Source organism: Podospora pseudopauciseta (genome assembly GCF_035222475.1).
Source record: "Podospora pseudopauciseta strain CBS 411.78 chromosome 7 map unlocalized CBS411.78m_7, whole genome shotgun sequence".
Lineage (NCBI taxonomy): Eukaryota > Fungi > Ascomycota > Sordariomycetes > Sordariales > Podosporaceae > Podospora > Podospora pseudopauciseta.
Window position 1 is genome coordinate 764,036 of NW_026946667.1, and position 1,036,341 is coordinate 1,800,376.

A 1,036,341-nucleotide genomic window follows, 5' to 3' on the forward strand; every position below is an offset into this window, starting at 1 on the left:
ATCCCGTGACCGGAGCTACACCGCGGCCCCAGCCCATGGTCGCATCTACCCATCATCCCAAACCGTTTGGACCGCAGAGGCTTGTTCCCGGCTCGGGGGTACGGGCCCTTTTCCTGCGGCAGCATATCGTCATTCCTAGTTTCCGCTTCATTTGGCAGGTTGTATGGGACACCTTCTTCCGGACCTTTTCATCCTTTCCAATCTCTCTTCTATTTTTCTCCTTCACACATCCGGGCCGGTCCCGACATATTCTTCCACTTACAAACTGAAGAGGTAGCCGAGAAAGAAGAGCCCCACCCTGACAGCAACACAAGAAACACCCGAACAACAGTTCATCATCATCAACAAACAACAGCTCAGCAAAAACCAAAAAATTTGCCAACCCAAGCACTTTCTGATACCTAGTCCAGCTGGGCTTCTCTGCCCCCCATCCGGGATGGACGCCTAATGATGGAGTACCCCCATTTAATGTCGCGTCATCGAAAGAAAAACCCACCATCACCATCTGTACAGTACCTAAACTAAACCACCCCCTGTTGGCATTTAGCCCAGCCAGTCCTCTTGGAAAAGAAGCTTTCCAAAGAAGCAACGAATTCCTACTCGCCAGCTCCCAGCCCAGTCAGCCCCAGATATGGAAGTAATGCTGCCCTGCGATGCCACGACACAACAATCTCTCGCGACCAAATTTTTTCCCCCTCTGAGGCTTCACCGACTTCCTCACCCAGACATGAATGGTAATGCATGATAATGCAGGAGGCTAACACAGTCGGTCAAGATGTGGAGTAATCCACACTTCCTACCTGGTCGGTTTAGTTTTTTCTCCTTTTTTCCTTTGGTGACTAGCATGGAAGCTTCACTTTCTTCCACCTCGCCGATCATTCATTCGGGCAATGCTCCCGGCTGTTGGAAAGACTGAAAAAGAAAAAAAAAAAAGCTGAAGCACGCGATATCCGAGGACGGGCATGGGTGCACTAGGGGAGGGTAGGACAGGGGAAGGGGGTGTAAGGGGGTATCGGTAAGGGTAGGGTAATGTAATAAAGAGGACGAAGAGGACAAGGCGGCGATGCCCTTCATTGTGTCATGCCATGATCCGTCATCTCATCCTTTCGATCGAATTTTCGGCACCTCTCTCTTTGGACCGTGATGACTGATGATGGGGCTGTTGGTCTCTGGGCTGGTCGGGTCGATGCGTTGTTACGTGCATATAATCCCAACCGATAATCCATACAGCAAATAAAAGGAAGGATAAAAACGTGTCATACCTACATATAAATAACACAGTATGGGGTTAGTTGGTACATACGCCATCCAGCACAGCAGCAACCAGGGCTGGCTATATTCCGAGTATTGTCTGTCCTCGTGGCTGGACGGCCTCATGGGAATTTTTTCATGGATTCGTTGGTTGATTCCTGTTGTTACTGTTGTTGTTGATGACATGGGTGACCTGTGAACTGTGTGCTTCCGCATTACACAGCGCAGTGCCCCCACTCACCACGAGGAAATTGACACACATGGCTTGTTGCTCCTGTTGCTACCACTATGTGTACCCGGCCCTGTGGTGCGGTTTTCCGCCTTTACCCGAAAAGAATACAAGCCAGCATGTTCTTTGTTCAGCCCAAGAGAAACGGCTCCATATCTTTGATGTTGTACCTCACAAGTCGATCTTTCTGAGATAATGCAAATGGTAAGGTAGGGCTCGAGATCGTCCACCCGAGTTGTTTCGGGGGCCATCTTTTCTCGGGCCTTGCCGCGCTTCCCTTTTGGCTTCCAGCTTATTCCCTTGTTCCCTTGCCTCCACCTCCGCTTTTTTTTGTATCAGATGCAGTTGGCTGTATGGCATGTATGTCGGGGAGTTGGGTAGAGATACAGCACCCTTGTTTCTTCTCGGTCTGGGCTGGTATGGTTGTGTGTGTGCCTATGTAAGTTCGGCTGGCTTTGACCGGTTCGCTTGAAGGTAAGGTGTGCCCGCACCCGAATACTCCGTTGAATGTATACACATAGCCCCCCGCTCTTGACCTTGTGTTACCCTCGGCATATGGCATACCCAACCCGCGAGCGATAAAGCTTGGCGGTTGTTGTTAATTAGTTAGTATCACTGCGTCGAGATATGCGGATTATCATGCAGACTGCCCGGCCGTCAGCGGGATGCGTCCTGCAGCTAGGAGCAAGAGACCCTTGCTCGTGAAAAGTCTGTCTGACCTCCTTCGCTTTGAGAGCTCGGGTTGAGATAATTGAGACGCGATCACGACGAGTGGGTGGATGGGTGAAATCGAGGAAAGATTGGGGCGGTTATGTCCGATGAGCGGCAATGTGAGAGGAAGAAGGGGGCGGACGATGGTCCGTGGTTGGTGGCGTAAATGTAATTGTATGTGCAGATGCCGGTGGATGGTTAACTTGGGGCGGTGTGGCTCGATGAGACCTGATGGGATGGACACAAACTGCTGTGTAAGTATGTTGTCCAATGCTGAATTGTAGATCTGGGGTAACAGGGCTGCTATGCTTCTGGAATCTGGGCAACTGGGAGAGATCCCCGCATCTTGGGGGTTGTTCCAGACCGGTGAAGCTCTGGGTGACATTGGTCGCGGCTGGTGAATAATGTTTGTTTCGGCTGGGCTTTGGGAAAAGGGTAGGATGTTGGACATTCTCTATCTGGAGGAATTGTCAGTGTTGGGATTGGGTTCAGTATTTCGTCTGTAGTGGCTGACAAGTTCAGGTCCAATGTGCCAAGATTGCGAGAGCATGAGGTGAGGTATTTCTCATGTGGTACAAGAATGTAGCCATCCATGCCTTGTTACAACGGACGAGGGGTTCGGGGTGAGCGGTCTGATATAATGCCAGTATACACTTGTGTACGCTCTGCCTCGGGTGTATCAAGTGGTTGCACGGCTGGTGTCGGTACTAAGTTGATCTTATGTGATAAAACTGCAAAGGAGGATATGGGAGTTCCGCAGCTGGCTGTAAGAGTAGTCAGCATTTGACAGCCGAGTGGTAACGGTCACACTCCAAACAGAAATGAGAAGAAAGGGCTGCAGCTAGACTTTGGGCAAGAAAATAGACCTAAGCATTGCTTCCTCGAGACCACACTGTCAGATCAAGTCGAATTCTTGTTGTCCAGATCAACCCCAGCGCCTCGGTGTAGCTGATAGTTTTTGGGAAGTCTCGCTCTTCGCTGGGAGCTTTCTTCGGTCGGTATGCAGTTCGATGGCAATTCTGCGCCCGGGCGCGTGAATGTTGCGGCCGATGAGGTGGGTCCGGAAGAGGCTAACAGAGACCGGAGGCGGACCAGTGCACTGACCACCAATGCTGGCATAGTCAACTCATGACTTTGAGGTTGGCTCCCTGTACGGTTGAGTACATCTCGAAGGTCTGCTGGACGTGTTTGAGCTCGGTTGAGGGTCGATTGATGGTGTTTTCCGAGGTGTGTCGGTGTCTTCAACCTCGTACCTTCCATGGTCGTTAAACACTCAACTGACAATGACGCAAGATACCTGCTACATTGGCCATGAGGCAGGTGCGTTCCATTATGTGAAGAAGGAAGCATCGAGGATTGGGTAACCTGGCAAGAGCAATGTGGCATTTCAGGCCCGAGATTTCTAAGATGAAATCCTGTTTGGACATTCTCGAGTCACCAAACCTCCCAAACCTCTTATTCACGAACAAAGCGCCGGGGACAGCCAACATTTAATACGCATCGTCTCATCCTTTCCCATTCCTTTCCAGCCAATAACCGACACAGAGGTGTAATTGGCGCCTATCACGCCGATCTACATGTCTTCTGTGGCTCAAGTACGTGTTCGTGCTAGTCACTTGGTTCTCAGCGATGCCAAACGAGTGGCATGAATGACACGGTGCGTGATGCAGCATCACCACCGTTACCACCACCGCGCACGATATCCGGCCAACCGACGATGATGCCGACATCAGGAGGCCGAGGAAAGGAGCAAGACATTAACGGGCATACACACCCTTCACCAACTCGCGGTGTTGATCCATGCCAGAGGTCAGCTAGCAGTGGCAATCTCTATGCACCCAACGTACAAAGTAGACTAGGCTGGCTTTCTTCTACCGTCATAAAATCAGCACTCTGTCTCGAACAGAGCCCCTCGAATAATGCCTGTGGCCCACGATCCATCGGAAGAGAAAGCGTCAAGCACGATCGGAACCAGTATACAACACCAAGCCCCGGGGAGCATCACTTACCATTCCGAACAACTAATGACGACTTCAACGTCATTCATCTTTCCTGTCTGCTGCTTTCCACGTCCACACCTCCCAACATGAATTCCACCAATCTCTCGGTTGTTAACACCCTCAACTTCCAAATCGGGCCGCCCGCATACAACACTCTCATGCAGCCCAGGCTTCCCTCCCTCTCGACTCCTCGCCGTTCTATTCCCCTACTGGACGAAGAACCATTCGAGAATTAGATTGCCGGCAGCAGCACACACTCATACTTCACCAAGACGGGCTGGCTGCCAGTGGATGGTTAGAGGTGCTTGCCTGCCCGCTGCCGCTAATAGGGTGTGGCATGCAGCACGCCAGTTCGCAGCAGCAGCGGCTACAACACATGTGCATATGATGCGTGGAGTCGAGGTGGTAGTGGTGGTTCGTATGAAAGGGTAGGTAGGTTTGCTCAGCCCAGGACTTGTCTTGGCTTGGGCTATACGATCGAGATGGTATAATCGAACCACCATCCAGTGCCGGCAGCCTGGTGGGTGGGTATATTGGCAGATTGATTGCGTGGGTGTGTCGGATGGATGGGATGGCAGGTGGGTACGCGTTGTGAAACCTATATTGCGTGGATGGCCGTTGATAGCTGCTGTTGCTAACCGACGGGGACGAGCCCAAAAGCTGGGGATGGATCGTTCTTCACCCACCTTCTAGGCCGTTCTCCCCATACTTGCTTCTCGGCCTCACTGGCCACACTCAACCACATCTACCACGCAGCCACCCTTTCTACAAGACTTGTATTGAACGCCACCAACTAGACAAGTTACGGGTACCAAGATACGGGTACAGGATGCGGGTAGCGTAGGGCCTTGCCCACGCACTTCCCACCTCTCTCAACCACACCTCCATCTTCCTCACACCACTGGGCTCACGCCCCCCTCCTCTTCTTCCACCCAAACCCCTCCCTTCTCCGCCGACACTGCAACTGCTCCCGTACCCGGGTCCCATCTCTCATCACATACCACCTCCAGGATCCGATCCGATCCAATACACCCTTTCTCGGCCTCCTCTCGCTCGGCCAGGGCTGGTTACCGACAGGTACACTAACCCCGACACGATAGATCTTGCATGCAAGTTTGCTGCAGGATGCGGGAGGAATTATGCAAAGTGGATTACACTACCATTGGGGGGCCAGCTAGACAGTGTGTGAGATTTGTGTGTGAGCTGACGTTCACGGTGACGTGCATGAGTTGGAACCCACTCATCCTGACGGACCTAGACCGAACTATATCAGGTTTTGATTGTAAGACAGTTCTCTGTGGGCGGGTACCATCGGACCGGGGATTTGAGATGGGGAGATCTAGATCTAGTGTAGATGATGTCTTACGAGTTTGATGATTGAGTTTTCTCGGCGATGAGGGGACGGGGGTTGACATGTGGAGAAAGGAACTACCGTATTCTGGGGGAGAGAGGGGGTTTGTGAGGTGAGGGGAAAGAAGGGGTAGGGGATTCTAGATTGGTGGAGGAGTGGATACCAACAGTTCGATCATCCGCAGGTGAGTGTATGTATGTTGTTTCTAAACTGAGTAGTATTGCGCGGTTAGAGGTGGGGGGTTGGGGTGGGTGGTTGGTTGTTGGCTTTCTACTATTGTATGTATGGATTCGATCCATCCACTGTGTGGAGTTCATATGTCTGTGATAGAGTGTTGTTTTTTGCTTCAGTTCATCGCTTATTACTGGCACTTGCGAGGTTTTTTTGTGGTGGACTGATTAGTCGGGAGCGAGAAGGGGGGGGATGGCGGGGGGGAGGGAGTATACTGTCAGTCAGCACTTTAATCTGACTTGTCATTTGTGTCTTTTTCGTATTGTCCCCAGTGTTAACTAGTGATGGCGTACAGATATATAGAAAGAAACCCTCCCCAAAAAAAACCCCGGTGAGATTTTAGAGGGCGGTTGGCATCGGGAATGAGACAGACAGACAGACAGACAAGAAGTTTGTGATGGGAGTACCTTACCTTGGAGCAGCTATTCGGGAAGAAAAAAAGGATCTTGTGTGGTCGGAATCCTTGTTTGACAACGAGACAGGATTCCCGAGAATGGAAAAATCGTCCGAACATTCAGCCTAAGCCAAGGAAGGGAGGGGTCGGGGGGGTGTTACACGGCAGACGGATAGCTAAAAACATCAAAAAACACACAACATCGAGGATTCCCCAGCGGTCACCCAACCTGAGTCCTGGTTCGACTCTCAGCCATTTTGAAAATGAGGGCAGAGCGGACGAGATACCATAATTTTTTTTTCCTAGCTAGATATCGTCGTATGTGCTATCCAACTCTGGAATTGGGCCCTTTTGCATCCTCCCGTTGATATCGTCAGACAACAGACATGATGAAATCCCGAACAAATCCAACAAGTTTGCTGTCCCATCTCTTTCGCTTATTTGAGGGATGGATGTACGAAGAAGATATTCTCGGGTTATAATTCAACACATCAGTCCTCAAAAGCCACACGGAGGTGAGGAACAAAACAAAAAAGCAAAACACAGAAAAAGATCTAGAAGTAAATAAGTCAGTAGCACCGCAGCAAAATCTTGACCCCATCACATCATCATGATTCTCTCAGTCAAGTAGCTAAGGAAAGACAAAAGGTCAACATCAATTATTCCAAAACACAGATACTGAAAAGGCATCCCCCATGTATCTAACTCGGCTTTCTCTCATCCCAAATACAGCATGTCTCTCTCTGCCTGCCACGATCTATCTCGTATACATCCAAAAGCTGCGAAAGACTAAACAACAAACAAAGATGCTATTTCAATTAACTCCACGCTTTTTTGGTTATCATGAGCTTTTCAAGCGGACCAAAATGCAGCCTTCACACAAGATTTTCCCCTCTTCCCTTGATCACCTCTTCTCCCCTCCACACCCCTTTTGCCGCTCTTTTGCCTTTTCTTTTGTTTGTGTGTCCAGCCGCCCCAGCCAAGTCATAAACCGTCATCAGCTTTGGATCTTGTATGTACATCTGGGTCGTCAGAGAACCGGCTGTCAATCTATGCCGACGCGGTGGTGGTGGACTCGAGGGTGGCCTCGACAACAGCCGAGGGCTGGATCTCGACCACGGCGACGAGGTCCTCGGGCTTGACCTCGGCGATGTAGTTGCCCTTGCCGTTGTAGCCATTGTAGCCATTGTAGCCATTGTAGCCATTGTAGCCACCGTGGCCACTATAGCCAGGGCCGCCATAGCCGTTGTGGGCAGACTTGTGCCCTTCATTGCCATAACCAGGGCCGCCATATCCAGCCTGGTGGCCACCATAGTTTTGCCCATCGTGTCCATACTTGTTCCCATCATGACCGTACTTGTTCCCATCATGACCATACTTGTGCCCTTCGTTACCATAGCCAGGGCCACCGTAGCCAGACTCATGAGCGCCATATCCAGAGCCGTGCCCACCGTAGTTGTTGCCGTCAGGGCCACCATAGCCAGAACCGTGAGAGACACCACCGTAGCCGCCCTGGCCGAACCTGTGACCGTCGTGACCATAGCCAGAGTTATGACCGTCGTACTTGTTGCCATAGCCGTCATTGCCGCCATAGACAGAGCCATGGCCACCGTAGTTGCTGCCGAAACCATTGCCGTAGCCGTCGTAGTTGCCATGGCTGTTGTGGGCGCCACCATAGCCGCCGTAACCACTGCCGCCATAGTTGCCACCGGGACCGCCATAACCGGAGCCGTGACCGCCGTAACCGGAACCGTGGCCACCATAGTTGTTACCGTTCCCATAGTTGTCACCGTGTCCGCCGTAGTTACCGAGCCCACCATAGTTGTTACCGCGGCCACCATAGTTACCACCAGATCCATAGTTATTACCGTGGCCACCGCCATAGCCGCCGTAACCGCCACCGTACCCGCCCTGACCACCATAGCCCCTCTGGCGGCCATCGCAGTTGTCATAGTTGGGGCTATTCTGGTCACAGTAACCCTCCGAACCATAGCCAGAAGGTGAGTAGCCAGCGCCGTAGCCCCGACCACCACCATAGTTGTTGCCGCCATAGCCGCCATAGCCGCCACCACCGTAGCCCTTGCCACCGTGCTTCTCGATCCATCCGGGGGGAACGGGGCGGAGGCAGCGGATGCGGCCGTTGTACTTCTTCTCAAGGTCGTAGCAGCCCTTGAAGAGGATGCCAAAGTACTGGCCACCGCACTCGAACTTGCCGTGCTTGTCCTGAAAGCCACCGAAGGCGGCAGCCAGACCGTCAACGTAGACGGACTTGCGGTAGTCGGCTACTTTGGTCTTGAAGAAACGTGTCAGTAAACCAACAAGCAAGCCTTGATGGGGCAGGGAGGCTTACATCGCAGTTGAGCTTATTGCGGTATTCGTTACCGTTGTTCTTGTTGCAGTCGCAATTGTCATAGACGGTGAAGTCGCTGTAGCTGGCCAGATCCGTGACGGCAGTCAGGTTTACCGCAGGAGGAGGGATAGTGTTGATATCGAGCTCGGAGGGAGTTGGGGCCGCTCTGATGCCGTGGGCAAGCACCAAGGCCGCGAGGCCGGTGCGGAGGGTACTCAAAGACATGACGCTGGTACTCAGAATACTGCTCAAAGAAATGAGGAGAATGCGAGGCTGGTTGACTGGATGAAAGAGGGTGATGGAGGAATGAGCTGATGGAGGCCTGGGAGAGATACTGGGAGCCGGAGTTCTTATGTTTTGGCTTTGCCCCTATCTTCGCGCCTCATGTGCGGATGGAATGCCCCTTGACCTCATCTCAGCATCATGAACATGACTCTTGGGTTGCTATGGACGAGAGTCCGACTGTTGATGTCCACGATGTGGAGGGGGCTAGGGGATGGGACCATGGTTTTGCTGTCAAGTTTGATCATGGAACACGAGGCCAAGATTGAGTCCGCAGACAACCGATCTGTCGAGTGGTGTTTTCCCTGAATTGGTCCCTGACCGAAGTTAAGTCGTCCCCGTGGCGTCGGAGGTGCGAAAGTCAGAAGAATGGGGACTGAGATATGGCGAACAAACTGGATTGGCCGCTAAAGTGCGGAGGGCGTGGTGCCTTAGTGTTGGTTTCCTCGCGGCGGTTGCCGCCAAAGCTTCAGTTGACTTCATGATCGTGGTGATAGCATTGGTTGCCGTATGCACTTATTTGAGTCAGCATCTTCTGGAGTCTGCCATGACAGAGGGGATGTCCGAAGAGAAGAAAGCGGTCTCTGTGATAAGAGTCCTTCTTGACGGCAGTCTCTTTGGTAGCTCTTTCCTTCTCTCCACGATGGCTCCTTCCCTGTCTGCGGGCTTTCCCTCTGTGCTCTTTCATTGTCATTCCACCGTTCCTTCTTGACCCTCACGGCTCCTTCCTCCTCTTGAGTCTTCATTTCCCTTGGCTCCTTCCATTTCACATACGGTACCGGGAGTGTGTATAAAGTGTGCCAACATTACCTATCGCACATGTAAGTAGGGTACACGCTCCACACATCAATGCTGCTCTGTTCTGCAATCCATCAATCCTTCCCCCTATCTTCGTATCCATCATGTCTCAATAAACCCCTAAACCCCATAAATGTCAAGTAAATCAAGAAAGCAAGCAAGAACCCAACCCATTACCAATCCCAAGCAAAACAAACCCACCGCTAGACTCCAAACCCAAAACTCCAGACCATGCCCTCTTCTTCACTCGACCCATCCCACTGTCGATTCACGTAACCTTACAAAGCAGCTCCGCCTCCAGAATGAACTTTCCCTCCTTGTACTTCTCCGAGCTTTCATACGCCCTGTCATACTTCCACCCCACCACATCCTTGCACTGCCGGCACTGTATATCCCTCACGACATGCCTCCCCGTCGTCATGTTGCGTTCCGAGGGGTCGCCCGTCTCGACGTTGACGACCGTGTTGAAGAGGTAGGCTTTGCCATGTTGGCCGCGGAAGTTCTGGTGGTGGGAAATAGGCGAGCGGTTAGCGAGTCCCCTGTTGTACAAGGAGGGGGGTGGGAGAAGGGACAATGGAAGGGGAAGGACATACCCGCGAAATGATGTCATGGGCGTTAGCCAAGTGTGCCTTACAGTTCTTGCAGCCGTAGATGACGTCCGAGTTGAGGTAGGTGTTGTATGTTAGGCCCATGGTTGCGGTTTTGGGGGGGCGGCTCCCTTGGACCACTCTCCCTGCCTAGCTAGCTGGCGATGGGTAGCTTGATTTCTTGTGTCTTGTTTTACTTTGGCTATGGCTGTTGCTGGCTTGGGCCGATATGGATGTGGTAGTTGTTAGCGACGGCGGTATTCTGTGAGGTGCGAGCAGGACAGATAAACACGAATAGACAGGCGGTAAGGCAGCACGAGTCGACAGCAGGCAGGAAAGCACGGGATCTGGTTCGGATATCGGATACTGGCTCTCTCGAGTCAACACCTCGGGATCGGGGATCGCTATCGGGGGCGTCGGGAGTGTCGGGGATTGGGCTACTTCGGCAGCGGTAATGAGCAAGTGGTGAAACAGACGACAGTACAGGTGCAGTAGATATCCCAAGACAAGGCAAACAAACACAAGAGAATAATTGGGAAGTTATCACGGGACGAACCCCGAACCTTGATGGATAGGATGGAGAAACAAGCAAATGGCAAGCAAGTGTAAAATGACCAGCGATAAGACAAGGGCGCGTGGGCACACCTGGCAGCGTTGATAAAGAACGAGGTTCCCAGTGAAGGCCAAGAGTGACCGCCGCATTTGGGGGAACGCCGGAACGACGTCACGAGCGTCAGCCCTCAGGCGGAGCTGTTGGGTGTTGTCAAATGCGGGGTCGACTCCTCTCCCTGTCACTGGGCAGCATGCTGAGTGCCGTGTGACCCCCTGAATGGTAACAACAACACACCGAAGAGAAGCTGAAATGCAACCGTGGAATGGAAATACTCAGTATAGATAATCAAATATTTACAATATGAATGTTGTTGTGTGAGATCCAAACTATTCTTGGTATCTATCTTCTCATCATCATCAGGCTTGTCTAAGCCTTTTACTTCCTCTCCTGAATCGCTGCGCGATACCTCGGGTGAGCACTAAAATCGAATCATCCCAACTCCAGAAAAACAAAGAAAAAATATGTACAAGGGAATGAAAATAAATATGCAATGTCTCCTACCTCCTCTCACTCCCCTTTCATCTCCTATCGTGTAACTACCACGAAAAGGCCTCCTCCACAAAGTCCACGGCTCCGTTATACTGCTTATTTCTCACTGCCCGCCTGACCTCATCGCTCAGAGCGCCTGGCCCGCACACAGTCACAGCCATGGTGCCGATCTGGTTCTCCATCTCCATACCCAGCAGTGTGTCGATGTTGGGCCGGCCGGGGAACATCTGTACTGTCGAGCTGGGGCTGTGAATTTCCTTGGTCGAGCGAGGCCTGCTGACGAACAACATGATCTTGAGAACCTCGCGGCGCTTCTCCATGGCCAGAATCTCGGTCATCCAGGGGCGAATCCATTCGAGGTGCTCGGGAGTCTGGATCACCCAGACCATGATGACCTTGCGAGCAGCAACAGTCCCGTTGTTATAACCAGCGACGAGATCACGGACGTGGGGAACGGCCTGGGTCACACCAACACCACCGGCAAAGAGCATGACTGTTCCGTACGAGTGAAGTTGATGAGAGCCGCGATAGGGACCCTCGACAAGACAACGGGTAACAAGCTTTCCGTCGGGGTTGGCGGCCGCGCGGCTGTAGAGCGCACCAGTGAAGCCGGTGCGGCCACGGATGATGAAAGAAACAGACGTCTTCTTCTGATACAAGACATCGTGGCGGTCCATCGGGAGACCCTTTTCACCGTCGAGCTGCTCAGCTTCGTCGCTCCAGGCTACGGTGAAAGGGTGAGATTGCCAGAAACCGATAGATGGCATGTAAAGGTAGGCGTGCTGTCCGGGCCGGAAATCCCAAGGGCGGGCCATGCTGACAGTCACGCGGCAGGCACCGCCAGGGAGAGCCTCAACGAGAGTCTTGGTCCCACCGGCTCCAATGTTGCGATATCCGACACGAAGGAAACGGGCAGCACGGTCAAAGATCCACAGGGCACAAACTGCGCAGAGATACTTGAGCTGTGGGAGCTTCTTGAGGTCGAGGTGGTACCAGAGACCAAGAACCGCCAAGATTGCGAGGGCGATATGGGCAATCTTGAAGGTCTCATAGTAGGCGTGTCTGAAAATGCTGGATGCCTGAATGCAAAGGGCAATCATGGCACAGGTCGACTACAGAACTTTGTTAGCCATGTTCCTCGATACATTAGATCCAAGGTAACTTACAATGAATCCCCACATCAGAAACTTGACGGTGATGGCAGTGTTGAAAGCAGCGCTCCAGCCGTTCTTGGAAGCATTGCCAACCAACCAGGCCACTGTGTGGGCAACAGACTCCAGCATGACAATACGCCCAAACCAGCGGTGAAGAAGATTGAAGGTGTCGAAAGAGATGCCGAGAAGATTGATGAGAGGGTTGTTACGGCCAGCCATGAGGAACAGAGGGATCATGTTGACAACAGCGAGGTATCCGGTCCTGTTTCTAATGAGTGCCGCAACCTGACCAAGAGGGCCGGAGAAGTCGATGGTCATGACGCAAAAGGCAACGTTGGTGCCAAGGTAGGCCAAGAGGAAAAAAAGCTGAAGACGGGACGGAAGAGTGCCGACATTGAGGGCCGAGCTGATCTGGAACTCGCGGTTGTGCCTCTTGCTGAAGATGGGTGCGTAGAGGATGTTCCTCTGGAACCATGAGTAGTTGTGGGATGGCTTGGCGAAGTATCGCTGTTGGTCGTTGTGAAGGCAGGTTACCGTCCTGACGTATCGGACCAAGACTGTGGTAACTCGCCAGATGAGCAGGGCTCCCGAGACTGCACCCAGAACAATCAACAAGTAGTGAGAAAGCATCTTGTTCACGACAGCATGATCCACGCTGCTGGTAGCTCCCCCCGCTGCTGCTCCATGGCCCCCTCCACCTGCCTGCGCGCCAGCTGTGGCATTTCCCGGAACCGATACCGACATGTTGAATCCTCCCAAATTCTGTCGAGTTATTTGGATGTTCCTGTCTCCAACAAGAACTGAATCGTGCTCCACTCTATCCTAGTAGGTGTTGTTTGGTAAGTTGAATCGCAACCTATGTCAAAGGTTCATCTGATGTCGCTGAATGCTGTCGAAGCTGTACGGGCCACCAATTGTTTTGCCGAGTAGAAAAGAACGAATGCTGTGGTATCCAGATTCCCTGTCCAAGTCCTGCTGGAAGGTTTGAATACCTATTGTTGAGTGGATTGAGGTGGTGCTCAATGGGATGATGATCAAGGAACGTTGAGCTGCGTGACTGTGATTGCTGATTGTCTGTCTGTCGTCTTTTTCCCAGTACCCCGATATCTCGCTTTCTATGTGGAATGCCAACCAGATGTGGGCAAAAAAAGAATGAAATTGTATGTTTAAACCACACAATGCGTGCCTCAAGGTCGCAAGGACAGAAGAGAAAGCTCTCGGCCAGTCAAGGGAGAGTGTTGATAGCAATCAAAGGGGGTGGAAAGAATGAAATGCAAAATCAATGCAGGCTGGGTGGTGCAAGGGGAAAGAGAAGGAAGTCGTCCAAGGACGAAAGATGATGGCAGATCTAGCCAAGAATCCAAGAAACCGGGGGGACTGGGAGACAGATGAAGGGAGAGACGATGAAAATTGAACGGCTTGTCGACATGGGGGGGTGCGGGAAGCCCGCCAGGGGGCAGCGACCCCTCCTATTTCCTAATTGGGCATCTTGCACCGGTCCGTACTGACGCGTCCCGGGGCTGGTACAAGATGGTATTTTCACAATTCCACGGCTAAACTTGCACGTTACAGCGAAAGATGGCGCTGCTGATTTGAATTTCAATACCATATCTTACCATCCGATCCTGTCTCACCACCCAGCCCCAATGTTCACCTTATGATCCTCGACAAGAATCGAGACCCGACATCTGTCTTGCTCCCAGACCAGACATGGCCGCTTGCTGCAACAAGCTCGCCCTGCTTCTTCTGCCAAAGCTCGGCTGGAAGCTGATCCCAGCAGAACCACTTGACTGGATTCCTGGAGACATATGCTTCGTAATGGTGGTCCGTCCGCTCATGCATTGGCCACCAGGCCTCCTCATCCTCCACAGCGCAGCGCGGCGGTGCGAGTGCAAACAGGTACGGGATGCCAAGACAACCCACGAACGGAGCTTCGATTGGGCAAAGGTGAAACGCCACAGGGCAGACCATCGCCTGGGGTTGTCCCTGTGCTGATCCAAGTTCCTCAGCACATCACCTCCTCCCACCACCACAAGAAAAGTCCCTCGGCCAGACTCCCAGAAAATCCAAAAGCCAAGCCCGGCTAGGCATCACGACATAATCTCCTGTTGTTACGGGTCTAGCTACATCAGGTAAAAGATCTCACAAACATCAAAAAACAGTCAAAACACACCAAAATCAACTGCATTTTTGTGTAAAGCTAGTTAACAAATATTTTAAATACTTCTCACTATAAAAATTAACGCTATTTATATTTGTAAGCCTAGTTATGCAAAGATATTAAGTAAAAGCTTTGAAGCTTGTATTATTAAGTTTTATTTTTCAAGCTAATAGCTACTGAATTAGTTATTACCTTAGTTATTAAATTAGTGATGAAATTAGTTATTAAATCAATTAATACACTAGTTACTCAATTATGTAATTATAACTTTACTTATGTAACTTATATTCTAATATTTTTTAGCTGTAATGTATACTAAAATATTATTTACATTAAATTTGCAGGCTTTTAAATTTTATTTATATTTATTTCACTTTAATTTAACTGACTTTTAGCCTTATAAATATATGCAGTTGTGTCTGTAAAGTACTCCTTGTGTTTTGTTATGTTTTTCGACAAAAATACTAAAATAAGTTAGGCTTGTAACGAACAACAACTTCGCGGTGATCCCTAGTCAGGCTCCAAGCTCCGTTCCGCCACTTATGATCCGGCCCTCCTGGAGAGAACACGATTGAAAAACGGGGAGCCCAGAAGGAGAATACCGGTGGCTTTTTTTGCGCTTATAGCTGTCCACAGCCATGCCGCCTCACTGCCTATTGCCGAGTCTAGACTCTCGCTGTCCCAACCAGAGTATGACAGTAACATCTTTGCATCAATCCAGGGACGGTGACACCACAGGACAAAAAAAGAGACAATAATAGGGATCCCAAGTGAGACCAACCCTACCGGGCCGCATGTTTTTGTTTATTGTCAGTTGTTTCCAAACCGATGACTCCTGTTGAGAACTTGCACACAATCAATGCATTATCTTTCCAAATCGCAAAGCCTCATCCTCATCATGCACACTCTCCGCGCCTTTTCAAAAGATGCTGGAAACTCCAGCCGTAAGGCGGCCGTTGAAAGGGACCTGCTTGCCTGTCTGCCCAGCAAGCAATGCGAGGCGGCGGTGCAGCGATGCAACCTGGCCTCTCATGATGGCCCGGGGAATGGGTCGGGGTTGCCCCACGCAAGCAGCCGTTTGAGCGTAGAGACGATAGTCGGGATAGCAAGTCAAGCTTTTGGGACAAAAAAATTGAGACAAAACACCACCATCTCTCTCCCTGACGTACCTATCCAGATCATTGGGGAACTCTCTCCTAAACTTTCACCAACTCTAACATCGGCGGTTTTGTAAATCATCATATCTTGTTGTAGTGTATTCGGGTAAAGTTGTCTCTCAGCTCACATCATTCAGTTTTCGTGAACGAACGGCTACCCACACCATCGGAACGGTCATGAAACATTGGGCTACACTACATCCGCGGGGGGTTTCGATAGTCGTGGATGTGTTCTTCATTATCCAACATCACAGCCTTGAGAAGCGGGGTATTGCGTCAGCGTTCAGTCAGTCCGCGATGAACCATCACCAACCTATCCACCTGCCCTTACATTGCTGTGTGTGTGAGGAAATGGCCCGAATAGCCTCATGCAGTTGTCCACCATGTCTTTGTTTTCTGTTGTTTTCGTCATATCCCACCACCTCCACTACACCATTCCTCACCGTAAGAAAGTATCCGGTTGGTGGAAACCTCTCCTGCTACTCCTTCTCCGTACCTTGGCTGCGGTAGAGACACCGCACCCACCCACCGTACACCCAACTGATCAGCCGTACAAAGCGAGATGATATCTGTAAACCCCAATTTTGTAATATCCCATGGTTCACACCCTTTCCTCAAAATCTCACTCAGCAAAAGGCGGGCCGGCAACCCGCATAATCATCATCACCAAGGATGTCGAAGATCTCAAACAACCCCACCACTACCCATTGGTATCACGGAGATCATATCAGATGAGCGAGATGATGATATGAGCAACGGCATGGATCTAAAGCCGGGCTTTCATGCCTAATTGATACCAATAAACGGAATGTGGGTTGGGTTGACGGGCAGCTCCAAGCGAGATGGCTTCAGTGTTTCAGGTTTCTACCATGTCCCGCAGTTAGAATTGATACCTAACCAACCGTTACCATGTGACGATGAGATGGAGAGTCTGATGGGACATTCTCTACGACGATACGTATCCAATATCTTCTCACACCACATTTCTTGAAAACTTCATTACAATTATTCCCTCTGTACAGATATGTTCAACGGTCCATGATGACCCTCTATCCTGTACCAGTCCTTGGCAACCTGCATCACACCTAGTCTATTAAAAAACGACTCCAGGAGCCCAAACTCCAAAAGACTGCTCAAATCAATAGGCATTCCTTAGTTTCTAACAATATACGTCTCACCAACCGCATCATAATGTACGCATGTGAGGGTCTGAGCTCACTCTTCCCATCCAAACAAAATCACACACCCATAGTTATAATCCCAAACATAGTTCCAACCCCATCATGCAATGCCATACCTGCCCTCCCCGTCTTATTCCCATCCAAACCAAGCTCGTAGCGTGCTCAAAATCGGCCAAATTCAAACATGGCCCCATCTCAAGGTAGTAGTAGTGATAGGTCAGAGAATAGACAACTCATCATCACTATCTTCAGTCGCGCTATCCCCAACCCCCAACGACACTCTCGACGGCCTCGCCGGCCGAAACCTCGCAGGCTTGTTCCTGTTGAGCCAACTGTTCGTGCTACCTCTCGTCACCAACACTTTCTTTCCTGAACTGCTGCTTCCGTCCAAGTCCATCCCTAGCTCATCACCACCTCTGGTGATCGGTCTTGATAGCCGTCTTGGTCTGGCCGAGAGGAGGCATTTCGGAACAACATGGCTTAGTTTGGTAGGCGATGAGGGCGGTTGGTCAAACCCGTCGTCGTCGTCGTTTTCCGGGAAAAGGTTCTCTTTGTTGTTGTCCTCAACTTCTGATTGGTCGTTTTGCTGGGCTTTGGAGGGGAAGGGTTCCGTGATGGGAGAGGTTGGGTCCACATCGTCGTCGTCCTCTGACGCTGAGGAAGAGTTGGGTGCTGTGCCCTGCTCAATGCTGTCTTCTTCCGTGGCAGATGGAGGTTCTTCATGCTCGGAATCATGCTCGCCAAAATCCACCAGATCTTCCGCGTCGACATCATTCTCATCACTGACTTCATCCCCATGGTGGTCCTCTTGACTCTCCTCCTCAGAGTCCAACACCTCCCCAATCCCTGCTGATCGTGCCGCCATCGAACCACGACCAACCCCCTTCTTCCCCCCCACCGTCCCAGGCGTAGCAGCAACCCACTCACTAATAACATCATCCCATTTGATACCCGAAAAATTCCCCCTCCTCCTCCCCCCCTCCGGAACCGGCGTAGCAGCCGCATTCATCTTCGCTCTCAACCCCTCCGCAAAAGCATGATCCCTCATGTTCCCCGTACTTTCCGCCACGCGAAACGCCGCATCAACCTGGATATTACTCAATGCCCCCCTGGGCAAATCCAACTTCTGAAGCTTGTCGCACAGCTGCAAAAGATACATGTGCGTGTCCAACCTCGTCCCACGAACGCAGTACTGCACTATCGATGCCAACAATGCGATGGTGGCATCATACTGAAGCATCAGACTGGCGTTTCCCTTGCAATTGAGCACACCCCTCCATGATGACTCTATCACCGCAGAAGAGGTAGTCATGTCGACGCAGAGAAAGGAACAAAGAGCAAAGAGGTAGGTTCCGAGCTTGCGACCTTCCTTTTTGCGATGTCTGAGTTGTTTGGTGCACGTGTCTACCACGTATTGCACCCTTCGTCGGATGGTGGATGTTCGGTCTGTTGATGACGAAGCAGCTGCCCCTTGGTCCTTTCCTTCCTGGCTGAGAAGAACAACAGCTCCGAGTGCTCCGATGGCGTCGACGAGTTGACTTTGTGGTTTGCCGCGAATGCGGGTTTGAGCAACGCCTCTTGGTCGGGTTGGTGAGGCATGGTCGCAGAGAAGTGTCAAAGTGGTGATGGCCAGCTCAACCACATCATCGCATGGCTTCATTTGTGCTATCCGGGCGATGGTTGAATGCCATAGTTTTCTGAAGCCTCCCGTCAGAATCCACTCTGATGGTAGGAACCCACCTGAAAGTAGTGAGGCTACTTTATTGGGTGTAAGATCAGTGCTGTGACCCAGCGTGTGGATCACTCGTATGGGATGTAATGCTTGACAATGATCAAAATCATTGTCCCTCAAAGCTGGTCTTGGGTACTGGCGGAATATGAATGTATCGATAAGCGGCATGAATTCATTGCTCGGTAGGTATTCGTGGCATAATCTGATCAGCAAGCTCACTATGTTGTCGTCAAACAGTCCCTCTTCAGCAGCTTCATGAACAATCTGTATGCTGTGAGCTCGTACAGCCAGACAAAGATTCTTCCAACCTTCAGCAGGCCCTAGGGCTTCCAACTCGTCGTATATTTCGAACGAGACGCCGCAGTCTTGTGGTTCTGGTTGTGAATCCTGATCCTTTTCGATCTCTTTCTTCTCCCAGCGTATGTAGGCTGGTATCTTCCGGAGACACATTGCCATCAGAGACCTGGGAGCCGCAATATTCTCAACGCGATCCGGCCTGGTCTTTTTCAACAATGAATCCAGGGCTTTGACGACATGATAAAATAGCGCAAGCCTTTCGGGATCAATAGATGAACGAAGACGGGCTAGTTCCTCGTCAAACCTGCATCTCTTGACGCAATTCGAGTGGCCGCAGACTGTTACCTCAATTCTATTTTCTTGGATAACAGGAGAAGACTGCTCATGGTTTCTGATGCGGCGTAGATGTGGTGTTGGGAAAACGGTATCTTGGGAAGGCCTGGCTCCTGGTAGATTCCGTTGTCTTACTGTACCATCTCTCGGGGGTGTGGTTGTCGCTGGTGATGAATCCTCGGCCGGTGACCTTTGCGATCCTTTCCGAGAGTATTTCCGAGTCATTCTCTTTTTGGTCGAGTACTCTTCATCAGACTCGGGATATCCTCTGTCCCTCTTGCCGAGCACGACACTTTTCCGTGGCCGGCCTCTTGTTATTTGGCTCTGCTGGGGCTGTGTTGAATCCGAGTTGCGCCTAACTGCAGCCTTCCGTTCCTTGATCTTTTTGAGAGCGGTGATATGGGCCAAGAGAGGACGGAGCAAACGGTGGCATTGTTTGGCAGTCCATAGCCCCTGCATCACGGGCGCGGACGCCCTCATTTGTTACCGTTATAGAGTCTTGATTTTCCAAAAGATATAAAGCGTAAAGTATTGTATTTATGTACGAATAGGCATGGATAGCGATCGCAGCGGCGTGCGTAATAAGTCGTGTAAGTCAAGTCGATGAGATGCCGCGATGAATGAATGAAGTGGATGTTTTCATTCGTTGTCTGGGGTCAATATGTTTACATCATCCCCGGATGCGGCCTAGCGTGCCACCCAGGATTCTGGAAAGTCGCCAACCCGCCAAGTCTCCCGCACCGCATCGCTGATGCTCAAATCCCGACTCGCCCGACTCGTGCCGAGAGGCGACGAGAGGCCCGTGTGTGGGGTACTTGGATACTTGACTCAGTGGGTTGATCACTGAGCCGGCATTGTTTCCGCCCCGCCCCGTTAGGCCGGCCTGAAAGCTGCATCATAGGTTGCCGGCAAAGAAAAAAAAAAGTTAGAAGAATATTCAGCGCAAAAAAGATAAAAAAGAACCCCTCATCAGTTGGCTCAGATCAAGCGAAAGAAAAACACAGTCCTTCTGTCCGCTATAGACTGTCTCTTCCTTCCCTGGACGTCTGTATATTCTTCTGATTGGGCCTTTCTTTCCTTTCCTTCCAATTCCTTGGCTCGACGCTCGACACTTCCAATTTTTTCACCCACTTTTTGCTTCGACAGCAAATCTCGAAATACCAACCGCTGGAGGTCGCACCCACATCTTTATAGAACACATTCTACAGCCGCCTTGTCTTTGCTCAGCATTGCATCCTTGCGATATCGGCAACTTAGAAAAAGAAATCAAGTCAACATGGCTGACGCAACATCCACCACTGCTGCTGCTGCCCCTCCGAGTATGCAACTCCTCACTTATATGATGATGGTGGTGGTTCTGCTTGTCTAACACACGAAAAACTTACAGAGGAGCCAGTAGCCGACGAGCAAAACGTCGAGAAGCCTGCCGAGACCCAGACCGAAGAGGTGGTGGAGGAGGAGGAGGAGGAGGAGCAGCTTGAAGGTGTGTGACCACCTACCCACCTCATCTACACTATGCCATCCTCTCTAACCTTCCTGTAGACGCTCCCTTCATCGTCAAGATCGTTCTTCCCCATGACGATAAGACCTTTGAACTCCCGGTATGTTGTGTGGTGCCATGTATGGCGCTGGAGGCAGTATGCTAAACAGAAGCGCAGGTGTCACCATTGGAACAAATCCACGAAATCAGACAATCGATCATTGAACACCCGATTGCTGTACAATACTCGTGTTTCCACCTCGAGCACAATGGGCAGCGCATCAACGACTTCATCAACGTTTCCGATGTTGAGGGCCTCGCCAACAATTCAGAGTTGCATGTGGTGGAGGACCCATACAGCGAAAAGGAGGCCAGAATTCACTTCATCAGGGTCAGGGAGTTGATTGGGGCCGCTGGGGACCGTACCGACACGGTACAGGGCATCCTGTCGGGTGCTTCGGTCTTTGACGATGTGGTAGCCGAGGCTGACAAGCAGGCCGGGGCCGAGGTCGCTGTCCAGGAGTACAACTTCGAGGCGGGCGTGAGCCCCTCCATTTTGCTTCCCAAGGAGCACGAGGCTGCGCCAAAGACTGTCAAGCTGATCACCTTGTCCTCATGGAACCCTCCTCCTGCGCCTCTCAGGCAAAAGGGCCACTTGCTTTACCTGACCATCACAACAAACGAGGGCGAGCAGTTCCAGGTTACCTCCCACGCCGGTGGTTTCTATGTCAACAACTCTTCCAACAGCAAGTTCGACCCATCACCGAAGCAGGACAAGAAGGCTGGTGTTATTTCGGCCCACTCCTTGTACACTCTTCTCGAGAAGCTCTCACCATCGTTTGCTGAAAGTTACGAGGCCTTCCAGAAGTTTGCTAATCGCAAGGATCCCCTCGCCACTTTCCAGATCGGCAACACTGTGCCATCCGCCCCATGGCTCGTGCCATCCACCTCCTCACCTTTGGTTGCTCACATTGCCGACCCTACGAGATCACAGGAGACCTTCCTCCTCGGTGGTGCCGAGAACACCGACTCGCTCCGTGATTGGAACGAGGAGTTTCAATCTGCCAGAGAATTGCCCAAGGATACCATCCAGGACCGTGTCTTCAGAGAGCGACTTATCGCAAAACTCCACGCTGATTACAACGACGCTGCTGCTCGCGGCGCCGTTCTCGTTGCTCGTGGCGAGGTTGCTCCTCTCAACCCTACCGAGGGCCGGGATGCGCAGATTTTTGTCTACAACAACGTCTTCTTCTCGTTCGGAGCTGACGGCGTCGGCACCTTCACCAGCGAGGGCGGCGACGAGGCTGCCAAGGTTGCTACTGGCAAGGACGTTTTCGGTGTGAAGCTCGTGAACCAGCTCGACATTGACGGTCTTTACACTCCTGGCACCGTTGTCGTTGACTACCTTGGCAAGCGGATTGTCGGTCAGAGCATAGTACCTGGCATCTTTAAGCAGCCCGAGCCTGGTGAGAACCAGATTCACTACGGTGCTGTTGATGGCAAGGATGTCGTTGCTGCCGATGAGGCCTTTGCCCCCGGCTTTGCGACGCTTGCTAGCTATCTGCGGGTCAAGAAGCACGCCGTTTGGGACAAAGAGAACAAGCGCCATGATCTCGAAGCCAGTGTTGAGATGAAGGGCCTTCTTGGAACCGACGGTCGCAAGTACGTCCTTGACTTGTACCGCATCACCCCCTTGGATATCCAGTGGATGGAGGAGGCCAGCCCCGAGGGTGCTGAGTACCCCCACCGCATGACTGTCCTCCGTCCTGAGCTCGTTGAGTCTTTGAGCAAGCAGAAGGCCCGCGAGTATCTCAGTGCTGAGGTCAGCAAGCGTGACTCTAAGAAGACCAAGGAGGTTAAGGAGGAGACCAAGGAGGAAGCCAAGGATGAGACCAAGGAGGAGGCCAAGGAGGAGGCCAAGGAGGAGGCCAAGGAGGAGGCCAAGGAGGAGGCCAAAGAGGAGACCAAGGTGGAGATCAAGGAGGAGGAGGAGAAGAAGGAGAGAGAAGCCAAGGAGGAGGGTGCCGAGGAGGCCGAGGAGAAGAAGGAGGAGGAGAAGACTGATAGGATAGACATGTCTGGCTTCAAGTTTGCCCTGAACCCCGATGTCTTCAGCGGCCAGGTCCCCCAGACCGACGAGGAGAAGGAGGAGATGGCCAAGGATGAGCAAGACGTCCGTGATGCTTGCAAGTATCTCACTGAAACTGTCATCCCCACTCTCTTGCGCGACCTCAAGGAGTCAGATATCAGCTTCCCCATGGATGGTCGCTCTTTGAGCGCTCTCCTCCACCGCCGCGGTATCAACATGCGCTACCTTGGTAAATTGGCCCAGAAGAGCGTTCCGGAGACGACCGACAAGGAGGAGAAGGTTGATGGCGATCGTCTCAAGTGCTTCCGCGAGGTCTGTGTGCGCGAGATGATCGCCAGAGCGTTCAAGCACATCGCTGCCAAGTACCTCAAGAGCCTGCCCTTGTCGCTGACCTCGGCCTGCTTCGCCCACCTTTACAACTGCCTTCTCGGCTTTGGTCTCAACCCCAAGCCCGAGGCTGAGATCGACGAGGCCTACCGCGCCCTTTTCAGCGATGCTGATCTTGCCTTTGAGAAGGTTACTCCTGAGAGTCTCAGGGAGGAGGTCCAGCACGAAGTGGCTCGCCGCTTCAGATACACTCTGGCCGAGAACTGGTACACCGAGGCCAGGCCCGTGCAGCTGCTCCGTGAGACTGCCCTGAAGCTCGGTCTTCAACTTCAGGCCTCCAAGTTTCACTTCACCCAGGCTGAGGCTGATGCCGCCGCCGCTGCTGCTACGCCGGCGCCTGCGCCAGTCCAGACTAACGGCCAAGCTGCCGCTGAGTCTACCGGCAGCAAGAAGAAGAAGGGCAAGAAGGCTCGTGATACTTCCCCATCCAGCATTGTCTCGACCACAGTCCCGCACACCTTCAGCCCGGATGACTTTGTCAACGTGGTGCCCCTCATCAAGGACTCTTGTCCCAGGAGCGCCTTGGCCGAAGAGGCTCTCGAGGCTGGCCGTCTCTCTATTTACCAAGGTCAAAAGAAGATCGGCGAGGACCTCCTTCTTGAGTCCCTCTCTCTCCACGAGCAAATCTATGGCCTCGTCCATCCCGAGGTTGCTCAGATGTACCACACCCTTTCTCAGATGTATTTCAACCTAGACCAGAAGGATGCGGCCGTCGAGCTTGCCAGAAAGGCTGTCATTGTGAGCGAGCGGACGCTTGGCATCGACTCGGCCGAGACGGTGTTGAACTACCTCAACTTGAGTCTCTTCCTCCACCAGCGTGGCGACAGCAAGATTGCTCTCGTGTACGCCAGACACGCGCTTGACGTGTGGAAGTTGATTTATGGACCGGATCACCCAGACACCATCACGACGATCAACAACTACGCGGTGATGCTGCAGAGCATCAGGGCCTACACTGAGTCTCGCCGGTGGTTTGAGGAGTCTCTCCGGGTCTGCGATCAGGTCTTTGGCAGAAACTCGATCAACTCTGCCACTCTTCTTTTCCAGCTCGCCCAGGCTCTTGCCCTCGACCAGGACGCGAAGGCTGCTGTTGACCGCATGAAGGAAAGCTACAGTATCTTCAAGGCCCTCTTGGGTGCCGACGACAAGAACACCAAGGAGGCCGAGCACTGGCTTACGCAGCTGACACACAATGCTGTGTCTATTGCCAGGCAGACAAAGGAACTTGCGGCCAAGAGGGCGCGTGCCGGCTACAAGTTCACCTCGAGCGGCGTCGGCGTGGGTTCGGTCACTGGTGCGCCCGCGCAGCTTCCTGGCGCCAGGGGAGCTGCTCCTAGTACCAAGGATAGTCGTAACATCGATGAGCTTATGAAGTACATTGAGGGCGGTGACAAGAAGACCAAGGGCGGGAGCGGTGGTGGCAAGAAGCGCCCTGGTAAGGCCAACCCCAAGAGACGGGGTGGCGCTTCCGGCACTGCTTGAATCTAGTTCTTGACGTTGTCTCGCTGTTCTTTTTCCTTGTTTCGGGTCTAGCTTTTCCAGCAAGTTTGGTGCGGGAAAGGGTGAGGGGGGAAACTTTCTCGGGAACAAAAAAGTTTTTTCCATCTCTTATCATCTTCTGTCACTGTATAAACTCATAGGGCAATTTTTTTTGCTTCCTTTCTCCATCACTCACACGGGGCGTTGGATGAAGACACATAAACATGGCTCTTATGCACAAAGCTCTTGCACTTATTGTCTTTTTTCTCTTTTCGTCGTCATGGCACTTGTACATATTTTACTGCTGGAAAGGCTCAAAACAGGCAAGGGGAAAAAGGGTATTTTATTGATGAATAAAATGGGATGGGGGTTGAGGGAAGGAGGGAGACAAAACATCATTGACGCAAAGCGAAAAAGGTGGAAATGCAGCGATGGATGATGGGAAAATTGGGAGGGGGGAGTTTATTTTTTGGGGGGAGATATACAAGCGGGAAAATAAATGAGAAATCTTCACTCTTACAGACTGATGTGGCTTTATTGTTTGGGATTTTGTGGTTGTGAGGTTGGGCGTGTTTTTTTGGTGGGTGGTGGCTGGGGGAGAAGAGTGGTAGGTTTGTTGACAGCCCCCTTTTTTTTTTAAGGATACTCCTGACTGGGAGGCTGGCAGGTTTTATTTGGGGGGCTGCTTTCACATGGGAGCTTGAGGAGAGGGATTGTCTTTGTTTGCACTTTGATAGAAGGTCTTGGTTTAATTACTGCAGAGTTGATTCCAGTACCTGCAGAATTTGTTGCCGACTTTGACAGGAGATGGCTCGAGACTTGATGCTCTGACAAAGTGTGGGCAGCTACCAGTGAATTAAGTTTGAGGCGCAACCCCTTTCCTTGGTTGACTTTTTTTAATTTTTTTTTATCTCTCACAAGATAAGGTGTCAGTCAAGTGGATATCTTGGAGATTGCACATGGGACACAAAAAAGTTATTGATTTTATTTTTTTGAACTTTTGGGGACGAGGCTGGGCAGAGAATAAAAACAGGGAAAGCAAACAGCCACTTTGCCTGCCTGCCACCTCTTTTTTTATCTCCGGATTGGTGAGGGACGACTCCTTTGATGACGAACAAAGTCGACGAGGATTGCACGTGCGTTTCCACAGTTGCCCCCACTGTAAGGGCAAATTCATGACTGTGATTGGTTGAGTCGAGGGGTCGCGCGCCTTTGAATCGCCCGACGCGAAAAACCAGCGTTCGTGTGGTCAATTAAACAATCGCCCACCTTCACCAAACCAACACCAACAAAAGTGCGCCGACTCGACCAGTCCGAGGACTCCTTCGTCATTGTCTCCCAACGAAGCAATCGCGGGATCGCCCCTCCGACCACTCACACTCCACACGCTCCTTTTTATACATTTTTACTTTTTTAACTTGTTACTGTCGATCAAGTTGAAGTTTATCACGGAGTACTCCCACCAGTTCCTAACCCCAGTGCGCGTGTCGCATTCAAGCAAGCTCCGAGCGACAGCTAGAAACCAGGAAGCAGCATCACCCACTCCCACTCCCAACCGCAAAAAGCTCTCTCCTTGAGCTCTCCTCAGCTGCCCTGCGGCTCAACCTCTCTGCTGTCCATTCATTCGTCCACATCCGACAACAACCCCTCACTCGGAACGCCGTCGACACTCATGGTCACAGCCGGCGCATCTTGTTTGCGACAATCCAAATAAAAAAAAAGATAAAAAAAAAACACAACATCCAACAATGCCTTCACCCCGCGCACAACGCGCCCGCAGAGAGACTCGCAGCGAGGCTGTCGTCGAGCACTCTTCCCCGTCGCGCCCGTCGAAGCGTCGTAAAAAGGTACCCCATCTCCATCTCCAACCCCGCGCTGGCGCTGGCGCATTTGCAACTGAAGCCGCATCGTCAATGTTTTCTTTGAACCCCTCCCCCTCCTTTTCTTGGACCTGCATCCCACTAGCTCCATCATCATGTATGGGTCGCTGACATGTAATGTGTCAAACGATAGAATGACGACGTCACCGAAGCTCCCGATGCGGCTGTCGAGCCTGCCGACGAGGGTGATTCCTCGCATGTCGCCGACCAATCGACCACGCCCTTGACGGACGAGGAACTTATAACAAAGGTGTCCCGTAGTCTTCACGCGTCCGCGCAGCCGAACCAGCTCGTCCAGGCCAGCAGGGATCATTCAAACCTGCTTCACGAGAACAATAATGAGGGTGTTCAGGCCTATGCAAAGCTTGCCGCCTCGGACTGGACTTATTTCATCAGGCAGCTCAAGGTCAATATTGGACGCTGTCCCGACCCTCCGGCCGCACCTGCTCCTGCGCCAGCGCCGGCCGACTCTCAGGGGAGCTCGGCTCCGCCTGTCGCTGACGACAATGCCGTTCACGTCGATCTCGGACCTAGTAAGATGATTTCGAGGCTGCACGCCGTCATCTACTTTGATGGGGACCAGGAGGCGTGGCGCCTGACGGTCAAAGGTCGCAATGCGCTCAAGGTCGATGGCATCCCTTGGAGGAATGGGCAATCTGGCGTTTTGAAGAGCGGTGAGGTTATCGAGATTGGCGGGGTCGAGATGATGTTTGTCCTCCCTGTTGAGCTTAGCCCGCTCGCCATACACAAACAGTACCTGGAGCGCGCGGGCATCGGGAAGCCGGAACCAGCTGGCGCTCCCGTCCGGCCGGTCCGCCATCCGCTTCCCTCGGGTGATGGCCTTCACTCGAGCTCACCCAACAAGTCATCTCGAGGTCATGGTGCCCAAAAGACGCTGGCGCCTGCGCCTCCCGACTACAAGCGACCAGGTACGCCCCCCTCGATTCGTCGTGTAGGGTTGGGCGTCAAGGGGCCGAATGTTGATTCCACTCCCGGGCCTATCTTGATGACCAACTCGGATGTCGATCTGAGCCTCGATGAAAATGCGCACATCAAGCCCCAATACAGCTACGCTCAGCTAATCACACAGGCCATCATTTCCACGCCCGATCACAAATGCACACTGGCGGGGATTTACCACTTTATCACTACCAAGTATGCCTACTACCGCCATCAACCAGCTGGTGGCTGGCAGAACTCCATCCGTCACAATCTCTCCCTACACAAAGCGTTTGAAAAGGTGGCAAGGCACTCTGATGAGCCGGGCAAGGGCATGAAGTGGCAGCTGGTGGCCGAGAACCGTGAAGAAATGATCAAGCAAACCTGGCGTGTTGGTCGAGGCGGCCACCGCGGGGCGTCTAGTAATCCGTCCTCACCTTCGTCGGCCCAGCTGAACTACATCACCTCGGGACCGCGCGACATGGCCGCAGCCAGGGATCCCGTTTCTTCTGCCCGAAAGAGAAAGGTTTCCCCTTCTGGTTCCCCGCAACCCCGGACGGTTCTACGCACCACCGAAGCAGCGGCTCACTCCACACCCGTCCGAGCGACCAGGAAACCCCTCCCTGACGAGCCGGGAAAAGATCTTGACGGCAGCCCGTTGCCCCGGGCGGCGAGGAAGCCGGCGGCTTCGAGCGCTCTGGGCATGGTGGAGAATGCTCCCGGTTCGCCGACGCTGACGTCAAGCTACGACGCGAACGAGGATCACTTGTCGCAGTTTGTCACGCCTGCCCCGCCGAGGGTGCACCCGAGGCTGGCGCCGCCGAGCACGGCGCAGAGGCCGAGTCAGCACATGCCTACTAGTTCGCCGGCGCCGTTTTGGAGGTATGCTGATTTTGGGAGCACACCGCTGAAGGCACCGGCGGGGTTTGAGGTGGGCAGTCCGACAAAGGGGGGTCCGGTGGGTGGTTTGGGGGGGGATGTGAAGGGGGAGCAGCAGGTGGCTAGCAGTCCACCGCCGGTTGTGCAGTCGAGGAGGGAGAGGAGCAAGAGCCCGGTGGGGGGTGTGCCGCCGCAGAGTCCGACGAGACGAGGGGGCAGTGTGGGTGCTGTCGTCGCGCCTGGGGGGTTGGAGGATGAGGAAGGGGAGGTGGGGGGTGGGATGCCGGAGGAGGAGGGGTTTGATTTGACGAAGTGAGTAATTTTTTTTTTGTCTTGCCAATCTTGATGACGAGAAGCTAACAAAAAATAGGGGGTTCCAAAGCATTAGCAGTTTCCACGCCACGGTCGTCAAGCCTGGTTCCAATGGGGAGTCGCAGTCGCAGTCTCAGGGGACGAATGCCAATGGAGATCCTGAGACGCAGGAGAGTGTTTGAGCTTTTTTCGTACATTATTTGTTTCTGTGTGGTGGTGATTGATGTCAACATGGACACGGGCAAACGATTCATTGTTATCGCCACTCTTGTTTGGTCAAAGCTGAGGACGCATCATCCTCAGATAACATGGGCATTTTTTTCTCTTTTTTTTTCGTTTCACATTGCCTGTTTTATTACCCTTTTTTTCCTATTCTTTCTGCTGAAGGGCTATATGGTGGGTTTAGGGAAAGGAAAGGGAGTGTGGGTGGTGCATGGGACACTGGTGTTGATTTGTTTTTAATTGACTGAGTATAATTATTGCTCGTATGGGAATATGGGATTATTGATTGGGGAGGCGGGGGAGGTGGACTTTTTTTTTCTCTTGTTTTTTTTTACTCGTTACTGATATCTTTTTTCTTTTTCTTTTTCGGTTGCTGGATTTATCACTAGGGGTATATGGAGTTTGAGGGCCCTCGGTTTTTTCAAGTGGTGCAGAGAGGGTAAACACACACTGTGTTGTTGTTGTTGTTGTTTCTCTAGGAAGAGAGAGTCAGGGGGTGTATACCTACTACTGGCCCGAGCTGGGGCAGGATGAGATGTGATTGGAGGGAAAGGGAGGGCGATCAAGGAGATGTGTGGGGGATGTTTGATGAGCGATGTGGGAGGGGGATGGCAGGGAGATAATATTATCGATTGGCTCTTGTTTTGTCAAATGGTAGTGTTATTCTTTTGCTGTGTTTTTGGTCGAGGGAGGAAGGAGGGAAGGTTTGATTGTCAAGCTTTGCTGATAGTGGTGGGGGTTCTATCAATTGCTTGTTGGGAGTTTGTGTTGTAAAGCGTTCAACAGCTGGGAATGAATAGTGTTAGGGGGAAGGGGTTAGCTAGCAATGGAACGTGGGATGCCAAATAGTTTGAGTTGTGCTTCCAATGTGGTGTGTGAATAGGTAATGATGGTATGGTCTGCGAATAACGATGATAAAGATGTCTTGTGAGAGAGGAGGCAATTTCTGGACCTTGGATTCCATACAAGTGATGAAGGGTGGCAAATAGGGGTGCATGGCGGCAAGGGGGGTTCGGCTTCTGGAATGGGGAATGTCTCGGGTAGAAATGGTTGGGGGTTGGGGTTGATAATATGGGGGGAAGGAAGTGGTCAAAGAAGGCTGAAGCTAGGGCCCTTATGACGACAGCGTGAGCTACCTTGGCTTGTGGTAGGAGCTACCCCTTTAGCTAGGTGCCTACCTTACTTGCACATCACCACCACCCATGCATGCGGCTCAACTCGAGCAGATCACCATTGCCAATACCAGACCCCCAACCAGGACACACCCTCCATTCCCCTGCCTATTAATCAGACTTAACGATATCCGCTATAATACCACCACAGAATGTGGCCCTCCTCTCCACCAGGCCCTCCCCCACAGGCACACCCACACGCTATAGTCAACCCCCTTCGCGACGAGGAACAGCAAGCACTGCCCCCGCCGTCGTATTACTCTTCTGTTCTCCAGCCTGCCGGGGGTAACAACAACCAACAGGAGCAGCCACCACCAGTGGACAACAAAGAACTAGAAACACAACCCCCAAGGATAGGAGACCGAGCCCCGAGCCTAGGGCCAAGTATCACCTTCCCAACAGACAAACCCCTCCTGGTAGTCTTCCTTCGATACTGCGGATGTCCATGTAAGTCCATCTCCCCCCCCTTACCCCCCAACCTCCATATTCGTGTTTAAGCTAACCCCCTCACAGTCGCAGAACAAGCTTTCACCACCCTCGCCACCTTTTCCACCACCCACCCCTCCATCACCTGCATAGCAATCACCCAATCCCCCCCCTCCGAATCCGACACCTGGATCATCTCCCTCGGCGGCCTCTGGTCCATCTCCACCGTCATCCCCGACCCGTCTTTGTCACTCTACCATTCCTGGGGATTACACCAAAACAGGTCATGGTACGACTGGTTTGTGGAGAACCTCAAAGTTCCCATCACTAAGCCGGTGAATGTCACCAATCTGGAGCATAAGCCTCATGGGAGGTACGAAGGAGAGAATAAGTGGCAGCAGGGGGGCGCGTTTGGGATTGACCAGGATGGGTTTGTGAGGTGGGCTTGGGTAGGGAGGAAGGTGGATGAGGTTGTGGATTTTGAAAGGGGCGGGGTGGTGGAGGCGCTTTTGGGGAGGGAGAAACAGAAGAAGAAGAAGGGGGGAGAGGGGGGGGACAATAAAGATGAGGGGGGTGGGAATGGACAGCTGATGTAGTATGAGGTTGTGCTTGATGATTGGGAGAGTGAGTGATCAAGGGGGGAGATGGCAATACAGAGATGAGGAGAAAGAGATGTGCAGTAGAGTTAATAATCAGTATTCATTCAATCAGTGTGCTGTTGGTTGTGTAGGTGTGTATATGTGTGTGTGTGTGTGGAAAATAAAGAGATAAAAAAGGAAACGCTGGGAACGCTGCCCTGAAAATCAAACGCTGTGTGACGGGCCAGGAGTCGAACCCGGTTTTTTTTCGCTCAAACTTGGGAGTGTAATAACCTCTATACTACCGCGCCACGGAATTGTGATTAGAATTCGAAAACTATATAACCCCGTTGGTTGGGTTGGGTTCTGGTCTGTGGTTGTGGTGGAGACAATGATGAAAGTGGCATTGTTTAGGGCGGAAGGCTGAAGATGTTACGTCTTGACGGCATGTGAAAGAGTAACTATACAGAACAGTGACCGGCATTGCAGATGGACAACATATCAAACGAGGTATCAGGACATGACAGCCATTGTAAATGGGGAGATGAAATTGTATTGAAGCAGTCAAAACAACATGTAAATGAACAAGAACAAACAGCTATGGAGCAGAACCCAAACAAAATATCATAAAAAGTCATCAGTGAGAGACAGAGACAGAGAGAGAGAGAGAGAGATAGAACTATGATGCTAAACGATAGAGAAACACACATGTTTTACTCCTTCCAGTCCCATTCCTGTCAAAAAGAAAATCTCCGATTATTGTATACCATCATCATAACAAGGCTTCACAGCTCCACCTCTTCTCACACACTCATACACACACGATTCTCAGTCCATGTCTCGTACATTCTAACCGGTATCGCTTGCATCTAATACTCCATCCCACCAAAACTCTTATTCCTCACCAGCGTCGCTCTCTCCAAGCTCGCCCTGGGAAGCTGCTCATGGCTCCGCGTCCTACTGCGCGCTGTGCCCGGCCGCGAAGGGGCGTCGCCGTCTTCGACAGCGCTCATGATATCCGCGGGGACATCCGGATCATCCCTGATGCGGTGGATGAAGAAGGCCGAGATCAGCACCGTGATGCCACCCAATGCCAGCACAATCGCGATGCTGTGGTCTCCCGGCTCGCCGCGGGGCTTTTGGAAAATTTGGAAGATCACACTGCTGAGCAAGGTGGCGATGATCTGAGGGGCAGCAATGGCCATGTTGTGGATCCCCAATATGACACCGGCCTGGTCGGCGGCTTCGGCGTCTTCCCCTGATTCGAGCTCGCGGGCCTCGTCGGAGTTGTAGCCGTCCATTCCGCGGGTGGGTGAGAGCATCCTCTGCGCTCGTTGTTGGCGACGCTCTTCGTCGCGGCGGGAAATCTCGGCGCTGATGATAGCCCATGGTGCCCAGAGAGTAAGAGCCCAGGTGATACCAACGAGGCCAATGAGTACTGTGGCTGCTGTGACGGTCCGCACGAAAACAGTGCAAAGCATGCTGCAGGTGAAGAGAATCTGGGCAAGCATCCAGGCGCGGCGAAGCGTGAATCCAGGGATGACGAGGTAGTCCAACCAGGACTTTTCCTCGTCATAATCCTTGAGCGAGCTGGGGCCGCCCTCGTCAGGGGAGACAACAGCACTGCCAGGTTGAGTTGTGTATGTTGGCGCAATGAAGAAGGGGAGGAACACATTCGTTGCCAGACTAGTGATCGCAAAGATGAGCAACGCAAAGGTTCCCTCCCGAGTGGCGTCTTCATAGAGCCTGTCGAGTTCCTCAGGGGTCATGTTCGGGTTGGCCTCGAGATATGGTTCGGCATAAATCTCGCCAATGTACGACGAAGTGTAGAAGAGCATAGGGAAGAAGCCAATCCATGCGCAGAATTGGACTTCGCAGACTTTTCTGGTCTGGGGCGGTAGCCGTTGAATGGAGGTGAAGATCTTGTTGAAGAAGGCGAGGACGCCAGGCTTGTCCTTGATGGGTGGCCCCTCGAGTCGGGGATCTCGTTCGCGGATGAAAATGCAGGTAGCGACAACCGTCACTCCCAGCGCAATACTCGCGATGGCGCAAAGGTCCTTGAATTGGGTATCACCCAAAAACCAGAGCACACTGGGCAGATCGGTATAGCCAGCGAGGTAGCCTGCAATGTTTCCAATACCGACAAACCTGCTTGCCATGGCATTCGCAACCTCTGTAACAGGCGTTAGACTTGAACTAAATCAAGGGGCATAGAACAACTGACCTTGCTGATGAGAGGGTGCGCAGTCGACAATAAACGCTCGAATCGCGGCTTGCACTACAATGGCTGGTCAGCACACAAGTCCTCCTATCCGGTCCTGTGCAATTGCCTACCTGTATTGATTGCAAAGTCCAAAATATACACCCACAAAACTGCAATAACGATAATGGAGTTCTTCACAAATGCCGACTCTGGGTCTGCTCCGAATACGCCGAAGAAGCCCCCAACGATGTCTTTGGTCCAGGCAAGGAACATCAACGATATGATGGTGGCAGCAGCCCCTCCGAGCATGAATGGCTTGCGCTTGCCCCAGCTCAGACGACAATTGTCGCTCAGCATGCCAACATATGGTTGCACCAATGTTCCCGACAACGGCCCGGCAATCCAGACCAGTGCCATCAACGACTTGCTCAGACCGAGCGAGAGCAGGTAAGGAGAGCCATTGGACATCTCAACCGACCATGCGATCTGCAGGCCACCGATACTAATAGTCAAGAGGATGAGATACCAGACACTCTTAGTCGCCTGGTGCTCATCCTCGCCGTTATCGAGCGCTTGGGCGCGGATGAAGCCATCGTCTTCACCCGAGCCGGAGGAGGGAGAGAGCAGCGGCGACTGCTCGTTCAGACTGTCCGTGTCGAATACTGGCTGACGGTCATTTCCACCTGATGATGGGTTGCCTGTCCTTGATGATTTCGCCTGTTCTTTGCCCTTGGCCGATTGATTCGTGGGTGTTGATGTCTGTTGGCGTTGGCTGTCGCCTGCGGGGTGGCCCCGATCTGGAATTGCTGCTAACGACGACGTCATGCGGAGCAAGAGCTTAGAAGCTGCCACAGCAACAACGGCGGTTCGCGCGCTTCCGTGTCGCTCGACCTGGCACGGAAAAAAACAATCGACGGCGTCTTTTATGCGAGTTTGTTATTTTCTCGATGTGTTGGATTCGAGCGAATGAGCTATCGGTGGTATCGTAAGTGGTGATCGGGTTGGGCAAAAAGCAGGACGGAAGAGGGCGTGGGAGGTGCCTGTGAAAGAAGAGCTGAGGTGCCTGCGTTTCGGCCGTGCCGGGATCGTCCCTGAGAGCACAGGTCGCGGCGAATACAAGAGGCTGTCGCACTGGACGGAGCTGGGAGGGCACCGAGGGATGCTCGCAACTGATATAAACTTGTAGAGGAGTGAAAATATCACGCGGCCAAGTCAACGTCTGCCACGAGACCCGTCGTGGTTCGAGTGGTGCGATTGCGGAAGCAAGTCGAGAAAACCCCGGCTATCTAGAGGAGGCAGGGCTGGTCTGTGACAAAAGATACTGCAATGCAGAGCAACTTGAGCTTCGATCTTGGTTGGTCCACGAATGACAACCATCAGAGAGACGCCAGGCGGCACGGGTCTGGATCTCTTGAAGCTGCAGGGGCCATCATGGAAGGCCCAGCGCCGAGCGACAGGCTTCTCCGGATTTTGCGGGCACTAATTATGTCAGGCAATTGGAACCACAGCGGGTCGTTATTCTTTGTTCCATGGATCGCAGCACTGTTGCTTCAACGTCCAATCTTTTAACTAGGCCTGAGATCTCTGACTCGGATCCCTTGGCAGAAACAACCACCAAACATTCCTTCCAACGTGTTCCAAGTATTGGGGATTGTTTTTGAACTCCAGCAACAGATCAGAACCACATGTTTTGGAGCAGTGGCTGCCATGGTGCACAGTGTAAAAATCCGAAGCAATACGGGGGCTTCACATGGCCTCGATTTAATCCCAACCCAAGCAAGCACTAGTAGCCCAGGTGACAGCTTCATGAGCCCGTAGTTGATATTTTGCTGAACCGGCTGATGATGCGAAGTAGCACAGAGTTGTATTTTTGACCATCTTGTATTTATTGTTGGATATGGACGCGGATATCGAGAGTGATGCTGGAGCTTGATATGTGACCGAGAAGACTGACACAGCATCTGCTGTGCAGTTCTTATCATGACCTCCCCAGAACATAGCAGAACAATAGGTGCTAAGAGTGAGGTTCAAGATGTCTGAACAGCTCAACTTAGACACATACTTCCCCTCCAAGTGCCAAGCCTATTGACCCACCGATTGGGAAGCTCCCCTGTTGGCGGTTGGTGGTGGCTTGCGCGGATTGGCCGCCTCATGGTCATCGGCGGGTCTCGGCAGCGATCCTTGTGGACACTTTCTTGAACCTGGCGACGTCTCAAACTTGGGATGTTGAGCTTACCAAATGCCAACCAAATCAGCCTGTCCATACGTGCCATCGCCGTCCGTCTCTTACGTACCTTTTACCAATTCATGCTCCTTCGCTCCCCGTGAGCCTGAGAGTCCTGAGCCCTGCCGTGACCTCTGAGCTGAACTGAGCTTCCCCAACCCTCGTCCGCGCCGGGGCCAAGCCCGCTGTCGCTGTCCAACAGACGCCGCCATGCTGTCAGAAGTTGTCGCGAGCTCCCTCGTGGAACTTGCCAGTACGCGCATTCCCCCTTTCTCCCTCCCCAACCCCAAACTATCCCACAGACAGGCTCTAACAGAATGCTTCAGAACGAGAGGAAGAAGACCCCGCCGGTATGCCCGATCCCCTACATCCATCATCCGAACACCCCCCTCCCGCCGAACGAACATTTCGAGACACTCGACAGCATGCTAACTGCGCGATACAGGCTCCGACCCGCCCCACCAGGAGAAATACTCATCATGGGCCATATTTATTCTGCTGTCGCTACTCATTGTGTCGTTCTGCACGAGCTACACTCTACAACAGAGAAAGATCACAGCTATTCATGAAACTGTCGTATCCATCTTCGGCGGTACGAGCGATTCTCCTCCATCATCCCCCGACGAACCTCACCCTAACCAACATATTTCTAGGCATGACCATCGGTCTCATCCTCCGCGTATCTGGCTTCGATTCCGTCCGAGACTTGGTCAACTTTAACTACCAATACTTCTTCAACCTTCTCCTTCCCCCGATTATTCTCTCGTCCGGCTACGAACTCCACCAAGCCAACTTTTTTCGAAATATAGGAACAATCTTGAGTTTTGCTTTTGCGGGAACGCTCATCTCGGCCGTTGTGATTGGCGTCTTGCTCTTCTTTTACACTGCAATCTCTCCCGAGGGGCTGGATGTGTCGTGGACCGATGCCATCGCCGTCGGCGCAACGCTTTCTGCCACAGATCCGGTCACTATCTTGGCAATCTTCAACTCGTACAAGGTTGACCCGAAGCTGTACACCATCATCTTCGGCGAGTCTATTCTGAACGATGCAGTGGCCATTGTTATTTTCGAGGCTTCCCAGGCCAAGCATTCTTCCGGGTCAGGGGGTATTGGCATCTTCAGCATCCTGCATGGAATCTGGTACTTCTTGAAAGAGTTCTTTGGCAGTTTGGCGATTGGCTGCATTGTGGGCGTAATGACTGCTCTCGCCTTGAAGTACACCTATGTCAGACGGTATCCAGCCATCGAGAGTTGCTTGGTTGTGCTCATTGCTTATGCCAGCTACTTTTTCTCTCAAGCTATTGAGATGTCTGGTAGGTCTTCCCGTAAGCGCCCGTAACTTGAGAATCATGGATTAACCTGGTGCTCAGGAATTGTATCGCTTCTCTTCTGCGGCATCACGCTCAAGCACTACGCTTACTTCAACATGTCCCGCCGAACGCAGCTGACGACCAAGTACCTGTTCCAAGTTCTCGCTCACCTGTCTGAAAACTTCATCTTTATCTACCTAGGTCTGGCCCTCTTCACGGAGAAGAACCTCGTCTTTCAGCCCCTGTTGATCATTGTCACGGTTGTTTCCGTCTGTGCGGCAAGATGGCTCGCTGTCTTCCCGCTTTCTCGAGCGATCAACTGGTTCCGCCGATATAGAGCCGCCCGACGTGGTGGCGAAGCCGATGAGTTGCCCTACAGCTACCAAGCCATGCTCTTCTGGGCCGGTCTTCGTGGAGCCGTCGGCGTCGCTCTCTCAGCCCGCTTTACCGCGAAGGAAACCCAAGCTCTGCAAGCGACCGTCCTTGTTGTAGTGGTGCTGACCGTCATCATCTTTGGCGGCACTACAGCCCGCATGCTCGAGATATTAGGAATCCGCACTGGGGTAACAGAGGATGCGGATTCCGATGACGAGTTTGATATCGAGGCTATTGGAGGCGGACTTTACAAACGACCGGACAATAGTGGGAGAGGATACAATCCCAGAAGTCGGAGCCGCGGGTCGGCCGTTGCATTGGATAATGTTGGCGGTAATAACAGCAACGGTGCGAGCTGGACATCAGGAAACAGGAGGAAACCCAGCCATGGGAGAAAGGGACACAACTCCAAGGACAGCAACGACTTTGAGAGGTCAGAGTTGTTGGGTGTCAACAATGGCGGGAGCAGTAACACTGACTCTGAGTTTGGGAGCGACATTGACATCTCAGACTTGCCACCACCGGCGCCGAGGAGGAGGTCGAGCCCTATGCCAGGAGGGGATATCCCACCAGCTTCGACTGCGGCCACAACCCTTGGCTCTGGCCAGAACAGCGAGAGTGGGAATCATTCCACGCCACTAACAGCGTCTGCTGCGATTAGACAACTGTTTAGAACAGACGACCCATCTGCCCTGTTTAGACAGTTGGACGAAGACTACATCAAGCCAACGCTGTTGCTAGATGGGAGTCATGGTAGAGGAGGTAGTGGTGGTGGAGGCTCGCATTAGATGTTGTTTTTCTTTCTGGTCAGGTCAAGCCCTGAATTTTGGCTCGGTGCATATAGGAGGGATATCTTTTGGCAAAAGGATGCCAGGCGGGGAGGCATACACCGGCGGCGTTTGTTCTTTTTTCTTTCTGCTGTTACTATGATTAGATGTCTTTGTTCTGCTTAGCTGGGAAACGCTGGCGTGTTTGGCTGGCTGGCTGTTGACTTTCTCGGTGCGAACTTGAGGAAGGGAATAAAATGTTTGGATCATTGTTAGTCCCATCTCAGTACCTGCCTGCTCTATCGGAATAATGTCTTTGGGAATGGAGCAATTTTCCATGCAAAGCCGATCCATTCGGACATTTTGAGATTCTATCTATCATAAACAAAAGAGTAGGGTATCCAAACAATCTAGCTGTAGCTTACTGACCACTGCTAAACAACAAAACGGCAGTGTCCGTAATCCGTGATATATCTCAAAAAGATATGCCAAAACAAAATCAAGCAACCAAACCAAAACGCCATGCAGTAAGGACTCCCCCTTCATTATCTTCCCCATTCTCTCCCCGTTACATCTTCACCCCTTTTTCCTCCTCCCCGGCCGTCTCTTCCCCTCTCACCGTCTCATCCTCACTCAACACACCCCCTCCCATCTTCCCCTCCTCGCCGCTGCTCTCCTTCCTCTCATGACTCATCTTCATCCGTCCCAAAATCTCCTCGGCCTCCCTCGCGTACTTGCACCTCTTCCTGATCCTCGCCCCATACTTCCAAAACAACAAGGGGAAAGGCACGCACGCCAACGCGAGAAACGCCGGGACGGTGCTCGCCCAGTGAATCCCCAGGTCCTGGTACATGTACGTCGTAAACAGCGGAAACGCCGCACCAAACAGACTTCTCAACACCGAGTTCGCGGCCAGGACCGAGGCGGCAAAGACGGTGTAGCTGTCGATCATGTACGTCAACAAACTCAAGAACACGGCCACCAGCCCCGCGGCGAAAAAAGCGGATGCAGTGATGGAGACCATCCAGTGGATTTCAGGGCCGTTTGTCCACGCGAACCAGAACAATCCGACAGGGAGGAAAATAGACCCGACGATCGCGGGAGGGAGTCGAGACTCGGGGGTCGCGAGGCCGGAGGAGAGGAGGGGCATGAAACGGGTTTTGTTGTCGATCATGGCGTATGTGACGGCAAAAACCATACCGACGGCCACGCCGACAAAGGCTAGGCCGCCGATGCCGGGGGACCAGCCACGGTTGAGCTGGTAGACTATGGGGAAGGCGGCGAAGAGGAGGTAGAGGGTTCCGTAGACGATGGCGAGGTAGATTGATGTGAAGAGGACGATTGGTTCTTTGAAGAGCAAGACCCAGGGGCGGGTGAGGGTTGTTTTTATTTTTTGGGACTTGGTCGAGGGGTCGAGGAGGTCCATTTTGGAGATGTAGATTTTCCCTGTGTGGGAGGTGAGGGCTGCCGCGCGTTTTTGGAGGAGGACGGGGGCGTAGGTTTCGGGTACGTAGAGGAGGCAGAGGAGCCAGAGGGTGCCGGTGAAGATTGCTGTTAGGCCTTGGATCCAGCGCCACCCTAAAGATTCGCCGACGAAGCCGCCTACGATGGGGCCGATGGAGGGCCCGAGGAAGGGGGCCATTGCGAAGACGCCGGCTGCGGCTCCTCTTTCTTTTTGGGAGTTAGTATAGGGGAAAGATGGATGGAGAGGGAGGGGGAAAAGGGGGGGAGGGAGGGGGAAAAGGGGGAGGGAGGGGGAAAAAGGGGGGCTTACCGTTGACGTCAAACATGTCTGCTACTACGCCGCCCGAGTTGGTGAGTGGTGATGAGCCAAAGGCTCCGGCGAAGAAGCGGAGGATGACGAGAGTTTCGATTGTGTCTGCCCCGGCGGCTCCGGCGCAGAATACCATGAGGGCCATGTAGGTCAGGGCGAAGATCGGCTGGCGTCCGTAGAATTCACTTAGGGGCGCCCAAAGTAACGGGCCGATGGCGAAGCCAAAGACGAAGAGAGAGATGCCCAGGGTGGCCATGGTTGGCGTGACTTGGAAGTATCTGATGATTTCAAAAACGCCTCCTGAATAGGCGGTGGAAGCAAAGGCCACTGCCAGGGTTGCGACGGCCTGCAGTAACGTGATGATCCATTTCTTGTAGTTGGGGTAGGTCATGGGGTTGAAGGGGTCGGATTTCCCTGGGAGGAAGTCGACGATGTAGGGAGAGGATTCTGTGCCATCTCCCGGGTAGGGGTGGGACAATATGGCGGGCGTGAGGTGAGAAGGGGACAGTACGAGACGCCAGTGAGGGACATGATTGCTGTTGCTGGTGGTGTTGTAATCAGTCTGGGACTCCATATCTGGCTTTGGTGTTGGGGAGGGTGGTGTAGTCGGCAAAGCCGTCACCGACGACGAAGAGGATGCCATGTTGAAGTTTGTGACCAGTCTGCTATGATAACGAGTAACGATATCGGAATCTTATATCATGATATGGTGATACAAAAGAAACCACGATAAGATATTGTAACCGCGAGAACAGAAACCCAAATGCCATCCGGACACCCAAATGGGGGAACCACTCGCCGTTTTATATGGCCAAGCCCGCCCTCTCCAGCAAAGCTTCCTCAACTCCGTTCCCCGATCCTGATCAAACGAAACCAACAATAGCAAGATTAACAAACCACTACCCGCCCACGCCGCCCATCATGGGCTTTGGATTTCTGAATCCCGTTCCTGGTCCCACAACGGACGAACTGCCAAGAGCATGAGGCTCCTCCATCTCTGACAACACTGGACCCCTGACGTGATCTCCTGTCAGAATGAGCGTGCTCCGTCAGATCTGTAAACGGCCATTATGGATCACGAGATTGGCGACTGCGGCAAGTGGACTGGTTGTAACCACCGCTGGACGGTTCCAAAAAGTCGGGACTCGGGCAGGAAGAAGCACCGTGAGAAACAACAGGAGAATGAGTGATGACAAAACGGCATTGAAGGCACTCCACTTGAAGGACACGCCCAGAACGATAGCCTCGCAACTTCTCGAGGATTCTCATTTGTGGGCTCTTGGTCTTGCGAGGCCGCGTCGTTGTCCTTGATTCAATTTCGCAGCTGGTTTTCCAACGGCCGAGGCATGCGGAGTATTTCTCGCAGGCTTACAAACCAGGCTTTCCAGAAGAACGACAAGGACGATTTGCCCCTGAGAGAGAGACGAAAAAATCGGCGAACGAGACCACAGAAAAGGGAGACTGTTGTCGGGATCGTGGAGCCGCAAGATCAAAGCAGCGGTGGGTGCCAATGCCGACGCACCGAGGTTAGCGCTCCTTGGAACTTTGAATTGTAGATCATCGGCGGGATTCACATGCTCCTAACCTCCAACTCCGGTCGTGCTGACATCATGCACAGACTTGCTCTGAATTTCCAGTCATCTTTCTTTTGACATCTTGGCATTGGAACCAAACATTGTTGAAGCCCAATATCGGACTGTTGTCGTCCAAGCTTGAAAATGCAATAGCAAAGCCATGTTTCGGCACCGGAAAGCTCGGTTCCAAAACCACGGGATATCAGCCCATCCCACGCAATCCATGAACTGACCATCGTATAAAACCATCATGGGGTGATGCTGGATGTATTCGTTGGCAGATCCGCCCCGGCTCAGCCTTGTGGATGGGTATCTTTTCGATCTTTGAGCAGGATCTAATCGTCAAACCCACTCCAATCATCCTCACTCTCATCCTCGCTCTCTTCATCTGCCCCCTTCTTCAGAGTCGGCATCCCATCCGGCCCTCTCACGATCCTCCCGTCCCCATCTCTCACAAACGGCCCCTCTCCCTCACTCCCACTCCCAAACCTAACATCCCCTTCCGTATCATCCACCTCAACCGCCTTCCTCCCGGTAGCCTTCAACGTCGGAATCCCATTCTCATCCCTCACAACCCTCCCCTGTTGATCCCTCACATACGGCCCCTCCTCATCTTCTTCCACTTGCTTCTTCTCCCCATCCACCGTCCCGTCCCTCACAAACATCACCACAAAAAACCCCATCGTCCCCCGTCCATCATCCCTAAAAGCCCTGACACATCCCTCGGCGACCTCCTTATCCCCCTCACAACCCTCCACCTCCCCCCTAACATCCCACTCCCACATCCCCCTAACCTGCTCCTCCCGCCTCAAAACCCTCCACCCCCTCCTCCTCGCCACCTCGGACCCCAACGCCCTGATCGTAACCCCCTCATTCTCCCCCTTATGAACCGAACACGTAGAATACGTCACCTTCCTCGCATTAGGAAACTCAAACGCATGCAAAACAATCTGCAGCTGAAACGCCGCCAAAGCCTCAATCCTTTGCTGTAGGTCCTTTTCAGAGGAAACCACCGTTTCTTGTCCATCATCATCCACCATCATCGCCGGTGCCGGTTTCATCTCCTCTTCCCCCTCGGCCCGTTTCCTTTTCTTGTTTCCACTCTTCCCATTACCCGGTTTGTTCTTGCTGGCTAACGCCTCAGGGAGGCAAAGCTCAGGAACATCATCACGGCCGACAATCCCACTCCCCGAACAACTCGGGTCGAGCAGCAGCGCCCCGACATGGGCGTATTCCTCCGCCTGGGGATCAGCCCGGAGGAAGTCCTCTGCTGGGTGAACCACCGTCTTTGCGTCACTTCCCGCGATTTTGATCATTTTCTGCAGGGTCTTGGCTCTGTTTCTGTCTTTTTCAAATGCGTGGATGGTTTGTCCTCGGGCGAAACCCCGTTCGGAGAGTATCCCGGCGAGGTGGGTGGTTTTGTTCCCTGGGGCGGAGCAAGCGTCAATGATATCCCCATCTTCCGGTCTTGGGTCAAGTAGATAGGCAGGGAAGCAAGAGGCTTTGTCCTGGAGGATGATCTCGCCCTTTTTGTAGGCTTCCGTCTTGGTGAAGTCGAGGACAGAGGGGGGGACGGCGATGAGGTTGGGGATGTGACCGTCAAGACACAAGACTTTTTTCTTGCGGGGGGCGGTCATGACTTGGGTTATCGAGGGGACGACTTCAAACCCTTTGAAGGTAGTCTCCAACTGTGCGTCAAGGGTTGATTTGATAGCATTGACGCGGATCCATCGGGGATGCTGAACTGGGCCGGCATATTCCGCTTCTATCAAGTCGCGAAAGGTTTCGATGGTGGGACATCTCCTGCGGATGCGGGCTTTGGTGAATTCCGAGGTGAGGCGGGCTTTGTGGCGGTCGATGGATTGGCGGAGGCCGTGGGAGGCTGGGAGGGCGATACCACCTTTTGCGAGGAGGTGGTCGTGGACTAGGAGGATGGAGAGGATGGGGGTGAGCTGAGAATGATTATTAGTAGTTGATACTGCAATGGGTGAATGAAGGAAAACACACCTTGCGCTCGTGCTTGAGTAATTCGGCACTCTCAACCACTTCTTTGAGCACAGAACTCCATTTGCATGTCTCTAGAGCCAGGGCGTAGACCTGCGCTGGGGGGGACTTGAGGTCCTTATTGCTAAAGACTCGTGATTTCAAGCTGCCGCCGTGTGTCGATGGCCCTGTGAGCAGCGCTGCTGCTTCGTGGTAGAGAGACATTCTCAGTTACAACAGATGTCCGAGGCGTATTATTGATCCATTCAATTGAAACTTTTGAGTCGGGCCAAATGAGTTTGGGCTACTTGAGCTGAGTGATGAAGGTGAGCTGCTGGAATGAGTTGTGAGTTGTGAGTTCTGGTTGGTTGCCTTGACATACTGCAAAATTTTGGAGGCCCAGGGTTAGGGATCATGGCCGTTGATATCGCTGAGAACTCAACCAAGAAGTCACGCGTTCACCTGCACAGATCATCAGTCACCAAAGTCATGGAAGAGCATATGTTTGCGTAAAAAACACGCTTTCTCCAGCCTCTGGAGTATCTCATATTCCCTTCTATATATATGTCCCATCCCTCCCCGTCTTAAAAATCACCAAAAAAACCCAATGTTCCAAAAATGTTGTTCAGAAGAATCGAAGAATAAGTGATACATACACGAAATGTAAGAAGTGAAGTACAGCAGCAGCCATCAACGACAAAAACATATGGCGCTCTTTTGGGGGGATCTCTTTCGTCATAAATCATCGTTTGATAGATAGGGAAAAGGAAAAAACATCGGAACATCCAAACACCCCTTCCCATATGTCCAGCCCTCCCCTTTTCCTACCGCTGAAAATTGTCCGCCCAAAACCAAAATTGGTATCCATCCCTAAATGTGAAGAGAAGGGCTTGACGCCCGCCCCGAAAGAAGTAAAAAGGTATCAAAGAAGAAGAAAAACCTCGTGTGACTAAGTCATCGTCTACCTCCGGTGGAGATGACGAGAGGGAATGCGGGCGTGGTGCGCAAGGTGGTTGTGGTTGCGCACATGGCGCTTCTCAGCCTTGGCAGGGGCAGCGCCGCCCTTGGTGAAGACGGTCAAGGCCCAGTCACCACCGCACTTCTGGCTGGCATCACCCTTGCAGGTCATGTTGCACTTGGAGTCGTCAAGCTTCTCGACAGTGTTGAGGCTGTTGCCGCAGTAGCACTCGCCGCCGTACTCGGTGCCGGCAACAGAGAAGCCCTTGGAAGAGCAGTACTCGACGCAGGCTGTGTTGCTCACCTGGCCAATGTTAGGTAGAATCTTGCCAGAGATGACACGGTCAGACTGGTCCTTGTAGCAGCCGGCGGCCTTGAAGCCCGAGATCTCAGCACCAGACTTGGCAGACTGGGTGGGGCCGGCAGGGGCCTCGTAGACGGTCCTGGTCTGCCAGACGGTGACGGTGTCGTAGACAATCCTGACCTTGGGAGAAGCCGCAGGAGGAAGGACAGCCTCGCTGGTAGGCTCGGGCTTCTCAACGACAGGGGGTTCCTCAACCTTGGTGGGGGCGGGAGCGGGAACGGTGACAAGGGTGGTGGAAGGCGGGGGCGGCGCAGCAGCAGAGCTCGACGACGGGACCGGAGCGGGGGCAGCAGAACTTGATGGCTCTACCTTGATAGCAGGGGCGCTGCTGGACTTGGGAGTCTCCAGCTCGGGCTTCTCGACGACAGGCTCGGGCTCGGGAACAGCAGGAGCGGGGGCGGGCGAGACGTTGCCGCCGCCATATTTCCAACCAGCGATGGGGTTGTTGCCGGGAAGCTTGTCAAGGGTGCCGGCAATCTTCTCCTGGATGGGGCACTCAATGTTGCAGCTCTCGCTGTCAGGGTTGACACCATGCTTGAGGCCGGGGCAGTTGTGAAGACCGGCATGGCCAGCGTCGCAGGTGTCGATGATGTGCTGAAGCTCCTCCTCGTCCCAGCCGGAGATGAAATCACCGTGAGCCGAGAAACCAGTGGCATCACCGTTGGAGAAGACGAAAGGGCTCTCCTTGCCAAGCAAGTGCTGGTAGCGAGGCAAGAACTTGGGGGTGTTCCAGTAGGTCTCAAAGAACATGTGAGGGACGTGGATCCAGCCCTTGGGACAGTTGAGCATGTCGCCGACAGGGGTAGGGAAAGCCATGTTGTTCTTGTAGTTGGTGAGGCCGGCGGCGGGGTTGTAGCAAGAGGGGAAGTGAACATCCACGCGCATGGGAGAGGCATAGGCGTCGCAGTTCTGGAAGGGGAAGCCATAACCAGCACCCTTGTTGCCCGGGTCACCAAGACCAGCCCTGGAGCCGTCCGAGTTGTCAGGCCAGCTAGGGGGGTTGTAGTTAGGGCGAGGGCAAGTGATCTGAGCGGCCTGGATGGGCTTGGAGGGATCCAGCTGAAGGGCGCCATCAGAGACATGGCTGGGCTTTGACCTCAGAGTGGGGTTTCCGCTGACAATCTGGAGACCGAGAGGGAAAGCCTTGATATCGTCGTCGGTGGCGTCGAAGAAGTAATAGTTGACCATGTAAAAGAACTCGACGGGCTCCAAGAGTCCGGTCTCGGGGTCCTTGAAGTAGAGTGAAGGGACCCAGTATGAGCTCATGTCAGCCTTTGGCTTGGCTGTGGTGCACTTGGACTGGCGCAAAGACTCTCCGGTAACGTTGAAGCCAAAGTTGCTGGCACCCATGACGGCGTGGACGTGGGCAGAAGGGCCTCCTGGTGAGACGATGGGATCGGCTCTGCATGTCGTCAATGGTCCCCGACCCTTGTGCTGAAGAGTCGCAAAGGTACGTCTGTCCTTGGCGGCAGCCACTGTGACGGCCATAGTGGCCAAGATGGTGGTGAAATGCATGGTGAAGAAGTTGTTGTTGTTGTTTGGTATCGCTTGGAAATGTCTAAAGTCTATCCTTTGGTTGTTGGGTATCTCAAAAGTCGCTCCTCAACGGCTCAAGAAAAGTGTGGGAAGAAGTTGTCGAAGGGTTGATAAGACAAGTCTCTGGGACTGCTTGATAAAAGTTTCGAGTTGCTCAATACCGGTTGGCTGGAATGAATGGGGGGTTGTGATTGTGGAACAGTCGCTAACTATTCACGTTGGCCGTTTCTATTGTTGGTATTGCTTGACAGGTAGAAGCTGGATATCAACGGCTAGCGTGGTGGAAAGGACAGTGATGTAAGTGAGTATGTATTGCGCTGAGCAGGCTCCGCAGCTGGTGATGGTTGGAAAAAAGGGAGTGTAAAGTGATGTGCAACAGCACAACTTGGATTCGAAGGAGAGAGATGAGGCACGAGTGCCAGGAAAAAAAGAGAATGATAGGACAACAAAAACCCACAGGAGGTTGAGGAGGAGAAGGGTGAGGGTGAGGGAAAGAAAAGAGGGAGACGGGACGAACTCCCGGCATGGGTGTGACCCAGTTTATACGCAACACGAGCCGACGACGTTGTGCTCTGTGTCCACACTTGCCCACCCCACCCCACCCCTCAGCCCGGCACCGTGGGTCCAGAAGACCAGAAGCTGAGAAGCGAGAGAAGTCCCGTCTCCGTTCACTCCTCTGGCTAGCCCGATTGAGACATATTCGGACGCCCATTCCAAGGAGAGAGAGCGATCGATGAGCAATTGACTGCCAGGATGTTGCCAGGGCAAACATCAGACATCGGAAGGTCCGGCGGAGGAGCTGAAGGCAGTGGATTCCTCACCTCACCATCTGGGCAGGGCAGAGGTTTGTGGATGTCTAACTGTCTAACAGCTGGCGTACACTGGCGTTTGTCTACCCTATCTGGGCTGGCCCCTTCATCAAACACGCCGTCTGATCCAGTGGTTCCTGGCTCTCGAGATGTCAAGAGATTTCAGATGAGAGGGGGTCGGCGAACCGCCATGGTGGACGAGAGCACCAGGGAGAGGAAAAAAACTGTGCGCTCAGGGGTAACGCTCGCTCAGGTCACTCTGTACCTGCATCTTGCTCATCGCCACTGCGGATCCCATTGGCCGGATGTTCTGCAAGCTGCAGGTCGTTAGGTGTGTGCCTGAGTTGGCACAGGGCGGGACGGCAGAGGATAAAAAGGACAAAGAATTTATGTTGTTACGCGGCGCGAATGGCGTCCAATAGGATCGATCGACTGGCAAACTCGAAAAAGGGGAAACTTCCAAATATGGTGCCCTCCTCCTTCCAGACCCTCCAAGTATTCAAGTATCACCGTCAGAAACAGAGTGGAAGGCGGACGCCGACAGACGGGTAGCCAACATGTGGGAATTGGGCACAAAAATGCGGTCCCTGGGTTTTCATCTCGTCTGTGTCGCGGGATACCAACGGTTCCCTGGACCGGCCCGACACCAAACTCTCGACGACCTGACGTTGCGGTTGGGAACTTTGGGTCCCCGCACACCTGGGTTTTGGGGCTTCTTTTTTTTTTTTTTTTTTTTTTTTTTTTACGACGGGTACACAAACGGCGCCTGAAAATAAATCGCCCATTATAGCGTCATATCTACCAGTCTTTGAGAAACCAGCTACACTAAATAAATAAACCATCCCTTTCTTGTTTCTTGTTCTTCCAGAATAGCTGCTGACAGTCGCAGTCCAAGGCACAGAATGTCCGATATCATCATCACCATCACTTGCGAATCCTCTCTCCTCTCCCTGCCCCGCACTTTTCCATCTTATCAATGCTCCGTGCCAACAGCAAGGGGTTGACCCTCACTTGGAACAACCGTCCAATCACAGCCTCACAAACACACCAAGCCAGGGGATTTGGGGGGCCCCAGCGTGTTCTCGTGCGTTTGAAACACAACCAACTCCCGAACGGAGCCTACCCAGCAAGCCACTCCCTGTCGTCGCTTCCGCCGTCAAAAGAAGAAGCATCTCAGAGAAGTCCAGAGAAGACGGGTCAGATCTGACTGCTCTCCCGAGACAGTTTCTTCCGAGATCTGATTTTCGACGATGCTAGCGTAGCTCTGAAATGAGGAGCCCACCGTGTCTTCAGAAAGATTGACGACATCACTTCTGCTACGGTATCATCATTCCCCGCAGCTTTTTGTTATCACCATTCTCGCAGTGGTGTCTGATCGCAGCAGTCTTGCACCAGCTTTTAGGCCCTGCATTTACATATCCAGCCTATGCCAAAACGGTGCAATCTTTCCCTATGGTCTCTCCCTAGCACACCACGCGCGCGGTTCAACTTTCCTGGCCTAGATAGCCGCCAAGTCTAGTATCTTCCGTTTTGTCGGCGGCGAGTGATGGAAACACTCTGTAAAGTCGCCGATATTCACCATGTTCTGTGGCGGCGGGTGTTTGCGCGCACAGTCTTTTGGACTCTGCACATTCCTCCCTCTGGCTGAACAAGGCCATTTACGCCCCCCCGTTTCAAGTGTCAATACTCTTGGTCCGTTGACGAGCTGCCGACGGCTGACGACTGAGACTTGGCACCCCCGCCTCACGGATGCTATCCGGACGCTCATCTTGACCTGAAAATCACTACGGGAGGCACCGCTTCAACCTGGCTGGATTACGGGCCTGAATCACCGCAGTGCGACCCGGTCAGCTCTGGGGATTGGGCGTCTCCCCGAGTCTTTTGACCGCCACCGACCTTGACGGAGAATTTTGAGAAACCTACAGGGCCCGGGACCGAGAAAATACTAGGCATGAGCTGCTGCTGAACCTCCTCCCCCCTTTCTTCGGCGCCGTTGGTAAGGGCGCCGAGGGCGTCATGGCTCTGTGCCACCCACGAAATCCCTCCGGCGGCGCAGGCAGAAAACCTACAAACAGTTTCTTGCTTGGCGAAACACAAGTCCCAAAGTCTATCACGACTCTCTATGTCAGCAAGCAGAAAGCTGGGAAATCCTAAATCCGACTGCATCTGCCCAGAAAAAGGGATCACCAACAGACAAACGGTCCTCCGGAATCACTGACCGTCTTGTCTATCCTTGATACAAACCCAAGCAAGGCGCCACCTCCCTTTATTTCACCATCAAAGAAGGCAAACCACTCCCTTCCGTGGCGTCAAGGGACATACATAGTGAACACCTTTGCTGCGCACAATATGCGACAGAAGAAAAAGAAAAAAGACACAGCAGTCTGCGGTGACCAGTCGAAGTGAATGGCCTGATGGCAGACAACACACCAGACATGATTTCTTAGATGACGTGGCACGGCCTACTCTGTGGCCTGTGGTCTGAGGCCTGACGGGCAGCCACCGGGGGCCACCTGCCTTGTCCTCACTGTAGAGATGTAAAGTGTTTTTGTGTGTGTTGGGTTTGCCATACAAACCTCTCATCACATACCTCCCAGATACAGACACAAGGCACCGCATTATGGTCGTCATTTTCTTTCTGGCCTTTTGGCTACACTTGCACTGAACAACAACTAACTACCAATCACCACAGGCAAGGCTGCCAACCCTGAGAGAAGATCATTTTTTCCAAGGAGCGAAAACAAGAAATAGGAAGGAGGTTGAGAGATTCCCAATGTAATCTGCACGATTCTACTAGTGTTCCTGCAAGTTGCCGTGTCCAAAGAAAACCTGCCCGCCAGCCTGGGGATGCACGACACCTAACACCACACACTACCACATGGAGATACTAAAGCAAGGTACGAGCAGCAGCATACACGTAAGCTAAGGTGAGGTGGGTAGCCCAACTTTGATGCAGATGCCCGGTAGTCGCTGCGGGTTATTGACCACTCATGGCTCCAAGACGAGATGGAGTGGGATGTGACGGCCCAATCTCGCACTTTATTGCTGCCGTCGTTTTCCTCGGATTTTGGAGATGGGTTTGATGGGTGAGATAGGATAGGATTCTAGATGTAGGTGCACAAGTGTAGTATGTTAGTCAGGTCGGGATAGGGTTGCGGGTCGGGTTAGGTGAGACCGATGCTCACTTCTCTTCAGCTCTTTTGTTCAACCATCCCAGAATGGCCACGAACGAGATGCAGAGTACTCCATGTAGTATCTACCGACCTTAGTTTGCTTTCAACTGGCAGTTGTGGTCTGTCCTGTCACTGGTGCTGCAACGAGACCAATATCCCACCCTGAAAAGCCCTCCAGCTAACCATATCCTACGTGCCCACCAGATATTCTAACAACTAGAATCTAGACAACCTACAAATCATCACTAGTGCCGGCACTTCACTCGCTTGAAATAAACCTTGCCACAAGCCATGCTCTTTTCTCACTCAACTACCGAACCCCTCAGGCCTACCCCCACACTATCAAATCCCCGACGGGGTTTCTAGACCATGTTTTCCTCACCCCAGCTACCAGGAATGGCCGACATAGGAACTTAGGGGCAGTGTTTCTGGATTCAATATTACGGGACAACTACCGAGAGATTACCAGACTACAGACCTCCATCAAAGATAGGTAGGTATCCAACATCATCCGATGGATGAAGATCCTCACCCACCTCGGACTTTGCCCCGTTTGCGGAAGACAGCCGCCTCATGTAGGTAAGCACAACTGTGTTTTGAAGTTCAATATTACGGGAAAGATATCCGAGGGTTTTTACCAATCCAAACCTCTTCTACAGCTGGGTAAGGTGGGTATCCAGCCTCAACTGCCCCAGAAAAGCCGCCCTCGAGAAGAAACAGTCGACACCAGGCGAGGGGACGACGTCTCTAGATCCAATATTGCGGCACAGGATCTCCTCCTCAACGGCACATGATCCCGTCCTCGCAATATAAGCATGGCCAGCGGAAAGCAACATTTGCCACGCGTCTTCAATACCTCTTTCTTCAGCCGGAGCTCAAAGTCGCAGCCAACCCAGTCAGACATCTTGGGCCACAAGCTGACAAACTCACTGCTACATGCTGAAGATCACCGGGACCCATTTTCGACTCCAAGACCGAGGCTAGCCCGGCTGTGCTCTCCTGTCTCGGTCCTAGAAAGCTGGTGTTGAAGCCGTAGCTTGAGAATGTGTGTCGACTCGGGCCCTCGATACTTTGAGCAGGTAGTGAATTACCACAATACCCAGAATAAACACTCCTTATATGTCAAACAGATGGATAAACAATGCAATAGGAAGTCCATAGGAACCCCTAGATCAAATGAAAACCACCGTAGAACAACTCAAAGCATACAACAAAGCTAGCCTAAAAGTGTGTTGATGACAAAGAGTGCTTGCACACCGCCTAAAAGGTCCAACAAGGGTCCTGCCAGAAAGACACCAGGATGTGTATCTAGACTTTACACATAGGTATTACAATACAATAGCTGCAGTAAGAAAGTCACAAGCAAAACATAAATACATAAAAAAAAAAAAAAAAAAAAAAAAAAAAAAGAAAGGCCGTAGAGGTAAAAACTCACCGGCCAGCTCCATAGAGGTGGTCGGTTACGAAAACCTCGGTGGTTTTACTTCGGATCGAAGTGGGGGGCTATCGGTTGCAAGCCCCCGGCGGGGGGATTAACAGCAGCTCTTCCACCTTGACCATTTGTCCTGACCACAAGGGCGGTGCCCTGATCAAGATGTTCGAGCTGCTGTTGGAAGGTAGGTTGTGGACCTAATGTATAAACCACTGGGTGCTCCTTCATTCGGGAATGTTGTCGTGAGCTTCTCAGTCAAGGGCATGGGCTTGTCGAGATGAAAGTCAGGTTGGTAGATAAAAAGCCAAATATAACAGAGCTAAATAGACGAAGTTGCTTGTTATGACAGCCAGTACAACACCCAACATAACAAAACATAACAACAACCTTTCCCATGTTGCAAACAGAGGACTCAATCCTCATCAACACACTCCCACCCTCCCTCCAACACCACCCCCCCATCACTCCAAACCTCAACCTCAACCCCCCCTTTCCCTCCCCCCCTCGACACCCCCCCAATCTGCTCCAACACAACCCACAACCCCCCCATCCTCCTCACCACCTCAGGATCAACATCCACCTCCCCTCATCCAACCCCAAAACCCCCACTCCTGAGTAACCCCCCCTTTACTCTGTCCAACCACCCTCCTCCCCACCCCGGTCCCCAACTCCAGCTTCATCCTCAGTCCTCCCGCTCCATTCCCCGCCTCCCCCCCCGCAACCGCCGCCCTCGCAACAACACTCAACCTGGTCAACCTCCCAATCCCCACCCGTCCCCTCAACCTCTCCTCCCCATTCTTAAAAACCGCCATTTCCGGGAACACCGACCTCAGCTTCCCCGCCTGCGACGACATCACCTGCCCCACCACCACCCCTTCCACCTCCGTCGCCACCCTCAGCACAAATTTCCCTAGCTGGCCCGGTTCAAAAGTAGACAAGATGACCGTGTAGGTCCCCGCCGCCAGAGGCTGCGACCCGTGAGTCTGGCAAAACGTCGCGCCTCGCTGGTATTCCGGTGATGACACCAGGATATCTCTGCCAGAGATGCTGGTTATATTTTTTGACGAGTAGATCAGCGCGATGTGAATTGGCAAGTCTTTCACATCTGTCGAGAGTAAAAGGGATAGAGGGGTGGTTTGGGGAAGCGTGATAGAATACTGCGGGTTGATGAAATAGGACGGGTGAGCCGCCGAGCCGCCTGAATTCCGCCGGTTCCAGGCGCCGGTGATGGTTTCGCTGTGGCTGAGCGGTTCAGGGGCTTGACGGATAGTCAAGGGCGAGTTGGAGAAGAAGGATAGGGTGAAGTTGTATGTTGGCAGCGGAAGCTCACCCTGGGCCACGACGAGGGTTTGGGGGTTGTTGGGAGTGGGATCATAACGCAGCAATGTGTTGGGGCTGTCAACGTAGGGTCCCTGGTGGAGGCACCGGTGGTTTTCTGGCAGTGGGAGCCGGGTACCGGGCGGGGAGGCGGCAAAGATCGAGAGGGACATGAACCCGAGCTGCTTGGAGACATGAGCCAGGGAAGCGTTGTGGCGGTCTCGCTCGGCTTTTCGTTCTCGCAGGATTTCAAGCTCGCCATCTTGCCAGTGACGGCTCAGGAGGACCCATATGGGGCTGTTGGAAGAGGATACCACGCTGTATTGCGGGTTCTTGGTGAAGACCAGCTCTTCTGTTGCGTCCGGCATGTCCCATTTGAAGTGGTGGTCTTGGCGGAACTGGAAGAGGTTTGGGTTCCAGTTGACGTAGAGAGAGTCAAAGTGCTGCAGAGCATCCTCAAAGGCCATCCAGAACTGGTTTGTTGCGTGCTCAGGTCTTGATCCCACGGTGTGCGTCTTGAGGGTTGCTGAAGACCCTACGCCTGTCCACACCAGGCTGTCGACCCAAGGGTTCTTGATCAGCAATGAACGACTGTTACCATCGCTTCGTACGTCAAGAACTGCATAGTCATGTTCCCTGACCAAACCCAGGGCCTCTTCTTCTTCTGGTGGGATATTCCCCGTCCCCAACGTCAAGATGGCGTTTCCATCATCGTATCCTTTCTTAATTCTGTCCCAGGTTTGGTCGAGCTCGATGTCATCACTTTGAACAGTTAGCATGACCACGCACTAATTAGCTGAGATGTCATCTCACCTCTTCAGGAAGATCTGTTCTGGTATCCAACCAGTCAAGACATGCAAGTCTGTGCCGGAGTTGCTTCCGGGAAAGTCGTAGCCCCCACGTATTTTCAGGTATGCCTTCTCAACCAAGGCAGGCCATAATAGTTTAGGATTGCGCCGATCCACCACGTACAACGTCCGGTCCGTTGACGTAGCCGGGAGGCGGTCATCAACAGCAACAGAACGCCAGCATCCATTAAAGTTGAGACGAAAGAGATATGGGCCATTCTTAACAACCTTGGGACGCTTATGCTCATAGTCGAACGGATACATGAGCGAGGAAAGCAACTACCAACAAGCATCAGCACGCATGAATGATAATTACAAGAACGGTCGGATCCTCTTACAGAACCCTTCTCCGAGGTAAAGTGGGGAGAGGCAGCACACAAGCTGGCTACGACGGAACAATCCGTCGCCAAATCCTGGGCCAGGTCGATTGGGTTCTCAGCAGTCATCATCCATTCCAGATTGCCGTCGTCGACCCCGGGCACCAGTTCCAAAGGCCGTTTCCAACCAGAGAAGATGGCCCGCTGCTCGGGAGAGAGAGAAAAAGGCGTGGAATCACTTTCGATTGGACAAGGACGAGTTAGCAACACCTTCCATGGTCAGGTGTCAAGAGCAGCACGGCGCATGGTGCACCCACATATAGGGGTCGGGACTCTGGTTGAGGGATGTCCCTGAGAACACCTTGGATTCGGTGTCTGCCGTCCAAGGCGGAAAGATGAGGCCATGGAGCTTCGAAGACCTTAATAGAATAGTCCTTTCAGACGTGGAAAGGACGCGGGTGGATATGAGCTCAGGAGGTCTCGAGCTGAGGCCCGCTTGCTTCTCATTTGCCTTGATGGTCTCGCCAAGCTCAAGCAGATATGAGATCTTGTTACGAAGTTTAGCAGCGTCTACCCCTGGAGCCCCATTCTGGATGGCCTTCATGTAGAAGTCGGCAGCAGAGATGGCATGCTTCAAAGCATCCTTCCGCTTCCCATCCATTAGAAGCGCTTCATATTGCTATTTAGGGAATCAGCCACGTTTCTTGGTGAGCATGATGACAGGCAGTGTGTAGGAAGAGGGTCCGTCTCACCAGCCCTTTCGCCTCATTCTGTCTATTTAGTGGACTGCTTCTGGAGTTCCAGTTCGCTGACATTGCTATTTGGTTGTCAGAGTGAAGTCGTGTAACCAGTCAGTCGGGCAAGGAGTTTGACGACAAAGGGTGCGTATATGAGTGAATGTCGAGTCCTAGTTGAGTAGCGATCGCCAAGGCTCAATCGTATGTTCTATGGCCGCCCAATCACCACTGACAGATGCCGTCTGCGAGATCTGCGAGCAATTCGACGCGCTGCTCCTCACTGCCGATAATCGAGCACCAGTGGGGTATGATACCGAATGTCTGTTCTGGGGTAAGTACCTCTACGACCAGTTACTAGCCACGCGGGGGTGGCTGGGTTATCCATCGTGGACGTCTGAGGCTGAGCATTGAGACTCCAAATACAGCACTCTCTCAAGCCATTACCCTCATATAAACCGCGACTGCCCAACCCGTCTTCCGTGAAACATCTCATCAGCAGTCCCCCATCTCGAATCGCGAAACAAGCATCTCGTTCTTTTTGATCCGTCGCCAAGCTGTACTGGACGAACTAGGGTCTCCCAGTCGGCTGGTTCCGAGGCCGGTGCGGGGCGCCACACGATCTTATCAAAGCGATTCATCTACAACGTGATCCATGAGTCGGGGCCCGGGGGGTGGTGGAATGCATGTGTTTTGAGAAGCCAAGTCCCAATCAACAATGGCATTCATCAGCCTGCCAGCGACAAGTCGATGGGATAAAGAACAGAAGGAATGCGGGGCTGAGGAGCGTCTTCCAGGCACTCGTATCGTTTGCCGCATTCAATTGGCGTTGCCCCGAGCACACAATCGCCAACCGAGGTTATCCGGTTCGGTAATCGACATCACGGGCTAAAAAGACACTGGGTCCCCCGCGGCCGGTGGACCGCACTTGCCGGATGCACCTCGGCGGCCTACAGCGTAAATACCATGGCCAGGCCCCCTATAACCTATTAGAGGTGTCCCTGTCGTCACTTTTTTGTCGTCGTCGTCATCTTCACCATTGCCATTGCATTGCGTGCGTGTTGTATATCTGGTTTTGCTATTTATTCAATCTTGCAGGCGGACGTCCCCAACATTCGAATTACTTGCCGAGCCCATCTGCCGTCATCGCGATTCGCAGATAGCCAACCACCTGGAAATCATCCACCGGCCGATATCGATATACACCTTTTTGTGACGTATCCACCTATCGCGAACGACAGCGCAACCACCGGAGGAGTTGCATTCAGGTTGTAAGGAGAGCCCTCTTTTGAGGCGCAAGGAGTAAACGAGAAATCACACAATGGGTGCTCAGTCAAAGCCCGCCCCAATTGGGCCCTGGGGTCTTGCGACAGCAGGCGCTGCCGGTGCTGTGTTTGCCAACACGCTGGTGTATCCTCTCGATCTGTATGTTTGATATGCAGCCTGATCGGCCAAGAGGTTCTGGGAAATCCATTTGCTAATCTACCATCCATGTTGTAGCGTCAAGACCAAACTCCAGGTGCAAGTAAAGGCCAACTCCGAGAAGGGCGAGGGCGCCTCCGATGAGCCGCACTACAAGTCATCATGGGACGCTATCTCCAGGATTGCTTCCGCTGAAGGAATTCAGGGGCTCTATGCCGGTATGGCCGGATCGCTGCTTGGTGTCGCTTCTACCAACTTTGCCTACTTCTACTGGCATTCGACTGTTCGCACTCTGTACCTCAAGCACAGCAAGCACACGGGGCCCACCTCGACCATCACCGAACTCTCCATCGGTGCTGTTGCAGGCGCGCTTGCTCAACTCTTCACCATCCCAGTCGCAGTCATCACCACTCGGCAACAGACGCAAAACAAGGAGGACAGAAAGGGTTTCTTCGACACTGCGAAGGAGGTTATTGAGGGCGAGGATGGCGTTTGTGGGTTGTGGAGAGGTTTAAAGGCGAGTTTGGTGCTGGTCGTCAACCCGTCCATCACATATGGTGCCTATGAAAGGTTAAAGGAGACTCTGTTTGCCGGCAAGAAGAACCTTTCTCCGATGGAGGCATTCGGTAAGTTCGAGAATATGACCCCTTTTGATGTTGGATATTTCTAATCTCACTACCCCAGCCCTCGGTGCCATGTCCAAGGCTCTCGCCACTATTGTTACTCAGCCCCTTATCGTTGCCAAGGTCGGCTTGCAGTCTAAGCCGCCAGCGATTCGTCAGGGCAAGCCATTCAAGAGCTTCGTCGAGGTGATGCAGTTCATCATCCAGAACGAAGGAGCTCTGGGTCTCTTCAAGGGCATCGGACCCCAGATTCTCAAGGGCCTGCTGGTTCAGGGCATCTTGATGATGACCAAGGAACGGTGCGTTCGCCCTCCATTACCAGACATGCTGCATGCTTTGAGACTGACCTTATTCTCAGTGTCGAGCTTCTTTTCATTCTTTTCCTCCGTTACATTCAGCTTGTGCGTTCCAAGCAGCTCAGAAGGTCTTCTGACCTGGCTGCGGCAGCCAAGCTTGTTTCACCTGTGACTGTGAAATAAACAAAGTTCAAGCCGATCGCGGCACAAATTACAGAAGAATACCCATATCGCCAACATGGCGAGGCCTGAGATGTTATGAGCGGGGGCGCTTGAGTAGAGGACGAAGGAGAGGGACATTTTGTATATAAGAACGCCATATAGATAGGTCATATCTGAGAATAATGATTGCAATGTGTTATGTTAAGCTCAAGCCTCATACATGAAAGTGAAGTATCAGTTGAACTGGGCAGTTGCAATGAGATGAGCTTATGCCTTTGGCGGTTGGCGGGAGCTGTCCAGGCCCGCCAAGAAAGCTGCGTACGGGGCAGCCACACACTCCAGCCCCGCATGAGCCACACCCACCAGATTAGGGCAATCCAAATTTCTCCCACTTTTTGTGTGCAGAGCTACGCACCTACCTTGCACCCCGACTTCCCAGACCTTAGCAACCGTCCACCATCTGAGTCGACATCCTTCACAATGGCCAGTACGTAACTTCTCGAAATGCTGCCGGTCCTCAGAGACAGAAATACTGACTGAATCGATTCCAGAGTCCAAGAACTCGTCTCAGCACAACCAGTCGCGCAAGGCGCACCGGAACGGGTACGACGAATCGAACGCCGACCGAGCAGAGCAGAACGAACGGAGGGCTAACTCGAGATAATACTGCAGTATCAAGAAGCCCAAGACTTCCAGATACCCCTCCCTCAAGGGTACCGACCCCAAGTTCCGGAGAAACCACAGACATGCTCTCCACGGCACCGCCAAGGCTCTTGTACGCACTCCGAGCACACACCGATGACCCCCTCATCGAGAAACACGACCGCTAACGATTTTTACAGAAGGAGTTCAAGGAGGGCAAGCGGGAGACTGCTTAATTTCCCTATTTCAGCGCGCACGGTTAGGGACGACCATCTTCGGGCATGATCATTACGAAGGAATTCTGCGGTTACTTGATTCGCACCGCTATTGGGCCGGCTTTTCGAGGTGTTATCTAGGGCGTCATTTTATCTACCAACGGAATGCATTGGCCTCTGGAAGAGGCGGACCTGCCGGGGCGCATCCCTCCATCAATGCTGCTCTCCTCTTGGCTATTAGTGGTGACGGGAGATCATCATGAACGAGCATGTGTTCTCGGGCACGACATCCCAATGACGAAACGACCGAACCGGCCACCATCACCCATTCATCCCCCTTCCCTTTCCCGATATCTTGGGCTTCACAACCTCGAGATATCAAAATGGCATTAGTGTGTACAGCTCTGAGTCTACTACCCGTACTCTTTTAGCTGAAGGATACTTCTTCGTGCCAAGATCAAATCCCATGCCTGGCTATTACCAAACACCTCTGTCTGCCACATAGACTCAAGGTGCATGAAAGCCAGTCAACATTTCTTCCCGACATGATCCCTCTGCTTATGTCCAGATGACGATCTCACTTCCACGATTTGGAAGCTTTGCACTACTCCTGTGGTGAGGGGCAACTACTTTCTTGGTCTGCGGAACAATGTGCCACTAGCTATTTCAACGCTTATATGCTCTTCTCCAGAGTGCTCTCAGTGGCAGATACAAGATGCTGATCGCAAACTGAGCCGCTTTACTGCATAGTCCGTTTGTTTGACATTCTGACTTGGAGTGGCCGAGTATGACGATGTCAGACTGATCCTTTTGCCACCAGGATCCTAACACCAGATACACTAGCAACAATAAATAAACAGCATGTTTTCTAAGACTGGCTCAGGATGACCTTGACATGTCTTGTGACCTCTCAACACATCTGATCAGTAGAACATTGGAACAAGAGTGGCCTGTCGTCCCATGTGGAATGTGTCACCCCTGGCGGTTGCGGAAGCCGACAGCCGTGGGTGAGGTGCAGAGAGGCGAACGGCACGGTGCTGTTAGGGGGCGGGGTTTAGGTAGCGGGTTCCACTGCAACCCCTTTTTGTGTCCCAAGGCTGAAGCTCAACGAGGAGTCCATGCGCTGAGGGGCTTGGGTTGCTCTGGTGGATGGATGCACAGCGCAATGTCAGTTGATTTCTAGGTAATGTAGTGGATGGTGGAGATGATGCGGAAGACTCCTAGATATCCACCCCCAGCAGATTGTCAACAGTACGAATGGGGTGTCCCCAAACAACCCAAGAATCCCCCAAGAAAAAGACATGTTTTACCAGTGACAGGGCGCTCCATTGTTGGTGGGTTAGTGGATTTGGAAGAACTGGAGAAGCAGTCGGTAACGCCGGGGCTGGGTGGAGGTCAGGGACGTTTCAAGAATCAACGGCCAGCTTTTATTAGTTAGCGAGGCTCAGCGCGCTAACGGCTGACTTTCTCACAGTTTATAGCCAGCTCTTGGCTCTCCCTTCCCTTTCCACCACCTCTTCTGAGTCCTGATCAGGTTCTCTTCCTGCCTGTCGTGTCGTCGTCCCTTCACCTTGCGGAACCACCTTTCTCGCTGCTGGGCCAGGTTCCTCTTTTTTGGTCGGGTTGTTATTTTATTAATGGGTACGTAAGACTTCTCCAGCTCTTTGCGACATTGGATGGCATTGTTCTCGGGGTGCTCTGGCTGCTATTGTTCCTGTTGCACAGGGGGCCACCAGCCTCAACGGAGAATGGACTGGACGAGATGGCAACAAACCACCCCCCTTCCGCTTTGTCGTCGGGTCTATTTTCTCCTGACAGCTGGAGTCTGGTGTTCATCCCGCGCTCCTGCCTTTGAAGCTGCACACCGCTTGCCATGTAATACGGCCGTTGGTTGCTTCTTGCCTTGGCCTCTCCGCTCTTTCTTCGAGGGCTGTGTTCGAGTATTTATCGAGGGTCTGAAGAGGCTCGGTGACACTGGTTTCCTTTCAACAACCAAACAAACGGCATCTAGTATCATTATCGATTACTGACATGGTCTCTACAGCTCGCGCAGTCTAACACCGCTTCTTTCGCGATATTTCGATCCTCCTTTGAGGCCAGCGGGTTACTGCAGGAGAGCTTTCGAAAGTCTTTTCGCGCCTTTTCCAAAATCGCCCTCTTTCGCTCCCGACTTCGAAAGTCGCTCGAACGCCGAGTCTAATAACCACACAACCTAATCACGCCGAACGCATCTTTATCTGCCCTTGGTACGTCTGACGTGGTCAAAAAAAACCTACAACATAAAGCAAACTCCTTCGAGAAAATCACGAAACAATTCGTGGCTGCCCGTGCCCCCCCCCACGGGCCAATGATCTACAAGGACCCTGCTAATACATCAGCAGCCGCGAGCTCTGTTTCATCCTGACAACTGGCACCGAGCAGTCTTTGGAGAAGTTACTCTGATTCTTCCACTCTCTTGACTTGGGACCATAGTCTTCTCCAACATATTTAAGCCGCCGACACTTGCATACCGGTAGCTTCCGCGAGCATGCTCAATATGTCTAACATTATGAGCAACCGCAACAGCACGCCCGAGGCGTCCAACGTCTCATCGCTGCGCCCCCCTTCTTCGAGGGCCGTTGGCGCGAACCCCCACCCTCTTCGTGCCTCTGCCGATATCTCTACTCTGAGCAACCAGGCCGCCGCCGCCCGCATCCGCCCCTCGTCGGACTTTTATGGTCAGGTTCAGGGCGGACAGGGCCAAGGTGCTGCTGAGTTGGATCCCCAGGATAAGCTCACCCAGCAATGGATTGCCGATATCGACCAATATGAGAACACTCTCGAGGAGATGGCTGCTGCCACCTTGGACCAGGACTTCAAGGATGAGCTCAGCGCCATTGAACAGTGGTTCCAGGTCCTGAGCGAGGCTGAGCGTACTGCGGCTCTCTACGCCCTCCTTCAGCAAACCACCCAGGTTCAAATTCGCTTCTTTATCCAGGTCTTGCAGCAGATGGGAAAGAACCACCCCATGTCGGGCGTTCTTTCCCCCGCCAACTTTGACAAAGGTGAGTTTAATTGCGGAATAGGGGAATGTGTGGCCTGAACTGTGCCTGATAAATACTCTGATTCCAGATCCCATGTCCAACCGCTTGAGCGATGCTATGAGCAAGCTCAATGTAGACTCGGCTCGCAACTCGATGTCCCGCGCGAGCCCCGCCGCGAAGCGTCAGTCTGGTCTCGACCCCAGCACGATCAATGCCATGTTTCCCGATGCCGCCGCCGCCATTGCGACTGAGAAGGCCAAGTTCACTCAGCAGACGGGCCAGCCCCCCTCCACCCGCAACAGCCTAGTGGACAACCGCAATTCGCTTGCGGCCCCCACCATCTCGGCCCCCGCCGAGGACCCCAACGGACAGAATCCTGCTTCTCCTTGGGGTCCCAACGATGTGAACCGGCCCAAATCGTCTTCTGCTGGGCAGCCGCCGATGGGCCAGTTCGTTCAGCCCCCTCCCTCGAGCGGTGCTCTTCGTTCACCTCGCCCCAATATCACTGGAAACACCAACATTCAGTCTACGACCTTGACGACCGGTGACAAGGGTGTTGGTGATTTGCCCCTGCTTTCACCTTATACCGCCAGCGGCAACTGGGCGTCCATGGTCAACACTCCGATGGTGCCCACCTTCAATCAGGGCGGTAACAACGCCGATATGGTGGCCAACGCCACGGCCATGAAGCTGGCTGCGCTTTCTACCGTGAACAACCGGTTCGCGCTGGATGATGTGCGCAAGTATCGTCGTGCCCGATCCAATGAGCCGGATCCGGGCCAGAACCCGCTTTCTCCTGGTCTTCCCAACATCCCCGGTGCCATCATGGTCAGCCAACATGGCGGTGGCATGGCTTTGGGCCGGGATGGTATGTTGAACCTTCAGCAGCCGCAACAGGGCATGGGCTTTGTCAACCACCGGTCTCGTCCCAACTCGCCTGGTGTTCCCCTGCAGAACTCGTATGTTCCGGCCATGGCATTTGCCTCGCCGCAGAACAATGGATTCTTGAGCGCCTATGATGGGTCGGCTGGGCTTATGAACAATGGACTGGCTCCAAACTTCCCACCCCACATTCAGGTTGGATTCGAGGGCGGCGGTTACCACTCTGATCACTCTGATATGGTCCGCGGCCGCTCTCCGCGTGGTCGGAGAGGCACCTCGAAGCCCCCTGAGGATCCCACCGACCCCACTCTTTTGCAGGACATCCCGAGCTGGCTACGGAGCCTTCGTCTGCACAAGTACACGGATAACCTCAAGGACATGAAATGGACAGACCTTATTGAATTGGATGACAAGCAACTGGAGGAGCGCGGTGTCAATGCACTGGGTGCTAGACGCAAGATGCTCAAGGTCTTTGAGCAGGTCAAGGGTAAGTGTTTTTTATACTGACTACAAGATCAATGCTAACTGGTTATGCAGAGGCCAAAAACGAGGGCAAGTTGTCGAGCTAGATGCGAGGCGACCATGAATGAACAGATGAAGCAGACGAAAGACAGCGAAGACACCACGCAGAGCGAAAGCATCACAGAATACATCATGGTGCAGAGGGGACGGCTAATAACTAGTGATTCTTTTCGTGCCTTGGGTTTTTTCACACGAGGATTGGGAAAAGCACATGGATATATGGCGGCACTATCTCAAGCGTTACATGCCTGTGCTGTTCCTTGGCCGAATCTGTTCCTTTCTTTTTTTCATTTTCTCGAGGCACGATTGGACATGTTGATATGTTTCTGTATGAGCGGGATGAGATACATGGTCTGGGGGGTAGTTTGGGCGGGTAGCGTGTTGCGAGGCTACCTGGATATATCTATAGGCGTTGGTGCGGTGAATTGATCAGTTTTTCTGAGTCGAGACTTGAGAATGTCTTGTTTGCTGTGTTGTGACTAGTTAACGGGGCATGTCTGCTGATTGGGATATCTCGGGTGTATATTTAGACTATTCTATTCTACTAACGACCATACCATCTTCAGCAGCATTATCAGCCCTGGGCCCGTATTTTTCTATGACAAAGTCGCAACCAAACTCGAGGAAGAAGCTAAGGCCATCCCCATTTTCAACCACCACAATGGGCCACCCATTCAACCTCCCATTGTTCAAGATCATGCCCAAAATCTTGTTCCTTCAATCACGTGCTACATCACGTGAATACATCGCAATGCACGGTCCAACCCTTATATGCTCACAACTTTTGGATGGCGCCGCACTGTGCGGTTAGCTGCAGCCTCGAATTTCGAGTTGCTCTTATTCATGAGAGTGTGAACTTGATCCTCAAAGTTTGCGACTTTCTCAGCCAAAGTTTACGACAGTCAAGATAATAGACTCTTCAAACTCAATATCTGTTTCTGAGATTTCTCAACATTGCCGGGCTTCCTTACTGGATATCTCGCCACACGACCAAAAGAGGAAAATTTCAGCCTTGCAAGTCGCTGAGAGAAGGGGGTCGTCGTTCCTGCTTCAAGTGGGTGAGAAGGAGGGGGATATTGAAGATTTGGTGGGATGGAGGGGGACGAGGGACGCGTTTAATCTGGTTACCCCGCGATTGAGCAGAGAGAGAGAAAGTTTTCATCGACTTTGACAGCGGTTTCGAGTTTTGTTGCAAGTCGTTGATCTCACTAATCTTCATTCACCTCCACCACGCTTTACTCACGATAAGGAGGCACGACTACACACAACACAACTATCCAAGATGAACACCTTCTCCTCCGGGCTGGGGGGCATCCCCATGGACATGCTCGACCCATCTCTCTTCCCCGAGGGCCACCGACCTCTCCCCCCAGCTCAGCAGCAAGATCAGGATGCTGAAATGGGAGACTGCCCCGCTCCTGGTGACGACCACCTCGAAGATGGTGGCGAGGAGTCAGACGTCAGCGACATGTCTGTCGACTCTGACGCCATGGAGCTCGCTGCCGAAGTCGCGAGGTTCGACAAGCAGCAGGAGGAATTCGTCGCTCGCCAGAGGGCTGATGCTGCGGGTGTTCCTTATCAACCCCCTGCCAAGTCGGCGGCGGCGGCTGGAGAGAAGAAGACAAAGGGGGGTGTGATTATCGCCAAGGGACGCAAGCGTAAGTCAAAGACTGTCAAGGGTCCGAGACAGGCGGTCAAGCCCTCGCCGGATATCCTGTTTCGATTGAACTTGGCTCAGCAGGCGTTTCAGAGGGGGGATTACGAGGCGACCATGACGATGATTTCGGAGATTATCCGGATCAATTCCGAGGTTATTCATGCTTGGGTGTTGCTGTCGTCGGTGCACGAGGCGCTGGAGAACCGGTCCCAGGCGGTGATGTGCCGGATTACGGCTGCGCATTTGACGCCGAGGGATGTGCCGCAGTGGATCGCGACGGCGGAGTATTGTCTTGAGGGGGTGGACGAGATGGACGATGATGAGGAGGGGAATCAGACTGCGGAAAAGATTGAGACGTTGAAGAGAGCGTATGCTTGTTATAGTCAGGCGTTGGAGGTGGACAGGACGCATATCCAGGCGAGGATTGCTAGGGCGGATGTGATTATGATGATGGGGAATCAGCAGAGCAGGGCTTTAGGGGAGTATCAGAAGGCGCTTGGGTACAGGCCGTATAATATTCGGACGGTGAGGAATATTGCGGATGTGGCGCTAGATGTGAAGGATTTAAAGAAGGGGGCGGGGATTGCGAGGGCAGCGTATAGGAAGGTGATTAATTATTTGATGGAGAGGGGGACGTTTGAGGCGGAGGAGGGGAGGTTTGAGTGGAGTGATTTGAGAATTTATCTCGAGTTCTTTGGGACGTTGGAGTTGTGGAGGGAGGGGTTGAAAGAGCTGAAGGAGATTGCCAGGTGGTTGTCGGGGAGAAGAGAAGAAACGTATTGGGAGCAGTTTGATGATGGGCCGATGGGGGATGATGATCGGGAGTGGGATATTGGGGAGGAGAGGAGATTCGGAGTGCAGGGCTTTGTGCCGGGCAAGTTTCCGAGAGAGAGTTATGGCTTGGGGATGCCCATGGATTTGAGGGCGAAGATGTTTGTTTACCGGTGCAAACTGGGGTTCCAGGATACTGAGGCCAGGCGACATTTGGAGCTGCTTGATCCGACAAGGCAAGAGGAATTCATGGACTTCCCGGACTGCTTGAAGGATATCGCGGTTGCGCTGCTGGATCAGAACAAGGCTGCGGAGGCGAAGCAGTATCTGGACCTGTTCAAGCACATTGCTGAGACAGAGGGCACGGGCAGCATCGATGCGGACTTCTTGGTCTGTCAAGGTCGATATCACATCTCTTTGGGGGAGAAGCAGACCGCTGAAGAATGTTTCATTGCTGCGATTGAGGACGATGAGGACCACATCGAGGCTCGCGTGCAGCTTGCCAATATGTACGAAGGAGAACAGGAGCAGGAGGGCAGGGAGGAAGCTTTCTTGCTGGTTCATGAGGCCCTGAACCTGCAGAAGCTGGGACCAAGAAAGAGACGTGGTCCGTATGGTCCCCGGAAGAACACTGGGCCACGCAAACCCAGAAAACCAAGGGATCCAAATGCGCCAAAGTCGAAGTATGTGCCGCGCCGGTTGCTCAATGCTGAGAAGAGGAGACAACAGGAGATTGAGCAGACAAAGGAAGCGACCAAGAACTACCAGATAATGCAAGAGATGGAGGGCAACGCTTTGCTAGGGGATGAGGAGGCCAAGAGCAAGTGGATGGCGGCTGCGAAGGCGTTGGTTGACGACTTCCGGGCTTACAAGCAGTTTTATCCTTGGGACAAATACATCAAGTTCCTGGGATACGTCAACCCTTCCGAGGGTGGCCAGCAGGCTGTTCCTGCCAGGAACTTGAAGCTCGCCGCCATGGAGGAACGTTTGCGTCAGAACCTCGCTCCGGCGGATGGTGCCGACCCGGCTACTGCGGCTTCCGTCAACAAGCCTCATTTCAAGATTCCCCAAGAACATCGCGGCATTCCGTTCACGGAGTGGTTGAATATTTTCCTCAACTACGCCTTCGCCCTCGTCCGCGCCGGTCAGCATAGAGAGGCTTATGCCGTCTGCCACGCCGCCCGGGACTCTGTTGTCTGGACATCCATCGACAACACCTTTCTTATCCACGTTGCCTGGGCATCCTGTGCCGTCTACGCTGGCGACGAAGAGACCTGCGTTGCTATTGCCCGCTATTTCATGAGGGATTACCGCCCAGGCACGGATTCTTACCGCATGTTCTCGGCTATGTGCCGAGTCTGCCAGACGCCCGTGTCGTGGTACACGTCGGGCCCGGCCCAAAAGTTCATTTTGAGGCAGATCAAGACAATGGACAACATTGTCATGAGACAGCAGCAATCGCCGTCTGGGGAAAAGGACGATTCGATTGGGTTGGACGTCTCCCTGCTCACTATTTACGGGCACATTCTCTTCACGACCACCTCGTACACCTACGCCCTGTCCTACTTTGCCCGCGCTGCCTCGATCGATCCCACAAACTGCCTCATCAACCTGTCCACGGGCCTGGCGTACATCCACTACGCCTTGAAGAGGCAGGCTACCAACAGGCAGTATCTCCTCAACCAAGGCTTCGGTTTTTTGTTTAGGTACTATGAAGACAGGCTGGCGGAGGCGGAGAGGAATGGGAGTGCGGGACAGAGGCAGGAGGCGCATTTCAATATGGCAAGGGCGTATTCGCTGATTGGGCTGGGGAATGTGGCGGTGGAGTTTTACAAGAAGGTGTTGGAGGAGCCGCCGGTGCAAAAGGTGGATAGGAGTGATGAGGAGAGGTGGAAGGGGGGGTTGGCGGAGGAGGATTTGAGGGTGGAGGCGGCGTATAATTTGAGGAGTATGGGGTATTTGTTGGGGGATTTGGAGGGGGCGGCGGGGGTGGTGAGGAAGTGGATGGTTTTGGAGTGATTATGAGGAAGGGGGCGGGGGTATAGGGGGATATGAGGAAAGGGAAAAGCATGGGATGGGGTTTAGGGGGTTAAGATAGGGGGTTTGTTTGTTTTTGTTTTGTTTTTTTTTGTTTTTATATACCATGGCATTGTGGGAGGGGATTCTTTGGGTTGGGGGATGATGGGTGTTTTTATAGGCTGTAGGGCTGGTTATATATTGTTTGCTGGCTAGATAGTTGAGAAGGAATAATTACTGTAACATATGTGTCATATGTGTGTGTTTGGTTCTCAAATAACCCGGTCGGTGTCTGTTTGGAAGGGACCTTTTTGTCTTTTATGCAGTTCTAGATTTGGGTTATGTTGATCCAAACTTTTTCAGAGTTCATCCGAGCTTATAATTGAGATATCCATTGTGAACGCTGCTCTCTTTTTCTTTTTTTTTTCGCCAGCGAGCGCTGCTGGCTATTTTTTTTTTTATTTTATTTTTTATTTTTTTGTACGCAAGCGCTGCAATATTTTCCATTTTTGTCTACATTCCTCGTGAGTAAGCGCTGATGTCTTTTCCAGTCCCATGTTTCCAGTCCCATGTTTCCAGTCCCATGTTAGGTTTTTCCCAGGCATCGCAGGCGAGCTAGTTCGTTCCCATGCACCGTAGCCGAGCGGGATTGTGGTCAGCAAACGAAGGTCTACATTTGAAGTCGAGGAAACAAGGGTCAAACATGGCGGATTGTGTGCCGCTTGATGCAGCAGAGGCTCGCATTTCTCGCGCAGTCCATCTAGCATCGTCTCCCCTCTCCTTGCCACGGCTGCTGCTGCCGCGCTTGCTGCCTTCAGCAGCGAGCGGGTGGGCTGGTCTTGTTGGAAGGACTAGCCGGCCTAGGTAGGTTGTCCAGCGCCGCCAGGTGAGTAAGCTGTCTCTCCGTGGCTGTTGTGGGAAAACACCTCCGGGCAGGGCCGGGTACGTGCTTGGCTATCCTCCTCCGAACCGACAAGAGAATGGGCCTTGCGCTGAACTTTGGTGGACGCTTCGTGCCCTCCTCCCGACCCAACAACACGATCACGCTATGACGTTTTCGTTCTTTAGCTGGAGCAGCTGTTGGAGAGCTGAGCGGCCTTCAGCAGTACCGGGGATCAATGAGCTTTGCAGTGAGGATAGGTAGGTAGGTAGGTAGGTCGCTGGGTGAATGGGCAGACAGACTTCAATGGTTAGCCGAGAGAGTCGCCAGTAAATGGGAGTTGATCTCTTCCGAGCTTTGGTGAAAAAATCTTAAGAAGGGACGACTTAAAGTGTAGGTTTGTAGATTAAATGTATACAGTGGTGCTAATTGTTGGTTTTACTCCCTTTAGGTCGGCAAAAGAAGTAGTAAATATCTAAATGGATGGTGTTACACGAACCCGCTTTCTTTCTTTTAGGGGCAGCGGCGACTTCGTTTGGTTCTTGTTTATGAAGAGCTCCTAGCTATTGATATCCCTCGTATGTTGATAAATCCCCCAGGTCTTCCGGGGTTGACGGTCAAATACTCGAGGGAGGCTTTTGCATCATGCCAGAAATAGTAAACATTTAGACATTCACCGAACCCCACCCAGTCCACGTCTATGCCCACCCCCTTCGTAAGCGGAGCTGTCACTGTTGACACTGGGTGATACACCAGATATCTATCTGGTTTTGTTGGATAAATATTCTTCCAGCCCCACACTGTCTTTTAGAGAGAAAGGTTTGCGAGCAAAACAGGGGTTCTTGATGTCTGCCGTCTGATCTTGGGAGAGAGCTGGAATCGTCTTTAAGTAGCGAAATGATATATTTAACAGTATTTTCTAAATCATATCTGATCGCTTAATTTTGGGATTTGCGTTTTCTTTTATCAAGCCTGTGAGGTACTAGTAGTCTGATGTTACGCTGCAGTAGTGGTTCTCAGCCAAGTTTGAACATCCGTTTCGTAAGAGCCAGTTTCAATGGGAAAAGAAAAAGGGCACGAGGGAGACAATGCAATGCTTTCATGACGAGAATCTCCTCAAGTAAGCAGGCAATCCAGTTCGACATTTGAGTCACGAGCAGGGTGTTCGCCGTTGCCCCAAACTACTCGTTCTTACCCGGTGTCCTCTTTTTCCCCTTGGTTTGTTATCTCAACAAGAACGAAGAATTAGCAGGGCCCAATATCTGGAACGTCATGAAGTGATGGGCTAAGAAAAACGATTTGTTTCTTCCTCTGGAAAGTTCCTGTAAATTCTCGCCTTCCTGGTCAAAGCTGTCCCTGTCTCTGTCCTGAACTGGATCCTACATATCAAAGACAGTCGACAAGCCGGTAGCTATGGTAGCATCTACAAACAAACGCATGCGCAAAATCCCAACGCTTAGGTGAATGCAACGCAGTGTTTGTTGTGTGCCATGAGCAATGCAGGCCCCAATGCTGCGCCCATTTCCCATCCGTTCCATGCCCCAAATCCCTCCCCGCCCCTCAACCTTCATCATGTTGCATCTTGGCCAGTTCCTGTTTGCGCCCTGTTTCCGAGGTATCCCAGCACTCGCCAGTACTGGTAAAAATGCTATGTCTCGTCCTGACCTATCCACCCCAAATCTTTCCCTCCCACAACATCCCGAAGCCCAGCAGGAAGCTCAAATCCACAATGAAGTTCCGGGGAAAGAAAAAAACACAAATGAAAAATGTAGAACGAGAGAGAACGAGAGACGGGGTATCCTTCCTTTCCTTGCCTTTCCTAACCTTTCCTTTTTTGCAGCAGTTGTATGTTGCGAATTCCGACCGATCCGTTCAATTTCCTTGACCTTTGCCTTCCTCCTTTCCATCTCCCAACTTGACAGTAAAAAAAGAACAACATGGTATATCGACTAATAACGAAACAACATCAACCCGCCCCCCCAAAAATTCCAAAACACAACGCCATGCCGTATCATAACCTCCTCAGTAAGACGGTAACCCCTGCACCACGTGCCAAAACACCTTTTCACCCCCCTCAAATGCCTCACACCTCTTGTTTGCCCACACGCGCCATCAACCCCAACTCCTAGAAGAAAAGCGCAACTCCGGGCTCGCTCGGTTTCACTAAAAAAGTTATGCGTATATACTACAAATAGACCGTCGTGTTGAAGGTGTTGCAAATGCGTGAAAAAAGGTATGTGCAGAGAAGATAATCGTAGTGTTTCTTGGGATGGTGTTCGAAAGGTGTATTTCAAAGTAGAGCGCCCAAATAGGTCTCACCCAGGGCCACCTCGTCGTCGTCTTCCCCTGCTTGGTCCGTCGGGCCGTTGTGAAAGTACATCGCGGAGTAGTGGGTCGTCTTTATCCTTGTCGACGTGGTGTACACGAACGTGTCTATAACCCCGGTTAGCAGCAGGTTCCATCCAAGATGGAGTGAGAAAGCGAACTCACCTCTGAAGATTGTCTGGTCTTGGATACTTGTGCTCTCTGTCAGGGCAAAATGGACACACATATCCCGGTGAATCATGGACCAGACCGTGCCGTATCATTTCGTTTTTGCGTTTGAATCCTTTGCCTCCCTCACTACGGGGGCACCCCGCAACAGGGCAATAATGTGGCCGGGCAGAAGAGTGTACATTGGCGTGGGAGTTCAACAGGTACTGAGTAGCAAACGGCTGGGCGTTGCACCCGCTGAATTTGCAGACATAGGTCCCAATGTGTGTGACGCCCTCCAGCGGTATCGAACCTATTCGGTCGATGCTATTATGATTAGAATTATTTGCCCCGGGGGTGGAGGCCGATTGCTCAGAACCGGGAGTGGCCGTTGAACTGCTCGCATAATCGGATTGCCGAGGATGGCTGCCCATCTGTGCATAATACCCGCCATAGGTCCCTGGAGGGCTTGCTGCTGGGTGGACAAGAGAGTGGCTCGGGGAAAGGGGTCCCCGAAAACTGTCAACTGGTGACAAAGGTGGCGGCGAGCCATGGCCGCCTAATGAAGGCAATCGCGGCGTGGTGGCAGGAGGAGACCGTGGGAAGGTAGCAGGCCGCATTCTCTCATGCTCAGCAGCAACGTTGTTGCGAAGCTGATTGATGTCCCCAAAAGTAGATCGGATGGACGGAAGCGTCGGTCCGTTGTTCTCAAACCTCAGCGAGTTAAGCTTGAGGGGGGCCAAACCTTCGCTGAGGGTTGCCGATGTGATACTGTTGCTGGGAGAATGGTGGCCTTGCTCGCGAGGAGAGATAGGGCCGTATGGAGGCACCGGAGGCGGTGCTGATATGGCCGCAGGGCGTTCATCCCGGAAGGAGTTTGATCGCACCGGTATTACCGGCGCCTTGAGTACTGGTGGTGGTGGTGCCGGTGGTGCCGGCGGTGGTTGTGGTCTTTGTAACCCAGAACCAGCCTCAGTATCAGGTAGCTTCGTTTCCGTGGCGGTAGGGGCTTCAGGTTGCGCGTCCGTGATAACTGCAGCCAAGGCACCTGCCGCCAGACTTTTCAAATCGAACCCTCCCAAACTCTCCAGCCCAGGCGGATCAACAGACATTCTCGAGCTCGTGTATGTCCCCCCGCCTTTGTCGTTGTCCCTGCCAGACCGTCGGCCCCCCGGTGAAACGGCGCTGTTTAAAGAACCGGTGTCGTCGATGAGATCGGTATCCGCGGGAGATTCGGGCTCGCATGGCAAACCGTTCACGCTGGCTTGGAGGGCGATGTCGTGCTGCCGATGGTTGTCCAGGTAGCTAATCAGGATCCCATCGCCCAAGGTTGGTCTCGGCATCCGAACACGCGGTTTCTTGTCACCAAAGCTAGAAGCGGAACTGATGGACTGGGGCGAGGTGATCGGCGGCGGGCTCGGAGTCGGCGGTCGGAGCGTAGGACGAAGCGGCTGCAAGAGCGGGCTGTTCCTAGGCAGGACTTCATCGGGGTCATACAGGTCGCTATCTGTATTCATAGCTTCGTGTATGCTCGAAGGTCCTACTCACGGGTGGATAGGTGGTTAATGTTGCATCAGCTCGCCATCGATGTCGGGTCGATGGCGAGGGCGGCAGGTCGAGGTGATGGCTAGTGGGCAGCCCTATATTCCTCCCCCTCACTTCTCTCCCTTTAGAGCTGGGATCACAGAGGGCAGCTCGAGGATTGGAATGTTGGTGTCCCGCCTGCAACAAAGACTCACACCGCGTCAAGTCCTCCCGCTGGGCCGATGGCAGGGTAGGGGGACAGAGCATGTAAGAGCCGCAAGATGCAGCCAAGAAAAAGAACGACAACAACAACAACAACAACAACAACAACAACAACAACAACAACAACAACAAGGCAAGGCACTCGAAGCTGGGCTGGTAAAGAAGCCGGGTGTGTTACGCGACGGCAACGGAGAGCGGTGGATGAAAGCACGGAAAACGACCTCGCGACGGCTGGATGGAGCGGGGGTCGTAAATTGCGATCAAGAAGTGAGGAGTGAGGTGTGAGGAGGGGGGAGGGGGAGGGGGCTAGGCCTGCGTGTCCTCTCAAGAATGCGGCTCAAGGCTGTGATGAGCGGTTGAAAGTGTATGGGTGCTGGGTTGGTTTGGGCCAGGGTGCAGTATATTAAACCTGGGGGTTGGGCGTATAAGTGTCCCGCATATATGGCCTTGGGTCCAGAATGACAATGCCAGCAGCGGAAGAGGTCGACTGAAAAAGGCACGGAGGGAAGAGGAGAGGTTCCCTTCTTTAAGCCGCAATGGCAGCCAGCAAGGGCCTAGCAGCGGAGGATGCACCACAAGCTCCCACAGCTGGGGTCGGGGAAGGAAAGGCCAGAGCCAATGCGTACAGGATTGACGGCTGATGGCCCACGGTTAAGAGTGGAGGAGGCGGGGGGATGGAGCCGCTAACAGGGGGCAGCTGAGGAGGTTCTTTGGGGAGGCTCCACTGGTTAGCAAGAGCTAGCCCGACTTCCCGACCACACACGCACTGGACTCAACCTCACCTCGCTCGTCGGGTCCTGGTCCTCAAAGATGGATGGGATATCCGTAGTGTATGGAGATATTGGTGGATTGGGATATGCCCCGGTGTTTTGTGAGCCGGGCAGACAGGCAATTTACTAGACAAAGAGACTGTCCGGTGATAGAGATGGCCAGACAGCAACCCGTGGTTGTCATGCTCTCTTGTACCTTGCTGGACCCCGAGTGAGTGGTTGAGGCTCTTTTACGGCAGTGAGTACAAAGGCGCCGCCCGTGGGTCTTGATGTACTGATGGAGCTAGGGCTCGCGGCGGCTCGGTAATTAGGGAATGGATCGCGCAAACGACCGAGCTGGCCAACACAGATGCAAAACGCCGATCCTGTGAACCCTGATTGTTTCCCGGGGAGATCATTCAAGAAGAATCAAGACTTTTGACAATAGTTGACAAACCTCAAAGGAAACGAACGAGAGGGCTCTGGAAAGGCGGCGGGGAAATGCTTACTGTTGGGTTACCTGACCAGGATAGGGAGCCACGGGCAGATGCTTCGCTGCAAATCAGCAGGTGAGTGCTACTTTACCTTGTGATACTGCCTCCTCTTGTTCCATCTGATGAACCTCTGCTGCTTCCACGCGTGCAACGCGAACCAGACGGACACTGACGGACTTGGCTGCGCGGTCGTGATCACTTGGACAGATCCGAGTCGGAGTTTAACTTTAGCTGCTGGCCTTAACCATCTCGCCCAAAGTGAGCGCGTCATCACAAGCTGGAGCTGGTAGAGTTTTCATCAAGTGGAGGCACAACCACGAAATACGAGCGGAAGGAATGTGGGGGGAGGCTCGCTCTTGCAGCTTCTTAGCAGCTTCCCTCATTCATCATGCTTCGACCATGGCTACACGCGCGTCCTTGCCGCCTTTTGGACATGCACCCATTCAGTCGTTAACACCTACCTCCTTGGGCCATCGGCAGAGGGGAAGGTGGGGGAGGGGGGGGGGGGTGTGGGCAATCGACCAAAGAATGAAGGAGGTTTTCTGCCATTCCCACCTGCCTTGGCTACAAAAGAGGATCGAGCCCAATATCTCGTCACTGACGGGCAGCCCACTCCTTCCTTCCGCCATTCCATCCTCACCAACGGCAAGTGCAGTTTCTCAAATGGCTCGAGAGTGGTGAGATTTCCCCCACAGCGGGGGAGCACAGAACTCCAAGATTCTCTCTCTCACCTTCAACAAGCCGCTGGTTGGGAAACTCAGCCTCAACGCCGTGCGTGGTCAACAGAGCAGCATCATGTTACGGATCCGCCCGCACTTCCACTCTTGATTCACCAGCCTCATCCTTCATCAACTCCGATTCCTATCTACATATAAGCCGACCGCAGTCCGGATCCTTCAACATCGGCACCTTCACTGTCCCATCACGATCGTTGGCAGCATCTCCTATGCGGGTCACGCCGTTGGGGATAGCAAGGCTCGCTGTCCAATCATGACTGGCAACACTCACGCTCCCGCTGCAACAGGGACGGCACGTACCTCCACCATAGCGTTTCCTTCCGACATCTTTTTCGACTTAGTAGCGACTGTCCTGACCCAGCTGCGGGCTTGCCTTGGGTATCCGTAATGAGTGGCCTCGCTACCCTGAAGCAAGAGGCCTCTCGCAGACAGACGACAGAGAGGCCATCTCGCTTCTCTGTACCACGTCGGGCCTGGTGGTGTGGTCGGTCCTGCGTTCGGCATGGTGTGTGCTGCCGGTGATATGTCATCGGCATTCCGACAGCACTTGTAAAGCCCGCAACTCGTGGGCAGCAATAATCCCAGTGCTTCATCAAGCCCAGTTCGTTCCACAGTTGCAGCGGTGAGGCTCATCTACCATGCTGCTTCCAGATTTTCAAACCCCGCCGTTTAGATGTGTGTGTGTGTGTATGTGTGTGTGTGTGTGTCACCTGCTAGCCCCAGACCAGAAGAGCAACCGTGGTTGGGCAACGAGCCCAGCACGCACGCATACGTGTTACACCCAGACAGAGACGCCGTGCAGATATATCGAAACTTGAGTTTAGCCGGACCCGGACGCTAGCTTACATGGCTGCTGCTCGTGGACGAAAGCCGCCAGATGGAAACAGGGCAAAAGTGCCACAAAGCCCAAGGGGGAAGGGGGGTACGATTGACGTTGTAAGTGGGAGCCTCATTTGCTTTTTGTGACGACGAGTACCCAACGGAGCGCCCGACATGTGTACTCGTACGTGTCCCTCGTTGCCTCTGTTCACAAAGCAGACCCTTCTCTTAACGATCGGAAGAGGGTCGTTTTGTTACCTCCAGTTCATTTGTGCGAATGAGCGATATTATTCCCTAGACTAGATGCTTTGCCGTCTGGTGTGCGGCATTTCTACCCCGCGACTTATAGAGTCGAGCAAGGGAGCAAGAAGTGTGGTGCCGCAGCATGTTCTGCTTGGGCATTTCCCCGCAATTTCGAGATTCTGGGGTATTATATTGCTACATGACAAGCCTTGACAAGCCTCGAGCAATTTGCCATTCCGCTTGCTTCGAGCAACTCTGGTGATCGGTCGTCAGCGGAAGAGGCAAGCCCGCTGAAATGTCCAGATACGTCACTTTCAAGCAGAGCACCATCCCAGGTCCATTTCCATGGCCCAAGGGGTGGCACGGCAGGTGTGTAAACCATGCGGTGGAGACCAAAAAACAGTTTGATGCTGTGCAATGGAATGTTTCTTTAGTTTTTGGCTCAAAATTGGCGGTGTTGTGCATGGCCGGGCAACCCCTGGTTGATGTTTTTGGCGTGTAAGTGAGAAAGAGGCTGCTGAAGTCGTCTTTTGATTTTCCAGATCTCTATGTAGATGTGTCTGGACTGTGAACTTGATCGAGTAGCATGTACATGCGGACGAGAGATTTGTCACTCATGGTAACAACTTCCATCACGGAAACAGATCCTCTGGCTTAGGACGTCAACCCTGGGGAGGGTTATGCCGGCCAAGTTGTCGTCAGTCCAATTTGATGACAAGAAAAAAGCAACTGACATCATCACCTCGGCTCTCGCAAGAGCTACCCTTTTGTTTTCATAACAAACCTAACCCATGACAATTTTTTAGCCTCCTTCTTGGCTGAGCTGAGCCTTATCGAAACCCGAACAAAAACCAACCAACCCATCGGCAATCCACTTACACACTGCTGCTGCTGCTACTGCTGCTACTGCTGCTGTGGAAAAAGTGGACTCCACCTTCCGCATACGTTAAGCTCTCTCTCTGTCTCTCTCTCTTTAGTTGTTCTCAAGTGAGGGGAAGCGGAGTTCTGGAAACTTGGACAGCTTTTGGGAGCTGCTCTGAAGCCGCAAATTCCCAGAAAGATGGGATTTGGCGGTTATTTATTATGGGATTTGTAGATTATAGAAGGGAAATGATGGAATTTGAGATGGGGACGGGAGTGTAGGTGCTCGGCAACCCCTCGGCCCGGTGACCGGACTTGGCGGTAGGTCAATAGGACGTCGGAGACCACCGCTCGGTGTTGCTCGGCCGCGGGGAAGGGATGCGGGAGCGGGGGAGATGCAAAAGATACCTAGGCTCCGGGAGACGGGAATGCACGCTCGGGACGATGTCGGGTCACGCCACTTGGATTTAAAAGTCTTCTAGAAAGAAAAATAATACTCCGGGTTCTTCTCTTGATAATACCATTGACTGTTGATTATTGCAACGAAAGATAAATTCAGGGGTAGGTTTGTGGTGACGTTGTCATGGCTAAGATGACCACCTCGACTGAAGAAGCGGCGACTAACTATTGCAACAGACAGAGATCATCATCATGGCGGAAGCAATCCCAGAGACTATGAAAGCGGTGGTGTTTCACGGGCCGAAGAAGGTCGCCGTGGAGGAGAGGCCTGTTCCTAAGAGTATGTCTTTCACTCACTCACTCTGGCTCACTCACACCGTCACCACATTTCGGTTGTCATTTGAGAACGCTCTCGTTTTCATTGGCATATATACCCATAATGCCACCCACCACACTCTTGAACGTGGAAAATGCTGACATAACACCACAGTTAACCACCCCCTCGACGTCCTCGTCAAAGTAACCGCCACCGCCCTCTGCGGCTCGTAAGCCCCCCCTCCCCTCCGCCTTATCCCTCCCCCCCTTATCTCACTAACCCCCCTCCCCGCAGCGAACTTCACGTCTACCGCGGCCACCAACCCTCCCCAACAGGCTTCATCATGGGCCACGAATTCGTAGGCCACATCGTCGCCCTCGGCTCAGCCGTTACGTCCCTCAAAATCGGCGACAAGGTCGTCTCCCCCTTCACAACCTCCTGCATGAACTGCTTCTACTGCAACCTAGGCTACTCCTCCCGCTGCGCCCACTCCCTGTTATTCGGCTCCGAAAAGTTAGACGGCGCCCAGGCCGCGTACGTCCTCGTCCCGTTCGGCCCAGGAACCCTAACCGTCGCTCCCCCGTCTGATATCATCCCCGACCGGGCCCTCATCCTCATGGCGGATATTTTTCCGACGGGGTACTTTGGCGCAAAGAACGCGTTTAGTCAGCTGCAGAAGCAGGAGGCGACAGAGGCGACGGTGGTGGTTATTGGGTGTGGGCCTGTGGGGTTGTGTGCGATCATCAGTGCGATGGAGTATAAACCCAAGAAGCTTTTTGCTGTTGATGGGGTCAAGTCGAGGTTGGAATTGGCGAGGGAGCTCGGGGCGGAGCCGTTGGATTTGAATGAGCTTGGTAGGGAGGGGATTGTAAAGAGGGTGAGGGAGGTGACGGAGGGGAGGGGGGCGGACGCGGTGGTGGAGGTTGTGGGGTTGAGTCCTGCGTTGAGGACCGCGTTTGAGGTGTTGAGGCCGTTTGGGGTCGTGAGTAGTATTGGGGTGCACAATGGGGAGATTCCGTGGGGTGGGGATGAGGCTTATGGGTGAGTTCTGTGAGATTACGACTGAAAGAGGGAACAAAAGGCTGACGATGGGGGATAATAGTAAAAACTTGAGGGTTCAAATGGGACGGTGCCCTGTCAGGTCGATCTTCGAGGAGGCGCTGCCTGTTCTGGCCAAGAACCAGGATCGGGTGAGGTATGTTACTTTGCTGCTGCTCCTGGGAGATGGTGGGTGATATGCTGACGATGAGAATAGCTTCATGTTCGACAAGATCATGCCCCTTTCCGACGCAGTGGAGGGTTACGACCTCTTTGACAACATGAAGGTGCAAAAGGTGATTTTCGAGCCTTAAGTCCTCTCCCTCTCCCCTTTCCACTACTGTCATAACAATGAAAAAATATATAAAAAAAAAATTCAATTCTGCCTCGGCTTCACCAACCCATCATGCATCCAGTAATAAGTAACAGTCGAATCATCCTGCACCGTAGCCAACAACACCCTCTTCCCCCTCCTCGACCCTTTATACGCCAACCAGGGTGACCTCTCCTCCTCCTCCTTTGTAATCTCCCTCGATCTAGGCGGTCTGGCGTCCAAAGCATCAAAGACGGCGGCGAACTGAGCTGGGGACCATTTCTCCGAGAGGTGGAGAGGTAGAACCCATTCTAGCTCTGCTTCCTGCGGGATACGTTCCCCCCCGTTGCCCATTTCTTTTTCTGCTCTGATGATCTCCACCTGCTCGTCCGGGTGGACGTAGAGGCGTTTGGGGGGCAGGCCGTAGAGGAGGGTCCGGGGGAGGTTGGGCTGGGTGTGGGGGTGAAGGGCGGTCCAGTCGTGTTGGTGTTGGAGGTTGTTGAGGACTATGGTTGTGAGGGCCGAGGTGCGTTGGTTGAGGGTGGTCATTTTGGAGTATCTGGGGTGGTTAGTTTTGAGTTTGGTAGTGTTGAGGGGTGAAGGGTGAACTCACATGGATGAGAGGGCTTGTGAATTTGTGAGATGAAATTCTAACTCTCACTCACAAATAATGAATTTTAGTGGACTTTTTGGTGGTGGTGGTGGTGATGGGGCCCTTGACGTTGGAAGAACGCCCAGGCGGGAAGCCACTGTGAATTGTGGGGCCTGATCCCCTAAGCAAAAGTGGGGACACGGTCTAGGGACTTACTTACAACACCTTAACCATGGGATTCTTTTCCTGGAAGACTTGTCGTCAAACACCTGGCTTCCCGGCCATAGTAAATACACTTGAGCATCTGCTATAAGCTTATTGTTTATCCAGATGATCCAAGAAGACAGTGTTATATGCTCGGCTCTGTTAGACCACCTCAACAGACATTCATTGTCCCGAGAACCATGATTTCTCAACCATCATCAATTACACCCTCATGACTAAACCAATCTGATCTCCTTCAGTAAACTTTCCAAAAACATGTACACAAATTCAAAACCCTCTTCCCTTGTCAAAGGCAAGTCATCACTAGAACACCTTCAAACTCCATCCCCCCCCCGCCCACAACTCCTAGTGTATCTAAACCACACAAATCGCAGAACCTCAGCTGGGATTCATAACCTTCAACACCTCCTCAATCTCCCTCGGCACATCCGTCAAATTCTCGTACCCAGTCTTGGTAACCAGGATATCGTCCTCGATCCTCACCCCTCCCAAATCCCAGTACTGCTCCAACGCCTTCTTGTTGATAAAGTGAGCGTGGTACGGAACGTCAAGGAAGTAAGCCCTGAGGTACTCCTTGCAAAAGTAACTGTTTCCTCTGTCAGCATCTCATTCTCATCACATCATCACAGGAAAAACAAAAAAAAAAAAAAAAAAAACTCACATCCCCGGCTCAACAGTAACCACCATCCCCTCCTCCAACCTCTGCCTCCCACCCCCAGCCGACCTCTTGGCCTTCTGCATCTGCACCACCCCTTTCCCCTGCCCATCCCCACCACCCCCCTCCTTCATCTCATCCCTAAACATAACCGCCAACGTCTCCGGCAGCACCAGCTCCCTCTTGCTCGGACTCAACCTACACCTCGCACTCTTCACCCCACCCGCCGGACCCAAACTGCCCTTGCTATCCAGCAGCAACCTCTCCCTCCCACTAACATCATGCACCTCCAACCCGACATGGTGTCCCAACCCATGAGGAAAAAACCCCGCTATCGTCCCCCTGGCCAGAATCTCCTCCTTGGTCCCGTTGTGCAAAATCCCCAGCCTCAACAGCTCCTCAATCGCCACCTTGCAAGCGTGGAGATGCAACGAAGAGTAGACAACCCCAGGCTTGATCCTCTCAACACACTCCCTCTGCATCCTTAGCACAGCATTATAAATCGCCTTCGCCTCTGCCGAAAAGCTCCCTAGAATAGGGTACGTCCTCGTAATGTCAGACGCATAACAATTCCACTCACACCCCGCGTCCAAAACCACAAACTGATGCGGCTTAAGCGGCGCGTTGTTGCTGTCGTAGTGAAGCGTCGACGCCGCCGGCCCGGCACCGGCAATGATGGGGTACGCCTGCGTATGCGCCCCCTGAGCAATACAATACCCTGCGAAAATAGCCTCCAGCTCCCGCTCGTTGCCGAGACGACTCAGCCGTGACAAGGCAGCCCTGTGCGCGGCCGAGGAAACCGCATTCGCCCGCCGAATCTGCGCAATCTCATAGTCCGTCTTGACAACCCTCGCGTTCTCGATCGCGGGGCGAAGGGAGTGGGTGTCAATCTGCACGACGCCCTTGGGGGATTCCAGCTGGGGGGCTTGATCGGGGTGGAGGACGTAGATGGACGCGCCCGGGGTCAAGCTGGCGCAGATGTACCTGTTCACACCGGCCACGTACCGGACCTCGTCGACGTCGGTGGACGCCCTGACTTCTTCCAGGGTCGGGGTGCGGCCGTACCAGAGGATGGTGCGGGGGTCGGTGTAGGGGATCCAGAGGATGAGGTGGTCCTTGTGAAGATCATAAGTGACGGCGCAGCCTGGAAAGTTGGCGCCGGTGAGGTAGTAAAAGTGGCGGCGCTGGCGGAAGGCGGGGCCTTGGTCCGAGTCCTCGTAGTACTTGTCTTCGGCCCCGGGGAGGTAGATGATGCCGTTGGCGGTGGGGGGCAGCTTGGAAGCCACTTTTGTGACGTGGGTTTTGGCGGGAAACTTGATCTTCTCGTGAAGCCAGGCTGCGTTGGGAGGGGTGCCGTAGTCGGTCCAGGAGGCGGACCGCTTGTTGTTCCCGCGGGTTGCCGGCGACGTCGGGGATGAAGAACCCGACGACGAATTCTTCTTGTGTGCTTTCGGGAGCTTGACTTCGATGGCGCTGTGTTTTGCAATATCAGCCAACATGTCCTGTTATCATGCAGCTCACTCGCACCAAGCGGTGTACTAACAGAGCATCAAACTCATCCACCATGACCAAGTCGTGATCGACCTCCATTTTGACTGCTGTTTATGTCCTTGTCTCACGGCTGCTCCCAAAGATGCCTCACTGGTTCGCAGCTCTCGATATGTGAGTGGCAGGCCCGGGCTATCCGATTGAGATGAGATATGAGAGGATGACGAGAGAGGGAGAGCGGGGTTGACTCGAGCTGGTCTATGATTATTCAAAGCGGCGGTGTCTCGTTTTCGTCCCAAGAACCGGACCGGCAGCGGGCAATCTTTCAGCGACAAACAAAAATAAATCCCGATGGTGCCGATGGAGCTAGAACCTTTTCTGTTGAATTAAATAAAAAATCCCCCAACAGAAAATCTGGAGGAGGCTGAAAGTTGGCAGCGGTTTATGAGGGTGTACTGTGGTGGTAGTGTCGCGAGTGACAGGCAGCCAGCCTTCTTATCGCGATAACGGTGGACTGAGTGACGATAGGTAACCACCTTGCTTGCAGGGGTCGGGCAAGATGATGTTATCACCGTTCAACACTGTCGTCAGTGGACTGCACTGGAACAGTATATGTATGGCGATCCGTATACACAAACGAAGAGGGTGGAGGAGAAAAGAAAAGAAGTCAACCCCAGGAGGTCTCGTGGCAGATCCCAAAACGGTTATAGAGGCTGACCCTCCCACATTATTAGTCTGCTCTACTCCCCTCCAGCACGCATGTGAAAAAAGAAGGTTGCGCGTTGCGTCCCGTCCGTCGGGTGCACCGGACTCGGGTCTAGCCAGTCCAGAAGAGCAAAAACGAGACCGTTTAATTGGATCGGCCGGCTTGTGCGTTGCCGAACAGAAAGAGAGGCAGAGAGCGCTGCTTTGTCACGAACCAACCCAACAAGATGGTTGTCTTTGTTGGTGGATCTAGTAAAACGTCGGGCCAGTTTTTGGTGACGGTTGAATCGTTTCAGGTACCACAGAAACGAAAAGTCGGCAGAAACCGTTCGTGGCTGGGTAAGTAGACAACCACGGCAAGTCTTAGACGTGGGTAAATTCTCACGCCCTTCCAGTCTAAAAAGTCGACATGAGCACTCGGGCGCGCCCTATCGAGCCAGTCCAGGTCTGTCCCTGACTCGTCAAATCCCAAATAGCTGGTTTTCGTACACCAAGAATAGCAGTAAAGACCCATGAATTCTTTCTTCTTAGCCTCGAACTCTATCTTGCTGACCGTGGTGTCTTTCCGCTCTCTCTTCCGCCATATCTATCATTTTCTTTTGCGTCCTATTACATGTACACCCCCAATGATGAATCGCTTCATCTCATTAAAACAAGAAAACCTACATCTCGGACTCCTCGTGTATTCCATGCTGTCCTAACAGACCTCGGCCCATCCACACACTCACCAAGGCCCACAATCCTCCCTCTCAAACTTCGTCCTGTTTTCCATGCACCATTCCGCTCTTTTGGGTATCAGGCCGCGACTAAAATGCAAAAGAAACGCTCTGTTGGGTCCAGCAACAATCCTTATTTCCTCTAGCCCGTGCCTCTTTAACCCACCAATGAATTTCCCAACCCAGTTTCCCTGACCCCGAACCCCAGACTTCGCCCAGCGATGCCGTATAAAGTTTATAAGTGTCGTGCATAAGTGTTGTGCTGGCGCTAGGCCGAGCATCTTTGTGCCTGGAACGAAAACCTCGTGGTCCCTCCCCCTGACCCCAACTTAAAAGCTCTGCATCTAGCGTGCTGTTTTGTTGTCTTCCACCTCCTCATCCATGTGTCTATCGGTACCCGGAATTTTGTTGAAGCATGTCATCCCACTCCCCTGTCGTGAAGTCCGGTTCGCCCATAATGTCTTCCATCATATCCCTCTGTTGAGGCTGCCCCTGGTGATGTGGGCCTGTGTGTGAGGCCAGGCCCTGCGGAGGAGCATGGGGCTGACCATGCCTGGGGGAAGGCTGCATCGCAATCATGTTGGCCGTATTGTACATCTGCGTCGCCGGGCTCATCGTATGCGGAGGTCCTTGCCCCTGAGACATCAGATACGGTGGGATCGGACCCATCAGTTGGCCCTCGATGTCATCGTAGATACTAGGCATGTAAAACTGCATGGAGGGTGCCGGAGGTTGCCCTGGAAGCCCGTGCGGATGTCCCGGTCGAGCATGGTGCCCAGCAGGGTCCATTAGCGGCGCATTGGGATACGCAAAAGGGTCGCCGGTGGGAAACATCATGGCGTCAACTTTGTAGACCGGGTTTGCGCCTTGCGGGTGTCCCTGCGGGAAGGTTTGGGCATGTCTCGGGGCAGGAGCCATATGCGCGGCTCTGGCTTCGGGAGTTCCCCGGCCCAACGTCAAATCCATTGGCAGTAGGTCCTGCAGATTGGAAAAGTTTTGACTCGCCAAGCTGCCCTGCGGAAGACCCAATGCGTCAAACGAGGATGTCCTCTGAGGAGGCAGCCGTGCTTCCCGCCGAAGGGCGCCAGTGGGTGGGCGAATCACCTCCTCGGACCTGCGCTGTGGAACGTCATCTTGCACTCCCGGCCGGGCTGGGAGGACCAAGCTCGATTTCGATCCCGCAGGCGCTGCGCGTTTCTTGGAGGGCATTGGTCGTGTTGATGCTTTCTTGAGCCGTTCTGGCAGTTGTTCAAACAAGGGCTATGGTATGTTAGAACCATCGTCATGACGAACTTGAAAACGACACAATTTCTCGACTTACATTCAGGGCATTTGTGATCCGATCCGCTGCTAGACTGCGTTGAGCCAGACTCGCGATAACCTCCCGCCCGGCTTTGGCATCGGCTAGTATCTCGGCAGCTCCAGCCTTGTCGGGATTCTCCAGAACGTAGTATATCAAAGAGAGAATGGCGAAGAATTGCGAATAGAGAATAAACCAGTAAGGCCCGATCAGCACCGCCTGTTTGCGAATTTCGATTCCGATATGCACAATGTTTCGAGAAACGCTGACACCCGCGGCAGCACAGTTGTAGTATCGATCGTCAATCTTCTTGCCGGCCGTCTGACGTGGGGAGATGTAGTGAAGAAACGGACGGTACAGCATCATCTGGACATGGGCGTAGCCAAATCTCAGCAGAGTTCGAACTCTACGGACCTGGCGTTAGTGCTCGTCCAAGTTGTCAGCAAGAAAGGGTTGGCGTACCTGATAACCTCGATTGGACCATCCGGGCTGGGGCGCCAATGTGTAGGGAGCTGTTCGTGCCACTCCTGGAGCTCGGCCTCAATCTCCTTGATGCGGGCATAGCTGATCATGTATCTCGAGTTCACCCGTCCCTGATTCACACAATCCTCGACAGCCTTGACAGGATAAATGTACTTGACAACCTTTGTCAAAATGGCCATGAGCCTCGTGTGGGCATTGAAAGCTTCGAAAAAGGAAGGCGTGCCTGGCGGAGGTGTAAGTATAGCCTCGCTCGTAATGTATTCATCATCCACCTCGGTCGGCATGGGCTGGTCGACATCGTCGTCGTGGAGCAAGAGAGGGAATCCCAAGATTGCTGAAATGTAGATGTCCATTTGCCGGACAACATGGAACACGCGCCGTCTCGTTTCATCCTCAATCGGTGTGATCTTTTCGTGTGCTAAATGGCGATGGAGCCCCATTCGCAGGCTAGAACGTAGAGCAATGCCGAGAAAGGCATAGCAGCCGCTGATATTGCTTGTTGCTTGTAAGAAAAGAATCATGTAGACCAAGCCTTGTAAAGAAACCATATCCCGGCACTCGGCCACATCTTGTAGAATCATCCGAGCGGATGTGTAATACTTGATTCTGAAACCAGTGTTAGAAAGCACGAATAGGAAGTCTTCAAGGACGAGACACCTACCCTTGTTCAACAGCCGCCTTGTACGAGGACGGTCCGTCTCCAGCCTCAACATCCGAGACATCGTAAACACAACCTAGGGCCAGCACCGAATAGAGAAGCCCGAGGAATCTGTGCTCATCATTTCCCCAGGCCTCCTGAGGTGTCGAATACAGCTTGTCAAACTTTTCGTAAAACGAAGGTTGGTGGACAACCCGCAAGAGACATGTTGCACAGTTGAAGGAGTAGTAACAAAGTGTGCGGGCCCTGTCCTGGGCCGGAAGATCATAGATATTGGGAGGAGCTGGCGTGTTGGATGCCGTTGAAGGTTCCCAGGGCGAGCCGGCGTTGGAACGAGGGGAGTCGAGGCTGAACATGCCGGCCGGGCGAGATGGTCGCGGCAGAAAGGGGATGCGGTAGTCGTTGCCCAACAGCCCCTCGAAATGCTCCTTCATCCTCCTCAGAAAAACCGCTCCCGAGGAGTTGCCATGGAAGTCCCATTCTCCGCCTTCGTTGATGTCAAGCTGCCCAATGGACTCGATCATGGACATGATCTGGGCATCCTGGCTTTCTGTTTTCTCCTGGGCTGGCGGCGTGTCTGATTTGGCTTTGGCCGCCTGCGCTCTTGCATTTTGTCTGTTGCGGAACTCCTGTTGGACTGACGGGTCAAGATTCGGGTCGCTGAGGTCGACATCTGGCATAAACTTGCGAAGGAGCGTCTCTGCACGCTGGAGCCTCGCCTCCAAGGCCTCGATATACTGCGGAGCTGGGTTCCTGCGGCGGTTAGAGGGTTTGTCATAGGTGCACTCTGAGAACTCGGTCAGCAAAACAACAGCAGGAGGCCGAAGAAAACTCCGTTTGGTGCTCACCATAGCTGTAGACAGAGCAATGAGTGCAAGGCTGCTTGCCATCACACTTGATCTTCTTTCTGCGACACTCATCGCATGCTCGTGTGACCCGGCGACGCTTCTGCAGGGGCATGCTCGGGGCATCGCCAGTGCCATCTTGGGATTCAGGGGCCTCGGAATCTACCTTGCTGGTGTCCTGGGCTGCAGACTTTAGGCTCTCGGTGGGGGAGCCATGTTCTTCCTGCGACAAGTCTGCCGACTCATCATCAGACATGCCGGGGGGGCTGTTGGCGCTCCTCCGGTTGGGCTGCGGTGCCTGCGAGGAGGGACGAGTTCGGCGACGTGTTTTGTTTTCCACAGAGGGTTCTGTCATGCTGGTGCCCGGCAATACAGGAACGGATGGCTTCCTCCTGCCTGCCCACCGTGATGAAATGCTGTTACCCCTATTCAATGATGGTCCTTCAGCTTGCTCGCATGTCGTGGTAAGCCACAGAACGGGTCTGAGCTTGTCGAGGTAGCCTCGAGCACACACACTTGCTGACAGAACACGCCCGCGGCAACGGCAACGGCAAGGCCAGAAAGCTGTAGCTGGTGGACGTGGCCCGAACTGAGGGAAGTTTGGACGGGCTTGAGCACAAGCGGAGTGATCCGGTGGTGAAGTGTTTGAATTCCGCCGTGGGTAACCTTCACATAGGTATACTTTCTAGCACCAACAAGGGGGAGGGGAGGAAGGGGGACAGCCCAGAGTGGGGAGGGGGGTGGCTCTAGGGTAATCTATCGGTATGTGTACGTACGGTAAGTACGGCACCTGTCCACAGCCAAGAAATCCCAGAAGCCTTCCCCGATCAAGTCCACAACTCGCGCGGAGTCTCTCGGGGCCGGCTCCGCTGATGCCCGCTTGGATGGGGGATGCTGGAGTCCCAAGCACGAGCACGCCAGATACCCAGCCAGAGGTGGGACAGGCAGAAAAATTGGACGCCGACACGAAATGTTTGGATGAGTTATCAGGATCCCGCAGCAAAAATGGCCCTGTCAGTGGGCCCCGCCGTAGGGATACGTTTGGCAACAAGAGAGCAGTTCGAAGAGGATCTGAAAACCGTCGAGGGACGCGACGTCAGGGAGGGGCCGCTGCTGGTTCGGTCTAGTGTGACACGGACGCGAGACGAAGCAAGCCTTCTTGCTGGTAGTGGTGTGGTAGTCTACCTACTCTTGCGGAGGAACTGTCGCAGATACCATGAGGGATTGAAGAATAGCCAACCGCGGCGGGGATAAGAAATGCCGTCAAAAAATATCCAACCGTAACCGCAAAGCCAATTGAGAAATATTGTACGTAGTAGTCCGGACTCGCCGTTGACCAGCATCCCATCCCGAGAGATTGACAACACCGATGATCTAACGCCAACAGGCAAGTGATGGGGTTCGATGACTGAACCGCAGAGTGTGCCTTGCCTGTCTGTCTGGCATGTCGGATGTGTAAGAGGGCCAAGACTGTCCCCAAGGTAGAACAAATCCTGGGCTCGCGCGATGGTCAAGAATTGGGGTCGTCTGGTTGGCCAACGAAGGGGTCTCCAAGCGGTGGGGGACCCCTGATGACGGGGCTGTCAAGGATCATATCAACGTCGATGAGATCAAAGCTTGGGCTTTGAGGAACACCCATCAAACAACTCCCGACGGGAGTCATCCTCCGCGTATAGCGTACCTACCTATGTTAGTGTAGACCCCAGAAGTCAGTTTGTATATGTGTGCTGGATCTGCCATCGGTGCCATCTCAACTACGAGCACCACTCTACCTGCAGGTATGTAGGTAATCCTGTACATGGCTGTGTGACATGAGTGTGAGTAAGCAGAGCTGTGAGGCGACCAAGAGATAATAGACAGAGACGGCAGGACACGAGGATAGGAGCGCGTGCGATGCCTCGTTGAGCCTGTCCAGAATCAGCAGCTGCTATTTTTTTTTTTTTTTTTCATTATTTGTTTCGCGGGGAAGCTGGCTGCACGAGGCCTCTGTATAAAGCAGGGCGACGTAAGACGATGATGCGGGCTGTAGAGAAAAGACGGGTAGCGGGTTGGCGGGAGAATTGGGTTGTGCAGTTTGCGGGTATTTTCGAGCATCTCTATGTCTCGGTCCCACCATCCATGCCACATTGACAGTGGCCCGTCTGGTTGTTGACAAGACCCCTCTGCTGGTCTCCTCCGACTTCAGGAACCGAACCGTCCAGACCTCAGGCACTTGCTGGGCATCCAGTGGAGAGTCATCGCCAACCAGTTGCTTGCTGGTCACGGCCCAAGAACCCCAAGAGCGAACGCCAGGACGCGCCAGAGCGCCAAGTGTCTGCTGTGTGCGCTCGGCGGCTGCATGTTGGCGAAGAGGGACGAAAGGGATGGCGGCCAGTATCATCTAGTGGGAATTCCGAGGAGTCGAAGGCTTATTCCCGAGTTGAGCTCGCGAGCGATCGAGGAGAGGGGGCTGGGGAGTCCATCCTCGAGCTCTTGAGTTAATGCAGTGACAATGTTGAGCGTCTGTGGTGCTCTCCCACACCCCGCCCCAGATATACAATAGTGTACACCATAATGTCGCAGAACCACCACATTCCGCGTTAGTCTAGCCGCCTGCTGGTAACTGTTGATCAGTGGGGGAACAAGCACTATCGACCCAATGCGTGTGCCTGTCCCAGGCGCCATGGGGAAGCTTCATCTTTCGGGGAGACGGCACGCCTGTGCCTGACATCTGGGAACGGGCAGCGATTGGCTCCCCCTTCAGGATGGGGGGAAAACGTCGCAGTTAAAACGGCAGGGCGTCAAGCAGCAGTTGAGCATCTCGTGAAAACTCTTCCAGTTCCAAGGGGGCCGACAACCGCGGCCATGGGCAGGTGTGTTCGCAAGCTGTGCTTCCAATGTCGTTGTGGGAAAAACGGAGCGTCGCCAAAAGATTGCATCCTTGTGGAGATGCCAAGACACTGAGGGGCCTCGCTAACATTTCAGCAAGGGCTCGGCACACGTCAGAGCCTGGCTTGCAACGGAAATCAGGTCATTTGTACATCAGTACATGCGGGCACTATTCCGCTTTGGACCGCCCGTAGACCTGTCGGCGAATCACAGTGCCGCCCTGCAACGCAGACTTTTCGCAAGAGGTTAGGCATATACCTCTGCCACGGTTATTAATGTTAGTGCGACAGGGGTATTTTGGTAGAAGTTGCGCTGGCCGCACTAACATTTACTTCGCCTGCGGAATTGTAGAGTAGAGATAAACGACAGCAGTCGACGCCCAAAACCACCTGCTGTATAAAACTTTTCGTGGTTCTCTTGCAAACAACACCCCGACTCGCTTACCTTTTCCGTCTTGCGGTTAGACACTTTGATGGTTGTAGTAGTACCAAACTGATAGCGATGGAGTCCCTCAACAATTCCACTTATTGCACCATATCCCCGTATCCCCGTATCCCAAGCATCTAGCGCCCACATCCCGAGGCAGTCCGAAGAGAGAGAAGGGCAACGCATGGACGTTCTGGTGGGTTGTGGTCATGTGTCTCTCTGCAGTGCTGCTTGCCCTTGCAAGCCCAGCAAGGCGGCCTGTCAGCCTTGCGGGAATCGTGCCGTCTTTTGGGGCGGAACCATCAAAAATGTTCCGAGATATCCGTGATCCTGGCTGCCTAGACTGTTATCCCCTGTCAGAGCGAGCTTAACTGGCAAAATCAAGATGGAAAAGTTGCGAATCTCATCTGCATACCAAGGCCACCTGTTTGTCGTATCCATTTGCTTGTGCTTCCACCATGGGCTGAGTGGTGTCTCGTCGACAAAATGAGCCTCTAACAGATCTTAACGTGACGGTAATCCACAGCAGTTGCGAGATTCCAGGTTGTTTAAAGTCGCCAAGGTCCACTCGGCTATCGCCGAACCAATTGCACGACAACCAACCGATGACTCGGTGAGCTACATACCGTTCTGAGAACTTTTGAAAGCTTGCGGTGAAGTTTGTAGCGAACGATGAATCCCAACAGGGAGGAGGTGCGTATAGTCGGCTAATCGATGAGTCTGAGGACGGCCCCAAACCGGAGTATGTCTATGCATTATTTGCCTTGGCAAAAGTCGACCGTTTTTACAACCTGAATCGAGAAGCTTATCATTCAACACGGAATAAAATGGAGAACCGAAAAGGGGTGTAACTAATCGCGGGATTCGGAGATGCTGTGTTGACATGAGCTTCAAAATAAGCCGTAACAACGATATCCTTGAGAGAGGCATTCACATGACAAAAATGACTTTTTGTAGATACGGCGGCTCTGGGTGGACATCAAGCGACTGAAGGTTCAAGGTGCGCAAAGGACGCAGGGCCAGGGACGGTGTCTCCGGTGAGTTCCGTAATCCGTACCTATGCCCCGCACCGGTTCCCCACCATACCGTGCCTACCCCACCATCCGCCAACGAGAGCTCCATCTTATCGCCAGGCTGCAGCTAGCTGGCCATCCATCAACTTATCTCTCGTCCAGCCTTGCCTAAACCATCGACGTCAACCAGGCCCAGGTATCGCAGCATCTCCTCAGCCTTGCGTTCTCGACTCCATTCACAAAACCAGCCGCAAAGATGGCCGACCCTTTGCTGGAGTTCTTCACCCAGATGGACATCCAGGGCGGTGTTGTCGTTCAGGGTGAGTGTGCCCCTCTTCAACGACCGAACCCCGCGATCCATCTCCCATTGCAATATCACCCTTACGATCAACAACGGTAACTAATTAGTATGTGCTAGATTCCCCCAAATTTGATCTCGATCTCTATATCCAAAACTACCGCGGCCGTACCAGATTCGACCGTCTCCTCCTCATCGGCCGTAGCTCAGTAAAGCTCTGCGTCGAAGCTCTCAAGGCCGCCCTCGCCGAAGCCAAGCGTGGCCGCGACACCCAGCGATACAGAGACGTTTTTGAATACCTTCGCGTAGCTGCTCCCAATGACCCCGATGCCGTCTTTGATAAGAAATGGGTAGACAGGCAGGACGTCGCCAACCATGAAGAGACCCAACGGCTGCTCACCGAGCTAAAGGGATATAAGAACAACCTTGTCAAGGAGAGCATCCGGGTAAGCATCACCAACCCTTCTTTCACGCAAACCATTCTAACCGCATGCCAAACAAAAGATGGGCAACGAAGACCTAGCCAAACATTACGAAGCAATCGGCGACCTCAACGCGGCCTCTGAGCACTACTCCAAAATGCGCCCCGACGTCTCCACGGCGAAGCACGTCATCGACGTCGGCAAGCACCTCGTCCGCGTGGCCATCCAAAGAAGAGAGTGGAGCATGGTCGCGCCCCATCTCGTGAAGATGACCCTCGGGGGGCAGTACCCCGAAGAAGAGCGCAACGCCCAACCGTTCATCCGCACAGCTTCTGGCATCGCCCTCCTCGGCCAAGAAAAATACTGGGAAGCGGCCCTCTCCTTTCTCGACGCCGACCCAAACGTCCCGCCCAAAGCCTACAATGAACTCGCCAGCCGTAACGACATTGCCGTCTATGGCGGTTTGCTTGCGCTGGCGACAATGGACCGCAAGCAGCTCCAGAGTATGGTGTTGGAGAACCAGAATTTCAGAGTGTTTCTGGAACCGGAGCCGCACATCAGACGGGCGGTGACGATGTTTGTTAATGGGAGGTATTCGGCTTGCATTGAGATTTTGGAGGGGTACAGGACCGATTATCTGCTGGACATCTACCTCCAGAAGCACGTCAGCAAGATCTATGCCAAGATCAGGAGCAAGTGTGTGGTGCAGTATCTGATTCCGTTTTCGTGCGTGAGTTTGGACACGTTGGAGAAGGCGTTTGGGAGTCCGGAGAGGCCGATTGAGGAGGAGCTGGCGGTGATGATTGAGGAGGGGGTCTTGGAGGCGAGAATTGATGGGATTGAGAGGGTAAGCTTTACTGCCTTTTTTTTTTTTGGATTGTCATACGGTGTGCTAATGATGAAAAACAGCTCGTCAACACAGTCAAGATTGACCCGAGAGCTCAAATGCAGGCTTCGGCATTGGTTTCTGCCGAGAATTACGAGAAGCAGGCTATTGAGCGGTTGAGAAGGATGGCGATTGCGGCTGCGGATTTGGAGCTGCTGCCGACCAAGAAGCAGGGGTTGCATCTCCCGCTTGGTGGTGATATTTCTTTTGGGGATCAGGAGATTGTGATGGGTTGAGACAGACAAGTCAGGGTTAGGAATTATTATGATATGAAACGAAACGGGATAGCATTGATTTTTGAGTTTTGGTTTTTGGCATTGCCCGTTTGCGTATACCGGGTAAAGGGAAAAGGAGTATGGGGATAAGCATAGTAGTAATGAGACATTGAGAATCCACGAGTACAGCACGAAGGCTGAATCCCGGAATCGAACTGAGATCATCTCTTAATTTGTCCTTGCTGATTAGTTTCTCCAAAACCTGAAGTTTTCTAATTGTTCCATGTTTATGTTGGGGTATCATTTGTTCTACAGCATTTCCCACTTCCCACATTTTCCCGTTTTCTTTCTGTCTACCCCATCAACTGCCTAATATCCTCGGGCGGCCACCTCACCTGCGCAAACGTCAAGCACCGCTTGATGCTCTGCAGATACTTTCTCGTCACCTCGCTCCCCATGATATGCCCCCTCTCTCCGTTATGGAGCTTTTCTCTTGCGCTACGTTCGTGGATACCAACCATGGTGACACCAATCGGCCAGGCGGCCTTTCCGATGCTCAGCCGTAGATACCCATCATTGGCATCGACGTATCTCTTTTCCTGGGCGGCCTTGACAATCTCCACGATGGCTTCCAGGATACTCTCGTCCAGGCCCCCCTTTTCGAAAAGCCGGAATAACGGCGCCATATTTTCCTTGGATGACACCATGGCGTTGATTGCTTGCTGGCCGGCGGTAGTGTCGGCGTTGTCTTCTCTTGCGAGCGCGGCTTCCCACTCGCGGAGGATCATGTTGAAGTAAGAGGCCAACTGGCGGTAGAGGTACTTCCTTGCCTTCCTGTCGGTAGCTGGAGGGATCTTGTCCGGTACTTTCATGTCCTTTTCCTCGACAGGGAGGAGTTTGGTAGCGATTGGACCTGCAGAAAGAGACTTTGGTCTGGTAACCTTTCTGTAGCGACGTAACCTTGAAACGTGGGACTCTCCGAACAATATCGCCGGCTGGCCTAGCTCTCGGAGTTTGGACTTGAGTTCATCATCGGGGATGTTGGTGTGGTCTTGTTCGTCGTCAGAAGAGGCGTCAGAGTCGGGTTTGGGGGTGGCGGAGGAGTCGTCGTCGGTCTTGGGGGGGAGTTCTGGTAGGCCTAGACGTTTTCTTCGGGCTCGTTCCTCTTCGGCTTCTTTGGCTTCTCTGCGGAGCCGAGATTCCTCGGCGAGTTTCTGGCGTTTCTCCTCACGGGCTTTGGCTTCCTCGGCGGCTTCCTCCTCGCGCTTGCGTTTGGCGGCTGCTCTGGCGGCTCGTTGTGCTTCGAGGGCCTTTTGCTCGGCTAGGTAGGCTGCTTGGCGTTGGGCTTCGGCTTCGCGGCGGGATATGTACTTTTGGGGTTTTTCCTTTTCTGGTTCTTTCTTGGCTATCTCCTTAGCCATGAGAGAGGCAAAGTCCATGGTGGGTGGTGGGTGGTGGGTGGTGTGTTGATATATGGTGTTGGTGATGGGTGGAAGCCTTGTGGTGTGTCCTGGGGGTCGGATATCAGGGTCTAGCGAACCGTTGGAAGCCGGGGAAAAGGCTGGAAAGGGGGTGTCACACAGCCAAAACAAGAGGTGAGGTTGGAAATGGAGAGATGAGGTTCTGGGAGCTGCAAGTGTTCGGGGAGTGCTCCGCTAAATAAGGTCGGCCCCAATGTCGTTGCACTAGCGTGATGCGGGAAGAGTGCTGCGCCACGATCTGGACCCACTTTGTTGACGGATCGGCACCGGCAGGCAAGGCAGGTACTGAGGTACTCAACACGGACACACCCTGCTTGTGACAAGAACTTCACGCCCCCTGGGCTGGTTGTGGATGATATCCTCAGTCTCTGTTTCCCAAGGTGGCCCGCGAACCGGGGCAGCCGGGTCGAACCTTCAGGCCGGAGTGGAGGAGAGTGAAAGCTTATCTTAGAAGGCGCCTTCCACCGCTAGGGAAGCCATTGCCCTGGGGCGTGCAACTTAAAATACGCTTTCCGAAGTCCTCAACATCATGACAAGTCTTGTTTTCTCTCCCATAAAATTTCTAAACTTGCCCAAATCATCTTACTACTCGTGCCCCGCGAACAAGGAGCTCTGTAAGCCATCATTGGCAGCCATCTTATCATCATGTCTTCATCAAATGGAGCCCAGAAACCAATCCACTCCAGAGTGAAACTTTTCTACCGCATCAATGTTCCCCATGAGTATGTCATCTCAAGACTGTGTTGTGCTTGATACCGGTCAGCAAAGCTAACTGTACCTGTGTGATAGGCCAGAAGAATTTATCCAGGACCCCTTGCCTGCCCATGTTGAGCTTGATATCCCAATGACATGGTATGACGTCGTCCAACTCTGGCCTTATTAGGCTTGCCAGTCAGCTCAGCTAACATTGTACTCTTGACAGTACAGTCAAAGACCTGGCTGATATCATGGAGAAGAACTCAAGAAAAATCTTCCCTTCTCTTTCCGTCGGCACCCGGCTCTGCTTCCGCACTATGGACCGGTCAATTTACAGCACAAAGCCAAAATACCTTCCGTCACCTTACGGCAGTTACGTTATCGGTCGAGGTTACCCAGGCATCGATTTACCCGCACGAGACGAGAATGACCCAGCGAGCCCCAAGCCAAAGCTCCGATGGCTGGATGGCGCTTACATTGTCTGTACCATCTTTCCGCCATTACCCAGCGACGAAGACGAACCCATTATACCACCTGCGCTGCCGTATAAGATCAGCAGGCTAGGGCCTGATCAGCCTGGAAAGGGTATCGTAGTAGGGGGTGACCGGACGGCTAATGGAAAGGGAAAAGGACGTGAAGACGAGGATGACGATCCCCGTCCGCCGCGCCGCGGCAACACCCGTGTCTCCAAGGGTACGTCAAGGGGACCTACTTCAAGAACGCGGGACAATGATCGCCGAGCTAATTAGGAGTTTGAATCCCGAGAAGGTGCCTCGGGGGATGGAGTCCACGGTCAGAAGAATGGTGTAGGGGGTTCTGTTGATGAGTTGATAAATTCGGAAGTTGATCGGGAGTGGGAGGCCTTGAAACGTCAATTGCAAGACAATCCGGAGCGAGCCCTGGATGGCGTATTGGAGATCACAAGGCGTCTAGCTGCATGTTTTCCTTCGAATGGATCTGGTACCAAAGCCAGCAGGGCTGGTCCCAAGAAAGGCGAAGGATCTTCCAACAATACAGCCAGAGCGAGAGATAAAGGCAAGGAAAAAGAAAAGGAGAATCCCAAGACACCGGAGAGTTGGAAGCCCTATGAATATGACCGTTTCCAGAAGAAGAAATAGCTTGATTGATAAAGGGCCTCTGTTGCGGTATCAAATTCTGTGTTAGAAACCACCGCATCACTACACAGCAGCGTAAATCAATCATAGAGCGACGAAGATCACCATACAGCACCGGCAGAGATTATGTTGTATTTTTAAGATTACGATAGACTACATACTGGGGGAGAATGAGGAGTGTGTTTTTCTAGCGCACTGTGTGTAGCCCAGGGCCCTATAAATTGTCTCTGAATGTCTATGAACTATCTTCAGAGGCCTATTGATTATTCTGAAGGCCTGGCGCAAGGCTGACGTCGACCAGGTGTGAGACTCCCGCAACGTCACACCTACCTACTTTCATGCAGCAAGTATTGGCCATTTCTAAACCACTGGTTCACACCTTGGACGAAATAACTGGCACTGCAAGGCAGCAAAACATGGTCAACTGCATACTTTTATGTTCTTAAACAAAAAACATGTCTCTTGGTTGCCTTTTAGGGCCTGTTGGCTATCTTTGGACGAGGTTTGATTATATCTTGAGGCGTGGTTAAACACCCATGTTATCTGCATCCAGTTACTTTGCGGTGACAGTTATTTTTGTCCAGTGCGTATTTTTTTGGCGCCACCAGTCCTTGCTATCTCTATTAGCTGCCTTGAATAACGAGGGCATGTGTGGGTCTGTGATGCAGCGAGAGACACGCTTCACTGTGGAAGTGGTAAACTTTTATATATACGGGATTTGTCTGCCTCAGGCAATGATAACATATCCACAGTCACCAAAGCAAAGCACATCATTCTGATCTTGCACCCTAGAAATGGTTCTGTTGCGTAACCCCCCCTGACAGCTTGCTTTGTGTCTGTCTTTGACGCCCTCTTCTCATCAAGATGTACACTTCCCCTCCGCTGGCCTCCCACGTTTAGCGCTCGGCGAGGAGATCTCCCCTGCGCTTTGCTCGGAGGTCCCAGGCGCCCTGATGGAAGAAATGATGTTAGGTTCGTATGGAAGTAAGTGAAAGAGGGGGAAACTAACATCCCACTTCCAGCCGATGTAACCCACGATTCCGGGGATGACAAAGACGTAGAGGGTGGTGAGGAAGCCGGTTCGGGGGGTCCAGCGGAAGTACTTGTAGCGATTGATTTGCATGTCTGTGTGGGAGGTGTTAGAACATGTTTTGATGCTGTTTTTCCCACATCCCATGATCCCGAACATGACCGCTTGCTCGCTGAATCCGTTGCTTCCTTCGTTTTGGGGGGTTGTAGGCCGTAGTTCCCCTTCTTGTGTGTCTAAATATCGAACAATATCTCTCTAGTTGTAGACGTTGTTGTTCGTTTCGCATGACCGCCTCGCCTCACTCTGATCGACACTGTCTTCCGCTCAATTTTTCGGCATTGTCCCTCAGATCCGGGAGCTTCGGGTTGTCTTTTCGCATCTCCAGTCTTTTATCCACCAATCGTTCGTTCCTGCTGTCGGTCTCTCGTTTCACGGTCTCGGTCTCGAATCTGGGGTTGGCGAAGCAGGTGGTCCACGGCCGTCTATCACATCCAGATCTTCCAACAAGCATAATCAACAGAAACAAGACCACGTACTGTTCAACCGGACAAACGCCGGGTCCATGGCGACCTCTGTTCAGAGCTCCAGTTAGCCTTTCATTCGCACTCCTCGGGAGGGTCACACTGGGGAGAACGAACTGTGATGCTGGAGGCCGGCCATTCTGAAATGTGTTTAGTGGCTTGCGCCGGCTGCTACAACTGGGGAAAAATGGGGTGGTGGTGCGAGGTTTGGAGGTTGTCGTCGGCGACAAGACACGCTCAATCGTCAATTGACGTTCTGGATGCTGGCTGCTGGGCGGCTGGCTTGGCACCCGCCAAGCTGGGGGGAGGCTGCGGGAGAAGAAAAGTGGGGAGCTAGGCTGGGTCACGTGAATGAGTGCTATCTCATTTTGTCTCGCAGTTTCATGCTGGATGCAATTGGCAGGCAAACGACGTCTCTGAAGGGTCACAGGTACGAGCTTCAAAATTGAAGCTCGTTGAGCTTTCTTTGAACCCTTTCCTTTTCCCACGTATTCCGTGTTTGGTTGTTCACGGTACAGAGCTTTGGCCAGACCATCACATGCTTTGCTCAGCTCCCCCACCCAAGCTTCCAATCTCTTCGAAACCTGGGCACTTGACCGTTGAAATGTTCCATTTGCAACGCAACGGCATTGAGGCTACACGACGAATTGCTTAATCTTCTGAAAAATGAGGCTTGGTATTGATCCCTTTGTCTCACGATGTACCACTGGTGCCAAGGCAAGGCTCCGCGTATTCTCGCATGACTTTCCAACCCCCACCACCAATTCCTTCCTGGTTGATCACATCTGCAGGCTTACGACACGACAGGGCCGTCGTGGAACTTTGACTGGAGGTATCATCGGCGATTGCTGGCTCAGCCTCGACGCTGTTGGCATCGGAATCTGCCTGTTATCACCACCTAAGGAAATGCGGTCAATAACAATATGCCTGGGCTTTTTGATTGATACTACACTACTTGAGACCAACAAAACACTCCGGGGTTAGTGCCGTGCGGCCTTACACCGGGCTCGGAGGAGGCGCGGGTCCGGCAGAGTCCCAGCGCGGGCGGGGGGGTTAGCGCCATGACGTCAAATTGCAAAGAAGCAACAGCACAACTCGGACGAGGGGGGAAAGAAGCATTCATCAATCAAAAGATTCTGAAAATAGCACTGACGAAATGATGGGCAAAAAGGAAAGAAGTTGTCAAGTGTTAGGCATCAAAAATACGGGTAGTATCAGACAACGGGGTCCTGCCTGATTGGGTTTTTTGCACCGCCGCGATTATGGGGACTAGGGAGGAAACACATTTGAATGTTCGCTTCCGCTCATGGAACCCATGGTTGCTGCTGCTGCAATGTTTTAGAAATCGAGACAAAGACCCAATGGCCCGGCCAAAACCACGGGGATCGATCTGATCCTTTCAATCCGAGCCATTTACCTAGCCGCATTCAGCCTCTCAGCTTACCATATCACTCAACCCTAAATAACACTGTCTTCGAAACTGGATACTGTAGGGGACGGCTTTTTCCTTTTCTCTCTTTTCTTCCATCATAAACCTCGACACTTTTTTTTTTGCTCACCTCTTTTCCTCTCCTGGATTGATTTGTCTCTGACATTGGCAGTTCATCCCCATCTCTCATCGATAGGCACCAGCTTCTATCCAATAGTTCCCATTGTTTATTTTTATCCCAACCTGGACTAACAGCCCCCTGCCAAGCAAAAGGCGCACGCAGCCTTGTTGATGTCGAGCCTGAAGTCCCCTCTTATGCTGAGGCATCTCTCACCACACTTTCCACTCGCACAATGACTGCCATGGCAGCAGCACCACCGGTTTCGGCATCTTTGGAGACAGATATGGCTCGGATGACTCTTCCGCCAGTCGTGACGGAATTCCCGCCACCACCGGCGCATGAACAGAATGGAGGACCCGCTTCTTCTTCTTCGGATGGCGCGGAGGACGATGACGACTTTGAAGATGATCAGACCGACGCCCAATCACTCATGCAGCCGGCTATCAGCCCACTGGCCACGCTTTTTACGTCGCCAAAAACCCCCGCTGCGGAGAGGATGGCGGCTTTTGACCGGATGTCGGGGGGTGGCATTTTTGAGAGGATCGAGGACGACCAGAGGCCGGGAATGGCTTCGCTGGATGGGACTTCGAGCCATGACAAACTACCACCACCACCTCCAAGTCATTCGTCCGAGCCAATGGCTCGGATGGCAGGAGCTACGGAACCAGCAAGTTCTCAGGCTCCTCCTCAACAACAACCCCCTATTGAGCGTATGCCAACGCCATGGCAGGCAGGCCCCAAGCAATTTCACATCACCGAGCCGGGGAGGTGGTCCTCCATGTCTATGGCCATTAGGAGCCAGTCATCAAGACACAAACGCGCATCTTCAGTTAGCGAGAATGCTATGCTGAAGAGACTCTCCAAGGCTCTCCCTTCGATATCGATTCCGTCCGGGTTCATGCCTAGCATCCCCACACCGCCCTTCTTTTCGTCTCACAGTTCCAGCAATAATGCCTCACCTCAGAAGGACGAGCGGACGCCGAAAGCACCGCAGACTGGTGGGATTTCTGACAGTAGCTCCCAAAGATCTGGCACCCCCAGGACCTCGTCTCTAAGACGAACAACCTCGGACGACTCACTGCTTTATCACACTCTGTCTCGAGTCTCCTCCCTAGGCGACGACACCCGCTTCGCCCACGTCCGCGAGCAAGTCAACGTTCGGATGAAGGCCATCCTCGACAGCTTTGAAGGGCCTTCGTTCAAAATGCCTCAGATGCCCAATTTGTTGAACACGCCGCTTGTTAAGAAGTCAGCCACGGAGCCAATCTCCTCTTCCACCCCTCACCGCACCGGCTCTTTGTCAACCACCACCACCGCCCCGCAGGATCCCTTGGACAAAGTTCTGGAAACCCTAACAGGCGACATCGTCATCATGGGCGGGTACAGGGGTTCGATCCTCCGCTCTGCCAAAGCGCCCCACCGCCGGCTATGGGTACCAGTCAAAGTCCAGCTCAACATCCGAAAAGTCAAGCTCGAAGTCGGCCTCGACCCCCAGGATGAGCTGGACATGGAGAAGTCGATTTATGCAGATGGGATGCTGAAGAATATCGGCCCAGTGGACATCTCTAAACGACTCTTTAAGCGCTTGAGAGAATGCGAAAACGCGCGAAGCGGAAAGTTGAGAGTTCATGATTATGGCTACGACTGGCGGTTGAGTCCACATTTGCTCTCTAAACGACTGGTCAAGTTCCTGGAGGGCCTCCCCTCCAACCGGGCCGGGACTCCACCGTCGGAGAGGGGGGCGTGGGTGATATCGCACAGTCTGGGCGGGATCATCACCCGTCACGCGGTCAACTCCTCCCCTTCTCTCTTCCGTGGCGTCGTCTATGTCGGCGTCCCGCAACGGTGTATAAACATCCTCGGGCCCCTCCGCAACGGGGACGCGGTGCTGCTCAACGAAAAGATCCTCACGGCGCACGTAAACTTTTCCCTGAGGACAACGTTTGTTTTTTTGCCCGAGGACGGGTTTTGTTTTGTGGATAAGGAGACTGGGGAGGAGCACAGGGTTGACTTCTACGACGTGAACGACTGGGTTCAATACCGGCTTTGCCCGTCAGTTTCCGAAGCTGCGCTGCCGGCGGTGGGGAAGGGGAGCAATGGGACTTTTAGCTCGTTGTTGAACTTGTCGGATTCGTTGGGGAGTTTTCAGCCCTTGAGGAGCAGGAGTAATACGCAGACGAAGCGGGACAGTGGTGTTGCGCTGGCGGGGAAGGATAGGAGTTTGGCGCCGCAGATGGGGTCGTCTGGGGGCGATAACAGTCCAGTTGACAGCAACAGTCAGAGCGACAAGGCGAAGAACCTGGCGTATTTGGCGAGGACGCTGGCGGAGATCAAGCAGTTTCGTGCGGAGCTCGCACACAACAAGGCTCACCAACAGAGTAATGCTTACCCTCCTTTGGCGGTCATCTACGCAAAGGACATACCCACCACGTACGGCTGTCGGGTTTCTGGCCGGGAGGGCATCGCGCACGCTGATGCATACGATGATCTCATGTTCAGGTCTGGGGATGGGGTGGTGCTGGCAAAGGAGGCGATGTTGCCGGAGGGGTATGAGGTTGTCAAGGGGGGAAGGGTCTGCACGGATAGGGGGCATATCACCATGCTGGGGGATTTGGCTGGGGTGGGGAGGGCGTTGGAGGCGGTGGTGAGGGGACGACAGAAGGGGATTGGGATGGGGGTGCTGGAGGGGAAAGGGGTTAAATAAAAGAAAGGGAGAAACAGGACAGAAAAATGATACCCATTGATTAGACCTATAGCGAACCGAGACAATTCAAACAAGAATAAACAGGATGAGGAACCACTCGTGCTCACAGAAGGTGGGACCAAGTGCATTCACAGATGCTGTATGTTCCCCAGACCAAGGCAGTACCTGCTTGATCATAGCCTCGACATTCCCCCCATGTTTGGGTCAGTGGTAAGCTATGTGCTACCAGGGTTGATCAAGACAGTACCAGCACATCACTATTCATACATCACTATTCTCACATATCATAATATAAAAGAAGGGCATGTATAACTAGTTACTCCAAGTGCCAATCTGAAAGCCATACTAGCAAGTCCTTTTCTGTAGACCTTCCTCCTCGAAAAAAGCGTCCCCGGCAAAAACCAACACCATAAAGACCCGCGCTCAACCTATTCTCCCATAACAGCACACTCAAAGAGAGCTAAAATGCTGCACAACAGCCCCTTACTCCTCGTCAGAGTCCTCCTCCGACTCGGCCTCCTCAAGCCACGTCATAAAAGGCTCGGCAGCCTTGCGGATCTTCTTGGAGGTAGAGCCATCGACATACCTCTTGGAAGACTTGGCACCCCACTTCTTCAAAAAGTCCTCAGAGGCGAGATCAAAGTGGTAGTAGAGTTGAAGGATCTTGACAATCTTATCATAGTGCTCCTTGCCGAGCTCGGCCAAAAGCTTCTCGGTGCCACCGAGGAGAGCCTTCTCATGGCGCTCAGAAGTGATCATCTATATCAGGTTAGCATTCTTCCAATGAATACCATGTAAACAATACACATACAGTCTTGAGCATGCCTTGGCGCTTGGGAATCTGAGAGAAGATGTTCTCGTTGAAAAGTGTCATGACCAACACAATGAGGGTGCGATGCTTGGCCTCGATGCCGAGCTCCTTGGCCTTGAGGTAGATCTCGACATCATCCACGTTGTCGACACCGCCCTTGGCGTTGGCCTCAGTCTGGATCCAGTCGGCCAGCTGGTCGTAGACGGTGTTGCCACCCTCTCCGTCCTCGTCCTCGTCTTCACCGTTCAGCACGAGCTTCGCCTTGAACTCGTCAGGGAGGACCTGCTGGCGAGCCTTGACAGCTTCCTCGCTCATGTCAACGGCCCACTCAACCTCCTTGTCGGCAACAGGCTTGCTGTCAAGGTTCTGAGCCTCCTTCTTGATCTTGCGAGTCAAAGCATCATCGTCACTAGCAATGTCGATGTCCCCGTTAGGGGAGGGCTGGTCAGAGCCGTTCTCCTCTCCGGAACCGTTGTCCTTGCCACCGTTCTGCTTGGCCTTGCGGGCAGCCTTGCGCTCGGCCTTGTCCTTCTTGGTCTTCTTGGGCACATTCTTGAGAATGAAACCGCTCAACTTGAGGCGCAAATCGACATCGGTGCGCTGACCGCAAGCCTTGCAGTCGAGCGTGATGTGGCCATCCTTGATATGGACATCCGTTTCAGGATTCTTGCACTTCTTGCAGAGGACAAACTTGGAGATGAAGCCATCAAGAAGCTCTTGGAGCTTGTTAGCCTCGTGAGCACCGTTGATGATCCAGCGGTCGTCGGCGGGATCAATGTTGGTCTGGGCACCCAGCTCGAAACCGAAGTACTTGATGAGGTAAGAGCCGGGGCGGGCCAGAGACTGAGCAACGCTGCTCAGGTTGACAACAACGGTCTTGATGCCGTTACCCTTGCCTTCGATCTTGGTCTGGATACGCTCCATCTTGTAGCGATAGAAATTGTCGGAGACATCGCGACGGACGTTGACGAGAGCAGCCATGATTGCGGTGTTGATGATTTTTTTTTCGGTGAAAAAGACTGAGCTGATGGGCTAGTGACGAGAGGTCGTACTGGCGAAGGACAGACAAGCAGATATCGAGTGCTGGCGCGGGTTTGTTGGGGGTTAACGGTGTCAGTAAGACGTAGGGTGAGGACTGGACATGTGGTGATGCTGGTGATGATGCTCAAACATGGGCAGAGAGTCAACCGTCGGAACTGGTGTTGGGACTACAAGGTTTCGGCGCTATGCGAAACGGATGCAGCTTTGGGGGGAAGTGTCGAGAGACGGAGTCCTTGTCGTGCTGATACATAAACAACGCTGTGCTGCGTGTCTTGGTTATGTGTGTGGTCGTTGGTGTCGCGGGGACGAGAGCGGCCTTCGTGGTGGTGGTAGTGGAAGAGGTGAAGTGAAGTGGGTTTGGTTGATGGCTGATCAGCAAAAGAGCAGATGCGAAATTTTTGACCTGGCGCTGGGTCCTGGGATGATGGATGCTGGCTGAGCGGGGAGTGGATCTGCCCTGCGACAGTGAATACTTTTGTTATAAGAGTAAGTCCCTGCTCCGGCAGCTTGGCTGGTAACAGATGAAGAGAAGAGAGTTGCCCGTACCTCTTGCAGTTGTTTATTCGTGGATGGGGGAGAAAGAAAGAAAGAGATTTTTGCGACAAGCGGGCAGAGGTCAAATTATAGAACCCCATACAAAAAATTAAGGTTCCAGGCACCTGCCCACTGGCCACCAGGCAAACCAAGGCCACGCAGGAAAGGTCTGTGGTGGAGTGGATCGCCCCCCGCTAAGCGCATCTTTGGCTACCTAAACTTCATCACCCGCGAATCTCATGAACTCAAACCCCGCCTTCCTCTGCTGACTTGCCCCGCTCCTTCTACTGGCCTTCTGTTTCTGGACCGAGTTGCAGGCGGCAAAGCAACCGAACACGTTCTTTTGATTTTTCTTCGTATTGTGCGTGTTTGTGTGCCATGTGCGTGGATTTTTCCAAGCTTTCTTCAAAGAAGCCCTTTGCCCCCCCTCCAAGCAGCCCGCCCTTTCCCCCACTTCCTGCCGGACTCAGGCTTGACAAACACAACCCGAAACACGGGAGGCGGCCTGTATTTCGATGCCCAACACTCTGCCTGCTTACGGTGCAATCTGGATTTGTACGGCAATTGTTCACTCTGCTTGGTATATCAGGTATCAAACAGCTCTTCCACGTGACAGGTAAAAAAAAGCCTTGGTAGCTTTTCACATGGCACAGCTTTGGCGTGCCACTGTCTCCAATATAAATTTGGCCACCGGTAATATGGTACGATGCATTTGGCCGGCTGTCCGGACGTACCGCGGGCCCTTGAATTTTACCTGATCGGTCTATCAAGGTTTACCCAGCCCCCGGTATGTTGATATGGCAGTGTTGTCTTACATGACAACATTGTCGACTGCCAGGCGATTGGCCATTCAAGCAGAGCCGCACGCTGAAAAGTCTGACAGAAAGGCAAGATCAGAGCCAGACCGGTCCAAGATATCATTTTATTAAAGAATTACAAACAGACATTTGGGTTTCAGCTTTGTATCCCCTCCATCATACACTGCCCGTGTATCATTCTGACCAACCCCCCTTTCTGATCTCTCACTCCATACAAAGCCAACCCACAAATACATATACTAGAACAAAGTTTAATGACAAAAAAGACAACAAAATTAGCGAGGGTATTTTGTATCTCACTCCCCAAAATCAACTACCTCCAGAACATCATTCCAATACCAATCACCGTCCCCATCACCAAACCCAAGTTGCTCCTCTCCTTCAAAGACTCCCCAGCATTAACAGCCAAAACAGTATCAAACGGGCTTCCTCCTCCCCCTCCCGGAACCACCACAACATTCTCTTCATCACCACCCCCCGTCGCAGCCGGCGCCTCCTCACTACTAGTAGCACTAGGCCCAGCACTCTGCACAAAAGTCGGGATAATCGTCGGCAACGACGTAGTGGTCTCATCCCCTCTAACAGCCTCGCTCGTCGTCGTTGTCGTCGTCGTCGTCGTCGTCGTCTCCACCACCGCACTCGAGCTCGTAGGACGAACTGTAGTAAACGTCAATATCTCATCCCCTTGCCCCTCGCTCCTCGTCACCGTCGTCTCCCTCACCATCGTGCTGCTCGTGCTAGCCGTCGGCCGAATGGTGGAAGTAACAACAGTACCTTGCCCCGGCGCCCGACACAGCGCCTGACCCAACCCGCCCTGCAGCGCCAGCCACAACCACGACCCCCTGGTGACAGCCACATCGGAGCATCTCTCCCTCAGCGAGTCCTCCTTATCTCGAATACCCCGCCGGCAGGCAATCGTGCATTGCCCTTGTGCAATGTCGAATTTTCGGCAGTTGAGTATGGGCGCGTTGTAGGACAGGATGCACGAGATTGGGATGGCGAGCGAGGGTATTAGTTGGAGGTCCGAGAGGGAAAGAAAGCTGGCCGACGTGACCGAGGAGGTGTCGTCTTGGGCGGTGGATAATGAGGATAGTGATAAGATGGTGAGGAGGAGATGCGGTATTCTGTTGTGGTTGAACATTGTGTTTGGTGTGGTGAGCTGCTGATATGATTCAAGAAGGACGAGAAGATCCAAAGTAAAAAGTCGAGCAAAGGTGAGTGAGTGGGTTTGATCGTGTGTGTCCCCCCAGGAAAAAGCCGAAACTGGATCTGCTTCAATGGCGGTAGATCCGATCAGTTCGACTGTCAATGCGGCTGAACAACCGTCCGTCCTGCCGGACACAGCACTCGATTCGAGGTTTTCCCTTATCGTCGGTCGTCTCGTGATGGTGGGGTGGTTTTCTTCTCGTTGCTTTATGCCGCCTGTGTCTGGTATGCTTTCGAGGTGGTGATGAGGATCCAGCAGATAAACCCCAGCTGTCGCCTACTCGAAGATGAACAACAATTAAACCCAAGGCCACCTCTCAACAAAAGGCCTCCAGTCCTGGCAGTGCCTCGCAAGTGGCAAAAGAAAGAAGAGACGAAATGTAAGTCGGTGAAGGTCAAATGGCTGGGTCAATGAGGTCAGACCAAAGAGGCCCGAGTCGATCTTTATGGTGTTGATATGGTCGCTCCTGCTCTTATTGTTGTACCACACTCCTGCCCGTTCAAGCCAAGAAAATTACCAACAAACGGCAAGAACAGATCAAACAGAAGAGAAAAGAAAGAAAGATCGAAGCACAGCTTCCTCAAGTCGAAAAGAATTGGAAAAAACCAGTTTGCGCCCCCTTCACCAACGGGTGTGGAATGGGGAATGACAAACAGACAAGAAAGAACAGAAGGTTGGGTTGGGTGTTGGAAAAGACTTCCCCGGGCCGATCGACGAGCCTTTACCTTACCACCATAGGGCAAACACAGCATTCCAGGCGGAAGGTAGGTAGACAGGCGTCCATGTCGCCCATATATTCCACCACCACCACCACCACCACCTTGACCTAACCATCGCCCCTCCCCCCCCAAGTCCAGTCCTATCAACCTCAACCATCCCACCATCCCATTCCATTGGCTCCCACCCTCCTCTCTCGAAGAAAAAAAAGGGCTGGATCAAAATGACGAACAGATTCTGAGACAAGGGTTCATCCTCGACCGTTCGCACCATCCACTCGCTTCCCTCTCTCCCTCTCCCACGCTTTTGGGTTACACCACCCTCGCAGCCAATCACCTCCCCAAGAAGTGTGTGCTCAGGCGCCAAAAAGCGTTGAAACGAAACAGAGCTCGCGTTTGAGAGGCTGCCCCTTTGCTACCCCTGATGTGGCTCTGATTGGTTGCTTCAGAATTGGGCTTGGCGATGGTAGGTTGTGCGATGGTACACAATGATTGGAGTGGTGCTCGGACCATCAAGGGGTTGGATATCTGTGCCACCGCTCATGATAGTACCCCTGAGCCAAGGACGATGTTGAGTGAAAGGCAGGTGAGCTTCTTTTGTAGGTGTGACTTGTGTTGTTGTTGTATTATCGTATTTGCTCTCTAAACACCAGCGTTGTAGCCCAGCCTGGCCTTGTAAATCTGTATTGTGTATCTCAACATTCATCGTTGAGATGCCATCGCTCTTGTGATGCCATATGTTATACACCCGAATCCATATCAGATCCAAACCCTGTGAACTCCCTATACCCATGCTCCATACCCCATATCCCAAACATGAACGCTCAACAATATCATAGTATACAATCCCGCTCCCATAGATGAAATCACGACCTCTTCTGCCCCATCTCCTCCCCCGCAAAATCATCCCACTCCTCCCCCAACTCCCCCAGCCCACCACCACCACTCACCCGTCTCCCAACCCAAATCCCCCCAGCCGTCAACCCGCTCGCAACCAAAAACCACCCCTCAAACCACCGATCCACAAACGCCGGCTCCAGCGCGCTCTCCAACGCATCCCCCACCGACCTGCCCACCTCCTTCGGCAAACTACTCCTCAGCAACAACGCCGCCGAAATCACATACGTCGCCGCGATCTGCCCTATCAGCAACGCCAAGTTCGCTTGGGCTTGATACAGCACCCCCGGCATCCACTTCGTAAACAACCTAAACGTCTGCAGGACTGAATTCGCGCTCGCCGCCAGTATGACACCCGACAACAAAAAAGAGATCTGACGCGCCCAGGCGAGTTGATCCAGTTTCGGGTCCCAATGTTTTGCCAGCAGGCCCAGAAACCGGGAAATCGGGTCCGACGACGAGAAAGAAGGCGAGTAAAGCGACGACGGGTAAGAACTCAGGTTCCGTTTGAGCGTGGTAAGAACCGTAGCAAGAATGCGATACACACAATACCCCGCAAAAACATACTGCGGCACCGCCAACACCCTCCCCACCACCGTTCCATCCCTCGCGTGAGCCTTCTGCCGTGCCTTCAGCTGCGCCAAACTCCCCGCCAGATTCGCCTCCATAGTCTCCAGACCCGAGATTTCCATTTGTAGGGCTTTAATCTCTGCTTGTTCAACACTCGTCCCCATTCCCCCAGTCACAGCCTTGATCCCGCCCAAGACCTTCCCCATGATGCCATTTGATCCCTGGTGATGTTGTTGCTGCCCCCCTCCCACCCCCTCCGCCATCTGCGCCTTCCGCTGCAGACTCCTCAACCGATGTTTCTTCGTAACCAGCAACTCACTCGTCGCATCCAAACCAGCTTGCTTCCTTGCAATATCCGTATCCGTAATCGGCCGCCGTTTATACGCCCGGTTATCACTAAAGATATGCCACGGGCTGCTCACGCTCGCAAACCCCGACAACAGCGCCATGCTCAATATACCAATAACCCCTATCCTTTCCAAACACGCCCTCGATAGTCCACCACCACTCTCCCCCCCTCCTGGCATCCCACCATCAACCCTGGTCCTCTGAACCACACCCGTAATCCGCCCCATCCACCCCCGAGCATCCCCAGCATCCCCATGCCCCCCCCCCACAACCCTTCCCAACCACCAAAAACAAACCAACCACCCCCCAAAAACCCCCATCTGCAACCCCCAAGCAACCCTACTCCTTTTCCCCCTCCCATCCCTCCCCAACCGCAACCCCAAACCCCCCCCAACAACAGATTGCACCTCCAGAAATGGTATAACCCCCACCAGCAAAACCAACAAAGTCGGAACAGTAACCCTCAACCCCACCGTCCTCGCCGTTGGTATCGCCTCTGCCACCTCAGCTAGTATCAGTTCCGCCAGCACCGCGCTCAACCCTAGTGTCCCAGCAAAAGTGTAGGCGGCGATTTTCCGCCGGGGCGACTTGCTCGCGTGCTCCTCGTGCGCTTGACGTAGCGACAAGGGCGCAGACGCAGGAAGGAAGTGGTCTTCCCCGTCGGAGATGCCTGATGAGGCTGAGGAGGAGACGCGAGACTGGAGGGAGGCGAGGTGGGGGAAGATTTTGGTTAGGGAGATGGAGAAGACGAGGAGGAAGGTGAGGAGGAAGGGGGTTAGGGCGAGGAGGGTGGGGATGCTGAAGGTGGAGGGGAGGCAGGAGGTGGAGGTGGAGGTGCAGGTGGTGTCGGAGTCGGAGTCGGGGGGCATTCTTACTCTGGTGGTGACGGTCGCGAGGATGAAATAGAAGGTCGGTTTGCGTTGAAAAGTTTTGGTTGTTGTTTAAGGGTATGTTTAATCGCCTGCTGTGGCACTCTCGGATTTGGCTTTCGGATTCGGTGGACCAGGCAGGCAGGCCTTGTCTGTTCGATCGTCGTGGCCGTGGTGATAATCAATCAACCAATCCGTCTATCCCAATTATCCGCTCGTGATCGTGTGTCGTGTTTGCACTTGCGACTACCTCTGCGCTGCTACTACTCCTGGTGCTCGGGCTGGCGGCGCTGGTGGTAGTGGTGGTTTGCGACAAGACACAAATGACCAGAGCATTATACCATATCCCTTTCTACTTCCGAAATTTATGTGTCAACTCAAACCCTTACTGGTGTGTCGTTGGGCAAAAAAAAAAACAAAAAAAAAAAAAAATGATCGGAATTCTGGTACACACTCCTTGTACATAAAAGCTGAAGCTCGTTTGTGTCGTCGTCGGCGGAACGTTTGCACAGAAACGAAAAGTGATGGGCATGACGAACGAGAATGGGCGCGTCTAGTTCAATGGCTGGCTGGGGACCCCGGATTTTCTGTAAGGGAGCTTGGACCATTCCCCGCCATCCACCCATCCATCAGCCTCACTGCTCTTGGCTGCCTTTCAAAACGTGAGACTTGCCCGATGCGTAAAGACACGTGGACGTTCTCAAACAGAACCAACAACCAAGAGAGAGAAAAGATGAATAGCTATTATATATACACCAGGACCTAGAGGATCGCTGGAGTTCTGCCAGCCCATTGATAGTAATATACAAGTTACGGATACAGTTAAAGCGCTTCTCTCTTCCTGCTTTGGACATCCCATCCGTCAAGCACCCACCCCTTCTCGCCAATATCTCACTGTGTACTTTCTATAACGCATCTCAACTCCCCAACTTCCCTCCACTCATCTCGTGTAAAAGTGCCAAAGCCTTAGGTAGAACAAATTTCCGCTACTGTCATGTTTTGTTGGAGCCCAATCCAGACCTGATGTTTTGATTCGAAAGAGAAGAAAAACAGCCTCTCCCGTTTCCTTATTCAGTTTCAATTGCGCCCCAACACCTTGCCGTGTGATAAAAGCCAAAATCCACCCAAAAAGAGAGAAATAAAAACGAGCGAAATCAATATCATCCACTGGCCCTATCCTGGGACTCATCGTCGTCGTCTTCTTCATCCACCTTTGTAGACTTCAATAAAGCCGCAGCCTCGCCTACTTCCATATCGTGTAGTCGTTTCTTCTGCTCCTGTTCCTTGATGATTTCTGTCTGCTTTCGCGCCCCATTCAAGTGCGGCGGTGACGAGACAGCCTCCACCTCGAAGTCGTCGTCATCGTCCCCGCTATCATCATTGTTATCGTCGTCCTCATTGTCGTCGTTGTCACTTTCGTTGGCCGGTGCTGCTGGGCTTGGTGAAACCGACGCAGTTCCGGCAGACGAAGGGGTGGCTAGCGCCGACGGGGATGATCGGCGAGAGTTGGACCCCTTGGGGTTGTACGGCTTTATCGTGGGGTCGAACCTGGCCGGCAGGCCAATGGCTGCTGCCACCCGGTGGGCTTCCTCGTCGGCCGAGATGGCCTTCTCCAGCTCGTAGATACTGCTAGTCTCGCTATCCGCCTCGTGTTTTCCAGAGTTATAAGCCAGCATCTGCGCATAGCTCTGTCGACCCGGGTCGTGGGACCGTTTCTCCTTCTTCTTGGCTCGTTTTTCGTCGGGCCTAACCACCACAACCGGAATAGGGATGTACTGAAGGCAGTATTTGGAGAAAGAGTTGCGCGTATTGACCAGACCCTGAATACCACCCATCGAGCGGCCCTTGGTGCCAACCACCAACATGGAGGGGTTGTACATGCTAAGCTGGGGGGGTTTAGGTTAGCATTCGTGCCCGCACCGTGGGAAGAAAAACATGTATACGTACTAGCTGCTGGAAAGTGTCGTGGAGCTTGCCTACAGCATATTCGAGGACCAGTTTGATGGCCCTGTTGTGTTCGTTCTTTTCCTGAATCGATTGGAGTAGCTTTTCCGCGTCCTCCTTGTAGTTCTTATCGACCCGAAAGGGGGTTTCCACCACCCTCACACAGATCACCTCATCGCCGTCGTCCACCATGTTGGTGAGCAACCAGACCAGCGCATAGTCGGAATAGGAGTGCTCATCAAGGCCAACCATAAAGGTGCGGGACCGGCGTGATGCTTGGTAGCCGTCATGTTTGGCGTGAAGTGTCAATGATGCTGGATTGTTCTTTGTCGCTTCGCCGACCGGAAGGTTGTCAAAACCGACATGCGATCGAAACCTGTGGGGCGCAGGCCTTTCTGTTAGCATCGCCATGAGACGTTGGGTGTCTTGCTCAGCCAGACAATTGGTAAGAAAACTGGCCAGGAAACCAGTTCGGAGTAAGAAGGATAATGGTGCAACGGGGGGCAACTAAAAGGGCAGATAGGTGCAGGGATGACGGAGGCAACATATATCGTCGAATAAGGCCACTGGGCTTCTAGGAGGCTCGACAGGAACAAGCTTAGTACCGTTAAGTATCTGGAGGGCCGGGGAAGGGAGAATGACGCAGGGAAAACGTGACGCATGTACATCACAGCCACAGCCCAGAAAAACACATGCGCAAAAAGTGAGAAGAGAGAGAATGGCAGACCCCTCACTTGACACGCTGCTCGGCTAACGGGATCTGGGCTGGAGGCATGACATCTGTCGAGCGAGCCCGCCGTCTAGCGAGTGATTTGGTGGGGGGGCGGGGTTCTAGTGGTTGACTTTGGGGTGGGCTTCATCCATCGGCGCCTTTTTTTTCCATGATAGTCTGCTGAGCGATGATGCGAGCCAAGTATCCCCAAGAAAATTGCGCCCGCGGCTTGCTGCTGGTATAACCTCCCGTTTGTCCTGCCACCACGCACCGAACCAGCTCGCCAGCATCATATCATGATCATCGTATTCTTCTCTCCTTGTGCCACGCGATATCCTCCAGACGACGTTTGGTAATGGGATCAGAGGTTCACACACAGCTCCAAGGCCGGGGGATATGCAATCATCCGGAAACAAGAGCTATCCCCGTCCAAAAAAAGGACCACTTGGACCCGTGTGCACAAGCACAGGTTGCGCGTGTACCTCGACTCAGCCGAACGGGATCGATCTGCACCACACCGAAATGGGGGTCGGAAGGGGTCAGGTACACATGCAGGTAGGGTCAGACTTACTTCACAGGTTCGGGCGACGCCTCCCGGAGTCTCGTTTTTATATCCGTTTTCCGGTGCGCGCCTTGCGGGAGGCTTGGATTTCGAGGAGGGCGGAATGTGACAGAGGCCGTCGAGGATTTTCTAGATGCGACGCCCGGCCGGTTGCTGCTAGCATTCGAGGCTTGTCGCAAATCATCCACACCGTCCACTGCCGAGTTGGACGACGACGTAAAGGTGTTGGTACTAGCGCCCGATGACGCCGTCGCCAGTGGTGGGAACGGTATGGTTGCGCCGGGCGATTGCTGAGGAGACTGCGGGGGGCTGATGTTGGCGGCGAAATAGTCGGTGGGAGCTTTGGAGTTGGTGGTAGTGGTTGTGGTTGTGCGCGGCGAGACATCGGAGTCGGGGCTCTTCGCCGCCTTGGAGGAGGAGATCAATCCGGCAACATTTTTTTTGAATGTTTTACCGGCCATCGTAGGTCGGATATGTGCGTGTGGGAGAGTCTGGGTAGACGGGTGCTATGCCAGTGCTTGAGCGGCCTCACGGAGAGGCCAGCAGAGGCTATCCAACAACAACAACTTGCATAGAGCTGTTGGAAAACTCGGTTGGTGAGATGTTCCCACTTGGACTGGTGCTGCTGACGGCACCAGGCAAGCAACGGGAACTTGCTTCCAGGAGGTGGTGAAGAAGGTGCTTGCTCGGTGAGCTTCGTCGCAAATGGCGTTGAGTTGATTTGATGTGAGTTTAAGCTGTGGCTACTGGGTCTCGTCCCGGCAAAGGTTTTGACAATGGATGTGTGTTATGCTGAACTTGTTGATGGATGAGAATATGAATAATTTGAATGTATGTCGGTGTTGCCTGTTGGAGGGGGGAAAGCTCTCTCTCAGATGGTTCGCAAACGGAAACTGCACTGGTTCAAGCAGAGCTGGGTGGTCGAGCAGGTGGGGCACTGGAGGGTACTTTGAGGAGTCTCGGTCGTTCTGCTTCTCTTGTCACGCAGCCAAACGATACTCTCTCGGTACCGTGATGCAATGTATGCAACGGTTTTATATGGAGCAATAAAAGGAGATGGCACGAGGCGGGCGAGGTTTGGGAAGGAAGAAAGGGAAAGTCAGAAGAGGCCAAGCTGTGGATGGCACCCTAGTGGTTAGATATCTGATCCCGTCTTAAGAGCGTGAGAGCCAGACAGAGCCGGACCCAAGTCACCACCGCTTCCATTTTTTTCTTTTGTCTTGGCGGGTGGGCTGTTTCCTGGCTGTCCAATCTGGCAAGGGTATGAAGGGTCCAGGAAGTGCCAGGGAAGGGAAGTCGGTACGGCATGGAGAGGCAAGACCGTTAATCTTGCTAGCGGCCTTGCGTTGTCCACCACGGTGCAGCTTTGGTGCAGCTTGATGAATCTGGATCACCAGACGGCTATTCGGCTACCCTGTCCCTAGCCAAGCTGGTCTAGCACTGTCCCAGTAGCGTCGAGACTGCCACGGCCTGGACCTGGACCTTGACGCGGGGCACTGCGAGTGACGCACATCCGCCAGTCTGAATAGCAGCGGCCAGTCCCGAGAGCCGATCACTGACCTCCAATTCTGTCATCCAACTCTCTCCCAAGAAGCTTCGGACAACGGGCAACCTGGAACACCTCGAGTCCTGTAACACATCCGCACCTGTTGTGCGGCGAAACACAACAGGACCAAGCTTTCTCGACCGGCCAGGCGATAGAGCCTTGGCAGCCCGTAGCTCAGGTCTGGCACAGCATGTCGTCGTCTTTGCCTCTTGTCTCTTGTTGCTCGTCTCACTGGTCTCGTCTCGGGTGGGTGAACAACGAAGGATCCCATTCGGTGACCATTCCTGGGAGCTCCCGGTCTCAATAAAACGCACCTTTACAGGTCACATGAGCCCTTGACATCCCGGGGTAGATGTGGTATGTAGAGATGGATCTAGCACCATCTGCCCAATACCACCTGGTACTGCTCCCGTTGAACTCCCATCTCCCGCTACTCTGCCGCCGACACTATTACTACCGCCACGCTGGACTACCGACCGCTGCCGCACCCACCACCACCACCAACGGCCACTGCCATCAACATCATCACCATCGTCGGCAAGCTGCCTTGCTCGGATGTGGTCTTACACCATCCACCACCCGCCCTACTCCCGCTACAGATTGGCCTTGCAGAAACAAAGACGGCAGCAACGGCAGATGACCCCACCACTGATGGCAGCGGGCGGTCCTTGGGTTGTCTTGGGAAGTCTTGGAACGAAGGTCCAGCTTCTGCCGCCAAGGTGCTAATCAGTGGGGCTGCCGTCAGCGAGGTCTTGTGAGGGCAAGCCACCGTCCCCCAGAACCGTCCCCGTAGGTTTACCGGTAGGTCACTTCCCTTCTCTACAGATACAGGAGAGGGGGGCATTGGAAAGCGGTCAGTGAACTAACTGATGATGGAGCAACAGCTACCTATCCACTTGCTACCGCCACAAGCAGAAGGTGAGACTGCCCGTGCCTGTACATACGGAGGGCGGGAGGTTTCCGTAATCTCTTCAGGGTCTCTTTTGCCAAGTGTCTTGTCTCGGACACAGTGCTGGCTGGGAGGAGAGAGAGAGAGAGGCAAGACACTTGTTACTTGTTCGGTATGCAAAAAGCCCGATATCAAACAACCACCCGGCACCTTTTACATACACCGTCCGTGTACCTCTCGCTCTCTCTCCGTCAATTCCATTCCGGGATATGAGCTCATCTATTATCGCGTTGTTGTCGGAATATCCGGAGGGGGGTCCGCCCGCCCTTCTTCGTATGTGTATTGGAAATCAAAACATTGTCCACCCATCCATCCAGCATGTGCTACCGACGAAGAACAAGGTCGGTCCAACAAGGAAACGCACAAGAGATCCATGACGATGCTTGGGGCTTCGGCACGGTGGTGGGCTGGGCTTTTGCGGGACAAGACTCGACAACCGACTTGGCAAAATGAGACGTACACTACGCTACACTATCAAGCAACAAAGTTGAGGTTTAGATAGAGTGATCTCCAAGTCTTGCGTGAACCTATAAAGATGGGAGAGCCCCTTGGGCGTGCGGCTTGCATATGCATGCCTCATTCACACACACACATTCACGTTTACAATTCAACCTCGTCACAGACATACAACTTGGGGGGAAATGGGAAGGAGATAGCCCGAACGGCCGACAACATCCGAAGATGGAAAAAAACGTGTTGTTGTACAAAGCTAGAGCTTATTACAGGACTCCTCTATCCACCGCGTCGTCGGCGGCGGAGGCGGCGGGGTAGCATGGAGGGGAGGGGAGGGGTGTGAAGTGAATTGTGTGGTTCCAGATCTCTCTCTGTGGGTTGGTGGTGGTGGTTGGGGCGTGGGTGGATTTGGGCTTTGCTAGCAAGTGTCCATCCGGAGGCCTCCCTCTCAAAACTCCTCTTCGTGAGAGAGGGACTCCATCACCACACCGCATCATTCTTTGACGAGAAGGGAAAAACGTGGACAATTGTTGCGTTCCACTGCTTGACACCTTTTTTTTCTTAAAGGTTTCAGTTTGTCATCTCCGGCTTGGCTCTTTTTGATGGAGGGAGGGAGAGGGGGAAAAGTCTTTGGGGGAGGGTCTTTGATGGATGAACATGCATGCATGCAAGACTTTGATAGTGGTTTTAGATCTGGGAAAAGACTTTTCTTGAAAGTAATAAGAATTGTGTCGAGCATGAGTCACTTACGGCGACATAATTTCTAGACCAGGTCGGTCTTCAGTACCTTATTGGTAGAATGCCTCTTGGGCACCCAATTCATATCTCCCAGCCCTACCTGACTTGAGCCTGTGTAAAACACACCTAGGCAGGTATACAAAGTAACACCAAGCAACCCGAGAAAATGTCGGTACTTGAATAGACGCCGGCCCAGGTTGATAGGGTTCGACTACTTGTCAAACGCAATGTACAAGTGCACATGGTCAAGAGAGTAAGTAATGCAAGTTGCTCCACCAAGCCTAGAAAAAAGGAATCACTTAGATGACTGGCACCTCGGACCACCTCACCACTAGCTGTACAGACCCACCCTGCCTACACCCAGCGATCAATTCAATCAATTAGCCAGCCAATCAAACTACCGCAAATATCCAACCAACACAAAATTGTCCGTGCGGGCCACTTCTACCTACAGGAGTTTTGGCTTCACCTCGGTTTACCTCCAAACCGATTTCCAGGCCCGATCAAATCTACTATGATTTCTTTTCTTTCCTCATACAAAGCTCTGCCTTTGCAATTTCCAGCCTGATTTTCCGCTACTTGGCAAGCCGGAGGCTACACCTATATTAGTATGGTAGCCCGCACGGACAATTGCGTGTTGGTTGAATATTTGCAATAGACGAATTAGTTAGGCGCACACACTACGGCACTCATTCAATTGCGACTTAGCTGCACTACACTCAATTAAAGTACATGCAAGTGCAATAGGATTTTCCAGTAGTAAAAAAGCATAGATACATACCACTTATTATATACTTATGTGGTGGTGTCGTGCCTTTAATTCCAGAGTGTAGCCTCGGTGGTGAACTTCATGCTTGAGGTCCTAAATTCCGGAAGAGATTTGGAAGTGCTGTCAAATTAGGCCTAGTGGCAAAGTAAGTCTTAGCCCATTTTGGGAGGGCGGTCAGGTGACCTCGCTTATACAATATGTGGGGAGGTGGTCCGAGTTGCCAGTCAGTTAAAAAAGTCCGAAAAAAAGAAGTTCAGATCTCACTTTCAGAGATGTGTACGTACCTTCTAAATACTCCGTTACACAACCTCAATCGGCATGGAGTTCGGGCATAGGGGGAACCGCCCTTCCGGCTTACCTTGCGTCAGAGACAAGTTAGGCGCCGCCGGCCTTGTGCATAACTTGCTCTTCTTCTCGACTGGTAGGTATTTGGCTTCTGTTCCTGTATGCAGGACCTCGGAGGTGAAAAGTCTTGGATCATCAAAAAGTCCACAGGGATAAGTTGGTACCCAGACATCCTTAGCTCCCCCAAGACTTTGGGCATCCCTCTTATTAGGCGAGAGCGAGAGAGAGAAAAGAAAAAGAGACTCGTGAATTAAACCTGATCATCTTGTCGGACTATGAGATATGCAGGCGAGCTTGGAATCTGCGCTACCTATACTACCATCCAAAAACAGGTGGGTATAAAAACCTTGCTATGTCTATCCCAAGCAGCTCCCTAAACATATACATGAGCTGGGTAAACAAACAGTGTACCATCCTACACCAGACCCAAAAGCAGCATATAGCTCGTCCCCCTATCCCGAGTACAATAGGTCGAGATCGACATCAAACCGGCCACCCCTGGAGCTACATCAAACACATGTGTGGTCGTCATTGTGCATATCAGTCCCCTACCTGGGAGAGGGGAAAGGTGAGGGGGAGCTTCCCTTGGACGGGGCAACACGACAGCATTTCACATGTCACCTCACCCACCTCATCAGGCCATCTCACCAATTGCACGACCACCACAGCATTACGTACCGTACCATACCAGCATCAGCATATCAAACTCCACACCGCCAGTGAGAATCACCTTCACCATATGTTCTGTGCATATGGCTCGTACAAAACAACCCAGTCATAATCTTCCTGTCACCAGCTACGTGTGTTACAATCATGATAACAACCATCTTGCTTTCAAATCCACATCGTATTAAAGATCGCTGTCCGAAGCTGGTACCATATAATAGTAGCACCCTGCTTACTTCCCCAGAAACATACCACACAAGCCGAAAAGCCGCTTATCACCGCTCTCCATTCCTGCCGTGGCTCTTATCTCCAGGGAAACCGGCGATCCTTCAAACTACCTCGGGGTATACTCGGCCGCCGGCCAGTCTTGTCTTCCCTCGACCGGACTTTTCGGAGGCCCCCTTTTTCTTAAATGTTTCCCTCCGTTCCATACCGTCTACCCGCCGCGCGCGTTGTCATGGTATGTGCTGCATATCGTGCCTCCCTTTCAGGCGAAGAAAAAAAGAAAAAAAAAGCTTTCCATTTTGACGCCTGATATGCAATGCTGCAAACCACAGAAAAGGTACCTTGCGTGCGTTAATCCACCCCGCCCATCCAGCTCCCTGCTTTTGTCTTTCCGTTACCGTGCCCTACATAAATCCCTGGTGAGATGTACACAGCAGACTGGGTATCAGTATGACCCAATGGAGAAATATCCATTTTGTGTCATTCCCATCTCAGCCGAAACCCCTGGTCCCTGCGGTGTGATATTGCTCCTTCATGCATAAGTGCGCGAGAGGTTGCGGAGATACCAATCAACGAGCTTGCGGCCCATCTTGGCCTCCGAGATATGGATAAGGTCCTGCATGATGAAGTCAGCATATGCCTTGTCTTGAGATGAACAACCAACAAAAGATCAAAACTTACACCTTGGAGAGCATAGTCGAGGTCGCTGGTGTTAACCCACTCGCCCTCCAAAAGAGCACCCTCGTTCCACCGGATCTGCTTGTTGCGCTGCTTGTTAACAAGCAGGATAGAACGGAGCTCCTCGGGCTTGACGTCCAGAAAACCAGCCAGCTTCTTGAGGTCCATGGTGGTGTAAAGACGGAGGTAAGATTTGATGGTGGGGTTGAACATGTTGGTCTTAACCTCCTCCATGAAGATGGAAAGGTGGTGCTCAATGGGATCGATGTTGCTCTCGGGGGCATCAAAGTTGGGAGGTACGGGAGAGATGAACTTGGGGCACGCAGTGCGGAAGAGCTCCTCGAAGACGGGGAGGGACTCGGGGCCGCCACGCTGGAGCTTCAGGAGCTGCTCGCCGTACTTCTCACGGAGGGCGGTGTGGATGCTGTCATCCAGACGAGTGGGCTGGAAGGCAACGCAGATGGCGATGAGAGCGAGCATCTGGTCGCTCTTCTTGTTGATGTTATCGTACTGCGCGTTCTTCTGGAAGTTCTTGGTCCTGGAGACGTAGATCAAGATGTGGCTGAACATGCGGAGAGCGTCGGCGTAGCGGCGCATCATCATGTAAGAGAAACCCACATAGTAGTATGTGGTGAAGTGGGCAGCCATGACACGGGCGAACATGGCCTTCTTGTTGAGCTCAATGTCGTCGAGAGTCTTAAGCGCGAGGCTGAAGTCACCGAGAAGGCAGTGGACCCGGAGGAGGCCAATGATCGAGAAGTAGCCCAACATCTTGTAAAGGGCCTTGGATCCGTAGGGACCGGCGACAAGGGCGGCATCCTCACCGCGCTTGGTAGCCTGGAGCTGTTCCTGGATCTGAGACTTCTGGATCAAGGAGTAGAGAACGTTGAGCACGCTGTAGCAACCCCAGGTGTTTGGGTTCTCCTTGAGAAGCTGAGCCTCCTCCTCGTTGTTTCCCTGCCGCGCGATCCTCGCCCGGTATGTGGAGAATGTGTTGAACTGGTAAATGAATTCATCAATCACATCCCAGGCCCAGTAGTACTACCCTCAGTATCAACGTCAGCTTGTTGGCCCTCAACATGTAATCCACAACCCATTTCGGCTGAGGTATAGTGCAAACTGACCGATGGAGGCTCGAGATCGACGGGGCCTTCCGAATTAAGGATGTAGTGGAACAAGCTGCAGTAGTTGTCGTAGCTTGAGAACTTGGCCTCGAGCGTCGCCTGATAATCCAAGGGCTGAGCGGCCTGGAGTAACCGGGCCTGGAGATCGTCGGCAGCCTGGGCAAGGGCAGCCTGGTCGAGGCCGTCCAAATCGTCGTCCTGTCCGTATTGGACCTGCTCCTGGTAGTCGGCGACGAGGGCCTCCTCCTCAACATCGCTATCGTCCTCCATGGCCCGGATAGGGGCCATACCCTGCTGGAAGGCGCTCATGATTTCGAACTCGTGACAGGCAAACTCGGAACTGTAAATCGACGGGTCGGTTTGCGGGGGGTTCGTCGGGGCGGTGGTAGGGTCGCGGGTGGATGGACTGGTTTGTGGTGGTGGCCGTCAGTCGCAAAAGACCCAGAAATGGTTTGCTGCCGGGGGTGGGGCTCAATTTTTTGTGCTTGAGGGGCTGCCACTGGACAAAGCGGTGAATTTTGATATGGCAGCTGCAGCGCCGGTTTAGGGTTTGGTGTGCAAGTAAGCAATTAAACAGTATTGGCAGAATTGTTGGTGGTTTAGCTGCATAAGCTCCTATTGGTGCATTTTTGTCGATCGCTTTGATGCAACTTTGATGAATCACTTTGAATCAAGCTGCACAGCATGAGCTTCGCCGCAGCGAAGAGTCATCGGTGTAATCTCAGGCCATTTTGACAATTATATAGCTTCCTTACGTCAACAACTTTAGAATGAAGATATCTCGAGCTCACATGTGCTTACAAACAGCTTGCCATTCAGTTATTGGCCCCACCTGTGACAGACCGATTCTCCCAGTTTTCTGAAGGAGGGGCTTGGTTTTGCCCCGCCAAATATTTTGGACCACTTATCTTATCGTCAATCCCACTTCCATCCCAGTTCGACCATCGAGGTGTTGGATTACGACGCATATATCAACTTTCTGTTGTCACCCTTGATAGAAAAGTCTAGAGGTGCTCGTTGTTTATATTCAGAAAATACCAACCCTACCAACTGTACATTTCACACCCACCATCACACACATTCACCATGCCGGTCGTTAGTCCCGATAAGCTGGCAAAGCTCCAGCAAAACGCCGACGATGTTCGAAATGTATGTCATAGATCACATCTCTCTCAAACATGGATGAATCTCACTGACGCCTCATAACAGATCTGCATTCTCGCGCATGTAGTAAGTTGATAAGTGAATTTTACACATATCAGCATCACCTGGACTGACAAGAGCTAGGATCACGGTAAAACCTCACTTACAGACGCTCTTCTTGCCACAAATGGCATCATTTCACCGAGATTGGCCGGCAAGATCCGCTACCTCGATTCCCGTCCAGACGAACAACTGCGTGGTATCACCATGGAATCATCAGCTATTTCTCTCTATTTCTCCATGCTGAGAAGGTCAAGCCCAGAGGCTACCCCTGAGCCAAAAGAATATCTCATCAATCTCATAGACTCACCCGGGCACATCGATTTCAGCAGTGAGGTCTCGACGGCATCACGACTATGTGATGGGGCTGTTGTTCTGGTGGACGCAGTAGAGGGTGTATGTAGTCAGACGGTCACAGTACTCAGACAAACGTGGATCGAGAAGTTGAAGCCATTACTTGTCATCAACAAAATCGATCGCCTTATCACCGAGCTCAAGATGACGCCGAACGAAGCATATATTCACATCAGCAAACTACTAGAACAAGTCAACGCTGTTCTGGGTAGTTTCTTCCAAGGCGAGAGAATGGAGGAGGATCTGAACTGGAGAGAGAGAATGGAGGAGCGCCGAGCCCAGGCTGTGGCAAACAAGGAGGCCCAATTGGTGGACCAGCAAAGCGATGCCGGTGATTTACAGTTCCAAGAAAAGGACGACGAGGAGATCTATTTTGCCCCCGAAAAGAACAATGTCATCTTTGGCAGTGCCATCGATGGCTGGGCGTTCACAGTACGGCAATTCGCTGGCTTGTATGAGAAAAAGCTCGGCATCAAGCGCAGCCTTCTTGAAAAGGTCCTTTGGGGCAATTTTTACCTCGACCCGAAGACCAGGAAGGTTCTCGGGCCAAAACATCTGAAAGGCAGAAACTTGAAGCCTATCTTTGTTCAATTGGTGCTCGAGACTATATGGGCTGTCTATGGGGCCACCGTAGGTGGTGACCACGGAAAGGGGGATCCAGCTATGCTGGAAAAGATCACAAAGTCTTTGAACATCACCATTCCACCTCATATTCTGCGCTCCCGCGACCCGAAGTTACTTCTTACCGCCGTCTTCGCGTCCTGGCTTCCACTCTCGGTGGCACTCCTGGTTTCAGTTGTTGAGTCGCTACCTTCGCCCAGAACCGCCCAAGCCGAACGTCTTCCAGAATTGCTGCAAGAAGTGCCTGGTGCGGACCAAATCGATCCTGCCATCAAGGAAGCCATGGTCTCATTCAAAAAGGAGAAGTCAGACCCCATGGTGGCGTACGTGAGCAAGATGGTGTCAGTCAAGGAGAGCGAATTGCCAGAAAACAGAAGAAAAGGGCCAATGAATGGCGAGGAAGCCCGAGATCTTGCGAGAAAGAAACGCGCCGAGGCACTCCGTGCACAGAAAGAGGCCAGAGGCGACAGAGAGGATGATGACGTTCAATTCATCACGGATGGACTTGCAAGCGCCTCTCTTGAGACCCAGACACCAGAAGAGGAGGAAAAGCCTGCCGAGACCGAGCATTTGATTGGTTTCTCTCGTATCTACTCCGGAACCCTCTCTGTTGGTGACGAAGTTTACGTCTTACCACCAAAGTTTTCGCCAGCCAATCCGCTTGCTGAGCCAGTTCCCAAGAAAGTCAAGGTTGAGGCACTCTACATGATGATGGGCCGCAATCTTGAGCTCCTGGACACAGTCCCGGCTGGTGTGGTCTTTGGCATCCGTGGGCTCGAGGGTAGCGGCCTGCTCAAGTCTGGCACAATATGCAGCCAACTCGAGGGATCTGTCAACCTTGCTGGTATAGCAAACCTGCACGGCAAACCCATCGTCCGTGTTGCTCTTGAGCCGGAGAATCCATCCGACTTGGACAAGATGATCAAGGGTCTCCAACTGCTTGTGCAGAGTGACCCTTGCGCCGAGTATGAACAATTTTCTACCGGTGAGCACGTCTTGTTGACTGCCGGTGAACTGCACCTGGAACGCTGCTTGACCGATCTCAGGGAACGCTTTGCCCGCTGCGAGATCCAGGCCAGTGCCCCTATCGTGCCCTACCGTGAGACAATCGTCCGCGCAGAGGAGATGCGTCCTCCAGTCAACAAGGATCTCGGTCGTGGTGTGGTCGTTGGTGTTACCAGCTCCAAGCAAGTCACCATCACTCTTCGCGTGAGGCCACTTCCAGCGGAGTTCACCGACTTCCTAGGCAAGAATGCCGCCAGTATCAAGACTCTTTACTCAGGCCAGAAGAATGGTGACGATGAAGGCTCCGTAGCCCAAGATGATTCGTCCGAAGCAGATGCCGTAGAGGACAACGACCTCACTATCACCAAGGCTCTTACCGCAGAGGAGCTGTCCAAGGAACTTCAATCCACCCTTGACAAGAGCGAAAAGGCCCGCGACGCCTCCATCTGGAAGGACGCCGTGGACCGCATCATCTCTTTCGGCCCCAGGCGCACAGGCCCGAACATTCTCATCGACGCAACCAAAGACCAGTTCTTCCCCAAGGCCTTTGCCGCCGACAAGGAGGCTGTTGCCAGGGCCGTCAAGATTTCTGGTGATGAATCCCTCGACGCCCGCCACTTCAGCGACAAGATCGCCTACGCCTTTCAGCTCGCCACCCATCACGGACCCCTCTGCCACGAGCCAGTCCAGGGCATTGCTGTGTTCATTGAGGATGTCTCTGTCAACATTGAGGGCAACGTGACCGCTCGTGACCACATCAACCGTCTCACTGGCGAAGTGATCAAGACTGTACAACAATCCATTCACAAGGGCTTCCTGGATTGGTCACCCCGTCTAATGCTGGCCATGTATTCTGTTGAGATCCAAGCAGGCAGTATGTTTTCCCTCCTCTCCCTCTCCCCCCTTTAACTTGGTATACTAACCTCCCTTTCCTTCAGCCGAAGTCCTAGGCCGCGTCTACGACGTCCTCACCCGCCGTCGCGGCAAGGTCCAGTCCGAAGCCATGAACGAAGGCACGCCCTTCTTCACCATCGTCGCCACCTTGCCCGTTGCGGAATCTTTCGGTTTCGCGGATGACATGCGCAAGCGCACATCTGGTGCTGCCCAGCCTCAGCTTATTTTCACTGGCTTTGAGATTCTGGACGAGGACCCGTTCTGGGTGCCGTTTACAGAGGATGATCTGGAGGATCTGGGCGAGTTTGGTGACAAGGAGATCGTGGCGAAGAGGTATATGGATGGGGTGAGGAGGAGGAAGGGGTTGTTGGTGGAGGGGCGGAATGTGGCTACTGATGCTTCGAAGCAGAGGACTCTGAAGAGGTAAAGGTGATAGAATAGTGGTAGAAGACACAAGATTGGTGAGCAAAAAGAGACAATATTGTGCCCCAAATGCCGTGGCCATCTCTTCTCAAGCCGGAAACAAGGCCAAAGTATCATAGGTTCATTTCATCTATTACCATATTATTAATAATGCTAAATATTCCGCTCTGTCACGCACTGCCCTTCCTCCTCCCATTGCCCCTTGCTTTCCTCCCATGCAAACATGAAAAAGCGAATGTACAAGTCCAACCTTTTGACCAGACCAGACCCAAGCAGCCAGCCAGCAGCAGCAGCAGCAGCACAGCGCCCCAACCCCATTGCTTGCTAAAAACCCCAAAATGGTACAAAAGAACGAACGACATATATATACCTGGCATAATTTGTTTACGCATCCGCCTACCAACCACCCACCCCCCAACCCCAACCCCGACCACTCTATACCATAAACCCTGCTTGGTTTTCCATGATCCATCCCTTCCAGTCGTCATGCCCATTTCATCCATCATTTGCTGGCTTGATTCTTCTCAAAAGAAAAAAAAGAGACAAGACAAAGATCATTAAAAGATGTAAAAACCCACTCCCTTTACTTTCCCATCCCCTCTCGAATCGAACAAAAACCACCCTTCTCACTCCCCCTCACTTCTTCTTCCCGTTCTGCTGCTCCCCCTCATCTCCACTCCCCTCATCCTCACTCCTATCATCACTCGCCTCCCGATCCCTCACAAACCTATACGCAATCCTCACAATGAAAAACAACCAAAACAGATTCAGCGCCTGCAAGCTCCCCAGCAAACCTCCCGTGATCCAAAATGCCAAGTCACACTTGTAGCTGCCCCCCTCCCAGTCCATGACATACGGCCCGACAGTCTTGAACTCATTAAACAAGCTAACCAAGATCTTCAAGTTCAAAAAATGCCTCAGGTAGATCCAAGAGCACATAAACAGGAAATAGTACGGTCCCGTGATCGGATGGTCGACATAATTCAGCGATTTGGAAGTGGCGAGGAAAAAGTCCGAAATGTCGTGCGTGATGTACACCGCAAGCCCCATATACGTAAAGTGAAACCTGTAGCTCAGACCGATGAGCGCAAGCGAGACGATATGGTGGCCGACTAGCTCCTTAAAGTCCTTTCGTGGCTTCTCCATCCCAAGCAACAATACAATCGCCTGCTGGGCCCAGTATGCCGCCTGGAAGAGATAATAAAATTTAAACGCCCCGTCGTGGGTCTTGTGCGGGTAACCTTCGTACATCCCCACGACATCAAAGTACCAGATTGGCGTCCTCGACATGACCCACATGCCACACGGGCCCATGATGCCAAAGTAGAGCGCCGTGTACATCTGCTCCATGTATCTCGCCTGCTTCCCCCTCGACTTGAGCCCGACCCAGCGGGAGAGCGGCCGGAGGACCTCCTGCATGATGAACTCGCGCGTGAAGGAGAGGACGACGGTGTAAAAGGTCACAAAGGCGATGTCCCAGAGCCCCTTGCCGTACTGGACGTGGGTCGCCCCCGGGGTTTCCGACAGGGGGAGTCTGTACGACAGGAACAAAAAGTGGGAGAGGGGGTTGGAGGAGGTAGGGTTGATTGCGTAGCCGAGGAGAAAGCAAGACAACAGGAACAAGGGGAGGACCCAAGTGTGTTTTACGCATGTGTGCTTGACTCGGCGGAGGAGGGTGCGGGCTTTGCGGCGTTTGGAGGTGCGTTTTGTTGATGGGGGGGAGGGGGGTTCCTGAATGGGAACAGACACACTGTGAGTTAGTTTTGGTGTGGTGGTGTTTACTTTCGAAGCGGTCAGGAGAGAGCGAGCGAAAAGAAAACACATACCTTGGAGTGGGCTCCCTGGATGTGCGCAATGCTCGTAGCAAGCGACGGCGAGCCGGTGTCGCCCACTTTCAAGTCATCTCCCAAGATGCTCGCCTTTCTCGTCCTCCTTCGCGTCGCCGTCGCGCTCTCGGTGGTGGTGGTGGTGCCGGGCAGAGGCGGGAAGGGCTCTGATCCCGTCGCCATCTTTGGTGATTTTAGGTAAGGAAAGCTGTTCAGTTCTGTGTCATAGGGCGCCACAACGCGGCCGTTTTAAATGTTCGTTCGTTCGCCGGTTTGTGTCTCGGGTTGGGCAAGGAAGAAGAAAAAAAAGGTTTGGAATTGTCGGAGTCGGAGGCAAACAGTTCTCGAGCCAGCTAGCACAGCGCGCGGACTTGATTTCCGAGGGACTGGATGAGACGGGGGTTCAAAAACTGCAGGGTTCCCGCAGAAAAAAAAGGCTTCGATTAGGTAATGGATCCCTGCTTGTGCCTGCTGACACTTCCAGACGCCGCCTCTAAGAAAAGTGGTTGCAGGTAGGTATGCGTGTAGGGACTGGCACTGACTGTAGAGACCCAAATCCCCTTTGTTGATTGTTGACCTCAAGGATAAACAAAGTGGTCAAATCAGTTCAAAACGCCGTGTCGCACAGCACGAACGAACTGATGGTGTTAAAAGTACACTGTGCAGTCGACGGGTCCGCGTTTTGAGAAACGGCCAATCGACGACGGACAACAACTGAACCCCTGATTTTAGGGGAACGAGACCCACAGGTCAAGTGCGAGCCCCTTTTTCTGGAAGCCAGCTGCCGTTTTCAACCGAGTCTTTGGATACAGTGCTGACTGCTGTGTCAACAACCAAAAGTGTTATGAGAATCTAGAGCGTAGTAAGATCGTGCAACACAAGCTGACAGACCAGACACATGGAAGCGGCATGGATGGCAGAAATAACCGTACTTGATTTTCCTTCACCAAAACCTCCCGTACAAGCTAAACGATAGATCTGACACCTTGCTGTAGCAGATCACATAACCACTGCTTTTCCCCCCGAAATAAACCACGTCCCAACTAAATAGACGAGAACGTGATTCAAGATCCAAAACACTGTCGATATATCGACATCCCATGAGACCATCACTTTTTGTGGTATCCAAAAGCCCAATGAAACAAAACCCTCCAAAAAACCCCCTTGAAAATGCTCCGTGAAATAATATGCGCGCCTGCTATGCCCATAAAAATACACAACCACAGCCAAAACAATCGCCCGGTATCTTTTTCAGGTCACGTGTATAAACCTTCATGAAGGAGCGCGGCCACCAGAATCAGGACCAGTATCTGGACCTGGTGTGGAATCAGAGTCCTGTGATGGGCCCCCTCCTTCAGGCCCTCCCAAATGTCGACCAGAGGAAGGCTCTGTAGGTCTCACCGTGTCCGCAAATGATATCTGAGTGCCACTCGGGGTAACTTGAGGCCTCGAACTTGTCAAGATCGAAGCCGAACGACCAACCAGCGTAGTAGGTGACGAATCATTGGTTCGCGATCTCAGATCTGAGACTGCACGAACTGGGGTTGTCGCTCGCTGGTATTGAAGCTCCTCATCTTCCAACAGTTGGGCGAGAGCAGCCCCTCGGCGAGGTGGTGCTGGAATGACCGTCACAGGCAGACTATCCGTGTCTGGAGCTGGCCGGAACTTCTCCCGCAACCGCTCGGCCTGATTTGCTGTGAACTCTTCAAATCGGCCGCGGATGTCCCACTTCCCTTCCTCTCTTGGTGACTTCTTCTCCTCAGACGAGACAGCATTCTCCTCATCACTCCGCCGACTTCGCTTAAAAGAGAAGCTCGGTGTGAGGGTCTGCCATCTGCTGGACCCACCTCCCTGTGGACCTTGGCCTTCATCTGCTGGTCTCCGGGGTGGTTCAGCCCGATGGGTGCTTCTACCATCGCTACTTCGGCTTGACGACGTGCTGGCTGTGCGTGATAGGGCACTTGTGTTGTGTGGCGGCGGCGGTGTGGCTTGCGATGCCGAGTCTGTGTTTTGGTGGTAGCGAACTGCGTACACCGTGCTCGCAGCGCTCGCAGTGTCTGTCCGACTGATGGGTGTTGCTGTCGGCGCTGGTCTTGCTGGCCAAAGCGGTGGTTGCAAAGATCGTACTCGGTCATGATCCGATGGCTGTGGTGTCGTTTGCGTTGTTGTTTGGTCAGCTGGATCTTGATCCTTCTTTGGTCTCAGCCGAGACCTGTACTTGGCCTTCATGGCGATTACCGAGGGCCATGTATTTCCTCGCTCTCCTTGGGTGGCTGCTTTTTTCTTTGGTGGATTCTCGACGTACATCTCCTTATCCCCGCCATCACTGCCACTCCCTTTTCTTCTGCGACGAGCACGACCGTCAGAAGTCGTGACATCGAGCATCTCGTCTCCGTCAAACACCTCTCTTCCGAGAATACCGTCTCGTTTCTCTTCCCGTTCCAAAGCTTCGATTCTTTCCACCCACTCCCAGACAACCACACTAGCGGCAGCCGCTCCCACCCATCTGACGTACTCCCCCCAGCCGGTGAAGTCTGGCTTTGCTATATCCAAAATAAAAAAGACCACGGGAATAAGTACCGACATCAATGACAGGGCTGCCATGAGACACATGTTCTTCATCTGCGGATGATAGAAGGCATATCGCTTCTTCATCAGTGAGTAGTAAACCACCCAGGCGGCGTACAGCACCCCGAGAGCAAGCGTGAAGAGGTAGCTGAGTGCTGGGATGGCATCGGAAAAGGAGCCGGGCCGGTTCGAGCCCGTCTGGTCTGTATATCGAAAGCTGTTGAGAGATTGGAAGATGACGTCGAGCGTGATTAGCGCAAAGGCGGTCCACTTGATGATCACCTTTTCTCGCTGGCGGGGAAAGAGGCGAATGAGAGTTTGGGCTTGTGCAAGCCACAGAAACGTGTTGGAGACAATTCGGATTGCTTTTAGCTCGTTGCCACCCAAAACCTCCTCCTGCAACGCCTTCGCATTCTGAATCTGATAAATATATTGCTCCTCAGCAGCCTGAAAGGTCGCAGCAGACGCAATGGTGAGTGAGATAACGACAGACAGAGCCGCCACTTTTTGGAACCACGGTCTGCCTCCAATCGTCGGCCCCGAGCCGCTGTGAGTGAATCCTCGTCGACCAAGAACAACAACTCCACCATCCAGGAAAGATCGTGGCGTGACGAATAACATGATAACAAGCATATACGCAACTACTGTCGTCGCCGCAAGCGCATAGCACTGAGGAAAGGTTGACGCATAAAAGGGATCGCGAAAGTCGGAATATGTCCATCCATCGTCGTCCGGCATTGCCCCTACATTCGGATCGAGCTCGACTGAACCACCGCCAGCGTTGGCAATGATGGCTGGTGGAGTGACTGGTGTGCATAGTGGCCGGAAAGCAGCCGAGGCTGTGAGGGTAACAACATCGCCATTTGGCATGGACAGAATACCGCCGACCGGGAGATTGAGAGCACCGCAATTGCGACCTTTGGATACTAACGGCGCGTCGGTGGGCACGGGGCCCGCGTTACCGGGAAATAGCTGCCGGGCTTCCATGACGCTGATTGAGGGCGGCCTTCCGCCTAGTTTCTGTTATTGCCCAATCTCCATGGAATTAATTCCTCGAATGAAGCAGTCGTCCTCTCGTCGCAGGAAGGCTGGGGGCGCGCAGCGACGAGTTGTCAGCAGCTCCGGGGGCGGAGAAGCCACACAACCGCGCGGGTGGCAGGTCGGGTCGTCGTCGGGTTTGGTTGTGTCGCGATGGTACTACAGGTGTCTAGGGATTGATGAGCTGACAATCAGGATGCCGTCGCGATGTTTGGCGTGGGGGAGGCGATCGCAGAGAGGGCTGGGCGCCGAGAGATGCTCGCAGTCGGGAATCGACGGGTAGGCTTGGAGAGCGGGTGAAGGCAAAAAAACGCAACGGCAGCGTTGTTGTTTGTGGAGGTTGAAACGGCGGCTGGTCGTGTCTGGCGTCAAGTCTGTCGATTTTGTCGTCGCTCTGTCGTCCTGTCTCAACGGCCGGTCTCGAAGACGTTTGAACTTTGAAAGTTTGATGGTGGAATGATTAATAGCCGGGAGTGTAGAAGGGATGGCCCTTCTCAACACTGCAAAATTGGCCTGGAGTAAAGAAGCGGAGATACCGTGCCTGGACTGGTGAGAGCGCACTGTCCTGAGGGAGGCGACACAGGGTCAGGTTGCGCTGGCAAATGAAAACTGGGGTGGTCGTGATGGTGGTACTGTTGCCGCTAGCATTTCAGTGTTCAGCTGCCTGTCCAAGCGAAGTGCAAGCGCCTGCCCACCTCGGCCAGTCTCACCGCTCGAGGCCTATGAAAAGAGAGGATTCGAGCTGCTGAGAAACGAAGGGACAAATCTCAGTGTGACAAATTGCTTGCTTGCTTGCTTCCTTTGTGTTCTCCTCACGTTGCTACCATCAACAGCAATACCGGACGTTGTAAAGTGGTCTTGATTACTTCTCGACGCTTCTCCGTCTTCCGTAGACAAAATAGGGGTGCTGTTTAATTAGCGCTTATCACTGGATGGCTATAACCAAGCGGGAAAAAAACAAGCGGCCGGGCAGCACTCGCAGCACAACACCACTCCTCCAGCGATCTGCCAGCTTTTTTCTGATCCCAGGCTCGCACTGTACGTCTTGGGTGCATCTCAACGCGCAGCGGGGATTGATTGAAAATGTGGTCTGCCCAAGCACACCAAGCACGACAAGATTGGGGCGCAGCGTGATTCTTCGTCACCCCAAATGAGCCATCCTGTTTTCCACCACAGGAATGTTACTTAGGTGGTCTTATTCTGACGACGTGTTCCCTGGAGATACTGGGAGATACTGTGCTGCACAAGTTACACAAGTTGGTGTGGTCGGAAACTGTGGGAGCCCTACACATCGGTTAGCTGGCTAGGACTTGGGACTGTAGTGAGTTTTCCCCGCTTCTCGCTCACGATGGCACCATCTTGAGGTCACCCTTCGCGTTCACACAACCCTTCTATTGCCTTCTTGTCCAGAACCATCTTGTGTGAATGTGAAATGCACGAGAAAAGCTGCGGGGAAGCAACCCCTCTTGATTCCATTGATCAATCTGACTGTCCGCCAAGGGTTCCCGTCATTCTTGCCATGCTGTCATTGGTGACCTTGGCGAAGGCTTGTCTGTCGTGGAGAAGAAGCTTGGCGACCTGAAGCCGATGACCCCCAGCTTCGGCATTCTTCGCCCGTCTAGAACTCCTGGGAGGCGTGAACTCAAACCGCAACGCCGGGAATAAGGTCATCATGGTCGTGGACCCTTTCCATCTGATATGGGCATTGCTTTGACCAGTGACACACCACTGTGCGCTTTCATTTCCTTTCTCTGGACCCCCTCTTCCGGATCGGCATCGTCCCACACCGCCACCAGAATCCAGCCAGAATCCAAAGAGGAATGCCACATGTGAGCATCGGAATGCCCAAACCAGGTGTTCCCAAGAAGTTCAGGAATCCTCTTTTGGATACCTTCGGCCGGCTGCTTACAGTCCATCTTCAACCAGCAGAGATCCAGCAGTGGTCACGTCGGCTGTGGTTCCGCATGTGCCGAAGCTGCAATGGTCCCATATTCCAAAGCGCTCACTGTGACGGTTCCCTACTGGCTGAGGTGAGATGTCTGATTACACTCATGTGCCACCACCAAATATAGCGCACTCGTCTTTGTACTGACCAACTGCATACTCTCAAAGCCAATTACCTGCCTTGAGCAAGAGACACGAGGCTGACCAACAAAGGCCGGGACGGGGAAACGGACTTTTCAGCCGGAATGTCCCTCACCTCGACGGCGGTCGTCTGGTTCACCAGTTTGTCCGGCTGGTGGTCATCATGCCATCACCGTAGAGTGATTCATTCCACGTGTCTGCCCTTCCGATTGCTGGCGTGCTGGCTTCCGAACATTGTGTCCCAACGTTGACCGAGATCGGGGTCTGTGGCCTTTCTGAGGCCATTGGGATGCCGTGCTGCCCTTCGTGATGGCATTGGTATCGAAGGCCTCTGTGACAAGGAAAGCCTTGCCGGACATTGGTCGAAGACATCATCACCTACTTTCTGTTAGCTGGAAGCTCAAGGGGTAGTCCATAGCTCCACCTTGATATTCTTGAAGGAAAGTCCTGTTCCAGACGGATTGTTCGACGGCAGGTAAGGAGTCGCAAAATATGGATGTCAAGTATCGTTATCGTTAATCTACAAGTCAATGCATTGATATAGGAATTGCTAGGAATTTTAACAGTTCATGGCGGGGCAGTTGAGGTGATGATGAAAGTGGGCATAGTCCACCCCGCAATTTCACAGTGGGGAAATCACCAGCAGCCGTCAGTGGTTCTGGGAACCAGCTGGCCAGGGGCCTCCCTGCACGCCCAGCGTTTCATGTGCCCCAGGGCCAAAAGACTTCCACTTTTTTTTTTCTTACTGCTTTTCTGGAATATCACGACAGAAGAAGGCATTGATATCGACGGTAACCACTAGCTAGTAGCTGCTATATGTGGCAGCAAATGAGAGTATAGTGCCGAAATAGAAGAATATTAGAGGGTATAATTGAACCAACAATCTCTTTATGTGGTATAGAAACACTGTTTCTAAGGCAAGATCCTCGCGTGCCAGCTGGCGGAGCTCACGTCAAGCAATCGAGAATCATTGCCCATCCCCGTTCCTCTCCCATCTTCCCTCACGACATCATATCGTCCACCTCGTCCTGCATTTGTCAATCAATCCTCGACTTCTTGACTTTGGACGACACAAACCACCAGACAATTTCACCATCGCCAAAGTTTGGTAGCATCGGGCCTGTCGCGACACGGGCCATGATCGCCGTTTCACCCATGTCATTGCCTCCGTCCAGTGCTACGCAGCAGCTAACAGCCTCGGGCATTTGATTCATCTGATCTCGCGATCAAGCCACAGCCGCAGGTCGAGGGTACTCAGGACACTGGCAGACGTCGGTTTAAGGCGCTCGATATCCCGCCATCCGGATACCATCTGGATACTGATATCCATCTGATAGCGACTGATTAGCCATATCGAGAATTTGAGATTTAGGAATCCCAAACTCCCCATCTTGGCCCAGCGCCAAGCATTAAAATCACCTACACTACCCATAGCCAAGGGCAAGGGGGCGCCTCGTCAGCCAGCCTTCCACCTTGGGGGGCCAGCCGCAGCCTGGGATTCTTCAGGGGTTTTCCGCCATCTCTTGAACTTGATCGGCCGACGGGAAGGGGAGCCTGCGACGGACGGCTGCATTTTTGCGGTTCTGCGATTTTGTCACTTTTCGCGGCGACACTTTGCGATCTTCCTGTATTCTCCAGGCGCGATCCCTGCTCTCCCGACAGGCTCAGGAACAGCAAAAGTTGGCATCGTCGCGCGGGCCACGGGCCAATTCGCCAACATGACAAGGCCAGAGATTATTCGCGCTGGTATGTGCTGAGAGTTCCCTCATTTCGTCTGCCCCCATGATGCGCGCCGCTGTGGCCCGGTTCCCTGTGGCGCCCTGTCCAGGAGGCTAGGTAGGGGACCGGCTTGCTTTCTGCGCTGCCCTTCGTGCTCCCCCTCGTGCCTGTCTGTGCCTGTGCTTGTGCAGAGCAGGAGTGGCAGCAACAGCAGCAGCAACAGCAGCAGCAACAGCAGCAGCAGTAGTCGCACAGGAACAACTGTACGTCTCGGACCGTTTCTCTGACACACCTTGTCAACTTTCTAGACACCATCGACCTCCAAGCGCACGACAACCCTTCCGCTCCGCGACACGCCAGGCCGACCCCTGACGGCTCCCTCGCACCACACCAGGCCGAGACCTTGAGAGAAGTTGCGGCAGAAGCAGCAGAGGAGAACCACCGTAGCCCGCCCGGTCTGTGGAACAACGACGCCGACACCGACACCCTCCATTCCGTCTCCGACTCCCAGCAGAGCGGCGGTTACGGCACGAGGCACGACGACGCAGGCAGCATGCAGACGGGCACCCGGCAGGATGCGCTGGCGATTGCCCAGAATGGAGGCCATTCTGGCCACGAGGTCGATGAGGCGGTCATAGACGGCGAAACCGAGGTGGACGTGGACGACGACATGATGGACAGGATCTCGAGCTCCCCTTCAATTGAAGATGGTGGGTTGCCCTCTACCCTTCCAGCTTTTCCTTCTTCTTGTTCGAGCGGTTCTGGACGTTTCTTGGTGCGCTGCTCATCGGATTTGTCTGTAATTGGTGATGCGAGGTCTTCTTCTCCGTACCTCGAAAGTCCTAATTACCTACCTCCGATGAGCACGGATGGGGAAACGGAACGCCACCAGGCGGTTCAACGCTCTTATTTTCTTTCGCCTGCACGTCGCCATCATCATCTGGACGGTGAGTTTGAACTACACGGCAGACCGGACACGCCGCAGCCAGCCACAGCCTTTAGCCCCACAAACCCCCTCAACTTTGATCCCCCCGAACATGAACTCCAGTCCGGTGCCGAAGAGGAAGTAGAATTACCGCAAGATATGAGGAGGTACAGGGCAACCCTCACCAGCGGGAAAAGCACCTGGCCGCCCACTCGCCATATCTCACACCGTTATGATGCCACTCCTGGATATCTTCCCTCTAGGGAGCCCGCCGACCAGGACGCCTCTGACGACAGCTACTCGGATTTTCCTAACCTGACAGTTCCCTACCACAGCTCGGACGAAGATGATGATGATGGCGACTTTTCTGACTCGGAAGATCCTAGATTTGTCGACTCTGGTTGGGGCGGAGAGTGCTTACAAGAAGCAGAGGACATCGATTTCGAATTCGTATACGCCCTCCACACCTTTGTTGCCACTGTCGAAGGGCAAGCGAACGCAACCAAGGGTGATACCATGGTTCTTCTCGACGACAGCAACAGCTACTGGTGGCTGGTGCGTGTCGTGAAAGACAGCAGCATCGGTAAGTTGTCAGCGCTCGGCTTTCTGGTTGGCGAAGTGCTCATGGGAAATCACAGGCTACCTCCCCGCCGAACATATCGAAACTCCCACCGAACGGTTGGCTCGTTTGAACAAGCACCGGAACATAGATGTAAGTTGGAGAGGGAGCCGGTGGAAGGAGAGGGGTACTGACAAGAATTAGCTCTCCGCCACAATGCTTGGTGATCAAACCGATAAAGTCCGGAATCCCATTAGATCTGCCATCAAGAGAAAGAAGGCCAAGACGGTCCAATTCGCACCGCCTACATTTGTGGACTATTCTGATATCGACTACTCGAGCGAGGAAGAGGATGTGGCGGCCGAATACTTTGCCCAGGCCGCTCAACAAGGTCAAAAAAACCAGCAGGCTTCCGCTGGCGCGGACACGGAGGACGATTCGGCCAAGGTCGAACCATTGAAGCCCAGGACAACACAGAAGGATTTGAAGCCAGACGAGACCGACAACTCGGCGAAACCACGGAGCTCTGAAGAAGGAGGAGAACTCAAGGTCGACGGGCCCAAGAAGACGAGCGACGGGACTGTCCGAGACTCGTTTTTCAAAGATGATACAGTCGAGACGAAGAAGATTACGCTTACGCCTAACTTGTTGCGGGATGATGATGGAACAAGGCTGTCGAGCGAATCCAAGGAGATGAGACAACGACCAAGCTTGGATAGGTTGCTGGATAAGGACGGCTTGCTCGGCAAAGACGGCAAGAAAGGAAAGGATAAGAAGGAGAAGGATAAGAAGCCTAGTGCCATTCGAAGCTTTTTCTCTAGGAAGGACAAGGATAAGAAAGCCTCCCATGAGGACGAGGATCTCAGCAGAGACAGTCACGAAAGAGAGCCGGAGGAGGAGGAGGTATCGCAAGGGTCGCCAGAGAAAACAGGCCCCCAGAGGCAGCCGAGCAAGTTGCAAAAGCAGCAACCCCGGACGGAGCCATCGCCAACTAGGAAGCCTGGCTCTACTAGAGAAACGGGCAATGGTGTTGACATCAAGGCCTTCTTGTCGGAAAGCAAGGTCAACAATGTCGCCAACGTACCACCCGCCACGATGCGTTTGGTAGAAGCCAGCCCGAAGGGTTCTCCACAAGGCAGCCCGCAGACGAGTGGGAGACCTCAGAAGGCGACCAAGGCCAGGACTCGCATGGGACTTGACGACTTTGACTCTGATGATGATGATCTGGATCTTGAGCCTGTCCAATCCCCACCTTCCCAAGACCCACGACGTCAACAACCACAACAGCAGAAACGTGCTGCTCCAAACAATACCAATCCCTTCATCACTCAGCAACAAGCACAGCCAGCGTCGTTGGGCGGGCAGGCAGTTAGAGGTGCTCCCACACTTAATTCGCCACCTCAACAGCACGAGGAGAGACTATCCGAGTCGCCTGTCCAGGTCTCGCCAGTCACGTCTAGCAACCCCCCGCCGTTGATGGTCGATACATCGAGCCAAGAGGAAGACCGGTCATCGCCAAGATCGACACCCTCACCAGAACTGATTGAGCACGAAGATGCGGATACGTCGGTCAACAAGGAGACCATCACGCCGTCCACTTCTTCGAGGTCATCGTGGAATGATACCAACCTCAGGGCCTTTTTCGATTCCGGTTCAGATATTCGGGACTTGCTGGTGGTGGTGTATGACAAGTCGAATGTCGATCCGGTATCTTCGGACCACCCGGTGGCAAACGGTTTGTTCAGAGAACAGAATGCTAAGCTTGCTGAGATAACAACTGTATGTATCTTCATCATTACTAAACTTTTGCAGGAACATTGTATTAATCGTGTCACAGCAACTCGACAATATGCTCGGTGACTGGCTAGCCCGTAAGCAAAGGCTACGGGGAACAGTCTAATTATACCCACGATTCCTTTATTTTTCGATTAATCCCCCCTGTACGGCCCGACTACCTATTTTCTCCGTTTGGCTAGTTTGTTTGTCCTTTTTTTCTTGTCGAATGCCCCCTTAGGTACTACACCAACTTGACTTGGTTTTTCTTGGTTTGGTTTTTCTCTTCTTTATCATCAGTATTATTATCAATTGTTTTTCTTTTTATCCTTCGTGATGCATTTACGATACGACACACGCGGCACAACTGTTGTACCTGCTGCCCAACCTATGTTCAAATTTTCCTGTTTTGTGTCTGTTTCTACCATTGTTGTTGAAAGCACGGCTATACGCAAATGTTTTTTTCTGGATTCTGCTGAATGGAAAGTGACGAGTCTTGGTTTAGCTTTGTTGGGTTTGTGTTGTTGTGGAAGTGTTTTATTTTCTTTTACTTTGAGGGGGGTTGGAAAGGAGGGGGAAGAGCATTGGCAAATAATTATTGTTTTGTAAGGGAGTGTTGTAGAATGAGGAGGAAAGCCTTGGGTAATATTGGGGTAGCGGTGGGGATAAGAGCATGTATAGAGATTGAGAGGAACAAGTGAGGAATAGAAGTTGAGGTTTTGAAAGAGACTGTCACAATGATACCCATCGTCAACGTTGAGCCTTGCGTGTGTGCAGGTTGTCATCTGATGACGACTAACAAGGCTGGCTGAGTCGGGAGTTCCCGCCTTGGTGCATTGCATGGTGCATAAAGGCACTACAACTTGGTTGAACACGGACAGGGCGGATGTTGACACACACACACATGGCAGATGGACCTATCATTGCTTCTCCACTTAGCACAGACTACTTATCCCCTCCTAAAATGTGATTCATATACGGGCTTGACCCGCGGAATAGAATGCAATTCGTAGATAGACAAGTAGACGCGGCAGAGGGAGTGTCACTTGGACAGGGACCAAGGGCTTGGCGATTCTGGATAGACATCTTCCGCGCAATGAGAGCTGAGAAGAAACAATTGTGATTCACAGTCGTAGGTGAAAAAAAAGAAGCTAAACAAATTTCTCCGCTGCCCGACTCTAACCAATCGACACCGAACTCAAACAACAGCCCAAACGGGGTAGCGAAACATCGCGCTTGGGCGGGAGGTGGAGTCGATCCGACCTCCGGCTTGGTAAACACTCGGACATGTGTGATGTAGTGGAACCGAGGCCGTATCCGACGTACTACGGGGACATCGACGTTCTCTGTTCTGTTTAACTACAACTGTTTACCCCTCCCTTCCCTTCATTTTCGTTCTCATTATCAGTTCTTCTCATACTCACCCTCATGCAAACTCGACTTTCATAACTCAAAACCAACACACTTAGCAAACAAAGTAAACAAAACAGCCGCCAAAATGTCCTTCCTCGGCCTCGACCTCGCCTCAACAAACTACTCTTACTACTCCATCCCCGCCGCCTTTCTCATCACCATGGCTCCCAATGTGTACGCTATGGTGTTGGCGGGGAAGAATTATGATTTGAACCAGTATGTCACACACACACACACACCACCATCTCACCCTTCATAACCCTTGCACTTCAACACCGGATTCCTGGGCTTCTTTCTCGCCCCCATCTCAACAAATATTTTCAATCAAGACATGAAAAAAAAAAAAAAAAAAGCTAACAGAAATTGTAGACCCCGCCGCACAGAAGAGATTTGTGCCAAAGATACCTCAATGCCCAAGCCCGTATGCACCCTACTACCCTCACATATCTCCCCCCCTCTCTCACTCAACAAGAAAAACCCCAGTGTAAAAAAAGCACAACACTAACAAACCCCCCAGACCCTTCAAAAAATCTCCCGCGCCAAAGCCGCAACAGCAAACGGCTTCGAAACCCTCTCTCTCTACGCTGCCTCCGTCGTGGCAGCCAACGCCTCGGGCATCGTCCCCGTCTCCAAGCTCAACACCCTCACCCTCGGCTATGTCGTCTCCCGCGCCGCCTACAACTTTGTCTACGTCGTTGCCCAGGACAACAAGAAGCTAGCCGGCATCCGGCCCCTTGTCTGGGCTGCTGGCGTGATCATCATTATGAATCTGTTTGTGAGTGCTGGTGGAAAGGTCTAAGTATTTTCACTCTGTAAAAGTGAGAGAGTCATTCCGAAGGGAGAAAATGCAAGGGGGGGATTTGATAAGGCGAAAGGGGGTTTGTGTATATGTATTTCTTTGTGCGGCAAGCACACCTTGTATATATACAAGCTCATCTCATTTTTCCCCCACCATCCCCATCTCCTCCTTCGAAGTTCGTTTAAGCTATATAACATTGTCAGCAATCACTTCTCAACATCTACACCCAGAAAAACTCACCCGGCCCCCCAATCTTGGTCGTAATCGCCCCATCCTCAATAAACACCCCCGAAAAGTAATAATCCTCATTAGTGTTCGGATACCCACTCCTTGGCAGCTCCAACACCCCCAAATGCCAATCCTGCCCATTACTACTCGTCGACACACCCCCCACCGGCGCAACCACCTGCTTCAAATCCGCACCCCCCTCACTATACCACAACCCAACCCTGTTCCCGGAGAAATCAATCTCGTACGCAAAATTATGCCACACATTCGCCTTCCACTCGCTCAACTTCCACTGCGTCCTCTGGTTCGTCATCCACTGCAACGCCGGGTTCGCCGCCCCCTGCTCTCCCGAAATCCACCCATACTTTAATTCTGTAAAGTGTGACTCAAAAAAGCAAATCTGATGCTCCTTGTTCACCGACGGCGCGTTGGTGTCCCGCCGCGAAATCGAAAAGTGGTAAAACACCTTCCCGCGGTTGATCGCCGCTTTCGTCTGGGGTATCAGCTCGATCCGGCGCATCGTCTGGCCGTTCCAGTAGGCTGTGCTGTCGAGCGTGAACCGGGCGCCTTGTTTGGAGACAGTGTCGTTTGGGTTCTTGTAGTCGGGCGAGAGGTTGATGTAGCGGTTTACCGTCCCGGAACCGTGGATGTAGTATTCTTTGTTTGTAAAAGCTCATATCAGCCACCATGTAGTTGGTAAGAAGGGGAAGAGGGGGGGGGGCATACGATAAGGACCAACTTGATTAGCCCAAGACCACTTGTTCAGATCCGCCGAGGAAGTAAAGTCGTTGAATCTTCCATCCCAGAGAACAGCACCCTCAACGGCAGCAACACCACAAAAGGCGGCGGCCAACAATGTCGACGTCTTCATTTTGTCGTTGAAAAACAAGCGCAAACAGCCAAGGGGCTTGGGAAAAAACAAATCGATCGACAAACTCGGCATTCACTCGAAGCTTATATATACCGCCAACCCTTTCTCCCCCGCATATTCGCAATCCATTTTCATATGTGCATGCGGGTATGTATTCACGGCACCATAAAATTCCGGCTGGTACCTATATCAAAAGGCACGACGGTCCGCGCCCGACGAGGAATATACAACCTAGTCGCTATATTCCCGAGCCTGCGGATGTCAGCCTCCGGAAACTTTCCAGGGTCAGAACAAAAGTGGGCGGTTGGGTGATCTGTTGATCGATAACTAAGTGAGGAGAGAGAGCGGAGTGGTGGTGAAAGAGGCGGGTGTTAGAGTACAAATAAAAAGGGACAGGCACAGGCTAAAGTCGGATAGGTCGCGTTTGTGATGTACTTCGGCATCTCTGCAATCAATGAGATCTGCCCCGTGTAATGATGTGGGGAGGGGCTTTTATGGGATATTAGATAAATGTGTTAAAGGGCGGGAATGAATTATTGGTTGTATTGTCTGGGGATGACGGGCTGCCCCATAGGGGTATAGATGAGGTGGACATTGCACACTTGTTGCGGTAATAAATGAGATGGATAGTTTGCGATGGATTCCATAGGTGTTTGGCTCATGTTTGGGGATAACTGTCAGCGGCGATGGTGTAATCTCTCAGGATAAGTGCTGCTCATGTTTGCTTATCAGCAGGAGGTTTAAATATTATGGAAAATCGAGATCAGTTGGAACAAAGGTCAATTGACGAGTGATAGCGTTAGGCAATGCTGAACGGGAAATCTATGGAGAGATGATGGATGTGGAAGCAAAGGTCTGTCATCACCTTGCTCTTGCCTTACTTCCATGGTAACGTAACAGCAATATGTGCCAGACAGGAGCGACTTGGGAAGAGATTGACGACCACTCATCAGTAACCCTAACTATCCACCTTGTTGGGCAGGTTGAGAGCAAACTTGAGTGAGTCAACAAGATTGGTGTTATGAGGTGAACTACCAGTGTTTGAGAACCTGAAAAACTAATTGTCTGATGCTCATCAGTGAGACAGAGCATGGTGGTTGTGTCTGTAATCAACGACTTGACATCAAATTCAAACCGATTCAGTTCGATTGACGCAGTTGACAGCATCAGAAACATTGCAAACTCGCAACAAAATGGGTCAATCGCAGAAATGCTATGCCATATTCCAAACTCGGAGCAACACAATAGGCCACAACCGTAGCTTCAGACGTAGAATTTTTACAAGCTTGTCAAACAGCAGCAAACAACTCTAGACTTGTCTTGACAGCAGGGACAGGTAAATCATTCGCAAACACAAAAATACACATGTTGTGGGTGATGAAATGTCGAGACCACCCCACAGCTCGGACCTAGAATGGTCGTAGTCCAAAGCCATAATGAAAGGGATAAGGTGATCACTTCGATTTAGGAGGCCGGGAACGGAGGAAGATCCATAGAGAATAAGAATAACCCTCAGCAAGCCACATTGTGGAGCCGCCATTCGCACCAATACAACCCGTCGTCAATTCCACTTGGCGGTGTAATATTGGACAGACTGCATTGATGTGTAGATAGAGAAGAAAAAAAGAAGAGGAGGAAGTTGGCCAGCCTGACCAAGAATATATACTCAAATTTTTGGCGACGCAGAAAGTGGGGCTGCTGAGTTAGGGCTAGTGCGGGTCTGTGGGTGGGCGACGATACGAGATAAGGATAAGGATAAGGATAAGCTTTTTTGGTGGGGTGGAGGGGCATCATCCGCTTCGAGCTTCCTTCAACACCACAACTCAACAGTTCTTATCATGCCCCATCTACGAGAGCCTCATGGTTCACTCGATTTGGAAGCCGCCGTCCGGCATCTGCTCGGCCTTTCTTGACTCGATACGGACAGCCACGACAACATCTGGCGGGCGGGTGGCTGCTGCAGACGGAACACATGCTGTGGCTGCTTCTGAGATGGGCAATTCTCCCCCAAGTCAAACGTTGAGCAAGATCCACGATCTGGTCTGTTTCTTTGCCTGGAAACTGATATGAACATGCGACGAGACATCTACTGCCGGTGCCACAACATCCCAGCCCGCTTGTTCGGAAGGGAAGCCGATGGGAAGCACAGAACAAAAACCCGATTGTCCGCTGTCGGAGCAAGGCCCGACATGATCCGCTTGATCTGCTCGGTCCGCTGGGATATGAAAGCGCTTGCCGGCCGGCTTCTCGGGTGGACACATGAATTGTCCGTTGCCGTTTCATGTCTTCCGAATCGCATGTGATGAAGCCATATGGAGCGAGCTACATTACTGCACCTGTCACCCCTTTCCCAGAGTCATCGACTTGCTGCGGTCGATCATCACGGCCTTCCCGCCACGAGCGTTTTCGTACTCCCCCAGACGTTGAGCTATCACCGGGTGACTGCTGCTGCCTTCCATGGAATGCCGGTGGTGTCGACGGAATATTCCGGTGTCGTATGAATGGGGATCACAAACTCCATCACCAACTCCCAAAACGAACCAGCTTTCTGCGTCTCCTGCTTCTTTGGGAATGTGTGTCATGGAAGCCAGCCGCAGAGCACTGCCTAACGATGAAACTGGCGTCGTCCAACCATTTTCGTGGCAGAGATGCTGATCCCAGCAGCCGTGGTTCCTAGCTTCAGGAGAGCCCAAGGTTGATCACCTCTCACGCTTCACATAGCTCGGACTCTTGGAGGGTTTTATAAATCGCTTTTCTTAGCCAACTCGTAGCTGCTTAAAAGTTCCCAGTTCTCCTTTCCATCAACCAGGCGCAGCGGTTACGTGGCAAACCTCCGGCTTGGAATTGCTGGTGATACAAGCACAAACGTTGCCCGCACACACCGGATACGATACTCCTTTCGGCGGGCAGTAGCACAGAAGAAACGAGCCTGCCCGTGGCCGTTGATCCGCTCAGTTGACGGAAGCGGTGTGTTCTGCTCTTGTGATGAATGATTAGCATGGTCCTGGTTGTGACAGTTCTTGTACCATCCTCCGCTCCCACATGCGCGCGAGACGGCGACGGCACGGGATGGGTTTCTGACAAAGGGGTAATATATATATAGGGGGATTGCTTCCTGAAGGGATGCTCGAGTGTCTGATAGCTATCTTATCATATTCTGTGCGCGGTTGACATTCATTCCATTCTTCCGAAGCTTTGACAAATTCTCTCGACCGGGCTCAAATCCATTAGAGAGCCAGACTTTTCAACCACGTCCTCAGTAATAGCAACAATATCAACATATACTCTCATTCACCGCAGCAGAATTGGAACCTCTCTCTCTCCTTTACAAACCCTGCTCTCCAAGCTCCAGACGCTCAATAAACACAATGTCTTCGTACGCATCCCACCAACCACAAGCTCCCACTCCTCAAGGAGGCGAGGACTCGTCGACCAGCTCGGGGGGAGGTGTCACTCCTATTGATCCCCGTATGTTACCTATCTCAAGCAACCATCGTGGGGGGGAAGCGGGGGCCGGGGGGTAAATGGTGACTAATCCGTTTTTGATGCCAGAGTTTGGGAAGAAGAAGCCCTAAAAATCATCGTGCTCAACCTGTTAACATGGCAACCTATACCTTTTTCTTTTTTTCTTTCATTATGGGACCACACTGGGGGGCATAAGGGAGGATTTGGGAAACAGAGAGATACCCCTATACACTATCCTACACTCGCTTTGTTTTGTTTGTTTGTTTTTAATCTCTAATTATTAATGCACTCGCTCTCTCTCAGGGGTTGTTGTTGGAGTTGGGGGATGAGGGAAGTTGATGGTGGGCGTTTCATGGCCAAATGCTTGGTTAGATTTAATTCGACTAGTGTTGGAGGGAGAGAGGTTGGAGATGGTACAAAAAAAGTTGCAAGGTGCAAGGACTGCTGATGATAGGAATAATTGTAGAGCAGGCGCGTTCGAGGGTTTAGGAATAAGAGATACTACCTGCCTAACTCAAAATTCTCATGCCAAAAACGGTTTCTTGACAGTTCGTATGCCCAAAGAATGGCGATGACGCTATTTTGTGATGTTTCTCACAGTAATATTGGTGATGATTTCTTGGTGTTTTTCACCTGCAACGACCCGGTGGCTGAGCCAAAATCCCAACAATCCGGACATGTAAACAAATGTACTGCCTATTCCCCAAGTCCTACAGCAACGCAACGCAACACGCACCGTGTTTCTGGGATGGTGCATGACATGACATGACAGCAAGCCACACCGACCGAAAAGAAAACCACAGTCCACAGAACCAAAACCCGCCCCCCCCCACGCATGCAGAGTTCCCCCCTGTTGTGTCATCACACAATACAGAAATATGTGGATTCTTTAATAACTACAAGGCTTCGTCGGGACCAAGTTACACCCAACCCAAGACAATATCCATACCCGCCCGGCGGAAAATCTCGTCAAGACGGGGGAGATGAGGACAAAGAGATGGGAAATTTCCTCCCGTGCTCCAAAATAAGCAAAAGTCGTCAGATTGAGTAGAAAAGACGGACCACTGGTTAGACTTTGGGCGCGGGTGTCGTATTCATATACCGCCAGGATGGATTGGTTGAACGTCGTGTCTTGTAACGCCTTGAGCCAAATCAGCTTCCGCCGTAGGAATAAGCGCCCGAACTCGCCACCATGCGTTGTGAGATACCTGGCGGATGTTCAAGCGTACCGCATTCGTAGGTGGGCTCGGTAATGGTTTGTTTAGGTTAGGGAGAAATTGGTTCTTGTCATTGGTAGGTAAGTACCCCGACTGCTGGCTCTTGTTCGCTTGATGAGAAGGTCGATTAGGTTTGCTGTCAGAATCAGCAGCAGGCGGTTTCTCCAATATCCGGAGTCGTGGAAAGTAGCGTGCGAAGAATGGTTTGGTGGCTGTGGCCGAGGCGCAAATCTATCAACAAAGGATTAGATATTGGCTCACATGAGGAAAAAAGTTTTTTCGTATCACCTACGATACCAAGAAAAGGCTCGACTGCGCCTGGAAACCTGGTGTCGTACAGTCGCCAAGTAATATCACCATCCGGACTGGTGACCATAACCCAGGTGAGATAGGTCCTGACTGAGCCAGCGATGCAGACGAGCAATCCACCTGCAAAGAGTGAAAGAATCGTGAGACGTTGGGGGAGAGGCAACTGAATACCCAACACCATCTTGACGGGGACGAAGACGATGAGGAAGTCCAGGATGGTGTTGATAATACTGGCAACAATAACGTGAAGCCCTTGTTTGATGCAGCGCTGTGGCCCAAGAGCGACTGTCCAGATGTCGGATATGGGTCTCTGCTGGTCAGTATTCATTGTCAGACCACCATCCGGGAGCAGAAACCTACGAGCATTGGAATATCGTCACGAGCACAAACACAATTGTATCGAGTGTTACCACCCCGGATAGGACAAACACAACGTGCTTGGTCCGGCCCCTCGAGCAAGCAGCTACTCTGTAGAGGAGAGCGAGAATGGAAAGCTTGGTGAACCCTGTTGCCAGGGCAAAGAGAATCTGCTCTGCAAGGCTGCGGCCGAGTCAGAAAGTTGGTACCATGGAAGACGGCAATGGGCGTAACCTACCCAACCTGCAAACTCAGCATCACCAGTTCAGGGCGTACATCCCACGTGTGACGATCTGTGTCGAGTCTGAAGTGACCTATGGCCTGGAGCACCACAAAGGCCACCGCGGGTACCTGGTAAAGCGTTAGTGTTGAGTGCTAATGCATCCAGACATGGTTTGAATAACGTATGCAAGGCAGATCAGCACGTCGTCGTGACCAAAGCCGTTGGATATCTTCACGCGTGTATAAATTCGTATGGCGAGAACAACCCCTGCTAAACTCAACAGAAGTAACCCGACAATGATGTTGTTCGGCCCGCGAGTTTCTGGATCAACGTTATTCGATGGAGGCCAGGAAGCAGTTATCTCTGCTGTGATCCGCATGCTGTGTCTGAAGGTGTAGCAGGAAGGGCCAGAGTGCGGGTTCCACGCAAGCCGAGATGCTGGTCGGCCTAGGCCAGGGCTTCGCCGAGGACGTCTAATGGGCAGCGGTACAAATATACCATGTTTCTTGACCAAGACCTCGAAGAGCTAGTTTACTTCGTTAGGCAGTGTCAAGAGACCTCTTGATAACACCACGAATTCAGTTGAAACAAGACCTCCATGCACTAAAATTGATACAGCGAACTTCACGTGCAGTACTGGAGCTCTTGTAAACATGCATGATGCTCGGCGTGATTCTCGAGTCCATCGGCAAATGGTGCCGGTAGATGGTGTATGAAAATGTTTACAGGAACTGAACTAGAGAGGTGAGCCAAGAGGTCGGAGACGCCGGTGACTGCGATACATGGCCATCACTGTGACCAACCCGAGCACTGACAGCTCAACCCTTGTGCGGATCAAGGTTCAAACATGTGCTTCCTGCCAAAGAAGGATATGAATGTACGATGCTAGCCTTGGGAGATCTCGACCCGTCACTTGAAGGCGCATGGAGATGTGGGGTGGTAGGGTCGTGGGGGTACAGCCACTTGCTTGACAACCCATGACTTGTGCTTGAAAGCACAGCAGCTCTCAGACGGGATGTGAGTAGCGAGGAGGAGCTCTGGGGAAACGCTGGTCACCAACACCAACCAACCGGTAGTCTTCCTGTTGACTCTCGAGAACATGCAAGTCTAATCGGGTTCATTTGACCCGGACAGGTGATGTTTCAGGGTGGCTGAGGCGCACCGAGCACCGGTGGTATTTTTTTCAGAATGCAACTGTGATGAGCTCTCGAAGAAGAAACAACATATGCTTGCAAGTGTTGAATATATCTTGTGATCTAATACTGAAAGACGTGAGTCGATAGGTAGGCGAAAGTAACGGTGAGGTAACAAGTGAATGGATGATGCAAGTGCAACAGCGGACTCCCAGGACTTGTCGTTGAATCCAGCTGGTGACCAGGTGCCAGCCGAGATCCGGCCCGCCACTACGCCTTACCTAATGGGAGCTAGTGCCACCCCGCCAAATCCACCCACAAAAATTCCTGGGATTCGCAAAATCACTTTTGATCTTGAATTCTCGGCTTTCTCCTCGTAAACGACCGACGCAAAACCACACCTATAGAAGAAATATCTACAGGAAGACGGCAAAATGTCCAAGATCTCCGTCGGTACGCACCACCAACGCCCACCCAGTCAACATCTACGATGAAATGGCAATTGAACTGACTCTGTTGCAGCCGGTGTGCGTCAGCACGTCGCTGAACTCCTCGAGTACAGCAATGAGACCAAGAAGCGTAACTTCTTGGAGACTGTCGAGTAAGCCAGCAACCTCCTCCTCGAAGTGAGGCCGCCATCATCGAAAACATGTTGCTAACAGCCACCAAAGGCTCCAGATCGGTCTCAAGAACTACGACCCCCAGCGTGACAAGCGTTTCTCCGGCACTGTCAAGCTCCCCACCGTCCCCCGCCCCAACATGAGCATCTGCATCTTGGGTGACCAGTACGATATCGATCGTGCGAAGCACGGCGGTGTTGACGCCATGAGCGCCGACGATCTCAAGAAGCTCAACAAGAACAAGAAGCTCATTAAGAAGCTTGCCCGCAAGTACGATGCCTTCGTTGCTTCTGACACCCTCATCAAGCAGATTCCCCGTCTGTTGGGTCCCGGTCTCTCCAAGGGTATGTTGTGCTGTCTTCCCAGTCGAGGTAACGTGCGAATACTAACTTGTTTTGTGTGTAGCTGGCAAGTTCCCTACCCCCGTCTCCCACAGCGATGATCTCTCCGCCAGAATCACCGAGGTCAAGTCCACCGTCAAGTTCCAGCTCAAGAAGGTTCTTTGCATGGGTGTTGCCGTTGGCAACGTTGGCATGACCCAGGAGCAGCTGATTGCCAACATCATGTTGGCCATCAACTACCTCGTCTCCCTCCTCAAGAAGGGCTGGCAGAACGTTGGTAGCCTTACCATCAAGGCTACCATGTCTCCTCCCCGCCGCCTTTACTAAACTGGGTGGTCAAGTGGTGTTGACCGGGTCTGGAGGGTTACGCTGTTCAGGTCCTTTTTTTTATTCGGGCGTAGATATGATGGCATGAAGTCACAGTAATGAAATCAGATTTAGCCTGCCTTTTTCTCACTGCCATTGTGATTGTGAAGTTCAGCCGTGTTTGGTGATTTGTAGGTACTGGCTTACTCCGCGTGGGGCGAATGATCTTCGGCCGACTGCAGTTTTGATGCCGAGACTCCATTGTAAATCCGGGACTAACCTGTTTCCCCAAGCGGTGATGTATTGATAAGCAAGATGGACCGCTCCAGCTCCAGCCGGCTCTGCCAACGGGATTGGGAGAAAGCTCAGCCAAAGAGCCCCGCCCCGCCCCCGCGCAACCTCATAGAGTCGGGTTGGAATTCTGTGATTGAGCCTCGATATCATATCTCTTTTTTTTCTAATCTTCATGCTCTTGTTTCTTTCGCCAAGAACCAGGACGAGATTTCTCAGGCTCTCACAATCTACCACTACCACGCTCACATTTCGCTACGCACACACAGCACGACGCTCCCCATCACCAGCATCACTATTAGCATCATCGATCAGCAAATACAAACCCGCCAAAATGGCCGCCACCACCGCCACGCCCGACCTGCCCATCCTGCCTCCCGAGGACAGCCACCTCACGGCCAAGTTTGGCAGGGAGACGGCCAACTACTTTTCCGGGTCACCGCTCAACAGGCTTTCCTTTCTTCGGACCGACCACGCCTTTCTCGCGCCGGCGTTCAAGCACCCGTCTGCTAGCTTTTTGCTGTTGGACAGTCTGGCTCCGCTGGTGAAGAAGGATGACACGACTCAGCTGGCATTTGTTTCGCTGGGGGAGATTAGGGACGGGTTAAGGGGGGAGGATATTTTTGAGAAGACGGAGGAGGAGCTGGTGAGGGAGTTCAACAGTGAGGATGAAGAGCGGATTGTTGTTTTTCTTGGGATGGATGAGAGGGGTGTTTTGGGTGGTCATGGGGGACAACAGGGTGGGGAGAGGTTTAGGTATAAGGATTTTGAGGGGGCGCCATATTTTGCGGTTGATGTATCCAGGTGGGAGGGGAAGGAGGGATTGAGTGAGAAACTGGAAAATGAGAGGGGGGCGATGTTTTACGGGGGAGGGCCGAGGCATATGGGGCTTGTGGCTGGTCAGGCGGCTATGTATGGGTATGCGAGGGCGTTGGTTGATTGGAATGCGAGGACGCCGTTTTGTGCGCAGTGTGGGCAGAGGACGTTGAGTGTGAATGCGGGGACGAAGAGGGTTTGTCCGCCTACTGATAGGGGGGTGGAGAGGAAGGCTTGTGCGACGAGGGGGACGGTGAGTAATCACTCTTTTCCCAGGACGGATCCGACGGTTATTATGGCGATTGTTAGTGCGGATGGGTCGAAGGTGCTTTTGGGGAGGCAGAGGCGGTGGCCGAAGTATTGGTATTCTACACTGGCGGGGTTTCAGGAGCCGGGGGAGAGTATTGAGGAGGCGGTTAGGAGGGAGGTTTGGGAGGAGAGTGGGGTCCAGGTTGGGAGGGTGGTGCTGCATAGTAGTCAGCCGTGGCCTTTTCCGGCGAGTTTGATGATTGGGGCTGTTGGGCAGGCGCTTCCTGGGGAGGGAGAGAAGATTTATCTGGGGCATGATGCTGAGTTGGAGAGCGCGAAGTGGTTTCCTATGGATGAGGTTAAGGAGGCATTGGCGAAGGGGACGCATAATATGGGGGATGAGGTGCCGAAGGAGTATGTTGAGGGGGCGTTGAGGTTGCCGCCGCAGACGGCGATTGCGAATAGGTTGATTAATTCGGTGGTGGAGGGGTGGTGGGTTGCGTCGAAGATGTAGATAGATGTGGTGTTTGGTCATGTTTTAGCATAGCGAGCACTGAATAGAGGTCATTTTTGCTTGACTACGTGTATGGCCATCAAGGGTGATGTTCAGCAGTAGGACGTAGAGCCCCCTAAGACACCGGTAAAGTTGGCGTGTGGGCACTTAGAATTCTCTCTATCGAGTCTTCCTATCCTCTCTTGAGCTTTCAAGCTTGATGGCCCGGAGATCTTGCACAAGCTGTCAGTAACCACAATGGCTTTGCAAAGAAATGTTGGAAGCCTCCATCACCAGTCAACGAAAACCATGCGAACGCGGTCTGGCTCCAAAAGGAAACAATGACAGAGGTAAATCCATTCTCCTCTAGCACTCAATATGACCAACATGGCGTAGAAAAGCCATCCATATCGGTTGATTTTATGGTGCGATTTTAAGTGTAAGGAGAAAAAAGAAAATCTTAAAAGTGAGCCGTCACATTCTGACCCAAGTACATAATTGAGGTGAGCGGTGAGCGGTGGCAGAATTGAGGGCAGTGGGGTTCTTTTCAGAGGCTCAACACTCAGCATACGCACTGACCACATCCACGATGAAGGCAGGAACGAAGTAGGTCTTACTCAGCGCTTTCCTCATCGTGAACAATTACGTGGATGGGCCAAGATGAGATGTCATGCTCTTGAAAATTCGCCTGCATTTCTCCTCTTGCAATCCTATCCCTCATTTGACAACAGTGACTCTACATCCATCAATCTAGTCGGTACCACCTGCAGTTGGGCCTGCATTGCGGCTGTGCCACCCTGCTGCAGTGCGATTAGTAGGACGATATCCTTCTGCATGGTACTTTTTCGGCCAACGAAGGTTTAGCTGGAACCCCTGCCCACCATGCTTGAAGCAACAAGACAGGATACCTTACTGCATATGGGGATGGGCGAGCGGCCCAACAGGCAGACCAACTGCTTATCCCACCCTTCTGAGCTCTTATACCTAGCACCTATGGAACCCCGCTCCCAGTCCTATGATTCTTCGTCCTTAGTATCTTTCCTTCAGTCTACTAGTTCCTCATATCCTCCGTCAACATGGAGAAACCTGTGCCAGTCGTCAAGGTGGAGGGCATCCAAACCCAGAGCAAGATTGACCAAATGTGGCAGGAGGCGCTGGTCACTTTCAAGAGTCTGACAGGGAAGAACCTCCAGGATGTAGCGCCAGCGTCGCCAGAAGAACTCAGGAAAATCATCGAAGCCCGTGCCAAAGAGCAAGACACCGAAGAGTTCAAGAACAGATCAAAGGCCCGGGAGAGAGGGTTGAGGATCTTGGCATGCATCAACAAGTTCGGCGAAGCTGCTGTGCAAGGCGTTTCCACGGTAGGTCATCGTTTCTCAAAGCATTCTTCTGGAGTGCTAACTGTTGGTTTCTAGGTGTTTGGCGGAGCCGATATATGCTTCAAGGGCCTTTCTCTGTTGCTGGAACTGCCCAAGAAGATGAAGGAGTTTCATGAGGTTGTCGACAAGATCTTCATCCGTATTGCCCCGGTTCTCCAGGGCTTCAAAGTCTATGCGAGGGGAGAGCAGATCCAAGCTATGGATGAAGACTTGATCATCTCGATCCACAAGGTGATGATTGCCCTTGTCACGATATGCGCTACGGCTCTCAACATTGAGCATGCTCGAAAATGGGAGAGGTTCAAGAACTTTACCAAGCGTGCTTTGTGTGACGACACAGAACTGGACGAGGAGCTGGAAAAATTTCAGATGCTTGTGGAAGGGCAGCAGCATGTGCAGGGGGCTGTAACGTTGGTGGAACTCCTCGACGTCAAGGCTACGGTTGTCGCGAATCTGAAAGTGACGAACGAAATCAACTCTGACATCAAAGGCATCAAAGACAGAGTGCAGAAAAAGGAGGCGGAAAGCTCCAAGCAGACCCTGCTCACCAAAATCAAGTCTGCACTTGGTATTGACCCCAAGGACCCTGATACCTCGAAAGCTACGTTTGAAGACTATCTTAAGAAAAGGGCCCCGGGGACAGGAAGCTGGTTCAAGCCTATGACTGATTATCAGGGCTGGGTAGACACGAACGCTTCTGCTCAAGAGATCAGCTCCTTCTTGCTCCTGACAGGAGGTCAAGGGTTCGGCAAATCCTTCTCCGTGGCTTCCATTATCGATGACCTAAAACAGCGAACCTCCACTCCTGCCGCCATCACACAGACTCACCGTTCCCTGATCGGCTTTTACTTTTTCCCCGCCCGAAGCGGGAAAGCAGGAGACGAACAATACCCGGTTGAGATGGCACTCAAGTCTATCGCCATTCAGCTCGCTGAGCAAGACGAGGTCTTCGCAAAAAGCATTGGTGAACTCGACCAGCTCAAGGATGCAAAACCCTCGAAGCTATGGGATGCTTTGAGACTGGGTTCGCCGATGCCGAGAACCACACATTTCATACTACTCGACGCTCTAGACAACCTTCTCCCCCCAGAACAGGACGAGTTGCTGAAGGTTTTCCAAGCTGTCCCAAGGACTGGCACGAACGGAAGCTCCATCAGGGTCCTCGCTACTGGAGCGAGCTCTATATTTGAAGTTTTCCAGGCGACGGAAAACCTGTCAGTGCGAGAAGTCAAAGCTGACCGTACAACAATGGAATCCGAATTTCGCCACTACATTCGACACAGACTTCAGGCTCCCATCATGTTGCCCGGCCCTGACTTGTCGGAGAAGAGAGAAGGCATTGAGAACAAGATCATGCATAGCGAATGCAGTTTCCAGACGATCCAGGCCACACTTGGTGCGGCTGAAAGTTACATTGCATCCAGTAAAAGTGACGAGGAGCTTAACAAACTCTTGGATGACTCAACCCGAGATACCAGTGTATTATTGGTTGATACTGTAGAGAAACTTCAAGCTGGATTGGATGTTGGGCAGATTGGCTGGGTCAATGAACTGTTGATGTGGGTGCTTTTTGGAGAACAGTCGCTAACTATCCCCCAACTGGAGGCCGCCTTTGTAAGACCCAACCAAGAGACTGGAGTTTCTCACTTGCTGACCCATCTCTTGTTTTAGTTCCTTCGTGGCAAGTCCCTCCCAATCCAAGGCCTCGAAAACTTCATCAACAGCAGGCTGAAGAAGCTCATCACCAGTGGGCCCCAGGGTATATCTCCAGTAGATGACAATCTTGACAAGGTCATCACCAAACCGAGGGAGCTTTCACAGGGTGGCCCTGACAACAAAACAATCAGCCTGGAGATAAAAATCAACAACGCCAGCATCTCTACCGTCCAACGCTTTCTGTGGGACCTTACCAAGTTCTCAACTTTGGATGGCTTCAGTTTTAAAGCTGATGATGCGGCCGCCCAGATCGCTCAGTCGCGAGGCATCATCAGAGTCAACAAGACCGACGCTTCTCTTGCAATTGTTGAATCCTTCTTTAAGTTCCTTAAAGATGACCCAAGCGAGAAATCAGAGAGCATCAGGCAGTATCTGATTGACTATCTGGCAGATCACCTTCGAACTCTTCGTACAGCTGAGGGTGACGACAAGCTAACTCCTAGCGAAGCAGGCAGTATCGGAAAGCGTATATTTGAGCTTTTCGACTACCCGGATGCCTCCTTGAAGAAACACTGGGACTTCTTCAATTCTAATTGGGAGTTCATTGAAGAGCGCAATATGAGCGAATTTTGGGAATGGATTCAAATGGATACGACACTCGCCGAACTTTCTGGCAAGGAAAGAGACCACATCGTTGAACTCAAGAAAGATGTGAGGTGGGAACGTAAGCTGCTCAAACCGACCATGAAGATGGTGGCGAAGATGTGGCTTCGCGAGCGCGGAAACGACGTGTACTACCTTTTGGCGTGGATCAAGCGGGCCCTCATTCGAATAGTACGTGGCCCCTGATCAGAGGTGTTCATGAGAATTTATCACTGACGCTATAAACAGAAACAGGAGGACAACCGTGCAGCAACCAAAGCCTCAAAATCCCCGGAGACAACCTCGTTGTCCAGTACTGCCAAGCCTCCCGCGACTGCTGGCCCTCTTACACCTTCCGAAACCGCCACGTCCAACACGGATACACCGGCTTCTACTGCCGATTCTGACGTGCCTGATAGGCCTGCGAGCCCTTCTCCTTCTAGCACTTCCACTGAGGAGGAGTTCGACCCACCTGTAAAGGTTGATATCACAGAGGCAGCGAGGTGGTGTCAAGAGATACTTGAACTCAAAGACGAAGAGCTAGACTCGCTGTGGTACGAGCGTCTTGGTCAAACGTACAAGGATTCATATCCGGTGAGCTTCAAAGACGCGATCGAGCAATATCGAAAGGCCGAGAAGATCTCCAGTCCATATCCGTCATGGGAGGTTCTGATTGGGTTGTCATACTCCTTACTCGCCGTTAGCTCGGCGAACTTCGACGAGGCACGTGCAATTCACGACCGGGCGATGAACCTTTACAAAGATTCTCCTTTTGTCAGTATCGAGCAGAAGGTCTCTCAGCTTAAAGACTTGGCGTGGTGGTACGACAACTACAAAGAACCAGAGAAAGCCCTTGAGGTCTTGGAGGAAGTACTTGTCTTGGTGCCTGAACACGGGGAGGCCCAGTACGACATCATGAGCCTACTAATTAAGTTGGAAAGAGAGGGGGAATTGTACGAATTGGTGTCGAAAACAGCGGCGTCCAAGGAAGCGGCGGGTAAAGAGGCCGACAAGGGGCTGACACCACTTGGGTCCCTCGTTAAGGCAGTTGCTATGAGTAACGCATGGAGCCGCGCGGATCCTCTCTTCTGGAGAATAATCTCCATACTTGAAGCCACTGGCAGCGTGGAAGATCTGATGGGGGCGCTCGATGCGAGTATTTCTTTGTCCAAAGGCGACAAGGAGAATGAGTATCTTCAATCTGTCCTCATTACTTACAAGGGCATGGTCCATATGCATCGCTCGGGATCTGAGGATATCCACCATGTGATGGAATGTTGTGAACTTGCCCGGAAACTTGCGCACGAAAGATTGAGCCGGACTATGCCATGGTGGACCGATCGGATATACGGCAAAACCACGGTGTTGGCTGACAGGTTTCACTTTAACCAAGCCAGTGGGAGAGGAAGACTTCCTAGAAGCACGGCATTGACGACCGAGGATCACGTCGAAGCCCTTAGGAAATCGATGACTGAGTTTGAGAAGAGTCTCCGTGACCGCTTCGACGTCCAGCTCTCCATAGCTAAGAGCTACTTGGCTGCGTATTATGCGCTCAAGTCACCGCAAAACCTCGAGGAGTCGAGGAGGGTCTTCGCTTCAGATATGGTACGGGTGACGAACATGCTCTCTGACGGGAACAAGCACAACGACGCGGACAGCTTGAGGCAGCTGAGCGCCATCCTGCTGCATACCGGGAATGTTCAGAATTCGTTGGCTTGCATGCGGCTGGTGCCGCCTGATATCACCAACGGGAGTGCTGCATCTACCGCCAAAGTGCTGACTCGACTGCTCTGCCCGGAAGGCGGCCCTCCAAAGGAAGGAAGTGTCGCTCACAGGGTTCTGTCCTCATTTGACAGCAACTCGAAAAACATGTTCTATATACGAAGTGACATGATTACGACGGTGAACGACCTGATGGACAAGCTTATTGACGGGCGGTCTGCTTCTCTTGCCGAGGCAGAAAAAGAGAAAGAGGAAGAGGACGTCGACGCGACACTGGCGCGGCTCCGCACGGTGAGGGATGCGTTGCATATATACGGGTATCGGGATTGCGAAGGATGCATAGGGTCGAACGGGCGGACGTGGGACTTTGAGAATGATTTTTATGCGTGCCGGTATTGTTATGACTTGTTTCTTTGCGGGCCCTGTCTTGGTGCGCTCAAGAAGGCGGATCCGAACAAGCCACAGCCGTTTTGTAGTCCGGGGCATGACTGGGTTTGGTTGCCGAAGTGGACGGTGGAGAGCTGGATAGAGGGTTTTGAGGGGAAGGTGAGGGTGCCAAAGTGGGAAGAAGGGGAGAAGACGGGGGGTTGTTGGGTGGAGGGGGACGAGGTGGTTGCTTTTGGGAAGTGGTTGGAGGGGGTGTTGAAGCCGTGGGGGATTGGGAAGGAGTGGGAGGCTGAGGTGAAGTGGGATGTGGAGAGGGGGGAGGAGAGTTTTGTTGATGAGATGTTGTATGATGGGTTGCTTAAGGCTGGGCTTGAGGCGCAGGCCGAGGAGGAGAAGGAAAAGGGGGAGAAGGAGGGCGGGGTGAGTGGGGAGAAGGTTGATGGGGTAGCGAACGGGGGGAAGATGACGGTGGGGACGGTGATGATGGAAAAAATGGCGGTTGAGAAGGTTGCTGTCCAGGAGGTTACTGAGAAGAGTTGACGATGGCAGGGGATTGCTGCGTAGTTGGGGTTGTAGCTTTCCCAACTTTTGGATTATACCCTTCATATTTCGATCACCAGCTATCATGCGCCATCTTCACATTGATGAATATGAACAGCAATTCTTTTGCTATATCACCATCAAACCAACTACGTTCTTGAACCTGGCTGATCCCTTCATCTTTTCCGCACCTTGAAACCATGCAAAAAACTTATTACGCATCCATAGCTTCAAGGAACCGAGTTTGAAGTCCAGCCTTGTCATCCCTCACTCTGGACAGTTATTGGATGACAGGGTGTCAGAGGGCATGAAGAAGTGCGAAAACTCCGGAAATCGCCGGCCCGCTGTCAATGAGCGAGTCTGTCAGCAAGGAAGAAAGCTTGGGTACCTTCCTGTTTAGGGGACAAGATTCGAGATTGGGAGGGGATTGGGCTTTGGGGTTCATGATGGCCAATAGCTAGAATCTTTGTTGACCATGGGTTTTCTGGCTGACACTTATTTTGAACATGGAGGAGTTCATGGTTGAACCGCGTCATCATATCTGGGAGCAGCTTTTCGAGCGATGCGGGCGATTCACATATAGCATGTTGGGTGATTACGGGGTGATGTTGGGTCAAGAGTGATAGTTGGCGCGTAGGTTGCATATAACCGTGTTTTCTTTGGCACCTGGTGGTCAATAGATATCACGACGGTGCACTGTGTCGACTGCTAGGTAGATAGACGGCCGGTTGGGGAAGATTCGCGGGCCGTTGGATGATGGATGGTGGCGGGCGCCGTTGGGTAGGTACCTCTCTGTTGAACGATGGGGCGGACGGATGCTACCCCTTTTTTTCTCTCACGCCTATGGGATGGAGAAACGACAGATTGTTCCGCGTCTGCATATGCAGGTACAGCTTGAGTGCTTGTAGATTTTCTATGACGTCTAACTTGGAACTATGGCATGTGCCTCGGAGGCTGTGATTCCCATGTTATTGAGCATGCGTGATGTGGTGTGGAATCGAGGCGCTTGGACGGCGCTACCTTACGTACATGTGGCTGGGAGACTAACCCTGAAACAAACACCAGTTGTATGTAGCCTGGTGCTAGGTCGAGAGGTTGGGTATTCGGAACTGGACCGGAGGGGAGGGTGGTTGGGAAGATTTGAAGATGGTAGGGGAAACCAGAAGTTGGGTTGGTTACCAAGGGAAGATTGGGTAGTTGAGGGAGAAGAGCCGCACTGTATAACCTGCTGGGTCAGAAGAGGTGATGTTGGCGATAGAGGATGGGAGGTCGGAAGCTAGGTGGTCTTCTGCGCGCCGTGCCGCACCGTGAGATCTAGATTTCTTTGGGGATGTCGGTTTGACGAAGAGGCACCACGAAGATATGAGTTATCAGAAGAAGAGAGACCTAGAAGAAGCCTTACCTGTGCTTCCAGGTTGAGGTGGTGTAGGGCTGTTTCCCGGGGATCCCCGGTCCTGAATGACAGCGGGGGTGGCCCCCTGAAAGCTTGGGTACCTAGCGGCGGGTAGCGGGTGGGTCAGTGCTTGGCAGTATCGTAGGTTTCCAACTCTGAGATGTTGGTTTCTCTTCTGTTGATCTCCAAACTCAGAGGCCGTTTCTCGACGCTAGTTCTGGCTAGCATGGTGCTTCCCGACGGCCTTTTTGGCTTCACTATGGCAGCGAAAAGCCAAGATGAAGTGGCGACTGGTAGGATTGCATCGTTCGTACAGGCTGACGGCGCTAACTGATTACATGTGCACTTCTGTGGGGCTCTGCTCGTCAGCTCCTCTTCCTGTGTGTCGATTCCTTCCTCCATCACATTGTCAACACACACAGAGAACCGCGGTGGCCTGGGGGCTGAAAATCTGGGGAGAGGCAAAGCTCCTTTGGCCTTTTTTTTCTTGAAGAAGAGGAGACGAGGTGATTGGGGGCTTTCTCTGGTGTACTGAACTTGGTATCGCAAGCATGGTCGTACTTGACATACTACGTACGGACGTTAACTGGAACCAAATCCAACGTTGCGCGAGATGCCCTGGTCTTGATTGATGGGCATCCTGAAGAACCTGGAAGACAAGGGGGTTTGATAAAATGGACGAGGAGCGGCGCGGTTTGTGGTTTGTGGTTGTCGTGGTTGCTGACACACTTTCCTTTTTCGATCTTAATCTCAAGAGGACCCCCTTCCAAGGCCCTGCTTACGATTTACGCCTTTTTTTCACTCCTGGTTTGTTTCTTTTCCTTTTTTGAATTGCTATCGCCAATTACACTCGTTCAATTCTCTCGTTATTTTCTTGTCTTTATGTTTTGACGTGACTGCAATCGCCGGGCAGGAAATACCGCAGTGATCATGAAAGCCTCATCTTCGCCAAGACATCGAGTATAGGCGACCAAATACGGGCGACATCATTCAAAAGAGGGAAGAAGAGAAAAGGACACATCATGGATTCACGACGGCCGCCACTGGATCCTCGAGACGAACTGGTTCAAGGCCACGGCATCGAGCTCGCCGAACGTCTACAGTTCACTGAACATGACACCCAGCCCGGCCTTGAGGTTGCCACCCACTCCACGCTTGAAGTGGCTCCAGGCACTGGGCCAGTTCCAATCGGTTCGCCTGTCACAGGCTTTGAGGATCTCAAGACATGGGAGAAGGTAGGAAACCTATCATTGGGATACGGCAAGGTGTTCGACAGTACCAACAGCCCGCCGCCACCGCCAATACCAAACTATGGTTTTGGGGGACCACCGCCGATACCCGGGACGGAAATGGTGACACCGGGGATGCATAGGCCGAGTAGGCCCGGAACAGCATACAGCAGTACGACTTCAAGAGGAGGGCCGAATGGGAGGGGCCAAGGCAGTGTTGATTCGGGTAACCCGTTTGTCGCCGGGCCATCGCTGCCACCTTTGCCAGGCGAGGGACTCGACGGAAGAAGGAAAAGAGAGATCATATGCGGAGTCAAACGACAGTCATTCTGGATTATCCTTGCGACTGGGATATTTCTCGCCGTGATAGCGATAGCAGCCGGTGTTGGTGTAGGAGTCTCGTTGGGAAACAAGAACTCCAAGGAAGCGTAAGTTTTCTCCTCCATCCTCGTTTTGTGCTGCATCAAATTAATCTTTCCTAGACAACCACCAACACCATCACAATCTACCTCACCATCAACACCCGTTCGAACCCTCCCAGTACCCCTTTTCAACGCCTCCACCGTCACGAACCCCGAGTCTACCAACAAGAGCGAGCTAATCCCCGCCGACATATCGTGCCCTGTTCAGAACCTCACTCTCTATTCTTCGCCTATGACCCCGTTAAATGATCGGAAATTTCTACTGTTTTGTGGGAGGGATTACAATGTTGTTAATGGGGCGACGGATATGTATGATGTGAGAGTTGATACCATGGCGGAGTGTATAGATTCGTGTGCCAAACAGGAAGGGTGCGTCGGTTCCGGATGGGGGGAGCAGGGGGGGAAACATGTCTGCTATCTGAAGAGTCGGTTGGGGGAGCCGAATTTGGCGGGACATTGGATGTTTGCGGTGGAGGATACGGAGTTTAATGGGGGAGGGGACTTGCCTTTGCCTGGTGGGACATGAGAAGATGCGATCTTTTCTATTTTGTTATTTTTCTGGATACCTCGGGAGATGGTGCGTTTGAGTGGTTTCAGGGATGAAGGAAAACAAGGCTCGAGGAAGGTCGTGGTGCCTAGTGTTTACTCTCTTGCGGGTTGCCTGTGGTCAAATGGATTGAATCGATGGGTGATGGGGTATGCTCAGGATACTATGACATATGAATTGATACCTTTCAAACTTCTTGTTGTATACTGTTAGGGGTGGTGACAGATAGCAAACCGAGGTGGTCAGGATTGTGGAGTTCTAGGCCCGTCACCAACACCGACGTCATAGGGCATTTTGATAGGACATCAAAAGTCTAGACTCAGCAACGCCATCCCAACTGTCACACCGCCCAGAATCCATTGGCAAGCTCATGCAACGATACGACCCCGTATTTGGTTCCTTGGAAGCATTCATTGGACAAGCTCCATCCAAGATCAAACACGCTGTCTCGTCGCGCAAGTGGAGGGGCAGCTCCTGAAGCAAAGCAGCAAGAGTGGAGTGCGGGGTTCCCATGGTTGGCTTGCTCAACTTGCTCCAGGCAGGCGACACACTCCACTGCGATCCATCACTGCCGTCCTCGACTTGACACTCATCCAGAGCTTCCGGTTGACTTTGGATCTTTTCCATTTCCCTCTCCTCTCCGACTTGATTGTCCTACACACTCTCTCTCCATTAACCGCACATATCACCCCGCGAACAACCAACATGGCAACCGCCGAACTCGACCGCGACCCCTCCAAAGCCATCACCGCCATCCGCGACGCCCGCCCTCCCGCCACCGACCGCTTCACCTATCTCACCATCGTCGAGTCGAACCTCTCCCCAGAGGTCCTCCCAACCCTCAACGAAGTCCTTCAAGATGCTGGTCTCACGCAAGAAATCGGCTGGGACCTGGTATACAACCTCGTCTCCCTCCCCGGCTCGTCATCATGCCTCGAGACGATCGCGCGCCTTGGCAACCCCCGAGAGGTCATCCTCAAGGTTCTCGAAACACTCGAACTCCTAGGCGAAGAGGAGGGCTACGAAGCAGATGATGAAGCTGAAACCACAAAGGAGAAGAAGGAGGGCGGTGTGACAAAAACAGAGAAATTCATCACCCTAATGGGGATGCTGGCGATCCTACACGGAAGAATCAAGACGAAGTATCCCTCTCGCTTCCTGGCGCAGACGCTGCAGACGGTGCTGGGGGCTTATGAGGCGGGGAGTGAAGAGATGACGGCTGCGGTGATCAATTTGGTGCATAGTCTGAGTGGGAAGAGGGCGAGGCCGCCGTTGCCGAGCAGGAAGTCGAGCGTGAATGTGGCCAACTTGGACGCTCGGGGGGATAGGGGGAAGAATGCGCCTGATCCGGAGGCGGATGATGGGAAGGAGGGCGAGGCAAAGACGGAGGATCCGGATGAGACGGAGCTGCAGCAGAAGCTGTTGTTGAGTTTTGCCACGTGCGTGTTGGAGAGGTACGCGAATGAGAATGATTTGGCGTGGGCGGGGAGGCTGGTTGAGTTTTATGAGCCGGAGAGGACTGTGCCGGGGAGGAGGACGTTGATGGGGGCTTTTAGGGAGGAGGAGGGGTTGTTGGCTAAGGATGGGATTGTGGGGAATTTGGTGGTATGTTTCTGTTCCTTGAAGATGTTAACTGACCCGAGAGCTGACATGATATCTAGGCACTGATTGGGGATCTTGGACTGAGGTCATGCTCTAGAACGTTCTTGAAGCATGTGTGTGAAGGACCTTTACATGAGAATCCGCTGGCTGGCTCAGAGGACTTTGAGTCAGCAAGCCAGGTCAAGCTTTCTACAGGAGGAGCTGTTTGTCTCGTGGCCTACTGGGTCTTCTCGTCGACAGTCTTTGACGCCGACCACCCACAGCCAGAGATGAACATCTTCCCAGACCACTATGCCGTCCTGGACAAATTCCTTCAAGATGATGCGCATGCCCAGATTCAACAGTCGCCAGGCACAGTAGAGGCCCTTGTTACAATCGGCCTCTGGCTGCATGCGAACAAGTTTGTCTCGGCGAACCCCAACACCCCGCTCACAAATCCTACAACATCTCCAGAAGATCCTACCTCGGATTTTATGCGGTATATTCACCTCGTCACGCTCATCGCGCTATTTCATCCCAAGCTTCACGTTCGCAACGCAGCCAGCACACTGGCTGGGCAGGTACTCCATTCTGATCCATCAGATGATGACCGCTTGAAGGTCTTGTACGATTTGTTGGAGAATTGCACATTTGCCTCGCTCAAAGCGAGAGCGATCACCTGGCTGAGAGAGGAGTTGATCGCAGCGTTCACGGCAAAGCTTCACCAAACAACCGCTTTTTCAACACCGCAGGCTCTGGAAACGGTGCAATACGTAGTCTTTCCAAACCTAGACTTTTTGGTGGAGGATACCAATCTGGAGGAAGTGGTCGAGTATCTGGTGACCAACGCACCATTCCTCATGCAGGCAGTGAACTTGGGATTATTCCTCTGGTCCAGTCCAGAGAAATGGAAGGCCGTGCTGCCGGCGAACATGGATGCGACGGTCAGGCAGCGCTGGTTTGAGCCGCTGCTGGAGAGCATCGAGAGGGTTCAAAAGGAGAGCAAGAGCTCTGATGTAGAGTTGGGGCCGTTGGAGGGTGAACTGGCCGTGTTGAAGGGGAGGTTGGAGGATCTTGCTGCGAAGGAGGGATTCACTGGTGGGAAGGGTGTATAAGCATACTGTCGTTGACTGAGTATCTATCATCGGGTTGGGCACATATTGACGATTGTGAGATGAACTAGGTGGCGCAAACGGGAGCGACGGCGATAATGTGGGGGACGAGGGATAAGAGACATATGATGAACTGGTTCTGTAGGAGATATTGCTACTTGTGAATACTAAACGGATTGTTCCGGGTGATGGTGTCGATGAAGAAGACTTGTTAGGACAGGGAGATCGAAGCACTTGGGCCGACATCTTGACCCTGAGCTTGGCCAAAATCAAGATCAAGAAGGAGCATTCATCTTGGCAACGTTCATTGCGGCCCCTGAGCAAGTTCAGGAGCATTTCCTCCAGGGGGCTGGGTTGAGAGTGGGGCAGGGGTGGCACAGACACCCGGGCCGTGGCTCCAATCACTAGCGCCGAGCCACAGCGAACCAAAAAGCCTTTTCCCTGCAGGTAAACCGTTATGATGTCATTGTTGTAAGTGCTCCCGTTCTCGTACAGACCGCGATTATACATACACAATGGAGCAATTCCTGTTGGTTGCTCGATTGCGAGGGAAAATATCTTGCAGCGAAGGACCTAATACCTAGAATAAAAAGCCGAGTTCGTCCGAGCGGCTTTTTTTTTTTTTTAAAAAAAAAGCGTTGACACCAGTGACACCACACCCAGCACCATCGAGGGGCAACGACACGCGCCAAACACTTACAGCTACACAACGGCGACTTTGTCTGTGTCAGGAACACGCGTTGCCGGGCGAGCATTTGTGACCTTGCCGTTTCCCTCCTTGGCTGATGCTTTTAATTTCTTTCAGTTTGCAATAACAAAACACCAAAACCACCTCTGCGGATTTGATCGGCTTTTTGATCTGAGCGGTCGGTGCTCTCTCTCTTGCACATCAACTAGCAAATCCAGTTGCACGTACCTCGACAACACGGACGTCGACGACACGACTCTCCACCATGACGGGAGACTTTGAGTCCCCGAGCCCAGGAGGCCATCTGCCCAACGAGGCCGAGACCAAAGATGGAAACCTCAGGCTAGTTACCGAGACCCAAAACGGCCAGCAGGTTACTGTTGTCCGTGATGCCGATAACCACATTGTGTATCCCACCTACGTCCCACCTGCAACTCGCTCTCCCGTGTCAGGAGACTCGCCTTCTACATCGCCCTCACCAAAGACTACCACCATGTCCGAACCGAATCAAGATAGGGAAAAGGGGGGGCAGCGGGAGGCAAAAGGGAAGCAGCAAGAGGAGGAACCAAAAGTCGAACAACCACGCAAGGTCCAGACAGAACCAACAGGCAGAACAGCCTCCCCTCGCCCCCAAGCTCGAAACTGGGCCACCGAATTCCCCCAACCCGACAAAACCTTCACCATGCCTGCTCCCCCTCGTCGAGCCGGCACGAATCTTTCGGCGATTCCCCCTGGAGTAGACTATTCTAGCAGCAGCGACTCCTCTTCTTCTTCTTCCGACGACGAAGAAGACTACCATACCCAGCCTTCCAGCAAAAAGAAGCACAAGAAGAAATCCAAGAAACCAACCCCCGAGGAAGAAGAAGACCGATACCGCCGCTTCAAGATCGGAAACCCTCACTACAAAACCCGCGGCAAGGTCTCCAAGCGCGACGGCCGGCTGAGCATTTCTCTCAAGGACACCTCCCAGACGGGGTACCTAGCCAAAGCTCTCGGGACAGCAGCAAAGCACATGGTGCCACTGAAGCCGCCCCCGGGCGGTTCAGACTCTGAATCCTCCAAGTCGGTCGCCGCCCACTTCAAGGGGGTTCCCACCCGGAAACGGACTGCTTCCACGATCGATATCAAGTCGCTCAAACCACCCAAACTCAACATCGTGATTATGGTCATTGGCTCCCGGGGTGACGCACAGCCGTTTCTCAAGATTGGGAAGATCCTCAAGGAGAAGTACGGACACCGCGTCCGTATTGCCACCCACCCCGCCTTTAGAGATTTTGTCGAGCAGGACTCTGGACTGGAGTTTTTTTCTGTCGGGGGGGACCCGTCTGAGCTGATGAGCTTCATGGTGAAGAACCCAGGCATGATTCCGACCTTGTCGTCGGTCAAGGCAGGGGACATACAGAAGCGGCGGGCGGCCATGGCGGAGATGTTTCAGGGGTTTTGGAGGGCGTGCATCAACGCCACCGACGACGAGCACGACGTGAGGAACATCAAGATGATGGGAAAGCGCGACCCGTTCGTGGCGGATGCGATCATTGCGAATCCGCCGAGCTTTGCGCACATTCACTGCGCCGAGGCGCTGGGGATTCCGTTGCACTTGATGTTTACTTTTCCTTATACCCCAACGCAGGCGTTCCCGCATCCGCTGGCGAGCATTAAGAGGAGCAATGTGGAGGAGGGGTATACGAACTTTATCAGTTACCCGTTGGTGGAGATGATGGTGTGGCAGGGTTTGGGGGACTTGGTGAATGAGTTTAGGGTTGGGACGCTGGGGCTGGATCCGGTGAGCACGCTCTGGGCTCCCGGGGCGACGTATCGGTTGCATGTGCCGTTTACGTATCTTTGGAGTCCGGGGTTGGTGCCGAAGCCGGGGGATTGGGGGGAGGAGGTGGAGGTGGCGGGGTTTGTGTTTTTGGAGCTGGCGGATAGTTTTAAGCCGCCGGGGGAGCTCGAGAGGTTTTTGGGGAGGAGCGATCAGGGTGGTGGGGAGGGGGAGGAGAGGGAGGATGAGAAGCCGGTGGTGTATATTGGGTTTGGGAGCATTGTTGTGGATGACCCGGAGAGGTTCACCGAGATGATCTTTGAGGCGGTGGAGTTGGCGGGTGTGAGGGCATTGGTTAGTAAGGGGTGGGGAGGGCTGGGGGGGGACAAGTTGGATGTTCCCGAGGATGTGTATATGCTTGATAATACGCCTCATGACTGGCTGTTCCCTAGGGTGAAGGCGTGTGTCATCCATGGAGGGGCGGGGACGACGGCGATCGCGTTGAAGTGTGGGAAGCCGACGATGATTGTGCCGTTTTTTGGGGATCAGCATTTTTGGGGGAGCATGGTTGGCAATGCGGGGGCTGGGCCAGAGGCGGTGCCGTATAAGGAGCTGACGGCGGAGAAGTTGGCGGAGGGGATCAAGTTTTGTTTGAGGGATGAGGCAAAGGAGGCGGCGGAGAAGATTGCAAGGGATATTGAACGGGAGGGGGACGGGGCGGAGAATGCTTGTGAGGCCTTTCATAAGGGGTTGTTGATTCAGAGAGAGGTGAAGGGAGGGGGGAGGAGCTCGATGAGGTGTTCGATTCTGCCGGATCAGGTGGCGGTTTGGCGGATGAAGGAGACGGGGTTGAGGTTGAGCCCTATTGCGGCGGAGATGTTGGTGGAGAGGGGGCTGGTGAGCTGGAAGAAGCTGAGGTTGTTGAGACATAACGAGTGGAATGATTTTGAGGGGCCGGGGGAGCCGGTGACGGGTGTGGCGGGGTCGATCATGGGGACGGTTGGGAATGTTTTTGGGGGGGTTGGGGGGGTGCCGTATCGGGTTGCGAAGAGTGCTAAGAAGCGGAAGGATAAGGAGAAGGGGAAGAGGAAGAAGAGGAAGGATGACAAGAGGCAGCAGCAGCAGCAGCAGCAGAACGGGAATGACGAGGGGGATGGGGAGGAGCCACCTCAAGTTGAGACTGCTACTACTCATGCCCTTGACGACCGGAGATCGGACTCTTCTTCTGTACGCTCCAACCCGGCAGAGGAAGTAGCTCATCATGTCGGTCGTGGCGCCCTCAAATCGGCCTCCGCCATCGCCAAAGCCCCTGTCGACCTCAGCTTGGCCCTCGCTCAAGGCTTCCACAACGCCCCTAGACTTTATGGAGACGACACCGTCCGGCGACCCATCCGCGTTACTGGGATGAAATCAGGTCTCAAAGCAGCCAGAAATGAATTCGCGTACGGCATCTACGACGGCGTCACGGGCGTCGTTCGCCTCCCCTACCGCGGAGCAAAAGAAGGTGGCCTTGGTGGGTTTGCAAGGGGCGTGGGTATGGGACTTACGGGGTTTGTGCTCAAGGACCTGGCTGCTGTCATTGGGCCGGTTGGGTACACGCTCAAGGGAGTGGTCAAGCAAGCTGAACGGGGGAAGCAGCCGATCAAGTACATCAGGCGGGCGAGGATTGTTCAGGGTGAACGAGACACGGAGGCGTTGAGCGAGGAAGAAAAGACGAGGTTGAGCAAGGAGGCGGTGAAGGGGTGGTCAGTGATGTGGAAGTTGTGGGACGAGATGGTCAAGCAGGAGAAGAAGAAGCGGGGGAGGAGCATCAAGGCTAAGCTTGGAGGGAAGGCGAGGAGGCGCCGAAAGAGAAAGGAATGGGACGTGGTGTTTGAGAGTGTGGAGGTTGCGGAGAAGGCGTTGGAGGCGCTGAGGAAGGGGGAGGATATGGATGTTGTTTTGGAGCGGGTGGAGAAGGAGAGGGGGGCGGGTCATAGTCCTGTTGCGGTTGAGAATGGGCAGTCGAACATGTTGGAGAGTACGGAGAATAAGGACTTTGCGGGGGTTGGGAAAAGGGAGGCGGATGCTGAGACTGCTAGCACGAAGGTTCCTAATCCGTTGGAGATGAATGGGGTGGGTAGCGGGAGCAAGGTTGATGGGGAGGTGGTGATGGGTGAGGAAAAGAAGGAGGAGAAGGAGGAGGATATGAAGGAGAATCCGTTTTCGGTGGCCACGCCGGCGATTGCGAAGAATAAGGAGGAGAATAGGATGACGATGGAGGCTATTGAGGTTAGGGCTTAGGGGCCGCTTTGAGGCTGCTGGAGTTCTTTGCGGTGCGCTGCTTTTGTTTTGCCTGCGGTGCGTTGGGAGTTTTGGAAAGGCAGAGGTTGAAATAAGCAATATGAGGATACCCCGTTTTTTTTTTGTAGTGATAAGTGGAGAGATATAGCTGGTGGACAAAGTAATACCTAATTCTACATTCGAGTCCTATGAGAATGATTGCAATATTGTGATGGAGTAGTTAGTTCCTGGTGTTGGGTTTGATGGCCAAAGATCATGGATCTCTCTTGGTGCTCGATAAATCAACATAGGAAACATCATTACAACCAGCACATTGAACCAGCCCGAAGTAACCTCAGTGCTATGGATGCCCTCCCACCACTACTCCTTCTCGCTCTCCAACACAGCCTTAATCATGGCCTGCCCCACCTCCACGGCCCCCTTGAATCTCGGCTCAAAGAACTTTTGCGTCACGGCGAACCTCTCCCTCCAAGTGTCAAACTGCCTCAGACTGACACACTCTGCCCAACCGGCCGCGGCAATCGCAAACTGCAAATCGTCCCTCCTGAAGCTCTTGTCTTCAATCCCCACCCGCAAACACTCATCCAGCAACCCTGGGGTCCTGAACAGATGTTCCGCCACGCCCAACCAAAGCCGAAAGAGAGGGGTCGAGCAAATCATGTGGTCGTAGGGCACGATCCCCAGCGCAGACCAGCAGTCGACCATGGCCAGCAGACTAAGGTGATTATTCGGCAGCCCCCTCCCCCCTCCCCTTTCCCCAGAGGGTTTATTAAGTGAAAACCGATCAAGAAGCTCCTCCTTTAGCAGCGGCCTCTCCGCCCACTTGGGGCTCCCCTCGGCGCCAAAGACTTTTTCTTTGGCTTTGTACACCCTCTCACGCAACTCATCGGATCTGCCCTCAAGCATGAGGTAAAACAACTCAGTACTCGACCGGGCAAACTGCCCAATCTGCTTGTGCGCCTCTGGGTTGAGGATCGCCAAGCCGGCGTAGACGTGCCACTTTTGGGCGTAGATCCTCAGCATGAGGTTGATTTTCACGTTTTCGATCCCGCCGATGTAGCGAGATCCTTCCTCCCAGGGGAACTGGCGGTTGGCGTGCCAGGCTTTGCCCATGGAGAGGAAGGCGGCGTGGGTGACGGCTTGGGTGTCGGCCGTGATGCGGTCGTGCTCTTTGGCTGTGAGGTAGACGTGTGTAGAGTTGAGGCATGACAAGACAGATTCGACTTTCTGGAAAGATTCGTCAGAGGCGCGGTGTTTGATCAGGACTAAAGGTTGCCCCCGGGGGTCGACGTTGGGGCCGTGGAGGGAATGGCAAGAAACGATGTCGACGTCGGATGGGAGGTAGGACTCAAAGGCTTTGATCTCAGGGTCTTTGCAGGAGGTTTGGCCTCCGACTATGGCGCCTAGACGGGTTGCTATAGACCACAAAACATGTAAGGAACTGGATGGGACAGTACGATCATGATGATGATGGATGGGACACACATGGGCCGAACTGTTCGACTACACGACCAATGGCGGCCGCCTCGACGCTGTAGATGATATAATTGCTCGCTCGCGAAACAAGGTGGCCGTTGCGGAGAATTTGAATATTGGTCTATAGACACAAACATCTCAGCAACTGGCTAACAGCAGCCAAGGAGGTTAGAAAGATTGGAAAATCACATCGTACATTGTCTGCAAATTCCTTGGCAAGCTCTTCAAATTTTTCTTCTCTATCGCAGGCCATGACTCTAAAAAGAAACAAAAGAAAAAGAACCCAACGATTAGCCAACCATATCCGACCAAAATTCTGAATTGGAACGTGGAAACTGGAAGAAATCTAAGAGTCAATGTTAGCGGGAATCCCACAAAAATCGACAGTGATAAAAAGGTTGAATGAAGGTAATACGGTCAGACGAAAAAAATTAGGTAGCTGAGATTTTTCATCATGGAAAGTCCGCAGTAACCACCGGGCCCAGAATGGGTGACCGACAGCACCACGAACGATACTCTAGCCAAATGCACTCAAGTCATCATTGTATTGGGGGAGGGGATTGTGCTGGTGTCGAAAAGAAGGAAGGAAACGTACCATTTGGGGAAGAGCTAAAGTCGCTCAATGATGATTAGTCGAAGAAAGTCGAGAGAACAAGCATTACCTCCATCCAGCGTTGGCCAGTCGGCGGGCATACATCCTGCCCATGTCGCCCATGCCAATGAGGCCGATGGTGAAGTCTTTCGACCACGCGAACTCGGATGCCGTCGCCATTGTTGTTTCTCTTCCGAGCGAAAACGGTATTGCAAAGCAAGGGATACTCCTCGATGGCAAAGATCACATCCTCAGCAGGGCAACTGTGCAGAACTCCCAGCTTGTCTCTCAAAGCGGGGAAGAAAGCGTGCAAAGAATGCGAAGCTGGCTCGGCTGCTGTTGCTATTGTTGTTGCGAGTTGAAGAGAAGTGAAAGAAAATTTCTGACTGGAACTGAAATTTAAGCTTGCTCAAGGTGGGGCTCCCACCGTGCCCGCGACGCCCCACTTGGATCTGGCAGACAGTGCACACTGTGGAGCGCACATGACAAGACCTTGGTTATCAGGGTTAAGCTTCCCGAGACATCACCACTTACACTCACCCTGTCAACCAACAACCTCACTCAAAATGACCACCCTCCTATCATTCGGCTCCAACGGCTCAGGCCAACTGGGCCTCTCCCATCAAGAAGACGTCTCCTCCCCCTCCCTCGTCTTCACCCCTTACCCCTCCTCAACCCTCCCCAGCTCAGTCGCCCAAATAGCCGCAGGAGGGAACCACACCCTCCTCCTCCTCACCAACAACCAAGTCCTCTACTCAGGCGACTCTCACAACAACAACAAAATCACCCCAACCTTCACCCCTCCACCCCTTCCAACACCTCCCCCAACCCCAATAAGATCCATCTCAGCAACCTGGTCCGCCTCCCACATAGCCACCCCCTCCCAGATATGGGCCCACGGCCACGGAACAAAAGGTGAACTTGCCCTCGGCTCCGGCATCACCTCGGCCACCTCCTTCCAACCCATCCCCAACTTTCCACCCTCAAACACAACAATCGTCTCTATATCGGCCAGCATGTCCCACGCCGTTGCTGTCCTGAACAACGGCCAAGTCTACGGTTGGGGCGCAGGTCGTAAAGGCCAGCTAGGTCCTGAACCATCACCCACGGTGTCTTCACCAAGGTTAGTATCCTGTCCTTTCCCTGTGGTGAAAGCCCTTTGCGGGAAGGAATTCACCCTCCTCCTTGGCCCTCCCCAAACAGGAGAGTTTCTGGTATTAGGGTCAGATAAATTCGGGATTAAATCCAACGCCCCCTCAGATCTAAAAGGTTGGAAGGACGCTGGTGCTAGCTGGGGGAGCGTCATCCTGCTAAAAGAGGACGGATCCCTCATCAGCTGGGGAAGGGATGACCACCAGCAACTTGCCCCATCGGACATTGGGCCAGTGGAAAAGATTGCTGTTGGGAGTGAGCATGCCCTGGCATTGACAAGAGACGGCAAAGTCCTGGCTTGGGGCTGGGGAGAACATGGCAACTGTGGATCACTTGAGGAGAACAACAGGGAGAGGGCGAATGTCATTCAAATCCCGGATGAATACAACTTGGAGGATCAGGAGGTTACAGCTCTAGGGGCAGGGTGCGCCACGAGTTGGATTGCCTTTGAGAAAAGGAGGTAAATAGCAAAGATGCGAGATATGGTATCAGTGATGAGAACAACCGCCAAACACCGCCGAACGCTGAGATGCAAATGCTGTCATTAATCGGTGAACAAGCCGAACCTACGGACCTAAGGTTATCGTCAGTTGAGTCCGCATGAGGAGGAAGGGAATTGAGCATACCTGTGAAAGGCGCTGGGTTGGATCGAGTCCTGACACCAAACGATCAGATGGAGTGTCTTCTGTGCTGGTGGAGGATTTCTGCAGGTAACTACTAATACGCAGAGTGGATATATTCTGTGACAAGAGAGTCAGTAGGTCCCCTCGAATGGTAAAATGTCATTGTGTGTAGCAACGAACCGGATCACTGGTAGAGTTCCACTCCAACCTGGCATTCTCCTCCTCTTCCTCGTCCTCGTCAGGATTGATAGGCTCCCACTGCCGGTCATCGTCCAGCTCATGGGGCGCCGGTCCCATGAACAGGGAGTCCTCCGACTGTGCCGTCCCCGGGGGTGGCTGCTGTGGCGGGCGGAGGTGAAATGCCGGTGGAGGGCGAGGCCTCGACGATGTTGGATTTTGTGGCTGTTGTGGCGGTTGGGCCACGGTTTGCGGGGTTGGATCTGGCAGAGCTTGCTGGCAGGCACTATTGGACATTGAACTAGCTCTGTGTGATGCCGCGTCAAGCTCTGGCCTGGGAGTCTTTGCAGAGGCATTTGGCCGGGCGGTCTTTTGCCTTGGTTCTCTGGCATCTTTCTCGCCAACAGTCATCAAGATAAACTCGCACAGGATGCCATCAGCTGCGTAGTATAACTTCATGGGACGGCCTGGGTTGCTGTAGCTTGTGGCTAGCTCTCCGCTGGTAATCTGAGCATGCTGGAGGATGGCGCGAAAGTCCTTGACGCTGATAATGATGTGGAGTTTGTCCTCGACCTGGACATTGTCGAACTCGTCCATCTCGACCGCGATGTTGGTGTGAAGGGGCTTTTTGAGGACGGTCTCGCTGTTAGCGCCGCCCCGTTTCTGGACCTTTTCGGTGAAGCATGTAAAGTTGACGAGGTTGCTGTCCTCATCTGTGTTGATGTCGAGGAGCTCAATACCTGGTCCGAAATGGTCCATGAGCTGGCGAAGTGTTTTGGAAGAGATGGCCCATTGGTTTCGTGCCTCTTGCTTGTTGAACTTTGCGTGGGTGGGTGCTTTGACTTCGTATGGGAGAATATGCGAGGCAGTGATCCCGTTCCTAAAAGAAACCCTAGCAACAAGACGGCTTTTCTTGCCAACGCCATCGTCAATGGCTACGTCGCAGCGTTCAATGGAGGCGTCTCTCCCGTAGGCAGTCTCGCCGCCACCCTGCCGCGTTCTAAAGATGGCGAGTAGGGACTTGATGTAGAGCTGGCATGAGAACTTCTCGCGGTACTGGGGGCTTCCCTCGAATTTGTACCCGGAGAAGAAGCGGGTTGCGGCGAAGGAATAGCAAACATAAGCCGATTTGGAGATGTTCAGTGTTGTTAACATAAGCTGCAGGCAAACCTGTTAATGCAACCCCTCGTCTTCCAAGCAGGCAGAACACCAAACCTTTTCCTTCCTGGCCTCGAGACAGACCTCGTCACTGAACTTGAACATACATGCCAATGCATCGTGGAGCACGGCCACGCCATCTTCACTCAGAGTGAAGTTGAGCACCACCATCTTGCCTTTGAGGTGTTGAGGATGATGAAGACTGAATAAAGTTGGTGGACAAGCTCCAAGACAGGCATTGATGTGCGATTGGTGGGGTTACCTAAACAATTCTCACTAAAGGAAGGCGCCAGTTAGCGCAAAAGTCCCTGAAAGTTAGTGCCCGAGGCACGTGTCCCGCGACGCGTTCTCGACATGGTGCCTTCAGCCTCATCAGTTCCAACTACTTTCAAAACTCATTGTTCAACCCCAGACTCAATGGTGACCACGATACCACCTAGGCCAGTCTTCCCTCGGGACATCTGGTTGATGGTGGTCGAGGAACTGGCGGCAGACTGTGATTTTGGGACGCTTAATACTTGTGCTCGTATTGATCGAGGTCTGGCACGGTTGGCTCTGCCTCTGTTGTACAGTATACACGACCAATCACCCGTCTTCCACCAAGTTGCAGGCAGCGAAGCCTCCGTTTGTCTATGGAGGTCCCTCATCGCATCAAGTCCCGACGAATCTCGCTAACCCTATTGTTGCTGGATCATGTCTTTCGAGCTCGGCCATCTCCACTACGTCCTTGATGATTTTTCACGAAACAACGCGGCCCTCAAAGCTCGATTCTTTCCAAGGTCCCCTAAAAATATTGGTGTCCAATCGTAAGGGGAAGAAACGGAATCTTGACAAAGTCGTGATTGTGGCTGCCAACTCGATCATACGCTACATCCGGGCGCTGCCAAGCAGGCTGATAAGCTGGTGCAACTCACAACTCTTGATGGTTACTGTTCCCCCGCAGCCAGCATAATGAAATGGGTATCATCGCTGTCAAGCCTCACCCCCCTCTTCGTCGAGGATGGCTCTATACTTACAGCCGATGTGGCAAAGACTCTTCGCCAGAAGTGCCCGTTTTTCAACTACCTGTAAGCTAATCGCTGTCTTGAAGCTTTCATCAGCGGTGCTGAGTTACCTTCTGTTACAAAAAGACAATATCACTACTGCGAAGGTCCCGAGGCCGATCAACAGCTCGCCGAATTTTTGCGAGATCTCAAGCCACAGTCACTGCAAACCTTCGTCATTCGTAGCCGGAACGAAGTAGGAAACGAAACGTTCATGGCTTTGTAACAACGCTCAAGTTCACTCCAAAAACTTTGCCTCATGCGCCTCAACCCCACCGCGTTGAGGTCTCTTCACCACCTTCGGCATTCCCTCGCAATCACGACGTTGGCCATCGAAGGGAACGACATGGTGGAAGGGTTTGGCTGGCTAGACCATGATAACCCGGCCGACTTTGAGGAAGTGGCGGAGTGGCTTTCAAAGTGTGCTTCACCCCGCGAGCTTTTGCTGGCTCGCGGGTCAAACGCAACTGGCCTTCTCCTCAAGATCGAGAATAATCTCGGCATGATCGAGGACGACTCTCCTGTTATGGAATTGACAAGCTTGAACCTCGACCTCATTGAGCTCAATAGATCGGGCTTTTGGTATTTCATCGGAAACCAACCATCCCTTGAGAACCTAACCATGAGGATCGAGGATAACCTATTTGCGTCACCTGATGAACTTTACACGGAACTTGCCCCTCTGCTCGGAAAGCTCGAGAAGCTCAAAACGCTAAACACCAACGCGACATTCACGATGCGGGATGTTGCCATAAGCATCGTGTCCCTGGAGCATCTCAAGGGCTGTATTTGAATGGCGACCTGATCACCGACGAATATCTTGCTCACCTCATCCGGCTTAAGAAGCTCCGGTCGTTGACGATCCTCGGCCCTTCCCGCTTGACAATGGATGGCTTCTTTCAGTTTCTGGACGTCTTGATCAGTCATCGGAGCGATTATGGCAACCCCCGCAAGGGCCTCCGAATAGCAATACAATCTCAAAAGATAGATGCGCATCTTGACAAAGGCGAGGTGGAGTGCATATCAAAGTCTATGAAACGGGACTTCGGAGGGACTTTTGATATCACGTACGACACTAGCGGGGATGAGATGGACGAGGATGACTATTCTTACTACTGAGTTTTGGGGGTTCTGGGACAGAGGTCAGGGGCAGGTTTGGATAAGGCGGTTGGAAAGAGATTCACGTAGAATGAAGGGGCATAATTGACTTTTGAGGTGGTTATGGGTCTAATACGGCGGGTAATTTCCAGGAACAGACAGCAATTTAGTTATTACTGCAGCATACAAAATGATGTATTTTGACGCGCCTCAAAAGACGAACTTAGAAAAGACCATCACAGAGACAGGAACAGGGAAGGTGCCACATCAAGATCTTATCTTATCAGCAATACCTTTTCGAAGGCCCACTCCTAAAGCTCAGACCACCCGCAGCCCACGCCCCACTCTCCCACTCCTACAAAAACTCTGCCAGCCAATTCTTCCCTCTCCGAAACTTTTCCTGAACAACAGAAACCAACAATCACCAATTTCAGCAAGCAATCCCGCCAGCCCACTCGCCATTCGCGACTCGATTTTTCCTCTCGGGCTTTCGTTCATATCACGAAGGACGGGCTCGGCTCCAATTGCTCTCTTCTTGTTTTCCCCCTCAAACAAGAGAGGGAACGCAGTTGCCTTGCGTTCTTGCACACCACCTTGAGGCTTTCTTTTTGGTTGCTTGATTTCCCCAGCAAGCTTTTTCACATCCCCATAACCCCCCTACACATATACACATGAGAGAAGATGGAAAGACGAACACCACGATTTGCCTACCTGTGTGCCCTTTAATCAATGCACACCAGGTTAACTAGTTTTTATCGTTCGCAGTGGAAGAGAAAACCAACGGCCTAGACAGCCAGTCCTATCCACCCTGCTGCCGAGGTTACTTGAAGTGCGTCAGCGGGACTAAAACGGACAAACATTTTGATGTGATATGAAAATTGGTTTTGATGATTTGTTTTGTGTGTGTCATTTTGCCAATCAAACATGGAGAAAAGAGAAATATCTATGATTTGCCTGCCCAAAATGCCATCCATGCTCCCATGCTGTCATGAGGAGGATGGGTACTTGTGCCATATGTTCATGTATCCTTCATAATGGCGTAAAGCCATAAACTCAAACCTCCTTGCGCCTGAAAATACCATCACTTGCTGGAAGATTGCAACAGCAGTCCTGCTGGCTATTGGTGTTCTTCTGGCAGCAGTATCACCACATGCTTGCCGTCTCCATCATCACTTCATGGACCATCTCACGGGCTCTCCCCGATGATATACTTTTCCTGCTGGAAGCTCAACAAGAACTTGGCCACCAGCCTCCCCGTGTAGTTGAACCCGACGTCCCTTGGATAGGGGTGTTCCTCCACATTTGGCAGGATCGGATCAGCCGTCAAAAAATCAAGTTCGCTCCCTATTTCCCCACCGTTAGCATCATCCCATCATCATCATTTTTTAAGGAAAACGAAAAAAGAAAAAGAAAAAGAAAAAAACTCACAAGCATCATAATCCTCCAAGCTCATCAACCTCCTCAACCCCCTCACCATCTCCTCCTCCTCCCTCCCCAGCAATTTATCCTCCACCTTGTTCGCCTCGTCCACCCACCCCTCCTCGAGCGGGTTAAAGCTCCTTTGGCTGACCTCCCTCGAGTAAGTCTGGTACACCATGTGAAACATGATGCCAAACTGCCTGAAAGGTAACTGCTCAATCTCCCTGTTCACCCCCAGCGCGAAACCCCTCTTCAGCGTTGGCCTCTCCCCGTTTCGTAGAGAGATCTCATTGTCAGAAATGACAAAATTATCTGCTGCCGTCTCGACACTTTCCATGAAGAGGCAGAGGACTAAGAAGGCGGCTAGGCAAGGGGCCCATTCCTTGCGGAGTTTAGGCTTGAGGGATTTGGAGAATGATTCGAACAGGAGCTGCATTTCTCTGGTCAGGATATCATCGATGAGGGCTTTGAGCTGGCGGTTCAGCAACCGGGGTGTGACCCACGGATTGGACGGGTCGAGGGGGGGAAGGAGGGGGGATAAAGAAGTGATGGAGTTGGGTGTGAGGCAGAGGTGCCGGGTCAGGACAAAATGCATGGCGTAGATCGCCAGCGCTCGCTTGACGATGGCGGAGTCGGTTTTGTGGGCGTAGGTGTGGATGATGGAGAGGATTTTCCGGGGTATGTTGGTGTGTCGAAGGTTGGAGGTGACCAGGGAGGCGTATTCTGGCTCGGCGACGATGGAGGCGATGTACTCTTTGATCTTGCGTTTGAGTTCTTCTCTCTGGGCGCCGGTGGTGGCTTTGATGTCGAGGCCGATGGGGGCTGAGCCGCGGGCTTGGAGGTCGACGGTGTTGTGGCCTGTTTGGAGGTGGTAGTGCCGGAGGACGTCCGCTGACAGAGATCGTGGAGTAAAAAACTTGGCTTTGATCTGGAGGCGGGCGGAGAGGCCGAGGCCGGAGAAGAGCTCGACTGTGCAGGGGCGTTCGACGCCGTCGAGGGTGAAGGAAGAGACGTTTGTTTCGATGAATTGGGTGATTTCTTCTTTGCGGAAGTGGCGGCGGATGAAATCTGGAAACAGAACAGGCATGAAGTCGGGGAACTGCCAGCAGACAGCTTGGGGGACCTGATGGGTGAGCTTGACGCAGTTGCGGCATGGTCGTTCCATATCGCATTTGACCTTTCGGGCATGGCAACAGAAACAAGCGCCCTTTCGTCGGACTTGAAGGGCAGATTGTTTGGTGTCCGTCGCCAACGGTCCCTTCCTCCCACGCTGTGAAGGTCTCAACGCCTCGAAACACTCGAAGGGATTGCTCTGCTGGTTTGGATTTGTCGACTGACTTTGAGCATGCGCATTAATTGTCGACGGCGTCACAATCAAAAACTTGGCCTGTCCTGAAGTGCTCCCCGAACTCGAAGGCGTCGGGCTTGGTGATTTACTCTTCCCCTTTGCAGTCTGCAGCTGCCCCTGAGAAGCAGCCAGCCGTGCACTCAACGTCGAGGAACTCATCGAATCCGTCGGGCTGGCCTTCCGCTTCGTTACTCGATAACTATTCCCTGCACTCCCCGATGGCCCTTTGTTACTCTTCCTCACTGGTATCGGCGCCGTCTTTGGCTGCTGCTGCTCTGGCACCACAACCCCCTGCTCCCACCGGATCACCATCCCGGGGCTCTTCGGCGGTGTGCTCGCCAGCGGGCTCAAACTAGGCGTATACTCGATATAACTCGGCGGGCTAGGTGAAACCGTCTCAAAGTCAAAACTCGGATCTTCAATCACGAAAATCCCTGGGCTGGAGTTTGCGCTGGTGACCAGGTTGTTGTTGTTGTTAGGTGGCCCGGTAGTAATCGTCGGCCTGTTGATCAACTCTGGTGTTGTCGTTATCACCGTCTGCGTAGTATGTCCGGCTCTCAAGTTAAACGGCTCCCAAGGTCCCGACTGTGCCGAGGTGTCAAAGTTGATCTCTCCCAGCCCTTCCATCCCAAGAAAGCTCTGTTGTTGGTGTTGGTGTTGCTGCTGCTGCGGTTGCTGCGGCATCTGCTCCAACCCAGGAATAACTCCCGAAAAGGCGCTGTTATACAACCCGAAATCTGCCATCACATCAACATCCCTCCTCTCCCATCTCATCCCATCAGCGTTACTCACCTGTATCAAACATAAAACCCCCTCCCATATTCCCCACCGTCCCCATCCCCCCCATTTGTCCCAACCCATCCCCGACCTGCGCGCCCAAAAACTCGCCACCCAAGTCGACATAACTCCCCGAGTAACTACTCCCCTGCCCCTGACTGAGCTGTTCATGGCTGTTGATCGGGCTCACCGGACCACCAATACTCGTCTGCCCCAGCATAGCCCACGAACTGCCCAAACTGTTGCTCAGACTTGCCGGGCTGGTCATGAAATTCCCCCCTCCAGCGCCGGCGCCCACCGGCGATGGTGATGTGCCATCGCCGATGGTGGTGTGGACGGCGGCCCAGAAGGCTTGTTCGTCTTCAGGATCGAGGTTGTAGTCGGACGAGAGGGGGGAGGTTCCCGGGGCGGAGGCAACTGAGGCCATGGCTGCTGTATAGAATGTACCGTTGTCTTTTTAAAGCCTTCTTCTTGTTGGTGCCACATATACGTGATGGTTTTTGCGCGCGCGCTTGGATAGACGTTCAAGATATGTACCGGGGTGGTATCTCGTCGTCGCACTTCGTACAGGCACCTCAGTCGCAGTCGCAAAAAGTGTTCGTCCGCTCAATATCTCACACAATAAAATCAAATACACCCAACAAAACAGTTCAACAAGACCGCGAATACGATGTCCAAGTTCGAAAAGATGATAAACTGTATATTCTCTCCAAAACGTGGGGGAAGAAGGAAAGGTAAGTCATATCCCATCCCACGAAATCGCATGAACCACCCCTCAGCCTCCCCGCTATCCCCAACTCAGCGACCGAACCGTTGCACCTCTCCCGCCCACCGCCAAGCCCCAGGACTCGACCCCACCCCCCCCAAAGCGCGCTAAACCCAATTCGATTACCGATGGGCCTCGGTGTGGCACAACAGGCGACCGACCGTTATACCGAGCGTCTTTATTTCAGACAAAACATTTCTCTTTTCGCATCATATGCCCACCTGTCGTGTACGCACTTTATCAATCATGACGAAAAACACTCAAGGTTCATATTGATTGATACCTTGACTCTTTTGCCTTGCCTTGCCTTGTCTTGCCCCGAGCCAAACCGTCGGTAACCACTTCAAGTAACGGTAGGTAACCTTTCACAAAGTCACCATCATCACCCACTGCACAACATCAACAAGAGACAGAGAGTATCAAGACAAAAACGTATCAGATTTTGAAACAAAGCGTAAGTTAGCAACGCGGCTCCATAAAACGCTTTCTTTCATCAAAGCCTCCATACAACAAGTAGATATATAATATATATATGGCATGCAAACGCAGAAACGACTGTAACCTCCCATCTCTCAATGGTGATGATGTACGCGCAAAAAAAAGCAGATACCCTCCCTCCTTTCTCCAAAGCAAAAAAAACAGATAGCCACTCCCTTGTCTTCAACATGAATAGCAAAACAAAACAAAAAAGCAGATAACCTCTCTTTCTGTCTTCGAGTGTCAAAGCAAGAGCAAAAAGTCAGATAGCCTCTCTCAGCAGTTAGAAAGTAAAAATGAAGCAGCAAATCAGAATAACCTCCCTCCAGTCTTCAAGATGCGCAGCGCAGAAGAAAAAAGGCAGATAGCCATCCCAACCTCTGTCCAACCCACCCCACCAGCACACCCCCTTACAAAAGACTCCTCGCCAACGCACACACAATACAACAAAAACAGACAAAACAATGCTCTCAAAAGCCAGATAGACTCCCGCCCCGAAAAACATCATACATCATGCCAGCCCCTTAACATCCCTCGTCCTCACATACATACAACAACAAAAACAACAACCCCAAGTATCAATAGCCCTAGTAGACAAAAAACAACAACAACAACAATACAATAACAACCTTAGAAAAAAAGAAGTAGAAGAAAAAGACATTTCAATCAGATAGCCACCCCAACCCAAACCATAAATAAATAAAAAGCAACCATACAACCATCATCCACTCATCCAACGGTATAAAAAACGCAAAAAAATCCACCCACACCACTTCTCTGTTTTTCGTCAAATATCAAACAACATACCCCCGCCATAATCTCTACATCTTCATCATGTTCTTCATCAACAACAGCATCGCCAATTCACCACACACACAAAAGGAAAAGGAAGAAGAAAAAAAGAGTCCATGGAATACCAGAAATAAGTTGAGCAACGTCCCATAAAGATTGCGATGAAAATGAAAAACAAGTTCCCTCGAATAACATGAAATAAAGATCCTAGGTATATATATTCCCTCCGCCGCCGTCGCCGCCCGCCCGAGCCTCTTCCCTTTCTGTGTGTCTTGTTTGTGTCCAGTCCAGTCCCGATACAGTCCAGTCGAATTCAGTTTTCAGTTTCCAGCAGGCAGACCCCTTCAGGGTGAGCAGCCCGCAATTTCTTTTCGCCTGTCTGTCTGTCATCCAAAAAGCCCTCCTGGGCAGGGAGCAAGTATCCAAAAATATTTTTGTCGTTGTTTTTCGGCTTTTTTTTTTGTGTCGTTTTCTTTTTGGTGGTCAAAGATCCAGGTCCATGGTTTCCTTTGGCAATTCTTTTGGTAAAAAAATCCTTTCTCCAAATCCCAGGAAAAAATGGAAGAGAAAAAAAGGAATGAAGTAGTTCCTGGCGGAACTAAATCCAAAAATAAAGGGCCATATGCCTCAACGGAACCTCCCCGCGGCCGCGGCAGCAGCTCGCTCTTGAATCTGCTGTTCCGTTGATACATACAGCCTGTCCAAATAGTCCATGGCCTGGGCATCCTTGAGGATCTTGGCCACCTGGATGCCCGCCGAGATGAGCTGCAAAATATTCCGGTCGTCTTTCAGCGGTCGAGACTGGTGCTTTGCCGCATGTCGCATCTCCAACGAGTTCTCCAAAATCGTCACAAACTGCTTGATCTGGCCGTTGTACAGCACCCGGGCGGGGATCCGCCTTTTCGTTGCCAGCCTTTTCAGCAGGTACACCCACTCAGTCCATTCACGATCCTGCGGGCGCTCGACGGGTCGCATGTCCTGTGTAAGTGGGATCGGAAACTGGTACTTGGCAACAAAGTCATAAGCGCACTGCGAGAGCCGGTCGTTGACCTGAGTCAGGACACTATCCTGCTCTTGGACAAGGAGATGGGTCGGGAGAGTTGGGAGGTCTCGTTCGGACATCGCAATGTACTCTGGCGGAGGTCTCTTCAGAAACTGGTGCGGCCCATCAAACTCATCCCGGTTCGACGGACGTCGCTGCGATCGTGGCTTTCCGTTCAACTTGTTCTTGTTCCCTGGCTGGGACATTCCGATGGCCGAGTTCTCCAGGGAGTAGTCGGACATGTTGGGAGACGTCATGAGATCATCCATGGAGCCCGAGGGCGAGTACCTCCCTTGATATGGTCCCTGTGGTGGGGGCTGATGCTGAGGAGGGGCGCCCTGATACTGCCTCTGGTGATCCCAAGGCTGGGAGTTCATACCGTTCATGCCGTTCATGCCGCTCATGCCGTTCATACCATTCATGCCCTTGTATGAGACCTGAGATGGTGGCGCCGGGCTCGAGTACTGGCTTGGCGGTTGGGTCATACGCGGATTGAAGGCTGTCGCTGGCGCAAAGGGCGACTCAGCCGCGGCTCGCCCTACCTGGCTGACATTCCCGAGCGAAAGGTTGGCTGGGAGGTGGTATGAAGAAGAGTTTCCATGTGTGTAAGTCACGCTGGAAAGAGGTTGCCGGTTACTCTCGCTGTCCTGAAGCTGAAGGAAGTGGGTGCTGAGTGGCTGAACATCTTACCTCTGTGGGAGGTACGGGTTGCTCCCCGTCTCAAACCTGCCATTGTGATATTGATCACTGTATATCGGGCTTTGGGGTCGTCTGTCAGCTGTTCGTGTCCTTTCATTCCCTCCCGCAAAACGGGGTTCTTCGAGATCTTGTTCCCACCTGCGCGATTGTAGCCATCGGTCATTGGATACCGCGGCCGAGGAACGGTACGCAAAGTCCGGCTGGGCCATGGTGGTTCCTCTTTTTTTTTTTCAAGTTGTCCTGCTCCTGGCTGGGATCTCCAAAAAGCGGCTTCCCGGGTCGTCTGTTTTTTCGCTCACCCGCAAGTGGCAGTGTTGCTTTCTTTGCTGAAAACAATTCAAGAAAAACGCACAAAATACAAAACAGAAAATCGAAACGGTTCCACGGAGCGATAGGGCGCGGCCAGAGGGTAAACAGCAATCAGTCCAGAAGGGCAACGGAGAAAAAAACCTGCGGCCGGGATTTCCTTGGATGGCCGAGTACCAAAAGTCTTCATAAAAAATCAGGGTCTCCACGCGGGCGGCGAGAACCTCACTGGGATGTGTCTTTGACCGAATGGCAATCGGGCTGTGGTCCGGCAGAGCGGTTGACCATGGACTAGCAGCGGAGTCTAGCTTGGGCGCTGCTGGGGAATATCGCTCCGGCTCCTCTTTTTCAACGTCGCCGGTGCGGTTTTGCTGAGACTTGTGTCCTCGCGGGACTGGCGGATGAGAGGCCCAAACGACAAGACGAAGCCGATTCAGATCCACGATGGAGACATATATCCCCCCTCGCTGGCCGCGCTGGTGTCAAGGAGGAGGGGGCCGGGTGGCGAGAGCAGCACTTCCACGACCGAGACTGACAACAAAGTGGCCGACACAGCAGGACCGGTGGAATGGAAAATGACAATCTTGACACGAAGCTCAGTTCAACTCAGTTCCGCGTCGCTCGGTGCGCCCAACATGGACCGGGAAGCCGGATGGGAAGGGTGGGAGCAAGCCGGTGCTCACTGCCCGCAACACCACTCACTCGCATACAAGGCCGACTTCGTGACTTTGGTTGCTTGGCGCTCCCCGGATGATGGAATTTCGAGAAAATGGAGGTGAGCGAGTCGGGCAACGACCAAGCGGGTGCAAGTGACGATTTCTCTGGCCAGACATGAGTTGATGGGAAGATCCATGCGGTCGCCATCCAATGGTGTCTACGCCCACACAACGCCCATGGCCGTGATCCAAGCTATTCGCACTCTGCCATGCTGCACTTTGCTGGCACCGGTGCTCGACAAGCACAATGCGATGAACGGGGAAGCGGTAGGGCATCGTTGGGCACCAGATGGAAATCTTCGAAGCGGGTTACAACTCTGCGGTGTCGCCCAATGCCCAGACCCTCGGCAGTCGTGATTGGTGCCAGGAAGCTCCCTGTTCTCCGAGGCGGCACATCTGATTAGGGAACCGATCGAAGCGACTGACGTTGGGCACGAACACGTCTCGCTGCACCAGCCCAACCATGCTGCCGCCCTATCATGCCATCTCGTCGTCTGGTCTGCCGTGATGCCACGCAGCAGTGCTTCTTGACCGCTCCCGACTGCGTCCGGTCCGTCGACGACGCCGTCCGGTCTGACCCTTGGAGTGTTGACACGGCATCAGTTAGCCCCCATTTCCCCCCACAACCCCTTCCCACGCTTCCCATCCTCCCCCACGGCCTACTTTTTTCTTAAGAGGAGGTCCATGGCCGAGGCCACCCGCGTCATTGTTCCTGTCCTGGATGCAAATTTGGCATGAGGCATCGCGCCTTGCCCAAGACGGACAACTGACACAGTACTTTTTCTGCCGAGATGGGGGCATCACCTTCAATCAAGGTATCATTTTTCTTCCACCCCACGTGCTTTGCACCCACACTGTAGCCCGACAACACCCACCGATGGGCGATGATAAGACTTCAGCCCCGAACGGCCCGGAGTTCGGGGGCTGAAGCTCGCCGGCACCACTTACAAGCTCAGGCCGGACCCTCTCACTCACTTCTAACCTTACCCAGAGATTCTCTGTTTTGGACTTCCTGAGCCTCTGGACCCCAACCCCGGATGGAGACCTCTTGGAGCCCTTGGATATGGATTGGTGTGGTTTCCACCACCTGCGCATTGCTGTCATCATGATGCGCGCTCCTCGTGAGAGGAGTTGCTGTTTCTCCTGGCGAGAGATGAGAAAAAGTCTGTTTGACGAGGTAAGGTAAATTATCGCCGATGCTCTCCAGAGACTTGCCTGTGATGGACTTTGTTTCCGCGGAATGAGGCAACCCCTTTTCCCCCTTAAACTTTCTCTAGGTCCCAATTAGCAACACTGTGGCTGCCCTCCATCCCGCATGTGGAAGGAGACCTGCACATTGCAATCCGATTTCTTGCGCGCAGGATGCCGTTCACCTGGTTGAAGACATCAACTGTCACATTTTAGCCTTCATCCGCCGTATCTGCCGTCCCCCTTTCTTTCAGAAAGCCTCGGAATCGATAAACCCAACTCCAACCCCAACCCGAACAGCTCGCCATCACACGACAACAACAGCCTCGGGAGGATGTAGCGGAATCCCATGTTTCACGGGGCTTGCTTGGTGCGTGATGTGTCGCCCAAGCTTTGCAGCCTCGCCTTACTTTTGGTCTTTGAATACTACTAGTCAGATGTGATGAATGAGGCTCTCGCCGAGTCCGGGCAGCTCTTCGTCATGTGGCACAAATCTCCGAGTTGTGATCACGCCTGGGTCATGCAAGAGCACTTCTAAGAGCTATGAGCAGGCGTGTGTGCTGATGAAGCACGTTGAAGATACGAGATAGGGCTAGGGCCAGCAGATACCTGGCGCTTTAGTGAGTAGCAACCTCCATCAATGGTCATTCGAAAGCGGTATCTAACAACGGGCCAGGCTTTGTAGAAAGATTGAAGCCAATACACTGCCTGGACAAGCCTTGTTGGCCAGCCTGATCAATTGTTGCTCCAAGCTATGGACTCGGTCTTCGAGTACAAGGCATCAAGGGGAAGGCTAGCCTGATTGCAAGAGTCCTATCCGGGGTTGGTTGTGGAGGTTGATGGTGTCCCAGGATTTACACATGCTGAGGGATGGGGTCCGAGCCACGCCTACTTACCTGGTTTCCGGGGCTGCCACACCTGTTGTTGACCTTGGGTTAAGGATCCTACACTGCAGCTCAGAAGAAGATGAAGCCGACCAACAATGTGCCAACTTGCAGCCCTCGACAACGTCTGTTCTTATGAAGAATGGCAGAAAGGGGAGCCGGGCGACATCTCGGGGAGTGGACACTTGAAGAGGGCCCCGTCGTTGACAGGACCAGACACCAGCCATCGACAAACTTGGTCAACATTACTCGAGCCATCGACGCCGATTCGTTCGCCCATCGACAACCGTATGATGAACGCCGCTTGGTCAACGTCTTTGGCCGGCAGACATCCACATCAGACCCTAGCTGCATACTGAGCAATGAGTTGGAGGGGCTGTTGCTGATGTGGCGAGCAAGTGGGCGAGTTTGGTGCCTTTGGCCATTGTGTATCTGACTGATGCCAACCCAGCTGAGTCTCGAGATGTCTTGCACGACATCAAGCCAGGCAATGAGGAGGTCTGGTCTTCAGGACACCTGTCGCAGACACCCAATCAAGGTACGCTCTCCCATCGACAATATCGCGGCTACTGCGGATCGATCAAAAAATCAGTCGATGCATATCTTTGAGGGTCTCATGCACAGTCGACCAGATGTAGCAGTTGCGCATTCTCGCGGCATCTCTTGTCCCGTGTAAGTGAGATCCAGACCCTTCCATCTACCGTTGCAGTAGTAGCAACTGATCTGAGATTGACAACAAGCAGTGCATATCAGGAACGAGCTCTCCAATGATGTCGACAAAAAAATGCACTTTTGCTCTTCGATGTGACTGAGTCATGGAGCCTCGGACGAAACATCAATCTCGCAGTCTCGGCATGCGTCGAAAGTGAGGCGGCTGCATGTCCAAAGCACGACCAAGTACGGGGACATCGCGTGTTTGGGCATTGCTGAGTTGGCAGAGAGAGGGGAGAGTGAAGGGCCGAAACGATTACCCATCACAGAGCCTTCAGAACCGATTGAGAGCACCACCATCATCGCCGCCGACGTCCAAGCAAAACTCGTCCAGCTGCCGTGGTGGCTTTCCCATCATGACCGGTCAACGACAGGATTTCCATTTTTGGATATCCAGGTTCTGAACCAAAACCGGGCGAGACTGAACAGACAGGAGGCGCCTTTGCTCTTGTCCATTCACACAAGAGAGCGAGGCACCAAGCAGGCGAGCTTGGTTGGTATTGGCTATCGAGGCCCACTTGTAGACGACTGGCTGGTGGACAGCAATGGTAAGACAACCCCTCTTCTTCTGTTGAACAGCAGCATGCCGCCGAGAGTGTTTCCTGAGACATGACGACGCCGAGCACTGCGGGGTCGTAGCATGGTTTCCATGAGGTCGGCAATCTGGGGACGATTTGCTGCGTGAGTGGTCTTTTCGATCTTGGTGACCCTTCAACAAGAGCGCGCGAGCAGCAGCACTGGCGGCAACGGCGTCTGTCCTATCGGTGCTTCTCTCGCTATCTGTGTCATCAGGCTGTCAGTGATTTGATCTGGATTATCCGAATATCCCGCAACAAACAGGTGAGGAGTATGTCAAGGGAGTGTAAGTGAATGTGACAGGTCGAAGCTGAGCTGGCACAGGACTTGTCTGCATCTTCCATAGGCCATAGTTGCATGACGGCGTCGCACACCGCTGACGACTGGTTGGATATCCTGTTTCTGGTCTGCTCGGCGGGGCTCTTGAAGCGAATCCGGCCTATCAGCAGAGGTGATGATAGCTAGCCTGCAACATGAGCAGGGGACAGGCTGCATCAGACGGAATGCCAACGCATCACTGCAGAGGCACTAGGCCGTCGAGCCGGCCGACTCTGATGAGGTTCTCGTGTGAGATTGGCGAAGAGATTGCAGCGCGGTGCAGCGACGCGCAGGTATACGCAGGGAGTCGCAGCAAAAGTGCAGAAAGGAAGCGGCAGGAAACATTGCGATGGACGGTGCCGAGACGAGAAGCGAACAGCCAGAGCGGGGTCTCATCAGACAAGACGAGCCTGTCTTCGAATGACAGCGTAGATTTAAAAACCCACGCGCCCCTTCCTTGCCCAACAGTTGTCCTTTCCCCCCAGAGAACTCTTTCCACACCAGAGCCCAACGAGACCCGCCATCGTTCATCGTTACTGCCCAACCTGACGCCATCCTTCCTCACTGGTTCTCATTTTTATATACCTGAACACCTCACCGCTCCTCTCTGCCTCCACACAGAAACCACGCCAGTCTCACCAAGGCTCCATCACCACTTCCATCCCCACAGGACACTCTTCCTTCTGCCACTGGATCCTTCCCCAAGACGGACAAGACACGTTGGAAGCCTCCATTGCTGTCGTTGTCTAGAGAGCAGTCACAAGCTCACATCTTGCATTGCCGCATACTCTGCCTGCGTCTGGAATGTCTGCCACGGTTATGCCCCGGACCACTGATACCATGCCTGGCTACAACACCCACAATCTTGAACTGGACGAGGTTCACACCCCCTCGAGGTATATTACGCTTGTTTTCATTTGTTTCCTGGGAGGCCCATAGTGCTTTTTTTGCTTTTCACATCATGTTGCGATACAAGTCATGTTTTTCCTTTCTATTTCTGCCTGTTCTTGAACATCTTGCCTTGGACCAGGTCTTGAGTGAGACGCCCCATGAGCATGGATCGATCAATCAATCTGGACATACGAGAGACTTTTGCAACCCAGGGACAGCGTTTCACAGACCGATTTCTTCCCAAGGACACAAACGTCCCATGGATCGCCAACTGGATGCCCCGGATTTCATCTGCCATGGACTACTGCCACGGAGCTCTCGTCACAAACCTCTGGATGGATGGTGTCTCAGCCGAGTCACTCAGATCAGTCAGACCTGGCACTCGTGCTGGGTTGACTGCATCGCAATGTTACTTTTACACAAGCTTTTCGAAGCTCAATCAGTAAGTCTCGGACACAGTTCGCCAACATTTCGACAAGTCGCTTGAGGATCTTGCCATGCGGACTTCGACACTCTTTTGGGACAGCAACAGGACGACAACATCATGGAGATGGCTTTCTCTTTCTTCTTTCTCTCAGGACCACAGGACTTGAAAAAGAACAGGTTTCGCAGACAGGACTTGCGCACTGGAATTTCCCGGACACTGGATTCATCTTATGGACAACTTTCTTTTGCTAGCGAGGACCTTCAACTTCATGCAATCACAAGTCGTTGACTTGTGCATGGCTTCTCTTCGAACATACCTTGGACACCTTTCTGGACTTGCTTTTTCCCTCTCTGGATCATCGACGAGGATTTTTCCCTGGACTTCCCCTGGACCTCCCCTCACCACACTGCTATCGACACCCGGACATGTCTTGCTCAGCTCAGAGTGGAGGAAAACAAGATTGATGAGAAATACTGTCTCTTGATCCTCTTCTTCTGTAGCTTGACTAGCTCTCTTCGCCAACAACAGCCAAGGATTTTCTCTGGTTTTCTTTTCGCACCGGTTTCGCTTTGCTTTGTCTTCAACCTGGATTCACTTTGCTCTTCGTGACGCGACCGGATTCTCAACCTGGCTCCAGGCCAGCGGCCTTGATGTGAAACTTCTTTCGCCATGGATTCCCGGATAGTGTTGCTCTTTGAGAACGCTCAATTGGTCTGTAGCTACCTCTGTGACAAATGTAGATAGCTCTCACTAACATGGCTCGTTTGCAGGATACAAAGTTGTGCCATTGATGCCTCAGTTTCTTTTTGGTCACATTTCCTTTCTACATTTTCTTTGCTCTCTACAAGACGACAACGAGATGGTGGAATGAACAGCACACTAACCATTTGCTCCAGCGACTATAGCTACAGTGCTCAGCCCAACATGCTTTCCTCATCTGCCTCTGGAATCTTTTCTTTTTGTCAAACAGGACCAGCTGACCTTTCTGGCTCGGCTTGGGACACGACAGTTGAAGGACCACAGAACTTTCCTGAGTTTACGGATGCCACGGATTACTATGCTGGAGAAGCCGAGGACTCTTTCTTGCCATTTGGCCAAATCACCCCAAAACCGGACCAAGATGACTTCCACGCCCGCTGGGCTCCTTCCGACAACAAGGCCCTGAAGGCTGAGCCCATGCGCAGAGGCACCTCGCGCAGCTCCACTGGAAGCCTCAAGAACAGAAACACAAAGCCTTCTGCCACTTCGGTCAAGAAGACTAGGTCAAGAGTACAGTCCATCCTCACACAGACATCATCACAGATGTCCAAGCTTGACATGGCTGGTGCCCCCTACTCGGATGGCCCTGCTGTTGCCGCTGGCCGGATCATGGATGTGCAGCAATACCTTGCTCAGGATCTCGACACTCTTTCCGTCAGCGGTGCTGGCTACTACCCCATGATGGGTTTCCCGGATGGCTTGACCTACAGCAACGACTTGGCCCCCATGGCCCAGCACGTGAACCCCCAAATCTTTGATGCCGGTCTCATCAGTCACTCTCCTCACTCTTGGGGCTCGCTGAGCCCTGTTGACTCCCGCCTGTCTTCCCCTGGTCTCGGCGATGGTGCCGAAGACTTGTGGTCTGCTGTCCCTTCTGCCTCGTCTCCTGGCGAGAGCCAGAGCTCCAACTCGCCTGTTCTGCCTGGCCAGTCACCAAGGTATGTTGCGACTACAAAAGCGGTTGAGCTCGGTGCATTGTCTCACACTAGTGATTTCAGGATGAGCCGGAAAATGGATGGCCAGTATGTGACATCTGACGATCTTCACCTTGTTCCCGCCATGGGTGAGGATGCTTTTGCCCTCCCTCCTGCCTTTGGCGCCCGCCGCATGAGCGGCGAAGGTGAGTCTGCTCGGGACCATTACCTCTACAAGAATGCGTACCCCCACGCGGACGGACTTTTCCACTGCCCCTGGGAGGGCCAGCCGAGCTGCAACCACAAGCCCGAGAAGCTCAAGTGCAACTACGAGTAAGCACCATTTGTTTGACTCTTGTGATCTATTCCATCAGCTAACCACCCTCCCACCAACAGCAAGTTTGTTGACTCCCACCTCAAGCCCTACCGCTGCAAGGTTGAGGGTTGCCAGAACGCCCGCTTTTCTTCCACTGCTTGCCTCCTCCGACATGAGCGTGAGGCCCACGCGATGCATGGCCATGGTGAGAAACCCTACCTGTGCACCTATGAGGGCTGCGAGCGCTCCGTTGCTGGCCACGGATTCCCCAGACAATGGAACCTCAGGGACCACATGAGGCGCGTCCACAATGACAACGGCACCACCGCTCAGGCTGCTTCCCCTCCCGCCTCTGGCGCCACCACCTCTACCCGTGGCCGCAAGAGAAAGAGCGATGTTCAGGAGAAGCCCGCCCAGGAGAAGACCAGCTCCCGCAAGTCCAAGTCTGAGGCTTCCAAGCCCGTCGAGCCCCCCATCAACCTCGAGATCACCCAATGGTGGGAGCACCAGAGAGCTCTCCAGGACCTCGTTTCCGCTGGCTACCAGCCCGACGACATCCAGACCTTCCATTACATCAAGGAGGCTCAGGACCACTTGACCGCCATGGACAGGATCACCCACAACCTCACCGCTAAGCCCGAGGTCCGCCGCGGTTGGAGGAATTGAGCGATTGTGAGTCTCACTGCGAGATCTTCGAGCTAGCCGTGTGACTCTCCCCACGCCGCGCCGAGTGCGCCGGTTTGATGTGGAAACAAGGTCAGACACATCGCCCTGGACTTCAACCCCCACGGATCAGGATCTCCGAGCATGCCTGCCAATCGGTGTACCTCTTTCACCCCCTATGCTTTCTTTCCTTTTTCCTTGTTTGGGTACGGGCGGACTTGGTTGAATTTGACAAAAAATGGAAAAAGACCAAAAATATGGGACAGTCTCTTTTGAGGCAATTGGGAGGATAGACCTTTTATGGATTATGATTTATGATTTACGAAGATATGACGGGGGATTTGGATATCGGATTGGGAAACCTCAGATAGAACATTTTTCGTGTTGGCTACATGGGCCACACAGACTCAGACACCACGACGAACAGCATTTCTTTTGTCATATTTTTCTTTTGTTTATGAGGTACGGGAGATACGGGATATGAACACGCGGGTTTTTTTCTTTTTGGTTATGGAGTTTAAAAGAAAGGATTTGAGATTGTTTTTCTGGAATACATAGCGCAAAGCGAGAACTTGTTTATCAAGGATTTTTTGGATACCGGTTATGGGTGTTGTTTGACATGAAAAAAAAACTGGGAGATTTGATGAAAAGGATATGATGATGACCTGGCGTTTTGTTTTCTGAAGGGATTTGTAGAAAAGTTATTGTAGACTTGGGATAGATTTGTGTGCTTGTTTGTTTTTAGTTTAGTTTTGCCTTTGTTGTATATATTTTGGCAATGTTGGATACCCCCTGTTGTATATTGTATATTGTTTAGCAGCACATAGCGTTGGATGGCATGGGATGGCATGGGATGGAATAGGAAAAGGCAAAAGCTCATGGCTGTTTGTGTCTGTCTGTTTGTCTTGACTACATTGGTGTGTGTGTGTGTGTGTGTGTGTGTGTGTGTGTGTGTGTTTGTGTTGCCTATCAATGAACTGTTGCTTTCCTGTTTCTTTTCCGGTCGTGTGTTTCTCTATCTACCTCCCTCCTGCTCATTTTCCTCCTCTGTCCGTCAATCTCAACTTTTGCATCTCTCATCCTCGCTGGGATGGGGTTGAGTTTGCGCGATCTCAAAGAGGCAAGTCAGCCTCCCCGGGGATCAAAGTCCCGTTCTCGACGGCGGCACGATGGCCGCGGGCGAGCATCCCGTAGACGGGCATGTACGTGTCCAGCCAGGGGAGGATCTCCTTTGCGCCGGGGGATGAGCGCCAGTCCCTCATCAGGTCGCAGACGATGCTAAAAAGGGAGACGACGTTGACGCCGGCGCGCATCATCTGATCATTGGCGAGGTCGCGGATCTCTTTTGTGACGGTGCCCGAGGCTTCCTGGTTGGCCCAGACGGAGTACCCCTCTGCGCGGAGAGAGCGAGCCAAGAAGGCGGTGCAAACGTCTGTGACGATGCCGGCGAGGATGATCTGCTTCTTGCCTGTGGCCTTGACCGCGGCGCGGAATTCGGGGGAGTCCCAGGCGTTTACTTCTCCTTGGCGGGCGATGACGGGGGCGGTGGGGTACATGTCGAGGATTTCTTGGGGGAGGGGGCCGTTAGGGCCGGTGGAGGCCGAGGTGGTGAGGATTACGGGGAGGGTGGGGAAGGCAAGGCCTAGGGCGGAGTGGGCGAGCATGTTTTGTTTGAAGAGGGTTGGGTCTGGGGGGGTTAGTAAGGGGTATGAGAAGGGGAAGGGGGGAAGGGGGGGACATACCGTAGTCACGGGCGAGATTGTAAAGGCCTTCTTGGAGGTCGACAATGATGAGGAGGGAGTCGTTTTTGTTGAGGCGTTCCCAGGGGAAGGACGAGTCGGCCAGGATGGGGAGGGCCGTGAGGGCGGTTGTGAGAAGGGTGGTGAACTTCATTGTGAGATGGTCAAGGTGAAATCACTGGTGAGAAGGTTGCTGAGGAGATGGTGATGGTGATGGTGATGGAAGTGAGTGATTGATATTCTGGCTGTACCAACTCCTTTTATACATGAACTTCATCCCCAAGATCCCCGCAGGACTCTCGATATCCTGAATTTCTTTCCTCATTATCGTCCCGCACCTTGCCTCCCGGATTATCGTTGTTGACCGCCACAAGCATCTTGACAAGCACCGTCTAATCACTTGATCAGCATCCCGTCAGTGCCCAGGTCATCATGGGTCACATCGACTAGACAGCATCGAGTCCGTGATGACGAGAACCGCGGCCTTGAACACCGGAATCAGCACTCCACCGAGAGTCCAGCCCGCGGAAGGATGATGTCGATGGCTTCAATATCCACCACGTTGTTCGTGTTGTTGCTATGTCCTGACTAAGGCACTGCCTGCCCGATGCAACGTACAACTAGTTGACTGCATTGTCAGCCGGGACTAAGGATTGGATAATTGTGTGTAACGCGGATTGCTGATTCAGCGCCTGCAAGTCGAAGTGATGGTTCGCTTCGCGAGGATAGCTTGGCTGGTAGAGGTTTAGTAAGCTAGAATATCACACACAATATATATACCTTAGGTATGAGGGGGAAGTTGGGGAATAGCCAAGATGGAGGTAGATTGGAGATCTCCGTGCCGCCTCAGATCCAGATCGCATCACATCATCTCTGAGAGATTGATGATGGGATTCTTGAAATCCACGTCAGCTCAACTTAATCATGTTTAACCGCACCCAATGGCCTGGAGCACGCTAAAATGGGCCGTCAAACGGCCAGCGGCGGGATGGCAGGTGTAGCGTGACAGCCGGTGAATCACCTCAGCGCCAGTCCGTCCACCTTGAACATAGCGTGCCCCCACTTTGACTTGTGTTTCCGTCTGGGGAAGGAAGGTCAGAGCTCCTTGTTTCCACCGTCGATAAGGCAGAGGAGGGATCATCCCAATTGACTTATTCACCTTTATTTAGAAGACAGGATTGCGGCGAATGTTCAACTTCAACTTCTGCGACATGTGTAACCTGTAACAAATCCTCAGACGGAGCTGAAGGGCTCTAACAACATGATATCTGAGACCTGTTGGTGGAGGGGTTTGCTTTGGCCCCCCCCACCCCGCCCAGCCCTTGCAGTAGCGAACGGTCTGGAACCAAGACAGGGAAAACAGCAACTGCCCTTGTCAATGACTTGCACTAACAGATGCGCCCCTCACTTCTGTATCAAGATGCTATCGAGGCTGCAAGGCGGCGGGGAGAGAACCCCTGCCGCCACACTCGTTTTGGATGCCGGCATGGGCGAGGCGACGCGCCGAGAAAAGAATAGATCTTCCGTTCGAGGGGCAGGAGATGCTGGTAAAGCTGGCCTCAACCTCCGTTCAGAGGGATGGAATGTTTCTTTCCCTTTTTCCTCCAACTTGAGTCTTGCCCTGTTTTTTGTCTGAGAAGGGTTGTTGCTGATTGATATTTGGCGAACACTGCTGGACAAGTGGCCAGAAGTTTTATCTCCTTCGCTGACTTGAGGTTTTTGAAACTGCTGGTTTGTTGCAATTGAGTTGTTTACTTCGCGATACATCACCATGAGGTTATTACACCGACTCTCGGAGCTGTCAGTTCTGGCCAGCTTGGTTCTGGCCCATGAAGGTCATAATTATGACCACCATCACCACCCTGATCACAGTCATGATCACGAAGATTTGGGGGCAGTCAAGATCTGCGGGGACGGTGGCTCTCTCACCGGTGGATGTCAAGATGGCCTAGGAAGCATGGGTGCGGCCGACGAGAAGGAGTTCCTCTGGAAGGAAAACGACACCGCCCAAAAGCCTGTTACCTCATCAGACGATGACAGCAAGCCAAAAGGATATCCCTGGACCCATACCACACCATGCTTCACCAGCCCCCAACCCGACACCTCCATCTGCGTCTTTACAGACAACAACTTTGCCAACGGCAGGGGAGCCTCCTTCATCACCACCCCCCGCCGCGCTGAGTATCTAGCCACTACCCCAGCCTTTGTCGACCAGGACCTCGTGAAGAATATCAACCAAGACCTCCACCGCACCGCTCCTTCCAAATACGAGAAGCACCAGATCCCCGGCAAGGGCATGGGCCTCATCGCCAAAGTGCACATCCACCGCGGAGACCTCATCATGGCCAACACACCCTCCCTGATGATCGACTACCGCGCCTTTGAGGACCTCCCCAAGGAAGAATACCGCCAACTTCAAGCCGCAGCCGTGGACCAGCTCCCCGACCTCCACCGCGAGCACATCATGGCCCTCTCCACCCACGACGGCATCGAGCGCACCCACATCGAACGGATAGACAAAATCTGCTCCACCAACGCCTTCGACATCGACCCCGACAGCGACGACGAGACCCAGGACCACGGGTTCTATGTCGTCTTCCCCGAGATCGCAAGGATGAACCACGACTGCCGCCCCAACGCGGATTACTACTTTGATCACGAGACGCTAACCCAGTACATCCACGCCATCCGTGACATTAGCCCCGGGGAGGAGCTCACCCTCTCGTACATCAACCCCATTATGAAGAAGCGCGCGCGCAACAAGAAGCTGAACCGGATTTGGGGGTTCCAGTGTGCTTGCCCGTTGTGCACAAAGGAACAGGCGCAGGTCGAGGCGTCGGATGTTAGGATCCACCAGATCAAGGAGCTGGTTGGGGAGTTTAGCGATTGGAGCTCGGATAGCAGGGCGACGCCGCAGTTGGCGGAGCTGGTGTTGAGTCTGTATGAGCAGGAGAAGCTTTGGGGGAGCATGTATGAGGCGTATACTTGGTTGGCGCTCGAGTATAACGCTGTTGGGGAGCCGTGGACGGCGGTGAAGTGGGCGAATAGGGCGGTCGAGTGGGGGATTCCGGTCGTAGGACCCAAAGATGGGGATATGGAGCAGATGAGGAGGCTGATCAAGGACCCGTGGGCGCATTGGAGTTGGTTGAAGAGGGTCAAGGTTAGAGGGGGGTGGGGGAAGGGGAGTGAGAGGGAGGGGGATGGGGATGATGATGAGGAGTAGGAGGGTGAGGATGATTTGGTATGGTATAGGCGTTTGGGATTGTTTTCTTTTATTGGCTTGGAGTTCGAATAGGGAAAAGAATACGAGTTTGTGGTAGTGATGAATGCAATTGTCTTTTGGACCGTCAGGACAGGCAGGAGCACAGTATATATATTAGGTCCCGCACGCCACTCTCAACAGCAGCTTGAGCATCTTGACCAGGGCGCCCTTGTGGTCAGGACAAATGGTTAAGTTGTAAGAGCTGCTGTTGCCGCCCACCGCCCCCCGAGTTCGATCCGGAGTAAAACCACCGAGGTTTTCGTAACCGGCCACCCTTTCCAATAACGGTTGGGAGGTTGGCCAGCAAGCTTTTGCTATCTCTTTCGACTTTTCTTTTTGTTTTCTGCCTTCTTGATCTTGGTCTGGACGAGTGAACCATCAAGCTTGCTGCTCTGGTCCTTGTTGGACCCCTTTATTCCTACTTTATGTCGAACTGAAGAGCTGTGAGAGCCAGCGCAAGCAATATGGAAGGCATCTCACAGTCAACATTCTGAGCTCCACCTTCGGGGAGGGAAGGAGCGGTGGTCAACCTCAGCTGTACCTTCCAAATCAGTGGTGGTCAGATGCTGGTTTTCGGGGAGCAAATGGCAGGTACTCGAGTAGCACTTTCCCTAAATATGACCCAGCACTTTCCCTAAATATGACCCAGCATTCAATCGATATCTTCATATTCCCCTCACTCTGGCCTGCCTCATTGCTTGGTTCATAGCTCACCCATCACCCATCTGAAGCCTCCCCTGAATCTTTTCTCACATATCGATCACATTTATGATCCAAAAACCCCATACCAACCACCCTCCCTCATAAACCAGCACCTCACCAACCGAATCTCCCCATCTTATACCCATCCTATTATGCAATCCGTAGCCGCGACCGGCCTACAACCAACAGCGACCTCCCAAGTGGCACGAACAACAACAGTAGATATTTACCCGTTCGTCTCTGCCACCTCCCGAACACCCACCCTCCTCGGGTATATATGCACAGTATCTTGCATATGCTATGACCCTTGTGCATCGTCTGTATGTGTGTACGTATGCAAGCGCAAGATATGCACTGTGACACACACACGCCGACACTCGCATCTCACACCGCATCAGATGTTCATCACACACTCTCTCTTCATGAGAAATTATTCAACATGGCACAGAATAACGACAGAGCAAACATTGCCATTCTGACCTTTCCGATATCGCTGGGCTTGTTTGGGTATGGACTGGGAGTCGAGTGTAGGGTAATTTGGGGAGACGGGATCTTATCAGTGACTCAGGAAACATGCTCACTATCACCGAGGTTGGCATTTTGGCAACATTGTTCTCATTGCTGATGTCCTCATCCAAAGTGTATGTATGTTGTCCTCGACTTCCGACAACCTATCTGTCTCATAAAACAAAAATCCAAGTCCATCATCATACGCCATGTCTATCCCTCTCTTCTATGATCCAGCTTCAAAACGATTCGATTCAGGGACAAAGCCTCGAAACACAAATAACCAAAGAAAAAACTGCAAAAAATAATGTCTCGACCTGTAAATATTCCATGCCTAGCGTCTTTTTTCTCTATGACTGGCTCTCTTCTGCTCTTGTGAACGAGCGCCTTCTGTTCTTTTGCTTTTGAAGATTATTTTACGCCCCAATTCGCCATGAAAAAAAACCCCCCATTAAACAGACCCCTCCCCCACCCCCCCCAAATCAAGAAACGCTCAAAAGTAAACCATCAAGTAAAGCAGTGCTCGCTCCCAAATCCTAAAATGCCCAAACCCTAAGCCTTCTGCTGCTGCTGGACCTTGGCCATCCTCTTCGACATGCTATTCCCATCATGTTAGCCTCATGTTTATAATCAAGGGTTGAGGGAAGAAGAAAAAAAACACTCACAAATCATAGAACGCAAACTGCCCCGCCCCACTCCCAAACTCATACACGAACCGACTCGCCACATAACTCCCAAAGATGGCCCTCAGGTAGCTATCCGGCACCCGCTTGATGATCGTCTCCAACCCAATCTTCTCAATCAACAAGTTCGGCAGCGCGTCCGCCAAGACACTGTTCCTGAGCGCCTCATTCTCCCACAGATCGCTGTGCTGGAGCTGCTCATCCAGACTGGTAATCGCCTGCGACAGCTTATCAGACAGAATGGAACGAGGCACCTTGGTCTTCTGGTGCTCAGCCCAGATGGCCTCAAACTCCAACCTGGCGTTCTCCTGAATCTTTTCCTGCACAGCCTTGACGTACGCCTTGTAGAACTCAGGCGCGTTGCCCTTCTTGTCGACGCACATGTCCTTGACGAAGGACTCGTCGTCAAAGGAGAGGGAGGCCAGCACCTCGAGAGAGGATGAGGTGACACCGCCCTTGTTTGCCGAGGCGTCCTTATAGACGATGCAACCAGCCTCTTCGAGGCGAAGTTTCGCGTCTTGAGTGATGAAGAGGTTGGCACCTTCGACGATGTAAGGGACCGTGCACTTGCCGTCCTTGATGAGCTTGTTGGCGGAGACGAGGTCGATGGACTCGGGTCGGCCACCGCAGGGGACAAACATGTCAGTGAGGCCAGTGTCGCGGAGGTGGTAGGTGTTGCGGAAGGCAGTGCCATTGTTGACGACCTCGCCGGTGGGGAGAGTGATGTTGGCATCCTCGCAAAGGACACGGTAACCATCCTTGGAGAGCTTGGACAGGTCAAAGTGGACAATCATCTGTCGGTTCTTGGCCAGGCGGCGGAGCTCGTCCTTGTCGATTCCGTTGGGGTCGACAAGGACACCGGAGCCATCGACAACGGCCGTGTACTTTTCGTTGCTGAGGAGGATCTCGTTGGAGCCGAGATCACCGTCTGGGCCTCCAGTCTGCATCTTGCGGACGGTGGAGGGGTCGAGGTTGAGCTTGCGGTAGATGCCCTTGACGTACTCGCGCACCGAGAGAGTGGTCATGCCGTAGGTGTCGTGGGGGATACCGCCCAGTTTGGGGGACTTGCCGGTGAAGAAGGACTTCCACCAGGGAGCGCCGCGATGGCGGGCGTGCTCGGTGGCCCAATCGACGAGGTCGGCCGTGTTCTCGTCGGGACCCATGAAGAGGATCTCCTCCTTGCCGTAGAGGTCCACAATGGGGTTCTTGATGCCAGGGGTCTCTGGCTTGAGGAGCAAATCGAGAATGCTGTCAATATACTTCTCGAAAGCCTCACGAGCCTTGTCTTGCTGCTTGGGGTCGAGCAAGATGACACCCTTGGAGCCACCTTCGGGAATATCCTTGTTCTTGCGCTGCTGGGTGCTGGCGAGATTGTAGTTCTCATCGAACAAGTTGCGGGCGTTGATGGAGTAGGCCTCCTTGCTGCGGGACTTGACAATGCGGATACCGCCACGGGCAATGTCCTTGAAGCGAAGGTGGAAACCGCGAGACTCGGAAGAGATGACGAGGAACATGCCGTAGAGACGGTTGGGGTACTCAAACTCGGGCAGGAAGCTTGGGTCGAGGCGGAAGCTGAGGGCGACCTTGGTAGGGGTGAAGTAGTTGGTCTTGAGGACGGCATTGTTGAAGACGCGGAAGGCAGTCATCACCATCTCTTCGTGCTCGTTATTCACGTCCTTGGTGATCTTGTCCTTGAGCTTGGCGTCTGAGAGGACCTCAAAGGCTGGCGTGGGGGCAATGAAGTGGCGGTCGAAACCAGGGCCGACCTTGAGGTGCACGTTGGCGAAGGAGGCATACAAAGCCCTGACGAGTCCGGGATGAGATTTGATAATCTCCAGGATGTAGTCGGGCGTAAAAGTCTCAGTGCGGAGACGCTTCTTCATCTTGGACAGAATCTCGGCGTGCGAGTTGTTCTTGGGATTGAGGGCCGCCACCAGCGAAGCATACTCAGATCCAAGACGGTTGAGGAAGTGCTGCACAAAGACCCACACAGAGTGAGCGTAGATGGTCTCCTGCAAACTGAGCTCGCCCGAGGCAAACATGTCCTGCAGCTTGGTCTGGGGAATGCAGTATAGGAGGGAGATCTCCTTGGTGATCTGGTGGATGGACTCCTCGATGGAGGGGAACTTGCCCTCGAGGTTGGAGGCGGGTCGCAGGTAGATGCTGATGATGGTGATGCCGTTGGAGAACTGCTCGACGTACTTGCGGGAGCTGGTGACGCCATAGTAGTGATAGAGATCGCTCAGGGCGCTGAAGATGCCCCTGGCAGTTCTTGAGCGGAAAGCAACGACCAATCTCTTCTCCGGGGTCCCCTCAATGTCGTAGACCTCGATAACGGGACCAGCACGGCGGACAGCGCTCTCGATGATCTCCTGATAGATCACCTTGGTGTTTTTGGTGGCCTTGGCGAGGAACATGCGGTCGCTGATAACCTCCAATCTGGTTTCCATTGGGTCGGCATTTGCATCAACAAACTGGCACTGATACACGAAGTAGCAGCGGAGAGTGGCCTTGGAGTTGGCGTCTTGTCCCAAAACACCGGGAGACCGGAAAGTCTCGACGCGGAAGCGCTTCGAGGTGTCACCACCATCCAAGTACTTGGACTCGAGGCGGTGCTCGTATCTTGGGCCGTTGATGGAGGTCTTGCCAGGCTCGCTTGTGTCGATGTAGATGGCATGGTCAGAGGCTTCCATGTCCAGCCGGATCTCCTCACGCTTGTCCTCACGAGAGAAGGCTGCTACCTTGGCAGCATAGAGCGATGTGATGTGGTTGCTGATGGCTTCAGGAGACTCGAGCTGGAAGTAGACATCGTCGATGGCCAGCTCATTGTAGAACCAAATGATCTGAGCGTCGACGAGAGCCTCGGGAATCCAACCGCCCTTAAGGATGATTTCCCGTACTGCAGAGTTGTCAGTTCCTATACTAATCACAAGATTTGACAGAGTGCTCACCTTGCTTCATCTGCTCGGCCTTGCCCTTGAATTCAGGGGCAACATAGCCAACCGTGGCCGACCGCAAGACTCTGTGGCCATTGCCGTTCATCTTGGGATAGCTGACGTGTGTTGGCTGGGGTGATGGGTGTCGGGAAACCTCTGTGCCTCTGGTCTTCTCAACGAGCCTGTTGGCTGGGTTGAAGGTGCTAGGAGACTCAGTCATGGTGTCGTCTGAGGACGAAAAGGGGTCCTGATACTCTGGAAAGCTGTCCATTGGAAGGTTAGTCTTGATGGTCAGGATAGACACCCGGCGCATATGGTCGACAGGACTGGCGAGCACAGGCTCAACCATGATGCCTTCCATGGTGCAAATCTCGAAGAGAGTGGCTTGGGAGCAGGAGCAAGTTGGTGGTAGGGCTGAGGAATGACAAAGGATCTAAGGAGCAAGAGAAAAGCGAAAAGGGAAGAGGCTGGGGGGCTCGAGGGGAGCGAGCACAAGTTTTGTAAAGGAGTAGAGGGACATGTTGGCAGGTGTGTAAGAGTGCATCGGAGCGCGTATGATACCATGGGCACGGTGTGTGCTTTTGGTGGTTGTCGAAGCGGCGAGGGAGCCGCAGTTGGCCCTTGCCATGACCCTCCTCGCCCTGTTTGAACCTGCTCACCCCGATAGTTGATCGCGGCAATCAGGTTTGACGTTGGGAAGAGATGCCGGCATCGGATGAACTAGGAGAGGCAGAAGCCACAGACGGCGTGGCACAAGAGACCAGGAATGAGAGCGGGTGACATGGCAACTTAGATAGCATCGACGGCAGCTCGGCCAGAGCGAGCAGCTGTGCTTCTTCGTTTCCGGGAGTATAGCCTCCGAGAGTGGTTCTGCTGCGTTCAAACAAGCTGCGAAAGCATGCTTCACCGCTACTGAAACCTACGCTCGTACTCCGTACTGCCACCTGCTCATCCCTTGGGTGCTTCTGTGCTGTGCTGTTGCTGTGCAGCTAGTGTGGGTCCGTCTGAGATAAGAACCTCGAGGGTTCCTTTTACCCTGCCTCTTGCCCTGGAGCTACCAGGAGGAGATATTTGTGCAGACTGGAGAGGTGGTGACATGGGGGACATGCTGGTGGTGGATGCATAACGTTGGAACGTACCTGGCGGCTCTCGCTTGGAGGTCTGAATCAAGCCCGAGGTGTTATTTGGCGGCGCAAGACTCGGTTTGTATCGTATCTCTTCGATATGCGCCCCGGCAGATGCTGCATCGAGCAATGTTAGTTTTCTGGGTCCCTGAACCTGGACGGAATGAGACGGGCACGGCGGGGCGATGCAACTGCGATAAGGTGCATACGATGGGGAAAAAAAGATGTCTCGTTTACCTTTTTTATCGTCGTGTCTTAGATGAAGACGGGCGATGTGTCAGTCACTTCGGACCGTGAGGAGACAAAGACAGCTTAAAGTCTAGTCTCGCCCGGTGAAAATAGAGTTTGATGCCGCGAAAGCAGGAAAAGTGCCGATCTATCCCAGACAGCAAATCCCGAGGGTCCTGTTTCGATTGTTTTCGTCTGCACAAGATTGTATTAGTGCAAATGCTCTCACAAGGCCCAGATCGCCATCTCAAGTGTCACGGCTCTTCGCTGTTCGGTGCTTGCTCCTCGTTGCTGCCGCTTCTGGAAGGCAAGACATGTGTTCCAGAATCCAGGGCACGCTGCCGGGGCCCGAGATAAGGAAACCTCATCTTTCCAGCCTGGCTCAGCTCTGGAAGGCCCAATCCTGCTCATCTCGTTCATGTCCCGAGCAGACACAGCCTTCCGCTGAACGCTTCCTCAGCCTGCGCCTCGCCGCAGGAAGGCTAACGGGAGGAAATAAAAAAAGGAGTCTTTGGCTGGTGGAGGGGTGGAAGGGCTGTAAAACGGAAACCACAGGCGGGGACACAGCAGCAGCAACAGTAGCAGCAGCAGTAGTAGGGTTCAGGGGCAGAGAATTGATGTTGATGGGGCACAGATGAACCGAAAGGGGTGTAAGATACCTGTTACGGCGCCGGAATGTTGCACAGAGATAAGGTCTGGCAAGCTGTTTGGCTGCAAGCTTCAAGCGTGGCCGATAAGGCGTGTCTGTGTCTGAAAATAGCCACAGGAAGATCCGCCGATTTGGTCGTTGTTCTTCGGACCTTTTTGGAGCAAGTCGATAAAAATGGCTTGCTTGGTAAGAGACGACGGGGCTCGTTGTGGTGTTGAGCCGTAAGTGTAAGTGAAAATAAAGTGTTGGTAGAGATAAAATAACACAATGTCAACAACAACCTGATATGGCCAGCCAAAGAAGCGACGGAAGTTCTGGCTCTTTATATGTTTCCAATTGGACACACCTCTTTTCAGACATTTTTCTTGTTGAACTCGCCCGCACTGTACGTACTCTTTCTCAGTCCATGTCTCCGCCGTCAGAACGGGGTGTCGTGATGACATTGGGGCGCTCTGACAAACGGAATCGGGTGTGCTAAGCCCGATGGGGCAATTTGGGACTCTGCTGATTGGGTCACAGGGCCGGTACCTGAAAGGTCACTGAAAAAGTGTTTCTGGGATCCCTAGCTGCCATTAGTGGCGCCCCTGGAGCGGCTATTCGAGGTTCTGGGGTAAGAGTGGAGTTCTCAGCTCCAGGGTAGTTTTTGCAAGCCAGGGTACACTTCAGGTACCTCGATGGCCAAGTACACGAAGGACAACTCCAACCTGTTCGTATACCGAGGAATTTATTTTTATTTTCTTGATTTACACGAGAGGAACGCTTTTTGGACGGTTTTTCGAGTCCGGGAATATCGTAGACCACACTTGCTTTCACTGGTCCGATGCTTCTCGTAGGGCAGCCAGCCTCGAACCATCACCTCGAATCTCTTACTCACCACCACAACCCTCCCCAGCTACCCAGCTCACTGGGCACAGGCGGGACGGCGTTGCACGTTCTGGAAGAGCCCCAAGCAATTGGAAATCCAAGCTATCTCCCCTGCCCAATCCCAATCTCGTCAAACGCTTGCACTAGATCCCGCCGGGACGGTGAAGCCCCGACCGCCACTGCCATGGCTCTCTATCCCTTCACGGATAGCTTGGAAGTGTCAGAAGATGGATCTAGGATCTACCGCTATCCCCAGCTCTATCGCCCGTAAGGTTTGCCAATGGACTTTGAACGGAGGTAAGACTCACAAAAGAGTGGGTTTCAGCATCTCCCATCTCCGTGGAACCTGCTGTGCTATCACCAACTGGGTTCAATCTGTTATTCAGAGTTTTGAGATGCCGAGCCCTGTGACAACTCCCAGACTTCAGACTTCGGAATTCAATATCAAAGGAGCCAGCCAGTCGTGCAACACATCTTCTCCCTTACCGCCTCTTCGTCTTACAGTCCTGACCTGGCATAATGGCGGTAGATCAATACGGATTCGCAATTGGCGGTGGCATCATGAAAGCCCAGACTGTGCTCATCGGTAAAATGTTCCTTTCACGTTTGCTCCAAAGACTCTCATTCTCAACGAAAAGTCAAGGCAAAGTGGTCCCGTGATGGCCCAAATACGTAAGAGCGACGGCCGCCCCGGGTTGGGCCCCTTTGCCCCGCATTTCGATCCGCTGTGGCTTGCCCAGCGTGCCCCGCCATCCACCACCCCCGGATTTTCCAGACCAAGCCCAGTGAAGCGCATCGCCATCAAGTAAAATGGGGGTAATGAAAACCTCCGGTTTGCTGCCCTGCTGCCCTACTGCATACATATTTTGTTCCTGAGGGTGCACGGGACCGGATTGTGGCTCTCTTTTCAGTATCCCGTTTCAAAAGCTTTTCTGGTTCCAAGCTGTTGATGTTGCGGATGGCGACCTGAGATTCCTGCTATCCACTTAGCACTCTTTGACCGCTGCTATGCCGGCCGTATCTTGCATTTATTCTCTTCGACGATGCGACTCTGCCAAAACGTGTACTGGATTCTAACCTCATAGGTTCAAACTCCAAAAGGTACGTACCCCGATACCTGCCAGGTTTGTTAAGCGCGAAAAAAGCTCTGCTGTCCTCGTGCTGGCACCCAGGCGCGCTGGCTTGTTTGACGACACGGGCCGGGCTGGGGCATGGTCACGGGGCTCACCTTGAGATTTGCAGCTCGGCGCCGTTGCGAAACTTCCTCCCTGCCAAGTCCTTCCAGGCCTCCAGACTGGTACTTTTTCTGTTGGCTAGGGGCTGGGTATGGAGATGACAACAGCGCCGGTGTGCGAATCGGCATCTCCACGAACCTGGCATCTAGGAGAGCTGGAGCGGCCGGAAGGTCTCATGCACTGTACGGCAACACTGCCCCGTGAGAGCCCCGGTGAGACTACCACCGCTCCAACAGACCGAGCTCACCACCAACAAAACAAAACAAACAATTTCCAGCTCATTCTTTCGCCCCTTTTCCACATTCGTTACAGAGCACAGAGATGACTCCCATTTCTCTCTCTGGTCTGCTGATACTCTCGCCATGGCCAGTTTGTCTCTGCCTGGTCCGAAAGGGGTCCCACTGAAGGACACATTTGAGGTTTCTCCCTCGACAACTCTGTTGCAGTCACATATCGGAAACTCCCCAGCAACCATCCGATCTTTTGCTCCCAAGGTCTGACCTCCCTCTCGGAGCTGCATCTCGACATTCGAGATCATGCTGAGGTCATTAGAGCAATCCTCCAAATACCTGCAGAGTATTACTTATGCCAAGGGCATGGCAGAAATCCATGCGGAATCGTCATCCGTGATCATGGGTTCCATCTTCATCCCTTCGGTGCCGTGGACGATATCAGGAGAGAGCTTCATTCGATTCCCGATCTTTGAATCGGAAGCGAGGGGTCTCCGTTCCAAGTCTTGTTGCTGAAGAACAGATGGTTCCCAGTCCATATATGCAAGCGGGGGAGGGCTGGGCTTGCATACTGGCGTATGCGCCTTTCAAGGGCCAAAGTGACAGCGCAACATGTACATGCAAGGTACCTTGCCTTGCTTGGGATAGGCACATACAACACAAGGGCTATCAACCTCTTCTCTTTTGCTTGAACTTCTCCAGCAAACCAAGTCTTGAAGCTTGTCATCTTTATCCCTTTCTGTCATCATGCAGGGCTACGGAAAGAATCTGTTCTTTTCCCAGAGATTATTCGTCCGATTCACTAACAGGGTTTTTACACAGGACTTTTCTCTAATTTTGGAGGTTCTTGCTTTCTCTGAGGTTGCTATCCTTTGTGTCCCCCCAAGTGCCTCCCAAGAAAAGAGGCAAAGCTGTTTCTGTTTCTGTGTCGTTTTAAGTTTTTTGGTGTCTTTCTCTCCCACACTCTCCTGACACACACATTTTTTTTTTTTTTTTTTTTTTTGGTTTCTATTACTCATAGCGGTAGTTGGGTCTCTTTTCTGGTCTGAGATTCTCTTCGTTAAGTGCCGAGAATAGGGTTCTCAGGCGATGAATCGTACGTATGGTCTGCCCAGCTTTTATAGCGGAGTAGACTTTGGAAAAAAAGGCTCGTCCCGTCTGATTTTCCCGCCGGTGTCGGAGCTTAAAAACTGAGGAGAATTGAGGTCATCATCAGAGAGGGCTGAGTTTACATGACACACTAGTCAGAAAAGATGCATCGTGAAGGCTGCGGTTCGCAAAGGTCCAAGGAAGGAGGTTTAGGATCCAAGGGACGTCACTCATCGGGTTTTTTTCTTGGCAGGGCAGGAATGGAAGGTTCCATGTGGGTTCTCCCGTTGATTGCCGCAGGTCTCCGCTTTTAGTTTTTTTTGCTGATGGCGGGGCCGCCGGCGGCCGGGCGGGGCACAGTTCGGTGGTGCCCCTCTCGGATCTGTCGCCGTTTCATCAACGGAAGAGATGGAGGGGTAGTTGATGGTGGGGCAATTGATTGAATCCTTCCTCATTACCACACCCGACGACTACATCCATCACCTGCGAAGTTGTGTATGAGTGAGTTTTACAGGGGTTGAAGTTTATCCAGTGTTGGACAAGAGACACATCGAAACTCTTTTTACTTTTCGGCAGTTTGAACAATTGGCTCAAGGGTTTCTGCTGTCACACATACATCACACCGTATCTCACACTTTTGCTTGCTCAGAGCTTGTTACTCCACATCAAGAAAGAGACAATGACTTCAGCTCCCGTTCTTCCCGCCGGCGCCGCCGGGAGTGGAAATGCGAGGGAGCGAGCACGTCAGCTGGACCGGGATGATGAACTCGGGTTCTTGAGGGACGAGTTCAACATCCCGACAAAGGGACAAATCGCGAGCACCTCGTTACCCAAGGGTTCCTCAGGTACAAGTCCCAACTGATCCAATATCAAGCCTCGATAACTGACAGGTTGGCATAGCCAATAACAATGACAGCGACACAACAACCAAGTGCATCTACCTCTGCGGCAACTCTTTGGGTCTCCAACCCAGACGCACTCAAACCCGTCTCTCCCAGTACCTCTCCACCTGGGCCACCCAAGGCGTCCAAGGGCACTTTAAACCGCTGACCAACTCCCCCTTGCCGACATGGCTCGACGTCGACGAGCGAGCAGCCGAGATGATCGCCCCCATCGTGGGAGCTCACGTCTCCGAGGTGGCAATCATGCAGACTCTGACTGCGAATCTCCATCTTCTCATGTCTGCATTCTACAAGCCTGATGCGAACAAGCGGCACAAGATCATCCTGGAGAGCAAGGCTTTCCCTAGCGATCACTTTGCCGTGGAGACACAGCTTCGTCATCATGGGTTGGATGCGAGCAAATCAATGGTTTTGCTCAAGTCGGAGAGGTCGAGGGATAATATCTTGACTACGGAGGAGATCTGTGGGGTTATTGACCTGCATAAAGAGGACGCGTTTTTGTTGTTGTTGCCGGGGATTCAGTACTACACTGGGCAGCTGTTTGATATTGAGACTATCACTGCGTATGCGAAGGAGAGGGGGATTTTTGTCATTTGGGATCTGGCACATGCGGTTGGGAATGTGGAGTTGAGGCTTCATGAGTGGGGGGTTGATGCTGCGGCTTGGTGCTCGTACAAGTATTTGAATGGGGGGCCGGGGTGTATTGGGGGGATGTTTGTTCATGAGAATAATAGTGCTGTGACGAAGCTTATTACTGATGAGAGGCCGGAGGAGGGGTATAATCACCGGTTGGCTGGGTGGTGGGGGAATGATAAGAAGAGTCGGTTTGGGATGGAGAATAGATTTCATCCTGTCAAGGGGGCCGCGGGGTTCCAGTTGAGTAATCCTAGTGTGCTGGATATTACTAGTTTGTGTGCGAGCTTGGAGGTTTTTGAGCAGGCGGGTGGGATGGGGAAGTTGAGGGAGAAGAGTTTGAGGCTGACGAAGTTTTTGGAGGAACAGTTAGAGGGGATGGGGAAGGAGGAGAAGGGGTTGTTCAGGGTTATTACGCCTTTGGATCCGAAGCAGAGGGGGGCGCAGCTTAGCTTGGGGTTGGGGAGTGGGTTGCTTGAGGGGGTGATGAAGGAGCTGGAGAGGCAAGGGGTGATTGTTGATGAAAGGAGACCGGATGTCATTAGGGTTGCGCCAGCGCCGTTGTATAATGGGTTTGAGGATGTGGTTGGATTTGTGGAGGCTTTTGGGGAGGCCTTGAGAGTGGCCAGGAGAGAGAGGGATGCGTTTTGAGATGTACCCGCAGTGTTGCTATTGGGGGTCTGTCATTACGTCTTGCGATGCAGGTTGTGTATTCGCTTAAACAATCTCAATCACCACAGCCTCCAAGTCATATATCCACCGCGCTTGGTAAGCATCTACCATGCCAACCCTCCTGAAACGTCCGTTAGACAGCTCTTCAAGCACTAGACCCTCCCCATTCCAGTCCTCGTCCCACTGAAGGAAAACAAAAACAATCCCACTCGTTCTCGGCCCAATATCATCAAAATGAACGTTCCCAATCTGGCTGTGCTTCCCGTCTTCATTCAATACCATAAGCTCCCATCTGCCGGCCTTTTCACGCACAAAAGGCTCTCTTAAAACTGCCGCCTTCATGCGTAACGAACCATCCGTCACCTCCCCGAACGGCGCCTCCACAGCTGCAAGGCTGACCCAACAGTCCACCACCTCCATCTGCCTATACTTTGAAGCATCCACCATGAACGTAGCATTGTCATAGTATACCCCCCAATTCACGCTCGCCCACGACCACGACGGAGCACGGTATCTCGCCGGCCTCGAAGACTTGGGGTCGAGTTCCTTCTCCCTGACCGCCCTCCAAAGAAGGTCAGGCACCAAAGACTTTTTCCACAGTCCTGCAAGGTAGGAATCCCCAGTCACGCGGGAGAACTGCTCTGCGACGCCTGCCAGAGCGGGCAGCTTGTCCCCCTCGTGAGAGTGCCATCGCAGTGTGAAAGAAGCGACGATTTCAAGCCACGCAACACGCGCCTCCCATTTCTCTTGGGGCGACAACTCTTTGGATCGTTGGCCTGATATTGAACAAGCGAGGATCCGGGGAAGGCGCACTCTGCTTGGTCCGCAGAGCGCCTGGCCTATGCTGACGGCTTCGGTCTGGCAGTTGTATTTGAGGGTCTCGCTGTCGTAGATCAGAGTGCGCGAGGGGAGGACCTGCTCTTGCAGCGTCCAGGCGCGGGAGTCGATTGGTTCGACGGGGAGGCCTGATTTCCCATGAGGGGAGTATGCTTCGTGTGTGTCGAGAAGGGAGACGATGCCTACTCTGCTTCCTGTTGGGTCTCGGGGGTTGTTGTTGTGGAAGGGTACACGTGCTGATGGGTTTCTCTGCCGCCGGGTTTGCCTCAGGAAGCCTTCCCTTGAGGTAGCTGCGCTGGCTGCTATGATGGTGAGGTAGCTCTCGCGGTAGATGCGGCTCATTTGACAAATTTGTTTCAACTTGTCGGCGTCGGAATCTTGGATGATGCAGAGAGCATCAACCCAGAGGTATCGGTGCTTGAGAGAGTGGGTAACGAATATGGCATCGCGGATGGTTCGTGGGAGGCTTGAGATGGGTATCCCATGGCCGACAATCTCTTCGATGTTGGAAGTGGTGAGTTTGAGAGGCTGGTCAATGCCCCAGACGTAGCTCAGCGTTATATACAGGCCTGGCTGAGTTCCATGTGTGAGAATGAGTCTAGGGTTTGACGGATCTGAGCAATCGATGACGCGGTCTGGAAGCAGCGTGAATAGATCGGGGCTTTGGCAGTCTGCGTGAAACTTGACGCAGTTGTCGATGCATTCCCGAGCTAAGGCGAAGCTCTCCGGGGTACAGAGGTCTGTAATTTGTTCACGGGCCGCAAAGTGAACGGCTGCTGGATCGCCTGCGACAGTGTAGATGTGATACAAGTTGGTGATTCCTTTACCATTGATTACGACCCGAACTTCCAGTTGACTCTGCCGTGGGGTCCATGAATGGTTGTCCACATTATCGAGGCCCACGAAGACGGTGACAGTGGTTCCCCCAGGAGGGTATCCCAGCATCTTTATAAGTCTGTTGAGTTCGCCACACCAAGTGCATCCTCGCCTGACGGCCCCTTGCACGGCTTCATAGGAAGTGTCATATGTATACATGTCTTCCGGGGTCGTGTTCAAAAGGGACCTCCAACCATCAGGCGAAAAGATGGTCTTGAGATCTGTTTCGCAGACAAGCGAGAGCGGATCCAGTAACTGTTCCATGGATGCAAGTGAGAGTCTTTTCCACTTCTGTAAAAAAAAATCAAGTTGTTGAAAATAGGTAATAATCCCAGGACTAGCCCTGACTTGTAGAATGCAAACTTGAGCCAACATAAGCCACGCCCGCCCCACATGCTTAGGCGCCTAGGTGGGAAATATTCCTTTGCTATCATGGGAAGCCTAAACAGTGCCCCAATGCGCTCTGATTTAATTGGCAGCCATGAGGGAGGTGGCGCAAGGGCAGTATTAGCTTTTTTGTTCACATCCACCCAACAGGTTCAGACCATTTGTTCTCTTACTTAAAGGCTTTCATAGTAACAGGTAAAAACTACATAGCGCTACGCTGTGAGTTGTGGAAAGTGTCACCTAAGTACCTGCCGTTTTGCTCCCAGAAAGCCAGCATGTGGCCACCAGTGAACTTAGCATGTGTATTTGTAAGTCGAAACGGTGTGTTCAGTGGCCCTTCAGTTACATAGACGGACAGGTGAAATGTCACCTGCACCGCCAATATCTTCAGACGTTGGTCAACGTCTTCGAAAAGACTCGACCGCAACTTGTTGGACACGTCGGTGACCACAAAAGTGGCAGCAGGCTTTGCGTCTTGCTCGGGAGCGGGATGTCCAGCACCGACACGCAATGGGCTTTTCCAGTGCTTCGTAGGTTGATAACCATCGCCAAGGGATCGTGGTAAGTATTCCGAGACCTGGCAGCATTCCCGGTCAGCTATGAGTACCGTACTTATCTCACGGGGAGGACTTCAGCAAGCAAGGTGTACGTATCTCACCATGTATTCTCCCATAAACTGCGGGTCGTTGTGCCTCATTCCACCAAAGGTAACAGACAAAGGTCTCAGCGAAACAATACCATCCTTGATGTCGTGAAAAGTGTGGTTGGCGGCGGGTTCCCGAGACTCAAGATACTCCTTGTAAAGCCCTGCCACCGGCCTTATAGCACCATTGTCCTTGGAGTTCCCAGCGCTGGCGTGGTTTCTGCTAGCAGGACCCTGCTCTCCGTGTGATTTCTGAAATTCGCGATCGCCGGTTGACAGGTCTCCCGCGGTAGGAGCGGGTGAAAGCGTAATGCTGGCGCACCGCTTGCACGATGAGATGGCTGATTGGGTTAGGTATGTATGTTAGATGACGGGCTCGGCGGGTCCTATCATGGCGCCAGAGAACTCACCTTGCTCCATAGAATTTGCTACGTCGTCCCATTCTGGGACGTCTTCCGGCACGCCTCTCCTGCGAAGGCTCGCGTCAACTCTTTCGGCGTTCCTTTCGGTGAGAACGTGGTGTAGCAGCAATGTGCATTCGCCGTCCAAGATGTTCAGCCATACCCGAAGCTCCTACAGTAATTCAAGAGATGAGAACCCTAAAACCGCTTCCTCCGAGGATATGTATACGTCGAGTATATTTGGATGCAGATGCAGGGCCACGGCACCAGTTTGGGTCCGGCCCCGTTGCCCAGTACCTTTATCTCCCAATCGAACTCAATTTTTCCCAGTAGGGATACATGAATGTGATTGAGCTGCGATACGATAGCTCGCCTCTCCGCGATACTGGTGTTGCTAGAAAGGAGACTGCAGAGGCGAGCTGTCAGTGACTGCTATACTCTCAAGTCTACCTATGATATAGACATGGACGAAGGTCAAGCGGGAGAACGGTTGGGAGTCGGAGGAAGAAAAGCGGTTCAATAGCATACCAGGCAATGTGGTGTGCTTTGGCACGAAGGCTCATAGTGTGGACAGGGCTATGTCCAGCGTCGTTTTGGACATGCGACACCTTGGCTGCCAGTTTTAATAACATGCGATCCTCCAGTTGAAGGAGCTGGAACAGGTTCGAACAAGCTCGCATATTTGATAAGCTCATGGTCTGGAGGGCCACTCTCCCTTCAGAACTTGCAAGCAGATGTGGACGGTCCGCAATATACCAGTCACCCCCGCGAAGGCTGGGTATGGCAGATCTGAGCTGGTAGAGCTGTTCCCCGGATTCTCCCAGCCATACTGGGAATATATTTAATGCCTTCAGCTGCAACACCTCAGCATCCCGATTCTCCTTCCACGCTTTTGGTTGGATTAGTGCGCTGGTGGCCTTGAGAACGTGCTGGATATGCTCTAGCGAATATGACGGAACTATACGACAAGCCTCGTTGACGAGGTCTTTCAGTGCAGCATTCAGAATTTTTAGCGAGTCACGGAAGAATGATTCAAGCTCTGGATAGTGCTGGATGATGCGTGGCGTCCGTTTCAAGCAACCCGGGCCATCCCACACGCAATCGTCGGTGCTGAGCCAAACACCCACAGAAGCAGACCTCCCCTTTCAGGAGAAACAACAGCTTAAGCTTTGCAAATGCTTTCCTGTTGCCTATCATTAACTTCAAATATCACAAAATGAGATAACGTCGCCATACCTCGTATAGCCTTGATTTTCATCTGTCATGTGATATAAGCGTCTGCGTTTACTGAGGTCTGCGCCCCCAGGTACTTCAGAACATTCCATGCGACATCTTCTGGGTCTGGAATGGCAAGGACGTAGGACCCAGGCTTTTCGGATGATGACAATAATGCATCAAGGCTAGACAGGACGGCTTGCCGTGGCAGAAAAGTCCTATCAAGAGAGCGGCGGACGTTGTCATTGATGCAACAGGCACTTAGGGTTGCCAGCTCTGATCTCAAACGCTGCCTCGAGGTTTTCAAGGTCGCTTTTTCTGATTCGGCGAGGGATATGGGATTCTGACTCGGATTCTCGGTCGTCCACTACATAATAGCGGTAGTGTTCCCACCTTCGACAAAGAAGTTTTAGCCATTTGTTACACTCTGACTGCTCAGCCAGGGATCGAAAGTCGGCAGATAGGACAAAGCCCAGATTGCCAGGGCCGTTCAGGTCGACGAGACGAGGAAAAACGGTAACGTGTAGATTTAACTGTAACCAATCGATCCAGTTCGGACAGTGGGTAAGTGGTGGCGACGCCTCTTTATGGAGAAACGCGAATGAGTGTTCGTGTGAGGCCAAGAGTTGGCTAGCAGAAAATGGGTCGTTAGAGCGCACATAAATTCGGGAAGCTCGACAAGGGCGAAGGTTTTCCGCAACAAGCCAGAGGTCGGCCTTCGTCCGTCCTGCTGCCCACCTAGCCCGGTAGAGAAACTGAGCGTGGCTTATTAAGGCGCGATGTGAAGTATCTTGCACATCGGCACTGGGCCGTACCCGATGTGCTGCTAATATCCTTTCGCAGATATCTGCCTGTTGAACCCTCCTTGCACCTAAGCTCTCTGCTAGCCGCCTTCTGTGAAAGTTTTGCGCAGCCTGAGGGGAAATCTCTGCCAGTCTAAGTCCTTTGGGTACGACCAAGTCGTTGTCATCAAGCGGTATGCCTAATAAATCTTCGGACTTTGCGGAGACCCATCGATCGTTACGTAACGGGACGATCTCGAGCTTCAATATGTCGCCCATGTGGTCTCCAAGAAGGTCACATAGCACTTTACTAATCTTCGCATGCCACGAATCTGGCATTGACCGAAAGTTGTGTGTTTCGTTCGTAATAAACAAACTTATTTCCTTGATAAATTGCGTTTTAGACAGAATATTAACACCAAGCTTGCATTATCCGCTCTTGCAGATCTGCATGGTACTTGTTAAATAAATGGAGAAACGTAGAGTAGTCTTGTAAAATCAATGGCCTGTTATGGTCGTCAGTGTAAGGGTCGGAAACGCAGGTGAGCTTTTCTGGGGCCATGAGGTGCCCGGTATCTGACTCTAATACTGGTGTTCGAGACAATAGGGTAATAATATTTCCTGGAAGAGGCTCAAAAAGCTGTCTGTTGTTGGGAAGGGCAGATAATACGGCCAGGTATAGCGAAGATGTCTACTATTCAGGGCGTGAACCGCCCTGAGGAAAGCTTTAGGAAGCTTATACAAAAAGACTTGATTGCGGGCCGAAGATATATCGATATCTTCACGGTTGGCAATGAGATCAAAGTCGGCATGGCAAACGAACTGCACCCTTGTCAGTTGACCGGAGTGTCTGAGAAGAACAAAATCACTGCTTGACGGACCCTGTACCTATAGTCTCGGATAGGAAGAAAAGCGAATGTAAAGTACGTGATATTTAAGCTCAGGGATCGGGGCTACGGAAAGACCAAGACTATGTCTGACTATTCGTTGATCCCGTGTGAATCGGTCGATAGCAATCCAGATACACTATTCCTGTAAAGCACAAGAGGAGACTGCTCACTGTCTGGGAGTTTAAGGATCTGTAATTCGCCAGGTTTGCACGTGTTGTTCGGCCGTGTAAGATCGAAAGTAACTTCTTTGCCATGGAGGCCATCGTAGACAATACGGATATGCACTCTTCTTGTCTCCGAAGAAAGAGTATGCTGCTCAAATCCAATCTCTCGAGTTCTTGAAGAATCTCACTGGCATCGCACTCGGGAGAAAGGTGGAGGAGGAGCGATATCCACCCAGCGATGCGCTCTTCCGGGAACGTTGACCACACCAGTATCATCATGCCGATACTTTCCCTAGAATCGAACTTGAAGGAGTAACAGCCAGATGCGATGTACACTGATTCGGCAACCTTGAAAACAGACTTGAAGCCAATTCCTTTCCGGCCGATGCGAGTGCTCAAGTTTCGTGTTTTTGAACTGCTGCCCATACTGCAGATGGCTTCTACGTCTTCCGTTGTGAACCCAGTTTCATTGGAATCAAACCGAAGCACTCGATTTTTTACGTGATAGTTAGTGTGGGGTCATGGGCGACGTAATTGTTGTCATCAACATTCTGTATCAGCTCCCACAAGAAATGGGAGGGCCTTCGGTACATGTTTTTTGCAAGCCTGCGACAAGTTAGAACGTAGTTGTGACGTGGCGGAGAGGATGCCTTGCAAGTTCGCGATTCCCTGTTGGTCTTTGGGATATCCGGTAGGATGGCCTACGCCTTTTAAGTCTTTTATTCTCATTATGTGACGCTCAGCGCCGGACGTCGAGACTGGCGTCTGGCCGGACACCTCTGCAACCGCAGAGTCATGCTGGGCAAGGCCGTCGCGACCCGTTGCCGGGCGAGCCAGTCGTTTCGCCAACCACATTCAGGCAGGTCGTTAGGTTTGGTGTAGTCCAGTTGAAAGAGCAATGAGTTGGTAGCGGTATCTGGCCACGAGTTTACGAGAAGTTCAGTGCTTTTTGGGTATCTTAGATAAAGTAAGTAGTATATATACAAGTTAAAAATGCTGAGGTTAGGCAACTGGTAATAGGTTGGGTACCGATATGACCTTGACTTTCCTTCTTGTCCAATCGCATTTGAGCTGTCCGAAAACATTGCTTATGGCGGGATAAATTTGTCACTGGAATTAAGGTACGAAGTGGAAGTAACAGAGATTTTACCACTTCTATTTCCCGATGGCAAGACTGTCGTGGGGCCCTTGGGAAAGGCGTCAAAAAGATAATACCGATATTGTTTTTGGTGCTCACAGGCCTACAGGCCATGGTTGGAAGACAGTTTGAACATCTGAACGAAGAATTGGACTGACTGCCAAGGCGCGGCCAAAGCATGGCAGGCAGGTGAGGTGATTTTGATGTGTAAGCCGTTGGCGCCGTTGAAATTGAAGCTGATGGTGAGAGTAGGCACGGACCGTAGAGAGAATGGGTATCGTGTTGAGGATGTGGGAGAGCAGTCGGGAGCGCAGGTGGGTTGGTTGATGGAAGTCGTGGGCAGTGATGGGACGGGAAGGCCTTGTGCAGGGAGGTTGATGGGTGTAGGTGCCAGTGCTAGGTCGATTCCAGGGCTAATGAGGGTGCCAATGAGGACCTGGGTGGTGGATGTGATGATGGATGTCATGATGGATATGGGTGGTGTTGAGAAAGGGTTAGGTTTAGTAGAGAGCGGTGAGGGTTGGCAGTATTGGATGTGGGTACCTTGATGGGCAGGCGCGAGGTGCCCCACAATATCGGAGGTGGTGGTCATCGGTTGCTGGTCATCCATCTCAGTCAACACCGCAGACATAACTGAGATACGTGCCATGTTGGCCTTCCTGAGAGAGAACAATTCTGGGGTTAGAAGAAATGAGAAGCACCGATAAAAGGACGCTCCGAGTCGGGGCCGCTAACCGCCAAAACAGAAAGAACTCGGGTTTGTAAATAGGACAATGTTCCGAACTCAACTCATTTTGATCATGATTCATAAACGGTGATCCAACATCAAATCGCAATAGTCTCAAGCTTGACTGCAAGCAGAGTTAACCTATTGTTCAAAGACATCATTTTTTTCCAAATTGCACCATGCATTGTTCTGTTGTACAAGTCTATTATTCACAGTTCATCATCCTAAAAATATTCGTCTATTTAAGTACGAGAACTTCTTCCCTCATCATCATCCAAGTTTTTCTCATCATCATCCTTCTCATGCCCACTATTTGAGCTTTCTGACTATTCATCCCAGTATCCCGCAAAGCCTCAAATCATCACGAACACCAACACTTACAAACCAATCACCCCAAACAACAGGCACCATGTGTGTTTTCTATGAGTGGTTCTACTCCTGCAGTTGCAAGGTGCCGGGGTTGCTGCAATGCATCCACTGGTGTCCCGACGAGGAGCCCTGCCAATACCCTAGACCGCCAATCAAGAAGCATATGGACCATTCTTGCCCGCAGCTTCAGCGGGAGGGTAGACGCCTTCATCATGCAGGTGAGAAAGTGCGTAGGTAGGGAATAGCAGGTGACCTTTGTCCCTGGTGGAGGAGGCGGTAGGATTAAGATGGTGGTCGATTTCTTGCCCTGGTGGGGAGACGAGGATGGCAAGTGTCATTCTAGATCATATTGTTATAAACATGTCCTTTTTTACCATCAAGAACTAATACTATACCATACTTGTGCTAATTGTGATGTGATATCTATCATCTGACTTCTTCTTTACCAGGCACCTTTTTCGTTAGGAACTTGGAGAGAGATATACCAACTGTAAAGACCTTGGCAGTACGTCTACAGATATTGTTTAAGGACGCCCCATCGTCTCAACAACTTTATTGTTCATGGAACAAATTGAGTAGTACACAGGCTAATCACACAGTACAACCACCAAAGCATTGTATCAACTGCATCCTATTATCAATAACCCCATTGCCAACCCTCACTACCCCCTCCCAACACCATTATTTAAGCGCCACCCTTTCCTCACCATTCATCTCAGCTTCTTCTCATCATCATCAGTACATTTATACACTCGAGACGTTTTGACAAAGTCTCCCCCCTAACCCAAACCAAACTCTCAACAAACCATTCCACTTCACTTACACAACCATGTGTGAATACGAACAATAGTTCCTCGCCTGTGGGTGTCCTGCTGGCTCTGTCCAGGTGTCCTACCTCTGCGCTGAGGTCAGAATTGCTGGCTGAGCTTGTTAGAGCCCTCAACCGATTATTAGGCGATATCATCAGCACATGTGTGCTGTTCATACTCCTCCTCCTCCTAAGAAGAGACGGAGTTACAAGCAGGTGAGTTGTTGAGAAAACATGACAGTACTTCCACAAGGATAAGACATGTTTTGGTAGAATGCCTACAGGTAAGTAAGTGAATGATGGTGATCAACCAACCCCTTTTTTTTCTTTGGGAATTTTGATTCCAAAAACGAATGAATTTCTTTTTTCTTGGACTTCTATTATCTTTTATCCTTGCTGTAATTGTGCTTTGTGATTACGATACTATATATTTGACCTCATATATGTCTTTCTCTCTGTCTGACTGTTGACGGAAGACTTCAAGGACTTGCAAAGACTCCTCTTACCTAACTCAAGACCACTGAGTAAATGTCCTTTCACCAAATGTTACGAGATTTACACAAAATTTAAGTGTGTATGTAAAGCTGGTGCAGTATGGTAGGTACTAAACAATAGGCTTACAAAGTCACAGATCATAAAAGTGACACAGATCAATCAACAATATACACAACAAACGCATGAACTGGCACACAATATTTCTTTCGAAAGATCTTTTTTTATTTTGATCATCACCCCCACCACAGCTCCCACCAGGGGAGGGAGCTAGGTCTTATTAGTATATTATGAACTTACCCGTCATGTCTCAAAGATGACTGACTGCCTTCTGCAAACTTAACAGAACCTGTCATCCTCACATTTCTCGCAACAAGACAAAATATACTCGCGCATGAAAATCCACTCCACACAGACCCAAAGCCACATGGGCGCTTTTCTCGGCGCGGACCACATGGCCGGGGATGATGCAGCCGCAGCCGTAGCAGTATTGGGTGTGAATGCACATGTTGTTGTTGTTGTTGTTGTTGTTGGGTGGTGTGGATGGATGCGAGCAAAGTGTTGTTGTGAGAGGTGGAGAGATGATGTGGTGGTTGGTTACTTACCGGAAGTAGTAAATGGTGATGATGATGATGATGATGATGGGATGAGAGGATTTGAGGCGGGGAAGAGCGGGTTTATATATCTATCTGATGGGACAATTGACTGTGGTCGAATGAATAGTAAAGGCTTTGTCTTCCTTCGTGTTCGCTGGGTTCAATTTCTTAAAATAGTAAGTGGCACTATTAAGAACAATGCTTTATCTCTTCATCTTGCCTTCTGAGAAGGTACACAAAATAGGCTGATAGGACAGGGTAGGTAGGTAAGCAAGCTTTGTTTTACAGGCATCTCAGCCATAAAAGCTCTCGTAGCAGTTCGCTCACATACTCGCTGCAAACAGATGCGTCGCAATAACACACCTAGGTACGTCAGTAGGCCTTCTTCTAGGATTCAGTCTTTGTTTGAAGTTTGAAGACATCGTAAGAGCGCGGGTTGCGACACAGAACAGCATCTCTTCTTCCAGGTAGTAGGAAGTTGATAATCAAGCAAAGAAACAACGGCCATTTCGTACATAGGTAGGTAATCACATTCAAATTTCAATGGTCAAGAAGAGAAAATGAATACTCCAGAGGAAAAAAGTTTTTTTATTATATTAAATATGTCCAAAAATGATCAACTCATCAATCAACCCAACGAAGTCTCCTACCTCATCCCCTCACTCCTCCCGCCATGGGAGAAGTTTTGTGTCGTGATGATCACGGCGGTGCTGAAATAATAGTATTGTCTGAAGGGCAAAAGTGTTTGTTTTGTTGTAACAGGTGTTGTACTGGAGTGCTGAAACCATGTGATTGTCCCCAAAGTAGTGCTACTAACACCTGCCCATCCGGTATCTTTGTCCACTTAGCAATGAACACGTTAAGCAGGTTAACAGCTCTGTTTCCAGTTGCCAAAGCAATGTTCCATGTGGGCTCTGGCTCATGAACAATCTCATTATCCTCTCCAGTTGAGCCTCAAGGCTTTCATCTATTTAGGAGCAGCTATCAAGTGCATTGCCGTCATGGATTCTTGTTTCCCACCAAATTATTCTAGGAAGTTCAACCGCAACACAGAATAGCCAAGCACCATGGATATCATGGACCTAGTTCACTTGGGGTTCAAGTTTTTGGAGATGGGGCTTTTCATCGTATATGCGGTTTTCGCCTTCTGTATTTTGTATATTGTGTGGTTCACTGCCGTGGCAGTGGTGTTTTGGGTGCTACCGGAGACAATCGTAGTGCGCCGTAGACATATCCCGTTGAGATTTAGTCTCGACTTTTAGTTGGAGTCTGAAGTCAAGTATTGTCAAGGATCTGGTTCTATAGACATGACCCAAGCTGAGTGAGAGCCAACAAAATAGAAAACCGAATTTATCAAAAATATCATCTACCTACGTTCCCAATGTTACCTTGTGTATATCTCATATCTATTAACGACTGTATTATCTCCCAGAACACGTACCCAGTGAATGTAATTTTAGAGATTACCTATCAGAGTACTGATAAAGGCATAACACCAAAGACTGCCGGCCATATAATGAGTATACCTCTGCTCTGGAGTTAAAAAGAGGTATCGGCAAGGAACCTCCGTATAAGTACCAACCAGCTTTCCAGCATTTCTTCCACGAACAGAAGCATATGCGGCTCCATGACGCCAATTATTGCAAGAGAAAGACCAACGGACTTGAAACAGAGTGAGTGATGTAGATACTTCAGTATTCTTCTCTATAAACGGTCATCATCCGTATTATAATATCGTTATTCGTACCACAACATCATGCAGATGTCGGTCTACTTAGCATCCTTACCTTTCTGTCATGCCTCATCTCTTCTCTCATGACCATTATCAAACTCTCGAGCCATTTTGATAGATAGGTATCTACCAACGTAAAGACTCGGACATCAACACGTCACCAACCCAACCAACCAAACCACCACCAACACCAACCACATATCTCATTCAAGATGTTTGAATACTACGCCAACTACGTCTACTGCCGCTGTGAGACTATTCCCGGCAGAGAGAAAATCTGGACATGCCACCCTGTTATTACCCATCAGGTTCTTGAATGCTCCAACCCTGTTGTCGCGCCGAAAGCACGAGATTGGCCCTGCTCTATTCACCAGCCCGGTGTTCCCGATCCTCTGGAAAAGGACAATGATGGGAAACTGGAGATCAAGCGGGAGAACAGGATCAGAGAGAAATTCGATTTTATCACTTAAGATACTCCCAACTTGAATGACTCGGACGAAGAGCCAAGTGTGGAGGAAGGCAAAGAGGCAAGCGTAGAGCAAGGTAAGTAAGGTAAGTAAGGTAAGTAAGGTATGTCAAGGCAAAGTAGGTGAGGCAAGTATTAATCACTGTGTGATGACAACCAAAACATAAATGCAATAAAAACACTCTTTTTTATTTTTAACAACACTGTTCTTAACTCTGGATGACATATTCCTGACCGTAATCATGTGTATTCTTCTCAAGACCGAGGGATTAAAGATAAGGTAACTCGATGCCTCCATGATGACCTCAGAATTGTAAATGTTTGCTTGAACCTCACCCTTACCTAAGTTACCTGAACTTACTAGAGACCTACCGTTAGCCATATTGAACCATCCCGGGAAGTCCAGCCACAGCCTCTTCTCTGCAAAGTTAATTCTGCGCCTCAAGAGCCTACCTACCAAGCACCGTTTGTGAATGAAGCTATTCAGGACTCAAGACAAAGCCCAATATACGGGGAAGATAGGAAGAATAGAACAGACAAAGACATCAATCCCTAATGTAAAATCCCATCAGACAATCCCATTGTATATTCTCCGCTACACAAATCCCCACAGACTATACAATCAACTCTTCCACCCCATCCATCTCACCACAACTTCTCATCATCGTCATTGTCACTCACTCACTCACACCCATCACCAATCTACCAACGTCCACCACCTCAAGCAGGTAAGTATTTACCCCCCTTTCCCCTCTCCCCCCACTCAACCCACAAACACCAGCACAAAATGTGCATCTACACCTCCAACATCTGGGCCTGCGGCTGCGTGGTCAAGAACAAACCAGCCGTCCACACCCATCCCTGCAGCCACGTTCTTCAGGGGGCCGCTTGCCCTACCCCGGCGGCAATCACTGTTCGGGCAGTTTACATTGATGGGAAGTGCTAACGTCATTATATGGAGCATAGGGGTCGTGAGCATCGTGGGGATGGGAGATATAACTAAACTAACTAACTAGGTGGGTTGAGTAAAAAAGTGTTTGAGGAAAAGCTCTTCCTTTTTTCCTTCCCCTGGTGGGAAAAGGGAGAGTTGGAGGTGAGTAGGTAGCGACGAGGGTAATGAGAATTAATATATAATTTTAATTAAATGTGAAAACTTTTTTCTCTTGATGAAGTACTGGGACGGTTTGATGTTATTGTGATTTAGGTATATCGCTGTGAAGTTTGTAGTTGCCTAAGCTGCTTGATATGATAACTCGAGTGTCGAGACCTCGAAGGGCCTGCCCGGCTTCTCGGAGCAGTTGTGATTTTATTCCTAGATGTACCGGTAATTCTGCCGCCTGGTGTGAGTAGGTGCCTGTAGAGAGTCCCTAAGTTCTGTGACAGGAAGGAGACGCTTTACTATTGGCCCTGGTGAATAATCGGTGGCACGGGATACCACGCCCTGTGAATGACATGATCAGATAGACCAGATAAAGAATGAGCTTATGTACTCTCACTTCAACCACAGCTCTCAACCGCAGATTAAACCTCCCAACCCAACCTCCAATACCCTCCCACAATGCGCCTCGGCTTCCTAGGTCTAGGCACAATGGGCACCCCCATGGCCCTCAACCTATCCCACCACTTCCCCCTCACAGTCTGGAACCGCTCCCCCTCAAAATACCCCCCCCTCCTCCAACCCGGCAGCACTGCCAAACCAGCCGCAACCCCCCTCCAACTAATCCACCAATCCGACCTCATCTTCCTAATGCTCTTCAACGAACAAGCCATCCTCTCCATCCTCACCCCCGACCTAATCCCCCACTTCCGCAACAAAACCCTAGTCAACACCTCCTCCGTCTCCGTCCCCTTCAGTCAGCACCTCAACACCTCAATCACAACCGCAGGCGGCACCTTCATCGAGATGCCCGTCAGCGGCAGCAAAATCCCAGCCCAGCAAGGCCGTCTAGTCGGCATGCTAGCTGCAAACAACCCCTCCCTCGCAGACAGCATCAGACCTTACATCCAGCCCATGACCAGCGCAGCCATCTACTGCGGCCCCGTCGGCTCCGGCCTCAAGATGAAATACGCCGTCAACACCTTCCTCATCACCGTGACCGTCGGCTTGGCCGAGGCCGCGAACCTGGCTTCGGCACAGGGGCTGGACCTTGACGCCTTTGGGCAGGTGCTCGAGGCTGGGCCGATGGCCTCTGCTTACTCAAAGCTTAAAGTTGACAAGATTCTCAGAGAGGATTGGTCAGCTCAGGCTACCATAAAGGACTGCTACAACAGCACTCAGCTTATCACGGCCGCTGCGGAAGGTGCAGGCGCCGAGACGCTCTTGACCCAGTTGTGTGGCTCATTATACAAGCGGGCGATTGAGTCTGGGCTTGCTGACGAAGACATGATATCTGTGGTCAAGTGTCTTCCAAAAAGAGGCGATGAAGAGTGTTGTGATAAAAAAGGGGGCTTTCAAGGTTGAGAATGAGGGAAAGTAAGAGAGAATACCGGGATGTCTATGAATGGGGTTGGCAAGTTGGGATGGTTATAAAGGTTAAAAGTCTTCAATAATAAGAGGAGCTGCCTATTCGTCTCGCCAGGGACTTGCGCAGAGCTAATTCTCCTTCCAGCCCTTCATTCCTCGTCATCCCCCTCATCACCCCTCTTGGCTAGCTCCTCCTCAGTAATTACCTCGAGTGTAAAGTTAGCCTGGCACGACACGAGATCCTTGCCACCGCGCGTCACTGTGCACGTCACTGTGTACGTGGTTGGCGACATGAGCGGTGGCTCGACACCGTCCTTTTGCTTCACGATACCGCCGTCCTGGCCCGCGGCCGTGATGAGCTCAAAGCTGTTGGCGTCGAGCGGGGGCGAGATGGACCAGCGCATGGCATCACTCGGCTCATAGTCGAATTTCGGGTAGTTGCGTTCATTCTGGTTGGGTCAGCATGTGTCAGCATTTTCCTAATTGTGTATATGATGTTGGCAAGTAGGGTGGAATTTACCTTGAGTTTGTTGGTCAACACCCACTTGGGCGAGCTGTACTCCAAGTTTCCAGGGCCCATTGCCTCCATTTCAACCTCCCAGACATAAAATGGCACCGCAGGCCCTGGTAGCTCCGGCCGGGGTCCGTGACCCTGGCGGTACATTATGTCCCTGAGGCGATACTTCTTGACAGCCTCTTCATACTTTCCAACATCCACCAGTACCAGTCCGCCGGGCTGCTTGTTACCTCTGTCAAAGGTGCGCCCCAGATCGAGGTTGCCTCGGCGAATACGCGCCTTGCTTGCCAGCACGTTTTTCTTGCCGTCAACCTTTGGCGGCTCTAGGACCTCGACCTCCCACTGCAAGGAAGGAAGCAACGCCTTCCACTCGGGGTCGGCGCCGGGGCGTTGCTTAACGATGGCGTTGTTGCTGCCGTCCGTCGACAAATACCACAGCACTGCTCGCTTGCGGTCCTTCTCCTGGATGATGCGCTTGGTGTAGATCAAGCTCTTGCCATAGGCGTCTGTCTCAAAGCTCCAGATGGTGTCGGATGTATAGTCTAGAGCGTCGCCGAGATCGACGGCGCCCTCGGTCTTACCGAGATGCAGATACTTGGCGTCAATGGAGCTGGTGTCTTCCTGGCCAATATCGCCGGCCCGCCGCATTGGCCCCTTGAAAGTCAGGCCAGGAAGGGATGGGTTTTGGTCGACAGCAGGCACGGTACGAATGTAGTCGGATGCTTGCATCGGGTTGTCTACCCAAAGTCCTGCGGGCCGGGCCTTGTCTTCTACAAACTTCTGGATTGGATCGCGGTGGTCTGGACGTGAGGTAATCAGCAAGGAAGAAGCGTACACGTGGAGGTTCAGAAGTGACGGGTACATACCGGTGGTAAAATACCAGACAAGAAACAAGATTATTCCGATGACAGCAAAGACGATAGCGATAGGCCCTGACCATGCGGCAACGAGAGCGAGACCTGAATAGGCAGCCCCGAGACCTAGACCGAGAGAAATTAGGAGTCAGTCTCACCACTCTGGGCCATCAAGACGACTGGGAGGGTGAACTTACCTGCGGCAACCCATCCGAGGATAATTCCGGCCACTTGAATGACAGATGAAGTGAACATGATCCAGTCCATCGCCTGGAGCAAACCGTCCTTGTTCGAGTCGAGTTCGATGAGGATCAAGACGATACTGACAATGCCCAGGACCACGCTAGTGAGAAAGAGTCAGCCATGTTGCCACACACAAACAAAGCCCCTTCATTTGGGCTGAATGGAAGAAACTCACCCAAGAACAGCCCCCATGAACTCCCCAACATTCCTGCCAAATATCTTCTCAAATCTGCTGAACTCGAGCAACCCCTCCTCCTTGGCAGCAATTCGAGCAGCCAAGTCCTTGGTCTGCTCGGCAGTACGAGTGAACCAGCTGCCGAATCCCTTTTGAACCCGCAAAGCGCCATTCTCAATCTTGTTGACGGCACCTTCCCAGCCAAAGGCGGTACCAAGCTTCTCATACCACCGCTTAGCGGCCATGTCGCCCCAGAATTGGTACAAACGCAAGGTGCCTTGGGCAACTTCGATGATGAGCATACCAGCCAGACCGCCGAGGGCACTGCATGCTCTGTCAGTTTCTCAAGTCAAAAGTACTGGAAAACAAACAGAAAGAAACTTACAATCCCCACTTCACCTTCTGCTCTGGCGACATGCTCCTCCATTCGCCAGTCAAAAGAGGCTGGACGAGTACAACAACACTGGTGAGGACGGTAAGCACCCGGACTGAATTGGCAATTTTGGCAACATTCTGAAACCATGGCCTGTTGTACAGTTCACGATGCCATAACTCAATCGTGGCACCCCATGAGCCCAAGGTGCTACTGGTGCGGGAAAGCGCAAACAACATCTTGAAAACCTTGCGGCGCAGTTCGTCCTGTTGATAGAGCAGCAGCGCGGCCTCGATGGCCTCCTTGTGCGCCTCCATGTCAATATTCTGGTACTGCTTGATGTACTGATCCAGACACTCCTTTACCAAGTCGTCAATGTCCTGCTTTGTGTTGCCGGTCAGGTCGACCATCTGCGGGATGATTGCCGTCATCTGGTACAGCCTAACTTCTTCATTGAAGGCCTGCATAAAGCTCTTGCCTCCAGGCTTCGTGTTGTTGGCGTTGTCCTCAAGAATGCCAAACAGCGTGTTCAACTGCTTCAACCGCATGGCCACGGAGCTCGACACACTGCCAGACATGTACTGGCCGTACCACATCTTGACGGCCGAGTTTTGGACCCAGTACAGAAGCTGCATAGCCCAATACAAGTTCTTGTCGCGCGCCCATTTGGCCAAGTTGTCGATCTCAGCAAGGGCGCTTGTGAGGTTCTTTTCAAAGTCAGGATTGCCGACACCGAGTCCCGATGTCTTGGCTTTGAACTGCTCCTTCATTCTGTCGGCAAACTTCTTCAAGTCTTCCTTGTGGCCCCCATTGCGTTGATCAGACAGGAACTCCTTCATGGCGGGAAACTTCTCGAAATAGCGGTACCGATAGAGCTTGGCCGAGTGCCGCTTGTAGACCTCACTCTCGGCAGGGATCGACTTGAGCCGTGCAGCTGCGCGAGCTCCGTTGCAGTGTTTGCCCCATTCGGTAGTGCCTTGTGCAAGCACAGACGTGATAAGGGGAACCTGGAGCGTTTTGTACCACGCTGCATTGCCCGGATCGTCATTGGCGACTGCCAGCACCTCAGGCTCAAGGTGTACTTGAGAAGCGCTGATGAAGGTAGTCCTCAGATCCTCGTCCATGTGATAGATGATGATGTTCTGAAAGTCCTTCATAGCCACCGTTGCCACAGAGTCGCGGTAGCCGGAAGGATCCTCCTTGTCCTGTACCATGGGGTCAAAGGTCATAAGTTGATGGACGGCCAGCTTGGCTTTGGGGGGTGCATCAGCAGCAGCAGCCATAATAAAAGATTGTGCCTCTGCGACGGACATGGCAGAAAACGACTTCTCGGTGCCTTCGACGACGCTGAGGTCCTCAGTCATGCTAGCAGCAACGACAGATTCATCGGCGCTCTCTTCCAGACGAAGCGACCCCTTGACGGCGTAAATCACGCCTTCAGAGTCTTCGTAGGCTCCCACGAAGCTATCGGCGAAGGGGGTCATCTGAATTTTCCACTTGACTGGAAAGACAGACTTGATAGCCGATTGACTACGTTGGGCTGGGGCAGGGGGCACAAGACGTCGATTCGTGATGGTGGTGTTGATGAAGGCACCATCATCGGTGCTCTCTCCGATGATGCATGTGTAGTCCGGGCCGTACAGGTCCATGGTGAGGTTAAACTCAGTTGGGGGATCGGAGTCTGTGCAGGTAGTTCAGTACTCGTCCCTGCTCCAACCTGAAGATAGTAGGGGAGGAGAAACATACAGTTGTCAAGAAACATATTCTCAGCGACCCAATCCTCCTGCAAGTCATTCCCTCTATTGGCGATGTCGTAACCCCAGGTAAATTTGCCCTCTTCCCAGCTGGCGTTAGTCCACTTGTCAGACTTGACATCCCAAGCCAGCGTCGACTTGTGCGTGTCGAGGTAGGCGCCAGCATTGGCTGCCACCTCGACATCGTACCAGCTCGCCTTCTTGTCAAGCTCGACATTGATAACGTCCGATCCGATGGCAATTGAGGCTGCAGGTGCGTTGCCCTCGAGACTCACATATCCAGAGACTCGCGATGCTTTCAGTTGAGGAAAAAGCTGGGCTGACGGTTGCTCAAGCACCGTGTCAAAGACATAGCTATTGGTCGAAGAGAACCAGTTCACATCAGAGGGCTTGACGCCAACACTGCCCAGCTGCAGGCCGCTGCTGTCAGAACCATGTTGACCGATCACAATGGTCTTGCCTTCAATAGCTTGGGCAGCGGCTGGAGCGGCCTGGGCATTGTCGTCCTGGACGACACGCACCGAGTAACTCCGCGGGAGTCCGAAGCACTGCGGATTGTTCTTGTGAAAAGCCTTGGCATCTGGTCCCAAATGAGAAAAGAACTCTTGAGGTTTGAGAAGATTGAACTTACACGAAGGAAGAGCGTTGATTTGCTTGGCGTAACGGTGCAAAGCTCTCCGATAGGCCCTGCTCTGCGGGCCCCGGCAGGCACCACCAGAAGAGCTGTGTGCACTGGCCAGGTATGACATAGCGTCTGCCATGGTGTCACTTTGGCAAGTACAATGGCGGGAGCAGAATGCTGTTGACAAAAAGCTGTTGAAGCGAAGGAAGATGGAAGTGCATTCAAAATTCTTCTACTGATCTATCTATACTATATGGTCTTATTAGGTCCCTCAACTGCAAGTCTACCTATTCCCAGCTTTGAGGAGACAATACATGAGCCAGCGTTTCCTGTGAGCCTATTGTTTGCTTTGGAGAAGATGGAACAAGCCGAAATGCAACCCTGGAGTCGAGAGGCTAGAGAGCTTTGGATCTTCAGCTCAACACTAAAGATTTAGCTAACCCATTTCAGACAGTTCTAGACCTCTCATACAGTCTCCTCCCCACATCAGATCCCCATACTCTGGATATCAGAGCTCTGCCACCACCCGAGATTTGCATTAGTCCTATCAATAATTGTTTTGTGCTGATATATTTCTGCAATGTTCAGCTTGAATTCAGCTCAGCTATTGATTGTAAGGTGGCTGTGAAGCGGAGCGTTTGCAGCGAGTCTGGGATAATCCCAAGCTCCAGGCTCTTATACGTGATGAAGCGTCTCTCACCTCCAGTCCATGGCTTCGTTTCCACCGTTTGCCAGGACTCTGAGGCAAAGACACCATCATGGCGGCTTTCGGCTCCTTCAGCGGCTATGAAGACATCATTGACAACGTGCCAGACGTCGGCCAGTTTGATCCTGCTCCATCTCATGGCTCAACACCAACTCCCGGGAACTTACCCACCGTGACCAGGGCGGGCATCGATTTCCTCGGCCTTGGGAAGCTTTTCGAGAAGCTTTTTGGAGGCACGACGCCAGTGAATCCAGATGATCCAACACCGCCGGCACGTCATCCCGTGCAAGTCAGGGACATCTTCAAAATGTCCCAGGTCAACACTGGCTTCGACTTCTCAACACATCCGTGCGTCAAAATGACGGTGGCGTACCTTCAAAAGACGCTCGACTTCCGCTGGAAAAACGGGAACATGCGGACCCTCGTCTTCCCAGACTACAAACCCGGCCTCGCTCCATCAGAGCTCATAACAGACGGGTTGGACAAGGACAAGTTCGCCGCCGGCGCCACGGCCTTGTTCATTAAGGCCTTTTACAACAATGTCCGGGATAGGCAGGGAACCATCGACATTGACAAGGCCAACACGGCCGTTTCGGAATTCAACAACCATATCAACAACCAGGCAACAGCCCTCATGATCCAGTTCTACCGCACCTTCTTCGGCATCACTGAGCCCTCGGAAGATCTCGCGTCCAGGTACCGAAAGCTGCTCGTCTCAGCCGCCTACCGCAACCTGAAGCAAGGACAGGCGGGACAAGGCACATGGCGCGATGCCGACCTCGAGATATTCTGCCACTTTGCCAAGTTGGCTGCGTGTGGCGCCTCGGATAATACCATCCGGGATGTATACAACGAACTGACCACGACAGCCCCTCAGCTTAGCGGCAGCACGTTTGGTAGCATCCACCCCGATACCTGGCGGCAGTACCGCGGCTGGCTCAGCTCAGGCTTTCTTGATTGGGGTGACCTAGGCGCCACGCATCTTGATGATTATGACCTCCTGGTTATTCCCGGTATGGGACGTTTCCCGATTTCACAGACGATCAGGTACTATCTTGTGGACGAGTTCGCAAAAAACAAGGGGTATTACAAGCCGCCGCAGTCATCCTCTTGCTTCTCTAGTAATGTGAAGGTCGTCATGGCCGGGCCTGCCGGGGAGAAGCTGAAGAAGATATGCAATGTCGAGCCTGGCGATGTAGTCCTATCTCCAGATGCTACAGACAGCGGAGGCCCTCCAGGAACCAGACGTGTGGCGTTTGTCAGCGCCCCCCGACGCGGTACGAGACCGCTCTACTCACTCCACGACTACCCGGGCTTACAGTTCACGGCCACGCACCCCATCCTTTTGCCCTCGGCCTCAACAGGCGAGATGTCTCTCCAGTTTGTGGACAAAGACCGCGCTAGCTCGCTGAATCCCACTTGGCAATCACTCTCCAAGGAGAACATCATTCCAGACTTGCTCCAGGCCCATCAGGCAGACAGTGAAGATGAGGTCGTTTACGATCTGGTTTTTGAGCCAACCGCCACAAGCGAGGGCCAGACCAACAGCAACAACCTACCACTAGCCACCTACGTGGTAGAAGCTGAGAACGGGCGCCGACTGACCGTGGCATCGGAAGCACCCGCGCTGGAGTGGTTCGGGCCCGAGCTCATGTTCATCAGTTCTGCGGTGCGGCAAATCTTGGAGGGTAGCGGTGATATCGACGCTGTCGTCGAACTGCTGGGTACCAACCGAGTTTACACACGGCTTGTGCTCGGTGAGGCCGCTGAGAAGATCACGTTCTCTGACAATATCGGTGGCGGTCACTGCGACGAGTCCACGGCGGGAGCATGGCTCTTGGAAGCCTGCGCCAAGTCGCAGGCTGTGCAGGATCTGGTGGAAAGGATGATACAATACCTCGGCCGTACTCTCAGCCACGAGGTCAGGACTGGGTGGGCTCGCTGTCTTCCCGTTGGCAAGGAATTTACCGTTAGCAGCAACAATGGCGAGGAAAGTCAAGAGGCCTTGTTCATCAATGTTTTCCGCTTGCTAGACAGCGATAAAGCATGCCTCAGCCGCCCGCCTGCCATTGGGCCTCGTCACCAGCTCAAAATCTGGAGAGATGACGTGTTGATGTTTGATGACCTCGTCAGTGGTGAAGTCCAAGGTCAGAGCACTTTACAGCTGTACTGCCCTGTCAATATAGGAGAAGAAGGGGATCTGAGTGGTGACTGTCAAACCATCACCATTCAGCTCGAGGACGGAACGTCAGGCAGCGTTTGGCGGGGCGGTGGTCCGGTCCGGAAGGGGCTTCACACTATCATCGGACTTGGCAGTCTTTCTAGTGGCATATGTGGGAGTGCCCAGCATGCTGTGGCAGAGGTGGAGTTGCGCAGCGGTGTCAATAATATCGCTGCTCCAGCTCGGGGTGAGGGCCAAGCTGGAGGTGGCGGTCCAAAGTTGATGAACTTGGCTTCTTTGTCGCACAAGACTGCCTGGGAGGAGAGCACCATGGGCGCGTACGCTGGCTGTTTGGGTGCTAGGTTTGGAGATGCCATTGCTGAGCTTACGAGGTTCCACTGTGGTGAAAATGGGAAAACAGGTTAGGCGAATCTGAAATGCGGTGGATTGTCGGGATGATCTGAGGTGTGCTGTTTGCGGCAGGGCGGCTCCAGATAGATGTGGGGCCTGTGTAAGGGGTTCAGGGGCTAAGTAAATAAACAACGAAGCCTCCCTTAAGGTTAAGGTATTTGTAACATGCCGTTGTAAAACAAGCACATCATACTATTTGGGTTGTTTTTTTCTCCAGTTAACAGTCTAGAGCGTCATTCAAAGGAACAAATTTGAGACGGCGATGGGCCGAATTTCTTACGCTGTTTTTCCTGGATATCCCAGATGAGCAGAAACTTCCGGTGTTGCTTTTCCGATTTGGCCTTCTTCCAGATGTGATGAGATTTGATGGGCCTCACAGATGGGGTGAATCTGCAACATTCTCTGTGGTGAAGTCATCGACTCACGCTTTATCGAACCTAAATGGTCAGATGCTGTGTTTTAGTGTTTGATGGGTAAACCGGGGCTGAAGTGGGCGTTTTTAAGTTGGCTGGTGGCTGCCTCGCACCACAAAAAACACAGGAAAAGCTCAACAATTGTAAAGTTCTCGTATCGAACTCGGGATGGGCGCTTTTATCACTATCTCACCTGTGTCACTCAGATGGCGTGTGTCATTCCAATCATGCCCTTATTTAACGACACCGGCTGCGTTTACTCCCGTCGCTAAACTTCGTGACTGCTCACCTATCCCTGCAACACACACACAGACCGACCATCAGAAATGGCTGCTGTGGGGCTGGAAGGTGGAGACGGTAGTTGATCATAATTGCTGGGCTTTGCTGGGTTTTGGAGTTTAACTACTACATCAATCAAAATTGGGGCTTCTTTCCTCCTTACTTTTCGTCCCTTTTCGCCTGGTGATATGTGACCGAGACACTGCCTTTCCTGATGAGATATTCCAGTGTTTCGTACACTTCTCAGATTGCAGCACCCAGAAGAGCTTGCTCACTGTATCCCCCAGCTTCCATGATTTCGTCGAGGAGGCCACATGGCCCCGCGATATCTTCATCTCCTCCCACCAAGACGTTGACCAAATCTCTCGCGTCACAGGCCGTCGCAACAACTGGCCCGGAGTTTGAATGCCACCCTTTACTGTGCCTAGAAACAGCAGCCGACCTACATGCTAACGACGTCTTATTTACTGATTGTATTAGCCAAGTCTGTAGAGCATTGAGGAGGATAGAAGAAACAGCCCATGACCCGGAATCCATCAGAAATACCTCATTGTCCATTGCGACCCCGAAACAACCGGTCAGCCGAAAACTTGGCTGGATCCATCATTACTTTCATTCCTGGCGTATCCATCTACTGGAACCTTTGAAACTTCCAGTCCTCCGCTGTGTACGACATCTCGTCGTCACTTCTGTACGCCCCTTCGACCGACGGTGCTACCCGGGGCTTAAACAATACCCCATCGACCTTTCGGTCATCATCTCAATGTGGACCAAGCTTCCCGGTTGCATTATACTCGAGTTTGACGACGTTGAGGAATGCCTGCCTGGCAGCCGGTATCTAGCCGTAGAGGTTTTTTTTTTTTTTTTTTTTTTTTTTTTTTTTTTTTTTTTTTTTTTTTTTTCATCCATGAGCAGGACCACGGCGAGACTCCCGGCACAATTTTGGCAAAGCAGTTTTTCTCAATCTTGAGTCTCTCCCAGCTCTAAAGCGAATCAATGTGCCCAGGTCCTATCCGACTACGCCTTTTCCGTACTTATTGATCAGAGCAAGCCCATTCCCAACTTGGTCTCCCCCCAGTTTTCGCACGACCCCGTCAGCTCAGCATTGCGGGTTTGGTCCCAGGGCGTCGAGGAATTTAGTGTCCAGCTGTTTGGAGACTCTACGATTTTCTGGCCACCGACGACGGAGATGTTGGTACCGGGCTACGACCTGACTGCTGATCTACCAAGACCACCCTTTTGGCCGCGGTTGAAGAAGCTGAAGGTTGAGCTAAGGGCAGCTACGCCAAGGGGGGGCTGGTATTTTCGTGGTCTAGGAGATGAAAATCGCGTGGATGTGGGATACCGCATCGCCGACGACTTGCACTGCCGGTTGTAGAACCGGCGAGGTGGCTAGATGAGTACCCTAATGTCTTTAGGGCAGTGCCAGTTTGAGGATGCTGTGGAGGAAGTGTTGGATGCATTTGCGAGAGCACTGGGGAACATGCCAGTGATAGAGGAGGCCGAAGTGAGCTTTCTGCTGTTCTTGAGCTGCGAGGAGAAAGATCACCCGGATGATTTTCACGAAATTTTGGCATATGTACCTCCTTCTACGAGAGGAACAGTAAAGGGGAGGAAATATTATTTGGAGCACGCATCTGTGGGAATGGGATGTCAAGTACATGGCTCGGGCTTCACTGGGGGTGCAGTCGTCTGGAATGGCGAGTGGGAAGCCGGCGACCCAGTGACAAGGTTTCAAAGCTCTTTTGTCAAAATGTCGGCGACTTCGAAGAGCAGTGGCTCGAAATGGAGGCTTTTACGTCCGATTCTTGATGTCATCCCCGTTGTCTGTAGTCTGTACGTGTCACTAGGAGACATTGACAAACAGAAAGCCCTATTTAGAGCGTTGCTCGTTTTAGCAAGAGGGTACAAAGCACTACGGTGATAGCCCAGGGAAATACATGCAAACTTTCTCACTCCTGCGGCTTCAGTTCGGTTGAAGTAATCTTCTTCAAACAAAACTCGGTGAAAAAACATACGTACTTGTGCCTTTGGTGTATTTGTGATACAGACATGTTCTTGAAGTTGTATAGTTGCTTACCTACCTAATCAAGCCCCTGGTCGATATCTCACCAAAGAATTTAACCGGTAGAAGAGAGCGACGCATTCCCAACAAAGACCACCAACACCGCTGCATATGCCGCTGTGGCTCCCAACAAAGACTCCAACGACGTCGGTGTAATTCCACTAGACAGCACAGCAAGGGTGAGGGCTGTCAGGAGGACGAACACCACCGTCAAGATAAGAGTCAACACGTTTGAGTGCCTTACAATAAATAGTATGACCATGGGGACAACAATAGACACCCCCTCCAAACAGACATGCAACAGGGCGGACGAAGAAGTCCACTTTGGGCGAAATATGAAGCGGGCCCATACGAGCCTGAGCATCATGGAGGATTCTACGGGTTCCGGCTACAAAATTACTGTGATTAGTGATGGTTACATGCAAGAGATAGTTAGGAAGGCCGTGACACACCATTGCCGATTCCTCCTTCAAGGCCTTTCTTTCTAAGGAGCAAGCGCTGCTTTTTCCCCTCTTGGTCCAGCATAAATACTGGAGCCCGCATCTGGAACCAGAGGCGCATGCCGCCAACCGAGGATGTGACTTGATCCAACACTGTCACATCATTTGGCGGCAGAAGCTCAGCTTGATTTCCCATAGCAGACTTCTCCTTTTCCTGCTGGGCAGATGCCTCATGAGCCCCGGCAATGTCAAACAAGTTGAGAGCGTCTGGTCCATCCCAGTAATGGGGCTCGTGAAGCTTATGGGCGAGATTTGCCGCCATGGGCTTGACAGACGAAGGCTCTGGCGCTTTTTTGCTATCGAGAACTTGGAAGCTCTCGATGGCTCGCACTGCCTCAATGTTGGTACTAAAGGTCGAAACGTATCTGAGTAGGAATGTGCGGATTATGACAACACGTACCATATTCCTGCAACGCTTCTCCAAGACCGTCAAAGGACGGGTCATCAAATCCATCGCATGCCTATCGTAGTGCAGTTTCTCGGACAAAAGCACAAGCTTATGCTGGGCCCTCAAGATATTGAAGACGCTGAGTCTCTCAAGGCGGCAGAATACCAACTCTCAGCGGGATACCGACTCCTGGCGCTTGATCATCTTGCCAGCGAAGCTGTACATTCGACGATCCTGTTTCTGAGCCGTAAGTGGCAATGTATCTCGTGTCTCGTCAAAACCACGCCGCCAGGCGTCGGCTCTGCCGACGTGACACAATGTGTCATGGCGGGAGACTGTGCGGTCCGGATTGGCATAGTTGGGGTTTATTTGCTGCAAAGACACAGTTGTCATGACTGATATGTTCGATCGGAAGGTAGAGAGTGTTGGCCTTCGCTTTCCCTGAAGCGTCCCTCCTGTTACCTGTGTGAATTCATGATGGTCCGGAATTGCATGTGGTGTTGTTGATCCTATGTCGCCAGGCGCACGGAAAACACTGTCAGGAGTCGCCATGAGTAACTGGAACTCTGTTATTGTCGTCTGCGTTGTCGATTGACTGTCTCATCTCTCCCACTGGTAATATAGAGTCTTACATTGGGTGTAAAATGATGCAACTGTGACATATGTAAGCGTAACTTTCGGTGGACTGTGCCTACTTTCTCTCTTCTCTGTCACGGAGAAAACCTAAGAGCTGAGAGAAATAAGCTTGGCGACTCGCATCTCGAGGGCCGAAGGCTGAAAAACAGGAGCGGGGTTTACTCAGGCAGTACATGATCATACTTTGTTCAGCTGAACGCTCATATCTTACCAATCGCATCTTCAGCTGCTGTTGCCCGTATCAGCCAATCCACACGCCATCTTTGACCACAGAAGCTGATACGTCGTAGACAAAACGATAGAGACTACCAACTAGACTACTCTCCCATGAGAACGAATAGGTGGATAGATAGACATCCACATTCCTAGCTTACAGGTTTCAACGAGGTCCAATAAGCTTTCAAGGTCATCGAATCTAGAGGTCTTCAAAACTGATCGAGAGACAGATTGACAACACCGCATTGTTATGTCTGTACCTTGACTTCGTAAAACTCATATTTTGTGTTTCAGACTCTCTTTACATGCCCAGAGGATGTCTGGGATCAGCTCAACAACATAGCTTAAATTTCATCTGTCAGCTTGACGATATCAGGGCGTTTACGACGAAAAAGATCCCGGAAGGTTGTATCGGGTTACTGTTTTGTTGGAGGCTAGTTGCAGAAAAGCGGTCAGAAGTTTAGGAAAGAATGAAATAGCGAACCACGGGAAGACCCATACTGAACTACTCTTCCGGATTAGTCGGCCGAAGGAGAAAGGATTGTGACTAGAATCGGAACTACATACCTTTGGTATGTCCGTTGGTTAGCTGACGGCCATGTTTCAGCCGCTGGTGATGCTCGAGATAGTTTGCATACGTAGAGACATGAAGTCCCACTGGGTAATATCTCCCTCGGCTTTTCGCCATATCTGTTTTGTATTCCCTGGGCGTTCAGCAAGGACAGTAGAACAGACCGGGATTCCGAAAAGGCACTCACACACCTCCCCCGCCAGTATTGATCTAAATCTATCAGTGTCATGTTGAAGGGCTGTCGTCATCTCCCTTGCTACCCCCAAACATACCAGGTATCTTGCCCCTTCTAACTCAAACACTTTTATAGCCAGCTGGTTCAAAGACACCAACCAAGCATACCCAGAGCAATAGCACAGCACAAATTTATCTACTCATGCAGCTTCTCATCACCCATCCAGTGGCAATAGCCCCGACCTCGTATTTAGTCTCCCTTCACGGCTCCAGCATGTGTTCCAAGTCGAAGGTAATCTGCGCCTAAGACACATGCTGTAAAGACAACCCGCCTTCAGCCACCACCCCGCCCCATCTTGTTACTCTTTACCCCTCCGGGAGAACCAAGCTCAGCATGAAGGTATGGTAACTCACCGGCTAAGCTCCCTAGTTGAGCAGTTCCATGCCCGGGGTGAAGATATTTATGTTGCTCTCACCCAGAAGAAGCCAGATACGGAAGCCGAGCATGAACGGAGACGCCCAGGCCGGCCCCAAGGCTTTACCACCAGCGAGAATCACTGCATAAAGCACCACAATTCTGTTTCCAGTCACCGGAAGGATGAAGCAAGCAAGAAACAGTTAGCTCCAAAGAGCGCAGTACCACTCCCACTCGGCGATACCCTCTGCACAACACCCATCGTGTACATCTCTGTCAGCCCCAGAACTGACACAAACCATGCCACTGAGTAGTCAAACCAGCCGATAAACCCAAACAACAAAAAACACCCAGCCGGCCGGCCGCGCCGGCATTAAAACCATCTCCGGCCGACCTCAAACACATACTATTTTTCCCGGCCCGCAGTCCGCAGGTCCACCGGGACAGCAGTGCCAAACTCAAGCGGGAAAAGCATGAGACGAAAGCTCGACACAGTAGTAAAACTCTGGCGAATCTGTCTCCCGGATTTTGTTCCCTGATGACGGGAGGGTGTGTACACAACAAGTTGCTCTTCGCCCCGAGATCAGGCCTTTACCGTGAAATCACTCGCTCATACTGACAGCATCTCCGGCGCTTTCGGCAGACAATCTTGGATCTTGCTCGCACCGGTCTAGTAGCCTTGTATGTGTAAAGTGGCTGTTGAGTGCCCCTGACCATAAAGACAACAGAACTCTGACTTGCCACTCGGCATTCATCAAAGCCATTCATCATGAGAAGAAAACAACCAATGGAACCATAGATTAACTTCCTCGATATCCGGCATCCTCCCCCAACCGGTTCACCCAATAGCATCAACCTCACAACCATACCGTAACACCATACCATTCAGCCTACTTTCACCCCCATGACAGCGCTAAGTCGTCCTGGTCACAACCAACCAGTCAGGCACCAAATCTCAGCGAGAAACCCCCGGTAAGTTGGGAATGAAAGATGGGATTTGCCGTATATTGACTGTATGACGGCATTTGCGCCAGGCTTCTAGCAATCTGTCGTCGACAGGGTAGGTCAAATTTGCTTTCCTGGTCTTCGGTCTCTCGATTGGTGTTTGGTAGAAAAGAGTAGCTAGGGACCATAAAAAGTTGAACAATAGCCGTTGTTGATTCCGGTAACAGGTAACGTTGCAGATCTTCGGCCTCGAGTCGTCCCTCCAGACGAGATATACCATCCGGAAAAGCCCCCCCTTCATTACAGCATTCCTGCCGTGTAGAGACGAGCGAACTTCGGAGGCACAATCGAAAGTGTATGATGTTTGTGCTCCCGGTCGTGTAAACTCGTCCCGGCATGTTGATCAGATTGTAGGCAACAATTCGTCGTCTCGGAGAATTCCCGCAATATAGTCTCACACCCCCCCTTCCGTTTTCCTTTTCGGGTCAACATAAGCTTCCTTCCTCCCCCAATATAAAGTCTTTCCAGGAACCTGGAGTACCCCATATTGCACAACGCACACTCATATATTAAATGATGTACCCTCCTCTTCCTTCCCCGGCCAGACCTACCCCAGCCATACGCCGATATGAAGAGCCGAAAAGAGCGGAGACAACACTAGAGTGCCAGCCAAGAAAGGTAACCGTTGGACGGTATATCAAGTATAGCAGGCCAAAATCTGGAGAACCGCAGATTTACCCGGATTCTCTCTCCTCGTCTATCGTCCAAGACAACCCCTGCTTGCCCGATCCATCAATTTGGCTAGTCTTGGAGAGCTTGTAAGGGAAAAAGCCAGGTATATAGACAGCCATTCGACTGGTTAAAGTCTCCGGTTCCAAAAAGCTACAATGTGACTTTATGTCATCTTGGAGCTCTCCCCATATTTCCGTCGATGCTACTTGGAAGTGCATCTCGTCTGAATCTGAAGAAGTGATCGACAGTTCATCCGCAATGCGCTTGCTCATCTGATCATCAGGAAGATATATGAGACGAAGGGAACAAAAAGAGACGAAGAAAAGGTCCTTTTGTCAAGCGCATGACGTGCGCTCGAGCCGGATGGTTTTTCAACGGATCGGAGTCAACAGACCTAGAGACAACGCACTACACACAGACACTGTCTGGTTCCGTGATCTTCACTCGAAGATTTCGAGAAGTCCCGTCAAATTAATTAGGTCCACCAACACATTGGTGGACGAGGGCGGGGAAGATGGTGACCTGGGGTTTGGGGTAGAATTAGCCGCAGTTTCAAAGTTTCAACTCTGCATGCGGGTATGTTGCAGTCTGCAGCACAACATCTCGGCTCTTGTTTGCCCAGCCCGGAATCCGAGTCGTCGTCGCTGTCACCAGCGCCCTTGGCGGCTGGTACGGAATACAAAACGGCCGGTCGTGCAAAGACCAGGCGGTTCTAGAGGAAAGCCGGATGCTGCGCTTGCAGCACCTTGGTCATGGAAGCATACAGCATAACTCGCGGATGCCGAAAACTGTGACGAAAGATCGATGCTCTCCAATATGCCGCGCGGGAATGCGAGGTCATCGAGCGGCAGTGTCTCTTGGGGATCTGCCAACGTTCTAGAAAATGGTGGTGATCGTGCCAGACAGATAACCGCAGCCGACAGAACACTAGATGGATGGGCAAGCCCTTTCGGGGAGTGAGATCACGCCTGGACGGGACCATGATAATCCCCCAAGCTCGTAGTCAGCTTCATGTACTGAATGACGGCTTCATCCGAGAAAACTCACATCGGATTGCAACCATGAACTTTCAACAACTACCGATAGGCCGCTCAGCACGGCAGATAAGATTGTGCGGCGGAAGTCCGGCTCGTCCACAAGACGTCAAGTCAAAAAGAGCTCTGATACTTGCTAGGTCCAAGGCAGAAAGAAGAGGCGACCAGTAGGAAAGAAAGTCTGCCCTTAAAAAGAGAGCTGGTTGGGTAGTATTGCATCTTGACGCGTGGAGGATTTGCCCCCAGGCGTCCATGTCCAGATATACGGTTAGGCAATCAGGGCGTCAATGCGGGTCCGAGGGAACTGGTTGTCAGAAGCCTTATGGTTGGCTCATTGGTTTGGTGAACCATATTCTCATGAGAGGCGGTTTGGTGTCTTCAGGGCCAAAAGAACAAGTGCCAACAGAGTGTCTCGACCGGTATGGCATGGCAAGAGCATGGGTGCCAGTCTGCTCGACTCTCCCCCCGTTATTCAGTTAGTTCGCTGCAACTTCCGTGGTAGAAAAGAACATTGCAGTCTCGGGACCGACGCAGGAGGACCGATAAAACGCCCGGCCTAATGTTCGGCGCATATTGAAATTTTGCGTCGATATTCATTTAGTCGCAGAACAGACGGTCTTGTACTGTGGCTGCTTATGAGATGATTATGAGCGAGCCGCGACGTCCTATTTCCGTGCCGTTCCAGTCAGGACACCGAGAAGAGGTCTGGAAATGCCCGACATCCGTTCAACTTTGGCGATGCTTGATCTCAAATGTAGATGGCAATGTAACTTGGCCCCATATCGTGGGGTATGCGTAAGCAAAGGCGCGCTTGACTTTGACGGGAGGTGGTAGTTGGTGGGTGGGTGCCATGGCATCTGTCAGGATGCGGCAAGTGTCTGGTTGAGCGTCGACCTGGCGGGTTTGGAAATAGAAACCTGGAAACAGCCATCAATCTCAGCAGCCCGTCCATGTCGTCCGTCATGTCGTCGTCAGCAAGCCATGCCAAATCCGGGGCTTGGACGGGCCGATGGAGTGTGGGTGTTGGCGACTTGTGTTCGATGAAACGAAAGTGCATCTGTGGCTGAAGTAGCCAAGCACAGGACGACTCCCAAGTTTGGTACGACATCAGCAATGGCTGGGACCCTTCGTTAAGGCGTTTCAAAACAATAACCTGAACGGTACAGTTCAGTGGCCGATGGAGCATGCCGCATTGACGGAGCGGATGTATACAACTAGAACGGTGAGACGACGGGATCGAAAGCAACCTGAGGAGCAAGGTTGTTAGCCCCGTCCTCTATCTGACTTTGTTCCGCCTAATGCTCTGTTGAGGTAAGGATCGTCCCATGACAGGATTCATCACATGACATCTACACCTAACTGGTTCAACCGTCAGGTAAAGTCAAGCGTCGTTGTATGGTCTCGGACGCCAAGAGTCCATGGTGGAAGCGATGATAGACGGTGGGAAGCCAATCTTTCGCGCCGCTTGCCGGGCCCAGGAACGGGACGATCAGTGCCCCACACAAGTAACCCTCCTTTTCCCCAGAGAGGAATGGCCGAATCGTGTTACTGGCACTCCGGTAGCCGAGGGCCTCTTTTGTTGGAGCAGTTCCCGTCCGGCCCCATCTTGTCTGCTTCTCTACGGCACGGGGGTGTATTCTGCCTTTATGTTTCGGCACCGAGAAGTGAAGCCCGGAGGAACACCACTGAAAAGACGAGGAGAGACGAAGCAGAGAGCTAGCTAGTAAGCTAGTCTTCGAGCCATGAATGACGGGGATGACGGGGGCTGAAGAGCATGCGTAGGTGCTGGACTTGTGTGTGACGACGCATGGAACTGGGGGCTGGCTGTGAGCGATAAGCGTCTGCTTGGATGCTGAAGAGCCACTAGAGCCCAAACGATTGCCGTGGTTAGCCAAGTCGCTGATTAGCCACAAGCATTTTAAGCGGCATTATTCCCCCCAGCGCCCCCATCGTGGGGCACAAGACAGAAACCGGGAATCAGGGTCACATCTTTCCATACCACGGGTGCTGGCGAACCCTGTCAGGATCCGTGAACCGCGTTCATGACGGTGACCCCTGTGAACCCCTCTTGGCCCTTGTCTGACACAGCGGCAAGCTTGCAGGTTCTGAAAAAGGCTTCGCAGACCGATGACATGGCGAGGTTATTCTGGTTGTAGACTCCGAGTGAGGCAACTATTGTCGAGCCGTACGCTTTGATATGTTCAGGCCGCGGTTGTCCAATTGTTCGCGCAGATGGTTCGCCCGCCCGCTGCGAAGCGCTGCAACCGTCCGGTCCGCGGCAAGGCTCTCCCTGCTATTTCTGATCCGCCCTGATGCATTGTTATGATGGGCAAGTGATTGACAGTAGGCACGGGGGTTTGCTGACAGTGCAGACGTGGAAAAGGCCCTCGAGCCCCCCTCCGGCCAACAAGAAATGTAACCGAAAGACATCGGCATCCTAGCTGCTTAGACGGTGCCTATAGTTACCGAAATGCGGATGGCTGGCCCATCTTCAGCAAAGAGGAAAGGGGCGGCGTTGCAGCCAATGGAAGACAGAATGCCTTTCGTCACATTCACATCCACGACCCACGATGATCAGAAACAAACACGGCGGAAGATGTTTGCGTGGTCCATTCAGAGTCGAAATCAGAAATCTGCTGCAAGATGAGGGATCGAAGGAGGGCCACATCATAAAATTGACCATAGGGGTTGCAGTGTTTGACTGCATATGGCGTCGTGTGGCTTGCCGAGCATAAGTAGGCGATTGCGAGTAAGAGAGCCACACCGCTGGCTGGACCGGTCTCTGGACTTGTACTGTAGAGAAGAGAAGACTCTGCCGGGTCACTGGAACCGGCGGCGGGAAGGCGTCAACAGCTTCATCTGCAAAATAAAGCCGGCAGATGTTTCGAGTGACACGTGTGGTGGGCAATCTATTCTGTGACGGGGGACAGACGGTTCTGTTAATACAACTCTAAAAAGTTAATATTGACGGAACCGAGAAAAAGACCCCAACGTCTGGATCATCCTGGGGGACGGCACGGCTATTTTGTCCGGGGGTATCTCTCTGCCTTGGCGCCACCTCACAGTGAGATTGTGAGGGCGTCGTGAGTCTTTGGTTCTCGAGGGCGTGTGCTGTGTGACGAGAACGAGGTGCCCGGCAGCCTGCAGCCTGCAGCTCGCGCGGTCAAGTTAAAAGAAGGCGAAAAGGTAGACATTTCGAGTCATGGGCAAGGGTTCACCACCGCTCAACGGCACTGGAACGTGTTCCGGTCTTTTTGTCGATGGGAGAAGTGTTGAAAGAAGTAGGAGAGCGGCGGGGTAAATTCCAGGTTGCGGTGGACTGTGGACCCTGTGACTGCCGTAGCCGGGGGTTGGATGGCCCGCGCGCTATGGTCTTGTTAGCGGTCCTAACCCTGGCTAGCGCCATTACTGATATGCATCTCTATCCACATGCGCTGGCTTTCCACTCGCAAATGATGAAGCTCCCACGATGCTCTACCCCCGGGCAATCAACACGATGGTTTGGAGGGGCAGCAAAGGGAACCTGTCTTCCGTGCAGTCACGGACTTGTCTTGGCGAACTTGGCCCAGACCTCCGGTCACCTTCTTGCCTTTTCGTCTCTTGACTGCTGTGTAACAAAATCGGCTCGCTATTGACAACGTCAAACCCGTGGGAGAATTCCGGGACTGTTTGAGAGAGCCGGGCCATGATGAGACGACTCGAAGGACGGGTTCAGCAATGGAACTGGGTTTCACTCCATCTCGTTGACATCAGCCGGTGTTCGGCTTGCCAGCGGGATGGCTTGTTTCCCGTCGTCTCCTAGGCCCCCTTACACAGGCTCTGGCGATGACTCGCACTGTTCACCCTGTGGTGGTCAAAGGTCTCATATCTCAAGTCCCCAAGGTCCCCGCCGTGGAAGCATCGCCGTCCACGGAGCGGGCCCCATCTCCCCCGCACCCAGCAAAGAAAGGAAGTACACTGTGCAACAGCGGGCCATATCGGTGCTGAACTAACTGCTGATCAGGCTGACAGACGGTGTTTGTCCCGTCTCTGCGGATTTTAGCCCGCTCCTGGTGCCTTAGTTGTCTTTCAAAGCTTCCAAGCCAGATCCCAAACACATCCCACACCTCATTGCTGGCCTTGATAGGCCTACCCCCCGATCCAAGGGTTCGACTGCAGGTAGGTAGGTGCTTGGTCCATTCCTACACTAGGACTGGATGGTCCCGTTAACCCGCTTGCTGGATTGTCGCGATCAGCCCCTGCGATCCCTGTCGGGCAATCTGCAGAACGCATCTCTTCCATCCACTCACGGACCGTCAGGTCGCCGGCGCCTCTTCTCTTACTTTAAGTGCTCCTCCACCGCGGCGGGCAACAGCTGGAGGCCAATATATCCTCTCACACCATGGCCCACCAGCCCGGCTTTACCATATTGCTCTGAAATATCCCGACTGCCTGCTACCCCTCCTGATACCCTGCTACACTACTACCCTAACTGCTACCCTCTGACCCCAGATCGAGCCGGGACGTGGTACCAGACCCGCCTGTCAAGAGCCGAGTCCTGAGCTTGTACGGCAGGGCTGTTGCTGCACCTGAACACAGATGATAAAAGCAGGCGGCCCTGCAGCTTTCACCACCTGGGCAAACAAGACTCGAACTTCTCTTCCGGCTCCCCTCCGTTCGATTCCGACTCGGAACACTGCGCATTTGTCTTGTGCTGCTGCTCCCGACCTTTGGCCAGCACATCCCTACCACCTGCTTCCACGGTGTGAACTTGATGGTATCCAGACCGGTGGCGCTGTGATACAAGACAACGTCAACCTTCGACACCCACGCGTGCCCTCGGCTGGCCACAGAGCTGGTCCAACGATCCAACCACAGCTGGCCCTGTCTTCATTTGTGGCTTCTGCAGCTGCACGAGACCCCTGCTCCTCGGCGAGCATCACCGCCAAACACCAGAGACAGCATCAAGATCGCAAGATCCCAGATCCCGGGCTCTCACCCTTGCCACCTCCCTGCAAGAGCTCGGCACACACTGTTGGCTCGAGGCTCGACTAGTGGCCTACCATTGTTTCTCCCCCGCTGAGACAAGGCCTCACTTCCGACCCTTCAACCCGGCTACCCGGATTCGTATATGTGGCTGCTCTCGCCCGGCAGCAAGTGGCTCTCTCTAGTGTACGGCTGCCCACCTTTTGCAGATCAGCTTTTTGACCAGTTCCAAGACAAGAGACTGACCGAGTAATGAAAAGGCTCGGATCCCCTCTTCTATTCATCCATTTGTGATCCCGCCTCCCCCAATGTCTACAGTGGTCGACTTTGCTCCTCACGACTTTGGCCGTCATCCCATGCTGGACGTCGACAGCATGTCTCGACCACATCACAGCTACCACGAGGGATATGCCCCCGGACATGGGCACTACGCTCCAGAGCACCCACCGTACCCACCACCACAGCCCCCTCACCTCACCCAGCCTACACGGCTGCCCTCCATGGCCACCATGATATCGACTGCAGGAGCAAGCCACCCTCCTGCAATGCCAAATGGACGAGAAGTCTCCTACCCAGGAGGGAAACCGGGCTACTATTCAGACTACGCAACCCCCTCGCCAGTCGGGCAGACACCTCCGCAGTTCCCTGGTCCGAGCAACGACCCCCATGCCTTTTCCAGGCGGGCAGTCGACATCCGGCGCTCGCCCACCCTATCATCAACAGCCAGTGACCGGTCATCTGACGAGGTAGCCCATGAGATGCGTCTGAGGCAAATGAACAGCTTCCGAGACCACCACAGCCAAGGGCTCCCACGACAGTATCCCCATCAATCCCCCCGTTCAAGAGGGAGTTCCCTCCACCACGACAGCGCTCTCCCACCAGTATTGATGGGCGGCCCCTCTGCCAGCCCTTACGTCCCAGCATCAGCATACATGAACGGCCGCCCGCCACCGCACCTCCCCCAAAGCCCATCAAACAGCACCCAAGCCAGCGCCTCCCCAAGACAAGAGGGGAAATCCATGAGCATATCCAACCTCCTCAGCTCAGACAGCGCCACCACCACCACTACCTCCTCCTCCACCTCCCACCCAAACACCACCACAACCATGAACACCACTACCTCCCACCCCTCCTACCCACCCCCGGCCCCCTCCCCCATCCCCTCAACCTCGGAATACCGCATCTCGGTCCGCCAACAACCTTACGCCGCCCGCTCCTGCGGCTTCGGCGAGCGCGACCGCCGAGTAATTGACCCACCCCCCATAGTCCAACTAACAATCCACGACCCCTCCCTCTCCCCAGAGGAACTCTCCCGCCGGCTCCGGCACCAATTCTCCGTGGTCCACTGCTCCATCTACGACGACCGCGGCGAGCGCGACATGTCAGCCATGCCCGAAGACTTCCGTCAACAACGCCGTCTCATGGGCACCCTCGTCGCCTCCCCTTTTGTCGGCCAAGACGAAAACGGGGAGGAGGGCTGCTTCTTTTGCTTTCCTGACCTGAGCTGCAGGACACCTGGGAGTTTCAGGTTGAAGTTTGCGCTTGTGGTGCTGGATCCGATGAGTATGCGAATGGGGGATAGGAGTAAGATTGTGGCTACGGCGATGAGCGAGGTTTTTTGCGTGTATAATGCAAAGGATTTTCCTGGTATGAAGGCTAGTACGGGGTTGACGAAACGGTTGAAGGAGCAGGGGTGTCTGATTAGTATCAAGAAGGGGAACGAGAAGAGGGAGACGCCTGGGGGTGGGGGTGGGGGTGGTGGGAGGAGGGGGGCCGAGGAGGTTGAGGAGGAGGAGGAGGAAGGGGAGGGGGATAGTGAGGGGGAGGGGGAGAAGAGGGGGAGGAAGAGGGTGAAGAGGAGCGCGTGACTAGCTGGGGTGTTTTGTTGTTTGTTCCTCCTCCCTTTTTGGAGGGGGGCAGGGGATGGTGATGATGATTATGATGATGAGAGGACACCGCGCAGAAAGGGCGGAGAGAAGAGTGGCGGGTGGCATTTGAAATGCTAACGCCACGGTGGCAACAATAACCACAAGCAACAGAGCTGAACTGGTCAACCACACAGACAAGTTCAGATGCTTTTTTTTCCAGCAAAGAGCGAACAGATACCCCATCATCTTGTTTTTTTGATCTCCTATTTCACTTTTCTTTCCGAGAAAACACCCACATGACGGAACAACAGCAACAATTACGAAGGGACGAACTGGACAAAAGCAAACGGGAAAAGTTCGGGGCCACGGAACACAGGGGGACCAAAACGGACTGCGAGTATGGAAAAACTAGAGTCTCCTCCGGGTTGGATGTTTTTTTTTTTCCTTGCTCTTTTTGGGTGTAACTGGTGTCGCTTGAACTAGATCTCTTTTATGAGACTTTTGGTATCACGGTTCAGTTGGCGAGGGCGACGACAGAGTTAAGAGTGAGCATGTCAAGCTTGTGCATTTCGTTCTGCTTTTTGCTTTTATGGTCTTACCGATACGGAGAGAAAGACTGGGAAACAAGTTCTGTATGCATTTTGCATCTTAGCGAGCTTTCTAAGAGAGGAGAGAGAGAGATACCAAATAAATATCGATCAAAAGTGTTCTAATCATTCATGAGGCCTGTTCCGGTTTGACCAGTGGTTAAATTGTCAATGATAGAGATTGGGGGTGTAGTATGAGTTTGGCATGAGAAAATGACCTGAGGTGCTTGAGCGAGCGAGTGAGTGAGTGAGCGTGCTGTCCAGCTAATTCAGCATGAGTATGTTAAGTGAGAGCGTGAGCAAGAAAGCTCACCTCGCCATAAAAAGATAAAACGTCACTACGCGGGACACCTCTCTCAACCCCATCACCAGATCCAGTATCCCGGCCTATCCTTCACAACCTCTCAACTTCGGCAATCTCAACCGCAAAACCGCATGTCTAAAACAACCCTCACAACCTTCCCATGTCTCAAAGTGAGGTGGCGTGCTACATACCCCCAGAAAAATAAACAATACCTCTAACTCAACCCACAATCGGGAAACCTCCCATTGGTGATTCATACCTTTCCCTCCTCATGCATACTGTGCAGCAAGCCACCACCCCCAAAAAAGCAACAACAACACACCTATCTACATATACATACATACACACTAGAAATTTCCATACCGTGCCGATCACCCCAAAAGAACAAAACCAACCCCCATCCTCTTTCGGACCCCTTCCACCCTTCCTAACTGGCCACAATCCCCCCCTTTCACCGGTTTCACCACAGTGCGCGCGCCGCAATGTTTCCTTTCTTCTTTTCTCGGTGTGATAGAGAGCACATATGTAAGACTACACTAGTATACATGTAGGTTGCCGATCTCCCTCTTCTAGTCGCTTCCCATATGCAAATGCACCTCCAATCAACAACAACAAACCCGGTTTTGTACACGACAAACCCAAAACAAGCATCATCCTTGTTCACTTTGGGAATCACACATCCGACTGAGGAAGGGAACAAGAAAATCTAGGAATGTTTGCTCCTGGTTTTGTCTTTCATTCTCTTGGCTGCTTGGAAGAGGTTGGAGGTTGAGCAGGAGGTGGGGTGGGGGTTATACACATCACTCTAGAAAAGGCAAGGCTGTAAATCACAAGTGCGGCTGACGAGCACTGTCAATGAAAGCAAACCCAAAACACCTGCTTTTCATTTTTATAAACCTTCCTAGATATCAAGACCAGAAACCAACAGTGAGTAACTACTGTAGAGACAATTACATTTTAACAAAAGGAAAGAAAAAACCACGATTTGGCCATGCCGGTATCAACTCCGCCTCCCCCCTCCTCCCGTGAATAATGCTTCCTTCCCCTTCCCCCTCCTTATCAATATCTCAAATATACACACCCCTACTCTCTACTCATCATCCTCGCTCTCCTCCTCCTCCTCCTCCTCAACAACCTTCCCCTTCTTCTCAGCCGCCTTCTTAGCCCACTCCTGCGCCTTGGCGCTAACCCTCTCCCTGCTCTTCTTATCCCCATTCTTATCCTCCCACTGCGCCCACCTCTTGAACCAAGTCTTGGCCTGCTTGGGCTTGAGACCCTTGACCTTGCTGCCGCGATCAAACAAATCACGGACAGTGGCGGGATCAGTAGTGCCGACCGAGGTCTCAAGGTCGACAAACTGGTTCCACAAGTCGAATCTCTTGGGGAAGGCGGCGAGAATGGTCTCAAACAGTGAGCGACCCTGTTCGCGGTCGCCGTTGGAAGAGCGGAACTCGAGCGCGGCAAACCTGGGCATCAACTCCAGAATGACGGGCTTCCCGCCTCCCAGCGACTTTTCGGCGCGGGGAAGAAGGGCACGGGCCTTGTCGGGACGGTCATATTTGGTGTGGAGGAAATGGGCATAGTTGATCCAGACGCTGGGGGACTTGGAGCCGAACTTTTTGATGATCTTCTCAAAGAGATCGTCTGCTTCCTATTGCTGGGAGTTAGTGACTGGTCTATCATGAAAATAGATTAGAGCGTGGCTTACCTTGAGCTTGCCAGACTGAATGTAACTGCTGGCCAGACGCTCATAGACTTCTTGCTCATCGTTGTAGGTGCAGGCACGCTTGAAAAGCTCCTCAACAGTCTCCTCTGTGCCATAGGCAACCTCGAGATTGAGGTAAGCAATCCAGACGTTTAGCTTCTCAAGCTCCTCCTTGATGTTGATCGTCTTGATCGCACGCTCAGCCACCTGTCTCGCGCTGGCAAGATCGCTGACTTGCATCTGGAAAGCCATGTAGGCAATCCACAGCTCTGACGAATCAGGCTGACCCAGAAGGAGACGCTCGTAATCACTCGTCGTCTGAGGCCCGTTGACATCAAGCTCGGCTGTCCGGTCTACCTGGGCCCGAGACTCACGCTGCTGCTGCTGCTTCTTCTTCTTGATCGGCTCATCAGTGCTGCCAGCGGCCTTGTCATCTTCATCCAAAGCATCGGCATTCCAGCTGAAACCGCCGGTCTCGAGACCCTTGACGCCTTCTGTTTGGGCATCATCCATCTCGACGTCGCTGTCAGCGTCATCATCATCATCCTCATCGTCAGAGTCAGCATTGATAACGAGGGCGCCGCCAGCACCAGCATCGCTCATGTCTTCATCCTCGCTGTCCAAGGCGGCACCAGCATCTTCATCGCTATCCACGTCCATCTCATCGTCGTCCTTAAAGTACGACGGCTTCAGGCCGAGGTTGATGCGCTTTGTCTTCTCCTCCACCTTGAGAACACGAGCCTTGACCTTGTCACCCTCACTGTAGAGCGCCTTGGCGTCCTTGATCGCTCTGTCGGCCATTTCAGAGCGGTGGCACAAACCGGAGAGACGATCAGAACCATCAATGTCGATAAAAGCACCAAAGTCCTCCACCTTGCGGACCTTGCCCGTTACGATTTGACCTTCCTTCAGGTCCGAGAATGTGATTGGGGGCACGTAGTCTTTGCTTAGGATGGAAGGCCTCAAGCTCATCTCTAGGCGACCGTTGCTGACAGAAATGATACGGCCTTTGACAAGCTGGTCAATCTGGAAGTGCTCCTTCCAGTCCTTCAGGTAAGAGTCTGACAAGTTCTTGATCTGGACCATAGCCACGATGTCACCGCCAAGCGTAACAAAGAGACCCTTGTCAGACACATTCTTGACGAACCCACGAAGGACATCGCCCACAGCGATCTTGGTGTCCTTAGTGATCTCCTTGTCTGTGACCTCGAGTCTTGAGCTGAGCACGCGAGAGGGGCGCATCGACAATCTCAGTCTCTTGTTGCTCTTGTCGATATCGAGCACGGCGACACGGACAATTTCGTGCTTGGAATGCTTCAGAGGGTTGGCTTCCTCGTAATCATCCGCAAGATCGCACAAGAAAACAGGTCCAGCCACAGACTCGCTGAGCTTAACAAACACTACGTTGTCGGTAGTCTTGGTGACCTTTCCAGGAAGCACCATGCCCTTCTGGATCTTGTCCCAGGTCAACGGGTTCTCTGCATTGGGATCGCGAGCCGAGAGGTCGAGACGGTTCCTCTCTGCGTCCACGTGGATGACACGGACTTGGAGGACAGAGCCGATAGGGAAACTCTTCGCCACATCCTGCAATTTTGACAAGTCATCGGAAAGCTCAACGGCACTGATTCTGCCGCGAACATTAGGTGACAGGTTGACCCAGATGTGATTCTGAGCGACATTGTTGACAAACGCCAGATGAGTTTGCCCCACCTCAAGCTTCGCGTAGCTCAGAGGCTCTGGGGTAGAGCCTTCTTGAAGATCACTTGGCTTGGCCGAGAGCTCCAGGACCGTGTGGCTTGAGCGGTGAGAAATGGGCAAGAAACGGTGGTTGCGAGCGTCATGAATACCAAGAACACGCACGTCGATGATTTCGCCAGTCTTGAACTTGCCCAAAGGCTTCTTCACGCTGCGAATATCCTCGAACTTGTCAAAGACCTGCGAAACATCGATACGGCCTTGGATGTTGTCGGCAAGGTCAACATTGATCTGTGTATCCTTGGCAGACTTTACCCTCGCCTTAGTGATCTTGCCAATCGGGAGATCTTCCATAGTCAAGACCGACAGATCCAGGGCATTCATAGCCTTGTCGGCCGACTTGCTAGAGGCCTTTGCCTGAACGTCTTCACCACCCTCCAATGGAATAGCAACAACGATACGGTTAAGATCCTTGTCGACCGATGTGATCTTGACAGTGACAGACTGCAGCTTTTGGAAGCCAAAGCTTGGCTTATCCTGGATATCGCGTGGCAGCTTGGTCTTGGGGAGCAGCGCTGTCAGCCTGCCAGCAAACTGGACGAAGGCGGCCGTGGCAGTGATGTTGCGAATGAAGCCAGGTACAACGTCACCCACACGTGCGCGGTCAATTGTGTGAAGAAGCTTGCCCTTCTTCGCCGCTTCGACAAGGCTTGGCTTGTGAGAGAGGATGATGGACCGACGAGCTTCGTTCTTTTCAAGAACAACCAGTTCCGTAAGAGTCTGATTGACGTGGATCTTCTTGAGCGCAGACTGTGTTTTGCTGACCGACTTGTCGGTAAGGTGTCTGACAGGGAGGATGGCCTTCAACGAGCCCTCGACGAGCTCGACAAAGATATCGTCTTCTGTCTTTTGTGTGACCTTGGCGGTAACCAAGTTGCCAATTTGGAGCTTCTTCAGTGCAACCTGTTTCTCCAAACCAAAGGCTGATGGGTCCTTGCAGGACACAATCATTCTCTTTTCCTCAGGGTCAAAGCTGAGGACGTAAACACTAATAGTCTGGCCCTCACGGAAATGCTCCTTGGGATCCTGGATGTAGGCCTCGCTCATCTCAGACACCGGAAGGAAACCACGAAGCTGTCCGTAAAACTGAACAATAGCACCCCGATCCAGAAGCTTAACAATGGTACCGAACGTCTGAAGCCCGACAGCAAGCTCGTCATATGACTTGACCGGAGGAGCATCGGAGTTCACCAGTGTCTTCTTCAAGGTAAGCCGCAGCTGATGTCTTGCTGGGTTGGTTGACAGGACACGGGTCTTGACCTTCATTCCTTCCCTGAATTTCTTCTCGGGGTGCTGCAGATGGACATCGGAAAGATGCATTTCAGGAACCAGACCGGAAATACCCTCGGCAACCTTCACGATCAAACCGCCAAGCCCGTGCTCGTTGACGACCAACTTTTCAACCACACCCGGCACCACCACTCCCACGGGGATGTCTTGTATTCTCAAGAATGGCTGCTCCAAGACACTCTTCTCCATCGACAGGTTGTACATCCCATCGAAAGGATTGTAGCCAACTACACGAGCAGCGTGGACGGACCCAACCTTGTAAGGGCCGCTGGTCTCGAACAGCGAGTCCACCTTGCCATCCTTCACTCTGGAGATGTGCACGAAGCCTGGTACACCCTCGACACCAACATCGACATAGAGACCAATTTCGGGCTCAACCCTTTGAACAGTGCACTTTTCAATGATGGTAGAATGGGCGAGAATGTCCACTGGCAATGATTCGATGCCGTTCTTGGTTTTGGCGATTTTCGGTTTAAGTGACAGCACGTGTGGCAGCAGGGAAATGCCGAGTTTGGGCTTTCTTGCGGTGGGGAAATTGCAAATGATCCTAGCCTTGATCCGCGAGCCAACCTTGTACTCGTCCACAATGTCAACCGCACCAGGGCCAGCGTTTGAGTGAACCAGATCAGCAGTCACATCCAAATGACCCATCACCTTGCCCACAAGGCCGTGCTCGGTGACTTCGGAAACCAGGATATCGGCCGCGGTGCCTGGTAGGAACGAGCCGATAGTCGTGGCCTCGGATGGGAAGCTTTTGATGCTGCCGATGCGGTCCTCCAAGATGGAAAGCTGTACAACCTTGCCGCTGGCAGCTTTGCTGGTCGCAATACAAAGCAGAACTGAGCCAGGCTGAACACTTTCTTCCGGTATGCCCTTGTCGAGTTGTTTCCGAGGCAAAAAGCCCTTCAATTTTGAGTCTGAGATGTTGACATCCATAACAAAACCATGATCCTCCACACTAACAACCGAAGCCATAAGAGTAGTGTTCTCGACGATATCCTGCTCTGACATGCCAGAGTTGGCGAGCGCCGGCTGGAGTGATAGCTCAATGTGGCGCTTGGGCTTTCCGTCGACCGAATCATCGTGTGTTGATACAACGTAGGCGCGAACATACTGGCCCATTCGGAAGATAGTTTGGAGGTCGATGTTCTCGTCGTCCTCGTCTGCTTGATCCTCCTCCTCGTCCTTCTCGGCGATTGCCTGTAACCTTTGTGTAAAGATATCTGAAATAGCCGTAATTGGAACGTGGCCGACGAGGTTGTTGGGAAGCGCAACGGCAACATCGGTGAGGTTGATGCCGCAGACTGTACCGAGCACCAGGGAGCCCTTGACCAAGCGCTGGAAGTTGTTAGCAACGCCATCAATGGCAACCCCATGACGAAGTTCCTCTTCTTACCTTGAAGTTCAAGCTTTCTACCTTGATGGCATCCTCGTCTTTTACAGGTTCTACCTCTCCACCCTTGGACTTGCGTGCCTTCTTCTTCTTGGATTTCTCTCCTCCAGATTTCTTGCTGGCAGCCTCTTCGAAGAGGACATCGTTCTTGGCCTGGATCTGAATTTGCTTTTGTTCGAGGGGGGTCAAGACACTGGCGCCACCTCTGGGAAACAATGGCTCTTCCTCCTTGATCAGAGATGTTGCTGGGGTAGACGGCTTTGATGGTTTTGCGTCGCCCTTCTTGTTGGAGTCCTTGGTTGAATCGCTTCCTTTCGCCCTTTTGGAGGGTCGCGTATCATTTGTAGGCTTTGCCGACTTGGAGACAGAGCCGTCGGGGCCCTCTTTGCGCTTTAACGAACCCATGGCGGATAGTTGATGTTTGGGTCGTTTTAAGTGACGGGAGGCTCGTTCGCAACCACAAGAAGCTGGCACCCACCACAAAAATTTCTGGTGGGTCCTGCCCATTGGCGATAACGATAACAAAAGCGGTGAACGGCACCGGTGGGGCTTTGGAAGAGACCCTGGATCATCCCAGAGTTGACATGGAACACTTCTGCTTCTGCCGAAGATGTTCAACCTGATAATGGGATGAACTACAGATGGCAGTATGACCTACCAAATGGCTAATTTTCTAGCCAAACACTCCATCTTCTGTCCAAATTCGCATTGTTCTCTTTTCTTACATTGGCATCTCTCATGCAAGAGGTCATGCTCAAACCAGGGTTAGGGTAGAGTACAGCAACACCCCATCACTCACCTCTTCGTTACTTGCCCACCACATGCTCCTCCCCACGTTCACTTGACGCCTGAAACCTTGAAGCCCAAAGATATGGAAAAACTGAACTTCATGGCTGTTGTTGGAGAATTGGACGAGCTGGTTGTTGGTTGCTAACTTCAAGTAGAGTAGCGTATATGTAAAGATACGTGGCCCAAGCTTTCGACGTTGCAGTTCCAGGGACCAGCCGCTGATGCAGTCTTGTCAACGGTGTTTGATTTGGAGTCTTTGGGGGGGATCATCCTGTCAGGCAATATGGGTGTTAGTGACAGCTTTCACGACGTTGAGCTATGACTGTCTACGGACAATTATTTAGACCGATAGCTGGAGTTGACCGACTGTTTATCCGAGCGAAGAGTGTCTCACATGGAATTTAAACTTTCGGTGTCCAAAAGCCAAGTCTCGCAAATGCATGGCCTGTAAAATGATCCCGTGCGCCCAGAAGCGGCTTTCGGTAGTGCCCCCAACCACTGGGATGACGTATCCGGGGGTCGTTCCTCGGCCACCCACTCAACAAGTCGCGCCGTACCCAAACGCAACCTGAACACATGGCCCAAGGCAACGACAACTAAGAACAAAAAGACGACGAGACAGCCCCCCATCGCCTCAAACCCATACTCCATACGACACTCGAACTCAAGCGACTACACCCTGGACTGGTAGGACACTCGCGAGAACCCCATCAAAGCCGCCATGGCTCCCAGGAAACGAGCAAAGCCGAACCCGGTCCAGCAGAATGCGCCAACAACACAATCATCAGACACTGCGGATCAAATCACATCGCCGGCCGCTTCTACACCCCCACAGAGCATCCCGCCATCTCTGAAAACCAATGGAAGTGGCGATCGCGCATCCAACTTTGGCCCAGGCTCGAAGCAGGTAAGCACCATTATCCCATGCGCACCATCCTCAGGCAGCCCCTCTAGGCAACTCTTATTGATTGACACGTAGCAGGTGAACAAGACTCGTAGTTGGTATGGGTCTTTATCGAAGAAGTCTGTAGCATCCACCCAAGTTGCGCGCGAGACCATCTTGGGTGGAACCTCGAAACCTATGGCTACCGCCGACTTTACTCGGTTTGATACAAAGAAGCCTTCTGATATGAGTGGCGACGAAGCACCGACCCCTGCTCCTTCTTCACTATCGAAATCACACGATTCTGGCGTTGGATTCGCGAGCGATGGAACCCGAGCCCTGAAAACACCGAGCTCCAAGACCGTTGTGAAGCCTGCAAACGGACAGGCAGAGGCCAAGACTACGGCTAAGTCGGAGGACGTGGTCATGGAAACCGAAGACAATGGAAAAGAACAAGAAGAGACACCACCTGCCAAATCAGCTACGGATCAGAGTACAGGTCCTACGGTACCCACTGCGTCTGCAGCTACAACTACGCGACCTACATCAACATGGCTAGGAGGGTGGTGGGGAAGCTCACAGCCTCCAGCTCCAGCATCAGCACCGGCCTCGCAAATGGACGTCGCGGAGGAACCAGCCACACAAGCAACACTTGCTGGTAGCCAGGTCCCAGAGAATGCGACACAAGAGCCCGCCCCTCGAGACCCGCCAGAACAACAGTCGCCGGACATAGCCGAGCAAACCGAGGCACAGAACCAAGCACATGCCGCTACTGGTGGAGGTTATGGATCTTGGATCTGGGGTTGGGGAGCAGGAAAGAGCGTACCAACTTCACAGCCAGCAAAAACTGCTTCAGATTCTACAACAGACCAATCTTCAGCGGAAGTGCCCAGAACAGACAGCACCAGCGACTCAGCGAAGGAGCCCGAAGACACCATCATGCAGGGTGCCCCACCAATCGAGGAGACTCCGGTGCCCTCAGGTTCTACAACATCAGACCCAGCCCCAAAAACAGGCTCAACATGGGCATTCTGGTCTCGACAATCAGGGCCAACATCGGGAAAGAAGTCAGCCGAAGATTCCGACGAAGGTCAGCTTGCGGTGATGGGTGAAAGCTCGGAACACCGCCCAAAGAGAGCCAAGTCCATGGAGTTCAAAGGCTCTCCAACCAAGGAAACCCCTATCAAGTCTGGTAAAAAGGAGGAACCAGCCAAGGATCTGTCGATCAAGTCTGGCAAGACTGGGAAGAAGGAAGAGTTGGCCAAAGCTTCAGCCAGTCCGCCAGGCAAGGCAGCTTCCATCAGGAGATCCAAGAGGGACCGTCCAGAATCGATGGAAATCGATGACACGACCCCCATTCGTCCTGGTACCCCCAAGGCAGTGGAAGCTCCGGCCAAGGGGGCTGCGCAGAAAACACCAGCCTCATCAACAAAAACTACCGCACCCAACCTTGTGCTTCCGTCTTTTAATGGAACCTACAAACTCAAAGAAAACCCCTCGATCGTCAAGCAAATCACCCGTATTCTTCTTCGAGGAAGCCAAGCTCCTTCAAACAAGCACGTCTACATCTCCAAAGACCTCCCCAAAATAAAGAAAGCGATTGCCATCGGCGTTCATGGGCTCTTCCCCGCGAACTATCTCAGGACAGTCATCGGCCAGCCAACAGGCACATCGATCAAGTTTGCCAACCACACCGCCGACGCCATTAGACGCTGGGCAGATAAACATGGCTGTGGAGACTGCGAAATCGAAAAAGTAGCCTTGGAAGGTGAAGGCAAGATTGGGGAAAGAGTAGAAAACCTCTGGAACTTGCTCCTCAACTGGATCGACCAGATCAGATCGGCTGAATTGATCCTCATCGGGTGTCACTCTCAGGGTGTGCCAGTGAGTATCATGCTCCTGGCCAAGCTAATCGAAATGGGCGTGGTCAACAAGGCCAGGGTCGGTGTCTGTGCCATGGCGGGGGTTTCTTTGGGACCGTTCCCCGATTACAGGACTAGTATGGGGTATTTGATGGGCTCGGCGGGGGAGCTGTGGGCGTTTGGGGACCCAAAAAGCGAGGTCAGCCAGCGGTTGGAGGCAGCAATGAAGGTTTGCTTGGGGTACGGGGTGAGGATCACCTTGGTGGGGAGTATTGACGACCAGCTTGTGCCGATGGAGTCGGCTGTTTACGCACCGGTGCACCACCCTTACATTTTCCGAGCGGCGTTTATCGACGGGAGGATCCACGCACCGGATTTTATTGCTCATTTGGTTGGCTTTGCACTGAAGCTGAGAAACTTGGGGGTTTCGGACCATGGGCTGATTAGGGAGCTGAGCACGCCGCTGGCGGGGAGTTTGTACTCTGGGGAGGGCCACTCGAGGCTGTATGATGACGAGCAGGTTTATGATCTTGCCGTGAGCCATGCGCTGGAGACGACGGATGTGCCGGGAGCGAATCCGGCTGCTGAGATGAGTAGAATGGGGGGCGCGCTGGTGAATCCGAATCCGTATCATTTGCCTTGGATCATGAGGGGGTTGCTGGAGGAGGATTTTGTGAAGAGTGAGTTGGGGGAGGAGACGAGGGAGTTGGTGAGGCAGTTTGATGATTGGAAGCCGGTGACCAAGGCGCTGAAGGATGTGAAGTATCGGTTGGAGGCGGTGAGGTCCAAGTTGTAGGAGGATGGCGTTTTCGGGTTGGGTTATTTGCATGGGCGGTAGGTGTTTTTGGTTTGGGGAAGGTGGTAGGCGTTGCTTTTGGGTTGGGTTTGGTGGTTTTTTGGGTGTGACAGTAAGGAGTGGTTGGGGAGTTTTGCTTCGTGGCGAGGGGTTGGTCGAGGTGTTCAACAAGAGACGACTTTGGGAACAGATGAGACGGAGAGGGGAGCGTTGGGTTTGGGGCATTTAGAGGCGTGTTTGGTAGACAGGACAGACATGGCTAGCATATTTGGGGGCATATACACAGAGGAGAGGTGATACTATGAATAAATATATAATCTAACATTACAGTCGACTTGGCCATTGTTGACCTAGGTCGCTGGGGTTAAACTGAGAGGAGTTCGAGACCACTTCCATGGCCACCACACAGGAGAATCTTCGAATCTTGTTGGCAATTTGCTTGTGGATTGGTGATGCTTTGTAGGCATGTGCCATAACTCCTCGTGCGTTCCTTAACTTACTCTTCACTCCTTCCCTTGCAGAATCCGCTCCTTCCATCGTTCCTCCTTCAATCCCCGCTTGTCCTTTCCGCCATTTCCCCCCATCCCTTTCCCTGCCTTTTCAACTCGAGCTCTCTCTGATGTTAACCTCCACGGCATCACTCCTCAATCTAGTTCGTAGAAGAGATGGGAGTTGCTAGAGGAGGATATGTACCTACCCGTCATTAAACAGACTACGACTTTGTAATAAATAGTGAGCAGCGAAAATACTCCCAAAAAAAAGAATGAAAAAAAGGAAGGAAAAAGGCCAAAACGTGACCAAAAAATGACGACCTATTATGGACTCGAACCTTGGGCATCCGGAAAACGTTGCAGGTTGATTCTCTCGTAACGTGGGAACCACAGGTCAACTGCGAGAGACACTCAAGGCCACTAGGTTATCTGGTTGGAGCCCCTTTATGACTGCTGCTCCCAGACTGACCCTTATGGTGAGTGGCATACGCAACACTGTGTGACTAGAGAAGCGGCTTTGGGACACAACCGTCTGAACGCAAATCAGGGTTACTAGAAATTCTCACCCAGTTAAGCAACCATGAGCAACAGTATGTATATCTCACCAGCCCAGGAAAGCACATTAACTCCCTCTCGTATTTCATAACAGGGCAGCAGAGAAAAACATTTGCTACATCTCCTACTAACCTCTTAGATTTCAACATACGGGCATGGGGTGATTGATATCAATGATGATGTGTAGAGGCCAGCCCATTCATTTCATTCTTTCTCTCTGCTTCTCCTCCTCAATCCCCAGCTATATACCCAGCCCCTCCTCCCCTCCACCACCTCCCCCAATCATCAACAACTAATCCATACATCCCAGCCCCCCATCCGCTATATCACAAAAGAACTTTTTTCCACCTCTCTTCCCTCTTCCCTCTTCCATCCCATGCCCCCTCCTCTCAGTCCCCCCCTCAACAACAGAGAGAAATACAAATGTGTTTTCAACAAAACTAAAAACAAAACGGGTGTGGCAGAATTTCCCCTCCTCACAGCAAGAATGGGTGGTATCATGAATGAAGGCTATGAGAAAACATCAAACAAGTAGAGTAGTACACAAAAGGGTTTCCCAAAAAAACATTGATTGGGAAATAATGGGGGGTAGGTGAAAAAACGTGACGGGGATCTAAACATCGTAATGGTTGTGCTGTGGCGAAAAAAAAAGAAAAAGGAAAATAAAAGGTGTATCCGTAGGGGCGAGTTATATAATAGCAGGTTATAGTGTGTGAAATCGGGAGTCCAAAGGCCCCAGGGGTGAAGTGTACGCAAGGACCAGGTGTGCGGACAGGATGATGTGTGGCGATGGTAGATGGTGACCCTAGCGCGAGTGGCTCTGGTAGGCTTCGGTGAGAACTTATCGCAGTGTTAGTAAATATCAGAAATGCCGTGTTAATCATGGAACTCACTATGCAGGATATTCATCTGGCCAGCCCGATCCTCGCAGGCAACTTGGAGACCACTGCCCTCGACAAAGTCAAGCACAACGCTGTTGGGAAGCTCCTGCAACTCAACATCGGGGGTATAAGGAGGCTTGAAGTCGGTGATGTGATACCGCTTGAGAAGACCCGCCGCCTTGTTCTTGGTGGGCAGCATGGCAGTGCCAGAAACAGCACTGAGAATCAAGAAGCCTTGGCTGTCAAGGCAAATGCTCCGGCGCTTCCACAAAAGATTGTCGGGAAACTGGACATTGACATCTCCCATGAAGGCAACAATGCTTGGCTGAGCTGGCGAGGCGGAAGGAGTAGCCGTGGTGGCCCTGGAGGCAGCAGCAACCTCGGCGGCATTCTCCTCCGTGACAGTTGGGGAGATGGACGGGGGACCGGTCTTTCTGCTGTTGGGAACAAGAGTGTTGGAAAGGCGACGCATGAAACGGGACGTCCGGCTGCTCTTGCCCAGGTTGGGGCTAGCAGGGCTCTTCTTGATGCTCTCGGCATCAGAGTCAATCGAGGCTTCAGTCGTACGGACAGGGGAGAGCACGCCGTTCTGATCAATTGAAGAACGACGGCTGCCAATGCTCAGCCGACGCGCAAAGCCACCAGAAGGCGCAGTGTTCTGATGGCTTGAAGGAGGACGGGATGAGGATCTCGAGCCAGGGCTCATGGCTTGCCCAGGAGAGGGGGCAAGGTTGTCGGTAGAGGGGGACTTAGCACCCTTGATGAAGTCTTTGACCACGTTCAGCGAGGACCGTCTCCCAGCACGGGGCACGCCTTGGCCGTCATCTGCAACTGACTCACGATCGTTAGCCGCCGACTGGCTGCCCTTTGAGAGACGACGCTGCAGCAGGGATTGTTTCCTTTCAATCTGGGGTCCATGGTCCAGAGACATCCGGCTTGACAGAGCGCTGAGAGGCCTCGACTGAACCTCCAACGAAACCCGCTTTTGAAGGTCAACCATCAGCGGTGAATGCTGAAGATCGTGTGTGTTGTACTCTGCTGGGTCAAGCTTCTGCTCTGACAGTCTGGTCGGATCTCGCACGATGCGGGCAGTGACCTGAACCGATTCCGGCTTGCCCCGTGGGGGGTTCCCACCTTCAAACATGGAGAGACGATTGACCACCGACCCGGACCTATCGCGCCTGATGATCGAAGCACCATCGGGTGATGACTCCACAGATCCGGGGGGGGAAGGTGTCGGTCTTCCACTCAACGAAGCCGTCCTATCGACCAAGGAAGGTGTCCGTGACGGAATTTTCCCATCTTTTCGAACAGCGAAGAAAGTGGACGATGGACGCTCCTTGGCCACCACCGTTTCCACAGGGGCCCCTGCTTTCCCTGAAAGCTGCTGTAGTGCTTTGATGCGCTCAGAGATACTCGAACCAATTTTGCCTGTCTTGGGCAGCACATCTGCCGCGGGCCGCGGAGCCTTTTGCAGATAGGCACTGGACGAGACAGATCGGGCAGAGCCTGGAACGGCCTCGTTGGGAGACAGCATGGAGCTTCGAACGGGGTTCGAGACTGTCCTCGAAAACCTCGACACGGCATCCAAACCTCCGACGGTGTTTCTCTTAGAATTCGCATCGTTGAAGAATGGCGTGATGGGTGACTTGGAGACGGTAATGGGTGTGGCTTGTTGGACCGTGGCAGACTGCAGCTCATCGATAAAACCATCGTTGTCGAACATGCTGATCACCGATTGCCGCTTGTCCGCTCCAGGCGCATCCAACCCCGTCTTGATGGGCTCAGGGACAGGTTTTGGTCTGGTGGCTTCTTCCGTTTCTGCGATTTGAGTTTCCGCAACAGCCGGAACCGGTTGCGTTTCTCCCGCTCTTACGTTGGTGATATCTGACCCTATGTTGGATGGCTGTCCAACAGTAGCTGTGTCAATCTGGCTCTCCACGTTGGCGATAGGTTTGGCGTCTTGAGTGGAGAACTTGGAGAGCAGAAGTCGCGCTGGAGATGTTTCTTCCTGGTTTTCGACCGCTCGTGCAGTCTCGGGACCAGTTGCTGAGGGCTCTTCCTTGACGGTTTCTGCAGAACCGGGACTACCTGCGTCTTCGTTGGAGACTCCGGCTGGGAAAGCCGCAACCGAGAACCGGGATACCGGTAAAGTCTGAACTGGAGGCTCCTGTGTCACCGTAGTGTTGGCGGATGCGGGCGCTCCGGCAGCGCTGTCATCTTTCAGAACGGCCGATGCGTCTTCCATGGGTGCAATGATGCTTGTTGCCTGACCATCCAGAGATAGAGCGTCCGGTTTTTGACCGTTGGTCTCGGTTTGCTGGATCTCCTTTTCAATGGGAGTTTCCTTGCCCTGGTCCTTACCGAGAATGGTTTCGTCTGTAGAATCTGAGAGAGACGAAGCCTGGGTTGAATCACCGATATCAGAAGAGGCCAGGGGCGATGGAGGGTGCGAGTCTGTCTGAGCATCGACAGAGCCCAAATCAGTCACGATTTCAATCTCAATGCCTGAATCGGCTTTGTCGATAACGGCAGCTTCCTCTCCCGCAGCTTCAGGTGAAGCGCTTTCCATTGTCACCTCCTGTGGAGTTTCGAGGTGGTTGTCGTCTGCCAGACCTGGAGTGGTGGGTGCCGGAGAAACATCGCCTGCAGACAGGCCCTCCGCGGATTGCGAGTTCATCATCTTTTTCTTTTCTCGCAGCTTCATAGCCTTCAAAAGCCGTGCTTTTTCGGGTGAGATCGTGTTCGGCTTGCTTGATGGCGGAGCAAGTGTGGCCGTAGGCACTGGTGCTGGGGCGGAGGCCGGGATGTCGCTACTGGTCAATGGTCGAGCAGGATCGTCTTCGACAGGCTTGGTTGGCGCCAGATCTGGAAACGGATTCTCCGGCTCCTCCTTAATCGGCGATTCCAGGACGTCTTCGTCGTCGGCAGAACGACCTTTCTTGGAGACCTTGGACAGTGCCTTGACACTAGAAGGCATTGATGCCACAAGTTTGGCAGTCCCGCCTCCAGGAGTCTTGGGGCGCCCTGACGCCTCAGCTGAGGGCCTTGGACCGAGCCTTACTTTTGGTTTGGGGTAAGGATACGAGCTGCTAGGATAGAGGTCAAGCGAGGACATGCGCCTCCCCGCGTCATCGAACGACTGAGCCGGCGAAGAGGGCCTGTCAACACCCGTAAACTGAGGAGGATCTTGTCCGTCGGTGAATCTGGAAGCGTCGGGTATCGTGGCAAGATCTGCGTTGAGCTTCACCGGAGGCTGTACAACATATTGGCCCGGAGACCCAGGGCGATCGTGTTCCTGCACAGTCGATTGTCTTTTGCGATCTCGTTCCTCTTCCTCTTCTTCCTCGGCAATTTCCACCAATCGTCTTCGGCGCAACGAACTGGTAGAAGATGAAGTCGAACCCGAAGCAGCGTGGAGTGAGCAAGCAGCCGAGAGCTTGGTGTCCTTCAGTTCCTTCGCCTCGGTGATCTCAAACACTGTATCGTGGGGCGAGAAGCGGTCGCAAACAGAATCAAAGTGAACGGTCACCCGCGCTGTCGGTTGTCAATCTTCAGCTGCTTCAACAAAGACAAGGGAGTGCCCTAGGAAGGGCGGGGTGAAACAAACCTTGGACCAATCTGGAACAATCCTCAGGCAGGTATTTGATGATGACATTCCGACGCCTGTATCTCAGATATCCGTACAGCGGCGACTTGTCTGTATACTCTGCTATGTTGTTTCGAAGTTCGACAATCCCGCCGGTGCCCTGACCCAGAAGCTCAACTTCATCGCGGCTAGCATACTTGAGCAAGAACCTGGTAGTTTCAGCATAATGTTAGCAAGCAGTTCCCGGGTAGCTAAGGTAAGTTGGAGGTGTAGCTGGGGGCCAAGGGGCAAAAGTCATGACTGGGCGCAATAAGGATTCAGGGATGCGGGTTGCTTTCAGGGAACATACCATCCCCCCGCCTCTGCAACGGCTGCTTCATATGCCTCCTTGACTCGCGGGTCGTCCAATCCATTCAACGACATCTCGGTATACCGCGCCTGTCGAAGGTGGCGCGCCTAGTCACCTCTACCTGCGACCAGAGGATGAAGCGGATGATTGTGGTTAAACTGGCTTCTCGCTGCCTCGACCGCGATGCCGGCGTGGTGCGGAAGATATAATCAAGAACAAATTCAGGGGTTGTAGGCAAGGCTGAACCGTTTTTATCGCACGTAGGTGAGCCGCGTCGTCTCCATGGGGTTGATTGGATATATCCGTCTCGAGGCGTTGTGGCAGCCCGGATGTAAGGCGCGCAAGATCATGGAACGGGATCTTGGATCGGCGCCAGCGTTGCAGCAGCAGATCAATCCAACAGTCGGCGGTTGCTTGGAAAGCAGCTTGTTTTTCTCTTAAAGAATGAATCAGACCACAAAATCCGAGCAAACAGCAAATCTCTTCAACAGTCAAGTTGTCTCAATCTCGAATGGTGGAGCTCCGGGCTTGACCGTTGGCAACGACGTTAATTGGGTAATTGAGATCAGATGCACTTCCGTAACGTGGCTCCGTTGGGCATTCGTTCCAGTGGTCGCGTGTAGAATTTAGTTGGGTTGGGTAAAGTAGGTGGGAAAGAAAGAGAAGAGGCAATAACAGGACAAAAGAGAGCAAGCAATAATTCAATCAAGAAAAAGAAGACGACGAAGTAACCGTAAGTAGAGAGAGAGAGAGAGAGTGTGTGTGTGTGTGTGTTCGACGAGGGGTGGCAGCAGCAGGACAGAGAACTGAAGCTGTGCCGTTGCTCTCTGCTTGGGATGCGCCTGCTTCGCAAACGAACTGGGAAAAGGGGGCTCGTCGCGAGAGAGAAAAAAAAAATGATCAAGTTAATTATGAGGGGATGCGATCAAAAGGAGGTTGAGAGGCGTCTGGCGTCTGGCTGCTTGCCGTCGCTCCGTCACGGCGCTCCTCCTGGTGAGATAATTTATCTGCCATTGGCCACTGAATGGGCGAGCAGCAAGGGTGGGGAGCGGGAGACGAGAATGGTCCCAGCACAGGGCATCGTGAGAGTGGGGATCTTGCAGAGGGGTCCAGGAACCGGGCCATGGTGTGAATTTCAGGGGTACCTTTCGGTCTTGGTCTCCTCTCCTCACGCATAACATTTGTTAAAGAACATGGCGTGCTCAGGTAGCATTCTGGGGACAGTCAGGATAGTTAGCCTTCATGAGAGAGGTAAGGTACACTGAGGAATAGTATGGGAATGGCGTCTTTGTAGCTTCAGAATACCATGTTCATCTCCCAAGACCAGGTGGGCTGTTGAAATTGGTGAATCTCTTCAACTTTCCCAAACTTCAGCTTCAGTCATTTTCTCCTGGAGCCCGAAGGAGGACCCCTGCAGGCCATGCCCAGCACACTTGACCCCTTTGGGAAACCCCCATCTTCCGTTTCAACGGCGCTAAGTTTCGCCTTGGATTCCACTCCAGTTTGATGTCGAAGGCGACCCGAATTCTAGAAACAGAGGGGCGATGCTGTACAGAGGAGTAGTTGTCGCTAATTCATCACTGAGAACAAGCACATCACCAACCAAGTCTGACTGCATCGGAACCACATACCATGGGCATCTCGTCCTTCCTAACAGAGGACGTTGTGGAGTCGGGGATGAAACGTGGTGACAGCTGTGCCATGTGCAGGCGTTTTTAACACCCGGGGAATTTTGTCCCACCACAACCACCACCCAACAGCGCGGTATGCACCCACGTTGCATCGTTCGAGAACCTTGGTGTAAACCACAGACACGCTTTGACCTTTTGTGACCGAGATACAGCCCCAGTTCTTTCTTCCATTCGCCAGCATTATCGTCTTAACTCCTCGCATCTTTAATGTTGCAGCCACGAGGGTCCGTGCGTCTCGATATCAAGACCAATCATCATGAAGTCGTGGAAGAAGGACGGCAGGACACTTGAACGTCGTCTGATGGCCAAGATAAACAATTGGGATTGTTTCGACGGGAGATCTTCCCATGGGATTATTGTCACACTTGATTCTGCGGTCGAAGACACAGCCGATCTCTGTGCAGCCTACTATCAGAACGTCAGTTTCACGACTTTATACTTTAACTCTACCAACCCTATTCACGGCATGCTATATACGCATAGAGTAAAGAACTAACCGTTGTTCAGAGATCATATCTATCCATTCCTCCCGTGGTCTGGGTCTGTCATATTTCAAGATCCAAGCTATTTGGTTGGCATGGTGTGAATTTAAGCATGTAAGGTACGGTACTTAAGTAAAACCTCACTGCTGTAGCTGCTTGCGGCAACAAAGAAAGCGGAGCAAAAGGGGGAGGTTTATCAACACCAAAACTGCTCCCATGACCAAGTATCACAAGAACAAAGAACTCATCACGGAGCCGAGCGTGCCATGGAAACTACTAGGTTATGGTCATTATGTCCTGAACAAATATACTCATGCATGAACAACCTTAGGTCAACAAGCCACTATGACAGCTCACCTCTTCATCCCACTCCTCACCATGTCCTCCCCCACCCCCTATTGCAACACCTGTAAAAGATCACCCCCAGAAGTAATCCTCCTCCCCTGCATCAACAGCTCCCAAACAACCTACTGCTCCCGCCTCTGCGAAGACGCAGACCTAGCCACCCACCAAACCGAATGTGACCAACCACCCTCCCCTCTATCACCCCTACACCATCACCACCACCAAGATCTACCCTCCATCCCAGAAGAAGGAAACCCCTTCATCCCCTCCCACCACCTCCCCCTCCGCATAGGAACCCCTCACACCCGCCTCCTAACTAACAAATACCTCCACAACCTCCCCCAATAAGACGTCTTCACCATCCTAATAGACGCCTACCGCCTCCACCTCCACGAACAGTTCAAATACGGCGGCCCCGACAATAATACACCAAAAAAACCTCGCCACCACAACACATCTCAACCACCCGGCTCAGATAACACCACGCTCATCACCCACTTCATCACCCTCGCCTCCTGCCGTCTAAAGCCCAACCCCCTCCTCCCACCCTGGTGGTCACCAACCAGCCTCAGCACCCTCCTCGACCTGGCCTCCGGTAACCTAACCACCTCCACCACCGCCCTCCTCCCCGACCTCCCTCCAGAAACAAAGGATTGGCTCAACCTCACCATCCGCCCAGCAATGTCGAAAGAGGTGCTTCGTTCTCACTACTATTATTCTCATAGTCAAAACTATCATCAACATGAAGCCGAAAATGACAACATCCAGTACGTCAGCAAACCGCCGGGCAGAAACAAACCGAATAGTATCAAAAGGGGCGACTTCATCCTCCAGCTCCGCTACCTCGCCCAGGTCATCTACGGCTGCCCAACCACAGCCGGCATCTCCTTCAAACCCACTATTGCCCTGCTGGCAGAAATCGAAAAGAGAAAAGGCTGGGTGGAAGAGACGCGGTTTTGGGAGTACTTACGGTCTTGAGGTCTTTGACCATATCATGACCTAGGACATGACATTACAAATGCCCCTGCCGTGTAAATCTGTCCGAATTCAAAAAAACTGAACACAGCTCAACAGCTCTATCACACCCAAGAGTAAAAAACAGCTTTAGCAATCACACCTTCACAAGGGTCACCCAAACGGCACACACATAATATGTTCATACCTAACAAAACGAAGCACATCCCCCCCTTCATCATCTACATGCCTTCCGTTTTCGCTAAGATTATCAAAAAACATAAAAACATTCGCGTCCTCCCTCCCCCATCCCAAAAACCCATTTTCTTTGCTTCAATAACAACCCTTCATGTGTCTTCTACCCTCTCAAATCCCCATCACGGCTCTCGTGTGGCCCCATTACACTTTCAGCCATGCAACTTCCTTCACCTTTCAGCTCCATCCGATCACTTCTTCACCTCTCAAAAACACCCCTCCTCTGTGGATGCCACCACCGCCGTCGGGTATTCTCCTAAGACTTGACCAGCGGCGGGTTAGAACCCACCGCCGGTTCGGCCAACGGCGGTGCCGGCTCCGTCAAATCCGGGACCTCAACATCTGATCGAGTCCCATCAACAACCACCGCATCCTTCGTGCCGTTACCCTCCACCGAGTTCACCACAGCCTGACTCGGCTCCTCCTCAACAGAACCCTCAACTGCCGTCGGTGTAAAGTCCGCTTCCGCTTCTAGTTTAGCAGGGTCACGGCCGTGTCCAAAATTACTGGCCGAGATACCAACCGCGGGCGTGTTTCCTTCAGCAATCTTGGCTTTCGTCTCATTGATAATCTTTTCTGCCTCGCTGAGCTTGCCCGAGGCAGACGCACTGTCCCCCTCGACGCCAATCTCCTTGCTGGACTGCTGGTCGAGAGTACCCTGCTTGTCAAAGCGAACGATCATACAAGAGAGGTTGTCAGTACTGAAGCGAGCAAGAGCGTGGTCAACAAGTTGTTTCGCTGCCGCGCCGGGGTCCATCGTGTTGCGGACAAGGTCGACAGCCTCTTGATCTGAGGCAACGTCCCACAACTGCAGGATATACGTTAGCATACATGGTACTTGTAGGGCAGGATTAGACCTATAAACATACCCCATCACAAGCAATAATGATAAACTCATCTTCATTTGGCTGCAAAACAGTCTCCGTAGTGTACGGGTGCCCTGTCACCAACTCCTTCATGTATGTGTCGCCCAACGCCCGAGTGACAGCAAGGACACCGTTCACGCGGTTGTTCAATATGAGGCCACCTGCTGCCGAGATGCGCTTGCCCTCATGCTCATCACTGCCCTTGTGGTCATAGGATAGCCGCATAGCCTTGCCCGCCCGACAGAGAACGATACGGGCGTCGCCGACGTTGGCGGTATAGAGAACACGCTGCCTCTTGGAAGCATCTTTTAGCCTTGCATGCGCAGCTTCAGGGGCCGCTAATGACGGGGCGCTCTCCCCAGTCTTCGCCTCCTCCGCGGCCTTTGCCAACGCAGGTGCAATGGCCTGAGAACCAGTCACCGAGGCGTTGCTCGGGACCCGGTCTTCCCAACGAAGCACAGCGATGGCGGCGGTACAACCGCTGTTCTTGACTGGCAAGTTTGCCAGCTGCTGATCAACAGCAGTGAATGTTTGGTCGAGCAGCTCGGGTATCGGCGAGTTTGGATTCTTTTTGATGATGTCTTCGAGGATAAGATGAAGCTTCTTTCCGCACCAGTCGGCAGCAAACGTGCCGGCATGCCCGTCGAAAATCGCAAAGTACCCATTGTCCGTCTCTACCATGTCGCTGCCACCAGCCTCATCGGCATCGCCTGAAGACTTTGGCCACTTGGAATCTGTACCGAGAGCCGGGGCTGGCGTACAGAGAAAGTTGTACAGGAATGCATGGGTGTCCTCCATCGTCCGCCTGCATCTCTTGTTGCGATCCTCCCAAACACCGACTTTGAAGGTAGATCGAGGGCCGGGGAGCGACGAGCCGGCGGCGTTGTTGTGCTGGCCCTGGGGCACGGCGAGTGCTTGATCTTTCTTGCCTAACTCTTCTAGAAGAGCCTGGTCCGTATTCTTAGAGTTAGCACCCGCATCGCTGTTGCTGCCCTTCCCAGACTGAGTGAAGAGAGTATTCTTCGCCTGGGCTATGAGGTTGCTGGCTTTGGCGCTCACCCCGCTGCTCCGGCGCTTCTTCTGCTCAGCCGAGCTGCCCGCGCTGGGAGGACTGCCATTGCCACTCCGCCTCTCGCCGCTCGCAGCCTGTTCGGTGGATTTGGTAGGCGATGGTGTAGCGCGGCCGGCGTCGTCCTTGTCCGGGGAAGGAGACTTGCTGCCAGCCTTACTGCTCGAGTCCGCGATGCCGCTGTCTGACTTGGAACTGCCAAACATCCTCAGCAGGCCTCCCTGGGAGAGACTGCGTAATTTGCTGCCTGCCAGATTGGATGTTTTAACGAAATAGGGGGCTTGAAAGGAGATGGCCCCAGACGTAATCGAGGGATTCAACCGGGAGCAGCGGAACTCGGTGCGCTTCGGTGTATGGACTTGGAAATAGGCGCTTGCGTGGCGGTGGTGGTGAAGATGTGCGAGTTGATCCAATGGGCCACGAGGTGAGACAGGATGGCAGTGATGGGCAAGAAGACAGGAGGGACAGGAAGATCGTTGGTGGGTTGGTGCCTGGGTTGTCTGAGGGGTCTTGTGATGGGAGGTGTCCTGGGATGATGTAATGGCCGCCCAAAGCTGCGGCGGCTGTTCTGGGTAGGTGCAGATGGCAAGGACTGCGGGAGTTGTGGGAAAGTGTGGAATCAGTTGGAGACGATGAGAGAATACGGTACGGTATGGTACGGTATGATGCTGTGTCTGACAGCGGGTCAACTCTCAGGAGGCCAGGCCGGTGTCGATCTGCCCGGCTGTGAGGCTTTGTCACGCCTGTCTGTGTGGCCCGTGGTTGTGTCGGTGGGTGTTGCTTGCAGGCGTAGCTGGGCGTCAGCGGCACGAAGTGGGGTGATGAGAATCGATAGGCTGGGCACTAACGACCCTTGTCTCACAAGGTTGCCAAGATGTCAGGGTTGTTGGACAAGGCAGCCCGTGAGGTTCTTGGGCTACTTTGATGTTTTGACGATGTTCAGGTATAGGTAGGCAATAGGTGATGGTAGCAGAAGCTGTCAAATGTGTCTTCAAGGCTGTTTTCAATCATTGCAATTAGGAAGCAGTGGTGGGGTGTACGCTGATGTAATGTTACATGCACCCCAGATGAGCGTGAACAAAGAACCGAGCTCTTGGGGACACCGATAGTAAACCCATAGATCATTTAAACTACCACTTCATAGTCCTGCTCCCAAAAATGTACATGCCTACACTTATCATAAATCATCCGCCGCTTGGAAAGAATACCAGTGCGCCTTCCAGGTTGTTTAACAGAAAAGCAGAAACAGACGAGCCGGAGGAGGGTTTATATCATCCCCAGCCCCCATTAACGGCCTTGTAAACTTGGTGACTGCCCATAGAAAGCCGAACAGTTTCAAGTAGCACTCCAACTCCGTAAGAACCTAAACCCACAAGCCATAACCGGATACAACACCACGCCTCCGCAATCATCGTCTGAGACTGTCCAGCCGGGCTTGTAGGTCGTCGTCCCCGGGATCTGCTCCGCCGCCTTCTCCTCCAACCGCCTGCGCAATCTTGGTCTCCGGCACGGATTGGGACTGGAGACCTGAAGGTGTTTCGCCGAGCTATAATTTGAATTCAATCAGCACGCCAGAAGAAAAGTCTTGGCAGCCACTGGTACTTACTGCCTGGCTCAAGTCTACACCAATCTCCTCCAAGACCTGTTCCACAATCTCATCACCCTCCTCTTCAGCACCAACGTCCATGGCGTCATCAATAGCATCGTCCATCATCTCTTGCCTTTGCTCCATGATGTCGTTCTCCCGCTCAAACTCCATGGCGATTCGCTGTAGAGAGGGAAGGTTCATAGTACGGTTCATGCTCCCAAGTGCCATCGTAGCACCCTTCATCGCCTGCATCATCTGCTCGTTCGTGCGGTAGGTCTGGAGGCGGAGGGAGATCTTTTGCAGCTGGCTCTTCATGCCGTAGAACTTGTCAATGTATCGTCTGGTGCGAACCAAATCCTTTGCTTGAATCTTGCAAGCACCCATCTGGCCCTTCTGGGCGCTCTGGCGAATCTGGGCGACGAGAGCCTTCTCCTGCTTCTCCAGCTTGACGCGCTGCTGGTCCAATTCCCTGATCGCCTTGTCGAGGAGTCGCTGGTTCTTGCGCAGACGCTCGGCCGGCGTCATGCGCTTGCCGAAAGCCCATTCTAGGATCTTGAGATGGTCAGTCCTGACTATGCTGAGGTGTAGTGGGGCGGTGCGGGAGACTCACATTCATCTTGCCGGCTGTGATTCTCGAATGTGTGCAGAATTAGGTGTTGAGGGACGAAATGCCGGCAGACCTGCTGGGCCGAGGACGTGTGTAGTTGAGTCAATGAAGAAACCAAGAGCAGGCTGCGCCGAAGTTGGTGGTGGTCTTGGTTGTCTTGGAGATGCGCTATCAGTCAAGGCAACGGCCTGTAATCCAGCCGCGGACGCGCAAGCCACTCTGAGGTTTTGAGCCACACCACGCTAAACACGGACGCTGACAGCTTACAGGGAAGCAAACCCACAGTGACCTCATCCAAACCCAGCTTTTGCCCCGCAAATTGCATGCGTTGATGACCCCAGGACAAGGTCATGGGAGTCTGTATCTCAAGAGGGAATGCAAGGGGGGCTCATTTTGGTCAGAATATAGGATAGTGAATACTGTTAGAGTATATATAGCTTATTTCTGCTCTTCAGACCCTTTGTTCACCTGTTAGCCCGCGCGGGGCAGTATCATGATCTCAAAGTATAGAGCTCCGTATGGAAGTAACGCCCTATCGGTGCTATCAGAAAATGGAATGTTCGGAAGGGCAACAGCCAATCAGAATGTGCCTTTCCTTGCGACGAACGGGAGATTTGCCGCTCCGCTAAAAATCATGCGGACGATGGGGAGCCATGATGAAAAACGTCAACCGAACAATTGCCCGACCTGCCATAGCCTACGGAAGTACCCAAACCTTCGTTATGAATTTTGACTAGACTGTCCTGCACTCCCTCTCCCCTCCACCCTCCCGATACGTGGCACGCTGTCACCATGAGCCAAGAGTACTTTTCGCCAAAGGGCAAGGGTGTCCGGCGGCCCAACGACAATGCCACTTCCGATGCCGATGCCCATCATGAGCCGAGTGACGCCGACTCAAATTACGACCGCCCCCCGCGCGCTTCGACCGCGCCCTCGTACATGACTGTAGGAAACGGTTCTTCGGCAAACGCTGCACGACTTCAAGCCATGCTGGAACAAGACTCTGGATACGGCGGCAGCATCGCCGGTGACGACGTCAACTCGTCGCTTTTCAACCCGGCGTCTTCGGGCTGGGACAATGTGATTCACGAAGACCGACCAATGCGTGGCAGCCATAGCAACGAAGCCGACCGCTCCGCTCAGGCCAGCGCCGTCCATCAGCTTTGGTACAATCAGCACCGAAACACCCTCGGCCGGGCCATCAGCACCGTCATCGAGCTCTTGAGCGACCTGCAACGCTTCAACGAAACATGGCCTGCCCACTACCCCTCAGTCCAGCGGGCTGCCCTCGATTCCCCCTCCCACCCGTCATTGAGACCCGGTTTTCACCAGGCATACTCGACCGCGGGTGATCTGGCAAATGGACCGCAGTTCAACGCCGCTCAGCCGCCCCTCCGGCGAGCTATGACCTCCGTCGAGGACGCCGCCGCCGCCGCCGAGTCCAGCCGAGCCGCCGAGACCAGAACCGTCGCCGAGCCCCGTCTTGTGTCGCCTCAGATAGCCCAGGAATTTTCCGTCTTGAAGTTGGATTTGAAGCTTGGTTCCCTCCACCAGACGGAACTGGTACACTCGCTGGAGAAGAGCTCGGTTGCTGCGTTGCTGGACGGGAAGATTCAGTCCAGTATCAGACATCTACAGGCTCTTCGGGAGCGTATCGAGGACACCTCCAGCAAGGTCTTGGTCACGGGTGATTTGAACGCTGGCAAATCGACATTCTGCAACGCCCTTTTGCGACGAAAGGTTCTCCCCGAAGATCAGCAGCCATGCACGAGCATTTTCTGCGAGGTATTGGATGCGAGGGAAAACTGCGGCATTGAGGAGGTTCACGCTGTACACAGGGATGCTGTTTACAACCGTCACGACGAGGCTACCTACGATGTGTATCCTCTGAAGGACCTCGAGAGAATTGTGATCGACAACACCGTGTACATGCAGTGCAAGGTCTATGTCAAGGACGCCAGGTCGATCGATGAATCTTTGCTGAATAACGGTGTGGTTGACATCGCCCTTATCGACGCCCCCGGTCTCAATATGGATACCACCAAGACTACAGCTATTTTTGCACGACAGGAGGAGATTGATGTTGTGGTGTTTGTGGTCTCGGCCATGAACCACTTCACCCAAACGGGTACCGAGTTCATTCGAGCGGCCGCCGCTGAGAAGGCCTATTTGTTCGTCGTGGTCAACCATTTCGACAATATCAGGGACAAGGACCGGTGCCAGAAGCAAATTCTCACCCAAATCCGCGGTCTCAGCCCCGCGACATACAAGGAAGCCGGTGAGCTCGTGCACTTCGTCTCCAGTTCCGCCATCCCAGTAGCACCAAACCCCCCTGGAGGCCCCGGCGGCGGTGGTGGTTCAGGAAGCTCCAGCGGCGGCGGGTTCGGCGATGACCCGGGTGATAATGACCCCAAGGGCAAGGGCAAAGACAAGGAGATGGCCAGAGACTTTTCTGCCCTCGAGCAGTCTTTGCGTAGATTTGTGCTGGAGAAGCGCGCTCGCTCCAAGTTGGCTCCTGCCAAGACATATCTCACCAACATTTTGAACGACGTCAACGTTCTCGCTACTGTCAACACCGAAGTTGCCCAGGCGGAATACGACCGTGTGAACTCGGAGCTGCAGGCCCTGGAGCCCCAGCTTGAGGCTGGCAAGAGGGCCAGGGCAGAGATCAGCGAGCAGGTTGAGCGGACCATCGAGGACACTTGCCAGGAGGTCTACGACTACTCTCGCACGACCATCAACTCGGCCATCAACCACGCCGGCGATGATAACCTGGGAATTGAGTACCCCGGTCTCTTCAGCGCCTTCCAGTATGCCGATGATCTCAAGGCTGCCATGCTTTCCCACATTGCCGCCTCGGTCGTCCACTGCGAGGAGAACGCCAGAAAGAAGACGGTTGCTGGTGTCGAGTCGATCAAGAAACTGGGTATCAAGCATCTGGGGGATGAGTACCAGAACCTCAACTTCAAGTCGGAGGTCATGTTCCAGGGCCGGAAGGATGCTTTGGCTCGTCAGGTGGACATTTCTACCGAGTTTGCGGACTTTGTCGACTTTTCGACGCTGATGCAGAGGGAGGAGAAGGCCGGCATGGCGCTCACGGTGGCGGGTGTGGTTGGTACAACTGTTATCAGTGGGTACAGCCAGGTGAACCTCGCTTTTAGAGCGGCTCAGATTTTGGGAAGTGAGAACTTGAGGAAGTTGATTATTCCGGGTGTTATTGCTGGTGGTGAGTTTTTTCTTTTCTCTTGTGTGACCATTATCAATAAGCTGACATTTTCCACAGCTGCTGCTCTGGCGTTTTATGTCCTCTCTCAGATCCCTCACTCCCTTCCTGCCCGCCTCAGCCAAAAGATTGCCACGCAGCTTGAGGCGATGGATTATGTTCATCAGAACAGCAGCCGGATTTCGGGGAAGGTGAGGAAGGTGTTGCTCATTCCGGCGAATAACCTCAGGGTTGGGCTGCAAAAGTCGGTGGAGCAATTGGGCGCGAGGAGGGATGAGACGGTCAAGGTGAGGAAGGAGAGCAGTGATGCGTTAAGGTATTTTGGGAATCTGGTGCAGAGGAGTGCGCATCAGAGGCAGGTGGTGGAGGGGGTGGATTTGGATGGGCATCCGCCGGGTATGGCGGGGCATCCGGGGTATTGAGGGGGAGTTGTATAGTATGATTGATTGTTGCACATGATGAAGATGGGGCGTTATTTGGCTTGGGGGGCTGGAGGAAAAGGGGAGGGTTGGAAAATTGGAGAGGTCCTGAGATGCATACGTGAAAACAGCGAACTGATGGGAGGAGAGAAGGGGGGTGAGGGGGGTATGAGTTATATCACAAGAACCTGAGTTATTTTTCTACGCTCTCTTTTTTTTTTTTTTTTTTTTTTTTTTTTTTGTGGATGAGGATCTCCTAGATGATGGCTTTCTTTTGTTGAGTGCGTGTGATGATTTGTGGATCGGGGGAGAGAAAAATGTCGAGGTTGTGTAGGCAGGCAGGCAGGCAGGCAAATAGGTAGAACAAAACAATCAAATAAGGCCCTCTCCAATTCGATATTCTCCAGTTTAACAACTGAGGCTTCCCTTTGGTAAACAAACACACAGCTCTTGTGAGTAATACAATGCTTTTCTTTCCTATTAAGCAAACATCGGAACTCTGGAGTCGGCAAAAACAAAAAGCTCGCTCACATCCACACTTTATTGGATTGTGGTGCCCGGCGCTGAAAACTCCCAGAAGCTTACCACTTGGCCATTTGGCACAGAGTGTGCTGCTGTCCTTGTTGGTTGGTAGTTGCTGGAGGAAATACAAATACCGTGGCTGTGTTGCTCCTTTCTGTTGTCGTCGACAATAAGGAAGCAAAGTGAGACTTTGGATATGAACTGGGTGGGTGGTGTCTTCCCCTGTTGTCAAACACAAAACCCGTCAATACAAGGTACCTACTATAAATGTTTGTACATTTCTCTCATTCAACAGATACATCTATGTACCCTACCCTATCTTACACACTCCCTCCTTACTTGCCCACCCATCTAATTCCTCCCCAACTTCCAACTAGCAATAATATCCTGTATCTGCTCCCACCCAATCACCTCCTGCCTCCCATTCCCATGTTGACTCGCCTCCTGCAACACCACCGTCGGCGCCCCTGACCCCCCGCCCGGGTTGTTCACCAACCCACCAAGCACCTGCTTCGCCACCCTCCTCAGGTCCTTCGGCGTCAACCGGTTGATCTGGCGCGTCATCTCCCTCACTGGGATCTTCCTCCCGTGAACCTGCACCTGTCTTCCCAAATCTTCCAGCTCAACCATCCTGCTCTCCAGGTTCATCAGCAAGCTCGACCGGAGCTGGTTCTTGGCCCGGTTGACCTCTACCTCTCCAAGGCCCGTGTACCCCGAGTCGTGGGTGAGAGCCTGGAGCTCGCGACACATGACGTGGAGCATGGGGATGGTGCGACCTGGATAACATGAAGCAGCGATGCCGAAGAGACCAGAGTCCTTGTAGGAGTGGTTGAAGGCTATGCAGGATTCTACCCAGCCGTGTTGGTTGAGGACGTTGGTGTACAGACGAGAGTACATGCCCTTTCCTGGGCCGCCGGCGGAGAAGGAGCCGCCGCCGCCAAGAAGGGTTTGAAGAGTGGCCAAGGCAAAGATATCTGGAGAGGAGATGGGAAGGCCTTCGAAGCAGAGGTGGATATGGGAAAATGTGGGGAGATTGGGGTTGATTGGTGGAGGCTGAGTTGGGAGGGTGAGGAAGCCGCCGGTATAGGTAGCTGGACGGTTGAGGTCAGCTTCGGTAATGGGGGTGACTACTGGGCGAAGCATTGAGGATGGGGAAGATGACTGTTGTGGGGCGAGGTTCTTGAGAATCTTGCCAAACAGGCCGGAGGGTTGTTCGGGTTCTGGGGATGTTGGTGGTGTTGAGGCAGCTGAGGAGGCCTCGCTTGATGAGTCGGTGGGAGTGGTTGGTTCTGATACAATCGGTTTTGAACGCTCCATATCACCAAAGTATTTCTGTGCAAGCTCGACGGCCTCGGCGTGAGGAACACCGGCAAAGGCCACAACCATGCGGTCTGGTTGGTAGAAGGCGTCCCTGTAGGCCTGGATAACGTCCTTGTTGATAACGCTCAGCCTCTCCTGAGGGCAGAGCAAGGGGTTCCCTAATGTGTTGTCCTTGAAAGCAGCTGTATGAACCAACTCGGGCAAGATCAGCTCCGGTTTGGACCAAATCTCTCCCACTTCGTACTCGGCCGTCTCGAGTTGTTGAGCAATTTCCTCGTCGGTCAACTGGGGGTTTCGGATCGTGTCGGCCAACAGTTCCACGGTGGTAGGAATGGCAGAGTTGAAGGTTGCTGCTTGGTACATCATGGATTCTCTGGAAGAAGCGCATTGGATATTGCCGCCCAGTTGCTCTACTGTCTCCAACATCTCGTCCGCTGATCGTGATCTTGTCGACTTGAAGGCTAGCCTGTCCATGATGTGACTGGCTCCCCGGAGGGAGTCGTTCTCGTATCTTGACCCGGCATCGATGTAGACTCCCACTCCCGAGAAGGCATCGGGCAAATCCTCAGAGGCGACTCGAATTCCATTTGGTAGCGTGGTGATCTTGTCGGTTTCTGTTGGGTCCTGCAACCGAGGGATATGTTAGCCATGTATTGCTGGCCTGACTCTGTCATTGCTCTTCGTCTCATCTCACTCTTGTTGCACGTTTATTAGCCTTTGCCTCCCGATGTGCCCTTTCGTATTTCAAGACATGCTCAGTGGCATAGCGCCTTGGGCCGACAGGCGAGTAACTCGGCCTCGCGGGGTGCCATGGCAGATGTGTCTGGTTCAACAGCCTTGTGGGCCGGCAGGATCTAAACATGACTGCGGCGAGTGGTCCGGAAGCAGCAGACCAGGTGACAATCCGGCTTGCGCGAGGCTGAAATATCGAATGCGATCTTCCTGAGGGGGTTGCGCAACTCAACAAGCACCCACCAAGGCAGATCCATCCATGATGTTCTTGAGCTTATCGATAAGAAATTCGCAGCAGCACTACGGGAGGGCCTTACGTAAGGCTGCGACTACCCTTGCACCATCACCAGCATGCAGCTGGCCAAGCACACACACACAGTCAGCAACACAGTGCGCATGGCCCAGCCAAGTGATGTAAAAAGCAGGGTTGATCAAATCATGCGCCGCGCAGAGCAGACAAAGCTGCAACGGCTGACCTCGACACCGACTCCTACGACAGACAGAATCTTGGCTGTTCGACTTCGTGAGGGGACACGACAGGAAGGACGGAAAAATAAACACTGGGATATCAGAAAACCTGGAAGTAAGGGAATTATCCCAGATATTTCTGGAACACTGAGCTACTACTAGACTGTAAGAGTTTCCCATCGGTCCTGCGAGTGTGGCGGCCTGGCCGACCGAAGCGGTTGAACCATACATGGCTGCTGCTGACCTTTCTGCCCTATCAGTCGCGCCTAGGGGAAGCCTAGGCTCTGAACGCCCCCCTCAGCAAAACCCCAAATCTCCCAACCACTAAACCGCGACGTGCTTGTTACGATACCCACCGCAAATTTCACCCCCTTTGACAACGTTTTCCATCCCGCCTCGTTTTTCTGCCTCCATGTAAACCTCGGTGCGCTCTTTGACTTTGCTCAATGTTTACACAACCTGTAGCCTCGCCCACATCCCCGGGGGCTCCGGTATCACCTGGTCCAGTCTCGCCCACAAGGACCAGTCGCCTGAGAGGCCTGAGTTACTTTCGTAATTACACCCAGAACCACCTCCTGTCCCGCGAGCACAGCGCCCACGCCCACGCCCACGCCCACACCAACCAGAGCCACCAACAACACCACCAGGCAAACTCCCCGACTCACAATCCATCCTTGAACTCTCCAGCGCTCCCCTCTCCCGGCCTGCCTATCCCCCCTCCCACGGCAGAAGCCAGCAGCCATTATAATCATAATAACATCACCAACGCTACTACCAACAACACCCACGGCCACCCCTCGCACACAAGTCGGTCCAATCCCTTCTTGCAGCCCGCCCCGACACTAGCCCAACCCCTCGTCCTCCCGCCCTCCACCACATCGCAGACCTCCTCCGGCCTTTTCCCCGGCGATCCTTTGAATTCTGCCCTCACCGAAAGATCTGGAGGAGTTGGAGGACTTGCCCCTCCCGCCAACACCACCATCATGACCCGGGCTCGTTCCGCCACCGTAGGGGATGCCGTCTTGTCGCCCGACCCAGGAAGCTCGAGCGCCGACATCCTCCCCTCGATCCGATTCAGCGCCTTTCACGACACCCGTGCTACTCGCCCGTCCCTCAAGTTCCCCACCATCTCGCGTACGCTCCCAACTGGCAATGAAGTGATCCGCGTAGGCAGATACTCGGAAAGAGACAACCAGCCCAATATCCCCAGCAACATGCCTTCTGCGGCGCCCGTAGGGTTCAAGAGCAAGGTTGTGAGTCGACGGCACTGCGAGTTCTGGTACGAGGATGGCAAATGGTACATCAAGGACGTTAAGAGTAGTTCTGGAACCTTTCTCAACCACATCCGTCTCAGTCCCCCCGGCACCGAGTCGAAGCCATTTGCGGTGAACGATGGTGATATTGTGCAGCTGGGTATTGACTTCAAGGGCGGGGAGGAAATGATCTTTCGCTGCGTCAAAATGAGGCTTGAACTAAACCGCGGGTGGCAGAATAAACTTAACGCCTTCAAGTAAGTCTCCTCGTACATGTACACCCAGAAATCTGGGCGCCACCCGCTCGAATACTGGCTTCATGTACTGACACTCTGATGCTAGCCTAACCTCACACAAACGCCTTCGAAACATGACGGCTGGCTCGGCCCAAGACTCTTCAGCTCAGTCTTACACCCAGGACTGCTCAATATGTCTGAATAGCATCGCGGTAAGTCTTGGTACCCCTGGCGAACTCCACTTGGTTAGCCAACAAGGTTCTAACTCTGTTGCAGCCATGCCAATCCTTATTCGTCGCTCCATGTTCCCACACATGGCATTTCAAATGCATCCGAGCCCTGCTCAACTCCCCGTCCTACCCCATTTTTATCTGTCCCAACTGCCGCGCAGCCGCCGACCTTGAGGCCGAAGTAGAAGACCCCGAAGAATGGGAGCAGCTGGATTCCGACGAAGGGGCCAAGTCCAACCCTGAAGGGACCTTACTAGCCCCCGCTACCAGCGAAGCCCAACCACGAAAGTCTAGGGAGTCTGTCCGGGCCACCCGACAAGCTACCCTGATTGCGCCGCAGCAACCACCTCTACCAATCCCTGTTCCAGTAATACAAAGCGAAAGTGAATCAGATGTGGTGATGGTGGATGTTCCAGCACAGCAGCAACAGCAACAGGCACCTCCCGTTGCAGAAATCACACTCATCGACACACGAGAGCCAACAATGAGCACAAATGCAAGCCGCCCACCATTTCAACATGCCCAGTCAAGCCCCGTGCCCATTCATCATGCGTCTGGGCACAGGACACCATCTCCTACGGGTCCGTTAATCGCCGGTAACAACGAGGGGCCGATCACGCCGAGGAATGATGCCGGGCCATGGGTCTTTGACGGAAGTGGGCTGAGGCAGAGGGCGGACGGGGGAGGAGCAACGGCTCAGGGTGCGCTACCTGCCACTGACACTGCGAGCTTCGAGCGTGTGATGCAGAGTACTAATGAATTTTCTAGGTTGAATGAGCACATCGCCAGCCAGCAGCAGCAACCAAGTTCACCACGGGTTTTGCCGTCATTAAGAGATTAATTGGTGTTGCGTTTTGGGGGAGTTCGTTGGAATTTGGTGTCTACCTCTCACCGCTACTACATATATTTGCTGACGGAAACGAAGGCACGACAGCAGGAATGGGGTGTTGATTCGGTATGAAGCATGTATCTCTCTTTTTTCTTCTTGTCTGTGAAGAGGACAAGAGAGGGAGAAGGAGGGACAGAGAGGGAAACATTGCGAGTGTTTTTTTTTTTTTTTTTTTTTTTTTTTTTTTTTTTTTTTGCAATTTGGGCATTAAGAACGGAGTTTTCATATCAATATCTTTTTTTCTGATTGGAGTGGGAAGGGGGAAGGGGGGAAACATTGCAACATTGCAACACAACACAAACAGCAGAAGGAATGGGAGGGGGAGGAAGGTGGAAATCTTTGTTTGCTTTTTTCTTGGATGGGAATGGAAACGGATAATTGACCTTTGGTTTTGGTTTTTTCTCTCTCACACTCACACACACTCGCAGTCATCAAGTCCCTCCTCTTGTTTTGCTGCTTTTTTGTTTTCATTGCGGTTGTGTTGTTGATGTTTTTTGCTCTAGGATATATTATTCATCGCTGAAGAACTGTTGAATACTTGTTGTGATATCCCTCCTTCCCCCCCCGCTCCTTCTACTGCTTCATTGCTGTGTGTTCTATGCAAGGCAGCTAAAGGGAGTTGATTGACTAGGTAGGCACGAAACGCAAAAGCAGAGCGGTTTGCATCGAGAAGTACCTAGCATTGATATTCTTTCTGCGTCTGTTTTCTTGAAAGGAAACAGGGGTTTGGAGAGTACGGGTTGTGGTTTGCGGGATGGAAAAACATGGCGAGGAAACCTAACAGAAAACCCGAAAACTAACACAAGTATCTCGAGAGGAGGACTACTGAAGGGTGACCAGGCGGGTTCTTGCAAAGAGGGGCCTATTTTCACAGAGCAGCAGCTTCGTGGAATTTCTACAAAAAGCCTTCACTTTCTAAGTCTTGACACAACGAAAACAACATCTCCTCCTACGGGGTATTCAAATACTCAAATCTAACCCCTTATCCTTTACCTCCCCCTCCCACCAAAAACCTGCCCCCCAACCCGCTCAATCTCCCTCCCCTCGTTCGTCCCCCGTCCCGCCGCCTCCAGCAACCTCAACCACGCGTCCCCATCCTTCAACTTGACCGCCTCCTCCGCCGCCCTGACCCTCATCCCGCACTTCTCATACATGGTAATCGTAGCCCCCTGCTCCAACCCCGTGCACTTTGGCACAAAAACCGCCGCCAGCCTGGGGTTGCCCGCCTGGAGGCACTGGTTGAAGAACGGCTCCCACCCAATCGGGCTCTTCCGCTGTTTAGAAATCTCCTCAATCTCGTTCCAGTCTCTTTTTGCTACCAGGGCCTGAAGCCTATTGTTACCCTGGTGTTAGTATCTGCAGATGAACAGCGGGAAAAAGAGGGGAGAAACACATACCTAACCCACCACGCTACCCTCTCCGGCACTTTGAACTCCCCCTGTATCTTCTTCGCCCTGCCACTGTACCCCAACCGGTAGAGCTTAAACATTGTCTGGTTTACGCTCAAGCCGGTAAAGTTATCACCGAGGTCACGGTCGAACCCCTCTTGCATTCTCAGCAGCAAATTCGCTTCCCTCACCGCACCGATCTCGAATACGTTCTCCTTGGGGTTATCAGCCAGCAACTTCGCCGCCAAGGCCAACTTATCACCCGCGGTCCTGCTCTCCGGTTGACGTAGCGCCTCCCTCACAAACACCGCCGCGCCGTCGACACGACGATCGTCTTGATAGTAGAGGTCTTTCAGCATGGCTGTGTCCTCGTGGCCGTCACCGTCTCCCTCGTGAGCAGCTGCTTCAACCAGGGCGGTGGCGGTAGGGCGGGAGTTGATCACGCGGAAAAACGACGCGAGGGGGAGTTTGCGGCGGAGTTGGTGGAGGACAAAGTAGATGAGGTCTGTGTCGCCTGATTCGATTGCTTTGTCTAGGGCGAGCTCGTCTTCTTCCATGGAGAGAAGTAGTGGGACTTGTCTACCTGCTCGGGGCTCGTGGTTAAGCAGTTCGGTAGCTAGACGACCCCTTCCCTCTTCGTAGGCGGCTCTGGCGATGGCTTCGAACGAGATGCCCGGTTTGCCGGAGAGCTTTTCGACTATTTTGCGGCAGGCGGTGTCGTCGTCTTCGGAGCCGAGGCGGACTTTGGCTGACGCCCAGTGGACGTAGATTTTGTCGGTGGGGAGGCGGAGGTAGGATGCTATGCGGAGAGCGAGAAGGTATTCATGGCGGTTGAGGAGACGGGTGATGAGTCCCGAGGGCGAGAGGCGTTGGTATTGTTCGTAGGACAAGGGGAGGCCGATTTTGTAGTTGCGTACAGCATTGAGAACGCGGAGGGTCTCGCACATGTCGACAAAGTCATCGCTGTTGTAGATATCAAGAACGGATTTGCCAAAGGAAGCGGCTTTGAGGAGTTGCTTTTGCCAATGTTCACTGAATTCTTGACCGGCAGCGTTGACGCATTTGTCCACTGCTTCGACAAGGTGAGGACGTATGAGCTGGACGTTGTCATCGGCCTTTGGGGACTGCATTTCGAGCTGCTCGACGGCATCTAGGAGGATGGATGCCGGCGAGTCTGAGCCCAGTTTGAACACCTCTTCCGTGTCCTCTGGCACTTTTTGAAGGAAATCACATCTATCATTGGCAATGATCCTTACACCATCATAGTCTGTCATTCATTAGCATACGATGAGGGCTGATCTTTAAGGCTACTCACCAGGTAACAGATGGACACGGCCACTGTCGTAATAGAACTTGGCCGATGACCCATATGGACCAACGAGATGGACCTCGTCTTCCCAAGCGATGACAACAGCGTCTTTACCACACCACTCGACGTATTTTGGTGGGATCTTGGATTTGGAGTCATGCTCGCTCAGGTTCTCCTCAAAAGTGCTGTTGATAACGTATACTCTGCCGGCCTTGGTGTATAAGGCGACAAACTTTCCGTTTGGCGATACAGTGATATGAGTGAAGGGTCCTTGATCCAGGCCTCGATCGTCACAAGCTGCGGCATCGGAAACATAGATAGTTTGGCCAATGCTCAACAGCACTTCGACAGACCGAGAGTTGGTATATGACGGCGGTATAAGACTCCACGAGTGAACCTCTCCCTCGGGAGGTGGTGCAAGAAGCTTCGGCCGAGGCTCGCTATATGATGAGACTGAGACGAGAGAGTTGTTGTTCAACAGCACAACCAGCCCATGGGCATAGAATCGGCATGACTTAACACCCGAATCCTCAGCACCATTTCCCAGAGAGAACTGTGTAAACTCTCCCTGTAAATCAAAGTAACATCTCACAGTACCGTCGGCGGTGACGACCAGCAACTTCTCATCCTCAGACCAGCCAAGGCCCTTGATAGAGCCGCTGTCCCATGGGATAGAGAGTATGGGCTCACCCCCAGCGCAGCTGTAAATGTCGATGCTTGGTTTGGATGTTCTTGTGGGCTGGTAAGCTACCAGTTTGCCTTCATCACGATATAAAGCTGTCGGGTGTCAACATCAATGAACGGAAACCGGGGAAACGCGGGTTGCATCCACACTCACCTATAGCACCGCTATAAGGTGCACCAGCGACGATGTAGTTGTCAAGGTCCAGATCCTGATCAAAAACCTGCGTATACAGCTGAACCTTGCGGTAAAAAGACGGGCCAAGCTGTTCCCAGCCTGCAGTTGGATGAGCGACGTCCATCTTTTGTCATCTCCCCATATTTGGTCTCTGTGGATGTTGTTTGGTGATGGATAAGTGCGGATATCCCAGCAGCTCACTGAAGCTCGGGGAGCTCACCGGCCGTGACGCCGCAGCCCGCCCGCCCAGGCTCCAACTGTGAGCTGGCCCGGCTGACCCCAAAATCCACACTGTGCGCCTCCTGCCGTTTGGCAAATGAGGCAACCCCAACCCCCAAGCCAGACAAAACCCCTGTCACAATGGCGGGATTTCAGCTGTAAGCTCACCAGCTCACGTCGTTTAACTCTCACTGCATTGTTGCCCGACTTTAAACTCTCGGGCATCTTGCTTTCCGTTGCTTTAAACTTGTTTCTCTTCATTCTTGTCTTTGTCGGGTAATACTTCCTTCCATCTATCATCCCATCCCCCAACCATGCAAAACTGGCGAACAGAATACATCACCGGAATCAAGGATGCCGAGAAGCAACATCCCGTCAACCGGGAGCTAATCGCAGCATGTCAGTTTTATCCACCCACAAGACCGACAACACCACCAACCCCGCTATCACCACCTCCCCTCCCCTCCCCTCCCCTCCCCTCCCAACTAACCTCCCTCCTTCTCTCTCAGACTCCCAACTCTGCGACCGCCTCTCCACCCTCGAAGCCGAAAAAGCCCTCCTCCAATCTCAACTCCAACAACAACAACAACAACAACAACAACCCCCTCCTTCCTCCTCCCGGAAAACCACCACCACCACCCCGCCTCCAACCTCCCCCCCCTCTTCTGACGATACCAACGCAACTATTACCCGCCTCCGCCTTGACCTAACCGAAGCCCTCCGCTCCAAATCCCAATTCCAATCCCGCCTCGCAAAATCCGACGATGAGCTCGCCCGCCTCCGCACAAAAACCACCTCCGATTCCAAAGCCCTCGCAGACCTGACCGCCCAAGCCCGGACACTATCCCGCAAACTCCGTGACCGAGAAGAAGAACTCCGCGCGAAAAACAAGCTCGTCGCCGACGTCCAAGATGAGCTCGCCGTGCTAAACATGCAGCTCGACCAGGTGGAAAAGCAGCGCGCAAAGAGAGAGGCCGAGTACAACCACCTCCTGAGCCGGTATATGGTGCGCGTGGAGCAGGAGACCGAGGCGATGAATCTGGAGCATGACAAATCTTCTTCTTCATCAACAAAACAGAAGAGGTGATTTTGCGCGGTGGCAAAGCAATGTTGGCATCAGCCATATTCACAGGTATACTTGTGAATTGTATGGGGATATCTGAACAGAAAAGGTACGTATGCTATACATGCGGTTTCAGTCGCTCGCGCTATTCCTTCTCTTCTTTTCCGCTTCTTCTCTTTCTCCTCCTCCCTTTTTATACATGAAAACAATCCTGACAAGCCATACTCGTGCAAAGTATGTAACGCTTTCAACCTAAACCCAACAATCAGACCATATAACCGTCCTCCATTTCCATCCTAGCACCGCGCTTTTTTGAAACGCTCAACGTTTTCAAAAAGCAAAAACGCTCCTTGTCCTAACAGAAACAAAAGAAAAAAGAGACAGGAAAATTACTTCCTCGTCGAAATACAATACGTCCCCGCCGCCCCCGTCCAGCTGACGTACTCCTCCGGGTACGTCAAATGCTCCACATCCAAGATCGACGAAGCGACATCGTTCTCAGCCAGCTTGTTGTCGTGCACAAACGTCTTGAGCGACACAATCTTGCATCCAATCTTGAGGTCGAGAAACATGTTGACGAGGTTGTCGTTGAGCTGCGAGGTGAAGGCCTGATTGTTCACCAGCACCACGTCGGCCCGCTTAAGGGACTCGAGGATCGGTTCGTTCTTACGGAAATCGCCCCTCTCGAGGTAGACCTTTCCGGGCGCTACCCCCCACAGCCGGCAGCGGGCGGCGAATTCCTTTTTCTGCGCGTCGGCGAGGTTGCAGGCGTTTTCCATCATTTCGCATCCCCAACTTTCGCAGCCTATTTCGAGGGCTGCTTGGAGCACGACGTTGCCAACGCCGGATCCCAAATCGACAAAAACCATGTCCGAGGTCAGTTGGGTGCGCTCGAAAATGTCCGAGATGAAGGGGTGGAGGAGCTCGCCGTAGACGTTGTCGGTGCCGTTTTCGTACTTGGCGAGGAGCTCGACTTTGGGGGCTACGGTGCGGTCGTATACCTGGTCTAGGATGAAGGCGACGAGTTCCTGCGGGACTCCTCGCATGGTTTCTAGGTTCTTGGCGATCACACCTTTGCGCTGGAGGGCGAACAGACTTTCGCTATATTCTTTGAGCGCTTCTTTGAAACCCTTGCCATCGTTTAGATTTTTGCAGCGTTCTAACCGGCGGTAGATGCCGGAGTTTTGGTCTAGAAACGGGCGGGCTTCCTCTTCGGAGAGGTAGATGGATGCGACGTGGCGGACAACGGTCAGGATGTCTTGAGCGCCTTCGATCTTGTCTTTACCTTTTACCAGTTCGTATCTGTGGAAGAGGTGGACTGTTAGCTTTTTTCAATGCGCGCATATAGACTTGCACTTTTGTCGAGAACAAAAGATGGCAGTTGTAGAAGGTAGATATTAATATAGAACAAGCGTACTTCTCCTTGTGGTTCGAGCCCGGGTAGCGCAACCGGACGCCTACCTCATCTCTTGACAGTCCCATAACCGGTTGGCACTTTTCGCTGAGGCTGGCGACTTCGACGGCGTGAATTATTGGCAGCAACTCGCCTTCGGACTCCCTGTCGCCCTTCCACATCTTTGGGTGGCGGACCCGGCGGTTGGGGTCATGTCGCCGCAGCTGTTCGAGACGCTTGAGGCGCTTTCGTGGGTCGAGCTGGTCTTGCCAGTCGTCGTCGGAGGCGGAGTCAGAATCGGAGTCTGAGTCGAAGGACGGGGAGGCGGGGGAGTGGCTGGCTCGAGGTCGCTTTCGGCTGTTGCTGGATGTAGAGGAGGAAGGGACTTTCAGGGCGGAGGATGGATCGAGGTAGCGGGAGGAGCCATTTTGGGACTTGCGGGCGGAGGGCGGGAGGGGGGAAGCGCGAGGTGTTGAGGTTGTGGAGGGGGATGCGCGCACCGAGGAGGTGATTCGGGAGGTGGAGGGTGGGGCGGAGGTAGATTTTGGCTTGGGTTTTTCGGGGAGGGTCTTCTTTACGGCGCGGACTTCGGTTTTTACTTTGAATTTTGATTTTTGGTTGAAGATACTCATCTTCGGGGTGGGACACGCTGGTGAGGCTTCGGGGGCGGGGGGGGTTTTGTTGGTAAAGTGGAGAAGCAGGGGGTATATGAGGGCGGTTTTGACCAAGAGTAGGGGGAGGGGGGTTGGGCGAGAGTGGTGGTTGGAGGGGATCGCAGGTGAAGCTGTATGGAATGGGATCTGGGAACGGAACGGGAGCGACGACGCGTGGCGCTGGCGCGACGGGAATATCGCTGTCGCAAGTATGAAAGACCGCTGTGAAGACGTCTTAGGTAGTTGGGCTATATGAAGAGTATCCGCCAAGGGTATAGTCGCCTTGTGGTACCGTATAGTCAGGAGAGGGGTCGTTGCTGGACGTGGGTTGCGGTGGTGGTGAGACACAGGTGTGGGAGGATTTCAGCTCGGTGAGGCGGCAGCGCTCATTTTCTCCCCGCTGAGCGTCAAGGCAAGGCGGCTTTGGCAGCTGCCAGCTCGCAGAAAGGCCGCGCTAGCGACCCTGCACTGTGGTGCCATTTCTCGAAGTCATGTGACTCGACTTGGCGGGACAGGTGCGAGTGGGGCAGGCGATAACGAGATAAGACGATATCGTCCGATAAGGAGCACCGATACGGATACAACCTCAGATTCCTGTGTAAGTGGACGGTTGGCCTCCTTGTATTATCTCAGAGTACAGCACTGCAGTTTTGAAGCATGCTGATTGTACAAAGTCTCACACGAGAGCCACACGAGCCTGCTATGGTCTCAGTGTGAGGACCCTGTGTATCACCACGGAGCTTACGACGGACTCTCATGGAGATGACCATCTGTCTGCTTCTCAGACCACACTGGAGGCCCCTTGGTACTCTGAAGAGTGAGATAGAGCATCTCAACGGCCCTCGAAGCAATTGAAGCTGAATAGACGTGACACAAATCACATGCTCACGTGTAAAAAAGATTGTTCTGGTCCGTTCTACTGTATCCAGCTGGTTGGGATCACTGATCTACCGGTCTGTGAAGATTTATCCGATCGAAATTGAGGGAATCCAACAAAGGACATTCGCTCGTAATTGGGAAGCTTGAAGTGCATGCTCGGGGCAGGGGTGAGGGGAGAAATCGTCTCGTCAGGCGACGAGAACAAGCGGCTGCCCACGCCTCTAGCTCTTGAAGCTCAGGCAAATTAGCTTGAAGGTGGAAATTCGTGGCCAGCAGAAACTGGGATCTTGTACAACAGCAAAAGGTGATGGTAGTGGCTGTCAACGCTGTTAAGAGATTGGTGCAATGCCAAGGCCCATATCTATGACGTCATGGATCGCAACGTCCTTCGTTTGCAGCCACAACGTCGCGAGACTGTTGCTTTGTGCTTCAAAGCCCAACCGTTACGTCAATCTCCCCATTTCCGGGGTGTTTGTCCGCAGTGGATTCTGGAGCTGGTTTTACACACGTGTGTGTGGAGGAGGAAAGCTGTCATCAAAATCCCTGAATGCTCGCCATCTCCACCGAGGAATATTCACAAGCTTAGCAGTCACATTGCAGATCTGAAGCAGTCACAATGGATAGATGGCAGACATGTTCCACACCTCACACGGCGGTCGGCACGCGGGGAAGCCGATTCGTTTTATGGGAACCGGCCGCCAAGATGGGTTCAGAATCGGCCAGGTGGTTCAGGGCCATCGAATCAGGGCGGTGGGATCTAGAGAGCTTTGTTTGGGATGACAACAGCCATGGCCCGAAGCTGGAGCTGTGACGCATGCATTGAATCGCGGGAAGAGCTCGAATCCATGCTGGGCCAGAACCCCTGCCGGTGATCTGCCAGCTTCATGGCAGTGTCTCTCACTCTCTCCTCTGTGAGCTGCATGCTCGTGGTGCCGTGTCGTGTAAGGGTTGCAGCTGCTGGCTATTTGCTCTATGCCCCATTGAGGGAAAGGACCAGTCAAATTGGGTGACTAGCTGTGGCTCGACGATTCAAGCAGGATCAAGGAAGCCGTCTGTAATCTCTCTTCCTTCCTTTTGGTATGACGCATTCAATCATTTCACAAGTGCTCCCCATGCTGCAACGTCACTTCTTGGTCCCTCCTGGTCTTGTCCTCTCTTTTCTTGCTTACTGATATTAAACGGCCTCCCACCGTCACCCGGGATCATACACCGGTCATCCTCTAAAACCTCGTTACTTCCCAGACCTTGTCTGCATATTCCACTTTACCTCGAGACACACGACTCGCAGCATTCGATACCCGATACCCCGCCCACAGTTTAGTCGTTTTTTTTTTTTTTAGATACCCCCGGGACTCTACTAGTGATACCCTGTTTCCTATCAGCCAGCCCCCAGATCCAACCGTCATGGCTACCAACGGCGCAGCGAAGGTCAACAGACCAACCAACACTAAGGAGAAGGAGGCCGATGTCAACCGCAAGCTTCAGTTCTACGGTATTGCCAGTGCCTTCCAGAATGGCAAGGTGCCATCGGTATGTTTGCTTCTCAGCAACAATCTCTCGTTTGCCTCTGTTCTAACAATGCCTCCAGAACGACCAAATCGATGTCGCCCTGAGCAGCTTCCTCGAGTCTAAGGCGCTCTCGAACCCCTCATCCAAGTTGTCTGGCGAAGGAAAGGCGCTCGTTGCTGATTTCAGAGAAGTGGTGAAGCAAGCAAAGAACCTCCTTCTGTCCAAGAACGAGGGCAACCTGCTTCAAGATTTCATCTGGCAAACACAGCAATTCGACCCCAAAACCGTCAATGTTCCTGGTGCTCCCGTTGACAAGGACACGGCGCAGCAACATGGTAACCAGGCTCTTGAGGGTTTCCGCACTCTCGGAACCCTGATCATCACCAATGGCCAGTTCCGCAAGCTTCGTAAGTTGTCTTTCTTCTGGAAGGGACCAGTCACCATGCTAACTCATGCCCAGTCAAGGACGCTACTATCCTTCTCCGCGATATGGCTGGTGACGCCGCCACCAATGCGGCTGCCCGCGTTAAGCCTTCACATGAGGATCTTAACCAGATCGACACTCCGGCTGCGGACAACACCTGGCACGAGGCCCCCGATTTCAAGCAAGGCAAGGAGGGGATGAAGAACAAGTTGGGCAGCTACTACAAGGGTAATCCCAAGGAGGATGCGAAGGCTGTTGCTGCCGAGGGCACCTCCACTGCCCATCCCACTGGATCCTCTGACCCCAGAGATTTGGCTGGCACTGCGGCTCGCGAGCAGGCTCATGGCGGATCAACAGGCATCAATGTTGTCGGTGGTGCCCAGGCCGCCGCTAATGCCGCAAAGCACCAGCTCGATGCCAACCTTGACCAGGAGGCAAAGGACAAGGCCAAGGCGAAGAAGGACGAGTATCGTGCCCGTACTAAGGATTACTTCTCCAAGAAGATGCCCCAGGAGCGCCGCGAGCAGACCATCTGGCGTCTCAAGGTAAGTCCTGTTGAACACCATTTTTGTTTCTTCCGTTCTAACATTGTCTGCAGAAAATGGTTCTGGAGTGCCAGCAGCATCCCGATTATCACGCCGCCATCACCACCTTGTTGAACCTTGCTGAAATGTACGGTGATCATGCCAACCGGTTGGCCAAGGGCGGCACTGGTACTGTCAAGGAGACCCGCACTGGTTTGGCCCAGGCTGAGGGCGATCTCAAGACTTTGATCGAGCGCTTTGCCAACGGCACTTCCACTGACGACCTTTGGGCCTCGATCAATGCCATCTATGAGGACGCCGACCGGGATCCTGAGCTCAAGGGCTGGTTCAGGTCCTTGAACGTCTACATCCGCCGCTGCCTCCAGGAGCAAGGCTACATCCTCGACGACGATTCCAACGTTCAGTGGAACGCCCTCTACGACCAGGGCAACTACCTTCTCCGCACCAAGTACCGCGTCCACACCGATCGCATTGTCGATGAGATCAAGTTCTTGGGTGACCAGTTTGATCAGGACCCCCAGAACAAGGCTTTCGCCAACTCGCTGACCAAGCTCTTCACCGAGCTCGGCAATGATGAGAATGGCAAGCCCACCTTCAAGCCCCATCTGGTCAAGGATCTTACCGATGTCATCCTCCCAGCCATGTTTGAGAAGATCGCATATATCCCTGTGCCACGCATAGAGTACTCTGACCATCAGATTGATGCGGTCATTGAGAACCTTGTTCTTGAGAGCGATAACTTCATGCCCAACATTCTCGAGATTGCTAGTGAAAACTACATGCGGTTTGGGCGCAAGAATTTGAGCAACAAGAGCAAGCACTCGATCGATATCAAGGTTGCTGGAGTCCAGATGGATTTGCGCGATGTCAGCTACTACATCAAGCGCAAGCAGGGCTTCCCCTCCCTCACCGACACGGGTGTGGCTAACATCCTGCTCGCCGGCGATGGGTTCAGCTTTCGTATGAAGATGGCTACCCCCGACGAGCGGGATTCGCAGAACTTTTTCAAGATTGACAAGGTGGATGTTGATGTCAAGAACCTGCACATCAAGTTGTCCAAGTCTAACCACAAGCTTCTGTTCGGCCTCTTCAAGCCCATCATGCTCAAGGTCCTCCGCCCTGGTCTGCAGAAGGCTTTGGAGAAGGCCATCAAGGACCAGGCGGTCAAGCTGGATAGAATTCTCTTCCAGATCAAGCAGGAGGCCGACCGTGCCATGGATCAGGCCCGTGAGAATCCCGAGAATGTTCCCAACATTTACAACCGCTACGTCACTGCGGCCCAGAAGCAGATTCTGCAGGGCAAGCACAAGGCCGAAGCCATTGCGGCTGACAAGAAGGTCAACTACGCCATCACCAAGGAGGACAGCATGTTCCCCAACATCCACCTTCCTGGCGGCATCAGCTCCAAGGCCACCGAGTACAAGGAGCTTGCCCGCAAGGGTGACAAGTGGGAGAGCCCTGTCTTTTCGATTGGCAGCGCCTCCAAGAGCCGTGACATCCCTCCCGCCCCTACCGTCACTCGCAAGCCGCACACCACCTCGGCTGACACTGCTGCTGCCCATGGCGGTGCTTATGCCGGTAATGACGGTGCTTATGCTGGCAACGGCGGTGCCTATACTGGTAACGGCGGTGCCTATGGTGGTAACGGCAGTGCTCATGCTGGCAATGGTGGCGCCTACTCCAACGGCGGTGCCTACTCCAACGGCGGTGCCTACTCCAACGGCGGCGCCTATGCCCATGGTGGTGCTCTTAATGGCAGCGCTCTCAATGGTGGCGCCCTCAAGGACAAGACCCAGCTTCCCCCAGCCGCTACCACGACTGCTCCCGCTGGTTATGCCGTTTAAGGAGGTGATGTGATTGTTTTTGTTGTGGAAAGAAAAAGTGAGTGGGCTTTTGGGATTATGATACCAGAGTGCAACAGGCTTTTCGGAAAAGGGAGTCGAGTTTTTTTATACCCAGTTACAGTAATAATGAGCAGTTGCGATGGGGAGGATTGGTTTGGTTTGTGGAGGAGACAGACTGCGTTAATAACGAAGGGCTGGCCCAAGGAAATGAGGAGGGCTGGAAAGGTTAGGTTGTATGTGTCTTAAGTAGTGTATCCCCTATGTGGTAGCTCTTTTTCTTTTGACGCGTGATGAATACCACGATGAGTTCTTTTTTACTTGATGTCGTTTGAGATGATGTGTATTGTGAAGTTGTGATCTGTTGGAAATGATGACGTCTGAGAGCTATGCCGTCGATGATACTTGGGGTTAGGGTTATAGGTGCGCTGCTGCCTGTTGCTAGCTCGGGGAGGACCCAGGCAACGACCGGGTCTCCTAACAAAGGTGTATACATGATCAGGGAGGGGCCGGTGAGGTTGAATTCGCGATTCTTTCATCAAGCATCAGTGGATGATGAGAGCTTTGAAATTCCGATCTGGAGTTGTTTTTGACGTCTTTCAACATCCAAAGAAGTTCGCACTTGACTTTCAATTCCGAACTTGGAGTGGCTCAAGGGAGGGAGGTGAAGCTCGCGCCAGCCAACTAACACCGACCGCGCTTTTTCCCTTTCTGGTCAATCTTGCCCATCGACACTTTATTTTATCTTCATCGACAAGAGAAACACCGGAAGAAAAGTTTGCAAGAGATGGCGTCGCAGAGAAGACGAGATCACCAGCAGGGTCCCGACGCGGAGGCTGTCGAGGAGGACGACGCGCAGTATGGGAGGGGTGGGATGAGCTTGGAGGAAGTCGATCAGCAGTACGTTCGTTCCCCTTTCTAACACATCAACTATGTTTTTTTTTTTTTTTTTTTTTTTTTTTTTTTTTTTGCTAATGTGTTAAGAGAAGTTTCCCCCACCGCCCGAAAAACGCGCACAAGACGCTGCCGTTTGCGGAGCTGTACAAGTCGTTGTTTAACCCGCTTATGGACTGCAAGCCCGGGTCGTCTGCTACTGCTGGTGCAGCAGCTGCTGCTGTCCTGGGGAAAACAAGATTTGGAAAGGCGAAGAAGACGGGCGGGGTGAACTACCACGAGCAGAGAAGGCACATCATCGAGCGGTTCATGAGCCGGTGGAGGAAGGAGGTGGGTGATGACTTCTACCCTGCCATGAGGCTGATCCTGCCTGACAAGGATCGGGACAGGGGGGTGTACGGGTTGAAGGAGAGCGGGATTGGGAAGATGCTGGTGAGGGTGATGAAGATTGGGAGGGATAGCGAGGATGGGTATTCTTTGCTTCATTGGAAGCTTCCGGGGGGTGGTGGGGGGGGGAATCAGAGGTTTGGGGGGAAGGGGCAGACAGGAACGGCGGGGGATTTTGCGGGACGGGTGCTGGAGGTTGTTGGGAAGAGGGCTATGAGGGGGACGCCGGGGGGGTGGACGATTGGGGAGGTTAATGTTTTGTTGGATCGGTTGGCTGGGGCTAGTGGGGAGAGGGAGCAGCTGCCGATTTTTGAGGAGATTTACAGGAATTGCTGTGCGGAGGAGGTGATGTGGCTGGTGAGGATTATACTGAAGGATATGAGGGTGGGCGCGACGGAGAGGACGTTTTTGGGGCTGTGGCATCCGGATGCGGAGGCGTTGTTTAGCGTTTCGAGTAGTTTGAGGAGGGTTTGCTGGGAGTTGTGGGATCCGGAGACGAGGCTGGAGCAGAAGGAAACCGGGGTGAGCTTGATGCAGTGTTTTCAGCCGCAACTGGCGCAGTTTCAGATGACGACAGGGTTTGGGAAGCTGGTGCAGAATCTGGGGGTTACCGAGGAGGAGAAGGAGTTTTGGATTGAGGAAAAGCTGGATGGGGAGAGGATGCAGATGCATATGAAGGAGGATGAGACGGTGCCCGGGGGGTTTAGGTTTGCGTTTTGGTCCAGGAAAGCGAAGGATTACACGTATTTGTATGGGGAGGGGTTGGAGGATGATAACTCGGCTTTGACGAGGCATTTGAAGAATGCGTTTCATGACGGGGTGAGGGAGTTGATTTTGGATGGAGAGATGATTACGTGGGATCCGGAAATCGACAAGATTGTGCCGTTTGGCACGCTCAAGACGGCGGCGCTGGATCAGCAGAAGAATCCGTTTCAGAACGGGCCTCGACCTCTGTATCGGGTCTTTGATATTCTTCTTCTGAACAAGAAGCCTCTGGCGGACTACACCCTCCGGGACCGCCACGCTGCCCTAGAGGTAGCCGTCAGGGGTGAGCATCGCCGTCTCGAGATTCACCCCTACGAATCAGCCACAACACCAGACGCCATCGAGCCCTTCCTCCGCAGAGTCGTCGCCGAAGCCTCGGAAGGTCTCATCCTAAAGAACCCGCGCTCTCGCTACCAGCTCAACAGCCGCAACAACGACTGGATCAAGGTCAAACCCGAGTACATGTCCGAGTATGGCGAGTCCCTCGACTGCGTCATCATCGGCGGCTACTTCGGCTCCGGCCGTCGCGGAGGCATCCTCTCCAGCTTCCTCTGCGGCGTTCGCGTCAGCGAGAACCACGTCAGGTCCGGCGCTGCACTCACCAGAGAAAAGTGTTTGAGCTTTTGCAAAGTAGGCGGCGGCCTCAAAGCAGAAGACTACGCCGAGATCAGACACCACACCGAGGGCAAATGGCAAGACTGGCAAGCGAGCAACCCGCCCACGGACTACATCGAGCTCGCGGGAGGGAAAATGCAATACGAAAAACCAGATGTATGGATCCGACCTAGTGAGTCGGTTGTCATCTCCATCAAGGCAGCCTCCATCGGTCCCTCCGACCAGTTCGCCATGGGCTGGACTCTACGCTTCCCTCGGTTCCGTAAGCTGAGACTGGACAAATCGTGGGACGAGGGCATGGACGCGAGCGATTTTGTTCTTCTCAAAGACAAAGTCAAGGAAGAAGAGAAGGAGCGAAAGGCGATGGAGATTGAGAGCAGAAAGCGCAAGCCAGCAAAGAGGTTGAAGAAGGAGTTGGTCATCGCGGGGACGGATCCGAATGCTGCGCCGGTTGAGTTCGTCGAGGGGGGGGATAATATCAAGGCCGAGCCGATGAGCCAGGTTGCGTTTCCCCCCCCTCAGGCTAGAAGGAAGTCTGACAACCAACTGTTCCAGGGACTGGACTTTTGTGTATTGTCCGAGGCAGTCAAACCCCGCAAGATGTCCAAGCCTGATCTGGAAAAGTTGATCAAGGAGCATGGAGGGAGGATTCATCAGCAAGTCGACAAGGGCGGGAACATGATCCTCCTCGCGGAGAAGAACGTCGTCCGGGTGGCGTCGCTGAAACGGGCCGGTGACGCGGATATTGTCAAGCCCAAATGGGTCTTTGACTGCCTTGCGCAGAATAATGGAGAGGGCTATCTCCTCCCGTTTGAGGAGGGGCACTTGTTTCATGCCACGGAGGAGATGGTGAAGTTGGCGGCGGAGAATACGGATCAGTATGGGGATTCGTATGTCAGGGATGTTACCCCTGATGAGCTGAGGGATATCATTGACGACATGCGCACCAAAGGGGATGTTAAAGAGGAGGAGGATGCGTTTCATGATGAGAGGACGGGGGAATTTGATGCTGAGCACTTTTTGGATCAGCTGGAGGAGCGAGGGAGGGGTTTGGAGGGGTTGAAGAGTTTCTTGTTTAGACGGTGTAGGGTTTACTTCCCTGTTGCGGCAAAGGAGGAGGAGGAGGAGGAGAAGAGGGGGCCCTCGAGTACGGAGTTGAAGGCGGTGAAGCTGCAAAATGAGGTCAAGTTTGGGAACGGGACTGTGGTGGGGGGTCTGGATGATAAGGAGATCACGCATGTGGTGGTGGTCGGGGATGGGGAGAAAGAGAGGAAGGAGTTGGCAGCGAGCGTGAGGTATAAGGTTAGTTCGAGGAGGCATGTGCCGAGGATTGTGACGGGGAGGTGGGTAGAGGATTGTGTGACGGAGGGGACGTTGGTTGATGAAGAGGGATATGCCCCTTGAGATGGGAGCTGATCCTCTAGGAGCCTCGGTGGGGGCTTGTGTTTGTCATGGTGTTCTTGCAAAACTAGTATTAGATCTTTTAATCTAATGCTATTTCACAGCTTGATTTTTTCGTATAAGCTGAACAATGAGAAACCCAGACATAAGCCACATCATCCGCATCATATAGTATTAGCTCAGCCAGCAACACCCCCTTCCTTCATCCTTCATGCTATATCCAAATGCCCAATTTGATCATCAAACATCGCTCTGCCATAATCACTCGACCCGTCTCATTCTCAAGCTCGGAACAAGAAAAGCCTCTATCAAAACACGCGGCAGTAAATTACAGATACAGATAGGTGTGTGTGTGTGGTGGGGTTTTTGAAGTTTGAATAATGTACATGTAATCGGGTGAAGCATAAGGGGGGCTGGCCAGGGCGGTGGGAGTAATCATCTCGGCGGGAGTGTGTTGTTGAGAAAATTGTCATCAAACCACGACAGCCTGTCCTTCTGTACTGCCGGATGACAGTCACAGACGGGCATCTTGCGATGCCTGGCCAAATGTAGCCACCCCATATACCTCCCCCCTCACCCCCGACCTCCCCTCTTGCCCCGTCCCCCCTCTCCCATTTTTGATCGTCGTCATCTCTCATCCATCTCCCTCCCACCAAACCCCTCAAAGAGCAGCCTTAACCTGCTGCACCCCCCCAGCACCACCCCCAACCGCAGCCGCAACATCCCCCAGCATAGGATCCTTATTCCCACCCTCCTGCCCAGGAGCAGTCATAATCTCCCCGCCCAGCTCCCTCATCCTCTGCTCCGCCTCCATAGCCGCAAACTGCTGGTCCTCGCCGTACGCCAGAGCCCAGGGGACACCGACCAGTATCGCGCTCACGCTCAGCGCCCAGGCAGACCTCCCCGCAAAGGTCACGACAGATTTGATGGTCGAGGTGGTAGCCTCGTATTTGGCGTGCACCCAGGAGCGGGTGGTCGGGGGGATGATGTCTTTCAGGGCGGCGAGACGCTCGGCGAGGGTCTCGGCTGTGGGGTCGTAGTGGGAGTCGGTTGAGATTTCGGAGTCTGGACGACGACGAAGCGTCAGCGAGGGCACGTGGGAGGGCGGAAGCGGAGTGGGAAAGGGGAAGAACAAACCAGTATCAGTGAAATCCTCCTCGTCCTCATCAGGCCCGACCTGGGCGTGCTGGAAGTGCTCGTCCTCTACTTCTGTGAGTTGGACCATTTTGGCTTTATGTGGTCTATATGCCTTCCTTGTAGGAAAGAGAGAGAAGTGTTTCGATTTATAGGTTTGCGCAAAGAAAGGTTGCGCAAAAGAGCCGTCGATTGGTTGCTTGTTGCTGTGGTGGTGGTTGATGATGGAATACAACAAATAAATTCAAGGCGGGCGGCAGAAGCGGGACCAAAAGCTTTCTCTGCCGACCTTCTTTTTCGCACGAAAAAAGCACCAAGGATATGACGGACTTGCTCTGCTTGAAAAGTTGATGGGCTAAGCCTATTTCGGACTGGGCAAAGAAAATGTGGGGTAGCGGCCAATTGGGTGTTGTGTTTTCTTTGGTGAAGCTCAGCAACGGTTTTGTTCTTCGAGGGAAAATCTGGATTCTCTTTAAAGGCTTGATATTGATTGCCTTCCTGTCATCATTTGTTCGTTCACAACGTCCTAAACTCCTAAGGTATCAATTACACTATTATTAACCATTATGTACCACCCCTACTTATCACCTCCGCTGTCTGATTATCCCCTTGCCCTCCCCTCCCAATCTCCCATAAATACTTCGTCAAAAAAAGTATAGGTATTGCCAAAAACAAAACAAAAAAGCCAAAACGCTACTGAAGCCTATCCATTCACTCTACCGGTTCACAGTCCCTTCTGCGAACCGGATGCGAGGCTTCGGTGGAGGCACTCTAGGGGTATCATCATCCTCGCTGTCGCTTTCCTCCGGTTCACGAGACATTCCCAGAGCCGCCTCTCGTCTCCTCCGCTCCGCTGCCGTCTCAGCCACCTCCTCACCCGCCCGACTGCCGCTAGGAACACCACGCAAAGCTTCCAATCTCCTCTTCTTTTCCACCTCCGTCTCGGAAGCTTCCTTGCTCGATGGTCTTGATCCACCGCTAGATCCGCTCGACCGCTCTGGCCCAGGGGAAGTCGCCTGCGGCTTTGAGCTGGCCCCGGCCGCAGGAGACGCCGAGTTCTTCCTGCTCGCCCCTGGCTGACCCGGAGCCGAGACCTTGATCTGTGGCTGGGTATCGCGCTTAGCAACTGTCTTGAGTTCCTGCGACGCCGACGACTTGTCAACAACATCGCGGCGTGTGTTCTTGTCCAGCTTCTGCATCTCCACGAGGAAATCCTCCTTCGTCATGCGGCGACCGACTCCACCAACAGTGAACCGGATATGCTTGTCGTCCTTTTCATCTTCCTCTTCTTCCGGAGTCTTCTTCTTCGCAGATGCCTCGCCAGCCTGCGATCGTCCAAACGCAGCACTAGCCCACCTGCTGAGATTGGGCCTCTGTGAGTGACCCTGTATTCCTTCTCCCGAAGGGCCTGCCTTGCCTTGATCGCCTTGAGACTTTGGCGTGGATAGGTCGTACTTCTTGACGACCTCGCCGTCTTCGTTTTCAACAATAATCTGCCAGTGGTGTTAACTCTTGGTCTTGATGTCAGATCACGCAGGTAAACTTACAGTTGTACCATATTGGAAAGCACGGGCCGGCTCGCCCTTCCGAGCTGTTTTTTCCTTCTCCTTTCTCTTGGCGAGTTCTTCCTCTCGCCAGTTGGCCACCCGGTGCTTCAGGGCATTGTAGCTCCATCCCGAAGGTCCGGCCTCGGATTCCAACTTTGACTTCAGGTCCTTCGCATGTTCCGCAACGTTGTTACCGCTCTGCGATGGATGCACCGCCAGGACGTCGCCGTCGGCGTTCTCAATGATGATATTGTCACCTTCGTTGTACACTTCGATAGGATTGCGGTGCTCGTCTCCGGGAGTGCCCATGTTAGGCGAGCCAGCACGGGTAGAGTCGCCAGAAGCCTGATGATGTCGTTCATGCGGGGTGGGGGATCTCGCCGCACGCTCGTCCACGGGCGTGATCTGCATAGAGTCCTGTTGTGCGTCATGAGGTTGGGCAGGGCTTTGGGCTACGGGCGGGAGGGGTGTTTGTCCTTCACTCGGGGTGCGGCGTTGAGGGAAGATGGCTGATTGACTGATAGGTCCTCCTGGGCCAATTCCATCATCCCACATCTTTTTCCTCCGTTTCGCAGACCTGGACGACGGTCTACTGTTCTGACGACTGCCGCTCTGCTTCTCGTTGTTTTCGTCTTCCCGTACACGACGCAAGAAGTTATTTGGATAGCCGATAGGTGGCAACGTTCCTGGAGGATAATCCGGCATCTTGAGCTCTTCGCCATCTGTATCAGACATAGTTCTGGCTTGAGAGCGTGACGTTGATGTGATGCGAGGTAACCGCGACATCCAGGTAGGCCCATCCTCGTTGGCCTGTGTGTAAGACATGGTGATGCTCAGCGTGTTGATATGCTTGCCCAGAGTAAACACGGCAATCGAAGAGCCGTGCACAATGATGGAGGCAACAACAAGGAATGCAACAATGGGCCAGACAACTCTGATCAAATCGTAATGAGGCGATCCAGGATCGGGAAGCTTGGTTAACGGGACTGGACTTTCCGATTCAAGCTCTGCCCGAGCCAGCATGGCCACAAAAACAGCACCCACACCAATGGGGCCAAAGTGGCCTGCAAAAAGCGCTTCACGCCACGTTTTGAGGTCGGGAATGATAGGTTTGAGAGCCATCATGATAGGGATTCGTCGGAACAGAATGACGAATACGGCGAGCACTACCAGCCTCCAGGCGTAGAGTCCAATGGCGTGATCATTGAAATCTTCCCAGGGAATGATGGTTCCGAAGTAGATGAAGTAGGTCAAGTTGATCAGCAAATCGATAACGTTGGAGACGTGAGAGTCTTCGGTCTTTTGCGTAAACCAACCATCGTTTGAGAAGCCCACACCTGCTGCAAAGCCAACCAGCAAATCGTCGAGACCCAGGATACTGCCAGAGCCAGCAGCGAACAGCGCCAAAACGAAGTAAAATACCAAGAAGCTCTCCCTGTCGATCAGATCGTGCTTTTCTGCGTACTTGATGCCGTGACGGGCCATATATCCGATGATGAAACCGTAAATCGCACCAAAGATGCACTCATACAAGACGGTGTACAAGAACCAGTGCTTGAGAGCCACCTTGGCGTTCAGCTTGTCGTGAATCAGGTATAATGCCAGGTAGACAAATGGGAAAGCCATGCCGTCGTTGCAGCCAGACTCTGCCGAGAGGAGATCTCTCAAATGCTTCGGCACCCTCTTGGCGAACTTGCCCTTGCCGACAACAGACGAGGCTAGAACTGGATCAGTAGCCGTGACACAGGCGGCCACCACCAGGCTTTCGATCCAATTCAATGGTGGAACCAACCACATGATAAACACACTCGTGATGAGCCAGCCGAAGAGCATGACTGGGATAAGCAGTAGGGTGACGGATTTCCAGTGTTTTTCCATGTAGAACTTGGGCAACTCGACGCCCACAGCGAAACATTGCACTACCAGAACGATTCGAGAAAACTCGATGGTGATGATATCGACGCTATCCCAGTCTTTCGTAGGATTTATGACATTGGCGACGTGAGGCCCAAAGATGATGCCGCATAGCGTAGCAACTGTGGCCTCGCCAATGTACATGCGCTCCTTGATGACGGAGGAGCATAGCATGAAAATGGTGGTGAAGCCTCCCAGAATGAGGTAAATCAGGTGTGGACCTGTGACCGAGAGGTGATCCCAGACCATCTTGAATGGCGGGTAGCCGACGACCGGCTAAAAGTCGACCGGGAATTCGTGATGTCGGAGGTGATGAAGATGTAAACCTCCACTGTATAGCAGTGTTGTTGATGAATTTGTTGTAGAGAGCGAGGTGAACTCAATGACCTCAGCGGTTCATAAGTCACGAGCTGCCGAACAGACGCGGTTGTTGCTCGTCGTTTCTAGGACTGAGGCGGTTGGACTTGACTCGTCCAAGCACAGGCCAAAATATGAGCTAGGTCAAAAGAGCGAGTAACCTTGCGAGTCGATGGCTTGTCCGGCGCGTCTGGGGCGTCCTGTAGTAGGATGACAGAAGAAGGTGTAAAAAAGAAAACAAAAAAAACTTTTCCTCTTTCCTCGTTGCCTTGGCGGCACGGTCAAAGTCAATAGCCACGCTCGGAAGCTGGGAAAGAGGGTCCAGGTCCGGCCGACGAGGGATCGAAGGTTTGGAAGGAGCGTAATCAAGTCGAAAACGGTGACCAAACGTTGAGAGAGCGATCCAATACGCCTTGGGGTATCGGTAAAAGTATTTATGAACTGAAGAGATCGAACAGCACCCATGGCTTAGCTTTATAGTCTATCCAACCCAGAAGACACTTGCTCAAATCTTGGGGATAGCCTACCAGGATCCTTGCCACGCAGCTTACTAGTGCCGGGTTGTGGTTATGGATGTGGCGGTTTGTTATTTTTTGGTGGGCCCCCAAGGTTCCAACAAATCAACCACACTTCGGGAAATCGGCTACAAAAAGCTACCCTGTGTATGATGCCGTCCATCCCAGCTATCACAAGCTGCGGCATCTGCGTCATAGAAGCATTGAACAGTCACCAAAAGAGCCTAAGTTTTGGACATAAATAAAGAGAGAGCGGAATCCCCGATGCCATTCAGCGAGTTTGATCTGGTGTAAGCCCGGAGTGTGACAACGGACCAGATGTCGATTGCTTCTCATCCGAGATTTCGCTCGGGCGCATTCAAACTCACAAGTGGCTTACTCACAGCCCTACCCATACCAACCAAGTGTCTCAATCCCCCTCGATAACCCGCCGTTGACTGCTGTGTGACCTCCGTCCGCGGCGCCGCAGGCGGAAGACGATTTCGAAAGTTGCCAATTACAGAAACACCTGCATCCCAAGCGTCGGGCTCCAATTCCAGCAGGTTGGTGAGATGTCTCAGGATTTGGGCAAAGTCATTCGCATCCAGCAGCAGCCGAAGCTGCAGAATTCCGGTGACGGCTGGGCATTTCTGTCGTCGTCGTCGTGGAACCCTTTCCGCCAAGTTGTGCCCAGGGATGCCCAGCCCTCGCTCAACGAACCATCTTTCAGAAGAAAAGGCTTGAGTGGTCTTAGCTTTTGCTTGTCCACGGGCAAGCTCTTTTGCCAATGCTGAGCATGCTTGGCTCTTCCCTGCCTGCCAAGAACGAAGAACTGATCAACAACCACAGAGCAAAAGATCACGAGAAGAACGCCTTTCGAGACGGTTTGCATGTAAATGCGGAAATGGCGGTGTCGGCACTAGTTGTAGTTGAATTCTGGAAGCAGGTCACAAGGTCATGGCTGGTGCGGAGAAAATCCAATTGTCCAACCACAACCCATGATGTGGATGAAGGTGCATGCACAGACCACATCTTATTATCCCGACGTTCTCAGACTTCAAACCCCTCACTCACTGTTTCCAAAAATTTGTCTGTACGGTTCTTGAGCCATTGCTTCCATTGGTGAATGTCTTGCCGTGATGGGTGTAAGAGAAATCCAGGGGTGAGAAGAAACATGTGGCTTCTAGTCTAGTAGAGCATGTTTGACTCAATTTGCTATCACCATTGTTGGGGTCTGAATGTCGTATTACCGATGGGGAATGGTGATTTGGGGCTGATGGAGCTGAATGATAAGGGTGGAGCATTGAGGCTGGTATCTTTGGACTTGAAGAATACGAACACTGGGCTTTGTGTACTCGGACTCCAATTTGAGAAGACGAGGGTTACCGTTGATATAAAGGGTTAGGGTTATAGTGCACAAGTTGGTTGTTGTTGCACAAACACAAGATTGTTCCCCTGGGTAAGTGGGGTGGGCCCTGATCTCGTGCGCACGAGCAGCCCCCCGCGTTTGCAAGTTGGCGCTTTTCCAAGACGCGAAGCGCCAAAGTGAGACGCGCTCCAGAAAGAAAGGCTGATCCGCGTGCCTTCCATCCAATACCAAGCCCAAATGGAGCAGCCCCAGACATTTTGAACCTGGATTTTCAGACACGACTTTGCCCTGAGTGGCTTCGCTCTGTATATGCCTGGTCTTACCAGTCATCTCCTCCATCGAGCACTCCCAACCCTCGAGAGGAATCCCGTATTGTCCACACGTTGTGTCCCGAAGTTTAGGGCCTATGTGCACTCGGCTCGGCTGACCCCTCAACAACCTCGCCCTCCGCAAGCCACGCCTGTATCAACAGCAACAAAGTCGACGCCGACGACAACCGCCACAATGGGAATGTTTGAGAGGGCCACCGCCGCCGCTGCGAACCAGCAGTCGCAGAACTCGTCTCGTAATGCTAGTCTCAAGAAGCAGCTATTCCCCTCGAGTAGTCCGAATCCAGTCTCGACGTCGATTGCTAAGGTCGATGAGATGTTCCTCAGAGCCAGCCAGCAACCACCACCAGCACACCGTCCATCCCAGTTCTCGAGTACCACGGACCCTTTGAACAGCCAATCGTCCAACATCTCCCGCCCTCCTGTCACCAACCCCAAATCCAATACTCTCTCATCCATCTGTTCAACAAACGGGTCTTTTGCGGACAAGGTAGAAGTGATCCACATTGCGGATGACACCCCGCCACCACAGAACTTCACAAATGAGTGGGACTTGGACGAGGACGACTTTAGCGATGAGATCGACTTGGATTGGGAAGCCCCCTCTGCTCTGCCAGAGATCCCCCGTGCTCCACCGAAGAGTAACCCCCAGAAATCCGACCTGCCCATCCCGACGAGCGAGGCCACATTGACGTCCTGGCCCGACTCTTCTCCTTCACATTTTGCTCCCCCTCGAGCTCGAGCCCAGCCAGCCCCGCAAGCCCCGGCACCGAAACGAGAGTACCCATACCACGCCCAGCAGGCCCCCGAGGTTGTCAAAAAGCCCAAGAGAGAGCTTCCGCCGGCGTGGAAGAAGGAGCAGGCCATCACCATTGAAGATAGGGAAGCCCATGATCACCGCGGCATCAGCGAGGCGACCCCTGACGCAAAGCCCAAGGCCACTTCCTTTTGGGATGCAACCGCCAGTGCTGTAAAGGCTCAGAAGAAACAGCTCAAGACGCAGCAGAAGGGATCTGGCGGTGGCAAGCCGGTCACTGACGACGTATCCTGGAGTGATGTGCACGATGCTGTGGATCAACATGTGAAAGCAAGCAAGTCTTCCAACGCAAAGGCTGCCGCTATCCAGCTGAGCCAAGAGCAGCGTCATGTTAAGAATCTTGTTGTGGAAAAAGGTCAGAGTGTGTTCTTCACTGGTCCGGCCGGTACAGGAAAGTCGGTCTTGATGCGATCCATCATCACCGACCTCAGAAAGAAGTACGCCCGCGACCCAGAAAAGCTTGCTGTGACGGCGTCTACCGGCCTGGCTGCTTGCAATATTGGCGGTATCACGCTCCACAGTTTCTCGGGTATCGGTTTGGGCAAAGAGGACGTCAACACCTTGGTCAAGAAGATCAGGCGGAATCCCAAGGCCAAGAATCGATGGATCAAGACAAAGACGCTTATCATTGACGAGATTTCGATGGTGGACAGTGACCTTTTCGACAAGCTTTCTCAGATTGGTAGGATTCTACGCAACAATGGGCGTCCATGGGGTGGTATCCAACTGGTCATTACGGGCGATTTCTTCCAATTGCCTCCGGTGCCTGAAGGTGGCCGGGAGCACAGGTTTGCTTTTGATGCTGCTACTTGGAGTCTGTCAATCGACCATACCATTGGTTTGACCGAAGTGTTCCGACAAAGGGATCCTGGTAAGAGGCTCTGTCCTGGAGTGATTTGAATAAAACGCTTACCGGAGTCACAGGATTTGCCGAAATGCTCAACGAAATGCGGTTGGGGAAAATCAGCGACAAGACAGTGAAAAACTTCCAGGCCCTGAAGCGACCTCTTACCTTCAGTGATGGCATCCAGGTTACCGAACTGTTTGTCACCCCTCTTGTAGAAAGTCTGGCCAGTTTGTTAACGACTCGGTTTAGGTTCCCCACCAGAAGCGAGGTAGAGCGGTCCAATAAAGCCCGCCTGGACTCTCTAAAAGGGTCGCCTCACACTTTCCAAGCTGCCGACCAGAGTACACTTCCCGAAAACGTTCGGGAAAAGCTCTTTTCCAACATGATGGCACCTCCTACGCTCGATCTGAAGAAGGGGGCTCAAGTCATGTTAATCAAGAACATGGACGAGACTCTAGTCAACGGATCTCTTGGGACCGTGGAAGGATTTGCCACCGAAGATCAGTTTGGTATCGACAATGGTCTTGAAGATGAGTCTGACACCAAGAAGCGAGTGCGCGCTTTTACCAATGCGCTTGAGAACAACAAGAACGCTGTCAAGTACCCTGTGGTCAGGTTCCACGCTGTGGACGGGTCACAGCGCGTTCTTCTCTGCGTCCCTGAAGAATGGAAGGTGGAGCTTCCCAATGGAGAGGTGCAGGCATCCCGGAAGCAGCTTCCCCTGATTTTGGCATGGGCCCTTTCGATTCACAAAGCTCAGGGTCAGACCATGGAGCGTGTCAAGGTTGACCTGAACAAGATTTTCGAGAAGGGGCAGGCGTATGTCGCGCTCAGTCGTGCCACCACGCAGGAGGGCCTGCAGGTGCTCAACTTTAACAAGACCAAGGTGATGGCACATCCGCGTGTTATCAATTTTTATAATAGTTTGTATGGAGCGGACGTGGCGGTGAAGAAAAAGACGGGGACGTTGGACGACTTTGCCTATCAGAAGCCGGCGGTTGCTGCTCCAGCAAAACCTGCGGCTGCTCCGGCGGCTACTACACAGCGGCGGGCACCTGTGTATGATGATTTTGATGCGGATGAGGAAGAGGCCATGGCCTCTTTTGGGTGATTTATGCAAGATGGTTGGCCTGTCAGGGTAGGGTTGGAGTACGAAGATTGGCATGGCATGGCGTTTTCTTTTTGGTAGAGGTTTGGAAGCATTGTGATAAATAGGTTGTCTGGGCATGTATTCATTTTGAGTAGTATTTTTCCATTGGGGGGGTTAGGACATCACAGCTCGACGGCTTTTGAGGGGGGTAACATTAGGAAGGAGGGATGGATGATGATGGAACGGAGACAACTTGGGAGATGCCTGGGGGAATAAGAAGCTCCTATGGGTATGAAAGGGAGATTTGTATGTCTGAAGTATCAATGATGAGAAGGGCACTGAAGACAAATTAGTAGCTATTGTGTGTGTGTGTTTATCTGTTTGGCATCTATAAGATGTGGTGTTTAATGGAATAAAGACCAGGCCTGCTTTGTTTGTTCCTTGTTTGTGCCTTTCTAGAACATTTTGACCCGGAAGAATGGGAAGGCAAACTTGCATGAGACCGAGTTTTGCAGTTTGGTCTCACAAAACGATTCAGGGACCGTATGACGGTTGCACGACAGAGGGTGTGTCGTCCCCGTCTCGCGGGGTTTTAAAAGGTTGGGGGGGGGAGGAAGGTGCCCCGCGTTCTTTTGCAGGTGGTGTGTGCATTTTTTTAGGTCTTGGCAGAACAGCGGAAGGGGGCCTGGGCTCGGCCGATTATTTGTAACTGGATCTGAATTTATCGATAAGAAAGCAAAACGAACTGTCAACGGGGGAAAGTTGCGACGACCACCACCACCACCATCACCTACCGACTTGGGGAAGAAATTAAGGTCCCGTGCAAGCAGGACAGCGGGACAGTGGGCACAAACTTTCACCTACTGCACACACACAAAACAAATTCGGTGGGAGAGAGAGAGGGATATCAGACCAACTAAACGATTCTCCTTCAACAACCGACCGACCAGCCCAATTATCGAGTTCCCCCTCCCGAAAAAAAAAAAGAAAAAAAAAAAGAAAAAAAAGAGGACTTTAAAATCCAGTTCACGAAAACAATACCCCACCCCCGAGGGTCACGAACCAAACATCCACCACCCCAAAGCCTCGCCCATCCATCATGGCCGAGTTTATTGGCCTCCAGATGCTGGTCACCCTCAGGGGAAACCCGCAGCCGGTCAGGATCCGGGGGACGGTCAGCGGTGTGGAGGCTGGGAATAGTTTGACGTTGAGTAATGGTACGTCTCCCCCCTCTTTTACTCCCCCTTGTGATGGTTGCTGATATTATTCGCAACAGTGTGGTTCCTCCAGACAAACGAGTGGAAACCCCAGCTCAGCATCTCGGCGAGCGAAATCCTCGATTTGAGTCACGATCCGAGTCAATACGCCCCTCGTCAGCCGGTGGTGCCCGTGCCTGTTTCCAAGCAAGAACCGCCGGTTAAAATCAAACAGGGACATGAACCTGCCGTGTTTATCGACCCTGCGATTGTTGCTGTGGGGAAGAGGCCTTCGGTTTCAAGTACTGGGCCGGGGAAGGTGGTTGTTCCTGTTGTTGTGGACAGAGATGCGACGCCTACACGGACGGTGAAGCAGTTTCATGCTCAAGCTCAGGGACTGGAGTCGGATGAGGATGGGGCTGTGGGGGGGGATGCGGTTTTGGAGTATGGGCAGGTTGCTGGTGGTGGGAGGGGGAAGAAGACGCGACCGCCGAGGAAGCAGAGGGTGAACAAGTTGAGTCAGGAGGCTACTGGGGAGGTTGAGTCGTCGCCTCAGCCGGCGGTGAAGACGGCGGGGAAGGGGAAGGGGTGGAGGCAGACGCCTATGCTGCAGAGCACGCCGAGCTTTCAGCCTTTTAACTCGTTGAAGAAGGTTACCAAGGGTGGGAGGGCGACGGCGGATAATAATGGGTGGGCTTCGGAGGATGTGACGGATGTGCAGGAGATGGGGGATTTCGACTTTGAGACCGGGTTGGCCAAGTTTGATAAGCGGAACCTGTTTGAGCAGATGAGGAAGGAGGATGTGGTGGATGAGGCGGATAGGTTGGTGTCGCATAACCGGATTCCGAAACCGAAGCCGGGCACGGCGGGGGGCAAGAATTTGCATTATTCGGAGAATGTGCTGGATCACCACCAGAAGGCGTTTACGCCGACGATACTCAAGCCGAGTAGGGAGAAACTCATACCCAAGGAGCCGAGCAATGATTTCTGGAACAGCGAGGCGGATGATGGGGCTATGAATGGGAGTGAGAAGTTGAGCGATAGGGCTACGGTTATGGGCAGCAGGCAAGGGTCACGGAGGGGAGAGGGGAAGATGGCGTCGAGCAGGAGGAGTCAGTCGCGGAAGGCGAGCGCTGTGCCGGGACAGCCTGGAGGCGGCCCTAGCAGGGTCAATTCTGGTGTAAGCCATTATCATCACCGCACGTCGTCTCTTAAGGGGAGCAGGCCGAGCAGCCGTCTTTCGTCACGGACTGCGGTCGGGGGAGGCAGTGGGATGTCTGTCATTGCTGACAAGAGAAAGCAACAGCTCTCGGCTACGGCTGCTACTAATGCACATCACGCCCCGCATCAGGGGTTGTATGTCCTGCCGTCTAACCGACGAATCGAGACGATCTCGGCGCTGCAGATGTTGAATCTGGAGAACATTGCTCATAATGAGATTGGGCTGACGGAGGAGATGATGACGGAGAATGCCGGGAGGGGGTTAGCGGAGGTGGTTGTTGGGACGGTGCTGGCTGATCCGGCGATCAAGGTTAGGCAGGGGAGCATCGTTGATGCTGCCACTGGGGTCTTGCCCCCTCCTACTGTGGTGGTGTTGGCTGGAAACAACAAGAGCGGCAGCCGAGCTGTTGCCGCGGCGAGACACCTCAGAAACAAGGGAATCAATGTTTTGGTCTGCGTGGTTGGGTTGGAGAGAGGGGAGAGGGACCTGCTGGAGGAGGTGAGGCAGCAGGTCAGGCTGTACAAGAACTTGGGGGGGAGGGTGTTTGCCAAGGGAGAGTTCTTTGAGCACATCAGGAAGATTAGCATACCCATGCTGACAATTGACACGCCGAGGACGAGCCTGGGTAGTCTGGCCAACCCAGCGCCGGTGATGCTGATTGTGGATGCGCTGTTGGGGCTGGCGATTAGCTTTGAGGAGCTGAGGAATGGGGACCAGGCGACGGTGTATGAGTTGGTGGAATGGGCGAACAGGAACGAGGCTTTTGTGCTGGCGGTGGATGTGCCTACTGGTGTTGATCCGAGCTCTGGGATGGTGAGCGTGGTCGATGGGAACAGGCTCTACGTCAAGCCGAGATATGTGGTGTCGATGGGGGCGCCGAAGAAGGGGTTGTTGGAGGCGATGGTGGCGGCTGATATCAATGAGGGGGAGGATGATATTGCTGCGGCTTCTGCGGTGCCGGACTCGGGGGAGGCGAGTTTGGCGTTGGACGATGCTGTCAGTGAGTGGAGGTTGTTTTTGGTGGATATGGGGCTGGGGCCGGCGGTTTGGAAGAAGGCGGGGACGAAGATGAGAAAGGGGGTGGACTTTGGGGAGAGGTGGGTGTTGGAGATGAAGTATAGGGGGTTGAATGGGACGAATAGTGGTCCCGAGGGGGATCCTGAGGAGGGGGAGATTTGAAATGTGGGGGGCGGTGGTATATCCAACATCAGGGGCGGCGTGGCTGGCTTATCACGAGAGCGTTTCAAGCGACTTTGGAAGTCTTTTTATTCAGCATTTTGGGAGGCGTTAATGTGTCTTTTCATGCTCTCGAGCCATGGAAGCAGGGCGTTAGAGGTTCTGGCATTTTCAGGGTTCAACAAAGCGGGAAGCGAATCGAACATTTCCTTTGCATGGGGACTTGGGGGCTTTTTCACATTCAATGTATGTAGAGCATCAACACAGACATTTGCATGGGAGAGAGAGGGTGGGGAAATAAACAACATTTGATCACTATCCATTTCATTCATTTGTGTTTAGTTTTGCAGCATGCCTTCCTTCTATCCACCTCTTTTCTCTCTTTGATATTTCTCTCTCCAGTAATTATCCAACCACGATGTTCAAGGTTGTCCCAAAGCATAAGGCTCATACTACTACTTCCCGATGGTCAAGAACAACCTATCCCCCACGTCTCCCATGCCTGGTTTGAGCATGCCACGTTCGGTGAGCTCGGCATCCAACCCGGCAAGCCAGATCTCTGTCCCCTCTGGCCATTCGTTCGCCGCTAGTTCGACGCCTGGCTTGGCTCCTAGGATGGATAGGACGAGAATACGCTTTGTACCCCATTCCTTTAGGGTCTGGATCGCGGCTGCGGAAGTCCCGCCGGTGGCGATGACGGGGTCGAGGACGATGGTGAGGTCGGGGGTTTTTTCGGAGGAGGAGGAGGAGGAGAGGTGGTTGGGGAGGTTGTTGTAGTATTCTACCGGTAGGAGGGTGGAAGGTTCGCGGAAGAGGCCGAGGTGGTGGATTGGTGGGGGATGGGGTAAGAGGGAAGAGAGGGGGTCGACCATGGAGAGGCCGGAGCGGAGGATTGGGACGAGGGAGATGGTTGAGGGGGAGAGGTGGGTTGTTGGGTAGGTGAAGCCTAGGGGGGTTGTGTCCTGGTGGTCGGGTGATGGTTAGTTAGGGTATGGGGAAAGGGGAAAGGGGAAAGGGGAAAGGGGAGGGGAGGGCGTACTGTTGGGCCTGGGGAGCTGGTGAGGGCGCTGGCGAGGGCTTCGGTGCCGAGGATTAGGGTTATTTCGTTGATGAGGGTTTTGGCGTCGCGGGCGGTGGTGGAGGCGGAGCGGAGTTGGGAGAGTTTGGCTTGGAGGCAGGGGTGGGTGGAAATGTGGACGTTGGGGGGGAGGGAGGACATCGTGATGATGGTGATGGTGGTGGTGGTGGTGTGGTTGGGTTGGACAAGCAGAGTACACGACAACACAGAAGACGGACTCGAGATTATGGGATTAGAAAACAGAAGATCTTTTTGTTTGGAAGAATGAGGAGAAGATAGCTGACCGCGGATCCGGGACTGGAACGGGCAGGTGTCTGGTTTAACTACCTGGTATATCTTAGGTCTGATGCAAACGGCCGTCCGTCTTCCCACACACGCCGGGCCGGGAATTGGATACCAAGGGTTCCTTTTTCATGCTACGTAAAGCGAGAGGGTCGTGCCCGAGCTTGATTCGCTGTTTTCTGTATGCCTGGTGAGGTATGCCAACATGGCTTACTGCCCCGTCCGCGCCTCCGAGACAAGAGATGGCAAGCTGTTGGACAACATTGAAAGGCCCAGCGAATCAGGTACTGGCCTGTGACGACTTTGGCTCCGAGCTGCGATAGCGGTGTCTCTGTCACGGACAGTTGTCGGCTTGGAAGCTAGACCTTGAACGGGCTCTGTACCTGCCTCGTGACAGATGATCGGTGTGAGAACCGGGCGCCGGCGGGAGTCCAGGGAAGGAATGGCGGGGCAGCTCAGGCAGCTTCCGCATCCATAGATGCCGATATGATAACAGCTGCCGATAGCACTAGCAGGGGTACTTCTTAGAAGGCGGCCGTTTCCGAATCCGGAGTTTTCCTGGCATCTGATTGCACCTTCTCATCTTGAAATTCATTGCAAAAAAAGAAAAAAAAAATTCGACTGAACCACGTTCCGCACCAAAGGTGACACGCCATGGTTCGAAACACTTGACTCAGAGAGAGACTTGTGGTCGCGGGGAGTTAGGTCCCGGTGGACCAGTACAAGGTCACGTCACACAATGACATCGCAACCAGCAGATAGGGTCGCCTACAATCATGACTTAACTCCGGCCGAAGACGCAGGCATTGAGGGCCGCTTTCAACAACGCCCTGGGCCTTCACTCTCACGACAGACACCTCACACCAAGTCCTCTTATTCACAAGAAGCTAGGGCTGCTCGACGCGCCTCAGCAGCATCTCGCGCCGCGTATGACGTCCCGGATACATATGAAAATTTGGGAGAGACAGCCAACATCCCACCTGTTCAGAACCCGGACGAGGAATCAGTTCATCGATACGAGACACTCGAGCAAGAAAGAGCCAGAGAACAAAGCTATGCTCGCGACCGCCGATGCCAGGATGAGGATCCTGAAACAAGGGCAGCAGTACAAGCAGAAGAAAAAGCCGAAGCAGCAAGCTACCCTGTGTCCAAAAAAGAAACTCAAATCTACACCCTTTCCTACCTGATCTTTTTCTCCATCTTTGGGACACTGGCCAGGCTTGGGCTCCAGGCGATTACCATCTATCCCGGAACACCCATCATCTTCACCTCTGTCTGGCCCAACTTTGCTGGCAGCATGGTTATGGGTTTCCTGGCCGAAGATAGGATGCTATTCCGGCAAGAATTGGGCAGTTCCTCATCAAACGGAGCCGATACCGAACGTGGCAGTGTGTCAGTTGACTCGGAGGGCGCGAGAAAAGCGCACCTTGCCATCAAGAAGACTATTCCGCTGTACATTGGTCTCGCCACGGGTTTCTGTGGATCCTTTACGTCTTTCTCTGCCTTTATGAGAGACGTATTTCTTGCGCTCTCAAACGATTTACCTGTGACCGATGCCCCCAGCAGGAGCGGAGGCCATACTTTTCTCGCATTAATCGCCATTCCTCTGATCACCATTTCCATGTCTCTGGCGGGCCTCTTCTTTGGGGCACACATGGCTATTTTTCTCGAGCCATATACGCCATCGCTGCCTTTTCTCTTTACTAGTAAAATTCTGGACCGTTTAATTGTTCTGCTCGGCTGGGGTTGCTGGCTAGGAGCGATCATAATGTCTATTTTCCCGCCGCATGACAGTTGGCGAGGCACAGCCACCTTTGCGCTGGTATTCGCGCCATTGGGTTGCCTTCTCCGGTTCTATATCTCGCTGCGGCTCAATAGTCGTGCGCCTAGTTTCCCCTTGGGGACGTTTTCTGTTAACATATTCGGGACGGCTGTACTGGGAATGTCATGGGACCTGGCTCGTCTGCCGGTAGGGGGAGTCATCGGGTGTCAGGTGCTGCAAGGAATACAGGACGGATTCTGTGGGTGCTTGACGACTGTTTCGACATGGGTTGCGGAGCTGGCAGTACTAGGGAGGAGACATGCGTATATATATGGCGCGGGAAGTGTAGGTACGGGACTGGTGATGCTGGTGGCCATAATGGGAGGTTTGAGATGGGGTGATGGTTGGAATCCGCTGGTCTGTACACATTAGAATATGTGTGGTGCTGTATCATATAGAAACAGTCTGCCAAGGTGTCTGTTTGTAGACGTAGTGGTGACAACCCCTGAATGGCCCCTGAGCAAGGATCATGGCATACGGAACCCTAACCCCAGATATCTGTTGCCCCTCCTTCACTTGTGTCTCAGCTCGTCGCCTCTCGACCCCGCAGCGCCACTGTGAGAGCAAGAGTCATCCAGACCACGGGAGCAACCAGCTCCGAAGCTGAAGCCTCATAAGTAAGAAGAGCAAACCCGGAGTAGAGGGTCTAAGTCAGCACAATCGCAACAGCGCCTTTCGTCCTACAACACCGTCCGAAGTTTTCCCGGTTCTGGACATAGGGACCGTGACTCACCCCACTCTCTTCACGCCAGAGACTGAGAGAGACCTGCAGGTCCCAGACGGCAGCCCAAAATCAACCCCTCTATCAATTCAAGTCGATTCACACGACCCCTCGATAATACTCCGAGACCACACAGACAAAATGGCTGCCCCACGAAAACCAACGCTCCCCGTTCCCGGCAAGGAGAACATTCTCATCACGAGTGCCCTGCCCTATGTGAACAACGTTCCGCATCTCGGCAACATCATTGGCAGTGTTTTGGTAATGAATTTTCTCTCCCATCGAGTGTTTCCAAACCTGGCTCTCACGGCCGTTCTCGCCCTGCGAGTCAGGCTCATATATTGTTGATGAAGACTTTCGACCCCCAGCCACTAACACCATCACCCATCTAGTCGGCCGACGTCTTTGCTCGCTTCTGCAGGGCTAGAGGTCTGCCAACCATCTACATTTGCGGTTCCGACGAGTACGGCACCGCAACAGAGACAAAGGCGCTTTCGGAGGGTGTGGATCCCGCGACTCTTTGCGCCAAGTATCACGCGATTCACAAGGAGATCTACGACTGGTTCCGGATCGACTTTGACACTTTTGGTCGCACGCCCACAGATGAGCACACTGAAATCGTGCAGTCTGTCTTCAAGCACCTGTGGAACAATGGCTACATTGAGCAGCGCGAGACCACTCAGGCATACTGCCCCGAGCACGAGTCCTTCCTGGCTGATCGTTATGTAGAGGGAGAGTGCTCTCTGTGCCATGACAAGGGTGCTCGTGGTGACCAGTGCGATGCCTGCGGTAACTTGCTCGATCCTATGGAGCCCGATCTTGATGCTTCTGGCAACCAGGAGACCAAGGCTACCGGGTGGCTTATCAACCCCAAGTGCAAGCTTGACGGCACGACTCCTATCAAGCGTCAGACCAAGCATCTTTACCTTCGGTTAGATGCCCTTCAGGGAGAGATTGAGACGTGGATTGCTTCGGCCAAGAAGGACTGGAGTGCCAACTGTACCTCGATTACCTATTCATGGCTCGACCAAGGTCTCAAGCCTCGCGGCATCACTCGTGATCTCAAGTGGGGTGTACCAAGTATGTCGAAAGCTAAGATATCATGAAAACAAGATGCTAACAGTTTCTTCTAGTTCCCACTGGTCTCGACGGTCTTTCTGAGGAGGACTTTGCCAAGAAGGTGTTTTATGTGTGGTTTGACGCCTGCAGTATGTTCTTCTGTTGAAAACAACATGTTTGAAGTACTGACCCGACTAGTCGGTTATCCATCAATTACCAAGACATTTACCGATGCTGGGAACCCGAGCGGCACCAACTGGGAGAAGTGGTGGAAGAACCCTGAGGAGGTGTCTCTCTACCAATTCATGGGCAAGGACAACGTGCCGTGAGTTCTGTTGCTTTGCAAAACTGTAAGCACCTGTGAGCTAACATTTGAACTCTAGCTTCCACACCATCATCTGGCCTGCGTCGCAGATCGGCTCCAAGGAAAACTGGACCAAGGTCAAGACCTTGTCCACCACCGAATACTTGAACTATGAGGGTGGCAAGTTCAGCAAGTCCAAGGGTGTTGGTGTCTTTGGTAACAATGCTCGGGATACTGGTATTGATCCTGATATCTGGAGATTCTACCTTCTCTCTAGACGCCCGGAGACCAGTGATTCAGAGTTCAAGTGGGAGTAAGTTCTATGAAGTCCCAAGTTTTGATTGTTTGGCCTGAAGCTGACGTTTTCAAAGGGAATTTGTTGACGTCAACAACAACGACCTTCTCAAGAACCTCGGCAACCTTTGCCAGCGTGTCATCAAGTTCACTCAGGCCAAGATGGGCAGCGTGGTTCCCGACTTTGACCTTTCCAAGTTCCCTGCTCTCCAGCAGCACAAGGATGAAGTTGACAAGCTTCTCCATGAGTACAACACTACTCTCAGGGGCCTCAAGCTTAGACACGGTCTCTCGGTCATCATGGCGTATGTTCTCCTCTGTAGAACATGATGTGTGGATTTCATTCTAACATTCGGTGACTAGTATCTCTGGTCTTGGTAACAAGCTTCTTCAAGACAACAAGCTCGGCAACCAGCTCATTGCTGAGGAGCCTGAGCGCTGCAATGCAGTCATCGGTATCGCTCTGAACCACATTCACCTCCTTGCCAACGTATTGGCTCCTTATATGCCCGGCAAATCCCAGGCTATCCTCAAGCAGCTTGGTTTCGACGGCGAGGGCCAGACCGCCAGCATCCCCGATGTCTGGGAGGCTGATGCTATCAAGCCCGGCCACAAGCTTGGCGAGCCCGAGCTGTTGTTTGCTACCATCCCAGCGGCCAAGATTGAGGAGTGGCGCGATGCTTTCGGTGGTGAGGAGCTTCGGAAGATCAAGGAGGCCGAGGCTAAGAAGGCTGCCGAGAAGAAGCTCGCGAGGGAGAAGGAGAAGGAGAAGAAGAAACTCAAGAAGGAGAAGGAGAGAGCCGAGAAGGAGGCTGCTGCTGCCGCTTCTGGTCAGGCTGCTGCTCCCATTGCTGCTGGGGAAACCACAACGCTGCCACTTCGTCCTGCGCCTGCAAAGGCCACAGTGGAGGAGCCTGCACCAAAGAACTGAGTGACTGACAATGGGTATGGATAATGACCGGGACGATAAAAAGGCGTGTTAGATAGATTTCTTGGTAGCGATCCAGCCGGTTATGATGTACGGTTTTCTGTACCAACCTTGACATGTCCAATGTGACGATGTACGACTCTAACCCTAACCCAAACTCTTTATCTGAGTGAATTCACTTGACAGAAACATACATCATCACCTTCCATGGCCACCAAAATTACACCAAAATATCATCAGATCCCACCAACAAACAAACAAGAAAATGCCACCACCATCAGAAAAAGACAACACACCGGTCTCGAAGCCAAACCCACCACCAGACTACTTCCCCACCCCGCTGCCTCAATCCATCCGTTCCGACATCCTCACCTGGCGCTTCCCCAGGCCGTTCCACCAGCTCACCTTGACCGGCCGCTCCCGCGCAGCATGGCACACCTCGTTTGTGATTCCCGAACTGAATCTTCTTCTTGATGCTGGGCTGGTGGTGGGGGCTCACCGACCTAAGCATGTCTTTCTCACTCATGGACATTCCGACCACTGCCTGCTCACCCCTGCCTTCTTGAGGGCCGACCCCCCTCACACCCCGCCGTTGCTGTACTGCCCGGAGGAGATGGCCAGGCCGCTGGAGCAGTTCTTGCAGGGGAGCCAGCTGCTGAACAAGGGGTTTACTGGGTTTGGGGAGGGCGAGGGGGAGTGCAGGTTGGGGAGGTTGGGGAGGTACACCATCACGACGATGAAGCCGGGGGAGGAAACGGAGTTGAGGTATGTGAAGGGGCAGAGGTGGAAGGCCACGGCTGTGAGGTGTGACCATACTGTGGCCAGTATTGGTTACGTCTTTTCCACCACGACGAGCAAGCTGAAACCTGAGTACCAGGGCTTGAAGGGGGAGGAGATCAAGAGGTTGAGGACGGAAGGGGTGGAGATCACGGGGGAGGTAGAGCAGCCTGTTTTTGCTTTCATGGGGGACACCACTGCTGCGGTGTATGAGGAGGGGGGGGAGATGGATGGGTTTTTGAAACGGGGGGTCAGGGTTGTGATTACGGAGTGCAGTTTTTTGAGGGAGAGCCGGGAGCATAGGGAGCAGGCGGATAAGACGAAGCACACCATGTGGAGTGATTTGGAAAGGGTGGTGAGGAGGTGGCCTGGGGTGGTTTGGGTGGTGATGCATTTTAGTTTGAGGTATGAGGAGGGGGATGTGGTGAAGTTTTTTGGGGAGATGGAGGAGAGGCCGGGGAACTTGGTGGTTTGGGCTGACGGGGGGGTTGGGATGGGGGAGGGGAGGTAGAAGGGTGCACATAGACATAGATTGGGGGAGGGGGGCTGCTAGGTTTGGAATGGAGTAGTTGATGGGTGCAGTGTCACCTACTCGGTCCACATTATCTTTCGAAGCCTCTCCTTTTCTTCCTCGCCGCCAAAGATGACGTCGATGCCTTTTCGGGCGAGGTTGCATATCTCCCGACGGCCCAGGCCAAAGTGTTTGGCCACCAGGGCGTATTCGTTGGACAGTGGGCTGCCAAAGACGCCCACGTCGTCGGTCTATCCATGTTGTCTGTCAGCGGTTCAATCTCCAGCTCTTTTTGTTCCAAGACTTACACTTAAAACAACAACCACCTCCTCCACCTTCCACCACTCCCCAAAGTGACTATTCTCCCCGTCAGCATCTCGTCTCCTCTCTCTTTCTCTCTCAAAGAAAACTCACTGCCCCTCAAACCCCCCACGAACCATACCAGCATGAACATTACAACTCAGACACAACTCCAACCCCACACCCCTCCTCTCCCTCACTTTCTGCTTAACCCCCTCGCCCAAATGAATCACATGCCCCAACCTCTCCGGCCCCCAGCTCAGCAGCAAGTCCAACTCCTCCTCCGTCCCAGAAACCTCGGCCTCGGCAAAATGAAGCGTGACCTTCAACCCTTCCCTTTCCGCCTGTCGGAATACGGGCGTGAAAGATCTGAGGTTGTCAACCACAGCAGGATCCCCACACAGATCGATCCCCACCACGCCCCTCCCCTTGAACTGCCTGCAGAGCTCTAGCACCTCCTCCGCTTGGGCAAGGGTGTTCCTCCGGTCGACTGAGAGGATCAGCTTTGTCCGGAGGGTGCACCCTTCCCCGGCCTCGAATTCGGCGATGCAGCCGAGGATGGTCTGGACGTAGAGGTGCTTGGTGATGTTGGCGGAAGGGATGGCGCGGGGTGTGGTGCGGAGTTCGAGGTAGACGACGCCGTCGGACTGGAAGTCGCGGAGGACGGAGAGGGTGGAGTGGCGGAGGGAGGGGAGGTCGGAGATGAGGGTGTAGATGTAGGAGGTGAAGAGGGGGAAGAAGGTTTGGAGGTCGTAGTCGTGTTTGCCTGGGGGCATTTCGACCAGGGGGTCGGGGAGGGAGGAGGAGGAGGAGGAGGAGGAGGATGGCTTTTGGGACCAGATTTCGTGGAGGGTTTGGCGGGAGATGGAGCCGGAGAGGTGGGCGTGGAGCTGGGGGTCGTTTGTTAGTGGATGGTTGGGAATGATGGGGTTGATTGGGGGGGGCTACCTCTATTTTGGGGAGGGAGATGAAGTCCATCTTGTGAGAGTTTGGCGGGGAGGGGTTGTTGTGGAAGTCACTGAGGCTGCTCAAAGTTGGATATGGGGCAGGCTGTGCTGTCGAAGAGGGTGAGGTGCTTTTGAACGTCAGGCATTGATTGGGTTGGTTGATGATTCTGTTGAGCAGTGCCACTATATTATGCGTGCACTATTACTTAGGTTGCTGTCCAAGGCGTGGTAGGTGAAGTTATCATGAGTTCAACATCGAGGTCGTTGCCAAGCCAGGTACACAATGATCAGCAGCAGCGCCTCCGCTCTCAGCGGCCCCGTACGGATCCCGGGTGGTGCCGAGCGGGTGGTGATACCGTGACAGGTGCCACATTTGGAGGAATGCCGATCTATCTAGAACATTATGCAGCTTTATGTGCCAACTGGCAGCCGGCACTTTCTTGACATTTTACAAAAGTTCCCTTGTACACTGCAGCATGTCGAAAGAGTTCAAAAGGACCGAGGGAAGAAATCGAAGAGCACCCGGTAATGACTCGCCAAGAGATGCCAACAAGACCAGACAGCGCCGGTAGGCCGAGTGAGGTGAGGCATCATGGGCATATCGAGAAGTGGCAGTGGCAGAAAAGTTATTTGACCGAGAAAGGCAGGCTGGGAGAAGCCCGGATGTTGCAATCCCCATTCCCCACGGCCAATGTTAAACCGCGTGCGCCACGACTTTGCATTGGGGATGGCCAGGGTAGATTATCAAGCAACCAGAAAAAGCCCCTTTTCCATCGTCCATGCGCGGGTTGGGTGACTCGGGCGCTCGGAGGAGAGGGACAGTTATCCTGTCGATTGACTTGATTGGCGTGGAGTTGGGGGCACAGCATTATCTGGGTGGGTTAGGAACAAAACTCACTGTGTTCCAGATGATCGTATCTCTATCTGTAGAAAATTGAAATTCGAGATAGAGAGAAAAGAGGACCTTACAAGCAGATTGGAAATGGCCCGTGCACAGCTAATGTCCGGGCTGCAGGAGAAAGCCCAAGTCGGTGCATGGGCCCCACCAGGACAGAGCTCCCCTTCTCCTTGTCGCTCGTTCGATCCCGCAGCTTAGGTTCCTCCACCCAGTCCACCTTTAATTCAAAGCCTGCAGTTCGCGCCGGGTGATCGAGAGAGAGAGAGAGAGAGAGAGCTACCGACCGGCACTGGCATTGCTACGAATACAGAGATATTGTTCTTTGTAAATACCGTCCCGGCCGGATGCCTGGTATTTGTTACTGCTGCTGCTGCTGCTACTGCTCTGCCGTGCATGTCGCTTCCAAAAGCTCCCGCAGATTACATTGCAAGATACTACTGGCAGCTGCTGCTGCTGCACTGGGCGGACACTGGACCCGAATGCACCTCGCTTGGCTCCGTGATCAAAAGACTCCAAAATACCTACGGAGTAGTATACCAAAATCTACCTGCAATACCTAGACTCCTGGCCAATGATAGAAGCAGTGTCTGATTACAACTGATATCCATTTCTATCATCAGTCTTCAACAACGTCTGTGGCCAGTGCGGTCTGCAGTGCAGTCAGTTCCAGCACCACGGCGCTGTGCAAGGGTGTCGATTCACCCACCACTGCCCCCCTTCCCAATCCAGACACGACTAGGTTGCGCTGGGTAATAATCGCAAAACTGGCCGGTCACCCTCCCGTCCGCCAGCCAGCCGAGAGCTGCCCTTCTTTTTTTTCTTCCTCTCCCTCCTTTTCCTGCCCCCGACCTCCATTGTTGACCAAACTTGACAATTTCCTATTCTCTGGAAGGGAATCTCGCGAATTGCAACCCCAGTGTTGCGATCGGTAGTCTTGTCTTGTCTTCCCTTGTCTTGTCTTGTCTTGTCTGCTCTGCTCTGCTCTGCTCTGCTTGGGCCTCCCTTCTTGCTCGCCTCTCCCCCCCATCTCTCTCCACTTGCTTTCCGATAGTCATTTCATTCAGCACCGTCGGGCCCTTGCCTAGCTGTTTTACTGGCCCGGCACACCCACCCCTGGAGCTCGCATTCTTCCCCAAGAGAACTCCTGCATCCATTCAACCACACCCTAACCTCCAAACTAGCACCTGCTGTCTCAATCCTGCCGACATCGACAATCGTCGTCGACTGCCACCACCCGCGCGCGCCCATTCGTCAATCGGCCCCCCGCCCCATTGCAGAGACGATTGACCACCACCGCAAAGCACCGCAGAGATGGATCCAGGCCGACCGAACGATGTATCGCCCGAGGCGATGCAGGCACGCATCCAGCAGGCGCGTCGCGAGGCTGAGACTCTCAAGGACAGAATCAAGAGAAAGAAGGAGGAGCTGGCCGACACGACGCGTGAGTAAATGAATGACATTTTGTTCATCCGTCGCCCATTGATTGCCGACTGTGTCCCCCGACACCGTCGCCGCCATCGCCGCGCCCCCCTTTGTGCGATTGAATGAACTGCTGCTTACGCCATCATGTTTGCCATCTCTAGTCCGCGCCGTCGCCGCCCAGGCCCACGAGCAGATCCCAAAGAACCAGCTGATGAGGACGAAGAGGACACTGAAGGGTCATCTCGCAAAGATCTATGCGATGCACTGGTCGACCGACCGAAGACACCTCGTTTCTGCTTCACAAGACGGCAAGCTCATCATCTGGGACGCCTACACAACAAACAAGGTGCACGCCATCCCCCTCCGATCATCATGGGTCATGACCTGCGCCTACGCCCCGAGCGGCAACTACGTCGCCTGCGGTGGTCTCGACAACATCTGCTCCATCTACAACCTCAACCAGAGCCGTGACGGGCCCACGCGCGTCGCCAGGGAACTGTCGGGCCACGCCGGCTATCTTTCCTGCTGCCGTTTCATCAACGACCGGAGCATCCTCACCTCGTCGGGCGACATGACTTGCATGAAGTGGGACATCGAGACGGGCACAAAGGTGGTCGAATTCGCCGACCACTTGGGAGATGTCATGAGCATCAGCTTGAACCCAACAAACCAAAACACTTTCATCTCGGGTGCCTGCGACGCCTTCGCTAAGCTTTGGGATATCCGCGCCGGCAAGGCCGTGCAGACGTTTGCCGGTCACGAGTCCGACATCAACGCCATCCAGTTTTTCCCCGACGGCCACTCTTTTGTAACAGGTTCCGATGATGCCACCTGCCGATTATTCGACATCCGTGCCGACAGGGAATTGAACTTTTATGGGGTGAGCAGCGAACCCTGTCTTGTCTGAATTTGCAACTTATCAATACTAATGCGGCTTGATAGTCCGAGTCGATCCTGTGCGGTATCACCTCGGTGGCCACCTCTGTATCTGGCAGGCTGCTGTTTGCTGGTTATGATGATTTCGAGTGCAAGGTAGGACAGACCGAAAAAGAAAAAAAAATTCCCCTGCGTGCGCAAAGTTTGTGAGGCTAACCGTCGGTAATAAGGTTTGGGATGTTACCCGGGGTGAAAAGGTTGGCTCTCTCGTAGGCCACGAAAACCGTGTCAGCTGCTTGGGAGTTTCCAACGACGGTATAAGTTTGTGCACCGGTTCATGGGACGCTTTCGTAAGACCTCACCTCTTCCGATCTTCCGGATCTGTGACACCATGTCTTTTCAACAAAATACTAACAACCGCAACAGCTCAAGGTTTGGGCCTACTAGAAGCCCAACCGTGTGATGCCGATAAACGAACTGTCCTCCCATATGGATACCCGACCCCCACCAATGAGCCGCCTAAAAGAAGAGAGGATTAATCGAGTGCCCCTATTATGTTGTTCCTAATTCAATCTGTCGACACACGCCCTTTTTTTAATCACACCGATCCGGCGTGGACTGCACAGGACGAAGTCACGATATTACCCCCCCTGCGCTTTTCATTTTTCTTTTGGCCACACAACGACACAATAACAACAACAACAACAACAACAACAACAACTCGCCCTCGCTCACTCACACACATATACATACACAACACGAAAGTCTCGGTTGTCCACCTATTCTCGTGTGTGTTTGGGTGGTATAAACTGGGGTTCTTCTCACTCAACTGGCTCCTGGCTTTTATGTTTTATTGCGGTGCGGGGGTTAAATGTTTGTTTTATTGCAAAAAAAGATCTTTTTTTTTGCTATTGACGAAACTAACTTGAGGGCCCAAGGGACAGGATTGTATAGGTAGGGAGGGAGGGGAGATAGCAAGGGAAACGGGGTTGGGGGAGTGGTGGTGTTAGAGAACGAAGGAAGGAAGGGGGAGAAGTTGAGAGTGGTGGTGTTTGGGATGGGTTATGGTGTGGGGGAAAAAGAAGAACTTTTTGTCGTTGCTGGGAGAGGGGGATCCCCAAGGGTGTTTTTTTGCTGATTATCTTTTATTTTTCTTATTTTTGTTGGTCTTTTTTTAACTTACAACTTACTGTGTCCCCTTTCTTCTACAACTTTGCTAACTAACCACACTTAACACACATTACCACCACTTGATATTTTCTCTTGCACCATAGTTCTTGGCGGGGTTTGTTCTTTTTTTTTTTTTTTTTTTTTTAAACTTTTTTGTTTTGTTTGAGTTTTGTATGGGGAGGATTTGGGGCGGGAGAAGGGAGGAGGGCGTGGAGAGGAAACGTGGTGGGCGCGGAATGGGTGGGATTGTAGTAGATCAATGGATGTTTTAAACTGATGATGGGTTGATGCGTATGAAGCTGTGTGTGCTGATGCTTACATTCGGAAAGCACTGTGGTTGTCTTTTTTGCTCTGGCGTAAACGTTCTGGAAACCTGGTGGGTAAGTACTACGAACATTTTCGCCATAAAAGTGCAGTCTGATGGGGAGGAGCAGAGATACTAGTTCAACAACACTCCCAGGACGTCGTTCTAGATGAGAGAGACGAAAAGGAGAGAGTTGATGTTGGCGAGATCCTGTGAGCATGGACAACAAACCACAAAACAAACGAAGGAAGAAAAAGCAAACGAGGGACGAGTGTTTGATCGGCAACAACCTGCCCTGTGTTTTATAGCACCATCCCACTGATTTGTCGAGTATGCCTAGGTATGAAAGGTGGTGAATGCTGGACTGATACGGTCCCCTCCACCAGGATAATAATGAGGAGATAGCAATGAGACAATAACTGAATCTCTTGGAGGATTATGGCTTCCGACGGGGGGTATCGTTGGATATCTACCTACCTTGCTTATCAAGCTCGTTTTCCCCTGCTGGGTCCAATACCTAGCTAGATGCATAAAGCCCTGAGATTTCAGTCATTTCTGGTAGAGGATTTATCTACTTGTTATTTTCAGTATTTCTTTTCTGGCAACAGGAGACTGTGTGTTGGGGTCTATGTCTTGGCGTTGTGCTTAACGGATCTCTAGCTTATGCTCAATCCACAGCCCTTTCGAGATATTGAGCGCCTTTCCAGGTCGTTCAACGTCTTCTGGGGACGTATTAGCTCTCTTGTCATAAATACTCGAACAATGCGTACCGTAGTCACCTAGGTACCTAGGTACTCTGGTATGGTTATCAATTATCTACTTGCTTTGCGGTACCACCATCCTTGACCAAATTTTAGTTGAGTACTCGACTCGGAAGATCCCAGCCTCGCTCTGCGTAAACACTGGGCTTGTCAATGCAGAAGGTAAACGGAGCCCACGAGATATACCTATGGCTCGTTGTATGGTAGTAATAAGCTGGCCATCGATTTTGTCGTGGTGTTTTAATGTCGTGCTTTCACCAGCTTGAGGCACTTGAATATAGAACTAGCTTGTAACCATCTTTGGAAGTTAGACCGAGGTGCCTGCATAGATCTGACCAAGCTTGTACGAATGTTTGCTGGGAATATTGAAATGATGGTACGGGGCCTTGAGGTGCTGGGGCAAGATGGGCATTAGGACAAGACCGTGACCTCATATTATTTGGCAATGTGGAAGTCTTTTATGAGATATAATGACTTTGTGATGGGAAGATTGCCAACTACTTGAGATTGTTTACTCTCAGTGCTTACACATGAGAGTGGAAACTAAGGCATGGAAGAATACTTGGTCTTAATGCGGTCTTATTAGAGGCGATGTACTTTTGCGAACTAACTGCCACTGGCTTGGATGCTTCAGCATAGGGTGTGCAGTTCCTGGTCAGCCGTTATCAGGGTGTCCCAGCCTAGGAATAAATCCCTTCCAAGACACGGCGTTCACCGATGGCAAACTTGATTCAAACGGCTCAAGAACCTGATCGTTCTTGCAAGCTGGCTGATGTCATGTGGGGTCATGTCTATCCTTCATGCCTTGATGTTCTTCCGCGACGAAGATCCTGCCCGAGGTCCATGGAGATAGGTATCTGACGCCCGCCCAACTGTTTGAGATAGACTCAAGGAAACGATACTGTAGATCGGCGCTTTACAGTCCCTATTGTCATGATGCGGGTGGTTTGGGTATGACTAACACGAACTCCGAGAACGAACCGTGTTAAGTTGTCCCGTTCTTGAGATTTTCAGGATCATGCATTACATATACCACAAGAAGCCTGAGCGTCGGAACTCGACAGACATCTACCGACCTTTCTCGCCGTGTCTGGCCTGTGCGCTGAGCACATTCATCCGTAGGACCGCAGATTCCAATAACTCCTTTTAGATACAGGGAAGGTGACATGATCCTTATGCAGGTACTATCGAGACGTGCTTAGGCCCGGTGCGGAACCATACGGGCGGTGACGCTCAGGGCCACGGCATCGGTGGTCTCGGAGGCTTCACGTCTCGAAATGGAAGGCTTCTGGAAGGAAGGAAAAAATCAGACAGGGTGGAAACACGCTAAACCTGATTTCTGGATAAACCCCACTCTCCTGCATCGTGCGGACTGGGGTCTGGGGAAACAAGGGCAAGCAAAAAAAGTGAAACACAGCATGAAACGTGTGCGATGGAGATCTGGCCAGGAACAGGACGTTGATCTGATTTTTGCCGGCTACCGATGGCGAAGAGTTCGTACTCGGCACCGAGATCTTGCCTCGTATGAGATCATTCATTCGGCTGATGAGGAAGCAAACTGTTGGGCAGTGAGTAGTGTTATAGTGAACATGACGTTTGATTTGGTTGTTCGGAGGAACCATAGAGCCTTGAACAGTGTTCTTCCGTGTTTGATGTATTGTATGGAGCACAGGAGGAGGATTCAGGATCCTCGCCCTCGGGTTCTCCTTGAGGGAGTGTGGAAATAATATGCATGAAGCTCAGCCTCAGCAATGCAGAAATTCCCATAGATCGGAAATCTTTGAATGCCGTCGAAATCCCTGGAGATCCTCGGCCTGGGGTCGCACGTTCTGGCCCTACACACTAACCTCCACGAGGGTGGTTTGTTCTGCCGAAAGATGCTGCGCTTTGCTCCGCAATCCCCTCAATTCAAGTCACTAGCAATGTGCTTCTCACCGACTCGTTACTTGTAGGCGAGGCCGGAACGTTCTCCATATCGCCAATGTTCGATTGGCCGCTTGAAACAGGAACCAGGAGGGCTGAAGATGCTTGAACTCTTACCATATAATAGCGATTATCTAAGATTATCCAACAGCTCCATCTCGCTCTGAATCAGAACTCACAAACCATTGTTGTTCGCCCTTGGCCATTCAACATTCAACGTCGTGCCCCTCCAAGCCTCTCTCACGCCACGTTTGTAAAGTTCCGCGCCGTCAAGCAAATCTCCCGTAGGAAGAGATTGAGAGGCTGGAATGAGGTGTAGCTGAATCCTCGAAATCCTTTTTCGTCCTTTCTCGTTGGGCTGTCAATCCCTGTCGACCACGCGACGAGTGCAGGGCGCGAAGCCCGTGCAGCCCCTGCCTCAACCCCTTGCCGATCCCACTTGTGAGGTGGTTCCCACTTCCAGCAACCGCTGATGTTTGCCCAGCCTTTGAGCATCTTTCCCTTCTCCCGTCGCCTTCTGGAACTCTCGCTGCCTGCTTTTTCTGACACGGCGCACCCTCTCACCCTCCACTCCAGCGACCGATCCCACGCTCGGCATCCATTGCCTCCCATCCTGACGTTGCATTCGGCCGCCGCGTGGTTTGATACCCAGAAACTATCGTCTGCAACCGGCTATTCTCCCCCAGCGAACTGGCCTTCCCATCACACGACCCTGTTTTTCGCCCATAGCATTCAAGAACACAGTCACACAAACTTCCCGTGCCGTGATAGGATATTCGATTAGCGACACCGCGGCCCCTGTCGAATACCGGACTCGCCGTACACAGCAGCCGCCTGCCCTACCTGTCAACACGCAGTCCTTCCCGCTCCCCTGAAACCTGGCCGTCATTGCTCAGGCTGTCCCGAATATTAATTCACCACACCCCGCGCTCACACGTCCTTCGCTCCCCCCCCTTCTAGCCCACCATGTCGAACCCTACACCGGCCCAAGAAGAATTCGCTGCTTTTCTCGACAAGAATAGCCGTGATTCACTGGACGGAATACACCCCGAAGACAGAGCGAGTGCTGCTAGAGAGGCAGCTGACCACAGCGAAGACGAGGAGGAACAGTATCGCGCTCAGAAAATCGACGAAGCCATGAGGATGCCTACTATGGACTCTCGCACAGCGTTGCGCCTCCCACCAACGTCGTTCGACGACGGCCATTCTACTGGTGTGAAGGGTGTGATTGCCGACGCAAGATCATACGAGAATGCGCGGCAACGGACCTGGAAGGATAAGGCGCGCGCTGTTCGCCGAAGTGTCTTTGGTCTCGAAGGAGGCAGGCACAGCGGGACCGACAGCGACGCAAGCGGAGCTGAGGACGCCGATGAGGAAGAGTTCTTGAACCGCTGGCGGGAAAGCAGAAAGAGAGAGCTGGAGGAGGAGAGCAGGAATCCTGTGCGGAACAGGAGGACAAGCCCAAGCGTCAGGATGTATGGCCGTTTCGAGGAGGTTGATGCTCTTGGCTATCTGGACTCGATAGAAAAGGTTGGGAGGGAAACGGTTGTTGTGGTGTTTGTCTATGACCATCAGGTTTGTTTGAACCGTCCTCGTGCTAGATAAAAGCTTGTGCTAACTCAATAACCAGAGCGAAGTATCAGCGGCAATCGAATCAGCCCTCGTCCCCCTCGTCTCAACACATCCCACTGTTCGGTTTGTCAAAGTACACTACGAGGAAATCGAATTCGACAACGCCGGTGTACCGGCGGTGCTGGCCTACCGCAACCAAGGCGACCTTTTTGCGAACCTGACTGGCATACTGGAGTTGATCCCAGATGAGGATGACTTCGACACGGATGCCCTCAAGAGGATCTTTACCAAGCACAACATTTTGTGATTGCGTCTGGGCAGGTTTTCTTTTGTATGGTTTCCAGTTCGGTGTTGACACTGGGTCACGGTTTGCAGGTTCATGTCTGGGTCACTTGGAAAATCCAAGTCAGGGAAAGGGTTGAGAGGCTTTTATTTTCACTTGGTGGCTGGGGCCACCTCAGAGGCGCGCCCGTCTTTTACTCTTACTGGTTTACACATGACGGTCATGTTGGGAAGATGCGAGATATTATGAGATGACTACCAAAGATACCACGACCTCGAGGCTCCCCTTCAGGGTCGATCTTTTGCAAAATGATGGAATGGCATTTTTCAGTTTGGGTTAAACTTCTTGCATTAGTCTCTTGGTCTCTCTGTATTTGAGCTGCTGTATTACTAGGAAGCGGGAGCGCCAGCAGGTCTCGCTGTGTGCAGGCGGATAGGTGCAGTCAGGTGTATCACATATTGAAACTGAGGAACATCATCACCTTCACCATTCGCTTCCACCACCACCACCCCGCATCGGTACTGTACTGTGATTCCCCTCATTGCCATCTAACGTGATGTCAAGGTGTAATGTGGGGATGGGAGATTGATGTTGATAACGATGACGGTGGAGCGCTCGGTTTGAACTGATATGACGGCAGGGAGCAATCAACCGCGTTCATGAAAGTCGTGGCCGAGCATTGAAGTCGACGGAAAGGAGTGATGATTCATCTCCACTGAGTGATTTGTTGCCTGTGGCGTCAAATTCGATATCTGGCGAGCCTGTGATCCGGACACGACGGTGGCTTGGGGTTGACCTCGAATTTAGCTTTGGTTGGGTGAGGATTCGGCCCCACTGTCTGCGGTCATAGTGGGGACAACCATCGTGGAGCTTCTATCCCGGAGGGGGTCGTGTAAGTCGGTAGTTCCAAGAGCGAGAATGCATCTCTTGGTAGGGATTTTGATTGCAGACTCGTTGTAAACAGAGGACCTTGGAGGGACAAACAGAGCTCTCAACAAAATTTGCCGCCTCATGGTGAGAATTTGGAGCCTTGGACATGTCCAGCACCCGACGTGCTCCCCGTACCTTATTCCCTGAGCTTGGTCAAACCCCGCAATGAGCTAACAGCTCGATGAGGGGCAGGCCGCGTCTTGTGATAGCCAGCGGCACCTCAACTTATAGGTAGGCTCCAACCCAGAGCAGTCTCGGGACAAAGACGAATTATGCAGCCTGAGGTGTAGGCACAGCTTATCTTCTCATCTACCCATCCATTCTGGGCTATCCCACTCTGTCCCACGTTGTCGAGAGACCTGCGTTTGCTCTCCTCCACTCTCCCACTTCATCACCTGCCTCCTTCCATACCACTCTCTCTCTCTCTCTCTCTCTCTCTCTCTGCTTCCCCCATCCAACAGCAGCCGAATGCGACTTGTTGCTTTCCACTGGCGACCCGGACCAACACGCCCTGACTAGTCGTGTCGTGCTGTCCGTTTTCATTCGACTTCATTGTCGTCCTGACAGCTGCCACCAGGTCCCCGGAGCTCATTCACAGGCTGACACGACTTGCCTCCTTCCCCACCTCGCAGCCCAGTGTAAGGCAGCTCTGGCCCGGGGCGCAGGCAGAAACCCAAACTGCGAACCGCAACAAAGTCTGGCTTTTTAGTGCCCCCAAGGAACCTGGAAAGAGCAAGGTGAAAGGAAACCGCAGTGTTGAATAAAAGTTAGTTTAATTCACGCGTCTGAGTTTTGGGACGTCAAGTGGTCTTTTTCTTTCACGCCCGGCCCAGTTTCAGTCACCCACTCTCCGCCGTCTTCCGAGTGCTTCCTTGCCTACCCTATTACTCTGCTTCACTTTCCTTCCTTCCGCATTGGACGCTCCCCCACCTTGAGCCTCGCCTCCCATACCCTGCCTGCCTGCCCCTCCCTCACTACACATTACCAACACTTACTTCAACTTCAACTTTTGGTCGGCTCTCAGTTTGCCTTCCTCGCTTGTTTTGTTTGCCTCGACTGTCCCCGCCAGCAGTCTCGGGTTCGGACGTCGGGTTATGACATTACCTGTGCAGGCTGACACACATCGTTCATGATGGAACAGCAGACCATCGAATTCCCCCCATTTAACCCCGCCGTTGGCACCGAGACCAGAGACAACACTCGACCTATCTTCAACACTTGCAGTTCTACGCCAGACGACGACCTCACACCATCGTCGCCGGCTCTTCGGTTCCCCAAACCTCAAGGCAGTCAAGATCTTGCCAACTGGATTTCCAGGAGCTCGCCCGACATCATGAAGGCGACCGCTTTAGAGCCGACCAATCTGGCCGACTCGGCCTATGAGATAATCAACCCCGCCGACACCACCGATTCCGAGAGCCAAGATGGCCGCTTGACCGAATCCACAAGCTCTCTCTGCGCTGGTCGGTCTGACGACGTCCATAGCTTGGGTGGTTCGGACCACCATTATACGAGCGAGTCCGATGGTGAAGTGGAGGAGGAAGAAGATGTTGACGATGAAGAAGACGACGAGGAGGTCGGTAATTCTTCACATGCTTCCTCGATCAGGTATACGGATGAGGCGCTGGGGAACCCTTCTACACAGCTCCCCGCATCCGCACTGAAGTGTGGCTCGTCCTCTGAGGGGTCTGGTGTTGTCGTGCGGGCAATCGAGTTTCAGGAAGACGATGGTGACGAGCCTCTGATGCTCGAGAAGATCTCGGCGAAGCATGCCGTGCGGGAGTATAATGAGCACGACTCGGCTTCTCTGGCAGCTCAACTAGATTTGTCGCAACAGCCCAAGCGCCTTGTGGCCACTATTCGTCAGACTATGTCCCAAGCTCACCTTTCGACCAAGAAACCCCTTCGTGTCCTCTACGTGGGCCGACCTGAGGCTCAACGGGCTGTCGTGCTCAAAACTTGCAATGCTATTTGGGCCTCCCCCAATACCAGCGACGAGGATCAGGATCACAGCAACCAAGACAGGGAAGGAGTCTACAATATTGTCCCCATTTCATCTTTCGGTTCCTCACCCGAGCTTGATCTCATGCACGCCTCGCCGTGTCAAATCAAAGTCGAGCACTGCACATCAGCTGAAGAGGTCATCTACGAGGGATCCTCGTTCCCCTCAGACACAGTGTACACCATTACCGTGGAGCACGACAAGGTATACACGTCCATATCCTCGCCTGGCGGCAATTCCATCCAGCCTAGATACATTCTGCCACACATCGCCTTCTTTTATTGCAGCCAGAAAGACGACGCCGAGGCGGAGCGGACAAGAGACGCTGCGTGGAACTTCTTGAGTCGGCACCGCGTCCCGTCCATTTTTATCTCGGAAGCGCAGGACTTTGCCAAGTGCAACACGGGCAGTTGGAATGATTATGTGAACGAGCATGCTATCCATCTTTGCTTGGAATCTCGAGACCCCGACAGGCAACTGGCCCCCCTGCGCTTCCCCATTGACCTTGCATCCTTCAACGATATCGACGCTCGCCAAATGAACCGCAACCTGGCCTATCTCACCGGACTGTCGGAGCCAGAGGAGGAATCGTTCATTGAAGTCGAGACACCCAAGAAGAACATGCCCCGGCTACAGATTGTGGAGGCTCTTGATGCAGCCAGGGATAGCTGGGCAAAGTTCGTGGAGCGCGGTGGTCCTCAACGTCTTCTTCCTTTCCTCGTGCCCCTCTTTCTGGCTCTCTTTTCCCCCTACCTCATATCACTTTTTGCTCGGTACCCATCGTCATCTGTCGCCCCATCCACGCAAGTGCCACTTGCTGCCAACCTTGGCTCTACCCCAGTTTGCGCGGCTAGCCCCTTGTCGACAAAGAGCACTTCAGCTGGCGTGTTAACAACCACCAAGACAGTTGTCGTTAGCCTCACGGAGACCAGGACTGTCGAAATCAGTCAAACAGCACCACTAACTAGCTCTTTCGCGTCTGCTCTCTCTTATGCTGGCCTCTTGTCTGACCGGTCACTGGCTCCCGCTCAACCGGAGCCGCAAAAGCAGGAGATAAAGAAGCCAGCTCCTGCCAAGAATATTGCGCTTTCCGCCAGCATTGCCGGTGCCAGCGAGATTTTGGTGTGTGTTCCTTCGAATCACAAGGCTCGCCGCCTACTGCCAAATGGCATCAACCTCAATGTGTGCCGCGGCGGTGTCTGTCTTGAGAAAGACATCAGCTCCGTGGACCAAGGCCTCCTCATCAAGCTTCAACCAAAGGATGCCTGGGGCGCGGTCAATGTGACCATCGTCTCCACTCGGAAGCCTAAGATCAATGAAACCTTTGAGGTTGATCTGGGGAAGACTGGTATGGCGGACGCATTTGGGGCGGGCTTGCACATGTTGCAGGACGTGATGAAGAAAGTGTCATCCGGTGTGGATGGTGCGACATCCCAGGTGGGCGAGGGAGCCGTCGCCAATGCTTTTAAGCATGCTTTGGAGGCTGGCAAATCTGCTGGGAGCTGGGCAAAGGAGCAGCTTACTTGGTCAGCAGGACAGCTTCAGGAACATGCCGAGTTGTCTGTCCTCCAAGCTCAAATCCGGTCGAAGCTTCTCTGGCTCAAGGCGCAGGGGAAGATGGAGGAACACGATGCCTACCAGCGAAACGCAACTCGCTTTCTCAAGATGAGGCAGGACGAGCTGGCTAGGGCCCAGGCCTTTGAGAAGGGCGCGTCTGGTACGGAAGTCTGTGGCAAGTCATGGTTGCCTTTCAAGAGCCGTTGTCAGACGGCAGGTCACATGGCTAAGGACATCAGCCGGGGCAACGGGTGGATGAAGAAGATTATGCGTTGAATAATAATATGGGAGGTTATTTTGCTTTTGTGTTTTTATTTTTTTGGCTCGCGATGGGACCGGCTGGGGCTACAGGACGGTAAACGGAAAGGGAGGAACATTCGCCTACCACCGGGCATATCGATATGGCATGGGAAACCAGACAGCTGGCGGTGAAGGGTTATTTTGGACGGGCGTTTTGAGGCTGCGTTGGTTTTTGATTTGTAGTTGGTTTGGCTATGCTTATGGACTTCACACTGTGTTTTACTTTTGTCTTTTTTTTACTATTTCTACGTGGCCAGAGAGATAATGGAAAGCCATGATGATGATATCAGACAGCTTGCTTGCTTTGGCAGCTCATAGACCAATGCGTTGTTGTTGTTGCCTTGTACCACACGTGAAAATGCAGTGTACTTGTAAGCTTTTGATTGCAAGATGGGTAGTGAAGTGAGTTGGGCATGGTGTCAGGCTGTTGATTGTGAACATTTGACTGTGCAACTTTGATATGCTCTTCGATAGATGGATCAAATGCCGGATTCAGGGGCTGCCTCAGGGGCTGTCGTCGTTGGGCTGGAACTCGGAACTTGTGCCAAGAGGTATATCATGACCCCACCCTTCACTGACGCACGGGCCTTCACCACGATGGAGCCTAACCTGCATTTCGAACCAAGCAATTGCTACCCAATCAGTAGGTGAAAGCCCCACCGTTGTGAGAGGGGGAGGGGCAACAATCATCATTTTTCGGTCGGGTTCCATCTTTCCCAACCCCACGCTTGCCTGCTGCCTCGCACTGCTGCTGTGACTGTGACTGACTGAACTGACTGAGCCTGAAGAGAGAGCTGCTCCAGCGGTTGCTCTGCCTGTGCCTCCCCAAGCTAAATTTACTAAAAAACTTATCCACTTGTTTCCTTTCTAGACGGGCAACAGCCACCCACTTCTACCATTAACATCCTAAAAAGTCCACTCCAGCACCACCCCATCACATCACACCTCTCTCTCTCTCTCTCCCTCTCTCTCTCGCGCGCGCGTCTTGTGCAAAGAAGCTCGCGGATACCCAACATCTGGTACGTACACACATTTTCCATTGCTCCTCCTTTATTTTTGGTGTCGAAGGTCTTTGCCAGCATGAGAATGGGCCTTATCGACACGGCGGCATCAAGCGATCCAATGAGTCTGGTGTTGCTTAGGGAAATCGACCCCGCCTTGTTGCAAGATCGCGCGCGCCTTCGATGGATGGCGGGGGAGGGGAAAGCAACAACATGGGGAAGCATTTTTGTGCTCTGCCCTCGGCAACCCTTGCGGTTACGATATCGAGTTGTCGACGTCGACGTCGGGTTACATTTTGGAATGGCTCTCCCAATATACTGCACTTCCGCTCATATGTGCCCGGCAAAGAACTTGCGCTCCGTGGCGGGGTCGTTCATCACGATTGTATCGATAAGCGCTGACGAGTATGCTGTGCTATATCCAGATTATTAGCAGCTCTTTTTTTTCTTCTTCCCCTCCACTTTTTGTACCACGGTCAACTTCTACAAACCACCACAAACCGCAAAGATGTCTGCCCCCGAGAACGAGACCAAGCCCGTCGAGGAGGTTGCCGCCCCTGCCGCTGAGGAGCAGAAGCCCGTCACTTCTTCGTCTGTTTTCTCCATGTTTGGCGGCGGTGCTAAGAAGGAAAAGAAGGAGGAGGAGGACCGCGGTGACAACTCTGGCAGTGCCAAGGCTCAGCGCGAGGCTGCGGCTGCTGCTGCCGCCGATGAGGACCAGGCCCCCGAGTCGGAGGATGTCCATTTCGAGCCAGTCATCCGCCTGACCGAGAAGGTCGAGGTCAAGACCAACGAGGAGTCGGAGGAGCAGGTGTTCAAGATGCGCGCCAAGCTGTTCAAGTATGTTGCTGAGACCCGCGAGTGGAAGGAGCGCGGGACTGGCGATGTCCGTCTGCTCAAGCACAAGGAGAATGGCAAGACCCGGTTGATCATGCGTCGTGATCAGACCCTCAAGGTTTGCGCCAACCACTACAGTATGTTTTTCCCCTGAAGGCTATGTCCGTTAACTTTGGAGACTCACATGTGATGTAGTTGTGCCCGAGATGAAGCTTTCCCCCAACGTTGGCTCTGACCGCAGCTGGGTGTGGAACGCCTCCGCCGATGTCAGCGAGGGTGAGCCCGAGGCTGTCACTCTTGCCATCCGCTTCGCCAACTCGGACAATGCCAACCAGTTCAAGGATGCCTTCATCAAGGCCCAGAAGGAGAACGAGGCCCTGAGACTGGCTGCTGAGGCCGCTGCCGAGAAGACTGAGGAGACCAAGGAGGAGACCAAGGAGGAGACTAAGGAGGACGCCAAGGAGGAGGCCAAGGAGAAGGAGAAGAAGGAGACTGCCTAAGCAAAAAAGGAAAAAACTTCTTTTGACTGTTTATGGAAAATGGATGAGCTCAGGACTAAGTAAACAACCACATCAAGATCCCAAAACCACTACCCCTCAAGACTATAACCCCCGAGCGATGGAGTATGTGGAATATGGAGAAGAAGGAGGGCTGGATTACAATTGCGAATGTCATGGTATGGATTCTCCTCCGCCCCCCCTCCCCCCTTTGGGCCTGGTGGAATACATCAGCCGTCCCTCAGCGAAGACGATGAGCAGCAAGATAGCTGTAGATAGAGGAATTACGTAGCATCAAGTTTTCTGTTCGACTCTTGTTTAGTTCCGTCTGATCTTTCGAATCTCCCAGTTTGGTCAGGCAGCAGAGCGGTCCTATGTGGCCGCTGATAGGCCTAGAGTCTCTACCTGGAGAAAGTGGAAGGAACGACTCTGCCTGAGGAGTTCCCGGCGACCGATCTCGGTGGTTTGACTGATAGGTAAACAGCAACGTGAGCACACAATAACGGCAGCCACAGACGACGGGGCAGGCGTTCACTTTATTTCAGCAACTTGCTGGCGAATTTCTTCTCTAGAGGAACTGATATTGTCTCGGTGTGTGTGAATTTATTCACTTTTTGACTTTTGACTTTTTCTTTTACTCGAGGTGGTGGTTTGCTTCTTTCGAGTAGAGTTTGTCCGACTGCGCCACAGCATAGTCAGGAAAATGGTATTATCCGGTTAAACTTCGGATAACTTACTTTTGAGGAAATAGCTCCCGCCCGTCGAATCAGCCACAATGGTGGTGGCTCGGGCGCGGGAACTGCTGCTGGTAAGTGATTCACGCTTGGCGGAAGGTTGGGTGGGTTTCGTGTCGTTGGTTGCTTGCGCATCGAGAAGCGCGTTCCTGTTCCTTTCTTTTCTTTTTGACACAACGGTTGGGAATTGCTTCACTTTTGCGAGTTTTAATTACGCCTAACTGCACACACACGCGCGCGCGATTTTGAAACGACAGATATACGCGGGAGAGGGAAGTTAGATTTACTGGTGAGGTATAGGAGCTTTGTTTCCTTTTGTTTGGATGGAGAGAGAGGGTATTGGAGCTCGCGCTTGCTGCCTAGTTTTGGGGAGCTCTACGCAACTTTGACTGATTGCGAGGGAAAGGAAGAAGCAAGGCAGCCTTTTTTTTGGGGGGGGGGGTGTTTACAGCTGCAATATTGTAAAGACTTGATGGCGCGCGCGCGGCTGGGGCTCTGTGGCTGGGCGCAAAACATTACACTCAAGATTGATGGGATGATGTCGCTGACTTTGGGCAAAATATTTTTTTTTTTTTTAGGTGCGAACAACAACTCGAGCCGCAGCAACCAGTCTTCCACCACCACCACCACCACCACCACCACCACCACCACCACCACCACACCTCGTATTAGGGTCGTTTCGGGCAGAGGCGGCAACAACAACAAGAAGGAGGCGGCAGCAAGAAGAAGAAGAATAACAACAAGGACAAGGACGACAACAAGGAAGACCACGACAACAACAACAACAACAACAACAACAACAACAACAACAACAACAACAACAACAACAACAACAACAACAACAACAACAACAACAACAACAATAACAACAACAATAACAACAACAACAACAACGAGAAAGCCAACGTCAAGATGATTGTCGAACGCAAGGTCAAGATTGTGACGGAGCAGCACAACATCGACAAGCCCCCCGTCAACGAGGGGTTTCCGATGAAGGAGTGGACGATTGAGGTTTATGTTTTGGACCAGGAGGGGAGGGAGAGGCCGGCGAGGTGCTTTACCAAGGTTGTTTACAACTTGCATCCGAGTTTTGACAACCCTGTTCAGAGTAGGTTTATTTATTTGCGCAAAGGTTGGATATATGGGGATGCTAATGTGGGAAATAGCCTTCACCGAGCCACCCTTCCGCTGCACCAACGAGGGCTGGGGCGAGTTTGAAATGTCGATTGAGCTCTACACGACGGAGAAGGGGGGCAAGCAGACGATCCTGCACGACCTGAACTTTGCGGCGCCGCAGTATGAGAATGTGCATTCCGTCACGTTCAAGAACCCGAGCCAGGCGCTACAGGCGCTGCTGAGGGAGACGGGCCCGCTGCCGTCGGATGAGGAGAGGAAGCAGCTCAAGAAGGGCGGGGAGGGGAGCAAGAAGAAAAAGACGTTTGATGTGGAGAAGATGGCGGATGGGCTGGTGAAGCTGAGCGAGGATGATTTGCTGCAGGTGATTCAGCTGATTCATGACGGGAAGGACGAGGGGACGTTCATCCAGAACAATGTTGACCAGGGGGAATTTTCGGTGGATTTGTACACGTTGCCGGATCCGTTGATGAAGGTGCTTTGGGATTACTTGGTGAGTTTTTGCCCTAGGTGGTGTTTGAGAGTATTGGTTTGGTTTGCTGACAGTTTGATGGATAGACCCGCGCCAATGTCCTCGGGAGGGACTAAGTCGGCTCCTGCTGGGTTTCCTCTTGGTCTTTTTTCACTCAACAAACTGCGGTGCATTTGCAATGGCGTTCTGGGCGTCTTGGAAGACGGAAAAGGGAGAGAGGATGAAGCTTGTGGGCTTTGATTGACATCGCAGGGGTAGGAGATGAGACTTCTTCTTTTCTTTTTCGCTGGCTGGCGTCATCGGGCTTCTATGTCTTTTTACAGGCAGGCTGGGGATGATCTCTTTTTCGTCTTTTTACGCGGAGAGGGGCTTTCAATATCTGGGCGAGCTCTAAAGATTCTGCTTCTCGATTTTAACGAAATGTGCGTGCCCTTTTTAATGGAATCGGGCCAGGATTTTGCTTTTTAAATTGAGTTCTTTTGCTATCTGCCTTTGTTTCTGGGAATGGGGTCGAGGCATCGCGATGGTGGCAAGTGTGATTGTTGGTCTTGTAACTGTACATGTATCTCTCTGAATAGAGAAGCTGGTGATGCACTCTGCCATGACATAATTTGGCATTCCTCTAGCAATCTCGTGATCACGTTCAGAGGCAATGAATGGCAATGGGGTAAGGAGGCGGTTTGGGATTGGTCAAGCAGGAAGTCTTCGTCACAGTTGTGATGGACGGGTGCGAGACCCGAATTACGAATTGTCTAGACTTTCTTCATCGCACTGGCGCGTAACTCATGGTGCTGGTTAGGCATGTGATGGGGTATTTTGGGGCTTGTAGTCAGTGATCGGAGATTTTTACATCTGGTGACGGTGTGTGAGATGGTGATATCTGGATGCAAGGTACGCGCGTTGCCGGCTATAGGGCTCATGACATCGGGAGAATTTTGTAGCCAAGGTCAAGCATGGGAGGTGTGGAAAAGACACCTGCTCAATTACACCGAGCTGGATCAAGGTAAAAAAGCTGCTTGGTGAGTGGTCAATGGAGGCTGAGTTGGAAGAACCACATGACCTCCAACAAAATTGGAATTGATGGAAAACGTGACCCAAGTTTTACACGGCGCGGACATCCTGTAGACGAGCCAGTGACTCGTTTCTGATGACTACATTTGAATATGATTTGTCGATTTGCGGAGCTTTGATGTTTGATACCGGATGTAACAATTGATTGTTGAGTCGAGTCTGTTCAAAGGCAGACAAAGATAATGGCTTCGATCGAGGAGAAAGAGACCCTTTATGCAGACATGCAAGACTGACTTGGAGGCTGAAGCGTTATCAATGCAATGTTACACCTTGGGGTAACCAACGCCCGGCCGACACCGAATTGAACACACACCGGGGCGGATAAGGGCAAGCCGAGTTGTTGTTTCTCATCCAATTGATAGCTCCCGATCTGGAATTTGGGAATTGGACTTTTCGTGACTTGACTCCTACTTTTCGTACACACCTTCACAAGCTCACACGCTCACACACACCGCCACAAGAGGAGGAGAAGCGGGAAACAAGGATCGCGCTTCTTTGGCACATTGCCGAGGTCATCCGCCCTTGACCTACAGAGGAAAGTGTTGACGGCACGAAACGTTCAAAGAGCCACCTTGATGGGCTCGAGATCGAGGGGATCGAGTTGGTTTTATTCTCTCTAAACAGAGCTAGGCAGGTGTAAGAGCTGCCTTGTCCTGCCTTGTCCCTGATCGTGACTCTGATAGGCTCCCTCAAGGTTCCTCAGTGGACATCCGTTGCGTTCGTTTGCCGCGCACCCCCTCCTTCGCTCACCCCGCAGCCAGGGGACGCCCAGGCCACGGTGGCTAGCTCGCCCGGGCGTTTTTTCCATCAGCCTTTGAGGTGCAACCAAAAAAGCAGACGACCCGGGAATTTATTTTGAATGGGGCCCTTCTAGCCCCAAAAGCAGGTTCCATCCCGACTTTCCCTTGAACCCCGACTCCTCCTTCACCCACCGCAAACCGCTTCAAGCCGCCGCGACGCGCGCAAACGCCCTCTCTGCTCGGGGCATTCTGGGGCCGACCAGCAACGAATACCTGGCGATTGAAACAATTCTATAGGGCGAACCCAAGTCACCAACACATCGCATACCCAGCAAACGACAGAGACCCGAACCGACAGCCCGAAAAGCAAGTGACGTGTGTTGCGTCGTGCCTGCCGATTCCCGCAGCCGGGGCCGACCGACTGCACCACACAGAAGGAAACCCGCCTTTGCTTGCTTGCCCCGTCATGGCGCAATTTGCCGCCTCGGCCGCACAGCTGTCAATGTCGCCAATTTCACCCGCCGCCGCCCTGTCATCTTCGGGTGCCGCAGGAGGCTCCGCTTCTGGACCTCCGCCACTGAGTGGCTCCGCCGGGGCCGGGTCCGGTGTTGGTGGGGCCGTTTCTCCCCCATTACGTCCGGGCCACCATAGGGAACAGTCGCAGTCTTCTGTCGCCCAGGTACAGGGTGGTAGTGGACAACCTCAACAACACAAACGGGTGTACCAAGCCTGCATACCTTGCCGCCGTCGAAAAGTCCGTTGCGATTTGGGATCGGTCGATGATCCACACGAACCGCCTTGCGTGCGGTGCCGCCGTGAGAGCAAAGAATGCTACTTTAGCGCGACGAGACGGAAGAGAAAGATTGATGATGGGTCTGTGGAGGAGGACCCGGAGCAGGATGAATATATCTTGAGGAATGGCAGGAAATCGCTCAGGACCACGGTCGAATCACCTGCGAGCAGCACGGCTGCGTATGATCGACGACTCTACAGCGAGGTCCCACTTACACCCGGAGGTAGCCGGGGGAGATCGATACCTCTCAAAAGGCCCAATGACTTGGCGTCGACGAGAGGGAGAGGGGGGAGTGTAGGCGGTGGTGGGGAGTTTGGGAACGGCGAGCCGAATACACCACTGGAGAACTTCGAGGCGAAGACCATGATGAGGAGGGAGGTGTATGGACCTCACGATGCGCTGGACTTGCTTTACAAGGCTGCTACGGATAAGTTAGTGTTTCAGTTGCTGTCGTCAGCATTGAGGTTTAGTAAACTGACATGCGAACAGCTCGTCGCACAAGATCGACGAGAACCCCGCTCCAAGCCGCCGAGCTACACAGTCACAGGCGCATTCGCATTCACACTCCCACTCCATCCATGCCCACAATCATGTCGATTCACGCAAGTCGTCGAACACGATTACACCGGGCACATACCATCATACCCGTCACCCCTCGCGAGCAGATGGCCCCACCGTCGACCAGCAGATCGACCCGGAGCTTAGCAAGACCGAGCAGCTGCCGGATCTTGGCAAGGAAGAGGCCCTCAAGGCCTGGGCGAGATTCCGCTTCGTACGGGCAGGATGGTTTACCGCCCAGGAAGCAATTGATTACATTGAATAGTATGGACTACCCTGGTGTCTGTTTTTGGAGCGATCAATGCTGACAATGGCCCAGCTATTACAAGTACCTCTCACCACTTACACCCATATCACCGCCGACATTCCAGACGCCGTCTTCTCACTTGACGTTACTGACTGAGGAACCGATACTCACCGTGACCCTCTTGACCATCGCCTCCAGATACCGCAAGATGCCCGGCACCGGCGGCCACTGTCGTTCACACGCCATCCACGAACAGTTGTGGACCTACCTCCGCGGCATGATCGAAAGAGTCGTCTGGGGTCAGGAGGCGTTTGGTGGTGGCTTCTGTGGCTCAGGGGCAGATGATATGCAGAACTCGAGCACGGCTCCATGGAGGGGGTTGCGGAGAGGCAGTCTACGAACTCTGGGCACGATTGAGTCACTGATGATATTGACAGAATGGCACCCTCGCGCCCTCCACTTCCCGCCAAACGAAGCCACTGACGAGCTACTCCTTCCTGACTTTAGCTCCCAGAGCCCGGTGGATAGTGACAGCCACCGGCCTGGGGGGAGGATTGGGGGCCCCAGAATTGAAAGCTGGCTTGAGCCGGCGTGGCGGAGTGATAGGATGTGCTGGATGCTGCTGAGCACAGGGATGGGCTTGGCGTATGAGTTGGGCGTGTTTGATGACATCGACGAGCTGCTCGCCACAGGGGCTATTGCTAGGCCAGAGTATGAAGAAGAAGCGTACCGGCTCCGAGCGAGCAGGATCAAGAGGCTGCTTCTAATTTACCTCAGCCAACTGGCCGGTAGGTTGGGCTGGACGAACATGGTACCTGACGAGCTGCGGAGGTCGGACGAGAAGTACACCTTCAAGAGGAGGCCCAATACTGTGGAGGGCAACACGCCCGGGACTAACCAGTCGTCACTGTCCAACGTTTTCAACTACATACCTGATTTGGAGCTCGACGATCAAATCATCCACTGCTGGGCGGGCATCAGCAACGCGATGCACCTCGGCAACGAGAAATTGTTCAGGTCGAGGAAGCACACGACTGATATCATCCAGAGCGGGAGCTACATTTCTCTTCTCAAAGAGTTCCAGCCGCTGCTGAGGGACTGGTGGAATCATTTTGAACGATTCCGAATGCCCCCATACATCAGACACATACTCACGATTGAGTATGAGTACGTCCGCATCTATATCAACTCGCTCTCCCTTCAGGCTGTCGTCGAACGGTGCACTAACAACGCCGGCGGGGGGCCTAACGGGGGCAATGGTACCGCGACCGGAGGGGAGGGAGGCGGCAGTGTATCGGGGCAATCTGGACCGCAGCTGTCACCCCAGACACAGCACTACTACGGCAAGCTGCCTTTGGGCCAGCTAGGCGGTTTTGGTGTTGAGGACCAGGAGTATGTGAGGGAGGTTGTTAATGGCAGCCGAAACCTGCTCCGGACCGTGGTCGAGGGGTTGCTGCCGGATGATTACCTGAAGCACGCGCCGGTGAGGACGTATTTCAGAATTATCTCTGGGGCTATGTTCTTGCTCAAGACCTTTGCGCTGGGGGCACCCAAATCGGATGTGGAGATTAGCATTGGGCTGATGGATCAGACTGTCAGCGCGTTGAGGAACTGTGTGGTGGATGATGTGCACTTGGGCATTAGGTTTGCGGATATGCTGGAGACGTTGACGGGGAGGTTGAGGAACAGGTTTATCCATGCGCCGCCTCCACCAGCACCGCCAGCGGGGTCGGCTACGGGACAGCAACAGCAGGATGGAATGGGGGGGATGGTGGGGCTTCATGGGGATGCTAATGGGCATCAACATGGGGGCGTGAATGGGCACGGGCTGCATCATCAGCACTCCCATCACAACAATAATGGGGTGGCGGATCCGTGGTTGAAGTTGAGGGAGGGGGCTGGTGCTGCTGGTATGTTTTCTTCTTGTTTTCCGCACCACAGCCAAATCTTGCTAACCTCTTGTGTCAAGAACGATCTGCAACCCCAGCCAACATATCGGCCACACCATGGGATCTCACCACGGGCAATTTCCCTTACCCGACTGGCTCGGCATCCATGTTTGGACCCTCCACCCCAGCCGCAACCACAGGTCTGGACAATACCAATGGCAACGGCAACTCTGCTCACAGCCACAACAACGGGCTAGACACCAACGCCTTTTTGGACGACTGGACCAACCCCGGAAACGAAATGTGGTACCTGCCCACCGGACCGGCCTTCTTCCAAAACATCGACAATAGCACCTCGGTGTCGATGACGGCTGAGGGTGTGAATGTGGGTGGGTTGGACCTGCTGGAGTACATGGCGATGGACAACCCCATGGACGGGTTTGGCATGGATGGGAGTGGTTTCTAGTTTTATGTTTTTTTTTTCATGTTTGTTAAAGGAAGCGTGGGTTTATGGGAAAAGCGAACCGCAAAAATGGGTTTGAGCGAAGGGGAACAGGGAGGCAAAAATTTGATATTATTTACAAAGCGGTTAGGGTGGTGGGTGGGTGGATGTTGTGTTGATGAATAGTTTGTCTTTTTCTGTTGTTCGTTTTTTTTCTTGGGCGGAACCTACGCCACGTATCTCATCTTAAAAGCTAGGTACAGGATTTTTATTTATTTGTTATTTGCTGCCCAGTAGCTATCTAGTTAGCCTTTGCTGTTTTGGGGGGATATGGACGGATATGGAAGAGAACAACATCTCGTGACGGGAGGAGGGAAAATTGAAAGATATTTTGAAAAAGATATGTTTTGTGAGAGTGGAATTAGGGGTGGTCGGTGTTATTGTTTTTTTCAAAGCCGTGGCAACCGTCTTTGTTTTCTTGGTTATTGTTAACACTTTGCTGTTGTCAAGATATATACCTATCAAGTGCGGTATGAATGATTTCGGTTTAGAGAATGAGAACATGACAGATACCCCCTTGCCTCTCTCTCTCCAGATCTCCAAGGCTAGTCTGGAGATTTAGATGTTCTTTGCAGTAGTTGAGTTAGATTCTTCCTTTCAGTCCCCATACAATACATGAGAGATTTCAGCCGTGCATTACCTTTTTTTTTTGTCTAGACGTGCATTACCCCCTGTCGCTCTTATTAACTATACCATCAACTACACCATCAACTACACCATCAACTACACTTTCAACCACAACTAGCATTGGTTTGGGGTGCGGCTCACAGGCCTGAGGGTTTGAGTAAGGAAGTGGGGCTCTCGGAGGATTCGGGGGTTCAGGGGTCATGTATATAAACGGTCTGCTTCTGACATTCTATTTTAGACAGGACATCGACTTTTATTTCTTCATATTTTGTGCTTTGCACGCGTGCAGGCAATTCTGGCCCTCTGATCAGGCCGATCAGGTGCTTATTATGTGGTCTGCGAGCCCATAGGGTCTTTTCTTTGTCCTACGTGGAGTGCGGCCTGCGAGCGAGCCACTGTCACGCAGGGGTGTTCATTCAGAGACCCTGTTGAGGGTATATTTGTGGTGTTGTGGTTGGTTTGTGTCTTTTCTCATCATTTCAGCATAGCTTTATAATTTTTTTTCCCCTGTATAATTTACAGTGTAAATCAGTACTTAAGCGTGTTAAAATCCTTCTATTCCATAGTATCAACATTATTACTTATGTATAAATACAAGCCCAAATGCCTATTATAATTAATCATAACGGCTTTCATTAATGGCTCAGCTTCGATCAACAGCTTCAATTTATAGCTTCGATTTATAACTTTGATTAACAGCTTCGATTACAAATGAAGTTACAATTGTTTTAAATTAACGGTTTTAATTACAAATAAAAGCTTTAAGTTAACAGCTTCAAATTGACGGCTTTGAATTGACGGCTTTGAATTGACGGCTTTGAATTGACGGCTTTGAGTTGACGGCTTTGAATTGACGGCTTTGAATTGACGGCTTTAACTGTGAGGGCTTTAATTCCGAGACTGTAATAGTTATGTAGTTAATGAGAAGCTATATATAACCCTAACTCCTGTAGGGGGTAATGCACGGCCAGAATTGCTCCAATATATCGTTGACTGATACTGTGACGCCTGGATAAATGTTGCTACCAATTTAAATATGGTGAGGTTTATGATCCAATTCTGCTGCTGAATTATATCTTTTTTCTCCCATCATTGTCAGAGAACCAAAAAGCAGGAGTCATGTCATAACACACTAGAGCTCACATTCAGTACCGGATCATGTCCATAACACCACACTATTCTCTCACCACCTCGCACAAACAAAAAGACTTAATTAATGCAATACATTACATCCCCTTCATACCTACCCTACGCTAGAGCACTGCTGCTCTAACACAGAAAAAAAGACCAACCCCCCCTTCCATCCCCTTCCCATGATACCTCCCATCTTCTCATCTAAAACGCCCCTTTTATTCTCTCTTTCGCTGCAAATGTAAATGCTAGTCTCCTAAGCAAAGAATCCTCCATCCACCACACAAAACAAAACAAAAGCTTCCCCCCTCCCCACCCATCCCACCACCCTCTTAGCCAATTTACCCCCGCCAAGTCCCCTCCTCCAAAGCAGCAAATGTATGTTATGTATGTGACGCCGCATCTCACTCCCATATTCATGTCTGTGCATAATAGGTACAATTTTACTCCATCACCAAACCCCACTCTATCACTACCCATCATCCCCATTCCCATTTATCCTCTGCCCCAACCAAGCCCAAGCCCCTAGAAGTGAACAATTCCCCACTTACTCTCCCTTCCCATTCCTTCGCCCTTGTCTTTATTCTTTTCCTTCTCGTCGCCATCCTCCTCTCTTTTTCTTTTTCTTTTCCTTTCGGGGATGAACTCTGGTTCGACTGCGAGAATCCGACGTCATTCCTCAACAGAGACGGGTTCCTCCCTATAACATGACCAGAAAGACGCGCAAACTTGGGTATCATAACCTCCAAAGGGTCAATCTCCCGCCTAGGCCGAGGCGGCTTGGTACCTGCAGATGAAGTGTAAGGAAGTTCCGGAAGCCCCGGTAATGTGATTTTCAAAAGTCCAAGTTCTGTAAGCGAAGGCAGTTTGACACCCCTAAGAGATGCGCCAGGAGTGGGAAGTTGTGAAAGTCTGGGGAATGTATTTCTTGAATGGCCAGGCTGCCGATCAAGCGGAGGCAGCTTGATACGCCCAAGTGTACTTATATGAGCAGAACAACCCTGTGGCCGTTTAAGCAATGTAGAGGAGGCTGAGAGATTCTTGACTGTTACACGACGTAAGGCTCCATAGTTTGACTTCGCCGACTGGGGCTTTATACCTGCAAATGAAAAGGTCGGGATGGGAAGTCGTGTAGGGTTGGGCGATGCGATAACCGGAGGCGTCTTGATTTGTACAGGTTGTTTAACACTGGTGGTGGTGACCGACTCTTCATGGTCAAAATTCACCCGGTCCGACATTTCCTAAGTGCTTTGCGTGTTTCCGTCTACCCAGTCCAAAAGATTATCCAGACCCTCCTTGACATCGGTACCCGGATGCGCTTCGGGTGGGTTACCAGAAGGCTTGTACGGCCGAGGGGTATACTAGGCCAGCTCTGGCTCTACACCTCCTGACGACCGAGCTGAATCCTAAGCACTCGGTTTTTGCACCTGAGCCTGTTGGTCCTCGCCTCCGTCACCAACCCGTATCTCAGCAACCTTGTCGCTGGCATGATCATCGGCAATATCGGCAGGTACGGTGTGAATCTGCTGCTGTGCCCATTTGTCCTCGGCTATCTGATCAAACAGGTTCTGTGCTTCGGCGGGAGGCGCTGGGATCTCTTCTTCGGGAAATGTCGGCTCATGCTCAATAAATTCCAGTGATGGACCACTCATGAAGACTTCATCCATCTCGTCCCCGGCCGCAAAGCCGTCGTCGTTGGACGAGTTGTCGTTCTGCGCAATATCGCTAGCAATGTCCCCGTCAGACGCCACCGAGCCAGGCTTGATGTTCTGGAAATTCCAGTTCGAACCAATAACCGAAGTCATGCCGGCCATACCGCCATTGTCGTAGTCGGGAAGGCCGATGCCCTCATCCTCATCACCCTCAATGCTGTTGTGCAACGTGGATTGATCCCACAGCGCAGCGCCCATCTCGGTATCCTCATCACCATTCCCCACGCTTGCCTGATAGGATGGCAGTTCAGGGTCAGCAGGGACAAGGGCCTGTCCCGCGCGGTCAGAGTCGTCGCTAACCAAACCACGTTTTCCTCGAGGGAGAGTTAGACCTGCTCCGGTCGAAGCGCTCGGCGATCCACGAAGGGAGGAGCTTAGGCCGAGACGCTGCCCTTCCCCCGAGTCGGACATGTCTTGATCGGCGGAGGCAATCTGGCTGTCATACTTGTCGAAGATCTCCTGAAACCTGGGTCCGCCCAGCGGTGTTTCAGAGCGTCTTCTGTAGAAGAGAAGGTACGCAGCAGCACTGACAACCTTTTGAGAATCGCTGCACTTACTCACACCCGTGTCTACTAAATATTAGCGCCATGTTCGATGCCGCGAGCCTGTGACAGGAAAACATACCGTTATACTCATACCAGGAGCCATCGTTGAAGTTCTTGGCTTTGGCAGTATAATGACCACCACCCAAACCACCCCAGTGGTCATCAACGGCAATGAGGTTGTAAATCTCTTGTTTCCCGTCCTCCTTGTCGATGACCCGAGAAGTCAGATCGAGTCCTTCCACTGGAAAGTCAACCAGAATGTCGAGCTTTTCCCTGCGGTATCCAACAGAACTGAAACGCTTGAGGTGGACGACTAGAATGTCTGGTGTCTTCCAAAGATCGAACTTCTTGCTAGCCCGTCGATGCTCTTTGCAGCGTGGGCAGTACCACGTATCCTGCTCTGACAGGATTTCCTCCTTCTCAAACTCGTTCAGGCAATCCTCAAGTGTAATGCCATGCTTCGCACGCAGAGCTCTTTGCTTCTTCTTGGCTTCAAGGGCAGGGTCCACCAGAGTGTCTACATTCTCAAAGGTCTTGCAGCCGCGCACTGACTCTCCTGGCTGGCCGTCAAAGAGAGCCTCCCAGGCCTCCTCGTTCCAGTCCACGATGATACCTTCACCTAGACGGACCAGGGGACCTTCAATGGGACCGGTATCACGCCGGCTTGCGTGTTGCTTCTGCATGCGGCCCTTCTGTTGCTTTTCGAACCGCTTCTTGGCCTTCTTGCCATACATCTGCTGTTGGCGAGCCTTCATCTTCTTCTTACCACCGCGAGCGTTCACTTGGTGGGATGGCGGTTCAATCGCTCGTGACTGGAGGTCCTGAGTGATGCAGGTCAGCACAACATTTCCATAGATCAGTCTGAACAAAACGAACCTGGACTTGATGAGGGAAATCCGAGTCATCATCGCTGGATTCCTCTGCCATGCGAGTGACCTCGTTCACTTCGTCGCTGCCGCTAGCATCAGAGTTGGCCCAAGCTCCGGGGCTCTGCATCTCGACATCCGACATTATCGGCTTTGGCTGCCTGGTGCTGAGTCTCGGGTACGCATTCCCCTCGGTCACAGACTGCCACCCAGTAGGTATGGTGATAGTGCCTTCCGAGAAGAAGCTGAGATCAAACAGGTTCTGGAACTGCGGCGCGAGGAACTCTTCGGGGTCTATCCACTTGGGCCGCTGTGACTTGAATGCCTTCAGCGCCTGTGAGGATCTGTCATACTTGGTTAGTCGCCGCATTCACTCGTCATGAATCACAAAAGCTTACTGTTCAGCCCCGCTGGACGCTGCTGGCTTGGGCGCATCGTTTGCATCAGCCATGGTGACGTCGACAATGTCTTCTTCACCTTCAACCGACTTCGCTACTATCTTGGAGTCGCCTGAAGAATCAACATCCGAGGCCACATTGGCCATCTCCGGATCAATATTATCACCTGCGTCGGTTTCCTCCACCGCAGCAAGTTCAGGATGTGTGGTAAACGTCGCCACCTTCTCCAAGATTTTCCGCCGGATGATGTCTTCGCTGCATGCCTCCTCTGGGTTCAGCACAATAAAGTGCGGCGGCACCAGAACGCTCTTCTTGCGCTTGGCTTTGCCCTGTGAACACATGTGCAAGACAGGAACAACCATGCTTTGTACCATAGGATCCTCCAAGTCTTCCTCATCATTGTCAGCCAAAAGAGACTTGATCTTTTGCTTCTTTGGGTCTTTGGTCAAGGCCAGGTTTGAGGGGGGAGCCTCGAGCTCATGAACAACGACGATATCGTTGCTAGAGATGTCGTCAGAGACAGTCGCCATGTCATCATAGTGCTTGAAAAATTTGCCCGAGAATTCCTCGGAAGCCATGAGACGGTCGACAGGTACCCCGACACGCTGCGAAATGAACTGCTTCAATCCCCTGATGCTGCTGTTCTTGTCGATATCAACGACAATGTTGACGGGTGCATCATTCAGCGGATAGAACCTGATCTCTCTGGACCACGAGTTTGCCATGGGGAGGGGAAGGGTCAGGTTGGTGAAAGGGTCGAACGTGATGCTGATCTTGTTGCATTCGGGACACACAAGAGTAGACTTGTACAAACCGGTGAACAGATCAGAGATGACCGAGTCATCTCTCCGCTTCGTAATGTCCCAAACCTGGAGGGCCATCTCCCGAATCGCTGCAGGGTTGTTGATCATCTCGTCGGTAGAGTCGGGCTTCTCAATGTACGGCTTCCTGAGGATGCGATTGAGATCCTCTTGGAGACCGTCGAGAAGCCAGCCAAGGAACTCTTGCGAATCCTGCTGGCCATATCCCGAGAAGGCAGGAGCATACCGACCGATAACGCTCTTGAATTGGCGTGGTGCAACCGAGTTTGGTGTGGGATCCTTGTAGATTTCTTCAAGCAGCCGTCCGTAGGAGAGGGCAACATCTCCACCATGGGCGAGAGGATTGTCGGTGTTGATCTCCTTTTTCGCTTCATGAGTGAGGAAATACTTTGTGAGTTCCTCGACGGCACGCAGACACTGAAGAGCAGAGTTCATGTAGCACGTGTTGCCCAAGTTCTGGAGTCCTACACAGCCGTGGGTCCGCCCCGACTTTTGCTGGGCGCGGCCTCTGGTGAGAGGTGCCGAAAGCGCGGGGCTGCTACGTCCGCTGACGTTGGCCCGGGCCTGAACGACAGCGGTTGAGCTATTCCTAGTTGTCAAATTCTTGCCGTTGGAACCGCTATATGTAGACACCCAGTCCTGACGCTCCACTTCTTCGTCCAGAACAAGGGTTTGATCGACATTGAGGCCTACCAGCGACAGGCTCCTCTTGCCGTTGTAGTTGGCATGGACAGTTGTGTCCTGTGCCTCAACAAGGGCGCGTTGGACACCCTTCTCCAACTGCCCAAAAGTTACCACATCAACAAGCATCTCAGGCCAAGCCCCGGGGACGGCAGGAAATCCATCGGGAACGCCAACCTCTTGAACTGGAGAGTCCGGAGGAGTCTTCATCATCCCAAAGGATTTTGAGGGCTCAGAGGCTGGGGTTTCCGTGGCGGGGATGGTCTGCAGAACTCGCCATACGCGCACCTTGCGGTCCGGTGCCACACTAGCAAGCTCCTTGACTCGTCTAAGGAACTTGTGATAGCTGAAGGACGTACTCTGAACCACAATGGGAGGGGGTGGCTTCTTGAGCTTGATTTCCTGCTCTATAGGAATCGGGCTCGTGGCCGACCACAATCTGTGTATAGTAAACACAGGAGGGTGGAACTCGAACTGAATAACGGGATCCGAAACCGCATCGGGGGCCGTGTTGTGTGCAAGCCGGATAATCGGAGCTTGTCCAGGAGCCAGCCCGTACCAGAAGAGCAAGAGATCCCAGGCATCTTTGGGGAACAGCTCGAAACTCTCCGTTCCCAAGCCTGGCTTCAGTTTGACACACTCTACTCCATTGGAGTCTGTGAACTTGGTCTCAATGATGTCCGAATTGTCCACTGGACCAAGGGACCCTTCTGGCACCTCTTTGCTGACATGTTTGCTATCCAGCCCAAAGGCCTGGGCCCGTTGAAGCCATTTCCTTGACACTAGGTACGCCTCGTCACCCTCCTGGATGGGAGTCTCAGCAAACGCCTTGACGAGAGTCTCGATGGTTTTGATTTGCTGATCGAGCGGAGGAATATCTGCTCAAGTATGTTAGCTCCAAGGCCACATGTGGGCAGCTCAAGAGGCAACTGACCGTTCCGTAGAGGAAGCCCATTTGACTCTGTGGTGGACTGCTTTGGGCTTGATGGAGCCCCATCCATCACTTCATCCTTGCCCTCTTTGGCCTTTGCAGCAGATTCATTCTCGGTTCCCATAACCACATCCTCTTTCAGGTTTGTACTGTCCGTTTCGGGCTCCATGCTGGAGGCAGGTCGCTTGAGCGGGGACGAGGACCGCTGGGGAAGATCGGGAGCACCCCCCATGAGAGCACGGTGAGCTGTATTGTAGAATGAAGTCGACTGGCTACCTGGAAGGGTCCAGTCTGTTGGCCGTAGACTTGAGGCAGAGTCGGCAAACTCTGCGCCCCGGTCAAAGTCCACTGAAAGGTCGGCTGAAGCGCACGGGGAGCTCGCAGCAGAGGGCGAGTCAGGTACCGAACTGCACTGGGTTTGCAAACGTGGTGGGACACCCGATGGTGGCAGCGAGTCGCCGTGGCGAACGTAGGTGGGAGTGTCTATAGTCGGGATGCCTGCGGCTTCTGAAAATGAGAAGGTCGGATCGATTTCTTCAGTGGAGAGCAGCACTACGTCGTTGGGCTCGTGCTCCCTGCTCGACTGGCGAGTCACTCTTCTTTTCTTTGAAGAAGACGTGGTGACTGTGAGCTGCTTATGGCAGCTCTGGACGTCGTTAGGATTGCAAAAGTAGAAAGTTGCAGAAGGCGGTGGACGGAGTGGGCAGTGAGGGCCTTCCTAACACAGTGAGGCGTTAAAGTGGAGTTCAAGTAGGCTGTACTGTGTGTAAAAGGTCGTATCGACGTCCCATAAACAGCCGGTAAAGGTTGTACAGAGAGTGTATTGATTTCTCCAGAAGATTTGTACCGTTGTGAAAGAAATGTGCTGGGGGGGGGTTCTTTTCAGTACACACCTAGAGCCAAGCCAGTGAATGACGATGATGAATATACAGCGTCAATAGAGAAGCAGCTCAGTCAGGCTGTGGCTGTTGCTGCGTCGGTAACCAGATGGGAATCTGGTAAGGGGCAAACGGTGGTGCGGACAGCAGCGAGGAGAATGCTGTGCATTTCCTAGCAGTGGGGGTGAAAAGTTGGCTGCTGTTGAAGATGGTCTTCACGCTCTGTTGGATGAAAGGGATACCCCATGTGCAATGCGGGCGGCTACCAAGCACTTCACTTTGACTTTTGGAGGGGCACGGGCTTCACAAAAATCGCTTTTCTGCCATTGCGAGTGGGCCGCTGCCCTGTGGCCGTGCCATGGAAGTTCACACACAGTGCCTAGCTGGTCCGTGCCTGGTCCGTGCCAGGAACCGTTTGGCAGTTGGTTCTCTGACAGATATTAGGGGCTAGTAGTATATGGGAAAGCCCAAGTGAGATCTTCATCTATCTTGAGCTGTGGCACAGGAACGTTCCGGAGATTCAGGAGAACATCAGGCAATGAAATAAAACAGCAAGAAAGTTTTGATTAGTTCATCTATGCGCTGCATGACCAACAATGGTGACAATATAATGCTTTTGGGTATAAGTCTGTTTTCCGCTCAGTAGTCTGGAGTCCCCTCTACCCCGATCTGCATGGTTCCAAGTGAAATGTCTAAAGCTTTGCATCCAGGTCATAATACTCCGCAAGATCCTTCTCTGGATAGGGAGCCCTGCTGGTGGCATGGAGTGCCTTGAAGTCTCGTACATCCTTGATGAGGGTGGGTGTCGTCCCATTGGATGATGGTGGCTCTGCGTCCTTGACAACTCCGCTGCCGGGTCCATGCTCAGAGTGTAATCTTCTCCACACGTCAGACGCAGCCTTTACCTTGCCGTCTGGTGCCCCGAGGCCTTGGAGGTAGTCGACAAGGCCTTCGACCTCCTTTTCCTCGTCATGGCCAGCCGCACTCAGGCGAGACTGCAGGTCAGTGGCAGCCTGGGCAGCGGTACTTCCATCGAGATCGAGCGTCTTGATGAGATCCGTAATTTGCTTCGTTGTCACATCGCTCTTGGCCTGGGCCTCCAGATAAGCTGCAACCTTCGCCCGCGAAGGGGACGAAGGGTTGATGTAGTGGTTGAAAAACTCAATCATATCAGCCTTTGTCAGTGGCTTCAGATTCTCCACCATCAACTGTCCTATAACACGAAATACGGGTCAGTTTTGCCTTGGGCCCAAGGGGAATAATCAGGTTAGACTTACGGTTGTTGAACATGTAGTATTCAGACTCAATGGCCTGCCAGTGCCGGTTGCTCTCTCCCTCCAGCGACTTGGCCTTCTCAAGCGTCCTTTCAATCAAACTTCGCTTGTTCTTCTCGAAATCCTCCTCACTCATATCCTCGAGTCTCTTCCCCATGTCCTCCAGGAACTTTTCGATCCGGGTCTCAAGATAGGGGGCCGTCTTCTCACTTTGAATGATGAAGTAGACACCAAACGTTGTCACATTGCTCCAAGAGCCACAGTAAACGATGTATCCGAGCTGTTCCTTGGTGCGAAGCTGGTCGAAACAAGGCTCATGCATGATCTGGTCCAAAAGAGCTGTCCTTGCCCTCTGAGGACGATCAATCTTGGCACCTGTGTAGAGCATGTAGTGGATCGAGTGGTTCACGTTCGCGGGGTCCTTGAGCGTTTTCTTCCAGACGTAGTTTGACCCTGGAGAAAACACCAGCCCGCGAGGCGAACGCCACTGAGATGGAGGGAATGGCCGTGGCTTGAGCGTCTTTTCGATCATGTCGGTCAGCTTCAGTGCGTCCTCCTTATAAAAGTTGCCGTGAACCAAGACTTCCATGTGCATCTGGGCCAAGAATTCCCTCTTGAAAGATCGCACCGCATCAGCTGTCACGGCAGGAAGCTCCTCTGCGATATCCAGGATGGTATTGTAGTGGTCTGTCGTCAGCCAGCTCATGTATCCACCAATCTGTGTCCATGGTGCTGAAAGCTCCCAGTTTCGGTATGACCGGATCGTGCGTTCCTTGATGATGGCGAATCGATCATCGCGGATATCGAGGTCGCGCATGGTGACCAGAACCTGTTCTAGGAGCACCGAAAGCTTATCGTTGTAGCCAGAGACCTCAATATACATTCCCCGCTCCTCGCAGATCACAGAATATTCAACACCAGCAAGTTCGGCATCATATGAGTATTCCTCGAGCGCGTCCTTGATCGAATCTGTGAAAAGACGGCCTGCTGCCCGCATAGACGCCAGTGAGGTGATTGGTGTCCGGCAGCTAACCATTATACTTGCTTTCGGGACCCAGAACGTATCGTCCTTCTTGTACCAGGTCCGGACCATAGAGTCGTTGCGGATAATCCGCGGGGCGATGGCAGGTTCTTTGACTTCCTTCTTCTCCACGTCTAGCTTTGTTGGGATGAACTGGTTCTTGTGGGGGAGATGAAGCTTCGCTTTTCGGTTGTCAGGTGTGCTAGTAGCTGCCGCCTGGACCTCTTTCATCAGAGTCTCCGGAATTGGTTGGACGGTGTACTCCGTCCCATACCATTTCTCCTTTTTGTCCAACGTAACAGGGGGATTCCGTGAGGTGACAACGAGAAAGAAGTTGTCGGGTCGTAGCCAGCCCAAAGCCTGCTTGATCAACTTCGGGTCGAATCTGCGAAGTTTGGAATACCCAGACACCAGATGTTCGCGGGGGATTGGCTTTTGCATCCTTTGGCTGACGGAACTTGCAAACCGATAAGCTCGAGACTTCTCCATGAACCTGAAATTGACATCTGCCATGCCTTTTTGCTCATCAAAGATCCACTGCTGCGGCTCCGTCTCTCGCAGAAGGGCGATGTACTCAAACACGACCTTCACGATCTCCTTGTAGTTTTTCAGTCCCTCCTCTGTCAAGGTGATCCCGATGTCGAACAGGTCCGGAGACCCGGGGCAAATGTTACTTGGCCCGGCGCCCAGACCGTTGGCCCATCCCTTGGACTTGACATAGGACATAATGCTGCCAGGGCCCTCGTGGCCGATGAGATGGCTAATGTATCCACCAGGCTGCGTCTCGTAAAGATTCTCTTGCTCCATGAAGGGGAAGCTCAGAGTAATTTCTCTAGTATCCATCACAGGCTTGGCGAAGATTTGGACTCCCAAGTGATCCTTTGTGAACGGAACCTCATCTTCCCATCTGTTGCGTGGCAGGTTCTTGTTCTTGATGGGAGAGAAATACTCGGCCACCCAAGCCTGCAAAACATCCAGGGGCTCCCTTCCCAAGACGCAAAGCTTCATGCGGTTGGCAGAATAATGTTTCTCATAGAACTCAATAAACTTGTCTCGCACGTTGATACCCTTTGCCTCGGGGATGGTCTTGAGCGTCTCAAGGTTGCCGGTAGAGAAGTGGTGGTGGGGGTGTTTCGGGTTGGAGAGAGTCTTTTTGAGTTGATGCAGACGCCAGTTGTCACTCTGGAGATTCTTCTTGTTTTCTGAATCAACGGCCCTCAGTTCACGATCCAGAGTGTTCTCCAAGAACAGTGGCTCGATGAAGAACTGGGCAAAGCGATCCAGCGCTCCCAGCAGTGGTGAGGGATTGTTGGCAGATGGCTCTTCATCGTTGCTGGGCTTGGCAGAGACCTCAAAGTGGTAGTTGGTTGAGGTTGTCGCCGTGAAGGCATTGGTGAGCCCAGAATGGTTTGACATGTACTGATGATAGGCATTCTCGACAGGGAATTTCTTGGTCCCCATGAATAGAAGCTGCAATCAAAGTTAGCGGCTGCAGCCTGAGTGTGCGGGGTGGTAATAGCAAGCTTACATGTTCAACGGCATGGGCCATTCCTGGCATATCATCCTCGTCACTGTGGCTCCCAACGTTGACATCAACCGCGGCCGCGGCCTTGTCAGTGGTGGGGTCGTGAACCAGAAGAGCCTCCAAGCCGTTGGGCAGACGGATGACACGGTATGAACGATCATCCAGCTCGGGGGTCTCGAGGTTCTCGGTCACCACCTCAACCTCGATTTTGGAAGGCGGCGGCGTTTCCTCGGAGTTGGCCATGCTGTGATGTGCTGAATTATAAGACTTGTGTTACCTTTGGGCGTAGCCAGACAGAAACGATGACAGCAGGTCTTGTTGGTGGCTTGTGAGCAGGAGGCTAACAAGCATTCGACTGGTCAAAGAATATGGGGTCGTGACACTTAGTGCTCAGGCAGTTCCAGGCTGCTTCGAGAGAGAGTGTGTGGGATGTCTTGATGAAGAAGAGACAGACAGAGAGTAGGTAGGCTGTTGCGGGGCGGTAGGTGGACCGGAGGAATTGGTGGGGGCGGCGACCAAGATGACCTGCGCGTGCTTTTACCTGCCTGGCTCCGTCTGCAAGGTGGGAACTTCCAGGTTAGACCAAGTGACCGACTTCCAGTGACGGCGAAGGGAGGCAATAGCGGAAGAAGGCGGCGGCGGCGGGGACTCTTGAATGCCCGCTGAGTGATGCGGTGGGTAGCCCTGCGCGTTTGTGCAGCTGTGGAGCCGGTAGCGCGCTAATGGAAGCTGTCCCAGCGAGTTGGAAGGCAGCAAAATCGGGTGGTATTTTGCGCTTGTTGTCTGGAGCGCTACCGGTGGAGATGGGGAGATCTACTGGCAACCAGTGACCGGCATCCAGGAATCACTGCCGGCAACCTGCACGGTATGATTAAAACTCCAAAACAGGACGGGAAACAGATTGGATTTGGGTACCTGAAGTACCTGACAACAAGAATAAGGGAAGTTGAGACGATGTGTCGCAAGGTGGTGGGCGAAGCGGCAAAGTCGTGAGTAATGTCTCCGTATTAGAAAGACAAGACACAGACAGGTTGGGTCGTTTCGTGTGCTCAGGTCTTATTAGGTAGACATCTCACGTCCAACATGGAGAGAACCCAGAGCGGCCAGGAAGTCCCATGTCTTGGGCTTTATATAGCTAAGTGGGCAGCTAGATAGGTAGGCTGCTCCAACAGCTTCAATTCTACGCTGTCAATCTTAATCTTGATGTCTTTCGTCAGGGGTTCAACATGAAAGCGGCCCCTCGGGAAATGAGCGGCTACTTGGAATGGGACCGAACCGCTTGTTGCTTTGGTATTCTGTCTAAAACGATGGGTATAACTTGTTCCTCAACAGTTCTTTGATCGAAGTCCACTTCGCAGGTGTAGGATAGGATAACGTTCGTGATATGGACAAGGGAGGTGTGGATTAAAGGCGGGGTGGAGTGGGGAATCATGGGTTGGAGGGGTGGAGGGGCTCATGACAGGGGTAGGTGTAGGGAGGAGTGCCCATGGAGGTTCTCAACGACGCCAGCATCACTACATCTCGACGGTTACGGAATCCTTCTCTGGTGGTTACTGTACATGTGCTGCTATGACCACACCTGCCTGTCATGGAAGTTGTGAGCTACGCTTGTTCCCTAATATCGGACGACCCATCCCGGCTAGCGCCCATGGGCCGAGAAGCTTCAGACAGGGCGAGGGGTGTCGATGCAGACTGGAGGCACCTAGTCAGAATCCCATGGCGGTCGCACCAACTCCGAACATCAAAGAATGGCATGTTGAAACCTGCCCGCAATGGTACGCAGACCGAGGAGCACCCAACCCAACAATCAGATTGGGCATGTGGATGAACAGCTGTTGGGACTTGTGACATGTTGGATTGTCTGGTCTGAACACAGCTGATATGTTACTACTGTTCGGTGCCGAAGGTGTTGGAAGACTTCATGACGCAGAGGTATAAGTTGGGTTGCCAGAAAATGTAACCGCCTTTGGCTGTGGAGAGACGATCTCTGGCACGGCGCCGGGAGATTACTCTGCCGGCCGTGGCCCAGGTCGGGCGTCTGCCCGGCGCGAGTGCAAACCACGCATGTCGGAAGGGAGATGAAGGGATGCGGGCCGTACCTCGCTCTCACCATGTAGCTTGACTCCAAGTAAAGCTCACCTAGGTATCGATGCCAGTAGCCCAACGGCACCTAAACTGCAAACCATAGGATGTGGTCAACGGCTGAGAAGGACGGAGGGCGGGTAGTTTTTGTTCCCGTTCACCTGCAGCCAGACCCCTGATTATCTAAGCTCATGGAACATAGCTGTTGATTGGATGGCTTGGTCGGTGGGGTGCAACCCATGTTCGTGGTTTAGGGGACTTTTCAAATAATTCAACCTCCAACCATCCAAGATCCAATTTGTTCTTTATAAATCCCACTATCCTTCCAATCACTCGCTACCGATCATGTCTCTGCCGGGGACATACGGGATACCCTCACTCAGATGGTGCCTGCTATCAGCGACAACCTAAGCTGACTTCCTTTCTCGGCCTTCTCCATCATGGCCAACGTGATTCCCAGTCATCATAACCCCTACACGGCAAGGTGTGTCTTGCTATTCCTTGAGGCTGTCCAGAGTGTACCATGCACGTGGGTCACTGGGGTTGGCAGGCTCGCATGAATTCGGAGCTCGCCCTTTTTAAGGGAAAAAAAGCACCACACCTTCTAGAAGCGACCGGGGTGGAGTGGTGGGTGGTATCTTCTGCCACGCACCCGAACAGCTTGATCAAATGTGGACAGAAAACACCTCAACCATTTCGGCCAGCGATTCCATATTGAGAGGCATTAGCGAGCCTGACCGCTCCCTTCAACATGCGTTTAGATCTCAACCATGGAAGGCTGGTGGTGTCCATTGCCGTTCGTCAACCGAGGTGAAGCCTCTCACAGTTCTTTAGGTAAGCAACAAGCGGCATCAAGGCGCTCAGAGATCATTTCGATGAGCCACAAAACTCCCACACGGCAATCTCAGATATGGTCTCGATGCACATGATGGTTGAGAGCTGCGACCATGGAAGCAACCACCACGGCCTTGCGGGAAGCACTCACTGGTTACATCTAGGAGCAACCCGCCGGTTTGCCGCGATGCGACTGCGATGGCCGAGCCGAACCACACTTCTTCCAAAGCTGGTCCTCACCGGCTGATGTCCCTCTGTCCCGTGCTATCGTCGGCTACGTCCTACACACCTGTGATGGTTGCTCGGCCATGCAGCAGAATGCAATCGGAAGTAGACGGCAAAGCTACAGCAGCTTTCGGGTACACAACGCACATGCAGTTACTCATCTAGCCTCCATTGCGCATACGCAGTCCGACATGTCGACGACATTGCTTGGTTCATGCTGCTGAACACTTTTCAATGACGAGTTTCAAGCGTGAGGTTTGACTCGACACCAAAAATCACACGCATGACGATCTCTTCTGTAGCCATCAGCAGTTCGATAAGCCGAGGAGGTACAACTAACAGACTGCTTCAGAAATTGATGACGACGGAATTTTATGCCAGAAAGGAGACACATAACGGCCTTGCATAGTTGTAAGTGGATGATCGCCCGGTGCCAAGAGTTGGTCGGTCATGGCCGCATTTTGTGGTCAAGGGTCGATCCGGCCCGGTGTGTGTTGCACTTCTTTTTTTTTCCTACATTTATCCCCGTTGGTGTCATGAGGAGTATACTGACTTCCTTTAGAAGACAAAACCACCATCACCCAGCCCTGCTTGCTACAGACACGGCCTGGGGCCAGCGTTCCGATACATGGTTGCTATCCTCGCGCCCCCCCTTGCAACGTACCGGACAACAATTCCCACCACGCCGGATGGACTCCAGTTCCCAACCTACCTCTCGGGTCTATCCAGGTTTTCCAGACTTTACCCGGTTTAGGAGGGGAGTCGACACAACGGCATGACATGGCATAGATCACACAAGAAAGTCGAACGGGAACAACTCCCCCCCACCCTTCCTGGCAGCCTCCTTTTCGAAATAGCGGCAAAAAAGAAGGGGCATGCTACCTGCATGCAACCGTTTCTGCCTGACCGGCCCTGGTATAAAACTCAAATCATCGTCATTCTTCCTTTACTTACCGACAAGAGAGCTTAACCTTTAACCAAAGAGGGCATAGGCAAGAAAGACGAACTTTGGGTGGTGGCTTCAGATATAGACGAGACACCCACACACACACACACACACAAGCAGAGGATCACAAGAAGAAGGAGACTAGCCATCATCCGGCTACTCTCCCCGACAACCGATGATGCAAGCCTCGTCACAATCCCTCCGGAGTGAAGCCGACGCAAAAATACAAGAACCGTCCAGCCTATCCACATTGCTCGCTCGCAAAAGCTGTAAACGAGGCACGCCGGTGTTGAAACTAAGAGGAGAGAAGCAGCCGAGTGAAGCACTCCGCGGTGTGTATGCTCCGGTTCAAGTCTAGGAAGAGGACAGTCAGCCTACGCTACCCCAGGAAGAGGCAGGCCCAAAGCACATGAACCAGAAAAAAGTAGACCCTAACATTGAAAGAAAAAAACCTGGATCTGAAACTGTTGAGATCCATCAGTTATGGCAGGTAAGAAGATAGATAGCACCACCATGGCTTACTACGTCAGGCGCTCGGTGCGGAAAAGAAAAACCAAGACCACCGGATTTTCCCAGGATTCTGACTTCGGAACAAGAAAACAAAAATCGAAGACGCGTCAGAAAAATAACTTTCACTACTTAGGAAGGTAGGTACATGTTCGACGAAACAAGCTACAAGAGATGATAATTGCTATTTCATATATTTGCTCTGCTAAGAGAGCCAGCTAGTCGTTCGGGATATCGAATCCAGAACTATCTATTCCCCTGCAACTTTTCTCGTATTCTCCAAAACTGCCTTTTTGCCTCTTTGTAGGGATCATCTACTTTTGAGCCGTTTCCCATTTGCTTCTGGGAAAGAAAGAGCTAGCTTCCCGAAGCTTAACCGAGCGAGAGAGAAAAAAAGAAACAGGGGCTGTCTTTGCTCCCTGGGAAAAAGGGGGGATATCGTTATTATTTGCAAATTAGCAAAAAGGCAAAGTAGCGTGAAACTTTTTTGGCCATTACCCCCCAGGCGGACGAACGGACGGATGGACGGACGGGGGACCTTTTAGAGTAAACAATATTACTCAAAAATACGTTTGGGGCATGGAAGATGACATCTTCAAACCAAATACTTGCCCCCAGTTGGAACGATATCCATCATCGTCATCAGGAACTTCCTGAGCGAACTTCAAAAAGAGAGAGTCACGCCCCCTAGTGATCTAGCGTCTCCTCTTGTTAGGGCAATCCGCATTCTTATGCCCCAGCTTACCGCACCCATGACAAGTCATGTTTGCCAATGACGTTTTGGGGGAGGAGAGCCCACCACCGCCAGATATTGAGCTTAACCCCCCCGCGCCAGATATCGAGCTTAGCCTGTTGAGCTTGACCTCCTTTTTCCTTCTCTGGCTGGCGAGTTCTTGGGCGCGTTTTTGCTCTTCCGCTTTTTTGGTCGAAAGGGTTGATGATCGGCCGCGTTTTCGGGAGGCGGAGTCGTTGGTGTTCTGTTGCCTGCCACGGGGTTGTTGTCGGTTCTTCGTGGTCTTTTTCTCGTCTGAGGAGGAATCGGAGTCGGAATCATCGGAGACTGAGCCGCTGTCAGAGTCAGAGTTGTCGGAACTGGAGCTCTCGTCGGATTTGATCTTGGGGGCCTGCTTCATGCATTGTCAGTTGTAGTATGGCAGGATGCGTCTTGAAAAAAAAACATGCCTCGGCCTTCTTCATGTTGAATCTCATCAACGGTGGGGCAGCACCCGCGCTTCCCTCCTCGAATGGGTTGTCGTCCTCGACACCAGAGTAAGCTATCCTTGATGAGCCATAGTCAATCTGCGCAAAGCCCACTTGCACAACATTCAACGGCTTCTTTGCCCCCTTTTTCACTCCTGTGTTCACACCCTCCAGAACCCAGTGGCTGTCACCCAACTCTGCGGCTCTCCTCTCCACAGCAGCGATTCGCTTCTTCTCTTCTTCTTCGATGGCGGCTTGGATGGCGGCTTGGTCGTAGAGGGGGGGTTGAGGGGCCGCGGTAGAGGCGAAGGAAGGGGCGTGGGAGTATTTACGGCGTTTGGAGGAGGAGGTGATGTCGTTGTCGTTGTCGTTGTCGTTGCCGGCCGCTTTGGGGGTTGCGGGGGTCGGTGTGGTTGCGGAAACGGGAGTGGTTGGGGAGTTGTTATTGGCGGCGGCGGAGAGGGCAGCGCCGCGCTGCATGAACTTCATGGTCATGAGGCGTGAGGACATGGTTTTGGCGGCGGGGGCTTCTTTCATGGGGAGGAGGTATTCATTTTGGGTGGATTTGGGGGGTGGCATAGTTGCGGTGTTGTGGGGTGTCAATACGCGACACACAGTCGTAGGGTTGGAGGTTGGGATGTATATGGTCCGGAGGGAGTTGAGAATGAAAGTCTGGTTTAATGTTAAGAAGAGAGGTGGTGGTGGAATGTAGCTGTGTTAAAGTAGACAAATGTCCATTGCGTGTGAAGCTTGGGGGCGGCGGTCGCAATGCGATGTTCAAAAAAAAAGTTGAGGTAATGCATCTTAAGTCAGCTAGCCAAGCCTAGAAGTGGAACCCAAATACTTCGCAAGGCTAATCCTGCTTCTGATTCCAGGGTTAGGGGAATAGGAGCAGAAATCCGATGTTTAGCCGGAGCTGTTCCCGCACCACAGCGAGCTACACCTGGAGCTCCATCAACGTCAATTGACGCTTCCCTACTGGGCACAGGTTCCCAGAGCTGCTTCTCGCGACGGACCTTGCGAACCAAACACCACAAACCACAACCTCCACAAAATGTTCGCCTTACGGATGCGGGCGGTGGCCCAGGGCATGCCTCGCCAACTTTCGAAGCGGTCGTTTACTGCTACTGCCCGGCAATTGGAATCCACGACGGTGCCCACCAAGGGCGACGAGAAAGTACCCCAGGTCACCGGTGGCCCTGCGCCCACTACTGTCCAGCAGGCGCCCAACCGCACCGAGGTTTGGTCGCGCACCCAGAGACCCCGTGCTGATGCCATGACTGGCCCTCGTTTCGAGCAGACGGATCTTGAGAACCAGGTTGGTTGATACCCGAGCGTTGGACTTGGAAGGGGGAGAGGCATGATGTCAGGGAAATAAAGGAATGGGGGGAATGGATTGATACGGCAAAAGGAGGGGTGAACTATGTTGTTTTTGGGAGGATGCATGCTGAAACTATGTCTTTTTTTTAGCCCCGCCCCTGGGCTGCTATCGAGCTCATCCACAAGGAGCCCGTCAGATGGACGCACGACCGGGTCGTTGCCTGCGACGGTGGCGGTGGTCCTGCTGGACACCCCAAGGTTTACATCAACTTGGACAAGGCTGAGATTACGCCTTGCGGTTATTGCGGCCTTCCTTTTGTAAGTCTGACATGGGCGCCACAGGGCAAGGAGCTATGAAAGCTACGGGCAATCAGACTGATATCATAATCACAGGCCAACGAGCATCACAGAAAGCACCTTGAGTCTCTCCCACAGACATCTTATCCCCTGGCTTAAATGTAGACCAGAAAAGGGGACATGGCGGGGTGATGAGTTTGCGGGGTTGGTTGAGGCTCTGTACATATGTAACTTTGCCAATAGATGGCTTTCAGTTGCGCTTCAGAATGTTGGACTGGGTGATTTTCTTTTTCCATTTTCACAAAGCAGGCAGAAGTCCCCGTGTGTTTGAGACAGTGCCAGGCTTACACTTCCTATTGATAAGGCAGTCAAGGGGTACGTCATCCAGACTGGTGGTTTTGACCAAGTTACGTCCAACCGTGAGTTCCACAGTTGCGTTGGCTTGTAATGTCTTGCTCACCGCCGGCGAGTTCTAGGCAGCCTATGACCACCCGGGCAGTATTTGAGGTTGGTCAAGAAGGGCATGGTTGAGCAAAGTGCTTACCTGACCTGCCTGTCACACTCCATCGATTTAGCTTTGTGACATCCGCAATGTCTCCGATGGTTGCTGTGCCACTTTGCTTTCTGGCAGGCATCGTACCATAGTTACATCAGGTATGCCGACTTGGGTGCTACCTTTAGCATTTTGTCTCTGTTGATTTCTGATTTTGTGTTGGCGGGGAAACATTATTCTCAGTGTCTTTTGACTCCGTTTAGTGCCCGCTGTATTGACTTGTGAATTACTGAGAGCAAGTTGTGGGCCGGTCGGCCGAGATATCAAAACAGGCCAACGTCTAGACCCTCGAGGAAAGAAAGGGCACTTCGCAGTATAACGCTATTTTGGGGGCCCAGCGGTCATGTATGGGATGACACGAGGATCATATCCGCCTTTCTTCAACATTGCGCCTTTTGCATTTTCCAAAGGTGCAGAACGTAACGTCGATGGCCACAACAACGGTTTCTTTCTTGACCTGTCCACAAATAAAACTCGGCTGTCCTTCTAGTGGTATCCGTCTTGACCGCTCCTCGTGTGGAGGATATAAGTACAAGTATTGGTGTCACAGCAAACATCTTTTAGACTTGGCATATCTATCACACCGGAAAGATGTGCGTGGTAAATGATGGCAGAGCAAGATAAAAAGAGCGGATAACCCAGCTGCTCTGGGCCATACCATCAAAGAGAAACACCATCTCTTAACTGTCGACTTGCCCCGGAGTAACTCTTATCACCGTACGGTTTCTCAAGCACCTCACAGGCTCCATCTGAATATCAACAAAGCACGTGTGTTGAGCCGTCAACTGCGTTTGATACCCAGAGCTTCACCGGTGACAGTTTGCCAGGTATATATTCGTCCTCGTGTCTTCCCCTTCCATAGACTGACCTGACATCGCCAGAGACAAACCATTTCCATCAGAAGAACATTCAGAACGCACGATGTACTTCACCAACCTTCTTTCCCTAGTGGCTCTGGCCTCAGCCGGCCCCTCATCCATCAACTACCTCCACCAGCTCTCCGCCGCCCTCGTCAAACCAGCCAAACTCGTCCCCACAGCCCAGTTCAACTTTGCCCCGTATCAAGTCACCAGCATCGCCCTCGACTGCAAGCGCCCCAACAACAAGACGAACTACTCTTGTGAACTTTACTGTAAGCCCCCCTCCCCCCCCTTTTCCCCCTTTACCCCTTCCCTATCTCGATCATCCCCCATCCCCCCTGAAGTGGTGGTGCTGACGGTGTGCTGTGGAAGTCGCCCTCCACGACCCCAACTCGGTCCGCGAAAACAACGTCACCTCCTGCAGCTGCCACCACACCTGGTCCTGGGACGGGGTGAACGGGTCCCTCAGCACGACCGACTGGCGGACCCCGGTGGCGGGGTACCAGCTTTGCTGGCGCGACGACTGGACTTTCTTCAAGTCGTCGGTCCCGAGCTTTGAGCACCCGGGGAATTTCAGCTTGGAGGTTGCGCATACGTATCATGATGATGAGTAAGTTCTCTTCTCCGGGGGGGCGATGAGGGGGTGGGTAAGAGGAAAGGGGGGTGGGGAGAAAGGGGCTGATTCGATGGGGGGAAAATTAGGAACTTTACCGTGCCTTGGGACTATCCGACTACGATTGCGACGGGGGAGGTGATTATATATGAGTATTATGAGGGGGTGAAGAAGCATGGGGATAAGATTTGCTTGAGGGAGATGGGGCCGGTGAATGCGACTGTTGTGGGGATTTTGGACTAGAGTGAGGGATGGGGAAGATGTTGAGAGGGTGTTCTTGGGGTAGGGGTAATGGAGAGGTTATTGGTGATGGGTATTTGGGTGGGAGGGGTAGATTGCCAATGGTCTGTATGACTTGGTGAAGGAACGGGAGTACGAAGAGTGTCTTCAGTCCTATCTTATCCGTCCCCGAGATGTGGTGATGATGCGGTTGTATACTATGAAAGTCATGCTGAGATTTAGAGAAAGGTTAACTGTCACATGCCAGAGCCAGAGTGGGATATGTTTCCCGAGTCAGAATTTGACGATGAACACCACTGCCATTCTGTTTTTTAACAGGTCTGGGAGTTCTGTGGCAGTGTTTGATATCGTGATAATTAAGGATATCTCACATATTCATGAGTTGAAGATGCGAGTCTATCGAAACAACCATCCTGATTCTATTTCAAGAGCCTGTACCTACCCTCACCGCCTATCTCCAAGCTGAACCCTTTTTGATATCAAGTTTTCAAAGATCATCACTTCTCGTATTGAAAAAATGCTGGCGGTGGACTTTTCAGCAAGCCATGTTTGTTGCCGTCGTTGCCGTCGTTGTTGATGCTCACCCCCACTGAACCCTGAGGCTAGTGTAGTAGCGTTACGGAGCTTAGTGGCCTATATTTAGAACTTGGCTTCTGGGCTGAGTGAGTGGGCCCACATCTTTCCTAGCAAGCACAGAAGAGGGCTTTGACCTGGAGTAGAATGGAAGCTTGTCCAAGTTGTTGGCACATGAAAAAGATGCAGGATATCAAAAAGGGGGGAGAGCAAGCGTCTGAAAGGAGTGGTGATCTGCGTGGTGAGGGTTTCTTTTTAGGCGACCGTTTTGTTCTTGGCTTTTTGGATGGAGGGGCAGTGAGATATGGCGGAATGCTACTGATAACCAACGAGATTTGATGCTGTGGGAGATATGTACGGTAGATTGGAAGGAAATGATGGGGAGCTGTGATATGTTGCTCAATCTCTCTTGTATGCAGTGTTATAGTGGGTTGAGATCCTATCCCCGAGTTGAGGATACTTGGTACGGAGTAAGGGTTCTGTACACAGGCGTTTAGGTATGGCGGGGGCGGCACAGCTTGCTGTAGTGCCGATGGGGTGGGTGGTGGAAGAGAGGCACAGATGGAGAGCAGAGGGTATCAATGCTGTGGAACAAACGGACTTCAGGTTGGCAGGTGTTGGGTATGATTGGTCTTTTTTCGAATCAAGATAGGTAAAGTCCAAGATGGTTCGGTGGTGAGGAGAGGTTGTAGTGAGGCATCGTCACTTGAAGCCCAAGGTTGGTGAAAGAAACCACTTTTTGGCGCATATCTGATATGCTGCTCGTCAACCTGAGGCAGAATACTGCAGACGGAATTAATTCCTTGATTGCCAACCTGCATCGTTTATTGAAGAGAACACAGACCAACTGCATGATAACATGGAAAGCGTCAAGAGGTTCGAATCGTTCTGAAAAGACAGAACACAGCCCCGCTAGGCGTGAGAGGAGCTCCCCTTGAGCCCCTGTTCCCTGTCCTCTTGGAAGGCTGACGCCGCCAAATCATTGGACCTCCGTGCGGCTGCACCCTGCACGTCCGGCGCACCTGTTTGAGGGGCACGTCCACCGGGCAGTCTCGACAAGTGCATCAGCATCTTTGGGATGCCATTTCGTCTCATCTCATTCCCCTCCTCCACTTGCTTCGGCCTGTCATCGCTACGGATACACTACGCAGATAACGCTGCGTAATTGTTTGCTTTTGTTGACCCTGGATTGCCCTTCAGGTTGCTACCTTGCTTCCTTGTTCCTTGCTACCCCAAGCCCCAGCTCTGTCTGGCGTTGCGCTTGCTCTTTGCTTGGCCATCGTCACGCATCAGAAGGGTCACTCTGAGGTCGAGTCTGCGGCTTTTAGACATTGCGCACTCACCTTTCATCCCGTCTTTTGGCTGTTAGACCCCGCTGCCAGCGCCACACCGTCCGGCTCCCGGCGTGTGCTTTGTCGCAAACCAAATCACCGGCACAAACACTTTGGACGGCCACACTCGCTTCTCCTCGCCAGCAGCGCAATAATGCCGTCCAGGAGTTATCCATGGTCTGGCAAGAACAATCGCTCTCAGCATAACCTCGTCGGCACCACAGCCGCCGAGGACGCTGGACAATCAGGGCAGCAGCCATCAGTCCCCGGATCAGCTGTGACGAACCCCCCGAGTGCGGGTGGGAGCGCTGCTGCAAACCCCCCCTCAGCCTCGCCCAACCCGACCTTCAGCTCTAGCGAATCCTTTCAGCACGACACCAGCAACAACCGGTCAAGCCATCAACAACCTCCACCGCCTCCCCCCCATCTGGTCAGTATTTACGGGCAGTCCTGCCGGCCCTCTTGTCTCTTTCTGACCTCCTTCTGTTACAGCTGCAGCACTCCAACAGTGTCTCGGGGGCAGCATTTGACTCGCGCCCGCCACGGGAGCACGATTACGCTGACCAGGTCTCGCGCTCCCAATCCCAACGCTATCCCCAGATCTCCCCCGTGACGACCCAACTTCACCATCACCACCCCCAGCAACAGCAGCACCAACAACAACAACATCAGCAGCAGCAGCAGCAGCAGCAGGGTCAGCAGCAATCCCAACACTCGCCGCGCCACTCGCACCCGTTCGGATCCGGGTCTGCTGAGGATCTCTCGGCCGCGGGCGGACAAAGCATCTCGTCCCCCATAACTGGACCCCCGCAACCCCTCTTTAGCCAGCAACAGCAGCAACCCCCGCCAGCACCACAAAAGCAAAAGTCGTCCACTCGCAAGCTGGTCAAGAACATCTTCAGTCGCGACCACGCACCTCAGGTTCCGCAAAACAATTACAACAGTCCTCCCGGCGTTAACCGTAGAAATTCGAAGCGCGTGAGCCTTCCCCCGCCAGCACCACCAAGCCTCCGGACTGGTCTCACCCAGGTGTCCCAAGTCTCGCTCGACCAGCAACAGCTCGATTGGCAGAACCAGGCGCCTCCATCTCAACCATCCCCATTGCAAGGCGTAGGAGACTTCCGCGAGTCGTACGTGATTGACGGATCTGACCAAGAGTTACACCTGCAGAACCCCCACGATATCCAACAGCATCCCACCATACGGCCTGTTCCCCCTTCGGACTCGGACAACTCGCCTTACTCGGCTGACGAAAGTGCATACCGTCAGCATCAGGGCCACTTTCAGCACAACGACCACACACCGCCCGAGCAGCAATACGGGCAGGCCATCTTCGAACCGCAACCCAACCAGCAATTGTCCCCTCATTCGCAACAACAACAACAGCACCCTCACCTCCAACAGCAGCAGCAACAGCAGCAGCAGTACCACTATTCAAGCCCGCAGCAGTCGCAATACCAGAGCGGATTTAGTGGACATCTAGCCAATCCCCAACAGCAGAATCCCGAGACGATTTCGCAACTGTCGCATGAGTCTCCTGTTACCGACTCAGACCAGCGTTCGGCGTCGAACATCCAAGCTCAGAGTTCGCAGACGTCCTCGGCGGTAAGCTACCCACATCAGGCGCAGGATATCCCCGGCCGGCCGAATCCACAATCGGCGGCGCAAGGTCAAGCCCCGCAGCAACAACCACAGTCCATGGCTCCACCCACGGGCGGACAACCCCCGGCACGACGATCCCAAGAGGCAGACAAAGGACTACGGGACCTTGCCCAAGCCCCGCCTGGGCCACCGCCCAGCTATCGCCAGAGCCAGCAACCCAACATGAACAACCCCTTACCACAGCCTCCTAATGCCCCTGGGGCGAATCCGGCTTTCCGGACGAGCAATGTACCAGATAGACAGTTTGACGGGCCAGGGGATATTGCAGGTCGCAACAGCCCTCAACCTCCACCAAGTGACCGTGGAGAAGACCCAGATAAGGCGTTTAAAGACCTTTGTACGACCAGTTGTACTCTCCTATTCCGGCCTGTGCAAACTCAGCTAACCATGCAATAGTGACCAAGTACAAGAATGTAAAGCGTCTCTATTTTGACGGGAAGAAGGAGATTGAGCAATTGAGTGGCCAAGTTGAGCAACTTCAAAACGCCATTGCCAACCAGCGAATGTCTCAGAGCCGAACCTCTCTCGACGATAGCGAGTACTCGACCCGCTTTAACCGCCTCAATGGCGCCATCAATAACCTCTCGTTCAACATTCGAAAGGACTGGCAATCACTTCCGCAGTGGCTAGTCCCCTATGTTAGCCCAGAAGCGCTCAAGACGGGCAAACAAGAGATGACAGCTGTTGGGCGGGCAGTAATAACCCGGTGGCTCGTAGAAGAGATCTTCAACCGGTGTTTTCACCCAGGTCTCGAGCCTGAGCTGAGTCGGCAGCTGAAGATGATTGAGCGGAACATTAGAAACTTTAGCTACACGTTGAGCAGTCAAGAGGAGTATGATGCGCTGACGAGCAAGGTGGTGAGCTGGCGCATGGCTACGCTGGAAGGGTTGCAAGACGCTCTGCGCAGTGGGGAGGCGGTGAACTACAAGGCCGACTTCACTCGGCGAGCGACGACGGACCTGACGGCATCTCTGTTTCACCATTTGTCGAACCCACCGCCGCCTGGCGTAGATGGCAGTGCCAGTATGATTGTGGAGCTAGCCGTGGGCATTGCGGCCAACCTGCCGCTGGAGAGCCGCGATGTTGCCATCACCTATCCACTGCCGGAGTCACCTATTCAGCCGGACATCATGGAGGTTGAGAAGCAAGGGCTTCCGGCTCTGGAGGCCCGGCCGGCAGAGGGAGATGACGAGGGTGCAGGTGATGAGAAAGAGGGCGGAGGAAAAGACAAAGATGCCCGGCGCAATGACAAGTCCAGAGCGGGCATGTTGAGCGTGCTAGGCGGAGGTGGGAGCACGCCGGGGAGCAGAAAGGGGAGTGTCGTGGATGCGAACCAGATTGCACCACCGTCCAAGGACGGTGGCAAGGTTCGCTTTGCCGGGTTCGTTGCTGTTGAGGTCAGGGGTCGCCAGGTGCTGATTAAGGCTCCGGTCTGGACGCTGGCCTGAAGTTGATGAAAAGGTTGCGAGAAATGCATGTCTTTTTTTGGAATTTTGGAGAGAAGTGCGCGGGTGATACCACTGGACTGAAAAGGGGGCGAGAGGTATAAGACCGAGATATAGCTCGGCAGACGGATGGGGTGGAAGTTTCAAGGAAGAAGCCTCAAGAGATAATTTTTCCTTTTACGGTTTTTTTCTGTATCTGACTGACGATGAATATGGAAAGAAATTTGGAATGATATCCCTTCTCTTTCTCCGAGATCAAGGGGAGACAGAGCTTTTTTTATATAAATTTTACAGTTGCACTTACACCCACCAGAAGCCAAAGCTAAGCTTTTCTACGCTTGGCTTGATGTCGTTTTTTACGTAAAATATGTCTTGTGTTGTGAGAGCTTTATGGAAGAAATTGGTCATCGCCGGCACTGGATTTGAAATAAGCTTCCACCACAGCTTCGGGGTGGTTTGTGTGCGTGTAACCACAGGACTGAAAAGGGGGGGGGGGAGGGACGGGCTTGAAGCAAGTTGGGACAGGAAAAAAGGAGGGGTTGGTTGTCAGCTTTGGGGTTCACCGCTTTCCACTTTGGGGGATAATTAGGCCCCACCACTGAGGATTTCGCGCGCGCGCGCAATTTACTGCCGGGGGTTTGAGAATTATGGGATTTGATGACCCCGCGATGCGCCTGTGGGAATAGCTTCAGATTTGCGACAACTGAGAATTTCTTTTTGTTTCCGGTTGGAAAAAAGACAGCAGAGGAGAAGAAAAAAATGGCCGAGTCCAAGCCTGCACATCTTGAGCCTTCCAAGTTGGGGACAAAAGCTTAGTATGCTGATTGAGCCCCTTCATTTTGTTCAGCCCTCCGTCCTCAACCCCCTGCTAACGACTTGAACATAGCTGGGACGCCCTCTACACAACCGAGCTGACAACCCACACCTCTGACCCCTCGCTAGAGGGCACAGTCTGGTTCGACGACTCGGACGCCGAGGCCAAGATCCTGTCCTACCTCTCCCCCAACCGCGACGACTCGGACTCTGACAATGAAGACGACGACCAGCCCCCCAACCCGCACCCGCACGACCTCACCCCCAGCACAGCTTCCATCCTAGACCTAGGCTGCGGCAACGGGTCCCTCCTCTTTTCCCTCCGCGACGACGGCTGGTCCGGCCACCTGTTGGGAGTCGACTACTCCCCCCACTCCATCTCCCTCGCCAAATCCATCGCCCAGTCCCGCGAGAACGAAGATCTCAAGAGTGTAGAGTTCAAAGTCTGGGACGTCCTAAACGGCGACATCCCCTCCATCTCCCCCCCAACCGGCTGGGACCTCGTCCTCGACAAAGGCACCTTCGACGCCGTCTCCCTCTCCTCCGAAACCGACTCCCTCGGCCGCAGGATCAACGAGGGCTACGGCGAGCGCGTCCTCCAGCTCCTCAAGACGGGTGGCGTCTTCCTCGTCACGTCCTGCAACTGGACCGAGACCGAACTCCGCACCTGGTTCGAGACCTCGACCGCCCCCAACGACGGAAAGACCAAACTGAAAATGGCAGGCAGGGTAGACTACCCTAGTTTCAGCTTTGGGGGTGTCAAAGGGCAGACCATCTCGACGCTGTGTTTTGAAAAGGTCGTTGTTGAGTAGAGACCAACATTAAAACGACAAAAACAAAACCAAAATAGAAATAAATGATACCCAGGGGTCTGTTTCCATAGAGTGAGAAAAAAAAACGGTCTATTGGTATAACTCGGTTACTTTATGCCCCCCTTCACCTTCATCCCCCCCCTATTCGCGATCCATACAACTGCAAAAAAGACCATTTTTTGGCAGTAAACCTGTACACTCACCACTAACCCACCCAGCTCACAGTAACCTCAACATGTCATAACCGCTGCTTCGCTTTCGTTTTGCTTTCTACTTCCAGTACACAACCTCCCCTAATGCAGAACTGTACGCTGGGAAGACTCATCGAGCGACCCAAACAAGCCCAAGGGCGCATATGCGCGCGTAAATCGGATGCTGACCTAGGACAGATGGGATACAAATATAGATGGGGACGGGCGGGGGGAAAAGTTGTTGAATTGGATATGGGAATTGCTTCATTAAAGTTCTTGCTCTATGGTGATGTGTTCATCGGGTCCCCGCCAGCCGCAGGAGGAGCCCCACTGGCGGCCGCGATAGCTTGGGCGGCGAAGAACCTGACGTCGATATCCTCATCGTCCTTGAGTTTCTCGAGGCATGGCAGGACACGCTCGTCAATCAGCCCCTGGCCCCGTGGGGATGCGGTGAAAGGAGCACCAGCCTTCTCAAGAGTAAAAATGGTACCTTCGGCGGGCAACCTGCGAAGGACACCGATGATTATGGTGTATGTCTTCGCGACATTAAACCGGATGTTGGGGATAGCATCACCGGTCAGCTTCTCAAGCATGGGAAGAATGCTGTCGGCGACTACATCCAAGGTGACAACGCTGGCCAAGGTCTGTCGATGCTGTCAGCACTTACTCATAATGACACCCAGAGAGGAAGCTCAACTCACCGAGATAGCAAAACATGTGGTCATCCTGTACAGGTAATTTGGGTGTCTACCCATCTCCATAACCTTTGGAATGATGTTTTGGCTGGCCCACTCGACACCAAAGACCTCTGTCAACCTCTTAAGGTTGTGAGTAGCAGCCTCACGGATGGAGAAGACGGTATCGCCAAGCCAGCCCATGCAAAGGCTGCTGAGCTTCTCGTTAAAGAACCCAACACCCAGCTGGCCGGCAAGCAAGGGCATGTGCCCAATTATGGCCAAACGAACACGCCACTGCTTGTCCTCGGCAAGGTGAACAATGGCTGGAAGAAGGGACTCGGAGAGCCGGTCGATGCCGATAACCTTATTTACCAGCTCGAGCTTAGAAATGATGTGAAGACGGACTTCCGGAAACTCATCCTTGAGCATCTGAATGAACATGGGCAACAGATGATCAATGGTTCTGTAGGCTGATTAGCGAGTGCGTCCTGAGACCAGTCACGACTGACGTACTCTTGCTTCCCGAGGATGGGCGCGAGGCCACTGATTTGTGTACCAAGAGCGGCACGGACATGTTGAGAGGTATCGTTGACAAGTGTCTCGATTGTTTCCAAGACCTCACTCAGCACAAGCTCTCTGGGTATCAGGGTGCAGAAGCCCGGAATCTGGCCTGCTATGGCCGTCCGCACCTCAGCCTCGTGGTCCTTGAGCAGCTTCACAAAAGCAGGGACCATGTCTCTGGTCAGAACTTCCTCATCCACAGCTTTGGCAATCTGTGGTCTAGTTAGCCATGCTCCCGTGAACGTCGAGCAAGGTCATACATACCTTTTCGAACCTGTCTGCAACCATGTACCGAACTCTCCAGCTCTTGTCCTCAATCAAGCTACGAAGCGAGCTCAAAAGAACGCCATGGCTGGCTTGCTGCTCCTTGGGAACACTCTCGGCGATGGCACCCAGGATCTCAACCGTAAGGAGTCTGACGCTGTCTTGATCGTCCGTCACAAGGTGCTGAAACTGAGGGATCATTTCTGAGATGACGAGCGGGGGAGCAATCTCCTTTACAAACTTGGCCATATTAGTAGCAGCCTGGCGGCGCACCATGGGTGTTTCGTCGTGGACAAGCTGTGAGAAGGCTTGACGGAGCTGTAACTTTGTTTCTTCGCTGACCTTGGCGTAAGGAGACGCGTACAGACCGCACGCTGAGACTTTGGAAGTGAACCAATCCGCCTTAGAGAGTCTGAACACCAGCGGAATGAAATACTCCTCGATTTGGTGCGCATCGAGATCAACGCAGATCTTGTTCAGCGACTCGACAGCCTAGAGACAGCAGAGGTCAGTCCATGTCCCCTGCGATCCTGGAAAGCGGCATCGGAATCGCCTACCTTGTCCCTCACAACGGGCTCTTCTATGGCAGCAAGGTTCTCAAGGGGAGACAGCAGAACGTGACCCCACTCCGGACCGCCGACATAGTCGATAAACTTTCCCAGCTCGCCGCTGAGGGCCACAAGAACCTCATCTTCGTCCTCGACACTTTCTGCAGCAAGAAGCAGGTTAGTGTTTCGTCCATCTACCAAGAAGAGTGCACCAACGGGAAGGGGCTGGCTGACCGTCGAGAAAGGGGATGAGCTCGTCGCGAGTGCGCTCAGGGCCCAACGCAAGAGCAATGGTCGAGAGTCGGTGAATCGCGTTGAGGCGAAGCAGGACATCGTCGTGCTGGGAGAAAAAGTTAACCAACAAAAGGCCACAAGACTGGGAGCTTTGTCACCACCATACCTTCAATTCATCGATCAAGACAGCGATGGGATAGAGCTCATCGCTGGGGTTGGTTGCATCAGCCATGGTGGGCGGCTGTTGTGGGGGTATCGAGTGGTTGAAAGAAGCGCGGAATATGCCAAGAGTCGGGGGTGATTATGTCTATCTTGGTAGTATGTTTGTTTGTGCTGGTGAGGAATCCGGGCCGTGGTTTGGGCAGGGCGCTGGGTAAGGCGGCCGGGATCGCGTGTGGTGTGGAAAGTGATGCAATGGGTAATCTGAAGAGTAGGAGGGAGTTGCCGACCGGGGCGCTACAAGTAATGCAGCCCACCTGAGAGAGAGCTGTCTGCGGTGTGGTCTGGTCTCTGTTTCCCCGGGGTTGGGTGTCAATGTCGATGCTGGAATTAGGCAAGCGCGCCGGCGACTGTACAGCAGCACACTGGAGTGGAATGCAACAAGAGATGGGAGGACGCCGGGCAGTTTGTTGAATGTTTATTCCCAAAGTGATGTTGGATGGGATGGTTGTCAGAGGGTGGGCGGCGAGGGGACTGTCATGGCGAGAGCTCTCCAGCGACCAGGAGCCAGGAGCGCGGCCTAACAAATCCAGGTTGGTCACGGCCCAGGTGGTCAGTGCGTCGGCCCCAGGCTGACAGCCTCCCCCGTGCTCCCCTCCTTTTTTGACAGCCAGTGCGGGACAGCTGAAGAAGCGACGACAGGGGTGGCCAGCATCAACGACATGTGTTGCGACTTCACTTTGTACCCTCTTGTCTGCTTCAAGTAACAAGTCTCTCTCATCTTTCCGTCTATGGAGATGTCGAAGCAGACCGTGATACATCATATTATATCCCCACCGATCCGGAGGACCAGCAAACAGCCCATGACCTCACTGCAGACCACACAGTTATGCAGCTACTTCATTTATACTTCTTCAGCACTAGCTTCCAGGGACTAATCTTCAACGACAATTGTCTTTTGAATTCGGCTTAACGTGTCATTCTTCCGCTGAATAAACAACCAGGTAGGAATGCACCTGCTCATGTTGTAACCAAAGTCTGCTCGTAAGAGGAGTGTAGGTATGTATGCCTGGCTTAAAATAAACGCTCATCCTCAAAGATACAGGCCTCCCAAAAACATGCTTCCCTAAAAAACCGCCTTCAGCAAGAGCTCCACAAGAATTCCTAGCTCATGCTCTTCAACTCTTGTTCTACTGCAGCCGCACTTGCAACCGTCTCCACGTCGTCTGCATCCTGTCTCCCTGCGCTGGAACTGTTTGCGTGCCCCCCAAACACACCCTTAGCGATAGCCAAACCAGAAATCTTATCTTGTAAAGCCCCGAGTGCAGCCGGCATTCCTCCAGTGCTAGCGCTTTTATTTAGCGATGGCGGCGATACTCTTGCTTCAGGTGTGAGAGCAGCATGTGCTGTTTCGACGCCCGTTAGCACCGACTGGCTAGAGGTAAGGGCTGGAGGTTGCGGTGACGGGCTCGTCGAGACCATCGACGCCGACTCGGAAGGAATACCCGAGCTCTCAGAGAACCCCGAAGAGGCTTGGTAAGCTGCCACTCTTTCTGCTGTGGCAGCAGAGGCGTTGAACTCCCCGTTCATTTCATCATCGGTTCTGTTAAAAACTTGATGCCACCACCTCACCTCGCCCAGTTTGGGGAAAATGAGCCGCTCTCGTCCCTTTGTGTGGTCGTCAATAGTTGGTTCATATCGGTCATTCGTGAACTCCGGTCGCCTGCTCATAAAGTAGCCCCAGACACTCCGAGTACGTTCCCGCAGATTGGCCTCGTGGCGTTGTCGCTCATTGTTGTATAAGAAAGTACCATATTGACACGAGTAAACATGGTATAGCAGTCGTCGAAGGAACCGTTCGTTGAACTCAAATCTGTTAGGATGCTGGCGGAGAAGTTGATAGGTGGCATCAAGGAACTGGTGGAAGACAGGCGAGACATCTCTCAACCTCGTCGTCTGCTCCTCGGCAGCATTTGGGGCTGTGGCTTGTTTGACCTCATCGACTGCGGCACCCTCCTCCTGGTCTGATCCCGCCTCCTTGTCATTGGTGACATTCTTGGACCAGAATCTCTTCGCGCTGGCCATGACATTCTCGACAACATCTCCACGGCCATCATTCTCACCTGGGCGCACTGCAGAGCCCGCAAGCGCATCACTGTCGACTGTAAACCAACTCTCATGGCTCATGTGTCCAGACCGCAACTGAAACATGTGGCCAAACGAAAGCCAATCTTTCTCAACCAGCACAATGAAGCCCTCCAAAGTGCGGTAATAGGGATCAAGCATTAGCTGAGACAGGGCGCAAAGCTGGCTTGTCCGATCCCAGCCATCCGAGCAGTGAATAAGGGCATGCGAATGCTGAATCCCGACTTGCCGCGCTATTATCGACGATCCATCCAAGATTCCAGCGATATGCTTCAACCACTTGCTCTTCATCAGAAGATCTCTGTTTGGAGGAAAAGGAGAAATATCGGCATCCTTGATTGCGCTGATGACCTTGTCGAGCGAGTCCCTCATGACATGAATATTGTCTATATTTAAAAAGACCTTCTTCGCATATTTGTAGTAGTCCATGTTCTCCGACCCCATGCCTATAGCCTGCATGGCATATGAGTTGATGGCAGGCCGCGCATCCACAATAAGGTTATGCTGCTGGGCACCATATATTAGACGCTTCCCGGTCTTCTCGTCGTACATCACGTTGGGCGCGGCAATGAGCTCGTCCTCCATTCTCTCTGTGTCGGAAAGAGACATATCAGTGGGAGCATCGGGACTATCCGCACTGAGATCCACATGGCTTGACGATGGGCTATGGTCTGCCTGTATGCTCGCATTTGCAGGAGATGGCGAGTTGCCATCCAGAAAGTCTGTCGAAGCTGAAAAGCATGCGCCAACGAGTTTCTCGTCCTGGATGCTCCGCTTCATCCTGAGCCCCACAAAGGGCTGTGAGCTGCGGGTGATAGTGCAGTTGTTGACGGGATGAATATATGTCAAAGTAGGGATCCGGGCCCGAGACCGAAAGTTGGCGGCATATTTCAGCGTATTATCCGAAATCTTTGAAGGCACGGCGAGAACGGCCGGATACGTCGGGGAGAAGGCATAGTCCTTATTGATGTTCGTAATCCTCCAGCCCAAGTCTGCTGACTTTTCACTGATCCCTTGTCGCCTGAACTCGGCCCTCGCGTCGTACAGGTCCCATCCGTTGATCTTGGATTCGAGAGAGTTGGAGGGCGGGGAGTAGTTGAATGCTAAGAGCTTATCAACGCTCCCCAGCCTGCAGGTCTTTGCGCGGATGAACTCGAAGGCATCCCGAGCCTGCTTGTCGTCTGTGAAGTTGAAACTGACAAAGGTAAAATCCCTGAAACGAAGCCGTAGCGATGAAGGGATACCGCTCGATGGGGGCGTTGGTCGCAAAGCGCAGTGGGATATGATGTGAAATGCGAACCATACTTGTTTCGTGTGTTTCTTCGCTTTTGGATCCGGAGCTGCCGCTGATTCTGGAGGGAAACGAAAGACGAGATGGTAGTCAGTCAGAGCCAGGTCGCCCTGTTCTGGCTTTCCGCCTCGAAGTGCTTGCACATTGCTATAGTACTAAGGTGTCATTGGAGTTTAGCAGCAGCTCGGGAGAAAATGCAGCTTCGAAACCACATACGTGCTTGTGCTGCGGCGCCGCCATGGTGAATATGGGGACAAGGCCGCCCCAATGTCACGACGAGAGAAAGCAGGAGTCGTCGCCCGTCACGCAGGCAATCGCGAAGTCGAGCTCAACAATCAGGGGTGGTCAATCGATGGAGGAAGACAAGAGCCGAGATGCCTTGACACTTGACAGGGTGACGACGTGTGGGGTATCACTTTGTAAGTGGAAATCGAGCTTCATCCGCAGAGGGTGTAGCCAGAAGACTCTATAAATCAGTTTACCAGCCGAACAGAACCATGGCAGGTTTAGACTTTGGCTTTTTCAAAGTGTTGCGCAAGCCGCCGTTATGAGTGTAGGCTTGGAGGAATCACAAGACCAAGTACCACCAGCCTGCACCTGCTGTCGGCCACTGGGCATCACTGCACCACTGGCGCTTGACGTCGACGGTTCCCCCACTAAGAAGCACAGACCTCGCAGCTGACAGTTTGTTCGAGGTTGAATTTGATAGGTGCACGCCTCACCCAAGTGGCCGTACGCCCAAAATCAAGGCCCGTCCTCATTGGCGCAGGCAAACCCTACTCCACTTTTGTACACCCGGAGCCCACCAAGATTCAAAAAAGCAGTGTGCAAGTCGAATTTCCCCTCTGAGAAAAGTTTGGTGAACACCGCGATCAGGCCTACCCTCAACCTCCAGCAACCACCGAAATCCCGTAGGTCGCTCAGTACCAAACCGACATCATGGCTGTTCCCGGCACTCAGATGTAAGTCGAGAGAATTCCCGTCGTTTGAACCATCTTCAATTCGGCCATATTCGACGGCAGAGAGAGAGAGTGAGAGAGTCTGGAGGAGGGGAATCTGGAGATGGACGGCTTTCTGAAACTCTCGAGGAGGCTTCATGGGCAAAGCTCAAAAATTGGGAACAATGGCTGACTTGTCTGTGTCTGCAGCTCCAAGCGGAGAAAGTTCGTCGCTGACGGTGTCTTCTACGCCGAGTTGAACGAGTTCTTCCAGCGCGAGTTGGCCGAGGAGGGCTACTCCGGCGTCGAGGTCCGCGTCACTCCCACCGTTACCGACATCATCATCCGCGCCACCCACACCCAGGAGGTTCTCGGTGAGCAGGGTCGCCGCATCCGCGAGCTCACCTCCCTCATCCAGAAGCGCTTCAAGTTCCCCGAAAACTCGGTCTCCCTCTACGCCGCCAAGGTCCAGAACCGTGGTCTCTCCGCCGTCGCTCAGTGCGAGTCCCTTCGCTACAAGCTCCTCAACGGTCTTGCCGTTCGCCGTGCTTGCTATGGTGTCCTCCGCTTCATCATGGAGTCCGGCGCCAAGGGCTGCGAGGTCGTCGTTTCCGGCAAGCTCCGCGCTGCTCGCGCCAAGTCCATGAAGTTCACGGACGGCTTCATGATCCACTCCGGTCAGCCCGCTAAGGACTTCATCGACAGCGCCACCCGCCACGTTCTCCTCCGCCAGGGTGTCCTTGGTATCAAGGTCAAGATCATGCGCGGCTCTGACCCCGAGGGCAAGGCCGGCCCCCAGAAGTCTCTCCCCGACGCCGTCACCATCATCGACCCCAAGGAGGAGACCCCCGTCGTTCAGCCTATGAGCCAGGACTACGGTGCTAAGGCCGCCGCTGCCCAGGCTGCTGCTGAGGCTGCCCGCCAGGAGGAGCAGGCTGGTGCTGAGGAGGAGGCTGCCCCTGCCGCTGAGCAATAGGATGCTCGCGGTAGAGGTGCTGGACAATCTCCCAAGATACCCCAGTCCTACGTCGATCTGGGTGCTGAGCCTGCGCCCAACAACAGCGATGACTGGTAAATCGGAAAGGGGAGCGTTGTGGCAGGGATGAGGAGGTCTTTCTTTTGGGCGCGCCACACGCTCATCGGTATGGTTGCAGGAATGGGTTTACGGCGTCAACTTTGAGCATATTGCATTGAGTCTGCAAAAGGGAAAACGGACGGGTTGTTGCTTTATGGAGGGGTGGCTTTGTAACTATCTACAGAACCCATGGACAAGGGCAGCAACGTCAAGATGATCCTGATAACACACCGGGAATAGACCTCCTGAACAAAGTGAACGGGCTCTCTTGTGTGACATGCCGGTGGTGAAGGGCGCCAGATGTATTTTGTTTTAACAATGTGATACCACTTGTTTTCTTTGCCTCGATGATATCTGGGTGGATGGCTCCGGACGTTGGTACAACTAAACCAACCACACGACTATTTTCCATTCCCACCAACCCTTTTTTGCCAGCCAGCTTTGGCTGGCGATTTTCTAGAGAATAATGTATGCAATGGTATCGTAGCATACAGGAAGCTTCAATCTGGTGCGACAAAGACAATATTCTCGACACATCACATACCAGAACACCACACTGTAGGCCACCACCCTTTTATCCCCGCCCTCTGTACCGATAGCATGGCATGGTATATATTGCACCTGAAGATATCCATCAACAATTAACAGTCAACTTTTACACAACCAGAAAAAACCCAAGGGAGCCTAAAAAAAAAAATTAGATCAAAAAGCTTTGTTGTTAAAACATTGAATAACCCACCCAACCTCCCGGTAATCCACCCATTGAACAAAGATATCCATTAACACAATATTTCCCATTGATTTATGCACCCTCAAACGCCATTTTGTGACGTCCCCCTTTCCCCTCTCCCGCCCCCGAGAAGAAAAAGCCGCCATATATATATCTCTCTCTTCAAAGATCCAATGAATGCCACAAGAGACAACTGTGTGATAATAGTAGCAGCAAACCATGTAGTAAAAATACATCCCAAAGAAAAAGCAAATATGCCCCCCCCCCTCCAACCCCCATCATCATCATCTATCCCCCGACTTCCTACTCTGCAGCTCTATTGACTCGTTATACGCATTCCCCGCCGTCAAATGCGTCCCGTGACTCCCACTCCCGCCGTTTGGTCTCCCATTCGTTTGCTGTTGGGAAAAACTCGAAATCATGGGAGAGCGCGGGTCCACGTCGTCGTCTGTGTCGTCTGCCAAGTCGTGAAGACCAAGCCCGGCCTCTTCGTCGTAGGCCCGGATGAGACCGTCACGATCACCGCCCGTGCGGCTGCCGACGCTCATCCGGTGGGATTGGGAGCGGCGGGCTTCCATGCTCATTCTTGTCTGGATGCTAGAAATCATGTCGGTTCCCGTCGAGTCGCCGCCGCTTCTGCGGGCCAACGTCTTGGTGCCTGAGGGGTCGGTTCGGCTGAGGTTGAGGAGGTAGACGCCCGTGAATGTGACGAGGAAGCCGCAGAGGAGGGAGAGGGTGTTGACTGTGTCGGTTGTGTTGAAACCTTGAAAGAGGATGAAGGAGGCAATAAGAGTTGCCGTCGTGAAAGTGACATAGTAGAGGGGGTTAACGCTAGTCAATGTTAGCGATAGTCCCAAGGCTGCCGCATGACTGGCGAGGCTTACATGTTGGTAGGGAACTGGCTCAGAGCCTTGTTAAAGTAGTTCATTTGGGTAAGGATACAAACCACAGTAATGATCATAAAGACATAAGTCGACGGGTGGCTGAACTGGTTGTGCCCCGCAAAGGTCAACTTGAGGGCAATGCCAAACGCCTTGACGGCCATGACCGAGATGGATCCAACAGTCGAACAAATGCTCAGGTAGACAAGAGGATTCTTCTTGCCGTGGATCGGCCCAACCTTGTAGATCATAATCGTCGCGAAAATGCAGACGAACAGCGAGTAGAACAAGAAGCCTATACCTGGTCAGCCACATCTTCCTGGAGCATGTCCCAGCAGCCAATGTTGGTTCATACCTGGCTGAATCGCATATTCGAGAATCTGGTCAATAGTCTGAATATCCTCGTCAGGGGACGCATGCAGCACAATAATGACAGCTCCGATCAGACAGAGGGCGCTCCCCAGCTTGCCCAACGTCCCCAACTCCTCATTGAGCACGTATGACCCCACCACAGCTCCCACTAACACCGACAGCGCTCCAAGAGGGGTGACGAGGATGGCCGGCGCAAAAGCGTAAGCTGCAAAGTTGAAGATTTCGCCCAAAACCACTGTATGCTTCGTCAGCGCGCGCAGTTCCCTCGAGATCCAGGGAGGAAAATGTCCATACAGCAAACAATGCCTGCCCACCACATTGGGTTCTTCAAGTAAACGAACCCATCCCCTTCAAACCCATGCCTTTCTTCTGCTTGCATCAATCCCTATAACAGCCGGTCACCAGGTCAGCATTCTTCCTTTCGTCCCGTATGGCGTGGCCTGTGGGCATGTGCTTGGTGTGTAACATGAGTGGGCTGGCTGTTCGAGCTGGGAGGCCGTACCTTTTTGGTGATGACGAAGCTGATACCTGTCCACGACCAGAGTTAGCCCCAATCGCTCTCCCGGGTCCTCGAGATCAGTGAATATGCGCATACCTATTGCTAAACTCGAGCTCATGGCCAAGGCCAGGCCAATATATCTAAAAGACAGAAAACCACAGCGTCAGTTGCGATGCGCCACCAGGGCTGAGCCCCCAAGACCTGCAAAACAGGCTGCAAAGAAAAGGGCAGCAGCATACTTCTCCTCCAACATCATCTTGAAAGCAATACAAAGAAAACGAGCGCGACGGCAGCAACGAGAACGCGCTGCCTGTGTTCTTGTTGTTGTTTTTGTTGTTGTTGTGGCGGTGGTGGTTACTGCGAACCGGAGCCGGAGCTACACTGTCGAGGTTTCTAGGAGGGGCAAGCAAGCAGCCGCTCTCTCTCGCGCCGGGCGAGGGTCTGCAGAAAAAAAAAGCGAAGAAAGAAAAACAAGAAGAATATCAAGCTTTTGGCCGTCTGATATGCATTCGGTAGATCTTTTCCAATACTAATTGAGAGCTTGGAGCGCAATCCGTTTTCCGTGTAATGTTTTTTTTCCTGCTCGGTCGAAAGTACGCAGCGGTTTTCGTCTCGTCTGATGAGGACACAGGTGGCTCGTGGGTGCGCTCGTGGCTCGGCGGCGGCGGCGGGCGGAGGAGGGCCGTAATAGTTAAGCAAGTGTTACCTAGGGTTGGATATGCGCTGGGGCTGCTTGGGTTCGTGTTGTTGCCGTCTGTGGTGTTTCCCCAGTGATATCGCTGACCCAAGGGAATTTGTCCAGACACCAGATCAGAGTTCCGTTTGTGTGGTGTGTGTTTACTTGGTAGCGCAAACGAATGTGTTCTGATAGAGCATGGAGAGAAGTGTTGCTGGTAAGTTTCATTCGAGGCCCCCTGCTGCGGTGGTGTCGAGCTGCAAAGTCTGGGGACGGGCTGGTTTCAAGAAACCTCAACCAACCCCTGCTCAAGAAATTCTGAACCCCTGGGGCCTGCACGCCTGACAGGGTCACGACACACAGTGCGCCGTCGCTGTTTCTGGTTGTGGTTGGCCTGCTGAAGTTTGGGTCGAGGGCGGCTCACCAAGGACGGGACAAGAGAGAGGACACGAGGCGGCCGCGCCGCACACGAGCAGTTCTCCCATCCTTTCAACGCTCTTTTCCTATCAACTCTAATTTGAGGCTTGAAGATTGAAGAAAATCCTAGATTAGAACGTAGCTTCCTATCTCGATATGTTCCCCTACCAAACTATCAATCACCTGCCACCAGTACCAAGACCCAAGTACGCCCCTTCATCTCAGGGTTCTCTTCAACAAAAAAACTATAAATTGTCCCCCTTCCCCCCATCCCCCGCAGAGCTTGCAAGTTATTACAGCGTCGTCAGCAGCTGGAAATGAACCCACCAGTGTCCCTCGGCTCATGGAATCCCAGCAATATCACGCCGTTGAAATCCACATGCCTGCAGACGTCTAAAAACATAACTGCCCTCAAAGTCCGTTCTACACATACAACCCCATCTACAATGTAGATCTCTCTCTCCCGCCAGATCTCAGGGATTCGCGATGCTCACATGGGATGACATCGAACCAGACAAAGAAACAGACAGACCTGAGAACCTCGGGACGCACAGGCGAAGGTACCAAACACCCAAACTCCCCCGACCTCCCCTCACATCAACCCCCTCCCCTGAAGTATGCAGATCCCCGTACTCTGTACCTACATAACGTAAGCTTTCCATTGTAGAGTGCAACAACAAGGTCAGCTTTCTGGAAGAGTTTATCCATCTTACTCTGTCCATTACTGTAGGACATGCCCATGCAATTTACATAGGATGTTATTAGCGAAGCAATCACACCTCAAATAATATAGGTTTCACAACAAATCCGTAGCATCTTCAAATACCACATCTGCTCATCATAGCTCACGTCTGTGCGATCAAACCAGGTAGCTCCTGTAACTCTCCCAAGAGTCACAGCCAAGCTCCCTCTACTCATGTACCTAACATGTTCCAGTACATCCGAACCCTGAAAATCGTGGCAGTGCAAACAAAAAAACTGGGTACCTCAAATCAGCTTATTCGTCTTGGGTTTTCCCTTCGAAGTACCTCAACGTCCGCCCTTACCGGTGCCAGACTGCTGGTGCCTTTTTCTCTTCACCTCTCTTTACAATAATTCGGGCAACTCTTCTCAATCCGTACATTGCTACACAACACCCCATCAACACTCTCCTCACCCCCTATCTCTCAGGATCAAGTCAACATTCTGGACTCAGGGCAAAAGCTTCCTATAATCGTCGAAAGAAGATCGAAAATCAGAAGTGACAAAAAGCCAAAAGGGTGACAATGAGAACTGAGAAAAAAAAAGGAAGAGATCCCCAGTGCCCACCCTTCTTTCCCTTCCACCACTCTGAAATCCATCTTACTTTTGTCAAAAACCAGAAACCCCCCCACCCATCCTCCAAATCGTCATCCCCAAAGTAACTCTCAACTAGCTACGTCGACTACCGAACTCAGCTAGATAGCCCCTTGCCGTGAGAAGCTGGGTCTATCTCTGAAACTAACAGACCCCCAGTTGAGATGGACGAGAAAGAAGAAAAAACCCGAAGCCTGCCTCCAATGATTGATTCCAAAAGCCAACGCCATGACAAGCCTGCTGAAAAGCCAGCTCCAGCCGTTGATAAGCCCCCCTGGCCCATCCCCAGCCAATGCAGAAATTTTGCCCATCCATGGTAGTGTTACATATAAATGCTGGGTATAAAATTGCAATGCTGTGGCCTGCATGCGGTAACGTCGATTCAGCCCAAGGCTGAAAGTTGTTTGATTAATGATATTGCGTTGCTGCGCAAGTAATGAGTGACCGTGCTGGCCCACGCAGATGCAAAAATATCGCAAAAATGATGAAATTTCGGCAGAACTTCGCAATCGTGATACCGTCATCCTCTTCGATGTGTTGCCGAAAACTTACCTGGGCATTTCACAATACGAGCTGTCGATGATTGGCCGAAATGAGTACCTTCGAAAACAAAAACGGGACGGGGTCAGAACCTTTTCCTTCGAAGAAAGATGTCGCGGCTGAACTACAACCGTGTCTCAGAGATATGGGCAAGAAAAACCTGTACAGAGCCCGCCGATTATGTCCGACGACGCTTGTGATCTATCCGTATGTAAGTATGAGCACGTCGTATTGGGGAAAGGTGGGAACGCATACCGGATTCCTCAGCGAGGCTCTCTGCATCGTCAGTTCTGTATCGTTTTCCAGTGGGGCTCGACGGAGCAAGGTCAAGGTCAGGCTGCGGTTCAAATGTGATGTCTCCTTCCGCCTCGTCATGCACCTCTTCGTACTCATCCCCATCATTGCCCCAGTCAATTTCATCACCATCTTCCACTGGAGCCGCTACGGAGTGCGGCGCGCTGTTATCTGGCGTGAAAGAATCATCTGCCCCATCGTTCTCGTCGTAGTCAATTTCGTCGCCGTTCATGGTCGTGCTCGTATGATCGGACGCTGTGTCTCCTGTTGCTGATGCAGACGGCCCCTGTTGCGGATCTTTACTCACAGTGGGGGACATGCCCCGAGAGACTTGTGAAATCTCAGCCTGCCAGTCCGTTTCCAGAGCGTCTTCATTGTTATCGGCTGCGGTGTTGGTAACCTCGGGCACGCCGTTCAATATTTCTCCGCCTTGACCGCCGTCGCCTTCTTGCTCGTCGATTGTTGAGAGGCCGCCGTCCTGGTCAAAAGCGAGGAGAAGATCGTTATCTTGAAAGCGAGGAATGTTAGCGTCGCTGTAGTGACCAAAACTGATGCTTATCTGCGAACTGGCGCGAGAGTGAGACGTAAAGAAATTGTTGGTCAATGGCGATGCCGCGTCCAACATATTCAAGCCCTCTTCCTCCACGTTGTCCTCGTTATCAGAATAATCGATGATGTACTCCTCATCGACGGTAAAGCTTGACGAACCCATCTCAGATGTCGCTCTGGACCCAAGTTGAGTTCCGCTTGCACCCTCCAGCTCGCAAGGTTCGTCATCGTCATCATAATCGATGTCAAATTCAACTTCGGGGGTGGCGAGCTGCGACGCCCTGGTCGAACTCGTACTGGACAAAAGCAGATTGTTGGTGGGGTGTAAAGAAAAAGGGGGTTTACCATTTGAACCTGTTGTCAGTTCAAACACACCATTGCTGGTGAGTTGAGCCTCCTCAGTTGTTTCCAGCTCTGTGATGACATCGAAGGCCTCATCGGCGTCCTTCATCTCCTGCTCATCCACATCGACATCGACAGACTCGTAGGAAACCTGTTCTTGAGGAAAGTCCGAGGTATTGGAATCCTCAGCGTGCACAGTCTCGAGGGTTGTTTGATATACAACCTGATCATCATGGTCTGGCTGCCCTTCAGCTGCTAGCTCTGGCGATTGGGAGTGTGTGCTGGAGATGGCAGCATCTTCGTTTTGAGTGGTAGCGTCGTTCTCAACAGCAGGCGATACGCTAGGATTGTGGCTTTGATCATGGTTAGAAGCGATGCCATTGACTGGGGTCTCGTTTTCATAGCTATCATGGGCCGTGTCATCATCCTCGTCAACAAGGAGTTCTTCGTTGACCCATCTTTTCTGATGGTTAGATTCGGTATGCTCAGAATGCTCATGTTCAGAGAGCACGCTTCCAGAGCGGCATGGCGATTCGCCGCCATACTTGGCCTCATCAAGAAGTTGTAGGAAGCGCTCTTCGCAATCATGCTGGACAATCAACTGCAAAACAGGAACTGAGGCGATGGCGGTGTCTTTTGCCGCCAATGCAGCGTGGCAATCCAGTAGTTCACGGAGTGTCCGGTTGAGAAACCTTTCACTAGACCTTTCGCCAAACTCGAGGTCCAGAGAGTCAAAACTGACCAAGAGGGTATCGGTAGGGGCAATTTCGTTCGCAATGACTTGGCGAAGAGAAGAGAGAAACTGTGCAAGGGGCTCATCCATCTTCTTGACGTCCGACAGAAAGAAAGCGTCTGGGTCGTCATTTGCAGTCCCAAACAGCGAGTAGTTGACGTCATTGTAAAAGACCTCAATGTCGGGAACACCATGAAGAGAACTGGCAAGATCTTCGATCGCCTTGTCAACTTCACTAAGGCCGCCTCTGGGTTCCTCGTCATCATCCATGAGGTAATCCTCGTTGCCATCAGCATGATTTGAGCCGGCCTCATAGTCCATATTGCTGTGGCTGCCCAGTTCAGGAACCTTCTCCTTCTCGTCGTCATCATCATCATTATCATCATCATCATGATCAAGCTGGTCGTCAAGATCTTCTTCGACCATAGGTTTCTCTGATTCAATGTTGTTCAGTAAAACCGCCTGGTCTTCCTGTGCATGGATCTGGGGTTGGCCGATGGAATTATCATGCTGAGGGCTGGGCTGTTCATCTGCTTCATACTCTGGTTGGTCCTCATGTTGAGGCTCAATCTGGTCCTCGGCTTCATACTCTGGCTCGTCCTCATGCTGAGGCTCAGACTGGTCTTCAGCCTCAAACTCTGGCTCGTCTCCAAGCTGAGGCTCGGCCTGGTTTTCAGCTTCATACTCCGGTTGGTCCTCATGCAGAGGGTCCAACTCGTCTTCCGCTTGATATTCCGGCTGCTCAGCATCTGCGACGGCCAGATCTTGGGCATTCTCGTCAGCCTTGACGGCCTCCGTGGTCAAGCTGTAGTCCTCTTCGTAGCCGATCTCTTCTTGATACTCCAGGCCTGTCGCCGCGATCTCATCACCCGCTACTTCGTTCGGGGGGCCTTCATCTTCAGCTGAATTGGTCGCGGCATGCTCCGAGTGAGCTTCTTCTTCGTCGTCTTCATAGCCAATCTCGTCAACTTGATCGACTACATTCTTGGTGATTACTGTAGGGGCGTCTTGTTGGTTCTCATCTGCCTGATCATAAACGCCATCCAGCTGGAAATCAAATCCATCGGCATCAAAATCCGGGACAGCCTCCTGATCTAACTGGCCCAAGGGGCCAGGGTCCACGGCCAGCTCAACCTGGTCCATGGTGAGCTGGGTTGGAGATGGGTGATATGTCGAACGCAGCCCGACGCGTAGGCTACGTTTTTTGGTTGGTTATGAGCGGCTATTGCCGTGTTGGTTGGTAGAAAGTATATGGTGGAAAGCGGTGGGCTTGATACTGAAAATCCGCAGGATTATCGACGACGCCAGTGGCTGGACGTGGGGCTGAGGTCGAGTTTACGTTTTTTCTTACGGCAAACGCTGAAATCGAGCGAATGGTTGTACACGCTCAGTCCAGTCGATACGGTAGGACCGGAGGGCAGGAGTGGAAAAGTCGAGGGGCGCGCGGAATTCAGGTTACGGTTGATGGTCAACTACTGAGTTTAGGTTGTGGTTTGGGCGAATCCAGCACATGGGCAAGAGCTCCAAGTGGAAATGGAGAAAGTTCTTGTTCTTGTACAGGGAGCTCCTGAAGAACGGTGGGATGCCGACTTCTAATTTTTCAGAAGCAGAAGTCGAGAGCGGGTCGAGTGAATTTGCTGTTGAAGTCAAGAGCGCAATCTTGTGAAATGGATGAAGGCAGGTAGGTCGGGACTTCTTATACTCTGCTGACGCGCGCAGAGGAGAGTAATTGAAAGCGTGTTTGTCGGAAAAGTGAAAGAGCACTGGAGAAGCGGCGATTCGTTTGAATAATCGAGTGGAGGACGGCCCGCATTCAGTTTAGTGGACTGACACCCGTCTGGCAGCCTGGACCTGGTCCGTGCCCATCCATATGTCCTCAGACAGGGGAAAGAGCTTCACTTCACAGTGGTGGCACGGTCAGGGTGGATGCCAGCTGGCAGCCCCTCGTCAGGCACACCTCAGCTGCCACTGGGTGCTGGAAAGACCACCTATCGACCACAGTTGTATCATTTCTGGGAGGTGAAGCTACAATTGCCAGTAATTAACGGCTCGACCGACACCGACACCGACACCAACCCGACCTCTCCCAACTGAGCCCCAGCAAACCGTCCAGCTGTTGAATTCAAGATGGTAGACCTCCCGAGATGATGCAATCCAGAGCGCAACAAACAGCTAACCATTGCGCCCTAGGTTGTCCTCGCTGCGTCCATCTGCACTCGGGGCGGCAAGGCTGTTCTGGCCAGGGCCTTCCACGACATCAAGCGCACTCGTGTCGAAGCCCTCCTCGCATCTTTCCCCAAGGCTGCCAACTCGGGCACCCAACACACCACCGTCGAACAGGACAATGTTCGATTCGTATACCAGCCATTGGATGAGCTCTACATGGTGCTCATCACCAACAAGCAGTCCAACATCCTCCAGGACATCGACTCCCTCCACCTCTTCGCCCAGGTCGTTACCAGCACTTGCAAGAGCCTCGACGAGCGAGAAATCCTCCGAAATGCCTTCGAACTTATCAGTGCCTTCGACGAGATCGTCACCCTGGGTTACCGTGAGAACCTGACTGTCAGCCAAATTAGGACATTCTTGGAAATGGAGTCTCACGAGGAGCGCATTCAGGAGATTATTGCTCGGGTAGGTGGAATAATACTTTTATGGGCTGCTTGAGGTTCTGACACCGGTGTAGAACAAGGAACTCGAGGCTACCGAAGAGCGCAAGAGGAAGGCGAAGCAGCTGGAGATGCAGCGCAAGGAGTCTGGGAGAGCTGGCCGCTCCGGTGGCATGGCTTCACGACCAGCCGTATACCCAACATACACACCCCCTGTCCGACCGGCTGTTACTGAGACATACGATACCTACGAGGCGGAGAAGAACAAATCCAAGTACGTTGCCTTCACAGTCTGGACGTTTGGTGGGCGGGAACTGACAGAATCAGGTTTGGAGCGCCTAAGGGCAAGGGTATGCAGCTGGGCAAGAAGTCCAAGACTACAGATATGTTCGAGCGTGTGAAGACCGAGCTGGGGCCAGTGGACGACGCACCCCTTGTACCGGTTGCCACTCCTTCTGCCCCAGAACCGGCCGCCGCCTCCCGTGTATCAACGTCCCTGGACCGGGATGCGATCCACGTTACCGTCAACGAAGCCATCACAGCCAAACTGTCCAGGGATGGGGCCCTCAACTCGTTCTCCATCAGCGGTGACTTGACATTGCGCGTGTCAGATCCATCACTCACCAAGCTCAAGCTTAATCTCAATGCTACTCCTTCGCACGGTGCCCAGTTCCGGACACATCCAAATGTCGACAAGAATCTGTTCAACAGCACGAAAGCGATCCAGATGGCTAACACGGCGAGGGGCTTCCCTGTCAACAACGCGGTTGGTGTGCTGCGCTGGAGAGTTGCGCCCAAGGCCGACGATACGAGTATCTTGCCGATTGCGTTTACTGTCTGGGTCAACAAGGGTTCCGACGGCAACTGCTCGTTGACTGTCGAGTATGAGCTGTCGGGCGGTGATGAGCTCAAGGATGTTAGTATTGTGATCCCTTACCAGAGCGCCGAGCCATCCGTTGCCAGCTTCGATGCCACCTACGAGGTGTCTGGTGACAGCCTTGAGTGGTCCATTGGCACTGTCAACGAGGAGAATCCCAGCGGTGCTTTCGAGTTTGAGGCGCAGACGGATGACGAGAACGAGTTCTTCCCCATGCAAGTTCGCTTCTCCAAGACCTCGCCATTTGTGGATGTTGATGTAAGTTTTCCATCCTCTGACTGCGAACACAGAAAACAAACAGTATGCTAACTTTTTCTTCCAGGTCACCTCGGTGGAGCTTGTCGAAATGAACGAGGAGGTAACCTTCTCCAAGGAGGTGAAATCGGTGGCGGACTCGTACTTGATTGAATAAATGGAGGTGATTAACGTGGTATAGGGATGAATCTGTTGTCTGTTTGGCGCACCGAGCAAGCATGTGTCTTTTTGGTGTCTGGTTAGAGAAGACTTGGGGAGGCGGATAGCTCCCCTAATAAAATTGATTTGGCGTGTTTCTGCAAGAAATCGAATGCCTGGTGTATGTATTCGTGCTGTTGCTATGGTGTATGTGGACAAGCATTTCAGGGGCTGCCCGTATTTTGACCGCTTGGGGGGCAGCACAGTGCGAACGCTAGGGCCAATTATTTCATGAATTCCTTCCACACTTCTCACTGAACTCTGAACAGCAAGAGCGCTTCACTCCAACGAAAAACAACGGCAAAACACGACGAATTCAAATCGAGAGAATTGCCTGAATGATTCTGACCCAGACTCTTGGTTAAAACTGGTAAATCAGACATCGGTGACAAACTAGGAACAGTGACCCGCCGCGTTTTGAAGCCCAACCGCTCACACTCACTTCTCTCACCTCTCAACTCACTCACTTGCATCGGTCAAGTTTCAACATTCTCAACCCCGCCAAAACTGCTTCATAAACAAAACCAAAAATGCCACCACCACCACTCCCTGATCTACCACCCCTCCTCCCCCTCCTCTCCCAATCCCGCCTCTCCACCGCCGGCGCGCCGATTTCAGAGAGCAACCCCGTCGTGGCCCTCAACCCAGCCATTGACCTCGCCGCGACGGTTTCGGATGGTGATAATAAAGAGAGCAGTACGGTCTACGTCTGGCGGGCGAACGAGCAGGTGGTGTTCAAGCACGCCGAGAGGAGCGGGGCTGGGGTAGAGACGGTTCGGTGGAAGGAGGACGGCAAGTTTCTTGCTGTTGGGTGGGGGGACGGGGTGGTGAGGTTGATGGGGGAGGGGGGGGGGAGGGGAGGAGTGTTTATTGCATACGGGTGGGAGATGAGGGAAGGGGGAAAAGGATCAAGTTTTTGGGGTGGGGGAGGAATGTTACTGGGAATAGTAGGAGGAGGAAGAGGAGGAGGGTGGAAGTTGAGACTGGAGGGGGGAAGGTGGGGGTGAGTGATTTGCCGCACGAGTTGACTTTTTTGGAGGTGGAGGGGGCGTTGCCGAAGTTGGGGCCTTTGCCGGTTGCTGGGGGGGGTGGTAGTGCTGGGGGGGGGGATGATATGTTTTTGTTTTCGTCGACGACGTCGCTGGAGTGGGTGTTTAGGGGGTGTAAGGCGGAGGAGGCGGATGATGTGCATGTTATGGTTGTTGGGATGGAGGATGGGGGGGTGCATTTGAGTATTTGTGACTCGTTTGTTGTTGGGTTGTTCAGGCATGAGCCGGTGGAGGGGGAGAGGGTGATGCTTTGTGGGCATGCTTCGCATGAGGAGACGTCGACACATGTGCTGTTGATGAGGCCGAGGGAGGGGGAGGTGAGGAGGTTGCATTTGGTGCCGATGGATTTGACGTTTGTGCATTACTCGCCGGTGAACTTGTCGCTGTTGGCGAGCAAGATGACCATGTTGCAGAATTTGCTGAGGTATGTTAAGCAGACGCAGACGCACATGACGAATGAGTGGAAGTCGACGAGGGAACTGCCGCAGAGGTTTTTGAATGGGGTGGAGGATGATTTGAAGAGGATGGAGGGTGGGGGGTTGAGTATTGTCCAGGCTTTGTGTCACACGGTAGCTACGGGGCATGTTTTCAGGCCGGTGAAGGAGTGGTTGGTGGATGTTGTGGCTGAGAGGGTAAGTCTCTGGATCTGGTTTACATGGCTGATAACTGACGAGGATACAGGGCCACAAACGCTGGGACAAGGCAGTACTCTCGGGATTGCTCAACCTCCGAGGTCTGGTTCATGAGAACCTAATACCAGCACTTGAACGCTGCGGTATCATTCTCAGTCGAATGCTGGGTATTGCCCGCTTCCACGACTCAGAGGAGGGTATTGGCTTCAATGCTACTCAGATCACCAGACTGATAGACATTGTTTCCTGCCTGACTGTCGTTGCCCACAAGATACTTCTCAACGTCATGGATGAGTTGGAATATTTCTCTGTTTTCTCAACATGGCTACGGCTACAGATAGACCAACAAGCCTCCTCGTCATCTGCCACCGAAGAGCTCACCGAAAAGGAAGCGACTATGGACCATGCCAAGGTCCTGACTTACATTCAAAGATACCTAACCAGCAGTCCATTGGCCATGTATTTTGACCAAATCACCAAAGAAGACTATGTCAAAGACCAGGAGTATGCCGAGGACAACCCGTCCCTTCTACAGATGCTTGTTAAGCAGCTGAAGAGGCAGGAGTTGGGGCAGCCTTATATGAGAGCGTTGCCCCATGTGGACTTTCTTGTCAACTACTTGACCAGCAGAGCCAACAAGGTGTTTCAAAATATTGCCGAGGCTGAGAAACGAGGTGTCTTGTTTGGAAAAGATGCTGTATTGGACATTGGGGAGGGGATTTGGAAGCATGATGTTCGGTTGTGTATCAAGCCAGAAGATGTAAGTCTTGGTTGGTATGGCTGTGTAGCGTATGGGGTCACAAAACTGACAAAATATTTATAGGAGGCGACAGGACAGACAGCTTATACGGCGTTGGTATCAGAGCAAGACAGAACCACACGTAAGCTGGAAGATTCTGCTACATCCATGCAGTGCTAACGGCTTTCATCAGTCTTTTTATTCAAGACCGTCATACAGGGTACGAAAGGTGTCAGTGAGCTGGGTCCAACGAGAGCCTGTGGGCTTTCTGTGCCAGAGGGAAAGAGTATTGTTGATTTTGGTTTTCTCGATGAGAACTCATTGTTACTATTATACTGCACTGCAGGTAAGTCAAAGCATTACAAGTCAGCAAAGTGCCTAAAGTTAACCATTGCTATAGGTGACAACCCTGGGTTTTCCCTCATCAAAATTAGCTATCAGTCTGCCACATTGTTGTATCGACACTACGAGGCTGGTCAGCGCCCATCATTGAGGCCTCTTGACATGGATGACCAGACACTGTTTTGTACAAGAGGTTTCTCTCATCTGTCCCACTTCACGCCTGTGCAGATGATGGTTCAAAAGTCATGCAGCCTACGCGGCGAAATACCAGGGCGGGTTTGCCTTGTGGGCAAGGACAGGGCCATGTACAAGACCTATGCGTTACCAAGGAGCTGGGAAGATGTGGACACGAATGGCCAGTGAGAGGATGACGGGAATGTCTTGGTTCTTGATACTGCATTCCGGATCCGAACAATCGGCTCCGAATCTGCAGATAGAGTGTTGGCCCTTTTACACGTAAAGCTTAAGATTTGGTGTATCTATACGCGGAAGTATCCTGATTAGATAGACGTATGCCCATAATGTAGCAACATCATCATCCTTTACATGTTTTACCCCTGAAAAAGCAATGATGGTGTTGTTGGACCTCGCCGCACTGTGCTCCCAGAAAGGGGTCCAATAATAGCACCCAACACGCTAACGGCTAGCGATGTCTCCCGAATGCCGTTAGCGTCATGCAACCCCCAGAATGACCCGTCGGCCAGGCGCTGTGTGCAACTGAAACAAACGTCATTGGGCAGCTTTCCAAAAGAGAGAGATGTTCCAGGTTGCACCCTCTCACCGATTAATTGTCTACCTCCTTTGAGCCCGGCTTTCTCGCAACTTTTTACATTCTTCCTAAAAAAACGACCGGGTGCTTCAAGTAGACTGCACGACAAATTACACGCGGCCAAGGTCGTGATAATATCCAATCTCCACATCTAAACGGCATACTCACCTCCGAGCATCCCGGAATAATACAAACAGCTTTCATCAAAGAACAACGCAGCAACTTCTACAGTACATAGGGATACTTCTGAGCACAACACTATTCAGAAACTCCCTCGGAGAGGGTAGAGGTTGGCTCAAGATGAACGAACCAACGATACCGCCCCAGGCGGCGTTCAGCTACAAGCACGCCTCAGCACCACCGCCAGTCACCGTGACAGCTCCCTCCACGACAACAGGAGGGTCCTCCTCCTCCCAAGCACCACCGTCAGAAAAGCAGCAACAGCCCAAGCCAACGACGGCATCTGTCCCCCGAGCCTCAGGCCCAGCCATCCCCGTGATCCTCAACGAAGCCGCCCTCGACTCTCCCACCTTCCGTTCGACAGCCATCCACTTTGGCGACCAGCTCGACGGCATCGAACGCTGGCTCGACAGCTACACCCGCAGCACGACCAAAGTCGTCCACGACTTTTTGGCTCTCGAGGACACGATCAACGTCTACCTCTCCAAAATGACACCCCCCACCATGGCGACGGGGCCTGACTCCCCCGTCCTCGACGCGGATTACACACTCCCCGCCCTGCGGAGGGCGGGCGACGGGGCGAGGGAGTGGTGGGGCGGGATACTCTCCGCGGTGAGAAGGCTCGAGCCGGCGAGCGTGGACCCGATCAGGAACTTTATCAACAATGACATGAGGGTGCTGCGGGAGCAGAGGAGGAACCTGGAGGCGGCGCAAAAGATGTTTGACACGACGCTGGCGAGGTATGTGGGGCAGAGCAAGACGAAGGAGCCGAGCGCGCTGAGGGAGGACGCGTTTGCTGTTTTTGAGACGAGGAAGGGGTATTTGAAGGCGAGCATGGACTTTTGCCAGATGGCGCCGCAGGTGAGGGCGGGGTTGGACAAGCTGCTTGTAAGGGTTTGTGCGGACTTGTGGAGGGAGATGAGGAAGGGGAATAACGGTTCTGCTTCTGCGCTTCAGGCTGGGTGGGGGGAGGAGCTGGAGCGGATCAGGGGGTGGGCGAGGGAGATGGAGGCGAGCGAGGGGGTTTTTAAACGGGAGTTGGGGATGGCGAGGAGGGATGTTGGGGAGAGCACGTTGGCGATGGCGAAGCCGAGTAGGGAGTTGGAGGATTATAGTGTTAGTACGGTGCCGTATTTGGGGAGCAAGGGGCCGTTGAGCATTCAGAGGAAGGATCAGGTGGCAGTTGTTTCGGAGAAGCAGGGGTGGTTATTTTTGAGGACGTTGACGGGGAAGCCGGTGAGGCCGAATTGGATACGGAGGTGGTATTATTGTCGGGATGGGATCTTTGGGTGGTTGATCCAGGCACCTCAGGGGGTGCTGCAGGGTGATGAGATTGGCGTGTTGCTTTGCAGTGCGAGACCCGCTGTCCAGGAGGAGCGGAGGTTTTGCTTTGAGATCAAGACCAAGACGCAGACCATTCTGCTGCAGGCGGAGACGCAGACGCAGCTGGTGGAGTGGCTTGAGGTGTTTGAGGTGGCCAAGAAGAAGGCGATCGAGGCCAGCATGGGACGGGATCCTAATACGCTTGTTGGGGGCATCGATCCTGCTTTCGTCATCACGCCGCCCTCGATTCCAGAGTTCTCTGCCCGAGCGGTTGAGAATCTTGATGAGGCTGACAGCTCTGAGAAGCAACGCAACCTGCCTGTGCCTGGTCCTGATCCGAATGCCGCGGCACGTTCCAGCTTCGACGTGGGGATCGCTCCACCGCGCCGGTCCATCACGACTCACCTAGGAAGGGAGGAGGGAGAGACTGGAAGGGAGCATGCGGCGCGTATCATGCAGAAGCTTGATCTTCACCGCAAGGCAACATTTGCTAGCTCGATGGATACAATGTCTGCTTCTGGGACCACCGGCGCGAGCTTGATGACCAGCACGGCTTCTACACCTCAGGGAGGGCAGACACCGACTCTTCGTCTGCCAACTCTGTTGCTCGATCACCAGCCAGGCAGCTTGGCACCCGCGACTCTGGCCAAGCCTCCTATATCGACGAGCCTAAGCAAGTCAGCCATTCTGGCAAGCGCCAACAATGCTGCTATCCGGCCCATGTCGAGCGGCGTTTTGGCCAACTACTGGGGAAGCAGTCCTTATACAGCCATCTACTGCCCTGCCGTTGGTTCACCCCCTACTCCTAAGCCCTACGCTAACGACCCCTTTGTTGCATCCATGGTGCCGCGAACACCCACCTTTGAGAAACCTCAGCCTCCTCCTGGTGGACATAGGAAAACACAGAGCGTGGGCACGACCCTCACGGAGCCCAAGGTGACCGAAAAGGCACGGAGCGATGCCCTTCCTGCCAACTACCCGCCCGAACTCAGAGCGCAGTATGCGCAGTTCCGCCTTGTCTTTCCCACAGCGCCGCCTGAGGAGAAACCGGTGCTCGTCTTCAATGCTGCGTGGTCGAGCTCGCCGGTCGAAGGAAAAGAGGATCAAGGGCTGGCTGGCAATGGCCGTATTTTTGTTACATCTGACAGGATGTATTTTTATGGTCACCAGCTGGGCTTGGTGGTGGCTTACACCATCAGCCTGGATAGCATCACCGAGGTCACCTCGGCTCCGGGAAGGGACTGCGACTTTATCTTTTTGCATCTGAACCAGGACATGCAGGACACGACGTACGCTCGGATCACGATCAAGGTGTTCCTTGAGGACTTTTTGCTGCTGCAGTCTAGGCTTAACCTCTTGATTGATGATTTGCAGGCGGCGGAACCGATGGATTTGAGTGAGATTATTACCACGCTGCTCAACATGGAGAGGAACCAGGACGATAATATCCGGAGCCCGAGCGTGGAGAGCTGGGAGGAGATTAGTTCTAATACTCCGGTTGACGACGGGACGCCGTTTGGGAGGCCGGTGTCGAGACGGGTGGGGGATCTGAGTGGGAGGTTCATTCGGTATTCGCGCCAGGGGGGGTCGAAGAAGCAAGTGCAGAAGTTTCAGCTGCCGGCTCACGCGGTGATGTACGAGCCGGAGGACATGGGGGCCGCGGTGGCGGAGAGGCACTTTGAGATGAGCGCCAAGGCGTGCTTCCATGTGCTCTTTGGGGACAAGTCGTTTATCTTTCCGAAGCTGTATTTTGAGCGGAGGGCAAAGGAGATTGCGCAGGGGCCGTGGGAGCTGAGCGATCACGGGGGCAAGATGAAGAGGGTGTTTAGGTTCAAGGTTGACTATGTGGACATGCTGGGGAGGAGGAAGCCGGGGGAGGTGACGGACGTGCAGACGATTGACATATTCAACGATCACATCACGTATGTGGTGTCGCATGTGAGGACGCCGTGGCACTTGCCGCACTCGGGGGCTTTCAGGCTTGTGACGAAGGTGGTGATTACGCATGTGGCCAAGAGCAAGTGCAAGCTGGCCGTTTATACACGGACGAGCTGGGAGAAGGGGCAGCAGGCGTTTGCGAGGAGTATGGTGGAACGGCAGGCGCTGGATGATGCGAGGAGGGATGGGGAGGAGTTGGCCGAGGTGGCGACGGATCAAGTTAGGAAGTTGGGGATTCACAGCAGGACGAAGAGGGCGATTCAGGTGTATGGGGATGTGGGCAGGAGGGGGGACGTGGTTGTTTTCAGTCCGGATGAGGACCTGAAGGGGGATGGGGTGGGGGTGAGGCCGAGGACGTTGGGGGCCATGATGTGGGAGACGGGGAGGAGTTTCATGGAGAGCGCAATTACCAGTGTGATGATGTGGGCTTTTGCGGCGGTGAAGAAGGTGTTTGGGGTTTTGAAGGCGAACCGGGTGATATTGGTGATGTTGGTGGTTAGCTTGGGGTATAACTTGGTTAGCTGGGGGCAGGGGACGAGCCGGTGGTGGACCGAGAGGAGGTCGGAGAGGTTTATGCAAAGGTTGGGGGTGGGGCCGAATTTGGTGATGGGGAAGGCGATTTATTTGGCGGATTTGGAGGAGGCGAGTAGAGGGTCGGCGGTGGGGATGGAGTTAGGAAGGCCGGTGGGGAGCCAGTGGTATGCTTCGCTTCTTTTCTCTGGCGGTTGGATAGAGGATGCTAATCTGAGTGCAACAGTTACGACACCTTCCAGGCCATCGTCAACTCGACCAACCTCGACGCTCCTTACCAAGACGCCGGGGCAGGCTTCACCTCAGCCACCACCCGAGCAGCGGCCCGTCGTCTCCGTCGCACTCGCCAGCGTCTGGCCGGGTACAGACACGATCTCCTGGTGGCCATGCGTGTGGTCAACGGCATCGAGCTGGAGATGGTGCAGTCGGAGTGGGAGAACTGGCTCGAAGACGAGAACCAACGCTGTGAGCGGGTCGCGAGGCTCTTGACGCACAATGCTCCCAAACAACTCTCTCAGGAAGAAAAGGAGGAGGCTCAAAAGGTGCTTGGAGGCGGCGATGCCAGGAGGAAGGAGGCCCTCGCAAAGTGGCATGCTGAGTACTGTGGGAGTTGTGAGGCTGATCACAGGGCTCTGATGGCGAGTAGTCAGAGGGCTTCGTTGGTCAGGTGAGGGGGTGGGATATATACATATTGATGGCAGCTAGTCTGTGGTGCAAGTAGGGGCTTTTTTCATTGGGGGAGCAAAGGCTGGGACGGTTCATTCATTCATTCTGGGGGCCGCATTATGGGGTTTAGCAAGCATTGCTCTGGGGAAAGCACAGTAGCAGGTAGCATATTTAGTAGAGCATTCATCTTGTTTAATGACAGAAATTCCATCTACAGCTGGTTTCAGTTCTTTGCACGAGGCAAATGGGCAGACATGTCTGCGTACTTCAGGTTTGGTATAGGTAGGTATATGAGAGCTTTATTATTGGTGTCGCCCCCTGAGGATCGCCTGGCAGTGCTTACGGGTTGTGTGGAGAACAAGAGGCAACGTCATCGCCAAGATGCATGAAGTTCTGGAGTTTGACGGTCAAGGGACGCGTAAGAGAGTGACTCGGTGGTTGAAGTGTTATTTTGGGCGTTGGCTTAGGCACCTAGGTATTCAATGCATTCGGTTCTTCAGCATCTTGGAGAAATAACTTGACAGCAGAGTGAAGAATGCCTGTGTCAAGCGATTCTCCGGCCCGCTGCTGGTCAACCTGCTGGCCTGGGCCGGCTCAACCCGCAGAATCAGGAGGGCAGGTTGGATGGCCTACTGCAGCAACGGCTCCTTTGAACAAGAAAGTTTGAGCTGGTTGATTGACGCAGTGACTTGTCTCCTTCCTAAAAATACAGGCTGCCATCAACTACCAAAAACAAGCCAGTGGCTGTGTGGGAAAATAAGTGTGGGTTTTTGTCTCGTTCAATAATGCCGAGGATGATAAGTGGTGGTTTGTTTGAGTCTCGCAATTGATCCTCACCCCAAGAAGTTGATCATTTGTTGCCGAGCAGAGGCGAACGTGGGAAGAAGGGGACTGGAATTTATGACGTTCTTCATCCCTTCTTTTTCATCTTCTTAAGCCGATGTCTTCTTTTTACCCTTTTATTTTGACATCTTCTCTCAAACCAAAAAGTAAAAAATCATGGTCCGATTATCACCACTACCTCTCGCAGCCCTCCTGCTGCCATCCCTCATCGCCGCCCAATCAACCATCCTCTCCTCATCACCACCACCTTCAGAAACAGCCTGCAACAACTCCCCCGACCTCTGCTCCCGCTCCTACTCCAACATAACCCACATCGGCGCCCACAACTCGGCCTTCCTCCGCGACGCCTCCACCGGCAACTCCATCGCCGGCAACCAATACTACAACGCCACCCTCGCCCTCTCCTCCGGCCTCCGCCTCTTACAGGCTCAAGTCCACCTCCACGACAACACCCTCAAGCTCTGCCACACCCTCTGCGACCTCCTCGACGCCGGCCCCCTCGAGACCTTCCTCTCCTCCATGGCCAGCTGGCTCTCCCTCAACCCAAACGAAGTCATCACCCTCCTCCTCGTAAACTCCGACTCCCAACCCATCACCTCCTTCGCATCCCTCTTCGAATCCTCCTCCCTCTCCCAATACGGCTTCATCCCCACCAACACCACCACCATTTGGCCCACCCTATCAGAAATGATATCCCTCAACCACCGCCTAGTAACCTTCATAACCAACATCACCCCCTCCCCTTCGTCTCCTTACCTCCTCCCCGAATTCTCATACATCTTCGAAACCCCCTTCAACAATACCTCCCCCTCTTCCTTCACTTGCACCCTCGACCGCCCCCTTTCCACCGGCGCCGCCTCCGCCGCTCTATCCTCCGGCCTGCTACCCCTGCTGAACCACTTCCTCTACGTCGACCTCTCCTCCGGGATCCAGATCCCAAACGTCGACTCCATCGACTCGACCAACTCCCCTGATCTTGTCACCACCGGTTCCTTAGGCAGACACGCAGAGCTTTGCTCCGGACAGGACCAGTGGGGCACAAAACCGGTATTTGTCCTTGTAGACTTTTTCAACCGTGGACCCGCGATAGAGACGGGCGACAGGCTCAACGGGATACAAGGGAAGACAGTTGGGAGGACAACCTTACCCGTGGAGGGGAGCGGTGGTGCAGCTGCTGGTGCTGCGACGGGGGATGCAGCCGGGGCGAGGGGGAATCTCAAGGCTTTTGGGGCGCTGGTGGGGTTTTTGGGGGTGGCCTTGGTTGTTCTCTGATCCGGTGTGGTTTTTTTTGGGTCAAATGATTGGAAACGAACACAGCATAACATAGCATAGCGAGGGCGTTTGGTTCAAACTCTGAACTTGATATTGGCTATTGGATACCTAGTAAAGATAAGACAAGAAAAAAAGAATGTTGCAACAGCTAAATTGCGAAAGTCCCCCATGGTAAATAATAACAAGGTTCCGCACTCAAAAAACATTGCATGAGATTCAGTCTAGTCTAATACGCTCTGGGAGAACCAGGCGCATCCTGTGACTCAAGGACAGCAAAGGGGGAGGTTGAGCTGAACGAATCAGGAAGAAGACAACTGTGTTTGTGATTATGGGACGTATCGGGGAAAGGAGAAGGGAGCAAAAAAGAAGGAAAAGGAGGTAGGAGAGAAGTTGAGGGCAGCAACACTGGCCCGGGAAGGGCGAGGGCGACGACGACGACGACAACACCCCCCTCAACTGAATACGAACTCCGGACAACGCTACTCCGTAACAAGCTCGATGAGAGAGAAAAAAGAAAAAAAAAAGTCCAGATAACAGCTTTAGAGTTTTGCAAGAGAGGGCAGTGCTGCCGTCATATCTGTCGTCGTCGGCGTTGCCGTGGGGAAGTTTGCTCGTGATGGAATGGTTCAAAGGGATGATGTTCAAAGTGGAAATGGGAAAAAATTGACCAGGCAGAGGTTGAGAAAACTTTCTGTACTGTGGAGTCGCATGCACAGACCATACCATAGCTTGGTAGTGGGGCACCAATCTCTACAACGGATTGCCCTGCTGGAAGCTCACTGTAGCTTCGCTGTAGCTTCGCTGCAAGTGTGAAGCTGCTTGTACTTGCTGATAGTCCAAGCTGTTGTGTTGTGGGGAAGTGAGGGTTGGGGTCATACCCTCCTCCTTATGATGAGGTGCTGCTTGTCAAGAGGTTTGGATTTCCTGGGTTATTTAAAAAAGGGGTGTTACAACTTCTGGTATGTTTCATGGGTGTGCAGTTGTTGCAAACTGACCACAAAACTGTTGAGAAAGCGATGGCACGCAATGACTCTCGGACCAACGAGTCAATGTTCCTTCTTCTTTTGTTGAGAAACAGTTGACAGATAGAGACTCATGGTGTTGCGAGCATTGTGAGGTGGAAAGAGCATACGTACATAGGCACTATCGTACTTTCCAACTGTGGGGTGCCAGGAAGGAGCTGTCTCTGGGTATGAACCTTCTTTTGCTGGGAAGGGGAGCTTCTATTTAGAAAGGGCATCCAGGGAGGGAGCTCATCCGTCAATGGTCCACGTTTTGGCAAGGAGCTCTTCCTCTGAGTAGCTCCCGTCGGCTGCACCTACCTACTTCGGGAATATTCCGCAGGAAAGCAACCATCTTTGGAAGCGCCTTTTGGAAGCCGCAAAGTGAGAAAGCTGTTGTTGATGTGGCCGTGTTCTTTTGGGAGAAACCTCTCGTATGTGATTGCTACGGTGGAAGCCCAACTTCTGGAAGCTGAGAGCACGAGGTCCAATTACGTAGCTCCAGGGTAATTTCTATGACGGTGGTTGGAGGAGTACTGCGATTGCTGGGTGTGGACAGCGTGAAGATGGTGAAATTGAGTGATCCGGGGAAGGGTCCTGTAAGACCATAGTGTTGCCCGTTCTTCACCTTGGTGTCGACGAGAGATTGACAAGAGCGGTGCTGATACACGGAGAGAGCTCCGGGGTGGCCTGCTCGCTCATGTTGCCACACCTGGCGTTCCGGAAGCCACATGATGGCGGTGCCGAAATCATACTCAAGCGCAACGGCACTCCCGCAAAGTTCGGGATCACGTGGAAACCTAAGAGTTGAACTGTCATGTAGTCTATCAATACCTGGTGAGAACCAAATACGAGTCAGCGCGACAGAAGCTTGGTTTGGTAGGCGTCCGCCGGTCGGTTGATACAATGGATCATGGGGCTTTTCATCGAGATCTGAGTGTGGAGTGGTGACCACCGGAAGATCGGCCATCGATAATGTCTGGGGAAGGGAAGCCGTTGGCAGATACATTCTTTATTTCAATTATGCTTAATTCACAGCTTTGTGGAGCAGTATCGTGACGTGTTTGGAATTCTTTAGCTTGCGAAATCGGTGAAACATGAGCTTTGCGAGGACCTTTCGAAAGATCTCCTTTCTAAAGCTGAATTTGATGTTCGAATAGGATGTCGTCCCCTTGGTTTGGGTTGATGGTTTTCAAATTGATAACTACAAGAAAAGTTCTCAGTTGCTATTAGACACAAGGGCCTTGTTCTACCCTTTTCTTTGTAGACAACTTCGTGTAGTTGGATGTTTACTTACAGCTCTAGCGATATGCACCAATGCTTCTTAAGAACGTCCTTGCTCAGCTAGAGGTTCAACATCATCAATCTTGCTTCAACCGCTCAGGTTGTACAAAAATACCCTGACATGCCCCAGGTGTCACACTCGCAACCAATGGCAAGCACCGCCCGCTGAACTGCGTTGGTGCATGTATTGTTGCTGAGCCGCAAGATTACTTTGGAAGCGAAAGCGAATGGAGCATGACGGCAGCTCAGGATGAGGGGGCCGATTGAAGTTCTGGCAATAGCAGAGGGTTCTATAAACTCTTTCCCAGCCACCGGCATCTGGCCGACTCAGAGCAAACCCGAGAGCTTGGATCTGGGTGCATACGGCATGCGAGTAAGGCCTGTTGCCTTTTCCTAGATCTCCGGTGTGCCATGTCAGTCAGCACATACGGCAGACAGGGACGTGGATTCGATCGATCGGCAGGGCTGAAACCGTCTGGCAGCTACTCGTACAGAAACCAGGGGGGCTCTGGGGGTGATTTCTTCCATGTGTTCTCTGTCGACCGAAAATGTCATGCTGGTTTGCTGTGTTGGTCAGATATTTGTGTCGTTGACTCGGGCACCCTCTCGAAACGGCAATGCATCGCGATGGGATACGCTTTCGAAGGTCGTCGGCGTGGCCGTGAATCAAGGTTTGTATGCTGGACGCTAGCCTCGCATCCGGACTCGGTGACGGCGACTCGTAGGTCCCATGCAAGGGCTTGGGCTTTAAGCTCTCGGTCCTTCACCGAAAGGTCTGGCGAGTGCATCCGTCGAACTCGAGCCGGTCACGTCAAGGCAGATAGATGGCAGACGGTGTAATACCGACCCCTTCTTACAGATAGTGGCATCCCACCCTTCTTTGGCGCGGCCCTGTCGAAGCTCAAGTACTGCAGACCCCCTGCATCCCCTGCATGCCGTCCCCTTTGGACTAGACGTGTGATAGGTCAGAGATAGATTGAGCCCTTTGGGGAGGTGTTGAAGCTGGAGCATGTATGGTCTTCCAGAACACAGCGGCAGGCAGCATTCATTGGCGAAAGGGCGTGAGGGCTGCGGCGCAGCTAAAAACAAGCAGGATGAACATGATTATGGAGGCACCAAGTATTCCACTCGAGATCGCGATGCAGGGGGGTGCTTCAAGTGAGCATTGAAGAAAGAAACAAGTCATCAGGAAGACCTAGAGCAAAGGCTGAGAAGAGAAAATATCCCCTCCCCCCTCTCCAAAAAAAATTACTCATCGACTCGCACAAGTATAAAACCAGCCAGGGCATCGAAAAGCTTGGCCTATTCGAGAAGGTAAAGAGGTTAGTGCGCCTCAGACTTGCATTCAAGAACCCACGCTTTGGACACCCCGCGGCTACTCGTCTCAATGCCACCAAGGACAGCCCGTCCCTTTTGGAACGAGACCGACGCCAGGCACGGCTTGTGGTCGAGTTGGGAAGGTAGAGCATTCTGCATTGAAATTGTATCGATATTGAACAATGGGGAGAATGGGCATCAGTTATGATGTACAGCCGCTATCATGGCTGTTTGGTGATGCTGACGTGCTCTCCGAGTCCTTCTTCTCCATAATCCGGGGAGTATATGATGCGATACCATGACGATCACTCCGTGTGGGTTTGATCGTTCTTGCACCTAGCTTCAAGGCGCGGGGTGGCAGTGGTGTGCATCGGTGGCCCAGAATGCTCATATGACCCAAGAGGACGGGTCTTCCCGAGTAATAATGGGTAGTGATGACGGGATGGATGTCTTTGTTGAGACACAAGAAGCACAAGAAACACGAGAAGACACCAAAAAGAGACACAAAGACAAAGAAGGGCCCGTGATGATGATTAATACAGTAATGACAGGCTTATCGGCCTTAGCGTGTTCTACAGCCCTTCTCGAAGGCAGCCAGAAGCTTGGATGGTTTGTCGAGAGCCAACCCGCCCCCCGGCTATCCCTGAGATTGCACCTTTCCCGCCTTTGCAGCTGCGCTTCCGTGCGCTTCATCTGGGCGGGCGCTGTGAATGGCTGGACCGGGGTGCCGACCGCGAGGAGGGGGCGCTTCTCCACACCTTCTAGTAACCCTGCTCGCAAACCCCCCCCTTCCATTTCCAGGTTACTCATTCCACCATCTTTCCTCCACTGCCCGCTAAAACACCTGGTCTCGCGCCAGTTGCCAGACGCCAGACGCCGGCGTTTCCCAACTCAATCAAGTCACCTTCTGGAATAAAACCACGGTCTGTGAAATCCGGTACCTACTGATCGTGGCTCCCATCGTAGTGTCCGGTCCGCCTTCTCCATGGTTCCCTTCTGATCTTGCCCCAGTCGTGGTGCTCCCCGGGGGTGGACGAACGAGAGGGACTGCCATACCTTATCCGTATATTATTTCACGGGCACCTACCCCTGTTCCATTCGTCTTTTGTTCCCTCACCTACAGCGTCCCCGAAATCCTTCAGAGACACACACAGCTTGCAATCGCGCCCCATAGGCACCGCGCACCATCTGTGGTTTGTGAACAGGTGCCGTGCGTTGCGTTGCCTCGAGCCGAAAGACTCGAGCCTTCTTGCTTCGTTTCTGTCTCCCTCTCTTCTCCCGTCTACTACCTACCACCGCCCTCGCTCAACACACACACACACACACACACATACACACGCACGAACCCGCCCAACACAGCACACAGCGCACGCCCATCCCACCTGCAACGGGCGCACACAGTGGACGACAGAGACACACAAGACACCCGTCCAGGTATGACCGAGTATTGTTCGCTCCATCCCTTCCATTGTTTCCTTTGCTCTTCCTGGTCGACTCTTCCCAATCCCGTTGCTTCCCCCCCTCCTGTCCCCACCCGCCTGCTCCTAGCTCGAACCCACACAAGCTCGCACACACACACACACATCGTCTTGATCCACGCGCGACCCCAGGCCGTTCTCCGGCCCTCAGTCGCTCGCTCGAATTGATGACCCCAACCTGGCAGTTCTTTTCTTCTGTTGGTCCGCGCCCGCAATCCCTCCACCACCATCCTAACGCACAGCTCTCTGTACCGAGCCTCGTCTTATCTGATTGAACTTGTCGCGCGGCATGTCTAACTTGCAGCAGTCCGTTGAACACCCCCATCACCCTACGGCGGATTCATTCTGAGCTGGATTGGAAACCGAATTGGATTTCACGACGCCTGTCGACATCGAACCTCCGGTCACTAGACCCTGGCGATCACCCTCTTGGTAGCAGCAGCATCCAGGACCCGACACTATTCCACGACGTATGCGTGACTGGTCCTCGTCAGTTCTTGGATCGCATCTCTGCGCCCTTTCGCCGTCCTAGTCGCGGCCAGGCCTGGTGAATCCGATCAAGTCTGCGGGTACAGAAATCGTGAACAAGACCTCTGTTTTGTTGTCGCCAACCCAATCTCCCGTGGTGGAAAGGTTCAGCCACGTCTGGCTGGAAAGGGCTTCAAGGGAGCATGGAAAACCCAATGGAGAGTGCGAAATGCAATGTGATATACGTTCACCGCGCTGTTTCTGAGGACCGATATGTCCAATCAAGTCATGGTTTATCGGGCAGCGGAGTGTCTGGCTCGCTCGAGGACAATGTCCGTCTCATTTCGAGCGCTTTCGAGAGCGGTAGGCAAACAACTCCAATGATCGTGAGCAGCTGTGAGCTTTGCTAATACTCGAGCTTAGTTTTTCTGTGTGGCACAGGGGAAGCTTGCCTTGGCCACTTGCGGATGCTTGACTCGGAGCCGTCGACCAAAACCAAACCAACCATCATTTTCCTAGACACCCCCGCTCAGGAGCCAATACCAGGCAATAAGTGGTGGGAATTTCCCACCGAACCGGATCTCTATGGGTTTGACTTGCTGCAATGGATAGACGGAGACTCACGCGCCAAGAGGATGTCTAACCTTGTCACAGTGATTCCTGTGGTCACTCGGCAAGACAGCTCGCTGGCTATCGACCCCGAAGTTCTCAGGTCGTTGCGAATTCAACTTGTCTCCCGTGGGGCTACCGATGCTGTGTTGAGCCCACTCAGCTCCAGTTGTCTTGACGACATCAGGGTACATGTTGAACGGGTGTGCCGAAATCGAAATGCATTCAGCCCACATGGAAGAAACAACAACAACAACTTAGTCGGCGAGACCATGATATCAACCCTCCTGCCCGACCTCTGTACTTCATTTCAAGGAATCGACGTCCCCCTCAACTGGGAGGAAACTCGCATTGATGCCGAAAAAAAGGCCCTGCTTTCGCACGCTATCGGCCAATTTCAATTTGACGCTCCGCAATTCGAACGCGAAGAACTGAAGGTGGCGGCGTCACTCATATTCGAGCATGCCTTTTCAGCGCCTGAGCTGGCCCCGTGGCGGTTAGAGAGAGGTAGGCACTGCTGCTCGTCGTCGGTCCTTCTGTTTTGTTTATGCTCTGTTATGCTGACCTCTCTTTCGCAGGACAACTGCAAGCCTTTATTGATGCTTGCTGTGCCGCGTATAAGAGCGATGTGGAATATCACAACTTTTGCCACGTGGTCGACGTCTTGCAACACATTTTCCACACTCTTGTTCGCATAGGAGCATTGCCTCCCTATCCACCTTCCTCTAGCACCACTCCCAGGCCTACCTCAGACTCTGAGTTCGCGCAGTGCATCGAGCCTCACATAGCGCTCACACTCCTCGTCACCGCCATTGGTCATGATGTTGGGCATCCAGGAGTCAACAACGGCTTCCTGGTGAAGACCAACGACCCGCTCGCCCGATTGTACAGTGATCGGTCCGTTTTGGAATCCTATCATTGTGCCGCCTTCACGGATATCCTCCGCAAGTACTGGCCCAAATTCTACAAATGCGCCACCATGAAGAAGCTTGTGATCGACTCCATCTTGGCCACCGATATGGGTGTGCACGACAACTATATGGTGCAACTGAGGGGTGTTTTGGACAGGATCCGCAAGGCTCGCGAAGGACAAGAGGACATGGCTCGAAATCACTCGCCTTTCCACATGGATATGGAGCCGAAGCAGACGCTGATCTGTGCACTTTTGATCAAGTGCGCCGACATCAGCAACGTTGTAAGTGGTCGCCACTCATGTGAACAAAAACACTAGTCTTACCAGCTGATATAGGCTCGAGGGTACGACACAGCCGTGACATGGATGCATACCCTGTCCAGGGAAACGGCCCAGCAACGACAAAAAGAGAGAGAGAGAAACGTGCCGACGTCCGTTCACTCGCTGCCTGGCAATGACCAGCTGACTCTTGCTTCGAACCAACTGTTGTTTATGAATAAGTTCGCAGCTCCCCTTTTCGTGGGCGTGGCGGAACTCATTCCGGAGTTGAGTTTCTGCGTCGAGGCAATCAAGGAGAACAAACTGAAGTTCGAGGCCATCTTGAAAGACGGGGATGAGCATGAGAGCTCACCCTCTCAGACGGATTTCCCCGATGCTCAAAGGCCAAAATCATCACAAAATTCCATGCAGCCTGCAGCCAGCCGGCCCAATCCCCCCGAAATCAACGGCATCAACACAAGCTTTGACGCGGTGGACGACGATTCGCACTCTCACTGTGCCCACAGGCAGCGATGCAGCGAGACGACCGAGCTGAGCTCAGCACCAGACAGTGCCGGTACAGGGAAGATGCCCCTATCACCCAGCACGCAGGGAACGAGCATTGTGAGCATCAATTCGTCGGTTGACCCTCCCGTCAGTTGTGCAGTGACAAGCAGCACTCCGGATTCCTTCAGGAACCAGGGGAAAGGGGCTTTCCAGCACCAAGCCTCGCCAAACAGTGGATACCTGAATGGAAACACTAATCTTGGTGGATCTGACACACAATTGGGCTTGGCTCCGGGCGGACAGTTAAAGAAGAAAACCAGCTTTATCCAGAGGTTCGGGGATATGTGGAAGAGGTCTCCTAAAAGTTCGAGCCCATAGCTCCGCCACGCACTTGGTCGGACGAGTTGAGGAGCAGTCCCCACTGCGACTTCACCTACCCGACAGAACTCGAACCTCCTTCGCACGCAGGCAAGTGCAGGGGCATACATTCGCATACCGCATCACGCATTTCCAATGCTTGCCGAGACCTGCTCAGTCTTCGGGTCCGCGGCATTGTGTAGTCGCCCTTTCCATCAGCCGCGCCGACGACGACGACGAAGAAGAAGAAGAATGTGTACGAGTTAGTTAACACTGTAGGGGAGCTCAAGGAGTCTTGTTCTACATGTTACTTTGGGGAAATGCATTTGTATTGTATAATAAGGGTTCAGGGACAAGGCTCGGGGACGCAAACCTTTCTTCATTCTATTTTAGCCCTTATTTTTTTCTTTTCTCGATTTGGTCTTTTTTCAACCTTCTTTTTGGGCATGACTGATGGACCCTCCCCTTTTCTTGTCCGGTCATCGGATAAGATACCTTTTTGTTTTCTTTGAAAGATTAGGATGCTGGAAAGGCATCCGGGATTACGGATTCTTGAAGTGGGTGTTTTGATAAAAAGGGGGCGGGTCAGGGAAGGGGGGTTTGTAGATGGATGGGGTGGGTTGGAAGGGCTTAAAGGCATGGAAATCCCGGGGGGGGGGCCTATAAGACATGAATTAATCATTCATAGCACTGATTGGTTGCCACATTCTTGTTGTTGTTCTGCTCTCTTGTTTTCGTGATGGCTTTTTTTGTTGTCTTTCCGCGTACGACAGTTTGTGTGTTATGGTGTCTGCTCGTTTGGACTTGACATTGTTTTGCTTCCCCTATTTTGTTTGTTACATTCGTCCTCATACACACTCCCTAGACCACATGTATTACTGCCGTTCGATAGTAGAAGTTATTTTCTTATTATTTTGTTTCCTTGGCTCAATCCCCATTTCGACATACTCATGGTTACAAAGCCGGAGAGTATCAGAGGAGGAAGCAGCACACAGAGAAGACCGCCACGACGACTCGATAGAGAGACGACACACGACGACACACGGTCAATACGACACAGACACACAAACATACACTCACACACTCACGGAAGAAACGCAGCAAACGACGATGGTTCCACTCTCAGGGCGAGGACACCACACGATAGCGAGCATACGGAGAGTGATAACCTGACTCACGACTGTCAAGACCACAATATGTGGTCAAGACATTCCCACGAGCGAAGAAGGATATAGCCGAAAGGCTGTGCCATGGTCGAGGGAGGATTCCACGAAGACGACCCAGAAGGCAGAAGAACAACACGACGGATCTCGGCAACACACTTGACCCAAAGGACGCGACCTCGGGACTACAAACTGCAACAACAGCAATTTCGATATCTTACAACCACATTTGAGGGCAACCACCCACCAAGACAACCACACAAACACAACCACACACGACGACAATAATATAAAACCACACATAACAACAGAAACCTCGACTACAAAGGGGAGACGGTACCAGCCTCGAAAAAGGTGCCTCCCAAACGGCTTCTTCCTGGTCTCTCTGTTTCATGGCGAGGTTTAAAACTGAGCAGTCGACATCTCGGTCAACAGGACCAGGATTTAACACCAATAACATGGATGAGTTTCGACACCGATATACAAAGGGCTGTGGCGCATTCATCATCATCATCATCATCATTACATCTCACTTCAAGAGTCCCTTTTTTTTTTTTTTTTTTTTTTTTTTTTTTGCGCACTGGAATCACGGTTAACATTGGAGTTGTGCTCTTACATTACTCCCAAGTCTTTCTCTTTAACATGATGCTTCAAGATCTTCCTGTTGGTGTTCTTCTTTATGGGATCTCCTTGTTTAATAACACTCATATGTGTTTGAGTGGATTTCTTCATCTTCCAGACATTAGTTATTACCTCCCATCATGGCCGAGGAATCATCAGAGCCCCAAAAGAAAACAAGAAAACTGCCGAAAAAGGAAAAAGAAAAGAAGAAAAAAGGGGGGAAAAGAAAGAGAAAGAGAGGAAAAAAAAAAAAAAAAACCCCCGGAAAACCACACCCGCTGCATTATTCTTTTTCCTACACAGTCATGTTCGGTTCATAGGGATAGAATTCGCGAGTTAATAATAGAACACGTCCACTTCAACCATCTTCCTCCCCTCATCGTGATCCTCCATTCCAAACCAAGACATCCTATACTTTCCACCACCCTTCCAAAAAAAAAAAAAAATTCCCAAACGGCCGGAACCGTCAAGCCTTCCCCCAAACCCGAGACATGTGGAAATCGCCATGCTCCCATCAAAAATGCCACCAGCGTCACACAGAGTTCTCCAATTGTCTCAGGTACACAAAAACGGCTTTTTCGGGCTGGAAGCGTGTGACAACATCACGGAGCTATCAAAATAGACACAACACCATACGAGGCAATAGAGATTCAGCTGGTAGTCAATATACGACCTATCATTTATCATTTACTACTATTGCTTGGTCCAAAAGAACAAGGAAAAGAGAAAAAACACAGTGTGTACAACACAAACCCAATGAATTACTCCCTGATATGCGCCGTGTGTTACTGTCCAAGATAAAAAGCTCGACAAAAAGCTCCCAACCCCCAAACAATCAATCTAGCCTGCTAACAATGCTAGGAATGCGCTATTGTTTGTGCTGCCTTGTGTACGTGTACCTCCTACTTATTTCGCGTACCACTCACCGCCCAACCACCGGTTCAGGAAGTCAAGAGAGTTCTCGGGCTGGTCCATGGGAACCATGTGGCCGGCCTGGTACACCTGCATGAAGGTGAAGTTGCCAGAGGCCTTGACCTTGCCGTACTCCTTCTCGGCGCCAGCAAGCTTCAAGTCCTTGATAGAGGCCTTGTTGAAGTTCTTCTTGCCGGGCCACTCAAGAGCCTCAGTCCAGGCCTGGTTACCGAGCCAGTTGCAGATGTAGTCGGCATCACCGGCATAGATGAGAACGGGGATCTCCTTGAGGATGTTGGGGACGAGGCGATGGAATGGCTGCATCCAGTCGCCTTGGAACAAGAAGTTGCGGTTGATGTCAAAGTTGCAGCTTTCGTAGCCAGAGACCTCAACTCCAAGAGCATCCATGACATCTTGCTGGTTGAGATACTCGCTGATCCAGCCAAGAGCGCTGTAGCAGAGGTTGCTGCTATCCTCGCACTTGCCACGGATGTCATAAACGTTCTGGCCGGTCCGCTGGTAGGGGCCAATGAGCGCATTGTTGCAGTAAATAGAAGCAGGAACGCAACTCCAGACACTACCAGAGTCGTAGCAGTTCTGGATGAGGGACTGGCAGCGGGGAAGAGCATTGTCCATGCTGCGGCACTCAGACTCGTCAAGAACGGCGGGGTAACCACCCTTGCCGCAAGCCATAGGGCGGTAGTGCTCGTACTGAGTAAGACCGTCAGTTAAACCATTCCCGATAAGGATCGACTTGAGGTTGATGTTGCGGTTCTTGTGGGACAGGATCTCAGAGGCAAAGACGGGAATGTAGTGACCAGCATAGGACTCGCCAGCAATGTGGAAGTCTTGCTTGGCGTACTCGGGGAACTGGTGAAAGAAGAGGGACAGGAGAGCGTAGACATCCTTGCCAGCAGCAATGGTGTTGCTCACGGAGTTGCCAGAGTACGAGTAACCGACGTTGACGGGCTGGTCAAGGAAGATGACGCTGGCATTGTTGTTCCAGCTGAACTCGTTGTTCACAACCTTGAGCTTCTTGTCGATCGATGAAGGACCGAGCTCGAGGAACAAGCCAGTGAGGGAAGAGCAGCCTGGACCGCCGTTGAGCCAAAGGACCACGGGGTCGTTCTTGGGATCGTTGCGAGACTCGAAGAACCCTAATCATAGACATTAGCTTAATGCGATTAAGCAGAATTAGGGGAGACAGAACATACAGTAAAACAAGTGCTTGTCATTGGCCTCATCATCCAAATAACCGCTGTACTGCTTTACCTTGTCGACGCCAAGCTTGGATGGGTCAACAGCCTTGACACGGAGGTTGAAATCGGCAAGCTTGCCATCCACCTGGCGGTGGTCTTCACCGCTCTCGCCCTGAACCCAGAGCTTCTGGACATCGGCGCCCTTGACGACGTGGTCCCAGTCGTGACGGCGACGGGCGGGCTTGGGCTTGGTGAACCAGTTGGAGTGGTTGAAGGCACTTTCTGGCACGAGGAGCTTGATCTCGTCCCAGAGGGCCTTGACCTCGGCGGTCATGCCATGGAAGGCCTCCTCAATGTTGGCGATGGGCTTGCCAGCAGCGTCAACGAACTGTTCGGCGAGCGGCTTCATGCCAGCCTGGGCCCGTTCATAGCCGCTCGAGAGAACATGCTGTGTTTGCTGCTGGAACGAAGCCGCCGAGGCGACTCCGAGGAGCACTGTCGAAGCAGCGATCCTCATTGTAGATATGTATGGTGATGAAGAGTCAATTTAGAGATGGTGATGGATGGAGGAAGGAGGAGAGGAAGAGGAATAAAGCTTGGGGGAGGATAGCTAATAACTGAAACAGCAATGAGCTGTTCCCGGAGGTCGGGGAAACAGGCAGATCTGGGTTGCGCCAGGTACCTTGCAGGTTGGGGTCACGAGAACGTTTGGCGGTCTACAGAAAATGCGGTAAACTATGCCCAAGTGAGCGCGCGAGGCTGCATTTTCTGTGCGAACCCTGCAGACAAGGGCGCAGCTCCAATCAACTTGGCAGTTATCGTCCCCCGAGCCGATAAGCTTCGTCATTGCCAGGAGCCCCATGGCAACCAGTTGCTTTGCCGTGCCTCAGCTGGCCACCCAGCCCCGCGAGATTCAGCAGGCGATTTCTGCTGTCAATGAATTGAGCCCATCGAAATGAGATTAAAGCTCCTATCTCAAGTTCATCTCAACTTCCTGTCTATCCCTCCTCACCGTACGAAAGGCGCGACGGATGCTGTAGGGGTCGAGAGTAAGGCAAGTGGGGATGGCATTACGTCGGTCCAAGCCCAGCAAAGCGGTGCCAGCGCGCGCTGCAGTGACCCACCGTCTTGACTCACTATCAGTGATTGTTAGTGCGCAACCCGGCGTGACTATCGCAGTTCCGGCGCATCCCAAGATGCTGGCTTTTGCTGAGCTGTCGTCGAAGCTTGGTATTCGTCACAAAGAAATTCTCGCTCAGACATTGAGAACCATTCCAAGAAGGGACAGCGCGCCTTCAAGCTTCAAGGGGTATCATCAACGACGTGACCGATCTCATGTGTCGCGCTAGCAATCGACAAGGCCTAGAGTCAGCCAAGAATGCTCCGCCAGTGACCAAGATGGCGGGGTAGGATTTTGATAGAAACCAAATTTGTAGCAAAATCTCCCTGTCCCACCTTGATCGCAAAGTTGATGATTATCAAGCAAACCTCTTCCAGCCTCACAAAAGACACAGTCACACTGTACAAATGAAACCCTTGTTCTAACCGCATCAACATCCACATCCCCTTCTCACCAACCAAACCACCACATCTACTACACAAGTCCTCGACCGAGGCCAAACCACCACAATGGTCATCCAACAACCTTCCAACCAAATCAAGCTAACAAACGTCTCCCTCGTCCGCCTCAAAAAAGGCAAAAAGCGCTTCGAAATTGCCTGCTACAAAAACAAAGTCCTCGAGTGGCGCTCCGGCATCGAAACAGACCTCGACAACGTCCTCCAAATCCCAAACGTCTTCCTCAACGTCTCCAAAGGCCAAACCGCCCCCTCGGCCGAGCTCGCCAAAGCCTTTGGCAAGGACGTCTCCGTCGACGACATCATCCTCGAGATTCTCAAGAAGGGCGAGATGCAAGTCGGAGAAAAAGAACGCTCCGCCCAGTTGGAGCGCGTGCACAATGAGGTGATGGGCATGGTGGCCAGCAAGCTGGTTGACCCGAGGACGAAGAGGGTATACACCACGAGTATCATCGAAAAGGCGCTCGATCAGCTCAGTTCGCAGGCGCACCAGCAGAGTAATAGCGACAAGGATAAGAAGGAGGACGGGAACAGTGCCAGTGGGACGCCCGCAACGGGGGAGGCAGGGGAGTCGAAACCGCAGGCGCCGAAGCCGATTTGGAAGGGCGTGAGCGCTACCAAGAGCGCAAAGTCGCAGGCGTTGGAGGCGATGAAGGCTCTTGTTGCGCACCAGCCGATACCTATCGCGAGAGCGCGCATGCGGGTGCGTGTTACTTGCCCGACGAATGTCCTGAAGCAGTCAGTCAAGGCTCCCAAAGCGGCTGCTGGAAAGGAGGACGAGGATGGGGAGAAGAAGGCACCAGGCACGGTCAAGGATAAGATTCTCGGTTTATTCGAGCAGGTCGAGAGTCAGGACGTCATGGGTTCCGAGTGGGAAGCTGTTGGTTTCGTTGAACCAGGCATCTTCAAGGATCTTTCAGATTTCATCGAGAACGAGACCAAGGGGAGAGGCAACGTCGAGGTGCTGGATAGGGCGGTCACACACGAGGACTAAAAGAGAAAAAAACTTGAAGATGCCCAAACAAATATCTTGATACCCCTTCTAGCATGCCTTGGTCTAGTTACTGTTGATAGGAAATAAAAAGTTCTTTTGATTTTGTACCACACAAATCGCCATACGCAAATATAAGTCACTAGAAATGGTCATGTACTTTTTTCATATCTGCGCCTGTATTGTCATGCTGTGTATCATGGTGGTTCCCTTTAGCAATCCGGCGACCTCCACAGAGAGTAGAGACGTCGCAAAGGAAAAAAAAATCAACCCGAGCCCCATGACCATCCTTTGCCTGAGATAACACCACCGAAAAGCCAAGCACAGCAGTGCCAAACAAAACCGCACGCTTCCCGCAAATGCTTAACCACCCTTCTTCTTGGAGACACCAACGGTCCGGCCGCGGCGACCAGTCGTCTTGGTGTGCTGGCCACGGACACGGAGGCCCCAGTAGTGACGGAGACCACGGTGGGCACGGATCTTCTTCAAGCGCTCGAGATCATCACGGAGCTTGGAGTCGACACCGTTGGCGAGGATCTGGGAGTCCTTGCCATCGACAATGTCGCGCTGTCTGTTGAGGAACCACTATTCATGTTGTTAGCTTGCTATTCGGTGGCGGGAGGGCACCGAGGGATGACATACGGCGGGGATCTTGTAGGCGGTGGGGTTCTGGATGATGGTGACCAGACGCTCGAGCTCTTCGGAGGTGAGCTCACCGGCGCGCTTCTTCAGGTCGACATCGGCCTTCTTGCACACCAAGTTGGAGTAGCGGCGACCGACACCCTTGATCTTGCTGGACTGGGGGTTAGCCAATGTCAAAGCGGTTTGCGACTGGTGCGGTTCGAACTCACGTCAAGGAGTAAACGACCTTCTGCTTGCCGTCAACGTTGGTGTTGAGCAGACGCAGAATGTGGTTGAAATTGCTCTGTGAGACTAGTTAGCCCGGCCCTCAACACTCAATATGATGCCCGCCGTCTGCTCAGTTTGCCATGCTGCCATCTCTCATTTTGTGATATTGCCAAACTCTCGATGCTGACCAAACACGTCCAATAACTCAAACAGTCACATCGTGGGCATCTGGGGCCTAGATAGAGTCCCAAAGCTCTGGGCTTATCCGGCAGATCCGCTGAGTCGGTGCAATGTGTCGACTGTGTTTCTGGCCGCCATCAAGGTCCGAATTGGTGGGTTTTGAGGCACGATATTGATTTGATCGATTTCGAGGTGGGAAGATTGCGATCGTCGATGATATCGTCAAGGACGAGTTCTGCTTCGAAGTTTTCGATCGGGGAGGCGGCGGCGACCACAACACGGGCATTTCGCAGGCAGGCAAACTCAACAACTGATGGCGATAGAGATAGACAGACGTACCTTCTCACCCGAGACCAAACTCATGATGGGCAACTGTTGTCGAGGCTTCGCTCGTGTTGTCCAGAATTTGGTTGCTGTCGAGGTTTCGTAAAAAGGGTCGTTAGCGAATTTGTGAGCCGATGGGTTTTCGGATTTGTGTGTGGTCACGTGTGGGGGGCAGAAATTCACTTGCCCAGGCACGGACCAGCTAAGGTGAACAATGTGGGGCTGCATTTTGCCTGTTAGACGGTCAGGGTTAGGGTTACCTCACTTGGCATCAGCCCTGAGAGAGCGAACTTCTGGGCTCCCTCCGCGCCACTTTCTCCAGACATTGCTCAGGAAGCATGACCAGTCTCGTTGTCAGTTGGCAAGCTCCTTCATTGTCATGCCTCTGCCTCGGTGGTGGTTTCAACCAACAGCTGAGCCAATCGAGAAACCACTCTTCAAGAAGTGTCCCGCAGTCAGCAAGATGATTAGAGAGCCGGCATCTCAGATCGAACCCTTTCATACCTGCAAACTAAAATAGCTAGAAACTGGAGTTTGCCCCTGAGAACTCGACATGACGCAGTCCTTGCAACCAATGGCAATCGAAACTGCACGCGCGGTGGTTGCTCGGTTGGTGGCTGAGCCGAAGACCGACGGTGACGTTTGCCTGGGCGGGCCAGTCCAACATCGCGGGGTCAACTTGGGTCGGCATCTTTGTTGCTTGCTTCAGCTGCCAATAACTTAGCCCCGTGTCAGTTTCCATTCTGCTGCGCCTGACTCACGGGACGTCAGCAGCAGTAGCCAAGCATTCCTCTTTCTGTACATCATCTGCAAAGAAAAGTAAACTCTTGCTCATTTCCTTCCAACTCCAAGCTTGTTTCCAAAGTTGTTCAACGTTGCCCCTCGCGCACCCAGAACATCAAGATGCTCGACGAAAACCTTCCAACCTTTCGGTTCAAGCCATCGTCAGACGACCCACTCTCAACCATACTTTACTTCACTCAGAACGGCTCCGAGCCATCTCCCGAGTATCTATTGCGAAAACCAGACCCCGCGCTGCCAGCTTCTCGCAACAAGTATGGCGTTGGGCTTTGCGATCCTTATAACCACAATGTTGTATACGGCGAGGTGACGGTCGAACCGGAATGGACACTGCCTACCCTCTCCGCGGCCGAGATCCGTGCCCAAGCACAGTCTGGCGCTCCTCCTGCGCCAGCGACAGCGATTATTCCAGACAGCTTCTCTATCCAACTCTATGATCCAGATCAGACTATCGCAATGAAGCTGATGGCAGGCAGCTGGAACAAGAGTGATACCTGGGAGTTTGAGATTCCAGTTCAGACATTTAAGACTCCCACGACGAGTGAGCTCGACCGTGAGCAGCAGAACACCTCTCCAGCAGCCGCTGATCTGATCCCGCGGATCATGTTCCGTTGGAAAAAGGAGGGCAAACTCAGCAAGGATATGACATGTTACATGTCAGGCAAGAACACGGCAGGCAAGAAGAGCAAGGAGCCCGATATCACAGTCGCCATGTACAAGGGATCAAGAGAAAGCGCCATGACCCTCTACCAGCCAAACCTTCACCGAGTAGAGGTTGAAGACCGCAAGGGACTAGAGCTGGTCCTCCTCCTCGGCGCAGAAGTCATCAAGGATCTCTACCTCAACCCCAAGCCAGGGCTGTTCAACGTCTCGGCCACCAGCCCCGGGCCCCTCCCCAACCCGCAGAAGAGGAAGAACTCCCGTCCCAATGTGGTGGCAGCAGCAGCAGTTGTTCCACCCCCGGCAGCAACCCCCCCAGCCGCCATGTCAGGAGCCTTGAACAACACTCCTCCCCCGGTCAAGAACAACACAATGCCTACTACCTCCTCCAAACCTGGCGCAGCTCCCCCAACAACAACAGCAAACAACATCCCACCCCCGCCCCCCGGCGGCCCACCAAACAAACAAGCCGTAACCTTCACCTCCACCCCTACAGCCTCCATCGAAGCAGAAACCCGCCGCCTGCAAGAACTCGTCGAGCGCGAACAACGCGAGCGGGAGAAGGCCGAACGCGCAGAGCAGAAGCGCATCAAAAAGATGCTCGAAGAGGAGGAAAAGGCCCAGCGCAAGCGAGAAGCGGAAATCGCTAAAGAAACGGAACGTCTGCGCAAGAAGTACGGGGTTGAGGGCCAGGACCTCCCATCGGATCGGCCTTCTTTGCCTCCTAGGCCGGCGTCATCGGTGAATAACTCGCCTTCTATCCCGCAGCAGCAACAGTTTTTCCCTGCCCCCCCGCCGCCACAGCAGCAGCAGCCGCAGTGGTTAGGTGCTCCGGCGCCGGCGCTGCCGCCACGACCGGTGAGTGCGGGGCCGGGGTCGGGCCCGAATCAACAGCAAGGGGGCCAGGGGCCGTTTCATTGCAATAAGCTGAATGTGCTTTGGAAGGGGGCGGGGCAGCAGTTGGAGCATGTGAGGAGTCAGGTTGAGAGTAGGATGAGTCCGGAGTTGCAGGCGAAGTTGAGCCAGACGCTGCCGCATAGGCCGAAGAAGGAGGAGGAGGGGGGTGGGGGACGGAGGAGGGTGCAGAGGAAGAGGAGTTCTGGGTTTTAGGGGGGTTAGGAGGGATTATGAGGGTGGTGTAGGACATGGATGGGGCATACTAGAAGTGATCAAGCATGATGGGAATTTGGGGATGGGTTTTGGGAGGAATTCTGATATGGGTTTGGTATAATGAGTTTGGGAGGATAGCTGTTTTGTTTTTTTTTTTTTTTTTTTTTTGCAACGAGATATCGTGAACATGTTAGCGAAGATTTTGAATGGAATTATTTTTGAAACACGACAGAAATCTTTCTATATATCGAGTAACTGTTCGGGTGGATCTTACCCCTATTTAGGCTCCCTGGCCCAGGGGGGAAACTTATCGGTTGAAGAAACCCGAACAACAAGCAAGCATGTGTTCTTTGTTTGAGTGGACTAAAATATGACGATAACCGCCCATGACGAACGTAGCATTTGTGCCAACCGCTTGGCGGTTTGTTTGAGACGGCTGTTCAAGATGCTTGATGATGATATGATCCCTATCACTGAGATAGGGGAGTTCATCTCTACCATGAGTGTTTCCTTTTCTTGTTTGTGAACTATCATCTGAACTTTTTTTTGTGTCAAGTTTATGTGTGAGGTGATGTCCACATATAGATTTGACAGATCAATGCATAATCAAGTAATTGAGTTTTTAAGGTATATATTTCTAGAAGAACGAGAAGGATTCATTTTGTTGATCCGAGGATTTTGGTGACCAGGCATGGTGGACGGGAGGAAGAGATACCGGGCCGTTTGGCTGGGTCGAGTTAGGGGGGAAAAAAAAGGTGAAACGCGGGGTTTGGGATATGGGTGGTTATATATGGACAGGGGATTGATGGGGATGTGTTGGACGTTCTGGACGATGGGGGCAGGCTTTGGTGAAACTTGGTGGGCGGGTACTGAAGCTTTCTTTTTTGTGGAAAGGGGAGGTAGGGAAGGGGGGAAACGGGGGTGTTGAAGATGGGTGATAATTATGTGGTGGCCTGGTGACTTGCGCAGCCTATGAAAGAGTGTAATAAGTGTACCAGGCGTACTTGTGATGAGCTGAGATAAATCTTAGATGGCAACGTTTGACGAGGAGGAAGAATGTGAGCTGACTGCGGACTTGTGCTGCTGTTCAATATATTTTTGGTGGGGGAGAAGCAATTATGGCAAGGCTGTGAGAGCCCTATGAATGTGCTGCTGCCACAAACTTTCATGCTGATACGCCATCTGGACTCTGGTGGCCAGGCACAAGGTATTCAAGTGCCGCTGCTGAGATGAGATTCAGAGTGCTCAGAATATTCAGACGAAAACAAAAAAAAAAAAAAAAAAAAACAACTGGAATTGGTGTTTGTGATCAGCAGTCGTCGAGGTGAAGGTTGAGGTCAAAGGTCGAGGATCAGTTCAAAACAGATGCAACGGTGGACTAGGAAACCCCGTCTCCCCCGTTAAGAAGAAGCGGGTCGAGGGGCCGGGGCCACGCAACCGACTTGCAAATTTGGCGCTAAGACCATTTCGGGTGCCACCACCACTTCCAAGCGGCCAAAGCGAGCGGCTACGACAACAGCAACCTGAATCCGCAATCAACCTCCGCCCGCATCACGACCGCCTGTTTTTCCTCCAGGTCGCCCGTCAACAGCGACAAGACACTTCCGAAGTCGTCGCTGCCACCATCGCGACCCCCCGATCCGCCGACCGAAGAGCAAAGAGCCCGTCTCCCGAGGCCGACCGCACCGCCCGTTGAGGTTTAAGGAGGGGCTGCCGTTGTACCTGAATTGTTGGAACGGCTTTCCAGCTAGTTGGATTTTCCCAATTTTGGCGCCGTTGGACACCATCGCCGCCGAAATCGGTTGCTTTGCTGAAAGTGATTATTCTGTATATCTCCGTTCCTCTACACAAATCAGCTTTTTGGGACCCGCGAGAAGATCCTGAACCGTCGCACCCCTTATCGTCGCCCCCCACGCCGAGGACCCTCTGCCCTCGACGCTGGCCACCACCTCGTCTTCTGGTAGCTCTACCAGTTCTCTCTTTAAGGGCCCCAGAAAACCGACAATCCGGCCCTCGTTTCAGCTTTGGGCTGTGAGGGCCTCACAGAACTACTTCAGTCATGAATTTCGATTCAGGTACCGCCTACGCCGAGTCGGACGCCGACGACGAGTACGAGAGAGATATCCATGGAAGCTCGCCCATGGCCACTGATGTCGAGACCTCTCCTATCGATTCTGACCCACCTTCAACCGAACACACACCGACAACCTATGGCTATCGCTCAAGCGCCGACAGGCTCCCAGAGACCATCATTTCGGAATGGACTGCCGAAGAGTGTGCCGATTTTATTGCGTCAATAGGCGTTCAACAATATGCAGATATATTTCTAGGTACGCTTGCGCCGGCTGGGTTTCACGAAGGAATGTCACCGCTAACATTCTTTGACAAGAAAACGAGATTGTGGGCGAGGCTCTGGTGGCTCTTCAGCATGACGATCTCAAATCCATGGGAATCAACAGCGTGGGCCACCGCCTAACAATATTGAAATCCGTGTATGATGTCAAAAAAGCCCAGGATGTACCTATCGAGAGCGATCATTACATGCCGCCCAGTATGTGGTAACCACCTGTTCCAGGAGGATGTGCTTGGTGACTAACACGAGGAAAACGCAGCTGCGGAAACCGAAGCCCAGGCAGCAAACGCAACGTTGAAGGACATTCAACATCTTGTCCAGCAACTGCGTGTTCGAGACGAGCGGATCTCCATGTTTGAACAGGACTTGCGTCGACTCACGGACGATTTTAGGAGGCTGCGCGAGGATATGCTCCCCGCGTTGAGGTTGGCCAAGGATTACCAACAGCCTTTACCAAACGATCCGTCGTATGGAGATACCCTATCGCCGCCTGCACCAACGCCGTCATCAGCCAACCAATACAATAGTAGCCTGTCGAGGAAATACTCAACTAAAGTGATTAAGCTCGGGACGACACCAAAAGCAACATCACCAACTCATCTTCAAACCACACACAACCCTTCCCTAGTCGAGCAGACCCTCGACCCCTCGGGAGCGGCAGACAGAGCAGTCATGTCGTCGTCCCACCTCGCAGCCATGAACGGCGTAGGCAGCTCCGTCTCCCCGGGATATCCATCACCCAACATGCCCTCCCCCACCTCGCCACCAAGCACCGGTCTAGTAGGCAATACCTTGTCCTCACGAGCCTACCGCTCTGATCAACCACCCCAGCAGCAACAGCAACAACCACAGCAACCGCCCTCGTCAACCAGAACAACCTTTTCCGAAAACGACCACTACGGCAACCAAACCAAAACAACGGCCGTCCCCGCGCCGAGAAGGATGCAAACCCCGGCGCCAGAAACACCAGGGTCGAGTAACTCGGTCGAAATATTCAAGTCTTTTAGGGTGAGTATGGATGACCCGTGTTACAAGGTGCTGCCGGCGGCGTTGAAGAAGTACCAGATCAACGCGCCCTGGGACCAGTATGCGCTGTACATTGTGTATGGGGACCAGGAGAGGTGTCTGGGGCTGGATGAGAAGCCGTTGATTCTGTTCAAGCAGCTGGACAAGGAGGGGAAGAAGCCGATGTTTATGCTCAGGAAGACAAACAATGCGCAGGCTGGGGGGGCGGTTGGGGGGGATGGTGGGGGGATGGGAGGGGGGGATGGGGGCAGCAGCAGCAGCAGCCGGGGAGTGCGGGGTTGGGGTCTGGGGGGAGGGGAGGGGGGATGGGGATGATGGGGTATGATCCGCCGGGGGGGATTATTTGAGGGAGTCTTTGGGGAGACGTTTCTGAGGTTTGTTTGGATAATGTGGAGCAAGCGAGGGCGTAGGGAGCGGGGTGGGATGATGAGATGTTGGATTTTGGATATGAGGTGATATTTATGTGTGTTTCGGATTGTTGGATTTGAGTAGGAAAAGGGGAGGGACACAAGACCTGTGTGATATTTAGTTTTTTTTTTTTTTTTTTTTTTTTTTTTTTATATATATACAGCAAAATAGTTGGAAAGATGGGTGGAAATGTGGTTGGGAGGGAGTGTTGACATAAAATTTGGAAGCATCTTGATTGTTTTCTTGTTTCTATACCTTGGGAGGTTTTTGTCTGGAAAGTATCACTTTTGGGAAGTGAGCGATGTGATGTGGGTTTGGTAAGTAGGATACTGGATGGATTGTTTCCAAAAAGGAACATGTATGGGGATTTGAGTGGTCGCCTAGGAAGAAGGACGGAGTGGGGGGGAGGCTTTCTATCCATATATATAAAAATATTGAAAACAAAGGAATTTCACACTTATGTCAAAGGGTTGTTAACTACCTTGATACTGCTCACTCTCGTGGTATATATATATAGTGGCTGCCGTACACGTCACAGCGTTCCGGATAAATTGATGACGAGATACTGTGATGTGGAATCAAGCATGGCCTTCATGGATAACAGGATACATCTGGGTTAGGTATAGTGATGCGCCTCTTGATTATGCTGATACGCCTGACCAATATCTTTCGACACGTCTCAACTATCTTCAAAGGTCTACGCTCCTGTCAAACACACAGAGTAGCAAAAAAACACCGTTTCATATTGCCCCATGAATCATCTCTCCCATAACTGTCCCCATATCACTGCTACCAACCCATCCACCACCCCCAAAACCCCCCAAACCCATCAAGCCCGCCCCAAAAACACCCCCCTTACCCCCTCCTATACCCCCTCCCCGTGGTCTGCTGACTCCTGGCTCGCTCCAACTGGTTCTTAAACTCCCCAAACAACCCCCTCACCTTCCCCCCCTCCACCCACCCCTCCACAATCTCATCCACCAGCTTATACTTCCTCTTCAGCTTCATCTTCTCCCTCTCCGCCAACCTCGCAGGCTGCATCCACCCCTCCGCCATCAGCTGGCTCTCCACCCAATCCTGCAGCGCATGCTTCCAGTGTATCAACGTGTGCGCAATCTCCGCGTTGCCGTTGCACACCACCCCGACGTAAAACGTCTTCTCTTCGGGGGGGATGGTGTTCCCGTCTTCGTCCACGTCGTAAGATTCGGATTGGGACTGGGAGGAGGAATCGCTGTCACTCGGCGGCTCAATCGGGTCGAGAAAGTCCATCCCAAAACGTTTAACATAGGGGGTGCCAGAAAAGGAAATCGTCCACGTTGCTGGGTGACCTGACCGGCCGCACGCTTCGCAGTTGGATCCAAAGACTGTCTCGTGAGCTGAAGCGCCGACTTCGATGGAAGTGTACTGCGGCCTGGCACGCAAGGCTTTGTAAAAGTCAGGCTTCCACGCTGACGAGGTGAATTTTGAGCTGGCGAGCGCTCTGACCTCGTCGTCGAGTTTCTGCCAGCCGATGCGGTAGAGCTCGGCGGTCTTTTCGGCGAATCCGGGGTTGATCTTGTTTTGGACTAGCCACTCGACGACGTCCCGGAAGTGCTCGATGAGCTTCTTGCGGGCGTGGTGGGTGAATTGGAGGGGCATTTGCATCAGGTCGTCCGGGGCACCCATGGGTTCGTCGCTATCGTCTTCCACCACAAAGTCATCGAGGTCTTCGGCTTCGGCTTCGGTGCCCTCGTCGTCGGAGTCGCCCTTGAGAGCTTTGAGCTTCTTCTTTTTCTTTTTCTTGTCTTTTTTCCTCTTCTTTTTGCCGTCAGGCTCTGACGGTTCGGGGGCCTCGACTTCGTTTTCTTGTTCGTCTTCTTCATCCTCGAATTCTGAAAGCGCGAGGTGGTCGGAATCTGTATCGTAGAGCGCCTTGCGTGGCTCTACATCTTCCTCTTCGTGCTCTTCCTCCTCCCCGTCCTCCTCAACGATCGTCTCACCGGCACGTCGCCGACGAAGCATCTCTCGCGCCTTTTCCTTCGCCGAAAGAGGCTTTCGTGGGGTTTGTGAAGACCGCAGTCTCGGGGTAGGTGCGACGACCTCTTCTTCATCTGAGTCGCTCTGTTGCTGTTTTACCGGTGAAGAGCCTCTACGGATCAATTTCCGCTTCTTCACGGGCGAGGAGACCAAAGGCATGTCGTCTGAATCATCGCTATCAACCGCAAGCCGCCTCTTCCTGTTGACACGTGATGAAACGGGCGTCACGATAGGCAAATCGTCTGACTCCTCGTCCGAATCCGCTGGAGCTTGCTGCTTTTGTTTCGGGGTAGATTCCTTCACCGGGCTTGGAGATGCTGACGACGAAGAGATGGAAGCTGGCTTGCCACGAGATTTTCCCCGCTTGGTGGGCCGTTCATCCTCGTCATCGTCATCGTCCTCACAGATGACGATGGCCTTCTCCTTCCCTTTGGACGTTTGCCTGGTTGAGCTGACAGGCGGCTCATCCTCGGTCGCAGACGAAGACTGGTCGAGCTCCTTGGGGTAGGCGAGCGACGGTCTTGACCTTGTCTTCTTTGCGCTGCTGAGTATGACCTGGGAGGAAGTCATAAAGTTGCCACCTGGAGAAGAGCTGCTTGCGGCAGCGGAAGGAGGTGGTGGCATGGCGATCACGCTATTCTTGGATGGCGAGCCCTTGGTTGGATTCGCTTTTCTGGGGGTTATCACGGCAGGCTTGACTCTTGGACGACCTGCGGGAAAAATATTAGCGATTTTATCTTTGGTGAGGAAGAGAGAAACGTACCTAAGGTGGCCTCCAGGGTCTGTTGTTTCTTTTTAGAAGGCTTTGCCATTCGTAGAGCTGTGTTGCGTAGTTAATTAGAGTTGTTGGTTGGCGGAAAAAGCAAGCGAGCTCGAGGTTCAAGAAAGGCTTTTGTAGTGGGTGAGCAAACAGAAGAATAGGCGTGACCCAGCGGCTTCTTCTTCAACCCAAAATTGTCCCCATCAAGAAATTGACTTACCAATATGCCTGCCGTGGTCTTGATTATTTCTGAGACAGGCGATTTTTGACAGTGATGCCGACTGTGGTCAACGAGTCTGAATGGCACCGGGTTCTTACCTCGTCGCAACAAAAGCACAAGTGATGCCAGGGCCAGAGAAAAAGTGATGGCGATGTTGGCTAGGTAGCTCCGAAAATGGTTATAGTGGTGCAAGCAGATTCCCTGATGGACGCGTATAGCCGTGGCGTTGAGAGAACGCGGTACCACGTGACCGGAAATTGAAAGGCTAAACTTGTAACCTTGTCCCCTTTTATACACGTACAAAAAAGCTCGAATTCAAACCATGTGCATGCGAAAACAACATTAAATATACGGTTCGGATCTATTCCTCAAGATTTCTTTTCTCTACACCGATACCATGGAGCTGGTAAAACGGCTGAGGTTCTATTCATTTTCATAGCGTTTGCGCCTCCGAAAAAAAAGACGCACAACCAACTCCTGCTTCCCATGCTTTATAGAAATATACAAGCCCAAGGTTGTCCGGGTACACACCACACACGCTTCCACCCCTCCCCCACCCGCGTCCCTCCATCTTTGACCTGTCATCCATTCATTCGTCCCATCCCATCCATACATCCATCCCAGGCCCTTTGTGTTTCCCAGCCGTGCCAAACATTCCACATTAATTAAACCCGGACACCAAAGCCAGCCAACCTTGCACCTTGTACCACCCCCCCAAGCCCCTCCCCACCCATTTCTCATAGATGCTTATTATACCGAATGAACACCTGGCTCCAATGGAAAACTGGACAGGATATCTCTAAAAACCCCAAAAGTAGAATGTCAAAGGGGAATGCTCAAGATCGCGCCAGCACGCCCGCTTTCCCCGTGATTATGTACAGTAACTCGCACATGTATACTTTTTGTCGTTGCAAGCAAGGAATCCCAGAGAGGGGAATTATCTCAAGGGTACCTTGGCATCTTGTACACCGCGCGCCAGCACGTCCTCGAGCTTCCACCTTGGGGGCTTGATGACACCTTCCAGACCGTTGGCCTTGCGCCACTCCTTCTCCATCTCTGGGGTGACACCTTCCGGCAGAGGCTCAGCACCGCCAGCCAAACCGGTGGAGTACTTGATCTGGATAATGTCACCAACCTCGTCGCAAGCAGCAAGAACACGGTCCAGATCCTCCTTGTTGTGAGCCGAAGATACGCAGAAACGGGCGCGGGAGCTGATGAGAGGAGTGGCGGGGTAGCCAACAACGACGACCGAGATCTTGCGCTTGAGCATCTCGTGACTGAAAGCGGCGATCTTGGCGGGGTGGTAAAGCATGATGGGAATGATGGGCGAGTCGTCGTGGCCGTAGACGATGTAGCCGAGACGCTTCAACCCAAGACGAAGGTAGCGAGAGTTGAAGGCAATGCGCTGGAGACGCTCCTCACCCTGACCAGGTGCAAGTTCGCCGGTGATGATACGGAGGGAAGCCAGGATTTGCATGAGAACAGAGGGAGCAGGGGATTCGCCGAGGAGAGTGGCGGCGTTTGTGCTTCTGAGCTTGTCGATGATGTGCTTCTCGGCAGCAACATAACCACCGTTGGCGCCGAAGGACTTGGTCAAAGTACCCATGAGGATATCAATCTCGGCCGGATCCACACCGAAGTAGTCGCAAACACCGCGGCCGCGGGGGCCGAGGGCACCGATACTGTGAGCCTCGTCGACATACAGGAAGAACTTGTACTTCTTCTTGAGAGCCAAAACACCGGGGAGATCCACCATGGTACCCTCCATCGAGTACAGACCCTCAACAGCAACGAGAATCTTCTTCCAGGGGCGGTGAGTGCGGGGTTGGCCCTGAGAAATAGCCTCACGAAGCTTGGCCTCGAGATCGCCGATGTCGTTGTGCTTGAACGAGCGAATAACAGCGCCAGAGAGACGGGCACCAATGCGAATCGAGGCGTGGTTGAGCTCGTCAGAGAGGATCAGGCAGCCCTTGGACACCAGAGCAGGGAAAGAGCCGGCGTTGGTGACGAAACCCATGGAGAAGACCATGGCGGCAGGCTTGCCAACAAACTGGGCCACCTCGCGCTCCACCTCGACGGCAAGATCGTTGGTACCAGAATCAGCACGGGGGCTGGCAGAGCTAAGGCCATACTTGCGCACACATTCCTCCACCGCGTCGGCGCAGGGACCGTCGGACTGGGCGAAACCGAGGTAGTTGTAGGAGCTCATGTTGAGGGTCTGAGTGTAGGTGCCAGTGAACTTGTAGGTGCGGTTGAAGTCGTCCGACTTGCGATCCATGAGGGTGATGAAGCGGCCAGGAACACCGGTAGTAGGTCTGGCGAAGCAGTCGTCCAGGCGGAGCTTCAGTCTCCGGACGTAGAAGTTGTCAAAGTCATCATTAAGAGGCGCATATCCGTTCTGGGCCTTGAGGGTCTGGTAGTGCTTCTTGTTGCCGAAGCGCTTGCCGAAGAAGTCGCGAATATGGCCGCAGAAGATTAGGATTAGGTAGCTGAGATAGGTGGTAAGGACAAAGTAATAGGGAGGCTCATCCTCGATCGGGGTCTCGAGCGGTTGGCCGAAGCTCTGGCTGACGTGCCGGTGAGTCGGATGAAGCAGGGGGCCAAACTGGGACGCGGCGCGCTCTTCCTTGCGGGCCTCGTCGGCCGAAGGAGGCTCGAACAGAGTGGTCGGGGGCTCGTCGAGGTGCTGCTCTCCGGCAGCGGCGGCCGAGAGGGAGATGGTGGGCAGCGACATGGCCGAGGGCGACGAGACAGACGACTGCTGTTGAGAATGCGATTGCTCCTTAGCCTTGGACGAGAAGAAACCAACGAGGCGGTTGCCCTTGGAGTGTGAGGCCCGTCGCTCCCCAGCCCTTTCTGACTGTGGCATACTGCTGGTCGAGAAAGGGTTTGTGAGCTTTCGCGGCATCGAAACGGCGGGAAACAATAGAACCGAGTTATTCGTACTGGAGAATAAAACACCCTCGCCCTGCTGTTCTGCACGTACGCGCGGGTCTTGAGAGCTTGTTCGTGGTGTTGTTGTTTTCCGAGGTCAAACTCTCATCCGCGAGGACTGGCAGAACAAGAGACGTGAGGTTTGAGAAAAGGAAGGGCTGGTCTGACAGGGCGAGGAATCTAATCAAGTGAGAAAGAAAAAAAACAGACTCGAAGAAGGCGAAGAGAGATGGAGGCCAGGGGAACGCCTCGCCAGGAAATTACCGGTCGCTGGCGGATGCCCTGGAACCAGGTGTGGATTGGGGTGGTCTGCGCGCGCTGCTGCTAGCATCCCATCAGGGTTAAGTGGAGGGGCCTGCCGTGTACCTTGGCCACCTGGTAATTTGACCACGCCCTGCGGCCCCCTGTCGCTCACCAACAGCACCACACCTGCAGCACCCAACACCCATGGGTGATGATGGATCACCATCACCAACCCCGACCCACCATCGACCATCGACCATCGGCCATCGACCCTCACCCTCCACCCTCCACCAGCCCAGTGCCCTTCCCGTTGCCGAGACGTCCGGTGCGCTTCCGGGGCTGACTGAGGGGGTCATGATTCCATCATTATTCAGCTTTATCAGCTTCATCAGCGTCACTTGAGCACAGCGGTCTATCTCTACACCGGCCTCCTTCACCCTGCATTAGCAGCATATCCCAATTTGGAGATGGTGATAATACACGCTGTAAAAAATCTGATGCCGGTCTGGTCTTGTATCCCGCCGTCCGTGGATCTCTTGAGGGCGTCCCGCCAATCGGGCTCCTTGTTTGCCCGCTCCCAGTGGCACTCTCTCGTGCTGTCACTCCCAGAGCAGCATAGCGCCATCGTGAAGAGGCACAGAGAATGTCAGAAATCTTTCAGGGTCAGGGTCAGGGCGTGCTCCCAAGACAAAAACACCAACAAAACTGCAGTGGTTGGAGAAGATGGAGAACCCAAAAGGAAGTGGCATGACCGAACGAGCGGTGTACAGTTTTACAAAACAGTTTCCACTGGAAAGGTAACAAACCACCCGGCGGCGTCTGCCACCGTCGAACCGTTGATTGTACCACGGCAATTGCGTCAAAATCAGATGTCTTTCTTAACGGCTTTTCCATTGCCCGAAACCCGGTGCGGGCTGCTTCGAACGTCTTTTATCACATTGCCCATGTGGCAGCCCCCCAGTGTTACGCGTGTTTCTGAGACTAACTGAGGTGACAGCTGGGAGCGTCGCATGCGTTAATATAATTATACGCGGATGAGGTGAGCGGGCAGTGATCGGTGAGCACCGCCGAATACCTCGGGGCTATAAAAGCTTGGGGAGGGGCTTGGTCTTCCCCAGGTGTACGCACTCTGTACTTCTCGCTCTACTCTCGGAATCATTCTCCGGCCAAGAAATGCTTGTTTTGCTCCCGAAAGACAAGATCAAGGAAAAGGCACAAGCTTAAACTTTTGGAGATGTCGTTCGAACATATGGAAAGTCAAAGCAGCCGCTGCGGGTTAAACAGACCGGTACCTGCATGGAAACCTGCCGAGTGTGGAAGGGATGCCGCCGCTTGCATCATCCGTTCAGTGGCCCGACCCCGACCTCCGGTTTGCGCTGCTTGTTGTCTCGCCTTGCTGGAGCTTTCTTCTCTGGTTATCCCTCGGGTGTCGTGTGGCAAGCGTCGGCTTTCGCCGGACTCGGTCCAGTCGTTTTAGGTCGGGATCGAAGTTTAGAGAGAGAAAGAGAGCAACGCCAGGAAGAATCCGCGGGGCACTTTTCCATTCCCCGTTGCTGGATTCCCCCCGTTGAGTAGTACATCAGGGTCATCAACAACTGTTTTGTTTCGTCGTTCTCTTTGTCGGTTTCAAACTGGGGATTTGTCCAACACCGCCACTCCATTCGTTACTACACATTCTGTTGTTCCATCATATCGCCTTTCCCAAGTTTGCCGGATATCCCCCAACTTTTTCAAGGAAAAAGAAGTGGTGGTGGACACAATGACGGCATCGGAGCTCTGGAGGCACTCTGACCCTGAGGGGACCCAGATGTGGAAGTTTCTGCAGCACGTAAACTCCAAGTATGGGCTGTCGTTGGCTGATTATCCCGATCTCTACAAGTGGTCAGTCGACAATGTGGCCGACTTTTGGGGGGACGTGTGGCATTTTGCCGGCATCAAGGCTTCCAAGCCATTTGATCAGGTGCGTTTTCTGTGTAAAGTGTAACCCCTGAATTGAGCCCCTGAATTGGTCGCCCATACCACCCTATCACAAAACCTCCGTTTCCTGTGTTTGCTAACAATGCCCTCAGGTCCTGGCTCCTGATGCCCCCATGTTCCCGAGGCCCGACTTCTTTGCCGGTGCCCGTCTGAACTTTGCCGAGAACCTCTTGTTCCCAGCCAACGCCGATGTCGACGAGGATGCCGTCGCCGTCATCACCGCTACGGAGGATGACAATGCGTTGACGGAGACAACATGGGCCGAGCTCCGCGATCAAGTACGCAGGTGCTCCAATGCTCTCCGTGCTGCTGGAGTGAAAGAAAACAGCGTCGTTGCTGGCTTCGTGGCCAACCACGTCCAGGCTCTCGTCGCCTTGCTCAGTGCTGCCACCCTCGGTGCGATTTGGACTGGCATCAGCCCTGACAGCGGCGTCAGCGCTGTCCTCGACCGTCTCGTTCAGATCCGCCCCCAGGTTCTCTTCTCCGACAACGCCACCCTCTACAACGGCAAAGAATGGTCCGGCAAGGCCAAGACGCTCGAAATCGTCGAGGCTCTCAAGCAGCACGGTCTTGAAACCGTCGTCATCATCAAAGGCCTCCCCAACTTTGAGACCGGCCTCGATGAGCTCCGCAACCTGGGCGTCAGAGCAGAGGAGCATGACTCCTTCCTGTCTTCCTCTGCCTGCCAACCTCTGGTCTTCACCCAACTACCCCCATCCCACCCCCTCTACGTCCTTTATTCGTCCGGCACCACCGGCCTCCCCAAGGCGATAGTCCACACCGCAGCCGGCACCCTCCTCCAGCACAAGAAGGAACTCTACCTCCACTGCTCCTTGTCCCCAGCCTCGAGGATGCTGTACTTCACCACCACCTCCTGGATGATGCACCACTGGTCCGTCTCTGCCCTCTCCTGCGGCGCCTCGTTGGTTCTCTACTCGGGCAGCCCCTTCAAACCGAACGGCTACCTCTCCCTCCCCATCCTCCTCTCCAAGCTGAAGGTAACCCACTTTGGCACCTCAGCCGCGTACCTCACCACCCTTGAAGCGAACAGCGTCATCCCTATTGCGTCAGAGCACAACCTTGACCTTTCTCGACTGGAGGCAATCTACTCCACCGCCTCCCCCTTACCCCCTTCAACCTTTTCGTTTGTGTATCAAGCTTTTCCCTCTCGTGTCAACCTGGCGAGTATCACAGGCGGAACAGACATCATCTCCCTGTTCGGGGCCCCCTGTCCTTTACTCCCCGTCAAGGTTGGGGAGATTCAGTGCGCGGGACTTGGGATGGCGATTGCGGTCATGGACTCGGCGTCTTCATCCGCCGAACCGGAGCTGGTCACGACTGAAGGGGAGGAAGGCGATCTGGTCTGTCTCAAGCCGTTTCCTTGCCAGCCTTTAACCTTTTTCGGCCCTGCTGGACAGGACAAGTACCGCTCTGCATATTTTGAGAGGTTTGGGGAGAATATCTGGCATCACGGGGATTTTGTCAAGATTCCTGACTCGAAAACGGGGGGGTTGGTCATGTTGGGGCGGAGTGATGGGGTGCTAAAGCCGGCGGGGGTTAGGTTTGGGAGTGCGGAGATTTATAATGTGCTGACGAGACATTTTGCGGGGGAGGTGGAGGACGCGGTTTGTGTGGGGAGGCGGAGGGAGAGGGATAGGGATGAGACGGTTTGTTTGTTTGTTGTTATGAAAGAAGGGAAAGGGTTTGATGAGGGGGTTAGGAGGCGGATTGGGGAGGTGGTGAGACGGGAGCTGAGCGCGAGGCATGTGCCGGGGGTGATTGAGGAGGCGGGAGGGGGGGTGCCGAAGACGGGGAATGGGAAGAAGATTGAGGTGGCGGTGAAGCAAATTTTGAGCGGGATGCAGGTGAGGACGAATGCTAGTGTTGCTAATCCGGAGGCGTTGGAGTGGTTTAAGGGGTGGGCCAGGAAGGAGGAGGAGAGGGAGAGGTTGCCCAATTGATGGGGATGATGACCTGATGTAGGAATGGGCTGTTTTGATATTGTGTCTTGGTATGAATAGATTGACATTGAAGCAAATGGCTGGCGGGCTGTAGAAGGACAACCTCGACGGGGGGTTCAGAGAGCAATCAACTTGGGCTGGTTTTAAACTACACGTATGAAAATGGCATAGTATAAAAAGGCATGATTTGTTTTGGCAGGGGGGAGAGTTGTTCTGCTTGCTCGTCGAAACTCATCAAAGTTAAAATCTAGCCATGCCACTCCCAAGCTGGACTTTGAAGCATTAACAATCCACATTATTGCTAGCAAAGCTTGTACCTTGCATGTCGTATCCATAACCAGCATTCAATCGTAGACCTCATGACCCAAAGGAAAGATTATGAAAAGATTGACCCCTGAAAAAAAAAAAAAAAAAGAAGAAGGTTTTGACCACTAACCCCCCTTATGCTCATCAAACACCAAAAACACCTCGTATACATTTTCTTTCAACATCATCATCAAGTCACTTTTACCCTTCCCCAAACCCCCCATTTTTGTCTTTTCACGCCCTCCCCCCCCTCTCCCTCCTACTCCCATTAACAATAACCGGCCGCCCCCTACTCCCATCCACCACCACCGGCGCCCCCTCCTCCTTCCTCTCCCCCCCACCATCACCCCCACCCCCCCGCCTCTCCCTCCTCCGCTCCCTCTTCTGCTCCTCCATCACCCCCCTGTTCTTCTTCCCGTCCCTCCCAGCAGGAATTCCCTCCGCCAACCTAGCCGTCAGCCCCCTCCCCCCAAAAGCAACCCCGTTCAGACAATCCACCGCCCCCATGGCAACCTCTGCCGACGAGAAGGTAATAAACGCCGTTCCCTTGGGTTTGTTTTCTCGGGACCTGGAACTGATAGGAATCTCGATTTGTTCTATGGCGGTGGAGTACGCTGGTGGGCAAAAAGTGGATAGCAAAGAAGAGATGTACGACTGGTCGAGGCGGCGTTTATCGAGATTTAGCAAGATGATCTTGCGGTTTTCGAGGAGGATGAGGTCCGATGAGCGGGGGTAGGATAGGGAGAGGGAGGAGAACTCGTTGGTGAGGGAGGAGGAAGGGTCGAAGAATTCTTGGGGTGGAGGGGCGGGGTAGTATCCTTCGGTGGTGTTGCTGCCTGAGGGGCCGGGGTAGTAGGTTTCCCCTGGGTTGGGGTAAAGGGTGGTGCCAGAGAAGGGCTGAGCAACGGGGAGGTCTTGGTAGGGGAGGGTGGTGGGGGGGTATTCTTGGGGGGTGGTGGTGTAGGCTGGGTAGGAGGGCCAGGTTTGGTCGGTGGTGTACTGGATCGGGGAGGTGCACTCTGAGTTGCGTCCCATGGTGTCGACCGGGTCAGGGTTGGTTGGGTAGGCGTAGTATGTGTCTGGGGCTGGCTGGGGGTCGGAGGGGTCTTCGACTACGCGGCCTCGTTGGGGGCCATTGAGCATGATGGCGTGGTAGTCGTTGGGCGGGAGCTTGACAACGGTGGACTGGTCTCTGTTTCTGGCGTCGGCTTGGAGGCAGCGGTAGTGAAGGGTGTTGCCGTCTAGGAACTCTGTGTGAGGGTGAGTTTCGTTAGCTAGGAATGATATCAACAAAAAGAAAACACAGAGTGCTTACTGTACGCCTTCTCAAAGTTCTCCAGCCCCTTGACCCGGACGAAGCCCGCGGTCGGGTCATAGATCAGGCAAAAGTCTACCTCGCAGACTTGAGAAACAAAAGACTTGAGATCTTTCCATGTTGTGCTGTGTGAGAACTGCAGGGAGACATCGGGGTTAGCCTCAGAGACAAGCCAGTTCCAAAAGGACTGCGGCTACATTTGCAATAGTGATGTAATATAATCCAGTGATATTCCCCGGCGGGACTGTGACAAGAACCAGATTTTGGTGATACGCTTGGCTGCGAGACATTGTCGACAAGGCCGTGTCTTGATGTTCAGGGTCCAGCTAACTTGATTCGGTTTTTCTGCGGAAGAGGCTGCTGGTTTCAGGCGATCGACTCTTCTAAACTGACGGCTTACGAGGCAATTTAAAAGGACCGGCGAAACTGAAGGTGAAGATAGAGCACAATATTGGCGGAATATTTCTCGTGGTCGTGATCGACTCAGCTAAAACTCCAAGTCAAGTGGACAGAGCAAAATGAAAACACGCCAGGAACTATTCAGACAAAAGGTTGAACAATAGGAAGGCCAGGGATGGGTTCCAAGGTACAAAGGGAGAACGAATATCTGGTATATATACTACATGCCGCTGGGGGCGTCATGGTTTGGGGGGCAATCATCTTCCACGAGGCAGCCCCAGGCACCTCTCAACCAAAACAGATCATGAAGAACTCGACCACCTTCCAAGGAGGCCCAAGGGCTTGCAGACGGCATCTTTTGTCAGATGTGATATCCAACCTTTTTCCGTCCTGAACTGCAGATGGGCTGCATGCGCGATACGGCAACCTGGTAGAGATCTTGGTCCGTCACGCCCGGCCCTTGTTGCTGTTTACTGTACCCAGTACCAACTGACGATTCGATCCACACCCCTTCAAAGTGTAGATTGTTATCGACAGTTCACGAGCGTCTCGACCGTGCCGAGGTGAGTTGCCGTATGCCTGACAACATGACAAGAAGCGGGCCGAGAGACAATGTAGCTCCCGAGGACTAGCTGAAACGAGCTGCATGATGGGTAGCCACAGCGCCCCTACACGGGGGGAGTGTCTCAAGGCAGAAGGTGTGAAACTTCTCGTCCAGGAGACGAGGTGAATCGAGCCAACCACCCCCGTCAACCAACTACCAGGTAGGTGGTAACACTAAAGATAGTTGACAGTAGTTGACAGGCCTGGATGACAGGCGCTCAAAAGCCATGGCGGTGTCACATACAAGCTACCTATAACGTTACATGGTGTAGGTGCCGTTTTGTCCTTCGTGTGCTAAACCCTGGGGAACACAGCCAGGGTTCGAGGACCTGCCCCGGCGTTCTTTGTGCGGAGAAGCTGTGGCTGAATGTGGGAGGCGTCACCATACAGAGAGTCAACCCAGGCTTGAAGTCAAACGCCACCCTCAACAGCAGCCCGCAGACAGCCGTAGCATGCCCCGCTCACACCGCTATGTGAGTTCCCGATGCTGGCTAAGATACGGATACATCTCGGTACATTCTTCTGAAGTTTGTGGCGAAGACAACCGCGTGCTTGAACCAAGGGTAAAACCTTGCATGGGGTGCTGTTGAAGATTCCCCATGGACAAAACCTGTGATAACGCTGCAGGAATCCTGTAAGAACACCATGACGGCGCCTAGTTACTTCCGGGTCAAATAAGGGCAGCCCCAACAGAATAGGGACTGAGACATTGAGCCTCCCCCCACCTTAGGATCCCAATCGCTGCTAGTTGCTGCGGGTATTAACAGTAGTCTGAAGAGCAAACATTTCTAAAAGACAAACTGAAGCGGAGCTGCTGCGAGGACACTGAGCTAGCGCCTGCGGAGAGCAATAGCTTTCGCCCGTGAAAGGTGAAGAGTAGGCGTCCCACCCCCTCGAGAATAGATCGGTAGGAGAAAAGCAATATGGTGACGTTGGCAGTAGTGTAACACCGCGTGTAAGCCGTAGGACTTCGCCCTGCCTTGTCACCCGTCGATGTTACAAGGTTTCCTCTAAACGTAGTGGTCGCCCCGGTGCCGTTGACTCGAAGGTTGGCTTGGACTTGAGCTGTCCAAATCCGCTGAGGCTTGCATGAAGCTTCGTCGAGTTCCGACATGTCAGACGGCTACTGACTCACGGCAGGCTTCCCCGGACCGCATCGCCCAATGGCAGCTATCCAGGTTCCTGGGTCGTAGGGATCATTCGCCAAGCCCTGTATGCTCTCGGCTGGCGAGGGGGGGATCGAACTCAAGTTTGCACAACTGACTGTCTTGCCCCCCAAGGCATAAAGTTTCAGGCAAATACCGAAGTGCAAGTGATGCGATGACGTTCTACCTTTTGTGCACAAAGGTGTCCTCTAGTTCGCTGTAATCATCGTCGTTGTCTTCAACGGCTCTGGCCCTGTCTGGGCCGTCCTGTTCTGCCGGAACCAGTTCGAGCGGCGACTCTTCCCGTGTCTCTGCTGCGTAGCTCGGCTCCGGACTGTGGTGGCTGGCCCACGGAGGTGCAACTTCGTCCAGTTCAATCAGACAACCCAGTACGTAATGCTGGGCGTCTGAGAAGAAGAGCGACGGACCATTTGCCATACCAGACCCTAACCACGAGGCCCGGGGCTTGCCACTTGTTTTGAGTCCAGGGAGGTGTTGGGAAAAGTCAACTGATCGAGGCCCTTCTGAGAGAGGGTCCCACACAAAGACGATGCCATTATATTGCTCGCCCTCGCATCGAATGAGAAGTGTCTCGGCAACATGAGGATGCCACGACAGGATGCTGATGTTCCCGTGGAAGAGCAGCACTGCACGCAACTCTGCGGCCTCCAGATCCCAGATCCAGACCGTGCCGGGTGAGTCTTCCAGCCGTGTGGCTACGAGTGCCGACGTGGGATCGAATGAGATGGCCGCACAGCCCGACACAGGCTCTGAGTTGTCCTGCAGCCGGGGCGCCGGGGAGATGACCTGCGTAGTCCGCAAGAAGGTGTGCATGATAGGGCCAGTTTGCGACACGCCGATCTGCTCTTGCCAGACCTATAGAATGCGAGTCAGTTGAAGGCCCCTTCACGTGGAGGTGCGGTGTAGTGATTGCTGTACCCACCTGGAGTGTCTCTGTGGAAGCAACAGACTTTGGATGACGAAGGCGCATAGTCTCTGTTACGGAAGCCATGTTGAAAATGCACACTGACCGACTACAATCGCCAACAGCTAGGAAACGGGCATCGGCTGACAGCTGAAGCGCCTTGACGCCGGCTCCAATGGCGTAGTCTCTGTCCTCCAATGAAGGATTCGCAGGGCCTGACCAGGTCTTGAACAAGTGTCCATCTGACGTATAAAAGATTACTTTGTGTCCCTGCGCAGCTGATTCCCAGACGACAAGCCATCGTCCGTCGGGGCTCCATGTAATTCCCTGGGCATCAATGGTATCAGGAGCCCATGACCTTTGCAACTCTCTGGTCGGATATGAGTGAATGCTTATTAGGTCTTTGCCAGAGATTCTGGAGAGCAAGGCAAGATGACGTGTTTGGGGCCGAAAAGAAAAGCATCTAGAAGCGGACGAAGGAGAAAAAACTTTGGGGGTGTTGATCTCGGCAGACCTAGACGAGGTGAGATCGAACAGAGAGAACTTCAGGCCGTATGACGAGATCACGCAGACCTCGGCATCTGAGGCACCAAAGCCAACATAAGCTGGCTTCGTGCCGGGCACAGAGGCGGTTCGGATGGCAGCATGGAAGCTGCTGTCAAGCGCAGAAACAACGCGAACTTGTTCAGGTCCAGCTATGAGCAACAGGCGTGATGACGGTGACCACTGGAAACCGAGAATGGGGCCGGCAAAGTCCTGGGGCAGTTTGATCACATTGACAACCTCCGGGCTGCGGACGGCTCTGATATGGACAAGGGATGAGAGAAGAGTCGCAATATGTTGGCCGTCTGGACTGGGGACAGAGTGCGATGATGCTATTGGCGGCGTCAGCGAAGCCCTGCGTCCAGATGGTTGACATAGGTATAGCATCATATCACACACACACACACACACACTCACTCACACTTTAGGCTCCTGGAGAACTTCATGTTGATATTCTTCTTAAGATAGAGAGGGAGAATCGAGAGAGAGATGGCCTCACACCTTCCGTCCGTGCAGTATAGCTAGGTAGTAAGTAGTAGATATTATCATGCAACGCGTAGGCAGGTAGCCGGGAGGACCTGATCGCTGAATGTTGCTGTTGCTGATGGAAACACTGCGTAAGCAAGTCGCAGGATGCGTGGCTGCTGCTCGAGCACCAAAGTGGGAAGCAAACACTGCACGGCCGTGAGGGCTGAGCGAGGGAGTATGTACGATTGCTCGTATGGAGATAGCCTATTAACAATCCTGTCCGGAGGTGGTGATAGTGGTGTTGCTTTCGGGACGAGGTACTGGGTACTTGGTCGCGTCGTTGGCTGGGCCGGTACTTTGGACCAAAAAATTCATGAACGCGGCGTGCCTGACGTTCCGTGCCAGGCGACCGGTGGACAGAGGCTGCCAAAAATGGCGGGGACCTTTTCTACGAGAAGCTTGGACCTCTGGTTCTCGCCGACATCCGAGCATCTGGGGCCGGTCCGCAGTGACCCGCTTTTTGCCGAATGCACCTGCTGTCTCTTCACTCTTGTGCCATTTTGGCGGGGGAAGGAGGCGATGAAGGGAACTCTTTCCCCTCGACGGAGTTGCTGAGTCACACAAGGAAATGTCAGTCATCAGCAGCAGCCAAGCATCGTCAAGGGTAGATGCCAGATGCCAGGTCCTGAATCGGCATGCTGGCCTCTCGTTAATCTTGGATACATGTCCCGTATCGATATCTGTAAGATATCTATTGGATCAAACTTGATGTCACTCCGTCACCACTCTCACCCACCAGTCTCCGCGGAGTCGGCGCGGACCGAGTCCACCTCCAGACGGGAACAAACATAACTTGGCCATGGTGCCCCGCCACCCTTCTCATTGTTGCAGAAACACCCTGACAGAATACCGGTAGTAGCAGTCAGTCAGCCTTCAACTCACACTTTTAGTTATTACCTACCTACTATGGGTGCGGTTGCGCGCTGTCTGTCCCAGCGCATCCGGCTCGGGACGCTGCATACGCCAACGACGAATAGAAGGCCCCGAACGACTCCGTCACAATTTCGAGGTGTTGCGTCGGCGACTCTCGCCCATCCCTTTCAAGGGGTCCAGACGTTTTCTGCTTCGCCTGCGCCGTCACCAGCTGTCGACGAACCTCTTCCTCAACCTCCATCATCACACCGACTGCCCCCCAGCCCTGCTGACCGCGGCTCCCGGGTTATTGGACCGACGCCCCCGCCCTCATCGAGCTCTCGCAAGGATCGCATCCGCGAGGCCAGGCCCTTCTCCGATTTCCTCACGGATAACTTCGATCGCCAGCACGACTACTTGCGCATCTCCGTAACTGAGCGATGCAACCTACGATGTCTATACTGCATGCCTGAAGAGGGTGTGCCCCTCTCGCCTCAGAAGGAGCTCCTCACCACCCCCGAAATTGTGATGCTCTCGTCTCTGTTTGTGTCCCAGGGCGTTACCAAAATTCGTCTGACGGGAGGCGAGCCCACTGTGCGGCGGGATATTGTGCCTTTGATGCAGCAGATCGGAGCCCTGCGAGCCCAGGGCCTTCGCGAGCTCTGCCTCACTACCAATGGCCTATCGCTCCACCGCAAACTGGACGCCATGGTAGAGGCTGGCTTGACGGGAGTAAACCTGTCTCTCGACACCCTGGACCAATGGCAGTATCAGTTGATGACGCGGCGGGCGGGATTCAGCGCCGTACAGAAGACTATCGACCGCATTTTCGAGCTGAACCGCGCGGGCGCGGGCATCAAGTTTAAGATCAACTGTGTGATCATGCGCGGGGTGAACGACCGGGAGATTCTGCCATTTGTGGAAATGACGCGGGAGAAGGATGTCGAGGTGCGCTTCATTGAGTACATGCCGTTTGACGGCAACAAGTGGAGCAAGGGCAAGATGTTCAGCTACCAAGAGATGCTGGATCTGATCCGCTCCCGGTATCCGGACCTTCAAAGGGAGGCGGGCCACAAGAACGACACAAGCAAGACCTTCCAGGTGCCAGGCTTTGTTGGCAAGCTTGGGTTCGTCACGAGCATGACCCACAACTTTTGCGGCACATGCAACAGGCTCCGGATCACCAGTGACGGCAACCTGAAGGTGTGCCTCTTTGGGAATGCCGAGGTTTCCGTAAGAGACATCTTGCGAAAGGTGAACGGGGGCGAGCCAATCGACGAGGAAGCCTTGGAGTTGCTGAAGCAAACTGCCCTGGACGGCTTGAAACAATCATCACAGCTGTTGGTACCCAACTCTGAGGAGCTCCTCAACGTGATTGGTATGGCTGTAAAGCGGAAGAAGGAAAAGCACGCTGGCCTTGGCGAGCTGGAGCATATGAAAAATAGGCCTATGATACTGATCGGTGGGTGATGGTTCTCTCCCCTTTCTTTCCGGCATCTGTGCACTGGTTGGAGTTTGGAGTGGGAAAATGGTACATAAAAGTCGTATATGAGGCATGACATACATCTTGAACCACCTACCTACCTCCCCACAACGCTCAGGGCTTTGCTTGTGCTTGGTTCAAACAGGGACAAGTTTGGCTAAGGAGCAAGCGTAGATCCGCCAGCCACGTTTCAGCGGCACCATTCTCGGTGGCATCATCACATCGGTTTCGCGCCAAGTACCAGCCTTACCAACAAGGGACCAGCACCTCTCAGCGGCTTTCCGGTCCCGGGCTCTGGCAGCACTTCTGGTTTCCAGCAGCTACGCCTCTTCACGAGCACATCTCGACAGTTCCGTCAGGATGGCAAGGACAACGATTCCAAAGGTCCGAAACTGACGCATGTCACCTCTTCTGGAGAGGCCCATATGGTCTCGATTTCAGACAAGACGCCCACAAAACGCGTGGCCACAGCCAAATGTACTGTGTACTTCTCGGACCCGGCGGTTCTCAGACTTATCAAAGAGAATCAAATGAAAAAGGGAGATGTGCTCGGAGTGGCGAGGATAGCGGGCATCATGGCGGCGAAACGGACGCCGGACCTCATTCCGCTGTGCCATCCTATTGCTCTGACGCATGCCGAGGTCGAGCTGGCGCCTGTGGAAGCAAACATTGAAGACGAAACCAATGGCCAGAACAAGGGAGGCGCGATTGAGATTACGGCAACAGTTTCTTGTGATGGCAAAACGGGCGTGGAGATGGAAGCGCTCACAGCTGCGTCAACCGCTGCCCTGACAGTCTACGACATGTGTAAAGCGGTCGACAAGGCAATGGTCATCGAGGGCTTGAAAGTGGTTCTCAAGGAGGGTGGCAAGAGCGGAAGATGGGAGATGCCATGACGATACTGGGAAGCTCATGAGATTAACCAACATTCCTCGAAAAAGATCAACCGGCAGTTGGGAAGTGGTGGGAGCTGTAGCCGAGAACGTGGGTTGCGGTTGAGGCTGACGGGAACATGATGGGATGATCCCTCCAACAAAGCACCACCGATGGAAGCAAGCAGATCCGGTTCAACGACGCCATGGTGTGCCCGAATTCAGTAAGGCTGACTGATCGACCAAGTTCTTCTGGCCAAGACATGACAGAAAAGTGACAGCTCTGATCATGATCCAGCTAAAGCCATCGTAGCGGCGGTGATATTGATGATGTATGCGGGGCTATTTTCTGTATCTAGAGACCAACTGCAGCATCTGCCTGTTTGCGTATGCAGGGCATCGACATCGTCTCTGCAAGAGAGAGGCCAAGTTTCTCGCTTTCTCTGGAGTGGTCCTGTTTTGCTTCTTTTGTTGACAGCTCAAAGCGCACCAATGGAGATACATCGAGAGTGAAAATGTTGGCTTCTTTGCTCTTCTGTGTCGTAGCAGACAAGAGCTGCTGAACAGGTCTCCCTACTCCTGTCCCTCCCTTGGCAAAAGAGTCTATCGCTCTCTTGCTCGCGACCAAACTTGCCTGATTCTCATGAAGATACGGGCGTGCCAAGCCTAAGGGCTGACATGTTTATGACGGCGACGATTAACTCCGATATGTCACCCCCACATCCGCAGCCTCCTTCCTACCAAAGCCCCGCTCCACTGTGCTAGACCCGAACCCGCTCCCCCTTCACCGTGGCTTCGAAGCGCGGGAAAGGGAGGGGGATGGGGGCTGAAGGTTGTGTAACATGACCCCGCGCTCACCGGCCACCCCGCCATCAACCGAAGCCGGACCGAAACAATGACAAGCAGTGAGCGAACAGCGAGAGAAAAGCGTGGGCGGCGGGTTGCATCGGAGCTCGCCGACATTCACCCTTTACCGTTGAGAACGCTTCTCACCCACAGAACGAACTTTCGCCCCCCCCAAACTACCTACCTCCAGCAAGACAGCAAACAAGACTACTGCGCGTCAACAATCAACCGGTAGGTTGCTTGGTGGTTTCTGTGTAAGACCGAACATCTGAGTGGCCACGACCCCCCCTGTGGAGAGATGTGGTTGGTCGGGCATGACGTAACAACAAACCTATTGTGGTTAGAAGGCCTATATGAGCAGAGAGAGAGGAGACAAGATGTTGAGAAGACTCAAAATTCCTTTCTAGGTACAGTAGCCGGAATCCACGCCGATGAACAAGCGCCGTGTTTGTTTGGGTGGTGGAATTGAATTACAAATGTGACAGAGAAAAAGACCCAGTGCGAGTCAAACTCCCCGAGGAAACGGCGAAATAGGTAGCCAAGAACATCTCAGTAAAGTAAAAGACAACGTCAATGAGGCAAGACGTCACAAGCAACAGTGGAATGAAATTGCAACTTTCAAAAATCTAGACAATTTAGAGATAGCCTTTTGAATATATACCATCAGCACCTCTATTTTCCAATAACCTGACCGGAACCGTTCCCGCCTCACATCCGACCCTTCTTACCGACCTCGGACTCATCCCTCCAACCAATCACCATTCTGCGATAACCTTTTTTACCTCTCAGCCAATCATTTCCAGGTTATATGCCGTTTCCCGAATTTGATGACCGCGCCGGCTGGCCCGCCCGCTTTCCTATCCACTTCTTGGCACTCTGCTACACAGTGCCCAAACCTTCCAGGTTTTCTCCATTCTCCAAAGGCAGAGCACACGAGCAATCAGCAAGAGATCTCCCTCCCACTGATAGATCGTCCGCCTATTCTCTATCACTCGCATAACCAACCCTCAACTAAAAGCAGATCCTCCATCATCATCAACGTCACACAAACAAATCTTAGCATCATCATCCCCCAGATTCAAACATCTAGATTAGGGAAAAGGATTATTCGCGGCTCTCGCGCGTCATTTCCCCACGGATAACCGTTTCTGGTGCTTTACAAGGGGGGTCCCCAAATGAAAAAGACATACAACATACTATGCACTGCAACGCTGGCCTGCTTAAACGAAAATATGCCTTTAGGTAACAGTTTCGAAAACTTGCGCGGGTAAATCCTTACGCAGTGGATATCATCTTTAAATGCATACATACCTACATACATGCATACATTCTCGTATCGGGAGGCATCTTTATCTCCATCAGGCGAGGCTCAGCTCAGCTCGAGACAACACATGATGGCCGCTGCGAGGCTGACCTGCGCTGAGACTCATAGCATGACATGATACAAGGTGCGCATAGTATCGGTGTGAGCTTATGAGTCATAATGGCGTACGTGATGTGACAGCATTTAGCTCTGATTAGGTTGTAGTTATTCAGCATGTAGACGCATGGTATGTCTCGGGATTTGCCACTTACCCAAGGATCCAGTTACACTATCTGTCAATACATACAAAGCCCCTGTGTCATCTCTTGGCACATTATCAAATAGACTTTAGACCCAAAACAACGAACGCCTGAACGAGGTGCAAACAAAGCAGCAATCCTAATTATTACTTGAATATAACAAACTCCCCCCGTTCAACGGTTAATAAACCAGTCCCAAACTCCCTAGATAAAGTTGACAAAGTAGTCTTGCCCCCCAACCTTTCTTCAAACCCGCTTGCTTGACTCTTCAATAAAGATCTGTCCCATATGTCTTGTTCCCTTTGTTCAGCAATCCACCCCCCTTTCACACCTCGGTATCAAATAAACCGCCTTAACCGCGCCACCCATACCACCCCATTACATAACCAAACAGCACGAATTCTGCTTCTTAGCCGACTTGTAAAACATCTTGCTCTGCGCGCTCAAATCAGAGCTCTTGGCCACCAAGTCATCCAACTTCTCGCCACGTTGCAGGACCTAAAAAAACATAGAAGCACATGTCAGCAGAACATTCTTTTCTTCACCGACTTGATGACCCCCAACCCCCACGTTAGAAAGGGACAACACATACGCTATCAATAGCCTTATGCAACACAATCTTCGTCTCGTCCAGTTCCTGCTGGATCTTGGCGATGCTGCTCGCATTGTTTGCGTCTTGGTAATTGTTCAGATAGTCCTTCAACGCCGGGAAGGAAACATCGCCGTTGTTCTTGGCGGCCTGGACGGTGGATAGTGGGACTTCGGAGAGGAACTGGTCCATGAGCTTGGAGAGGACGCTGTGGGCGGCGATGTGGGGGTAGTCCTTGGTGATGACGACGCCGGCGACGCCTTCGGAGCGGGCGTAGCAGTGGACGACATAGTCTGCAACGCATTTCAACCGCCGTTAGCATACATACATGCACATCTTGTCGGTTTTGGTATCGAAAAGGTAAAACAAAAAAAAAAAGACATACCCTGCTCCTCCACACTCTGCCTCTGCCCAGGCTTTGTCCGCTCCGCCACCGTCTTGCTGATCATGGTCATGAACTTGCCATACTCATCCCGCGTGAAGCGAGAGAACTCGCTGAGCTCGTGCTCGGCGCATAGCTGGATGGCGGGGGACTTGGTGTTGTCCAGCACGCCGACGTAGTAGAGCTTCATCTTGTCTGTTTGTCTGCTGTTGTGTGAAGCCGGTGGTGTAAAGTGGAGCAAAGCGCTGTCTATCGCCCGCCAGCACCGGGATACGTAATGCTGGGAATGTGTGTCGTCGGGGTTAGGGGACCGATATGGGAGGGTTGAGTGTTCGGCCTTTCTCTGTGTGGGCAAGGAACCTGGAAGCGGTGCAAAGGTGGCAGAACGCGGGGGCAGGTGGAGACTCGGGGATGTGTCGTCGGAGCACGGATGAGGCCGCCGGCTGTTGGTTCACTCGGGGGCTCGGTGGGATGTGTTATTGTTTATTGTTTGGTGTCGTCGTAGTCGTGGCAGAATTTCCGTTGTTTCTTTGGTAACGGATGGGATTGAAGGGGTTGCGGCTGATGATGTCGTTGCAGGACTGAACCAACCGCCAGCGCCTACCCTGCCACAGCCAGTCGACCGCTGACCGCCCGTGTGGCCTTGTCCTGAGGCTGGCCTCGGCGAAAAGCTTTCCCGTGCCGGCCGAGGCTAGAGGGCCGCGCTCTCTGAACCTATCAAGATGGTTTAGATGCATATTTGTATTATCACTTGGCATGCAACTGTCCGTTTCAGCAATATGAACTGATGTCCCATGGCTTATCTAGATCTTTGAATTGCTGACACCCAGCCACACACAGTCATATCTTCCCATCCCATAATCACATGTGTTCCTGACCTGCAATCCCAAAAGCTTTGTATCGGCTTTGTTCAAAATGTCCACCATCCGACTTCGAAACCATTGACAGTTCCAAAGTAAAATATGGAAGGTAGGCAACCTGGCTCAGGTCGTATCGTGCCGAGTCAGCGAAACTCGAAGTACAGGCTATCCTTCTAAACGAAGGAGGCAAGAAGCATAGCCGGGCCTCGACCTCATGGAAACACAAGGGTCAAGGTTCATGCGACTGGTGAATGAGCCGGAATTACGTGGGTACGTATCACAGTGCGACTTTGACCTGCCGGGCACGAAAGCTTGGACATCCCACAAGGGCCCCGAACGGTTGCCGCCACTCGTCCGCGCTCTGTTAGTGGTGGCTGTCAAGTTGTCAAAGTTACTGCTCGTGCGAGTCCGTTGCTCTGAGCTGTCGGCGAGGGATAGGGAGTCGTCATCGTATCGTCGTGTTCAACACTACTCATGATAAGGGGAGGCAGTCTATCGCGGTTACACGAAATCTACCTTTGCAGCCAGCGTCGAACAATGCGCTGCCGCCGTTGGGCTTTTAAAAGGCCAAGAAGCACGGCAGCGGAGAAGCAGAAGAGCACTTGCCGTTCATGGGTGTCCTAGACAGGGTTCCAGGGTTGTCTCGAGCGGATGTGCCTTCCTTGCAACTCAACTTTGGGTCCACCGCTCTTTGCCCAGGCCGAGAGATCTGAATGCTCCGTTGCTCCTTACTCCTTGCTCCTTGCTCCTTGCTCCTGGACGGTCCACAGTTGCTGCTTCTGCTTCGGATCCAGAATTAATGGACCCTTCTCACCCATTTTCCCCTCTGTCCGATTCACCAAGCGCTGCCAGATCTCCAAGCGACATGTGGTGTTCGTAATCCATAATAAGAAAGAAGGACAGCCTCTCTCTCTCCCCAGCCTGCCTTTGTTACTCCCACCTTCAGCCTCCCGTTCTGAACAATCCCATACATACGACGGATAGCGACCAACAAGGAAACTTCTCCTGGCTTCTTCCCGCTAGTTGCCAACTGCATTATTCGACCGACCCCCCCCAATATCGATCTTTGTCACCAGCTGCCTCTATCTCCCGAGTGCATATCGACGAAGCTTCGATAAGCACCATTCAACCTTATTTTTCCGGGGTCGAATTACACGTTGATTGCGAAGGCGGCGTACGAAGGGCGAATCCCTTACGACCAGCTTTCCCCAACTCTTCCACGGTCCTCTTGACCCCCACAGTCTGCTGCACCGCATCTCTGCATCAACAGCAATCATGGCGACCGACTTCATAATGCCCCAGATGCCCATTCAGCAACAACAGCCCCAAGCCCACCACTTTTACTCGCAACCGCAGCAGCAGCAGCAGCAACCTTATCGTGCTCAGCAGCACTCTGGCTTTCAGCTGGCTCCGATCGCAACTCCTTATCAGCCTTCCACGCAGCAAAATACCCAGGTGTCGCCGCTCAGCACATCCGGCAACTCGCCGACTTCGCCCAAGAACTACATGACGCGCCAAATCCGGCCGCTCTACGTACCGGCTGTGCTGCGCCCGACCGAGTTTCCATCCAAGGTTCCGGCGCGACCAAAGTCGGAACCTGAGCCTGAGTCTCCTGAGGAGGAACTATTGCGTCACAGCAACAGCTTCATGAGCCTTGGTGGGTTGAGCGGAGGGTTGAGCGCGTCATTGGGTTTGACCAGACGGTCTACTGGCGATAGCGCCAAATACGTCGATGGAACTTGGAATCTGGACCTCTTTCCCAATCCGACTGGCACCCCCACCCGGAAACATTGGAAGGTATGCGACACCCATTCATCGGACCTTTTGCGCACCTGAGATGATTCTAACATTGTTCCTGCAGTTGGACCAGGACGCACTTATCTGTGATCACGCGACCTGCAAAAAGTCCTTCAACACGTTCACCAGAAGACATCACTGCCGGCGCTGCGGCAACATCTTCTGCGGCGCTCACAGCGACTATCAAATCCCCCTTGATCAGGACGCCAACTACAACCCTCGCGGTGTTCCCAGCCGCGCCTGCGCTCACTGCTTCAACCAGTTCAGGGCATGGCGCAGTCGTGCAAACAGCCAGTCCTCCAGCAGGGGTTCATCTGATGGAGGCAACGCTCCCGAGACACCCGTCACCCCTACCGCCGCTGCCCCAGTCGCCGCTATCGCTCCTGGCCTGATGAGGCCCCTTCAAGCTCGCGTGGCCGAGGTGGCACACAGTGTTCCCAGAGACTGGAATTGGAGCACCTTTTAAACGAACGGTCTTTTAATCAGTTTGTTACCTTGTTGCGCCACCCTGAGGAAGAGTAATCAGGCAAATCGCCGACATGAGAGACGACCACAGATTTCACACGTCCACTAGAACAACAAGAGAGAACAGTGCACAGCACGAATCATAGAGAACTTTAGACTTTGTGGGATTCGACAAGTAGGAAATGGAGACACGGCATTTGTCTCAGCTACGGAATGGGGGGAGAACCCTAAAGAGATTTTTTCTTTTCCTTCTGTTTTTTCTATGATATACAGGAGGAAAGATACCCGGTGGTCGGCGATGCATCGACACACATATTTTCTTTGTGAGTGAGGGTTTGAGAGATTTGTTTTTTCCTTTGAGGTGGTCAGACAGTTTTGAGCATGGCCATTTTTCTGTTTGCATTTTGTTGCTGTCGTTGTTTTGTCTCGAGCTTTTGGCTTTTTGGCTCATTCTCATGGGAGTTGGCTTTACATTTTTTTAGCAAGGCGCTCTAGGAGTTGGCTTGTATTTTTTTCATTGAAGCATTTTTGTTTGACTGCATTGATTGGGGATTAATGGGGGATTGCCGGCGTTGTGTTTATTTTACTTTGGGGTTTTGATGAGCTGAAGAAGAATATGGTGGGTGTATGTGAGTAGTAGTTGTTGGAGTGGTGTGGTCCTGAGAGCTTCAGATGTTTTTACCGGTTCTCTTTAGAATGGAGGCTGGTTGTTAATACAATGTTTTTTGAAGGCGCAAAAACTACATTTGGTTGTGGTGTGTGTGTTGTCGTGAGATGCGAATGTGCTCTATGAAATTGTTGTTTGCGTTGTGGGTGGTGGTGCTGAACCCCTCCCAGCGACGACGGCAACACCGGAGATCTCGATCAAAGTGCGGGGAATTTGGGTTGATGCAGTCAGTGACTAACCCCTCCTCGGATCTTATCGATTTAGTTATCGTAAAGTAGTACCACCAAAACATGCCGAGACCTGGGGTTTTTTTTTCAGCTTCATATTTTTTTGTCGTGTGTTGTATTCCGACTCATAAATCAAATTTCCATCCAATCTTTGTTGTTTTGGTCTGTTGTTGGGGTGGTTTTCGACGTCATACACACATCTTGATTACAGTAAGAAAAGTGAGTGAGCCCCAACATATTACACTGATGAGCTGTATGTATGTACGGAGTAAGATGCAAGTATATACCGTACTCAGATCCTCCTCCTCCGAACATTCCGGTCCCGAGTCTCCCGAGTATTCTATATGTCCCTCAGAGAGTACATAATCCACTTGCCAGAAGCTGTCAGAAGATATTGTGCCTACTTCCCCTACCCTCTCGTGGTCAACCATCAATTTCTCTTCGTCACGAACGCCACATGTTTCCCACAAGTCAATGGAACCAGGTATGTTTTTATATAATTCTTTATTTCTTCCAAATATTGCCTCCCTTGATGCCTTCCTTCCCTTAAAAATTCCCAGTGTTCCCTTTGCTCTTTTGAAACCCAGTGTCAGAAGCATTCTTCTATCTTTCTCTCTTAAAAGAACTCAAAAAAAGAAAGCATGAATGATCCCAAAACCCCAATGAATGAGAGACCGAAAAGAGGGCTAATATATACAAAGTTGAGAAATGAGCCGAAGCTCATCTCCAATACCCAAAAAGAAAAGTCGCTAAAAATTCCCGACCCAACACCGGTTTAAATGCTTTCGTTTTGTCGTTGTCTCTTTTCTTTTTCCCTTTTCCCTTTTTTGTTCTCGTCTTGTCTATGTTCTTATGGCAGAGTGAAGCACGATTCTAGCTGCCCAAGACATACACCGCTTCGCTATGCTGGATGAAAACACTCTTCTTTCAAGTGAAGATCAAAAGATGTGTTTGCTCCAAATGTGGCATGCCTACAAGGCACTTGTGAACCATGCCGATAAGCTCTATTCATCTCGTCGTACTCCATCAAAAACAATCTAGTTTCTGTTGCGGAGGACACGACCGTTCTTGCCCTTCTTGGCAGCACCCTCGTTGCTCTCGCCATAGACCTCACGCTCAACGTTCTTGGCAGCCTCCCAGCCGGCCTTCTCGGCAATGGCGACGCTGTTGCTAAGGCGTCTGTTCTTGACGTTCTTGGCGGGGGCGTTGCTGCGGCGGAGGTAGCTCTCGATGAAGAAAGAGACGAAAAGGTAGGTCAAGGGGGTGAGGTAGAACACGTTGAGCCAGATGGCAAAGGTGGTGCCACTGGAGGTGATGCAAGGGGTGACCTGGCGGCCGAAAGAGTTCTTGATGCTGCCAACGAGACCGGCGGAGGCGTTGGCCGCGGCAGAAGCGCTGGCAGCGGCGGAGGAAGCAGAGACAGACTCGCCAGCCATGACGGGGATAGTGTAGTAGATGAAAGAGTGGATCATTGCACCGGAACCACCGACGAGGAACTGGGTGATCTGCATCGAGGTGAGAGAGCGCTTGATGAACATTGGGACGCGGATGTTGAAAGCGGTCACAGTGTAGTAGGTGTACTAGAATACGGTCAGTTTTCCTGTTCGTTTTCTGTCATGTTTTGGAGTGAAGCTTACCATCATGGCGTGGATGAAGGAGTTGAAGAACACGAAGATCCAAATAGGAACCGACATGTAACGCATACCAGCCCACATGCACATCATGGCACCAGCGTGGTGATAGGTCTGGAGGGTCGAGCTGAGCTTGCCCTTGGCGAGGATGATGAGGGTGTCAAAGACCTCGTAGAACTTGCTGAGGTAGAACAACCAGCCGTAGAAAGCAAGACCCTCGTTCCACATGCGGCCGGCAGCATAACGGCTGGGTTCAGCGCTGGCGACCATGACGCCGTCAGCGGTGAAGGTCTGCCAGGAGCCAGCGGCCTCGTCCCAGAAGATAGCGTTACCAGCACCACTTTCGCCGTTGATCTGGCACATGGAGTCGAGAAAGCCAGAGACGCCAGTAGGGCCCAGAGGGCTGACAACAGTGCGGCGGAGAGCGTTGAACATGCCCCACCAGGTCCAGGCGGAGTAGACGGCGAGGAAGATGTTGTGGGCGATCACGAACCACTTGAAGGGAAGGGTCTTGCTGATGCCCCAGGGCTTCTTGCCCGTGGACTTGTTGTAGGCATTGAGGAGCTTGGCCGAGACGGCATAGACGGCGGCGATGGTGAGAGGGACCTTGGGGTCGAGGACGGCCTGGTAGATGTGGTCGGGGATCTCGAAGGGAGGAGCAAAAGAGGTGGTGCCGGGCGGTGGTGGGGGAATGAAGCCGGCGTCTGCTGGGGGAGGGAATTTGAAGAGGGACCAGTCGGGCAGGCCCAGGGCAGCGGAGTCGAAGGAGATCATTGTGGGCGTCAGTTGATGTGTCTGGTGAACTGACAAAAAAGAGGAATCGAGTGATGGTGAGCAGTTGGAGTGAGGGAGAACACGCGGCGGGCGGGCGGTTCGTTTTGTTACCCACGACTGCTTGCTGTTGCTCTGCTTTTCCCAACGTTTTTTTGCGATCCCGCCAATCTGCACGTCACACTGACAGGGGTCCTTACACACAGCGGGGACCACTTTATGAAAGTGGAAGAAAAAAAGACAGGAGCAGCACGAGTCGAGAACCCCCAGCTGGTGCGATAGCAAGAGAGGAGATAGGAGTGCCGGGAAAGAGCTCGGGATTTCTCTTGTTTATTATTATGTTTTTTTTTTGTTTTTTTTTGTTTTTTTTGGCTTTTTACTTTCTTACCTAGGCCGCCCTGGGTTGGCATCCAGCTCCAGCTGGGAAAGGGAGAGCCAGCCAACAACAGATCGGCCATCAAGGGTCTCACATCTTGACGGAAGAATGTCGCCCTGCCGCAAGCCAAAGGGGGACCCAGCGAGCCAGCGGCACGCAAACTGGCACTGCAGAATGTCACCTTGAGAACCTAAGGCACTAGCGCTTCAGGGTCCCAAGGGTCTGGAGATGCCTGAGAAACTCAAAAAATGGAGAGGCCGGTGGCGGCGGAGGCTACGAACGACAGGCGCTCATCCCGCCAAACCCAGCGATGCGATGGCAATTTGCAATGACAAGTGAAGGTTCGGATGATGCGGATCTGGACAGTGGAGGCAAGATCGAGCAGGCACCGAGGGACAAGTGGAGTGAATCTCGAGCCCGGGCTCGATCCAGCCTCCTGGCACGCTTTCCCTTCAAGGCTCTAGCCGACTGCGAGCCGAAAAAGCGGGTGCTTCCAGACGAACGAGATGCCGCCGACCAGACATCCCAGACATTGATGTCCACAAAAGATGTGTTGCGATAAGATACTGACCGATCACATGTGATTTTGGACCCTTGCTAATGGGATGAAGCTGGAAAAGTCGCGATGCGAGTCTGGAAGACTTTCTCATCAGGGTTCTCTTGTGTTGCCATCCCACCAATTTGTGCCAGATGTATCTGCCGAGGTGCCTATTGCGCACGTTCTATTCGTCAATTCAATTCAACAAAAACTACAAAGACAGGCCGCCATTTGACCGCCCTCCTCCCCACTCATCCCCAACACTTGCTGCAGGAGCGCACAACAGTCTTTCCCGCCCGCTTTTCCGGGGCTCTGCATGGACGCCCACTGCATACGCAAGTGTCAAGGGCGGCGGCGAATCCCTTGGCGCGTTTTTCGTTTGAGATGGAATCCCGTCCGTCCGCGAAAAGCTTCATCAGATGTCAAACTTTGGGACGACCCACGCCACGAACCAGTTCATGAGTCGCGCCTTCCACCAAATCCGTAGTCCGTACACGAACCTCGAGGTCGAGGTGTTACGGTCAGAAGAAAACACCGGCAGGTGTGCTGGTGGCGCCAATATGGAAGACACTGATGAGAATAGCACAGAAAACACTGGGTTGCAGATCTCTATGGGTTGATTCAGCGCCGCCACTTACACAATCAATGACCATGCGATCGGCAAGCAGGGGATCTTCTATCAGACGTCTGCCAACGGTCAAAGGCAAACTATGAGATAATAGCGGCTCCGTGACAGCACCGGCCGGTGGCCCGGACATTGAAACCGATCTCCGGGTCTCCATATCCGGCGCCGTCTTTGACCGACTTCCGTTGTTGAAGTCCTCGTTATCTTGTCCTGCTCCACATTCGGGCCGGCCCCACGCTGTTCTGACCGATGTTTTTATTAGTCTATCGACGAACAATGAGGCCTTCCATTCCAGCTGTGCCGAAAACCGATGTTATGTCACAGATGACAATATCATCTTGATGCGGAATGGCACTTATCAGCAGCCCATTGAGGCTCATCAGCCATTGTTCTGTGTTGGATACCTATTCGTTTGCATCATATCCCTCCGTCCAATAATGTACATGAGAAGGCAAGAAGACGCACCAACGGACGCACGAACGTAGAGCAACGGCGCTTCCACTTCTGGGTCTCTAATTTGCAATGTCAAGGCACCCCTCAGACTTGCTGTCAAAATGTTGCGTGCGTGGTGTCTCGAGCTGTGTTTGAGAGTCTGATCATGGACCCTATCTGCGTGTAATTCCTGCGTTCTGATTGGTCCAACCTCAGGGTCTGAATCGTAAAACGGCAGATGCTGGTCTGTGCAGCCATCAGGGTCTCTTCCTTTGAACTTTTAGCTGATGGCGAAAGAACACAAGAGGTTCTAGGTTGGTACAGTGCTGCTCAAATGATGAAAAGGCTCCGTCTGGGCTATGGGAAACGAGGCGAGTATTCGACTTATCAAGTTTACATATACGACTTTGAGCTGGAAGTCTATGATATTCAAGTTGAAATCTTATGGCAAACGCGCGCCTTCAGACAACTGAATCATCGACCTGCGGATACAAGACACTGAATCGTCTCACCACTACCGTGCTCTGATCGATTTAATACTGACTGGCATCTTATCAGTTTCGCCAAGACTCGTTTCAAGCTCAACTACAGCACGCCGCCACCCCAGCCAAGCCTATTCTCATACTAAACACCATGTGTTTCTCTCACCACCACACTGAGCTTGTCGCCTGGTGGTCTGACTTCTGAGAGAAGGAGATATTTGCAGTGTCCACTCGCGCTCTTCAACCTCGTCCTCCATTTGGCATCTGAGAGTCATGAAGTTGGGCACCACAATGACGCAGTTCTCAAAGCTGAGATAGTTGATATGCTTATAAGTATATATTCCCAATACGAATACGATTTTCCTTGTTCAACCCCAAGCTTGTCGAGATACTCACACATTTCCTCCATATTGCCAGACGGTTGGCTGTTCACCTTACCCCAGCTTGCTTGGGTACAGACGCCCATGTGGCTGCTATTCTATTCTCTCATACGCCTTTTTGACAGGACGTTCGCTGAATTGCCAAAAGGCATTGCTTCATTTCATATTACTTTGTAATTAATTCTCAACATGCATTTTCGACAAACACTTACAGCCCTGACAGGCTTGGTTTCGTCAGTGGTAGGAGGTAAGTCTTCCAAGCCCTGTACTTGTTCAAGCCCACTTGCTGATAGATAACAACAGCGCCGGCCCCTATTGACCACAGCACAACGTCAAGGGGGAAGCTCAAGAACGCTACCAACGATGAGAAGCGATCTCTTTTTGACACCATTCTTCCTCCCCTCGGGAATCACAACATCATCCTTCCTGGGGCAGGTCTCAATGTTCTCATTGGCAGCGCCATCAGCCAACTTGCTCGGATTGCTGAGCTAGAGCTGGCGGCGCTGATCGGATCACAATTCGCCTTGGCTATTCAGCTTGAGACAATCAAAACCAACATTCGTATCAATCATTTCAGGGCCCAGTTCCCACACGTGGTATGTTCTCTTCGGTACTACTCAAGTGTGCTACTAACTTCTTCCCCCCAGAACTGCGTCATTATTTGTGTAACAAACGTTCTAGATCAACGAGATCCAAACAAAATCAACAACCGCTACCTTCTCAACCAGCTCCGTATCGACAACGGCTTCCCAGACAAGGAGCTACTGATCATGGTCACCGACTCCCAGCAAATGACCATTGTTCCTACCCCCACACCAGTGACGGACTTTTCCCAGAACCCAGTCAACTCTGTCATTCCAGACCTAAACCTCAGTCCAATCATCATCAACAACAACAACTTGACACAAGCAGACACCCCTCCCTCCTCTCTAACTGACACCACCGCTTCCCTCGAATCGGAATCAACCCTCTTCCCCACGACCACCACCCTCCCAGACAACACAAACAACGCGGCCCAACCGACCTCTTCCCCCATCTCCCCCAGTCCAACTCAACAGCCAGCCTCCTCCCTCGATCTCGGCTCTTTGATCCAGCCTACCCCCTCACCCCAACCCCGTGGCAACTCCCCTCGCCAGATCAACCTCGTCAACCTCCCAGCAGACCTCTCCTCCCTCCCCAACAACGACAACCTCGATTTCACCCACCTCCTGAACCAATCCCTCCTCCTCCCCTTCGGCATCACTGCCCCGACGTTCGGGTCATCGCTGGGTTTGGTGCTGGCAGACCCAGCAGCTATTATTTTGCCAGGGCAAAAAGAAATATTTGTCGACACGCTGGCTAGTCTGCAGGGTAATTGCCTTGCTTTGCAGTTGGGCCTGGGGAATACGGGGCTAGGTCTGGGGGGGGTAGGGTTTGATGGGCAGCTGTTTGGGAGTTTGGAGGAGTTGGTTCAGGCGGGAATGGGGGTGTTGGTCGGTGGTGGCGGTGGGTTGAATCTGGGACAGCCGGTGATTCCGCCGGGGGTTATTGCTGCGAATCCGGATTTGGCGGATGAGGGGGGTGTTGATTTGGTTACGACTGTTACAGAGGAGCTGGGCTCGACTGAGAGTGACACGGCTACGTTGACGGATGTTTTGATGGGTACAACAACCACGGCGGAGGATGTGGCGACAGGGACGGATACTGCTACTGTTACGGATGGGCCGACGGCCACTGAGGCGGGTGTTGCTACGTCGACGGAGGGTGAGGTTGAGGAGACTGCTTCTGCTCAGGCTAGGGTCAGCAGGAGGAGGAGGGCATAGATTATGTCGGGCTTTTTCTGTTCAAGGTGTGTTTATGAGTCCATGATATGACGAGATCTCGGTGTTGGGGTGGGCTTGTGGGCTGTCTGGCTTCAGTTGACCAGATTGTACATATCGTCATTCTTTTGAATATAATTATGGAATTTACTCATCCGCTTTACCTTTGCATTACTCTTGGATGTCTCTTTCACGTTGTATGTAAGGCACATGATGCGCGTATGTAAGATCCTGTTGGATAGAAATGCCCCAAGATGAATGGTACAGTCTTCTTGAGGCATGTGCTTTCTAACCATGATATAGTATCGTGAGATGCAGAAAGATTTCGACGAGATGTGTTTGAGGATATCCGCAGAGGTTGAACTGCGAGGCCCTCGTCAAGTTCCAGGGACACCAAGTACCAAGGTCACAGCTTCCGTGGGTATGATCTAAGGTAGCTCAGTTTCCCTTCAACAGGACGTTGTGTTGTTCACGTTGGTCTTCATATCGAATGAATTAACTGGGAGAAAATCGGCCGGGCTAATAACAATGATGATGATAGAATGAATCCATAATTGGCCAGTTCTTTCAGGATGTCATGTTTGCCAAGACTATGGGACTCGGAGAGAAGTATCTCCTGTGTAAGAGGTTACGTAGTTTGAACCAGTTGGGTTTGTTTGTGCGACATGATGGCAGGTAAATATCGGTTGAGGAACAACATGTGACGCTTTTTGAAGAGAACCAGCTTACATCATGATACCATCTGAAATCCTCTCTCAGCCATGAACATGTACCCGGTTTCGGAGGGCATGGTGAGACGAAATGCCACCGCAGAGGGATTTAATGGACTCGCCTGCCGCTCGGATTGCCCCTCAATCGCAACCCTTTTTCTGCCTCGCGGCCCGTTTGAATCGCAACGGATTGCCCCGCCGTTGCAATTGCGCTGCTTGCCCCCAACCGCCATGGCATGTAAATATTCAACACAGACAGGGGGTCCGAGAACATATTTATCAAGGTGTCACAGTAAACCTCAAAACACCCACGCTATTCGATAGCAAAAGAATTACGTCTCCATTTACCCCGGAATCTACTTACAGCTGCCAAGTTTTCTTGTTACCGTACGGTAAGCATTTCCCACATTCAGTGACTCAGGCAGACCCCACCACAAAACCCCGCGCTCAATTCGCCTCGCCTCAATTCAAGCTGCCATTGAAGAATCGCAAAAACAACGACACCTGAAGTGTTTCCCCTCTGAATCTCCCCAACGACTGAAGCAAGCAGTGTTGCCTACGGAACGAATCACCATGCCGACTACCATTATTCTTGGTTCCCAATGGGGTATGTCAATAATGTCAATTTCGTCTGGACCACCGTTACGGCCAGACGAAAATTTGCGGTCGGAACTGTCGCTAACCCTAACCCTTGAACTGTAGGTGACGAGGGCAAGGGCAAGCTCAGCGATATCCTTTGCCAGAAGGCCCAGATCTGCGCCCGCGCTGCTGGAGGTCACAATGCTGGTCATTCAGTTGTGTAAGTCACTCAATGGTGAACCAATTGCTGTTGTGGAATGAGTTCCGAGTTGCTAACGGAAACGGTGCTGTTTGTGTAGTGCCAATGGCGTTTCGTACGAGTACGGAGATACCTCTATGCCCCTGACTACTACTATTACTGCTATCCGACGACGCGCGAATTGACACTTGTGTTTTCTGCCAACAGCTTCCACCTGCTCCCATCAGGCTTGATCAACCCCAACTGCGAGAACCTCATCGGCTCCGGCGTCGTCGTCAACGTCGAGGCTTTCTTCAAGGAGCTCAATGCGCTCGAGGAGAAGGGTCTGAAGCACGTCCGCGAGAAGATCCTCATCAGCGACCGCGCCCATGTCAACCTCACACTCCACGCCGCCGTCGACAGGGCGGAGGAGGCTCAATTAGAAGGAAACAAGAAGATTGGCACCACCGGCCGCGGCATCGGCCCATCATACGCCACCAAGGCCAGCCGGAAGGGTATCAGGGTTCACGAGATCTTCAAGGAGGCTGTCTTTGAGAAGAAGCTGCGCACTCTGGCCGAGGGGTATAAGAAGCAGTTTGGCGAGCTTTTCGAGTACGACGTTGAGGAGGAGATTGCCCGCTTCCGTGAGTACAGGAAACTGCTTCCCAACTTCGTCTGCGACGGCCCCAACTTCATCGATCAGGCCCAGAAGAGCGGACGGGACCTCTTGATTGAGGGTGCCAATGCCCTGATGTTGGATATTGACTATGGCACCTACCCCTACGTCACCAGCAGCAATACTGGTTTCGGTGGTGCCGTTACTGGTCTTGCGCTCGACTACAAGCAGATCAAGGAGGTTATTGGTGTCGTAAAAGCTTACACCGTATGTCTCTCTCACCATCATTCAGATCTGAGCCATGTCGTGCTGACCCCCTTGTTAGACCAGAGTTGGTGGTGGTCCCTTCAAGACCGAAGACCTCGGTGAAGCCGGCACCAAGCTCCAGGAGATTGGCCGTGAATGGGGTGTTTCTACTGGCAGGAGACGTAGGTGCGGCTGGCTCGACCTTGTCGTGCTGAAATACTCTCAGCTCATCAACAACTACACATCGTGGAACTTGACCAGTATGTTGTTTTCATAACACAAGGGTATTTAGTTGGCTAACAATTCCTCTCCAGAGCTCGACATCTTGGACACATTCCCTACCATCAAGGTTGCTGTCGCCTACAAGGACAAGGAGACTGGCGAGGTCATCGAGCACTTCCCCGCCGACCTCGACTACCTTGACACTCTCGAGGTTGTCTACAAGGAGTTTGAGGGCTGGCAAACACCCATCACCTCGGTCAAGACCTTTGACGCCCTTCCCGTGCAAGCACAGGCGTACGTCAAGTTCATTGAGGAGTTCACTGGTATCCCCGTGAAGTGGATCGGTACTGGCCGTAAGTTTCCTGTTTGAACCCCTTATCTGTCTACCTAGAAGATGCTGACATGAGACACCAGCTGCGCGCGACGACATGATTTATCTTTAAGCAAGCAAAGCAAGATGTCTGCTTCGGCGAGAGTTTGCGGAATGTTTGGAGAGAGTGTTAGACTCATAGATTCCCCTTTTCTTTCTGGCTTTTCTTTTTTTGGTAAAGAGAGAGGAAGGGAAGGGAGGGTTTTGCAAAAAGAAAAATGATGGGAGGCAACGGCGTTACCTCCCCCCCACCCTTTTTTTTTAATCCTGTTTGTTTACTGTTACATACCTAGGGTACATAACCTTACCTTACCTTACAAAGTCATGGCGTCCCTGCGGAAACTGTTTGGGGTGGCGAGAGGCTTTTAGATATCCTTTAAAAAATACCCTGGTTTAGATTGATGATGGTCTTGGTTGGCTTTTTGGTGGTTGTGTTGTATGGTTGTGATATACGATTTAAGCTCAAGAACAGATGACCACGGAACATTTTTTTTGGTAACTCACACACGGTAGATATTCTCGTATTTCGTCTTTTTAACACACGTAGTTGGTATGCCACAAGGTCTTCAATTTTGCACATTGCGACAGCTTCACCACAAACCTGATGAAAGCTATGTAGGTTGACGACTGGTTCAACGACTCTGTAGACGAGCCGTAGCCTCCGGTAGATACCTACTGACCTAGCTATATCTTCGTTTGACCTTACCGTCTCCACATTGGCCAGAATTATGGCCTCATGCGAAGCAAATTCTTTTCTTTTCCACATCTTCTGGCCACGGATTCACCTCAACCTAGGTTACCTAGTTAGCGACGGAAAGAGAGGCTTGGGGAAGCTAAGATTAGGGTATTTGGTGGCGGAAATCTTACAACGCCCAGCCAATCTTAAAATTCATCCATCATTGATAAGTTTTTGCTCTGGTAGAAAATTCCCCGAGTATGGTTCAAATATTTGATTCATTCGTAGTGAAATCGATCAGAAGAAATGGCCGCCATTTCAGAGCATCCCTTTGTCTCGACGGCAGACATTGTGGCCGAATCGAGTTCATTGAGTTCTTTGGGTCACCCTACTTTGTTCTCAAAAGACTCCGAGTTGACCCCCGTTTCGGAGGTTATAAGAAGAGAGAGGGCGTTGGCGTTGAAGGTCAATTCTCTCGATGTTGTGAGAAGTTATATCCCCAGAGGGAAAATGGACGATACCAGGCAGGTTCTAGAGGCCTTCGTTCAGGATTTACCTCTTGAAGGAGGTAGAATTCTTATGCAGGAGATTGTGGACTCATCAGCCACTCCCAAAAAGCTGCTGCAGTTGAGGAATTTTTTGGTGGATGCCATATTGAAGCCAGGCAAGCCAGTTTCATTGGTGTTCATCAAGCAAATTACTAACGTTTATACCCTATTTAAAGTTCGGCATTGCGGCAACCTAGTCATAACAGACGGATTGGATCCTGACTTCGGAAACGAAGTGAACCGCCATATGGCAGAGATCGAGAGCTCTTCCAGAAATGAGCAGGCAGCTCTTCGAACTTCTTGTTTGAAGAGAGATGGGCACCGCTGTGTACTAAGCGGGTTCTATGAAGAGCAATTCTACAAAAAAAAACTGTCCGCCCATGAGCAGGTGGGGAAGGAATGGGAACCCCTCGCCGCGTCACATATAATCAATCCCGTTCGCCCTTGGGGAATTTGACGAGAGCAATGCCGAAGAGGTGAGTGTAGTGACCCCGTTATCAATATGAGTATTTCAACCCACGTGAACTCGCCTATAGACACGCAAAACGGCGATCATCTGGTGGGCAATTTGGAGATATTTTGGAACTATCAACCTACAACACATGCGGCCAGAAACCATCAAAAAGCCAGAGAACGCCATAATGCCCACTCAGTTCTTCCATGACGCGTTTGACAAGTTTCAGTTTGCGTTTGAACCGAAGCCTGAGGTAAGCTAAGATACCTATGAGAGAGAATACCAGTAATCACGTCTCGGTTGCTAAGAAGCGGGTGATAGCCTCATTGTTACCACGTACATATCTTCGGCGACGGTTATGGCCGCGGGACGCTGTCGAGAGCCCCTCAAACAGTTACTTTCAAACAACATGACATCTCAGCGCGTGCTCCTCCGCTCCCAGACCCCAATTCGTTGAGAGCCCATTATGTCCTCTGCAAGATATTCAACGTAAGTCAAGAGCCTACTTGTGTATAGTCTCTACAGCAGAGGCCAGTAAACAACAGGAACAGATACCAGTTACCTGAACTACCCTGACGAAACAGACCGAGCAATGCCTGAAATGGGGCTTAACAAACAAGATTGAAGAGGCCTCAGATTGAATGAGAGCTACACTAGACTGATCTGTGTTTATGATTAGACAGAATCAGGAGTTGAACTGCATGTTTCTGCCGCGATAAACAGAAGAATCATTCATGTATTGGTGGCTAAAGAAAAGAAATTCTAGCTGTGCACCCCTTCCCCCCCCCCCCCCTTTTTTTTTTTTTTTTTTTTTTTTTTGCTAACCTGGCATCCCTCCCCCCCTTTTAGCTAACCTGGCATCCCCCCCTTTTAGCTAACCTGGCATCCCCCCCCTCCCCCCTTTTGCTAACCGGGCATCCCCCCCCCTGGGGTTAGGGTGCAGGGAGTTTTCATCTCCTGATAGGGTTTTCTGGGAGTGAGGAGCTTTGCAGATCAGAGGTGTTTTGTTTGTTGTTGATACAGATATTGCTAACAAAAACATGAACTAGGTAGTCACTTTTGTCTACCAGGTAGGTTGCTTTACTCACACTCTCCGTACGTACCATAATCTCAATCAGCAAACAAGCATACCTAAGGTTGTTCACACCAGTCTGCTTTTCAGAACCAGCTGAAAGATCATATGAACAGGTTTTTTTTTCGATGTCACTTTTCACATATGTATCTCTTTACACAAATAATACAGGTTAGGACCTCTCTTTCTTCTAATGTGCTTCGGGAAACACACACCATTGGTAAATGAGGTTACGTTGCATGACATGTATACAGTAGGTAAGGTAGGTACTTGACCACACTCACAGTAGTAGTCAAAACTTGATCCCACAGTCATTGATTGGCCTGTGCTTTTACATGTTTTCATCAATGGACCAAAATGTTACTTCCGTAATGTCAAGTAGGGTATGTATATATATAGGCAGCATATCACCCCGGCTGGCAGGAACCAGATCATGATCAGTTGCAAGAAGGTTAGGGCTATATCTGTATACATCTATGCCGACTGTACTACCTAGGTATATTACTCAAGTCCGTGATCGTGATCATCACCGGACATGTGATCAAGTACATGTATTAATAATATTCTTGGTTTATTTGCTAGATGCTCTCAATCCTTTCGTCATTGGGGGGCTGCTGGCTCCAGGAGAGGGCGAAAAGAAAGGCTTGATGAACCACCTTACTCTGCTGGTGGTTCATAAGTGCCGTCTTGTTCTCTCTCAATCTCATGGTCAAGAGAGCATAGTGAGGGAAGAAAGTGAGAAGCAATGGGATGAAAGCAATGATTAAAGTAGTAGTCGATGAGAAAAGCTACCTACAAATGAACGAGTCGGTGGCCCCAGGGAGATGTATGTGATTTAACTGCCGTAGACTCACCAAAATGAGAACCTATCTAGATAGGCTCACAGTCAACGATTCGGGAAGATCAAGGGAGTGTATCCTAATAGGGAAGGAGGTTTGCCGGAAGTCTTTTTACACTTGGCAAATCTCTACTTCGGATGATGATGATGGGTAGGAGAACCTCTCGTTTCACTTTCTTGGTTTCACCTTTCTGCTCGAGGTGGGTTTTGCAGCGTCTGTCATCTGTATGTATATATATATGTTCTTGGGACGATAAAGTCATGACAGCACACTCTCGAGAGTATATGGAGTCCAGGGGGTGTTTTGATGTCATTGCCCATGTGTCTAGGGGGTGGCATCTTGATAGTTGCCTGACCAAGTACCTAGTGTGATCAAGAACGACAGAGTTCTTGATTTTGGCTTGTCCTACAGCCTTTGCCATGTTTCAGGTTCGTTGGGCTCTCAGCTACAAGCCAGGTTTGGGCATCTATTCCCATCGTCTGGTGTAGGTAAGGTATCTCTTGCCGGTCACTGCCCCGACATATGCTCGTTTCACACCACCATCATTGAGGAATCTTTCACTAGTGAAACGGAGACTGAGCTGTCTGGCCTTGCCCCTTCTGTTCCGGACTCATGACCTCGACGTCAAGCCACCTGCTGTCATTAGTTGAACATCACTTCCTTTCTTGCCGTGTCAAAGAGTCTGCATGACAGAAATAGTCATATCACAGGTCATAGCGATAGAGCAAAGCCAGTAGAACTCGCCGAGGCTGTAGAGAAGGCCATCTTTTGGAATAGTCCGGCTTGGTGCTGCAAGCGCACGGGCTCGGGGACTACTATATGGGACACAGTTCCTCCTCAAACGGAATTCCATGACGGTTGTCGTCTAGTGCCCGTGAAGAAGAGGGTTATCAAGGTGGAAATTTTCTTCTTCTCCGCGTGGCTGCCCTGCCGGGCCAAGAAAGAAATGAGAAAGGCACTGCATACTTGCCCGAGGGTGGTAGTCGAAATCGAGGTGGTTGAGCGAGGTGATTAAGCGACCACGATTGTGTTTCGACACTATTATCACGTGAAGTGAGGTATATAGCTCAACAGACATCAACAAAACTACTGCCCCTCTGCTACAATGCTACCACAGGTAGTAGAAAAGGACCCAACGCGACTATCACTTGGGAAGCGGTGAAGATGCAAGATGTTTAACGACGGTACATCCCCCGCAATGGCGAGAATAGTGGCGGGGAAGACAGACACAACAACGCTGGATGCCGGTAGTCAGATGCCGTTCCTGGTTTGCCTCTATCGTGGTTCCCCAGTGCCCATCGAAGGGCATTGGCTGTCAACAAAGAGAACAGACGCATGTCGTGACACACAGACACACACATTTGAGGTGTAAGTGAGGGTATTCTAAGCCCGTTGCGGTCTAGAGGTTCGCGAGACCCCTCTTGTGCTCGAGATCGAACAAATCTTGGTGCGGCATTCGCAGAGACGGGAAGGGAATGGCAGACCGTGCTTGCAGCATGCATAACAGAGCATGCAGAGCACGGTGTTTTTCTTGTGGTTTTTTTTTTCTTTCCTTCGCTTTCGCAAGCCTGGTTTGCATTCGCTCCCCTTGGCCGGGACGGGCAGTGTTTATCAACAGGCCAAATGCCCGAGCGACATGGCCAGCATGAGAAACAAAAACGTGACGAAAACTCATCCTCTGGGTGGGGAGTTCTGGTTGACTACCGCACGGTCGTGGTAGATCGTGGGCCTGGTGAGCTAGTAACCTGGTAATTTGAGCAGACAAGACGCCAGTCGGTAGTGAGTATACATCGTTGATATTGCCACTCCATCAACTGGTGCTCTTTGTGCCGATGACAGTCTTACTTGCGGGGAGGGAAGCAACGTGGATGGATTCAGAGGGCAACTGGCCGTCGAGGTCTGCAATGCTCTCCTGTCCTCCTAGCCGAGAGGTCTGCTGGGGTCGTGCTACACCGGCGAATGTAACCATCTTGAATCGCGAGCGAGTTAAGAGGTAGCGCTATTGATGGGGTTGTGGGCTCGCTCAAGACGCCGTCACCGAGAGATACCGGTAGATGATTGAAGGGTGTTCAAACAGGAAGTCGTGCAACTGGTGTCTGAGGACCCTGTGATGGTATGTATCACCTCCAAGAGGCCGTGAAACCTTGGGATCCGGGGAGGGGTTTCTGTACCAGACGCGGGGTTCGCTGGATGGTTGGTGCACACAACTCCGACGCACAGATCATGACTGATTTATGTTGCAATGATGCATTGCAACCAAAAGTCCACAGCATTTCTCGTTCCATCAGGTTTGCTCTTCCCAGCAGCCTCCAATCGTTCACTGCGGTTGGTGGCATTTCATTCAAGATTTTGATGGTACTGCAGACGCGCGCTCCCAGCACAACAGGGGTCCATTAACCGAGCTCGATGTCAGGTACGCGCCGTAACGGTCGGCTCCCAAGCGGCTGTCCTGTCCTGTCCACCGTTATCTTTCAACCAAGAGGCCAAACGGAGAATAAACAACTACTACTATGACTATCACTTTATCACGGCTATTTGCTCGTGAGCACCTGGTCGGCGATCTGGGACGATCTGAGATGAGCCGCAAGGGTCCCCGACAATGCCGATCTCAAACCGTTGAACTCAGGAGCTGGCCGTGTTGGCCCGACCCCATCAATTGTGTGATCGTCGACCTGGGCTCTGTGGGAATTTTGATTCCCTGCTCCGTTTTGGTTCCAATCCTCTGGGGGAACAGGGAGACGAGTAATAACTGGAGTTTGAGAACGCAACCAGTTTTGTCATTTGACGAGGGAGACTTCTTGTCAACTACCATCTCACCTACACGTTGTAGTACGAGCAAGCCACAGGCAATATCAAGTTTGCCCGGGTCGTCTGACTACACCAAACTCCCTCGCATGTGCAATATGCACTACGCTTACATATCGTTCAAGCCACCAACCCTCACTCAAGTGGACGCTGAGAGGCTTGCTGCCATGAGTCTCTAGCTGTCATCATACCACTTTCCTACAGCTCAAGCTTAGCAGTCAACAACAGGCTTGGATGCAAGAAAACGTGGGAAACGGAGGCAGACCTGCCTCTTTGGGTCCCATTGCATCACCGATAGACGAAACACACAGCGCCACCAACTCCTGCCTCAAGCCCCTTCAGACATCAGGGCGGCCGCCTCTGCTGAGGGAAGGATTCAAGAAACTTATCTCACGCCCCCACAGAAGCCACCGACATAAATAATTGCCTCTGGGAAATTTACCCCGCCTGTCTGTGCCTGGAAGAGATGCGCCTCAGCGGCAAAGGGCAACAAGACCTGCTATTTTGACGAAATGGAATCAGCGGGTAATCTGAAGAATCTTCAACAAAAAGATAACATTGCAGCATAAGTGGGGGGTTAAAAGGGGCAAGAAACGGACAAAAGAAAAAAAGTTGCTCACGTTGGAAGATGGACACGACGTTGAATACGTAGGTTTCTTTTTCTCTTCCACTAACTTTGGAAATAGTACCGATGCTGCCTAGTGGGGTTCTTTTTCTTTGTGTCAAGTTTTACAAGGTCGGCATTAGGTGGCACAAACCACACCAAGGACGGGATCCGATTCGACTTCCAAAGACGTGGGTGAGACGGGATGATGCTGCAAGTGATTGACGAAGATTGGATTGGTTGGCTTCTGGCCAGGCCAGTTCAGCTCAAGTCCGGGAAGGATCCACGCACACGGGACGTCCTCGGCCTCCGCCTGGGAGCCTTGAAAACTTGAGGGCCTCTTCGAATACGATGGAGCGCCGAGGCTTCTATTCCCAACTGCCGGCGCACAACACAGCCAAAGACGTTGCAAAAAGACGAGATCACGGCCACCCTTCGGTAGGCCTCGGCGAATCCGCCAGAAGCGAGCCGGCACAGGAAACGGCCGGGCAGGCAGCTGGGCCGCATTCCAGCTGCTCTTCTCTTCTGTTCCACCGATGCTTCTATGCATGTTCGTAACTGATGGGAGCCAGAGGAGGTGATATCCAAGGAAACAAGACTGACCCAAGTTTGTTGGCGGCGTAATGCTCTCAACCTTCCCACAGAGCAACGATACGATACAAGTCTCCTGCAGAACCCCACCTCCTAGGAAAAATCATGACTTCACTGTACCACCACCGTGCGCACCGCTGCGGCGGAGTTGGGCGTCATTTGCTGTTGATCCGGCCTGGAACTGTTGTGCGTTCGTCGGATTTTCGGATTTGTGCTGCTGTCAGAGTTCAGTGAGCTGGAGTGCTTGGTTGGAAAACGGTCAACAGCACCTCCCATGATTCCCATGGGTTGGGGATTGTTGGATGCATGCCGTCGGGCTGGGTGTAAGACACCATCATAGTGGGGCCTATTGTGGTTGAAGCACTGCAGTGGCTTGCTGCTGGTGCACACACCCAGCTGCCACGCGGGTTTCCGTCTTCATCACTTCCAGCCTGGTGAGCTACACTCATTCACACATTCTAGCTTCTCGGAAATTCCAACTTCGACAGCTCAAAGCGCAACCAAGACCATCTTCTCTTCTACAGACAGCCTCTTCTGTGATCTTGCTATCTGTCCCACCTCAGCTAACCTGGCAACCCACGCTATCTTTGGTGACAGCATGTCCGTGACGAAAGGGTGGGCGCTGCCGTCTCCACAGCGGGAGCTCTGCCACGTGCTAGCGATGATCACCCCTCGTTCATCGCCGTTCTTCTGTCGCTGACTTGCATTGACGTGAATCAATAGACGAAAATCATCATCTCGCAAAGTTGAAAAGAGACATTAAAGAACAACTATGCGGAGCTTACCGTTCAGGCGCAAATGTACGAGCTCATGGGCCTGTGATGGAGACATTCTTCAGCATGTTCACAAGTCCATCAGCTGTGTTGCTGTCCTAGTATAAGTAAGAAGCCCGGACCCTTTATTCTACAGGTCGAGACTCCATCTCATTACACACCATGACATAGCTACTGTGTACGATGCAAATCAAAGATGCCTTGGCTTGCCCGGGCACAGCAATAGAGATGCAAGGACGGGGACATCCGGAACGCCGTCATAGTCAAAGACTCAGAATCCGCCCTGCTTCCATCTCCTTGTGCCGTGTCTGGGAAGAATGGCTTTGTCTTTTCCCCGGAGACACAGAACCATCAGCATGAGCGACGCTATCGTCAGAGTGGACGGGTTAGTACCATCTACGCAGTATGATTCCTTGAATCCTATATCCTGTGCTTCAGTTGTAGTGGTGGGTGGGTGGTGGAGGGGGGCAAAACGGTCAGATAACCGTTACCCATCCGTCGTCATGATAATAATGATAATAATAATAAACGGTGCCCCCTGGGCGCTGGAAAGGGAGGAGGTTCGAAAACAGTTGCCCAAAGCGACCCCTGCCAATCCCATTTCTGGACCTCTGTCGTCGTGCCATCGGCGCCATCACTTCAGCAGTGAACCCCACCGCAGAAGCAACAGGACCAGGGACATGGACAGGGCTGATACTTTTTATCCCCTATCCGTAATTGGCGTTGGGAGCCCGCCCACTGCTTTTCCAAGTTCCCGTTTCCCAAAAGACTGTCTCTTCCCCCCTCAGCGAAAGGTCAGGAACGGTGGTTCTTTTGCCTGAGCGTTGGGAGGCTGTCTTAATAGACGCTGTTAAGACCCCATTTTTATGTTTCGCTGCCTCACCCTTTTCCCCCCCCAGAAAAGAGCGGTCCAAAATTCTGGATTCTTGTTCCTGAATCTCACTCGAGGAAACGAAACGCCGCAGTGACTGACTTGTTCCTCCTGCTTCCTTTCCGTGGAGACCGGACCACCCCGAGACCTACAGGCTGCTGAACAACACCGGCACTGCCATCATCACCTCCAGTCACACACACGACGTCCCAGTCCCAGTCCGCGCGCAACCCGGACAGCCCGCGTACTTCCTATCCCGTTGTCCCTTCCGACACATCCTACAACTTGGACGACACACACACACACACCCAATTGGCCTCCTCCCACTATCTCGTGCATCCAACCTGCCGTCTCGACCGAACCGTGACGTTGCGTCGGAACAATTTACAATTCCGCCTCGCGGAGCTGCAGAGGTACTGAAGAAGAAACCCACAGGCAGGTCGCTGAAGACGCGCCAACGAAAAGGGACCACTCGAGCCACTCGAGTACCGCCAAGGCGCTCTTATTTCGGTCCACGGGACCTTTTGAGCAGCTTCTCAGCCAGGAACCGGCCACTTTAAGGGCCCTTCTCTACCAAGCAAAACAACCTCGACCAAAAACCCGCCGATTTGATACCTACCTACTTTTGGCGCAGCCATGCCCCGCCTGATTCTTTGGGATCTTCTACCGCATTGTTGATACAACTGTCTGAAACAACAGGGCTCCCCTTGACCAAAGATTGAACGAACGGGACGGGAGTAGCAACTTTAATAGTCTGTTACAACCACAGGCCGACAGGCAGCAGATCTCCCGGGAGAGCCAAAACGATTTAGACTTGGGCGCCGTCGACGATTTAGTCCCACAGATCCTCTCACCCGCAGGAGCCACTCGAACCATACACTGCAGCCTGCAGCTTGGACGATAGAGAGAAGAGAGCAACACACAAAACGAAAGGACGAAGAAGTTTTGGTTGAAGGAGAAGAGAAGAGAAGAGAAGAGAAGAGAAGAGAAGAGAGCAGGATATCAGCAGTTATATCTGCAACACACACATGTTCAGCAGATCATCTAGATCGCACGCCAAGAAGACTCAGGGTTTTGCGACGGAGCATCAGCGAAGGAATCACGACAATTTCGAACGGGCAGGGCTCTCAGACCTAGGCTCCGACTCGGCGACGGTGCGGTCTGGTGGTGGCGGCGCTTGGAGAACAGACTTTGGCCCGTCGAACCACAACTACTACACCGGCAGCAGTAGCGCTGCGAGGTCTTACGGGGCGCCGTTGTACCCGGAGAAGAGTAGGTTCCCGTTCCCTTGTGTTTCCCTGTCTGTCGTCTTTTGGAAAATGCCCCTCGCTGGGTCTCTCGGTGGTGACCCCGTCCTGATTTGACTGCGCCGTATCATCACGGCCGCACTCTGCCAGCCAGTCAGGCCAGTAGACTCGGCACCGAGGTTGTCTGCGCCGTGTGGCTTGCCACCAAGTAGATAGATCTCCACAGCCGGTGTGAACAAGGGCTAATCCCGCCACTCTCCAGGTTTCTCCATCGCATCAGGGACGCTTCACGCGCCATCGCACCGCTCGACGGCCTCGGTCAGCTCCAACAAGTCGCGCGAGAGCAACTCGAGATCCATCTCGACGACACAAGGCGCCATGAATTCAGACAGGACCCGGTCGCGCAGGGAGCGCACCTTTGTGGGGAGCGAGTGCGCCGTGTGCGAGGAGCCGTTGGAACACACGCTCCGGGGCGAGAGGATATTGCAGTTCTCGTGCACCCACGTAGCCCACGAGGCGTGCTTCTACGAGTTCATCCGCGAGTTTGATTCCCAGTACTGCCCGACATGCAATGCGCCATTGCACCTGGACACCAGCCGCGGCGGAAACGTGCTGGATATAGGTAAGGACGTCGAGGAACGAATGCGATTATGGAAGCAGGTTGGTACTGACCCAACGTTTGTTTGGTGCTTTTAGAAAAAATCAGCAATATGGTGCGCGCAGTGTCAGTAAATGACACCAGATCACAGGGAACTCCGACCCCGACAACGCAGCATTGGGATGATCCGGGAAGGCCGCAGAGCCGGGGGTCGAGCGCGCGACCTGGTGGTGGTGGATCGAATGGTCACCGGGATGCTCCTCGAGGAAGCCAGCGGGACAGCCGCGAGAGTCGGGAAGCGCCGCCTTCAGATCACCGCTACAACGGGCCGAGACACGCACGGAGTGATAGCGAGGCGACGGGTGTTGCCTCTTCGGGAGGATACCCAGAAACGACGCAGAGCGGACCACCGCGGCGACACGATTATGATGTTCAGGCCATGGAGACCTCGCTCGCCAGCCCCCGGACGGTCACTCGGAATCCCATCCCCGCGCCCACGGTTACGGTGCGGTCAGAGTTTCCCACCATCACGAGGTCACGACAGCAGCAGACGCTCACCTGTCTGGTAACGGTGGAGGTGCCGGATATCAAGTGGCGGCCCGACCCAGAAGACCTGCAGGCCGCCCCTCCGCCGTTGGCGCCACCGAGAGCCGAGGAGCAGTTCCACAGGGCGCCTTCACCAGCGCAAAGTGCGCCGCGGTTCTATCCGTACGAGTCGGCAGAGGTGCTGGCCGAGATGACGGAGAGCCTGCGCAACCGGGTAGACAACTGGCATGGTTTGGACTTCAGCCGGTAAGTGGTGTGAAGGGCATACACAGTCTCGAGGAAAAGTTGGCTAATGACAGACGGGTAGATTTGGAAAGCTTCGATTGTACGGCACACTCCGTGTGGGCAAGGACAAAGTGTCATGGCAGGAGCTCGAGTGTTTCCTGTTTGCAGAGATGCTCATCTGCGTCAAGGAGAAGAAATCTACGCAACAACCATCACAGTGGGAGGACCAGGATGCGCCACGGAAAAGCACACGCTGCACGCTCAAGGGATCGATTCTCATCAAGAAGCATCTCAACGAGGTGTCGTACAGTGGCAGCATGGACGAGAATATTCTCACCCTCAGCTTATCAGTAGCCGAGCTGCCCCAATTCCATCTTCGGTTTGAGAATCGAAACCAGCTCAAGCTGTGGCAGCAGGCCCTGTTGGACCTCAACGCTGTTGAGACGTCGCCCGTACGCAGTCCCGAATATGACCGTGGCGAGTTTTCAGAAACAGATGAGGATGACTGGCAAAGAACACCTGGCTCTGGCCGACCACAACGAGTGTCGTCCCTGGCTTCCTCATGGGGTGGCGCCAAGTCGGCCACAACTGCGCCTACCGAGTACACCAACTTTGCGAGGAGCCCTCTTCTGCCCTCGATTCATGTGCCTGTGGATGTTGTGGTGGTGGTGCCAATTTCGGCTTCGATGCAGGGTGTCAAGATCAACCTGGTTCGCGATGCTCTTCGGTTTATGGTACACACGCTCGGCGACCGTGACCGCATGGGCTTGGTGACCTTTGGATCATCTGGCGGCGGCGTACCTATCGTCGGTATGACGACCAAGGCGTGGCCTGGCTGGAGTAATGTTCTGAACTCGATCAAGCCCGTTGGACAGAAGAGCCACCGTGCTGATGTTGTCGAGGGCGCCAATGTGGCCATGGATCTGCTCATGGGCCGCAAGTACAACAACCCCATCGCGACCATCATGCTGATCAGCGATGCCTCCACCTCGGACGCCGACAGCGTCGACTTTGTGGTATCGCGCGCCGAAGCAGCCAAGATCACCATCCACTCGTTTGGTCTCGGTATGACCCACAAGCCGGACACCATGATCGAGCTGTCCACCCGGACAAAGGCCTCGTACACCTATGTAAAAGACTGGATGATGCTCCGAGAGTGTCTCGCCGGCTGCCTCGGCGCCATGCAAACTCTTTCTCATCAAAACGTCAAGCTCAAGCTCAAGCTTCCCGAAGGCTCCCCGGCCAAGTTCCACAAGATCAGCGGCGCCCTCCAAATCACCAAGCGCGCCACGGGCCGCGATGCTGAGGCGTCTATCGGAGACCTCCGCTTCGGTGACAAACGCGATATCCTCGTCCAGCTAGTCATCATCCCCGACAACGCCTCCCAAGAGCAGCTTCCGCAAGACCCATGGGATAACATCGTCTCCGGTCTGGAAGCCCTCGGCGGCCCGATGGATCAGGACGAGCAACGAACCGTCTCGGTAGAGGAAGTCCCCCTCATCCAAGCCGAGCTCATCTGGGGTGACATCCTCCGTGACGGCACATCCCAACACACTCGCCCTTCGCTCCTGGCAATTACCATGCTGCCCGCCTCGAACTCGAAGAAGTCGTGGAATAACTCCCAGCCCATCCCTCCCCACCCACACATCGTCCAGCGGAGGATGGAGCTCTTGACGTCAGACATGTTAACACGGGCACTAACCCTTGTCTCCCGCGGCCAGCACGACCGCGCCCACACTTTGCTCAACGAAACCCGCTCCATCCTCAAAGGCCTCGGGAAAGGCGGGTTGCCACCCGTCCCACCGCTCCCGCCATCGGGAGGCAACAAATCTCAACCTTCCACCCCCCACCCGGACAACGCCAACCCCTCCCCCACGGCCGGCACCCCAGACAGGAAGAACACACCGTCTCCCACGTCGGGGAACCACTCCTCTGCCGGCAGCTTCCCACCGGTGCCAGGGCAGATCTCCCGTTCCAGATCGACAGACGGACTGGGGGTGATGGGAACAGCAGCGGGGATAGACACGAACACGGTTGCGGCGCTGGATGCCGAGCTGGAGAGCAGTCTCGAGTGGATCAACCACCCGGCCGTGTTTGGGCGGGACAGCAGGAAGGCGGTGCTGCAGGCGATCGGGGTGATCAGCAGCCAGAGGGCGTTTACGTTCCGGACGCCGATTGAGAGCCTGTGGGCGGGGAGGGTGTCGGGTGTGAAGAAGCTGACGGAAAAGTCAAGGGAGTGGAGGGAGGAGGGGGGAGGGGAGGGGGGGATCATGGAGGAGGCTTAGGAGGGGGTGGTGGTGTTGTGGTCTTCCCCTCCCCTGGGTTTGCTTGGGGTTTTTGAGTATGGGAGGGAGCGAGCATCTTGGCGTCGTTTTACGATTTTGGTGGAAGTTTTATTTTTTTTTTTTAGTGCGATCTGTTCTTGTTTTACACTTGGGTTTTTTTTTCGAGAGTTGTTACACTTCGATTTTGCCTCTCACACTTTCGAATACCCCCTATTCATATACTTGCAACCTCTTTTTTTTTTTTTTTTTTTTTTTGGGTTTACATTACTGCTTCTGTTGGAAAACTCAGATTTGCTTTGAAAGAGCGGAGGAAGGGGTTGGGGGTGGGAGGATATATATATATATATATTTGCTTGGATGAGATACCATTCTGCTTTTTTTTTTTTTTTTTTTTTTTTTTTTTTTAATTTTCTCTTCGATTATTTTTTGTCTGGTGGTGCGCGGACGAGGGGAAGAGCGGAGCATAATTCTTTTTTTTTGCTGTTTTTTTTTTTGGACAAGACAATTTCACAGTACATGGTTCTTTCAACCTTTCTTGTTTCCTTATGTATACGGTGGTGGGAGGTGGTATGAACCTGATATGTAGTCCATGTGCGCAGTTTCGATGGTGTGGGGTGTATTGGGTTTGGTTTTCAGCGCGGGGGAACGGGGTGGTATGTGAGATGAAAATATATCTTTTTATGTTCGTGCTCCTGTTCATACAAGAATTGTTTGTGGATTGTGAACCGCCGGAAGAGTGAAGCTGTCCCCGGCATGCGGAGCTTTCCGGGAAAACGTTTTCTGCACGGAACGGCCCGCTGTGAGACTAAAAGTTGCAAGAGTGGAAGCGAGAGCCACTTTGGATTCCAACGGCTTTCGGTTTGGGTAGACCGTTGTTGACAGAAAGCGGTGGTGGATATGAAATGAAGAAAGAGGGATTGTATGTCATATTGACCCAGACAATTTGGTCATCCATGAACTGTAGACAGCTGCCGGGTACACTACCTTGTAGTCACGACGCTCAGGTGTTGCCAATGTTTGTTCTGGCTCATGACCACCTAGAATAGGCCAAGGTTGGCGGGAGCCCACATTGGGCAGCAGCATGATGACATGACAGATCGGGGGATCGCATCCTTTTCTTTGGTAGTTGTTCAACTCGAGCAGCAGTTATCAGGCAAGGCCAGTGTTGGTTATACAGCGGCTCCTGCCATCGGCAAAAACGGAAACACACCCAATTCCGTTTCGTTCAGCTGGTTCAGGATGCCCTTGCAAATTGCCACGTCTATTTTTTTTATCAGATGGAAATGATAATCTCTGACCAATCAGGGTGGGCAAGAGAGCGGTTCGAGCGAAGTCGCTTGTTCCCCTCTTCCCGTTGGGCTGGCCGGTGGGGTCTAGCGTTCCCCCTGTTTGTTGGTCCCCGAAGTTCCCAGGCAGGGTCAGTGAATCCCGTTGAAAATGTAGGCATTCGTTCCGGTGCATGAGCTGCTGCGAGAAATGAGGATGGGGATTTGGAGGGGCAAGGTTGCTTTGCTGTCTGGGTGGGTGAACCGAGGATTTTCTTTTATCACTCAAACGTCTGAACCATTTTATTCTTGAAGGCTGAATGAAGGAGGGGGATCTCAGTTCAGACAGCATACACCCATCCACCCACCCACCCACACACACACCGAAACACGAACCGACACGGCGAAGGCAAACCACTTACGCTAGCCAGCCTGCTCACTGCCCCTGCTGATCGCTGAGGTAAGGTGAGGAGCTCTCACTCGTTCGACAGTGGGGAGGGGCTTCGGGTAGCTTGGGACTCACAAACTCAGACCCTTCTGAATGCGCCAAATCAGAACCTGGAATAGTTGTCTTGTCTCACCTTACCTGATCAGGCCTTTTTGCTCATCTCATTTGGGAGGCACCCACACACCTACCTCACTTTTCATCTCACATTTGAAATCCTTCATTCATTTGGACCCTCATCAGACTTTCATCGGCACATACACACGGAAGATGAACTTTTTTGCGGTTGGGGCGAAAGGATTATTATTTTTTGTTTCATATTCTTTTCATCCCTTCCAGGCGGCTCTGTTGATGGTTGGAGGGGCATAATAACAGCTGCGGCATAAAATCGATCCAGGCACCTTGCATACTATTTCAACAGAGGCAACCATGGCAGACAGCCAACCGCTCCTGGGCAACAGGGCTGATGACTACGGCTCAACCACGGCTGGTGAAGATGGGATTATTGAGAGGATACCGACACCGTTAGGTGCAGAGGAGGGGGAGGAGGGGGGGGAGGATATACAAGATGGTGTACTGCGCATCGAGGCGGTTTCTCGTTTATGGACGAAAAGGGGGTTGATGATCGCTTACTTGGGGTGAGTTGCCCCCTTTACCTTGAGCTGTCGGACACAGTCAACAAACAGTACTGACAGAACGTAATAGCATATTCTTCATGGCCTTTACCACGTCGCTTGAAGGTCAAGTGACATACTCCCTTTCCGCATTCGCCGTCAGTTCGTTCAACAAGCACTCGTTGCTGTCGACGGTTTATGTGGTCCAAGGGGTGGTTAATGGTATGTTTTGTCAATCTGGTAATCGTAACGGGAGTCGAGTGTTAACAAGGTGTTTATAGCTGTCATCAAACCCCCTATGGCCAAGATAGCCGACGTCTTTGGCCGACTAGAGGCCTTCTCCATATGCATCGTCCTGTGTGTTTTGGGATACATCCTCATGGCCGCCTCGCGAAACGTCGAAACGTATGCCTCGGCGCAGATATTTTACGCGGCCGGCTTCACCGGATTGCAGATCCTGCAGCAGGTCTTCATCGCCGACACAAGCGATTTCCTTAACCGCGCCCTGTTTTCGAGTCTGCCGGACAGCCCGTTTCTGGTAACCGTCTGGATAGGACCAGCCATCGCCGCGCTGTTCCTCGCAAAGAGCACATGGCGCTGGGGATACGCCGTCTGGACCATCATTCTCCCGCTGGCCTTTTTGCCCCTCGGGCTGAGCCTGCTCATCAACGGCCGCAAGGCAGAGAAGCTGGGCTTGGTACCAAAACGACGCGCCATGAGCACCTCCTCCTCGGCCGACAACAAAAAGCCCTCACTTTCAACAGCAGCCAGAAACCTCTTCCAAGAACTCGACGGCATCGGCATCCTCCTCTTCTCCCTCGGCCTCTCCCTCATCCTCATCCCCCTAACCCTCGTCTCCCGCTCCAAAACTGGCTGGCACGACCCCCACATCATCCTAATGATCCTCAGCGGCATCCTTCTCCTAGTCCTCTTCCCCCTCTGGGAATCCCACGCTCCTCACCCCCTCTTGCCGCTAGAACTTCTCAAGTCCCGCACCTTCGTCGCCGGGTGTCTACTTGGCTTTTTTTATTTTGCCGTCTTTTACATCGCCGTCCAACCTTACTTTTACTCTTACCTCCTCGTGGCCCTCAACCTCCCTGTCACCAGCGCAGGGCCCATAACCCAAACCTTTTCCTTCGCCTCCACCATCGCCGCCATCGCCGCGAGTCTAGTCATCAAGCGCCTAGGCGGTGAACCCCGCCCAAAACCCTGGATCGTCTTCGGCGCAACAATCTACACCCTCGCCATCCTGCTGCTGCTCCACACCCGCAAGCGCGGCGTTTCCGAACCGGTCCTCTACACAGCGCAGATGTTCCTCGGCGCCGGAGCGGGGTTGATGCACGTGGCTACTCAGCTCGTCGTCCAGGCGGCTGCGTCTTCGAGCTCCAACCTCAAGGGGAGGAACCGGCATCAGCACGTCGGGGTGGCGACCGCGGCGTTTTTGACGCTGGTGCAAGTCGGGAGCGCGGTGGGGAGCGCGGTGAGCGGGGCGATTTGGGGGAGGTTGATACCGGGGAAGCTGAAGGAGTATCTCCCTGAGGATGCGAAGGGGGAGGCGGGCAAGATTTATGGGAGCGTGAGGGAGGCGGTGTCGTATCCGTGGGGGAGTCCGGAACGAGAGGCGATTGCGAGGAGCTATCAGGAGACTGTGGAGGTGCTGCTTTGGGTGGCGCTGGGGGTTTGTGTGCCGGTGCTGGTTATGGCTTGGGCGGTGGGGGATTTTAGGTTGAGGGGGGGGGATCCGAGGCCGGCGGGGGAGGAGGAGGGGAGAAGGGGAAGGGGGTGGTGGGGGTTGTTGCTGTGGGGTGGGAAGAGGAGGGATTAAAAGGGAAGAAGGTATGGTTTGGTTGTTTTTGAGAGAGGGAGGAAGCAAGCGATGATTTTCTGGTTGGATGGCTTGGTCACCAAGCGTTGAAAGTTTTGTTGACACCACGGATTGTTTGAATAGTTTGGGTGTTGGATGTACTGTATTTGTTTGATTTGTTGTATACATTAGAAATACACATGTCGCAAGACAATATCACCACCACCCTTATCCCCACCATTCGCCTATCTTTTCCTTGCTTGTTTGTGGAAAACAGTCTCAATCATAATCTCAATATTGGCGCACAAGAACCAATCAGAACAACAAGGGCGTGTGGCTCAGTTGGTAGAGCGTTCGCTTAGCATACCCCCCACCTGTATGCGAAAGGTCCTGGGTTCGATTCCCAGCTCGTCCACAACCTTTTACCCATGAGGGTATTATTTTCTTTTTTCTTAGGTCCCTGCCAATATTTTTTTGCAGCTTCAAGTTATGAGAGAGTGATTTTAGGTTCACAAGCAATAGTAGAGCATTAAACCTGCACACCTTCCAGAGGCGCATTATACCAACTGATTTTAAAATATCAAAAAGACATCGCGATGTGGATACATACATCTATCACACTCCCCCCCCCCCTTCCCTTCTTCACCATTATATACAACCCAGCCCAACGCCCACACTCTCCCGTATCACACAACCCCTTCTCCTTACTACTTCCCCCCATCATAAATATCCCCCACCTCAACCCCCATCTTCCCCAGTCTCGCAACAAGCATGGTATTCTCTCTCTGCAAATCTCCCACCTGCCCCCTCAAAATCTCAATCTCCTTCCTCCCCACATCCCTCTCCGCCCTCGTCCGCTCCAGCTCCATGGCCAGATCCGCCCTCTCCTCCCTCTCCTGCATCTTCCTCCTCTTTTCCTCCTTCTTCTTCTCCTCCTGCTGCTTCTTCTCCGCCAGCCTCCTCACCTCCCTCTCATACTTCTCCTTCTGCTTGGCAATCTCCCTCTCATGCTTCTCCTTCAGCCTCTGAAGCGCCGCTTCCTCCTTCGCCTCGTCCGATTCCTTGTGGTGGTTGTGATGTCTCCTCTGGTGCGACCTCTCCAGCTTAGCCTGCGCCTTCTTCATGCGTTCCTGCAGCTTCTTCAGCTCCTTCTCGTGCTGACTCGACAGCGAGGCCGAATGCGAAGTGTGAGCTACCGAGTTGTTGTCGTCGTTGGAGTGCAGGGACGAGGGCGAGACAGAAGACAAGGTGGAGGCGACGTCGTTGTGAGAGTCGGCTTTGGATAATAGTCCCGCTGCCGTGACATCATCATCGCCACCACCACCCTCTGCGTTGTGACCTTCTGACGCAGAGGCAAAGCTGAGTTCGGATGATGTATCGCTTTCGTCGTCGTCGTCGTTGGAAAGGCTCTCTTCGTCTTCGGTAGCAATCGTCGAGCCGGCGAGGGTGGCTACCCTAGACGCAACCGCTGAGCCGGCTGCCCCGAGGGCTGATGCTATCATACCGTAAAAGCCGCTCGGGGGCGTGACCTCGCCTCGTTTTTCATGGCGGTGCACCTCCCCATTATGGTCCGTGTCACGGAGTTGATTCAACACCGAGGAATCAACCGCGCCGCCGTTTTCGATTTTCTCGGGCTTCTTTCCTTCGGCTTTGCTCACCTCCTCCCCCTCCCCTTCATGGTCTCCATCAACAGCCGTCTCATAGTCATCAATCCGTTGCTGCTGAGCTTCAAACCACTTCAGAAACTGCCCCGCATCATTCACAATCCCCCCCGGAGTCCCCTTCTCAACCATAAACCTTGGCACGCTCCCCCCTGGGTCACTCCTCGTGACCATCAACCACTCGATTGCCATTTCCACATCCTCCTCTTCACTATCCTGCCTCTCTTCAATCGCCTTCTTGGCCGACCTAAGAGCAGCGTCCTTGCCGTCTTTCCCATCATGCTCGCCCCAGTCACCACTCGACCTCGTCCTCCTAAGCGGCTTCACAACCGGCACCTCCCTAATCACCTCCACACTCTCATACACCCCTCTAATAAACCCCGACCGAGGCGGACAATCAGGGTGCTCCACCGGCCGACTCACAAGCATAAACTGCCTCGGCCCCATCCCCTTCTTCTTTTTATCCCCATCAGTCTCCTTCCTCACCGGAGGCGTCATATGCAGCGCAATAAAATCCCTCGCTGTCGTCGGTCCTCCAAACCTCGCCGAAACCTGAAACACTGTTACTTTGTCAGCCTTTATCCAACCTCCCCCCCTTCTCTTAATTCTCCATCACTTACCCTCCATGAGCCCCTCCTCCCCCTCAACCCTCTCCACCACCCTCTCCGCCCCGATCCCCCTGATATTCCCACATCCAGGCTCCTTCCCCTCCCTCTCACACCTCTTGAGCGTCTCTTTGAACTCCCGTCTCAACGCCTCCTCCCACCTCCCAAAATCCATCCCGTGATGCAAGCTGTACCGCCCGAACCAAGCCCCCTTGCCATCTTTGGCCGATAATTTGTACACAGTAATCCCGTGGGGGTTATCCCTCGGATTAGTCTTCACCTCTTTCCACTCTTTCCTCAGTTTCTCCACCGTGGCTTTTGTCTCTGGTGATGATGACAGGACAGAGTTCAGATCGAGGGCCGCAGTCGCGGATTCGGTTTGCGATCTTGGGCGGGTTGTGGGTTGAGAGTGGGAGGGGGAAGGAGGGAGGGAGTCGACGAGGATTTGGGCGTTGGAAAAGGTGTCGGTTATGACTTTGGAGATGACCTCGGGGGAGGTGCCCGAGGAGAGGTCGGCGGTCCAGGAAAGGGGGGAGAGGGATTGGAAGGGGTGGTGGTGGGTTGAGCCGCCCATCTTGTCTGTCCTGCTAAGCCAGCCCTGCAACAAGGAGAGAGAGAAAAGATGGTGATGGATGATAAAGAGAAGAGAAGAGGAAAAAAAGTAAACAAAAGGCAACAGGCAGAAAGGCAAGGTGTGATCGTCAGGGGGTCCAATCGCAATCTGCCTGCCCTCTCCTATTCGAGTGTGTATGTGTGTGGGTGTCTGTTGGTAGCGGTCGTTGTGTCACCTCTAAAAAGGGCTTTTCGTCGTCTCCAGTTTCCGTTTGTTTGGGCTGTGCCGTCTGATAATACGAGACGCGGAGACGGAGTGGTAAAAAAGGGTCAAAAAGTCGGGTACTTTTGTCAGCGCACTCGCGAGAAGATCATAAAAAGGTACGATCTCGCAGAAAAACAAAATTAATATTGATTTTCAGATTCCAACTTGTCATTGAATTTTCCGCGTATTTGATAGCTAGCTTATAATAATTGATAGGTTGTCTATGCCTGTCACGAGCTCACACTCCCAAGCTTGCTTTGGGGAGCTTGTCGGACATTCGACGTAGGTGTTGACGTCACCACAAGGGTCGCCCCTGCTTCCAACAAACGTCACTCACTCCGGGCGGGTAGCTGCAAGGCTTCGGAAAATCATCTGGGGAAAACAGCTGCAACTAAATTTGGCTCGGATTCAGGGGAGAAGCAAAGCAGCAAGGGACTTTTGTGAATAGCATCGTGTCTCTGTATTCTTTATATGCAATGCAATAGAGACAACAATCAAGCAACGTCCCTAGTAATCGTCTAAACGCACCGCTTGCTCCATAGAAAACCCAACAATGCTATACATAATACAATACACACGTGGCGCTTCTTCTGCAAAACCAATATTCCCCCTTTTCCCAGCCCGCTTGCCATATCAGAACTCACTTTGCTAACTCGCCCGCACCGTTTCCCAAAGCAAACACCCAGCAATATCCTACCAACCACAAGAACTTTAACAAGCAATACAAGAAGGCGCCTTTCAACCTTCTCCCCCCGGTTACTGCATCGTCTTCAGGAACCCATCTAAATCGAAACTCTCCTCGTACTGGCTGTTGTCCCACAGCTCGCCCAGCCCATCCAACCATGCTGCCCTCTTGCCCGGCTGCCGTACCTCGCCAGTCTCCACATCCACCATGTCTTCCTCCCTGCCTTCCAGCGTTTCTTTAGGTTTGTCTGATATCAGACTGGGGCCAGAGTCGCCCAGATTGAACAGGTCCAAAATCTGATCCGTGTCCATGGTTGCGAGCCCTGCGTTTTGTTGATTAACCACGGTGCTGGCCACGTCGATCTTGAAGCGCTGCAGGCTGAGGATCTTCTCTTCCAGAGTGCCGCGAGTGATGAGCCGGTACACGTTGACCACCTTCTTCTGACCGATACGATGGGCGCGATCCATGGCCTGGAGATCCTTTTGAGGATTCCAGTCGTGCTCGACGAAAATGACCGTGTCGGCACCCGTCAGGTTCAACCCCAGACCACCGACGCTGGTGGTGAGAAGTAGTACGTCATAGGAGGGGTCGCTATTGAACTTGTTGACAATGTCTTGGCGACGGTTCGCTTCGACTGAACCGTCCAGTCGGAGATATTGTGTCGAGGGAAGCATGCCCTTGAGCACCGTGTTCTGCACCATGTCCAGCATTTCTTTCATCTGACAGAAAATCAGAGCACGGTGAGGCTTGATCGGCGTGTACAGCGGGTCGCTCGACTCCTGCCCTTCGACACCAATCCCACACTCCACCAAAAGATCTCGGAGCGCTGTCAGTTTTGGTGCGTGCGCCGGATCCTCCAGGCTTGTGCCCTGCCTGGCCAGGAACTTCTGCGTGTCGTCATAGGCCCTGTGGCCTGGTTTCATGACAAGGGCCGGCGAGTTGCAGAGCTTGCGCATGTATTGCAACGCCTGGAAGATGTGCTGTTTGGCCTCCTTGTCATCCCGCCCAGCCTCCTCCGTAATCGTCTTGGCTTCCTTCTTGGTAAAATCCTCAAACAGTTTGAGCTGGAGGTCGCTGAGGTCGCAGTAGTAGTTTTGCAGAATCTTGGGTGGCAGGTCGTTGAGCACCTCCTCCTTGAGACGACGCAGCAGGAAGGGAAGGACTTGCTTGTGAAGAGCTTCGATGGCCAATGCACCGGCTTCTTGCTCCTTGGACGAGGCCTTGCTGTTGCGACTGTTTGCAATAGGCTTTGCAAACCGGTCCTGGAACACCTTTTCGGCACCGAGGAAGCCGGGCATGAGGAAGTCAAACAAGGACCACAGCTCCAGCACGTTGTTCTGAATGGGTGTGCCGGTCAAGATGAGCCGGTGGTTGCTGGCGAGCCGCTTGACAGCCATCGAAAGCTTGGACTTGGGGTTCTTGATGAGATGACCTTCATCAAGCACCACATAGTTCCAGTTATACTTTTCAATGATTTCGATATCATTGCGGCAAACATCGTATGAGGTGATGACAATGTCCGTCTCGTCCAGAGTGTCTTTCATGGCCTTACGTTCCGCGGGGGGTCCAACATAGGCCGTGACGCTGAGGAACGGGGCGTAAGCCTTGATCTCTTGCTGCCAATGCCCCGATAGCGTAGGCGGGCAGACGATCAAAGACGGAAGCCTCCGGACATCAGGGGAACCCGTCTTGGCATACTCCTCAGCACGGTTGTGGTGATCGCTGGCTACGATGCAGATAGTTTGCAGCGTTTTACCAAGACCCATGTCATCGCAGAGAATGCCGTGAAGGTGATACTTGTTGAGGAAGTGCAGCCAGTTGACCCCCTCCTGCTGGTACGACCGCAGCTCCGCCTTGATGGCAACGGGAATCCGAAAAGGTTCCACCTTCTTCGGGTCAAGTAGCTGACCGATGAAAGTCCGCTCTCTGTCACGGCCCTTGAGCAGCTCCTCTGAGAGTCCGGGAGGGTCGGGGATACCCGCCTCAAGCGGCACCAACTTGACCAGCGTGGCAAAGGATGTGGTGGCGATCAGTCTGATCTCGTTGTCTGAATCGCTCATGCGGCCCAGCACAGGCACGATGAGGAAAATGACATAGGGAAGGATCCTGTCGCCCATGACAGCGATCAAGTGATAGATGACTTCGATAGCACCCTGTCGGAAGTTGAGGTCTAGTGGGTTGTTGATAGATGGCAAAACCTTCTCTACCAGAGTCGTCATGCCTTCGATAGTGATGACACTGCAGATGGTCGCCATGCATTTGGCGGCCATGTACCTGAATACGGATAAGTCTGAGTGCAGCGCCTTGATGACCAGAGGCACCTGCTGCATAACAAAAGGATGAAGGCCCGGGTGTAGTGTTGGCACCATGGTCCGGATGACAGACATGGCATCGACGATCTCTTGGCCAAAGGTGCTCTCTGGATCTCTTGCCTCTGCCGGGAGGGAGCCGGTGAAGGCTCTCACCAAGGGCTCTTCCATAAACGTCTGCAGGCTCGGAACGCGGGCTAGGAGATCAGGACCAAAGGAATGGGAAAGCAACTCCAGCGCTTCCTTAGCGCCGCGACGAGTGATGCGAGCTGCCTTGGCCTCCCGTGCAAACTTTGCGGCATCGACGTGGTCGACGCGGTCTTCTTCCTTCTGCATCGACAGAATGACATTTGTCTTGTGCGCATGGATGGGAAACTCGGGCGTCTCGGCGACTTCGACACAGGAGAACTTGACCAGATTTGCAACCACCTTGTCTGCCGGTCCTCTCCTTCCAGATTCGGTGAAAAGCTGCACCAGTTGCGCAATGGTGGCTGCTGACCTCCCTTGAAGTTCTTGGTTTTCCTCCGTCTTGATGCTGTCCATAATTGCCTTGATCAGCGGACTCGGCTTCTTCGGAAGAACACGGATGGCGACAAGAGCACAAGCGGCAGCGGCCTTGATGCGTGCATCGCGGGCCTCCTTGGCAGATTTCGCTTCCTGGATCGCAGCAACTGTGACATCGCGAGACTCGAGAAGCTGAGGGAGGGCGATGAGCCTCTGGCCAGGCGCCATTGCTTTCTTGAGTCTTTCGAAATCATCAGTGACAACCTTGTCAGCATTGGCAATAGAGAAAGCGCCAGGCCCGGCCTCGGGGTCACCCTGCACAACGACGGCGAGGCTGGGCAGCTTGTTGCTGTGCACTTTTCCGTGGTCGCGGAAGAGATTGAGGAGTTGTTGTGTTTGCGATCGCACGCGATGCACATAGCTGACTAGATCGCGGTAATGTGCCGGGCGCTCCTGGTCGATGATCTTCTGTAACGGCTCGACGAAGCGAGCAGCCATCTCTTTGTTGGCACAATTCGACGCGTACTCATGAACGACCATGGCAGCAGCAAGCTGGGTTGAAGCAAATGGAGATAACAGGCTCTGCGTGATGGCAGCATCATACGAGCCCAGACTAGAGGGAGGCAGCATTGACATGAGCAGTCCCATCGCCTTGGCCGCAGAGACGCGGGATCGGACCAGCACGTCCATGCCGACTAGATCAACATCGCCTTGCATCATGTGGCCGTCAACATCGTGAGTCTGTGTGGTGGGAGGAGCATCGTCCACCTTGGTCGACTTCCTACGACGCTTCGGGGCCCTTTCTGCACCCTCGGGGGGCGACGACCTTCTGGTACTGGGAGCGGGGATGCCGCTCATGGAATACGTCCCGCCAGATGGCTTGAGGAAAAGTGTCGCGTTCATGGGAAGGGGGTGTCGTGGAACACCAATGGGGTGCATCGTGAGGAGCATGAGTGCGTCCACATGAGCTGCAAACTCGTCGGCGAGGACGGTAGGATTCTGTCCGAGGTTGCGGACGAGTGCATTCCACAACTCAAGCGACATGCGAAGAGCCTCTGCATCCCTTTCAACAAGAATATTCTGGAAAATGAGACGTAGGATCCTGCCGGTGAGCCAGCCTTGAGAAGTCTCCTTGCCCAAGTCCACAAAGGTCATCAGCGCCTTGAGCACAGCGAGGCGCACAGAGGTGATGGTGTGGCGGAGGAAGGGGTAGAGTCTAGGAACAAGAGTGGTGAAAGATCTCTCTTCATCCTGCGATGCCGAGAGCTTCATCGCTTCCAGGACTTCTGGGAAGCTGCAAAGAGTAGCAAGCAGATCCATAATCTTGCCGGTAGACGCGCTGAGATCATCGCCCAGGTTGGAGAGACTCTCCCAGACTATGTCGATGAGGCTGTCCAGTGCCTGTGGGCGCATGGCCACGAACTCCTTGGCCATGGGAATCAATGTCGCCGCGCTGGCCGAACGAACATCGTCATCCATGTCGCCGAGGCCCTTCATGACAGAGCGGATGACACCGTCAATCATGTCCCCATCTTGAAGCAAGAGGTCCTTGCGAACAGCAACAACATATCTCAGGCCGACCATGCCACCATGGCAGATGGCCCAGAGGAGATTCTGCTCCGACTGCTGCAGCCCCTCCTGCATCACCATTCGGTAGAGTAGTCGGTATATGGCGTACACAGACTGCGAGCTGACATGGCGAAGGACGGAACCGAGAGTTTGACCCACAGTTTCTCGAATCGGAGCCACGGACGTGTCGGAACTGTAGTCAGTAAATTTGTCGAGCATGAGTACGCAGCAGAGCCTGCATGCGAGGTCGTCCAGCCACTGTCCATTCAGCCTGGTGTTCTCTTTGATCGACAGACCTCTGCGCCTCCCAGCGCCAGCACCATGTACTCTCACCAACTCCCTTAACCCCATCGCAGCTCCATGACGAGTCTCCCACTGCGGGTCAAACAAGTCAACTTTGAGAAAGTCGCAAAGTCGCTCAAAGGGCCACTCGCTCCCTTCCATGGCATCATCGACCTCGAGCTCCGACTTGATGGGCAACAAAGGACCTTTGAACTCCGAAACGACCTTGCTGTCCTCGTCCACGTCGGCCGGTCGATCGAGGCTGAAATACTGGGACATTTTACCGTTCTTTTTGGAGTCGGCGTCAGTCATAGACACATCGTCGCCGAAACCATCGGAACCTGCGGTTGTCGTGCGGCGGATAGAAAGGTCTCCAAAGCCGGCCTTGCCTTGCGCAGCCTTCTGGGCCTCTCTTTTTCGCTTCCTCTTGAGAACGTTGAGTTGGCGTGAGCTGAGTTTACCCTCTTCGGGGTTCTGGCTCTGGCTATCAGTCGCCATAGCGTCCTGCTGCCCGGAGCCGTTGGTGCTGCCAGCTCCCTGAGGTGTCGCAGGGCTGCCGACATGGTCGCTGGCAACGGCCATCTCTTCGTCTTCGACGACTCGGCCAAGAAGACCAAGTCTGCCAGTAAGTGTCTTCTTGAGATGGGCCAGCCGTTTTTGTGGATCCAATGCCGCAAGGGCATAGTCGACGGGGCCGCCTCTCAGCAAAGGCCGGCCATACTTTACAATCTTGGACATGTCAAGTGCCTCGAGGGTGTAAAACTCCTCCTGATCAAGGACAGAGTCCTTGACTTCCTCCTTCTTGACAAAGCCATTTTCGGCAGCGGATTCTGTTGAAATACCTTCATCGGCGGCATTCGGTTCATATAGTGGTGCATGTTCAAGGATTCTGCCAAGGGCTTTGGCAGCAGTACTCCGGGTCTCCCAGTCCTTGTGGCGCAGGTAAGGGACGACTCTGGAGAGAAGGTTGAATAATTCGTCAGGGTGGTGTTTTTGCCAGTCGGCAAGCTGGTTGACAGCAGTATCCCTGATCAATCGGGTGCTGCCCGTTTCGAGGATCCTGTGGCAATGGTGTCAGTGAACAAACCGATCACAAAGAAACAACAGACACGGCATGGCAGGCAACACAGGGACGTTGCCCCGTAGCGCAGCAGCGCATGTTGTGTAAGTGCCATGTGCTGAAGCAGGCAAATGATGTGCAGGGTTACTCACGTAACGAGCCGGTCAAGCCTGTCATGAGTGTTAGTAAGACTGAGCAGGTTTGAGATGAGATGAGAGAAGAGCAGTGGATAATACTCACCGAGACGCCATTCTTGTTTCATATCAACGAGGACAGTATATTGGGTTATTCGATGCAAATCATGGCACTGCGTCCTTCTCGTCAGCATGGTGTTCTGGCGCCTGTTTTTTCGAGATCGACGGTGACAGTGAAGGTGCGATGCAAGTAACCAGGCTGCTGCAGGCTGCATCCCCAAGACCCGTGCAAAACACGGACTGTGATTCGCTGGCCAACATCAGGGCGGATGCTTGATTGCAGCTGGTGGGGTGGTGGTGCAAGGGGCCCAAGGCGAGGCGCGCTGCCCGACGAGATCACAGATCTCTCCGATGGGACCGGGACAAACCAACCCGATTTGCATCATGAACGAACGGTTTTGCCAGATCGCTCGACGACGACAACACAGCACATCACAAAAATGTGACAGTCATCCAATGATATGCATCGAGTGCTTGGGTCAAGGGTAGAGAAGAGACAAATAAATGAACAAAAAAAGAAAAAGAAGAAAAGGAAAAGTGACATGGAGGGTCGGGATCTGACATACCTGAGACTGCACTTGAGAATAGCCTCAAAAAAAAAAAAGTCGAATGTCGAAATGGTCGGGGTCCGCAGAGTCCGCAGAGTTAAAGTCAAACTTTCTCTTGTGGCAGAAAATGGGAATGGGGCACAATGTGCTTAATATGCTGGCATCACAAAAAAAGCCAAGGTGAGCCTCTCGGTGACAGGTGAGGGCCGGCGTCGGGCCAATCAGAAGCGGAGATGTGTCAGGCTTGGGCTCAGTGTGACCTGGGGAGCGACGAGTGCAGTGGAAAGGTCGGGTGGAGGGCAGCTGGCTGGTCTATAAAGAATATTGGTTTAAATTTATAGACAGCGGGCTCTACCAACGCTCCTTCCCGGACGGCTTGCAAAATTAGCGTGGTTCTGGACACCCTTGTCCATGCGCGCCCCCCCCAAATCCCGTGCCCACCTGGACCACACCCCCTGCCCTGCCTTCATCATTTTCGCGACTTGCTTCTTTCCACCGAACCTCAGCATTTCAGCTGGCAGCAGCAGCAGCAGCCCTCTTCCCTTTTGCTTCTTTCTTTTTGGTCTCCCGTCGTCCATCGCCTGCATCATTGATGAAGAAGAAGACATGAACTTCCGGTGCACCTCACCTACCTTTGCTTTCCTTTGCCTTTTTGATAGGCGCAGCAACCATCCTTCCTACTCTGTACCTTATTTATTAGCAGGCATTCTCAGCCACTGACGACGTACGAAGACGGCATTCTCGTCAGAAATGATTTCCCTGCCAAAAAATAAAGAACGCCAGAAATCAAAACGTGGGAACTGGAAACCTGTCCTGTCCAACCCAACCCACGGAACCTTTTTTTTGAATCAACAGCCGGAGACTGGAGATGGTGTCCTCAGACCATGACGACAACGTTCCATATGTGTGTGGGCAATAGGTACAGGTAGGCGCCCTGGGGGACATGGAAAGGCTGGATGCAGCAGGCACATCGCATTCGTGCCGTCCCGTTTGTGCTGTGTAGTCGTTGGCGTTCCATACCGTACACAGCAGGTTTCGGTCATGATTGAAGTTTCCAAAAACGACAACGATGAAGATGGAAGTTTTGTCCCCAGATCCCCTTCCTGTACGCTGTCTGCCATAACAAAGTCCAATGCATCTGTAACGGCCAACGGACTCGCTCGGGACGGTCTTAGCTTGCACTTCAGTCGAGCGTTTCCATCAGGCTGGCGGTTCAATATGGGCATTAAGGTTCAGCCTGTGGCCTCCTCGCATCAATGTCCGAGGGAAAATCCAGTGCCACTTGTACCCATTCCAACGAGCCACGCTGGGTTGCCCATGAGACAAGCGATAGACGATGCATGGGTGATCAATAACGGGTGTCTCTAGAGAGGGCCCCTTCTTTCTTCCGTTGCACCCAGCCAACACCCCGCCAAATATGTCAACCGTATTCTGTTATGTCATTGCTGTCTATGCCTCGGAAGCAAACAAGCACGAGAACAAGGTTCGTTTGATGTCTTCGGGGTTCCAACGCACGTAGACGCTGCAGGCAGCAAATCAGGACACCAAACGACAACAAAGAAAAATTGAGAGCCACCAACAGAGCCGAAAACTTCAAAGCTTCCAGACCAGATCACACAATGCTGGCTGCCGCCTTGTGCCATATGGAAGCCTGTTGGAAGGTCACGTGCTGTTCCGCCAAGGGTTGGTTCAAGCTTCTTTTGGAAGAAGCACGCACCACCCGCCCACTGTGGGCGCGCGACACACCGAGCAGGACGCGTTGGGAAAGGTCCCCTCATTCGACAGCTGTTTCGTCCCTCATCGCGAAACCCAAATGACGCCGACAGCAACACGGCGCTATCTCAAGACAGTATCTTTTGTTTGTTGCACTCGATTGATTTCAGAAGAATAGTGGCCATATCTTCTCTTTTTTTTTTCTGACTCGGCTGTCGAGTCGACAGCACCAGAGACAAGATGCATATCAAACAGATTATTATCCAGGGCTTCAAGAGGTGCGACAACTCTTCTCAACGCGTCGCCGTTGCAATAAAACTAACTTGGACGTGTCTCACAGCTACAAGGAACAAACCGTCATCGAACCTTTCTCTCCAAAGACCAATGTCATTGTTGGGCGCAATGGCTCTGGCAAGAGTAACTTCTTCGCTGCGATCCGATTCGTTCTCAGCGATGCCTACACCAACATGAGCCGCGAAGAGCGGCAGGCTCTGCTGCACGAAGGATCAGGCTCTGCGGTCATGTCGGCCTATGTCGAGATCATCTTCGACAACACCGACAAGCGTTTCAGCGAACCGGGCGACGAGGTGGTGATCCGGCGGACGATTGCCCTCAAGAAGGACGAATATTCCGTCGATCGAAAGGTCCAGACCCGCGCAGATGTGTTGAAGATTCTCGAGACGGCCGGTTTCGCCAAGGAAAACCCATTCTACATTGTACCCCAGGGTCGCATCGCGGCCATCACCAACATGAAGGAGTCCGAGAGGCTCAACCTTCTAAAGGAAATAGCGGGTACCAACACCTATGACGACCGGAGGATACAGTCGCTCAAGATCATGGCCGAAACCAACAGCAAGCGTGACAAGATTGACGAGACCCTGGTGTACATAAAGGAACGACTTAGGGAGTTGGAGGAAGAAAAGGACGAGCTTCGTGACTTTCAGGACAAGGACAGGGAACGCAGGTGTCTCGAGTATGCCCACTGGCATCGTCTGCAAAAGACCAATGCTGAGACTCTTGAGCAAGTGGAGGAAGCCAGGCAAGGGGGGGCAGGGGCCTCTACGAAAGATCGCGCCCAACTCCGAAAGACGGAGAAGGAGATTGCTGTTCTGGACCAGAAGGCCCACGAACTTAGACAAGCTCTGGAGTACCTCACTATCGAACGGCGCCAACTGGATGACGACCGCAAGGACGCGGCTAGGGCGCGTGCCAAGGCCGAGCTGAAGACCAAGCATTTGGACGAGAGCAGGCATGTCCGCGAACAAACACGACAAAGGCAGGAAGCCGAGCTTCAGGAGGTCAGGCAAAAGATTCAACAAGCCGAAGCAGAGCTCGTCAGAGTGCAGCCCGAATACGAGAAGCTGAAGGCTGAAGAGGCTGAGATCAAGACTCAAAGAGACTCTGTTGCTGCTGGGCGAAAACGACTCCTTGTCAAACAGACCAGAAGCAGTCAGTTCAAGAACAAGGCGGAACGCGATGCATATCTTCGCAATGAAATCCAGGAGGCGACATCATCTCTCGGTCTCCAAAAAGCGAACGCCATGGACGCGAGGGAGCAAGTTCAGCAAGTGGAAAGTTCAATTGCGCAGCTTGAACAGTCCATTCAGCATATCAGGGCCAGAATGGAAAGCTATGGAGGCAACCGCACTGCTCTTTTTGAGAAATTGACCAAGGCGCAGGAGGCCAGGGAACAGCTTGAAGAGGAACGAAAGCGGCTTCGTCGTGAGGATGACCGACTCAGCTCGCAGATCAGCAGCACCAGGATGGACAGAGACCAAGCAGAATCGCATCTCTCACATGCTATGGATTCGGCGACGTCCAAGGGTCTTGCCACTATTCGAAGGCTTAAGCAGGAGAAGAATATTCCCGGCGCGTACGGGACGCTGGCAGAGTTGATGAATGTGCCGATGGATGCCTACAAGCTGCCAGTGGAACAGGTCGCAGGAAACAGCCTGTTTCACTACATCGTGGATAACCAGGCCACAGCGACGATGCTGTCTGATCACCTGTACAAGAATTACGGTGGTAGACTTACCTTTGTGCCCCTCGAACAGATTCGCCCAAGGCAGGTTAAGATGCCGAGGGCGTCCGACGCCCAGCCCCTCATCAGCAAGATTGAGTTCGACCCATTATATGAGAAAGCATTCCAGCAAGTATTTGGCCGGACCATCATCTGCCCAAGTCTGGCTATCGCTTCTCAGTACTCACGCTCACACGGCCTTGACGCCATCACTCCCGAAGGCGACACAACCAACAAGAGGGGTGCAATGACGGGTGGTTATGTCGATGCCAGGAGATCACGTCTGGACGCGGTTCAAAAGGTCAGCAAACTGCGTGAGATCTACGAGGCACAGTTGGCAGATGCTGCCAAAATTAGAAAGGAGATCGAGGTGATAGATCAGAAGGTCACGGCAGCAAGGGGCGAGGAAACCAAGATTCAGCAACAAATGCGCCGCTTCGACCAGGACTATGACCCTCTCAAGGGCGAGCTTCAGAGCAAAAATTCGCAGCTTGAACGCCAGCGGGCTCATCACGAGTCTGCATTGTCACACTTGGCCGAAGTGGAGAAGAACATGAAGGAGTTGGACGATTCCATTCTGGCATCGCAAAACGAATTGGCCCAGGACTTTAAGAAGACCCTGTCAGCGAGTGAGGAGCAAGAGCTCGAGCGCCTAGGCAATGAGTTGAGCGCTCTGCAGAAGGAGTTCAAGGCGATCAGCACAAAGCGGATTGATCTTGAAGGTCGCAAAAAGTCTCTTGAGCAGGAGCTGAACACCCATCTCCGACCTCAGGAAGATCAACTTCGAAGTCAGGCTTTCGAGGCCACGACGGCAGGTGGTACTGAAAGCTTCAAAGACGCTCAGAAGGAACTCAAGAAGGCTCAAAAGCTGGCGGCGGAGGCGGAGGCGTCTTTGAAGGAGAACGAGCAGCAGACGGAGCAGACAATCAGTGAGCTGACCCAGGTAGAAACTCAAAAGGCGCAAAAGGAACAGGAGCTTCAGGAACTGCAAAGGTGTATTGAGCAATACCAGAAGAAGATGGAGAAGGCTATTCAGACGAGGGCTCGCCTCATCAGCCAGGCTGCTGAGTATGCCAAGAATATTAGAGATTTGGGTATTCTGCCTGAGGAAGCTTTTGGCAAGTATGAGAAGATGAAATCCGAGCAGGTAAGCAACCGAGTATGTTGGGGTGAGTTGATTGGAACGCTAGCTGACATGTCTCCAAACAGATCGAAACCAGACTTGCCAAGGTCAACCAAGCCCTCAAGAAGTACAAGCACATCAACAAGAAGGCCTTTGATCAGTACAACAGCTTTACCACACAGCGAGACAACTTGCTGAAGCGCCGGAAAGAACTTGATACCTCGCAGGCCTCTATTGAGACGCTCATTGAGCATCTTGATCAGGAGAAGGACGAGGCCATTGAGCGTACCTTCAAGCAGGTGTCGAAGGAATTCTCCACCATCTTTGAGAAACTTGTTCCAGCTGGTCACGGACGTCTTGTCATTCAACGCAAGGCGGACCGTGCCAAGAACAGAGCTGCGAATAATGACTCGGATGAGGAGGGTGTCAGTGGGGTTGAGAGCTATACTGGCGTTGGCATCAGTGTGTCTTTTAACTCGAAGGTCATGGACGAGCAGCAGAAGATTCAGCAGCTCAGTGGTGGTCAGAAGAGTGAGATTTCTCTCGGCATTTCAATCTGACATGTGTATGTATGACTAACCAAGGAATTTATAGGTTTGTGCGCTCTATGCTTGATTTTCGCCCTCCAAGCGGCAGAGTCCAGCCCGTTTGTCATCTTTGACGAGGTCGACGCCAACCTCGACGCACAGTACCGTACGGCAGTGGCCAGTCTCTTGCAGTCGATTTCGGAGGAGCAAAAGACGCAGTTTATCTGCACAACTTTCAGGCCGGAGATTGTGCATGTTGCTGACAAGTGCTACGGTGTGACGTTTCACAACAAGACGAGCACGATTGACTGTGTGAGGACGGAGGATGCGCTCAACTTTGTTGATGGGCAGAAGAAGTAGGTAGGTAGGTAGATAGTGTGTGGGAAGGAAATATGTGACATGGTTGTATGTTTGTTTATGTGTTTAGGAGGGAATAAAAGGGTTGGCGTTGGTTTTGTGTTTGATGGTATAAGGTGGGTGTGTGGTCCATATCCAAGGGTATGGTATGGCTATGTGTTTTGCTGGCTTTGAAGCGAGGCGAGTGAGGATGTCTAGCTATTCGGGACATGGTTTACAATACAATGGTTATTTGCTGATACTCAAGGCCAGTGTTGATGATGGTCACTCATTCAATTAGCATTTTGGTTCTCTGTTCGGTCGATAGGTACCTAGTTCAAGGGAAACGGAAGGTGATCTTGGATGCTCAGAGAAAAGACATTCTCAGGGGCAAAGGAGCAGACTGACACCTCCCCCCTTCTTTTCGGCAGGCAGCTGTGCTTGGGAGCTTTGACGCAGAGGCTTCTAGAAGCTACCCCACCATGATGTTGGTTAACGAGCGACGACTGCGGGGCTGTGAAACCTGTCCCAAGTTCCCAAGCAGTTGGATCAACATCCCATTCCCTTATCAACTGTTTGTTTTCAAGAGGCAACTCTTTTTACTTTCTTCCACTTATCTCCCAAACCATAGTCGAACAAAATCACAGCAACCATGCCTGTAGACTACAGCAAGTGGGTAAGTTACTTTCATCGTATCTATCCCCCAACCACCTCTCCCCAACCAGAGCCAGCTATTGACCAACTATGACTGATTAGGACGCCCTCGAGCTCTCGGACGACTCCGACATCGAAGTGCACCCCAACGTCGACAAGCGCTCCTTCATCCGCGCAAAGCAGAACCAGATCCACCAGCAGCGCCAAGAGCGCAAGCTCCATATCGAGCAGTACAAGTACGAGCGCATCGTCAACAATGGGCTCATCTCGCGCATCTCGGGCTTGCTTTCGGCCCTCCAGTCCCATGCTGACGAGGCCAAGACCAAAAACCCGGCCGAGGTTGCCTTCAGGGCGGTGATGGAGTCGGCTGCGGGGTTGGATCCGAAGGATGACATGCCGCCTCCACGGCCGGAGGCGCTGCAGGCGGCTGTTGGGGGGGAGCCGCTGCCGAGTTATACCAAGATGATGGCTACGTTGCTTGATCAGGTGAATAAGGCTTTGGATGAGAGGGGGGTGGGACAGGAGGGGAGGTATGAGGGGATGGTGGGGGAGATTGGGGAGCATTTGAAAAAGGTGGAGGATTTGCAGGGGGAGTTGGAGAAGAAACTGGCGGAGTTGGAACGAGAGGAGGCGAGGAAGATTACTAGTGAGGGGATTCATACTGGTTTTGACTCGACGCATATCAATAAATCGAGTGGGGGGTCGAAGGCGGAGGGCGGGGGGGGTAAAGAGAGTGGGAAGGTGGAGTTGTTGAATCCGAATTATACGCCTCCTGAGGCGTTGCCTGCGCCGAGTGAGAAGGAGGAAGGGGGGGACGATGACGACGAGGAGGTTACGGCTTCGCCGGCGGCGGTCAAGTTTGCGAATATCAAGTCGAGTGATTATAGGGAGTCACATGCTTGGTTGAGCAGTCATCCGGAGATTTTGACGGAGAAGGAGACGGATGGGATTTTGGTCATGGCGTTTGATGCGCAGCTGGAGAACAGGTCTGATTACGCGCGGAACTGTGTTCATCAGGCGTTGCTTATTCAGTACTGTCGGGCGTTGGGCAGGGATGGGGTTGCGTTGTTCTTCAAGCGGATTACTACTCCCGGACACAAGGCTCAGGAGGTCTTTTACAAGGATGTGCAGGATACGTATATGAAGATCAAGAACAGGTCGAGGGAGATTAACCTGCAGAGGGCGAAGGATGAGGCGGAGGGGAAGGGGGAGGGGGTGGAGCAGATTCAGCTTCATGCGGTTGATCCGGGGACTGTGATTAACATCAGGATCCCGCCGAAGGATAGCGAGGATTTGGATGTACAAGTTGGACGGGCGATTTTTGAGAGCTTCACGCTCGAGATGCAGAAGGCGCTGGAGACGGGGAGTTTGGAGGAGGTTAATAAGGTGTTGGGGAAGATGAGTGTTGAGGATGCGGAGGAGGTTGTTGGGAAGCTGAGTGAGGTGAGTTATTCCAGAGTATTTGATGTGGGTTGGGAATGGTTGCTAACGTGTGAATAGTCTGGTTGTTTGAGTGTTGAGGAGGAGGTCATTGATGCTACGACTGAGGAGGGCAAGCAGAAGATTAAGAAGCTGGAGCAGGAGGCTAAGGAGCAGGAGAAGGAGGGGCAGGAGAAGGAGGGGCAGGAGAAGGAGGGGCAGGAGAAGGAGGGGCAGGAGAAGGAGGGGCAGGAGGCCAAGTATGCTGATGATCCGGAGTGAAGGGGGGCTTGTAAGATTGGGTATTGGTTAGGTCTGTGTAATACATGCAAATGATAAGTATGAATGAATTTTCTTGAAAATGGCTTGTACGCTTGGTTATGATGTCGTCGGCACCCTGATGATTGCTGCGTATGTCATGTGCCCGGCTACTACCGTAATGGCTGAGAAACTCTCGGACGTGACCATACTATGGACGAGGAAATAGAGAATGCTATTTTGAACAGGCCTCTTGATATGTTAGGTTGGCGTTTAAATCTCGTCTAGGTGGTCTACAGAAGGCTTGTTAGATATGTTGGTGTGATTGGAATGCCTCTCTATTCCGATAATAGGTCTCTTCACGGTTTTCCAACCCCTTATCATCGCCTTCAGGGGTTTTTATTTATTCTAGCAGTCTGCCTCTTCTTGTCTAGGACACGCTGCCTTATAGCTCAATCTTGGACGAAAAATGTCTGTCCCTACAAAGTGTCGACAACCTTCACGTACCTACTCAACTTAGCTGGGCTTTCCTTAAACGTACGTACCTTCCAGTTGAGAAATCATATCCTTGTGGTATAAATACGACCAACAGCTTCGCTCTCGAAATTCCGACCCTTCCTTTTACAACAACACCTACACCCAGTGTCAAGGGCGCTCCTATTCCCAGGAGCCCAGTGGCCTTCCGGTCAATCTCTTCTACGTGGACCTTCTCATATCATCCTCCTAAACAGATTCCGTATTCCTCACATTCTTCCAACAAGATCACGAATCCCTTGTTTCCTGGCCAGGTCAATGCTGAGTGTCCTCTAGGATTTCCTTTTCTTTCAGAAACGCATACTCAATCGATCGATCATCCTCTTTTCATACCACTTAACTTGCACCTTGCGACTAACATGTTGGCGCAGGTCAAATTCCCGACCTATTCTTTCTCCATTTTTTGAAGATATTTCGGGCACAACGATCGCCACCATGCTTCCTCTGAGCTTTCCCTTCGCTCAAAGTTGGGGATTCCTTTCCCTCAACGCAAACGTCTCACCACCCGAAGCTGGGGGGACGGACACATCCCCCTTGACTCTTGCCAACAGCTCCCCCACAAATAACGCTGGTCAAGATTCTGCGCAAGTATCCGGTTCGAGTAAGCCTTTTCGTCTTATAAGTCACCTTTTTATCCCAACAAGCCGCTAACCCTTTAAAGACATGGCAGAGCCTTCACCTAGCACCAATGCTGGTCCAAACACTGCGGTCATTCATGATGATCCAGATTCCGATGACGATGAGGTGCTCGATATTGGCAAAGTTTTGAGACAAAAGGCCAACAGTTCGAAGCCTTCTACGACCAGAGCAACATTGGACCCCCCGCCCCCTGGTAGTTTGGCTGCAGAAGCACAAGCAAGACCTGTCCCGGAGACGTCAGCCAAAAAGCGAGGGTTGGGATGGCTGGATGAGAGCCCCATCACTCCAGCTGTGGGCATAAACACTACCACAGACACGCCGGTCACAGTCACACCCCAAACGCAGAGCGCTCATCGGCAGGCCATTCCGTCTCGGGCTTCAGTGACCTCGCCAGAGGCCCAGCGTGAGCATAACAGGTCCAATAGAAGCAAGGAAGAGAGAGAGCGTGAAAGACTTGAGACACTTGAAAAGCTCAACGCCGGACGCCAGGCTACCGAGACTCGGGCGTCTGATGATGGGAGATCTCAGGGTGGCCACCCTAGCTCCTCAAGGCTGGCGGTTGTTGATCTGAGGACGCCGTCTGCCAGTAAGGTGCCTTCTGTGGCAGATACGAGCTCATCACGCCGTTCACGGGCTAAACTGGAGGAAAGAAGGCGGAGAAAGGAGATGGAAAAGGCTACTCGCGAAGCCAAGCGATCTCGTCAGAAATCAACGCCATCTCAACCTCCTCCATCTCAACCTCCTCCATCTCAACCTCCTCCATCTCAACCTCCTCCATCTCAACCTCCTCCATCTCAACCTCCTCCATCTCAACCTCCTCCATCTCAACCTCCTCCATCTCAACCTCCTCCATCTCAACCTCCTCCATCTCAACCTCCTCCATCTCAACCTCCTCCATCTCAACCTCCTCCATCTCAACCTCCTCCATCTCAACCTCCTCCACCTCCGCCCCCTACCTTTCAGACCGCGGAGCCCCGAGCCGTTGATAGAGAGATATCAAGGGCCATCCGACACACTCCAATCACTGCGGGTGACGCTACCGAGAGGAGACCGAATGAAATCAAAGCCCACGGAGCAGAGGCCTACCGGAGCGGTACGAATAGGGGGACGTTGACAGTTGATCCCCTGGAAGAGACAGCAACCAAGAGCGCTGATGAGGCTGTCTTCGTCCTGGCAAAGAGGCTTGCCGAAGCTGAAGCTCGGAAGCCAAAGACCCGTGTTATTACCGGGATGGAAAGTGGCAATGTTCAACGGGATGCTCGGCCTTATGGCGTTTCTCGGGATCAACCTGCTTCTGCCGGGCCCAGTCGGCTTCAGCAGCCACGTAATCAAGGTTCTGGAGCTATCACCACACCAACCCGTGGCCGGAAGTGTGATCGCTGCACCAGGATGAAGAGGCCATGCACCTTTGGACAGCCCTGTTCGTGGTGTCAGATCGCTGAGGTACAGTGCGTCTACTTTTCGAACGTTGGCAGACTGGATCTACAGCCAGCTGAGCGTCCTGAGAGACCAGAGACGGAGAGTTTTGTTGATCAACAGTATCGACTATCTTTGCCTCAACCTGGGTTTCAGGAATCTCAACCTATTAGCATGGTGCCACCGCCTCCACGGCCTGTCAGCCAATGCCGACCACCACCACCTCCTCGTCCTCCTCCGCCACGTCCCAAGAGTCCGAGTTGTTCCCCTCCTCCTGAGCCTGAACCTCCTGCCACTGACGCCGTTTCTGCCATTGACGTCTTTAGCGAAGACAGAATAGTTTATCAATACGTCATCTACAGGACTCAGAAACTCCCTGTTGTTGAGGGGGAGGAAGATCCGGAGAAGAAGAGGGAAGACTATGCTATCCGGTGTAGTGAGCACAGCAAGTTGGCCGATGCTAATAGGCAGGTTGAGGTGCGGATGCAGAGGCCGAAGAAGGGGGTTGTGGCAAAAGGTTGGAAGTACAGGCCTGGGTTAGATGAGGCGCAGAGACCTGGGTTGATGGATGTGAGGGTTGATTATGAGAAGGAAGGGGGGGTGGAGTTTTTCTGGGTGGAGGTCGAGACGAGGGATTTGGCGGGGGTGGTGGAGGTTAGGGGTGGTAGGGGGAGGGGGGAGTTGATGGTTGAGAGGGTGGCTGGGGAGGTCTATAGGAGGTGGAGGTTTGATATTTGGGGGGTTGTGGTTGTTAAGAGGGAGGATTTGGCGGTGAGGAAGAGGGAGCAGAGGTTGGTTTTTGATTGTGGTGGGGTGGAGGATAGGGGGGTGCAGACTGGTGAGGAGATGGAAGTGGACGATGAGGTGGAGGTGGAGGACGAAGTTAGGGTTGAAGAGAACGTCGCGGTGGAAGAGGATGTCGAGATGACCAACTTTGGTGACGGGATGGAAGAAGAGACACCAATCGAAGCAGCCGGAGAATCTCAATTGACAGGCACAACACAAGCCGATACCCAAAACACTACCGATGCAGCACCAAAGAAAGACCTCCCCAACTGGCACCCCGACTACTACGCCGATTCCGACGAGTCAGACGACGACGACGACGATGATGACGATGACGAAGACCACGTCTCCCCGTTCGAGCGTAACCCACCTTACAACCCACCCACTCCCGTCATCCTCCCGCCCCAAACCAACGTCCTCGACCTCTTGACCGTCACGCCCACCCTCCACGGTAGCTACACCAGCCCCCACCGTGCCAACATCGCCGCACTGCGAGTCCTCCTGTCTGAAGCCAGGCCGAGAAACAACTACATGAACGACAACATCCACTACAGCTCCGTCTTCAAGCCCACCCAGATGCTCCAGTTCGAGGAAGACGGTCTGGATCAAGAGATGACGAGGGCTCTGTTCAACGTCACGTGGCGCCCGCCGGGTGACACACCCACTGAGAAGTACAAGTGGGAGTTTGAGGAGTTGAGGGTGTGGGTTACGGAGACGGAGTTGAAGGGGGCTATTGATTTGAGTGATTTTGTGGTCAGGGATGGGGAGGGGGATGGGTGGGCAGTTAGGAAGGGGAAGAAGAAGGCTGTGGCTGAGGAGGTTGAAAATGGGGTTGAGAATAGGGTGGAGCAGGTGGTTGAGGAGGCCGAGGGGGAGGCGTCAGAGGAGGAGTAAAAGCGGGGGGGAAAAGGCCTTGAAAGATAGTTAATAGGTGTGGTTGAGGGGGGTTAGGGGGGTGGAATGGGGTGGAATAGGTGTATTGACGGGGGTTTGAGGCGTGAAAAGATAGTGGATAGGCGTTGAATGATAATGGGAAGGCGTTAAATGATAGTTGATAGGCATTGCTTTTGGGGAAGTAGGCGTTGATTTGGGGGGATTGGACGTTATAAGATAGTGAGGAGGCAGTGTTGGGGAGAATGGATGGGTCCGATTTGAAATGGGAGGCTTTGGTTTTGAAAAAGGGGGCGGTGGATTGTTTTAGGGGGCGTTGACCTCCTTCATGTGGGGCGGTGAGTTATTAAGAGGCCGGAAAGAGGTCCTGGAGATGTAGCATGAGTTCGCTACCAAATAACTATGTTGAATTTACGAGGAATTCCAGAAACCAAAATCAAATCTCAAACCTATTCTGGCCTTTTACGATACTTTACCCACAAATGCTGAAGGACAACTTGTATCCAATATTAAGACCTTGCTGTTATTTGTCGACTCATAACCAGAAACCCAATAGAAAGTAAGGAGAATCTTCGGTACCTTATCATCGATTTATATCCGTGAAAAGCACGTCGCAAAGCACTGGGCCTACTGCGGAGTCATCTCACACGTATCATAGCCCGAAAAGCCAGATTATGTCAGTTGGAGGCACAGCGATATCACGGAGGTCAGATACTAGGAACAAGTACTTCTTACGGCTCCAGTAATCAGACACAACGAGGGTGAGGGCAGATTATTTGTCGAATATGCTGCGCATATGCCCTATATAGTCAACAATCTCCATATCATCTCCCCTTCATCTCCCCTCAGTCACCAGTCTCTGGGTGGACTTGAGAACAACTTGTTCGAATATTAAGGAGGAGCAGAGCGGTGTCGTTCATGGGGGCTTTTATATGGTCTGAATTTGAAAGCAATTGATGAGTGGTTGGCGTTTGGTAATGTCTTACCGAATAAACACCCCCGGCTGGGCTTGAGGCGGACTCTCCTCGGCCGGGGCTGTAGTGAATGTTGTCGTTCGTGCAGTTGTTTTCGGTCTTGAGAGAGACTGCTTGATTGCCTGATGAAGACGCCCATCCATAACAACTCTACCATTGAGCTCTCACAGAATCTCAAACCCGATCATGGCGTCCTTGATATGGCTGTTTCTCGGATGAGGGAGAATATCAATGGGCTTGATCAAGGAGATATGGATGGGGTCGTTTATGTGGTTATTTTTCGTCTTGGGGTTCATAGCCTGCGAAAGTTTGAGGATGAACTTGTGGTGACTCGATGCCGTCATTCATGTAGATATTTTTTCGGGTTGAACTTTAGACTTACACAACATAGCAGTTGCCGTTTAGTATTCGTTGCTGAATATGCATTACAATTGTGATTCTGCTCACATATAAGAATCTTCAAAAAGTAATTGCGTCTTCATCAGAAAGTTATATCGTGATATCCGGGATCATGCAAAATGACCCCATCTTCGCTTCCAGGTGAACACACGAAGTGACATATGCAAGGAACTGCTTCACATGCAGTCCGATACACCCTTAAAGGACGGCCTAGACGCCGTGATAAGGTACCCGAGACTCGATGTAGTCAGCCACGGGTCCTCATGTACACATGGCCTGACATGGACTCGGCAGCTGCACCAGAAGATGGATGGGTAGGGCTGACCGGTCAGGGGCTTGCTCGTCCCGAGACACCCACACCGGTTCGAGGATTCCCGATTAGCCGCGCGAACAGAGATTCGAGCATGTCGTTGGCTGCCAAAGTGCACTTTTCCGTGTGGTATCGGACCCGAGCGACTGACAGTTGACTAAGGAAGAGGTTACGAATCACACCCGCGAGGCAGCTGGGATACGCAGCATTATCCAACAGGAGCGGGCCGATATCGTATTCGGTACATGGTGAGAGACATTTGGTACTGACATTCCGAAGACTCTCACCCGAATCCTTCAATCCGAAATTGACATGGTTGAGCTGGGTGGTGATGGTGTCGCGGAATACCCGTGGATGGCACCCTGGGGTGATATCAGTCTGAGTCTGAGTCTTCAAAGGAGAGGGATGAATCTGTGACTGTACAACTTATCACCATGTTGTGCCAATTACGTATCGGCTCGGGAACGACACTCATATCAACGAACCCATCTGTAATTGATTGCGTGCAGTCAACACGTGCATTCCTCTGCTCGGGGAGCGTTATCGGATACTGATTGTTGGATACTCAGTCCGCTCCACACACGCCCCTCCATTCCGCGAATAAGCGTGCGGGTTTTCCATAAACGCCCAGCCACCACCCCCTCTCACCGCTGAGAAGTGCTGTAGGCCAAGGCCAGATCGCTGAAGCAGGCCCAGGTCTAGCCGGTACTTGGTGGTTCCAGAACCTGCAAGGTCGCTGCTCCAGTTACCTCATCACCTTTCCTCCAGGGCAAAAGTAAATCTAAAACACAACCTGGAATCGCACACAAACTTGGCTTTTTTCTCTACCTAGCAGGAATACCAGGAAGGCCATGATCGGCAGCCTGCTTGGTGGTACGGATACATACTTTGTCCCCGTCACGCGCGTCATTCCGTCTTCAGCCAGAGAATGGCTGCAACTGCAACAATGCCCGCTGCAACAATGGACGACGCTGCGAGGCTCGTGTCGGAGCTGCACGACAAGCTCGCTGAGCTAGATGGCAAAGTGGCCGCCTACCAGCGCGACATGCTGGCCGAGTTTCACAAGCACATGGAGGACTGTCTCAAGGACTACCCAGACGACGTCTCCAGTCAGGTGTCGCGAGTCATCGCCGAGTCAATGTCCAGGTACCCGGCTCTCAGTCCGACAAACCACGACATGGCCGACTCGCCCGCTACCACCACCCATCATAAGACCCCAGGTTGGAAGGGCCGCAAGTCGCCTCCCCCGGTTCTCCCCCACACATCTGGCGTGCCGACAAAAGAGGGTCCCCGGAGTCCGCACGAGCGGGAGAAGGAGTTTCAGGGTGTCTTCACGCCGACATACCTGCCGCTGCTCGAGAGCAATGAGCGTTCCTCCCATCGACCGCCACCGACATCGCCGGTACCGGTTCCTCCCGTCGTTCAGCAGCAACAGCAACAGCAGCAACAACCACCACCACAGCAGCCCCCCCAGCAACAATTACAGTCACCAACCCCTCTGTCTGTCGACAACGTCAAAAAGGTGGAGGAAATCAAGAAGCCCGAGGCCCCTGTCGAGGGTAGGCCGGATCCGATCAGGCGACTGACAGACCGATCCACATCGTCGGTTGAGTCCTCAAGCAGCGAATCCAAGGTGCGCAGAAGTGCACTGCGCCGGAGCTCAAGCTCCGTCAAGGGTGCTGCGAGCCCAAGACGGGTGCGCTTCGACTTTTCAGGAGAGGAGGTGTTCCCGTCGTCTTCCCCGCAGCAGGCAGCCAGCCTCGTGGCTATGGCTGGGGAGGATGACGAGGCGGACAAGCCCAAGGCTGAGCTTCTGCCTGTTGTCGAAACGTCAGCCACCTCGGCTGCTGCTGTCGTAGAGGATGAGTCACCTGAGCCGGAAGAAGAGTATATCGGAACGTCGCTCCTCGACGTGGAAGGGGAGGAGGATTGGCTCCCAAGACCCAAAAAGGTTTCTTCAACCCAAGCTTTGCAAGCACTTACCCGCAGCCCGCTGGAAGAAGGTTCATTTTGGACTGTTGTTAACGCGAATAACAATGAGGAGTCTGGAAAGGTGAATGGTCAAAAAGAGACAGAGACCAGCACTTCAGCCCCAGCTCCTGTCAAGGTTGACTCTCAGGCTACCCTTCGGCCAGTTGACGGTCCGGGAGAAGATATCCCAGTCCGCGGTCTGCTTGGCTCACCAATTGAAGAATTAGAGCAGTATGTCGACGACGGCGACGAATCCGAAGAAGAGTTTTTGTCCATGCGGCCCAAGAACGGCAAGAAGTCGCCCTCGCCAGGCGCCCAGACACCCTTCAAGTCGCCAGCCGCTTCTCAATTTGCGCCATCTAACCAGACCTCCAAGGCATCCGGGCCATCAAAGATTAACGGAAAACAAGACATCCTCGAAGAAGAACCCCTGTTCGACTTTGAAGATGGTGAGAACGGAACTGGGAAAGCAGAGAAATATCTCCCCGAAGAGGAAGACGATGATGATGAGGATGATGATGACGGAGTGGAGGTCCGCATCCCACACAGACCAATGAGGACGACACCCACGCCCCTCCAGACCGTACTCGAGGACGAAAACAAGAAACACTCTCGCACAACCAGCTTGCCACCAGTGTCTCCATCAGCAGTCCTGTTTGGTCACAGTATTGGGTCGTTTAGAGGCAACTCTATCTCGCTAAACCCCATCAAGAACACAAAACTCTATGATGAAATCGCCGGGCTTAAGGATGTTCACTTCTTCGTCGGTAGTGTCGACGGACGTAGTGGTGCCGAGGCAGCCGATATGGGGAGCTACAGAGCGATGTCGAAGGGGGTGCCAGCTGTGCCGAGAAGTTTCACCGAGAGGTTAGCCATCGAGGAGGCGATGGAGCGGAGGAGACACGAGAATGATGATGAGTAGTTGAGCCAAGAGGTGGTTGTATATGTTTGCTTGACTTGGCTGGGTTTCTCGGGGTGTGGTGTCAGTTTTGCTTAGTTATGGTTGCATGGATTGGAGTGATTGCATTATTTTCGACATTACCGGGATTTCTACATGGTGTTTGTCTTTTTCTTTGGGGGTGGTTAAAGAAAGGGAAAGAATTCGGGGAACTTGAACATCATGAAGATAGGGGACGGTGTTATATTGTGGTTTTGTATTATACTATGGCTGCATTATAAACTCAGATAACGGTAATGGGAGAAGGGGGGGGGGGAGGGTTAATGGATCGGGGATTGGGGGGAGGATGAGGGAATGGGTTGGGTTGGGAGTGATAGGTTAGCGGTGCTTTGCTGCTAGGTTGGCTGGGTGGGATGGGATAAATGAATAGGAGGCATACAGTACAGATTCATAGGCACGGCAATTAAGATCTGATGTTGCTTCTTGATATCGAGTTATTCACTGTCTCAGTGTTGAATGCCTCGTGACAAGTGTGATGGGCAAAAAACATCAAAAAGCACGCACCATCCACAATCAAACAGATTGTGGTGGCCAGCCACGAAAACCCATGGGTTTTACGAGGATTTGATCAAGGAAGCTGTGGGGCTGAACAGCCGAGGGGGGTACTTGCCCTCGACCAGCAGAGGGGGGTACTTGCCCTCGACCAGCAGGCTGACCACTTGGCAGCTTTGGGTGTTGGCCGCATGTGCTGCTGTCCTTGTTGGATGATGTGTGCGGATACCAGTATATAAACTGCAGTTTAGGAAGGAGCAAGATGATGATGAGGAAGGAGCGAAATGGTGGTAAAAAGGAAGGAACAAAGGGTGGTAATGAGGAAGGAGTGTTTGGATGTAAACCGGAGCGGGGCCGGTCGGCATCGGGTGGCTTGCACCGTTTGGCACGGTCCAAACGGCCCGGCACTGGGGCTTGGACCCCATCTGAATGTGAGTCTGACCAATCAGATCATGTTGCGACCGTGTCAAAGACATCTTGTCCGTGCTCACTACTACTGCTGTAAGACGGTGGTGTTGTAGTGTGGCCTTCTGAGGCACGACTACCGACCTAGGTAGTTTTGTCCAACAAAGCAAATGCCACCAATTGTTACTGTTGCTGCCATGCTGTCAGGTGTTGTTTGACCAATTCTTTCTTTTGTGTGCCCCCGGCTGGCTTAATCAGATACGTACAGAGCGTAGTGGCTTTTTCTTTTTTTTTACCCTTCCAGGTTGATTGCTACATACGGTTGCGACGAGAATACCCGGTGTCGATCGAATTGATTGATTGATTGATTGATTGATTGCACCTTGACGACCGAACGGCGGCGCTTCTTTACGACGGGATTAGATTCGAGGGAACAGACAGAAGAGCATGAGACGATAGACATCCCCTTTTCCGTTTCAACCCGCGGCGGCCAACAGCACAACCAAGCGAGCGAGCGAACGCATCGCAATTCCCACCTACCTACCTCACATACCACCGCGTCCACTTGAACAACTCCCACGATGCGCCTCCTCTCAACAACAACCCCCGTTGTCGTTCTCCTCCCCCTCCTCTCCCTCACCACAGCCTACACCCCCCTCCCCGACTCCCTCCTCTCTTCCATCACGCCCCCGCTTCCAACAGACTTCGACATCCTCCCCTCGCAACCCCTCTCCCTCCTCTCCCCACTCCTCATCCCCCGCGTCCCCGGAACGCCAGGCCAAATCCGCGCCCAAGAACATTTCATCAAATTCTTTACCAAAAACCTCCCCGAATGGGAGATCAGTTGGCAAAACTCCACCGGGACGACGCCCGTGACGGGGGATAAGCAGGTTCCCTTTCAGAATATAATACTCCGACGGGAACCACCCTGGACGAAGAAACGTGGGCCGGGGCAGGCGAGCTTGTTGACGCTTGTGGCGCATTATGACAGCAAGATTGAGCCAAAGGGCTTTATCGGGGCGACGGATAGTGCGGGGCCTTGTGCGGTGTTGATGTACACCGCGAGGGAGATTGAGAAGGAGTTGGTCAAGATGTGGGGGGCACAAGATGGGGGGAAGGTTGAGGAGGGGGGGGAAGGGAAGGGGAAGAGGGGGGAGGATGTGGGTGTCCAGATCTTGTTGCTGGATGGGGAGGAAGCTTTTGATAGGTGGACGGATACGGATAGTTTGTATGGGGCTAGGTGAGTACTCTGGGGAGAAGGGGGGACAGGAAAGGAGAATGCTAATAAGATGGGATAGGTCACTGGCGCAACACTGGGAGGCTAACCCCTACCCGGCCATGTCCAAGTTCAAGAACCCGATGAGGCAGATCAGCTTGTTTGTCTTGTTGGATTTGTTGGGGAGTGCTAGTCCGAGGGTGCCGAGTTATTTCCAGTCGACGCACTGGGCGTATCAGAGGATGGCGAGCATTGAGGGGAGGATGAGGCAGATGGGGATATTGAAAACGAGTCCCAAGGAGCCGTTCTTGCCGGATGGGGGGAAGAATTCTACGCAGTTTGAGAGTCAGGGGTTTGTGGGGGATGATCATGTACCGTTCATGGCGAGGGGGGCTCCGGTGCTGCATTTGATTCCTACGCCGTTTCCGAGGGTGTGGCATACGATGGAGGATGATGGGGAGCACTTGGATATTGAGACGTTGAGGGATTGGGCGATGTTGGTGACGGGGTTTGTTATGGAGTGGATGGATGTTGGGAAGGGGAAGTCATAGGGGAGAAGGAATGAGGTATAACAGGACTCGTGCGGGAGAGGGGTGGTTATTGTATATACGTATGTATGGCTTTGGGAGGGAGGTTGCAATCAAGATATTCAAGATCTATGCATCTTGGATCCCTATGTTCAGTCTTACGACATGCTCCTCGACATGCTCCTTGGTGTACGGGAGCCGTTCGCCACTTCCCTCGTGTTGCGCAGCTCTTGCCCACAAGCAAGAAAGTGAAGACTCTCAAGATTTCCATGCCAGAGAGAAACTGGATATACATACAATTTATGTTTATACAAAAATAACAGCTGGTTTTCTAGAACGCCCTGGGCCTGGCAGATCCGAGTGGGGCAGGCGCATCGTGGGGTGGCGCGGACGGCGGGGCGCTGTTGGCCCACGCAGTCAGTCACCCGTCAACCCTACCAATTATTGCATGTGCTGGAGCCGCCGCTGTGCCTGAAGTTCCCAAGAGACATGACCTGCCGACAGTGTTTCGTCCGACTTTGAAACAAACAATCAGACTTTTGCTCCATCTCAATCTCTGAGGGGTCTGTTCAAAACTCGACCGTTGCACCTCATTCTAGGCAAGAAAGGCCACCCACCACTTCACGACCTTTAGCTCGCTTTAGGTAGCCAACCATCCCTTTGAAGCACTCAGGGGATCAGCCATCACCAACTCCCCGGAATCTAGAAAGCGCGCGTAAGGTTGGGCTTTTCTTCCTCCTTCAAGTTTTCTGCAGAGACGCACAAGGCATCTCTGCAATACCCAAAAACGGCTTCTCACGAGTCTACCCAGTCTCTCACGCCCTCCGAGGCCCAACGCGATCTCCTTCGCAAAACAACCACCGCGGGAAGCATCCTCTTCAACCGCGCTTACACTTCCAACACCCAACCCCCGCCGACTCCGCGCTTCGTCGTTTCGCACCCCGAACGAGCACCGCAGTCGAGCTCGCAGAATCAACAAACGGCAAACATGGACGGCAAGAGACAGCACCACAGCTCCTTCCAGCAGCTGGAGAAGCTCGGCGAGGGTACCTATGCGACAGTGAGTCATGCGGCCTTGATATCTGTTTACTTTGTGTGTGGATTGTTCTAACTTTTTCGTTAGGTTTTCAAAGGCCGCAATCGCCAGACGGGCGAATTCGTCGCTCTCAAGGAAATCCATCTCGACTCGGAAGAGGGCACCCCTAGCACGGCTATTAGAGAGATCTCCCTGATGAAGGAGCTGAAGCACGAGAATATTGTCGCACTGCACGATGTGATCCACACGGAAAACAAGCTGATGCTTGTCTTTGAGTACATGGACGGCGATCTCAAAAAATACATGGACAACAACGGCGAGCGTGGGATGCTCAAGCCACATATTGTCAAGTCTTTCATGTGGCAATTGCTGCAGGGCATTCACTTCTGTCACGAGAACCGAGTCCTGCACCGCGATCTCAAGCCACAGAATCTTTTAATCAACAACAAGCTGCAGCTCAAGCTTGGTGATTTCGGCCTGGCTCGTGCCTTTGGCATTCCGGTTAACACCTTCAGTAACGAGGTTGTCACGCTCTGGTACCGCGCCCCGGATGTTTTGTTGGGAAGCAGGACATACAACACCAGCATTGACATCTGGTCAGCTGGCTGCATCATGGCCGAGATGTTTTCTGGACGACCGTTGTTCCCTGGCACCACTAACGAGGATCAGACGATCAGGATCTTCAGGATCATGGGCACGCCAACGGAGAGGACGTGGCCGGGGCTGTCACAGTTCCCCGAGTATAAGGCGAATTGGCAGATGTATGCGACGCAACCGTTGCGGAACATCTTGCCTCAGATTGACGAGAAGGGCATCGATCTTCTTCAGCGGATGCTGCAGTTGCGCCCAGAACTGCGCATCTCGGCGGCCGAGGCGTTGAATCATGAGTGGTTCGCCGAGTTTCACCAGCCTGCGCACCCGCAACACCACCCTCAACAGCCGATGATGCATCCTCATCGGGGCTACCAGCAGCACACTGTGCCGAGCCAGAATGTCTATGGAAATTACCAAGGTTAGGGGCCGAGGCCGCATTTATACTCGGGTGGTCATGCTATTAGGAAGGCAGGTAGGAGGAAGTAGTTTGGGTAGGAAGGGAAGGTGTTGTATGTCGGCAACGAGCAAGAAGGAGGATTTTTGGGTTCAGTTCTTTCTTCTCAGTTATATGTGCCATGATGATAATGAGTGGGAGGGGGGGAGGAAATGATATTGGTTTTTTTGTTTCTTCCTCATTCGTATCTTTTATATAGCGTCAAGCGGAGGTAGCAGCAGCAGCATAGATAATCTCACGAGATACCCATATTGTTTTTTGTTCCAGCATCGGTGAGTGACTATGATTGATGGTCGAGTGATATGAATCAGTTCAAGGATCAGGTGCTCCATGGATTTGGTCAGGGCACCCCGCTAAGAAGGCACATCACACCCCGCTAGCGGCTTATCGATAACCTTAATTTGAGTGCAAGTCTCCACTTTTATACGTCGCGCTGCCTTGTGGTGGTGCGCAAGTGGTAGTCACTGCACTTCTAAGGCGCAACTTGGCTTGCTCTTTGAACCTTGACTTTTCGACTTTTGCAACAACAACAACAACAACAACAAAGAGCAACCCAACTCAGCGAAGGATTTTTTTACTCGGTTGTGTGATGCGCTACCATCTTGCTCCACTCGATTTTTTTTCTATTACGGGGCTTGTTGGGGCTGCTTGATTGATTGATTGATTTGATAAGCGACGACACGACGATGGAGTCGCGCAAAGGTATGCATGCGATAACCCAACCCGACGCGCTAGGGGGGGGGTGGGGGGGAGGGTATCAAGCTGATGATGATGGGAAATAATAGACGAAGAAGCGACAATAAAAGTGGCTTCGATGAACAAGAAGTCCATGACGCCGTTGCGGGGGGGGAAAGGCGGAGGGGGGGTGGATGGGAAGATTAAGCTGAAGAAGCCCGGGCCGAGGTTCATCAAGCCGGGGAGTTGGAAGGAGGGGGGGGTTGTGGAGGGTTAGTATCCCCTTTTCGCTCCTTTCGTGCGTTTGGGTGGTGTTACTAATGGTGTTGGGAGCGACAACAGATGATAAGAAGAAGACAAAAGAAACCACCACCGCCGCCGCCGCCGCGTCGTCCCCCAGCCCCGTGGTCAACCAGCTTGACGAGTCCTCTCGCGAGACGTTTTCTACCGGCCGACCGCTTGATGATGTACCCGAGCTTCAGTCTTGCAAGCACTGCAAGCAGGGGGTTACGAGGATTGCGGCCAAGGAACATATTGCGCGGTGTTTGAAGATTAAGAAGGAGAAGGCGCAGAGGAAGAAGGAGGCTAGGGAGGCGAGGGAGAGGGCGAAGCAACAGGAGGAGGCGAGGAAGATTGAGGGGGAGAATGGGGTTGGTGGGGATGATAGTGATGATGATGATGGGGAGGGGGGGAAAGTTGGGGGTGGTGATGGTGGTGGTGGGACGGCAGGGAAGACGGCGAAGAGGGTCGCCGGGAAGAAGACGGAGGTTGGGGGGAAGAAGAGGAAGGCTGATGGGGAGATGGGGGGGAAGACGAAGAAAAAGAAGGAGGAGCCCAAAGGGAAGGCGGCTAAGCCGAAGGGGCCGGTGGATGTGGAGAGGCAGTGTGGTGTTACGCTTGCTAATGGGCTGCCTTGCGCGAGGAGTTTGACTTGTAAGAGTCATAGTATGAGCGCGAAGAGGGCGGTGCCGGGGAGGAGCTTGCCGTATGACATGTTGTTGTTGGCGTATCAGAAGAAGAATCAGGCAAAGCAGCAGAAGGCGGCGATTGATGCGAATGCGCCTTTGGAGGATGAGGATGATGTGAATGCCGCGGCGGTGGACAGTGATGAGGAGACGGCCGCGGTAATGGCTGCGCTGGCTCATTGGAATCCGCAGCCGGTGGTGCCGCAGCCGGTGTTTACGCCGATTAAGAGGCAGTATCAGCTTTCGAGACTGCATGAGCAGTTGCAGACGGCCACGAATGGTGGGCGGGTCAATATCTTCAAAGTCACCGGCTTCGGCGCCCAGAGGCTTCCGGATGGGCATCCGGGCCTGTTCGATGCCGAGGACGCCCCGGGGGAGCCTGACATCATCATGGGCGGTACCGACTTCCAACAACGCTCGTCGAGTTTCAGTCTTGCTGGACCACCGCAACGGCGGCCGTCGGTGACAGGTCGGGCTTAGAAAGCTCCGCCTGGTATTGCATCGTCGCCTCCATCCCAGTTACCAAGAAACCAGTCAGCGTCTCTCCCTCCCCAGCGACGAGCTAGCCACCCGCTTACAGAAACAGGGTCGAATACTGGCACGATCCCAGGGAGACAGCAGCAGCAGCAACCGGAACCGGAACCGCAACCGCGATCACAACAGGCGTACCCAACACCGGTTCTAAAGTCGGAATCTATACCGAACCTCAACCCACCTCGAGCGAGACCATCGCTGTCCCTGAAAGTGCCGAAGTCTCGGCCAAATACACCCAACTTACCTTCTGTCCCATCCCCCCCCGAACAAGAGATGGGGGTCTTGGTGTCGCGGCCAGGGGAGGCTAGACCTAGGCAGCAGGGATTGTCAACACTGGTTATGCCTTCTCGGCCGTCTCCCCTTGAGCAACCTGAGCAGTCTGAGCAACCTGAGCTACCTGAGCTCCCTGAGCAACCCGAGCAACCCGAGCAAGAGGACCCGCTCGTTGCTCAAGAACGGGCCATTATACTAGGAAGGCCCGCACAACCGGCTACGTCGTCACCCGCGATGCAATGGGTGCAGGTCCCGGTGGCAAGTAGTCCACAGACGCCTAACCCTCCTCCTACTCCGCGTCTTGGATCGGAGGCGGATTCACGCCGGGGGTCGATAGCAACACAAGGTTCTTCTCCAGTGTTGCCCATGGCTGAACCCCCGGCCAGACCTCAAAAGATTGTCACCTTACAAGTGCCTCCGCAACGAAATCTTTTCCAACAGCAGCAGAAACAGCGGCGAAGCTCTCTTTCATCCCACTTACCTTCGAGTCCAGTAGTGCCGTCTCAGGCAGTTCCAATGGCGCCTCCTGAGCTGAGCCCGGAGACAGTTCCGGCATCACCCATCGCACGGCCTGCTTCACGGGCACGACCCACACATATCCAATTACCGCCACAGCAAGTACCCGCAAACTGGGCAGGAGTGCCCCCTCATCTTCGGCTTCCAAGCCAGGTCTTGCCATCGCAACTGAACACACAGTTTGCACCACGCCGCTTCTCTCAATCACACATCGACCCATCCACTAGCCACGCAGCCCATTATCGACTTGCCCAGTTTCGGGCGATGCAGCAACAAGCCGGGTTTGCTCATCAACTAGAGGCTCAGGCAGCTAGTTTTGCAATGGCAGGGCCAGCCCACCCTATGCCTATGATAAGGCGGGCATCAGATGCTCAGCCGCCGGTGTCGCCGGTGTCGAGGACGATGTCGATGCCGTTAGCGATGCCGGGCTTGTCTCCGTCACAGGTGGAGGCGAGGTCGAGGCAGCTGGTGCATGGCGACTTTGTGGGAGGAAACACGGGGGTCGAGTTTATGATGCAGCAGACGCAGGGGTTTGCCGGGTACCTAGGTCACCAGCAGCATTATCAGCAAGAACAACTATTTTTACCACATCAACAGAATCCATTTCAGGGCCAGCAGTAGGAGGAGCTGGACTATGTGATGGGTGCTGGGGCGGTTGAGTCTATGATGCACGGGTTTGTTGTGTACCCTGATCAAGAAGATTCTCGATACCCGTCTTATCGGCGAAACTAATATCATGGCCAGGAATAGGAATACCTGGCTTAGCGGACATATCCTTTTCGGTGCTTTGCCACGAGGAGGAGTGGCTTTTCGATGTTATATACCCCTTTGCTTTCCTTTTCTTCTTTTCTCGGGGTGATTGCCGTTATCTCGACATTGCTACTATTATATCCATGGTTTTCGGTCGGCGTTTTTTTATACATTTTTCCCACGAAGGGTTCCAGGACAGCAATCAATGGGGATGGATATTTTTTGCGGGGTCAAAGAGGGGGGAAGCGAAACGGCGTTTTGGCTTTGATTGTTTACCGTCCTTTCTTTTGCTGGATTTCTGATTTTTTTTTTTTTTTTTTTTTTTTTTACTTCAATTTGTTAGTTTTGGGCAAAAAGGCTGGGCCAGCTCTGGATTTGACGCAAGGAATCGATGGTTGCTTGGCTTTGAGTCGTGCTGGATTACCCTATAGAAGGGGGTTTGTTTCTTGGGGGAAGTGTTTAATCAGTTGTTTTATTAGAGGAAATGGGGGGGTGTACACTATAGGGTTTGTCATTGCAGGGTAAGAAAGCAGGAATTGATATTTTTGACTGTTTGTGCTTGTGGTGTTGAAAGTGAAGATGTGTGTGTGTGTTGGTTTGACGAGATGTGAGGGGTGATGAAGGGGGTGGAGGGAGGTTAAGGGTGAGTGGAGGTGGTGGGTGGTGGGTGTTAAATGGTGGGAGACTGGGGACGGGGGATATGAAGATTGGAAAGGGGCGTGTGGCTCAGTTGGTAGAGCGTTCGCTTAGCATATTTGAGAAAAATGAAGGCTCTCTGATGTGAGAGGTGGAGTTCAAACGGGTATGCGAAAGGTCCTGGGTTCGATTCCCAGCTCGTCCATGATCCACTATGATGGTGATTCTTTTGCTGGGTCGGGCTGGTTTATCTTTTTTGGGGAAAAGATGGTGGAATTGGCTGTGATATGGGGAATGGTGGCGGCGTTGGTGGTCGGATGTTTTGAACATTCTTTTGATGTGGGAAGAGATCTAAGTGTTGGTTTTTGTGCTAGTGTTTCTCTGACCATTTATCTAGCCAAAAAAAAAAAAAAAAAAAAAAAAAAAAAAAAAAAAAAAGACTCTTGAATGGGCAAGGGGTGAGTTGATAATTGGCCTTAGTTTCTTGTCATCTAGCATCGTCGAGATTATGTATTTTACCCGTTAAGGGGAGATAGTCCCACGATAGACCAGGACAGTGATACTTTGTCGTTGTGGACTTTTATAGTTATATTGAGTCGACTTAGAATCAGACTGCCAGACGCTTCAAAGATGAGAAATCGAACGAAAGAAGGACTGGGGCTATCTATCCAATTCCTTGACGCCTACCTTAGATATGTAGATGATACCAAGATAGCTCCAACCGATCACTTCTACCGCCTGCCCTCCACCCACGCCGCCTCTCCCCTACTACGTAGGCACATCCGTCATCCCCTCACATCAAAAGTGGCTACCTTACCTTCGGAGCATACTACCGTGTTAATACAGACCACCACGGAACAAGGAGCACCAGGACGTTTTCCGTTAGGCCAGTCACTTCCCCACGGTAGATGGTTCCACAGGATACACAGCTAGAGACGATTCTGCACCCTGCTGCTTGTACGAGGACCAGTGGAATCTCCTAGAGAGGGTGTTTCGATCTCTCGGTCCTTCGACTCAACGATGGAGGAAGGCGACCAAGCTCGCGAGCGAGCGCAGCGAAAGCGTCCCAGTCCGAGGGTATGTAGAGGACCGGGGCGGGGCCGAATTAGTTGACTAGTGATTGCAGGTTTCCGGGCGTTGAAAGATTGGGGGACTGGGGTAGGAGGTTGGGTATGTTCTGTTCACTGCTAATCGTGAAATAAAGATCGTGTGGAAGCGGTGGATGGGATTGCTGTTGGGTTGGCTGTTGAAAACTTGTGTGATGGAGATGTGGTCTAGGAGCGAAGTACGCTCGTGACCTCGAGGTCCTTTGTTGTGATGGGGGAGTGTTGTTTTTGTAAGAGGGGAGGTATTGTAAGGGTCAGTATGTAGCTAAGAGGTAGTTGGGGGTGGGGTTGAACTTGGGTGGGAGATAGATAGTGGGCGACTCGGGCTACCATCATAGGGCTCAAGACGGATTGTGATGTAACAATATCAATAGGAAGATAATAGTGTCTGAGAATGGGCTTGATATTGAATGTGAAAGTCTTTGGAGTTTTGTTGTTGCTAAAGGTCTGAACTATATTTCGAGTGCTAGACCTTCCCTTGAACTATAGTTATTATACGTGTCATTTTAGTTGATAAGAATTTGAATGACGGTAAAAGATCTCTCAGCTTTCGTTTCTTTAGTCCTCTGCATCTCTTATAGATATACTAGCTTATGCCCTTTAATTTGGACCCCTCTTCAACCAGTCTACAGCTAGTCCACTGGAACGGTAAAAGAGAACATATGTGGTCACGATTCGGATAATCCAGCCCATCAAGATAATCTCCTCCGACTTTTCCATCAATAATACGAACGGACAATCCATTACCACTTTCCGTGGCGTCTTAATCAAAATAGAGCCAGCCACAATAGATAAGATTTAAATTATATATAACTTACTCTTATTTCTATCCTAATAAAGAAGATGTTTACTACCTTTTGGCGATTAAGGATAGAGACGCTAGTTTAATCTATCCCAAATCCAATCACTATCGTTATCCCGTTCTTAGGACTTCTATACAAGATCGGGTTTGCTATCTGTTCCCCGTTATTTAGCCTCACAGGGATCTCTTTTTCTTCTTGACTACCTGGAAGAAGGTTACATCTCGTGACGCACCTTGGAGGCCAATGAGATTACCTGGAACCCTCTGACGCTTTCCCTCATGAGCACTGAACTCAAGGTCCGAAAATGGATTAAAGCAGAAGTCAAACAAGAACTCCTTATAGCCCCAAACTGATTAAAGTGAGAATCTATCACCCTCTCTTTGAGGTCCTGGTCCTATGCGAACCAATATCTCATGACGCGAGGCATCATGGGCTGAACAGGAGACTCATATGCATGAAGATTCTCTTGGAACCTGGCCCGGCCAGGCGCAGAGGCTCTAGACTGCTAGATGTTGTTCGCCGGAAAGAGAAAAGATAGCATCCACCAAGAAATTTTTGAGCCGTCACAATGGCATAAAATAAGCGGCGATTAACTAAAGGGGTTTTGTATAAAGAACCGCCATCGGTAAGGATATAATGTTTTAAATGTTACTTCTTGGGAGTTGGTGATATCTGTGTGTGTAGTGGAAGCTGAATAGGAGATATTGGTGTTGCTGGCGACTGCCGCATCAACTTTTGAGCAATCCCCGTCTATAACAGCTCCTTTGTCAAACGGTTGGTCGCTCTCAAAGACAGGCCTGAGGACGATGTTTCTCTGGAGGTCGTAAGTGACAGTAGGGAGACTGTCGCATTTTTGTAGGGATGACGGTGGAATTGGTGAATATCTCAATAAAGTCTTCTCAACTTCCATATCAAAAAGCTTCCAGAAGATCGATTCGTTAGTTGTCCAAATACTTTCAGAAACCCCAATATAAGCATGTGAGGAGATGCAACGGATTTCGGGCAACAGACCTATTTCAAAATCCATCTTATCTCACAAAAGGATCCTTTAAGTTTTGAAACTTACCGTACCTGCATCCTCTCATACATATAACACGTGAAATCCACGATTGGGTGTCGCAAAAATCGTTGATCACCAACCCTCATGCACCCCACAATCAAACAAACCAAGGGGGTTCCAGCACGCTAAGAAGCGGGATGACGTCGTTGGTTCAAACACTTTGAGCTCCCCCACAAACATGCATGGCCGATGCGTTCATGTCTATTGCAACGGGAAAAGAGCATGCATGTTACCGAGGTTCACGATAGTTTTGTCCTGTACCTATATGAATTGACAAGGACCACCCAATCTTTCCGTTTCCTCCCCCAATTTACTTGCTCCCTTCTGATCTTTCTATCACCTCCCACTTGTCGCCTTATCTGTCCCATCATTTTACACTCACAGAATGCCACGAGCATCCAAGCTCCTCCCCTCCCTAGGCCACGCCTCCTCCGGCGCGGCCGGCACAGTAATCTCCACCCTCCTCACCTACCCCCTCGACCTAGTCAACACCCGCCTCAAAGTCCAGCGCCAGCTCCGCCTCGACGACTCCCTCTCCGAAGACGAGTGTTACCGCTCCGTCTTTGACGCCTTTGTCAAGATCTACGACACCGAAGGCGGGATCCCGGCATTCTTTGCCGGTTTGAGCGCCGATGTTCTCAAATCAGCGGCGGATTCATTTCTGTTCTTTTTGTTTTATACCGTAAGTCCCCCCTCCTCCAACCATTGATAATAGTAGGGAAATGCTGACAGAGGTTGGGATAGTGGTTCCGCGCGCGACGCCTCGTTGGCCGACATCCGGATCTGCCATATCTAAGAGTTGTCGAGGAGCTGGCGGTGGGAGCTGCAGCGGGGGCTTGCGCAAAGTTGTTCACCACCCCGGTGAGCAACGTTGTCACACGGAGGCAGACGGCGTCGTTGCTGGATAGGTCGCCGCCTTCCTCACCTACACGGAAACAACAAACGCAAGAAGGGTTTTGGGAGGTGCTGAGGGAGATTCAGGCTGAGAAGGGGGGTGTTTTTGGACTGTGGGCTGGGTATTCAGCATCTTTGGTCTTGACGCTCAACCCGAGCTTGACATTCTTCTTGCAGGCGATACTGAAGAGGGTGTTGGTCGACAGAAAGAAGTGGGACGATCCGGGGAGCGGGATCACCTTTTTGCTGGCGGCGATGAGCAAAGTTGGCGCTACTGCTGTTACCTACCCGTTTCAGATTGGAAAGGCGAGGCTGCAGATGGGGCATAAGAGTAGTAAGGGTGAGGGTGAAAAGGAGAAGAGGGGTGGGATCTTCAATACTGTGGCGAGTATACGAAGGGAGGAGGGGGTCAGGGCGTTGTATGATGGGATTGGAGGCGAGTTGTTGAAGGGTTTCTTTAACCACGGGACGACAATGCTGACGAAAGATGTGGTGCATGGGGTTATTATTAAGCTGTATTACATCGTGGCTGGGTTCTTGGTGCAATGGCCTGCTTTGAAGAGGATATTAGTGGGGAGGATGAGGAAGAGAAATGAGAAAGGGGGCTGGCAACTGGTTGGGAGGGGAGTGCTGGCGGATCTGGTAAAAGGCGGGAGAATTGGGGCATCGATGATGAGGTGACGCCGATTATGAAATGCATTGATTGTTATATAGAAGAATATTGGGTATTTGCGGGCGTTCCGGAAAAAACATCTACACGGTAAAAGTTACAGTGTCCTTTTTGACCGTGTTGGCTCCTCCCGCAGAAAAGCCAGTACCTTCTCTGCGTAGCTCGACGAGGCCGGGACGTACTTTTTCTTTCTCTTTGCCCTCCTTCTCTTTCTTGCTGGGTTTGGACTCTGTCAGGTTAGCTTCACAGACATAACACAAGACCGGTTCTGATGACTTGGAGGAGGAAGGCTTCATGAACTGGTCGACGCAGCTCTTGCAAAGGACGTGGCCGCATGGCTTTGCGAGAGTGGCTCTGGATGAGTTGGTCAGGCCCTTTTTACAGGCGGGACATATTCTTGTTGTCTTTTTGGTGGAGGAGTCGGTTTCTTCAGTGAAGTGGACTGATACGAGAGTGTGGAGGGAGTAATAGTGGGGGTGGTCTTGTGAGCTCGAGGGACAAGTTGGTTGGGTTTTGGTCTTTCTCTTGACTTCGTGGAGGGTGTTGTTTTTGTTGGAGGAGGGCGTTACGAAAGGGGACCAGAAGGAGGGCAGTGTTGGTTTTGCGGCCTGATTTGATGTTAGCTATTTATCCAGTTGAAACATATGCCTTGAAGGTGGCCGTACCTTTTCACTGTCAATCGCCTTTCTTGCCTTGGCTCTTTCCTCGGATGCAATACGTGCTAATTCGTCCTCGTCAAGGGCAAAATTGCGTTTCTCGCCCGTTTTCGCAGTAGGATCAGGTGTCCCGTTTGATTTCGATGGTGTTGCCTCAGGTGGCGGTTTCTCCATTGGTGTTGATGTTGACATCAACGACTTCCTCCCATCGGCTCGAGTAGCAGGCTTGAGACTCAGCCCGGCCTGTGTCAACTCAAACTCCCGAATTGCTCTCGCCTCAGCTTCGGCATCGGCACGCGCCTGCTCCTCTAGAGCCTCCTTGTCTTCCTGTTCTCGGGCCTTTTCATTGCGTTTGATTTCTTTCTTTTGGGCGAGGATGTTGCTCAGGGCGCATTCGCGGCAGAATAAGTCGCCATTGGTGCATGCGACTGGATCGATGGCGGGCTCTAGACATAGCCAGCAAGAGGCAAACGGGAGGAAGGAGTCGCGGCCGAGACGGGCGGTGGAATCACCCCAGGCCGCGCGAGCCATGGCCCGCTCGTGGGAGGTGAAGATTGGGCGGGTGGTGTTTCTTTTGCCTGGAGGGTTAGCTTGCATGGCTGTATCTCAAATAAAATGTATGACTTACTGTGTGCCATATTTGCGCGTGTCGATATCAACTGCTGAGATCTCAATGTTGGGAAGAAGTCTCAACCAGCAACAGAGCTGCTGTCAAAATAAATGTGGGTCGATTTCAATCCTGGGGAAGCTTGGCATCAAACCCCCTTGTCCTTTTACCAGGGGAGGCGACAGGGCACATGCTAAAATCGGCGCGGGTCGCGTTCTTTTCTGTTGCGGGCCGCGATTTTGAACTTTGTCTCCATCTTTCCGATCGCTCTGAAGAGAGAAGGGGGGGTGTGTGTGTGGGCCCTCCTCGTGGTGGGCGACTGAGAAACCTGCTGAAGAGAAACTCGAAGCTTTTTGTTGGTCCTGCGCCGTTTCTGCTTTTTTGCCCATCACATCACTCACACCTCGTCCTCTTTTACGGTCGGGTCTCTTCACGATTCCCATATCTTATATCTTTGCTCTCTCTTTTTTCCACTTCCTTCCCCCTCGGCAATGCAATAGACCACCAGTTTCGCTGCTCTTTTTCTCGGGGCCTCAACAAAAATCTTTAACTCCTTCCTGTTTTTAACCGTCACAGTGTTACATCGGGCAACAAACCATCCGGCCGTTTTGTCTCCCTCTTAACTTATAAACTCACCTCACCCACAGATATATCTCACTTACACATCGCCATTGGTAATACAACATTGAGTTTTAATATCCCCCCCGAGTATCGCAAAACTCAAATGTCAGAACAACAATCCCAAGAACTCCGCGAAATGTCGCCGTCGCGGCCGCCGGCACCGATGCCGAGCCTGTCGATGCGCGTAAAGTCGTCGATGATTATGGGGATCACGGGTCTGATCTCGCGCTGCTTCCTGCACGGGTTCAACACGGTAGAGACGCACGGGCTGGCTCAGTTCAGGGAGCTGTTGGACAGCCGGGCTGATCCGGAGAAGAGGGAGAGGGGATTGTTAACTGGTATTTTCTCACCCAGTTTTATCCTCTGCTGTATTAATATATTTTTATACTGTAATACCAAAGTCCGCTGACTTGTATGTGGTTCTTAGTTTCCAACCATGTCAGCGTGTGAGTGATGATCTTCAAATGCTGTGATACAAGATGAGGTTGAAACTCATGATTAATCCAGTCTTGACGACCCCATGGTATGGGGTTTGCTACCTCTTTCATACGCCTTCAACCCAAACAACCTCCGTTGGACATTAGGGGCGCATGACATCTGCTTCAAGAACCAGTTTGTTCCCCCCTCCCCAATATCCCCCCTTGTATCTCACTAACCCTTTGTCCTAGGCTCTTCTCCTCCTTCTTCACCCACGGCCAAGTCCTCCCCTGCCACCGATCAAAACACTCCCCCCACGGCGGCCTCTTCCAACCCTGCATGACGCAAGCCATCCGCCTCCTCTCCCACCCGTCCCCCTCCCCTCCCGCATCACCCTACTACACCACCACCGGCACCGACTCGATCCTCTCCCCGCTAACGCACCCCCAACACCGCCGGTACAGCTGGGTGCACGTCTTCCCCGAGGGGCTGGTCCATCAACACCCCGATGTTGATTTGCGGTACTTCAAGTGGGGCGTCGCGAGGCTCATCTTGGAGTCTGAGCCAAGCCCGGATATTGTCCCCATGTTTATCGACGGAACGCAAAAGTGCATGGCGGAGGACAGGGGGTTTCCAAAGTTTTTGCCGAGGGTGGGCAAGACGGTGAGGGTTACTTTTGGGGGGGTGCTGGACTATGAGGCGACGTTTGGGGACTTGAAGGCGAGGTGGGATGAGCTTGTCAGGAGGGAGACTAAGAAGGGGAATACGACGAAAACGGTGGGGTGGTTGTGGAAGACAGCTGTGATTGAACAGACAGATGATGGGAATGGGCAACGACAGGTGGGCGAGTTGACGAGTGAGGAGTTACGCAACGGCAGAGAGGCGAGGGAGATCAGGATTGAGGTTGCGAGGAGGATGAGGGAGGAGATTTTGCGGTTGAGGAGCGAGAGGGGGGTTTACAAGGAGAGCGAGGAGAGTTTTGGGAGGGCGGAGACGTGGAGGGTGGATAAGGGGGAGGAGGGGAAGAAGTATAGGAGCCGGGTTGATGGGAGTCAGATTAATCAGGATTAGGAGACTTAAGGAAAAGAATTTGGGATTGGAATTTGGGGGTGGGTGGTGTTTATCGGCTTGTTGTGTATATATTTTTGTCTTACTTCGCGTGGTGTTTGGGAAAGATAAAAAAGCGTGAGAGAGGATGGCTAGAGATAGATTTGGGAGGGGAGCGGTAACAGCAGCTCTTACAACTTGACCATTTGTCCTGACCACAGAGTCAGTGGCACCCTAACCAAGATGCTCGAGCTGCTGTTGGAAGGTGGGTGGTTGACCTGATAGAAACCGTCGTTCTGTTCTGGGAAGGTGCAGACATCAGCATAGGGAAGGAGCGAGCAGGGATGGGTGGTCCATGCTTGAGTGCTAGAGGTGGGCAGGAGATGATGAGCCTGTGGTTTGCTTTTACTCATCACACATCACGGTCACGGCCAAGGTCTTTGGATTTCAGGTAATGAAGGGAATATTTTTGATTTCATTTTCAGATATCCTGAAAAATTCAACTCCGAGGCAGTGGTACTCTTTTAAGCAGAGTATAAACACACTTTGGTGACCTCATATACAACCCAGTTCTCATGGATATCCCTCCTCCTTGATCCAAACAGGTGACCCCCTTTCTGGTGACCCCTCCGGCTCAATAGTCATGGCCAGCATACCCGACAACACCTTCGACTGGTACATCCCCATCTTGGCCCATATCGTCTCCAGTATCCCCATCGCCCACGTTCGGTAATGCCTCGGTATCCCCGGCGCCACTCCCGCGACTTTGATCTCGAATAATAACGTCGGTATTCCTGCAATACCAATCACTGCGCCGCCTTGCGTTTTGTCAAAGTGTTCGAGGTGTTCAGGTTGGAGGTTTGGATGCCGGTAGTGTGTTGGGATGGAGATGAGTGTGTCCCTCACAAGACGGACAAGGCAGTCTTGTATTTGCTGTATTTTCTTGTCGGATATAAGAGACGAGCTGCTGCTCGGGAAGCGCTGGACGCTTTCGATGAGGAGCTGGCTGAGCATAATTCTCGCCCAGCGGTAGTGATTCCATATCCGGGCAAAGTACATGTCGGTGTAGATGTGATAACGGCCCTCAAAGACCGCATCTGGTGGGAAGAAGTTGTCGCTGACTTGCTCTTCGATGACGGTCCATGGTCCGTCCTGGCGATCCTCCCAGGCGCCAAACTGCGCGTCTAGAGCAAGAGCTGTGCCGATCATGTCGGTGGTGGCTTGCTGTCCGTCGATAAAGTGTTGGCTTCGTACATAGCCTGATAGCTTGACGAACTCTACCACAGGGAGGATAAGTTCGGTCGATGGTATCTCCTTTGGCGTGGCCATGTTGGCGCCCATAGAAAGCCATTGTTGGAATGGTGGGGGTAGGCCTCCTTCGCCGGTTTGTGGCTCTGGTCGGGAGGGGATCATGTTGTTTGGTTCTGGTGACGTGTACTGGAAGGCGCCCTGGGTCGACGCTATCATGGAAAAGCACAGCTGGAGGAGCCCGCGGAGACCTTCAGATTGCGATTGATGAAAGGGCAAAAAGCTTGTTAGAATGGCAGCACCGCCCATGATATGAGTTCGCGCTCCAGGGGCTGGCTTCTCGTCTCTTCCGCGAACAACCTTGATTCGGCGTTAGCAGAAACCAGCATTCAAAACTGAGGTACGGTACTCACCTCGTACATGGCCATCATGACTACAGCTCGGAGGATGACATCGAGGTCAAGCTCCGGAACATGCCTGGCCATGATGGAGGACGAAATATTGTGCAACGCACGTCCATAGTGTTGTTTCGATAACGTACTCAGTTTCTTGTCGCCGTTGATGTTGGACAAGCTGGCCAGCCCAACGGCTGCCATGATTTCTCGCGTTACTGCTGAGTGGACCCATGGCCTTCCTTGAAGCTCCTGCCCGACCTTTGGCTCATCTGGAAGTCCAATCACATAATGCTCAATGTAAAACTGAATAGCCCTGTCGACGGCATTGATGGATATCTCCGTGGGCACTCTGTACCCCAGTTCGGGGGCTTCTCGTTTGAAGGTGATCGCCGATGATGCCGATTGTGGTGATTGGGAGGCTGCCAGCCGACGTCGTATACTAATTGGAGATGCTGTTGATGTCGACGTTGGCGAGGTGGCCGAGGAAGATGAAGATGTTGATGGCGTTGGCGAAGATCCTGATCCTTCTCCCTGTTCGGATGTATCCGGCACACCCCACTGCTGGTGTGCTCTTTTTATGACTTTGCTGCTCTCATCCCGGAACATCAACGAGAGCTGGTCTCGGTACCCGGGACACGGCTTACCCACCCGGATGCATTGCGCACACTGAGGGCGGACTTTGTCGCACTGCGAGGCACCACATGTCCGTCAGCACAAGATCCAGAACCCTTCCACCGGTACACTGATCTTCGATCCTTTGACACGACACAGATCTGACAGATGACAGACCACCAGGGGAGCCCGCAGGCAGGTATCTATAGCGGGAACACGACCCGAAGCTCTGGGCCACATGGGCGGCTGCGGATTGGGCCGGGCCCTGCCTGGTAGTGTCTGGCACATGTAGTCTGATGTCAGGGCATGGGGCTTAATACGTAAAAACTCACCTTGATGCGTCTCGTTCGACAGTTCTGGCAGCCCTGTGATGCCTTTCCACAGTAAACCATGGTTGATTTCGGTGTTCTCGTAAAAAAAAGGCCAGAATGGGTATTCAACTCGCCGCCCGCATCCCCGCCCTCGCGCTCAGTTTTGCTGCGTTACTCCAGATATTGGCGGGGACTCGCCGGTAGTTAACCGAGCAGGGAAACCACTTCGTCGATAGGGGGGAGATGGCGGACAAATGGCGGTCACTCTTCGGGAGCTTCCATCAGGCAGGTCGCATTCGCTTCGCAACGGCGTGCGCATGCTATGCTATGCAGCAGCGTGATACGGCATCACTGCTGGTGGCAAGAAGACGGCAGAGTACGGTATGATATAGGGTGATTAGTAATAAATAATGGGGAGTTAGTTGCTCAAGGGCCAGAAGTGAGCTGAGGGCTTGGGACTTGTTCCTGAGAAACGGGAGCCTCGGTCTCTTGTACCCTGAGAGACGTGAACACAAGGACAGCTTGGCATAAAAAAAGGCCAACGAGAGATGATCCGCGATCGGCACCCGCTTGTGATGTGATATGATATCAAAAAAATAAGAGAGAACGTAGGGGGCTCGGTGGTGAAATTGAAGCAGATGGCAGATGGCTGATGGGCCCCGGAAATAACGGCCAATTACCCACAGCTCTAAAAGCTCCGGCGATTCGAAGCTGAAGCAAGTGAGGTGGGAAGCTGCCAGCATTTCAGTGGGCATCGTGGAAACTATAGCGCCGTTGGGATCTCGCGTGCTTCCGCCAGGTTCCCCGCCATTCCTATCCGAGTAGCTGTGACTTGTCGCTAGCCACGACTGCAACTCTGGCGCAGGTATCCGGAACACCCGCTGCTCTGCCGGGGGTCAATTAAACCGGCCGATGCGCCGATTGTCAATGCGCTGCGCCGTGCACAGGCCCGGCAGCTGCCATCCGGCGGCACTAACGCCAGCAAGATGCGGGGTGACACCTGTGACGCAGCCTTGGTATCTTGGAGTATTGGGGTTTCTGACAGCATGTGCTTGTTTACCTGCTGTAACTTGCTGACTTGACACGGCACAGGTGTCCACAGAAAAATTTGGCCAGATTTTGCGCCTTGCTGTCGCCAGAACGATCATTACGATGCAACGGTGATGTTTGGCTGGAGGCTATCGTGTCTCACGGTGGGCTTGGGTTCAATAGATCCGGATGATGTAGTAGCAGTGCCCCGCCGCGAGATTCGAACTCACCTAGTCGTTTGATCGAGGATCGGTTTCTTCAAACGACGGCGATGGCTTGCTGCTGGACATCAGTTTCCGACCCTGGCTCCCTGGTTCACCAACAAGCCACGCATTGAATATGATCTGCGGCGGATCTCTATCAGCATCAGGGTAAGGATCGAAATCAGACAAAGTCAGTTGTGGCATGACTAAACCATTAGATCTATAAACCGACGATTCCTCGCGTATCTGGTCTTTATGCTAGGTTGCCATGCTCCTTTTCCAGTAGATTTTGTCTTTTTTTTTTTTTTTTAAATAAGTTGGTGTGAGATTGCAACTCTGAGCATCCATCCATGACCGACATTATGGCCCACTGGGGGTCGGCTAGTGCCGGTATCTGCCCCTCCCCGAAAACAAAACCCCGGACTCCGGGCCGGCCATCTGCCAAGCATCGGGCGGGGTACAGGAGCCAGAGCTCCGGCCCGAGTCAAGGGCCCCGTCTTCCGGACCCGCCATTCCGTCTTGATCAGCATTGAACTTGCATACTGACAAAGTTCTCAGCTCTCTTGACTGCAGCTGCTTCTTGCGGGGAACTCTGCGTTGCCTCATGCAGACAGAGTGTTGAGAGCTTTGATCGCCAGCAGGTACGCACAGTTTCAAGGCAATCTTCAGCATGCCCTATAGCTATCTTGCCGAAGGTAATCACATGTGTATGTCAGTGGCGTAGTACCTTGCCCTTGCGAGATGGAGAGAAGCACCTTGCTGTAAGATTAAATTATACTGCTAATCTTTAGCAAAGGGCTACCTGGTGGTAGGTAGTCAAACTCTCATCACTGTTCTTCTCAAGCAAAGCTTCCCTTCCGAGCTCAAATCAGATCAGATGACGCTGCAGAATCCTCTATAGATAAGCATCAAATCTCAATATCACCAGTACTGAGGACAGAAATTAAAAACACAATTGGTGGCGAGTTGGCTACCGATGGCTGAAGTTTATTATGGAAGTGTGGTGGTGAAGCAACCTGAAAGGCAAGTTCCGCGGCCACACAATGTGGGGGCAGGCGGCCCGACCTTGCGCAAATCAATTTTCTGCGTGTGTTCAAGAATCCATCGACCTGATTCCCAAAGTTTCGCGACTGCCGCAGCCGCTCTCAGCAACACCAGATCATCCTTTCCACTCTGGAGAAGCTCCACCTCGAGAATTCAAACCATCTTCCACTAAATCATCGACCATCCCGTCGACTCTAGCCATCGACCCAATCCGTCTTTGCCATCTCCCCCTCCATCTCTGCGAGCTTCTTCTCTTCTTTCTCTACAAGCCCTTCCCCTCTCCGATCCCGATCCCGCGCCCTGGTGCACTTTCTGCAAACGCAACCGAAGCCCAGCTCCGTTGCCAACCCAGCTCTGATCTCGAGGCCGACTTCAAAAAAAGAGTGCGTGTGCTCCATCCTCCGATCTTGCTCTCTTCCATCCAAGATGCCCCTCTCTGCCCCTCGATGCGTCTTTTTTTTCTCCACTTTCCGCTGACCTCACCATTTCCAGAGATATCCTCACTTCTCTCCGGCGCCACACAAAGCCTAGTCTCGTCCGACTCTACCCCACGCCCGCGCCGTGATTTTCCATCTCCCTCGTCGTCATCACTTCTGTTTTCTTTAATCATCACACACAAAAATACAACAGCAATCATGTCGACAAACGGTAATGCTAATCACCACGAGCAATACGCTGCTACCGGTCCAACCACCACAGAGTCGACTCCCCAGATCGAGAACTCGCAGAGCGACCTCCCCAAGGATGAGATCGGCTGGTACTTTGTTGAGCAATACTACACAACCCTGAGCAAGAACCCCAACAAGCTTCACGTGAGTCTGCGGATATTTCTGGCGGTGCAGTGGCTTGGTGGGCTAACGGTCAATTGTAGCTTTTCTACGGCAAGAAGTCTCAGTTCGTCGCCGGTGCCGAGGCTGAGGTCACCACTGTCTGCGTCAACAGACCTGTAAGACTTTCCAATTGGGTTTGTGTTTAGGTGTTGAGCCTCTCGAAGCTAACTGTCTGCCAAGAACATCCAAGAGCGCATCAAGCAGTTGGATTTTGAGGATTCCAAGGTCCGCATCTCCAATGTCGACTCCCAAGGGTCTGCCGAGAACATCCTCATCCAGGTCATTGGTGAGATCTCCAGCAAGGGTGCCGAGCCCCGCAAGTTCGTCCAGTCCTTCGTCCTTGCCAAGCAGCCCTCGGGTTACTTTGTCCTCAACGACATCCTGAGATATATCGTCGATGAGCCAGTTGAGGAGACTGAGGCCGCCGCTGAGGCTCCAGTAGAGGCCCCTGCTGCCACCGAGGCTGCCCCAGCCGTCGAGGCCGAGGCCGAGCCCGCCGCCGAGCCTGAGGTTCCTGTCGAGGAGCCTGTCGCTGAGGAGAAGGAGCCAGCTGAGTTGGACACCGCCGCTATCTCTCAGAAGCTTGAGGAGGCTGCTGAGGAAGCCCCCGCTCCCGCTCCCGCCGAGGCTCCTGCTCCCGAGCCTGTTGTCGAGACCCAAGAACCAGTTGTTGAGGAGAAGACTGAGACCCAGCCCACCCCCGAGAAGGTCGTCGAGGAAGTTGCCGAGGAGGCGGCTGCGAAGCCCGAGGAGCCTAAGGATCCCGCGCCGACCCCCGCGGCTCCTGCCACCGCTGCTCCTGTTGCCGCTCCCGCGCCTGCGGAGCCCCCCAAGCCCCAGCAGCCCCCCAAGCCCATGACCTGGGCTAGTCGCCTGGCTGCTTCTGCTGCTGCCGCGGCTCCCAAGCCTGTCATTCCCAAGGTTGCGACTCCTCCTGCTGCTGCTCAGGCGCGTGCTCCTGTTCCTGCTCAGGCCCCTACTACCGCTCCTCAGTCCACAGAGGCCGCCCCTGCCGCCCCCAAGGATCAGGGTAGCGAGTGGCAGACCGCTGAGACCAAGCGTCAGAGCCGCGCTCAGCCTGCCGCTGCCGCTACTCAGACCGAGAAGGAGGGAACCCTTGCCTATATCAAATTTGTTACTGATAAGGTGAAGGAGGCCGATCTCAAGGCCACCCTGGAGGCTTTCGGTGAGGTCGTGTACTTCGACATCAACCGTACCAAGGTAAGCGATATCTTTTAGATGAACGTCAATGAACCAGACTAACCCAGCTGTACAGAACTGTGCCTTCGTCGAGTTCAAGACCCCGGCCGGTTACAATGCTGCCGCCGCTGCCAACCCCCACACCGTGAACGGCGAGAACATCGTCGTTGAGCCCCGTCGTCCCAAGTCGAACGCTTATGGCGGTGCCGGCTACCCCGCTCGTGGTGGTGCCACCGGTGGCCGTGGTAGCCGCGGCGGGTACGAGTCTCAGCGCAGCGGCAGCCAAGGCGGCGGCCGTGGTGGCTTCACTGGACAGGGCCGTGGTGGTCGCGGCGGTGCCCCTCGCGGACGCGGCGCTTCCCAGGCCAACGCCTAGACGGCGATCGCTGCTTAGCGTGAGTTCACAAGTTGATCAAAGACACATTTATTGTCCATGATCTTGAAAAGGTTCCAAGGTGAGCTGCTAGTGTCAACAAGCCTAGCATCCATCTTCACACGCCATACGACGGAGTTGAGGGGAGGGCGGGCATTCTTCTTGGTGCGTCATGGAGTCACGGGGTTTGATTAGTTAGGAAAGGGCAAAATGGTCAAGATTCATGGTTTTTTTTTCTCTTGATGGCAATCTGGTGGTGCAGTGTTGTGGAGTTGTGTGTGTTTTTCTGCTGCTGTTATTCTTGTTCTCGTTGCTAGTTGGGCCGCGCATTTGACTTGCACAGGTCACTCTTTTCCCCAAACACGCCCCTTGCACACACATCACACACATATCAAAAGGTTGTCATGGTTTTGCGACATCGTTACAGCGTTGGGGGAAACGGAAAACGGTAGCATTGTACACCTCACTGGCGGGGCGGACTGGCTGGATGAATGCGGGTGGGAAAGGTTGGTGTGGAAAAAGGAAAAAGGCACGGCATGAAATGTTGACCTGGTGTACGGTATGGTACGACATGGTACGGAAAATGAAGGCAATGGGGCCCAGAAGGAGTATGCCTGAAAAGGAGATGGAGACAACCTCTACACATCACCATTACAACATTCTTCCCAATCGAGGGCGGGGTGGGCCTTGTACGAGTAATTACGTTTGGGGGAGAGAAAGGCAAAAGGAAGAGGAAGGGGGACGAAGCGTGTTGAGACAGTATCGTTTTAGCTTGCTTGTGGATTGAAGGGGACCGTACGGTATGGGATAGGGAATAGTTAGTACCTTAGATTAAGGGAGGTTTAAAGAGATGTGTATTGTTAAAAGCGAGATATTATTTGCAAAGATTCTGTCTCAACTTGATATGACTGTCTTGTGATTTGTCTGGGGAAGGAGAGATATGGTGTTGGGCAAGATGTTGGATGTAAGGAAGCTTTATTTGAGTGTGCATGAAGAGAGGTGGGGCACCACCACTACAAGAGCCAAGGACTTACATCTTGGATTCTGCTTTTGGTGATTTAAAGTCGGGGTACTTTAGTTGGTGTTTAGGTTGTAATATAAACCATGCCTCAAAAGCAAATCAATACGCCTTTTAAGTATCTTTAATAAGGTAGCTTAGTGATTATCCTTCGAGGCATGGTCCACAATATGATATTGGTTAACTTACCTTTGCTCTTCTGTAGGGAGGGTGTGAATAGCCAGACGGCTAGATAAATGGACGTAGAGATATAAGCTGTGTCATCTTGACTATCTAGACATCTAATAGAGCTAGCCACTCGTCTGGCTTTTCGATCTCGTTTTTCAGGTCTGTTGATTGTTATGTTGAGCTTTCTCAGCCGGTGCAACTATGGTAAAACAGCTCATCCTGACTTCTTCAACTGCTTCTTTCCTTCTTTTTTTTCTTTTTTTTTTTCTTTTTTGGGGGAGGGGGTTTGGGTTTTCGAGAACATCCAGGCAGGTAGGCAGGTGGGAGTTGTCAAGGGATGTTGTCAAAACACCGAGATGGTCGTTCCTTGGTGTTGGGATTTAGCGTGTGTTGTATTCGTCGTCTTTTTGTGAAGTTCACTGTTGAAGCCTATATATTCCGTCGGGTCTTCTTGTCTTGGACGTGTTCTGCTTCACGATAGAGGAGGAGGCAATCAATGCTGTTGGAGACATAGACTGGTGATGATGATGATAATGTTGGGGCAAAAAAAGAAAAAAAGCAAACGCTGGAAAGAAACAAACGCTGTTTATGGACGGGCCAGGAGTCGAACCTGGGCCTTCGTTCAAACTCGGAAATTCACTAACCGCTGTACTACCGCGCCCACGGAATGCTAATCTTGGGACACGGGATTGTATACTGGGTTGGGGTTGGGTTGGAGCTGAAGGCTTTGGATTGTGGATGTGGCTTTGTTTGACAGCTGGTGGACGTCGAACTAGTGTTGAAAAAGGGTGTGTTCGGAAAGGTTAAAACGCCTCCCTGTTTGTGTGATGAGAGGACGGTTTTTTGGGCGGATGGCGGGGGTTGATAAGTGCTTCGAATCAGAAGAGGGCGTTTGATATTGAGGAGGATGTATGAAATGGATTTTATGGGCGAGCGCGTGGCGAGATGGCTAAGCGTGGTGAAAGAGCATTTTTCGAGGGTTCCGGCGTGATAAGCCAAGTGGAAATAGGGGCTTCCGAAATGTATTGCTCGGCAAACTTCATCTGTTTTCTGTTGGGGTGATAAAGAGACATGATCAGTTCCCAGCTGACTGGAGGCTGATGATCATTGGAGCATCGCTCTCATTCAGAAACGGCCTTGAGGGCACGACATGTCAAAGTTCCAAGAGGTAATAGCGATGTGAAGCACGTCAGATCCTAAAGAGGCATGTATGACACTGATAACCAGCTGTGTCATGTATCAGAACCATATCTCTGCTGTGTTTGGTTGAGAGATATGTGCTAGGTACTTCTCTGTTCACAGATTCAGGCCTGGTTCAGTTCATGTAGGAAGGCTTGTTTGAGTAGTCTAGGTCTTGATATGCTAATGGTTATATTTCCACAAAAGATTCTGCGGGTATGGTTGATAGCTTCTCATATGACAGCTGCCATGTCGGTCTGTGTGTCTGTATTTCGAATCGGTGTAGCTGAGTCACTTCACGTCGATAAACCTCTCACCTTTCCTACGGCTACCTCGGCAGAGGCTAAGGGAGAGTACATCTGCCAGAGAAAGCAAGCCACTGATGCCCTGCTTGAACCCCAATAGTCCTATATCCCGCAGCACATGACGGTGATAGGGTGGTTGTGGTGGGTCAGGATCCGATAACGCCCCCGGAAACAAGCCAAACCCATACCCATCCCACATGGAAGACCGGCACTTTGGAGAGCAAACCGACGATGGCGTAAGTAGCACTGACCAGTTGCTAGTCTCGCCCGTGATGTTTCCGAGGCTGTGGGGTAGGGGCTGGTTGGGCTAGTTCCTGCGAGAGGGCGGGATGTGGGCGTGCGGCCAAAACGTTTGGGCACACATGGTCGGGCCTGTTGTCGGAAGAGCTTGTCGGGAAAGGCTTAGTTTGTCGAGACTCGGATGGGAGAGGGAGGTGTAAGATATCTGGGTGCGCGGTGTTATCTTTGCTCCGTCTTGTTGTTTGTCTGTTGGACATACATAGATAGGTCAACCTCGTGGTTCTAGATGTCTGGAGCTTAGATGAACCTTGACGGCCAACCTTGAAGGACTCTCCTGATCTGGTGCTGATCGCCTCGACATGCTGGTATTTCGGCCTGTGACATTCAGCCCCAGACAGCCGCGCGGCCAAACCATGGTTCGTACAACTCGACGCAAAACTACAGCTGTATCCGGTAGGTGAGTGCCCATCAAGGTGTGACTCGAAACAGAATAAGGGATGTGTGTTTTTCCTGTCGAGGCTCGAAACAGCAAGCATCTCCGCTGACTAACTACGTGTCGCTGCTATGTAACCCCTGACCTGACACTGAGCCGGAGTGTTACACCACGCGGTGAGAGTTGGTGCTATTTTATACAAGCATGTTTTATGCCGTGCTCTCTGCTCCGTTGTCGTTTGTAACCTAACGGATAGGGTCAACAAACATACGTAATACGATCCACAAGAGGAGCCTTCTCCAGCCTCGTATATGGAAGTAAGCCGCCAATATCCTTCTGAAGAAAATGAGGATTGAGAGTCCAGATTTGCAAATCATGCAAAAGTGAGATCCGCCTTCCTGTCTGGTGCAAAGGTCTCCAGGCTGGACCCAGACTGGCGGAGCGATACTATCGCCAATGCTTCGGGACTTGCAAGCAGCTAATGAATTCCCAAAAAAAGAAAAAGAAACGAGGGAGCCAGCAGGGAGCGAGGCACCGAGGGGGAGAGAAAGAAAGAGGAGTCTCAAGGACCGGTCCAATCCCCCGACGAGCCGAATCATGGTTGTGTTTTTCTACTCCCACCTTCCCAAAAGGAACACCGCACACACTTGGATGAAGAAAATTGAATGCAATGAATGGGGCCCAGAGAAGGCCCACTCGGGCGGGTCCCCGCAACTGCTTGACTGCTTGACTGCTTGACTGCTTGACTGCTTGTCATTCTCTTTTAAAAACAACTGCAGACTGCCGGTGCCGAGAGGGGAGTCGGTATCGCACACACACGGAAGGCCAGCCCCGGAGTGCTCTATCGAGATGGTGATAGATTGATCGGCAGAGGGTGATGAGATGGCTTAGAGGGCCTGTCGGTGCCGGAAGTTGCCTTCAGCTTGCGACCTGCCAAGTTCAGCTCGCTCACTCATCAAGGCCATTTCGTCCCGCACCCTGTCGATTGACCTGCCTTCTAGAAGGCAAAACTCTAGCTGGGAGAGCATGAGTGCGGCACGGGGGTGTTGTGTGCTTGGTTTGGGTCGGGGAGAGCGATGGGCAAAAAGGACGCATTGGGCGATTGGGTATCATGAAGCGTGCGGCGTAGTTTATGTAGTTATTATGTTATTATTCAACGACTGTACTCCGTACTCAAGCCAATTCTCGACGATCCCCGGCATCTGGCGCCCCCGGGGTGGCATGGCGTTTCCCCTCAACCACCTACCCGGAACAGCCTAGCCTAGCTGCGCGGAATGGCTGCGAACATCCCTGTCTCGCGTGGTGATTGGCAACGAAACCCCCGGTGCGCCCATCGGTCGACAGGGCATCTTCAGAAGAAGAAGAAGGCACCTTGCGGTAGGTTGGGGGTGGGGTAATAATCGGACCATGCTCAACGGGAAAGATCCAAATGAAGTCCAGAGACAACTTGCAGCCATCGCCATCTCAGCGACCCAGTCGGGTAAAAAAGAGACGGGCTCGGCGCTGCATCTCCCATCTGTTAAAAAACTGCCATCAGCAAAAGAGAGAGAGACCCAGCATCTGGTTCGTGGTGGGGAGGGAGGGAGGTTCCATCGATATTGTGGATGGAGGATGCCCAAGCGAGCGAGCCGGGTGGGTTTTCTCAGCCCCTCCAGCGGTTGTGCCAAGGAGTCATATTGGGCACATCTTCCGCTTCCCGTCATCATTTTGCCCGTTGCCCTTTACTTCTTTTGCCCTCCTGCCTGCCAGTACCTTGCATTCCCTATTGCCTATTGCCTATTCATAGCGCCGCCTGTCTTTTTTTACCATTCTTTCGCTCACTCTTTTTACTCTACTACATACATTCGAGTACTCACTCAAGCATCATCATCACTCATGTACAGTGTCCGATCTTCTGCAGCAGACTAACACTACGCCCACCCATTATATCATCACACACAGAACAGGTTCCCTTGCACCTCGGCTTGGGTGCTTCCCATATGCTAAGCTTTCCTGCCTTGGCGGTCTCTCCACCAATCCGATCCCTCTCAAAGTCAGACTCGGTGCATGGTAAACCCGCCAGCAAGTGTGCGTCGCTGGATTTCAAGTTCATCACCGGCCTCAAACTCTCGCCCGGGGGCTCAGCGTAGCAACCGGGCGCGCCGACTAAAGCAGCCCGACTCGTAGCAGGGAGACCACGCAAACGTCGCCATCGTGCTGGGCCGCTTTTAAGGGAGTTTTACTCACCTCAGGGGAGGTGTACAGGGGTTCGGGGTGCACACGATGCCAGTGGGGGACGACTCGAGCTATCTCACAAAAAGGAGGGCGTCACCACTTGCGTGATCAGTATCACAGAAAGTGTCACGTGTCCCATGGAGCAAAGGCCTGGCGATGCCTTCTCCCAGCACAGCGGCGACGCGAGCGACGCGCCCCCATCAGGGGGGATGGGGCGCCCGCGCCGCATGTCCATGGAGGAGGATATGTTCTACCGGGAAGTCATGACGTCGCGGCCAAAGAACCCGCCGAGCTATGAGACAGCCATGCAGGCTGCTGTGGCGGCCGAGAGGAGGGCGATGGCGATGGCTGCTGTCGAGGACCAGGAAGAGAGGCTGCCCCAGTACTCATCCGAGTTGGATATCGAGGGCGTGTTTATGCGCAAGATGGAGATGGAGGACACGATCAAGCGGGCCGAGTATCGAGACTGGAGGATGGTTTATGTCGAGCTTCGGGGAACGGCACTCAACGTCTACTCGGTCAAGAAGGAGCGTGGATGGTGGTCGTCAAAGCCGGACGCACCTAACATTGCGCCTGATAATCCGCCATGGGTGAAGAAGCATGCGTTGGAGCGGAGCTACAGTTTGCTCTATGCGGATGCGGGGATCGCGGCGGATTATAAGAAGTGGGTTCAACCCTGTTGCTTCGCCATGAGATGGGATGACAGCTGACATGAGGAACAGGAAGCGCTACGTCATTCGGCTACGAGTGGAAACGGACCAGTTTTTATTGTCGTGTTTCGAGTTGAGCACATTTGTCACATGGCTCGACAGGTTTTATGCTGCCTTCAACGTGGCTGCACCCATCGATGAGCGCGATTTCCCCAGGGACTACAGCATACCACGGATTCAGAGGATACGGTTCTTGCGCGGACAACGACCGCCACCCCAGGACCATCTTGGCAGGCAACCCGATCATAGAAGACCAGACGAGAGCGACGAAGACGACAGCGAAGGGGAGGGAGAGGGCGGTGAACCACCAGATCACAGAGGTGGCGGCGGACGTGGGCCACGGCCGGCTGAATACCCAATAATGGCGAGGTTATCAATATCATCATACGCGAACGAGAACGTCGACCCGGAAACTGGAAAATGGCTGCCAGAACACGGCTGGACCATCGCCCACGACCAGCTCTACGCCCGTCTGTGCTACGCAGTACTATTGTTCAAGTCACCACGGAAGAGCAATTACATTGTCTCACGAGGCAAGCGGTGGTGGGTTGACTGGGACAGCGGCAAGATGGTTCGGGTGCTGCCCCCGGCCTACGGCGAAATCGACGTCATGGGCCCATGGCAGGTCATCATGGCCGAGAACAGGAGGATATAAGCCTGTTGTCACAACGCAACTATTTCCTTCTATGTTTGTTTTGCATTATACTCACACTTGACTGTTATTTTCTTTTTATTATCTATCTATATATCTGGGCGCGGAGTTGCGGGTTTCGAATTATCGGGAGCATACTTGGGACACAATCTTTGCGTTTGCAGCAAATGGGGCATCTGGAACGGGAAGGAGGGAGGGATGTGTCTCGAGTCGGGCGAGCATTATACCATGCGTGTGATTTTATTGCTGGGGGGAAGAGAGGAGGAAAATGCGTTTTGCTTTTTTTGGTTGGATGTATATATACCCACGCGCAACAGATACCACATATTTAAGAGCATAATTGACCGGTTCCGGTAGCGAGACTTTTGTGTTGGCATGTGTTGTTTAATACCGCCTGGCCCAACCACATGAACTTTTACGGTGGCATGTTGCTCAGTTTTGGTTGTGCCCTCCACCATACTTTCAGTGTGCTTGATTTCATTGCTAGAGAAAACCGAACACAGCCCCTGTCTGACTAATTCAATTACGCCCAAACGCCCCCTCTGTCGTTCTTGTCCTGTCATGGCAGCGGAGGTATATATATCCATACATGGCAAACAAAGCCCCTTCTTCCCAACCTATACATCATCATCCCCCTATTTCAACCGCCCCCAACCCTTGCCAACTCCCCATCCACCCTCCTCGTCTCCTCCTCCAACTCACCAGCCAGCACCCCCCCCAAAACCTCACTCGCCCCCCTCACATCCCCCACCATATTTTCCACCCCCTTGACCAACCGCTCCATCTCCCTCCTCTGAGCCAATACCTCCTCAAATAGTCTTCCATTCTCCCCCCTCACCTCCTGTAACCTCTCCCCCAACCTTGTTTCCTGCTCCCTCAGATAACCCCTTAGGTGAGCCTTAAGCACAACCTCAGCACCAAGCGTATGAGGCGGCACCGGCCTTCCCCCCCCACCACCATCCCGCCTCCTCCCCGCCTGAGCCTCAGCTATCAACCCCTCTAGCTCATTCAGTTTCTGAATCACCTGTCTCGACTCGAGGATCCGCTCAAACTCCCTGTTCCAGAGGGTGGACAGCCGGTCGATCATCTGCCTGTGGACATTATCTAGGGTCCCTGGCGCTTTTTCTGCAATGGTTGGGAAACATTCCCGGAAGTTGGACGGGGAAAGTTTGTCGAGGGTGTGGGTTGTTGTTTGTTGGAATAGTTGTTTTAACCGCTGCGCGCGGGGGCCGGGGATCACGGGCTCGGATGAGGGGGGTAGCTGGTCCGAGGGGATTGGGTCCGAGGTTGGGTCCGAATGGGGGGGTTGTTGATCAGTTTGGGATTGGGGTTGTTCTGGTTGGGATTGGGAGGGTGGTTGTGGTTGTGCTTCTGGAGTGGGGAGCATCTCGACGTCTTCTTGTTGTTGGTCGGGTTGCTGGTTGGGTTGGGGTGGTGGTGGTTCAGACATTTTATAGTGACTAGTATCTCAATGGGAAATAGTGAACATGCTGATAAATGGGGTCGGAAATCGTGGTCGTGGTGGATGTTGATATCGTTAGAATTCAAGTGTAAGCCGAACAAGAAAATCGCGTCGTGTCGCGCAGTCGCAAACCGCAAGACAAGCATTTACCTTGGCCCCGCCCAAAAACGCGGGGCACCCACTAAAAAGCTTCCCCTACGCAGCCGCGCTTGGCTTCAAGACCCTGCAGCACTTGGTCAAGCCCGCCCCTTTTTTAGCCCCTTTCTCCGTCCTTCGTCCAACATGACAACTCAAAGGTGACCAGTTCCAAGAGCAGTGACATTATGTTCTACTAAGAAGGTATCGACCCCTCTCTCAAATTCTCATTATAAACAAAAAAACCCAATCCCTCCCTAACATTCATCATATACTTTGACAAAATAAACCCATCATCTCTACCAGTCCATCAAACCGAAATGTTATTTACAGTCCAAACCAAACATTTCTCTGACATGTCCCCCAAATCATCCCTCATATCCCCCCCCCAAAACACAAAACACTTTCTCCCAAACCCAAACGCCATGCCCCCAAAATATCAATAATCATCCACCGACGTCCCCCCCCTCGTACTCGTATCCCCCTGCGCCCGCCTTTCCATCCTCCTCCTCCTCCTCCGGTCGATAGCGGCGATATCCCCACTAGTAAACGTCGCCTGACTACCCCCCGGACTAGCAAGGGAACTCATCGTCACAGTAGCTGTATTCGTCGGCGGCCCGCCCGACGGCCCAGGCTGTCCCTGAAGCGGTGCAACACCCGCCGGCGGAGGAGGTCCAGAATAATAAGCCGAATCCTTTCCTCCCGGAGGCCCTCCCGGTCTCCTTCCCGCACCATATGGCGTCGACAACGGTGGCACAGAGTCATCCCTCTCTCTGCTCTCTACCCTCTGCTCAGCCGCCGATTCAGCCCTTCTTGTGCTGCTGGGTTCACGTCGATACCGCCTGTTAGTCGGTGTCTCCGTCCCAGAAGAACTGCTGACCGAGTCCTGGCGCCGGCGTCGCTGCTGCTCCCGCCGAGCTTCTTCCTCGGTCAACATGCGGAGGGTGATGTTTCTGTCGGGGTCGTCGCGGACGCCTATCCTGACGCTGGCAACTGGGTCCCCCCGTCGTCGGCGATCCTCGTCCTCCTGCGCAGCCAAGGCACTAGCTGTGGCCGCGGCGGCAGCTGCTGCTGCTTGGGGGTCTCGGATTCGACTGCGGCGACGGCCACCTCTGTTGGGAGAGCTAAAAGCGTCGCTGTCTGATTCCTGGCGGAGGAATCCCTGAGGGTCAGAGGGCATCGGTGGCATGGCGATGGGGTCGCCGAGGTTGTTTCTCGAATTTGGATGGGAAGGCCCGGAAGAATCACTTGTTGGGAAAGGCGGACCAGCCGCTGGGGGTCCACCGGCCGTCGCTACCGGATAAGCAGGCGGCGGTCCTGGATACCCTTGAGGTGGTGGACCAGTTGCCACAGGGGGAGCTGGAGACGGTGCGACACTCGTGCCAACACTAGACGGCGGCGGGAGTCGAGAGCCAGGTGGTGCTGGATCGTATGGCGTGGTGCCCCGAGGTTCAATCGAAGACTCATCGGAAAGCATCGAGGTGGCGGTCTCGGTATACGTGACAGCTGATGGGGGTGGGCGGTTTCTGTGTAGACGTCTCCTCGACTGCTCCCTCCTTGGCGTAGCTGGACTAGAGTAGCCGTCACCCGTATACCTTGACCCTCGACGACCTGAGCGCCTATCATCTTCCTCTTCCCGGCGTCTTTCATCCTCGGCCCTTAACCGTTCCTTCTCTCTGTCATCTTGCTTGCTCTTGTTGCCGCTCATCCTATTCGCTAGCCATCCCAAACCAATGCCAGCCAAGAAACCCTTGCCTGCGCCGCCCCCGCCAGTGCTCGGTCGTCTTTCCGAAGCTCTTCTCGAGGGGCTGACATACGAAGAATAATCCGAAGTAACCACGGTGCTGTCCCTTTTCGATGTGCCAGTGCGCGAGCGTCTCGGGGGCGTGATAGGGCCTCCTCGTCGTTCATCGGCAGCACTCAAGGCAGCCGCAGCCGCAACTGGGTTGGGAGCAGGAAGGATAGGCGATCGGCGTCCATCACGTTGGCTAGGTCTCCGCGGGGGCACAGTCGACTCGGTGTAACCGGTGTAGCCTGTATAATCAGTGTATTCGCTCTGGGTGAACTCGCTCAGGGGAGGAGGTCTGCGGCCGCTTCGGGTCCGGCTTGGGGTTTCGGTGGACACAGCAGAATAGTCGTCGCGCCGATTGTCTTTGCCTTTACCAAACATCTTGGACATGAGCATACCAGCACCGACACCCGCGCCTGCGCCCAGAATCTTATTCATGAAGCCACCTCCACTTGCGCGACGTCGGTCAACCGGTTTCTCATTGTAATAGCTGTCGGATCGGCGAGAAGAGAGAACTGTGGTAACAGGTCGTGTGGTTCCAGTCCGCGTGCTCGGGCTCGGGCTGCGACTCAAAGCTCTTTCCGCGTCCCGATCCTTCTTGTCCTTGCGGCCTCGCAAAAGTGCAATGGCACCAGCTCCAGCAGCCAACGGACCCAGCCAACCCATACCTCCGCTAGATTTGCGATCCGAAGTCACCCTGCTGCTCGCCACCCCAGACAAAGTGGTGCCACCACCGCCTCCACCCATGACCCATTCCCGTCTTCCATAGTCCTTAAAGTCCAAAAAGAAGAACAAGAACAGCAAGAATGCCATCCAGATAGCGAACAGAATAAAGGTGTACTTCGGGGAGCCGTAGAGCGTGAGACCGAGGGGCACCTGGACAATGCCGAGAAGAACGATAGACCGTCCGAACCAGCGATGGAGATGTACCCTGAACGACCTCCTCCCAGAGAGCTTCTTGACCAAGCGGCCACCGAGAGCCTGGACGAGAATGAGTACGTAAATGGCGACGCCAATGCCATGGTGAGGGTTCGTAAGGTTTCGTGGCGGTCCAACCGCGAAGAATCCTAGCGCGAACACAACGGTGCTCAAGGCGACAGCCAGTATCTGTAGGTAGGCATGGAAGCGGATAGCACTGCCTGGTCGTGCCGTGTAATATCTCGCCAGCAACACTGCGATAGGAATAATGAAGAGGAAGGTAATGGCGGCCAAGACGCCATGCCCCAGTATGAGACTGTGGTATTCGGTAACACTTGAGAAGCGGTTGCCCATGCCTAGACGTTATCAAACCGTCCGTTAGTATCCAGCACGGTGGGTTCCCAACTGTATGGTCACATACCATTGTACCGCATTGTCTCAAAGTTCAGCCCTTGGAGATTGGGCAATAGGAATGTATTCTTTGTAAAGTCCCATGTCCCATCGCCCACGCTCAGGGTGTCGGACGAGTAGGAACTCGACCCCGGCGGGGAGAGGGAGTCTGCCGGCGCCATGGCGGCGGTGCGCGGCGACCTTTTCGCTCAAACAAACCACGAAGTGCCCGCTATGGGTAATTCAGAGGAATGAATGGAACAATCGAGATTTGAGATGGAAAAAATGCGCGAAAACACAAAAGAGAGTGGGTATGCCGCTGGAATGTGTCGCGGTAACCGGACCATGGACGTGGTGACGAGTTCCAGCTTCCGATACCCAAAATCTGGCGGTGGACTTGGAGGAGGCTGGGATGGCGGGGCAACTGGTTGGCTTCCGATTTGTATTTCCAAGCTGCCCTTGTGCCAGCTGTGTGACTTGGTTTCGGGCGTGGAGCTGCTCGTCGGCTCAGCTGGAAAACCGGGTGGCTGGACGTCAAAAGAGCGCAGGACGACAGGGAATAGCTTCAGTTTCCAAGGTGGACATCGTCATGGCCGGGAGGACTCCATCTCGAGGGAAACATTGAAGACCCTGAAGCTGTCCAGCCTGCTTCGCCCACGTTCAACAGAGCGTTGCTACGGAAGCGAGCTTGGACCACCTTCCCAGCCCCTTCCCGCCCCTTGTTTAGTGGGTCTGCCGTCGATTTTCTGGGGTTCTTGGCGCGTCTGTCAATTGACCTTGATGGGGTGGCACGGTGGATGAGATAAGATAAGATGAACACCTGAATTCAGATGAATTGACTTCAGATGTTCATCTCTCACCATTCTCCTGTCCGAGTGGACATGGCACTGACCTGATGGTGGTTAACTCAGCAAAATCTTGGCACCAATTGATACGAAATACGATTCCGACATGCGTCTCCAAGTTGTGGCTGCCGACGGCCAATCTTTGGTCTGCCCGCCCCGTCAATAACAATCGCAGCGTTGCCGCAGAGCTGCCATGGAATGGTCACCGAGGTGAGGAGGCTTTGCTTTGGATTTCCGAGGGGCATCTTGTTGGCTGAGATATATGGGCATCGTGGGCTCTTCGACGGGAGTTGTAGTCTTCACCTCTCCAAAGACCTGCTGGACACAACATCTCAGAAATGGCAGATAATACCCTTGAAAACAACATGCCTGGCTCTTCCAAGTACGCCACCCTTTCTTTCCACAAAACGGACACCATCCGCTTGTTGGGTTTCCCAGACGAGATCAAGTCAAATATGGAATCCGTGATTGTCTCGGTCTGGCAACCTGGCATTCAATCTAATGGGCCATGTGGTGAGGCATTCGAATTCAAGTTGAAAGGGAAGCCGTGGGGATACTTTGGTAGTCAAGATGCGGTTGGAGGGATACGGCTGCTACGGGATCTTCTCGCCCTACTTTACAACGACTCCTGGGAACTTGTCACCTCGGCGATATGCAGCCGACGATATACCGCAAAGGACACTTTGATATTCCGACGAACCTCACTACCCTCAGCTGTTGTACCCGCACAGCCAGTTGAGTGGCTTGGGTTGGCGACGGCTTTCTATGACAAGATTCGGATCGTATATGACGCAAAGAACGACGGATGTCCAGGGACCGAGGCTGATCATGATCACCTGGGTGTCGTCATCATGAGTCTCAAGAAGATGCTGGAGAGCCTGGACTACTTTGAGAAGGGTGACTGGAGCCATGATTCGTTCGAGTTCAAGTTGAAAGGCCGGCCATGGCGGTCTAGAGGTGAAGCCTCTGTCAAGATGCGGCTGATGGTCTTGCGGCTGTTGGAGACGATGGAGTCGATGGGCTGGAGAGTGTATGCCACCATCTTGCAGCGCACTGGGACTGATGAGGACCGGATGATGGATACCTGGTATTTTGTGAGAACAAGACCAAGCGGCGAAAATGTCACTTAATAATAAGTGAGTGTGACGAAATCAGACCAGAAAGTCCATCATTCCTTCCTCTCTTGAATTATGGACAGACATATCGGCCCACGCGGCTGCCCGTCCAAGCCGTACCTGCCTGCTCATTACACGCAAGCGGATAAGCCGGAAAGAGCGCTGTTCCAGTTGCACTTTCCTTTTTTATTCTCCGCTCCTTGGCCACGAGCTGGATCTTGACCCTCCAGTTGCGCGTGCGGGTGAAAGATAATCACGTATTCGAATCATCAATCACTATATCCCATATCACTCGCCAAAGGCCTCACCACCGCCTACTTTGATTGGACGCAGCACAGCAGCTTCACCATCGCCGAAGCCGGAAACCCAAAATCCCTCGTGTTTTTTATGCCTCAATCTGGCACCGGACTCGAGGTAACTGGCATATTGTAAAGAGAACAGTCATTAACGTATATATTTTCAGTTCAGCTTTCGCTATACAATCATTCTGAGGTCTTTTGCCTTGTTTTGTCGTCAAGGGGATTCGAACGCCCAACCAACACCAAACGCCATAAGCTCAAATTCAATATGTTTCCAGATTTAATGGTCCCGGGAATACCTTGCAGGGTATGTCGCGGTCCTCTTCGCCAACCCGGGCCTCAGGCCCTCATATCGAAAACCACCTACATCTACCCCAGAGTCTCTCCTGTCATGTCTCTTGACAAAATCGGCCCGGTCTCCCTCGCGATCTCTCGCGTACACTGGATCATCCTCCCGTCTAGGCAGCCGGTCAGCTCCTAATCTCACCCGCACAGTCTCATATTGTCTATCTCTGTCATCGTGAACAGACGGACGTCTGAGCCTGTCCTCGGCCTTGGGAGCATAAGAGACCGGGGATGCACGGCGGTATACTCCGGAGCCACGCTGACGCTCCTCATACATCTCCCCCTCGTCAAGGACGTCTGAATCATAGGCCCCAGTGCCGTACTCGACGACATATTCAGTACCATCATCCCGGCGCCGGTCAGTGTCTCGATCGACGAAGCTGCTCCGTCTTCGGTCCGCTGTCCTGCCCGACTCATATCGGTCAAGAGGCGAGGTTGGAACAAAGCTTTCACGTCTTGCTTCCATTCCCTGGACCCGCCTTACTCCAGAATGGGGTGTTTGAAGGGGCAAGGTGATTCGGCGAACAGGCTGTGTTAAAGCCGGGGACTGATGTCGCAGAACTTGTGGCGGAGATTGAGGGCGACTCCTCTCTGGGAGGATGATTTGGGGCTTGGCTGCCGCAGTCAGACGCTCGGCTAGCTTGAATGCTTCTTCCTGAGCATCGGCTCTTCCTGCTTCATAGGCATTCTTCTCAATCTCTTGGACATCGACCCGCGGACGCTCTTTCATGGGAAAGAGCGGAGGCGGCGTTGGGGCATACATGCGCTCTGTCGCCATGTGGTGGCTGACCGAATGTCGTCGCCCTTTAACGACGTGATGTTGCTGTGGTTGCTGCTGTGGTTGCATCTGATGCTGCTGTTGCTGCTGCATCATTGGCTGCACCGGCATTTGTCGCGGGAACTTGGGTGGCATACCATGCGCTGCGTTCTCCGTGAAGCGGGGCTGGGGGGAAGGGTTGTTCACAACCACATTGTTCGGCTTTCTTGGTCCAGCGAACTGAAGGTTTTCGGGAAAAGATTGCTCGGACACAGCAGTGTCTGAATCGTAATCTTCCTCGTCCTCGCTGAAGACTTCAGCTACCAGAGACTCGTCTGTACTCGGACTGTCGGGAGGATATGCAAAATGGGGTGTTAAGGATGCACGGCGTTGTGGAAGGCCCTGTTCAGTGGGGTGTTGCTTCAGGATACCAGGCTTGTGGGGGGTGTGTGTTACAGTAACGATAGGGCCACCATTCCCTCGGTATTCCGTCTGCCGCTGGCCCTGGGCCGTTTGAATTTGGGGATGGCCTTGCTGTAAGGAGATAGGCCTTGGTTGGACTTGGCCTTGAACTGGAGGTCGGTAGTGGGCTTGCTGATCTCCTTGTGGCTTTCCTTGTTGATACCCTTGAGTATGTCCATGAGAATGCCCCTGAGGGTGGCCTTGCGGAAGACCTTGCGGATACCCCTGCGGTGGCATTGGTGGTCGGCCTTGAACACCCGGGCTCTCGCCTCGATTTATGATGTTTGCGCTCGCCTGGTGTGGCGCATTCCGTGGAGCTTGAAGCGGAGGCTGGGGTGTTTGGCCGAACTGCCGGTCACCAGGCGGGACATGCTGATGTTGGTGCTGTGGTGGGCCGTGGTCCTGGCGATGCTGAGGGTGCGGAAGGGATGAAGAGTGTTGACTATGTTGCGGTTGTTGCTGGTGATGCTGGGGGAGGCCTTGAGCAGGCACCTGGAATCGCACATGACCCTCCTCTCGCACCTCATTCTGGTAGGCATATCTTGGCCTTGTCGAAGGCTCTTCAGCTCTGCCATACATGAGCATATGCAGATCCACCCCGGGTTTCGGTGCGGTCTTGTAATAGGCCGTGACGCTGGTCCGTTCCTCCTTTCTCTCTCTCGAGCGAGAGACGGGCGCTCCTCTCGACTTTGACCTCTTGTCCGAGTGTCGGCCACGGTGATGGTGCTTTGAGCCCTTGGGATCTCGCTCATACCCCCTGCCGCGCTCTCTAGAGGTCTTCTCCTTCACCACAACCCAAACCCTATCTTCAATCTGGGCCACTTCGGTCTGGAAATAGTAACCGAATAACTGCTGAACCTCCTTTTGCACCGCGTTTATCTGGTCGAGGACATCCGCGTCCAGGTCGTTCAGCTTGTGAAGGACCGGAACGGTGGTTCTGTTGAGCTCCCGCACCTTCGAGAGGACCTGATCACTGGATGTCTCAGGCACATCTATCCGCTTAACAATCTCCCATCCGAGTCTCTTGCCAACTGGAACCTTTTCAAAGCGAACAACATACCAACGAGTGAGTTCGTCATACATCTCCTCGGCGGTGAATGGTGTCTCTTCTCGAAGATCTGAGCTAACAGCTGCAGGGGTGATGGATGGCATAGTGTGTCTAGCGATGATTGGATTCCCAATCTGTTGGGTCAGGACCGGTCCATCGTGATACCGGGTGGTCCTCGTCTGTGGGTGGATGGCATCGGTATTCTGAACAGGACGCTGTGGGGGGAGAGGCCGTCCAACAGGAGGTATCCCCGCAGGCCTTCGAGGCTCTTCGTGGAGGGTAAAGAAGTCGCCCATATTGAAAGATCTTCAGGGCGTGAGGGGCTGGAAAGGGAAGCGAAGCTCTTGGCTTTTCAGGATGTAGGTCTTGGACCAGCCAAGCACACCCAGGGGCGAACTCAAAAGGTTCAGAGGGAGAAGTAGTGTTTCAAAATTTTGAAAGGGCAAAGGAAATTCTGGTCTGCCTCTTTGGTTTGGGATGGTTGCTAGGAGCGGGCTGTGAGGACTTATACCCAGGTGTCTGGGATATGGCGATGGGGCTTGTAAGCTGACAGAAGATGCAGGGCAAATGCAATGGTATGTGCGATTCTCTCCTAACAACACAAGTAAGGGGCGAAGTACTCAGAGTCTGGGGAAGTTGGCACATGAAGCGGCTCAACATCAAGAACAAGCTGGGCACAGCTGCCGTGTCTTATACCTTTGCCCGGCATCTATGTACTGCAACCCAGACACTACCACACCGTTACGCAACAAAAGATCCCTACACGGAAACAGGTGTCGGTCATCCAGGCTGTATACCGGGGACGATAATGTCGTCGATCACTCTCCTACACAGACACTCTATCAAGCACGGCAAACTGCAGCAGCAAGGCGACCGTTTTGGCGCATGTCGGATGATGAACATGTTAGTTACTTCAATCTCAGGTTGGATGGCAAATGAACGAGAGAGCTACGGAGGAACAGGACAGGCAGATCATCTTCGGTACATAGAGCTTGGTGTAAGTGACAGCTTTATTAAAAGTACCTACCTAACTTCAACCGCATGTATGGCAAGGTCTCCAGCCCTCGAGCCGCAGACACCATACTAACAGAAGTGCCCAGGAGAGAGAAAACAGAAGTGGTCAGGAGGAGATAAACGCTACGTCAATCTCTCGGCTCTACCTGCATCAAATCGACAACATCACCTTCAGACAGCTTTTGCCGGGCGAACAATTGCGAACCACCCTACGACCGATTTATTGGAACGGATGCCTTATTCAGAGGCACTGCAAATTCGGGCACGAAGCAGCAAGGCCAAGTCTTCTAGCCTGGCATGTTAAACAAGTCGTAGCCACAATATCGACGCTGCAGCCTTCTCACCTTCTATTCGCTCTCTCGGGGAATAGGCTGGCCACGGGCACAGCGCCTCTTGCCTTCCCCGCATCTTTCAGAACTCTCTCTCTCTTCTTGCCCGAGCTTACGTCTTGCCGGTGTTGGATATGCCATCTCTGCTTTTTGAGAGGCCAGGATGAATACTTGTATTGAGCTGACTTTTAAGAAATATTTGCAGGTGTATTTGCGGGTCAATATTTCACTTGACAAAAGCACCATATCTTCACATACCTCATGAGCCCTGTGCGGGACCGAAAAAGACAGCATTCTGTACTCTATGCTACCCCTCACCTGCACACCTTTCCTAGCTTCTGGATCCTACACCGCGACCAACGCTACCACCAGGTTATAAACCACCAACTTCCCTGCATAACGCCTGCAGCCTCCCGATTGCAGCTGACTGATTATCGAGCGTCTTGGGCGTGCTTGAGCGTGCCTATCGGCAGATCACTCCGACGGCACGCATAACACGCCCCCATATCCTATTGCCCAGCTCTCGAGGGAGCTTTGAACTACGACGCCCGAGAAGCCTTGGGAATGGCACACATCATGCGGGCTTGCATGGAAATAGGTGGGGGTTAGATGGCCCGCCCCCTCACCTGCGTCGCCACCAGAAGGCGAGTAGCCCAACCTACGGTAGGTGGGGAAGGACAACGGCGGCACTGTCTCAAGTTGATAAGCCTACTCGGAAGTAGGGGAATATCACTTGGTGGTGATCTGACTTGTTGGCCGTTGAGCAAGTATTGGACATGATACAGCATGAGTTGGGCAATATGGGGGGAATGCAGGCGACGACCAACACATCCGGGCTGTATATCGACATCTTTCAACTGTACATGCCGGTAGGTTTGATCCCGGACTGCATACCTTGTTTGGGAATTTCCTTTTCTCGAACGATAAGCGAGGCTCGGCCAAAGTGCGAGTTCTTACGAGATTCGGGATGCGGCTCTCTTTTGAAACAGTGTTGTAGCCTGGATTTCAGGATCATGTATGTCAGATTGGGCAGCAGTCTCAACACCATTTATACCATCGTTATCGTCATCATGACTATGAAAACCAACTATTGTCCTGATAGGTACCTCAGCACTTATCAACAAGCGGTCAAATATATGCCAGAATCTTGATTGATACACATTCGTGATAGCCTGAAAATAGATTGACTTAATCTACATAGGGACTTTTTGTGCACCCTTTACCCCCTCTCCGTTCCCCCATGTTTTTCGGATCGGATCGTTGCCCGACGTGACCTGTCTGTTTGTCGCTCTCGGAAAGAAAAAGTTAGAGAAGGCTGGGTGTACAAGACAATGGTTCTTTCCCTTCCCTTCCTTCCTCTCTTCCGTTCGGGGGTTTACAAGGTCAAGGTTAGTAGTAGGTATCCAGGGAAAAGGGTCATTCGCGACGGGGGGGAGGAAGATGATCCAGAGGTAAGCGAAAAGTGGCACTTTTGTCAGACGTTTAACAGAGACAACGATGCTGGCTAACATGGGGGGGAGGTAATATAGAATTCTGGAGGGATTTCTGGTCCCAGTGGGCACGACATATTTTGGTGGGGGGGGCGAGGGGGGTGGGAGGTGTTTGTAGTCGGCGCGGGTTTTGATCATCATGGTGAATATCTCCCCGGTAGAGATGTCCTGTTCATTGTTCGGATACCTAGGTAATCACTTACCTATCAGACGTGGCCATCCCATTCCACCTGTAATATACCTCCCCAACCACTGCCAACGTTGGATAATTATCTGGCACCAACCTACCCACCTAACTTGCTAACTACAGTAGTTGATCGTCAGTGAATCACACAATAACCACACCTCCACCTCAACTCCCTCTTAAGAACTTGAGAAACAGTTCCCCAAATAGCATTCCCCATCCCGCTTCTCACAACATATCATCTTCTCGTTGCTTTGAGCCAACTTTTGATCGTCTGCAAGTCTCAAAACACAATGATGATCAATATAGGAAAAAATCAATAGGTCAACACAATAGCACGCAATCCTCCTCCTCCTCCAGCGCCGTCCTTATCCCGCCCTCGTACAACAACACATCGAATTCTCGTTGACAGCATTGATCGCCTGCCAATCCCCAGCATATTTAACATCCGTACCTCTCTGTACCACAATGTCAGCCCCAAACAGCCGATCACCTCCCCATCCTTGCCAAACCCAGCCTCGGCGAAAAAGCCATAAACAAACCACCACATATCTCTGCATCAAACCTCTCTACATGAGGTCGCGATCGCTTGTTGATTGTCAAAGGTCAAGAAGCGACGTCCAAATAAGAGCCTCTAGCGGCGCGGTACAACCCTGTCACAGCTCAGACTTACACAAGTCAACAAGGCACAGACACAGCGTTGATCTATCACAGCAGCAGACGTGAGACAAAGGGTAGTAGCATAGCTCCAAGACCTTTTCAGCAACAGCAGAACTTTGGAACCACAGTCTGCACAACTGATATGACAAACCTCAATGTTTACACAAGCCGGATCCGGGTTTGTCCTGGCACGACTCCGTGGCACAAGCACCGGGCCGGCCACCGCGAAGCCAGATGCTGGTATTCCCACGTGTTTGAGCACTCAAGCGCTTCGCACAACATTAGCACTGGTTCAGCTTCCCATAGTAACCCAACTTCAGTAAAGAAGCAAAACTAATGTAAACTCCTTTGATTTTCACGATGCTAACTCTCAACAACCAATCCGCCACCAGTAAACATTATGATCTACATGTACATTTCCTGAATGCATGTTTTCCACAATCAACCACCATGATTCGTTGCTTACTGCTCGCCCTCATGTCCCTCCTCTGCATGCTCCTCCTCAGCGTGTTCTTCCACATGAGCCTCCTCTGATGGCTGCTCACCCTCCTGGGTCTGCTCACCCTGAGACGCTTCCTGAGGCTGCTGCACCTGATATTCGCCAGTACCCTCTTGAACAGCTCCGTTGAAGCCATGCTCCTCACCAAAACTGTTGCTGGCACTCCCTTCGGCGCTAGCACCCAGAGTCTCCTCTGGGTTTGCCTGCTGACCCTCTTGATGACCCTCAGCAGAAGCATCCTCGTCCCCGGCATCATCATCTTCATCGTCATCAGCTTCATCGTCATCAGCCTCGTCGTCTTTTTCGTCCTGATCCTCTTCTGGGGCAACTGGAGACCACTCGTCAGACAACTCGTCCCAGGGACTGGAGATGATCAAGGATGCTGGATCGACTCTGACAATGGTGACAGGCTCGCAGGTAGGGTTGCGTGGCTCGCCGCCAGAGACCCAGCCGACAGAATTGAAGTAGTAGGCGCTGTACAACACCCAGCAAGAATGCCAATTGCGGAGCTGTCGCATGATGCTGCCGTCTGTGGTCGTCGCGTTGGGATAGACATTGGGTCTGAACTTGGAATCGTCGTAGGGCGCCGCGATGAAAAGAGTGTTATTGTCCCATCCGACAGGCGTACCAGCTTGACTAGGCTGTAGAATATGGTTAGCGAATGGCAGAATGACGACAACAAAGAAGTAGACCTGCTGTAAACATGGGTACAGCCACATTACTTCCGGGCTCAAACATGAGGCTCATGGGCTCAGAAAGGCTCAGGGGGCCCTCGGCGCCAGGAACCGGCAGCGACCATGTGAGGAAGCCGGTCTTGGATGGTTGGCCGTTGACGATGGTGTAGTTGTAGTAAAAGCTCAGGGTGAAGTTGCTGACGTCGTTGGAGCCGATGCAAAGGCCCGTAATGGTAGCGCCGGCATGGCAGGTGGTGAGATATTTGCCCACAAGTGCATCATCATCAGCCGTGACGACCTGAAGGAGAAAAGGGCCCGTCTGATTGTAGGTTGTGCCTTGGAACTGAGCGAGCACAGAGCTGGAGGAGGCGAGAAGCGCAAGGCTGTTGAAGGCGAGTTTGGAAACCATTGTGGTGTAGATGTGAACAAACGAGAAAATTGATGATGCTGTGCTATCTCCTGAAACAAAGTCCAAAAATGGGGGAAGCTGGGCTGTAAAAGTTGACTGCGTTGGCGATGCTTGATGATGCTTGAGAGAATAGAGGAATAAGAGAAGAATACAAGACTGCAAACTCTGAGGAGACATTTTATAGACACTCCGTCGTTGCCGACCCAAACCGGGATTGACGCAGTTTGGCGATGACAGTGTCGTTGAGGGAAGGAGTGATGTTCATGTCGTGGAAACAATAACATGAGGGAGTGTTGACGAAGGAAGGAGGTCACATTGGAATGCTCCGATGGCAAGACAAGTCCGAGATATTCAAGCAACATATGGAAGGAAGGCATCTACGCGCCTGCCCAGCAGCATCTGATATCGGCTGCTCGCTCACAATTCGGTCCCGCCATTGCTTCGACTCAAATCGAGTCATCCCAGCGGCTCTCTTGCCTTCCAAGCCACATCTGGAAGGCATGATGCGTCTCAGCTGCGGTCGTCTGCGTGTTGGGTCTCTACTTTTTGGAAGAAACGAGGGAGAGATCGACTGAGAAACAACACAGCACCACAAATTCTGATGTTTCAAGCAGGAGTGTCAAAAACGCAATATGAAGCTATTCCGAGCATGTGGGTCAGGGGTAAATCAACAAATGCTGGCGGTAACCAGGCAACAACTGGCTGTTAGATCACACATTTGCTCTCGGCAACCTCAATTGTTGTCTTCCACCCGCAATCTGGAACGACTGGTAAGCTGGGTGAGCATGGCAGCACTTGCATCCAAAATGAGAAGGCCTCGCAGCTGCCGGCGCCGTTGTGGTGTTGCTGTGGCTGTTGTGACTGCTGTGTCACAAGCAAAGCCAAAGAAAACCCAGCACAAGACAGAAGCTCGAAGCACATGATTTGTGGGCCACAGCATGCGCGGTCTTAGCGCCATCCCCACAATCTTTTGTTCAGCCAACCACAGCGAAAAACGGCTGCAATTGAGAAACTGGGTCTTCTGCAAACACTGTCCAGACGTCATCACCAATCCCGTCCGCAACAGTAGAGAGTTGGAGACACCACACCATTCAGATCATTTTTTACCACGACGATCAGCGATAAGCTCTCCCCCAGTCCGCTAAGGAACCAGCTTCGATTGGCACGACAAAAGGAAAGTCAGAGGGAGGAATAAGCAACAAACGATACCCTCTCCCGTCAATCACCACAATCCATAGCTGTTTTCGGATTGGACGCTTGATTGGAAAACACAGCCGAGACCTCGTGTCTCATCACAGCGCCCACCACTCAGGTGAAAAGACAACAAAATGGCGGACACGACGGCGCCCATCGAGACAACGCCTCTCTTATCAAACAGTTCATCCACCTCCTCTGTCGAGCCCCCATCATCCCCCGAGTCTGCCACCCGCCCTCCAAAACCACAGCGCAATGTCACCTTCAATCCAAACCCTGTCTCCAAGACGATCGAGCCGGAGCAGCAATACCGCACCCGGATAAGAACAGCAGGCCATCACCAACACCACCAACATCAACCGCCCTTATCGCCCTCCAGCCCCTCGGCCATCAGCACCGGCGGGCTCGGCGGTGGCCCGCCTATGTTGTCCGCCCTAAACAATAAACTCCGCCGGCGCAATAGTCATGGGGGCGGAGGACCCAGCGGTGTACTTCCCGTGGCGGGCGCACCAGGACATCACCTACCCAAGATTGGCCCTCAACGTACCACGAAGAACGCTCAGAAGCTCAAGTTGCTGCCGACCCCGGAGTTGGAAGAAGATGGAGCGGATGAGGAAAGTGGCAGGGAGGTGTACTCGCAGTACACTCGCATCAAAGACCCAACTGCCCGCAGAGATGCCGCCCGTCTCGGCAAGGCCGACCGCCAGACACTGCCCAGGGTCACAGCCTACTGCACGGCGAACAGATACCAGATGGATGGGCTTATGAGGTTCCTCAAGGGGAAGGGCAAGGGGCGCGGCGCAAACCCGAAGCTGATCGACGAGTGCATCTACTCGCCATACAGCTATAGCTCCAAACAAGTCGAGCTCTCCCGGCAGGAACAAATAATCCAAGTCCACTCCACCCCTGAACGACGACACTCCACTGGCGAAGTTCCCGGAGCAGACGGCGAGGGCTTCCATCAGCAAAATCTGATAGATCTCAGAAACGAGGCCGCAGAAGTGTATGCTTCCGAACAATACGGTAACGGTCCCCACCAAAGCGTCGACGACCTACAGCAACTGGGTGAAAGCGTGGTGGCAACAGAAGGTGGTGACCGTCTCCAACCAGTCGACTTTGACATCACCGTCCACACCCCAGAGGTCTTCTTCTTCAACTATGGTGTGGTGGTAATATGGGGCATGTCAGCAAGTCAGGAGCAGAGGTTCCTGAAGGAGATCACCAAATTCGAGCTAGAGAAGCTTGGCCCGGACGACGTGGAAACAGAAAAGTTTAACTTTTACTACACGCACGAGTATCAGCCGCGGATATACAACGATTTTATCACGCTGAGAGACAAGAGCAATTACATGACTAAGCTGGCCATCTCGCATGCCCTAGCCCAAAGTGTCAAGGTATTTACCTCCTCCCCTTTCCCCCTTCCACCCACTAACCGAAAGAAATAGACCTCCCTCTTTGAAGAACTCATCGCCTCCACAATCGAAGACTGCAAAGACATACCCTCCCAGCTCGCCCTTACTGGCAAGATTGATCTTTCTCGTAGACAGATCAACATGCAGATTGGCGAGTTGTTTATTTTGCGGATTGGTGTGCACCTGAATGGGTCGGTGCTGGACACCCCGGAGCTGTTCTGGGTCGAGCCGCAGCTGGAGCCGGTGTATCAGGCGGTGAGGAGTTATCTAGAGATGGACCAGAGGGTGGGGTTGCTGACGGAGAGGTTGGATGTGATTGCGGATTTGCTGGCGGTGCTGAAGGATCAGTTGAGTCATGGGCACGGGGAGAAGCTGGAGTGGATTGGTGAGTTTTCATTCCCTGATATGAAGAACGAGGCTGGATATTTTTGCTGACTGACTGGAAAATAGTTATTGTGTTGATCGCGGCAGAGATTGTGGTGGCGTTGGTGAATATCATTGTGGATTTGTATGTGGGTATTGATTAATAGAATTCCACAGAGGGGCAATATATATAGGTAGAGAAGCGTGGGTGTGAAAGAGGAATAGGGCGGGGGAGGGAGGATAATGAGCGGAAGGGGGGGGGGTTCGCATGGCTGCATTTTCTACATATATACACTCTTGTATGCAGTTGTAGGAGTTTTTGGTGTGTGTTTGTGTTCGTGGGACATGCATACTAAGGCATAGGCTTGGAGTTTTTCTTTTTCTATGTCTCTCTTCCCAATTCAAGACGAGTCTTTTACGCTGCAGGTGTAACTTTTTTCACTACCTTCACAACAAACACAGCACCACCAGAGAAGTAAAGGCTGTTGAGCAAGGTGGTTAAAATGAACGTTCCCATAGAGTCTATCAAGCTTGTTCAATGGCTGTTCTCAAACAAGACTTACAAACGGTTGGACCTTGTTCAAGGAATATCTAGTAGCTACAGTAACACAAAGAAGAAGCAAAACCATAATCGAAGAAAAAACCTAGTCGCCAAATAATGTACGCCTCAACACCACCCTTTTTTTTCCGTGGTCAGTCAACACGAACCTGCTCCCCGACCATTCCTGTTTATTTCCCTTGTCGCTCCCAGACCCATAGAAAGCGAGAAAAAAAAACACAAGGTTAGAACGACGAAGGCACCAAGCAACTGCCTCACCCATTGGGCGGGCAAAACACACGTCTGTACTTAAAGTGGAAGGGTGAACCATCCTTCCTCCACCTACTCGTCCTCCTCTTCCTCCTCTTCCTCCTCTTCCTCCTCTTCCTCCTCTTCCTCCTCTTCCTCCTCTTCCTCCTCTTCCTCCTCTTCCTCCTCTTCCTCCTCTTCCTCCTCTTCCTCCTCTTCCACCACCACCGGGTTAGCCTGCGTCTCTTGTTCCATATGTTGCTCCTCCCCCCCGCTGCGCAAAACGAGTATACTGCTTTTTCTCAGTGGTTCTTCCTCAGCCTTCGCAGCAGGGACACTCTAATCATCCTCCGGATTAGGCTGCGTCTCCTGATCAGTATCGTACTCCCCCATCTCCACATCCCCTTGGTCATCCTTTTGCTCCTCCTCCGTAGCATTTTCCGTACCATTCTCCTTCCCCTTCTCCTCCGCCTCCTCGCTCTCCTTCTGCCTCTTCGCCTCAGCAGCAGCAGCAGCAGCATCATACTCCCCCCTCTCCTTCTCATACTGAGCCATATTCTCCCCCGCCCTCGTCTCAAACTCTCCGCGTTGCGTCTCGCTCAGATCTTTCCACCCCCGAGCAAGCTCATCATCGTCCACCTCCCGCCTTGACTCCTCCTGCTCGGCCTTATCGTCAGTAGCAACATCAGCAGAAGCAGCCGTGTTCCTCTCATTGCAATAAAGCTCAAACGCATTCCCCGGCTTCTTAGGCGGCTCCTGATGATGCACCCCGTTCGCCCCCCCTTTATTCGCCAACGAAAAAGCATCACTCCCACTCGGCGAGTGACTCGCACCCCCAGGATTCTGGCTAATAAACTGGCTCGCCGTCAAAGACGACGACCCAACCCCATTCCCACCAGCCTGACTACCCCCTGCCTGGCTCCCACTCCCATCAACAGGCAAAATGCTCGCCTTTCTATGGCCTCGCTTCAGTCTCAGCGGCTTCTCCTTGGGCTGTTTATCCAAACGCGAAGGGGTCAGTCGATCATCTCTCTCATTTTGTGACGGATTGTTGGAAAGAGCGGCGGCGTTCAACAGTAGTCTTCTTGGCGACAAAGATGATGGTGATGAACTTACAGTCGGTGGTGGGCTCGGGCTGCCGTCAGAGTCCTCCACGTTTGTGCTCGTCCGCTTGGCGAGTTGCTCGAACAGAAAGACGCGCTCGAGGCGGAGCTTCTCGATCTGGCGCTTCAGGCGGTTGATGCGGACTCTAGAGGCGTCGTTGGCCTTTTCGACTTCGTTGGTGCGCTGGCGGAGCTTGTTGCATTTTCTGCGGTAGGCCTCCTCTACCGTTGGGGGGAGGGCTGGGGGGATTGCGCTTGCTGGGGAGAGGGCGAAGGTTTGGTCAGTGAAGTCGTCCATTTTTTGAGCGGGGGAATCAATGGATCGTGATGGTGATGATGATGGGGAGAAGATGGTGTTTTTGGGGGAAAAAAGGTTACGGGGTGGTTAGATTGGGAGTTTGACGTAACGTACCTGGCGCCATGGTGGACGGTTGTGAACTAACTCGACCGGCGGATTACAGCGGCGTTGAGAATTGGGAAAGTTGAGAGCTTTGGAAGAAATAAAAACAAGAGTCGCAAAGAATAAAGATGGTGGGGCGATAAATGTCGCGTCAGCAATTGAAAAGACTAGATTTCCGATAGCGTTTGGAGCTCGGGGCACCTTTTGAAGAGAGCAAGAAACGACGCAGGCCGGAATGAAGCACTCTGGGATGGATGGATCAAGAGACGTGAGAGTTGTAGTGCTTCGCGGCAGGCGCGACAAGGCTGAAAGGTCCAGACGGGGTCCACTGTTTTCTTGGGAGTTAGTGGATGGTGGGGTGCTGACTTAGCATGGCAGGGGAGCTGCACGCACCCCAAGGCTGCCTACCGTTTTTGTTGACTTCAACTTTTTTTGCGGGCCTCCACAGCGGGAAACAGCAGGCAGCTCTTGGATCGTTTGGTTTAACTCGCTAACCTTGGGAACGGTCGATACCTCCTATCCATTCTAAGCCTCGCGACCCGCGAGAAACCTCACCACAGCCATGTCTCTCAACATCCCAAATGCGCCCAACGCCGGCCTTTTCAAGGGCGGCTATAACAAGTAAGTTTTCATTATCCCGAAGCTTGTGAACGCTGCCTGCGTCGCCCCCTTCCCCGCCTCATCTCGCCTCTGCCCCACCATGCACTTGTTGCTGCCCCTGAATGGCATCGCAACAACACATAGCAGACCCAGCGCTGACCTATCTGTTGCTTTCTTTGTCTATAGCTACGATTCTGAAGATGGAGCTGTCCTGCGCAACATCGATGCCTGCCGCGCCATCTCGTCGACGGTCCAGACATCGTTGGGTCCCTATGGCCGCAACAAGATCGTCATCAATCATCTCCAGAAGATGATCCTCACCTCCGACGCAGCCACCATCCTCCGCGAGCTCGATGTTGTCCACCCCGCCGCTAAGCTTCTCGTCATGGCCAGTCAGCAACAAGAGTCCGAGATGGGCGATGCCACCAACCTCGTCATCGTCCTCGCTGGCGAGCTTCTCAAGAAGGCGGAGGAGCTTCTGCGCATGGGTCTCAAGACATCTGACATTGTCACTGGGTACGAAAGGGCACAGAAGATTGCTCTCGACTTTCTTGATGAGCTCGAGATTGACAAGGTGGAGGATATCCGGACCCAGGACGAACTGAGCAAGGCCATTCGCACCGTCATCGCCAGCAAGCAGAACGGCAACGAGGAGTTTCTCTCCAAGCTCGTCGCCGAGGCTGTCCTCGCCGTCCTTCCCAAGAACCCAGCCAACTTCAACGTCGACAACGTCCGCGTCGTCAAGATCATGGGTGGCAGCTTGGAGCAGAGCCGTGTCGTCAAGGGTATGGTCTTCCCCAAGGAGCCCAACGGATCGGTGAAGAAGGCCAAGAAGGCCAAGGTCGGTGTCTTCACTTGCGCCATTGACACCAGCCAGACCGAGACCAAGGGCACAGTATTACTACACAACGCCAAGGAGATGCTTGACTTCACAAAGGGCGAGGAGTCACAACTCGAGGCTGCTATCAAGGAGCTATACGATGCCGGCATCCGTGTCGTCGTTGCGGGCTCTACAGTTGGCGAGCTGGCCTTGCACTACCTCAACCGCTACGGCATCCTGGTCATCAAGATTCTCAGCAAGTTTGAGCTCAGAAGAATTTGCAGAGTGGTTGGTGCCACACCACTTGCTCGTCTTGGCGCTCCCATGCCTGACGAGATGGGTACCATTGACGTGGTGGAGACACAGGAGATTGGCGGTGACCGGGTGACGGTTTTCAGACAGGAGGATGAGGCCACGAGGACAGCCACCATTGTGCTCCGTGGAGCTACTCAGAACCATCTCGATGACATTGAGCGTGCCGTTGATGACGGTGTCAATGTTGTTAAGGCCATCACAAGGGACGCCAGACTGGTGCCTGGTGCTGGTGCTACAGAGATTGAGCTTGTTGAGAGGATACAGGCTGTTGGTGACAAGACTCAGGGTCTTGCGCAGTACTCCATCAAAAAGTATGCCGAGGCCTTTGAGGTCGTGCCAAGGACCCTTGCCGAGAGTGCTGGTTTGGATGCCACTGAGGTTCTGAGCAGATTGTATGCTGCCCATCAGAAGCAGGATGGTTGGTCTGCGGGTGTTGACATTGAGGTATGCTCTCCTTGCCCTTTTTGCTACAGCTACAACTAACGTTTGATCCAGAACAACGACGGTACCTTCCTCCTGGATGCCGAGGAGGAGGGCATTCTCGACTTGCTGGTGACCAAGCAATGGGCCATCAAGCTCGCCACAGAAGCTGCCCGGACGGTGCTCTCTGTGGATCAGATCATTGTTGCCAGGCAGGCTGGTGGACCCAAGCCTCCTGGACCCAACAAGGTGAGTTCTTGTTAGATGATCGATGTGTCATTGATGACAGATGCTGACTTAGTATGACAGAACTGGGATGAGGACTGAGGGATGTGCGCATAGCAAAATTACAAATGCTTGTGTGTGCTGGGTGGGAGTAGAAAAAGGATCAAATAACTGGGCGGATTAGACTAGAGTGAATTGAATGTACAATGTCCATGTCCAGACTTATGCCGGCGTTTATGTTTGACGTTATCTGTAAGGGCCATAGGAATGTTGTTTTCAAGCCGGGTCACTATCATTTATCTCTTTTCTTATGATCAGCCCCCCCGTTTTGTTACCATCTCGCAACAGAGACAAAAGCCCCTTTATACATGTTCTACAAGTCTCTTTCACAGATTATTGTACATTCCCACCCAGATAGACCAGTCACAAAACATTCCCCCTATTTCCCCGAATGTTTTGCTTTAGTTTTTTGATGCCTTCCGCTTTCGTCCAACCAAACTAAATCATACACATACATACAATACCCTCCATCTCATGAGATGGGCAACTTTCTACCTCAACTCCACCATCCCCTTGACACTCTCCCACACACTCCTTGGCAGCACCTTCTCCATCTCCCTCTGCGTCAACCACCTAAACTCGGTCAGCCCCTGGGTATTCCCCGTCAGATCCGCCTGTCCAGCCATGATCCTCCCCTTGAGATAAAAAATCTTATCCCCCCTCTTGACGAGCTTCTTGGTCTCGGGTTCGATCTCGGGCTCAATCACCTGGTGAGCCACGGGCACACGGCCGACGACCCAAGTGTTCATGTTCACCCCGGCCGCCTCCGCAAGCGCTCTCTTGGCAGTCTATTTCCTTGGTCAGCAACACACATCCTCACCAGTTTTGATGTAAGGAGGGGAAAAAACAAACATGATGCAATGCCTCATCAGTCTCAACCTGCCCCATCGGAAACCCCCACTTCCCCTCCCTCCCCTTCTTCACAACAAGATAAAGCGTCTCGTCCAGCTTCCTATCCAACCTAGTCTTATCCCCCTTCTCATCCGCCTCCGTCCTCCTCGGCATAGGTTTCTCCACCGGCACGATTTCTTCCGGGGCGATCAGTTCACCATCTTCACTGACTCTGACCTCTGCGTCTTTGAGCAGGACTTCTGTCAGCGTCTCCGGGGAAGAGGCGGTGCTACCGACGAGAACCTCGTCGTTCCAGGCCATGCGGCCGCGGGGGTTGTACCGCCCGATGTCCTTGGCCGGCACGCCGTGACGCTCCTTGAGCTTGATGCGCCATTCGAGGTCGTGGGCGGTGTCTTGCTTGAAGTAGTAGTCTTTGCGGAAGGGGGCGACGAGGCGCTCGTTGAGGCGTTTTTGGTAGAGGTAGAAGGAGGATTCGAAGGGGGTGGGGAGGCGGGTTAGGAGGGGGGGGCGGGTGAGGATGAGGGCGGATTTGATGCGGTAGGGGGAGGGGCCTGGGCCAGGGGTGGGTGGTGGTTGGGTGGTTGTGGTGGTGGGTTGTTCTGGTATTGGGGAGGAGGGGGCGGTTGCTTCGGCTGCGAAGGTACGTCTAGGGAGGAGGGTGGTGGTGGCGGTTGTTGATCTGAGGAGGGGAGCGGCAGTGGGGGAGGATCGTGCGCATTTGAGGCAGACTCTTTGTGAACCTTGTGAGAAATATCGTCAGTTCTGGATGTATAGCAAGAGAGTATACCAAGAACAAAACCTACCCCTCAGAAGAGCAGCCGCTCCTCTACCTGGCGCCGCCGACATCATGTTTTTATTTGTTCAATTGCTCCTCAGCAAGTCGGGTGCTGCCTTTGCTGTCCCCTTGTGTCGGATTTAAAGTGTGGGGGGATCAAACTGCTTATCCTGCTCTCACCTCACTCACTCTTCAATTCCTCTCCTTTCACCAGCCAGGTTCGTCCCAAAGCCGCGAACCACACTTTCCCATCAACTTTTTGCAGGGGAAGGGTCCAAGCTTCCCGCTCACCGCCTGCCAGTTACCACCTAGCGTTGTCTACCCCACCAGGGGGTACTTAAAACTACTTTCCCGGCTGCCAAATTTTTTGAAACTTCTTTTCCCCTTCTTCTTCTTCCTCACGGCACTTAATCCTTATCATCAGGACATTTTATCTCTCCCAAAATCGTCATGATCATTAATCTGTGCCCAGAGAAGGGTTCGTAGCCCAGCAGCCTTTTTTCGCTAGCGGAGCCTGTTAATATGTTCTACTGGGCCTCGTTAGATAGTCGCTGCTGACATTTCTTTGTGTGATATTTGTGATTTGCTTTTGTGTGATTTTTGTCGTTGAGTCTGCCCAGTGTCATGAGTCGCACGTAAATGCCATTGCTGTGACTGTAGGTATTCGGAAACAAGTGCCATCGTCCGGATTGACTACATACGCCAGTCTCGGTTATCGGTTGATTTTGGTTTGATGTTGAAGGATGAGGTGACCTTTTCCAGAGCTCGACCTGAGAACGCGCCTACCCACACACACACACTCATATTGCCAGTTTCATTGCAACTCTTGGATGGCACATCGAAACTTGCAACATAACAAGCCCAGTGGTGCCTTGTCATAAGCACCCTGAACTGTGAGCGCCATGGAGCTATCAGATCTCTGCTGAGATCTGGACGTCCCACTGTGTCAAGGTTCACAATTGTCTTTGACTCTTCACAACACAAGATTGCCCGCCTGTAGAGGAACTTGAAGCGACTATCATAACACTGAGTTTGTACCGTTACTTCGTCAATAGCTGGCTCGTCGCCGGCTTGTCATGTTCATTGTGCCGCTAGCTGCAACTTACTTGAAATCGTATATGCGTTGCAAATCTAAAGTCGTCGATGAAGACAATCAATCTCATGATTTCACGTCGACGGTCTAAAGCAAAGTGAAGCTGTCATCTACTCACATATACATTCACAATTAGATAGTATCACAACATTATCACAATAATTACAGATTTACACTAACCCACATATCATTGCACACCATCCCCAACCAACAACACTCTCAGCCTCAACCCCTCAACACATTCAATTCTCATTCACCCGCCTCACATATGATCCCCATCGGTCTATGTAATATTCATACATATAACAGCAAGCCTTGATCCCTAGTGTAACAGATATATACATTTCCAGACCCTATCAAAAGTCGTCAACTCCCATCCGCCAGGCTATGCTAAGCACGAAAAAGCCAGTTACAATACCCCATGCAACCTTGCGATTCCAGCTCCCTCAACAAACGCCATTCAACTCCCTGATAGAAAACAGCAACAGACCAAGCGAAGGAAACGGAAAAACAAAAAGAAATGAGCTAGAATGATAAAGGATACCGATATTCCTTCCTCTTCTGATAAACACCTATTTATCTCCCTCTCGCCCCAACCAGATAAATGCTCAGCCGTTGGGTATCCTAGTCTGCCCATACGTTTATGCCCAAATCGCTCCTTCCGATATGCTCCATGCCCATGGATGAAACGCCGTTTGTCATGAGAATCACTGCAAACCAGCAGTCGTTATCGTCGTGGTCGAATCTGTGATAATAATTTTAGTCGTCATGCGCCGTACCGTGCCGTGGCCCATATATGAAAAGGTGAAACGAGTGATGATGCCTGCCCACTGATCAAAATCTCAAGCCTTGAGCGAGGCGACTGCTCGCGCCACCTCTTGGGAAGCTGTCTTCTCCCAGCTCTGTTTTGTATCTTCAGTGACGGCCGAAGGATCCTTAACTTCTTCGTAAATCAAACGCGATATGTCACGGTTGATCTTCTCGTATTGCTCCGCCGTGAGCTGTCGATCACGCCAGTGAGGGCGGAGGGCTGCCTTGACGATGCTGTTGATATTTTGTTTGAGCTCAAGAGGCAAGGTGGGGCGTGTCGGCGACACGTTTTCGGACCTTGGCAGCACAGCCGGACGATTGCGCCGAGGCTGGGGCTGCCTAAGCTCCAACGGCCGTGGATGCTGGCGCCCGCGAGGTTCCGAGTCGCTATTCTCGGGCGATGATCGGTTGTCGCGATGTGCGTGCTTGTGTGGCGATGTGGCTCGGGAAGGTTTGATGGAACTGGAGTTCGATGATGACGCCCGCGTTGGTGAGAAGTTCGCTGGTGGGTAGATAGGGGTGATGTGTGAGCTGAGCGTCATGTGCGGGGAACTAGAGCGCACAGGGGGAGGGGTAATGCATCCTTGGCTGAGAGGAGAAGGCGAGCGAGCAGGTGACGAGACATCATTCGCACCCGGTATGGGTCCATAGATATGTCGGAGGGTTTCTTCGTCGGAAGGGGTACTCATCTCGACCTCCTTCAGGAGCGAGGATAGAAACGAAGGGGGAATATCGGTCGTTGTTCGCGAGGCGGCCCCGGGGTTGGCTGATGAAGTGCCATTTGACTGCTCGGGCCGGTTTGAAGGCTCTGCTTCAGCTCTTGCGGCAGTAGACGATTCACCATTTTGGGTTGTCGGCATTCGCCTTGTTCTTGGTCGCTTCAGCTTCCTTTCGGGCTCTGGGTGCTGTTCCTCATGGGGCTCGGCCGTGCCTGAGCGCGACTTTCTCTTCCTGCTCTCGGTGGTCTCCCTGGCCTTTTCCAACGCACCCCAGGCCAATGTCTCCTCGCGCGACTCTTGTGGGGGTGGTGGCGGCGGAGCTGGGCGAGCGAGAATCGGCATATTATTAACGAAAACATCTCTTGCCCCCAAGCGACTCGCAATGTTTAGGCGTTGCTGCCAGCGTTCGTGTTCCTGCCTTTCTCTTTCTCGTAGTTGCTGTGACCGGCGCAGGCCCTCAAAGACGACCTGATCGTCATCGTCCTGGTAGTCCAAGTCCAGCTCAAGGGCGTCCCAGATCCGGCCAGTGATGCGGCCCCAAGCACCCTGCCATTCATCGGAGCGAGCCCGCTGCCTAGCGCGCCGCATGCTGGCCTGGGTGCGAGGGAAGTAATACAGAGGGCGTGCGCTGTTCTCTTGGAGGCCATTCCCGGCGGCAGCAGGCTGGATGAGCTCGGGACCAAGTGAGTGAACACATTCCATACAAAACCAGGGGCCAGCTGGGATTCGGTCAAGGCCGATGCAGTGCGTGTGATAGCATGCATCGCATCCGTCGCAAAGTAAAAGGACCTCTTCGTGGTCTGCCGAGTTGCACACAGGGCAGGGGTTGCTGACCACCACTTCTTCTTCTGGATTCTCGTCTGCCCACGCCTGTGGATCGAACTCGGGTACCTGCTTCTTGTCCTCGACTCGACGGGTGGACAAGTACTGGCCTAGTGAAGGGGATGCATCAGTAAACAATGCACTTCTTTCATGCTCAGGAAAGGTGTGGCAAACTTACCTCCGATTCTGTCATAGACCGTGACGACATGGAAGGTCTGGCGGCAGATGGGGCAGCTGTTTGCCTTTTCGCTCCATTCTCTCAGACAGACATCGTGTAGCATGTGCCCACAGATGGGAATCTGTGCAACATGGTGCTCCCGGCCCTCGAGCGGGAGATCTTGCTTGCTGTTAAGTTCAGCAAGAGCATCTGGATCGGTGACAGCAAGACGTGCATGCTCGGCCTCGAGCTCCTTGGAGAGGCGTTGTTGGGCGGGCGTTGTTGCATCTGGGTTGCTTTCGACCTCTAGGTTCTCAAGACAGACGATGCACTGGTCAGCCATGGCGTTGGTGGATGGCGTAGTGAGCCGAAATCAAATTCCCCAAAGCTCAAGTGGCGCTGGGGAGTCATGTAAATGATCTCCTCAGCAACGGGTAAAAATCGTCAAAAAAAAGGAGGATTGAGGAAGATGAAGAAGTGGAGAGTGACGTGAGACTATCAACTGGGTGAAATTCCACAGTCGTCGTGTCGGGTTGAGTACAGCTTGATTGCCTCGTGTAAGTGGTGCTGGTTGTGGTGGCGACGGGTGCAGTGAATGTGGTGGTAGGTGGTGGTAGTGTGGGTGCTGGAAGGTTGGAGGCGGTGCTCTGAGTGGACTGCTGGGATTCAAAGAGGGGTGCTCTGAAGAGTGGAAAGTGAGGAAAGGGAAGAAAGAAAGGCTGCGGGCCAGCGAGGTGCCTTTTTGGCGGCGCCCGTGTTAGCGCAGCGAAGCCGAGAGGCACGGGCCAATCAAGTGAGGATGCCGTCCACAGCTCAGGGTGACACTGGTACACTTTCGGTACACTTTCCAGTCACGTTGTTGAGCTGTCGAGCGAGCTGACTGTGCTCCTTTCTGAAAAGGAAGCAAGTACCTTGATGAATAAGACCTAAATCGTCTTGGGGCTGCGATAGGGCTTAACCTTTCCCTACCAGCCACTGGATATCTGGCGATTTCGAAGCTTTGGTCACTCCGGGACCCCACGAAGCACCATATGCCCGGGCCTGTGGGCTGATAGCGATGATGAAAGCAAGTGGGCACTGGGCAGCCTATTGTTGCAAACGAAGGCCTTATTCGAAACTCTCATAGAATAGAGATTAGAATCATCAAATTGCAGCAATTGATTTGAACGGGGTCCCAACTTAGCGGATGTGGTATCCCCCTTTTCAATTGTTGCCTTTTGCACCAGAATACTCCCTCACTTCTCCCAGAAGAGAAGTGACGGAACGTTTGAGACAGCTGCCGCGTGCCAAGCCGACGCTGAAGATGTCTGCTCCGCCCTCCTCTTCCGAACCAGGTTCGCACGCTTCGCTGAAACCTGTGTGAACGCTGCTGCCTCCGAATTATTTGCTTCCTACGGAGTAGCCTGAGAGGCACCCCAGCGTGCCCATCATGCCACGTTAGTGTAACCTCATCTTGTACCAACAGCTTCACAAACGTGGGGCGCTCAAGTTAGTCATCCTGCTGTAACTGTAAGCTCACATCCCAAGAGCCATGTATTCACACTTCACTTATCGAGGGTCAACCCTCGATGAGTCTTCCGTCATATGACGTGGACCGGCGCAGCTGACAATCACCCCTAGCCCCCAAATCCCCAAACCATCGTCCCAAAGGCGGGGAACTGCGGTTTCATTGTCAAAGACTTGGCCTGAGCTCGGCGACGGGAATGCAGAAGCGGTAACTCGGGATACAAAGTAGCGAGACTGCGAAGCATCGAACGTCGAACATCGAAAGGAACAAAAACAAGGTGCCATGGCGAATCGTGACATTTGACATCTGCGCGCTATAGAAGCTTGCGATCGAGAAGTTTGCTCCCGACTATGGTCGTGTTGAGTGAGGGAGCGACGTGATGATGCGCTTCCCTTCCATACATCATTTAAGTGACAATCGTGAACGAGACCGTGGACTCGCCGTTGCTCAAAGAATTCTCATTGATCGACCCGCCGTACCCAACGGCTGAAATTGTGTACTGCAGAGCCTCCGTTGTCCTTTTCCATGACACCAAACCCAGAAGCCAAACCATGCCCATCAACGCACTTAAACTTCAGTGATCTCGCGAAGTCTGCGGAGAGTCGACCGCATAGCGGCAGCAGCGGGAGTACTATCTTCGGTCAGCCGGTTTCCTGTTTGTGAGTTTTCCGAGGACGACATACGCAACGACGTAAGCACCACCAGCCATGACCTTCTTGCAGGACTTGCAGTTCCAGATACCGACGGAGGAGCGGCGAACGCTGTCCTTACCGCAGAAAGCTACACAATAGGTCAGCGATCCATGCAACCTTGTTCAAGGAAGCCATGGGATCAATGGCCCTTCACTATCAAAGAGGGGACATACTGCAGGTGTATCTGGCGTGCTGGGACACTTCCTGCTTCTTGACGAGCTTACGGAGCGAAGCACCGTATCTGGGAGACAGTCAGCATCAAATTCACCTTCTTGCTGATAACCAAGTTCCAAAAGTCGAGTGGAAGCTTCGTCGAGGGGTCGGGTCGTATAGGGTGCTGGCCGCCGGTCGCGTTGCGAGTCTCAAAGAATTCAAGTTGTTGTTCATCGAATTGAGTTCTGGCTTCCAAAGCAGATAAACCCCTCAAGCCAGGCAATAGATTCCCAGGCAAAACTCCAACCTCAGGACCATCATCTGCCGTTGAAAGTTGCCATCGCCAGTTCCATCATTCCGTTGGCGAGTCTTTGGCGGGGTTTCTGAACTAGGATGCTGGGAAATGTTGGGAAATTCGCTTTCCTAGAACTCGGTGTCGTCGTCGTCGAAAAGGGCAAAGAGAAGGGTTCAAAGCGGAAGAGTATGGGCGACTAACCTTGTACCGTACTATTTTTGCCCCATTAGCGACTTTGTTCTCGCGACCGCAGCAGCAACCACAGAATCAGAGGGACAGCGATATTACTTACCTTGCCGGAAATGCCGACCTTCTTCGTGCGCTTGGACATTTTGACTGATTATTGGGTTGGGATCTGGGTCGTGATCTCCAAGTACGAGTCGCTGGGCGTTCGGCGGGCAAGACGATTTTGATAAATGTGCAGGTCAATTTTTGGTGTGTGCCAGGGGGCCGCGCAGAGGAAAACTCGGAATCTAGGCGAAACCATTTTGCCGTTTTTTTCTACCACCAGCTGGGAGACCATGCCATGTGCGGGGCGGGGCACGCCAACCCCAATTATTATGGAGCCTTTTGCAGACTCCCGCTGCCAAGATTTCGGCCGTTGGCCAATGCGTCATTTGCCTGCTGGGGGTTTGTTCACCTGGAGCTGCCGTTTCGATCTTTGATCTTTGGCAACACAAGGAGCAATCAGGGAGAAAACCGGAAGCCGGTCCTTTGCCCAAAAGCATTGTCATACAGCGTTCAGTTCCAAGTACCAGAGAGATATCGACGGCGTTGATTGCCTATTCTGGCTCACCATATGTCTCCGATAACATCAGGATGGCACTTTCAGCTGTAAGACAGGGATCATAGCAATGATGTCCTTGATGAATGGTTGACGCAAAGCGGGTCTATGCTCAAGCTCCCCTCCTACCCAGTAGCCCAAGTACTTGGGCATATCCTTTGATAGAGATAGTCAACCCTCAATTCCACCCCTCATCCTATCTTTCAAGGAACTTGCTCGTGTCGTTATTTAAAAAAGAACTTGAAGGAGGTGCCAACTCAACAAGATGACGTTCAAAAACCACAGCCGCCAATACGACCTCGTCGTCTTTGGAGCCACAGGTAAGCTATCACCAGCAATATCTCACTCATGATCACAAACTAACACTCACCCAGGCTACACCGGCAAACTCACCGCAAAGTACATCACCACTCACCTCCCCAGCACCCTTAAATGGGCCATCGCCGGCCGCTCCCAAGCCAAACTTGAGCTCCTCACCGAAGAGCTCAAAAAGCTCAACCCAGACCGCGCACCCCCTTCCATCGAAACCTGTTCCCTCAATGACACCGACCTCTCCTCCCTCGCCAAGAAGACCTTCATTCTCATCACCACCGTCGGTCCCTACTCCGCCCACGGCGAGCACGCCTTCAAAGCCTGCGCCCAAAATGGCACCCACTACCTCGACGTCACCGGCGAAGTCCCCTACGTCGCCGCCATGATCAAGAAATACGAAGACACGGCCAAATCCACCGGGGCCATCATGATCCCTCAAATCGGCATCGAGTCCGCCCCTCCTGATCTCCTCACCTTCGCCCTGGCAAACACCCTGAAAGAGGAGCTCAACGCCAAAACCGCCGATGTGACTGTGTCCATCCACAGCCTCAAATCTGCCCCTTCAGGCGGGACTTTAGCCACGGCTCTCACAATCTCAGATCACTTTCCCCTCCCTACATTAATAGCTTCTTACAAACCATACGCCCTGTCTCCAGTCCCCAACCCAACCCGCACCCCTCAACCAGGCCTCCTGACCCGCGTCACCGGCCTCATCACCATTCCCCATTTAGGCCTCCTCACCTCCAGCATAGCCAACGGAACCGACACCGCCCTTATCCACCGCACCTGGGGCCTGCTGTCCACCCTCCCCTCTCGCCAATCTCAATCATACGGCCCTAAGTTCAGCTTCCGCGAATACATGAAACCACGGAATTGGCTCACCGGCATAGCTATCCACTTTGGCCTCATGCTCTTTGGTCTTATCATTGTCACCGGACCCCTGAGGAGGTTCCTTGCGGGTAGGGTGACCCAGCCAGGGGAGGGTCCGGAAGAGGATGTGGCGAGCAAGGACGAGATTGAGTATAGGGGTGTTGCCACGCCGGATGGGGATTTCGGGAAGAAGAAGGCGGTGGGGAAGGCGTGGTTTAGGGGGAGTACGTATTATTTAACAGGGATGTTCTTGGCGGAGGCGGCGAGGACGATTTTGGAGGAGGGAGGGGAGGGGTTGGGGTTGGAGGGCGGGGTTTACACGCCTGCGTTGTTGGGGGGGGGTTTTGTCGAGAATTTGCAGAAGGAAGGGTTTAGAGTTGAGACAAGGGTTTTGGAGGATTAAAGGGGGTCGTGGTTGTAATGGGGTGTAATAGATAGGAGAGGAGTTGGAGTTTATTTCGTAGGGACGGAAATGTTCCACGTACATATCTGGGCTCGATTTGGGCATAATTCTCAAGGTGTTAAACTCCAGCCCATGTCCATGAACTGCGTACCTACCTATACAAGCACCTCACTGCTGTCGTCTGGGCTGGTGGTGGTTGCAAGACTTGGGAAACCTGTGATGTGATGGGTCTGCGTCTTGTTTGGTATTTCATCGAGGTTTATACTGAGGTGGACTATGTTTGTGATTTGCTCGTCTTAGGTATTATGTAGGTGGCATGTCACCTCGTCGATGCCGGTACATGTCCTGTAATCATTTGGCAGGCAGATGAAGACATCCCGAGGTCTTGGAATATAGACAAATGCCATTAGGATAGAGATGTTAGGTATTGATTGTGCTTGACTGCCGGCTGCCATCTTTCTGTGGTCTGTTTTTTCACTATCATTATTTGACACCTTGAAACTGTCTAGGCCATGCTTTTCCTTGAAATGTTTGGTGGATGTGTCCCTGTAATATCTGGTAGCTATGTGACTTTGGATCTCCCATGCTAATGCTGCGAGACTTTTGGCAGGTCTAATGGATGGGTTAGAAGTTAAGTTCTCTTGGAGACACTTGATTATATAGTTTGTGATGATGAGATGTACCGAGCAAAGAAACGAAAACTAATCTGTTGTTGAACAAGAAACGTATCAAGGTAAAGATGTCACGCGGGCAGAAAATAGGAGGGGATTTAGAAACCCTTATAAATTGATTCGTTTACGCTAGCTATGCTTGCCGAATGAATGGCATACTCGGCCTGCGTGTGTTATAGAGATGTAAGATCTCGTAATGATAAATGAGAAGCAAAAGTATCTAGATACAATATCTGGCATTAAAAATCACCGCTCGAAATCCACCCCCAGATCATCTCTCTTGCTGCAGTTTTATATGCATTTCGAGGCTGCATCACTCCTCATCATGCTCCTCGTTCTTCACTGGAAGATCGTGCATCTCTTGATCCTCGACCTTTGCATCATCATGTTCGTCAGAAGAATCAGCATCTCCATCGGCAGGTGGAGCTCTCAGGTGCTCGTCCTGAGCTGGATCAAACCCATCGTCATTCTCAGCCGAGCGGTCCATCTCCCGAACCTCAGTGCCTGGTGTCAATGGTGAGCCATGCAGGATCTCATTGAATCTTCGATCGGCAGTGGCCAGAAGGTTTTCGAGGGCTCGCTTCGAAGTCTCCGAGACTTTGATTCTGTGCTCCACATAGAGCACTCGCTTGAATTCTCTGCCAGTCTTCGTAACGACCCCTCCGCCCTTTCCGATAACCCTCTCCCTGCAGTCGCGCAAGCCCTCGAGCAAAGTCTTCTCGACTTTCTTAGTTGCGGCTCTGAACATCGGGTCCCGTCTCGTCTCAATATGTGTGGTCATCAGCTCTTTCATCCGTCCAAAGCACCCCGTTCCTACTTAAAGATTAATGCTAGCTCCAAGCCAAAGCACCCGAGCAGGGAGGCATACCTTTCTTCTCTTTGCAAGCTTGGTATGCTGGTATCATATTCTCCGTGATGGTCGAGACGATCATGCGACTGGCAGACTTTTGTGTATCGTTGAGGCGCTTGCTCAGTTTCGGCACGTCCTGGAGGATTCCCTCTAGGAGAGTCATCTGGTGCCTCACCGCAAAAAACACCGGCAGCTCGTTGAGGACCTCACGCTCGGCTGTGAGATTGCTGAAGGCACGTAGCTCCATGATCATGCCGTCGGCAAGGGGCACGAGATGCTTGGTCACGAGATGTTTGGTCACGAGGTCGGGGAATACCTTCTCCCACTCGGGAGAGATAAAACTCATCAGAGGGTCGACAAGCTCTGCTGCTCGTTAGTTATTTTTTCATGTATCATGTCTTGTATTATGTTGAGAGTAATCTTATTCTGATTTAAGTCAATGGGACCTCGTCTGCTCTTCCATACGCCTCTAGTTTGGTTGTTAGATACATCATCATAAACGTTGGATTTTTGTGTGTTTGACTTACTCCCTGACACACACCGCGCGGAATGTGCCATACAGCAAGCCACCATTTCTCGGGCGCGAAAACCATCTCTCGATGGCGGTGGTCGCACTCTTTGATGCCGTATCACGAGCGTTAGGCAACTTGCAAAAGATGTTGGAGTGCACCGCCTGGTCGAGATTGTTGAAAGCTTCCTCAATCATCGAGTCAAATCTTTGCTGGAGTTCATTGAGACGATCTTGGAGAATGGCTTTCTCAACCTCTCGTATGTCTTCAACTAGCGTGTAAGGCTTTGCAGCAACGAGAACTCGCAAATGCAAACCAGTTAGAAAACGAGCAAAATCACGCAAGACTTGGCGGTAATTTTCACACTCTATTTGGGTGACAATGTTGAGAGCGTGTTCCTTGAGCATAGGAACCTGGGTGTCGTCAGTCGTGGTAAATCCATGGATTGATTCGTCTTCTTGAAGTCTTCCCATCAGTTTATGGTAGGAATTGCTTGACACACAAAAGACGGGGAGCTTTTTGCCGATCTTGTAGTACTTGTCTTGCTGGACCTTGCTGGGATCATAATCATCGTCGTATGCGGCATCTTCTTCATCCAGCCTGTGGGAGTTTTGTTAGCTTATGCAGCAGGGAATGTAATCAGTGCCATGACGACTTACTCTAGAACACCTTCCCCAAACTGTCTCTGAAGTTCAGGCTTCGAGAAATCATTGCGGAAGCGAATGGACGCGCTTCTCCTCTGCTTCTTTAGTAGATCGATGACCTCGTTCATGCTCTTTACCTTATTCTCCAAATCGTTCTCGGCGTTCGTAATAGACAACTCTTTCATTCCCGAATTAGCCATCTGCTCACTAAGGCTTTGCAGTCTTTGAGACGCCTCATCTCGAGAAATCTTCTCCTGTCTAGGCTCACCCTCCACAAATGATGGCTCAGCGTCGTCACTGAGATCACTCGCCTCGGGGCTTTCATCCTGCTGCTGCTTTCGAAAGTGCTTGCGTGCCTCATCCGCAGCTGGTCTCGCAGGTCGCTTTGGCGAAGCTTGTGGTAGCTCGAGAACGATCATGTCATTGGAGGGATTTTCAAGTAGAGTAAGCTTCAAGCGCAGACTCTGATTGTTGAGGAGCTTAATATCTTCCCTGACCTGCGCTAGCTGTTGCTGCTTAGACATGAGATCCCCACTGCATTCCAAGACTTCGGCGTGCATCATTTTGAGTTTTTTATCGTAGCGATGCGTTTCAGCATGGTCTGGAAGTGATTTTAGGAGTTCAGTCTCGGAGATGTCATCCGTTTTGGAACAGATGACGGTGACTGCAGAGTAAGCCCCGTCAAACCGGAGCTGTCTTTTGAACGCCTTGCCGAGAAGCTGTCTCGCCGCTAGATCATCAACCGCTCGAGTGATCGGGGTAACCACCCAGAGGCCTGAACAGCGTTGGATATACCTGTTTGCAATTCTGTATACCTGGCTGTTTGACTGTCAGAGCATCACCATCGGGATCGAGCGTAAGAAAAAGCTTACCAAGTCCACGAGAACCAGTCCACCTTTCAGAGTCTCAGACCTGATAAAGACGCGAACAACCTTGATCAAAGGCCAAAACTCGACTGATGTCGCTTCCTTGGGCCGTCCTCGACCTTTCTCCTTGGAGTAGACAAAGGTTCGAAGAAGCTTGACAAACCCGTTGGAGGACGGGCCGGCGACAGTCTTCACGGATCCGAACAAGTGTTTGATCGAGTCGTCTTTGACCAAGGTATCCACGTTGAATTTTCCCTTCTTGATATCATCTCCCTTGAGCGCTGGATAAACCGCTCTGAGTTTGTGATAGGCAATGCCAGCTTCGCTCTCGGTACCAAAGAACTCAGGCCCAAACGTCGCTTGGCCGTTATGAATGTCATCAAGAAGAATATCGAGCTCTTTCGCCCACTCGTTGGCGGTGATGAACTCCACCTCTGCTCGATACTTCTCATTGGGATCATCTGAAGTGTTGTACGAAACCTCCGTAATCGCTGCGGTACAAGCCCTCATGCAGTTTGTCGGGAGAAGATCCTCCTCATCTAGCACGGCATTGATCACGCTGCTTTTGCCGGCTCCGGTGCTTCCGACCACTCCAATCACCACACGCTGTGGGCTAGCTTTTTGTTTGAGGCGGTCAATATCTTTGAGCCAGTTGCCGACCTCGGACAGGTCCTTGAGCCTTTGAACAACTGCTTCGGCATTCTCAAGCAATTGGATGGTACATTGGAACCCCTCATCGAACTTCGAAAAGTCTTCTTCTTTGCCGAGAGTGTGAAGGGATTTGAAATAGGTGTCTTCTGATGTGTATGTTGTGGGAGGCTTGCCCTCCTTGCTAGGGGGCGATTTCATGAAGACAGACTCAGCTAGTTGTTTGGTGATGTGTTGAGATCTAGAGGCGGTGTTAGCAAACAGCATTCGCGAAAATGAGCCAGCAAGCCGATTTTTATGTTAAAGAATCTCGGTACCGACCCCGATGTCACCATCTAGAGTCGTTCGACTCCGGAAGATGTTCCGACTCGACCACAAAGCAAAATTCGAGAAACTGAGAAATGATATGAAGCTGTTGAGGTGATCCTCGTGAAGAGTGAGCCCAGAAGTCAGCGGTTGTAAGAGGGGAGAGAAGAGAGCCGCCCGACGGGAGAAAATTTGGTTGAGAGAAGAGATTTGAGGCAGATCTCTGAGCGGAAGAAATAAAAAGATAAGCAAAGTGGGTGGTTTGGCTGGGAGAGTTCGAAGCTGGGAAAAAGATCGCACGAAAATTCCGAGATAAGCATCGTGAGATAAGAGATATCAAGGGAAGGAGCAACTGGTAGCTCGGATGACGAATAGAAAGAGACATCTTGGATATTTCGATCAGGCATAAACTCTGAGCTGAGGCCTTGGGGTTTCATGCAGGTCAGTTTCCACGACTAAAGGCATCTCAGACGACTAGGTGAGATTGGAGAAATATATCAAGGCCAGATGGCATTGGCTGTTCAGGATCTCAGGGAACAAAAAGAGTAATTTCAAACAAAAAAACCGTCTTAGCGCAGTATTAGTATCAACAAACCCAATTAGGACGGCGAGTACTGTCAATAATACCTAAGTAAGGTAGGATGCACCAAGTCTCATTCAGGAAACACAACTAGTCAACCACTACCGCAACATGGCTGACATAGCACGTTGAAGTAATAGAGACAATCTCAGTTTGGAAGCTGTACCTAGAGTACTCGGTAATAGTAGGTAGTTTATACGCTAGTGCACTTGTCCAAAGAGAGAGAGTCCTTACACAAAGGGGGCCACATAGCAGACACAAGCAAGTATCATGTGTCAAAGCAGAATGAGATGATGACACTGCTCAGCCATGACTGCTTATAGACAATTCTAGGGCATAATGGCAACGCCTGTCTACGCAGTCTGGTTAGCTGGAATTGAGTGAAGACCAGGAAAGTACTCGGAGCGATATCTGTAGGTGTTCAACGTTCCTTGCATTGTCAATCCGAGTTAATGATATAAGAGCAGATGTTATTTATGGCATGGCACCCTTTAATAGCGATGAACAGTTTTGTGAGGCTATTCCCAACCACCCAAACTGCGTTTACATGAAACGTTGGAAATTGGGTGCGGCCCAGCTGGTTTTGCCAAGACCGAATCCCTGGTCTTGAGAGCGCTGACCGCCTTTAAAGTGTAGTGATTCTGCCGACATGGCCAAGGCGGAAGCTCCAGTTTCCCAGCGAACTGTCACGAAGGTCCACCACTAGCAACAAACATAGATGACTAAGCAGACCCGCCCTCAGACACCACCGACGACATCATCTCGGAGAAGTACAATAGCACTGTCCAGTTATTCTATCAGAACACTCTTGTAGAATATTTAGCTTCAGAATTCTTCTCTCAGCACCATTTCTCCTCCTGCGTAGCACATCTTGCTTCAGCTACCCGCTAGGTTTCCAGCGACCCCGAGCAAACACCAAGTCAAGATGTCTACAATCACGCCCAATGCACTCCAAAGCGAGCGACCCCCCACTATCCCCAATTCTTTCAATGCCAATCAGCCACCCACTATCCGTCTCTACCCTCTTTCAAACTACACGTTCGGTGTCAAGGAGACCCAGCCTGAGGAGGACCCCAGTGTGATCGCCCGACTCGAGCGCCTGAACGACCACTACGAGAAACATGGAATGCGCCGGACTTGCGAAGGCATCCTGGTGTGCCACGAGCACAACCACCCACACATTCTAATGCTCCAGATTGCCAATGCCTTCTTCAAGCTGCCTGGCGACTACCTCCATCCCGAAGATGACGAGATTGAGGGATTCAAGCGCCGTCTCGATGAGCGCCTTGCACCAGTCGGCAGCCTGGGCGAAGGAAACAAGGCCGCCGACTGGGAAATTGGCGATTGCCTTGCGCAGTGGTGGCGCCCCAACACCGAGACCTTCATGTACCCTTTCGTCCCTGCCCATATCACACGGCCCAAGGAGTGCAAGAAGCTCTACTTGATCCAGCTTCCTGAGACCAGTAAGTCCCCTCTTCCAGTTTTTATCTTTCAACTATGCTAATGTTTTCCCATCAGAAGTCCTCTCCGTTCCCAAGAACATGAAACTCCTCGCCGTGCCCCTATTCGAGCTCTACGACAACACCCAGCGCTACGGACCCCAACTTTCTGCCATCCCCCACTTGCTCAGCAGATACAACTTTGAGTTTGTTAACGAGGACGGGGAGGTTGTCGCTCAGACTCCTACTGCCGGCCAAGAGAACCACGCCTCCAAGACTCGGGTTCTGGCTGGTGGCAACGAGGATGTTGACATGAAGACTGATGAGGACCAGAAGTGGGATGAGAAGAAACAGGAGAATGGCGCCAATTAGCTCTCTAGTGTCTTCTCATCTCTTTCTCCTTGACCTGTCTTCTTCAGTCAAAAGCAGCGAGATAAGCCTGCGACTACTTTTCTTGAGTTTCTGCCACTCATGCGCACTACACATAAAACGGGATGGAAGGGAATGGGTTAGCGGATCTGGGGTTTGCTTTGTGCCTTTCTTCTTTTCGAGAGAGCAGGCGTCAGGTGGAGTTTGGACGGCGTTTAACAGGTCAGGCAGATACCAGTGGATCATGGTTAAGACATTTTACATTGTTCTTGTTTGCTCTTTTGGGTTGTTGCCGGTGTCCATGTGAAATGTCTGGGAGATACGGTTACCACAGATTTAGTGTGGCTTGCTGATGAGAGCTGGCCTTTTACGACATTGACGCCCCTCTATCGGCAACCCGAGCCTGCTTTGTGGCTACATACATGTAAAAGCTTCTTCCCTACCAGGCTCAGTTATCATAGAAGGTGGGAGAGGGCAGCTTCGATGTGGAAACACAAGCACGCCACACGCATTATCAGAGATTTGCGCAGTGAGCAAGGTGATGACAGGGAGCGCTATCTTGATAGGTTGGCCCGACTACCTATCTCTTTTTGTTTCGAGGAATGCATGCTAAGTTGGCTATTGCAGGGCAGACAAATGGCAAAAGCAATGGTGGTATCATTTTCGTGAAGTTGCGAGCTGGATGGCCAGTCAAGGAACGCTTCAACAGCGAGAGGCGATGGGCGTAGAAGTTGACTTGTGGTGGTCGAGGTATTTCAAGTCATTATCCAAGGCCAAAAAGACCAAACACGTCGTCACCATCTACACCGCACAGGAAAACAGAGCCTGCGACGAAATATCGGCTCTCTAAAAGATAGCCACCACGCCTCGCAATCATCTTCCAGGATCTCTCGACCATCTGTGAAGGCCTATCAATATATATTTAAAATCTATCCACTGTCTCCAAAGGTGTGCCAACCATCTTCAAGGTTGGGATCTTCAAAACGTACTGCCTAGGTATCCTCCAAAACTTATTAATTACCTTGTAAGTCCTTGACTCTTGTCGCAGTCTCTATTTTCCTGTCCATATCATGCTATCTAGGGCAGCCCATTTTAGGTTGCAAACGATATCAAAACGAATCTCGTGAGGTCCTCGTGCCGAAATATGTGGCGTAGAGATAGGCAGTGATCAAAAAGTTTGACCTTCTTTCCCCACAAACACAAACCCGGACAACCATTAGGTCCGTTGCAGCACGATGTCTACCGCCAGACATTCAACGCAATCTGTGGCGCCGTGGTCGAATACGATAGAGAGCTAGCCGTTGCAAGCCCCAAAGATTACCGGCCCAATCTAGAACCCACGGCGAAGTGGACAAGCACAGTTTCGCTTTCATGTTCTGTATTTGATCAGAAATCCACGGGAACAACGTCCCTCGGCCAAATGTTTCGATTCGGCGCCATTATTTCACATAGAAAAAAGCGGCTATCACTCAGGGAAGACACCAACCTTCGAACGTTGGTTGGTACCACCGATCAGATCACCTACGCCAAAGTCTGATCGACACACAGCAAAGCCTTCAGCCACAGCAGAAGCTCACAATGCCCACCATCTGTCAAGCCAACGCCTTCTGCGATGCCATGATCGAGTACCACGCTGCTCGGGTAGCCCCGGCCCGTCAAAAATGGATAAAGGACGGTGGAAGCGCCCTCCCCCTATACTACGGAATGTTTTTCATTTCGTCACTTGCAATGAGAGAGTTAATACCACTATAGGTACCAAAGAGTGTTGGGAAGAGTACGTTTATCACGGACATGAAGCTTGGAAATGGATGAAGGTGAGGAGGATGAACAAGAGGTAGATGGTTGGCTGGGGGCAGTTATGTGATTATGTCAAGTGCATATAACTCACGAAAGACTGAACAGTGGGGTAAGTTGACTATTCTGAAGGAACCCCTACCTTTCACACCTTTCACAAAGGGGCTTTGTTACCTTTGGCAGACCTCCTACATCCCCCACGATTGCCTGCAATTGTCAAACATAACAGAAGATGAGATCAAACCATCCATTCCAACAGCATAAGACACACAAACATCATGATTCCCACCGCCACCCACTTCATTTCACTCTGCGATGCCATGATCGAGAACCACACTGACCAACAAGCCGAGTCAGAGCGCAAGGCTGAAGAGAATCGAGAGGATCCGGTGAGATTGAACGGCTTATCAGAAGACAACTCAATCTCGAGCCGATACCCAGAAGGTTGTTAAATCCATCCTTCGCTTTCAGGAACTCACACTAACTAGAGTACTGCAGGGACAGAGAATATGAGAGCAATGCCCTCTACCACTGGGGTGAACGCATAAAGTGGAGTGTCATATGGGGTGATCTCGATCCAGGGTATTGGAGCTCATCTCAGCTATTTCTGGGGGAAGCCAAATAATTAAAAGAAATTAAAAAAATTATTTATCCGTATGCCGTTGTGGTGTCAAGGTGGGATATATTGGAGATGTGGTGTGGGTGGTAGTAACCCGAAGACGGCTACTTGCATGAAGCCATCCCCAACTTCACCGGAATGTACCTACACAAAAGAAAACCTCTCTCTATTTAGTATCAGACCTATTGAAAACATGGCCAATCTAACAACCACTGTCAACAAAACACATAGCATCACGTCAAAATGCTCACCCCCAGCCAATTCAACGCCCTCTGCGACGCCATGATCGAATACCACACCGACCAAGAAGCCATATCCGAGCGCAAAGCCGACGAGTTACGGCAAACATTGTGGAACTGGGCCCCTATTGGAACAATGAGGTCGCAAGACCTACCCGAGTATGTATCTAGCTATCCCTTGCTCATCTGGAAACCCGCGCTAGAGCAACAGCATCTTCGTAGAGACTCAGAATATGACAACGACGCTCTTGACCACTGGGCCGAGCTCACAAAGTGGAGAATCTTGCAGCAAGAACTCCCACCGAACCACTGGGAACACACTTCGAGATGTGGATGAAACAATGGTCTGCTATTCTTAATAAACCCGCTACTTGTGAGGCAATGTTGGGTGGCCACGAGTGAACGGTGAATAGCGATGGAATCTTTGTCGAAACTCAATCCCTTCCTCCGGTTGGTGTGCTGTTTAATAAGAAGGACGCATCTCTCAACAAGGTACTGAAGAAACTCATCGTTATTATGCAATCCACTGTAGTCTGATACCATTTACCTCAGCCTGAGATGATCTTGCAACTGAGTGATGAAAAAATTGTGGGACTTGAGGAGCATTTGGATGTACCTGCCTAAAGAGTGTTAAAAACGACCATTTCTCCCATTTATACGGGGCAAAGCCATCCTTTATTTGTATAGAGTCTATACTCTTTTCATAGAGATTTTATGTTTAATTTATGGAGACCTTGTTTTTAAATTCTGAAGACTTTGGGTTTTATTGGTGAAGATTTAATATTCGCTTTTTCAAGACTTAAGCTCTCGTGTATGTAGCGAGTTGGGATATTGCTCATAATCTTAATAACAAAATGCACAATATATACTTTTTCACATTCCAGCTGCGTTCACTAACGTCCAAGTATCGTTTACGAACGTCAAAACACAAGATTCAGCAGCGTTTACAAACGCCATCTCCGATCAAAGCTCAGATCGAGTTGGGATGATATGTTTCTGGATATGTTTGACCATACAAAATCCCAAAATTTAGCAATGAGACTTGTTAAACAACCAGCCATTTCCCCCCAGGGCACACACTGCATAACACATAAAAACTTCACAGATCGAGCACAAAGACTTCACAAATATTCAAGGATATAAAATCTTCACAAATGGGAGAACAAAGTCTTTACAAACAGAGCATAAACTCGCTCATAATTAGGTACCAGACTACCACTTTCTAGTTGTTTGTACAATATATCCTCAATCCCTATGCCCATCCCACATATTTTCCGCTTGCCTCCCTCCTTCCCAGTGGTATCATTATGTATATTCTGTATGCAACATTTTGTGTGCCTTATCAACGTTCCAAGTGCACACCTCTTTCCCCCCTTAAAACCCCCCTCAAACCAGACCATCCTGTCCATCCAGACCGGCTTTTGATGCTGAAAAATGTATTCAATCCATGATATAACCATGAATGTACGCCATGACCATGCAATGCTATGCTTTTTGCCATGCTTGTGATGACCCAACTCCCCAAATATTCCCTCCTTTTTGGTACCCTCCTCTCCAAAATCCTTCTTCTCACTTCTCCAAATCAAATTCCGCGCTGAAAAATCATCAAACCGCTTCCTCCGGATGCTGTTGCCACTGTGATGATGTAGCAAACATATCCATAAATCCTATCCTCCTCTCTCTATGTGAGATAACGGCCATATGTGGGAAAATGCCAACTGAACGTCAAAACACTGGGAGATCTCTCCATTTCGCCATGATTTGGTGGGGTGATCTATGCCTCTCAGGACTGTATGACCCGAGGGCGACGGCTCCTCAAGCCATATGAGTGAGCCAGTTCCATCGACGTAGGAGCAACAGGCGAGGCCTGTCCTGGGGGAGTAGACGGCTCCCTACGAGACCGCGGAAGCAGAGAAGGTCTCAGGTGCTCAAGCATCGACCCATCCTCCGAGGAGGGAGTCTTCTCGGCCGGCACCTTAAGCTTAATCATCGTCTTCTTCTTTATTGGCTCGGCCTCTGGCTCTTCTGCTGGCTTCACCTCCGCAGAGGGAGTCTTCTTGACCGGCGACTTGAGCTTGATGATCGTTTTCTTCTTGACGGGCCCGACCTTTACCTCTTCCTCGGAAGGAGTCTTGCTTAGCTGCCGAAGTATAATCTTTGACGACGGCTTCTTATCTTCCTCCGGAGAAGGTGTCTTGCTAGACCGCCGAATTGTAGTCTTCGGTGAACGCCGTGGTTCCTCAGGAATGGTCTCCAAAGTCTGCTTGATGCGCGGCAGGGTGGAACGGAGGCTGGATTCCATGACCGACACATCTTTGCCGGCATCCTCTACCCCTGTGTTGACCTTTGATGGGCCCCTTTCGCCACGTTGTATCCCTTGGTCGATGGAGAAAACGCCTGTCATACCGGCAGGAACACCTCTCTTCGACGACTGTGAGGCGTGAACATCAGCCAGATGGGCTTCCGCGGCGGGTGTTCTCCGAGTTCTCTTGAAGGGTCTCTCTTCGTTGACAATCTCGCTGACGCGCTTGTTCGTCTTCGTCTCACCTTCAAATCGCGCCTTCTAGGCGGATTCGTCAGCGTTTGGCGGGTTAGCGTTGGTATCGCCGCGGGAGGAGCTCGGCTTGGGGCCCTTGCGGATGTTTTGGTGAGTCCATCCACGAATCTGTGTTGGACCACTTCTAGGGGGAGCTTCTACAGCAGAATAGTCCTTGATAGCCTCACGATAGTCGAACTGTACAGTACGCAGCTCTTGCCCGTTGGCCGAGTAGGTCATACGATGAGGTGGCGTCGGCGCAGGTTCTAGCTTACGGTATTTAGACGACGCTGCTGAACCGGCAGCGGAAGCAAGGGGAGGGGCCGAGGCAGAGGAGCTTCCAGGTCGAGAGTGAGATGACTGCATGGGAGGTTGAGTAGCCGCGGGAAGAATAGGGGCATGAACACCCGGCGCCGGAGCTGGTGCAATCGGTGTATGATAGGGTGGCGAAACTGGATATGCAGTCGAGGGGCTAGGAGGGCGAGGTGCGAGCTGCTGCGTGCCAGGCGGGCCAGCCATGGGTGGTGCCTGGAGAGGTCCAGGACCAGGAGCGGGCATCAGAGGCTGTAGATGGTGCTGAGGCTCCGGTACGGAATAGCCGTTATGAAAAGGACGACTAGGCCCGACTGAGTAAAAGGCGCCGCTGTTCGTCATCACTATGCTGCCGTGTTGAGGAACTGGACTATGCTGCTCAGGAGGGGGCGGACTGTCGTTCAATAGGCTGCGCATAGGACGTAAGGCTGGTAAGCCTACACCTTGCCCTTGGGGTGCAAACGGTGTCCTACCGCCAGAAAGTTGGCTAGCCGGGTAGTCTTGTGGCGGGGCAGGTGGTGGAGGGTATACCGGCGACTGGGGATTCAGTGCCGTACGGAGAAAATCTCCTCTGGCCGGCTCACTGGCATAGTGACCGGGCATACTCAGCCCATGATAGCCCTCAGACATCGGTGGACCATGGTACTCCTCGGGCGGCGGAGGATACTCACTGGGCTGGTAGTCAACGTGCGAACCATACTGGCGATGGTCGCGTGCCAGACCATCGACCTGCATCGGATTGTAAATCCGAGGGTCGATGTGGGCCGTTGCCTCATGTTCTCGGATCGCAATGTGTGCGAGAACATCCAGGCCAGTGGTATCCTCCGGGACCGAGGAGTTGTCGAACCCGAGCGCGTCCCGCACCGCGTCGTACGGTTTGGAAGCGGCGCTCTTCACCGTCCGAGCAGCTTCTTCCTCACGCTCGCGCGCGAGGTCTCGCGCCTCGTCGTCCTCCAGAACCGCCGCAGCACGGAGCATGTCATCGGCGAACTGGCCAAAGCCAGCCGCCTGCTCCAGCGTGGGCTCAGGCTCGGGCTCGGGCGCGGGAGTGGGTGGCGCCGGCGAGGGCTGGTACACCATGTTGGGGTCCATGCCCCTCGCCGCCAGCTCCTCTCGCCGCAACCCTTCAATCTCCTCCGCTGACGGAGTGATCTCCTCCCCCTCAACTCCTTCTTGCTCACAAATATGGCTGAGCAAGGCTGAGAACTTTTTCTTCCCTTCCAGCTTTGCCTCGAGCTTGCTGAAGGCTCGGTCGGCTTTCGCAGCTGGGATGGTCCGAGATGCGTGGATAAGCTCCCCATTTGGGGGAACCAGCACGACCGGTTTCCATGGGTCGACGACAGGTTTGGGCGACTCTTGGAGATTGGTGGAGGAGGGCAAAAAGATGCCGTACTTTGGGTGAAGATTGTGTTTTTTCACCTCGGCTTCAGGAAGCTCGCCAGCAGCCTCAGTGGAATCCCAAATTCCCACACGACGGTCGATGAACATGTAGTTGGAGTTGGGCTTCTGCCAATATTTGCCGCGACGAGCTTTGGTGGCGCCCTTCTCAGCAGAGTTGGTCGAATCGCGGAAACCAATATCGAGATCGTCCCACTCAAAAAGGTTTGGTACCATGATGCGGTTATTGGGGTTCTCAGCCTTGTTATTGCGGCGTACAATGAGGCGAACGCCGTACTCATCCGGGTCGAGAGCTCCGCGCGGAAGGGGCAGTTCGGGTCCGTCGGCGGGGTTGGGCTCAGCGGAAGTTCGGCGCTGCCCGCGCACCTCAGCAATGTCTCCGGCAGGCTCGGGCAGCGGCGTGGCAGCATTGGAGGCGGAATCTGGCGGGGTGGCGACAGTATCTTCGAGCGCTTCAGCTGCACCCAAAAGGCCAGCCGTGTGGCGTGGCAACTGACGCATGGCATCCTCGTCCTTGGCGGCTTGAAGGAGCTTCGAAGCTGGCTGACCGTCTGGTTGGCCATCGGCTTTTCTTTTCAAAGACTCCAGGGGCATGGTGGGCGGCTTGACCATAAGATCTCTAAGCTTAGTACCAGGGAAGGGGACTTCAACACCATCGCGTTCCTCATGAAAGACTCCTTGGGCATCTCTCTCGGCCATTGTGATGGACTTGTAGGTGTAGCTCTCGTCACGTGGCGGAGGATACTAGTCATGGTTAGAAAAATATGAACAGAGGTGAGCGCAAGAAAGGAAACATACATCGACGGGAAGTTTGAGGCTGTATTGGTGTTCGAGACGGTCGAGCTGTTGAAGAAGCTCACCGAGACGCTCCTCCTGCATCTCTTCCACCTGGCGCTAAACATATCTGTCAGTGAATGCTGTGTGTATGGAAGTAAAGATGAAAACTTACGGCATATGAAGCTCTGGCTGCTTCGACCTCGCCTTCATAAACACGCTGGGCCATCTGACGGCTCATCTCGAGAATTCGATCATTCTGGCTGAGCGTGTCTTCGTATCGCTGCTTCAGGAACTTTTGAGCGACGTCGAATTCGGGTACTCTCTCAACGACACCAGGGTCTTCAAGAAGCTGATTGATCGACCTGTCGGCGATCTCTTGGGCTGCTGGCTTGACTAACTTGGAGAGCACGCCCCAGGCCTGCTTCAGCTCCTGCGCTCTCTCGTGGGCAGCTTGTACTTTGCTGTCCTCATAAAGTTTCTGACGACGACCGCGACCGGCGGGAGCTTTCGGTTGTGATGACTTGCCACCACGACCTCTGCCTCCGCGGGAGCCGCCACGACCGCGACCTCCACGAGCTCGGGTACTGGTTGGGGCGGCGCGGGTGGAAGTCGAAGGTTGCTGTGGGATGATATCAGACATGGTGTCTTCAGCCTCTAGGGCATCGGCAACAGAGGAGAAGCTATGCTGCACGTTCATGTTGTTGACGGATTTGGATGGCATCTCATGAATGACGACTTTCCGTTGTATGGGAGTCGAGGTAAAAGAAGTAGGTGTGGGAAAAGAGAGAGTTGGGTGAGAATTTGTAATGGGCGATGCCAGGTGTGAGCGGTGCTGCTCAATGTCCATTGCTCTCCATTCGGCAACTGTAAACAATAGCAGGTGAATACCTGAGCTCTAACCACCGGTGCTGGGTGAATATGGGAGGATGAGTCGTATATAAATGAACAATAGCAAAGGTCGTCAATCGGCGGTGCAAGTCGGTCGATGACAGACCAAAGCTTGCTCCGTGTAGATGTAAAAACCGGGAGGCCGGGGAAAAGCCAAGCAGCCGTGATGCAAAAGACGAAAAAAAACCTGTCGATGTCGAAAGATCAAAGACTTCTCCAGATGATGATTCCCTCGATCCAAGTATAAGAGGGCAGGACGAAGGTTATCCAGTGTGTCACCAGATGTAGGCAGTTTGGTTGGTTTGTGGCTTTTGGTCAAGCAGCTGTGGCGGGTGTGAGTGAAGAAAGGGTTGGCAGGGTCGCTCTCTTGGTGCAAACTGCTTGCAGCAGCGGCTCAGGGTAGGGTACCAGCGAGGGTCAAGTAATGACAGCGGCGCAGTGGTGACACACCAGGTAAGAGAAGGGGAAAATATAATCAGAAGAAAGCTGAGAGACAAGAGATTCTGATGCAATTGGTGCTGGTCGTCTGGAACCAGGAACGCGGCCGTGAAGTCGTGGCTGGTGTTGTCCTTCACCTGTAAAGGATGGGAATAATAGACAGTGGACCACGAAGCAGGCCTGTGCTGCATTTCCAGAGCACACTGAGCCCGCACTGTGTCCGCTGGAGGCCAAGCCAAATGGGAGTCCAGCCTTGGGTTGCTCCACCGAGGCTTAACCGACGAAACAGCCAATCACAGTGCCGCATTGACTTCCCAATCAGGAACTAGTCGCAACCGTTCACAACAGCTTACAAAAATTGGTCGTATGTCTTTGCAAACTCTCTCGATGTTAGGGGCTACAAGTGTGTAGTGAATATTCAGAGGGGTTTCTGATAGCTGCTAGCTCCGATAAGATCTGGGGACTGTCTCGTCATCAGCCCCCGGCATCGTGGCGCGGACGGGAGGAGGACTTCGACTGCAAAAATCAAATTCTGCAACGGGCCACGTTGGTGTCAGTGCTCTGACAGCTGCAACACCCTCGCCCGAAGATGTTTATGCGTTTCTACAGAGTATGAATGTGGCATATGCTATAATACCATTGGTTCAGGCACCTAGGCGGTGAAATATTGCCCAGAAACACAGTTGTACCACCTTGAACTGGCGGCCGCCCTGATCCCGAGATTGAATGAGCTGTCAATGACATTGCGGCCCAGCAGCCTGTCTGGCATCTGCACATCAACTGGTCTGCGTCGGCTCCTCTGACGCACATATCAGTCTCGGACCTCGCTTTCCTGTGAGTTCCCCGACGTCCGGGTGCCCCGTGAGTATTGGCTGCTTGCTGAATTTGAAATGGCCAAATCCCCATTGCCGGGTTCGCCGTTGAAGAGCGCGGGCCAGTGGATCCGGCTGCTTCAAGGGCGCTCCCGTCACTCGCGAGAAAGACGACCACTTACAGATACATATGGATCTTCAAATAGATTCCAATCTGATTTATTAAGCATATCTTTCGGCCATCGATTAAACTCACGATCTACTTCGTACCTATGTCTTCCATATCTCAAGTCCTGTTGCCAGCATTTCCTCAAACCAGGGCCGGCAAAATGGACAAAGGGGTTCTGCGGAGCCCCAAAACGGGCAAACCCACTTTTCAAGCAGCTTCCGGGGCCGGCTTGGCGCTGAGCGCCCAGTGCAACCCCACTGCCGCGCGCCTGCGCGGCTGGAACCATGCCGCTTGCCTGCCGGGACCCAGCCTTTTTTTTCTGCCGTCCATCATCTCCTCCGTCTCCCGGCAGATCGCCGAGTCGCCCCGTTACGTCCGTCCACCTCCGGCCCGATATCGACTACGACAGCTTCTGCATCCCATCCAACGACTTTTTATATCCCAAAGAAACTGAATCTCAGTTCACAATGGCTAAGAAACGCGGCCGCCTCCAAGAGGCCCTCAAATCAGCCATCTCCCAGCAAAAACAAAGACCATCTCAACCTCAAGGTCCCCCCTCCAAGAAACAGAAAACCTCCCAAAATCGCCCCCAACAACAACAACAATCCAATAAACCCAAGAAAAAACACCATCAACCCTCCCAATCCGCCCCCATCATCCCCTTTACCCCAACCGACACCATCCTCCTCCTAGGCGAAGCCGACCTCTCCTTCTCCGCCTCCCTATCCTCCCACCACAAATGCACCGCCCTAACCTCCACCGTCTTCGAACCTTCCCTCCCCGCCCTCCAAGAAAAATACCCCCACGTCGACAAAAACATCTCCCTCCTCCTATCCCCCCCAAACGCTCACCCAAACTCCCCACCAAACAACAACAAACTCCTCTACAACATCGACGCCACCAAACTCTCCCTCAAATCCCAATCCTTCTCCCGCATAATCTTCAACTTTCCCCACATCGGCGGCAAGTCAAAAGATGTCAACCGACAAGTGAGAGCGAATCAGGAGATGCTGGTTGGTTTTTTCCGCCGGGCTCTACTTCATTTGGCGCCAAGGGGAAAGATTATCATCACGTTGTTTGAGGGGGAGCCGTATACCTTGTGGAATATCCGTGACCTGGCGCGACATGCCGGGTTGGAGGTGGAGAGGAGTTTCAGGTTTCAGGCGGGGGCGTACCCGGGTTATGCGCATGCTAGGACGTTGGGGGTGGTGAGGAACAAGAAGACGGGGGAGGTGAGCGAGAGAGCTTGGAAGGGAGAGAGGAGGGAGAGCAGGAGTTTTGTTTTTGTGAGGAAGGGGGAGGGGGAGAAAGCTGGACCAGGGCAGGGGAAGAATAGGAAGCAGGAGGGGGAGATGCCTGGACAAGGGCAGGGGAGGAAAAGGAAGCAGGAGGAGGAGGAGAGTGAGGAAGAGGAGGAGGAGGAGTTTGAGGGGTGGGGGGAAAGTGGTGAGGAGGAGGAGGAGGAGGAGGAGGAGGAGGATGCTGATGAGGAGGATGAAGGGTCGTCCGGTGATGAAGTCGATGGTGATGAAAAAGAAGATGGAGATGAAGCCAGTGATGATGAGACAGCACCAAAAGAAACCCAGGGTTAAGGTCGACACGGTGGTTGTTTCACTGATCTTGAAAATCTCAAGATGGAAGGGAGAACATCTTTATTGACACTACAGAAACCATGTCGTCACTACAATCCTCCTCGCTCACCACTGCCCCGTTGCGAAGTCTCCCACCCCACCATCCCAAAACCGCCCTCGAGTTGAGACCTAGCAGTAATCACTGTGATCAGCACCACCATTGATGCACCCGCTAGTCTGGCAAAAGGCCTGGAAAATGATGTTTCCATCACTCTTGCAAAAAAACAAGGAGTTATTGACATGGGCAGAATCAGTCGGCTGGCCAGAGCCCTGGAGAGCCTCGATGATTTGGTCATAGTAGTTGCCTACACGAAGGCGATATGTTAGCTGTCTCATCAGGTAATGAAGAAGCTAGGTTATGGTCACTGACCCTTGTTGAGCAGTCCGCGTCCGCAGTACATCAGGCTACCCTTGCAGTTTTTGCCAAGAGCGGCCGGGGCCATGGTGAGGGCGATAAGGGAGACGGCCGTGGCGAATTTGACCATTTTGATAGTGGTTGAAGCGGTATAAAGCGGTAGTGTTTGGTATATAGCCTAAGATGTGATGGTTGAGGTTGGATTGATAATGAGAATACTGGAAGTTCGCGGGGCGTTTTCACACGCTATTTATTCTCACCTCGAAGGATTTCGTCGCTGCGGCATTCAAGATCTGAGTTTACACTCTTGATCATATGTCGACTCAAATTCAAGTCATGTTGATTGGTGTTGGTGAGCTCCGCGGACCCGAGTTGAAAGTGTCAGCATTTGCAAGGGAATGAGGCTATTCCCGAGGTCGGTACTACCATCGCCTCACAGAGCTGGCGGGTAATTGAGAATCTGAGCATCAGAACATGAAATGAAGCGCAGCATATCAAATCACCCGGAGCCCAGGGTCAATATAACAAGAGGCTGAGCAATGTACTCGGCTTCAATCTGGCTTCGAACACACATGAGGCAACAAACTTTCGAGGACCGAATACATGAGTAAATCTCATTTCCCAACTTTCTCAGAGTCCTTATTCGCTTTAATCTGAAAATTATGCGCCCTGCTGTGACGGCGAGGGAGATGAAGGAAATCCATGGACCATCAGAAATGAGCTTTCACTTCGACCTCTCAAGTCCGTCAGGCCACTACTCTTCTTCCGTTTGTCTATTGTTACCAGGGAAAACCTCGAGTTTGCCACTCTTTTGATCGAGTCTTTCGGGTCGATATCTTTTTTGTACAATACCCAGAGGACGGACAACTCATAAATCAAGAGCAGACTTTCATCTCATTGCACATTGAGCTCTATTGTCCTCGGTTCGCTCTTTCCAAGACAAGTCAACTCGGCCTCCTGTCACATGCTTTATGCCGTGCACAGTTCTTCAAAAAGACGTCATCTCATTTAGAATTAGAGTATGTGAAACGACAGCATACCACGTTACATAACCTTTGCCATCCAGAGGCTAGCTAACATCGGCCAGCGCGATGTTTACATTTGCACAAACCATCCACACACACGCCCCCATTCATCACAGCCTGCCTCAAAAGTGCACTTTTCAAGCGAGCCGAAACAGCTCAGCCATGATCTAGGTATCAAGTACAAGTTGATACCTCCGCCTCAAAAGCCTTCAAGTCCAAGTTTGTACCTGGTCATGCAGCCCCCAGACTAGCTCACATGCAAGCACCCGTTTGCTCCCTGCACCTCCTTCCACGTCCGGCTCACCGGCTTCAAAAATTCCCCCGTTCTTGCGACAGGATTTGCTCAACTTCCTGTGTGTCCCCGGCTCCCATCCCCGCCTTGGCTTTGTCAAGTTTTTCTCCCTAGAGGCAAGCCACATCAAAATTCCAGCAACCAGGAAACTCTCACCCGCACTTTTCACACCATCACGTACATGAAATACGCCTCGCGATATATTTTGTCCAACCTTACTACTTCGCCAAACCAACTGGGTTTCTTCAAGAGTGGGGGTCAGGTTTGTCTGTCTCTTCAAGCTCGGTGCACAACCTTAGGTAGTTTCTCCTTTCTTCTTCTTTCCCCATAACCAAAGAACCAGAGTCTGCATGCCTTCGGAATAACCTCCCTACTTACACTCAAACTTTCTGCAGCAACCGATCTCGCCCCAGGCAAAAAAAGAAAAAGAAGAGAAAAACTATCAGATCGTACGATGAGCCTCCCGCCTCTGCATCCCATGAAAACACACCCTTCCAACGCCGCCCGCCCCCCGTCGTATCTGTTGCTTGCCTCTTGCCTCTTGTCTCTTGCCTAGTCAGAAGATAGATCACATCTCTGAACTCATAGATAACAACTCTCACCCCACCCCCCTGTGTCATAGCATGTTTCCTTCCGTCAGGCCTCGGCCGAGCCCCCGAAAAATCGGACATGCCTTACCTATCATTCAGCTTGGATGTTGAACCGGAGAAGCTCAAACCGAGGTTCCCTAGGTAAGCCCCCATCTAAACCCCCCACACAGAGAACGGTTAGGAGCAGGATGCATATGCGATCCCAGAAGATAGAGTACGCGCAATATGCAAAGGCTTTTCATCCTTATCCAGTGCTTTCATCAACTTCTCCTCGACCCTTCCAGGCACACACACACACACCACACTGGAAGTGTTTTTCGGACCGAGAGAGGGGCCGAGATGCTATACTACCCTCCTATAAATATGGGTGATTCTACTTTGTTTTTTTGAGAATGTTATTCTAGGCATGTGAGTTGGTAGGTTGGTAGGCAGGGAGGGTTACGACCGATCGACATACATCTTGACGATCCACGAGCCTTCAAAACCGGGGGAAGGTGATAGCCGGGGAGAGACATGAATGTCATCTGGGAAAGTTGAGAAAAGAAGCTACCATGATGATCACCCCCAACTGGGTAATCCGAAGGGAAAAGAAAGGATGATTCTACATACAGGCAAATCCCCCAGCCCACCTTCAAACGTTGAATCACACCCCTCCTTTTCAGACCAATCCCCGTCCCTTACCCACGTCTTTGTCAAGCCTCAAGTCAATTACACCAGTGGTGAAACACCACCACAAAGGAATCCCACACATCATCAACACCACCACCATCTGTAACCCCCTTCCACCACCACCCTCACCCCTTACCTCGTATAACCTCTCTCTCTCAAAGAAACCGTAAACAAGAACGACAGGCTGTCAATAACACCGAAACCCTCCCCTACCAAGCAACTACCCAAGCAGTCAGCCCTTTCAAGGCTACCCAAAGATTATCCCAGCTGAAAGCCCACCCAAAAGTAAACAAAGAAACCCCCTCCCCTTTCCCCTCCCCCAAAATATCACACGTCACATTACGCCCCCCCTCCTCCCCCCATTTTGCCCGCACTCCACACATCTTCCCAGCTTTGTACAACCAGTCTCAATACCTGTTGAAATTTCCCAAAGACCATCCATGCATGACCAAGCCAAAACCGCAGTGGGCAAAATAACTACTAGCTCCGTAAATAAAACCAAGACAAGATAGCAACATCCTGAACCACGCATGAAAAGATACCTAGGCAATCGAAACTCCTCTAAAGATAGCTTGTAGGTTTTCAGGATAGTTTGTAATTCTTTAAAAGATAATCTGTATGCCTTTAAGAGAGATATTTAACTCTCCATCATTACGCCTTTTCTGCCTGACAGAACCAGTTATTTTTGTCCATGGCATGCCAGCAGGTCAATGAGTTCTGCCTGGCCTTCTGCACCAAGCATACCACAAGATGTCAACAGTAGATAGCCACCAACACTCTTTAGACTCCTACTCTCAACAGAATTCTCTTTATTCAACTAATTCACACTACCCTTATTAACCCCCTCCCCCCTCTCCCCTCCCCTAAACTATCCCATTGCACAAAGCCAAAAACAAACAAACACACAAACCGACACAGGTGTGAGAAAATGTCCCTTATCCACCCCATAGCAAGAAGAAGAAGAAGAAGAAGAAGAAGAAGAAGAAGAAGAAGAAAATAAGATTTCATAACAGCCATAAACAATTCCCCCCCAATGCAAAAGGTCCCAACACTAACCCCCCCATCCCCCATGTCAAGAGCCCCTCTGAACAGACAGGAATTTATTACCGAGAAAGAAAAAAGTGCAACAGACCAGCATCAGAATACCCAAGTAAAGAAACAAACTCATGCAAAAAGATCGATCCCCTCTATCCAATCCACCCGACTGCTCACCCGGAGCAAGCGATGTTACTTTGCGCCTTAACCGCAAAAAACTGATAGAAGCAAAGGACAAACTTCGCTGTTGCTGAACCCCCCAAGAAAGCTGCAAACCCAAACTGTGCTCCTGAATGTAAAAAAGAAAATGGCAGTCATCAATCTGAAGCGCCACGCTCAAGAAAAGAAAACCCAAATCAATCCAACCAACCCACTTCACCCATCTCCTGTGCTGTTGTCCACATCAGTCTCCGTTTTGCCTGTCAAGATACCCAAAAGCAGTCAACCACCCATTTGTGCAAAGTTGTTGTTATTGTTGCTGTGCATCCCCTAACCCCCACCTATCGTCCCATGGCTACTGTGACCCGTCTCTGGGAAACCTCCCCGTCGGCGATAGGTAACTGTTATTACGATATAGAGTGTGAGAACCCGGCAGCGTCTCATATCCCGACGTCAAATAGGATTGGGGCTGCAAAGACGGGGCTTGCTCATGAGTCGGATAAACGTGCGATGTATGTGCCGGTTGCGCTTGCGTGTATGTATACATCCCGGACGCCGTCGTCTGAGCCGCCGGATTGTGTTGCCACTGAGTCGGATACAGCGTCGCCGGTCCGGTCGATCCTCCAAAATCGGCAGCAGATCCGTACATGGCTCGGCGGCTGTTGTCAACCTCTTGCATTGGACTGGCCAGATGAGGTGGCCCGCCAACCGTTAGGGAAACTCCTTCCACATAGTTTTGCTGTGTTGGTGCCAAATCGGTATGCACGATTGCGGGACCAGGATGAGCATCGCGCATCGCCATGTCGCTTCCGTAGCTCTGGACAGACATGGTTCGGGCGATGGGGTCCGGGGCATCACCGGTATCCTCCTCACGCTTGACCCGCTCGTATTCGGCCTCATGCCCATCGTCGTCGTCGTCCTCGGGCTCGTGGTTATCCGCCGTCACGAAGATTTGGGTGGTGGGGTCTGCAGGACACGTTAATCATCAGAAACTCAGTGCCTCAGTTTGCTCAGCACTCACCTATCTCACCCCTCTTGAGCTTCTCCTCCGCCTTTGCTACCTTAAACGCCTCCTTGAGCCACAGTTTCTTCTTCATGTTCTCCCCCGAGGCATTGAAGAAAGAGGCGGCAGCATCCATAGCAGCCTCCTCCAGCTTGGCCACAGTCAGATGTTGCGACCGAATGTCCTCGTGTTGCTTATGATTCGGCTCAGTAAGCATGCGGAGGATATGGGTCAGCAGGTGCACACGCTCTAATCAAAATATTAGCAACCTGGCGTTCTTTCAGATTCAGATACCCAAGAGTATGATGGTACACAGACCTTCTTTCTTGATGTGATCCGGTTCCTTGTGCCTCAGAAGCACTCTGTTAGGACCATAGTCATTTGGCCACCACCTTGGTGCCGCCTCTTGACCCTTTGTATAAGGATGGTTCGTCTGCTTTTTGGGCTCCATAAGCTTCACAAAGGCCTTGGCAATGCACCGGCAGAGGATCTGGTGACAGAGCCGAAAACGACGTTCATAAAAGGCCCGCACAACATCCGAATCTCCAATCATGATGGTGGTCTTCCTCGACCCGGCAGTGACAGTAGCCACCTCCTCCTCCTCCAACGACCGTGATGCTCTGGCCCGTCGTGGGCGTTTCCTGCGTTGGGAGGCAGCGCCATGATCAAACTCGTCATGATCATATCCTCTGTCGTGACGACCGTATGGGCCTACAGCATGCGCATAATAGAGATCATTACCAGAATAATCTCCCTGAAGAGGGCCAGTCTCTCCTGCAATCGTGTTAGCATACATCGGAATGAAAGATGACATGGATGAGGTTCCGTACTTGATACGTGTGGGGGTATTCCTTGCTGATACTGCAGGAAGATGTTCATGTGGAACATCCTGCTAGCATCTACCGCATCGACATTCTCTGGACCAGAAAAGAAAGCGTGCTCGCCATTCTCGAGGGTAACTGCAAGAAAGAAGTTCTTGTGGTTGATGTGGCAGACTTCTCGCAACGCTCTGCCAACTGTCTGCAACACTGTTAGTTCCTGTTTTTAGGAAGAGAGGAGATGAGATTCAGTTCTAGACACGTACTGCAGGAGGCACTGTCCTAACAGAATCTGGTGCCAGGTAACGGCCATCCCCTGGAGCCGGCATCAGACCGGCTCTTTCTGGTTGCCACGCTTGCCTTGGATGAGCAGGTCGGGGATAGACATGGCTGTGAGTATTAACCATGATTGCGGTGAGTCGACTTGAGCTCAAAGTTGTGATGGTGCTAGGTGAGGTTGGAGGTGTTACAGTGCTGGAATCAGATGGGTCTGGGGGGCTTCACGCTGATATATCCGTTGGCACCCAATCACTTGTGCCCAGGAAGGGGGAGGGGGGGGGTGGTCAGACAGCCTTTGTTGGATGGTTGTGATAGCGACAGAGCCTGAAGGTGAAGGAACCCTTGCTAGCGTTTAGCAGGGAGAGGAAGCTTGTCAAGACGCCGTCAACTTATTGCAGGCGGGCAGACGTTGGTTAACGGTGCCAAAGGTTAGGGAAGCCACGGGTATTCCTGATGATCGGATGGAACGGAAGGCAACGTGCTGGTGGCCGAGATGGAGACGGGAGGGGGACCAAACAGCCAGAGTCCCTGGTAGTCCAATGACAGCTCTGATGGAGACAGTAATGGCTGGGCCACAAAGAAGGTCGATGGCTGCTTGTCAGGGAGCAATTTCAGTGCTGTTTGCAATATTGATGCTGGAGGTGGAGACACTGGGGTGCTGGTCTCAAACACAAGTGTGAGATGGGGGCTGCGAACTCCTGGGTGGGAGATGGACCACGGTCAGTCTTTGTTGTCTGCAAGTTGCATGAGACACTCTGGTGGTCAGGACTCACCAGTCAACGGCGGTTCTCTTCCGTCTAATATCCACCAGGGGCTGGACCCTCAACGTAGCTGATGTGGGTGCAGGATGCTGATGTCAATGTGGAGGTGAGAAGGTGCGTGCATGTGGGTGTGTGGGTAAAAACAAAAGTGTATATAGTGTGTAGAAATACGTATGTATGCGGGTAAGGAGGGCGCCCCCTGCCTTTCAAGAAGCTGGTCCTGAATCCAGCCTGGATCCTTGGGCGCAAGGAACCTCGAAAAAGCAGCGGCTAATGACAAGCAGAACACGAAAAGGTGGCGGGAGCAGGCCGGCCTAGACGGAACAGACAGTGGTTTGAAAAATCCCCAACACGGTGGTTCCTGAAGACGATAGTCCTGACGATCGTGGGGGAGAGCGCAAGAAATAGCAGATCGAGTACATGCAGAAATGTATGCAATAAGCAGCTGTCACTCTGCTGCCGAGCTGGTGATCACCACGAGCAGGGCCGAGCCTAGAGGCTTGGTGTTGGAGGTGACTGGCTCCGCTCTTGTTGAAGAGCGTGTGGGTGGTGAGGGCTAGTGTGTGAATGGTGAGAGTTCTGGTGGTGTCAGAGAAACAGTCAGTATGTCGAGTTGGGCTTGTCGTGGGTTCATGCAGGTGTCGAAACAATGCTAGACCAGAGAGAGAGTGCTTCCGAAAAAGGAGGCAGGAGACGGGGGAGGAAAATATAGAAGGGATCGACCGCTTGTCACACAGAAAAAAACAGTTAACAGCTACAAATTTCTGGGCATTTGATTGAGGCTTCAAATCGGTAGGCTGTCGGGGTTGGGACCACAGAGGTCAGCACAGAGGGCGAGAGTACGACAGCGGACAAACGAGTGGGTGATTGTTCTACTCGATAGCCAGTTTGAACTTGGCAGCCCAACTGCAGAGTGACCAGGCACTGCAGGACGGACTGCAGCGGCAGCGGGTTTTGCTCTCAAGGCGACTCGATTGGGACCTTGGGAGTGTCGGGTCGCACTGTAGTTGCATGTATATCGGGAGCGTGCAGCGGGGTATGGGAGAGACGACGACGGTGGTGGTGGTGGTGGTGAGGGGGTGTGCCAAACGCTGACGATTCAGCCATGGCCTCAGCCGGCATGGGTCCATGTTGCAAGACAGCCCCCCAGCCCGTGTTCGACTTTACTCTTGCTGTCCACCAGGCGGCAACACCGTTGTTACGATGCGATAAGTGCCACGGGAGCTTGACCTTTCTGTGATCTGTGGCACCTAAGTAAACATGTACTGATTAAGGGCCTGATACATTCCATATACCTCATGTTCTACCTTCTTAACACGATGGCAGAGGCCGTGGTGATATCGCAATGTATGCTGCCCCTGGCAGTCCTAAATCTCGCAGAGCAACCAACACGAGGGGACGGCCGACTGTCGGCACAGTTGTACGAGTACTGTATTCGTACTGTTAGGTGTTGGCCTGGTGAGGAGAGAGGTGAGACAAAATGATAAGGCGTCAGCCGTCGTGCTGCTCCTGGATACCTGGTAAAGGTCCAAGCTCCTCAAGCTCCTCAAGCTCCTCAAGCTTCCGCCAGGTTAGGTAGATCTCGTCCCTGTGGGGCCGGGGCGGGGGTTAGTTACGGGGGTCCACCGACTGCGCGAGTTCGCGATTTCCTGGATCCCGGAAACAGCTTCCCAAAGAAGGCGCGACAGCTTCGGCGAGGTGGAGTCGTCGAGAGCACGAGCCAATTGTCTGATGAAAGTGTCAAAAGTTTATCATGACAGATGATGCCCTCTTCTATGCTGTGCTCTGCTCCTCAGGCAGATACCGAGATGCCCAAACGATTTGACGCGCATTGCCAAGGACACAATCATCCTGCCAGTGGATATAGGGCGATGATCAATGCCTCGGTATGCTCCTTGTTGTGCACAATCTAACATCTCCATCTCCGCCAACAAATGCCCAACTCTGCTCTCCCTCACGAAGCAGGCTAGAGCATTAATCATCGCTTAGGTGACCTGCCCAACTGCTGCCATGCTGCGGCCAGAGATGCACGCAGTAAGCAGCAAGATGGATGGGGAAATCAAGGGATGCACTTGTCGCCGAATTCTGCTCTTTCTGCATTGTTGCGCTTCCAGCTTGTCAGGCTTTTGATGTGACGCTGCTGATTCGACTCGACCGGTCTCCGCCAACCGCTGTGTACCGTACCCGAGCGTAGCCTAATGGTGCATTTTCAGGCCAAACACCTTCTATCGTCAGAAATCAATTGCCCAGTGACAACTGGGCAAAAAATAACATATAACCGCATCGCTGCCAGAGCTGCAATTGCGTGCTGACCACACCACACTCAACCGTTGGGCAGCACCTACCTCTAACGCAATCGAGCAACTTTGGAAGGAACACCCGAGAGGGAAACAACCAGGGCACCTCACCAAAGACAGGAACAACAGGAGAAAGGCAGGAGCACCTCACTTCATGTGGAGAGAGAGAGGAAGCTACCCCCACTGCCTCGACTTCTATAACTGCCATCTATCTGCTGCCTTATCTTTTCCCTTCGTTACATTTCCTTATCAAAGGGAAATATTCCTGCTGGGTCAGACTTGCAACCAGTGCAACTGCCGGTTTTCTGATTACCTAATCATGGCCTCGACGAGTCTCCAGCTCTGGCCAACTTCACCACTTCTTCGTCTCCTCATATCTCACTTCTAACCTGTTGTCAGATGCGCGGTACCAGATTGCCGGAACGGCCCTTGCCCACCCGTCCGCCGTCTCTGGTCAACTTGACGAAAACCGCATTTGACAGCATTGGCCGACAATCTCTGCTGTTTCTTGCCAATTCTTGCGGGGTCGGCTTACCTCTTTGGAGGACATGGTGCTACAGTTGGTTCTCACCACGCCCAGCCGCCAGGATTCCTCGGTGGAAATGAAACCACTCTCTCGGGACCGGCATTCGGACGTCCATCGTTGACCTCATCGTTTTCTGACCGCCAGACGCCATCATTTCTTTTGGGCATGGAATCTCGCTGGCTCGTCGTGGATTTCCACAGCTCTCAGAAAGGAGAAATGTCCTCCGATCCTGGCTGGCATTGATTGCCTGCCAACCGCCTGCGATAATCCCCCCCCCTCCCCGCTTCCATCGATGACCATACAGGCTCCTTTGCAGCGCATCTCGGGCAGTCTGCCCTATCAGACGCCACCAGATTAGCCAGGCCACAGTTTGTGGCTTCCCCTCCTCTTGAAACAGCAACCGCCGTCAACCAACATGTCTTGCTGTCGTCGCATGCATTGGGCACAGATACTGACTGTACATGCTGGTCATCACCAAAGCCAAGCCTCCCGGTCCAGATCTCGACAGGTCCCTATGTTTCTTCGTCCAACCACATCTTGCCCAAGTCAACCAATCAACGGCATGAAAAGCAGCCCTTTTCCCCCAGGTTTTGACAGCCACAGACTAGGGGTGGCCCAAGCGGCCCGAGGATAAGTTACACAAACAAACTTGTCGTGGGCCGACGTGTTTCTATGGCTATTCCCCTTTCAGTTTCTCTTGCATGGTGAGAAATGCCACGGCGATCCAACTGGCTATGAATCAGCCTGACGGCGGAAATGGCGCGCACAAACAAGGCGGTGGCTGGCAAGCCTTTTTCGACCATCATCAATCACCAGTGGTTAGTGCAACTGGGCTGTTACCGAGCTGGTGGTAACCTCCGTAACCTCTCGGAGGAAAACACCACGGAAAATCATTGCTTCCGACAGCGAAGGATCCAGCCTTCCAGCCAACACTAGAAGGATCATTTTTGGCAGGCGAGGTGTCAGAAGCAGCCAGAGCGGGAGCGGCTGGAAATGTGTGTCTGGCTGACATCAGGGCTTCAGACAGCTGGCGTCTTACTCGCGAGATGGTGTGCTATCGACCTCCCAACCTGGGGAAGAGGTTGGCCCAACATGGTAGTCCCGTAGCCGTCTTGTCCCAGCTGGTTTCGAGGTTTCAGCATTGGAGCACCTGTTGGTTGCGTCCATACCACGACCGCAACGCTCACCACGATGGTTCACAGTGCTGACGCTGCGCTCATGCATCTCCTGGCTGGTTCCACAACGCAGGGCACATCGATAGCCACGGCAAGCGTACCCTTCGCAACTTGCAACACCAACACCAGGCATTGCTACAAGAGTCCGAACCTCTCGGTCTTTGATGCGCACCAACGACCTTTGCATAGCTTCTTCACTAGTTGACGCCGAACAAGCTAGAACAACATCGCCAACAACGCAGCACGCAGCAAAAAGGTCTTGTCAACGATTTATTTTCCTGATAAGCTCATCGGTTCGACTTGGATGAGACACGAGAGGGTCTAACTGAGAGCAGCTTACGACTTCCGACGCCAGTCGTCTTGATCATCGCCCGCCTCTTTGCTCGGTTGCAACGCGCACTGTCGAGTATGTACATCCAGGCATATCACGACAGCTATGCCTAGGATCACCTTGTCCTCGATGGCCAACCCCTTTTTGTGCTCCCACAGCACGCTTTCAACTCGACAGTAGCCTGGGCACCTGTGTAACCCACCCCAAAGGGCAGTTCAATGTACCGCCTAATCTTCGAGTCTGGGTCCCTCCATTATGAATATCTCAACCACTCATCCGTCCCTCCTATTTTCCCGGTGTCTGCTGTGCTACAAACCCATTCGGCGTGTCCTGTCCATCTGGTATCGATTGCCGAAGGAAACTGTATGAGGCCTTATCCCCGCACCTGTGACTGTCTGCGTGATCAGCAGCTCATGGCCGTTTAAATGGCAATGATGTTGGGGCTATCCATGCCCACGTAACACAACCGCTGCGTGTGCGTCGTGTCAAGCCATTTTTTCTAAACATGCATCGATGAGGCATCTGTCAGGGCGCGAAACGAGGGGAACGGTCACTATCGATTTACAAGACGACAAAATGAAGGCATATCCACACCTTGTCAGATCATACCGGCTCGCGTCCCATGCGAGGATAGTCCACACGCCGACCACGATTGAATCCCTTATCAAGAAGGACATGTCTTTTATTAGCTTGGTTTGACTGAAAACCAATCATCTCATCACTACCCTCCATCCCATCATGGCCTCCGCCGCAGCCGCACGCATGTACACACCACGACCCTTACACAAAGAACTCCAGATTTCCGTGTTGATACTACACTGGAAGGGCCTATCCTTTCCACTTTTGTGTGTCGTAGTCGACGCAACCTAACGCTTACTTTTCTCCCCAAGAGCATGGTGTACACTTTTGCCAGGAAACCAAGGAGAGAGGCTCGCCTTGTCGATGAGACGGCCATCTTGTTGATATTCATGATATTCAACGGCCATGTCAATCAGGAACAGCTTTTTTCTTTGGTGTAGCATCCAGCTCGCTTAACTGTCCTCCCAAGGTTAATCCAAACAAGATCCTTGCAGGCCGTTGTTGTGTGGTTTTTTGGGGTTCGTTACAACATGGCACCAACAGAAGCTCATCACCCCCTGCCTATCCCGCTTTGTCAACCACACCCACAGCCTTTTTGATTAATGGGTTTTTTCGGAGTATCGGGATACACGGCAGGAAGGATAGGTCACGAGATTGCTCACGGGGGTCTGGGGTGTGACTGGACAGTGTGTGGATTTGCTCTGACCGCACACCATCTTTTTTGGGAGGGAGTGTGTGGTGGTGTACAACACCTTCTGATGTCTGCGTACGCAAAAAATCTGTGAGATTTGAGGTACGAATGGGTAAAGGCGGGTTACTGGTTTGGGGGATTCCGGTTTTTATTGCTGACGTTTATTTGGTTATCAGCAATGTCTGTTTTCATCTCCATCGATAAGCTTGATGTCTTTTGGGAAACAGACGGTGCTGACCGCTTCCTCGTTTGAGTCTTTTTGTTTCTTGGAAGGCGTCGCCAACAAGGAAGCAAAATATAGGCGAGACGAAACGAGCAAAAGGGCCGCGATTAGAAGGTATGTTGCTGTGGACAGAATAGATGGCGCTATCCTTTTGGGCATAATGAGTATCCTTCTAGACGTATTTTTTTTTTCTAATAATCACTCGGCAGTACCAGTTATCCTGTCCACGACGACATGGGAAGGTAAAGCAGAGCAAGGCAAGGGATGGAAATCCTTCGCGGGGTACCACCACCACAGATTGAAACGAACCAACAAGGGTGCCCAAAAAGAAAGGAGGCTTGCATCGAACCGGTCTGTCGGTCTCGATGTTCTCCACATTTTATTTCTGTTTTGAGGATGAAAAGTGACATGATCTGACGATGACGGTGGGCTTCAGCCCATGCAGATAGATAGATGCTGGCAGCACCGCCAACCTGGTGACTGGTTGGGGATACGATCTGGGGGGATATGCACCGTCGGCAAGTTTCTACATGAGAAGGAAGGGCGCTAAATTAGACGGCACCATTGAAACAGGAAAGAGCAAAAGGAAAAAGAATCACCATCTGCACAGAGGGGTCAGAAGGGCTGGGGAGGTGGAAAGGAAAGAGAATCATGAAAAGCACAAGAACTTGAAACAGGTGTGTGAGAATTTTAAAAAGAAGAACCGCTAAAGGTAGACGCCAAAGGGCCAACGATCATGCGACAGGGCGAAGCCGATCAACGTGAGGAAAAAGGTGAGGGATATAGGTACATGGCATGTAGATGATTGACTATGAACAGGGCCTAGGTGATGGATGAAAAGAAACGAAAGGACTCTCTTCTCATAGAAAATCAAGCTTCAACCCTCAGAAGAAGGAAAAAAAGAAAAAGGAAGAAAAAACCCGAGGAAACCCCCCCTACCCCCCCTCCCCTCAAGATCGATCAAAGATCAGAGCTGCAGGAGTGGTGACAGATCGGGGGAGTTGGTTGTCAAAAGTTCTGTTATTTTCCTCGGCAACCTACCCTCCCTCAAACCTGCCGGATCTCACAGCTCGCTCCATCAGAATCGAAATCTCATCATAACTGATCATTTCTGTTCCCTCATTCTTTTAGACATGAATGATGATGATGATGTGTTGTGTTGTTTACATGTTTTGATCCCACCCCCGCTTATGATATCTACTCCTGCAGCCCCTTTTATCAATCTTGAACTCCCCACAACCCATTGTATACATAGCACCACTCTTTTCCCCATCCCCCCCTTCAGACAGCTCGTGTCTCCCCTTCCCCAAGTGTCCTCCCCCTTCAACCAGCCCTTTGGCCTTACTCCTCCGCCAACCCCGCCTCCCTAACCAACCCATAAAACACCCCCCTCTTCTCCATCAACTTCTCGGGCGTATCAAACTCCACCACCTCCCCCCTCTCCAACACCACGACTCTATCACTATCCAAAATAGTATTAATCCTGTGCGCCACAGTGATAATCGTCCTGTTCGCAAACAACGGTCCCCTCAGCGTGTTCTGCAGCAGCGCATCAGTCTGGACGTCCACCGCGGCAGTGGCTTCGTCCAAAACCAAAATGTTAGACGGGGTGAGCATGGCTCTTGCAAGGGAGACTAGTTGGCGTTGGCCTTGGGATAGGTTGGATCCTGAAATGAAGAAAAAGGGTTAGTAAACGGTGGGTAAAGGGGTGTGGGACAAAGAGAGAAAGAAGAGGCGGCCAATGAATGCTGTTCCCAAGTTTGTGTGTGTGTGAGAGAGAGAGGCTTGTTAAGCTTGATCCTGCGGCCAAACTCGCGCCGGTGTGATAGACCCCACACGGTGAATGAAAAGGCTCAAACTTGGCGTTTGACCGTTGGCGATTCTGAAAGTTTGGGATGCTCATTACTCCCAGTTGTTGCTGCTCTGCCTTATCGCCCTGCCGGCAGATTGTGGGTGTGATAACCCCTCCACCCACCCCCCCACCATGATCCTTACATTTCGGGGGGGCTGGGGTACAGAGGGGGGGGGGTATAAGGCAAGGTGATTAAGGTAGGGAGTGAAGGAGGGGGTGCAAAAAGGTAAAGGTGTAGTCGGTGAGCAATTCATGATTCCTAAGCAGCAGCACACAGGCAGGTTTCTTGATGTTGTCGTCGCAATGCCCTTCGGAGTCCGGCCAGCTTGTGTGTCCAACACACCCTCCTACGCACTCTCGGCGATCATGCAGGGGGAAGGATTGGATCGTGTATACGACGGAGAGACGGAATAGACAGAGAAAGAACAAGAGCAGACGGCGAGCGAAGCACCGAACTCCTCTTCCCGTCCTTCTACGTCTCATCGCTCTTCATGTCTCCTTCCGTCTCATCGCTCTTCATGTCTCCTTCCGTCTCATCCCATCCCATCCCATCCCATCCCATCCATCCCAATCCATCCGCTGTTACACGTGCAGATGACGGCATGCTTCATCTGTCCGTCATGCAGAACGCGCAACGCAAGGAAAGCAGCAACAGAGATATCGCTTTCGTATCAAGAAAATGTGTTCCCAAAGAATATGGTGTGGCAGCAGCACATGCAGCTAGCCGCGAACGCGCCGCCACCATGCCGAAGAGCGGGCAGCAGAACACCAACACTGAGGGTTGCACAATAACACACAAGTGCGGGAAAGCGAAAAGCCGATAGAAAGCGCAGAGACAATAGGGAAAACCACGTGGGAAAATATGTGGTGCTTACCTCCTTCGTGAATCTTAGCCTCCAAACCACCCTCCATGGAAGCGACGTGGTCCTTTAGCCGGGCATGTTCTGTGCAGCAAACAGATTGTTAGTTTTGTGTTCCCGTCATCAAGGCAAATCAGAGGTCAACAGAAAAACCCATGTGAGCTCCGAGATGGTGGGGGGAAAGACCGAAGAGGGGGGATAGAAACTAGATAGGGGGGCAATGTCACTCTGTGGTAAGTGTAACATGTCAAAATGAACGTACCGAGAACACTCCAGAGTTCGGTGTCATCGTGGACGTGGCCGGGGTCGAGGTTGTCCCGAACGGTGCCCTCGAATAGAGCGGCGTCCTGAGGGATGATGGCCAGGCGACGTCTGAGATCCAAGAGGCCAATGCTTGAGGTGTTGAGGCCATCGATGGTGATGTTGCCCGTGTCGGGCTCGATGATCCTGAAGAGGGCTAGGGTCAGCGAGGATTTACCGGCTCCGGTACGTCCCACGACACCAATCTTCTCGTGCGACTTGATGTCCAGGTTAATGTTCTTGAGAACCAAATCAAGACCCTCGCGGTAACGAGTGCTGTAGTTGTTGAACTCGACTTCGCCGCGGGCCGGCCAACTGACAGGCGGCCGATTGCGATGAACGATTTCAGGGGCCTCGCTTGGCAGCTGGGCATATTCAAGCACGCGCTCTACAGACACAATGTTGGTCTCGACCTCGACCGTCTGACGGACGATCCAGTTGAGGGACGTGGTAATCTGCAGGGCATAAGACATGGCAAAACCAACCCATCCTGCCGACAGCCCGCTGCCATTGACGACCGACATGACGGCGAAGCCAGCGGCGGCCAGAATCACTACGGCGCCAATAAACTCGAGTCTCACCGCCAACCATCTGTTGGCGCTGATGGAGGGGAAGTAAGCTCGCAAATTGGCATCTACCCTCCACTCGTTATCGACCTCGAACCTGTCCTGCTGACGGTACGCTCGGATGGTCGAGACACCGCCGAGTGACTCTTGAAAGTGCGCATAGATAGGACTTCGGCTCACGCTGTCAAGTCTCTTGAGCTCACGAGATGTGCGCAGGTAGTACCGCTGGATGAAGATGTACATGGCGCTGAGGGGAACGATCAGGGCAATGAAGGGAGGTACAGTGACCGAGATCATGACTAGCGTGAAGGCGGACTTTGCCAGGTTGTTGAACAACATGTTGAAGGTCCGGGCAATCACCTCGTCGACACGATAGATGTCACTATGTAAGGGTCGAGTTAGCACAATCTGAGCAACCCTCGCTAAAGGCAGACCGCCCCTTCTGCTCCGCTGTTGGACCGCCTGCAAGATACGTAACAGTAACGGAACACAACATGCCCACTAGTGTTGCCCAACCCACCGGAGCCACTCGATTCTCCCGTCTCATACAACAGTAGCTTGTGCCACGCTTCTGTCGGCGAACAGGAGCAAAACGGGGAGAGCCGAGGGACATAACCGGACAAACAAGGCCCTAAGAAGAAGCAACAGGATACGTACCTTGAGAACCTATTGAGAATGCGGCCGGCCGGTGTGACGTCGAAAAAGGACATGGGCGACCTGAAGATCGCCGTTGCCATCCTCTCGTGCAACTTTCTCGATGCCTATGCGAACCACCTATGAGCATGATACTTGGTCGCCTGCATCGCCATCGTCAATCTCACTCACCTCAATAGAGCAGAAGATCCAAAGAACAAGCGTTTGCACCACGGTAAGGGCGGCAGCGCCGACGCCGAACACGAGATAGAAGCCAAGATACCTGCCAGCATTGAGATTGGAGCCGTTCTTGGTGTTCTCGTCTGACCAGCTCTTGAGCCACAGATTCCCGCCTGCGTCATCAGAGTTAGCAGGAGGCACATCTAGGGGTGTAAACAACGAAGCAGCTATATATCGTCGGTATCCAAAGTGGAAGGAGACACATTGACTCACCAATTCCCGCAGTTTGAGCAGCGATGAGTGTGATCAGGTAGACACCAACGGCTGCGAGATTAGCAGTTTTGGCATACTCGGTGTAAACTGGAACAATTAGCACCGCGATCGACGATACCAAGATTAGAGACGTTAACAATGACGTACCTGACCACTTGACTTTGCCCTGTTCGGAGTGCTCCTTTGCCTGCTTGGTCCTGCTAGGGTTCTCTTCGTCGGTGAGCTTGCCCCTTGGGCCCCTGAAGCTGGCGGCACTGGCACGTCTGAGGGTGGTGTTGCTGCCCGTCCTAGCCTTGGGTTTCGAGGGGGACGATTGACTGGGACCTGGTTTGATAGACTGGAGGGTACTCAACCCTTCCTGGGCTTCCTCGATAGTATCTTTTTCTTGGCTGCTGCCCTCGGCATCAATGATGGTAGATGTTTCGCTGCCGCTGTCTGTGGGAGATACAGATTGGGAGCTCGGCCCAGAGCTGTCTTGGCCAGCGGTTTTGATAAGATCAAAGACCAAGCCCTTCATAGCAACAAGCTGCCTGTAGGTTCCCTTCTCGGCGATCTCGCCATCCTTGAGCATGCAAATGTAGTCAGATTGGATCAAGACTGGAATCGAGTTCGTGGCGAGGATTCTCGTTTTGGAGCTTAGAAGACCCTTGGGGCCAAGGACGTTATCGATAATGTGACGTCCGACGTGAGAGTCCACAGCGGATAGGCAGTCGTCCATCAAGTAAATATCAGCTCTCGCGTAAACAGCTCTGGCTAAGGCGACACGGGCCTTTTGGCCACCGCTGAGAGAAATGCCGCGCTCTCCCACTACGGTTTCGTCGCCGTCAGGAAGCTGAGCAAAGTCATCGAGCAAAGCGCAGGCCTTGACGGTCCTTTCGTAGAAATTGGAGTCATAACGATAGCCGAAGATGATGTTTTCCTTGACAGTAGCATTCATGATCCAAGAGGTCTGGCTGACGTAGGCGATTGAGCCTCTGATCTCAACATCGCCCTTGACCTTCCAGAGGTCGCCAAGGACACTCTGCAGGAAAGAGCTCTTGCCTGCTCCGACACGGCCTACGATGCAGGACAGCTCTCCCTTGTGAGCAGAGAAATTGACATCGTGCAAAACGTCCTTGGTTTCGTGGCGGTTCCAAGAAAAGGAAGCATCGCGAATGGTGACAGTCTCCTCGCCGAGCTCTTCAGCTGCTGGCTTGACAATAACAGCATCAGGCTGGATCTCTTCGGCGGTGAGGAACGAGGTAAGGCGACCGACAGCAACACTAGCTTCGATAATGGAGGTAATTACCATGGGTAGAACCGCCAGAGGGAAAGTCAGAAGGTTAAAGAGGGCTATGAAAGGTTAGCTCAAGTACTGTGAGAAGTTGAAGAATGATACACACCTAAGCAGGGGAAGACGATGTCGGTGGTCAGGGGCTTGTCGCCAGAGAAGACAAACACCGCAAATGTCGAGCAGGACACCAAGAAGGGTGTCGAGGACCATGTAAAGTTGGCAAAGGCCTGGCCAGCACCAATTCTGCGCAGGTTCTTGAGCTCCTGATCGTTTCTGATGTAGTTGAGCCTGTTCATAAAGGCCGCACCCCAGGCATACAACTTGATGCTCTTCATGTTGTTCACAATCTCGGCAATAAGTCGACTCCTGGCGTCCTTGTTCTTCATTTGCTTCTTTTGCAAATTCTTCATGAACTTTGCAATCATGCCATTGATCGGAATCATGACGATCATGACACCAACACCCGCAAGCATAGACCATCCGACGAGCTGGTATAGCGAGGCCAAGCAGATGATAATCTGGAAAGGGGCAGACCACAGCTGCTGGGCGAACTGCGTCAGATCCTGCAGCCGCTGGGCGTCCACCGCCATATAGTTGACAATGTCTCCGGTGGTCTTGCTCTTGCGGCCCTCGTTCGAAAGTCTCAATGACTTCTTGTAGATTGCCGAGGTCAAGCCACCCTTGATCCTCATACCGGTAACGAAAGCAAGCTGGAAATACTGGTGGATCATGGTGGTCTGGAAGACAGCGATAGCAAACATACCCAGAGCGATCGATGCGCCCTTGATCACGGGCTGGCGCTCCACGCCAGGAAGGTTCCAGGAGTCGACAAAAGAGAGCAGATACTTTAACAGCTGGGGCTGGGTAAACTGCGAGATATCGTTGCCAATTTTGAACAGAGCAGCGAGCATATAAGGACCACCATAAGCACGAATAAGCGCCAACCAAATCGACGGGTTCTTGCGAGTCTTGAGTTGGTGCTCCCAGGCAGTGGCAAACGCCTCACCCGTGGCCTTTGTGGTATCTGTCTTGGAAAGACCCCAAAGATCCTCCTCTGTCAGGAAAGTCGAGTAACCGTACTTCATAAGTGGCGTCATCCACGAGAAGGTAAGAAGGGAAAAGACAGTGGCGTATTCCACGGGACACTCCTCTTCGTCTACCAGAGCCTCGTATGTAGAGTTCTTCTTGGGCCACAACCACTCAAAGAAAAACTCGGCAATCGAAAGGCCAAACCCGACGCAATAGGTGACAAAGTAGGGCAGGTTGCTGGCAAAGATCTGCTGCGAGATCAGAGATCGAAGTTTGACGGAGAGGGCGATGATAAGAAATAGCCAGTAGAAGAGGACGACACCGTTGGCGTTTCGCAGTCTTTCGTGCTCGAGCCATTGGATGGTGAAAATCACACCGAGAGACACGATAGTTGCGACGGTTGTGTACACTCTAAAGTCGCCGTACCAGATACCGGGATAACTGATGATTTGGAACGCAAGTTGAACCGCAACGTTGGCGATGATGAGACCGAGCAATACCTATGCGCAATGTCAGCGCAACATCCTTCACCTTACATTCATGTCCATCCAGGCTTTCGCAACCTACCTGTTTGGTCCAAAAGTGCCAATCCTTGGAAACTGGATTTGGTTTTCTCCATTTGATCAACCACCCGATGGCCAATGACCCAGCAATGATTCCAAATGCAGCAACAGAAGCCACCCAGACATCGATAAAGCAAGGCGTAAAGTCCCATCGAAAGGGGCTCAAGGGACCCCAACCTTCTTCATTTCCACATAACGGCTGTCTCAAAGTCCTTTCCGCGCTCAGATACCCATGGCCAAACCCAGAAGAGAGGGAATGGTATCCTGTAAACGATCCGGTCTCAAAGAGAATCTTTTGCGACGACTGTTGCGGTTGCGGTGACAAGACCTGCTGCAGGCCGTCACCAAAGCGAGCCACGGCCTCGTCCATTGGCACAGATATTATTGCCGTCTCAAGAACTTAGGCGCAGACGTCATATCAGGCCTTCCTCTCCTTCACGACTTCCCCCAAAATGCGCCGAAAACTGGACTTCAATGGCGGGCGGTGAAGTCTCGAAACTAGCCCTGGTATCGGCGGCGGCTTCGCGGGGCGGATATGGATGACGTTCACGGAGTTTGGCGATCTCGGCACCGGCAAGACACGGGCGCAAAACCGAGAAAAGCGATGCGATCAAGTCGACAGCTACTGGGCTGGCTCGGCCAACAGGAGACAATTGAGGTTCGAGGGGCAAGGAATCAATGAAGGATCCTTCGTCGGCAAGAAGAAAAACCGAGAAAAGAGGACAAGCTTCGCCCGGCAGCCAACAAACGCGCCCTTGAATATGTCAGCAAGTTCTGGGGCCCTGGGGGTCTTTCTGGCAGTTATCGACAGGGGGAGCCTGGAGATGCAGCCGAGCTAAGCTGCATGCAGCTATCAAAGTGTTCACGGCCCCAGGTCATGCGGCTAGCGGGGGACTTTTGGCATCCGACAATTGGCTGCAACTGCTCTCTTTTCCCTCTTATCCGGATGCCAAGCCATGTACCTGCCTAACAGCTCACAGGGTGCCCCACCCGACGTCGGAGCTTTCACCCCACCAGCAACCGCTGTCCCATTTTCCATCCATCTTCAAGCTTTGCCTCACCACGGCGCCGGTGGCCAGTGTCCGGTGTGACGACAGCAGCTCTCTGCCCCGTGGTACGCAGTACACGATTGGTAATATGGAATGCTTCTTTCCACCTCACAATCTGTCTTTTCCGTGACATGTTGCGGGGAAGAACCGGCGCTCTGGGACGTGGTCGGGGCGTCTTATGCCGACACATCCACTGATGTGCTCTTCAGAGCAAAGTTGACGCAACCACTTGCAAATGCCATAGCAATGCTAATTACAATCGAAGCTAAGCCAATCCAACCAGTTCCATATTTGCTACGTACCTCTTCAGTCGAGAACTTTCCAAGCTTGTCATACCCATCTTGACAAAACTTCCACCGTTTATTCTTTCACACACCATATCGATAACGGCTTCCGGTCCCGCCGTCACACCTACCCCACCATTAGGGCAACCCCCTGCAATGACGTTGGAGAAAGCCCCTCCTCCCTCACCATCCATTCTAGAAAGCATGCCTCGCTCGACACCACCACAACGCTCACCATCACCACCACCAACATACAACGAAAGCGATTCTATCCCCCTGGAATCCCTCTCCCCAACCGGCCAATCCACAACCCCCAAACCACCTATTTCCCCATCTCTACCCCCCCTGAAAATCCCCTCCCAATCCCAACTCCCCACCCTCCTCTTCATCTCCATCCTCTTCCTAGCGTTCTTCCCCTCCCTCTTCCACACCCTCTGGACCCTCCCCTTCTCCTTCCTCTTCCCCTCCCACCACAACACCCCCACAAGCTACCACTCCCCCCCCTCAGCAGTAGCAATGTGGACCCAAAAACAGTTCACCCTCCCCTCCCGCTCTCGCGGCTCATACCTCATCACCGACACCATCATCAAGGAACTCCCCGAGATCAAAAACTACAAAGTGGGCTTGTTGAACCTGTTTATCCAGCACACCTCCTGCGCGTTGAGTCTGAACGAGAATTGGGACGAGGATGTCAGGGCGGATATGAGTGATGCGTTGGATAAGATTGTGCCGGAGCAAGGGCCGAAGGGGGAGGCGCTTTATAGGCATGATGCTGAGGGTGAGTTTGTTTCTAAGATGGGGACCAAAAAGGGATAGTAGGAGAGCTGACATGTATGGGGGTACCTAACCTAGGACTGGATGACATGCCTGCTCATGTCAAGAGTGCTTTGATTGGGGCTAGTGTTACTATTCCGATCAAGGATGGGAAACTGGTGAGTCTTGACTGGTTGTGGTGAGTGGAGGGAAAGGGGCGAAATGATGCTAATGAGTTGAAATAGTGCACCGGAACGTGGCAGGGGATCTGGTATCTCGAGTTTAGAGCCGCCAAGCATAGTCGCCGGGTTGTTGCTACGATACAGGGCGAGAAGGCTTGACTGGGGGAGAGGTTGTAGATTGGGAGAGGTTGGGGTTGATCGGGGCTTTTATGAGAGGATGAAGAGTTGTTGATGTTTATAGTAGCAGTATCTACATCAATGACAAGCATAACACCTCTGGTGCCCACCTGTTGTCTGCAAAGTCGTTCACTGAAGAATATGGATGTACGGATACTAGATAGGTGTCTTTAGTTTTTCACTTTGACTTTGCCGCTAGCATCCTGTTTCACAGAAACACACTGTGTATATCACACACCCAGATGCCGGCTGTAAATATCACGTCATGTGTGTTTTGTTCTTAGGTAGCCATGGGACTTGTCTCTTCCTCGTGGCCACGCCAAACAGCCATTTAAGGCGTAATAAGGTAGTCAATAGGTATCGATATTATTGTGCAAGAAGTACCTTGGTCTCTTCGGGCCTGTTGACTAGCACGTCGTCGGTATACCATATAATTATTGTTAACCTACCCCTTTCTAGAAGAAGAACAGGCCTTAAAGGATAGTTAGTACGCCTCAAAAGATAGCTAAGAGGTCTATTAACTATCTTTTAAGGCCTGCTTCAGTATTTTGCAGTACCAGTTATCTTGTCCACAACGTGACTAGGCATCTTTTGAGACCTACTCTTGGATTCTCAAGTTCCAATTCAGACATGGCTCGGTCTGTTTAGTAATTCAGTTGTGGAGGCTATACACAGGTATTCTCTTGACTTAGGTTGAACATCTTTCCCAGAGCATAATTAACTCTCAACAGGTTGGGATCTGGAAGCGGCACAGGGTTGCGAGCATCATTCTGTCTAAAGGTGACGCTTCGAGGTTCCATGCTCAGCTGATAGTGACCAATACCGCTCTCGAAGACATGCACGCGATAGGTGTGAGGCTGTTGTCCACTTCTTTAGCAACCAGAAGCTGGAGATCTTTTATAGCTGGACTTACCTCGCGTGTTGGTTCAAACCCAAACCGGAAGTCGTTGAACGGCAGGTATTTGGCTAGTATGATGGCGTCTTCCGCCTTGTTGATACTTGCTGTATTCGTGTATTAGGGATTGATGATGCCAAATAATGCCAAAAAGCCCATCATGTTACAGCCATCCTGCGAGTCTATATTCGAATACATTAGCTAGGTGTCGTTTGACTTGGGACTATCACGTCCACCTCTTCAACGTTTTTCTCGTCAAATTCCCCCCAAGTACGTGTGGCAATATGTGTGCCACAGTGTGCTCCTCCCAATACTGTCTCGTCTTCTCATGTGCGGACAGTTGGGTCATGAAGTACTGTTCCTGATAAGCCCCTCTCAGTACACAGCGGTACCCGTCCCGCTTTAAACAAGACGCTTCAAGATCTTCCTGCTTCTTTCTTGAGGCGGAATCTCTCTCGGCCCTGTAGTTACCGATGCCATGGTCAACTTTGGATTGGTCGGCAGGTTGAATTTGAGCATAATGTCAATGACCTTTCAAATAAGCCCATAAACGTCAAGATCCTAAACATACCTGGCTTGAGAATCGTGCCCGCAAGAAAATTTCTTAGCTGTCGCAGCTTTTCGGGAGTCACGGAGAACTTGATGATTTCCTTCATGAGATTCTTACCTCCCTCGAGAGGTAAATGGTGGACAAAGGTCTCCAAGAAGTATCTTGTATCATACATCTGCGTGGTTGGTACATATTCCTTCAGAGAGTCTAGGCATTCAGTCTTCATTGCAAGAATCATCTCGTCATTTTCAATCTGCTGGACCGATGTCGATTGAGGTTTGCACGCGGTCAGCTCGGGCTCGCACAAGGGGGCCAACAGGGCTTCCACGAGGGAGAAAGCCAACTCATTTCGGCAAAAATGGCCTCCGTCGAGAAGTCGGGATGTTGCGGAATGGGCTCGGGCACAGTGGTTGCCTGCGAATGTGCTGGATATTCCGGAGTGGAGGCTGTTTCGGATTCGAGCTCGCCTTGCTCTTTCTCCGGTTTCTGACGAATAACCGCCGTTGACTGGAACACAAATGTGTCTGTGGATACGAAGGAATGTTGCGAGATGGGCGCCATCTTGCTGCGTATTCCTTTTCAGATAGGTAGGATGTTACTGGAACGTTGATCGGGGAGAAGTTTCTCTGGACAGAGTAGCAATAATAATAAATCAAACTTGGAATTTTAAAGTTTGGTGCCACTAGTTATCCTTTGGACCCGCTGTAGTCATCAGAGGCGCTTTCCCACAAATTACTCTTTATACTTTCCCTCTGGCTTCTGTCTGTCTTGGAGTTTCCATGAAGTTGAAAAGGGGAAGGGTTAGGGTTATGCTTTCTCGCTCTCAATAACTCAAACTTCGTCATTCCCACTCACCAACCCCATGCCACTCACTGAAGCCCAAAACTCCACTTCACTTTGCATCAACAACAAAGTCGACATTTCCTGACTTTCTTGTCCCTAATTACTGGGCCATAAGAGAAACTTGGGCTCTAGATAGAGATATACCTCAAAAATGCACGAAATCATCACCCTGCAACTGGGGCAGCAGAGCAACTATCTCGCCACTCACTTCTGGAATACCCAAGTACACTTCATCCCTGTGCCTGTCAACAACATCATGAGAAGCTTACAAACTATACAGGAATCATACTTCACCTACTCAGAGAACGACGAGCCCCTCATCGACCACGATGTGCACTTCCGCCCCGGGCTCTCTCCAGATGGCAAAACGGAGACGTTTATGCCGCGGACGGTGATCTATGATTTGAAGGGGGCGTTTGGTTCGATGAAGAAGATTAATGCGCTTTATGAAATCGAGGGCGAGGAGCCTGATCCCACCCAGTTGGACTTGAACCCGACGGCGTCTGGAGTATGGTGAGTTCCCTCACTGACATATCTCACTCCACGACAAACAGATTCTGATCGTCCAGTAGGCCCGGAAAGACAGTCCTCCAAAAGGCCGACCCCATTCAGCCTTCACCCTACACAGAAGCTCTGAACTCTGGCCTCCCACCTCCCAGACCTACCCCCGACACAGTGAGATACTTTTCTGATTTCTCGCGGTTGTACTACCACCCACGGTCAGTCGTGCAGCTGAATGAGTTTGAGGTAGCGTCGACGATTCAGCCTTTCGAGCAGTTCAGCACTGGAGAGGAGTTGTTTAGGGAGCTTGACAAAGAGCACGACCTCCTGGACCGCGATCTGAGGTATTTCGCCGAAGAGGCAGACTTTATGCAGGGATTTCAAGTGTTTATGGGGGTAGACGATGCTTGGGGAGGTTTTGGATCCAGATACCTGGAGAGGATCAGGGATGAGTACGGCGCAAAGATAGCTATCTGGACTTGGGGGCTAGAATCACCACTCAAAACCATGCCACGGGTACGTTTCTATCTTCCTCATATTTCTTACCCATTTACTAACCTCGACAGGATAAACGTCTCCTCCGCCTAGCCAATGAATCCCGCTCCTTCGCCGAACTCTACACCCACTCCTCCATCCTCGTCCCCCTCTCCCTCCCCTCCCGCTTACCCCCCTCCCTCACCAACTTCGACCCCACCTCCCCCTGGCACACAACAGCTTTGTTCTCCTCAGCAGTAGAATCCGCACTCCTCCCCTCCCGTCTCCGAGGCCAAAAGAAGGAAACCCTCAACACCATCATCGAAACTCTGGATCTAACCGGCAAGCAAAAGGTTGCCGGGCTACAATTCTCAATTAACTCCTCCCCCATCAATGACTTTTCCGAGGGGATCCAACTCGACATTAGACTTTCCTCCTCAACAGCAGACCAAATAGACGTCTACTCCATTCGAAACCAAAACCAAAGAACACCAAGAGTCTTCAGCCAGCTGCTCACCTCCCGCGGGTTCTCCCCCTCGGAAACATCCGGCAAAGAAGGCGAGGAACTCGATGAAAAAGGCCGACGTATCCGCAAGAGCTCTTACGAACCGATAACCAAGACTTATGCCACTGAGCTGGCGTTCCCGATTTTGGATTCGTTTCCCGAGATTTTCACTGTTGAAAAGGATGAAGAGGAGGAGAAGGAGGGAGCGGAGGTCAAGGTCAAGATCACAACCAGCTTGTCGACCGACTCGAGCGTCTGTACTAGGTTGAGAAAGCTGAAGGACACGGTGATCAAGAGCATAGGGCTGGAGGACAGAGAGATGCTGGGGAATGATTTGGCGGAAATGGCGGAGGAGTACCATGAGGGCTGGAGTGGTGGGAGTGATAGCGGGGAGGATGATTGATCTCTCGATGTAAACAAACACCAAAGAAGAAAAACACTTTGAAAAGTCGTGGTGGTTGATTCTTTTCGTGTCAGGATAGCTTCTGAGAAAAAAAAGGTTGTAAGAAAGAACAACAACCAAAAAGTAGAGAAAAAAAAGCAAAAAGCTCACCGGCCAACCTTTAAAGGTGGCCGGCTACGAAAACCCTCCGGGAAGGTTTTACTTCGGAATCGAACTCGGGAGTTAAAGGTCCCCCGGCTGGGGGGGGGGGTAAACAGGAGCTTTTACACCTTGACCATTTGACCTGACCACAAAGTGGCGCCCTGGTCAAGATGTTCGAGCTGCTGTTGGAAGGAGTAAAAGGGACCTAGTATATATACCGTGGTTGGGTCTTTCCTTCTCAACATTTGGCCCCTTCCTTGTGGACGTTGGCTCCTTCCTTCTGACGCTGGCTCCCTCCTTCTGACGGTGGCTCCTTCCTTCTCAACATGAGCTCCCAGAGTCGTCGAGTTAATGAATAACCCGAGCTACCAACGGTCTGCTGACTCTTTGTAAACACTGAGGGAACAGAGCAGGGCGAGCTCCCTCGAAAGGGGGGGTGGGTACTTCGTGAATGGTGTATCTTCATGCTTCTATCAGGGCAGAAAAGATCAATGGTGTTATCGACAAGAGTATTGCGAGGATAAACCACACAGAGTGAAACAATCAAAAGTATGTATGTAGCAAACCGGTAACCGTGTTATGCTATTCTCAATGCTACACAGAAAAGAGCCATGATTACCTCCACCCAAACCAAAAAGAAAACAAAAACGCTACGCCTGGCTATATCTATCTGTAATACTCCTACAACAACAACAACAACACACCAATGCAAACCGCTCATCAACCCAGACGCCTCTCATGTCCCATATTTCATATCCCATATCAGCCATTACCAACCTGACTTCTCAAATCATCAACCCATCAAGCCGTAGTATAACCCACCAGCCCATCCACCTCCACAAACCACTCCTCAGGGTGCCCATCCCTCCCGGTCATCTCCGCCTCCTTCACATCAACCACCATCTTCTCCCTCAGCTCCCTAGTAATCTCATCCACATCCACATCCAAATACCTTCTCAAAAACCCTCCGACCTCAATATTCTCCACATTTCCCCTGATATCCTCCGTCCCCGGCCCCCCGCTGCTATAAATATTCACATCCACGGCCGAGTGCCCATGGGTAGACCATCCAATCCTCGCCCGGATGCTCACCATTTTCGAAAAGATATTCATCGCCAGTAAAGGATTCGACGCCAGAGCATTGATCTCAATCTCCAACGCATCCTTGATCCCCAATCTCTTCTCCACCAAATCCTCCCTGATCCAGTCCTGAAGCTGCTGCTGCTCCTCGACCGGGTTCGCGATCATGTGTTGCTGCAACAGTAGCGTGAGATACTCGGCCGAGGCATTCGCCTGCAGCAGAACCTCGGGATGCCAGTTGTATACAGGCAGCTCATTCGGCGCCTGCCAGGCAGTCGACAACCCACCCGTCTCGTGATCGCTCGTCGCAACCAAAACTCCCTCCGTATCCGACTCCTCGATAAACTCCAACACGGCGTTAAAAGTCTTGTCATACTCCAACACCTCCCTCACCTGCGCCGCCGGATCATTGATATGTCCCGCGTGATCAATCCTGCTCCCCTCAATCATCAAGAAAAAGCCCTTTTCACTATCCTTAGTCGCCTCCTCCAACGCCTTCAAAGCCGTGACCGCCATCTCGCTTAAGCTCGGGTAGACATCATTCATATGCCTGCGGTCAATCTCAAACGGCACATCCCTCTCGGCAAACAACCCCAACAACGGCAAGCTCACATTCTTCCCCAACTTGAGCGAGTCAAACCCAGCCCTGTCATCCACATACCCCCACCCATGCTTCTTCTGCCCAATCTCCACAACATCAACATCATCCTGTCTGCAACTCCCCGCGGTAGAGTTCTTCAAGAAATGACATCTACCACCCCCCAAAATCAAATCGACTGACCGTCCCAACACCCCCTCCCCAATCTCCTGCATCGCAATCTCATCCATCTGCCATCGATACCCAACATGACTAGCAAAACACGCCGGCGTCGCATCCGTCACATCCGTCGTGACAACCAAACCAGTCTTGTACCCCGCCCGTTTGGCAGCCTCGAGGACCGTACCGCAGGGCTTAAACCCGGGTTCCATCCCGATAGCGCCGTTGTAACTCTTCCTCGCACAGCTAAACGCCGTAGCCCCAGCCGCAGAGTCCGTCACCCATGAATTTGACGATCTTGTTCTCGACGTGCCCCAAAAGTGCTGATCCAAGACGAGGGTGTCATCCATGGGGAGCTTATTGACGTGCTGTCTGAATGTTCGAGTGAGAGACAGGGAGGCAGGACCCATGCCGTCAGATACCATAAAGATGAGGTTGCGCTTGCGGTCTTTCTTCGGGGTGAGGGAGGAGATGGCTGGGTAGGGGGTTCCCGTGCCTGGATCGCCGGGGATGATGGGGATGGGGTCGGTGGGGGTGGGTGGGGTGGTGGTGCTGTTGCGGTGTTGGAGGACTACTGCCAGGACGATTACTCCGGCTGTTGCGAGGAGGGCCCAGGAGAAGAGGAGGAGCTCACGGACGGTGCGGGTGCGGGCGGTGGGCGTTGGTGAGAGTGGGGTGCCGTGGATGGCGGCATCTTCTTGTTCGGCGCGGCGGAGGGAGTCGCTTGAGTTGCGCGAGGGTACTCCATCTGCCAGTAGCGGCGTGCGCTCCCCGGACGCCGGTTTGGACGTCGGGGACTGGGAGAGGTGTTGGTCAGATGATGTTATGTTGATGAGGATGGCATGGGATGTTTGGGGTAGTGAACTCACCATCGTCGCTCTCCTATTCGGGTGTTTGGTAAACTGTCAAACGCAAATATTGACTCAAGTCTGTCTATCGTCTGAAAGTTGTCAATACTGTGTTTCTGTCAAATCCAAAATTGAGTTTGACGGCGCGGGTAGATAACTACTGGGGAGTTGGAAAACCGTTGACCGTGACTCGAGGACGTTTGGGGGAGGTTGGGGGAACCTGGGGAGCCTGGAACATCGGCTAGCCTGCAGTGCCTAGACCTGCAGGGGCTGAGCGTGACAGGTATTACTCCCAACTACCAAGTCTCAACGTCAAGCCCGATTGCAGACAAATAGCATTTTCTCCTAAAGACCGGAACGCTAGCTATATCTAGCATTTAGCTCCATTTTTATTAGTTAAACTATGGCTTAAGTTTTCCAATATTAAAAGATCTACGAAATATAAGTAAATAAGTTTTTACTATATATATCATCTTTTTATATACTCTAATAGTAATTTTTAAAAAAAAATTAACATCGTTAAAATCATTAGGCTTATTTAAAACTATTAAAGCTATTAAAAGCCGTTAGAGTCATTTAACACTATTAAAGCCATTTAAAGCTGTTGAAATCTTTTAAAACCTCTAAAGCTGTTAAACTTTCCAATTATAACAGTAAAGTTAGCGACAGTTTTGGCTTATATAAGTAATGATAGTAGTAGTTAAATATGTAAAAATTAGTATTTAAATTTATCATAGGTAAGCTTGTATACAAAAACCTTTATTTTTGAAGTGTTTTTTGTCTTTTATAATATTAAGAAACTCTTGTGGATCAAAATGCTAGATATAACTAGCGTTCCGGTCTTCAGGAAAATTCGCTACTTATCCCTAGCTGGGCTCCTCGACGTCATTCCCTCACCCCCACATGAAAGCCTCGCCAATTAACAAACACAACCCATGTAATGACAGCATCCCCCTTGTGACCACCCAACACATCAAACATCAACACCGCTCTTTCAAACTCAAGTTCACCCACCTCAAACACAGCAAATCATGTCCCCAAGCAAAGCCTCCCTCCTTTCCGCCACAACCTCCTTCTGCCACTCCCTCTCCGCTCAGTCACCCCCCTCCACCATCCTCTCCCACTTCTCCTCCTCCGACATTCTAATCTACGAACATGGCCTCCCCCAGTTAGCTCCCTTTCTTGGCCGAGAATTCAAAGGTCCCTCCGGCCTCAAAGAGTATTTCCATCTTCTCTCCAAGCATCTCGCCTACAAAGACATGCACTTCAGCAATTACTTTGCCGACCCCGAAGCCCTCAAGGTATCAGTCCGAGGCGAAGCAACATTCACCTGGCTCTCGACCAACCAGTCCTGGGGCGAGGTCTTTACATATGTCTTGGAGTTTGACAATGACAATAAACTGACCAAGTATGAAATCTGGGCTGATTCAGGGGCTGCCTACCTGGCCAGTCAGGGGCTGTTATAGACAGATAGAATTACAATCAATTGAAACCCCCAATTTCGAATCCTACAAGGAACCATTTCGCTACAACCCCCCCAAAAAAAAAAAAAAAAAAAAAAAAAAAGCAAGAGACGCTGGGTATACACACCATCACCATCTCACTCCTAACCATCTCACCCCTAACCACTTAACCAAAGTCCACCACGTCCGCGTCCTCCACTCCTTCACCCAACCGAGATATTTATCCTAATCAACATACCTCTTTGGACTCTTTGGATACATGAGATGCAACCGATCCCGAAAATGCGCATGCTTGATCCCGTTGGGCCTCGCCTGGGCAAAGTGCTCGATCGCATCCTCAACCTTCCACCCCAACCTCTCCACCAAATAACACACAATCAAAAACCCCGTCCGGTTAAACCCATAATGACAATGCACCCCAATCTCAAACTTGGTTTGCTTCGCTCTGATCTCGTCCACCTTCTCGATAAACCGATCAATATCCGCCCTCGACGGCGGAATCTTCGACACCGTTGCCACCTTGTGATAGCTGACCTGCCAAACCCTCAAATTGTTCGGTTCGTACACAGGCGTGTCGTGCGAGATGTCGATCACGTCCCTAATGGTTTTCCCCCCGTACTTTGCCCCAAACTTCTGAGGAGAGTGCTCACCATCCGTCTCCCTCAACGTCTTCATCGCCCTAAACACTCCCGCAATCGGGTCCGACACGGGCACCACACCCCGCCACTTCTCATAATTCTTCACATCCCACTTCCCACCCTCGTTCAAATACTGCAGCTGCCAACTCAGGTCCAACCTCTTAGTGATTTGGTCGGTCAAAAACTCCGATATCAACCCAGCCACCATCTTCTCGGAAAAAAGCAGCCCATGACCCCCAACCTTAATATCAAAATTCTTAATATACTTCGGTGGGTGCGACGGCAGAGGCGGAATCCAACTGTCCAAACTCGGCGTCTCCGAAGCACAAGACTCCTCAGGGGTTGAGCTCGACAAGCTAGCCACCTCAGAGTCCCTAACCATAGAAGTCGGAGGAGCAGGAGCAGCACCGCCACCCCCCAAGCTAGTATCCGAACCCGGTGATCCCTGAGACCGCGCGCCCGCGCTCCCCAAGCTCAGAGTCGAAATAGGTGAATTCCTCCAATCCAAAATCCGGCCCGCCCTCCACGGCGGCGTCGTGTGCGAGTGCTTAACTAAATCATAAACCTTCTCCGCCACCCACATCGGCGTAATCTCATCCAACCACCCACTGATTATCAAGACCGGAACTTGAAGGCCCGTCCAGACACTATTCTCCGGGAACCCCCCCTTCGGATTCCCCTTTTCATCAAACTCTGGCAACATCCCCCAAGCCATACGTCTAAACACGGGCGTTCTGCTCTGGTAGTTAAACATGAGCTGCAGCTTCCTCGCCTTGGCATCCGCCATGGGGCCAACAATCCGACTGACACTCGCACTGTTGATCCCCCCCCTCCTATCCCAAGCCCTCCAGAGGTCGAAAATGAAGCCCGGGATCCAAAGCAGTCGCCGATACTTTTTCACCTGCTCCTCCGTCGGCATCAGAGCCGGGCACATAGCCACAAGTCCAAGAACACTGTCACAAAGATCCGACTGTATCTCGTGCCGAGGGTTGATAAGCAGTGTCGCCAGTCCACATCCCATACTGTGCGCTATCAACACCACCCGCTGCTTCTCTTCACGATAGTCATTGATGATCATCTCCAAGAGTTCCACAAGCGCATCGGTGGTGTAAGCGACCCAGCTGGTGTTGGTGTACTCTGAACGTCCGCATCCTGGCAGATCCACGGCAAGACAAGACGCAAGGTGGGTGAGGCTGGTCAGGATCCGGTGGAACTGGGCTACTGACCCCCCGAGGCCGTGGATGAAGACGAGGAGGGGGAGTGGTGGGTCTTTGGGGAGGTTGTCTGTTTGTGGGTGTTTTCGGTAAAAGATACGGAGTTTGTTGTAGAAGGCTTTGGAGGTAGTGTAGGACTTGAATTCAGAGTATTTTTCGAGGAGGGGAGGATCTGTTGATTTGGCGTCGAGCTTCTCTTCTGTGAAAACCATGGCCACCATCCAGAGCGCCAGGCCGCTTGTGGCTGTGAAGGCAAAGGCTTTGAAGAATTTGGATTTGAGGGATAGTCCTTTGACGGATGTTAGTGCGGATTCCGTGATGATTTTGGGTGGGGGTTCGGTGGTTAGTGAGTGTTCATGCCAACATTTGGCAGATTCAGTGATGATTTTGGGTAATAGCATGGTGAATTTGGGTGGGGGTTGGGGGGTCAGTGAGTGACCGTGCCGACATGCGGCGGCTTTCGTGATGACTTGGGGTAGTAGCATGGTGAAGTTGGGGTGGTGGTGGGTGTATCATAAAGAGAAGATAGGTGTGTTTGAGGAAATACTGTCATTGGACATACAAGATCAGAAAATGAAGAAAAGCCCGGCCTTCCAGAAGAGTGAGAGAATCGGAAATCTCAGGGCTGATGGTAGTTTCCAATTGAAGTGATTGTATCAGGCGGCGAGAGTAGTTGGGTTGAGTGTCGTAAGAGTCATCCGAACTGGATGAAACAAGGAGATGGCGATTTGGCTTGGTTTTTCGCTGGGGTTCTTATAAGAGAGCAGGAAAGAATGAAGAAAGGGCAGGAGAAAAGACCAAAGACTATATTCTTTGGAAGGCGGCGCAGGAAAGAGCAGTGGTGTTTAATGACAAACGATCAGGTCGAGATGGAAATTGGAAAGAGCTGGCGCCGACTGCCCAGTCAGTCAGAGCTTCACCTTCACCGAAGACCTGCCGCCATGGAATTAGCCGAGCCACGCAGACGGGATACACTGAGATATGTTTCCGGGCAAACAGGTGTTTGTGTACCATGGTACTAAGCACAACCTGTCAATTGTATATTCTTTGAGACTACCATCGCATTCACTGTCTTGCTATGTGTGTCTATGTGTCTTGGATATCTCATGAGGGTTATCCGATATTTTTGATCATTAAACCCGCTTAGCTGCATATCTGCGCATAACGGTGGGCCGAACTGCAGACCCACCCGGTCCCGCAGCGTCATCACAAGGAAGGATCAGGGAACAGCTTCCGAGTCACAGCGACGCCGGACCGGACCCGCCCTGGATGCCCTACCCCTTTCCGGCCACCCGAAATAGCGCGACTAGCTCCGGCAACCTCCAACCTAACCAGAACATCACCAACTCAGACACTACCTAACCTCATAACCGCCACTGTCATGGCCACCCACCGCCTGACCTTCCTCTACCCCCACCTATTCAAATCAACAGCCCGCTGGGGTGAGCCCGCAATCGCTGTCCGAGGAGCTCGTCGCAAGTCGCAACACCCACCTGCCTTCCTCTGCCAACACCAACACCATGGCTTCACATCGCCCTCGGCCGGGAGACAAGCCGCCTTTGCCAAACGAGCCGGCAAGGGCGTAGAGCCACTGCCACACCACGAGACCTCTGACCTGCCCCCTAAACCCGCGCAAGACAGCAAGCAAGATGGAGCTGGGAAGCGTAGTCAAGATTCGAAGCCAGGGGACGAAGGGAAACAGCAAGAAACAAAACAAGACGCCCCCGAAAGTCAGCAAGAGACTCACCACAAAACAATCAAACCCACCACCCCCGCCGAAACCCAAACCAGCGGTCCAATCCACGACCCTCCTCCTCCGCCACCACCACCCCAACCCGCCCACGACCCCTCCACAATCGAACTCCCTCCCCCATCCGACATCGACCCGATCACCCAAACGAAAAAGGGGTCACCAATGGATGAAATTCTCCACATGGGCCCTCCCCCCTCTTCCTCCCCGGACGCGCCATCATCACCTATAACCCCCTCCTCCCCCTCAGAACCACCCCCCTCAACCACAGAAACCACCACCACCACCACCACCACCACCACCATCTCTTCCCAAGAGAACGCAACCACCCAACAAAAACCCAAACAAACCTACATTCACCACTTCGACTCCTACTCCCTAGTCAAACACCTCTCGTCCCCCGACCAACCCCCCAAATACACCCTCCCCCAATCCATCGCCCTCATGAAAGCCATCCGCGCCCTCCTCGCCCACAACCTTGACAACGCCCAATCTGGCTTAGTGTCTCGCTCTGACGTTGACAACGAAACCTACCTCTTCCGCGCCGCCTGCTCCGAGCTCTCGACCGAAGTCCGCAAAAACCGCCGGGTAGCCGACGAGCAGCTCCGGCAGCAGAGAACACACCTCCAGCACGAAGTCGATATCCTCACCCAGCGGCTCAATCAAGACCTGTTGACACTTACAGACAGCGTAAGGGGCATGTTCAACGACCGTAAGATGGCTGTTAGAGAGGAGCAAAAGGCTGTTGAATCTAGGGTTTGTCTCCCGTTTCTACACAATGAGATGGTGTGTTGACATTGAAAATAGATTCAACAAATTAATTACAAAATATCGGTCATGTTGAACTCGGATTCGAAATCCGAGATTGAAGAGGTGAGGTGGGTCTTGATTAGGAGGTCCGTCCTCGGGATTTTGTTCATGGCCGTCTTGACGCTCGGCACGTTGAGGTACGCCACATTTGTGAATAGCAAACGGAAAAGGGAGATGGAACAGAGGCAAAAAGAGCAAGAGGAGATGAGGAGGAGTAACGGGATGAAGGATCACAGTCCTGCGCCCGAGGCGGCGCAGATTTTGGCTGCTAGCTAGTGACGGGCGAGCAGAGAAGGGGAAATGTAATAATATCACGAGAAAATATCGAGTAGTGAGTGATCACCAAACAGAGATGAAAACTGTAAATAGTCACCAAAATGATGGGAACCGAAAATATTCCAACCTGCTTCATGTTTACTGTCACATCTATATATACACACTCCCCTTCCTCAACCCCCAAAATTCATCTTCAGCGCAATCGTCGGCCTTTCCTCCTCCTCCCCTTGCTCCCCCTTATCCCGCCCCTGCCCCAACGCCCTCCCACTCCTAATAACCCCCTCCATAAACCCCCTCTGCTCCTCCCCCATCCCCCCAACCACAGCCCTAAACGCGCTCTGGTCCGCGCTCGCCAGCTCCAGCAACCTCGCCGACGTCTCCTTCGCAATCACCCCACCATCCTGCACATCATCCTCGCTCGCCGCCCTAGACAGCAACATGGGAATGACCAACGCCATGGCAATCGGGCTGTGATCCTTCGACAAAGTCCCTACATACTGACACAACGCCTGCGCGACCAGCATCCGGGCGTTTTCCGGGTCTTCCCTGTTGGTGTCCGTCACAAAGGCGATCAGACGGGGGAACAAGAACCGTGTGATTGTCAGGTCAGCGACAGTCTTCTTGTTGCCCGCGTGGAGAAGCAAAGAGCGGAGGCAGTTGGCTGCCATTTTTGCCGTCTGTTTGTTATAACGCTGTTAGTTGTGGGCGGCGGGAAAGGGGGGGGAAAAAAAAAAGGGGGGGGAGGGGGGGCAGGACATACCATCCGATCAGTCAAACAATCCACCACCTCCTCCAAAAACCTCGCCACAAGCGGCTCACTCCCCGGCAAATGGTTCTTCCCCGCCGTAAACAAGATCGTCATAGCCAGCAAGCAATTCTTGACACACGCCAGACTGGCCGGTGTTTCCCTCTGCTGACCCTTGAGGTAAATCGACAGGAACCTTCTCAGGCATCCCAAAAGTTGGATATCCGTCGCCGAGTGCTCCTCATCATCGTTTACCCTTCTAGATTGCGACATGCTACTGATGAACCGCTTCAGAGTGGGGAGTGACTGCGGTACAATCACCTCCTGGCAGGCAGGGTTGGCGAGGGTGGTAGCAAAGATATGGATAATGCAGGCATGGAGGTCTGTCTTGATGACGGCGGGGAACACCTCGGCGGCATCAACCAGTGCGTTCAACGCTGTCTTGATTAGCAACACCGCCTCTTCCGTCATTTGGTGACGCATTGGTTGAGGGGTCTCGCTCAGACCAGGCAGCAGACCGGACAACACCAAGACAATGATCCGAGTGAGCTCAAACAGCTGCTCAATGTCCTCGGATAGCTCCCCACTGTCGGCCTCGTCCTTCTTCCTTGCTGCAGGGTGGGCAACGCAGAGAGCCCTCGCAATTTCGACGATAACTCCCTGAACGTCAAGTTCCTCGGTGAGAACAAGTCTATCCAAGAGATCCATTGTCTCGGAGAAGATAGCATCTCTATAAATCGCATGACCAGAAACGCTCGGGTGCAGAATCTTCTTCAGCGCCTTGAGAATGGCCAAAGTCTGTTCCTGCGTCGCCAGCGATTCACTCTGCCCCGGCTTGGTCGCCAATGCCTCAAAAGCAACACCAAAAAGCACAAAGAAAAAGGCCAGGGGCTCATCCCGATAGTTGATATCAGCACCCATGGACCCTCCCCCATTCGTGCTGTTCGGACCAGTCACCTCCTTGCCGTCCAACGCATCAAAGACAAACTCGCTGTCCTGCTCAATAAGACTGGCGATGGCATCCACCAGCTTGAGCCAAGAATCTTGATAAAACTTAAGCTGCGTCTCACGGTTCAGGGCAGCATAGACTGTATCCAAGCTACCAGAAAGTGAGGGGGGTCCGAGAGTCATGGAAATATCCGGCTCGAAGCGCAGCCTGGCAAACTCGCGCAGAGACTCCAGCCAAAGAGGTGTCAACGTGCCAATATGTGGCTTGAGCACGTCCAGTAGATACTTCTGCTCAGAGCTAGCAACCTGAAGCTCAGCCCAAGCACCAAACACGGACATCTTGACCATGACCCTGGCGTTTGAACTGAGGCCCTTGAGATCGCCGATACCAGCATTCTCATCTTCTGTGGCAAAGTTCTCCAGCGAGCTGACCAAGGTCTTGAGGATTCTCCCCATCCTGTCCACGTCTGTGACGATGCCGGTCGAAATGAAGCCGGCACAAACATCAACTGCCTCGGCTGCCAGTTCAGGAGATGAATCTGCTGCAAAGGCAGGTGTCAGGGCAGAGCTGATCTGGGCCTGGTACTGCTCTAGCAGCATGGCTTCATCAAAGTCAGGATCTGGTGTCTTTCCAAACATCTTAAGCACAGCACCGATGATCTTGAGACCCCAAATCCGTTGCTCAACGACGCCAGACGTAGACGCCGAGAAGGCCATACGGACCACATCGGCAACCTTGCTCTGCAGTGCCGTATAAGCCTCAGACTCGCCATGAGAAGCAACCTCCTTGGTGACGATGGTAAAGATGTCATGCAAACACTCCATCGCAAAGGTAGTAACCTGCCACCTCAACGGCTCAACATCTGACCCGCTCGGCGCAGAAGCATCATCTTTCGCGGCCCCAGCAGCAAACCCAGCAACCTCCTCATCCTGCAACTCAAGCCCCCCGTTGCTCTTCTTCGTCACCGCCGTCGCCCTAACCGCCTCCTTCGGCCTCGTCATCTTCAACACATGTTGAAACCTCGTCAACCAAGCCGTCGTATTCGGCACACAAGTCTGCCTCATCCAATTCCTAATCGTATTCCTCATCCCCTCATGCCCCGGATCCTCATCCAGCACCAACCACAACTGATCCTCAAACCCCCTTTCCGCCGCCTCAATAACATCATACGGATTCCTCTTCATCAGATTATGCAACCCATCCACCGCCACATCCCTCAACCCCTTCTCATCCCCGCCGCCCCCCCTAACCAAATACCTCTGCAACGTCCTCACATACTCTTTAAAATCCACATACCCCGGTGCATACAGCGTCAAATGCTCCAAACAAACCAAACTCCCCCTCTGCGTCTCCAAATCGCCCTCCTCCTTCCCAAAAAACCCCACCAGCGTCAAGATCAACTCCCTCGACTTTGTCGAGTCCTGCAAGTCCGGCCCAAGTACATTAATCAAACTATCCACCCCCCTCGCAATCGCCGCCGTAGTCCCGTACTCAACCTCCAAATTCATACTCGCCGGCAGCGCCGTCTCCGCATTGTGCGTCTCGGCAAAATACAAACTCCCCAACACCCCCAACGTCGCACTGACATAACTCCCAAACCCCAACCCGCTCGCCTCGCTCACCCTCCCCATTGCCTCCAACGCCCAGTAGTGCACCGTCGGGTGCGGATCATTGCACAGACTCATCAGAATATTCAATATAGTCTTCAAATGATACCCCGCCGCCATGCTCCCAATCTTGGCCTGTATGCACCCCAACGCCATCGCACACCCCGCCCTCGCGCTCGGCTCCCTGTTTACAACAATCGTATCAACCAAAAACTTGATCTCCTGATTGGTAAACGCGTTTCCACACGTCGAACACAGCCGCGCCACCGCCTCATAGGCAATAGCCCTGACGTACTGATCCCGATCAATGACAAAATCCCTCAGCAGCTCCTGCATCAGCTTCTCCACCGCGGGGTTGGTGACGTTCCCACCAGGGGACTTCGTCTCCCTCACCGCAACTCGTAACACCTCCAGCAAGCTCATAACTACATTCACCGTGATCGCCGCCTTCCTCCCCGGATCCCGCTGTAAACTCCCTGCCGCAACAAAAGTAGTCACCTGCTCTAGCACACTCTCCTGCACCTTTGGCGGTGTCAAAGGAAAGACAAACGCAAAGAGCTGAATTGCCATGTTCACCACCTCTGTGGCAGCAGGATCGGGCAGAGAAGGGCCCTCTCGGCTGCCGATATACAGAAGCGAGGCATCATGCTCAAGCGTCCCGCAAATAGGCGAGAGCAGCAGCTTTTGAATTTCCTCCTCTGGACTTTGTTGTCCAGAAGAAGTCCTTTCTTCGGGGTTTTCGTGCTGGCCTGGAAGGGGCCGGATGTCAAACCCTCGGACGGCTCCCGTGATGCCGAACCCAGAGTTGTCGCCAATGTCCCAGATGCTCTCAAAGTTGCCGGCAGAGTTGGCGATAGAGGCGCTGAGGGAGGAAGGGGTGTAGTTGTCCGGGTCTGCAAACAGCGAAATGGCCAAGGTGAGGAGGTTGGATTGAAGTAAAGCCTCGGTGCCGCCTGCTGGGCTGATGTTGACTAGTTTGGTGTAGCACTGCAGAACTCTCCTCTGCACCATAATTTCCAAATCTTGAAGCTGAAGGGAAGGGAAGAGTCGTTCGCTGATGTCCTCGGCTGTCTTCTTCGATGGGAGTGTTCTCAAAAAAGCAGTAGTGCTCTGAAGCATAGTGGCAATCCGCTTCGAGACATCAACAGTCAAAAGACGGCTGTTGGACTCGAGGAAAGCGAGAATAGATCCGAGGGCGCATTCTCGGACGTGGGTGAGAAACGAAGCGTTGAGGTAGTTCCTATGAATCGAGCTGTCTTTGGAGAGAACCTTGGGCAAAGCATTCTTCCATAGTAGAAGCAACTGGGAGAGATGAATCTTGACAAAGTTGGGTCCGAGAGACATCAGACCTCCGATGAGAGTCCAGGCGACCTGAATTTGAGTGCTGGCTACCCTCAACTCAGAAGTGCCACTCGACTTGAGGAGGTTTGTGGCCATGGTAAGCACCCGACTGTTGACATCGACCGACCCGTACAGGGGGCGCTGTGGGCTGGCGCTGAGACCAGCCGAGAGGCCATGGGCAAAACCGATGCAGCGACGAGGTGAGTTTCTTCCAGTGCCGAGCAGTCCCAACTCCCTACCGAGACTGTTCATGCACACCGAGAGACAGTGTAATAGTTGCTGCGGGCATGCCAGCCCGAACGTCTTCAAGCATGCCGAGGCATGAACCTGCACGGTATAGCTTGGGTGTTGCAAGACTTGGAGCAAACCATCACGGCAGGACTCGGCAAAAGCATTCGAAGCCGAACCCAAGGTGTTGATCAGGGATGACAGGGCGCTCAGCGAAACAATCAGCGTCTGCTTTGTCGGCTCTGGTCTTTCCTTGACCACTTCCGGGTAGTTCTTGAGGATGTTGTTGATGATGGACTTGGCAGCACTGATTTGCCCAGACTCGCCCAGAATCCTCTTTCCGACTATATTCTGAAGAATAACCTCAATCATGCGCCGTGAAATAAGCAATCGATATCGATAGTTGAAGATATTACTGTGGCCCAACACGTCGGTGGTCAAGTTCTCCAACATTTTGATATAGTTGGTTTCCACAGTCTTCTCACCCAGCTTCTGAAGCATGTTGCCATAACATATCGCAATCGCCGCCCTGGCTTTGTTGCTCGTTGACATGCGAACATATTCGGTAGTCAACACCTTGAACATGTCAATCAGTGACAACGCCAGCACCTGGGACTTTTTGCCTGTTGGTGCCGGACTCGAGGGTCTGGAAGGAATGATGTCATCCTCGTCTTGCAAAGCTCCAGGCTGCATGGACTGCCTCTTGACAGCCTTTGATTTGGATCTTTTCAGCAGCACGAGGGGCGCCTCCCCAACGGCCGCGGGCGAGTAGCCACAGACAAGGGCCTCAGCGAAGCAATCGGCGGCGGCAGATCGCACATGAGACGACGGCGAGTCCCAGACCTTGAAAACACAGGACCGGAGCTTGTCGAAATCGGTCGAGTTCTGAAAGTAGGGCGTGTGCTGCACCAACGAGCGCATGCATCGGCAGGCTGAGATGATCACCAGCGACCCTTTGTCACTCGTTGCATAACTCCTGCACTGCTTCCAGATATCCCTAGCAATGCTCTCGTCCAGACTCCCTCCCAGCATCTTGCCCACCTTGCCAAGCGCCGTAAATATCGCCGCACGCAGTCCAGCATTGCTCGAAGAAGCCTTCAACAGCTTCAGCAAAGCCGAGCACACCAACTGATGCAACCCAATCGCGCTGTCTCCGGCCGCACCATAGATATCCCCCAGACACACCACCGCAGCGTGTCTCGTCCTGTTCTCACTTTCAATCTTGGACTTGCCTCCCGAGATAATCCCCACCAGCTCGTTGACCGTCTCAAACAGCAGCTTCCTATCCCCCAAGCCAAATATGTGCGCCAGACATTTGCCCAACGTGTTACGTATGACGCGGCTCGGTGACGGGGCGGCGAGGTTTATGATTTTGAAAATCTCCTTTTTCAGGTAGACCTGCTGGGCGGTACAGTCGTCTGGTGGCAGCGCAAGCACATGTTTGCTGAGGGCGGCGACAAAGTTCAGAACCAAAAGTTCCTGCTGCTCAGACGATAAGCCCTGGAGCTTGGAAGCGTCGAATTCAGGGTTGGAGCTCGCGGCAGCTGCTGAGGAAGCGCGGGGGGTGCTGCCATTCGCGTGGGTTGGCTCGTCCGTGACGGCCGCTGTCGAGGCCATCTGATATTATTGTATTGTCTGTTTGTGTCGTGTGTGTTTCTCTGAGGAGAAAGATGTGTTCTCAACATCTGGAAAGGAGAGAGCTGGAGAGGTCTCAGGTTGTCAGGGGCGCACCCACACCCGCACCAGTGATGACCACACAAAACACCCTTGTAGTGGATCTCTCGGGCGGTGGGGGAGAGAGAGGGCGAAGCCAATTGAAACCCAAGAAATCGATGAGGGGCCAAGCAAGAGCAGCTGCCCCACCACTCCCGTCCCGGCAGGCAGCGCGCTAATATTTTGAGAACGGCCTCCCCAGGTTGGACCTTTTTGGTCGCGGAAGCACCTTGAAGACCGGCCAGGCCAGATACAAAACCTGAGAGGGATTGGGGGCTGAGAGCTGGTAATCTTTCGGGTAATTTATTTGTAGATACCCTCATTTTTTTCTTCTTTCTTTTCTACCATTACAGTCTTCCCACCCCCTCATCAACCACAATGGCCTCCCTCTTCCGAGCTCTCACGCCCCTAACCCGGTCCTCTCCCACGATATGCGCCTCCTGTCGAACCACCCGCCCCTTCACCACCACCACCCTCCTCACCAGCGGCCACAACAAGTGGTCCAAAATCCGCCATGACAAAGCCATCAACGACCGCAAAAGAATGCAAACCATCCTCTTCTACACCCAGCAGATAACTGTCTCTTGCAAATGTGCGTCGTCCCACTGCCCACCACTACCCACCTGAACCATACCTCGCCCTTACACTCCAAAAAGTATACGGCCCCGACCCAACCTACAACCCCAACCTCGCAAACATCATCACCGCCTCCAAAAAAGCCGCCGTCCCCAAAGAAAAAATCGAAGCCGCCCTCGCCCGCGGCCAAGGAAAATCTACCTCGGGCGCCACCCTCGAGTCCCTCACCTTCGAAGCCGTAGTCCCCCCCTCCATCGCCCTCATCATCGAAGCCGAAACTGAGTCCAAACTCCGCTGCCTTCAAGACCTCAACCTCCGCGTCAAAAAGATCTCTGGTGCCCCGTCTTCTTCCAAATTCTTCTTTAGTCGTCTCGGCAGGGTGGTCTTTGAGAAAGACTCGGAAAACAATGTCGATATCGACCAGATCATGGACGAGGCGATAGAAGCCGGTGCCGAAGATCTCGAAAATGACGCCGAGGGTAACATTGTTGTTTGGACACAGCCATCCGACACGGCCCACGTAGCCAAGACGTTAGGGACGAGGTTCGACCTCAAGGCGTTGAGCGCCGGGATTGTCTGGACGCCAAACGAGGACACCAAAGCGAGGCTGGACAGCGGTATCCAGCATGAAAAGTTCGCCGAGATGCTCGAGCAGATGAGGGAGGACGGGGATGTGCAGGCGATTTACAGCAATGTGACGAGGGGGGAGATGAGCGATGAGGAGTGGGGGAAGATTGAGGAGTGTTTGAGCCGATAGTGCCCTTCCTCCTCCATCTTGTGTATATAGACTTGTATTTTAACATGGAAAATGTACAACACAATCAATTCCCCCCACCCCAACCAGTCCCGAACCAAAGAAAGCAGAGAGTGTTTTGATATAACCCAAACGCCCAAAAATGCGCACCATGCCCTCGATCATACACATATCATACCTTCCCCCTCCAACCTCTTACTCCTGCTGATCCCGTGGTTGCTGCTGCCCCCCCTGCTCCCCCAACCTCTTCTCCCTAAGATACAACCTCCGAGCCCTCAACCGCTGCAGCTCAGCCTCGATCTCGTCCCTCTCGAGCGGGATCCTGTTTGCGTTCTCGGGCTTGGGCCAGAACTCGGGGACGGAGAATCTCGAGTCGAGGTTGGTGCCAAAGTAGTACATGATTCCGATGGGGAACATGATGTACATTCCGAACTGGTCCCCCCCAAGCTCATCAGCGCATATCCTCCCCCACCCTCCGCCTCAAATGGAATGGTTGACTGACCTTGAAGACCTCCAAGTTAAGACCACCCATCTTGCCTGTATTCCTCCCTGTTTGACCGGTGTGCGGTGTTGGATCAGAGAGTGTGTATGTGTGGTGACGGTGACGAAGCTGTCGAAAACTGCACGGACGGTTCGACAAGCTGATCTGATCTGAGCTCCCCCCAAAATTCTGGAACCTCTCGGCAAGCAAAGAAGTCGTCAAGATTGATGTGGGGCACGCATACAATTCGATGCGGCAATGGGTGGCCCAAGCTTCCTAGCTGCAAAGCATTGTGCCAAACTGCCAAGCTCAAACAGCGAAACCCCTGGCTCACAACCAAGAAAGAAACCATCAGGGTGCCTGACCATCATCACTTCACTCCCATAGCCATCCCCAGGGATTTGATATTGGCCAGAAGATAGCCATTCACACATGTCATTAGATCTGATATCTTGAGACACAAAAAAAAAAAACGCTCAAAAATCAAATAGCCCCCCTGTGATATAAACCATTACCCAAATATCCCTCCCAAGTGGTATCTACCCATCCCATCCCACCCCATCCCATCCCATATTAACGCCAACTCCCCCTCCGTTCCGGACAAGTCCTCGTAACCCTCCAAATCCCCAACCCCCTCCTCCCCACCACACGTTCCAGCGTATTCCAAACCCCATCCTCCCCAAAATCCAAATCGTCCATATTCAAATGCCTCTTATACCTCCACACCTCCCTAAACCTCAACCCATCATGCCCCTTATTCTCCAAATACCCATCCAGCCAAGTCGCGCTCAGCGGCGCGACCAGGTACGTCCCCTTCTTCTCTTTTAAGTACTCGTTACTCCTCCTGTCCGCCGGCAGATCGCACGTAGCCAACTCTGTTAGTTGCGCCAACAACTTATCCCCTGCCAGCCCCATCACATCTTTTGTCGTTAGAACTTCGTTTTTTCCATTCAAGAGCCAGATGGGGGGGGAATAGGTTTTCCACCATACAGCCTGGGTGGCGTCGGGTTGTTTTGATAAAAATACCTGGGCGGGGATTACTCCGCCTTGGTGGTAGGTTCCCATTAGGGCGCCAAGGATGAAGTTGAAGATGATCCATGATACGGTCCAGATGCGGGTGAGTTTCTCGCTTTTGGGGAGGCGGACCGAGGAGAGGATTAGGGGGACCGTGGGGAGGAGGAAGCGGGCTTCTTGGTGTTGGGAGATGGACAACACCACGATTCCAGAAATGGCGGAATATAGGCGAAGGGAGAGCTGGGGCCGGGTGAAGAGGAGGAGGGCTCCTGGGCCGAGGAGCTGGGGGAGGTTGACCAGGATGTGCTGGTACCAGGGGTGAAGGCCATGTTTGGCTAGATTCTCGGGGTCGAGGTTGTAGATGAGGTTGTTGAGAGGGGTGAGCACCGGGTTGTGGATGAGATCGGACCAGGTGATCGAGTGTGGGGTGTAGAATGCGGTATCGAGAGCGATGGCTAGGCCGGTGGTGAAGAGTCCGGCGGTGACGATCGCGAGGAAAGAAAGAGGGCTGTTTCATGTTAGTTATGGTCTTGAAGCTGAGAGAAAGAACAGGGGGCCTGTACTTCTTGAAGTAGTAGGGCAACAGCCGAAGCCCGGGTATCAATAAAAACGCTGGAAAGGTAATACGATTAAACACGCCAAAAACGGCAACAACTCCAAGGACCGTCGAGGCTAGAACGGTGCTCTCCTGCTATTGACTCCAGTCAGCATCTCTTATATTCTCGGCATTCGCGGGGGTGTTGCTTACTGGGCTCCCAACAATGCGCTCGATGAGCACTAAGCACCATGCGACAACCAACGACTCGATGGAATTCGAAAAGGTATGGGTCTGGTATGTCCATGTCACGTACGATGACGCAACCAAGAGAACAGCAAGTCGTCTATGCCGGGGCGACCGGATCAACTCGTAGATTGCCCAATCCTCCAAAACGAACCCCACCACAAACATCAAGACCCGCAGGGTCCAAAAGACAGCGATGGGTGGTATCTCGCCGTCGTTACCGTTTCCGATCCATAACCACCTCAAAAGAAGCATTGGTAACCCGTAGACCGGCCATAATGGGAAGACGCTTCGGATCGGGTTCTCGCTCGTAAACTCCCAGGTGTGTCGGACTGGGTATTTGAAGATTTGCCCTGTTGGGTAGCCATGTTAGAACCCTATTCCCACACTAGTCCAACGCTTGTGTTTTTGAAAGCCAAAATCCGTTGCGCAGACCAAATCCCAGCGCGATGTGATCCCGCGCTCGATATGCGCTGTAAAAGGCTGGCTGACCCAGCCGTCCCGTCCTCCCCTAAAAAGAAAGTATCTGTGACGTACCAGCGATAACCTCGGGGCCTTGGAAGTTCTCGTCCGGATGGAGATAGCTTGGTGATAGGGCAAACCAGAGCCGGACGAGAACCAGAAAGAGATACGTTCTCCGCCACATATTAATTTCGCGATCTCGTTATTCTTGCGCCAGCGAGGATGGGGTGGTGGTGTTGTCGCAAGGCCGAAGCATCCGATCTCTAGGGTTGGGCGCAAAGGTTGGAGTAATAGTTTCGCTGTTATCTATTGTCGAGCATCACCGGGCACGAGGGGGATTTGGAGGTTAAATGGAAGAGGGAGCAAGGTCATGATCATTAAACATACACCAAAATAAAAATAATAAGGACGGGAAGGATGGGTACGATATGGAGCCAGACTTACTGCTCGGAGGGGAGACCATCATGCGAAAGACAGGGTGTTTATTCAGATCCCTGCCCATCGAGCTGGGCTACGCGCTTGGCATCTGGAGTGACAGAGCTGTTTTTGGGTCTGCCCAATCCCGTCAGGGGCGCAGATGACAGGGGGTCACGGCTGCCAGTGAGCTTCTGGATGCTTTTTATTCCAGCCTTGGAATTTGCTAGGGCGGGACAATAACAACACCCCGCCGAGGATTTATTACAAGGTCGTCATCCATCATGCCCTCTTCATGACACTGAGTATTTTCAGAACACTTTTGGATGTCATGATACAACTAAAAGGACTTTTAATGGGACCAGTTCACAGCTGCTCTGAAAGTGGAGTGAGATGCTTAGTGAGATGTTCGTTTTATGATGTGCCGCGCTAACTACACCCAAATGGCCGGATTTCACCACATCGCACCATTCCATTTCCGTCTGCCGTCTGCACTGAAGCTTATTGCATCTCCCCGACGAAACCGGTTCTTACTGCACTTTCCCAGCCTACTATGTACTGGGAACGGCTACAAACACGGAGAATGAACGAGGCTACAGCTTACACGCCGCGAGATGACCTGCATGGATGTTTAAGCAGCCACAAGATGATGTGAGAGGCTATCTAAAGAAGGCTGGCTACGCCTACATCATCTCTCCGTTCCTAGTATTCACCGTTCACCGCAGTGTAAACATCTGAGTCCGATTAGAGATCCCCAGATTTTGAAAACGGAGCGGGGTGAATCGTGTTTGCTCAAGGACCCCACCAAATTTTAAGATTTGCTGTATGGCTAACTCTTGGTTGCATGTGAGAAGTGAAGATATCTTAGCAGAGTTCATTACCAGACTCCAGAGAGAGAGAGCAACACGAGAGAAGTTTAAGCCTCTTACTTTTACCTGGCATTGGTAGGCAGAGAGTCACCCGCCCCGCCACAGCAGGCACCAACGATGGTTCTTTCAAGAAGGCCGATCAAAGAAGCCACTTGGTGGACCGTGCGCACTACTTTCTCCACAAGAGGCACCCAGCGTCCCTTAACCTTCCTGCCTGTCAACCTTACCTTCTCCTTCACTCCCCAGATCCGTTTGCTCTCCCATTCACTTCCCACAAACCCATTGAAGTTTGCGATACGAACTCTCCACAAACCAAACCATACAGATAAGGTATTTATTCCACGCTCTCTTGCCTCTTCTTCCTGCTGCCTCCCCCTCCCAATCTTTCTGCCATCAAGACCCCGCCAACAAACCAATCATCACCAACGCTTCTGCAGCATCACTGCCTTCTATTATAGACAGCTCCTTTCCCCAAGTTTCTTCTTACTCAGTACGCTTTCAGCATCGTGTCGTCCACAGTTCTGCAACCAACCGTTTCTAACTCTGCTTCTCCAGCACCAAAATGGCCGATTCTTCCAGCACCACCAAGATCGTGCTCGAGTCCAACGAGGGCGCCAGGATCGATGTTGGTAAGTGATCCGACATGCAGTACTCTTTTCTTTCTGTTCTTCTTCCGCTGACCGCATCAATTTAGAGCGTATCGTCGCCGAACGGTCGGTTCTCATCAAGAACTTGATTGACGATCTCGGAGAGGAGGCTGTTTTGGCTGAGCCGATCCCCATCCCAAATGTCAATACTGCCGTGCTCAAAAAGGTCATTGACTGGTGCAAGTACCACAAGAATGACGCTGCTCAATCCGCCGACGATGACAACGATAATCGCAAGAAGACCACCGACATCGACGAGTGGGACCAGAAGTTCATGCAGGTGGACCAAGAGATGTTGTTCGAGATCATTTTGGTATGAAACACTGGTCTTGGGTGGTTTTCCAGTAACCAAAAAGCTAACACGGAAACAGGCTGCCAACTATCTCGACATTAAGCAACTCCTGGACGTTGGTTGCAAGACTGTCGCCAACATGATCAAGGGCAAGTCGCCAGACGAGATCCGCAAGACATTCAACATTACAAATGACTTCACCCCCGAGGAAGAGGAACAAATCCGCCGCGAGAACGAGTGGGCTGAGGATCGTTAATCGGAAACGAGCGACGCTTTGGCCATCAAGCCATGACAGCGAAGATGGAGGCCACAACCATCATGGTCACGAGTACGCCTCTGACTGGGTTTCTATAGTGGGTGAATGGCATTTTGGGTCTGCTTTAAATCGTTGGGCCTAGGTTCATTCATCAATTAGCATTGATTCTGGCGTTACGGACTTTTTTTCCTTTCACAAAACAACTTTAAAACCAACTATCTATATCTGGGTGGGAGGATGGGGCAATGGGGAGAGAATAGTGGCTGATGAATACATGATGCTCTCGGATATCATACCCAACACTTGTGGTAGGTGCTCTTTTTTTGGTGACCAAATGCAGTGAACAGACTTTGTGAGCCGTGGCGTTTGACTTTTTTCCTTAAGGGACAAAGCCCTCGCTGTTCTCCATGTGGCATTCATTGTGTGTGGCTCCATTGTCTGTCCGGACACGGAACCTTTGGCGCCTTCTGGGCCCCTAAGTTGAGACAATGGCTGGAGGCTCAAAGCCAGAGCGCAGTTGCGCCATCTAATAAACCCCTTGTGACGAGCATTTGCCATAAACTGTGGTCGCCTGGCTTGACGGTGGCGCCAGATTTGGCAACGAGGGCGATGAAAAAGTTTGAGAGTAGGTGCTTGTTGAGGGTGACGCGATCGGTGACTGTGTCATCTGCCAGCTTCCGCTATCAAACTCACTCACTTTCGCTCCACCTAGATACCTATTACGTTTGCCTGTTGCAGCCAGGTGTTGCTTTATTGAAGGCAAAACAGGGCGATATTAAGAAATCCCAATGTCCAAATTCAATAGGTTGATCATGTCCAAATCCAACAGGTGATCAATTCGCTTGTAGTCGTGAGGATAGGTGAGATTAGCCTTGCCCTGCGTGTGGTTGGATATCTTGAAGGGTAAATGAGGACTTCAATGTTAATGATATCTTTCTAGGTACCTAGGTGCTCGCTTATACATTCAGTTCACTGCAAAATACATCTACGGGGACTGGGGGAGGTATCGTGAAGGAAGCAAAAGCCCATGAATGGAAGGAAAAACTCCCTGCAAGATATCTCCCTAGCTCACGCCCAATCACTCCAGTTAATGAACAGAAGATGAAAGGCCTACTCTGGATCTCGGAACTCTCTGGATTACGTAGCTTCAATGCCAGAAGTTATCTTGTCCAAGGCGTCCGTAAGAGCTTACATCGATGAGACGGTTAGTAGTAGGTATGGAGGCCGTTGAAGATTGAAAGCTTGCAGCGTGGACAATGATTTCACTCCTCAAAGAATGCTGGAATGTCATGAACAAACGGAGCCCTGTTGGGCACTACGTCGACAACCATCACATACACGATACCACGGCCAAGCCTCATCATCAAGCAATCATGCCGCCGTTTTCTCTCTTGCACGCATCAGTCCAGTTCTCCCCAATGGTGACCCTAGAAAGAATACCAATGGCAGACAAATACTCCGTTTGAGAATCTCAAAGTTCGGCAGGAGAGAAAAAACCCGAGACCCTTTCATTTAGATACCAAAGCCGCAAATTAATACGCCCAATGAGAACCTGCCTGCCGTTTTTGCTTGCCCGCATGCCAGAACTAAATGCACGATAACCCTTTTTCCTTTCCCCATCGCCTGTGATGTCTCAGTCCGTTCCCACTTCGATTCGTTCATTGATATGTTTGAAATTCCTGGTCCACACCAAGACAAAAAATCAAGCATGGCGCATTTGGTCGGAATTGTTGACAGTAGTGCCGTTACTCATGCAACGGACGCCCAAATGGCATAGGCATTGCAGCCGAAAGAGTTAGAGAAAACATCGGGTCCTCGTTTCGTCTGGTCTTGGTCGAACTGTTCGCGGGAGGGGAGAAGCGAGCAAGCAAAAAAAGGGCTGGTGAGCCGAGTCTTGCTTGTGGATGTATCTTGAGGGTCGAATGAGGAGCAGAGGCGAGGTTGAGAAAAAGTGCATTTAGAGGCCGAGGCGGGTCTTGCGCCAATGTCTCCGCTTGGCGTTGTATCTGTGGTTGACGGGTCAGCAAAAAGAGGTTCGGTCGGTTCGTGATCAAGCCGATCCTTCTCCTCTGGTCGTTCAAGAGAAGGATGGCCATGTTCGTCGGTCGGGGATCGTACCTGATAGTGTTACCAGTGCGGAGGCGAATCCATTGGGGAATGGGACGGTTCTGCTTCTGGGCCTTAGCAAGCTTCTGCTTGGTCCGGAAAGTCTTGTGGCTCTGTTGAAAACATCGAGGTCAGCATCTGGCTGCATCACGATACTCGCTGCCGTCGAGTGCCCCTCTCCAATTTCGACCTCTGAGATTTCTGCATGACTGACGCGAGGGAGGCCGAAATTGGGGTCGGGAAAATCGGAATCGACGAGAAATTCGGCTTGGACAGTCGTTACATACCGGCATTTTGACGGTGGTTGTCGTGATAACCGAGTGGTGTCAATTTCGCGATGCTTCGTCAAGGTGGGTTGGAATCCGAATATTTGGTGTGGGCTTTAGAAAATGCGCACAAGCTAGGGCCGGTTGTTGTGGCTGGTGACTCCATCACGTGCCGGCAGAACAGTGGCTCATGGGAGCGGTCAAGTGTGGCTTGAAAACCTTACCGGGGTTTCAAGCTTTTTGACCCCTGTCGGCTTTGTCTGCCAATCAAGCAGGGCAGTGACCGTGCACCCGCGATTCACTTGACAGGGGGAGCCATACAGATAGCCCGACCAGAAGCGGCCTCTTTCATGAACGGGACCAAAGTTGCATGAACCTGCGAGACCGAAATTTCTTGACACCTTTACTCTAAGATAGGGGGCAACTGGGAATTCCATACTCAAGCGATCCGGTCATTTCACCTCCCGATATCCTCTCCCACACACCAGGCGCCGTCATCCCCTCTCGGGCCAGATTTCGCATCGTCATCCGCTCCGGATCTCCCTTGTCGGTGGATTCGGTCCGCGATACATTCTCCTGTCAAACTTCGACGAACCCCATATCCAACCACAAACCACGCGCCGGAACTTCCGGGCGACAGCAGGGCGAAGATGGGGCAAACCATGTCATGGCTCGGTTCCTTGTCCAGCTTCTTTTCGTCAAAGAAGGAAATCCGGATTCTGATTCTCGGACTGGTTCGCCTTCCCGACCCCTGATCCGTTTCTATGCGCACGCGATACTGACGGCCGCGCTTCCAGGACAACGCCGGCAAAACCACACTTCTCTACAGACTCAAGGTGCGCTTTTCTCCATCCTTGACACAGGAGGAGTTTTAGTCTAACAAAGACTTGCAGATCGGCGAGGTAGTAACAACGATACCAACGATCGGGTTCAACGTCGAGTCCGTCACATACAACAACCTCAACTTTAACGTGTGGGATCTTGGTGGACAGACTAGCATCAGGCCATACTGGAGATGCTACTATGCCAACACTGCGGCGGTCATCTTCGTGGTGGACTCGACCGATATCGAGCGGTTGCAGACAGCGGCGGATGAGTTGGCGGCCATGCTGAACGAGGATGAGCTGAAGGATGCCGCGCTGTTGGTGTTTGCCAACAAGCAGGATCAACCGGGTGCGAAGGGTGCGGCGGACATCTCTCAGGCGCTCAGGCTTGGCGAGCTGAGGGACAGAAACTGGAGCATCGTCCCTTGCAGTGCCGTTGATGGCTCTGGTGTGGAAGAGGGAATGAACTGGCTGTCGGTAAGTTTTGAGACATGGTGATCCCTGTTTGACATCACATACACCGGCATGCTGACAAGAACCACAGCAAACTGTAGCACAGGATTAGAGTGCTGGTTGTTTGGCGCACAGCAGATATGAGAAAGGGGGGGGCTTTTGTACAACAAACACATGAGCATGCCCGCGATTTACGAATTTGTCGAAAGCAGACTTGGGTATTTACAACCACGCGCGCACACACACACGTACGGCGGAGAGCGGCGACTCGGGAGTTTTCTTGGGGGGGGACGATGGCACGTTTTGCCCACGAGGGCCCGTGTGGATGGATGACATACTATGCGATAGGCGCAGGGCTGCATAAGACAGGGGCGGCGTGAGCGGTGGGAGGGATTTTGGCACGTATACAGGAACTTACACCATTTAATAACATACAACCCTGTGGTGGGGTTTAATATTCTCGGGTTGACATCACAGTCATGTGTTGGTTCGCGAAGTGAAAGTCTTGATCAACCGCAAATTTCTCGAGTTGGCTGTCCATGGTTGGCGTGGGACTTGGATCCAGGGGTCCTTAAGGTCTGTGGATTGCTTCTTCAACATACATGCACATTGGCTAAACCCGGTGGTATTGCATCTATAGCATTCGGACCGTTTCCTCTCGAGACACTCACGGTTGGCCAAATCATTGTTGTCTATATCCAAGTAAGAAGGGCGTGTCCTAACTTTCTCCTGGACGGCCCATGTTTCCACATCCCCCTCCCCCCTGGTAAATATGCCTCCCGATTTCTGATAGATGGCCATAAACACACCTTAATTGGCCTCTTTTCGTGGGCTGGTTGGTGTGTAAGTCTGCAGCTTTTGTGGGTCGAATTTGTGTCTAGGACCGGCTGTTGTTGGGGTAGGCGTTGAGTATATCAGCTCTGGACAGTGGTATGGACTGCCAGATGACGGAAAACCTCCTTCCACATGATTCCACCCTCGGGAGGTTGATGCCATCGGTATGGAGAATGATATGATGATCGATGAGCTAATGCCTAGGTATCAACCTTGGATCCTTTGGCAGCGGGGGCCCTAAGACACAGCAGAAGTCGAAGATGTCACTGTTTTGTTTTGTCAGCCGTTTTGTTTACAGATATGTCTATTCTCTCAGTAAAGCGGGACCATACTAGTAAGTTTCGCAGCATTTATCGCAGCAGCTCTGCTCTCTTCGGGGCTCAATGTAACCCGGAACGGTGAGGACCATTGGTTCGATGGGGCGCTGAGGTTGGGGTGTTAGTTTGGGGTTGGACAGAGGAAGGGGAGACCTACAGGCTGCCGGGAAGTGACATTATGAACACCAGAGGTTGAGGTAACATTCTGCACGCTGAAGGGGGTCCGACTAGGGCTTATGTTGAACCCGGTAGCGGTATTAGGGGCATAGGACACGCTGGGGTTGATGATTGGGTTGGCTAGACGGACGGGAGGGGGGGAGGTGGAGGGTTCTGGAGGGACTGTGAGGTGGCGGGAGTTGCTGGGCTTTCTCTGACTGGCAAGGCCAGGAGTGGTGGGATTAGTGGAAGACATGATTTTCTGTCGATGGTTGTGGGGGCCGGTTTGGTATGAGATGGGTGTAGAATGATTTGAGAGGGGGCAAGTATGAAAGAGGCAACGTATCCATGCCAGAATGATATCTGTCGAGATGAGGCTCACCGGCGTGTCCCGTGAAAGGGGCGCCGGCAAGGGGGCAGCCCAGATTCGCTGCTCACGGTGCTGCTGGAGCGGCTGCAGAGAGTGTGTGAATTCTCTGCTATAAGCGGCACAGGATAGAAACTGACAGTGTTAGTATACTCACGCTGCAAAGATATGGTGAGTGTTGTCTTCTTTGGAGCAAACTGAACAGAGAGTATGGTGCCATCTTGTGTGTTCATCACAGAAAGCCAAAGCGAAAAACACAGGAACAGTTCAATGCATGCATTTATGTAGCTAGGAGTTACGGGAGAGGTCTAAATGGTCTGTTTCATTTCGGGATCGACTAGGTATGCAAGCCTACTGTCTTGTCATGTAAGGGCTCATTGTGTCCAGAGAGAACATGTGTCGTTCCTAGCTCCTCCTTGTTTTAAACACTCTATGGCTTGGGACCTATAGTTGTTTTGAGTGCGCGGCGAATGAATAGAGATGAGGCTGATGGTGCGGTATATTCCCGTTGTTGGAGTGAGAACAAAATGAATGGGAGTAGGTGACACTTCTCCTTTGACTTATTCATGAAACCATTGACCGGAAGAAGCTATTCTGAAATATTATATAGAGGAATAAGAACAGGTTACTCCCTTTGCTGAGAAAGTCGCAAAATGTACAATGTGTCCAGCCAAATCTGAAGCCCAAATAGGAAAGAAGTGCTGGTGTTGTTGAAATATCCCCGATAAGCTGATAAGCTCACCTCCGAGAGCGGATATCGGTCTATCCAGCTGAAATCAGCCCCGCGCTCTCCTCTGCTACATGCATGTGGGTCTTGGGTCTGAACGATCGCTGCCCCGCCATGACTGACTGGGGTTGTGAGTCAAATCAACTTTCTTGGTGTGGGTGGCCATTGCTGTAGTTGAAGATATTCCCGTCGTCCACCACCTACGCCAAAAAAACTCCCAATTGCACACCAGAACAGCAATATGGCTCAAACAAGCAGCGCCTCAACTGGGGATCTCACCACAGAGATCCTCCAGGCTCTTTCCCAGAAGGACCCCATCAACTCGACCGAGGCTTTCCCCCAGATCCCCTTCGAGTTCATCAAAGCCGCCCTCGACCGTCTCGCTTCCCGGTCTATGGTCAAATACGAACAAATCGAGCGCGAAGAGGCCTTCTTGGAACCAGAGGCTGAGATTATCGTCAGCCACGGCAGTCACGAGGCCCGTGTCTTCGATGCGGTGCACAAGGCGTTGGAAGGCTTGTCGATTCAGGATTTGGAAAAGGAGATCGGCGACAAGACAGTGACCAAGCTTGGTCAGGGCAAGGCTTTCAAGGAGAAGTGGATCAAGAAGGATGGTAGCAAGTTGGTTGCGTTGGTATGTGGTTTGCGCCGAGTCTGGTCGTTGACAACGACAAGCATACAGATGCTGACTGCAGTTGGTATAGGTCGACTCGATCAACGATGTTACGAGGGATCAACTCAGGGTGATCAAGGAGACAAAGACACACGATGCCAAGATTATTGCCGACCTGAAGAAGCGCAAGCTTCTTAAGCTCCAGAAGGTCATTTCCTTCACGATACACAAGGCCGAGAAGTTCGCCCTCGAAATGGTCAAGGAGGAGACAGATCTTACCGCCGAGATGCTGGCATCTGGCGCGTGGAAGGAGGCTACTTTCAGTGAGTGCTGGCAGAGCTGTGCGCATGGCTTGGGCGGGAGCCAATACTGCTTGCTGTCCAAGGCCGGCACGAGAAGGACAATAAGGACAACAAGGCTGACACTCTGGCAGAGCCATACAACTTCAAGGCACTGGGTGCTGATCAACATGCTGGTGCCCTTCACCCCCTGAACAAGGTCCGCTCTGAGTTCCGGTTAGTTGAATCTCTGCCAAGCCCCCATTTCGACCCCTAACCCTGGGCTGGTTATACTGACCTCTTGCACAGTCAAATCTTCTTCGAGATGGGCTTCACAGAAATGCCTACCAACCAGTTCGTCGAGTCTGGCTTCTGGGTATGTTGGGTCATGACGTGGTCAAACTCTGCGTGGCTAACATGATCACAGAACTTCGACACACTCTTCGTCCCTCAGCAGCATCCTGCTCGTGATCTCCAAGATACTTTCTACGTCTCAGACCCACCAAAGGCCGGCAGACCTACTGCCACTGGTCCAGATGACAAGGCGGACTATGAGGAGTATTTCAAGAACGTACAACAAGTCCACCAGGACGGCAAGTATGACTCGATCGGTTACAGATATCCCTGGGCTGAGGATGAGTCGCTAAGGTATGTTGTTCCTGCCACAATTTGCAGAAATATGAATTAATTCAGTGCAGACTTGTTCTGCGGACACACACCACTTCCGTTTCTGCTGCCATGCTGCACAAGCTCGCGCAACAGAAGGACGAGAATGGGCGTGTGCCACCAGCGCGGTACTTCTCTATCGACAGAGTCTTCAGGAACGAGACAGTCGATGCCACACATCTTTGCGAGTTCCACCAAGTAGAGGGCGTCATTGCTGATTATGGCCTGACCCTCGGTGGCCTGATGGAGTTCATGGATATGTTCTTCGGCGCCATGGGTGTCACAGATTTGCGTTACAAGCCTGCGTAAGTTGTTCTGCTCTACCCTGGTTCAAGAGCAGTTGCTGATGTTTCACAGTTACAACCCGTACACTGAGCCATCGATGGAAATCTTCTCCCACCACAAGGGCCTCAACAAACTCATCGAAATCGGTAACTCTGGTATTTTCAGGCCTGAGATGTTGGAGGCGATGGGTCTGCCCAGGGACTTGAGGGTGTTCGGTTTCGGTCTGAGTCTGGAGAGACCAACTATGATCAAGTATGGTATCTCCAACATTCGCGAGCTCCTCGGCCACCAAGTCGACCTGAGTTTCGTGCAAAAGAACCCGGCCGTTCGTTTCGACAAATAGGTGAATCTACGATAGACGGGGGAAAATCAAAAGATCAAAACATGTAAACAGTCATGTCCAAAAACTGTCCACAGATGAATGTGGTGCCGAAAGAAATGTTGTGTAACGATGCCACCGCAGTCCAGGCAGCGGCATTATCTATGCCGACTTGGCCAGAAGTGGCATTGCGGTGAATCTGCGTAGAGTTAGCCAAGACGGTTGCCTTGCCGTGCTTGCTCATGTTGCGAACCGCCGAACCTCTGAATAATATGGTCCGCAATTCTTGTATGCATGGCGCTTGGGAGAGTGACGAATAGAATCAAAAGAGTCGTATACCAACTAATCATGAGACCAGCCCTACGGGGGGAGATTACCCCACATTGAATGAAACAGATACCGGTTATGTTAGGGATTAACAGCATGTAAGGTTCTTTTGACTAACAACTCGGGCCGTCCTCAGCTCGCGGCGGCGTTGGACGGCTAAGACGGAAGTGTAACCATTGTAGAGTTACGTTTTTTAGGACACGCCGAGGAAGCCTGAGGACCGAGGCGAGGACCATCCATGCCTGATAAGGCGACCAAATTGGGGGAGTGGTCACAAGTGTGGGAGGATGACATGATTGTTAAGTTGCTTGGGGGTTCGTATCGAGCGAATGGAATGCTGGGTGAGTGAGTAATAAAAGAGTTGTCGGAGCCTTGCCTGGAAGGACTTTTGTTCTACTTTCCTCAAGTCCTTTTTCATTTTCCCTTCCTTCTTCCTCAGGTCCTACATCAGGCTTACACATACACACCATCTCTGAGGGAAAGTGGTTATATATTCCCGTTACCCTACCTACCCGACACACTGGAACTGGGCGGTGGCAGTGCAAACTGTAACCACCGATCAGATAATCTTTTTGTCCAATTGTTTGCGACATGACGTCTTCGTCTTCTTCTTCGGGACAAGGCTCCCGCCCGGGTCCGCTTGATATTGGGGGTTCTTCATCGTCCAGAACAACGGTATGTTTGCCTTTTAGTGGTTGGAGAGGCCGAATGAACAAGGCTGACGACAGGAAAAAGGACTATTTTAACTGCAATGGTGAAGCGACATCGCCTACGTCTCCTGCGTCGACTACTGCCCCGCTGTTTCCACGGAGTAGGACGGCGTATGGGAGCTCGCCGCCTGATTCGGTCAAGGGTGCCAAGAGCCCGAGGAAGGTGAATGCGAATAGTTATTGTGGGAGGCACTCGGATGAGTTTCTGTTTGGGGGACGGTCGTTGGGGGATTTGTGGAGGGCTGTGAAGAAGTGACAATTTTGAAGGGAGGGTGGTGACGACAAGGCATGATGGATATGGGCATTGGGATATGGCGTTTAGATTTGGACCGGGGAGGATTTTGGATTTTGGATTGATGATACCTACTCTGCTTTTTATGTTTGATTAACTGTTGTACGAGAATGAATGAGGGTATTTACAGTTGTGCTGGCGCATTTACACTGAACAATTGCGGGGTTGTTGGTTGCCACTTCTGTCTGTTAGCCCCCCAAATCTTTGGACATTTCACTGCCCCGGCGTTGCCGTAGTTTATGCCCCTACTCCCTATTGAGCATGACTTTCAAACCCCCATATTTTTTCAAAAAGCCCATCATCATCATCATCATCATCATCACCCGTCCGTCCCTTTCAGTTATTCCGGCAATCTGGTCCCCTAACCCGACTCCGTCCTAGCCGTCCTCAATCCCAATTCGCCAAGCACCACCCCAACCAACCCACCACCGGAGCGACCCGCACTTTCTCCACAGTGACAAACTTCCCTTGAGACCCCTGTCACCTCACACACTGAATCGCACAGGGCGCGGTCCAGCTCACCAGCTCCGTTTTGTTGAATCCCGCCCCAAAACAATTTTTTGCTCTGTTCTGTTTTCTCCTCACAACACCACGCATTCCCAACTAGGTATCACGACTGTGTATTCCAACCGACAATATGAGTACAACAACAAGACCCACGCAAAAACCGCCCACTTCGGCCCTCACGCCAAAAAAGCTATACCTTGTATTATACAACTCCGCCTCGGCGGTGGCCTGGCTGACGGTGCTCGGGAGGGTGGTCGTGACGTTGAACTACAAGGGGGATCCGTTTTTCGTTCCGTTGGTGGTGGACAATTTCGCGAGGGTGACGCAGACGTTTGCTGTGATGGAGATTTTGCATGCTTTGACTGGTGAGTCCCTCCCCCCCTTTCGCAACTCTCTAGGGAGCCTCGCTGACGAATCACCCCCCAGGCGTCGTCCCCGCCCCCGTCTTCACAACCCTCATGCAAGTCGCCTCCCGCCTCTTCCTCATGTACGCCATCACGCTCCCCTTCCCCCAGCTCAACTCTTCCTTCTGGTACTCCTCCATGCTCTGCGCCTGGGCCACCACCGAGGTTATTCGATACACCTACTTCGTCTTCAAGCAATTCGACCGCATCCCGGCTTCTCTTCACTGGCTGAGGTATTCTGCCTTTTTGATCCTCTACCCTATTGGGATCAGCTCCGAGGTTGCCATGACGCTCAGGGCTCTTTGGGGTCCTGCGAGCAGTGAGGCGTTTGCTTGGAGCAGCTGGTACCCTCATGCGCTGGGGGCAGTGTTGTTAAGTTATATCCCGGGGAGTGTGGTGCTTTATGGGCATATGTTGAAGCAGAGGAGGAAGTATCTTGGTGCTGGGGCGAAGGGGGAGGAGGTTAAGAACCAGAAGAAGAGACAGTAAATGAGAGGTTGAGGAATCTAGGGGATTAACAGAGTTAAGATGAGGTCCAAGACGGGAGGATCTGGCATTGCGTTATGGCATTACGACATTGGTTTTTTGGACGACCATGGTTACGATTGCATCAGTTTGCACTTTGAAGGAAAACAGCGGTCATTTCCAATGCGTTGAAAAGGACGGGGCGGAAAAGATCAACGTGTGTGGTATCTTACTTGTGTACTAGTACGACGTTATAGACAAGAGGAGGAGCATCATAGAAAGCGAAGCCGCGAGCACCTGGTTATCTAGAAAGGCAAGGAGGAAAAGGGGGCGGAAGGAGAACCCCATAACAAAGAAGAACGCCGATTTCCAAAACAAAGCAACCGTCCCAACCTCAACGCCGAGCCATTGGCCCCTTATTATGTTGTCCTTATGCGTGTATCGTCTCTGTCGAGCTCTCATACCATTCCTGGTTTACCCAGCTTGCGATCATATCTCTCGCATCAGCGGAGAGTTTGTCATATCCTGGATTCTCTTTTGGTTCGAACATTGCTGTCGTCTTTGTTAGCCACCCTCGTTTGGATCTCACAACTGGAAGAATACTCACACATGTGCGCCCAAGTCTCATCCCTCGCCTTGTCGTTAACTGCTGGTCGCCAATCCCCGGCCTGATCCCTCTGCGGCACCACGCAAAACGTCCTCTCGTCTCCCAGCACTGTGCCGACCATGCTGACCTTTTCGAGAGCCCCCGCACTTTTCCCCAGCCGGGTGTAGAGGTTCCCGAAACCGACGTTCAGCTCCTTGTTGAGGCGCATCATGTACGCCACCCGCTTTCGAAGTTCTTCTTTTCGGGCGAGGCAGCCGACGAATTCGAGATGGGAGGTGGCCCAGGTGAGGCCTTGGGTTATCTGCTCGCGCTTGAGGTAGGCCGCCGCTCCTGTTGCGGTTATTGCGCCTACTGCTCCGGCTGCCAGGGCGAGGGTCCCCCATTTTCCCCACCCGCCTCCTCCGGTTTGTGGTTTTTGGTCTGGTTGTTGTTGTTGTTGTTGTTTCTGGGTGGATGGTGGGGCTTCGATGGCTTTTTGGGGAGCTTGTCGTTGTTGGTGGTGGTTTTCTTTGGCTGCGTTGGAAGAAGCACCGCCCCATATCGATGCCAGGCCGCTTAGTTGACCCATCACTTCTGCTGCCTTGGAGTAGTGCGTTTCTGCCCCGTGGGCGACGACGCCGGGGGAGATGCCGAGATAAGGGGTGTCGAAGGCGAGGACAGCCTGGATGTAGGGGAACATGAGGGAGTTGAGGGGGGCTTTCATGTTGCCTTGGTCGGGGGAGTTGCCGTTGTTGGGGATGGAGCCGTTGATTGCTTGTTCGGAGGCGATAGAGATGGCTGTTTCGGCGGCGACGATGCCGCCCATGGAGTGGCCGATCAGGATGACGCGGACGCCGGGCTCGACGGTGGGGGAGGGGGTGCCGAGGGAGACTTCGAGGTCGATTACCTTGTTGAGGAGCCAGTCGCGGAAGCGGTTGACGCAATCGGTTAGGTCGCCGCGGGTTTCGTAGGTGGGGTAGATGAGGAATTCGAGGTTGAGTTTGGGGAGGAGGGGGCGGAGGAGGGAGAGGAGGTGGGTTGGGAAGGCTTGGTTGGGGCCGAAAGTGTGGTCGTTACCCTTGAAGCCGTGGATGAAACAGAGGAGGAGTGTCTTCTTCATTTTGGGGATGGGTAGGCGGTGGCATTGGTGGTCGGTTGGGCGGGTGCGACTGCAATACAGGGAACTGCTTGAGCTGTGATATAGAAATAGAATCGGGAATCTAGAACTGCATCACAAGGCTGGCGTTGCGGGCGCTCAGTGTGGGGGCGGGGCCTGTGACGCATGGCAGATTGGCACTTCAGGTTGATGCAACTCCACATGCCGTTGGAGATCTCCCAGAGGCTTGTGAATGCCCAGAACGCTGGGGCTTGCATTGCTCTTGGTAGGCCATATCATGGAAAACTGATACGTAGACTGGTACCCATCATAGAGCTACTGAAAGACAGTCAATAGCTGCCGGAGCATAGGCAATGTCCCTAGCAGGTAGTTGATAGGACTTCAGGAATAATCGGGATGTCTTGCAAGAGAGTTAATTGACGGCATCTATCGTCTTTCAAGGTCTTAATATTCCATGTCGTGGCCTGCATGTTTGTCCCTAGTGTGAGCACATGCCGAGACTTGAGCGATTCTAAGCCTGGTTCTGGTTCTTCGTGATACGAATCTTGTAGGAAATGGCGAGGGACACTTCATAACGACATACCCAGTGTTTGATGGAAATCGTATTGGAGATGGGTACTTGGAAGTAGGGTGGCGTCCAAGGCTAGGCAGTTCTGGAGGTGACAGCTTACAGTGCCACAGCTGTTCGTGTCCTAGTTGACAGTTCATAAATGAGAGATTTCCAGGACGTGGCAGCAGACACTGCAAGATTATCTTCAGATTATCTTCATAATTCTATTCTATCTCTTCCATCGTCAAAGAGATCAGTCAATCGCTGAAGCAGCGGCATAAGAAACTCTTGATTAGGTAAGCTTACACCCGTTGCCTGTGGGCCGCGTCCGTGCGCAGAAACGCGCCAAGAGAGACGGGCCCTGGCCCTGAGCGAGTTGCTTCTTGTCGCAGTGATCAAAAGCGCGGAAACGTCTCTGAGCATCATCCAACTTCAGTTCCTTTCAGCGCAGTCGAGGTGACCAGCCTGGCATCGACCACGACGTACTTCGTACCATGCCTTGAACTCGGTTCGGTCGCTGCATCTTCTTTCACTTTTTCTTCTCCTGCTCGGTCTTATTAACTGCTTCATTAAGGTTCGGTTTCTTCTACTTTTGATTTACTACCATATGTGCCGCCGTTCGGTTTGCTTTTCAACTACCACTTGCCAGAAATACCTAATTGCCATCTTTCAATAGTCACCATGACTGAACGCGTCTACGGCGTCACGCCGCCCATCTCGACGGCTCTCCCCACCGAGGCAGAGAAGCGAATGCACCAGGCGCTCCATGAGGAGCTGCGTGCCCAGGGCACTTTCGAGAGTCGCGCCGAGACAGAAGCGAGGAAGAAGGTTATTGCTCAGCTTGAGAAAATCACAACTGCGTTTGTCAAGAAGGCTACGGCCGAGACCCAAAACTCGTTCATGGTGCGCGAAGCGATTGGGAGGGTGTTTACTTATGGCAGTTATCGTCTTGGTGTCTATGGTCCGGGTTCCGATATCGATACCCTGGTGGTGGCCCCCAAGCATGTCACGACCGAGCAGTACTTCCGTCTCTTTCCTCCCCTCCTCGTCGAGATGGCTCCCTCCGGCGCCATCACTGATCTCACTCCAGTCCCCGACGCCTTTGTGCCCATCATCAAGTTTGAGTTTTCCGGTATCAGCATCGATCTGATCTTTTGCTCCATCAAAGGTCTCACCCAGATCCCCGAGGACAAGAGTTGGAACCTGACCGACAACACTCTGCTGCGCGGACTGAGTGAAAATGAGGTGCGTTCGCTCAACGGAACAAGAGTCACAGATGAGATCCTCAACCTCGTCCCCGAACCTGCTACCTTTAAACTAGCTCTCCGGGCCATCAAGCTGTGGGCGCAACGCAAAGCCATCTATGCGAACATTATGGGTTTCCCCGGAGGTGTTGCCTGGGCCATGCTGGTTGCCAGAGTGTGCCAGCTATATCCCAAAGCAACAAGTGCGGTTGTGGTGAACAAGTTCTTTCATATCATGTTGAAGTGGCCCTGGCCGCTGCCTGTCTTGCTCAAGGATATCGAGTACAACATTTCCGTTACACGGGCCCCTGTTTGGAATCCCAAGGTACGTCAAACACCTCATAAGCTTGGACAGCAATTGACTCACCATCTGTACAGCTATACTCCAGCGACAGAAACCACAGGATGCCCATCATCACCCCAGCATACCCAGCCATGTGCGCAACCCACAACATCAACAGGTCCTCCAAGGTGGTGATCATGCAAGAGTTGGAGAAAGGAGTCCAGGTAACTGAGGAAATCATGACAGGCAGAGCACCGTGGAAGGCGCTATTCACCAAACACACCTTCTTCACGTCTGACTTTCGGTATTACCTTACAGTCATTTCGTCTAGCAGGACCAAGGATGCCCAGAACGTGTGGTCAGGTTTTATTGAGTCGAGGGTGCGTGTTCTTGTGAACAAGATTGAGAATCATGCCGCCATAGTACTAGCGCGCCCATTCAACAAGGGGTACGACCGTCAGCACCGTTGCCAAAATTATGAGCAGCTTGGAGATGTGGTCAACAGCGGAAGCTTGGCATACCTGTACAAGCCCACGCCCGAGGAGGAGGAGAAGGTTAAGGGTGAAGCCAAGACAGAAGTCAAGGCAGAGTTGATCAATGCGAATCTGAAGCCAGAGAGTGTGTTGCAAGATGGCCCAGTCGTTAAGCCCGAGCCTGATACCGAGACTGCAACACCCCCGCCCGTTACAGCAGCAGATGGAGCTGCCATCAAGCCAGAACCGGGCGCAGAGTCAGCCATGCCACCCCCGGCGCCACCACCAGTCGCCGATGGGGTCAAGAAGGAAGAAGTCACAAAGAATGGAGATGGAGGCGAACAGAAAGACGGCAACGACGACGAAGTCAAGCTTGCCGATATCCCGGAGAAGAAACAGGAACTGGAAGTGTTTACCACTAACTACTACATTGGGCTACAGCTGGGCAAGACGCCCGCGTCACTCGATCTTTCTCGCGAGGTCCAGGAGTGGATGAGCATGTGTCGCAGCAGCGACCTCTACAAGGAAGGCGTCAACTTTCTCGCCGTCACTCACATTAAGAACACGATGCTTCCCGACGACGTATTCGAACCTGGCGAGGTGAGGCCGCGTCCCCCGAAGAAGAAGCTCAAGAGACAAGCGCCGGATGATTCTTCGGCGCAGCAACCGACAAAGAAATCCAAGCCAGTCGGGCCAGCTCTGACCCCGGCCGTGAGCTAGCGGTCTCGTGCGAGCGTACCATGACACAGAAAGTTTTGGAGTGTAAAAAAAGCAACACATTGTTGAGTTATGGGATTTGGCACCTTTGAGAAGATAATCGCGAGAAAAATTTACAACAGCGGCTGGGTTTTGGGGCGGCGGCGGCGGCGACGGCGTTGGTCATTGGGTATGGGGTAGTGTAAAGTATTTAGATCTTTCTAGACTAATAGAGTTAGGGTTTTGGGGCACAAGTGCCTCCCAAATTTCTTCGGGTTGCTCTGGGTCAATGGGGTGATGGAATGTAATTTATGCTATGTCGATGTATATAATCAAATGCTAATCGAAGTTTGCAACTTTCAATGTGAGGTGGTATTCTCAGACGCCATGATGACTAGCAGGATAGTGATGCTTTTCTGATTCTGGTAACGAGTGATATCAAGCAAACAATCAGCAATACCCAAAAATCTCTTCGGCACTGTAGGGGACTTTGGGGGGGGGTCATGGTCACCGGCGGAGAGGGGAGGTGGGATAGGGACTTTTGGACGGGGAGGGCGAGACTCGAGTTCGGCGGCGTGGGGGGTTGAGTTTGGTAAGGTGCATGCCGTGATTGTTGAGAAGATCAGTAGAATACTAACGGCGGTGTGGAGGAGGTTGACCACCTATCTTTGCTTCTCGCACTGCTCGAGATTTAGCAGGGCTGGTTAGAGATACACATGAGCTGATCAAGAACGAGGTAAGACTGGCTCGCATGAGCAAGAACCATCGCTGGCATTGTTGTCAGTGTCAACGGGTTCACCACAGCCAAAATTGACCTACAGACATCGTTGCTCCTTCCTTGGTGCAATCAATGGTTTGTGTAGTAGGTCAAACACGCCCCTTCCAACAGCTCCAGTTAGCCTATCCATATTGGCCCCTCGTGGTCCAGTGGTAAGGCTGCTGGAGCTGCTCCCAATTGAAGGATTGGGTCCAGCAGCCTTCTCGATTCGATTCCTATCCGGAGTAAAAGCCCTACGGGGTTCTTCGTAGCCGGTCACCCCTCTCAACCTGGCAATGGGAGGGTTGGCTGGTGAGCTCCTTTGCCCTTTTCGACTGTCCTTTTCTTCTGTTTTTACTTGGCTGTGTAAGTGAGTAAGTCCACGAAGGTGGGAGCCTTGGGAATAGTTTCAATGAACCTGGTTGGTCGGTGAAGTCGCATTTAAAATGGTCTCTATTCTCGCGACTGCTATTTGACCAAGTCGTCAACACGACCACCATGTCATAACCTAAACTCATCTCTCATAACAAAAGCCACCCAAACCGCCGTTGTATCCTCACCTACACCACCACCGCTCACAAATAATACCCCAGCCCCAACCCCAACCTCTCACAATACTCCACCTCCCTAAACAGCCCATCCCTCGACACAGGCCAATCCAACCCCCTCAGCACCCCCCTTCTCCTCCCCTTACTCACAGCCTCCCACACCCCCGCCCTCTCCCTCTGCCCCAAACTACCCTTCCACCCTTCCCCCCTAGCCCTCAACCACCCCCTCTCCAAATTCGGATTTCCTTCCTTCACAAACTGCGCAAAACTGTCCAAGACAAATTGCTCAAACGCCCTATCCCCTCCATCACCATCTCTCTCTCTCATCCCCTGCCTCCTCAACGTCCCAAACACGTAGTACAACTCCCCCGAGTGACACCTCAGATAAGGTTTCCTTGTATCACCCAATGGTTTCCCTTCTGTCCGCGGCGGCTCGCACACGTCTAGCTTGGGCCAGCCGGGCATTTGATATGTCCGGTCGAATTCGTAATAATATAAAGAGGAGAAGAGGTTGTTTTGGACGGCGGCAAAGGCGGTGGCTTGGTCTACGCAGCGGAATATTGCGTTTGTGGCCAGGCGGGTGGTCAGGTTGAACAGGTCGAGTGTTGCGTTGCCTGTGTTTGGGTGGGCTACGGGGGGCAGCTGGGAGGGGGAGAAGCCTTGGGAGAGGAGGTACTCAGTAGCATCGGTGGTGGTAGACGAGGGGAAACTGATAAACGGAGCGCCGTCGTCGTGGGTGATGCCCATTAATATATTTAACGGGCGGCGGCGTTTGGGAGAAGGAAGAGAAAGCGACAGTTCTGATGTGGTGAGGTATGTCCCGTCTACCACTAAATATCTCGCTGACGTGAGGGAGGTCAGTGTCGATGCTGGGACGGCGCGGAGGCAGTCGACCTGAGAGGGGGCGTTGGTGCAGTTTGTTGCGTTGAGGATGGTGTTGGCTACCACCGAGACTTGCTCGGGGATGGTGTAGTATTTCGAGTAGGTTGTTCCGTAGTTTAGACCGCCGAGGTTGCTGAGGAGGATGGCGCCCGAGAATTTGTCGAGGGCTTTGGGGGAGGCGATCAGGGCTCTGACCGAGGCGGCGCCAGCGGATTGGCCAAAGATGGTGATGCGGTCTGGATCGCCGCCGAGGGATTGGATGTTTTTCCGGACCCAGTCCAGGGCTGTGATTTGGTCGGCGAGGCCGTAGTTGCCGTTGGTTTTGCCGTCGTTCAGGGCTAGGAAGCCGAGGGTGTGAAGGCGGTAATTGATAGCTACGACGATGATGTCACCTCTGGAGGCCATGTTACCCCCGTCAAAGGTCGGGTCGTTGGCTGTACCGCCTGTGAAGGCACCACCGTGGATCCAAAAGGCGACAGGGCGGAGCTGCTTCTTGGAAGGAGCGGAGTTGGGATTGGGGAGGTGGGGTGTCCAGATGTTGAGGAATAAACAGTCTTCGGTACCGGTGTTGCCTCCCTGGGCACATTGGGAGCCATACTCCAAAGCAGAGGCAGCCTCTCCTGAGCCCTGGAACAGAGTCGGGTATGTGAATCTTTGCGGCTGCGGCGCATAGCGGACTCCGAGGAAGCGGAAAGAAAGACGGTCTCGAAAGCTATCTCGAGGTCAGCACATGTTGCCTCTCAGGAAACGGAAAACATACCCTGTCAAAGTCTGGTTGTTGACATCTACCGAGACCTGCCATTTCGAGCTCGTATCCTGGAATGTCTCATTCGAGAAGGGTGCTTTGTTGGTACAAAGACCAGCGAGTTCATCACGGCTCTTAGCCGAGCTGATATCACTGTCAACGTCGATGGTTTTGCGGCCTGAGATCCAGAACCTAGACGATGAGCTCGCCCGCTTCTCATAGCGAAGATAGTCAAACAATGGTTGAAGCAAGCCTTTCTCGCCCTTCTTCCTGCCTTCCGACCATGGTTGCTCTCCTAGTCCAGAGCAGATCTTTTCAAATTCATTGTTAGCCACACGAGACTCGGTCACGATCACAGTCGAGTCCGCAAAGCGGCTTTCAGGTCCTGCTTGGGTGTTAGTCAAAGATGAACACAAACGCTCGGAGATAGGAAACCTACCCTGGAGATCATTGTTCGTCAAGATAGTCAACCCAGTATTCAACTTCTTGAGAGATTCACCCGCAGCCAACCCAGCCAGGGCAACAACTGCCCCCAGGAAACGCACCATACTGAAAGGGTCCCACCTGTGTAAAGAACGAAAATTTCGGCACAGGAAACGCATATCTGGGGAATCTCTGTGTTTAATATCGCCACTAGGCAAACACCTACTACGGTTCGGTGCATCAGTTAGACAAGGGACCTTTTGTCACAGTCACGGTCCCCCGCAGCCGGATCTTGCTACCCGAGAGTGTACGGTGTAGTAAAGTCTCCGCGATTTGGTGTTTCCCTCCATCGGATCACAGGCTCACCGGGCCCAGTTTCCTTTATCCCCGCGGTGTAAAAAGTTCGCCTTAGTACACCACGAGAAATCTACTCCAGCCTCCCGGCTAGGTGGCGGGTATAGCGTAACGCTGAACGGGTGTAATTTAATAGGCTAAATAGAAGAGAAGGTACCCGCCCGTCAACCAAAATGCAGGAACCGTCCAGTGGAGTTATGCAAATGCTTATTTTAAGGTTCGGTTGTGTATTTTGGAGAGTGTCCGGCCGGCTAGACCTGGATCTCACCTAGCTTCTTGACTACCTTTTCGTGGAGGACCATTGACAGGCGAGCCGCCACCGCGTCATTTGTTTCGTCGTCCTTTTCTGATAGACCGAGTTGTTCACCCCCGGCGATACATTTCTGGGTAGCTCTTTCGTAAAGCTCCCCCATGCAAGCGCCCAACTCCGCGATTTGGTCGGTGGCGAGCAGACTATCGCGGACCTTGAGGGCAAATGATGGCCTGCCGCGGGCGACGTTGAGGTTGATGCCGAGGACTTTGTCGACGGTTGCCCAGTGGGCAATCTCAACCAAGAGGACGCCGAGACTGTAGATATCAAAACTCTTTTTGAAACGCTCACGTTCGTCCGGGTTTGTTGATTGTGCGTTGGGGTGCCTGTAGAGGTTGTACTCAATGTCGTCACCTGGCCCGGGAATATCTGTCATTTCGTCCGCCCGGGCTGGCCTGGAGAAATCGAATCCTGACAGGTAAGGTTTGCCAAAGTCGACGTCTCCGCTGGTGGTTTTGAAGAAAATGATATTGTGGCTTCGAAGCCCCTTGTGCAGCCAGTTGACAGCATGGAGATAAAGCAGGCATTTACTGATGGCATGAGCCAGCTTGACCCGCTTTGTGACAGGCGGCTTTCGTGTTGTCTCGAGGAGCTCATGGAGCGACACCGGAGGTGAAGATTGGTTAAGGCCATTGTCTATTGGTCTTTCAAAGACCAACCCCAGGCGCATATTCAAGATGTCCTCATCTTCGTCCTCTTGCCCGTTCGAGCTTCCTCTGTCAAAATAACCGAGGCAATGAGGTGTTCTAAAGTCCTCTGGTTTTGGTGTATGGTTCAACAGGGCCGCTAGCTTGGCTACCCTTTCGAGAATCACGGCTTTCGGGGGTGATGAATCCCCCGGTCTTTGCGGGTCATATTCTTTCCATTCAACCCAGACCTTTTTCTTGACACCGTCTTTGACAAGGACAGCCTCACATCTCGGCTGATCAGACTCATCGGCTGCTGGGTCAAGCTCGATCATGGAACGATCGAGAAGGAGGCGTTTCTCGCCTGGTTTTCCGAGCTCTAGTTGGTTGGCCGTTGCCTCGTCCAATGGCCTTTTGTGGGCAGACTCGATCGACTCGTTAAAGGCTTTGAACTTGGCAAGCTGCGATATTAGTTCGAGCCCGTCGGCGTTTGCTTGTTTCTTCGCCACGGTGAGCTGTGCTGTAGGGAGGGCTGAGCTGGCTTCAAGCCTGATGTTGAGGGCCATGACAAGCCGAGACAAATCACTAATCTTGTGGTGCAGCTGCAGGACACCACGGTTGGTGTCTTGTACTGTATGGTGAATCTCGACTTGCATGCGTTGGTCGAGGATTCCAGTCATGTTATCATTCAATGTTGAGAACCTGGAGAGGAGAAGCTCAAAAGCGGCCTTGTCAAAGGCAACCCATTGCAACCTCTGGGAAGCTTCATGTGACGATTCCTTCAGACTTCGCATGGCTTTCTTGATGAAGTCCCGCCGTCTCTTGGGCAGTGGAAAGTTGGCCTCGGCCGCATCTTTTTCAGGGTTCTCGAGGACCTGATCTTGGTCAGGAACAGCCCTCAGACCTTTTCGTTTCTCTTGGTGTTCTCTGAACTCTTTGAACAAACACTCGACTTGGACCAGTAAGTCAAGCACTGTCTGGCGATGCAGAACGAAGGTGTTGGATTCGAGGACTTTATCCCTTCGTTTGGCGTCCAGGTCGAGCAAGCCAGATGCTTCACTCCAGGCAAATAGACGTTGCTGTTCCATGCGAAGCCTCAGATTGAGATACCTGGCATCGTCCGGGAAGTTCAAGGCGGTTATGACCAGTTGGATCCCCTGAATACATCCGCTGTAGACCTGGAGGCCAATAGAAGCCACGCCAATGGCGAGCCCTGCTAATGATACGGGATCCATGGTACCATGCCAGGTGCTAGGGAAAGGTATCAGCCACGCATATGTATAATGGGAGTGGTGTGCCATACTTAGCAGAAAGGTGCCGCTGTGGCTGGTGAGCCGAGAAGAGTTGGGCTTGCGAGATGCGACCGAGGTTCTCACCAACAGCTACTCTTGTCCGTCTATCCGTAAAATGTGTGCGATGTTCTAAATTCCATAGCTCCTTCCCCGCTACAAGGCGGTGTCCCCACAACGTAATCAGGCTCGATTGATGCAAGCACATTTGCCGGCGAGCCTGACTTTCCTCATCGGTCACTCGCCGATGCAGTGGAAAGTGGGAGACGTGTAACGGTGAATCCCACAGTGCTCCATCCTTGTGCATAATCTTTTTTTGGGGGCCATTTTCCAGAGGGCAAGTTTCTCTTCTTGAGAACTCACAGACCCTAATCCTTTAACCCTTCTACATGCCCTGCCAGTCAAGGGTTCTCGCAACAGTTTGAACTTCAAGATGCATTTCAACTGTCGAGACAACTCACCGGGGTATCGCTTACCCATCTGCGGAGTAACCGTGACCAGATTCCCGACAAATCCATCACTAGAACCCGGAAAGCAACGTGGCCAGCGTTGCAACGACATGCGGGTGATATCTGGGCTGGCAAGGGGGGGTTGTTTGTCCCTCTCGAGAGGTTTGCTCCAGCGCTCTCTCGCACTCGGGAGTGCTCCGAGAGGGCCCCGACGCTCCTCCGGACCCCACCCGGGCCGTGAGGATTTGCCAATTCGGCCGTCTCATCTCGCTGACCGGATCGTGAGGCATGTCGTCGAGGGTGGGCTGGCCTGGGCGCTGTGACGACACTGAAAAGGCTGGCCCTAGCACATCCGAGATTGGATTGCTGTGTGGGGGAATTTAAACTCTTACAACGGTCGCCCGCTCTGGCCCCAGCAAATCCTCCAGGATGACCACCTTGAGAGGTCCCATCCCGCTCATCCCGGGCCGCCAGCGTAGCATTTCTCCTGTTTCGAGCACCAAGAGCTGAGCGCGCCACCAATCAGCATCAACAGCTACTCGGGTTTCAGCTGGGCCAGCGGTCCAGGGTCACTCAGTCCTCCTCATTATCGCAATCTGCATGTAGAGAGAGCCCAACAAAAGGCTCAGGACATCCATCTTCATAAGCCATGGCGGCTGGCTGGCTGTCCATGTCGATATCGGCCGGTACCTTTACCTTGAATCGAGATCCCCCGTGGAGCGGCCCGCCAGGTCCCGGTTGCTGTCTTTGTTATCCACAGACTGAGTGTCTGTGATTCTCGGATAGCATCCCGCCTCACTTTGTTCAGAGACACTTATTAAACAGCTGCCCAACCCGAGCACGCCATCACATCAAAAACGGCAACCAGCCCCGTCCCCATCCCATCATCTGCAGCTAGTTGAGGCCCCGCGTGGAGAGAGAGGGTCGAAAACCGGTCTGGCGAGGGGAAGCTTGGCTTCCTGATTAGTTCGACGCGGAGAGACGCCCAAAGGTCCGGTTTGCCCTAACAGAACCTGGAACCCTTCACGAATCTGCACAAGCAGCCCGTCGAGTCCCCGTCGTCACAGGCCGAGTCCACTCACTCAACAAAAAAAAAATTCTCAATTGGGCCATTGACCGCCTGTCCTCTCTCGTTATCTTTCCCCCGCCACCAAGCAGCTCTCGGACTCGCTTGATTTGTTGCAGGAGGAAAAAAAAGGGCGAGAGGAGAGGAAAGGCTGCCACGCTTCAATTATATTTTTACCACCAACTACTCCCCCCGTCCGGCATTGCTAGCTACCAGGCCCGCTGCTAAGAGACATTCACTGCACCGTTAACCCGCTATACCCCTTCCGAGGTTCCGCTCCCCGACTCCCCGAAGCCTAGTCCCTGCTTTCCCAGACGCGGGCGGCATACAGCAAGCAGCGTTGCCCCCAGGCCCGCCTCCTTATTCCCATTACCGATTACCCTTAAGCTGCTGTGAATGCCCGCCCACTCCTCCATTCGTCTCAACCCAACCCGACAAGTTGTGAGATTCTGCCCTGCCTCGGATTCTGACCCCTCTGGCTGTCTGTTTCTGCTCGCATCGCCCTGATCGCGCAGCAGCCTGTCTGACCTCACCCCCCTTCCCCCCCCCGCCGAATCGTCTGATCTGATTGCCGACCATGGAGACCTTCTCGCCGGAAGCCCCACACTCGTCAGCCGCTTCCACTAACGGCTCGCCTGCGGTGTCTAGCGACAGCCCGGGGACGGCGACCTCCTCCTCGTCGAATGCCTTTTCGGCGACCATTGATGGCCGCCCGTCGCAGCAGCACCCGGCGCCGCCTCCTTCGGTCCCCGCAGCATGTCTCGCCTGTGTAAGTGAATGTTACTTTTTGTCTTTTTTGTCGTGAAAGCCAAGGTACCCCCCGGACCAGTCCAGCACCACTCTGATGGTGGCCAGGTCACCGGTTAGCTTGGATCGTGGTGTCAACATCGCCGAGTTGTAACGTGAGCCCTTCAGAAAAGATGGTGTGCTAATACCCGTGATGCAATAGCGTGGCAAGCACCTCAAGTGCGATGGGAACACCCCTTGCTCCCGTTGCACAAGCTCCGCTACAGAGTGCATCTATGTTGCTTCTCGTCGTGGATACAAGGGCCCTCGGAGGAATGCTGCCCAGAATCCTAACAAACGCCATGCCTCGTCGTCGCCTCCGTACTCGGGGCCTACTGTCGAGAGCTGCCCGATGATGCTAGGGCACACCCCCGTGTCTATTCCTGCTCCCTCCCTCTCAGCCTTCAACCCGGCCATCGTCTTGCCGGAGCAGTCGCCGGTCTCGTACGCACCTACTCCTGCTCTTAACCACGCCGGTCTCTATCGAAACTCGTTTGCCTCACCCTTGGACCCCAACACCATGGCCCCTCCCAACACCATGGCCCTGACGACCTCGTCAGCGATCCCCCATGTTCAGCCACCAGTGACCACCCTGGCCGAGAGATGCTTCGATGCCTTCTATCACTACTTCCATGCCGCCCACCCCTTTGTGCTGCCCAAGGAGTACTTACTTCGGCTGCTCAAGGAGGGCAACACCCCTGGCCTCAACGTGGTCATGGCTGCCATCAGATATATTGGCTCGCTCTTCTTGGATGCCGGTCCAGCCAAGGCCACCTATCTGGAAGAAGCCATCAGGCAGTGCTATCTGCCTACCACTACCAAGGATGGCTTCCTGATCCAAGCCTTGTTGCTAATCATCATTGGGCTGGATGGGAGCTGTCAACAAGAAAAGGCACGGGAGTTGTTGGCGGACTGTGAAAGATTTGCTATTGAGATTGATCTGAACAAGCGCCAGTTTGCATCACTGCACGGCCACGGTAATCCCGTCGTGGAGGAGAGCTGGCGGCGAACATGGTGGGATCTCTTTGTGTGTGACGGCATGATTGCTGGTGTCCATCGCATCACCAACTTTTTGCTCTTTGATATTCAAAACGATGTTGGGCTGCCGTGCGAGGAGCAGCAGTATCTCACAGGGGTAAGAACTTCTCGAGCGTATGTGGATGTGATGTGAGACTGATTTACCTTTATAGCGCATCCCTCCACCAGCATACATGGAAGACTTTGATGACCAGCTCTTCTCCGGTGAAGACCGAGAGTTTTCGTCTTTCACCTACCGTATTGCTGCCATCAGAAATCTCGGCAGGATGATGCGGATGCCTCAGATTATGTACCCGGGAGACGACACCATCTCCCGGATAGAAGCCCTGCTCACCAACTGGAGGCTCCACCTGCCCGAGGCCAAGAGGGATGATCTGAGCAAGAACTGCAAGCTGGATGAGATGATGTTTCAGGCGCATTTTATCACTCATGCGTATGCCAAACCCATGCCTTGAGAGCCATGTGAGAGATACTGACGTTTTCCACAGTTGCACCATCATGCTTCACCAGCCCCTATCCCAGCTCGACTCCTCCCCCGTCCAAGCTGTCAACTCGTGCGCCCCTCACCGACCAGTCCCCTCGGGCGACAACTTCAACGCCCACACCCGGCACACCATCACGGCCGCCTGCGAGATCAGCAAGATGGTCACCCAAGCCGTGCCCATCATCCAGCACACGCACTTCTTCACCTGCGTCGTCACCCTCAGCTCCATTGTCCACTTGTCAAAGTGGGCGTTGTACTTTATCGAAGACGAGGAAGACCTCCGGCAGCAGATCAGACTGAACATTGGCGCCCTCAACAAGCTCAGCAAAGTGTGGAAAGCGGCAAACACGGCTTGGGGTCAGGTGAAGGGTGTGGCACAGGAGATTTACAGGGAGAAGAAGGCGCACCAGATCAGCCCGGCGTTCTGGGTTGGTTTCACGCAGGAGCAGATGATTAGCAGTATCCAGGCTGATGAGGGGATCATGAGCGAGTTTAATAGTATGTTGACGCAGGTGACGCAAGCGCCGTGATATTTTTTTGGTTTCTGTTTCTTTGCATTTTGGAAAATTCGGGGGCAGGATTTAACTTTTGGAAAATCTTTTTTGGATTTTTGTTTCTAGGTACGACGATGACTACTACTACTACTACTGCAGCGGGATTTCATAGGGGGTTGATGAGATGATATCCTTTGTTCTGTTTCACAACTTTTTGGAGAAGAGGAATTATGGAGAGAAGTGGTTTATGACACCAAAAAGGGACAGGGAGGGTGGGGGGCGAGGGGAAAATGGAGTTTTTTTTTGGGGAAGTTGATTTCTTCTCTGGATAAGGGACATATTATTTGGGGGTGGATGGCTTGGGGGGATATTTTTTGACAGGACGACAAAGTCTATTTTTTTTTTTTTTTTTTTTTTTTTGGTGTGTGTGTGTGTGTGTGTGTGTATCCGTCACGTTTTGTTCTTTTGGCTGGGCAAAATTGGGCACATATGAGCGAACAGGGCAGGCATGGAGGTTACTGGTGATTTAGTTAAGATTTCTTTTGTATTTGGATATGTACAAACTATGCTCATCTTTGGCTTATGTTGTGAGCAGTGGAACTCTCTCTGGGGAGGGGGGTGAGTTTAAAGTCCATGAGTATGACCCCTTCGCTAAAGATTTCCGGTTCGGTATACTCTGTGATGCATCACAAGATCGATCACTTTGACTTGATACCCACGAGGAAGAAGTACCAGATTCCCGAGGTCTGCGTCGCAGTGCTTGTCGTTCTTTATAGTGGACGGCGATCAAAGTGGGCCACCTAGATTGATAGTAGTACCTGGGACTAAGGCACGCACTTTATATGCCGGCCTAATGTATGGAACATTGGAAAACGACCAACGACTTTTATTTTGCGTATATTGCCCACTTATTACATGATTATGACCATGACGGAGAGATCCCCGAAGGTTCCAGCCTGGTATGTCCAATCATGGGGAAGGGAGTGGTTGGTACCTGCAGTTGGCGGAGAGTTAACTGCATAGGTACACAGGTAGGTTGTCAGCGAGGCGAGGCAAGTTCCGGGGATCTGGATGTCTTGGATTGAGGTAGTGAGGATTCCTGAGAGATCGAATCGGAGGGGAGGGGGAGGGGGAGGGGGAGGGATCGTGCCGGTGACCTCCTTTAGGGTCGTGAAGATATATATATATATATACTTTGAACATCGAGAGCGTGTTCATGGGATCTTGGGATGTCATGCAGATCACCCCCTCGGGTATCTCGAGGCTATTAACGGTGATAAGCAGCGATCAGCTCACGCTAAAACTCTACTGTACACCACCACCCCAAATTCTCCCGCTGAAGACTCGTCGTGTCTCAGTTTACCACACCAAAAAGGACGCCGACCGGGCTCGGGTTGGATGAGTTCGTGGTTCAGCTTCCCGCATTCCGACCCGAGTGAAGTCGGCGACCACGTGGTGTCTTCCGTCCTGTCGAAAGGACAATGGTTGGCTGGCAATCACCCCTCACAACGGCGAACATATACACTCCCTACATATCAACGCCAACCACCCAACACCCAGCAACTACATAGCATGTAAGCCCCTTGCATCACCACGAGAACCTGTCATCGGCGATGTTGTCCCACCCAAAAACCCACACACAACATCACTGACTGGCACTTGTGTATGACTATAGTCCCGGTAAGCCCTGCGCATGTATGTGGGGTGTGGTCAGCGGGTTTGATGCAAGGGTGAGGCTCAAGATGTTGATTCCAACCATCGCCGTTTATTGTGCTTTGGTGATGGTGGTGCCCGCTCGTGCCAAGGCGCCTGTCAGTTGCTTATTCTTTGTGCACTCTCATCACTCATCCACGAGCTTACATACTCGGAGTTTGGTGTGCCTTGTCTACTCGGGGATTGACAATGGCGCGGTAGATCCGCGAACTACTTGCACCACTACACCGATAGCTCCCCGGCACTTGACGTGTTGGGAATAGTGAAGCTGTAGGAATGCTAGCCACTTTCCAAGACTGATTGCTGTTGGTTCAGCTAGACTGGGTTGGTTGGCGATTGAGCTACTGACGATAACTCCGGAGTTAGTAGTTGAAGATGCCCGAGTTTTGGGGAGGAGGATCGTGAACTGGAGGGGAGGACTGGACGGCGTTTGTCTTGGATGACGGTGATCGGGGTTCATTCGGAGGGGATGAGCGTTGAGAAACCTGGGCTGGGTATGAGTATATAATGGCTGGGTGCAGGTAAAGGGAGAAGGCTGTGCAAGACTGCTGCTGACTGAGGAAACGAGAGTGCTCATAATCCCATCTGTCCGCCTCCCAACCCGCAGACATCATCCCGTGTTCACCTGCCTCATCTTTCATTCTCGCCATCCTCCCAACCATCATCACAGCATGAACGCCCCATCAAGCTCCTCCTCCTCCTCCCCAACAATGGACCCCGAATCCGGCCCCTCCCCCTCCCACCTGAAAAACACCACCCTCACCTCCCTCACCTGGTCCTCCCTATCCCACGCAATCTCCACGACCCCCATCCTCACCTCCTCAACGGGCCTCCTCCGCCCAGGCGAACTCCTAGCAGTAATGGGCCCCTCGGGCTCAGGCAAAACAACCCTCCTCAACCTCCTCTCCCGCCGCCTTTCCCCATCATCCCCCTCACCCATTCTCCTAAACGGAAACCCCCTCCCCCTCCCCCAATTCCAATCCCTGACCCGCTTCGTCGAACAGACTGACTCCCTCATCGGGGCCCTAACCCCACGCGAGACCCTCCACTTTGCCTCACGGCTCTCAAGCGCGGGGATTAGCAAAAAAGAGAGGCGGGAAAGGGTAGAGGGTCTACTCGGGAGTTTCGGCCTGGTCGAACAAGGCGATGTAGTGGTCGGGACTGTGACAAAAAAAGGGTTGAGCGGAGGGCAAAAGAGGCGGTTGGGGGTTGCAAAGGAGGTTATCACCGGGCCGAGGGTGGTCATACTTGATGAGCCGACCAGCGGGCTTGATGGGAGGGGGGGGTGGGAGGTTGTCAAGTTTTTGAGGGGGTTGGCGAGGGAGAATAATGTGGGTACCTAGGTACTCTTCTGGGAGTGGTATGGGAATGATGCTAATTGGGGTGCAGTTGATTATTGTTGCGAGTATACACCAGCCTTCGACCGCGACGTTTGACCTGTTCGACAAGCTGTTGCTCTTGTCAGAGGGCAAGACGCATTATTTTGGTTCGGTGGAGGGGGTGGGGGGGTATTATGAGAGTCAGCTTGGGATGGTCATGCCACGGCATGTTAATCCTGCTGAGTGGTTGCTTGAGCAGACTAATATTGATTATGCCGATGATAAAGAGGCTGCGAGGGCGAGGCTGGAGGAGATGCAGTCTGGCTGGGAGAGGTCGGATTTGAAGAAAAAATTGGATGAGGATGTTGCTGCTGTTGCTGCTGGGGCGGAGAAGGGGGGGGATGAGCTTGTGTTGGGGAATGATGAGGCGAGAGACAAAAGGCCGGGGATGGCGAGTGTGGTTGTGACGCTGGTGCACAGGAGCTTTATCAAGAGTTATCGGGATGTCGTTGCCTATGGGATTAGGTTGGCGATGTATACTGGTATGTGTCCTTCCTTTGGTTGATACAGGAGAAAACTAACAGAGAAAAGGTCTCGCCATAATGATGGGCACAGTCTGGCTCCGTCTGCCAGCCACACAAGACTCCATCATCCCCTTCACCAACTCCATCTTCTACGGCAGCGCCTTCCTCAGCTTCATGGCTGTGGCGTACTGTCCCGCCTACCTCGAAGATTACAACCAGTATGCTAAAGAGAAACGGAACGGGCTCTACGGCGCCACCGCCATGACGCTGTCAAACCTCCTCGTCGGGACACCATATCTCTTCCTCATCTCAGTCGTCTTCTCAGTAATCAGCTACTGGCTCTCCAACTTCCAGCCTACCGCCAAAGCCTTCTTCACCTGGGTCTTCTGGCTCTTCCTGGACTTGCTTGCCGCCGAAGGACTGGTAGTCTTTATGGCCTCTCTCTTCCCGTCCTTCGTCATCTCGTTGGCGCTGGTTGCGTTTGCCAATGGCTTGTGGATGAGCGTGGACGGGTTCATGGTGCCGCCGGGGACGTTGAATGTCTTTTGGAAATATGTTTTCCATTACTGGGACTATCAAAAGTATGTGTTTGAGAATATGATGATCAATGAGTTCAGCGAGAGAGTGTATACCTGCGCCGAGACGGCGGATGGGTGTCAATGTGAGTATCCAGTATTCTGCATCCTGACATGAGAGAGAATAGAAAGCTGACAGGAAATGCAGGCATGTGGCAGACTGATCTGGCTGATCAATGCCTGATCCGTGGAAAGGGAGTGTTGGATCAGTACGGATACAAGCCTGGGTATATGGGCAAGGATGTGGGCATCATGCTGGCCATCATTTTTGGATATCGGCTCGCGGGGTGGTTGGTGTTGAAGCTGAAGAAGTAGTAGAAACGGCGGTTGTGATGTCAGCGCGGCCGTGTAAGTGGAACGGGTCCTGCATCAGACTGCAGACGCTGGGTGGTTGACAGATGCAATCTATCTATGCTTAAGGCCAAGTACAGGCACTCATAGAATACAGAGTAGATACCCGCCAGACCATCGTCGAGCTTGAATCGAGTTGTGAAACAAAACGTACTCGGAGAAACGTAACTGCGTAACCGCCAGTACGTATCCGTAACGTGGGGAAAAACCCGACGGCCTGGTAACAGCGGGAGCTCTGACAGGGAATTGCGCACTGTGCCGCTAAATCGACAGGGCTGTAAATACGGCCCACCCGTCGCGTGCGAACGCGCTATGCCTCGACCTATTAACCCTGTACCTTCCCCATTCTTTTTTTTCTTTCTCTTTGTCTCTTTTTCCACATTCTCGCCATTTTTATTCCTCGGGAACTGCTTCCGATGCGTTTCTAGATGATCCAAGGGTAGTTCAGAAAGTAATCCGCCAAAAAATTCCCCCACCGCCAGCTTTTGAGGCCGTCTAGAAAAGTGATAACGGCCGCCTCTTCCGATGGCGTCGTTGTCTAGCACATCGCCCCTCATAACCCTGGGCACGACTATCTCGACTCCCAGTTCGCACCACACGGCTCGAACAGATGGGGACAACGTCGGCGACACGTCTGCTCTTACGAGTGTGGATGACTTAGACGACGATGATGACCAGCTGTTACCTCCGCCCTATCGAGATGCAGCCCAGCTACCGTTTATGATTAAGAACCAGTTACAGATCCACCTGGAGGAGAAGATGTGTATGTTTTTTGCTCCTTTGTTTTGTTGACTTGGTTCCCTTCTCCTAACTTTCCCCCCCTTGACAGACCCTGAGACCCTGAACATGCTCCACGCCCTCCTCTCCAACTGCGCCAGCTTCTCCCCACCCTCGAAAGAGCAAGGCTCCCAACCACCACAGACAGTCTACGTTCCCCCACCACACCAACTCGCCTTCATCAGCAGTCTCGCAATCCACCCGCGGTTCACCTCGGCCCCACCAGACGTCGAAACGACCACCCCGCCGGTGCGCGACGGCGCCGCTGCCCTCTCCTACCTCCGAGGTCTGCTGTCTATCGTCGGCCCAATAAACGCCAACTTTCGACAAGCATTCGAGTTCAAACCACCTCCATCATCCTCCCATGACAGGAGGTCAAGAAGGGGAGATGTGTTTGGTAACTGGTCAACCAGTGGCATGAGCGGAGCAGATAGTGACGCTTCCTCTTCTGATGTCATGACTGGTACCTTTGCCAGAGAAGGAGTCATTTGGCACCGCGCGAGTGATTTCTGGTCGGTGCTAGGGTGGTCATTTTGGTGCGCTGCGTTTGTGCCAGGGAGGTGGAAGTATTGGAAGCCCTGGTTGGAGTTTGTGGTTACGGTACTGGAGCAGGATTGGGATGATCGGTTGGCGATGGATGAGAAGACGACGACGGCGGGTGATGAGCCGTATCCCAATTTGAAGGGGAGTTTGTTGGTGGCTTATCTGGAGGATATCACCAAGGCGAGGAAAACCGTACAAAAGGAGGTGATGAAGGCTTTGACTTTTGCCTTGGAGGCGGGGGATAGGAAGGTGTATGGGGAGGTTTTCACGAATGAAGAGTTGGTTGGGCCGAGGACTATTAAGAGGAAGAGGGCGAATACAACGCTGGATCTGGAGAATGGCTGCTTCGGGGACTATGATGATGATGACTCGGACTTGGAGAATGAGGGGGACAGTCAGGAGCTGCCTTGCAGTTCTGCCAGGTCTGCGCGGGGGGTACAGAAAAGGACGAAGAAGGCGATGGAAAGCGATGCGGGCCCGAGGCCGGCTGCGTTTCGTTTGCCCGATGGAGTCGCCGAGACCATCCCATTCCGACTACGAATATTCCGTCTTTTATCGGCAGCGGCCCATTATCTCCGCGACGTATCCTTTCCTACTTCTGAGCTTTACCAGAGCTTCTCGTACAAGATCAGGACTTCACCGCTGCCTGTTTTTGAGCTCTTTCTCAAAGCACACAACGACCTGTCCGATGTTGCCAAAGTATTGCTCTACAGGAATGTTCTGGACGGTTTACTGCCGCCGAACGGCCTGCCGGATCCCGATCGTGTGGACCGCGACACGAATAGCCGGGATGACATCTCTGCTCTCGAGGTTATGTTGCAGAAGTGCCTCTTGCCGTTCCCGGCTGGGAGGATCACGGCCGAGGATAATGCCAAGTTGTCGATTGTGTTGGAGAATATGCTGTGGGTCTTGTATCTGGCGAGCGACATCACGGACGCGGCCGGTCTCAGGAAGGCGATTGAGACGGGGATCAAGGCGAGGGAGGCCAAGATTAAGGGGAGGGGGAGGGCGGGTGGAGTTGATAGGTTGGGGAGGGAGATGCTCGCGAGGTCGAGTAATAATCTGAGGGTGTTTGCGAGGATTCTCGGTTGAGGGGTGATTTGTCTGCTTATTACACGCGTTGACTTCCAAGCGCATTTTTATTGTTGGTTTTTGGCTTTTTGATACCCCCTCTGTATGGGAAAAGCATGGGCTATTATTTGACGGGATTCTTGCGGTTTTCTACTTGATGGTTTATCATTTGATGGGTGGTATGGTATGACTGGAAATCACAGGCGTGATGATCAGGGCGCATCATTGCTTTTACAATTAATCATGTTAAATGAAGGACTGTGTGTACATTTTTATTTCTACAGTTTTCGGGTAGATAGATGTCTTGACCGGATACCTCGTGGGACTCGTTCGGCCTGCAAAACTGGTTTCAACCACGCTTTAGAATGGAAGCAGGGATTGGTGCTGCTTTTGGCGGTCTATCGAGTACGGTGGTTATATACATAGTGTTGTACAGTTGAGAGGGGATGTAGAGACCAAGGCTATGCGTGCTTTTCCTCCGCCAAACTCCTTTCCACCCCCAAACACATCTCTTATTTCCTTCTCATGACATGTCCCTCTCCGTTCCAATATCATGGCTTCTTCGCCGCCCCCGGCGTCCACCCCTGAGGCTGCCACTCCTCCCCGGGTCCGGCCCTCTTCTGCCTCCACGGATCAACCTTTTTCTTCCCCCCAACCAAAATCTCGCCTTCCTCCCCTTGTTCAGCCTGTTTCTTCATCCCCTCCCAAACCTCCTCCCTCTTGACCTCCTTGGGCACTTTTTGTTGTACTTCCTTCTTCTCAACCCACATTCTGCTCCCCTCCAACGCTGGCTTCCTCTGTTCCCCCCCAACCCCATCCTCAATATATTTAGCCTTGGCCTCCCACCTCCTGTCTGCCTCTGCCGCCAAAATCTTGAGTCTTTCTTGTCTGATAACGTCTGCTTGCTGTTCTTCAATGGTGGGCGGGTCAGGCCGGGTGTGACGCAGCCACTGGTGCCACGCGGGCGGGATCTTGACCTCGGAGTGGTGGAGTTTGAGGGCAGGGTTGGGGCGGAGGATGCGGCGCCAGCGGTCCGGGTTGGGGTTGCCGCGGTCGTGGAACTCCCAGTAGGTGTTGCCTGAGAGGTCTTTGCCTACTAGGAAGTGGCGGCGCCAGGGGAGGCGGAGGGATTGGAATTTTTGGAGGAGGGAGAGGGGTTGGGACATTTTGACCTCTATATACAGGGTGGGCGAGGCAGTAAAGAAAAGAGCGGTTTTGTGAACGTGTAATACAGGGAGGTGGGGGTGGTGATGTTCGCGACGCTGTTCGCGATAATTTCTTTGGTGGTGAACAGCTACGGTGGAATAATTTGATCGAGTGACGTCGTTGCCAAGGGGTGGGATTTGGATGGGTTTAAAACTAGTGGGCACGGCATGGGAAAAAGCGGGCATGATTACTTTGGACGGGGTCCTCTTGGATTCTAGTGTGGACAGATACTACAAAAAGGGGCAGATAAAGTGGATTAGATCGTGAATGATCATCAACAGACTCCTCAATTGCCATGAGAAGGCATTGAAAGATGGTCAACATGCAACTCAAACTCAATGAGCTACGCAGGAGATCGACATCGAATATCCAGTCCAGAAAGCTTAATCCCAGCCACATATTATTAGCCTCCCCCACACTCCCCTCCCAGCGCACAGACAAACCTGTGTGGCTGGAGTTAAACCTTCCCGCCAAGCCATAAATGAGGGGCAGCACCCAGGCACACCAAGGCACGGCAAGGGATGTCCCCTGAAGAGGACGCCCTGAAGAATGCCCGCAATCTCACAAGAGACATGGCCCGCGACGACAAGCCTCACCACACCACATCTCGGTTGCCGACCTTCTTCCAATTTGCTGAAATAGACACGAACAAACGAGGCCCCGCAGCTTCATTTCACGGCCCGTCGCCAGACTAATTAACCTACCCTGAAAAGCTAGGGGACATCCGCTGCCAAAATTATCCATCTTTTAAGGGATAGGAGAGAGAGAGAGAGATCCGCTGACGCAACTGGCCCCGAACGGACTGCTTACCTGTTCTCACGACCCGAGACTCCCGGACTCTTTGTTGAACAGCTTGGAAAAGGAAAACCTACTTTGTACACGAGCAACACTTGCTTAAGAGAGAAACAATCCAGAAATCAACATTTGCCAAAAACATGGCGTCCGTGACATCGCTAGACGGCGACTTGCGCCGGTTGCGCCTGGAAAAGTACACGCCCGCCGCTGCGAACGAGGCAAAGCAATGGATAGAGAGTGTCATCGGCGAGACCTTGCCTGGAAAAGACCTGCTCGAGGGACTCAAAGATGGTGTTGCTTTGTGCAAGTAAGTCTGCCGCCGCACTGGTAACCTGTTGTACAACAGTTCGAAGGTTGACTAACACGTGCCCGGCCCCCCAGACTCGTCAACCTCGCCATCGGTCCTCCAGGAGTCAAGTTCAAGAAATCCGCCATGCCTTTTGTTCAGATGGAAAATATCTCCCACTTTCTCCGCGCCTGCCAAACACCGCCTCTCAACCTCCAACAGCACGACATGTTTCTGACTGTCGACCTCTACGAGCGAAAAGACCCCGCCCAGGTCCTCCAGTGCCTTGGTGCTTTCAGCCGGGCGGCCAACGCTGCCAACCCAGACACCTTTCCCAATCCGATCGGCCCCAAAGCCAAGAACCCGGCGCTGTTAAGTCCACAACCGACGGGTTACAATACTCCTCCACTTATACGTGGCCGAGGGAATTCCAATGCTAGCAATACCTCGTCTTCGGTGTATGGCAGGGGAACGCCGTCATTATCGGCATCGAGAACAGGGGGTGACGACGGACCATGGGGCCGGGCCAAGTCCCCAACGAACGGTGCAACTTCTCCTGGTGTTAGTAGCTGGAGTAAGAAGGAGCACGAAGGCGCCACATCTCCGGCCTGGAACATCGCCCAGTATGGCTACATGGGCGGTGCCAACCAGAATAACCTAGGGATCGCCTTTGGTGGCAGGAGGCAGATCACTAGTGCTGGTCCTGCAGTCCCAAGCTTGTACGAGAAGGAGAAGAAGAGAAAGGAGGAGGCCGAGAAGCTGAGGCTACAACAAGAAGAAGAGGAGCGCAAGAAGAAGGCGGAACTCGAAGCGGAAGAAGCACGGGTCAAGAAGGAAGAGGAGCGAAGGTGGGAAGAGGAGGCCAAGCGGATCAGGGAAGAAGAGCGGAGGAAAATTGAAGAGGAGAAAAGGCGGTGGGAGGAGGAGGAACGGCAGTGGAAGATGACAGAGGAAAAGAGGCGCAAAGAGGAGGCCGAAGCTGAAAGGCGGTTGCAGGAGGAACGTGCGAAGGCTCGACAGCAAAAGAGCGGGTCCGAGCTTCGTGGTCAGTACTTGAGCCAATATCAAGCGGGTCAGGAGTCATCAGATAAGGAACGCATCAGACAGCTCGAAGAAGAGCTTGCAAAGGCACGAGAGAGGGAGGCCCAGTATGAGCGGGAACGTCAGGGGCGGTCTCGCGGACATGGGAACAGGGATGCCAAGAAGGCGAGATCTCGATCTCGCAGCCGGCCTGCTGCTGCGGACAAGGTGAGCAGACAGGACTCGTGGAGTGTGAGGGATGAGCAGAACTTTGCTTCGAAATCGTGGCACCATCACCAAAACGAGGTCGACATTGAAGAGGAACCTCCGTTGAGCCCACCGCTTCCATCACAGTCACCGAGACCACTCCCCGACCCGGCAAAGGTTAAGACCCATCGCACGGGAGAGAAGTCGTCTTTGCCACCACCGACTTTGCCCATCAGGAAGCAGCCCACTGGTGGTCAACCGCTTCCCATCGCGAAGCAGCATACTGGTTCTCGCCCTCTTCCTGATCCGACTACTTACTCCGCGACAACATCCCCAGAATCAACCCGACAACTCCCCACCCCTGGGTCGGCTGGTAGTAACAACCGCAGCCCGTTTGCAAAGCCAACCAGCCCTCGCTCCTCCAAACAAACCACCAGCCCCTTTTCCACTAAACCAACTACCACACCCTTCTCAACCAAACCGCCCACCAACTCCCCCTTTACATCCAAACCAACAACCAACTCCCCCTTTGTATCCAAACCCCCCTTTGCCAAACCCGCCCCCCAACCCACCTCTCGCACCGACAGGTACCTCTCCTCCAACCCCGCCCCCCTCCACTCCCCCCCTACTTCAACCTTTGTCAAAGAACTTGCCGGGACGGTAGACGAACACGCAGAGGAGGATCGCCGCCGTCAACAAGCCCAGAAACAGACAAAGGCTGCCGGGTGGGCTAGCAAGTCCCTCTTGGAAAGGGAGATGGAGCTGGAGAGACAGCGCCAAAAGGAGTGGGAAGAAAGCCAGAAGGAAACGGCCAAGGCGGTCAGGACGGCGGATGGGGTGGAGGGGATTGGAGGTGGGATAGGGGGTAGGTGGGATGTGGGACAGTGGAGTGGGTATACGGGGGGTGATGGGCAGAATAAGGGCGGGCAGGGGATTGGGGCCAATAGGAGGCAGATTGTGGGGCCTAGGCCGCTGCCGGGGAATGGGGGGAGGTGAGTGTAGAGGTTTTGGTAATTGGGGGGGAGGGCTGATGATTTTTATTTGTAAAGGGAGGATAGAGAATACCCGGTTTGGGATGGTCAGAATGATACCAGATTTTCTGTCAAAGATACGTTTGTCAGGTTAGGCGTGGTGTGTGTGTGGGTGGGTGATAATAGATGACAATCCAGCAGAGAGTGTTTAGGCTTTGTAGATGATTTTTGATATTTTTCACTTTCGCTCCTATGTTAACACCCCTACTCCGACAGGCATGAAGAATATGACGTGACAACAAGGCAAACAATGCTTTTCCAACCATGCCGAACCAAACCACAAGACGCCGTCGCTCCCATAATTCCCAACCATGCATGGCTTATAAACAACCCCTTCCCTCCCATATCATACAACCCACCGCCCCATATCTTACATCCCCCCACTAACCAACTACCTAGTAAAATCCCACTGCACCCTCTCCCTTCCCTTTTCCCTCCCCCCATCCCATTTTTTACTCCCTCCACTCCCACTCCCCCCAGGCCAACTCTTGTACCTGACCCCCTCCAACGCCTCCCTCACCATGACCGGCTCCCGCTGCCCGTATTTCGCCGCCCCCGGCAGCAGCTTAGCACTGGCACTATACGGCTTTTTGAGAATCTTGACCGGCACCTTGGGGATGTATTTCTCTCTCTGAGCTTCTCCCCTCGTCTCCCTTAATATCTCCCTAAACTCTGCCTCGTCGTTTGCGATCTGCGCCCTGATGAACCTGAGCTTGGACTTCTCGTCTTCGTGGGCGTGTTCCTCCTCCTGGAGCTGTTCCATCACCGGTTTGCGGGGGACATACTTGATGTGATTAACTCGCGGAGCATATGTTGGGTCGGGGGTTATAGTTGGGTCCAACCGGGCGAGGGAGCCTTTGGAGAGGAGTTGATTGATGTCGACTGTTTCCCCTGGTGGGATGGGGATTGGGTTGGAGGGGGTGATGCATGGCATGTCGACTTCTTTTCTTAGGACGGTGTCAATGTCTACCGCGGAGAAGAAGGCGCACGATTGGGGGAGGTCGTGGATGCCGACTTGCTGGGCAAACATTGCCCTCGTCCAGAGGTTGGATATTTGAAGCGCCATCGCAGCGCGGTACTTGTCGTGTTCTTGGACCAGATATCGAATCTCGTCGTGGACCGTGATGGCGAGTCGGCAGGCAATGTTGAATCTCCGGGTGAGGTAATCCATTGAGACGATGAGGAGGTGGAGGTAGTCGACTCCAGAAGACTGAATAGCCCAGTTGATTCTCGAGGTCAGATACCCCCCCTTTGACAAAAACCTCGCAGTCAACGCCTCGGTGATGCCCGCCCCCAACACGGGGGTGCGAGGGTGGGATTGCTCGGCGAATTCCTCCAGCTGGTTGAACACAAACGACTCTGTCCCTCCGCGCCAAAAGGGGCGTTTATACAGGGACTTGCGATTGGTTTTTGTGCCCTTTGTCGTGGCGTATAGCTTGCCGGCGATGTCGAGTGTTTCCTGCTCGGAAAGGGAGGGGTTGAATTGCCTGAGGAGCTGGCCGGCGAATTTTAGGCCCGCACCATAAATACGCCCATAGTTGAACACCTTGGCGTCGTTGCGGGTGATGCCCAAAATGGCGGCGGTGCGGGAGTGGAGGTCGGTGCCTTGGGCCTTGGTGCCCTCCAATGTCATGAACCCGATGGCATTCCCGCCGTGGAGTTTAAACGTTGCGTCTCCCACCACAGAGGCGATCCAGAGCTCTTCTGAATCAACGTCGGCGCCGACAAAGACGTACCCCGGTGGAGCGCGGACCATGGCTTTGAGCTCGGAACCGACGCGGTTCTTTTTTGCGTTAGAGGCCGTGAGCCAGGTGTTTTCTACCGCGCGGCGGGTCACGGTGCCCATGGGGATGACCTGAGGAAGAATGAACCCTGGTGTTGGGGCATCCTCGGGGAGGTCTTTGGGGCGGACAGGCTCGGGGAGGTTGGACTCGTACACCACCAGCTGAGACATGATCCTGTCGCGGGAGCTGATCCAGTAGGAGCAAGAAGCGTTCATCTCCAGGGCCTCTTTGGCGTAGTCGTACTCCGACGACAGCGTCCCCTTTTCGAAATAGCTGAGATAGCTCTTTGCCATGGGGTTGGTGCAGCGAGCCGTGGGACCGTCCTTGTGTGGCAGCTTGAAGTAGGCGTGTTTTGTGTCCTCCTTGACGGCCAAGACTGTCTCCCCCTCGAAATCACAGGGCTTCATCTGCTTGTCGAGGTACTTCTTCATATCGGCCAAGGGCACTCTAAAGGTCCAGCCATGCTTATCCGACCAAAACAACGGGTGTCCATCCCAGGACAGCCGGAGAAGAAGTGGTGCAATTCTTGTTCGCACAGTGAGGTTGATAGGGCCTTTAGCCTTGGGAAACAGATTTCTATACCAATTTGGCTCCCCTGGCATCTTTTGGTTCTTGTATTCTCTCGGGGGGCTGGTCGAAGTCCCCTTGGTCATCTTGACCTCCTGTCCAGACCAGTCCAGCTGCGACAACCAGGGATCGGTACTCCACTTCTCGGGCTGCTTTTTGATTTCGCGAGCCTTGTCTGTAAGGGCAACTAACCGCTCCCGGACACCATCAGATAGCTTCCTGTACGTGGCTTCCGCATTGGCGATGTAAGAGTCCCATGTTTTATTGACGGGCAAAATCACATTCGATAGATGCCTCAACGCAGCGAAGCTAACAGGATGTGGGCAGACGCGAAGAAAGTTGGGAAACACCACTTGGTAGACACGATGGGTGATGGCCACATCAGCAGCGCAGTAAGTCAAAAGCTCATCCAGCTGCTGGTTGATGCCATCCCGGTCAAACTCGCCAAAAGCGTTGCGGGCTTCTTTGTCGATTGTGACGCCGAGGTGGAACTGTGCAACATCCCGCAGTGAATTGATCGAACTCCTTTCCACCCAAAGTTCTTCCTCCTGGGCCGAAAACGCACCATTGTTCAACAATTCGACGAGCTCGGCATTGCTCGACTCCTTGGCGATCTTGTCCCGAAACTCGCGGTCCTTCCTGTGCTTCATCCACGTTGGTCGTTGTTGTGAGCACATGCCATTGACAGCAACGTGCAATGACATGGTGTCCAGGAACGAATTCCTCGTCTGTGTCAGGTTATATTCCTCCAATATCCTCGCCCGATCGTATCCGATATTGTGCCCTATTATCACCCGCTCTTTTGTTGGATCGCCCACCGGGATGAGCTGATGTTCGTTTTCTGTCTCGCCCAACAGCCACGGCGACAACCAGGCATACCAAGCATCGGCCGTCGCAGCGCAGGCCATGACGGCGTACGGGCTTTCCTTCCACATAACCTCGGTGTCAAATGTCATGGCTTCTCCCTCAGGCGCATCCACTGGCTCGGTCCGGCCATCGGCGTAGTACTTTGTCCACCCGCTCCGGCGCACCCATTTTCTCGGTTTCGGTGGCGGATTTGCCAGGGCAAACCGCTTCGCGTGGGTGAGGAAGGGCTCGGCGGCATCGACGCCTAGTTTGTGGAAATGCTCGTCGAGGGTGCTTCCGACCAGCGGCGGGAGATCGAATGCGACGGGCGCCGAGGTGTCGGTGTTTTTCCCCAGCAGTTCGTGACGTCGGAGGTGGTCCCGTGCAAGAGCGACCAGCTCTTTGGAGGGGGGTGAGGTGTTGCCCTTGGGGAACAGCTGGTGGTAAATGTGCGAGCTCAGTTGCTGTACGCCAATCTCGTTGTACCGCGCAGTACATGGCACTGATAGGTTTTCGGTGGTTTCGTCTTGAGTAGCAGCGGTTTGCGAAATCCACCGCCGGGATGAGATGGGACGTCTGCCGGCGCAGTGTCTCGCAAGACGGATGATGCTGGCGACCGGCGCGTCTCGTCCTGCCGCGACCCTACGGTAAGGGAGCAGCATTCTATTTTGTCTGGGGGAATGGTGCGCGCCCCTTCAAGTCATGGTGCCAAGTGGACTGCTTCTATTGGAACGTTCCTTTTTTCGAAAAAAAAAAAAAAAAGAAAAAACGACGAAATTTTGGGTCCTGGCGGGGATGCTACGACAGTGAGGCCCCGCTCACGGCGGCAGCCAGCAGTCGCTAATCCCAGTCCTGCATGGTGTGTGGGGTCTGGGCTTCTCATGGGCGTCCGCAGCGGGACCATTTGATTCCCAAAATCCCATGCTGTGGCACCTGTCTTGTTGATAAGATCCGTCCGGATATTTCACAAAGAGTACGGAGGAGCTCTCATCTGAGGGTTCCTTGAAGATTGATTATATGATGGTATACTGTTGAGAAATGTGATCACAGGTATGCTCTCACGTGCAAACAAGCCTCTTCACAGGATGGTGGTGCTTGGAGTCACACATCGGAATATGTATGTCATAATTCAGGTAGGCACAGTAGAAAAGGCAGCTTGTGGATGGGTGAGGTGCTAGCGGATCTCCGAGCCCAGCCAAGCATGGAAGGCAACCGCAAACTTTTGAAAAGTCGTCACCAGGCAAGCAAAGTGCCTCAAAAGTGCCAGGTCAGCACATGCTGTCAGTCTCATGCTGTGATTGCCGAAACAGGCCCTGGATTGGCTGCTAGTTAGCAAGTCATGAGATAGACAGAGGAATCTTTCGTAGAGGTAATAAGTGGGGTGAGTGAGTGATATTGGCGAGGAGCGGCAAACGCAGCGGAAAGACAGGCGGGCGGCTTGCTGGGCTTGAGCTTGGGTTGGGGCAGTTCGGACCAAGAGAAGGTATAATTTGGAAGCCGCCTCGCTCGCTCGTCGACCGCTTGTTGAGAGAGAGGCGCCTGTCTTGCGTCTGTCTGTCTGGCGATACGACGACCCCTTATTAATGCCATTGCCCCCCTTTTTGTGTGTCTTTGTGGCCTTCCACTACGTGCTTTCCAGTCCAGGTGCTCACATCATAAGCTCTCGGGGTGGAGTTTGTGGTAATATCCTAGCCGTCTGTCATTGCCGCCTTTTCCTACTACCATCTTCATGTTGCTTCAGGCAGCTTCATTATCTCTATATACTTTCCCCCCCGTCGTGGCTCGTCTCTCGCTTTTCCTTTGCTGCTGCAGCAATCATGGCCAACAACTTTTTTGACTCGGGCTTTGACGAGTTCCTTGGAGGTATGGGCAGATGTGGAACTCCCTCGAGAAGTGCAGGTGCAAATTGGCTCCAGCCGAGACTAACACAGTTTTTGCCATGAATGACCAGAGCTTGCGAATTTTACACTTCCCTTCCCAGGTCTGCCTTTACCAGCACCCTCTGCTGCGAGCAACCGCCAGCAGCACGCATCTCAGCCAGCCCTAGGACGCCCGGCATCCGTCTCCTTCGAGCTCCCCAGACTCCCTGCCTTCGGAGCCGTGTGGCCGGTGCCATCAGCACCCCCGCCGGTCCTTCCTCCCCTTCCCGCCCTCCCCGGGGCCTCGTCGTGGTCTGCAGCGCAGCAGTGGCAACCACCACGACAGCCTGCACAAGCCGGAGCTCGTCCTGGCGCCGCTGCATCATTTATTTCCAGACCCACTTTTTCACTTTTACACGGCGCCCCCCACCCTCCGACGCCGATGCCGTCAACGGCTCCGGTTACCACTTCTCTCCCTGGGCCCTTCTTTCATCAACCATCAACAACAATCGGCTCAACCTCACCCTCAGCCTCAGCCCAATCCGGTCCTGCGAATCTGCCACAGCCACGGCGCACCACTGTCAACAACCCCTCCCAATTCCTCCCTTCTTCATCTCGTCCCGCTAATTCACTCCACAATACCGTGAATACCCCGAGAACAATCACCACAACCCCACCTTTGCACCAGCGCGAACCAAACAGCGACGACTTCTATCTGAACCAACTCACCGCTGACTTTTCCACCCCTTCTCTCGATTCAGACAGCGACCGCTTTTACCTCGACCAACTCTCTCGTGATTTTTCCAGCCCATCTCTCCCTTCTACCTCTGCTACTCCACAAAGGTCGGCCACGAGGAGCAATAATCCCGGCACCAACAACGCATTCAGCCAGACACTCCACAGGATTCTTCCCCCTCCAGCGCCACCCGCTGGCCTGAGAGCCCCCCCGCCACCTTCGACAAGATCCACGCCAACCTCGAACACCAACGAAGAATCCAGCGACTCCGACTCGGCCTACACCATGCCAGCGTCATCGCGACCAGTGCGTCGTCGCTCTGGTCAAGCTGACTGCCTCACGCTCCCTCATGTCCCTCGCGTCTCGGGTGCCTCCTCATCCTCTTCCGGCGCCGCTGCCGCCAATCAGTCACAAGCAAACTCCTCAAAGTCACAGCTGAGCCAGGCTCGAACAGCACCGCAAGCAACGCCGAGCAGACCGAGCAATGGCTCGATATCTGCGGCAGGGTCCGGCACAAAGCGCAAACGCGAGGCGTTTGAGATCGATGACGATGATCTGTTTGGAGACAACGACCTAGAGGTTGTTGACTTGGTGGACAAGGACATGGCCGACCTGACGTCGGACGAGAAGGAGAAGGAGGAGGACAGGAAGAAGAATTGGGTCAAGCTGTCGCAGTTTCAGTGTGTCATTTGCATGGATGATGTCACGGATTTGACGGTCACCTATTGCGGTAAGTCTTTTTTTCCAACTCGGGTGAATTTTTAATGGGAGGCAATGCTAATGGATTATTTTGTTCAGGTCATCTCTTTTGCAGCGAGTGCCTACATTCAGCCCTGCAAATAACACCCCACAAGCGGATCTGCCCGATTTGCAGGCAGAAAATCGAGAACAAGAATGCGAGCGGGAAGTTTGGCCCTAAGAGCAAGGGGTATTATCCTCTGGAGATTAAGCTGATGACGAAGAAGAGTTTGGGGAAGAAGGTGGCGGTGGCTGCTGCTGCTGGTAGAAATACCGGCGAGCACTGAGTTTTTGCCCTTGGAACAAAGGGCGATTTCGGCTGAAAGCCTTGTTTTTTTTTACAGGGGGGCAGCGGCAATGAGATGAGCGTGTCTGAATCTGTGCAGATATGAATGGATTCACTTGGGGGAAATGGATGGGCTGTATATAGCAAGAGCCCCCACCTCCCCCTCCTCAAGTTTTGAAGGCAGGAAAGCGCAACTTTATCAGGCATTTACATATGGGTCAGGGTCATGGGACATGGGGAAACGAACTAGGCGCTAAAGGGTTTTGTGTTGTCAGGCACATGAAATGGGAGCAGGCGTGGGAGTTTTTTTATGAAATATACCCTTTTCTTTCTTTTCTTTTCTTTTCTTTTCTTTTCTTATGGTGAAATATGGGGGTGGTCTTTGGGTGTTTTTGTGATTTGGGGGTTGATGGTGGGATATATAAAGGATATGGGAAGGAGAGAGAGATTGGTGTTTATAGAGGGTGGTGGTGTTTGGTCAATGGTACATGGGAATGGAAAAAAATAATATTTGATACCGTGAATCCCATCAAACGCCATTCTTTTACCTCCCCTACCCGACGACAGTCCTACCCAAATTAGACACTTCTTTCTACTCCATTCGAGATACATTCGGCTCACAGCTGTCTATGGAAACACCTACTTCTATATTACCACCTCCCTTTTCTCCTCCATGGCCGCCGCCAGTCTCCCCATCTTACTCAATATCTTTTCTTGCTCGTTGACAACCCCTCACGGTCCCATTCAGTGGAACAGTGTCGTATTCACAACACTAGCCCTCTCAGCCGGCAGCTGATCCAGCTCGTACTATTATCATCTTCATTAGTATCCCGTTGTTGTTGTCACATAGTTTGGGTGAGGGGAAAACTCACCTCCAAAAATCCCACCCCCCCAATCAAAACCATCAAGCTCTCCCCCAACTCCCCAATCCTCTCCTCCAACCTCCTCTGCGCCTCCTTGTTGTTGTTGTTGTTGTTGTTGTTGTTGTTGTTATTGTTATTATTCCCCCCCTTCTTCCCACCCCCCAGTATGGAATCAACCCCCCTCACGGTCCCCCCAAAAGAGAACCCATCACTAATTGACCTCTCCTGCTGTTGTTCCTCCCCCCCTCCCCACATCCCATTCCCCACAATCCCAATCCCCGCCGCCCTCTTGAGCGTGTGCACAACCAGCATCCTGTGCCTCTGCAAAAACCCCCTCGCCTGGACAATATTCCCCTGCCCCCTCGACAGCACACTAGCAGTAATAATCCTAGCCAGCGACACAAGCAAAAAGTAGTGTTTTTCCAACGCGACAGTGTTGGACGGGTTGATCTCCAGCTCTGGGTCGGCGGCAAACACACCCGAGATTTCCAACGCGCGGAAGAGGTTGGCTTGGAGGATGTACATCGCCCCTGTTTTGGTCTGGGCGAGCTGGAGGAGGAAGCAGAGTTTGGCGGTGAGGTACTGCTCCGTCGCTTCTGCTGTTGAGACGGGGAGAGGAGAAGGGGGGTTGATAATCGCGAGCCATTCTCGCAGGATTGTTTTCAGCGAGTCGACCAAGACGCCGATGAAATTGAGCCTGTTGAGGGACTCAATGACGGAAATGGATGTTGGGTTGGTGTGCGATGAGGAGCGGGAAATGTGGACTAGAGCTGATAAAAGGACCATGGCAGCGGTCTGGCAGAGCGTGTCAGACCCATAAGCATCATCGCAGATGACGTGAAGGAGCTTCTCCCCGTGGTTCTGGATGGCCTTGTGGGTTCTGATCCTCGCCGTGAGGAGGCTCGAGCTGCGCGTGTCGCCGCCGTCGTTGTCCACCACCCCAGTAAGGTAGCGGTAACAGATACTGTAGTATAACCCGCGCAGCTCGGCAAACTGGTTCCATTTGACAATAGACGCCAGACATACCTGGAAAAGCTGAAACAGCTTCTCGCTGACCAGATTCCCCATGGCAATCTTATCCGTCTCCGACCCAGGCGCACCGCCGGTATTATCCGAAAAGTCAAGCTTGTAAAGAAGGATCTTGGCCACCTTTGCCAGCTCAAACGCCTCGGGAGGACTGTCCGTGTTCAACGACTCCAACGTCGGCAGAATAGCCTGCAGCGCCTGCAGCAAGAACGTCGTCTTGACCGTGCCCCTGAACTCATTGGCCTCGAACATGACCAGCAACAGATCCGACCACTTCTTCAGCAGCTCGAGCCTGACAGCCCGAACCAAAACCCGGCGGTTGTTGAACAGGAGATATTCCAGCAACACCTGCTCCTCCGCTTGGATCTCATCCATGCCCTCCTGAGGCACCATGGCCAGCGTGTCCCGGTACTCGCTACGCTTGAGCTGAATGCACTCCTTCACTCTGGAGAGATTGTACTGGATCCCCGTCCCCCCAGCGTCGATCACACACGGGCTCAGGTCGAGCTCATGGTAGAAATGAAACTGCGGCGGCGCAACCTCCCACGAGATATCAACATTCATGAAATCAAAAAAGTCAAAAATATTGTGCGCCGCCAACGTCTCCTGGTTCTCCAGCGTGATCTGCCCATTGAGAGCATCAAAAATCTGACGCTTGATCGACGGTATCCTGTTCTGCGAAACGCTGCACAGCTCCTTGGCAATATACTCAAAGACAATGGCCCTCGAACCGAGGTAGTCGATATACGCAACCGACGCCGTCGACAGGAGGAACGAATTGTCATCCAGCGTCATATCGTTCCACGGCAGCCCCGGCACGATTTGTGACTCTCTCAGAAGCATGTGGAACAGAAAGTTGGTTGACCTCAACTCTTCCATCACCAAAGTCGACGAAAGCGGCGACTTCCACAGCAGCTGGAAGATGCGGAGAATCTTGTACTTGAGCGTAATCAAGTATCCGCGCATTCCTCGATCACCCTCATTCACCACCAGTTCGATGACCACACCCAACAGGCTATGGAAGAGAGATCTCTGGTTGTCAAACACCCCGTTGGGCGCAACGCTCAACCCCCGCAGCTCGCAGTTGAAACCGAGAAGCAAATGCGCAATCGTGGGCTGGTCGGGCGATGCCCTGAGGGTCTCGTATAAAAAGTCGAGAATGAAGAGTTTGATCAGGTATTCTTCCGACTCTGTCTCGAGCGCCGGATCGATTACCGCGTTGATGCTAGCAGCAAGTGATGTTCCGATGACCTCGCCCTCGCCATCCTTCTCAAGCTGGACAATGGCCTTGTTCCGGTGTCCTGGGCGATGGGTGTCGGGATTCCATGCCGAAATAAGCTTGCTGGAAGTTGAAACCTTCTCTAGCAGCTTGAGACAGGAAAGAGTGAGTTCGCTGACCCCGAGGTTGCAATACTTGCCCAGATCAACCAGCAGTGTCAGATGGTTGAGAATTCCATCCTCAATGGACGTGTACGTGCTCTTGGCCAGAGTAAGCGGCCTCCGCTTCCCGGCCTCGGATTGAATCACAGGCCGCACCAAGTGAATAAAGGTCGCCTGAAGGTCGAGAACCTTGATCAGCACCTGGATCCCACGCAAGATACTCTGGATCAAGGGCGAGTGAGGTGAAGCCCGGCTGAGGGCATACTGGTCCTGATGAATGGTATCCATCAGGGCAGTGATGGCCTTTTCGCTATACATCCACTCCATAACGCGAGCAAAAGGATGAAGGCGAACATAAACCGCGAGACTGGTCGTTTTCACAGCCTTGTCAATCTCGATGTTTGTCTCGTTGCCCAGGACGATCAGGTCTTCGTTGAAGGTTTGCAAGCATGCCAGAATGAATTCTAGGCAGGAGAGACGCAGCATTCTCAGTTGGCCTTGGTCTACTATTTCCCTCGGCTTCATGGTGAACATCAAGAACACAAAGTCAACATAGATCTCTATCCCGGGTCTTCGCTTGTTCACACCGAGAAACTCGGGGAACGGCAAGGTGTCGTTGAGCCCGTCGGAGACTGTATAGGGCGTGACCAACGACGTAAGAAGCTGGATGAATGCGTTTGGCTCCTCAAAGCCAGTGGATAAATCGTTGAAAGCGCGTTCCTGCAGTTCTTCGTACGTCGACTGATATGAAGGACTTCGCTGTTGTTGAACAGTCGCCGGGTTGTTGGGGTCCAGAGCTCCCATGGTGAAGTTGTCCACAAGAGTCCATATTATGTTACTTTCGGAAACCGACTTCATGACCAACAGTGATCTTAAGCTGTAAAAGACAGCGGCGCGAAGCCGGGGAGTGACGTTCGCATTTGCCAACCTGAACAGAATCTCGGGAAACATGAGTTCCTGTGTCGTTGCCAACCTGGTTCTGCAGGTGCTGCTCTCCGCTGTGAGCTTGCCAATCAACCGAACATAGCACTCCAGCATCATGGCCGATTCAGGCTCGGCCTCTCCCTGATCGGTGCCCGGTTTGCCTGGACGCTGGATCTGCATTTGCGCTGGGTTGGGCCTCTCGCTCAGTTTCTTGGCAAAGAACTCTAATTCCCTAAAGATTTGGTTCCAGGTCAGCGATTGGGATCGCCTCATTTTGCCAGAAGACTGGTGCCCCTCGTCGAGCAAAAATGTATGGGCAGCCGTTGCAGTCTCCTCGTTGCAGGCCAGAGCCTGTAGCATCTCGCAAAACGCACTAACCAGGGGCGTTGATGCTTTTGTGGACGCCCATTGTAGGAAACCATACAGAGCACTATCTGGGTCCTCGAAGAAGGTCATGGCGGCATCTGGCCTGTCCTCGTACGCATACGAGATGATGACCACGAACCGCTCGAGGTCGAGGTCTTGCTCGTGGGTTTGGCTCAACTGGCGCTGCTCATCCTCCTCTGTTTTTAGTGTCCTGACAAGCTCGGGTAGGTTTGTGATGACAGAGTCGATAAACACCTCCAGGTGGGCCATCAGGCTGAGCTGGAGGAAATGGTTGAAGTAGTAGAAATCACCTTGGAGAGGAGGTGACTTCCGTTGCAACCACTGCCGCATTCCCATGCGTGATGGGTCTTGCCACTCCTCCGTCTTGCAATCGGCCGCCACAGAAAGGATAAAGTCGAATGCCCCCTCCTTGAGGGCCTCTGTAAATGCCTTTGTTCTCTTGTCGAACTCGACGTCCAGATCCAACCCACCAAGATCGAATTCGTTATCGACTTGGAAGTATCCAGTGTACTCGGCAATCCACCAGACCCGCGTGGCCGCTCCCAGATACGAAATAGCCCAGCTGTCACCATCTCCAGTTTTCAAGATCTCTTGGTCCAACTGGCGAGACTGCTGAAAGTCACACATGCCATCTGGTGAGCCAAACACGTTGATGTAGGCGGCCAAAACAGGGAACAGATGAACTGGCGCCCTCAGATTAGTATTTGTCATGGAAAAAATCCGGACAGGGGGTAAGGCTCACCGAGAAATTGATCGTACTTATCGATCTTCTTTAGCGTCCCCAAAAACTGCTTGAAGTCGTTGATATCGGCGTACTGCTTTTCCACGGCAGCGTGCAGTATCATGGCAAGACACTCATGCTGCTCCACGAGGCTCATGCGGGAGAACTCAATCGTGTCGGCAGCCTCTGGGGGCCGGGCGAGACTGGCTTGTTCTAGCATGTACCGGGACGCCACCCTCTCGTTGATGCTCTGCAACATGGCCTTGATGGTTTGCATAGCCTCCATACATCTCGCGACAATCTTTTTGCTTGAGCCCTTGACGAAGATCTTTTCCTCCAGAATTTTCCCAAAGGCATCCTTCAAATTGTCGTCCATTTCCTCGTCGTTTGCTAATTCGATGCAGAGCCGCATGCAGTCGAGTAGGTATTTTCGTTCTTGGTGGAAGCGGATGAGACCGCATTCCCATAGCGGGCGTGACTGTATTTCCGAGTCGTCCTCGTCCTGGCAATCCAGAATAATCCTTCCAGCCTCGTACTCATCCAGATCCAACTCGTCGGCGGCCTTGAGAGTCTCGAAGATGAAGTCATCGTTGACCTTGAATTCGCCGTCGTTGGTCTTGATTACCTTTTTGTTGGTGATGTCGTTTCTATGGGTAGAGTTTCGTGGTGTCTTGTCAACCAGCGCCTTCAAGTTGTCGGAATGCAGCTCGATCAGGTTCTCTAGGACTGAGATGTTGTCAAAACGGTGTTGGCGAACAGCAACCAGCTCCGAGTGGAGGGCCTGTAGCCCCTCGAGAACGCGAAACTCAGCCATGCCTGGCTCAAATGAGGCGCGTTGTGAAGAGAAAAGTGGTGGATGGTAAGGAAGGTTGCTGACTGGCTTGGGAATTGAGTAAAATCGTATCAGTATCCGTACATCGCAGGCAAGCCTTTGTCGATGGACTCGCTCGTTCGTAGTTACGGTCGCAGTGTGGAATGGTTGGTATTAGTTAAAAGAGGCCCCCTACGATGCTGTTATCAGTGAGGTTGGTATCGACACAATTCCTCCTAATTCGTCGAGATGGGGGTTTGTTAATGTTTCTGTTTTTGGAAGCGCTTTTGGAAAAAGAGTCGCGACCAAACTAAACCGTGAGCTTTGCAGCTTGTCCTTGTCCCGCGCGCTCTTGCCTGCCGCGGATTTGGGCAGGCGCCAAGATGCGCTGGTCAACAAAACAATTAGGCGGTGAGCCATTCTGCCAGTGCCCTGTGGGTCTCATCGGCACCCAGTGGATCCTCAGGGGTCATCAACTTGGGGAAGGAAGTGGTCATAGCTTCCTACATCACTCCTCCAGCAGCAGGTGCGATAGAGAGAGCCTTCCAATGTTTTGGGATGCGACTGCCGTTGCCCGTCTATTTTCTATCCACAAACAGGCAAGAGCTGCCCTCAAGTGTTAAACTCTATCTTTCCCTTCATAAATGAAAGAGTTGCCCATAAAACACATTTCCTTTCCCACCACAAAATACCAACGGACAAACAACGTGGAAGCCTTTTAAAACTGAAGACTTTGGCGTTTCTCCCATTCGCTGCAGCACAAATGGGCTGTACTTTCTTCTCCCACCATCTCAATTTTTAATTCACACTTCTCATAAACCCAAGTTATCAACACCTACCGTTATCTCTCCTCCTTCCATTTGAACATCAGATCTCACAGATAACACACACTCGGCCACCACAACAGAATTTGTGTGTTGTATTTCAGATTCTGAACTCGCTGGGAACTGGACTCTCGGGTCTAATCCTGACCACAATCCACTTTCGTCCTGTCCTGGGTCAGATCTGAGCCAATCCTGGTCTTGATTCGATGTGGTACGGTCAGCTGGGACAAAAGACGCAATGGCACGTGTAAAGGGTTACAGCAATGAGCCTCTCAACTTCAAGGAGCTCGCCGGTAAGTGTTACATGGTGGCAGGGACAAGGCTGATGAAAGTAAACAATACACATGCTGACCATTGAAATGCAGCCCAGCTAGTCCATTCAACGGCCACGCAGCGCAAAGAAGCTCTTGACAGTATGCCTCTCTCGCTCTGTCCTGCATTTATGTTTATGTATACTGATTACCCTGACATAGGTTTGTTGGAGTTTTTCAAGACGGCAGATAAAGGGGGGCCTCAGAGTCAGAAAGTGTAGGTCCCATACCTCAATCCACAGCATACCACAACTAATACAAAATTAGTAGTCCCTTTGATGACAAGTCGTACCACTCCATCTACGAAGCCCTCTTCCGATGCACAGTCTTGGAAAAGGCAAGCTACTTCACTTCCAAGAAATCAGCCAGAGCCAGTGCTACTGCCAATGCCAGACTCGAAAAGTGCGCCGAGGTCCTCAGGCTGGCTGTCCGCCATGGAGCTTCACGGATCAAGCGCAAAACAGCCAGAGCCATCATCGACCACATCACACAGGTGCTCCAGGGACCCGATGATACCTACATCGCACCTCTGCTCAAAGATTATGCCAAGGCTTTGTGCACATTCCTTCAGAACTCAGCCAATGTCGAAAATCTCTCTGCCTTTTCAGGTGAGAGCTGGGATACTTGTGTCGACTTTTGTGTCGAAGCTCTCTCTCGCTATCTCGAGGTAGGTGGAAATGATAGCGGCTCTCGCGCCTCCCCGGCGCCAACTCTGAGAGCATCATCCGTCGGGCTTTCATCCCAGGGCGGAAACCAGATTGGTAGTCAGGTCGCTCTAGACTTTTTGTCATGCTTGAATTATCTGGTGGCTGCACCAAATGCACCGGTACTACGACGGGCAGGGGAAATATCCCGAATCATTCTTCAGATTCTGCAACTTCGCCAGATGAAAATAGGGGAGCTGCACAAAGTGGCCTTTTCTGCCCTCAACAGAATCTTTACTCGCACCCAGACCGACGACATTGCTCTTTCAAAGAGGCTTGTCATGACTCTGACCCCTTTGCTCTCTCATTGGTGGCAGCCGCGAGCCTTATCCCGGGATGCAATGCTGAATAGTATTCGCGATGAGATGCTCAAGACCATCTATGCTTCTCATCTTTATCTGGAGAGCATACTTCGGGAGTCGACAGACGAGTCTTTTCTTCAAGATGTGGAAGAACTTATGGATGCTCTTTGGTCGGACTACTCGAGGAGAGAAGAACGCGCAAGGCTCCAGCTTGATGATATCACTTTTACTGGAATGCTCCTCCCATCCGATCATCCAACCACTGGCGTCTTCAGCCTTCGTCCGTACAATACAGGAGGCGAGCAAAATTGGGCGCTTTTGGAGAATCTCGCCACCCTAGAGGCCATCTACGCCCGCAGCTCAAACAAGCCATTTTCGCAGCAAGAGCCCGAGATTGACCAGCCTCGCAAGAGGCGTCAAATGGTTAACACGTCAAACAGGCTCCATCAGAAACTCAATTCTCGGGATCCTGCAGTGCAGCTGACAGCATTACAACTCGTGCCTTTTCTGAGCCGCCAGAAGCTGCTTACTATCGAAGAAGCCACAGAGGCCATCACAGACTTGTCGAAATGTGTCACGGCGAAGCAAGGTGTCGTGGCATCGTGGGCGATGATCGCATGCTCCAGCCTCACCTCCCATGAAGTTTGTCGAGATGCCTCCCTGTCTCACGCCTGGAAGCAGTTGTGGCAGCTTGGTGTGCGGTCTGTCAGCCTGGCACCAACCACACGTGCTGCCTCGGTCTTCTTGGACTCCGTGATCAAAGCGTCCCTGATCCCAAGACATGAGTTGGCCGGTGATGTGAACCACATGATCATAACCGCCGATATCAGCGGCCCTGCGATCCTGGTTGACTCTTCTCTCAAGTTGATGCTGAGCCTCCTGCGTCTACGCAATACCATGTCACCCAATGCCAGCCAAGCTACGACCAGCCATGTCATCCGATGGGTTTTTGTCAAGTGGAATCCAGCTGAACTGACCTATGCCTCACTTCATTCGGTACACACGGCTCCGTTTGATCTGGCCAACCTCCTGAGAGGCTGCTTTGGGATGCCGGCTTTGAAGATGGGGGCTCCTCTCCGGCTCTTTGGGGGAGCGATTGTACAGTTCTGGAAGAAGCAAAGTCAAGCCTATCCGCTGATGCGGTATCTGCTGCTTCTTGAGGACGAAACAACATTAGCAACGACACTCATGGCTGAACCCGAGGATGTTATCCTGCCAGAGGAACAGCAAGAACAGACGGTCGACCCAACTGGGTCGCACACCGCGAAGCGCCTTATCCTCGAGCTACTGTATCCTAAACTGGAAGAACTTCACCAGATCACCGAGTCGTGGCAGAAGCGCGGGTCGGATGGTGTTGCGCCAGTTGCGATATCTGCGGATCGGTTGCAGAGCATGATTCTTGCTTGTCTTGTTGGCGCCACCCTCCTTCCAGAACTAGTCAATCTCAACTCTTCCATGTCCAAAGATTTGGAGTCAACACTTTTTGAGGTCATTGACGGCGCCTTCCGAGTCATTCTCGCGGCTCCTCAAATCGATGAGTTCTTTGAGCTGGTGTTGACGACGGTGGTCCCGTTTATCCCGCCCTTTGTGGAAAGCCAGGTGGCAGCGCTCAGGAAGGAACAGTCTCACTTGTTGAAGCTGTACTCGAAGCTGTCGATTGCTCTTCAGGAAAAGGCTCAAAAGGAGGCTTTTGGACGGAGCATGGATGCTATGGACATTGACGACGAGTTTGAGTCCCAGACGAGCCAGAGTTCGGCTGTGGCAAAGGGGAAGACGTTGGCGAGGAGGGATAGTCTTTTGTGTTGGACCCCTGAGGCGTTTTATCTCGAGACGACGCTGAGGGTGCATTACCTGGAGATTATCAGGCAGGATGAGGGGGAACTGGGCCATGTACCTGAAGCGATGATGGAGCAACTGCTGAGTTTGGAAAAGGAGCAGTTATTGACTTGTCGGGTGTTTATGAAGGAGTTGTTCTCTTGTGGGTGGATGGCGAGGTTGAAGACTGTGGTGAGGGTGTTTGAGACGGTTGGGGGAATTATTTCGGAGGATGAGTTTTCGTGCTGTGAGGTGGCGCTTTGCACGTGCATTGATGTGATGGATGGGTTTATTTACTTTTGGACGGATCAGAAGTTGGAGGAGGCGATTGGGCGGATGGTGGGGGATCTGTATCATTACCTTGTCAAGAGCTCGCTGCCGAACAACTCGATGAGTCCGGTTGTGCAGAGGGTGTTTAGTGGGCTGCTTTTTCATATACTGGAGGTGAGGTCAGGGTATGCGGGGGATCTGGGGTTGCCGAGCGCGAGGAGCACGTTGTTGGGGGTGTGTCAGGAGGGGGGGATGGAGGTGAAGTATGAGATTGGGAAGGGGTTGCCGGGGGTGTTTGGGTTGTATGTGCTTAAGACGCACGATGACATTTTCCTGGATGTGCTGGACAGCTTGCCTACCGATCCGTCGATGGAGGAGGGGATCGCGTATAGGTTGTTTGTGTTGGCGGAATTGGCGTGTAGGTGGCCGACGCTGTTGAGGAGGTGTATTTATCACATCTTTGAGACGCCGGGGAAGATTGTGAGGAGTGTGAGGTATGCGGGGTGGTGTTTGAGGAAGATATCGAAGGAGTTGAAGTTGAGCGGGCCGGAGGAGCTGTTTCGGCTGTTTGCGCCGCAGCTGCTTTATACGTGGTTGGATGAGAACTCGATTGAGGATATCCCGTTTGAGATCTTTGGGTTCAAGAGCCTGCAGGATTTGCTGGCGGAGGGGCAGACGGAGGCGGCGGCGATTATGATTATGAGGGGGCAGGAGACTGAGGCGTTGGAGTTGGCCAAGATGCTGGGGTTGACGCTGCAGGAGCTGGTCAAAAGGAACTTTACAAAGATCATTGCGTATTGCATCGCGCACGATGTCAGTGTGCAGAGGGAGGAAGGGCAGATCACGGGGGAGAAGAGGCTAATCAAGATTCTTATTAAGGAAGGGTTTCTGGAGCAGATTCACCTCAATTTTGCCGACATTATTGCAACGTTTTTTGAGACCTTCGACCAGGAGGATCCGGTCGAGAAGGCGTTTAGACGGAATGAAGGGCTTGGGTATGCGGCGGATATTATTGAGATGATCAAGGAGTATGGCCATTTGCCTACGAAGCTTCCGCCGAATCAGCAACCGTGCTTTAGGGCGAAGTATCTCCCCATTGAGATGCTTCACCTTTTGAGCAGAACGCCGTATGAGTTGGATCAGATTTGGACGCCGGCGTTGGTGGTGTTTATTGCTCGGAAGCTCCTCAACACCATTCACCCGGCCCTTGGCCCTCTTCACGCCTGCTCGGTTCTGCGCAAAATCAGAGTGTTGATCTGCCTTGCTGGTCCTACAGCACTTACCGCCTACCCGTTGGAGATGCTCCTGCACTCCATCCGGGCCTTCGTCGTCGACCCCGAGTGCGCAGACGATGCGCTGGGCATCACGCAGTACCTCATCATCAAAGGCTCTGACCACCTCAGCAAAACCCCATCTTTCTTCGCGGGCTATGCGCTCTCGTCCCTGGCCGACCTGAGGGTATTTTTGGAATCCTCCCAGTCGAGCACAACTCAGGAGTCCCAGTTCCGAGCCACAAAGTCGAAAGCCCAGGTGTTTCATGATTGGTTTGGGAAGTATCTCAAGGGGTATGAGAGCAAGATTCTAAAGGAGAACCCTGAGCATCTCAAAGCTTTCAGGGCGATCACTCAGTCGGCAGCGGAGATCAGAGTCATGGGCAACGCAGAGAGGGGAACGAATGAGAGTAACTTGCTCATGGAGATCCTCAAAGATTGGGACAGGGCTGAGAGCGAGGGTGATGAGCTGCTAAATGAACCTGCTCGTGGTGTTGCCTTGAGGATGCTGTGTGGGCAGTTTGGGCCTGCGCCGAAGGAGAGGGGGTTGGATGTTATTGGGGAGGATGAGGAGGCTGTCAAGTATAAGGGGGTGGTTTGGAAGAGTTGTATGGAGGAGGAAGGGATGGGGTTGAGTGGCGAGTACTTGGCCTGGGCGGGGAGGGTGATTGGGCGTGGGTTTGCCGCTAGTGGGGAAGTTCCTGGGGGGCTGTTGAAGGAGAGCAGACTGGAGGAGTACAAGACGTTGAGTTGTAAAGCGGGTGGGAAAGAACTAGGGAGTTCAGAGGAGGGGTTGCTGAATCTGATGGAGCAGTTGACTGTCAGCGGGAATTGTTTGACTGCTGGGCTGGCGGAGGCAGCGCTGAGGACTGTGTTCAGTGACGCGGCTGCTGATAACTTCCAGGAGCTTGTGGCAGCTTGCCAGCGGAGTTTGAGTGAAGCTCTGGCGGATAGTTTGGATTGGGAGCCGTTCCGGACGCCGCAGTCGGATCTGGTCAAGGTGGAGAAGGTAAGGGAGCAGGAGGTGTTTAGTGGGGCGAAGTTGGGAGAGGCGGACTGGGCGAGAAAGTTGACGACGTTGTTGGCGCAGGCGGTGCCGGATGATGTTACGCTGAGAGTGTTGCCCCCGATATTGACCAAAGTCAAGGGGTTTGCGGAGCAGGCTTTTCCGTTTGTGGTGCACTTGGTGCTGAGCTATCAGCTGGATAAACAGCAGGGGGTGAAGAGGCAGCTTTCGGAGGTGATGAAGGAATGGTTGAAGAACGAGGAAGGGGGGGCGAGGGAGAATGTGAAGTTGTTGCTCAACACGATTCTGTACCTGAGGACGCAGCCACTTGCCGGGGAGGCTTCCATTGCAGATCGGGGGCATTGGTTGGAGGTTAATCTGACGAGTGCGGCTGCTGCTGCGACGAGGTGTGGAATGTTCAAGGTTGCGTTGCTGTTTGCGGAACTGGCTTCGAGCGAGGAGTCGAGGGCGTCGAGGAGGTCATCGGCGATTAGGGAGGTGGAGGATTCAAGCGAAATTTTGTTGGATATCTTTGAGAATATTGATGATCCGGATGCGTACTACGGGCTGGCACAGGATGCTTCGCTGAGTACGGTGTTGGCCAGGTTGGAGTATGAGAATGATGGTGGGAAGAGTCTTGCTTTCAGGGGGGCGCAGTATGACAGTCATTTGAGGAGTCGAGATGCTGCCTCGAAACAGGATGGGCAGGCGCTTATCAAGGCGTTGAGTAGTTTGGGTCTGGCCGGGTTGTCGAACTCGTTGTTGCAGACGCAGCAGAGTCTGGATGAGTCTTCTAACTCGCTGGATAGCACTTTTACGACGGCGAGGAGGCTGGAAATCTGGAATTTGCCAGCGCCGGCGACAAATGATAATTGGGCGGTGACGGTGTATAGAGCGTATCAGAGTATGCACCAGGCTTCGGATATTGAGGCTGTCAGGGGTGTTGTTCATGATGGGCTTCGGGGGACCATCAAGCACTTGACCAGCAAGAGTCTCAATACAACGAGCATGAGGCACCAGCTGGGTGTGCTGGCTGCTTTGGCGGAACTAGATGATGTTCTCAGTATCACTGACCCGGCTGAGATGAAGAGGGGACTTCAGATGTTTGAGACGAGGTCGAAATGGATGATGAGCGGACGGTATGAGGACGTCAGTCAGATCCTGTCTTGTCGGGAGACGACATTGAGTATGTGGAGCCAGCATCACAAACTGAGAGCGGCAACTATCCCACCAGCAGATGCCCGGTTTGCTCAGATTAAAGGACTGCTGCTGTCGTCTGATATCTTCCGTTTCCACCGACAGCACCAAGAGACGTTGAATTTGTCAACCACACTCACCGATCTGATCCAGCCAAGCGAGACTATGGGGCTCAATGTGGATGCAGCTATTCGGATGGAGGCGGCGAATTCACTGTGGGATCAGGGAGAGATGATTTCTTCCATTAGGATGCTGCAAGCTATTGACAAGGACTCGTCGTTGAAGAAGCAGACGATTCCTGTCAGTCGATCGGATTTGTTGGCCAAGATTGGGTTTCAGGTCTCGGTTGCTAGGCTGGAGAGCCCGGATAGCACACAGAAGAAGTATCTTGAGCCGGCGCTGAAGGAGCTCAGGGGCAAGAATGAAGGCAAGGAGGCTGGACAGGTGTTTCACCAGTTTGCCATGTTTTGTGATGAGCAGCTCCAGAACCCGGATAGTTTGGAGGATTTGGCACGGCTGCAGAACCTCAAAAAGGGCAAGAGTGATGAGGTTGAGCAGCTGAAGCAGTTGATTTCAAGCTCGAGGGACTCGCAGACGAAGAGCAGGTACTCGAGTCACTTGGCGAAGGCTCGGCAGTGGCTCGATTTGGATCAGCAGGAGTTGAGAAGGGTTGAGCAGTCGAGGACTGAGTTTGTGAAGCTCAGTTTGGAGAACTATCTGCTATCTTTGGCCGCTTCGGATGAGCATAACAACGATGCGCTGCGGTTCACGGCTCTTTGGCTGGAGAGGTCGGAGGAGGATGCTACCAATGAGGCGGTCAAGAGGTACATTGGCAAGGTCCCGACTCGAAAGTTTGCGCCGTTGATGAACCAGCTTTCGTCTCGGGTACAGGATCAGAAGACTCTCTTCCAGAATGTGCTTATTGATCTCATTTATCGGATCTGTGTTGATCATCCCTATCACGGGATGTATCAAATCTGGTCTGGGGCGAGGACAAAGGTCAATAAGGACGACGATGTTGCGGTTTCCCGGCAAAAGGCGACGGATAGAGTTGCTAAGGCACTTACCAGGGCCGAGGCGGTGTCTGCCATCTGGCCGGCGATTGACCAGACAAGCAGGGTGTACCATATGCTCGCCATGGATCGGGACACGAACAGGTTCAAGCAAGGTTCCAAAATTGCCATCAAGGACTCTCAGCATGGGCCCAGCTTCCTCACGACGTTGTCAAAGTATAAGATTCCGCCGCCGACCATGCAGATGGAGCTGTCGCCTACGTGTGATTACGGCCATATCCCAATGATTGTCAAGTTTGATCCTTATATGGCTATTGCTTCTGGTGTGAGCGCGCCAAAGATTCTGACGGCGATTGGGTCGGATGGGAGACGGTACAAACAATTGGTCAAGGGGGGTAATGATGACTTGCGTCAGGATGCTATCATGGAGCAGGTTTTTGCTGCCGTGTCGGAGTTGCTTAAACTTCATCGTACCACCCGCCAACGAAACCTCGGCATTAGGACATACAAGGTTTTGCCGCTGACGTCCAGTTCGGGGTTGATTGAGTTTGTCTCGAATACTATACCTCTGCATGAGTATCTCATGCCCGCTCACGAGAAGTACCACCCCAAGGACCTCAAGGGGTCGCAATGCAGGAAGGAGATCTCGACGGCGCAGACAAAGACTACTGAGCACAGGATTGCGGTTTACCGCAGGGTCACGGAGAAGTTCCACCCGGTGATGAGGTACTTTTTTATTGAGTATTTCCCCGACCCTGACGAGTGGTTCCACAAGCGCACCGCCTATACGAGAACCACGGCGGCGATTTCCATGCTGGGCCATGTGTTGGGGTTGGGTGACAGACATGGGCACAACATCCTCCTCGACACCAAGACTGGCGAGGTAGTCCACATTGATCTGGGCGTGGCGTTTGAAATGGGAAGAGTCCTGCCAGTCCCGGAACTGGTGCCGTTTAGGTTGACGAGGGACATTGTCGACGGGATGGGAATCACCAAGACCGAGGGTGTGTTTAGGAGGTGCTGCGAGTTTACGCTTGATGCGCTGAGGGAGGAGGCGGGGAGTATACAGACTGTTTTGGATTCGCTGAGGTTCGACACGTTGTATCAGTGGAGCATTAGCCCCGTGAGGATGGCCAAGCTGCAGCAGAATGCGAGGGAGGAGGATGATGGGGAGAATGAGGAGAACGAGGAGGCGGGGGGGGAGAAGAAGGGGGTCAAGGGGAACGTGAACGAGCCCAGCGAGGCGGATAGGGCGATTGAGGTTGTCAAGAAGAAGCTGAGCAAGACGTTGAGCGTGATGGCGACGGTGAATGATTTGATTGAGAAGGCGGGGAGTGTGGGGAATTTGGCGGTTTTGTATTCGGGGTGGGCTGCTTATGCTTGAGGAACATATGAAAATGAAAATAAGGGGGCATCTTGGTGGATTTTCTGGATTGATATTTTGGGCTTGGTATGAGGCGCAAATGATTAGGTTGATGTACCTATGTAATGAGAATGCAGACACGGCCAAAGATGAATAAAGCTGTGGTAATTATCTTGATATTTCTGCTGTTTGCTTTCGAAGGCATGGTGACTCTCAAATGATAGAGGTCAACCGCCTACACTAGACTGTATGAAAGTTATCCGAAGAACGAATTTGCACCCGAAGTATGTAAAACATCCCTATCCACTCGTGTCTCACTTCCAAATCACCGCGATGATCCACCTATTATCACTTCTGCAGCTATATCTCAAGCCAACCGAGAAAAAGATCCACAACATCTCAGCCATTGTCACTTTCGCAACTATCACCAAGAATGTCCTTCCCACCAGATCATCTTCAACAACACACCGCACTTCCCCCCTCCTCTCAATTCAAATCAATAACCTCCTCACTCCCCATCTGCTGCTGCTGCTGTTGCTGTTGCTGTTGCTGCCCCCCACTAATAGGCAACAACCCCCTCCCCAACTCCCCCTCGGTCGGATGTAACGCATACACCCCCGCCTCCGACCTCTCCCCATCAAACACCACAAAGTTCTGAATCGGCTGCTGCGTCCTCCCAAGCACATTAATCACATCCTGCGCCAGCTGCCCCCCCAACACCGCCGCCACAGGCGAGACCTCCCCCCCAATATTCTGCAAAAATGCCCTCAACGTCTCGCTCCTCAGCGTCTCAGCCGGCAGCCCAAGCGCCTTGTGCTGCTCCCCGCACAAAATCGTAAACTGCGCCAGTTGCGCCTTATCATTCGGGTTGGGCCGAATGCCAAACTGCGATTCAAACTCCCAGAGCCCTCGCAGACAAGACAAAATAGGGGTGACCACTTTTTTGCGGCGGGGGGATTTGAGAATTTCCGCTGGGAGGGGGGAGGAACTAGCCAGTAGCCATGTTGAAAAGAGTTCTCGTTTTGTGACGTTTTCGACTTTGGGGTCGTTGGGGTCGGGGCTGGAGGAGATGATTGATCTTGTGGGGGATTCCGGTCCTACCACGGTGGGGACGTTGGAGATGGATCTTGAGATGATGAAGTCGTGCTCGATGAGGTCCGAGAACAAGAACCCGTACATCCCGTGAGAGCCGGCCGCGTAGAATTTGCGGTTGTTGAGGCGGGTGGCTGTGTTGATTAGGTTTAGGGTGGGAGCGTCGAGGTCAGTGGCGATGATGATGTCAAAGGCGGAGAAGTAGGAAGGGGGTTTGAGGCGGATGTCGAGGGTGTCGATGTTAATACTAACGCGGGGGTTAAGGCGTTGGATGTTGGTTGAGGCGGCGATGGCGCGGTTGGTGCCGACTGGGGAGCGGTCAGAGGGGAGGAAGAATTGGGAGGTGAGGTCGGAGGGTAGGACAGGGGAGTGGTCGCAGAGGGTCAGGGAGTTGATGCCGGCTAGGACGAGGTTTTTGGCGATTTCGTTGGCGAGGGCTTTCATTGTTATGAGGAGGATGTTGGCGTTGCGGATGGATTCTTGGGCTTTGAGACCCCAGAGGCGGATTTGTCGGTCGTAGAGGGCGATTTCATCTGGGATGGGGGTTAGTAATTGTAAGATGTGATGGGAGAGAGGTGAGAACTTACCTGCGCTGATGCCATTTGATATGGTCGAGGTGGGTGCTGGAACAGATCCATTGGTGTTCTCTTGCATCACAGGAACCGTGAGATTTTGGGTGTTCCCAGTGCCATTGGGGTTGCCGGCTGGTTCGGAGGTTGGAGCCTCCATCGTGGCCAGTCCTCAAGTGAGTTTCTCGAGCTCGTCGAGTCGATAATTGAGGTTGGAGATGATGGTGCAAGAAAAGAATCGAAATGAGAAGCCGCAGAGAGTCAAGGAAAGTCTGGAGTAAAAACCCCCAACGCCAGCTCCAAGTCAAAGGAATGACGATCGACCACTCCTGAGAGAGTGAGAGAGGTGTTGGTGTGTGTGTCTGTGTGTGAGGTTGAACGTGACAGTTCGCGTGGCTGCAGGTTGTGTTGATCACTCCAGGCAAACGGTGCAGCCTTGTGGACCAACCAGAGACGGAAGGAGGGAAGGGGTTCCTGATAAGCTCGGGCTCCCGTTTCTTGTGATTATCTTGCTCTTGTTTCTTGTTTCTTGTTTCTTGTTTCCCTGTGTCGCCAATTTGCAAAGTGTTTCTCGTCTGTACTGCCGTCTTCCGTAATCCCTAGTCAAGAGATGGTTTTAACGATGTTCCCGGGATTCATGGGGACGATGCACGGCTGCGATGCCAGTGTGGCTTGGCGTGACGCGGGTTTAATAAGTACTTTTGTGCCCATACAAAGAAGTGTGAAGTTGCAGGTACATGCTACCAATTAGCCATTCATTCTCTCAAACCCCGCCATTTTGGACTGGACAAGCTAAAGAAGTGAACGGGCCCTTTGCTGTCGCCTCCCACCAAAAAGGCCCCAAGATGCCCGTTTCCTGACGTCCACACAGCATCCACTGCACTTCTTCTGTGCTTCATGTGTCCACTTGACCCTGCGGATTGAACCTCTTACTCTTTTGCTCCTTTTCTCTCTGCAACAACCCAGCTCGACTCTCTTCTGCTGTTTTCATACCAAGGCCGACCCTCGACTCTCTACTGCTGCTGTTTTCATAGCGTGCTTTGCGACAGTCATATCACGCTTCTCGCTGCGGTCATCAGTGCCTGTGCCTTTGTCGCTTTTCATGGTGAGTGTTGCCTCCAACATACCCCCCCCAGTCACCCTCGCCCCTCCTGGCCCTCTGTTTGGGCGCCTGGCCGCCTGCTTGATTGCCTGGGAGCCTGCATATCCAAAACTGCCCAACAGCCTTGTTCGAGTCTTTCAGGGCAGATGCATTTTCATTCTGACCAAAACCCACAGTCTGGCAACTCCTCGCAGCGCAACGACCCATTGGATGATTCCAGGCCGTGGTGGTTTCCACGAGTGCCCAGCAGACGAGAGCGGATCCCTGGTGAACGACGCCGTACAGCTCCAACCACAACCACAACCACGTCTGGAGAATTTCATAGAGCTATAGCGAGGTATAACCGAAACATTGAACGGGTCCGCCGAAATCTCGACGCTGTAGAAAACCGACGTTATCATCCGGAAGCCAGCATGTCCTCTGCTGATAGGGATCTGCGACGAAGATTCAATCGTGATCCGCCCACCACCAACGACCCGCCCGCAGTCCCCGGCGCTCCCTCACTCCCCCCTCTCCGGTCTCTTGGCTCGAGAGCTCGACCTGGCATGGCGTCGGGGTCAGGCTCACGATCAAGCCGCTACCGCCCCGAGCGGTTGCTCCGCGCCACCAACTTTGATTCCCGCATCAACAATACTTCTTCGCATGTCGTCTCCGATGAGCATCCCGACGCCAACTCTCACCTTCGCGCCCTCTTGGACTTGCCCAATATCGGCACCCTCATCTCACCACTGGCTCCCACGAGCACGACGCCCACATTGTACAACCAGGACACCGAGGACACCCGTCGCACCAAGCGGCGAAAGCTGGACAATGACAAGGTCGGTCCAAAGTTCAAGGGGTTCCATTATGGACATTATGGACAGTTGGAGCCCGGCAGATTGACCATGGAGATTGTGAGCTGTGACGGGGGGCTCTATCAAGAATCACTACAATACCCGCCGGAAAATATCCTGAAGAATGACGATTCAGTGTACTGCACCAAAGGCAATCGGTGCAACATCATCCTGAGGCATACAGGCGGGACCGTTTTCAGCCTTACCGAGCTTGTCATCAAGGCCCCTGGATCAAGCTACTCATGCCCGTATGTCTCTATCGATCCTCTCCACATATCGCATACTTACACCAGGAACAGGGTTAGAGAAGGGATGGTGTTCGTGGCCATGAAGTCAGACGAGCTCCTCACCCGCACAGCGCAGTATCAGATCCAGTATCTTCCCCCGCAACAAAGGACAAATAACACCCTAGTATATTCGGTCCGTCATGAGGAGGACGGTAGTTCCATCACACGCCTTCAACCACCAGTGCGGGAATTCAGCTTTGGTTTGGACGACGATGAGGACTATAGAACAGCCCAAATCCCACCAGAGTTTGCTGTACCGCCACCCCCGTTCAACATTACGACAGAATGTACCGACGATGGTAGCGACGACGATGATGATGGACGTGTACTTCCCCCCCATCTCCGGTCACGTAACAGAAGGACGCCGAACCGTATAGGGTCACTGCCATTTGAGAGCGAGAGCAGCGAAGAGGACCGAGACCCATGGGGTAATCCCTCCTCGGACTGGAGAGCTTTCGATAACTTGACTCGGCGTCGATATTCCGCTCGCGGTGGCGGACGGCAGCATGAAAGTACCAGCAGTACGACGTTGGAAGAAGCCCAAGAAGCTTCGCAAATCGCAACGCAAGAGGCGGTACGGGCAGTTGGTGGCGAGCTCATGGCACCGTTGGCACACTTCTTTATCGAAAAGGATAAGAATAAGTGCACCATTCGGTTTGATCCGCCAGTGAGTGGGCGTTTTATACTCCTCAAGATGTGGAGTCCTCCACAGGACCTGTCTGATCGGTCGAGCAATATCGATATCGAGGCAGTGGTTGCCCAAGGATTTGCCGGGCCAAGGTACTTTCCTTCAGTGGAGCTTGCCTAAAGACCGGGAGAGGGATCTCGGTGTTTGGCTCATGGAGCTGTGGGATATACTTGTAGATGCATTTTGGCGGCGAATTGGCGTACAACCGGAACCTCTGGTGGACTGGAGGAAAAGCATTGGAAGGGGTGTTGACCTGCATGATCACAGCATCATGAAGTTACTTTGTTCTGCATTTGAAGTTTTCCATGTGGCATGGCGAGCAGGAGCCTGTATAAGACATGAGGGTATGCAGTGAGATGAATTAACAATCATTTGGCCTTTGGGAGTGTCTAGCAACATCAAACATACACAACCCTGTACCATTCTACATACATTTACTAAGATTAACATCCTTGAGACTTTTGGGACCAATCAAGGCTATTTACCAGTGATTCATGATGAATTGCGGCATTGAGTCACTCGCCCTTGGGACTGGGTGGCGTATGCATTACAATCTGCCTTAGCCTTGCCAGCCCCCAGCCCTTTGAGTCACCATAAGTGCAGGCGAAGCCGACAATGGTTTGGCAGAAGGCGATGAAAAGGCAAAGTCTGAAATGATTTGTGATGATGAGAGTGACCAGAGAAGATTAAAAAGACTATGCTGCTCTGCGTTTTCGCCCCTGCGATTAGATAAGCCTTGGCTGGAGAGCACAGTCTGTTTAGCTATTAGTCACCAGGCGGGACCACTATTTGGGTTGGGCCCCACTTCCTTCTAGGTCTCTTGGCTGACCGACCAGGACCCCAGAATGATATATTTTCTTCTCAGCCGCCCTGTTTGCTTCCACCATCCAACAGAGCAATCCAAGCAAACTCACCACCAGCCTTCCACCGCAACGCCTCTTTTGGTCGTATCAAGTCCGGGACTTTTTCGATACCCCGAGGTTTTTTTTTTTTTTAAAAAAAAAAGAAGGAATCAGAGAAAACGGAAGCAAACATGGCTGTCAGAGCGCAATTTGAGAACTCCAACGAGTAAGTGCTGCATGGAAATGCGATGCGCATTGCGATGCAATTTTTGCCCCACCCCACCACACCTCTATCGCTATCTTCATCATGGAGGAAAACCTGCCCCGCGGCGACGACAGAGCGAGCTATAGGGGTTTTGTCTGGTCGCATTCACATGGGACAGCTCTAGAGCATTCTTGCCTTTGGACTCGAATATCTCGAGGGGAGTGGGATGTCGCCTATACTCAGACATCGGGGTCTAAAGAGGGGAAGCGCGGGGTACCGAAACAGCACAACAGCATGCAGACTTCACAAGCCACACGGGCTACTTGTTCAGAAAGAGGGACGACAGACGGCTAACGTTTTATTTTACAGAGTTGGTGTCTTTTCCACCCTCACAAACTCTTACGCCCTCGTGGCGGTCGGTGCCAGCGAAAACTTCTACAGCGTGTTCGAGGCCGAGCTCCAGGATGTCATTCCCATCTGCAGAACGACGATTGCCGGCACGCGGATCATTGGGCGGTTAACAGCTGGGTATGTTGTCGACTCTCTCAACATATTCTTGTCCTGCGACTGAGCTAACAATGAAAAAAAAGTAACCGAAAAGGTCTTCTCGTCCCCACCACAACCACCGACCAAGAACTCCAACACCTCCGCAACTCCCTCCCCGACGAAATCCGCATACAGCGCATCGAGGAGCGTCTCTCGGCCCTCGGCAACGTCATTGTCTGCAACGACCACACAGCCCTCGTCCACCCCGATCTAGAGCCTGAGACGGAAGAGATCATCGCTGATGTCCTCGGTGTGGAAGTTTTCAGGCAAACCATTGCTGATCACGTGTTGGTGGGCACATACATGGCGCTGAGCAACCAAGGCGGTCTAGTGCACCCCAAGACGAGCATTCAGGACCAGGACGAGCTGAGCAGCTTGCTGCAGGTACCTCTTGTGGCGGGCAGTGTCAACAGAGGTAGCAATGTTATTGGCGGCGGCATGGTGGTGAACGACTGGATGGCGGTGACGGGGCTGGATACCACAGCGCCGGAACTCAGCGTGATTGAGAGTGTGTTCAGGCTGGGTGAGGGTGCGGCGCCGGGGGCGATTAATACGACCATGAAAGAGACGATGGTGGAGTCGTTCTACTGAGGGGTTCAGTTCACTGCAAAAAGGACATGGCTATGGTTTTTGTGGTAGCGGGTGGTTTTCCCTCGTGGTAGGATGGTCCACTGAATAGATGGCCGACGGGGGAGGCCCCGAGTGGCGTCAAAAGATACCCAGTCATCACCAACTACCTGCATTTCATCATGTGTGATGTGTAATGTATGTGTATGTCTCAATAGTCGGTGTTCGTGGCGGTCAGCCTCGAGAAATGAGACATTCCTGCCCAATCATCAGAAGCATGTGAGCTAGACATGCCCTTTTGAGTTCTACCAGTATGTGAGAACTGCTAAATTCTGCACTTCTACGACCTCCTCTTTCTATGGCAACAGAGAGTTGGATCACAGCTTGCTCAAAGCTCGGGTTCACTGGGCTTTAAAGTTTAGGCTAGCCTCAGGGCAAGTCAGGGCCCGACGAGCCGTTGCAAGACCAGCGGGGACGTTGTCAGGAAAGATCGGACAGACTGCGGTTCCATGTAGGAGCGTTGGATTGGTTTAAGCAGTGATGAGAGACAAACGATTCGTGGAGGGGGAATGTGTAGATATAAAGTGGCTGGATATGAGAGTAAATTCTTCGACTGAACCGGTGATAACCGAGTCAGATAATTGCAGGATAGATTCCGAGTGATGATATTCAGCTGAACTGTACAGAGGTGATCGTGGGGTTGATGGCTGGGAGTTGAAGGCCTTGGGAGAGGTGTTGGTCTTGGCAAAGGCGGTCAGCCAGAACCCTGGAAACGAGATCCCCGAGAAAGCGAGAGGCACTGACGGTCGACCACCCGCAAGGAACGGGAAAACTTGTTTTTGTAAACAAGACAGGTTTGGGTGGTTTTTTTTTGGTCGCACAACCGCTTCTTGGACTTTTTCTGATCTTTTTGTTTTACTTTTTGTGTTGCCGCGGAGAAGAACCAGAAGCTCGAGGACGACAGGTTATCCTGGTTTTACTTTTCAGATCCCCAGCCATACACAACCATATCTACTGCGTACACAAACCACCAACACACCCAACCTCCTACGACCGCGTTTTTTGCATGCAAGTTGAGGCTCCGCTTGCTCAGAAAGGTTTTGCTGCCGCCGGCGCCGGGCTGGGAAAGATCTTGGGAATCTCCCACGTGTTGTTGAGAGATGAGATGAGCAGAGAGTGAGGGCCGAGGTTGTTGGACTTGTGTTTTGTGTGTGGAAATAAGCGAAAGTGTGGAGGAGCGTCGCAAACGTTTCCTCATTTTCATTTCAATATCGCTTCCCTCTCACGAGACATTGTTTCGCCTTGTGGAATGCTTTGACAGCAAAAGGGCAAGCAAACAAGACGGCACCGACTGAGAATTATCAACACATACACACACTATTGGGAGGAAAATTCCAGGGATTCTATTTTGACCAAGGGAAACAAAAAAGCCCAGGCCACCTTTCATCCACCCCCCCCGAAGCCGCGAAACATTAACTCATCATGCTAAGCGACGACAACCCTGTTTCGTCCTCCCCACAACCTCCCAGGTCTGGCCAGACTGTTCATCCTATCCTTCCTGCTCAACAAGCAGCAGCCGTGCCAGAAGCCCGCGCCTTACGAGGATCATCAGCTGGCAGTAGCCAGGATAATGGATACGGCTCTCCACGCCAGGAGCTTGAGCGGCGCGCGACGGTAACACCAAATCCACCACCACCACCACCACCAGCATCGGCGCACCAGCAGTCCTCGCCCTTTAGCTTTATCGCGCCGAAGCCATCTCTTCCGCCCTTCTCGGAATATCACAGCGGGTATTCTGATGCCGACCTCGAAGAATCCTCCTCCACCTGTCCATCACCGTCACCCTTTGGGCCACCACATAATAAACATCTACACCGCCGGCAGCAGTCATTCCCCAACTTGTTCCCCCTGGCACTGCGGAACCAAAGCCGGACCCCTTCCCCGACGAGGAAGAAGACGCACCATCAACGATTTCCGTCTGAACAAATGCCATACACAGGAGAAGGGAGGATACGCCAAAGGGCGGAAAGCCCACGATCAGGCCTGGCAGGGTGGTTAAGTGGAACAGCAGCAGGGTCAGCGCTGGGGATGACCCCGAACAGCAGCATTGATGACCGGACCAACAACAACAACTCCAGCACCACCCCGACAACGGGTGGCAATGATAAAAATCAAATTTCTGAAGCCCCTGACATGATGACACCCACCCGTCCCCCCCCTCAACGATCATCTCTCCCACCACCTCCCACCCCAAAAACAGCCACCACCACTCCCGCAGGAGGAGGAGGAGGGACTATGACATCGCGGTTCATGTCGGCCTTTACATCCCGCTTCACAGCCCCAACCACACCGACAACCTCGACAATGGAAGCCGCTGACGAGCTGTTGACGCTCAACATTGAAACCGCCTTGTTTCCCCCTTCCTCCACCCCAGGAAACGAAACATTCTCCCCCGCCGCCTTTAAAAACTTTCAAGCCAACGCTGTCGGGTTGCTGACTAAATACCAAACCGCCTACAAATCCCAGTCAGGCACAATCCACAACCTACGTCAGGAACACTCCGCCCAGAAAGACGAGCTGGAAGAGGCGGAAACAAGGGCGAAGCACCTGAAATTTCAACTGGAAAACATGGCCAAGGAGCTGGCGGAGCAGCAGCACAAGGTTCGGGCATTAACTGAAGAACTCCAGCACGAAAGGGAGAGGAGTAAAGCCCCCTCTGTGGTGTTATCTGAAGATCTCGGTGTTGACAAAATCCGGCATCATAAGCGCCGCAGCGGGGAGAGCTGGTCAGCGGATGATGACGAGGAGGTGGAGAGCGCGGAGAGTGAAAGTGTGTTTAGCAGTAGGTGTAGGAGCCCGGTGCCGGAGACGCCTGTACAGGGGGGGTTTCCCGGGGGGAATAGTAAGTTGGGCACGCCAATAACTAGCAGCACGACGCCGAGACAGCAGACGCAGCAGCCGAAGCCGGTGACGATGAATGCCTTTCAAAAGATTTTTAGGGGGGTGGTGGCGGCCGGGGAGGAAGGGGGGTGTAGGAACTGCAAAGGGCAGGATGCGAGTGTGGCTTGGGATACGGTTGGCTTGCTGAGGGATGAGAATAGACAGCTCAAGACACGGGTGGGGGAGCTGGAGGGGGCGGTGGAAGGGGCATTGGATTTGGTTAATGGGATTGGCATGTGAGGGTGTCTCATCTCATCTCGTCGTTGTCTGTGGATTTTAGAGGGCGTTTTTTCGGGGGGAGGACATATCGTGCATTTTAGATTGGGGATAAGGGTAGCGGAATATTTTGGGATGGAGTTGGGGGGGGATATATAGGTGTTGGGGGTTTTGATCTTTCTTCTTTTTGTGAGGAAAGGTTGTGTGGACCTGCTCATTCAGGGTGAGACAAGTAAACTTCCTCATCAAGCCAACCAACCTCTAAATTACAACCATGGGTTACCGTGACACGTTCGTTGATATAGTGATATCAGGCTGTGTGTATCTCCCCTCCAGGAAACCTCCTCTTTTTCTCTTCACACCGTCACCAACCTCTCTCTTCTCGAGACGTAGGCAGTTACATGGAATTCACATCTCGCACTGACAATCGCACAAATGAACAGACTTCGCCAACTCTCTCATAATGCATTTGGTAGCCGCTCAAAACTCAAATAGCTACTCTACAGACTAAAAAATACATTTGCTACCTTACTCGCTGTCCCGATATTGCTTCTTCGAATCAAAGACAAACCTCCCGACGTTTCAACCCCCACAAAACCCCCTTTTTGTTTCCCGGCCCTCAACCGAACCCCAAAACAATCCACAACTCCGAAAATCATCCCCAAAGAGAAGGAGTTCGAGGCGAAAAGCCCCTCGAAATCATTTACGTAACTCCGTGCGCATAAAACAGCACATTAATCAAGAGCAGCAGACCCACTACCTGTCATCGTTGATTCCGCAGTAGAACCAGCAGCAGTTGTCCCCTCCGTAGCAGTCCCACCACCCCCCACCTGAGAAGCAGAACCTTGATCATCATTATCTCCTCCCTAAAGCCGCTTCCTCCTGCTCTCCCCGCTGCTTATTTTTCAAAACACCTTGTCCCCCCCCCGCCCCCCCCAACCTCCAGGAGCAGGAGCATCAGCCTGCCTACTCCGGTCACCGATTACGCCCCAGGCCGGAGCTAGACGTGAAGGAGGACAACCAGTCATTCTAGGAGGAATATATTCTGGTTCAACAGGTGTACTCTGCACAGGAGGGGTGAATCCGGGGGTGTAAGGCTGTTGTCCAAAAATTGCAGCATTGTTCGCGGCGGTAGTAGCCGATGGAATATTTTGCTGAGGTGTTGGGGGGTTGTATGCGGGAGTAGCAGGATTAAATGCGGGGTTAGAAGGATATGAGGCGGTAGAAGGATATGAGGTGGTAGAAGGATATGAGGGGTAAGAGGGATATAAGGTGGTAAAGGGATATGAGGTGGTAGAAGGATATGGGGTGGTAGAAGGATATGAGGTGGCAGAGGGAGAAGCTACAGGAACAGTAGCCCCCGGAAAGCGCGGTTGTCCAGGGGTTGCAGTACCTCGCGCGGGAACAGCAGCCCATTGAGGATCGATCTGAGATGGATTAAGCTGACATCCTATTCCAGCGTATGCTCTCGTCAGATTTGGCCGACCAGCGACACCACCACCACGACCATGAGATACAGTGATAGAACCCCCTGGAAAGTGCCCTTGTCCAGGGTTTGGGCGAGCTTGCACGGTGCGAGCCTCAAAATGAGCAACGAGCTCATCGACCTCACCAAATTAGTAGGCAAAAGATTTGTCCTCCTCTAATTCTTCAGCGCCATAGTGCCGGTATGTATTCATTTGATTTGGCCGACCAGGACCACCACCACCTCGACCATCTCCCTGAACAGGAGCAGGGGTAGGAGCAGGAGTAGGAGGAGGAGCAGGAAAAGGGTTATCCTTTCATAGGCCAAGGTTGACCTGGAGGCAGTCCACCACCTCGAGGACGGAGTTCAGCGCTATCGCTCTAGACAGCAGAGCCTCCCGTGTCAGCAGACATATCATCACGATCCGTCGTAATCGGTACAGTGATACAAGTAGAAAAGGCATCGCGTGAAAGAGAAGAAAAAACGCCATCCGTATGAACATTAATAGACTTGACATTGTCGCTCGAATCGATATCCACCTCGTCCTCGACTGCTTTTTCGTTGTCGTCGACTAGATCCACGCTCGAGCTCTATCTAGCGCTGTTGGTATTTCCGCCGCCAAAAGCAAACGCCCCAAATACTCCTCCTCCCCCTCCAGGTGTCATTGGACCCATGCCTCCACCCACGCTCTGGGCGGCATTTCCGCCAGAAGACCCGGCAGCAGCATTGTTATTGTTTGACTGGTTGTTCACACCATTGGTTTGATGGGATGCTGGGGCCGGCGTGGTGTTGTTGGCTAGTCCAACATTGTTTGTGTTGGGCGTGCTTGGGGTAGCACCATTCGCAGCGGAGCCATCGGCATTGTTGTTCTTGTTGGCCGTGGACTGCTGTTGCCCGCTGTTGAACTGCTGCGCACCGATGGAATAGTCTGGCACACCCAATCCCCACACTTTGCCCAGGTGTTCTTCCGGAATGTGGCCGTTGAAGATGCGCTTTCGCAACTCAAAGAATACTCGCCCAGTGAGCAAGCTGTCCGACCCAGCCTGGTGGGCGCTGCCTACCCGCTTGATCTTGAGTGTCTCGGCAATGTGTTCGAGGCCGGCCTTCTGCTCGAACTTCGTCAGAATATCGACCACACCAGGGTCCCGGACTTCAAGCTGGCCGCTGTTTTGAAGCTTGATGGCATGCTTCATCAGGTGCTTCACATCATACGTGGCAGGAAACCACCTCTTCATCTCCTCGTCAAAGTCGCCCTCGTCGCCGGGAAGGTTCTTGGGCATCAAGAGCTTGGTCAGGTAACCGAAGTCATATCCGCCGTGAAAGCTTATCCAATATACATCATCCTCAAGAACCAGGCCAGATGGTATCAAGAGCGCAGCGAACTTGAAAGGATCGATGCCGTCCTGCTCCATTCGCTTAAAATCGATACCGGCATGCTGGAGTGATTCAATCGAGGTCTCGTTGTACATGTCGTCCTCAAGAGAGAATTTGAAGTTGAATTGCCAGGCGAAAGGCAGTGGCGCTTGAGTGCCTGTCCTCCTAGGGTTTGACCATTGGGACGGTGCGTCTACAGAAGTCGGTTGTTCACCATCCTCGTTGAAAAGCGCGATTCCGATCTGAATAACGCTGAGCATATCGACGTTTGTCCGCAGGCATTGGTAATGGTAATCGCTTTTCCCCCTAAATCCGCCCATTGGCCTCGATACAACACCCGGAAATTCCGTGTCCTATCATGGCAGCGCCTTCAGTTAGCACAAGCTCAGAAGCACATTCGGAGGGCCTTGGCCACCTACCATAGCCACATATTTATGTGTCTGTATCAGATCTCGCAGAATCTCAAACTCCTCCTCCAGATTGTGCTTCCACACCTCCCGTATCCTTCCCTTGTTCTGGGCCGCCCGCGTTGTGTGTTCCAAGGCATGGCTTTGCTGTGGAGTGTGTTGGGCAGGATGGAGAGCGGGGTGTTGGCCATGTTGCTGTGCCTGCAGGTGTTGCTGCTGCTGCTGCAGAACCTGTTGCTGTTGAGCTTGCGCCTGCTGCATTGCCCCGCTATGGAAGCCCATTCGCGCGGCATGGCTTGCGAGGCCGGTTTCGGCATTGAAGCCGCCAGCAGCGGCACCCATTCCACCGGCAAGGCCCATCAGGTTGCTGGTCGCTCCAAAAGGATTGCCAGCGGCAGACAGTTGGTTGAGATAAGCAGGGTTTCCACCCAGTGGTGGTGGGTGGCCCGAGGTTTGAGGTGCGTGTGTCTGATATTGCTGTTGATGGTACATGGTGTTCGGCCCGCCTTGAAAGCGGTTCATGTTGTTTGGCGGGGGCATCTTCACACTGGATCCAGGAGGCAGATCAGAGATGGAGAGATTTGGCAGCGGTCGATCGTCGTTCTCCTTCTTCTTCGCCGACGATACTTGCCTCTCCTAACTCCTTGTAGAGAACGAGGCAGCTGTCGGGAGTCGTAGCGCCGTGAGACCTGGGCAAGATTGTTGGTGATTAAGAAACTATTGGGATGTCAAGTCGCGATAACCGAGGGGCCCGTGATTCGGTTTTGTAGAGAGTGGTTGTTTGTTGAACATGAGAAGAAGAGTTCGACGTGGTTTGGCGGGGGTTTTCTGGGAAATAATCGAGCAAGTGGTTCGGAGGGCGACGTCGTGAGAGGTTGCTGTTTCTGCGCGCTTGGTCAAGACTGCTCCTTCCATCAGAGGGATCGCACACAGCACAACTGCTGCAAGTGCTGGGTGCACAGACCAACCAGCCTCCCCGTGCTCTCCTGTTCGCGCCTCCCGCATATGAATGACTAAGCATTCTTGGCAGTTGCGACTTCAACTCAGTGACATGGACCGAACAGTGGTGATGCTTGGAAGCTCAGTGAGCGAGCTCCCCTTCTGACGAAGACGACGACGAGGAAATTGTCAACCAACCGCCACCATGTATCCCACAAGGTACTGACCCCTCCAATTGTCCGACATCTTCTCGTTCTTGCATGGTTAACCTCTGTTTTACCGCACACAGAATACTCCGCTCCGCCCTCCCCCAGCTTGGGGACGAGAAGCCAAACATCACCGGCTTCTCCATGAAGAAGTTCCTCGCCAATACAAAGAAGCCCCGTTACGACCCCTGGGAGAGAAAGTGTGTTGCACCCGATGTCCATACCCCTCTGTTCCCAATCCATCGCTGACAACGTCACCGAAACAGTGAGGCTTGGCGATACACCGGCCGCTTCAGCCGATTCAACAGATACAGGAACACCCTCCCCGGGTTCGGTACTGCCGTCGTCGCTTTCACAGCCTACTGCGTCTACGAGCAGCTCTTCTTGAAGAAGGATGAGCACCACCACGGCGAGGAGCACCACTGAGCGGCACACACGAGGGTTCAGGGGAAGCACGAGAGAAAGTGATGTACATAAGCTACGGGCGGAGATCAACTGGGGAAATGACAGAGAGAGATAGACAGACTCACTCAACTCAGTTGGAAGGAAGGGACGGGAAGGAGGGATCAATAGAGTTGATTAAATGGTCGTCAATCAGCTGCCGTCGGGTGCCGAGCATACATTACAATGACCTTCATTTGAGGATATTCTATTCACATGGCCAGAAATACCGATACCAGAATAATGACGACACCGGCACAACGCTTCTCGAAGTCCACACAAACCCACCTGGCCCATAAATTACTCGCGTTGTCTTGTCATAAACACCAATTACACTCATCACATTCTCCGCTATGTAAACAAGCACCATGCTCTTCCAAGAACAACTACTAACCCAGAAATCCTAAGCCAAAACCGTGCCTCCAATCTTTGGCTTCTACTGTACTTCCAAATACACCGCTGCTGTTGTCCCAAAAAGGCCTCCCTCGTCCTCACAGTTCCGTGGTACCTGAAACATTACACTCTTTCACCCTTAAAAACAAGTCCTGCTCCAAAACGCCATGATGATGCTAATAACTCGGAAACGACACGACAAATTATCCGCAACTTGGCAGCCCCTCAGATATCAAGTGATGAAAACCTTCTTCAACTCGTCCTCCCTAAATTTCTCTCCCGTTACCAGGTCCTTGACTTCTCCCGCGGCTAGCCGTGACTTTTCCGCATATTCGTCGAGCTGCGCCTTGCCGTACACCCTCCCGTTTGGCAGCAACATCAAGTCATGTTCCAGCAAATGACTCTTGCTGTGATGGGCATATGGTACGTTACGAGCCAGGGCGTTGAGCTCAGTCGAGCAGATTGGGCAGACGCTCGTTTGTAGACTTGCCGTGCCATGACTTCGTGATTCTTGCTCCTCACCTTGCCCCGGGCCCGGCGTAGCTGACTTGTGTGATTTTTGCCCTTGGTGGCTCTGGTTCTGTTGGCTGCTGTGGCAAGCTGGCGTTTTGAGGGCTGAAAGGCCAGACGACAAAGCAATGTGCAAAAGCGGAAACTGAGGAAGGCCGAGCAGCTTAAGGTGGGCGTCGGTGAACAAATCGGCAAGCTTTTTCCATCGAGCTGAGCTGTAGAGAGAGGCATAGGGTTCGTGAGGCGTGTCAGCGCGGTAAGCTAATAAGCCAGCGATGTGGCTGACCTCTGTTGGGTAGGTCTTGCTAAAGGGCATAATGTGCTTCTTGGCATGGTTAATAGCCTCCAGCTTGGGGGAAGAGCTGCGGTTGAGTTCGATGTATTGTTGGCAACGTAGTTCAAACTCGAGCTTCGATTGCATCTTGCGAAGCTCTTTCTTGTTTTCGTTGCACCAAACGAGTGCCTCCTGCACACTGCCGTTCTCGAGAGATTGCCGGATCTTGCTCATGGCAACAAATGTATCAATGTCGACTAGCCCGAGCATGTTTCTCTCCTCGGCAAGGGCGTTGGCGGACTTATTGTAGCCGTGTCGAAGCATGTAGTCGACTACCAAGCGGTCAAGACGCTGACGTGACCAGGCTTCGTATTTGACATCTTCGACGGTGTGCACGTCGGATAGCTCTCGAAGGTGTGCGACCCTGGCGGTCGACTGGCGGTACAAGCGATTTTCCTCTTCGGCATAGGTGCTTAACTTCCTCTTGAGACCGCGCATTCTAGCCAGCATCTGGTCAAGGTTGTTGACGACATCTTGTTTGGATGCTTTCTGGTTGATGGAGTTGGTGGCGGTCTCTTTGAGCAGGTCCTTGACAGCATTCGTATCCCACTCGATATGATAGTGCGCCGATCGGATATTCTTGCGTAGTAGCTCGTATGGAAGTCGGAGGAGGGGTTGGTCCTAGACATACAACCTTTGTCAGCTGGGCCATCAAGGTTTGATGGGCCGTTTGGCAGGAAGATGGACCAGAGGGAAAAGAGCCGGCGATGACGTCGTCTTACCAGGAGGAGGTGGTTGTCGTGGTTAATCTTGGAGGCGCCGTGATCGGCCATGGTTTTGTTTGCTTCCCACGTGCCTCTCCGGGTATGTGGATATGATGAAGTTGCTGGAAGAGTTGGCAATGGAAATGTGGTTGTGCTTGTCACGAGCAGGTCGGGAGTTGGTGTTCGTTGACGGGCTGGGACCGATAAAGACCGATAGGGACATGCCCCACTCATGCGGAGGTATCGCGACGGGCAAATCGGATTGCTGCCCGTGCGGCAATCAACCCCCGCACAGCAAGCATCTTGATGGATTCACCCGCCTGCATATCTGTATGTGGATATTGATATATCGATGCACGGCGCTGGCTCCCAGTCGAAGGCGGGATGGGACTGTAGATGCCTGGGCCGGTTTCTGGCATTCAACCACGGCCAACCATTTGGTATGACATGCTCGGCGTTACTACTCCTCACTTTTCAGCGGGAGAATGCATTCAGGTTGACGGCCAGGCGGAACTCCCGGCCTGGCTAGCCAACTGTTTGGATTCTTACGACCGAAGTTTGTCAGAACGGTGCCCTTGGCGCCTCGTGACGCAAACATCACCCCTCCAAGCCATCAAATCATGTGTCGACCTGTCTCACTTCGCTACCTCCCTCCCGAGCAGTCAGGAGGGCGTTGCGTAGGATCTGTTGGTTGGAGGGGGTGGAGGGCGTTTCTGCTACACTGACTGTTCTTCCAGCCTTGTCGAGACACAGACAATCTATGTATGCTGCACATCTGCATGAATATCTGCCGAGCCTTTGTGACCAAAGGAGGCTGGCGGTCCAAGTATCCTCGAGGCCGAAGGAAGCTGTCAGATGCAGTACCTAGTGGTGTGGTGTAGTATTCACTGTGTAAGTGGTAGGTCAACAGGGGTCGGGCAACACGTGCTTGGATGTGGCAGTGTTGCGATCATGGTTTGATTCCGAACAAGAAGGTTGTCAGTCCTGGTGAACTCGGGGGGCAGCCCACCATTCATCCAAACTGGGAGGGAATTATACAACACGAAACAACAAACGGCTGCTTGTCGACAATAGGTAGGCAACCCCGCACCTCACTGGTTGCCTTGGTAGCCTTGTCCGTTCTGTTCTGCAGCTCCATCAGTGTGTGTGCGTGTCTGGTGTACACGTGCAAATTAGAAACATCAAGGTGGGGGGTCGAAGGACTCTAAAAGAAGGTGGTGGGTGGGAAGTCACAAAGCTACGGCCAGGTGCTGATCGAGTGGTTGAATCTCGGTCGGGAGTAGGAAATGGGTGTGGGTGGTGGTCCGTGCGCGCGTCGCGCCCGCCGGCTCTCGAAAACCCTCCACCCCCCGGAGCTGAATGTTCACGTGGTTTCGTCTTCTGTCCCCCATCTCCCATCAAGTCCTCGACGAGGAAATATCAACGCCCTCGCACTCCAAGTCGACAGAAATAACTATTCTCCTTACTGGTACGATCTTGTTGATTTCCATCTCCTTCGTTGTATATCGTCTTTCTGCGTCGACTGTGGATCCGAGACTGACTATTCACAGTCTCTCGTCACGGTCACGTTTTCGGGCACGTTCTCCCAACCTTCATCAGGTGACCTCGACTTAGAACCTGGCAAACCCGACCGGTAAGGAGGCATTTCCTCTCTTCAAGGGACAATCCAACATCAAGAATACCAAAACAACTCGCCTTTGCTCGAGACCCTCCTGCCACTGCCGCAGCACCTGACCGCAACCCCTTACAATTTGCAGCATGCGCAAACGCTGTGCGCAATGTCCATCTCTCCTTGTTCCTATCCAACAGTCAAGTGGCCGGACAAGGCAGGCTCCAGTATCTACCTGCGCTGGGCAGCCCCTAGTTTCTGTAGACACCAATAGCATCCTCCAACGATGAAGGGAGAGCCTTGCATCAAGCTGCCTTTGGCAGCAAGGCCTCAAACCAGCTCTCGAGGTTGCGCACTTGCGCCATCCGAGGAGGCTGGGTTCTTTCACTCATAAGGCGACCCTCCAAGCAAGTGCTTGTTGCTTCGCTGATACCCCCAACCAAGAACCACACCGACCAACTATCTTGGGACTTCACCTAGCTCCCCTCATCAGCCTAGCTTCTCTTCATTGCCTCTTGCACAATCATATTTGCCGATGTGACTCCTCAACCTGAACCTGGTTTGGCCACTAATATGATACCAGGACTAAGCCATCCTGCAAGTTCCCGTTATGGCCGCGACAGTAGGAATCGAGCAACAACACACTGATCTCAGCGAGATCACTACTTCTCCTGGTCACAAGCGGAAGCGGAATACCGAGTCGATATCTCCAGACTCGCGCCGTAGCAAACGACCAGCACCGCCTGCCACTATGAATGTCACCGACTCGGAGGCCCAGGCCTTCCTCGAGAACACGGCGGTGAGCATCGCCCAAGCCGCACACGACCAGGTCAATGTGGATGACTTCAGTGTGCTCGCTCAAGCGACTGCAGATCATGCCGAAGAGCCCGGCGATGCCAACAATGCTACTAGCACTGCTGCTGCCGCTCTGAACATGTACCCTTCTCTGCATGTTCCGCAACCCACGGAAGAAACCTTTGTCAACCAGCAGACTTCGGAACCTCAGCATGATGAGAATGCCTTCAACATGTCCGGCCCCCACCCGGATGGCCTTCCCGCCATGCCACGCGCGGTAAACATGCACCCACAGTTGCAGAACGGTGTCCAGCAGGTGCAGCAAGTACAACAGGTTCAACAGGTTCCGCAGGAGCAGCGCTACACTCCTGCGTCCAACCCCAAGCCGGCCGTCGGATCAGAAGAATGGCACAAGATGCGTAAGGACAATCATAAAGAAGGTTGGTTATTCTTATTTTTTTTGTCATGGTGGATGTGTGGAAGTTGCGGGTGTTGACGCTTGTTTAGTGGAACGTCGCCGTCGTGAGACGATCAACGAGGGCATCAACGAGCTGGCCAAGATTGTGCCCGGATGCGAAAAGAATAAGGGCTCTATCCTTCAACGGGCAGTCTCATTCATCACCCAGCTCAAAGAGAACGAAACTCAAAACATTGAGAAATGGACTCTGGAGAAGCTGCTCACAGAACAGGCCATCGCCGAGCTCAGCCAGTCGAACGATAAGCTCAAGTTTGAACTCGACCGCGCCCTTCGGGAACTGGAATTATGGAAGAGTGTAGCACAAAATGCCGGTCTCAAAATCCCACAGAATGACGAACGCAACGCCAGCAGTTAGGAGCAGACTGGCGACAATCCCACTCTGGACGGAGACTATCAGCTCTCCACGAGGGCGGATCCGGGCTTTCTTCATGACTGAATAAAATCTCGGTCAAACTTTGTTATATGATTTTTGAGGGTATACCCTGGTGTCCCAACACCCTTTTTTTCTCTTTGTTGGAATTGTATGCATAAGGCTTTATTTCTTCACTTTCTTGTTTTATGCGCTTCATCATTGCGTTAGGGGACATGTTTACCGCGCGTTGGAGCTGGAGTGGTTCTAGTCAACCCGCTGGCAGGCAGTGGACATATCAGGGGGTTGGTGATTACATGGCGTTGAGGGCCGGTCGTTGTTGTTGGTGCTGTGAGCAGCGGAATGTATTGCTTTGGGGGGGGCAAAGACCCCATACACTGCATTTGAGGTTGTTGGTAATATCGGAACGAGTCTTGATTTTTCAGAAGCCGGTGTGGGTGTACAGGTTGCATTCCAAGCTGTGAATGAATGGTGGTTTGCGTCGGAAAGTCTCAGTCTGGCAAACCGAGCACCAGGAGAAGAGGGACGGCATTCGTCGGCGTTGATTTGGTTGTTGAATTTTGGGTGTGTGTGGCAAAGCTGCAGTGTGTTTTCGTTAGTATCAGATCATTTGTATCCATGTGTCTTGTAGCAACTGGTCTCGAAAGACGTGAGATGGCCGTGAGTGTGCAGGTGACCCGAGCTCTGGACCGCGACCCCTGAAGGTGTGGGGTGAGGAGGGGTGAGGGGCGGGCTGCACCCCGCTGCGGTGTAAGTGGTCTAAGGCGTGCTGGGCATGATGCTTATCACCATCCAGCTTGGTAGAATTGGGAAGCTGCGTCATCTTTCGGCGGGTACAGAACCGGCCATGCTGTCCACAGCTCTCCACGGAGTGGTTGGATACGACGGCATGGAGATGTCGGATCCACGGGGAGGTCCCGATGTCGCAGTCCGGACGGCTGTTTGAGCTCGCAACAGCTAGAGCTCGCAACAGCTAGATATCGTAACTGCATGGTTATCTGGAGGGGCACCGCAGATAGGTGATGGCCGGAATCTGTGTACAGAGTAGGGAAATATATGAGCACTACAATTATAAAGAGGAACGCCCAATGACTAACAAAACAACCGAACGTTTTCCTTCTTTGATACTTTATTAGGTATTATACTGACGTAAGGGCCCGTTGCTGAGACGGATCGACCTAAGAGCTTCCCCGCTCCTTCCCCAAGCTCTCTCTCCTCTCTCCTCAAGACTAACACTCCAAATCTCCAACTTTTGTTAGTTCCCTTTCAGATTCTGGACCCGATTCGACCAGATATAAGCCGGTGATATCCTTTTATATTTTCGGAAGGGACCTTGTTTGTGGCGTTCCTTCCTTTCTCCCGTCTGCACCTCTCGACATCAGGAGGGTGGGAGTCACAGCTTTCTTGCATACTCAACAATATCGCACTTACATCCAGGGAGGGTGACGTTGAGTTTCTCATCGTCATTGAGAGAAAGCATATAAAAGGTCACCATCATGATGGCATCCAGAGCCCTGAGGGGGCGCAGCTCTCTTCTGCGGTCTGTTCCGTCTTCCGCTACCAGAGCTGCTGTTCCTCTCGAGGCCCGTCGCCGGTTCTCTTGCTCTACCCGCAAGATGTCCTCTTTCTACTCATCATGGGAGCCTGAGGGTCCCTCGGTCAAGACTGAGATCCCCGGCCCCAAGGCTAAAGCCGAGATTGCTGAGCTCAACGAGGTGTTTGACACCCGCAGCTTGAACATGCTGACGGACTACTACAAGAGCGCGGGTAACTACATTGCCGACCCGGATGGAAACATCTTGCTGGATGTGTAAGTCACCTCTCCCCCTATCTCCCAATCCAACTCTAACCTGGGCATTCAGCTACGCTCAAATCGCCTCCATCCCCGTAGGCTACAACAACCCCTCCCTCATCAAAGCAGCCCAATCCCCCCAAATGATCCAAGGCCTCATCAACCGCCCCGCTCTAGGCAACTTCCCCCCTCACGACTGGGCCGACGTGCTCAAAGCAGGCATCTTGAAAGTAGCCCCCAAAGGCCTCAACCAAGTCTTCACCGCCATGGCAGGCTCCGACGCAAACGAGACCGCCTACAAGGCAGCGTTCATGTACCGCCGCCAGCAAGAGCGCGGCGGCGCCCATGTCGAGTTCACAGAGGAGGAGATCTCTTCCGCCATGCTGAACCAATCCCCCGGCGCCTCGCAGAACCTCTCCATCTTGTCCTTCAAGACCGGTTTCCACGGCAGATTGTTTGGGTCCCTCTCCACAACGAGATCAAAGCCAATCCACAAGCTCGACATCCCCGCCTTTGACTGGCCGCAGGCGACGTTTCCCAAGTTGAAGTACCCGCTTGATCAGCACGTCAAGGAGAATGAGGCCGCGGAGAAGGCCGCGCTGGATGAGGTGGAACACCTGATCAAGAACTACCACGTCCCCCCTTGCGCGGTGGTGGTTGAGCCGATCCAGTCTGAAGGAGGGGATAACCACGCCTCGCCTGCGTTTTTCCGCGGTTTGAGGGAGATTACCAAGAGAAACAATATTTTGCTGATTGTGGACGAAGTCCAGACTGGCGTGGGAGCAACCGGCAAGTTTTGGGCGCACGAACACTGGGATTTGCCGACGCCTCCGGATATGGTTACCTTTAGCAAGAAGGCGCAGACGGCGGGGTATTACTTTGGGAATCCGGAGCTGAGGCCGAACAAGCCGTATAGGCAGTTTAATACTTGGATGGGGGACCCGGCGAGGGCGTTGCTTTTCAAGGGGATCATTGAGGAGATTGAAAAGTTTGGGCTGGTGGAGCGGACGGCAAAGGTGGGGGAGTATCTTTATGGGAAGCTGGAGCGGTTGGGGGAGAAGTATCCGGGGCAGGTGGAGAATCTGAGGGGGAAGGGGATGGGGACGTTTATTGCGTTTGATAGCCCGAAGAGGGATGAGTTTTTGAAGAGGGCGAAGGGGGAGGGGGTGAATATTGGGGGGAGCGGGGAGCGGGCGGTGAGGTTGAGGCCGATGTTGGTGTTTGAGGAGAAGCATGCTGATCAGTTGGTTGAGGCGTTGGAGAGGGTGATTAAGAGTCTGCAGTAGACGGGAAGGAAGGGGGTTGAGGGTATATCAGAACTCAGCAGGCGAGATGAATCAACCATACCATGGTTTTTTGAGGATTCCGTTTGACGTGAAGATAATTCTTGATATCGAAGTAAATAACTCGATGATGCGGAATGTACAATGAAAACCCCAATACCTGGCTATGCATTCGGGCCAAGTAACCCATGAACATTTTATTCCCAAATGCAACCTTTCAATTTGTGCTGTGTTGTGTGTAGAAACATTTTGAAAAAAAATGAGATAACGTCCCCTTCTCTCTTGTGAATAAAACAAAACAAAACAAAACAGCTGCACCAACCCAACCAACTACCAACCCGGACCCCGACCCAGCACACAAAAACGCCCCTGGAATGTGTGTGTGAATTTCAATTGAGTATCATGCAGTAGTACATCAAAACAAGAAGCAGAGAAAGAAAAAAGAGGTATCATCCGTGAAGAAAAAAAAGTAATAAAAAACACAAACGCAGAAAAGAAAAGGTCTAATACCAGAAAAAAACAAAAAGCAATCGCAAATTTTGCCCTTCCCATGTCCCAGTGTAGCAGAAAAACCACCACCACCCAGTCCATCCTACCCCATTTTCGGTTTCTTGTTTCCTGTAAAATCGACTCCACCCGAGAGAGCTGATGCAAATGGCGAGAATGGAAAAACAAAACCAAAAAAACAAGGTGATTATGTAATGTTGTTGTTGTATGCCTGGTTCCTTCCTTCCTCCTTGGTTGCCCTGATGTGAAAATAAAATATTATGTACCCATAACCCCAGCACTTTGTGATCTGAGCCACCCGCCCCCTTCCCCTTCTCACAATATTTGTGAGATTGGGCGACCCTCCACTTCCTGTTTGTGGCTTCCATGCGACTTCCCCTAGCCTAAGGTATCCGATAGCCCCTCTACTAATCCGCTTTTTCCTGTGCGGAAAAGGCCTATGGAAACTCGCCTAGTGGCTCATGACCTCCTGTGCTCCCCTCTGTTCCCTATGCTCAAGCGGCTTATCATCATCACCATCAGCCTCTTCCATATCAACATCCATATGCTGTCCGTTCTTGTGGTTATTATTCTGAATATTCTCCTCCTCCATCCTCTGCGCCTCCTCATTCTCCCTCCTCAGCTCCTCCTCCTGCTCCCGCATGGCCCGTTGCTCTTCACTAAGGGGCGTATCCACCGGCGGCGGCGGCGGCGGTGGAGGGCTAGGTATCATGTCCCCATCCCCATCCTCCTCCTTGAGCCGCTTCACCGAAGGCGTCTCCGACATGTTATCATCCTGCGGTGACTGAGAAGCCTCCTCGCCTTCAACAACATCATCATCATCATCATCGTCGCGCTTCCTTTTGCGACCACCAACGGGGGAGCTAGGGGAGCTAGGTTGAGAAAGGGGTGTAATGTCGTCTTGGACCGGTGATGGGGCAGAGCTGTCTCCCAGGTCATTTAACGAAGCCGAGGGCTTGTCCGAGTCGGTAGATTTGTTGTTGCCCTTGGCCTTTTGCTGTTCCTTATATTTGACAACGGCGCGGTCAAAAAAGTCACGGACGTACTTCTTGACCTTTTTCTCTTGTTTGGAGGAGATATGAGTGGGGTCCTCAACGCGGTTGTTCTTGTAATCGGAAGAGACTAGCTTCTTGTTGACTTCGCGGGCAAACTTCTTGAGGTCCTCCTTGGGGAGCTTGCCGTGGAATTTCTCGACCACGTACTTGACGTGAGGGAAAAGCTGGGGAAGATGTCAGACTGGGCAATCATTATAAACACTGGCGAAAGAAACTTACGGTGTTCTCGTAGATCTTCATCTGTTTCTCGATTGGGAGAGAACGCCACTTCTCCTTCTTGGGTTCGGTGGTCGGGGTGCTAGACCGCTGGGGGGTATGTGTGGCCGAATGTCTTGGCGTGATCTCCTTAGTCAAGCTGTCAATGATATCCTGCACGGCCTTCTGGCCCTGCTGGGCTTTGGTCGAAGTTTTGGGAGCGGAAACCGCCGGCGCGGTGGGCCGCTGCCACTGGACTTTGCCATTGACATCGTAAAAGTAATACCGGCCTGTGTTGTCCGTGGTGACGTGCCAGCCCTCGGGCAGATTGCTGGGCAGCTTCCGTGGTGGACGTTGGCCATTGAAGAAACCGACGTTCCTTTGCGGTACCTTATTGCGCGGGCCCGTCGGAATGTTCAGGTTGGCCAGGGAGTTGTTGGCGTGCTTGTGAGGCTCGTCGCGATCCATGTTGCGACGCTCCTCAAATGGGTTAGAAGTCGCATGAGCTGCGGCATCCTTTTCCTTGCGAGGAATACGGTACGCTGTCGAGAGCTTACTCCATTCCTCGAGCAGCCTGTTGGCCTGGAAGGCAACCTCTTCATGAGTCGAAGTGGTCAGGGGCTGGATGGCTGCCTCGATGTTGGAGTCGGCGATCTTGTTCTTGGTGATGCGCGGCAAGTCGTAGAGGATATCGAGAACCTGCAGGACGACATTGGTGTCGTCTTTGTACGAGTTGAGTGTCGTTTTGAGAATCTGGTAGCCGTGCATCCTCACCACTCTATGGCGAAGCTGCTCGTCTTCTGTGGCCTGAAGGCGGGTAAGCAGCTTGACAGCAATCCACTTCTCCTTGCACTGCATCAGAGTGGCCATGACCTTGTTGACGCCATCTTCATCAAGGGATTTCGGCTGGAAGCTGTTGACATAGTCCTCGTCGTCTTCGGTGACCTTCTTCCTGCGAGGCTTCTTGGCAACGGTGGTGTCCCAGCTGTCGCCACTGTCCTCGATACCGAGGGCCTCAATCGTGGCAAGAGACAGTTTGGTCGCACGCTCTGTCTGCGTCTTGCCGCCGATGAAGCCGACGCAGTTTTGCTCACCGCAGTAACATGGCTGGGGGTCGGCGCCGTAGCGGTCGACATTGTAGTTGAACACGAGCTCCTCACCGGCGCGAATGGGGCGGCCGGCAAAAATGCCCATGCGCAGCTTCTCGCCCACCACCCACTTGTCGACATAACAGTTGGGATTGCACGAATGGTTGCAGAACCGGCCCAAGTTGCCCTTCTTAGTGGCATCGACAAACTCGCTCTTGGTGAGCGACATGAAGTAAAAGTGCTTGATGCCCTCGCGGTCGTACTTGATCATCCGGTTCCGGAACGTCGGCTCATTGATGACCTCGCCAATGTACTCGAAAATGAAGTCGTTTGGCTGCAGGTTCCGGTTCGCCCGCAGGCCGAACCCCTTCTTGTCAGTCTTGATGACCGAAACATCGGCATACTGCTTGCGCTGAAACCGCTGGTTTTGACAGCCCGGCCCGCAGTTGCAGTCTCCATCTACGCACTCAATTTTGGTCGCGCGGTTGATGCAGTCGGAATCCTCGCCACAAGCGTGGTTTTCATCATTTCCTGTGAGCAGAAAAAAAAAATTAGTGTGTCAGGGCGGTCGCTTTACGGACATGTGGACGGCCACCATCTCGGGGAGAGAGCGAGAGACTGGCCAGATGGTGGAAAAACTTACGCCATTCTTCGGTACAGTCGCAATCCAGCGCGTCGTGATCCGACGAGCCCATATTCCTCGAGCCATAAAGACAGTCGTTGATGACCTGAAACGTGCTGCATGCTTGGGCTGTGACATCTGGCAGGTGGTCGAACAAGGTAGGTGGACTTCGAACGGGCTTCTGAGACGACTTGCGAGACAGCTTCGGGGCAGAGGCGTGATCTGGAGTCGCTGCAGTCTCTCCTGCAGACTTTGTGTCGTCGGGCGACATACTGGTGCCTCGCGAATCCATCTTGGAGTTGTTCGGGGAAGCCGAGTCGGTCGAATCCTCCTTTCGTAACCTAACGCCATTGACCCTCGGCCTTTCCTCAATCCTGCCTTCCAGCACCGGTCCTAAAGCGCGAGCGTCTTCCCCCATGGTGAATGAGTTGGTGCGCAAGAGGCGCCAGAGTTGCCGAGCGTAGGGAAGCCGCTAGAGTGGTTTGTGCTTGTTGTGATTCAGGGCAAAGAAAGGCACGCGCAGCGAGATGGGATGCAGAACGCGCTGAACAGCGGGTCAAAGTTGTGAAAGAGAAGAAGAAAAAGCGTGCTGGAAAATGGTGGCGGAAAGTCGACAGCGAGGAGAGGAAAGCGTTTGGGAGAGTGGGCGAAGACAGACGGAGTGGGAGACGCAGCGAGAGTGGAAGAGAGAGAGAGGGAGAGAGGGAGGGAGAGAGAGAGAGAGAGAGAGAGAGCGCCAGGAGGGTCAAGGTCGAGACGTGAACTGACTGGAGGAAGCTATTTCTGCGCCCTGACTTTGCGAACATGGCAGCTCAAACCGTCGGGCGGGCTCACGGAAAAGATGACAATGGCTCTCAATCCAAGCAAGGGCCAATCCAACGGCTATCGCGCTCACTCACATCCACAACAAATGCATCACGTCGAGGAGGTAGTCAATTGACATGGCCGCGTTCAGCAAGACTTCAGTAAAAGATGCCCTCCTGCCCCCAGAGTGCCAAGCCGGCGACCTTGAAGTGCCCCAGCCCATCTCAATCGGGGCGTCGACTTGTCGGCCCGTCATTGATCCGCTCCGTGTCCACGCCCGTCGGGGTCCCATCCCGCGCTTACAAGGTTCTGTTAACTGCGCTGAGAACTTTGAGGGTGATGGCGGGCTTTCTACGGAACTTTCAGTTCATCTCCAGCGGAGTGCGCAATTGATCTTGGAGACACATTTTCAGGCCACTGGGTCACTGGGTCAATGGGAATATGGCAATTTCAAAGTTTGTGTCCACTATGCGAGTTGGCATAAGTTGAACCGAGTTAAAACTCGTGAGCGGGCACCAAGAGCAATATATATATCAGTCCGGTCAAACAGAAACGCCACGCATGATCATCGCCTTCCGTATGTCCGCCTGGGACAAACGCGGCACCAACCGAAATCCATAGAGATATCACAGAGGGCTTGTCTGGTGTGGTGGTGGCAGTAAACCAGAGCACCATATTGTCACGCAACGTGTGAAACAGCCCCCCGCAGCCATCACAACATGCATATATTGTCAGTCGCATAGTTTGGCACCACGTTTCTGTATATTCGCCGGGTCGCCGGGAGGCATCTCAGCACTTTGTGAAGGCCCTTGCAGACGAACTCGGAGGTGGCATGCATGACTATGCACTCGAAAGCGTTTGGTATTAGGAACGACCACCGCGGCATGAAGCCACCCATCCCCTCCCCTCCCCTCCCCCCCTCCCAGCCCCAAGACAGCCCTTTATTATACCTACAGCTCGTCACCCGTAGAAGTTTTTTCGAAAAAAGCTGCCCCCCGTTCGTTGCCGGTAGCATGCCAGCACATCGTGCAGCTTGGGTGAGGTGGAGAAAAGCCCGGCGGCCTGGTGGGATTTAAAACCTCGAGGGACACCTCTGAACATTGTGAACACAAGTTCAACGGAACCTTGTCGACATAACTTTTTTATATCGCCATGTTCAACAACATAGATCGACCCACCTCTTGCCCCGAGACGATGCGGCTCTTCGACAACCACACAAACCTAAGAGACCACCGCGGCCAAATCCTTGTGTCATGCTCGACTGCCCCCCGCCATCCAATGCCATTGGTACAATTCGCTCACTGACGCAGCCAATGCCGACGCCAGAACTGGGTCCTGTCGATGGGGCCACAACAAGTCCAACCGGACCGCTTCCGACGTCCAACTCTAGTTCGACGACTTAGACCGACGACAATGCAACTGTTTTTGTTTACTTGATGATGCGACTCGACACATGCGGACTTCAAAGGTCGGGGGATCACGAGTCGAGAAGCGGCAGCTCCATTTTTGGGCAGAAAAAAACGAGGACGTTGGGTTGAAATCTGATCTGTCTGCGAGTGCAGCAAGCCCCCAGCCTATGGGATCCTGCCGCTCACTTCCCCAGATGGCTGCATCCTATCATGGACATGTGCGAGACAGCCAAAAGGAGGGTCAGGTGCAGCTGCTGCATGTCGCTTGGACTGGCGCGCATTTGCATCCACGCATCCCACCGGCTAGCTAAGCTGAACCGTCGCCTCCCGACGGCGCCTGTCACGGTTGGCGATCGATTTAGAGGGGGGCAGATGGATGGAGACATGTTGCGCACGCGGCGGCAGCTCGTTGCTTCTGATGAGAGCTGAAGAACACCACCCTTCTGCTTAGAGGGAGAGATCGTGGGATATCAGATCGCCGTTTGGCCGGCAGCCATCAGAAATGACAGCATGCTGGCGGCCCACCAAAACAGGGAAGCAAGGTGAGATGAGAAGGTGGGAGTGCGTTCGCGCAACCACACATCTTGCGCCAATCTTGCGGGCTCCAAGTCGGAGCAACTGAGGCGTCTTTTTTATCGTTTATCTCCATATCATTACTGCATACAGGCGAGAGGGATGCGCTCGGCTGGCTCGTTTTTGTCTTTCAGCCGAAGACATATCCACAACACTTATGCTCGATATGCCTTTCCGATATGGTATAGGTGTTTTGAATAGGCATGCTGCCAACGCGGGTGGGATCTAGGTCGAGGTCCACACACCCATCATCCGCCATCGGGGGGGTGGTGAGGAGGTAGTCATTTGATCGCGCTGCTGCATCTGCAAGTTGCAATTGTTGTGGCACATCCTGGCGTGTTATTGCTGGGGAGCTGCGCACCTGCGCGACACAAGAAGTTCGAGCTCGGCTCCGACCTGGGCGCGGCGAGAGGAGAAGAGGAGAAAGAGGAGAATGTTGAAGTCATCAGCAAGCATTCAGGAATAAAGGATGGTGGCATGGCAGCATGGCAAGCATGTGTGCTCGGACCCTGCCCGCTCTGCAAAAAGGCCGCCATGAAGAAAGACCGGGGCTAACAGAGGGGCGCCGTGAAACCCAAGCAAAGAGACGCGGGAGCAATTCGAAGCGCGCGTCTCTCTTCCCATTGCCGCCCCCCCCCCAAACCCGCAAGCTACCCTCTGCACCATTCGACTTTCTAGCTTGTGAGCGTGTTGAAGTTGCCCCGATGTCTTCTTGGTGCTCGGCGGCACCTCTGCGCTGACTGTCCTGACTGTCCTGTCTCCATATTCCACTGCGGATACGGATTCAAACACTCGTTTAAATCATTTCTTCTTGTTCTTTCGTTTATGATTCCTCTTATTGACACCTCATCACTCATCACTCATCGCTCACCATTCATCATCCGTCACTGGGGGCGCGCTGTGTTTCTTCCAAACAAGACGTTTTGCCGCTTCTGCTTGCTACTGCTGCTTGCGACTGTCTGCTGCTGCGACCCGTACCAGGCCACTCTCAACTGATCACGAGCAGCTCCAGTTTCCCCGGGGGTGAGCTGTCATATTGCGCCTGTCAAATGACTGGCCACCCAGCCTATGGCATATTTCTTCCCTTCTTCGCCTTCTTTTCTTTGACGGAATCGGATAGCTGGGTTAGGGCCTAATCATGGACTCCTCCTTTACTGACGACGAAAAGGTAAGGTTATGCGCCAACTCTCCCCAACCTTCCCATCCCCCTTGAACCTTGAAGCTTGAGTCCCCCTACCCCTCGCCCTCCCTCTGGCGTTTCCCCCCGCACATCATGACGCCGTTGCTTATTTGTCTCGGCTATAGCGCTTCGTTCTTGCCGAAATCATCAAGGCCAGCCGTATGGATGTTGGTGTTCTCGTCAACCTAATCAGGTCGCACGATATTCAGCCCGACTGGTTGTCGATGCAGCTCCCTCGTGGTAGGTGTCTTTCGGTTGAAGTCATCTCTCCATCCTCTGACATGCTTTTCGCAGGTCGAAATGTGAACCAGTGTATTCATGCGGCGGAGGCCATGTTCAACGCCCCGATGCCTCCGCCTTTGATATCACCCTTGAAGCGAAAGTCGTTTGGCGATGTCAGTGATCAGCTTCCAAAGAGACAGGCGCTTGCGTCCCCTAGCGAACCTCCACCTCACGGATCGCCCTACCATGCGACGCCAGCCTTTGCGCAGCATCACGTCAACATCCATCATCCTAACGGGCAACCGACTGTTGCCCTTGCTCCTAATCCGAACACCGTCCCTGCCTCGGCGCCGACCCCATATCCAGGGCCTCCTCGCAGACGTGGGCGGCCTCCAAAGTCAGAAAACCGATCGGGTCACTGGCAGATCACGACTTCTTATCCAAACATCACCCCAGCGCCTATCGCACCTGCTCCGGCTCCAGCCCCAGCTTCAGCGCCCCAGCCAAGCAGTCCAAGCTTCCGAGCCCAAGCACCGATAGCTCCAGCTCCGGCTCCAACTTCAGCTCCAGCACAAGCCGCGACCTCGGCACCACAGCCAAACAGCCCGAGCTTCCGCGTACAGCCGTATAATAATCGATACTCGATGCCTGCCGGGCCTCTGGATTCAAAATCTGGAAAGAAGCTCTTGCCCGAGATAGCCCCTCGTCCAACGCATGGCACTTCGGGGTTGGAACAACCTGCCAGATCGCCCACAAGGCCGGTATCAGAATATCAAGATCGGAGGGAAGACATACACCGACTGCCACCACCGCAAGCTCAAGGGCCCCCAAGACACCCGATGCGGGATCCTCCACTGCTGCCACCACCACAGAGCCCACGCTCGCATCCTCATCCGCCACCACACCACATAATGGACGCTTCACGACCACGAGAGACACCACCACCGACGCCCATGGAGCCGGTAAAGCACGAGAGCCATTTACCGCCACCGCCCACGAAGACATGACGGCAGTCAGTACCAGCTGTTCGACCAAACACATAGAGAGAAGACAAGCTACGAAAAAGCAGCAGTTTTGACAGCAAAGTTCTTTTCAATATGAGGAGGCGACGACAGCAGAGACACGCAAAAGTTATTTTCTTTTTTTTGCAAAATCCCGAAGAGGGGGCTGGGGGGCGGTCTTATATGAATTATCTAGCCGCAGCATACGATGATGGCACGACAGGACACTTACAACCACGCTACTACAAACACACCACCGGAGCACGACATGCTTTCGAGCAGTTCCTTTTCTTTGGACGCCTTTCCTTTACACTTGACTACGAGCCTTTAACCAACCTAATGCTGTACGACGAAAACACAGACGGCAAAGACGTTCCTTTTTTCGACGCCAACTTTTGACGAACCATGACACTGACAACAGAAACATAATCCATCCATAGAGGGATTTACGGATACAAAAAGGAGTATGTACAGGGCTATGGTGGGCGGTACAACTGACGACACGTCTTTTTTTTTTTTTCTGGTTTCCTTTTCTATCTTGGGCGAGGTTTTTACTCTTGATGTTTGATGTTTCAACACGCGATTGAACGGCCTTTTTTTTGTTGACTGACTATGCCATATTTTTCTTTTCTCTTGTTGTGTTTGTGAGGAGGGAGTGGGAGGGACCTAATTGTAATGAGGGGGAAGATGAAGGTGAATGTGGACTGCGAGGGAGAAGTGGGGATATATAACGTGTATGATTATGAGCGGATACACAAACGGCCTGAACTTGACTTTGTTGTCCGGGGGGTAAGCTTGGGGAGATATGGAGATGGGATGGGTGTATGATATAGGTGTAGTTTTATCATGTGGTGGTTTTTTGGGGGTTGGGGGGTGAAGGTGTAATGATGATCTTGTATATGTGATGATCTCCACCTACAACATGATGGTTATCCTGGCAGCGTTGCGAACCACGCTCACGGCATTTTTGACAGCGAACATTACAAACACAAACACTCCCCATATTCTACAAGATAGACTCGCATATTGTAGACCTGATCTCTTAGTACCAGGCCGTGAACCAATCACCTCGGTCTTGCGATGTGATACGTCGAGGTGACAGCCAACCAGATGTTGATGGAGCGTTTTTCTTCAATGCCCAGTGGATGACCGGCGAATTATCAAGTTTGTGCTGGCCAACCAGGGGGGAGTGTAGACGTGCTGCCAATGGGAATTCAAAGGAAGGGTCGCTCGCTTTTTGGTGTGGCTTACATCTACACTTATCGTCAACTGTCTGTGTCGTTTACTAGCTGCTACTCCACCGTTGAGAAAAACACCATGATCTCTGTCTCTCTACATACCTAATTTATTGGAAGCTTTCAAACGATAAAAGGTTAGCATGCACGGCAAGCTTGTACAACAGAAATTCCTGCACCTTGCTTCGAAAGAGATACACATTAGACAGCTCATGGACACCACCCACCAGCTCTACTTACCCGCTTGCCACAGCATTCCAGCGTGCTTGTTCCGAACTGAGTAGACAGGCCATTGCAGTGAACATCCTAGACTAACAATTGTTATTTGATGATTGTTTTCCTTGAGATGCACAGATGCAGATGGATACGTATGCAAGGTATGTAATTCTGCAAAACCCAGAATGAATCTCCATACGGTCCAACAAACCTGAAGTTTTGCAACATGCCTACCTTTAAGCCGACAATTTAGAAGCGGTTCTCACCTTTTGTAGATGCAGAGAAGCAAACGTTTGTGAGTCTTGGTCTCTCTTGACGGGTCTCGGCCAATATGTGTCATTCGCCTGATCATGCCTCACCCTTGGGGGTGGAAGAGCTTTTGATCTTGTTCATGAGGTATGCAAAGATGCATTCCCCGTCCTTTACATCTGCAAAAAGTCCCTGGCCTTCTCTGCAGCAACCTTCAAATAGTCTTCACCTTCATCACTTCCAAAAAGGTGACGGAGGTAAAACAGGCCTCTCCCCTCCGAGGTCTCGGCACTTCCTGCCCCACCCGCCACCGAGATCTCGGCCCCACCCAACCGGCCCGTCGCTCCCCGTTTCGTATCTGTAACCCTCCACTACCGAGCGAACATCCACACCCCCCTCCGCAAAAAAAAAAAAAAAAAAAAGGAAGACTGATCTGCGAACTCTTTAAAGAAACTTGGAAGTATTCAAACCTGGTATTTAGCACTGCTCTCTTCCCTGTTTCCATCATTTTCAGAAATCCAGGCCTTTTGATCTATGACCGCAGCCCCGGCCAGACCAGTTCGTATTCCCGACAAGGTGGAAAGAGTAGGTGTGATAAGAGGTGTGGCCATGGTTACAATTGATCAGTGATCAGCGTTGCAGTCGATGATCGCCGGTTTGGCTGCTACAGATCAGATGGAAAATGAATGGGACTTGACACATTTTGTACCTGAAGTCTTTTGCGAGGCACAATTTGAACCTTTGAAATAGTTGAGGGATTGCGGGCAATGCCGCCGTAGATGCATAAACCCCCATCTCACACACCGGCGATGCGGAGAGATCGGGACGGGAGGTTCGCGCATAAACCGCACAGTCCCCTCCTCTTGCCGTCGCTGTCATAGCATTTTACCTATGTGGAGGTGACTGTTTCGCATGCCATAACCCCATGACTATTTTCTGTTTTGTTTACTTCATGATAATACCTACGGAGTATCCCCCTTTCATTTCCTCCCTTCCTTCACCGCATCTCCATCTGCAAGGGAGTCATGTTTTCAAGTAAACGCACGCTCTGACTCTATTGTCATTGTCGTAGTCGCAACGAACCATTGACGCGGTCTTTCTTTCTCCCTACCTACCGCGTCTGCGAAGTACCTGAATTGTTTTTATTCTTCCTTTTTCAGCCAGCTCACTCCCACCCATCACCCAATAAAATCCCTTCAGCTAGCGGTGCGTTCACTGCTGCGCCCATTTTCTTGCTGACATGCACCGCATCCATCACAACGCCATTGCATGCGCATGACAGCATCTTGATGCAGGTACGGAGTGCAGCCCCTCACAAGTTGTGCTGCTCCCTGCTTCTGCCGTGTTCAAGGGTCAAAGCTTCTGCATAAACAGAAATTGAATCGAGGGGTTGCGGTAACTGAGCGAGCCTTGCCCGGATTTTCTTCCGCTACTCTACTGTTGAAAGAAAGCTGGAAAAAACGAGGTGTACTAGCAGGGTAGAGATTTTCCCTCGCTTGTGTTAACCCCCCTCATTACGAAAACTAAACAAGTGAAAAATCTCTCAATCATATAAACCCGCCGGGGAGTTGTTGTCATGATGTAAAAGACAACCTCGGGATATCGGAGAAGAGATTCCCAAGTTGGGTATTTGCTCCTCCTGGCTGGCATTGGCAAATCATGTTTTCGGGATCGCTTGCATACAATGAGAGGATTTTTCGTGCTACGAAAGGGTTACACAAGCAAAGAAGGAATGGAATGAGGAAGTCGGATGCTGTGCCTCTTGTTTTATATGATGGTGGTGATTTCCGGTGGTAAGGTAGCCTGCTACGCCAGAGTTTGTGTTGTTCAGCTGATCATTCTCCTCGAGCTTGGTTGATGATGGGCAAAATTCCATGCCGAAGAAGCTGAAACAACAGATGCTTGCTGGTGATGGACTCAATTAGAATGGCAAACATGCCAAAAGGCCTTCGGCTCGTCGACTCCGAAAGAAGAAAGCCGCTGTGAATGCCGCGGCCTGGAAAGGCATGGCATCGGCTATTTCTGGGAGGAGATGTTGGCTGTTGGCGGTGAGGTGGCATGGCACTTGTGCGGTTCTGGTGTAGGGCCGATCCAAGCGCGATGGGTTGGATTTTCTTTTTCGTGTCAGCGAAACAGCCCCCTGATGATGACGGATAACGACCGTTGGTACCTGCGTCTGGCAGTGGAGTCAGGTTTGTCATCCTTAACCAACCTGCGCTTGCGCTTATGGCTTGGCAAGACCTGCGAGCTGGTGAAACAGAGGCAACATGCACTCATCTCAGGATGAGATGATGTCTCGGCAAGTCAGATGCTGTAGTGAGGATTTGAGACAGCAACAAAAAGTTGTGCCGTCGGACCGGGTCGGTAGGTTCTGACTGAGCATCTTGTCTTGAACTGAAGAAGATGCTAAGCAGCGTTGTTCTTGGCGCCGCAATGGCAAGGCTGCGCTACAAAGTTAGAATCACTTGGCATCTCGGCTGACGGGTTTGACGTGGCCGGCTTTCACCTTCTGGAAGGAAAATAGCGTCCACACCAGCGTTTGGCGTTTTATTGCGTTGTCTTGCATTTTTGACAGTGTTTTGTCGGTGAAGTTGACCGTTGCATGTTTGTACATATCGTGACGCCAGCCTCCGGCATGTTTTGCCTCAAGGCGAAGCTTGACAAGCAGGCTCCCAAAAAAAGAACCCATCACATAGCGGTACCTGATTTCATCCGGTGACGGCATTGCTCACTCGCTTCTGTAAGATGTAGAATGCATGGTAGCCAGTACCGGAAACCAGAAACGCGAGATTGCAACGTCGAGGGTCTGTGTTGCGTTTCCTTGTGCTTGCGCTGCGATACCTACCATGGTGTCTCTTGATGAGGGTCTGGTTTCGAGTTCTGGGCTAGGTGGCTAGTAAAAGGAGACATAACACTAGACCCGGAGGAGCCGCAACTCCTTCTCGCCGAATGTGGTGAAAGTTTGCGCAAACACAGGAGGCGCCGTTCTTTCCCCGAGTGTGCTACTGGACGATATTCTGTATGATACTGCCAATGTCAACAAATGACCGGCATGAGAAGAAAATACCATTCACTCTCTGTCTTCCACACCCACTCCTCGGGCCTCGGGGGTCAGCTAATAGTAGCTGGCTGACCAATAGGAAGAGCCAGCTGAGCTGATTGGGCTGCCCAGAGACGGGACAGAGCCTTTCCATCGACCAGCAGTCCGTCGACTCGACGCAATCTTCGAAGCTCGAGTACCGCATCTCTGTGTAGCGTCTATCAGCGCGTGTGCTGTGAAACAGTGTCATCTGAAGACAACAGACTCGCCGAGATGCCAACGTCTCGCTCCCGAGAAGCCATGCGGTGGATCGACGCCTCGTCAGATCTTCTTCGTCGCTTTTTCTTTTCTTTTCTTGGGGGAGACCCCGGCAGAACCGCCCCCTGTCGCGGTTCGGGGCCCAGGTGGACACGATCACGCAAGTCAACAAGGGTCGATCCTTGCAACCCTGGCACCTCCCATCCAACCTGAGCCTCCCCACCATGGCCCAGCAAGGCACGGGCACGGCAGACATCCTGCTTCTGCATGGCCTAACAACAAAGACCCGGGGACCCTCCACGCGAGCAAAACGCGTCCTCTGTGTACAGTTGCTACATTTAGCCGGTAAGCCCACCCATCTGAGCTGTGCCTGGCGAATCCCCAGCTTGCTCTTTTCGAGTCTTCGTCTTGTTTACAATCTATCTTGTCTTCTCCTTTTCCCACCAGCCAGCAAATAGCTGGGTTCTCCTTCGTTTGCAATTGCTGCCGGTCTGTCTCAAAGCAGCTACCCCCACTCCTACAAGCCGTTACATACCCAAACCACATCCGACTACCCGGGATCAGCTTGAAGAGACCACCAGATAACGAGACCCGCTTCGTGATTATTTTTTTTTCCGTTCGCACCATTCAATCAACCGAGCTTTTCAACTACAAACCGGTCTTGTCCAGTCTTGACCCGACTTCAAGATACTACTTACTCACTTATACGCCGGCTGAGTTGGAATGCAGCTGTCTTGGTGCCACGCCTACTGATCGCATGAACACACGGCTGGTAAACCACGTCTCACTTATACCCGCCGCTTCCCGAAGAACTTGGTTGACTCAAGAACCTTCCATAACCTCCACTCCATAGGGAACCTGGATCCAGACCGGAGTGACGGTGCCGTGGTCAAAAGACTGAAGGAGGTCAAAGAGGGCGCCGGTATCTTGCATAACCGCAGACCAGCAGCAAGCCACTTCAGCATCTGTTTGCAAAGGGGGGTTCGTTGGGGACTGTAGGGGGGTAGTTGAATGGGACGACGACATAACTGCAACACTTCGTCGTGTCTTAGACTGGACCTTGGGTCCGAATATCAAAACCATTGCCGTCATGGTAATCCCTCGCTCCCTTCCGGCTGTGCTGGGCGTCATTTCGATTCTGCCGACCGCGGCTATCCTGGCGATACACAGCATCCTTGCTCGATCACGGGAAGACCGGGCTCCTGCGGTCAGAACCACGGCCATCATTGCCGCCATCCTCGAAGCCACTGTTCTTGCCGCCGTCACCGGTCTTACCTGCGCGCATATCGGCCCTTGGTCAGCACGATGGGCGAAATTCAACGGGCTGTTGTTCGGGGCAGGCTTGTTCTTATGCACAGTCACTGCCGCTGTGTCAGTGGCCAACATGATCTGCCTGAGCAAGGTTGATGAGGATTCTGAGAGCACAATTCTGGGCTCTGGCGCGACAGGCTTCCTGGTTGGTTCATCGGTCGTCCTCGGCCTTGCGTTCGCAACACAGCTTGTTTTCTTGGTCTTCCACTTTGTTGCTGGGAGAGTTCGAGGGCCACAGATAAAGGTGACTGTACACAAGGACCAGGACCGAAGCAGATCGCCTCCCCGGGTGAAATCCATTGCCTACCACGAGACCAGCCCAAGTCTTGTTTCTGGGAAAGCCCGCGGCAGCGCATCATTCGAGAAGACACCGCCTGGATCCAGTGCCGGACGCTCGACAGCAGAGACGATAAGCTCCTTTCGAAGCTCGCTATCAAACGTGGTCCGGCCCATCTCCTCCAAGACTCGTTTGCTGTCTCAACGAGGGGGCCGTCCAGCCTCGTTAGACCTCCCATCATTCCACGAACAGACAAGAACGACGGAGGAAGGGTTCGATTCATGGGATACATCGGCGGTTGATCCACAAAACCGACAAACCGTCTTGGAATCGTCTTCACCACCGCTGGGCCGTTTCCTCGAGACAATACCGGCTAGCCCCACCACCAGTCGAAGTCCGAGCCCTGGCACACCGTTAGACCTCTTGGAGCCCCCTTCTCGCACCAGAAGACGAAGCCGAACATTGAGTCCAGCCCCAAGCAGAGTGTCCCAGGCACAGCGGACAGCTTTTACACAACATTCTACCCAGAGCGAGTCTCACATCCACCCGCTCTTCAGATCCGATTCGCCTATTCCTCCACCACCCATCGTAACACCAGGGACTGTTGTGGTTGCTGCACCAAACGGGGGACAGATCCTCAGCGATAGGCAAAGCATCCGAAGTATCAAGAGTCTCCGTCGAATGCGAAGCGGGAGTCTTCCAGGCGTTCCAAGCCCATTGAGTCGGCAAGGGTCCGTTGAATCTTTCCACCGCAAACCTGATACCCACTCACCAGAGATTCGTGAGGAGGATGAATACCTGACCCCCGAGGGGACGACACCGGTGCTGGAGACGGAGCGGAAGATGACACCGCCAATTCCTGATTGGATTCTGTCTGCCGGGTCTCGGACGAGCCTGACCACCTACCACAGCCGGAAGATCCATCTTCCATGCTCAAGTGAAGAAGCTTCTGGTGGCGCTGCACCCAGCCCGCAGTAGGGTTATGCTTCAATTGTTCTGTGGCACTTGTGACGACAAAACTTTGTCACCACGCCACATACCTTCATCTTTCTTTCTGTGTATCAAACTTTTTGCTTTCTTTGGGTAGGGCGGCTTGGTGTTGCTGAGGAGTGGGGAGATACCGATCATGATTGAAACTTTTGCTTTAGCGTGGCGTTGACACCGGTACTTGGCCTGAGGGAACAGGCTGGAAGGAACAGGACAATGGCGTTTGGTGGAATAGATGATGACTATGAGACATGACAGGAGACATAGATTTCATTTGGTTCATCATCGGATTGGGAAGGGTAGTCGTCTGGAGATAGGGACTCTTGAAAATAAACAAAAGAAATTATTGATGGACATGATGTCTCAAATCAAAGCAAGTGAGTGATAGGTAAGGAAGGCACCTGTAGTAGGTGACAATTGACAGCAAGTGAAGGTTAGGTTAGGTTGATTGTGAGGGGAAGGTAAAGCTACGGTAGGTCCGCTGACCAGAGTGGGGCTAGGCATCAGGACGCGCGCACCCACTGCCACTTCACTGCCGCCTTCTTTTGGCCTGGAATTCCATCCAGCATATTTTAAGCTGCTAGCAACAGGCAACTCCAGCTTTTGCCACAAAACACCACCACGACCCCTCGACCGCTGAATATCGATACATATTCGATTCGGCATCAATACAGCGCCGTACTGCGCTTAGTCTATCACTTCCATCCACAGGCAGTCATACGGAATCTTTCCTGGATCGCCCATCATGAAGGTCAATTTCAAGGTACGTTCTGTCACCGGTGGTAGCCAGCTGCTTTTCGATAGCTGCGATAGCACCTTTGGAATCCTCAATCAATCACATCGCCGTGGTCAATGCTAACATATTGTGCTTATCCATAGGACCTCAAGCAGCAGAAGTTCACCATCGAGTTTGAGCCCACCGATCTCGTGAGTTACCCCTCATCATCCCTCAACCCTTGCTGCCGCCAATAGCTGCCCCCCGCCACCGAACCTCCAATGTCGAGACAGCCTGTTACAGGTTACAGTCCTGTCCAAGAACCACGGATGCCTACTATCGCTTTCAAGATCACCGCTGACAATAGCTCTATCAGATCTCGACGGTGAAGCAGAAGCTCTCTGAGGACCATGGCTGGGATCCTGCGCTCCAAAAGCTCATCTATTCAGGTAAAAAGCTACGACGCATCCGTCCGTTACCGGTTCCCGCAACTAACCCATCTGCCCACTGCAGGCAAGATTCTGAAGGATGAGGATACCATCGAATCTTGCAAGATCGAGGAGAAGGGCTTTGTTGTTTGTATGGTGAGCAAGGTAAGTAAATTCTGACATTTTGGCTGTCCACTGGTCACGGCTAACCGCAGACAAAATGACAGCCCAAGGCGCCCAAGCCAGCTTCTGCCGCCGAGTCTTCTTCCGTCGTCCCGGCCACACCTGCTCAAGCCGCCCCGGCATCTACCCCAGCGCCCCCAGCTGCCCCAGCTCAAGTATCAAATGCCGCCTCAGCTGCTCCTGCCACCCCCAGCCCAAATCGGACTAGTGGTGCCCCCAACGACTCGAGTGCTCTCGCTATGGGAGAGCAGCGTGCGCAGGCTATTGCCAACATGGAGGCCATGGGTTTCGAGCGATCCCAGATCGACGCTGCTATGCGTGCCGCCTTCTTCAACCCCGAGCGTGCGGTTGAGTACTTGTTGACGGTATGTTTGAGTGCACCAAGAGATCGGCGATTGGGGCATGTGCAGATGTGACTAACTTGTATAACCCAGGGCATTCCCGAGAACGTTCAACAACAAACAGCTGCCCAGCGCGTGGGTCATGCCATCCCCCCGCCCCTGCTGCTGCGAGCCCCGCCCCTGCGCCTGCTGGTGAGGCTGCTGGTGACCTTGAAGGAGAAAATTTGTTTGACCTTGCTGCTCGTGCTGGTGGTGCCCGCAGCGGAAGTGGTGGAGCTGCTGCCGCCGGAGCGAGCGCGCAAGATCTTGGCAACCTAAGCTGGCTTAGACAGAACGCACAGTTCCAACAGCTTCGCCAAGTCGTCCAACAACAGCCCGGCATGCTTGAGCAGATTCTTCAGCAGCTCAGTGCTGGTAACCCACAACTCGCCCAGACGATCGCCCAGAACCCCGAGCAGTTCCTCCAGTTGCTTAGCGAGCACGGTGATGACGATGCGCCGCTCCCTCCTGGAGCCCACCAGATTTCGGTCACAGAGGAGGAGCGTGACGCCATTGAGCGGTTGACTCGGCTAGGATTCAGCCAGGACCAGGCCATCCAGGCGTATTTTGCCTGCGAGAAAAACGAGGAGTTGGCTGCGAACTTCTTGTTCGACCAGCCCGATGACGATGATGATGACATGGGCGGCACCGGTACTCACTAATTTTCTTCTAATTCGCCTTTGCTTTGGGATTGCGGGGTTATTCGGGATATCCAGGCAGGAATGGTTATGCGGGGTGGAGATGGGCGGAGGCCCTTTAGCTTTTTGTTTTCACTGGTGATGTGAGGCAGGCAGAAAGTTAAAAGCGAAGGTCTATTATTGATAGCAAGATACCAAACAGCTAGGTTTTTCTCCGACTGGAAGTCTGAGTGCCAGTGATCTGTGATGCTAGACTCTGGGGATGGAAGACGGGAAAAATTTGAGGTGGAGGGAGAGAGAGAGAAAGTGCTCAACATCTCTTTTATGCCTGCCAGTGATATGAAGGGGTTGGGAACCATCATTAGCTGTGTAGACTCTAGTACCCAGCTCGGGCATACTATTAGCAGGTCACTGGCGGCTCATTTCAGACAGGGTAATAAAAACATCGCTTTGATTCCTTCCGATAAATAAAGCTATGGGTATCAATGAATCGAAATAAATGCGAGAAACCCTTACAAATACCAGCACATCTATCTACCTGGGTTCCTATTTTGCCTGTGGGTCTCGTAACCACGACCGAATCCTTTCTACCCCCCGTAAACACCACAATGTGCCTCACCAAACCCCCTGCTCAACCTTTTTCTTCCCCCTCCGCCCACTCTTCTTCTTTGCCTCCTCCAGCTCCTTGAGCATCTTCTCCTCCTTCCTCTTTTCTTCCTCCCTCTTCTCCCTTTCCACCGCCTCCTCCCTCTCCTCAAACTCTTTCCTCTGCTCCTCCAGCTCCTTCTCGATGTCGTCCGTCGTCTCAAACTCCTGCTTCGTCTTCTCCTTCACCTCCTCAATCCTCATCGGCTGCTTCACCTCCCCGACCAACGCGCTCTTCACCCTCGCCGGATTTTGCCTCTCCTCCCGATTGAATTTCAGCTTGATGTGCTTCCTCGTCTTGCCAGGAAACATTTTCGAAATCAGCTCAAAGTCCGTCCCGAATCTCGAAAGCGCCCAGTAAAACTGGTCAGTGTCGGCGTCGGACCATTGACCTGGTTTCAGGGCGCGGCGGAGATAAGTCTGTTGGGTGGTGTGGTTGGTGAAATCATTGACTTCCACCTCTTCCAGATTCCCCTCCGCTTCTCTCGCTCTGGCATGCCGATCAATTTGGAGAGATGACTGGTTGAGCACGATTTCTCCGTCAATGATCTGGTATTGTTCTCCTACCGGGGCTGTCACTGCCACCGGGCGGGCAAACCCCCCTTCATCATCATCATTACCCCCCAGCAAGGGGGTGTCGGCGTTCAAAGGTTGAGGTTGCCCATCATTGTCGTTGTTTTCCCCACCCTCCTCGGCACCATTAACCCTCCCCTTCTTCCTCTTCTCATTCGCCTTCAGTTTTTTCACCCGTTCCCTCTCCAAAAGGGTATCATGAAGAGAAAACTTCTTGCCGATCCGGAGGTCCTTGGCTAGATCGGCCATTTTGAACTCGTCTTCGTCTACAACTTGCTCTTCGGCGTTTTCGGGTGTTACCTCACGCTGAGCACGTGGGGCGCGGGAGTTGGCTCGGGATTGGGTTTCTTCTCCTTCGGGGGTCTCCCCGTCTTCGGCGGCGACTGCGGCCTTGGTGCGCTTTTGACGGTGTTTTCTGCCTGCTTTGGCGGCTTGGTATGCTTCGTAGCCTTCCTCGCCTGGGAGGGGGGCAGCTCGTCTGCGGGCTCGCTTTCTTGGGGCGGGGGTGCTTGTGTTTGCTTCGCCGGCCTCCTCATTCTCAGCTGTTCCTGCAGCGGGTTCTTCGATGGCTGTGTCGGCTTTGCGTTTCCGGGGGACCCGGGGCTTGGGTTTGGGCTTCGGCTTTGGGGCTTGGGATGGTCCAGAGGTGCTCGGTTCGGGTGGTTGAGAGGGACCAGAGGTGGGTTCGGCGGGCTGCTCGGCTACAGGCTCAACGGAGGCGACAACATCTTCTGTGTTGGGTGTAGCTTCCTCGGGGGGTGGAGCTTCAGAGATAGTCGATGCTCCTGAGGAGGAGGTAGCTGATGAAGCTTGCTCGGGCACGGAAGGCGTAGGCGCAGGGGTGAGCGCCGGGGCAGGAGCTGCTGGAGGAGGAACTGACACAGCGGCCGATTTCGACGCTCTCACGGGTTTGGGTGCGGTTGGACGGGTATGCCTGGGCGATACCGCTGTGGGCAATGGAGCAGTTGACGCCGGGGTCTCGGCCTGAGAGGGTATAGCATCATCCTGGCTCTGGATACTTGATACTCCCGCAGCAGAAGTCATGGTGCTAATTGGTGACGGCTCTCTCACTTCAGAGTGCTGTGTCTGGCCCTGAGCTGAAGGTGTCTCGACATCTTGAGGAGGGGCATTGTCGATGGCCGGAGGAGCGGCCTCAGTAGGGGCGCTGGGTGGGGGCGGGGTCGGGTTTGCGTCCTCTTGCTGAGAGGCAGCTGGAGTAGAAGCTGGTGTATTCGAGGAGGAAGGCCTCGAGGCAGGAGGAGGGCGTTTCCCTTTCGGCTTGGGTCCCGGCTTGAACTTGCTCTTGTTGTTCACCAACATCGTGCCAACTCACTGCCCCGCACTGGGCACCTTTGTGGCCTTTGAGTTACCGAAATCCACGGCAGTCTTGGGGCATTTGCCGCCGGTCGGGTCGCTGATTGCCGCCGCAATAAATGATGTCAAAAAGCCAAATAGATGTCTTCGCGAGAAGAAACAAATTGGCGTGCTTCTGAGCAGTGGGATCTAGTTGATGGTTTCGGTAGTGATGGCTGGCCGAGTGGAAAAGTGTTGGATTAGGTGAAAAGCACGTCGGAACAGAGCTGGGACGCGCATAAGAAATGCAGTCCCCACCAAGCTGCCCCGCTAAAGCCGAAACAGGACTAGCGGCCTCAAAAAGGAGCCATCTCTGGGAATTCCTTGGCGAACTTGCAGTCGAAGTCAGCGGGCTCTCTTTCTCTCTTGTCTCTGCTTCTTCCAATTCCAAACTCGCTCACGCTCCCACGCTCATTCATTCTTCCCATCATTGGGGCACCGCCGGGCCACACAGACGCCGAAACCCACTGACCCAGATTTCCACTCGTACTTTACTTTAATCATCTTAATCTTTTCCCCCCGCCCTGATCGACCCTTTCCTTTGGCTTTTGCAAGTCAAAAATCCAAATCTCGCGCGGCCATTCTGATGCCGGTTGCCACCTCCCCGTCCGCGTTGCCTCGTCCGTCCAGCTTTGCCAAGATGGAGGACAGGAAGAGACCCGCGTCCGGCGCGGTCGACGAAGTAGCTCCCCCGAGCAAGCGCCATCAGGTCAACGGCAGCGGAAAGTCCAAGGATGACTCTGGCGACATGAAAGAAGAGGCCTGGATTGAGGTGAGTCGTCACACGACAGCCCTCTCCCCCCCGCGTCATCACCACCTGCCCCGGCCATCCAGCATCCTCTCTCCTATCCCATCCCTCCTCATTCCTATTCCGGCACTCATCGAGCAGGCCACTCGGACCCTGCTCTGCCATCGCGCGCCAACCAGTTTGCGGCCCTGCCGAGTGATGGGTGACAGTCTCCATCCAGCGCGATGTTTCTGCACGAGTTGCTCGCCCTGACCGCGGCTAATGCGTGGCCTGCTGCCAAATACACAGCGCGCCCGAGTTCTACCAGGTTTCTTCTAGTGTCTCATCACTGCTCATCACTCTTACTTCGCTGCCTCTCCGCTACGATGTGTATACACGTTCCTCTCGGCCGAGTACTAGGGTGATGGTTTTGGCTGACAAGTTTGCGGTACATGTAGGAATATACCAAGGGCGCCATATATCGCCAGATGCAAGAGTACAAACGAGAAAAAGCAAGCCTTGAGAGTCGCGTACAGGAGCTCGAAAAGAACCACACCGACCACGACGACCATATCCGAGTTGTCGACGCCTGGCTACATCAGGTGAGTTTGCTGCCACATTTTTCCGTCCGGAACACCGCAGCTAATGCGCCACAACTAGTTACTGCAAGAAATAGAGTTACTCGTCGATGGCACAGTATCATCTCGCTCTCCGTCAGGTACGAAATCCTTGTCAAGTCTTATCCAGTATCCACTTCTGACTTTGTTAGACTCGCCATTCCCATCGTCAACCGCACTCGGCTTTAAGGACAGCAAGGAGTTCCAGAGACATTTGGGTGACAAGGGCAAAGCTTTCAAATCCAAGGCCGAATCCATTTTTCAGCGTCTAGCAAGCTCACGTGGCGAGGTAAAGCCAGACGTTGCCAAGCTTGAATCTCAGCTCAAGACGGCACTCGCGCAACAAAAGGAGTTACATCTGAAGCTGGACAGGCTCGAGTCGGATAAGGCGCTTCTCTCGGAACAATATGACCAAGCAACGCTGAAAGCAATCAAGGCGGAGAGAAAACTAGACCGTGTGAGAAGCGTCCAGGTTCAAAAGCTGGAACAAAAGGCCCTGGCCAGTGCGACGACACGGCCAGTCAAGACGGAGGAAAATGGTGATTCTTCCGACGACACCGAGGGCAACACCAGCGAGTTGAGGGCACTTTACAAGGAGGCGCAAGCTGTTGTCAACAGGCAAAAGTTGCAGATCGAGGCCATTATCTCCGAAAACAAAGCCCTCATGGAAGAGAACTCGACCTTCAAAACAAAGAGGGAAAGTGTCTCTGATGAAGATTATGTTCGAACAGACGTTTTCAAGCATTTCAAGCTCCAGAATGAGGATCTTATCAAGCGCATCAACCATCTGGAAGCCACTAACAAGCAGCTACGCGAGGAGGCCGAGAAGCTACGAGCAGAAAGGTCTGACTGGCAAGTTAAGGTGGAGGCCGAGGCTCAGCTCGTAGTGTCCGAGGCGGAGGACCAAATACAGGCAAAGGATCAGGACCTTACGCGGATTCGAGCTGCCAGAGACGACTTGGTAGCTGAGTTGGCCATGCGCAAGGCCGCTCAGGATCAAGAAAGGGCTGCTTTGGATCAAATGAAGGAACTCGTGAACGCCAAGATGGATCGCATCACCCAACTTGAATCTGAGCTGGAACGACTGCGACCAAGTGAGGACGTGGTCATGACCGACGCACAACCGAATCTCGAATCTTTGTCGATTGAGGAGCTCCGGGCAAAGTGCGCCAAACTTGAGAAAGACTATGCCTCGATCAATGCGGAACTTCCGCTTCTGGAGAAGTCGTACAAAAAGGCCATGGTGCTCGCGCATTCCAAAACCATGGACAACAACGCTGTCGAAGAGCGCATCAACACACTCATGGCCGAGAAAGCCAAAGCGGACCAGAAGTACTTTGCGGCACGGAAAGACATGGATATTCGGCTTCAGGAGATCCGTACCTTGCGTTCGCAAAACTCAAGGAGCTCCGAAATCATCGCACAGCTCAAGGACGTGGAGCATTCCACGAGAAGTGTCATCAGCAACCTGGAGAAGCAAATTGCAACTCTCAAGACCGAGGCCGCAAGCATGGCAGCGGAGAAGAAGAGGCTTGAGTTGTTGACAGCGGAAGCGACCAGAAGAGCCGACTCGGTCAAGGGCCAGATTGCCAACTTGACCGAACTGCTCAAGGCCAAGGACGCCACAGTGGCTAGCATGAAGGAGCAAACTATGAGCCGGGAGCAAGAGCTGGACAAGATCAAGGCACGGTTAGAGGAGAAGAACTCGGAAATTAGCAAACTGAGGGCCAAGTGTCGCGGCAACTCAACCGATGAAGAGGAGGCTTTGCGGGTAGGTTTTTTTCCGTCTCTGTCATGCGCATCAGAGTGGAAGCTAACATTTTGACAGAACTTGGTTATTTGCTCTGTTTGCCGCAGCAATTTCAAAAACACGATACTGAAGGGATGTGGTCATGTTTTCTGCAACAGCTGCGTGGACGACCGGCTGGCCAACCGAATGCGCAAGTGCCCGAGCTGCAACAAGGCGTTTGACCGATCCGATGCCATGGCGGCCCACCTTTAGGCTCGTTCTGGGGCTGACCTGGATGAAATCGGGCGCAGATTTGGGCCAGGGAGGAAGATGAGAGAGAGGGGGAAGACGAGTAGGCTCTGTTGTTTCTAGCTCTTGTCGTCGCCGGGTCCGTCGCCGCCTTGATCACCGCCTTGAACACCGCCATATCTTCACCATTGCCAAACTCGTCAGCCTGATTGCCCTTGGTTCAGGCTCACAAGAATCGACCTGAACGATGGATCGACGCGGGCTGCGCAGTTTTGGTCCATTGGTCCCTGGACGCCGTTATCGAAACGATTTATCACTATGACACTGTAGAAACAGCGGAGGGAGAAGCTTGAAAGGGGTGATAATTTTCGTTTCTGTTGATGCTTGGATCTCTTCGCCACACAAAGCGTTTTGTAATTCTACCGTGTGAGAGTAGTACGAATAAGTTTTTTCTAGTTTTACTCTTTGCGGCTCGGCATCCTTGGGTCTGGCTACCCTGCCTTGGCTTCTGGCTCTTGATATTTTCGCATTACATTTTTCTCCTTGGTGAGATGGGGGACAAGGAAAAGAAATGAGAAGGAGAAGGCAGGATATAGATGGCAGGGAGTTATTAGGCATATCATCATTTTTTTCCTGTTATGTTGGGTGGGGTTGGCTGGGATGGGGAGTTGAGTATAAGGGTGGTGATGAGTGCTTTTATATAGGGATTGATACTCTGCCAGCCTTTGCTAAAGTTTTGGGAGGTATATCAGAAAGAAAGAAGGAAGGAAGGGGAAGTAGTGTACAAAGAAGTAAAACAACATTCAACACCTCTTGTTACTTGTTAGATGATTGTTTATCTAAGCATCTATACCATCGTGCCGTGTCTTCTATCTTCTCGAAGTAGACCCATACCCAGTGCTTTCATGACTTGGTCCAGAACTCCCCGAGCCAGACGACCTCGACGGTCCAGCAGCACCACTGCCCCAACCGCTCCCCCCACCTCCAAACCTGCTCGACCCGCCGCGGTAGTTGTCCTCATAATTGCTGTTGTTATACCCCCCGAAAGTACTGGAATTATTCCCCCTCCTCTGCCCAGCCATATACCCCCCCGCCGCCCCCGACGCCAGCCCCGTCCAAAACCCCGGCCGCCAGCCCTGTTCCTGCTGTTGTGACTGTCTGGAACTCGAACTCGTTGTTTTCGGGCGTCTAGTCCCCCTTCCTGAACCAGAACCAGGGTAAGGAGGAGGCGGATCGTCATCGTCATCGTTGTTACCCCCCCACCCCGAACCGTAACCCCCTCCTGTCCGTGGTTGTCTCCTCTGCCCATTGGCAGTACTATCCCTCGCCCCCCTCCAGCCCCCCCAGATAATCCACACCAGCACTCCAACAAAAATGATTCCGAAGAGTACACCCCCCCAATCTGTTTCATTCTTGTCGTTCATCAACAGACCCGGTTTGAAGTACAAACCAGGGTGTTCCTGCCTGCCTTGATCGGTGAGCTGTAAAGTGTACTCCACCCCGCAACTCCCTTTTAGGACATAAGGGTCATCCGGGGAATCGTACCCCTCGCAAATAACCTCTGTCCTGTCGAGGCGGAGGGTGGGGGGCAGGGAGGCGGTGCAGGACCATTCTATGTCTTCGGATGTGTAAGAGGAGCCGGTGTTGAGGCAGCGCATGGTTGTGATGGAGGAGGCTTCGGGGAGGGAGCAGAGTTTGGGCGGGGATGTACATTTTAGTTGGGGGATGGGGGAGACGCGGCGGGAGGTGGTTTTGGAGTGGGAGTTTAAGGTGAGACTTTTAACCTGTGGAAGTGTCAGTAAAGAGGGGGGCCATCAAGCTGGGACTGGTGGATAGATAGAAAGGGGTGGGAATTGGCGCAGAAAAGGGGGCGTACTTGGGAGAGGAGAATGGCGTTCTTAGGTTTGGTTGCTGCTGTTGCTTGGCCTGAGAAGGAAAGGAGGGCCGTGGCAGCGAGGAGGGCCGCGGGGTTGGAGATGAGGTGGTGCATGCTGGTGGTTGAGGGTTGGTGATAGCCTCAATATAAGCTTGGAGTTATAGCAAAACTTGAGGTGTAGGCCAAGTGAGTAAGAACGGGAGCGATTGGCAGCCTCGGCTCGGTTTCTTTGTCCAAACTGTCAGCGTCTAAGACGCGTAGGCAACTTCTCCTCACACACGCACTTTTTAGCCTCGTCAGTCACAACACACTCCAAAAGGCCAGATATCTGATGATTGCCACCTATTCTTCAGTTAGTGCGTGTCTAGAACTTATAAACACGCCCGGACTTACAAACCGTTCTGGTAGAAAACCTGATAAAAATTGCGCGTAGCAGATGTAGTTAAGTGAGTGAATGTGGTGTAGTAGGGAAATAAGTTGGGTAGTGATAAGTGGGGCCACTCAAGTGGCCGTAAGCTCACTCAACTCACTTCGCTGGCAGTTAAAATGCAGTGGCGAATGGCCGTCTTTTGAACACGTCAACCGCTTCTACGGCATCAAACAGAATAGGTCATGAGCGTGAGGCAACTAGGCGACTGTAGCAAAATTCCCGTCTCATTTTGATATCATCTCGCAGTCCTTCCTCTGCAAGGCTAGACTGCCACCTTATCTCATCTCATTTGAACCGCCGACAGCATACCACAGTATGGGCGTGCCAAGCTTGTAACGTTATCAACGAACGGGTTGCCTCACTTTATTTCACTAAAGAAATCAAGCGTCTGATGAAGCTGTCATAATATTTTTTACAATTACAGCACTGAGTAGCGCATACAACACACACTCTTGCCTTCCCATCCAACTATATAATAACCTAGTAAATGTGTAAAATGTGTACTCGAACCAGACGCGGAAATATACCAACCCAAACGCCTCGCCTTTTTGGTTTGACTTGCTTGCTTGCTATGTGGGATATCTCGAAAAACGGCAGCCAAAAACAAACTCTACTTCTTCTTGAAACAAAATCACCGGTTCTTCTCCAAACTCTGCAAGTTGACCAACTCGGCATATCTGCCGTTGGCCTTCATCAACTCAGAGTGACTTCCCTTCTCCACTATTCTCCCCTGATCAAACACATAAATGATATCCGCCTTTTGAATCGTGCTCAGTCTGTGCGCCACCGCAATTGTCGTTCTCCCCTTGGCAGCCTTGTCCAAAGCAGCCTGCACAACGTGTTCAGACTCGGAGTCAAGCGCCGAAGTAGCCTCGTCAAGAAGCAAAATCTTGGGATCGCGGACCAAGGCACGAGCAATAGCGATACGCTGCTTCTGGCCACCGCTGAGCAGAGCACCCTTGGAACCAACAACAGTATTGAATCCATCAGGAAGCGAGAGAATAAAGTCATAAATGTTGGCTTCCTGGCAGGCAAACTTGATCTGCTCATCAGACACCTCATAGGGTGCACCGAGCAAGATGTTTTCCTTGATGGTGCCCTGGTACAGTGTAGGCTCCTGAGACACGAGCGCAATGAAGCTGCGGTACTCGTTAATGTTGAGAGTGCTAATCTCCTTGCCGTCGACAAAGATACCACCAGCGAGAGGGTCGTAGAAGCGTTCCAGAAGAGCGATGGTGGTCGATTTGCCGCATCCAGAGGCACCGACAAGAGCAACATACTGACCAGGCGAGATGGTGAGGTTGAGCCCACGCAGGACAGGCTGCTCGGGTCTAGTAGGGTACCTAAAGTGAACATCGCGGAACTCCAAGCTCCCCTCGATGGCCTCAACCTTGTCGCCGTCCTCGGACCAAGTATCGATAGTCGGCTTCATGTCGAACAGAGTCTTGAGGTTGCGAGAGGCCTCGGCCGCCTTGCCCATGTCGGGAGCAAAAGAGAACACCGAGCCGGCAGACTGAGCACCGAAGATGACAGAGGTAAAGACCAAGAAGAACTGGAACATGTCGTACTCGTACTTGGCGATCAAAGTACCGCCGTACCAGAAACCGAGCGCAAAGGCCAAGAACATGAGTGACTGAGAGCCGGCGTACAGCAAACTCGACTTCAAGACCGAGATAAGACTGGCGCGTTGCTGAATAGCCAATGACTCGCGATAGTTGCGAAGCACATCCTGCTCCCGAGTGAGCGAAGCAACGGTGCGAATGGCAGTGATGGCCTCGGAAGCAAAGCTGGCGGAGCCCTGGTAGGCACGCTTCGCGCGGCGTTGATAGTGAGCAAGCATCCAGAACCGGAAGAAACCGCATCCAATAAGGAGAGGCATGGTAGCAATGCAGACCAAAGCCAACTTCCAGCCTATGGCAAGCGCAACGGTGCAAGCAGCAATGAGTGTCGAGGTGACCATGATCAAAGTGCCCAAAGTAGAACCGCTCAAGCCAGCAACATGTGTCGTTTCAGTGCTCAAGAACGAGGTGAGAGCACCAGCCGAATGCTCATCGGTATCAAAGTACTCGACATCCTGGCGGAGCATGGTGCGGAAAGACCTGTCGCGAACACGGTGGATGAGGCGCTCACTGCACTTCGCAAAGACGATGCCTTGGGCCGTGAAAGCGATGAACATGACGAGGGCTAACATCAAGTACATGAGGCACCAGAAAGAGGCTTCAGATTTCATAAAGTCTCTGGCCTCTTGGGTTGTGGGGGGAATAGACCTGAAAAATATCAGCTATGGTCGAATGCACAACAAACAGGAAAACTTACAGGGCAGTGATAAGCTTGGCGAAGAAGACAGCCTGGGTCGGGTTACCCAGACCGCAGATAGCAGAAAAGAATAGACCAATCAACATGAGCTTCCACTCCTTCTTGTTGAAGCTGGCAATCACCTTGATCAGAGTCCACAAGCTATACTTATTGGGAGTGGCCTTGGCACGTCCGGCCAATGCCATGGAGCTGACACTCTGGGTCGACTTGCTCCTGTTGAGCTTGGCATTGATATCGTCCTCTGGGTCCCCGGGGACACCCTCCTGTTTCTGGGCGGCGGATGCCTTGCGGATAAGAGCAGCTTCCTCTTCCTCGTTGATGGCCTCCTCTTCCTCAGCAGTCATCTCATTGACAGCGGCGATAGCCTGAGCAGTAACCAAGTTGTAGTATGAGCCACGCTTTTCCAAGAGCTCGTCGTGTGTACCCTGTTCGACGATCTTGCCCTTGGTCATGACCACAATGTTGTGAGCATCCTTGATGGTTGACAACCGATGAGCAATGGTGATGGTGGTACGGCCTTCAGAAGCAACCTCCAGAGCAGCCTGTACAACGCCCTCAGACTTGGTATCCAATGCGCTGGTGGCCTCATCAAGGAGCAAAATCTTGGGATCCGACACCACAGCACGAGCGATAGCAATGCGTTGCTTCTGGCCACCACTGAGGAGAAAACCACGTTCACCGACGTTTGTTTCGTAGCCTTCAGGAAGAGATGTGATGAAGTCGTGAGCGTTGGCCTTCCTGGCCGCGTCCTCGATGAGCTCTCTCTGCTTTTCAGGGCCCTCATTTTCCCACTTGGTACCAATCAACCCGTGGCGGATGTTTTCGTAGATGGTAGTGCCGAAGAGTGTTGGTTCCTGAGAGACAAGGGCAATCTGCTGGCGCAACCAGCGGAGGTTCAGAGTGGAAATGTCGACACCATCCAAATACACAGTTCCTTCGATAGGCGCGTAGAATCGCTCGACCAGACCAATGATAGTCGACTTGCCACTGCCGGAAGCTCCAACGAGCGCGGTGACCTTGCCAGCAGGAATCTCGAGGGTAACGTCGTCCATGACCACAACCTCAGGACGGGAAGGGTAGATATGCTTGATGTTTTCGAGACGAATGGTTCCCTCCACCTTCTCGAGCTTGATGCCGTCGTCAGTCGATGGATCGATCGGGGAGATACGGTCGATGGTGCTGTAGATCTTGGCGGCGGCACCGAGAGCGGTGGTAAAAGCCTGCATGTTAGGCGCGACATTGCCCAAGTTGAAGGCGCCCATCATGACAGCCATCATGACGATCAGGATCTTGCTGAGCGTCGTGGAGCCGTCAAGCAAGAAGACCGAGCCCATCCAAAAAGCAAGGCCGTAGTTTAGATACAGAATAAGCATCATACCAGCAACCATGACGCCCAGAACGCTCTTGAGCTTGAAGCCGAAGAACTCGGCCTTGATGAGGTGAACATCATACTGCTTAGCGAGGCGATCCTGGGTGCCAAAGGCAACGGCGTTGCGGACACTGCTAATGACCTCCTCGGCCACCGAACCACCCTGAGCGTAGGCACTGATGTTTTGCCTAGAATACTTAACAATGAACGTTGAGCCAGTGCCCATAACCAGCAAGAGAGCCACGACAGTGCTCATAAGAATAAGAGTCAACTTCCAGTAGCTCACAAAGCCGATGACGAAGGCAGCAACGAAAGTGGCGACGGCTTGGAGCGTCAACCCAACCTTCTCCGAGATTCCTTCCTGGATGAGATTGGTGTCGGCCGTGATGCGTGTGGTGACCTCACCAGCGCCGAGCTTGTCGAAGAAACCGATGTTCTGCTTCATGCAGCTTTCCAAATAGTGCTCGCGAATCTTGGCGCTGATATGCTCGCCGCAGTAGATGAATCCAACTGTAGCAACATAAGATGTAACGAACTCTCCAATGGCCAGATACACGAAGTAAAGGCACAATGATCCAAGCTCGCTGGTGAATTCATCGTAAGACAGGTTGCTGCCGGGTGTAAAATAATCCTGGAAAGTGCCCTGAAGATTGCCAAAAACGACCGTCATCAATGGCAAAGCGGCTCCAGAGGCAATGGCGCATATTGCCGAAACAACCAAGATGATGATGTCGTTGCGCGACGAATAACGGTACAGTGTCGCAACTCCAACTTTGATATCGGGGGTGTAGACCTGATCCCTCAGGATCTTGGCCTCCCTCTCTGGGAGGTGCTTGAAGGGATCGGCCTCATTGTCATCGTCTGCTTCTGGCGGGGGTGCGACGACCTTGCTGTCGAGCTTCTTAAGATCTGCTGAAGGACTGACGTCTCTGGATTCTTGAATTTCGGGGCTCTCAGGTGAGACGGCGCGGGTCGGTTCCGACTTCTCTGAGTACTGATCGGCTGCCATGGCGGCAGATGGCCTGTGAGGCGGCGCAAATGAATAACAGCGGCGCGTTATTCACTGGCAATAGGGGGGTGAGACGCGGTAAGCGACGAGCGATTGGCCCGTAATTTACTGGATGACGTGCATAGGCTGGTCGATTCGTAGCTTAGGTCCGTGTCTTCGATCAGCTTACTACTCGGAGGCTTGTCTGGCAGAGTAGTGAAGGTATTCAGAACCAAAAAAAAAAAGCCGAGGTCGAAGAAAAAGGACAAGAAGGGGAGCAGGTCAAAGCCAAGAAATGCTAGGGACTGCGCACCTAGGTAGACAGGTCAGGATCAGGGAAGGAAGCAATAAAAGGGGACAAGGTGTCGGACACTCGGGATTTCCATGGCCGTGGTACCCACCCACCCTCAATCAAGAGGTGTCAACCGAGCCGTACATATTGACAAAAGCAGAAGGCAACCGACGCATGCGAAATGGGCGGCCCAGCATGCTTCCGGGCCGTCTACAGTACATGCTTTCTTCCCCAACAGGCGGAATACCCCGCAGGCTTGCCACCGGCCTAGCGGCCGAAAGATTCATCGGGTCTGATCGAACATCAAAATAACAAAGAAGGGGACTTTCTTCGATATCGATTTGTCGAATACGCCAACCCAGCGATCACAGCCTTCCACGTTTCCCCCATCCCAGCACCCTTCGCTATCGATCCAGTTGATTCTTGAATGGGGTTAGGCAACTCTCCGAGACTATTCCCCATGTAACGATGTACATATATCACGGCTACCTAACGCCCCGTCTGACAAGGCGCGCAGCCTTTATTTAGTCAAGTTACTTTCTCTGAACAGAAGAATGCGGTGTAACGGCGAAACATACATTTTCCTCCATTGACTCTACACGTGGAAGCTGGAAAGAGTCCGGTCAGTTGAGCGGATGAGTCAAATACACCTCATAGCCTTCCAATCGCACCTCTCTTGCAAGCTCTCCCTTCCCGCATATGACGTGAGACAAAGTCGGACTGCGGCCTCTACAATACCCCGACCCTCACTTATATCCGTCCAACCAACCATCCAACCAAACACCCGAGGGTACATGAACCTGTTGAACTCGGTGTGGCTTGAAAGGCTGAACCTGAACATTGAACATAGAAAATGGCGTACAGTAAACGCCAATCTCCCACCAACTGGTGACTCCGATGGCTGCTGTGAATCATCACCGGCCTGGCCAGCAGGGCAGAAAACATCGCTCCCTGAGGCACGTACATAATCATATCAAACAGGCGATATTATCAGCTCAGCAATCACACTTCGCCGCCCCTATTCACTGATAACAAAACTTTTGCTCACAAATCCTCCCGATTCTGCCGATTGCAACCATCCAGCAAACCACAACCTCGGTACCTCCCTCCGTGGTTGGCCGGCGAATGCAGTGTAAAAGGTCACAAAAAACCAGGAATGTGGCGGCTATAGCGGCATGCCCAGACATTCGGCGCACGGCACATCGTGATGGCCAAGAAAATGGAAAATCTGGAGAACCCTTGGCCCATGTCTCTTGGCGCAGTTGCTTGTGTCAGTGACCTGCAGATCGGATGATGAAAAGAGCACCCAGCAAGCAGAAAGCAGTTCAACCACACCTAAACACCTGTCAGAGGCCAAGACACTTCGTCATACCTTGCGGCTCTATTGGGAAGTTCCTTTTGTTCTTATTATTCATAGCTGGTCTCGACTAACTACCCATCATTTTTACGCTATGCACCAACTGCATTGAATGACAAGATATCCTTCGACATCTGCTGACATCCCCCTCTCCCAAACAGGATGTCATGGCGATTTGAATCTCCCCGGGTGACTACTTTCGGTGGTTGGATTATGGGGGGTGGTACAAAGGTCCCTGAATTCGAGGATACAGTTTCTGTGCGACCATCACACACGGCACCTAGACGACAACACACAAACGCAGAGTCGCACCAGGAGATAAGGTATGTGGTATCTCCAGCCAGTCTTGGTACCCAATTGCATGACACGGCTTTGTGTCTATGGAAATATGGGTACTTTTTCAAGTACCTAGTGATACATATGACCAAGAGGTAGAGAGCTGGTTGGTGGTGCTCAGACGGAGAGCTACCACGGTACAGCAGCACTCTCAACATACCTTAGGGTAAGTATTACGAGAAGCATCAATGCCTGAACAGCACCTGTCGACTACCTACAACATCAAAAAACGTAGTCGGTAGTGTTAGTACCAAAGAGAGGCCAACTTCAACTACGCGGTCAGTATGACCGAGCTGTTTCTCAAGCTACCTTGGCGTCCGCTCTACAGAAAGCCGGCATTGAAGACAGGATGAACATAGCGCTGCCAGGTGCAAGCTAAAGCAAAGCTACACCAGCTACCCCAAAGGGGTCTGGCTAGCCAGCAGGGCATGGCGTGTCTTATCCGGTATGGTCTAGCCGTCCTGGGCAAATCGGTCAGGAATTAATCTTTGGGTGTATGAAGATCGCAAAGGCCACATTTTGTATGGGAAAACTGGTTTTTCCAATGTCAGTACTCCCGTCTTGCATTTGCCAGAGGTTCGTACCAGACAGCTAAACAATTAAAGCCTAAGATCCTGGCTATAATGTCAAACTCGGTGGTTCGGCGATAGCTTCGGTGGCCGCAGTTCAATGGGCAGTAACCCTCACAGTTCAATGGGCCCTCGCAGTTCAGTAAGCAGTAGGCCTCACAGGGCAAGGCAATTTACAAGGCCTTTGGAAGTCACTGGGAATACGGGCATCATTCAAACCATCAATCGAACGTGGGTTGGTTAAGATATTGCTACATTACTTGGCACGAAACAGACCCAGTTTTGGCTGTGATTTTGATATATTTTAATGTTTTCGACTGTTTTGCCCAGGACGGTTAGACCACACCGGATAAGAGAGACTAAACCCTGCTGGCTAGCCAGACTCCTCCAAAGTCAGCAATGACAAGTTGACAGACGTGAAACCCCAGAGACCTAGTTCAGAAGCCTGAATGACGTCTCTCTGCAGGCTTTAAGTAGAGCTGTCATCTACAGACTACCCCAATCTCATACCGAAGCGCAACTGCCGCGCGGCACTTCACTAGATTATGTTTCTTGTGTCTTAACGCAGGAGCATCGAGATTGGTCCAGATTTCATAGGTTTGACCCAGTCGAGATCTTGGAAGCCAGACGAAACCAAACACCAACACCGGACACTCACAGCAGACCAACAACATGCTGAAAATTAATTCCCATTTTTCCATTTTTCTTCCCAAACGCCAAAACTTAAAAAAAAACAAAACAAAAAAAAAAAAAAAACAAGGAGGTCCTAAAAAAAACCGATCGCCCCTCGTTGTGGAAAAACGTAAAAAGCTCTGGTATCATCACGAAACCTTTCCCTTATATGAGAAAAACAGAAACCAAACATTCCCAACCCCAACCGATCCAGTTTACTCGCTATCCTCCTCCTCCTCCTCATCATCCTCACCCCCCATCACAACATCCCCAGCACCCGAAGAACCCTTCTTCTTCTTCCCCGCACTCTTCGCCTCCTCCCTCTTCCTCTCAATATACTCCCTCGCCCCCTCCATAACCTCCACCTCCCCCCCAGCCGCCTTCCAAACCGCCAACAGCTCAACCTTGAACTCCGCCAAACAAACACTAAACAGCTTCAACAACCTCGTCTGCCGACTATCCAGCACCTCCCCCTCTTTACAGACAGTATACCCCTCCTCCTGAAACCCATTCCCCTCTTCATCAACGCCCAAGCAAACCTTCCCCTTCACCATCCGGCACGGCACCCCCAACCGCCTCAGCTCCGGCTCGAGCGTGTGCGCGACAGGGACGTCATGCTCCTTGGGCACCTCCCCCCCAGTGGAATACACCAACCCCTTCGGAATCACAAAATCCCTCGTCGCCACGCTCCCCGCCCGCGCGAAATCGACTTGGGTCAAGCTCTCAAAATAAGACTTGATCTCTTCAGGGGTACGATTGGTAAAAATCAAACCGACTGACCCAGTAAGATACGGTGCGAGAAGATGAATCCCGTCAGCTTGGGCTTCTTCGGGCGTGGAGCCGAGCGCGCGGAGGGTGAGCTTAGTCTTGCCAAAGAAGAGTCTAATCCACCAAAAGAGTTAGCATCTACCACAATGGGGAAGTTAAAAGGGAGGGTGGAAGGGGGGGGGGGGTGTGGGGGGGGATTGGTGCATACCGAGAATCACTCAACTCCCTCCTCACATCCTTCAAGTAATTATTCCTCATGTTGTCCACGCTAAACACCCAGCAGTACTGAAACTCGGGGATCGCGTCCCGAATGTTGGCAAACAGCTTGTCCTTGTTCTCGCGCGTCTTCTTGGACACCTGGGTCAGGTGGTAGACCTTTGCTCTCTTTGACTTGGGCATCTTGTCGTAATATCCTTCCCCGTACCGAAAAATCGAGAGATTGCCTGTTGACAAAAAGAGACAATGTGACCAGATCGGAAAAAGTAATTCGGGGTGGTGGAATTGGGGTTGCGAAAAAGTCGAGAGGTGGGTTGGCTGCTCGCTGCTGTGGCGGGCGTTATCGACCGAAAACTGCTGGGGGACCCCCCAACTTTTGGTTTTTTCTGCCATGGGAATTTTTGGGCGGTGAATCGTGGTGCCCCACACCGATTGAGAGCTGCAGGCGGGATGCCCCGCCCTGATAGGAGGGGAGGTTTTTCCTTCCGAACTTTATGTCGAGGGACTTACAAGACTCACTCAATTCACCAGGGAAGCAATTGAATGAAGCTAGAACAGAGATGAGCATGCGTTCACAATTCACATGGTTCATCGAGCAAAACATACATCACTGGCAGTTCTGGCACTAGTCTCTTTAACAAACGGCTACCTACCAGCTTCTGGTTTGGCTACTTACACATATCCTATCATGACATCCTGCCATGCATAATCAGGCCGTAAAAGCAGAGGAAAAACAGTGATTTCCTTACCTCCCGACTTTACCTATCTAATCCCAACCATCTATTCCAAATGCTTTGCCGGCATTGGGTATGGAGTGACATGGCTAATTCGTGGAGGATCAAGCCTGGCGATTACTGGGAACCATATCTCCCCTCCCGTTATTATTTTCCCCGGTCCGTTCCCAATCCTCGCTTGTTCTCTTCTTTCCCATGATAAGAGCATATGATATGCTCCGAGAGGTGAACAAAAAAATAACACAAATAAATACAACAGAAAGAAAAGGTCAGAATTCGCTGTACCTTGGTGTGGTTCGTGGGTTGAGTTGGATGCTTTCTGCAAAGAAACATGGTGATAGCTTGATGACTGTCCACTGAGGCTGACAAATGCAAGACTGTGGACAAAGCTTGCTGTTGGTAAGACGATGCCCAGAAAGATCAGTCAAAACATAGACAATAACTTCCGATAGAAAGCGAACCCTGACTTTGACCGAGAGTGTGGGTGACAATATTACAATGGTCGATACACAAACCCCTACCCGTCTTGGTGGCCTTGCAGGCAGATCCATGGGGGCTGAGCTTGTTTCCTGTGAGATATACTGGCGGCTTACCCCGTTGTCGAGGGAAGGGGGATGCGAGAGAGGGAAGATGTGAAAGTATCGTAATACCCACCACAAGACATCAAGTCTTGTCAAGAGCTAAGAGTAGCGGCGCAGCTTTCTGGGAGTCTCAGGCTCACGCTTGATGTAGGGTTCATGGGGGCGAGCTTGCGGGCGATAGGCAAGATTGGGCTGATCCCGATGAGCAGATGAATTGCTCTCACGCGGCGGCTTTCGGTCCTCATCGTCGTCTTCCTTCTAGTACCGGCGAAGTTTTCTGGGATCCTCGTAGCCACCGCCTTCGTACGCACGCTTCCGGGACTCGTCGTGATCTCTCGGTCTGTCGTAATCGCGGCCACCGCTGCCACCATTGTACCCACCATGGTCTCCGCGAGGTCGAACAGGCTCCATGTTGCTTCCGGATTGGCGAGGGTTGCGATCGCGGAAACCGCCGCCAGATCTGTCATCATATGAGCGTGAGCCGCCATCGCGACCTCCATACCCACCACTACCACCACCACCACCACCAGGCACATCACGACGACCATCGCGATTGTCACGACCACCAAATCCTCCACCGGGTCCGCTAGGCGCGTTGGGGGGACCGCCAAAACCGCGATCACCACCACCAAAGCCGCGGTCACCACCTCCAGCACGACCACCGCCAAAACCACCTCCGCGGAAACCACGATCACCACCGCCGAACCCAACAGGACCGCCTCTGAATCCACGGTCACGCCCTCCCCTAAAACCACCGCCGAAGCCGCCGCGAAAACCACCACCACCAAACCCGCTGGGACCCATCGGTCTAGGCATCGCAGCCTTAGTATAGCCTCTGCCACCCAGCCCACCACCGAGACGGCGAGGCTTCCAACCCTTGACTGTGCGACCTCTCTCCACATCAACCTTGACACGGCGGTCTCTAATTCGGAGGCCATCACACTGATCTAAAGCAGCTATCTCAAGCATGCGCCAAAGGCGCATTTGTTAGTCACGCCTTACCACGGGAAAAGAGTTACCTTGAAGGCAGTATAAACGATGCGGAGGGGAAGGAAGAAAAGGGGATGCTGTTGCGAGGCAGGCATTCTTGAGCGCCGTGACTCCTGAACACAAGCACCCGTCGAACATGATGATGAAGGATGGTTTGAATGTGGGCAATATTACCTCTCATGTCTTTCTCTCGCTCGTACACAACAAACGCGTAGCCGCGGTGCGGCTTTGGCTTCTTGTTGGGCTTCTCATGGGCATGGGTGTCGCGGACGATGCGGATCTGTTTGCTCTAGGTCAGCATACGTTTTGTTTCCTCGTGGGAGTGTAGTAGATAGCGACATACACGCTCAATGGGGCCAAAGCGGCCAAACTCGCGCTCAAGGTCCTTTTCATCGGCATTGTAGTCAAGACGCGCCACAATCAGCGTCTTGAAGGCATCGCCACGGATGTTGGGGTCCTCGTTTGGCTTGTCTAAACATCAGTTAGCATGCTGTAACAATAAAACCCATGGGCGAGGTGGCCGACAGTTGAGGGGACCCTCGGTCAGGAGCTTCTCGAGAGCTTCCTTCTTCTCGCGTTGCTTGCGGTCGCGCGCCTCGAGCCAGCTTTCGGTCGGGGTGTATGGGATCTCCTTGTATTCCTCCATGGCTGGGAGAAAGTCGGCAACACCAGAGATTGTCGCTGTCTTTCGCTGCTCGGGGGCCTTATCGCAGGGCGGCACCCATCGCAGAGGTGGGCGCGGCGTGAAGAGCGCCAGCAAATTGGGCGGGAGTCGGTCGGTCATCGCTGCGACGACTGAGGTGGTTGTTGTTTTGTTGTTGTGATTCTTTCTCGGCGAAAATCACAAAAGCGGGTCTTTGGGAGAATATCAACCCAGAGTCCCAGCTTGGTCAATGGAATCGGCAAGCGCAGTGTTTCCCGTTGCGCTGAAAGAGATGATAAATATTATGACAAGTCGCGTGAGAGTTGAAATGGGGATTTGAGAAACGCAACAAGCTGCCTTCTTGTCAACGTCCTCAAAAAATGTGAACCGTGCACCACCCACGTCCACCCAATCACAACCCATTTCTCACCCAAAACCCCCCCACTTATTTTTCCCAGGGTCACTTTTCTGCCGACCTGCCCCGAGTCGCAACCAATTCCCACCCGCAGGTGATGCTCTTCTCGCTGCGAAGACGACGTCGGCGACCATGGCGGTAAAAGCACTTCATGCGATCTCCCAAGGCCGGGTATGTCCCCTTTCCCTCTATTTCCCCCCCTCCTACCCACAACTAACCTTCCCAACAGAACGGGGTAGGAGCCTTCATCCTCCAGTGCAAAAGGGTAGACCTCCACTACTGCGACTGGGCTGGTAGCTCTCGAGGCATGAAGTACGTCCCTTCCCCCCCCCCTCCCCCTTGCCTTCCCACCCATATACTAACCCCCCCTCCCAGCGGCTTCATCAAATCCCTCCTCCCCAAATTCGCCGCCGCCCACCCCGAAATCGAATTCACCGTCTCCCCCCGCCCCGCCAAACACCCCGTCGCCATCGGCCACTACATCAACGGCCGCTCCAAGCCCATCTGCGTCCGCAACATGGAGCCCTACGAGATCCTGAAGAAGCTCGAGCTCCTCCGCGACGCCAGCGGTGAGAAGCTCAAAAAGGTCACCAAGCCCGTCCGGTCCATCAACGAGTCCGTCAGGGGGATCTGGTCCCCGTACCACGGCAACGGTATGCCTTTGTAAATTACTTTGTGTGTGGTTGCTGTGGCGGGTTGGGAATGGGAAATGGGTGCCTGTATGAAAGATATATCACAATGGCAACGGCGTATATGGGCTGGTTGGTTTGGACTCCTTCTAGAAAAAGTCTAAATATGTACAAAAACGATATCATTATCCAAACTGGGAGATGCATACTGGGTTCAAATTTACGATTTTATGCGTTTACTCTTCACTCCGTGTGCAACTGTCGACCCATGTTCCCTAGTCGTTCAATGCTCTGTACTTTTACATGACTGAATAACACACATTGAACGCATAGAACATGATGGAATAGGGTCTGAAACAAACACAATACATTAATGCCTTGGCAGTACGACGTCATGTGTCTTTGTGCCTTCAATACATGTAAATTTCATCCTGGATATATACGTTGAGGTATCAATAGTGTTATAGAAACAATGGATAGGCATAGTTCTACCTTGGAAAGACCTTTTATGGCGAGGCCAAACACCGATGGAGTCTTCAAGCACCATTATCAGGTTAGGCAGGCCTCTCACGTGCCTTGGCAAGTTAAAATTGGTATTTGTCATAGAGTAGGTAGAGTAGCGGTCTTTCATCACACTCATCTATATCCTCGCCAGCTCCTTTTTAATCCTAAAAATCCCGTATAAGCCCACGCTAATTCCCAATAAAACGGACAGTGCCGCGCGCTCACTGGTTGGAGTTGATGATGTCGACGACTGTTGATAATTGTCAGCCTAAAACTTCTCCGCGATGAGCAGGAGTAACTTACACTCGGGCTTCAAGCTGGCACCGCCAACAAGGAAACCATCAATATCCGGCTGCTTAGCCAAGTCCTTGCTGTTCTTAGCAGTGACCGAGCCACCATACAAAATACGGGTCTTGTCAGCAACAGCGTCGGAAACCTTGGCCTTGAGCCACTTGCGGATAGCAGCATGCACCTCCTGGGCCTGCTCAGTGGTGGCAACCTTGCCAGTACCAATAGCCCAGATGGGCTCATAGGCAATGACAATCTTCTTCCAGTCATTCCCAGAGAGCTTGGCGGCAAGAGCAGCGAGCTGCTTTTCGACAACAGCAACAGTGTTGCCAGCCTCGCGCTCCTCAAGGGACTCGCCGCAGCACCAAATCACGCTGAGACCACCGTCAATGGCAGCCTTGGTCTTGTCGGCGACATTCTCGTCAGACTCGCCGCCGGCTCTGCGCTCCGAGTGGCCGGTGATGGTCCAGTTCAGGCCGAGATCCTTAAGCTGGGAGACCGAGACCTCGCCGGTGTGGGCGCCGTTGGGCTTGGCGTAGACGTTCTGGGCCGAGACGGAGACGGTGCTGGCGGTGACGGCATCAACGGCGATGGGAAGGTAGAGGTGGGATGGGGCGATGACGACCTCTACGGCAGGGATTAGCTAACTTCGCAAACGGAGAGCGCGTGTCAGCAAAGACAAAAGCAGTGACATACCAACGTTGGGGTCCAATTGAGCCTCGTTGAGGTTCTTGATGATGGCCTTGATGGACTCCTTGGTGCCATTCCTATGTGTGGTCCGATCAGTCTCCAAGCTCTCTCTCTCGCACCGCGGGGTTTTGGGGGATATGGCGGGATAGTTAAACCTACATCTTGAAGTTGCCGCCGACGAAGAACTTGCGAGCCATGTTGGGCGATTGTTGTGTATTGACTACTGGCGTTGGGGTATAAAGTGTAGCTTGATGCAAAGAAATATGCGTCTTTTAGGGTATCTCGAGAGTGCTGTGGTTGTTGAGGGAGGGTTGTTGAGAGCTGACGGGAGGTGAGGGTATTTGAAGCTAAGCTTGACAGGTGGGGTCCAGGATCGTCTGAAGGTGGGATGGAACCCGGGCGGGATGCTTGGAAGCTGCGGGGGCCCTTGGTGCAAGAACCAGCTCCAAACAGCCCACCACGCCGTGGACGAGCATTTCAGGAGCGTTGTACATCATTTCATCGGCAGGAACCAGCAGATACGGATGCTAAAGATTCTGATCTGAGGACCATTGGATTCCATGGAGGCATCACCATCCCATATCTCATACCCATTAACCATATGTGAGCGGTCTCTACATGGCTTTGATGGCTTGAGGTACTTCAATACCTGGTATTTTGTCCCCTGTGTGCTCAGTCCCGTTACGTCCGCGTTCCCCCCATTACCGGCAGGGTCTCACAAAAAGTTGATGTCACACGGGATGAGCCTTTTGAAGTCCATAGTGTTGGGAACATGCAGCCAAATATATTTTTGGTGTCATCTCTATTATGTACGCACGGCACTCGCTGCCGCATATGTTATCTGACCGAGCCCTTGCCTCTCAACCTCTCACCACCAGCTGGTCTGCTTTCTACTTTTCCGTGCGATTGCCATGAGTCCTCCGGCTTTAGCAAAACCAGGAGCGTCATGGTATTCCGTCATCACCGGTGCCAAGAACTCATTCTAGTCTCCGTTACTGGACACCGGCTATTGGGTCTCCACAACGGCCGGACAAGACCGGACTACCGGTTCGTTGCCCTGCCGGGTCCTCCATCCATATGTCAAGCATGTCAACCTGCCTCAACTTTTGCCCCCTTCGCCGCCGTGCTTTGATTTAGCGCCTGAAACCTGGTCTCCGCTGAGGTGTCCGGTTTCTTTTGAGAAGAGCCTCCTTCGCGTTGAGAGACTGCTTCTTGGCCTTGGGCGCAAGTTTCTCGCTGCCTCGTTTTACCTCGACGCGGTACACGGTAGATCCCACCCGTTGATCACGAAGAAGCTTGGGTCCACGGAGAAGTGCAGCCACCTGGTCTACCTTTCTCCTCTTGTTGTTTGCGCCAGAGTTATCTTCATGAGACTCATCGTCCTCGTCATCGGACTCCAAAAGGTCCAGAGGTAAAAGTTTAGGCACCTCCCGCTTCCTCTTTTCAACCGGAGCTGGCGTTGGCTCTTCCAGCTCATCCTCCGAGTCAGCTTCTACAACCGGCTTCTTGGCCTGCTTTCTCTCCTTAGCCTGCTGCTTGAGGAACGCATCACGCTCTTGTCTCTTCCGCTTTGCGGCAGCTTCTTGTCTGTGTATAAAGTTAGCAAGTCGAACATTCTGTAAAATTGAGGTGTGACATACTCTTCAACAGCTTTCGCAGCAGCTTCAGCAGCCTTGGTGGTCTGAGCTTCAGCAACGCGCGTCGAAACAGCCTCTGGGGCCTCGTCATCCGACTCGTCCTCTGATTCCTCCTCATCTTCTTCCATGGCAGCTTCTTCCTTCGCAGTCTCGGCCTTGATCTGGAGCTCCAAGGGGTTTCTCCTTGGTGCCTCGCTGGGGGTGACAAAATCCTCCTGGTCACTGTCGTTGAATGTGATGTGTCTGCGCTCCATTGGTGTCTTAAAAACCTCGTGGCCGCTCTCCTCTCCGCTCTCATCATCACCGCTAGCCTTTTTCCGCAACAAGGATGATGATGGCAGTGGAATCTCAATGCTGACATGCTTGTGCTTAACTGAGCCAGTCCCCTTGGACCGGAGAGTCATTTTTGAGCTTAACGGTGTGGAGTTCATGTCTTGTTGTGGCTGATTCTCAGTCTTGTCTGTCTTGTACTTGATGCCGACGACCTTTAGGAGCGGTTGCTCATAATCACCTGTGTGAGCTGGCTTCTCCTGTGGCGCGTTTTCGACAGATGGGATTTGCTGAGGCTTAGTCTCGACCGTCTCTGGCTCAGAGTCTGATGATAACTCAATAACATCAGCCACAGGTTTGGCGGCCTGCTTGGTGTTGGTCGTTTCCCGTGCCATTTTCTTTTCAATGCCAAGATTGTGATTTTGAGTGGTGACTGAAGTGAGTTTGACGTTGGCTGGTTTATCTCAGAAGGTAAGTTTTCTGGCCGTCCAGGGTGGTTTGATCTGGAAGTCAATCTCGCCAAAGATGGGTGTATAAAAAGGCGAAACGTCGAGGGCGAGGTTGTTGCTGTTTATTGAAGGAATTAGTTCTTAGAAAAGAAGCAGACAGTCGTTCACACTCTAAACTTTTTTTCCTTTGCACGCTGGCACCTGATTGGCCAGCTTTCTCCTGTCTGGTGGACCCACATTTCCGGACCCCTGCTTCATAACTAATGATGAACTTCTCAACACCACGACATAACCACTGTTACTATTTGCAGCACCTGTTGGGCTTGTCTCTCATTTTAAGAGATTTAGGTTGTTTTCCAATTCTTCTTGCTACAATAGAATACAAGTTCTTCATTACCACTACCTAAACTCACCAGCCCCATTGAAGCTCACTCACTCACCATGGCTCTGCCCGTTACATCCATCATGATGCCACGAGCCTGTCTAGCAGCGGCAAGACCATTACAGCGGATACTAGTTGGGGCTTCTAGCCGGACACATATACCACCGCTTCCCAGACACCATACACAACAAGTTCGCCTGATTCGATACCGCCTAGCTAAGCGGGAGGATGCCAATCCAAAACTTCTTTTCACAGGCGAGGACATCCCTTCACTGGATGTATGGGATCGTTTAAGTGAAAGGGCGATCGCTCGACGGATTCCCCCAGAAATTACCTCCGAGCAGATGTATGAAGCGGTACGCTCATACTGTTCCATTGCAATTCACAATAACAACTCCTGGCAGCCAAGATTACAAAGTGGTATGCATCTCAAGAGAAGAAGAAGCCACAAGCAAATACTAACACCCCACCACAGAATTCGGAATCGAGCCCATCGTGCTTCATTACGCAGCCATCAGCCTCTCGCCCCTAAGCGATCACAAACTATGCATCCACATGCTATCCACCGCCTCCTCCCTAGGCTACCACCCCTCCACCATCTCCGTGATGTTCTTCCTCTCCCAAATAAGCGACTTCTTCGACGCCCGTCTCAAGCCACCCTTCCGCGACATCAGCGCCCGCTTCAGGCTCCTCTCCCGAACCAGCAGAGACCCCGACATCCTCACCGTCCAAGGCCTCCTCGCCCTGCGAGAAGACGACCAAGACGCCGCGCTTCGTTTCTTCGAGCAGGCCATCATCGCCGCTGAAAAGGGCACCGGTATCCTGCCCCCCCTCGTACCAGGCGACTTCGTCTCCGATGGGGACACCAAGGAAGTCCCCGGCCGCCCCCTCCGGTTCTCCTACGAAAAGTCCTGCTACTACAACCTGGGTCGGCTCTACAAGAGAAAGGGTCAGACTGCAAAGGCACGCGATGCGTTCGTTATCGCCGCCGCAGACCTCCGACATATCCCCGCGCTGGTTGATCATGCGAGAATGGTAGAGTTGGGGCAAACAGCCGAGGAGAACAAGTACAGGGAGGTTTTGCTGGTATCAGGCGCCAAGATGGGCAACGTTAAGGCATTCAGGCAGATGGTGGTGGATTTGTTGATCAAGTACGAGAATCCGGAGAAATACAGCCCCAAGGAGTTCAAGGAGGATCCTGTTGATGTGAGGGTGATCTGGGAGTGGTGCATTCTTACGCTGGGTCTGGGTCGGACAAACGGCCCGTTCGCGTTTGCCGATAAGGACGAGTTTGAGCGGGTTCACAACGCTATCAGAGGCAACCGGGCCAGGATGAGTCTGGTCGAGCAGGATGCAGAGACTGAGGAGGTGACATTGGCCATTTGGGTCTACCCTTCTAAAATAGCAAACTTGGGGAACCTTACCGGGGAGCCTGAGAGATTTGATATCACAATATAAGTCTTGCTACCTTCCACATCTGATGATGCCTTGTCTTTGTGCTTTCAATCTCTTTCATATTCAACTCCAAACGCCATGCTTTGAAGACCAAATCGCACCGGACAAAACATCGCCTCCGATCATAATCTGCCAGCAATTTTCATTTTCTCGACCGCTCAACGCCTATCCCCACGGTCCTCATCATCATAATCGTCCCGATCGCTTCCGCGTCTCCTCTCTGGGTACCTGTCCCGGCTAATGCTCCGCTCCCTGTACCTATCCCGGCCACCATCCCGCCCTTTCGGTATCTCCTGACTGACACTCCGCTCCCTATACCTGTCCCGGCTAACACTCCTCTCCCTATACCTCTCCCGACTGCCACTCCGCTCCCTATACCTCTCCCGACTACCACTCCGCTCCCTATACCGCTCTCCACTCGGGCTTCTCTCCCGGTACCTCTCCTGACTATCCTCCCTTTCCCTCTCACCACCCCTCTCCTTCCTCCTCTCCCTCTCCCTCGGCGGAGCCCTATCTCTCACAGCCTCCTCCTCCTGTCTCACCACCCCCTCACCCATACCCCCTTTCTTCCTCTCCTCCTGCCTCCTCCAATGCCCCCCCTCTTCATAATCCTTACTAATTCTCAACGCCTGCCTCAACCGTTCACTCTCCTTCATCTTGGCATCTGCCAATTCATGAACCTGAAAACTCTTGATATTCCTCCTCGGCCCTACCCCAGTCCCTCCTCCCTTTTCCGCCTCTTTCTTCAGTTTTTCTCTTAGCTCGTCACATTTCTCGTCGATTTGCTCCTCTGTCAATTCCCCTGCTTCTTCAAGTTCGTCGCGGAGAGCAAAGACCTTGACTTCAATCTGTCGTTTGCGGTCGTGGTCGAGGAGACCTTGGTCGGGTTTGCGTTGGGTTTGGAGGGAGGAAGTTGGAGGAGGGGGGCGGGAGTAGGGGTTGAGGCGGGAGGATTGGTGGTGGTGGGGGTGGGCGAGATTGCGCTGGACGTAGCCTGATGTGCCTGAGCCGCGGGGAGTGGAGAGGCCTACGTTGTCGGACATTGTGGGGGTTGTGTTGGGTTGAGGTTGTTGGTTGAGAGAAGGGGGAAAGAGATGCGGCTCGAGACGCGACTTGGTGGTTGTGAAGGCGGTGAAGGCTTTCGAGGAAGATACTTTTGGGAATTATGAAAGGTTAAAGTCCCCGGTGAGTCGTGGGTAATTCCAAATTGAGTCTGAGCTCCTCAGTATCGTATCTCAATTAAAAATGGTCGAGAGCATCGTTTGGTTGACGAAAAGGAGCTTTTCAGTCTCAAGCTGACGTTGAAAGCACCCTGAGCTTTGCGATCTTGGCAGCCGGCAGAAAACCGGCAGCGTTTAGCGCGATACGGGGCGCGTTGAGCACACCCCTGTCAATTGGCGATGTCATGTCAGTGACTCAACCCCACCATGTCCCATCGAAAAGTAAATGCGACTGAGGGGCAACCCATCTTTTGAGGACGCATTTGCAGATTTGGAGAATCTCATGTATCTATGACTCTAACGAGTGACTCGATTTGACACTCGAAAGCTATAACATTGAACCCACAACCTTTCAACCATCAAACATTTTCAGGCCATTTTCTTCTGTCCACCCACAGCTGGTCTACTAAACAACCAACGTCATGCCCGCCATCGAAGGAAAGCCGGCGCAACCGGTCGCAAACCAGGATGACGAAATCATCTTCCCTCCTGTCACCAGGGAACACATCCTTCACTGTTCTTACGATTACTGGTTCCCAAAGTTCGCATACCACACCATTAAATCTGTCCAGGTTCCAGAAATTAACAACGGCGCCTAGATATCGCACATCCTGTATCCGTTCCGAAATCATCCCCCTCACCCCCGACTTCGTCTCCTACATCCACGAAGACGGCATAGTCCTCGCCGACGACCCCTCATCCGATCCCAACCAGGAGCAAGACGAAGACGGCGACTGGGAACCAACCAACCCCTCCTCCGACTTCCCACCACCCCCCCGCGACCCCCGCGATGAATCCGGCTCCGAAGACGACGACGATGACGAACCCACCACCGCCCGCCTCCCCCCAAACCAACGCTTCCCCGAACTCCACGAGAAAATCGAGAGCACCATCGCCCAACTCGGCGGCTCCGTTGCCCCCAAGCTCAACTGGTCCTCCCCACGAGATGCCACTTGGATCTCCCGGCACCCCAACACAATAAAGTGCACCTCGGCCAACGACATTTACATCCTCCTCAAGTCCTCCTCTTTCATCTCGCACGACCTCGACCACGCCTTCGACGACTGCGCCCCTACTACCACCTCCCAGTCGTCACCACTATTTCAACCCGTCTTGGTTCTGAGGAGTTACTTCAACATTTTGCCGTCGTTGGAATTCAGGTGTTTTGTCAAGGACAGAAACCTGGTGGCTATCACGCAGCGCGACCCGAACTACTACCCCTTTTTGAGGAGTCTGCGGCCGCATATTGTGTCTCGAATCAGGGAGTTGTTTACAAAAAGGTTGAAGTTTACGTTTCCGGAGGCGGACTTTTCGTTTGATGTTTATATCCCTGAGGCGTCCTACGATGATGAGGTCAATCGCTTAGGGAGGGCCAGGCTGATTGATATTAACCCCTGGGCTCCAAGGACGGATACTATTCTTTTTGGGTGGGATGAGTTGCTTGAGATTAATGTTAAAAGGCCGGTTATTGGGGGGCCGATGTCGACGCAGGAGCAGGATGGGAGTGAGGTGGAGAGTGAAAGTGATGGTGATGAGGAAGGTGAGGAGGAGGATAGGCCGGAGTTGAGGTTGGTGGAGAAGGATGATCCGGCCGCGTATAACTTCTCGAGCCCGGCGTTTTCGGCGCATAAGTTGCCGAAGGATGTGGTGGATGCTAGTCAGGCTGGGGAGGGGGGGGGGATGAGGGAGTTGGCGGGGACTTTGAGGGAGTTTGAGAGGGGGAGGAGGGAGGGGGTTCAGCAGGGAGGGCAGGGGAGGGTGGAGGAGGTGACGGAGGAGCCGCGGGAGCAAGCAGGCGGGTCGGTGTAAATCTGAAGGGGAGTGGACGAGTTCAATCTTCTTTGGTTTTCTACTTGAGGCACAATCACGAGGGTGAATGAAAAGTGGTGCAGTCGCCGACCCACAAAACTTCAGGTACATGTTCACTAGAACAAGGGCAGGAATCTTTTTGCGGGAAATTTTAGCGTGAAAGAATGTCAGGTCCCAGCCCAAAGACACGACAAATCGGGTCATTGACATATGTCACGCATTGCCCTCGCTATCGACATGTGATGCAGAGCGTTTTGGGAAATATTTTAGCGTGAAAGAAGGAGATGTTCAGCCGATTATTCTCATGTCTCGGTCCCCTGTGGACAGAGAGGCTCAGAAGGTGTAAGATCTCGGGAGAGAAAGACACACCCGAAGCTCAAGAAGCAGTGGAAACTATCAATCCAGCAAGGTAAGGCAACGGACCCCAGAGAAATAGGCGAATGAAACAAGAAGTCAAAAGAAGGGGGCCGAATTGAACCCAGAGGAGGATGTAGAATGCAACTCAGCAACAAAGGCTAGACACCAAAACGTTCAGCGAATAAGAACCGCATTACACCGGATTGGTTTGAGATATGGTTATCCCATTGGGAAGTATTTTAGCGTGAACGACGGAGATGGCCATCCAAGTCATCACAAATAGGTAATGATCGTAACACAGCATATGCAACGTTCCCACTGATAGTCCACAGACCCCATAACCTTCAACGCCGGTTGATCACTCCAGCTCATAAGAGAAACAGTCACTAGCTTTCAGGGCGTCTAACGAACCATATCTTCAAACATACATCCTATTCAGCAGCAAAACTTCAGCACCTAACAACCCCCCTACTAGCCAAGATACTTCAAGTTATTCTCCATCCATAAAGTCTTTACACATTATCCCACCCCCCTTATCATCTCTATCCTTCTCATCCCATCATATTAAACCCCCTCCCATATCTCTCACATCAGTCCCACAGTCTTGGCGCTCCCGATTCCCTTCCCTAAAGCATAAACCAAACCACCACTCCCAACACTACCCACCCCGACAGCCTTTTCCTCCCCTCCCCCCTCCCCCCTTCACTCCTCCAGACAGTCTGATTATTAGTCATGTTCCCCCTCTCCATAAAAAACCACTCCCCCGCCGTCCCATTAGTGGGCAACACATCCGGCACCATACAAACCGCCCCCTCCGCACCAGGATACCTACACCTATTCTCCCAATCCCTCTGCCTCTCCTCCCTCGAACTATTAAAATACGCCTTGACATATCTCACCACAAACCCAGCATCCCTCCCCGGCGGCCCCCCACTCCACAACCCATTCCCATTACTCCAATGCTGCAAAATCAAATGCCCCGCCGAGCTCGGCACCGCCTCCCCCTCAATCTTCCCTAACAACCCCCCATCCACATAAAAATACACCCTCCCAGGTAAATAATCAATCCTATACTCATGAAACCCTTCCGTCGGATCAAACGGTAAATAAGCCTTGACAAAGTTCGACGTCGCCGCAGAATCATACCCATTCAACACCGCCTCCCTCGACTGCAAAACCAGATTAACCGGATAGCTATCGTTGCTCTTGTCAAAGTCCTTGGACAAAAACTCCATGTCGATTTCTTGCGTGTCGTTGAAATACTACATCATCATGTTGGTCAGTCCACAATTTCATCCCATGCTTCTCAATGTTTTCTTACCCAAAAAAAGGCCGAACAAGTCCCCCTCTCCTTCGTCATTTTCATCGAAGCCCTAAACGTGCCCCAGTACATGTCCAACCTCCTCGTATCAATCTCTGCCACAGGCACCATATCCTCTACCACACTCGCCCTCACCACCAACTTCAGCCCTTTATCCTCCTCCTCTTTCCCGGCAGCGTCCACATTCTCCACGGCAAACATCTCTCCGTATTTTCCCCTTGCCCTTTGATCGCTCAGGTTGAATTCTTGACGAACCCAGTCCGTGTTGGCTGCTATGGTGGCTTCTCCCTCGCCCTCGGGGACTAATTTTGTGAAGTCGGACTCGATGAGGTCGGTAAAGAGGGCATGGTGTTGTTGATGAGAAGGGGCGTGGGAGTTGGGGAGGAGCTCGCCTATGGTGGAGAGGTAGCCGCATTCGCAGTCTGCTAGGGCTAGGGGGGTGAGAATTAGAAGTGATAACGTTGATGAGAGGGGAATGGTGAGGATGGTTGCGGTTGCTAGTAGGAGAGGGAGGACCCCTGCGAGAAAGGCCATCTTCGTTGCTGTCGTGGTTTGTTCCCTCTTCCTATTCCCCCTTTGGCTATTGCTCTCCTGTCTATAGGCGTTGTGGATGCCGTCGCTTATCCAATCCACCCCAGACAAGCACTATCCTACCAGTAGGTGCGTATCTCCTTCGGATATGACTCTCGATGCCGGCGTCCTGGCCTCACTCATCAATCGTTGGCCTGTTGTTGTCGTCGTTGTTGTCGTCGTTGTTGTCGTTGTTGTTGTCGTTGTTGTTGTCGTTGTTGTCGTGGTTGTCGGCGGCGGCGGGCGGCGCGTGATCCCTACCCTGGGTGACAGAAAGCTGAACCAAGGGCGTGTAGATATCTCCCCACCGCACCATCCAGCTCAGACAAGAAAGTCGAAATCTCAATCTGATAGATCTCAAATCCCAGGACAAGCAAGACCACAACCCAATAGAAAGTTGGGCCGACAAAACCGAGAACCAAGCAAGGAAAGAAACTTGGGAGTGAAACAAGACAACGCAGCAGCACCCCTCGACAGGATCTCGTGCTTGAGCAACCTCAGACTGTTTGGCAGCCAAAGAACACACGGAGCTGCAAGGACCCAAACAATAACACACCCAGGCAGGAACGGTTCCCTACAAAGCAAGAGCAGACCCCCACGCACCTCCCCTCGTTATCCCCATAGAAAATTCTGACCCGTGATGGCACCTTCCTGTACTCCCAACTCTCCCAAAAACCAAGGCAGGTACCCGTCAGCACCCGTCAGCTCTTTCCACCCCCCAGTAGGTTCATATCAACCACCGGAGCGAAAACACGGATACTCGCAGCTGATGATATCAATGCCATCCATGCCAAGTCACATCCCCTTATCCCTCGCCACTTTGACTTCTCCGGTTCAGGCGAGAGCCATGATAGTCACACAAACTCGGGGGCTGAAAGGAGAGCTGTGTTCCCTATAACCCCCTCGTCACACCATGAACGCTCAGACCAAAGCTCCAATAAATACAAAGGGGACATGTCTCACTTCAAGGGAGTAGTGGTTGACAGAGTGATGAATATCTACTTTTTCCTATTGACATCATATGGACACTTGAAGAAAAAGAAACCCTCATCACAAAAGAAGGCAAGGATACCTGACAAAACACGCGAGGAAAAAAAATTGAAAATAAAGTAGAGTAGAGTAGAGTGAAAAAAAAGGCCTTTCAAATTGATGAATTCTTTTCATTCTTGTCCCGAGAAATAACCACCACCCGCCCAGCCCTTGTTCAGTAGGCATTCTGTGCCACTAATGGAGAGCTTCCCCAAGCAAAAAGACAGAAAATCAACGCTCAAGGAAAAGAAACAACCGCAACGCAAAACCCAAGATTAAGTTCAAAGCCCATCCGCCTTTCCTCCCTTCCCTTCCCTCCTTCCTATGCCTCCCGTTCCCTCTTGCGAATTCCCTCTCCCATCACCTTGCCGCCGCCCGTCCTTATATCCCTCCCTCCTTTCGTCCGTACATATCTAGTACAGGGAGTAAAAACAGATGGGACAAAAATGTCAAGGAAAAGACTAGCTAGGAAACAGACATTAGATAGCGAGAAAAACTTGGGAGAAAAAAAAAAGAAACGATATATCGAACAAGGTATCCGAAACGCAGAACGGAAAAAGAAAGGAAAAGAAAAAGAAAACGAAAAACGACTAAACTAACTGAACAGTAATAAAAGAAAACGACTAAAATCAACCGCAGTGAAGGCAGATTAAAAGTGGTAAAAGGTGTTAATGAAACACGGAGAAGACAAATTCCCTCCACATGGACCAGCCAACAGTGACAGATATTAGGTTTGCGGGACCGATGGCCCTCCCACTGGACCAATGTGCGAAACCGTACCCTGCCCACCCATATTGCTTAGACCATGACGATGCAGACGCGAAATGCAGCAGCAACCCGAAGGATGACAAGTAGAAAAACACCCAACCCCGCCGCGCCGAGTCCCATACCCAGCGATGTTTGTTGTGTAAAGGAGATGCAAGGAAAAAAAAGAAGAAGAAAAAAGGACCATTGCGAAAAACCGACAAAGAGGTATATGCCCGGAAACCCCACCGCCTATTACTGAGTAGAGCGAGAAAAAGGAAGAAAAGACAAAGCAGAAAAATGTCGTCAGGACGTCGTGGTCTTAGTACACGCTGTCCTCGTCCGCGCCCTGAGAGGTCATGGACGGTGTCGAAACATTCGACGAGGCAGCAATATCGTCGACGTAGCCGACGAGAGCTTGAGAGTGGAGGCGGAAGGATTCACCCATGAGGCGAGTAATTCTGCAGAAACACGTTAGCACATCTGTCGACAAGTTTTTCGTCAAGAGAATACATACCCCCAAACAACCACCTCGTCGAGCATGGAACCCCAGAGACGGGCCACCAGCGAGCTCAGCTGCGGTACATAGCGGTCATCAAGATCCTTGCCGAGAAGCTCACGGATCTTGTTGTACATGACCAGCTCTTCCTCAGTAGCTTGCTCCTCGTCATGTTCCAGACGATACAGCCACAAGCTGAGGATGATGATCAGATCCATGCCGCAAAGAGGGTGCTCGATGCTCCAGTTTGTTGGCGACGTTCTGGCAACCCAGCGAACGCCCTGACGCACCGCAGTCTCGATGCAGTCGTAGCACTCTTGAATGACCTTGATCATTTCGCTGGAGCGCTTGACGCGGTCCCGAGCGTTGGCCATGGCGGCGGCGACTTCGTACGATTCGTGGTACCGCAGAGCTTCCTGGACTCCCTTAAGGTCCACCTCGAGACGAGCGCGAGCATTGCGGAACATGGCCTTGGCGTTGAAGATAAGCGGGTGGCCCTTGTGAGGCGCACTGAGGGGCACGGCGACAGTCTCAGGCTCGCAGAGGTCCAAAGATTTCTCCCAAGTCTCTAAAGCAATCCTAAGCTTGTACTCCGTGAGAACATCCTGCAGGGCCTCGGGGCTGCGTTTGTGGTACCAGACTTCGAGGAAGAGCGCGTTTATCATGACACGAGTGGCAAAAGCACTGTACTTGAGCGCCTCTCCTTGGAACAGATCGGCGTGGGCCTTCATGATGGTGACGCTGGGAGAAGCTCGGAGGTGGTCTTGCCAGGCATCCTCCGATACCTTGAGATTCCAGAGAGCCTCGGTGGATGGCAGCTGAAGATCCTCAAACTCGTTGAAGCTGATGGCCGGAGTGTGATTGTACGTAAGAGTGAGGAGGCCGAAGAAGATGTAGACGGCATAGTAGGTACGGCGGCATCCTTCATCCTCAACCCACTCAGCACGGGTCGGCGGGCGACCACCACGAGCCTCCTGACGAAGCTTCAACTCGTAACGATTCCCGGCGACCATGTTGGCAAGAAGACCCTTGATGGAGCAGGCCCACTCGAGACCCTTGGCGTCACCACTCCAGCTAGCAAAGATCATGTTGAGCAACGAACTCTGCATGGTCCACAATGGGCACTTTCGGGAGCTGAAGTTCTCCTTGTTCTGGAGGAACTGGTTGACCAGCACCTTGGAGCCAATGTGGAGCACGTAAGCCTGTTCTTGGTCAAAGGCATAAAGAGCACCGATGGAAAGAACAGCCAAGAGAAGCGCAGGCGAAACCTGGGTGGGCTCGAACGAAGCGGGGTGCAAGAAAGGCAGGTGGTGGTGGAACAGGCCAAAGTAGGTGGCCAGGTAGCGGTTCAGGGACGACAGGCTGGGGACCCGGAAGCCTTCAGGGATAGCGTGCTCGCTGTCATTGCCACGAATGTTGTCCAGAATCACGTTTCTCTCCTCGTCACTGTTGATCATGGGCGCCTTGAAGGTGGACGACTGAGCGCCATCGGCAGGGCTGTCGGCGCGCTGCTGCACAAACGGTGACTGGGGGGCAGGGGTGCCCGCGGCAGAAGGAGGCAGAGAGTTGATCATGGCCTGCATATTCGGCGCCAACCCATTGCCGTGCTGGCCGCCGAGGAGCTGGTTGGGATTCTGGGCATCAAACGACATCGATCCGTTTGAAGTGATCGAGTGCGCCTTGGGGTCCTGCGGGACAAAGCCATCCCACTGGTGCAGAGTGAGAGGAGCGTTGGTGTAGGTTGGTTCCAACATCGTCGACCCGTTCGAGGGGAAGGTCATGCTGCTTGGGCTGGCACCGAATTCGCTGTTGGCTCGAGCAGCTGCGCGAGCTTTATGTTGAATATCAGCAACAAGCATCGCAGCAGTTTCCACATCAAAAATACCATCGCTACTAGCTTCAATCTGCTCACTCAGAGCTGACGTGTCAATCGCAAGCGCCGACTTGGAAGAGCCGCTGACAGTTCTGGCCGCCTTGGGACCGCCGCGACGTTTTCCATCACTGTGAAGAGGAACACCGCCATCTTTAGCGTGCACGGTACGGTCATGTCTGAGGAGAAGATCACGTCTGACAAAGGTACTGCGACACTTTTGGCACTTGAACGGCCGCTCCTTGGTGTCTGTGAGGTGGTCAGCTTGGCTGTGTTGTTGGTGGTCATGATAACGATGCGAATCAAGGGTGGGGGATGGAGGGATGGAGATGGGAGAGAGAGGACAACATACGTGATCGTTCATGTCTGCTTCTGTGCTCGCTTCTGCTAAAAGCTCGGTTGCAGAACTGGCATTTGTACTTTCTTTCTGGCGCGATTGACGTCTTCCGGGAGGCCGGCGTAGATGTGGCCGTTGATGGCATGACTGCCACGCTCGCGCCTGGCATCTTGTATGGTGTATCTGTGGCAGGATGCAGCTTGTCGAGGTCGAGTATCTTTGTTTCTGGTAAAGATGACTCGGCGGTCGGTGTGATGCAGTGCTGGACTCGACGACGACGACGACGACGACGGCGACAATGACAACGGTCACAGAACGATAGTTGAGATCGCTTTGCCTAGCTTCCTTCCAGATTCCTCGCTTCGCTTTCGCGCGCGCTCTCGCTCCCGTGGGATTTAAAGTGTGTCTTCTGGACTTTGAATCGTGTAGCTGCTCATTTGTGGTATGGTCATGGAATGAAGGTCGGTATTTGGGGTGATTAAAAGGGCATCCGCCGATTGAAAGTCGAGAACGGTCAACCCGCTGCAGTGTGCGAGGACAGTTGTGGTGTTTATTATGTGCAGTGGGCGCGACGAAGTGGCGGGCCTCTTTTTGGGGGGGGGGGGAGTCGAGGGGATGAAAAGTAGGAGGGGTTGTCGAGAAAGGTTGATGACGGGAGGAGGAAAGAGAGGGATGCGAGAGGGGAAAAATGGATTGCGGAGGTGGTGGAGGGGGGGAGGGAAACTGCCAATGCAGGTGGGGGTGCTGTCCCAGACCGTCCCAGTGAACTCGTTCGCCTGTGAAGCAGCAGGGTGGATAATTTTGCTTTGTCCCGGATAGGCTTAGCGGCTCGCGCTCCCAGTTGGGCCCGGGAACGAGCAACTCCTGGCGGCCCACACAGTCTCTCGAGGGGTTGGGAATCATTCAGGGAATCCACAACCGCAGCGATACTTTTCCCTAATGAGCATCACGCAAAATGCAGACCGTCCACCGTCGATACCGCCCTCCGAGAAAGCGGTGAGCCCCTCCGGATCCTCATCCGGTGTCCGTAAGAGCTCTCATGATGCCGCCGCACACTAGAATGCCACCTGGCCGCCGAGGGACACTTGTCGCCGAAGGTCACGACGAGGTACTCGGCCGTCGGCCCAGGTGGGGGTTGGTTCCCAGCTTTCCAGCTTTCCCGCTTTACAGACACGACAACAGCTCGACACAAAAGGGGCCCGCGGGGCATGGGGAGAGCTGTCAAGTCACGTCCAAGTAACACGCCAAGTTCTGTCTCCTAACGATTGGCACTGCTCTCAGGCGGCACGCCCTATCATTTGGGACCGCAGGTGTTAACGCGTCCGTTGAAGCCACGTCCCATTAAATGACCTGGGAATGCACAGTGCCGGCTGGCGGAAATTTGGCCTCTTTCGATAGTGTGTCCCCCGACCCAGAATTGCTTCTCTTGAACTTCTCGAAATTCAAAAAGCCCGGCGCGATGAGGGGGGAGGGGTGGTGGGAGAGAGCTGGTCGCGGGGCAGATGGCAAATCACTTCAGGTCCAGGTTTCCAGTTCCCAATCGATCGCCATCGCCTTCCCCTCATTTTGTTGTGCTCTTTGTCAGGTCCAGAATTGACCCAAGCTTCTTCACACAGCTCACCTCACATCAAGCCAACAGCTCACCTGCTCGCCCACGGGCCTCCCAAGCTAATTCCTACAATCAGCTCCCCTCTGGAAAAACTAATGATGCAGTCACTTGACCGCCACATTGTGATAATAACTGATTAAGAGAATCTACACAGTGGAGTCTGTCGATGCGATGCGGTGGGGCTGTTGTCGCAGCGTTGCGTTGGCATGGCGGGGAGGTGTCGGGTATGAAATGGCATAGCATCTACACTACCATTTCAAACGGAGGGAGACCTCTTTTTCACCACGTTCTGCTGCAGTGGTGCTGGTGCTGTACCCAAAATAGGCCTTTTCCCTGGCAGTGCGATCCCTCATTTGATATTGATGGGCGAGTGTGGAGAGGATATGCATGACAATGCCGCAACTTGCAAACCAAAAAGCAAGGCTGTGTGCCAGTGGGTGTTTAGAGCCAATACCTGTCCTGACGGCGATGCCACATCGACACATTTGTTGTCCCGTGATTAGGTCACCTACCACGTATGTACACAACAGCCCCCTCCATGGCTCGTGACAGAGGCTTTCTTGGTGATGGAGATAGCGTTTGCAATGGCACGCCCGTTTCGTCGGCTGGAACATCCATGATGCTTCTACCGGCTAGAAGCCGCCTGAGGTAGCATGTAGCTCTCGAGCCCCTCCCCCTCCCCCGGTAATAATGTCAGACCATGGTCGTCCAAGGCCATCTCCGAACGGCCATGCTGCCGCTCGCTCAGCACGACAGCCAGCCCAGAAGCAGAAGCATTTTCATTCCCTCGGTCCCATCAGCGTGGCAGACGTGCCTCCGCGATCCGCTTCAGCGGGGATCGGTCTGTCTTGCGGCTCTTGGCGTCTTGGCCGAACAATCCGCAGAACACTCCAGCTTCTCACAGGCATGATCCCAATTCTTGGAGGGGTTAAACTGTGGGAATTGTGGGTGAGCTTTTTCCATCAGTTCTCGCGAGAGATCGAGACGATGGAGTTGAACTTTTGCTCGGTACTAATACGGCACAGATCAGCCACATCTCACCCAACTCAGGGCCCGGATGGGCAAGCCAGGTGTTTGCTATTTTCTTTTCTTTCTTTTTGGGATTCCCGTATCAGAATTTTCACTCTTCCTTTCTGTGACCACCACCCCCCTGAAATTGCGCTCACGGTGAGAACCAGCCAACACATGTGCGCTAATCCGGGGCGGAAGTTGAAGCCGGTTCCCTAGCCACATTGGCGTTTCCCAGAGCTGGGAATGCAACCCCTCCTTGAGGAAACCGTCGATAAGCCACCCCACCACCAGCCCACCAAGCAGAACAGAGACAACCACTGACACTGTCCCCTCGGTGTTCTCGGGGACACTGGGGAGACTGGGAATCCGTCATCGAGAGTGTGCAGCCGGCAAGACGTTCGCCTGCTGCTTTGCTGGCTGGTTGCATGTGCATGTGCAAAGCTACAGCAGCATGCCCGCTTCTCTTTTGCTCAGATGCTGTACTTATCACGACGTATCTCAAAAACGGTTCACCCTCCCCCTCCCCCTCCCTTCCCCTCCGGCTATGAAGTTCCTGGCTGATTGCTCAGAGATTGCCCCTCTTCGATCAGGACGTCCAGGAACGGGTCGGCGGGGACATCAGCCTCTAGCCTCTAGCCTCTAGTGTCACGGTGGCAGGTCAGCACAACGCGCACAGTGCGTGTCACGAACTGACGGATTGGCGGAATGGATGGGTGTTGCTTTTCTTTTTTGCTGGCCGCTGGTTGCTGGTCAGTGGTTACACGATGAAATCTCGGGTGCTATTAACCAACTCATCCTGGATCCTTCCTATAATGCGCCGTGCCACGACGATACTGGACACAGTAATGCTCGGAACGACGGAGGAGGGTGTCGTCAACTACCAAACACCACGACATCTTGGGATCAATCCTACCGTGCCTTCTAACCGCATTGAGCACCGGACGGCACACATACGAAAAAGAATTTGACGACATTTTGCGGACGCTACCTCACCAGCTATCGGTAGGGTGGTGTCGATTTTCTTTCTCGAAGGAGATGAGACGGCACGACGGGCCCCCTTGTCACTCGGCGAAGTCTTGCGCACAGAGATTTGCTCTCGTCGAGCGATCGTTGGATGATCGCCATTTCTCTGCGAACACGCCTGCAGCTTCATGCAAAGCACACGTGAACCACACCGAACGGACGACAACAACCACTCTGTCACTGCCCCCCCCCTTTTCCACCCCCTTGGATGTCGCAGCCGGAGCAGCAAAGCCAAACAACGCCCCTCGAAGAGCACCGCATTTGTTTGACCATTCATCATAAACCAAAGTCAGAAATCATTTCATCATGTTTCACGCGCTGCTTCAGGGTGGGACCATCTCCCTTTCGGGTCTCACCCGGGCCCTGGAAAGGTGTGGCCCGAGGCCGAGGGTTCGGAAATTGGCTCCATCAAGAACTTACTTTTTTTTTCCTGTCTAGTTTTGGCGATTCAGATCTTGGACCCCGCGACCAAGACTCCAGGGCCACGGCCATGCCGGAAGTCGCATCATCTTCCCAGGACGGACGCAAGTCATCAAAGATTTCTCCCTCTTCTTTGGGATCCCGGAAACCATGGGTGATGGAGGGGCAGTCGGTATCAGCTTCGACCCTTCTCCTGATGCAGTAGGTGGACGCCAGCCAGCACTTCTTCCCTACCCCAAGCGACTGGTTATCTCTATCCCAACCTTGATCACATCCAGCGTGGCATGCCCCTCCCATAGGGACAGCCAAGCAGCCCTTCAACCCGTTCCAAAACATCTTCATCGCGGGGCCTAGGCTTGTCACCGCTCGCTCACCGCACATTTTGACAACTTTGGGGGAGGGGTACCAGACCCCTTGCTAGCTCGGGTTGGGCCGCCGATTTTCCCCTCCTCGCAGGAAGACGGCAAAGACAACAGAGGGGAATGCCAGGGGCAACTGCAAGTCGACTGGAATCGGCACAAAAAACCGCTCTTTTCTTCCCTATCCAGCGGTGTGGCGTTTTGCTGTTTTTCAGACCAACCGTCCGTCTCGCAAGGACCGGGCCTCTGCCGTCGACGGTCCGGCGCTCGAAAACGATGCAGTCCAGAAAGGGTCTCGTCAGGGGTACACGTGGTGGTCAACTTATGGTCGATGGTTACACACTCGATGTGCGGTTCAATGTCGGTGGCCTGTCAACGTTCATGCCCTACCAATCTTGCCTCCTCAACATATCGAGCGCGAGATGCCGGATCACGGGACTTTGGCTGAGGACACGGGCTGACGCCATGGAGGCCTTCAACAACGTTTCGCCTTCGGCTGCATACAGGCAGCACCACGTGCGTATCATGGTCTCGCTCGTACAGATTTCTGTTACACATGATATCTTGCCACTCTTATTACTGCTGTGATACAGAGTATGGGTTCCGTCGCCTGGCTAGCCGCACAGCAGCCAATACAATACTCCGCTGACGCAGACGAGCAAAACAAGGGGCTGGCTCAGCTACCCGACGTCCCCAAAATCCGGTCTGAGTGAGCCAATTCGAGGCAGGCGGTTGGAGTTCGCCAGTGTTCGTATCGGTCGACTATATCAGCAGTGGTTCTTATTCGTCTCGAGCATACCTCCGCGTCTACAGTAGGAAGCTGGTGTTTGCCACCTTCCCAGCGCTTACCACATTGCAGGCAGAGGGCACATGCGCGGTGATGGGATGGTTCTGGGTGTTGGCTCCCTTCGACGTTTACCTTCTGCATCCCGTCGTGGGCGTGGTGGCATGAAACATACCGTCAGAACGACATGCCATGATCTCACCTCCCTCTTTCGGCACCCCTCCCGAGCTGTACCGAGAGCTCCGTTTTGTTGGGTTGGGTTGTTCCAGTTGGGTCCCCAATTCGAAAACTGGGTTTCGGATTGTGGGAACTCTATCGTGGACAGTTGTTTCTGGATGGGACAGTGCCACGAGTTTGGACCAGATCCTCGGCTACGAGAGCAGCATCCATAAGTTTTGACCAACAGGAGCGATTTATATGTCTCGGCAGTGACGACAAGTTGTGACGCATTCAAGGTGTCAAGGGCTCCAGATAAGACGAGGCAGTAGAACGAACCACGGCATTGCTTGATGATGGACAGCAACAGGAGGGGCTGTGGGAACGACAAGCAGTTTTTGACCATGGTCCCTCTTCGACTACAACGACTGCTGGGTATGCTTAGTCGGGATATGGTCGACCACTCGCGACGGCTCGCAAAGGTGTTGATATACGGGGCACTACTGCGTCGTGCGTATATACACTTGCCACGCGTACTCTGTAACCAACTACAGCTACCGGTGGATTTTGGGCAGCTTTGCGTGACGACTTTGCTCACGTCAAGGGTCGACAGGAGAGGACCACGGTAGACCTTGGCCAAGCAAGGCCAGCACTTCGTAAGAGGAGACGGCAGCGTAGGTACTGTGCAGCCCAGTGAAATGACTCGACTCGGGTCGAAAACCGTGGCCTTCCCAAGAGCCTGGCAACCGGGTGCGAAGTGCTGCTTGCGGGAACGTGAAGTGCTGCTTTCTTGATATTAAATTTTGGCCCGGCCGTGGCTTTTGTCTGGTCGTTTGCTGCTTATGCGTGATTGCGAGTGCGACACTAGGTTGATTGCGAGTACGGTAACTGCGTGTCAGCGATAGACCTATGATCAGTATCAGTCCATCGGAAAGGCTGCCAGCAGCTTTGCTTATGTAGTTTTGCTGAGGCTGTGGCTGTGATTCGACTGACTCTCTCTCTTATCCGCGCGGATCTATCTCTAACATGGGAAGGTGAGGGAGGGGTATTCATGTAGCCTTGGATTGTAGCAGTACGGGGGGTGCATTGGGACCTGCACGACAATGCGGTTAGAGCTTTCAGGGGGAGGGGAGACCTGCTGCCAAGACCGACCGCTTCAGAGTCCAGGCATTGGCAGAGGGCGGGGTTTGGGGGAGAGGATGCTGTGGTTTGACCCTTGAGGGCGTCCCGGAGAGCACTGCTACAGTCATGAAATATGATGGGAAAGAGATATGATTCCAAACTGTTGAGATTGAACCGTTCGTTGTCTTTGTGACCGGCCCACCCGTTGTCCGGGGGGGCATATCCGTCATAAAAGTCAAGGAAAGGGGGCACGGGCAGCTGAGGGAGGTGGATGGGGTCGGCCTTGTTCACCCCGCTTGTTGAGAGCTGCGGCCAACGAACGGACCCTCTCTTCGCCAGGCCCCCATCCCCAAACACTGTCTCTTTTATCACCCCCGACCCAGGGACTTCATCCGATTCCCAGGCACGAAGAACGCAAAAAACAGAGCCCAGAGGCTGCCTGCTGAATTAACAGCCGCAGCAGAAAAAAGAGAGGTGAATCCGCGCAGCCAGGCGCTGTCATTCATCAGCCTCGAGAGCCACCCCCGACGGGCCTGCGGGGGCGAAGACTCAAGACAGGACGAGGAGACCGAACGAGGACGAGACCGCCTGGGAAACGCCAATCCTTCCAGCGCCCGCCTTTAGGACCCTGCTAAGACTCCCCTCGACCGCAAAATTGGGCGAATTGCACCAGTTCCCTCTTCGACCACACCTTTACGCGCAGACCATCGATCCCATCCAACCAGTCACGTCCGTCATCGCGACACTATCGTTCCCAGACAGACCGTCTAGCGCCCCGACAGTGTCTTTCCCGCCTAGTGAGCCATACCCGCCCGGCTGGCGGCCACTCTCTTAGTCCACTGCGGCAACGAACAGATTGCGATTCCATCCCCGTTATCTCGCTTTTTGCTTTTCGGAATCGTTGAAAGGAGACAGAAAGAGAAGCGGGGGAGACCAGCCAGGCCGAACCAATACTGCATACCGACCAACCTGTCTCCGATCTGCTCGTGCTTCCATGCGGTCTTTCCACTGACGACAACCTCAACATGCTAATGGCACAGACCCCCTGCTCGGCATTCAAGGGTTAGAATTTCACGACGAACCACACGCACAGCTTCCACCCACAGATCTTGAGCCTCGATCGACTGCACTCGGCGGTGGAACAAGTAACGACTGCTCTACCACCATCTAACCTGCCCCGCGTCATAGGAGGGGTCCCCGTGTCGATCGCGACGATTTCTATTTCACAAATTGGATCCCCCTGCGTCTGCTTTCCCCATGAACGGCATCGTGGGGTCGGCACCTCCTGGTGCCATGTACGTCAGGGCGCTCTATGATTACGAGGCTGATGACAGGACGAGCTTGAGCTTTCATGAAGGCGACATTATCCAGGTCATTACTCGGCTCGAGAGCGGATGGTGGGACGGTGTCATCAACGGCGTCAGAGGCTGGTTTCCTAGTAATTACTGCCAGATCATTGACGAACTCCCAGAGCTTGAAGAAAACGGCGAGCCAGAACAGGTCGAGGAGGAACCTGATGACCACCCGGAAGTATACGAAGGAGAGTATGAGGATGAAGATGGCTCCGAACTTGACGATGTCGAGGGCCTTCCCCTCGAGGGAACCGAAGGCGACAGGCTGAGGGCCGATTTCTGGATCCCTCAAGCCACTCCAGACGGCAGGCTATTCTACTACAACACCATGACGGGCGAGAGCAGAGCGGACCTGCCACTCGAGTCTCCCTCTTCGGTGACCGAGACAGGCCCAAGAGATCGCATGAATCTCAGTGTTCCCGACCGAACAAGGCCGCCGGCCGAAATGATTGCCAGAGGGCTGACCCGAGACGAGGAGGACGAATCGGACGTCAACTCGGCATCCGAATTAGAAGGCGAGGCTCTGATGAACATGCGAGGCTCAGCGGTATGTCATGACTCCTTTTAGTTGTGCACACGTTACTGACTTGCGTGACCCAGCCTGTTTCACGCCGATTCCAGATGGGTGACGGTATTTCTCCAGCACCATCCATGGATTCTATGAACGGGCAGTCGCCGGTGACGAGAGCTCGCGGCGAGACGTTTCCAAACGGCAGCTCAGCTCAGACCCCAATGGTATCTTCAGCCACTGCGTTTACCAGCTCCGGGTTCAACCTGCCTACTGCTGCAACGATTCCGCGATCCTTTTTCGACGACGGAACGACACCTGCACTCAACTGGCCTCGTTTGGTGTCCAACATGAAGAAGGCTATTGACCGCTACAGGGAGGTCATCACGAGCGGCAACAGGGCAGAGTATGTTGCACGCGCTGAAGACATCTCAGATCACTTGCGCCTTCTCTTGGCAGCAGGCTCCGGAACGACCGACAACCACTCAGGCCAACCCTCGATCATCTCGACAAACAAGGCGCTCTACCCGCATTTCCGTGACATGATGTCCAAGTTTAGCAAGCTCGTCATCTCTTCACACATCGCGGCGGCGGACTGGCCCAATGCCGAGTCGATACAAAAATGCCTGCAGGAAGCCGACGGCGTCCTGCTAGGTGTCTTTAGCTATCTCGAGGTTGCAAAGCAGCAACGAGGCGACGAGATTCCACGACTGTTCCCAGGCTTTGTTATTGGGTCGAATGCGGGTGGCAGCTGGCAGAACAATGGACTAGGTCCTCGTGACGCCATCACCACCAACTTTCTCGAGGATGAGGAAGGCCTGGTTGAACCAAATGCCCTCCTGGATGGCAAGCTTCTGGAGCGGCTTGATGAGCTAAAAAGGATGGTGGTCTCGAGCATCCGTGAGCTGGATAAGAACCTGCTGGTTACGGACAAGATCATCACCCCCTACAAGCACGAAATGATTGGAAATGCTGTTTGCGCCGCCGGCAGCAAGGTACTGGATATGTTCAAGCCCTGGATTGCCATGATTGAATCAATCGACCTCTCGCTGCTGGACAACACGTTCCAAACGCCGCAACTTGCCGACTTTAGCACCAACAAGCAAAGTTTATATGATAATATCTCTGATTTGATTCTGGGTTGTCAAGCAGTGGCTGGTCCGTTGGCGGACGAGTGGTCAGAGGTGAGGGGTCAAGCTCTGGAGGAACGGCTGGAGTATGTCCGAAACTGCGCACGAGCACTGGAGACGAACTCATCCCATATCGGATTCTCGCTCCAGCTTCTTTCCGAGCAGGTTTCGATTGTCTTGCAGCAACAGGCCGAGACGCGCATGCGGGAAGAAGTGCCCACGCGAGAGCAACCAAGAAGGATGGAGACCATGCCATATGAGCGACCGCATCAGCGGACAGAGTCGCTGTCGCGGCCTGTCAGACCGGGAATGCCTATGGGGTCGCAGTCGTTTACTGAAGGTGACACCATGATGACGACTAACCCGTACCGGAAGGATGACAAGCTTAAGAAGTTCTTTGGAGAAGACCCTACCCCGGTGCAGCAAACGTTGATTGACGACACCCCCGAGTTCTTGAGGCTGGACCACGATGTCGACCTTTCCTGGGACCTCAAGACCCAACCGCCAACGGTCAAGGGTGGTTCCCTGATGGCCTTGGTGGAGCAACTTACACGGCACGACAAGCTCGACGCCAACTTCAACAACACCTTTCTTCTTACCTATCGGTCGTTCACATCAGCACGAGAGCTGTTTGAGCTTTTGGTGAAGAGGTTCAACCTGCAACCGCCAGAAGGACTGACCCAGCCCGAGTATGACCAGTGGACAAACCAGAAACAAAAACTGATCCGCTTCCGCATCGTCAATATCTTGAAGAACTGGTTCGACAACTTCTGGATGGAGGACCCAAGCGAGGAAGCCACGAAGCAGCTGTTGCGGGATGTTTACAACTTTGCCAAGGACACGGTCAAATCCACCGAGACGCCCGGTTCGGGTCCTCTGATGACGGTACTCGACCAGCGACTGAATGGCAAGGAGGCGGGCGCCCGCCGCATGATTCAGACGGTCAACCAGAACACGCCAGCTCCCATCATGCCGAAGAACATGAAGAAGCTCAAGTTCCTCGACATCGACGTTACCGAGTTCGCCCGCCAGCTCACGATTATCGAGTCCCGTCTGTACGGCAAGATCAAGCCAACCGAGTGTCTGAACAAGACTTGGCAGAAGAAGGTTGGAGAGGGAGAGCCAGAGCCTGCTCCGAACGTGAAGGCCCTAATTCTTCATTCTAATCAAATGACCAATTGGGTGGCTGAGATGATCTTGTCACAGACCGACGTGAGGAAACGCGTCGTTGTTATCAAGCACTTTGTGGCGGTTGCCGACAAGTGCCGTGGGCTCAACAACTTTTCGACCCTCACATCCATCATCTCCGCCTTGGGTACTGCGCCTATTGCCCGCCTCAAGCGGACATGGGATCAAGTGCCGCAGCGCATTCACGCCACCCTGGAGACGATGCGCAAGTTGATGGCCAGCACCAAGAACTTTGGCGAGTACAGAGAAGCGCTGCACGCTCAACAGCCCCCCTGCATTCCCTTCTTTGGTGTTTACCTGACCGACTTGACCTTCATCGAGGACGGCATCCCGTCCATCATCAAGAAGACTAACCTCATCAACTTTGCCAAGCGAGCGAAGACGGCCGAAGTGATCCGGGACATTCAGCAGTACCAGAATGTGGCTTACTCGCTCCAGCCGGTCCCCGAGCTCCAGGATTACATACTCAGCAACATGCAGCAGGCGGGAGACGTGCACGAGATGTACGACAAGAGCTTGCAGATTGAGCCGCGCGAGCGGGAAGACGAAAAGATCGTCAGGTAGTACCGCCCTTCTTTTCGCCCACACCCGAATTATTTCCTGTTTGGCGTTTTCAAGCCGACTTCTTATGCCATGAGGCAGCAGTTTATTCCGTACTAACGCCTTGATTTTTTGTTTTGCAGAGTTTTGGCCGAGTCTGGGTTCCTATGAAGAGCGAAAGGGGGATGCGATATACTTGACCTATACAGTTTTACGACGGGCTTCTACGGTGCGAATGTCGATGTTGGGACGGTACATGGATCATGGACGGTCGAGATGTGTGGATGTTCATATACTGTACGACAATGGGGTCCAAGGGCGGGATGATGGAGCTGTCGATTGTATTTGACAGGGTTTTCTGGGAGCTCATGGGGTTCGATTTCGACGTCAAGAGAGAGGGTGGGGGCGCTTGGTGTCACTTATAGGAGTCTGCCGAACCGGGATAAACCCATCTCGCCGACCAGGAAACCGTGCGGGAAGACTGGACGCCAAGGTATCCCCGAGTCGACCCTGGAACGACGACAATCTTGCAGCTCCGGCGATGAATTGCACCGACGACCGACCGAGCGAGGCCAGAAAGGAGAGGAAGAAACAAACTTGAAGGGCAGGCAGCTTTGGAGGACTACCATTATCTTGGTGGGAACCGGGGCAACAAACTCATATATGGGCAGCATGGTTATGGCATGGGATTGGGTCGGGAAGAGTTATTTTATATGGCCAAGAGAAAAGGGTATATGGTGGGAGGGGGATTCCAAGGCCCCAGGCAAATTTGAAGGGATATGGACATATGGGAGGGCTGAAGGGCTGTGTGTGTATCTGTCTGTGCGTGTGTGTGTGTGTGTGTGGGATATGTGTATGTGTCGAATTTTAGCAGGCACATTCATGGATTTTTTTTTGGCCATCCTGGGAGCAGAGGGCAGACAAGGGGAAGGGGAAATAGATGAGGGTTCATTTGCTGATGAATGGGGGGGGGGGATTAAGCTATCGGGATTTAGAAAGCTATAATCTGCTTCATACTGCTACCACTACTTGATGATTTATGGATGGTGTAGACTTAGTGTGGGATATTGCAGTCTTCTTTTCTACAGTCATCATTTCATGCTTGTGAACTGATGACTCTGGAGTTTGTTGGTCATGAGAATCAGGAATTGAGTGAATGAGTGAGTGACAAACTTGAACCGAGGTCAAGCAGCCAAGGATGTTGAGGTTGGCCCGGATGCTACCTACCCCAGATTGATCACCATGGCTCGCATGCAGTTGACAGGCCGTGTTTATGCCGCTCGCTGTCTGCTTGCATGGCCACGAGGAGGTACGTAGCCAATGATGTTGTGTTGTCAGTAATGAGGGGACTTTAGAGGGGTTTTCGGGCGTGCATTCGGGAGGGATGACTTCCGCTCGCGCGGTTTCTCTACACGAAGCATGTGAAAAGGGACGGGTGACTGGGGAGAAAAGCCGCGACTTGTAACCTGAGATTAGACGTGTGGTGGTAGGTTGTGTGTTTGTGCAGTGCTCGGTTGAAGTACCGATACTTTTTTTTTTTTTTTTTTTTTAAAAAAAAAAAAAAAAAACCATCAGTGTCATGACTGCGACCCATAGGCAGCATCATTCATCTACCTTTCTTCAAAGTTGGTTTCTAGAAAGGGGCAATGGGATGAGGTAAGCACCCCCTTTACCATCTTGTTATGTTATACCGCCTCATGGCTCATTGATATCTATATTTCATCCCTCGTATACATACATAGGTACATACATAGGTAACAAGTAGGTAAAGTCAACGTCAGCTATATAGCTCTTGTCCTTTGAGCGCATCCCCTCATCGGTCATCCCCGTTCATTATGTATACACCACACCTTACATTCCCCCCCATCATCAACCCCCACCATCACCTCTTCTTCCTCAACTCCCCCTTCGGCGGCAAAACCCTCACCACCCCCTGCCCCACGCTCTCCCAGACACTCCCCCCCACCCTCCCGGGCAACCTCCTCCCCCTCAACCTCTGATCGACGAGCCACATCCCCACCACAAACTCCTCCCGTCCCAACGCCCCCTTCCCCCCCCGATCAACCAACCCCCATATCTCGGCCAGCTCCTCCCTCGGCAGCCGACTCCTGTCCCAAATATCCCTCACCACAACATTAACAACCAAATCTGCCTCCTTCGTCCCAGCCTGTGCCCTCCCTTCCTCATCATCATCCTCCCCACCGGTAAGCCCCCATCCCGGCCTCATAAACAACCCCTTATTGCTCGCCCAAACAGCCTCATACCTCCTCCTCTGCCTTGCCGTAACCTCATCCCTCCACCTCGATCTCGACCCTTCATGGTGAGCGTGGTTCCTCCGGCCGGGTATGTGATGACCGAGCACCTTTCCCTTCCGGTGGGCGTGCCTGTGCATTTTCCTTCTGGCGTCTTCGTCATCTGACAGAGACGTGGGGGGTTGCCGGAGGGTGGTGAGCATTCCCGTCCGTTTTGGGGAGCGACTTCCCGATTTGGAATTGCCACTGCGATGAGGCGTCAAAGAGTCGACTGTTCTTTGCGGAAGGGAAGCGTTGTGGGATTTATCGTTGTGATGGTGGTGGGGGTTATGGCGTCTGGAAGGAGGAGGGATGGGGGGTGGTGCTAATGGAGAGGGGGTTAGTCGGGAAGAAGCCAAGTTGCTGGCTACGATGGCGTTGGTGAGGGAGTCGAGGCCGAGGTTGGGGGTTGATAGCCTTGGTGCTGAAGGCCGGCGTGGTGGTGGGGAGGAGGCTGGGCGGCGACGGGATTTGGGTGGTTTGGGTGCTTGTTTTGATTGTTGTTGTTGTTGTTGTTGCTCTTGGGGCTTGTTGTCTTGTTCTTGAGGGGTAGGTTCCTCAACTTCTTCCGGATCTGGTTGCTGAGCTGAGGATGCTGACACGAAGCTGTCATCAGAAGACATTGAGCACTCAGACACCCGACGCATGACTGGCGCTGCCGGGACTGGCCTCTGCTCAACCACATTGGCAGTTTGCTTCTCTTCAGGCCTGGCTTCCTCCATACTGGCCGACCGGATAGCAGTAACCTCAACAGTAGGTGTTTTCGTATTCTTGTCACTGGTCTTCCTAGCAGGTGGCAGTGCCGGGGGTTCCAGTTTTGCCGTCTTAGCAACCCTTCTTGGTTGAGGAGAGACAACTTGTGTAGAAACAGCAGGCGAAGAAAATTTCGAAGGAGGCGTGCCAGGACGCTTTATCCCATGATGCTCAAGCTTTGACTCACCCTCAGCTTTAGGCTTCTCAGTAGACTCGGGCGTCTTTTTAGGCTTAGGCTTCGGTTTTGGTTTAAGCTTTGTCTTGGTCTGTTGTTCGTCCAGCACTTCCTGTGTCTGCTTTTCACCGGCCGGCCCAGGGCTCCTACCCCTCGGTGACAGCGAGGGTGATACCTTTTGCTGCCTAGGTGTGGGCGCGTCCCTCTTCTTAACAGGGTCAACATCCTCCCCGCCCTTGCTTTCAAACAACGACACCAAAGACGTCGTCGGCATTATCGACTCGGTATCCAGCGCATCCACCGACTTCGGACCTAAACTCGGCGCCATAGACAACACGCTCGCAGCTCCGGTGCTATGTCCCCTGCTCCTACCCGGGCGGGCCTGGGTAACACCATTGTTGTTTGCATTTTGGTTCGTGTTCGGAATCGGAGAAGTAGACCTGCTGGCGGCGAGCGTGGCAGCTATAAACGAGGCAGACGATTGCTTCCCGCCATCCCCAGCATTACTCCTGCCCGGCCCCGGTGGTGACAACAACGGCGTGCTGCTGGTACCCGGGCTGATCCCCCCCCCACTGCCCGCATGTAGATACTGAGCCACTCTCTGAGCCACCAGCCCATCATCATCCTTTTCAATGTTATCCTCCCTAACCCCCTGATTACTCCAACTAACCCCCGTCTCCTGCCTCCCAATCTCTAGTCTCCCAGAAGCACTGTGCGCCACCGAACTCGCCCGCGATCGTGTCTGTGAAACAGAGGCATCTCTCGCGGCATGATTCGCCGCAAGGAAAGCCCCGTTCCCGGCCCCGGCCCCGGTTGTTCTCGTCCTCGTAGTATTGTTCTGCGTCGTGTTTCGATTCGGGGATATCGACGTCTGTTTCGTCTCAGCAGCGTTCTTATTATTCGTAGCGGCGGCAGCCTTTTGGGCGTTGAAAGCAAGAGTTGCGCCCTTCAAGGCGGCCGAGAGAGCAGCCGCATTATTGCTGTTGTTGGTACCGCTTTTTGTAGGGAGACCGCCGCCTTGATTTCGAGTCGGTGAGGTCGACATTTAGGATGTCTCTTAAATCTCGATAGGCCCGTGGAATGGTAAAGCTTCGCCCCCCCTCCCCCTCCGGTTAAGGACCGGATAATGTTTCAGTCTTGCAGCGCGCGGCGGGACAAAGCCGGTGTACCTATCCTTCTTAGCTGCCAGCCCGGGGCATCGAATCAGTTCAAGGGAAATGTAATGGATGTCAATGTCGTAGTGAGGTGTGTTTTGTACGAGGGAAAGGATTAGGAACAGGCAGACAGCAGCTCCCAAAGGAACATTCGCATCAATGGGTTGAGGTGCGGCTGATGACGAATGTAAATATGTTTCATGGGGTAACGAAACAGCAAGCACAGGGCCACCCTTTCGCGCTGTCAGGGACCTGCTGAAAGCGCGCCAGAGACCCCGGGAGCTGAAGCCAAGAGCTGCTCGTCTTCTGTAAGGCTCCAACGAGCTAACTGATGCCCCGCTAAAGAGGCGCGTTCCAGAAGTTTAGGCCCGCTAGGGTGACCGATGTAACTGTCGCTGACAGCAAGGCTGAAATGTTGAAGATGGCAAAAACGGTGGAACTGATGGCCGTAAATCCAAGGTTGTCACGACAGCACATAATCCGACTGATATAGACATATATATATTGCAAAGTTAAGAATGCCAGACTTAATGCACCAAAGGATAAAGATATATCACGATCAGCCTCTAGTATTCAGGGCATATCGAAACGATAATAACTCCCCCTTGTACAAACGCCAGCCATTTACAAATAGGTATCCATCCATCTTACCACCGAACTCCCATCCAACATATTCGGTGTTCCCATTCCCTTACTCCCAGCCATCAATCCCATCTCGTGTTCTTTCCAATTGCTGGACCCAAACCATCAAAAAATACATATAACAATATACATGAACCCCCCTTCTGATACAAAGTTTTGACCCGCACCAAGCTGAAAAAGCCAAAGAAGCAAAAACCGAAGAAACCCATCAGACAGGAACCAAACCCATCCGACAGTAAAAAAGTAGTTCATAAAACAAGTACCCCTCGAAATGAAACCCAACCCTTCCCTTTTGCCCAAACCCAGCCCTCTCGCTCACTCAAAAAGCATCCTCATCAGTCCACTCACTCCCCCCACTCAAAATCCTATTTCCATCCTCATCCACAACAACATTCCCAGCACGTTGCTGCGACGACGGCGGCGGAATCCCCCCACCACTCCTCAACTTCTGCACCCCCCTAATAGTCCCAAACCCCACCGCCTGCTGCGCCGCCCTAACCTTGGCATAATACGCCTCGGACACATCCACCTCCGGCTCGCTCGTATCATCATACGTCTCCCAGTTCTCCGACCCCGACACCCCGCTAACAATAGTCGACGTGTCCGACACCTGCCTCTGCTGTGCTGCTGCCGACTGTGAATACTGCAGCGGACTCCTCGACGGTGGCTCATAGCTCTGCCTCGTCGACGACGACGACGAATCATACTCTCTCTCCCTCGTCGAGTTCTGCCTCGATGGCGGGTTATACTCCCTCGTCGGCGGCCTGCTGCTGTCGTCCGTGTGATTCGTCTGTCTCGAAGTGGTGGTGTATTCCCTGCTGCTCGGCCTGCTATCGCTGCTGTTCTGGGAAGAATACCTGTCCCTCTCGTCATAAACATCCTCGGGCTGGACTTGCCTCACAATGCTGACACTCGACCCCAGCTTCATCGAACTCCTGAAAGATGGCATCGTCGTCGGTGCCTCCATTTTCAGCTCGGGAGCCGGCATCAAATCCCTCATTTTCGGCGGTGGCGCTCTCATGACAAGCCTCAGACTTCCAGTCGCACTACTAACCGAATCCGATGCTCGAGGTCGCTCCGGGGAGTTGTTTCCGTTCCTAAGGTTTGAGAGCGGCGGTCGGGGGTGGCTAACCGTGCTTCCGCGGATCGGACTGCCCTTGCTGATGACTGTATTAGCTGTGACTGTTGCCGCCCTGGCCAGAGTTGGTTTGGTGGTGGTGGTGGTGGTGCTCGCCGTGGTGGGGGTTTTGTTTCCGTTCCGCTGCGGGTTCGGTTTGTTCAGGCTGCCTACGCTTTTGGCGCGGGAGAGGGTGCTGTTTGACCTGGAGGTGCCCGGGGTCACAGCGGTGGGCGCTGCCGAGGCGTTGGCTGGTGTCTTCGACCTGGGGCCGGGGGTCGGTTTGGGGGGATCTTCGAGTTCGATGACATCCAGGTAGCGCTCTCCGTGTACAAGGAATGGTCGGCCGTAGTCGTCTTCCCACTTCTCAAGGCCTTTGCGGAGCTCGGCGATGACCTTGGGGAGGTCCTTGGCGATGCGCTTTCTCATCTTCTCTTCGCGCAGTAGCTTGCCTGGGTCGCGTCTCTCGCCTTTCTGTCCGCGCATCATTAGTCTGGAAGAATCCTGGGCTGAAGCGGCAAGCTCGTCTCTTTCTTGAATGAGGGACTTGTGCTTGTCAACGAGAGCCAGAGTAGGAGCTCGTTGCTCTTTGAGGACCTCGAGCCGAACGATTTCGCGTTCGTGAGCCTCAAGAAGAGCATCGCTGTAGACATCGGAGAAGGCTGGCGTGAACTCGAGCATCTCCTCCTCAGAAAGATACAGGGTGTCCCAAAGTTCCTGAAGCTTCAGACGAGCATCCTCGACAAAGATGTGAAGGTTTTGCCTCTTCAGCTCATTGAGGCGCGCAAGTTCCTCCTCGAACTCGTTAATCTGCCGGATTCCGCAGCCGCGGTTGCTGTTGAGGAACGCCTTACGGTCCGCCTCATCAACCTCGAGCCTCTCCCAAAGACCCTCAACAGTATCTTTGAGGTCTCTAAGACGTCTTTCGCGGTTCTCCTTCTCTTTCAAAAGCTTGTCCCTCTTGGCCTTCAGACGAGCAAGATCCTCCTGGTGAAGACCAAGCTGCTCGGGGGCATCGCGATAATACTTCACTATCGCATTATCTGTTTGCGCTTGGGGGGTTCCCAGTTCAGCCCAGAGCTGGATGATATTCTCACCCAAGCCCTTGACAGTTTCCACGCGGTGCATGTACTCCTCATACACACGAGTAAACTCAGCATCCAACTTGTCCACATACTTGGGTGACAAGTCAAACGTTGGAGGAATTAATTGATCTGGCGCGGTGGGCGGCAGCTCAATCTTGACAAATGATGGTTCAAGATGTGACGAGTAAGACTCGAGCGCTTGAACAAGTGCTGTCACATCATTAGCTGCAGTCACACACGTGGCATGGTGTTGTGAGGCACTTACTCTTGACCTGCTCGAATCGCTCTCTATGCAGCCGACTGACTTGATTTTGCTTCTTTTCGAGAACTTTGAGACACCTTGTGAGTGGATAAGTGATTTTCATGTCCTCGTCCTCATAGCGGCGCGATGTGCTGTCGTCTAGGGAAGCCTCCATTTGCCGAATGGTGGTCATCATTTTTTGCGCTTGCTCAATCATCCCCTTCTTTTCAGATGTGACAAGTCGCACTTGATTGTTGAGTGCCTCGGAAAGCGCAGAGAAGAGCTGATGTGATTTGGTCAGTGAACATCTGCGATCGGGCCGCAATTGAATGCGCATACCTCTGCCTCTCGCGACTCGCGCTCATGGCTGGAGACTCCAATCTCGTCAAACAGGCCATGCAGCTGGCCAATTATTGTATTGACCTGCTGGGCCAGATAGCTGGTGTCCATCGTGGGGGGGAGGTGAGGTTGTCGTCAGGATGCGCAGTGGGTTGTAGATCGGATGCCTGATGAAGCGACTCCAGTGGAGATGATTGCTAGGGGCAGTCGGTAATGCTGCTGTGTTGTGGTAACGAGTGTACAGATGATGTCGGTCGTGGCGGGGTGTGCCATCCAGCGCAATGCAGAGCAGAATGACGTGCAGCGGCAGCAGTTGGCCTGGGGTGTCGTGGCCTTGCAGCTGTTTACAAAAGTCGCTATTGTACCTGGTGGGAATGGTAGTGGCAGCGTCGGCGCATTGCAAAAAAGTGAAGATGTCGAGATGAAAAGAGACGGGATTGATCGTGTGGAGTTTTGCGGCGAGGCCGGTCGATCAGCTCTTGTCGCTCACAGGTCGCGGGGAAAGCGTCGTCAGAAAGAAAAGAGGAGAACAAAATGAAAGTCGAGCGAGACAGGAAACGGCAAAGTGCGAAATGCTGCGTCTTGTTTCCAGGAATCGCCTGCAGAAAGCGCTGCACCTCGTAATCCTGGTTCGCGCTCCCGCCCGTTGTCAGGGCAACGTCTGCCTATATCCCTGTGTTTGGTTGGGTGGAGTTTCAGCCGTTCAGGAGGCCCCGCCTGAACTTCCCTGTTCCTGACGACCATTCGCATCTCTACCCCGCTCCCAAGGCGCATCGAGTCTTGATTTCGCCCATTTAGCGGGACGTCTATGAGCAAATCCGGGGGATCTGAACATGGGGAACAGCTTCTAGAGATGCTTGTTGGCTTTCCAGATCCAACATTTCCTTGAATCAGTTAAACAAGATGGCTGGGGGTTAGTGGGGTTTAACATCTCTCTTAAGCGCCCTAAGGGGGGCTGTCAGCAATGCACACAGCTTCCAACTGCAGCTTTCTCAGCTTATTACTATTCCCGGCAAGTCCTCGGTCAAACCACTCGATATGCACCTCGTTCCGAGAGCATTCAAAGGGAGCGAGCGATAAGCACAGCCTTTCGCCAGATTTTGACACCATCGTGCGAGCGGCAATGGGTAAGCCGTTGTTGCTCTGCCCCCGAGATGTAAGGGCGTGTCAAGGTAAAGAGATCACAATCACCGGACGAGACAGACGCCCTTCCTCTTCCCCTTGCATCCTCAACTGTGGATATCCGCCGTTTAGACCCGCAACATCTCGGCCGGTTACTTGAGGGACGCATATGATCTCGAAATACGAGTTCCTGGACAAGCGGACACGACCAACCTGGAGAACAACCGGAGCCTCAAAGAGTCATTCTGCTTAACACCAATAGCATTAATCTCGGTTTCTAGTCACTTCCGGCCATTGTCACACCGTCCGGAGACGGCAGCCGGAGGAGATGATTTCCGTGTGTCTCCCGTTGCCAGAGCATCGGTTCGTGAGGTGGACAAGATGAGAGGTCGCAATGGAAGTCTTCTGGATGCGATGCGTTCAGGGTCAGCGGCCGCATCAGATTCCGTCGACGCAAGCTCGCTGCTATTGGGGCTGCTGAAGCGGTGGGAGTTGGCTAAATTGTTCGACACAAACTGGCCGGTATGGTCCAGAGCAACGTCGTTTCTGGGACGAACGAACCTCCGCGGCATCAATCGCACAGACCACATCGCCGTTGCTTGGGATGGGATGGAGGCATATATGCCCGTACCTGTAATATAGGGGTCGCCTTTCAACCTCAGATGCAGTTCTCGGCGCCTCCTCAAGACTCGGAAGCTGTGCAACCTAGACTCTCCAACGCATGAGATGGATGACTGTTGACGTCCCGAGTCCTTCTTTTTCTCTGGATGCGACCCCTTGCCGGCAGTTCTCCCCCGCACAGGAGATCTGGGTCAATGCCATGCGGTCTGTGCGTTGACGTCCTCCTCCCTTTGGACCCTTTATCGTTTGCACCCGTCCCTTCATGAGGTGAGAAGGCACGATCTTGAGAAACTCCGTAGCCAAACAAAGAGGCTGCTAAAAAACAGCCAAAGGTAAGGAAGGCAGTCGCGAGCCAACCAGATCAGGCGTCTCCCTCCCACGATCACTCCTTCCTCTGCCCCTGAAAGCCACTCTCAAGCCTCGTTGCCTCTTGCCATATCTGGATGCTTTAACATAGTAAAGAGATCTCATTGGCCAGACCGAAAATATCCTGTCATAGCCATCGAGCCGCAATTCTGGCGAGTTTGAGAAAGAGCCTTCCTCTATCTAACTTTGACTGTTATCCGCCATCCTCATGGTCCAGAACCCAGACAGGTCCTGGCAACTGCCGACTTCCCCAGATTCTGTGCCGATCATTGTTACTTCTCTCGCCAGAGTGCTCTTGTGGTCTTCCTGCTTCGCATGACAGCCCGGTCCCTGTTGAGAGTCCTTCGACTGAACTTCTACCGCTGTTTGATCAGCCACCGCCGCAATCAGACGACGTAATGTCACCCCATATTCAGACGATCTGGAAGAGTAGATTGTCTTCTCTGTTCTTTCTTCTCCTGTCAACCTTGTGCTCGATGGTTTCTCTGGATCCTACACTCGGGGTTTTCTCCGTCAGGGTGAGGACCGGTCTTGGCCATGTTTATCCGAGCCGCTGGTGTGGTCGGGAAGACTCCCTATCCTACAGTCAAAGGCTCAGGGTGAGCGGTGAATGGTTTGTCTATATTTTATCTACCGAGAAATAAATCGGTGACTACGGCACCACATGTGCACTTCAACACTGGATGTTGACTTCGGGAACTATGAGACCCTCGACCGTTGATCTCATATCTCTTTTCTTGTCATGCTACCACTGAGCGGCCATGTCCGATATTGCCACCCAGCTCGAAACATATGGGTTCAGCCCGTGACTTTTAACTATGCCGGCCGTTAGCCGGTACCTTCACCAGTTCACCTTTGCCTGGCGAGATCTACTGCAGAGTCCATCTTGATACACCAGACAATTTATCCGGCCGGGAACTTGCATGTGAGTCGCACCAAGAGACGAGACGAGACACACTCTCAGATCGACGTACAGCATCTCTTTTTCCTCTCCAGTCCACTATCCGGCCTCCACCAAAGCCAGAGCCATTCGAGAGAAGCTGGACACGGCACAGTGTTGCCCGGAAGAAGGCCATGATGTGTTTCCTTGACGTCGTCGACATCCCGTCTCTGCTCAGACTAGGGAAAGTCGATGGCTTATATCTGGGGGAGTATCCCGTCCTGTTTTGATATCTCGAGTTACTATTCTTTTGAGTATTCCACAGTGTCTCTCTTTTGGCAGTCTTCTTTTCACTCTCCTAATGGAGATTCAAGCCACATTTTATATCCCATTGATTGTAATGAGATAGCACCTCCACCTTGCTTTGCGTCATGGACGCCTCTTCACTTCTTGCCCTGCCGACTTCGCCGGCACCATCTTCACTACAGATCTTTGCGCTCTTTATCAACTTTTTCTTTCCGGTGTTGGCTTTTATAGTGGTTTCCGTCAGGGTGGCGGGCAGGGTGGCCAGCAGCCAGTTTTCCATGGATGATTGGCTGGTCTGCATTGCCATGCTGATGTCGGTCGCAGAGACGGTCATCAGCTTCTTTTGTACATGTCCCCTTGCTATTTTCCTGCTATGGCAACAACCACTAACTGACTCTTTTTCTGTCCAGTCATCAAAACAAACTTCATTGGCATCCCCATCAGCCAAGTCCCATCCCACGACCCTACTCAGGGTCTTATCTGGGCTTATGCCGTGCAGATATTGTACAACCCCATTCTCGCCCTCGTCAAGTCATCTGCGCTTATTTTCCTGTCTCGATTGTTCGGTCAAAAAGACGGCGTCAGACGGTTTCTGCTCTGGCTCAACATTGCCAACATCTCCCAGATGGTGGCTGTCTTTTTTGCTATCACGTTTCAATGCCTACCCATCGCCTTTAATTGGGATCTCACTACTAGGGGTGGTAGGTGTGTTGACCGCCGGGTGCTATACACTTGCACGGCCGTGATCAACATCGCCACCGACCTCCTGATCTTGGGGACGCCGATTTGGATATTTGCCAAGCTGAAGATACCGAGACGGACAAAGATGGCGTTGTTGTTTGTTTTTTTGTTGGGGTTTTTGTATGTGACCTCCCTCTTCTCACTTGGTTATCTTGTGTGCTGACCTGGGTTGTGGTGAAAAAGAGTAACCATCACCTCCGTCGTCCGCCTCGTCTTGCTGGTTCAGGGATTATTCAACCTTACTGCGCTGTCTGATCCGACGTCGAACGTCGGGTTTGTCACCTCTGCCATTGAGACGAACCTGGCGCTTATTACCGCTTCTGCCCCGGCGTTGAGGCCTATATTTCGGAGGAGGGAGAGGGGTGGGTGGTTAGGTCGATCCACCATCGCCCCTGCGACAACCAATGGAGCTCCTGATTTGGAATCAGGGCAGAAATCGGTTGGTTGGGACAAGGCTAATAGATCGTCCTCCCCTGCGAGGAGTGTCAGGGCTAAGTTTGGACGTGGCGGGAGTAAGTTGTCTCGAGGAGGGAGGGCGAGAAGAGGGGGGAGAGGAGGGAAATTACGGCCTATCATCACCAGGGTCATCACGACGACCGAACAGCAGCAGGAGCTCCGAAGTTCGAGTCCGAGGGAGAGCGAGGAGCAGACGATGACGAGGAATGGGATTATGAGGGTTAGTGATGTGCAGAGGGAGATTGAGGAGATTGCTATTGGGTTGGCGAGGACTACGACAATGACGAGTAGGGGGTCGATGGAGGAGGAGAGGGGGAGGACAAGGGGGAGGGTGGTGGTTTATAGTGAGAGTATTTATCCGGAGTATGTTCCTGATTTATTACCTGGTGATGGTGGGGGGGGAAAGTTGGATTTGAGGGTGAGGGATGAGGAGAGGAGGTATGATGAGGGGAGGGTGTCGAGGAGGTATGGGGTTGTTACGCCTAGGGCTGGGGTGACGCCTACGGGGAGGGGTTGGGAGGGGAGTGGGCGGCCTTTTTAGGGGGGGTGTTGAGCGCCTCTGTTTTCTTCTGTTTTGGGTGGTTTGCTTTGGATATGGTGTTTTGGTGTTTGGGAAGGGTTGGGGCTGGGTTTGTCATTTTGGACTATGGTTCTGGGAGGGGTTTATGGCTGGGGAAAATGGCTTGTGTCTGTTAAATACCACTTTCATTTGTTCATTTATCCGAGGTAGTGTGTAAATAGCTTTCTGGGTACTGTAGTTTGTGTACTCTACATCTTATGATCATAAACTTCCTAGGACTGACTAGTCACACCATGACAACTTTGCGCAGAAATTAGTCTTGACACAATACTTTTAAACAATTGAAGGTCAAATTGGTCTCTAGGACGATACTTCGAAACACGAGGAAAGTTGTTTCACGGGTGAATTTTCTAGAAAGACCCTTTCATTGTGCCGTCCGTGCTTTATGCAAAAGCTGATGGTTTATGCCTCCCGCTTCGGGTAGGGGAATAAGGGTCTGACATGTTCGGCGATGAAACGTGGGAGTTTCCTGTGCCCGTTCACCCATCCGCTTTCAGGGGTTGCTACTGGTATTTGGAATAGAGGATGGTGAGTAGTTTTCATGTGGGTGGAAACGTTGGTAGAGTTGAGGTTTGATATTGTTCTGCTGCTGTTCTAGGTAGTTGCGGTCTTGGTTTCACAAACTAGCTATCTGGAGTATTTACCTTGCCTTTGTTTCCAAAATCAAGTTTGGTGTTTAAGTCTTAATATACAGCCAAATGTGTTTATAGGGGCCGCAAGTAATTTGGATGAAGAGCATTGAAAGCAATGGCATGTGTAAAGTTTTGGGTGGTGTTGATATATGGGCTAAGACTGTTCGAGAAGCAAGTGGTCTAGCAGTCGTTGGGTTCTGATTCTTTGGAGAACTTGCAAAAAATGTTAATTTGGGTAAGCAGGCACCTTTGTTCTTTTGTGATTGTCAAGGTCAGAATCGATCTAGTGTATGCAGTGAGCTTTCTTTCTCGCTCACACTTGAGGGGTGACTGTGGCCGGTCATGGCTTCAAGACAGCCCTGTGGTGGTGAAGATATTTTCTCCGAGTTTGAGATATTTTCCCCGAGTTTGAGAGACTTCCAAATGACTGAAGGCTTTCAGTGCTTACTCTGATGTGCAACAGCATTTACAAATCAATATCCGGCCACTTCTTTGCTTGTAGTAAACCACCAGCTGTAACAGATTTCAAGCAGTTTTCCGGCTTGGCTTCAGTCAGTAGTTTCCGTATAAAGCAGGTAGTGATCAGCCCTGGCAGCCCCCTGAATAGACTACTCCATAAGGAAAGTCACAACAACTCTGTCTCACTTAACCTTATCCAAACTCAACTGCCGACCTTCTCGAAGCCTTCGCTGCAACGAAACTCGGCCGGTCATCAAGGTTCAAACATCACCACCTTCTCACCTCAGATCCCGCCTATTCCTCCCCGATCCTCTCAACCCCTACCCATGCACACTGTTGGTATGCAACGAGAATAATCAGGCTTACTCCCCCCTCTTGGCGGCCTGATATTTTCTCTTGGTACTGCCGAAGAGCACACGTACACACACACCACCTGATATTGTCGTGATAGGTCTCCCCAAAGAGGCAGTCTGTCAACTATGCTTTATCAGCGGGTATAAACGGATGGACTCGGTCAACCAAAGCAGAAGGACGATAACATCAAAACATGTTCACTCTGTTATTGAATTTGGGAAAAACTCCACAAACCAATCCGAAAAATAAAAAAGTGGAGATGATGGAAATTGGAAGGTTTCGTAGAAGTCTTCTCGGACACAAAAATGCGCATGTGGAGCCCCCTCTTCACCACTCACCGTGGTTTGCAGGAAGGCATCGAACATTTTTTTTTTTTGAAACACGATACGACAGCCGCATGTGCGTGGGGAGGGGGAAGGGAGGGAGGTTGGTGGTATCGTCTGTTTTTGCGTTTTTCTTGCAGCCCAACGTACGTCCCTTGCCCTAGCGTCAGGCATCTGGGGTGGCATGTCGGCGGGCAAACGGACGTTTTGTTCCCATGGTGTCTGTAGCGACGAGTAGCTGCTTGATTCTTCGGTTCCTTTTGCTCGCGTAGAGGGAGGTTCGGCAGGTTCGTGGGATGGTGTAAGCGGCGGGATGTCCAGATTAGGTTTTGCGGAGGGTTGTGGGCAGGAAAGCCAATTCTCTTGGAGTTGTTAGTTTGGGATGTCCCTCGTTGAGCCATGTCACGTTGTGTTCGTGGGGTGGATTTGGCTTGGAGGGGCAACTGGGATGGAGTTTGTTGTTTAAATGTACCTGATGGATGTGTTGTCTTGTTGGAATTGGTGATACAGAGAGTGATTTGGCTTGGGGTCACCTGATATATTGTGTCAGCGGGTGACGTTCAAAAGGCTTTCTTCGTTGATAGGCGTTCGTCGATATCACAAGTCGGAAAGCCAAGAAGAGGGACACCAAAAAAGTCACTCACAAGCGCGCAGACGGTGCACCACCCCTGGTCGAATCGATCGTCATGGTATCGCGGACGGGCTGATGCACCCCGCATTCAAGTTTAGTCCCCACGCGTCCTGTGGCCTTTTCCGGATTAATAACAAGCCTTTAGCTCTCGATAAGGTGTGGTATCAGCATGTGGTCTTGATTGATCGAGGTGCATATGGCGGATATGGACGATGACGGCAGAAAATTCCGTCCGGTTTGATCCTATCGCCGACAGACTGTGAAGCTGGAAGAAAAAACATCGCCATCTCAAACGAGCGTCCGAGGATGCCGAAATGGTCGTGGATTTGATGGGGAAATCAAATCCCCGAAATCTAGAAGGTGGAGTTTCGGGGTTCGACTCTTCTTCGAGAAGGTTTTGGCTGCCGAGGCACCTGGGGCACCCCGGGCAGCTTATTCGACGACCCCGTTGTAACATCGTGTCCATTTGCCCTATGGAATAAAATGCCATACCAGACCATCCAGTTGTCCAAACTGCCAAAAACAGGCTCAAGCTGTTAGACGAGGGAGCAGTTGATGAGGAGTCACCAAAAGATAATCATGTGTGCCCAGTGATTAAGCAAGCCCGAGATAGGAAGGCGGGCTGCTAGAGAGGCTGATCGTCTTGGCAGACGTGGGAGTTCTCTGTGTTACACACCACGACGGCGTGTGTGTAAATTCAAGAAGCCCACGTCTGGAGATATCTATCCGTGAAGTTGTCTATTATGTGCAGGTTGATGTCGTTGTATGCATATTAAAACGACGTTTCACGAAGCTTTTTGCCTTCCGGCGAGGTTCGAAATCCGATCAGTGTTATCGCCAGTTATTTTCCGAAGAGACCATCAATACTTCTTATCTATGATGTCTCACTGCCTGCCGTGGCAGCCTTCACGATGCGGTGAGCCTTGATCCTTATCAATGACATGTAGCTGGTAGAAATATGTATAATTGGTGCCCTGCTCTCCCAGCCGTCTGCTGTCGTTTGTGACGGAAGTTGTACGAAACCCCCACATCCGTGAACAGGTGGAATTGTCAGCGGTGAGTGAGGCGTTCCGAGCGGTGCCTGTGTGCCTGTCTGACCACAGCTGCTGGCTTGTGTGCTTCAGAATGCGCCCGCTACGTCGACCCCCTTGGTTTTGGGTGATGTTGGGGTTGCCCAGCGATCTCTATTCAAAAAGTGTGGGTGTGACCTCCTCCGTATCTTGGAGTGCTTGGGCATGCGTGGGCAGCAAACCAGCAAACACAACACCCGACCCGGGCAGGCAGTTCCCAACTGGAAACGGTCCTTATCAGGGACTCCACCACCGCTGCCGCCAGCCATCTGACAACCGCCGCCGTGCTAATACCTGAGAGTATATAACAAGCCGCAGCCCGCCACGCGTTTCAACCTAGTTGTCTTTCTACCTATGTTTGATCATATACAGACCGAAGAAAAACACATACGGATATCTCGCTCAATCTACACCTCCGAATACTGCATCTGCTAGAAAGTTTGTAATCGAAGCCTGTCCATTTTCGGCAACTACCTTAGACTCAGGGACCCGTTCGATATTCCCCAGAAGACCGGGGACCACGCTTGCATAGCACCCACCTGAGCCAACCTGCATCCATCTGCCGCCCCTCAGCTTGTCCACACAGTGACGACAGAAGGCTTCTATCTCAAAACCGCCAACTTTCGATCCCAACGGCTCGACATCCCGCCGGCTCCGCAGCCTTTGAGCCAAATCACCGTTGCACCGCAAATTCAAGTCCCGGCTTGGTAATATCTTTTGATTCCTGGGGGACGGAACGTTGGAGCGCAAGCCTCCGAAGAAAAGCAGCAGCTAGGGTCCAAGGCAGCTCAAGACAGTGGATCTTTGGGCCTTCTCGTTACGTACTTTTACGTACTCGTTTCGCTGCTGGCACGCGAGACATTGGACCGCATCACAGGGTCTCCCGTGTGTCGTGGCATCCAGCGCTGACAAGCCCTGGAATTCGCTGGCCTTCTGTTGGTCGCCGACCACAGGGCAGCAGGTCAGTTCCTGAATACGGTCTAGCCGGGAATGCCCTGCGAAGCCGATCCGCACCGTCCGGCCAGCTGGAGTGGTACCTCGTTACCTCAGGGTCTCTTTGTCGTGTGCTATTAATGCCAAGGGCCGCCAACTCGACAGTATGATGTCTGCACGTTCCTATCTTGTTTCCAGGCACGCCTCGCCGCCCCAACCTCGACCTAAATCTACACCTACACCTACACCTATTCCCACCTCCCACCTTCGATCCTCTTCTTCTGCGCCTGCGCCTACACCTACGTCCATCCGTACCATAGCTGAGGAATATGAACGCTTCCCTCAACATCCTACACCAGTTACCGTCAGCAACAGCAGCCGTGTTACCGCTCCCGCCATGCCCTCCAAGCGAAGAGAGACCAGTCGCCTTGGGTCCTCTGCCCTGAGCCCTCCTCGAACAACCACTACGATTTCTCGTCCTATAACCCCATCGACTCCTGTTCAGATTCCATCCAGACCAAAGTCTCGCGATACCCTTCGTCCCCAAAAACCACATCGCCACCATGGCGACCGAAGGCACAACTCGGCGTCGCACCGTCCCAAGGATGGACACTCACCAGATGTCATTCCGCCATCTGTGGCTGCGCTGCTTGCCATCACGAGCATTCCACCGCCTAGGCAGACCAGGAGTGTGAGGCAGGCCAAGATGGAGAAGCGCATGACTGTTGAGTCCATCATCGAGAGAGCCCAAGAATCCGAGAAGGAACTCAGCTTGTCCTTGAGCAAGAGTCCATTAGATCTGCTGCTGATGTCACCCGAGGATCTCGAGGCGGAGTCAGACAGCATGTCTTATTGCGAGAGCTCGATGGGTTCGGTTCTGTCGACGAGGACTGTCTCTCTGGAGTCTATGCCATCTCTTTGCAACTCTTACGCTACCGATACACTTTCTTCCTTGGAATCTCCCCGGACACCAATTAGGAGGCGGAGTGTCAAGCCTACTCGGCGTTCCTTGACCCCCGTTGCTTCCCCTCCGGAGGAGGTCTTGTCTCACCCGCTCTCATCGCCCGAGGTGGCGGTTGAGCAGTTGGATTTCAGCGTTTTTGACGAGGACAAGGCTGAAACCCAAGACAAGAAGGTTTCGCGATCGCCTTTCAAGGCCGCATTCAAGTCGAATCTGACCGCTTCGTTGCGCGCCTTGCGCCAGGCCGCCAAGTCGTTCTCGAACCTGAACTTCACATCGATCCCACCAGAAGACTTTCTCACCAGGTCTATTCTCACCATCGACCCGCAGGTCCCTTACACTGATGAGCGCAGGCCACCTCCACTTGAGGAAGAGCCAACCGCAGCCTTGCGTCGCTACCTCAACCCGACGACAACTGCGCGACTCGAGAAGCCGCAGTCTATCACCAATGGTCCCGCCCTACGAACATTTACGGCATCGATTCAGATGCAAACATACAAGGTCCACCGAGCGCGAAGTGGACCTTCTCCTGGCCGCTCTCCCTACCCATCAGTAGGACCATCTTCGGCATCAAACACATCGCAACAGCAACAGGTCAAGCCGACGCCCCCCGAGTACCCCATGCCTGGACCACGCCAGCGGGAAATGCGCGAGAACCCCGACTTCATCCGCATTGCTGTTATGGAGATGGCCATGCGCAAACGGGGCAAGCTGGACGACCAACGGCCGGGCCGGGCAAGGTGGGCTCTGCCGCCCCGAAAACCTAGCACGAAGCCGTACGAGGTTGGTCCGGATGGAGTTCCAGCCAGATGGGTTCCTGTCAGCTGCTGAACACGGCGCCGCTATCGGCGCTGCTGCTGTTCTAGACGGTGGCGGCAACCAAAAATTATCTACCACGGCAGTGGCACCAACCCGCCCGATGTCATCAATGAACCGCTCCCGCGGGATGCCATCAAGGTCCACATCACCATGCCAAGACCATACACCAACGTCTTTGGGGCTCGAAAGACCTGAATGCCGGGGGCGCAATACTTTGGCGATTGCAGTGGACCTTCTGCCCAGCCACCGCTTCGGCCAGAATTTCAAACTCCGAAAAGCGAGCGACCATACCGACGAGCCTCCTCCACGCCTCGAATGACTCTTTGTCGGGGGGGCTGAGGGGTTTTCGGACACTTTGGAGTTTGCTGCGGCGAGCACCGCTTCGACAGACCGCCTCGGAACCCCACGCATCCCGCAGCAGCCCGATGGCTGCTGAATGGCTGGTGGCTCTCACATCTCGGGGGCTTGGCCATTGGACGACTCAACAACACAGATGCATAACGCACACGCACACGAACTTTTCTTTCTCTCTCTCTCTCTCTCTCTCTCTGTTTTCACAATTGCCGCATGCATAGCGACGGATTGGGGCGGTTTTTTTTTTTTTTTTTTTTGGCACCATTGGGAGCGAGCATTATCCACCCAGCTACGACATTTTCTTTTTGCCGCCAGCAACTTGTTTTCCAACATACCAGGACCTTCAATTTTCGTTTGGTTCGAAAATCCGAAAGGGTGGGAGAGGCTTGCATCATTGGCGAATTTTTTTGCTTTCTTCTCTTGAGCTTCGAGAAGCCGGTTTTTTTTTTCGGAGGGGGGCGGCATTGATGGGCATGGCATTTCATCATTCAGCAAGAGAAGAGCAGGATTTCATAACTGCATTGGGGAAGGTGTTCCGGTAATAAAGTTTAGTGGGGTGGGATCAACCACTTTTACATCACTTGCATACATCATTGTTCATACACTACAGCTGCTGTACACACGCCAGTGGGGAGGGGAGGGGAGGGGAATAATTCTTGGATTTCCTGGACGGGGAGATAAAGCAGGCGCACTGTTTGGGAGTTTTGTGAGGGGTTGGGAGGGAAGAGGCATGGTGATGGTGTGTTACATTGGATTGAACAACACATCAAGGTAGAGGAAGAGAATTTTAGGATGGCATGCATGCATCGCGACCTAAACGGACTTGTTGTTACAAGAACTGGGCAGCAGCGGATATTTTTGTAGTGTGTAAGAATAGTGAAGAAATATTTTCAACAACACCTTTTTTTTTTTGTGGGGGGGGAAGGAAAGGGGATTGTTCCCCTGAGACTTTTTTAAAGTGGTCAATTGGTGAGGGCGGACAATCCGTGCCCTTGGACTTGGGACTTGTGTTACACGATCTGGAGTATGTCCTAGATGATGTGGATGGTGTCTGGGTTGTGTCACCGGGACACATGGGAGGAATCTGGGGTACATGAGATGGACCCTGGGGTTTGGACTTTGGGGATATATTAATGTTTGAGGGGGTGGATGTTCGGTTTGGTATTGCCTGGGTAAGGTGAGGATGGCGTGAATGTCTGGGAAAGGGGAGGGAGTTAGTTGTGTTTGTAGTACGTCAGAGGATGATGTGATTCTTGGAGGGGATGAGGGAAGGGAGGGGGGGGTGTCTTGTGGCTATGGCAACAGCATCATAGACGAGATCTAGAGCTCATTTGACAGAATCGGTACAGAAGTGCTACTATGAGTCTATAGCCTTTCGTACGATGTAAACTATTAGATCTATGTTCATGAAGCTGATGCTTACAATAGCCTCCATTCAAAGCTTCCTCAGGTTAAGGAATTACGTTTTATAAGTTATTTCTAGGACCTCAAGTACCACATGAATATCTGCAAAACATCATATTGCTGTCGCACTCTAGTGTGGCTCCCCTTTTATACAGCTAAAGGTTGTACCTTCCTGTCCAAAGTTAGCTCTTTCCTCTTCAGACACCCATCTGCCCACCCAAGTATCAAGAGAAGTCACAACCAGGTCGGTGCCTTCCTCCACATCCAGCACCCAGTTTAAAGGGTTACTTTTTCAAGGAAGGAGGACCTGTCTCAGATTTGCCCTTGCCTTTTTGAGATCGCGTTACTGGCGCGATCTTAAGCACAAACTTGTTATTTTCTCCCCCCAGTCTTGTCTTTCGGTCTTTATCAACAAACCAAAGACTCTTCAGCTAAGTCGAATAAATCACACTTTTTTTCTTCAACTGCGTCTTATCTTTGTTCAGGTGGTTCAACACAAGGGCTTTACCATTGAAGGAGGGGAGACTGGGCCATACCCACATACTGTGGACAAACGGGTTGCGCTTTCAAAGGGCGAACCTGTGTTGCTATAGAAGCAATCAAGCCCTCCAACCTCGGCAACAGCAACAGCAGCACCACCAACGCCACATAGCAGCAGCAGCACCAGCACCAGCACCAGCAGCAACAACAACAGAAACAACAGCACTATCACCATCACATCGATATCAACGCACAATCCAACTATGCCAACCTCTCAGAGCCCGCCGCTCAGGTCCAATCAACCGTTGTATTCACGTTCCGCCCTGCTTCGACAGCTCATACCAGTTCAGGACGACGGATGAAAGAATACCAACCTAGGTAGGGATATGGCCGTGAGCCAACGGTGGATAATAGCGTTCGCTCACGACGACGACATGTGGGATTTTGGAGAGGGTGCAGGAGATGCTTGATGCGGGGAGGGAGCAATCGCTGTGAGTTTGAGGGAGAAGGGGCAGGGATGAAATCGTGGTCGATATCTTGAAAGCGCGGTTTAGGAGGGGGATTGACAGGATTTGTGCGATACACACCATGGTGGGCCACAGGGTGTTACTGGGCTTCCACTTCTTTTCCACCACACGAGATAGTCTCTTCCTCACACGCTTGCTCAGACTACTTGGACCGCACGCTTCCTATCTATTACGTCGCGTTGCCTGTCAACACCAAGAGGAGACGGGGCTGTGTGGGAAGTGTCAGCCAGAGACAGTGGTGATGGACCTGCCGGCCAGATGGTGTTGCAGCGCGAAAGCTGTGGTCAGGTTGGCCAGGGAGCCAACAACCCGTTCAGAGTTGGCAGAGGCGGTGCCGATTTCAATATCCGATCGACTGATACACACACGCGTCAGCGCTGGTTTCGACAGCTCGAAGCAGTCCAAATATGACGAGGGGGGAGCAGAGGAGGAGGAGGTGAAGGAGGAGAGGGGGAGGAGAGGGGAAGGAGAGAAAAAGAAGAGGAGGAGGCATGGAAGAGGAGCAAGAGAAAAATCCTGTACGCAAATAAATGTATGGGGTTCAAAAAGGGTATAAGAGATACTTGATATAGCAATAAAGACTGAGGGTGACGATGTGAGCCGGGTGCAGGAGATGGTTGAGAGATGGGGGAGCGGGAGGGGGGTTATCGAGAGGAGGCAGAGTTGCCAGGGAGGGTCAACCAGAGGTAGCAGTGCTGAATTTGGCAGTAGGATGGATTTCAGTGCCAATACCCTTATCAGACAGGCCAGCGTTGCAAGAGCGGGAAATACGGAGAATGGGCAAGCCTTTAAGAGTGGATAAAGCAGTTTAATCCTCTCAGGATAAACAAGTCGGGTTAGAAGACAGTTTCAAGGTATTAAGACATAGTTAAAGGGGATATAAAGACAATCACTAGGCTTTAACGGGTGGTTAATACCTCTTGAAAGATGGTCTGTGGGCTTCAAGAGATAACCCAAAAAGTGTCAAAAGATAATCAAAATGTGTCAAAGAAAGTGGATAGAAGTTCCATGATAGTCAATGGACACCGACAGAAACCTGGCACGTCTATCCTTTATCGCCACACGCATGAAATGATATAAAACACACACGAACTTCCTTCTGCATAACACCCATATGAACAACAGAACCAGGTATGCACATTTTCCATCAACTCCCTCTCCCGCAACAAACCTACACTACACACCAGTCCACTTCCCAAACCTCTCCCACCTCCTCCACAACTCCTTAAACACCACCCTCCCCCCACCATCCATCCCCTCACTCATAATCTTCAACCCCTCCTGGCTCGTAATCCTAATGATAGCATACATCCCCTCCTTCTCCAGCACTTCCTTAATCGCGTGCGGCGGAGCAACATACTCCAGCTGGCACTTGATGTACTGCATCAACACCAAATACATGTACTGCCCCGCATACCTCTTCGCCCTGTCCTTTTCCGATTCGAGGACAGTGTGATTTGTCTGCGCGGTGGTAGCTGCAGTGGGCTCACAGATAAGCGTGAGGAGTCGGGAGAATCGCTGAGCGTTCTTCTCCCACTGTGGGGAGGAGTCGCACTTGGAGAGGAGTAACCGGAGAAGGTCCTGAAGGGGGGAGAGGACGATGTGGAAGTGGCCCTCGAGGCGGTGGCGGTGACGTTTTATCACTACTTCTAGGAGGGAGCACAAAGGGAGGTAGAGTTGAGATTGGGAAGCGAGGAGGGTCTGGAAAGAGGAGGAGTTGGCGAGGAGGGAGACGCGGGAGAGGGTGAGGTCGATGTTGAACTGTTTCATTGTTGAGTGGTCGAGAAGAAACAAAAGTGTTTTGGTTGTTTGGATTATGTGCGGGAGGGTGGTGAGGGCGGGGAGGGATTTGGTGAGGATGGCGTGGGCTTGGGGGAGGTCGAATTCGGAGGAGGAAGAGGATGGCTTAGAACCCTTGAGGTGGTGGATTAATTGGTCGATGATGAGGAGACGGCCAAGGAGTTCGTTTCGGCTGGGAGGGTTGGTGAGGAGGAGGTCTTTGAGGTAGTGGAGTTTGATGGGTTCGTCGGCGTGGCGGACTACGGCGTCGACGTATTTGCGGAGAACTGGGACTTCGATGGCGGACTTGATGACCTCGCCAGACTCAGAAATCTCCATGTCGAGCTCGATTTGGAACGGGGACTCGAGGGATTCGAGGAAGTGGTCTGCCAAGAACATGCGGATGGACCAACCAGCTTGGATGCCTTCGTCAACTAGCTTGTCGCTAGTCTTGATGAGTGGCTTTATGGCAGAGGCGACCGCTTGCTTGACAGAATCGCGTCCCATACTGTCAAGAGCAGACAACGCGAACAGTAGAGCCAGTAGTTTCTTTCCACGCCATCTGCCGGCTGTCACAACGGATGAAGCCATCTGGAATAGGTCATCTCCAAGGCCGCTGAAGTCCAGACCAGCCCTCTCCAGCCTTGGGGCAGTCTTGGACTCTTGGACAGTCGCGAGAAAGGCGCGCAAAAGAACGAGACGCACGACAGTATCGCCATCAGCTGCCTTCTCCTGAAGCACCGCCTTGGCATCAGAGAGGTATGTCTTCTCCCTCGAATCAAGGTTTCCGCTTGCCATTTGTCGGATAGTCAACACAGCCAGGTCGTACAGCAAAGAGAAGAGGCGCTGAACTTCGGCATCATCACCCGTCGTTGAAACAAGACCTGCCCCAACAGTTTCCAAATGGCTGAAGCTCATCCCCTCATAGAAGGTTGGCTCGTTCATTAGCTTGACCATCAAGGAGAGCACTGGCTCCCAGTAGTCTACCCCAAGTGGTCCCGCCTTGTTCGAGGCTCGTGGAACGTGGCTGATCAACGTCTTCATCGTGGCTTCCCGCTGGCTGCGGCTAAGGATTTCCATAGGCGCATTGAGCAGGAACAGAACAGCATCCTTGGTTGATGGTTGAAACGTCCCGGCCTCAGACTCTTCAATCACTTTGATGACGGTGTCGATCAGAGTATCTGTTGACGTTAGAATGTGTCATTAACAACAAGGCTGAGCCAGCTTACCAGTGAGCTTCTGGTTTCCAGTATCGCATTCCTTCAACAGAACTTTGCCAACTGTGGCGGCATGACGCAAACCAGCCGAGTCACCCCCAGGTGTGGGCTTGACAAGCGACAGAATGATATCTGGTACTTTGCCCGTCTTGTCAACGACCATGCTGTGAACAGTTAGCAAAGTAGCCAGAAATGAAGGTCATAGAATCCACACCTGACAAGACGAGGCTCCTCCTCGAGAATCCAAGAGATATATCGTCTCCTTGACTCGGAGCTCGCATCCTCCTCAAGTTTCCCAAGGAAGGAGCAGACCAATCTAGACGTTTCCTCCTCATCGGCACCTTCAGGATAGTTTGACAGCCAAGCAGCGACACAGCACTCGAACGCAGCAAAGGTATCCTCCCCATCCACCCCCGACTTCTTCAAAGTCCTCTTTAGGTGTGAGTCGACCCGTGACCAAACCCGACCGGCCTCCTCAAGCGTGCCCTCAGCGAGAGTCCGGGCAGCATCACTCCAACGGCAAGCAGAGATGAGAAGGGCATCCTTCTTGGAGACCTTCTGAGCCATGATAGCATCAAAAATCTTCATGTTTGCCGCATCAATAAATTCCTCGCGAGCAACACCCCTAGAAAGAGCCTCAAGAAGGAAAACCCTTGCCGCGCTTGCCTCTTGCTCCGACAGCCATGCTACCAACTCCGCAAGCTGATTGGCATTTAGAGAAAATTGCACCAAAGACGCGACTGTACCCGCTAGCTCTTCTTGTGCCCACAGGGGGTCCAATTTCCCTTCGGATTTGGGAGAATCGAGGTAATGAAGCCAGGTCTTGACAAACGAAGACAAGTCGCGGGCTTGGGCATATCCTTCGGCAAGGAGGGCAATGAACTCGACAGCCACCTCCCGGTCTTCATCAGTCAAAGAATTTGAACCTTTCGTCTTTTCCAGAATCTGGTTCAGAAGCTCCTTTCCGTCCTCCGAGAGCAGAAACGCATCGGGGTTGAGTTTTACGATGGACAAAAGTATATCCCAATCATTGTTACGCTCGCCAAGGGCAAATTCCTTGCACACCAGCCGGAGGCTCTCCGCGGAAAGAGCTTCGTCTCGGTATGTTGCCACCTCCAAAACCCTCCGCATCGCTGACTTGCCCTCGCTTTCTACCTGACCCTTGAGGTGGGGGATGGTTTTTGAAGTCGTGAGCATGGTATCGAACACCGCCTGGACCCATGTTTCATAGTCCTTGATGGAGGTGTTACCACCAAACTCACGCGGAGACTGGCCAACCAAGTCAAAAATGACTGGGAAAGTCATAAAGGATGAGGATGGACGACGCATAAAGCGTGGGGGTGGTCCAGCAGAACAGGCCTCAACAGCTCTCTGGAGAACTGACCGGTCATTCCTGTTGAGGAAAGCCGCCCTGGCAGGAAGCATCAGATTACGGGACAAGAACCGACGAAGATCCTTTGCCCAGCGTTCCTTGGTAGGACTTTGGATTCTGCGGGAACCTAGGTCTGCCACATCCATCAACATCCCCAGAAGAAGGGTTGCTGAAGAAGCCAAACGCGCCGCAACCTCTAAAGCATCGCCTGGGCCTTGTAGGTGCAAGGCCCAGATAGAACTGACGGTAGACAGCCATGAAGACACCTCTCTGTACGAGGCATCATCCAAGCAGGTATGAGCCGCAATGCACAAGTCCAGTATTGGCCCGAGAATCTCAGCCGCATCGGTCGCTGACAATGAAAACAATGACTTGACGTGCTCAGCGCCCATCCGGTGTGTTGGTGGTCCATCGTTCAGCTTGGTCTCGCATCGAGCCAGCAGTATCCTGAGCGCTTCAAGAAGGGCCTTCGCAGCCAGTAAGCACCCCGATGTTGTCCGTTGCGCCACTATGTCGAACACAAGCGTCTCTGTCCGTTTTCTTTTCCTGGAGGGTGATGGGCTTCCTGGGCCTGGGGCGTCGGTCATTTCTACATCTTCGATCTCGTCCAGCCTAAATCCTGCATCAACCGCGATGTCTCGTAGCTCGCGCAAGGTCTGTTGTAATATGCCGATGAACTTCCAGTCCGCCAGCGATTTTGCTAGGGAGAAGAGAGGGGTGCGCTGAAAGACGGCACCCAAGACGTCCCATGTTCGAGAGTATCGTCGCACTTTTTCGGCATTCTCAGTCTTCCCGACCATTTGCTTTAGGAGTGATCGCGAGAGCATTTCCTCGGCGGCGTGAAAGTTTCCTCCATGGTGCTCTGATAGTATATCCCAGATGTTTTCGAGTCTTTCTGGTAGTGTTTCGATGTTGGTGTCCTTGTGGAATGCCTGAACAGCCCTGATCAGGGCTGCTTCGCCTGTCTTTGCGATTGTTACTCAGGGCTGCGCCTTGGAACATTGCGAATTGTAAAAACGTACCATGGCCTGACCCTTCATTGTTGATTATCAAAAGTAAAAAAGAACCCTATAATTTCATCTTTTGTCGCAAAATGCTCCCCAGTTTCTTTTTCGCCATCGAGCTCTCTCCAGCAAAAGCTCCCTCCGAAATGCGACCAGGCCCCACGTCGCGCAGATGCAGCTGCTCCCCAAACTTTCTGCCAAAAAAATCCCAAAATTCTGCCGTCCATTCCGCTCACCACCAAACCACCGTCCCACCCAAAGCTCCCTCACCGCCTTCGGGAGACAACGGGGACAGGGAGCCATTAACGCGAACCGCATCGAGAGCCCAGTTCTTGGCAACGACGTCCTTGTTACCCGGCGGGTGTGTGCCAAAAACAAAATAGCTTCAATCAACTCAGCCGACACACACCACTGACGTACTTGCCGAACAACAGCATATCTCACAAAAAGTTGAGGTATTGATTTACCTGTACTCCTCCCCACCTCCACTCGTTATAGTCAGTCCTCTGTATACTTACTCCATTGTAGGAATTACCAGTCAATCGCTTCCAAGGTACGATATACCAAGCTCCCCAAAGCTCCTCCTCACATGTTTGCATTGAGAATTCACAATCCCCGCAACCACCACCACCAACCCCTCAATAACTAACCACCGCACCAACCTACCTCCAGCACTCACTCCCACACAATCACAATGGCTGACACCGCCCCCGCGACGACGACATCCCCCACCTCCCGCGCTGTCTCCCGCCCCGTCAGCGAAGCCCTCCTCAACGAGAAGGTCCGACCCCTCCCCCGTCCCCAATATACCTATACACCAATCTACAGTACCGGTAGTTACTAACAATGTGTGTGTGTGTGTGCGTGTGTTCAGTGGGACCGCTGCTTCTCCAACCTCATCATCAAGTCCTCCCTCGGCCTCGGCTTCGGCGTAGTCTTCTCAGTCCTCCTCTTCAAGCGCAGGGCGTGGCCCGCCTTCGTCGGCGTCGGCTTCGGTGCCGGCCGGGCGTACGAGGAGTGCAATTCCAGCTTGAAGCAGGCTGCCAAGGAGATCAGGAAGCAAGCCTAGATCACCAAATCAAATTCACGCAAAAAATAGAACCACAAAAACAATCGATACGGAGGGGTAGATAAGACAGACGAGGCAAGAGAGAGGAATGGCGCTGGAAGAGAAGGAGATTCCGAGTTAGCGATGGGTGGTTTGGGGAAACAAGTGTACAAAAATTCTCTGGTGTGTGTCAAAAATCACCTTACTTAGACGAGTAGGAAGAAGGGAGAGGGGAATGAGAAGATGACGATTGAACTTATTTTCTCGACATTTATATATGGTGGTGTTTGTCATGTGCTTCTTTGGGTGATCTCTTTGACAGGAGATATGACATCGCGGCAAAGCAAAGCTGAAACATATTCTAGGTGCGCGTAATCTATAGATAGGTTGAACCACTACCACCTATTTGCTCTCACGATACACATCTCCACCATGTTAAGTTACCCATTCTTTCAGTTTCCAGAAAAAATCAAAGCCCTCACGAGCTTCTCTCAGTCTCACACAGCATACTCAGCCCCCGTCACAGCCAAACTCCTCCTCCTCCCGCCACCACCACCACCACTACCACCACCACCAACCCCCATCCTCGGCCTAAATCCCCCAGTATTACAAGGCGAAGCAAACCCCCGAGAGTAAGCATAACTCGACCTCCTACCACCCCGATCCATCACCCAACTAATCGACCTCCTCACCACAGTCTCCAGCTTCGGCTTCGGCTTGGGCCCAACCATACTACAAGCCTCCGTATCCCAACCCCAGTCTTGATCCCTCCAACCGTCAAACCCATGCTGTTGTTGACCGGCAAGACCACTCCCAGCGGCGGCATCCAATCCAACCTCCTCATCCCTCGCCGTCCTCCTCTCCTGCTGCTCCCTCCTCGCCGCGGTGGCACCCACCACCACCGCCCTCCCATGCGCCGAGACCTTCCTCCCCAGCTCCATCAACTCGTATTGCACCGCCTCTGCAAGATCCTCGCTTGCCTTTCTGACGCGGTTGAGCAGCGACGTTTTCTCGTTCCCGTCTGCGGGTAACGAGGTAGAAGAAGACAGCAAGGGTTCGTGAGGGAGTGGGCCGCCGCCGAAGACCGTGTTGAATAGACATGGTGAGGAGGCGCGGCCATGGACGTCGGGTTGGTGGCTGCTGCGGTGGTGACGGCGTTTGTTGGTTGAGGTGGATACTTGGCGGCGGAGGGCGAGAGCGAGGATGAAGAGGAGGAGGAGGACGAGGGAGAGGATGAAGAGGGCGAGGAGAATGATTTCGAGGCGGGTGGCGGAGGGGGTGGTGGTGGTGGTGGTGGTTATTTGGGGTTTGGGCTTGGAGGTTGTGAAGAGGGTTTCCATTTTGGGGTTGTGGGGTTAGCGGGAGAGGGAGTTGGGGCCGAGGCGGGAGTAGAGGGGGTGGTGAGAGTCGAGGCGGGGCGTTATGGTTGGGTTGAAGGGGTGGTGTTGTCGTTTGATACCGTGCGGAGGCCGGGAGGGCTTCCGGTGGGTGACCAAGCGGGTTGTTGTTGAGGGCAGGACGACATGCATTAGGACTGAGCTAGAGGAGAGGTGTGTTTTGGTTGTTGAGATGAGTCTAGAGGTAGCGGTCAAAATGCATCAAGGATGTCTGAAGAGTGGTGAAGTCTAGAAGATGGTTATTACTTAGGTATTGAAGAGGTAGAGGATGGGCATCATGAACAACGTGTTGGACTTATCAATAACAACAACTTTGTAGCGACATGACACCGGAAAGCAGCTCGAGGAAGTAGGAAGGGCGTGTTGCAACATCGACAAATGACAGTCGAAAGTGCAAAATCATGTGCCAGACAGATGATGGCAAGCGCGGCAGGTGGCAAGCGCGGCAGGCAGCAGGAAGGTGTCATGACATGTTCAAACAGATTTCAAACAATTGTTGAGCTTTTACTGTGTTTTCTGTAGTGTGAGGCGGCCACCAGCCAACTCAAAAAAAGCCCACTTCAGCCCGGTTCAGTCATCAAACTCTTTGACCTGGAATTTGACCAGACCAACAGACCAACTTGCCAAAGACATATAGATATACATCCCAGATTCCTTTGTGTTTCCAATGCAGTCATTCACATCGTATCCCATATACTTTCATTCCAACAATACACACAAACCCCCCCAGGGCAACAAACGACATCTCCAACTTTTGGCCCTACATAACCGTACAACAGCCCTTGATACAGCCGAAGATGCCATCGTCCTCCGGCTCTTCAGGGCGTTGTGGACGCTGGGGCCGTTCTGGCCGGGGCCGATGCGGTCTCTTCTGGGGACGGCTGTGCGACTGGTGCCCATCTGGCTGTGGGGGCAGAGGGGGAGGAGCCTCGACACGGTTGCCACCAAGATCAACATAGATACGCCCCTCGTTTTCCTCTGTGGCATAGTCGAGACCGAGTTCTCGGCAGAGCTGCTCAACACGCGGCTTAATCTTTCGGACCCCCCCAGTTGAGTGATTGCCCTTCCCGACAATGACGTGCAAGTGGGACTGACCGCGAGCCTGAGCATCACGGATTCTGGCTTCGAGGATATCCTCTGCCTCTTCAACAAACAGACCATGCAAGTCGATGGTATCCTCAGCTATCCGGCCCATGGCGTTGTTCTCCCGGAAGATGAATTCGGCAGCCTTTTTGTTATACTCGGCCTGCTTCGCTTGATGGCGTTTGCCCTCGTTCGACAAAGCCTTTGCCTCGGCGCCATCCCCACGCTCATATGCTTCATGAGCCTGCCGTCGTCAATGTGGTTAGTGAGATTCTACCGCGAGATAGGAGGACAACCCGTACCCGATCAAAGCATGACTTCTTCTTCTCTGCCTCTGCCCGAGCCAGATCTCTCAAACGATCATACTCTTCCTCCAACTCTACACTGGTCCTGTGGTTGAACGCTGTTTATACACATTAGACCCGAGTACACCGCCATTGTTTACGAAGGGCATACCATGGCCTCCGAGACGCTCTAGCGGAATAGCGGACGACGCCATGTCGTCGTTTTATGCCACTATTCAGGTTATAGTAGCAAGGCTGGCTCGCGAGGCTGCCAGGGTTGTCGAAACTGGAGTCTTTTACAGAGGATTGTTCATGTAGAACATCAACAACCGAAGTGATCACCAACTGAAGTGCTGGGGACCCTAGTCTCTATCAGGCATTGAGCGGTGTGGCGCGTAGGAGTGCCAAGAACGAGACCGGCGGGGAGCCACACATCCCGTGAGAGCTGCAGGTTCATCCCATATCGACCGCCTTCCCTTCAGCTTGAGCATAGTGCGTCGGTCATGGGCAAAGAGTCTTCAAGGCCCTTACAACACTGTTTCTGAAAGTCAATGAAACGAGAAACCCAACACTCGCAACCGTCACTTCCCTTGTTCTTGGGTTGATATCTGAGAAGAATAACCTGGAAGATCGAGCCCCTATTTCCCACGCCTCTTCCTTGTTTGCCACGCCGCAGCCTTCATCCCATCACGAAAAGGACCGCTTTGACGAGTTCTCCCCGAGGTCTCCACGAACGTCAGCTTCTAGAAGATTGCTTCTTTGATCTTAGCGTCTGATACTGCCAGCGCCAACCGGAAAGGGGATGCTGGGGTCTTGGGACGCGAAATTAATTTAAAGCTGGCTCGGCAGCTGGGCGGCTCAACCTTTCATGCATCTAAACGGAATATCAATGGGCGCCTCGCATGCTGGCCCTGTGGAAAGCTTCGAAAGGCGTTCGCCAACCAGCACGAAAAGAAATAACTTGAACCATGGTGCACAACGCAGATTCCAGGTAGCTGGTAACAACGGTTTTTTTTTTTTTTTTTTTTTTTTTTTTGCAGCAGCGGCACAGGCGGTCACGCCGGCGGCCAGGCTCTTGTCAGCTGAAGTTACATTTCGTAATTGCGGGAGGCGGCGGGGATCTTTCGTGCAGCCGAAGCAAGTTGGTTGACGATGGAACCCTCCATGACATCCTCGCATTTCTCCATCGTGGAGGTCGAATCAGCGTGCTGTTCCTCACATCTGCCCAGGCACCAAAGGAGTGGAGCAGCAGCTTTTCTCTCTCAGGGGGTTGGCTCTGTTGTTTTTTTCACGATCCACAGACCACGCGGTTGGCGGGCTCCAATCTAGGTAGTCGATTGTAGTAGTTCCACCCAGCGCAGGTCTGAGGGCTTCCTAGACCTGTTGGATCTTTTAATTACAGATAATTTCCAGCGATCGGGAATTTGATAGCAACCATACCTAGCCAGCTTTTCGATTTTCGTCCCAGGAAAGATGTAGAATAGGGACCTTGTTTATTGTGTCCATCACAGCATTCATGCATGGCAACGTCGATAGGCAGAGGATACTGCGGCTTTCTCTATCGCGATCATGAGAGAGCGGACACCTGCAGCAAGAGGGTTGTCGATCACATAAGCGGGGTGCCAGGGGGTTGCTAACTTCTTGCGGCAACGAAAGATACCGCAAGGATTATCGTACAATGGATATGTGCATATCCAGGCCACTACTATCGGCCTCGATCCGTCGCATTGTGTTTTGCCCTTTCGTCATAGGGGTTTAGGTTGTTGCTATACAAGGTGCTACGAGATACAACATGGCGGCAGAGCAACCGGAACACACCTCGTCAATGGGCTTGGGATGGCGCTGCGAACGGCTGCAGATATGGCTGTTGTACCTATTCAACGCTGTTGGCCACAGACGATTGACGGACGATTGCCTGTCGCATAGTTGAGTGTTCGGCTAATTATGGCAACGTTTCAAAAGACTGCATTGACTGAGGTACATTTTTGTAGTAGATTGGGAAGGTGTTTTGGTGTGCACGGATGATGACGATGTTGTAGAGGAGGGCACCCAACGTTCCAGAAGGGAAAGAAGGTTGGGACAACCATATATATATATATATGTATCGTGGTATCTCATTTGGACCTTCACAGCCGGGAAGGAACAGTGCCATGGGGGCGGGTTTGTTGTGGAAGCATGAAAGAAGGTTTTGCTTTTGATACTGGTATTACCACCCACCTGGGTAACTACTCGACCCTTTTTTTGGTGTGCAAAAGCGGTGAAGAGCGCGCGCTTCCTTACCTTACTTGCATAAACCTCACGAGCAGCAGCAGGCCGCGATTCAGTATTCACGCAAACAAATGAATTGGACATGACGCCGGCGGTACTCCCTGGCGGCCGGGCGAAGTGGTCTACCGTCTTTATAAAAATGACGGGCAGTCCGTGGTCACGGACGGGCCCGGTGGTTTTTTTGTCGTATGGTTTTTGGAGATTTGTATCCACTGTTCTCCATTGGGACCTGGGATTGGGGGTGGATGTGGAAGATTAACAGATGCAGGTTGCAGGTATCGAGGCATTGGGGATGATGCGACGATGATGGGCAGGCAGGCACTCCGGAGTTTTTTTGTTCATTCCTGCGGTTTGAGAGACAACTTTGACAACGGAAAATGCGGAAGAGGGATGATGATGGGCTTTGATGTAAGGGGAGCTGTTTGTTTGGCTGGCGATCCGCTAATAAGCTCAGAGACGGAGATGTCTCAGACATTGGCGATCAACGTTTTCTGCCGTGTTTCGGCTTTGTTGATGTTGATATTTTCTTTAATTCATTTTTATTTTTTTTGCCAGCTCAGAGGTTATGATGAACCAGACCTGACAACAATGGATGGTGGCCTTGTAACAGTACGGGGGCAAAACACCCAGCTCGATGATGGTCGATCTGGAACTCGGCTCTCGGGAAGCCAGGCGATTGGGGGCTTGGAGGGGATGTTTCAAGACCGCTCAAAGGAGGGGTCAATAGGGCGGCAGAAGGGAAAGGCGAACTGGTGGTGGAGATGCGGGAAACAAAGGAGATGGTGATTGGGTTGGGGCTGTCACGGTAATATATCAGTTTCGCCATCGATGGGGTCGATTTCTTTTCTTTTTTGTCTCGGTCTGAGAAAGACCTTCCAACAAACTGTCACGGGGTTGTCGTGATGATGCTACTGTAGGTGTATGCTAGCCCCGGTAGATAGATAAAAATCCCATCATCTGCGAGTTGTTTCGGCTAATGGCGCCGTCTCTCACTAGCGGGCGCCACTCCACTGCCCAGTGCCTTGTGCTACCAGGGGTTGCTCTTTCGGGAAGCCCAAAAGACCATTTTGATCGAAGGAGGTCTCGGTCAAATGCGCGCCTCCAGGTGATCTCTTGAGCGGGCAGCCTCAGAGCAGGCTGGGATGCGAAGCCGAGAAGCGAGAAAAGACATCGATGAGGCGGTGGAGGGCGTAGAACAACAGGTAGCAGCATCAGTAATTCAGTAACATCAGGGTTGCTGGCTTCAGACTGGACAGGGGGTCAGGGGGCCGGCTCCTCAGGGGGGGATTCTTTATTTTTTCTGGCTGCTTGCTTGCCAAAGGGAACAATGTCCGGGCTCTGGCCAGTTAGGGATCTTGGGGGGCCCCATAATTCCTGCAAGCTCCGAAGAAAATATTCGCTGCCATTGGCTGGGCTACTGGTCCCCCTCGAATTGCAGCGTGCATGGCTCCGCGTTTCCTTCACATTAACAGAACCAACCCTCCCACTCTCCTCCTCTTCCTTTGACCTCCGGCTCACACCCTCCCGCGATCCTGATTCCTGAGTTGAGCAGCACACAGCAAGGCCAACCCGCCCTTTCTGTCTGACTGCCGAACCCGACCCCCGACTCGAACAACCATCGCGGCGTGTTGTTTTCCATCAACCTTTTCCCTTTTCTTCATTACAGCCAAAGTCCTAATAGCCGTTCGATTGACGGTTTGCCGGTTGTCCGGAAACAATAGTGAGTGAAGCCTCCCACACACACACCCACACACACCGCACCCCCAAACCCCCAAAATGGCTTTTCCCCAGGACAGCCAGCAAGCAAGCCTTTCTTCTGCCACACCAAGGGTTCTCGTGGCGCTCCATCAAAGCGACTCTGGCCCGACGTCGAATTGAATTGCGAATCGTGTAAACATCGAAGGGTTATCCATCGCTGTCGCTGTCGAGAGGGAGAGAGGCGGGCTTTGTCATCGCGGGAAGGTGGCAGAGGACAAGAGGGAGTTGCAGCGACGAAAAATCGGCCGATCGGCCCTGCCCAGCCCAGAGAAGTCGCAATCCCAGGCCAAACGCGCGACCGTAAAATTATCATCTCAACTCTCGACGACTGGATAGACTAACGCGTGGTGTTTTCTTCCCATCAGCAGACCGCTTCGTTCGAATTAATATCCCCCGATTGAAAACATACCTTCTTTTTTGATCAGATTTGTTATCGACATCTAAGCCAAGATGGGTTGCGGAATGAGCACAGAGGAGAAGGAGGGCAAGGCCCGGAACGAGGAGATTGAGAACCAGTTGAAGAGGGATCGGATGCAGCAGCGCAACGAAATCAAGATGTTGCTTCTGGGTGAGTTTTTATCGTCTCCTCGGCGGGTCCTTATGTGGCCCATTGTTCGCTGAGTCGTCGTCCCATCGGCCAATGGCGCGAGGGACGCCGGCGAGGTGCCCTGTTATCAGTACCCCCCGGGGGCTAACCATCAATCGTAGGTGCTGGTGAATCCGGAAAGTCAACTATTTTGAAGCAGATGAAGCTGATCCATGAGGGCGGCTACTCGCGCGACGAGCGCGAGTCCTTCAAGGAGATCATCTTCAGCAACACTGTCCAGTCGATGCGCGTCATTCTCGAGGCGATGGAGTCATTGGAGTTGCCATTGGCCGATGCCCGCATGGAGTACCACGTCCAGACCATCTTCATGCAACCAGCTCAGATTGAGGGAGATGTCCTCCCCCCAGAGGTTGGCAATGCCATTGAGGCTTTGTGGAGAGATGCCGGTGTCCAGAGCTGCTTCAAGCGCTCAAGAGAGTATCAGCTCAACGACTCTGCCAGATAGTAGGTTTCTTTGTACTTGCAAATGTGCTGTGCAGTCATTGTTAACCCATTCACTCCAGCTACTTTGACAACATCGCCCGTATCGCCGCCCCCGACTACATGCCCAACGACCAAGATGTCCTTCGGTCCCGTGTCAAGACTACTGGTATCACGGAGACGACTTTCATTATTGGTGAGCTCACGTACAGGATGTTTGATGTCGGCGGTCAAAGATCAGAACGTAAGAAGTGGATTCACTGCTTCGAGAACGTCACGACCATCCTGTTCCTCGTCGCTATCTCCGAGTACGATCAGCTCCTGTTTGAGGATGAGACGGTCAACCGCATGCAAGAAGCTCTCACGCTCTTCGACTCCATCTGCAACTCCAGGTGGTTCATCAAGACCTCGATCATTCTCTTCCTCAACAAGATCGACAGGTTTAAGGAGAAGCTCCCTGTCAGCCCAATGAAGAACTACTTCCCCGACTACGAGGGTGGTGATGACTACGGCCAGGCTTGCGACTACATCCTCAACCGTTTCGTGTCCCTGAACCAGCACGAGAGCAAGCAGATCTACACACATTTTACTTGCGCCACAGACACAACGCAAATCCGCTTCGTGATGGCTGCTGTGAATGGTAAGCTTGTTCATTTTTCACGTCCGGGTGCCAACTAGGTGCTAACTGTCACAGATATCATCATCCAGGAGAACCTCCGCCTCTGCGGTCTCATCTGATAGCAGATCGGATGACGACTGGACTCGTCGGACGCAACACCATGCTGTCCGCCAGAGATCAGTCACACTTCATGGCACTTGGCCGACCATCGAATATACCCCACCGACCCTGATGTGAAACGGCGCGTACCATGAAGCTTATTCGCCCCCCACAACTGGTCCTACCCTCCTACCTCCCAGCATTCTCCAATCCTCATCGCTCTTGACCTTGTCACTTCACCAGGTCTCCCCTTTATTTGTTAGCCACTGGAGAAAAGTCGGGGATGGTGATCCCCGATGTATGAATCGTATTGCGTGTATCTCCAACACAACGAAAGAGAGGTTTAGGGAGAGAGCAGCAGACGTTTTTTGTGGTCGAAAAAGAAACCGGAATCTGGTTTTTGGGGGGGAACAGGGGAAGGGATACATATGTTGTTTAATCATGATGTCGTTTTTATTTTCCTTTTTTACTTTTCATCTCATTTTATCCTGTCTGCGCTGGTTCTCTCTATTTCTCTCTCTTTCTCTCTCACTCTCTACCTCTCACTCTGAAAAGAAAAATCACTCTCTGACTTGTCTGTCTGTTGTTGAACTCTATATGATTTTTTGTTCTACAAAGTCAAATGGAAAAACACAACGGTCCATGTCAACACACACACTCTCTCCCTTCACACTGCCCCCCTCCATTCCAATCGAAATGCTGGACGACCGTTACGACTATACTACTTCTATGCAATGGATGAGTGTGGGGGATGGATGAGGGATGGATGATGGGATGGCTTGGTTGGGGGTGGGGTTGGGTGATGAGTGGGAGACGGACAGAGAGAGAGGGGGGGAGGGGAGGGGAGGGGATTGAGAAGCAGAGAGGAGGATGAGGGTTGGAGGAGGGGAGGGGAGATGATATACCACCGTGCTAACTGCGCATTTTCCTCTTTTTTCTGTTGTTTCTTTTTTCTACTGTTTGTTGTTTCTCTCTCTCTCTCTCTCACACACACACACTTTCTCTGTTACTCTGCCCGTTTTCTGTTTCTTTTGAACAGAAGAGGAGAGAGATTCTCTTTTTCAGGTTGTTAAATATTTGGAGCAATGGGTGGGTGGGGTGTTTTGTTGTTAGGGGTGGAAGGTATTTAGGTAGTTTTCTCGAGAGATGTGTGTAGTTGTTGTTGTTGTTGTTGTTGTTGTTGTTGTTGTTGTTGTTGTTGTTGCTGTTGTTGTTGTTGTTGTTGTGTATGTGTAGTTTTGGGGGAGGAGGGGAGGGGGTGGAGGGCCGGTGAATTGAATGGGTGTTTTTCTGAATACCGTATCTGCTTGTTGAGTTGGTGACTGAACATGTCCGTATGACTGAACAAGTTTGAGATGAGTGATAAAGCAAACGTTTGACGGAAGGAGTTGTTGGTTGTCATGAGCAAGACATGACACTGCCAGTGACACGCGGTCTAGTAGCAAACTGCTGATGACTAGGTATAGACGAGAAGTGCTGTCTAGATGATTTTAGCAGGATCCTAGCTAGTATTATTGCCGGCAACACCGAAACAGAGGCTGCGTGACAGTGTTGATCTCAACACTCGTTTTTTGTACTGGCGACACATAGTAGGTATATTGACTCCTTGCAGAGCCATTGCAGACATTTACGTCATTCTTCCTTCAGAATGGTGATTATTTTCAATTTGGAGTTGTATGGTGTTTTTCGCAGTGGGAAAACGGGACGTGGGATAAGGTGTGATTCCTCGGTACTTACTGTAGATGATGGGGGATGAAACACGGGGGTGGGAACACCATACCACACCACACCACACCACACCACACCATACCACCTTCAGTTTTGGGGGGTCAAAAAGGCATGGAAAGGTGAGGCAGTAGCGAGTGTTTCGATTTGTGGATCTGGTCATAAAAGGGTGATATAAACAGGGAGGATGTACATCATGGGACTTTTACATTCCTGTAACGGGGTGCTGGAGGCGGTGAAAGATTATATGTGAGTGATATGTTCTAAGGGTGTTGTTTAGTAGTGGCACAGCTAAACCAGCCTTGTGCATATTGGGGATTATGCCGTCGTCGGGCTTTTGCTACCTACAAGGTAGGTTTTGGTACCGAACAGTGACTTTCAGCAGAGGGCAAAAGCGGCTGGAAATCTGGCTTTAGTCACTTTACCAGATTTGTTTCCAGTTCTCAGACTGCATTTTCTTCTCAACGAATAGGATGGATTGTTACTCGCGATGATCCCCCCGAGGCGCTGAATGGAACTTATAGACAGAGCATCATCATTGGAGGACAGAAAGCGGCTCAGCACCACCATCCAGTGATCCCACGGTTACAGTTAGATTGACCCAGGACCTACATGACCCCAAATACCGGACCTGCAGGAGACATCTGCTAAGCAACCGCCGCTGACATGCTTCACTGTAACGTGGCAATGGACGGTGAACGTAAAAATAGTCGGTTGATCATTCACACAAGCAATATGTTGACAGAACAAACTTGCTTTCATTGCCCCTTGTCAAATTAGAAACACCCCTATCACTCACTCTCCTCTCCTGCCCCCGGTTCCAGTCTGGCCGGTTACAGCACAAGAGACAGAGAACAAGCAGTAGCAACATACAAAAAGCCTCCCACAAATCCCGTCAACAGTTTGGTTGTCTGCCCATCTCCAGTGACGTCAGTCTGTGTTCCCTTTTCCGCTCTTTTGTTGACCGAGTGATATGCGCTCAAAAGTTGTAAAATCGTGCCACCAACCCTGCGATATATGTGCAATCACCTCCTCTCTGGAAATACCCCACCACTTCCTGCCCGTACAATATCATGCATCTCCTATCCATACCAGAGTAACACGATACATCCCCAGAGCAAATAGAGCAATATCATTTTTATCCAGCCTCAAACTCAACCTTACACAACAGGACAGGGGGTGGGTGGGAAAACAGACAGAAACTCAAAGGCTATAACTATGTTGGGGTTACAAAAGTTGTGAAAACATGAAATTAGAAAAGAAAACAGCGCACGTGTCAGTGGTTCTGTGTAATTTGTGTATTACAAAGTCCATAAAAAAAAACCTCGCCTGGCTCGAAAAGAAAAAAAGCGAGCAGGGGGGTGGAAAAGGGGCAAAGAGGGAGATAAAAGACCTTTTATATTGTGACGAAGTCAGGTTATCGTCTTCCTCCTTGCGGTGATTTCAGTGAAAGGGAAAAAAAAGAGGGGGTATCGATTTGCATCCATTCCGAAAGAAAAAGAAATAAAGAAACTCCGGAGTGCTCTGGCCTCCTCGAGCTCTTGTCCTTCGAGGAGGAGGAACGAAAAAAGAAACCTCCTCTTGCCTGGCCGAATAGACCAGCACGGTCTTGTGTCTTGTGATGGTGATATCCACTACCGAGAAAGCGTTGCGAAGGGGGGGGGCGGGGCTAAAAGTGTGGGTTGATACTGTGACTTCGATACTCCAAATTTCTGGCGGTGTGGCGGTTATCAGTGGTATAGATATGGTGAAACCCCCCTTAAGTGATGATTCGGTTGCAAGCCGCTTGTGGCTTGCGGTGTAAAGCGTAGACAGGACGGCCGTTATTTCTAGGCACTGCCGTCATCGCCCATGCCATGTTGGCCAGCACCAAGTTGATTCCCCGCTCCTCCTGGCTGGCTTTGACTTGCGGTGGCCTCTTCGTACTCAGCATATTGAAGAGCCAACTGCTTGGCCGTGATCTCGAGCTGCCAATACAAACGTGTCGCACGATCAGCCGACCTCACTTCGTTCATGGCTTTGCTCACGAGCTGTTGGAGTATTGGGTTGTTGTTAATAGACGGAACGCCTCCTCCGCCAAAATTCATAGCTTGCATGGCATTGGAGTGAGCGGGTGGCAATAGAGAATGGGCCGGGGTGTAGCGGTAGTTGGGATCCGCAGGTAAAGCCGCACTTGTCGGCGGCATGATGCCCGCATGCTGGGCCACGGGTTGCTGAGTGCGAGTTTCTGTCTTTTGTCAGTATGAAATTCAAGGGCAATCTCGCTGAAAGGGGCATACCGTGGAAACTGCATCTAGCGCCGCTGGCATTGAACCAACAGTTGGCACAGCTGCCACACATTTGGCCATCTACCACTACACACACGCTCCACGGGCCGTGGCCTTTGTGGCAGTTCTTGCACGGTTGTGGAGCAAGAGTGCCCGAAATATGAGCAAAAAGCGCTTCCACATTACTCCGCCGATTCAAGTTGAGCTGTTGCTCTGGTCGACGTTGAGTAGCAAGACGTCTACCGGGCTCACGGGCCAACCGTTTCGCCAGGGCGCTCTCGACACTAAGGTTCTGGTAGCCAGACTCGCGGGCAAGTTCCTCTGTGATCCCCACGATTTGAGGCTCCATCGGCTGGTGAGAAGGTTGCATCTGCTGGGGAGGACCCATCTGGGCTTGGGGCTGCTGCTGATGCTGCTGCTGGTGTTGCTGCTGCTGGTGTTGCTGTTGCTGCTGCTGCTGCTGCTGCTGCTGCTGTTGGTGTTGTTGCTGAGCATGCGCGAGCCCTTGCTGCAAATCTTGCATGTGATCATGAACACTCTGGCCCACGACTCCTCCTCCCACAACATTGGCACCGCCGTTAGCCAGCATGCTGGCGGTTGATAGATCAACGTGTTGTTGAAGGCCAGAGGCTCCAACTGAATGATCATCCTCCTCCATGTCGGCATCGGGTTCCGCCTCGCCGTGAGCATCCACATTGCCAAGTTCCGATTCCATAGCGGCGGCGGCGTAGTCTTCGACGCCCATGGGAACCCCGACTCCAACTCCGACGTCCACGCCTACGTTGTCGAACACGGAATGGTCGGGCTCGGGCTTGAGCTCGTCGAGGGCGTGCTGGGCAGCGTGGGCAGCAGCCACGTAGGGCGCAGCGTGCACTCCGTACTGGGCCTGAGCCTGAGCCTGAGCCTGCTGATGGGCCTGGTGAATCTGATGGGCGGCGTGGACGTCGAGTGAGCCCGGAACAACACCACGGGTGGGGCGACCGCGTGCCGTTGGCGGCTGCGGCTTCGTCACCTTGTTCGGTCGGCCGCGCTGCGGGCGGGGGACGGTCGATGTCATGCTCCTGTCCAGATAGGACTCTAAAAATGCCCCGAAGCTCTAGGCGGCGTGTGGTCGCAGAGCTGGTCCGGGGAAGGATTGGTGATGTCGAGCAGCTGTCGTCAGCTGTAAAGCGCGCGTTTGGGATGTCGACGTTGGAAAGGAGAGCGGGCTGAGAGCTGAGGGCTGAATGCGAGGCCTGCAGAGCGTCTGCCAGCTGCGGAGTTTTTTTGCAAGACGATTGCCCAATCAGAGTTTTTTTCTTCTTTTTTTTTTTTTATTTAACTCTCTTGCTCCGTTTCTGGCCCGTGCGTTGATTTGATAGCTGAGGTAGGGTATCTGTATTCAGTCTTCACACATTCCATTCCAGTCCGCAACTTGGACTAGCTGCTCTCATCTTATATTCATGCCTGTCAAGCTCTGTTTGGGTGCCCGTGTCTGTCATAGCACTGATTGCTGGTTATTCACTGAAGCCAGTTGAAGTTGCTCCAGGCTGGGCTGAGGAATGTTCAGGCGTTTGCCCAACACTGCTCTCTCGGTGACTAATATCTGCTCATCAGATCAGAAACCGGCAGGTTGTATCGGTATCTGGTGTCAGCGACGCCAAGTTCGGTAGATGGCTTTGGAAGGAGACTGCCGCCCTCTGAGCCTCCAATCAAGTTCTATCCATGGCTACAAATTGCCTTATTCAGCAGCTTCCAACAAGCCACTGGTCCTGTCGATCGGTACGACATGCGGCAGCCAAGAGGGTCCTCGGTGACGAGATAGGGCTTAGTGCCGTCTATTCCAGTGATATACGCCTTTCAGAGCACAATAGCGACCGGTACTGCTCGCGTCCTTCGGCTGCGTCCCCCGAATCCCGAGCAGTCCAGATCACTCAGATGCTTCTAAAGGCGGCAAGATGCATCTTCCCTGTGCCAGGTGGGGTATGGAAGACTATGTGATATCCGACTCTTCTGCACGATTAGGGGGGCCCCCTAAACACCATGACCCTTAGACACCGCTCTGTTGTTCTCGTCTCTCCCATCGCAACTGTTCGTCTCTAGGAAGACAGGGAGACTTCCTAAGCCATGCCTGTCACCATCTATCCATCAAGCCACCCCCCAGAACCTGCCCGTCTCCACCAGACTTACACACGAGTCACCTCTCCAGAGCAGCTGCTGTCATCCATCACCAGCCATGAAACAAACATAACCTCCAGATCCTCCCCCCCTCGAACGCGACCCATAATCCAGTCTTCCTTCTCAGAATCCCCATCCACTTCACCAACCACCCTCTACGCCGCCAAAAACGGCCTAGTCTACAGCTTGATAGAAGCCTACTCCAACCACCACAACCTCCTCCTCCGCCCCGACGACATCTGGCTCGCCATCCTCTCCCAGCTATCAGTCTACATCAACGCCAACGCCACCCTCCTCCAGCACCTGTTCATCCCCTCCTCCAGGAAACAGTCCTCCCCAGCCCAGAAACAAGATCTCTACATCCCAGTCGACCTATCCCCCACCCTCAACCACGGCTCCCTAGCCCAGCAAATGGCCTCCACCCTGCTCCCCTCCTCCCTGACAAACCCGGACATAGCCCACAAGTTTTTTCTTCCCTCCTTCACCACCACAACAGAAACAGACGAAATCGCCGCCTCGATCCTGCTGATGGGCTCCATGCAAAAATACTTTGTCTACAGCTGGGGAACCAGATGCGGTATACCCTCAATAACCCTCCTTGGCGACCAGACCGACTGGGAGAAGATCCTCTACCGCTGTGAAGAGTTTCTCGCCTCGGGGAGATTTGGTCAGGGGGCGAGAGACTGGTGGAGAGGTGGGTTGGGTTATGTCCTTTCCAACTTTGTGAGATCGCTTCGAGACCCGGGTGGGAAAGACACGAAGACGTTTTGGCAGAGGGTGTTGGATCGGCATGAGCCGAATGGGTCGGGCAAGACGACGTTTACGGGGTGGGTGGTCAATGGGTTTTGCTGGTGGGATGAGGAGGGGAGGCATGATCTGGGGAGGGTGCGAGGCGGGATGACTAGAGGAGAAATGCCGATGGGGTTTGGGATGTGTCCGGTTAGCTTGTGGGATAATGGGGTCGAGGTCAAGACGGAGATGATAGCGGGGATGGTGGGGGTGAGAGTGGGTAGGATGGGGGATGTGCTGAGGAGGGTGGAGGAGGATGAGTGGCCTGGTGGGAAGCCTGAAGAAGGTGGAAGGATGCAGCCGAGAGCAGTCGGGGGGTTGACAGAAAAGATTGATACCCTTAGGCCGGAGGTGGGCTGGTTCATGTATTCGGTTTGAACCCTTTCAAACAACTGGTAAAAACCCTTCTGGAAAGGGGCGCTGGAACAAAATGGGACAACGACAAAAGGTAGACTGATACCACTTGCATATCATGGCGTAATGACAACCACATATTATTCCATACTTTCATTATATTACAGTTTTTGCTGCCCATCCATACATACTCCAACCTTTGATGTCCTGTTTCCCGCATTAACCCCCCCTCTCCCCCCCCTTCAAGCAGCCGCCTTCTTGACATGCGGATGCCCATTCACCCTCGCCCACCCCGCCACCTGCGCATTCATAATCCTAATCACAAAAAAGTAAATCACCGGCACCACCCACCCCACCACCGTATCCCAAACCCAGTTATTCCTCTCGCTCCCCCCCAAAATCCCACACCTCATCAAATCCCCCAACGTACTGACCGTGACATTATATTGGCCCTTCTCCAACCCCTTCACCGCCCGCTCCGCCACCGTCTCCGGGCTCTCCGCCGGCTCCTCTTTCTCCAACTCGAGCGTGATCTGCGGCTTGGTCTTGTTCTCCCTCTCCAGCCCAGGAGAAGTAATCGTCCCCGGGTAAACAACATGAATCTTGACCGGATGATCAGGATACATCCTCAACTCCATATTCAACGTGTCCGCCAACCCCCTCAACGCCCACTTGCTCGGCGTATAAGGCCCATACCCCACAATCGCAAACAACGCCAGCATCGACGCGGTGAAAACGATGTGCTTCGGCTCCGGCTTCTGGCCGATAACCCCTGTATCCTTGGGTTTATTCTCCGGAGCGAGCCACTCCTTCAAGATGGCTCTGCTCATCTCGGCCGAACCAAAGAAGTTGACATCCATGTTTCTCCGGGTGGCCGCGATGCTGTCGTTGGCGGGGTCGGCCCAGAGCATGGGGCTTGACAGGCCGGCTATGCACCAGACGATATCGGGGGCCGCACCGGCGTTCCAGGCGATGGCTTGGGCGATGACCGACTCGGCGTAGTTGGGTTCCGAGACGTCGGCAGAGATGTAGGTGAACCGTTGCTTGGAGGGGGACCTGGCAGCGGCGGTGACTTTGACAAGGGCTTCTTCTAGGCGGCCCACGTTGCGCGAGACGAGGATGAGGGAGGCGCCTTTTTTGGCGAGGAGGATGGCGGCTGCTAGGCCCATTCCTTCTGAGGCGCCGGTTATGAGGATTGTCTATGAGGGGGAGTTAGTGAGTGAAGGGTGGGATAAGGAGGGGGAAAGGGGGAGGAAATACCTTGCCCTCGACGGGGAAGTGGTTGGTGTTGGTGAAGAGGCCCATTTTCTTGATGAGGAAGAAGGCGAAGAAGGCAAAGGTGGCGGCTGGGCCGGCGATGTGAGGGGGGACGCCGAGGCGTTGTTCGATGATGTCCATTTTGAAGGGTGAATGAGATGGGGAGAAGGGAGATTTAAATGAAATGCGAGGTGTGATGAGAGGTTGATCTGAAGGGTGGGATTGCAGATGATGACTTCGGAATTGAGGTCCGTGGGCTCGGACTCGTCGTCTTCTCGAGGGGGAGATGACTTATGATAGCTCACTAAGTTAAGGGTATGAGACCGAGATGCTGTCTTACACCGTTGAGAAAGACGTCGTTGTTCAGGGGCGCGGATCGGATTGACTTTTATGGTTCTGCAGTCTGGCACCGTGTTCCCACAGGCCCTCTGTGGGGTTGCAGCTGTCCAAGAACTCCTTCCTGCAACCCATTTTCCAGGCTTACCTCAGTAGGAAGGTACAAAGAGGATGGATGGTAAATGATAGGGAGAGGGCATGATGACAGAATGGAACTGGATTAAATCTTCTTAACAGTTAAACTAGTTCTATCCGGCCTGTGTCTAACGGTTTTGATATCACGCAAAAAGCATGAACCCAGTGCCGTGGTGAAGCCTCACAGTGAGATCAAGCTCACAGGTGGAGAGCTCTCATGGTGAGGGTACCGCTGAACAAGCAGCTGAAAGTGGATCTCGAAACCAGTGGAGCTCCCGGGGCTGCTGCGGGAAAGGTGGGGCGAACCCAGCCTGCGGGTTCGCTCGGTCGGTGAAGCAGCGAGAGCCAGCAGAAAAAAATTCTGCCGCTTTTGAACCTTCCAAAAGTTCAACACCCAGCCAAAAGGCAGAGCACCCCACATTTGTTGGTAGCAGGCGATTTACCATTGCGCCTGGATTTTGCCAGAATCACCTTTTCTTCACACAGATCAGTCACAATGGCCAAGAAAAGAAGAGTCTCCCGCAAGGCGGAACCGGCCGGCCCCCGCGATGTCGACGCCAAAGACGCCAGTTTGACCATCAAGACGTACCGAGATGTCGCCGACTCTGGGGATGAGTACTGGGCTGAGAAGGACCAGATCATGCTGGACAGCGAGGACGAACAACCGCGCTCGAAGCGCCTCAAGAAGGAGGACGACTTTTTAGAGGTTTCCGACGAGGAGGTTTTCCAGCAAGACGATTCCGACGAGAGCGAAGACGAAGCGCCAGCCAAGAAGGGCAAGGGCAAGAAGGTCATTGAGCAATATTCCGAAGACGAGGAGCAGCAGGAGGGGGAAGAGGAGGGAGATGAAGGTTGGTGGGGAAATAGCAAGAAGGAATACTATGATGCCGATCAGATCGAGACCGAGGCCGATGCTCTGGTAGGTTCACGGCGCTTTACGGCTGGGCGCGTGTGCAGGGACTGACATGTTTGTGTAGGCAGAGGAAGCAGAGGCAAAGCGTCTCCAGGCCAAGAAATTGGCCAAGATGACCGAAGAGGATTTCGCTTTCGACGAGGACGAATGGATGGCGCCAAAAGAGGAGGCTGGTGAGGACGAGGTGGTGACGGAGGTTTTGAAAGAAGTGGAAGTAAGAGAGGACATGACACCCGAGGAAAGATACAAGCTGCTCCAGTCTCGATATCCCGAGTTCGAATACCTGGTGGACGAGTTCGCAGAACTGCAGCCCGTTCTTTCGGAATTACAAAAGGATGCCGTTGGAAAGCCTGCCAAGTCATTAGAGGTTGTCAAGTCTTGGATTCTGGGGTGCTACGTCGCCTCGCTGGCTAGTTATTTTGCTCTTCTCACATCACCAACAAGGGACGGGAACGGTGCTGCGGCAACGCTCAGCCCATCAGAACTCAGAGACCACGAAGTTATGGGGACTTTGATGGAGTGCAGAGAGGCCTGGCTCAAGGTGAAACAGTTCAGACCAGCCAAGCCTGCCGCCTCAGAAACGGGCATGCTTTCGCCACCAGAAGAGGAGGACGAGGAGATGCTCGACATCGACGAGCCGGCCAAGAAGAGGAAGTCGAAGCTCTCCAAGGCCGAAATCAGGGCCAAGGAGAAGAAGGAGGCTGACAAGGCGAGGAAAGCCAAGGCGGTCGAGAAGTCTTTGGCTGACCTGTCCACTCTTCTCGAGAGCGGCAAGAAGGCCGCCAAGGAGGATGCTGCTCGCGCTGCGCCAACAAACGGTGTGGATATGAACGAAGACTATTCCGACTTTGGCGAGGAGGATGCTTTGGACGAACATACTGCTGCCGACAAGGCCAAGCGCAAGAAGAGCTTGAAGTTCTATACTTCGCAAATCGTACAAAAGGCCAACAAGCGTGCTGGGGCTGGTCGCGACGCCGGTGGTGATATGGATATTCCTTATCGTGAGCGTTTGGTAAGTCTTTACGTCTGCATATCCTACTTTTCAGTTGGTGGAACTAACATTATCACAGAGGGATCGCCAAGCACGCCTGAACGCTGAGGCTGAACGCCGCGGCAAGAAGGACAGCAAATTCGGCGCCGGCGCTGAGCTGGGCGGTGACGACAGCGAAGGTGATGAGACCACAGCCAAGCAGGTCCGCGACGACGAGGACGAGTACTACGACATGGTGGCTCAGAAGACACAGCAGAAGAAGGCCGACAAGGCGGCGCGCTTCGAGGCGCTGGCACAGGCGAAGAAGGACGAGCGCATTGTGGAACAGCAGGAGCTCGGCCCAGATGGCAAGCGCCAGATCACATACCAGATCCAGAAGAACAAGGGCTTGACGCCGCACAGGAAGAAGGAGGTGCGCAACCCGCGTGTGAAGAAGAGGATGAAATACGAGGAGAAGAAGAAGAAGCTCAAGAGCGTGCGGGCTGTGTACAAGGGCGGCGAGGGCAAGGGTGGCTACCAGGGAGAGTTGTCTGGTATCAAGACGAATCTCGTCAAGAGTACCAAGTTGTAGATGCATTAATGGCGAATATATGGGCGTTTTGTATCCCAAGGTGGTTGTTTTCCATGGATTGTTTCTGCGTGAGACCCCAAAATCAATATGCTTTTGGGATTCTACATGTGATGAAGATGCGTAAGGCAACATAATTTGAAACCCAGACACCTTATACCATCCAGTAGGAGATCACAAGGTTGTATAGTGTAGCGGTTAGCACCCCAGATTCTGATTCTGGTAACCCCGGTTCGATTCCGGGTACGACCTCATCTTTTGCTTTTTAGCACCTCATCCCATGAGAATTATTGCTGATAGTTTTCTCCATCCATCAGTCACCGTCTATGATTTTCCGCATTTGTTTTTGCTCAGTATCCTCCGTCGTCCTCCGCTGCCTCATGGTGTTAGTGTATTCTTGCTTCCCAAATAGATATCGTGAGATAAGAATGATGTCTTAAGCCCAAAACCTGGAGCAAATGTCAGTTTCACCGCTTGGGGTTCTTAAAGTATCCAATCAAGTACTTCATAATAATCCAGGATTCTCCAATCCTTCGTCCAGAAGATGATCGTCCTCACCTTTGTTCAACCGTTGGTGTTAGATAAAGCTCGGCAAGTATGACGTCATATCGAAAGTTCCTTCAACGTCATCCCAACGGTCTTCGAAATACATATCAGCTCCGCACGGCTTAATACTGTACCTTTCACAGAGTCTAATGAATGCATTCCCGACTGCTAGCCCTGAGGAGAAAAGGTACAATCTCGAGCATCTGGTTCAACGAGCGTTGAACAGAGAGTCCAGATTCATCTTCTTGATGTCCTGTGGAATGCGACGATGGCAAACGCAGGCTCGGCGATGATCAGGTCTTGGCTGGATCTCCCAATGGCACCAGAGTTCCTTCTCGGTTGCGCCATTGAAAGATCGGAAGAGCATGCCGTTCAGGTGTCTCAGAAGGTAAAGGAACTGGGCGTGGGACGGACTAGCAAACCAGTAAGCGTGACTGGCTCCTGGCAACTGCCTACGTCACGTCCCTTCCCGACTTGAGGATGCATGTCAGTGCGATGAGGTAGTGCTTTCCATGGGTTTCACCAGCTCATTCATAGCAGCATATAAACTGTTGGCTTTCTTGCTTGGCAGCTCTTTTGTTCTATTCCACAAACTGACCCGAGAGAGAGTCGTGAACCATACCGTCATCACCACCAACAAACTACAGCACCTCACTCTAGCAAGGATATTTCCACGGCCAACATGGAGACCATTAACACTATCAAAGACGCCGCTACCAAGGTTATTTGGGGCGATCCCGAAGCCCACAAGGAGCCAGTCTCTGGACGCATGGGCAACACCGCTGCTGGCGAGCCATACGATGCCGGCAACATTGAATCAACCTCGACTGCTCTCAAGACCACCAACCCCAACCCGGAAGTCGAACCTATTAACACTCCTCTGAAGACAGAGAACACGGACAAGGTTGTCACCAACGCCGAGTTCAACAAGAACGCCAACCCCTCAGCTACTAGTGTTGAGCTTCCCCCGGCCACGCCCTCCGAGAAGCCCAGCGCCACGACCACCGCCGTCACAACCAACGACGATGCCGATTCCAGCAAACCAGACACCAACCCCGCCGCAGCCCAGCCGTCATCCAATATCCCGGGCGACTCGACCCACGCTCAGATCGACACTCGTGCTCCCACTAACCCACTTGCGGTTCACCATTCTGTCGGCGAGACCGGCAAGCCTGATGCCAAGAAGAATGTTGACGACAGCGGCGATGGAGTCGACAAGTCTGACAACCCCGTCAAGATCGATGGTCCTGGCCCACGACCCTTGGAGGTGGTAGCCAAGGAACATGGTGGTGATGCCGGTGCTAAGGCTAGGGATGAGAGGAAGGGACAGAGGTCAAGCAGTGTTGACACCCAAGAGGACCACGAAGATGGGACGGGGGAGCTGTATGTTCGTAGCAGTGGGCTGAAGGCTGATGGCGGTGACTTTGATGCTGCCGCGCCGGGTGCCGGGAAGGAGGCTGATCGTATGTATTCACAACACCAACCCTTTGTTTGATGTATGCTGACATGATACCAGGTCTTATGGAGGAAGAGAAGCGCCACCCCCACCACCGTGAGACAACCACGGACAAGCACAGTGATAAGAAGCACCACATCTCTCTGCCCCACCATAAGAAGAAGGACAGCGGGTATGAGCATGGTGTTGAGGATGGCAAGGCCAAGGAGAGTGTTGCGGAGGACCACACTGGGAATGGGTCTGCTACCACGACCCATGACAAGCATGTTCCTGAGGAGGAGGTTGCGCACAATTGGGACTTGAAGTCGACGAGGCCGGCGGATTTGGAGCACAAGGAGAAGACGAGCTTGAAGGAGAAGATTAAGCAGAAGTTGCACCGGGGGTCTGTTGGGTCTAACTAAGGTGGTGAGGAATGAAGGAATGATGCTGCCATGGGATAAGGTTGATGACTTGTGGGTTATGAAGCTATGAGTATCTCTGTCTTTGTTTTTTTTTTCTTCTTTCTGTATCAATATCCCCAGCTATCTGCCTTGAGTCTTGACCAAATGAAAGAGCATTTCCTTCAAATAAACTCCATCGAAGCAAGAGGGCCAGATGGCCGAGCGGTCTAAGGCGCCACGTTAAGGTGAAAATCTTGATATCAATTAACTCCACATTCGCTAGGATGTGAGAAGTTCCGTGGTCTCGTAAGGGGCGTGAGTTCGAATCTCACTCTGGTCAATGAATTGTCTTTTGCATTTCTTTGCCATGAATTTGTTTTATTTCTGGGAGTTGAAGGTGAGATTTTCGAAGGTGTTGGTTATTACTAGTTTTGGTGTAGAAGTCTTGCAGGTATCATGTGTAGTATTCAGGGGTATTAACTATCAACGCAACCACAGAGTCGCAGCCGGTGTACCAAAAGAAAACTATATGCCAGGTCATTATCCAAATCCGTCGTTATTCATCGTCTTCGTTTATTTCGTCCCGAGAGATGGGCAATCATAAGTCGGTTTGGTCTTTCAAATATCCATGCTCTTCCCATACTTGAAAGATTTTGTCTCTTATTGCTTCGTGGCCGGCTGATCTCTGTTTCACATGAGTACTCAAGTCAGCACTCGACATGAAAGAAATAAATCATCCATGTCTTGAAAGTGTAAGTAGGGAGGTATGGAGACTGTTACTCACAGGATGAAAAGTCTTGCCGTAATACGTCGGCGTCAACCACATTGAATCCCCCGGTTTTGTTGTTGTTGTTGTTGTTGTTGTTGTCGTCCACCCCTTCCAAACCCCCTCCCCCTTTTCTACCCCACGCCTATCATGCACCCTCAACCTCAACCCCGGATCTTCCCTCTTCGCCTTGGCCATCAAGCAAACAGCCTTCTCCCCCCAATCTCCCCTTTCCGCCGCCTCTTCCCAGCAGCGCTCCGGGTCGAGGTAGTAGTATCCCACCCCTTCTTCTTCGTTTTCTTCCCGCAAAGAAGTATAAACCCTCCCCTCCCCGTCAACATCCCCACCCCCTGGCAAAAAAAACCACGTCTCCCTCCTCTCATAATCCGGCTCTTTCGCCACCCTAGGCTCGCAAAACCGATGCCCATCAAACAGGCTGTCATAATCGACAAAAACGACTTTTTTTCTCTTCCCGCTACCAGAAAAAGAGTCATTCACCTCCTCTATTACCCCCCTTATCAAATCATTGGCTTTGAGCACCAAATCGTTCATCTTCCCTCTTATGTCCCTCGTCAATTTCGCCGCCGCGGCCGTGTGGGAAACATCCCAGATCCCAAACGAAACATCATCACACGCAGTGGTGTTCTCGTTGAAGAACCTCGCGTAGCCAGTGACGGTGATGAAGAAAGAAGGTTGCCTCTCCCAGGGGATCTTATTCAATATCTCCAGCAGGATGAGCCTGATACGCAACCGGAGTTTTTGATCGTTGAGGAGGATGGAGGAGACCGTTTTTAGGGCGGAGTCGCACGAGGAAGGGGAAAAGGGGCCGTAGAAGCGGAAGATGCATGTGTTGAGGAGGGAGAAGAAGTCGAGGTCGTTGCCGGATATGGACAGGGTTGCAAAGGTTGGGGAGGTGAGGTTGAAGGCGTCGATTTGGGAGGTGGAGGGGGAGGGGGGGAGGGAGGAGAGGATGTCGTTTGTTGTTGCGCCTGTGCAGGAGAGCCATTGGTGTTGATGGGAGGTGGTATGGTTTAGGGAGGAGGCGAGGAGGTGGGGATAGGCTCCGAGGCCTTGACGGCAGGGGGGGGAGGGGGAGTGGAGGTCAGGGCGGGTGCCGATGCCGGCTGAGTAGCTGTCGCCGAGGGAGATGAAGCCTGGGATGGGGGGGGGTTTCTGGTTGTTGTTGTTGTTGTTGTTGTTGTTGTTGTTGTTGTTGTTGTTGTTGTTGTTGCTGGTGGTGGTGGTGGTGGTGGTGGTGGAGAGGACGTGTTGGTGGTGGTGGTTGTCGGGGGGTTTGAACGGTTTGGAGAGGGTAAGGGCGGAAGTGAGAGTTGGGAGGAGGAGGAGGAGGAGGAGGATAGGGGTTGTGGTTGTGAGCATCGTTGCAGTGTGGTGGTGTTGCAACAGATCTGAACAGTCAGTTTGATAAGCAATAGGAGCATATAAATCTCGCTTCCTTGGAGAAAAGGAAGCAGCCTTTCGTTCCTTATCACACAAGATACCTAGGTGGTCTACAAGTCCGCCCTCGCACTTTGCTATCCAGCCTGACCTTCTCATTGTCATAAGAACACAAGGCAGCTGCTCTCAACCACGTGAATCAAAGACTCACTGGGCTTAAAGCTTGCTGCGCGGCTCAGTCAGTAAGGCTATGAGTACCTTTCTTTCATCAACGTGCCTGCCCTATTGGTTACCAGCTGCTCGAGCTTCCAGCCCCTCCTAACCCCAACCCCAACCTCAACAACGGTAAGCTTTGGGCAAAGGGTAGGAAAGTCATCTGAATGGGCTAGGTATCTCTCCTATTGGCGATTCAGTATATATCATGGATCCATCGCATCACAATAAGGAATTTGACGTTGAAGTGTTTTCTGTTCTTTTCCAAGGAGGCGGGTTGCAGAAAGAGATCTTGTCTAATCACTTGCACGCACCAGAGCTACCTCCTGCATATAACCAACCACCAAGACAAGTCCAATCACTAATTCTTCAATCAACCATCAAGCAGTTCTAGAACCCTCAACCCCCCTTCTCCGATCAAGATTTGCTCACCCAACTCCTCATCATCCCCTATAAACAAAGATGCCGTCCCTCCCGAATTGGCCACCCACCCATCAAGATTACCGCTGACCACCAACACCACCACCAACACCACCACCAACACCACCACCCAATCCTGCATCCCCAACTTGGCATACCTCACTCTTCCCCCGCTCCCTTCCGCGGGACGTTCTAGCGCAAACGCAAGTCAATTTATCCTACCGTCTTCTCACCGTCAGCGTCACATCAGCTAAAAACTCGGGATATTTATCTGCGGTAATACGCAAAGTTACATACATCGAAAGCGACTTGCATGGAAGAAAAGATCCCAGCACGGTGGATTTGGTAGTAGTTACTATTTCTGTCTCGGTGTTTCTATCCACGTGGTCCTTGTATAATTTTAATATAGCCAACGGCGAACAACAATAGAACGGGAGGGGTAGCTAGGTAAGAGGTGGTGGTCATCGGTACCTACCTACCTACCCAGACGTGGGCAGTCGAGTTTTTCCGATTGAGATGATGATGGGAACTAGAATTTTATGAGCCTGAGAAGGGTTGTTCTATCCAACCCCAGAAAGGAAACATCATCGTCACCGGGGAGAGTTACGTGAATGTAAACCGCAGTTGTTGTAAATGCTCCTTTTATTCTCCACGTCCCCATCACCACGGAAGAAAAATCCATATCAAAAACACACATGTTTATATGCAAAATCTAGCACTCATGTTTATTCTTCTTGAATTGAGTAGCTTTGTTAATTCTTTCCTTTCACCCATTGTCATCTACCATCATACATATCCATCCACCCTTCCCCAACCCTTTCCATGCTAAACCCCCCGCGCCCCCCAACCATATCCGTCATGATATTCGTCAAATTTGTCTGTGTGCGTCTGTATCTCTCAAAAAAAGCATCCCCACCCAAAAGTCATACTCAGCGGTGATTATACACACGATTAATTCCCCAAAAAAACGACAACACCAAGAAACTCTTTCCCGTAGACACCAAGCTTTAAAAACCCCCAAAAGAAGAAGAAAAAAACGCACAAAAAAGTATCAAGCACGACTCTCCCAAGAATCAAATATTACATCCCCTTACAACGCCGGCGGCGTCAAAAACGGACTCAACATCAAATCATCCGCACTCGGCCTCTTGTTATGATCAATCTCAAACGTCTGCCCCAAAAACTGCTTCGCCTCCTCGCTCGCATGCTCCGGGATCGTCGGCGTGGCCTTCGCCCCCCCAATCTTGAAAATGGCCTGCAGCTGCGTGCAATCCGGGAACGGATGCGTCCCCGTAAACATTTCAACAACAAGACACCCAAGCGACCAGATATCCGCCTTGCGGGTGTAAGACGTTTGCTTGACCACTTCTGGTGCCATCCAGAACACTGACCCCTGCAGCGAAGGCCGGTGTTTATTATTGTTGGCCCCGTTGAGAATGTTTGTTGCTTCCAGCTTCTTTGAGATGCCAAAATCCGAGATTTTGATGGTGCCCTTGTTGTCGACGAGGATGTTGGCGCCCTTGATGTCGCGGTGGATGATGTCCATGTTGTGGAGGTAGGAAAGGCCGTTGAGGATTTGCTTGACGAAGCTGCGGACCAAGGGCTCGGGGAGGGCGCCGTACGAGTTAAGCATGGTTTGGACTGAGCCACCGGGGACGTATTCGAGGAAAATGTTGAGGTATTCGGCTGATGATCCGCAGCCGAGGTATTGCACGATGTTGGGGTGCCGGAGGTCGCGGAGGAGACTGATTTCACGCTTGAGCGCCTCGATCATGCTCTTCTTTCGGGCGTCGCTCTGGCTGTTGGCGCCGGGCGATGGGGTCTCGACTTGCTTTACGGCGAGAAGCTCGCCAGTGACGGCGTGGAGGGCGAGGTAGACGCAACCAAAAGACCCCTGACCAATGAGCGCACCCTTCATCCACTTGCTGTCATCCCAGGAGTCACCAGCGAGGAAGCTCTGAAGCTCTTCATCGGCATCCTCTCCGTCGTCGGTGAGGGCCTGGTTGACTTCTTGGAGAGAACCGCCAGATCCGACGGTGCTGTCGCCGTCAAAGTAGCTGTGTCGGACCACGTTTCCATCCGGGTCGGTGATGTTGACGGCAGCAGTACCGGCATCTGAGCTGCTATCCGCAAAAGACACATAAGACTTGCGGTTCGGTTCGATAGGTGATGACTCCTCCTGTAGAGTGTCGAGAACGGAGGAGGCGACCGAGTCCCGGTACCCATGGTTGAGGCGGCCCAGCTGGTTTCCAGGACGGACCCTGGCGACTTGGTTGGAAGCAGTGAGCCAACTGTCGGCAATGGTAGGAATAGGAGGTGCGTCCTGAATGCTGGACGCAAAGCTCAGGGTGCTGGCAACACTGAGGCGATGGTTCACCCTGCTAAGGCGCTGCGACCTACGCATGGACATGCGGGCTGTCCTGTCGATAGCCTCTCTGGAGTGATCAGGGAAATAGCTGGTAAGATCCGACGCGATCAACTCGCTGGGCGGTCTTAGCCCGCCGAACTGTCGAAGAACCTTGCGGCTGCGGGGCATTCGTGGTGTCTCAGCGGGTGCCGGCCGCTCCAAGTCTCTGGCGGTGTTGTACACATTTCTTTCTCGGTCTTGATGGTCCTGATAAGACACAGGTGAAAGGGGCGGCTGCTGAATAGTTTCCCACGATTCACCCAAGACCTTTTGTGCCTTTAGTTGACTTCGCTTGTCCATAGTCTCCATGGAGCGATTGTGGTTTTGTTGCGCCTCCTCCATGGCAATCGCAGCTGCTCTTTCTAATTCGGCGAATCCTGGCTCCCCGGCAGGAACACGTCGTAGGATGAGGCGATTTCGTTCTGGTCGGGTGTGGTCTTTGATCACCCTCCAGAGTTCAGTATCACCAAGGCGACGGCACTTATGTGGGTCGTCACCACCGACCAACACCCAGAAGCAGTAGTTTCTCTCATGATCCTCCCGTAAAGCGAACTTGCGCAATGTGACGCGCATGACTTCCTCGCAGGTGTTGCAGTCGGCGATCTTAACAACCTTGGTGACACCACCTGTCGAGATAACCCGGATCACATCCTGTCCAGGGGGCAAAGCGGCCATTAGTGATGAGCCATCCGACTGAGTTCTGGTGTGGCTTGCCATCAGACGGCCTGTGTGTGGTGGCTCGGGCGGAGACATGGGGAAGATGGCCGTCGCAGGAGTTGGTTGACTGTATGCTGTGTGAGGTGGTTGAGGATATCTCTGCTGCTGTTGGCGGGCGCTTCTGAAGCCACCGGAAGACTGAGGAGAGGTAGGCCTTGAGGGGTTTTGGTTGTCAACACCGGGAACAGCAGCTGGGAAATCGAACTGGCGCGAATACCTCTTATTGCTCGCTGGCATCCCGCGACCACTGGCACCAGTATTCGGTTGGTGCCGTGGTGACTGTGAGGAGGGCGCATATTGGACATCAAGCCCCGCAAAGGAATCCTACTCGACCTGTTAGCCCAACAGTCGTCCCTTGGCCATACATACTGTTTGTCACCTACCCTGTTGCGCCTCTTTTGGTTGGTGTATGTCTTGGTCCGCAACTTCTTGATGCTCAGGAACAAGCGCACACGATCGCCCACCTTGTCAATGCCCATCTCCTTCAGCACCTCCTTATCCATCTCCAACAAGTTGTCTCCATTGATGTGATTCCTGCGGAAGATCTTTTCGTATTCGCCACACTTGACGCTCCGCAGGTACTCGCAAACCCTATCTTCATCCCAATTCTTGACCGAGTCCGGACCGTCGACGTCAGAAAACTCCGACTCGGTGGGGCTTTGGTAATTTTGGGTGGCCATCTGAACGGCGGGCGCGCGTCTCGAGGAGGGGTAGGCAGAGGCGGTCTGGGGCGTGTTCACCATCATGGCCGACGGCTGCGAGCCCAGCGAAGCCGGAAATGTCGACTTGGAAGCCAACATTGCCATCGCAACGGCGGAGCCTTGGTTTTCTCTTTGGTCAGACCGACGACGGCATGAATCCAGTCTTGGGGTTTTCCTAGCGGCGCAGGGGTGTGCCGGGGGATGGTTGACAGGATGAGGTGGCCTAGAGTCTGGAATCACCGGGAGGCAGTGCGATGCCGATGGAGAACCAACAGTTGAGCCAGTCCGGCGTGCTGCAGAAGGGGCTGCAGGGTGATGAATAACGAGAGGGAGAGCAGAGAGCAGTGCAGGAATCCCGACGGGTGCCGGAGCAGTTGTTGAATGCGTTGTGTGACGACCGTCCCTCTTTTGGGCCCAAATCCGAGAAAAGTTCCAACTCTATTTTTTCCTTTCTCCGGGATGAGCTAGAGAATAGGCACGTGTGTACGGCTTTGCAGAAAGACGACCGAACAAGAAAAAAAAAGAACCGAAGAGACAGGCAGGACCGGCGCCGTCGATGAGGTCGGGTAAGGTGTAGGTGTACCGAATAGGTAGTTGTCGACTACAGTACTATCCAGAGTATTCCAGAGGGGTATCTCTGGCAGGCGGGTGGAGGGTGCCTGTGGTTTTTGTTCAGAGAGCTGGGGTGGTGCCTCCAGGTGGGGCAGGGGATGCGAGTGATGGGCAAATGGTCCCGATTCAGGCTGATGGGTTGGCTCGGAGGGTGCGGTGCAGCGCGTTGCGAGGGCGGATTGGACAGGCCGTAAAGCACTTTCAAGAGGCTCACCAATCGCTTAGGGGACCACCCTTGACATGAAACGAAGCTCGAGCCAAGCAAGGCGCTTCTCGGGAACATATCACTGCATTCCTGCCCATGCTGCCCCCAGACATTGTTATCAAAGAACATGGCAATCTTCATTGTTCACTCGTTACAGCCCCCGTGGGCCTCTTTGAAGCTACTCGGAGCAAGCGTCACAAGAGGCAACACCTAGCTACCGCTCTTTTGTTTCTTTCCTGTGCCTCTCTACTAACGATGCTGTGTCACCATTTGGCTCCCCACCACCAGCTGACTGCGCATGACGGCGGCGTCGACACCCCGAGCTCGGCTGCCATAACGAGGAGCCGAGAGACTGGTTCCATTCTACAATGATGTCCTTCCGAATGTCTATCTCTGCATATCAAACCAGATATATTCGGAAGCGAGCTGTTTTGCTTGCTTGTTTCCTATTTGAGCAGGCCAAATACATACACCTTCCTGACATAGATAGTTTTCTTCATATTCACCAGTTCACCAGTTCACCATGACCCCTGCCGATGATGAGGGACTTTGTGGCGGGCCGTGACGCCAACCCAACAATGTTGAGAAGAATAGCATCCCGGAAATGCATTCCGCAGTAGGACAAACAACAGTCTCGTAGGATGGAAACATGTGAGCGGGACACAGGCGTGGCCAATCATGGCGGGGGTGAAGTCTTTGCCAGCGGGACGGAATTCGACGATGAAACGGGAGCTGTTTCATCAACCACCACGCGCTCCACCAAGTCGGCAAGTCGTGCCTGTTAGCTTCTCAACCCGCACTACGCCTGTCAGCTAGCACTCGTCGCCGTTCGCCTTAACAGCGACTACCGGGGGACAATGAAGTCATCGTCCGAAGAGCGGTCAATGGCACCGGGTTTGCTTGATAAAGTTGAAGCAGTTCAACGAGATTACCATCATGCAGCCTTGCGAGGAAGACCCTATTCACCACCCCATCACCACGCCAGGCTGTCGGAAGCACAAGGTATGCCCAAGGTCTGTCATTGCTCGTTCGATCTCCAAGCCATCATTCGCTCTGTTCTGTTGATTACCGTTGCTGCCCCCTTTTTTTGCCCCTCCGTGGGAACCGAATGATAAGAGCTGGCTGGGCTGGGCCACAATCCCCCCTCACGGAAGGGTGATGGTCAGACCAAGAGGCCAGGCGGCTACAAACATATGCCTTCTGGGGAATCCTGGAGTAGGTGATGGCCGAGACGGTGTTGCGGAAGCACAGGCACAGCACAAAAAAAAGATCACCAGGGCATGGCATGGTTTTGGGGCCATTGGTAAGATTGCTGGGGGTTGACTGCATTTAAACTGAAACGGGGGAGCACGCTGATCGCAAAGTGTTGTTGTCAGGGGAAAGATTCGGCTTTGTCATCCGTCGTTGGAGGTTCTGGAATCCAGACCTTTTCCTTCCATCTTGGCACCGGCGCAAGCCACAAGCGAAAAGCTCACGCCACAGTCTGAACAGTGGCCCCGCTTTCACCCGTCAGCCCCGAATTCACAAGGAAAATTCCCGGCATATCCTCCCCCCCGCCCCACCACCACCACCAACACCACTCACCAGCTGAACATAACGACTGATGAGGTGATGAAGATATGTATGCCGGCATATGCTTCTTATCGTGTTCTGTTCCCGCCCCCTCCCCCACCTCCTTTTCGGCTATAGGCACGTCTGATTCGACATGTCCTCGGAATTACCCATCTATACCACTGCTTCTTTGCTTCGTCGTCCACGTTGTCGAGTTTTTATAGCCAAGCTGGCGCCAGTGCAAGACTAACAACCCAACCAGCGCCTCTTTATGCAATGACCGGGCCAGCACAGGTGCCCGGCCACCCGACAGTGATGGGAGTCCAGACTGCTGTTTTGTTTGTTGGAAGCGGATATCCAATCTGCACCTCATCTCGATTCGTAGGCGCAATGTCCACCCCATTTCGACGGCCAGCACTGATCGCCGGGGGGTTCATCCGGTCCCTCGACTGCCCGCTGGGAGCAGAACACAACAGCTCAGCTCTGACAGCACCGATTGGCAGGAGCCCCCTGTCGGGAGACCATGTCCCGGTCGCCTGCCATTGGCCAGACTGTTCCCAAAACCGGTATGATAACATCATCCTACATCGAGACAGCAAATGCCTGGCAATTCACCACGTCTCCGCCCTGATTTCCTGCGCTGGGATCGATGGAAATCGAAAGAGGGGTGGGAACAAGCTCCTGAATGCCCAGATGGAGGCTTCGAGCCCATTGGACCATTGGACCGTGCTTCGCTGGAAAATGGCACTTTGCTTTTGCTTTCTTGCATCTCACTTTTTCTCCCATGTCTTTCTGTCTGTGTCTGTCCGTCTGTCTTGTCTTGTCTGCCGTCCTACCTATGAAGTCCTACCCGGCCTGAATCGAACTTCTTTTGATAGCTCTTTCATGTGCTCTCGGACCAACCTCGTCCACCTTTGCTGTATCTTTTTCAACAGGCCGTTCCCTCATTGTCACCCAGGGGTCCACGTACGTCCACGTCCCTGTATCAAATCATCTGATCTACGCCGGCTGTGACGTCGCCGGAGCTTGTCTTGGGATCACATTCGGCTCTCGGCCCTAAGAGTTGGAAATCACCTTGGGTTTGCTGTTTACGGCCCTCAGGACCTGCCGAAATTTCACGGCCGTTAGGTGGAGGCTTCGACTGCTCCGCGTTCCGGGACGGGGGCTCCGCCAAACATGTTGAGAGGCTCAACCGTATCTCACCTCGCTAACTCCGATACCCATCCTGCCAACCTCCGCTTCTCTTTTCTGTGAACCGGCCTGGCCATCGATCCTGGCTCTTCTTTTCGACCCAATTCGATACCCGAAACACGTCTCGCACCGAATACCCTCCCAATACCAAATTCAAGGGTCCAGCATTCTGTCTCGCTTCTCGCAGCCCCCGTCTAGCTTGTTCTCGCCTGTTCGCATATCTTTCGCCGGCCTGCTCCTGTTTCAACGTTCAAAGATTGCCCCCAGACCAAGAACAACAAGTGACTAACCCTACAATTCTAATTGCAGGCCCTTGTCAAGGTTTTCATTGGGAAAAACCCGCACGCAGGCACTGCTTTGTAGGAGACCCAACTTCCACCATCGACTTTGGATTCAGAGTTCAACATGTCGAGACCACCATCCAAACATTTACAAACCCAGAAAAGGACGAGATCGGGCGTTTCTCTCACCATGACGGAGCCGGATGGATCTGAAGCAGCCTACAGCCCCACGACCCCGAGTTCCCCGACGAGTTCTCATGGCGAACATCGAAGAAGTTTTTCTCTCAACTCGATCAAAGGACGGCCATGGCGCTCCATGAGCAACTGCAACAGAGACCGAGATTCTACACCAGACTCGGCGTTTAGGGGTCATGTTAGGAAATTATCCAAATCACGACCATATTCGGCATCTCCAGGCGATGGATTCAGTCGACGTAGCTCAGGCATTTCCGAGGATCACATCCAAAGTCTTCACAGCCGGTTGTCGTTCACCACAACAGATCCCCCGAGTCTTACCCCAAGTTCGTCATCATGTTCCTTCGACTGGAAAACTCAAAGAGTAGAGGGGGGGTGTGCGCTGGAACCGGATACAAGTCTGTTGAAGACCAAGACTCCATACCTGGTGGTCACAACGGACTATCTTCTCAAGATGAAAAGCCGTGCCGACGCAGTGGCATTATTTCCATCATTGGCCATTGAAGGCGAGAAAGCGCACCATGGCTCCCCCCCGGAGCCTGCTCTCGCCATCCCTATATCGACTGTTGTGGCAACCTTCTACTCGGAAAGCATCAAGCCGTCGTTCGGAATCGAAGTATGGTGGAAGGGTTTTGGCGGCCAGTCGTTTTACCGGTCCGAGTTCTTTTTCAGCTTACCGCGGGAGCAACAGAAGATGCTTGAGAGCATCACGCGAGTAATAGGGACAAAAGAGCAGGACGAGTCTGGGTCTTCGAACAAGTGTGATGATATCAAGCCACTCATGCAAAAGATCCAGATGATGGAGGAGCCAGTATTCGCAAACAAGGAGTTGGAGATCTTCCCGGTGATCCCACGAGGGCATACGAGAAAGGAGTACATGCCAAAGATGGAGGATGCGTCCAAGAAGTCTCAGGAGGGCTCGGCGTACTATCTGGTCATTGGCACATATCTATGCTACCTCGCCGAAGTTCAGAGAGGGAAGGCTGGCTCAAGCTGCAAGCACAGGACGTTCGGCCTGGTCACACTGAACTCGGTGGTTGGGGATTGGTCCTTCCACGAGGAGAGGTTTAATATCTCGTTCCGGTAAGATTGATGGGCAACCAGATTCTCTGCCTGATTGTGGCTGACAAGTACCCCTAGTGATCCCTTCAAGACGTCAGTGACACTCGAACTTGCCAGCCGCTACTATCGACAGATCATTCGCATCCTTGGTACCGCTGACCGCTTTATCAAGCCCAACTGGCCCCAACTTTGGCAGAACCTGGAAATCTTCTCGGTTTCTGGGCTTCGGAACCCTCAGTACTTGGTCTCTCGGGAAGACTACGGCGCCATCAAGCGCACACTTGACGCTCACATTGCCGGGTATCGTTGTGCGCCTGTCGAGTGGGAGATCAACTGGAAGACTCGGCATGCACCCGAGTTTCGACTGCTCCCGCCAAAGCATGCGGGACTGTACACAGGCCTTCAACTTTTGGCTGTTCTCAGGGCGCTCAGATATAATGACTATTTCAACTCGCTGTCTTTCAAGGATGTGGACTTGTCGATGCTGCACGGCGTGGATGACAATCTGGGCGGGGGCATCAACGTTGCCTACCTGAGCCGGACTTGTAAGTTCTCAAAGTGTGTTTTCTCTGTTCAGGCAGTCAGCTGACAACACTACAGGCATCAAACTCACCAATGATGAAGTGCAGCTGCTGAAGACCTGCCCGGTGTTGCACCAGGAGTTCCATGCTCTGGCTTATTGCTCTGAGACGATTCGGCAAATCGATTTCACCAACTGCAGCTATGATCTGAACAGGGGAAAGACAGCCGACAGCCACTACCCGACCCTCCAGTTCCTTACGCCTATCCTCCATCTCCTCAAGACCGGCATCTCGAAGTGCAACCGTTTGATCTTGGCCCACAATCACCTTTCTGAACATGACATCAGCAACCTCGCCGAGACCATGGAAACGGGTGCTATCAGAGCCCTGGACATCTCGGCTTGTGGGTTGGACGATATGGGTGTGAGGAGGATCGTCATTGACCCTCTGATGGAGCGCCCTCTTCCTCTCGAGTCATTGACGGTTGCGGGCAACTATGGTCGATTGCCCGCGTATATTTTGCCTGACCTCCTGCAGCAACTTCCTGAAATTAGAGAGCTCAACCTCTGTGGCAGCATTTTGGGAGACAGTTCGGATGTGGGCCCGCTATTGCCCTTTGAGCTGCTCGAAAGCCTCCAGTGGCTTGAGTCGATCGATATCACGGGGTGGTTGATCAACGATGAGACCTTGATGGACCTACAGCGCTTCCTGATGGCGAGAAGCTGGAAACTGGATCACAGGCAGTTTTCAGCCTTCCGCCGGCTTGTCCTCAAGCAATGCGGTATCACGGGATTCAAAGCTGCGGCATTGTTTGAAGCCGTTGGGAAGGATCATGGCCTGCATATCGGCCTGAGCAACAATCCGATCGAGAACGGCATTGGAGAGTTGGCTGCTGTCATTCGGGAGAACAAGGGACCTGCTGGTCTGGATATGGAAATGGTTGAGTTCCAGGACGAGGATAACTACCTCGCTCTGATCCACGCCTTGACCGAGACCAAGTACCTCACCGTCCTGAACATGGCCGGTACAGCACCTGCTCCTTCTCCCACTGGCGTTTGCAGTTCCGAGATGGTCAGCGCGCTGCATGACTTGTTTGCGCGCAACACTTCCATCCGGTGTCTTGATCTCTCGGGCTTTTCCGGCAGGCTTGACGATGGCCAACTGACCAAGGGATTCGGCCGCAGCTTGAGCGGTCTTGAGCATAACAAGGCGATGACCCACCTGCGGATTCGGAACCAGAACCTCCACGACGACGCAGGCACGCTGGGCCAGTCCTTGAAGAGGAACAATACACTGATGGTCCTCGACTGCCAAGACAACAACCTCAATCTGAACAGTTTTGGGTTTTTGGTCGACAGCATGAAGATTAACAGGACGATCATCGACTTCCCCTTCACCCCCAAGGAGCGCGCCGACATTTGGAAGAATGTCCTCAAGGGCCTTCGTCCAGGGCCACGCCCACCTCAGGCCAAAACTGGTCTCCACTTGGGCAAAGATAAAAAGCACAAGGATAAGAAGGACGACAAGGACAAGCAGCCTGCGCTTCAGCCCGACGTACAGGAAACTGCTTTGTGGACCATCTTGGAGAAGCAGTTCAGGCAGCTGGACGAACACATCGAGCGCAACCGCGAGCTTCTCGAGGCATCATCCGGCCAGGTCTTTGAATTCGAGTCCCCAGCCTCCACCCCTATCGACGCCGGACAGGCGGGCGGTGGTTTCAATGCTGGTCCTGCTGGTGCAAGCGAGTGGCCTACCCTTCTTGATCTCGAGTTCGACATGGGCACCATCGACCTGAACGACAGCACCACCCCTCCACCTACGGTTGCCGGCCCTGTAGGCGAGGCAGTTGTTCATGACGGGGCAATCCTTTTGCAGTCCAGCCCTGACCCGAAATCCACACCCGCGGCCGAGGCCCCCAAGAAGGAGAAACCCAGGCCACCCCCTCTCATCCGTCGGAAGACTGTCCGTTCCTCTGCCCTGGACAAGGAGTCCCGGGATGAGCCCCCACCGACACCTTCCTACTCCTTGATCGGCCACGTAGGAGTAGGCAGCACAATGTTGAACGCTGCACCCGACTATCCCCCTCCCCCCCCTCCTCCACCCCCCGCCATGCTCGCGGCCTTTGCCGGGGTCGAGTTATCAACTGATACCCTCGACCCAGTCTCGGAGGTTGAGACGCCAGGGCCGGATGAGTTGCTGCCTACAATGGCTGAGCTTCATATTAAGAACTATAACAACATTAGCGTGGCCAACAACATCAATATCACCACCGCTACCACCAAAACCAACACCACTATCACCACGACAACCATCACGCACAGCAGCAGCACTAGCACGAACAATAGCACTAGGGGTCATAGGTCCACTCCGTCAAATCAGAGTATGGACGAGGAGGAGAAGTTGAGGGAGATGTTGAGTCAGTATAGGGGAGGATTTATGGTGGGGGGGTTTACTGACTGATTTTTTTTTTTTTTTTTTTGTTTTTTAACTTCTTTTGGTGGGGGGAAGCGGAGGTTGTTTTGATATAATATGAGGAAAAGCAAGGGGTACATAACATAGTATATAGAGGGGCATAAATGGCAACATAACAACACGCATATATATTTGGAATTTTGGAAGGGTTGGAGGTTTGGGACAAGGAAGTTTTGAATCATTCAGTGTTTTTTTTTCTTTATCATCATTTGGCATGGCAGAGCAGAGCATGGGAGTGAATTTCATCTTGGGGGGAATGGTTGTTGTAAGATATAAGGGGATGATGGAGAGGTTGATACCCTATAGAGGATAGTCAATATTGAGTTTATTTCCAAACAGGTAATGTTTGTTTATCTCGGTCGTCTTGTGTCTTTTGTTATATTGAGAGCTTGTGTTGTTATGGTACTCTTCACAGAGCAGGTGCTCCTTCCTCTAATAGCCAGTCATGTCTTCTTTGAGCATTGTGCCTTCCTCACCTGGTCGCCCTTGCCTTCCCCACCTGATCGCTCTTCCCTCACAATTCGCTCCTGGGGTTATTACTTAAAATTTCGCAGCAGATAATCACCAGAGGTTTGGTGCGGCGGTGTGAGGATAGGCTATACAACCTGGTGATGTCCTGCTCCCAAATTCTGGTAGGGAGGAATGCGGTAACTGGCTGGAGGCAACTTCCACAGGTTCACTTCCAGACAGGAGTGCTGAACTCTTTTGAGTCTTTCCCCATTACACACACAATCAGTCCTGCCCCTTCATTGAAAGTCGTTCTTTCCTCCCCATGGCAAACAGCCAAAGCCTTCACTCCCACCCCACCACCGCTCCCTTCACCACGCAGCCCGCTCCCGGATTTATAATTTAGAATTTTGCACTCGACAATGACTGGAGGTTTGGTGCAGTGGTATTTACGAGGGACGCCTGAGTATTATTACTATTGACCGATCCTTCCGGGGGAGATTAAGTGGTACCACCTACTTCCAGCCAACTGACGGGTTCGAGCCGAGGTTGGGACACTGAAACTCTTTTTTATTTTTATTTTTTTATTCCCCCCCCCCCCTTTCTTTGTGTTGACTTCCACTCATTTCCTTTGGACCCTTTCACTGCAACTAGCAGCTTGACTTGTTTAATATTATTACTTGCCACCATCAAGTAGCTCTTCTTGTATTAACTTTTGCCTGTGATGTGTCCTTTGGGTGTCGGTATCATACCTTCATTTCGACCTTGGCTCTGACCCAATTCTAAATTGATGTCCAACACCAACGAGCCAAAGCATCATCATCCATCCGCTACACCCGTAGTTTTGATGATCTTTTCTTTTCCCCCCTTTGACAACACCGTCCTCTCATTCTTCCCCCAACCACGGCTTTTATCCCACTTCTCCTTTGCCTTTCACAACCCCAAATCCCATATTCCTCCCCCATCTCCCTTTCCCGAACCCTCACATCAACCCCCTAACAAACTGATCCAGCCCCAACTCAAAAAGCTCATTCCTCACCCCCTCACCCCCCTTGTGTTCCACCGGACTGAGCGGGTTCTTCACCACATACTCCACCCACAGGTTGATATATATTTGATGCAGCACATTCCGCATGCTCAGCGTCGCCACGTCAGTCAGCATGACGAACCGCAGATTGGAGGCTGTCTCGTAGTAATGGAGCTTGTACTGCGCGGTTCGGTAACTGATGAAGGCGTCGTCGGAGCCGCCGAGTTTGCGGACCATGTTTCGGAGGGAGAAGACGGTGCCAAAGATTAGTTTGGCGTTGTCGGAGGATTGTTTTTGGGTGAGGATGCTGGAGGTGGGTTGTTGTGGTGGTGGTTGTGGTGGTTGTTGGGGGTGGGAGTGGGTAGGGGGGAGGATGTCGGTGGAGGAGGCGGCGGGGGGGGGGAGCCAGGATTTGGAGTAGATGCATTCCGCTGGGGAGAGGTTGTTAGCAATATATAAGGGGCAGGGAGGGAGGGGGAGGGGGAACGCACTGTGCCGGTCGAAGATGTAGAAGGAGTAGACGACCATTTTCGGGTTTGGGCCGGCCGGGCCGCGCGCCGGGTTGAGGGGAGGATGGGGGAGAGAAGAGAGATGGGGGCGCGCGACGGCGGTGATGGGAGGGTTGGGTGGTGAGGGTGATTACTGGGTTTGTAGATCGATTTGGCTGGTATGGACAAGTTGATGCTCGGTAGTTTCCGTTGATGTCCCGAAGTGTCGGGCTTCGGTGACCCGCCTGCGGTTGACCTCCTTACCACGACGGGGTCCACACCGGGACCGGGGGTTATTTGCAGGCGTCTTGGCGGTGGCACACGGACCAGGGCACGATCCATCCAACGAACCAGTCCAGCGGCTCCCGTTTTGGTAAGCTGGTCGTCCTTCTCTTTTGGTTACTTCGAAGTCAATTCTCCATCGGTTTGATCATGTCGACAAGATACAGAAAGCTCGAGGAGCCGAAATGACGCTCAAAAACACAAACAAAAGGATTGGCCTGTTCCCGAGATGCACAGGACGGACCCAATGACGCAGTGAGGCTCCTGGACGGGATGTCGGTTGCAGGAAAGAGCGGGGTGGTGGGGGTGAGAGGGGCACTTGTCAATTTAGGGGGACCTCCCCCTTCAGCTCTGCCCTATGAGGCCGAGCCAGAGCCCCGTCTCGTCAAGTTGTTGTTTGAGTTGGGCGACACCCTTTGTTGCCAAAGTTCAGTGTTACCCTCCGTTGTCGCCCAAGAATTCTTGTTGTGCAAAGACGGCCTTGCATAGGTGGATGAACGAAGAGAAGAGACCTAACCTCCATTCAGCAAAAGCGGCACTTTGCTTGGTTGGTTGGTGGCTGGACTGGACTATCGTCAGAGCATCACCCCAAGGACAAAACACCTTTTCTCTCTCTCAAACTCTCGGCCGGCCAAAGCGGCGCCCTTCTCCCCGGCCACTCCCATTTTTCTTGATTTTCCCCCTTGTCATTATCGATCTGCAGCAGCCATATTAGAAGAGAGACATCCCTAAAAATGGCCGACCAAGAGACCTTCCCACCTCCCCAGCGAGCAGCAACTTACACGCTGCCACTGCGACCTCGAATGGACGGCAGCGACGCGAGAGAATTCAGCTTGGGGCCAATGGCCGGCACCCCAGACGCACAACACGACCCGGCCGCAGTGCCCCGGGGCTTAGCCTCGCCAGACATATCCGTGGAATTCGCTGGCGATCACCACCTCGACAGCAGCTCTGATAAGCCAGAGCTGTTACATCCTCGCTCTGCGCCCCCTCACGTGCAGCACTTCCAGAGCCCTCTGAGACACCACAAACGGACACCTTCGGTTCATCGTGAAATCAAAGAGACGCTCAACGCTCATTCAGAGTACACAAGTGACGATTCTGACGGCCGCTCTCACTTTCGCGTCAACCAGTATGTCATTAAGGAGGAGATTGGGCGCGGGTCGTATGGGGCCGTCCACCTTGCTACTGATCAGTTTGGGAAAGAATATGTAGTCACCCCTCAACCCCTGTTTTCTCACCTCCTATGTTCTAATACCTCCTCCGCAGGCCGTGAAAGCCTTCTCCAAAGCCCGTCTCCGCAAACGCATACAATCCAACATCCTCCGCCATGGTCCGAGATCACTCGGCCGCTTCCCCTCTCGGGCTCCCTTTGGCGCCCCTGATCTCCCCATTGCCCGGTTGACAGACCAGCGAGCAAAGGAAGCGCAGGACCCCCTCTTTCTTATTCGTGAAGAGATCGCCGTCATGAAAAAGCTCAACCACCCCAACCTAGTCCAGCTCATTGAGGTTCTCGACGACCCCGAAGAAGACACCCTGTACATGGTGCTGGAGATGTGCAAGAAGGGTGTCGTCATGAAAGTTGGTTTGGGCGAGTCAGCCGCGCCAATTGATGAAGAGCAGTGTAGGCATTGGTTCAGGGACTTGATCCTGGGTGTTGAATACCGTGAGTTTATCGCCACCGTCCCCCAATATGAAGGTCAAGTTGACATGTGAAAAGTGCATTCTCAGGGTGTAGTCCACAGGGATATCAAACCCGACAACTTGCTCCTCAACGAAGACGACGTTCTCAAAATTGTCGACTTTGGCGTCTCGGAGATGTTTGAGCAGTCCACCGACATGAAGACAGCCAAGAGCGCCGGGTCACCGGCTTTCTTACCTCCTGAGCTCTGTGTTGCCAAACATGGTGATGTGTCCGGCAAGGCAGCTGATATCTGGTCTATGGGCGTATCACTGTACTGTCTCCGCTACGGCAAGATCCCGTTTGAAAAGTTTGGAGTATTGGATATGTACGAAGCTATCCGGACAGAAGCCCCCTTTATTCCCGAGGGCGAGAACCCTTTATTTGTCGACCTGATGGGGAGGTTAATGGAGAAGGACCCAGAGAAAAGAATCGCAATGGAGGAACTTCGGGTATGTCTGCCCTCTTCTTTTTTTTTTTTCTTGTTTTTTTTTTTTCAAAAAAAATTCCCCTCAAAGCTAACAAAATAGAACCACCCCTGGGTCACCAAAAACAACTCCGACCCTCTCCTCCCCACAGATGAAAATTGCACCGACCCCGTCGACCCCCCTAACCCATTGGAAGTAAACCACGCTTTCACCCGACGAATGTCACATCTCATCTGTGTGATGAAGGCGATTCGCAAATTCAAGTCGTTGCTCTCTACGAATCCCAAGCCGCCAGGGTCACCATACCATCACTCCCCTCGCCCATCTGACACGGCTGATTTTGCCGCTTCTATTTTACGTGAGAGGCAGCAGTTTCTTCAGTTTCCACCTCCACACCTCATCCCACCCTCAACACCACCCCAGCCTTTGCTGCTGGGTATCGGCACTGGCGGATTGGATACGTTTAGCAGCAGTCATGATGATGCGGGACTGGGAGGGGGCCTGGGGATCGTGGCGGACAGCCCGACGGCGGCGGATTTCAACATTTTTGATAGGGCTTTTGATAAGGAGGTGGAGAGGATTAAGGGGATGAAGAGTAGGGATGGGGACGGAGGGACGACGATTTATCATACGAGGTTTAATGACCCCGAAGAGAAAAAGGAGGGGCTTTGGGGGTTGTTTAATAAGACTACTCAGCAGCAGAAGAGGAAGGATGAGGGCATTAGTGGGTTTGCAGAGTTGGTCAGGGTTGCTGTCGCTAGGGAGAAGGAGAAGGAGAAGGAGAAGGAAAGCAAGAAGGGGGCTGGTGGTGAGGAGGAGAAGCCAGCGGGAGAAGGGGACCAAGGCAAGACGGAGTGATGTACAGTCAAAGTTTGAAAAAGGGAGGTGGGAAAGTTTTGCCATTGGGTATTTTACAACAGCGAAAACAGCGGCTCAGGATAATTCAAATGAAAGAGAGGTGGAAAAGGAAGGGGATATTGAAGTTTCAAGCGAGGGGTTAAGATGAGGACAAGCAGCGAAGTAGTAGCATTAATACCACAACAAAGGGGTGGGGAGGGGTGAACGGGCTTAGTATAACCAAGCGAGTGTGTTTCTTATTTATTGTTTGACTTTTTGGGGCAGGATTGTCTTTGTTATGTGTCAGGTTGGATCTCTGACGGTTGCTATATCTCTTTCTGTCATTGGAGAAAAGCAAATGATGCACACATTAAAGGCGGCTGGCGGTGGTAATTTTGATATACCTCAATAGTTTGACAAGTTTGGCTTTGGAATACCTTGTTTTTTCTTCATATTTACTTCTTCAGTCTTTGAACTTCTTCTTAGAGATACATAAGAATGTATGCCTCGGCTGCTTCGTGGTTTGCACACCCTGGGAGAGGGAGTAATGACGCAACCAGACTCAACCGGAGCTCCCACGTAATAAGCCTGCCATACCGGAACTTCCGACAGAAAGACCTTCAGTTGGCCGTTTTATCGTCGTCACAAATACCATACGAGCACTTCACCAGTTGGGGTTCCCAATCAGCACAGCCCAGCCACTCCCACAGCCTCGACTCTGACCATAAAAAGCCGCGCTCACATGCAAAGTCCCGAGTGCCATACCTTTAAATCAAGCCTGCCTCTGGCTGACCGAGTGAGTGAGTGAGTGAGGTAAGCACAACCATCAACCACAGCCCCATCACGTCAACACTCCAAACCAAACTGCCAGCCTCACCCATCTCATATGACACTTACAAGTGTCTTATCCCGTGTCCTATACCGCTCCGCTCTGACAATTCCCGTCTCCGTTCACGGAAGAACAGGACCCAAATCCAGAAAAGCACAACATTTCACATGTGTCCAAACAAAAAGTCCCGAATAACACAACAGCACTTTCCACCGCAAAAAGGCCAAGCTCAACAAGGTTCCCCCCAACATCCTGGGCGTTTCTTGTTTCTTGCCGCCACGGGCCTTGGCAAAAGCTTGTCTCGATCGGAATACCCACACTTGAAAGCATCCCCCTGCCACTCAACCCTTTATGAATGCGCGGTGGAAAGTGCTCTTCCACGGAAAAAAACACCGGATGTCAAAGCAGATTTCCGCGGTGAAAATGCCAAGGAGAATATACATATGTACGGATGCTGTACATATACATCTTGCCGGTCCTTGTGTGCTGTGCAGTGGTTGCAACAAGCCAGGCCCGGTCGCATGCAAGCACGTACGTACATACAGTCCTTTCTTGCGGTGTGTGTGCGGAAAAGGGGGAATGAATGGCAGGCCGGCCCCCCGGATGTGTGTGTGTGTGTGTGTGTGTGTCTTTTCAGCGAGTTATCTCAACCACGTGTATGTAGCGAGTAAATACGTACGTCCATCCGGATGTCGCGGTGAGAAAACCACTCTCTCCCCGTTCCTTGGAAACACTTGCCATCAAATGTGTGATGAGTATTGGCTCCAATGGGACCCAACAGTAACCACGCCAGAACCCAAAAGGTTTCGATTCGAATAAGTTCACATGTCAGGACATGGCCCCGTTGAAAGCGCACACCGCAGAATACTCCGTGGTGATAATGCCTGCCACTTTTTAGCTGCGTCTGTTAGTTCAACCCTCCAACCAGCCCCTCCTTCCTCGAAGTCCCAAAGGGAGAGCAGAACCTCCCACCACGCAACGCATTAGCTGGTTGGTGACTTAACCAGAAAGCCAGACCCAAAGTAAACTACTTGGATAGCCGCTCTCACCTTCTTCTCGACCTAAATGCTACTGCTGCTGTGAAACTCCTCATGGTCATCCGACGGGCCGGTGGGTTGTTCAACACCATCGTCCCCCACAAGCTTCATGCCAAGAACCAGGTCATGGGGTTCTCAAAAGAGTTGTTGTGTCCCAAAGCACCGGGTAAAAGAGGGGGGAGAGGGGGAAAAAAAACAAAAAACACAAGGAGATCTAATCTACAAGAGGCTCGAAACATTCCCATGTTTGCACGAGATGGGAGAAAGGGGCAAAAAGTAGGAGGACCTTCGGCTCCTCCAATGCAGGCCAAGAAAAGACCAATATCAGGTCCCTTAACCGCAACCGCCCATCGGATGCTGATGCTCCCTTTGATGATGGACAGAGCGGAAGAGCTCCGAGTGGAGGGGGTTGTGCCACCACACAACACAAAACGATGTTCAAGTGATGGTGGTATTGGAAAGGGGGGTGAGAGAAGAGGGTGAGGAGGAAGATGGCGATTCTCGTGACTGGGCCAATTGGCCAATTGGTCGCTGAGGCCGGGTTGCTGACAATTGCTGAAGCATGATGATGAGAGAATGCGACGAAAAAGCAGACTTGAAAGAGGAGGGAAGGGAAGGGGGAAAATGCCTCATAGACAACAGGTTTCATGCTCGAATAGGGAGAAATGGTTGATCGATGCTGCGTAGAGGTCGCAGGGCCCTGTCCGCACAACGTTGTGGACTATCGTATGTGGCCATGGGCTGAAGCAGTGGTCAGTCAACGGCACACCTGCGTCAGGGCCTGGTCGCCGGCCACGTTTTGATGCTGGAAAGGATCCCGAGGGTGGGATGGGAGATGGGAGTGAGAGGTAACTGGAAGATGTGACCAATTTCCAGCCAATTTGGGGTGGAAGTTCCGGGACAAGAGTTGCTCTCGCTTCGGCGGGCACCTCCTCCCCGTCCGGCCGTGTGTGCCCCCGCACCTGCCCCAGAACAAAGAGCCGGGAGGCCGCCCACGGCGCCAACGAGGCCGGCACCGGGGGCATGGGGGGTTTTGATGGGGCTGGTGGAAACAAAGATGCGTTGCCAAGGCCGGCGAATCTGTGCGGATGTCCCTCTTGGGGATCATTGGGTGGATACAGGAGAACGTTGCTCTGCCAAGACTGCGCCTAGGGCGTGTAAGTGCGGGCTATTGGGTTGGCTTTTTGCAACTTTGACTGATGGGCCTGTTGACAATTGATCGGTCATGAGATGCAGAGTTGTATAAAAAGAACGCAACAGAAGCTTTTCGTTGTGTGTTTGAAGTGGAGAGACATCCCACATTTCGTGGTTTTCATCGTGGCTGCCCTCGCCCATCATCTCGCCGGCCCAAAGCAGTTACGAAATCGCAACAGCTGCAGGTGCCTTGCATGAATAGGGATGGATCCAGTGGAGGTTGTTTTTTCAGAATTTCACTGAGAGAGCAAGAACAAACCTTGAATTCAGCGAGATCCAAACGAAATAGCCAATGACAGGACAGGCAAATCTAACCATGGGGGTCTAGAATTTGCCTTTTGACAGCACGGCCGAGGCTGGGGAGCACAGCATATATCAAAAAAGGAGGGCGTCACAAGCGGCTGCACACAGGGAAGTTTCTTTGGGGGGTTTTAGAATATTGGGTATCTTTTGTGCCGAAAAAGGATGGCGGAGAAGAAGGTCTGGAGCAAGCTGGGGCACGGCCGGGCAGGCTCACGGCCGAAGAAATGACCCAGGTGTTTGGCTCCCCTGGCTGCTTTCAGACAAAGAAGGGACAGAAGTTTGAGCCTCCATTCGGATATCGTAGGGCTTATTACATAACGTGGAATTCACGAAAAGAAGTTGTGGCTGGTTTTTTTTTTTGAGGTTTCCCGCCACCTTAGAGTCACTTCCTTGTTTCTCACAGGTACTGCGCACAAGTACCTCCATACATGCACGATAGGTTGTGGTACGTACCACTCTACCCCATCCCACGAGGATGTTCCGTCCGTCCCTTATTCACGTCCCCCTGGTAATTTGTTGCCATACGGTACAAGAGTACATGTTTGGCTGCTGGGAGGAGAAGGCTGTCCTAAAGCGGACCTGTTTCCTTTTCCCCTTTCACTGGACTGATCAGACTCACCGCCCGTACGCGGTGACGAGAGAGGGGTTGCAGCTTGCCGTGCAGAAAGAAGATTGCAGCTTGCTGACGTCTCGGAACTATAAGGCTGCGAGCTTCGATCAGCAAGCAGGCCGTGTTGGTTTGGCCCTTCCATCTCCTTCTCACCAACGGCCGGTCGTTGCCTGTCCTCAGGCCTGCGTCTCGCGCCCATAGATCTTCTACCTCGGTCATCCAAGGAAGAGACTGGCGAAGAGTGAGAGGGCCAGCCAGCCAGTCCGGTCTGTCAAAGACTCCTCCATACCCCCATCAGCCGACGGCATTTTTGCCCCCGCTCTGTCCAACCCGGCGAGCTCTTTTTACCTGAACCTTTACCTTTACCTTTACCGTTACCTACCTTTACTTCAAGCCCCAAACCGGAGGGGAAAGCAACAGCACGAACCAGTCACTACACAAATTTTACCCTCGCCCTCAACCCTCTTACATAACCAATAACAAACCGAAACTGGCTCTCTGTGTCACTTCTTCAAGCTCTCCTCAGCCATTACTTGACCGATTCACCATGTCCGATTCAATCCTCCTGACCAAGAAGTCATCATCCGGCACCCTGCTCCTCGGCCACTACTAATATCTTGGAAGAGCCACCCTATCATATCAAAAGCCCCAGGAGCAATTCCCATTTCAGCGACTCACTCGCCTCCCGAGCTCCACTTTTGCAGCACTCCACATCAACGACTTCTTGATTTTCGGCTCGCGCTGCTTCTTCCCCCTACCTCTTACTCCCACAGACTTTTCCCCGTCTGTCCCCGACAGAACTCAGCAGCGACAACAACAAAAAACCTTGGCAGTTTTGGTCGTTATAACAGGATAGCCCTGGGCTCTGCCCACCAAGACCACAAGGCGCGTTCGCCGCCACTACCATCACTGCTGCCCTGCCTTTGCTCTTGCATAAGCGCAGTGACTGAAACCACCCGACTCGCTTACCTCTTTGCCCGCTCCAGCACTGCGGCACCCGCCATCAATATTCTCCTACAGCACCGTCCAAGAAGCCCAGCGCTCTTCTCGCATACCTAAACATGTCAACCACCGCCGATGCCAAGCCTCCCTCCACGAGGTCCTCCCAGGCCCCGTCAATCAAGTCGGTCGATATCCCGCCCAGGTCTCCCAACTTGAACGGTTTGACCGAGCAGCCCGCAAAGCCCGTGGAGAAGGCGTCTGTAAAAGACCGTCTGACACGCATGTTCTCGACCAGAGACGCTGCCTCTCGCGCCGCATCCACCGACGGCAAGCCCACTCCCAGCACCGGCACCCCTGGCAACACTTCCCCGCCGCCCTCGAGGCCCTCGGCCCCAGAACGTAAGGGTTCGATTGCGTCAGACAAGTCGCCCGCCCCGACCACTGCGACAGCGAGCAAGTCCAAATTGGCAAACGGCAAGGATGGCCACTTGCAGCGCTTCATGCTTCTCCCAGATCCTCCCGGAGGACACGAGCACCACCTCAAGTCGTCGCGTCGCCAGGAGAGGTTAACCGACATGATCAAGGGGCTGCTCGGCCGGAAGTCTGAACCGCAGCATGCGGCGCCCGAGAATGACCTTTCGCTCGTCTCCAACTGGGTCGACAATCTGAAGCGGGAAAAGGAAGGAGGCTCTTCGGCTTCGGACAAGAAGGCGGCGAACGGAGCCGGTGGCTTGGTGGAGAAGTACGGCAAGTGCCAGGAGGTGGTGGGCCGCGGCGCTTTCGGCATCGTAAGAATTTCCCACAAGAAGATGGAGAATGGTGTCGGCGAGAAGCTGTTCGCCGTCAAGGAGTTCCGCAGGCGTCCGGAGGAGACCGAAAAGAAGTATAGTAAACGTCTTACGGCCGAGTTCTGCATCTCTTCGTCTCTCCGCCATCCTAATGTCATCCACACGCTGGACCTGGTTAAGGACTCAAAGGGCGACTATTGCGAGGTGATGGAGTTCTGCGCCGGTGGTGATCTTTACACCCTTGTCCTGGCCGCAGGCAAGCTCGAGGTTCAGGAGGCGGACTGCTTCTTCAAGCAGATGATGCGTGGCGTGGAATACATGCACGAGATGGGAGTTGCCCATCGCGATCTGAAGCCAGAAAACTTGCTTCTCACCACCAACGGCGGGCTCAAAATTACGGATTTCGGAAACGGAGAGTGTTTCCGCATGGCCTGGGAGAACGATGCGCACATGGTGTCGGGCTTGTGCGGCTCAGCCCCTTACATTGCTCCAGAGGAGTACATCGACAGGGAATTTGATGCCCGCGCTGTGGACGTCTGGGCTTGCGGTGTCATTTACATGGCTATGCGGACTGGTCGTCACCTCTGGCGTGTGGCCAAGAAGGACGAGGATGAATTCTATGATCGGTACCTTGAAGGACGGAGGGATGAAGCGGGCTATGGCCCGATAGAGTCGTTGCACAGGGTAAGTGCGATTGTGAACCATTACACTCTTTTGACTCGCATTAACCCACCATCCCCCATTTAGGCCCGCTGCAGGAATGTGATTTACTCCATCCTCGACCCAAATCCGTCTAGAAGAATCACAGCCTCGCAAGTCCTCAAATCTGAGTGGGGCCGTGAGATAAAACTGTGCAAGGCTGGTGAAGAAGGTCTTTAACACGAGCTCCGTCAGGCTGGATCGAAATTGGAATGATGTTGTTGTTTATGTATAAATAGCATTATCCGAGGGAGAACCACGTCTGGCGGGGCAAACAAACCGAAACAAAAAAACAAAAACAAAAAAAACAAAAAAAACACAGACCTTTTTTTTCTTCTTTTCTTCACTTGTTGTTTTTTCGACAGAAGATTCATATCAAATACCTATTAGTTCTTTCTTCTTCTTCTTCTTCTTCTTCTTCTTCTTCTTCTTCTTCTTCTTCGTTTTCTACTACTACTACTACTACTACCACAGCGCGCGCCTCTCATGACATATCATGAGGCACCTTTCATTCTATTTCACGAAGCGAAATGACGACGACACTCTCACATGGCGAAGCACACACACACACACACACACAAGCAAGCAAGGTCAAGATTCTCACGAGCAAAGCATTGGAGTTCGGGCGAATGATATAACTTCTTCTACATCAATTTTTTTTTAGCAAACTATTGATTTCTCTTGCAGCCCTTACTATACTAATAGTTTTCGCTTCGTTAGGGAGGCTGGTTCTTTTTCTTTTCTTTCTTTCGTTTGTTCAGAACAGAGGGAATTGGGTTGGCCAGATCTGATTTTTTTTTTCTTTTCTTGTCTGCGCGTGTTCTCTCTTGCGGGCAAAAAGTGGGGTAAGGGAAGGGGAGGGAAGAAGAGGTTTGCAGAGGGGGGTTTGAACTACACTATTTTTTTTATAGAGTAGTTAGAGGGGAGTAGGAGCACAAAGGGCAGGTGAATGCTATTTTGTCTTTTTCTCTTTTACAACTTTTGGGGAGAGAAGCTAGGTGGTGATGGATGTGAGAAGCTGGGACATGGCAGGCAAGCCGAGGATGGATGATGACTATTTGAAGATGTTGATAATTTCAGCTGGTGGGGGATGGCTGAGAAAGAAGGGTTTGAACAGCGAAAAGACCAACACGCGGGGGGGGGGGTTGCATTTTTCACGACAGACTACCACCATTTTATCTTACAGTTTTCAAGCGCGGCGTAGGCAGGCAGGCGGGCGGGCGGTTGTTTATGCTTTTCTGGAGAGGTTGGCAAAGCGTTCGTTTTATCTGGGAAGGAACATATTTAAGTATAGTAATGTATACATGATACAATACACAGTTACGTTTGATGTACTCTTCTCATCATACTTACCAACACAGCTCGCTCTTGAAGAGTACAGACGCCCACACAGATCAGGGGAGGTTCTGGATGGATACACCCACAACCCAGCCCACAACAGCCCAACTATTACTGAGGCAACTAACCAACCCACTCACTTCTGCAAGAGAAAGCAAAAGAACCTGAGCCAAGACGAAAACGAAAACTGCCGAAGAATGACCCTATGGAATGTCTTGGCTGACGTTTTTGTGGGATCGTGATAATTGGGGGGGAGGGAGAGGGAGGGTTCGGGATATCGGATCGGATGTCGGCATCTTTTTTTTTTCAAGGCCGCGCGGATCAAGGCCCAGGGTCTCGTCTCCTCCTTTGCTTTGGGTTAGACACTTAATCTCGCATGGGGCATCGCGTGGGTTGGGTTTAAATGGGGGTTTGGTGAAGAGATAAGGGTCCGTGGTTTGGCTCCTTGTGAGGGTGTCCAAAAGGGGGCGGGTGATGGTCAGGTACGTGTGGTTCATGGTGCGATCTCCATCAATCGGCGGGTGGGTGGATGAAAGAATGGAAGGAGACAAGAGTCTTCTAGAAGGCCTTTTTTTCATTCAGGGGTAAGAGTGAGGGGAGATGGGAAAGGGTTCCTCTTTCTTTAGTACAGGGCTTGCTGTTGTCTTCATTCTTGATGGGGTACGGTGCCTCAACCCCATGTTTCTCTGGCAAGATGCTGGATAGCCAACAGCGTGGCTTTAACGGGCTGAGCTACATGGTCCATTTCCAAATGATGAAATGCGGGATATCCCGTAGATCTCATGATATCATCTCGATCGTTACGCCCCTCCCGCGGGATTGGGAGTTTCTCGTATGCGATCACTTGGAATGCAACAGCTGCTGTGCTCATGAACGATTATGTGTCACGGAAGAAAATGCATGAATGAAAGCCCACAACAAAAGGGCTCTCTCTCTCTCTCTCTCTCTTTCTTTCTTATATCCCCCTTTTGACAGCCGCGGAATATCTATCTCACTAGGCAGTCATGTTTGACTGAATGATAGATGTCGTAAAGAAGTCCAGAGTGAAATTGAAATCTCTTTTGCATCATCAAATCCACAACCCTCCTAATTTCTCACCACCCTGTGGACCATCTTGACGTCTCACAAACTAGAACCCCTTTCTCTGCCGCCACCCGCCCGCCTGGCACCCGGTACACCCCTACCCCCCAATCTATCTCTACTATTTATACCATTTCCGCCGTAACCAAAAGACGTCACTCACTCGCACAAACCTTTCTTGGGGGAGTCGTACAAGCTCGTGTACTTAATGTAGACAGCCGACCCGATTTCACATCCGTTTTTTTGTCCTTCCGTAATACTACGTGGAACATCATCTCTTGGTACCTACTCAAGCGTGTCCACCCTCCCTTCATCGTCGTGTATCAGTATGGCATCTCTTCAACATACACTTCCCGCCGAACCATGGACCAACTCTCCATGCTCCTGCGCTGAGGAAGATGAGAAGAAACACTTGCTTGCATATTTCAAGGATAAGATTATACCACAAGCAAAATACACAAAAGCGTCTAGAAAGACAGCAACAGCAGACAAGCACAGCCGGTAAATATTTCACTTCTATTAGATACCTTACTAGATGAATAGTCGACAGTATTCCACGAGGCAGCAGGTAGGTAGTGTTAACTGTACATATATCTCTCCTCTGTGTACACACACACACACACACACACACACACACACACACACACACACACACACACACACACACACACACACACACACAGACAGCCCCTTAAAACCCATAGGTTCTTTCATATCAACATTATTAAGCCCCCCTAATACCCCTGAACCTCAACCTCCTCACTGGGAGAACAGAGCAATTGTCCAATGCCCTCAGACAAGTAAATATAATCAAACTCAGCAAATCCCTTCTTGACCAGTACAGTGCGCGTTCAAGTAAAGACCACTGGCAAAGCACAAAAGCAAAAACCGGCAACTGCCTAAAATATCAACAAAAAGTATTCCATTTTCAAACCTCACATCGAAATCGTTTTTCGCACAACAAAAGTTAACAGAAAGAACCTCAACATTCAGTTGTCTGCGTGCATAGTAGAGAAACCACCCCAATAGGTAAATAAATAAACCAGAATAACCCCCCCTTCCCTCAAAAAAATACGCCAGCCAGCAGCACCCCCTCGAAATATCCTATCCCATTTCATACCAATCCATTCCATCCCTCCAACCATCCCAGTTGTTTTATTTCCTCTTCCTCCTCCTCCTCTTCCACCACCCCCCTTTCTCCTCCACATAATCAAACAAATTTCCCCTTCCATCCCCTCGAAAATAAACCCCAAAAACCCCAAGCTCCAAACCCCAAAAACCAGCCCCACCAGCCCAGATGTATCAAAATCCAAAAATATCGAATCGTAAAGAGGTAGTAGTGTAGTAGTAGTAGTAGGAGTAGTAGTAGTAGTAGTAGTAGTAGTAGTAGTAGTAGTAGTAATAATCACATCACAACAAAATAAATCTCCCCCACCAGAGCCTCATGAGTGAAACAAATCCCAAGCTCTCTCACACAGCTTCAAAAACTCTTCCCTCTTCGCCCTCTGCGTGTCAGGCGAGTCCCTCCCCTCCTCAAACGGCCCCGTCCTCCTACTCGACCCCGGCGCGTGCGGCGCAGGTCTGCTCCCGTTCCCCCCCAGCGGCGGGCTGCCGTCCTCGTACTCGGCCCGGCTTCTCTTGACGGGCGGCGCGTGGCTCGGGACGACATTGTTGCTGCTGATGTTCCGGCTCGCGTCAGCATACTGCGGTATCCCGTCATATCTCGAGTCTCGCGAGTGTTGTTGCTGCTGTTGCTGCTGCTGCGGGTATGGGTGCGGGGACGGTGGTGTTGGGGGTTGCTGCTGGTTGCCTGCGTAGTGTACTAACTTGGGTAAAAGTTCCGGTCTGCCGCCTGCCAGTTCCACCTGGGCTTCCTCGGCCGACTTGTACTCCCTCGGCCGGCCTGGGGTGGACGCTTGCTGCTGCTGAGGTGGCGGGTGGTGCGGCGACGCAAGAGGGGCGCGGTTCTGGTTGGCAAAGAGCGCGTGGCCGCTGGATTCTGGGTGTCCGGAAAGGTTCTGTCCAAAAACGTCGGCGATGGGCGGGAGGCGATTGTTCGTTTGCTGGGCTGGGACGTGGTGAATGTGCGAGTTCCTGGCCAGGTTCGAGGGCTGGTTGGTGATGTGTCGCGTTAGCGGGTGCGGGTTGTGTCTCCCTGTGAAGGTCTGGCCCAGTGGCGCGGATTGGATCACGCGCTCGTTCGCAAACTGCTCGTGCGACGGCGCAACGATGCTCAGACCTGGCGGAGGCCCACGCTTGCGGGCAAAACCAGGTGTCTTTGCGGTAAATTGGCCTCCGTCCTTGTCGGCGGGACCGTCGCCCTTGGCCGACTGCTGCTGTAACCTCTGCTCGATAATCTGCCTCTGGTGTTCCCTGACGCTCATGCTGCGCTGCAGCTGCTCCTTCATGACTGGGTCCTGGGTTACGAAGCCGGGTGACAGGCAGGCCAGACCAACTTCCTGGATGCCCAGGCCGTCTCTGGCAGTCAGGGGCCGTCCTGTGGCGGGTGAGACAATGTTTGTCGTGTTCTTGGAGAGATCGAGCTTCCTCGGCCGGTGACGGGCTGTGGGCAAATCGGGCGATCCAGGCTCCTTCTTGACGATGATTTTGGGGCCTTCTCTGCTTCGAGATCTGTGCGTGGTGCGACGGGACGGATTAGTAACGTTGCCCCAAATGAAACAACAGACCCAGGGCTGATGGGCGCAGCGCAGCAGCTGGAAAGGGGGGTTGGAGAGCAAAACTTACGCGCTGGGTGGAGAGGACTTGTGAGCGGTGGGAGCGGCACCTACACCCTTTGGGCTGCCGCTACCAGTGCGTGCTGGCGCTGGCGCTGGCGCGTTCGGGTTTGCGGACATGGGTGGAGGAGGAGGAATCGACTGTGTTGGCCTCTGGGCGCTGGGAGATGTGGTGATGTCGTTGCCAAAAGAAGGCCTGTCGTGAGGAGCCGGTGAAGGGGCCATTGCGACTGCGGTGCTCATGATGAGTTGTGTAGCGGTGGCGCGTTGCAGGCAATTCGAGGATTTGGAAGCGGGTTTGGAAAAACCGATCACTCAGATTTCCCCGAAAATTGGGGGGCAGGGCCTAACCGGGGGGAGAGAGAGAGAGAGAGGGCGATCCGAATCGAGAGTGCGTGGATGGATGAATGGGTTGAAGCGAGGAAGTGCAGCGGGAAAGAGGCGTCGAGTCTGGTAGTCGAGTCGAGTCGAGACCACAAATTGGATACTCGGTACTCTGTCTCCTTTTTCTTGGATTAATTGTGTCGGCCAGAAGAAAACCGGGCGCTTCTTTCTCCCTCTCCGACTGCGTTGCGCTGTGCTTGTGCTGTGCTGTGCAATGTGTGCTGTGCTGTGCTGGTAGGTGCTGTGCGTCGGCGTATTGCTGCAACCAAATGCTGCAGTTGCTGCACCTTCCTTTTTTTGGCAATGCACGTCGTAAAAGGGAAAGACGACACCACCACCCAAGACTTTTTGACGGGCGCTTGCGCTGGATTGGACCTTTGCTGGGATTCGTTGGATTGTTTCGGGCCGGACGTAGATAGTCGTTCCTGTTCTTCTCTAATTCCAATTCCAGTTCCAATTCCAACTATTCCACCTGCTTAATCTCTTGCTTCGTCCCGTCTTCCTTGTTCCTTTGGGGGAGTCGGCCGATATATAGATGACCAACAAGACTAAATTATTGTGCCGCAGAGAAGCGGGCACGGGGGATTCGGTGGTGCTGTGTTGGATGACGGAGTGACCGGGGATGGTTTGGATGGTATTACACCTACACGCCACAACTGAGGAGGCCAAGAGTGCGGTAGCAAGAGTATGAAAAACAAGAAGAAAAAAACAGAAAAAAGACTCGAGCAAAACAAAGTGCGATCGAGGGTTATTTTGTTCCGGAGACGAGAAGAAAGAGAGAGAGAGAGGAGAGAGGGAATGTGTGTGAAATAATAATAAGGGGGAGGGGTACTGTTTCTAGTTTCTGGCGCGGGGGAAGGGGGGAGGGATGATGATGGGATGGAAAAAGGATGAGGGGCTGTCTGTGAGACGGCGGCGGGATTCTTTTTAGGGGAACACAACTCGCATGGCCGGAGCTACACTACGCAGGTAAAAGGGCCAGTTCTGCCAGTCGTATAAGCGTGAACCGGGGGGCCTCTGGTATTAAAGGAGACGATGCAGACACGGTGATGCAAGTTGTGTGTGAGGTCTGTGGCTACTCCCTTGGTCACAGGTGGTCAGCCAGAGCGAGCTCTGATGGACGATGACCGTCAGTGGCTCTAGTGTTTGAGATTCGACGTCGTGGAGTACCAAGTGGAGGCCCTTGTTGGCGAGGGGCGGGGCTTGGTCTGAATCTGATCGACTGGGAAGTGCCCCCGAAAAACTAGCCCTGTCCCGTATCAAAAAAAACCTGCTGAAGAGAGGTCAAAAAGTAAAAGGCCCGTCTGGAGTTTCCCTATCTTCTACGTTTGACTCATGTGTTCACTCTCCCGTGGGCCCGCAATAAGTCCCTCGGACAGTACGAGTTTTTGTTTTTCATTAAAAAGCTCTGAGGTTGTTTTGGATTGAAAGTGGAGGCACTCGTTATTGGCAGAAACACGGAGTCCACTGTTTCCTCTTTGGACCCCTGTCAGATTTCCCAGCAGCCATGACAGTGTCGCCTGAAACTCGTCTGTGCTGCAAGGAGGGGCGCAGCTTTATCAACCGAGAGCAACGTCCTCCCGTCTTTTTTCCCCGTAGCGCTGCATCTCTAGGCCCTGTAGGTGCGGTCCATGATCATCAACAAACACGATAGAAATAGCTTCAAAAGATCGCCTCTCTGCTCATCAGGATCCCTCATGTTGCAGCAGCCTAGTAGAGGACAAACTGCCTCATGACTTTGGGCTTTGATTGGGTCTCACGTCTCTTCCCAATCAAGGACTCTCTGAAGACTTTTTTTTTTTTTTTTCCAAACCAACTGAGACAAGGGGCCTCTACAGAGTATGTGAGAGTGTGATATCGTGGGCTATAGTGAGGTATACTAGCGTAATCTTTCTCCCGCTCCGGGAACCATAGAAAGGATGACTTCGGATCTCTCCCACATGGCTGCTGCGCGGAACAAAGGCCGCCGACTGATGGTGGGATGTCAGTTCAGAGGCGGCCAGATATCCGGAAGAGCCCATCGCCTGCTTCAGAGATATTGGACCAGGTGATGCTTATAAAAGATGCAACTCTACAAAGTTAGCGTGAGAATATGAGAGGTTGGAAAGAGGGATGAGACCGCATTCGTTTCCTTGGTGCTTGAGACTCTTCTAAATCAGGTCAGCACATCACACATTCCGGACACCATCACAAACCAGATGTTGGGTCTGGCTGGGTATTTGTTTGGCGGCTGCAACAGCAGCAGCAAGACGGTGGTCTATTGAACCTCACCAGCGCTCCACCCAAGCTGCGACATCTGCGTTCTGGTGGGGACCCCTGAAGTTGGTGAGCCTTGTGGGTGGGTTGTGTGGGTTTTTTCGTCCATGATCGTCCACACTGTGTTGTGCAAGGTACGAGACAACTGTGCCGCCAACACCATCTCTCCTTCAAAGCCGCGATGAGATTTCCTTAAAGTCGCCTCCGCGACATCCCGCTCTCCCGCTGCGAGCTGCCATCTACCGTTCGTGTTTGCTGCCCTTGTCTTCCTTTGGGGAGAAATTGTACCTCGACGGGATTTCTGTGCGACTGCCGCCGTCGCAAGCCTGTCTGTGGGAATTATCTAGTCTGTGCTCGCCAAGGCTGTACCGCACAGACAAGCGGGGGATAAACGACAGGACTCGGACCTCGATCATAAAATCGACTTTTGACAGGCTCTTTTGGCGTTGATAGGGGAGGCCGACGGGGCTGTCTGTCCCAAATCCATAGGCCACCGCTGGTCGAAGTTGTACTCCGTACACAAGATGTTTCTCCTCTTGTCCAACACCTTGACCAATCAACAGCCTTGCCGAATATGGCGGTTGGCTCCCCTGAGACAAACACCACAAACTCGGAGGATTGGGCGGTGGTGAGAAAGATTGTGAACTGTCCATACGAAGCTGGTGAAAAAAGCCTCAACCTCGCTGTGGCGACGTTTTTCTTCTCTTGTTGTTCTCGTCTATCGTTTGGTGTTGGATGAGCTGCATGCGATAGCCGTGTTTCATCTATGTGCCGGCCGCATGAGACGGTGCTAACCCCGGAATCCTAGGATCGTCTGTTCCGGCCTTCTCGGCTACCCCAACATCCTGATGACCCGATCCGACCCGGTCCAGGGGACACTGTCGACGAGGGAAAAGAAAACACAACAGCGTCACATGGGGGTGGTTCACCAACACCCCCTTGAACGGCTGTTTTCTTCCTGCCTCATACGAACGACGTCTGAAGAACCGAACACTATAAACCCTTCCAATTAACCGTTCAGCTTGTCCCACACAGAGAGACTCGCCGAGATGCAGACACGAGTAGGTCACAGCAGGCCCTCGCTCGTCAGGAGATCATGCTGCTATCCGAGCCTCTCGGCAACGAAGCCATCTTCTGTGTCTTTTCTTTCGAGCCCAACTACCTGTGAGGTGTCGAGTCGAGCGCCTCCTGCCTTTCCACTGCAACCTTACCACCCGCATTCTGGAATACTTGGATGCAAAGAAGAACCTCGGGAGGGTGGCATGCGTGAAGAGCCCCCCCTTTGCTAACGCGATGCTCACTCCGAGCGCCCAATGAGGAGGGCATAAAGGAATACCGTTGGAATGGGTCGTCTTCCTGTTGGTTCGGGGCAGCCGCTGTCAAGGTAGAGGTGGCGTATCCCTTTCTAACCCTTCGTAAGTCCAAGTGCTATGGCCGAGTCGAATGATACAATGATTCCGCGAAAAAGGTTAAAGACTGGGTCATATGCACAGAATTTTGAGGTGTGATTGTCCGCCACTGTGAAGTGGCTGTTTGATCGCCTTGCTCATGAACATTTTGTTAAAAATTCCTCCGAGATTTCAGCCGTTGAAAATGCGAAATTAAAGTTGAAGTAATAGTCAAGTACGGGAAAGAGCAATTGCGAGAACTTTTCAAGACCGAAAGGCTGTAATCCAACAAAACAAGGCTGAGCATCACAATGAGTGTCGTTGGATTTGAGTGTGGTGGGGAGAAGTGAATTCCAAGTTTGGCGGGGGACGGGTGGCGGGGACGCCTTTTCCTGCCCCTGTCACAAGCTCTCTCCAAAAATTTCCAGCGCCCAATAAAATTTTCCGAATCTGAATATCAAGAACTCACTTTCATATTGACGACGGAACCTTCCACCTCAGCCTTGTACAATACAGAGAATTCGAATAAGCCAAATCTAAAGAGGCAAATCGACATCATAACTCAAAATGGCTGCCAGACCTGACTCGGAGGACATCGCCATGGACGATGCGCCCACCTCTCACCAGCCTGAGGTTAAGGATGATACTATGGTCGATGATGCGGGCGAGGACGTAGAGGAGGAGGAGGATTATGAGGAGGAGGAGGAGGAGGAGGAGGTTCAGAGGGTGAAACTGGTATGTCGAGTTCTCAAGTTTTGCTCAAAACTTTTAAAACTAATAAGTTTCAATCATAGCTTCCTGGGTCAACGGAAACTGCTGCCTCGTTCGAGTTTTCCAATGAGGGTCACACACTCGGCAATGCTCTCAGATATGTCATCATGAGAAAGTGTGTTGAGCTCCTAAGCTGGACTTTATGAAATTCTACTAACACAAACTGTAGTCCCGAGGTTGAATTCTGTGCTTATGCCATCCCTCATCCCTCAGAAGCTAAGATGAACGTCAGAATCCAAACTTTCGGTTAGTTTTATCACGTTTTGCATTTCTTTTCAGAATTAGGATGCTGATACCACCATCAGAAGGAACGACCGCAATCGAAGCTCTTGAGAAGGGCCTCCGGGACATTCAGGAGCTCTGCGACGTCGTCACTGACAAGTTTGTGGCGGCGGCAGACGACTTTGAGAAGAAGAAGGCCGCTACTGCATAGCTTCATTCTGCTTGATTTTCTGTACAAAGGATAAACTAGGCTACTGGCGTTTTAGGCGTGCTCTGGGCTGGGACATGCATAGGTAGAGGGGACACTTTATCATGGGCGGATGTGCAAAAACAGCTGCTTGTTTTTTAAGGAATTGCGGCATTGCTCTTTATATACATCAAAAACAGAGGGTGTGATAGGCACCCATTCTAGTTGCGGCCCTTTATACAACTGTGAGCATGAGTGGAAGTATCGGTGTGAGAGTATAAAAAAGCTTACCTCCAGGAAACCGGAAACGAAGTTTGAGGGTAGGATCTTCTCGCCTCTGAAGTTTTCCTCCTTGAAGTAGTTCATCAAGTGTGTGGTTTGACGCCAGAAGTTCATGGTTTCCTGCAAGACCAAATGTCAGCTGTAGTCCCCCCATACCACAGCCCCTCCCACTTCCACCCTTCACCCAAAAGTCCCATGTATTGTTCCGCTTACTTGGTAGTCGGCATTGTTCTGCAAAAGGAGCATATCGACAACGGGGAGCTTGTTGACGAATCTGTGACGCTCGAACTCCTGTCTGATGCGGGTGCGGATGGCGGAGACGGGTTGGGGGATCGAGTACATGGTCTGGATCTCAGGCGCCTGGAGAAGTCCACCACAGTCAGCAATTGCCCCTTGCTCTACAACAACATCCCTCTGCCTTGGACGTACCGCCCGAATCCATGCCCGATAGGCTGTAAGCACTCTGCTTCTCGCGTCGGCCCAATTGGCCGCTGTTCCGTTTGTCAGTCCGCTGTTTTTTCTCGAACGATCTTGAAAGTAGAAGACTTACATTGCCGCGTGGTAACAGCGAATTGGGTAGGTGAGATGGCCATGGCGCCCGAGTTCGTCGTCGTTTGTTACGGTTCTGAATCGGGGGGTTTCTTTGACGTTGCTGCTCTCCCACCTTGGATTGGCGGCAGCGCTCGCTCGCTGCGGAAGCTTTGACCACCTCGTTCGCTCACTTTAACGCCCTGCTGCTGAGAGAACCCCACTGCGTCAAAGGTGGCTTGCTTAGTCATTTACTATATCAAGCAGCCTTCTCAGCTTCGCGACTGACAACTTTCCAGCATTTCGCCCCACCATCAACTATTACACTCCTCAACCTAAACATCACGAATAAAACATCACGACTTTTTTGCGATCTTCGATAGTTTCACACTATACAACACCGCCCCAAATCCAACCTTCACACCACCCCCTACCTTCCAAAAAATGCCCCCCATCCGCCCCTCCTCCAAACGCAAGCCCCCCCCCGACGGCTTCTCCGACATAGAAGAAGACCTCCTAATCTTCTCCAACAAGATGAAAGACGCCCAAAACGCCCCCTCGGACAATATCCCCAAGCACCAAGCCCAATGGCCCATCTTCCAAATCTCTCACCAGCGCTCCCGCTATATCTACGAGCTCTACTACGAAAAGGAGGCGATATCCAAGCAGCTCTACGACTGGCTCCTCAAAAACGGCTACGCCGACGCGGCGCTCATCGCAAAGTGGAAGAAGCAGGGGTACGAGAAGCTGTGCTGCCTGAGGTGCATCCAGACAAAGGAGACAAATTTTAACTCTACCTGCGTGTGCAGGGTGCCGAGGGCGCAGATGAAGGGGGAGGATAGGGAGGTGCAGTGCGTTAGTTGTGGGTGTAGGGGTTGTGCTTCTACTGACTGAAAGCGGGAAAAGGGACGGGCGAGGGAGTGATGAAGGGGGGGAAAAAAACAGGAGGAGGATATCAGTGGGAGAATGGAAAAGGCTAATAATGGAAGGAGATAAGAGCAGATCAAACTGCGGATGGAGACCAGAGATCAGGCCGACGTAACGATAGAAAGCATTCAGCGGGGAAGATATAGCGGTTTTCTAGAGACGGGGATACTAATAAGGTTCCTATCGCACACATAGCGACATCATTCTGGGCGTTTTTGGAAAGGGATTTGAGACTGTAAGGCACCCCCACATGTACAGTGCGTTTCGTTTGATGCTAGGGTGTTGGAAGCTCACATATCAGGCAGGAAACATCATAGCATCATAGAGGCGATCACTGGGTTGTTTATATCATGAATATAATGAGAATCTCGATTAACTGTGTACAATATTCATCTCTCTGTGAGTCTCTTGTTTATCATACTTGATCCCATTGGATATGTGACGGTGTAACCTCCTCCAACCTGCCTTTGTGTTATTATGCTGAAACAGTGTCCAACTTGGAGTATAGTAAATACTATCGTTTCGCGAAACCGGCCCTTTTGCCACGGCCAAATCGTACGCCTCTTGGCACGAACTGGAGAGCCGACATGGCAGTCGAGATGTCATCCATTTCCACATCAGGCTTGCGCTCAGAACTAGCAGGTTCAACTTGCATCTCGTTATCCTCGGGTTTGGCGGCTGCTGACACTGGCTTTTCTGTGTTGACAGGTGGCGTGCTGTCTTGGCTGTGCTGCTGTTGAGATTCTGAAGAGACAGGCGCAAGACTCGGCCTCCTATTGCCGTTGCTGTCGGTTTTCTTATCACTGCCCTTCTTGTTCTCATCAAGCAGCAGCGACCGTCGCCCATCAATACCATACCGCGTGACCCCAAAGAAGAAGTTCTTGGGGTACATGTGCTTGGCGATGAGGTGCATCTGCCTCTTTTGTGGCGTCATACAGACTTTATCACAGGTTTCAACGAAACAGGTGTACTACACGAGTGGAGTTAACGAAACAAATGGTTAGACAGTTGACACAAACCTTGTATGAGAAGTGATCGGCTGAGATGAGGAGAATTGGGGTTAATGAATTGGGATATCTGGGTGTTTGGTAAGGGGCGAGCATGGGGACTTACTGTGCGCTCTCCCTTGTCTCGCTTGACTTGGATGAAGGCATCGTGATTTTCACTGATGTGCAAGCTGAGGAGATGGGAAGAAGGAAAGTTTTTGCGGCATTCGAGGCAGCGGTTGGTGTGCTCGTTGCGGTAGTGAGATTCGTATTCTTGGTAGGATGAGAAGGTGATTGGTTCTTTGTGCGGTGGGAGGGAGCAGGGCATGGGATTGTTGGTCTTGGTGGTGGTGATGAGGGAAGGATCCAACTCGGTGATTTTGGCTGCTGGGACTTGGGTGGCTGTGGGATCTGGTTCGGAAGTAGCGGGGACTTTGGTTAGAGGTTCGGATCCGTTGCTGATGCGGAGGAGGACAGTAGTGAAGGCTGAGCCCGGATCTGCGGATGCCTCGTCATATTCCCGTGCGCGTTTTCCCATTGTGTTTGATGCAGCCGACAATCTAGTTGGTTTGTACTGATGACTGTCAGGACTTCTTTGCAAGCAAGCCGTGTTGATTGATACCTAGATACTTTTATGGGAAGAAGCATCATGAATCCCTCGCCGAATGACGATGTCGATAAAGCTTAGGCTGGCACGGATCTTTTTGGGGTCCGAGCGGCGTGGAATGGGCGATTGGCAAGTGGACCAACACAGCGCGCCTGGCTGATTCCGTGTTGGTGATTGGCTGGCTATGTTTTTTGAAGCAATGATCCGTTTCTTCTTGAGCGGCATGGGTGTTGTGCTTGTCAGCTTGTCCAACGTCAAATCACGAGTGGGCAGAGACGTTGGCGGGTCGTCTGTGAATCCCTTCGTTTTCTCGACTTTATTTTTTGCGTTTCCCCTGCGCAACTCCGAAAATCTCAACAAACGTTTGAGGTTCCAAACTTGTTGCCCTTGCCTTCCCGCACAAAACTAGACTGGCGCCACCGAGTGGCAGTCATCATATTCCGTCGTTTTCCCCCCATCTCCAATGTGCTCGTCACCTGCTGTCACTCTGCCAGCCGCAAGCCGCAGCACCCCTCCTCGCAGACCCGCCAGACAGAGCCAGACAAGTTATGGATCGGTCGCAGAGGTTCGGCTCTCCCAACACCACGCATGAGCATCGCCCTTGAGCGCGAGCTCTTTTACAAACCCGAAACCCGGCCTTTTCGCCGCAAACTTTTCTCACACCATACCCCGCGATAGAGCCATCGTTGCGACCATCCCAAGATCCCGACACCGCACAACAAACTTGCGCAACCATGGCCACGCCGGCTGCTGCGATCACTGTGGGCACCACCACGGCCAAGATACCCGAGATTGATGAGGTCTGGAAGTAAGTCGCACAGCCGCCGGAGGAGACATGGGTTTGACTTTGGTGCGAGGGCCTTGGCTTGCTAACATGGAAAACTAGGGCTGCGCAGAAACTCCGTGGTACGATTGTCAAGGAACTGGAGCAGGTACAGGGTAGAGAAGCTGCCAACGAGGTGGCTCGCTTCGAGAAAGTCGAGAAGTTGATGGAGCAGTGAGTCAAAAATTGACTTTTGTACTCGCTCCTGGCTAATTTCTTCAGTTATCGCCTTGCCTGTGTCGAGGTCATCTGGCCCGACTTCCGAGTTACCAAGGAGAAGCACGTCGAGGACACTCTTTGGCAAGTTCACACATTGATCACCAAGGCCTACCGAAAGGTGCTTGGTAGGTTGAACGGCAACGACAATGCCGTACTTCGACGTAGAGTTGAGCGGTTATACGCCGCCTATTTGAAGACTGCGCAGTCCTTCTACAAGGGTTGGCTGCAGAGAGTGTGCGCTCGGTACAACATCAAGGATCTTCAACGCATAGCGCGCGTTATTGGCATCGAGATGTCTGTCCCAAAGGCCCACACGGTTGACGCTGCTGCTCATAGACTGGATGAGATTGTCAGGGACTCGTGCCACAAGACGCTCATCTACCTGGGAGACCTTGCTCGATATCGCACTCTTCTTCGCAACAAGGACCGCAACTGGGATAATGCGCTGTCGTACTACTTTCTCGCGAACGACCTGGCCCCAGAGTCAGGCTATGGCCACCACCAGTGCGGCGTCATCTACGCCGAAGTTGACGATCACTTGCACATCGTTTATCACATGTACCGCGCAATGGTCTGTGACAAGCCGCATCCAAATGCTGCGCCGAACCTTGAGCGAGAGTTCCGCGACATCCAGAAGAAGAGAGGCGGGGATGCCAGACAGGTCTTCATCACGTGGTTTCTGAAGCTTCAGGCCTTCTACTACCAGGGCAGAGAATTCTCTGAGCGTAAGGAACTCGAGAATGAAGTTGACCATCGTCTGGCCGTCGCCATGAAATCAGGCACACTTTTCAAATCGGACCAAGATTTGCTCAAAATCATTCTGATCAACATCACAAGCTATGCCGCTTGCGCACAGAAGGTTCAGGGTAAGATTGTTACTTATACCCCCCAAAGAGGACACAACTAACTGTAATAGACAAATGGACTGAGGAGAGATCTCGCTCATGCCAATATCTGCTCCTTCTCAACATTCGCACTATCCACACCATCTCAAAGCTGCTCCGAGACGAGCTTAACGAGCTGGTCAAACGTCAACCAGTGGAGACCACTCCAGTGCAAGAACAGGGCAAGTTCACGCCCGTCTTCGCCCGCGTCTTGCCTTTCCTGCGCGTGTACATGGCTTGGCTATGCTTTTACAGCACTGAACTGAAGCAGTACCAGGAGCACTTGGAGCCTCAATTTGGCGACATGTGCAAGATGCTCAGCATGGCCCTGGGTCTCCTCCTGGAGTTCGTAGCAACCGCTCAACAGCCTGGAAAGATTGTTCCGTGGCGTTTTGCCGAAGACGAGCTCACACTCGGTGTGAACTGCCTCAACGGCACAGAGTTGAAGGGCTGTCAGCTCTATTGCGACCCGTTTAGCAAGCAACCCAAGCCGCGACGGGATGAGTCCCCTGAGGATGAGTACTCAAACGACGACATTACTTGGAGCAGGATGCTGCACATTGCGCTCTGTGCTTTCGAGTTGGCAACTCCGGGATCCCCGTTTCCGCTCGTCACTGCTACGGCCTCTTCCAAGGATGCGGAGGGATATGCGACCGTCGTGTACCACGAAGGTCCCAAACACTTACCGCCAAGCGTCCAGAGCCCGCAACCGGCCTCTTCTGCTCCTACAACCACCGCAGCCCCTGCGCCTCCTGCAGCCGTTGCCACGCCGGCTCATGTACCTGCGGAAGTAGTAGCAGTCCCAAGCCCGTCAGACTCTGTTGAACTCTCGGAAGACCAAGAGTTCTATGGAGAGCGATTGCGCCGCGCCAGTGTCATTGCCAAGCACTCTACAAGCAAGAGAAACGCTCAGCCCGTAGCGCAAAGCGAGAGTACCTCTCACTCCGCTGAGGCCATCCGGGCCAGCCAGCCAGCGCAGAACTCAGACTTCCTTCCTATTGAGAATCAGATCTTCAACATCCTTAATGATTTCCTTAGCCCGCCGGAGACTCGCTCTGCCCAGAAGCCCGAAACGCCAACTCGACTGGACCCCGAGGACAGCACCTCCTACGGTATGGGTTCCTCCACGGCCAATGAGGTCTTCGGTGCCGCTTCATCGAGCCCTGGTCCAAACCCAGGTTCTGCCACGGGCAAGACCTTTCCCACGTTGCCATGGTCTTACTTTTTGGACTCGGGGGCTGGTGGGCCAGCTCAGAAGAATGGTGGAAGGAATGTAGGATCGAATGGCTGGGACACCGCCATGTCTTCAAGACCGGCCAGCCAAGGCAGTCCAGCCCATCTTGCCGGCAGCCACGGTTTTAACAATCCACTGGCGCACCATCAACACCGCTCTTCTGCTTCAGGCTCGTTCTCCAGGGACCGTGTAAACCAGCTTCAAGGCTATAGCCGTGACCCCTGGCAGCAAACTGGAAACAGCATGGCTTCCCAGGGTAGGACTGCTTCGAATCCTCTTTCACAGCAGAACATTTGGGGTCCGTCTAGCTCGCCCTTCTCTGGATCGCACAACTTCTCTGCCAACCCGTCCAGCCTCCCTTCAGTCAACAGCCCTATGGGCTTGCCAATGAGAACTTCTGGACTTGGTTACCAGCAAAGCAACACGGCAGCTCGCTCACCTCTCTCCGGCAACCCTCTCCATGCCTATCCAAATGGTGCGGACAGCGGCCATATCAACCCGCCTCCTGGGTTTGGTGGCAATGCTGTTGCGGCTCTGGCAGACTCGGTTTACACCACCTCTCCCGGCGCGCATGGCCATGGTCATCAGACTTATGGGTACCAGGACGCCATCACCGCCCAGCAGCAGCAGATGCTGGCGATGATGAGAGGCAATGTCAACGCTGAGAACAACTGGAACGGGTTCAACACGGCTTCCAAGCCCTCGCAGACTCTGCCACCGGGGCTTCAGAACCAGATGTATGGTGGTGCGTTTGCTTCGCAGCTGGGTAACCAGCAGCAGCAGCAGCAGGCTACGCGCAAAGCGGAAAACCTTCCTAAGCGCTGAGAAATGATGTCCAATGGATTCGACTCACATTTTTTGTACGGCTGTTTGTCAACCAACCAGGTCACCCTCTTGTCCTTGTTAGGAGGACTATCCGGGCATCCTTTAACGAGCGGGGCATACCTTTGCCAGCCAGTTTGGAATCCGAATCGACTTGTTCGTCTTCGAGTTCTTCGGCCACAACAAGCGATTGGCCGCGATGATCTCAACTTTGCATACATCCTTGCCTTTGGTCAACCTCGCAGAACTTGGGAAGCCCTATCGCCACCACCGCCACCGACCACAACCATTTTATCACGGCATCACAGCGATCAAGAAAGGGGATTTGACAGATTGCTCAACATGGCAGGTTGACGCCATGCTATTCGCCACAATATATTTATTGGCCTTCGCCCTTTGGCCCTGTGGTCTTCACCCCTGACCTGGAACGGTCTACCTATTCTACCAAATCTATCCACCCCCCGAAACCTTTCTCATAATGCTCAATATGATGATGCCTGGAGGGAGACAAGGGAAAAAGTTGATTTTCTCCCAAACGCATGACAGGAAAAAAAAAGAGAAGAAAATGAAAAAAAAAAAAAAAAAAAAAAAAAAAAAAAAACCAAACATTTCGCTCACACACACACAACACACAGCAACCTGACTTGCCTCCCGTTGTTGAAACCCAGATAGACTGACTCCTCTACCTTTTTCACACTTTTCCCGATGCGATTTGACCCCTCCAACGCCCTACAAGAAAAAGCAAAGGAATAGAAAAAAGAGTTCATTCATTGAGTGATCTACTGGCGGGAGTAGGTCTGCTTGGGGAAGGGGTAACTGGGAGGGGGGAGTTAGCTCGAGGTCATTCTTTTGAGTGAGGAGGATTTGGTTTGGAGAAAGTAGGGCTAGGGGAATAAGGGGCAGCGGAAAGTATTCTTCAGTAGCAGCAGTAGTAGTCGTTGCGCTTTTGCTTTTGTGCTCGCAAAAATAACACAGACTGATCAACCGAACTTTTGTGTGTGCTTTTCCTTTGTGTGGGTTGTGCGACATGTGAGTAAGGGAAAGAGGGGGAACAACTTACGAAGGACCCAACTCCTGAATGCTCAGACGAGCCAACCACTGGCCCATGTTGACAGCCTCCTCAAGGGGGTGACCATCAACAATGCCAGCGCAGAAACCGCCAGCAAAAGCATCACCAGCACCGTTGGTGTCGTTGATGAGCTCCTTGGCGAGCTCGTGAACAGGGTACTCCTTGACCTCATCCTCACCCTGAATGGCAACAACGGTAGGCTCGGTACCTTGAGTGATGATAGCCACACGCTTCCGCTGGGTGTTGATCTTGGGCAGGTTGGCGAGCGCCTTGGCGATCTCCTTGACATCCGTCAAACCAAGCCCATGGCTCTCAGAGTACGCAGCCGCCTCGCCCTCATTACCAATGACATAATCCCAATACGGCGCTGAGGCATCAAGCGGCTCCTTGAAGAACTGGCAGATGAACGGGGCGGACAAGCTCAAGATGAACGGCTTGTTCTTCTCGGCCGCCTGCTTGGCCAGCTCCTGGATCGCGGGGGGGCAGACGGTGAAGTGGTATCCGCCGACGTAGTAAGCCTCTGCGTTCTCGACGAGAGCCCAGATGTCTGGACGCTTGAGGTGCTCGAGGTCGTAGTGGTTGGCGGCGCCGAGCTCGGTGACCATGGAGCGGTTGTGGCCCGTGATGACGACGCCGCAGCGGCCGGTGGGGATCTTGGGGTCTACGCGGTACTCAACCCGGAGGCCGACCTGCTTGACGGCATCGCGGAGGATGGCGGCGTACTTGTCGTCGCCGGCGCCGCCGAGGTAGACGACAGAGTTGGGCGCGAGGATGTACTGGGCTCCGCGGGCGGTGTTTTGAGCGGCGCCGCCGGCGATGAGCTTGGCGTCGTAGTTGTTGAGGAGGTCCTCGTAGATGGGGAGGTGCTTCTCCTCGGCGAGGATGGCGTCGTTGGGCTTGAGGCCGTATTTTTCGAGGAGGGCCTCGTCGCCAAAGGCTTGGATATCTGGGGGGTTTAGTTAGCATAGGTGTACTCGGGAATAAATTGTAAATATCATATATTGCGGAAGAAGCGGGGGAGGTTGACCGCCCTTGCCCCCCGGAGAGGTCGGCCCCGTGGAATGGAAGCTCCCAAACCAAAATTATGAGCTCAAAAACACAACACCAATGAAAATCGCAACCTTACCAAGGAGAGGGTTCTCCAAGCAGAGCAGTCTGTAGTCCTTGGTGGCGGCCATTGTGATGTATGGGCAGTGTGTGTGTGGTGAAGGAGATGTGTGGAAGTTCAGGAAAGAATTTGTGCCCCTCTGTTGGATAGAAGTTGGACGGCAGCTTTACAACCCAGAAGGCGGGGCAATAATAAACAGGTGGGGTTTGAACCGGTGCCGCCATCGGACTTTTTACTGAATCCCCGCGAACCCCTGGTCAGCCCGGAGTATGAAATCTTGGCAGAGGGCCGAAGGGCTGAATATGTCGCCGATCTTATTCGGTGCATGTTACGGAGAAGTGACTTTCTGGAAGGGTTGCTGGTGGCTGACAATGACGGTGCTTAGCATTGTGGTTGTTGTGAGGCCGAGAAAGCTCTCCAAAGCTTGTCCCTAGCATCCATCACCCATCTACTAGCACAGGACAACCACGAAGACAACTGACGTCAGGAGGAAAAGGCAGAGCTTTGTTCACTCATATCGTATTCACCCTCGAATAGATAGAGGGGGTATCATCACCGCAACTAAGGTAATCACCCGGCCAAGTACATCAATGCCCAGTCACGGCTCGAACAGGGAGGAGGCTCTCTCCGCTCGCGTTTGCCCCGAAGTGAAGTGTTTCCTTGATTCCCGAGTTCCCCTGATGCAGTGCCGACCTGACCTGACCTGACCTCTTCCCCCTGACCAGATAACTTTTCAACAAGCTTTCGTGCCGACCGTCTTTTGGGAATCCTTTTATTTCATTTACGGCCATGATGCTTGCAGAAAAAGCAAGTCCCCCGTCCGATTCAGCAGTCCCGTAACTACAAAGCAACAAAGACCAATGCAATCCGTTGAACCCCTTGCCCAGATGTAGAACCGAGAAACACCCCTTACTCCTTCGTCTTCTGGGTACCACGCAGCAGACCCGTTCTGCGGGCAGCAATGAGACCCGCCTTTTGACCCTGGGCGGCGTATCTGGAAATGGTAGACGCCTTACCGATATGCTGGTGGTTACCCTGTACAAGTGTGTCAGCTCTGCGATACAAACCATGTGGGTTGTCAGAATGGCACTTACACCACCGTGAGGATGGTCGACGGGGTTCATGGCAACACCACGAGTCTTGGGCCATCTGTTGCGCTTGACAGCGAACTTGTGCTTGGCACGAGAAGCCTTGAGAAGGGGCTTGTCGGTTCTGCCACCACCGGCAACAATACCGATCATGCCGCGAGCGCTGGAGCTGACGACCTTCTTGGCGCCGGAGGGGAGCTTGATGCGGGTCTTGCCCTCATCGGGGTTGTGGCCGACAACGGTGATGTAGTTGCCGGAGGTGCGGCCGAGCGCACCACGGTCACCGACCTTCTCCTCGACGTTGGAGACGACGGTACCCTCGGGGACGGAAGCGAGGGGGAGGACGTTGCCGATGGTAAGAGCGGCGTTCTTGCCGGCGTAGATGAACTGGCCGGTGTACATGCCTTCGTTGGCAATGAAGGTCTCGGTGACCTTCTTGAACTTGTAGGGCGAGTTGAACTGAACGCGGGCGAGGGGAGCACCACGGCCGGGGTCGTGGATGATCTCCTTCACGATACCGCGAACGTAGCCATGACGCTCGGCGAAATCGAGAGATCTGAACTTGGCGGGGGCCTTGTTCAGGCGGGTGTTGGCAGTGAAGATACTGCCGCGACCCTTACGCTGGTTGCGGATCTGAAGTCGAACGAAAAGCAACGGTTAGCCGCCATTTCCAATTTCCCAAGATGTTCCCCGACTCTCGATGCCGCCATCAATTTTCTAATCGGTCGGTCGGCGCAACAACTCGCTTTCTCGGTGCCGAATCGAATCTCGTGGTGTATCGAAAAGTAGTTGGAATTGAAGCTGAGGTAGTACTTACGACGCGTCCCATCTTGCCCTGCCTACCTTGGTGATGTGAAAGGGACGGGGTTGACTCGGTGGTTGAGAAAGGCAGAGGTTGCGACTCGAGAATGTCTAGATCAGTGAAGCGATATTTTTGCCAAATTTCTGTGTGGACTGGCCCTGTGCCACAATTGGTTCGCTGTGGCTGTGGGGTGCCCTAACGCGGGGAGCTGTGTGGCTGCCAGCACTTGAGCCACTCAGCTGCCGAGTTTGGCGACCCACTCTGTCAGTTCGCTGACGTAAAGCTGGCTTCTTTATGCCAAGCGGGAGCTCTGTCTTTGACCTCAGACGATGAATTCGAGATGCAAGGTCCCAACAATCTAGCTGCAAAACTTATAGCATATCGAGTTTAATATCTCGTATTTCACTTGCAAGATTATACCATCATTCAGCCACTCCAAATTTCTTGAACAAAGCATCCCCCTCTTCCAATGTGCCCATGGCAGGACCCCATTCTCGTCTCACTCTTTTGATTGATAGACGAGCGAGCCCAGAGCACCTACAGTGTCAGATACCAGCAGTTGGTGTCATATTCGCACAGTACGTGCAGTGCCTCCAAGATGGGGCGAGTGCCGCCGACCGTGATCTCCCATCATCGTCGTCTCGTCTCCAGAACGCCCAACATCATCAAAATGACAGCACAAACACGCAGGGAATCATCAGCACGACTGCTGACTTAACTTACACACTATTCATGGATCGCTTTGCATTCCATCTGTCGTCACATTCATGGTTTCACTTTTACTCAATGCTAACGGCGCTGTAGGTGCAAGATATATTTGCCTTGAAAAGAGCCAACAGTTTGGCTGTTGCGCGCATTTCTGTCGAATCGCCATGTTTTTTTCCGGGGGTGAGCATATTGCTACTCCATGGGTTTTGATGTGTGGGACCGGCTGCCAGTGAGAGAGCTGCGGCGCGTTTTATGTCAATCAACCACGATCAAGCGATCGAGGAGTGCAGCCCGATCCGTGGTGATGGAGACCACTCTCACATTCACCAAACCAAACGCGGACTCCTCCGCAACCCGGCAGATTGATTGCAAGCCAACTCACTCGAGGTTTCTGCAAGACTGGTCTTATGTACAAGACTCTGGTCGAACCAGAAAGCCAGTGTGGGATGGCTTATCAGCGTTCTGTCATATCCTGTTTCCTTTCTGATGACCAGTTATACCTTCATTGCTGTTTCCCGTGATTTTTGAAAAAGCTATTCGACGGTTTGGAATACGCAAAGTTGCTGGTCTTGAAGGTGGGGGTCCCTTCGTTGGCTGTTTGCCGTCTCATGAGGAAGAGGACACCGTCTGGGGAGGGTGCTGGGTGAGAAAACACTCGAAGCTGATCTGAGCATATCGTGGTTGAAGAAGTTGGCATTGGTTGGGCCACAACACCAAGGGTTGAGGCGGAATGTGAGGAGCGGGTCATTTGGACAAGCTTCCAGGGCGAGCGAGCCCTTTTGGGCATTGTCGAAACCCACCGTTACCCGCTGCCGGCCGGGTGTACAAGTCAACCCCTTGACCATAACATCAACACACGCAGCCAATGGCTACCTCGGACATCACACAGACCAGCCATCCAGCCTCGTGCCTCACGGGTAGGGCACAATGAGCGGTCAATGAAAAACCTCCTCGTCACAAATCGTCTTCGGTTGGATGGAGGGTATCGTCAGTGAGAGGCTCTTGGTGGCTTTCTGGGCACTGTTCAGGACAAGTAGAATGATGGTGATGGAAGGTGGTGATGGAAGCGAGACTGGCTCGTGCCATGAGCTTCAAGCAGGCAGACCGAGGGATGTGGACAAACCGGGCCTGTGCTTGCCACGGCAAGACAACCTGAAGAGGAGAATGCAAGATATATTAGCTTGTCTGGGAGCAAGAGGCCCAGAGGTAACCTTTAGTTTTAAGTTAGCCAACCTATCATGTTCTTTGGGCTCTTGGTGAAAGTAGCAAGGTAGGCTGGGAGGGCCCTGGCCATTATCGCTCGGCCGGTACGTAATTTCTTGCAGCCGATCGACCTTCCTCCATCTTTCTCTCCTACAACCTCCACACCTGTCTCTCGACTTGCGCTTGCTGCCACCGTCCACCCACCTCAGCAAACGCCCATTAACCGACAATAGCGTTCACGCTCAACAAAATGGCCGACGACGATTCTTCAGATCTCTCGTCTATTTCATCGCTATCGGCGCCTCCTAGTGACGATGAGTCTGGTCTCGAATTGACCAAGGAAAAGGGCATTCTGAAGTTCTTCCACAAGATCGACCGCAACCCTGCCTTGGAGCCCAAGGAGAAGACACCGCCCCGACCCAAAAGAGAACCATCGCCACCACACGAATATGTGCTAGCTGACAACCCCGACATCGCTGTACGTATTTCTGGCATCATTCGCGTCATTGAAGCGTTGCGACGCGAAAGATCGCGCACAGCGTGCCCCCTGCGAGGGCTAGATAGCTGTCCCGCGGCAGCTATGTGGGGGACCAAGCTGACTTTTTTGTGTGCTCACAGTTTATCGTAATGTTCCGCGCCCGATTCAGCGAGGCTTTCCCCAAAAGTATGGCGAACTTTGGACCGCAAGAGCTGGAGCGCGATGTCGTCGATTCTGTTCCTGGCGAGCGCGTCGAGCACTTTTTGTGCGCCATCTTGGGGCTTTTGCTGAACAGGAAGCAGGATGTCAAGTACGTCATTTCCAAGCTGCGGAGGCTATCGAAAACCTATTTGATCTGAACAAACCGCTGATTCATCCGGTGCATAGGCCTGGCCACTACAATCGCGCGTTGGAGGAGGCTGTTCAGTCGCACAAGGGACAGTGGGCGAGGGATTGGGAGAGCCGAAACCCGCTTTCTGGGGGTGCCACGTTTGCGTCCATGACGCCAGTCCAACGGGTATGGTCTAGCTCTGAAGTCTGCAGTGATCTGCTTTTTTTGCTAATCTCTCTCGCCATTGTAATTGCAGCTCACCTTGTTGCGCACGCTTATTCAATGGTCGCTCGCCTCCTCCGATGCGATCAAGTCAATGATCAACCAGCAATACAAGAACCGACACGAAGATGATCGCAACATTCCTCTCAGCGTTCAGGTGTGGGGCGGAGACGGTGACAAGCGCCGGTACTTCTTAATTGAGGGCAACGACGACACTTCCTTCCGTGTGTACAGGGAGAGCAATCCAGCCGGTGTTCACCGGACCTGGTGGAGCGTTGCTGGCAGCATTGAGGAGCTTCAGGCTCTAGCCAACAAGTTGGAGACTCAGGATGGAGGGCCCAAGGCTAGGCAGTTCGCAAAGAACATTCTCAATGCGATTCCTAGATTTGAGGCTACCGAGGAGAAGAGGAGACGCAGAGAGTATCGCCAGATGCAGAAGGAACGGTTCAGGCGGCCAGAGCCTGGTTTCTCTCTCTATGAGGGCCGCACCAGAGGCAAGAGGATGAAGTACACATATTCCGACGACGAGGCCGAGTTTCTTACCGATTCCACCAACCGCCGATCTACTCGCAACACACGAAACCACACACCGGCCGAGCCAAGTGGTCCAGTCACTACTGCGAGCGGGCGCCAGATTAGAGCCCCTACGAGACTCAACGCAGAGAAATCCAGCGAAGCTCCGAGCGCGGCTACTAGTGTTCAGGGCGATGACACAGAGAACAAGGAGAATGAGCTTGGGCCAAGGGGACGCCCTAGACGCTCTGCTGCTGTCAATCACGGTACAAACGGCTGGGCCGCCAGCAAAAAGAGAAAGAGCGAGGAGTTCGAGTCGGATGCGTCAGACGGAAGCGAGCCTGATTTTGGGGATGACGAAGAGGAGGAGGCCGACATCCCAGACGAGTCTGAAGACGAGGAGGAATTCGAGGAGGATTCGCCCATGGACGAGGATTTGGAGGATCAGGCCGAACCCGGCAGCAAAATCTTCAAATTCCCGATCCGAGTTGCGTTTGATGAGAACAACAAGGTGTGGCAAATTCCTGGCCCGGCCGTGGTTGTTTCACCAAAGAACGCCAGGGCTGCAGCTCGCAGGAATGTGGTTGTGAGTGAGAGCTCCGAGTCGACTGGCGCAGAGGATGAGCCAGAGGAGCCAGAGCCACCGGCCGCTGAGGAGATTATCGCCGTCCCAGCCAAACGCGCCTCGACACCTCAGACCCAAACGGAGACTAATGTTGACAAATCTGGCGAGAAGGAGGTTAAGACTACAGATGAGGTTACGGCTCCTCCCACGCCCTCGAGCGGGCCAGCCACGGCTTTGGCTTTCCGGGGCAGTCCAGAGAAGCCAGCGCAGCCGCCAATGGCTGCGGCGCAGGCTGTACCAGCCGTGGGCGACATCGAGTAAGGCGACGTCATCGAGGAGGCCGGCTGGTGAACTTGGGGGGGGTTTTGGGAGATTATTTATTGCGGTATGGCGGTGTATGTGGCTCCTGAGGCGGGAGAAAAAGGAGAAGGCGTTTGGTAGATGAAATCGTTCAGGACTGTGATCGCCTGTTATTGGAGGCCTTTTCAAGGAAGCCGGCTCAGCTGTTTTATTTATTTCAGACCGTTTATGTCATACAGTCGGGCAGGCAGCGGGGTTGCTGGGTCAAAACGCAGGTTATCATGGAGAAAGAGCTTGGTGTTGGGGGGAGGGTTGAGTATGTTGATTAGCTGGTTTTATGTTCTACGAACTGCATGGCTATTCTTGTTAGGAAGAGAAAGAACACTGAGAACATGTATCTTCGCAACAAGAAATAACTGTTGAACTCTTTGACTTTGCATCGATAAGATAACCGATATCCATATTCCGTGCAATGCCGTGTGTTGTACGCCTGTGTCATTATTATATATGAAAACCTCTCCCCCTTCTTTCTCACATGGTACCATTCACCCTTCTACCTCCTCTTATACCCCCTCTCCCCGGGAATCGGCCAGTTATTCACACCCCACCACCACCGCCTCACCCGCGCACCCAGGCTCTGCCCGCTGAGCTGGGCATTTCTGTTCCAATGCTGCCAACCGCAAATCGCGAGGTTGTAAGCAACGCCTTGAACGAGAGGCATGATCATCTATTTTGTCCCCCATTAGCCCCACTCCCCCCTGCCGTCTATTCCCCCCGACTGGAGCTCACCTGATCCCTCGCCGTGATTAGAGCGATCTTCCACCAGGTATCCGCGTTTTTGATGCTGGCGAGGTAGGACTGTTCAAACCTGAGGTCGGGGAGCGGGGGGAGGTGATGGCGGGAGACGGGTTTTATTTTGCGGGAAGAGGAATGGGGGTAGTCTTCATCGTCGTCGGAGAGGTCGGATAGGTCGGTTTCGGGGTCTGATGTTGAGGAGATGTGGACGGGAGTCTTTTTGGAGGCGGCGGTGGATGGGTTGGTGTCGTGGGCGGCGGAAGGGGAGGGGTTGATGTGCGAGGTTTGGAGGGTTTCGGCTACCTGAAGGGGGAGGGAGTCTGCCATGGTGGACAACAATGGACGTGTGTGAGGGAAGAAGGGAGCTTGTTTGTGATAGTGGGGGTTCATTGATTGGGACACGGGACTACACTACGGATAGGGGAAGTTGCATCATAATACTAAGATGGTCATAGCTTTGTTCCACTTGTCAGTAGTTAAGTGGATTAGTGCTTAGTGTAGTAGTAATGCTAGCTTGTCTAAGGGTCAGCCGGAAATAAGGCTGACAGGATGTGGCTGAGGCTCTTCTTGATGAGTCTTCAAGACACGTGGAAGTCTTCTAGAATCAATAGCTGTGACGATGGTGAAGACGCTTGGTTAGAGCCAAACAGTTCCCTGGTTTGCAGTGTCAGACAGACCGTCCAAAGTCACAATCCCAGGTTTTCTGTATGATACAGCGTCAGCAGCGTCAGAGCATGTAACAGCTGCAAATGCCCCACACCCAATCAGGGTAATCGGGCTGACCGCCCAATGATGACTCGCGGTCAGGCAACACTTGTGGGGTCAGGAGCGCCACTGCTGGCTCCAATGTGCCAGGTCTTAAAAGGCCATAAAAGCCTTTTTTACAGGCTTTCCCTCGCCCTGCGAAACCCCTCCCTGACGAGTTGGCCAACCCCACCACCAATTTTTGAGATTTCCCTGCCCCCAAGAAACCAACACCAAAAAATCAAAGAAACCCAAACCCCGCTCGCTTTCCCACAACCCCTTGCGGAGAAGGAGTTTGCGCGGCGAGTCTCTTCTTCTTCCTCTTCTCTTTTTCCAGTCTCTTTTTTTCTTCTCCTTCTTGTTCGACAGCACTTTAACGGGTTTTGATTCGCTTCAGTCGTTGATTGTTCAACATGAGCGACCCCAACGCCAACGAGGCGGAGAAGAACGTGAGCACATCTACCTCTCTCCTTCCTTACCTTGCCCAACCCTGTCTCTCGGCCGATTCCGTTGGGGCGCGCCATTTTTTGCTTCTTTGGGTCTGGTTTACTGATGCCGTATCATGATGAATAGATTGAGATATGGAAGGTGAAGAAGTTGATTAAGCGCCTGGAGGCCGCTCGCGGCAATGGCACCAGCATGATCTCCCTCATTATTCGTACGTGCTCACTGCTCTCTCTTCGCACATTCCCGTGTGCCCAGCCGGGCCTGGTGTGGCTGCCCGCCCGCCGATGCCTTAGCCGAACTCAATGCCACCAAGCAACATGTGACTGACTTTCTTGATAGCTCCCAAGGATCAGATTTCCCGTGCGGCCAAGATGTTGGCTGAAGAATACGTATGTCTTTTTCTGACCCTCCCTCGCACCTTGATGGCCTCAGGGGAAAGTTAACGCGTGGTGTCACAGGGTACCGCCTCCAACATCAAGTCCCGTGTCAATCGTCAGTCTGTCTTGTCGGCCATTACCTCGACCCAGCAGCGTCTCAAGCTGTACAACAAGGTCCCTCCCAATGGCCTCGTCGTCTACTGCGGTGAAATCTTGACCTCGGAAGGCAAGGAACGTAAGGTCAATATCGATTTCGAGCCCTTCAAGCCCATCAACACTTCGCTCTACCTCTGTGACAACAAGTTCCATACCGAGGCGCTTGCTGAGCTTCTCGAGTCTGATCAGAAGTTCGGTTTCATTGTCATGGACGGTAACGGAGCTCTGTTCGGCACCCTGAGTGGAAACACCCGTGACATTGTTCACAAGTTCTCGGTTGATCTTCCCAAGAAGCACGGTCGTGGTGGTCAATCCGCTCTGCGTTTCGCCCGTCTCAGAGAGGAAAAGCGTCACAATTACGTGCGCAAGGTTGCCGAGTTGGCCGTCCAGAACTTCATCACCAACGACAAGGTCAACGTTATGGGTATCGTGCTTGCTGGTTCTGCCGATTTCAAGAACGATCTCAACGCCTCCGACATGTTCGATCAGCGTCTTGCCACCAAGGTCATCAAGGTTGTTGATGTGTCTTATGGTGGTGAGAACGGGTTCAACCAGGCCATCGAGTTGGCTTCTGAGACCCTCGGCAACGTCAAGTTCATTCAGGAGAAGAAGCTCATCGGCAAGTACTTTGAGGAAATCAGCCAGGATACCGGCCGTATCTGCTACGGTGTTGAGGATACCCTCAAGGCTTTGGAGCTCGGTGCTGTCGAGACTTTGATTGTCTTTGAGAACCTCGAGGTCACACGCTGGGTCCTCAAGGACAGCAATGGTGCCGAGATTATCATTCATTCTACTAAGCAGCAGGATGCGGCTAACCGGGACCGGTTCATGGACAAGGAGACTGGCCAGGAGATGGAAGTTGTCTCCCAGGAGTCTTTCCTCGAGTGGATCGCCGAGCACTACAAGGATTTTGGTACCACTCTCGAGTTTGTTTCGGACAGGTCGACTGAGGGCAACCAGTTCGTCAAGGGCTTTGGCGGTATCGGTGGTATCCTCCGGTACAAGGTCAACTTTGAGCAGTTGAACGAAGTGGATGACGATGATGAGTACTACGACGATTGACAGTTTGATTCCCTCGTTGATAGCGAGGGACCCGGAACTGAAGCCATCACGTCCGAGCCGGAGACACTGCATGCCGACCAGCCGCAAGCCAAGCCACGGAGCCAGGGGAAGTTGCCGCCTGCTCAGCGGCGGCTGATGAAGGGCTTTACGGCGAGCCCAGGGTCGACTGAGGTGTCGCGTCCTAGCCCGCTTCGCTCTGTAATGACGGCTTCTTAAGTTACCACTTTGCATAGGGTGGGGGTGTGTTGTCGAGGGGCTTGGTTTTTGGACACTCCTTTGTGGGGAGGTGTGCAGGACAGCTCTCGAGACACCATCCATCATCATCAAGTTTGCTTCCGAGGCCTTTTTATTTTTGTAAACTGCCTCCAGGAAGAATCGAGAGGAACGAGAAGTCGGACAAGTTCGTCAAAAGGCATCACTTCGTTACAGGGCACGTCAGGTCAAGGAGGAATGGTTCGGGGAAACCTTGGGGGCACGAGGCTGGACCGGATTTGAGATTTCGTTTCTGATGTTTCAATTCCGGGCCACGCGGGGTGTCTATTCGGTCTTTACTACTGTCGATTCGCGGGAGGAAAGCAGGGCTTAGATATGTAGCTAGTTTGCGGGACCCAACACTCTTTTGTCACTTGATTTTGTTTCTTTTATTGTGTATGATGACGCTTCTGTTGTGTATGAGTATGATGTTATGATGTATGAGTGAAAGTGACTTGAAAGGCCGTGTAGCGAAAGACCGAACTCGGCCGGTAGAAATACAAGTTTGCGGGGTTTCAAACTCGAAAACTTTGTGAATCGAATCCGGGGGGCGGGGGGAAGGCGGGGGCACTTATGAGACGGCCGGGCCGGGCCGGTGGTGGTTGTATCACGCAAGGGGTGGGTAACTTCTCCGGATTTAGGTTGGACGTCAAACTTTTCATTTGAGTTTGTACATATCAATTGAGTCGCTATATCGGAGTGAACTCAGCTCCCTCTCATAACTGGCAACCATTACCAACAGAGGAGAGTTAAACAATGGCGCAAAAGACAAAAGTTGCCTTTTTGGGGCCGGTAGCTTCGTATTCTCACCAGGTATTTCTTTTTCAGTCATGCCATTTTTGTATTTCATGAGCTTGAGCTGACAGGTTGGGGGTAGGCAACAAAATTGGCCTTTCCGGATGAAAACACGCATGAGCTCATACCCGTGAAGACGATCCGCGGTTTGTCCCCCCCTCCTTTTTTTTTCTTTTTTTTTTTGGTGCATATATTAATGATATAATAGAAGTCTTCGACACGGTCCAAGCCAGGGGTACAGAATACGGCGTCGTCCCGTTCGAGAACTCCACCCACGGCCCGGTGTCAATGACGCTGGAAGCGCTGGCTGATCGGGGGGATGAACTGCGGGATGTGGTTGTTTGCGGGGAGGTGTACCTGGGGGTTCACCACTTTTTGCTTGGGAAGAAAGGGGGGAGGTTGGAGGATGTGAGGAGGGTGTATAGTCATCCGCAGGCGTTTGGGCAGACGGGGAGGTGGATGAGGAGGTTTTTGCCTGGGGTTGAGATGGTGGAGGTTAGTAGTACGTCAAAGGCGGCGGAAATCGTGGCGACGGGGGGGGATGAGGGATGGGCGGCTGTGGCGGGGGAGATGGCGGGACGGGAGTATGGGCTTGGGGTGCTGGGGGAGAGGATTGAGGATAGGGGGGATAACGAGACTCGGTTTTTTGTTGTGGGGAGGAAACAAGAAAAGGGGGAGGGGAGGGGGAAGGGGAAGAATCTGGTCAGTTTTTGTGTGGGATCTCATGATGAGCCGGGGGCGTTGGCGGAGGTGTTGGGGTGTTTTAGGGAGAGGGGGTTGAACCTGACGAGCATTAATAGTGTTCCTGGGTTGAGGGAGGGGATGAGGCCGTTTGAGTATTTGTTTTTTGTGGAGTTTGAGGGGACGGGGCAGGTGGATGAGGGGGTGAGGGTGAAGGGGGTTTTAGAGGATTTGGAGAGCAAGACGAAGGGGTGGAGGTATCTGGGGGGGTGGGAGAGTGCGAGGAGGTAGAGGGAAGGGGGAAAAAAGACATGAAGACATACTAGAGATCTTTGGGAAGAAAGCTTGAAAGTAAACTGAGAGAAGAAGGGGACGGAATGTATACCAGACAAAGAAATGGCACATCTAACCCTAACCCTCTTCTTTTTTGGTTCATACCTATCTCACTTGGTGAATTCAACGTCAGTTGGTTGATGTACACCAATCGACTTAACACACAGCTCATCAACCCTGAGAAATACACAACCAAACTCAATTTCCCGTAGAGTCTTTTATTCCCAATCATCGCACACTTCTCCCAATGCGCTCAATACGCCCCTTCCTCACCCACCACCTCCGCCTCCCTCCACCACCACGGCTCCCTCATCTTCTCACACCTCACGACCAAAAATCATACTCCTCCTCCCCTTTACCACCGCCACCACTGACAAACCCCGAATCCTACCTCGCCTCCGCCCGTCAAAAGTTTGTCTCTCAACCCCCCAAAATCATCTCAGCAACCCTCACCCGCTCAAAAGCAGACCAGCTCACCCTCGCCCTCGAAGACGCCAACCCCGCCTTTCGCCAATCGCATGGTGATTTCGAGGACGGTGACCCGCTTCCTCAGGGGTATCACATGGTTTACTTTGAACCTAAGATATCGTCTTACCAGCCGATGGCTGACGGGACAGACCCGTATCATTTCCCGGGGGGGCCTTTCGCAAGAAGGATGTGGGTTGGGGGGGAGGTAGATTTTGAGAGGGAGTACATGGGGTGTATGTTGCTGGGTGAAGGGGGGAAGGAAACAAAGGCGGAGTGTAGGGAGTGGGTTGAGAGTGAGGGGGTGGAGGTGAAGGGGGGGAAGGTTTTTGTCGAGGTGGGGAGGGAGTATTTTGCTGTGACAGGGGAAGAAAAAGTGAAGGTGCTGACAGAGAAGAGGAGGCTGGTGTTTTTGAGGCCGTTGGAGGAGGAGCTGGCGCGGCAGGTTGAGAGACTGAGACTGGGTGACAAGAAGGCCGTGGAGAGGAAAAAGATCAAGGTTCCTTGGAGACCGTTTTTTTCCTTTTCTCTTAGGCCGGATGCCCAGTTTTTGTCGTTGTTTTCTGTCTTGACGAGCAATACTCATCGGATTCATCTTGATAGCAAGTATGCGAGGGTGGAGGAGGGGTATAAGGATGTGCTGGTTCATGGGCCTTTGACGCTGGTGTTGATGTTGGAGGGTCTTGCGTCTTATTTGCACAAGAGTGGAAAGGAGAAGAGGAGGTGGATAAAGAGTATGAGCTATAGGAACTTGGCGCCGCTGTTTAAGGGGGATGAAGTGAGGGTTTGTGGTGCTTTGGCCAAGAGTCAAGGGGGTGGGGAAGGGGAGGAGTGGGTGGTTTGGATTGAGGATATCGAGGGGGGGTTGGCGGTCAAGGGGAGTGCTACTGTTGTTGGTAGGCCGGTGATAGGGTCGTGATAGACAACACAGTGTTACAAATTGTAATGTGTGAAAACTGTGCCTTGATGTATCCTTGATTTCATGCTAATAGTAATAACAGACCATGTCTTGCTCTCTTTTCAACCCGTTGTATCCATGTCATGTAATATGTAAGTGATAATACCGAAATATAAAAACAAACAAATCATCAAAGCGAAAACCACCGCCCTCATTCATGATTGTACATCCCAACTTCCCTCTCTTACACAAGACACCCGACTACCTCCGCGGACTCACAGCCCGTTCCCACGCCCCCTCAAAACTCCCCTGCGGATCTTGCCCAACGACAACAACACTCTCATCACCACCCCCCACAACGGTTGACCCTTCCAACCCAGGTGATCTGACCTCCTCCCTCACAAGACCACTTACGCCACCCCCAGCGACGATCTCATTTCTCCTCTGCTGCTCCCTCTGCAGCACCTCCAACTCCTCATCCTGCGCGATCTCCGCTTGCCAATTGGAAGAATACACCACCGCAGCAAAACCCTCCAAATCCCTCACCTGCTCCATCGCCTGCAAGTACCGGTTCGGCATCCCATTCCCAATATCGTGCGCCTGCCTCGTAAGCACGGAGAGGATCTTGGGAAGAAGCACCGCTCTTGACGTGAAGCCGGACATGTCCTCTGTTATGGTTGACACACCCACCACATCCTTGGCCAGCTGCCCCTTGAGAGTATCAAAGCCCGCGTCGAGGATCTGAGTTAGAACGCTGGAGAAGGTGGGGGAGTCGATTAGGTCGGCTGTCTCATCCAACAACCGGCGTAATTGGACTGAGTTAGGGGTGATGTCTTCGCCAGTTGGGGATGGGGACGGGGAGGAGTCATCCAAGATGCCTGATTCGCGAAGGACGAAATCCTCAAGCTTTTCGGGAGGGAGGAGGAACCTGAGCCAAGCTGTGCCCACCCCTGAGGAGGGAGAGGAGCCTTCCACAAGGGTTCTGACGTTGGAGGTGAGTTGGAGGAAGTTCTCGATTGTAACGGTGTCGCGGGGGGAGAGGTGGCCAAAGACCTGGCGGACGGCAGTCTCTACACGCTGCATGACGTCTACCCAGCCGCGGTTGAGAAGCCACCAGGAGAAGGTGAGGTAGCGGCGGTTGACTTCAAAGTCGGAACCATAATAGTGCTCGGGATTGTTGCCGTCGTCGTCGTTGTTTTCGAGGGAGATGGTTTGCTGGGCGGAGCCGGTGGCGAGGGAGACGACCGAGGAAAGGTAGGAGCGGCGGCCGAGGAGGTTGAGTTGAATGCGGGTTAGCATGGTTAGGAGGGAGAGCGTGTAGAGGAGGGTGTAGGCTCGGGTGATGGCTGGAGAGACAGGGGGGAGTTAGTATTGGGGGTTGGGATAGGGGTGGGCAGGGGGCGTACAGCTAATGGTGAGGTCATTCCAGAGTTGCCTTTTAGTCTTTTTTGGTTTGGGGGGTACTGAAAGGGCATCGCCTTCTTGGGCACCGTCGACAGGGACATTGCCGTCCCCTGAGATGGCAGCTGCTATGGAAGTTGGGACAGCAAGCTGACTTGTTTGTAGGCCGGCGTCACTTGTGACACTGACGCTGAACATGCTCCTTCCATCGTCATCTGTCTCTGCGGAAAGGCTGGGTGGACTTGTTGACCCGATGCTCTTCGTCCTGGCTACGGCAGAGCCTTTCATCTGTTGGATTTCATATGTGATTCTCTCTGTGTTCATCGCCTCGAGGATGTTTGTCGTGGCGGTAGGTAGGAGGGCGAGGACGGTGAAGGTGCAGTCCTCTTGGTTTTGTTCGAATCGTCGTCGCAGACTGCACAGACAGATAGCATCAGCATTGGGGTGTTCATCAAGGAGGCAGAGAGAAGGCATACTTCTCCTTGGCGATGCGATCGCTGCTCATGCGCTCGCGCGCATCCTGGAGCTTGCCCAAGACATAATTGGTGACAACATAGCCGGCGCCGATAACACCAGCACCGATGGCGAGAGGTGTTCGGTTGCGGCGGAACCACCGCTTCGTGGCGGCCAACATGGCAGAGTTTTGGGGGATTCGAGCTCGATCACAGCTCCTCCTTAGAATCAGGAGACGGCTACCTTATGCATGTGGTTGACGGGATGCACGTCTACACTACCGGGGGCGCGACACCAGCTGCTCTGGGCCTCCAATCGCGCTGAGCGAACCTCGGCTCTGCGGTTCTGATAGGGCTGATACCGTGATCCGGGGTAGGAAATCTGGTGTCAACCCTAACCCTTTGACACTCTGCATCTACCCCACGCCCAGCCCAGGGGGGGCCTTCTTCGCAATCCACCGCCGCTTCCGTTTCGCTGATGGCCAACGTCACAGTTTGCTCGCCACGGACTGCCCCTGCCCCTCACCCGTAGCGTTGTCCGCTATCGTTTAAAATGTTACTTTTGCTACCCCTCCACTCCCTCGCCCAATGACACCACAACCACCACCACCACCACCACCACCACAACTGTCTGGATAACATCACCACCTTTTCACTATCAGCATCAGTCATATCAGCAAATATCAGCAACCATGAACGCGGAGGGCCCGCCCGAGTTTCTGCTCGAAGCATTCGCCGACCCTAACACGGTGCGGGATGTTGTTCGCGGTAGGCTTCCCTATTCACCCCTGTCTGCCCCTCTCATCCTCTGATTGTCCTGCTCTACAGGTATTCTGCACACCATATTCTTTATGCGTTTCTTCCAGTCCATCCAGGCTGCCACAGCCACACGCGACTGTCTCGGGATCGACCTCGCCTACGTTCCCGACTCCGCAATCGAGACGCTGATCGACCAGCGCGCAACATCACTCGCACGACAACTAGACGCTGAGCGCCCATCAGGAGGAGGTGGCCGCGGTCAGATCACTGTTCAGTTCTTTGAGAAGAAGCGTCGTAAGGGGACCTGGTTCGGGGCCGGCGATGAGCTCTGCTGGGAGAGGTGGACCATCAAAATTACCGTCGCTGAACCCAAGACGGAGAGTGGTATGTTGATTTGACCTTTACTTTTTGTCCATTTTGTATCACCGAACACTAACTCACCCTCTTCGAAATATAGACCGTGCTAAGGTCCGGAAAGCAACCGAAACCACGCTCCGCTCTACCGTCTTCAAGATCATGACCTGTGTGACCGGCCACATGGACCACATCCCTCCCATCACCGAGTCCAACGTCAACCCCTTCCCGTACCGCATTTACATTGGTAATCCTCCAAGTAATCAGCAATCACCATCATCGCAACAAAAGGCTGCCACGGCTGCTGCTGGAGTCGGAGCTAGAGTCGACGCTGTAGCGGGTGGCTGGGCAAAGAAGATGGGGATCTATTAGGAGGATTTCCTCAGCAGTGACGCAGTCACAAAGGTGGTTGATATTGCAAAGGATATTGGTGACAAGGTTGCTGCCGCTACGAAGGAAGTTGAAAAGAAATTTGACGTTTACCTGGCACAGTTGGAGGAAGAGGCCAGGAGGGCCGAGATGGAAGAGGTGAGGAGAAATGAGGAGTGGTTGCTAGTGGCTGAGGAGAGTCGGAAGAGGAATATGGAGCCGGCTGGTCATGGAGGCGTCGAGGAAAAGAGTCTACCCAAGGACAAAAAGCACGATCACCAGCAGCCCCCCAAGAAAGATGATCAGTATGAGGAGATTCTCTAGGATGTGGACGGCCTTGGAGAGGGACCACCCGAAAGCAGCTGTTCGAGTTCGGAATCGTCTGTGTGTTCCTCGACAATACTGCTGTCCGGATCGCAGGAACTTGATCCCATAACAATGGGGCAAATCCTCCCTAAGAAAAAGGACACAGACCCACCGGGGACATGGTCGATAGTTGGGAAGAGCAAAAGCTGCCTGGTGTTTCCAGGGATCAGAAGAACTGCAAGGAATGAACGGGACAGGCGTTTGCTAATTAGAAAAGGACGGGAAATGGGCGTTTGGATTTGGTCATTATGCTTCAACGCTACATTTATAACACAGCACGGAAGGGAGAACAGCAGGTTCATGGTGGCTTTCGACAGTCAGAGGTGGGAATCACGCGCAACATGGCGGATTACAGCGAGTCTAGGGATACAACTGAAGGCGCTAGTCATGGGTAGTTATAGATTTTCTTATCAGGTAGGTACTAGGTTCATCGAGATACCCCTTTTTTTCTTGACTCTTTCTCTGCGAGGAGAGGATACACAATACAATTACTTTCTAATGTTGCGTCTTGGTTCTCTATCTTGTCTCAAGTGTTGACTGAATTATGCCTGTCAGCTGGCTGGGTTTCGGCATGCGGTTGGCAGCGGTGTGGACTGTTGTCTGATCCTTTTTACGTTTGATGTGGCAGAGAGCTTTTACTAGACTGTTCGTGACGATGGTAGGCGGTGCAGAGGGCGCTGCATTTTGTTTGAAGGGTTTGAGAGAGGTTGAGGATGGCATTCGGGATGGCCGCGGTGATGAGCTGGATGAACGAGAGGGAGGAGGCGGGGCAATGGGGGAGGAGGATACGGCTAACACAGACGACCCGGAGGTGAGGAAGGGTAGGGTAGGCGGGCTGGTTTTGGGTTGTTCTCTATGTTCATTCCGGTGCTTAGAGTAGTAGGCACTTCATGTCAAAACAATTGAGCCGTTTTTCTCTCGTCCAACAACTTTCAACGGTAAGAGTCTTTTCCATCAGCGGAACCCCATCCTGTTTGGGAGGAGCAGGGCGCTACCGAAGCGCGGAGTCCGAGGTCAATATAGGCAAAGATAGGGAAAGCGAACCTGAGACTGAATGGGGTGGTTGGATATCAGTTATTATATATTTCACTCTCATGATCGATTAGGTGCCAGCTATCTTGCAGACTGGACAGGTCGTCAGTTGCCAAGATCTACCTCATTCATCATCTCTTGTTCTTCAGGGGCGGAAAGAGGTACAGGGTTAGGGTTTTGACAGTCTCTCGAAAATACCCCTGAACCCCCTGAAAAATGAAGCGCTGTTGGCCCATCAACTCCACTGATCCATTCTCAGCATCTCAACCTGAACATGTCATCACAGCGATTATCAAAGCTCTGTACAGAATGCAATCTGGTTTGTCCCTCAATCATTCACGGCCATCAGCCGCGCGATAATCAGTGCTTGTGTTTGTGTTCCTCCTCCTTCTCCTCATCCGCAGGGTCCATGTTAACAGCAGGCCAGTTGGCAAAAGTAGTCTCCCCGATTGTAACCTTGCCCGTAGTGATGGGCGCCGAACCATTCTTGTACTGCTCATACGTCTCGTATACAGACATGCTATGAACAGCACCCTTTGTGAGGGAAAGGCCTGCCGATTCGAGGAGGACGCGGTTGGTGTCATTATCAAGGGGCCTGTGGAGTAGTTAGACTTCTGCCAGCATTTGTTTTCCGAAAGGAGGGACCAAGGTAGACTTACAAAGGCTGGATGCTGTTCTCAAACACATCGTCCAACACGGCAACTACCCCCTTCCTTAATTGCTCGTCGCTCAGACCGGACTCCAGGTCAAGAGTCACCCGTTCGTGGCTGATCTGGGCGTTGGGAGAGGCTTTCAGCAGGTGATCGAGGTGCACCTCGTTCTTGTTACCGTACAGGTAGAACGGCATCCTGTCTGGGTATGTCGTCTCCAAGGCGGCGTAAGACATGGACTCCTTGACTATGACCCTGATGTTGCTTAGCTCGATGTTGTCCTTGAGCGGCGGTGCGCCCGGCGGGGGTATCCCCACGTCCAGGCGCCACTTGGTGCTGCTGCCTGGTTTGAGCAGGTTCTCCAGAGTCTCTTTCTCCATGTTGGCAAGTGTGTAAACCACACCTGGGTTCTCGGTGCGAAGCTTCTTGTAGTACTCCACCACATCCGGGGGGAGATCGCCCGTGATGACCAGTTGCCAGCGGTGGTTGGCCATGTTGAACATGGGGATATGCGTGAGGTAGATCTCATCCACGCCCTGAATGACGAAGCCATGAACATCAGGACTGAGCTTGTTACGCTTGATGCAGCGTTTGATCCCTTCGAGCGCGACTGCCTTGAAGTCCTTGACTATAGTCTTCATAAAGTCTGGACTCGTGGGCCAGGGGCTCATTGTGACATTGACGAGGAATCGAAGGTCGCCCCGGGCCAAGTTGATACCGTCGTCGAGTCCCAGGCGGGTCTTGAAAGTACGAAGGCATCTGCCATAAGCCTCTTCACCGAATACAGATGAGGTCAGGAATAGGGGGCGCGCTGCCACAACATCCTTGTCGGATGAGACGGAAAGCTGTGAGAAGATCCACTGGTTGAGATAGTTCGCTTCTCCCTTCATATCATGAACCGTTAGTCCACCATTCGCTGTATGTGGAGAGCGACAGTAAACTTACCACATCCTGGTTGATGTCGTCCCCAATCTTGAAGTTGCACGCAAACGCATTGATCATGAGGTCACCAGCCAGCTCACACAAAAGCTTCCATGTCTTCTTGTCCTCGAAAAGCTCTTCGTTGGTCCGGTTCAAGATCTTGTTTCTGATCAGCTCCTTCTGGGCTTCAATAGCCTCCAGTGACTCGCCTGCCTTCTCCGCCGGAAGACGAATGAGAGGAACAACGACGAGGGATTTCTTGAGTGACTCATGTTCGGGGTCAGGTTCCCCCTGTGTCTCATCTGCGCCGGATTCAGATTCTGGGGACGGGGCCATGGTGGCCCAATAACAGTACAGCTAATCCCATATCTGATTAGAGACCCCGGCGACCAGCAACTTCAAGCTGGAGGGAGTGTTCTGAACGTACCTTTGTGCAGGAGAAAACAGCCTCACCCAGTAATCTGCCATAACCGTCATTGTGCAGACCTATCGTTTTGTGCGTCAACCATGCAGCAGTCGCTGCTGCGCCTGGCTTACTGCCCTCCACACCGTAAACACCCATGCTTTCCAAAGCATCACCTTGATGGAAAACAATAGGGCTGGTCCAGGTAACGAGGTATCTCATACGCTGGTCACGGTAGCAGAGCCCGCCCGCGGGATAATTGATGTAACCAGACCTTTCCCATCGTGTCAGAAACTCTGAAATCGACATAGGCGGGGAAACACTCACTTGTGCGGGTCGATAGTGATGCTCTCGGCGTGGTGGAGGTTCCGAAGCTGCTTCATAGTATATGGCTGCAAGGGCATAGCGGGTACATACGGAAGGAAACCGTCTTGATCCCCCCGCTCCCTGAGCGTGGCAGCAAAATAGCCTCCCCAGGCGGCATCGCAGTGAATGGCGAACGAGACGCCTTCGTCCCTTTCAAACTCGTCACGAATCTTGACAATCTCAGCCACGGGGTCGCAGGCACCGTGCTCAGTAGAGCCGATGATGGCTACCACGCCATAGATTGGGATCTTGGCGTCTACACATTCCTTCAGGCGCTTTCGAAGGTCGTTGGTGTCCATGCGAGCCTCTTCGTCTACATCGACGTCGATAAAGTTGATCGAGCCAATACCAGAGATGGCTACATGTGCAACGGCCAGTGTTAGAAGGAAAAGAGACCAGCGTCGTTCTCAAAGGACAAGAGAAACTCACCTCCGCCCTTGGGCCAGGAATAATGCTTGGTAGCACTGATCAAGAACTTCCCAGGTTCAAACCCATACTTTTGCTCAATCACGCTCTTTCCGGTGGTCTGAATGAGGTAGGGTTTGAGAGCAGCCTGCAAAAAAGTTGAAGAGATGGAGTACTGCTCAGCCAGAGTTGACGGTATCTCGAGGATGGTGGAGGGCTTGAGATTCAGCAGCTCCCAGGTGGACAACTCTGTGAATAGCTTGGCGTCCCCTGTGCTGGTTTTGACTTCGAACTCACCAGCAAGAAAATTCAGGGATCCTTCTTCAATCGCTCGTTTGAGAGAGAAGGGATAAAACTTGAGGTTGCGGACTAGAGGAGACTGTTAGGCACCTTCCCTGTAAATTCAGGGAACAGGGACATTCATACTCGCCCAGATAGCCTCAAGGTTAGCGACGGATCCATCCTGAAGACAACAAGGCGTCAGTAATTCACGGAAATACAGTGTAGCACGGTTCTAGATATAACTCACACAGGTGATGTGGCCCCAGGAATCTGTTCCATATCCCAACATTCTTGCAAGCTCCTGTCCGACCTCTCTCTCCAGCTTGGTCGTGTGTGGGCTAGCCTCAGTGGCCACATTGTTGGGATTGTACATCATGGCCGTCATGTCTGTATATTATCAGTAGTCACCTCGGTCAACAGAGAGAATAACAAGTCTATCCACATACAGCCAACAATGCTGGAAAGGGCAACATCCATATTCATATGAGCATTGTATCTGGGAGACCAAAACGGCACCGACTTTGCGGCCAACTCGAGGGAAAGTTTATCGACATCAGATGTCAAAGTCTTGATGCTGTTTTGGTAGTCTTCCAGTTCCTTCATCCCTTCGGTGATGAACTCGGGGTCTCCGGCATAGAGCGTCTTTCTGGCCTGGGCTTGATGGTTGAGGACGGTGCCAAAGAGATCGTGAAGGACCTGAAAATTCTCGGCCCTGGGGCCCAAGAACCAGGAACTGACCAAAGCATGCTGGGTTATGTTGTCGTCGTCCGCCATGGTCAAGGGCTGTGTGATGATGGATGATCAGGTAGGATGGATGCTGTGAAGTAAGGTCCAGGACAGAAAGGAATGTGTAAGATTCTGGTCTTGAGCTGGCTGGAAATGGTGCCTCTTCTTATACCAGCGTTGTTCAGCATGCTGCCACTCGGCACCTGGGCCGTTCACGTCAACCCGACTTTTCTCATGGAAGCATACTTGCCAATCGACTGATGGATCCGCACACCTGCAGCTGCGATATTCTCTTTCCAAGGTCTGATTTTCCATCCAGGCAAGCGCGGGACGAGTCAAAAGGCTTCATGGGCGAGAACAACGCCAAGGCGGGAGTTCTAGACCTAGGAGTGCGGAGAATAACTGGGACAACTGACAACCTCAGCTAGCCACCTTCACCTCGTCACTTCCACAGCTAGCCATCCACACTTATCACCACCACTAAAGCCTCCATTCCCATGCAGCTGTCCTATAAGCGGACCGCACCGCTCTGCACGTTGATCCACTGCCGTCATATATTGGAGAAGATCAAGACCGACCGACTTGTTGATTGGCGTCAACAAGTATGATACCAAAAAGATCAATGACCTCTTCGGCTACGTCAGGGACATCGAGATCGCATATCTTCTGAAGCAGATTGCCGACAAAGGGGCCATCGTCAATACGGTTCTTGATTCTTGCTACTCGGGCGGACCCGTGATGGCGACGGCACTCGAGGATCCGATCCCATCCTATTCAGTAGAGAGGTACATAGAGGACGAATGTAGTAATGAGAGGGTTGGTCCTGGGCTGTGTTCTGCCAAATGGTTTCTCAAGTTAAAAATCGACTCCCATACGTCAAAGTAGATGCGAAACTTACTAGATAGAACCAACCAGATATATCAGTCTCCTCTTACAACATGAGAAAAAAACAGCTGAAACATATCACATCACATTCAACATCATCAAGTGGAACAGCCAAGTACTGTACATCTACCAAAAAAGGCAGACTCTTCTTTATTTGACGACTCCATGGTATCTCGAATAAAAATTCCAGAAGAAGCTTCCTGTTACCCCTTCACACGCGCACTGCTTGGTGAAGGCAGACCGTAAAATAGGCCATGAGCAAATGAACACACATCTTGTTGAAGATGGCGATGCTCCCAGGCCCCTCTCTTCTCCTCTTCTCCCATTCTTCTTTCTTTCCCGAAAGAAACAAAACCCACCCAACACCGAACCCAATGAATCTCCTCTTTTTTTCTTTCACCCATAACAAAAAAAAAAAAAACGCCGTGTTGAGAATGGCGAAACCCGTTCCACCCCTCACCAGTAATGTATGCTATATGCTGTTGAATCAACCCATCCGGATTTTCCCCTTGCCCACAAAAACGCCTTGTTGAGAATGGCGCTTTTCCATTGAGGTATCATCTAATCATCACCCAAATCTTTTTTTGAACCCGTTAGAGACCCCCAAAATGCTAATGCTGTTGAAAAAAATCCGGAAAAAAGCATATTACACCATCAAAGCGATGGCGTGCACATGAAAAATATTAGGTAGGCGTTTAAGCCTTGTTGGCGTACTTCTCACGGAAGTACTTGGCAGCGTTGACCATGTGGGTGAGGGCACCCTTGACCTCGTCCCACTTGCGGGTCTTGAGACCGCAGTCGGGGTTGATCCAGAGCTGCTCGGGGCGGAGGAACTCGAGCATCTCCTCAATGCGCTGCTTGAACTCCTCCTCGGCGGGAACACGGGGGGAGTGGATGTCGTAGACACCGGGGCCGATGTGGCGGGGGTAGGCCTCGTCAATGAAGACCTTGAGGAGCTTGGCATCCGACTTGGAGTTCTCAATGGAGAGGACATCGGCATCGAGGGCAGCGATGGCGTGGAAGAAGTCCTGGAACTCGGAGTAGCAGAAGTGAGAGTGGATCTGGGTAGAGTCCTCAACACCGGCGGTGGCGAGCTTGAAGCTGTTGACGGCCCACTCGAGGTAGGCGTCACGCTCAGAGCCCTTGCGGAGGGGAAGACCCTCACGGAGGGCAGGCTCATCGACCTGGATGACGTAGATGCCGTTGGCCTCGAGATCGACGACCTCGTCACGGAGGGCCAGAGCAAGCTGCTGGCACTGGACGGACTGGTGGACATCGACACGGGGGAAAGACCACCGCAAGCAGGTGACGGGGCCAGTAAGCATGCCCTTCATGGGCTTCTTGGAGATGGAGGCGGCATACTTGGACTCCTTGACGGTCATGGGAGCGGGGCGAGAGATGTCACCAACGATGATAGGGGGACGGACGCAACGAGAGCCATAAGACTGGACCCAGGCGTGGGTGGTGAAGACGTAGCCGTTGAGGCGCTCACCGAAGTACTGGACCATGTCGTTGCGCTCGGGCTCACCGTGGACGTAGACATCGAGGTCAAGCTCGTCCTGGATGGAGACGGCGAGGTCGATCTCCTTCTTGATGAAGTTGTCGTACTCCTCGGCGGAGATCTCACCCTTGGTGAACTTGTTGCGCTGGACGCGAATCTCGCTGGTCTGGGGGAAGGAACCAATGGTGGTGGTGGGGAAGAGGGGAAGGCTGAGGTGCTTCTTCTGCTGAGCATAGCGGGTGTCGAAACCGGACTTGCGGTTGTGCTGCTCAGGAGTGACGGCAGCCTGGCGCTCCTTGACCTTGGGGTCATTGGTGCGGGTGGACTCGGCACGAGCCTTGATGGCGGCGGCGTTGGCATCGAGCTCAGCGCGGACAGCCTCGGGGTTGGTGACAGCCTTGGCAAGGATGGCAACCTCCTTGACCTTCTCGGAAGCGAAAGAGAACCACTCATAGACATCAGTGGGGAGCTTCTTCTCGCTGGCGAGGGTGTGGGGGGTGTGGAGGAGAGAGCTAGAGGTGGCAACGATGACACGGTCCTCGCCGAGGGCCTTGATGGCGGTCTGGAGGAGGTCGAGCGACTTGGCGAAGTCGTTCTTCCAGATGTTTCTGCCGTCAACGACACCGGCAGAGAGGATCTGAGAGGGGCCGAGCTGCTTGATCACAGGCTCGAGCTGCTCGGGGTTGCGGACAAGGTCGACGTGGATACCCTTGGCGGCAGAGAAAGCGGGGAGGACGTCAAAGTTGTGGACGATGTCACCGAAGTAGGTGGCAACGACGAGGGAGGGGATGGCATCACCAGCAGCGGCGAAAGCCTCATAGGCGGGCTTGAAAGCAGCCTTGACCTCGGGGGCGAGATCGAAGACGAGGGTGGGCTCGTCAATCTGGACGGTCTCGGCACCGGCGGCCTTGAGGGCCTTCAGGAGCTCGACGTAGACGGGGACGAGCTTGTCAAGGAGAGAGATGGGGTTGACGGAAGAGCCACGGTCAGCCTTGCCGAGGGCAAGGAAAGAGACGGGGCCGACAAGGACGGGTCTGGTGATAATGCCAGCCTCCTTGGCCTCGAGGAACTCGCGGACGGGCTTGGGGTTCTCGGCAAGGGAGAAGGTCTGGTTGTCCTGGAGGGTAGGCTTGACGTAGTGGTAGTTGGAGTCAAACCACTTGACCATCTCGAGGGCGGGGACATCGACACCGCCCTTCTGGTGGCCACGGCCCATGGCGAAGTACTCATCGAGAGGGGAGAGCTTCTGCTTGGTGTAGCGTTCGGGAACAGCCTGTTGTGGGAGAGGTGGGTCAGCAAACAAGCCCGAGAGCAATTGACCGAGAGAGAGAAGCTTACATTGAAGAACTGGATGTGGTCAAGGACGTGGTCGTAGTGAGCGAAGTCGTTGGAGGGGATGATGTCTACACCGGCATCCTTCTGGATCTTCCAGTGGGCGAGACGGAGTCTCTTGCCCTCCTCGAGGAGAGCCTCCTGGGAGATCTTGTCGGCCCAGTAAGCCTCGTTGGCCTTCTTGAGGTCACGAAGGACGCCCATACGGCTGTAGGAAAGATATCGAGTTAGCAACCTTATCAGTGCCCAAAGCCGTCAGAGGAAGGAGCAATTGAAGCTTACGGGAAACCCAGCACGGATGATTGAACCATATTGATGGCTGTGAGGTGTATCTGGGATTTGAAGAGGGAGATGGTGTTGTTGGTTCACAGTGACCTGTTCCTTGAGCCTGGCTGGAGTGACAGACGCAAAGAGGGAGTGTGAAAAGTGGGATGAGGAGAGAAGGAGAGAAAGAAGGGTTGACTTGAGCGGGGGAAGAAAGAAATAAGTAGTGCCCAGAGGGGAATGGAACCGAACGAGTCGGCCTGCAGGAGGGGGGGCAATTTTGAGTTACTCGGGCAGGGGCCAGCCTCAGCACTGGAGTGACTGGCAGTGTCAACGGGGCCGTAATCGGTGGGGGTTCCCACCGCTTGTTCGGAGCCCGACCGCCTTTGGATGGACTGGATGGACTGGAGACATCAAAGTGATGAGGTCCATGTCTCAGGTTCTTCTGCCCCTACCGTTTCTTGCAGCATTGGCATCGCAGCTCAGGTTCTAAACTAGCTATCGAGAGCTCCCATAGAGAGCTTGCTTGCATGGGGATTGGGCATTGGGAGGTTCGGCACTCAGGTCTCGGGGCTCACTAATGGTGGGGCAGCAAAGACGGAGGATGGAAAGCTTCAATCAACAATTCGGGGTCTTCGGGGCTTTGCTGTTAGGTAGGTTCGGAGTAGTCGTCACCACGGGACAGACAGCTTCAGGTCACTGAGTGACGGATCGACACCACCACACGGTAAGCTGGAGCTCAGGTACACTCCGTTTCTGTGTGACCTGGAGTACCCTGCTTGGGACCCCCGTTTACAAGTGAACGCTATCGATGGTGCAAATGATGTGACCCAAGGCCCGAGTCGACCGGGTTTTTCTCCCAGCCAGTCAATCTTTGACGCTCCGCGAACCGGGCTCCAGCAGAGTGGCCATATGCAGACTAGACCGATGTATTGTCACCGACAACGCTCCGGGTCGCGGGGTGTTTTAGTGAGGGGCAGAGAAAAAAAAATAAAGTAGGTACGGAGTACAACCTTTGTGTTGGAGAGGTACATAACCCACCGTTCCGTCCCCTCGGACGCCCCTGCCCTGGGCTCTTCAAAGGGATGGCATTCCTCCAGTCTTTCACGTCGAGAATGACACCGGCCAACAATACTATCCTAGACAATCGGAGGCGAGTGAGTTGTTCAACAGCAAGACAAGAGTCGATCCCGGTTCAGTGACAGATGCGGGGCCGGAGTAAGCAGCTCAAAAAGCCAGGTTGACCCCCGCCCCTCCACAATTTCAATGCTGCAGGTGTGAGGTGAGGGGTGCCTCAGGCTGGTCAGAGCGTTGAAAAGCCAAAAATGCACCGAAAGTACGGAATGAGAAAAATGTCTCCGCCGGTTTTCTTGTTGATAACAGTTTGAACCCGATATGCGCATACCGCATTGGTGGATATGCATCACCTCGGTATTATGTATCTATCAGAGCTAATTACTTTGGTATGATGAACTCAGCCACACTCATGATGGAGCTTGGTCGTTCGAGCGACTTTCGACGCGCGTGGCTTGCACAGTGCAAGGCTTTGGCTCATCGTCATCATCCCAACTGGAACTTGTCAAGTGCCAAACCTCCATTGGCAGCTCCGCTTGCTCATTTCACAGAGCTAATCTCATTAATTACTGCTTTTGATTGATTGATCTTTCCTTGATACATATCTGTCTCTCTCTCTCTCTCTCTCTCTTTGCAATAATCGCAGCCAACTGGCGACGGCCTGTTGTTTTGCCCTGCGATTACCGTGTTGCCCCTTTTCCATCTGTCGTAATTCCGCAGTCTCATCGTCAACCTTGTCGCCGTCGTCGTCTCCGTTCCCGTAGCCGCTCCCGATCGAACCGACGCGGTCATCGCTCGACGACATCATGTACTCGAATCCCAATTCGTTCCTGGGCGGGAACAGCCAACGCCCAGGGCAACCGCAGTATGGCAATCAGTTTGGCGCAGGAGCTGGTCAACCACAACTGCAGCAGCCAGGTCCATTTGCTCCTCAACCGACTGGCTTCGGTCAACAGCCGGCCCTGCAGCAACAGTACACTGGATATCCAGGCCTGCAGGCCCCTCAACCTACCGGCCAACTTCAGCCTCAGTTCACAGGCTTTGGTCAAGCTCCCCAGCAAAATGTTGGAGCAGCGGCACCCCCTATGCCGGCTATGCCTCAGCAGTTCCAGCAACAGTTTCAACAGCAACAGCAGCAGTTCCAGCAACAACCACAACAGACATCGAGCCCTTTCGGCGCCACCCCGAGCCAGCAGCCTCCTGCTTCGGCTTTGGCCCCCCCTGCTCCCCCCATGAAGCCCCAGCCGACCGGCTTCCACGAGATGGCTGCCTCCTTCCAGACTGCTGGAGGCTCGAAATCGACAGCCAGTGCTCCGAGAAAGACCAACAAGATTCCCAACATCCGCCTCTCATTCATCACCGCACAAGACCAAGCCAAGTTTGAGACGCTGTTTAAGTCTGCTGTGGGGGATGGACAGACCACCATGACTGGCGAGAAGGCCAGGGATCTTCTCTTGCGTTCAAGGCTGGATGGAGACTCCCTGTCTCATATTTGGTGAGTCTGGTGCTTGCTGGCGCATATACGTATCAAACCAATACTGACAGCTTGACTTAGGACGTTGGCTGATACCACGAGATCGGGACAGTTGCATTTCCCCGAATTTGCTCTCGCCATGTATCTCTGCAATCTCAAGCTTACCGGAAAGACTCTCCCCGAACACCTTCCTGAGAACATCAAGAATGAGGTGTCAAGTATGGTAGATATCATCAACTTCAGCGTTGCAGAGGAGGCTGCCAATGCCTCTGATTTGGGAATCAGGCAGAACACCGCCACTCCTCCTGTTATCCAGCACCCTCAGCCGCAGCCATCGAACTCTCAACTTCTCCAGGCGCAAATGACGGGATTTCCTAGTCAACAAACCGGATTTTTGGGTGCTCAGCCAACGGGGATGCCCCAGTCGACAGGTTATACTGGTCCCCGGCCGCCCATGCCTCCAATGCCCACCGGTTTTGGTTCGTCATTGACCCCGAACGCTGGTCCGGGCGGGATGGTTGCGCCTCTGAATGCTCAGCCTACTGGTATTCCTGGCCAGTGGGGTCTTGTGAATACGCCAGCAACGGGTCTCCCTCTCATTGACGCCCTCCAGGCTCGCATGATGCCTCAGCAAGGCCGTGAGCAGCAGACATATACCACCGCCGGTCTGCAAGGAAACGCGGTCATTCCCTGGGCTATCACCAAAGACGAGAAGACCAGATACGATAGTCTTTTCCGTGCCTGGGACGGCCTTCACAAGGGCTACATCTCTGGTGATCAAGCGATTGAAATCTTGGGCCAGAGTGGTTTGGAGAAGCCCGATCTCGAACGTGTGTGGACACTGGCAGATAATGGAAACAAGGGCCGCCTCGATATGGATGAATTTGCCGTGGCGATGCACTTGATTTATCGCAAACTGAACGGGTATCCTGTTCCCAACCAGTTGCCTCCCGAGCTTGTTCCTCCATCAACCAGGAACTTCAACCAGTCCATTGGTATGGTAAAGAACATGCTTCACCAGGAATCCGAGTATCGCAAAAATTCTGGCGCCGCCTTGCTACCTCAGAAGACCGGTGTCAGTTACCTCAAAGGCCACTCCTTTAAGGGAGCCGGAGCTGGCTTTGGCAACCGCAAGGATGCCACGGTCTTCAAGAACAACGACGAAGAGGTGGGCTATCGTTCGAGCGCCCGACGTAGGGTTGGCAACAACTCGCCTCGTCCAGAGTCGCCAGCTTCCGTCAACTCTAGTGAGGAGCTCAGTATTGAGCAGCTCCGCAAGAAAATCAAGGAGAAGCAAGTCTTGCTCGATGCTATGGATTTTGCTGACGAGAAGCATGCGGAGGAGGATGACATTCTTGACAGGCGTGACCGCCGCGAAGCTGACGAGCTTTACAGGCGCATCAGGAGAATTCAGGAGGATATCGATAACCACCCAGACGCTTCTCTCATCAGCGCTGACTCAGATGCTGAGAGGAGAGCATTGAAGCGCCAGCTGCAAAACCTGACTGACAAGATCCCAGATCTGGCGTCCCAGGTTAGGAAAACTGAGAAGGCGATTGCTGATGCTAGGCTGGAACTGTTCCGCCTCAGGGATGCCAAGGCTCACCCATCCAGCGCTGCGGCCATCATTGGCACTGGTCCGGGCGGTACCGTCACCGAATCTGACAGGCTCAAGGCTCGGGCCAAGGCTATGATGCAGCAGCGCACTGCAGCCCTTACAGGAAAGAAGATCGAAGTCAGCAACGACGATCTGGACGCCCCCAAGCGACTCGAGGAGGAAAGCATCAAGATCCGAACCGAGAAGGAGAACAATGAGCGGATGGTCCGTGATGTGGAAGACAGCGTTCGCGAGTTTGCCAAGGGCATTGAGGACAATATGAAAGAGGGTGCTCAAGATTCTACTACCGAGCATGAGAAGCGTCGCTGGGAAGATGGTCTGGGTGTGGAGGATGAGGTCAGGGATTTCATCTACGACCTCCAGCGATCTAGCCGTGCTGCTCGCATCAGATCACAGGACCGCCAGGGCGGGCGTCAACCTACCCAGGAACCCACCAGAGCTGAGGCACCACCATCTGCTCGCTCTGTGAGCCCTGCAGTCTCTCGCACATCGACTCCAAGTGCCCCAGCTGCAGGCGGTGGCTCGTACTCTTCCTACAAGACTCCGGAGGAGCGGGCCGCTTTTATCAAGCAGCAGGCCGAGCAGCGCATGGCGGAGCGTCTCGCTGCCTTGGGCATTAAGGCTCCCACCAAGCCCGGCGAGACTGCGGCCCAGCGGATGGAGCGTGAGCGGGCTGAGCGAGCCGCCAAACTGCGACAGGCCGAGGAGGAAGATGCCCGTCGCGAGGCTGAGAGACAAGCAAGAATTGCTGAGGAGACTGGGGCCCCCGCGCCAGCCGCCCAAGCTGCTGTTCCAAAGCCAGAGGGCAAGAAGCCACCTCCACCCCCTAGCCGAAAGACCCCCAAGGTTGAGGACAGGCGGGCCGAGGAGGAGGCCGCAGCGAGGAAGGCGGAGGAGGGACGTCTTGAGCGCGAGCGTGGCGAGCAGGAGCGTCAGACTCGGGAACTTGAGTAAGTGTTGAACCAGATTGGTTTGTTTACAATTCTTACTAACGCCATTCTAGGGAACGCGCAAAGGATCAGGAAGACGAGCTGGCCAAGGAGCGTGCCGAGGCCGATGCCCGTCTGAAAGCACTTGAAGAGCAAGTCCGCCAAGGCAAGCTCAAGAAGGAAGAGGAGAAGCGCAAGAAAAAGGCAGCGATGGCTGAGGCAAAGGAGCAAGAAGCCAAGCTTGCCCAGCGCCGTGCTGAGATTGAAGCCGCCCGCAAGCGGGAAGAAGAGCTTCGCAAGCAGCTTGAGGCTCTAGATGTCGAGGACAGCTCATCCGACGATGATGAAGGCCCTGAGCAGATTACCCCTCAGGCCTCGACACCTACCTTGGGCGGCAGCCAAGTGGGCGGTAGCCAGGAGCTCGAGCCTGCCCCGCCTACCCCGGTGCCGGCTCCCGTGCAGTCTCCTCCCCAGATTGTCACCTCTAGCCCTGCCGAGACGGAGAGCCGCAATCCCTATTTCAGAATGAGAGCACAGGCCGCCGAGACAACTCCGGCGCCGCCAGCACCCCCAGCTCCTGTTGCTCCCCCGCCGCCTCCACAGCCAGATGTTTCGACCAACCCCTTCCACCGCATGACACAGGCGGCCGCGGCCCCTGCTCCATCCGGCCCGGTCTCTAGGAAGCGTCCCGAAGATGATGGATGGGGATCCGACAAGGAGGACGACGACGAGGATTCGGATGACGACAGACCGGGACAGGGCGCTGCTCACCTCGCCTCGATCTTGTTCGGCACCATGGCGCCCCCTCGGCCGCTGTCGGCTACGGGCGACAAGTCTGCCGCTGCGTCTCCTCCGGTGATCTCACCTGTTGCTTCGCCTCCTCCAGCTATCCCTAGCCCTACTGCTGCGGGAGCCCCCCCGGCACCACCCCCGCCTCCGCCCATGCCCGGGATGGGTGCGCCGCCTCCGCCGCCACCTCCTCCCCCGATGCCCGGGTCTGGGGCACCGGCTGCTCCTCCTCCGCCTCCACCTCCCGCTCCAGGTGGCGCGCCTCCCCCTCCCCCTCCTCCTCCTCCGCCGCCGGGAGGAGCGCCTGCGCCTCCTGCTCCTGCGGGTGGTAGGCCGGCGGCGTTCTTGGGGGAGATTCAAGCTGGAAGGGCTCTCAGGAAGACGCAGACCAAGGACAAGAGCGGGGCTGCTGTTGCGGGACGGGTGCTGGATTAATGATGGGGGTTTCTTACAAGGGCTGTTACACCCGAGGTTTTTTTGCTTACTGCGGCTGGAAGGAAAATGGTTTCTGGGGGTATAGGGGGGAGGTTGGGGTTACTGTTGTGGCGAGTACCTAATATCGGGATTTGTGCATGTGTCTGTGGATGGTTGTGCGGCTACCACTCGGCCGGCATGTTGTGCGAGGGTGGTGGTCCAGCCATCATCTTTTTGTTTCTGAGGGGTGTACAACATGATGGGTGGGGATGGGGGTGAGAGTGGAAAGGGTGGCGTGTAGTGAAGCTCTGGTATGGTTGGGGGGGAAGGGAGGAGTATATGCTGGGTCAGTTAGGTAGCTTTTTTCTTAGGTTTTTGAGAATGAAAACTGTTTTTCTATATTGGAGTTTTAGCAACCGTCGAGGCCTTTTCAAAACAGGCAGAATTATGTGACAATGGTATGTCAAATTATCGCCACATTTGTGGTTCCTTAACTTTCATTCCCGAGGGGCTCCGGGGGGTTTGGGTTGGGTTCAAGGGAAAGGGGGGCGATCGGAATTTTGTTGAGATGGATGATGGGTTGCCGAATTATGGGGTTACGGGGGGGAAGAATGGAAGCTGGGTAACTACGAATGTTGAAATGGAAAGGGCTGGGGAGTAAGTCAAATTGATGATGGTTCAAGAACGGATAAGGGAAGCTAGTTATCTGTATATCGAGCTGGCGGTTGCTTGTTCAGCTGAGGAAAGACATGGTTTGTTTGTGTTCAAGTGGTGTGTATGTTGTTGCTCAGGGAGGATGAGACCAGGCATGGGGGCTGTTAGTTTCATGCGGACAGGATGCAGTGCTAGAGGTTTGAGTAAGATGGGGTTTGAGGTTGAGACATTAGATCTGCTTTGTGCGAGGTTGTTGCTTTTGGGGGTGGTGGTTGACTGGTTGCTTCAACGGCATCCCGGTTTGGATCCCTTTTTTCGTCTCTGAAGGGAGGATGCCCCCCCATCTCAGTTGAGCCTCGCACCTGCCTGGCGCGAACCCTGAGGGTTTGCCTCACTAACTGGTGGATATTCACCTCATGGTTGCCGGCAGATTCTGAGCACGATGATATACAGAGACCTTTCTCGGACGTCAAGGCTGCTGGGTGTCTGGTCAGTGATTCTGAAGACCATTGTCCTGTCTCTAGCTTCTTGAGCGCTTGGGAACTGGTTCCCGCAGTGGGCTCTCGCCTAGTAAATCAGGGGGAACTTGTGATTAATGGGCTGCGGTGCGGTGCGGTCGTGAGGGCTACGCTTCGTCGGACATGATAGTGAGGCGGGCGGACTGTGGATATCTTCTTCGTTGAGGCATACGAACTGGCAAATGGAAGAGGTTCTCGGTTTACCCGTGCCGCTTTTTTCGCCGTTTTGCGTGCTTGCCTGCCAGAGATAGATGGGCTTCATCTTCATCGGGTGGGACTTCATTGATGGCGGTTGCGGAAGTCCATTTTGGTGGATAGTTCTCCTCGTCATCAGGCGAGTGGGCAAGTCCTTCGGCAACGAGTCTGTCCTCCTTTCTCCTCAGAGGGCATTCTTGCTGGCTCAAGGTCGGAAAGAGGTATCCGTAGTTACCTTGGGCTCTCTCTCCTTCATAAACCTAGATCATGGGGCTCATCAACGGTGGATCTCTGTTCCATGAGTTGGCAAACCTTGAGCAAATCACTTTCTCTCTTGCTCAGAAGATACTCCGCGATATCTCTGTCTAGACCTTTTGCTCTTCTCGTTTACCTCTCCAATCCCCAATGGATGGGAAACCCACGGTTGTTGATTACAGTAGACTATTATGGTGGATATCTCGACACTCTCCCATATTATAAGGCTTATTACTCGGTGGGACCTCCTCCCCTCCCTTTATGTGAGCTGGCAAGCTCCTGACAAATTACCTTTTCTTTCCCAAGAGACGTTTCCTGTCACTTGCATTTCTTGCGTGCTTCCTTCGTTAGGTCTCTTTGCCCTCATCTCACATGGACCTCTTTCCTCCCCCCCTTTCAGTGTGTGTGAGCTGGCAACCTCCCAGCAAGTCAACCCCCCCCCCTTTTTTTTTTCGTGTTTTTTTTTCGGTCAAACTCCCCCCTTTGATAGGTTAAATTGAGATAAATGTGGATATCGGGTCGTTGATTCGTAGGGCGTTGTCCTATCATGTCCTGAAGCCGTTGATTTGCAGCAACAAAGTTAAGGTAGGTCATGCACAAGCGAGAGAGAGAGAGTTGTGTCTTGTAAGGCAGACAGCCGTTTGGTGTAAAGATATCAAAAAAATCCAGGAGGTTGGGAAGGGAGAGAGTGTTGGGCAAAGGGGTGTGTGGGTGTGTGCGGTGGCGGCGGCTCAAGAAGTTAGGTGCCAATTGCGTTACTTCGTTTCTTTGCTTGTGTGCTGATTGTCTCTGCATACACATGGGCTTTCTTACATGAAAGTTGAGCTTGAGGGGGAGTGGTTTATTGGTTGGATGGGTGAGCGAGCGGGAAGGATTTTCTTGCCCTGTCGAGGAATGATGATGATGACGATGATGATGATTATGATGATGATGATGATGATGATGATAAAGAGGGGATAACAACCTTCAATCCCTAGATCTTGAGATCAGATACACACAAAGAATATGGGGTGATGGAAGATGCAAGCGAAAATGGGCCGAGATGGAAATGGATCCCTTGACCTGCAAGAGGTGTATAGCTGCAGATGGGGAATATGCAGATGTAGTGGATGTCTGTCTGTCTGTTCGTTCTACTCTACATTGGACAGATACCTTACCTTAACCGCCCGCCGGCTCGTCTGGGGGACAGGCAGCAAAACGTCAAAGTGTGAAACGCGCCTATGCAGTCGGTTTGGGTGGAGGGAGATATCCTTCGGACTTTCTACTACAGTGATAGCTATCAAGCAGTATTTTGTTTGCCGGCTTGTACATGTCACCTGGATGTCAACGAGGCTCGAGAGCCATGCGAGCACACAGACTCGAGGGAGCAACGATGGGCCCAGGGATGATGGAATCGTCAAGGGAAAAATCCAACGGTCGGTCGCAGAAGAGGCAAAGGAAGAGACGCTGATGTGTTGGCTCGATCCAAGGTGTGGTTCAGGGTGTGATCGGGACACGGATGGAAATTCCTTCGGGGATATAAATGGATATTTTCCTTATAGGGTTTTGCAGGCACGGGGATCACACGGTTCGCTTCTTCTGCTTCTTCAGGTTCCCATCCTTGTCTTGCTCCGGCTCTTGAACCCGTAGAGCAGATATGGTAACGCGTGGTGGGGAATGGTGGAGGAGGGGTTCAGCTGGTGTGGACTGGACGTCGAAATAAAATAAATAAATTCCTGTGAATTGGCCGTGAATGTGTGAAGCGGTGGTGTGAGCTGGGCTTTGCCAGGATCTTAATTACCGCCAGTATAGTCCGGGTCAGTGCCCTGTTTGAAGTTGAGTCACGCCTTGGGAAGCCATCACTATTAGTGCCAGCTACCCAGTTTTGAGAAGGATACACTATCACTGGCACCCTCGGCTCGGTACATACATTCCACAAGAGATCTAGTAAATATCTGATAGTCCCGAAAATTTGCTGGGCCGGATCGCGAGAGGAGGAGATGGTTCACGATCTGGTGGATCGGTAAAATGATCAAAAAGAGGAGCCTCGGGCAGCCGGCCCCATCGTATGTGCATCATGTTTGCTAACGCTGGACTTGCCGATGCGATGCCGATATCTGGTGGATCCAGATGACACTTCCTTGACTGTATGTATCGAAACGAGCTACGAACTTGGTCGATACGGAGGCATGAGCTGGCCAATGATGTCATTTGCTACCATTCAACGTCCACCATTCGAGACGAGTACGCACTGATTCAAATGCCGGCGTCGAGATGGCGTGAAGCTGGTGCGGTCCGCAGAGTTGGGACCACGGAGAAAGATGGTGAGCAGATGGTGCCAGAGACGGCGAGAGGGTGCCGTTGAACGTTGGAGGGGAAGGTCGAGACGACGACCTGGTGTATGAAGTCGCTGCTGTCCTGGCCTGTCGTTGGTACGCCAGGGCAGTTGGGTTGAGGTTGATAGATCTGGCCCTCGACCTCGTTCCAAGTCGGAAGCACTGCGACTCGAGATCCGACCGAGGGCTGCGATTGGTTGAGGGGCAAGATATGCGCGGCCGAAACGCGTAGGTTCGCGTCCAGTCGTTTGCACTTTGATAAACAAAAGCGCGACGGCGCCGTCTCCCGTTGGACGGTTGGGACGGTTAGAGAATAACTGCCAAACGTGCTCGACCTCTCTCAATCAACTGGCTTCAACTGCCTCTCGACTGGCTCGCCGGCCCATCCACCTTGCACGGCAGGCAGACTGAAGCAGAGGCAGAGGAAAGCTGCGTCTGCCGTGCACGTCGTCCATCTGCTCGGCCCAGTTCACTCAAGCACCGGGCGGCCAGGCCAGTCCCCAGTCCAGTCCCCTCCCCGCGCCCTAGGGATCGTGCATCCCTCTGCACAGCCCACTTTTTGCCCGTTCTAGTGAATCCACGAGAGGAATTTACGGGAGGGGTTTCTCCCTGCTCCTGTACTGTACTGTGCTCAGATATCTTTCCCATTCTTCATCCCGAAACGAAAAGAAGCGACGAAGAACACAGACAGGATACCTTACACTACATGGTAATAACTGTATACCTATTCCTGACGACATCGCCGAGAGCAGCATCTGGACCTGGGACCAGCTCAAGGCTTGAACCACCACTTACATAGACGACGACTTTCCTGCTCTGCCGCACCCCTGCACCCGAAGACGACTAGCCCCCCTCCCTGTCCGAGGTCAGCCCGCGTCTTCCCACTCGTCCACTCCGTTGGCCTGTTCTCCGCTCCCTGCCTGCTCGCTGCCCCACCCCACGGCCTTCTTGGATTCTTGGAACAAAGTGTGGTGAGCTGGCAGACGGGCTCTCTTTCTCACACGCCCCCCCTCCCCCAGCCAGACAGAGAGCACATCCTTCTAGTACCCTACACTACCCTACTACCCGCCCGCGTCAAGCACCACCAACCTTACCTCCCTCGACTCCTCTCTTCCCTCCCACTTCCCCTCCCTCGACTCAACCTGACATCCGTATCGTGAAGAAGCAACGATAACCCCGCGACACCAAGATCGGTAACAATCATCGGTCTTCAGTCCTCTCACTCACTGTGCTGTGTCGCTCACTGTCGCCAAGCGCCCACCCTCATCCATTACACGAGAAGGACGACGACCATCCCTTGCCTCACCGCCCCCCACAATTCCATCAAACCAGATCCGCACCACAGGTGGAGGTAAGAAAAGAGCTTTAACAGTCTTTGATCCTTTCCTCACTGTCGTCACACCATCTTCTTATCCGGTCGCTGTCGACGACCGACTCCTTGCCCGGTCGAGCGCGTCCCGTCTCATCTCATCGACACATCAGCGACTGACCAACACCTCAAGGGCACCATCGATATAACCACATCGCTCCACTCCACAGCTCGGCCTGACATGGCCAAGCCGCCGCGTTTTCAGGCCTCTCAAGCCGGCTTCCCCATCTACGAGGACTTCAACTTCGACCAGACAGCTCCCATCATCAGCAACGCGCCCATGCCTCCAGCACCGAAGCCGGCCCGACAGCCTCTCCAGAGCGCCGATGCCAATGTCGTACTGAACCCGCCCACATCTAGCTTTGTCAAGCAATCACCACTGAAGCCGAGTGCTCCGCCATCCAATATGCCGCTCACCCCGATGAAGTCGTCTCGAAGCAGCAAGCTCAGCATGGTTCAGATGATGCCGCCAAGCAACTTTCAACAGCAAGGGACCGACTCGCCCGAGAAGAGACAACCTGTAATGTCGAGGTTCAAGACGGTCGCCCAAAAACCTCAGCAGTCCGACTTCAACATTCAGCAGTTCATGGGCAAGGAAAACTCACATCCCATGATTTTCCCCGCGCCACCACAGCCACAACAGTTCAACCTACCTCTGGAGCATTATTACCAAAAACCGTCAGGAAAGCGATTGTTGGAGGCTGCACCGATCAAGGAACTGAGGCCCGCCAAGAAGCAAAGGCTGGACGACGCGCTGCCACCGCACGACTCATTCCCGCAGATTATCGACGATGGATCAAAGCCAGGACACAGCTATGCGACTTTGATTGGGATGGCCATTCTCCGCTCACCACAGCGACGATTGACACTGGCTCAGATCTACAAGTGGATTTCTGACACATATTCCTTCTACAATGCCAACGATGCGGGGTGGCAGAACAGCATCCGTCATAACCTGTCTCTCAACAAGCACTTCATCAAGCAGGAACGACCCAAGGATGATCCGGGCAAGGGCAACTATTGGGCAATTGAACCGGGCGCAGAACATTTGTTCATGAAGGAAAAGCCCTCGAGGAAAGCGGCCGCCCCATCAGCTGAGAATATGCCGGTCATGTCGACGCGTCTCGAGCCCTCTCAACCACAAATGCCTCAATTTCACGAACCGATTTTGCCGCCTCAGCTTCCCATCGCACCCAACTCTCTGCCGCAATTACCGCCAATGCCATCATCTCAACAGCTAGCTCCTGCAAGTCACTTGCCGGAGCTCTCATCCGACGCCACCATTCCAGCTTCCGATCTGGCCACCGTCGATGACGGGCATGACAGGCTTGGGGAGAATGACCTTCACGACAACAACCTGTACTCTCCTCTGCCTGCGGCCATGCACTCCTCGCCTCCCGTTCCCAAACGTGTGGAATCGAGACGCAGTGACACCCCCCCACCTCAGAGGCGGGGACATGGTTCGTCGGTCAGCAAGTCGCGTACTCGGCGTTCGTTCATGGATGATAGCGGGTACATTTCCTCCCTCGAGTCGTCAGCAATGCGTCCTGGGCGGGACCACTCCAAGCTACTCACCTCTGAGGCTGATCGTCCGCGTCTTCGTAGAGGCCTGGCCGAGGAAGAGATTGTCCGTCTCCGCGCCTCATCTTACGACAGCCCCTCAAAGGGTCGCTCTCAGGGCTATGTTCCGCCTTCCTCGTCACCTCTGCGGCAGCCAGTTCATAGCAACGCTGGGCAGATGCTTCCGCCGTTGACCCCTGCCATGAAGCTCAAGGCGCCCCCAAAGCCACCAGCGTCAGTCTCGCCTAGCACCAACTTGCGCCTTCACCGAGAAAGCATCCAGTCCATGGTGGACGGGGACTCGCCCTACAAGCGCGTCGCGGCTATGTGTCCCGAAGTGCAGCTCACCCCCGGCTATCTCATGGATGATTTGTTCGCCAACTTCGAGCATACCAAGGATGACGAATTTCCAGAGTTCGACATCTTCAACGAGACGTACACTTCGCTCTATGCTCTGTCTCCTGCCGGAATCGCGCCCACCGGCTCGCCTGTGAAGCGCTCTGTGAGGAAGCAGAGAATGGAACGTTCGCATTCCACGGGCGCGTTGAGCGACCTGGCCGCTCCCTTGTCCAACAATTCTGCGAGCTCGGCGTCTTTCCTCAAGGTTCCTGCTCAGCCGAACAATCTGATGCTGGAGACACCGAGCAAGGTCTTTGATGGCCTTCTTTCATCGCCAAGCAAGCTTTTCCACGACCTGCAATCGCCATCCAAAATGCCAGCGGCGCTCAACGGTGAGAATCTGGCCCCCTGGCTCTCCATGGATGACCTCTACGCGCCTGATGTTCTCGGAGAGGAGAGTAACGATTTCCAACCGATTGACATGCTCGCTGGGTTCGAGAAGATTGGCTCAAGCAGCTCGCAAGCATTGCGCAACAACAACAACAACAACAACAACAATAACAACAATCGGCCCTCTCAAAAATCGAGCCTCACCCGCTCGCACACTACCAAGTTTTGAGGGGTCCATGAATCCATGAGTTTATAGGGCCCGTGGTTTGTGTTCCCTTGCCATTCTCGCATATCGCTTTGCAAGACTGGGAAGGAAAGCACAAGATGACGACAGTTACGACTGATGACGGATTACACTCACATATGTGGCGCCTGACGGGGGGGCTCGCACACACACACAATACAAGTATTGGTTTGCATTATATGGGGTTAAAAAGGGACTGGCGCGCTTCCAGCCTCACGGCTGCTTCTTCCAGATGTGGATGATCTTTTGGGGCGGCTTGGGGGGGTGGGGGGGAATACTTTACTTGTTGTGGGATTATCTTGTCGTAATCACGAATACTTAATGAAGGGATGGGTTCTTTGTTTTTCAATAGGGGGGTTGGGTAAACCGGAGTATATAGGGGGGTACCACACACACAACATACACAACAACAGCAAGGGAAGGGTCAAACGGGACAACAACAGCATATTCTGGACTTGGGAAGCGTGTTTAGCTTTGGGAGCGAGCTTTGTTTTTGTGGCTTTTTGCTCTTCTCATCCTGGCTTTTTTGCTGTTCTGCGGGAGGATTTTTTTTTTCAGTGAGGTTCTGATATCTCTTCTGGATTTTCGGTTCTTTCTTTTCACCGGCGGCCTGGATTGCGTTGTGTTTTTTTTTTTCGGGATATATGGATTGGGACTGGGTTGGTTGGGGCGGGGATTGTATTTGGAGATCCATTATAACATGGGTGGATTGGGCTTCTGCGAGTGGTCGTGGTTGGATCTGGGAGCTCATTTCTGTGTTGGGTTATATCGATCTGTTTAGGGGGATATCTTTGTTTGGATTTCCTTTACAGGATCTGTGGGAATACCTGGGCTGGGAATTTTATTTTCTGTTGAGAATCATCAATCTGATTTTGCGCTTTGCGGATTTGTTGTTCTCTTCTGTGGACATTATTGACTTTTGGCTTTGACATATGTACAGGTGAATGTGTATAAAATGATGTGATCTGTGGGTGGGGGTTCACGTGTGTGAAAAGAATTAAGGCTTGACTTTGACTCTGCCTTGTTGAAGATGCTTTTGGAACGTGATGTTTGTATCAGGACCAAACTGAGACTATTTCCCAGACTAAGAACCAGGTTCAATAGGTCTTCACTCCAAACCTGAAAAATTACACTTGAACAGCTCTAACGCAAGAACGACCATCCTATCTACATCTCAAAAACATATCCCCGTGTGAGAGCAAGCACCAGAAATGTCCTAGCATAGACCTCCCGCTTTGATACAAAAACAGGCAAAGAAGGCCCAGAGTCCATTTCACACCTCAAAACCCAAGCAATCTACCCCGAGGGGCAAACGCCAGGGAAATAGCCACTGCATCTCTGATCTTGTCTTTTCTTCTTTCATCCCCAAACAGGCCTAAGCTCTTCTTTTCATAGTATCAAACCCTCCCCAAACTCAGTCTCTCCCTCCTGTATATTTCTAGACCAAACAACAAGCAACCTCAACAACTTCCACTCAAAAAGGAGAATAAAACAATCGGCATCCATCAATCCCTAGAAAATACCAAATCCAGTTCTCTAACCACGTATTGTGCGTACCATAGCCATCTCACTTACTGGTTCATTGGTTTACATTTGGTTTATCTGTGTATATAGCAAAAGCAAAGTCTCGCAAAGAGAAACAATCTCCCCTCCCCTCAAAATCTACCACCCCCCAATCCCCCCAACTCCACTCCATCATTAACCCACTCATAAAGCAACACCGCCCTCTAAAATCAGTCTATATCCTACAAACAACACCATCCTCTTCAAACAGTCTATATCTTACAAAACACTTCCTCATCCCCCCTCCCATTATCTGTACACAACAACAGCCTATCTTATCAACACACTCACTGTCAACACACACTCCCTCCCTCTCTTTCTACCTCTCTCTCAAACGCGGCAGAATCATATATATGTATAAGGGACAACCAGGGAAAAACACCACAACAAAAACTGTGTTGTACAACCTACCGCAAAAGGGCAACGTTGACATAAACGAGTGTGTGGTTGGTCGCCAAGAGCAGAGCAAGCAAGGAATGTAAAGTTGTTGCAGTGGTGCTGGGGAAAATTCATTCTTGGCTGTACAAAAGCAAGGTAGGGTAGGGTGGGTAGGTGGGAATGGTGTGTGATGATGGCTATCATCGTGCGGTTTACAAGAAAGAAAGAAAGAGGAAGAGGCGCAATCAATGGCAAAGGGCACAAGGAAAAATAAAACAACCAATGGGTAATTAAGAAGGGCAAGCCAGTTAGAGGTAGTAGCAGATGTGATGATAAGTCAAAGTCGGTGGGAATACAAGGTAGATAGGTATTGTAGATAAGGTAAAGGGGTAATATGTGCCCAGCGAAAAAAACAAAACAAAAAGATACCGCGTGGTATAAGGTAAGGATAAGTAGGTAGGTAGGTAAAAATGTGTAGCAGGTAAACCACCACCACCACCACCACCAACCCAGCATCCATAGAACACCATACCACCCGCCCCAACCAACCATCAAAACCACCCATCCCCTTTCCTCCTCCTCCAAATCTTCCACCCCAAAAATAAAATTCCTTGTTGTTACCCCTTAGATCCCATCCCCCATCCCATCCCAATATTTTATGTATTGCCGTTCGCCCAAGTAACCCATAGCTCCTCCTTCGCTATAACTCCCTTTTCGCCTCAACAACCAAAAAGTACAATTCGCGCCATTATTTATTGTGTTGATGTGGTTGTTGTTGTTGTTGTTGTTGTTGTTGTTTTTGTATTTATCAACGAGAAAACCCCCTTTGTGGTAAAGACAAGAAAAAGAGATGGGGGGGAAATTACACAAACCACATCACCATAAACAAGACCACCACCCCTGCCACAGCAACAACAAGTTCAACGCAAGATTTTAAACACAGAAAAAGGAGTGTAAATAAACTTTGGTTTCAAAAACACATAAAAAGCAAATAAACTCCACGCTTTCAAACACAAGACAAATAAAATCAAAAACATCTCATCAACCCATCCATGTAAGCTGTCGGTGTGTGTGTTCGTACGATATGTCCCGGTTCGGTTGTCCCCGATATTTGTTTTCCCCTCAACGACCATGAGGGGAAAGTTTTTAAATAGCAAAGAAAGAAAAATAAAAACACATCTGAAAGAGAGAAAAAAACCACAGCAAAGTAATAACAAACATCATTTGGAAGCTAACCAGCCATCAACGACACCCAGCCACTCTGGCAAACATCAGGTGTTGGGTGTTACTACTATGGCCCCTCCAAATGAGAAAAGCAAGCCCAAGCCCCATAACCCATAACCACAAGCCCACGACACAAAAGTCGGCGTCGCATCCCACTTCCCATTCCGAAACCTAGGTACGTAAAGTACGAGGAAAGCAAAAGAAAAAGAAAAACGTCATGTTGGGTATCCTTTTGTCCATGTCTATTCCCTGTAAATGTGTTGTTTGTGTGTTTCGGGAAGACTGACCGTAATTGCCGTATAAAGGTAGTGAGTGTATGCGGTATGCTCGGGTATGGAACGATGAAAAGAAAGCCCCCATTCGCCAATAGATCAAAAGGCAGAGATGAAACCCATTTGAGCAGATGGAACCCGTGGTGGCAATCCAAGGCGCGCTTTCCAGATATACAGAACCAAAACATGGTTTGGTGAAGAATTAAGAGTGCGGAGTAATCGAGGCGCCCGAGGTGTGCAATGTAATGAGCAAAGTGCCTGTCCATGTGGGTAAAGGACCAAAATCTCAACGGAAAAGCGTAGGGCCCAAAAGGGCCGAAGATTAAATCGCAATATCGGTGAAAGGAAGGCAAGGCGAAGAGAAGCTTGGGAATAGACATGACACTATGCCACCGGTAGAGAAGAGTTAGACCTCGTCGGCCTGGTCCTGAATGTTGACCGTCGCGTCTGTCGCGGCAGGTTTGGCATCCGTCTGACCAATCGTCTCCTCGACGGCACTCTCACTAGTGCTTGGCGGACTGCTTGAAGGGCTGTTCGGGCCCATCGTGAGGTTTGGAGTCGGCACCGCCGAGCTCACGTCGACGTGAAGGCCAGGAGAAGTCGGGGCCGTCGACGAAGGTGTGTAGCTGGTGATGGCGTTGTGCAAGCGATCAACTCCGGCAATTTGCTTGCCCGTGCACATCTTCTTGATGGATGCAAGAAGCGGTCTCACCTCATTGACCAGGACATCCCTATCCTGGCCTTGCAGCTCACTGAGGAGGGTTTCTAACTGAGGTTAGCTTTCTGAGTATCACAAGATATTCCGAGGGACTTACGGAGGACGTAGTTGCCGAACTGGTCCTTGGTCAAGGATACCAAGAAAGAGTTGCCATCATCTCCTCGGGACATGAAGCGGTCCCTGATGTCGCGCTGTTGGTCAGCCGTACCATGCTTGATGCACTTCTCCACGACGTTGGAGGCGAACTTGTGCTTGGAGAAGATGGGCAGCTGAGACATGACGAGGGCAACCATCTTGGAACGGTCATCGGGAGAGCCATCCGTGATGACATGCTGCGTCACATAGTTGCCGTACTGGTCCATGATCAGCATCTGGGCGCAGCTGTGCAGCTCCTTCATGATGGACTGCTTGTCTGCCTCGTTCCCATGCTCAAGAGCACGCTGGATCACACGGCACCCATACGCATGCGACGACAGTTCGCTGACACGTCCCCTGAAGCAATCGAAAATGAAACCAATGTGTTGCCGAGGCACTGTCTGAATGATCTTCTGGATGACGTGGTTTCCGTTCTGGTCCTTCACGATTGTGAGAATCTCGGGCTCGAGTTCCTTGACCAATTCAGCCTGTTGCTCAACGAGCACGTGCGAAAGAGCCTATTGCTAGTCAGTGCATGAAAACAAAACAAGAAAGCAGAGAAGCTCACCTTCTGAACAACTCGGCAGGCGTACATCTGCATCGAGAGTTCAACAACCTTGCCCTTCATGGCCGCAGCAAGCACTTGCTTCTGGGCTTGATTCCCATGCTCAAAGAACTTTTGGATGACATAGTTGCCAAACAGATCCTTCATCAGCACGATGGCATTGGGCTCAATCTCATGGAAGACCTGATTCTTGTCATCACTGTTGGCCGTCTCAAGCTTGTTCTGGATGAAGCGAGAGCCGTGCTGGTCACCACTGAACTCCACAATGAAGCCATAGATGTCCTTGAGCTCGAATCGCTTGCTGGACTTGTTCCCAGTCTTGAACTCCTCCAGCTTCAAGCTCCGCACTCCCCTGGCCGGGTCCCGGTCACTGCTTGGGCGAACCGGCGGCACGCCGTTGTGAGCAAATGGATACTGTGGAAGTGGGTATCCCGGAAACTGCATTGGCTGTCTGCCATAGACAGCGTCATAGGGGCCTGGTGCGTACTGTGGGAAGTTGTAATACCCATTCTGGTAGTAAGGTGACTGCGGTGGGAAATGGGACAAGCTGCGCCGGTCCGCTTCAGGCCCCGATCGAAGGTCGCGTGATACCGGTCTTGACCATGAATCGATGGCGGGTGTGAAGCTTCGTGGGCTGTTCAACCCCACGCCAGTCGCACCAGCACGGTACGTGCTACCGGCAGACGAGCTGTGATCAACTCCAGAGCCCCGCCTGTCCAGGGAGATGCTGTTGGAGTAGCTATCCCGCGAGTGTCCAGCCTGGTACCCTTGACCATGATCCCAAGGCTGGGAGCCTGGATTAAGCTGGAAATCCTGCGAGCCGTTACCGAATGACTGCAGATTTCCCAAAGCGTTGGGGCCTCCATTAAGACCAGAACCAATGGCCATGCGTCCCAACCGCTCTGGGAGATCATCATCGGGGATTTGCTGCCCTATGTTGTTGTGGTCGTAACTTCTTGGGTTCTGGCCATGGAAGGACCCGGTTGGCCCGTTCAAAGAGGGACGTTGGGAGTGAATCGAAGTGTGAGGTGTGCCGAAGGGATAGTCGGCATACGGGGCCCCCTGGCCGTGCAAATCATTGTCTGACTGGCCAGAAGTGGAGAGGTGATCCCGCGAGTGCCCATTTCCCAAGAAAGACTGATCTTGCATAGATCGGGAAGTTGGGTACCTGCCGACAGGCTGTTCAGGTTCGCCATTCAGGTTGCTGAAAGAGTTGTCCTTGTCATCGGTGAAGTCAGCATACTGCGACGTATACTTGGGAAAGCCATTCTTGGCATCCTTTGAGCCACCCAAGGCACGTTGTGTCATTGTCTGTGACCCCGAATAGTAAGGCATGCTGCCTGATATGTCATGAAGCTGAACCTCTGAGCGAGTTCGGTTTGGAGATGTCTGACCGGACACGTTGCGGTTCTGCGAGTTATCGTTTGAGTTCCAAGGGCCTCCGGGCCTGCCCCATGGATCGATTTCCGATGCGGATGCCAGCGCACCGGACCCCGAGGGGGTAACAAATCCGTCGTTAGAATCTCCACCGCATGTTAGTTAAGCCTTCTCACGGAGCGCCTGACTGGAAAAACATACCTCTGGCGCCCACAGCCTCCCTGCTCTTCACAAAGCTGTTGCCAATGGTGTTGGTGTTGGACCAGATGCTGGTGCCGCTTCCCCAGGTGTTTGGCGCCGGAAATGTGTTTGTGATGGGCTGGGAGCTCTTCTCAATACCGTTTGCGCCGTTGCCTGTGGAGCTTGGGGCAAGGTTTGGGAACCTGCTTGGTCGAGTCTAGAAGATCAGTCAGAACGTCAGTACCAGATTCGGGCAGCCATATGCTTCAAAGGCAGGAGCGAATGCGTCTCTCGTATATGGGAAGCAACTTACCGTGCCTGCCATGGTTGTGCCGTTGGTGGATCGCTGTGTGCTAGAAGACGTCATTGCAACCTCGGGGTAAGAGAGGTGGAGATGGCTTTTATGGATTCGCAGAAGAACCGTATTCCTAGTGAATACAGGATCCGCCCGTGATAAGGGAAGCTTGACGGTCGTGGAGCCGTCGTGGTGGCTGCGGGGAAGTCGGCGCCTTTATACGGGGCGCAAACGAGAGTGGAAGCCTGCCCACACAGGTCCGTGGCACTCGAGCGATTGGGGGTCCGAAAGGATAGTGGGCTGTTGCCGATAGCCTTGAATGCAGTAGAAGTGATGCAGCAGTAGAGAATGCCGAGAGAAAAGCGCAAAAGGCTATGTGTGCCGTCTATAGATCATGGATATACACCGTGGGTATCTCGATAAGAAAGTCGCAGTAGACACCAGAGAGGTTGAGCTTCAGAGGCAGGAGCGTCAGTCAGTCAGTCAGTCAGTCAGTCAGTCAGCCAGCGCAAGAGGCATCAGAAGTGGGAAGCAGTTGGAAAAAAGGGCAAGTGGGGGCAGGGTCGGAGAAGTTGTAAGGCTGATGATGATGGGTTACCACACACACAGCCCACTCGCACCCACCCAAGCAAGCACGGCAAAGCTTCAGGTAATTGTATAATTGTCCACCTGAAGCCGGAGCCGAGAGGCCAAGGGAACGGCGAGGACAAAAGGTAAAGAGCAGGAGAACCTGAGCTGGCGGCGAATTGTACTGTGTTGCAGACGGGTGTGCAACATGCAAGCACTTACCGCACGTTATTAATTGGCTTCTCTAACCCGCCGATACACGTCCTCTCTCCCTCACAAGCTCTCTCGGGTTGCGCGGGGACGGGGGCAGCCTGTGCTGTCGTTTATGCACCGGATTCCGGCGGCCAGCGAATAGGTGCTGTTGCGGCCGTCGTCGGTCATATGTGTGTACGGAAGACGGGACGGTGGGTGGGCGGTCGCTCGCTCGCTCGAAACTATCTGATTGTCTTGGTATCCGGAGCTGTGGGTGGGTAGGTAGGTAGTTAAAGCTACCGTAGGTATTCGGGAGGAGGAGGAATGGCCAGGTTAGGTTAGGTTAGGCTAGGCAAGGTAAAGCAGGTCGGCAGGACGAGGCAGAGGGTGGGGCGAGTTTGCGAGTTTGCGAGTTAACGGGGGAAGAGTCGAGGAGGCTGCTCTGCTAAGAAGTAGTAAAGTGAATGGCGGTGTTTTGGACTTGTGTGGTCGAGGAATGGATGCGATGGTGCTCGGTGGAATGTAGCCAGACCCAGGGATGGCTCTGGTGCGGAGGATGGGCGAGCCACGGGCAGAAGCCAAAAGCGGGTCGGGGAGGGGCCCTGCTTTTGCTGCTTGGTGCCAGGTGCTGGGTGCTGGGTGGGTGTGGGTTGATCTGGGATGAGATGGAGATGGGGATTCGCGACGGGGGTTGGAGGGATTGGCCTTGATGCGCGGCGTTGAGACGAAAGGAGAACGGGCGGACAGGGCTCCAGTGCAGGGCTTGCAGGGCAGTTTTGGCGGTTTTGCGGGTGTTGCGCAGGAGAAGCTCCCAGCTACGACAAGGGAGGAGTGGGGAACGCTAAGATCTTAGCGGAGTCGAGTCAACCCTGTGGCTCCTTTTTTTAGGGCGCTACCGACCACCCGACGGCAGGGGAGGGGTCCAGTCTTTTTTTTTTTTCCTTTGACGTCGCTCGTTGCTCCTGTTGCTCTCTGTTGCTGCAGGTCACGATGCACGCGATCAACTTCAGACGGTTATTACTTCATGGTGGTCTATTGGGGTTTGGGTGTGATATGCCAGCTGCTTCGTGTAGATAGAGATGGGAGCGTCAATCTACCTATCTTATCAGGTAGGCCAAAGAGAGCTATCCATATCCATATCCATATCCATATCCATATCCTCTAGACGGGACCTCAAAAGTTGCTCTACGTCGTCGATCGTTGCTCCCACCCGCGATTAAGTAGAGATAGTTTTAGATACACGGTCCCCACTCAAGACCGGTGGAGCCCTACCTACAAGCGACCAGCTGTTATACCTGACTCCCGAACCGGAGCTTGAAAAGGGCACCATGTGCCTCACTAGCCCAAGGACTCGTCAGTCGAGGCTCCAAGGGCACAGCAATAGCTGATGGGTGGCATCGGACCAGAAGCGTGTTTCGGCAGCATGGTCAGCGCCGTTTCCAAGGTCGCCAACAAGGCCTTTCTCTTTCTTTCTCTGTCTCCAGAAATGCGAGCGGCAAACTGTGTGAGAGGGGAAGTGGAGGAGTAGAGAGGGGCCTTTTCCGGGGATGGAAGGGCACCTAGCCGGGGTCGCTCACCAGCGCACCTCAGTCCCTCAGTCCTTCGAGGTAGCATGACGACGGCGATGTGCTAGTGGCTGTGTGAATGTATCGCCGGTGCAACCGGGGCGTTGAGGGTGTTTTCTTGAGCACTTTTTCTTTTGCTTCTTTTTTCTCTCTGGTTGTCTATTTTCCTTTCTGTTGGCTCGATGGTTGCCTCATGCCCTACACTATATCATAGCAATTAATTGTCTAGGTCTTCTTGGGCAGTTGGCACCGTGTGCGCAAGCCACTTTGCGGACTGTGTGTTCCAATCAGCGGCATCGAACACATGCACCGAGCGCCCAGCAGATGCTCCCTCGGTGCCGTGCCTCCTCCCACTGTTGGCTTTCCCTTTTCCATGCCAAAGTCCAATCGTCTTCCGGCCGAGATTTGATGCCACACGATGGGCGATCCGCAAGGCCGCTGATCTCGCGGCCGAGTTCCTCGTTAACTAACGCCCTTCTTTGTTTTGCTCAGGCCTCTCTGCGTTGTTAGCTCGAATCTCGAACACTCTTGATGAGGCCCTCAGAGCTAATACGTTTCGAAACGCCCCATTCTCGGCCACAAAGCAATTGTTGAAAAGTCGGCCGTTTCGGACAAATAGGCAATGGGGGCGACCGAACCCTGGCCTGACTGAACGCTGCCAACTTGACCTCCTGGTTCAGAGACAAATTTCGTACGCCGTGGTGCACCGTTGCACTTGGGGCCATGTGCGGAATGCTTGTGCTTGTCTGGCGTCATTTGTCACCAGCAAACAGTCTCTTGCGCGTGCATATGCTGGCTGTCTCCATTTTGGTTAACGGATACTAAGGGGGTAAGAGAGGGTTCGCCACAAAAACCGGCCGTGGTCACGAATGGCACCATCGTGGGATGCAGGGACACAGTGTTCACCCAAAAGCACACCCTTGGCGCCTTCACCGGTATGGATGCGACAAGGGAATGGCAATGTGCGGAATATTGCACCGGTCTGATAAACAGAATCTCGATAGCTTCGAGGTAAGGGATGCTGTCTGTATATCAAGCTCCTCTGCCCTCGTGGAATGCCTTCATCTCTGTTGTCATCGACGGGCCGAGAAGCACGAACGAGATCACCACCCAGTGTCTCGCTGCTTCCCACCCGCAAACTCCTCCCCTGACTGGCCCAGCTCGATGGCGATGCGCCTCCCAGCAGCCGGATCCGGGGAAGACCAGACGAGCTTGGTGCTCCCGCCTTGTCATACCTACCCGATCCAGTGGCAGGCCATCCGTGTGTATAAATGTGCGCCATCTGTGATCCTTCCAAACAAGCAAGCGCCAGTACACATCTTGTCACACACTCCAACCTCTCCCTCTTTGCCCCAGGCGTGCTTCTCTTGGGTTCCTTCCCGGGAGAGGCATGCGACCCTCTTCCTTTTGGGGTTTATGCTGAAAGGTGTGTATGTGTTGTTAAGTTTGTTGGGTTTGGCCCCCAAGGCCCCATGTTCAGCCGACCGCTCGGGGCCTCTTACCCGGCCGCCGTTGATGGCCTTTGTTTCAGGAAAGGGGGAAACAATTGCGGCTGCCGGCAGCACGCAGGAAATAGAACAATCTAGCGTGTACGTTCCGTGGAACGACCATCTGTTAACTGAGATGCTCGGGTAGCTGACTCATTTGACAGGCAAGACGTCGCAGTGAAAGCCGCAGGGCCCCCCAGCGCTGGCCATGTGCGGCCGGACTGCCGTGCAGTTGTTCGTTTCCACTCTAGAAAAGCGCCCGATGTCCGGCACCGAACCCGTATCTTCCCCAGCCTCCTGCCCGGTGCCGGTCTTGGCCATTATCAGCAAGCCGACATCTGCCAGCATGCAGAGTCTGCTGGCATCTCCCAACCGCACCACCCCGTTGCCGTCCTGACCTTTTCATCGCTGTAACCATGCTTAGCTGGCTTCCAGGTTCTCCTAATTAGATGGTCGAACAATGTCAGTCTGAGACATCGGTAGCACATTTTTGTTTTGCTGGCTTTGCCAAACACCCTTCATCTGGCAATATGGCTCGACGCGCTCGTGTGCCATAACACAAGACAGACCTGCTTCGCTGGCAGGTTGCCACAGGTTGTGCTCGGGTCTGAGAACCGGTATCACGGCTCCCTGCATCGCCAGCAACTAAGAGGGAGGTCTGGCCGGGTGAGAACGTCATCTACCCGGGTATAATGGTCCTCGACGTGCCCGCTGACTGGGCTCTGTTGCTTTCAGTTGGGTATTTCTATCCATGGGCCATCGCCAAGACACCCATCGACGGTATGCTTCCACGTTTCCCGCAGCAGCACAATATCGTCCAATTGTCATATCCTCAAGTTCCTTTGGGGTTGTGCATGCAGTGTCCGATAGGTTGATATCACGGGAATGTTTCACACCTCGTTGACGACTTGCAGTTTCACCGCCCTTTGGGAAATTATCTGACATCAACAGATTGCTCGAGATCGGAAGCAAGGTTGTCGAAAGACTTCTGGGTCGCCCGACGGCTGTCGTTTCTTTCTTGGGAACCGAACTTGACATACTGTCTGGAAGGGCCTTCATGTAGCTTGGTAAGTGGTAAGTCATGATTGTGGCAGATGGCCCCATATATGCTGAGATTAGGATGATGAACATTCGCTTACTATACATTAGATACTGATCAGTGAGCACATCTTGAAGGCACCTACACCAGCCTGAATGGTGTTCTGGAACCATGTGACATATTCATGGCACTTCGAGATCACCGTGGCGTCATATCACAGTTCCGATCTTTCTGAGCTGTTCACAGCACCTTGGCAAGGTGTGAGGTTGCCGCCGAAGGCAGTCAGCCTGGCGATAGGGGTGTGCTCCTGGTGAGGTAGCATTGTCGAAGAGGCGCCAAACTTTGGTCCGGGCTGTCAGGGAGAAGAGCCGGGTTGGCGACAGCGAGGTGGAGAGGGTGTCGGGTTCTAGAACCTTTCATATATATATGTAAGAGATTGGCCGGTTGTCGGCTGCCGGCAACACCGTGGCCCGTTGGATGGTGATAATCAAGGCATTGTTTTGATAATCTCTCATCTCGAAATGGCTGAGGTGAAGATCGTGTTTGGACCAACATGAACTGTCAACCCCACACAATTTCACCGGCGCACCCACCTCCAGCACGACGTTTCCGCACCTTTTCAGCGAACCGCTTAGCAGGGGTATGGCGCTTCCAAGATTGGGCCCACCGGATACGAGAGACATTATTGGTGCGTGCCTGATTACGGTGGAGTCCTTGTGAGTGGTTCATCCCAATCGGGACATGGCGTTGATTTCGCTAGCGCTCGCTACATCCCCTGAAGGCAGTGCTGACCGCAACTACTTGTGCCAGGCCTCGCGCCTTGCCTGGCCGTCTCGTCCATCTCCTCTTTTTCCTTCATCGTCGACGTCAAAGCTTGGGGACTGCTTCACACAGTCGTTCTTTCGATCACTCTCTTTTCCACCACTCCTCCCGCCCTCAGGGAAACCCTATTGGTATCGGCTTCATTCTTTCAGCCGTTCCGTCCAGTCATTTTTGTTGATGCAGTCCCTGTGACACAACACGAGGAAGTAGAGTAAAAGTAATTACACGCGCGGTTGTGAGTTGAAGTTGATCTACTTGATATGTATCTACAACACCGCTAATATTCTCTCTCTACAGCTCCCGGCAGCTCGTATATACCGACCGCCATTTACATTCCTTACATCTGGCTTTAGGTCTCACAACACCCTCACCACAACCACCACAATGGACTCATTCACACACATCGTCCGCCGGGGCCTCGACACCGGCGACAACGAGACAACCGTCGATATCCTCATCGCACTTCTCGCTCTTACTTTCTGCGGCTTGCTGGCTTTCTCCCTTTTGGTGCTGATGCGGAGGATGCGGAGGCAGAAGCAGATGTTGGACGAGACCCTCCCCCAATACCATGATGTCAAGAAGTCGGGCAACCACAGACGTCTCACCATCGAAACCGGCAACGGCCGACAAAGCGTCATCGTCTTCAACAATGGCGCCTCGCCCATGCTTGCCAACCCCCGATCGCCTCCCCACTCCCCCGACAACGTTCCCCAGATTCACATCACCTTCCCCGACGAGCAGGACGACCAAGGCAGGCCAAAGAGCGGCCGTGTTGTCGTCGTCCGTGTTGGCGAGACCACCGTTGGCCTCGAGCCCCTCAACGACGAACAACTACCCGCCTATGAGAAGGAAAACAGCACGCAGTTCTACTCGGTGGACATTGAGAAGATTGGCGGACTCAAGGAGAAGGAGTTCCGCTAAACTACAACATGTTACCACTCAAACAATGGGAACCAACAACAAACATGAAGGCTCATTCGCGCACACAAACGACGAGCCGGACTATTTAATGATTTGACGGGCGACTGGAGTTTGTGAGAAAAACGGGACCGGGCACGAAAATTATACCATACATACCTTCCTTCTGCAGAAAACACCGGCCTTGCTGTTTTCTTCCACTTGTCTATTTATTCAATTCGAGGGTCGCTGAGGGCACCCAGCTTCCAAACACTTTCGATACAATTCAGCTTGGAGAGGACCTGATGCGCGCAGGCTGGCTTAACGGGAGCATGGGGGGAGCACACCAGATGTGCCCGCTATATAGATAGATGCTATGATGGTGCCAACGGGTAGCAACCGCGTACATTCACACACACACACACACATTATGAAGTACTCTTTTTTTTTCAATGTTTTTCGGTGGGTGGATCAACGTACATACTTGGGGTGCATTGCTGATCGGGCAGCGTTTCGATGGCGGGTTTGTGGCATTTCTCTAACCGTCATCTCGGACATTCTAGTATTGTATAATTAAATATACGATGCCTGCCGCGAGGCGGGCGTTTTTGAACGGTCTCGCAACTGCCCATGATCGACCGTTTGTGGGATGCTGGTATGGGGCCGAGCACTCCCCGGCGGTTTTTTTTTGTTTTGACGTTTCTCGCTTGTTGCTTTGCTTTCCAGGTTTCCATGCTTGCCGAAAGGAAGCGTTGTTTTCCTTCCGAGGCGAGATGATGATCATAATTCTCCTATTGGATCGGTCTAGATGCTGATTCAGGAGGTGGCATGTGTAAATCAAGGGTTAGGGTAGTTGCGCCAACAAATGACGACGGCCTGAGGATTTGCTGGGAGACACGGGGAGGAGGAGCTGCCAAACAAAGCTGTGGAGATGGTTTTGCTTTCTGGAAGCTCCAAAAATCAACAGCTTGCCAGTTGGCATTTCGTCGCCGTTCAAATGGCGCATTCTTCTTACCTGTCTCGTTGAACAAAAGATCCATATCCTCTCGCCTTGTCGACGGCCTTTTTCTTTGGCTCTACTCTTTTTTGTTGTAATAACCTCGATACGTGGGAGATCTCACCCGTTCTTTATCTTTGAACCTATTTTCTTTTGCTTCTTCAACTCTTCGCAATTCGACATCCAATCGTATAACCCACCCATCACCCCTTAATCGCATTCTATCAGATCTCTTACCCTGACAACAACCCCACGACGACATCGACACGCGGGCGCGCGAAAGCGCCACCATAACCCTTCACAATGCCACCACCCCAACCAACCCCGAAAAAAGCGGTTCCCGCCCCCGATTACAAGACGCTCAAATCCCAATGGGACGCCGCCAAGCGCAAAAAGGACGCGGAAGATGCGACCAAAAAAGCCGTTACCGCCGTAGAACCCAACAACACGGACGAGATCAAGCTCCGCGAACTCCGACGAGCAGCCCTCGAAGGTCGCCGCAAAAAGGCGTACCAATCCCGCTGGGCATGGACGGCCGGGTTCTGGGTCTGGATGCTAGCCATCCACCTCGTCGGGCTGGGGTACTTCACCAGCGGCTTCCTCCTCACAAGACTGCAACTGGACGATAAATCCCTCTGCGACGTCTCTCCCGCAGGGCAAGAAGGGGGGATCTTGCCGGCCTGGCCAGGAAAGGGGACCCCAGAAGGAGGATGCTGGCACCCCAAGACCTTCGACAAGGCAGTGGTGGTGTTAATCGACGCGTTGAGATATGACTTTACCGTTCCCGTGGACGACAACGCCGAGTTTCACAACCGGTTCCCGTTCATGTACGAGACTGCTGTTCGGGAGCCGAACAAGGCTTTTTTGCGGCCGTTTATTGCCGATCCGCCCACGAGTACGCTGCAGAGGTTGAAGGGGTTGACGACGGGGACGCTGCCTACTTTTATTGATGTGGGGAGCAGCTTTTCGGGGACGGCGGTGGAGGAGGATAATTTGCTGGGGCAGCTGAGGGGGGCCGGGAAGAGGGTGGTGCACTTGGGGGATGACACTTGGGAGAGTCTTTTTCCGGGGTATTTTGAGGGGAATCTGAGCAGGCCGTATGATAGTTTTAATGTGTGGGATCTGCACACGGTGGATGAAGGGGTTATTGAGCATATCTTTCCGCTGATGGAGGAGGGGAGGAAGGGGGAGTGGGATGTGGTGATTGGGCATTTGTTAGGGGTGGATCATGCGGGACATCGGTATGGGCCTGAGCATCCCGAGATGGGGAGGAAGTTGAGGCAGATGGATGGGTTTGTGAGGGATTTGGCGGGGAAGATTGACGAGAGGACGGTGTTGATTGTGATGGGGGATCACGGGATGGATAGTAAGGGGGATCATGGGGGGGAGAGCGATGATGAGGTGCAGGCGGCTCTTTGGATGTACTCGCCAAAGGGGGGTTTTGGGAGGACGAAGCCTGAGTTTGCGGTCCCGCCGGCTACGGCGGTGGAGAGGCCGGTGAACCAGATTGATTTAGTGCCGACTTTGGCGCTGATGATGGGTATTCCTATTCCTTTCAATAATTTGGGGCGTCCTATCGAGGAGGTCTTTGCTGGTCCTCGCGGCAATTCTTGGAATAATTTGGCTGCGGCTGAAAGGGTTGCGGCTGCTGGTGTCAAACGGTATCAGGCCTCCTATTTTGCTGCCAGAGGCATGACTGAGGAACCTGCTTCTACCCCCGGCTCGCCGGCTGATCTTTGGGACAAGGCTGAGGGTCTGGTTTCCAAGGGCAACTGGGTTGCTGTCTATTCTGCTTTTGCCGAGTACCAAAGGGAGACTCTGGCTCGCTGCAAGAGCCTTTGGGCGCAGTTCAATATCAAGAACATGATTCTTGGAATCGCCGTCATGGGATTCGGTGTTCTTACCCTGCTAGTCTACGTCTCCAAGGGAGCCGAGGATGATGAGGCTGTTGATGACCCTGAGCTGGACGATGCTGAAAAGAGCCTGGAGATTATGGGCGTCATTCCTGACTCGGAGCTGCCGTTGGAGAATGTTCTCGAGAGGAAACTTGTTGCTGCTGCTTTCCTTGGCGCAGTTCCGGGCCTTATTGGCGGTGCTCTCCATGCTTACCTCAAGGGCACGGGCGACTATTACCGCGGTGCTGCCATGGCCGCCCTCACCAGCATTGCCACTGTCGGTGTGTCGCTTTACGAAATCAAGGAGACCCTCCGGACTCTTGTTCCATCCACAATTTGGGGGTGGATGGCAGCAGTGTTCACTCTCAGCCAGTCTATCGGCTTCGCTTCCAACTCGTACACAATCTGGGAGGACTCTATTCTGCTCTTCTTCATCACCACCTTTGGCTTCGTCACAGCCCTCTCCGCCCTGCGAATCCAGTCCCTTGCCGACCGCTACATGGCCATCTACCACTCGGTCCTCTTCGTGGTCCTCGGCCGCCTTGCCTCCGCCTCCAAGCTCTGCCGCGAAGAGCAAATGCCCTACTGCACATCAACCTACTACGCCTCCTCCACCTCGTCAACCTCTGCCCTCTGGCAGCTCGCCATCCCCTTCGCGGTGAGCCTGATCCTCCCCACAATCATCAAAGCCTACCTCCAACCCACCCGCTCCTACGAGGGCCTAGCCCCAGCCTGGATCGGGTACGTCTTCCGCACGGGTCTCTTCATGTCAGCCCTCTACTGGGTCCTCGACTCAGCCGACAACGGGAACTGGATCTCTGGCCTGCCCGAAAAAAAGCTCAAAAACCTCTCCGTCTACACCGCCCAGATGGTCCTCGGCCTGGCCTTTGTAGCAGGAACAACAGCATTCATGTGGGCGCCCCCCTGCGTGAGCATCGTCACCTCAGCCTCGAAATCAACACCCACCCGGGCACAGGTCGCGATCTTGGGCTACGGCAACGCGCACGGGGCACGGTACCTCCTCCTCCCGCTCAACTTCCTCGTCTCCCTAATCCTCCTCTCCAAACCCATGGGCGGCGGCGCGTTGGCCATTCTATTCTGGCAGATCCTCTCCCTCGTTGAAATCCTCGACTCGAACTCTTTGTCTGCAACCCCGATCGGACCAGTCATGCTCGCGATCCTGGGCTCGTTTCACTTTTTCAAGACGGGCCATCAGGCTGTGCTGTCGACCATTCAATGGGACTCCGCGTTCATCCCCCTTTTTTCCGTCCGCTACCCTTGGTCACCCTTGGCAGTGGCGATGAACACCTTTGCGGCACAGATTCTCGCCACGGTTTGCGTCCCCCTCTTGGTGCTTTGGAAGGCGTCACCCAAGAAGAAGGGTGCACTGGCGGAGACGAGCAAAAAGCTGGGGGCGTTTGTCAGTTTTTTCGCGGTGGAGGGGTGGATGAGTATGATGTGGGCGGGGCATTTGAGGAGGCATCTGATGCTTTATCGGGTGTTTATGCCGAGGTTCGCGACGGCGGGGGTGGTGTTGATTGTGGTGGATTTGGTGGCGTTGGGGGTGAGTTTGTTGGGGTTGAGGGGAAATACGGTGGCGATTGGGGAGGTTTTTGGGTGGGCTGAGTAAGGGGGCAGGGGACGAGATGGGGAGAGAGAGAGAGAGAGAGAAGGGAGGTGGTTGATTGGTTGTACACACATCACGGCAGGAGTCAAAAAGTTCTGCTTGGTACTTGGGGGTGTATGGAACCTGAAAAGGGTCTTGTTTCTTTTGTGTATAGTTGATGTAACGAACGGGATTGTATATAATTAATAGACTGTACGTCAAACTGAAAAGGCAGTTCTGTTGCTATGTTCGCTCATCACGATGTTGCTACTGAACACCTAATGAATGACAAGTTGTGTTCCCTTCCTGTCATGATACCAACACCACCTTTCCTGCCCCAAGACTTCCATTTTTCCTCCCCCTCGCAACATAATCCCTATTTATACCAATACCCACCCAACACATAAAAACACCAGCCATAAGCACACAAAAGAAAAAGACGCTCCATACCTATCAACGATATACTCAAAGGTATCAGCGCTGACCCCTTCTCTTTGCCTCCACCCTCTTCCTAAGCAAACCACGAATAATCCACCCTCCGCAGCGCCAACCCTCTTGGATAATTCGGCGTGTTATAAGCACACCCCATTCCCCAATCATACCCAACCGCATACGCAAACATGGTCGCGTCCCAGTTGAAGCCACAAGCCGTGATACTCCCCCCGGGAGACGGATACGATATCAGTCTAGTTTTCTTAGTCACATTCCAAACCATAACCTGTCCATCCTGACCTGCCGTCGCCATCACGATCCTCGCCGTTGAGCCATTTTGATGGGCAATATAATTGGCAAAGGCAAGGTCATTGACGGCGTACACGTTCGTCACTTTGCTTGATTCTTTCGACACTTCACGATGGCACTTGAACGAGAAAGTCACTCCTGACCTAAAAGCGAATAAAACAAGGTCCGGTTAGTAAAAGGCGTAGAGCGAAGCCAGGGGGCCGAAAGAGGGGGGTATACTTCATCGGGTTAGGTTGGGTAGCTCCAAAAGCTACCCTTCCGCCAATACCTCCCACCGCCCAGTATTGACCACCGTGTTTGACAGCTATGCATCTGATTTGTTGGTCCACAAGAGGCGAGTCGATGACCATCGTGGGTCTTATGGCACTGCTCTGTGTCATCTTTCCCAGGTTGAAGATGTGGATCTTGTTGTCTGCTGTCCCCGCGACGAGGGTCGTACCGGACCCATCCATGGCCCATACACGGTCGGTGAGGTTGACGGTGGCGATGGGGTTGGGTTGCCGCTTGTCCCAGAACCGAAGTGTCTTGTCCCATGACCCAGAAACAAGCAGACCCGTCGAATTCCCGGCGCAGGGAAGGTCCACCCAACGGACGGTCCTCACAGGGGCTTGATGACCGGAAAGTGTCATGGTTTGACCTGGCGCGTTGAGATCCATGATGTGGACTTTTCCGTCGGTCGAGGCACCGGCAATCATCTTCCCTTCCTGTTGGGGTCCAGGTTAGCGGATGTGGACAGCGCAGTGTTGTGTGGTACATGCCTGTTTAAATCACCAATTTATATATGTTCACGCATATTTGCTTCCTCCACATATCACCATCAACATCCGTGGATGTTCCTCGCATCCTCCTAGTCGGTCTTCGATAATCTCGATCCGGTCGAGTGGGCGAATAGATGCATCACCTCACTCATCAAAAACTTACCTGGTTGAAATCGCAATCGAGAAAAGGGCGGAGGTTGTTGTTCATGGCGGTGACAGGGCGGATGGAACCTGTGCCGCCGGCGACGTTTGTTGCATCATAGATATACACTCTGCCGTCCCAAGCAGAGGCGGCCACATGGTCTGCCTTGGGAGACCATCGGAGGGCGCTGACGGTGTCCTCGGGCCCTGGATGGAAAGCGATATCGGCGTCCAAGGTTCCGATGTTTGGTTTCGGGGCGGCCATTGTGTTGGTAATGAGGTTGTTGATGTATGCCGAGTAGTAGTTGTTGAATGCTGGATGAACGTTGCAGGATGATTAATTCTTGGAGAGGGTTGGTGGAAGGTTATTATCATAGACAGAGTTTGCGCAAGCAAAAGCCAAAAAGGGGCAGGATTCCACTGAGGCTTTCCATTGGAACTTTGGGTAGGAGCAATGGGACCTGGGAGTCATCTCGACCGCCAAAAGGACTGCTGCCTGCTCACTCTTCAAAAGCCTAAAAGCTGGCTACATCACCCCTTCTCCCCTTTCTCTTCTCTCTTACATTTCACCTTTAGCCAATCGTCCCTATTTGTTGGCCATGTCTGCTAGGTACTGGTCACAAGTGATAGAGCAGCCTTTGTTATCTCGGCATGAAGGAAGATGGTCTGGTAAAACTGTGGTTTTTATAAAATCGTCAAGACCTCAATATAATGTCATCAAGCCGTGACCATGTATCCCCTCGTGTCTGCTCGCGCGACTTACAAACACGACACCACGTGACCTCTCTATGGCGGAATTCCACTCGCCAGTGACAGCATGCCAAGAAATGCTTCTCCCTCAGTTGCTCCATTATTGACCTCCTGAGAAGCGCAGCCAATGAGCGATGTGTCTATCTTATCTTTTCTTTTCCAGCCTCTCACACTCACTCAGCATCTGGTTGATCGCCATTGCATGGCTCAAAGGCGATTAACCCAATTTTCTGCATCCATATTTTTAATTTTTTGCTGGGATGCTATTTTCATCTTACATTGCAAGACGTTTGTGTTTGAGGAATAAGTCGAGCTTGTAATCGTTAGTGTGAATCCAGAGCTTGTATCATTGAACGAGATACCTGGATACCTTTGGCCAGATATCTCCTACGACCATATAAGATGTTTTAAATCCTCCCAAAATCATCACTTGCATCTAGTTGATTGGCCCTCTTGGTAGCTTAACGGCTACCACATGACCATCAATCAAATGTAAGAAATCCCTTTTTGTTCTTCCCCCATTGAAGACAAAATACCAAGACGCGCGCGTTCGAAAAATAACTCGGCCGTTCTCTATTCTTTTTCTTCTTTCTCCAACGTTGCTTTCCTATAACCAGCAATGATGCACATCTATATCACACACCTCTGTCCCTTTCTTCCACTTACCTTTTTTCACACTCAATAACAAGGTCAATGTTTGTTTGTTCAAAATCTTGAATTCACTTGATCTACCTCCCCTCTCCCACACCCAATGTAAATGCAAAACCCTCAGATGCTGTCTACCCAACAAACAAATCCAACCCATACCCAAGCCGAACGCCACGCCCATTTCCCCTCTCGAGAAAACCAGAAGATCCTGCCCCTGACCACCAAACAACGCCATCAAAATGCAAAGATACGACCCCTTAGACCACCAGCAAAACTCCCACCATACTCGCCACCAACCACACCACCCCAACCCCCAAACCCCTCTTATTCCCAGCACTTATCCCCCCCAAACCATTCGGCCCATCCAACCCCTCCGTCGCCTTGGTCGGATTCTCCACCCTCGTCGCCCCCGGCACCCCCTCCTCCCCCTTCCCTATCTCCTCAACCCTCGTCCCCGTACTGTTGAACCTCGTCGCCGCCAACGAAATCTCGTTATTCTCCAAGTCATAAACCACATACGCACTCCTCAAAAACGTATCCCCCAGCACATTCGTCCCCTCCCCCGCCGGCGCAATCCCAAACAGGCACGCCTCCGTCCCGTCACTAAAAACCGGCCTCCTCCCCGAGCTCGTCACAAGGTCGAGCACAAGCTCATCCATCCCCACATTGATCGTCGGCTCCGTAAACGTAAACGACAAAACAGCAGTCTCATTGTCGGCAAGCGAGCAAGGAACATACGCCGCGTTAGCCTCAGGATCGTACTGCGCGTCGACAAGGTTGAAAATATCTTGCACCATCCGGTCGGGGAGGTATGTCAAGCTGCTGCCGGTATCCAACAGCACAGCCAAGGCGAGATCGCCGCCTACCTGCGCCGAGCCGAGCTCGACTTTCGTCAACGTGATCATAAACTCGGCGTACACCCCCGCCTCGGATTCCACCGGGAGGGACATCAACGGGGGAACAAACTTTTCCGTGTCGACACCGCCAAACAGAATATTCCCTGTGTCAGCGTCGAGGTCGTTCAGCCACAGGGAATAAGCGTTTGTTTGGATCAGCCCGTCGGCCACCATTTGCGCGGGGAGGTTGTTGTAAGGTCTCATTCCTGCCCTGCCGACTTGGACTTCGTTGATCGGGTACCCTATCCCGAGGATGCCCTGGGCGTTGTTGGACGAGTATCCTATGCCAAACTGCAACCTGTCCAGCGTGGCGTCGCCAAAGGTGACGGTGTCGGAAACGTAATCCCCCGAGGCGCCGGAGCCGTCGACGTAGGAGATGTTGAACCAGGAGCCGATGTACTCGTACGTGCTTGAGCCGTTGGCCGAGTAAGTGCCGGCGTATTTACAGGGCGCCGAGGACTGGGTGCATAGGGAGGAGGATGGGGTGTTGACCCAGAGGTCGGACGAGCCGGTATCGAGGTGTAGACGGAGGGATTTTGGTGGGGTGCCGATTGTGCCGTTGATGAAGTAGAGGGTTTCCTAGAAACGTGTAAGTGTTTACCATCCTGACACATTATTCGACACCAGAAAAAAAAGAAAAAGAAAAGAAGAAGAAAAGGAAGAAAAAAAGGAAAAAACAAGTAAAAAAGAAAAAAAAAAAGAAAAAAAGAAAAAAAAAAAGAAAAAAAAAGAAAAAAAAAAGGAACGTACCTGATTGTCCAAATCGACCTCCACGCTCCCTCTCTTTCTTAGCTGATCTCGATGTAATGGGTTCTTGGGCGTCCTCCTCTGAATATCCATCCCCACAACCCTCGGTCCACTTCCATCTCTTCGTTGTTGTTGTTGTGTTGGCGTCGTCGATGGCAAAGAGAGCGCGTCTATCGTCTGACCCGCAAGCGAGGCTGCAACAGCCAAAAGAGGAGTGGCTGTCTTCATCCTTCCGTTGCTCTCGAAAAAAAAAATGGGTGTATGGTCTCGGGTCTCGAGTATAAAAATGTAGTCGAACAACCAACGACACAAACAAACCCAACAATCGCTTCCAAGAAACCACTTATTGCAGTAGTTGCTATAATGGCAGCATGAGGTACAACTTCACCCAAAAAAAACAAAAAGAAAACCCCAAAAAATAAAAATAAAAAAAACCAAAGAGTGAGTGACTATATGTAAGCCCCCCTTCGTCAAGGTCCCCTGTCTCTCCTTAGGTCCCGAGTGGTTGGTAAGGGCAGCAGGATAGCGGCCGGCGAACAGACGTTCAGAAAAAGAGCAAAAGCGCAAACCCGTTTGTGCTCGGCAACCGCAAGGACCTAAAAAGGTTATAAGAGCAAACTCCTCCTTCCCAAGAACGCGACGTGCGGCAGTGTGGGTAGCTCGTGGACGTAGGCCAAGGCCCGAGCCGGCACGACTTGTTCTTTGCGTTCTTGGTGTCGAAGAGGGAGGGGGCCGAGTGGCAACTACCTTGCCTGCTAAGGTAGGTAAATGTGCCAAAAACAGAAAGAAGAGAAAAGTTTAAAATAAAATTGCCCGCAAAAGGGCGAGGGGTCAAAGAAAAGGAAGGGACGAAGGGAAGGGAAAGACAGGAAAGAAGGAACGAGCGAGACCCAAGCCAGAACTAGCGAACCATACACAACTGGGAAAAGAAGACAGAAAGAGAAGAGGTTCCGGAGATGGAACTGGGCTCCTTCATCAGTCACTTGTCCAATTCATCATCGATCATCCCTCCCAGAGTCCCAGAGGAGCCGGGAACCGGGGGCCCGATTTGGCTTGAGAGAGAGGGCGGGTGAGATGCATTGCGTGCCATCTCTTTCACTCGCCTTGGCTCTCTCTTCACCGTTCAGACTGAAACGATGGGCAGAGAGGCAGGCAAAGTTGAGGATCTGGTGGACCAGGATCATGACGGATGCCAATGTCCATGTCCGGGTCATTGATCTTTGGCAGCTTCTCCTTCCTTGTGTCGTTGAAGATCTGCGACATTGCGACCCAGGAAAATATTTAGCGTCGATGTTAGCATGTCTCGCTACTGAGCCCTTCAGCCCTGCGCTGATTGGCTTTCCGATATCTTCACCCGTTTGTCCCGTTGAGGAGATAATCCTCAAGAAGGGCCGACATTCCAACCATGAGGAAACAAAGGGTATTGTCAAGTGTACGCGCGGCCGGTTCCATCGCAATTCCTTGGAGAAGGACCCCGGATTCTCAAGTCTGTGGAGAAGAGGTGTGGTAGAGGCCGTTTTGGGTAGCCGGGCTATCCCGTGCCCCTCACGTCTTCGTCATCATACTAGTGAGCGGCCGGATCGTCCGGATGGGCTGTTCCTGGGAAGCTTTCAACGACGTGGGGAAGCAGATGAAACGTCGACCAGATCTGATACAGCCCATCTGTGCGCAATGCGCTGCGTGGGTGTGGTTGCGTGGACATCAGGGTCATAGCTGACTGTGAAAGCTATAAAAGCGCGTTCAGGCCATCTCCAGACTAGTCTCCGAGGGAGCTGGGTGATTGGAAATGCTCTTCTTTGGCTCAGCAATCGAGATATAAAAAGCGCTCATTGAGGATAGAGTTGGGGCTAATACCCATGGTGTTGTTTCTGCTGTTATTAGCGGCCGTTGTTGAATTGTCCGGGGAAGCCTGAAGATTTATTGTGGGGCATCAAATGCTGGGTAGGTAAACTTCACTCACTTACACCCCCTCTCATACCATACATAAAAGAATCTTGCGCAACCCAACCTCCAATTCCCAATCCCGACAGCTTGCCTCCCGTCTCACATCGGACATTTCTGTCGGCTGTCAAAATGCCACATCTGACACGCCAATCACATCCCCCATATGTATCCCCAACCGCAGTTCATTCCGCCCGCAAGACATCGCCAAGCAACATGAACTCGTCAGCTGCTCTCTTTCGCGGCCTGTGCGACCCAAAGGAACCTCCACGTTGGAACACACGTATAGATTGGAGGAAGGAAACCCTTTTATTGTGCTGCCTAGATGTCTCGCAAAGTTGATGTTCAGCTGTGAAGAGGTAGCTACGGAGAGGTAGGTAAGCTGGTATTAATAGCAAGAGGAGAGAGCTGGTTTTGCCTTTGAGCCATTGCGTTTGTCCATCATCAATCAATCTTTGTACATGACAGACAAGATTAAAGCTATCACGATATCCCCAACTCCAACGAACCTCAAATCCCACATCTCTCTCTCTCTCTCCCGCTAAAGACTACCTGCTACAACGAGGACGATAACAGCAAACATGGACGAAGCACACTACAGAGACCTCGATCGATGGTATTCTTCCCTTCTCCTCTCCCCAATACACACCCAATTAACCTCCATCCGTCAACAGCCCAGACTACTCCGTCAGCCTCCCCCTCCTTTAAAAAATAAAAATAAAAGGAAAAACACCCCCTGATTACCCTCTAGCCCTTCTTCGGAGCCCTAGGCTGCGCCCTCTCCATAATCCTCACCGTCTTCGGCGCCTCCTACGGCACCGCCAAGTCCTCTGCCGGGCTCTTCTCCTCCGGCGTACTCCGCCCCGACCGTGTCATGCAAAACACCCTCCCCTCCATCATGTCCCAAATCCTCTCCATCTACGGCCTCGTAATCTCAGTCATCGTATCCTCCTCCCTGACCGAGTCCGTCCCCCTCTTCACCTCATTCCTCCACCTAGCCGCCGGCCTCTCCGTCGGCCTCTGCGGTCTCGCCGCCGGCTTCTCCATCGGCATCGTCGGCGACGCGGGCATCCGGGCGTCTACCCAGCAGCCTAGGCTCTACACCGGCATGGTCCTCATCCTCATCTTTGCTGAGGTATTGGGGTTGTATGGCGTTATTGTTAGTATTCTCATGATCACTAGGAGTAGGGAGGGGAGGGCTTGTTTGGAATAAGAACACCATCAAGGCTTTTGAGCAGAGGGGGAGAGACGGGAACGGTCGGTGTTTGATAAATTGAGGGTATCAACGTTTCGCTCTCTGCTTTCTACGTCTTATAAATTCCATCTTGGTCTCATCACACCTCACTCGGGTTGTTAAAAATACGCTCACCACCCTGACATCATAATCCCCCCCCCTTTACAAAGCCCACTCCTCCAAATCCTCCCCCTCCGCCACAAAGGGCTCATTAATCCTCCTAACAGCATAATCACTGCACAAAATACTGTTCTCTTTCGTCAGCCAAACATCTCAGCCTCTCCGCTTCGGAAAAAAAACTCACCAAGCATCAGCAACCAACCCATCCAACTCCCTCACCACCCTCTCTCTCCTCTCCCCCTTCACCACCCCCTTCCCAATCAGCCCCTGAATCTCCCTGATCCTCCTCCCCTTCGCCGCCCCGCTCTGCTCCAGCACCCTCCTCCCCAAACAGTCACTGTGAAACGCGTGCTGACACGGAAAAACAAAAAACTGCCTCGCCAGCAGCGGCAGCCCGCAAACATAGCACTTCTCCCCGGGCTCCACAATCGCGTACCTCCTGTCCAGCGCCGCAATGTCGACCTTAATGTTCGCCGCCGTCAGGCTGCTCTCGTCCATCTCCTTCCGCAACGCATCAATGCTTCGGCTGTACTCCTCCAGCGCATTGCAAATCTCCTCTTTGAAATCGTCAATCACGACGAAATCTGGAAAAAAAGGGATCAAATCTTCAATCTTGAGGAGGTCGTTGCAGCGCTTGAGGAACTCAATCGCGGCCTTGATGCCGTTGGATTGCGAAATGACCTTTTTCGCGACAGCAAGCCAGAGTTTTTTCCGCAGCGCGGGGTTCGACATGGGCCGGTCGGCAACGATGGACGCGAGCTCGATCTTGTCGTGCGACAGGGCCAGGTCCACAGCCTGGACGTACTGTCCCATGCTGGTGTAAATATGTGCGCAAGACAGGACCCGGTGGTTCTGTATGCACAACCTCAGCGCGAAATCCTGGTCGAAATTCGGCTCGTCCCCCTGTGAGGCGAGATAGGCCATGAGCTGGGACTCGTCCGTTGACGAGTGCGAAGCGTAAATCGACACCAGAGTGTTGTGAACAGCCGCGTCTGTCGAGCCGAGCTGGTTAACCACATACTGCAGATACCGGACAGCCTGGTTCTGACTCAACGGCCCCTTGAAGTTCCTGTCATACTCCAGCAACGCCGGGATCAAATTCCGTGGGTCAAGGTTGCTCTGCCGCATCAAGATATCGACCAGCTCGGTAGCGGCATGCGTCATAAGCACGCTGCTGTGCCGGTAAAACACCCCGGCATCGGTCTGTCTCTTGAGCACCTTGAGCGCCTCCGACCACCTCTCCCTCTGAACCCAGTACGACAAGACATAATTGTAGTCGTTGACGACATTGGCATAATACAGCAGCTCCTCCTCCCGGCCATGGCTGCTGATGATATCATAGACAGTCTGCCGGTCAAGATCCTGCTTGTGCTTCGTGACAAAGTCCTGAAACTCTGCCCTCACGGCCTCGAGCTGCTCTCTCGTCTGGGTCGGGCTCAACGTCTCAGACAACTCCGCCCCCGTGATGATAGTGTCATCCAGCGAGTTGAGCTTGGCCATAAACACCTCCACCAACCAAGCCGCAATCATGACCCTCTGCATCACAAATGACCTCTTGTACGTGCCCAGCTTGGTCAGCAAGTACTTCCTCAGCGCATCCGGCTGATCGTTGTCGATGAACGTCAACGCCACCTCCTCAAACGGCTTGCTGCTCTTCCCATACACCCCCGCCGCCTCGCTGTGCTGCCCCTTTCCCACCATGTGATCCCCATGCGCAATCGCCACCGCATCCTTCTGCGCGGGCGTGCGCGCGTGCTGCAGCGCCGCCTCAAAGTCCTCAAACTTGAGCATAATCTTCCAAATATCCCTATCCTCCTCCTTGGGCACAATCTCCAATATCTCCTGCGGCGTAAACAACCAGAAAGTGTTCTTCTGAACATCCACGCTCAACCCCACCGCCCTCTGCCCCTGCTCCAGCGCAATCTGATCATAGACAATATCCCCCGTCAGCCGATTGGCAACCACCACCCTCCTCCCAACCAAGCAAATAACATGCCACTGTGTCAACGCCACAGCCTCGACGTCATCCGTCGAAACCTGCCTCTTCCCCCCCGCAGCCTCCACCCCATTCGGATTCGTCAGCTGCCCCTTGGCCAACAGCCTCCCCTCATTGAAAACCCTGCTCCCCAAATCCCCCGTGTTCCCATCCACCAACAGCCGTCCATGAAACACCCCCTGCGAACTCAACCAAGCAAACGCCCTCTCGGGCACCTCTTCCTCCCTGAACCTCGTCGGATTAACCCCCTGCTCCACCACATCCGGGCTCACCACCAAACTCCCTCCCTGCCCCGGCCTCCCATCCCCAAAACTCACCGGCTGCTCCCCCTCAAACAACCCCCCATAAATCCCTTGGTGCCCCTCATGCCCCCTTCTCCCCACCTTTCCAACCCAGTGCATCAGCCTCCCCCGCGTAGCCACCAACACCCTCCTCACCTCCCCGCTCCTATCCCCCCCAGGCAGGGAATCAACCCACAACCCCGTCACCGGCCCACCCTCACCAACCTTCCAAACCAACTTCACATACTTATCCTCCTTGCGATAAAACTCATTACTTTGTTCAACAAACGCCTCATAGATATTCCCATCCGCCGCACCAATCAATATCTCCCTCGTACTACTCGTCGGCAGCGCAGGCGACCAGGCCACCGCCTCGATGGAGACACCCCGGAGTTTTGCCAGGGGGCGGGGGGTGTCGGACTGGGAGTGGAGGTAGTAGTTTTCCCCGAGGGAGGTGGCGATGAGGAGGTGGGAGGCGGTCGGGTCGAGGAACATGCGGCGGATGATGCCTGATTCGGAGGGTTTTTTGGGGAGGTGGATGTCTATATCATTAGCGCCTGATACTCAGAGGGTGGGGGGAGAGAGAAAAGAAATACCCTGAATCTCATCAGGTCTGTTGAGATCAATCCTCAGGATCCGCCCCGACGAAAGAGCGAGAATGATCACATTGTTGGCTACCTGTCCCGCAACAAAGTCGTCGTAGATAGGGAACTGGAGCTGGACTTGCTCGACGTTGAATAAAGGCAGAGCGGTATCAGTGGCGAGGTCGGTGAGGGCGTCGGCGGCGACGAAACCGCCGTTCGTCGTGGTGGTGATGGTGGTTGGTTCGAGTGCCATGACGGGTTATGTGGATGGTGGAGAGACGTGGTGGTTTGAACGTTTCCGTTAGGCTTTTAGATGGTACACATTGTGGGGTGGGGGGTTGGTTTGTGTCTTGTTGACCAGAATTGGGTTCCTTCAACCGAAAGAAAAGTGATGTCGTCGTCGCAAAAAGTTGGAGTTAGCTACCTACCTAAAGCGAGTTGTGTTGTTGCGTTGCAGAAGGCACCACCACCGCTGATCGGCAATGTGATGCGCCGCCACAGAGGTGCACCCAAGGTACCCCGAACCTATAGCTCCAAAAGCAAGCTTCCGTCCCCCTTCCCTACGGGAACCCCAACCACCGACCACCCGGCTCCCGGTCAGCCCCACATGACACCCCCCTATACAAACTTCTCCTGTTGCTCCTGTTCGTCATCTGATTCATCACCACGTGTGGACAATATATACTCAAATGATTTGCATGCAATACTATATACATAGAGTTGTTGGTTCGGGTATCTATATATACAAAAAAGAAATATCATCCATCCAGTCCTCCCCCTCAAGAAAGAATATCAAAAAAAAAAAAAAAACAACAGAGAGGGAGGGATGGGGCCAGCTCAATAAACACGAAAATGATGAGCACACTCCCGCCCCATCTCCAGCTCCCCGGACATCAATCTCGTGTCCCTCTGCCGTTTCCCTCATCCAAAAGATAACAACCCCAAGCCCAGCAGCCCCCCAACAGTGATAGCCAGCAGCAGTCCTAAAATAAAAATAAAATAAAAAAAGAAGCCGACATGTGCCAATCTACCCTGATGTCCTCCCCCCGTTGTTCTTGATCACATCGTGATATCTCGCTGCCTCCCTCACCCCATTGGTTCGTCCGATAACCTTTGCATCGTCCGTACCGACCTACCCCCAATCGTGCTCTCATCCCCGCTACAATCATTCAGTTCCCCATTCTCCGCCAGCCCCTTCGCCGTCCACTGCCCAGGCACCAGCGGTTTCCTTCCCACCATGACACGCAACTTGACCACAAACGAACTCAACCTGTCCGGATCATCCGCAATCGCCTTCGTCTCCTTCGAAACGGTATCGCACAGACCCCTGACATACTTCTCATCCATGTCCAGATACTTGGTCAGCAACCTCAAACACTGAGCCTCGATACCCGTCACAATGGAAAACAGCCAAAACTTTCCATAGCTGGCGTTCTCCCTCGACCCAATACCGAGATCGTAAACCTGCTCCTTGATGTCGACAAACCCTGCTTGAATCAACAAGTCCTTATTCATATGCACCCCCCTAGGTCGTCCAGCCCGTTCCGCCGCTTCGATGGATGCCTTGGTGAGAATATGCGCCGCTGACTCTTCTGGAAAGAAGGACAAATAGTTATCATCCGAGAACAAATCGTCCCAGTCAATCACCTCGATCCACCCCCCGGGCTTGATGCACATGAACGCCTGACTGTAGATAAACGACCAGTCCGTAAAACACCCGTCCATATTCCGAATATGCACCAAGTCCACTGCATCCATCGGTCTTATCCATTCGTCCTCGGCGTTTTCAATGTGAAATTCGATGTTGAGCGGCACCTGGTCCGTCGGCTGGATAGGCGCAATATCCGTCCCAAATACTTCGCAGCGAGGGTACTTTTCCGCCATGCCGATCGCCCACTCCCCAATACCCGTCCCAATGTCCAGGATGTACTGTGGGTTGTCCAGTGGCACTGTGGTAAGTTCAAGGTCGAATAGCTTCAGAAACACCTGATGCACCACGTATTGCCGCGTCTGTTCGGTTTCGTCAATCGGCATGTAGTAGTCGCCGCAGTACGTTCGTCCATATTCTTCTATGTAATCGACATCTTCGGCGTAAAGCGTTCGGGACGAGTCTCTGCGAGTCGTGGTTAGTTTGCACATCCCATGTGGGGCCTGAAGAGATTCGGAGAACAAACATTGTCGCGGCGTCCATCCCATACTCGAATGGATATTCGACCTGGTGGGCCGGTTGGACGGTAGGGTAGGTGCTCATGGCGTACACCGACCGGGCGTGACCCGGGCGCTCTTGTTCCTCCTCGTAGCCGTTTCCTTCCAAGTCCTCGTCCCCGTCTTCGTCAACCTCCAACACAACCCTCCTATCCCCTTCCACAACCACCACTCGATATTCCGTCTCGGGGTCCGTGTCGACCTCGATAGGTTCGCCAAACGTGCAGGGTGGTGGATTCTTGTCAACCGACGATCGACAATGCGACTCCTCCTTCTTTTGCACGTCGTGCGTAGCAGGCAACAAGCCGTTTCCGTTTCTGATAGTCTCGACCGAGTTCATCGCCCCTGTTCGTCACTGTCCTATTTTCTCCCTTTGCCTTTCCTAAGCACTGCTGACTGTGTCCTCCCACCTCGGCCGCTTTCCCCCATGAGAGTTGTCCCGACAAGATATCCTGCTCACAAAGCTACTACTCGACTAGGTAGAGGTGACGGCGCATAGGGTAGGATTCGAAAGGCGCGACACGCGCGCAATTGTCTCAGTTGTTTGTAGGGAACGAGAAAGGCGTTTTAATTGTTGCCGATCCCACCATGGGTCAAGTGAGAGGGATTTGGGGATGTGTGACCACAACCGGCTGTTGTTCCCCGTGTGAGGCAAACTGCGGGTGCGAGAGCCGAGAGGGCGGATATGGTATCAAACCCGGCTCTGGCCACAAACACACACAGGCACACACACACACACACACACACTCACTCACTCACTCACTCACTCGCAGACAGATACACACACACCAAGTGCCGAGAACGGAGATATGGGAAAAGTCAAGGGCGAAGGTGGCAACCAAAAATATAACAAGAATGATAAAATAAGAAAAGAAAAGAAAAAAAGCCGTTTGTCCCGCTGCGATGAATGGGATCCGAAAACGGGATGGATGGATGGAATGTTCAAAAAGCGCCGATACCGTTGATTTGGTTCGGCCACCTGCCCATGGTCAGATGTCAGATGAAAGGGTGGGGGAGAGAACGAGAGACAATGAAGGAAGGGTAGGGAAGAGAGAGAGAGAGAGAGAGAGAGATAGAGAGAGAGAGAGAGGGAAAGGGACAAAAAAAAACGTGCAGGCGAGACGGGCAGAAACAAACGAGCGAAGCGGGAGCAGCTGTGTGCTGCTTGATGTGCTCTCTCTCTGTGTAAGGTTAAGTAAAGGTAGGGGGGTGACTTGATCTGGACTGGGCCGGTTCTTGACGCTAGCGATATGCAGCAGAGAATCCACTGAGAATTCCCTGGCTCCTGGCTCCTGGGTACCGCCGCGACGCTACGATGCTTCGTTACGAGGCCAAACGAGCGGAATCGTTCCCGTCTTTTTTTTTTTTTTTTTTTTTTTTTGGTGCTTGCTTTCCATCCTCTTTTCAGTGCTCAACTCGACCCCGGCTGACTCTGTGTCTGACTCTGACTCTCTCTCTCTCTGTACCTATCTAATCGCGGATCGATGAGAGGATACCTACTGTGCCTCACACTCAATGCTCTCCATCACTAACAGCATCCGCCATCCGCAACCGCACACCCGAAGTCTGTCGAGCCTGGACCCGGCCTGTGATGAACAGCAGTGCGCCTGGGGATCCCTTCCCCCCCGCTCGCGGACCACTAAGCGGGAGAACCCTTGCCAGGGGTGTGGGGAACTACGCTCGGGCCAACCGAAACCAACCATTGGGTTGGGACGTTGAGCACGGGCCCTTCCAAGAAGCACCCACGGCACCCAAGAACCAGGTGACAGGTGGTTTGTTCATTCAGGGCGAAAGAGGGCAAACCCGTGGCAGCGGTTCGGTATTGTTGTGTCTTTCTATTTACTTCTTTGACCGTTATTCGCCTCGCTTCCACCTCTCAGCATACATAATGCACTCACTCGGACTATAGCCCCCGAGAAGAGAAATCGGCTAGCTCTTCTAGTTCTCGGACAACTTCAAAAGTATCTCTCTCATCAGGACGGAGTGTCATTCGATTCTTGACATATCCATGATCTAACACAGCAAAGATCATCGTCAACCTCTTTCCTAAACCCCCTCCAACCCGGTAACACCCAAACCCAAACCGCTCCGACCCGACAGCGCGGGCGGCACTTCCCTTCCGATATGTCCACTCTTCTCACCCTGCCCCATGGGAACATCCCATCTTTTTACGTCTGTCGGTTTCGCTCAACTTTTTCGATATCCCCTTTCTCAATATGCTTTGCTGGCAACTCTCTCTCTCTCTCTCTCTCTCACACACACACACACACACACACTCTCTCACTCTCTCTCACACTCACTGTTATCCTGCTGTTCTGGTACCTTAGCTCACTGATCCTCTATCAGCACCCCTGGAACTCGCATGTGAGCTTCGAACACGTCCTGGTTGTCGGTATCCAAACAAAACCCGCCACGACAGCAAAGGTCTCCAAGCGTGCATTGTAAACGAGATTTGCTTTTCTTTTTTTGTTTCCAAAGATCCCGAGAGTTTGGATCGGGTCCCGCCTTTGACAAAAGATTCCAAATTCTCAACTTGCGACTTCAGCTTCTACTCTATGCATTCTCTTGGTTTTGGATACTCGAGCCATATTGTGGAATTACAACAACCTGAACACAGGCTCAAGATACCTAGCCATATGTCCCCGAGTTCCATCAAATAAACGCAAACCACACCCAATTCCTAACTCTCCCCTTCCCCCAAAGTTCCCAAAGTGGACTCAGTCATTAGTCTCGAGCCTCGGTTGGCTTTCCCCCTCCCTGTTCGCAACCCCAACCACCCCCCCTTCCCACAAGGAAACAAAACTCCACCAGCTCGCGCACAATTGGACATCACAGCTATCCATACACACATATCACAAGCACTCGTAGTAGGTAGCGCGGTTACGGTATACGATACAGTGGATGCCTTACCTTCACCTTCCCAGCATATCGGATACGCGCCGCCGAGCGGGTCCATCGAAGCGAGCATCTGCTCCATCCCGAGCGTCGTCGGTCGGAGAGAAAACCTCACAAGCGAAGCGAGCGAGCCAGCGCTCAGACACTTTCATATGTCAATATGCCATGCTTTATTATGCTCGAGTCCCCGCGATTGGCCATGGCAATTATCTTACTACAAGCCCAATCTCGGCGTGTGAATGCCGGCCGGCTGGATAACTTCAACTTATTGGCAACGACCGACTGCAACTCTTACAAAGCAGCTTCATCACACACACCTATTACTGAGAGAGAGAGAGAGAGAGAGAGGCATAGTCAACCGCAGGAATGATATCTCATATTCATAGGAAAACCCCTCAAGACCTACTCCATAACCCCTGTTCTCTTTGCCCTCCCCCCCGTCAGTCTCTTACAACTCTATTCATCATCTCTTCATTAAACCCCCAACAACCTCAACCTCCTCAACTCCTCCCTCGTCCCCTCAATATCCCCCCCCGCGCAAAGCGACACCTACGTCGCCACCACCTGCTGTCCGCCCCCACCAACCCCATTCTCACTCCTCGTCTTCCTCTTGCTACTAAAACCCCCCTCCGCCCCTTGAGGGTGATCGCTGACAGGCTCATGATCGCTCACCACCTCCATCCCCGTCACCACCGGAAACGGGCTCAACACCTTGCTGATATCCCCCCACCACTCCTCCCCAAACCTCCTGTACCACTCCACCGTGATCCTCAGCCCTTCCGCAAAGCTCGTCTTCTGATCCCACCCCAGCTGCCTCAGCTTCGTCCCATCAACCGCATACCTGTGGTCGTTGAACGGCCGATCGTGGGTGTACTTGACCCACCGACCAAACTCGTCGGGCGTCCCGTGAGAAATGCCCATCTCGTCCAGCAGCTTGCCGCAGAGCGACAAGTTGCTGATCTCATCGTACGATCCCACATTGTAAATCTGGCCCAGCTGGCCCTTGTGGAGAATCGTGTCAAACGCGTCCGCCGCGTCGCCCGCAAAGAGGTAACGCCGCGTGGGCGAGCCGTCGCCGTGGAGGACAACTGGTCTGCCCCGGTTCAAAAGGCAGGCGAATTTGGGTATGATTTCTATTCCTCGTCAGTAACATCACCACACACACGGCTTCAAAACCGGGCCAAAAACTCACTCTCGGGATACTGATGCGGCCCATAAACATTGTTGCTCCGCACAATGATCACCGGCAGCTTGAAGCTCTTCTGATACGAATGCACCAGCATCTCGGCCGCCGCCTTGCTCGCCGCGTACGGGTTCGTCGGCGCCAGAATGCTCGTCTCCAGCAAGTCGTCATCGTCGTCCTTAACCTCGCCGTAGACCTCGTCGGTGGAAATGTGGATAAACCTCTTGATGCCCACCTTCTTTGCGCTCTCGAGCAAGACGTGGGTCCCGTACACATTCGTGTGGGTGAACCCGTACGAGTTGCCAAAGCTCAGATCAACATGCGACTGGGCCGCAAAGTGGAAAATGGTGTCGATGTTGTACCGCTCGAGGCAGCCCAGGACCTCGGACGGGTTGGTGATGTCGCCCTGGTGGAAGGTAAAGTTTCGTCTGTCGTTGAGGACTCTGGTGTTGTTGAGTGAGGAGCAGTAGTCTAGCTTGTCGAACGAGACAATGTTGTAGGCGTGGGGGTAGGTTAGTGTGAGGTGACGGACGAGCCAGCAGGCGCTGCGGGAAACATTGTCAGTTCCTGGAAGACCGAAATGCCGAGCCGGGTAACTTACATGAAGCCGGCGCCTCCCGTGATCATGATATTCTTGACATCGGGCAATGGGTCAAACTTGGTGCTGCCCGTGAAGATGGGCGCCTCCTTCCAGATGCCATAGTCCTCGAAGAAGCTGTTGTTTCGGCCGGGAGGGCGATAAGCTGGAAAATTGCGGTGAGCATAGACGTTCGGCTTTTAGATGCTCAAAAAGGCGAGGGCTGCCTTACCATTGACTGACCCAGCGGGCGAGACTGCCCCAGCCGCGATGGTCATTGTCTCTTTTAGGTTTTGTGAGATATAAAAGTATATATGGCGAGAGAGAAAGGTAAATAATGCGGAGCGCGTGTTGTCCGTCAGGAAGAAGTTGAGGCGGGCGGTTGGTTCAAAAGAGAGAGCAAGCAACCTGGAACGACGACCGGATCCTGGAGCAGAAGAGTAAGTACGAGCGAGGAATGCAGACCAGTATGATGAACCCTCCCTAGATATGTCTCTCTCTCTCTCTCTCTCTCTCTCTCTCTTTTTATTTTTTTGTTGTCTTTTTTTTCTCTCTTTCTCTCTCCGCGCGACACGCACCAGCCGATACAAACACATATACGTACCTTACCCTTCCTCTTGTTTCATAGGAATTGTTGATGTCGGTGACATTGGCTTGTTGCTAATAAAAAGTAGAGGTCAAGCAGAAGCAAAAAAAGTACCATGTGCAGGAAAGCAAGCAGCAGCAGCAGCAGCAGCAGCAGCAGCACCACCACCACTCATGGCAGTGAGACGGAAGATCGGCCCAAACGGGCAAGGCCTGGCTTTTTTTTTGTGTGTGTTGCTTTGCTGCGAAGGAAAGGGTGAGCACACGGCGAGGAAATCATTAAACGGTACCTGATATGGAAAACGCAGAAGCCCCCTTTGCCTTTGCTCCTTCAGCTTTCCCAGCCTGTCACCGTCTGATCACTTTCCCGCGTTTGTTGGTTGGCAGAGTTCAGGGCTTCAGCTCCTTCCAGGCACACGAAGTAACCAAGCATGGAAACTAAGTACCAACAAGGCTCCAAGGTGGTCCCGTAGGTTAGGTAGACACACGTCCACGTAGTAGATGGAGAGAGAGCTATCATCTAGCGCGCGCCGCTTCCTCATCAAGCAGGTCTCCAAGTTCATGCCTTTATGAGGTATTCAGCCAGCCCTCTACAGATGGTATGGTTGTTGGCCATCTGATGATGTGACAAGGGGACCCGTCCGTTTTCTCGGCCGTGATGGGAGGGGATTGGAAGGGCTGAAGGAAGGGGACCCTGCCTTGGTTTGGCGGTAGTTCGGCGGAGGGGCAGGGCAGCAAGGGCACACCCACCGAAACAGAGTGTGGGCCGAGTGCTTCAAGCGGGGGGGATCATTTTAGCGCGCAAATCCCCTGTCTCAGGCAGTTCACCTATCTCCATCAATTCCAAAAGCCCGTCGGCGAGGTGTTGATCATTTTTTTTTTTTTGGGTTGGGGGGTTACGTACTACCTAACAGGTAATAGTCACCGTTTTCTTTTAGTGTAGTCAGGAACGAAACATCCACCTAGACCGCGGAAAACGGGCAGTATTATTCCAAAATACGCCATGCATATCCGTATCCTCATCCATTCTTCCAGCTCGACGGCAGGGGGGGAGGGGGCCTTTCTTTCTCGAACCACCATCTGGAATGGGCCTTGTCCATTTTGATGGCGCTATACGGGATCTGTGCTGCAGATTTCAATAGTTTTTGTGTCGACCCTGAATTCCAGCCGCAATGAAAGAAGGCCCGGGGGATGGGGGGGTGTTGCTCTCCTCGCCGCAGGGCAGGATCAAAGTCAGCACCCCTCCCCCGAACGCGGTGAGATGGCACTTCACAGTGGTAATTCCGATCAGCTCGGCTTACCTTATGCCTTTCAGTATAGGGAGGATCGGCGCGCCTCATCGAGGGGAAGGGGGGGAAGGGGGCTTATCTCCTTCACGCTTGACAATCCAACACACTGGTTTTCCCTTCTAGGTGATGAAATGAGTATTCTCACCACTTTCTTCCGCTTCGACCTCAACTTTATGTTTCCACATATGATATATCTCCAACCTTCGTCCAACTCGCAAGGTTGAGATCGATCGACTTGAGCGACGCTGCTATTGTGCTCTACATGGCCCAATAGCAGGCCATACTCTCCTTGACGATACCACCTCACCAACGTAAGCTTAAGCAGACACTATAACTTTTTATTTTTATTTTTAATTAATTAACCCCCAACTTCTGCCCACTGATTCTCTCCCGCAGCAGCGAGCGCGGCCGCCGTCATGGCTGCTACTGCATCGACCGAACAACGCAGCGAGGGACGGGCCGGTTCCTTCTCATCCTCCTCGTCCGACACGGCTACGCATGTCGGGAGCAGCACCGTCTTGGCACGACTGGGCGACGAGGAAAAGCTCACCCCGCCAGAAGACCTCGAGATTCACGAGCTGGAGCAATACGGGGACCACTTGTCCAACAGCGAAGATGATGCGCTTCTCATGGAAAAGGATCAAGATGAGCCGCCCAAGCCGCCTCAACCACCGCCAGAACCGAAGAAGAGTTCTTTCTGGTCGTCACTGATATGGATGACGGTCAACACTTTGGCTACAATTGGAATTGTAAACCAACCCCCCCCCCCGCCCTTTGTCATCTTCACGAACTGACTGTTGAATAGGTCTTCACCAACAAAGCAATCTTCACCGACCCCTCCCTGAAACTAGCCCAGCTCTCCTTCGCCTCCTTCCACTTTCTCGTCACCTACCTAACCCTCTTCACCATCTCCCGCCCCCGCTTTGCGTTCTTCGTCCCCCGGCGCGCTGCCATAAAAGACATCCTCCCCCTCAGCATAGCCATGTCCCTCAACGTCATCCTCCCCAACCTCTCCCTCGCCTTTTCCTCGGTAACGTTTTACCAACTCGCCCGGATCTTGCTCACCCCCACCGTCGCCCTGATGAACTACATCCTCTACCGCGCCACCCTCCCCAGACTCGCGATTTTGTCTCTAATCCCCGCCTGCGTAGGAGTAGGCATGGTCTCGTACTACGACTCCCTCCCCACGAGCAACACCAACATCAAAACCACCTCCTCCCTCGGGGTAATTTTTGCCTTTCTCGGCATTTTTGCCTCGTCTCTCTACACCGTTTGGATCGCGTCGTACCACCGGAAGCTGCAGATGAGCTCCATGCAGCTGTTGTTCAACCAAGCACCTCTATCGGCGTTTATGCTGTTGTACGTCATCCCGTTTGTGGACACTTTCCCCGAGAGCTGGGGGGGTGTGAGCGGGAGCAAGTGGGTGTTGATCGGGATGAGCGGGTTGTATGCTAGTTTGATAAACATTAGCCAGTTTTTTATTATCGCGCAGACGGGGCCGGTGAGCAGTACGGTGGTGGGGCATGTCAAGACTTGTACTATTGTCGGGTTGGGGTGGGTGACGAGTGGGAGGGGGGCGGGGGATAAGGGGGTGGGAGGGGTGGTGGTGGCGCTGGGGGGGATTATTGCGTGAGTTTTCCTTGGGTGAAAAGGGGGGTGAATGTGCTGACTGGTGATAGGTACTCGATTGTGATGCTCAAGGAGAAGAAGAAGGGTGGGAAGTAAGGTCAAATGTAACATATGCCGTGTAGGATGGGGTTGGTTTGAGTTGGGTTGATACAAGGGTGTTGATATCTCTGGGTAGGAAATTCGGGCAAGGCATTTACGGTAAATCAGGATTACAGATCGCAAAGAGGGGGGGGGGGGTTCGGGCATTGGCGAGAGCAAGAGGGAAATGATGTTGGCTTACACCCTTTCAAACATCCCAATGCTTCCATACCTTGGCTACAAAACAAAAACCAATAAATAGTCAAAATATCATAGTCACAAATTAATCCTAACAAATGGCCATTCATTAGTACTTGAGTATACACGAAAACCACGGGTATCAATTTCGCCTCCAGTCTACAAGTTGAAGCGCGTCCTCTTCTTCTCCATCTTGGCCTTCCACTCCCACTTGAGCGCATCCTCGCCCTCACTCCCCGCCCTGCCGATCCCCTTATCAACCCTACGAAGCTTGAGCGTCATCCTCGGGCCAATCTCCTGAAGACCAGCACGGATGCCCTGCATACCCTCCATCTCCTTGCCCTCTGCCGTGACGACATTCTTTTCCGTGGCTCTAGCTTCACGGAAGACATAACGATGACGGCGGAAGAAAATGTAATCGCGCTGGTTGTGCAGCGTTACGACTTGTCTGCCCTGCAACTCAGGTCTGGCTGGGAAAAGCGTGTTCATCGACTTGGCGGCGAGGAGACCCAGCGGTGTCTTGAAGTTGTTGAGGAGCAGCTCGGGGTAGTGGTTGGTGGCGTTGCCGTGGCCCAACAGAGACTTTCCTGGGAGGTAGTTGCGGATGGAATAGGTGAGGGTAGGTCCTGGCGCGGCATCTTCGCTGTTGAGGTGTACGATGCTCATCTGGTGGGGACGCTTGAGGTCCTCGTGGACGACGACGAGAGCTGTGTAACCACGGTCTGTCGCATGTTAGCATTCGATCTTACGGGAAAGAGGTAGAGAGGGAAAACATACTCTTTGCAAACTTTGCAATTTCCCTGACGCTGTACTTGTGACCCCAGCGGTGACCGCTACGCCTGATATAGGTCGAGTTGGGGAAGATGGCGCCGATCTCCTCGGCCTCCTTGTGTATCGTCGCGTTGAGCGAGGTGGTGACGAGAATCTTGGGCATCGGGGGAGGTTCATCGCTAAAGAGGTGCTCGAACTGCCGCGTAAGAGAATCTGGCGTCAAATCAAGATTTGTTGATGTCGTCGAAGGGGCAATGCTCGGTTGTCTTTGCGCCCGTTTCCTCTGCAGCTTCTCCTCGCGCTCCTCGTCGTCTTCCCCGTCGTTTTCAGAGTCGGAATCCAACATGCTGTCGGCATCGTCGTCCTTTTCCTCCTCATCATCCTTCATCACGGCATCCGCCTCAGCAGCAGCGGCAAGCTCGGCCTGTTCCATGCGACGGCGCTTCAAAGCTGCCAGATCAACCTGTGCCCCCAAGCTATCGTCGTCGACATCGTCCCACACTCTCTTCTTGTCAATGCTCGCGGGCTGGTTCTTGGCAAGTCTTTCCTCTCTCAATTCGGGGTTCTTGGCCTCCTCTCTTCTGCGGCGATGGCGCTCTTCGTGACGGGCCTTGTTGGCGATCTTCTTGTCCTCGATGTACATTTGCTTGCGTCTCAATTTGTTGCCCGTTTTCAGGGACAGGGAAGACCCTCCGGAGCGTGAAGACCCCATTTTGGCGATTGTTTGCGGTGGTTAGTAAATTGGTCGAAGAGGTTTTGCGATGGTGACGGCGATGGTTGATTGATAGCGATTGGGAATCTCCAAAAAAAAATTTGGACGGCTGGCTGCAATCGATTGTTGATCCATGCGCTCCGGGGGACCCCAGCACTCACTGTTGACGGGCAGCCCACAGGGTTCTCAACGGGTCCGTGCATCGAAATCCAGAAGGCGGGACAGTGAGGGGCACATCTTCTTGGAAAATAGCGGTTAATTGAATTTCCGCTGATTCATGCCCCTCCAACCCTGAAGCCCCGGACAGTGTCTCGCCGTAGAATGCATCCACCGTGCCATGGCTGGTGTGGTGCCCTGCTGTGGCAGCCGTTTCCTGGGTTTCATCTATCGGGTCTCGAAAAAAAAAAAAGAGGAGTGCCTTAGAAAAACGGCCACCGTGACTCACTGAGAGGGGGGACGAGGCCAACACTTGCAATTGGGGGAATGAAGCCTCTTCTGTCCCTCATTCTCACCCGCCGCCTGTCTTCACCACTTGTTGCTGGCACTCCACTCCACTCCAACAACAACTATACATCTGTAGTAGCCCCTCTCCGTAGGCTTCACCGTCCAGCCTTTGCCCCGTCTACCCCGCGCCTCAAGTTCCAGATACCGCAGACCAACAAAAAGAAGCCCGAAAAGATGTCGACAGATGCCACCACCCTCAAGGGCCAGCCCCTGGACAGGGCCGCCCTCGACGCCATGCTGAGGCGGCGTCTCTTCTACACTCCCTCGTTCGAAATCTACGGCGGCGTCTCTGGCCTCTACGACTATGGCCCGCCGGGTTGCGCTCTCCAGGCCAATGTCATTGACCTCTGGCGCAAGCACTTTATCCTGGAGGAGGACATGCTCGAGGTGGACTGCACTGTCCTGACCCCCCACGATGTTCTCAAGACCTCCGGCCACGTCGACAAGTTTGCCGACTGGATGTGCAAGGACCCCAAGAACGGCGAGATCCTCCGTGCCGACCACTTCGTCGAGGACATCCTCGAGCAGCGACTGAAGGGCGACAAGGAGGCCCGCGGCCTGAAGGTGGAGGAGAAGGAAGAGACAGACAAGAAGAAGGCGGCCAAGAAGAAGAAGAACAAGGGCGGTGTTGAGGCCGTCAGGCTTGACGATGCCGTGGTCAAGGAGTACGAGGAGATTCTGGCTCAGATTGACAACTACAACGGTGAGCAGCTGGGCAAGCTGATCAAGAAGCACGATCTCCGGAATCCCGCGACCGGCCTCCAGCCCACGCCTCCCGTCTCCTTCAACCTCATGTTCCAGACCTCAATTGGTCCCAGCAGCAACCTCCCTGGTTACCTGAGACCGGAGACGGCCCAGGGCCAGTTCCTCAACTTTGCCAAGCTCTTGGAGTTCAACACGGGCCAAATGCCGTTCGCCTCTGCCTCCATTGGCAAGTCTTACCGCAACGAAATCTCTCCCCGCGCCGGTCTCCTCCGTGTCCGCGAGTTCTTGATGGCCGAGATTGAGCACTTTGTCGACCCGGAAGGCCACAAGAAGCACGCCCGCTTCCACGAGGTGGCCGACGTCGAGCTTGCCTTCCTCGACCGCCACACTCAGCTCTCCGGGTCAACGGTCGTCAAGAAGCAGACGATCGGTCAGGCCGTCAAGGAGGGCCTCGTCGACAACGAGACCCTCGGCTACTTCCTCGCCCGTATCCTCCTCTTCCTCAAGAAGATTGGCATCGACGAGAAGAAGATCCGCTTCCGCCAGCACATGGACAACGAGATGGCTCACTACGCCTGCGACTGCTGGGATGCTGAGCTTCACACTTCGGCCGGGTGGGTTGAGTGCGTTGGCTGTGCCGACCGCAGCGCGTACGACTTGTCCGTCCACGCCAAGAAGACTGGTGCGCCGCTTGTTGTGCGTCAGCGCCTGGAGGAGCCGATCACTATTGAGGAGTGGGATATTGCGATTGACAAGAAGAACTTTGGTCCCTTTTACAAAAAGGACGGCAAGACGATTGAGAATGCTCTCCTGGCCACCACCCAGGAGCAGCGTGGCGAGCTTGTGAAGCAGCTGGAGGAGAACGGCAAGGTTGTGATTGACGTGCCTGGTGTGAACGACGGCAAGGTGGAGGTTAGCAAGGACTTGCTGGCTATCAAGTGGGTGAAGCGTGTTGAGAACGTTAGGGAGTACACCCCCAACGTGATTGAGCCTTCGTTTGGTATCGGCCGTATTCTGTACTCTCTTATGGAGCACAACTACTGGACCAGAGCCAGTGAGGGTGGTGATGAGGCCCGTGGTGTGAGTTACCTTTTTAACAGTCCGGTCTGAGCTCGTGTAAAACTAACTCTGTAATATCAGGTCCTCTCCTTCCCTCCGGCCGTCGCCCCGACCAAGGTCCTCATCGTGCCTCTCTCCTCCAACAAGGACTTTACCCCCGAGGTCCGCAAGCTCTCCCAGAAGCTCAGGTCGGCCGGCGTGTCCAGCCGGATTGACGACTCGTCTGCCAGCATTGGCAAGCGGTACAGCAGAAATGATGAGCTGGGCACTCCGTTTGGTGTCACGGTTGATTTCCAGACTCTGAAGGATGGGACGGTGACGCTGAGAGAGCGGGACAGCACACGGCAGGTGAGGGCGGAGGAGGACAAGATTATTGCGGCGATCAAGGCGCTAGTGGAGGGGACCAAGACGTGGCAGGATGTGGAGGGGGAGTTGCCGATTTTTGAGGGGCAGCAGGAGGTTGAGGTTGTTGTGAGGTAGGGGGTGGCTGAGGAAGAAAAATCGTAAAATAGTTTAAAGGGTTTGATAGTGGGGGGCGGTCAGCAAGCAAAGCAAAGCAAGCAAGCAGGGTTAGATTAGCAGGGTGTTTTAGAGATGGCTGTTCGACACTTTGGAATCTAGATGTTGGTTCTTCTACATTGTAGTACCTGTTTGCTGCTGGTGTAATATGGGACTTGTCTATCTTGGCCTTGGGCCAGAACGGTACTACTAGTGGCAGCTTTTAGCTATTACTCGACATCGACATGGACACCCAGATGACGTTGCCCGCAAGGAAGAAAGGGAAACAAGCAGAGGTCGAAGCTTTTGCTTTCGAGAGAGGCCGCCAACGGGGCGCTTTAAAAGTCTTGTTTGACAAGGAAACGATTCCCGATCAGCATGAAAAACATGTTTTCTGTTGCATATTCTTTTTCTCTCCCATGTCAAAGCCGGTTGTTTTGGCTATTCCTCTCTTGTTCTTTTCCGCGACAGTTGAGTCGACCCCTTATCTCCACCGGGAGAGGGCATCGTTTCGGTGTTGATCACTTGATGGGAGGAGAGTTGTCAGTTTACCCCTTCTTTTACGGGATGAGATTTCTCTCTTCCGATCCCTGTGGCGGGATGGCGGATGAGACGAGTCAACAATGGGCATGAGTCGTCGAGTTGCGGGAAAGGGTAGGTTCAGGTTTTGGAGGCGGCGGCTAATAAACCACTTGACTCGATGGGGGGAGGGAAGGGGTTGGTTATGCTGTTGTGATGTGCATTATCCTTTGCTTCTTTTTACGACATGTTGAGCAGCTGGTTTCTCTATCAAAAAGTTGTTTCTCCACTAGGGCTGGACAGCCTGTAGAATAGCATGACATTTACAATTCACTTTGGATGGTATGTATCTAGCTAACAGTGTCCGTTAGGTGGGTGCTCGAATCATAAACACATACTGGTGATGCTTCCCCTGCCTGGGCTATGATCACTACCAAGAGCGTAGGGGGATCCTGAAACGGCGCATACCTTTTTCGCTCAGGCAAAATGCAACGCTGCCACTGGGCCCCGCGATGATGAGAGAGCTTCTGTTCAAGATGAAGGACTGAACCCTTGCCAAGCCGGCGGGCCTTGCATCGTTTCCAACGGCGGCCGGGGGGGAGGTGCAGCAGATCCTCAAGAAATGGGGTGACTTTGCTTTGTGATCTGCAAAAGGTTCCCAATTAGGCGCTTGTTTTTTTTCTGTTTCTGTGATGGATGAGGTTTGTGTGTGTGTGTGTGTGTGTGTGTGTGTGTGTGTGTGTAATGTCTTCAAGGCGGCTGTTGGTTCACCAACAACAGGCCTGAGTGATATCCGCGTTGAATCTGTCGCTGAAAGGCCGGGGGGGGGGGGCAAAGAGGTCCCGGAGAAGTTACACATGGTTGGAAAAAAAATAAAAGGCTCCAACCTGGCTTGAGTGGGTTGCTTGGGCCGGTGGCCAGGAGGGAGGACGGGGACCTCCTGAGCTGGGATATAGGTTGTAAGAAGGTAAGGTTGGCGGAGGAGGGGGGGGGAACCTGACCTAGGTAGGGCTGCGGCGGGTGAGGTTCTTTCGACGACCCCAAGGCACATTAGATCGAATACACCGGACGCAGGTGTAAAATCTTACCAACTGCATGTTCAGCTTTCTCGGTTATATGTGGCATCAAGGCCGATACATATCATGCCGCCGGCGGGACTTGCAAATATATAACGTACCTATCTTGGGGAAGAGGTTCTTCAGCAACTGACGGGCTGCTGGGTGAGGTGAAGGGGCCGTGTCTCCATTGTTCCAAAGTCTCAAACATGCAAGCCCGCCATGTGTGTGTGGTGCTCCGAGTGGGAATCGCGCCTAGGGTGGCCAATCCTTTGTGGTCGGGTGCCCCTCAATGTCTCGAAGGGCCGCCAGACCAGGGGCCCTGGGGATGGTCAGATAGCGCTGTACTTGTTTATTATGAAAGAGAAGACGTGTGAATAGAGGTACATGTCTAAGAGCTCTAGCGGCCGAATGGAGTTGGTTTTTTAGAATTGTGAGGGCGAGCGCACTTACCCCCCCATGCTGCCACAGCGCGTGGTTCCACAGGCACACCCGACTCTCTATCGCACCGTACCTTACCACCACACCTACCGACCTTTGTCTCTTTCGTCTCGTCTGCTGCGACTCCAACTTTGTGAACACGATCCCAGGATCTTTTTTTTTTGCCCCTTCCCACCTGGTTCCCCCCGTTGTATCGCACGCAGCATTACTGCTGGGAGCCTTGCCCGAGGAAGCTTTACCGAGTGATCGCCTGGGGGAAGAAGAACAACATCTCGTCACTTAACTCCGCTACCTACTCACTAGCCACCTCAGTGCACGCCCACCCGAAATATACGGCACGGCGCCAGCATAGAACCTCGCCGACTGACTGACCGACTGACCGCCCATCCGTCACCTAGGACTTGGACTTGGACTTGGACTCGGACGTGGACATCTCCACCTTTTCCAACGAGAGAATCCCAGCCAACAACGTCTAGCAAGCAAGCAAGCGACTGCTGTGGACGTCGCAAGTTGTATCCTCTGGGCTGCTTGGCAATAGAATACACCTTTCGGCCTCGCGCTGCGCGGTGCTGCAGTTGCTGCTGCCGGTGGAAGTTGTCTCTCATCTTCATTGCGAAGCATCACGGGTCGTGTTTCGTTGACATCGGTAAGTCCGCACTGTCTTTTTTTCCTCCTGTCTCGACTAGGTTGTTGCCAGCGCCCAGCCTTGCCCCCTTTTCCTAACCTTCCTGACCGTTGGCGATCGCTAAAGAGACCCTGCCTTCAGCCAACACAAGCGTACCTTAACTTTGACGACTTTGACGACGACTTTGACGACGACTTTGACGACGACTTTGACGACGACTTTGACGACGACTCCTGCTTCAAGTCGCTGTAATAATATTCATCGACGACGACATGGCGATGCACAACAGGTATGCATGTTCCACGACGCCACCGCTCATCTGTCCCCCTTTTCTAATCACGGCTCCTCTGCCTGCTGGTGGGTGAGCTGTCCAGGCCCCCGGGCGCGGACACCACACTGTCCACTGTTCACTGCGAGCCACAAGGGCCGGGGTTGCATGGGTGGGAAGCACGTCGGGATCATCTTGTTGCGCTGCCGTTCCCCAGAGAAACACCCTATTAGCGGTGGAGCTTGCGACCTGACCCCGCTGGGCCTGTCCGCTTGCTGGCTCCCTGCTCGCCATGGACTCCATCGCCTGTTTTCTTTAATATTAAAAGACCCCGCCAGGGGGGAGGACAAGCAAGCTGATGTTTTTCTCCTATATAGTGTTTACGCGAACGGGCAGTTCATGAACCCAGGGCCTGCCCCCAAACCTCCGTCAGAGAAGCCTCGCCTGGGCCTGATGCCGAATGTCAACCTCCCTGGGTCTATGAGTTCCATGAGCCTGAACTCCCCCGTCCCGAGCAACTACAGCGGATCGACCATAGCCCTCCCCATCTCCCGACAAGGATCCAACACCATGGAAGGCGCCGGAGGACTCGCCATCATCAAGCAGGGCCCTGTTGGCCTTCCCAGCAAGAACCCTTTCCAGCAGTGGAAGCAGCGATACCTGATCCTGCGCAAGGACATTCTGGACTTCCACAAGAACGAGAACGGCAAGCAGCTCTACAAGATTCAACTATCCGATGTTGTAAGTGTTGGCCGAGTCGAAGACGACAACGGTGACCCCGTCTTCGAGATCAAGCGGCACTTGACCAACCAGTACGTCGGGCCGCCAGGCGACGACGATGGAAATGGCATGAGATCACTGCGTGTCTGCGTCAAGAGTGACGATGATTTGTACGAATGGATCGACTGCATCTACGCCCGCTGCCCCGGCGGCGTCAGCAACCCTACCAACTTCTCACACGCCGTACACGTCGGCTTCAACCCTCACACCGGCCAGTTCACCGGGCTTCCGGAAGAATGGACCCGACTACTCAACTCGTCAGCCATCACCAAGGAGGATGTCGAGAGAAATCCCCAGGCCGTGTTTGAGGTCCTCGACTTCTACTCCGACTTGGCCAAGCGCGCCGAGAACCCCGAGGAGTACCCTACACCCATCCAACAGACGCCCTCCCCGAACATGATGCAGAATGATCAGTTTGGCTATCCCAGCAGTGGGAGCTCGATCGCGCCGCCGAGACAGACCAAGCCCATCCAACCACAGCGTAGCCCCGCATCCTACTCGACGACCCCGAACGCGCAAATGCGACCGAACGAGCCGCAGCAACCCCCCATGCAGCAGCTCCAGAACGTGTCACCAAATTACATCTCGGCCGATCGCATGCGGGAAGAACAACGATACAGAGAATTGGAACGACAACGAGAACAGTTGAGAGAAAGGGAGGAACAGGCTCGCCGGGAGCAGGAGGCTTATAATGCGTCGCTTCCCAAGACCAAGGTTCCTCTGGCGCAGCAAGAAATCGGTGGCGGCTACGGCGCGCCACCGGCCACCGATAGATTCAACCCATCCCGGGCTGCCCCCAAGGCTCCAGGACAGGGACAGGCCCTCAAGTCACAGAGACCAGCCCCGCCTCCACCAAGCAGCTCTGCTTCTCGCCCTCCCATGCAACAGCAGCCCAGCTCTGGTCAAATCTCGTCCGGCCAACAAAGATTACCACCACGGCCTGATCAGGCTCAACCTTCGCGGTACCAGAATGGCTCGGCGGCTGCCACAAGGCAACCACAACCTCAACCTCAGGCTTCTCGCCTGCCCGCCCCCGTGAAGCCCCTGAATGTTGCCAAGCCAAACAATGATGCCGTCAAAGCTGCCGAGGCCGCCCTGACAGCTAAGCCTCCCGCGACAGAGCGCAAGCAGGATGTTCGCATGTCGACCATGTCTGAGAATGAGGTTATGGCCAAGTTGAGGGAAGTTGTGTCCAATCACGATCCCAACCAGCTGTATTCCAAGCAAAAGAAGATTGGCCAGGGTGCGTCCGGGTCCGTCTACGTGGCCAAGATCATCTCGCAACGACCAGGCGCTCCGCAGGTGTCGCAGCTCAAGGCCCGCGGCGGTAGCGACCGTGTCGCTATCAAGCAGATGGATCTGGCTCACCAGCCCCGCAAGGAGTTGATTGTGAACGAGATTCTGGTCATGAAGGAGAACAAGCACGCCAACATTGTTAACTACCTGGATGCCTTCCTTATGGATAACGACAAGGAGCTCTGGGTGGTGATGGAGTACATGGAGGGTGGTGCGTTGACGGATGTTATTGAGAACAACCCTGTTATTACGGAGGAGCAGATTTCTACCATCTGCCTTGAGGTATGTTGACTGATTGGGGAGCATGGAGGGATGGATGAGTGCTAACATGGGATACAGACATGCCAAGGTTTGGATCATTTGCATGCTCAAAACATCATTCACCGCGACATCAAGTCTGACAATGTCCTTTTGGACGCTCGGGGTAACGTCAAGATTAGTATGTTTTTTTATCTTCTTCTTTCTTTTTCAGTGCTCTTTGTCAGTCAAAGCAATTATGTGCTAACTTTTGTCCAGCTGATTTTGGCTTCTGCGCCAAGCTCACCGAGACCAAGTCCAAGCGAGCGACCATGGTCGGGACGCCTTACTGGATGGCGCCCGAGGTGGTGAAGCAAAAGGAGTACGGGCCCAAGGTGGATATTTGGTCGCTGGGCATCATGGCGATTGAAATGATTGAGAGCGAGCCGCCTTATCTGAACGAGGAGCCACTCAAGGCGCTGTATCTCATTGCGACGAACGGGACGCCGAGGCTGAAGAAGCCAGAGAAGCTGAGCAAGGAGCTCAAGGCCTTCCTGTCGGTGTGCCTGTGTGTTGACGTCAAGAGCAGAGCGTCGGCGCAGGAGCTGCTGAATCATGACTTTCTGAAGCATGGGTGCCCGCTGGCGAGTCTGAGCGAGCTGTTGGCCTTTAAGAGGGTGGCGAAATGAGTCAATCATGAAACAAGGAAGGGAAGGGTGGGTATTGTTTGTTGAGAGGGATGATGGGTTAATTAGGAAGGGGGTAATTGGATGTCTTGTTGTCTTTTTGAGACTTGGACGTGTGAGGAGAGCGAGATATGGTTTTTTTAATAAGCGGGAATAGGGATGGATGGAAATGGAAAGGGGCCTTTTCGTGGAGGGATATAGAAAGGTCTTTTTTTTGGTGGTGGGGAGGAAGGCGGGCGAATGAGGGAAAATGTGATGTTATAGAAAAGTCGAGGTATATGTTTAGTGATTGAGGAAAGATAGTGAGCGGAAGAGATATGGAGGGACTTGAGTGAGCGAGTGTTGTAGGAGGATAGCTAAAGATATTGTGTTGCTGTTGTGTGTGTGTGTGTGCTGTTGTGTGTGTGTGCTGTTGTGTGTGTGTGCTGTTGAAGTTGGGGGTGTTGTTTGTTTGTTTATATATATATGTAGTGTGCTTGGTTGTGTGTGTGTGTGGTTGTGTGTGTGTGTGGTTGTGTGTGTGTGTGTGGTTGTGTGTGTGTGTGTGATTATGTGTGTGTGTGTGTAGGAAGGATTGATTCGATGGGTGGGAGTTGGGTGGTTATAATGGGTGTTTTTTACTTGTTGCTTTTTTCTTCTGAGCGAAAAAGAGGATTTTTATTTATTTATTCAATATTCACACACCACCTATCCTGGACTCATGATTGTGAAGATTTATGTTGAGGTACTAGACTTTGGATCTGATGGCCAAGATCATCTTGTGTTCTCGTTCTGGTCAGGGTTTGGGGTGTTTGTTTGGTCGAGTTGTGTTGTGCTCTCCTTTGACTGGGTAGACTTGTGGACTGGGGCCGGGGAGGGGGAGGGGCATTTGGGAGGTCTAGATTTGTGCCTCGTTCGAGGGCGGGTGTTTCTGAGATATTCATATCATTAGTTTAAGGGGAGAATCCGGGGTAAGAATGACGGGAGGGGGGCGGGGGATTAAAGAGGCGTTGTGTGAACATGAAGGGACGCCCTCGTGGCGATCGAGGGGTTGGTTTCTTTGTCTGGGAGGGGAAGGGTCGTGGTGTTTGCGCAAGTGAGAGGTATTTTACACGGGATAGCCGAAGATGCGTTGAAGGCTTTAGGAAATATTTCCGAGTATTGTTCTATGTGTGTGCCTTGATTAGATTTGCCGGTTGAGAAGAGAGAAAGTTACTAGACCTTGAGTTTGTCTCTGCTAGACTTTTATACTTGATAACGTTTGCCAATGAGGTGTGTGAGATGAGGTGTCATGATTGGGTACGATCCCAGTTTTACATCAACAGGCATTTAAGACGGACCAGACCATCTGTCTATACTAGTGTGTTTTGTATATGAGAGGGACTTTCCATTATCGTGAGATATCATTCTACATGCCGTCTACTTAGACCGGGCCATCTCCTCCGCGTCATATCTCCGTTTGTCTCTTTTCTGCTGCCAGATTGAGTTTTGGAGGTTAGATTTTTCGAGGACCTAGGCGGTTAACAAAGAAGGGCCCCCCGTTTTTGCCCCTGAAGATTGTCAAAGAGTTGATTTTCCTATCGGGGTTTGTTCCTGTCCCCCTTCCTTGGCGGGGTCGAGATCTGCAAAAGAGGTCTTTGGAAAGTATCCCGAGTTTGTGTCTTTTGTCTACAAAGAAGACTGGTGGGGTGTGGGTATAGCAAAGGAAGGGGTATAGGTATGTGGTGGGCAAGCAGACGCGAATACAGAAAATCTGGGCAGCGTTTCAGATTCTTCGAGTAGAATCCCTTCTGGAGGGTGATTGGTGGGGTTAGCTATGTAAGGTGGGAAGGGGAGAGGGAGGGGGGTTAGTTGGGGAGCATGAATATGGATTGGCGGGGATCTCTGTTGGAGGAGATTTATAGGAGAGATCTTAACCCCCCCATCGCTGGTGGAAGTTTTCGAGAAGGAGGGGAGCTAAGAGAGAGGGGGTTATTAGGGTCTGGTGTTGATGAAGTGTGACGAAAATGGAAGATGTTGCAGAGGAGGGTCTCAGAGAGCTCGGAGAAAGGGGTCGGCAAGTTGAGTCAAGGGGGGGGGTGGTGTAATTCACTCTTATAGCAGAGAAGACAGACGGTCATGCACACGGGCCATATCGCCGACGGGCCACGTCGTGGAGGGGCATGCGGTGGTCTTTAATGCTTCCTCCTTTGCGGACGTAAAAGTCGGACTATGCAAGGCAGGCGTGAGTGGTAGTTTTACTTGTAGTCCCGATCGTCGCTCAAAATGCAAGCTGCAGGTCGGGAGGAAGGGTAAAAATGACAACCTGCATACCGCCCGAAATAGGACGAGCTGAACCAGGGACGCCACGTCTTCGAGAAGCACATCTTGAGAGAGAAGAGGATGATCTGATGGGTGGATGGATGGCATCCGAGGGCGGATAGACGGCCGCAAGTGCCAGTCCATACAAGGCGAGTGATGGGCATTTACTTAGGTCACCGTCCATGTCGGATTCAGGGGTGATGTTTGGTGGCACAGACTGCATCCCCGCAGCAGGCTCTTGCTCCCCGCTGTGAATATTCTGAGAGAAAGTGACGGGAGAAATGGAAGGAGGAGCCGAGAGTCACCATCACTAATTAGGATACTGTAAATGACAGCCTTGTGACAGCGTGACAACTTCCAAGGTTCAAAGTGCGCAAGCCTTTGTCAGTTGTCAGTGCCCTTCCAACAAGTTCGAAGCCGGCTCCGGGGGGCTCACAGGGCTCACAGCGGTAACAAAGTGGACACGGTGTGGGCCTGCACAAAAAACCTGACGTCCGCCCAGTGGTCGAAAGCACCAGCTTTTGCAGCTAACCCCTAGTGTTTCATCTTTCCTCTTTCACTCCCGCCTGGTCATCTCAACCCCCCGAACATCGCTTTTTTTCTGGGCTGCCACCCCCCCACCGGCACTCAATCACTACTACAACCACGAACACCACTACCACTCACTACTACTACTCTCTCTCAACCTCACCTCACCTCCTCCCTCCTCCACACGACTACAACGTCGGCTTCTCTTGGACGACGACGACGACGTCGACGTTCTCCTCTCTCTCTCTCTCATCCCCCAGACTGCCACCTAATGACGCCTGTATATTGTTATTAGGTCTTTCTTAACATTTACTTGCATACTCTGTAGTCCGCCTGCGAAAAAGAGCGGGAGCACCTAGCAAAGGGGTAGTCGGACCACAAAGGAGAGCCGTCCCACCCTATCCCCAGGAAAAGCCAAGCCGAAACGCGCGAACGGGAGCAACCCTCAGCAGCAGCAGCAGCAGCATTTCTGCATTTCTGCATTTCTGCATTTCCATCCAAAAAGAGGTCAATCGAGTTTCTTGAACCACTCACCTCCCCCCTCCCCTCGACTCGACCTCAACCTCGACCTGAACCACCCCTCGACCCTCTTCTCTTTTTTCTCCTCTCATAGACAAAAAAGGCCCCGGCCACACCAACGACGGCACTCCTCTTCGTCACATCGACCTTGTAATTGAGTTGCAGCTGCCAGCTTGCGACTTCGTATTTGACTCGACTTTGCTACCCTTCAGCGACGCCCCTTCGGCCCGGCCTTTGCCGTTAGTTCTCAATCCTCGCTTAATTGGATCCTCGCAGTGCGGTCTTCCGCCGTGCATTATTTCCCCCCCCCCAGAGATCACCCTCTCTACAACCGACCGCGCTCTTCACGTCGTCGCACCGCTCTGGCAGTTTCGGGCCTGACGTTGTGACGCCATTGCCCCCAGGCCGGAAAAAAGGGAAGAAAAAAATAAATACATACAAGTATCTGACGAGGGTCGGAATAAACGATAATCGATAATGTCGACTTCAAGACCAGGCGAGCATCTGACCATTGGCTACCCGCCACAGACCGTGTCCGCTCAGAACCGCTCCAACTCCCCAACAAGCACCTCCCCCAACGACCCCCAGTCCGCCGGCAGCACCCTGAGGTCTCCATATGGTCTTTCTCCAGGTCTGACGCCCACCTCCAAGATGCCGGGTGCTTCGCGCTCTGGTGCCGGTTCTCCGAACCACGAGATGGCGGCGTCTGGCCGTTTGTTCTCCAAGCGGTAAGCTCCCAGACACTCCACTCCCATCCACCTCCAGGTGAACACATGTGCTTATTTTTCAAACTCCAGGGCCCGAGAAATCCAAGCTCAAGAAGGCATCCCGGGAATCCCGGTGAATCCCTGGGGCGGACCTCCGACTAGCGGCAACTCGACTCCTCTTCGTGAAAACATCCCCGAGTCGCCGACCGATGGCTTCCCTGACTTCGCACAGCTACCCACACCACAGGAGCTTCCCTCAACACGCCGTGCTCGTGCCGGCACCGTTCCGTCTCGCTTCTCCCCGGGTGGGGCCGGCAATGGATTGCTTGCCATCCCGTCTCTGGCTTCCAAGACGTCTCGTCCAAGCCCCTCTCAGACGCCGTTCAAGTCTCCATCACCGGGCATCGAGTCATCCGGCAACGATATTTCCAATGCTTCGGCACTTCTCTCGAGGCTGAGGGCTGGCTCCATGCCACAAAGAAGCCCGTTCGCCCACGTGCCTGGCACCAGCTCTCCGTTTGGTCCTTCTATTTTCAGCAGCTGGAACCCCACCGGGACAGGGCGCGACAGAGGCAACACACTGGCCAGCATTGCCAGTGTTCCTTCCAACGGGCCTAGTTCTCCCGCGCAGTCTCACTTTTCCCGAGAGGGCAATGCTGAGAGTGATGTTCATATGAGAACGCTGGACTACCTTGGTCTTGCGGAAACACCTCAGCCCGCACGAGCTCAGATTGCTACTCCGACATATGTCCCCAACTATGCCGATTTCTCCAAGGCTGCCAACCGTTTCCGGTCTTACTCGGTCAACAACAAGGACAGATATGCGGACGAAGATGAGGATGATTATGACGACCCGGTCATGATGATGGAGAACCAGTATCTGCAGATTCAGGATCAGCTCGCTGCCACCAATGCTGCCATCCAGCAGCACAACCTGGCCGTCCAGGCCTTTGCGAACCAGGCTGCCCGTCCTCGTGCCAGGACCGCTGGTGTGTTGGATACTCCGGCCTCCCGTGTTCTTCGCAACTACTACCCCACTCCCTCCAGGCTTGATGAATCCATCACGGCCTCTGACATCCGTGTTTCTGGTGACAAGGAATACGATGATCTTCCGCAAGCCGTTGCTGGGTTGTCGCTTGGTAGGTCCAACAGCCGCAACAATGGCCTCTTGAGCGCCGAAGAACAAGGGCTGGAAGGCCCAACTAGTGCTTTGTGGCTAGGCAGCATCCCCACATCCACCACCACATCGACCCTGACGGAGATGTTCAAGTCGTACGGACCTATCTTGTCAGCTAGGGTCTTGACTCACAAGAACTGCGGCTTTGTGAACTTTGAACGGGTCGACAGTGCCATCTCCGCCAAGAACACAATGAATGGAAAGGAGATCTTCCCTGGTGCCGGGCCCATTCGCATCAACTTTGCGAAGCCCCCCTCCGCTTCCAACACGCCAGGACATGACGGAGCCATGCCCTCGCCCAGCCCTGATCCGTTTTCCAAGGGCCAGGACAACGCTCAGGGTATGGGCACCGGTGCCCCCGGTGACTCTTCTCCCGCTGCGCTTGTGGGCACTGCGACGCCGACCGTGCCCCCTCTTGCTGAGATGACCGGTGATATTCTCAGTATTGTTGTCCAGTTTGGGGCGACTGAGGAAGACAAGTACAACATCTCGGCTAGCCTCCAGCGGGCGATCCAGTACGGCGAGTTCGTTGACGAAATCCCTCCCATCAAGGAACCTGCGCACACCAGAATCCACGATGCGCCCAAGCTCCGGGATATCCGCAAAAGGATTGACAACCAGGCCTTGTCCCAGGCCGAGATCGAGAGCATTGCCGTTGACATGCTTCCCGAGATTGCCGAGCTTTCTTCGGATTACCTTGGCAACACGGTCGTCCAGAAGCTCTTTGAGCACTGCTCTGATGATATTCGCGATCAGATGCTGGCCGAGATCGCGCCGCACATGGCCGAGATTGGCGTCCACAAGAACGGAACCTGGGCTGCGCAGAAGATTATCGAAGTGTGTAAGACACCGCACCAGATGAACCTCATTGTGCAGCACTTGCGCCCTTACACGATCCCTCTGTTCTTGGATCAGTACGGCAACTACGTCCTCCAGGGCTGCTTGAAGTTTGGAAGTCCCCACAACGACTTCATCTTTGAGACCATGCTGAGCAGAATGTGGGAGGCGGCGCAGGGACGATATGGAGCTCGCGCCATGCGGGCTTGTCTGGAGAGCCACCATGCCACCAAGGACCAGCAGAGGCTTCTTGCTGCCGCCATTGCTCTCCACAGTGTCCAGCTTGCGACCAATGCCAACGGTGCGCTGCTCTTGACCTGGTTCCTGGACACCTGCACCTTCCCACAGAGACGCACAGTTCTCTCGCCCCAGCTTGTGCCCTACTTGGTCAATCTGTGCACCCACAAGGTTGCTTACCTGACGGTCCTCAAGGTTATCAACCAGAAGGCCGAGGGAGACGCCAGAGACACCGTTCTCAAGGCGCTCTTCTTCACCCCCAATGATCAGGTTTTGGAGGCGATCCTGAGCGACCACGCGTGCGGAGCCACCTTGATTTTCAAGGTGCTCACCACGCCCTTCTTTGACGAGACAATCCGCAGCCAGGTAGTCGAGACGGTCAAGAATGTGTTGATTCGCATCAAGGCCCAGCCGGGACAGGGTTACAAGCGGCTGATGGATGAAGTTGGACTGTCCACCCGCAGCGGTGGAGGCGGTGGAAACAGCGCCTCTCGCGATCACAGCAATGACAACAGGCAACGACCAGGCTCGAGACAGACCCCCGGCAACGCTCAGCACCACCAGCAACCGCAGCAGGCTCAACAAGCTCAGCAGCAGCAGCAGCAGCAAGGTGGACAGTACAACGGCAATGCCGCTCCTCAGTACTACAACCATCTCAATGCCCCTGCTGGCGTTCCTGGTTACGACATGGCATATGGAGTTCCCCGTGGCGAGGGGGTTGATGCCGGCTTGACCCAGCAGTTCCCAACCTTCCAGCAGGGAGCCATGTACAATGCACCAAACACGCCCATGGCACCCGCCTCCATCCAGCAGATGCAGTACCAACAGGCCATGATGCGGGGAGGGCCGCCCATGAGCAACTACTACTCTGCCGCAGTCCCTGCTGGCTTCAACGGGTACCCGGACCAGTACCGTAACACCGGTAGCCCGATCCAGCCCCCGAGCGCTCAGCTGTCGAACGTCCCCGGACAGGCGCCATTCCCTCCGGCCCCCGGATTCGGCATGAACATGAGTTATGGCTATGGTGGCCAGGGACAGATGCCACCCAACATGGGATACATGCCGCAGCAGGAGCAAGGCAACAACAGCCGACGTGGACGTGTAGGTCGCAGCCCACAACCTGACAGACGCCGTCAGTGAACTGGGAGCATGTTACTCACATCTGACACTGTAACAGAGATGAAGATTTTTTTTCGACGATTACGGAACGGAACGCTAAATAATGATCATCATGCTGAGCGTTGGGATGAATTCAAATTACTGTACGGAATAGATAAAGCATTGGGCACAGCACAGCGGGCATGTGCCGGGCGTTTTTTCTTTTTTGAGAGGGGCCTTGATTCGTCGACCACTTTTGTTTCTTCTGGTCGACTGATATCTAGGTGTGGGGGTTCTGATTGCGGGTTGGATTTGGGTGGGGTGAATCAACAGTTCTGTATCACAGGCTGTTGGTTTTTCTTCCTGTCTCTTTTTTTTCTTACTTCCTGTTGATTACTTTTTGCAAGAGTACAAGTTTGTTCTTTTTGTTGATGTGAACAATTGATGATTTGGGGGGGGATGCCCTATGAAGAGATGGATGAGGGATGGGATTGTTGGGTGTGGGTTGGTGGAGGGATCAAGGTAAGAGGATGGAAAGGGAAAGGTAAAAGGGGGGGTTCATTAGGTACTGCACAATGGGCAAATGTTTTCGTTTTTTTTTTGTTTTTTTGGATGTTGTTTGTTGCTGTTGGTTTGTGTTTTGGTGATTTTGTGTTGTGTGGTTGATTCTTTTCTGTGATGTGATAAGGGGGATTCCTCTGTGAGGGTCGATTTTCAAGGTGAGAGTTGAGGACGGGAAAAAAATTGAAAAAGAGTACCGGTGAATGAGAGGCTTAACTTGTGTTGTTTTGTTTGGTATGTGTTGCGTTCTTGTTCGGCTGCTGTTGTTGTCGTTGCTGGGCAGCTAGACTATGTGAGGCTATGGTGTAGGCATGTAAGGGTATGTGAACAGATGAGACGAAAGACTGATTGATGTTGAAAAAAAAAAGGAGGTCGATGTGTGGATGGGATAAGTAGGAAATAGTATATACAAGGTCGACTGTTGAACTCAGGTGTATTCTTATTCGGTGTGATATATACCCCTAACCTGAAGATATTAAAAAGAAAAACAGTTCATAACACATCATCACATCTCGCATCTACTTATTCCCCGTCCCACCCCTCAACCACTCCCTCACCACCCCTCGTTTCTTGACCACCTTGTTTATTACTCCTCCTCCTCCTCCACCTTTGATGTCGCCCGTGGCAGTGGCGGGAGTGAGGCCCTCTTGAACAGCATCAATCTCCTCGTATTCTTCCTCGGTGACTCCAGAGGGATACTCATAGTCAAACCCCATCATCTTCCCCTTCAGATCCCCGACAGGAGTCCCGCTGGTCGGAGAAGGAGTCTGACTCCCCAACCCCATCCCCGCCTCCCTCATCCTCTCCAACCCCCTCGCCAACGGCCCCACAAACACCGCCTCCCCTTCCTCCTCGATCCCCTTCCTCTTCTGCCACTCCACATCCTTGAACCCCTGTTGTCCTCCTCCCGACTCAAACGGCGGAGGCGGACTCACACTCGGCGCGATGGGGGAGTAACCCCCCTCCTCCCCCGGTAGCACAGCAGCAGAATCCTTCCTCATCATCAACCCCTTCCTCCACAGCGCCGGAAACCGCCCCTCAAACTCCCTCTCCAACTCCCCCTGCCTCTCCTCCACCTCCCTGAGTCGTTCCACCTTCCTCCCAGGCACCAGCTCATTTCCCTTACTCCCCTTCCCCTTCCCCTTCCCCCCCCACCCCTCCAACCAGGCCTCAAACAACCCATCCCTCTCCCTGCCCTCCTCCTCAGTCAAACTCCCCCCTTTCTGCCTCAACCCATCCAGATACTCCTTCGCTTCTTGCGTCATCTTTTCTCCCGAGATGTACCTATCGAAACTGGCCGAAAACTCCCTGTAATGACCCTTGAGCACAAAACACCTTCCCTTCCACCCCTTTTCCCCGAATTTTTTGCCTAGCGCCGAGGCAGTCGGGCACTCCCATGGAAATTCTATCACGCGGTCGTAAAAGACCACGCAACGGCAGGTCGACCACTTGGAGAACGACCGTCGTGATTGGTCGTCCACAAAGGTGTCTTCTACCATTTCCAGGCTTGCCCAACTGATAAACTTGAGTGGGGCTCGTAAATTGATGGAGTTGTGGATATGGGACCGTTCGAAATCGGTGCTGGAGCGCAGGTCAACCAACAAGATCCCCTTGGAGGGGTAAATCTCCAAGAGGCGGTTCAGATGGCCCGGGAGTATCATGTCTGGCTCGTCACCCGAGTCGACTGGTTCGCTGGAGGGGAGGCGCAAGGTCTGGAGGTTGGTGTCCAGCCGGTGCTGTTCCCTGCGGTTGTGGAACCAGATCCTGATGTCGTTTGTTTCCACCCCAAAATGGGAGGCCAAATGCTCGAGGACCGCTAGGTTTGGTTCGGGGTCGCGGTGGAAGTATTCTTCTAGGCGGTGGAGGACGTGTTTGGCTAGTTGGTGGCCTGGGGGGATTTCTTCGTCCGGCGAAAAAGTGGAGCGTTTGGAGGATTTGGAGCGGTTGAGGATCATTGTTCTGGTTATGTCGGGGGTGTGATGGGAGAGGGAGGTGAGGGAGGCTGGGCGGGGTTGTTGTTGTTGTTGTTGTTGTTGTTGGCCTGAGAGAGATATGGCTGAGCCCATGTTTCTTAGGGAGGTGAATAAGTTGCTGGAGAAGGGCTGAGGGGAGAGGACTTGGGAGTAGGGGGTTAAGGGCATGGAATCGGCTCGGTGGGTTGATGTCCAGGGGTCTGCGGGGATGTTTGGTACGCTGGCCCCGTGGCGGACGGTTTCCATGTTTTCGGTCTGGGCGAGGGTAGATCCGGAATAGGATTCGGCATCGTCCTGGGCGAGCTCTGGTTGGACTTCACGGCCGAGCTCTGGTTGTACTTCCTGCGTCGCGGTGGCAGGGACGCTTGCTTCAGCTGGTGTTGGCTCAGGACTACTCTCTTTTGGTTCTCGCAACAGGTTGTTTGACCGAATGAATGCCACAAATGAGCATGCTGGATCGTCAGGAAGAAAATCCCACACCATCACCGGTAGTGAAAGCAACAAAAGTGTCGAATGGCTCTTGAAGACGCCTTGCACCTTGACAAACTTCGCCAGCGCAGGAAAGCTTGCCAGCCACTCCTCCCACTTATTCAAATCCAGCTTCTGGTCATCCTCCAGAGCCAGGGAAATCATCACGTGAGGCTCGTCCTCATTCGGCTCCGAGGCCGTCGGAATCATGTCATCCATCGAGGATGGGAATGGCTGGTGCCAGTCCCGACCCGTTGGGACTGAGCTCGATGCCATGCCACGACGGGACTTGGCAGGTTTTGGTGGCACCAGTTGGCATATCTCGATGCTGGGTGCTTTGTGGTTCGACGTCATCATGAAGTGAACTGGTGTTGATCTCGCCTCGAAGTGTTTGCCGTTGATCAAGATGGGACGTGGATGCTTCAAACGAGCAAGGACCTCGGCGTGCAGCATCGCGGCCGAGAATGTCTTTCCTCTCCACTCTTCAAGAACCTCGATCAAGGTGTTGGTGAAAGAATATCTTCCCGGATCAGGGGCGATGGCGTCCCAACTCGAAGCGGAGATGGTCTCGGTGATGCTTTGGCCTGTTGGGAATGTGGCACTGGCTGCTCCGGCACAACAGTCGAGAAGAATCAACACATCTGATATTGATCTTTCGAGGAGAGTTTGGATGGCAGACCATTGTAGCCATGGTGAATCATGACGGCGATTACTACAAGAGTTAGTCGAGAGGGTTGAGGGTCTGATGGCAGAGTCGTAACATACGCGCACCAGGTGCTCTGCCGTGACTCGTCTATCCTGGCATGACCTCCATAGTAGACCACGAATAGTGTCTGTTCGGATTCGTATTGTTTCACCATGTCGCCAATCCTGAGCATCAACTCCAGGTGAGAGTTCTCAGACGGAATCGAAAAGATATCGGTCTCGAAGCAGTAGTGATCCCGGAAGCACTTCTCCAAGTCCTCCAACTCTGGCAAAACAAACAAATCATCGCTCTTCCAGTGAAGCATCAGGGCGTGGACCTTGGTGTATCGCTGGGTAGGGCCTCGGTTTGGGAATGCCCTGCTCGCTGACTGTGACGATCTGTTAGGTTATCTCTCATACCGTTACTATCGCTTACACAAACATACATCTTCCAAAGCCTGGGCAAAGCTCTCGAGGTGCTTGACATGGTAGCTAACTCGGCTGATATCATGTGTCGCTGGGGAGCAACTCTCGCTCGATGAACCATACTGAATGATGTCAGCGACCATCTTCCCCTCCGTCTCGATGAAGAGGAAAAAAGAGAAACGTACAGCAGAATCAGAGCTGCTGCTTATACTGAGGCTGCTCTGATCCCGTTCATTGACGGGCTGTCTCGAGCGGATCCTTATAAACTCTGGCGTTGGCTCCATGGTGAAGAGAGAGGCGAATCCCCCGCGGATTCAGGTAACCATCAAAATAAGGGGACTGAACCAAATAGCGGAGAAGCTGACTATTATCGCCAGGAACGATGTATTTACCTCGTCTTGAAGCTATCTAAGAATGATTAAGAATGATGATTGTAGAAACAACAAGAAGTGGGCAGTTTGAAAGAGGGGCCTTGGAAACGGTCAAATGGCAAAGAGGGATGGAAAAGGTCAGAGATCAAGCATCTGCCGCACCGCTTATTCAACGACCTATGCTATCAGCCATGTTATGCGCTGTGCTGTGAGTGGGCGTGCTTGAAGGAGAGGCTGAGCAGTTTCGCCGTTGCAGCCGGTGCCCAAAAGGGGTTAGTGTGGGTGGGCTTCGGTGATGCTTTGGGCAAGGACCATGGGTGGGTCAGACACCCGAGACAGCCTGTCATTCTGACCAATCAGATGCTGCCACTTTAGGCTTCTGGGGGCTGTTATTCAACGTCAACTCACGAGTGAACTCACCTATTATCAACCATCAACATCAAAGTCTGTGAGTAATCAGGAAGACTGTGACCATGAGGGAAAGAATTACGTTTGTGCAAAAGGAGGGTGACTCGATAGAGCCCACAGCCTTGAAAGTCGACGGCAACGGACTGAAGGGCCCAGAAGTGAAGGCCGTCCGCGAAGACAGGCTGACATTTGCCCTGGATGAGTTGCCTGCCGAACTCAAAGCCTTGTTAGAGGGTGTCAACCAACTACACGTCCGATGGGTCAGTCCCGTCGCATATGAGGCTGTTAGTCCATTACTAGCACGTCTTCCTCCTGGCTTCCACCTGTTCTACACTCCTGGCAGTGATGCATCGTAAGCTTACCAGTCTTGTATACCCATCCATATACTGTACTAACATGCCCTCAGAATCAACCCCTGCCCCCTCCTCACCAAAGCATTCGGCCTCGACTCCTGCTCCTCCCCCTCGGACTCCTTCACCACCCTCCCAACCGACCGCTTCACCCACTCCACAACCCACCAATTCTACCAACCCCTCCCCTCCCTCAAAGCCTTCGCCCACTTCGCCAGATCCCTCCTCTGCCCCCCAGGCTCCCCTTCATCCTGCTCCTCCCGCCTCGGTTCCCTCACCGCAGCCAGCCAACTCGACCTCTCCTACGATACAATCTCTCACACCCTCCGCCTAACCTCCCTCTGGCCTTACTCCCCCCAATCCCTATCAGCATCCCTCCTCTCCCCCACCATCCGCACCGAAATCGGCATCCTTTCCCAAACCTCCCCCAAAACCCTCGAACCCCACGAAATCGGCATCTCAGGCCTCTTGACCGTCCTAGGGCAATCAACCACCCCCTCCCCAACATTATTCTCCTTCCCCTCCCGGCACAGGGACTCCTCCTCCTCCTTCCAAGCCCACTTCCTCCCCCCGACAGGCCTCCACCCAACCCTCCAGCTATCAATCTCCTCCCCTTCACCCCCGGCAAAATCCCCTACTGAAGAAACCTGCCGTTTACACGGGTACTTCACCCTTCCCAAAACCCTCTTCCCTGATCGTCACCAGCTCAACGATCCCCTTTTTCTGTCGTCTAAAAACCTGACTGCGGTTCGGTATATCACCCCTGGAATCGACCTCGAAGCACCAGAGTATGTAACCTCCACATGGGGCTCTGCCCTCCTTCTCGAGCTTGCTCCCCCCCATTCTTCTTCTGGAAAAGAATGGACAGCCGAAATCCCGCTTCATCTACGGTATTTGCCTCCCAGTTTAACCGGGTATCAAAAGGCGGAGGTGCCCTACCCGGCATTGTTCTGGGCTTGCACAGCGGAGGAGGGGACGAAATTCCCGGGCAACCCCTTTGAGAAGGACAGGGTGGGCTATGATGGGTTGTTTGGGGAGAGGACGGTGTTTTGGCATTTGAATCCCTCGCCCGCGGACGGGAAACTGGTAAACACTGTCAAGGTCCCGGTGCTGAACCTGGAGAAGGCAGACTGGGTCGGGACTGTGACCGGGGCCGTGGTGGTGGCTGGGTTTGCGTGGGTGGTGATCAAGTTGCTTGGGGTCGTGGTGATGGGTGGGAAGAAGGTTGGTGAGGACAAGAAGAAAAAGCAGTGAGAGGGATTGGATGAGGTAATCATGAGAGACAGAAACAAGATAATTATTGCGAGGCTTTCATAGCATGAGATTGATGGATTGATAATACAGACATAATCCGATACCTACCAATCTTATCTCTCAAGGTATATTTCAAGAACCTTTGCAAGTAGCCAGTTATTTTAGAGAGAACTTTTACGGAGCCCCCTATTTATCTTGCAAGTTCCCCACCCACCTGATATAGAATTAACTATATTTTAAAGGATGATTATTAGGTGTTAAAAATAATTAATAGGCTTTAAAACTAGTTAAAAAACGGAAGGGATAGTTCAAAGGCCCTAAAAGGTACTTAACAGGCCATAAAAGATACTTAACAAGGCTTAAAAGATACTTAACAAGGCTTAAAAGATACTTAACAGGGCTTAAAAGATAGTTCAAGGGCTTTAAAAGATAGTTTACAAGCCTTCAAAGATAACCTAAAGGCCTTTGAACTATCTTGAAAGGCCTTTTACTATATTATAGGAAAAGTAAGTAGATAAGTAGGGAGAGGGGCACTGGTAAAAGAAAATAAGGGGCTCTGTAAAGGTTCTCTCTTATTTTCTCCCAACAGAGTTAGATACTTCCCACAAGAGCAACACACCTGCGCATATATCAAAACCAACCAGCAAGTCTGAATCACACCAAACACCAAAAAATAATCGTCTCTTGGTTTGGAAAATTGTATACTTCATCTTCTTCCCACCCAAAACGCTGAAAACATGTATTTTATGGCTCCTCTCCCCCTCCCTTTCCTTCACCCAACCAAAACCACTTAAACATACATCATTGAGCCTGCTATTACTCTGACTAGGTATCCGCTGAAACCTGTCTGCGTGAATAGAATACGAGAAAAAAGAAAGATTTTAAACACCAAACCCCTGTGAACTCGCTGCTCCCGCCCCCCCTGAACGGCTCCTCGGACCGGTTATAGCCCGATGAGTTATCGGCTGCGTCTCCTATTTGCAGTGCTCAGATAAGTCGCGCAGTTTACACTGATCACACGCGATCCGTTCAAAGTACGACCCCCCTGTACATACAAGATGAGCATCCTGGCATGGATGACAGATCTGATGGCCGGTGGTGGTTTTCCGTTGCTGTGCAGCCGGCTTGTAATCCCTTCGAGGCCTGTTTAAGACAGGATCATATTTGCACTGATCATGCGTCTGGTGATCTTTACATTGCTTGCATGGGGATTTCCGATCACATGGGATTCCTCCTCCTCTGTCCGCACATGGGAAACAATACGCGGTAGACTTTGCTTCTTTTTTTTCGTGCGCCACTTCTCTTATATGTTCCCGGAGAAACTTTTCACTTTTGAATCCAGTTTCGTTCCGGCAATTGGGGAGCGGACAATAATGGCGACCCCCACCCGCTGCGGGAGGCTGATTCCCATCGTGAGGCTGCGAGTTCGGGAGAGGCTGACGTTCTTCGTGCGCCACATCTTTCATATGTTGCCGGAGATTTTTTTCACTTTTGAATCCAGTTTCGTTCCGGCAATGGGGGAGTGGACAATACTAGCGACCCCCACGCCTTGCGGGAGGCTGGTTCCCATCGTGAGGCTGCGAGTCTGGGAAAGGCTGACCTTCGCTGGCAGAGAACCCACTGTTCGAAAAACCATAGTGCGGCAAATTGTCTTGAGTAAAGAGTTGCGAATCTTCTTCAGGAGGCTGATTGGTTTGAGGAGGCATGACTTCTTCTCGGTATTCATCCTCCCAAAGAGACTGCGAATTTTGGGAAGGTTGCCCTTCATTGGTATCGAACCCACCATCCAAAAATCCAGAGGGTAACACACCATCATCATCATCATCATCATCGTCAAGGAAAGACAGATTCTCCTCAGGAGGCTGATCAACTTGAGAGGGCATGATCTCTTCTCGGCGTTCTTCCCCCCGAAGAGACTGCGGGTGTTGGGAAGGCTGACCTTCGTCGCCATGATTTCCACTAGTCGCCCAACAATAGTACTCGAAATTGGCTTCATTTTGCAAAAACGGATCCTGATCGGGAGGCGCGTCGGCATATGGCCGCCAGATTATCTTATCATCTGGCCCACTGGTTAAGAAACGACAGGGCGACTCAGAAATAGGCGCATCCTCTCTGGGGGGCTGATCCTTCTTGGCAGACTGCTAGTCTTTGAAAAGCTCATTTTCGTCCTCAGATACCATACTCTGAAAATCAACGGACGTTTCCAGCCACGGCGCCCCAGGAACCTGAGCGGAGTACACCAAAACGGAACGATTTCGTACGGGCTTGGCTTCTCGGAATAGCATCCGAAAGATCCACGGATCCAATCCCCGACCGGTTGACAATCGTCCAGGAAATAAATCTCTTCCAGGCTGACCTTGGCTCTAGGAAGTCCGCGTATGATTCGGATTCAAGGCGGGTATGACGATCCCCGTCCCTCCAGCTGGCGCCCCACTACCGGCCCCAACACTCGGACTCCTCCCATCTCCCACCACTAGCAGCCCGCCGCCTCCGGCCAGCCTCGCCCTGACCCTCTCCTGATGCGTGTTGTTCTTCCTCAGATGCACCTCAAAGCCCTTGACCGTGTGCTCCGGACCAACGGTATAACTCTTGCCCGGACAGTCTGCACACTTGATCCTAGGCAAGAATACGTATTTTGTCGTGGGCAAGGCCATCTGTTCCGGGGTGAGAGGCAAAGGCATCGAGTTCCCTGTTTCGGAGTTGATGGCAAAGTACCGCATTGTAGAGTCAAAGATGTCGTTGGGGTAGTCGCGGCGAAGCTCATCAAGACAGGCTGTGAGCCACGCTGGTGGTGGTGGCTAAGGGCAGGGTATGAGTACCTAGCTAACACGGGCTCGAAGTGGGACAAGGGGTCAAACTTACGGCTGCGATCTTGGGTTGTGTGCCATCCGGGTTCGGTGGTGGAGCCGGAATGCCATCTTGCTGGTTCTGAACATTAGGGGCCACGGCGCCGCCTGCTGCTGATGGTGTTGACGGTGGGCCCATCGAACCCGCCACGCCCGGAGCTCGTAGGTGAACAGGCGTTGGTGTAGCTGAGCCTAGCACTGCCAGCGGCCTCGGCTTGTACTCCCGCATAAACTTCCTAAGTCGAGCCGGGTTGACACGCAGAGTGATCATGTATTGCTGTGGCACATCTTCTGTCTGCTCCCTGGTGGCCTCCCGGCCATACCGCCGAGACGTTCGGGTCTCGTGGTGGTGGATGACAGCCTCAGGGGTCTCGGATCGGCCAATATTGGCCATGCGCTGGGCAGCTGCCGTGGCGGCGCCGCGCATACCCCTGGTTCTGGCGGTCCCTTGAAGCTGAGACACGGCCGGTGAATCAGGATCAGACTCGTCACTGTCTTCCGAGTCTGAAAGGTCGACACCATCTCTGAGTGTCCTCTTGCCTCCCCTGCCAGCCCCAGCACCAATGGCGCGCTTGAACAGCCGGCTTTCCTCAATGTTTAGAGCTGCACCGGGCAGCACCGAGGATACGATCGAAGTTCGGATGGTCCTTTGCCTTTCCTTAAGATCCGGCAACTGAGGCCCACCACGTCTGTTGGTAGAACGCTTCTGTCGCCTCTGCTCACGCGAGAACATGTTTTCGGTTCGTTCCAGTTCGGCCTCGGTATTCTCGTACAAGTACGGTGCGTAGTCCTTGGCCTGTTGTTGAGGTCGGAACACAGATGGAAGGGGTGTAGGCAAGAAGGCAGCAAGGAGGTCTGGATCCTCGATTGGCCGGCCGTCGAATGGATGGCCCACACTGTACAGACTGCGCGTGAAGAGCTGGACCTGTTCCCTGATGCAGTGAGCAATGGCGGTTGTGAACTCGCCCGACAGAGAGAGGTCCCGGGCCATGCAAGCAGCAAATTCCTCGGGCGAGTTCAGGGGGTTGTTGAGCTCCCATTCAAACTGGTCCACGAGCGTGTGTGCCCCAATGGTGATGTTGAGTTTGATCAGGATGCGCATCTCGTCATTCTTGTATGCCGAATAGGGGAGCTCGGGGTCGAGGGCTTCCTCTTCCGAGTGGACGAAGGGGAAAAAATCCTGGAGCTGTTCCGTCATCTGGGCAACCACTTGGTCATAGACAGGTTTGGCCAGAGGCGGTTCGAGGCCCATGTCTTCGACCAGTTCAGCGGCAAAGTGTTCGACTGAAACGAGGCGCTCATAGAGGTTGAAGGTAAAGGTATCCCGGAGCTTGATTTTGTCGTAGTCCACATCTATCCGGACGGGAACCAGTTCTTCAGGCTGCTCTGCCTGCTTCTTGATCTGGGACTTTGTGAACTTGACAGGTGGCGTGGCCCTGCGACCGGGGCGACGCCTCTGGGAGGGATATATGAGCTTGGTAGTCCCACCATTCTCTGTATAGCCGTTGCCATAACCGCGGTAGCCTTCACCATATAACCTAGCTGGATACTGGTGATAGAACTCCTTGTAGGTCTTGAAGTCACTGGTGCGCGCAAGCACATCCTTGGTAGTCTTTTCGAGCCGTATTTGATCTTCGCCGAGAAGAGAAGAATGAACCCAGTCGCGTGTCTGGAAGCGGTCCACCATGACTCTTGTGAAGCTGTCCTTGTCGCGTATGGGGAGCGCCGCATCCCCATCCTCGGGCTCGGGGCTTGTGGCAGAGGATTTAGTTGGGCCATCGGCAGGTGTGGATGCAGAAGGCTGGTGGGAAGATGATGGGCCGTCGACCTGGACGTCGGTGTCAGGGGGGAGGTCGGCGGCAGTGGTCGACGTGGACGACGTGCCCAGTGCTGGTGGTGCTGACCCTTGGAGAGCAGCCATTGCCGCGAGGTAGCGGGTATGTTTCGTATGTGTCTGCTGGATATGGTGGAATAGAGGGAATTCGATGGGGGTACGTTAGAAAATAGTGGCTAGGAGGGGTGCAGCCTTGTTGCTGTGTTGCGTATCAATGGACTGTCGTTGAGCGTGAATGGTGAAGTGAAGCAAAGCAAATTGCAAGGCTGCTGCTGCTGTTGGCTTCAGATCAATGGGCGCCAGAGAGATGCGAAAGTGCAAGAAACGGCGAGGCGCGCGTCGCAGCAGGAGCCAATGGGACGCGAGAAAGTAGCGTCAAGGAGCTCAAGAGTATCAGGTACTTCTATCCTAAGTATAAATCAGGTGAAGAACAGGGTAGCCAGTACTTCACTGCAATCAAGGTAGCAATGTGGCCCGTGCCTACCACTCAGAAGCCCAGAAGGAGGTCATAACGTGGTGGGGTGCAGCGACGAGCGAAGGCACAAATGCAAAGAAGAACCCCGCCTTCACAAAATCAAGCAACCGCAACAGGCTCAAAATCGTCACGCCCCGCCAGCCGCCTTGATTGTTTGCTCTCCCCCCCCTTCCTCCCCTCGCTCAGTACTATTTTGTTTATTTCCCCGACTGTCCACCGCTCGTTCGAGTCCAGCCGCCAAAATGACCACCGAGGAGAAGCCCGTCGGTCAGTACACACCCCCCCTTCCCTTCGCCTTGCTACATAGGATCCCCATGCCTTGCTTCTTGTCTCTTTTTTGTACAGGACAGGACCACCTTGGGCTCCCCATCATGCGCCCGCCCGATGCTAACCTTGTTTTTCCCGCCATAAAGACTACACTTTGAACAACCCCGACACCCTCACCAAGTACAAGACCGCCGCCCAGATCTCGGAGAAGGTCTTGGCCGAGGTATCGAAGCTATGCGTCGCTGGTAGCAAGATCGTCGACATCTGCGAAAAGGGCGACAAGCTCATCGAGGAGGAAGTTGCCAAGGTCTACCGCGGCAAGAAGATCACCAAGGGTACGTTAAGAGGTGCCCGACCTGGGATCCTGCCTGCCGCACCTTGACATGTCGCCACTGGCTCCCGATACCCCCTGAGCTTGTGCTTGTGCCGGTTGTTGGTGTTGACACAGATTTTTCCCCCAATCTATAGGTTTCTCTCATCCCACCACCGTCTCCCCGGCTGCCTTTGTCACTCCTTACACCCCCCTGAAGACGGACGAGAAGGAGGCTGCGACTGAGATCCAGGCCGGCGAGCCCATCAAGATCCAGCTCGGTGCCCAGATCGATGGCTTCGGCTCCATCGTTTGCGACACCGTCGTCGCCCCCGAGAAGGAGGGAGCCGAGCCCGTCATCGAGGGCCGCACTGCCGACCTTCTCCTGGCCACCTACTATGTCAACGAGCTCCTCCTTCGGTTGATGATCCCCCCTGGACTTTTGGCCAGCGGCACCGAAGAGGAGAAGGCCAAGGCTGCTTCCGTCAAGCCTCCCTCGCAGTCCAAGATCTCCAGCCTTTTGGAGAAGGTCGCCCAGGCCTACGACTGCAACATTGTTGAAAGCACGACCTCGTGGCTCTTTGACCGCAACGAGATCGAGGGCTCCAAGAAGATTGTCATCTCTCCTGGCGAGGGCACCAAGGGCGAGGGCGTCCCCGAGGTCGGTGAGGTCTGGGGTGTCGAGGTTGGCGTCAGCTTGGGCTCTGGCAAGGTCAAGCAGTTTGAGCAAAGAACGACTCTGCACCGCCGCACCACCAACACATACGCCCTCAAGCGTCCCACCTCGCGCAAGATCCTCTCCGAGGTGCAGAAGAAGTTTGGCACCTTCCCCTTCAGCTTGCGCCAGCTCGAGGACGAGCGTGATGCCAAGTCTGGCATCATCGAGTGTGTCCGTGGCAATGTGATCCGTCAGTACGAGGCCAGTGGCGAGAAGGACGGCGAGCCTGTTGCCAGACTTTTGACCACCGTTGGTAAGAAACATTTGGAATTCCACGTCATTCTAGGACAGCTGCAGACAGAGATGTGCTGACAAATGATTGATTGTAGCCATCACCAAGAACGGCCTCTCCAAGGTTGGTGCTCCTCCTGCTTTGGACCTCGCCAAGGTGAAGTCGGACAAGAAGATTGTGGATGAGGAGATCCTCAAGATTCTTGAGCAGCCCCTGTCCCGCAACACGGGCAAGAAGAACAAGAACAAGAAGAAGAAGGCCGACGGCGAGGAGTAAACACAACGGCGGGTTGAATATGGGGGGCATTGAGCTGGATTCAGCGTCGCTACCCGAGCACAGGAATGTCCGGGGTGCAAACACCTCCTCCAAGCAGCTTCTCGGCTCTCCGCAACGGCTTTGTTACGTGGAGGACTGGGCTTGAAGTGCCCAGCAGAACAGTAGGGACAGTCGAGCAACGGCGAGCTAAGAGGGGCAAAGCGAAAGGTGTGGGGATGTGGTAGGAGAAAAAGGTTTTCTATCCATTACCCCCGCCGCCTTGGCTTATCGCTGTTTCTTAGTTCGAGCAGAAATGAATAAAAAAAGTTAATCACACTTTGGCATCCCTTGCAGCTGAGTGAACAGTAGGTATGAAGTTAGTGACGCTAGGTGGTGACGCTATGAGGCGTGTGTCAATGTCGGGTGAGTGGCGTCAGGATGGAGGACGTGGGAGGACGGGGAGGGGGAGGAAAGGGGGGGATGGATGGGAGTGTAGTCATCGGCGGGGTCTGGAGCAAGATGAGGTGGAGGTGTCGGGTGAGAGGAGCAAGCTGGGATTCACTTGAATATTGTGTTGTTGACGTGGATTGTTTTCTCGAGGCAGGTCCTATTGTGTGCTATTGTTGTAGGTGGTGGCCTATTGTGCTGGCTGGCAGCTGCAAGACGGAAGGAAGGAGGGGGTTTTTTTTGGCAGAGCAAGAAACACAACCAACCCCCTAGCCCCCTGAAGTAGAACAGCCCCCTGCGACCTAAAGTTTACCACTCACTTTTTTTCATCCACAACCTTCATCTCCTTTCTCGCCCACATCAATCATCGCCGACCTGTGGCCATCGGCATACTCATCTTGTCATTCACCACTGCCTAGATATACAGGCAACGCAGCAAATCAAGGGCGCGCCGAGCAACGCGTCACTTATCTCATCCATCAACTCGAGTCGGCAGCCAAGGAGAGCGAGCGACCAAGCAGCTCACAAAACAGAGAACTCTCAGGGCATCACGCTCGACGACAGCAGACAAGAAGCGACTCGCTCGAGATCAAAAAGGCATCCTCACTTCCTTTTCATTTTGATACCGAAAAATCAGGATCAATTTTTTCCACGTGTGTTGGTCCTATTTTTTCCGCCGAGGAGAGGAGAATCGGGCGCAGGCAGGCTGCTCAGTGCTGAAGCTTAACCTCCAGTGGCACCCCCCTGGTCAGGCCCGTTGCCCGTCACCTCCGACCACAAGATCTCCGTCTGGAGCGACACACCCCCTACACACCTCCTTTCCCGCACCCTTTTCTCCCACAAAAGCTACCAGCAATCGCGCGTTCAACGCCGGAAAAGCGCGACGATTTTTGCAACGATTCCCACTCTGAAGCAGACACCAGGTACGTCTTGTGCGCCTTGTTTTTTGTCTGCAGCCATGCTAACACGTTGCGCAGGCGCGAAACGAACCACGGCGTGCGTTGGTTCCATCAAAGAAGGGGGCGAACGAGGCCGAGTCGCCCAGGAGCTGCTCTTGCTGATTCCCGCACTGCACCACCTACCACACCCACGCTCGCACCCGCGACCGCAGCTGCGAGCCCTAACATGCCAGTAACCACAATATCTTCCAACACGCGGGCCTCTCGGTCGCGTTTTTCGAGTCCGCAAGTCACGGCGTCCGAGTCCACCACAAAGGAGTCTTCAGCCGCCGCCGTCTTTGCTGCCGAGGGTAGAGAGCCAAAGAAGAGCACTTTCTTGGAGCGCTGGTTGGAGCCGCCAGTGCAGAGCAAGCCCAGTTATCAGGAAGCAGGCCTTGTGCGGCAGGGCGTCTTTGACAATATGGCACCTCTGGGCACCATGCCGAAGCTCGGCGTCTTCAAGTCTTCGAGCGCCGCGACACCAACACCAGCCGCCAACCCCCCCAAGACCAGAATTGTTCTCAAGTCGAGCAGACCTGCGGCGCCATCTACGCCCACCCCTGCGGCGCCGCCACCACCTCCTCCGCCGGCGCCTGAGGAGGACGAGACGGAGGAGGAGGACGAGACGGCCGAGCCATACACGGAAGCCCCCTACCTGGAGCGGATCAAGAGCGAGGACAGAGGTCGTGCCGAGGGCATCAATTACAGGGAGACGACTCCTGCAGTGAGTGCACCCTCGCGCTCACATGGCTCTTTTTCTTCGCGTGACGTGGAGGTGGGCAACTGGGGTCCGGGCAGGATGTCGCAGGTGTCGTCGACCGACCGCAGAAGTCAGTCCCGGGCAAGCGCCTCATCGCATCCTTCTCATCATCATCATATTCAGCAGCAACCGTCCACAAGCAGTGCGTCTCGTGAGGATGATTTGAAAAAGATCACGGCCAAGGTGGTGGAGGCTGCGGTTGAGGCAGCGCTGCAGTTTTGTCGCTACCCCACTGCCTGGGCCCTGCGCACCCTCTACGATGAAAATTGCACTAGCCTGGAATTTCTCACCATGATCGAGAAGGTGTTCATGCAGAAGGCGGACGCACCCACGCTCAGCAAGTTTGCTAAGGATATCCAGAAGAAAAAGAAGGAGGGCAAGGCCTCCAACCAGGGATTCCAATACTTTTTTGGCCACGAACAAACTTCGATCCCGCCGGCGAAGCCTGCGCCCTACAACCATCTCATCAACTTTGGCGTGTCGCTTCTTCACTTTAAGGAATCAGAACCAGCCCCCAAGACCGAGAGGCAATCGACGCTCGATCGTCATACTGAACAGCCCGAGCCTGAGCCAGAAACTCGAACAGTCCCAGCCCCAGCCTGTGCACCACCACAACAGCAAGAGTCGCCAGTGCAGCCAGAGCCGGCGCAGGAACCGGTGCAGCTGCCATTGCGGGAAGCGACACCACTTCCCGCCGCTGTCGCCGAGAGCCCCCCGGTTGTTGAAGACTCTGTCGGGCCTCTCCCGTCAGACCCAGAGCCTGTTGGCACCACAGCGCCCGATACCGAGCCAGAGCAGACGCCTGAGCTCCCACAGCGCAACGAGCCTCAGGCTGAGCCGGAGCGTCAAGAGGACAAAGAGCCAGAGGAGCCCCCTCGCAAGAAACGAAAATCAGCTCGACATTCAGAGGCGACATCCAAGAAGATGATGGAAGCAGCCGCCGCCGCCAGCGCGACGACGACGACGACGACCCAAGAGGTCGACGGCAAGCTGGTCGCAGAGACACCGCGCCGCCGCACCAGAGCGACGTCTCATTCCAGCACATCAACGCTATCCACGGCACGCTCACTGTCACTGACACCGGTAGCAGCCCGGCATCAGGCGATTGAAAATGAAGAGGCCCTGGTCTCCGATGCGCCTCCTTCCCGCAACAGCCCTGCCCCGGCCCAGCCAATCAACGGCAAGCGGCGTCGGTCCAATGCACCACGCAAGAGCAAGGGCGGGAACGTGTCACCCTCCCGGCGCTCGTCTGTTGCTTCGGCTGCGCCGCGTCCTGCTCAGTCGGCCAGCAACTCCCGTCGCCAGACGCCAGCCGTTGACCAGTCGCTTGTCGATGAGGAGCCCTACGACCCTGGCGCCACCGTCGACACATTCATCACCAGCCTGAACGGCAAGAAGAACAAGCCCGCCATCGTGTTCACCAGCAAGGTCGGCAAGCTTGACGAGAACGACGAAAAGACTCAGCGTCGTCGCCAGGCCAAAGAAGTCACCAACGGCAAGATTCTTGAGGATGCCATTACGAAGAAGGATGCCAGCGGTCAGTGGGAGTACAGCAACGCTCGAGGGCTCGTCGACCAGCCTTTAGCCGATGAATCCATGATGATGATGGAGACACCCAACGCGTTGGCCACACGGCTGCGGGCCACTCTACCCGCCTCCCGCTCTACCCCGGCTGCTCGGGAAGGCAGAAGCACCCGGTCTGCCCGGAAGCGATCTCATGATGAGGTTGAAGATCCAACGTCGCCCATCACGCCAGGCTTTCCCAACTCTGCCGCGCCTTCTACTGCCGCCAACTCACGTGCTGGCACACCTGCCACTCTGCGCCCTGCCAAGAAGGCCCGCACCGGGCTCAGAGTTAAGAATTCGTAAGTGCTTCTTGGATGACGGAGAATCAATCTACAATCTACTGACATGGTTTGTGTAGGCCCATGAAGAAAAAGACGGGTCCCTTGGCAGGTATTCCCCGTCCCAGCGGCGAGCGGAGCAGCCCCGTCGGCAACGGTCCCGTCGGCAATCCTCAGGTAAGCAAGCACCTCTGATTTCATCAAATTTCATCTCTGCCCTGCGATATCCTTGAATGCGAGTGCATCATGGTTCAGAGACACACGCGTGTGTGTGTGCATGTGTGTGTGTGTGTGTGTGTGTGTCTCCCACACCTACCTTACCCTTTTGTCCCCTCCCACGACATCACTAGTAGTCCCCCCCCCCCCCCCCCCAAAAAAAAAACTCTGCGAAATTACCACAGTCATGACCAGCAAAGAGGTAACTAACCATGCACAGGATGACAACGACGACTATTGCGCCTCTTGCAGCAGCAACGGCGAGCTCATCTGCTGCGATGGCTGCACCCGGTCGTTTCACTTCAATTGTGTCGATCCCCCGTTGGCACGAGATGCAATGCCTAACGAGTGGTTTTGCAACGTGTGCCGCATGACGCGCGAACTGCAACCTTTCCGCGAGCATACGGGATCCTTTGCCCTGCTTTTTGAGAAGCTCGAGGCCAAGAACTCGACCGCTTTTGCCTTGCCGCCCGACATCCGCAACTGCTTCGAGGGAGTCCGCACAGGACCCGAGGGCGAGTATGAGGAGATTCTGCCAGTCGTCAAGACTGCTCGCAAGAAGAAGAGCGATGAAGAGGCGCCTGATTTCTTCAGGCTCCGCGATGCCGAGGGCAATGCTGCCATCTGCCACAGCTGCCAGAAACACAGCACTTCGGACCGCGCCATTATCCCATGCAGCGCCTGTGGTATATTTTGGCATCTCGACTGCCTAGATCCGCCCTTGGCCAACCCCCCGGTCCTGCGCACGTGGAAGTGCCCTCTCCATATTGACGAGCTCTTGGCTGAGATGCCCGAGGTGCTCGCTCCTGCCCACCGGGTCCGCAAGCCCAAGACGGCCGGTGTGATTCGGCCTGCTTTCAGCCGCGGCTTCATCAACGACGGCTACATCGACGTCGCTCTCGAGGAAGACACGCCCGCCAGCAGCTGGCGGAACAGCGAGGCGTACGGCCGCACTGTGCGTCTTCCGGAGAGGGGTATCAGGGCCGACTTTCTGTCTCGGTAAGTGGCTGCATCGTGTTGTTGGACGACCGAATCGCCAGACTAACTTTTTGCAGCGCTCGCTTCAACCGCAAGGGGAAGCCTATCCCGCCATTGAATGCGGCAACGACCCCAGCCGTTCCGCTTACGCAGCGGACTCTTGAGGAGCAGCAAGCCGTTCGCAACTTGGCCCAGCTCAGCGGCCAGGGGACTGCCCCCCTCACCACCTTGATCGATACACTGATCGCCCAGGCCGACCCATGCGTCGTCAATCTCATGTCTCGTGGGAGCGCCGATCACTTCCAGTCCGCCAAGCAGCTCACTCGGATGGACCAGCAGAGCTTGCGCGCCATGCTGGCCCAGGCCGAGGTCATGTCGCAGCAAATCCGGCAGCTCCTCAGCTCTGGCGCCAACGGGACTGCACCTGCGGTTCCTAGCCTGACGACCTCGATGTCCATTGATGGCGACTCCGAGGCCGACAAAGTGGCTCCGTCCCCGGCTGCCACCGATGATGTCCCCGCCATGACCCAAGGCGAAAAGACGCCTGCCCTGGGCGACCAATCTCCCGAGGCTCCCCTGGAGGAGAACCCGGGCAAGGATGCCAACTTGCCGACCACGCCGACCAAGGCCACCTCGGTCGGAACCGAGCCCGCCATCGTTGAATCCAACAGCGATGACAAGAACTCGGTCAACGGGGACGTCATGGACCTCGAGTAGACGCATTTGTTTTCTACTATTCTACATACAAACCGTTGCGTAGGCAACATGGCTTTTTGAGAAAGGTTGTGGAGCAAGTGACGGTCTGAAGAGCCGGGTTTGTTTTTACCTTACGGTTCAATTAGATATTACACGGACGACTCGAGAAGGAGCTACAAAGCAGAGAGTTGTTCACAAGCGCCGATTAATTTACACCGGCGGCGCGGTCCTTTTTTTTTCTTTTTTTTTCTTTCTTTTTTTCTTCAGTCGTGTTTATAACCGAACATACCTTTAGACTCGGTCTTTTTTTCACGCATTCGGGTTGATACATGTTTTTTCGGGTGGTTTTTCCCCCCGACATTCTTGACACCAAACAACCTGAGCTTTTTTCGAATTGGGGCACCGGGTTTGGGGGGTTTGGGATTTTTAACATCATACCTGGGAGTTTTTTTATGGCGGGGGTTGGTTGGGTTGGGAAAGGGATTTGGGAGGGAGCGAAGGTTTTGTCATTTTCTGTTTGTTGGGTGGGGTCAATAAAAAGAGCGATGGGCAAGGGGGTGAAGGAGAGGCGGTGATGGTGGCGCTGGTGCTGGTGGTGGTTTTCTTTCGATTTATTGTTTTTGTTTGTGTACCATTAGCGAGAAAGGCGCATTTTTGCGAGAGGAAATTGAGCATCAGTGGTTTTAAAGAAGCGGATTTGCTTATGCGTCCACGACTGCGGTGTGTATGACACACTGACTTGGGGTTGGGGTTGGGGGTTTGGGATTCCTTTGTTGGGTCTTTGTCAACAGTTGGCAAAGGGGCCCCTTTATTAGCCTCGACGGGGGGTTGGTGGTGGTCTGGACTTGAGTGACTGGACTAGGTACTTGGCCTGGCTGGGTATATGGCGATGGAGCATGGGAGTTGGGAGGGAAGGGAAAGGTGGTGGTTGGTTGGGAGGGAAAGGAAGGTGGTAGACGGGATGCGCTTGACTTGTGGGAAGACCTCAGACCTGGACGTTTGGCGACTGGGTTTGTGAACAGACGGGATTGGGCTTGAGGGATGGATGCTCTACAGTGTCTGCCTCACTGGATGGGGAATTCGTTGGTCACCTGGGAGAAGAGAGGTCTTAGTTACACAGGGGGTATAAATTCATGGGTTACATTTATGTCGGGTGGTTTGGCGACTTTGTGACTTGTCTCATGAGTGCATGATTGGTGACGGCTTCAAGTCCTTTCCTACCCACCCACCCCAGTTCGCTATTTATCATGTTTCGGATTACATGACTTGTCTGGCTTCATATCGCCTTGGTTTCTTTTGTAAGGATGGGTGTGGTTACTACGTGTCATGTCCGAAACACTTATTCCCCTTTCCTTTTCGTCTGAATATCGAGTGGTGACTTGCCAACTGCCTGGCTGGTGATATTTTGTGGTTATGATGAGCCGAGAAAGATGTGAGACATAGGACCTAACTCTGCTGCCAACGTCATCAAAGAACCAGCATCAGTGGTTTAGTGGTAAAATCCATCGTTGCCATCGATGGGCCCCGTGTTCGATTCACGGCTGATGCATATTAACTTCTCTTTTGCATTTTTCGCATTCCTTCTCCACACACTCCGTCACTTTTCTTCTCGCTACTTTTAGTTTTCATTTCAGGCTGTTATGCTTTCTTTCTTGATACCTGCGTCAATGTTCTTCTTCATCTCTGGAATAACTGCAAGATAACCAACCCAATTAAACAATGCCTCAGATACAATGAACACCATGGCGGTAAAATCTGGCATTTTCCTACATGGGTACTCTTCCGTAAATGCCCTCGATAGTACTAGAAATATCCCTCACTACCAGTAAATACTCCTCCAACATCTTCAGGCACTCACTCCCACCCTCTTAGTTATGCAACACCCACAAACAACCCATACACCAAACCACCCCTTCCCTCAAACCAAAACCTACCCCTCCCCTCCCCAATCCACTCCATATCTGCTTCATGCCCCCTCCCCCCCTAAGAAACATAAGCAAAACTACTCCCCTACAAAGCAACCAAAACTCTCTCACAACCTGATTCGTCTGCCTCGCCCCCCTCAGACCAACCACCTTTTTCAAAAACGCCGCCCTCTCAGCCATGCTAACCCTCTCCGCCGCCGCACTTGGAAAACCGCCGCCGTTCCCCCCCTCATCGGTCCTCGTCAGCGCCCCCTCCAGCCAAGCTTGCGCCTGAACCTGCTGAGTAACCAGCTTCTTGAGCGGTTCACTGAGTTTATCCAGCTCTGATCTGGCAGCATTCCCGCCAATATTGTTGATTAACGTTTGCGCCAACAACGGGCCAAAGTAAGACATTGCGTTGGAGACGTGGGAGGCGAGGTCTGGGGAGGGGGGTTTAAGGGTTATAAAGTTGCTCTATGAAAAAAAAAAAAAAAAAGAAGGTTAGTGCAGTTTGGGAGCAAAGGGAGATGGGGGGTTAACATACCCAAAAGTCAGCTGCGGCAGTTTTGGGAAGGGGTTCCTTCCCGTTGAGGACTTTGAGCGTGAACATGAAGAAGAACTCGAGCATCTGCCCCGGTTGGACTTGGAAGAGGACTTCGGGGTATTTGGACAGGACTCTGTCGATGAGGCAGATGCCGTTTTGGGAGATTTCCGTGTCTGCTTCTGGTTCTGGGGCTGTGTCAGCTAGGTGTGATGAAATAGTGAAAAAAAGGGGTGTGGAAGGTTACCTGGGAGCTTCTGAAGCAAGGCAATGACCCATGGCACCAGGCGGACGAGCTGATTCGGCACAATCGCCTTTGGCCCTCTGTATAGCGACCCCACAAAGGAGCAAGCGGTGCTGAGAAGCGTTCCCATCCGAGGCGTCTCAAACGGCTGTTGAACAAAGTAGTTGGTGATGATGTCAGCAGGGAAGACAAATGGGCCTGGTTCCGTCTCTGAGAACCCAGCACGCAGGATGTTGCAGATAATCTCTACAATCTCTCCTGTAGTGCTGAAAACCTGTTGAACACCTATGAGAAGGCTGACAATGTCGGCCTGTAGCGCAGCAAGCTTCTCGCTTGTTCTGGCAACCTGCGATTCGTCTTCCAAATCCACAGGAGACTCCTTGACATCTTGCATGCCTTTCGACATGCTGGCAATGCACCTCATTGACCGAAGTGCAATGTGGAGGGAGATGCCCTCCACAAGTGGAAGAGATGAGGGAATAGGGGGATCAAGACCCCTCAGGACATTTGGGTTTGTCAGGTCCACCAAGCCAGGCTGTGATCTGAGCTGGACGGCGAACTCAAAGTCCTTCTTGAAGATCGTGTAAAGCTCCTCGAATTTCTGCAGCTTCTCATTTTCGTCCGTGATGGACTGGATGATGGAGGCAACGGCAAGCACGATCCTCTCCTCGGCTAGAGCATCAAGCACCTGTCTTCCACGGATGTCCTGGTAGTGTCTGATGAATGTGCCCGCCTCGCCAGTCAAAATGGTACGGCACGAAGAGCAAAGGGTAGAGATCGACCGTGCCGAAGGGCCACCGAGAACAGAGTCCCCCACAGCAGCGAAGAGAAGATTCAGGGCATTCGGCAGGTAGTCTGCATGGCGCTCAAAGTACTCGCAGTACCTCTCGATCAACGACAGCCCCGTCTGGCGGAGGCGCAGTGGTACGGCGGCTTGGCCCTGACCAAGAAGGTCAAAAAATTGAGAAGCAAAGACCTTGCTCAGCTCGGCATCATACTTGCTGTCCTCAGAGATACAATCGGAGAGAGCACCAAGACAGAACGCCGTGGCCTCAAGCTCGGCCCACGACTGTGAGGCGAGCGCTTGAAGGAAGAGGTTGGCGAAGAAAGAAATGAGATCCAGACCTTCGAGGGTGAAAACTGACTGAAGCATATCTGCAACATCCTTTCTGGCGTCACAGAATGCAGCACGCTCAGCAGAGTCCCATTCAGCAAAGATTTCTGTTGAGGGCCACTGGATCTTGCGCCAGCTGTTTGTCACCACCGCCTTAAGGTGCCGTTCAGCATATGGTTTCCAGACAGGTGACTGATCCCCGTCCGAGAAGGTGCAGTCGATCATTGTTTCAATGAAGGTTGACCAGAACTCGAGGGCGGGCACGAAGATGGCGTCATCTCCGACCAAGTACCCGTCAGTGGCAAGAAGCCCACTTAAGCTTTCCAGGAATCTCTGAGACCGCTCATCTGTACCCTCCAGCAAGGCTTGCACCTGGGCATCGCCATAGGCTAGCATCAGTAGTCCAAAAGAAATTCCATCCTCGCGGTGGTTCCCGTGGAGAACTTGCTGATAGTGGTTCGCAGCCCACTGGCTTTCAAAGAAAGAAGAAAGCGCGTCATAGTGCGCTTTGGTGAAGAAACCCGAGTAGTTCTGCAGCACATCACTGAAGAGCTCGGCGGTAGCTTGAAAAAGATGTTCGTTGGTGAAGCATTGCAATGCTGGATCAACCAGTTGTCGGAGTGGTGTCACCAACAGGTCTACATCGGACGACGCTCGTTGGGCGTAAAGGATCCAAGCCTAGGTCTAGTGTTGGCTCCTTCATCTGTCAAGAACATGATGCCGTCGATGTGACTTACCTGGAAGCATGCCAGTGTTTCCTCCTGAGTCTTGAGCCCGACCTCGTCAATAGGTGGAGCAAAGCCGCGGGCGAGGAGACAAGTGGCGTCCTGGCCGTTTTTGGCGAGTCTTTGGTGGACTTCTGCACTGTACTATCGTAAGTCATCATCACATTTCGTAGATCGAAGGAACTTACTATTTGATCGAGTTCATGTCGGTCTTGCCGACTTCCTCCACCAACGACGTGACAAACCAAATAGCCACCTTGAGCTTCTGGCTATCCAGATTACCCACGAGGATATCTGTCGACAAGGCATCATCTAGATTCTCCACGGGCACGCCTCTGCCGAGATCCAGGCAATAGATAAAATGACGAACGCAGGCGGGCCACACGTGGGAGAAAAGTACAAAGTAGGTAATGAGCGCCGAACACAGCTTCTTGGTAACGAAGGGAGCCGCCCTGTCGCTCAGCGACTGGATGGTCCAGCTGATGATGTTCTCAAGAAGAAGCTTGGCATCGTCTTCATTCAGACCAGCGCTACATACATGGTTAGTGTTCAGGTCTTGCTGGTGGCGAGGAGGGCCGCACTGGAGCTATGTACCTATCTCGGTTGAGTTTGACAATCAGGGTTAGCGCGGCGTAAAACCTGATGTTGTCTTCTGGGTGAGCAATGAGACTCTCGGCAAGCTGCCACCCTTCCGGTGACCTCTGAAGTCGCTGAAGAACCTCTTGTATTCTGGAGATGGTTTCAGGGGGGTTTGGCTGATAGAGCGCTCGGATCAACTGTGGGTTGGGTGTTAACACATGATTTCTTTTTCGTTTGCGAGCAGCCACACAGCTGGCGGCAGAAGACATCACTTACTGCTTCCACCTCGGCGAGGCTTGTTGGTAATGGTAACGGATCCATAGCCGTGTTGGATAAGTTTAGTTTTAAAGTTGGTTTCTGATGTTGCAGTTGTGTGTCGTCTGGTCTGAAAAAGATGAAGTGCTGTTAGAGGTCGGGTGTCAAGAGAAGTGGTTCTGATTGGTTGACCTTTTTCCTAGCAGACAAGCTCGGTCCTTCCCTTGTTAGTGAACCTTGCTGATGTTATGGATAGTTATTTGTTCTGTGTGGCAGAATGGACACCTAAAATCAGGAGAACTGTCTTTGGGAAATTCTTTCTGCTTACCTATTATATGGGCTGAATGTTATTCGGTCGTGGCTGCCTTGTTGGACATTTCAGTGATGCTAGGCAACTCTTACTCTCTAGTGGGGTTCCCCTTATCGGGTTTGATATCAGCAATATGTCTCTATTGAAGAGTGCTTGTATATTCAACAGGGTTGCTAGTTTGGTCATTCCCTTCAGCTGGAGATCGAGGACACACCTCAAGTTCCGACCACACTCTTATTGCCTGTCGTTGCTGCACCCCATACACACCACTCACAAGTGTCACCCTCAGGTTCCCGTGCGGGTGAGACCATGCATCATGTGGATAACCGTACGGCAAGCCAGTTGACGGTACTGGTGGAGGCCAGTCCTTTCAACAGAATGCCACGTGAGGTTTCCCAGAGCTCCCAATCTATCGCAATGGTTACCTCCAGGAGCATCAGAAACTTGCCGCGAAATGCCGTCTTCAATTACATGGGAGATGCTGCCCGGGTTCCCCCTTCCCAATATGGCGGCGGGGCCAGCGCCTTGCAGAGGAGCGGGCAGCATAGGGTGGGGCTCGATGCACTGAATGCGGGCAACCTCACCCACTCAAAGGACCCCTCATCAGCTCCCACCAAGCTAGCACTTAACTTGGGAATCTGAGAAGCCCACGACAACGCAACTCAACCAACCAACCATCTTCAAGAAGCCGGTCTTTGAGAACAATTCAAGGCTTGCTCCGGTTGTGGGACGCTTCTTCTCTTGTTTCGTTATACCCTTCCGTCCCCTGCATTCCGGCCCTTTCTTCGGTGCCGGCCAACACGTTGTGAGTGGTGTGTTTGGTCCGACCAACCCACCTCGCCAATAGATATATAGAGATTACCTGCCTCCTCATGCGCCATATATGGGCCTTTCCTAGCTTAACAGCACTCTCTCTGTTCCAAGCTTCTGCTGCATCCGCTGTACCTAGAACTCGCCAAGCTATCAACACCAGCTCCCCCCTCGCCCTGTTCCGTACTAAGAGACGATTCCGCACCCAAGTCCAACTCCTGAGCAACAGTGCTACTAAGACGACACTTGTTGAAGAGATGGTGACTGTTGATACCACGAGCCGGCTGGCCGCCCTACGGTCCTTGATGAAGGAGCGCAACCTTCATGTCTATGGTAGGTTATACAACCATCTCTCACGCCGCCCTTATCCATCCACCAACGCCAGGAGATGCCTTTCGTCTTATCTCCTCCAACAGCCGCAGCTAACACCTGGTTCTTCCAGTTGTACCATCCGAAGATAGCCATGCCTCCGAGTATATCGCCGACTGCGATGCCCGCCGCACATTTATCTCTGGCTTCTCCGGGTCAGCAGGAACCGCCATCGTGACCCTGGACAAGGCAGCTCTCGCCACAGACGGCCGATACTTCAACCAAGCTTCCAAGCAGCTGGATTCCAACTGGTATTTGCTCAAGACTGGTATGCAGGATGTACCAACCTGGCAGGAATGGGCGACGCAGGAAGCAGAGGGTGGTAAGCTGATTGGTGTCGACCCTCAGCTGATTTCCAGCGCCATTGCCGAGAAGCTCGATGAGGATATCAAAAACGCCGGTGGTGGTGGTCTTGTTGGGATCAAAGAAAACCTGGTAGACCTTGTCTGGGGCTCTGAGCAACCACCTCGCCCCAGCAACAGTGTATTCCTCTTGGGCCAGCAATACGCTGGAAAGGACACGGCAGCGAAGCTTGCCGATCTCCGCAAGGAGCTGGATAAGAAGAAGGCGGCTGGTTTTGTTCTTTCCATGCTTGACGAGATCGCTTGGCTCTTCAACCTCCGCGGCAGCGATATCGCTTACAACCCGGTCTTCTTTTCGTACGCGATTGTGACGCAGGCCTCGGCTACACTTTACATTGACGAAGCGAAATTGACCGACGAGTGCAAGACCTATCTTGAACGAAACAAGGTTACCATTAAGCCCTATGGTGCTCTGTTTGAGGACAGCGAGGAGCTTGCTCGCCGAGCAGAGGCCGATTCCAAGGACGCCAAGCCCAGGAAGTATCTCATTTCGAGTAAGGGGTCATGGGCTCTGAAGCTGGCATTGGGAGGTAACAAGTTTGTCGATGAAGTCCGGAGTCCAGTTGGTGATGCCAAGGCTGTCAAGAATGATGTTGAATTGAATGGCATGAGAAACTGCCACATTCGCGACGGCGCTGCTCTGACAGAGTTTTTTGCCTGGTTGGAAGACCAACTTGTGAACCAGAAGGCTCAGCTGGATGAGGTGGATGCGGCCGACAAGCTGGAGCAGATCAGGTCAAAGCACAAGGACTTTGTTGGACTTTCCTTTGATACTATTTCCTCGACAGGGGCGAAGTGAGTACTTCTTTTTGTGAGAGACGGGATGCGGTGGTTGCTGACGAGGTATTAGTGCTGCTGTCATTCACTACAAGCCAGAGAAGGGTGCCTGCAAGATCATTGATCCCAATGCCATCTACCTCTGCGATTCCGGGGCTCAGTACCTGGACGGCACCACAGACACCACCAGAACGCTTCATTTTGGAACGCCAACCGCCAAGGAAAAGAAGGCCTACACCTTGGTTCTCAAGGGCAACATCGCCTTGGATTCGGTAGTCTTCCCCAAGGGAACTAGTGGTTTCGCCATCGATGTCATGGCCCGTCAATTTCTTTGGGTGAGTCTAAGGATGTGTGTATGCAAAGTGGTACCCGCTGACAGATGATTAGAAATATGGCCTCGACTATCGCCATGGTACAGGCCACGGTGTAGGCTCGTTCCTAAACGTGCACGAGGGGCCCATCGGCATCGGTACAAGGAAACAGTATATCGACGTTGCCCTGGCCGCTGGCAATGTGCTCTCGATCGAACCAGGCTACTACGAAGATGAAGCATTCGGTATCCGCATTGAAAACCTCGCCATTGTGAAGGAGGTCAAGACGGAGCATTCGTTTGGCGACAAGCCATACCTCGGATTCGAGCATGTCACCATGGTTCCGTACGCCCGCAATCTCATTGATGAGACCCTTCTCACACCGGATGAAAAGGATTGGCTGAACCGGGCCAACAAAAAGATTCTCGAGAAAACGCTTGGATACTTTGAGAATGATCCTCTGACAAAGGCCTGGTTGTTGCGGGAGACGCAGCCTTTTTGATTGCCTTGTTGTCATGGTGGGGAAGAATTTTGATTTTTTTTTCTGGTCGGGATTGTCTAGAACGTATACCCCTAACGGACTTTTTCAGAATTAAAAGGACATGAAGGCCGACATGGCAAAGGCAATGGCAAAGGAGAGCTTGAAGGCAGTGTGTTGGTTGAGGGCGGCTAGGATGCGGGAACCCTGGAAACGCTCACGGAGGCGGAGGTACTTGACCAGGTCGAGTCCGGAGCGAGAGGCGACCTGGTGGAAGGTGTTAGCAAGAATGATGAAAGTGTGCGAGGCACGGAGACGTGTCTACATCAGCGATGAAGTATTATCACTAGTTTTGGTGATGAGAAATAGCAATAAATTAAGTATTAGTCGCCTTACTTACTTGGATGGTGAGCATGCCTATTCCTGCCAGGAGGACGAGAGTTTTGGAGAAGACCGAGACTAGGAGGCCGACGGCGAAGCCTGTGATGGGGTGCGTGTTAGGATGATTGTATATGACGATGTGAGAGGAGGGATTCAAAATCATACCTGAGAGACTACCGCCAGAAAGCTGTTTGATGATTTCTGGGTTTAGCCGGTCTTTTCTCTCGGGACGGGTGGTTGAGAAGGATTTGTTAGACGAGGGGATGGCATCCATGCGCATTGGTCTTTGGTTGTGGATTGCGAGGAGAGAGGTTGTGAGGCCGAGGCTGAGGGCTGGGCGGAGGGTGCGGTTGAGGAGGAGACGGGTGGCCATTTTGGTTGTTGAGGGAGATACTGTAGATGGTGAGAGTTTGGTGAGAATGGTGAGCATTATGATCCGGATCGGACATAAAAGGGGTGAGTGAGGGTAGGTAATGTACATGCAAGTGGTGAGCTGTGGTTGGTTGGTGAGTGAGGTGAAGCTGGGGGTTGCGGTGTGTACATAGGGGAGCCGTGACGTAATTGGTGGTCGTTGACAGGGGCAGGGGAGCTTGGACCAACGCGGGGGGAGGCGAGCGCCAAGAGGGGTGTGGGGAACGCGTTCTTTGGCTTTTTGTTGTCTGTGCAAAGACGCGTTTTGTGGTTTTAAACCTTTTGGGACGAAGAGAAGGTCGCAACTTTCTTCCCAGGGTTGATACCGGGTAGCAAAACTATCTTGATCGCGCAATCAGAATTCTACACACACAGGACGAATTATCATCAATATCAGATAACAGACAAATAATCGCCGCGCAATAACCACCCACCAAAGCAGAAAAAGTTCACGATGCCTCGCCCCAAGCGCGATCGCGCAACAACGCGCACCCGCCCAATGGCCACGGCTGCGACGGGGAATTCCTCCTCGCCACCGCCTATTCCTGTGTTGCCCAAGCCCGCGCAGGCCGAGCGAGCCGGGACTGAACTCCCAAGCGATATCTACGACGTGAGCGATGCCGAAAAAGAGCGGCGGAAACTCCGTGCCTCGGCCAAAAAGACCATCGCCGCCGAACAACAGCACACCCTCGAGCTTGAACCAGACCAAGTCCGCGCGTTGGAAAGCTCGAGAAAACAACGCGATGATGCCTTAGCCAGGTTGCGGGATGTGACCTCTGCGTCTAAGGAAGGGTCAGAGTTGGATGTGACGCTGGGGAGTCTGGATGATGATAGTAGTTTGGGGCTGGGGGATGAGTCGACTGAAGTTGAGGGGGTGTCAAGGGCGACGGATACCTCGACTTTTAACATTGCGGGGTTTAAGAGGAGGCCGAGGCAGAGTAGTGTTCAGGGCAGGGGGGAGAGCGGGTTGATTAGGCCGAGTAGTAGGGGCCAGGGGACGCCGAGTATTAGTACGACCATTAGCTTTGGGAGGTTCAAGAGAAGGCAGAGGGAGCCGAGTATACTTGGGACAGGGAGGAAGGAGAGGAGGGTCAGAAGTGTTTCGCGGGGGAGCCAGGCGGGGAGGAATAGAGAGGTGCTTGGGAGGGAGGATGAGGGGGAGGTTTCGCCCGTTGATGGGGGGAAGAGGAGGAGTACGAGGGGACGGTCGAGGGGGGTGGAGAGTGTGGATGGGTCGCCGGTTGCGGCTGGGTCAAGAAAGAGGAAGAGTTTGGAGAGCCATGAGGATGGGAGGGAGAAGAGGTTGGCGGTGGAGGGGGGCGATATGGAGATGGGGAGTGGAGATGAGCCGGATTTGGACTTTGATATTGATGCTGAGTTGGAACCGAGAGTTGAGTCGCCTGCGAGGGAACAACAAGATGGGGATGTTCACCAGTCTATCGAACTTCACGAGCAGCCGTCGATTTCCTCGCCTCTGTCTACGCCACCCCGGCAGCTTTCCGCCCCACCACAGTTGAGCGAGGACAATGATCCGGATATGGCCCCTCCATTGTCGAGCAGCCCAGCCTCTGAGGCTGGTAGTCCAGTCGCATGGCCTTCACTGGATGCGCTCGCGCAGAGAAAATACAACACGCGAACTGTGCCGTCCAAGACCCCAGAGCTGGAAGACGACGGCATGGGATCGAGTATCTCCTCCCCTCCCTCCCTCACACACTCGCCAAACTACCGTGCGAAATCCAAACCGCCAGTCGTCAAGAAAAAGGCTCCACCACCACCCAAGAGCTCAGCCGATCTCGCGTCTCTCCTTCCCCGAAGAAAGACCTCGAGCAAGAATAAGAACCGCAAGGGCTCCCACAGTACCGATCCGTTCGATATCGACGACGGGGAAGCCTCAGAGGAGGAGGAAGCTCCGCCGCCCACGAGGAGGGCAGCCAAGAAGGCCCTTTCCAAGACTGCGTCAACAGCCAATAAGGGCAAGCAAAAAGAGTCTGCTGTGGCTGCTGATCCCAAGGGGAAGAAGAAGAAGCGCGTTACCAGGACCTATGGCTCCAAGGCTCACGAACAGGAGAAGGAGAATGATGGTGATGCTGACGGTGACCGAGAAGGCGATAGTATCGTTGTCGGTAGCGGCAGCAATGAGCCAGAGGACGAGGAAGAGGAGGAGCTCCCAGATGCGGAGACGACGGTGATGCTGAAGGAGAGATTGGGTGAGGAGCTGCAGAAGGCGGTGAAGAAGTTTAAGGAGGTGGACCAGTGGGAGCTGTCGTTTGAGGAGGTGGAGGGGAGCAGTAGTCCGATGAGGGATGCTCGTTGATTTTTCATCATTTAAACGAGCGGTTGGAATGGGAAAGGCAATACTGTCGGGTTTGTGCTGGGATGAAATGGGATGGGACGATTTGATACTTTTGTTTTCGCACTACATAGCTGGATGAACACGGAATGGGGGGGCGGGAATAGCGGTTGCTTGACTACAACTCGGGTACTTATGGGGGTCTATTAGTCGTTAATATCACTACTTTGCCTCGACGACCGCATTAGCTTGGAGTTTTCTTCGGGGATTACATACCAGATTAGCTGCACATAGCTGGATACACAAATTATACACATCACCCAACTTGTTACTTCTCAAGTGAGCAAGATATGTGCTAGGCAAATATTCATTCATAAATCATTTCTCAATTGGCATCTTTCCCCCCTTCCATCACCTACCTTCCTGTGTCTGCCCCGTCTCCCCCTCGAGACAAACACTCTCAACCTCATGCTCCACCACGGGGAGCAAATGCGCAATCTGGTTTGCATCCCTGAACGCAATGGTGATTTGATCAGGCATTAGACCCTCCATGTATAATTTCTATCTTCCGTCAGCAAAACCCCCTTGTCATTCCCACCAGATCAGCAAACTCACCTTCTTCACCTCCCCAAACTCCCCCTCCCGAGCCGTATACTCCCTGACAACCCTCTCCTCCCCAAAATCAACATAAACCCTCGTATCCCTCACCCTAACCAAAACATTATCCAACCTCAGAAAAAACCTGCAGAGCACCAACATCCTCTGCTCCATCACCCTGACTTTAACAGTCAAGACGCTGACCCCGTTATCATCCAGCTCGCTCTCGTAGAGCACAACCTCATCGGCGAACAATATCGGGTCTCGTCTCTGTAACAGCTCGACTGGTATCCTCGCCTTGTCATCCCTTTGCAACTTTTGCCCTCCCAAACCGGGGGTTTCGGTTCCGCGGTAGGAGGTGGTGTAACTCCAATCGAAGGGCTTGACCACCTCTTTGATTCCAGCAGAGGTTTTCTCTCGTGTGGCTGACCAGGCGGTGGCGTAGTGGACTTTGAGGAGGCCGGTGGAGCCAGTTTTGTCTACTAGGTCCAGGGCTGGTTCGGGGGTGAAGGTGAGGGTGTAGGCGGTGGGGATGTGGTGGAGGGTGAGGTGGTTGTCGCCGAAGATCATTTCGGGGATGGGGATGCCGAGGCGGGATTGGAGGAGGTCGATGGGGGTGGATTTGAGGATGGGGGCTTTGAGTGTTGTGATGGTGAAGGGGGGGTGGGTGAAGGTGCGGGGTGGGGGTTGGACTGGGGAGGGGGGGCGGGGGATGCTGGAGGGGGGAGGGAGGAAGCTGGTTGATGGGAAGGTGGTTGGTGTTGTTGAGGGGTGAGTGGTGGTAGAGGAGGAGGATGGTGGTGGTGGGGGGTCCATTGTTGAGTATCCGGAGGGGTTGAGGTAGAAGCGGTTTCGGTGGTTGGAGTCGGCTGTGTTTGTTTGTTTCGTGGGTGTTTGTTTCGTGGATTTGACTTGTAATTCGAAGTTCGTCTTGAGGTGATCGGGCTTGTGGTCGAATGGGCAAAATATGTAGTTTGGAGAGGTGAGGTTGCAGATGCAGTTCAGGAACCCAAAGTCTTGGTGGGGCAGTTATCCGCGGGGCAGAGCCGTTGCAGATTGCGGAGAAAGTCAATGCCGCTCCCAAAACGATTGTCATCTATTAGCTACCTAGCTAAGGTAGTTCACTTCAAAATAGTTTTAAAGTAGCCGATTTTCATATTGAAGATACTCATTTTCAGGGAGGGTATTCTTGCATGGTCTGTTCTATGCGACATACCCACTCATACTTTAAGAGATAAATCCGAGATGCTCTAGATATCCTGCGGACAGACGACTTCCAAGGCATCTCGATCTCAATGGAGTTAGATTCCAAAAGAACCGGGCTCCTGCCATTGAAACCAAGCCGAAGCGCCGTCCTCCTGCCAACCTCAAACCAGGTTAGGGTTATTGGTGTGCTGGCCCAACCATAAAGTGGGGCGGCTGTCAAGACCCGGTTGCCTAGCAACCCGCTGCGCCCAAACTGCCCAAATTGACCCCCATTAAAGCTGGCCCCGACATCCTGGATCTCTGTCCATGCGACAACCGGCCGGACACGCAACAGACTGCGACTGCGACTGCAACCACATACCTACACCTTCACGCCTGGTGTTGGTATCTTTTGCTCTTCTTCTCTTCCTTCCCGCTACACATTTTGTTTTTCTCTTCTTGGTCTCTGTTGACATTGACTGTCACACATTGCAAAATGGCCTCGAGAACATTGGAGTCCCGCTTCGAGCGGATGTCTGTCAAGGACGAAAACGACCCGTTTGAGACCATTGGGACGACAACGACATCGACATATCAGAAGGCAAAGGTGCGCTTGATATGGACATGATTTTTGTGGCATCAATTCTAACAAAACATAGACCGTCACCGCCTCCTCTGCCTCACAACTCTCCCATAGCAGCAGCCGGCCCAACCTTTTCAAAGTCGCCCTCCAGCCCCAAAACGCCAACACGGTAACAGCCACCGTCACTCTCCCCTCCCAGGCCGCCCAGCGCAAGCAACCCACGACCAGCGCTTCCACCGCCATCCCCAACAAGCAGCGGGAAAAGGACACCACCACCAACAACAACAACAACGAAATCCCCTCCCCAACCAAACACAAATCCACCACCTCTCTATCCTCCCGCCAGTCAGACGAACTCGTCCTCACCAATGACGGCCGCTCCTCCTCGTTTTCCACCTCCTCCTACGTCGACGCCCCTCTAATACCAAAACAATTCCACCTCGGCATGTTTGAAATCGGCCGTCCCCTCGGAAAAGGTAAATTCGGCCGCGTCTACCTCGCCCGCGAGAGAACATCCTCCTTCATCTGCGCTCTGAAGGTTCTTTACAAATCCGAACTGCAACACGGCACCGGCGTGGAAAAACAAGTCCGCCGCGAAATCGAGATCCAGTCCAACCTCCGACACCCAAACATCCTCAAGCTCTACGGCCATTTTCACGACAGCAAGCGAATTTTTTTGATATTGGAATTCGCCGGCAAGGGCGAGCTGTACAAGCACCTACAGAAGGAAAGTCGGTTCCCCGAGTGGAAAGCGGCGCAGTATATCGCGCAAATGGCGTCTGCGCTGAGGTATCTGCACAGGAAGCATGTGATTCATAGGGATATCAAACCCGAGAACATCCTGATGGGCATTCACGGGGAGATTAAGATTTCTGACTTTGGGTGGTCAGTGCACGCGCCGAATAATAGGCGGAAGACGCTTTGCGGGACGTTGGATTATTTACCGCCCGAGATGATCAAGTCGGGCAGTAAGGATAATTGGTATAATGAAAAGGTGGATTTGTGGAGCTTGGGGGTGTTGACGTATGAGTTTTTGGTGGGGGAGGCGCCGTTTGAGGACACGCCGATTATGACGCAGAAGAGGATCGCGAGGGCGGATATGACGATTCCTGAGTGGGTTAGTAAGGAGGCGAGGGATTTGATTAAGAAGGTGAGTTTTTTTTTGCTCTCTCATGTTTTGAGTATGGGAGACTGACAGATGGTAATGTAGCTGCTCGTGCTGGATCCGGAAAAGCGGTTGCCGTTGGAGGAGGTGCAGAATCATCCTTGGATTATCAAGCATTGCGTCAAGGGGGAGAGGGCGTCGAATCGGGAGAAGTTGAGCTTTGGGAAGTCTTGATCATTCGCAGACTTGGGGTTGGGGTGTGTCAAAGTTGTTGGTTTGTTTATTTTCAAAAGTGATGGGGTATTTTACATGACATGACGGTCAAAGTACAAGTATATGGGCGTTGAGGATTGGGGGGGGGGGAGGAGGAGGGACATCAAACGGCAAAGGGAAGGGGGGTTTTGTCCTCTTGATTCACTGGTTAAACAATTGCATAGCGTAGCGGGGGAGTTGTGTGTTTAATTCTAATTCTTTTTTTTTTATTACAATTTCTTTTCTACATTTACGAGATGTTTTACCTGTAGATTTCTTCAAACGGTCTCTTGTCGTTGAAACAAGAGTCCCAGACTTGGTTGACGACTTTGGTGGCTTGGACGTCGTCTTTACACGTTGGTCTGTTCATGACGGATTGGATGGCTCGCATCCGGACGCAGTTTTGGAATTGTTGGGTGAGGGTCCAGTTTCCTCGGGTTATGGTTTCTCGCGTCCAGCGGCATTCGCCGCTGAGCATGGAGGCTCTGATCTGTTTTTTAGTGTGTCAGTGTCAGTAAGTACCCTAGAGAAGAAGGGGGCAAAACAGCGGGGGAGACGAACCTCTGTACAAGCCGCGTGCTTCAAATCCATACCCCCCATCCAATCCACTTTCCACCTGAGATGATCCCACGCATGCACCATCTCATGCGCCAGTGTGTCCTCCAGATGACTCCTGTCTCTGAACTCATTTGCGCACAGGAGGATTCCGTGATCTGGGCTGAAACCTCCCGTCTGACGGACCACGGTGCCATCTTCGGCTATTCTCCCTGGGCAGCGACGGCAGACGACGTTGTGAGGGCCGAGGTCGCCGTTGAGGGCGGCGGCTTTTTCGCGGAGGTAACGGACGACGGGGGAGTGCTGGAAGAGCCAGTCGCGGTCTGCTTCGCAGCGGGCGCAGTCGCGGGCTTCGTTGGCTTTGTAGCGGTCTTCGCGGTAGTGCTCGATGCCTTCGCGGGTGACGCGGCCGGTGAGGATGCGGAAGTAGTTGAAGTACCAGGCTAGGGAGGGGTCGTAGCCTGTGCGTTTGGGGTCGTTGGTGAGGTAGCCGGGGGGTTGTTGTGGTTGTGATGGGGGGGTGGATGAGGCGGCTGGGTCTGGGGATGTGGTGGTGGTGGTGGGTGGTGATGGTTGTGGTGGTGGTTGGGAGGACATGATGAATTGGGGAATTGAATTTGTGAAGCTGAATAGGTCGAATTGAAATTTCGGTGTGTTGGCGCGTAGAAAAAGGCGAGATATCTTGAAATGTGATCTCGATATCACAAGCTGTTCGAAATGGAAATGCGCCCCTGGTTCTTTGCCCAGGAACTAAGCTGCCAAGGCCTGTTGAGCTGGAGAACCTTGTTCGCCGCTTTCAGTCTCGAGCAGGCGGTGAGACAGAGGGGCAGAATAATTGCTCGGTAACTTTCAAAGGGCGCGGTCAAAAGGCGTCGGTGTGTGGAGTCACCGCCCGAGCTGCCCCTCCTCCCGACATCGGACCAATCATCCAACACCAAACAAACATTTTGACTCTCGAGGATTGCCCAAGCAAAGAAGAGGGAAGGGGAAAAAGGGGTCTCCACTTGGTGTCTGGGATTCCATGCAACCACGGTTGAGCTGCATCTGCCCAGGCGTCCAAAATACGACGGCAACACGCAACGCTCTAGGAAAGGAAAGCTGATCTCTGTTGCCGAGTATAAGTGGTCTTTTTTTTTTTTCCCCTTTATAAAGATAATGGAGGCCGATTCCGAGTCGTGTAAGGACAGCCCTTCTTGAGTTTTCATACTCTCATGCCTCATCTCACCTCTCCACTCTTAGTTCATACCCACTGACTTGTTACCGTTGTCTTATAAACATCCAGCCATGAGGGGTCCTCGTCCACTTGGCGTCGTGATCAAGCTGGGTGAGTGTGTCCGTCTGAGCCAATTATTGGATGTGAATCCTCTGACTAACACCAAACCCTCAACACCAGGAACCAGCTCCATCGTCGACGAGAAGAGCCATGAACCCTTGCTCTCCATCTTGACGTTGATCGTCGAGACAGCAGTCAAACTCAGAAAAGATGGCCACAGAGTCATTATTGTGTCTTCAGGAGCCATCGGTGTTGGTCTCCGGAGAATGGACGTAGAAAAGAGACCAAAGCATCTTTCCAAACTACAGGTTTGTCTTGACTCATCCCCTCTCACAAGAAGGACCCGAGGCTGACATGCCTGTAATATAGGCTCTGGCAGCCATTGGCCAATGCAGGCTCATGAGCCTGTGGGACAGCCTGTTCAACCACCTCAGACAGCCCATCGCCCAGATTCTTCTTACAAGGAATGATATCGCTGATGTGAGTTACCTTGCTGGTTATACCCCCTCCTTGTGTAACATACCACTTACACACCCTCCCCCTTTAGCGATCACGCTACCTCAACGCCCAAAGAACAATCAACGAGCTCCTCGACATGGGCGTCATCCCCATCGTCAACGAAAACGACACCCTCGCCGTCTCCGAGATCAAATTCGGTGACAACGACACCCTCTCCGCCGTCACAGCCGCCATGGTCCACGCCGATTTGTTGTTCCTCATGACAGACGTCGACTGCCTCTACGACAAGAACCCCCGGACGAACCCAGACGCCCAACCAATCGAAGTAGTAGAGGACATCTCCTCCCTCGTAGCAGACGTCTCAACGGCCGGCTCCTCCCTCGGGACGGGGGGAATGTCCACCAAGATCGTCGCTGCCAGACTGGCCACCTCGGCGGGGGTGACAACAGTCATTACCAAATCATCCAACCCGGGGAACATTGTCAACATTGTCAAATACATCCAGTCCTCCCGGTCCCCCGGCTCTCCGTCCAAATCCGGCTCCGACTCGGAGGAGGGCGACACTCCAGAAATCATGTCCTCCTCCACCTCCTCCCTCAAGAAACCAGCCATCCCCCTCCACACCCGCTTCCTTCCCTCCCCTCACCCAGTCAGGGATCGCTACTTCTGGATCCTGCACGGTTTACGCCCCCACGGCACGTTGTTCATCGACACGGGCTGCTACAAGGCCCTTTTGAACAAAGCCGGTCTTTTACCCGTCGGAGTTGTCGACGTGGAGGGGACTTTCCACCAGCAGGAAGCGGTCCGGATCTGTGTCGTGGATAAGAAACACCCTGGGCAGCAACCGCAGGAAGTGGGGAGGTGTCTGACGAATTATTCGAGCGCGGAGGTGAGCAGGATCAAGGGGAAGCACACGAGTGAGATTCCGGGGTTGTTGGGGTACATGGACAGCGAGTATGTCGCGCAGAGGGAGAGCATCAGTTTTTTCAGCGGGTTTCACGGCGGGGGGGTGAGCAGGCCGGTTACGCCGGTGGGGAGTGGGGTTAACCTGGCGGGGATGGTGACGCCCAAGAGGAGGGGGGCGGGGACGCCGGCGCAGGAGGAGAGGAGGTTGGAGGCGGAGGATAAGGAGTTGGAGGAGGAGGGGTTGGTCATGAGGGGGAAGAAGGAGGAGGGGCAGCAGGTTAGGTTTGTGGAGGAGGTCAAGATTGTGGGGGAGGAGGGTAAGTAGATGATGGGCAATATTCCGTTTTTGCTTTTGATATCTTGGCCTTGTTCGTTGGGTTGTGAAGAGCGGATGGATATAGACAAGACAAAGATAGAAGCATCACACACACACATGATTCGGCAACGAAGAAGAGGCTGTTGTCCCTTTTATGCAGATTCGCATATATGCCAAAGACGCCAAAGACGCAAACATGATTTAGTAACAAACGCCAAGACGCCCCCTATTTTATTTACCATACATGTTCCCACTCCCCCACGGGTATCATCTCTCTCTCTCCCCCCAAACCTAACCAGCAAAAAGCGTATCCTCATCCCTCAAATACTCGCCGCAATCCGCCTGCCTAAAGCACACCACCCCCGTTGGGTCCAACCTCCTCGCCTCGGTCGTGCTCCGCGCCGTGACGCCAAACCCGAGCGGGATATCCGCCATGCTGTACACCACGCACCCCTGATGCTCAGGGCAATCCTCGCTCCACCTCCCGACGTGGGCCTTGACGACGTTTGATCCGTAAAGGAAGGGTTGGGCACCGTTCTCCTTGATCCAGATCTTGTGACGGGCGCCCTGGGAAAGGATGGGGAGGGCGGTGATGTGGAGGCGGAATTTACCCGTCTTTGTGAGCTTTCCCAGGCAGGTGCCGAGGGAGAGGAGGGCGTCGCGGGAGATGGAGGTGGCGAGGTTGGCGATGGAGAGCTTGACGTAGTAGACGCGGGAGTGGTTGAGCCGGAAGACGTAGCGGTCGCCGTCTTCGAGGGGGGCGATGAGGGATTTTAGGTCGGACATGTAGTTTGCCAGCTATCAATCACAGTCCATGTCAGTGAATTGTCCCGGGAGGATGATGGGGAAGGGAAAGTACCTTGTCGAGGACCGTCTTCATTTCTTCGTCTGTTAGGGCGCGCATTTTGGCGGTGGGTGTATTATTTAATTAAGAAGGTGTCGCTGAGTTGATGAGATGTTGGGGGAGGTGCGACAGGCGCTGGAAACGGGAATTGGTTTGTTTGGGGGTGTTGCGTTTTCCTGGTGTTGATGATGATGATGGATGGCTGCTGCTTATCGCAAAGCTTCAACTGAAAAAAAATCAGGAGCCAGAGGATGCCAATCGCCTGCGTGGGGTCCACAGTGTGGGGGAGAGACCCGCTTTTAGCCGCTGCGCTGGGCAGAGGAGGCTTGGCGTTAACCTCACTTCATCATTTTGCTGGTGATTTGTTGATGATTCACTTTGAATGGCGACAGAAGAGAGGTGAGTGGCAGATAAAAAGAATTTTGGATCGTTAAGACCACCGTGGTTAGCCTCCATCTTAATCCACGGTTGTTTCCAGGGAAAATCATCATGACCCTCGAGGAAAGCACGTCGATATATTGACTTGGGCGGTTGGTGGCATAGACTTCACTTTGGCAGGACTCATGGCAGGCATCAAGAATGATCATCACTAATCCCATGACACTTCAAATCATCACAGAACACTGATGCACGATATTATTCATTGGGCAACCACCCAATGTATTTCTGCCGACTACCTAACTCGACTTATTCAGGCACAACTCTGTCAACTCCCGCTCGAAATAGCACCACGCAAATATGCTATCTACTATCACTGAGAGATACCCCTAACTGATGACCATGATTTTCATGACTGCTTAGAGAGCATAGCCCAGCACAGCAACGACCATGACAATGCAGTACCAAACCTGAGCACCACGGCCGCCACCATTGTTGGCAGAGCCGGACGAGGGGTAGACCGAAGTCGAGGGGACAGAGTAGGTGAAGGTGCTGTTCCCGTTACCGTGTCCAAGAGAGGGGAGAATGGTGCCAATTGTGCCCGCAGTGCCGCTGACTGTGACAGTGGCGACAGTGACGGTCGTGCTCACATAGACAGTCGAGTTGGCCGACAGAGACACGGTGTCTGTCAGAGTCTTGGTGGCAGTATTGGTGCTCGAGATTGTGTTGACAGTGCTGGGCTGCTCGGGAATGGAGGAAATGGAGCCGATAAACGGAACGTAACCATGATCAGAGGTTGTGGTGGTCTCGACGTCGGTGCTCGTAGAGTCCGTGGCGGTCTCGGTGATTGTGCCGGTGGAAGTGACGGTCTCTGTGACGGTGCCGACCATGTTATCGCCACTGGACAGAGAGCCAGACAAGGGAGGGCCGGCGGTCTGCATGGGGTCATCGCTGTTGAGGGTAGTGACGGTCACAGTGACGGTGACGGACCCGCCAGTGCAGCTCGACTCGGTGGAGCTGAAAGGAGAAGATGGTCAACATTGTAATAAATTTATGGCCACAAAAAGCAATGGCTGCGACCTACGAGATTGCAGTGACTACGGGAACACTGATGGAAGAGGTAGTGCAGAGAGTGCCGGCTTGGACCTCATCACCGCGGGCGACGATGCCATTGCTACCAGCAACTGCGACTGATGTTAGCTATCGAAGGTCGAAGAAAAGATTCAATTTTAAGACCATCACCTACCAACAGGGATAGCACAGAGAGCCAAACCGATCATCGATTTGAGGATGGAGGCACGGTGGCCGATGGTTTTGAGGGTGGTGAAAATCATGACGAATATCTCAAGATGGGATAACGAGTGACTGTTTGTGGTGGTTGCAGTTAGTAATGGTGAATGACCAAGTAGATGGGTGACAGGATGGTTGGGTAAAGGTGAGAGTCGCAGGGCAGAAGGAAAACAACGAACTGTTTTGAGGAGAGCCGCGTGCTGCTGAGTTTAGGTGGGGTTTGGGTGAGGTGGTGCGAGTGGAAGCAGGGTGCAGAAGGAGGGGAGGGGATTATATGGGCAGATGAGGTCGGCAGAATGCTTTGCTGGGCGGGACAGAGCCGCTCCCAGCGAGCTACAGCAGTCGCCCCAACGATGCGGTGGGCGGGATAGAAGACAATAGCATCATACATACCGGATTCTTGACTATTCAAGAACGATGCTGGACAGGATTGTCGGAACAAGAATGCTAGTCACGGAGGCGAAAGAGTGGTTGTGGTGAAATGCCGAGTGGTGAAGAGTTGAAGTTATTGTGGTGAGGGGAGAGGGAAAGGCGGAAATGGATGCTACGACGACAGCAAAATAAACCGGGCAGAGGTCGAAAACAGGGAACCGGTGAATGTCAGCTGGGTCACAGCCACTCAGGGAGCAAGTCAATGGGCAATTTTGTCAACCTGGGATGGAATTAGGGTCGTGGGACCTGATTGGTCAAATAAGGAAAGAGCAAAATAGGGCTATCATCTGAGCTCCAACACCACACGGCCATCACAAAGAGCCGCCATAGACAGGCATGGACAGGTAGGTAGCTCTCGTTGCCCAGGGTCTCGGAAGCCTTCAGACGCTTGGTCACGGAGAAAGACTCCAAGCAGTCGATTCTGAGCTCAACCACACCATTGCCTTGCCGGTCTTGACCTATCTGCCCTCAATTAGTACTGTAAGTTCTATTGAATCAAAGAGAATGGCTACCATGTAAGTGTCATTCACCTGAGGTTTTCTGTTACCTACCCAACCTCTGCAAACGGTGGTGCTGAAACAGAGGTATTTTTAACACAGTAACACAAGAGTTGAAATTCTAAAGCATGTTGTCTTGTCTACAAGGTCCTGATCAAGCGCAGCTTGAAATTGTTGCTAGAACTCAAGGTGACTGGAAGGAGGAAGTCTGTATGCGCAGAAATTCTTCCTTTAGGAACACCCCCTTTTAGCCCCTGATATGCCAAGACCTGAATGGAGCCTCATTCTCAAAACGGCACTCCTCGAGTTTGACGCATAACGTAGACTTCATGAAGAAAATAGAGTGATATCATCTCAGTCACAATGAAGTTGCCCATCGCACCTTCTCATCGGATGTCATCAGCCATTCACTCAGGTTTCGGGTACCTGAGGCAGCAGCGCCAAGACCCACAGGAATTGTTCAACAAAGGAAGTCACGTCCTGATCTCGCCATGCCCACAGTCCATGTACATGTTCAATGTGGTAATAGAGGAGAATGAAGAGAGTCTTTTGTGGAATCCACGATGACTGCATACGAGCTACCAATGATGATGTTGATATGGGCCGTTGGGAACGAGATATGATACCAGGAGAGTTCATGATTTGACGATAAACTTTATGCCGCATTCCCGCCACGACTGCTAGGCTGTACTAGGTAGTAGCTCAGGCTGGCATTGAGATTAGGAGGCTAAATGTTGGTTGTATGGTACGTTGTGTGAAAGAGAACTGGAGCTTCCCGCTCGGAGCATAATTATGCCAAGAAATTTTGGCAGCCCCCACGATTTGATGCACACTAAATGTTACGCGCCTGGCATCGCGTACCACAGACCTCAACCACCTTGTCCCTACCCATAATCTCACCGACGAAAACACCATCCCCTACGACGTATGACCCACAACCCACGACGGCACGATCAGCAATAGCGACACTATTCTCATTGGGACTCTGGAGACGACGCCGCTGCGATCCCTCGGCCGTCTCGGTCGAAACAAACCGCGAACCATCTCCAATCGCCAATCGCGAACAGCACTCGATAATTTGCGGTAACACACGCGCGCGTGCTCTGTTTTGCCGTCCCCGCTTCAGAACGTCGGTCGGCCGTCAACAGCACTCCAATCCATCAACACACAGAATCCATCAACACACAGAATCCATCGACCCAGCCGAGTAGTCGGAACTTATCGCGCATCATGGCGCCTCGCCGGAGCGCTGCGGAAGAGGTGGAAGAGGAGGAATCCGAGACCGAGCTCGTCGCGCTGCATTTCAACGAGTCGCTGACATGGCGTCCTGGCAAGCCAATTCCCCTCGACAAGCTGCTCAAGCATCTCAACACCCTGTCCAAAGAGCTGGAGGAGCTCGACCAAGAAGTCGTCGACCCAAACTCGTTGACAAAGGTTGCAAAGGAGGTCGCATCACATCAAATACTGAGCCACAAGGACAAGGGTGTACGAGCATATGCCGCTTGCTGTGTTGTTGATATCCTTAGACTATGCGCACCCGATGCGCCTTTTACCCCCACCCAGATGAAGGTATGGGCTGCTGTCTCGGTGGTGTATTTACTGCTGCTAATCTGAAGCTAGGACATTTTTAACGTTACCGTCACATCTATCATTCCAGCCTTGTTCGACCCTTCGAATCCATACAACACACAGCACAAATATGTCCTTAGATCTCTCACCGAAATCAAGAGTGTAGTGCTTTTGCTTGATGTGGACGGCAGCGACAGTCTCCTCCTCGCGCTCTTTTCCAATATATTCGACGGTGTATCAGGGGTCAAGTCAGCTTCGGGAGAGCAAGTGGCAAAGGATGTCGAGTTTAGCATGGCCGAAATGCTCGGGGTGCTGATAGATGAGGCCGCCACTCTTCCAGCAAAGGTCGTGGATATCATCATGGCCCAGTTTCTAAGAGCAGCTGGCCCCGGGGCGGGTAGGAGGAGGCGCGACCATGTGCAAATCGACGACAATCAAGCGACACTCTTGGCCAAGGATGAGCCCGAGGCTTACCAAATAGCCAAGAACTTGTGCCAGACATTCCCCGACAAAATGGCGAGGTTCGTCAGCCAGTATTTCAGTGACGTTATTGTTGACGCTACTTCGTTTGCCGCTAGGCCCGGCGGACATAAGGGAGCTGATGACGAGGATGGCGACGAGGGCCCATCGGGACCCTCTGAATCGGATCTGAAGGAATTGAGCAAGGCACACGATTTGATTCGGGAGTTATGGAAAGCGGCACCTCAGGTTCTCCAAAATGTTGTTCCTCAGGTCGATGCCGAATTATCAGCCGACAATGTGCATTTACGCCAACTGGCAACGGAGACATTGGGAGACATGATATCGGGAATTGGTGCTGCAGGGCCACCACCGCCGCCGGTTCTGGATCCTGCTGCCTACCCACCACTCAGCATGGACGCCGAGGAGAATGTTGAAGTTCAGGGACTGAACACTTTCACCAAGCCACTCTCTGCCATGTCCTTCCCGCAAACACACAGTTTGGTTTTCCACAATTTCCTCAGCAGGAAAAACGACAAAGCCTCAGCCATCAGAGCTGCCTGGACGACGGCAGTAGGATATATTTTGTCAACGTCTGCCGGTGGCATCGGGCTCAGTCGTGAAGACGAGGCTACCCTGATCCAAGGCCTTGGAGAGAAGCTCTCAGACAGCGATGAGAAGGTCAGACTGGCAGCTGTTAAGGCGATCGAGTCATTTGGCTTCCGCGATGTTATTCTCAAGCTGGGGCCCAACGGGGGCGTGTCCAGAGAGGGATCCATTCTGTCAACTCTGGCCGACCGTTGTCGTGACCGAAGACCGGCTGTGAGGGTGGCTGCCATGTCCTTGTTGGGAAAACTTTGGGCCGTTGGAACTGGGGAAGTGCTTGCTGGAAATGAGGCCGTGACTGCAGCGCTCGACGGTGTTCCAAGCCGCATCTACAATGCATTTTATGCCAATGATGCCGAGGTCAATGCCCTGCTGGACCGCGTCATCTTTGAGTGCCTGATCCCTCTGAACTACCCGCCAGCAAAGAAGACCTCCAAGTCTGCGAATGGAAGCTCACAATCACAGGCTGCTGCCGCCGCCGCCGCCGCCGCGGATGCTGATGCTATCAGAGCAGAGAGGATATTGCTTCTTGTGCGATCTCTCGACCCAATGGCCAAGAAAGCCTTCTTCGCCTTGCAAGCGAGGCAGCCACAGTTCGCCCAGATCCTCGAGACATACATCAAGCAATGCGAGCTGTTCAACGGGGGTGTCATGGATGACAACGCGGACAAGAAACAGGCCAACCTTCACAAGACGGTCCGGTATATCGCGCAGTTCTTGCCAAACTCCCCACAGAGCGTTCAAGATCTGCTGAAATTTGCCAAGGCCAACGATCGGCGGAATCGTGGGCTTGTCAGATACATCATCGGGCAGGAGCATGATTTCAAGACAGTCCACAACGCTCTCAAGGAACTCATCAAGCGGATTCAGGGTGGGAAGGACTCCACAATTCACGAGACACTGCTTCCCATCCTCTACCGATCTGGCCGCTTCATCTTCAACCGCAGCCACTTGGCCACCATCATGGACTACTCCAAGTCTAACAAGGATGGCTTGGGCAGCGCTGCACATGAGGTTTTGAACGAAATCTCACAACGCAACCCTGATCTTTTCAAGACCCACATCGGCCAGCTCTGCAAGGATCTGGTAGATCAGGCGCCTACCGAGAACCGGGAGAACGACCCGTCTGTTGCAGAAACGTTGAAGGCTTGTTCGACATATGCCAGAAAGTATCCAAAGGATGTTCCTATGGACCGGGACTTTGTCCACAGTTTGGTCAGCTTCGCCTTGTATGGCCAACCGCCAAAGGTGGCCAAGCATGCCGTGAATATCCTGCTGTCGAAACAGGACAGCAAGAGCACTGTGTATGCTCAGGATCTTCTTCAGCGCATTTTCAAGGACTGGACGTATGGTTCCAAGCACTTTCTCAACAAGCTCTCGGCCGTGAGCCAGCTCGAGCTCCTTGCCCCGAAGGTTGCCCAGGACGCAGAGGATAAGATCCTCGAAATGATCCAGAAGATCCTTCTCGAGGTGCGAACGGAGGCCGGCGACAAGGACCCAGAGTGGGTGGACGATGCTGAGTTAGAGGAGGAGTGCCAAGCCAAGTGTCTGGCGCTCAAGTCTCTGGCAAACAAGCTGAGGAGCATGGAAGCCGATGAGGCAAAGGAAAACGGAGCCAAGATCTGGAAGATGCTTATTTCGCTGGTTCACAACAAGGGTGAGATGACCAAAACCAAAAACACACCAAAGCATCACAAATCCCGGCTGCGGCTGCTTGCTGCTCAGCTTATCCTCAAGCTCTGCATTCAGAAGCATTTCGACGAGTTGCTCACCCCTGAAGACTTCAACACGCTGGCCTTGACCACACAGGACGCTGCTCAGGAGGTCCGTCACGGCTTCGTGAGGAAACTGCAGAAGTATCTTGCCGATGACAGGCTGCGGACCCGGTTTTATACCATGATCTTCTCGATGGCCTTTGAGCCCAACGCGGAGTTCAAGTTGAGGACCGAGACTTGGGTTCGGTCAAGAGCGCGGCATTATGAGGGCACACACCAGCATGTGCTCGAGGCTGTTCTCCCCCGTCTCTTCTCGCTCCTTGCGCATCATCCAGACTATAGCTCTGATCCGGATGAGCTGGTTGATCACGCGAGGTATATTCTCTTTTACGTCAGCTTGGTAGCCACTGAGTCCAATTTGGGGTTGCTGTCCAAGTATGCGGAGCGTGCGAAGCAAACACAGGATGCGCTTAATCCGAAGAGCACCGGCCATCGGGTCTTGTGTGACTTGACTCAAGTAATCATTCGCAAATGGCAGGAGAAGAAGAACTGGACGTTTAATGCCTGGCCTGACAAGGTTGGGCTGCCGAAGGGGCTGTATGGTCCTCTCAAGTCGCACACAGAGGCGCAGGAGATTTCGGAGAAGGTGCTGGTGCCAGATGAGATTGATGAGAAGTTGGATGATTTGCTTAGGGCGATGGATCGCAAGAAGGTATGTTTGTTTGTCTCTACTCTACTGGCACGGGTGCTAATAATAAATCAGAAGCGCAAATCAACCACTGATGGCAGCGCTGAATCCCGTCCAGCAGCCAAGAAATCCCGAGTCCAACCCAAAGAGCCCAGGATCAAAGAAGCACGGAAAATTGCCACGCCCAAACCCAAGAAGCCCTCCAAGCCGAAAAAGGCACCATCCTCCCCCAAGAGATCGGCAATTTCAGATGCCAATAGGCGTCGCTCGGGAAGGTCAATGGCAAAGGGCAATCAGTCCTACATGGAGCGGGACTCGTCAGAAGATGATGAGGAAATGCTGGATGGGGTGGCGGAGTGGGCATATGAGAATGGCGAGGAGGATAAGGAGGCAGGGTCGGATGAGGAAGTAGAGACCGGGAATGAAGGGGAGAAGGGGGATGATGAGAACAGCAGTGAACTTTCTGAACCTGAGGAAGTGGAAGAGGATGAGGAAGAGGGCGATGTGGAAATGACGGATGAGAAGACAGCCGAAGAAGAGATGGAAGAAGAGCAGGAGGTTGAGGCAGATGATGAAAAGGAAGAGGAGGCAGAGGTGGAGGTTGAAGAAGAGGAGGAAGAAGCACCACCGCTGGCAAAGGCTAATGGAAGGAAGGGGAGGTCAGCTGCTGCTGCTACAAAAGAAAAGGAAAAGACGAAACCAGCTGCGAAGGAAAAGGCGCCGGCTGCGGCAAAGAAGCAGACTACATTGCCGACGAGGACGTCTGGAAGGGCGACGAGGGGGAGGGCTGCTGCTGCTTAGGGAGGTGCGGTACGGGTAGGGTAATCTTAGGAAGGGGGGTAGCGGCGTGAATGGTCAAGCTTGTTTTGTTCTCTGTTCTTATATATTGTCTGCTACCTATCTTTGAGAGAGGAAAGAGGGAACCTTTTATTTTTCGCTTTCTTAGCTGGATTCAGGGTTAGTTAGGTTCATTCTGTAGGGAGGGGGAAAAGGGGGGAGTATTCTTATGTGTATATATGGTAGGTGGGAATGATTATTTTGCTCATGGAATTTGTGTCCGAGTCTCTCAAATTGAATGGACATCTTGAGGAAATTGGTAGGTGTTCGTCTGCAATGAAGTATCACCAGGCAGCCGTTTTTATCTGATTCAGGGGTTAGGGGAAGTCGAGTTGGCGAACTGCAAAAAGCGAGCGAGCGGGAGAGGGTTAGGGTTGTAGTTTTTTCCCCATCACATCCAATCAATTGACGCTGCCGGACCAGTTTTGGAAAGGGGATTCCATGTTCTTGCATCCACTCACCACCACCACCACTACCACGACTCACTTTCACTCTGAGAAAAGCTGTTCACATGTCGCGGAATCAATAACCCCGAATTTTCACTCTTTTCAATTCACATCACACAATCTCGGGCACCTGACCCCATTCCCCTCTCACAATGAGAAAATCCATCACGTCCCGCCTCGTGCGCCTCCCCCTCAAAGCAGCCCGGCAAACACCCCAACGTTCCTTTCCCGCCATCTTCGCCCGCGGCGGGACGTCAAACGGTTTGGTCATGTTCGAGCATGACCTTCCTCCCCGATCTCACTGGCCTTCTGTCCTGCCCAAAGTAATGGGTTCCCCAGATCCTCATGGTCGACAACTCGACGGGATGGGATCGGGGATCTCGTCCACGTCCAAGATCTGCGTGCTTTCCCCCCCGAGCAGAAAGGATGTAGATGTGGACTTCACGTTTGTTCAGGTTGGTATCAAGGACGGCGTGCTGGACATGGGGGGGAATTGTGGGAATTTGAGCAGTGTTGTTGGGCCTGTGGCGTTTGATCACGGGCTGGTGAAGAGGAGGGGGGTGGGGTTCAGAAAAGAGGGAGCGGAGGAGGAGATGGTGGGGTGTGTGAGGATATTTAATACTAATACTGGGAAGGTGGTGGAGAGTAGGTTTAGGGTTGGGGGGAATCCGTTGCGGTTTGACAGTGAGGGGGGGTATGAGATGGATGGGGTTGGTGGGAGGGGGAGTAGGGTTGTGATGAGGTTTTTGGAGCCGGGGGGGGCGAAGACGGGGAGGACGCTGCCTACGGGACGGGGGGTGGATGTGCTTAGGTTGAGGGGGGGTGGGGGGGTAGAGGCGAGTTTGGTTGATGTGGGCAATCCGGGGGTTTTTGTGAGGGTGGATGATTTGGGGGTTGAGGGGTGGGAGGGGTTGACGCCGGGGAGGGTGGAGGGGGATGAGGATTTGAAGGGGAAGCTGGAGGAGATTAGGCAGGCGGGGGCGGAGATGATGGGGTTGGATCCGAGGGTTGAGAGTGTACCGAAGGTGGTGATGGTTTTTCCTCCTGAGGTGACGGCCAGGGAAGGGGGGAAGGGGGCGAATATCAAGTGTTTGGCGCTATCGATGGGGCAGGCGCACAAGGCGGCTCCGTTGACGCTGGCGTTGTGTCTTGGGGCGGCGGCGAGGCTGGAGGGGACGATTCCGAATCAGCTTGCGGTAGGGCTGGATGCTGAGAGTGGCGTTGTTACTATTGAGCACCCGAGTGGTAAGCTTGATGTGGGAGTTATGGTTGAGGACGGGAAGATTGTCTCGGCCGAGCTGCACAGGACTGCCCGGGTGCTGATGAAAGGGAAGGTCTATTACTAGGATTCTACCCGGGCAGCCGTGTCTGGAGACGGCTATGGATTCCTCTGTCTTGATCCCGGCCGCCGGCGCCGCTGGGAAGTGAACAGAGTCCCGAAGATGAATACTAGGCTACGACACTACAAGACTTGGCTTCTGCAAGAAAGATGACGGGTTACATCTGCGATTTACTAGGGTCATACCAAACGCCCTTGCATATCGGAATTCCTTCCCGGGCCGAACGTGAGCCACGGATGACATATAATGGAAGAATGCTTGGAACTTTTTGATCAAGGCTTCAAGGACATATAGTATCTACCGGTGACGACCGGACGAGCTGTTGGAGATGGGAAAATTGCCATGTCCCAGTGTGTCTTTGCTGACCCATTGGCGGTGGCTGACGTGAGATCCCAGCTGCCCGGTAACAGCGCACTTTCGGAGGCTTCGACAACTCCACCATCGCCGAATCTTGGCCTCGCGCATCCTCAGACAAGCCAGCCATGGAAAGCTATTGGCTATTTACCGGATTCCGGATGGATTCAACATACTAGAATATGACAACGGGCATTTATGCGCCGTACCACAACTCCGTCCAACGATCTACCCGTTGGTTCCCGCTGATGCCCGGCCGGGGATGATGGTGGAAATAACCTTTTTTTTCCCCCTCTTCTATGTCATATTGTCAAGGATCTCGCTTGCCAGTTATGGAAATCGTCAGACGTCGCCGAGGGGGCACTATTGCAAGTCCAGCAGTAGCACGCGCTTGTCTCCGTCAATGTTCCATCCGTGGAACTCATTCCAGCTATTGTAAGCTGGAGCCTGATTGACTAAGCTGCATATCCAGCTATACGGGAATTGCAGAGGGGATCGGTGTCTTGGACGTTCAGAGATGGAGGCTCACTCTTGATTTGAGTGACATGCCGAGGAGATAGTTCTTGGCATATGTTTTGACTGAGGTCTTCTCAGTGGCTTTCTGAAGAGAAAGGACGCGATAATCATCATATATGCGAAACAGATTACTCATACAGCCCTGGTGGACATGCTATTATTTGACCTGTGAGAACTTAGCGCATTCTGTTTTGTAGGGCTTCCAGCGGAGCTCAAAGGGGCAACTCGTGGAGAAGAGCACAGGATGATTTGCCTCAGGAAATGGAACGAACCTCATATATGCTTGGATCAGGCTTCCGTATGCGGTAGTGTTTCCAAGATGAGATTAGCTCCGATGGTGATCACAGAGCGCCAGGGTATGCTTTCCATTGCCTTTCTACCTCACCTTACAGCGACATACCTACTGCAGTATATACATGCAGTATTGATCTATCTGTCATTTCCTGCAGCCTCGTGAGGTGTCGTAGCGGCGGGGCCTAACAAGATGTTTCTCGGGCAGCGGTCTTAATAGGGCATGGTGGTTTCGGTCAGTTCCATCTTCCATCATGTCCAGCGGCCGCCATAGAAGCCCGCGCAGCAGCGTGTCGCATAGGCAATTCCACAACTTGCATGTCATTGTTTAGCTCCATCTGTAGTAACATAGCAGCGCAGGCAGACAGCAAACAGGGACATGGTCAAGGAACAGGCGAAGCACGATATGCTTATAAACTTTATCTTGCAGCCGGTTCCCCTGCTCCTTGAAACTTGTGGGCGTCTATCATTTCATTGTTATATCGACGATTTGTTTTCTTTCGAACCAACCCCTTTTCGTCGTCCAACTGCAAGAGTGGTCCACCCATCTCGCCCTCTAGCCAAGACCAGAATCTGAGAACTCACACGCCACCGACCAGACAACATGGACCACTTCAATGCGACTGTCAAGGATGGGAAACTGGTTAATACTCGTCGCGGACTTCAAGTATCAAGGCAGAAGTTTAATGGGATATCGTTTGTGAATACCTCAGCTCAGGATTCTTCGTCTTCTGGCACACAGTCGTTTCGCTTGACGAAGGAGTCTCCCTCAAAGTCCACATCTCTTCTAGAGATCAAATTCGCCGATACAAGCAACGAGTTACAGTCTGCTGGGGCAGCTACAAGTGTACAAGAAGGGCAAGGTCGAACGCCAAATTTCAGCTTCGTGTCGGAAACGGGACAACAGCACCAGGCCAAGAAGCAACCACGACGAAGAGCAATTCCAAAGCCAAAGGGACAGCAAGACCACCGAAGAAACTCGGCCTCACCATATTTGTCTTCTCCCGACTCTCGTCCACCATCCCGGTCATCTGTTGCTACACCACCGCCTCGGTTGGAAGAGACAGCATTCCAGTTCTTTGGCTCTTCTTTTCTAACCTCACAACGGCAGCCTCAACTCCAGCAACAGCCTTTTCTCTCTCCTACAATTCAGGGGTATCATGCCCGCCAGCAGCAGCATCTACAGGTCAATAGCCTTACTGCCATTACCTCTCCACCACTACCGCCGCCTTGGCCGCCAGCCGAATCAGCCACCTACCCCGTACCGTTCTCCCCTTCCCAGTCCGGCTGGGAGCTCTTCCACCACTACAACACTCACCACTTGCCTCTCCAGCTCTACCCCTACGAAGACATTGTGACCTACAATCCCGCACGCTCAGACAATAACGAGAGCTCTATCGGCTTCTCTGATATCGCCGCTTTTCACTGCGTTCTAATGTGTGGGGAAATAGCTGAAGCTGTTCTAAACCGTCAGCACCACTTGGCATCTGAATCCGAGACGGAACCAAGAGGGTTTGCATATCACATATCGAAGATATGCGCCATATTGAACAAGAAGCTAGACGGGAGTGAGGGTGGAGGGGTGGATGCGATAACACTGCATTGTATTGCGATGTTGGCTTGGATGGGGGTCCGTTCATCTGCTGTCTCTTTTTTATCATTTGTGAACGAGGCTAACATGAAAACAAATAGTGTTATGTGGGAAGGCTAGATCACTGGGATATGCACATGCGAGGACTCCAAAAAGTGCTCGATGTACTAGGAGGGCTAACAAGCCTGCCAACGTGGGTGGTAAGGAGGATACACACGTAAATCAGCTCCCTATTTTGGCCTTAACCACTCAAACTAACATGAAAGTCCAGCGCCGACCTCAAAGGAGCCACAGCCCTCGCCTCAACTCCCTATCTCCCGCTCACCCGCTCTCTAATTCCCTCAGCCACAACCGCTATCCTACCACCAGCCCAACTAGCTCACACTACCCACACGATCAACTCCATCCTCCAACCCCTCGACATCCACCCCTCCGTCATAACAACCCTAATCACCCTGTCAAACTTCACGTCAGCAGTCCATCTAGCCCGACAGTCAACTACCAGCTCCATGAGATTCGACCCCTACATCTTTACAGAAGAACTCCAATCCGTCACATATGACCTTCTCACCCTGCCCAACCCACTCAGCAAACACTCGGAAGAAACACCTCTAGACATCACACCAACTCTCGAACAAGCCCTCCGTATATCCTCCCTCCTCCTTCTCAAAGACCTCCTCCCCGACCACCCCCGCAACCTCGGCGGTTACACCACTTTAGTCGGCCTACTTCGACACCATCTCCAGATTATCACTCAGGTTGTTTCACCAGCACACAACCTACTTGTCGATCCACAACTCCGGCAACATCACAGAAGAAAGAAAGAGCTGAGACAGATACTGACCTGGGTCTGTTTAGTGGGTGATGTAGCAACTCAGAGAGCAAAACAAAATGACTGCCGCTACCGAGAAGCTGGCGACAACATGGTTCTTGAGGAAGATCAAAAGGAGTATTCACGGGAGATATTCCAGAGTTGTTTAGTCTCTATTTTTGGTCCTGATAATAACACTGAGGATCTCGCCTTGGTCGATCTATTCAAGTTGGGAGATGTTATATGCAAGAAAGGGGATGATCTTGAAGGGGTTGTTTCACTATTTGGATGATAGATGGTTTTAGTCGAAAATACAAAGAACCTTGGATTACACAACTGTAGATATAGACATGCCAGGGAAGGGGAAAGACTTAGAGTTTATGGTTGTTTAAGATGAAGGGAATGTACTCGATAGGGAGTGGGTTGAGAGGGAGGGATTGGACAGAAGGCTGCTGTGTTTGTTGCCTTGCTGACATCTGCGACCCAGTTTATGGAAGTATTGTTAAAAACAGCAGTTTGCATCCTGCATCAGATGCCCAGGGCAAAGGCAGAATAGAGTTTCGAGCCATCGTGTTACAAGGCTAGGTCTTCACTGAGGCGAGTTCTCAGAACCAACTTAGATTATAATGGCTTTTAAGAGCGATTATTATTGTAAAAGTGAACCAGTGGTGTTGCTTCTTGTGAGTGCAAAGTCGCAGTTGCGAAGACTTTTTATTTAAAGTTGTAATTACAAAGAGAAAGGTCACAAAGGACTCTGCCAAGTACAACATAAAATAGAGAGGAGTAAAGTAAATAAACATGGGGTGTTTCAAAGTCCTTACTTAATCTCTATCCTCTTAAGAGAAGAGGAAAGACCGGAACGAGGTCTTTGGAGGAAAGAGCAAACGAGCCAAGGATCTGCCTTCTGGAAGAGAGACTGAGGTTTGTATCGCTTCTTCCTTCTCAATCCTGGAGTGGCTTGAGAGAATGAAAGAGAGAGGATTGCTTTATCAATGCATTTAAAGAGGATAGACGGCGCTAGCTCTTGTGTTTTATGCGTTAAATATATCTTTCAAGACATTTCGCCTAGTGTTTAAGGCCTATATTTGATCTTTTCACATATATTTCTTCTCTTCCAAGGCCCATTTATTATCTTTTAACGCCTACTTGTTATATTTTAGAGTCTATTTACAATATTTCAAAGTCTATGCTCTATCTTTCAAAGCTTTGACATACGTTTAATAGCCTATATGCTTGCTATATTTTCGTATTTACAACGCCCTCGCTCCTTCCTGAGAACTTATAACGCAGCAAATGTCAGTCTAACCCTTCTAAATGTCACATAAGTTAGCATAAAGAGAAGCCACCCTCCAAATACTTCGATAGTAATACCAAACTACTCCAAAGAAAAAACGCAGAATTTGACAGTAATTGTCTAGTAATTTCTAAATAGCCAGAAGGGCCGAAAACAACCTTTTGGCTTTCTACCTACCCTACACGTACTATCTAACTTAAATAATATTCTAGGATTTTTTTTTTTCAAAAAAAAATATTTAGTATTACTATTAAAGAATTTCAAGGGTGATTTCTTTCTAATCAATTACAGCATTTAAAGGAAAAGGTGACATTCCCTCCTTGGCATTTCATTGTGACATGATGAAAAATACGTTGATTTAAAATGACTTCTTTACCCTTTCATTTAAGCGAGTTTCTTAATACATTAAAATATACTTTATGCCCGTTATCGTATAAGCTTCGAGGAGGAGTTGACGATATTTGTGAACTTAACTCTCATATATAAGTATGAGATATAGTCTGAAAGTAGAATACAATGAGCCTTAAAATACATTTAAAAAGCAATCAGAGAGTTTTCTTAAAACATTTTAGTTTTAATAATAATCATTAGCTATTCTTTTATTGCTTGCCATTTGCAACATTAATGGAAAGACTGACGCTGCGTTGATTGCTGCTAATACATGTGTGCCGTCAGGTCCTTTGCTTATTCGCCTTCACTAACAAACAAAGCTAAGCTTGTGGCTCTGCGATCTCGATATATTATTGTCAGCTTATCTTTCACTAGTTAAGCTTGAGTTTGTGTTCTGACAGTTTTAGAGGTGGTGTAGATTTTATGGAGGACCTGTTGACTTCAGAGGCTTAGATAGTTGATCTGAAGCATGACATTGAACTTGTGATATGCCTGACAAAAGAAGGCCATCCGAAAAAGTGTAGCATGCCCATATATGTACTCAACGAGCATGTAATCCACCCGTGAAGCTCACTAAGGTTCTGCTTCCACCTTCACCCAAATTTAATGATCGAATCCTATCTACCTCGTCGATCTGCTCGGTTGAGCCTTGGGTAAAAATACTGCGTCTTATTCATGTCATGCTCCAGAGAATTGAATGTGGAGCTGGTGCTGAACCTCTAAGGTGTTCATTCCAATACATAATAGGTACCTGCCAGTTCTACCAGCCATGTCACTGGTGCCGAGTTTTCTGGGGAAGGAGCATACCCTACCTTGTACTTGCTATGAACAGCAGAAGGGCCCCATTGCCCGACCGCAAATTTTCAAATTTCGTGCTTTGAAGTGTTAGATTTCCACACGCAACACCGACAACAACAACAACAACAATAGCAACAACAACACCACCACCATCACACCACCACCGATCAACAACAACAACAACAGCAGCAGCAGCAGCAGCAACATGCCCGGACCTCTCGTT

General features: G+C 52.8%; 316 protein-coding genes and 6 non-coding genes across 322 annotated transcripts; 173 read left to right on the forward strand and 149 right to left on the reverse strand.

The window, feature by feature from the left end:
• Nucleotides 1-2,082: 2,082 nt before the first annotated feature.
• On the reverse strand, nucleotides 2,083-4,861 carry QC763_705620 (uncharacterized protein; the record flags this gene model as incomplete). Its single annotated transcript, XM_062915563.1, has 4 exons — nucleotides 4,201-4,861; nucleotides 2,706-4,059; nucleotides 2,200-2,643; nucleotides 2,083-2,095 (listed from the first exon to the last, which is right to left on the reverse strand). The coding sequence occupies exons 2-4, from the start codon at nucleotides 2,783-2,785 to the stop codon at nucleotides 2,083-2,085; spliced, it is 537 nt and encodes a 178-aa protein (XP_062761533.1). The 5' UTR covers nucleotides 2,786-4,059; nucleotides 4,201-4,861.
• Nucleotides 4,862-6,781: 1,920 nt separating this feature from the next.
• QC763_705640 (uncharacterized protein) lies at nucleotides 6,782-8,862 on the reverse strand. The gene is made up of 2 exons (XM_062915564.1): nucleotides 8,518-8,862; nucleotides 6,782-8,459 (listed from the first exon to the last, which is right to left on the reverse strand). The coding sequence occupies exons 1-2, from the start codon at nucleotides 8,740-8,742 to the stop codon at nucleotides 7,218-7,220; spliced, it is 1,467 nt and encodes a 488-aa protein (XP_062761534.1). The 5' UTR covers nucleotides 8,743-8,862; the 3' UTR covers nucleotides 6,782-7,217.
• Nucleotides 8,863-9,584: 722 nt separating this feature from the next.
• Nucleotides 9,585-10,853, reverse strand: MOH1 (protein yippee-like moh1). The gene is made up of 2 exons (XM_062915565.1): nucleotides 10,191-10,853; nucleotides 9,585-10,099 (listed from the first exon to the last, which is right to left on the reverse strand). Exons 1-2 carry the CDS (start codon nucleotides 10,287-10,289, stop codon nucleotides 9,866-9,868), a joined length of 333 nt encoding a protein of 110 aa, XP_062761535.1. The 5' UTR covers nucleotides 10,290-10,853; the 3' UTR covers nucleotides 9,585-9,865.
• A 193-nt stretch (nucleotides 10,854-11,046) lies between these two features.
• QC763_705660 (uncharacterized protein) lies at nucleotides 11,047-13,983 on the reverse strand. Its single transcript, XM_062915566.1, has 2 exons — nucleotides 12,453-13,983; nucleotides 11,047-12,398 (listed from the first exon to the last, which is right to left on the reverse strand). The coding sequence occupies exons 1-2, from the start codon at nucleotides 13,182-13,184 to the stop codon at nucleotides 11,334-11,336; spliced, it is 1,797 nt and encodes a 598-aa protein (XP_062761536.1). The 5' UTR covers nucleotides 13,185-13,983; the 3' UTR covers nucleotides 11,047-11,333.
• Nucleotides 13,984-17,156: 3,173 nt separating this feature from the next.
• QC763_705670 (uncharacterized protein) lies at nucleotides 17,157-19,781 on the reverse strand (the record flags this gene model as incomplete). Its single annotated transcript, XM_062915567.1, has 1 exon — nucleotides 17,157-19,781. The coding sequence occupies one exon, from the start codon at nucleotides 19,779-19,781 to the stop codon at nucleotides 17,157-17,159; it is 2,625 nt and encodes an 874-aa protein (XP_062761537.1).
• A 290-nt stretch (nucleotides 19,782-20,071) lies between these two features.
• Nucleotides 20,072-24,739, forward strand: CLU1 (Intracellular distribution of mitochondria; the record flags this gene model as incomplete). Its single annotated transcript, XM_062915568.1, has 4 exons — nucleotides 20,072-20,620; nucleotides 20,689-20,784; nucleotides 20,844-20,902; nucleotides 20,960-24,739. Exons 1-4 carry the CDS (start codon nucleotides 20,578-20,580, stop codon nucleotides 24,737-24,739), a joined length of 3,978 nt encoding a protein of 1,325 aa, XP_062761538.1. The 5' UTR covers nucleotides 20,072-20,577.
• Nucleotides 24,740-26,484: 1,745 nt separating this feature from the next.
• FKH2 (transcription factor) lies at nucleotides 26,485-28,928 on the forward strand (the record flags this gene model as incomplete). The annotated part of the gene is made up of 3 exons (XM_062915569.1): nucleotides 26,485-26,583; nucleotides 26,750-28,746; nucleotides 28,805-28,928. The coding sequence occupies 3 exons, from the start codon at nucleotides 26,485-26,487 to the stop codon at nucleotides 28,926-28,928; spliced, it is 2,220 nt and encodes a 739-aa protein (XP_062761539.1).
• A 1,364-nt stretch (nucleotides 28,929-30,292) lies between these two features.
• Nucleotides 30,293-31,280, forward strand: QC763_705710 (uncharacterized protein; the record flags this gene model as incomplete). Its single annotated transcript, XM_062915570.1, has 2 exons — nucleotides 30,293-30,587; nucleotides 30,654-31,280. The coding sequence occupies 2 exons, from the start codon at nucleotides 30,293-30,295 to the stop codon at nucleotides 31,160-31,162; spliced, it is 804 nt and encodes a 267-aa protein (XP_062761540.1). The 3' UTR covers nucleotides 31,163-31,280.
• A 438-nt stretch (nucleotides 31,281-31,718) lies between these two features.
• QC763_705720 (uncharacterized protein) lies at nucleotides 31,719-34,605 on the reverse strand. The gene is made up of 3 exons (XM_062915571.1): nucleotides 33,479-34,605; nucleotides 33,369-33,422; nucleotides 31,719-33,317 (listed from the first exon to the last, which is right to left on the reverse strand). The coding sequence occupies exons 1-3, from the start codon at nucleotides 34,170-34,172 to the stop codon at nucleotides 32,014-32,016; spliced, it is 2,052 nt and encodes a 683-aa protein (XP_062761541.1). The 5' UTR covers nucleotides 34,173-34,605; the 3' UTR covers nucleotides 31,719-32,013.
• Nucleotides 34,606-35,381: 776 nt separating this feature from the next.
• On the forward strand, nucleotides 35,382-38,316 carry NHX1 (monovalent cation:H+ antiporter, CPA1 (nhx1)). Its single transcript, XM_062915572.1, has 5 exons — nucleotides 35,382-35,824; nucleotides 35,898-35,921; nucleotides 36,017-36,163; nucleotides 36,225-36,884; nucleotides 36,942-38,316. The coding sequence occupies exons 1-5, from the start codon at nucleotides 35,782-35,784 to the stop codon at nucleotides 38,042-38,044; spliced, it is 1,977 nt and encodes a 658-aa protein (XP_062761542.1). The 5' UTR covers nucleotides 35,382-35,781; the 3' UTR covers nucleotides 38,045-38,316.
• A 62-nt stretch (nucleotides 38,317-38,378) lies between these two features.
• On the reverse strand, nucleotides 38,379-40,440 carry MFS2_2 (MFS siderochrome iron transporter 1; the record flags this gene model as incomplete). Its single annotated transcript, XM_062915573.1, has 2 exons — nucleotides 38,379-39,694; nucleotides 39,798-40,440. The coding sequence occupies 2 exons, from the start codon at nucleotides 40,438-40,440 to the stop codon at nucleotides 38,592-38,594; spliced, it is 1,746 nt and encodes a 581-aa protein (XP_062761543.1). The 3' UTR covers nucleotides 38,379-38,591.
• Nucleotides 40,441-41,706: 1,266 nt separating this feature from the next.
• On the reverse strand, nucleotides 41,707-43,579 carry QC763_705750 (uncharacterized protein; the record flags this gene model as incomplete). The annotated part of the gene is made up of 2 exons (XM_062915574.1): nucleotides 41,707-43,323; nucleotides 43,379-43,579. The coding sequence occupies 2 exons, from the start codon at nucleotides 43,577-43,579 to the stop codon at nucleotides 41,707-41,709; spliced, it is 1,818 nt and encodes a 605-aa protein (XP_062761544.1).
• Nucleotides 43,580-44,315: 736 nt separating this feature from the next.
• On the reverse strand, nucleotides 44,316-46,790 carry QC763_705760 (uncharacterized protein; the record flags this gene model as incomplete). Its single annotated transcript, XM_062915575.1, has 1 exon — nucleotides 44,316-46,790. Exon 1 carries the CDS (start codon nucleotides 46,188-46,190, stop codon nucleotides 44,316-44,318), a length of 1,875 nt encoding a protein of 624 aa, XP_062761545.1. The 5' UTR covers nucleotides 46,191-46,790.
• A 5,404-nt stretch (nucleotides 46,791-52,194) lies between these two features.
• On the reverse strand, nucleotides 52,195-54,922 carry RIM13 (cysteine protease; the record flags this gene model as incomplete). The annotated part of the gene is made up of 5 exons (XM_062915576.1): nucleotides 52,195-53,704; nucleotides 53,756-54,069; nucleotides 54,129-54,345; nucleotides 54,425-54,786; nucleotides 54,860-54,922. The coding sequence occupies 5 exons, from the start codon at nucleotides 54,920-54,922 to the stop codon at nucleotides 52,195-52,197; spliced, it is 2,466 nt and encodes an 821-aa protein (XP_062761546.1).
• A 356-nt stretch (nucleotides 54,923-55,278) lies between these two features.
• On the forward strand, nucleotides 55,279-57,549 carry ANT1 (ADP/ATP carrier protein). Its single transcript, XM_062915577.1, has 4 exons — nucleotides 55,279-56,266; nucleotides 56,342-56,889; nucleotides 56,948-57,185; nucleotides 57,245-57,549. The coding sequence occupies exons 1-4, from the start codon at nucleotides 56,163-56,165 to the stop codon at nucleotides 57,363-57,365; spliced, it is 1,011 nt and encodes a 336-aa protein (XP_062761547.1). The 5' UTR covers nucleotides 55,279-56,162; the 3' UTR covers nucleotides 57,366-57,549.
• A 165-nt stretch (nucleotides 57,550-57,714) lies between these two features.
• rpl29 (60S ribosomal protein L29) lies at nucleotides 57,715-58,362 on the forward strand. Its single transcript, XM_062915578.1, has 4 exons — nucleotides 57,715-57,831; nucleotides 57,896-57,947; nucleotides 58,017-58,119; nucleotides 58,187-58,362. Exons 1-4 carry the CDS (start codon nucleotides 57,825-57,827, stop codon nucleotides 58,220-58,222), a joined length of 198 nt encoding a protein of 65 aa, XP_062761548.1. The 5' UTR covers nucleotides 57,715-57,824; the 3' UTR covers nucleotides 58,223-58,362.
• Nucleotides 58,363-59,698: 1,336 nt separating this feature from the next.
• VTS1 (Flap-structured DNA-binding and RNA-binding protein) lies at nucleotides 59,699-63,063 on the forward strand. The gene is made up of 3 exons (XM_062915579.1): nucleotides 59,699-61,245; nucleotides 61,313-62,593; nucleotides 62,644-63,063. Exons 1-3 carry the CDS (start codon nucleotides 60,729-60,731, stop codon nucleotides 62,673-62,675), a joined length of 1,830 nt encoding a protein of 609 aa, XP_062761549.1. The 5' UTR covers nucleotides 59,699-60,728; the 3' UTR covers nucleotides 62,676-63,063.
• Nucleotides 63,064-63,910: 847 nt separating this feature from the next.
• On the forward strand, nucleotides 63,911-67,075 carry TFC4 (transcription factor TFIIIC subunit tfc4; the record flags this gene model as incomplete). Its single annotated transcript, XM_062915580.1, has 1 exon — nucleotides 63,911-67,075. One exon carries the CDS (start codon nucleotides 63,911-63,913, stop codon nucleotides 67,073-67,075), a length of 3,165 nt encoding a protein of 1,054 aa, XP_062761550.1.
• Nucleotides 67,076-70,267: 3,192 nt separating this feature from the next.
• QC763_705820 (uncharacterized protein) lies at nucleotides 70,268-71,941 on the reverse strand (the record flags this gene model as incomplete). The annotated part of the gene is made up of 2 exons (XM_062915581.1): nucleotides 70,268-70,385; nucleotides 70,443-71,941. The coding sequence occupies 2 exons, from the start codon at nucleotides 71,939-71,941 to the stop codon at nucleotides 70,268-70,270; spliced, it is 1,617 nt and encodes a 538-aa protein (XP_062761551.1).
• Nucleotides 71,942-73,095: 1,154 nt separating this feature from the next.
• On the forward strand, nucleotides 73,096-73,657 carry QC763_705824 (uncharacterized protein; the record flags this gene model as incomplete). Its single annotated transcript, XM_062915582.1, has 3 exons — nucleotides 73,096-73,151; nucleotides 73,384-73,488; nucleotides 73,621-73,657. 3 exons carry the CDS (start codon nucleotides 73,096-73,098, stop codon nucleotides 73,655-73,657), a joined length of 198 nt encoding a protein of 65 aa, XP_062761552.1.
• A 3,067-nt stretch (nucleotides 73,658-76,724) lies between these two features.
• On the forward strand, nucleotides 76,725-78,177 carry QC763_705830 (uncharacterized protein; the record flags this gene model as incomplete). Its single annotated transcript, XM_062915583.1, has 4 exons — nucleotides 76,725-76,812; nucleotides 76,963-77,017; nucleotides 77,083-77,983; nucleotides 78,044-78,177. The coding sequence occupies 3 exons, from the start codon at nucleotides 76,725-76,727 to the stop codon at nucleotides 77,831-77,833; spliced, it is 894 nt and encodes a 297-aa protein (XP_062761553.1). The 3' UTR covers nucleotides 77,834-77,983; nucleotides 78,044-78,177.
• Nucleotides 77,183-78,965, reverse strand: TSP1 (putative tRNA-splicing endonuclease subunit tsp-1; the record flags this gene model as incomplete). The annotated part of the gene is made up of 2 exons (XM_062915584.1): nucleotides 77,183-78,698; nucleotides 78,952-78,965. The coding sequence occupies 2 exons, from the start codon at nucleotides 78,963-78,965 to the stop codon at nucleotides 78,203-78,205; spliced, it is 510 nt and encodes a 169-aa protein (XP_062761554.1). The 3' UTR covers nucleotides 77,183-78,202.
• A 369-nt stretch (nucleotides 78,966-79,334) lies between these two features.
• QC763_705850 (uncharacterized protein) lies at nucleotides 79,335-81,201 on the reverse strand (the record flags this gene model as incomplete). The annotated part of the gene is made up of 3 exons (XM_062915585.1): nucleotides 79,335-79,542; nucleotides 79,618-81,084; nucleotides 81,155-81,201. 3 exons carry the CDS (start codon nucleotides 81,199-81,201, stop codon nucleotides 79,335-79,337), a joined length of 1,722 nt encoding a protein of 573 aa, XP_062761555.1.
• A 1,706-nt stretch (nucleotides 81,202-82,907) lies between these two features.
• GIN1 (Gypsy retrotransposon integrase-like protein 1) lies at nucleotides 82,908-88,679 on the reverse strand (the record flags this gene model as incomplete). The annotated part of the gene is made up of 5 exons (XM_062915586.1): nucleotides 85,810-88,679; nucleotides 84,965-85,748; nucleotides 84,283-84,909; nucleotides 83,842-84,226; nucleotides 82,908-83,780 (listed from the first exon to the last, which is right to left on the reverse strand). Exons 1-5 carry the CDS (start codon nucleotides 86,159-86,161, stop codon nucleotides 82,908-82,910), a joined length of 3,021 nt encoding a protein of 1,006 aa, XP_062761556.1. The 5' UTR covers nucleotides 86,162-88,679.
• Nucleotides 88,680-89,175: 496 nt separating this feature from the next.
• Nucleotides 89,176-92,180, forward strand: QC763_705870 (uncharacterized protein). Its single transcript, XM_062915587.1, has 4 exons — nucleotides 89,176-90,433; nucleotides 90,532-90,857; nucleotides 90,916-91,680; nucleotides 91,743-92,180. Exons 1-4 carry the CDS (start codon nucleotides 90,370-90,372, stop codon nucleotides 91,953-91,955), a joined length of 1,368 nt encoding a protein of 455 aa, XP_062761557.1. The 5' UTR covers nucleotides 89,176-90,369; the 3' UTR covers nucleotides 91,956-92,180.
• Nucleotides 92,181-92,287: 107 nt separating this feature from the next.
• QC763_705880 (uncharacterized protein) lies at nucleotides 92,288-93,373 on the reverse strand (the record flags this gene model as incomplete). The annotated part of the gene is made up of 1 exon (XM_062915588.1): nucleotides 92,288-93,373. The coding sequence occupies one exon, from the start codon at nucleotides 93,371-93,373 to the stop codon at nucleotides 92,288-92,290; it is 1,086 nt and encodes a 361-aa protein (XP_062761558.1).
• Nucleotides 93,374-93,841: 468 nt separating this feature from the next.
• Nucleotides 93,842-95,402, forward strand: QC763_705890 (uncharacterized protein). The gene is made up of 3 exons (XM_062915589.1): nucleotides 93,842-94,137; nucleotides 94,205-94,267; nucleotides 94,338-95,402. Exons 1-3 carry the CDS (start codon nucleotides 94,061-94,063, stop codon nucleotides 94,858-94,860), a joined length of 663 nt encoding a protein of 220 aa, XP_062761559.1. The 5' UTR covers nucleotides 93,842-94,060; the 3' UTR covers nucleotides 94,861-95,402.
• A 477-nt stretch (nucleotides 95,403-95,879) lies between these two features.
• On the reverse strand, nucleotides 95,880-96,916 carry QC763_705900 (uncharacterized protein; the record flags this gene model as incomplete). Its single annotated transcript, XM_062915590.1, has 4 exons — nucleotides 95,880-96,176; nucleotides 96,236-96,351; nucleotides 96,793-96,828; nucleotides 96,895-96,916. 4 exons carry the CDS (start codon nucleotides 96,914-96,916, stop codon nucleotides 96,123-96,125), a joined length of 228 nt encoding a protein of 75 aa, XP_062761560.1. The 3' UTR covers nucleotides 95,880-96,122.
• Nucleotides 96,917-97,470: 554 nt separating this feature from the next.
• Nucleotides 97,471-98,874, reverse strand: QC763_705910 (uncharacterized protein; the record flags this gene model as incomplete). The annotated part of the gene is made up of 2 exons (XM_062915591.1): nucleotides 97,730-98,874; nucleotides 97,471-97,662 (listed from the first exon to the last, which is right to left on the reverse strand). The coding sequence occupies exons 1-2, from the start codon at nucleotides 97,898-97,900 to the stop codon at nucleotides 97,471-97,473; spliced, it is 363 nt and encodes a 120-aa protein (XP_062761561.1). The 5' UTR covers nucleotides 97,901-98,874.
• Nucleotides 98,093-101,031, forward strand: QC763_705920 (uncharacterized protein; the record flags this gene model as incomplete). Its single annotated transcript, XM_062915592.1, has 2 exons — nucleotides 98,093-98,112; nucleotides 98,490-101,031. The coding sequence occupies 2 exons, from the start codon at nucleotides 98,093-98,095 to the stop codon at nucleotides 101,029-101,031; spliced, it is 2,562 nt and encodes an 853-aa protein (XP_062761562.1).
• A 207-nt stretch (nucleotides 101,032-101,238) lies between these two features.
• TIF5 (eukaryotic translation initiation factor 5) lies at nucleotides 101,239-103,666 on the reverse strand. The gene is made up of 2 exons (XM_062915593.1): nucleotides 101,843-103,666; nucleotides 101,239-101,790 (listed from the first exon to the last, which is right to left on the reverse strand). Exons 1-2 carry the CDS (start codon nucleotides 102,821-102,823, stop codon nucleotides 101,515-101,517), a joined length of 1,257 nt encoding a protein of 418 aa, XP_062761563.1. The 5' UTR covers nucleotides 102,824-103,666; the 3' UTR covers nucleotides 101,239-101,514.
• Nucleotides 103,667-104,548: 882 nt separating this feature from the next.
• Nucleotides 104,549-105,376, reverse strand: QC763_705935 (uncharacterized protein; the record flags this gene model as incomplete). The annotated part of the gene is made up of 1 exon (XM_062915594.1): nucleotides 104,549-105,376. One exon carries the CDS (start codon nucleotides 105,374-105,376, stop codon nucleotides 104,549-104,551), a length of 828 nt encoding a protein of 275 aa, XP_062761564.1.
• A 1,648-nt stretch (nucleotides 105,377-107,024) lies between these two features.
• On the reverse strand, nucleotides 107,025-108,842 carry QC763_705940 (uncharacterized protein; the record flags this gene model as incomplete). Its single annotated transcript, XM_062915595.1, has 1 exon — nucleotides 107,025-108,842. One exon carries the CDS (start codon nucleotides 108,840-108,842, stop codon nucleotides 107,025-107,027), a length of 1,818 nt encoding a protein of 605 aa, XP_062761565.1.
• A 692-nt stretch (nucleotides 108,843-109,534) lies between these two features.
• Nucleotides 109,535-111,197, reverse strand: QC763_0104700 (uncharacterized protein; the record flags this gene model as incomplete). The annotated part of the gene is made up of 2 exons (XM_062906435.1): nucleotides 109,535-110,728; nucleotides 110,790-111,197. 2 exons carry the CDS (start codon nucleotides 111,195-111,197, stop codon nucleotides 110,003-110,005), a joined length of 1,134 nt encoding a protein of 377 aa, XP_062761566.1. The 3' UTR covers nucleotides 109,535-110,002.
• A 789-nt stretch (nucleotides 111,198-111,986) lies between these two features.
• Nucleotides 111,987-113,466, reverse strand: QC763_0104710 (uncharacterized protein; the record flags this gene model as incomplete). The annotated part of the gene is made up of 2 exons (XM_062906436.1): nucleotides 112,070-113,466; nucleotides 111,987-112,005 (listed from the first exon to the last, which is right to left on the reverse strand). The coding sequence occupies exons 1-2, from the start codon at nucleotides 112,519-112,521 to the stop codon at nucleotides 111,987-111,989; spliced, it is 471 nt and encodes a 156-aa protein (XP_062761567.1). The 5' UTR covers nucleotides 112,522-113,466.
• Nucleotides 113,467-117,689: 4,223 nt separating this feature from the next.
• Nucleotides 117,690-120,272, reverse strand: QC763_705970 (uncharacterized protein). The gene is made up of 3 exons (XM_062915596.1): nucleotides 119,554-120,272; nucleotides 118,433-119,470; nucleotides 117,690-118,367 (listed from the first exon to the last, which is right to left on the reverse strand). Exons 1-3 carry the CDS (start codon nucleotides 119,860-119,862, stop codon nucleotides 118,284-118,286), a joined length of 1,431 nt encoding a protein of 476 aa, XP_062761568.1. The 5' UTR covers nucleotides 119,863-120,272; the 3' UTR covers nucleotides 117,690-118,283.
• RIA1 (Cytoplasmic GTPase/eEF2-like protein (ribosomal biogenesis)) lies at nucleotides 120,273-124,214 on the forward strand. Its single transcript, XM_062915597.1, has 4 exons — nucleotides 120,273-120,702; nucleotides 120,763-120,783; nucleotides 120,841-123,610; nucleotides 123,675-124,214. Exons 1-4 carry the CDS (start codon nucleotides 120,640-120,642, stop codon nucleotides 124,055-124,057), a joined length of 3,237 nt encoding a protein of 1,078 aa, XP_062761569.1. The 5' UTR covers nucleotides 120,273-120,639; the 3' UTR covers nucleotides 124,058-124,214.
• LAG1_2 (sphingosine N-acyltransferase lag1) lies at nucleotides 124,173-126,564 on the reverse strand. The gene is made up of 2 exons (XM_062915598.1): nucleotides 125,880-126,564; nucleotides 124,173-125,784 (listed from the first exon to the last, which is right to left on the reverse strand). The coding sequence occupies exons 1-2, from the start codon at nucleotides 126,060-126,062 to the stop codon at nucleotides 124,690-124,692; spliced, it is 1,278 nt and encodes a 425-aa protein (XP_062761570.1). The 5' UTR covers nucleotides 126,063-126,564; the 3' UTR covers nucleotides 124,173-124,689.
• Nucleotides 126,565-127,151: 587 nt separating this feature from the next.
• On the reverse strand, nucleotides 127,152-129,434 carry RIM21 (pH-response regulator protein palH/rim21; the record flags this gene model as incomplete). The annotated part of the gene is made up of 1 exon (XM_062915599.1): nucleotides 127,152-129,434. The coding sequence occupies one exon, from the start codon at nucleotides 129,432-129,434 to the stop codon at nucleotides 127,152-127,154; it is 2,283 nt and encodes a 760-aa protein (XP_062761571.1).
• A 1,201-nt stretch (nucleotides 129,435-130,635) lies between these two features.
• Nucleotides 130,636-131,150, forward strand: QC763_0104760 (uncharacterized protein; the record flags this gene model as incomplete). The annotated part of the gene is made up of 2 exons (XM_062906437.1): nucleotides 130,636-130,665; nucleotides 130,986-131,150. The coding sequence occupies 2 exons, from the start codon at nucleotides 130,636-130,638 to the stop codon at nucleotides 131,148-131,150; spliced, it is 195 nt and encodes a 64-aa protein (XP_062761572.1).
• Nucleotides 131,151-131,465: 315 nt separating this feature from the next.
• On the forward strand, nucleotides 131,466-131,748 carry QC763_706010 (uncharacterized protein; the record flags this gene model as incomplete). The annotated part of the gene is made up of 2 exons (XM_062915600.1): nucleotides 131,466-131,515; nucleotides 131,598-131,748. 2 exons carry the CDS (start codon nucleotides 131,466-131,468, stop codon nucleotides 131,746-131,748), a joined length of 201 nt encoding a protein of 66 aa, XP_062761573.1.
• Nucleotides 131,749-133,288: 1,540 nt separating this feature from the next.
• Nucleotides 133,289-136,673, forward strand: BUD14 (protein phosphatase regulator; the record flags this gene model as incomplete). Its single annotated transcript, XM_062915601.1, has 6 exons — nucleotides 133,289-133,316; nucleotides 133,598-133,999; nucleotides 134,645-134,797; nucleotides 134,853-134,926; nucleotides 134,978-136,552; nucleotides 136,611-136,673. The coding sequence occupies 6 exons, from the start codon at nucleotides 133,289-133,291 to the stop codon at nucleotides 136,671-136,673; spliced, it is 2,295 nt and encodes a 764-aa protein (XP_062761574.1).
• Nucleotides 136,674-138,044: 1,371 nt separating this feature from the next.
• Nucleotides 138,045-138,964, forward strand: QC763_706030 (uncharacterized protein; the record flags this gene model as incomplete). The annotated part of the gene is made up of 3 exons (XM_062915602.1): nucleotides 138,045-138,175; nucleotides 138,329-138,380; nucleotides 138,477-138,964. 3 exons carry the CDS (start codon nucleotides 138,045-138,047, stop codon nucleotides 138,756-138,758), a joined length of 465 nt encoding a protein of 154 aa, XP_062761575.1. The 3' UTR covers nucleotides 138,759-138,964.
• Nucleotides 138,494-142,116, reverse strand: QC763_0104800 (uncharacterized protein). Its single transcript, XM_062906438.1, has 3 exons — nucleotides 139,713-142,116; nucleotides 138,999-139,643; nucleotides 138,494-138,944 (listed from the first exon to the last, which is right to left on the reverse strand). Exons 1-3 carry the CDS (start codon nucleotides 139,927-139,929, stop codon nucleotides 138,940-138,942), a joined length of 867 nt encoding a protein of 288 aa, XP_062761576.1. The 5' UTR covers nucleotides 139,930-142,116; the 3' UTR covers nucleotides 138,494-138,939.
• On the forward strand, nucleotides 141,669-143,880 carry QC763_706050 (uncharacterized protein). The gene is made up of 2 exons (XM_062915603.1): nucleotides 141,669-143,325; nucleotides 143,410-143,880. The coding sequence occupies exons 1-2, from the start codon at nucleotides 143,226-143,228 to the stop codon at nucleotides 143,430-143,432; spliced, it is 123 nt and encodes a 40-aa protein (XP_062761577.1). The 5' UTR covers nucleotides 141,669-143,225; the 3' UTR covers nucleotides 143,433-143,880.
• A 269-nt stretch (nucleotides 143,881-144,149) lies between these two features.
• Nucleotides 144,150-146,731, reverse strand: QC763_706060 (uncharacterized protein). Its single transcript, XM_062915604.1, has 6 exons — nucleotides 145,610-146,731; nucleotides 145,444-145,556; nucleotides 145,209-145,388; nucleotides 144,832-145,156; nucleotides 144,552-144,770; nucleotides 144,150-144,464 (listed from the first exon to the last, which is right to left on the reverse strand). The coding sequence occupies exons 1-6, from the start codon at nucleotides 145,805-145,807 to the stop codon at nucleotides 144,417-144,419; spliced, it is 1,083 nt and encodes a 360-aa protein (XP_062761578.1). The 5' UTR covers nucleotides 145,808-146,731; the 3' UTR covers nucleotides 144,150-144,416.
• QC763_0104830 (uncharacterized protein) lies at nucleotides 145,610-146,941 on the forward strand (the record flags this gene model as incomplete). Its single annotated transcript, XM_062906439.1, has 2 exons — nucleotides 145,610-145,957; nucleotides 146,777-146,941. Exons 1-2 carry the CDS (start codon nucleotides 145,928-145,930, stop codon nucleotides 146,939-146,941), a joined length of 195 nt encoding a protein of 64 aa, XP_062761579.1. The 5' UTR covers nucleotides 145,610-145,927.
• A 54-nt stretch (nucleotides 146,942-146,995) lies between these two features.
• RPL10A_2 (60S ribosomal protein L10A) lies at nucleotides 146,996-147,984 on the forward strand (the record flags this gene model as incomplete). Its single annotated transcript, XM_062915605.1, has 4 exons — nucleotides 146,996-147,014; nucleotides 147,084-147,162; nucleotides 147,233-147,525; nucleotides 147,587-147,984. 4 exons carry the CDS (start codon nucleotides 146,996-146,998, stop codon nucleotides 147,847-147,849), a joined length of 654 nt encoding a protein of 217 aa, XP_062761580.1. The 3' UTR covers nucleotides 147,850-147,984.
• A 310-nt stretch (nucleotides 147,985-148,294) lies between these two features.
• Nucleotides 148,295-149,698, forward strand: NPY1 (NADH pyrophosphatase; the record flags this gene model as incomplete). The annotated part of the gene is made up of 1 exon (XM_062915606.1): nucleotides 148,295-149,698. One exon carries the CDS (start codon nucleotides 148,295-148,297, stop codon nucleotides 149,696-149,698), a length of 1,404 nt encoding a protein of 467 aa, XP_062761581.1.
• A 269-nt stretch (nucleotides 149,699-149,967) lies between these two features.
• On the reverse strand, nucleotides 149,968-150,310 carry QC763_706085 (uncharacterized protein; the record flags this gene model as incomplete). The annotated part of the gene is made up of 2 exons (XM_062915607.1): nucleotides 149,968-150,158; nucleotides 150,244-150,310. The coding sequence occupies 2 exons, from the start codon at nucleotides 150,308-150,310 to the stop codon at nucleotides 149,968-149,970; spliced, it is 258 nt and encodes an 85-aa protein (XP_062761582.1).
• A 15-nt stretch (nucleotides 150,311-150,325) lies between these two features.
• QC763_706090 (uncharacterized protein) lies at nucleotides 150,326-156,003 on the forward strand (the record flags this gene model as incomplete). Its single annotated transcript, XM_062915608.1, has 4 exons — nucleotides 150,326-151,038; nucleotides 151,093-152,670; nucleotides 152,728-153,546; nucleotides 153,604-156,003. The coding sequence occupies exons 1-4, from the start codon at nucleotides 150,754-150,756 to the stop codon at nucleotides 156,001-156,003; spliced, it is 5,082 nt and encodes a 1,693-aa protein (XP_062761583.1). The 5' UTR covers nucleotides 150,326-150,753.
• A 1,560-nt stretch (nucleotides 156,004-157,563) lies between these two features.
• Nucleotides 157,564-159,857, forward strand: QC763_706100 (uncharacterized protein). Its single transcript, XM_062915609.1, has 2 exons — nucleotides 157,564-159,053; nucleotides 159,108-159,857. The coding sequence occupies exons 1-2, from the start codon at nucleotides 158,419-158,421 to the stop codon at nucleotides 159,571-159,573; spliced, it is 1,101 nt and encodes a 366-aa protein (XP_062761584.1). The 5' UTR covers nucleotides 157,564-158,418; the 3' UTR covers nucleotides 159,574-159,857.
• A 73-nt stretch (nucleotides 159,858-159,930) lies between these two features.
• Nucleotides 159,931-162,559, forward strand: YBP1 (YAP1-binding protein 1). Its single transcript, XM_062915610.1, has 2 exons — nucleotides 159,931-161,199; nucleotides 161,256-162,559. The coding sequence occupies exons 1-2, from the start codon at nucleotides 160,300-160,302 to the stop codon at nucleotides 162,288-162,290; spliced, it is 1,935 nt and encodes a 644-aa protein (XP_062761585.1). The 5' UTR covers nucleotides 159,931-160,299; the 3' UTR covers nucleotides 162,291-162,559.
• A 681-nt stretch (nucleotides 162,560-163,240) lies between these two features.
• Nucleotides 163,241-167,020, forward strand: QC763_706120 (uncharacterized protein; the record flags this gene model as incomplete). The annotated part of the gene is made up of 1 exon (XM_062915611.1): nucleotides 163,241-167,020. The coding sequence occupies one exon, from the start codon at nucleotides 163,241-163,243 to the stop codon at nucleotides 167,018-167,020; it is 3,780 nt and encodes a 1,259-aa protein (XP_062761586.1).
• A 112-nt stretch (nucleotides 167,021-167,132) lies between these two features.
• TYR1_1 (prephenate dehydrogenase (NADP(+))) lies at nucleotides 167,133-169,094 on the reverse strand (the record flags this gene model as incomplete). The annotated part of the gene is made up of 4 exons (XM_062906440.1): nucleotides 167,133-168,435; nucleotides 168,506-168,617; nucleotides 168,693-168,842; nucleotides 169,092-169,094. The coding sequence occupies 4 exons, from the start codon at nucleotides 169,092-169,094 to the stop codon at nucleotides 167,381-167,383; spliced, it is 1,320 nt and encodes a 439-aa protein (XP_062761587.1). The 3' UTR covers nucleotides 167,133-167,380.
• A 60-nt stretch (nucleotides 169,095-169,154) lies between these two features.
• Nucleotides 169,155-169,268, reverse strand: TYR1_2 (prephenate dehydrogenase (NADP(+)); the record flags this gene model as incomplete). Its single annotated transcript, XM_062906441.1, has 2 exons — nucleotides 169,155-169,158; nucleotides 169,192-169,268. The coding sequence occupies 2 exons, from the start codon at nucleotides 169,266-169,268 to the stop codon at nucleotides 169,155-169,157; spliced, it is 81 nt and encodes a 26-aa protein (XP_062761588.1).
• A 302-nt stretch (nucleotides 169,269-169,570) lies between these two features.
• ATS1 (alpha tubulin suppressor) lies at nucleotides 169,571-170,704 on the forward strand (the record flags this gene model as incomplete). The annotated part of the gene is made up of 1 exon (XM_062915612.1): nucleotides 169,571-170,704. The coding sequence occupies one exon, from the start codon at nucleotides 169,571-169,573 to the stop codon at nucleotides 170,702-170,704; it is 1,134 nt and encodes a 377-aa protein (XP_062761589.1).
• QC763_706150 (uncharacterized protein) lies at nucleotides 170,581-172,953 on the reverse strand. Its single transcript, XM_062915613.1, has 4 exons — nucleotides 172,256-172,953; nucleotides 171,044-172,198; nucleotides 170,867-170,980; nucleotides 170,581-170,814 (listed from the first exon to the last, which is right to left on the reverse strand). The coding sequence occupies exons 1-4, from the start codon at nucleotides 172,367-172,369 to the stop codon at nucleotides 170,785-170,787; spliced, it is 1,413 nt and encodes a 470-aa protein (XP_062761590.1). The 5' UTR covers nucleotides 172,370-172,953; the 3' UTR covers nucleotides 170,581-170,784.
• Nucleotides 172,954-175,199: 2,246 nt separating this feature from the next.
• Nucleotides 175,200-178,631, reverse strand: QC763_706170 (uncharacterized protein). The gene is made up of 3 exons (XM_062915614.1): nucleotides 177,899-178,631; nucleotides 175,768-177,843; nucleotides 175,200-175,683 (listed from the first exon to the last, which is right to left on the reverse strand). Exons 1-3 carry the CDS (start codon nucleotides 178,308-178,310, stop codon nucleotides 175,526-175,528), a joined length of 2,646 nt encoding a protein of 881 aa, XP_062761591.1. The 5' UTR covers nucleotides 178,311-178,631; the 3' UTR covers nucleotides 175,200-175,525.
• Nucleotides 178,632-179,069: 438 nt separating this feature from the next.
• Nucleotides 179,070-183,277, reverse strand: QC763_706180 (uncharacterized protein). Its single transcript, XM_062915615.1, has 3 exons — nucleotides 181,798-183,277; nucleotides 181,651-181,719; nucleotides 179,070-181,575 (listed from the first exon to the last, which is right to left on the reverse strand). Exons 1-3 carry the CDS (start codon nucleotides 181,866-181,868, stop codon nucleotides 180,546-180,548), a joined length of 1,170 nt encoding a protein of 389 aa, XP_062761592.1. The 5' UTR covers nucleotides 181,869-183,277; the 3' UTR covers nucleotides 179,070-180,545.
• QC763_0104970 (uncharacterized protein) lies at nucleotides 183,259-185,561 on the forward strand (the record flags this gene model as incomplete). Its single annotated transcript, XM_062906442.1, has 4 exons — nucleotides 183,259-184,489; nucleotides 184,546-184,603; nucleotides 184,671-185,425; nucleotides 185,507-185,561. Exons 3-4 carry the CDS (start codon nucleotides 185,193-185,195, stop codon nucleotides 185,559-185,561), a joined length of 288 nt encoding a protein of 95 aa, XP_062761593.1. The 5' UTR covers nucleotides 183,259-184,489; nucleotides 184,546-184,603; nucleotides 184,671-185,192.
• A 2,982-nt stretch (nucleotides 185,562-188,543) lies between these two features.
• QC763_706190 (uncharacterized protein) lies at nucleotides 188,544-191,229 on the forward strand (the record flags this gene model as incomplete). Its single annotated transcript, XM_062915616.1, has 2 exons — nucleotides 188,544-189,682; nucleotides 189,746-191,229. 2 exons carry the CDS (start codon nucleotides 188,544-188,546, stop codon nucleotides 190,329-190,331), a joined length of 1,725 nt encoding a protein of 574 aa, XP_062761594.1. The 3' UTR covers nucleotides 190,332-191,229.
• Nucleotides 191,230-191,339: 110 nt separating this feature from the next.
• QC763_706200 (uncharacterized protein) lies at nucleotides 191,340-192,937 on the reverse strand. Its single transcript, XM_062915617.1, has 2 exons — nucleotides 192,071-192,937; nucleotides 191,340-192,015 (listed from the first exon to the last, which is right to left on the reverse strand). Exons 1-2 carry the CDS (start codon nucleotides 192,219-192,221, stop codon nucleotides 191,441-191,443), a joined length of 726 nt encoding a protein of 241 aa, XP_062761595.1. The 5' UTR covers nucleotides 192,222-192,937; the 3' UTR covers nucleotides 191,340-191,440.
• A 901-nt stretch (nucleotides 192,938-193,838) lies between these two features.
• Nucleotides 193,839-195,290, forward strand: QC763_706210 (uncharacterized protein; the record flags this gene model as incomplete). The annotated part of the gene is made up of 1 exon (XM_062915618.1): nucleotides 193,839-195,290. The coding sequence occupies one exon, from the start codon at nucleotides 193,839-193,841 to the stop codon at nucleotides 195,288-195,290; it is 1,452 nt and encodes a 483-aa protein (XP_062761596.1).
• Nucleotides 195,291-196,591: 1,301 nt separating this feature from the next.
• Nucleotides 196,592-202,427, reverse strand: GDH2 (NAD-dependent glutamate dehydrogenase). Its single transcript, XM_062915619.1, has 3 exons — nucleotides 200,173-202,427; nucleotides 197,204-200,120; nucleotides 196,592-197,136 (listed from the first exon to the last, which is right to left on the reverse strand). Exons 1-3 carry the CDS (start codon nucleotides 200,516-200,518, stop codon nucleotides 197,091-197,093), a joined length of 3,309 nt encoding a protein of 1,102 aa, XP_062761597.1. The 5' UTR covers nucleotides 200,519-202,427; the 3' UTR covers nucleotides 196,592-197,090.
• Nucleotides 202,428-203,860: 1,433 nt separating this feature from the next.
• Nucleotides 203,861-208,061, forward strand: BNA5_2 (Kynureninase (L-kynurenine hydrolase)). The gene is made up of 2 exons (XM_062915620.1): nucleotides 203,861-206,421; nucleotides 206,477-208,061. The coding sequence occupies exons 1-2, from the start codon at nucleotides 206,256-206,258 to the stop codon at nucleotides 207,760-207,762; spliced, it is 1,452 nt and encodes a 483-aa protein (XP_062761598.1). The 5' UTR covers nucleotides 203,861-206,255; the 3' UTR covers nucleotides 207,763-208,061.
• On the reverse strand, nucleotides 207,829-209,655 carry QC763_706240 (uncharacterized protein; the record flags this gene model as incomplete). The annotated part of the gene is made up of 1 exon (XM_062915621.1): nucleotides 207,829-209,655. One exon carries the CDS (start codon nucleotides 209,653-209,655, stop codon nucleotides 207,829-207,831), a length of 1,827 nt encoding a protein of 608 aa, XP_062761599.1.
• A 430-nt stretch (nucleotides 209,656-210,085) lies between these two features.
• On the reverse strand, nucleotides 210,086-211,571 carry QC763_0105040 (uncharacterized protein; the record flags this gene model as incomplete). Its single annotated transcript, XM_062906443.1, has 5 exons — nucleotides 211,456-211,571; nucleotides 210,937-210,995; nucleotides 210,542-210,839; nucleotides 210,230-210,460; nucleotides 210,086-210,100 (listed from the first exon to the last, which is right to left on the reverse strand). The coding sequence occupies exons 2-5, from the start codon at nucleotides 210,966-210,968 to the stop codon at nucleotides 210,086-210,088; spliced, it is 576 nt and encodes a 191-aa protein (XP_062761600.1). The 5' UTR covers nucleotides 210,969-210,995; nucleotides 211,456-211,571.
• A 10,256-nt stretch (nucleotides 211,572-221,827) lies between these two features.
• On the reverse strand, nucleotides 221,828-222,334 carry QC763_0105050 (uncharacterized protein; the record flags this gene model as incomplete). The annotated part of the gene is made up of 2 exons (XM_062906444.1): nucleotides 221,828-222,125; nucleotides 222,309-222,334. The coding sequence occupies 2 exons, from the start codon at nucleotides 222,332-222,334 to the stop codon at nucleotides 221,828-221,830; spliced, it is 324 nt and encodes a 107-aa protein (XP_062761601.1).
• QC763_0105060 (uncharacterized protein) lies at nucleotides 221,865-222,767 on the forward strand (the record flags this gene model as incomplete). The annotated part of the gene is made up of 1 exon (XM_062906445.1): nucleotides 221,865-222,767. One exon carries the CDS (start codon nucleotides 221,865-221,867, stop codon nucleotides 222,765-222,767), a length of 903 nt encoding a protein of 300 aa, XP_062761602.1.
• Nucleotides 222,768-222,919: 152 nt separating this feature from the next.
• On the reverse strand, nucleotides 222,920-227,447 carry QC763_0105070 (uncharacterized protein; the record flags this gene model as incomplete). The annotated part of the gene is made up of 7 exons (XM_062906446.1): nucleotides 222,920-223,219; nucleotides 223,291-224,087; nucleotides 224,154-224,267; nucleotides 224,339-224,484; nucleotides 224,560-224,883; nucleotides 224,945-226,613; nucleotides 226,679-227,447. The coding sequence occupies 7 exons, from the start codon at nucleotides 227,445-227,447 to the stop codon at nucleotides 222,920-222,922; spliced, it is 4,119 nt and encodes a 1,372-aa protein (XP_062761603.1).
• QC763_0105080 (uncharacterized protein) lies at nucleotides 226,921-227,432 on the forward strand (the record flags this gene model as incomplete). Its single annotated transcript, XM_062906447.1, has 2 exons — nucleotides 226,921-226,939; nucleotides 227,041-227,432. 2 exons carry the CDS (start codon nucleotides 226,921-226,923, stop codon nucleotides 227,430-227,432), a joined length of 411 nt encoding a protein of 136 aa, XP_062761604.1.
• A 619-nt stretch (nucleotides 227,448-228,066) lies between the features above and the next one.
• QC763_706310 (uncharacterized protein) lies at nucleotides 228,067-230,601 on the forward strand (the record flags this gene model as incomplete). Its single annotated transcript, XM_062915622.1, has 1 exon — nucleotides 228,067-230,601. One exon carries the CDS (start codon nucleotides 228,067-228,069, stop codon nucleotides 230,599-230,601), a length of 2,535 nt encoding a protein of 844 aa, XP_062761605.1.
• A 3,130-nt stretch (nucleotides 230,602-233,731) lies between these two features.
• On the reverse strand, nucleotides 233,732-234,897 carry QC763_0105100 (uncharacterized protein; the record flags this gene model as incomplete). Its single annotated transcript, XM_062906448.1, has 2 exons — nucleotides 233,796-234,897; nucleotides 233,732-233,742 (listed from the first exon to the last, which is right to left on the reverse strand). Exons 1-2 carry the CDS (start codon nucleotides 234,295-234,297, stop codon nucleotides 233,732-233,734), a joined length of 513 nt encoding a protein of 170 aa, XP_062761606.1. The 5' UTR covers nucleotides 234,298-234,897.
• Nucleotides 234,898-235,499: 602 nt separating this feature from the next.
• QC763_706320 (uncharacterized protein) lies at nucleotides 235,500-235,883 on the reverse strand (the record flags this gene model as incomplete). The annotated part of the gene is made up of 2 exons (XM_062915623.1): nucleotides 235,500-235,517; nucleotides 235,647-235,883. The coding sequence occupies 2 exons, from the start codon at nucleotides 235,881-235,883 to the stop codon at nucleotides 235,500-235,502; spliced, it is 255 nt and encodes an 84-aa protein (XP_062761607.1).
• A 7,704-nt stretch (nucleotides 235,884-243,587) lies between these two features.
• Nucleotides 243,588-246,507, forward strand: QC763_706330 (uncharacterized protein). Its single transcript, XM_062915624.1, has 2 exons — nucleotides 243,588-244,103; nucleotides 244,180-246,507. The coding sequence occupies exons 1-2, from the start codon at nucleotides 244,065-244,067 to the stop codon at nucleotides 245,785-245,787; spliced, it is 1,647 nt and encodes a 548-aa protein (XP_062761608.1). The 5' UTR covers nucleotides 243,588-244,064; the 3' UTR covers nucleotides 245,788-246,507.
• Nucleotides 245,840-253,328, reverse strand: RRP5 (rRNA biogenesis protein rrp5; the record flags this gene model as incomplete). The annotated part of the gene is made up of 4 exons (XM_062915625.1): nucleotides 245,840-246,630; nucleotides 246,688-248,329; nucleotides 248,387-252,766; nucleotides 252,825-253,328. 3 exons carry the CDS (start codon nucleotides 253,326-253,328, stop codon nucleotides 247,769-247,771), a joined length of 5,445 nt encoding a protein of 1,814 aa, XP_062761609.1. The 3' UTR covers nucleotides 245,840-246,630; nucleotides 246,688-247,768.
• A 429-nt stretch (nucleotides 253,329-253,757) lies between these two features.
• QC763_0105140 (uncharacterized protein) lies at nucleotides 253,758-253,999 on the reverse strand (the record flags this gene model as incomplete). Its single annotated transcript, XM_062906449.1, has 2 exons — nucleotides 253,945-253,999; nucleotides 253,758-253,881 (listed from the first exon to the last, which is right to left on the reverse strand). Exon 2 carries the CDS (start codon nucleotides 253,878-253,880, stop codon nucleotides 253,758-253,760), a length of 123 nt encoding a protein of 40 aa, XP_062761610.1. The 5' UTR covers nucleotide 253,881; nucleotides 253,945-253,999.
• On the forward strand, nucleotides 253,865-257,536 carry QC763_706360 (uncharacterized protein). Its single transcript, XM_062915626.1, has 2 exons — nucleotides 253,865-254,517; nucleotides 254,593-257,536. The coding sequence occupies exons 1-2, from the start codon at nucleotides 254,332-254,334 to the stop codon at nucleotides 257,149-257,151; spliced, it is 2,745 nt and encodes a 914-aa protein (XP_062761611.1). The 5' UTR covers nucleotides 253,865-254,331; the 3' UTR covers nucleotides 257,152-257,536.
• A 1,100-nt stretch (nucleotides 257,537-258,636) lies between these two features.
• On the reverse strand, nucleotides 258,637-264,833 carry QC763_706370 (uncharacterized protein). Its single transcript, XM_062915627.1, has 4 exons — nucleotides 263,017-264,833; nucleotides 262,689-262,876; nucleotides 259,091-262,615; nucleotides 258,637-259,037 (listed from the first exon to the last, which is right to left on the reverse strand). Exons 1-4 carry the CDS (start codon nucleotides 263,088-263,090, stop codon nucleotides 259,003-259,005), a joined length of 3,822 nt encoding a protein of 1,273 aa, XP_062761612.1. The 5' UTR covers nucleotides 263,091-264,833; the 3' UTR covers nucleotides 258,637-259,002.
• Nucleotides 264,834-266,605: 1,772 nt separating this feature from the next.
• On the reverse strand, nucleotides 266,606-268,884 carry MgPP2CL-1 (mgpp2cl-1, protein phosphatase 2C-like protein 1; the record flags this gene model as incomplete). The annotated part of the gene is made up of 2 exons (XM_062915628.1): nucleotides 266,606-267,551; nucleotides 267,613-268,884. The coding sequence occupies 2 exons, from the start codon at nucleotides 268,882-268,884 to the stop codon at nucleotides 267,000-267,002; spliced, it is 1,824 nt and encodes a 607-aa protein (XP_062761613.1). The 3' UTR covers nucleotides 266,606-266,999.
• Nucleotides 268,885-270,086: 1,202 nt separating this feature from the next.
• Nucleotides 270,087-271,270, reverse strand: DID4 (ESCRT-III subunit protein did4; the record flags this gene model as incomplete). Its single annotated transcript, XM_062915629.1, is given in 4 exon segments — nucleotides 270,087-270,224; nucleotides 270,285-270,818; nucleotides 270,877-271,128; nucleotides 271,136-271,270. Coding segments are annotated over 3 exon segments (678 nt in total). The 5' UTR covers nucleotides 270,883-271,128; nucleotides 271,136-271,270.
• On the forward strand, nucleotides 271,250-274,925 carry FZO1 (mitofusin). Its single transcript, XM_062915630.1, has 2 exons — nucleotides 271,250-274,099; nucleotides 274,157-274,925. Exons 1-2 carry the CDS (start codon nucleotides 271,666-271,668, stop codon nucleotides 274,516-274,518), a joined length of 2,796 nt encoding a protein of 931 aa, XP_062761615.1. The 5' UTR covers nucleotides 271,250-271,665; the 3' UTR covers nucleotides 274,519-274,925.
• Nucleotides 274,926-275,256: 331 nt separating this feature from the next.
• Nucleotides 275,257-278,265, reverse strand: MAS2 (Mitochondrial-processing peptidase subunit alpha). Its single transcript, XM_062915631.1, has 2 exons — nucleotides 277,052-278,265; nucleotides 275,257-276,981 (listed from the first exon to the last, which is right to left on the reverse strand). Exons 1-2 carry the CDS (start codon nucleotides 277,217-277,219, stop codon nucleotides 275,389-275,391), a joined length of 1,761 nt encoding a protein of 586 aa, XP_062761616.1. The 5' UTR covers nucleotides 277,220-278,265; the 3' UTR covers nucleotides 275,257-275,388.
• On the forward strand, nucleotides 277,548-280,227 carry QC763_706420 (uncharacterized protein; the record flags this gene model as incomplete). The annotated part of the gene is made up of 4 exons (XM_062915632.1): nucleotides 277,548-279,067; nucleotides 279,153-279,258; nucleotides 279,323-279,977; nucleotides 280,076-280,227. The coding sequence occupies exons 1-4, from the start codon at nucleotides 278,004-278,006 to the stop codon at nucleotides 280,225-280,227; spliced, it is 1,977 nt and encodes a 658-aa protein (XP_062761617.1). The 5' UTR covers nucleotides 277,548-278,003.
• A 927-nt stretch (nucleotides 280,228-281,154) lies between these two features.
• vps16 (Vacuolar protein sorting-associated protein 16) lies at nucleotides 281,155-283,947 on the reverse strand (the record flags this gene model as incomplete). Its single annotated transcript, XM_062915633.1, has 4 exons — nucleotides 283,701-283,947; nucleotides 282,869-283,639; nucleotides 281,563-282,820; nucleotides 281,155-281,497 (listed from the first exon to the last, which is right to left on the reverse strand). The coding sequence occupies exons 1-4, from the start codon at nucleotides 283,843-283,845 to the stop codon at nucleotides 281,155-281,157; spliced, it is 2,517 nt and encodes an 838-aa protein (XP_062761618.1). The 5' UTR covers nucleotides 283,846-283,947.
• Nucleotides 283,948-284,122: 175 nt separating this feature from the next.
• ATG16 (autophagy protein 16, interacts with Atg12p-Atg5p) lies at nucleotides 284,123-286,431 on the forward strand. The gene is made up of 3 exons (XM_062915634.1): nucleotides 284,123-284,339; nucleotides 284,450-285,112; nucleotides 285,239-286,431. The coding sequence occupies exons 1-2, from the start codon at nucleotides 284,255-284,257 to the stop codon at nucleotides 285,025-285,027; spliced, it is 663 nt and encodes a 220-aa protein (XP_062761619.1). The 5' UTR covers nucleotides 284,123-284,254; the 3' UTR covers nucleotides 285,028-285,112; nucleotides 285,239-286,431.
• Nucleotides 285,035-288,015, reverse strand: DOT1 (Nucleosomal histone H3-Lys79 methylase). Its single transcript, XM_062915635.1, has 2 exons — nucleotides 286,421-288,015; nucleotides 285,035-286,305 (listed from the first exon to the last, which is right to left on the reverse strand). The coding sequence occupies exons 1-2, from the start codon at nucleotides 287,026-287,028 to the stop codon at nucleotides 285,393-285,395; spliced, it is 1,521 nt and encodes a 506-aa protein (XP_062761620.1). The 5' UTR covers nucleotides 287,029-288,015; the 3' UTR covers nucleotides 285,035-285,392.
• Nucleotides 288,016-288,375: 360 nt separating this feature from the next.
• QC763_706460 (uncharacterized protein) lies at nucleotides 288,376-292,250 on the forward strand (the record flags this gene model as incomplete). The annotated part of the gene is made up of 4 exons (XM_062915636.1): nucleotides 288,376-289,458; nucleotides 289,517-289,844; nucleotides 289,898-290,406; nucleotides 290,460-292,250. Exons 1-4 carry the CDS (start codon nucleotides 289,333-289,335, stop codon nucleotides 292,248-292,250), a joined length of 2,754 nt encoding a protein of 917 aa, XP_062761621.1. The 5' UTR covers nucleotides 288,376-289,332.
• A 481-nt stretch (nucleotides 292,251-292,731) lies between these two features.
• Nucleotides 292,732-296,312, forward strand: LIG4 (DNA ligase (ATP); the record flags this gene model as incomplete). Its single annotated transcript, XM_062915637.1, has 2 exons — nucleotides 292,732-293,147; nucleotides 293,237-296,312. Exons 1-2 carry the CDS (start codon nucleotides 293,035-293,037, stop codon nucleotides 296,310-296,312), a joined length of 3,189 nt encoding a protein of 1,062 aa, XP_062761622.1. The 5' UTR covers nucleotides 292,732-293,034.
• Nucleotides 296,313-296,360: 48 nt separating this feature from the next.
• TOM22 (mitochondrial import receptor protein) lies at nucleotides 296,361-297,534 on the reverse strand (the record flags this gene model as incomplete). The annotated part of the gene is made up of 2 exons (XM_062915638.1): nucleotides 296,361-297,374; nucleotides 297,447-297,534. The coding sequence occupies 2 exons, from the start codon at nucleotides 297,532-297,534 to the stop codon at nucleotides 296,971-296,973; spliced, it is 492 nt and encodes a 163-aa protein (XP_062761623.1). The 3' UTR covers nucleotides 296,361-296,970.
• Nucleotides 297,535-298,159: 625 nt separating this feature from the next.
• On the reverse strand, nucleotides 298,160-301,153 carry CNH1 (Na+/H+ antiporter; the record flags this gene model as incomplete). The annotated part of the gene is made up of 2 exons (XM_062915639.1): nucleotides 298,160-298,936; nucleotides 298,991-301,153. The coding sequence occupies 2 exons, from the start codon at nucleotides 301,151-301,153 to the stop codon at nucleotides 298,160-298,162; spliced, it is 2,940 nt and encodes a 979-aa protein (XP_062761624.1).
• Nucleotides 301,154-301,307: 154 nt separating this feature from the next.
• QC763_0105290 (uncharacterized protein) lies at nucleotides 301,308-301,939 on the reverse strand (the record flags this gene model as incomplete). Its single annotated transcript, XM_062906450.1, has 3 exons — nucleotides 301,308-301,347; nucleotides 301,510-301,673; nucleotides 301,919-301,939. 3 exons carry the CDS (start codon nucleotides 301,937-301,939, stop codon nucleotides 301,308-301,310), a joined length of 225 nt encoding a protein of 74 aa, XP_062761625.1.
• Nucleotides 301,940-303,254: 1,315 nt separating this feature from the next.
• Nucleotides 303,255-306,545, forward strand: PIF1 (DNA helicase). Its single transcript, XM_062915640.1, has 3 exons — nucleotides 303,255-305,141; nucleotides 305,195-305,312; nucleotides 305,367-306,545. Exons 1-3 carry the CDS (start codon nucleotides 303,434-303,436, stop codon nucleotides 306,226-306,228), a joined length of 2,688 nt encoding a protein of 895 aa, XP_062761626.1. The 5' UTR covers nucleotides 303,255-303,433; the 3' UTR covers nucleotides 306,229-306,545.
• A 358-nt stretch (nucleotides 306,546-306,903) lies between these two features.
• Nucleotides 306,904-309,804, forward strand: EDC3 (enhancer of mRNA decapping; the record flags this gene model as incomplete). The annotated part of the gene is made up of 2 exons (XM_062915641.1): nucleotides 306,904-307,424; nucleotides 307,484-309,804. The coding sequence occupies exons 1-2, from the start codon at nucleotides 307,307-307,309 to the stop codon at nucleotides 309,802-309,804; spliced, it is 2,439 nt and encodes an 812-aa protein (XP_062761627.1). The 5' UTR covers nucleotides 306,904-307,306.
• Nucleotides 309,805-310,027: 223 nt separating this feature from the next.
• On the reverse strand, nucleotides 310,028-312,014 carry QC763_706520 (uncharacterized protein). Its single transcript, XM_062915642.1, has 2 exons — nucleotides 310,841-312,014; nucleotides 310,028-310,763 (listed from the first exon to the last, which is right to left on the reverse strand). The coding sequence occupies exons 1-2, from the start codon at nucleotides 311,018-311,020 to the stop codon at nucleotides 310,257-310,259; spliced, it is 687 nt and encodes a 228-aa protein (XP_062761628.1). The 5' UTR covers nucleotides 311,021-312,014; the 3' UTR covers nucleotides 310,028-310,256.
• QC763_706530 (uncharacterized protein) lies at nucleotides 311,901-313,355 on the forward strand (the record flags this gene model as incomplete). Its single annotated transcript, XM_062915643.1, has 1 exon — nucleotides 311,901-313,355. The coding sequence occupies one exon, from the start codon at nucleotides 311,901-311,903 to the stop codon at nucleotides 313,353-313,355; it is 1,455 nt and encodes a 484-aa protein (XP_062761629.1).
• Nucleotides 313,356-313,845: 490 nt separating this feature from the next.
• On the forward strand, nucleotides 313,846-316,437 carry QC763_706540 (uncharacterized protein; the record flags this gene model as incomplete). Its single annotated transcript, XM_062915644.1, has 7 exons — nucleotides 313,846-313,965; nucleotides 314,097-314,784; nucleotides 314,838-314,912; nucleotides 314,962-315,088; nucleotides 315,147-315,380; nucleotides 315,439-315,666; nucleotides 315,725-316,437. The coding sequence occupies 7 exons, from the start codon at nucleotides 313,846-313,848 to the stop codon at nucleotides 316,290-316,292; spliced, it is 2,040 nt and encodes a 679-aa protein (XP_062761630.1). The 3' UTR covers nucleotides 316,293-316,437.
• Nucleotides 316,438-316,554: 117 nt separating this feature from the next.
• Nucleotides 316,555-317,577, forward strand: QC763_706550 (uncharacterized protein; the record flags this gene model as incomplete). The annotated part of the gene is made up of 1 exon (XM_062915645.1): nucleotides 316,555-317,577. One exon carries the CDS (start codon nucleotides 316,555-316,557, stop codon nucleotides 317,575-317,577), a length of 1,023 nt encoding a protein of 340 aa, XP_062761631.1.
• Nucleotides 317,564-322,236, reverse strand: QC763_706560 (uncharacterized protein). Its single transcript, XM_062915646.1, is given in 5 exon segments — nucleotides 317,564-317,828; nucleotides 317,886-317,934; nucleotides 317,992-318,767; nucleotides 318,826-319,976; nucleotides 319,987-322,236. 4 exon segments carry the CDS (start codon nucleotides 318,853-318,855, stop codon nucleotides 317,655-317,657), a joined length of 1,029 nt encoding a protein of 342 aa, XP_062761632.1. The 5' UTR covers nucleotides 318,856-319,976; nucleotides 319,987-322,236; the 3' UTR covers nucleotides 317,564-317,654.
• On the forward strand, nucleotides 320,161-322,990 carry STE4 (G protein subunit beta). Its single transcript, XM_062915647.1, has 5 exons — nucleotides 320,161-321,163; nucleotides 321,306-322,024; nucleotides 322,087-322,176; nucleotides 322,251-322,370; nucleotides 322,447-322,990. Exons 1-5 carry the CDS (start codon nucleotides 321,034-321,036, stop codon nucleotides 322,465-322,467), a joined length of 1,080 nt encoding a protein of 359 aa, XP_062761633.1. The 5' UTR covers nucleotides 320,161-321,033; the 3' UTR covers nucleotides 322,468-322,990.
• Nucleotides 322,991-326,090: 3,100 nt separating this feature from the next.
• QC763_706580 (uncharacterized protein) lies at nucleotides 326,091-328,647 on the forward strand. The gene is made up of 2 exons (XM_062915648.1): nucleotides 326,091-327,753; nucleotides 327,809-328,647. Exons 1-2 carry the CDS (start codon nucleotides 327,145-327,147, stop codon nucleotides 328,055-328,057), a joined length of 858 nt encoding a protein of 285 aa, XP_062761634.1. The 5' UTR covers nucleotides 326,091-327,144; the 3' UTR covers nucleotides 328,058-328,647.
• Nucleotides 328,648-329,235: 588 nt separating this feature from the next.
• On the forward strand, nucleotides 329,236-332,798 carry QC763_706590 (uncharacterized protein; the record flags this gene model as incomplete). Its single annotated transcript, XM_062915649.1, has 3 exons — nucleotides 329,236-329,249; nucleotides 329,541-329,700; nucleotides 330,105-332,798. 3 exons carry the CDS (start codon nucleotides 329,236-329,238, stop codon nucleotides 332,796-332,798), a joined length of 2,868 nt encoding a protein of 955 aa, XP_062761635.1.
• A 1,533-nt stretch (nucleotides 332,799-334,331) lies between these two features.
• sbp1 (Ran GTPase binding protein Sbp1) lies at nucleotides 334,332-335,469 on the forward strand (the record flags this gene model as incomplete). The annotated part of the gene is made up of 2 exons (XM_062915650.1): nucleotides 334,332-334,797; nucleotides 334,856-335,469. 2 exons carry the CDS (start codon nucleotides 334,332-334,334, stop codon nucleotides 335,158-335,160), a joined length of 771 nt encoding a protein of 256 aa, XP_062761636.1. The 3' UTR covers nucleotides 335,161-335,469.
• Nucleotides 335,470-336,803: 1,334 nt separating this feature from the next.
• On the forward strand, nucleotides 336,804-337,613 carry tfg3 (transcription factor TFIIF complex subunit Tfg3; the record flags this gene model as incomplete). The annotated part of the gene is made up of 3 exons (XM_062915651.1): nucleotides 336,804-336,999; nucleotides 337,058-337,518; nucleotides 337,584-337,613. The coding sequence occupies 3 exons, from the start codon at nucleotides 336,804-336,806 to the stop codon at nucleotides 337,611-337,613; spliced, it is 687 nt and encodes a 228-aa protein (XP_062761637.1).
• A 1,119-nt stretch (nucleotides 337,614-338,732) lies between these two features.
• On the forward strand, nucleotides 338,733-343,695 carry ARO80 (zinc finger transcriptional activator). The gene is made up of 5 exons (XM_062915652.1): nucleotides 338,733-339,204; nucleotides 339,263-340,532; nucleotides 340,591-340,923; nucleotides 340,979-342,816; nucleotides 342,876-343,695. The coding sequence occupies exons 2-5, from the start codon at nucleotides 339,775-339,777 to the stop codon at nucleotides 343,259-343,261; spliced, it is 3,315 nt and encodes a 1,104-aa protein (XP_062761638.1). The 5' UTR covers nucleotides 338,733-339,204; nucleotides 339,263-339,774; the 3' UTR covers nucleotides 343,262-343,695.
• Nucleotides 343,696-345,408: 1,713 nt separating this feature from the next.
• On the reverse strand, nucleotides 345,409-357,831 carry QC763_0105430 (uncharacterized protein). Its single transcript, XM_062906451.1, is given in 10 exon segments — nucleotides 345,409-345,686; nucleotides 345,692-347,336; nucleotides 347,392-348,133; nucleotides 348,189-348,522; nucleotides 348,577-350,956; nucleotides 351,013-351,655; nucleotides 352,673-353,100; nucleotides 353,165-355,652; nucleotides 355,711-356,565; nucleotides 356,623-357,831. Coding segments are annotated over 8 exon segments (8,130 nt in total). The 5' UTR covers nucleotides 355,951-356,565; nucleotides 356,623-357,831; the 3' UTR covers nucleotides 345,409-345,686; nucleotides 345,692-346,461.
• Nucleotides 357,832-360,996: 3,165 nt separating this feature from the next.
• On the reverse strand, nucleotides 360,997-362,080 carry QC763_706650 (uncharacterized protein; the record flags this gene model as incomplete). The annotated part of the gene is made up of 2 exons (XM_062915653.1): nucleotides 360,997-361,425; nucleotides 361,484-362,080. 2 exons carry the CDS (start codon nucleotides 362,078-362,080, stop codon nucleotides 360,997-360,999), a joined length of 1,026 nt encoding a protein of 341 aa, XP_062761640.1.
• Nucleotides 362,081-362,439: 359 nt separating this feature from the next.
• On the forward strand, nucleotides 362,440-363,471 carry QC763_706660 (uncharacterized protein). The gene is made up of 3 exons (XM_062915654.1): nucleotides 362,440-362,819; nucleotides 362,972-363,139; nucleotides 363,215-363,471. The coding sequence occupies exons 1-3, from the start codon at nucleotides 362,556-362,558 to the stop codon at nucleotides 363,275-363,277; spliced, it is 495 nt and encodes a 164-aa protein (XP_062761641.1). The 5' UTR covers nucleotides 362,440-362,555; the 3' UTR covers nucleotides 363,278-363,471.
• A 248-nt stretch (nucleotides 363,472-363,719) lies between these two features.
• QC763_706665 (uncharacterized protein) lies at nucleotides 363,720-365,709 on the forward strand. Its single transcript, XM_062915655.1, has 5 exons — nucleotides 363,720-363,772; nucleotides 363,875-364,498; nucleotides 364,553-364,803; nucleotides 364,904-365,141; nucleotides 365,234-365,709. Exons 3-5 carry the CDS (start codon nucleotides 364,593-364,595, stop codon nucleotides 365,385-365,387), a joined length of 603 nt encoding a protein of 200 aa, XP_062761642.1. The 5' UTR covers nucleotides 363,720-363,772; nucleotides 363,875-364,498; nucleotides 364,553-364,592; the 3' UTR covers nucleotides 365,388-365,709.
• A 1,118-nt stretch (nucleotides 365,710-366,827) lies between these two features.
• Nucleotides 366,828-370,398, forward strand: QC763_706670 (uncharacterized protein; the record flags this gene model as incomplete). Its single annotated transcript, XM_062915656.1, has 3 exons — nucleotides 366,828-367,718; nucleotides 367,781-369,287; nucleotides 369,347-370,398. The coding sequence occupies exons 1-3, from the start codon at nucleotides 367,443-367,445 to the stop codon at nucleotides 370,396-370,398; spliced, it is 2,835 nt and encodes a 944-aa protein (XP_062761643.1). The 5' UTR covers nucleotides 366,828-367,442.
• A 521-nt stretch (nucleotides 370,399-370,919) lies between these two features.
• EFM4 (Protein-lysine N-methyltransferase efm4) lies at nucleotides 370,920-372,044 on the forward strand. Its single transcript, XM_062915657.1, has 2 exons — nucleotides 370,920-371,210; nucleotides 371,282-372,044. Exons 1-2 carry the CDS (start codon nucleotides 371,053-371,055, stop codon nucleotides 372,018-372,020), a joined length of 897 nt encoding a protein of 298 aa, XP_062761644.1. The 5' UTR covers nucleotides 370,920-371,052; the 3' UTR covers nucleotides 372,021-372,044.
• Nucleotides 371,072-374,727, reverse strand: TPD3 (protein phosphatase 2A structural subunit; the record flags this gene model as incomplete). Its single annotated transcript, XM_062915658.1, has 8 exons — nucleotides 371,072-371,210; nucleotides 371,280-372,855; nucleotides 372,913-373,351; nucleotides 373,402-373,661; nucleotides 373,714-374,205; nucleotides 374,271-374,422; nucleotides 374,496-374,601; nucleotides 374,662-374,727. 7 exons carry the CDS (start codon nucleotides 374,725-374,727, stop codon nucleotides 372,493-372,495), a joined length of 1,878 nt encoding a protein of 625 aa, XP_062761645.1. The 3' UTR covers nucleotides 371,072-371,210; nucleotides 371,280-372,492.
• A 1,091-nt stretch (nucleotides 374,728-375,818) lies between these two features.
• Nucleotides 375,819-378,731, reverse strand: YMR1 (phosphatidylinositol-3-phosphatase ymr1; the record flags this gene model as incomplete). Its single annotated transcript, XM_062915659.1, has 2 exons — nucleotides 378,307-378,731; nucleotides 375,819-378,245 (listed from the first exon to the last, which is right to left on the reverse strand). The coding sequence occupies exons 1-2, from the start codon at nucleotides 378,328-378,330 to the stop codon at nucleotides 375,819-375,821; spliced, it is 2,451 nt and encodes an 816-aa protein (XP_062761646.1). The 5' UTR covers nucleotides 378,331-378,731.
• On the forward strand, nucleotides 378,709-380,445 carry RPS3 (40S ribosomal protein S3). The gene is made up of 2 exons (XM_062915660.1): nucleotides 378,709-379,052; nucleotides 379,239-380,445. The coding sequence occupies exons 1-2, from the start codon at nucleotides 379,030-379,032 to the stop codon at nucleotides 380,002-380,004; spliced, it is 789 nt and encodes a 262-aa protein (XP_062761647.1). The 5' UTR covers nucleotides 378,709-379,029; the 3' UTR covers nucleotides 380,005-380,445.
• A 527-nt stretch (nucleotides 380,446-380,972) lies between these two features.
• QC763_706720 (uncharacterized protein) lies at nucleotides 380,973-383,533 on the reverse strand. The gene is made up of 7 exons (XM_062915661.1): nucleotides 382,825-383,533; nucleotides 382,682-382,725; nucleotides 382,589-382,614; nucleotides 382,381-382,471; nucleotides 382,070-382,321; nucleotides 381,718-382,009; nucleotides 380,973-381,664 (listed from the first exon to the last, which is right to left on the reverse strand). The coding sequence occupies exons 1-7, from the start codon at nucleotides 382,839-382,841 to the stop codon at nucleotides 381,118-381,120; spliced, it is 1,269 nt and encodes a 422-aa protein (XP_062761648.1). The 5' UTR covers nucleotides 382,842-383,533; the 3' UTR covers nucleotides 380,973-381,117.
• Nucleotides 383,534-384,472: 939 nt separating this feature from the next.
• Nucleotides 384,473-389,275, reverse strand: QC763_706730 (uncharacterized protein). Its single transcript, XM_062915662.1, has 3 exons — nucleotides 386,742-389,275; nucleotides 385,809-386,354; nucleotides 384,473-385,754 (listed from the first exon to the last, which is right to left on the reverse strand). The coding sequence occupies exons 1-3, from the start codon at nucleotides 388,612-388,614 to the stop codon at nucleotides 385,732-385,734; spliced, it is 2,442 nt and encodes an 813-aa protein (XP_062761649.1). The 5' UTR covers nucleotides 388,615-389,275; the 3' UTR covers nucleotides 384,473-385,731.
• Nucleotides 389,276-389,379: 104 nt separating this feature from the next.
• On the forward strand, nucleotides 389,380-391,532 carry RET2 (coatomer subunit delta). The gene is made up of 5 exons (XM_062915663.1): nucleotides 389,380-389,601; nucleotides 389,662-390,105; nucleotides 390,158-390,354; nucleotides 390,408-391,215; nucleotides 391,280-391,532. The coding sequence occupies exons 1-5, from the start codon at nucleotides 389,599-389,601 to the stop codon at nucleotides 391,367-391,369; spliced, it is 1,542 nt and encodes a 513-aa protein (XP_062761650.1). The 5' UTR covers nucleotides 389,380-389,598; the 3' UTR covers nucleotides 391,370-391,532.
• A 408-nt stretch (nucleotides 391,533-391,940) lies between these two features.
• Nucleotides 391,941-394,714, forward strand: QC763_706750 (uncharacterized protein; the record flags this gene model as incomplete). The annotated part of the gene is made up of 6 exons (XM_062915664.1): nucleotides 391,941-392,237; nucleotides 392,303-393,091; nucleotides 393,141-393,851; nucleotides 393,915-393,972; nucleotides 394,024-394,176; nucleotides 394,231-394,714. 6 exons carry the CDS (start codon nucleotides 391,941-391,943, stop codon nucleotides 394,533-394,535), a joined length of 2,313 nt encoding a protein of 770 aa, XP_062761651.1. The 3' UTR covers nucleotides 394,536-394,714.
• A 96-nt stretch (nucleotides 394,715-394,810) lies between these two features.
• Nucleotides 394,811-400,065, forward strand: SIP3 (SNF1-interacting protein). Its single transcript, XM_062915665.1, has 2 exons — nucleotides 394,811-399,080; nucleotides 399,140-400,065. Exons 1-2 carry the CDS (start codon nucleotides 395,242-395,244, stop codon nucleotides 399,582-399,584), a joined length of 4,284 nt encoding a protein of 1,427 aa, XP_062761652.1. The 5' UTR covers nucleotides 394,811-395,241; the 3' UTR covers nucleotides 399,585-400,065.
• Nucleotides 400,066-400,578: 513 nt separating this feature from the next.
• On the forward strand, nucleotides 400,579-401,694 carry QC763_706770 (uncharacterized protein; the record flags this gene model as incomplete). The annotated part of the gene is made up of 1 exon (XM_062915666.1): nucleotides 400,579-401,694. One exon carries the CDS (start codon nucleotides 400,579-400,581, stop codon nucleotides 401,692-401,694), a length of 1,116 nt encoding a protein of 371 aa, XP_062761653.1.
• Nucleotides 401,695-405,902: 4,208 nt separating this feature from the next.
• On the forward strand, nucleotides 405,903-407,325 carry QC763_0105580 (uncharacterized protein; the record flags this gene model as incomplete). Its single annotated transcript, XM_062906452.1, has 2 exons — nucleotides 405,903-406,060; nucleotides 407,082-407,325. 2 exons carry the CDS (start codon nucleotides 405,903-405,905, stop codon nucleotides 407,323-407,325), a joined length of 402 nt encoding a protein of 133 aa, XP_062761654.1.
• Nucleotides 407,326-407,445: 120 nt separating this feature from the next.
• PDE2 (3',5'-cyclic-nucleotide phosphodiesterase) lies at nucleotides 407,446-411,709 on the forward strand (the record flags this gene model as incomplete). The annotated part of the gene is made up of 4 exons (XM_062915667.1): nucleotides 407,446-407,605; nucleotides 407,684-408,358; nucleotides 408,430-409,046; nucleotides 409,101-411,709. The coding sequence occupies 4 exons, from the start codon at nucleotides 407,446-407,448 to the stop codon at nucleotides 409,905-409,907; spliced, it is 2,259 nt and encodes a 752-aa protein (XP_062761655.1). The 3' UTR covers nucleotides 409,908-411,709.
• A 582-nt stretch (nucleotides 411,710-412,291) lies between these two features.
• Nucleotides 412,292-415,090, reverse strand: QC763_706790 (uncharacterized protein). Its single transcript, XM_062915668.1, has 2 exons — nucleotides 413,797-415,090; nucleotides 412,292-413,739 (listed from the first exon to the last, which is right to left on the reverse strand). Exons 1-2 carry the CDS (start codon nucleotides 414,296-414,298, stop codon nucleotides 412,577-412,579), a joined length of 1,665 nt encoding a protein of 554 aa, XP_062761656.1. The 5' UTR covers nucleotides 414,299-415,090; the 3' UTR covers nucleotides 412,292-412,576.
• Nucleotides 415,091-415,410: 320 nt separating this feature from the next.
• Nucleotides 415,411-416,352, forward strand: QC763_706800 (uncharacterized protein; the record flags this gene model as incomplete). Its single annotated transcript, XM_062915669.1, has 1 exon — nucleotides 415,411-416,352. The coding sequence occupies one exon, from the start codon at nucleotides 415,411-415,413 to the stop codon at nucleotides 416,350-416,352; it is 942 nt and encodes a 313-aa protein (XP_062761657.1).
• Nucleotides 416,353-416,366: 14 nt separating this feature from the next.
• RPS18 (ribosomal 40S subunit protein S18B) lies at nucleotides 416,367-418,386 on the reverse strand. Its single transcript, XM_062915670.1, has 5 exons — nucleotides 418,207-418,386; nucleotides 417,718-418,137; nucleotides 417,201-417,274; nucleotides 416,992-417,142; nucleotides 416,367-416,934 (listed from the first exon to the last, which is right to left on the reverse strand). Exons 2-5 carry the CDS (start codon nucleotides 417,928-417,930, stop codon nucleotides 416,713-416,715), a joined length of 660 nt encoding a protein of 219 aa, XP_062761658.1. The 5' UTR covers nucleotides 417,931-418,137; nucleotides 418,207-418,386; the 3' UTR covers nucleotides 416,367-416,712.
• Nucleotides 418,387-418,605: 219 nt separating this feature from the next.
• QC763_706820 (uncharacterized protein) lies at nucleotides 418,606-420,273 on the forward strand (the record flags this gene model as incomplete). Its single annotated transcript, XM_062915671.1, has 1 exon — nucleotides 418,606-420,273. The coding sequence occupies one exon, from the start codon at nucleotides 418,606-418,608 to the stop codon at nucleotides 420,271-420,273; it is 1,668 nt and encodes a 555-aa protein (XP_062761659.1).
• Nucleotides 420,274-421,521: 1,248 nt separating this feature from the next.
• Nucleotides 421,522-423,967, forward strand: MTS50 (Mitogen-activated protein kinase adapter protein MST50; the record flags this gene model as incomplete). The annotated part of the gene is made up of 3 exons (XM_062915672.1): nucleotides 421,522-422,603; nucleotides 422,663-422,824; nucleotides 422,886-423,967. The coding sequence occupies exons 1-3, from the start codon at nucleotides 422,333-422,335 to the stop codon at nucleotides 423,965-423,967; spliced, it is 1,515 nt and encodes a 504-aa protein (XP_062761660.1). The 5' UTR covers nucleotides 421,522-422,332.
• A 948-nt stretch (nucleotides 423,968-424,915) lies between these two features.
• On the reverse strand, nucleotides 424,916-426,888 carry QC763_706840 (uncharacterized protein; the record flags this gene model as incomplete). Its single annotated transcript, XM_062915673.1, has 2 exons — nucleotides 424,916-426,786; nucleotides 426,840-426,888. 2 exons carry the CDS (start codon nucleotides 426,886-426,888, stop codon nucleotides 424,916-424,918), a joined length of 1,920 nt encoding a protein of 639 aa, XP_062761661.1.
• Nucleotides 426,889-427,993: 1,105 nt separating this feature from the next.
• Nucleotides 427,994-429,964, reverse strand: LCB2 (serine palmitoyltransferase component; the record flags this gene model as incomplete). Its single annotated transcript, XM_062915674.1, has 1 exon — nucleotides 427,994-429,964. One exon carries the CDS (start codon nucleotides 429,962-429,964, stop codon nucleotides 427,994-427,996), a length of 1,971 nt encoding a protein of 656 aa, XP_062761662.1.
• Nucleotides 429,965-430,010: 46 nt separating this feature from the next.
• On the forward strand, nucleotides 430,011-434,641 carry QC763_706860 (uncharacterized protein). The gene is made up of 3 exons (XM_062915675.1): nucleotides 430,011-431,030; nucleotides 431,231-432,193; nucleotides 432,303-434,641. The coding sequence occupies exons 2-3, from the start codon at nucleotides 431,993-431,995 to the stop codon at nucleotides 434,169-434,171; spliced, it is 2,070 nt and encodes a 689-aa protein (XP_062761663.1). The 5' UTR covers nucleotides 430,011-431,030; nucleotides 431,231-431,992; the 3' UTR covers nucleotides 434,172-434,641.
• Nucleotides 434,642-434,711: 70 nt separating this feature from the next.
• Nucleotides 434,712-436,082, reverse strand: QC763_706865 (uncharacterized protein; the record flags this gene model as incomplete). The annotated part of the gene is made up of 3 exons (XM_062915676.1): nucleotides 434,712-435,727; nucleotides 435,793-435,928; nucleotides 435,990-436,082. The coding sequence occupies 3 exons, from the start codon at nucleotides 436,080-436,082 to the stop codon at nucleotides 434,712-434,714; spliced, it is 1,245 nt and encodes a 414-aa protein (XP_062761664.1).
• Nucleotides 436,083-438,122: 2,040 nt separating this feature from the next.
• On the reverse strand, nucleotides 438,123-440,237 carry QC763_706870 (uncharacterized protein; the record flags this gene model as incomplete). Its single annotated transcript, XM_062915677.1, has 3 exons — nucleotides 439,829-440,237; nucleotides 438,883-439,739; nucleotides 438,123-438,815 (listed from the first exon to the last, which is right to left on the reverse strand). The coding sequence occupies exons 1-3, from the start codon at nucleotides 439,851-439,853 to the stop codon at nucleotides 438,123-438,125; spliced, it is 1,575 nt and encodes a 524-aa protein (XP_062761665.1). The 5' UTR covers nucleotides 439,854-440,237.
• A 223-nt stretch (nucleotides 440,238-440,460) lies between these two features.
• On the forward strand, nucleotides 440,461-443,741 carry QC763_706880 (uncharacterized protein). Its single transcript, XM_062915678.1, has 2 exons — nucleotides 440,461-442,249; nucleotides 442,445-443,741. Exons 1-2 carry the CDS (start codon nucleotides 440,842-440,844, stop codon nucleotides 443,164-443,166), a joined length of 2,130 nt encoding a protein of 709 aa, XP_062761666.1. The 5' UTR covers nucleotides 440,461-440,841; the 3' UTR covers nucleotides 443,167-443,741.
• A 1,925-nt stretch (nucleotides 443,742-445,666) lies between these two features.
• YKT6 (palmitoyltransferase) lies at nucleotides 445,667-447,194 on the reverse strand. Its single transcript, XM_062915679.1, has 3 exons — nucleotides 446,526-447,194; nucleotides 446,144-446,433; nucleotides 445,667-446,049 (listed from the first exon to the last, which is right to left on the reverse strand). Exons 1-3 carry the CDS (start codon nucleotides 446,710-446,712, stop codon nucleotides 445,930-445,932), a joined length of 597 nt encoding a protein of 198 aa, XP_062761667.1. The 5' UTR covers nucleotides 446,713-447,194; the 3' UTR covers nucleotides 445,667-445,929.
• Nucleotides 447,195-448,001: 807 nt separating this feature from the next.
• QC763_706900 (uncharacterized protein) lies at nucleotides 448,002-450,379 on the forward strand. Its single transcript, XM_062915680.1, has 2 exons — nucleotides 448,002-449,179; nucleotides 449,244-450,379. The coding sequence occupies exons 1-2, from the start codon at nucleotides 448,658-448,660 to the stop codon at nucleotides 449,643-449,645; spliced, it is 924 nt and encodes a 307-aa protein (XP_062761668.1). The 5' UTR covers nucleotides 448,002-448,657; the 3' UTR covers nucleotides 449,646-450,379.
• A 623-nt stretch (nucleotides 450,380-451,002) lies between these two features.
• On the reverse strand, nucleotides 451,003-454,013 carry QC763_706910 (uncharacterized protein). Its single transcript, XM_062915681.1, has 2 exons — nucleotides 452,176-454,013; nucleotides 451,003-452,118 (listed from the first exon to the last, which is right to left on the reverse strand). The coding sequence occupies exons 1-2, from the start codon at nucleotides 452,941-452,943 to the stop codon at nucleotides 451,576-451,578; spliced, it is 1,311 nt and encodes a 436-aa protein (XP_062761669.1). The 5' UTR covers nucleotides 452,944-454,013; the 3' UTR covers nucleotides 451,003-451,575.
• A 1,949-nt stretch (nucleotides 454,014-455,962) lies between these two features.
• Nucleotides 455,963-457,575, forward strand: QC763_0105740 (uncharacterized protein; the record flags this gene model as incomplete). The annotated part of the gene is made up of 2 exons (XM_062906453.1): nucleotides 455,963-456,020; nucleotides 456,077-457,575. 2 exons carry the CDS (start codon nucleotides 455,963-455,965, stop codon nucleotides 457,573-457,575), a joined length of 1,557 nt encoding a protein of 518 aa, XP_062761670.1.
• Nucleotides 457,576-458,443: 868 nt separating this feature from the next.
• ADE12 (Adenylosuccinate synthase) lies at nucleotides 458,444-461,053 on the forward strand. Its single transcript, XM_062915682.1, has 7 exons — nucleotides 458,444-458,537; nucleotides 458,576-458,889; nucleotides 458,985-459,081; nucleotides 459,268-459,922; nucleotides 459,981-460,161; nucleotides 460,216-460,476; nucleotides 460,538-461,053. The coding sequence occupies exons 2-7, from the start codon at nucleotides 458,856-458,858 to the stop codon at nucleotides 460,564-460,566; spliced, it is 1,257 nt and encodes a 418-aa protein (XP_062761671.1). The 5' UTR covers nucleotides 458,444-458,537; nucleotides 458,576-458,855; the 3' UTR covers nucleotides 460,567-461,053.
• Nucleotides 461,054-462,358: 1,305 nt separating this feature from the next.
• QC763_706935 (uncharacterized protein) lies at nucleotides 462,359-462,812 on the forward strand (the record flags this gene model as incomplete). Its single annotated transcript, XM_062915683.1, has 3 exons — nucleotides 462,359-462,424; nucleotides 462,493-462,660; nucleotides 462,756-462,812. The coding sequence occupies 3 exons, from the start codon at nucleotides 462,359-462,361 to the stop codon at nucleotides 462,810-462,812; spliced, it is 291 nt and encodes a 96-aa protein (XP_062761672.1).
• A 6,877-nt stretch (nucleotides 462,813-469,689) lies between these two features.
• On the forward strand, nucleotides 469,690-474,862 carry QC763_706940 (uncharacterized protein). The gene is made up of 4 exons (XM_062915684.1): nucleotides 469,690-470,998; nucleotides 471,236-471,595; nucleotides 471,670-472,363; nucleotides 472,425-474,862. Exons 1-4 carry the CDS (start codon nucleotides 470,755-470,757, stop codon nucleotides 474,625-474,627), a joined length of 3,501 nt encoding a protein of 1,166 aa, XP_062761673.1. The 5' UTR covers nucleotides 469,690-470,754; the 3' UTR covers nucleotides 474,628-474,862.
• A 1,086-nt stretch (nucleotides 474,863-475,948) lies between these two features.
• On the forward strand, nucleotides 475,949-478,808 carry QC763_706950 (uncharacterized protein; the record flags this gene model as incomplete). The annotated part of the gene is made up of 4 exons (XM_062915685.1): nucleotides 475,949-476,975; nucleotides 477,043-477,173; nucleotides 477,233-478,629; nucleotides 478,725-478,808. The coding sequence occupies exons 1-4, from the start codon at nucleotides 476,767-476,769 to the stop codon at nucleotides 478,806-478,808; spliced, it is 1,821 nt and encodes a 606-aa protein (XP_062761674.1). The 5' UTR covers nucleotides 475,949-476,766.
• A 274-nt stretch (nucleotides 478,809-479,082) lies between these two features.
• QC763_0105790 lies at nucleotides 479,083-479,170 on the forward strand. Its single transcript has one exon. It is a non-coding gene; the product is annotated as a tRNA-Ala (tRNA).
• A 266-nt stretch (nucleotides 479,171-479,436) lies between these two features.
• QC763_706960 (uncharacterized protein) lies at nucleotides 479,437-481,595 on the reverse strand (the record flags this gene model as incomplete). Its single annotated transcript, XM_062915686.1, has 2 exons — nucleotides 479,437-480,976; nucleotides 481,037-481,595. 2 exons carry the CDS (start codon nucleotides 481,593-481,595, stop codon nucleotides 479,463-479,465), a joined length of 2,073 nt encoding a protein of 690 aa, XP_062761675.1. The 3' UTR covers nucleotides 479,437-479,462.
• Nucleotides 481,596-482,594: 999 nt separating this feature from the next.
• On the reverse strand, nucleotides 482,595-489,287 carry MOT1 (TATA-binding protein-associated factor mot1; the record flags this gene model as incomplete). The annotated part of the gene is made up of 3 exons (XM_062915687.1): nucleotides 489,008-489,287; nucleotides 488,400-488,554; nucleotides 482,595-488,247 (listed from the first exon to the last, which is right to left on the reverse strand). The coding sequence occupies exons 2-3, from the start codon at nucleotides 488,507-488,509 to the stop codon at nucleotides 482,595-482,597; spliced, it is 5,763 nt and encodes a 1,920-aa protein (XP_062761676.1). The 5' UTR covers nucleotides 488,510-488,554; nucleotides 489,008-489,287.
• A 91-nt stretch (nucleotides 489,288-489,378) lies between these two features.
• On the forward strand, nucleotides 489,379-494,732 carry SMC3 (Structural maintenance of chromosomes protein 3; the record flags this gene model as incomplete). Its single annotated transcript, XM_062915688.1, has 4 exons — nucleotides 489,379-490,980; nucleotides 491,043-493,869; nucleotides 493,932-494,376; nucleotides 494,440-494,732. Exons 1-4 carry the CDS (start codon nucleotides 490,943-490,945, stop codon nucleotides 494,730-494,732), a joined length of 3,603 nt encoding a protein of 1,200 aa, XP_062761677.1. The 5' UTR covers nucleotides 489,379-490,942.
• Nucleotides 494,733-495,360: 628 nt separating this feature from the next.
• Nucleotides 495,361-497,071, forward strand: CDC37 (hsp90 co-chaperone Cdc37; the record flags this gene model as incomplete). Its single annotated transcript, XM_062915689.1, has 4 exons — nucleotides 495,361-495,384; nucleotides 495,465-496,805; nucleotides 496,863-496,988; nucleotides 497,019-497,071. 4 exons carry the CDS (start codon nucleotides 495,361-495,363, stop codon nucleotides 497,061-497,063), a joined length of 1,536 nt encoding a protein of 511 aa, XP_062761678.1. The 3' UTR covers nucleotides 497,064-497,071.
• Nucleotides 497,072-498,236: 1,165 nt separating this feature from the next.
• On the forward strand, nucleotides 498,237-501,308 carry QC763_707000 (uncharacterized protein; the record flags this gene model as incomplete). Its single annotated transcript, XM_062915690.1, has 2 exons — nucleotides 498,237-499,007; nucleotides 499,146-501,308. 2 exons carry the CDS (start codon nucleotides 498,237-498,239, stop codon nucleotides 501,306-501,308), a joined length of 2,934 nt encoding a protein of 977 aa, XP_062761679.1.
• A 2,641-nt stretch (nucleotides 501,309-503,949) lies between these two features.
• On the forward strand, nucleotides 503,950-505,881 carry QC763_707010 (uncharacterized protein; the record flags this gene model as incomplete). The annotated part of the gene is made up of 1 exon (XM_062915691.1): nucleotides 503,950-505,881. The coding sequence occupies one exon, from the start codon at nucleotides 503,950-503,952 to the stop codon at nucleotides 505,879-505,881; it is 1,932 nt and encodes a 643-aa protein (XP_062761680.1).
• Nucleotides 505,882-506,965: 1,084 nt separating this feature from the next.
• On the forward strand, nucleotides 506,966-508,581 carry QC763_707030 (uncharacterized protein; the record flags this gene model as incomplete). The annotated part of the gene is made up of 2 exons (XM_062915692.1): nucleotides 506,966-508,054; nucleotides 508,113-508,581. Exons 1-2 carry the CDS (start codon nucleotides 507,396-507,398, stop codon nucleotides 508,579-508,581), a joined length of 1,128 nt encoding a protein of 375 aa, XP_062761681.1. The 5' UTR covers nucleotides 506,966-507,395.
• Nucleotides 508,582-508,877: 296 nt separating this feature from the next.
• On the forward strand, nucleotides 508,878-510,906 carry PHO85 (negative regulator of the PHO system). Its single transcript, XM_062915693.1, has 2 exons — nucleotides 508,878-509,617; nucleotides 509,681-510,906. Exons 1-2 carry the CDS (start codon nucleotides 509,546-509,548, stop codon nucleotides 510,608-510,610), a joined length of 1,002 nt encoding a protein of 333 aa, XP_062761682.1. The 5' UTR covers nucleotides 508,878-509,545; the 3' UTR covers nucleotides 510,611-510,906.
• Nucleotides 510,907-511,123: 217 nt separating this feature from the next.
• Nucleotides 511,124-514,959, forward strand: sgf73 (SAGA complex subunit Sgf73). Its single transcript, XM_062915694.1, has 4 exons — nucleotides 511,124-511,343; nucleotides 511,427-511,588; nucleotides 511,659-512,705; nucleotides 512,766-514,959. Exons 1-4 carry the CDS (start codon nucleotides 511,328-511,330, stop codon nucleotides 514,223-514,225), a joined length of 2,685 nt encoding a protein of 894 aa, XP_062761683.1. The 5' UTR covers nucleotides 511,124-511,327; the 3' UTR covers nucleotides 514,226-514,959.
• Nucleotides 514,960-515,069: 110 nt separating this feature from the next.
• On the forward strand, nucleotides 515,070-515,195 carry QC763_0105890. The gene has a single exon. It is a non-coding gene; the product is annotated as a tRNA-Ala (tRNA).
• A 1,819-nt stretch (nucleotides 515,196-517,014) lies between these two features.
• Nucleotides 517,015-517,976, reverse strand: QC763_707060 (uncharacterized protein; the record flags this gene model as incomplete). Its single annotated transcript, XM_062915695.1, has 2 exons — nucleotides 517,015-517,818; nucleotides 517,971-517,976. The coding sequence occupies 2 exons, from the start codon at nucleotides 517,974-517,976 to the stop codon at nucleotides 517,489-517,491; spliced, it is 336 nt and encodes a 111-aa protein (XP_062761684.1). The 3' UTR covers nucleotides 517,015-517,488.
• Nucleotides 517,977-518,075: 99 nt separating this feature from the next.
• Nucleotides 518,076-520,025, forward strand: QC763_707070 (uncharacterized protein). Its single transcript, XM_062915696.1, has 2 exons — nucleotides 518,076-518,641; nucleotides 518,704-520,025. The coding sequence occupies exons 1-2, from the start codon at nucleotides 518,345-518,347 to the stop codon at nucleotides 519,532-519,534; spliced, it is 1,128 nt and encodes a 375-aa protein (XP_062761685.1). The 5' UTR covers nucleotides 518,076-518,344; the 3' UTR covers nucleotides 519,535-520,025.
• Nucleotides 519,541-521,065, reverse strand: QC763_707080 (uncharacterized protein). Its single transcript, XM_062915697.1, has 3 exons — nucleotides 520,808-521,065; nucleotides 520,189-520,757; nucleotides 519,541-520,131 (listed from the first exon to the last, which is right to left on the reverse strand). The coding sequence occupies exons 1-3, from the start codon at nucleotides 520,815-520,817 to the stop codon at nucleotides 519,607-519,609; spliced, it is 1,104 nt and encodes a 367-aa protein (XP_062761686.1). The 5' UTR covers nucleotides 520,818-521,065; the 3' UTR covers nucleotides 519,541-519,606.
• Nucleotides 521,045-523,049, forward strand: TAZ1 (Lyso-phosphatidylcholine acyltransferase). The gene is made up of 4 exons (XM_062915698.1): nucleotides 521,045-521,796; nucleotides 521,835-521,853; nucleotides 521,915-522,019; nucleotides 522,076-523,049. The coding sequence occupies exons 1-4, from the start codon at nucleotides 521,511-521,513 to the stop codon at nucleotides 522,893-522,895; spliced, it is 1,230 nt and encodes a 409-aa protein (XP_062761687.1). The 5' UTR covers nucleotides 521,045-521,510; the 3' UTR covers nucleotides 522,896-523,049.
• A 277-nt stretch (nucleotides 523,050-523,326) lies between these two features.
• On the reverse strand, nucleotides 523,327-526,193 carry QC763_707100 (uncharacterized protein). The gene is made up of 3 exons (XM_062915699.1): nucleotides 525,459-526,193; nucleotides 524,533-525,201; nucleotides 523,327-524,479 (listed from the first exon to the last, which is right to left on the reverse strand). The coding sequence occupies exons 1-3, from the start codon at nucleotides 525,516-525,518 to the stop codon at nucleotides 523,445-523,447; spliced, it is 1,764 nt and encodes a 587-aa protein (XP_062761688.1). The 5' UTR covers nucleotides 525,519-526,193; the 3' UTR covers nucleotides 523,327-523,444.
• Nucleotides 526,194-527,028: 835 nt separating this feature from the next.
• Nucleotides 527,029-528,278, forward strand: QC763_0105950 (uncharacterized protein; the record flags this gene model as incomplete). The annotated part of the gene is made up of 2 exons (XM_062906454.1): nucleotides 527,029-528,096; nucleotides 528,240-528,278. The coding sequence occupies exons 1-2, from the start codon at nucleotides 527,713-527,715 to the stop codon at nucleotides 528,276-528,278; spliced, it is 423 nt and encodes a 140-aa protein (XP_062761689.1). The 5' UTR covers nucleotides 527,029-527,712.
• A 70-nt stretch (nucleotides 528,279-528,348) lies between these two features.
• On the forward strand, nucleotides 528,349-530,784 carry QC763_707110 (uncharacterized protein; the record flags this gene model as incomplete). Its single annotated transcript, XM_062915700.1, has 5 exons — nucleotides 528,349-528,525; nucleotides 528,585-528,659; nucleotides 528,724-529,071; nucleotides 529,297-529,764; nucleotides 529,820-530,784. 5 exons carry the CDS (start codon nucleotides 528,349-528,351, stop codon nucleotides 530,117-530,119), a joined length of 1,368 nt encoding a protein of 455 aa, XP_062761690.1. The 3' UTR covers nucleotides 530,120-530,784.
• A 1,107-nt stretch (nucleotides 530,785-531,891) lies between these two features.
• On the forward strand, nucleotides 531,892-531,964 carry QC763_0105970. Its single transcript has one exon. It is a non-coding gene; the product is annotated as a tRNA-OTHER (tRNA).
• Nucleotides 531,965-535,038: 3,074 nt separating this feature from the next.
• QC763_0105980 (uncharacterized protein) lies at nucleotides 535,039-535,588 on the forward strand (the record flags this gene model as incomplete). Its single annotated transcript, XM_062906455.1, has 2 exons — nucleotides 535,039-535,091; nucleotides 535,406-535,588. The coding sequence occupies exons 1-2, from the start codon at nucleotides 535,071-535,073 to the stop codon at nucleotides 535,586-535,588; spliced, it is 204 nt and encodes a 67-aa protein (XP_062761691.1). The 5' UTR covers nucleotides 535,039-535,070.
• A 222-nt stretch (nucleotides 535,589-535,810) lies between these two features.
• Nucleotides 535,811-537,484, forward strand: QC763_707120 (uncharacterized protein; the record flags this gene model as incomplete). The annotated part of the gene is made up of 2 exons (XM_062915701.1): nucleotides 535,811-536,337; nucleotides 536,396-537,484. 2 exons carry the CDS (start codon nucleotides 535,811-535,813, stop codon nucleotides 537,036-537,038), a joined length of 1,170 nt encoding a protein of 389 aa, XP_062761692.1. The 3' UTR covers nucleotides 537,039-537,484.
• Nucleotides 537,485-537,675: 191 nt separating this feature from the next.
• Nucleotides 537,676-538,485, reverse strand: QC763_707130 (uncharacterized protein; the record flags this gene model as incomplete). Its single annotated transcript, XM_062915702.1, has 1 exon — nucleotides 537,676-538,485. The coding sequence occupies one exon, from the start codon at nucleotides 538,483-538,485 to the stop codon at nucleotides 537,676-537,678; it is 810 nt and encodes a 269-aa protein (XP_062761693.1).
• A 310-nt stretch (nucleotides 538,486-538,795) lies between these two features.
• QC763_707140 (uncharacterized protein) lies at nucleotides 538,796-541,911 on the reverse strand (the record flags this gene model as incomplete). The annotated part of the gene is made up of 2 exons (XM_062915703.1): nucleotides 538,796-541,695; nucleotides 541,761-541,911. The coding sequence occupies 2 exons, from the start codon at nucleotides 541,909-541,911 to the stop codon at nucleotides 539,072-539,074; spliced, it is 2,775 nt and encodes a 924-aa protein (XP_062761694.1). The 3' UTR covers nucleotides 538,796-539,071.
• A 1,001-nt stretch (nucleotides 541,912-542,912) lies between these two features.
• Nucleotides 542,913-543,704, forward strand: QC763_0106020 (uncharacterized protein; the record flags this gene model as incomplete). Its single annotated transcript, XM_062906456.1, has 1 exon — nucleotides 542,913-543,704. The coding sequence occupies one exon, from the start codon at nucleotides 542,913-542,915 to the stop codon at nucleotides 543,702-543,704; it is 792 nt and encodes a 263-aa protein (XP_062761695.1).
• Nucleotides 543,458-543,824, reverse strand: QC763_0106030 (uncharacterized protein; the record flags this gene model as incomplete). The annotated part of the gene is made up of 2 exons (XM_062906457.1): nucleotides 543,732-543,824; nucleotides 543,458-543,658 (listed from the first exon to the last, which is right to left on the reverse strand). Exons 1-2 carry the CDS (start codon nucleotides 543,819-543,821, stop codon nucleotides 543,458-543,460), a joined length of 291 nt encoding a protein of 96 aa, XP_062761696.1. The 5' UTR covers nucleotides 543,822-543,824.
• A 444-nt stretch (nucleotides 543,825-544,268) lies between these two features.
• On the reverse strand, nucleotides 544,269-546,896 carry QC763_707160 (uncharacterized protein; the record flags this gene model as incomplete). The annotated part of the gene is made up of 1 exon (XM_062915704.1): nucleotides 544,269-546,896. The coding sequence occupies one exon, from the start codon at nucleotides 546,894-546,896 to the stop codon at nucleotides 544,269-544,271; it is 2,628 nt and encodes an 875-aa protein (XP_062761697.1).
• A 3,843-nt stretch (nucleotides 546,897-550,739) lies between these two features.
• QC763_707170 (uncharacterized protein) lies at nucleotides 550,740-551,859 on the reverse strand (the record flags this gene model as incomplete). Its single annotated transcript, XM_062915705.1, has 2 exons — nucleotides 550,740-551,417; nucleotides 551,473-551,859. 2 exons carry the CDS (start codon nucleotides 551,857-551,859, stop codon nucleotides 550,740-550,742), a joined length of 1,065 nt encoding a protein of 354 aa, XP_062761698.1.
• A 976-nt stretch (nucleotides 551,860-552,835) lies between these two features.
• Nucleotides 552,836-555,048, forward strand: RMD1 (sporulation protein rmd1). The gene is made up of 3 exons (XM_062915706.1): nucleotides 552,836-554,447; nucleotides 554,499-554,850; nucleotides 554,916-555,048. Exons 1-3 carry the CDS (start codon nucleotides 553,188-553,190, stop codon nucleotides 554,990-554,992), a joined length of 1,689 nt encoding a protein of 562 aa, XP_062761699.1. The 5' UTR covers nucleotides 552,836-553,187; the 3' UTR covers nucleotides 554,993-555,048.
• A 906-nt stretch (nucleotides 555,049-555,954) lies between these two features.
• On the reverse strand, nucleotides 555,955-557,396 carry QC763_707190 (uncharacterized protein; the record flags this gene model as incomplete). The annotated part of the gene is made up of 3 exons (XM_062915707.1): nucleotides 557,131-557,396; nucleotides 556,732-556,976; nucleotides 555,955-556,608 (listed from the first exon to the last, which is right to left on the reverse strand). Exons 1-3 carry the CDS (start codon nucleotides 557,138-557,140, stop codon nucleotides 555,955-555,957), a joined length of 909 nt encoding a protein of 302 aa, XP_062761700.1. The 5' UTR covers nucleotides 557,141-557,396.
• A 148-nt stretch (nucleotides 557,397-557,544) lies between these two features.
• Nucleotides 557,545-559,676, forward strand: CCT8 (T-complex protein 1 subunit theta). Its single transcript, XM_062915708.1, has 4 exons — nucleotides 557,545-557,739; nucleotides 557,905-559,297; nucleotides 559,349-559,522; nucleotides 559,583-559,676. Exons 1-4 carry the CDS (start codon nucleotides 557,681-557,683, stop codon nucleotides 559,598-559,600), a joined length of 1,644 nt encoding a protein of 547 aa, XP_062761701.1. The 5' UTR covers nucleotides 557,545-557,680; the 3' UTR covers nucleotides 559,601-559,676.
• A 95-nt stretch (nucleotides 559,677-559,771) lies between these two features.
• Nucleotides 559,772-561,523, reverse strand: QC763_707210 (uncharacterized protein). Its single transcript, XM_062915709.1, has 3 exons — nucleotides 561,214-561,523; nucleotides 560,411-561,150; nucleotides 559,772-560,346 (listed from the first exon to the last, which is right to left on the reverse strand). The coding sequence occupies exons 1-3, from the start codon at nucleotides 561,257-561,259 to the stop codon at nucleotides 560,050-560,052; spliced, it is 1,083 nt and encodes a 360-aa protein (XP_062761702.1). The 5' UTR covers nucleotides 561,260-561,523; the 3' UTR covers nucleotides 559,772-560,049.
• An 825-nt stretch (nucleotides 561,524-562,348) lies between these two features.
• Nucleotides 562,349-565,129, reverse strand: QC763_707220 (uncharacterized protein; the record flags this gene model as incomplete). The annotated part of the gene is made up of 2 exons (XM_062915710.1): nucleotides 562,349-564,739; nucleotides 564,808-565,129. 2 exons carry the CDS (start codon nucleotides 565,127-565,129, stop codon nucleotides 563,121-563,123), a joined length of 1,941 nt encoding a protein of 646 aa, XP_062761703.1. The 3' UTR covers nucleotides 562,349-563,120.
• Nucleotides 565,130-566,860: 1,731 nt separating this feature from the next.
• Nucleotides 566,861-568,340, reverse strand: RPL43_2 (60S ribosomal protein L43; the record flags this gene model as incomplete). The annotated part of the gene is made up of 5 exons (XM_062915711.1): nucleotides 567,726-568,340; nucleotides 567,635-567,645; nucleotides 567,159-567,226; nucleotides 566,977-567,073; nucleotides 566,861-566,924 (listed from the first exon to the last, which is right to left on the reverse strand). Exons 1-5 carry the CDS (start codon nucleotides 567,762-567,764, stop codon nucleotides 566,861-566,863), a joined length of 279 nt encoding a protein of 92 aa, XP_062761704.1. The 5' UTR covers nucleotides 567,765-568,340.
• QC763_707230 (uncharacterized protein) lies at nucleotides 568,061-569,802 on the forward strand (the record flags this gene model as incomplete). Its single annotated transcript, XM_062915712.1, has 2 exons — nucleotides 568,061-568,537; nucleotides 568,592-569,802. Exons 1-2 carry the CDS (start codon nucleotides 568,483-568,485, stop codon nucleotides 569,800-569,802), a joined length of 1,266 nt encoding a protein of 421 aa, XP_062761705.1. The 5' UTR covers nucleotides 568,061-568,482.
• A 984-nt stretch (nucleotides 569,803-570,786) lies between these two features.
• Nucleotides 570,787-574,079, reverse strand: QC763_707240 (uncharacterized protein; the record flags this gene model as incomplete). Its single annotated transcript, XM_062915713.1, is given in 8 exon segments — nucleotides 570,787-571,286; nucleotides 571,342-571,609; nucleotides 571,625-571,670; nucleotides 571,851-572,432; nucleotides 572,492-572,605; nucleotides 572,696-573,306; nucleotides 573,349-573,847; nucleotides 573,943-574,079. 8 exon segments carry the CDS (start codon nucleotides 574,077-574,079, stop codon nucleotides 570,787-570,789), a joined length of 2,757 nt encoding a protein of 918 aa, XP_062761706.1.
• A 1,489-nt stretch (nucleotides 574,080-575,568) lies between these two features.
• QC763_707250 (uncharacterized protein) lies at nucleotides 575,569-577,255 on the forward strand. Its single transcript, XM_062915714.1, has 2 exons — nucleotides 575,569-576,339; nucleotides 576,395-577,255. The coding sequence occupies exons 1-2, from the start codon at nucleotides 575,802-575,804 to the stop codon at nucleotides 576,685-576,687; spliced, it is 831 nt and encodes a 276-aa protein (XP_062761707.1). The 5' UTR covers nucleotides 575,569-575,801; the 3' UTR covers nucleotides 576,688-577,255.
• A 1,476-nt stretch (nucleotides 577,256-578,731) lies between these two features.
• On the forward strand, nucleotides 578,732-579,673 carry QC763_0106150 (uncharacterized protein; the record flags this gene model as incomplete). Its single annotated transcript, XM_062906458.1, is given in 3 exon segments — nucleotides 578,732-578,922; nucleotides 578,977-579,495; nucleotides 579,508-579,673. The coding sequence occupies 2 exon segments, from the start codon at nucleotides 579,341-579,343 to the stop codon at nucleotides 579,671-579,673; spliced, it is 321 nt and encodes a 106-aa protein (XP_062761708.1). The 5' UTR covers nucleotides 578,732-578,922; nucleotides 578,977-579,340.
• Nucleotides 579,674-580,508: 835 nt separating this feature from the next.
• On the reverse strand, nucleotides 580,509-585,873 carry QC763_707260 (uncharacterized protein). Its single transcript, XM_062915715.1, has 3 exons — nucleotides 584,532-585,873; nucleotides 584,381-584,476; nucleotides 580,509-584,326 (listed from the first exon to the last, which is right to left on the reverse strand). Exons 1-3 carry the CDS (start codon nucleotides 585,204-585,206, stop codon nucleotides 581,900-581,902), a joined length of 3,198 nt encoding a protein of 1,065 aa, XP_062761709.1. The 5' UTR covers nucleotides 585,207-585,873; the 3' UTR covers nucleotides 580,509-581,899.
• Nucleotides 585,874-586,950: 1,077 nt separating this feature from the next.
• Nucleotides 586,951-588,258, forward strand: QC763_707280 (uncharacterized protein; the record flags this gene model as incomplete). The annotated part of the gene is made up of 1 exon (XM_062915716.1): nucleotides 586,951-588,258. The coding sequence occupies one exon, from the start codon at nucleotides 586,951-586,953 to the stop codon at nucleotides 588,256-588,258; it is 1,308 nt and encodes a 435-aa protein (XP_062761710.1).
• A 48-nt stretch (nucleotides 588,259-588,306) lies between these two features.
• QC763_707290 (uncharacterized protein) lies at nucleotides 588,307-589,572 on the reverse strand. Its single transcript, XM_062915717.1, has 2 exons — nucleotides 588,668-589,572; nucleotides 588,307-588,602 (listed from the first exon to the last, which is right to left on the reverse strand). Exons 1-2 carry the CDS (start codon nucleotides 588,780-588,782, stop codon nucleotides 588,427-588,429), a joined length of 291 nt encoding a protein of 96 aa, XP_062761711.1. The 5' UTR covers nucleotides 588,783-589,572; the 3' UTR covers nucleotides 588,307-588,426.
• A 2,460-nt stretch (nucleotides 589,573-592,032) lies between these two features.
• QC763_707300 (uncharacterized protein) lies at nucleotides 592,033-596,721 on the reverse strand. Its single transcript, XM_062915718.1, is given in 7 exon segments — nucleotides 592,033-592,179; nucleotides 592,192-593,388; nucleotides 593,444-593,674; nucleotides 593,744-594,199; nucleotides 594,256-594,445; nucleotides 594,510-595,220; nucleotides 595,296-596,721. 5 exon segments carry the CDS (start codon nucleotides 594,648-594,650, stop codon nucleotides 592,778-592,780), a joined length of 1,629 nt encoding a protein of 542 aa, XP_062761712.1. The 5' UTR covers nucleotides 594,651-595,220; nucleotides 595,296-596,721; the 3' UTR covers nucleotides 592,033-592,179; nucleotides 592,192-592,777.
• A 5,725-nt stretch (nucleotides 596,722-602,446) lies between these two features.
• On the reverse strand, nucleotides 602,447-603,008 carry YCF1_1 (ATP-binding cassette glutathione S-conjugate transporter ycf1; the record flags this gene model as incomplete). Its single annotated transcript, XM_062906459.1, has 2 exons — nucleotides 602,447-602,754; nucleotides 602,942-603,008. 2 exons carry the CDS (start codon nucleotides 603,006-603,008, stop codon nucleotides 602,447-602,449), a joined length of 375 nt encoding a protein of 124 aa, XP_062761713.1.
• A 669-nt stretch (nucleotides 603,009-603,677) lies between these two features.
• Nucleotides 603,678-609,507, reverse strand: YCF1_2 (ATP-binding cassette glutathione S-conjugate transporter ycf1; the record flags this gene model as incomplete). Its single annotated transcript, XM_062906460.1, has 8 exons — nucleotides 608,639-609,507; nucleotides 607,152-608,571; nucleotides 605,917-607,101; nucleotides 605,770-605,856; nucleotides 605,509-605,669; nucleotides 605,341-605,444; nucleotides 604,080-605,065; nucleotides 603,678-603,901 (listed from the first exon to the last, which is right to left on the reverse strand). The coding sequence occupies exons 1-8, from the start codon at nucleotides 609,002-609,004 to the stop codon at nucleotides 603,678-603,680; spliced, it is 4,533 nt and encodes a 1,510-aa protein (XP_062761714.1). The 5' UTR covers nucleotides 609,005-609,507.
• A 176-nt stretch (nucleotides 609,508-609,683) lies between these two features.
• On the forward strand, nucleotides 609,684-611,199 carry QC763_707320 (uncharacterized protein). The gene is made up of 3 exons (XM_062915719.1): nucleotides 609,684-610,745; nucleotides 610,820-610,899; nucleotides 610,966-611,199. Exons 1-3 carry the CDS (start codon nucleotides 610,124-610,126, stop codon nucleotides 611,059-611,061), a joined length of 798 nt encoding a protein of 265 aa, XP_062761715.1. The 5' UTR covers nucleotides 609,684-610,123; the 3' UTR covers nucleotides 611,062-611,199.
• A 545-nt stretch (nucleotides 611,200-611,744) lies between these two features.
• QC763_707325 (uncharacterized protein) lies at nucleotides 611,745-613,085 on the reverse strand (the record flags this gene model as incomplete). The annotated part of the gene is made up of 5 exons (XM_062915720.1): nucleotides 611,745-611,936; nucleotides 611,993-612,077; nucleotides 612,211-612,460; nucleotides 612,546-612,845; nucleotides 612,869-613,085. The coding sequence occupies 5 exons, from the start codon at nucleotides 613,083-613,085 to the stop codon at nucleotides 611,745-611,747; spliced, it is 1,044 nt and encodes a 347-aa protein (XP_062761716.1).
• Nucleotides 613,086-613,396: 311 nt separating this feature from the next.
• DML1 (mtDNA inheritance, partitioning of the mitochondrial organelle) lies at nucleotides 613,397-616,405 on the forward strand. The gene is made up of 5 exons (XM_062915721.1): nucleotides 613,397-613,590; nucleotides 613,648-613,880; nucleotides 613,937-614,384; nucleotides 614,435-615,677; nucleotides 615,698-616,405. Exons 1-4 carry the CDS (start codon nucleotides 613,519-613,521, stop codon nucleotides 615,248-615,250), a joined length of 1,569 nt encoding a protein of 522 aa, XP_062761717.1. The 5' UTR covers nucleotides 613,397-613,518; the 3' UTR covers nucleotides 615,251-615,677; nucleotides 615,698-616,405.
• PHO8 (vacuolar alkaline phosphatase) lies at nucleotides 615,944-618,387 on the reverse strand. Its single transcript, XM_062915722.1, has 2 exons — nucleotides 618,098-618,387; nucleotides 615,944-618,028 (listed from the first exon to the last, which is right to left on the reverse strand). Exons 1-2 carry the CDS (start codon nucleotides 618,098-618,100, stop codon nucleotides 616,193-616,195), a joined length of 1,839 nt encoding a protein of 612 aa, XP_062761718.1. The 5' UTR covers nucleotides 618,101-618,387; the 3' UTR covers nucleotides 615,944-616,192.
• A 720-nt stretch (nucleotides 618,388-619,107) lies between these two features.
• QC763_707350 (uncharacterized protein) lies at nucleotides 619,108-619,542 on the forward strand (the record flags this gene model as incomplete). The annotated part of the gene is made up of 1 exon (XM_062915723.1): nucleotides 619,108-619,542. One exon carries the CDS (start codon nucleotides 619,108-619,110, stop codon nucleotides 619,540-619,542), a length of 435 nt encoding a protein of 144 aa, XP_062761719.1.
• Nucleotides 619,543-619,764: 222 nt separating this feature from the next.
• Nucleotides 619,765-621,792, reverse strand: QC763_707360 (uncharacterized protein; the record flags this gene model as incomplete). Its single annotated transcript, XM_062915724.1, has 1 exon — nucleotides 619,765-621,792. The coding sequence occupies one exon, from the start codon at nucleotides 621,790-621,792 to the stop codon at nucleotides 619,765-619,767; it is 2,028 nt and encodes a 675-aa protein (XP_062761720.1).
• Nucleotides 621,793-622,437: 645 nt separating this feature from the next.
• Nucleotides 622,438-624,325, forward strand: QC763_707370 (uncharacterized protein). The gene is made up of 2 exons (XM_062915725.1): nucleotides 622,438-623,897; nucleotides 623,949-624,325. Exons 1-2 carry the CDS (start codon nucleotides 622,773-622,775, stop codon nucleotides 624,225-624,227), a joined length of 1,404 nt encoding a protein of 467 aa, XP_062761721.1. The 5' UTR covers nucleotides 622,438-622,772; the 3' UTR covers nucleotides 624,228-624,325.
• A 75-nt stretch (nucleotides 624,326-624,400) lies between these two features.
• QC763_707380 (uncharacterized protein) lies at nucleotides 624,401-630,875 on the reverse strand (the record flags this gene model as incomplete). Its single annotated transcript, XM_062915726.1, has 2 exons — nucleotides 624,988-630,875; nucleotides 624,401-624,904 (listed from the first exon to the last, which is right to left on the reverse strand). The coding sequence occupies exons 1-2, from the start codon at nucleotides 630,712-630,714 to the stop codon at nucleotides 624,401-624,403; spliced, it is 6,231 nt and encodes a 2,076-aa protein (XP_062761722.1). The 5' UTR covers nucleotides 630,715-630,875.
• Nucleotides 630,876-631,039: 164 nt separating this feature from the next.
• Nucleotides 631,040-632,321, forward strand: QC763_707390 (uncharacterized protein). Its single transcript, XM_062915727.1, has 2 exons — nucleotides 631,040-631,402; nucleotides 631,467-632,321. The coding sequence occupies exons 1-2, from the start codon at nucleotides 631,189-631,191 to the stop codon at nucleotides 632,141-632,143; spliced, it is 891 nt and encodes a 296-aa protein (XP_062761723.1). The 5' UTR covers nucleotides 631,040-631,188; the 3' UTR covers nucleotides 632,144-632,321.
• Nucleotides 632,157-632,672, reverse strand: QC763_707400 (uncharacterized protein; the record flags this gene model as incomplete). Its single annotated transcript, XM_062915728.1, has 2 exons — nucleotides 632,157-632,572; nucleotides 632,643-632,672. 2 exons carry the CDS (start codon nucleotides 632,670-632,672, stop codon nucleotides 632,336-632,338), a joined length of 267 nt encoding a protein of 88 aa, XP_062761724.1. The 3' UTR covers nucleotides 632,157-632,335.
• A 522-nt stretch (nucleotides 632,673-633,194) lies between these two features.
• Nucleotides 633,195-635,600, reverse strand: SMP3 (alpha 1,2 mannosyltransferase; the record flags this gene model as incomplete). The annotated part of the gene is made up of 4 exons (XM_062915729.1): nucleotides 634,954-635,600; nucleotides 634,384-634,769; nucleotides 634,199-634,326; nucleotides 633,195-634,143 (listed from the first exon to the last, which is right to left on the reverse strand). The coding sequence occupies exons 1-4, from the start codon at nucleotides 635,060-635,062 to the stop codon at nucleotides 633,195-633,197; spliced, it is 1,572 nt and encodes a 523-aa protein (XP_062761725.1). The 5' UTR covers nucleotides 635,063-635,600.
• Nucleotides 635,546-637,568, forward strand: SCON3 (E3 ubiquitin ligase complex SCF subunit scon-3). Its single transcript, XM_062915730.1, has 5 exons — nucleotides 635,546-636,030; nucleotides 636,147-636,491; nucleotides 636,717-636,790; nucleotides 636,856-637,121; nucleotides 637,180-637,568. The coding sequence occupies exons 3-5, from the start codon at nucleotides 636,724-636,726 to the stop codon at nucleotides 637,354-637,356; spliced, it is 510 nt and encodes a 169-aa protein (XP_062761726.1). The 5' UTR covers nucleotides 635,546-636,030; nucleotides 636,147-636,491; nucleotides 636,717-636,723; the 3' UTR covers nucleotides 637,357-637,568.
• A 1,105-nt stretch (nucleotides 637,569-638,673) lies between these two features.
• On the reverse strand, nucleotides 638,674-641,464 carry RPL39 (60S ribosomal protein L39). The gene is made up of 3 exons (XM_062915731.1): nucleotides 639,750-641,464; nucleotides 639,475-639,575; nucleotides 638,674-639,362 (listed from the first exon to the last, which is right to left on the reverse strand). The coding sequence occupies exons 1-3, from the start codon at nucleotides 639,753-639,755 to the stop codon at nucleotides 639,314-639,316; spliced, it is 156 nt and encodes a 51-aa protein (XP_062761727.1). The 5' UTR covers nucleotides 639,756-641,464; the 3' UTR covers nucleotides 638,674-639,313.
• On the forward strand, nucleotides 640,012-641,474 carry ARL1 (Arf GTPase arl1). The gene is made up of 4 exons (XM_062915732.1): nucleotides 640,012-640,462; nucleotides 640,526-640,564; nucleotides 640,622-641,029; nucleotides 641,097-641,474. Exons 1-4 carry the CDS (start codon nucleotides 640,379-640,381, stop codon nucleotides 641,115-641,117), a joined length of 552 nt encoding a protein of 183 aa, XP_062761728.1. The 5' UTR covers nucleotides 640,012-640,378; the 3' UTR covers nucleotides 641,118-641,474.
• A 2,059-nt stretch (nucleotides 641,475-643,533) lies between these two features.
• FRS2 (Phenylalanyl-tRNA synthetase, beta subunit, cytoplasmic) lies at nucleotides 643,534-645,733 on the forward strand. Its single transcript, XM_062915733.1, has 7 exons — nucleotides 643,534-644,040; nucleotides 644,111-644,342; nucleotides 644,453-644,534; nucleotides 644,607-644,673; nucleotides 644,725-644,945; nucleotides 644,996-645,268; nucleotides 645,321-645,733. The coding sequence occupies exons 1-7, from the start codon at nucleotides 643,648-643,650 to the stop codon at nucleotides 645,589-645,591; spliced, it is 1,539 nt and encodes a 512-aa protein (XP_062761729.1). The 5' UTR covers nucleotides 643,534-643,647; the 3' UTR covers nucleotides 645,592-645,733.
• A 348-nt stretch (nucleotides 645,734-646,081) lies between these two features.
• QC763_707460 (uncharacterized protein) lies at nucleotides 646,082-646,860 on the forward strand (the record flags this gene model as incomplete). The annotated part of the gene is made up of 2 exons (XM_062915734.1): nucleotides 646,082-646,569; nucleotides 646,630-646,860. Exons 1-2 carry the CDS (start codon nucleotides 646,486-646,488, stop codon nucleotides 646,858-646,860), a joined length of 315 nt encoding a protein of 104 aa, XP_062761730.1. The 5' UTR covers nucleotides 646,082-646,485.
• Nucleotides 646,861-647,533: 673 nt separating this feature from the next.
• QC763_707470 (uncharacterized protein) lies at nucleotides 647,534-649,912 on the forward strand (the record flags this gene model as incomplete). The annotated part of the gene is made up of 3 exons (XM_062915735.1): nucleotides 647,534-647,768; nucleotides 647,830-649,736; nucleotides 649,871-649,912. 2 exons carry the CDS (start codon nucleotides 647,534-647,536, stop codon nucleotides 648,294-648,296), a joined length of 702 nt encoding a protein of 233 aa, XP_062761731.1. The 3' UTR covers nucleotides 648,297-649,736; nucleotides 649,871-649,912.
• On the reverse strand, nucleotides 648,791-649,978 carry QC763_707480 (uncharacterized protein; the record flags this gene model as incomplete). Its single annotated transcript, XM_062915736.1, has 1 exon — nucleotides 648,791-649,978. The coding sequence occupies one exon, from the start codon at nucleotides 649,976-649,978 to the stop codon at nucleotides 648,791-648,793; it is 1,188 nt and encodes a 395-aa protein (XP_062761732.1).
• Nucleotides 649,979-650,823: 845 nt separating this feature from the next.
• Nucleotides 650,824-653,562, forward strand: PAP1 (polynucleotide adenylyltransferase). The gene is made up of 2 exons (XM_062915737.1): nucleotides 650,824-652,094; nucleotides 652,148-653,562. The coding sequence occupies exons 1-2, from the start codon at nucleotides 651,207-651,209 to the stop codon at nucleotides 653,243-653,245; spliced, it is 1,986 nt and encodes a 661-aa protein (XP_062761733.1). The 5' UTR covers nucleotides 650,824-651,206; the 3' UTR covers nucleotides 653,246-653,562.
• A 991-nt stretch (nucleotides 653,563-654,553) lies between these two features.
• On the reverse strand, nucleotides 654,554-656,755 carry QC763_707500 (uncharacterized protein; the record flags this gene model as incomplete). The annotated part of the gene is made up of 3 exons (XM_062915738.1): nucleotides 654,554-656,120; nucleotides 656,169-656,538; nucleotides 656,593-656,755. 3 exons carry the CDS (start codon nucleotides 656,753-656,755, stop codon nucleotides 654,554-654,556), a joined length of 2,100 nt encoding a protein of 699 aa, XP_062761734.1.
• A 426-nt stretch (nucleotides 656,756-657,181) lies between these two features.
• QC763_707510 (uncharacterized protein) lies at nucleotides 657,182-660,204 on the reverse strand (the record flags this gene model as incomplete). The annotated part of the gene is made up of 2 exons (XM_062915739.1): nucleotides 659,170-660,204; nucleotides 657,182-659,117 (listed from the first exon to the last, which is right to left on the reverse strand). The coding sequence occupies exons 1-2, from the start codon at nucleotides 659,460-659,462 to the stop codon at nucleotides 657,182-657,184; spliced, it is 2,229 nt and encodes a 742-aa protein (XP_062761735.1). The 5' UTR covers nucleotides 659,463-660,204.
• QC763_707520 (uncharacterized protein) lies at nucleotides 659,676-664,121 on the forward strand. The gene is made up of 5 exons (XM_062915740.1): nucleotides 659,676-661,439; nucleotides 661,620-662,591; nucleotides 662,647-662,927; nucleotides 662,983-663,862; nucleotides 663,894-664,121. Exons 1-4 carry the CDS (start codon nucleotides 661,248-661,250, stop codon nucleotides 663,506-663,508), a joined length of 1,971 nt encoding a protein of 656 aa, XP_062761736.1. The 5' UTR covers nucleotides 659,676-661,247; the 3' UTR covers nucleotides 663,509-663,862; nucleotides 663,894-664,121.
• Nucleotides 664,122-664,771: 650 nt separating this feature from the next.
• Nucleotides 664,772-665,459, forward strand: QC763_0106440 (uncharacterized protein; the record flags this gene model as incomplete). The annotated part of the gene is made up of 2 exons (XM_062906461.1): nucleotides 664,772-665,046; nucleotides 665,387-665,459. Exons 1-2 carry the CDS (start codon nucleotides 664,871-664,873, stop codon nucleotides 665,457-665,459), a joined length of 249 nt encoding a protein of 82 aa, XP_062761737.1. The 5' UTR covers nucleotides 664,772-664,870.
• Nucleotides 665,460-665,856: 397 nt separating this feature from the next.
• Nucleotides 665,857-667,918, forward strand: QC763_707530 (uncharacterized protein; the record flags this gene model as incomplete). The annotated part of the gene is made up of 4 exons (XM_062915741.1): nucleotides 665,857-666,516; nucleotides 666,575-667,046; nucleotides 667,096-667,689; nucleotides 667,752-667,918. 4 exons carry the CDS (start codon nucleotides 665,857-665,859, stop codon nucleotides 667,916-667,918), a joined length of 1,893 nt encoding a protein of 630 aa, XP_062761738.1.
• Nucleotides 667,919-668,479: 561 nt separating this feature from the next.
• QC763_707540 (uncharacterized protein) lies at nucleotides 668,480-670,700 on the forward strand (the record flags this gene model as incomplete). The annotated part of the gene is made up of 2 exons (XM_062915742.1): nucleotides 668,480-668,717; nucleotides 668,784-670,700. 2 exons carry the CDS (start codon nucleotides 668,480-668,482, stop codon nucleotides 670,364-670,366), a joined length of 1,821 nt encoding a protein of 606 aa, XP_062761739.1. The 3' UTR covers nucleotides 670,367-670,700.
• Nucleotides 670,701-670,896: 196 nt separating this feature from the next.
• On the reverse strand, nucleotides 670,897-671,511 carry QC763_707550 (uncharacterized protein; the record flags this gene model as incomplete). The annotated part of the gene is made up of 1 exon (XM_062915743.1): nucleotides 670,897-671,511. One exon carries the CDS (start codon nucleotides 671,509-671,511, stop codon nucleotides 670,897-670,899), a length of 615 nt encoding a protein of 204 aa, XP_062761740.1.
• Nucleotides 671,512-671,869: 358 nt separating this feature from the next.
• Nucleotides 671,870-674,855, forward strand: SCP1 (calponin; the record flags this gene model as incomplete). Its single annotated transcript, XM_062915744.1, has 2 exons — nucleotides 671,870-672,653; nucleotides 672,728-674,855. The coding sequence occupies exons 1-2, from the start codon at nucleotides 672,487-672,489 to the stop codon at nucleotides 674,853-674,855; spliced, it is 2,295 nt and encodes a 764-aa protein (XP_062761741.1). The 5' UTR covers nucleotides 671,870-672,486.
• Nucleotides 674,856-675,281: 426 nt separating this feature from the next.
• Nucleotides 675,282-678,749, reverse strand: MIP1 (DNA-directed DNA polymerase gamma mip1; the record flags this gene model as incomplete). The annotated part of the gene is made up of 1 exon (XM_062915745.1): nucleotides 675,282-678,749. The coding sequence occupies one exon, from the start codon at nucleotides 678,747-678,749 to the stop codon at nucleotides 675,282-675,284; it is 3,468 nt and encodes a 1,155-aa protein (XP_062761742.1).
• A 582-nt stretch (nucleotides 678,750-679,331) lies between these two features.
• Nucleotides 679,332-681,998, forward strand: QC763_707580 (uncharacterized protein). The gene is made up of 3 exons (XM_062915746.1): nucleotides 679,332-679,950; nucleotides 680,039-681,412; nucleotides 681,481-681,998. The coding sequence occupies exons 1-3, from the start codon at nucleotides 679,671-679,673 to the stop codon at nucleotides 681,705-681,707; spliced, it is 1,881 nt and encodes a 626-aa protein (XP_062761743.1). The 5' UTR covers nucleotides 679,332-679,670; the 3' UTR covers nucleotides 681,708-681,998.
• A 452-nt stretch (nucleotides 681,999-682,450) lies between these two features.
• On the reverse strand, nucleotides 682,451-688,143 carry QC763_707590 (uncharacterized protein; the record flags this gene model as incomplete). Its single annotated transcript, XM_062915747.1, has 3 exons — nucleotides 687,029-688,143; nucleotides 682,579-686,969; nucleotides 682,451-682,513 (listed from the first exon to the last, which is right to left on the reverse strand). Exons 1-3 carry the CDS (start codon nucleotides 687,819-687,821, stop codon nucleotides 682,451-682,453), a joined length of 5,247 nt encoding a protein of 1,748 aa, XP_062761744.1. The 5' UTR covers nucleotides 687,822-688,143.
• A 194-nt stretch (nucleotides 688,144-688,337) lies between these two features.
• Nucleotides 688,338-698,026, forward strand: TEL1 (Serine/threonine-protein kinase tel1). Its single transcript, XM_062915748.1, has 4 exons — nucleotides 688,338-688,935; nucleotides 689,008-689,055; nucleotides 689,116-689,170; nucleotides 689,221-698,026. The coding sequence occupies exons 1-4, from the start codon at nucleotides 688,881-688,883 to the stop codon at nucleotides 697,913-697,915; spliced, it is 8,853 nt and encodes a 2,950-aa protein (XP_062761745.1). The 5' UTR covers nucleotides 688,338-688,880; the 3' UTR covers nucleotides 697,916-698,026.
• Nucleotides 698,009-700,256, reverse strand: AOS1 (E1 ubiquitin-activating protein aos1). Its single transcript, XM_062915749.1, has 2 exons — nucleotides 699,574-700,256; nucleotides 698,009-699,519 (listed from the first exon to the last, which is right to left on the reverse strand). Exons 1-2 carry the CDS (start codon nucleotides 699,713-699,715, stop codon nucleotides 698,381-698,383), a joined length of 1,281 nt encoding a protein of 426 aa, XP_062761746.1. The 5' UTR covers nucleotides 699,716-700,256; the 3' UTR covers nucleotides 698,009-698,380.
• Nucleotides 700,257-700,385: 129 nt separating this feature from the next.
• QC763_707620 (uncharacterized protein) lies at nucleotides 700,386-702,930 on the forward strand. The gene is made up of 3 exons (XM_062915750.1): nucleotides 700,386-700,660; nucleotides 700,834-701,738; nucleotides 701,790-702,930. Exons 1-3 carry the CDS (start codon nucleotides 700,658-700,660, stop codon nucleotides 702,583-702,585), a joined length of 1,704 nt encoding a protein of 567 aa, XP_062761747.1. The 5' UTR covers nucleotides 700,386-700,657; the 3' UTR covers nucleotides 702,586-702,930.
• Nucleotides 702,931-703,165: 235 nt separating this feature from the next.
• Nucleotides 703,166-704,736, forward strand: TIF6 (Eukaryotic translation initiation factor 6). The gene is made up of 4 exons (XM_062915751.1): nucleotides 703,166-703,258; nucleotides 703,310-703,533; nucleotides 703,882-704,040; nucleotides 704,103-704,736. The coding sequence occupies exons 2-4, from the start codon at nucleotides 703,499-703,501 to the stop codon at nucleotides 704,647-704,649; spliced, it is 741 nt and encodes a 246-aa protein (XP_062761748.1). The 5' UTR covers nucleotides 703,166-703,258; nucleotides 703,310-703,498; the 3' UTR covers nucleotides 704,650-704,736.
• Nucleotides 704,737-706,107: 1,371 nt separating this feature from the next.
• Nucleotides 706,108-707,805, forward strand: QC763_707640 (uncharacterized protein; the record flags this gene model as incomplete). Its single annotated transcript, XM_062915752.1, has 1 exon — nucleotides 706,108-707,805. The coding sequence occupies one exon, from the start codon at nucleotides 706,108-706,110 to the stop codon at nucleotides 707,803-707,805; it is 1,698 nt and encodes a 565-aa protein (XP_062761749.1).
• Nucleotides 707,806-708,984: 1,179 nt separating this feature from the next.
• On the reverse strand, nucleotides 708,985-709,197 carry QC763_707650 (uncharacterized protein; the record flags this gene model as incomplete). Its single annotated transcript, XM_062915753.1, has 2 exons — nucleotides 708,985-709,048; nucleotides 709,085-709,197. The coding sequence occupies 2 exons, from the start codon at nucleotides 709,195-709,197 to the stop codon at nucleotides 708,985-708,987; spliced, it is 177 nt and encodes a 58-aa protein (XP_062761750.1).
• Nucleotides 709,198-709,504: 307 nt separating this feature from the next.
• POP2 (CCR4-NOT core DEDD RNase subunit) lies at nucleotides 709,505-711,922 on the reverse strand. Its single transcript, XM_062915754.1, has 2 exons — nucleotides 711,040-711,922; nucleotides 709,505-710,973 (listed from the first exon to the last, which is right to left on the reverse strand). The coding sequence occupies exons 1-2, from the start codon at nucleotides 711,565-711,567 to the stop codon at nucleotides 709,837-709,839; spliced, it is 1,665 nt and encodes a 554-aa protein (XP_062761751.1). The 5' UTR covers nucleotides 711,568-711,922; the 3' UTR covers nucleotides 709,505-709,836.
• Nucleotides 711,923-712,059: 137 nt separating this feature from the next.
• On the forward strand, nucleotides 712,060-712,779 carry QC763_707670 (uncharacterized protein). The gene is made up of 3 exons (XM_062915755.1): nucleotides 712,060-712,185; nucleotides 712,256-712,372; nucleotides 712,439-712,779. Exons 1-3 carry the CDS (start codon nucleotides 712,172-712,174, stop codon nucleotides 712,596-712,598), a joined length of 291 nt encoding a protein of 96 aa, XP_062761752.1. The 5' UTR covers nucleotides 712,060-712,171; the 3' UTR covers nucleotides 712,599-712,779.
• A 114-nt stretch (nucleotides 712,780-712,893) lies between these two features.
• On the reverse strand, nucleotides 712,894-715,136 carry FYV10 (GID complex subunit containing RING finger motif). The gene is made up of 2 exons (XM_062915756.1): nucleotides 714,573-715,136; nucleotides 712,894-714,471 (listed from the first exon to the last, which is right to left on the reverse strand). Exons 1-2 carry the CDS (start codon nucleotides 714,786-714,788, stop codon nucleotides 713,239-713,241), a joined length of 1,449 nt encoding a protein of 482 aa, XP_062761753.1. The 5' UTR covers nucleotides 714,789-715,136; the 3' UTR covers nucleotides 712,894-713,238.
• Nucleotides 715,137-715,877: 741 nt separating this feature from the next.
• CBF1 (basic helix-loop-helix protein) lies at nucleotides 715,878-717,791 on the forward strand (the record flags this gene model as incomplete). Its single annotated transcript, XM_062915757.1, has 2 exons — nucleotides 715,878-717,398; nucleotides 717,466-717,791. The coding sequence occupies exons 1-2, from the start codon at nucleotides 716,774-716,776 to the stop codon at nucleotides 717,789-717,791; spliced, it is 951 nt and encodes a 316-aa protein (XP_062761754.1). The 5' UTR covers nucleotides 715,878-716,773.
• A 1,511-nt stretch (nucleotides 717,792-719,302) lies between these two features.
• On the forward strand, nucleotides 719,303-720,884 carry UGA1 (4-aminobutyrate transaminase; the record flags this gene model as incomplete). Its single annotated transcript, XM_062915758.1, has 3 exons — nucleotides 719,303-719,616; nucleotides 719,669-720,614; nucleotides 720,843-720,884. 3 exons carry the CDS (start codon nucleotides 719,303-719,305, stop codon nucleotides 720,882-720,884), a joined length of 1,302 nt encoding a protein of 433 aa, XP_062761755.1.
• Nucleotides 720,885-721,145: 261 nt separating this feature from the next.
• On the reverse strand, nucleotides 721,146-725,322 carry SET2 (histone methyltransferase set2). Its single transcript, XM_062915759.1, has 3 exons — nucleotides 724,370-725,322; nucleotides 722,663-724,257; nucleotides 721,146-722,607 (listed from the first exon to the last, which is right to left on the reverse strand). The coding sequence occupies exons 1-3, from the start codon at nucleotides 724,764-724,766 to the stop codon at nucleotides 721,840-721,842; spliced, it is 2,760 nt and encodes a 919-aa protein (XP_062761756.1). The 5' UTR covers nucleotides 724,767-725,322; the 3' UTR covers nucleotides 721,146-721,839.
• A 753-nt stretch (nucleotides 725,323-726,075) lies between these two features.
• Nucleotides 726,076-730,294, forward strand: QC763_707715 (uncharacterized protein). The gene is made up of 3 exons (XM_062915760.1): nucleotides 726,076-728,302; nucleotides 728,440-728,554; nucleotides 728,609-730,294. Exons 1-3 carry the CDS (start codon nucleotides 728,273-728,275, stop codon nucleotides 729,541-729,543), a joined length of 1,080 nt encoding a protein of 359 aa, XP_062761757.1. The 5' UTR covers nucleotides 726,076-728,272; the 3' UTR covers nucleotides 729,544-730,294.
• A 4,199-nt stretch (nucleotides 730,295-734,493) lies between these two features.
• On the forward strand, nucleotides 734,494-735,534 carry QC763_0106650 (uncharacterized protein; the record flags this gene model as incomplete). The annotated part of the gene is made up of 2 exons (XM_062906462.1): nucleotides 734,494-734,880; nucleotides 735,389-735,534. Exons 1-2 carry the CDS (start codon nucleotides 734,760-734,762, stop codon nucleotides 735,532-735,534), a joined length of 267 nt encoding a protein of 88 aa, XP_062761758.1. The 5' UTR covers nucleotides 734,494-734,759.
• Nucleotides 735,535-735,625: 91 nt separating this feature from the next.
• On the forward strand, nucleotides 735,626-737,101 carry QC763_707720 (uncharacterized protein; the record flags this gene model as incomplete). The annotated part of the gene is made up of 1 exon (XM_062915761.1): nucleotides 735,626-737,101. One exon carries the CDS (start codon nucleotides 735,626-735,628, stop codon nucleotides 737,099-737,101), a length of 1,476 nt encoding a protein of 491 aa, XP_062761759.1.
• A 754-nt stretch (nucleotides 737,102-737,855) lies between these two features.
• RAD23 (UV excision repair protein rad23) lies at nucleotides 737,856-739,970 on the forward strand (the record flags this gene model as incomplete). Its single annotated transcript, XM_062915762.1, has 6 exons — nucleotides 737,856-737,873; nucleotides 737,990-738,037; nucleotides 738,202-738,274; nucleotides 738,339-738,418; nucleotides 738,481-738,805; nucleotides 738,871-739,970. The coding sequence occupies 6 exons, from the start codon at nucleotides 737,856-737,858 to the stop codon at nucleotides 739,476-739,478; spliced, it is 1,152 nt and encodes a 383-aa protein (XP_062761760.1). The 3' UTR covers nucleotides 739,479-739,970.
• A 99-nt stretch (nucleotides 739,971-740,069) lies between these two features.
• Nucleotides 740,070-741,992, reverse strand: QC763_707740 (uncharacterized protein; the record flags this gene model as incomplete). The annotated part of the gene is made up of 1 exon (XM_062915763.1): nucleotides 740,070-741,992. One exon carries the CDS (start codon nucleotides 741,990-741,992, stop codon nucleotides 740,070-740,072), a length of 1,923 nt encoding a protein of 640 aa, XP_062761761.1.
• Nucleotides 741,993-742,270: 278 nt separating this feature from the next.
• On the forward strand, nucleotides 742,271-745,936 carry BRE1 (E3 ubiquitin-protein ligase bre1; the record flags this gene model as incomplete). The annotated part of the gene is given in 6 exon segments (XM_062915764.1): nucleotides 742,271-742,369; nucleotides 742,375-742,797; nucleotides 743,211-743,354; nucleotides 743,429-743,470; nucleotides 743,500-745,140; nucleotides 745,198-745,936. Coding segments are annotated over 6 exon segments (2,523 nt in total). The 3' UTR covers nucleotides 745,372-745,936.
• A 280-nt stretch (nucleotides 745,937-746,216) lies between these two features.
• Nucleotides 746,217-747,337, reverse strand: QC763_707760 (uncharacterized protein; the record flags this gene model as incomplete). The annotated part of the gene is made up of 2 exons (XM_062915765.1): nucleotides 746,217-747,131; nucleotides 747,224-747,337. The coding sequence occupies 2 exons, from the start codon at nucleotides 747,335-747,337 to the stop codon at nucleotides 746,217-746,219; spliced, it is 1,029 nt and encodes a 342-aa protein (XP_062761763.1).
• A 947-nt stretch (nucleotides 747,338-748,284) lies between these two features.
• QC763_707770 (uncharacterized protein) lies at nucleotides 748,285-752,706 on the reverse strand (the record flags this gene model as incomplete). Its single annotated transcript, XM_062915766.1, has 2 exons — nucleotides 749,970-752,706; nucleotides 748,285-749,920 (listed from the first exon to the last, which is right to left on the reverse strand). Exons 1-2 carry the CDS (start codon nucleotides 752,345-752,347, stop codon nucleotides 748,285-748,287), a joined length of 4,014 nt encoding a protein of 1,337 aa, XP_062761764.1. The 5' UTR covers nucleotides 752,348-752,706.
• A 3,061-nt stretch (nucleotides 752,707-755,767) lies between these two features.
• On the reverse strand, nucleotides 755,768-756,882 carry MRT4 (mRNA turnover and ribosome assembly protein; the record flags this gene model as incomplete). The annotated part of the gene is made up of 2 exons (XM_062915767.1): nucleotides 756,529-756,882; nucleotides 755,768-756,434 (listed from the first exon to the last, which is right to left on the reverse strand). The coding sequence occupies exons 1-2, from the start codon at nucleotides 756,717-756,719 to the stop codon at nucleotides 755,768-755,770; spliced, it is 858 nt and encodes a 285-aa protein (XP_062761765.1). The 5' UTR covers nucleotides 756,720-756,882.
• Nucleotides 756,883-757,139: 257 nt separating this feature from the next.
• On the reverse strand, nucleotides 757,140-760,002 carry QC763_707800 (uncharacterized protein). The gene is made up of 4 exons (XM_062915768.1): nucleotides 759,367-760,002; nucleotides 759,185-759,312; nucleotides 759,016-759,121; nucleotides 757,140-758,807 (listed from the first exon to the last, which is right to left on the reverse strand). Exons 1-4 carry the CDS (start codon nucleotides 759,623-759,625, stop codon nucleotides 758,110-758,112), a joined length of 1,191 nt encoding a protein of 396 aa, XP_062761766.1. The 5' UTR covers nucleotides 759,626-760,002; the 3' UTR covers nucleotides 757,140-758,109.
• Nucleotides 759,914-760,770, forward strand: MRPL51 (39S ribosomal protein L51, mitochondrial). Its single transcript, XM_062915769.1, has 3 exons — nucleotides 759,914-760,070; nucleotides 760,129-760,211; nucleotides 760,275-760,770. Exons 1-3 carry the CDS (start codon nucleotides 760,032-760,034, stop codon nucleotides 760,564-760,566), a joined length of 414 nt encoding a protein of 137 aa, XP_062761767.1. The 5' UTR covers nucleotides 759,914-760,031; the 3' UTR covers nucleotides 760,567-760,770.
• Nucleotides 760,771-761,118: 348 nt separating this feature from the next.
• On the reverse strand, nucleotides 761,119-762,416 carry TPI1 (triosephosphate isomerase). Its single transcript, XM_062915770.1, has 4 exons — nucleotides 762,170-762,416; nucleotides 762,017-762,087; nucleotides 761,336-761,947; nucleotides 761,119-761,282 (listed from the first exon to the last, which is right to left on the reverse strand). The coding sequence occupies exons 1-4, from the start codon at nucleotides 762,205-762,207 to the stop codon at nucleotides 761,254-761,256; spliced, it is 750 nt and encodes a 249-aa protein (XP_062761768.1). The 5' UTR covers nucleotides 762,208-762,416; the 3' UTR covers nucleotides 761,119-761,253.
• A 357-nt stretch (nucleotides 762,417-762,773) lies between these two features.
• On the reverse strand, nucleotides 762,774-764,519 carry QC763_707830 (uncharacterized protein). Its single transcript, XM_062915771.1, has 2 exons — nucleotides 763,651-764,519; nucleotides 762,774-763,597 (listed from the first exon to the last, which is right to left on the reverse strand). The coding sequence occupies exons 1-2, from the start codon at nucleotides 764,310-764,312 to the stop codon at nucleotides 763,144-763,146; spliced, it is 1,116 nt and encodes a 371-aa protein (XP_062761769.1). The 5' UTR covers nucleotides 764,313-764,519; the 3' UTR covers nucleotides 762,774-763,143.
• A 115-nt stretch (nucleotides 764,520-764,634) lies between these two features.
• Nucleotides 764,635-766,224, forward strand: QC763_707835 (uncharacterized protein). Its single transcript, XM_062915772.1, has 2 exons — nucleotides 764,635-765,168; nucleotides 765,224-766,224. Exons 1-2 carry the CDS (start codon nucleotides 764,808-764,810, stop codon nucleotides 766,204-766,206), a joined length of 1,344 nt encoding a protein of 447 aa, XP_062761770.1. The 5' UTR covers nucleotides 764,635-764,807; the 3' UTR covers nucleotides 766,207-766,224.
• Nucleotides 766,225-766,361: 137 nt separating this feature from the next.
• CWC21 (RNA-splicing factor) lies at nucleotides 766,362-767,246 on the reverse strand (the record flags this gene model as incomplete). The annotated part of the gene is made up of 1 exon (XM_062915773.1): nucleotides 766,362-767,246. The coding sequence occupies one exon, from the start codon at nucleotides 767,244-767,246 to the stop codon at nucleotides 766,362-766,364; it is 885 nt and encodes a 294-aa protein (XP_062761771.1).
• Nucleotides 767,247-767,639: 393 nt separating this feature from the next.
• QC763_707850 (uncharacterized protein) lies at nucleotides 767,640-769,589 on the forward strand. Its single transcript, XM_062915774.1, has 2 exons — nucleotides 767,640-767,964; nucleotides 768,023-769,589. The coding sequence occupies exons 1-2, from the start codon at nucleotides 767,846-767,848 to the stop codon at nucleotides 769,230-769,232; spliced, it is 1,329 nt and encodes a 442-aa protein (XP_062761772.1). The 5' UTR covers nucleotides 767,640-767,845; the 3' UTR covers nucleotides 769,233-769,589.
• Nucleotides 769,590-770,215: 626 nt separating this feature from the next.
• QC763_707855 (uncharacterized protein) lies at nucleotides 770,216-771,444 on the reverse strand (the record flags this gene model as incomplete). Its single annotated transcript, XM_062915775.1, has 2 exons — nucleotides 770,216-770,851; nucleotides 770,911-771,444. The coding sequence occupies 2 exons, from the start codon at nucleotides 771,442-771,444 to the stop codon at nucleotides 770,216-770,218; spliced, it is 1,170 nt and encodes a 389-aa protein (XP_062761773.1).
• A 917-nt stretch (nucleotides 771,445-772,361) lies between these two features.
• On the reverse strand, nucleotides 772,362-776,641 carry QC763_707860 (uncharacterized protein). The gene is made up of 3 exons (XM_062915776.1): nucleotides 775,975-776,641; nucleotides 773,771-775,871; nucleotides 772,362-773,714 (listed from the first exon to the last, which is right to left on the reverse strand). The coding sequence occupies exons 1-3, from the start codon at nucleotides 776,126-776,128 to the stop codon at nucleotides 773,576-773,578; spliced, it is 2,394 nt and encodes a 797-aa protein (XP_062761774.1). The 5' UTR covers nucleotides 776,129-776,641; the 3' UTR covers nucleotides 772,362-773,575.
• Nucleotides 776,642-782,842: 6,201 nt separating this feature from the next.
• CDC25 (cell division cycle-related protein) lies at nucleotides 782,843-788,188 on the forward strand. The gene is made up of 3 exons (XM_062915777.1): nucleotides 782,843-784,342; nucleotides 784,396-787,181; nucleotides 787,305-788,188. Exons 1-3 carry the CDS (start codon nucleotides 783,701-783,703, stop codon nucleotides 787,330-787,332), a joined length of 3,456 nt encoding a protein of 1,151 aa, XP_062761775.1. The 5' UTR covers nucleotides 782,843-783,700; the 3' UTR covers nucleotides 787,333-788,188.
• A 469-nt stretch (nucleotides 788,189-788,657) lies between these two features.
• Nucleotides 788,658-791,668, reverse strand: IRS4 (Increased rDNA silencing protein). The gene is made up of 2 exons (XM_062915778.1): nucleotides 790,933-791,668; nucleotides 788,658-790,864 (listed from the first exon to the last, which is right to left on the reverse strand). The coding sequence occupies exons 1-2, from the start codon at nucleotides 791,002-791,004 to the stop codon at nucleotides 789,044-789,046; spliced, it is 1,893 nt and encodes a 630-aa protein (XP_062761776.1). The 5' UTR covers nucleotides 791,005-791,668; the 3' UTR covers nucleotides 788,658-789,043.
• A 345-nt stretch (nucleotides 791,669-792,013) lies between these two features.
• ASE1 (Microtubule bundling protein) lies at nucleotides 792,014-795,566 on the reverse strand. The gene is made up of 3 exons (XM_062915779.1): nucleotides 794,959-795,566; nucleotides 794,644-794,902; nucleotides 792,014-794,588 (listed from the first exon to the last, which is right to left on the reverse strand). The coding sequence occupies exons 1-3, from the start codon at nucleotides 795,067-795,069 to the stop codon at nucleotides 792,496-792,498; spliced, it is 2,463 nt and encodes an 820-aa protein (XP_062761777.1). The 5' UTR covers nucleotides 795,070-795,566; the 3' UTR covers nucleotides 792,014-792,495.
• A 2,812-nt stretch (nucleotides 795,567-798,378) lies between these two features.
• Nucleotides 798,379-799,991, forward strand: QC763_707900 (uncharacterized protein; the record flags this gene model as incomplete). Its single annotated transcript, XM_062915780.1, has 3 exons — nucleotides 798,379-798,598; nucleotides 798,664-799,114; nucleotides 799,178-799,991. The coding sequence occupies 3 exons, from the start codon at nucleotides 798,379-798,381 to the stop codon at nucleotides 799,989-799,991; spliced, it is 1,485 nt and encodes a 494-aa protein (XP_062761778.1).
• Nucleotides 799,992-804,598: 4,607 nt separating this feature from the next.
• Nucleotides 804,599-806,224, forward strand: QC763_707920 (uncharacterized protein; the record flags this gene model as incomplete). The annotated part of the gene is made up of 1 exon (XM_062915781.1): nucleotides 804,599-806,224. One exon carries the CDS (start codon nucleotides 804,599-804,601, stop codon nucleotides 806,222-806,224), a length of 1,626 nt encoding a protein of 541 aa, XP_062761779.1.
• Nucleotides 806,225-810,011: 3,787 nt separating this feature from the next.
• Nucleotides 810,012-814,538, reverse strand: QC763_707930 (uncharacterized protein). Its single transcript, XM_062915782.1, has 4 exons — nucleotides 814,368-814,538; nucleotides 812,188-814,310; nucleotides 811,986-812,137; nucleotides 810,012-811,937 (listed from the first exon to the last, which is right to left on the reverse strand). The coding sequence occupies exons 1-4, from the start codon at nucleotides 814,383-814,385 to the stop codon at nucleotides 810,154-810,156; spliced, it is 4,077 nt and encodes a 1,358-aa protein (XP_062761780.1). The 5' UTR covers nucleotides 814,386-814,538; the 3' UTR covers nucleotides 810,012-810,153.
• A 133-nt stretch (nucleotides 814,539-814,671) lies between these two features.
• MIC10 (Mitochondrial inner membrane organizing system component) lies at nucleotides 814,672-815,418 on the forward strand (the record flags this gene model as incomplete). Its single annotated transcript, XM_062915783.1, has 2 exons — nucleotides 814,672-815,130; nucleotides 815,224-815,418. Exons 1-2 carry the CDS (start codon nucleotides 815,044-815,046, stop codon nucleotides 815,416-815,418), a joined length of 282 nt encoding a protein of 93 aa, XP_062761781.1. The 5' UTR covers nucleotides 814,672-815,043.
• Nucleotides 815,419-815,640: 222 nt separating this feature from the next.
• On the forward strand, nucleotides 815,641-816,456 carry QC763_707955 (uncharacterized protein; the record flags this gene model as incomplete). Its single annotated transcript, XM_062915784.1, has 3 exons — nucleotides 815,641-815,680; nucleotides 815,912-816,029; nucleotides 816,095-816,456. The coding sequence occupies 3 exons, from the start codon at nucleotides 815,641-815,643 to the stop codon at nucleotides 816,426-816,428; spliced, it is 492 nt and encodes a 163-aa protein (XP_062761782.1). The 3' UTR covers nucleotides 816,429-816,456.
• Nucleotides 816,457-817,554: 1,098 nt separating this feature from the next.
• Nucleotides 817,555-818,376, reverse strand: QC763_707960 (uncharacterized protein; the record flags this gene model as incomplete). Its single annotated transcript, XM_062915785.1, has 3 exons — nucleotides 817,555-818,121; nucleotides 818,180-818,280; nucleotides 818,334-818,376. 3 exons carry the CDS (start codon nucleotides 818,374-818,376, stop codon nucleotides 817,555-817,557), a joined length of 711 nt encoding a protein of 236 aa, XP_062761783.1.
• A 3,382-nt stretch (nucleotides 818,377-821,758) lies between these two features.
• On the forward strand, nucleotides 821,759-824,652 carry GPA1 (guanine nucleotide-binding protein subunit alpha). The gene is made up of 5 exons (XM_062915786.1): nucleotides 821,759-822,149; nucleotides 822,553-822,755; nucleotides 822,896-823,238; nucleotides 823,298-823,854; nucleotides 823,909-824,652. The coding sequence occupies exons 2-5, from the start codon at nucleotides 822,638-822,640 to the stop codon at nucleotides 823,950-823,952; spliced, it is 1,062 nt and encodes a 353-aa protein (XP_062761784.1). The 5' UTR covers nucleotides 821,759-822,149; nucleotides 822,553-822,637; the 3' UTR covers nucleotides 823,953-824,652.
• A 1,705-nt stretch (nucleotides 824,653-826,357) lies between these two features.
• QC763_707980 (uncharacterized protein) lies at nucleotides 826,358-829,403 on the reverse strand. The gene is made up of 2 exons (XM_062915787.1): nucleotides 827,937-829,403; nucleotides 826,358-827,884 (listed from the first exon to the last, which is right to left on the reverse strand). Exons 1-2 carry the CDS (start codon nucleotides 828,979-828,981, stop codon nucleotides 827,487-827,489), a joined length of 1,443 nt encoding a protein of 480 aa, XP_062761785.1. The 5' UTR covers nucleotides 828,982-829,403; the 3' UTR covers nucleotides 826,358-827,486.
• A 627-nt stretch (nucleotides 829,404-830,030) lies between these two features.
• On the forward strand, nucleotides 830,031-831,248 carry QC763_707990 (uncharacterized protein; the record flags this gene model as incomplete). Its single annotated transcript, XM_062915788.1, has 1 exon — nucleotides 830,031-831,248. One exon carries the CDS (start codon nucleotides 830,031-830,033, stop codon nucleotides 831,246-831,248), a length of 1,218 nt encoding a protein of 405 aa, XP_062761786.1.
• A 218-nt stretch (nucleotides 831,249-831,466) lies between these two features.
• On the reverse strand, nucleotides 831,467-833,404 carry TSC10 (3-dehydrosphinganine reductase; the record flags this gene model as incomplete). The annotated part of the gene is made up of 2 exons (XM_062915789.1): nucleotides 832,485-833,404; nucleotides 831,467-832,423 (listed from the first exon to the last, which is right to left on the reverse strand). Exons 1-2 carry the CDS (start codon nucleotides 832,620-832,622, stop codon nucleotides 831,467-831,469), a joined length of 1,095 nt encoding a protein of 364 aa, XP_062761787.1. The 5' UTR covers nucleotides 832,623-833,404.
• Nucleotides 833,197-835,561, forward strand: SAS10 (something about silencing protein 10; the record flags this gene model as incomplete). The annotated part of the gene is made up of 4 exons (XM_062915790.1): nucleotides 833,197-833,871; nucleotides 833,930-834,877; nucleotides 834,936-835,035; nucleotides 835,113-835,561. The coding sequence occupies exons 1-4, from the start codon at nucleotides 833,449-833,451 to the stop codon at nucleotides 835,559-835,561; spliced, it is 1,920 nt and encodes a 639-aa protein (XP_062761788.1). The 5' UTR covers nucleotides 833,197-833,448.
• Nucleotides 835,562-835,604: 43 nt separating this feature from the next.
• QC763_0106960 lies at nucleotides 835,605-835,676 on the forward strand. Its single transcript has one exon. It is a non-coding gene; the product is annotated as a tRNA-Gln (tRNA).
• A 431-nt stretch (nucleotides 835,677-836,107) lies between these two features.
• Nucleotides 836,108-837,996, forward strand: QC763_708020 (uncharacterized protein). Its single transcript, XM_062915791.1, has 2 exons — nucleotides 836,108-837,433; nucleotides 837,487-837,996. Exons 1-2 carry the CDS (start codon nucleotides 836,653-836,655, stop codon nucleotides 837,825-837,827), a joined length of 1,122 nt encoding a protein of 373 aa, XP_062761789.1. The 5' UTR covers nucleotides 836,108-836,652; the 3' UTR covers nucleotides 837,828-837,996.
• Nucleotides 837,997-838,014: 18 nt separating this feature from the next.
• Nucleotides 838,015-838,146, forward strand: QC763_0106980. The gene has a single exon. It is a non-coding gene; the product is annotated as a tRNA-Leu (tRNA).
• An 88-nt stretch (nucleotides 838,147-838,234) lies between these two features.
• On the reverse strand, nucleotides 838,235-840,129 carry QC763_708025 (uncharacterized protein; the record flags this gene model as incomplete). The annotated part of the gene is given in 3 exon segments (XM_062915792.1): nucleotides 838,235-838,491; nucleotides 838,591-839,803; nucleotides 839,822-840,129. The coding sequence occupies 3 exon segments, from the start codon at nucleotides 840,127-840,129 to the stop codon at nucleotides 838,405-838,407; spliced, it is 1,608 nt and encodes a 535-aa protein (XP_062761790.1). The 3' UTR covers nucleotides 838,235-838,404.
• Nucleotides 840,130-841,318: 1,189 nt separating this feature from the next.
• Nucleotides 841,319-846,735, reverse strand: STE11 (ATP binding). The gene is made up of 3 exons (XM_062915793.1): nucleotides 844,111-846,735; nucleotides 843,945-844,051; nucleotides 841,319-843,881 (listed from the first exon to the last, which is right to left on the reverse strand). Exons 1-3 carry the CDS (start codon nucleotides 844,531-844,533, stop codon nucleotides 841,694-841,696), a joined length of 2,718 nt encoding a protein of 905 aa, XP_062761791.1. The 5' UTR covers nucleotides 844,534-846,735; the 3' UTR covers nucleotides 841,319-841,693.
• On the forward strand, nucleotides 845,441-846,732 carry QC763_0107010 (uncharacterized protein; the record flags this gene model as incomplete). Its single annotated transcript, XM_062906463.1, has 2 exons — nucleotides 845,441-846,548; nucleotides 846,622-846,732. The coding sequence occupies exons 1-2, from the start codon at nucleotides 846,468-846,470 to the stop codon at nucleotides 846,730-846,732; spliced, it is 192 nt and encodes a 63-aa protein (XP_062761792.1). The 5' UTR covers nucleotides 845,441-846,467.
• A 1,657-nt stretch (nucleotides 846,736-848,392) lies between the features above and the next one.
• On the forward strand, nucleotides 848,393-852,519 carry QC763_708040 (uncharacterized protein; the record flags this gene model as incomplete). The annotated part of the gene is made up of 3 exons (XM_062915794.1): nucleotides 848,393-849,546; nucleotides 849,604-850,070; nucleotides 850,126-852,519. 3 exons carry the CDS (start codon nucleotides 848,393-848,395, stop codon nucleotides 852,504-852,506), a joined length of 4,002 nt encoding a protein of 1,333 aa, XP_062761793.1. The 3' UTR covers nucleotides 852,507-852,519.
• Nucleotides 852,520-853,572: 1,053 nt separating this feature from the next.
• bet5 (Trafficking protein particle complex subunit BET5) lies at nucleotides 853,573-854,894 on the reverse strand. The gene is made up of 2 exons (XM_062915795.1): nucleotides 854,484-854,894; nucleotides 853,573-854,423 (listed from the first exon to the last, which is right to left on the reverse strand). The coding sequence occupies exons 1-2, from the start codon at nucleotides 854,518-854,520 to the stop codon at nucleotides 853,948-853,950; spliced, it is 513 nt and encodes a 170-aa protein (XP_062761794.1). The 5' UTR covers nucleotides 854,521-854,894; the 3' UTR covers nucleotides 853,573-853,947.
• Nucleotides 854,895-855,074: 180 nt separating this feature from the next.
• QC763_708060 (uncharacterized protein) lies at nucleotides 855,075-857,729 on the forward strand (the record flags this gene model as incomplete). Its single annotated transcript, XM_062915796.1, has 4 exons — nucleotides 855,075-855,973; nucleotides 856,032-856,428; nucleotides 856,483-856,895; nucleotides 856,974-857,729. The coding sequence occupies exons 1-4, from the start codon at nucleotides 855,497-855,499 to the stop codon at nucleotides 857,727-857,729; spliced, it is 2,043 nt and encodes a 680-aa protein (XP_062761795.1). The 5' UTR covers nucleotides 855,075-855,496.
• Nucleotides 857,730-862,742: 5,013 nt separating this feature from the next.
• SAT4 (serine/threonine-protein kinase HAL4/sat4) lies at nucleotides 862,743-865,315 on the forward strand (the record flags this gene model as incomplete). Its single annotated transcript, XM_062915797.1, has 2 exons — nucleotides 862,743-864,095; nucleotides 864,159-865,315. 2 exons carry the CDS (start codon nucleotides 862,743-862,745, stop codon nucleotides 864,288-864,290), a joined length of 1,485 nt encoding a protein of 494 aa, XP_062761796.1. The 3' UTR covers nucleotides 864,291-865,315.
• A 2,655-nt stretch (nucleotides 865,316-867,970) lies between these two features.
• QC763_708170 (uncharacterized protein) lies at nucleotides 867,971-870,721 on the reverse strand (the record flags this gene model as incomplete). The annotated part of the gene is made up of 2 exons (XM_062915805.1): nucleotides 869,274-870,721; nucleotides 867,971-869,159 (listed from the first exon to the last, which is right to left on the reverse strand). The coding sequence occupies exons 1-2, from the start codon at nucleotides 869,504-869,506 to the stop codon at nucleotides 867,971-867,973; spliced, it is 1,422 nt and encodes a 473-aa protein (XP_062761797.1). The 5' UTR covers nucleotides 869,507-870,721.
• A 3,137-nt stretch (nucleotides 870,722-873,858) lies between these two features.
• RPC19 (RNA polymerase subunit AC19) lies at nucleotides 873,859-874,704 on the forward strand (the record flags this gene model as incomplete). The annotated part of the gene is made up of 4 exons (XM_062915806.1): nucleotides 873,859-874,026; nucleotides 874,086-874,177; nucleotides 874,232-874,308; nucleotides 874,368-874,704. The coding sequence occupies 4 exons, from the start codon at nucleotides 873,859-873,861 to the stop codon at nucleotides 874,493-874,495; spliced, it is 465 nt and encodes a 154-aa protein (XP_062761798.1). The 3' UTR covers nucleotides 874,496-874,704.
• NdufA6 (ndufa6 NADH-ubiquinone oxidoreductase subunit) lies at nucleotides 874,583-875,437 on the reverse strand. Its single transcript, XM_062915807.1, has 5 exons — nucleotides 875,304-875,437; nucleotides 875,183-875,244; nucleotides 874,967-875,113; nucleotides 874,763-874,873; nucleotides 874,583-874,704 (listed from the first exon to the last, which is right to left on the reverse strand). The coding sequence occupies exons 1-5, from the start codon at nucleotides 875,344-875,346 to the stop codon at nucleotides 874,693-874,695; spliced, it is 375 nt and encodes a 124-aa protein (XP_062761799.1). The 5' UTR covers nucleotides 875,347-875,437; the 3' UTR covers nucleotides 874,583-874,692.
• A 288-nt stretch (nucleotides 875,438-875,725) lies between these two features.
• On the forward strand, nucleotides 875,726-876,175 carry BUD31 (Component of the SF3b subcomplex of the U2 snRNP; the record flags this gene model as incomplete). The annotated part of the gene is made up of 1 exon (XM_062915808.1): nucleotides 875,726-876,175. One exon carries the CDS (start codon nucleotides 875,726-875,728, stop codon nucleotides 876,173-876,175), a length of 450 nt encoding a protein of 149 aa, XP_062761800.1.
• Nucleotides 876,176-876,568: 393 nt separating this feature from the next.
• On the reverse strand, nucleotides 876,569-877,865 carry QC763_708200 (uncharacterized protein). Its single transcript, XM_062915809.1, has 2 exons — nucleotides 877,322-877,865; nucleotides 876,569-877,178 (listed from the first exon to the last, which is right to left on the reverse strand). Exons 1-2 carry the CDS (start codon nucleotides 877,730-877,732, stop codon nucleotides 876,723-876,725), a joined length of 867 nt encoding a protein of 288 aa, XP_062761801.1. The 5' UTR covers nucleotides 877,733-877,865; the 3' UTR covers nucleotides 876,569-876,722.
• A 139-nt stretch (nucleotides 877,866-878,004) lies between these two features.
• Nucleotides 878,005-882,783, forward strand: QC763_708210 (uncharacterized protein). The gene is made up of 4 exons (XM_062915810.1): nucleotides 878,005-878,609; nucleotides 878,688-878,798; nucleotides 878,847-879,709; nucleotides 879,760-882,783. Exons 1-4 carry the CDS (start codon nucleotides 878,536-878,538, stop codon nucleotides 881,784-881,786), a joined length of 3,075 nt encoding a protein of 1,024 aa, XP_062761802.1. The 5' UTR covers nucleotides 878,005-878,535; the 3' UTR covers nucleotides 881,787-882,783.
• On the reverse strand, nucleotides 882,117-884,030 carry ADO1 (adenosine kinase; the record flags this gene model as incomplete). Its single annotated transcript, XM_062915811.1, has 3 exons — nucleotides 882,117-882,599; nucleotides 882,844-883,798; nucleotides 883,979-884,030. The coding sequence occupies 3 exons, from the start codon at nucleotides 884,028-884,030 to the stop codon at nucleotides 882,563-882,565; spliced, it is 1,044 nt and encodes a 347-aa protein (XP_062761803.1). The 3' UTR covers nucleotides 882,117-882,562.
• An 839-nt stretch (nucleotides 884,031-884,869) lies between these two features.
• RPL2 (60S ribosomal protein L2) lies at nucleotides 884,870-886,171 on the reverse strand (the record flags this gene model as incomplete). The annotated part of the gene is made up of 3 exons (XM_062915812.1): nucleotides 885,866-886,171; nucleotides 885,055-885,681; nucleotides 884,870-884,995 (listed from the first exon to the last, which is right to left on the reverse strand). The coding sequence occupies exons 1-3, from the start codon at nucleotides 885,875-885,877 to the stop codon at nucleotides 884,870-884,872; spliced, it is 765 nt and encodes a 254-aa protein (XP_062761804.1). The 5' UTR covers nucleotides 885,878-886,171.
• Nucleotides 886,172-886,186: 15 nt separating this feature from the next.
• Nucleotides 886,187-890,608, forward strand: QC763_708240 (uncharacterized protein). The gene is made up of 6 exons (XM_062915813.1): nucleotides 886,187-886,453; nucleotides 886,655-887,865; nucleotides 887,995-888,239; nucleotides 888,380-888,549; nucleotides 888,627-888,756; nucleotides 888,827-890,608. Exons 3-6 carry the CDS (start codon nucleotides 888,012-888,014, stop codon nucleotides 890,189-890,191), a joined length of 1,893 nt encoding a protein of 630 aa, XP_062761805.1. The 5' UTR covers nucleotides 886,187-886,453; nucleotides 886,655-887,865; nucleotides 887,995-888,011; the 3' UTR covers nucleotides 890,192-890,608.
• QC763_708250 (uncharacterized protein) lies at nucleotides 890,583-891,617 on the reverse strand. Its single transcript, XM_062915814.1, has 2 exons — nucleotides 890,960-891,617; nucleotides 890,583-890,897 (listed from the first exon to the last, which is right to left on the reverse strand). Exons 1-2 carry the CDS (start codon nucleotides 891,353-891,355, stop codon nucleotides 890,724-890,726), a joined length of 570 nt encoding a protein of 189 aa, XP_062761806.1. The 5' UTR covers nucleotides 891,356-891,617; the 3' UTR covers nucleotides 890,583-890,723.
• A 228-nt stretch (nucleotides 891,618-891,845) lies between these two features.
• Nucleotides 891,846-893,751, forward strand: ERF1 (translation termination factor eRF1; the record flags this gene model as incomplete). Its single annotated transcript, XM_062915815.1, has 4 exons — nucleotides 891,846-892,158; nucleotides 892,283-892,367; nucleotides 892,496-892,545; nucleotides 892,615-893,751. The coding sequence occupies exons 1-4, from the start codon at nucleotides 892,123-892,125 to the stop codon at nucleotides 893,749-893,751; spliced, it is 1,308 nt and encodes a 435-aa protein (XP_062761807.1). The 5' UTR covers nucleotides 891,846-892,122.
• Nucleotides 893,752-894,759: 1,008 nt separating this feature from the next.
• QC763_708265 (uncharacterized protein) lies at nucleotides 894,760-895,770 on the forward strand (the record flags this gene model as incomplete). Its single annotated transcript, XM_062915816.1, has 3 exons — nucleotides 894,760-894,816; nucleotides 894,881-894,944; nucleotides 895,007-895,770. The coding sequence occupies 3 exons, from the start codon at nucleotides 894,760-894,762 to the stop codon at nucleotides 895,768-895,770; spliced, it is 885 nt and encodes a 294-aa protein (XP_062761808.1).
• A 289-nt stretch (nucleotides 895,771-896,059) lies between these two features.
• QC763_708075 (uncharacterized protein) lies at nucleotides 896,060-897,196 on the forward strand (the record flags this gene model as incomplete). Its single annotated transcript, XM_062915798.1, has 1 exon — nucleotides 896,060-897,196. The coding sequence occupies one exon, from the start codon at nucleotides 896,060-896,062 to the stop codon at nucleotides 897,194-897,196; it is 1,137 nt and encodes a 378-aa protein (XP_062761809.1).
• Nucleotides 897,197-897,224: 28 nt separating this feature from the next.
• PEX3 (peroxin) lies at nucleotides 897,225-899,368 on the reverse strand. The gene is made up of 3 exons (XM_062915799.1): nucleotides 899,053-899,368; nucleotides 898,582-898,991; nucleotides 897,225-898,521 (listed from the first exon to the last, which is right to left on the reverse strand). The coding sequence occupies exons 1-3, from the start codon at nucleotides 899,208-899,210 to the stop codon at nucleotides 897,437-897,439; spliced, it is 1,653 nt and encodes a 550-aa protein (XP_062761810.1). The 5' UTR covers nucleotides 899,211-899,368; the 3' UTR covers nucleotides 897,225-897,436.
• A 122-nt stretch (nucleotides 899,369-899,490) lies between these two features.
• QC763_708090 (uncharacterized protein) lies at nucleotides 899,491-901,380 on the forward strand. Its single transcript, XM_062915800.1, has 3 exons — nucleotides 899,491-899,796; nucleotides 899,857-900,171; nucleotides 900,245-901,380. The coding sequence occupies exons 1-3, from the start codon at nucleotides 899,721-899,723 to the stop codon at nucleotides 900,511-900,513; spliced, it is 660 nt and encodes a 219-aa protein (XP_062761811.1). The 5' UTR covers nucleotides 899,491-899,720; the 3' UTR covers nucleotides 900,514-901,380.
• A 565-nt stretch (nucleotides 901,381-901,945) lies between these two features.
• Nucleotides 901,946-905,900, reverse strand: QC763_708110 (uncharacterized protein). Its single transcript, XM_062915801.1, has 9 exons — nucleotides 905,382-905,900; nucleotides 905,183-905,322; nucleotides 905,080-905,116; nucleotides 904,678-905,022; nucleotides 904,210-904,606; nucleotides 903,907-904,156; nucleotides 903,504-903,836; nucleotides 902,568-903,442; nucleotides 901,946-902,503 (listed from the first exon to the last, which is right to left on the reverse strand). The coding sequence occupies exons 1-9, from the start codon at nucleotides 905,707-905,709 to the stop codon at nucleotides 902,269-902,271; spliced, it is 2,940 nt and encodes a 979-aa protein (XP_062761812.1). The 5' UTR covers nucleotides 905,710-905,900; the 3' UTR covers nucleotides 901,946-902,268.
• Nucleotides 905,901-906,615: 715 nt separating this feature from the next.
• On the reverse strand, nucleotides 906,616-910,306 carry MET6 (methionine-synthesizing 5-methyltetrahydropteroyltriglutamate--homocysteine methyltransferase). The gene is made up of 3 exons (XM_062915802.1): nucleotides 909,662-910,306; nucleotides 909,386-909,587; nucleotides 906,616-909,320 (listed from the first exon to the last, which is right to left on the reverse strand). The coding sequence occupies exons 1-3, from the start codon at nucleotides 909,688-909,690 to the stop codon at nucleotides 907,242-907,244; spliced, it is 2,310 nt and encodes a 769-aa protein (XP_062761813.1). The 5' UTR covers nucleotides 909,691-910,306; the 3' UTR covers nucleotides 906,616-907,241.
• Nucleotides 910,307-910,803: 497 nt separating this feature from the next.
• On the forward strand, nucleotides 910,804-916,263 carry PAN1 (actin organization and endocytosis protein). The gene is made up of 3 exons (XM_062915803.1): nucleotides 910,804-912,212; nucleotides 912,273-914,759; nucleotides 914,813-916,263. Exons 1-3 carry the CDS (start codon nucleotides 911,524-911,526, stop codon nucleotides 915,960-915,962), a joined length of 4,326 nt encoding a protein of 1,441 aa, XP_062761814.1. The 5' UTR covers nucleotides 910,804-911,523; the 3' UTR covers nucleotides 915,963-916,263.
• A 4,321-nt stretch (nucleotides 916,264-920,584) lies between these two features.
• Nucleotides 920,585-923,765, forward strand: HCM1 (Forkhead transcription factor; the record flags this gene model as incomplete). Its single annotated transcript, XM_062915804.1, has 2 exons — nucleotides 920,585-920,596; nucleotides 921,381-923,765. 2 exons carry the CDS (start codon nucleotides 920,585-920,587, stop codon nucleotides 923,763-923,765), a joined length of 2,397 nt encoding a protein of 798 aa, XP_062761815.1.
• Nucleotides 923,766-926,388: 2,623 nt separating this feature from the next.
• Nucleotides 926,389-932,084, reverse strand: PUF3 (mRNA binding protein puf3). Its single transcript, XM_062915817.1, has 6 exons — nucleotides 931,277-932,084; nucleotides 930,506-930,941; nucleotides 930,214-930,409; nucleotides 928,639-930,158; nucleotides 928,033-928,588; nucleotides 926,389-927,982 (listed from the first exon to the last, which is right to left on the reverse strand). The coding sequence occupies exons 2-6, from the start codon at nucleotides 930,557-930,559 to the stop codon at nucleotides 927,624-927,626; spliced, it is 2,685 nt and encodes an 894-aa protein (XP_062761816.1). The 5' UTR covers nucleotides 930,560-930,941; nucleotides 931,277-932,084; the 3' UTR covers nucleotides 926,389-927,623.
• Nucleotides 932,085-934,251: 2,167 nt separating this feature from the next.
• Nucleotides 934,252-934,712, forward strand: QC763_0107260 (uncharacterized protein; the record flags this gene model as incomplete). Its single annotated transcript, XM_062906464.1, has 2 exons — nucleotides 934,252-934,400; nucleotides 934,463-934,712. Exons 1-2 carry the CDS (start codon nucleotides 934,327-934,329, stop codon nucleotides 934,710-934,712), a joined length of 324 nt encoding a protein of 107 aa, XP_062761817.1. The 5' UTR covers nucleotides 934,252-934,326.
• Nucleotides 934,713-935,979: 1,267 nt separating this feature from the next.
• Nucleotides 935,980-937,080, forward strand: QC763_708280 (uncharacterized protein; the record flags this gene model as incomplete). Its single annotated transcript, XM_062915818.1, has 2 exons — nucleotides 935,980-936,053; nucleotides 936,513-937,080. 2 exons carry the CDS (start codon nucleotides 935,980-935,982, stop codon nucleotides 937,078-937,080), a joined length of 642 nt encoding a protein of 213 aa, XP_062761818.1.
• A 1,276-nt stretch (nucleotides 937,081-938,356) lies between these two features.
• On the forward strand, nucleotides 938,357-941,578 carry GPI13 (mannose-ethanolamine phosphotransferase gpi13; the record flags this gene model as incomplete). The annotated part of the gene is made up of 1 exon (XM_062915819.1): nucleotides 938,357-941,578. The coding sequence occupies one exon, from the start codon at nucleotides 938,357-938,359 to the stop codon at nucleotides 941,576-941,578; it is 3,222 nt and encodes a 1,073-aa protein (XP_062761819.1).
• Nucleotides 941,579-941,714: 136 nt separating this feature from the next.
• Nucleotides 941,715-943,571, reverse strand: QC763_708300 (uncharacterized protein). The gene is made up of 3 exons (XM_062915820.1): nucleotides 943,217-943,571; nucleotides 942,515-942,999; nucleotides 941,715-942,438 (listed from the first exon to the last, which is right to left on the reverse strand). The coding sequence occupies exons 1-3, from the start codon at nucleotides 943,457-943,459 to the stop codon at nucleotides 942,066-942,068; spliced, it is 1,101 nt and encodes a 366-aa protein (XP_062761820.1). The 5' UTR covers nucleotides 943,460-943,571; the 3' UTR covers nucleotides 941,715-942,065.
• Nucleotides 943,572-944,656: 1,085 nt separating this feature from the next.
• On the reverse strand, nucleotides 944,657-948,156 carry QC763_708310 (uncharacterized protein). Its single transcript, XM_062915821.1, has 2 exons — nucleotides 946,239-948,156; nucleotides 944,657-946,067 (listed from the first exon to the last, which is right to left on the reverse strand). The coding sequence occupies exons 1-2, from the start codon at nucleotides 946,461-946,463 to the stop codon at nucleotides 944,850-944,852; spliced, it is 1,443 nt and encodes a 480-aa protein (XP_062761821.1). The 5' UTR covers nucleotides 946,464-948,156; the 3' UTR covers nucleotides 944,657-944,849.
• Nucleotides 947,618-949,389, forward strand: QC763_708320 (uncharacterized protein; the record flags this gene model as incomplete). Its single annotated transcript, XM_062915822.1, has 3 exons — nucleotides 947,618-948,792; nucleotides 948,851-948,863; nucleotides 948,928-949,389. Exons 1-3 carry the CDS (start codon nucleotides 948,758-948,760, stop codon nucleotides 949,387-949,389), a joined length of 510 nt encoding a protein of 169 aa, XP_062761822.1. The 5' UTR covers nucleotides 947,618-948,757.
• A 183-nt stretch (nucleotides 949,390-949,572) lies between these two features.
• PEP3 (tethering complex subunit) lies at nucleotides 949,573-952,963 on the reverse strand (the record flags this gene model as incomplete). Its single annotated transcript, XM_062915823.1, has 3 exons — nucleotides 952,404-952,963; nucleotides 949,733-952,349; nucleotides 949,573-949,657 (listed from the first exon to the last, which is right to left on the reverse strand). The coding sequence occupies exons 1-3, from the start codon at nucleotides 952,642-952,644 to the stop codon at nucleotides 949,573-949,575; spliced, it is 2,943 nt and encodes a 980-aa protein (XP_062761823.1). The 5' UTR covers nucleotides 952,645-952,963.
• Nucleotides 952,964-953,477: 514 nt separating this feature from the next.
• Nucleotides 953,478-955,771, reverse strand: QC763_708340 (uncharacterized protein; the record flags this gene model as incomplete). Its single annotated transcript, XM_062915824.1, has 2 exons — nucleotides 954,566-955,771; nucleotides 953,478-954,504 (listed from the first exon to the last, which is right to left on the reverse strand). The coding sequence occupies exons 1-2, from the start codon at nucleotides 954,934-954,936 to the stop codon at nucleotides 953,478-953,480; spliced, it is 1,398 nt and encodes a 465-aa protein (XP_062761824.1). The 5' UTR covers nucleotides 954,937-955,771.
• Nucleotides 955,772-958,023: 2,252 nt separating this feature from the next.
• Nucleotides 958,024-961,144, reverse strand: QC763_708350 (uncharacterized protein). Its single transcript, XM_062915825.1, is given in 6 exon segments — nucleotides 958,024-958,624; nucleotides 958,684-959,219; nucleotides 959,276-959,417; nucleotides 959,484-959,678; nucleotides 959,856-959,984; nucleotides 960,000-961,144. 4 exon segments carry the CDS (start codon nucleotides 959,527-959,529, stop codon nucleotides 958,041-958,043), a joined length of 1,308 nt encoding a protein of 435 aa, XP_062761825.1. The 5' UTR covers nucleotides 959,530-959,678; nucleotides 959,856-959,984; nucleotides 960,000-961,144; the 3' UTR covers nucleotides 958,024-958,040.
• On the forward strand, nucleotides 960,681-963,151 carry QC763_708355 (uncharacterized protein). The gene is made up of 4 exons (XM_062915826.1): nucleotides 960,681-961,092; nucleotides 961,152-961,874; nucleotides 961,931-962,754; nucleotides 962,805-963,151. Exons 2-4 carry the CDS (start codon nucleotides 961,542-961,544, stop codon nucleotides 962,848-962,850), a joined length of 1,203 nt encoding a protein of 400 aa, XP_062761826.1. The 5' UTR covers nucleotides 960,681-961,092; nucleotides 961,152-961,541; the 3' UTR covers nucleotides 962,851-963,151.
• Nucleotides 963,121-964,759, reverse strand: RPF1 (Ribosome production factor 1). Its single transcript, XM_062915827.1, has 2 exons — nucleotides 963,808-964,759; nucleotides 963,121-963,752 (listed from the first exon to the last, which is right to left on the reverse strand). Exons 1-2 carry the CDS (start codon nucleotides 964,511-964,513, stop codon nucleotides 963,190-963,192), a joined length of 1,269 nt encoding a protein of 422 aa, XP_062761827.1. The 5' UTR covers nucleotides 964,514-964,759; the 3' UTR covers nucleotides 963,121-963,189.
• Nucleotides 964,745-967,432, forward strand: GRS1 (Glycine--tRNA ligase 1, mitochondrial). Its single transcript, XM_062915828.1, has 2 exons — nucleotides 964,745-966,802; nucleotides 966,863-967,432. Exons 1-2 carry the CDS (start codon nucleotides 964,997-964,999, stop codon nucleotides 967,259-967,261), a joined length of 2,205 nt encoding a protein of 734 aa, XP_062761828.1. The 5' UTR covers nucleotides 964,745-964,996; the 3' UTR covers nucleotides 967,262-967,432.
• Nucleotides 967,433-969,344: 1,912 nt separating this feature from the next.
• CLA4 (Protein kinase) lies at nucleotides 969,345-973,189 on the forward strand (the record flags this gene model as incomplete). Its single annotated transcript, XM_062915829.1, has 6 exons — nucleotides 969,345-969,940; nucleotides 970,061-970,109; nucleotides 970,146-970,208; nucleotides 970,565-972,545; nucleotides 972,603-972,702; nucleotides 972,780-973,189. The coding sequence occupies exons 3-6, from the start codon at nucleotides 970,192-970,194 to the stop codon at nucleotides 973,187-973,189; spliced, it is 2,508 nt and encodes an 835-aa protein (XP_062761829.1). The 5' UTR covers nucleotides 969,345-969,940; nucleotides 970,061-970,109; nucleotides 970,146-970,191.
• Nucleotides 973,190-975,783: 2,594 nt separating this feature from the next.
• On the forward strand, nucleotides 975,784-981,059 carry QC763_708390 (uncharacterized protein). Its single transcript, XM_062915830.1, has 2 exons — nucleotides 975,784-977,241; nucleotides 977,311-981,059. The coding sequence occupies exons 1-2, from the start codon at nucleotides 976,991-976,993 to the stop codon at nucleotides 980,609-980,611; spliced, it is 3,552 nt and encodes a 1,183-aa protein (XP_062761830.1). The 5' UTR covers nucleotides 975,784-976,990; the 3' UTR covers nucleotides 980,612-981,059.
• A 589-nt stretch (nucleotides 981,060-981,648) lies between these two features.
• QC763_708400 (uncharacterized protein) lies at nucleotides 981,649-985,345 on the reverse strand (the record flags this gene model as incomplete). Its single annotated transcript, XM_062915831.1, has 4 exons — nucleotides 984,867-985,345; nucleotides 984,702-984,803; nucleotides 984,337-984,644; nucleotides 981,649-984,283 (listed from the first exon to the last, which is right to left on the reverse strand). The coding sequence occupies exons 1-4, from the start codon at nucleotides 984,963-984,965 to the stop codon at nucleotides 981,649-981,651; spliced, it is 3,144 nt and encodes a 1,047-aa protein (XP_062761831.1). The 5' UTR covers nucleotides 984,966-985,345.
• A 114-nt stretch (nucleotides 985,346-985,459) lies between these two features.
• On the forward strand, nucleotides 985,460-987,209 carry PBN1 (protease B nonderepressible form). Its single transcript, XM_062915832.1, has 2 exons — nucleotides 985,460-985,812; nucleotides 985,867-987,209. The coding sequence occupies exons 1-2, from the start codon at nucleotides 985,526-985,528 to the stop codon at nucleotides 987,062-987,064; spliced, it is 1,485 nt and encodes a 494-aa protein (XP_062761832.1). The 5' UTR covers nucleotides 985,460-985,525; the 3' UTR covers nucleotides 987,065-987,209.
• A 2,218-nt stretch (nucleotides 987,210-989,427) lies between these two features.
• On the reverse strand, nucleotides 989,428-991,831 carry SNF5 (SWI/SNF chromatin-remodeling complex subunit; the record flags this gene model as incomplete). Its single annotated transcript, XM_062915833.1, has 2 exons — nucleotides 989,428-989,862; nucleotides 989,927-991,831. 2 exons carry the CDS (start codon nucleotides 991,829-991,831, stop codon nucleotides 989,428-989,430), a joined length of 2,340 nt encoding a protein of 779 aa, XP_062761833.1.
• A 379-nt stretch (nucleotides 991,832-992,210) lies between these two features.
• On the forward strand, nucleotides 992,211-994,022 carry QC763_708440 (uncharacterized protein; the record flags this gene model as incomplete). The annotated part of the gene is made up of 4 exons (XM_062915834.1): nucleotides 992,211-992,486; nucleotides 992,633-992,821; nucleotides 992,955-993,767; nucleotides 993,844-994,022. Exons 1-4 carry the CDS (start codon nucleotides 992,462-992,464, stop codon nucleotides 994,020-994,022), a joined length of 1,206 nt encoding a protein of 401 aa, XP_062761834.1. The 5' UTR covers nucleotides 992,211-992,461.
• Nucleotides 994,023-995,573: 1,551 nt separating this feature from the next.
• Nucleotides 995,574-1,000,260, forward strand: QC763_708450 (uncharacterized protein; the record flags this gene model as incomplete). The annotated part of the gene is given in 5 exon segments (XM_062915835.1): nucleotides 995,574-998,011; nucleotides 998,071-998,167; nucleotides 998,427-999,205; nucleotides 999,262-1,000,127; nucleotides 1,000,145-1,000,260. 4 exon segments carry the CDS (start codon nucleotides 995,574-995,576, stop codon nucleotides 999,899-999,901), a joined length of 3,954 nt encoding a protein of 1,317 aa, XP_062761835.1. The 3' UTR covers nucleotides 999,902-1,000,127; nucleotides 1,000,145-1,000,260.
• Nucleotides 1,000,261-1,001,358: 1,098 nt separating this feature from the next.
• QC763_0107450 lies at nucleotides 1,001,359-1,001,429 on the forward strand. Its single transcript has one exon. It is a non-coding gene; the product is annotated as a tRNA-Gly (tRNA).
• Nucleotides 1,001,430-1,001,882: 453 nt separating this feature from the next.
• PDR6 (member of the karyopherin-beta) lies at nucleotides 1,001,883-1,005,958 on the reverse strand (the record flags this gene model as incomplete). Its single annotated transcript, XM_062915836.1, is given in 10 exon segments — nucleotides 1,001,883-1,001,890; nucleotides 1,001,895-1,002,258; nucleotides 1,002,329-1,002,513; nucleotides 1,002,573-1,004,361; nucleotides 1,004,421-1,004,547; nucleotides 1,004,597-1,004,938; nucleotides 1,005,003-1,005,184; nucleotides 1,005,264-1,005,372; nucleotides 1,005,435-1,005,460; nucleotides 1,005,571-1,005,958. Coding segments are annotated over 8 exon segments (3,042 nt in total). The 5' UTR covers nucleotides 1,005,309-1,005,372; nucleotides 1,005,435-1,005,460; nucleotides 1,005,571-1,005,958.
• On the forward strand, nucleotides 1,005,155-1,008,968 carry QC763_708470 (uncharacterized protein). The gene is made up of 4 exons (XM_062915837.1): nucleotides 1,005,155-1,006,695; nucleotides 1,006,805-1,007,888; nucleotides 1,007,944-1,008,205; nucleotides 1,008,258-1,008,968. Exons 1-4 carry the CDS (start codon nucleotides 1,006,425-1,006,427, stop codon nucleotides 1,008,681-1,008,683), a joined length of 2,043 nt encoding a protein of 680 aa, XP_062761837.1. The 5' UTR covers nucleotides 1,005,155-1,006,424; the 3' UTR covers nucleotides 1,008,684-1,008,968.
• Nucleotides 1,008,743-1,009,526, reverse strand: QC763_708475 (uncharacterized protein). The gene is made up of 3 exons (XM_062915838.1): nucleotides 1,009,206-1,009,526; nucleotides 1,009,056-1,009,139; nucleotides 1,008,743-1,008,926 (listed from the first exon to the last, which is right to left on the reverse strand). Exons 1-3 carry the CDS (start codon nucleotides 1,009,519-1,009,521, stop codon nucleotides 1,008,877-1,008,879), a joined length of 450 nt encoding a protein of 149 aa, XP_062761838.1. The 5' UTR covers nucleotides 1,009,522-1,009,526; the 3' UTR covers nucleotides 1,008,743-1,008,876.
• A 379-nt stretch (nucleotides 1,009,527-1,009,905) lies between these two features.
• QC763_708480 (uncharacterized protein) lies at nucleotides 1,009,906-1,011,765 on the forward strand (the record flags this gene model as incomplete). The annotated part of the gene is made up of 1 exon (XM_062915839.1): nucleotides 1,009,906-1,011,765. The coding sequence occupies one exon, from the start codon at nucleotides 1,009,906-1,009,908 to the stop codon at nucleotides 1,011,763-1,011,765; it is 1,860 nt and encodes a 619-aa protein (XP_062761839.1).
• TIP41 (Tap42 interacting protein) lies at nucleotides 1,010,502-1,013,387 on the reverse strand. The gene is made up of 2 exons (XM_062915840.1): nucleotides 1,012,357-1,013,387; nucleotides 1,010,502-1,012,302 (listed from the first exon to the last, which is right to left on the reverse strand). The coding sequence occupies exons 1-2, from the start codon at nucleotides 1,013,152-1,013,154 to the stop codon at nucleotides 1,012,153-1,012,155; spliced, it is 948 nt and encodes a 315-aa protein (XP_062761840.1). The 5' UTR covers nucleotides 1,013,155-1,013,387; the 3' UTR covers nucleotides 1,010,502-1,012,152.
• IPL1 (spindle assembly checkpoint kinase) lies at nucleotides 1,013,069-1,015,561 on the forward strand. Its single transcript, XM_062915841.1, has 3 exons — nucleotides 1,013,069-1,014,130; nucleotides 1,014,183-1,015,256; nucleotides 1,015,317-1,015,561. Exons 1-3 carry the CDS (start codon nucleotides 1,014,020-1,014,022, stop codon nucleotides 1,015,443-1,015,445), a joined length of 1,314 nt encoding a protein of 437 aa, XP_062761841.1. The 5' UTR covers nucleotides 1,013,069-1,014,019; the 3' UTR covers nucleotides 1,015,446-1,015,561.
• Nucleotides 1,015,562-1,015,593: 32 nt separating this feature from the next.
• Nucleotides 1,015,594-1,017,014, reverse strand: ATP23 (Mitochondrial inner membrane protease atp23). The gene is made up of 2 exons (XM_062915842.1): nucleotides 1,016,025-1,017,014; nucleotides 1,015,594-1,015,953 (listed from the first exon to the last, which is right to left on the reverse strand). Exons 1-2 carry the CDS (start codon nucleotides 1,016,613-1,016,615, stop codon nucleotides 1,015,726-1,015,728), a joined length of 819 nt encoding a protein of 272 aa, XP_062761842.1. The 5' UTR covers nucleotides 1,016,616-1,017,014; the 3' UTR covers nucleotides 1,015,594-1,015,725.
• Nucleotides 1,016,945-1,018,981, forward strand: PRO1 (Glutamate 5-kinase; the record flags this gene model as incomplete). The annotated part of the gene is made up of 5 exons (XM_062915843.1): nucleotides 1,016,945-1,017,195; nucleotides 1,017,301-1,017,342; nucleotides 1,017,412-1,017,599; nucleotides 1,017,661-1,017,771; nucleotides 1,017,839-1,018,981. Exons 1-5 carry the CDS (start codon nucleotides 1,017,174-1,017,176, stop codon nucleotides 1,018,979-1,018,981), a joined length of 1,506 nt encoding a protein of 501 aa, XP_062761843.1. The 5' UTR covers nucleotides 1,016,945-1,017,173.
• Nucleotides 1,018,982-1,019,155: 174 nt separating this feature from the next.
• Nucleotides 1,019,156-1,020,277, reverse strand: NIP7 (ribosome biosynthesis protein nip7). The gene is made up of 2 exons (XM_062915844.1): nucleotides 1,019,832-1,020,277; nucleotides 1,019,156-1,019,770 (listed from the first exon to the last, which is right to left on the reverse strand). Exons 1-2 carry the CDS (start codon nucleotides 1,019,874-1,019,876, stop codon nucleotides 1,019,264-1,019,266), a joined length of 552 nt encoding a protein of 183 aa, XP_062761844.1. The 5' UTR covers nucleotides 1,019,877-1,020,277; the 3' UTR covers nucleotides 1,019,156-1,019,263.
• Nucleotides 1,020,278-1,020,390: 113 nt separating this feature from the next.
• On the reverse strand, nucleotides 1,020,391-1,022,141 carry QC763_708540 (uncharacterized protein). Its single transcript, XM_062915845.1, has 4 exons — nucleotides 1,021,878-1,022,141; nucleotides 1,021,441-1,021,559; nucleotides 1,021,279-1,021,378; nucleotides 1,020,391-1,021,211 (listed from the first exon to the last, which is right to left on the reverse strand). The coding sequence occupies exons 2-4, from the start codon at nucleotides 1,021,526-1,021,528 to the stop codon at nucleotides 1,020,614-1,020,616; spliced, it is 786 nt and encodes a 261-aa protein (XP_062761845.1). The 5' UTR covers nucleotides 1,021,529-1,021,559; nucleotides 1,021,878-1,022,141; the 3' UTR covers nucleotides 1,020,391-1,020,613.
• A 1,502-nt stretch (nucleotides 1,022,142-1,023,643) lies between these two features.
• Nucleotides 1,023,644-1,028,251, forward strand: PDS5 (Sister chromatid cohesion protein pds5; the record flags this gene model as incomplete). The annotated part of the gene is made up of 3 exons (XM_062915846.1): nucleotides 1,023,644-1,023,982; nucleotides 1,024,034-1,027,474; nucleotides 1,027,526-1,028,251. 3 exons carry the CDS (start codon nucleotides 1,023,644-1,023,646, stop codon nucleotides 1,028,249-1,028,251), a joined length of 4,506 nt encoding a protein of 1,501 aa, XP_062761846.1.
• Nucleotides 1,028,252-1,028,885: 634 nt separating this feature from the next.
• On the forward strand, nucleotides 1,028,886-1,030,079 carry QC763_708560 (uncharacterized protein; the record flags this gene model as incomplete). Its single annotated transcript, XM_062915847.1, has 1 exon — nucleotides 1,028,886-1,030,079. The coding sequence occupies one exon, from the start codon at nucleotides 1,028,886-1,028,888 to the stop codon at nucleotides 1,030,077-1,030,079; it is 1,194 nt and encodes a 397-aa protein (XP_062761847.1).
• A 1,759-nt stretch (nucleotides 1,030,080-1,031,838) lies between these two features.
• Nucleotides 1,031,839-1,034,215, forward strand: QC763_708580 (uncharacterized protein; the record flags this gene model as incomplete). The annotated part of the gene is made up of 3 exons (XM_062915848.1): nucleotides 1,031,839-1,032,802; nucleotides 1,032,946-1,033,042; nucleotides 1,033,097-1,034,215. 3 exons carry the CDS (start codon nucleotides 1,031,839-1,031,841, stop codon nucleotides 1,033,926-1,033,928), a joined length of 1,893 nt encoding a protein of 630 aa, XP_062761848.1. The 3' UTR covers nucleotides 1,033,929-1,034,215.
• Between the last annotated feature and the right edge of the window lie 2,126 nt (nucleotides 1,034,216-1,036,341).

Excerpts from the sequence above, each read along its gene's own strand:
- QC763_708310 (XM_062915821.1), bottom strand. The coding sequence starts at position 946,463 with ATGAAGACAGCCACTCCTCTTTTGGCTGTTGCAGCCTCGCTTGCGGGT. Across the intron at positions 946,068-946,238 it reads AGGTCGATTTGGACAATCAG|GAAACCCTCTACTTCATCAA; the intron begins GTACGTTCCTTT and ends ACACGTTTCTAG.
- YKT6 (XM_062915679.1), bottom strand. The coding sequence starts at position 446,712 with ATGAAGCTCTACTACGTCGGCGTGCTGGACAACACCAAGTCCCCCGCC. Across the intron at positions 446,434-446,525 it reads GCAGAGTGTGGAGGAGCAGG|ACTATGTCGTCCACTGCTAC; the intron begins GTATGTCTTTTT and ends AATGCGTTGCAG. Across the intron at positions 446,050-446,143 it reads TGCATAAGGCTATTGATAGC|GTCCTGCAACGTGGCGAGAA; the intron begins GTATGTGTTGTC and ends ATGTTTTTTTAG.
- EFM4 (XM_062915657.1), top strand. The coding sequence starts at position 371,053 with ATGACCCCGCGATGCGCCTGTGGGAATAGCTTCAGATTTGCGACAACT. Across the intron at positions 371,211-371,281 it reads AAGTTGGGGACAAAAGCTTA|CTGGGACGCCCTCTACACAA; the intron begins GTATGCTGATTG and ends ACTTGAACATAG.
- NdufA6 (XM_062915807.1), bottom strand. The coding sequence starts at position 875,346 with ATGGCCATCTCACCTACCCAATTCGCTGTTACCACGCGGCAAT. Across the intron at positions 875,245-875,303 it reads CGCTGTTACCACGCGGCAAT|CGGCCAATTGGGCCGACGCG; the intron begins GTAAGTCTTCTA and ends CAAACGGAACAG. Across the intron at positions 874,874-874,966 it reads AGAACAATGCCGACTACCAA|GAAACCATGAACTTCTGGCG; the intron begins GTAAGCGGAACA and ends TTGGTCTTGCAG.
- GDH2 (XM_062915619.1), bottom strand. The coding sequence starts at position 200,518 with ATGGAAGGCATCATGGTTGAGCCTGTGCTCGCCAGTCCTGTCGACCAT. Across the intron at positions 200,121-200,172 it reads GGCCGAGCAGATGAAGCAAG|TACGGGAAATCATCCTTAAG; the intron begins GTGAGCACTCTG and ends ACAACTCTGCAG. Across the intron at positions 197,137-197,203 it reads CAGTTTGCGTTCTATGATTT|CATGTCGAAGAGGATGGCCA; the intron begins GTGAGTGTTTTT and ends TGATGGGAATAG.
- sgf73 (XM_062915694.1), top strand. Across the intron at positions 511,589-511,658 it reads GGAGGGGGGGGTTGTGGAGG|ATGATAAGAAGAAGACAAAA; the intron begins GTTAGTATCCCC and ends GAGCGACAACAG. Across the intron at positions 512,706-512,765 it reads CTTCCAACAACGCTCGTCGA|CTCCGCCTGGTATTGCATCG; the intron begins GTTTCAGTCTTG and ends GGGCTTAGAAAG.
- QC763_706150 (XM_062915613.1), bottom strand. The coding sequence starts at position 172,369 with ATGGTGGTGCTCAACTTCACTCTGAGTGAAGATGGCGTGGCCGTGCTC. Across the intron at positions 172,199-172,255 it reads TCGAGGCCAGGAAGGAAAAG|CTTATGTTAACAACACTGAA; the intron begins GTTTGGTGTTCT and ends GTTTGCCTGCAG. Across the intron at positions 170,815-170,866 it reads CAACCCAGCGCCTTTCACAG|GTCCGTAGGTTCGGCTTGTT; the intron begins GTATGCTCAATT and ends CGATAACCTTAG.
- QC763_705870 (XM_062915587.1), top strand. The coding sequence starts at position 90,370 with ATGGCCGACCCTTTGCTGGAGTTCTTCACCCAGATGGACATCCAGGGC. Across the intron at positions 90,434-90,531 it reads GGGCGGTGTTGTCGTTCAGG|ATTCCCCCAAATTTGATCTC; the intron begins GTGAGTGTGCCC and ends AGTATGTGCTAG. Across the intron at positions 90,858-90,915 it reads TTGTCAAGGAGAGCATCCGG|ATGGGCAACGAAGACCTAGC; the intron begins GTAAGCATCACC and ends GCCAAACAAAAG.
- IRS4 (XM_062915778.1), bottom strand. The coding sequence starts at position 791,004 with ATGATGATGGGCTGGTGGCTCAGAGAGTGGCTCAGTATCTACATGCGG. Across the intron at positions 790,865-790,932 it reads TGGGGGGGGGATCAGCCCGG|CAATCGTCTGCCTCGTTTAT; the intron begins GTACCAGCAGCA and ends GATGGCGGGAAG.
- QC763_707980 (XM_062915787.1), bottom strand. The coding sequence starts at position 828,981 with ATGACATCGACCGTCCCCCGCCCGCAGCGCGGCCGACCGAACAAGGTG. Across the intron at positions 827,885-827,936 it reads CGCTAGATGCAGTTTCCACG|AAACTCGCACTCAGCAACCC; the intron begins GTATGCCCCTTT and ends GACAAAAGACAG.
- ADE12 (XM_062915682.1), top strand. The coding sequence starts at position 458,856 with ATGCCGACTACCATTATTCTTGGTTCCCAATGGG. Across the intron at positions 458,890-458,984 it reads TATTCTTGGTTCCCAATGGG|GTGACGAGGGCAAGGGCAAG; the intron begins GTATGTCAATAA and ends CTTGAACTGTAG. Across the intron at positions 459,923-459,980 it reads GTGTCGTAAAAGCTTACACC|ACCAGAGTTGGTGGTGGTCC; the intron begins GTATGTCTCTCT and ends CCCCCTTGTTAG.
- RPS18 (XM_062915670.1), bottom strand. The coding sequence starts at position 417,930 with ATGCAGCCCCACATTGTTCACCTTAGCTGGTCCGTGCCTGGGCAAGTG. Across the intron at positions 417,143-417,200 it reads AAGGTCGTTTACTCCTTGAC|CAAGATCAAGGGTGTCGGTC; the intron begins GTGAGTTCGAAC and ends CCCCCAGTCCAG. Across the intron at positions 416,935-416,991 it reads CCGCCTACAAGATCCCCGCC|TGGTTCCTCAACAGACAGCG; the intron begins GTATGTCATCCC and ends CAACATGAATAG.
- QC763_708300 (XM_062915820.1), bottom strand. The coding sequence starts at position 943,459 with ATGGCCGCCCCGAAACCAAACATCGGAACCTTGGACGCCGATATCGCT. Across the intron at positions 943,000-943,216 it reads TCGATTGCGATTTCAACCAG|GAAGGGAAGATGATTGCCGG; the intron begins GTAAGTTTTTGA and ends GGACCCCAACAG. Across the intron at positions 942,439-942,514 it reads ACCCAACCTAACCCGATGAA|GTCAGGAGTGACTTTCTCGT; the intron begins GTATACCCCCCT and ends ATTCGCTTTTAG.
- QC763_706580 (XM_062915648.1), top strand. The coding sequence starts at position 327,145 with ATGTCGAACCCTACACCGGCCCAAGAAGAATTCGCTGCTTTTCTCGAC. Across the intron at positions 327,754-327,808 it reads TGTTTGTCTATGACCATCAG|AGCGAAGTATCAGCGGCAAT; the intron begins GTTTGTTTGAAC and ends CTCAATAACCAG.
- QC763_708470 (XM_062915837.1), top strand. The coding sequence starts at position 1,006,425 with ATGCGCCATATATGGGCCTTTCCTAGCTTAACAGCACTCTCTCTGTTC. Across the intron at positions 1,007,889-1,007,943 it reads ATTTCCTCGACAGGGGCGAA|TGCTGCTGTCATTCACTACA; the intron begins GTGAGTACTTCT and ends ACGAGGTATTAG. Across the intron at positions 1,008,206-1,008,257 it reads TGGCCCGTCAATTTCTTTGG|AAATATGGCCTCGACTATCG; the intron begins GTGAGTCTAAGG and ends ACAGATGATTAG.
- PHO85 (XM_062915693.1), top strand. The coding sequence starts at position 509,546 with ATGGACGGCAAGAGACAGCACCACAGCTCCTTCCAGCAGCTGGAGAAG. Across the intron at positions 509,618-509,680 it reads GCGAGGGTACCTATGCGACA|GTTTTCAAAGGCCGCAATCG; the intron begins GTGAGTCATGCG and ends CTTTTTCGTTAG.
- QC763_706050 (XM_062915603.1), top strand. The coding sequence starts at position 143,226 with ATGTCTTCGTACGCATCCCACCAACCACAAGCTCCCACTCCTCAAGGA. Across the intron at positions 143,326-143,409 it reads TGTCACTCCTATTGATCCCC|AGTTTGGGAAGAAGAAGCCC; the intron begins GTATGTTACCTA and ends TTTTGATGCCAG.
- MRPL51 (XM_062915769.1), top strand. The coding sequence starts at position 760,032 with ATGGCGGTAAAAGCACTTCATGCGATCTCCCAAGGCCGG. Across the intron at positions 760,071-760,128 it reads ATGCGATCTCCCAAGGCCGG|AACGGGGTAGGAGCCTTCAT; the intron begins GTATGTCCCCTT and ends CCTTCCCAACAG. Across the intron at positions 760,212-760,274 it reads GGTAGCTCTCGAGGCATGAA|CGGCTTCATCAAATCCCTCC; the intron begins GTACGTCCCTTC and ends CCCCCCTCCCAG.
- DOT1 (XM_062915635.1), bottom strand. The coding sequence starts at position 287,028 with ATGAGTATCTTCAACCAAAAATCAAAATTCAAAGTAAAAACCGAAGTC. Across the intron at positions 286,306-286,420 it reads GGCTCGAACCACAAGGAGAA|ATACGAACTGGTAAAAGGTA; the intron begins GTACGCTTGTTC and ends CCTCTTCCACAG.
- QC763_706370 (XM_062915627.1), bottom strand. The coding sequence starts at position 263,090 with ATGTCGTTGAATGGATTGGACGACCCGCGAGTCAAGGAGGCATATGAA. Across the intron at positions 262,616-262,688 it reads TTGTTCCAGATTGGTCCAAG|CGCGGGTGACCGTTCACTTT; the intron begins GTTTGTTTCACC and ends GACAACCGACAG. Across the intron at positions 259,038-259,090 it reads CCAGATGAATATCCTGCATA|TTCTCACCGAAGCCTACCAG; the intron begins GTGAGTTCCATG and ends CACTGCGATAAG.
- QC763_706360 (XM_062915626.1), top strand. The coding sequence starts at position 254,332 with ATGGCTCCCAGGAAACGAGCAAAGCCGAACCCGGTCCAGCAGAATGCG. Across the intron at positions 254,518-254,592 it reads TTGGCCCAGGCTCGAAGCAG|GTGAACAAGACTCGTAGTTG; the intron begins GTAAGCACCATT and ends GACACGTAGCAG.
- FYV10 (XM_062915756.1), bottom strand. The coding sequence starts at position 714,788 with ATGAGTGGGGCATGTCCCTATCGGTCTTTATCGGTCCCAGCCCGTCAA. Across the intron at positions 714,472-714,572 it reads ACGACAACCACCTCCTCCTG|GACCAACCCCTCCTCCGACT; the intron begins GTAAGACGACGT and ends TTGTATGTCTAG.
- CCT8 (XM_062915708.1), top strand. The coding sequence starts at position 557,681 with ATGTCTCTCAACATCCCAAATGCGCCCAACGCCGGCCTTTTCAAGGGC. Across the intron at positions 557,740-557,904 it reads TTCAAGGGCGGCTATAACAA|CTACGATTCTGAAGATGGAG; the intron begins GTAAGTTTTCAT and ends CTTTGTCTATAG. Across the intron at positions 559,298-559,348 it reads CTGCGGGTGTTGACATTGAG|AACAACGACGGTACCTTCCT; the intron begins GTATGCTCTCCT and ends CGTTTGATCCAG.
- QC763_706900 (XM_062915680.1), top strand. The coding sequence starts at position 448,658 with ATGGCGACCGACTTCATAATGCCCCAGATGCCCATTCAGCAACAACAG. Across the intron at positions 449,180-449,243 it reads CCACCCGGAAACATTGGAAG|TTGGACCAGGACGCACTTAT; the intron begins GTATGCGACACC and ends TTGTTCCTGCAG.
- QC763_707070 (XM_062915696.1), top strand. The coding sequence starts at position 518,345 with ATGCCACGAGCATCCAAGCTCCTCCCCTCCCTAGGCCACGCCTCCTCC. Across the intron at positions 518,642-518,703 it reads TGTTCTTTTTGTTTTATACC|TGGTTCCGCGCGCGACGCCT; the intron begins GTAAGTCCCCCC and ends AGGTTGGGATAG.
- QC763_708090 (XM_062915800.1), top strand. The coding sequence starts at position 899,721 with ATGAACGCGGAGGGCCCGCCCGAGTTTCTGCTCGAAGCATTCGCCGAC. Across the intron at positions 899,797-899,856 it reads GGTGCGGGATGTTGTTCGCG|GTATTCTGCACACCATATTC; the intron begins GTAGGCTTCCCT and ends CCTGCTCTACAG. Across the intron at positions 900,172-900,244 it reads TGAACCCAAGACGGAGAGTG|ACCGTGCTAAGGTCCGGAAA; the intron begins GTATGTTGATTT and ends TTCGAAATATAG.
- STE11 (XM_062915793.1), bottom strand. The coding sequence starts at position 844,533 with ATGGCAATGTTGGCTTCCAAGTCGACATTTCCGGCTTCGCTGGGCTCG. Across the intron at positions 844,052-844,110 it reads ACCAAAAGAGGCGCAACAGG|GATTCCTTTGCGGGGCTTGA; the intron begins GTAGGTGACAAA and ends CAGGTCGAGTAG. Across the intron at positions 843,882-843,944 it reads ATGCCAGCGAGCAATAAGAG|GCCTACCTCTCCTCAGTCTT; the intron begins GTATTCGCGCCA and ends AAACCCCTCAAG.
- QC763_707860 (XM_062915776.1), bottom strand. The coding sequence starts at position 776,128 with ATGCCAGGCGCGAGCGTGGCAGTCATGCCATCAACGGCCACATCTACG. Across the intron at positions 775,872-775,974 it reads AAGCAGACATGAACGATCAC|ACACCAAGGAGCGGCCGTTC; the intron begins GTATGTTGTCCT and ends ACCACCTCACAG. Across the intron at positions 773,715-773,770 it reads GACGAGGTGGTTGTTTGGGG|AATTACTCGCCTCATGGGTG; the intron begins GTATGTATTCTC and ends GTGTTTCTGCAG.
- QC763_706940 (XM_062915684.1), top strand. The coding sequence starts at position 470,755 with ATGTTCAGCAGATCATCTAGATCGCACGCCAAGAAGACTCAGGGTTTT. Across the intron at positions 470,999-471,235 it reads GCCGTTGTACCCGGAGAAGA|GTTTCTCCATCGCATCAGGG; the intron begins GTAGGTTCCCGT and ends GCCACTCTCCAG. Across the intron at positions 472,364-472,424 it reads CATGGTTTGGACTTCAGCCG|ATTTGGAAAGCTTCGATTGT; the intron begins GTAAGTGGTGTG and ends ACAGACGGGTAG.
- MET6 (XM_062915802.1), bottom strand. The coding sequence starts at position 909,690 with ATGGTTCAATCATCCGTGCTGGGTTTCCC. Across the intron at positions 909,588-909,661 it reads TCATCCGTGCTGGGTTTCCC|CCGTATGGGCGTCCTTCGTG; the intron begins GTAAGCTTCAAT and ends TCTTTCCTACAG. Across the intron at positions 909,321-909,385 it reads ACCACATCCAGTTCTTCAAT|GCTGTTCCCGAACGCTACAC; the intron begins GTAAGCTTCTCT and ends CTCCCACAACAG.
- QC763_706180 (XM_062915615.1), bottom strand. The coding sequence starts at position 181,868 with ATGGCCCAGCCGGACTTTGCGTACCGTTCCTCGGCCGCGGTATCCAAT. Across the intron at positions 181,720-181,797 it reads CGATGGCTACAATCGCGCAG|CCCGATATACAGTGATCAAT; the intron begins GTGGGAACAAGA and ends ACGACCCCAAAG. Across the intron at positions 181,576-181,650 it reads AACCCGTACCTCCCACAGAG|CGTGACTTACACACATGGAA; the intron begins GTAAGATGTTCA and ends ACCTCTTTCCAG.
- QC763_708355 (XM_062915826.1), top strand. The coding sequence starts at position 961,542 with ATGGCTGCTACTGCATCGACCGAACAACGCAGCGAGGGACGGGCCGGT. Across the intron at positions 961,875-961,930 it reads CTTTGGCTACAATTGGAATT|GTCTTCACCAACAAAGCAAT; the intron begins GTAAACCAACCC and ends ACTGTTGAATAG. Across the intron at positions 962,755-962,804 it reads GCGCTGGGGGGGATTATTGC|GTACTCGATTGTGATGCTCA; the intron begins GTGAGTTTTCCT and ends GACTGGTGATAG.
- SIP3 (XM_062915665.1), top strand. The coding sequence starts at position 395,242 with ATGAACGAACCAACGATACCGCCCCAGGCGGCGTTCAGCTACAAGCAC. Across the intron at positions 399,081-399,139 it reads AGGCCGGTGGGGAGCCAGTG|TTACGACACCTTCCAGGCCA; the intron begins GTATGCTTCGCT and ends TGAGTGCAACAG.
- QC763_707210 (XM_062915709.1), bottom strand. The coding sequence starts at position 561,259 with ATGATGTCGGCGGCGCCAGGTAGAGGAGCGGCTGCTCTTCTGAGGG. Across the intron at positions 561,151-561,213 it reads AGCGGCTGCTCTTCTGAGGG|GTTCACAAAGAGTCTGCCTC; the intron begins GTAGGTTTTGTT and ends ATTTCTCACAAG. Across the intron at positions 560,347-560,410 it reads CTGATGAGGCATTGCATCAT|ACTGCCAAGAGAGCGCTTGC; the intron begins GTTTGTTTTTTC and ends CCAAGGAAATAG.
- TPI1 (XM_062915770.1), bottom strand. The coding sequence starts at position 762,207 with ATGGCTCGCAAGTTCTTCGTCGGCGGCAACTTCAAGAT. Across the intron at positions 762,088-762,169 it reads GTCGGCGGCAACTTCAAGAT|GAATGGCACCAAGGAGTCCA; the intron begins GTAGGTTTAACT and ends GACCACACATAG. Across the intron at positions 761,948-762,016 it reads TCAATTGGACCCCAACGTTG|AGGTCGTCATCGCCCCATCC; the intron begins GTATGTCACTGC and ends TCCCTGCCGTAG.
- PIF1 (XM_062915640.1), top strand. The coding sequence starts at position 303,434 with ATGCCTGGTCTTACCAGTCATCTCCTCCATCGAGCACTCCCAACCCTC. Across the intron at positions 305,142-305,194 it reads GTTCCGACAAAGGGATCCTG|GATTTGCCGAAATGCTCAAC; the intron begins GTAAGAGGCTCT and ends CCGGAGTCACAG. Across the intron at positions 305,313-305,366 it reads GGCATCCAGGTTACCGAACT|GTTCCCCACCAGAAGCGAGG; the intron begins GTTTGTCACCCC and ends GACTCGGTTTAG.
- QC763_708475 (XM_062915838.1), bottom strand. The coding sequence starts at position 1,009,521 with ATGTACATTACCTACCCTCACTCACCCCTTTTATGTCCGATCCGGATC. Across the intron at positions 1,009,140-1,009,205 it reads TTCTGGCGGTAGTCTCTCAG|GCTTCGCCGTCGGCCTCCTA; the intron begins GTATGATTTTGA and ends ACCCCATCACAG. Across the intron at positions 1,008,927-1,009,055 it reads CATGCTCACCATCCAAGTAA|GTCGCCTCTCGCTCCGGACT; the intron begins GTAAGGCGACTA and ends ACCTTCCACCAG.
- QC763_706720 (XM_062915661.1), bottom strand. Across the intron at positions 382,472-382,588 it reads GCTTCGTCATCACCAAAAAG|GGATTGATGCAAGCAGAAGA; the intron begins GTACGGCCTCCC and ends CGGCTGTTATAG. Across the intron at positions 382,322-382,380 it reads GTGGGCAGGCATTGTTTGCT|TGGTTTTGGGCGAAATCTTC; the intron begins GTATGGACATTT and ends CGAAGCATACAG.
- QC763_705970 (XM_062915596.1), bottom strand. The coding sequence starts at position 119,862 with ATGAGCGCCTTCCAGCAGGGTATGGCCCCTATCCGGGCCATGGAGGAC. Across the intron at positions 119,471-119,553 it reads TCGATCTCGAGCCTCCATCG|TACTACTGGGCCTGGGATGT; the intron begins GTCAGTTTGCAC and ends TACTGAGGGTAG. Across the intron at positions 118,368-118,432 it reads TCGACTATGCTCTCCAAGGT|GACCTTATCCATATCTCGGA; the intron begins GTAAGTTTTGAT and ends TTCATCATGCAG.
- QC763_706200 (XM_062915617.1), bottom strand. The coding sequence starts at position 192,221 with ATGAAGTTCACCACCCTTCTCACAACCGCCCTCACGGCCCTCCCCATC. Across the intron at positions 192,016-192,070 it reads CAATCTCGCCCGTGACTACG|ACCCAACCCTCTTCAAACAA; the intron begins GTATGTCCCCCC and ends TAACCCCCCCAG.
- PBN1 (XM_062915832.1), top strand. The coding sequence starts at position 985,526 with ATGAGGGAAAGAATTACGTTTGTGCAAAAGGAGGGTGACTCGATAGAG. Across the intron at positions 985,813-985,866 it reads ACTCCTGGCAGTGATGCATC|AATCAACCCCTGCCCCCTCC; the intron begins GTAAGCTTACCA and ends ACATGCCCTCAG.
- GRS1 (XM_062915828.1), top strand. The coding sequence starts at position 964,997 with ATGAAGCCTCTTCTGTCCCTCATTCTCACCCGCCGCCTGTCTTCACCA. Across the intron at positions 966,803-966,862 it reads GTGGTGATGAGGCCCGTGGT|GTCCTCTCCTTCCCTCCGGC; the intron begins GTGAGTTACCTT and ends CTGTAATATCAG.
- QC763_706665 (XM_062915655.1), top strand. The coding sequence starts at position 364,593 with ATGTACTTCACCAACCTTCTTTCCCTAGTGGCTCTGGCCTCAGCCGGC. Across the intron at positions 364,804-364,903 it reads CTACTCTTGTGAACTTTACT|TCGCCCTCCACGACCCCAAC; the intron begins GTAAGCCCCCCT and ends GTGCTGTGGAAG. Across the intron at positions 365,142-365,233 it reads CATACGTATCATGATGATGA|GAACTTTACCGTGCCTTGGG; the intron begins GTAAGTTCTCTT and ends GGGGAAAATTAG.
- QC763_707580 (XM_062915746.1), top strand. The coding sequence starts at position 679,671 with ATGCCATTGCCCCCCTTTTTGTGTGTCTTTGTGGCCTTCCACTACGTG. Across the intron at positions 679,951-680,038 it reads CTTTGACGAGTTCCTTGGAG|AGCTTGCGAATTTTACACTT; the intron begins GTATGGGCAGAT and ends ATGAATGACCAG. Across the intron at positions 681,413-681,480 it reads TTTGACGGTCACCTATTGCG|GTCATCTCTTTTGCAGCGAG; the intron begins GTAAGTCTTTTT and ends TATTTTGTTCAG.
- QC763_707250 (XM_062915714.1), top strand. The coding sequence starts at position 575,802 with ATGTCTACAATCACGCCCAATGCACTCCAAAGCGAGCGACCCCCCACT. Across the intron at positions 576,340-576,394 it reads GATCCAGCTTCCTGAGACCA|AAGTCCTCTCCGTTCCCAAG; the intron begins GTAAGTCCCCTC and ends TTTTCCCATCAG.
- QC763_705660 (XM_062915566.1), bottom strand. The coding sequence starts at position 13,184 with ATGTCGGTATCGGTTCCGGGAAATGCCACAGCTGGCGCGCAGGCAGGT. Across the intron at positions 12,399-12,452 it reads TTCTGATGTGGGGATTCATT|TCGACCTGTGCCATGATTGC; the intron begins GTAAGTTACCTT and ends AAAGTTCTGTAG.
- QC763_707370 (XM_062915725.1), top strand. The coding sequence starts at position 622,773 with ATGGCCACCCACCGCCTGACCTTCCTCTACCCCCACCTATTCAAATCA. Across the intron at positions 623,898-623,948 it reads AAAAGGCTGTTGAATCTAGG|ATTCAACAAATTAATTACAA; the intron begins GTTTGTCTCCCG and ends CATTGAAAATAG.
- RET2 (XM_062915663.1), top strand. Across the intron at positions 390,106-390,157 it reads TTCAGGAGATTATTGCTCGG|AACAAGGAACTCGAGGCTAC; the intron begins GTAGGTGGAATA and ends ACACCGGTGTAG. Across the intron at positions 391,216-391,279 it reads CGCCATTTGTGGATGTTGAT|GTCACCTCGGTGGAGCTTGT; the intron begins GTAAGTTTTCCA and ends TTTTTCTTCCAG.
- QC763_707715 (XM_062915760.1), top strand. The coding sequence starts at position 728,273 with ATGGACTCCTCCTTTACTGACGACGAAAAG. Across the intron at positions 728,303-728,439 it reads CCTTTACTGACGACGAAAAG|CGCTTCGTTCTTGCCGAAAT; the intron begins GTAAGGTTATGC and ends TCTCGGCTATAG. Across the intron at positions 728,555-728,608 it reads GTCGATGCAGCTCCCTCGTG|GTCGAAATGTGAACCAGTGT; the intron begins GTAGGTGTCTTT and ends TGCTTTTCGCAG.
- QC763_708540 (XM_062915845.1), bottom strand. The coding sequence starts at position 1,021,528 with ATGATTTTCACCACCCTCAAAACCATCGGCCACCGTGCCTCCATCCTC. Across the intron at positions 1,021,379-1,021,440 it reads TCTCTGTGCTATCCCTGTTG|TTGCTGGTAGCAATGGCATC; the intron begins GTAGGTGATGGT and ends CATCAGTCGCAG. Across the intron at positions 1,021,212-1,021,278 it reads CCCGTAGTCACTGCAATCTC|CTCCACCGAGTCGAGCTGCA; the intron begins GTAGGTCGCAGC and ends TTCTCCTTTCAG.
- rpl29 (XM_062915578.1), top strand. Across the intron at positions 57,948-58,016 it reads CGCAAGGCGCACCGGAACGG|TATCAAGAAGCCCAAGACTT; the intron begins GTACGACGAATC and ends ATAATACTGCAG. Across the intron at positions 58,120-58,186 it reads ACGGCACCGCCAAGGCTCTT|AAGGAGTTCAAGGAGGGCAA; the intron begins GTACGCACTCCG and ends CGATTTTTACAG.
- QC763_706910 (XM_062915681.1), bottom strand. The coding sequence starts at position 452,943 with ATGATCTCCTTCGACTCCGCTGCCCTGGGCCTGCCCGACTGGTCCCTC. Across the intron at positions 452,119-452,175 it reads CCTTCATCCACGCCATGATG|TACACCTACTACACTGTGAC; the intron begins GTAAGCTTCACT and ends ACCGTATTCTAG.
- PEX3 (XM_062915799.1), bottom strand. The coding sequence starts at position 899,210 with ATGTTGGCCGCCACGAAGCGGTGGTTCCGCCGCAACCGAACACCTCTC. Across the intron at positions 898,992-899,052 it reads GATCGCATCGCCAAGGAGAA|TCTGCGACGACGATTCGAAC; the intron begins GTATGCCTTCTC and ends CTGTCTGTGCAG. Across the intron at positions 898,522-898,581 it reads GAATGACCTCACCATTAGCT|CCATCACCCGAGCCTACACC; the intron begins GTACGCCCCCTG and ends CTGTCTCTCCAG.
- QC763_0104800 (XM_062906438.1), bottom strand. The coding sequence starts at position 139,929 with ATGCCGAGTTTGTCGATCGATTTGTTTTTTCCCAAGCCCCTTGGCTGT. Across the intron at positions 139,644-139,712 it reads TAATCAAGTTGGTCCTTATC|AATACTACATCCACGGTTCC; the intron begins GTATGCCCCCCC and ends TTACAAACAAAG.
- QC763_707930 (XM_062915782.1), bottom strand. Across the intron at positions 812,138-812,187 it reads GAGGAGCCTCGTCTTGTCAG|CATGGTCGTTGACAAGACGG; the intron begins GTGTGGATTCTA and ends AACTGTTCACAG. Across the intron at positions 811,938-811,985 it reads TGGAAACCAGAAGCTCACTG|ATACTCTGATCGACACCGTC; the intron begins GTAAGCTGGCTC and ends TAACGTCAACAG.
- MAS2 (XM_062915631.1), bottom strand. The coding sequence starts at position 277,219 with ATGTTTAGATCCTGCCGGCCCACAAGGCTGTTGAACCAGACACATCTG. Across the intron at positions 276,982-277,051 it reads CTAATAAACGTGCAACAAGA|GACCCAACAGAAACCGACAA; the intron begins GTGAGATGAGAC and ends CCTCGGTTGCAG.
- QC763_707620 (XM_062915750.1), top strand. Across the intron at positions 701,739-701,789 it reads GGATCAAGCTACTCATGCCC|GGTTAGAGAAGGGATGGTGT; the intron begins GTATGTCTCTAT and ends CACCAGGAACAG.
- VTS1 (XM_062915579.1), top strand. The coding sequence starts at position 60,729 with ATGCTCAATATGTCTAACATTATGAGCAACCGCAACAGCACGCCCGAG. Across the intron at positions 61,246-61,312 it reads CCCCGCCAACTTTGACAAAG|ATCCCATGTCCAACCGCTTG; the intron begins GTGAGTTTAATT and ends CTCTGATTCCAG. Across the intron at positions 62,594-62,643 it reads GGTCTTTGAGCAGGTCAAGG|AGGCCAAAAACGAGGGCAAG; the intron begins GTAAGTGTTTTT and ends CTGGTTATGCAG.
- QC763_708250 (XM_062915814.1), bottom strand. The coding sequence starts at position 891,355 with ATGAACCCCCACTATCACAAACAAGCTCCCTTCTTCCCTCACACACGT. Across the intron at positions 890,898-890,959 it reads TAATCACGGCGAGGGATCAG|ATGATCATGCCTCTCGTTCA; the intron begins GTGAGCTCCAGT and ends GGGACAAAATAG.
- QC763_705640 (XM_062915564.1), bottom strand. The coding sequence starts at position 8,742 with ATGTCTTTGAGTACCCTCCGCACCGGCCTCGCGGCCTTGGTGCTTGCC. Across the intron at positions 8,460-8,517 it reads GCAATAAGCTCAACTGCGAT|ACCAAAGTAGCCGACTACCG; the intron begins GTAAGCCTCCCT and ends CGTTTCTTCAAG.
- RIA1 (XM_062915597.1), top strand. The coding sequence starts at position 120,640 with ATGCCGGTCGTTAGTCCCGATAAGCTGGCAAAGCTCCAGCAAAACGCC. Across the intron at positions 120,703-120,762 it reads ACGCCGACGATGTTCGAAAT|ATCTGCATTCTCGCGCATGT; the intron begins GTATGTCATAGA and ends GCCTCATAACAG. Across the intron at positions 120,784-120,840 it reads TCTGCATTCTCGCGCATGTA|GATCACGGTAAAACCTCACT; the intron begins GTAAGTTGATAA and ends GACAAGAGCTAG.
- QC763_707080 (XM_062915697.1), bottom strand. Across the intron at positions 520,132-520,188 it reads AGGCGATTGACAGTGAAAAG|GCCGCAAAACCAACACTGCC; the intron begins GTACGGCCACCT and ends ACATCAAATCAG.
- QC763_707520 (XM_062915740.1), top strand. The coding sequence starts at position 661,248 with ATGGAGACCTTCTCGCCGGAAGCCCCACACTCGTCAGCCGCTTCCACT. Across the intron at positions 662,592-662,646 it reads AGCAGCAGTATCTCACAGGG|CGCATCCCTCCACCAGCATA; the intron begins GTAAGAACTTCT and ends TTACCTTTATAG. Across the intron at positions 662,928-662,982 it reads GCGCATTTTATCACTCATGC|TTGCACCATCATGCTTCACC; the intron begins GTATGCCAAACC and ends CGTTTTCCACAG.
- QC763_707100 (XM_062915699.1), bottom strand. The coding sequence starts at position 525,518 with ATGGTTTACTGTGGAAAGGCATCACAGGGCTGCCAGAACTGTCGAACG. Across the intron at positions 525,202-525,458 it reads GTCGAACGAGACGCATCAAG|TGCGACAAAGTCCGCCCTCA; the intron begins GTGAGTTTTTAC and ends GGTGCCTCGCAG. Across the intron at positions 524,480-524,532 it reads TCATGATGGCCATGTACGAG|GTTGTTCGCGGAAGAGACGA; the intron begins GTGAGTACCGTA and ends CGCCGAATCAAG.
- POP2 (XM_062915754.1), bottom strand. The coding sequence starts at position 711,567 with ATGCCCCCGCCAAACAACATGAACCGCTTTCAAGGCGGGCCGAACACC. Across the intron at positions 710,974-711,039 it reads CACATAAATATGTGGCTATG|GACACGGAATTTCCGGGTGT; the intron begins GTAGGTGGCCAA and ends CTGCCATGATAG.
- QC763_706560 (XM_062915646.1), bottom strand. The coding sequence starts at position 318,855 with ATGGACTTCATCTCCCTCCCCAAAATAGAG. Across the intron at positions 318,768-318,825 it reads TCTCCCTCCCCAAAATAGAG|CTCCACGCCCACCTCTCCGG; the intron begins GTAGCCCCCCCC and ends AACGACCCCCAG. Across the intron at positions 317,829-317,885 it reads AGGTGGTTGTTGTTTTAAGT|ACCGACGACGTGGGCGTCTT; the intron begins GTAAGTCTTGGA and ends CAACATGGATAG.
- QC763_706790 (XM_062915668.1), bottom strand. The coding sequence starts at position 414,298 with ATGAGGATCGCTGCTTCGACAGTGCTCCTCGGAGTCGCCTCGGCGGCT. Across the intron at positions 413,740-413,796 it reads TGACAAGCACTTGTTTTACT|GGTTCTTCGAGTCTCGCAAC; the intron begins GTATGTTCTGTC and ends GTCTATGATTAG.
- QC763_708110 (XM_062915801.1), bottom strand. The coding sequence starts at position 905,709 with ATGGCGGACGACGACAACATAACCCAGCATGCTTTGGTCAGTTCCTGG. Across the intron at positions 904,607-904,677 it reads TTCCTGGCCCAAGGGCGGAG|CCATCTCTGGTATTGGCTCG; the intron begins GTGAGTTTCTCT and ends TTGCACATGTAG. Across the intron at positions 903,837-903,906 it reads CTGTTTTCTCCTGCACAAAG|CTGTACTGTTATTGGGCCAC; the intron begins GTACGTTCAGAA and ends ATATGGGATTAG.
- ATG16 (XM_062915634.1), top strand. The coding sequence starts at position 284,255 with ATGCAAAACTGGCGAACAGAATACATCACCGGAATCAAGGATGCCGAG. Across the intron at positions 284,340-284,449 it reads CCGGGAGCTAATCGCAGCAT|ACTCCCAACTCTGCGACCGC; the intron begins GTCAGTTTTATC and ends CTTCTCTCTCAG.
- PAP1 (XM_062915737.1), top strand. The coding sequence starts at position 651,207 with ATGACTGAACGCGTCTACGGCGTCACGCCGCCCATCTCGACGGCTCTC. Across the intron at positions 652,095-652,147 it reads CCCCTGTTTGGAATCCCAAG|CTATACTCCAGCGACAGAAA; the intron begins GTACGTCAAACA and ends CCATCTGTACAG.
- ARO80 (XM_062915652.1), top strand. The coding sequence starts at position 339,775 with ATGGCGCAATTTGCCGCCTCGGCCGCACAGCTGTCAATGTCGCCAATT. Across the intron at positions 340,533-340,590 it reads TACAAGGCTGCTACGGATAA|CTCGTCGCACAAGATCGACG; the intron begins GTTAGTGTTTCA and ends ACATGCGAACAG. Across the intron at positions 340,924-340,978 it reads GCAATTGATTACATTGAATA|CTATTACAAGTACCTCTCAC; the intron begins GTATGGACTACC and ends ACAATGGCCCAG.
- QC763_707850 (XM_062915774.1), top strand. The coding sequence starts at position 767,846 with ATGCCCGCCATCGAAGGAAAGCCGGCGCAACCGGTCGCAAACCAGGAT. Across the intron at positions 767,965-768,022 it reads TACGATTACTGGTTCCCAAA|ATATCGCACATCCTGTATCC; the intron begins GTTCGCATACCA and ends AACGGCGCCTAG.
- FRS2 (XM_062915733.1), top strand. The coding sequence starts at position 643,648 with ATGGCTCAAACAAGCAGCGCCTCAACTGGGGATCTCACCACAGAGATC. Across the intron at positions 644,343-644,452 it reads GTGGAAGGAGGCTACTTTCA|AGCCATACAACTTCAAGGCA; the intron begins GTGAGTGCTGGC and ends ACACTCTGGCAG. Across the intron at positions 644,674-644,724 it reads TCGTCGAGTCTGGCTTCTGG|AACTTCGACACACTCTTCGT; the intron begins GTATGTTGGGTC and ends ACATGATCACAG.
- STE4 (XM_062915647.1), top strand. The coding sequence starts at position 321,034 with ATGGATCCAGGCCGACCGAACGATGTATCGCCCGAGGCGATGCAGGCA. Across the intron at positions 322,025-322,086 it reads GGGAATTGAACTTTTATGGG|TCCGAGTCGATCCTGTGCGG; the intron begins GTGAGCAGCGAA and ends GCGGCTTGATAG. Across the intron at positions 322,177-322,250 it reads ATGATGATTTCGAGTGCAAG|GTTTGGGATGTTACCCGGGG; the intron begins GTAGGACAGACC and ends GTCGGTAATAAG.
- QC763_708390 (XM_062915830.1), top strand. The coding sequence starts at position 976,991 with ATGTCGACTTCAAGACCAGGCGAGCATCTGACCATTGGCTACCCGCCA. Across the intron at positions 977,242-977,310 it reads GGCCGTTTGTTCTCCAAGCG|GGCCCGAGAAATCCAAGCTC; the intron begins GTAAGCTCCCAG and ends TTCAAACTCCAG.
- LAG1_2 (XM_062915598.1), bottom strand. The coding sequence starts at position 126,062 with ATGGCGACGGGATCAGAGCCCTTCCCGCCTCTGCCCGGCACCACCACC. Across the intron at positions 125,785-125,879 it reads TCCAGGGAGCCCACTCCAAG|GAACCCCCCTCCCCCCCATC; the intron begins GTATGTGTTTTC and ends GTTCCCATTCAG.
- RMD1 (XM_062915706.1), top strand. The coding sequence starts at position 553,188 with ATGGCGGACACGACGGCGCCCATCGAGACAACGCCTCTCTTATCAAAC. Across the intron at positions 554,448-554,498 it reads CCCTAGCCCAAAGTGTCAAG|ACCTCCCTCTTTGAAGAACT; the intron begins GTATTTACCTCC and ends CGAAAGAAATAG. Across the intron at positions 554,851-554,915 it reads GGAGAAGCTGGAGTGGATTG|TTATTGTGTTGATCGCGGCA; the intron begins GTGAGTTTTCAT and ends ACTGGAAAATAG.
- DML1 (XM_062915721.1), top strand. The coding sequence starts at position 613,519 with ATGCACGAAATCATCACCCTGCAACTGGGGCAGCAGAGCAACTATCTC. Across the intron at positions 613,591-613,647 it reads CTCACTTCTGGAATACCCAA|GAATCATACTTCACCTACTC; the intron begins GTACACTTCATC and ends CAAACTATACAG. Across the intron at positions 613,881-613,936 it reads CCGACGGCGTCTGGAGTATG|TAGGCCCGGAAAGACAGTCC; the intron begins GTGAGTTCCCTC and ends CTGATCGTCCAG.
- PAN1 (XM_062915803.1), top strand. The coding sequence starts at position 911,524 with ATGTACTCGAATCCCAATTCGTTCCTGGGCGGGAACAGCCAACGCCCA. Across the intron at positions 912,213-912,272 it reads GACTCCCTGTCTCATATTTG|GACGTTGGCTGATACCACGA; the intron begins GTGAGTCTGGTG and ends AGCTTGACTTAG. Across the intron at positions 914,760-914,812 it reads CGTCAGACTCGGGAACTTGA|GGAACGCGCAAAGGATCAGG; the intron begins GTAAGTGTTGAA and ends ACGCCATTCTAG.
- QC763_705720 (XM_062915571.1), bottom strand. The coding sequence starts at position 34,172 with ATGACGTCGTCGTTAGCAGCAATTCCAGATCGGGGCCACCCCGCAGGC. Across the intron at positions 33,423-33,478 it reads GGACTTTGCAATCAATACAG|TGCAAGCCGCGATTCGAGCG; the intron begins GTAGGCAATTGC and ends CAGCCATTGTAG. Across the intron at positions 33,318-33,368 it reads CGCACCCTCTCATCAGCAAG|AGGTTGCGAATGCCATGGCA; the intron begins GTCAGTTGTTCT and ends CGCCTGTTACAG.
- QC763_706730 (XM_062915662.1), bottom strand. The coding sequence starts at position 388,614 with ATGGACCAGGTTGAGCTGGCCGTGGACCCTGGCCCCTTGGGCCAGTTA. Across the intron at positions 386,355-386,741 it reads ACTGACAACAGGTTCAAATG|ATAACGATCTTCTCCTCGCT; the intron begins GTAAACCCCCTT and ends CTCGCTTTCAAG. Across the intron at positions 385,755-385,808 it reads GAGCCTCGCTGAGGAATCCG|ATCACAAGCGTCGTCGGACA; the intron begins GTATGCGTTCCC and ends ACATACGGATAG.
- bet5 (XM_062915795.1), bottom strand. The coding sequence starts at position 854,520 with ATGGTCGTCTACTCCTTCTACATCTTCGACCGGCACA. Across the intron at positions 854,424-854,483 it reads CTACATCTTCGACCGGCACA|CGGAATGCATCTACTCCAAA; the intron begins GTGCGTTCCCCC and ends ACCTCTCCCCAG.
- QC763_706520 (XM_062915642.1), bottom strand. The coding sequence starts at position 311,020 with ATGTCCTCCCTCCCCCCCAACGTCCACATTTCCACCCACCCCTGCCTC. Across the intron at positions 310,764-310,840 it reads CCAGCTCCCCAGGCCCAACA|GACACAACCCCCCTAGGCTT; the intron begins GTACGCCCTCCC and ends CCCGACCACCAG.
- ARL1 (XM_062915732.1), top strand. The coding sequence starts at position 640,379 with ATGGGGCAAACCATGTCATGGCTCGGTTCCTTGTCCAGCTTCTTTTCG. Across the intron at positions 640,463-640,525 it reads GGATTCTGATTCTCGGACTG|GACAACGCCGGCAAAACCAC; the intron begins GTTCGCCTTCCC and ends CCGCGCTTCCAG. Across the intron at positions 641,030-641,096 it reads AGGGAATGAACTGGCTGTCG|CAAACTGTAGCACAGGATTA; the intron begins GTAAGTTTTGAG and ends CAAGAACCACAG.
- TIF6 (XM_062915751.1), top strand. The coding sequence starts at position 703,499 with ATGGCTGTCAGAGCGCAATTTGAGAACTCCAACGA. Across the intron at positions 703,534-703,881 it reads CAATTTGAGAACTCCAACGA|AGTTGGTGTCTTTTCCACCC; the intron begins GTAAGTGCTGCA and ends TTTATTTTACAG. Across the intron at positions 704,041-704,102 it reads ATTGGGCGGTTAACAGCTGG|TAACCGAAAAGGTCTTCTCG; the intron begins GTATGTTGTCGA and ends ATGAAAAAAAAG.
- TAZ1 (XM_062915698.1), top strand. The coding sequence starts at position 521,511 with ATGTCAGAACAACAATCCCAAGAACTCCGCGAAATGTCGCCGTCGCGG. Across the intron at positions 522,020-522,075 it reads GACATCTGCTTCAAGAACCA|GCTCTTCTCCTCCTTCTTCA; the intron begins GTTTGTTCCCCC and ends CCTTTGTCCTAG.
- QC763_707290 (XM_062915717.1), bottom strand. The coding sequence starts at position 588,782 with ATGGTCAAATTCGCCACGGCCGTCTCCCTTATCGCCCTCACCATGGCC. Across the intron at positions 588,603-588,667 it reads ACGCGGACTGCTCAACAAGG|GCAACTACTATGACCAAATC; the intron begins GTCAGTGACCAT and ends GCCTTCGTGTAG.
- QC763_706100 (XM_062915609.1), top strand. The coding sequence starts at position 158,419 with ATGGATTCACGACGGCCGCCACTGGATCCTCGAGACGAACTGGTTCAA. Across the intron at positions 159,054-159,107 it reads AACAAGAACTCCAAGGAAGC|ACAACCACCAACACCATCAC; the intron begins GTAAGTTTTCTC and ends AATCTTTCCTAG.
- QC763_706330 (XM_062915624.1), top strand. The coding sequence starts at position 244,065 with ATGTGGCTGCTCTCGCCCGGCAGCAAGTGGCTCTCTCTA. Across the intron at positions 244,104-244,179 it reads GCAGCAAGTGGCTCTCTCTA|GCTCGGATCCCCTCTTCTAT; the intron begins GTGTACGGCTGC and ends AGTAATGAAAAG.
- SCON3 (XM_062915730.1), top strand. The coding sequence starts at position 636,724 with ATGGCCGATTCTTCCAGCACCACCAAGATCGTGCTCGAGTCCAACGAG. Across the intron at positions 636,791-636,855 it reads GGGCGCCAGGATCGATGTTG|AGCGTATCGTCGCCGAACGG; the intron begins GTAAGTGATCCG and ends GCATCAATTTAG. Across the intron at positions 637,122-637,179 it reads TGTTGTTCGAGATCATTTTG|GCTGCCAACTATCTCGACAT; the intron begins GTATGAAACACT and ends ACACGGAAACAG.
- CDC25 (XM_062915777.1), top strand. The coding sequence starts at position 783,701 with ATGAACGGCATCGTGGGGTCGGCACCTCCTGGTGCCATGTACGTCAGG. Across the intron at positions 784,343-784,395 it reads TGAACATGCGAGGCTCAGCG|CCTGTTTCACGCCGATTCCA; the intron begins GTATGTCATGAC and ends TGCGTGACCCAG. Across the intron at positions 787,182-787,304 it reads GAAGACGAAAAGATCGTCAG|AGTTTTGGCCGAGTCTGGGT; the intron begins GTAGTACCGCCC and ends TTTGTTTTGCAG.
- QC763_706880 (XM_062915678.1), top strand. The coding sequence starts at position 440,842 with ATGGGTGCGGTTGCGCGCTGTCTGTCCCAGCGCATCCGGCTCGGGACG. Across the intron at positions 442,250-442,444 it reads TAGGCCTATGATACTGATCG|ATCCGCCAGCCACGTTTCAG; the intron begins GTGGGTGATGGT and ends GAGCAAGCGTAG.
- QC763_707670 (XM_062915755.1), top strand. Across the intron at positions 712,373-712,438 it reads TACGACCCCTGGGAGAGAAA|TGAGGCTTGGCGATACACCG; the intron begins GTGTGTTGCACC and ends TCACCGAAACAG.
- RPS3 (XM_062915660.1), top strand. The coding sequence starts at position 379,030 with ATGGCTGTTCCCGGCACTCAGAT. Across the intron at positions 379,053-379,238 it reads GCTGTTCCCGGCACTCAGAT|CTCCAAGCGGAGAAAGTTCG; the intron begins GTAAGTCGAGAG and ends CTGTGTCTGCAG.
- QC763_707835 (XM_062915772.1), top strand. The coding sequence starts at position 764,808 with ATGGCTCTGCCCGTTACATCCATCATGATGCCACGAGCCTGTCTAGCA. Across the intron at positions 765,169-765,223 it reads GCAGCCAAGATTACAAAGTG|AATTCGGAATCGAGCCCATC; the intron begins GTATGCATCTCA and ends ACCCCACCACAG.
- QC763_706170 (XM_062915614.1), bottom strand. The coding sequence starts at position 178,310 with ATGGCCTCAGTTGCCTCCGCCCCGGGAACCTCCCCCCTCTCGTCCGAC. Across the intron at positions 177,844-177,898 it reads GGGTTTTATGTTTGATACAG|ATTTCGGGTTGTATAACAGC; the intron begins GTGAGTAACGCT and ends ATGTGATGGCAG. Across the intron at positions 175,684-175,767 it reads CTTGGAGGATTATGATGCTT|GGAGCGAACTTGATTTTTTG; the intron begins GTGAGTTTTTTT and ends GTGGGGAAATAG.
- QC763_707830 (XM_062915771.1), bottom strand. The coding sequence starts at position 764,312 with ATGGCACGGGAAACGACCAACACCAAGCAGGCCGCCAAACCTGTGGCT. Across the intron at positions 763,598-763,650 it reads GCTGCGAAAGCTGTTGAAGA|ACAAGAAGCTGCCGCAAAGC; the intron begins GTATGTCACACC and ends CTTTATACACAG.
- SET2 (XM_062915759.1), bottom strand. The coding sequence starts at position 724,766 with ATGGGGGAAGACGCTCGCGCTTTAGGACCGGTGCTGGAAGGCAGGATT. Across the intron at positions 724,258-724,369 it reads CGACTGTACCGAAGAATGGC|GAAATGATGAAAACCACGCT; the intron begins GTAAGTTTTTCC and ends TTCTGCTCACAG. Across the intron at positions 722,608-722,662 it reads TGAAGATCTACGAGAACACC|CTTTTCCCTCACGTCAAGTA; the intron begins GTAAGTTTCTTT and ends CATCTTCCCCAG.
- YBP1 (XM_062915610.1), top strand. The coding sequence starts at position 160,300 with ATGGCAACCGCCGAACTCGACCGCGACCCCTCCAAAGCCATCACCGCC. Across the intron at positions 161,200-161,255 it reads GGATTGTGGGGAATTTGGTG|GCACTGATTGGGGATCTTGG; the intron begins GTATGTTTCTGT and ends CATGATATCTAG.
- NIP7 (XM_062915844.1), bottom strand. The coding sequence starts at position 1,019,876 with ATGCGCGCCCTAACAGACGAAGAAATGAAGACGGTCCTCGACAAG. Across the intron at positions 1,019,771-1,019,831 it reads TGAAGACGGTCCTCGACAAG|CTGGCAAACTACATGTCCGA; the intron begins GTACTTTCCCTT and ends TGTGATTGATAG.
- QC763_706660 (XM_062915654.1), top strand. The coding sequence starts at position 362,556 with ATGTTCGCCTTACGGATGCGGGCGGTGGCCCAGGGCATGCCTCGCCAA. Across the intron at positions 362,820-362,971 it reads AGACGGATCTTGAGAACCAG|CCCCGCCCCTGGGCTGCTAT; the intron begins GTTGGTTGATAC and ends TCTTTTTTTTAG. Across the intron at positions 363,140-363,214 it reads GTTATTGCGGCCTTCCTTTT|GCCAACGAGCATCACAGAAA; the intron begins GTAAGTCTGACA and ends TCATAATCACAG.
- QC763_708210 (XM_062915810.1), top strand. The coding sequence starts at position 878,536 with ATGGCCACGCCGGCTGCTGCGATCACTGTGGGCACCACCACGGCCAAG. Across the intron at positions 878,610-878,687 it reads GAGATTGATGAGGTCTGGAA|GGCTGCGCAGAAACTCCGTG; the intron begins GTAAGTCGCACA and ends ATGGAAAACTAG. Across the intron at positions 878,799-878,846 it reads GTCGAGAAGTTGATGGAGCA|TTATCGCCTTGCCTGTGTCG; the intron begins GTGAGTCAAAAA and ends TAATTTCTTCAG.
- QC763_707300 (XM_062915718.1), bottom strand. The coding sequence starts at position 594,650 with ATGGTTAATACTCACAGCCATGTCTATCCCCGACCTGCTCATCCAAGG. Across the intron at positions 594,200-594,255 it reads AATACCCCCACACGTATCAA|GAGAGACTGGCCCTCTTCAG; the intron begins GTACGGAACCTC and ends ACACGATTGCAG. Across the intron at positions 593,389-593,443 it reads GCTCAAGAGGGGTGAGATAG|ACCCCACCACCCAAATCTTC; the intron begins GTGAGTGCTGAG and ends CGTGTCCTGCAG.
- QC763_707260 (XM_062915715.1), bottom strand. The coding sequence starts at position 585,206 with ATGGACATTGAGCAGCACCGCTCACACCTGGCATCGCCCATTACAAAT. Across the intron at positions 584,477-584,531 it reads CAGCCAGAGCTTCATATGCC|CGCCAGGTGGAAGAGATGCA; the intron begins GTAAGTTTTCAT and ends AGATATGTTTAG. Across the intron at positions 584,327-584,380 it reads GCCTCAAACTTCCCGTCGAT|TATCCTCCGCCACGTGACGA; the intron begins GTATGTTTCCTT and ends AACCATGACTAG.
- QC763_708020 (XM_062915791.1), top strand. The coding sequence starts at position 836,653 with ATGGAGACCATTAACACTATCAAAGACGCCGCTACCAAGGTTATTTGG. Across the intron at positions 837,434-837,486 it reads TGCCGGGAAGGAGGCTGATC|GTCTTATGGAGGAAGAGAAG; the intron begins GTATGTATTCAC and ends ACATGATACCAG.
- TIP41 (XM_062915840.1), bottom strand. The coding sequence starts at position 1,013,154 with ATGGACCCCCCACCACCACCATCCTCCTCCTCTACCACCACTCACCCC. Across the intron at positions 1,012,303-1,012,356 it reads AGTTTGGGGAGGTGAAGAAG|AAATTATACATGGAGGGTCT; the intron begins GTGAGTTTGCTG and ends GACGGAAGATAG.
- RPF1 (XM_062915827.1), bottom strand. The coding sequence starts at position 964,513 with ATGGGGTCTTCACGCTCCGGAGGGTCTTCCCTGTCCCTGAAAACGGGC. Across the intron at positions 963,753-963,807 it reads AATTGCAAAGTTTGCAAAGA|ACCGTGGTTACACAGCTCTC; the intron begins GTATGTTTTCCC and ends AACATGCGACAG.
- TIF5 (XM_062915593.1), bottom strand. The coding sequence starts at position 102,823 with ATGGCTGCTCTCGTCAACGTCCGTCGCGATGTCTCCGACAATTTCTAT. Across the intron at positions 101,791-101,842 it reads GCCAAGGCATGCTCAAGACT|ATGATCACTTCTGAGCGCCA; the intron begins GTATGTGTATTG and ends AACCTGATATAG.
- FZO1 (XM_062915630.1), top strand. The coding sequence starts at position 271,666 with ATGAGCCAAGAGTACTTTTCGCCAAAGGGCAAGGGTGTCCGGCGGCCC. Across the intron at positions 274,100-274,156 it reads TCCGGGTGTTATTGCTGGTG|CTGCTGCTCTGGCGTTTTAT; the intron begins GTGAGTTTTTTC and ends CATTTTCCACAG.
- AOS1 (XM_062915749.1), bottom strand. The coding sequence starts at position 699,715 with ATGGAGGCTCCAACCTCCGAACCAGCCGGCAACCCCAATGGCACTGGG. Across the intron at positions 699,520-699,573 it reads ATCAAATGGCATCAGCGCAG|ATGAAATCGCCCTCTACGAC; the intron begins GTAAGTTCTCAC and ends CCCCCATCCCAG.
- QC763_707320 (XM_062915719.1), top strand. The coding sequence starts at position 610,124 with ATGACGTTGGAGAAAGCCCCTCCTCCCTCACCATCCATTCTAGAAAGC. Across the intron at positions 610,746-610,819 it reads TTATAGGCATGATGCTGAGG|GACTGGATGACATGCCTGCT; the intron begins GTGAGTTTGTTT and ends TACCTAACCTAG. Across the intron at positions 610,900-610,965 it reads CGATCAAGGATGGGAAACTG|TGCACCGGAACGTGGCAGGG; the intron begins GTGAGTCTTGAC and ends GAGTTGAAATAG.
- PUF3 (XM_062915817.1), bottom strand. The coding sequence starts at position 930,559 with ATGACGTCTTCTAGCACACAGCGATCCACCAACGGCACAACCATGGCA. Across the intron at positions 930,410-930,505 it reads GCACAACCATGGCAGGCACG|ACTCGACCAAGCAGGTTCCC; the intron begins GTAAGTTGCTTC and ends CTGATCTTCTAG. Across the intron at positions 928,589-928,638 it reads CCTGCCGAGTTGTTCAGAAG|GCTCTTTCGCACGTGCTCGT; the intron begins GTGAGCTTCTCT and ends GACTAGCAATAG.
- ANT1 (XM_062915577.1), top strand. The coding sequence starts at position 56,163 with ATGGGTGCTCAGTCAAAGCCCGCCCCAATTGGGCCCTGGGGTCTTGCG. Across the intron at positions 56,267-56,341 it reads CTGGTGTATCCTCTCGATCT|CGTCAAGACCAAACTCCAGG; the intron begins GTATGTTTGATA and ends TCCATGTTGTAG. Across the intron at positions 57,186-57,244 it reads TTGATGATGACCAAGGAACG|TGTCGAGCTTCTTTTCATTC; the intron begins GTGCGTTCGCCC and ends CCTTATTCTCAG.
- ASE1 (XM_062915779.1), bottom strand. The coding sequence starts at position 795,069 with ATGGACACCAGCTATCTGGCCCAGCAGGTCAATACAATAATTGGCCAG. Across the intron at positions 794,903-794,958 it reads GCGAGTCGCGAGAGGCAGAG|CTCTTCTCTGCGCTTTCCGA; the intron begins GTATGCGCATTC and ends AAATCACATCAG. Across the intron at positions 794,589-794,643 it reads GCGATTCGAGCAGGTCAAGA|CACTTGTTCAAGCGCTCGAG; the intron begins GTAAGTGCCTCA and ends ATGATGTGACAG.
- QC763_708350 (XM_062915825.1), bottom strand. The coding sequence starts at position 959,529 with ATGACCATCGCGGCTGGGGCAGTCTCGCCCGCTGGGTCAGTCAATG. Across the intron at positions 959,418-959,483 it reads GCCCGCTGGGTCAGTCAATG|CTTATCGCCCTCCCGGCCGA; the intron begins GTAAGGCAGCCC and ends GCAATTTTCCAG. Across the intron at positions 958,625-958,683 it reads GCCGCATCAGTATCCCGAGA|AAATCATACCCAAATTCGCC; the intron begins GTGAGTTTTTGG and ends GACGAGGAATAG.
- GPA1 (XM_062915786.1), top strand. The coding sequence starts at position 822,638 with ATGGGTTGCGGAATGAGCACAGAGGAGAAGGAGGGCAAGGCCCGGAAC. Across the intron at positions 822,756-822,895 it reads AATCAAGATGTTGCTTCTGG|GTGCTGGTGAATCCGGAAAG; the intron begins GTGAGTTTTTAT and ends CATCAATCGTAG. Across the intron at positions 823,239-823,297 it reads CTCAACGACTCTGCCAGATA|CTACTTTGACAACATCGCCC; the intron begins GTAGGTTTCTTT and ends CATTCACTCCAG.
- NHX1 (XM_062915572.1), top strand. The coding sequence starts at position 35,782 with ATGCTGTCAGAAGTTGTCGCGAGCTCCCTCGTGGAACTTGCCA. Across the intron at positions 36,164-36,224 it reads TGTCGTATCCATCTTCGGCG|GCATGACCATCGGTCTCATC; the intron begins GTACGAGCGATT and ends ACATATTTCTAG. Across the intron at positions 36,885-36,941 it reads TCAAGCTATTGAGATGTCTG|GAATTGTATCGCTTCTCTTC; the intron begins GTAGGTCTTCCC and ends CCTGGTGCTCAG.
- TEL1 (XM_062915748.1), top strand. The coding sequence starts at position 688,881 with ATGGCACGTGTAAAGGGTTACAGCAATGAGCCTCTCAACTTCAAGGAG. Across the intron at positions 689,056-689,115 it reads GCGCAAAGAAGCTCTTGACA|GTTTGTTGGAGTTTTTCAAG; the intron begins GTATGCCTCTCT and ends ACCCTGACATAG. Across the intron at positions 689,171-689,220 it reads GGGCCTCAGAGTCAGAAAGT|TAGTCCCTTTGATGACAAGT; the intron begins GTAGGTCCCATA and ends ATACAAAATTAG.
- RPL39 (XM_062915731.1), bottom strand. Across the intron at positions 639,363-639,474 it reads CGCACTGGTAACACTATCAG|ATACAACGCCAAGCGGAGAC; the intron begins GTACGATCCCCG and ends CGTCAACCACAG.
- QC763_708240 (XM_062915813.1), top strand. The coding sequence starts at position 888,012 with ATGGCCGACGACGATTCTTCAGATCTCTCGTCTATTTCATCGCTATCG. Across the intron at positions 888,240-888,379 it reads CTGACAACCCCGACATCGCT|TTTATCGTAATGTTCCGCGC; the intron begins GTACGTATTTCT and ends GTGTGCTCACAG. Across the intron at positions 888,757-888,826 it reads CCATGACGCCAGTCCAACGG|CTCACCTTGTTGCGCACGCT; the intron begins GTATGGTCTAGC and ends TTGTAATTGCAG.
- QC763_706060 (XM_062915604.1), bottom strand. The coding sequence starts at position 145,807 with ATGCGGATCACAGCAGAGATAACTGCTTCCTGGCCTCCATCGAATAAC. Across the intron at positions 145,389-145,443 it reads ATGCTGAGTTTGCAGGTTGG|CCTTGCAGAGCAGATTCTCT; the intron begins GTAGGTTACGCC and ends ACTCGGCCGCAG. Across the intron at positions 145,157-145,208 it reads GTGACGATATTCCAATGCTC|ACCCATATCCGACATCTGGA; the intron begins GTAGGTTTCTGC and ends TGACCAGCAGAG.
- ATP23 (XM_062915842.1), bottom strand. The coding sequence starts at position 1,016,615 with ATGTCCTCCCAACCACCACCACAACCATCACCACCCACCACCACCACC. Across the intron at positions 1,015,954-1,016,024 it reads AGCACGCGGCTTGTACAGAG|ATCAGAGCCTCCATGCTCAG; the intron begins GTTCGTCTCCCC and ends ACTAAAAAACAG.
- QC763_705890 (XM_062915589.1), top strand. The coding sequence starts at position 94,061 with ATGTCTTCATCAAATGGAGCCCAGAAACCAATCCACTCCAGAGTGAAA. Across the intron at positions 94,138-94,204 it reads CGCATCAATGTTCCCCATGA|GCCAGAAGAATTTATCCAGG; the intron begins GTATGTCATCTC and ends CCTGTGTGATAG. Across the intron at positions 94,268-94,337 it reads CTTGATATCCCAATGACATG|TACAGTCAAAGACCTGGCTG; the intron begins GTATGACGTCGT and ends TACTCTTGACAG.
- MOH1 (XM_062915565.1), bottom strand. The coding sequence starts at position 10,289 with ATGGGCCTAACATACAACACCTACCTCAACTCGGACGTCATCTACGGC. Across the intron at positions 10,100-10,190 it reads CCCATGACATCATTTCGCGG|AACTTCCGCGGCCAACATGG; the intron begins GTATGTCCTTCC and ends TCCCACCACCAG.
- QC763_708200 (XM_062915809.1), bottom strand. The coding sequence starts at position 877,732 with ATGGGAAAACGCGCACGGGAATATGACGAGGCATCCGCAGATCCGGGC. Across the intron at positions 877,179-877,321 it reads GAGACAAGGGAGAGCGCACA|TACACCTGTTTCGTTGAAAC; the intron begins GTAAGTCCCCAT and ends CCACTCGTGTAG.
- QC763_707390 (XM_062915727.1), top strand. The coding sequence starts at position 631,189 with ATGGCCTCCCTCTTCCGAGCTCTCACGCCCCTAACCCGGTCCTCTCCC. Across the intron at positions 631,403-631,466 it reads GATAACTGTCTCTTGCAAAT|TATACGGCCCCGACCCAACC; the intron begins GTGCGTCGTCCC and ends CACTCCAAAAAG.
- QC763_706860 (XM_062915675.1), top strand. The coding sequence starts at position 431,993 with ATGACGGCATCGGAGCTCTGGAGGCACTCTGACCCTGAGGGGACCCAG. Across the intron at positions 432,194-432,302 it reads CTTCCAAGCCATTTGATCAG|GTCCTGGCTCCTGATGCCCC; the intron begins GTGCGTTTTCTG and ends CAATGCCCTCAG.
- IPL1 (XM_062915841.1), top strand. The coding sequence starts at position 1,014,020 with ATGGCCTCGAGAACATTGGAGTCCCGCTTCGAGCGGATGTCTGTCAAG. Across the intron at positions 1,014,131-1,014,182 it reads CGACATATCAGAAGGCAAAG|ACCGTCACCGCCTCCTCTGC; the intron begins GTGCGCTTGATA and ends AACAAAACATAG. Across the intron at positions 1,015,257-1,015,316 it reads CGAGGGATTTGATTAAGAAG|CTGCTCGTGCTGGATCCGGA; the intron begins GTGAGTTTTTTT and ends ATGGTAATGTAG.
- BNA5_2 (XM_062915620.1), top strand. The coding sequence starts at position 206,256 with ATGACTTCAGCTCCCGTTCTTCCCGCCGGCGCCGCCGGGAGTGGAAAT. Across the intron at positions 206,422-206,476 it reads GTTACCCAAGGGTTCCTCAG|CCAATAACAATGACAGCGAC; the intron begins GTACAAGTCCCA and ends AGGTTGGCATAG.
- QC763_707800 (XM_062915768.1), bottom strand. The coding sequence starts at position 759,625 with ATGACCGACCGACTCCCGCCCAATTTGCTGGCGCTCTTCACGCCGCGC. Across the intron at positions 759,313-759,366 it reads GACCGAGGGTCCCCTCAACT|ACAAGCCAAACGAGGACCCC; the intron begins GTCGGCCACCTC and ends ACTGATGTTTAG. Across the intron at positions 759,122-759,184 it reads GCTTTGGCCCCATTGAGCGT|ATCCGCATCGTCCGCGACAC; the intron begins GTATGTCGCTAT and ends TAGAGCAAACAG.